We start from the raw sequence: 1,099,145 nt of genomic DNA, 5'->3' as shown, positions 1-1,099,145 counted from the left end.
TATCAATTTGACAGATCGTAAGAAGTGGTTTGGTTGGTGGTTCGCATGAGCATTGTGCCAATCTTGACATGTCAAACCATTTGAAACGTTTGCTGGAACACACTATTAATGTGGGTCTTTTTGAGTTATTTATTTTTACAGACTAATAATGACTGTAAAATGTTTTTACAGGTCCTATAAATTTACTAAATAAATACTATCAATTTACTTTCCAGTGTATTGATATTACTAAAACAATATTTGGGCAAAATTACCGATAGAGGATAAGTATTCTGTGAACAAAAAGGACAATTTAATAAGATGTTTTTTTGAATCTCTAATTTATAATACAGCGAACATTTAGGTTGGTAGACATGTCGGTCAAATTCAGATATGTTCGTGCTGTCGAACCCAAGCGGATAAGACCGAACACAAGCGAATAAAGCCGAACCAGCGCCATCTAGTCGGTAAAGAGCCGAACACAAGAATTTAGTATTGACACGTCAGACATATCAACATAACCTACAATTTTAGTGGTCATGTCATTGCGATTGCAGTACAACACTTGAATCTTGCATCTCAATATGTAAAATTGACATACTCCGTCTCATTTTCAAAGTTAGCACGGCCAAGAGAGGGGCTGTTAAAAGATATCACCTTTTGACAGTTAACTTTTTTACATAATTAACCGCCAGAATACGTAACGTGATATATTTATCACAATTAACTCTTTTTTGATGTTAAGTGATATGTTAGAATGGCCCGCTAGGATCAAACCTATTCAACTATCATAATCTTCTGCAGTGACGTCCCGTGGGGGTAGGCAGATTGATCATCGCTTGGGGGCGGCAGTTCCTCGAAGGGCGGCAAATCGAGAAGAATCATTAGGTATACTTATTTCGAAATAGGTTGGTACATATATATAGTAATAACGGAAATATCTTTACATTAAAAAATTCACCCCACTGGTTTGAAACAAAATGTATTAATTAACATAAAAGGTTTAAAGGTCGGGTTTGCGATGTCTAGTTTACTTTCATTGTCCTTGGACGTAACGTCATTGATGACCAGCAATGACACATGCAGATTTGCGAATTATATTTGAATTACAGGTAGATACATACTTACATAATTAATTTATCTGATTATTTTTTCCAGTCACTCACGAGTTTTCAAAAAGTTGTCAGGTGTATTTTTTAATGTATCTAAAACCGTGGACTCGTAATATTGTCTATTGAAGTAGAGATGGCATTTAAATTAGATTTAGTGGTATATATTTTGTTAGTAATGTATCCACACAACACATGTCTTAGATATTGGTGTTATGAAAGGATGATAAAAAATACTGTATAAAAAAAATAGGGAGGCATTTTGGCGCTGCCTAGGGGCGGCATTTTGTCAAGGGACATCTCTGATCTTCTGGTAGTTAATACTTCACTGGATTTGTGTTGGACAAGCAACAGATAGTGGTAAATAATATGTCTATCAGGTATCTGATATGATGGCAGAACTATATAGAGAAAAATAAAATAAAAGTACGGTAACGTGTAACAAAAATATTTATTTTCCATAAGTAGTACGAAAATTTTCTCATAGCGGTGGCAAAGATTTTCAGTTAGGACAACAAATAATAAGACTAGCAATACACACTTAGATAGTCAAGTTATCAGTCAGCTGTAATTAATATGTATATATAATTATTATAGTAATGCTTGGAAATTTGTTCTGGCATATTTGACATAGATTGCAAAAACTTTCAAAGATAGATTTTATTATTCCACTATGTATGTATACCAGCGCTCGAAATGGACAGGAACGCACCGGAGCGCCGTTGTGGTTCGTGGAATTCCAAAATATACCGTTCCGGCTCGTGGATTTATTTAAAATTGCGTTGCGGTTCGTTAGATTGAGATATTTATGTGTGAATGTATCTTTTAAAGTTTTTCTCAAAATTAAAAATTAACGAAGTTATGTCATGCCGGGCGTGCAAGGGTTAAAAATAAAATTTATGACATCCCTAAATTTCTTTCAATTTTCTTTTTTGTGTCGATACATCCGTGTCTAAATGCATTGTCTAAGCACTCCAAATAATTGCATACTTACATAAAAAAAGTAACTACAGCTGCAAGTTACAAAAGAATTGTGCCTTTACTGACATTGTTTGAAAACCTTTTGTACTTAAATAACTTAAATTCAATAAAAAATAAAGTTGGCACCTACATATTTGTATAATAATTTCTAAAGTATGAAACATCTCAGTACAGTCTCGCTTTTACCTTTGACTGGTATGCATTGCGAATTTACTTACCTACTAATTTATTACTTATATTTTATTGAGTGATAAAACTTATTTATTTTCATCGCCATCTAATCGCCGTGTTAATTTTATACCCACGTCTATTTTTGCGGGCAAAATTTTCAGTGGTAAAGTTAATATGATAAAGTTTGGTAATTTAAATCGTACAATTCCGCTAAAATCTACTTATTAGTGATAATCGCTTGTTTTTGAAAACATTTTGTATTGTTTAATTTTGTTCTCTTAAAATTTGGTTAAACATCTCAGCAGGCGATACCTTTCTATATATTACATATAAGTATATTTTTTGTCGTTGGTATCCAAACTGATTTAACATATAATGCTGTTGACCAGTGGCCACAAGCAGAATTTTTTCGTTTTGAAAATGATAAATATGAGTGGATATTTATAAATTTTATGAAGGTTTAATTAAGTAGTAGGTACTTCGTGTAAATCTGCTAAAACATTAAGAATTCACTCCGATAAGCATTTAAGATCGACAATACAGTTAAAACAGGGTTTTCTGATTCAATGTCATTTCGACAATTGACTCGACGTGTTAAAAAATATTTATGACGTGTCGTAAGCCCTTATTTTTACAGTGAATAATAAATAAATGCACCATTATGCCATTTTCCTACAAAAATGTTTTTGGTATGAAACTATTGAATAGCCTACCGTAATTAGTTTATTTTTAAGGGACGTTTCTATTGTGTTATAATTACATACGTTGTAACTTGCTACTTTAAAAATAATAGAAATAATAGATACCTACTATGTAGAGAACTTTTAGTTAATTTTTGTTGTAAATTTGTTTTAAAAAAAAAAAGGAATATCCGCCAATAAAATTTTATTATTATCATAATAATAAATTATTGTTCTGTATTATCATTATTCATCACCGTGGCAATAATAATGACTATAATGAGACTAGGTAAGGACAAACAACACAAATTGAATCGTTTAGTTTAAAATACACTCACAAATTAGGTAGGTACGTGTTCAGTGCGGACAACAAATAATTTTAGATGGTAGTCATAGATTAAATAAATACGGTGGTAAGTTCTTTAATCTGAGGTGGTAAGTGTACGTATATTACAATAATGGTAACCAAAGCATCATCATTGTAACATATAGGTCATGGTCTCCACAACGAGGGGCTGAGAGGGCTCTAGCCTGGGAGCCCGTGCTCAGGAGGAGCCCGGCGAGGCGAATCGACCAGATAAGTGAGATAAACACACATCACAAATTTGCTTTAATAGTAAAAAAAAGAATTTTCTTACAATACTATTATTTATAGTTATGTGGTTATACGAAACAATTCTTAATTGTTTATCAATACTGGACATCTCCATAATTCGTATGAATGTTTTAAAATATACAATAAAACACTAAATATACAGATTATTGTTACCCCGTACATACTGCCTTTATTCTTAGCGATAAGAAGGGGGCCCCACCAAAGATCCTAGCCTGGGGGCCAGCTTCACGATGTGGGGCCTATGGTATAGGTATATACATACACTACAATATTAGTCCTTATAATGTTGAATATAGGTAGGTACCTACTGATTAATGACAATTTTATATTATTCTATAGGAATCGTGTTTAGCAACTCGAGTTGCACCTTCCGTCATGTTTTATCTTATATAATTAATGATACTTCTTCTTCTACCCTGTCATGTCCTAATATTGGGGCATAGGGCAAGCATTGGCGCCACTTCCCTCGGTCCATCGCCATGCGCCTCCCGCCATGTCAGATCTGCAGCAAATAGGTCGCTTTTGTAGCACCGCTGCAGGGTGAGGGAGAGGCGGCCACGGCGATGGAACCCTTGAGGCTGTGCCACAAGGGTACGAAGTGCCGCACTCTTTGGCGGCATCCGGAATACGTGTCCCAGCCACGTAAATCGTTTCTTCGTGATAACTTTAATCACCGAAGGCTGCTGTGCTCACGAACTCGGGTATTTGTAACGCGGTCGTACCAATGTATCCCTAAGATTCGGCGGAGACATCGATTCTCAAAGCTCAAAAGCCGATAATTAATGATACACCATTGGTAACTTAAAATGCTATAATTACGTAGTTTGGTGATGATGGCTTGAACCTTTTCTTAGAAGTAGGTATGGCCTAATGGCCCTTATGGTGGAGAAGGTTCAAAAGAAATCTTTGAGGATCCTTTGTTTGAAGCTGTGTGGATGCCATCCATGGCTTTATCCGATTGATTTATCTTAAGAACGCTTACACACTGTGTTCAACCAAATTGCTTCGGATATTGGTATATTTCTCCTGCGTGAGAACGAGTTTATGTGAACGATTTATTATAATTATAATAATTATAATTCTTTGTTTTATAACTTCTTAAATAATTAAATGGCGTAGTTAACTCTATCGGTGTACAGATATGTACTGTATAAATTTTGTATTTACTCGTCTCTGTATAGGTACTTACTATTTTTTCTAATAGTTGCTGCATCTATTTCTTTATTTTTAAACACTATTTTAATACTATTTCTTTGATTTTTTTAAAAATATTCTGTGCTCGTCTTGAATCTATAATCTGTAAAATTTTTCATATGTAAACTAATTTTTAATTTGAATCTTTATGGTAGGTATGTGGATATGTTGTTTTTTAAGTTTAATTAATTAACAAACTGAACTATCCCAAATTAGACAGTAATATAAGTTATAAGCAGTGACGAGTGGTGGTAGAAGTAACATGCCTGCTGATTGTGGGTGGTAGATAAAGTAAGAGTACAGAATAATACAATTCTTGACGGTATACTTTGTTGAGACTAGGTTCTTTCGCCTGCGGCGCTGACAATCCTTGCCCACTTGCTCAATATACATCCACGTAAGAATTTCAAAGTTTATTGTTGCATTTATACATCCAACGTACGTACGTATGTAAAGAAAAAAATAAGCATACCGTTTTTTCGGAAAATTATAGAGCGTTCCTGTTCGTGAAATTTTCCATTTCGAGCACTGATGTATACTTACTTATATTCACACAGATATTGTATACAAATACATACCTACCAATAATTTGATATTATTTAAAGATATTGCCAGTTTAACACATTCATTATTTATGTATGGAATAAATCAAAATGTACTATCTGTGCTATAATTCTTTTCACATCACAAAGGCGCGTCGCTGCCCAGCCAACCATGTGTCTATAGAAAAGATGTCTCCATTCATTCAATTTTTTTACTGCTTTCCTGCAAAGCAGAATGGGGATGCAACTTTGTAAAGTATAAGCCAGCTCTCACATTTAAACTCGTCTTGTCTGCAACGTGTCGAATACGTCAATGTGAAATCATCGTTATTCACAAAACACACGTTGCTAAATGGAGCTCCGCTTGGAAATTGGTGGAATGCGACTTTTTAGTTTGAAAAAAATATCTAGTGCTGCTAGCAACACATCGATTGCGAGTCGAAGCCGCCATACGGTAAGAATTGGTCATACATATCTAAGTTTCAAGGGGTTACGCGCAACTGTCGCTAAGTGCCTTTTTGGACGGTCTTCATGTGCAACATTGGAGCGACGTTCTTAGAAGGTTTAATTTTTGGCCGTGTGGTAGATAAGGCGAGTTTAGATGTGAGAGTGGGCTAAGAATTATAATCACATTGTATTATGTTTAGTAAATTCTCAGATTTCTATTATTTTTTACAAGGTTACTAATAATCATTTAATATTAAGTCTTTACCACTGCGTCATAGGTAGGTAATTATAAAAATATATACATACAAAGATATAGATGCATTTCCCATCGTTCCATAGTATTACACAATTATTTAGGTATTGAAAAAAAAGGAACTGAATTTTAGTCACTCATAATTATTTATGGTCAGTCAGTGACAATTTCTTTTACAGTACATGTTTTCGAGTAGTAAACCACCCTAATAAAAATATTGTAAAATAGAAAAAACAATCTAATTGGTATCAGACTTTTTTATAAGGCACATTACACAAGCATAATTTGGATGAAAAATATTTGTATTGTGAACATAATAGGTATATAAGTACTGTCACAGTCTAACTATAATATAGAATACCGAAACACATGAATACAAAATGATTAGGTAACTATTTATTTTGCTATATAACAGTATGATTTTTAAAGTGCACGCGTTAAAGTGCATTTTGCAAGTACATGTAGGTAGCATGATTAAGTTGGTAAACTTCACAAATATTAAGATCGCTCAGTTGCCATTCCGATTTTTTTCATACGCAATGGCAATTATCGATTATCTTGGTAATTTTAGTTCAAAATGTACCTACCCTGTTAATATAATTCAAACAGCTTGCTTCAAAAGTAAATATAATGTTTACTGAATATTAGTCTATGTAGCAAAATAAATAGGTAATCTTGGGTACAGATGAGTAGTTTACGACATGACTTTACATGTTTAGGGACCATAGTTGCAATGTAAGTTATCGAGGGCACATAGCATGGCGACCTCCATCCACCGGCAATGAGACTCCAGTTATATTACTAGCGGCACTGCTGGCCAAGAATGCAATTGCTGCTGCGACTTCTTCAGGATTGCCCGGCCGTTGCAGAGCGTGAGTTTCCTTTGATCGCTCTAAAAACTTTTGATAGGCCTCTTCGTCCATGCCGCCTCGTTTTTGCAGGTTAGTTACGATAACTCCAGGGTTAACGGCGTTTACTCTGACCTGCTTCGGTGCCATTTCTAAAGCCACGCACCTGGTGAATTGGTCGACGGCCGCTTTTGAGACACAATACGACAACACGTTAGCAAATGACCGTATTCCGTTTACGCTAGACACATTTACAATGTTTCCTTGTGTCTTCACCAGATGCGGCATAGCCAGCATTGTCAATTGGTACACGGAGCGCATATTTGCGCCCATCACTCTATCATATTGCTGCAGACTCGTGTTCTCGATGCTTCCCATTTCAATGATCCCGGCATTGTTCACCAAAACGTCAAGTTTTCCGTATTCCTGGATTGTCGAATCCAAAATGTTTTGCACGTCCGATTCATTGGTTAGATCGCCGGTCACAATATACGGCTGCGTGGAATTTGCTGTGTTTTTACATTGGTCAGCTATTTTGTTGAGATTTTCAACATTCCTACCTGTCAATGAAAGAATTGCTCCGAGTTTTGACAGATGGATTGCGGTGGCGGCGCCAATTCCTGAACTCGCTCCCGTTATCAACACGACTTTTCCAGCAAAATTCATTTTGTATTAAGTCTCTTCTGTACTGCTATTTTCTTTAAAGGTTAAATTATAAATAAATAACAAATTTAAAAGCGACGTCAAGCAATCGCAATCACATAACACCCACTTATCAGTAAATTTAATAATCACAACATAGTAACCGCCTACCACACGTCAACAATAAATTATTAGTCAAAATGATATCTTTAGAAAATACCAACTTACTGGCAAGAACATAACATCGTGATCCGCGGTATAACACAAAATAATGTGATAAATAAATAGGTATGTGTATTATATTAACCCTTAGACTGCGTGTAAACATGCCATAGACTTTATCTCGTATTTTTGACCAAACTAGAAGAGACACTTGTGGATAATATGCTTTAAAAATTAGTTCAAACCTTTAGGTAGACATATCAGGCAACAGATCATAAAAATGTCAAGTAAACCACAAGGAAATATATTTTTGAAAAGAACACTCGTTATTCAGTCGTTTGAATCGCGCGCCATTGCGAAGACGGGTGTACTCGATGTGTCACCAGGGTTATCAAAACAAAACATTAGTCTTGCATCGAAAAGTGTGCATCGATAATATTTTTATTTACCATTTAATTAATTATTACGATTACGTTAGTGTTATGTATTTTTTCTCAGTGATTTGTGATCTCGATAGAAACATTTTGACGATTTGTTTTTAGTATTTTTTGTCATTATAAATATATGTGAAATAATTATTTCACCCGCCAAAATGTCACCACCACATAATATTATCGAAGAAATAATGCTGGAAAATATTTTATCGACGCACAGCTCTCCAGTAAATTTGTATGGCTTTGTTCATTGTTCCATATTTGATATTTACATTATTATAATGGGTAATAATTTTTATTTTTTATGTGCCACGAAACTGTGTTAGCTCTGTTCACATTCGACAGGCCATTTGTACAATGAAAAAGCCGACGGCGCCTCATAAATTATATCATAATAGTATTTTAGCAGTACAGTAATTATTTTTAGTGTTTTATTCTCCAAAACATCCTAATGGTAAGTAATAATAATAAGTAAGTGTCATGATGACAACATTATTTCATGGCGACGAAAATAAATATAGGTTCGGATTTTGAAACGGTAATAAAATTTGAGTTTACGACTTACTAAATGCGATAACCCACTGATTATTCCACAAGTGATTTAGTAATATATCTGTCATAGACCGTCCCGCAGCTCAACTCAGCCCTGTGCATAGCAAATACCAACGCAGCGAATTGTTCGGTAGTATGTGTTCAAACTGTGTATGTGAAGAGTGGACGGCCGCCATTTTGAACGCGCGGTCAAAGCTTGGATTTTTTTAGCGTCTTCATTTTCTTCGATTTATTTTAGTGAGAATGTCACGAATATAATTTATTTCTTGGTGCATTTCGAATAACTGATATATAGTTCATCTAGTAATCTATTTTTAAATTTTGAAATCGATCTGTTTTAGCTGTAGTGACCGTTTTAACAGATCAGTTGACTGAAAATAAATTCCCGCGAAAATGGCTCGCAGCGAAAGGGTTAATATAGCATCCGTTCGTGTAGGTAACCTATACAAGTTTTATATGAGGAATTGATAGTACGCATCACAGTCTCACACATTCTACTTGAAATACGAAGAGAACAAGTTATTTTTAAAACGTACATCTGATAAAAAAGTGAATACGATTAAATTGGTGAATATGCCATTGGGTACAATAAAACTGTAACAACAGTACGACGATACAGTGTTTTAACTGGAAATTATTATCTAACTAAAATCGTGAAAATATAACTATATTGTAAATATTAATTATTTTACAAATATTTGTCATCTTTCAAATTTCAAGGAATCCGCGCCTTTACAGTTATCCAACATACACATAATAATAATTGTAGACTTAAAAAAACAACTTGAGAAAACGAGAGTTGACTAAAATAATAGAGTGGGGCATAAAGTAAGTAGGTAATTAAGTCTTTACCGTACGAGTAGATACTCGACACTATAAGTATTATTTGTACATCTGCTAATAAAACTATTTTTATGTACACATAGTATAGTTATTTTCTGCTTAAAATAAACAAATTAAAATGTAATACGCATGTAGATTTTTTATCTAACATCCCCTGCGCATCTATTCTATATACAAGACTATTATCGGCGGCTAACGAGGGTAGTTTATCATATTATGTTTGTATTGCAGTATTATAATTGTTACAATAAGCTAGCCGTCTAAATAGTCAAAACTGTCTATCTCGCTCTAAAATTTAGCACAACCTTGAGAGGTGCCGTTTAAACATAGCACTTATTGTAACAATTATAACTAACTTACTGTAATTGATACAATAGGTGCCAATACTTCGATACAAAAATATAAAAAATTACCCTTGATAGCTGCCGATAGCAGTCTTGTGTATAGAATAGATGCGCTGATTGTATTTATCCTGAATCTTCCTTTACACGACTTTACTATATTATTCTAGTAAAATGTCTATACTATTGTGTCCGTTATTGCCAGTACCTACTATTTTGCTGGATATTATATTTAAAGATAATATTTCTACAACAGCACTATGCATAGGCTTATTTTTATAAATAAATGGATAAATATATGCGTTAAGCCGCGTTGACACGGTCCAAGTACGATCCAAGTACACTTGGACCGAGTGCCATCTAAGTGCACTCTTATGAGAGATCTTCATACTAATTATTCCTATCCAAGCTACTTGGACCGCGTCCTACGCATCCAAGTTAACTTGGATAGGAATAATTAGTATGAAGCTGTCACTTGGATGGCACTCGATCCAAGTGTACTTGAATCGTGTCAACGCGGCTTTACTAGAAATTTGAGTTATTATGACATGTTGCTTATGGTTGTGACAGCATGACATGTCGTGATGGTAATGTGTTTGGGCCATTAGACGCGTTCCCATTCTAAGTAACGCATAAGGCCGTAATTTAATTGATGTCCATTAATGCTGCTTCCCATTGAGTGAGAAAGGGTCCATGCGTATAAGAGATAAAATACAATCAGGAATCAGTGGCATATTTGAAGATAATTATTTGTAATGAAAATTATCGTCAACAAAATATGCCAAAGTAGGAAAAGACAGCGCTAGGTACATAATATATGGAAAATGCTGGATTGTGCTTACGTGTACTACATATTTATGCTACATATTTATATATATTCTACTAAATTTATCTATGTAACCTTGGTGATTTAAATTTTTTGTATTGCACCCTCAAAAGGTTGTCGAGTAATGGTGTAGCTATACGTAGACCATATGTTTTTGGTTATACCTAGTAAGCTACAATTTGTATCACAAATTCAGGATTTTATTTGATTGATGTTATTTTTTTACACGTAGTTAGGTATTATATACACCAAATAAAATTTATAATGATTCTGTTTGTATATAGAGTCCGATTTCTATAAGCTGGCGTACACGTCACCACGGTTCTTTTATGAACTAGTGGAACTAAATTCCTAAATTCCCCCGCTTCAGCATCTTAACACCGCATTACGTCCGCCCCCCGCCAACTCAATCGTCAATGCGATGCAATGACGTGTACGCTAGCTTATAGAAATCGGAGTCTAGTATAATATGGAATAATAAAAACAAATCTCTGCAAGCCTCTCATGAGTCTACATATAATTTTTTTCATAGAAATTAAATAAAAAGCCAAATAAAAATAAGTCACAATTTTACATTTATTTGAAATGAATCAAAATTGAATATTTTACCCCAATCTTCTACATATTCTATAAATAAAAAATATAAAAAAAATTTACATTATTTAAAAATGCCATTTTTTCGTGAATCTAAAATAATTATTAAGGGCTTATACCTATTCAATTATATGAGTGCAAACTATACAATATTATTAATAGTATAATATTACGTTGGCAATCAAGATAAATGTAGCACATTTTTAATTTATCGGGGGCACATAGCATGTCTTCCTCCATCCACCGATAGTGTAACTCCGGTTATATTACTTGCAGAACTGCTGGCTAAAAATGAAATTGACTCGGCAACTTCATGGGGCTGGCCAGCTCTCTGTAAAGCATGAGTTTCTTTAGAATGTTCCAGAAATTTTTGGTAAGCTTCCTCATCCATGCCACCTCTTTTATGAATATTCGTTACAATAACGCCAGGATTGACAGAATTCACTCTGACATTCTTCGAAGCGAGTTCCAAGGCGGTGCACCGAGTGAACTGATCCAATGCAGACTTTGAAACACAATATACCAATACATTGGCGAATGCTCGAATCCCGTTAACACTGGAGACATTTACAATATTTCCTTGCGTTTTTATCAGGTGAGGAACTGCTAACATCGTTAACTGATAAATGGAACGCACGTTTGTATTCATTACTCGGTCGTATTGATCCATGCTGGTATGTTCTATGCTGCCCATCTCTAGTATACCGGCATTATTCACAAGAACGTCTAATTTTTGAAAATGCTTGATTGTCGAATCCAAAATGTTTTGAACGTCAGCTTCGACGCTCAAATCTCCGGTGATTGTAAACGGTTTCAATTTAGATCCTAAATTTTCACACTCTTCTGCAACTTTCGTGAGGTTATCTAGATTTCTTCCTGTCAATGATAGCGATGCGCCGAGTTTAGCCATATGGACTGCAGTTGCGGCTCCGATTCCAGAACTTGCCCCGGTAATTAGAACTACTTTGCCGGAAAAATCCATTTTCAGTTTTTGGGTATTTATTTATATACACTTAGGTATTGAAGATACACGGATAACTGACAGGTCCAATCGAATTATTAGAATTTCCTTCGATAAATACACCCGATCCGCGGCTTCACCGTCCGCATAGGTAGATAAATATACTGGTCCGGTAACAGGTAAAAAATAAAAGGTGCTATTGTACAGTGTTGCCATCTTTTCAAAGTGGAATTATAGTACAAAGCCTCCAAAATTATAGTATTTGGGGAAAAAATATAGTACGCGTTGTCATCATTCTGTTGAAAATGTATTGGTTTTTTGTTCCTCAGAAAAAAATAACGGTACCTCTTCCCGAAATTCTTACCGAAGAATTCAAGAAATTTCATTTTAAACAAGTCAATGGATTTTTTTACGTTTTTTGAGTAATTTTTTCCAAGTTCTCCAAATTTTCTTATATTGCGAAATTCTAGTACTTTGTACCAATTTATCGAACGGAAATATCGAAATTTTACTACTTTTTACATATTTTTTCCGGTATTCAAAATTATAGTATTTTGGGCGTACTATACCTGTTTTATATTGTACATAGTACGCGGACCAAAATTATAGTACAAATACTATAATTATAGTACGGTTGGCAACACTGCTATTGTAAGTATAGCGCAAAGTAACGTACGCTGCCGGCAACTTGTATCAATCTCGACTTTGTATTGAAAAGGGTATTGATTATTTGAATCTGTTTATTACTCAGGTGCGTACATAGAAAATTAGTTTGAGGGCAGTGGCGGCTCGACGACTTTCTAGGTGGTGGGGTTTAACCATTAATTATTAAATATACATAGAGTCCGATTTCTATTAGCTGGCGTACACGTCATCGCGGTTCTTTTATAGAATTAGTGGAACTAAATTCCCCCCGCTTCAGCATCTTAACACTGCATTACGTCCGCCCCCCGCCAACTCAATCGTCAATGCGACGCGAAGACGTGTACGCCAGCTTATAGAAATCGGAGTCTAGGTACCTACCTAATTTCTCATATTATACATTATGTACCAAGCAAGCTACTTATAATAATATGATTTAATTGGAAATGAGTACCAGGTACTTACCTATTTTTTCTGAATAAATATGATTATTTGACTCGTTACTTAACCACATCTAAAAAACGAACTTAAAAATATTAATTTAATTAATAATATCTAATTATTATAGACGATGGTCTTGAATTAATAGCTCCCCGGTTACGCATACTAACGCCAATGCATTCGCAATTCTTTGTAGAACGGGATTTGTACCGCGACGACGGGATGGAATGGTGGGCATTTAATTAATTATTTTATTACCTCGTAATCATTATGACGACATTGCTTTATTTATTTGTATGATAGTAGTAAATATCTCTATAAAATATCAACGGTTTCAGATGGATAAAATAAATAATTAAATAAGTAGTTCATTATTAATCATATTATGAAGTAGGTATATTATGTCCAATAATAAAAATATCTGAAGTATATTTTTTACATGATACGGATGTGGGGATGGTCCCTACGAATCCTTAAGGTAGAGCCGCCCCTGTTTGAGGGGTCCATTTCGAAAATGATATTCGCAATGTTATAATTTATTAATAGATATGTTAGTAGAGAGGGGGGGAGGACTATCCAAAACTAGCCGGAGCCATTAAGTTTCAAATTACCTTTCACATCCCCTGTTAGCTACTTACCGTGCCCCGTCGCTTTAATACTTTCCTTCGATACGATACCGATACCAGGTATCAATACATTTTCTGTCAATGTGACGGGCCCTGGGTGAACCAAAACTGTGGAGAAGGTTTCTCGGCGGGAATAGTCAGGGTCACAACCCTCAGTAATGAGGTAATTTATTTATTTATATATTTAAGAAAACAAAACATTGTGGACATAACAAATGAGTCGCCTATTTCCAAACTTCATATTGTCCAGTTTTGACCAAAAATGAACTGAATATGCAGTTATATTGCTTATTCAAAGGGGCACATACATATTCTATAAACGTTTCCAATAGTAGTCTTTTGCAGCTAGTATAGCGGTTGACAAACAGCGCCCAATTCCAAAATGCGTCTTGTCCATAAAACTGTGTCAAAAGTCATTTTGTCCATGACAAATCTTTAAATATTTCAAAAACGGTGTATGATATTTTAGAAAACGATGTGTTTTTCGAAAGCATATATTTATTTCAATTTGATTAAAAAAAGCGAAATTTATTTTTTTCATGTAGAGGTTCCATACACGATTTACCGTAATGCCGGCGCTCCATTGGCACGCAAGTCAGACGATTTACAGTCTTCGGACTTTTTTTTCGCGTGGAGCACCCCAGGTCTGCGGACTTTTTAATCCGCAGACCAGGCTCGTTGGATTTCAAACATGTTTGATATTTTACTCGCCGAGCAGCTGAAATTCGTACGTTCACCACGCTTTACCGTCACATTATTTATATCTATGCCGACGGACGACAGCGCCATCATTATTTTACTGTCATTCAAAGTGTTCGGACATCTCACATCGATAACAACAATGGTAGATCTACGAGTGCATTCGAAAAGTTTCTTGGAAGATTTTATTAGTTGTTTTAAAGACAACCCATCGTTGTGGAAGACGACCAGCCCACTATACAAGAATCGTGATGCCAAGTCCTTGGCGTATGCGGAACTTTTGGAGATTTTAATCAAGGTGGAGCCGCAGGCAAGGGTCGACGATGTTAAAAAGAAAATACAGACATTGAGGTCGGGTTACAGAAAGGAGAGAAATAAAGTAAGGACATCATATCGAAGCGGAGCCGGCACAGACGCAGTTTATCTACCCAAACTGTGGTACTATAAAAATTTGGAGTTCTTGAACGACCAAATGGAAGGTACGTAGGAATGCTTTAAAGCTATTTATTATACACGTGCAGATTATGAAATTGTCGTACCTAGCTCTGAAAGTGACATCGCATTAGATTAGCTACTATTAAGCAATTAAAACATACAGCTATGAATCATTTCTAGTCACAATAAAATTTCTTATTCTTTGCCGAGGTAGGTAATAAATAATAATAATATATAGGTACGAGGGAATGCTTTAAAGCTATTTATTATACACGTGCAGACTATGACATTGTCGTATCTCTGAAAGTGACATCGCATTAGATTAGCTACTATTAAGCAATTAAAACATACAGCTATGAATCATTTCTAGTCACAATAAAATTATTTATTCTTTGCTGAGGTAGGTAAGAAATAATAATATATAGGTACGATCATGGCGGTGGAAGCGCGGCTTATTGAGTCGTGGTCGGGTCCCAGGTTCAAATCCTGGGTCTGACAAGTACACATTGAATTTCAATTTGTGTATGAGTCAGAGTATGGACCTAATATGTTGAGCAAGTGGCTGACATCCATTTCTCGTAAAAACAAAATCTGTCAATACAAACCTCCACTCCGTGGAGGTCCATATTATGATCGGACATGGTCGAAAGAAGAAGAAAAGAAATGATCATAAAATCAAAAATCGCTCGAGTTAGGTTCCTTCAGAGACAATCAATAAATCGTCAATCATCAATCAAAATTAATGGTACAGTTTGGTTATGAGGAATACAGCGGAAAACACATTTTGAAAATACCCGATATACTGGATTACACCAATTATACCAATATCAATATTAACCGTATGAAGGAATGGGTACTTAGGGGAGAGATAATAAAAAACAAGTTTGAGTATTATGTTGTATTTTAACAATTTACATTTTGTTTTACAGAATCGAGCTCAATATCCAGCATGGTGGACGATTTGGAAAACATGTCTCCTGATGAGAGTTACTCCAACTCGTTAAACAACGAAGATTGTATTGAGGTAAAACATTTTAACTAAATTGTTACATTGGTTTAATTTATCTATTGCTTATCATACTTTCTTGCCATGTGACAGCCCCGGTAGTATTAAAATATTTTTCGAAATCTCCTCGCGCTTTCTTAGCATTGGCAGTCGAGTTCCGATTAGTCGTTGCTTCCAAAGGCGCTAAGGTGTCCTGTGACCTCAGTCCGAGCTCTATTAAACCTGTCTCAGGATTTTCCCTATCAAGGTCATGAGAAGGAGTATAAGTATGTGTTGATTTGCGACGAAGAAAGTTGTGCAGCACACAGCAAGTTAATACAACTGTATTGATATTTTCAATTTTCATGTTTATTGGAGCTTGAAAAATGCGGAATCTAGCAGCTAAAATGCCAAAAACATTTTCTATAATTCGCCTGGCTCTGCATGTCCGATAATTATATATTCTTTTACTGTGATTTAATTGCCTTTGTGAATACGGCTTTATGAAATCGTTACGTAATGCAAAGGCTTCATCGCCAATATAAACAAATGGCAGTGCATCAGAATTAGCAGTAGGTTTTTTTGGTGCAGGTATTTTTAATCTGCCTTCATCTAAACGTTTGAAAAAATCAGATTTTCTCAGTACGCCTCCATCAGAAATACGTCCATTTGTTCCAACATCAACATAAATAAATTCATAATTAGCATTTGCAATCGCCATCAAAACAATGCTGTGGAAATGTTTGTAATTATAAAAGTGGGAGCCGGCGCCTGCAGGTGGCACGATTGCAATGTGTTTCCCATCAACTGCGCCCAGGCAATTTGGAAATTGCCATTTACTATTAAATTCTTCTGCAATCGTCTCCATTTCTTCGTGCGTATCAGGGAACTGCAACAAAAAATAATCAACATTTTATTTACAGATAGAATATTCGCCTTCAACATCCACGTTGTCGACTACTCCAAGGTCGAATCTCAATAGAGCACCAGAACCCCCATCGTTCAAACGAAAAAAATCGAATGATAGCGCCAACAAAGTGTTAGAATTAATCACCGACAAACTAAGCAATACTGAAGATGAATTTGATGTTTTTGGCAAAATGATGGCCATGAAACTACGATCGATGTCACAGGGACAAAGATTGCTGGCCGAGAAGCTGATGCATGAAGTTGCCTTTATGGGACAAAGTGACAAAATAATGCCAGCAACTACTGTTCATACTCAACCAGTTTATCGTATATTAAGCAAAAATGTACAAAAGCCGGTATAATAAATTAATGTTTTTTGTATGAATAAATATCTTGTAAAAATATTTGTTTTTTTGTTTGTTTTTATGCCTATAAACCTTAGCTTAAGCGATACAACAAATGGTAAGTATTTGAGCTATGTTAGCAAACCTATATTATTATGTGGCCTCATTTAGAAATCAAATTCCATGCTTGCTTTTCGAAGCATATGACTAGTATTACAATACATTCAACAGGAATAATTAAGCAGCTTGCTTACAGCCTATATGGAGAGTCCTGGCTAGGTACAGCATTCTAATGGTCTATTGAATATTTAGCATGTCAACGATGGCCTTATTTGTGACAATATATATACCTATCTCAAATGCATCTTGTCTGCCATTCTTATGATGTTGCCGTCTATGATTTATATAGGTAAAACAATCCACTAAGCGTTCACTTTATAAGACCAACCAATGTCTACTTGTTAATGATATATTTGTAAATTTGCCCAACTTTATTAGATGACGTATAATATAATACACACCTTGAAATATTCTCCTTTCAAAACGTCAATGATGACTTGGCAAGTTTCGGGAATTATCTTGCCCAGAGTTTGTCTTCCAATCGCAGTTCTATAATGCAAGTCAGTGAATGTTCCGCCGGCAGCCAAAAATCGCAGGGTTGCACATAATCTATCATGAGGAGAAATAGCTTCCCTCATCATAGTATTTTTTTTTTTAATAAATGGGGAGACCAAATTATACAGTTCTGTGTATACATCCTCCGACATTCGCAAATAATTGCGGAAATCGCTCGGTTGCAAACGCAATTCTCGTATTAAATTTGTGTGGGATAATGTCGTTCGTTTCCTTATCCAATGTTTCACCCAGTATTTGTGTACCCTTTGCTTCGTTATTACATTATCTGCCACCCAATAACCCAAAAAACATAAAACGTCGGTATCATTTAACGCCATCACGATTTAACTGTCAGATATACGTATATTATCTATGCTGTCAAAGTCGACTGTTTTACTCGTCAAATTAATTATATACTCGTTTCGTTGAACGTCTGTTGGCCAGTAGCAGAACGTAGAAAAATCTGAAGACTTATTGTCGTCGGACTTTTGGCTCGCCAATGGAGCGCTGGCATCTCACCTTGTCCATAAAAACATTGCCAAAATGCACCAAGTCCATAAAACTTGTGTCAAAAGTCATCTTTGTCCTTGACAAATCTTTAAATATTTCAAAAACTGTGTATGATATTTTAGAAAACGATGTGTTTTCGCAAGCATATATTTATTTCAATTTGATTAAAAAAAGATTTTTTTTTTTCATGTAGAGGTTTAATATACGTTTTTCGTGAATATCTCTAAACCAAATAAGGTGAACTTTGGAAATAGGCGACTCAAATCTAAATTCAAGACGTACACACAACACGAGATTTACATTATAACAAATTAATATTACCTCACAAAAGAGAAAAAAAAAGAGAATAAAATCAAAACATACTTAGGTACGTACAATTTAATACAGAAAAATAAAATTTTGTAAACAAAAAACATACAATTTTACACAAAAAAATAAAGTTTCAGAAACAAAATGCAAAGTACATCATTGAAAATGTCTACGTCTTTAGGGAGCGCATTTACTAATCTTGCACCTGTCGCTAATGGTGCCTGATAGGCTTGACACGAGGAAACGATTCCGATCCAGAATAAATCATGGCTGCGACCACGATAATTGACAGGCGCATGTAAATTATTCAAATTCATTAGGACACCGGGATTGGAAACCATCCCTCGCGGTAACAGGCAAAAGTGTTTCAAGAGCAGAAGAGAAATAATTTGTGATTTTTTTTATATCCTGGGGGGGTCCGTACCCGAGGACTCCCCACCCTTGTGAGCGCCCCTGTTATTACCAATTATATATTTTATTCTTATCTTACTGATTACAACTTGCCAGGTATAGCTAGATAAATCAAAACACAATCCTCTAGCGGAGAATACGCGTTGTAAATTAAATACCTATTGCTATTGGTAATCTTTGCGAATATTGAGACAGGGTTGCCAACTATTTATGAAATAAATCCGGTACCTACCAGTATAATAAATATGACAAGCATCCCTCTGGGTTTAAATTTACGGTTTTTTTAGCTTTGGCAAAAAATTCCGTGTAGAATCAGACTAGAGCCCAAAATGTCTTTGCTAGAGCCATTATTTCGCTTTTCTTTTTTTAAAAAATCGTCCCAGATTCATGCTTAGAGGGTGTTTTTTAGCTTCTCTTTCCCTTTCTCGCCCAGAACTTCAGAAAATATTCGAGCGCTCCGGTTCGTAAACTGTACCATTTCAAGCGCTGGTACCTATTCGTTTTTTTCCGCCAAAGAATTAAAATTAACTATAGTAAGTTCCTGATTATCCAACTTAATGATGAATAATACCGAATGAAAATATCAAAACCGGGTTTTCGGTATCACATATTAAATACCGGTATTCGTTAAAAGCATGTCAAGATAATTTTTTCTCGGCACCAAAATTCATTCATTTTCTTAGTGCCGTCAATTTTTCCGCTCAGAAAGAAATGAATTTCCACCCAACCGAAATCGAGAGATTCTTTTAGCTCTTCTTGCCAAAAACAATGTTCCATTCAAATCCAAAGTCGACAATTTTTCTCCTAAAAATAAATATGTGGTGAACTTTGGGATCATTTCAATTTAGTACTTGGTATTTATAAGAATTTATAGTGGATATATAATATAAAGACATACGCAAAACTACGGGGCCACCAAACAAACACAGTACTTACTGGTTTATCTGCTATCAGCCCCTTATAATCACTTAGAAAAAAATGATAAAACATGTAATAAGTCGAATTATTATTTATTAGTATTGTTAGGTACATAATATTAATATAATATTATATATTAGCAATAATTAGGCCTTCTTGATTTTAATCTGTGGAACGAAGATAATTATTTTCGCATCTTATCTTATTTTTGATTCTTATCAACTATCAACAAAATAATATAATAAAACATTTGAATTATGCGAGAGCCATCAACGGATCACATTTTAAAATAATAATGGAGATTAGAAGTTCGCGAGACACATACAAAGCCACGAAAGACACATTTTGTTAACTCCTAATTTAGATAATAATTAACATTGAAAGTCATCGAGGTAAGTACAAAACATTAAAATTCTTCATCCACTCCATAGTCAGAGCATATTATGGACACCACATAAAGCGTCCAAGAATCCCTGTCGGTCGCCTCTTGCATCTTCCCAGGTCTTGCCATCATCATATGGCTCCACAGTATACATTATATGGATCGTATTTAGCTGCTATAAACTTATACTCATGGCCCCCACAAAGGGGGGTCTGACAGGGCTCTAGCCTGGGGGCCAGGGCTCAGGAAGGGCCCGGCGTGGGGAGTCGACCAGATAAGTGATATAAACACACATCACAAATTCTCTCTAATAGTAAAAAAGTGGCCTGTGGCGCTATATTTCTTCAATAATGATATTATTTAAAATTATGTGGTTGTACGATACAATTTTTAATTTTGGATCGAAATTCGACAACTCCGTGATTCAAATGGACGTATTAACATATACAAAAAAACACTAAATATACACACACATTAATTTTACAGGGTACACCAGTTGGAACACGCTAATCTAGAGCGTCACACTGCCTTTATCTTAAGCGATAGGTAGGGGGCCCCGCCAAAAATCCTGGCCTGGGGGCCCGCTTCAGGGTGTGGGGGCCATGATTATACTATTTATTGCGATCCAGTGATATCGTAAAGTAAAATTCTAGTATGTACCACCAACAGAATGTTAACAATATTTTAAGTAATTTTTCTATGGTCCCCAGTACATATGTATTTATTAGCTCAGACCCCCTTCAAGCGTATTCTAATTTAATAAAACAAAACTATTATGAGGCCACTGCCTGCTATCTTTTGATTTTAATTTAAACAAATATAATAATATTATTCTTATACAATTTAATTATAATCAAACAATATTCATTATTAATAATTAATGGTGGTGATCTTTGCTGTAATGATTATAATATTTACGCAGAGATGGATAATATTATTATCTATTACCTACTTAATAATATTATTATATTTACCGATTGTCATAATAAATATATGTACCTACACATTTTATATATTTCATTCTTATATTATATTATTCACAAGTAGCCATAAACAAAATGAAAAACAAATAATTTTATGCTAATGAGTTTTCCAGTATAAATCACATCCGTTTTTACAGGGATTTTATAAAATCAAATTTTTCTTGGGGAATAATAAAATTAGTGCTTTCCAATAATTATTATTTTTAACATCCCATCGTGATGAAAATCAATAACCTAACCTCTGACTGATCTCCGTAGGATATAAATATAAAACATAGGTATCGTCCAGAAGTCAGTAAGTACCTATTTATTTTTTAGTGCTGACCTAGACATCACCACTTTGTGACGGCGGGCGGTGCAGCTATAGATATCAGCGGATAGCATTTCTCATAATATTTGCGTGCTATTCCCGAGGACAATCGTTGAATCCACAGCATTTCGGTGCGTTCGACGTCTTCTCTCCGTCTGCATGCATACCTACCGTGTTTAAACACTTAAAAACGGTGATGTAAATACTAGTGGTGAACACCTAAGATGTTACTATAACCTGACGTGGCAGCCCATGATGGGTTACATCAGCGCTGGCTTTTAGGGGGTGAACGCATTTTCATGATTCACACTTTGACAAATGATACTTTATGATCAGCCCAATTTTGAACGCAGCCCAACACATGGCCCAGTGAGTTACCTGCGACTATCAGTTAAACAACGAGTACCGTCATTCACTTCCACTCATCGATGGCTTTTTCTTTGACCTGAAGCCGTCGCTGGCGGAGGTGCTATGTGATCTTCTCGAAATTTTAGTCAGCTAACATGCGTCACATCTGGTATTTGGTTACAATTTACAATGCTTTAAGCTTGTCAAATTTGTACAGACATATAAAATAGAACTTAATATTATTATTCTTAAATTGCAGCTAATTCCTAGATATAAGACTACCAGAAGCCGGCTCCGGAATAATCTCTGAAGGGTCTCCATTTGGCAGATGTATTTTATTTTATATATATTTTTGGTACAAGTCTGTTTAGACGGGAGCAGCGGCAATTTTTATAGCCGATTTCGGCAAATTTCGTGAATTCAAGAATGATAGCTTAACCTAACCTAACAAATAATCCAGTAGGTATATTGGCTATTTTTAAAATTTGTTTGCTGCTGGCTTCCACTAAATAGTCAAGAACCCATTTTTTTTAAATTTTATAATATCATTTCAAATTAAATTTAGAGCAAGAAATAGTCGAAAATCTGGAGCAGTTGAGCACATTTGAAAAAATCCGTGCTCCGGGCAAAACCCAATTTCTCTACTACACCGCGCTTCATCTCCGAGTTCCGCTCCAACACTCTGCATTTACCCGTTTGAAAGACCGAAGAAAATGGTGGGTTAAGAATTTGTCAATAATCCTGCAATTAATATCTCATTTACCTTATCAAACTAGCATAGGTAGGTACTGTAAAGTACGCCATACGTAATGGGTGGGCGAAATAAACCATTATGAAATTATTGTAGGTACTTTATTTATACTTTGTAAACCCAATAATTATAAGACGTCATTTAATAATAACACTTTAGTGCATACTTAATTACCACTAATCACAAGAGGTCAGTAATTATGAGCAAACATACTCATCCGTCATCTGTGACGTAAACTGATACATAATCAAGAAAAACAACACTTTCGACTTGTTTTTTTCATTGTTTTAATTTAATTGTAACTTAAATATAGACTCGGGGCTTCCCAAACTTTTTTTGCAATATAACACCTTGTTTATTTTATAGGATAGTTAAATACATATTCAATAAAACTTTTAAAAAAATGCGAAAATATATTAATTATTTATTTAGTAGGTATTTAATTATTTTTAAAACATAACTCATAAAAAATATAAGTGAATGCAGTTCTTAACCATTTTGTGTCCATGAAGCAAATCATCTTGATATCAGGCACAATAATTAGAGTTGGGTATTTCCCGAGAAAATCTCAATCTCGAGAATCGGAATTTCCAGAAAAGAATTCTCAAGGTATCGGAAAATTTAAAAAAAGCCTGTAAAAATCCTAAAATCAGTGTAAAAACAGACAAATTCACAATTTTTTTAAATATATATTTATGTAAGAAGACAAACAAAATAGAAGTAGGAAAACAAAAATAATTCAAAACATTACTTATTAAAATAGAATTTCAAAAACACAAACTGTCAATCGCTCCGTCTGACAATCGTGTACGCTTTTGAGACACAAAATTCGCTGATGTTGCAAAAATTGCGCTCATTTTGAGTCGACGTTGGCTTACTTGTGTTTAACGTCCCGTCAGTCAGTCGTGTCAGTCTTTAAACGTTTTGTGTTTTCTGTCCACTTTGTTCATGAGAAAATCGTTTTTTCAATTAATATTTGATAATAAAGAAAAACCGAATCCCGAGAAAAGATTCTCGAGATCCGGGATGGAAAATCTCAAAAAAATTCTCGAGAATTCCCGAAATCCAACTCTAGGCACAATATTATTATCACTTATTGGGTGTAGCGTCTTCGTTGCAGCATAATAAGAAAATCATGCTACGCGTAAATATGTTGTAGTAAACTAACTAAACGGAAATAAAATAATAATATAAGTATTGTGTGTCTTCAAGAAGACCAATAAGTCACTACGAAGTTCATAAGTTTCAATAGTGCTTTTCCTCTGGATAGCCAGCCATCTCCAGTATTGTTCACTATCTACCCATTTCATTGCACATTAAATAATCTGGAATGAAGTGGTTGAAATTTTACATAGTTTATCACTTATACGGCTTCATACCTATATATTCTATAACATCTTTTTTAATTTGTTGTTTTTTTTGTCACTAGTGCATTTGCAAAATTTAACGACTGTGAGTTGGTGGCTCTTGCAGAATAAGTGCTAAAACTCCCAACATCTTTCTCACTATTGCTTGAGAACCATCTTTACAAATATCAATAGTATACTTATCCCAACCAGAGACGCGTTTACGCAACCGATTTGTGGTAAATTTAAAAGAGGGCATGAAACTGCCACTACTATAACATGAATGAGTAGTTTTGATTAAATATAGGTACCTTCATTATTGTAATTCAGATACTTCCGTTCTATTCGATTGTAAATGTAAATTCATGATAACTATTTTCCAAATTTTAAGTTGGTAGACATTCTGCTGTAAGTATGTACTTATGTATTATGATTTGTAAGAAATGGGACTGTTTCAATTAAAATATGTTTTTTATAATTTATGCAAAAAAAAAAAATTTTAATTGTTTGAATGCGTGGATTTATTTGGAACAATTAAATATTTTATATTCAATTTCAATTCAACTAAATTTCGGATCCGGATTGATTTTTATTTTTTCGACTCTTGTAATCAGTTTTGTAATGAAAAAAAATCTACAATAATTGTGTCTAGAAAAAACAAGAATAATTATGACTTAATTAAGATTTATTATGAATAATTATGATTTAAAAAAATGATGTTTCTTGAATTTTTGTTAATTTTGAGAAAATCTAGCCATTCTCGTCATCTAGCTTATTTTCATACCCCACCTGGCATATTTTTATGAATGACAGTTGGTAACACTGATCCTGCGATATTTTATTTTAAAATTACAAAATTAAGTAAGTATAGTACTTTCAGTCATTATTTATAAAATTTAATTATGTGTTTTGTTAGTAATTTGTCGGTGCCAATTGTTTTTGTGGACAGTTCATATGTAGTAGGGGCATCAAAATCGTACGTCGTTATTTGCAATCTAAATTGTTTATGACATTTATTATAATTGCTTACGTATACCTATAGCAGGAAATAAACAGAGTGAATAATTAAATATATCCTAAAACAAAAGTATTCATAAAACAACGTCCACCGAACTCACCTCATGCAAGTATAGTGTATTTTGGTAGAATGCATCTACTAATAATTGCCCTCCAAATTATTAGCATGCCCGATAGCATTTTAGTTATTCACCTGGTTGGAGAACAAACAACTAGTTATCTCGATTTCTTAGAGCAGGGATACGTAATACCTATTATATCTTACTTAGTAGCAAATATAATGTCCTCATTTACACCATGCATGGGTTAAGACAAATACGTAGATAGCCAAATTAAATCTTTTTCAACGTTATCTAAGGATGCCAATAAAAAATCTGTGGGTACTGTTACACCCATGATTATTGGGCTTCTCCCGATAGTCTAAATTACGTAATTGTTAGATGTAACCATGTCACCTGACCTCTAGTCAATAATGAGCGTACGTACGTACAAAATTCCTTGATTAACTGTCAAAATATTCAACATGTACTTAACACGTAAGAATTGTATCTAATTATAATAACAACATGTCAGAGAAGAATGCGATTTGCCGAATAAAAGAGACGATAGCCAAAGGAATTTAATAATAAGGAGTATGTAAGGGAAGGATGCCAACACTGTTCGATAAAAAAAAGTCAGTCTAGGGTCGCCATTTAAAGAGGCAACGTCGGCCCTCACGACTCGAGAGTAGAAAAACAAATACAAATCGAGCATGGAAGTGAAAAATGGGATACGGAGTGAAAGAGTTGTGAACGATACTAATTATTAATAACGAAACTAAAATTAAGAGCGTAAAACATTTGGAAGTGTAACTAACATGAGTAATGAAGCAGAAGATGCGGTTGCTTCATTAGATAGTATCGACATCTTAAAAAAATAATCGAAGCATAACAAATCATGACAGCGTAACTATTGTAACACGTAATATTATTACAATGGCGATTTTTCGCACAGATTTTTTTCACAAGGGTGCCTCCAAACCTATCAGCGTCATAGACCTTCACGTACCTAAAACCACCACTGTTTGAAAGTAGGTTTCGTGGACATTCTCTAATTCTCAGTAGATGATTTGTGTGTCAATTTAAAGATTTTTAGTGTAGGAATTTGTCGATTTAAGATAGCCGAAAATAAATAGTAAAATAGGAAAGTAGTTAACTTACAAATTTTCAGATAATTTGAAGCTAAAAATGAAAGGGCACGGTGTTCTAAGTCCTGCTTAAGGGGCGCCACTTTTCCTAAGGACGTCACTGATATGAATATAAAACTGAAAATAAAGGTGAATGCAAATTGAGTCATTAGTTCGTCTGACCATCCATGGGGACGAGATTCTCAGCATCCGCTTCCAACATCACATTTCAAAAGAGTAAACATCAGCCCCTTCTTGCCTTTACCGTCCATTACTTAGATATATATACAAATCGGGAAGACGCGAGATCTTAATAGACGCATTCAAGCAGGGCTCGAAATGGACCGGAACGCACCGGAGCGCCGTTCCGGTTCATAAAATCTCCAAAATTATCGCTCCGTCTCGTGGAAATATTAATTTGACCGCCTGAGCTATATATGTCATATAATAAAAAATCTAACAGACTTATTTTTATAAAATACATGTATACAATTAGATAACAACGTTAATATTTTCATAAAATTATCGAGCGCTTCGGTTCGTAAAATTTTCCATTTCGAGCGCTGCATTCAAGTCGTTTGAGTGATAATTTTGCTCTTCCTTGTTGATTGCGATTTCAACATACTAAGCATTTTTTTGTCAGTATCGCAGCCATCTTATTCAGATATTATGCTCGACCCGAGATAAACATCTATTATACATAAACTATCTCTATATCTTTCAGCAGCAGATTAGGTTGCGGCATACTATTATAACGATATATGCAGTGACGTCCCGTGGGGGTAGGCAGATTGAGCGTCGCTTGGGGGCGGCAGATACTCGAAGGGCGGCAAATCGAGGAGAATCATTTGGTACGAGTATTATATAGAAATTGCTACCTAAACTTAGTTATATTATAACCAGAGCTTTGGAGATGTTTTGTTCCGGATGCTTTCGCTTTTGTGTGAAAATTCTTTAAAAAATCTATTGCATTATGTAATAATAATTAATTTCCTTACTATGTCGATTCAAAGAAATACCACGTCCAATTTTTGATAACATCGTAGAAATATGCGGATAAAGATATTACTGGTAATAATAAAAATTAACGTAGGTAGTTGAAAATTAAACAAGAAAATGTCCGAATAACGTGTATATTCAAGCGCTTTGTTTTTGGCCTCGTTGTTTATATTAATAACAATTTTGAATTCAACCAATGAGGGAGCTAGACTGCACATATACATACCAAGCAAATTCTATTGGATAATAAATATTATGTTGGTGTTGGTGAATATTAAATTTACGTTTACTAAAGGCAGTTTTGTTATGCAAAACAACATAATCTTGAAAATAGTCGTGTCATCGGTTAAATTGCCAAAAATGGACATTGAATTGAAATGTTTTCATCGATCGAAAGATAACCAACCAATGATATAATGTCGATTGCATTGTTTCATTCGTTTTAATAACAATGATAAATAATAAGATAATATTAAGACATCAATAATTACTTTATAAATAAATGTTTTATGTTAAAAATTAAATACGTAGTGCACAGGCCAAATCTAGAACGGAAGTCACTCACTTCACTCACCGGTCATTCACTGCTGACTAGTTAATTACAATTTAATTACCAAGTTTGATTATTATGCTAATAGTATCTAATGGGGCACGCGATAGTCGCGTTGTCAGCAGTGAATGAGAATCAACTACAAAACAAGTTGCCAAACGTTGATCTGATTGAATGCCGTTTAAATCGGGTTTGAAAAGCTGAAGATAAACTTAATATTAAATAATAATAGTCATATGCTCAATAGGAATCAATAAAATATTATACAGTTTTATTAAGAATGGTGTAGTGGTTGTACAATAAGTTATAGGCGTCGTTCTAAATACGTCAATTATTTAAGTTCTATCACGTAAACTTTAATTCAATAATTAATTAGAAGAAAGTAGGTACATATCTACCTAAAGTTTTACCAAGCCACTTTCATTTGTTGATGGTACCTACATTTAAAAACAGAAACGTTATTAGCTATTATAAATAATTCAAAACTCGACATCAATGTAGATTTCTATTACATATTTAAAAAATATTTTTAACTGGTCTGTTTGTTGGCCATTATGGGTTTCTTAGTAAGGCAGGGAATTTGCAAAAAGGCCTGGATTCGATTTCCAACTGTAACCAAAATTAAATAAGTATCTACTTACTGTAAATTATAATTAACAATCGCTAATATCTATGCATCTTTTGGGTACAATAATTCTACGCAGATTAAGCGTCGGCCTATAACGTCGTGGGTCCCGGGTTCGAATCCCGGGTCTGGCAAGTACAGTCATATTGTTTTTCAATTTGTATATGATGGTATGGACCTAATATGTTGAGCAAATGGCTAAAATACATTTCCCGTAAAAACAAAATCTGTTAATACAAACCTACACTCTGTGGAGGCCCATAATATGATCTTATTAGGATCTGACATGGTAAAATATAATACATAAAATAAATATAATATACTTAATTCTAAATGAAAAATAACGGTACCTATACTTTATCATTATAGAGTGGCGCTGGTTCGAATCCTGCTGGGTGTCGTATTTTTTTCCAAAAAGTTTTTCCTAATGATTATATATTTTTCACAAGTGTTTTGAAATTGTGTTCAATAAATTAATGTTACATTCTTAAATCTTGTGAATTATTAGTTGAATAAAAAAAATAGTTTATTGGTCGATTTTAGTAAATCGTGTTGCGTAAATAATGTTGAAAACGACCTTTTGACTTGCCAACAAAATTATGTAGTTGCAAGTATACTAAGAGAAATTCTTAAGCTAAGCGCTTGGAAATGTACATACTTAAAATGGGTCTCCTCCCATCTTCTAAAAGATTACATATTTAACAACTTTTTCATGGTTTTTCAATTGATTTTTTTAGAATCCGGGACTCCTACCGATTTGGCAGCCCTGGTCTACAGCCTCTTTAACCCAATGGTAAATACGGCCTTGTCCATATTAGCATATTTTGGAAAGTGAACCTGCCATGGTGTCAAATACGAAAGTCATAAAATCAATTCCCCGAAAAGACGATAGAATTCCAAAAAATCATGATAATAATCACATAATAATCATATCGTGGTAATAATAATACCTAGTTCAATATTTTTAAATTTTCCATAGAAGATTATTTAAACATGTTAAATATTTAACGATAGGTGGTACACTGATTACATATTTTTTTAAATTAATTATTTTATTTTAGCGATCTTTGATCTGGGTGGATCATTAAATAAATCACGCGTCAATTGTCAGTGTCTAAACATAATAAAACAATAATAATCATTTATAATAATATTATTATATCGATAATACGTCATAGTCAACATTGTAATACTTATGGCGGCAGTGTTCACTATAAAAGCTTGAGAAGTTGCTGGACTAATATTATTCCACAACAGTCTCTTGACAAGCAAAGATATCTACATATTGCTATTTAGTATCTATCTGTAAAGTGTTGACATTTGTAATACGATAACACCCTTTTGTTTGGCAGTGCTTATTGGAAAGTTTATCAACAAATATTATTATTTTCGTTGATTGAACACAATTGTTTGACAGTTGACCGGAAATCGCTATTCGGAAAGTTACAATTTGGAACGTGCCAACCTTACCGGAAGAGCTTTTCTTCTGTTTTTAAAAAGTGTTTGACGTTTGTTAATAAACTTAACTCAATCAAAATGGAGAGAATGATTGTCGGATCTGCTACCCGTTATATCGCTGGAAGAAATGCGGTACAGACAGTCTACTGGAGGAAGACGAAAGATGTTCAGGAAAGGGGATTTCTGAAATACAACAAAACCTGCAATTTTGGACTAAAAGAAGCGCCAGAACAAAGCAGTGAAAATTTCAGACAAGTTCGAAACAGATATTCGTAGTGTTGCCATTATGCTAATACTAATCGACTGTCTATTTTATAAGGATCTAGATATAAATAATATTATTTTTAGTTAATTTTGTGAGGTGTTATTTATTTGTGTTTGTAATTTATAACGATTGATAGCTGCTTTTTTATTTATTTAAAAAGTAGGTAATGACAATAATAAATTATTTACATATCTGAACCGCTGCAACCATGATATTAATTTTGTTAACCTATATTGATGAATTCGATTTTAAAAATCAAACATGCAATATAGTGTAAATTTTAAAATGTCTTATACCCTTATGGCAATAGTAATTATATCAACTTTCTTCACATAATTTGCAATATTATTCTAGTCCATGTTAATGATTTAATAATTAAATGTTGTTATGTACCACGGAGATGCTTTGAATGAATGTGTAAAATATGCCGAACTTAATCAATGTATTTTATTTGATGTATTATATAATTTGTATTGTGATGTACCCAGTGTTTTGTATTTTATTGTATGACGTAATTTTTTAGTTGTATTTTTTGTTTTATGAATGGAATTGAAATGTAAATGAATTAATTATTGAAACGCTGTCGTATTATATCGACATTATGATATTATCTAATAATGCTAAAGCAAATTTATTATTAATAAAACAAATATTAAAATTATCCAATGTCTTTAATTTTATTCTGCTTTTACATGATACACATAATATATATTGTATTATTTTACATACTGTTATGAAGTACAAGTAGTACTTAGAACAGCCTCGGCTTCGGATATTATATTGCTGAGAAATATATATTTTAGAAAAATCCTAGAAAAACTCTTCACTGAGAAGCATTTGATATACGACTTTAGCTTACCGAGCCGAGTGCCATTTTTCAGATAGTTACTAATACAAGGATGCCTGAAGGTACCATCCAACAAAACTGAGATTTAAAAAATATATATATATTATTATCAATGTGGTCACCATCTACCTACATATTATATACACTATATTTACTCCACTAAATTTGATCAAATATATGGGGTCAGATTTCCTATTATTTTTGTATTATAATTATTATTAATCAACTGAATAATCAACAGACTTTTAACGGTATATTGACTGGTATAGTAAAACTCACAAATACCTACCAAAGCTCGAATCGATACAAATAAAATGGATTTCAAGCGATACACATTTTAGATTTAAAAAAATCTTATAAGTAACTGTATTTTTTTTTCTTTCAAAAACGTATACAAGTAGATACCCATTCTTAAAAAAATGTATTATGTTATTGTACTAATAAAAATCGGACTTCCGAAAAACGCAATTTTTTTTAATTGTTAGTTTATTTTTGAACTAAAAACAAATCTTTTTAATGTTCTTCGGTGCGTACATATTGATTATTTCGACCCTTTATTACTCGGAGGATAAAGTTGCCAATAGAACATAACAGGACAAAATACCCTCTGGACAAAAAAGATTAAATCTTCGTATAAAAATAAAAACTCTTAAAATAAAAAAAAAATCTTGATAACACAAACAATGAACACAATAATTTATTTGGCAAAAACATGCTATTTGAACTAATTTTACTGTCTGTTTTTCTAACGTGTTTATGTTATTTTTCGTATAATTTTCATGGTCGTCCCTTCCTCACCCTGAGGCGGTGCTACAAAAGTCATCTACGCACTGCAGAATTGGCGATGGACCGAGGGAAGTGGCACGAACTTCTGCTCACCCTACACCTCAATGCTGGGGCGTGACAGGGTGAAGTATTAGAAGTAGTAGTAAAATTTATTTAATATTTTTTACATTTTTTGTTAACTATATTATTTGTTACACCCACGGTGGCCACGGGGCTTAAGCGTTGGACCATCACGCCGTGGGTCTCAGGTTCGAATCCTGGGTCTGGCAAGTACACATATTGTTTTTCAATTTGTGTGTGAGTCAGGGTATGGACCTAATAGGTTGAGCAAGTGGCTGACATCCATTTCTCGTAAAAAAACAAAATCTGTTAATACAAACCTCTACTTTGTGGAGGCCCATATGATCCTATTAGGATCGGATATGGTCGGAAAAAAAATATTTGTTAATATGTAAATATTCTCCCTCTCTATATCTCTCAAATATTCATATTAGATTAAATTTGTATCCATAGTTCGTTAAGTTATATGTTATCAAATAAAATTTTAAATTTAAAAATTTCAGAAGTAAATTAATTATATAGTAAATAAATCTGTACACATTTTAACCTGATAAACATTTCAGCCTGATGAGCGTTTTGTAAAATTTTATTTTGGGTTTCCTCGCGAGGAGTTTTGATCTGAAGCATCTTATTAACGCTTTCGCTGCTGAAGAGATAATGAGATTTTAATTGCCCCCTTTAAAATGCACGTTAATTACATCGATCGGCCGCCTGGTCATTACGCACCGTGTGCGTCTTCCGAGTCCAAAGTATTAAGCCGTAGTAGGATTTGTTTACCAGAGTAATTATTCTACTTTCTTCTTGGTTGATGTCGTACACATAGCCATTGATCGTGACTGGCTATGTATTTTGTTTTTGTTTCATTTATCTGGAGTTTCATTTCCTTTGTACCTCTTTCCTATATAATATTTATCTCTTTTGATAATTTTAAGTCATATTGATAATAATATGACTACATACTGCAAAACATAATACTTATACCTATTTACATTATTTTGTGTTGTCTTAGGTCTAGTAAAAGAACAATGCGTAGGTATACTTAATCAATAATCAATCATTGATTATCGAAATATTTTTTTAATTTAACAACTATTTTCGTTTATGATAACATTAATGATTGATTATTATTTTGTGTTATCAAATAGAATAGATTGATCTTTAAAAACACTGCTAAGGTGGTGTGTAATTTAAATTTCAAGATATGGTACTTTTACACTTTTTGTGTATAATCAGTTTTCGAATGTAAAAAATATGTAGCGGATAGATTTACAAGGTATAATCTAGTTATTGGTATAGTGAATAAAATTCGTACTAATCCGAAATACTATTTATTTATTTATTAAGAAAGCATTGCATAATTTTACCAGTGCGACACAACATACAATCAAAATACAAAATATACGTTGATTAAAAAAAAGTAGATAATATGAAATATAATATAAAAAATATAACACAACAAAATTAAGAAAGTGAATGATCACGTACCCAATAGAAAAATAAATTAATCAAAATAATAATCACATCCATAAAAATTTAAAACTTTAAGCAAAATACATCATTATTTTTAGTGTCATCAAATAGGTTAATCGCACGAGTCATAAATCATCACGTGTCTTGCGATGGGTAGCATGAAACTGCAGAGTGATGAATAAGTATTGGCGGGAACACGAAAATTAATACTTTACTATACGAGTATAAGACGTATTGTAAATGAACCCACGAAAAGTGTTAGTAGTAGTAGTTTTTAACCGTTTTTAAAAAAATATTTTTTTTTTGGTTAGGTACATGTTCAAACACGCGCGTTAACATGATCTTACTCCCTACTTCATTTATCGTTTGTAAATTTATGACTACGGCCGTGTGTTGTAGCTTAGCCACTGGAAAATGCCAATAGAAATGGCGTATTTCAAAAAAATACTACCTTATTCTTAGGTCAATAATTATTATAAAGCAATCATTATTCGTAAGAAGTTTATCACATTTTAATGGTCAAAGACATAGCTTATAATTAGTATCTTTAGAATTATCTTCAAACCTTGCTCATTTTTTGAATAATAAAATGCCTAATTCTTGTCAAATTTGGGATCACAAAGATTATAAAATATAATTTTTTATCGTAAATATGTCACTATATAATGTTAACAATTATTTTACTAATGGTTTTGTAAATGCGTTTAAAAATTAATAAATCTAAAAAGTATTAACACTACTGCACATGGATGTACCGAAATATTACTATATTCTAAAACATTAGAGCGCGAGGCTTAAAAGAATACTATTTTATGTAATAAAAATACTTTATGCAGTCATCAAATGTTTAAAATAAAAATATAGGATAATAAGGCTTCAAAATTATATAAATATATTATCTACAACGTTGAAGGAATGTCCAAGATCATGCTTTGAAAAGAGCATACAATCTCCATTTTGACCTACGTAACGCACGTCCCCCCTTAAATTGTCTGAAACAGATATATATTTTTGACATTATGTTGTGAGGCCGTTCAAAAAAAATATTTAAATACCTAAGAATCCTAAGCCTAGTGCGTAGTATACTCGTAGAAACATATGGCAGCACTGATATATGGTTATAATCGTATCCGGAAATGTGTACGTATGCAGTTCGCCGTATCACACTTCACCGTGAAATGTTGTATCGGAAATATTATATATGGTCGTATATTAAGGTGACGCATCAGTGAAACGGCAAATAATTTTCAACTGTAGGTGCGACGAAATTTTGGACTCGCTCGCATTCAGTGAGAGAACGTCGAGCTAGAAGCACGTCACTTTGCTTCGTGATGGCGACGGGCCAATTAATTCTTAAATCGTGTAAAGATGACTAAAAACGTTACCCATTTACTTTAAAAAGAAAACATGTCAATGAATATATTATTATTGTTACTAATAGAACATACGTTAAAGTGCCCACCACCACCCGTCATATATGCACAACCGTGGATATGCACGGCCGCTTTCTATGACGCTTTAAACGTGTCTGAAAGAAGTGATTTTAAGTGCTCATTCCGTCCCGAGACGGAGCCGCACGGGACTGATGCTGCAACCATGCACCGTAGTGCTTAAAGAAGAAAGTTAAGAAAGAAAATGTTTGTTTTTGGACTGGCTCTGCTGTCCGCTGACGTTAAGCGCTTTGTGTACCCGCATACTGAGTGTCACGAATTGAAATGGATGAGTCTACAGAAGAGTCGGGACTATCCCGCTCCCCATACGACAAAGCCGCAAAGTTGGCCTCGGTTGCTACCAGATCTCCATGACCAATTGGGCCCGTGTGAGGACGGACCCTGGCAAAGAGCTCCGCTCGTTCGAATTCCATAAGCGGGCAATCCCAGAGGATGTGTTCAACATCTTGGTGGTCATGCCCGCAGGTACAACCCGGCCCATCTACTATCAAGCCAAACTCGTGGAGTCTGGCGGCGAAGTTGCCATGACCGGTGAGGAACTGGCTAATCCAGTGCGAAGGTTGGAGTCTTCTAGTTTGGTGCCTGCAGAATACGTCTGGAAAAAAACGGTAAGTGTGCCGCCCCTTGGGGGAGGCGGTCCACCTCGCCTGCCATGCCGCAAATGCGGTCTTGTACACAATATCACTTACAGTCTTCCTGTAAGGAACGTCCTCGGATCTCTGCGGTGGTGTCAGATGGACACAGGCGAGTATTGTGCTGATCCCCCTCAAGAGGAGGGTGATCGATCCTCTGACTTGGACATGCAGATCGAGGGGTAGCACCCCCGCGAGTACGGCAAGCGCGTCAGTAGAAGTTGTGCGGTAGGCTTTGGTAAGCGAGATCAGCGCAAGTCGCTGCCCGCTTAGTAGTGCGCGTCTCAAGAGAGTTAAGGAGTTTACTCGGGAATGCCAAATGCTGGAGGCGTAACCGGCAATTCCCATGAAAATTGCGCCGTATGCAACCTTAAGGGTCTAGGCTTAAGTCCCCAATTGCTGCCCGCCATTCGGGCCATTCTCTGATAGGCCGAATTGGCCTTAGAGACGGCCGTCTTGGCGTGGTGAACGAAAGACAGCTTGTCATCAAGAATTACTCCCAGATACGTAACCCTTTCGGAGAAACGCACTGAGGTCTGGCCAAAACGAACCGTGGGCGGCCGTCGAGTTATGTTGACCCGAGAACTACCCCTGAGGAGGACAGCTTCCGTCTTGCTCGGGGCAAAGGTCAGCTTGTTCAGCAACCCCCAATTAAGGATTCTGCCCAAGGCGTCCGTGGCTGCACGCTCAAGTGCCGGCCGGCTTGTCGCCCCAACAAGCAGGAGCAAGTCGTCGGCGTACGCAACGAGCGTGCAGCCCGGAGGCAGTGGCAGGGACAGAACGTCGTCAAACAGAATGTTCCACAGAAGGGGTCCCAGGACGGAGCCCTGGGGACACCCATGGTGGTCCTCCTGTGAATCAGGCTGGGGCCGGAGTCGTAGGTTATCTCCCTATTGCTGAAGTAGCTTTGAACTAAGGCAAAGAGGTCCCCGGGGATCTGTTTCAGCCTAAGCTTTGCCAGAACCAAGGGCCACCACGCAGTATCAAACGCGCCCGCGATGTCGAGAAAAATCCCGGCAACGAGGTCCTTGCCAGAGCTCTCCACAGAATCGATCACAAAGCGAATCGCATCCTCGGTGGACTTTCCGGGTCTATACCCAAATTGTCTTTGCGAGATTGGACAGTTTTCCGACAGGTGGGACTCAATCCTGCTGTTTATCAATCTTTCCAATATCTTCCAATAAACAGAACATAAAATGGACGTATGTTGGATTTATATGACAAATAATATTTCGTTTGACAGGCGTCATTTGCATCCGCGACCCGCAATCCGCGCATCGCCTAGCAACCATCTTTTTAGACCGTGCCTCAACTGATGTACGGCCTTAAATACCGTCCAATCTATTTGGCCCGTATAGTACTGAGATAAAATTCATGACAAAATAAAACACGGTTCTTGTCGGTTTACAGGTTTAAGCCAGCGGCAAAAAATAGCCGATATACTTGATTATTTGTTAGGTTAGGTTAGGTTTTCATTCTAGAATTCTCGAATTTTGCCAAAATCAGCTATTAAAATTGAATTAATGTTCATATTGAATCTAATAAGATTGGAGACCGTCTCTTTCCGATAAGAAAGCTCACGGCGAACTGTGCTACGGTGAAATGTAATACGTACAATTTACGTGTACCTGACCGGTTATAATAATATAATATAAGAATGTAAGAAGTTCGCTTTTCGATGCGGTCAATAATTTTCGTTGGAAAATGGGAACGACAGAATAAAAATGAACCACGAGTTGGAAGAGCTGATTGAACAGCAAACAATCACAAGATCCCAAAGACTACGACGGGCGGGACATGTGGAGAGAATGCCTGAAGTTAGAGCGCCAAGGATCATGAGGAAGTGGCTACCCCAACGGAAGAGACCCAGAGGCCGTCCAAGAAGGAGATGGGCTGACGCCGTAGAAGTGGACTGGCTTCATATATGAATACCCGGTAACTCGTGAAGTGTGGCGAGAGACCGGAGTGAGTGGAGAGCGGTTGTGGAGGAGGCCAAATCCCACCCCGGGATGTAGCGCCGTGGAAAAAAGAAAGAATAATTTTCTGTGATCTAAAATACGACGTTAAAGATAATCGTCAACGAGTTAGTTTATAGGTAACAAATTCCGCGGAGTCGACGATACTTCAATAATATTATTATTTATTATACATTAGATATAAATTGAAAAATAAGAAAATGCATCAATGAAGAAATGTCACGTTTTGGGAAACGAGTGCATGATTAGTAGCCATGTTAATTAGTCATGCATTAGTGTTAAATACGTATTAATAAATAATAAAATTATCAAGAAACGTGTAATATAAATGATAACGAGTTTATTATTTCAACAATTTCTTATAATTTACATAACATTTTGCATCTCTGACTATTCGATGATGTTTTTTTTATGAACCTATCGAAAAAAATACAGACCAAAAAACTTCAAGTATTAGATATTTAGGGTCTAGGACGATTTGGCCCCGGACAACTGGAGGCCACGCAATTCGAAAATAAATAGACTTGAGGTACTTTAAAAAAATATTTAATATTATTATATATATTTAAATTATTATATTGTGTTTTAATAGTTGGTGAGAATTTAAATATGGACACGTAAATAATGATTTACTCTTGCATATGTTTAAGTTCCAACGAAAAAAGAGTTTTTTTTATTTTTATATAAACCTTTAGGCATGGTAATTCTCAATCCGCAATAAAAATATTATGTTAAGAGTAAAATGAATTAAAACTACTAAGTAGTAGATAGAAACTGATTAAAATTCCTCGTCTACGTTGTGTATACGTGTCTACGACAGTGCGGCGTCCAATTAATTGTCCTGGCGTCAAAGAGATTGGAGTCCAATCTCTTTGCCTGGCGTCCAGTTGTCTCATTCGAGATATGTATGTATGTATTATAATGACAGTATGTACAAAATGTACATACATGACGAATTATCTTACATGAGACTCACGAGGGAAGTGTCCTCTGCAGGTCGTCAAAAACGTTAGATCATCGGAGGATATTTGATGCGCCCTCATCAGTGATACCAACTCCCGTCGAAAAAAATATGACAGAAGCGATAACAAAAAAAAAAACATTTGATACAAAGATGTTAAAAACCCTTCTTTTATAGAGATCTAAATGTGTTAAATTGAAACAAAAAAAAGAGCACAGGTCCACTAAGAAAGTTAGCTACAAGTGATTGCATTGCAGGTTCATTTACAGAGATCTTCATATGACTACCATGACTTTCATTTGCCAATTTGTAGGTCGCATAAAAAGACAATCTGTCTCGATGAGTAGATAAGCAGTCAATACTACACTTTATTACACTTTACGATATTACTATTTTGTTAAAAAAGCATCTAAAATTTGTGTAAAACCGTTTATAACTGCACTTGAGTAAGTGATCACAATGGACATAAAAAAATGACCGCCATTTCGTATGTAAGAAAATCGGAATGGTAATTGAACGATCATAATATTTCTGGAGTTTACCAACTTAACCATACTACAAGCGCTACAAAATAATTTCAAATTTCATAACAGAATTTTTAATAACATATAAGACTCCGTCTATGTATGTTTAGTCCGAATTCTATGATTTCACATGTCAATGTGCTAGATGCTTCTTTTACCTTAAATGATTATAAAATTATAATTTCTTATAAATTTATTTCAGGTACACGTACGGCACAATTTTATTTAGTAGAGACGTGTATATTTAAAAATTGTTTTTGGCTAATATTAAATATGTTTAAGTTATTAATCGTTCCATCAGTATTTTGTTTATCTATGTTCCAATGTTCGATTTACAAATGTTGCAATGCACCCTTTATGGGGGAATAGTCGCCGACCTTTACCATATATAAATTGCGTGTTAAAAATATATGCACACTAATAATTGCATAGATATATGAGGAAAAATTAAACTAGGCATATTGATTTTATTTCATAGGTAAATAAAACAAAAATGGAAGTAGTGCGTACAACTTACTTTCCGACACCTAGAAAAATGTATAACTATCCACATAATAATATTTTTTTATAGATTTTAAGGTTACCCCATCTCCACGAGTCGTGAACGAGTATAACATACAGTCGCCGTTTGTGCACGGCCACATTCTATGTCGCTATAATCGTGTCGGAGTGAAAAGATTGTAGAACCTCACTTCACGTCCCGAAGTCACGTTAATGTTGCGTGAAAATTGTTTATTTAGATAGTGTAGAGTTTTCAATATTACAGTTTTCTGATGTTTTTCGTCACTTAAAAAATGGGAAACCGAGCTCAAATACACATATTTAGGTAAACGTGAAGTATGTGTCAATACCTGCAGTAATAATGGAAACACTTAATAAAACATGGAGCTAATACGTTGACTGAGTACATACTTAATAATTATTAAGTATGTACTTGTGTGAAGTATACTTGTGGGCTTTTGCGTGTTAAGGACTTATAACAATGTATTATAGTTAAGCACTATTTTCTCACCGTATCCTCTCCATATCATGAACATAATATGCACTTACAAATTAATTATAATTGTAGCTATTAATAGCTAAAGATTTCAATCAATCAGATCCATAAAATAATTGAAGCATTGGAGGTTAAAGGAATGCAAATGACATATAATTAAATATTGCGGGGGTGTTGGTGGTGGGAAACATCCGGGCGGCAAAAGTCCGAAAAAATAGATTTTAAATCATTTTCGTAAACATAATAATATATTCTATTAAATTAAATAAACTGAATCATACGATAAGATATATTATTATGTACGTCGCATATTGCCAAAGGGCGTTGTGGAAAAAAGATAAGTTAAAGCGAAATAAACAAACATTAGCTATGTACGAGGGTGGGTCAATAAGTCCTTAGAAAAGCCGACAGGTGGCGCGACTAGTACTGTAAGCGGTTTGTTTTCATGCAGCGGCACTACCGATTCAGTATGCTGCGAAGTTTCAATCAGATTGGTCGGGTTGTTGTGTGTTTCTCGTACATTTAAAAAAAAAATTTGCTTGTGGAAAATGGGAAAATGGAGAAAATTGAGTTTAGAGCTGTTATTAAACATTTTAATATAAAAGGGTTAACAACAAAGGAAATAAAAAATGAGTTGGATTTAGTTCACGGCATAGCTGCTCCTTCACTTGCAACTATTTATAACTGGTTAAATGAATTTAAACGTGGTCGTACATCAACAAAGGATGAACCACGCTCAGGACGTCCTGTAGAGGTGACTACACCAGAAATGATCAATAAAATCTACGATATGGTGTTAAGTGACCGAAGATTAAAGTTGAGTGAGATAATTGAGGTTACAGGGATCTCAAAAGGTAGCGTCATTTCTATTTTACATGACAAATTGGGCATGAAAAAAATTTCTGCAAGATGGGTGCCGCGTTTGCTCACAGTCGACAATAAACGCAATAGGGTGGTGGCCTCTAAAGCCCTGTTGTCGCTCATGCAACGCAATCCGGATGATTTTTTTCGTCGCTTTGTGACTGTAGATGAAACATGGATACACCACTATACTCCCGAGACGAAAGAACAGTCAAAGCAGTGGATTGCGAAAGGCGAACCATGTCCAAAGAAGGCGAAAACCGTAAAATCAGCTGGTAAGGTTATGGCTACTGTATTTTGGGATGCACGTGGAATTATTTTCGTTGACTATTTGGAAAAAGGAAAAACAATAACAGGGGATTATTATGCATCTTTATTGGACCAGATAAAAAACGAAATTGAAGAAAAACGGCCTCATTTAAACAGAAAAAAAATCCTCTTTCATCAGGACAATGCCCGTGTTCACACATGTTTACGATCAATGGCTAAAATTGAAGAATTGAAGTTCGAATTGGTCGACCACCCACCGTATTCGCCAGATTTAGCCCCCAGTGACTTTTTCCTTTTCCCAAACTTAAAAAAATGGCTAAGTGGACAACGTTTTTTTTCAAATGAAGAAGTCATCGATCGGACAAATGCTTATTTTGAGGACCTTCCGAAAACTTATTTTTCTGACGGTTTAAAAAAAATTGAGAAACGTCTAACCAAGTGTATTGAGCTCCAAGGAGATTATGTTGAGAAATAAAAAAAAATACAAAAATAAAAACTGTTTCAATGCTTTTTTCTAAGGAATTATTGACCCACCCTCGTATATTCTTATTTCGCCGTTTAAAATATCCGATTTGAAACTAATTCACCACATTTATGTGCAAAACCCCCGAAAATCATTATTTAAAAGTCTCAATAGGTAATCTAGTAGGTATAATAAATAAAATGTTTTAGCAAATATATATTTCGATACCCTATTCAGTGCTCGAAATGGAAAATTTCACGAACAGGAACGCTCGACAATTTTCCAAAAATGTGTGATATTAGATATAATAATATCTGTAATATAAAAATATCTTTTAGTTTTACATGATGTACTTTTTTCATCATCATCTTCTCCCAATACGCTACCGGCTATAACAATTAGTGGTAACATAAATATATAGTCATTTTAGTTTACGAAATCGTTTTCTAAAAAATACATTAATAATTATACAAATTAATATAAATAACTAAACGTATATGAATCTAATTGGAGTGGGAAACATTATTAAAATACATGAAAAAATAATAGACAAACTAATCACAATTTCCCATTGGTTTCTTTAGCAGTTTGAATAAAAATATGCAACTAAGAGTGGATAGAAATATGAGTGAAGACACTTCGGCTTAAACAAAATACATGCCGCTTTTTTCAAAACTCTGATTTTTCGTAAATTCGAAATATTTTGATAAAGGTAAACTATTTTTTAATCAAATTAAAATCCATCGTATACGAAAAAGCAAGGGCATGGTTTTTAATAAATTAATTAAAAAAATATCTAATACGCAAGTTTTACAAATGTAGCATTCTTTATTAAATATGAATCATTTTAAACAACCTCAGAAGTGTAGGTACATATTATTAGAAAAAAAAATATTTACATCATGTGGACATGTAGGATAACTTATTCTAATAGGTTTCCAATGTTATAGAAATTGTTATATACAGGGAAATTTTTCATATATTTATCCCGTTGGATTCTGATTGATTTATTTAAATATTTTTATTTCGTATTGTACCTTAAACAATACAAAAAATTTTAACATGCATACGATGTTCACGAATATGTATCTATATTAATTATGGAATTATTTGATTTAAGTTATTAAATGTATTATGTTGTTAGTTTAACCATCAAAAACCCAGTTCATTCAACCCGAAAAATATCCATATAAAATTAAAACAATAAAAATATATGAGGAAATGATATTTTTTTGTCACTCAATGTAAAATATTATAATAGATTAGGATAAATAATTATTATCTGGCGATTCCGTAACGTTGAGTAGGTAGGTAAAACAGCAAATACGTATGTTCTGGTCACAAGGAAAAGCATGACTGTATTTACTATTTAATATGAAATATTTTACCCCATTAGAAATTATTAAACAACAATTTAAGCTATTAAGTACCTACAAAGAGTTTTTAAACGATGTCAGAGCACAAGTTTTTCGGATATTTAAAAATTTAGCAAAACAGCTGCAATAATATGCAATGTATGCAATAATATGCAATAATATGTCATGTATGCAATAATAATTATTTAGAACCCAACCCATCAACCTCGGTCGATCCAGTGCTGGATGAAGGCCTCCCTTATTTTATTCCATCTCTCTCGGTACCTACTTAGTTTTTCACTGCAAAGTATTTCCGCTGAACTTTATCAATTCATCAATAATGTAATAAATATAAAAAATAAATTAGTGTAGAGCAGCAAAGCTTGGGGGTTAGGTAATGGGAAACCAAAAAAACACAACTTAAAATGATTAAATTTGGAAAAATAAGGAGTCTAATTTTGTCGCTTCCTCTGATGAAAACGCTTATCATTGGCTGCATACAACTTAACCCAATGTTTACGGGCCGCACAAAATTGTGTTTTTGCTAATTACTTTTCAAATGCAAATTAACACGTTAATTACAAAATTAATTAAAAGGGCCCGTAAGCATTGGGTTAAATATTGATAAACGACCAATGAACGACCCCGATTGCATTATGAAATACAAAAACTATGAACGCGTCAAACCCATGTAAATTTCGCTAACATAATAATACGATAAATGGACAATTCGGTCAATTATGGTTGTCTCGATACAAAATTTAAAGTTTCATTACAAAAAACAATTGGCTAAGAATTTCAACCCTCGGTAGGACAGATATAGTATACCTATCTCGGTATATACTTAGGTAGGGCACGTAGTTTTATTCACACTATTTTTACTATGTTATTTTTGTGCAATATGTAACAAATTAATTAAGTCATTGATAGAGTAAAGATAATACATGTATTTAATGTGTTTCATTTAAAAATTTTAAAGTTCCAGTGTGCATTATAACTATTACGATATTAACTCACTATATTTAGGCATGTACCTTAACCTTAACTGTATTTAAATAATATGTATGAACTTGCAAAAAAATAAATGTCTCGTTTTATAAATTAATACTACAGTAAATCTACATTCCAATGTAAAATAGCTTCCAACCTTTCCTTACAATCATAAAAACATTTTTTTTTTCAAAATACATTATTGTCCCATAACGTGCGACAATGCAATAAATCTTACCCAGTGCATTTCTTTGTATACAATTTTATTGTTTTATCACCATTGACGCAAAAGGGTCTGTCTATTAGTGCATTCAATGCCAAATTCGTTGAAAACAGTATTGTCTTGAAAAAGGTTAGTTCTCAAATACGTTGTCTTACATTTACTTAATCACTATTTCAAAAAAACTTAAGTACATTATGTACGGGTCATAGAAAATTCAGTGGTTCTAAACCAGTAAAATTATTTTTTAATAAAAAAAAATATTTATGTTTTTGTACCTTTGTACCTATCAATTCATTTTTGTAAATTTTAAATCTAACCCGGAACGTAATAATATTAAGTATGACGCTTGAGGATTTTACTAGACGACTCGCTGTCCGTCGGATATTTTACGAACCGGTACGCCATTTTCGAGGTTTTAACGAACAGGAACGCCATCCTTGGAAATCCCACGAACAGGAACGGCGCTCCGGGGCGTTCCGCTCCATTCCGAGCGCTGACCCTATTTCAATAAGGAAACAACTCAAATGTTTAAGGCTCTAGGTTAATAATGCATTCGATGTAGAAAGGTCTTCTCTTTATAATTTTTTTAATGTGTCATAATATCTAACAACCCTTTCTGATATTAATCATTAATTCATTTGTATACTGAAAAGTCTGGGTTAATTCCTTATTGAACTGTCACAATTTCATTGTGCATTGTTGTATTCCAGTCAACCAAATAAAAAAACCATACATTCTACTCAAAATCAAGGCTTTAAAATTAAAATGGAATTTCTGCAAAAATTTCAAACGCCATTATCTTGAAACAAGATTTTTTGAGTTGTTTCCCTATTGAAATATATGGCAGAGCGCCAGAAAATGAACTGAGCCATAAAAAGGTACTCCAATTAAAGAAAAACAATGTATCCAATAAGTTTGTTTAGCGGATAGTAAAAAGTCGCCTACGGCGCATTTGTCGTTTGTCTTATTAGCTATTTTAGATTGGTTTTGAGAGAGGAGCGGCAATTTTCAGCTGCCACCCGAGCGGAAGCACCCTTGGCGTAGCCCTGACTAAGAGTAAAATATCGTGGTATGGAGAGGTGCATGCTGGTCACAACGCAAAAGGACAAAAACTGAATGATTGGATAATAAAACAAGCAAAGACGATATAATAGAATTCGCAAAAAAAAAACAAATATAAATAGGGTGACCAAAACCTTTAAGAAGAGACAATCGCTGACAGGTAGCCAAGAAGGTAGACCTAAATACCGCTGGATCGACAACATAAATCTGCGGAGGACCACATTTCACATGGATAAATTTAGGGTGATAATGATATTCATATTTTTGGACGTTTTATTTTATTTTTTAATGCGTAGTTATAACTTAATTGGACGAGTAGGTAGGTACCTACTTCGATTCTATCTTCACGGAAATAATTATAAAACGGAATCTGGAGCATGATTAACATGATGTAATTAGTGTTACGTTATATTATATTTTGATAATATTTTTATTATACCTAAACAATAAGAGTGCTTCCTCTCATACGATTATGTTACATAATGATTTTATTATCTAGTATTAGACCTTAAACTCTGCAAAGTAGGTTCCCTGCCAAGTAGTTGTAATATTGATTGTGATGTTGTTAAATAATTCATTATCTTCAAAAGTAATAATTCCATTACAAAAACATACAAACGGACGGAAAAATTATTTAAATGATAAAAAATCACAACAACGCAAAGGGAGGCGCGAAAAGTTTCACACAATTAATGTAGCCACAAGTTTGCAGTTTACAAATGCATAATTTATAAAACGGCCGATAGTTATAAACTACAAAAAAACAGTCCTAATAGGTTGTTTGCAAACCTGTCTGAAAATATGGAGACTAATTTTATAATACCTCACTTTTATACTATTGTCAAGCGCGCTGGCAATCTTGTGAAAAAATTAAATAAAAGGGTTAAATCATAATGTTGAAATTTGAGGCAAATTTGTTTAGGAACGATAATTTTGTTGTTGAAATAAATTTAAAAAAACTGAGTGAATAAATCAATGCAAGGACCACTGATGCATTCACTGATTTAAAAAGACAAAGTGAAGGCATTCATAAAAAAATGGAGCTTTGGAAATCAAAATTACCAAAAAAATAAGTTCGCCATGTCTCCACTTTTAAATGATTTCTACGCCAGATATATTGAAACAAACAAAAATCTATTTCCTGAGTTCTTGATTAGTTTGCTAATGCACTTTTCACATTATTTTATTAATAGTAAAAAAAATCGCGTGCGGGCTACTTTATTTCAGGGCTATTAAATATTTTAAATATGTGGTTGAAAGATCCTGGCCTAGGGGCCCACTTCAGGATGTGGGGCCCATGATAGAACCCATTTGTCAATGAACGATGATGAATTTGGATAGACTACTATTAAAATTGATTGTTCTAATAAACAAGCACATTCGTCGCATGAAAAACAAATTATTTAAAAATGAATATAATGTAAGTAGGTACTTACTAAAAACTTGTTTTTTTTTTCATTTTTGTATTAGTACATTGTTGACTATTTAAAAAGGTGTCTGTATTATTTAATGAAATAAAGGAGGGAGGCGCCAAGATTAGTTTTTTTTAAGGGAGGTGTAGTGACATACAGTTTGGAAACCACTATCTTAGGGTGTAGGTATAGCCGTCAAAAGATCGACACTTTCTTTCGATGGTGATTTGCGATTTTTTTAGAAATACATTTTTCCGGACAAGGATCATTTGTAATCATCATCATCATCAATAACATCTGAGGTGTTCCAAATTTCACAGTTCGGTGGAGCTGCACTCGTACCAATCACGGAGGTTCTTAAGCCACAAAATGCGGCGCCGTCCTCTGCTACGCTTCCCATTGATCTCTCCTTGAATGACGAGTTGGGGAATGCTGTATTTTTGTCCTCTCATAATGTGGCCGAGGTATTGTAGTTTTCTGGTTTTGATACTACGTAGAACTTCTTAGTCCTTCCCCATTCGATTGAGAACTTCAACATTTGTCACCGGTCAGTCCAAGGAATTTTGAGGATGCGTCTATACAGCCACATCTCGAAAGCTTCAAGTCTCCGTGACATCTCTTGGTTTACATAACATAATTATCGTAAAATTAACAAAGAAATTTCTTTTTAAACCATTATAATAATTATTGAACTCTTTTACGGAATCGCCAATTCAATTAATATGATTTATTTAAGATTTAAGTCTATTTTAAAGGGGAAACGTAATATTATGTAGATACTGAATCTTCGTCTTCTTTAATCTGACAAGGTGCTTCACAGATCTTAATATCTGCAGCGTAATTAATATTCAATGATCCTTGAATGACTATCAATATTTATTTTAAAATGTGATGAAAGTGTTTTTGTTGGAGAATTTAGATGGAATCAGCTCCGGTTCATGACTTCTTCGACATTATCGCTCCGTCTCGTGGAAACGGTCAGTCATGTTATTATTTCTTCGTTGCAGTTTTTAATGCAATGTTTTGAATTCAAAACGGTCAATTTATATAATATTATAAACGTAAATCACAGAGTATATAAAAATATGACGTCATTAATTATATTTTTACAAATAAGGCACGATCCATCATTTTTTTTTTCGACCATGTCCGATCCTAATAGTATCAATGGGCCTCCACATAGTGGGAGGGTTGTATTAACATATTTTGTTTTTATGAGAAATGGATGGCAGCCACTCGCTCAACCTGTTTGGCCCATACTCTGACTCATTGAAAAACAATATTTTTTGTACTTGTCAGACCCAAGATTCGATGGATCGCGATCGAGACCATGCCTTCCGTGTCTAACGCTGACCACCATTCTTCGGTGGTACCGTACCGACTCAATAAAGTACCGACTAATTTAAATTAGTCCCCTTTAATAGTGTTCATAAGAAGTGATAGTACTTATGTACATAGTTAAGGCTTGCTAATCGGGTATATAATTGCATATATGTCATGGTCTGCACTATAGATAACTGATATTCGTGTCAACAAAATAAAATTAATACATCATTTTTGCTATAAATACCTATTTAAATTATAAAAATAAGATTACTTTTTTCTTATCTTGTTATGTTAATAATAATCTTCCGACATTTCACTCACAGATAAAAATAAAATGCTAAATATCTGCTTTCTATAAAAGCCGTTGACAACTAGGATTTTTTAATATCATAATATAAACTTAGGTGGGTACGTAGGGGTTAAGGTGTAATATGCCAGCTAGGGTTAAACTAATAATATGTAAATAATATTATATTGGGCTCAGATGCTTAATTTTATTAAATTACCAACATGCATTGATATACGATGATTTGTATATACCTGTATTGAAAATAATACTAGTGGGTCATCGTTTCATCTCATTTGTTCTAAAATCTGGTGTGAATAGTGGTGGCTTTTCGAATAGGTTTTCTAACAAATTTGTTTGACGAGAAATGGTCGTTGGCTATGTGCTCAACCATTGCCGACTCAAGTAGAAAGCCGATACATTCACAACGACTGGTCCTACTTTTTCCACCCCTCCTGTTGTTGTCAATGGATGACCTGTCATCGCCTGTCATTGTTCTATAGAGTGCTCATACTAACGTGTCTGTCGTGTTCACACATGGAATAGTCTGATTTGGATAGATAAGTTACATGATAAATAATACACCTTCTACAAATGTAATGCATAGATCAATGCTACATATTTTTTGGAAATCGATATTACCACTGGTTTTTGTGTGAAAGGGCGAATCAATATGTTAAGCAATCTGGGATCTGATTTTGACAGCTGAAAAGTGGACCACTCGTTGCTTGTGCAAAAAGTTATGCTCAGGCTTTATTAATCTAAAGATGGCGGTGGCTCAACCCATTGACGATTTTTCGACATCGTATTGATTCGTCATAAGATTTAAAATGGGTCTAGACTTAAAAATTTCAAACCAGTCATACAATAATTAAATTATACCAATATCTTAAGATGCGTATTTCTCACAAATCTAGTAGGTAGATATACCTACAAGATTGGGTACCCAAAGAATAATGAAATCCCAGCAACTAACAACAAAGGGGCCATAACAAAATAATGTCATTGGCCATAACGCCCATAACATATCTACACAAACAGATAGTTAGATACGTAGATTAAAAAAACCACTAATATTATTATCACACACACGCTGCACAAATGTGTATTGATATTTTGTGGTTTTTATTTTATTTGTTATCGTGGGGGGGGGGTTCAAAATACATAATTATGTCAGTGGCTCGGGCCTCCAAGTCCCTAAACCTATCACTGGCTCAACCTATTATAATGACTGGTGCCCTAGTGAGAGTAAGGTGGGCAGATACCGTTTTTTTGTGTAAAGTGCAACAAACGAAAAACGAACAACATCACGCAGAGACTCATTTTGAGGTTAACCGATTTTCACGACCTGTCAAAAAATAGTACCATACAATAACAAAATCGCGTCTCGCGTACTGTTGAAGAATAATTTGGAGATACAGTCAGCACTTTTACGTGTAAACAGTAAAGTTATTATCGAGATAGTTTAAATTATACACTATTGGTGCAAGTAAATTCATGCACGTGTACAGGCGTTATAATTGATCTAAATAATAATTACCTACTTAACATAATTATTTTAATTTTTGAACATTGGCGCATGAACACGAAAAGATTTCGAAAGACTGAATGATGTAAAGGAGGGTAACTAGGTGTATATTTTAGGCAGGGCTCGAAATGGACCGGAGCGCACCGGAGCGCCGTTCCTGTTTTCACGAAATCGGTAAAATTATCGCTCCGTCTCGTGGAGAAAATAATTTTACCGTCTGAGTTAGATAGATAATAGAAAATCAAACACACTTATTTTTATGAAATATGCATAAAATTTGATAACTATGTAAATATCTTTAGAAAATTTTCGAGCGCTCCGGTTCGTAAACTTTTCAATTTCGAGCGCTGATTTTAGGTACCTACGTATATTTTATGATAATAATGAATGACCATAAAAACAATTAATTAAATATGGACAATAACAAAATAAAACACACGTCATTGGTTCAATCTCAAATATTATTAATTAACACAGATGTATTATTAAATTTAATAACAGAATATATTTTTTTTGCAAAATTAATATTTTCTAAAATAATGTTTTTCGTACTATCTATTTTTAATCAGTTATCACGTCATTATTGGACCGCACATTATCCGTTATTTGAACAATATGCATCATCCCTGCTATATATTATTATTTAAAGATGTTTTAAACTGAAAATCTGTGTACATTTTTGGCTCAATTTATTGATGAAATTAAAACCATTGTACCTACTGAAAACTTACAGGTGCCCCTATTTTTTTATGCAGTATTTTTTATCACCCGTGCTCGTGTCGTTTCTGGTCACCAAGCACATCGAAGGGCAACAGAAGTAAACTAGACAACACGAACAAGACAAAAATTAAAGTCCTGTTAAGACGATACATCAGTGAAACGGCAAATAATTTTCAACTATAGGCGCGACGAAATTTTGGACTCGCTGGCATTCGGAGAGAGAACGTCGAGCTGGGAACACGTCAATTTGTTTCGTGTTGGCGACGGGGGTATTAATTCTTAAATCGTGTAAAGATGACTAAAAACGTTACCCATTTACTTGAAAAAGAAACCATGTCAATGAATATATTATTAGTGTTACTAATAGAACAATAAACAGAAGATTAAATGGACGCATGATGGATTTATATAACAAATTATATTTCGTTTGGCATGCGTCATTTGCACCTTCTTTTTCCCGATCTTTTTAGACTGTGCGTCAACTGAGGTATAGCCTTAAACCTTTTGTGCTACATTTTTTTGAACCAGTTAGCTGAGTTTTTGAAATTAAAGATATTTTCGTTATTAAGTATTCAGTTAGTTATTTCTATACTAAATGATTCTCCTCGGTTTGCCGCCCTTCAAGTAACTGCCGCCACAGAGCGACGATCAATCTGCCTACCCCTACGGGGGGAATGGGACAACTGGACGCCAGGATAATTGGACGCCGCACTGTCGTAAACACGTATACAGAAAGTAGACGAGTAATTTTAATCAGTGTTTGTTCATAATGTTTTTTTTTATTGGGGATTGAGAATTACCATGCCTAAGGCTTTATATAAAAATAAAAAAACTCTTTTTTCGTTGGAACTTAAACATATGCACGATTACATCATTATTTACGCGTGCATATATTAAAATTCTTACCAACAATTAAATCATAATATAATAATTTAAATATAAATAATACTATTAAATATATTTTTTAAAAGTACCTATAAGTACCTAACGTCTATTTATTTTCGAATTGCGTGGCGTCCAGTTGTCCCAGCGCCAAATCGTACTAGACCCCCCTACGGGACGTCACTGGATCGGAGCGATTCTGGAGTGACATATACAATATTATACATGTTATATAACTTGTATCCTGTTCCAGAGCTACGGAACTCTGTAATTTTTTTGAAAATCGGAACTAAAACCTTCGTTTCGTAATTTTGAGAAACCGGAACATCAGAACGTTTGGATAACAGCCAATAGCTCACTCATAATTTACAGTTAAACGACGGCAGAGAGAGAAGATACAAGCATAAAGCCTAAATCCTAATAGTAAGTACACACGCACGTTCTTGCTCGATGATTTTATGCTCATTCCAACATGTCTCAACGTGTGCACCATCTGGCTCGATGGTTTTTTTGTTCGACATCGAGCAAATGGCACGATCCGAAAAAGATTGAAGGTCCGTAATTCTTGCTCGTTGCAGTTTGAGTGGGGGAGTGAGGACGCACCGGCAAGGCTCGTGTGGCCTCGCTCTCACTCGTGGTCGAATTCGTGGTGGTGTGACGGTGGCTTCACAGCGTCTTGTGTCGAGTTGCTCGACTGTGTGGACGCAACGACGAGCACGCTTCCAAGTCAACATGCTCGATCGAACAAAACCATCTAGCAAAAACGTGCGTGGGTACTAGGCTTAACCTTTTTTTGAAGATTCTGCATTTTTTCAATAGCTCTGTCTGAATCATGGATCTAATTTCAAAGCTTGGTATCTTATAGTCTTAGAAAGCTCGAAACGGATGCGTAGTGTTAGTAAAATCTCCGTCTCGTGACCCGACCATGTCATTAGTTACGGTTTCAGATCGATAGGATCATTATCAAAAATATATTTTTTAAGAACATTGTATGGAGATACAATTTTTAGAATACCAAATCACCTCTAAATTGTAAGAAAATATATTTTCACTGTATTACCGTCTGTGTCGGTACCGAATTTCAAGTCACTTAGTATACAAGAAGAAAATTGAGTTGCAGTTTTAGTGTATCTTTTTTATATTAAAGATTTAATAAGACGTAATAAGACGAATAGTGACGCAATCGTTCCGTCATATATCCGGCGCGGACCGGACAACCTGGAGAGACTGGTGTTTTGGGTGGCCTCCAGGGAAAGCAAAGCAGATGAAGAGCGTCTGCGCGCTGGAGCGACCAAGTGAAAGAGCAGACTGGGGGCACCATCCATTCTGCCCTGAGAGAAGCGGAACATCGAGAAGGATGGAAAGTCTTGGTCGCTCAGAGGATGGCAAAATTAAAAAGTGGTCACGATCCTCAGCCATGGGTGTACGACCAAGAAGAAAGGATAGAGAACAGATAAATTATTGTTTTGGTCGGTAATTGGAATTTTTAAATTTTATTTTTTATTGTAGTCAAAATCAGTCAGTGCCTCGGGTATATGTACCGTACACTGCCGCTGGATTCAATCGGAATTAGCTGATAAGTTGTTAAATCAACCATTGATTATTTTTCTTTTGAAAATTCTTCGATAATGTATTATTTTAGTTGCTCGATGATAATAAAATAATATTATGTTTATTTATCAGTATCATTGTTATCACGTTATCAAGAAAATAATATGGAAAAATTGATATTTATTATCAGTCTGTTTTAATTGTGATAAAAGCCCCCAGCGAAGTTCAAGGAGTGCGACCGTGTTACAGGTCAATCTTGTGTGTAAACATTTCTTTATCAAACTGTTACAACGGCGTGATATTATTTAAAGCAGACATGCAGTCGCAAATGTCATCATGACATGACATCGCCCTATTGCGTCATGTAGTAACTACTGTGGTTCTCAAACTTTAAGGTGACAGGCGACCGCTAAATCAGAATGCCCACAATAGGCGGCGTTCGTGATGTGGAATAATTTTCGAGGGGTTTACGAGGATTATGCACACCGCTATACGGCAATGTCTATATATATATAAGTACCTAGCGAATAAATAAAATAAATCGAAAGTAAATCGACGTCATATTTTTTACATTTCCGGATTGTAAACTACCACAATAAATCGAAAAAAAATCAGATCGTAGGAACTTGTTTTTCTAAACTTAATAAGAAAATATAATAAATTAAAAGTTTTAATATTATATTAATAAATACTATTGCAATGCTACGATATGTCTAAAAATTAATCATTTCACTACGAGGGGGCTTGTAGCCCGATTTTGTAACTAACGTGTGGGACATCGTAGTTATTCTCTAACGTGACGTAGGTTATCGAAATATGCTATGTTGTAACTTTATCACTACCTAAATTAGTAATAATACATGTCGACATTATTGCCCATACCAAAGGGCACTCGTGACAAGAGTCGCCCATACGACTTGAGTATGTGGGCATGCGCATTGATGCCTCGCGCCGATACGTAGTTTAGTTTTGAGCTGTCAAAAGTGAAAGGCTAAGCTGCGAAAAGATACTATTTTATTATTGGGCTCCCGAGAATAATTACAGATTAAAATTTTATATTTCGCCAAAGCATTGCTATATATTTGTATCGTTCACCCAATTATTGTCAAAGATGTCAATCCCAGAAATAGTTACTTTTGCTGCACTTTTAAGATCACGTAATCATCCGCAAAACAGATCAAATAATTATGCTAACTTATGTCAAATGCTTTTTCACTCAGTAATGCACTATTTATACGTAATTTCCGGTTAAACAAAGAGCTTGTGAGATATCTTTCACAAATTCTCACGCCATATAGGTATATTATCGTATATTTTATCGTAAGTTTAATGTTACTACCTACAAGCGTGAAGTGTTTACAATGCGAAAAATTAATATGGATGTTGTATAGCTTAAAATTAATCAAAGACGTAGAAGATGTATGTTATATTTTGACGTTTATAATATTATATCCATAGAGAATTAAAAAGTCGTAGGTAGGTATAATGTTAAGACGGACATAACCTTACGTAATTTCAATTAAGATCACTTTATTGAAGCTTCTCCTTTCCTTTGCTCGACGAAGGACGTAAATTCATGTACCTATTTCCCGATTTACATGTTTATTTTGATATTTCGTTTCCAGTGACATTGAAAATCAAAACATCAAATGAATGAGTATCGCTCGCGGAAAGAACACGGAAATTGCGAGATACCAATTTATAAACAATAAAGATGCCAAATTATATTATTCACAATGTTACCTACTTAATGCTCTGTTATCTTGAGTTAAATTATGTTAATGATTTATAATGGTTTGTAATAAATGAATACCTATATTAAAATATATGTTATTGATACGAGGGTGGGTCAATAATTCCTTAGAAAAAAGCATTAAAACAGTTTTTATTTTTGTATTTTTTTTTTATTTCTTAACATAATCTCCTTGGAGCTCAATACACTTGGTTAGACGTTTCTCAATTTTTTTTAAACCGTCAGAAAAATAAGTTTTCGGAAGGTCCTCAAAATAAGCATTTGTCCGATCGATGACTTCTTCATTTGAAAAAAAACGTTGTCCACTTAGCCATTTTTTTAAGTTTGGGAAAAGGAAAAAGTCACTGGGGGCTAAATCTGGCGAATACGGTGGGTGGTCGACCAATTCGAACTTCAATTCTTCAATTTTAGCCATTGATCGTAAACATGTGTGAACACGGGCATTGTCCTGATGAAAGAGGATTTTTTTCCTGTTTAAATGAGGCCGTTTTTCTTCAATTTCGTTTTTTAGCTGGTCCAATAAAGATGCATAATAATCCCCTGTTATTGTTTTTCCTTTTTCCAAATAGTCAACGAAAATAATTCCACGTGCATCCCAAAATACAGTAGCCATAACCTTACCAGCTGATTTTACGGTTTTCGCCTTCTTTGGACATGGTTCGCCTTTCGCAATCCACTGCTTTGACTGTTCTTTCGTCTCGGGAGTATAGTGGTGTATCCATGTTTCATCTACAGTCACAAAGCGACGAAAAAATTTATCCGGATTGCGTTGCATGAGCGACAACAGGGCTTTAGAGGCCACCACCCTATTGCGTTTATTGTCGACTGTGAGCAAACGCGGCACCCATCTTGCAGAAACTTTTTTCATGCCCAATTTGTCATGTAAAATAGAAATGACGCTACCTTTTGAGATCCCTGTAACCTCAATTATCTCACTCAACTTTAATCTTCGGTCACTTAACACCATATCGTGGATTTTATTGATCATTTCTGGTGTAGTCACCTCTACAGGACGTCCTGAGCGTGGTTCATCCTTTGTTGATGTACGACCACGTTTAAATTCATTTAACCAGTTATAAATAGTTGCAAGTGAAGGAGCAGATATGCCGTGAACTAAATCCAACTCATTTTTTATTTCCTTTGCTGGTAACCCTTTTATATTAAAATGTTTAATAACAGCTCTAAACTCAATTTTCTCCATTTTCCATTTTTCCATTTTCCACAAGCAATTTTTTTTTTAAATGTACGAGAAACACACAACAACCCGACCAATCTGATTGAAACTTCGCAGCATACTGAATCGGTAGTGCCGCTGCATGAAAACAAACCGCTTACAGTACTAGTCGCGCCACTTGTCGGCTTTTCTAAGGACTTATTGACCCACCCTCGTAGCACTGTGTTTATTTTGCTAAATCTTGTTTTACAGTATAATAATATTATATGGTTTCGCATTTATGTGAGGTTATTTTCTACGTAAATAACTATATCATATTATACTAAATCAATATAAATGTTATATGTATTATACACAAACATAACCAACAAAAATAATGATTTCGTTTGACATTTCACTTTTGACGTTTCATCTCTTACCATAGACAACGATTTTCTCGGTTTTGTCGGTGTTGCCAACTGGGTCACTCGCAAGTTAAGAGTCCTTAGCGAGTGGCTACCAGAATAGTTGTTATCGTATACGACATGAAACGGGCGATACTAACTGGTGTCGCACAATTGTTACACGCACACACGAGTCGATAGTTAGGAAATCGCAGGTCAGTAGCGTCAACGATTTCAATCGTCAAACAGTCTATTGCGGGGCCTCGGCGAAAGTAACACACACATTACACACTCATACAAACTTGTCCTGCGTTGCAATACACAAGTCTAAATTAACATCTTTTATAATAATAATATAATTAACTCAAATAAGCCTAGCGTGTTCTTATTTATGTTTCACTGGTGACCTACCAAGCCGATCCGACACGACGTATATGGTGAAGAACTAGGGGCGGCAGGTTATATGAAAGTATGGTGAGGCAAGCTGTTAATCAATTTGCGGCAAAATTTCCAAGATAACATTATATTATTATATGGGTGCGTTATAATGACCAAGGTAAATCCTTCGTGATGCCCTGCATTTTTTTTTATCGCGTCGCTATTTCTCGTAAGTTGCCGGCTATTGTTAGCCTGTTTCATTCAGTTGTATGAGAAAGCCGATTCATAGCCCCATTTTTTATTTAATACCTCTATGGTGGAGAAGTAAAATTACATCCTCAAAATATGATTAACTGAATATGCAGTGGCGATTTTCTTTGACGCGGATGACGCAGTCGATTCGTCAGATGATATAAAACAGAGTCTCAAAACGACTAATCATACAATAATTGTAAAATTATATCAAAATCTTAAAAGATGATTTAAGTATATCAGTCAGTGCGTTGACCTTTTCCGTCACTAAACGAACCACTGAACATATGGGAAAATATCAACTTTTTATGATCTCATCCTTTTCTCCTTGTAAATTATAATAAAAAGTAACACGTTCGTATACGTTTCACTTAAATTAGTTAAATGTATCGCAAAAAGGAGGAATATATTTAAGATTTCGATTGTTGATCATTAGTTTTTGATCGAATTATCTTTTATGTTAAAAATTCACTGTTTTTTTTAATCACAGTGAACGTATTTACTTAGTTATATATTATTATATATAATAATTCTTAATACCTTCTTTATGCTGAATAAAGTAAATACTGTCGACCATTAAAAACTAAAAAAACAGAGTTTTGATTTTTTTGATAATAAAAAAGTTTGACAAGCGTAGCACATACCGTTGTCCGTAATGTCTGTTTACTTACGCAGTTTACGTTATGTCCGTTATTATCATTTACAGAAAACTTAGATTGCGCGTTGTTGAAAAATATTCACAATTATAGCAAATATAAAGTTTCCACTGACACAATTAATACCATAAGACCTGAGATTATGGCACCGTACCAGGGTGCGACTACCTCCGTGTCCGGAAACTTGTACGTATGCAGTTTGCCGTATAACACTTCATCGTGAAATGTTTATCAGAAATATATGGCCGTATATTAAAAACAATCCAACATCTTTGGGTCGTATAGTACTGACATAAAATTCTTGTTTAAATAAAACACGGTTCTTGTCGGTTTACACTTTACAGGAAGCCGGCAGCAAACAAATGTTGAAAATAGCCGATATACTGGATTATTTGTTAGGTTAGGTCAGGTTCATTGGTTTCATTCTTGAATTCATAAATTTTGCCAAAATCAGCAATGCAAATTGAATTGATGTTCATATTGAATCTAATAAAATTGTAGACCGTATAGTATACCGTCATCTCTTTCCGATACGAAAGCTCACGGCGAACTGTGCCACGGTGAAATGCTTTACGTACAATTTACATGTAACCATTCTCAGTCTGATTAAGGGCGGCACTTTGCCTAGAGATGTCACTGATATATTGGATTATTTGTTAAGTTGGGTTAGGTTAGGTTAGGTTTAGTTTTCATTCTTAAATTCATGAATTATGCCAAAATCAGCAATGAAAATTGAATTAATGTTCATATTGAATCTAATAAAAGCAGCGCTCAAAATGGAAAAGTTTACGAACCGGAGCGCTCGACAATTTTACATAGTTATTTATAGTTATTTATTAGATATTTACATAGTTATCAAATTTTATGTGTACTTCATAAAAATAATGCGTTACAATGCTTATTGCACATACATACAATGTAGTATTATCATATTATAATATAATAATTTGTAAATATACAATGTCTTTTTACATATCTTTGGAATAACGTTATCTTGCATTACCCAGGGCCTTCGATATAGTGTTATGCTGTATAAATTTGAGACTAGTTGATCATTATGGTCCATCAAGTATTGGGCTTCTCCCGACAGTTTATAAATTTTCATAAGGTTTCTTCTGATAGTGATGATGTTGTGTAATATATATTTTGCCACAACGATTGATAATATTTGTTTTAAAAAAATCTATACAATTGCTGTGTGAAAAAATATATCTACTATTTATAGTCGATGTCACTTGTAGCAAGCAGATAGCTAAATGTAGGTTAGGTATTGTAATACTTTTTGAAACACCCTTTGTTTTACACAAATAAAGAGTCCGCGTACCATTGATCCTTAACGTATTCCGGTCCACGCATTTGAAGTTATTATGGTCGCGTCATTGGAATCCGATATGCTGTTAGTGGTATGACACAGGTAGATAGTAACACAGATGTGTTACATTTTCTATTATATGGCCTATCTAGCTCAGACGGTCAAAATATTTTTTCCACGAGACGGATCGATAATTTTATCGATGTCACGAACCGGAACGGCGCTCCGATGCGCTCTGGTCCATTTCGAGCCCTGAATAAAAGTGTGGACCGTATAGCATACGGTCATCTCTTTCCGATAAGAAAGCTCACGGCGAACTGTGCCACGGTGAAATGTTTTACGTACAATTTACATGTAACCGACTATCTCATGATTTTACACTATCCTACATCCACATTAAACTCATCGACAAATTATTCCACAATCATGGCTTGGCATTAAAAAATGAAATACAGTCGACAACCTATCGCGTTTAAGTTGCATTACTTCTTCATTGTTGCACATAGTGACGTCCAGTGGGCGTAAGCAGGTCATGCGTTGCACACAATATTGGGCGGTGAACGGAGGATCGAATGAAAATATCATAACTTATGAGAGCAGGGGCGTTTTCCATAAAGCACGGCCACTTCATTAGAAAATAGTATCGACACTTGAGTTAAAAAAACAATCGAGAAATAAAAAAGTCTCACAACATAACTATTGCTGTATTTTAATAAACACACATTGTATAGGTACATATTTTTATGCACCATGACCATGTGTGATCGCAGTCATGACCTATTTTGGGTGAAACCAATAGCGAGGGCTGTGCGGCTGGTCAATGCATTCCCTAGAGATTTTTAGCGATGCATTATGTATTTTAAATTCTATTTTATTGTTTAATTTGTATTATTTTTGAATTATTGTTGTTTTCTTTTAATTTTTTCTTTTGCTATAAAATTATTATTTGGTTTTTTTGTTGTTTACTAATTTGATTTACCTGTACTTTTTACAACGTTTTTTTAGCTCGTATTTTTATTTATCCGGTAAAAATCTTGCAATCGATTTTTAACTAACTTACCGACTAGCTAGACATTTGAAACTTTTAGAATATATCAAAACACGATGCCAATGCATTTTTTAATACTTTTAGCAATCTTTAAGTAGAATCGAATTCATTTTCAGTTAATTCTGTTTTGTATGAAAAGTTATTTCGACACCATTATTAGTTGCTAAGCGGATGGTCCTAGCAACTAAATTATTAATATATACGTGCGTTACTATGAAAATCAATATGACATGTCAAAATGACATTTCAGTATTATTTCTATCAACTACATTTTTTTTTTGATCGTTTAAACTAGTCAAGTCAAGTTTATATGATTCAACAGAAAATTTAAAAACGTTGTATATAAAAAGTTCTTTTATCTTGTAATTATTATTCTAAATGTCATGTGTGAACGTAATAAATTAATAATTTGTTGTCTTTTTTTAAATAAATAAATAAAATTTATAAATATTGTTTATATAATGGTATAAGTAGTATGGTTTATCGCACAGGCAAAATTTTCAGAGGGACGCCTCCTACGCCCCAGACCTCCACGTATCTATCACTGTTTGAAAGTAGGTTTTGTGGAAATGCTTTAATTATTATTAGTAGATAGATGATACCTATTATGTATGACAATTTACGATTTTTGAAACTTAAAATAAAAGAGGACACCATTTTAAGTCGCCCCTTTGCACACGGACGTCATTGGTTGCACGTTTCATCCTTCTATGTCAGATATCACGGTGATTAACTTCGCAACTGCTAGGGCTTTCGTCAAAAGGGCCGTAGAGTAAAAATATAAAAAAAATGTATTTAGCTTACCCAACTATGATATTGATTTTCTTCCATCGCCTTTATTTCCTCGAACTCTTCTTTGCAGTATTACATATTGTATGATTTTATACTGCCTACTTCTCATCACATGCCCTAAATAATTGGGTGCTATTTTCTTTATAATAATATGATGTTAAGGGTTTGCGGATATTACGAACAATATTACCTAATTTATAATAAAATTCATATATTTCAATTCACTAGTTATTAACATATACCCAGTGACGTCCCTAGATAACATGCCGCCCCTAGGCAGCGTCAATATGCCGACCCATTTTTATACAGTATTTTTCATCATCCTTTACTACTCCAATATCTAATAAATGTGTTTTATGGATGGATTACTAACAAAATATACACCACTAAATCTAATTTAAATGCAATCTCTACTTCAATAGACAATATTGCAAGTCCACGGTTTCAGATACATTTAAAAATACACCTGACAACTTTCAAAACTCGCAAGTGACTGTCAAAAATATTTGGACAAATTAATTACTTAGGTACTTAATTTATCTACCTATAATTCGCAAATCTGCACATGTCGTTGCTGGTAATCAAGAATGTGATGTCCAAGGACAACGGAAGTAAACTAGACATCGCGAGCCCGACAAAAAAATTCAGTCATGTTGAACCTTTAATGTTAATCAATACATTTTGTTTCCAGCAAGTGAGCTGATTTTTTTAATGGAAAGATATTTTCATTATTACTAAGTTTATGTATCTATTCTTATAAATGTATACCTAATGATTCCCCTCGATTTGCCGCCCTTCGAGTAACTGCCGCCCCTAAGCGTCGCTGAATCTGCCTACCCCCACGGGATGTCACTGCATATACCAATAAATACAATGATTTTATAAAGTATAGTTAGAATACAATATTCGAGAGAACTGTTCGGAACAAGAGTGACTTTGATTTAACCAGATTTTAAATATACATAATAGTGATAACTCATCTGTAATTTTTCTCATCATACATGTAATTAGTTCTTCATTTCGGACTATGTTCACCAAGGAGATCTTAAACATTCTCTTATTACACCACTAAAAAACCCGTTAACTTTTTCCATAGCTTGTGTTCAAATTTCTACCCCATAACGAAGTAGTGTTGAGAAGTAGCAGTGGACAAAAATTCTCATTTTCTCATTGTCCGAGGTTGAAGATAAAATTTTATTTTAATATTTATTAAGAATAAATTATTTTACAATCAGTTACTGCCTGGGGTCTTTACACCTTTACACATTTACCTTACCTACCTTAAATCGTATCTGATAGTATAATTTATATTGTAATAGAAATTCATCGATTTTTGATGATGGGCTGTTAACATTATATTTTAATTATTCAGGAAATAACAGTTGTTCAATTCATATGGTCGCATGAATGTAAGTATAGGGTGAGCGATAAGAAGGTTTTTTTTTTTTTTTTTTTTTTTTAAATATATTTACAACTAAAGTTAAAACTGTAACAATTGTTCAGTAACGTTTCTCTCTAGGCAGAGTGCTTCCCTCAATCAGAATAATAAGACCACCCCATCCCATTGGTAGTTTCAAATTGTATGTACTGTAATAGTGATAAATGAGGAGAGATAGAATGTGAATAAAAGAGATTAGAGAAGTTTAAAGTTAAGAGTAGAGCATGATTACGAAGTAAACAGTAAAGAATAAAAAAAAAAAGATTACATAGTTCAGGGCATGGGATCGCGCTGACAAATGGATGTGACTATCAGTGAACTTGTATCTATAGAATATAATAAAAAAAGGAATTTAAATAGAGACTAAGAAAAGTGTGTATAAACCAGACTTGAAAGTGTAAGATAAATTATTATTGATTAGGGCGCCAAGTGCTTTCTAAGTGTGTGCATAACGAAATACCATATAAATAAAGAAACCACTATAGTTTAGAGGTTTACAATAACTGTTTATTATAAGCTAGTAAACATATTGAATTTATTTAAACATGTAAGCAGATAGAGACATGAAATTCAAGAGACTCGTGATCTTTGCTATGCGAACATACATAAATTACATAAACGTTATAATACAAAAATAGGGGTACTCATCTGGTGATTCATTTGAAGACACTGTTTTTACAAATGGTAATGAAAGTTCAAATGAAGCGAAAGTAATACTGAGAATTTATGTGACCGGCGTCCGTACCGGCCGTCGTCAAAAGTAAGTTAAGTGCAGAGCTCCTTCCAGATAGATTGCCAGGATAAAAGTTAAAGAGTAGAGGTCCAATCCCAGTGTCGCCAAAGTGAAAAAGTGGGATCTGGTCCTGCCGCAGGGTGGGGGTAGGTGTGAAAGATACAACCAATCTTGCATCTTCTTCTCTTGGTCAGCATTTACCTACTTTGAATTTAGGTATAGGTATCCACAACGTGGCAGTACATTCATTACATACCTAGATTCATTAATTCCTACCATGTCCGATCCTAATAGGATCATATTATGAGCCTCCATAGAGGTGAGGTTTGTATTAACAGATTTTGTTTTTACGAGAAATGGATTTCAGCCACTTGCTCAACCTATTACGTCCATACTCGACTAATACACAAATTGAAAAACAATATATTGTGTACTTGCGAGACCCAGGATTCGAAACTGGGACCCACGACGCTATAACCGACGCGTAAGCCGCGCGGCAATCGTGGGTGCATTCATAACCCTACCGCATTATAGGTATTACGTATTTCTTCTTGATTCAGCGGTGATTTTCTTTGGCGCAAATAATGCAATTGGTTGGTCAGATTATACTCACTCATACACTCATACAATAATTATTTTTAGTTACAGGATGTGATTCTAGAAAATAGATTTATTGATATTTTTACAAGGTTCATTAATAGTTAAAATTTATGGTTTTTATTTCATTTTTATCATGAGGGGGCTCGAAATCACGTGCCTAAACCTGCTACTGTTTTTCAAACAACCTGGGAACCTGGAAAGTCAACCTGGTCCCTACCGCCCACTAGTGGGCATTCCAGCTTTCATGCTGGGCGGTAGGGGTTTTAAAAAGATTTTCATAATGATTATTTTCTTTATAAATCACCATTACTGTGGAACCGGTGGGCGGTTAGAAAATTTTACTACTAACAAAAGTGGGCGGTAGGTATAAAAAGGATGACTACCCCTGCTAAACGGACAAAAACCATCACACTTACGGCAAATTAAAAAAATCTCCTTTACGTGTCATCCTATAGGTACTCAAGTTGTCTTATTCAGTTGATTTCCTTTATTTGCCACTGCTATACTCAGAATGTATCATCATTACACGATGTATCCCCATGGGACATGCTACAAAGGTTTCTTAGAATGTAGTTTCAAAATGAAAATCGTTCGCCTGCATGAATGGCTTCATATCCCAATGGAATGGATCACAAATAACTATATTAAAGTTCTATGCTCTTTTTGGCACACCCAATATATGATTAAATTGTAATTAATACTTAATTAAATTATTTTCAAATTACAATGAAAGTATGCCTACATAGGTATGTGAGATTTTTCAATTGAGATAATAATTAATTATTCAATATACTAATTAATTATCTACCTTTGTTTAATTAGTAGATTATTGATTATGTAGGTACGTGATTATTTTGCCGGTAATTATATTGTTATTTACATAAGTACAATGCTATCGTATCCGGGCGGACCATATGAATGAAGCCTCACAACTGGAGCTCGTGATTTATCGACTTTTTTCATTTCTCGAGAAATATAATTATTTCTTTTTTTAAATCGTTTAAATTCAGGCATTTTCTTTTTAAGGCTTACCGGCGAATTTCAAAAATTCCGTTTGCGTTCAAAATCGAAAGTTATTTTTTTTAGCTTTTCATGTGCCAAAATATTGTTCACCGGGAAATTTCGTGGAGGGAGAGTTGAGCGTCCAGAAGAAAGACGAAATGCCTATTTTAATAATTTTTTACCGATTAATTAAGTATTTTTTACCGATGAATAAGAAATTCCACTACGGTTCAAACTCTAGTACAGTGGTTTCCAAACTTTATGTGACTACGCCTCCCTTTTAAAAAACTCTAATCTTGGCGCCTCCCCCCCTTTATTTCATTAATTAATAAAGACACATTTTTAAATAGTCAACAATGTACTAAGACAAAAATTAAAAAAAATATATATAAATAAACAAGGTTTTACTACTTATTTTTAAATTAATTTGTTTTTCATGTAATAAATGTGCTTGTTTATTAGCACAATCAATTCAATAGTAGGTGGTCAAACCAAATTTCTCATCGTTCATTGACAAATGGATTCTATCATGGGCCCCACATCCAGAAGCGGGCCCCCAAACCAGGATCTTTGGCGGGCCCACCTACCTATCTCTGAGGTTAAGGGTAGTGTGGTGCTCTAATGTAGTGTTTCCTAAATTATACACGGGAGTTATCATTTAAATATATATATCATCATATAGGTATCACTTCAAATTGCAACGCACAACCATATATTTAAAATATTTAATAGTCCTGAAACAAAGCAGCGACATTTTTTTACTATTAATAAAATAATGTGAAAAGTGCATTAGCAAACTAACCAAGAACTTAGTACATAGATTTTTGTTTGCTTCAATTATATCTGACGCAGAAATCATTTGAAAACATGGCGAACTTATTTTTTTTTGTGATTTTGATTTTCATATGATATCGATGATATTAATAATTAAAACTTTTGTTTGTACGATGCAATTTTTTACTGTGTGCCGATACTCGACAACTCCATAAAAAAATGCTAAAAATACACCATTTGGATAACGCTACTGCAGCGCGTCACACTGACTTTACCCTTAGCGATACGTAGGGGGGCCCGCCAAACATCTTAGCCTGGGGGCCCACTTCAGGATGTGGAGGCCATGCTGCCGCCCAACAGTGCATGAAATGTCGGAATGGATTTATAATCATTTTATTATATGAAAATTAATTAATCAATTTACCTACTGACTAATATTTTCATTCGCAGAATAAATATGTTTATATTATATTAATTTTGTAACGTCATAGTATTTTCTACAACCCCTTATCACAAATAATCACATTATATTAAACCATCGCTCCCCTAAGTACGTGATATCATATAGGTATGGATAATCCTTGATTACGATGTTTGTCTTACTAAAATATCGTAACTGATCGCGTGAACAAAGTGCGCGCGATTCATTTACGAGCTTATTTAAAAATCGAATACACATCCATTGTAATGTTGAAGAAAAAGAATAATCGCTTAGACAATACAAACTAATAATAAAATGTGTTTCAATCTCCGTGTTTAATAAGTGCCTCTCTCAGATTTTTGAATAATTCACACAACCAGTGAATATCAATTACACAAGTAGATTTTTAATTAGGATAAAGCAACAACCATAAAAACAAAATAATGGTGAATAAAATATAATTTCCGTCAAATTTCCGTATACCATTTTGATAAGTACCAACGACACAGATATCAAAATCATATAAAAATATTGCAGTGGCGAGGAGTGGAAGTAGGCTGTTAAGATTCGACATAAATAGTACACACTAAACTTTGTCAGTAATATTTATTTGTTTTCATTGAACTAAGAATGTACCTACTTTGCATATGGTGCTAGCTAGTTTTCTAAATTAAATTAAACCCTGCCTAAACCAAACCATAATAATTTAGGTATGCTGTGGGAGATCTGACAAAAATAGTGTACACTTTTTCAGTACTTATGAAAGTACTTATTTTTTTCCCGTTGAATTAAGAATGCATATTATGCCCTATCTATACCAAACCATAATCGATAAAAAATATTCTTCTATCTATAAAACATCTAAAATAATGTAAGGTTTAAGACGGTACTTCAGTGAAACGGCAAATAATTATCAACTATAGGTGCGACGAAATTTTGGACTCGCTGGCAATCGGAGAGCGAACGTCGAGCTGTGAACACGTCAATTTGTTTCGTGATGGCAACGGGGGTATTAATTCTTAAATCGTGTAAAGATGACTAAAAACCGTTACCCATTTACTTTAAAAAGAAAACATGTCAATGAATATATTATTATTGTTACTAATAGAACAATAAACAGAACATTAAATGGGCGCATGTTGGATTTATATGACACATTATATTTCGTTCGGCACGCGTCATTTGCACAATCCGCGCATCGGCTAGCCACGACCTTTTTAGACCATACCTCAACTGAGGTATAGCCTTAATGGCCTAATTTAAAATATAAAATTTTATAGATAAATGAATATTTTGTATAGTAGGTACTGTGGAGCAAGGTGTAATTGAATTTAAAAAAAATAACAATGAAGTTAAGTGCTCTCCACCAACCCCACCCCGCACCATGCTCGGTCTTAATCGAGCGTATAACGGGACCCATCGATTGGTGATGTTAAAAACTAACAGACACTGTCTATACACTGTAGTCTTAATAACAAAGTTTAGTGTGCACTCTTTATGTCGAATCTTAACAGCCTACCTTTATCCTTCGCCACTGATAGATTATCAATTTATAACTCTTTTGTTATGTATGTATTAATTATTATTATCATTAAATTATTATTAAAATCTTAAAGTTGTCATTTTCGATGTTACCTATCAATATGGCACTTCTCAGAATGAGCTGCCCTTAAAGCAACGCATGACTAGCCTACCCTCAAGGAAGATAAGTTTTGGTAAGAAGATAAGCTGAGATTAGAAAAAGTATGCAATAACAATAATAATATCATTGTTTTGTATAAGCGCACTACCATCTATGAAATGGAATAGCAAACGTATATATTTAAAAATTATTATAATATTAAATTACCATATTTTCAATTAAAATAATGCTTACATGGAAAATGATACAAATATGTAGAATTTAAATAGCTTTTTAGTGATATGCATAGATGGGTGGATTTATTTTCATTATTTTCATTCTGTCAGAATATTCATTGGAATGCTTTCTTTTTCGAGTGCAATCATTTATCCATTATTGTAATAATACTATCTAATTTCCAAGTGAATTAAAAAAATTAAATTACTATATCAATAGTGGGTGGCCAAAAAACTGTTTACGGTGTTGATAATATGTTTTTGGTATTGGAATAAGTTACTTTTGTAACTAACACCGATTTTCAAGTTTATTTTTCTACTGGACTGGATGCTATTAAGTTCTTCTATACAAAAAATACTTGTTTAAAATTTTATATAAATTCTGGCATTCATAACTCATTTTCGTCGAGTAGTGGAATAAATTTTAAAATACACTCGTCAATAACCTTTATATATTATAATCTATTGTCTATATTCATTATTATCCTAAGAGATTTTGGTAAACGCACCAACAGCTCATTTAAGTGACATTTTATTGTTATTTTTACATCTTCACTTCGATATCTGCGCTACCGAATTATCTACCGATTGAATTGACCAAATTTGAGAAATATCCGATGATTTTCCAGAAACGTGACGTTTATATCCAATATTTTCTCATATACCGTATACGATTCGCCATATTTCTTTTAACGCACAACAGAATGACGTCTTCTTTGCTTAAGACCTTCTGATCCTTTGTTGACAAACGGAATCGATTATTTTTATTCAAATATCGTAATATTTGGCATTGGCGCACTTTTTTCCGGTGAGAAAACCATAATCTTAGTACAATTCACTACCTAAATTATTTTCTGATAGCCGCGTCCGCCACTGTCCGCCATTTCATAGATAACGTGATATTCCAAATTTGATTTTTTTAAATACTTCTTTGTGGCTTTTCACGCACTCTTTTTTTATTGAATAATTACCTAGGCTACTAATTTTCATAGATCACAATATAGTCATATTAAACTAACAAAGTTGCCATTGCAAACAATGAAAGAAATTAATACGAATTGTTATAGCTATCAAAATGTGTGATATTGTATAATATCTACCTGTTTTTATCGTCCTTATCATCATCAATCTTGACCCATCTACTGCTGGATGAAGGGCGGCCAGGGCTCGAAATAGACCGGAACGCACCGGAGCGCCGTTCCTGTTCATCATATTCTAAAAGATACCGTTCCGGCTCGTGGATTCTTTGAAAATTGCGTTCCGTTTCATGTTGTTGAGATAATATTGCATGTAGGTATGTAGTTTTTAAAGTTGTAAGAACTGATTCGTGGGAAAAAAATTCGCCTGAGGCGCTGACAACATGTATATATTATTTATTAATGTTTAGTCCTACAAGGTCTATAATATAGACTGTTCGGACTTCAGGTGTGTTTACAAAATGGGCTAAAGGGGCTACGGGTCCAGGACCTTACATTAGTAGGACTCCGGAACCTGAAAAATTATTTGAAATCACAAAAGAACCTTGCAACGAAGGAATACACAAATGTACAAGCTTCTAGAATTTTGAAGATAAGAGCCCAATTCTAACAAAATTAATGAAAAATAAGTGATTTTTCAAAAATGAGTAGTGTACCCATTTAATATTTTATTGGGGGGTATTGGGGGGTATCAACGTTACAAATTGTTACAAATCATGTATACGATTTTGATGAAATCGTAACAAAACGTTACAGAACGTTACAGAACGTTACAAAACGTTACAAATTGTTACAAATCATGTATACGATTTTGATGAAATCGTAACAAAACGTTACAGAACGTTACAAAACGTTACAAATCGTTACAAATCATGTGTAAGACTTTAATATGTTGTATGTTGGATGTTGGATGTTATATGGTGTATGTTGTATATTGGATGTTGGATGTTGCATATTGTTTGTTGTACGTTGGATGTTGGATGATATATCATTCGTTACAAATCATGTGTAAGATTTTAATATGTTGGATGTTGGATGTTATATGTTGGATGATATATGTTGGATGTTGTATGTTGTATGTTGTATGTTGTATGTTGTATGTTGTATGTTGTATGTTGTATGTTGTATGTTGTATGTTGTATGTTGTATGTTGTATGTTGTATGTTGTATGTTGGATGTTGTATATTGTATGTTGGATGTCGGATGATATATGTTGGATGGGTACACTACTCATTTTAATAACCTATTTAATAAAAAATTTAACATTTTAATGTTGTATTGGGGGGGAGGGGGGTAATGTGTATTAGCCAGTGGCGACGACAAGACGATTATTTAAAGCCTACCTTCTTAAGAAAAATATTTTTAATTGCGTATTGACATATTTATATACTTAATTACTTCATTATTTTATGTTATATAAAAATAATTTATTTTTCCAACGAAAGATGTCGTATATGTAGGAATGTATTACAGTATTACACAGTTTATAAAACATCTGCAAAGGTATTAAAAAATATACCACAGCGCGCCGTAAATAAATAATAAACGCCGCGATGTCTCGACGTAAATAAATCTCCGATTATGTGTGAAATAATTCTGATTTTTTTTCGTATGGACTTTACGTCTCGTAACCTCAGCAAGTCTGCTGATTTGTACGAAATAAAGCTCCTATCGCAGAGCCTAAAATATTCGCGCATAATAATGTTGTCACGACTGCGCACTTTGTCCAAAATCATTAATAATTAGATAATTAAAAAAGTAATTTCAACGGCGCTTAATCGAATATTAATAAATAAGTAAGTATAGATTGTTTTTATAAATAAAAATAAATTTTATCTAATGATTTTTGATGGGTATTGTGACACCCCCGTATGGTCCCCATTTGGGGATGTCTTTGTGTATCTGGAGACGCCCGAATCGGTATCAAAGCCAACAAATAATAAAGCGCTGATTACGAAAATAAATAATAATAACAGAGCCGAGCCGGCAACATTGTCTTTGACCGTTGGAGATATGCAACGTCGCCCAAGAAAAAAAACCGTTGGGAATGATTTTTCAAGATGGCGCGCAGATCGCGACAAGCAGCAAAATCGCGAACGCGTACATTTCGCCCTCCGTAGAATTAAATTATTAAAAAATGTAACCATATAGTATAATAAACGTTAAATAAACTCGCCGTTTTCCATCATAATTCCGGTGCCTTAATTATCCACCTTCATCCCAAATACAGACGATAAAAAAGAAACCAAAACACAAAGTGACAGTTGAGAAATTTTCTCTACCAAAATGGAGGGGAGTGATAAGTGGCCCCAGTCAACGTGGGACTACGCTTCTTGATTTTGATCGTCTGGAATCAAGAAGCAGGTGAAATTTCTTTCACCCGGACACACACCCTGAGATCCAAACACCGGAATAGGAAACGGCGAGGAAGAAACATCCAGAGGCTTGCCTCTGGTGGCGCTCAACAAAAGTATAATAATAAGCAGTAGAAAGAGGATGCTGCCAAAGCCAAGCCAGTGAAGAAAAGAGCAGAAACACCCGGATTGCGAAGTCATGGCTCCCGATGTACTCCCGACCAACTGCATCCGCCAGCGAACTTGGCCCACGGACGAGTTTATCGGGCAAGACCCTGGCTCCAACGAGGGAAAACGGCATCAAATGCCCTGCATCATCAGCCGCTTGAGCCCTCTTCGTCAACAGCAGCGTGTCTGTGAGCCTTGCAATCAGCCCTGGCCCAGATGCACCATGATGAAGAGAGCTACAAAGCGGCCTTCTTCAGCTGAGCAAAGCAGCCTCCATCAGCGGAAAGCAGCCAAGCAGCATCCTCAGCCATTAGCATTATAGATTAGTTAGTTTTAAGTGTTTTTTGTTTGGAAGCGATGAATAATAAGTTATTTCAGTGCTCGAAGTGAAAAATTTTACAACCCGGAGCGGTTGTATGAGGCAGAATGGCGTTCCGGTCCATTTCGGGCCCTGATATATTTTTAAAATTATTTTTATAAACTTTAAAGCCATTTAAGTATTAAATTAAGTTTTCTGCATATTATATTAGTATAATATCAGTGTAGTGCGTGTAATTCGATAGCCGCGGCAGGGCAAGCGAGCAAAAAAGGGGGTCGAGTAATGCGCCGGTATGCATTTTCGTGAGGGATCGACTGATTTTCGGACGGTCGCTGTTGGGAGGGCTGGGTGCGACGTCCTCTCTCAGCATCCGCCCGTACGGTAGACATGGGGAGCCGCGAACCACTACGCCCACAAAGCGGCGTAGTGCTGCATCCGAAACTCTCCGGTTGCCGACGGTCCGAGGGTGTTGAGAGGGCTGGGCGCGACGCCCTCCTCTCTCAGCAGCTTTACGGTAGGCCTGGGAACCGCGAACCACTATGCTACAGTGCTGCATCCGAGTCTCTCCAGCCGCCGACGTACCGGAAGGGCTTCGATCCTTCAACGTCTAGAGACGCAACCACCCCTTATCAAGCCGCCTCACTGTCCAGTTACACACGCTATCGTAATCAGCCCTCAGTTGGCCCGATCCCCATTCGGGCCTTTCCGGAGAGGTGCGCTTGTGACACCCCCGTATGGTCCCCATTTGGGGATGTCTTTATGTATCTGGAGACGCCCGAATCGGTATCAAAGCCAACAAATAATAAAGCGCTGATTACGAAAATAAATAATAATAAAAGAGCCCAGCCGGCAATGCCGTAAATTTTAATATAACCGTTGACGATTTGCAACGTCGCTTTTTTTTCGCCAACGGCTCTCGTTGGAAAAAATGACAAGATGGCGCGGAGATCGCGACAAACAGAAAAATCGCGAGCACGCCGATTTCGTACGGATAAAATAAATTATTCAAAATGTAACCATATAGTATAATAATAACGTAAATAAACTCGCCGTTTTCCATCACAATTCCGGTGTATTAATTATCCACCTTCATCCCAAATACAGACGATAAAAAAGAAAACAAAACACAAAGTGACAGTTGAGAATTCACACACGCAAAATGGAGGGAAGTGATAGTATACATGTTTTGAAAAATACGTAATTTAAACACATCGCTCATTTTTATGTCGGCAATGAGTTTTTGAAGTTTCATTGAATTAGTGTGTCGTTGTCATTTACTAGTGTCTACCTATTCACTAGTAGTAAATATCGTACAATTCTCGTAAGTATACCTGACGAGTGTGCTTTTTTTATCAGATCTCCACAGCCTACCTCTTTCCAAAAGTCACCCTTCGCCACTGGTATTAGCACAGAGCCCCTTTAAGTGTAAATGAAACCCTGATTATTTGGCATATCGCCATTATGATATCCGAAAAATATTTAACATAATTTGACATTTTTGAATGATTATTCAGCGCTCCGGTTCATAAGATTTTCTATTCGAGCACTGATGAAGGCCTCCTCAGCCTTATTCTACTCCTTACTTACACATGAATAATTGTTATATTTATCAAAATCAGTGATATTATATTATTATCTACCTATCTATATATAATGCCATTATTATCACGAGCCTCAATAAATCCACTGCTGGATGAAGGCCTCTCTACGTTGATTGTATTCTTGACAGTATTAAATTTCTATATATATTAAAAATGCTAATGTTATTTATCTGCATATTCATATCGTCATCATCATCAACCAGGATCAATCCACTCGTGGATGAAGGGTTCCGCAATCTGATTCTACTACTATATTATACCAATTTCTATCGTTCTTATTATCATTGACCTGAACCCATCCACTGTTGGATAAAGGCCTCCCATGCCTGATTCTACTCCTTTCTGTCATTTGAATTGCTGTATTTATCAAAATCGGTGATAATATATTACATCTATTTATATCTCTATTATCATCATGAGCCTGAATCAATCCACCGGTGGATGAAGGCCTCTCGAAGTTGTTTGAATTTCTGTCGGTCATATGAATTGCTATATTTATCAAAAATGCTGATATTATATTTACCCATTCATAATATCGTCATTATCATCATCAATCAAGATCAATCCACTGCTGGATGAAGGTTATCCTAACCTAATTCTGCTCTTCTTGGTCATATAAACTGCTATATTTTTTTAAAATTGTGATTTTATATACCTACCCATTTATATCGTCATTAACCTGTATCAATCCACTGCTGGATGAAGGCCTCTTTAAGCTGATTCCACATCTTTAGGTCTTATAAATTCCTATTCTTACCAAATTGTTCTATTCCTCTCAGATATAATATGTATTGCTTCATTATTTATCAAAATTTGTCTCGATATGAATAAAAACTATATTGTTTAAGGTTCATTTTTAATTCAAATTTTGATTTTTCAAATATTATTCTATGGCTGCAAGCATTTATTTTTTATATACAATGAAACAAAATAATGTTTAAATTTATTTTTTACACTGCTAACCTTCTATTATCTCAATGGAACCAGAAGGAGATTAATATCACGTTATATTGGATCGCTATTTATGATAATCACATAATACATTGCTTTATTATTTATACATTCGAATGGTTGAGATGTATAATTATTTATCATATTTAACTACACATATATTGTATTAAAATGTCAGTGGTAGCAATCGGCTATTGACAGCTGTTCTGCTGGTCAGACTCCTGAATAGACTACGCATATGAGCCCAAATTTATATTGGCAGTGAAGATTTGCAAATCGTAAAACTGACAAATCAGCGAAATGTCAAACTGTCTGACGTGAATAAAAAACCCATCCCGAAGAGAAAACTATGGCGCCATCTATGCATACTTCACAATTATATTAAAATCCAACACCGCCAAGCCGTCTGCAAGACCTAGCGAGACAGACTGGCGACCGCCAGCTGGCTCAGCTAGTTAAATATTATTACGACATAGTCGGTATAAAAAATAGACGATGCTCGATTTCATTTCATCCATATTTCGGTGTAAACCAGAGCGTTAGAGCGGAGCTCGGAGCAGGAGCACGGAGCACTCGAGCAATGGGATTTTACCCGGAGCACTGAAAATTTGTAGTGCTCAATTGCTCCCGATTTTTTTTGCTATTAAATTTTCGTCCTAAATTCCAATGAAAATAGTATATTTTGACACTTTGCAGCACTGGAATTATTTGAAATATGGCAACACTGCCGAGTGATAAATAACCTCACTTTTTTGACAGAAGAGGCAAATAATGAGAGACGATTTGCTGTCGGTTTTGTTTAAATAATAGTAATAGGTAATGAAAATGACGATTATTTTAAAACTACTTGTTTTTTAACATTTATATACTTACATAATAAAATACTTATTTCTTAAAACGTTTTACCGGAGCGGAGTAGACCCCGGAGTGGATCCGGAGCAAGTATTAGGTCCCGGAGCGGAGCAACTCAAAAAAGGGTCTGCTCCAACGCTCTGGTGTAAACTTTTGATATTTTGTTTGCCATGGCAGATAATATAATCTGTAGATTGAATAAATGAAAGAATATTTAAAAAAAATACGTGATAAACATACACAGAAATTTATAATACGATCATAATAATATGACGATTATAATATTATACTGTCTGCTTCATAAGCTGGTGTTTATTATGAAAAATAGTGGCAATGCATGTTATACAGTTGCAGTACCGACTAACATGAACATTCCGTGACGGAATTACTAAACTTGTAATTAATCTATAAAAGTGTAAAAAGATCCAGTGAGTAGGTATCGAAAACATTAATTAATATAAAAAGGTTTTTTCTTAAATTATATTTTTTCAATAACTAGCGTCATTTGAGTAGTTTCGGGTAGTGTGTTCTTATTAATTATTTTCCATGATTACTTTTATCATTGCAATGTAGTTTGATAATAATCTCGAATATGTATAATAGACTTGAATAATACATAGTAATGTATGCTTTATTTAATTGAAAAACAACGATTTTTCTAGACAAAATCGACAAAAAAATACAGTCCTGTTAAACCTTGTATATTAATTTATACATTTTGTTTCCAACCAATGAGCTGATTTTTTAATGAAAAGATATTTTTGTTATTAAAAACTCTGGTGTTCCTCAAGGTTCAAATCTTGGCCCAATTTTATTTTTAATATTTTTTGATGATATTGTCAAAGTTATAACCAATTCTTCTTGTTTGCTATTCGCAGATGATCTTAAACTTTTTCGAACTATTGAAACCCCATTATGCTGTGCGATGATGCAGTCTGACCTAGATGCTATCTCGCAATGGTCTATATTGAATAAACTTGAATTCGCTACCTCCAAATGTAATATTATTTCATTCAGTCGTATAATATTACTGGTATAATATTGAGTAGGGTAACGGAGATAAAAGATTTGGGTGTATTGTATGATGCAAAGTTCACTTTCAATCAGCATATTCTTGACATCAGTACTAGATCTAGCAAAATGCTTGGTTTTGTAATGCGGGTTTCAAAATCATTCGAAAACGTCCGAGTGCTACGTACATTATACGTATCATTTGTGTTGAGTATTCTTGAATATGCCAGCATTATTTGGAGTCCTAGTAGGTCCATCCACACAATTAAGTTGGATCGAGTCCACAATAGATTTCTTAGATTTCTCTACTTAAGAACATACGGGTTCTTTCCTTATGATAATGACAATAAAATGAATTTCCCGACTCGTTTTCTTCTGGGTATGCTATCAATGCAATCCCTGTCTACCCGAAGAGTGATTGTTCTTTTAAAGCATTTCTTTTTACTTCTTCGTGGGTTCATTTACAATCCGTATATACTGGCAAATATTAATTTTCATGTTCCCACCAATATCACTCGTAGCTCCACGGTCTTCAAGATATCTCGTCGCAGGACAGATGTTATGTTTCATGATGCTGTGTATCGTGCAATTAGCTTATTTGATGGCACCATAAAGGTTGATTTGTTTTTTATTAACTATATAATGTTTGTGGACGTATTAAATAGGCTAAATTTATAATTGTATAAATTATCATATTTCATTAATATTTACACATGCTGTCTTTTTATTGTTATATGTAATTAAGATATTTTTATACATTTGTTATTATTATGTATTATGGCGCATTGGCCAATAGCTGTAATGCCGTAATACTCTTTTTTATAAATAAATAAATAAATTACTAAGTTCAGGTAGTTATTTCTCTATATACTAAAAGATTCTCCTCGATTTGCTGCCCTTCGAGTAACTGCCGCCCCCAAGCGACGCTCAATCTGCTTCCTCCACGGGACGTCACTGATTATTGAAATCAACTGCAATAAAAAATATTTCTCCGCGAGAAATATTTACAATGCACAAATACCTATAACCAGTAATGCCTTGGCCAAACACATAACATTCTCGTGTTTACATTTCAGCCATGTTTACAACTTGAGCATGCGAAATTTAAATTACGATAATGCATTAAATGATTTTTTTTTAAATTACGTTTCTTGCGTTTTTTAGAGGTCACAATAAACATTAATGTAAATTCGGCCGTATACATAATATTCAAAATGTTAAAAATAGAGCATCTTTAAAAATAATAGTTTTATTAATTCGACAATACATGTTTTAAGAGATAATATTAATTCTATGGCCAATTAACAATCGATTTGATTACTGTGACAATTTTTTAATAAGTATAATATATTGTAGTCTACAATATTGTAAAAACAACATTTTCAAAGTGTGCTGGCAACAGTTTGGCTATTTAAGAATATACGAAACAGACAGGAGTGCGCGATGTGATAGAGGTCGCTAAGCATATTAAATTGCAATGAGCTGGACATGTTGCTCGGCGAGTGGACAACCGCTGGACAAATGTGGTTCCCAAGGGGCATTAAACGTTCACAGGGACCGCTAAAACCCGCTGGATTTACGAACTCATAAAGCTCGGTGTATGTACGACGCTGCAAAGAACTATGGACCGAGAAGAGTGGAGGGAGCTACGGGAGGCCTTCATCCAGCGGTGAATCGATCCCGGCCGATGATGATGATGAAGTCATCATCAGGGGCGCGACAACCCGGTGTGGGTCCTGGCCTCCTCCTCCTCCTCCTCTTCCTCCAACAACTCCCTCCAGAAGCAGATCCATCACGGCTGAATTGAAAGTTGCCAGTGAAAAGCATCTAGACCTATTACTGATTCAGGAACCCTACGCTTTTGGTCCTAACAGGGGCCTCAGCAGGGGACTCATTGTTCAGCATAACCTGGAAGCTATGTTATGTATATACTGCGTCAATCCTGCGCTGAGTGTGCTGGGTCTCTCCCACCTCTCGAGTGAGCTCTTTGCGGTGGCAGAGATTGCCGATAACAGGGGCACTCTTTCGTAGTGATTTCTGCTTACTTTAAATATAGCTTCTCTACCCTGTTTTGTACGGAGCAGCTAACTGCAATACTAAGGGCTTGCCGAGGCAAGCAAACTTTAATAGGGGCAGACGTAAATGTCCAATCTTTGCTCTGGGCTCCATCAGGGCCGAAACCGGGACAGCCCCGAGCCATTGGAGGAGCTCCTTGCGGAATTTGATCTGACGGTGCTAAACGACCCTAACGGGCTGGTCACTTTTTCTATTACTCTACTACCAATGCTTGGGAAAGTTTTGGAGAGGCTTATATCCGGAAGGATAGAGAGCCACATGAGGGAACACTGCCCTATCTCTGTAAGGCAGTTTGGATTTAGACCTGGGAAATCTACCGAGGACGCGGTCAGATGTGTATTACAGCATGTTAAGGATGGTAATGTAATTATGGTCGGCATATTCCTTGATATTGCTGGCGCATTTGATAACGCATGGTGGCCCCTAATTCTGCATAAGCTTAGGCTTAGACAGATCCCTAGGAATCTATATGCCCTTATTCAGGGCTATCTCTCTGACAGAAACATAACTTATAACTATGGACCCAACCTGATGCACAGGAGAACCACCATGGGTTGTCCCCAAGGCTCTGTTCTGGGCCCTCTGCTCTGGAACATTGTATTTGATGATGTTTTATCGTTGCCGCTACCTCAGAGCTGCTCGCTTGTTGCGTACGCCGATGACCTACTTCTTATAGTAGAATCGTCGAGCCGTGCGAATCTCGAACGTGTAGCCACGGATGCCCTGGCTCGCATCCTCCGATGGGGATATACCAATAAACTTACCTTCGCGACTAATAAAACGGAGGCTGTCCTCCTCAAGGGCAGCAACAGAATAAACATCGCCAAGCGGGCTCCCACAATCCGCTTTGGGGATAGGACTATAAAATTTTCACGCCAGGTCAAATACCTTGGCATAATTCTTGATGAAAAGTTGACATTCTTAGAGCATGCTAAGACGAGCGTAGAAAAAGCGAACGCGGCCTATCAAAAGCTGGCGCGCATGGCCGGTAGCAATTGGGGCCTAAATCCACGAGCTTTAAAAATCGCTTACGGGGCTATCTTTGTGGGAATCGCCGGATATGCTTCCAGCGTTTGGCACACGAGGGCGTCTACGGCTCACGTTCAGAGAGCGCTACTAAGCGGTCAGCGTGCAGCTCTGATATCAATGACAAAGGCATACCGTTCAACGTCGACAGATGCACTGGCGGTTCGCCTTGCACGCCCAAGTCAGAGGCGCAATCACTCTTCTTCTGAGGGGGTTGCAAACCGAACTCGGAGGTGTCATCCTGACACCTCCACAGATAATCGAGGGCGTGAAATACAGATCCACTCTATCCGAAATGGTTCATGAGCATGCATAATATGCAATATGGCAAGCGAGATGGGTGGCCTCCCGCAAAAGCCGGCTTACTTTTGCTTATTTTCTAGATGTGGCAGTACGATGTAGCACGAGAAGACTGATGCCTGGACATTGTACCAGCCAATTTCTAACAGGACATGGCGATTTTGCGGTCAAGCTGGTGGAGCTTGGTTTGGCGGATAGGGTGGATTGCTCGTGCGGGAATGCCTTACAGGATGCTGAACACATTCTGTGGAATTGCCCCAATATGATCTCCGAACGAGCGGAACTATTTGCCAGGGTCCGTCCCCATTCAGGCCCGATTAGACATGCGGACATGGTATCAACCGAGGCTAATTTTGAGGCCTTCAATAAATTCACAAGAGCGTGCGTGGAGCGGGCCTTGCCCAACTCCTCTTGCGACTCACAAAATTTATAAGATGACAAAAAATATTTTGGTGCCATGTTAACTGTCTAAGTTAACTTAGATTAGTTTAAAAACCTTCTTTCTGCACTGCGGTGCTTGGTTGAATCATTCCCGTGCGGTTCCGCTCGGGACACCAAATGAGGGCGTAAATTCAGTAATTTGCAAGGCACTTTGCAGTGACATGCTAGGCGACTGCGCTAAAACGCGGCCGCGTGAACATGTCGGTGGTGGTGGGCGTAGTCAAGGTGTCCCTATCCAGTGTGGCCGCTTTCCAATTTGGTACCCCCAGAATATGGCAGTCACTGGCAGCTCCATCCAACCAGCGAAGCTTTGGCCTCCCTCTTCTTCTACGTCCTATTGGATTGCTGGACATCACTTTCTTTGCCGGTTCATTGTGATTCATACGGTGCACATGACCTAGCCATCGCAATTTCCCAATCTTAATTGATTGAACTGCGCTGCAATCTTCGTACAGCCCGTAGAGCTCAGCATTATATCTTCTCCTCCAATTGGTGCCATCCCTGATCGGTCCATATATACGCCGGAGAATTTTTCTTTCAAAGATGTTCAGGGCTCGTTTATTTCGCAGAGTTAATGTCCAGGTTTCCGATGCGTAGGTGAGCACCGGCTTTACAAGTGTCTTGTAAAGAGTGTTTTTAGTTCGGCGAGATAGTATGCGGGACTTAAAATGTCTTAACAGGCCAAAATATCATTTATTCGCAGACATGATTCTCTTGTTGATTTCTTCTGTAATATCATTATGTCGAGTTACAAGAGATCCAAGGTATATGAAACTGTCGACCGTATCAAACTTGTATGCACCAATATCTAACTTTGGTGCGACTTCTCGTGGTGTCACATAGACAGGCATGTATTTAGTTTTTGCCTCGTTTATTTGTAAACCCATTCTTTTGGCAGAGGCTTCTAGTGCTGTGAATGCCCTTTTCAGTGCCAATTCTGATATGGCAATGATTTCGATATAATCGGCATACGCCAGCAGGTGCACAGGCTTAGTATCCAATCTTTGCATCTATAGCAATCTTTGCATCCCGTATCGCCTTTTATAGCGCAATATTGAAAAGAAGGCATGCCAGAGCGCCACCTTGCCTGAGGCCATTCAGTGATATAAATGGCTCGGATGTTTCCGCTTGAAGCTTCACCCGACATTGTACTGGTGTCATTGTCATCTCTACAAGTTTAATTATTTTCGTCGGAATTTTAAATTCTCGCATTGCTTCGTATAACCGTTATCGATTAATGCTGCCTAATCATGAGCTGCCTTAAAATCGATGAACAGGTGATACGTGTTAATATTGAATTCAGTGGTCTTTTCTAGAATCTGCCTTAGAGTGAATATTTGAGTAACACATGATCTCCCTCGTCAAAAGCCTCCTTGGTAGTGTCCGAGTATTCCTTCTACAATGGGTTCCAGCCGCTGGAATATCAGAATGGACAACAGTTTATAATATGCAGAGTTAAGGAGTGTCACCCCTCTGTAGTTACTACATTCTAGTTGGTCTCCTTTCTTGTGCAGGGGACAAATCAGCCCATCCTTCCACTCCTCTGGCAACTTTTCTGAAGTCCATACTTGGTGGATTAGACTATGCAAATGTTTGAGCAGGCTTTCTCCCCCACATTTTATTAATTCACTCTGTAGGTTGACATGGCACCTTTTACCTCATTTAATATCGGTGGTTCTTCGTTATCATCCATGCCACTTTGTATTGATTCCTGATCATGAGTATTAATGTTAGTGTTGCCGGCATCATTATGGGGGGTATTTAAATGTTGATCAAAGAAACCCACCCACCGGGCAAGAATACGGTGCTTTTCTGTGAGTATCATGCCATCGTCATCCTTGCACATTGTGATACGAGGCTTGAAACCCTTCCCAACATTATTAATTATCTTTCTATAGAACAGCCGACTTTCTTGGGGTTTATAGTGTTCTTGGTGTAGGATCATTTCCTTTTTTAAATAATCACGTTTCTTTTTCTGGTGTAGTTTCTTTTCGTTACGCCGGCGCTTTTTATACTCATCGTCTGATGCGCGTGTTTTCTTCTGTATCATCATTAAGTAAGCCTCATTCTTTCTCGTAGTGACTTCGCGGCAATTTTCGTCAAACCATTCTGATCGTCCACCTGTTTTTCGGCGTCCTAAGGTATCATTAGCTGAGGATACTATGGCAGTCTTGCACTCTTCCCAGTGTTGATTCACCTCTTCATGGTCTCCAACCTCAAAATTGTCGCTCAGGTGAGTGTTCAAGCTCTCCTGGTACCGAGCCAGTTCCTGCGGAATCTTCAGTTTCTCTGTGTCAAGAGGTTTTGCTCTTGCTCCCATTTCCTTTTTGGTGTTTGAGATCTTTGCTCTAACTTTTCCACACACTAGGAAATGGTCTGAGTCTACATTAGCCCCTCTGTATGTCCGGACGCTCATTAGATCCGATCTGTGCCTACTGTCTATCAAAATATGGTCTATTTGGTTTATTGTGCACCCATACGGGGATTTCCAAGTTCCCTTATATATATCCTTACGGGGAAACATTGTGCTACCAATAACCATATTTAGTGACGCTGCACAATTAATTAGTCGGGTACCATTGTCATTACTTTCATTGTGAAGACTATGTTTTCCGACAATGGCAGTGTAGATCTCCTCCCATCCTATTTTGGTATTTAGATCACCGAGTATTATTTTCACATCGTGATTTGGGCAACTGTTGTACGTGCTTTCTAATGCATCGTAGAAGTCCTCTTTTTCCTCATCCGACTTATCCTCTTTAGGAGCATGTACACTTATAAATGAGTAATTGAAGAAACTTCCTTTAATTCGCAGTCGCATGATCCTTGGGTTGACTGGTTCGATCCCAATAATTAAATTTTTCACTCGTTTGCTTACGATGAATCCAGTCCCAAAGTGATGTTCACTATCATGGCAGCTATATAGTATTATAGTGCAGTCTCGTTTCTCCATCACTCCTTGACTTATCCATCGCATCTCCTGTATGGCCGTAATATCACATTGGTATTTTATAAGTTGTTCTGTAAGGAGTTTAAGTGCTCCTGGTCGATAGAGTGATAATGTATTCCATGTTCCAAATCGTATTTCCTTAAAGCGTTTGCCAGGTTGTCTGAGTTTAGTGTCCGGTTTCCGAGGCTGTTGTTGTGGTTTCGTAACAATGTGTTTTTTTACGGGATGAGGTTGTTCGCCCCACGCCCAACCCCCTTTTCAAAGGGCCATTTCTTCCTTCTCCGTTAGCCCTGACTACACCTTCCACCAGGGTTGACTACCTGATCTTAGGTGTAGTTGCTCAGGTTTCCAGGGTTCACCACGTGGAAGTAGAGATAGGAATTGAGTAGGAGAGGCTATGCGACACTATCAGGATACAGTGTCGTGCGGTACGCATGCACTACCCCGTTAGACCCCATTGATGATGATGAAGTACCTACTATATATCAGTGGCGAGGAGAGGAGGTAGGCTGTTAAGATTCGAAATAAATAGTCCACACTAAACTTTATCAGTCATATTATTATTATTTGTTTTTATTGAACTAAGAATATAATTTGCAGATTGTGCTGGTTAGTTTTTGAACATTAAATTAATTCCTGCCTAAACCAAACCATAATAATTATTTAGTTATGCTATGGGCAATCCGACAGAAATAGTACACACTTTTTCAGTCATACTTATTTGTTTTCGTTGAAGAATACATAATATTATTACAGATGGTGTTGGTTAGTTTTTTTTTTAAATTCATTTAGTCCTGACTATGCCAAAAAATAATCGATAAAAAATATTCTTCTATCTATAATGATGTACGGTTTAATGACATAATTTTAGATATTATATAGATAAACGAATATTTTTGACTATTATCTACTATGGGTTGGATTAGGCCGGGATAATCATTAATAAACACTATCTACAAAATAATGTAGTCTTAGTTCAATGACAACATATGTAGGTACCTACTGAACATACATAACCTGAAAACATCTCAAATAATAATAGAAAAAATCATATTTGAAAAAAATACGAACCTCGACGGGTTTGAACCTGTATAACCATTGGTGTCACGACAATCTGTGCACTAACCAATTATGCTACAAAACTCCTATCTAATTACGACCATTTAAGCTAGTAGGTCATACATGAAATGCTTATCAAATTGCGTTATTATTGACTATCGGTTTTTGTGTATTAAAACAAAGAATATTAATTACCTTAATTACTAACAGACGCCAGGCTCTCGCCAATATTTTAGTTATAACGTCTACTTGAACTTACTAACAATTATTTTTAATAAACTATTTATTTTTAGTTTATTAAAAATTATTAGCAAGTTCAAGTAGACGTTATAACTAAAATATTGGCGAGAGCCTGGCGTCGGTTAGTAATTAAGGTACTTAATTAATATTCCTTGATTTAATACACAAAAACCGATAATCAATAATAACGCAATTTGATAAGCATTTCATGTACGACCTACTAGCTTAAATTGTCGTAATTATATAGGAGTCTCGTAGCATTATTGGTTAATGCACAGATCGGCGCGACACCAATGGTATACGGGTTCAAATCCCGTCGAGGTTCGTATTTTTTCAGATATGATTTTATCTAGTGGATATATATCTGAGGTGTTTTCAAGTTATATTTGTTCAATATATGGAATGTTACACTCTCAAAATCATGTGAATTATTCGTTGAATAAAATAAATAGTTTATGAAAACATATACGTTTCACTGACAAAGTTTAGTAGTGTGCACAATTTATGTCGGATCTTAACAGCCTACCTCCACCCTTCGCCACTGCTAAATATTGGAAGCATGAATAATTATTGTAGAAACGAAATTATATTAATTTAATAAAAATATAATGTATCACTCAATGTTTTTGTTTACCGCTCTCCTATCCATTGACTGCGTTATGTTGTGTGTTATTATTTTAAATTGTATTCAATTTTAAATTATTTCATTCTACGAATCGGCCATTTGAAAATGTCTGTTTTAAAGCAAGAGACAAGAAGCCTCAATTTTAATAATAGCATGTTTACACCGATATTATTAAGTGAATAAGCATAAAAAGGTACGTGACATATTTACGAATTAACATAGGCGTGCGAAACGTTTGCATTTTTTTTTTAAATATATAATAATAACTATATATAGTAATAAACCTTATTCAATATACTAAGTAATAATATAATATTCTGTGAGTATTATTTTTACCCAAATCCATCAACAAGGCTGTCGCTTACTTCTCGTTTAAATCTCTCGTTTAAATTTGGTACGCAATCGGTGTGTCAGTTCAATTCTGAAACAATCAAAAACTTCAAAAATTGATATATTTTGGTGGATGGTTGGCACGAATGACATTTTTATTCCACTTTCTTATTCTTACCTGTTCTAGACTATCAAATCAAATCAAATTTATTTATTTTACATATAATGAACATAACAAATTACAAATTCAAAACGTTCACGACATGACATAAAATAAGTGTTAATACATAATTTTTAGCTAACCGGAAACCGTGGAGTTTCCACTCTCGACACCCATTCTTTTATGAATGAGTGAAGTGGCCAGTTATCCGCCCTCAAAACAGTGTCCGTGACATCAGAAGGGATACCTACCTTGAAGGATGCGTAGTCCCCCCTTGATTTAATTTTCACGACTATGAAATCAGCGGTACATAACTTATTTAAATAGGTTAAAACATCAGCCGTTGTTGTATCTCTGTGAAGCGGGCAGATGTGATACTGCTTCACAACAGTTTTCGATCGTCCAGCGAGGTTTCCCCGAACCGCGACACGCCGCTTCCGTGCAACGGTGGCCCATCCATCAACAATCCTAGGCGTAGGTAAATCTTCAGCTGGTTTCGGTTGTGAGGCCTCGTGTGACGATGAGGAGTCCTCTTCTGGGGCGACTGCTGGAATAACCCCGAGTGCAGGATAATTTTCTATTTTATAATATACTATATAAGCATACCTACCACATTAGCGTGAGGTTCGATAGTTTTGGCTCCTGTCTAATTCCTGCGCATGAGAAGAAATTGCATCTGCTCATGATATCGTATTATGGTTCCATGGAAAGATTGAGCCTCCATATATTGGTATTCCCACCATCAATTAGAAACAGAATTCCCTACGTCACAATAACAAAACAATCTCTCTATAATATAATATAATATATTACTTACATGAAAGCGCAATAGTTGAACGGTAATTTGAATTAGGGGAAGGTCATTATTATTGTCTTAAAAATACTATTTTAACATTTCGTGCGCATACTTATAAATAAGAATTTACTTGAATTTCATATTTACGAAGGAATCACTTAAGACGATACATCAGTGAAACGGCAAATAATTTTCAACTATAGGCGTGACGAAATTTTGGACTCGCTGGCATTGAGGTGTCAATACGTCAATTTGTTTCGTGATGGCGACGGGGGTATTAATTCTTAAATCGTGTAAAGATGACTAAAAATGTTACCCATTTACTTGAAAAAGAAAATATGTCAATGAATATATTATTATTGTTACTAATAGAACAATAAACAGAACATTAAATGGACACATGTTGGATTATGACAAATTATATTTCGTTCGGCATGCGTCATTTGCACCCGCGACCCGCAATCCGCGTATCGCCTAGCCACGATCTTTTTAGACCATGCCTCAACTGAGGCACCAAAGCAGCCAAATCAATGGGTGGTCGGTACAGAGAAACTTGTGTAAGACCCCCTTTGATTCGGCCGCCCGTGTCTGCCGCACATAAGGCCCCCTAAGCGCCCCTGAATATCTATTCCCTATTCTAAATAAATTGATTTAATGGCAATGGGAAATGGGATGAATTATCTACGTTGAACTAATTACTACCTGCAACTACTGTTATGTAACTAATATATTATAACATTATGTATAATATAACCGGTTCATATTATCATATTTTACCAACAATTATTGTCTATGGAATAACGGAATGCTAAAGATACGGTTTTTAAAAACACATAAATTTTATTATAATCTCGAGGTTACAAATCATATAAATCAGTAGCGTTAGTATAACGAATGTATGTAAGTAGGTACGCAAATGTATTTATTTTATGAATTTGCAATAATGTATTGTCAAACGTAGTTTTTTTTTGTTTGATCAGATAACGGAAATTCAGTACCTACCTATGTAATAAATATTTTATTATGCATGTCAGTAATCACTCATCAGTCATGTTATGGTAACGATATTGCTTCCATTTGTTATTATTAATCATATGTATTACTACCTACATTATTTATTTATTCGTATGTAAATGATTTTCTTCTTAGACCATATCCGCTCCTCAATTAGAGCATATGGACACCACACGGAGCCTCCGTAAATTCCTGTGGCTCACCATTCTTCTTGCACCTTCACAGGTCATGCCAGCATCTAGTAGCTCCGCCGTGTACACAGGGCTGAAAATGACTGAGAATTCCTGAGAACGCCGTGAAATGGACTGGAGCGCCGTTCCTGTTCGTGAAATCGGTAAAATTATCGCTCCTTCTCGTGCAAAAAATAATTTGACCATCTGAGCTAGATAGGCCATATAATAGAAAATCTAACACACTTATTTTTATGAAATACACATAAAATGTGTAACTAACTAAATATCTTCAGAAAACTGTCGAGCGCTCCGGTTCGTACACTTTTCCATTTCGAGCGCTGCGTGAACATTAAGTGGATGGTATTTAGCGGCCACTGATGCTGGAAACCAGTTGCGAGCCAAGTTGTAATTCTCTTGGGGCATTCGCAGCGCATGCGGCCAACCTAGCTGCAACGTTTTCTCTTAGCTCTCAGTGTGACTCTTTATTTCCTATCGTTGTATTGAGACTGGGGTAGTGTATTGTATTGTTAAATCTACATAGTTTTGTTTTAAATATGCATGATATTATTTTCACGGCATACTTATAGAACACTATACCCATAACGGATTTCTGACAAATTTTATTTAAAATCAAAGATCCTGAACCCAGTGTCACATGAAGTGAGGATTTTGAGGGTATGTATAACACATCCTAGCGTCAGTATCCAGAGGATGGTAAACAATGTAGAAAACCGTAATTCCGTTGCATAGCAAAAAAATTGGACTTTAACTGGACTAACAACATTTTATTAGGTATCTATTAATTATTTTCCCCTTGATAAAGTAGCGTGACATTACTGATGTGTAAAATAGCCTGCTCGATCTTAGGCTAAATACCCACATTTTTTCTAGAGATTTATTATAAAAATTAGACGCCACTGGCTGTACTCATAAATTGGTCGTTTCCTCGCAATGTCCCTCCTTCGGATCCTATGCTGACTGTCAACTTACTCCGACGATCAGTGACCGTGCGACCTCACAGCTGTCAACATGACAGCCAAATCAGCTGTCAACCGTCTCCCATATTGTCAAGTGTCTTCCATTTTTAAATTGCGGAAAACCGTCGCACACTGTTCGATAGTGATACTAATGATCATTTCCAGTCATCACATTGCGGTCGCTGAATATAGTTAGTACTTTGAATATTTTATAAACTAAATATATTTACATGTAATATGGAGAGCACGTGCAACGAATCTGTCTACAGTATTTCTCAAATTATGTCTACATTATATCAGTGGCGAAGACTGCCTACTGCAAGGATGTAAACGATTATTACATCGAAAAAGCAACAACGACAATACACAATAATTTGACAGTGATTAATGTGTTATAAATGTTGTAATAAAATGCTAATTACAGTATTTTGCAACACCAAAATACGCGCGGCAATCTGTTCTATCCATTGATAGAATAACTATAAACACTTTCATACAAACATTTACTATAAAGAGGAAACTTTTGCAGATTAGGTCAAAATAATACATCTCACGATAACCGACAAAAAAACCTTTAATAAAATGTAGATAGTTAATAACATATATTTTTACAACATATTTGTGGTCAGCCATATTATGACTTTGAAAGAATAATTGTATGAAGGCATGAGCGGAGATTCGGACTCTTATTGTAATGTAGGTAATGATATTAATGTAGGTACCATCCCCCACAGGGGGAGGGATGACAGGGCTCTAGCCTGGGGGCCCGGGCTCAGTTGGGCCCGGCGTTACGGGTCGACCAGATTATTAAGATAAACACACATCACAAATTTGCACTATTAGTAAAAAAAAAAGTCGCCTGCGGGACTATTTTACTTCGGGAGTAGTGGTTGTGTGATGCATTTTTTTATTATTGTGTCGATACTCGACAACTCTATAATTCAAGTGGATATTAATAAACACAAAAAATCGCAAAAATACAAAGAATATCCTTAATTTTACCTCGAACACCGTTTGGAAAACGCTACTATAGAGCGTCATACAGTCTTTAACCTTCGTGATAGGTAGGGGGGGCGCTTCAGGTTGTGAGGGCCATGATAGGTACAATTCATTTGTATTAATTATCTCTTGACAAAATAATGAAAATTATATGAATGGATGGGACCCTGGAGATATCTATTGTTTTTCACATGATCCATTCAATTATTTTATTAATGGTTCCACCATATTCGAATGGACTCGAAAATTTCAAAATAAACTGAATATTATATTTAGTTGTTTCATATTATTTTTCTATACTTACACAGTTTTGAATCTTTCTTTCAAATCGCATCGTAGTAGGCTTATGTTCATATCAATATTAGTTACGATTACGGATCCTAAAATTTCATATTATTTAAAGGTGTGGCAAACGGCAATTGTATTGCAGCTAGTTGGTACAATGCTTAGCGAATTATTTTATCATATTCAATGAATACATACGATAGATGAGTGACGTCCCTAGGCAAAGTGCCGCCCTTAACCAGACTTGGAATGTCGTGCCCTTTCATTTTTAGTTTTAAATTACCTGCACATTCGTTAGGTATCTACTTACTTATTTTATTATTTATCTTCTGCTATCTTAAACAGACAAATACACAAACAAACTTAAAATTAACAGACATACCAGAATTGAAACATTTCTACTAAATATACCCAGGGCTCGAAATGCAACGGAGCGCACCGGAGCGCCGTTCCTGTTCGTGAAATCGGTAAAATTATCGCTTCGTCTCGTGGAAGAAAATCGTCTAAGCTAGATAAGCCATATAATAGAAAATCTAACATATTTATTTTTATGAAATACACATAAAATTTAATAACTATGTCTTCTTACTATGATAGCTATGTATTGTTCTTCAGAAAACTGTCGAGCGCTCCGGTTCGTAAACTTTTCCATTTCGAGCGCTGAACATACCCTCAAACCGTGACGGTACAATACAATAACAGTTAGTTTGTCAGGATTGTTAAATCTTTGATTATTTTTTCAACTGTAATGCGACAGCTTTGCCTGCTTCATGAAAAACCTCGTTCTTTCACTCCTTCATTCGCGGTCCTTTACAATGTGCCACCAAAATGCAACGCTTGACTTGCCTACCTACACGGGTCGTCACTGCGTTAGATAATAAAATCGAGTCTTCGCTTATGGTCTGTCGTCAACCACCAACACATCGATCGTAGCTGGAAAAATAAAAATTGATTAACACACAACCATTTTTAATACAAATGAAGCATTTTAAAGCATATTATTATATTATTCCAGAACCAAATGTATGGAACTGTGCAACTATTATTCTTCATTTTCAATATGACTTATTTATTATGCCAAATTGCATAAACGCAATCGTATTATCATCACCACCCTGTATCAATCCACTGATCCACGCTGATTCCATTCCTCTCGGTAGTCTGGTAATAATGCAATGCGTTGCTACGTGCTTCCCAGTGGCGGGTTAATAGACGTAGGGGTCCGACACACAGAGTAATTTTGAGGACAGCCGCGATAAAAATATAAAATATAAATCATAAAAACCCTAGTGCTAGTACAGATATACATGCAGGTATCTCTTTCCTATTATTATAAGTCAAGATAACAATAATGACACATAATAATATTAGTGGTTTATATTTTGTGTACAAGCAGGGCTCGAAATGGATCAGAGCGCACCGGAGCGTAGTTTCGGTTCATGAAATGACCGAGATTATCGCTCCGTCTCGTGGAAAATATATCTTAACCGTCTGATTTAGTGAGAGCCATTTAGCAATAAAAAATATCACCAAATTAGATAAATATGTTGATATTTCTTGAATATTTTCAAGTGCTGTGTACAAGTACATATCAGTTTGTGTATGTATGTCATGGCCCCCACAAGGGGGGGGCTGACAGGGCTCTAGCCTAGGGGCCCTGGCTGAAAGGGGGCCCGGCCTGGCAAATTGGCCAGCCAAGTGAGATAAACACACATCACAAAATAGTAAAAAAATTGTCGCCTGCAGCGCTATTTCACTTAAAACAACATTTAAATCATATGTTTAGGCGACACATTTTTTTATTATTGTTTGTCAATATTCGATAAATCCATAATTCAAGTGGATGTGTTAGATATACAAAAAAATCGCTAAAATTACCCTAATTTTTACCTCGAACATTATTAAGAATACACACCTGTAGATAGTCACACTGCCTTTAACTTTAGCGATAGGTAGGGGGACCGCCAAAGATTCTAGCCTGAGGGCCGCTCCAGGATGTGGTGGCTATGGTGTATGTTATATGCCGCTTTCATGTTAGTTGCAGGATTTTGTATACCTACTTATAGTAATATGTTAAACCTACTCAGCTTGTGAGTAATACACATATTTTTAAGATTCGGGTAGGTACCTATATAGTAGGTTCTAACAATTTCAAGGCTCCTTTTTAAAATCTAACAAATCGATTGCGTCACCTGCATCAAAGAAAATCGCCACTAATGCTTCCGTGGAATTAACTAGTCATTCTAGTCGATCAAAGGATCTCGGGGATTATCTGGGTCTACTTTTTGGATGGATTTCATCTTTTGAGTATCAATGGGTGACATTCCGCGAAACATTTCTGTCATAAATTCTGTAAAAAATATTAATGTTTTGTCAATAAAAAAAATTCTATTAGAAACGTGTCAGTGTGTTATTAAAACAGTAAGACGCCAACAAGTCAACAATTGCGCAAATGTGCCAGTTTTTGTTTCAATAATTATTTCCAGTATACAACTAATCATTGGCAATGCGAAAAGTATGTTCTACATTGTCACGAATTACAATTATTTACTTCAGAATCAGCATCATCATTGGTCAAAACCAATTAATTTTGGATAATGGTTTATGATGAAATGATTAGTGTGTTTGTGAATAAAAAAAGAATACGCCTTGAATTATAATAACGTTTTAACACGTTGTATTTTGGGTTCTACTATATAATATTATATCAGTCCAGGCACCGCCATCTTTAGATTAATGAAGCCTGAGCATAACTTTTTGCACAAGCAACGAGTGGTCCACTGCCATACAATTTATTGATAAAAAAAACTTGCAAGCAGAGTTTGGTATTCTATATCATTATACATAGAAGTTTACTTACGTTGATCGTCACTTCCAATTATTAATAATACAGAACCACTAAATCGGATGAACTCAAAGGTCTCTAAGATAGGTACGTTAAAATAATCTGAAACTAACCGACAAGTGAACATGACAGACGCGTCAGTTTGAGCACTCTATAGACAATGACAGGTCATCCATAGAAAACGGGAGGGGCGGAAAGGTGAGACCAGTCCTGAAATGTATCGGCTTTCCTCTTCAGACGGCAACGGTCCAGGACACAGGGCTCCTTGAAGCGAAAAACCATGCATCTGATCTGAAACTTCATTTCTCAGAAGTAACCAAAGTGTGCACTGAGTACACCTATTGAACATTATTTCAGCGGAAACAGAGCATGTTAACCAGAAAGAAAAATGCAAATAATAACAATTATACTCGTATTAATCCCAGTATGTTGGAAAATAATTATAAAACAATGTCAACTCATTGTTAACATTCTCCAAAAAATAGTTCTTCTGTTTCATTTATAATCTTGACTCTTGTATCTGTCAGTATGCTGCTTGGCTAGCTTAGCGTATTTTCTGCCATACTAGCATTTTTGAATAAGCATCTAGCTTGTAACATTCGAATCCAGTGACGTCCCTAGACAAACTGCCGCCCCTAGGCAGCGTTAAAATGCCACCCCATTATACAGTATTTGGTACTGTTCGGTTATACGGAATACAGCGGAAAACACATTTTAAAAATACCCGATATACTGGATTATTTGTTAGTTTAGGTTAGGTTAGGTTGGGTTAGGTTAGGTTTGGTTAGGTTAAACTAACAAATAATCCAGTTTATCGGCTATTTTCAAAATATGTTTTCCGCTGTATTCCGTATAACCGAACAGTACCCAGTATTTTTTTTTTTATCTTTTCATGACTTCAATATCTACGAAATACATTATTAACAAAATATATACCACAAAATTGAATTTAAATGTCATCTCTACTTCAACTGACAATATTGCGAGTCCACGAATTCAGATACATTTAAAAATACACCCGACACCTTTCAAAACTCGCGAATAACTGGCTCCCTATAATTCAAATATAATTCGCAAATCTGCGCGTGTCATTACTGGTCATCAAGGAGTGATGTCCAAACATAACGGAAGTAAACTAAAGATCGCGAACCCGACGAAAAAAATACAGTCCTGTTAAACCGTTTATGCTAATTTTATTAATACATTTTGTTTTCCAACCAGTGAGCTGAATTTTTTAATGGAAAGATATTTCCGTTATTAGTAAGTTTAGGTGCCTATTCCTATATATTATATTTATTGATTCTCCTCTATTTGCCGCCCTTCGAGTAACTGTCGCCCCCAAGCGACGCTCAATCTGCCTACCCCCACGGGAAGTCACCGTTCGAATCTGACGCATGACGTTAAATCTATCGTTTTTTGAAACCGCTATTATTATGTCCACAATCTTCTGTTTTTTTTTTTAAATAAATATTTAGGTGATGACCAAATTAATTCCGTACATGTTGGTATTGATTATAACAACGTTTTTCTTAGCTCGTATTCTTATTTGTCCGGTGGTTGTTTGTCCGGTACAAATCCTGCAATCGATTTTTAACTAACTTCCCGTCTAGCTAGACATTTGAAACTTTTAGAATATATCAGAACACGATGCCAATGCATTTGTTTAATACTTTTAGCCATCTTTAAGTAGAATTAATTTCATTTTCAATTAATTCTGTTTTGTATGAAAAGTTATTTGGAATAAATCCGTAAAAAGTAAAACTATTATTGGTTGCTAAGTGGGTCCTAGCAACTAAATTATTAATATTAATATATACGTGCGTTACTATGGAAATCAATATGATATTTCAGTATTATTTCTATCAAGTACAAATTTTTTTGATCGTTTAAGCTAGTCAAGTAAGTTTATATGATTCAACAGAAAATTTAAAAACGTTGTATTTAAAAAGTTCTTTTTATCTTGTAATTATTTTTATTTGTACGATTTATTTATAAGTTGTGCACATTAATCACAAATGATAATATCTACGTTGTGAAACAATAGATTCTTGAATTCTTTAATCTTTGCTCACGTATAATCAGAAAAATAATTCCAAACCTGCAAACCCTAGTAGCTAGATACCAATTTATTATTGTAGAATAATATAGGTCAGGAGACCATTCATTACTAGTGTTGATACGTACCTTTTATATTGAAGCCGCAGGATCCTTTCAAGGATAAAACACCGTTAAAAATAAGGTCGATAGTATGGTAGGTAGGATAATGCAGTGAAAAGTAAATTTTCTTTTGTTGAATCCATCAATAATATACTTACTAATAAAACGACTATCGTAATGAAATTTATTAAAAATAATTACAAAATAAAAATAACTTTTTATATACTTACCACGTTTTTAAATTTTCTGTTGAATCATATAAACTTGACAATTCTATGTATTAATAATTTAGGACAAATAAAGCAATTGTCAACAAATCATTTTTTTGCTATTTTGCAACAAACAAACAAATATAGAATACTGAAATGTCATTTTGATTTCCAGAGTAACGGACGTATATATTAATAATATAGTTGCTAGGACCACCCCCTTAGCAACCAATAATAGTGGATTGGATTACGGATTTCTTCGGAAATAACTTTTCATACAAAACAGAATTAACTGAAAGTTAATTCAATTGTACTTAAAGATGGCTAAAAGTATTAAAAGAATGCATTGGCATCGTGTTCTGATATATTCTAAAAGTTTCAAATGTCTAGCTAGTCGGGAAGTTAGTTAAAAATCGATTGCAAGATTTGTACTGGATAAACAACCACCGGGCAAACAAGAATACGAGCTGTGGTAATAATATAATAAATTCTACTGTTTTTACTTTTTCCCAAAACAAACTGATAGAAAATAATGATTTGGAGAAGTCCGGAACATAGATCGATTCAGGGCTCGAAATGGATCGGAACGCACCGGAGCGCCGTTCGGTTCGTAACATCCCCAAAATTATCGCTCCGTCTCGTGGAAATATTAATTTGACCGTCTGAGCGATATAATTGCCATATAATAAAAAAATCTAACACACTTATTTTTTTAAATAGAATACAATTAGGTAATATTTCCGTAAAATTATCGAGCGCTCCGGCTCGTAAAATTTTACATTTCGAGCGCTGGATCGATTGAATGTTCGTAATTATTTTTTGATGTTTTTTACAATCTTGTCCTAGGTAGGGACCCATTTTAAGACCCAATAGCAGTTTATCGTGCCTACTGACGAAATTTGTTGCAAGAGGGGGCTCCAAACCTATCAGTATGTCGGGTCTCCAAATAGGGAATTTAGTACAAATTCCACGTAAACCGGTTCTTGTAATAATTTACTTTATTTACTTTGTCATTTTCATAAAAATGTGTGAAGTCTGCATAATTGAAAAAGATATATTTTGTCCATAGAAGGAATCTTTGAAATAATCGTATGTATCTATAACACTTGTGTAATCTTATTAAGACGTTATTGCAGTAATATATTGTGTTTTGGCAATATAAAATCGAATTTACACTGTGGCTATCTTTGCCAACATAGCATTTTTCTTGGCAGATCTATCATTTTTTAATAGATGTTGTTTAGCTTGCAAAAATCGCACCTGGCGTATGACGTTGATTACAGCGCTCGGAATGGAAAAGTTTACGAACCGGAGCGCTCGACAGTTTTCTGAACATATTTACATAGTTATCAAATTTTTATGTGTATTTCATAAAAATAAGTGTGTTAGATTTTTTATTATATAGCCTATCTAGCTCAGATGGTCAAATTATTTTTTCCATGAGACGACGCGATAATTTTTCCGATTTCACGAACAGGAACGGCGCTCCGGTGCGCTCCGGTCCATTTCGAGCCCTGACGTTGAATCTAGCGTTTTTCGACAGCACAAACAGCTCAAAACTTAAAATCATAAAAAACTAGAATATTACATCAAATTTGTTTGAAAATCAACATGCTGTAAAATTACATAATAAAATATATAAGTACTTACTAAAATTCGTACTTACCTGCATTCACTTTTATTTGTATGCTATACCTATTTATTAGTTATGAAACAATAAATTCTTCTTCTTTCTCTTGGTTGATGAAAAACAATGTTGATTATAACCTGTGATGTAGTGCAGAATAAAATCGTGCCGTGTCGCCGTTTTTAAGAATCCTAATCACCCTCCCTCTTCTCACTTTCCTAAAGCACATTTTTCAACACTTCGATGGTTAGGTACGGAAACTTTCGTAATAGAATCAGAACGATCATAAAATGTTGCGTAGGTACCTACTTCTCTGCCGGACTGAGACACGTGTGGGACCCATGTCCAAACCGTCCCTGCACCGGCCACCTGACTCGCACCGTCTAGTACAGTGGTTCTCATGTGCGGCCACCAGCGCTTTGCAGAATAATATTTCAAAAATTTATTTATAAAATTATGAAATTGGTTGAATACACATGACTTGTCTTAAATTTCTTTCCACGCTCAAATGATCCATTATGTGTTTTTGTGATGAGGTCATGTGTGAAATAGTTTGTTTCTGAAAATAAAGTCTATTCAAAGAATTGGCAACAATAATTGCTTTATTAATATTGTCGATTTTTCCTACTACTGTACCTACTGTATACTGTGAAAGATCATTCAGTGTAATACACTTCATAAAAAACAAATGTCGAAGCCAGAAGTAGTTGACAGATGTAAACTTAAAAGCAGCCATGCGGCTCGCATTGGAAAAAAGGAGTGTTGAGGAATTTCCATTTGCATTATTTAAAAAAAAAAACAGATATGTTCAAATGTCTTTTATTAATACTTTGGACGCTGAAGACGCACATGCGCGTAATGACCAGGCGGCCGATCGATGTAATTAACGTGCATTTTAAAGGTGCTAATTAAAAAATCATTATCTACTCAGCAGCGAATGCGTTAAATGGACTTGTCTATAAATAAATTGATCTATTTTTTTAGTAAATAAAATTTAGCTTTAATTTTTTCAATCACAGCAAAAGCGAAATTTGGTGCGGCCACCAGATGTTTCCATACAACTGTCAATTTCAATTGTGCAATAAATTTCACGTGAGAACCACTGGTCTAGTAGCTATCGTTAGAGCATGCCCAAACTAAAAACCGCATTTTTGTCCATAATCACTTCGAAATTGGACTGACTAATCGTTTCTTCCGCATTTTTACGCCTAGTTATTTTAATAATTTATTAATTTTTCAATGACATAATTTTCCATATTCACATGATTCAAAATTATTGTGTGTTCTACACACAGGAACCTGATATACCAGTGGCGAAGGGTGACTTTTGGAAAGGGGTAGGCTGTGGAGAAAGCACACTTGTTAGATATATTTAAAGGGAAATAAGAAGATAATCCGACATTACTACTGATGAATAGGTACACAAAAATTGATGAAATTTCAAAAGCTCACTGACGGTATAAAACTAAGCAATTAGTTTGAATTATGTATTTTCCTAACATTTATAAATGAAAGATACGCTCAAAATATATTGTCATCTTTGAAAAACTCCGTTGTTGTGTATCTATTCCATAACAATTTTTAATTTAACTCGTAAAACTAGACATTTTAAAATACTTCCATATTTAAAACACAGACTTAGGTACCTACATTGTCTGAATAAATTATCTTAGTCTATGAATGAACTAACTCTAACTGATAAATAAAAATCGCGAGATAAATTATTTTATATTTTTAACAACAATCAATATTTATATGTGATTGAATTCCATAGAAATTATTATTTTTTAAATTATTATAAATGTGCACTTGCGTAATATGTAAGCGTAAGCGCTCCTTAAATAGCTTACCGATTTCTATGGGCCGCCCCAGACGTCTAGAAATTATGAGAAACAAACTTCATATAAAAAAAAACCTTCGATTCACACGAACATAAACCATAGAATATGTGAAGCGAAACGAGATGTCGCTTATCTTTTTAAACTTTCGAGACATGCCATAAGTAAATGGTGTTTATTGAAATAGGGGAAAAGATCGTAAAATTAGTATTACAATTATACGCTAGATGTTGTTGGGCATATTGAATATATTATTATGTAATTATATTATTTAATAATATGTCAATACAAAATTAAATTTTTTTTTCTTAGGAAGGTAGGCTTTAAATAATCGCCTAGTATGGAGTCTTCGCCACTGTGATATACTATTGATGAGAACTGTTTGAAGAAGTACCGGAGCTCACATTTGGAAAAACTTCTATGTATAAATATATTTTGAAATGTCATTTTTTAGACATGGCTAGACATTCTATGTAAATGGCCCTCGGCACACTATCCCTATTTGGCATATTTTTGTACGGCAGCAGTTGGCAATACTGACTGATCATCAATTATTCGAAAAACTAGCGTTGAAATTTTATTAATGAATTTAATATGTACGTATTATAAATTATATGCTATCAAAATACAAAACAGTTTGCATTGTATTTATGTATTTTGTGATTAGAACAGTGCTATTGACTTCTAATCTGCAAGTTATCCGAATATACAAGAGTAATAAATTGTCCCAAAACAACAGAATTATGACTTTAGTACATACAGTACGCATTTTACATCTCAAATAGAAATTCATAATTCAAAATTAAATTTCAATTTTCTCCGAATTTCTTTTTATAAATAAATACTTTCTTTTGTTGTATGTAGTAAATTGGTATATAAACAATAATTAACTGTATTCGTTGCAATGACATTAATATGGACGAAGCATCTAGAAAATACAATGACACTCACTTTGTGTCGGGTCTGCCGGATGGCGAAATTCATATTTTAATATCGGTATCCTACGCTCAAATGAACATTCTGCTTGCACGCGGTCTGGCGACACCGCTGGGTCTGCCCATACAAAATTTCTGACTGTCAGGTTTCGACTTCACCGTTATTATTGTGTTACAAAATGCCAATGTGCCTAGTTAAAAATTGTAAAAAAAATCTACTTAACACTCCAAGAAAGATGGGATATCACTTTTCATGTGTTAGTATTATTTATTATTTATAAAATGCCATTTTAAGATATCGATGAATGTTTATTCAATGCAATTGAATGACAGGAACCATTGGACAGTAAGTCGCCTGTGATTCGCTGAGCTCACTTGCGTCTAATCTCCGAGAAGTCGTAAGTAACCGAGAATCTGTTTCTAACGCAATGAGTCATGACACTAATACGCTATTACAATAAAGGTTATATTACTATAAATTCTCGAAGCTTGTATCGCATAATGGAAACGGATACGTCATATGTTCACGTGACATCTACCTATACATCTGTGAATGACTTTCATGCACAATTTCTCGTGCGCGCCGGGTATGAAGTGAGTTGTCCATTTAATACGTCATTGATTCGTTGTCAGTGTGTATTTGCCATTGGTGAGTGCGCATAGTGCCAGAAAATGTCTTGCAAAAATGGTTGCAAAAAATTACTCAAATGATATATAGCACAGAACTCAAATCAATTAGAAAAAAATAATAATTTATTTATACTAATCTTGTAAAATGGTACCTCACACCTCACTTGCATGTTTGTATGTTTCAATATCTGACAGGTGGATTCAATATAAATAGAAATCATATCACGCACCATTACAAGTGTGACGCACTTCAATATTTATGTTTTGTTGTCAAAAACCAGAAGTGGCGGAAGCGATTGACAGTGATATAGATCTAGGGACTAGTGACTAGATCAACAGTGTCTATTATGATTCATTTAATTGCGACAATGCCTCTTGTAATGTACCTATGGACTGAATTTATATAAATAGAAAGGACGATCCATAACTCGTCACTCATCTCGAGTCTGTCACTCGACACAGTTACCTGTTTAACAGTAGATCGGTAGTCATCTGAGCACCCAGCTCACCGTGATCACTCCACACCGTTATCTTACTCCGACCATTGTAACTCTGTGTACTCTGACAGTTAGTAAACATCCACATTAATCTCCCTCACTGCCTTTTTCACCTCATCACCTTCTCATCGACCGCCAAAAATATATTAAACACTACCAATGAAACAAGAACTATTAGAATTATTGTTTGTAAAATATTAGTAGTCTTTTGTGATTACATAATACCAATCATTAAACCCACTAGCGTATGATTATATTGGCAATTATAAATATCATTGTTTCTAGCATATTGTTTCCTGGTCAACACGATTACGCAGGTGCATATACTCCAGACTCCAGATACAGATCGCTAACAAAGGTTACGAAGAGCAAAATATGATGTATAAAAATGTTGAAAGAAACTACATGATGATTTTTTGACAGATGGGTACCATGTTGCACGGAGAAGCTGATTTTACGCATAATATTAAATGCATTATCTTTGACTGTGTTTATTTCATTGGAAAGGTGTTATATCCTAATAAAGCATCCGTGAATGTGAATAGTGTAAGATATTAATTATTTTTGCTATGGTTACTTATTTCCTGTTTTTTTTACAGAGGCTTTTTGTCCAGCAGTTCACATAACAGTCTCTTCTCGCAAGGAGAGTATCGGAAAGTTGGAACTGAATTGGGATGCGCAGTGCCAAGAGCTACCGGACACGGTATTTATTATTTTAATCACAGTCACAATCTAAGAATTTTAAAGGTAATTACAGCTAGAAAGTTCTGTATCACATGTTGATAATAACTTTCTTACTTTCGAAATGATGTTATTAGATGTCACAGATAATGCAAGCCAAATATCGCCCCCCTGGTGTGGGGTTACATGTAAGTTGTACGTATGCAGTTCATCGTGGGACACTTATTCGTACGCCGCAGTACGTGAAACATGAGTTCGTGTAACATTTTATCAAATGACGAGTTCTTCGTTGAACATTTCACCGTGGAATACATTTATACGTATCTTACAAAATGCGGCGATAGTTTTCAAATAGTACTGTACCAATTAGATTAACCCTAACCTAGTAAAGACATCTCCACATGTTGTAGCATACGTACAAATGTACTCCACGATCGTACAAATTTTCAACGAAGAACTCGTCATTTGATTAAATGTTACACGAACTCATGTTTCACGTACTGCGGCGCACAAATAAGTGCCTTGCTGTGAACTGTTTACGTACAAATTTCCGGATACACTGGTGTGGTGAATAGGGGCGGTATTTAGAACCCATATTCACAAGTCATTCAAAATTACCCACACTTATATAATTGTAATACATTATGCATGATTTAAATAAACATCATTAAATAACTTATTTAAAACTTCCATTTAGCATTCCAAGTTTTTGTTAAAAACTGATATTAATTTTTTTTTGTCCAGGGGGCGATATTTGGATAACTTTTACAAAAGTAACAAAAATGACATTTTTTATTATATCGATAAAATTATTTTTGTTTTAGTTTATATGCTATTTTCTGTTGTATATTGTCATAACCAACAATATAAAGATAATAAATAAAATCAATTAAAATATCACTATACGCAAATAAGCTTGAGAAATGGCCAAAACAAACGGGGGGTGGTATTTGGCGACTTTACCTTACCTACCAACACTATAATTATTATTCTACTTTACAGATTGGTTTATTTGATGTGGACCCAACACTAATACGGACTGCTAGTCCTTTAGAGATTGAACAAATAGGCGACCATCCTTGGGGATTTTATAGAACCAACATATCGCTGGGTCATTTACACTTGCCTGGCGGCTGGCACAAACAAGTAACCAACAGATTTATATTAAAATAAATTGTGTAAATTGATTTCATTGTAAATAAGATCATTGCATTTAAGTCACGTATCTTGTTGAATGTATCCCGCAAAATATAATCATTTTTGCAAAACAAAATAAAGTGATGTTAAATCATTGTTTATATTTCTTCCAAGAAATTTTCTTAGTTTAACCATCCGGTTACAACTGTTTACCGAACAGAGCAGAGATGTCACTATATTCTATTGAGAAACCCAATATGTATGTATGATAATATAGCATAAGAATTAACATATTAAATTTTTACATCAAACCGCAATCACAATAATATAGTATTAAAAAAATAGGAAAACATATTGAAATGAGATGCTGAGAACATATTATTATCTGATTTAAAGTTTTCTAAATTTATATCTTCAATTTCTTAACAATCCGATTTCAAAGCATAGTTTTTTCTCTTTTTTTTTAAATTGTGTCCATGGTTAATTTAGCAGAGATATTGTTTCAAATATGACAGCGTATTTTTCAGATTTGATAGTGGCTACCAAATTATTTATCTAAAAATAAATGCTATTGACAATGATGAAGTCTCCCGGTTTCAGCAGTGTTTATAATAATCAAAAGGAACAATATAAATAAAAATGATCATGTCATGTTTCACGTGATTACATATGTTGTATCATCAACAAACTGCTGCTATATAAAAATATACACATATTATATCAAAATAATACAATAGTTTCAAACCGTTTTAGTTAGGAGATTCTGATGAACATGCCATTCCGGGACCACATTGTTTACCGTTTTGGATTGCAAGCTTTGTAAAAGATGAAATACAGGAGGTGACATGTTTAAAAATTCAACCGACTTGGATGTCAGATCAAAGGTATAGAAAAAGTTTATGAAAATAGAAGTATAATATGTACATCATTTGATATATTTATGTTCTAAATTATTTCTTTAGTTTTCATGAATGGTATTCAATCTCTAAAAATAAATCATTCATTGTAAATATTGTAACCCATCTGACAGCCTTCTCCACGGCTTGGCAGGAGTATGCAGGGATTTGATTCATCTATCTGGAGGAAGCTCTTCTTCTCCAACTTTCAACATGACCAAATACGAGTTTTTCCAGATTTTCACCGTCAAAAAATTGGAGAGTCCGGTGAAGGCAAACCAAAGGGTGTCTGTCTCGAATCAGGAGTTCACTGATGATGAAATCGTTAGTTCCCACTCCAGCACCACATTTTAAATATGTCTAATCTGTCTTTCTCTTGAATGTTACTGTCTCCTAGAAGTTCGTATATATAATTCCGTATTGTACTTGTAATTATGCAAAAACCACTGAATCTGGATCCCAAAATAAGTGCAAAAATAACATTACAAAAAAAAACATATCCTATTGGTTAAGATACTACCCCTAGATTGGGGCTATTGTCCCAACAAGCAAACGATTACATTACATTACAATTACAAACAATTAGTAGTATAAGGAAAGCAAGTGATTTTACTAGACGCATTTTAATTTTTTTGGTAATGTTTTTGCTCTTCTAAATTGGTTATAGTTTCGATATATTTTATCATTGCTAATCGCTTTTTGATATCAGTCTCCCATCCACATTTGTTAGAGATATCTTAAGGCTGGTGTGGATTAGTCGAGTGGCGAGTGATTTAGTTACCACTAAATAATTTAGTAACTGAAAAGTGTCCGAACACAGTACATTAGTGAGTGAGCACAACAGAGCACAATGTACCAAAGCAAAAATAAATGATTAACTATTTTTTTTATTCAACGAATAATTCACAAGATTTAAGAATGTAACATTCTTTTTATTGAACATACATATAATTTAAAAACACTTAGAAAAGAAACCAATAGAAAAAAATCTTTTTTTTTGTAAATATACGATGAACCTGATTCGAAATTTTTTCAAATTATGTATGTTCAAAAAATAAATTAGTTAACAATTTTATTTATAATGCCTATATTGTAAGAATTGGAGGAAGAAATTCTACGACAACTGATGAACTTGACTAAAGATAACGTGTTTAGACTTGTCTTGTGGCTTGTGAGAGATGGTGGGGGTCGCTACTCGACCGAAAAATTAGAACAAAATGGAATGACTCGACTGAATGAGTTTACTAAATTTGTCTATTCGTACACGTTTAGTTACTAAATTACTCGCCACTCGACTAATCTGAACCAGCCTTTAGTAATTATATAATTATAATAGATTATATAGGTACACCTAATATAAAAATATTATTTTCGATTTTAGGGAAAGAATGAGAAATATTCCAATCTCACAATTGTTGATACCGGGAACGCATGACTCAGGGTCATTTCCCAGTATGAATGCCGCAACAAAAGAGGAAGGATTTCAAAGCTTTGTACTTACACAAGACCACGACGTTTGGACACAGTTGGTCTTCGGAATCAGATATTTGGACATGAGAATCGGCTACTACTCTTTGCCTGAAAATAAGCCCAACACAAGCGAGGAAGTTAAACCTTCAGATGAATATTTTGAAGACAGGTATGTATTATATAACCATAATTGAACAGATATCTCTTAAAGTAAGAGAAATCCAAAAGTTGCATGCGTTTAATTAGGTGCAAGTTGGTCATAATGCGGAAAGACCACAAAAAATCAATGGTTAAGGAAGCAGACAAGAGTATGACATGTAATAGAGGTCGCTGAACAGATGAAATAGCAATGGGTTGGATATGTTGCTCGGCGAGTTAGCTCAATTAGTAAAGCACATCGGCCGGAATCCAAAGGATCTAGGTTCAAGTCATGCTTGCTACAATTTTTTTTTTTCATAATACGTACGTATGTTTTTGTCAAAATTTTGTATATCTAATAAAATAACGGATGCTACATTCTAAAATCTTGTAAATGATTCATTGAATAAGAACAGTTCAAAAAAATAAGAGGAGTTTTAAATTGAATGGGGATAGTGTCATGTGATAACATGCACATGATATTCAGATTATTTTGGTTGAACCCACTCTTCTTTTTGTACTTTTCCATTTGAGTATTTTTTTGTGATCAGGGTTTCGCCTTTCGGCATCTTCAGCTACTAAGCACAATCACCAATGACAAATACACGACGGGCTTAATGATATAATAAATATTTGAAACTACTGCTATAAAAATAATTATGATATTATGTTCAAATACCTAATTATTTATATTTTTAAAATCTATGATTATTTTAGGTTTTGGGTGAATCATGACTTATTTAAGATTGCTCCATTGCTGCCGGTATTGAGGGATATTAAGAAATTTGTTGAGGTGGCAAAAGATGAGGTAATTATATTAGTACTTAATGCTGTCAGTTTCAAAATCGGTAACCTCCATACTCCACCCTTTTGAGTAAATCACATTTAGAACAGCAAATAGAATATACTTACCTATTCTGTAATATATTAGTTAACAATTAAACTAAGCGAATAGAGAAATAAAATGTCCTTCACGTCATTAAAATCAATATTTAAAGTTAGTCATAAAATATAAAAAATGGTGATGGTTTAATTGTATTTTGCTAAATGGAGCTGGATTTGATATTATGGAAAAGAACTTCCAGAATCAGAATCAAGAAAAATATATAAATGGAGGTTACCGACTAATAGTTTATCTTCATTATGTTATAACCAGAGCCTAAAATTTAAAGATGCGTAACATACCTAACCGAATTTTTTTTTAAACGGTACATGTTCAAACACGCGCGTCAATATCATTTTACTCCCTATTTTAATTATAGTTTGTCAATTTATGGCTACGGCGGTATGTTGTAGCTTAACCACTGGGAAATGACAAAAGAAATGGCGTATTTCAAAAAAACACTACCTTATTCTTAGGTCAATAATTATTATAAAGCAATCATTATTCGTAAGATGTTTATCACACTTGAATGGTCAAAGATATAGCTTATAATAAGTATCTTTAGAATCATCTTCAAATGTGTTAATCTTGCCGATTTTTTGAATAATAAAATGCCTAATTCTTGTCAAATTTGGGATCACAGAGATTATCAATATAATTTTTTATCGTAAATATTTTACTAAAACTATCATGGTTTGAAAATACAATAAAAACTCAATTTTGACCTACGCCGAGCACGTGGGCCGTTAAGATGATTCTTAGTCATGATAATTCAGGTTTTACTGCACAACTCAATGTTAAACTGATGCTTTCTGTTTATTTTAAATAGCCACTAAATATTCTGTTTATTTCAGATAGTCATAGTTGATGTACATAGGCTGCCTGTTGGATTTTATCTACTTAACGGAGCAATTCGGCACAAAAGGCACGAATCTCTAGTCAATTTTATATTCAAAGAGCTGGGCGATTTAGCCATCGACTTCAAACAAATAATGACACCAGATTCAAGACTGAATTTGCATCTGCTGAGTGGGCCAAGAATGAAGGACTTGTGGGAGTCAGGAAAGCGACTCATTATTTGCTATCCTGAGGAATCTATTTCAAGAGGTAATATAGGAGATTAATTATTGCCATATTAAAAATTATTTTATAGAAATTCATTTAACGGGTGACATTAATTCATTGTTGAATATTTGAATTCAAGTTTTTGCAACTTTAGGCATGTTTAGTATTGACCTGTTTATTTAATTTCTAATAAACAGAGTTCTAACAATCTTATTTGACATCAAATTATTAACAGGGAACAGTGTTCCTAGCCCTAGGTCTGAGACAATTCGGTGCTAGTAAAGAAGAATGTAATGCATCAAGAAATACATATATGTTTACGATATTTGAAACAACAAGTAGCAAACAGTCAAAAGAAGCGATTATCAATTATTAGTTAATCTGTAGCACTCTTGAATTTCACAGGAGCAAGCTGGCTGTGGCCTCCTCTCAAACAAATGTGGGGTGACAAGCAGACGCCTTCAGACCTGAAGAACTACATCTATCACGTGATAAATCGGCCACACCCGCTCGCCAGCATGCAGCGCAACCCCCTGTGGGCCATCATGGCGCAGCTCACTCCGTCCGCCCTCGACATCTTCTTCAATCCTGGCAACAACCTGAGGAAGATGGCTGACTCTGTCAATAGAAATCTCACTCGGTGGGTGAAGAACGAGTGGGGAGGAAAGACCAACATTATCGCTACAGATTTCTTCATGGGGAACAACTTAATAGACTTATCAGTGAATTCAGTATTACAACAAATTGTTTTAATAGACGACGAAAGCTAACCCATAAATTTAATTTTCTTAATTTATAGCGATAATTTAAATAACAAAGCTGCAATGCAGGGATCTATTTTGTTTAGGTTGAAATTTAAGACACAAATTCTATACCTACTTCTTTTTTCAATGGCACTACAGGTCAACTCGATCCGTATTCCGTAGATCCATTGGTTAAAACATTTCACTGTGGCACAATTCGCCGTGAGCTTTTTATCGGAAAGAGGTGACCGTATACTATACGGTCTCCAATTTTATTAGATTCAATATGAACGTTTTTTTGAACAAATTTTCATAGCCGATTTTGGCAAAATTCATGAATTCAAGGATGAAAACCTAACCTAACCTAACTTAACTTAACCTAACAAAATAATCCAGTATATCGATTAATTTAAAAATTTGTTTGATGCTGGCATCCTGTAAACCGACAAGAACTGTGTTGTATTTAGACATGAATTTTATGTCAGTACTATGCGAGCCAAAGAGGTTGGGCGGCCATATATTTCCGATACAACATTTCACAGTGAAGTGTGATACGGCGAACTGCATAATATACAAGTTTCCAGACACGAGATCCGTTTCTCTGTGGCCGTATTTGAAACATGTATAAAATTTTTGAGAGCTCATTTATATTTCCAGTCGAGTATATTATTTCTGTGATCTGGAACTGGGTTGAAGTTGTATTTGATGTATTTAATTGATAACACATTTAAGGCTGGGCCGGTCCTAGCATGTGTGAGGCCATATTGAAATTTTTGTGTAGGCCCTAAAGCCGCGTTGACACCATCCGAGTACGATTCGAGTACACTCGAACAGAGCGCACTCGTACGATACAGTTTCATTCTAATTACTCCTATACGAGCTAGCTTGGCAGAGTAGAACGCGGTCCGAGTAGCTCGTATAGGAGTAATTAGTATGAAGCTGTCTCGTACGAGTGTGCTTGGTCCGAGTGTACTCGGATCGTGTCAACGCGGATTAAGTTAGAGGAAGTTCTGGCATACAAAATACAGATCAACTGTCATTTAGAGCAGGGAAATCTTTTAGTGCCACACTGTGCCACATCAGTTTTTTCAGTTCGGCACATGTTCAAACATGCGCCTTTTAACATGATCTTACTCTTGACTTTAGTTGTTGTAGACGCAACACGTCTTACATCTTGGCTTTTGGACTCTTAGACTTTTGGGTCACTCACTATCATCCATACGTATAATAAAAATAAAAACATTTAAAAATTAATCACTCGGAGCTGAACCGAAAACCGCATATATTTTCTTACTTGAACCGGAAACGAAAATAAATAACGATTTGAAGCCTTGATTTTTGTATATCAACTAATACATGTTCGCTTTTATTCACCTAAAAATATTGTTCTGAAACTCATTTTTAAAGTATTTCCCTATGTAGTTCTTTATTAGAAATACGTCAATGATGTTCTTGAATAATGTGGTCCAATTAACTTCAGATATCTGATTCCAATTCAGAGGGCTCTGCGTTTTAAATGATTCACAATCACATCCAAACAACCAACTTTTGTCTTGTAGTTTCATTCATTTCATACTTGCTTGTGGCATACATCCGGTTAAGGCTATACTTCAGCTGAAGCATGGTCTAAAACGATTGTGACTACGCGACACGAAGATTGTGCAAACGACGCGTGCAGAACAAAACATAATTTGTCATAAAAATTCAACATGCGTCCATTTAATGTTATGTTTATTGTTCTATTAGTAATAATAATAATATATTCATTGTCATGTTTTCTTTTTCAAGTAAATGGGTAACGTTTTTTAGTCATCTTTACACGATTTAAGAATTATTTCCCCCGATGCCATCACAAAACAAACTGACGTGTTCACAGCTCGACTTTCGCTCTCCAATTGGCAGCGAGTCCAAAATTTCGTCGCACCTATAGTTGAAAATTATTTGCCGGTTCACTCAAGTATGCTCTTAAGGATGCATAAGACAAGTATAGACAAGTATCCAATCTGAAAAAATCGTACAGTGAAAACTTTCCATGTCTATAATATATTATATATAATGTCTATATATATATAGGTATCTAGCTCAATTCAAACGCTTTTATAGTTCGTTCTCTAGGTTCTTTTATAGAGTTTGTCGTTTTAGTCTAAATGAAATCCATGTACTGCAGTTAACTTGAATAATGTAAGTAGGTAATATATTTTTAGTGTAATAAAATAATAAAGTTCTTTTTTTCTGACGTTATGTTGAAAGATGTTTCTTAAAACCCAGTGACGACGGGTGGAGGTAGGCCGTGGAGATCCGACAAGAATAATGCACACTAAACTGTATCAGTCATTCATATTTGTTTTCAACCTAACCTAACAATTATAGATAGAAAAATATTCTTTTTTTTTTTTTTTCTTTAGACCATGTCTGATCGTAATAAGATCATAATATGGGCCTCCGAAGAGTAGAGGTATGTATTAACAGATTTTTTATGTTTATGAGAAAATGGACGTTAGCCACTTGCTCAACCTACTAGGTCCATACGACTCAAACACAAATTGAAAAATAAAATGTGTATTTGCCAGACCCAGGATTCAAACCTAGGACCCACGACGTTATAAGCCGACGCTTACATCACTCGGCCATTGTTCATGAGCAAAAAATATATAAAATTATGTAGGATTTAATGGCATAAGTTTGTTTTTATTTTTTTTATCTATTATGGATTGGTTAGGCAAGGTTTAAAAACCAACCAACATCTACCTCCACTCTTCTCCACTGTTCTAACCCCAAAGGATCGTAGCATATAGGCTACAGATTTACAATTCAAAAAAATGACAGAATGAAATGAAATCACATCTGTGGCCAATGGAATTATAAATGTATCTGATTGGTTTGTTTATAAAGGCCAACTGAAACATTCACAGCATCCAAAAAAAATTAACGATAGATAATATGTACACCGACATAAATTGTTCGGTGTTCGATTCAAAGTCACATAAAAAATACTGAACCCAACTGTTTGTATGCAGCGCTGGCAGCTCAACTGAGAACTAGGTCCCGTACGCTCTGTCGACCAGTCTCCGGCAACCAAGTAAACAGCAACCACGCGGCATACGAAAAGAAATCAGTATTTATGCACGTGGTTGCGGCGACTAGTCATACTTTCTGGTTGCCGGAGACCAGTCGACATTGCGTAAGAGGCCTTATACTGTTTCTAATACGAATCAATTTATTATTGTTGTAGATAAATGAAATTTTTGTTGCTAATGGTAATCAAAACATAACGATTATCCACGAAAATAAATATATCGTCTCTGTTCTGGCAGAACACACTAACTGGAGAATACTAGTTTGGAGTAATTTGACTTTGAAGTTTTTAAAATGTTTGAAATGGTTTATCATGTGAGTTTATTAGGTAATCGTAAAAAGGATGACTTTAAAATAAAGACTGTTTATTTATTAAGAAGGTTTCCAGACGGTAAAGTTTGAAATAAGGAACATTTTGGTATAACTAACTCAATATGTCAATTTTTCGAATTAGTGTCTTCTGCCAGAACAGTGATGATATGACTGTAAAAACTATCATGAGACTGACACTGTCATATGTTACACTGTACTCCACCAACTGTCAGAAACTGATGGAGATTGAGAGCCAAGATTCAGTGTGAAGATGCTTGGGCTTATCTGTGAAAATGGACTAGGACGGCGCCGGTTTATTTACAAATGATCCAAAGACTCCACTGAGTAGGACACATAGAAAAATAAACATATTAGCGTTGAACCGAAATAAACATATTAGTCGTATTAACGTTGGCAAAGCCAGAGGGAACTCCAGACTTTCGGCGGGTTCACCTATCCCAGGGCAAGGGAGAGGAGATGGTGAAGAGCAATGTTAGAGGTGACCAGAACACACTTTAGTCTGTACCATGCATATCTAATATATAAAAATTAATATTTGTGTTTGTTTGTTCGTATTTAATGCGCAGCCATACCGTTCATCCGATTGCGATAAAACTTTGTAAACTTATTGCTTGCACTTGCGGGAAGAGAATAGGCTATACTAATATATAAAAATGAATGTCTGTCTGTCTGTATGTCTGTCTGTCTGTGTGTCTGTCCCGTATGCGTTCCTATACCATTCATCCGATTGCAATGAAATTTTGGTAAGTGGTTGTATGCATACCCATAAAGGTTTCTGAATTAGAAAAATCATCATCTTCTTCTTCTTCTTCATTATATTTTCTTTTATTCGTATGGTTCCTATACCATTCATCCGATTGCAATGAAATTTTGGTAAGTGGTTGTATGCACACCCATAAAGGTTTCTGAATTAGAAAAATCATCATCTTCTTCTTCTTCTTCATTCTATCTTCTTTTATTCGTATGGTTCCTATACCATTCATCCGATTGCAATGAAATTTTGGCAAGTGGTTGTATGCACACCCATGAAGGTTTCTAAATTAGAAAAATCATCATCTTCTTCTTCTTCTTCATTCTATCTTCTTTTATTCGTATGGTCCCTATACCATTCATCCGATTGCGATGAAACCTTCATCAGTTGTTGTGGTAACACCCGCAATGGTTTTTGAATTAGTACAACCATCTTCTTCTTCTTCTTCTTCTTCTATTCTATATTCTTCTATTCGTATGCGTTCCTATTCCATTCATCCGATTGCAATAAAATTTTCGTCAGTAATTGTGCCAACACCCGCAAAGGTTTCTGAATTAGTACAACTATCTTCTTCTTCTTCTTCTTCATTCTATCTTCTTTTATTCGTATGGTCCCTATACCATTCATCCGATTGCGATGAAACCTTCATCAGTTGTTGTGGTAACACCCGCAATGGTTTTTGAATTAGTACAACCATCTTCTTCTTCTTCTTCTATTCTATATTCTTCTATTCGTATGCGTTCCTATTCCATTCATCCGATTGCAATAAAATTTTCGTCAGTAATTGTGCCAACACCCGCAAAGGTTTCTGAATTAGTACAACTATCTTCTTCTTCTTCTTCTTCTTCTTCATTCTATCTTCTTTTATTCGTATGGTCCCTATACCATTCATCCGATTGCAATGAAACCTTCATCAGTTGTTGTGGTAACACCCGCAATGGTTTTTTAATTAGTACAACCATCTTCTTCTTCTTCTATTCTATATTCTTCTATTCGTATGCGTTCCTATTCCATTCATCCGATTGCAATAAAATTTTCGTTAGTAATTGTGCCTACACCCGCGAAGGTTTCTGAATTAGTACAACCATCTTCTTCTTCTTCTTCTTCATTCTATCTTCTTTTATTCGTATGGTCCCTATACCATTCATCCGATTGCGATGAAACCTTCATCAGTTGTTGTGGTAACACCCGCAATGGTTTTTGAATTAGTACAACCATCTTCTTCTTCTTCTTCTTCTTCTTCTTCTATTCTATATTCTTCTATTCGTATGCGTTCCTATTCCATTCATCCGATTGCAATAAAATTTTCGTCAGTAATTGTGCCAACACCCGCAAAGGTTTCTGAATTAGTACAACTATCTTCTTCTTCTTCTTCTTCATTCTATCTTCTTTTATTCGTATGGTCCCTATACCATTCATCCGATTGCAATGAAACCTTCATCAGTTGTTGTGGTAACACCCGCAATGGTTTTTTAATTAGTACAACCATCTTCTTCTACCTTCTTCTTCTTCTTCTATTCTATATTCTTCTATTCGTATGCGTTCCTATTCCATTCATCCGATTGCAATAAAATTTTCGTTAGTAATTGTGCCTACACCCGCGAAGGTTTCTGAATTAGTACAACCATCTTCTTCTTCTTCTTCTTCATTCTATCTTCTTTTATTCGTATGGTCCCTATACCATTTATCCGATTGCGATGAAACCTTCGTCAGTTGTTGTGGTAACACCCGCAATGGTTTTTGAATTAGTACAACTATCTTCTTCTTCTTCTTCTTCTATTCTATATTCTTCTATTCGTATGCGTTTCTATTCCATTCATCCGATTGCAACAAATTTTTCGTCAGTAATTGTGCCAACACCCGCGAAGGTTTCTGAATTGGTACAACCATCTTCTTCTTCTATTCTATCTTCTATTCGTATGCGTTCCTATACCATTAATCCGATTGCAATGAAATTTTGATCAACTGTTGTGCTCACGCCGCAAAGGTCTCTGAATTGTTACAACTATTTTCTTTTTCTTCTATTCTATCTTCTTCTATTTGTATGCGTTCTTATACCATTCATCCGATTGCGATGAAATTTTGACCAGTTGTTGTGAGCACGCCCGCGAAGAGTTCTGAATTAGTACAACTATCTTCTTCTTCTTCTATTCGTATGCGTTCCTATACCATTCATCCGATTGCAATGAAACTTTGGTGAGTTGTTGTGCCCTTGCCCGCAAAGGTTTCTGAATTACTACAATCATCTTTTTCTTCTTCTATTTGTATGCGTTCTTATGCCATTCATCCGATTGTGATGAAATTTTGACCAGTTGTTGTGCGCAAGCCCGCGAAGGTTTTTGAATTAGTACAACCATCTTCTTCTTCTTCTATTCGTATGCGTTCCTATACCATTAATCCGATTGCAATGAAACTTTGGTTAGTTGTCATGCGCATGCCCACGAAGGTTTCTGAATTAGAAAATCATCTTCTTCTACTATTCGTATGCGTTCCTATACCATTCATTCGATTGCGATGAAACTTTTGTCAGTTGTGTGCGGTTTCTAAATTATTATTATATAACATACAAAGTTTGTTGTTTGTTTGTTCCATCCAATTTTGATTTTTTTTTTACTACATATTTATAACATTAATAACGTTTTCATATTTTGGATTCGATTTTAATTTAGTGTTCTTATGTTTGACCTTTACTCCTATTATAATTATTTTCATATTGCCATATTGTATTACACAGATATTTTAATATTAAAGAAATAATTACCTCTTATTATTTTTCAAATATCTAAGATAAATATAACCACGAAGCGACCCCGTGCGAAGCCGGGAACTTCAGCTAGTTAATAATAATATTTATTGCTACTAACATCACTTTTTTCCTCACTTCTCACAACTATTTGAATTTAGTATGTATGTTTCGAATTATTGATGTAAATTGATAATAATCAGTTGGGCTCCGTGATTAAATATTTCACTATCAAAGGTTTAATAGCCCCTTTACATGTCCATGGATATTTACTGCTGACAGTACGCCACATCACAAGAAAATGCAAATGTTGGAACTTGTGCGATATCTGCGCCTTGTCATATACTGGTTTTAATGGGGGTTAAGGAAGGATGGGATCAGGAACGGGATAGGTTTGGGGATAAGCATGAGACTCGGGGAAATAGGATGAAGCAGGGTCGTGGGTGGTTTGACTTATTACCTCTAAGACCTCAGTTACCTGTCCGGTTACTTCACTCATTCGTTGGATGTTCCTGTATAGTAATAAAGTACATAAAGATGGAATAAATATAAATATCTCGGATTGAGCGCCACTCTATGATGATGCATAGAGACAATAGTGAAGGATAATTAAATGAAAAGCAAGTAGAGAAATTTCAACAATTGTATATTAATAAATAAGATAACTTGCGGGCTACAGTGTATAAAAATGTATAATTACTTAAGTGAATCACGAGCACCTAAAGCGATACAATATTTAATTAAATTAGAACAAAAACCCAAAAGCTAATTCGGTCGGTGGACCGTAACATAAAATAACGATAAATACCGATTACACAAAAGACTCTCCAGCCTATTCGCTGCCCTCGATTCCTTCCAGGACGGGATCGAGGAGTGCGTCTTCGAACGTGTGGGGACCGTGGAGTTCCTCCGATCTCCTGGCGTGGGGGGGGACATCCTTCAGAAGGCCATCGTCCTCGTCTCCAAAACGTCAGGAAATCGAAAGCCCTGTGCCCAGGGTCCGAGGCTCGGAACTGGCCAAGACGTCTGCTTCCTTCGAACGATCAAGACTGAGAGAGCGACTCCCGCTTCGCCTTCGTGTAAAAAGCCCGCTATCTCCGATAGCGCCGGAAATAGTGTGACGAACTCCGTACAAACTATCCCGTGCGCAGGCGCGATCCGGTCGTACTTTTGCGTAGTGTTGCCCTCGTAAAGACTTCCTTGACTTAGTGTGTTATGTTATAAAATAACATGACATTACCTCCAACCTCGGTAAGAGAAGGACAAGCCATAGCGAGGACTTCGACTGTCAACTTCTCGGGGGGGTCTTCTGATAGCATCAATCCTCCCAGGGGTTGGGCATCATGGACGGCATGCTTAGAGATAGCGCGGCTACAGGCGAAGCGAAGGAGACATATAGATGAAATTTCCACTCTGTTATTTGGTGACAGAGGGAGAGGCTTATGAAGAATCCAAAAAACGAAGAAGATTATTTGCTGAAGAGTGAAGAGCTGGGAGAGGTCTCGTAGATTTACCCTACCTAACCGGTCCACCAATAATTTATAAATTTTAAAAAAGATCTAATAAATATAAAAACACCTAAGCTCGTGTATATAGAAATATATAAAATATTATAATTTATCACAGATAATTCACATCATAACAAATAGTGGGGATTCAACCCAGCAGTGTAAAACCGCAATATTTAGAATATATAAAAATTGATTTAGATAAAGCTTCCAAAAAGATAGGAAGAGTTGTATAATAATTATAAGTTTGAAAAGATTTGATATCAGTATAAAAAAATTGAAATAATAGCCAAAAAATTTACATAAATGCACCTCAGATAATAATATATAAAATGGTAAAATAAAAATATATTGTATATAAAGGAATTAATATTTTAGTTCAAGAAATTTAATTCAATTCATTAAATTGATAAAATTGCAGAGATAGTATTATATAATAAAGTAATTAATAGAATTATATTCAAGAAATTAAAATTGCTTCCATAATTTGAGTAATAATATAAGCATTGAGTAATTAAGTTGAGAATAATAATAGATCAGTGAATGATTTAATAAATTGATTTCAAATGATATTAAGTTATTGAAAAAAAGATGAACCTTTAATAGTTGGCAAAAGTTATAAAGTGCACAAAGCAAAAAATATAAATTCTCAATCGTATATGCCGAGGTTTTTGGCAAGTATACATAATAAAAAATAATAAATACAATAAATTCACCAACTTGGTTCGAACAAATAACATAATAATTAATAAACAATGAGTGCCAGTTTGCTTTTGCGTGAGGGCGTATCTGTCGGAAAGTAATAAATACTGTGCGTCAAGCACCGTCCGAATATTTAAAAAGAACATTACTAAAATATACTACTTTCAGATGTCTAATCTGAATAAAAATAACAGTGTGGCTAACAACCAACAGCTGTGATGTGGATTCTCTGTTAAGCCTGAAAGAACAAATGACGTGTGATGGACTTCCAAGCCATGGTCCGGATCCCAAGCAGCGCTCCCACAAATAAAATAACGCGAACAAGGAGGAAACTAAGCTAGAAAAGAATTCCTAGTACAAAATATAACATTAAAATTAATCATCGATTTTAGTATACTACGTTAAAGTCTACAATGGTGTAGCAAGATATCGTCCGTTCTAGAATATACGGCTCCGCTTCAAACTACTCTACTATATTACATTATGTACAATATATCACACTTAAAACTACTTAAAAATACTCCGCCGCAGATTCTGGACTAACTCAATCCCGCCAAACCCGAGACCTCCGGTGACGTACGTTACTTCCGGTGGCGTTGTTCCATCCCCAGGTACGCGAGATCTGAGTCCGGAACCCATCAGAAACGGACCTCCCAGATACAGAAAAAAAACAATTCTACGGAGCACCACACGAAAACCAGGCAACGACGAGGAAACCATGAACACATCGGAAGCTAAATGTAATTAAAGAACAACATGGTTCGCAACTGGTCCGACATTCAAGTTGGGGCTGCAAAAAATAAAAAATGAAAGGCTAAAGAGATCGTATTATAACGTCCACTTTCTTCCCTCAAGGAATTTTGATAAGTAGGTTGATTTCCTTCATACAGTCCAGGCCGCTGCACAACATCATCAGTGTCGACAGACGATCGCTTCTATTATTCGCATCACGCCTGCCAACTCACCACCATAAACATCAGAGTGCGGTGGAATCCACACAATCAGCGGCAGATTCCAACGCCAAAAAGAGAGGGGACTAACGGGACCGTCTTCAGCACCGATAGTTCAACCCAAATACCAAGAGGGTTGGCTGCTAGAGAAAAAAAATCAGACGCGTCCGAGGAACATCTTCAGCACCCCGGATCACTAAAACACACCGGACAGTAGTGAGACACCTTCAGTTCCCACGACTTCCAAGGAGCTAGCAGCCAACAAATAATAATAAAATCTCCCCGCAGCCTGTACCGACAAAGATACATTGACAGAACAAGTATAACCAATCACTACAATCAATAAAAAAAAATATATAATAAAAATAGCAAACAAAACCGTCACGCAAAAACAAGTACAAAGGCAACTGGTATAAATAAAGATCACACGATCACCAGCGCGATGTACTTAATTAGACAATTGTAGGTAATTTTAAATATAGATATTTTATCACTAGATAGCTAAACTGACGGGCCCTTCGAAACGCTAAGACAGCGGTTGCGTCTTCCGGGAACACCATAATTCTCATCCTGGCACTATGGTAGTATTTTAGAACTATGCTTGTTTACCAAAAGTAGGTCCAGATGCTGAATGTGTGGTATGAATTGAGTAGGCCTCCTTCCCGAAAGGTCTGCAACCACCACCTTTGCGATGGACGTTCACCGGAACAAGGGTGTATTGCCATGTGCAGGAAAGAAGTCAGTAACTGAAATAGTTTACCATAGGTGAGTAAAAATTCACAAAGAAATTGAAATAAAGAAATATAGAATTTTATAATAGAAAATATTACTCAATGACATAATATATGTATAAAATTTGCGATAATTAATTCGATAAAAAGAAAATCAATCCAAAAAAGAAGCTTGTAAAAGAGCAAAAATAATAATTATAATTTAGAAATATCTGAGGTGTGTAATAGACAAAAGACAAAACAGTACAAAATTCCTTCACGACAAAATTGAATATTAATAAATAGGCATTATTAAAATGCGGCCCTGACAAAATTCAAAATAATTGGTTGAGTGTCATTAGCACGGAAACACACCTTTCCATAATAATAAAAGAAAAAATATTTGACAGAGTGTGTGTCATAATGAATGAAGGTTTGATAACTCCTAAAGGTTTCAAACATAGTTGATAATAAATTAAATATCAGCATTGTAAAATATTGCCCAGTAATAAGCATGCTAAACAAGCAAAAAAAAATAATCAATTATTAAATTCAAGTTAAATTGAAAGAAAAAATAATTTAGTTAGTTCAAATGTAAATGTAATTAAATATCCAATTCAAGATTGTATTTGAAAGAAAAATATTTTAATACTCAAAGAAAAATTTTAAATCTCAATGAAAGAGAATATTCAAAATTAAAATGTACTCTAAATGCATATAAAGAAGTTTTAAATAATAATTATTTATTTATATAAAAAAAATTGCAAAATCAAAAAGAATGTAATTAATAATTTTAGTGAAAGTAAATTGAATGTTTATGAATAATAAATAGCTGAATGCTAGGATTTGAAAAGAGAAAAAAAGAATTTAAAAATATTAATTAATGTTAGCTTATATGCTTTTTTTTAAAAATTAGGAGAGGACGGAAAGTTGCATATAGTTGAGTGAAAGCATGTAGAATGAAATCGAAAAGCTTTAAAAAAAATATGTCTTTAAATTAGAGAGGATTTAACAGGAGAGAAAAAATTAAATTGATTCAAAAAAATATGTAGACGGAAGTTTTATAAAGGAAACGAGAAGGAAAATTTTATCAAAAATATTCACCTGTAAAAATAAATATTTATGTATAATAAATAATCATTCTTACGAAAGAACAGAATCTTGAAATTAAATATTTCAAATAAATTCTACGAAGGTGTCATCTATCGACTGCAAATGTAAGCGCGCTTGACGTTTAAAGTTTTACCCAGAAATCAATTTGGAATATGAATAATTGAATAGGAATTAAAAATGACTAAATCTATTTCAATGAACGAAAGATTACTTCAATTTTATCAATAATGAACGCGAAATGAATAATTTCAATTGTCTACATTATAAAAAGAACAGATTTGAAAAAACTAATATCGAACTGTCAAACTAGTAAGAAAAAACGATGTAAAAACATATTATCCGAAATAAATGTAATCTACCGTCGCAAATAATTAATTGTAATAGCAAAATAAAATGAATAGAAAGTTAATAATTAAGAAGAAATGAATTCAGAATAATTTAGTGTCAAATTTTAACAAGAATGAAAATAAATCACTGATAATCGATGACAGCGCGACTGCCGACTAAAATGAATGACCCGATAATGATTTTATTCGAGATATAGAAATTATTAATTATTCACAATATAGAAATGGAACGAAAGGACCTTTTGTAAACTCCATTCCATAATAAGGTTCATCCAGCTGTCCAATTGATTTGGTGTTACATCCACATAGTATGTTTCAATCCAATGGTTCTATCAAATTTGAGGTTAATAATTCTTGTCATCCAGTAGGTATATAAACGTTCATGTCGATCTCGTCCAAGTTTGACATCCTTCCTTCTCCTTTGAAACTTTATTAAATCACTTTTAGCACCATACTAAACATTAAACAAACTTTTTGCTGAAACAATCAATGGTTAACACTAATTCCGATGCCCAAATATTGACATTTTGCCATACCAATAATGTGGGTATCACATAAATTATAGAAGAAATATGTATTGATGATAAATGTGCAAATTGTATTTCAAAATTAGGTGTAAACCATATATAACACTCTTAATATTAATTTGCGAAGGAATAATTGTAGCTTACAACACAAAATTAAATTAATTCCACAAGGACAATAATGAAATTGGCGTGACGTATTGATCTATCATTTAGATCCGTCCTTCTTCGCGTACAGCATCGACTAGTCTCACGTCTGTTGCAAGTACCGCGTAAGTCAATAAAAGACTATCTAAATATATGAAAAATATAACACACATAGTTACGACCACCGAACCAGAAAAATTTAAGAAAAATATTAAGCAAATAATACGTTTTAATTTATTAATTAATTTATAAGTTTAATAAGTACTATGGATTAAAAAAAAATATCAAAATGCGTCTAAAATCACGGCCGATGCGGATTCGCTTGCAACTCCACGACGGTAAACCAAAAAATTTAAAAGTGAGCCGGCAAAAATCGGTATAATTAGAACTAATGACTCTGAAAACAAAATACCGTTACGGTAACAATTATTGTATGAAATCGTGACTAGCAAAATTTAAGGTTTTATAATCGGAACAAATAAAATTTAGAAAATTAGGACAAAATAACGAACGAGTTCATAATCCGAAACAAATAACTGGAGTCCTTAAGAGGTAAGTCATCGTGTTTTGGAAAAGAAATATTCAAAAAGAAACACGATGCTTGTTGGGTGCCAATGTCATATACTGGTTTTAATGGGGGTTAAGGAAGGATGGGATCAGGAACGGGATAGGTTTGGGGATAAGCATGAGACTCGGGGAAATAGGATGAAGCAGGGTCGTGGGTGGTTTGACTTATTACCTCTAAGACCTCAGTTACCTGTCCGGTTACTTCACTCATTCGTTGGATGTTCCTGTATAGTAATAAAGTACATAAAGATGGAATAAATATAAATATCTCGGATTGAGCGCCACTCTATGATGATGCATAGAGACAATAGTGAAGGATAATTAAATGAAAAGCAAGTAGAGAAATTTCAACAATTGTATATTAATAAATAAGATAACTTGCGGGCTACAGTGTATAAAAATGTATAATTACTTAAGTGAATCACGAGCACCTAAAGCGATACAATATTTAATTAAATTAGAACAAAAACCCAAAAGCTAATTCGGTCGGTGGACCGTAACATAAAATAACGATAAATACCGATTACACAAAAGACTCTCCAGCCTATTCGCTGCCCTCGATTCCTTCCAGGACGGGATCGAGGAGTGCGTCTTCGAACGTGTGGGGACCGTGGAGTTCCTCCGATCTCCTGGCGTGGGGGGGGACATCCTTCAGAAGGCCATCGTCCTCGTCTCCAAAACGTCAGGAAATCGAAAGCCCTGTGCCCAGGGTCCGAGGCTCGGAACTGGCCAAGACGTCTGCTTCCTTCGAACGATCAAGACTGAGAGAGCGACTCCCGCTTCGCCTTCGTGTAAAAAGCCCGCTATCTCCGATAGCGCCGGAAATAGTGTGACGAACTCCGTACAAACTATCCCGTGCGCAGGCGCGATCCGGTCGTACTTTTGCGTAGTGTTGCCCTCGTAAAGACTTCCTTGACTTAGTGTGTTATGTTATAAAATAACATGACAGCCTGTGAACTTGCCGGAAAAAATACGAACTATACCGCGCAGAGCATTTTGACATTTACCAATTTTCATAACCTATCAAATAGCACCATACAATGACAACAACGCGTCTCGATTACACTTGAAGAATGAGATTGGCAAGACTGTCAGCACTTTTGTGTGTAAACATTTATTATCGCGATAGCTAAATTTATACACTATTGGTGCCAGTAAATCCATGCACGTGTACAGGCTCTATTACACTGAAACAAATGTTTGTAGAGTAGTAGGAAACATTGTCGCTGTCTGCTCCGTCATGTTCAATGGTTAAAAAGTAGGCAACCGAGTTTAACACGGACTGAAGAATGTTAGTGCCACGATGGCCGCGAGACGCCTATGACGTCGTGGGTCACAGGTTCGAATCCTGGGTCTGGCAAGTACATATTATCACCGGCCTTCTGCGTGTAAAGCAGAGATAGCAGGCCGTGATAACGTCAAGGCCAAAGCGGGGGTGGGAGACAGAAACGCACGGTGTACGGTGTCGAGGCTGGTATATTTTATATTGTCGCAGATACAGGGTATTGTCGTTGGCGGTCGGTTGGTAATTGGCGCTTTGGCGGGCTGCAAACGTGGTGTCGCGGCTGGGCTGCTGATTGATGCTTGGCATCCGAGGCGAGTCAGTGCTTGCGGCGTGGCGATGCAGTCTTTTTTTGGCGGGGGATGTTGGCTGGGCTGCAGACGCTTGTGGCTCCGCGTCCGAGGCGAGAGAGAAAAGATCCTGGCTGGTCGACGTCTGATACGAGAGAGAGAGAGCTTTTCGCGCGCGTCCCACTGTCAGATTGCCGGCATTAACGCGCTCTCTGTTTTACCGAGGAATTGACTAGTGGCGGTGCGAGCGACCGTTTTTGACAGGCCGCGTCTGTGTTTTGGCGGGAGCATAGACGAATTCGAATTTCTAGGAGACGGGTTCCGCTCGGCCGAGAGTTGCGATAACCGCGAAGGGTGGACTTAGGCTGTGGTGTATGGGAAAGTTGATGGTTCGGTCCGTCCTTTGAGGTTGTCTCCTGTGGGAGACTTTCATCTGGTATCAACATATTGTTTTTCAATTGATGTATGAATCAGAGTATGGACCTAATAGGATGAGCAAGTGGCTAACATCCATTTCTCGTAAAAACAAAATCTGTTAATACAAACCTCCACCCTGTGCAGGCCCATATGATCTTATTAGGATTGGACATGGTTGAATAATTGTATAGGAGACGAAAACATGTTTTTTATTAAAACAGTATTTTTTTTTACATTGAATAAGTTGAGTTTTTATATTAACTCACTTTATTTCTCGGGTCCAGATATGTATATTCAAGTATAATAAATAAACAATATTGTTCAGTACAAGTTGATTTTATTCAAAAAAATGTCATAACATTTCAGTATGAAAACAGTCTAGTTTGCACTAAATAAAATAATGGAAAAAAAGGCTTTGTTTAAAACTACAACGTACTCTCGCACACTCTTACGTAAAACACACACAAAAATAAAATGGCAAAAAGCGACACTGCAGTAATTTTATTTTGATCTATATAACATGTCATAATATTCGCCGCTTTGTTACCATGTTTTACCTCGGCATGTTTCTAGTCTTAAGAAATATATCGTCATATTAGTTACGATCGACTTGACTAGTAAGTAATGAAATATACTTAAACGGCATCAGCGAACCCAACGCGGTTGTTCTCCATATCGAATTCGGTGTAATACTTCCCGATGAAAACGTCTCCAAGGATCCACAGCGGGCCGTGAGGAGGAGGAATGTCAATTCCCATGAATCCAGACAGGCAAATTGTCTTTCCAAACTGTGAAACCTGCGGAAAACATTAAATTTTACTTAAAAACATATAACATGATAAATATAATGTGACAGCTGACAAATAATGAATGGTTGTGTATTCGTTCGATTCTATTGGGTCCTTGCCCTGGATCAAACGCACATTGAAATAAAACAACATGTTAATTCACCAAACACAGCATTTTAACCAGAGACCCATGGCCTTAAATGCAGCACTCTGCAATTACTCCACCAATTAGCAACTAGCATGATAACCAAAATATTCAATAAATGGAATTTTTATATAAAAATGTGCAATAAAATGTTATTTTCAAAAAGTTATTTTATTTTCTTACGTGAAAAAATATAAAAAAAATTGATGGTATCGATTGAGGGTATTTGATGGAATTTGAATTTAGATTGTATTTTCAGCACTTGAGATTCTCAATGAATATTTGGACAATTCTGCGTTTACGAATAATGTAATTTTCATAATTTATTAAATTTATTAAACTAAGGCCGAGATGCATGAATTGTCATGAATCGTTACATGCTATTTTGCCAATTACATATCAGTTGTTTAAAGCGCCCCGGAGACGATCTATAAAATTGTCAATGTCAATCATCAAGTCATTATTTGCCATCAATTGAGAAAGTTGCAAATGACAATCGCGTCAATTGCAACTGTAAACAATCAATTAGGTGCATCAATGAGCATTATTGACAATTTTATAGATTGTCTCTGGGGTGTTTGAAAATTGTAAACATACATGACGAGTGTAAGATTATGCTCGTAAGATGAATGAGTAATGACAAATGACATTGATCATGTCAGTCGCAACTCACAAGTTTCCAAGCAAACAACAACCGAAAAGTTTGTGGTTACCTTACAACCGTTTGAAATATTATGAATATCCATTAAATACGCAAATATGAAAGACTAGCAGTATTAGATATATTTTATATTATATTAATTTCACCGAGACATCTAAAACGTAAACAGATGCCATGTTGATAAAATACTAATTTCAATGCCATCTTAATAAAAAAATATACGAATCTAATATACTCTGCCTCAGTAGGTATGTATTGTAAATTAGTTAACCACTGATAAGAAACTGTTAAATTATTTAAAGTCTATATATCAACGTTTATATTTTCACCATTGTATGTAATTTTTGCAGTATGGCTGTAAAATAAGAACGATAACCAAAATTACAAACCCTTAGCACATAATCAGAGCCCTCGAGAGTGAAGGCCTTTCCGCCGATTGTGAATTGGATTTTGGGAAGTTTGGGGATGAGGCTGCAGTCGACCATGTATTCTCCCGCCACAATAGGTGTAGCTCCGATGGCTTTGTTCAGTGCTTCCACTTCAGATACTGGTCCAGCAATAAGAGAGGTACCGGTGTCAGCAATCGCTTCGCATCCCTGTTACCACACACATTTTATTAATTTAATTACCGAAGATAAATAAATTAAATAATATACATAAGTCGACTTCATATTTAAAATGCGTATATGTTACGCCGAATGTGCGAAATTGACTATTACATGAAATGGACAAAATTTTGGCTAATTCATGTAATAGTCAAGCCTGTTGCCTTATTCATGAATTAGGTAAATTTTCTGCTGAGTACATGAATTCGCCAGGGTATGGAATTCTTGAACTGTCAACATGACAGAAGAAAAAGTAAATTTAATACGGATGGTTTTATTAGTCATAATTGGACATAATATAATATTATTAATATTAGGTTAGGTTAGGTTAGGTTTTGTAATTCTGAATTAAATTATTCAACTGAATGTCCATTTTGAGGTTAGCTATCAAGTGTCAACAAACTATCACAAATATTCAATCGACTATTGCACGATTGATACCTAAGCCACGAATCAAATCGCGAAAATACATTTCAATAAAATTCTTCCGTTATCATATTATAGTTCTAGATTTTTTTGCGCATAGTAAATGGATATGAATGTCATTGTAGTTATTGATTGGTATATTTTTATATTATAATCAATGACATTTGACACATTTGTTTAGTTTGATTAGTTGCAAAAAACACCACCGGAGCGCGATCACTGTGACCATAGATAATATATTATGTACATTTTGACCAATGCATGAGCATTTGATACATTTAGTTTAGTTGCAAAAAATACCACCGTAGCACTACTATCTAATTTGTCCAATACATGAACTAGGCAGAAAAATTACTGCCGAATTCACGCACTCTCCAGATATTTTGTCTAATTGATGAATAAGGCAACGGGGTTGCATTTTTCATGATTTAGGCAAAATTTTGCCCATTTCATGTAATATTCAATTTCGCACATTCGGCGTAACATATCGTCACCGTTCAGGCAAAAGTCACCAACCCTAAAAACATAGTTTTGAGATATCGCAATTTGAAAGTTTGAAAATGCAGGAAAAATCAGATTTTAATGTTTTTAAGGTTTTATCTACATTAAATTATTTTCTCATGTCTTCTTAATAATTGCTTTAATGTACTTTTACTTTTTGATGCTAATTAAAACATCTGGAAGATTTTAAAGGAGGCAAGGTAGCTCAAATTATGGTTTGGTGACTTTTGCTTGTTAATAATCTGAACAATGTTAGCCAAAAGAAGCATCAGTAAAACTCACCATCCATAGTATAGTGACTTTTGCTTGTATATTTATAACGAAGAATTTTTTTTTTATAGAGTCAATAATGTCTATTCACCTATAATGACTTTTGCTTGTTAAGATTTTATCGAAAGTCATTTAGTGAAAAACAAATAATTCGGATTTAAGCAAAATTTTACTAACTAATGTACCGAGGTGAGTTTTGCATCTTAAAGAACATAATTTTACGCTTCGGGTGACATACTCAACTCAAAACTGCCATTTTCAGGGTTGGTGACTTTTGCCTGAACGGTGACGATATATACCAGAGCTGTTGGAACTTTCTATTTTTTTAAAGGTTCTGTTCCGATGAAAAAATAAAATGGGGTTCAGTTTCATTAATTCAAAAATCGGATCCCCAGTTGATTCGTCATGATTTGGAATCAAGATTTCTGGTCCAGGTTTCGGTTCCAAAATAAGTAAACGATCCTCAGAGTTCTAGGATCCAGTTATGGTATATACACATTTTTCTCATTGAATACTAAAATTAATATATTTTAAAAAAACCTATAGATTTGAAATATTCATTACAGAGGAAACATTAAAATGGAATGAAACATTGACTTATTATTTAAGCACATACTGAGTAAATAAATTATAAATAAAATCCATACATTCTGGCAGAATGTCTTGTCCCCGACAGTAACCTGGTCCATCTTGAATTGCCAGTATGTCTGCTTGTCAACGTTGACATATGTGAAGTCTCCTTTGTAGTGAGCAGGATCCGATCCACCAAGAATGATTTCACCTCCTTGCTTTGCTTGTGGATCTCTATAAATTAAATACTTTCATTATTCACAAAGTAGAGGTCATATTAACACACTTTCTATGAGGAATGGTCGTTAACCTTACCCCAGTACACTGGGTCCTTACTCTGGATCAAACACACTTAGACAGATGAATGTTTTAAGCTTATTAAAAAAATACTATGTTTTCTCTACAATAGGAAACACCATTGATTTACCATATAAAATAAATGTTAGCTAAATTTGCTACGGTTTCACATAGTTTTTGATATTTTGTAAGACAATCAGAGCCATTTGTTGGCTGACATTTTTAGACATTACAAAACAATGAGTCTGTAAGCAGACAAGTAATAATATGTAATAATTAGTCAGTTGGATCAGGCTAAAAATTCTGTAATTAATATAATAAAAAGTTTCATGAGTCTAATGAGACTTTTTTTTAATGAAATTAGACATTTTCTATCGAATCAATTTTTAACTTACATCTAAAAAAAATTGTGTATGTGTTTATTTACAGCTATTTCTGTCATCTCATCAAATATCACAAAAGCAAAGCAGAAATGAAAGCAAGAAGCTGGCAGCCCTCTTGAAGTGATTATTGCAAGATATTGGGCCTAGATGACCAGCCTTCTACGAATTGATCCTATTTTGTTAAAAGCATAGTAGGCAAAGAAAAATTAATTTTTTAATTGTCACTTTCACGTGCACAATTCAGATACTCAAAAAATATGAAACTTTAAGTATAATTTAGAGTTTCAGCTAAAATGTTGTCTAAATACGCCGTGGGGTTATTTTCACCCCCGGACCCCCAACTTGCCACTCATCCATATGCTGTAGCGGTTTCTTGATAAACAGTATATTAAAATTCACAACCATATGCTTGCCATTTGTTACAGTTGCATGTACCATGATGAGAAAGAATAAAAAGATTAAATGTGTTATACTCTTCCGATGTTAAGTGTCATACCTATCAAGATAAAAGGAGAAGATGTTCTGCGCAACCAGGCCCTGCTTGAACATGTTATCGAATACAGGGACGACACCGTCCACAGAAATGGAGCTGTAAGCCATGCCGAGGATACCGTCAAACTTGGCCGCTACGAAAGCGAGCCCAGGTTCGCTCATCGCCTCTGCGAAGGTTTGGTCCTTCACATTTAGCCCGCCCACCTATAAAGAGAGAATTTATTTCAATATATTTTATAATATATAAAGGGAATTTACTTTATAAAATAATTAATAACCTATTTCAAAGTGAAGTTAATTATGTTATTAAGGTCTCCAAACATACTTATAATTATTAAGGTATTATTTCTGAAATAATTTGTGCGAGTGAATATAAGAAGGAAGACCTCATCTCTTTCTGTGAGTAGTTAAACAGAGACAAAATGTTTATTAACAAAATGTTTGTAGTTTTGATAATGGTGTGACAAGCGAAATAGCTATCGACTAATAAACACATCTACAGTAAAACGTCGTTAATAAGAACACGGATAATTCTAAATTCGCCGTAATTCGAAATTTTCGCGAAAAGAAAAGTCCCTTGAACATTATTTTCATATAAAACCATACCTTTAATTCGTCATATAAAAATATTCAATAAATCGTAATAAAGTACACTATTTCATGAGTCAGTCATTGAAAATTGTGACGGACTTTTCTTAAAACATCATAAATTACTTATTTTAAGAAGGTAATAAAAATAATCCTGACATTTTATGACCCATTAACACACACAAACCGGAAATTTGGTAGGCAAATTTATGATAGTAAACGTCCACGTTAGCAATATGACACTGCAAATTTTCTAAATGCAACAAAATTGGCCTTTGTGGTGACCACGTTGGATGGTCCGATGGGCCCAACAGCTGGTTGAACCGACTTGAGCAGCTCTTCCCTTTCCGTATACATTTTAGAACATTTATTCCCAGAGGATGTGATTTGCATCATTTTAAACAATAGAATTCCAAGAACTAAATGCCAACTCAATTAATAAATTGGCTATCATTCCTTCCATTTACATTTCATTTTAAACCCATTCTTCACCATACTTGTTGGTTTCGGTGATATGTTGAGTGATTTTTCAGTAAACCCATATCTTCGGAGAATCAATTTTATTGCCCATTGCTCGAGTCAACGTCTTCGATATTGCGCCATGAGAGGGAATGGAGAAGTATGAAGATAATGCGGGTAGAAATAGCAAATATAATATAGAATGTCTTTATGGTCATATTGCAGTCAACTTTGAATTACTTACATTAACAACATCTGTCGACAAGAAGCCAGAAAGACTTCCCGAACCATATTGGATGGCGAAATCTGTTCCGTTTTCCTTGTATGATGACGACTTAGAGTTGTCATATTTATTGTGCAACACTGAAAAAAGAAATAATAAATTAATGTATTTTATTATACAATTATACATTATTTTAATTAATAATAAAATTAACTATGAATGGAAAATCTACGGAATAACATTTTTTAATCTTATGTTCAAAGTGGCTTACATCTTTCATTATTAATTAGAAAAATAAAACACAAACATGAGATCAATTGTGTACACAATTGTTATGACGTTAATCAGTTTAAAGAACCTCATTTCCCACAGACTTCAAAACAGAAGCGTAGAATTTTAAATTTTATCACAATAAATAAGGTGATCATATTTATATAATATTTTTACAGCCATATAAGATTATTAATGCCAAACATCCAACGAATAAAAAATTGATTCATTGCAGTATAAAAACGGGCAACCAAATTCGCCATCTTGGAAAGCGACGATTTTGCGTAAACAAATACATATCAAATGGTCTGTACGTGTGCGTATAAACTTCGTATGTGTTTGTAATTCTGTGTATCACGCAATGTTGGCCATATTTGCCGGCCTTTCTGATTGTATATATTGCCCATTCATAGCAAACATCGCATTAAATTAGTAAATATCAATACCTACTAGGTAATATGTGCACAAAAAAAATGCTCTCTTTCAATAATTGAGAGTTTGTATGACAATTTTATACATTTATTCTTTGTCCATGTTTTCGTTACTCCAGTAAATGCATACATAATATGTCTTATATTTAATGTGAAAATAAAAATATACCTAATGGTACGTTTACATCTGACACTTATACCGTTATACTTATTTTATGTGTCTGACATAAAATTTCACTTACTGTTTACACTTGCATGGATCTGACATAAAATTCTCGTATACTTCTCGTTGAAATAAAGTCTCTACACTTTATTCAATGGCAACATTTGGAATAAATATATGCGGTGTTTACATATGGTATTGTAATTTGTTCGGACACTTATTTCGTATACTTCTCAAAAACGTTATGTCAGTTGTCAATATGGGAATGTTAAAAAAGAAAGCAGCGAGTGTTATTATTTTAAGTCTTTTGGCAACAAAAAGGAGGAAAAAATGGTCTAGATGGGTGCGGAAATGGATTCAGCGACGAGAAGAACTAGGTGCCTTCCGTTTAATGACAGAGTTTGAAATCGAAGATCCAACTCAATTTGTGAACTTTAGTTTGCAAGATTGGACCTTTTGCCAAAAAACAAGACACACAATTCAGAAATGCCATAACGATTAACAGTAACATTGCGATATCTAGCACTTGATCGTCATTGCATATTCAATATAATATTATCGTAATACCAGTGCAGGTGTGGGCCAAAATGAATTAGGTAATACCATTTGAAGGGCATTTTTTCTTCACAGAGTGCATCAGAATTAATCGTATGTGCCGAGAACAAGCGATATTTTATTTTCGAACAAAATCCATAGAACACGGCACATCCGATTTATTTCTCACTGTCTATGATTTTTGACAGATCGCTACAGTACATTTATTAACGTAAACGTTGGGCATACATTCATGGTGTATGATAATTGATTGTCCGTTGTTTTAGAAATATACCTATGCAATTCACTACCTGTCAAACTACGAATAATGTGTCAGGTACTTGACATAAAAGTAGATGGTGGTCCAACTTCGGTGATATATCGCTGCAAGTTCGGAATTGTCGAATACGCGGTGTTTACATTTGCGTATATAAGTAGATTGAATAAGTGACAGGTGAGTGTCGACACATGCAAAATAAGTGGCTGGTACAAATATAATTACTGTTTACACTTAGTGAACATGGTGTCATACATAAATATGACAATATAAGTGTCAAATGTAAACGTACCATTATGTTCAATTGCCCTGAAGCCATAGTTTTAATTAAAGTCAAAGTAAACCCCCTGACACTCATCATTCCATATCACTACATAACGGTACATTAATTATAGAAAAAATATCACACAATATTTATTTATATGTTACTAAAGAAAACTACAGAAGGCTCCATTTGGACGAAGATAAAATATTGCTTTTTTTTGTATTCGGCCGTAGATGGAGAACATCTATGAATGTAAATGTAAAAAACCAGCAAGTGCGGCCATGTTTGGGGGCCAAATCATTTACTGTCTCATCGGAAGTAACGACAAGTGGTCATGCAATGTTGCCTTGATTAAATCGTGCAAATTTGTACGATGTCAACTGTCCAAACTGCATTTAATCCGATACATAATATTTTCGCAGGTGTAGACATGTATTGAGTTTGAACAAACAATCGTGAATGTACCTTTTATGTATCAGCAAAAGTTTACAAACCATTGTATAATTAAATATGTTTGCGGGCATATGTAAAGTGGTCTGGACCAAGTGTACACATGAAACGTATACTATCTACGAATTATAAAATAAAATTAAATGTGTACAGAAATAGTATAACAAATTGATAAAAACTTACAGCAGGCAATATTTGTGTAGTGACATTTCTTGGAAGGAATCCACAAGTTTGATGATCCCGTATCGAAGACAACTTTGAAGCTTTGTGGTGGATTTCCAATGGTTATCGGTCCATAGTACTGGGCCTATCGTAAAAGAAAATCATTTAGTCAACTTTATGTTAAACAACAGTTCTAGGTCTAGATGCAAAGCCATATTTAATTGCCCGCATCGCCTTAAATGATACTTAACAGTCGAAATCTTAAACGATGCTACAGTTAATGGCAGAATTGAGAAACATAAGACATGACGGCTGTCAAGATAATCGAGCATATAATACACAGAAAAAGAATATTTAGTTTATTCATTTGCGACAAATCAAAATTGTATTGAGTACTGAGTATCGACTCAAACATATTCTATCCATTTCAAAATGTGGGCTTCGATAGATAATATTTGTCAATGTGAATATTGAATGATGGCCAACCAGCATGAGCCTGTTTGACATAGTGTTGCCATTGAAATTAGTAAGCTCAGAATGCAAGTGTCGCTTTTTCAATAAAATTATTTTTGAATATTGTACATAAATGTGCTATATCGATAGGTTTACCAGCCTATCAAGGTGCGAGTTTTAAATTTCGCCGTTTTGTAAAAAAATTGAAATGAATATTGACTTGAATCGCCAAACCCGCTCTAGGATAAATAACATGTTACTAAATCCGCTCTACATAGCCGACCAATCAGACGTCGCGATTCAAACCATTATTTTTAGCATACATTTAAATCGCTATTCTAATAAAGCCTGTTAATAGAATAATATCTGAGTGTAGTGAGCTTAAAATGGCTGGCCAATATCTTTATTTCTCAAATCGCACCGTGAGTGTAAAACCAAGGCTTCTGCAAATTTTTCAATTTCGAGATTAAATGAAAATTTAACTGTAAAAGTCGTGAATTTGATATTGTAAAAGTAAAGTAACTGAAAGAACATGCAATATAGATGTAGATATAAACCAAATATTATGGTTTTTTTTTACAAACTATTTCTCCTAACAAAACGAAGATTTCAAACCCTAATATATCCAAAATATGTCTTTTGCAGATGCCTTGGTTTTACACTCACGGTGTGAAATGATTGCATACTGTAAGATGGTCTGCTGCAGTGCTTTAATGATCTTAATAATGTTTATACAACTTAGTTTTGTGATTATTTCATTGGTAAATTGACGCATTATTTTTTTATCAATCTTTATAGAATTGAATAACAGAATATAAAATAGAAAAATGATAACACTATCATTAATAAAAGCCGATAATTCAAGTAATTGATTTATTGAATCATTAATTAAGTTTGCAGTTTACCCATAGATAACTAAGAATCAATACTTAATATTATTATTATATCTATATGTGTTTAATTATGGAGTAAAGAAATTGATTAAGCTTGTTAGTAAACAAAGGTTAAAATTGTACAATTTTTTTACACAATCATAATATTAACCTGTTATTTAAACTCCGATCATTGACCCGCTATCATTCTTTATCTCATTTGTTTAAAATACAATTAATTTCTTGCTTCATTCGATTGAGTGAATAAAAATGCGGGCTTCAAGTTTCAAAATTGTCAAGAGTAAAATGTTTTGATACTTCACCTAGGTTAAAAGTGAAGCTGTATTATATAATATAATAAACTATGTCGGTACTCCAAGAAATAAATATGTCAATATTGCCTGTAAAATAATATTCACTAGCATGTAGCTACAACATTGCACATTCTGCCTTAACCCATATCGACTGTGTTTAGGAAAAAGGGCGTAACCCTCGATTTTTCGAAAAGTGCTTTTATTAGATATTAACAATGTATACAACTAAATACACGTTCTATAAAAAGGAAGTAAGCCGCAAATACCAAATTATTATCTAAATTCAGGTTTTAATTGAGATTAATTAAGATTAATGATTTTTCTGTAATAACTTCTATAATTAATATTAGATCGAAAATATATTACACCAAATCATCAATCATCATGCGCCAAATCTATTTTTTAAAAATATTAAACTAAAATCATTCAAAAAACGTTTTTTGCCCCTCCTGTAAAATTTGTTCTGTGAGGGTTACTCCCTTTTTCCTAAACACGGTCGATATGATCAACAGCTACGAATTTAAGAATGTTGACGAATCCATATATGTATCTGGGATTAGGCAACAATCCTGTTAACTGGTGTTTCTCAATAGCTGTCCCTTATTTTAAAATATATGCATACTAATAATATTACATTAGTTGCGTTTTGTATTCCTTTATTGCGGTGTGAAAAAGAACACTGAAAGCTGCAATACGGAAATGCAAGGTAATGAATACATAATTTGAGTAGTTCGGTATGAATGTCGTAAAAACGCCACCTCCCACAAAATTAATGATTTAATTGATTACGATAGACAGTGCAAGTGATTTTCTTGGATGGAAAACGGTCATTTTCATATATATTTTTGAGTTTAAAGTTCGTATATAATATCAAAAACGGACATTTGACACCCATGTTTGTGAAAAATCGAGAATCTACTTAAAATATCATGGCTGCCGGCCTTGCAGCATTGTGCTAATAGCATTCTAAAATAAAGGATATCTGTTAAATTTGTTTTGAAAATAAAGATGCTTTCTTTTTGAAAGAAAATTATTATTTTTAATTAACTGAAATCGACTTTAGTGTAGAATCGTAATGTTCGAAGCGTGTAACTAATCTCAGCGAGTAGAAAAGAGCCATAAAAAATCATTAACTCATTTAGTGCTGACAACGCGACTGGCGCGTTTGCATAAATGTGGTAATTAAATATTAATTAACAGGTCAGCAGTGATTGTGATAGTCTCCACAAATAGAATTATTAATTTTAAAAGTTTGTGTTGTTTTTTTTATTTTTTCAATTAAATAATTAAAAGAACTTTTGAACTAATTTTAAATTTTAATAAAAAATGAAACTTCATATCAAAAATGGGCACTTAAGTTGTGATTATATTGAGATGCATGCCGCGTACTGTCACGGCGACAGATTTAGTCTATGGTTTCGTCATTTTGCAGAATATTTTAAACCATCACCACCTCTGTAAATTCAATGATGGAGTACGCCAACTCCAATGTATTAGCATGTTCTCCTCTCCTGTAAAGTTTCGTAAATGGCTTATGTCCCATTATAACACTCATGTACTCATATTATCATAATTTTCGCAATGTATTCAGCAAACTCTTGTTATTTCAAAACTGGCTAATTTATAATGATACATTACAATGCTCATATTTTGTTTTTTAAAATGGTCCAATTAGATAAAGGCTATGCATCACCTCTGTGGTCTATGACAAAAATTTTGATTCACAACATGCGTAACATTCAAAACAATATCAGTGAGCGTTTGCGATAATGACTAAATTTGCTTGGACTTTGCCTGTAAAACAGATCCACTTTATATGACACTGGCGGCTTGACATTATAAATAAATTATTACTTGTCATGTGAGACAATAAAAATAATGACCCAGGTTAAATAAGTCACACTGCATTAAGCGTACTTTTTGTTTTTATTGAAAGATGACTCAAGCAAAACAAGTTATATATACATACATATATCTAAATACAATGTGATTCATTGACAAAAATATATGGAATTATGTGAACCAATGTTTTGCCCAAACATTGAAAACACTTGAAAAAATTTTGCTAATTAACAGTGTTGACTAGAGTCATTAATTTTCCCTTCGATGAATCTTAATTTTTTTTATTACATACACATCTAAGGTAATATAATATATGCAGATTATATGAGGCGTCTAATAACAAAACCCGATATATCCACAAATCGTCAAAATTTAACAAAAAAATCTACGTGCAATTACAACGCGTACTGGTCTATAACTTCTCCCGAACGATTCACAGAAACCGATTATTAATTTTATTTTTCATGAATTTATTGCAAAAAGGGGTTACAAAACTAATAGAGATATGTATAATAGCGCAATGTACACGTGCATGGATTTACTGGCAGCAATAGTGCGTATTTTAAACTATCGTGACAATAATTGTTTACACGTAAAAGTGCTGACTGTCTCTCCAATCTCACTTTTCAAGAATGAGCGAGACGCGATCTTTCATTTTATGGTACTATTTGACAGGTAGTGAAAAACAGTTAACCACAAAATGAGTATGGTTCATTTTTTTGCCAGTAGGTTCACCACTATCGTTCTAAAAATTGATTCTATCAGATCGAAAAAATCTATACTATCGCATGAAAATTCAGAAGTTTCCAAACTTTTTTGATTCATGCATGCAAGCTTGCAACTGCAGATGTTTAAACATACATTTTCATGTTATGGCCGCGATAATACTTACTGTGAACAGTGAATCCATGCACGTGTAAAAGGGGTATTATGTTTTAGTTTGAAAATAAAATACGTTGAAAAAGGAAATTAACGTTAAAACTGACCCACAAGAACGTAATTTCCCACTAATATTTAATTGTGGATTTTGATTTTTGTTTAGACGCCTTATATGTTTGACAATCCTAACTTACATCGAGATAGTTGGAGAGGGGTTCCGGAGTGGGTCCACCGTATGTGGAGTACCGTAACCTGACTTGATGGACTTCTGTTCCTACTTCCTTCAGCGAACGTCTGGCAGTCGCAATCTTATACAGAGGTATTCTGCAAATGAAATAAAAATCATGTTTCAAATAAAGTATACAATTGTTATTTGTCATCCAATGGTATCCAAGCGGTACAAAACGTCCGCAAGGTAGACCTAGAGGCCGTTGGATTGACGAAATGATAAATTTCTGCGGAAGTACGTGGCAACGCAACGCACACGGCCGAGAGAAATAGAAGCAGCTTGAAGAGGCTTTCATCCAGTAGTGGATAGATTCAGGCTGATGATGATGATACTATTGTTAATCATTGAAAAGCAAATGACACGCTACCTAATAAAATTAGTAGGAGTTTACCAACAAAATCACAGTAGATACATCTCTCCATCTTGTCGTATAGATTCTTCAAAATCCATAACGTTGAATCTTTTTCTACTTACGCCTCTGTTGCCTTCTTTATCTGCGTGACGACTTGTAATAGATCATAGATTTCATTGCGGAAAATATGTCTGCAACATGCAGCTTTTAAATGTTTGATGATAACTAAGTATTAGAGGCTCTTTATCAATAATTGCTTTTCATAATTGAAAAGCTAAGGATTGTACAAATACAAATGCACCAATGAACGAGTTGAGTAAATTGACTTCAAAGTAAAATATGCGTTTGTAAATTCTACATAACTGTTATCAACATTCTGTAAATGAGGTCTCCTTCTCAAATGATCCTTGACTACCTATCTACTATCTGCTATCACATGAAAAAATATTGATATTTCTTTACTAATGTTTTTAGTGTTTGGCTAAAACATTCAATTTAGATTCTATGAAAATAATTAGGAAGGAGTGTAATCTAAAGTTGGGAATAAAATGCTTGCTAAAAGTGAACATTACAAATTATTAATTTAAGACGTTCACAACGTGGCATTTGTGTCGCTGAGTTTCAAAACCCGCTATAACACTTTTTCATTATGTTGAGAAAATCAATAAAAACTTTTTGAACTAAAAAGGTTTTTGAATGTTTCAGTAGTGTTATAGCGGGATTAGATAGACACATTGATTTTGTTTCATAAATGACAGTTAATTATAGCGGCTTTTGAAAGAGGCGATAAAATTTTCATGTAGAGATTTTAATAACGAATCCAACGATATATATATATATCTTATTTATTTCAAAAAAGTGTTATAGCAGGTTTTGAAATTTAGCGACACATTTAGAAACAAAGAAATATTATTAAAACAGTGTTACATAAAAAAGAGATAGATCAGTATTAAGTTATTAAACAGTTGAAACCATTCATAAAATTAATCAATTACATGTTTAACCCTTTATAGGTCATAAGCGAAAAACGGATAGTTTTGAGACCGGCAACATTAAGGTCTATATTTCTATAATTTTACAAGTTATAATCACCCTTATGGGTTTTAATCGTTCTCAGATAATGCACAGAGGTCTTGAATCTGACCAATCGCCCTGAAGTTCGCACATATTGAGTATATTACGAAAAATGTGTCCCGGTCAGTTATCTGACCGGTGTCCATTTAGCAACATGATAGCTGCCAGTTTTTCAACAACAGTGTTTTTAAGTTCTTGTTTTTCGAAAATTGTGACTTGTTTACTGAAAACAAAGTATGCACATTTATACTATACATAAAAATATATAGTTTTTTGTATTTCACCTATAAATTGTATGTGTTATAGTAAAATAATATCAAATTATTGAGTGGCATGTCAAAAATCTAACCTCAAATTGTATAATTTGGATCATTTTTGATTTACATAATATAAACACTAAAAATAATTTCTAAACCACAATACATCTAATTTCATATAACAATATAGTGAACTTTCACAATTACTAGTTATTTTTTGTGGATAATTCGTCGCTATCGAGTTATTTGATGTTATGTGTCATTCTTTGAAAAAATGTTTTCCATAAAAATCGCGGGTAAAAATAATTGTTTTTGTTTTCATTCAAACTGTAATAATTTTTTGAAATACATATCTCAGAATGAAATAAATAGTTATGGAATGTTATATGTATAAGTAGAAGCCTATATTGCAGAACAAAATTTTGTTTTTATTGTCTGAGGATGGAAAATGGGAGAAGCGGAGGTTTTAGTGCGAAAGACCTTGGAGACATGGGTAAAGACGCATTCCTGAGATTATTTGAAGGAATTACAGAATACCAATGTGTGTTGGATAATGAAAAAAAACCTATTGCACATCTTCATTTTAGAAACAAGTTGGCTGATCAGCTTATAGGATCTTTTACTTCACGAAAAAGGGTTGGTCGACCTCCATTTCCTGACGATATCAATTCAAATCATTATCCAGAAAAATGTACACTTCGTAGATGTGGTTATTGCAGCACTATGCTGAAAGTAATACGAAGCTCAGTAACAAATTGCAAAGTATCCCTTTGCATACCGTGTTTTATGCCGTATCAATTATCTGAACAAAAGAAAAAGCCAACAAGGCCTTAGAAATGTTTATTATTTTGACAAACTTCTATAAAATTAATAAAGTAATTTTTATTGTTACAGAAATAAATAAAATTATAATTTTTTCCTAAAAAAAAATTAATAAAAAAAATTCTGTGAACAAATATTTTTTTTACCTAAATGGACACCGGTCAGAAAACTGACCGCTGGGAAATCGATAATTACGAAAAAACTATATACATTTCAAAAAAAAATATATTTTTTATGTCCATCAAAATGAATATAGAATACATAAAAAAAATAATTAAGCACATATCTTTAAAAAAAAAAGTTGTCCTATAAAGGGTTAAATCAGGTGGCATCCATAAATAGGTATGGAGTAATGTGAAAACTGATCCTAGCTTATATATTTCACATAAATAATTTTGAAAACACTTTTAAAAGAGAAAATGTATTATAACCTATAGAAAAATCTTTTTGAAAAAAGTACATATTACATACTTTTTTTTCTATTGGTTATACCTAATACATTTTCTCAAAAGTGTTTTCAAAATTATGTATGTTCAATACAATGATACAATAAATAGAATACTACATTCTTAAATCTTGTGAATTATTTGTTAATTATATATTTTACCTGTAATCTTTAAGCCCACAACTATTTATCGCTAATTATTAATAAAAATTCTAATGGATTTAAGTTTTGTACTATTCCATTTGAGTCGTTTTTGGCAACCGAAACCCGGGCACAAAACTTAAATCCATTAGAATTTAAATTCAAATTCCGTCAAGTACCATCGGTCGAAAGTATTAATATTACAATTATTAATATATTTTCATCATTTAACTTTGATTTACATTGATGTAAAAGAAGCAAATCTGTAATCCAACGATAATACTTAGGCCAGTGATTTTCAAACTGGGAGGCACGGAGTGTTGCTAAGGGAGGCGCGAAAAGTTTAACACAATTCACTTAAAACCAGAATCCATATTTTCATATAGCGAAAGTGACGTGACAAATATTTATTTGAATATGTAGATGTTAAATTTATTTAAAATTGAAGGAAAAATTAATGTAGCCACAGGTTTGCGGTTTGCAAATGCATAGTTTATAAAACGGCCGCTAGTTATAAACTATACAAAAAAACAGTCCTATAAAAGGTTGTTTGCAAACCTGTCTGAAAATATGGAGACAAATTTTATAATACCTCACTTCTACACTATTGTGAAGCGCGCTGGCTATCTCGCGAAAAAATGAAGTCTGAATAAAAGGGTCAAATCATAATGTTGAAATTTTTTCGCAAGTTTGTTTAGGAACGATAATTTTGTTGTATTTGGTTGAAATTTAAAAACAAAGACTGAATAAATCAATGCAAGGACCACTAATGCATTCACTGATTTAAAAAGACAAAGTGAAATTTGGAGCTTTGGAAATCAAAATTACAAAAAAAATAAGTTCGCCATTTGTATCCACATTTAAATTATTTCTACGCCAGATATATATTGAAGATAACAAAAATCTATTTACTGAGTTCTTGGTTAGTTTGATAATGCACTTTTAACATTATTTTATTAATAGTAAAAAAGTTGCCTGCGACGCTGTTCTGTTTCAGGAGTATTAAATATTTTAAATATGTGGTTGAAAGATCCTGATCTTGGGGCCCGCTTCAGGATGTGGGGCCCATGATAGAATCCATTTGTCAATGAACAATGATAAATTTGGATTGACTACTATTGAAATTGATTGCGCTAATAAACAAGCACATTCATCGCAGGAAAAACAAATTAATTTAAAAATGAATATATAGGTACTTAGTAAAACTTATTTTTTTTTCATTTTTGTATTAGTACATTGTTGACTATTTAAAAAGGAGTCTGAATTATTTATTGAAATAAAGGGGGGGGGGAGGCGCCAAGATTAGTTTTTTTTTTAAAGGGAGGCGTAGTAACATAAAGTTTGGAAACCACTGACAATAAACAATAAACAAAAAGGCAATAAGTCTTGATAAATAAGTCATGAATTATCCATGTCGGAAGTAATAGGTACAATATAATATATTACGTATATTTACAATCCCCCCAAAATTTACGAGGGTGGGTCAATAAGTCCTTAGAAAAGCCGACAGGTGGCGCGACTAGTACTGTAAGCGGTTTGTTTTCATGCAGCGGCACTACCGATTCAGTATGCTGCGAAGTTTCAATCAGATTGGTCGGGTTGTTGTGTTTCTCGTACATTTAAAAAAAAAATTTGCTTGTGGAAAATGGAAAAAGGAGAAAATTGAGTTTAGAGCTGTTATTAAACATTTTAATATAAAAGGGTTAACAGCAAAGGAAATAAAAAATGAGTTGGATTTAGTTCACGGCATATCTGCTCCTTCACTTGCAACTATTTATAACTGGTTAAATGAATTTAAACGTGGTCGTACATCAACAAAGGATGAACCACGCTCAGGACGTCCTGTAGAGGTGACTACACCAGAAATGATCAATAAAATCCACGATATGGTGTTAAGTGACCGAAGATTAAAGTTGAGTGAGATAATTGAGGTTACAGGGATCTCAAAAGGTAGCGTCATTTCTATTTTACATGACAAATTGGGCATGAAAAAAATTTCTGCAAGATGGGTGCCGCGTTTGCTCACAGTCGACAATAAACGCAATAGGGTGGTGGCCTCTAAAGCCCTGTTGTCGCTCATGCGACGCAATCCGGACGAATTTTTTCGTCGCTTTGTGACTGTAGATGAAACATGGATACACCACCAGTGGCGACCGGTGAGTTATTTTACTGGGAGTTCACTTTTTTCACCTTTTGACTGCCGTAAAAAGGCATTTGCCTTCATCAAAACTTCACCAAAAAATCAAAAAAAAAACTATTGGTTTTTTTATTTTAGTACATTTAAAAGAAATAACAAATAACTCACTATTTATTATTTGTTGTACCTCTAAAAACAGTTTTTCTTGAAAAAAAAATGGATTTTAAACTTTAACACAAACTATTTTGTTTTGACCGAATTATTAGTAGTACCGAAATATCTCGTATCTGGCAGTGACCGGGATTTATTGTTCATTTGTATGAGAAATCCATTCTTCTGTTTTTCATCGACACAAATTTTTCAATTACGCGTTTGTTGAAGTCAGGAATCTCTTGTATCATTCTTTTTTCGATACTGAGCATACATAATGCGTTCAATCTTGATTGCGCGATGGTGTTTCTACTAAAACACTTGATCCGTTTGAGTGTGAAAAAACATCTTTCGCTTTCCACTGATGTCATCGGAATAGTAAAAATTAAATTTAATAGTAAAACCGTTTCCGTAAATGTGTCAATGAGATTTTTTTCGATTAAAATGTTTTATAATGCTGAGGCGCCATCAGCATTATAAAAATTATCCAAGCTGTAAATAACAGACAATTCATTTTTGAGTTTATTTTTATCTCAAAAGTCAGACGTATTACAGAGCTAGTTTGAAGAGATATCATAATTGATAAACATTGTGAATTTAGTTATCAAACTGAAAAAAAACTTGAAGTTTATTTTTAAATTGTACTTCGCCTAAATTTGAGAAATGTTGTCAACATGTGCAGAAATTTAAATGCATACTGTGAAAAGAATTTATTTTTATAATAATATTGAATGAAAATTGTCATACAATAATTGTACGTCTGATACGGGCTGAATCTGCGTTCGGGCCGAGAGCGACTTGAACTGTCGCTCCCGAGCACGTAGAAAAAATATTTACGTATTGCTGTTCCACGCGCCAGACGACGCTCTTTCTCATTGCAAAGAAATCGAAATTAGATTACTGGGCGCTTTGGTCGAGCGATGGCGAATATCGCTCACATCAACATATAATATTATTATTTAAAATAGCCGGTTAAAAACACATATTAGAATTTGTTTTTGTATATGAATTAATGACTACGGTAATAGATCAGAACACTTTTAATTAATCAAATATAAATTAAATACTCATTTAAAAAAAGTCTTTTCGCATAAATTGAGTGGGTGGGTGTGCACCGCTCCAACGCTCTCAAGGGAGAATCGCCACTGTACACCACTATACTCCCGAGACGAAAGAACAGTCAAAGCAGTGGATTGCGAAAGGCGAACCATGTCCAAAGAAGGCGAAAACCGTAAAATCAGCTGGTAAGGTTATGGCTACTGTATTTTGGGATGCACGTGGAATTATTTTCGTTGACTATTTGGAAAAAGGAAAAACAATAACAGGGGATTATTATGCATCTTTATTGGACCAGCTAAAAAACAAAATTGAAGAAAAACGGCCTCATTTAAACAGGAAAAAAATCCTCTTTCATCAGGACAATGCCCGTGTTCACACATGTTTAAGATCAATGGCTAAAATTGAAGAATTGAAGTTCGAATTGGTCGACCACCCACCGTATTCGCCAGATTTAGCCCCCAGTGACTTTTTCCTTTTCCCAAACTTAAAAAAATGGCTAAGTGGACAACATTTTTTTTCAAATGAAGAAGTCATCGATCGGACAAATGCTTATTTTGAGGACCTTCCGAAAACTTATTTTTCTGACGGTTTAAAAAAAATTGAGAAACGTCTAACCAAGTGTATTGAGCTCCAAGGAGATTATGTTGAGAAATAAAAAAAAAATACAAAAATAAAAACTGTTTTAATGCTTTTTTCTAAGGAATTATTGACCCACCCTCGTAGTTATAACGTACTTGCAGTAATTAATAAACTTAATAAATAATTTTTTTATTCAACGGATAAATCACAAGATTTACGAATATGACATTCGTTATTGAACAAACATAATTTAAAAACACCTCAGAGAAATACATAACCACTATAATACAACCATTATATTTTGACTACGATTTTATAGGGCTGCATGGTGCAGCTATCAAGACTAAAAGGGGCGGGGCAGCAAAAATACACCTGAAGGTGCGGAGGAAACGTACTTCCGCAGTTTGTTGGTAATATATCCGTACCCTTATAGTGGTAAGACTATAGATTAAAAAAATAAAAAAAATATGACAACCAACGGGATTTGAGCCTGCGCCTTCTGGGTTTCGCGCCCATGTGCTCTAACCATTGTGTCCTATCTAATTGCAAAGTAGCTTATTAGTGATTTTACAATAATTCTAACCGATGCACTTTCTAAGTAGCGTTATTGTTTTTGGGCAGTCGGCTTTTTCTATTTTAAATCAAAGTATTATTTTGAATTAAAATATCATCATCATCATCAGCCTGAATCTATCCACTGCTGGATGAAGGCCTCTTCAAGCTGCTTCCACTTCTCTCGGTCCTGTGCATTGCATTGCCACATACTTCCGCAGAACTTTATCATTTCATCGATCCAGCGGCCTATAGGTCTACCTTGCGGACGTTTTGTACTTCTTGGATACCACTGGATGACTAGATTTGTCCAACGATTGTCTCTTCTTCGAGCTATGTGTCCAGCCCATCTCCATTTAAGGCTTTTAATAAACTCTATTACATCGCAAACCCTTGTCTGCTTCCTTATCCACTCATTCCTCTTTTTGTCCTTTCGCGTTATGCCCAGCATGCACCTCTCCATACCACGCTGTGCTACTCTAAGTTTCTGGATCTGTATATATATTTACATTATTTTAATTTAATAAACCTTTTACATTGACATTGGAAGTAAGTTAAAATATTTATGAATCGGGCCGAGACAAGTTGTTTGAAATTAAATAATGATTGATACTAATTCAATCATCAAACATTACACCTTCGAGGCCTAAAATAACGCAGAATTGAAGGTTGATTTTCAGTCATAAGTCTTGAAATCGACAATCAAGAGCCAATTTGAGTCATAGGTAGATCTTTATTATTATTGTCAGTCGCTCAATAATAACGCACTTCAATGACTGGAGATGATTATTATTTTGTTTATTTTAGCCATAGCCCTCACATCCTAATGCGGGCCTTTGGCGCCCCTTGCAACATATCGCTAAGGTTAAGGGCAGTGCAATGTTCTACAATAGTGTTCCCCAAATGGTATTCTGCGAAACTCCAGGATTCCATATAAAATAAAGGGTATTCTGGGTATTCTTAAATAAATCCACTTGAATTGTCTGCACTCGGCATCATATCATAAAGCACTGATGGTGACACCCTTTCAAGTAGTCAAGTAACATGTGATCCTTCGCCATATTGAATAAATAGTGATTTTTATTAGTCAGCAAATATATTACTTAAATACAATTCTACTTGTGAAATAGCGAAGCAGATGACTTTTTTACTCTCACAAATTTGTGTGTTTATCTCACTTAACTGGTCGACCCGCCACTCTGGGCCCCCAGGCTAGAGTCCTGTCAGCCTCCTCTTTATGGGGGCCATGATCTTAGCACTCACATTAGCCTAGTTGGTGAAGTGGCTGTCTCTGTATAAATACGAAGCCATGGATAATGGGTTCAAACCAGCGAGTTGTCAAAAAAATATGTTTTTTCAATGTGTTTGCGAATGACGATCAATTAGTCTTTGTAAAAAGTCTGTTTATATAACCTCCATTCTGCTTCTAAGTAGTGCCATATCGAAATGGACAAAGGTTAGTCACACTTGGATCATAAAATAAAAAGAAATATATAAGATTAACTTTGAGATGTGGTGTTAGAGTGCATGCTGAGGATTTCATGTACTGCACAGAAATATTGAAAGACCTGCTTTCTAAAATATACCTCCAGAGAGTTGTGCATTTCTATGGACATACAGTCAAAAGGGAAAACAATAATTCTGAAAGGCTGATGAATCCATTCACGAAGTGAAGATGCTATTGGATTCACAACTTCTTCAGACATAAGGACGGTACAAAGCAGAGATCACTAAAGACATTAGATGTAGGAAGACACTAGGACAAAAGGAATCATAACTCTTAACAGAAAGGGTAGGAGCATAAGAAAAACTGTACATTTTTACATTGTTTACAGAAACTTGTGGGAGATAAATAGTCGTAGCTGATCTCTAGATCTGGCGGATGTTTAAACGTACAACACTCATGGAAGTACTAGCCATGTATCACCTGGCACCATAATTATGGGGGATTCTTCAAGTATCTATCATTTTCTAATATGGAGTGGAAGCGCCGACGTCATGTACAAACAACGAAAATGTTTTTGAAATATAATATCGGTAAAGATTGTTGAGGATATCAGGACCTAAGAGGTCAGTGAGTTTATCAGTGGAAGGGAAAGAACGGAAATAATTTCATTTAAAATGCTGGTTATAATGCCGCAGATGACCACATCACCATTTATCATTTTTTTTTTGGCGGAAACAGTTTATCCCATGTGGATAATTATATTAAATACCTTTCACTGTCGGGGGAGATGCTTTTCGATCCAATAATTGTTAATTTAAGGTTTCATATTTTTCGATACATCATTATCACACACTAAGGTTAGGTTAGGTTATGTTAGGTTGGGTTTGGTCTAAAAAAAGTTATAAAAGGTCATGCGGTCATCTGCGGCACCTACCAAAATGCTTAATGGAGGAGGCCAATAATAGAGTATATAATAGGATTTCCCTTTATTAAAAAGTTACATCATTTCATTAGCCCACCTTACCTCTTGGGTCGAGATGTGATTGGCAATGCCTTGATATAGAAGAAAATCAAAAGAAAATAGGAAAAGATTATCCTCTGTCTGCCTTGATGTCGTACAGTTCTCCGGAGACACAGTTCATAATATAGATCTATAAAGCTTTGAAATAGTGATAGCCCTTGGAGCTGTCTCTTGTGAAAAGAGCAGAAACTCTCGAAAACACAAACGATATGGAGTAAGTACTGTATCTTTACCACGTTTCTTAATAGGTTATTTTCTGGTTAGCTGGATTCAAATTAGGCAGGTATGTACCTAGCCATGTAATCCCATTTAGGTAGGTAGGTACTGGTGGGAAAATGTATTAAGAAAATAAAACCCGTTACATGCCTGTTACCCAAATATTTACGACATATTAATACGACGTAGATGCATAAAGAAATTATTATCGGCACAAAGGGAAATATACTAAGGAAACCTTATAAATTCTATGTTGGAAGAAACGTATATAAACAAAGTTTTTACCTTGCAAATTCACTTGAAACTACTGCCAAAATGCAGGCAGCAGCAATTATAAACCGCAACATTTTGTATTGGTTCTAAAATAGAATCGACGAGAAAAAAATATCTGCGCAATAAATCAGGAACGAGTCCTGATAACTTCAACTTTACTATGCGATAGATAAATAATAAAATTGACAGTGACAGTGCAACTACTCTAAATCCAGCGTTACCAGATTGTAAGAATTTTTACAATTAAAATTCAGGGAAATTGGGGCAACACCGAACATTGTTTGATGATTGCAGTCTTCAATCTCTTTGGATGAACGTGATTTAAAGTTTATTTTGTTATTAACATTATTTAAGTATTGTATGTAAGACTGGTAAATACTAGTATCTGTCGGCATATTAAGTTTAGGAGGGTGACAGATTTTGTGCCGCCCTCGTTGTTGATGTATGCCACCACTGTTTTGTTGTCTGTCTGCAGAAGCAGATCTGATCCTATGATTGCTTGTACCCGAGATTGAATTGCAAACATTTTTTTCCTGTTGGAATGCCATGCCATGCTAACTGGTCTTGTTTCCACGTAGCTGATAAGTGGTGTTCATTCAGTTGGGCTCCCCTCGGCTGCGTCTGTCGTCAGGATGTGAGTGAATGTGGTTCTGTATGTCAACTCTGAGGATCCTATCACCTGGAGCCACCACATGATGTCCTGTTAGGCCTGTGGTGGGATTGTCACCTATTGGCGAGAATGGGACCTCGACAATATTGATGACTGGAGCTTTGTAGCCGTCGGCAATGCAACCTTACTCGTGGAGGTATGATGCGAAGTTAAGTCGTCCCAGAAGGGATTGAACATGTGCCTGACTGAGGGACCAACTGCCTTTTTGTACCTGCGTTGTGTCAACTCTGAGGATCCTATCGCCTAGAGCCACCACATGATGTCCTGTTGGGCCTGTGGTGTGATTGTCATCAATTGGCGAAGATGGGACCTCGACCATATTGATTACTGGGGCGTTTTAGCCGTCGGTAATACAACCTTCCTCGTGGAGGTAGGATGTGAAGTTGAGTCGCACCAGAAGGGATTGGATATGTGCCTGTCTGAGGGACCAACTGCCTTTTTGTACCTGCCTTGTATCAACTCTGAGAATCCTATCGCCTAGAGCCACCACATGATGTCCTGTTTGGCCTGTGGTGGAATTGTCATCAATTGACAAGGATGGGACCTCGGCCATATTGATGACTGGAGCATTGTAGCTGTCGGCAATGCAACCTTCCTCGTGGAGGTAGGATGTGAAGTTGAGTCGCCCCAGAAGGGATTGGATATGTGCCTGTGTGAAGGACCAACTGCCTTTTGTACCTGCGTTAGCAGATGGTGACGGAGTGCTATACACTTCTCCGGCGACAGAAACCTCCGCTTGTTGTGTGTGTCCCACGTGATGTCCATTGTTGGCTTGGGTTCAGACAGGATCTTTTTATATTAATTATTAACCACCCCAAAGACTGGATAAGGTTATCCTGTATTCCACCTGAACCGAGACTGTTTTTCGGATTGGTTGGCTACTAAGAAGTCGTCTAGGTAAGTGAATATTCTCAGCCATTCTTTCGTAGGCGTTCGGCGACCCAATTGGTCAGGGATGCAAACATAATCGGAGCGACTGACAGCACGAACGGGAGACACGTGAATTGTAGGCTCCCCTCGGTAGGCTAGTCGAACGAATCGACGATGTTGAGAAGCCATGGGTACCTGGAGGTACACCTGGCTTAGATCTATTATTACTAGCCAGTCTTCTTTTTGTAAGACGGCTGGAACCTCTTAATGGTGAATTAGTTTGAATGACTTTGGCTGTAGGAACGCATTCAAACGCTTTCGGTTGAAAACAGGGCAAAGGGTCCCGTCTTGTTTCTTGATCAGAAACAGGGTTGAGAGAAAACTGGGGGTTGGACCCGCTTCTTCTAGAACCCCTGAGTTCTTTAAGTTCTCGATCTCGAGAGTGACCTCTGCTGGTTGTTGCGTTTGAAAGTCTTTCCGTAAAAGTAAAGAAGGACAATTTCACTTACCAATGGTGATGTCCGCACAAAAGGTATGCGGGCTACGGCTATTATTTTACACTATTTACACTACGCCATCCAGACTCCCCGAAAGTCTCTTAGGCGACCCCAATGTTGTTGGTCGTCCAGATGCGGTCACCTCCGCTTAGAGTACGGATCCCTGGTGGAGCCCGTACCTCCGAGGGAGAACTCCCTTCCCACAGGACGGGTACAGGCCCATCGCTGTTATGACGTTTTGAGGATTGGTTGCCCAATCCACTAACCCTTGCATACCCTTCGAGAAGCTGTCCCCCTTGGGTAAACATCGCATTCTGGAGGATCGCGATGGTCCTCTCCGTCAGATGGTTAGCTGATGACGAGTGGTCGTACCGACGCAACTCGTCATTTAGACCTAACTCTACGACCGTAGGGGCTGCCAAGAATTGTTTTTGGGCATTGTGCCACTCCTTGCCGGTCCCCCTGCTGAAATATAAAGAAGACAAAGGAGTCCCAAAACCCTACATAAAAAAGGGGCGCGCGGGTATGACCAGTAAATAAAAAGGGAGGAATAATCAACGACAAAGAAAAGGAAATTTTAGAAAACTCACACGAAGAAGGAAGAGCAAACCCTATCTCAAGGACTTCAAAGTCAAATTCGAATAATAATATGTACATGGAATAAAACAAAGAGAGTCTTCAATTTCTTTGGAAGAAAACCAATCGTCTAACTAATTCCAAATGTGGAAATTCTTATTAAATTACCTGGCAGCATTAAATAACTATTCTCTTATTATCTATGTATGTCAGTGATGCCAACCGTACTATAATTATAGTACAATTTTTTTTTTTTCCGACCATGTCCGATCCTAATAGGATCATATGGGCCTCCACAGAGTAGAGGTTTGTATTAACAGATTTTGTTTTTTACGAGAAATGGATGTCAGCCACTTGCTCAACCTAATAGGTCCATACCCTGACTCACACACAAATTGAAAAACAATATGTGTACTTGCCAGACCCAGGATTCGAACCTGAGACCCACGGCATGATAGTCCAACGCTTAAGCCACGCGGCCACCGTGGGTGCATAGTAATAGTACAATACTATAATTTTAATTCAGCGAAAAATGCAAAATACTATAATTTTACGCCAAATATACCAAAATACTATAATTCTAAGGGGGGACATGCTCGTCGAAGGTCAAAAATGAGTTTTTATTGTATTTTCAAACCATGATCCTTGCCCATTTTTTGAATAATAAAATGCCTAATTCTTGTCAAATTTGGGATCACAGAGATTATCAATATAATTTTTTATCGTGAATATTTTACAAAAATTATCTCGTAATAAATTATGCTAATGGTTTTATAAATGCGTTTAAAAATTAATAAATGTAAAAAATCTTAACACCACTGCACAGTTATGTACCGAAATATGACTATATTCTAAAACATTAGAGCGAGAGGTTTAAAAGAATACTATTTTATGTAACAAAAATACTTTATGCAGTCATCAAATGTTTAAAATAACTATAAAGGATGATAAGGCTTAAAAATTATATAAATAGATTATCTACAACGTTTAAGGAGTGTCCAGGATCATGGTTTGAAAATACAATAAAAACTCAATTTTGACATTCGACGAGCATTTCCCCCCTTAAAGGATTCAAGATGAAAATCGTTCCTGTATTATATATTTTTTAGAAATACTATATTTTTTACGCCTTTGTACTATAATCAGCATAGAAAAAGATGGCAACACTGATGTATGTAGCTGTCAGTGTCAAACTTTAAGCATATTATCTATGGTCAAATCACTGTCAAACTGTGATTATCAATAATCAATTTTATTCGTGTGTATGTTATGTAAATATTAATATTATATTTATCTCTAATCAAAAATATAAATTTAAAATGCCAAACAACTAAACATTACCTTTTCTCCCGATAGGAATATCTGGAAGAATGAAGAGCATTCTTGATAAACCATTAAGTCGCGGGAAGGGAGAAGTATCACTGAGCTGTTTTGCTCTATTATTTTCTGAACTTGTTCAGTACTGTCAAAACCGAGTATACACAGTTCCAGAATTGCAAAATAAGTAAGAAATTGCTATAAAATATTATTGAAGTTTATAGGATACCTATTATAAGTAATTGTCTAATATTTCAATTTCAGTATGTGGTTTCTATTGGTCAGTGTTTGAGGTTGAATGAATTCTAAGCTGGGATTGATGTGCGGATAAAAGAAAACGATTTCAAATAAAATATTAACTAGTCTTATCAAATGCGATGTTTAATGAACATTTTTAATAAGTAGTAGCATGACATAGATGCATCAAAATTATGAGTCAATCGGTAACTTAATAGAAAGTTTTACCGAATATCTTTGCTATATTAAGTTAAATAAACATTGAATCAAATTTATAATGCCAATAATATGAGAAGGTTCTATAACCACAGATATCTCACGAAACAAAGGTACACATGCATGGATTTACTGGCAATAATAGCGTATAAATTTACTATCGCGACAATAACTGTTTACACACAAAAATGCCAACTGTCTCCACCATCTCATTCTTCAAGCGCGAGCGAACGCATTGTTGTCGTGTGGTACCATTTGACAAATGTTCTGCGTGGTGTAGTTCGTATTTTTTTCCAGAAGGTTTGCCACAATTGTTCTACTGCTCGTCACGACAATACGTACTGCCACCTGTAAATCCATGCATGTATTATTGCGCTATTACTCAGTATTATCATTTTGCTTTCGAGACTAAAATCCAAATCAAAATCTAATACAACCTACTGTAACTCTAACATAAGTAGATGTATTAGGTTTTTGGTCTTGAAAGACTTCAGGCAGAACCAAAATGTGGTGTACTGTATCTTTCTTTCGACCATGTCTGATCCTAATAGGATCATATTATGGGCCTCCTAATAGGAGATATAGAGATCCTAATAGGATCATATTATGGAAGTTTGTATTAACAAATTTTGTTTTTACGATAAATGGATGTCAGCCACTTGCTCAACCTATTAGGTACATACTCTGACTCATACACAAATTGAAAAACAATACATATTTATGTACTTGCCAGACTCAGGATTCGAGCCTGGGACCACAACGTTATAGGCCGATATGTGACCATCGTGAGCTCAATGTACTGTATCTTGTATCTTTACTGAAATTAAACATTCCTTATTTCTAAATTTTATAATAATATTATTTTATGATATAAAGATACATTATCTGATCACTAATATTGATTCGTATAATGAGAAAAGAATCATTATTGATACAAATATCTTTCCTACAAAGTTTAGAAATTGGTTCATGCTAAAATCCTTAATGTAGGTACCTAGAATTCTTATTTTTTTAAACTTTATATGGCACATCTGCTATTATAATATGCTCTATTTTACATTCTCACGATTTTTAGGTTGGCAGAACTGGGTCAGGATGTTGGAAGTAGAGTGATTGACCTGTATTTTATGCGAGAGAGAAATGGAAAACGAGAAATTAAGTTGCTCAACATGTTGCTGTTTATCAAGTCGACATTGTGGAAGGTACAAGAATTATTGTAAATAGACTCACATTAAGTATATCTAAAGCTTGTGATTTCTCGACTTTTTTTCTTTAAGGTGACACATCAGTGAAACGGCAAATAATTTTCAACTGTAGGCGCGACGAAATTTTGGACTCGCTCGCATTCAGTGAGAAAACGTCGAGCTGGAAACACGTCACTTTGCTTCGTGATGGCGACGGGCCAATTAATTCTTAAATCGTGTAAAGACGACTAAAAACGTTACCCATTTACTTTAAAAAGAAAACATGTCAATGAATATATTATTATTGTTACTAATAGAACAATAAACAGAACATAAAATGGACGTATGTTGGATTTATATGACAAATTATATTTCGTTTGACAGGCGTCATTTGCACCCGCGACCCGCAATCCGCGCATCGCCTTGCCACGATCTTTTTAGACCGTGCCTCAACTGATGTACGGCCTTAATGCATTCAAAGATTCGGTGACAGAGAATGTGCTCGCGGGCTAAAAATTCTTAAGTTAGTTATTGCTTAGAGTTTAAGTATTTGTAATCACAATCGAAATCGAATGAAAAAAAACAGTTTTTAAAATACTATTAGTTAGAAGTAAATTCATATTTCCTTTTTATTTCTTTTACATTACTTAACTTGTTGACCGCGGAGCATTTAATTACTATTTAATTACCACATTTAAATAACATGCTAATTATATCGAATAGCCAAGTAATGAGAGCACAACAGGTGTGCCGTCCGCGTTGAAAGGATTAAGAGTGATATAATTCTTGATATTGTGTAGATACTACGTATTAAAAGTTTTGAATAATTATTAAGGCTATACTTCAGCTGGGGCACGGTCTAGAACGATCGTGACGTGAAGATTGTGCAAACGACGTGACCAGAACAAAATAAAATTCAACATGCGTCTATTTATTGTTATATTAGTAATAATAATAATATATTGATTGACATGTTTTCTTTTTCAAGTAAATGGGTAACGTTTTTTAGTCATCTTTGCACGATTTACGAATTAATTCCCCCGACGCCATCACAAAACAAATTGACGTGTTCACAGCTCGACTTTCGCTCTCCGATTGGCAGCCAGTCCGAAATTTCGTCGCACCTATAGTTGAAAATTATTTGCTGTTTTACTGAAGTATGCTCTTAGGGGGTTTTTCTGGGGAATTTTTAGTGTGGTAGATTTGATAGCCACAGTAAAATTAATATTTTGCATGTTAGGAGATTACAAATGATACATGGTGTTTTATTTATAGGCACCATCTTGATTTCATCCGTGTTTTAATATATTTGTGTCATCCAAAATTTGTGTATTACATCTACATCTTGACCAGCTACCAGAATTTATTAAAGTGATGTACTCGGTTTTCAGACTCTATTTGGAAAGGAAGCAGATAAACTGGAGCATGCTAATGATGACGAGAGAACTTATTATATCATCGAGAAAGAAGCGTTGGTAATAATCTTCTATTTAAAATATTTTTGGTGGTTAAATAAAATAATCTAATAACATTTAAACCTAAAAGCATATAAATAAGTCATTTATTAGTTATAGTGCGAAAACATCTTCTTGGCTATGTGTTAAAACTGTGAACTAACATGCTCCTCTCGTTTTTAACCGCACTGCCATTATAAACTAACAAGCTCCTCCCATTTAGTCACCAGCAGCGCTTCCTTACGTAGCCAAGAAGATGTTTTCGCACAGTAATTCTGTAGATGGCCGAATCCGCAATTGTCTTCCAGGCACATCTGTTGTGAGTAGGGAATCCAATCCCGAGCCATAATTCTAATCCCCGGATTTCGGGATTATAATTTGACAATCCTGGTGTTGGGGTCACTCTAGTGTGGTGTTCGATGTGTAGGTAGAGGATGATAATAATGACGAAGTCTACGATGTAGCGGGGTGAGATTTATTAGCAGCGTATCGGTACAATAGTATATTATACATGATAGTTACTAGCTAAGTACTCTGATTCGAGTGACATTGAGATAAATTGTTCTTCGTTATTTATACAATAAAAATTAACACATTAACGTTAAAATTCTGTAAAATAAAAAAAATATAGAGTCAGCGTTTTAAATTGAATAGCGAAAAGAAATATTATTTGTTATTACAGTTGTAAGAAAATACTATGAGAAATGTTTATTCAGCTCATACACCGTAATGGTATAATGTGCTGTGATATGATGTAATAATACACCGTCTCTTATTTCCCCTAATCGACTTGCTGGTCTAGCTGAGTTGTTTACTGGAAATGGATTGGGAATATTTTACTGCAAAGTAATTTGATATTTTTATAAACAATAGATATCTGATCGCTTATTATTCTGCAGCTACACTGGCATTGGCATTTTTTTCTATTGTTAAGGGGGGACATGCTCGTCGAAGGTCAAAATTGAGTTTTTATTGTATTTTCAAACCATGATCCTGGACACTCCTTAAACGTTGTAGATAATCTAATTATATAATTTTGAAGCCTTATTATCCTTTATAGTTATTTTAAACATTTGATGACTGCATAAAGTATTTTTGTTACATAAAATAGTATTCTTTTAAACCTCTCGCTCTAATGTTTTAGAATATAGTCATATTTCGGTACATAACTGTGCAGTGGTGTTAAGATTTTTTACATTTATTAATTTTTAAAGGCATTTATAAAACCATTAGTATAATTTATTATGAGATAATTTTTGTAAAATATTGACGATAAAAAATTATATTGATAATCTCTGTGATCCCAAATTTGACAAGAATTAGGCATTTTATTATTCAAAAAATCGGCAAGATTAACACATTCGAAGATGATTCTAAAGATACTTATTATAAGCTATGTCTTTGACCATTCAAGTGTGATAAACATCTTATGAATAATGATTGCTTTATAATAATTATTGACCTAAGAATAAGGTAGTGTTTTTTTGAAATACGCCATTTCTTTTGTCATTCCCTAGTGGTTAAGCTACAACATACGGCCGTAGCCATAAATTGACAAACTATAATTAAAGTAGGGAGTAAAATTATGTTAACGCGCGTGTTTGAACATGTACCTAACCGATTTTTTTTTTATGTTTTTTTAAATGGTACATGTTCAAACACGCGCGTCAATATCATTTTACTCACTACTTCAATTATAGTTTGTCAATTTATGGCTACGGCCGTATGTTGTATAACTATAAAGGATAATAAGGCTTCAAAATTATATAAATAGATTATCTACAACGTTTAAGGAGTGTCCAGGATCATGGTTTGAAAATACAATAAAAACTCAATTTTGACCTTCGACGAGCATGTCCCCCCTTAATATAAAAATTTTAAATCTACAAATAACATTGATAAAATCGGTCAAAAATAAATCTAGTATAATTTATACTATTTAAGACATTTATTGTTAATATTGTATATCTACGTTCAATCTTGGAAATACATAAGTTTAATGGAGTAAATAATATTGTAATATAAATAATAATGTGAATTTAATGAGATTGCTGTTTCTGATAGTAAAGACTTAATGAACGGATTAGCGAGAATTAAAATAGTAAAGCAAATAATCATGGCGTACTTATGGCTTTTCCGCTTCATAAATCTAATTAGTCAGCCAAATATGAAACTGCCGTAAAACGTATGAGATCATGGTGGAATTACTTTGTTAAAAGTGCGAAGCATTGTTTTTTTCCAATCTTTCTCATTTTTATTAATTTATGTGAAAAAATAAAATGGATCGGCAACTAGAGCATACAGGGGTTCCTTAATTAATAAGTATAATAAGCTCCTAAATTATGAAGATCCATTGCATTTAACAATTCGACGTGTCCTTGTGAGTCTTCTTACACTCAAGATATTCACTCTCGGGCTTAAATTGATTGATGAGTTTAGCTGGTTTCATCTAACTGGTGCAAGCATTTTTGGGAGAGTTCTGAATAAAATATGCAAGGGTGATTTATCACTATCCTTGAAATGTGAAGTGTTTAATCAATGTGTTCTTCCAAAACTAATATACGAGTGCGAAATATTGACCTTACGTTTAAGAGGTTCAAATACGAAGAATAGCACATTGCAATATGGTAATACACATGTTGAGCATACAGTGTAGTGATTGAAATGAGTAAAAGAGAAAGCAATAGTGTTGTTGGCTATAATACAAAGCGTAAAAATCTTCTAGATATGAACAGGCTATATCGCTCAAAAAACAGATCATCACTGGAGAAATCTCACCATCCAATAGTACCTAAAAGATATTAAAATATCTATAATACAACTATGAGCATGCTGGATTGATTAGATAATCGTATTTTAACCTATGGGTCGATTGGTACAGTGGGTCGCGAAATATTCTCAACAAAACAATATTCTGGCAACACTGTTTGGATATACATGTGCAAATCAAGATTTTCTGCTTTGAGTGTAATGAAATCTAAATTTCGAAATAGAATGTAACTAGAAAGAGACCTAAGATGCAGCCTGTGTAATATAACACCAAACTTTAATGAGCTCTCAAAACTTATCCAATGCCAAGGTTCACATTAATAGGATCAAACGTTGTTTACCAAAACTGTATTTAGTATTACTAAAATAAAATAAATTTTTGTCAGTACGTACTATTTTATTTATTTTATCTTGGGTCGCAAACCAAAATTATTACCCTAAATTTGGTCGCAGATCAAAAAGGTTAAGAGACGCTGGATTAGATGATCAGCGGAAGTATGTGGCATAACAAAAGACCAAAAAGAGGCCTTTAACCAAGAGTGGATTGAGAGTGACTGAATTGATGATTATGGTCACATAATAATTTAATTGAAATAATTTTTATAATACATGACATCAAGACAGCTACAAGTTTTTGAAAGCAGATAAATAACCCGATAAAATATGTATAAATTAGTTCTGTCCCAAAGTTTTGGCTAACTCTTGCCATTTCACTACTGAAATTATCTTGTTTTGTTTATACATATCCAACTACATTAAACTTTAATGTAATAAAATAGGTACAACTGTTTTATTTGTATCATCTGAAATGGTTCCCACAATAATGCTATAATTGTAACCGTATTTTTGGTCGTGAACTCTATCAGTATTGTAAAATGTAATGGAATATATTATGTTATTATTTTTCTTCCAGGTGAACAAATACATCAGCGTTCCAAAAGACAAAGGATCTTTGAATTGTGCCACTTTTAATGCTGGCATTATTGAGGCTGTTTTGACAAAGAGTGGATTTGTAAGCATATTAATTAATTTCAAAGAATATTTATATCACCATAGACAACAAACATTGAAAGAGTTACCTTCAGTCGAGAAGTGATTTATTTTGCTAATCAAATTCGATTATACAAAATTTAAAATACCTACCGTTTACAAACTCTAAAAATTATATGTTGGCATACTTTGTCCCGAAACATGTCTCATAGGACCTTTGAATTATATTCTAGATTAGCGTTTTTCAACCAGTACGCACGCCGCAAGTATCTTAATGAGTGCTGCCATACCATAAAAAAGCTAGAATGCTTGAAAATCAACATGTCAGCCTTTTGTATATCTTATCAATAATCTAAAAGTAACATACATACATTGAAGTCCAATGCGTCTGGGGGTTCTGGATTTGATTTCCAGTGAGATCACAATATATTTATGTGATTTTCTCAAAGCCTGGGTGTTTGTGATTATTTCATTTTTATTACTAGGTATCCTATTGCCATTGGGCCTCATGGCATGTTGTAGTGCTAAAATGAATATGTAGGTATGTAAATATATATATTGTGTGTAAAAAAATTACCAAATTTTGTATCTACATTAATTTTTAGTTGTATTATTACTTTTTTATTAATTCTGATACAAAAAAAATCTTCAGTCTTGGGTCTTGAGAAAATAATTATGACTTATTGTTTTGAAATGCTAATTTCTCTATACTTAATCTTTTAATTTTGAGGAAATCTAGCATTTTTTTCTGCCATCTAGCTAATTTTTTAACACTATCTGGCACATTTTAGTTGGCAACACAGGTCCGTATGCGCCGCCTTTTAAGTTTCACCTATAGAGAGCATAATAACATAACAGTAAACCTTTCAACAACCCGCTCCCATGACAGCGATGGGCAGAAAATGCAACAAGATACGTGCAATTAAGTTCATTATTTGACAGCTCATATACACATGAATCACGATGATCTATCAACAAAACTGGTCACACTCATGTTTCAACAAGGGTCGCCAGTCCGCATCGTGTCCCGTATGTGAGTCTCACTCCGTTTATAGGGAGAGTCATCTATCATTATTATTATGTCGATGCTTGATATACTTACCATGGGAATTTCACAAAGGGTCAAGTGTACCACTTCAGTAAAAAGGTTGAAAAACACTTCCAGATTATAATTCATCCAAATGTAATCATTAAAAAAATATATGTTAGTACTAAATCATAGGTAAGGTAAATCATTTCTCAAATCTGGAACACATGCACCTCCAGGGTGTGAAGGTAGCCCATGTCATATTTAATTTAAAAAAAAAGGGAATTTGACTCAGTCATGGAATATAATATTACTTTCATTTGTTTTAATTTTTTTAAGAACAAATGATTTTGACAATAAATTGTCAGAAATAGTATGTATGTATCTCTAAAAATATCTCATACTTTTTGTAGTTTACATAATATTAATATTTTGTTTTTATTTCAGCCAGCCAAAGTAACCGCCCACTGGCATCAGGGTACGACATACATGGTCAAGTTTGATGATACAGTCATCGCCCGCGACAAGATGTTGGAAGACCGATAAACGATCAAATATTATTTGTAATTTGCAAATTAATAGATAAAAAGGATATTTCTGAATAAAAATACTGTCATGTTTCATAATGTACATAATTTAATTTCCAAATGCCTTCACTACAACGTTTTAATACACATCAAAATATTCAATAGCTAAAAATGGAATTCAAGGCAAAAACATTTTATTCAATTTTACTAAAAGTGCACATTATTCATGTTGATATTTCATAACCATTTGGATTTTTAAAAAAAACCAATTTCATAATGGCATATTTTACTCAAATAAAATGTAATAAAAGTGATGGCTGAATTCTACTATTATTGATTTACATTTTGCAAATTTCAGAACATAAAAATAATATATATTTATAATAATAAATTATTTCATGTAGGCATCCAGAACAGGGACTCAGTATTAATAAAGTTATATATTGTTATTGTCTATTGTAATTTGAAGAGCCTATCGCGGTACGCAACCTGCCCGGTTGAGAATTTTTCTTCCTTGCACTTCCTGTCGTACCACAGCACCCAAGCATAAAGGCCGACCGGTATGACGGCATACAGTAAGCCATACTTTACAGTGGTTGGTGTCGCTTTAAAATGGTCATATTGGGTTACTTTCATCGATAGGAATCTTTGAATGGCTGGATCAAACTAAAAAAATAAACAATATTTAAGGTATATTCACATAATAAAATAAATGTGGGAATTAATCGCACATCACGTTGGTCAAAATTCACATCAACAAAAAATATTCAAACATTTAAAAAATAATTTTCATATCAACTGAATAATACCAAACAAAAGTAATGTACAGTAGACTCCCGTTTATCCGGGCTAATGGTGGGGAGAGGCGGCACGATTAAACGAAAAACACGGATAATCCGAACTATGCTTAAAATACTAGATAATATTATACAGTTTCTAAAGCAGACAATTATTTTAACTTATTTTACACGCATTCATTATTTATTAAGAAAATCTGTGATTTTGGTTAGTTAGCAGGAATCTTTTAATGATTTTCTAATATCAGTTCGAATTTTTCTAAAAGCTATTACATATATCGTTATATGCGTATTCCCATTGGTCGATGTATTCCAATAAAGTGTTAACAGAAGTCAGTGCCGTGTTCGTGTTGTGCGTCGCTCATTATTTGAACATCCTGGATAACATACCTCTCCTCAATATTTTTTTTAAGCATATTTCACTTCTACATTTGGTTGAAATTTCTTATGTAACCAAGATTGAGTAACTCAGTGCATCGCATCCAGTATTGTAATTTTTTCCAGAATTTAATCAAATCGTCATTTTCATTAAAAAGGCTTTTAAAAAGGCCATTACAGTAATGTCAGTGATCCATGGGTTGAATTAAAGATTAAGATTATAAGGGATGGAGTCCTCTTCCTTCCTCTATTTATAAATAATAAGTCATGGGTGTCTCGAAGAGTATACGGTGTATTTGTTTTTATACGGTAACAATACAATAATTTAATATGTGCGAGTATAATAAGTTCGAGGTAATTTATACTGGAACTACGGCGTAGTCAGTCCATGTACCTAGCTTAATCGAATTGCTCACTAGACTCTGATAGGACTTATGGCTAATCGCTTATCAGTTTTCAGAGTACAAGTAAGACTGCTGTAGTGAACTAGGTGAATTAGCTCGATGTTACACCCCCGAATGATCCCCATTTGGGGATGTCTCTGTATCTGGAGAGGCCCGAGTCGGAATCAAATCCAACAAATAGTAAGGGTTGGTTACGAAAATAAATAATAATAGATCCGGCAATGCCGTAGATTACAACCGTTGAAAAATATTTGCAACGTCGCCGTTTCTCGACAACGCTCTCGTTGAAAGCGAAACACAAGATGGCGAATAATACGTCCCAGACGGCCAGAAAGTAAACACGCACGTTTCGTCTTCCGCATAAAATAAATTATTATAAATGTAACCATTTAGTATATAATTAACTTAAATAAAGCTCGCCGTTTCTGATCACAATTCCGGTGTATTATTTGTCCACCTCCAAATCCTGAATCCAGACGAAAAAAACCACAAAGAAGAAAAGTGACAGCGTGCTTGTCACTTTCGAAAATGGAGAGAGATGACATCGACTCATTTCTAATTGATATCTGAAGGCCAAGCGTCGCTTTATAGTCAAATAGGCGACCCCTTCTCTGCCGTCTATGTGATAACATCTGCATGCTATGGTGGGAGCACCCGGATGGTGCGGTATGCGACATCCGATGAGTGAAAAAGGAAGTATTTGAAGGCGCCCGCGCTATAAGATGTAATATTTGGTGGTAAAAATTTTGCAACCATAAGGCCGTCATCCGTTTTCAATATGCTTTCATTTAGATGAGAAGAAACATTTGTAAGCTTGAAGCATACTTTTCAAAAAAAATCTGAATTCTGGAACCCATTTAGTTTTGAACCAATCTTCAAAGATCCATCTGTGCTGATTTCTGGTTGTAATAATCAACAGGAAGATTACATATTTGAGTTATCATGACGTGGGTCCCAGGTTCGAATCTTGGGTCTGGCAAGTACACATTATTTTTCAATATGTGTGAGTCAGGGTATGGACCTGATAGGTTGAGCAAGTGGCTGACATCCATTTCTCGTAAAAACAAAATCTGTTAATACAAACCTCTACTCTGTGGAGGCCCATTTGATCCTATTAGGATCGGACATGGTCGAAGAAGAAGAAACATGAAAGCAAGCTTCATGTTTATGAAACGAGCAATTTTTACTAAAATTTAATTCATGCATGGATAATCTGGAGTTCGGCAGTGTGTTGCATTTGCATGGTATTAGAGGAGTCGCCACTGCTCCAACCCACTATCTGACTGTTGTTAGAGCCGCCAATGCACACTGTCTATTGAGTTATAACCTGTGAATCTTTTATACTATTAACAACAGCATAAATTAGTGAAAAGATGTCATTTCACAATTCGGCCAGAGTGTTATAAACTACCAATTCCATTAGTATTATTAACTAGGTACCAATCAAATTTAGTTTTAAAAAAAATGTCTAGTAAACACCAAGGAACATGTTACATAATAATTAATATATTTGCTTAAATACCACATATCCGTCGTGTCCACTACTATATAAATAAGGATTAGATGATTTCTTTAAAAACTCCTTTCTATTGAGAGCTCTTCGTGCAGCTTGATCTTGCAAAATCTCCATTTCTTTCGCCGATATCCCATATTGTTTCTCCGCCATGGCTTTTGAGTTTGACGTTTGACACTTCTTCGACTTCTTGTCAGACTATAGAGTATAGACTAAATAATAGTCTAAACCATAGACTAATATACTAATATGTCTAAACCATAGACTAATATACTATATGTCTAAACCATAGACAATAATATAGACTAAATATTTTTTTTCAAAATGAAATATAGGTATAAAATTTTGCAACCAAAAGTACGTAATATTCTTCTTTTGCCATATCCGCCCCTTAACTGAAGCATATGAACACCACGCGGCGCCTCCAAGAATCCCTGTCGCTCGCCAGTCTTCTTGCTTCGTTCCAGGTCAAACCAGCATCCCGTAGCTCCGCCGTATACACTCTGTAGATTGTATTTAGTGGCCTTCCAGGACGCCGGAATCCGGTCGGCTTGAAGAACAGGCAAGCCAGGTTGAAGTTCTCTTCTGGCATCCGCAGCACGTGGCCGAGCCAGATCCAACGTCGCCTCTGCACTTTCAGCGTGATGAGAGGCTGCTTGGTGTCTTATCTCCTCGTTGCTCCTAAAGTCATACCACCGCACACCCAGTATTCGTCGCAAACATCTGTTTTCGAAGCTCAGTATACGGTTGCTCTGAACCTTCGTAAGGTGCCATGATTCACTACCGTAAAGAAGCACCGTCAAAATGCAAGCGTCGAATAGGCGGCATTTGGTTCATTTGGAGTACAATCGTCAGTCCCAGACATTCCGCATCGAGTTAAATGTTGCTCCAGCCATTCCCATTCGGATAGCGAGCTCTTTCTGCAAAATGCCATCTCCCGTAATGTGTACCCCCACGTACTTGAAGCTGTCGACGCTCTCGATGTTTTGTCCGTCGCTAATCAGAGGGAAATCTGGATCAGGACAGGTGCTATTCCACAAGACGTTGGTTTTCTTCGCGTTAATTTTCAAACCAACGCGAGAGGAGTTGTTATACAACCTGTCGATTGTCTCTTTAATGCCCTCGATTGAGTTGTCGAATAGGACAGCGTCATCGGCGTATTCAAGGTCGCATAGCTTCACCGTGGGGGTAACAAGTATGCCTCGGTCGGGTGGTATTGACTTCCGTACTATAAAGTCAAAGAGAATGATGAAGAGAAACGGAGCAAGGACACAACCCTGTCTGACTTCGGTCGTGACCCCGAACCGTTCCGTGACAGTGTCTCCAATTCTGACGCAGCATTCGCTATTCTCGTGCAGGCTTTTGATTATGGAAATGATCTTGGAAGGGATCCCGTATACTCCTAGTATCATCCAGAGGGAGGGGCGGTGCGGACTGTCGAAAGCCTTCTCATAATCCACAAAGCAGCAAGCCATCGGACTGTTCAGCTCATGGCTCTGCTGGAGAAGACATCGAAGGTTGTGGATTTGGTCTGCACATGCTCGACCAGGTAGAAACCCGGCTTGGTTTTTCCTGAGGACGTGCATTATTGGGTCCCTTATTCTCATCAAGAGGATGTTTGCCAAAATCTTTCCCGGAACACTGAGTAGCATAATGCCTCGGTAATTGTCGCAGCTTAGAGGGTCACCTTTTTTATGAAGTGAGATGATTTCACCGTTCACCCAGTCCCTTGGACAGCGCTCTTCTTCCCACACTTTTGTCATGTTGTCAAGCTGTACTTGAGGAATTCAGGATGAACCTCGTCTCCCCCGGCGCCTTTCCGTTCTTGAGCCTTTTCACACCCGATTTTATCTGAGTGTGCGTGGGCGGGCAATCGGAAATGTCGGTCGCTCGGGGAATGTCCAAAAGTAAAGCTTCTGCAGGTATGTCAAAAGGATCCAAAGGGGGTGGGCGGTTCAGCACTCCGCAGAAATGATTCTTCCAAATCTTCTTGACCCATTCTGCGTCAGACTCTATTGCTCTACTGGGACCACGAATGGCTCCGGGAGTCGGTGGTCACCTGCCGCAGACTTCACGGGTGATTCGGAAGAGTTTCCTGGTGTCATTTCTGCTTGCTGCCTCCTCTGCCGCTTCAATTTGCCAGTTCATAAAATTGCGCTTGTCCAACCGCACGGATCGTTTTACTACCCTGTCTTGGGTCTGGTCTGATCAGCGGTCCTCGGTTCGGTCGGGGTCTGTCTCTTTATCTCTCAGGGCTTTCAGCCTGGCTCGTTTTCCAATTTCAACCCACGTTTCGTCAGACATCCACTTTGGCTGCTCACTCCTTCTGGTACCAAGGACAGTACGGGGCAACACAATCGCACTCTTTATGAAGCTCCAGTCCGCCTAAATGAGGTCGGATTCAGATGGGTGCCACTCGTAGATACGATCTACACTATCTCGTACAGCAGTTTCGAAGTCGATCCGAATTCTACGGCGTCGGAGCTTCTCAACGTCAATTTTTTCGCGCTTTGGAGTCCTCGCCTGGTGACTGAGTTTTACTCGGATGTTTCCAATGAGTAACTCATGATCGCTATGGATATCGGCGCCTCTGTAAGTACGCACGTCGATAAGTTCCTTTCGGTGCTTCAAGCTGTACAAGAAGTGGTCAATCTGCGTCCTAGTGCGTCTGTCGAAATATATACGAGACGTCCTCGTATATATTTTGTGAATGTCTTTGTGGGGAAAAACAGTGTCTCCGATGGCGAGCTCGTTCAGAGTGGCGAATTCTATGAGCCACTCACCATTATCGTTGGGGTCACCGAGGCCGTGTCGTCCCATCACCGTGGGCCAAGCACTGGGTCTGCCCCTACTCTCGCATTATAATTCCATTGTGTGGTCAACGGCTGGTCGGCCCCAAGTGGACACATTGACGCCAGTAGATGTGTTCATAGCAAATGTTGGGAAATGCCAAACTGCCAGCAAGTCCCATCTGCTGGCCTCCCCGCGGCGACTTCCGGGAAATGCAGCGTAAGCTGTAGCTAACAGCAGGGGGCGAAGGGCGAGAGATCGGCGCCATAAAACTGGCGTTCTGGCTAAGGGAAGGAAATCCCCGACAGAAAAACCCGGTCGAGCCGACCCTTAGGCCCTCGTGGCTCAGGCCTCGGGAGCGCTGGGCTAATCACCTTGCCTCCTTAAACGAAACAGATTAACACAACACCTTCACAGCAGCCTCGGACGACAACCGGCTCTGTAAAACGACAACCTTGCATGGAAATGGACAATGAAACAAATAGAGTAATCCTGTCTAACAACTCGAGTATGCGCATTGTGACAATATATAATGTTCGCACCCTGCGTACCCCCGGAAAGGACCTGCACGCCACACGCATCATGCACACCTATGGTGTGGACATCCTAGGGCTGAGCGAAGTGCGCTGGAAAGGAGCCGGGAGAAAGCTGATTGAGGGTTACTCTATTGTCTACTCAGGTCAGGAGCAATATCATTGCCAGGGAGTGGCAGTATTGATGTCAAAGAGAGCGGCCCGTTGCCTCGTGAAATGGGAACCAATCTCGGAGAGACTGATACGTGCCTCCTTCAAGACGCCTGATAGCTCCTTGGCCGTCTTTCAGTGCTACGGCCCCACTGAGGATGCCGATGCGCAGATAAAGGATGCATTCTACTATTCTCTCCACGCGGCAGTCTCCGCCATCCCCCGAAGAGATCCGAGAGAGTAATGGGGGATTATAACGTAATATTAGTTAGTGATAAAAATACAGTACTGATCTACAGTATAAAGTACTGATCAGGGTTCATGAAATTCTCAAGATTTATCACTCTGTCTCGTGGAAGTAAGTTACTTCAACAGACTTATTTTTATAAAATTAGAAAAATACGTTCATATTTTCGGAAAATTCAAGCACCGTCAAATTTTCATTTCATGTAATAAAACGTTTTCTTGCAAGTAAAATTAGGATCATAATATAATATACCTAAATGAAACCGAGACAGAGAAATGGGCGGTGCTAGGAGACGCCTTCATTCAGCAGTGGACCGACCCCAGCTTATGATGATAATATAATCACTTTTTTTAATTTTGTCTTATTAATCCATTTAAACTACATTTTTGAACGAATGATCGATTTATAGAAATGGAATTATCAAATTTGTAGTCTGGCAGCTTTGTAATAAACATCCCTGAACGTATTATATTTGTCTATGCCTATTTTATTTCAATTGCCTTGCCATAGAATTTACCTGAAATATCGCTTCGCGGTCCGAAACAATCATTGTCAAATGTTGTGTATGTAAATTTTTGGACAATAATATGACAGCAGTGAATGAGCGGGATATATATCACAAATTAGAAGCCATGAAGGATATACGGTAAGCTTGCGGCCTAATTTTATTTCAACAAATCGTTCAATAATCCAGCTTATCATTATGCATCATGGCTGATAAGTATTTGTCAAGAGTATTTCGTCGCCCGGGAGTAAAGCTTTCACCTGTGGACTCGATCGATAATTGCGTTATTATAATGGTGTTTTTTAAAACAAATCACTTTCAATATTATTAGTATTGCAAGTAGCCAACCGATAGTAATGATGACGTTTATTTACACTACAAATTTTTTAATAAACATTGATGATTCGTACCAATTTTTGAATGACAGATTTTGTTTGGATTGATAAAGTTGGTGAAAATAAACACAATTTTTATGCTTTTTGTCGTTGCTGTCAGAGTTGTAGTGCTTACTGGTATTTATTTCGATGCCTATATTATATTTTATGACTATATAATCAAATTTTGGGATTTGCATGGTGCTTCCAAGACACACAATCAAAAACGTTATAGTCAAATTTGTATAGGATGTCACTTACCGAAACGAATGTTCTATCTCCTTTTCATGATAAAAGTATCTATAAATAATAAAATAACGAGTATATACCTAGGTGGTTTCAAATAATTAGTATCTAGTAGTAATTAGTAAAATGTTATGTGGAACAATCCATGGAGGGAAGCGACTATGATATTCATGTTGGCGAAGTAACAAGATACGTTGTGGCTACTATAGTAGTCGGTAGTAAAACTTATTACCATAACCTTTGTGATCATATTGTGCAGTGGTGAAGACAATATTAAACAATGTTTGGGGTGGAATTCTTCTTTCTTTCATTCTGTCTTATTTATAAATTATAAGTCGTGGGTTGATCGAAGTGTGTATGGTATATTTTATCTATTAACTTTTACATTGATTTGATACAACGCGAGTATAACAAGTTTGTGGGGTAATTTATAATGCTAGAACTACGGCGCAGTCAAACCATGTACCTAGTTCAATCTCAGACTCTGATAGTTTAAACTCTAAACGCAATTATTCGTTTTCTGAATGCAAGCAAGGCTACTGTAGTGAACTAGGTGAATTAAACATAATAATTTTATTATTTAACGTTAGCTCGCAATACATCGTCGATACTTAGATCGCGACACTAACACCACCGCCACTCAAGTTATTGTTGTTGGTATCTATTTAACATGTTTTACCATGGCAAATAATAACACCCTTCTCAAAGTCATAGATGACTTAAAAGGGTGTACAATAATATAATAGGTGATAAATGAACATAAATGATTCTTGCGAAAAAAAATTTCATTAATCCAATTTTCAAGGTTATTATAACCATCAAAACTTTACGTTGGAATATCTAAGAAATAAAAGTGATAATCATCTTGTTTTTTATACCTACTATACCAGGGTTGGCGAACCTTTTTACGTACGCGTGCCAAAATTTCTTAAATATTATTTTTCGACTGTGTAATGTGTCGAGCAGTTTTTCATGGGGGAAAAAAGTTTTTAAGAATTCTATTAAAAAATGACAATGTTCTAGAATCTATATACCACTCACAGAACATAGCACACATATAGCTTATCACTTTTTTCAATTACGCCATACATTTCGGTCCACTAATTTTGAAACTGTCTGCCAGAATTACAACTACTAGCTCCTCTTGTTTTTTATTTGGTACAGCCATGTTTGTGGGTAGAAATGATATTAGGTTGGTTCTTTAACGCATAAATTGAAATTGGCATTGCTTATATCAGATGAGGCATTCTCTCGCTACAGTGGTCTCAAGCATTGTAAATCGATCGAAATCAGAGGTTTGCGGTGCGGCTTCCTCTAGTGAGTGCGATAATATTATATGTGACGCTTAAAGCCTAATGACCGACCTATGCAATTATATATTTACCTTAAACGTAATTCTTATTCTTGAAGAGTACCTATTGCTTGCTATTTTTTATACAATGCCATCACTGTCATTTATGATTATAGGTATTATTTTTTCTCTTCAAACGCGTGCCATGCAAAATCATCTCGCATGCCACCAGTGGCACGGGTGACATAGGTTCGCCACCACTATACTATACTGTAATAATAGTAATAATCTCTTTTGTTTTTTGATTCACTTTAAAATTTGTTCGCTAAAACATAAATTGTTACGTGCCAGGACTATTTCAGTTTAAATGTTAGTCATTTGTTCTTAAGGGGACGCTCTACAGAATTGCCCTTGAGAATTGAAAATATGATTTTTTTACATGTGGTCCGGAATTGTTGCTCTACTGGTAATATTCAAAGGTCGCCGACAATGCTTTGGTCTAAAGTAAATAATGATCTCGTAATTAAATTTAAATCATAACACTGTCAAAGTGTATAAAATATGGGGTGACCAAGAAATGATATCTTCTAATATACGTAAATGTTACTAAATTCAATTTGTTAATCAGCTGTTTGGTGGGAAATATTGCAACCAATATGATGGATAGCCACAATATAAACTTAATAATAATATATTAATAACGTTTTAACCTGAAATTGTCCGAGAGCTAAACATAGAAGGATGTTGAAATACATATCTACCTACATTTTTATTTCATGTGCTATCCAAAAAACATTATTAATGAATAGTATTTATTTTGAATGTGTAAGACCTATTACATAATTATAAAAAAAAAATAGGTACATATTGTTTAATTCTAATGCATATTTTAAAAAAAAGTGGAATATAGTGATGTCTGTTTATTATAAAAAGAAAGTGACTTTTTATTAAAAGAAATGAAAATATAATTAATTATATTTTCATTTCTTTTAAAATGGAATTCTACCAAGTAAATGCTAACTCAATTAATGACTTTTTATTACTTACCCGATTAGTTTAATTAATTTAGTCTGACACTTTTACAAACAAGTAACGCAATTTTACTTTTAGTTGGTAGGTACAATAATTATTGTATTTTGTTGGTAAGTAAAGCCAATGCAAGAAATAATTTATACTTATAAAAAATGATTATTAACGTGTCACGTGTAACGAGTCACCCACAATTTTTTTTTATTCAAAGCTAGCGGATCGCTGAGAACAAGACAAAAGGTACCGACAGTATTGAATCACCCATGGCTGTCGAAGACGTCTTGTTTTTATGATAAATTGTTTTTAATTGTGTGCAATTTGGTGGAAAAATATAATATATACAGTTGCTTACCATTCGGTTATCCAATGAGCTGGGTTTTGTTTACTCTTCTGCCGACATCCTACAGTTTTATTTTTTATCTTGCCCATCTCGTGTAAGGCTATCTGATATTATATAAGTCACACAGTACAACAGTGTTTAAATCTAATATGTAATTGCACAGGATTAGTTAAAAACTATAACGAAATTAACATTTTAATGATTTACAGATTTTCCTATGTTATATCAACTTAATAGCAATTTTAATGATACAAGATACATATTACGATATACCCAAAATACACATCATCAGATAATATGTGAAATATTTCGATAAGCAAAAAAATAAGAACAATACAAAAATAACATAACATAATCAGCTAGTCTTTTCATACTTATTTTAAATGAATGTTGTATGCCGTTTGACGCTTGGAAATATGTAATTATTCCATCTGTACTACTGTACAGATGAAATAATAAGAAAATAGCTTACTAGCAATTTTTAACTTTAAATTTGTAACTCTTTAAAACGTTCCATTAGATTGATATTATTTTGACAGCCCTGTATTCCTACGGCCAGCATCAGGTTACGTCGCATACATGTTATGTTTGAAGATAATAATACTAATAATAATAATGATTATTCATTCGAATGAGAATTGTAATTAATAATTATTGCGTTTCGTAAAATAAATCCCCGATGGTTAGAGGTTTTTGAGGTTAGACTGAATTAAAATGACGTCCTTTCAACGCTGAGGTTAATTTCTGACAGAACTATGAATGACCTTGTCCTGTTCAGCTCCAGTCTTAATGTACTTAATTTTAAACATAAAATTTATAAAAGTAATAAAATCTATTTTTGTTTGCCCGTCTCTGCTTTGTACCATTATACATTTATTTCCTCAATCCTTACATCATATGCTTAAAATGCATCTGTTAGGTTAATGATTCGCACTTGTAATACTAATACTGGAAGAACACGTTTGTCAAACATTTCCTGCTTCCGGAATAATGGAAGGTCACTTATTAATATTTTATTTAGACGTCTCCAAAATTCCCTAAAGAACAATTTTGGACAAATTAGAGAAAATCAAAGGGAACGCATTCATACTAATGCCGAATGCTTTGTGCAAATTTTAGTTAAAGATAGTGATCTTCTAGTAAGTATCTTGAGGGTAAGAAGGCTCAGATGTACATGTCAAGATGTTTGATGCAACGAATCTTTATGATAATTTAAGATTTTATAAAGGATCCCCTATAAGCTTTTGTCTCCTAGGCCGCCTCCAGAGGGATACATAGACAGTGAGTGGCCGCTGGAGATAGCTCACGACAAATGAGCCACTCTTGAATATTCTATTCAGACATCTATGTATTCTCAGCTCTTCAGAAATTCCTCTCATATATAATATGCATTTTATGATATTGAATAAATTATATGAAAAGTAGAAATGCTTATGAGGGCTTTTATTTATTACTTTTCAGAAATAAAACTATAGCACTGGAGCGGCTTAAGCGGAGTATATTAAACGAAGTTAGATCGGGAGACCAAGAGGGAAGATGTTTAGCACAATACCGAAGGGAGATGGAGCTATTGCAGCAGGAAAAGATGAGCCACGTGGAGGAACTCAGGCAGATTCATGCAGACATTAATGCTGTGAGTACTGTTGTATTATAAATGTGGTAATATTTGCTTTAGTTAGATGAGCAGACTCAGATATTCTTGTTGTCAGCAATCCTTTAGCGTTAAGCTGGCGCTACCGACGTTCAGGTTCTTGGTCCGACTCCAAAATCGTCCTTCAAGGATCTGTGACCTGTGTTCTCTCGTTGGGCAGCAACCTTAAATTGCAATTTTACATCTATAATTGTGATTGTACAGTGCATGGACCCCACATCCTGAAGCGGGCCCCCAATGATGTTCTACAGTAGTATTACCCAAATGGTATTCCGCGGAACCTCAAAAGTTCCACGAAGTAAAATCTAAGGTATTCTATGTATTTTCAGCGTTTTTTTTTGTATTTTTAAATAAATCCACTTGAATTATTGAGTTGTCGGTATTTGTGTCATATTATGGTCGTGACCCCCTTTTGTGGTAGCTAAGTAATATGCGACCCTTCACCATATTGGATAAATAACCATTTTATGTTAGTCAAGAAATACACTAAAAACAATTATAAAAAAAAGTTCTACACATTCATTACAATTTAATTATATTAATTATCATATCACATCAAATTACACTTTATTTTACTATTAGAGCAAATTTGTGGTTTGTGTTTATCTCACTTAACTGCTCGACCCGCCCGAGCCATCAGGCTAGAGCCCTGTCAGCACCCCTCTTGTGGGGGTAGAGCTCTGATCTTTTCATACCTGTTGCATGTGCATCTTTTGCCAACCAAACAACGCCTTCACCGTTTATTTAGCCGCAGTCAAATGATGCAGAAGTAATATTCAATTGAATATTGAGAGCATGTTTCATTTTACTTGATGTTATGTACATGTACTTATTCAAAATAGAATAGATATTTTATGCTTTCTGCATGCTCTCTCGATATTATGGCGCACGGTTACACAACAGCTGTGTTTTGTTATGGCTTACTCAATGGGTTATAAACAAGCTTATCCAAACAGTCGTCTTCTTTGTTTTTTTAATCCACAGTGTTTTCAATACAATTCATTTTGTCTGTACATCTTTTATTATTAGTCTATTTAAATTCATTCAACATTTGTGGCAAAGAATTTTGACTGTAATTAATAGAGGAAGTCGTTTGAGGTTTTAGTATGCTCGATGCTAATTCAGCAATGTTTCCACAAAAGATTTTAAACTAAACAAAAGAATTCTTTAAAATGGAAAATATATTTTTCTCAATGTCAAGAATTGCTAAAAATAGTTAAAGGGCCACACGTCATGCTGTGATAAGAAATACTTATTGAAGAACTGAAGCATTAACATTGAATTTTAGGTTTGGAAGAATGGTGTTGTTTCATATTTGATAACACAAGTCTCCTTTGTCACAAGTCACAATTCATCACATTATATTATCCAACCCCTTCCCCTCATTACAACATGATGTCGACCCTTAATCGGCAGAACAACGTAAGCGACACTTTTTGGTAAATTGAGTTTTAAATGGAGAACTGTTCAATATCACCTAGCGCATAAGTGACAAAAATATTAGAGCCCGATCTCAATCACGTGACATTTTTTTAGGGTCTGTGCCTTTTAGCGTTTTAACTTGTATCGCATTATAAAGTAGAGCAAAACAACGTAACCGACGTTATTTGATAGTGTAAGCTACGGTACGGTTTATTCGGTGGTCCGTCTGGTAGTGAGTTGTGCGAAAAACGATTTGGGAGCAAAGCTCGCGCCGTCCAGTAAAACTGGCTGAGATAAAATAAACCTGGTAATAGAGTTTATTAAACAATAATTACCCGCCGTTACATCTCACTACTGTCGGAATAATCTACGAAGAATAGTATCTTCCTATAGATTTTTGAAATGTTAAAAATGTATAAGTATAAAATTTATACTGAAAATTTGGATTCTTTGAATGAATCCACTAATGTCGTGATTCGGAATGTTTTCAGAAACGAATTTAATAGACAGTAAGTTCAACTTGGGTTTTCATCTACCAAAAAAGATAATAGTGTTCTTTTTGCGAGAAAGTAACAAATATGTCTGGTGACGAGAGACTTCGGCTAATTGAAACGGATACTTACAAATGTCCCCTTACCGTAAAGGATAAATGCAAGGAGATGTTCTTTAATGATCTGGCCAAAAGTAAAAATCACAATGACATTTTGTGCGCAAGTTTTGACCTCGAGAAGGTGCTAAACACTCCCTAGTCGAAATACGCATACTATAATGAAATTATCCACGAAAGTGGAACAAAAAATGGATACTGCTTTTTATGGGGTGAAACTGATGGTAAACGTGGCAGTAATGAGATCTCAGCAATCATGCACAAATCTTTGGACAGGACTGACAAAGCGGGAAAAAATCAAGGAATTATTATACTGTGATTGGTCAGAATAAGAACCGGGCAACACTGGGTATGCTATCTTATTTTATGAAAAATTCAACTTTCATTGAATTGATAGAAATACATTTTCTATTACCAGTGGGTCTATTCTGTATTTATCGACCGCTAAAGTGATAAAGTGATAAATATTATCGAACTTAGGGTAGGTTTGTATTATAGAATTAGCACTTATTGTAACAATTACAATATGTTGATTATAATTGTTGCAATAAGTACTAACACTTTTATATAAACCTACCCTAAGTTTGATAATATCTATCACTTTAGCGGTCGATAAGTATAGAATAGACCCACTGGTCGTACTACGATGCCGGTCGATTCCATTCATGCGACAATTGAGTCATTTATATAGTAGTTTGGGCACTATCAAAATGACCCACCATCATTTCCAACGCTAGGTCATCATGTCATATGCAGAATTCCGTGACTGGAAATCTTTCGCTGCTACTTGCATTCCTTCAAAGTTCAAAATTAAATTTGGTGAATTATGAAAGGCATAATTTAAAAAACTTACCAAATGTTGTACCTACTCTGGTGACAGTAGGACTAAACTGTTAGACCTAGAAAATGTCATCAGATCCCGATCAAGTGCTGTGATGCTTTAAGCGCAGCCACCCTTGCTGTATAGTGCTAAATCACCGATATCGGAAATCCAGTATAACGAGTAACAGTATAAAAGTCTCTGTATTAAATGTAATATCCCTCAGAGATGATGGATGAGTTTATGAAACTGCCACATGGATTATCAGTGGAAGATACTTTACCGGAATCCGATCAGGAAGATGTGAATGAGGATAATACAGCGATTACTGCTTAAAAATGTGGGACAATAATTTTTTTGTAAAACTGAATAGTTGATTACAATTTTATTTTATCATAATTAGTAGGTCCCCATATTTAATTATGTACGAGTAGATACGTACCTATTTCATTTTGAAAAATAACAATACCTGATAATATTAATAATATAAGCGAAACCTTAAAAATACCAATCATTTATTTTTATTTTACCTATATGTGATTAAGTATCTACAAGCAAAAATATTAATTTAAAAAGTCAAAGTATTTTTAATTTATTTAACAACGTCCCCTTTCGTAAAATAAATGGGTGCTTATGTTATTTATTTTAATACTTAATCAGTAATGCCCTGTGATGATAATTAGCATGAAATTTATAAATAAAAACGACTACGCCAAATAGCGTAAGCGACATGCCTGGAAAAAATATCGTGTCATAGACATAAGCAAAACAGCGTTACCGCCACTATCTCGAAAACTAAAAGCACTAATGCAATTGTTTTATAATTTCCGTATAGGCAGTAACCAATTATTATTAACCACATTAACAGAATTCATTTTTGGAACTAATTACGGAAATAATTTAAAAAAAACCTTCTCCTGTAAAATTTATGAATTGTCGCTTACGTTGTTCTGCCGATTAAGGGTCGATGTCTCTTATATTGATGACCTCTAATGTTGAGTATTGTTTTGTTGCAGATGGAAACAGTAATAAAGCAGACCGAAGACAGCGTTACGCGGAAGCTTTCGGCGGCCCAACGCCTGCATGAAGACTGGCGGCCGCTGAAGGCAGAGGTGGATGCGCTGCGACGTCGCTGCCTCGGCCTGCAGCGCCTGCCCGACTTGCATGAGGAAGAAGGAAGCCCTGTCACGCCCGAGTGAGTTTTTCTCATTTCTATCACATTATCATATGCCAAAGTCCTACTGTCAATTGCTTTGGTTACTCATGAGTGGCATTCGGTGACTTGAAATGGTGCTTGCTCAAGACATTCATTTATTATTTCTAAGTTAAAATCGTCGCCGTAGATGTCAAGGGAGCCAAGCCACAAATTTGGCGAAAATGAGTAAAGTACACAAAAGCATTTTAAAATCGTTGTAAGCCACAAAACTCTTGACTACCATACACGTGTGCCAACTGTAGATTTCAATATTCAGTGGTCAAGAGATATAACACACATAACTTCTAAGATACTATTTTTTTTAGTTATTTGTACAAAATAATAAAAAGATAACACCACAAAGTATATTTTATGTTCAAAGTTTCACCATTATATCTTTAAAAAAGTTCAATAAAAAAATGTTACTTTTTTTTGTCACACAAAATCTTTGCACACCTGTTTCTCAGCATTATGATTTTGTGGGCTTGCTCCCTTGACATCTACGGCGACGAAATATTCCTTATGCCTAATCCAGACCAAGGTACATTGGTTTGCTGAACATTGAACATTGTATACAAATAGTTCGAAAACCATAACAAAATTGTTTCCAAATAAATTAATATCTTTTTAATACAAATTACCTTGGATTTTTGTTTCTCAACTTGAACATAATATACAGAAGTTCTTGGTTTGGACTAGGCTTCAGTTGATCTCGTTATCTATCTATGTGGAATTATTGTAGTAAGAATATATTTTGGAAAATAATATTATTTATTATTTAACTAGTTATATAATATTAGTTTCACTTTGATCAGTTTGATTTTGTATACAATTATTCTATAAGTATATTCTAGTTGACCGAATGAATAAAACTAATCCAACTAACCCAGAATAAATATGTACGTAACACGCTATCTGATCGGACCGTGCAAATAATTGTGTGTAAATTTTTCCTAGCCTTGCATGATGCGTACAATTTTTTGTATGGATATATATTATCTAAGTTGGCATGACACACGGTGATGTGCGTGTATGTTGGTATCTTGGAACAATTTTAGAGATGTGCCACATCAGCAGTACCCATAGACCGCACACGACTTTACTCATTTTTACTCGATTGATTATCTAAATACAGTAAAACCTCGTTAATATGAATTCCATGGGACCGAAAAACGAAAAAAAATTGGAATTACAAAATATGAAGTGTATGGGGGAAAATTTTAAATTTTGAAAAACTTTTTTTTATATATTCATTAATTTCGTTTCCTATCACAGATGTGCCTACAAAATTGGGTCATAAATGTCAGGATTATTTTTATTACCTTCATAAAAAAAAATTTTTGATGTTTTAAGAAAAGTCTGTCACTATTTTCAATAACTGGCTCATGAAATACTGTTACTTTATTACAATCATTGAATATTTTTATATGCCAGAACTCTGAAATCATTTCGAATTACGAAATTCGAATTAAAGGAATTCGAAGAATTTATATGAAAATAATGTTTAAGGGACTTTTTTTTCGGGAAAATCTCGAATTATGGCGAATTTCAAATTATCAGTGTTCTTACTAACGAGGTTTCACTGTAATGATTGTTTAAAAAGAAAAATCTTTTGGGATATAATAAAAGTTTATTATATATATTAAATATTTAAAAGTTGAACAAATGTACATGTAGTGATCCGTGTTTTTGTTTTGCAGCCGGTTCCCGTCAACGGCAGGTAGCAGTGGCAACACGTTCTCGTCTCAGCTGGCGACGCCTGCGCCCCTCCGACCCCTCCCAGGCGCCCCCTACATGTCGGCCGCCGCCTCGCAGCCTTCGCAAACGTCCATCCCTCCGGCGGGTGGCGGGGGAGGGGCTGGGGGAGGCGGCTCCCTCTCCAAGCCGTCAGGGGTGTCCTCGCACCCCGTGCACTTGGCCGCCTCGCACCCGCCGCCCCCTCATGCGCCCCCGCCCGCCTTCAGGTCTGCCGCTGACGATTTTATCACTGTTTCCCTCAGGTCTGCATTTATTTTTTATTTTATGATTTTTCCCGTTTTTTACGTTTCGGTCTTCTAAAAATCCGCTTTCAGACTTGACAGATTTGTTGAGTACCTGTACGTACCTGTAATTATTTTATTAATAAAAGTATTTATCTCATAAAAATACTAAAATATTTGTACACTCACTTGTCAGTCAAATACATAGATGTCACTGTTAAGTTAACTTAATTATTCTTGACTTCGTTATTATTAAAAAAAAAAAACGTGGTTTTATCGTGGTTTAAATTAAGTGCTGCCATCTTCAAAATTCCTAGTTTCTGTATCTTTATTAAATATTTTTCAATCGGTATACATTAGCGAAATTATGAAAACTGCGCAATATGAATTAAATAATTATGAATTCACAGATATTAAACACTAAATAATTTAATGGTTGGTTTATCAGATAATTCTTGATTATTTTGACAGCTGCCACTTGAGTTTTTCTATTCTGCCATTAAGTGTCGTGGCGTAGTCACTAAGTTGTCGATTTCAGCTGCCCATGACTATGCACAACTTTGCTTCTGGCCCTTCAAATTTTATTTTCTGTCAGTTAAAGAAGTACTTTCAGGATGGTATGAATACTTTAAAAGTATTTGATCATTTCAAATGGTGAACCTGCACGATTTTTTTATTAAACTTCGATACCGGAGAATAATTTAACCATGCTTATATGCAATATTTCGGCTTCTTACCCGAAGTCCATTTTTTTTCATACCGAATGTTCAAATTTAAATTTACATGAAGCAAATATTACATTGCGTTTTTTCGTTGCACGTTGTCAATGTATTCTAATTGATAAAAGTTTTGTATTCCTGTACCAGGATTTTGTTTTTTGGCATGTTCAGGATTCAATTATATCTTTATGATATCTATATAAAACTGACGACGATTAAAGTTTGTTATTGTTAATGTTAACACAATTATTGTGTATTTGGCTAGTGCATGCTTTGTTTAATATAAATAAACAATTATACTGTACATAGTTTAGTCAGTTCACATATAAAGGGCCTGATGGTGCCGACTGGAAACTTTAAAACTGATTTCCATGGAATGGTACAAATCTCTGATTTAAATTAAATTTCTATCGGTACCAGGGTGTCAATAGTTTTAATTTTCTAAATAGTGTTAATTTGTTATAAACTGAAGTTCTATCCATCACCGTAAATATTGATTTTGTACTATGGACAATTTTGAATTACTCTGTACCATGCTGTCAATGCTGAAAGCTGATTTTTTAAAATTAATGTTTTAATAATTTATAATCCCAGTAGATTTAGCATTTTAATTAATTTTATTTACTGTTATTTTTTTTTAATTTCTGTTTGGCATCTGCACTACACTACTATGACTAGGGCTCTCAAATCGGTAGGTCCCGGGGCCGATAAATTATTTGAAAATATCCATTAAAAAACCTTGAGGCGCGATGGTATCTACCTCCGCATAGATGAATTTGTGGTCTCCAAAAGCTCAACAGAAGTACATTGCTAATTTCTATTAAATATAATATTATCGATTGCAAAAAAATATAGCACCGGATAAAATATTTACAATTATTGTCAGAAGCCACCCTAGTTTTCACATGTTCAAAAATTAGGGCAAATCCGAATAGTATTATTCATTGGTGAAGGGTGGAGGTAAATTGTGAAGGTGTAACATAAATGGTGCACACTGAACTTTGTCAGTCATACTTGTTTGTTATCATTGAACTAAGAATACAAATTGCAGATGGTATTAGTTAGTTTTATAAAATTTAACTAAACCCTGCCTAAACCGAACCATAATAGATAAAAAATATTTATATACATAATTCTAGATATTTTATAGATAGAAGAATATTTTTTATCTTTTATCTATTATGGTTTGGGTAGGCAGGGTTTAATTAAATTTTAAAAACTAACCAGCCCCATCTGCAAGTTGTATTCTTAGTTCAATGAAAACATAAAGTATATTTGACAAAGTTTAATGTGCACTATTTATGTCGGACCTCTACAGCCTACCTCCACCTTTCAAATAAACGAGTTTTCATTAAACTTTAGTTGATCTCGACCAGGTGGCAGTAGGTAAAGATTGAACGAGTGAACTGTTTTTTTTTTATTATTTCTACGAAATTGACTAATCATATTAGTAGGTAAACTTTATTTCAATGACTAATATTTAAATTATTAGCAAGTTCAAGTAAATTACATCATAAAAAATATTGGAGAAATCCACGACGTCGGTTAGTAATTGAAGTAATAGGTATCTACTTTGATTAAATAAACAAAAACCGATTGCCAAAGTAGCTTGATTTAGAAGAACGCTAATGAGTGGATATTAAAAAGGCAAATAGTTAAAATTTGTCGCAATTAGTACATCACCTTGTAGCATAGAGGCACGGACGGGGCGTAAATCCAGGAGATGCAGGGTTCGATTCCCTGCCGGGGGCTTACTTTTTTCAAAAAGATTTTTTTTATTGGTTATATATTTTCTCAGATAGTGTTTTTCAAAAATTATGTATGACTAATATTTATTGTAAAATTATTTTTGGCAATTAGTGCGAATTAATACATTGGGCGCTAAAGTCGCGCTGGTTAGCATGCTATTTAAATGTGGTAATTAAAAAGTAATTATCTAGTCAGCAGTCAATGTGAACAAATATTCCATATTACAGGCGGACCTCGACTTACGAACGTTCGACTTTCGCACATTTCAAAAAAATCGTTTTTTTAAAACGTCGCGCTGGCCGTGGGGTTAAGATATCCCCTTCTCGCTCGCTCACAAGCAAATGCATTTCTTGCGTCACTTGCATCCTGCTCGCACCCGTCACTTTGCTTGTGAGCTGGCTAGGATAGGTTTAGTCTTGCGCAAGAGCGCGTGCGGGCGTTGTCGTGTTGTGCGTTTTGCTAATTTTCTTCATTTGAAATATTTCACCCTAAAAATTTATAAACATGAGTGAGAAACGGAAAAACTGCAGTGTTGATACGAACAAAAAGAAATCAAGGACATATAAACTTCACATGACGTTCTGATTGCGGTGAATCTTTTGCTTCAATCGGACGTTCGTATGATACAAATAGGTCTACTACGATATGTTCAATTTTGAAAAATAAAAATGAACTTAAGGAATACGTTCAAAATTGTGGAAATATATTATCTTTAAAGGTTGTTTCCAAAAGACACGGCATAGTTATGGATGAAATGGAAAAATATTTGTCATCATGGATCGATGACCAACATCAAAAAGATGTCCCTCTGAATATTTCAATTATTCAAGCGAAGGCTCTTAGTTTGTACAAAGATTGGAAGGCTAGAAAAAGAAGATTCTAACACGATTTTTCAAGCAAGTAACGGTTGGTTTATATTAAATTCACTGGAGAATCGGCTGATGCGGATAAAGATGCTGCAAAAGAATTTATTTCCTCATTATCCAAAATTATTGAAGATGGAGAATATTCCTCTAGCCAAATATTTAATGTAGATGACACAGGTTTATTTTGGAAAAAATGCCTAGTCGTACATTCTTATCTAAGGAAGAATCAGTTGCCCCTGGGCATAAACCTTCTAAAAACCGATTGACATTGCTTCTTGGTGGAAACTTGGCTGGTGATTTAAAATTGATGCCAATGTTAATTTATCAACCAGAAAATCCCAGAGCATTGAAAGGGAAGGATAAAGAATTGCTTCTAGTAATCAAATAAAAAAGCCTGGGTTTACTGCGTTAATATTAAAAGATTGGTTTACTTTACATTTCGTGCCAGCAGTTAAGCAATATTGTAAAGTTAATGATTTACCATTTAAAATATTTTATTTAAAATAAGAAAAAGAAGAGTGGCAAACAGTTAACTCCTGATAACTTTTTAATGGAAACACCCGCATACCCCACTTAAACATGTCTCTTAAACATCTTATATTTACTTGATAAATACATATTTCAAAATACACACAATTTAATTTTTTTTTACTTCCTTCTACTTTCGAACATTCAACATTCGCACACCTTTTCAGGAACCAATTATGTGCGAAAGTCGAGGTCCTCCTGTATTATTTATATCAATAATAATCGCATTATTTATTTTAGTCTATGGTGCTAGCTGACAGATTACAGCATATTGTCCAACAAGAAGATTTGGGCGTAAGCCAAAGGCGCTGTCGTCGACTAAATGGGAGGAGCTTGTTAGTTTATAATGGAAGTGCGGTTAAAAATGGGAGGAGTTTGTTAGTTCACAGTTTTAACACGTAGCCAAGAAGTTCTTGTTGGACAATAGATAATAACTCAATCCAATTTCCAATATGCAATTATTTCAAAATAATACTTACACTGTTTATTTCTACGATACACTCATAAATTAGGTAACCAAAGAACGGTGAAGATTGGTGATACATTAAAAAGACATACGGAATAATAGTCAAGTGTAAAAATCATATGTGCATGTATGATTTTTTTTACTGAATAGAATATTACTATTATAAGCGTAGACAATAAGTACAAATATAAAAATCATTTACAATGAATAAAATTCAAACATTTTAAATTAATAAAATTCGCCGTTCTCAAAAATCAGTATAGCATAATAGAGTTCGCCAATGCATTTCATAAAATCAAAATAAATATAATGTAACCTTTGACACGAAGACACTCGTGCTTAATCCTTCGTATAAAAACGCTCTAAACATGCGAAAATAAGGAACATTGTTCAAAATAACGTTATAGATAACAATATTTATATAAAATTTAGCCGTGTTAACTAAATGATATTGGTATTATTTCAGATAATTCCGACTCAAATTTAATCAATAAAATAAGAAATACGAGTGAAAATGGCTTGGATGGTTTTTATTTACTCTTTGATTAGTGATTGTTTTTATAAGATATATCCATAGTCAGTATTCCGTATCCGTATTCATTTAAATTTATTAGCCCCATGAAAACATTTCGCATCCACAAACAAATGGCCCAGTTAATACAGCCTCGATAAAACGGCTCTGAAATTAAACCTCAATGATTTTCATTAAAATGCCACTTTTCCTACTTAAAATTAACGTTTCGTTTTCATTACCTATCATAAATATTCATGAAGCGTGAATATGAAGCTTTCATATTAAATATACCAAACTAACCTTGTAACCAGGTATAGAGAATATTATACGCAATGTTAACGACAGGTATTGTTGCCAACGTAATAACTGTATTGTTAATTATTAAGTTTATTAAAATATTTCACTGTTCTCTGTGACCGTACTTATTGTCTACGCTTATAATAGCGGTTTTGCCTTGGTTGTCTATGCTCAAAAAGTGGCGTTTAGATGGTTTCAGGTATAGACTCGAAAAATCTGACGTTTCCCAGGGTAAGCTCTCGCAACATAGAGCCCTGAATACATAATGTCGTCGCTGCATATTCAATATATCGTATGTGACAGTTGACACATTCTGAGATTATCGAAAAAACTGTTATGAAATATTTTTTCTTAACCTTTTCTATGCCTCACGATATTACTTTGGCAGTATTTGATGGGCCGCAGATTTTTAATGACACACGATGAATGTAGAGCGAAGCTCTTACTACAATCGCTGTGATACCGATAATTTGATGCCTAGTATTTCATAATTATTCAATGTCACTGTGTTTTTTAAATTGTGCAAATCAATCGACAGTGGCTAGAATTTGAGTTTAAAGTCGGACAAGATAACTTGCGAAATTTGTATGTGCGGCCTGCCGATCACGGCCTCATAGAGTAAGATAACTCGCTGAAGACAAAACTATTTCACTTGTTATTAGTCAATTTTTTCAAAAAAGTAGCAGATTTGCAAAATACATTATGACATTATATAGGTAGATGCCTACTTCCCCTATTTTAAATGTATCCTAATATTTTCGCTAGTCGCCCGTTGGGTCTTATAAGTTGTCAGGTCTATTTTTAGATGTATCTGAAATTGCATTTAAATACCTACTGTTCGTTTGTATAATCATTGGAACCTCGGCCCTAGTGGCGAATATTTATATTATAATATAATAGAAATAGTAAGTCTACTATTAATAGACCTGCCTGTGCCTTATTATTTGATGTTTATCTACTCAATTACTAGCTTATAGAATAATAGAGAAATATAATTTTTTTGAACAAAAAAGTGAGCAATATCGTGTTTGGTTTTACTTCTTATAGGATAAAAGTAAAGAAGTAGCTAAGTGTAAAAAGTGTACACATCCAAGAACACTTTATAAAATAAATTTATTGAAAGATCATTCGAAGAAGAAAGTGCCAATTATTGGCTATAATTACTATTATAGTTCAACTACATACTATATAGGTATTTGTAAACATCAGCATCTGTACCATATCTTACCTTTACCTATTTTAAAAGTTACATACATATAATATACTTATTTGGATATTTTCGCTATGAAATATTAATATTTTTAAGAGATTTTTATATCTATATTTATGAAATTCCATTTTTTATATTTTTCATGAATACCGGTATTCAATTAGAAATATCGGTAATTGTATTTTCATTCGGTATTGCAATCCCTAGCGTTACTATCCGGTTAAAACTTGATATTAAATAATTTGTGTTATCTGTGTTATTGTTTACCCTATGCGATTTATCAATTTATTCTATAATTTATGTTAGAGGTCATCCAATCATGAAATTTATACAAAGTGCAAAAGTATACACGTTTCTGTTTAGAATTTTGAATCATGTGACGGCTTGTAACAGCGATCTGTCACATGACAACAGACCTGTTTGTTGTTTAAACAAAAGTAATTTTGTTTAAACAAGTTTTGGCTCGATAGACTTTAGAGCCAGAGTAATTACGTAATGTTGTTTGGAAATCATCGATGATTAATTACTTCAAGGTTTCATTGAAACATCTCCCGTCATCTCCCGAATTGTTAACAGAGAAAATGTCTACTAGCCTTATGCTCGACATATTAGGTCCATGGTCTGGATCCTGTTACACATTGAAAAAAACAGTTGGTTGCAGAAGCGGACATTTTGCGATAAACTACGGCGGGCGGTAATAATTACTATCATCAAAAATATTAGAATATCAATTAATTTTTTTTATTTAAGACTGAAGAATTTTGCAGTCGTCATTGAAAATATAATATAACTCAGACTGTCAGGACTGTCAGAAACATAACTATACAGACATTACATCAAAACAATATTAGATAAATTGAGTGAGGACTCATCTCGAGTCAGTAGAATAATTAGTTATGTTGTGATTTTACTTATGCAATCATCGCATGCGATGATCACAACCGAATTGAATTTATACATTCAAATGGCATGGATTGCATAGCAAGTGCATGGATTGTTTTGATTTTGTAACAATTATGTTTCTATTCTTTCTATATTAGAATTGGATGTTAGCCATTTGCTCAACTTATTAGGTCCAAACACATATTGAAAAACAACATGTGATTTTTTCTGCCAGACCCACAATTCGGTCCCGGAATGCACGACATTATAGACCGACACATTACCCGCAGAGCCATTGTGGGCGCTATGTACTGATATGAAAAATATTAACACATCTTTATTTTATAATTTGTCTTGTTGTTTTTATTTAATAAAACGCAATTTTTTTTTTTTGTAGTACTTATTCCACTTTTAATCAAGAGATTAGGACCGGTTTCGTCCGCCTCAGAGGGAGTATACTCAGTTGTATTCAGTTGAAAATGTCCCTCTGAGGCGGACGAAACCGGTCCTAATCTCTTGATTAAAAGTGGAATAAGTACTACAAAAAAAAAAATTGCGTTTTATTAAATAAAAACAACAATACAATGCAATTCCACCATGAATTGACAGTTAACAAAATAAAAGAAATTATAATTTGTCACTAGAAAATCTCATCGGATTAAGGATGTTTCGAAAAGAAACATACTATGTACTATCGTACAAGAACTTCTTGTTCACGTGTTAAAACTGTGAACTAACAATCCCTTCCAGTGCAGCTAATTGCATTTCCGTTTTCAAATGAGGAACGCCCCCAAATTTATCATTTCATCTTACGTCCCGTAGTGTAGATCTTTCAATTGGCATAATTTTAAGCTTTTTATAATGAGAAATTTTTCTATAAAACGATCAGGAGTGATGTTAGAATTATTATTAGTAAATTTTTGGTTTATTACGAAGAAGAAAAGGATTCGCATCTAAAAAGAGAGCCGTTACATTATTTAAGCACGCGTTGTTGCCATGACAGGTACGTCACTGAGAAGTCTTCTATATGCGACTATAGCGACTTCCTGTTATCGCCGACTTGTTGTCGGACAGTATTTTGATTTTTATACTAATTTTTTAGATGTATTTATCCTGCTCCACCATCCATTTTTTATCCACCATTTTGTTGACATATTTCACCGGCTGTGCTTTTTATTATTTCATTTCTTTCACACATTCAAGTGATTAATATTTTCATTACCGCTGTTTTTATTTGGTTTTACAACCTTAATAAATTACAATTTGTATCGTTTCACTGTGAGGTGTGATCAATTTTAAATTCTAATCACATGCCTATTATTTGAAGGAAATTTTTATTGGAATGTTAAAAAGTTTATATATCCATGTAATGTACACTTAACGAAAATTAATCTCCATAAAATTACCAATTCCTTGCCAATTTGTAAACTATTAATATAATCTGGAATATTTTGAATGATTAATTAATTATGTTACTATTTTGTTGATCCATCCAAATGAATGATGCGTTGGATACTAATTCAAAGGAAATATTAAAAAATGATGTATCGAGTTGGCAATGAAATATTGTTTAAATTCTAATGGATTTAGGTTTTTAATAATATCTCGCTGAGAAACATAGTTCATTGTTGATTCTTCAGGGTTTTGACAGCTGTTCCAAATTAGTCACAATTTAAAGATACAATATAATATATCGGCTAGTATAAGATATGCATGGCATTTTATTATCATATGTAAATATAAAAGATACATACATTCATGGATAGTCTCAAAAATTAATTCATAATTTGTCCAACACGGTATCAGGCGGTGTTGCCAATGGCAATTGACAAAAACATGCCAGAAACAGTAAGGAAGTAAGCTAATTGGCAGGAAAAAACACTGGATTTTCATATAATTAATTTATTTTGGGTCGATTGACTAGTTAATTTCCTTAATCGGTTTAAAAACATGTTCGATGCTAAGACGATCATGTGGTCCTCCACAGGGTATAGGTTGTATTAACAGATTCGTGTTTTTTACGAGAAATGTATTCCAGACCCAGAACCGTTTGGCCATCGTGCCGTTGAATACAGATGTTAATATTCTTAATAGGCAACCTTTTCAAAACTTACAATGATACTAAAATATTGTTGAGGAAATCCACTCGCCACTTGCATTTGCATTGCACTGCATTTGTTTAATATGTACGGAGATAGGTTTAATTTTTGTTTAATGAATTACCATTTTAAAAAGCTGCTGTCAACACTACCAATTTAAAACTGTATAATTAGTAAAGAATTACCTTTATGAATGAGTTTTCTCATGCGATCACCTGTTTAATCTACAACTAGTTCAAAAAAGTAGAAGTATTGACAGACTATGTATTCGAAGAATTATAAATGCAGATTTTTTATGTGTTATGTGGAATAACATCTTCCGTGCAACTCAAGTGCAAATCTTTGAATTGCTTTTATTAAATTAAGACACAATGTTTATTGCTCTTTAGAAAGATTTTGGTATTAAATTCTCTATGGTTTATAAAAATACATTGTTATATTTTATGTCGTTTCGTTATAGAATAACTTTTTTTGTGTTGTAGACAAAAAAATATATACGAAGATCCTACGAGCACCTTCAATCGAAAGCACCATTTGCATTCCCTTATGTGAGAAAATTCATTTTATTATTAACGTTTGTCTCTTTGAGTGAAATGACATTTTGTCTTGCGCTTTATTTTTTCTGTCACTGAATTTCATTAGGCTGAAATCAGACTTGAGATTGAAAAGCACAGTTGAAATGGATATGAAAACAAATCTCCTGATATATGAGTGTCTCTTTCTATTGCAATGTCAGAGGATGCAATCAGTTTTCATTCTTAAGGCCGGTATCCATTCGTTGCGATGTTTCGTCTAAGACCGTTCGCACATACTACATCGTCTCGACTGCAACATTGTTATAAATCAAAGCTGCCAGCAATGTTGCAACTTTTTTGCGGGCACATAGTCGCTATGCAATAATGACACACTCTACCTCTGAAACGTAATAAATGAAAATCCAAACCCGATATATGTTATTGCCACAAAATCCCGTCAGACGCCGAAACAACGATTATTATGTATCGGTATGTAAGAAGATGGAAATACTGGGTTTGTCCGTCAATTAGGCACGGTGCATCCATTGAAAGAAATGTTGCTATGTTTATCTGCCATATTTTCGCGCGAGTAAGTACATGTAAAAATTGCGAGTTTGACACTGGGTTAAAAATGGCCAACCGATAGGGTAGCGCCTGCATATGCCACAGTAGATGTTTTTTTGATGAAAAATGTTGCATACATGCTGTGTGTGATCACATTAAGCTATATGTGTTTTGTGAATGCTATCGATAGATTCGACATGTTGCAGTCGAGACGAGTTTGTATGTGCGACCCGGCTAATGATAAGTACACAGGATTACAATAGAAATTGCTGAATTATTTACTATCTGACTGTGGCTATCATCATCATCATTATCCCTTTGATGTGACGAAATAATGACGATATGATGATAACACATTTTAATATGTGACAGTTCAACGTTTAGCCCTCCATACTGTTACGCAACAATGATACGATACATGGATATGCAACAAGTGGATACCGGCCTTTATATTATCAAGTTATATCTGTCCCATACGCACAACACTCGCTTGACAAATATATTAAAGCAATATTTGATTTTCAATGAATTATAAAAGAATATTCTGAATAATCAATATGGTAACAGGACAAATACCCCGTCTGGACAATCCCCCCTCTGACATTAACCCCCCTAAAAAATTAAATTTTCATTGACACAACAAACAATGGATACAAAAATTTATTGGGGGATTTTTGTCTAGGGGGTAATTTTCCTAGAACCATAATATAATATCTATACTCATCAATGTTGTATCTGCATTGATTTATCACCAGGTTTTCCTATAAATGTCACTGGTTTGCCCAGTTTTTCAACGGGCTATGCCTGCTGTTTTGAATTTGTGATTTATTTCATACATGTTAAATTTCAGCATCTGTTGAGCAAGAGCGTTGAGTGTAGTTGAAAACGTTTAATTTGAAGGTAGCGTTGTAAGGAATGTTTATTTTATTGTTGAAGCAGACAGCAGCCACCCCCGATGAAGTCGTGCCTCTCGTGCCACCAGCAGATCCACAGAAACGCCCCCATCTGCCCGCTCTGCAAAGCCAAGAGCCGCTCCAGGAATCCCAAAAAGCCCAAAAAGAAATAGCTAAACACATCCGCTTACTAACTTAATTAATATTATTATAACTACTGTAATGTTTCTCGAATAAGATGTTATTTCTAATTTCCACTGCTCGGTTTAAATTTCAGTCATACGATCATTTTTGTTACCTGCATAAAACAATATTGAGTTGTGAGAATTTCAACTAAGCAGTCATGACACTGCATATTGTCATTGTGTTTGCGAAATCACTCATGTGAGCTCTTATAAAATAGAGTTTTGATTCACAACCAATATATAAAGAAAAAAAGTATCTGATGGTATAAAAGGGTTGAAGAAAAACTTGCCTTTGGTGACAGGACAATAACCCCCCGTGTAAATAACCCTCTCGGACACTATCTCCCACATAAAAAATCACAGACAATTAATTACCCCCGTTTGACATGTCGGCAGAGTAAATTAAATATGGTAAAAAAGATTAATAAGCAGATAAATACAATAATTTTGGATTAGAAGTTCATGAAAACGTGTATGTTTCTGTAGCGCTGGTGAACTCAAATAAGTTTTTATTATGTCAAATTCATTTTAAAACATTAAACAAATCGTCACTGTATTTTAAATACCTCCTATGTGGTTTGAGTCATATTGAGATAATCGAAAAAAAAACTGTTTTAAAAAATAATCATAAATGATATAGGTAGGTACCTATATGTTTTAACATTTTATGTACATCATAATCATAATTAAAATTGGATAATCATATTTTTTTATAATATATTTATTATTAAATGGTAAAATTGTAGCTTTTTCCACATTTTTATCACTTAGGATTAATTAGGGTGCATGATTTTGGATGCTCTCACATAGTATCTATTAATTTGATATTGATTTCATTTGGTGATTTAATTTTTTATTTGATCTTTCCCCAAAAGTGATATAATATATTATATATTATATGGTAGAGGGAAAAAAATGTACATTTTGTGGTATCAATAACTCATTGTCGTCAAAATCACCACATATGAAGTACCTATTTAACATACAGCGACGAAATAAACTTTGTATCCATAATTTGTTATGTCAATGAAATTTTATTTAAAAAAAAAATATTTTTATATGGGGGGTTTTTGATACAAGGGGTTAATGTCCGTGAGGTAATTGTCCTAAAACCGAAGCTAATGATTAATTTTTTAATTAAACTATTTTGTTTTTGTAATAGGACATATTTGCATTGAATAAGATTTGAACTGACAACTAACGCAATTGTTGTGGTGAATGGTGATGAATTCAAATCCCATTTGGTGCAGATATTTTACAATGAACATCGTTTTCGAAGGATTCAGTAATTTAAAATTAGTTTTCTGTCTCCTATAAAGTTTTTATAATCAACGCATGATCGGTTTGGCGTGCACAGTGACAATATAAAACAGTGACAATTTAAATTATTAATATTCGAAGTTTTCGTTTGGTAGACATCGTCTACCAAACTACTGTTAATTTTTTAATGTGGTCACACCGTGGGAGTCGTGCGAGTATTTAAAATGTAAATAGAATATTCATGACTGAAATATCATACGTGGTATTTTTTAAGTATGTATGATATAAATTTCTTTTTTAATTCTGAAACTGTATTCTGAGAATGCGTTTTGAGTATAGGTATATAATTCATAATAAGTCGTCTCAATTTTTAGTATTACGACCAATGTAACATTTTCCAATGATAAAAAAACAATTTTATCACTTTCAAGGCAATTAAACTTAATCTGTAATTTGTGTTTATTTAAAATTTGTGACGATATTTCCATACATCGGTTAATAAACTTATTTACTGATTATGTGGTAAACAACAAGATATACCATAAAACGAGTCTCTTAAAAACCCATCTGTACCTGAGAGCCAGTGTATCGTATGTCCAAATAAAACGCTTTCGGAAAAATGCAATATTTCGGTACACATAGCGGAGTCATCTTGGCACTTGCAGCGTCAGACTAGAACGATTATCGATACATCGTTAAAAAGAATCATCAAAAAATCATGAAAGCTGCCTAAATGGCAACCATATCAATATCATCTACGATAATCACATTTTGACAAATACTACTCTTCGGAAAGCTCAAACGATGCCTAACAACGTCGTAATAAATTTTATCTTACAAGTACATAATGACTAATGAATGAAACTAACTGCTGCACATATGCAAGACAATTATTGAAAACGGAGGAAGGCAGATGAGGTTCACTTTTTGGAAAAATAAAATTCTTACTACAGCCAACCTTGTTTCTCGAACCTCGCATATTATTTTTTTTGCCGCTTTCAGTTTTTTCATTTCTCAGTTTCTGTTGTGAATAGTCTCAGAATTTGAATTGGCTCTGAACGATATGGTACCTTAAGTATAACTTATGCGTCGGCTTATAATGTCATCGGTCCTAGGTTCGAATCCTGGGTCTGGCAAATACACATATTATTTTTCAATTTGTATTCGAGTATAAAAACCGTAACTACTTGTAAATTCATTTGCTGTAGAATCTCGTACATATGAAATTCTGGCTCTGAGGTACAGATATTATTTATAATATTATTTTACCATTATTCACTTGATGTCATATGTGCCAAAAATTTTGACAATTCTAGATTAAGTAAGGATCGGTGTATACAACTTAAGTGTAGCGTAATGCAGGAGGATTTTTATGTATGTAAACGTATTTTTTTAATTTTTACAATGCAGTGTAGAAGTTTTTACAACGATTTGATTGTTGATTGTACAATTATACATGTATACTAACTGTTGTTTTGAACTTCCCTCCCCTACCACCCTCCACCCTCATTTGTAAATTTTAATGTCATCAAAGTCCGAATCACTGTTGTGAATAATGGAAGGGTTCGAGGATTGAACAAGTACAAGTGACAAGTACAAGCAAAATAATAGCTGAAAGCGATCCTCAAATCACCACATATCTATTTGAACATAAATCAGGATTTAGATAATATTATGTAACTGCTCTATGAAAATTATAAGCATTTTGTGATTTCCTCCATGAATCCTGTGTATAAAATTGAAGTCGTTATGCCAAATTTAAGGTCTAAGGGACATTTTGGCAGAAATGGAGCTATTTATGACTATATTGATTAGAATTGTCATTCAGCGTCTCAAAAGTGCTACAGCAAGAGTCATTCCATAACGAGGGTAATTGATAAAAAATATATGACAACTTAATAAAACTTGATATTGTCACTTATGCTTTTTTAGCTTATTGCTTTCGAAATGTTATTAATTTTAGTGATATATATAATTTGAATGTTTTTTGTCTGATGTTTACCCCTTCAAATGTAATTTTTTTCCTTGGAATAAATAATAATGTACATATTATTCTAGAGCGGCGTGGCATTTCTGTTGGGACCCTGCCAATAATGACATTGTCAGAAAATTTTTGGGAAATGCAGTCGAGTTTGATCCCTGATGAAATTTTGATTTTTGCAGAAATCTAATTGTATTGTAACATAGTGCAGTGAAAACACAAAAACGCTCTAGATTTTAAAATGTTGGCCGGAAGAGCTTTCTTAAAAAAAGCTCTCGATTAACTTAACCTAACACAACCATTATTAAATTTTTTTTGGCATATAAATGTAAAAAAGTTTGCTACCCCTGTTCTACACAAGAGTGTAGACTGTAGACTGTTGAAAATATGTATGTGGAATTTACAATCACATATTTTTAATTTTATGTCGATTTACTTATACTTGGTCATTGGTGCATTCGTTCAATCCTCGGCTCATTATTTATCAGACTAATAAATTTATTTATATGATATTGCTTGTTATGATTGCTAGTAAAACCTCCATCTCATGATAAAATTGATTTGTGATAGTTTTGAATTGCTAATGTCATATTTGTTTGTAAAAAGACAAAACTTTACAACTACGTAATTATCCAGGCTAAACATATAAACAGCACGTCTATCTATGTTAAAAATTGAATCAACATATCTTTTTGAAACATGAGTTTTTATTGGAATTAAATTAATCTTTTGACCGATTAAATACATGCAAACAATACATTTTGTTTCTGATATAAATATTATTTACACTGAATTAAGTGTATTTTTAAAAGAATATTTTTTAATATTAATATCATACAATTAAATGTAAAATATATTACATCAACGGTCAAACACTATAATTAGGCATTCTGTACATAAATATATTTGTACCATTTTACTTTATTCAAGCAATATCTTTGAATGTATTATTTAAGATTTGAATTAATTAAAGGCCCAAATGCCACAAAAACCGACGCTGAGTTTTATGAGGATTATTCTAAAAGGCAACCCCAATACTGCCAATAAAGGCACAAGTCCAAAAAAAAAAACATCACAACGTAAGATTAGACAGGTTCTAATAATGTATGTAGTAACCTTATTCTACATAATTTAATAATCGTCAGGATCAGTTTCGCATTTTTTTATTGTTGTATTTTAATTAAGGCAACATTAATGCAACAAAAATTTATGTTTGACAACACGAAATAGTGTAATATACTGTTTTCATAAATAAAGGCCTATGTGTTTTGTCGCATTTTCATATGGAATGATTTAACAGCGAGCAATGCTTTTCGTGTTATGCCCAAATATGTTGAAGAGATTCTTCTTGTATAGAGATGGAGCCTAAATATAAGAAAGTGAAGCAAAAAAGAGAACTGATTTTTAATGTTCTCCACCATATTGTTTTTTTTTTTCCATTCAATAATGGCACTTGGATAACACTGGAATTTGCTTCAGTGATTTTTATAGGGAAACCACTGAAAGCTATGGATCTTTGGTTAGGCCCTCTATTACATGAAACTAACATCCTTTCTTCTCGAGTCACATTTTTTAAAGATATTTAGTGCTTTTTATTACTCTTATGTTAAATGTCTTCAAAACCTTGTATTTTAAATACAAAATTATGTCAATTTAGAAATGATGTATTTTTTAAAAGCTTTTTCAACAAATAATAAAATTGGCACATGGGCCCTTATTTATTTCAAGTTTTCATTTGTTAATGTAATCATAATTCTTTCAGACAAATTATATTGTTTCCATAATAATTATTGGTTCCGTTTATTGTATTGTATTCATAAATTATTTAATATGTGAAAATTGATTTATGATTATTTTTGCTTATTCAATACCTACCTCTTTTTTTTAGGGATTGTAAAATCATAAATTATTATTGTTGATGTAGCAGTGAGAGATGGATGTTTCAGATTTAGTTGTGCATAGTTGGTTGTGTATTTTACCTTATTAAATAATAAAATAAATAAAATTATGTACAAAACTCCAAAATGTCTATTCTTATTTTACCAATCTATATTCCTCCCATCGTTGTGGTAAGGAAAGTCCTTTCAAATGATATGACTGATTTCTATCTTGTTGCATTGCATAAAAGTGTTTTTTTATCGTGTTTGCATGCACATGTACCTTCCTACCACTGGTCAACAATCATTTCTCACAAAAAAATATGGTTCTGGCCAAAAGTTTTATGTCCATTACAGCTGAGATAATAACTTCAAATATAACAATTCAAAATGCTGTAAGTATGTAGCCTAGGAATAGTAAAATAGTGGATTTATACTAACAAAATTTTTATGTTGGCGCAATCGGCATAAAAATCTATATTGAAGGTGTTGAAAAGTCATGTGACATGAGAAAGGAATTCCACACGGTGGTTCTGCATCGTTTTAAGATATCGATAAATACTAATTGTACTTCATAGATTCCTCTACCTCAATTGATAATTATTGGTTGTACCCAATGACATTAATATGGACGAAGCATCTAGAAAATAAAATGACACTCACTTTGTGTCGGGTCTGCCGGATGGCGAAATTCATATTTTAATATCGGTATCCTACGCTCAAATGAACATTCTGCTTGCAAGCGGTCTGGCGACACCGCTGGGTCTGTCCATACAAAATTTCTGACTCAGGTTTCGACTCCACCGTTATTATTGTGTTACAAAATGCCAATGTGCCTAGTTAAAAATTGTAAAAAAATCTACTAAACACTCCAAGAAAGATGGGATATCACTTTGCATGTGTTAGTATTATTTATAAAATGCAATGTTTAAGATATTGATGAATGTTTATTCAATGCAATTGAATGACAGGAACCATTGGACAGTCAGTCGCCTGTGATTCGCTGGGCTCACTTGCGTCTAATCTCCGAGAAGTCGTAAGTAACCGAGAATCTGTTTCTAACGCAATGAGTCATGACACTAATACGCCATTACAATAAAGGTTATATTACTATAAATTCTCGAAGCTTGTATCGCATAATGGAAACGGATACGTCAATGGTCACGTGACATCTACCTATACATCTGTGAATGACTTTCATGCACAATTTCTCGTGCGCGCCGGGTATGAAGTGAGTCGTCCATTTAATATGTCATTGGTTGTACCTAATGAAAATGATCGATTAAAGTTCAGTAGGCATTCTGATCAACAATCCTTATGCTAAAGTATATATGCAGCTGAGGCAAAAAATCATGAACTAGCAGAACTGGAACCTGCATCGTTGATAATATTTCATTTTGTGGAATGGAGACAACCGGGTCATCGACACATTGTTATTCACTACCTACTAAAAAATAGCCAAAAGTTGCCATCTTTTCTGAGCCTTCATTTTGTTCCAATGTCTATAGACCTTATACATTACTGCGTGTGCCCACAAGAATGTTGCACTGTTGCGTTTTTATGTATGTATGCCTCTATAACATGGGTGGCCAACCTGAGGCCCGCGTGCCGCATGCGGCCCGCTGGGTATCAATTTGTGGCCCGTGGAGCAAATAATATCAAATGCTGCCGCTAGATATACTAATTCCGCAAATTGAGATTCGATATTGGCTCAAGATTTTAAAAAGCACCGTGTGATTTTTGCTGCATTTGCAACGCCATTCTCCGTAGACGAGAATTTATTACTGGGAAATTTACAAATGGAACATTGTGAATTAATTAATATGTTGCGATGAACAGTTAAAGGAGAAATTCCATCAGGTTGGTTTGGAAGAGTTTTATAAAACTTATTTGGCCAAGGAGAAATATCCTGCATTTTACAAACATGCTCTAAAGATGACTTCGCTATTTAGAAACACTTACACGTGTGAATATCTTTTTAGTCGGATGAAGCATATCAAATCCCGAATGAGAATACGAATAATTACTGATGTGCATTTGGAAAACTGTTTGCGTATAGGAATAACCTCACTCGATATCGATGCACTTAGTTCTGCCACACAAAATCAAACTTTTCACTAAAATTTATTATTTTGTTTATTTTTTTTTTATTTAAAAAAAGTCTTATCTAATAAATATGTTTGATTCTCATTTTTGTTTTATTTTATTAATATATATTTTTTTTTTGTTTTGTATAATAAAAAAATCGGTTGTGCGGCCTGGTAGAAAATCTCATTTTTAGAATCCGGCCTGGTTTCTTAAAAGGTTGGCCACCCATGCTCTATATACTGCCCCTATAAGCAAAAAGGCAGCTATTTGAGATGAAACATTCATGTTTTTTTTAACTTTTCAATAATGTGATTGAATATTTTGATTTATGGTATAAGCCAGGGATGGCTAACCTATGGCACGCGAATATTAAGAAAAAAGAAATTACTATTTTAAAAATGTTTTTTTTTTGGTTTTGCAGATAAATATATAGGTACCTACTTAAGTACTTAAAAATAATGACGACATAGCCATTTTGTATTTTTTTCGGTTTTTCATATTATTATGTTTACCAATCGCTAACCATTGACAAATCGCATCGTATAAAAAATTGCAGGCAAATCCTTTTTAAGAATAAGGATCGGGGGATAAAAATATTCAATCAACAAACATTATGAAATTAATTATCGGCAGTCATTCAAATATAATAACTGCTTGTTATTTTGCCTCAAACATAATCTCTAAAAATGGAAAACCGTTCAGTGATGGAGAATAAAATAGAAAGAAGAGTAGTGTAAATGCTTCCACGATCTCTGTCACTAATTTGAAAACAAGGAAATAAAATCAAAGAATAAAAGATATGCCTTCAGCTAGAAATACAGTGAAAGATAGAATATCAAGAACGCAATTGTAATTATTAAACATTTTTAATAAAATTCTTAAAAACTGTTTTTTTAATTTTTAGAAAAATTAAAAAAAATACTTTTTTTTCGCCATAAAAAAAACTGCTTGGCATGTCAGATAGTCTAAAAATATTATTTGGGAAATTTTGGCACGCGTACGTAAAAAGGTTCGCCAACCCTGGTATAAGCAAAAACCAGTGTATTTTCAATCGATACTATGTTTTTGCTTATGAATCCCGTTATACACTCTTCTTGCTTAGAATGACAACCGTTTTTATGAAAAAAAACGAAAAACAATATGTCGATTTTTATACTGAAATAAATTTGACTATTAACCGGTTAAGTGCCCAGAGCGTCTTTGGACGCCTTAATTACACCGATTCTTATGTTAATTACCATCAATTAACTAATTGCGGCATAGATAGGATTAATTTCCTATAATTATATTATAATTACCAATAAATATTTAACTTCCCATTTCTTTCAGAATATCAAAATACTGAATAATTTAAGTTTAAAATATGATATTGAAACTATAGATGATGCTGTTGCATACTTTTATAAAAATGGAGGATCACTATGTGAAGTTGCAAAAAAAAAATCGGAGTGCTACGATCGATATCAATACATTGGAAATATTTTCTATCCCAATCTGAAAGGCATAAGCATTTTCGTTATGGGGCATTACACCATGCCGACTGGTTTACACATTGCCTACAGTGGAAGGGTCGACAAGCGAGCAGAGGTCGAATGATGTATTTGGTGGTTCGTGTTTATGCTACTGCCCATTCCACTTGTATTGATTTACTGCTGGCAGTACATATCATGACCATACAATCAAATGTAAACATGTATGTGCGGGGGTAATTGGGACCTAAAAAATACCTCTTGAAGGACCTCGGCGTCGTAAGTACGTTAATTTAAATCGATCTTTTCGCAAAAATCACCAATCATCGGAGATTTTATTTCAAGAAACATTATTATTATTATTGATATTGTCTGCCGCTGAACATTATTATTATTTTATAAACACCTGCAAGATGTACGCCGATCAGAAAACAGGGCTGTCAAAATAATATTATGAATTAATATTTTTAAAATGTTAATTTCATCATAGTTTTTAATCAAACCTGTGCAAGTACGTACTGATAACTTGGGTGGATTTGGTAGCAAACATACTATTGATATATATACGGGTATATTATTATTATAACCCAATTCAAATTGAACATAGGTTGATACTCAAATACTATTATAGTATGTTTATGATTTCGAGAAAATAATACGATGGTAAAATTAATCCATATCAATTATTTGAAAACATTACATTCGCACACAAGATAACATCATAATGTGTATATACTTATCTAAATGACGAATGACATTCATGAGTGAACGGCTGAAAGCTTGGAAATGTATTTTTTTCTATTTCAAAATCTTTTAATTGTGTATTATTTCATTACAGATTCAAGGCCAACTTCATATAACTAATAAAAAATACTGTTTGTTTCTACGAATAAAAAAAGACAGGAAGGAAGATGTGTACAAATCACGGCAATCAGAAAGGCCGGCAAATATGGCCGACAATGCGTGATACACAAACATAAAATACACAAAATTACAAACACATTCGAAGTTTGCCGCACACGTACAGACCACGTGGTATTTGTTTACGCAAAATCGTTGCTTTTCAAATTGGCGAATTTGATTGCCAGATTTTACTGCGATGAATCAGTATGTTCCTTCTTGTCTTTTTTTATTCGTAGGTTTGTTTACTATGCACACCGAGAAATTTCCATTTATAAAATCGGAAACGATTTTTAGAGAAGAGTTTTGGAATATAATGCAACCAAAACTGGAAAAAATTCCATCATGGGTGTTGACTTCCTGAATTAGTTAACCCCAGGTCCATGCCACTACGTGAACCACAGTGGATATTAAGCCATTTCCACACTGGCAACAAGTTGCTGGCAACCTCATTAAATTTTACGATACTTACCATAATTGCTTAAGAAATTTTACGATAATCATAATTATCGTAAAATCTAACGAGGTTGCCAGCAACTTAACTTGTTGCCAGTGTGGACCCGGCATTAGATGCACAAAACTTAAATAACATATATTATAAATAAAAATTTAAAATTATAAATATTTATGATTTATGTCTTCGACAGCCCTGATGAAATATGAGTCGGATCGAGTCATAGAGCAAATTTATTGACACAAACAACTTTGACACGACCTTTTTATATTAACTAGTAGACCAAATATTATGGACCACATGTTAAAAAATCATATTTTCAATTCTCAAGGCCAATTCTGTAGAACATCCCCTTAAAACAGGGACCAAAATTACTAAGCAGAAAGATAGATCATTGTCACATTTAAGTCAGTTTTGAGATAAAGTGAAAAAACTTAAGGCTATAACTTGACACCTCGACTGCCGGTCTCCGATTGGCAACTAGTGAGAAATTTCATCGCACCTACTGCTGAAAATTATTTGCCGTTTCACTGAAGTACGCTCGTAATAACTTCCTTGTTATATTATTTATTAAATTTAATAAACTAAAGTTATGTCAATTTAATATTAATTACATCACGTGATGTATGTATAGTTTTGGGAAAAAAATAATATATAATATATTAATTTTCTTTGTCAAAATATGTTTGTGACAATAATCTTTCTTTTGAATTTCAATGTTTTCTCCCAGAGGCAGTGTTTGGACAATGATTTTTATTAATTTTTTCTAAGGATGCCACCTTACAAAATTCTCCACAAAATGCATATTTTGCGATTTTTGTGGACAATGATCTCTCTATCCACTTACACTTCATTTGTTTGCTGACCTTTTAACAAAACGATAAATTACTAATAGTCAGCATTCAGCACTAGAATTAAAATCTCAATCCAGTCAAAATACGACAAAAGAAGTTTTGCCACAGAAATCTGCATTAATGAGTCAATGGGTGATCGTGTCACACCAATAAGGAAGGAAATATACAATCTGCCACTCCAATGAAAACACATTGTTTTATTAATTTTGGGTTTATTTTCTCCGATGTTTTCTTACAATAGTAAAATTTTGTATACATATTTTATATTAATTTTAAATGTATAAGACAATCCAGTTTTAACGATATCAGATATTTAAAGCTACCAAATTGACAAGTTTTGTGACCTTTCCGGGATATTATTCTCAGTCATATCAAATAAATAAGGTATCAGGCGTGATAAAAAAAAAATTTGGTGAACGTAATTAATATCAATTAACTCCACTATAACCTTATATCATATACTACTGACTCCGCTTTCTTAAACAATATACTCACTAATGTCAATAATAAACATCACAATTCGTTCAAATTATATTATCCTAAAATAAACTCAAGTATAAAAGGTTAAAGTAATCATATTTTTAATATTTGAGAATCAACTCGAGAGACGGGATTAGAAATATTTAAAATTAGACACTACTAAATTTGGTTTTAAAACGACAGTAGTTTAAACCTATCAAAATATTACGTTGAAACCTAACTCCAAGGAATAGTAAAGTATTGTACAGACGTAAATTTTTAGCTTGCAAATTTTAAAATTGAGTATTAACACAATGCTTACGGGCCCTTTTAATTAATTTTGTAATTAATGTGTTAATTTGCATTTGAAAAGTAATTAGCAAAAACACAATTTTGTGCGGCCCGTAAGCTATGGGTTAAGTATCCAGTATGGAAATAATGTAAAAAAAAATACCATTCTGTAAGAATTATTTATATAAAAAAGGTGTGTTCAATAATAACACCAGAAATGCAAAAAAATAAGAAAAAAAGCAATTAAATTAGGTTATTTAGTTAAATTAGGAATGTTTAAACGAGAGGGAAGGAAGCTGAGGAAGCAATTCCGCAGTGGTTATCCTTGTTTCTGGCCATCTTGATGTATCCATCCTGGCCCCAGGTCGTTCCCCAGGAGTTCTTCACGATATAGTAGTCATCTCCTTTTTCATCGGTACCATAACCGACCGCCAAGACCTGTAACAATTGTCAATATAACATATTTTAAGAGCTCTCCTCAACCTGCATAATTTAGAAATATAAAAACAATACAGACTGTCGATTGGGCAATTTATTATAGTGGAGTGTCCCTTCCCCCAGCATCCCCGCATAAAAAATTATGCGACTGATAACACTACATATTTACAAATAATTCATTGTGGTTTATAACAATATACGAGTAGGGTAAAATATTTCACAGAATGCCCACGACACACCAAGCAGAGGCCGACCGGTGGGTCATGACATGGCAATAGACAACATGACATTTAGCACATGTGCACACACAATATTGCCATCACAAAACAGAGTAACAAGATAGAAATGTGGGAACCAGTCACCCGCGGACAGAGACTTTGAAGCCAGTTTCAGTTTTTCTTTTGGAACGAATCTGGAAAACCTATCCATGTCGACATCCATGGATCAATACAGGACGTATTGGATTAAAACTATAACATATAACTCCACTGCAATGATAGAATGTTAAATACTTTTTGTGAATACCACAGCTTTTATTTGACGATGTGGATACTTGTGGCTATGGGCCCACCGTCAAAACAATTGTAACAGATTAGTTGTGCAGTACTTACACCGTGGTCGAGGTTTTCAGAGCTGCACTGAGGTTCATAATAGACTCCTTCATGGTAAAACTGGAAAGACTCCTGAGAGGCGTCAATTGCTACAGAGACGGGGCCGGTAGTGGCCAAAGCTTCCGTTAAGTGCTTTTCGCTGGTCTGAGGAATGTCCATGAAACCTTTGTCGGTGGCTCCTGAGTTCTTAGGGTTGTATCTGTCGAGAGAAATAACATGTCATTAGAACGGTTTTCTAATTTAATTAGATGTATACAACAAATTGCAATTCCGAAAGCTGTTATAACCTGGACAGGAATTCTCACTTTAATGAATATGGAAAAAGAAGAATACAACAAACCTGCATTTGTCATCCATAGCCTCGTATGTGTAGGTGTTCTCAGTGTCGATGCCTCCGTTATCCTTGACGTATTGGAAAGCGTTGTCCATGAGACCTCCGTTGCAGCCGTTGTTGCCGTACGCTGAAGAGCAGTCCACCAAATTCTGCTCCGACAGAGAGATCAGCTTGCCGGTCTGGCGGAAGTGCTGACCTTCTAGAGCTCCAGTCTGCACATAAATCAGACAAAGATCACTTTACCACTGCATAAAAACACAGAAAATCCACAAATCTATTTATTGTTAGTATCAAACTCATTCAAATAGAATTTTCATACTTTGACGATAGCATTTCAAGAACATATTGATTTCTTTTCGGTTAGTTTATAGTTTCGCAATTTTTTTAGACTAACGGCTCCTTTCACTAAATAAACATTCCATCCGTCAAAAACTCCAAAATAAACTTATTTTATCTAAAAAAAAAAGAAAATTCATGGAGTAGTCCATACCAATCAGCTTCATTAGCTGCATATCGCCTAATACCTATCCATCTATGCAAGACTGTTGAAGAACATGCCACGTAACAATTATGTTTAATCATGGCTTTTAAGCACAAGCCGAAGAGTGTCGATGAGAATCCTTACAAGCCAACTATGGAAAAATTCAGGATAAGACTGCTGCCGAAATATCATGTGAACAATGTGTATTAAAACGACATGGATTACTTACGGCGCTGAAAGACCAGCAGGATCCGCACTTGCCCTGATCCTTGACAGGTGTGACGTAGCCCTTGGCCCTCCAGTCAACGCTGTCGGGTAAGTTCACATTGAGCGGCGACATGAATACTAAAGGTTCGTTTTTGGACGCAGCTCCCAACATTTTCCTGGTGACAAAAGAAACACGATAAGATTAACCATACAAAATTGCTACGCGATGATATGCGGGATTTTATAAAACTGGATTGAACCAATGGCGGTCGGTGTTTTGCAATAGCATTGGGATTGGGGTCAGGGTGCGCTTAAAAATCTACCGCATTTAAAGAATAAGTCAATTTGAACTATCTATCTATACCAATAAAACATATTCCAACAAATCTCGATAATAATAATTATTGTTAGTGAGTCAACGTCAACGTTAAATAATTATCTAGTATTTATTAGTCATTCCTTTTAATGAACAAATGTACAGTTAAGTCGTAAGCGGGAAAGAACCAACACAATTTTTTGCACGCTATGTTGAATGTCCTAATTTCATGAGACGCACTAATATTTATACTCGATATATATACGAGGGGAGTTCCTTAATTTCGCGGAATGGTGATGAAAGTAGCAAGTATTGGGGTTAAAATTATTTTTTTATTGTTAGGTAATCCTTTTTAGGTATACTTCCGCAATTTCAAGTTGATTGTTTTATTAAATCGCTGCCAATATTTAAAAGAGCAAACGAAAGTCGATGATAAATGTTTTCAAATTTGAAGAAAGACTTAGGTGGAAAACATTGTGACGATCAAGCACAAGTTCACGCCACTTCCCTCGGCTCAACGCCAACTCTTGCGCCTCCCGCCATGTCAGACCTGCAGCACGTAGGTCGCTTTTGTAGCACCGCTGCATGGTGAGGGAGGGCCGGCCATGGCAATGGAACCCTTGAGGCTGTGCCATAAGGGTATGCAGTGTCACACTCTTTGGCGGCATCAGGAACACTTTTCCTAGCCACGTAAAGGTCGTAAAGCGTCTCTCCATGATTACCTTAATCACCGAAGGCTGCCGTGTCAATAAGCTAAGATAATATCTTAGTGTAAAAAGACCGAAACGTTGAACTTCTCAGAAGGTAAATTAAATATGTCTTTGTTTATTTATTAAATTTCTTAAAAAGAGTTTTTAAACAGTTCAAATGATTTAATATCAATAATGAAAAATAAATGTCACGGTTTACGACTTTACGCTCTGGGCAAACAATGCTTCAGCCAAATAAATAACCCCTGATATGTTTTTTTGTTTATTGAATGTATTTGAGTGGTTTAGAAATAAATGCGGTAGTTTGTATTTTCGTAAAAGTTTGGCGATTTATTAAATCTTAAATGTGAAATTGTTAAAAATTAACTTGCCAACATTGTTATATAACAGAAACTGCCGTTTTTGTTTCTAGAGTCCTAATTTCGTGCGCCAATCTAAAAGTGTGTAAAAAATTCTACACAAACGTCATTACGGGAACATTCGACCACGGTTTAAGAAATATATAATGACCTCATTGTAATCCTGTGCAAACTGAAAATCTGTTTGGATCATTATCGCTTTGCGCACGAACGGAGTATTGTTCATAGTCCGCGAAGTGAGTGATACACGTATGAATAACAATGAAAAGTTGAGCGATGTCTTTAAAGATGCAGGCGGTGCGTAGCACTTGGATGGTATTAGAGGAGCCGCCGCTGGTGACTATATAATATGGCAGACAAATAAGCTGACTAGAAACTGAGCGAGTATTAACAAGACGCCTAAACTAAATGTATTACAAATTGACGAAGCAATTTCAATACATAGTTTTGATTTTGTTTGCCAGTGACCAAACTGTTTTAAAATGATTATGGCAACAGAAAATAAAATGCACTATGTAGAAATAATATTCTACGTTATTAAATTTAATCGCATGCCACAGCAGCGTGGAAACAATTATAAAAAATAATTATACCGCAACATAGGTAGCATCGAGTAACTATAGTAGTTTTAGCTGTACAACTTTCCAATTATCCAAAGTCCCATTATTTCTGATTATTTATCTATGACTAAACTCGAGGCAATGAAATAATTTTTATGTTATCTAGCATATTATGGTATGATTGAAAATTGTGATGGCATGTTTTTAAACTTTGTACAAGCGTCGAATAGAAGTTACATAAGAAACTAATCAGTGATTCGCAACCTGAGTGACACTTAAGTGTTTATTCCACAAAGTTTTCCACATCAAACTGATTTTTTTCTGTAGGTTTTATGTAGTCGTATTACATAAGAGTGGCTAGTAATACTTGAAAAAACTAAATGAAGGTTAGGTAGATAGATTTCTATAACGATCCAACATAAGAATAATATGTCCTTGGCATTGCTTGGATTAACAGGTTATATTTAAATGAAGCCATCCGCATGCAGTAATAGTACTGTATTGTATACTTCAGTATATGAATCCGAATATGGTTCGAAGATATTAAGCTTACGCTGTGGTTGAAGAAGGTTGGGTGATAACTGATTACAAAATGGGTTCACACACGGAGTCTTGAACTATCAAAATGTTTTGAATTCACAAATGTGCACAGGAATGTCATGTCAACTTTGTGATTGAAGCAGGGGAAAATCTATGAGAATATAACCTGATAACCAAGTGCAGAACATAAAACTTTTGAAAATTAGGTAATTTTTAGTATGCCATTCATATGCAGTCGTTTTGACAAATTGTCAGTTATGAAAAAATACCACCAGTTGCCATAATACTCACGGCAAAATATTTTGTATTGTTTCTGTATAGAAATACTACTTATTTAGGCAGCACGGTACAGGCTATTAGAGGGACTGCACTGATTAGGTTATATGTGCATCGTATGAACCAGCAAAGAGAATAATAATGTCAAGAGGTATCTCAAAAATTCTCTGGCAAGACTGAGCTGCCAATGACTGTCGTGTGCTTTGCGTATCAATGAAAATTGGCATATTTGTATAAGGATAGGTGGAGATTTCTCGGGAAGTTGCAGTCTGATGATTTTTTTTGTAGAAATCACATTAATGCATGCAAATAAATGAAACAATAAAATGAAATATTGAATTGATTTCAAAGAATCTGCAGGAAAATATTCAAAGAATGATGATATGAAAGTCATTGATTTGAGGGAAAGTTGATTAAACACTCATGTGTCGTGATGCGTCAATATTTTTCAATGAAAAATAACTCGTGTTGTCGGCAAAAATGGAAAATAATCAATATAAACACCAAATTAATTATGATTAATTACGATGACGTCATGTTTATTGTAAACTAATTCCATGAAATTTAAACCAGATTAGCAATGTGATACGGTGAGTAATTAAAATAATTAATGAGTGTTCTTTTCCAAAACAGATTTGTACGAAGAATGTGTAGCGCAACACCCCAATTCCAGAAAAGTTATCAGCGATACATTGACACATCAACCGACCAGCCGCCCATGTCATATGATAATTTTTTCATAATAATAAGTCAGTAATTTAGCATGATTTTGATAAGGTAACAACGATAATTATTAAATTCACCAAAAAACATGGAATTGATAAAAAAATAAGTTGTCCCAGATAATATAGTATAACAATAATAATTGTATTCATAGCCCTATATTGCTGTGAGAATTACAACCTATGACACGTGACAGCGCATCTATTCTATACACAAGACCACTTTCGGCTGCCATGGTAACAATTATTATTGATTGTAACAATTACAATAAGTTAGCCATCTAAACAGTCAAAACTGTCCATCTCGCTCTAAAATTTACCACAGCCAAAAGAGGTGCTGTTAAAACATAGCACTTATTATAACAATTACAACTAACTTGTAATTTTTACAATAAGTGCCAATACTTCGATACAAACCTACCCTAGATAGCTGCCGTAGCGGCTGAAAGCAGTCTTGTGTACAGAATAGATGCGGAGAAAGAGATTGCACTGTTCAAGTTTACATTAGAGTAACAAAAAAAATTAGATACAGTTTCTACATATTTATGGTGAATGCAATAAAAAGGAAAATAATCTTAATTCTGTTTTGAGAAAAAAACACAGTTACCGATTTGTATGCTCAATCAATATTGTGAGATATTATTTCAAAAAGTAATAACTATAAATAATTACATTATTATGTATTGTTAGATGTGAAGTGGAGCAGTTGTACATTTCATAATATAACTGTAAACTTGGTGAGCATAATATTACAAGTGGGGCACTTGTAAAGAATTTTTATCTACAGATGCCAACACTGAATCACTCTCATATTATAAATTTTTACAATCAATAGCCTGTTTGATTTAAATATAATTCAATATGCTTGATAGTAATTAAAGTTTAGTGAAAATATGAGCACAATATGTTATTATTTGAACAAAGAGAAGTCATCAAAATTATTATAATCTCAATCTAGAATAGTGTGCCTTATTTAAAATACATCAGGCAATATATTTCCCACCAAGATGATAAGGGCTATACCTATAACTGAAGTGTCACTTGAAGTGGATATAGTATTATATTTATGTATATAGATGAAACAATTCAAATTTTGTAGCATAGACGTAAACATAATAGAGGATACAAGTCAAGTAAATAAAAACAAAAATGCATGAGTCATCGGTGTTGTCAAGTCTATTTTTGAAATATCATATAATCGACGGAACTTACTTTGAAGAAGTCTTGTTGAAGCCGTTTAGAGTGGCGATGAACTCGTGGTGAAGCATGTCACCGTACTTGTTCAACTTCTGCTTGAAGCCCACGCTTCCCATTGCGTACAGCTTGTTGTGTTTGGCAATCTTGTGGCTGTTTTCCATGAATATCTTCATTCTGAACTTCTCCTCCGTATCGCTTCCGTATTTCTTGCCATGTTGTACCTGATAACAAAATTACATATAAAAAATTATGAAATATATTTCGGCATGCTTTTCCATCCACCACCAATCACTTCTCTACACACACAACTTAAGGTGTAGACAACACTACCCGCATCATATGTGTTGATTTTATATGTTCTATTAAGAAAGGCTATGGAAAATAATCATTATTATTACTTACAATAGTAGTTATTTATCTTTATGTATATTCTTAGGCCAAGATGCATAGAGCGTCACTTACCTAAAGATATACATTTTATGATATATAGTAAATATTGGTATGAAGAACATCCGCCTCGCAAGATAAGGTGTCAATCTCCACAACATCCAATCAATTGTAATAAATAATAATAAAGGTGTAGTTAAATGAATTATTGGCCACGATAGCAAGATGAAGACAGTGTTCCCACCATATAGGTATCACCCCGTTAGGTAGTTGCTTCTCGATGAAGCCACAGCATCGAGCAACTCTCGTGCCAGATTAAAAATGATCCAAGACCTTATTATGTATTAATATCCCTATTATCAGTATTTTCTATTCGAATAGGTTACGTAACCAGCCGTACACATGAAAAAATATAAATAATAAAAAATACTCATAAATGTAAGATTGAAACCGGTTTATAGAATTCATAACCAACGCAAATCAGCAGATAAGCTGATGGGATGTGTTAAGCTGATGATTCACTCTGAAAGGAAATGAAAGTTATCTACAACCAAAACTGTCATCTAGCTTTGTCGGCCACAAAATGTAACCGCCGAGGCTTAACAGACTTCATTTTTAAGCCAAATAAAATCATTATAATATTATTTAACCAATCCTAATCGCCGATGCCAATGTAAAAATATGATAAAATCTTTAAAAAATTATCCAACATTACAAAGTCAATGGCTTTGCTTAAAAATTCGAATCCAACAAACAAAAAACAGCCAACAAAATTAGTTATGTTAGTTTGTTCATTCCAATTTTGAATTTTTATTATAGACTAGCTGAAGTACCCGGCTTCGCACGGGGTCGCTTCGTGGTTATATTTATCTTAGATATTTGAAAAATAATAAGAGGTAATTATTTCTTTAATATTAAAATATCTGTGTAATACAATATGGCAATATGAAAATAATTATAATAGGAGTAAAGGTCAAACATAAGAACACTAAATTAAAATCGAATCCAAAATATGAAAACGTTATTAATGTTATAAATATGTAGTAAAAAAAATGGAACAAACAAACAACAAACTTTGTATGTTATATAATAATAATTTAGAAACCGCACACAACTGACAAAAGTTTCATCGCAATCGGATGAATGGTATAGGAACGCATACGAATAGTATAAGAAGATGATTTTATAATTCAGAAACCTTCGTGGGCATGCGCATGACAACTCACCAAAGTTTCATTGCAATCGGATTAATGGTATAGGAACGCATACGAATAGAAGAAGAAGAAGATGGTTGTACTAATTCAAAAACCTTCGCGGGCGTGAGCACAACAGTTGATCAAAATTTCATTGCAATCGGATGAATGGTATAGGAACGCATACGAATAGAAGATAGAATAGAAGAAGAAGATGGTTGTACCAATTCAGAAACCTTCGCGGGTGTTGGCACAATTACTGACGAAAAATTTGTTGCAATCGGATGAATGGAATAGAAACGCATACGAATAGAAGAATATAGAATAGAAGAAGAAGAAGAAGATGGTTGTACTAATTAAAAAACCATTGCGGGTGTTACCACAATAACTGATGAAGGTTTCATTGCAATCGGATGAATGGTATAGGGACCATACGAATAAAAGAAGATAGAATGAAGAAGAAGAAGAAGATAGTTGTACTAATTCAGAAACCTTTGCGGGTGTTGGCACAATTACTGACGAAAATTTTATTGCAATCGGATGAATGGAATAGGAACGCATACGAATAGAAGAATATAGAATAGAAGAAGAAGAAGAAGAAGATGGTTGTACTACTTCAAAAACCATTGCGGGTGTTACCACAACAACTGATGAAGGTTTCATCGCAATCGGATAAATGGTATAGGGACCATACGAATAAAAGATAGAATGAAGAAGAAGATGATGATTTTTCTAATTTAGAAACCTTCATGGGTGTGCATACAACCACTTGCCAAAATTTCATTGCAATCGGATGAATGGTATAGGAACCATACAAATAAAAGAAGATAGAATGAAGAAGAAGAAGATGATGATTTTTCTAATTTAGAAACCTTCATGGGTGTGCATACAGCCACTTACCAAAATTTCATTGCAATCGGATGAATGGTATAGGAACCATAAGAATAAAAGAAAATATAATGAAGAAGAAGATGATGATTTTTCTAATTCAGAAACCTTTATGGGTATGCATACAACCACTTACCAAAATTTCATTGCAATCGGATGAATGGTATAGGAACGCATACGGGACAGACACACAGACACACAAGACAGACAGACATTCATTTTTATATATTAGTATAGCCTATACTCTTCCCGCAAGTGCAAGCAATAAGTTTACAAAGTTTTATCGCAATCGGATGAACGGTATGGCTGCGCATTAAATACGAACAAACAAACACACAAACACACAAATATTAATTTTTATATATTAGATTAGGATAAATTTAGCATATTATTTTGGATTCGATTTTAATTTGGTGTTCTTTTGTTTGACTTTTACTGCCTTCAGAATAATTTTATTGTATGCCCAGATAATTATTTTAATATTGAAAAAAAAATCCATGTGCGAAGCCGAGTGCTTCAGCTTCAGCTAGTTATAAAAATATTTGAATTAACCAGGCTGTATTATAATATTAATCCCTAATTTTTTTTAAACAGCGTGTATATAATATAATCATTCTTTTTATTATTTCCATTGAAATAAAAGAAAACAAACAATGCAAACCTATTCAACTTAGCAATAGAATAGACATGACCATATTTATAATAATTTTTATCACAATATTATGTTAAACTAGAGAATACGATTATTGACCCGATTTTCATTTTCTAATCAGGAATAGTATTGAACTTTTACCCTTCGAAGTCTGCAAAATATACTACATTTAATATTACATATCGAACAAGCCTTTGACGCAGTTAACAAAAAAACAAACATTCATTTGTGTGGATTTACTATCAATAATATTTTGCAAGTCCTGAGTAAACAGAAGATGCTCATGTGACTGGGAGAAGTAATATCTGGGGTCAAAATAATATGACCTCAGCAAAGCTTTGATTATCAAAAAAAAAAAATGAGAAACCGTATTTGCTTTATTGCTTATCGCGTTATTCTTGATAACTGTCAGTAATGTGTGCGATTTACATTGAAATTTTAGACGTATTTATCCTTCAAATTATGAACATGTGGCGATTCGATAAATTTGTTAATACGAAAAAAATATATGTCAGTCCATTCACACATGAACACATCCATAATACTTTTAACAATTAAAATTAGAAAATTGTTTGTGTACACAAAAACTTACTGTTTCGTGTGAAGATTTCGGCATACCTAAACAGAATAATTTGAAAAATATACTCAAAAAACCAACTTCTTTCAAATGGAACCTACTATATGGCCTATAAAATAAAATCACTGAAGTGGCATTTGTATACGCAACAAACAGTGAATGCCTTTCTGACTATACCCGGACTGGCACGTGCGCACCTATATTCCATTTTACCCACTGCATGTGGAATGTATCGCAACAGGATTGCCCAGAGTAACCAAGGTAATAACAACTCAATAATCCGGGTGCGACTCATTTCACTTCTGGTGGGTACAATGGAATAAAGATGTGTTACGAGTTCTTAGTTCATTTCACCGTCATGTAGAAGAAAGCCTAGTTTTATAGACGGAATACATGAAAGTGAAGCTGAAAAAGTGGGTATCAAGACTAGTGAAACTTTTGTTTGTTTCAAGCATGGATAATTAGCAAACCAGATAGTGTGCACCCGAATATGAAAGGGTTAACAAAATCTGTTAAAAAATAATAGTAATTACCTTGAAGACACCCCAGTCTTCCTTTACCAGATCGAAGAAGCTGACTGCGTTCGCAGCCAGCACAAAGCATGACAACACGATTAAAAACTTCATTTTTATCTGAAACAAAAAAAAAAACATATCATTATAAAAATTGCTGACGATAATGATTGGCATTTACTTGTTCACAACACGAGACATTTTTTTTTCAAAATATATCGGTAGTACCTAGTATAAACGTAATTTCAATAAATATGCCGTATTTCCTAATCTTATAAAACATTGACTAGCAAAACTCAACTCACCTAAGTGGAATATATTGATATCCAAAGCAATTTGGTTGAACACAACTACTGCCTACCAATTTACCAATGGCAGGTTAGCTATACAACTTGTAATAACGATTAAGCAATGCTCTCAATTGTTTATATAATATAATTATAATATGTAATCAGGGTCACACAGATTACAACTAGCAAGAATAGCAATGCATAGGTTGGAAAAATATGTTAAACAGATAGCTGCCAAAGGGAAACTCGGGTCAGCCCCAAGTGACGAGTGTGCATGAATTTCCTTTCAGTCCTCTCCCACCATATTTGAATAATGTTGAAGTCTTGTGTTATATGCTCAATGGCTTTCCATTGACAGACTTGAGAATCAACAATAGTCGAGTATATTATAACAATAAAATATTTGTGACATACCTAAATAAACTATCTATTGTATTTTAGTCCAAATTAGTATCAAATAGAATTTAATGTATTAATTCTATAAAATTTATTGTCATAAAGGAAAAAATTGTAGAACATTAAGAATGTGTAGTTTGGAAAAAATAAATAAATAATCATGGTTTTTTTTTATTATACGAATAATTGAATATGGCCGTGATACTGAAAGTGTGCACTGCGGCATCCTGTGGCACCTCCCCGCAGGCTATTTGAAAAAATAATATTTTCAGACGATCTTAATTCAATTGACTGGTGCACAATCATAGAAGTTCTCAATGAAAAACACATTTTTCTTTTGTTTGTGGAATCCGTAGAATTTTTGAGTAGAATTGAACAGAATAAGTACCTAATAATATCCGACAAAACAATTTACATCTGATTCGATTCTGAACATACATTTCTAGTGTGCTGAAAAATGGCAAAGTTTGAAAACCACATGACTATTCTGTTGGACCATGTCCTTTGTTTAAAACAGTGATAAACAATATTTAATTAGTTCATTGACTATTCCAAAGCTTGTCCCTTGTTTAAAACAACAACAAACAAGTGTCTACTCAAAATATTTTTATAAAAAAAACTTCCTCATTGACCATAAGAAAAATAACTGTTGGAAGATAAGTAGGTAAGTATAACATTATAATATTATAAATTCTTGATAATGAATATTACTGAGAATGAATGATATGAGTATTATGTTCATGTATGTACCTATTTGGGACTTTGGAGGTCAACTGGTTGAGTTACTCACAGTCAGCTGACATAATAAATAAATACATCACAACAAAACAAAATCACCTGACAGTATAATAAAAAGATAAATATTAAAAAAAAATTCCCATATGTATTAGATTTTGTTCTAAATTTTCCCAATTTTCAGAATTTTGCAGTAAGTAATGTCAAAATTGTATGTTTACATAGTATGATTCCCTATGTGATTTATTGCCTCTTGCAAGATTTGAAATGTTGCCAATTCTATGAATAGTGAGTGATGGCATGGCACCCATTGACGTATTATAATTATATGGACAATGTATATTGTGAAAAATAAAAATATGCTAAGCAAACCGAGTCACTTACATAGTATGCCAGAAACGCCTCATACAAAAATGTAATTTTTTTCATAACAATAAAGAGATAAATACAGATGAAAGTGACAGAAAATGAGCTCTACCTACATTAAAATATAGGTCAATTAATAAACTTTGTTAATTTTCTATGTCATTATATATTTTTTTGAACGCATCTGTATTACTTCCTACACTAAATAATTGATATTGTATGTACCTAAAACTGAACTCTGTCTACATTGCAATAAGCGTGATTTAAACAGCTGATTGTTGTCAGATGTCTATAACCTTTTCTGGAAAAAGTATCCATTTTTCTATTCAGATTTGTATGGAATGGTGTATCCTGTAGATGTCGATATAAGTATAAATGATGGCACACCATGTTAATGAAGTCATTCTTCAAGCAATGTTTCAACTGGTGTTTTAGTACATACTCACAATAATTATTAATCATAATTAACGACTCATACTGCAAAAGCGATCCAATTTATTGCAATGGATGCATGGAACCCCATATGATTAGTTATCGGTGATTCAAATAAATATAAAGGGGCGGATTTCTGCGATACTGGAGTTTCATTTAGTGAGTGGGCCCCTATAATAATCATCAATATATTTATATTGACAATTTAAAATGCCATGGGACCAATGGGGAAGTACTGAGTTTACTTCATTTTGTGGAAATTAAATGAATGTGGATATTATATGATGAAAAAAAAAATGGTAGAAACTTTGTTAAGTCAATTTTAACAGACATCAATAGTAAGTATTCAGTTTATTTATCATTAATTCGATAATATGAAAAAGACAATTACTTCATACAAATGCTGATTGTTTTTAGACTTGGTTGATTTGTCATTTAGGTTGTCTTTCTCCTCCTTCTTTCCTGAGCGATTCGGAACCATTGAAATGTTGCAGAAAGAAGGAGGAAGAATCTCACTGAAATAAACATCGCTTTTCTCTAGCAAACTGAGCTTGCTCTTGGGACCGAACGCCCAATCCTGCCCTCAAAACGCCATCATTAGCCGAAATATACAAGTCCTCTATTTATATCTTTTTTTATTACCTATTCAACAATTATTAATGTGATATCTCTATGAATTTAAAAGAATATCTGTCAGTGCCTTCAGATAGATACGCCAGTATCACACTCGACTGACTTATCCACATTGGCTGGGTGTTCGCAGGTTTTCTATCCACGCGTCACCACTACAATCAGATCTCTTTAACTAATCGTGATGAATTAGAGCAAGTGTATTATATTCGAGAGGTTATATCTTTCAACTTCAGAACCTTTTGAGATATCGAGATGAAACTCTACTAAATCAGTACGAACAATTCAATCTATAAGCTGTACAAGTTAGTTTCCGAGTCATAACAGAACAGACAAATTTAAAAAATCTATAAGCTGTACAAGTTAGTTTTTGACAGTGACGTCCCGTGGGGTAGGCAGATTGAGCGTCGCTTGGGGGCGGTAGTTACTCGAAGGGTGGCAAATCGAGGAGAATCATTTGGAATATATAGAAATTGCTACCTAAACCTAGTAATAACGAAAACACCTTTCCATTAAAAAAATCAGCTCACTGGTTTTGTCAGGTTTGTGGTATCTAGTTTTGACTTCCGTTGCCCTTTGACGTCCATGGTGACTAGAAACGACACGTGCAGATTTTCAAATAATTACAGTCTGATATTTTGTTACTAATGTATCTCATACAACACGTTTCTTAGAATCTTAGATATTGGACTCATGAAAGGATGATAAAAATAATGTATAAAAAATGGGGCGGCATTTTATCTAGGGACGTCACTGGTTCAAGAGTCATAACAGAACAGATAAATTAAAAAAAAAAACAAATATATTTTGTGCTAAGTTAATTATCGTGGAAATATTTTGAAATCACAGATAGAGCATATTATTTTATAATTGGTATAGAATGTATTACCTACTTATAGATAGATTGAGTTGGCATTTGCTTGGCTGAAATATTGGAGCATTTGAGACAAAGAAAATCAGATAACGAATAGGTAGATAGGTACCTTATGAATATTTTAATCACTTTCTAAAAATCACATGATAATAAATCGATTTCTCTTCTTCGAGAAACAAATTGAAACAGCGAAAAACGAAAAAAAATATAGGTAGTCAAGGATGTTTTTATTGTTACAAAAAACGTAAAAAATATACATTTCGCTACTGATGTCACGATATATAAATGTATTAAAAGATATTCTGAAGTATGTATTCGTAATATAACCATATAATATTTACTAATTTATATGGGTATTTTTCTAATAATATCAAAATATAAAATGGGTAAGTCGAAATAAAAGCAGAGAATATTGAATGTTTTGTAGCTAAATATTTTAATAATTAAACGCAGACTCATAGCAATGCATTATATTCGTTTAGATCAATATAATAAAAGTAGAAATTCGCAAACAGCACATGTATTCGTATTTAATTTAAATAAAAAGTTCCACGAAATCTATGTACCTACGCTCTCGGCTAAAACTACGCGATGTTTTTTGCTGCGAATAACAGTACCAACGCCAAAACGATCAGAGAAGAAACAAAAAACTTTTGTTGTTTCGTCAGACGATCCAATTCGCGTGAAGGTGCATAGTGTAAAAAATCCAATGTCGATGGACGGCTTCAGCATCCTTTGTTCTTTAGATAAAATAATGCGTAGAAAATGCAAACATTGACGATTTCGCAGTAAAACATGCCTGTAAGCCAGGCGTCTGAATGACCAACCAATAAAAATAGTCTCCATTAATAATGACCTATAAATATATTGCAGGATGATGTAAACATGCTGTATAATTAAATAATAAAATTAAAACGTCAACATGTTGTACGATGATTCAATAACATGTCAGATTATTAATCACGTTAAATGAGATTCAATAAAACCAAGTACACAATAGTCTAAAAATACAATGAACTTACCAAATATACGACACAATAGATAAAATAACTGTTCGCAACCGAAATTAATTATAAATAACGAGACTGCCGAGACTGTTGCAGGGCCAAAATGATTTAACGTGCGACTGGAGTTGACACTGATTATATATTGAAAAAATAAATTAGAAAATCAACTGCTTTACTCGCTCAGTGCTGCCAGGTATGGTGTGAGTTTTGTATAATTTCCCTAAGCCTATAAAAAGGTATCAATACGGTATCACAAAATTATCTGGAGAATTGTTGGGGGAGCCACAGTCCAAAACTACGTATCCAATATGGTGTCATTGTAATTCCATTTTTATCCGCCTACAGATAACTTTGGCCCTCCTCCCACGGCGCAACTGAAATCTGACAGAACTGGTTTGTGAAGGAAATCATAAACTGGCCAATGTGATGCTTCGCACACGGCGCTACTGAAACCACTTGAAATAATAATCACATAACCTCAAACTGTCAAACTGAACCATCAGCTGTTTTGTACAAAAACCGACAACACGCACGCTGCTGCGTTTATTCGATTAGAATTAAGCTATTTCAATTTTTCTTATCTTGTACTTTTTACGTTTTGGGTTGTTAATGATTTTTATAGCATGACACATGTTCGCAGTGTGACCAATTTTGGTAAAAAATATGATTTTTCACCGAATCTAATGATGTTGGTACCACTGTTTTACGGTGACTGGAAACTTCAAAGACCGCGCGACTAGCATGTCGCGTCTCTTCGCGACCGTTTTGAAGCTGAGAGATTCCAGTCTCGCCGTCAGCGAGCCGCCATTGAAATACATTAGCTAGATACTGGCTGGAATTTTAGTTTCAGTTCCGACGGACATAAGTTGCGCCGTGGGAGGATGGCCTTTGTGGGAGAGGATATTGGTATTGGGTATTTTTAGGATACTTACCGACATTTTGCTTTGATACGATATCGATATATTTTTTTAAATATCACGACACGGACACCCAGTCTCTGCCATAACTATGTTTTTGTTTTGAAAGATCATCACGCAGTTGCTCTGAGTTTTCACGAGTTGCTATAATTCCCATAAGTCCTAGACATTTCGCGTAGAAAGAGTTGAAGCCGTTCCCATTATTTTTTGCACAACCAGCTCTCTTTGCAAAGTACCATATTATACGGTAATGTGCATAATATCATCTACTTAAATCTATCGACAAGTCTTTATTATAATTATTATATAATTGTAAGTACTAATATATATTAATACCTACTACAACAGGCCATGAGACCCAATGATAATAATGTAGCGACAGTAATTCAGTACCTAGTAGAAGTGAAACTATCAAAAACCCAGGTTCTTAAAAAAATCACATTAATATAATTATTATTGTGTATCATCAGAACCCAGAGCCATCGGATAAAAAGCCACGCACTGGACTAAAGGCCACCATCTTGATGGTCTGTCCATCGCTAATCAGAGGGAAATCCGAACCAGGGCAGGTTTTATTGCATGTATTATTGGTTTTCATCACTTTGATTTTCATTAACATTAGACATTAATTATAAAATATAATATGTAGGTATATTATCACCAGTGAACACATTTTAAAAATGCACTTATTACGGTGAATCAAGATTTCATTGAATTTTGATTTATAAAATAAATACCCAAGTGCCTAACAGTATTTTGGATTAAGTGTTTCTAAATTATCTTTCTTATTCTATACTAAACTATCACAAAATCATAGGAATATTCATTTTACATATTACAATAATTGAGTCTATAATAATTATTGAAATAATTCTAGTTTCCTATTTTTTAATTTTCTACCACAATTTTTCTTTATCGGGAGAAAAATCCCACATCATGGCATCACGTTCGAGCATGTGTGATTTTTAAAACTTGCCATATGGTTGATCAATTTTACCCCCATAAATGACATAAATATTATACAACATAGTTACTTAAAAATTAATTGATATTTTATTGGAATTATTATGTACATAACGAAACGTTAAATCTCAAACTATGACCGGTATACTTAATACGCATGCGCTAATTGCCAAAAATAAGTTGTCAAACCAAAACGTTTGGTGATTGATTCAATGGTAAATTATCTATGGTCAACACTCACTCAATAGCAGTGTTGCCAACCGTACTATAATTATAGTATTTGTACTATATTTTTCGTCTGCGTACTATGTACGATATAAAACAGGTATAGTACGCCCAAAATACTATAATTTTGAGAAATCTGAAAAAAAGTTGCCAATAGAAGAAAAACAACGTCAAAATAATACGTGACAAGCAAAATAAAAATAATCCCCATGTCTAAAAAAGGTGACGATAATTACTTAACACAGCGATTTCCAAACTGGGAGGCGCGAAAAGTTTACCACAATTAATGTTGCCACAGGTTTGCAGTTTGCAAATGCAGTTTATAAAACGGCCGCTAGTTATAAACTACACAAAAAACAGTCCTATAAAAGGTTGTTTGCAAACCTTTCTGCAAAAATGGAGACTAATTTTATAATCCCTCACTTCTATACTGTTGTGAAGCGCAATGACTATCTAGTAAAAAAAATGAAATAAAAGGGTCAAATTAATTAAAATGTTGAAATTTGAGGCAAATTTGTTTAGGAACGATAATTTTGTTGTTAAACTAGTCTATTTGGTTGAAATTAAAAAAAATTAAAGAATAAATCAATCCAAAGACCACTAATGCATTCACTGATTTAAAACGACAAAGTGAAGGCATTAATAAAAAAATGGAGCTTAGGAAATCAAAATGACAAAAAAAGGTCGCCATGTCTCCACTTTTAAATGATTTCTACGCCAGATATATTGAAGCAAATAAAAATCTATTTACTGAGTTCTTGGTTAGTTTGCTAATGCACTTTTCACATTATTTTATTAATACCAAAATAGGTGGTTGAAAAATCCCGGGGGTCCACTTCAGGATGTGGGGTCCATGATAGAATCCATTTATCAATGAACGAAGAAGAATTTGGATTGACTACTATTGAAATTGATTGAGCTTATAAATAAACACATTCGTCGAAAATTAATGTAATATAAGTAGTAAAACCTTGTTTATTTTTTTTTTTTCATTATTGTGTTCGTAAGAGGGTACATTGTTTTTTTAAAAAGGTGTCAGTATTATTTATTGAAATAAGGGGGGGAAGCGCCTAGATTAGAATTTTTTAAAAGGGAGGCGTAGTAACATACAGTTTGGAAACCACTGACTTAACATTTGAATTTTGTCTAAATAAAAAAACAAGACGTTAATTACCCCACGTAAAATTTTTTGAAAATGCAGAAAATTATTCGTCACGCAACGCGTACTATATTTTTTGCCGAAATACTATAATTTTGAAGGCACTGTACTATAATTCCACTTTCAAAATATGGCAACACTGCTCAATAGTATCAGAATCAGAAATTATAGTCTATGTTTCGTCGTGACATGTGCCTCAACAATCAACAATCATGTGCGTTTGAAATAAAAATATATTAGGTATGTGCTATTGAATTAAGAGAACTTGATTTTAGATTGTATGTGTTTTAAAACATTAAGGTGTATATTGTTAACAATTTTAGATAATGTTATAATCAGGTCATGAGAATTGACAGAAGTGAAAAGATGGAAGATAAAAGCGCTGACGACGTATTACCACTAGAAAAGAAGGACAGGGTTAAAAAACATCATGTATTCAAATCTCGGAAAAAGACGAGAGAAATCGAAGACGGAGCGATAGGAAAGATACAGCAGCAGTATGATAATGTAAGTATTACTGTCAAGTTCTTGTTAAAATCTCTAATTTAATTAATGTGTAATTTATTATTATTAATATACTTATTATTAATTGTATTTTACAGATAAGCACTGAAAATATCAAAACATTCAAAGATTTGCCACTGTCACAGCGAACGCTCAAAGGATTAAAAGATTGTAAATATTTTGCGCCCACTGAAATACAGAAACAATCTATCGGTTTTGCGTTACAAGGCAAAGATATTTTAGGAGCTGCCAAAACGGGTTCTGGAAAAACGCTAGCATTTTTATTACCAATATTGGAATGTCTTTATTGTAAAAAATGGACACGCCTCGATGGCGTCGGAGCTTTGATAATATCCCCGACGAGAGAATTGGCATATCAAATATTCGAAATGCTGCGCAAAGTCGGTGTGCATCACGATTTTTCAGCCGGACTCATCATAGGTGGTCAAAATCTTCGGTTTGAAAAGAAGAGAATGGACCAGTGCAACATAATGATCTGCACGCCCGGACGATTGTTACAACACATGGATGAAAACCCCTTATTTGATTGCAGTAACATGCAAATTTTAGTCTTAGACGAAGCTGACAGATGTTTAGATTTAGGGTTCGAAGGCGCAATGAATTCTATAATTGAAAACCTGCCTCAGAATCGACAGACGTTGTTGTTCTCGGCGACGCAGACTAAGTCTGTTCGCGATTTGGCACGCCTTAGTTTATCAGAGCCTAAATATGTCGCGCCACATGAACAGTCAGAAACCAGCACGCCTATTACATTACAGCAGAATTTTAATGTTTGTGAAGTGAGCGAAAAAGTAGGCATACTCTGGTCATTCATTAAAAACCATTTAAAACAGAAAAGCATCGTTTTTATGGCCAGCTGTAAACAAGTTAAGTATATTTATGAATTGTTTTGCAAACTTAGACCGGGAATCAGTTTGTTAGCGTTGTACGGTACCCTGCATCAGGAGCGTAGAGAACAGATTTATAAAGAGTTTTGCAGGAAGTCAAATGTTGTTCTATTTGCTACCGATTTAGCGTCTCGCGGTCTCGATTTTCCGCAAGTGAATTGGGTCGTACAGATGGACTGTCCAGAAGACGGCAACACTTACATTCACCGAGCTGGCCGAACCGCCAGAGGTATGAACGGTAAAGGTGAAGGCCTACTTTTGCTTTTACCCAGTGAAGAAAAGGCCATGTTGGAGGAGTTACAGTTGAAAAAGATTCCAATCAAGCAGATACATATTGATCCGTCAAAAATAATGTCACCGCAGAGAAAAGTTGAAAGTTTGTTGGCGGAATTTGCTGAGTTAAAAGAATCAGCACAACGAGCGTTTGTAGCGTATGCGAAATCTGTATTCATGATGCAAAATAAGAAAATATTTAATATTCATGAAATAGATACGGATTCTTTTGCAAAGTCTTTAGGTCTGATCGTCCCTCCGAGAATACGATTTTTGCAAAAGATTAAAAAAAACATGGATCAGCAAGCATTCGATAAACAGAACAGAACGCCATCGAAGAAAGACAAAAAGAAACAGAAGCTTGAGATAATAAGCGGTAATGAAGAGGAAAACGAACTTGATGAAGAGCTGGAAGATGATGGAATTGATTTCCATAAATTTAATGTTGACGATGATGAAAATGACAATATATTTACAGTTAAAAGAAGTAATCACACTGTCAAGGGTGATATGGATTTTGAAGAAATTGAAACGCCTCAGGTCAATCCGTCGAAGAAAAATAAACTCATCACAAAAGCATCATTAGCCAAGAAGATATTAAATAAAAAAATAGTTGCCAATACCAAAGTCGCATTCGATGATGAAGGCGAAGCCATCTTGAATGAGAAAAAAGACTTGCGTTCAGATTTGGCCAAGCAATACGAAAATGAGGACATGGGAGGCATCGACATTGAGAAAGCGAAGCTGATTCTGAAAGAAGAAGACAGATTCGATAAGGCCAGATTCAGGGAGAAGATACGAGCGAAGCATAAAGAAGAAAAGAAAAAGTTGAAGCAAAGCAAAGAGGACCAAGAAGAAAAGGATGAATTTGGATCAGGGAGTGAGTCGGATGGACCAGACATGTCGTGGTTGCCAGATCCAGATAAAATTTATGGTAAAAATGAAGACGGGGATGAAAGCGGCGCTGGAAGTATTGCTGACGACACCCAAAGTGTGGAGTACAATTCGGAATCAGATGAAGAGATCGTTCATAGGTATGTTTTTTTTTCTATTCTGAGATTATAATGGTTAATTTGAAGCTATCAATATAATGGCTAGTTTATTAAGTTTCTTTAATTATGATTTTCTGTCTAATAAACCAAATGTAGTTATAGTTTTTTTATTGTTATTTTTGTGGTGGAGCAAATATTCATTTGAATCCTTCAATTTTTGAGTGAAAGCATAGGGTTTGTGGTAATGTTTTTATAATTTTACCATATGTACCATATTTACCATACCAGAACGGAAATAGTCCTGTCACATTGCAATTCAATTGATAATATCTCTCCAATCTAATTTCTAAGTGAATCAAAAAATGTAATATTTCAATATTATTACTATATTACAGTCTAATTCGATTCGATATTTGTTTGATATAAATAAACCTTTGATACCTAAATGAAAATTTGTAAAATATTCATATTGGAAATATATCATTACATAGTATGAAACTATCTTTACAAATAATTACCCACATCGATAACCAATACCGTTTACACTTGCATGGATTTAATGCTGACAGTACATATTATTGTGGCCATAACAAAAAAATGCACATGTAAATATGTATTATCATGCAAATAATTGCATGCATGAATCAAAAAAGTTCTGAATTTTCACGTGACAATTGGACCGTGCAATATCTGCACCTGCCGGTAATAAAACGAACTACGCGCAGAGCCTTATTTTGAGGTTAACCGATTTTCACAACCTGTCAATTAGTACCATAAAATGACAACATCACGTCTCACTTTCTCTTAAAGAATGAGATTGCCGAGACAGACAGTACTTTTACTTGTAAATAGTTTTTATCGTGATAGTTTAAAATACACACTATTGGTGCAAGTAACTACATGCATATATTGATACCGAATAATCATTCATTTTGACAGAATTTTATAAAACTATAATAAAAGTGTTATTTTAATGTTTGTGTTATTATTACAGACCATCAAAGAGGAAATTAACGATAAGTAAAGGTGTTGAACAGAAAAGCGTCAAGAAAATGAAGAAATTAAAGAAAGGAGTGGAAGATCTATCTGCCGCTCTAACTATTAATGAAGCTGAAGAGCTTGCAATGCAGCTTCTCAGAAAATAACAACTGATATAATTATTTATTGTTAGTAATCTATCGATTTCCAATAAACACTTAAAAAGTCAAAAGTGTTTTTTTTTATATGAACTACATTGGACGAATGCATTTCACTTAGTGGCGGCCGGTGGTTTCCATTTATTTTTTCATTGGTAGTGCAATTAAAAATGTTCACCTTTTAAATATAAGATCTATTCGGTGATATTTCTGGTAGAAATAACCGACTCCTAAAATTGTATGTAATTATGTATATGGGTTTTTTCAGTTATCAACATATATAATGAGTTCAGAATTTATCGAGTCATGGTGATCAGCCCTCTTTTAACACAGTGTCACAGTCCATTTTTTATTATATAGTACCAACTACCGTGGAGATAAGCCTCTGGAAAACACAATTTCTGCCTCAATGATCAATTAAAATTGGCAGAGGGTCAGTCGATTTGTAACTTTCTATTGGCTATCGGGACATTCGATCTGTTATAGCCTAGGTGCAATTTTGTACAATTATTCATTGATAAAAATCGTATTTTTTGTTATACAAAATAATGTATAGTGTGCAGATATAATTATTGCTATGGGTGCTATCATGGTCCTATTTGTCGACTGTACTGCATCAAGCCTTTTGCATCACTTTCTCTCGTTCTCCTGTTTCATGCCAAACTATTGAACCTTATTGTAATGTGGTATGTTGAATAGTAACACATTTAGGTACACAACAAATTCATTTTAAAATTGGTTTATTTTCTAGAAAAATATAAAAAAATACAATTATTCCATGTATGTATTTGATATTGAAATATAATAGTCTATCATGGCACCTCACTATATAAAAAAAAGATATTTATTATACAATACAAAAAAAGCATTTAAAAAGTTGCACAATCGGACTGACCATTTTATAATTTTATTTTACATAATAGTAATTGTCAAATCAATGAAAATGAAATGAATATAATAATATTGTAATTAAAACCTCTAAAATAAAAATCAGTTGACCCAATCTCTAGGTTTTTTCAGTACTTCCATTAGCTTCTCTTCCAACGAGTCAGCTTTTGGTTTGTGCATGTATTCCCATTTCTGAAAACAATAGACAACACTATATTAGTGATTAAAGATCCATTATTTTTATTAGCCATAAACATCTTAATGACATAACATTAAATTTGCTACTAGACGGCCTAAATAAATGAAAGTCGCTGAAAAAAAGGACTGACACTATTGTTTACACTAATACCAATAAAATTCATTTTATATTTCTAGTGGGATTATTGTAACAAACTTTACTATTTTCAACCACATCTGTCAAAAATCTAAAGCTCTTAAACCAATTTAATATTTACTGAAATAGTCAATTCGATGAATTATAATAATATTATTATTCTTTTTCTCAATTTAGGGAGAATCTGATTCCATGTAGTTTAAACTTTAAATGACAATATGATGGTACACAGGCTATCTTGAAATGATTGGTATGGTACGAACCGTACATTGTCTTCTCAATAATATCGAATTGAATCATAATAATTATTCACATATTACCCAAGTTCACGGTTTCACCAGAACAAGTGACCAAAATATTTAGACATACATTCACAAATAATATGTCATTCACAATGAAAAGTCAACACAAAGACCAAGTTTCAATTTCGGTCCGCCATCTTATAATAGATTAATTAGAATTTTAGAAAATATATTGTACTAAAATCATATAAAAGATATTATGTATAGTTCTTATAACTCAATTAGTGATTATTTTATCATAAGAAGATATGAAAGTAACACATTTCTTACAGCATTAAGTGGCAGTGACATCAATATTGATTCAAATCTGGCTCCAGGAGTGTGCAGACCAAACTTTGTTCCACGATCGTAAATCAAATTGAATTCTACGTATCTCCCTCGTCTCAATAGCTGCCACTGTCTTTCGTGGTAACCGTAAGCATCATCTTTATGTCTCTTGACTGTAAACACAAAATAAGCATGCACAAAATTATTGTCAGTTTTGACCAGTTTTAAAAAGCAATAAAAAATATGCCTACTCCAAACAGAGACATCATTTGAATGTTTTTTGATTCAAAGCGTTCTAAGGAAGTTTTATTGTATAAAATAGGTGTTTCTATGATTTCTTTAGCATAGTAAGAGGCAAGAGTGATATTCTAGAAGGTGATAGATGAACCAGTGAACGAAACAGGGCGACGTTCAAAGACAGGACGTTTGGCGTGGCGTAGGTGGCGTTTCCGGTGTACTTTGGCCCTACAAGATATTATATATAAAGAAAAACTCTGTATTTAACATTTATGCAACGATTTTCGAATATCAGTACAAATCCATGTACATTTCGGGCAACGCATAATAGATAATCCGAACCTGGATAATCAAGAGTTTACTGTAATATTATGTTACATATATACCTAACGGAATATAGCTGGGTATGACTGCATCTGCGCATGATGAAACAAATGCGAATGCTTTCTCTTTACTGGGAGTATCGATGTCGTCAAAGAATATACCACCGACACCTCTTCTTTCCTGACGATGAGGAATCATGAAATAGTCGTCACACCACTTCTTAAACCTGAAAACAACGTTTCATTATTTTAATACAATTAATTACCATTGCACTGGAACGATAATAATAATTTTTTTGTAATTTTCCGCTTAATGGATCGTCTATGGACAGTGTCAAGGAGGAATCTTTAGGAGTTATTTTTTATGTGGATTAGTTGTGAGCCATTTGCTCCCAGCATTGGGTCTATGGACTGGATTTAAACAGTTCATGGATGTTTTTAGGATTTATATCCAATTCGATTCGTAGCCTTTTTTAAAAGAATCATTTCTGGGATGTTTTTTTAAGGTCTCATTAGCTACTAATTGAAATGTTTTCTTCTTCTTAGGCAATGTCTGCTCCTTAGTTGGAGCATATGGACACCACGCGGCGCCGCCCATAATCCCTGTAGCTTGCCAGTCTTCTTGTGTCTTTTCAGGTCATGCTAGTATTTTATAACTCTGTGGATGGTATTTAACGGCCTCTCGGGACGCTGGAATTCGGTTGGCTGGTTGAAGAAAAAGGAAGCCAGGCTGAAAATTTCTTGAGCACGTGGCTGAGCCAGGTCCAATGTCGCTTCTTCACTTTCAAAGTGACGAGTGGTTCCATGGTCTATCTTCTTATCTGTTGTCTCTTATTTTTGTTGTAATTGAAACTGCATTATAAATTTATATTTTAAAACTGTGATATAAATAAATAATGTGGCTAGATACCTCGAATAGTAAGTTCTGTCGTGTTTATCGCAGGCTTTCTTGAGTGCAGTGTGGAAGTGTGTTGCGTCTTGTTCATTTAAATAATATGGAGTCAGATCAGTTCCGCCTCCGAACCACCATTGGACTGAACCTGAGCAATAAATTATAAAAATGTAATGACAACAATATTCATTGAGAGTCAAATGCTTATCAATGGTCACTGGTGCCCCTATTGCTTGACTATTTTTTGGTGGCCCTACTCTTTAAAGCAGTGCAAAAGTAGAAGCAATGACTGAACAGAAAATAATTACAAGATAAAAAGAACTTTTTATATACCACGTTTTTAAATTTTCTGTTGAATCATATAAACATGACAATTCTATGTATTAATAAATAATTTTTTTTGTACTTGATAGAAATACTGAATAAATATGGAATACTGAAATGTCATTTTGACATTTCATATTGATTTCAATAGTAACGCACGTATATATTAATAAATTAGTTGCTAGGACCCCCTTAGCAACCAATAATAGTATTTTACTTTTTACGATTTTTTTCCGAAATAACTTTCCATACAAAGCAGAATTAACTGAAAATTAATTCAATTCTGCTTAAAAATGGCGAAGTGTTAAAAGAATGCATTGTCGTTGTGTTCTGATATATTCTAAAAGTTTCAAATGTCTAGCTAGTCGGGAAGTTAGTTAAAAATCTTCAATCGTCCAATACAAATCTTGGACACACAAGAAAAAATATGTACTGGACAAACAAGAATGAATACGAGCTAATAAAAAGGTGGTAAAATAAATGTCAGTCGGTCGATAATCGATCGCCAATCGGTTCACCAGTTGTTCGAAGCACACAGTGTCCGTCCATGATGACGTAAAACTACATACAACACATTCACTAGATAAATTAAATTAACATTTTATCTCCTCGTATGTATGTACAACATGTTATAGGAAATTTAAGTACACCGACTCAGTTCAGAAATTAATTACCTAGCCTAGATTTTCAGTGAAAAATGGTAAAATATTTTCATCTATTAACTTATTGTGTCTGTCTTGCAATGGGAATTAAACATGTCCAATATTAATTAAAATCAAATTTTGCTGCAGTTAATAACTAAATTATAGAATAATAGGCGCGTGTTGAAAGTAATACATGACGTTAAAATTATATTGTTCTGTAAAATGATACGCTACATGTAGAGTTATATTGATCGGACTGTAGTGTGGTATGAGGCACATATAACAATCAATGTGTCTCAAATTGTGAATTTATAAAATAAACAGTATTTCTTGCTTCCTTCCTGCTTCGAAGATTATGTACGTTTGAAGACACCAAAAGTGTGAGCAACATTGACAAGTTAATAAAATGGGGTTTTTCTTTGATTTCATCTTATAATATGTGAGAATATATTATTGTCTGCAATACTTGAACCCTTCATGCACACGGCCTTACTATTAAAAAGGTCGTCATTGTTTTTAACCCATTGGAGACAATCGGCGCCAATTTGGCGAAGCTGTTGACTGTTGTATTTTTTACATTGAAATATTTCTTGAAATCCTACATATTTAAAAAGATGAATTTAAATTGAATTGTTTCAATGCGTACACAATTTTTGAATGAATATTAAAATTAATCGTATAATATAAAAGTTGTAGCTGTTTTAGTAAACTCTTGTAAAATTTACTACAAAATTAAATCTGGCTGTCAGTCGAAAATTTTTCCCATATTAATCTGTCTTCAATGGGTTAAGCATCTTAGAAATGTTAATATTTTTTTATGTGAAAATAGTTTGATAAAAAATTTAATAACTAATTATAACATCATTAATCCTCCATCTATTTTCCTATGATACCCCGTGAACTTTGAACTGAATTGATAGTCATATGCTTCATGTCGTGGGCGTTGTATTAAATTGAATCGTCAGAAAGTGAATTTGTGAAATTCTTAGGATCTCGTTTTCACAATGAAGCATACAGGAAATAAATAAAAATTAATTATACAAACCATCCAGATCTTCGACCTCGAAATATCTATAATTGAAATGAATTGTAGGCACCATTGGATTACGAGGATGAATGACAGCACTAACTCCAGCTGCGAAGAACGGTAACTTTCCATCCTGAAGCTTTTTCCCTCTGAAAACAAAGACCATTCCATTATATTATATAAATTTTGGTAAATAATAAATTATTAACGTAAAACAATGGACAAAGTATGTTTCGAGAACCCTATTGAAAATTTCCACTTCAGAATTGGATTCGAGATATTTTTTTAAATGTAGGCATTGTTAAGGCTAGTGAGGAGTCCAATAATCAAACTTGGGGGCGGAGAGGTATTTCTTTGTAAAAGACGTGTAATTACAGTGTAGTACATACAATAATTATTCAAACCATGAATGAAAATGTTTGAAAATCAAAATCGAGTGGCCGGTCCACAAAAGGCGAAGTCCGACCGATAGCATGGTTTTCTAACTGCAACCTGACTTCTCGGAATTTGGTTATACCAGACAGGTAAAATGATTAGATTTCCTGACCTCACAGCCAAATTGGTTATTTATAACATACCTACTGCATTTTGTGGTTTGAATCATGATACAAATAATAGGTACTTAGCCTCATTATTAGCTAGCATCAAGAATATCTCCAAATTTTAGTCTTAACGTAGTTGCACTTTCCAATAATTTAATAAACTTCTTTATTTAACAAGCTTTGAGAATGTAACATTCTTTATTGAATATACATTTAGAAAAAATCTTGAAAAAATATGACGCCGAACAAGTCGCGGCTTTGTATCCGTCGGATTCCGGCCAATGTGCTATTACAATTTCTCCACCTGCACCCTACCTAATTACGACGAAATTAATCAATAGTTATGCAACTGAAGCATTTCTCAAATTTCATTAATATAACAAGCATTTTAGCAATATTTTATGAAAGATTTTTTCTGAGGTGTTTCCGAATTATGTATGTTCAATGAGGAATGTTGCAATCTTGAGTTTAGTGTGCACTATTTATGTCGAATCTTAACAGCCTACTCCACCCCTCGCCACTGGTATGTACATATATTTTAGCCATCTAATTTATGTATATATTATTAATTGGCAAATGAACACATTATGTGATTTTACAAAACCTTCGGATCTGAACCCAAGACCTTCCTACCGAGAAGCATGTTAAATTCTGCTCCATGATGGACACAAAAAAAAATTTATAATTAAAATTTTGAGAAGCCTACATCACATGATTAGAATGTGCAGATGCCATCTCTTTTCAACAGAGACTCTTGGCCAATGCAATGAAAATCACAAAATCAAAACTGCAATAACAAAATTAGTAAACAATGACACACCTCGATTTCATCTGCTGAACGGCGCCAGGCGGTAAATGTCCAGAAACAACAGAGATATTGACACCAGCTTTCTCAAATATCCTTCCATCTTGCATAACACATGTAATTCCACCACCACCTTCTTCCCTTTCCCATTTGTCAACTAAGAATCTGGTTTCCTGTAAGTAAAAATGGAAACCGAACGATGGTAAAAGAAAATTTATATTGTAAATAAACTTATTCATGTTTTATTAGATACAGGGGTCCTTGTTATCCCAGGGTCATTGGGACCGAAAAATTCTTAAAGCGAATCTGCTTAAAACAGGGACAAAATAGTAAATGGGTTTAATTGGGGCACATTTAGAAAAGAAAAAAACACATCGACCGTGTTTAGGAAAAAGGTCGTAACCTACACAGAACAAATTTTACAGGAGGCAAAAAACGTTTTTTGAATGATTTTGGTTAAATATTGACATAGACATCGGGTGCATGATGATTGATGATTTGGTGTAATATCTTTTCGTTCTACTAATAATTAAAGAAATTATTACAGAAAATCATTAAAATTGAGGGTAAATGCTTTTTTCCTTAAATTAAAACTTAATTAAAGCTCAATTAAAACCTGAATTTAGATAATAAATCGGCATTTGCGGCTTACTTCCTTTTTACAGAACACGTATTTAGTTGTATAGATTGTTTATATCTAATAAAAGCACTTTTCGGAAAATCGAGGGTTACGCCCTTTTTCCTAAACACAGTCGACATGAGTAAGATGGAAATAGCATAGGAGTGTGGGATTGAAAGTGACAGTGTTGACAACTGTGATCCTGTAAATTCGTAACTGCGGGGACTCGGATAATGAGAACCACCTGTATTTACAATATTTATATTGCAAGTAAGATAGTCACACGAAGGGAAAAATGTGCCTACTACAACTACAATGTGAACAGATGTATTACTATCTCTAATTAATCCCACACCCACGATGGCCGCGCGGCCTAAGCGTTGGCCTATAACGCCGTGGGTCCCAGGTTCGAATCCTGGGTCTGGCAAGTACACATTGTTTTTCAATTTGTATCTGTCAGGGTATGGACCTAATAGGTTGAGCATGTGGCTGACATCCACTTCTCGTAAAAAACAAAATCCGTTAATACAAATCTCTACTCTGTGGAGGCCCATATGATCCTATTAGGATCGGACATGGTCGAAAGAAGAAGAATTAATTTAACAAAATATGACAGTTGATTTCTTAAATTTATATCATACTATTTTGTATTATCTAGGTAAAAAAAAAAATCCAGAAAATCCCCATAGTGGTCTGCACAAATGGCCGAAAAAGTAAAATGATTCACAGACATTTAAAGATGGTAAAAATGACCCAGTCTTTTTAGCTGGCTCTCGGAGGTCAACAATCATCCCTGAATATCGAGTAACTTGTGTTGGAAAATACATAATTTAGATGTAAAGTCATCACCCCTCTATTGTTTTTGTGTGTTTTGTTATGTGAATAATAATTGCAAAATGACAATGATTTTTTATTATAATGGGAGCAAATATGAATATATATTATATACTATCAAGTTTTGAGAGATCCAGAGATCTCAATAGGATCTACGAAGGAACTCCTGAAGGCACGTAATGTACAAAGGGTAAATATGTCACGTTGAAGAGAAAATGATCAGGATTAGGACTTTTGCGAAATGATTGTGTTGGCTTTTACAAGGACTATGAAATAATTCTGTGTGAAAGTAAAATGGAGATATGTTAAAAATCACTACTATTTCAGGAGAGCATAAAAATGAGCTTTGTATAACTTTGCACGTCAATGTTTCTCTGTGAAGTTTACTAATTCAATTGTATTGACTCAACATGTCCCTTCTCCTTTACGCATATATGCATTATGGTTAATTTCATATATTTAACTAACTTTCCAATTTTTCTGACTCATCTCCCTTTTCCTTTCACATATAGAATTATGAAGTTCATAAAACCATCATAATATGAGGAGTCTATTTCAAAATAATTTTAATTAAATGCCATTTTTGCCCAGTTTTAAGTTTTGCATTGTATTGTATGGAAAAAATGCTATTTTTATTAGATGATAAACCCTTTATTGCAATAAGTATAAGCAAATAGAATTGGACATATCGCCATATTTTTTTTTTATTCATTATTTAACTTTGGCAAGTTATATAAGTTATAGATCATTACATATTGTGTGAAAGTTTACTTGACTGGATTATGTGGACCTATCAGTTATTGGAAATATAATATGTCAAAAATTATTTCTTACTCTATCTTCTTCAGCCTCTAATGCTCTGCAGAATTCTGTTTGTATTCTAAGAATCATTAACTCCATTTTGACTTTCATATCGTTCTTATTTTTTTCTAATTCATCAACTGGCGTGATGGGTAGCGCCATAAAGTTGTCATATTTGTTAGTCGCCTGCGCTGTATATACTTTTGAGTTCTTTATGAACGCTGCGTATGTTGCAAAGCTAGTTCCAAAAATTATGGCGCCCAAATATCTGTAACAGAAAATGTTGTTTATACTTTTTGTAAAGATAGGTATACGATACGGAGGAAGATAAGTCAATACAAAATGAAACAGTGTTTGTGGTCAACCAAATATTTTAAAATAAATAACAAAAAGTTGTGTTACACAAAGAACGGAGAAAAATGATACTGAGGTTGTGGATGACGTTCATTAAAATAATAAAACAAAAAGTGGTTGGCACACATGACTTAAAAGGTATCCACCATAGTTTTTAACTTGTCTCAATTTTCAATGACACACATACATTTAAATACTTAATTGAGTGAATTTGAATAGTACATAAAAGTTGAATATTATTCTCACAAGTAACAAGTAAATAAAAATTAGTATACCCAATCTACACGCAAGCAATTAGATCAAATTCTGCATTTATTTGTTCTGAAAATCTTGTTATTGAGTAGGTATCATGTAGAAATGATGTATTTCAAAATTGGAATTGGCCTGACAACTATATAAACATATAATATTGGGCATATCAAAACGATCCTTACGATTTATATTATATGACTTCTTTTTTTTTTGATCTTTTTCCATCATTGTAAATAGGTATATTTTACTTAATAGTTTTAGAATTTCTGTTCATGTACATATTGTACATGAATCAATTTGAATATACGATTTTGAAAACCAATCTACCAATTTTTTTCCTGGTGGATCATAAGTAAGACAAACATTATTTTATTATTATCTTTTTTCTATAAATAGTAACAACTAATTAAGTCTGTACCTACCTACTCTAACTTTTAATAACCTAAATAATAAAATCATTTAATTGGATATAATCATGTAATATTATAATTAATAACCGGCAAATAGTGATAAGTACCTACTTATCTGTGTATGTACGTCAAAAATTTTCAGTTCATACTTTATGATTTGGTAAAACAGTAGACATTACACAATGTAATAATGTACGTAATATATTATATTATATCGGTATTATTATGAAACTTTACAAAAATAAATAGGTTCATTAGGTATAGGTGAATAAATTATTATATTTTAACCTATAACAATACCGTTCTGTTAGAATCTAATTAGAATCAAAGCGTTCTTTTTTTGAATTAATTTAGTATTGGCGCTAAAAGTTTCACAATGGCAAAATGATACTGAAACTCAAAAGGAATTTGAATTTTATTGCAAAAAACTATCTTATTTAGGTAAATTTCACTATTTTTGTCAAGAACTGTCAGTTTAAATGTAAGGTTAAGTCATTGAATAAAGTAACTTGTATTATGTATCTACATGACACGGGAACTGGCATTTAAAGTTTCATAGTGGTCTGAATATGTATGTTGAGCTTATTTATTTAACAAAATAAACTTACCTTAATCCATCTCTATTGTTTAATTGATAGGCACCCACAGATCCAACTGTCTTAAAAGTTCTTACAAAGTTTTTGAAGAACATTGTAATGTGTTATGATTGTGTAGAATTACAGAATGAAACGCAACCCAACTGTAAAAAAATACTGTAGTGCAAACACGCACGTACGCATCGCCGCTAAAACGTTGTTATATTGCCGTAGTTGCCTGTTGCAAATTAAAAAGTTTTTCAAAATCAGCTGTTTGCGTTGTGGCAAGCGGAGATAAATGTTTGTATTCGGAGACGCAGAAATATAAATAGTCTGGTCTCTCTCTAGCCCGAATCGCTGGCGCTTGGAACGGAACAAATTGTCGGCAGGTAACAGCAGAGAGAGAATTAGAGCGGGCGGTACACCTTAGCGCGAATGGCAGTGCGCCTGTCAGAGTGATATTGATCTGTCATTAGGACCGCATTGCCGTACATTAAGTTTCTGCCGGAGGCTCTCATTCGCTCCGAGAGTTCGCCTCCGGGCCGAAGTGCCGTGTGACATCTCCCATAAATTCTATAAAAAATAAATTCATTTTCCGAGTCAGCTTTCCTTCGACGGATCGCGAGCGGAGTGGAATTTGAAATATCCGACGCCCTCCGCGCCTCTTTCCATCGAGGTATAGAGCTCGCTGCGCCGTACGTCACACCGCCGTGGCGCAGCGACGAGATTCGGTCGATCGCGAAACGACCGACGATCGGCAAACGATATATCCGCCGGCACGCGCCGAAACGAGAGAGAACCATAGGACGTCCGGTTTGTTCCCGCGCCTCTGTCGTATTGGTATGCTTTCGCTAGGATCCTGCCAAAACTAGCCAAGAGTCCGGCAGCGAGGGCACGGTTGCGAGGAAGCAGCGACGCGTCCGCGACTGTCATGTTGTGACATGAAAACACTCAGTTTATCAAACAGAGAGAATTGATCCGGAAAACTCAGACCTCCGCCGAAGCCTCCGTTTCGATCGAGCGAGTCGCGCCCCGCGGTGTTCGCGTGAAACCTCTTTGACTGTTGGGGCGCCGTCGAAGTCACCATGAAGAAGTTCACGTTCAAGGGAGTCCTCGACGGGTTCCGGAGCACCGTGCAGCCTCCGGTGAGGGGCGCCGATCAGGAAATTCAGGAGACCCTGCGTCCTGAACACTTCCAACTGAAAAAGGTAAGACGCAAAATTCCCGCTTTTTTACATTTTACATTTCGTTCCGGAAAATCCATATTTTCCTCATTAATTTTCAACTATTTTTTCCTAACACAAAATAATTAAGTACACGATTTAAACAACTACATATCTTATATTTTTTACCATGTTCACAATTTTATTAATGTTATAACATACTAGCGACAAAATATTTAAATTCAATACTTTAGTTAGCGCGTAATATCATGGCATTAATTTAAAAGTTACTGGGTAGCATTCCCATTGAAAAAACTAACAATTAAATAAATATGAACGTATATTGTGGGAAATTATAATAGGTAAATGAACTGAGAGAAAATGAAAGTCTCACCAATCACTCATCGCGCATTAATTTAAATTCAATTGCAAGCCAAAAACACTTCTAATTTACTACAAAAACTCTCGTTTTTTATATATTATACTTACTATAAACAAGTCAAATACATAAAATGTTTGTAAACAAGTCAGAAAATTGGATGTGTAATAATAATAAATAATGAAAACGTCAAGACAATCCTGCCCACACAAATAAAACGTAGATTATGATATTATTATTATTAGTTCAATTTTTCTTATCGGCACATTATTTGCCGGCCGTGTAACAAACGGACTATGTAGGTATTTAAAATACGATAATAATTTTACTCTTAAAAAAAATAACAATGTCTAGTGTAAAAAAGATAATAAATAATTTCCATTTAGAGTTAGTACACTCATTTTATACAATGCATGTATAATTGTATAACTTGGTAGTATTCACCACACAAATTATTAAAGTATAAGATGTGGTCGTGGTGAATACCAAGTGATAAGTCGGTACATTTTTTATATTATTATCATGATTACTACTAAATAAACGTTGAATCTATTGAAACAGTTTTAGTAAACTTATTCCTATTAAGTTTCTACTTTATTGACTTTGGATTAAATATACAAAATTACACGATATGGACAGAGATCGGCTGAATTTACCATAGGGCTCAGAGTCTCAGAAGGTTATCCATGTGTAAGCCTCTCAAATTAGCTGAATATCGGAGAGGAATTGACGAGGGATAGTCATTTTCCAGATAGTCACGAATTAAAAAATATTCACGCAGTATCAGAGGACAAGATTGATTCTGTAGACTTATTTTAAATTGAGTCGGGATTGTTACATTTATCAAGTTTTGATTAAGTAAATGATATTATCTTTGTGATAATTCGAAAATACAATATGATTAAAAGTATTATTAAAAATGGTTTTTTAATTAGTTAGGTAGGTACTTAAGTATCTACATTAAAAAATGAGCTACCGATATGTATTACACCAGTGGGTCTATTCTATGCTTATCGACCGCTAAAGTGATAAAGTGGAAAATATTATCAAATTTAGGGTAGGTTTGTATCAAAATATTAGCACTTATTGTAACAATTACACGAAGCCGGTTTTTATTGTTGCAATAAGTGCTATATTTTAACAGCACCTATCTTGCTGCTTTTCTTTTTTAAGGGTAGGTTTTTATTAAATTAAACCTCCATCCTTTGGAGACTCATATATTCCGATAAGGAGCGAAAATTGTAGTTTACTTCAGGCAATATTAAATTATTTAGTGTATCGTTTCAATCACTTAAGAGCCAGTGTTGTCAATTATCATTCATAAAAATATTCCAGATAACATAGCGCCAGAAAAAAATGTTAGTTTTTTTTAAAATTTAGGTGTTTTTAAAAGTGTCTAGAAACTACCATTTCAACAAAAATATGTAACAATTATTAACATTATTTTTAAAAGAACAAAGATCGAAGCAAACTTTCGTAATTTTACTACTAATAAAATTAAAAATGAATGCATGGAAAAAATTTAATCATAATTCTGTTGTAATATTTCATTTTATTTATACGATAATGTAAGCTACAAATTACCAACATGTCGGTTTTTAAGAAAATGTGGTGCTTTTGTCTGAGTTGTCTAAAAACGTTAGATAGCACCCCATACGCCAGATGAGAATTTTGGAAGCTAGATAGATGCCTATTTAAAAAAAAATGCTAGGTCTGGCAAGAAACACGCTAGTTTGCAACCCCGCCTAAGACAGTCATAAAATTAACCATTCGACTGTATATTTTATTGCAAAATGAAGTTATTATTTAATTCTTATTATAGTTATTTAGTTATGTTATTTTCCATATCGAAGTATCGAAATTTACTTTATGCCAGTACGTACGCATTTAGATACCTACGTTCTACTGTCAAGATTATACATAAACTAGTAAAAGTTAAAATAATATCGAATCTACCTGTCTATACACTCACATTTCCTGTGAAACTTATATCTAGGTAAGTATAATATTGTAAAAAATAACAGATGGTCTGGTCTTATCACAATATTCGCAATGCCCAGGAAAAAATCAATACGAGAATAAAATTAATATCACCATTCCGCTAATAACAATCGCAGAAAAATACCAATAGAAATGAGGTAATGGATTACATTTCCCAATGTCTACTTATTATGTCATAATCAGACACACTAGAGAAATTTGGGATTTGTATTTTTTTTGATTAAATAAGAAAGTATTACGTCGACTGTAATCTATCGTTACTAATGAATGATCGACGAATATTAAAGGCCCTATTTTATTTAATCTAATAAATAATTAATGTTTTGTTCTGTTGAACTGTTAATACGTTAATTAAACATTGTTTTATTATAGGTAGGTAGGTAATATGTATTGTAGGCAACATTAAAACCGCAGCTGATACGAGTTTATTTATGACATTTGCAATAAATTGATAATTTCACAAATCTGTTGAACAGATGGTATGAATAATAATTAAATTTAACTGCAGTTGATATTAAAATTTTAAAATATTAACACGCGAACAAATATGATCGAAAAGTTATATGTTTATTTTAACACATTTTGCATAACTAATTTAGGTATGTAGCAATAATTAGGTATATTGAATAAAATGACGTTGAGATAATGTGTACCTATATTTTGAAATCACGAAATAAAATGTTAGTACCTATGTATGTAGCATGTCTTTTTCATGGTACTTTCAAGAATATTATTTAATGAAATGTAGTGTCATACTTCATACCTAACGTCGATTTTTGATAGAGTTGGTCTAATGATTCACGTAAAAGTCATTTGATATGATTCCTTTACGGGTAACATTTATTATATTATAATATATTCAAATGGTCTGTACCACGGATAGGCATGCATACATGATGTTAACGTGAGCCACATTCTACATTTTCATATATTATATAAAGAGCCACGCCATAGTCACGTTCTCACGCAGTATTAAATACAAAAATTCAAATTTAATTAAATTAAAGCAAAATTATTAGTTATTGAATAATTAATATAAAGGAAAAGTATAATGGGAAAAAAAAATGCATATATGTTTATCAAGAGATATTGGGAGCCGGACGTAACTCAACGAAGAGCCGCATTTCCCCACGTCTGGTCTATACCTACTGACGTATATAAATAATAATACTGGCAACCCCGACAAAAAAAGCTAGTTTAATGATATTAATTGTAAAATAAAAGACTATTAACTGAGGGTACAGTCCTACAAACTTATCTGAAAAATGGTTCAATATGGAACTACGGTACGGACGCCATATTGCAAATGTCATTCGAATGTCAGATTTTGTCCAGTTACGAGTCTTGATTGGGTAGTTTTCGACAGTGGCTCCCCCATCAATTTTTCAGATAAGTTTGTAGGTCTGTACTTGATATACATAATTTGAATTAAGAATCTTACTGATATAAGTCTTGTTATTTAAATATTATATTTTTGCAATACGAGGTACGGCTTTTTAGCGTCTTGAGATATTATGCAAACTCATCAATGGCAGTCAGGTGTGCATTTTCCTTTGGTCAGTGTGACGGTGGTGAGTGCATGTAAATGCCGAAAGGGAAATCCCAAATGGAAAATTAAAAAAACTTAAATCAATTAAGTAGAATTGTTGATATTTGGCAATACAGCTGTATACTACTGGGCTAAGGTCAATCATCAACAACACGCAATAAAATCCTCAAAGAAAAGTCTCTGAAAAATGCTGTAGGTATAATATATTTATTTCACTCAATAATTACATTATTTAAAGCAAACATTTCTTCATAAAATTCGATTTCACTTGACCTGGATGCTTTTCAAATAAATTATTTAATTGTATTCTTTCGCATTGCTAGCCACCAGCGGCGTCCATACTTTCGATTTTTTTTTCGTTTAATAAATAAACAGTATTTAATAATAATATTATGTAGGTACGTAATCGACAAATGAGATTTATGATGACCAGAAGTACCACTTTCTTTGTTTTTTAACGTCATACATTTTGTGTCAAATCAGATAACTATTTTTGTAATCGATTGTTTCTGAGAAATATTTAAAAGATAATAAATTAAATAAGTATGATAGGCGGGCAAAAATTCACACTTCAAATATTTCACCCGCCCGCTCATTTGTGTGTTCCACTATTTTGTTAATATTTAAATTACACATGTTTGTAATCTAGGATGTAAATATCGCATTTTTTCTCTTTGTCAAAAAATGGATTTAACCAACTTTGAAAACTACCGGTGTTATTATTAAATGATTTATTATTTTAAAAAAATATTAGAATTTCTTTAACTTTATGAAAATTTTAAGTGTTTGAATGATAAGTCTAGCGAGCATATTCAAATTATATGCGATTGCTATAATATAACTAAATAATAACGACATGTTATACACTATGTCCATGGGATATACTTTAATGCAATGATACTCAACCTTTTTTTTCTTCGGGCCAAATACATATATTTGTAAAGTAACGCGGGCCGCATCACTACTGGTGTGACGAAAAAAATCATGAAACCTCCCCTTTTTTACAAAACATTTTCGAGTTTTTAAAATTATGCGTGTTTTTTAAATTAATCGTGTGCAATAGCAACACTCTTATACCAGGTCTGATGTGGACCATAATGACAATCCTCTTCGGGTGTCACTATCTGTGCGTCAAAGTCGAAACGAATATCAAGATATACGAAATTCCTGATAATAAATGTGTTTCGGGCCGCACATAAAAGCTCAAAGGGCCGCAGGTTGAGTATCGCTGCTATAATGGGAATAAAATGGTTAACTATATCCTTTCATACAAACAATGGCATATTATTTGAATCCTCTTTCATGAATAAATCGTTATGAATTGTGATGTGAAAACTGCTCTTATCTCATTAAAAAATGTGACTTGTGCCTACTTGTTTAATCCTCAGCACTTTAGGCTATAGACATATAAAAAATAATCGAATTTGACTATTTCAAAAAACTCTCCTGTAAACTATTAAAAATATGAATTAGAGAAATTCTGCACCCACATGACGATTAATATTTTATGTGATGTTAGTGGCAGATAGGTACATGGCGGAGTAGAAAATACGAAAACTGGTTTATCAATATATAATAATATCTTATGAGCACAGCCTGCAACTATACACACGTATGCAGCGGTGATTTTGACAGACACAAATGACGCTATCGATTCGTTAGAAGATTTAAAAGGGGGCTCTAAACAGTTTAAACTTGTTAAACGATTACTAAATTATTCAAAAATCTTAGAATATGCGCATTTCTCATAAATTGAGTTTAAAATATTGTACAAAGCATAAGACAATTCCTACACTGCAACTAACATCAAAAGGGCCCATTCATAACCACTTAAAAATATATACTTGACTACAGAAAATAAACGGCTCATATTATTACGTGTCATCACCACAGAACAGATTAATTTAATATAATTCCGATTGGCTATACCCCCAATACACTACATTTTGAAGCAGAGTTTTGTGATAGTGTCATGCGAAAATGAAACACACATTATAGACGTGTGTTGTAACCTTCAAATATACCAATGTTGAATGTGGATCAGTGCATAAACTGAGAGCAGTTGTCATAACGAAGGACAAGCTTAGAATGACGTATTGTTCCACACTCGAGATCGGTTGTCTGTTACTCCACACCCGTTAGGTATTTCAGTTTTCATTGATTCTGTGTTCCCTGGTTGTCACTGTCATCACCAGAATAATTATTTTGTTATTTATTATTTATGGGGTCCCCCAAAATCACTGCACGTCACTGCATTTGTGATAATTTTCTACTTTTCCTACGGCAAGTTAGATGTGCTGACACTTCACCGGTAAAAAATAGCTTATTTAGTCGTATTTTTAATGATATATAATTATATCAAATTGTATTGGAATGGCGATTTTGAAAGCGTATTTATTTTGCACTCAAGATTAAGCCCCTTAAATTTTCGATAAGTCATCTGGAATTCGTCTATTTACAAACAAGACCATCCTCCATTCGACTGGCAACACCAGAGTTTGTTTTAATCTTCAGTCTCGTAGTAAAGCTTCTATAAATCCTGGGTTGAATTTACAGTGAATTTGCCAAAGTTTCTTCGGGTGTTTGTTTATCCGGCCAGCGAATAAGTACTTACCGAACTTGTACGCTTCCCAATCAATAGACAATTTATAGTTATTTTAGAAAATCACATTTTTCCGGACGGTTATTTAGTTAATTTAGTACCTATATAAACAGTAACAAACTTTGTTCTTTGTCTGTTTTACCTATAGGTAGATACCAAGGCCTGAACAAAAACGAACCATAAGTGCGAGTGAGAAAGCATTCGGCACGCTTATATCTCCGTAATATACGTTAGCGGTTAAAGTAAGACAGAATTCTACGGCTTAATTAAATATTTTTTCTCGCCGGTAAATATTGATTTGCATAACTACATTCGTGTTCAATACGTTTTGGTGAAATTTATTGTTTTTGTGTTAAATATAAAGTTAGTGGTAATTATTTTCAGTTAATTTACTATAAAATATGGTTAACCATGTTATTTTTACATTTGGTAGCCGTACTGGGAAGCAAGATTATGGTATAACGTTTCATAGTTAAGTTAATAATATAAAATTCTAAAATACGGCTATATTTTGCCAAACAATAGCCACTCTCTTTATATTATTACTCTGAGGTGAGGTACTTGTAGACCATTCACCATACGTAGATGGTATAAAAATGGTCAAATTTATACTAAACATAGGTTGCTAAAATTTAGTCACATGGAATACTATACAATTTTTATCAAAATAATTTCTTTATAAGTATATTATTTTATCAATGACATTTAATTTGTTTAAAAAAATGTATACCTATTCATCAGTTTTGTTTTTGTCATTACATTTGGGGTATACAATATTTTACATAACTGATGCACTCTTTTATGAAAACAAGGGAACTAAAAATAGGCATGGTCAATAGATAATTACTTAAACTCTTCTTATTTTCGTACCATCGGCAACCACCAGGTCGATATTTGCTTAATCATTTGGTACCTACCAGAACAGTTCGTACCACTCAAGGAGGTTTTTAGACTATAAAATTCGGCGTCTATCTCTGCTACGTTTACCGTTGGATAATGTGTTTGAGATTTCCGTGTTTTTATCTCTTATAGTCATTGATATACTACTGGATGAATCATATGCTTCTTAAAATGACGCCCGATTTTCAGCGAGTCAGCCTTTGTTAAAACTTACTGAGTAAGCCCGGTCTAGCTTGCATCTTACTCTAACTAATAGTCAGCGCATGACGACTTGCTCTGTCTGTTTTGCGTTGCAGCACCCTTAGGTTCACTATTCCAAGAACGCAAATTTAGTTTTACAGCCAGGGCAATACGGGTGAAATTCGTGAATCCATGTTAACGGTCTTAACGCATTATACCTACAAGGAAATATTATAAGACGATATTCGTTATATCTTTTGTGGTACATTTTTAAAATGACACTTGTATGGGAACTGCTCATCTAGTAGTATATCAATGCTTATAGTGTGGTCAAGGTACTGTAGGTTCCTGGTTTTGAAACTACGCAGAACTTTGCAGTCCTTTCGACATTTGCCACCATGTCAGACCATGTAGTTTTCAGAATATGTCTATGCAGCCATATAACTCGAAGGCGTCAAGTCTTCGCGATATTTACTGGCTTAGCAAATATTTACTGTAATTTATATTAAATAAAATAAGATATCTATATTATTGTTGTGTAATCAAGTGTAATGAGTAATGACGACGAATTAAAAGATTACTACGCCTGGATAATATGGAATAAATATTGAAGAAATCATACAACATAGTGGATTTTATCAATCATAAGTTGAACGTAGTTATGCAGAATGTAGCCAGTCCACAATAATGTCGAGCTGAGATAATGGCACTTTAGCAACAACATGATATTAGAAATGTAAAATAGCAAATAGTATTTTATTTCAAGATTTTTTTTTTTGCGGCTTGGCTATTTTCAGCAGAACATAAAGAAAACCTTCTCGCATCTGATCTATATCATATCTCATTTATTTTTATTTTTTGTGGACTGGTTACTTTCTGCGTAACTATGTCCAGTTTACTTCGCCAATGTATTTGCGGATCATTTAGTTAGAAAGTAGTGTCTTTCAACTGACAAAACATTCTTAAAGCCATCTTCAATATTTTACGTTGGCGGTTACGCGCCTATCTGTAATTATTCAATTCAATTCAATTTATTTATTTTTACATATTGTGGACATTACAAATTATAAATTCAAGACGTTCACAATATGACATAAAATATTATTATATAGAAGAAAAGTAATAAAAGCGATAAAAATTTAAATATTAAATGAGAATTTATTATAAACCTACAAAAGCAGTGAAAATACAATTATACATATATATAAATTCAAAGAAGTACACCGAGTTTATTAAGGATACCATATTTTAAGAATTTATAAAATGGCGACCACCTAAACTCACCCTCACGCAAGTGGAATATATCAATACCCAAAGCAATTTGGTTGAACATAGTTATCGCCGTCCCAATTGCCATTACCAGTGGCAGGTTGGTTCTGCACCTTGGGAGAATAAACAACTGATGCTCTCATTTCTAAGATAGTTATCAGGGAACTGTTAATGTTTAACTCTTTTTATTGTTATGTTAATTTTACATATTATTCATACTATTTATCTATGCTGATAGAACTTAGACGGTGATAATAAAAAATAATATGTTAAATTAAGTATAAATTAAATTATTATAATCAATTAAATCATGTATGCCACTGGCCACGGAGAGAAGTTCTTTACCTACTAATACTAACCAGTTTTTTAGCTCTATTGCATATTATTATTTTATCCATCGCCTTGCCTTATTCAATACTTACATATTGCACATTATTACGCCAAACCAAAAATACCTGTCCACCGCTATTCGCCATTCGTGATGTCAAACAGGTGACGCTATCGTCTGTCCATAAACCTGCCGGCTGTCACTCTCGCGTTCGGAATAAGTAATTTTGATTGCCATCATCAACACCATTGATCAGGTCAAGGACGAGACATATTATTTGGGTTTGCAATCGCGGGGTCTCGTTCGATTTCTTGATGCAAACATTCACGAATTAAAAATCCTACATTATAATATATTATTTTACTTCTAAAATAATGTATTTTTGTGAAGAATGAGGTTCACTTCTAAATAGGTATATGAAAACTATACCTATAAATACATAACTGATCACTAATATTTTGTTATTAGAAATAACCAACACTTACAGGCCATCCGTAGACTGAAACCGTACGCGGTTTAGAACTGTGCGCCATAATAAACTTATGATTTCTGTTCATGGAAATATATTTGCACAAAGTATATTGTAAAAATCTGATCGTATCCGTTTATACCAGGGGTAGTCAACCTTTTTATACCTACCGCCCACTTTTGTATCTCTGTTTGTAGTAAATTTTTCTAACCACCCAATGGTTCCATAGTAATGGTAAAGTAGGGAAGTAACTTTACTTTATAAAATTTATAAAGCAGAGTTACAGCAAGTTAAAGCATATAATAATATTTACCTACCTAATACTTTATGTTAGACTTTCGCTAAGTTTGGCAGAATAAATCTTCATAAAACAACTTACTGTACTTAAATAATCTGTATTTTTATTTATACCTTGTATACATAGAAGCAAAAAGTCTGTTAAAATTACATTTAATTAATTAAATTATTAAGGCCATGCATTAGTTGAGGCACGGTCTAAAAAGATCGTTGCTAGGCGATGTGCGGATTGCGGGTCGCGGGTGCAAAAGACGCCTGTCAAACGAAATATTATTTCTCATATAAATCCAACATACGTCCATTTTATTTTCTGTTTATTATTCGTATATTATTAGTAACAATAATAATATATTCATTTACATGTTTTCTTTTTAAAGTAAATGGGTAACGTTTTTAGTCATCTTTACACGATTTTAGAATTAATTGGCCCGTCGCCATCACGCAGCAAAGCGACGTATGTCTGACTCGACGTTCTCTCAATGAATGCGAAGCGAGTACAAAATTTCGTCGCGCGTACAGTTGAAAATTATTTGGCGTTTCACTGATGCGTCACCTTAATGAGATCCCTGAGGCTGATTTTGGCTCAATTTTTGTGAGGAACAAACGAAGGTCTCCTCTTTCGGAAATTGAAATCGGAGGCTCTTTTGTTTGCCGTCGCACTATAGCGCCATTTAGTTTCACTTACGTAACGTGAACTGAACTTATGCGAGGGGATACAAATAATATATTTTCTGAAATTAAAATGTCACGAGGAATTTTATGAAAATATAATGAAAATGTTTTTATAACCCCTACCGCCCACCATGAAAGCTGGAACGCCCACTAGTTGGCGGTAGGGACCAGGTTGACTACCCCTGGTTTATACCATACAGTTACACTTACAAACTTAGTGAACATATTTATTTTCATGAACAGAAATCATAAGTTTAGTATGACACACGGTTTCAGTCTATGGATGGCTATATTGTATTATTTGTACCTACTTATATTATTAATACCGGTTTCGTCCTTACGATATTCTCAATTATAATGATTATTCGATCGTAACCGGAAGAATTGACTGAATTGATAAACATATCCAATTACCTGCTGTCTCTTCAAAGGAAATGCAAGGGAATGGGTTTCAACTAGTATTGTTCATACATAATTTGAAAACACCTCAGAAACATACCTTTTGCCAAGGTACGAAAATAATATGTCAACGGACATGACTCGAACCTATATCCTTCAGATTACTGCCAAAGTGCTTTACCAATTTAGCCACATGCGTCCTACCAATGGTGCCTTATGTTGTAACTTGCGAGTTGAAGTCGCCCGGTCGACATGACGTCATATGACATCATTGTGACGTACTACCGGAGTGAGTCAATACACTTTCGAGAAATTAACGCTACTCTAATACTGGCGTTATCCATTGTCCCCATACACAAATAGGTATTTCAGCATAATAATATCTATGGTGAACCGTGCGCATTGGCGATGCGTGTATTGAGCGTACGTCACAATCACGTCATGTCGTCGGGTGACTTCATGTCACAAGTTATAACATAGGGCACGCGCTTTACAAATTTCGCTAATATTGGCGACTGACTTTTGTGGTTTGAATCTAGGAAGGTAACAATAACACTAATAACACGTACAAAACTTCTCTTGATTACACGACATCGTCAGGAATTTCTTCAAATTTTAGTCGTACGTAGGTACTAGCATTTGTAAATAATTTAAAAACTATTTTTTTATTTAACAAAATTTGAGAATGTAACATTCTATATTGAATATACATAATTTGAAACACTTCAGAAATATAGGTACATACTAGAAAAAATCTTGAAAAAAATGTCACCGGATCTGTATCCATCGGATTCCGGCCAATGTGCTTTGCCAATAAGTAAGTTTAAGTAAAGTATTGTTCAATAAACAAATATCATTGTTTTCATTTACCAGTTTAGTATTGTAATTACGCGCAATTCCTCTTATTTATAATAATATGTAGTTTGACACCAGGTCTAGTGATTTAATCGCGTTGAATAAATATACTTATCGACTGTAACAACATGGTGACCTCATCCGAATAAATGATAATACTTAGTTGAGAGATTTGATCACTGGTCTATGGAGTCATGAATATGCTTACGACATCCATACTGTGTATGTATGTATACGCCATTGTCACGTGGATATTGCAACGATAGTGAATCATAATATCATTGTAACATCACCAGCGCATCATAAGTGATCAAAGTTATTTCCAATCTTTTTTTTTGGCGGAACCCTTTGGACATTTCCTAGAAACTTACCCTTACCTAGCCCATCAGGTGGCCATTATATATAATTAGCATGTTATTTAAATGAGGTATTTAAATATTAATTAAAAGGTCTGCAGCGAATGGGTTAAGGTCCACAGTGGCGACTCGACGACTTTCTAGGTGGTGGGGTTTAGGCATTAATTATTAAATATACCTACATATCTACCTACTTTTTCATATTATACATTATGTACCTACCAAGCTACTTAAATACGATTTTATTAATGAAGAAATGAGTAATTTTTCAAAATAAATAATATGTCGTTACTTAATCACATCTAAAAAGCGTGCTTAAGGGGGTACATGCTCAGCGTACGTCAAAATGGAGCTTTTATGCTATTTTCAAAGCATGATCCTAGATATTCCTTAAACGTTGTAGATAATCTATTTATATAATTTTGAAGCCTTATTATCCTTTATATTTAAACATTAGATGACTGCATAAAGTATTTTTATTACATAAAAGATAGTATTCTTTTAAACCTCTCGCTCTAATCTTTTAGAATATAGTCATACTTCAGTACGTCTATGTGAAGTGGTGTTAAGATTTTTTATATTTATTAATTTTTAAAAGCATTTATAAAACCATTAGTAAAATTTATGTCGACATTATTATAGTGAAATATTTACAATAAAAAAATATATTGATAATCTCTGTGATCCCAAATTTGTCAAGATTTAGGCATTTTATTATTCAAAAAATGGGCAAGATTTACACATTTAAAGATAATTTTAAAGATAGTGATTATAATCTATGTTTTTGACCATTCAAATGTGATAGACATTCTACGAATAATGTTTGCTTTATAATAATTATTGACCTAAGAATAAGCTAGTATTTTTTTGAAATACGCCATTTCTATTGGCATTTCCCAGTGGCTAAGCTACAACATACGGCCGTAGCCATAAATTGACAAACGATAAAATGAAGTAGGGGGTAATATCATGGTAACGCGCGTGTTTGAACATGTACCGTTTTAATTTTTTTTTCGGTTAGGTACATGTTCAAACACGCGCGTGAGAGTGGAGATAGGGTGAATTTTTCAGGATCACTTAATAAGGCATACCGATTACTAAAATAATATAACTCATTTATTATTCATTTAATTCAAATAAATCCTTTAAATATTTATAGGTATTGAATTCTTCTATTGTTTACTTATGTACCGTTGAAGATTTTCCAAACTACTTGTATATAAGAAACTAATAATATCTAACGTTTATTGGAGGCATTGTTAAATGTTTTCCAAACTCAGCTGTCCAGTCCCCAGTGCGTAGTCTGTATTTTCATTACATTGTCGACAGTTTTCCAGCGTAATAAGCTCTGCCTAATGACGGTGTTTTCGCTAATGGCGCCGTGTGAACACACAATTATTTTTCAGTGCTGAGTATAACAGATTTTTACCTTTTTCTTCGTTCATGTGCCACGCTTTAATTGCTTGAAAAGAGTTTATTTTTTACTCTAACTACAGCAAAAATGGCATGTTACTGTGATTACTGATTATATAAGAAACTGGTACCTAACTATATTTTTTTCTGGCACCAACCGGCGGCCGATATTGTACATGTTATTTTGTCTAGCAAGAGTGGTTATTTGGCTAAAATGTCTGCTGATTGAATATTGATTTCATATGTGAAATAATTAGACAGGCATTTCCAAACTTTTTGATGTTCATTTTATTGTCTCAAAAATGTGATAAGAGACATTTTGCATCTTTGCGTGCAACCAGAATCCCCTCCGCTGGGTTTGATACTATGTAAAGAAAGTAAACTTCTGTAATATTATTCGGTGGGCTCTCTATTTTAATTTAAAAACGGTCTTCACACCAATCTCATAAAAAAGTATACGTAGGTAGTTTTTAACAGTTTTCTGCAATATCATACAAATGGAAACGTATAGAATTGATTATATGTGTGGTGTGTTAGCTTTAAATATATTATATAAATATGTATAATTATCATCAGATAGACGGCGTTCCGTTGGATCATTTTCAGATTTTGCTGGCCGTCGTATTTCCGTCAAGTTTAATCACTTCGTCGATTCAGCACGCCCTCTAGTCATTTAGTGTTTTTTGGGTTTGCCCCTGTGTTTCAGATGTCTTTACAAACTTCGTCTCCTGTACGAAGTTTGGCAATGGTTATTGTGATCACCACATTTGAGATTGTCTATAGATGCTTTTGCATAATATTCCCCTTCTGCCCCAATATTTTCCTGGAGTTATCATCTGTATGATAGTTGCTGGAAGTGGTATTTTTCACACGCACTTTATGATGTGTAATAAAATAAATCTCTGCTTCTGCATACTCCAATATTATCGTTTCGTTTCTTATCTTGTTTTTACACGATATTTTAAGCATAGGATATTTGAAAAATAATGCAACAGCATCGTTACTACTGATTCATTGTATTTAAAAAAATAATGTTAAGTATTTATAGTATTTTATATTTTACAATATGCCACGATAACTACTATTATAATTCTAATTTTATTTGAGAGAATACAATTGGCAGTTTGCCATAAGTGATATCGGGTGAGTTATACGTAACATACATACATATTGCTACAGTAGACTACGATTAATTCATCGGCATTATGAAAGTGATTGAAAGAATGTCTAAATCAGCGGTGAACAACCCGCGACTTGCCGAATATTAATAATTACATACTTTGTTTATGTTATTAGTACACCATTGTAAGATAATTATAATATTAATTATATGTAAATTTTGATTTATTTTGCTTCACCAAAAGTATCATTGATATACGTGAAATGGATGTGGTAAACAGGTAAACAATGGTGTCTATCCTCGCAAAACAACTGCGTGAACTGGATACTTAAACCGACTTATTCTAAATCATTGCAATATAAAGATAGATAAATCTGATTGTAAAAGGCCTGCTTTATCAATTAATTTAATAGGAATCCAAAATATTTATTGTTAGCGGCTCTCATCTTCCAGTGCGTAATGTGCTGGTCTTTGATTCAGGAACTTCCCGGTGAGGACACAATATATTTACGTGATTTTCTCAAAGTCTGGGAGTTTGTGATTGTTTCACTTCTATTAGGTAGTAATTACACTACTTTTTATTTCACTCCACTACTGTTATTGAGTTTCTATGCCTGTTGTATTGTTAAAAAGAATATATTATATGTATATATTTAAAAAAAAAATGTCAAAAACAAAGGAAAATATATCGATGGTAGCATGCAGAATCGATCTCACTAGTGCTGACACTTCAGTTCATATTCAGCTGAGTTTCATATTGTAAATAATTATCTAATGGTGACTTGATCGGCATTGGGGTTTCTAGTATTTAGGTATCCACTATGTCTGCGGCATTTCTTCTGTGTACGGCTCGCGAACGATTAGAAAATGGATAAATTGGACCTACTACAAAAAAGTGGTGCATCACTGGCTTAAACGATCTCTAATACTTAGTTTAGATTAAGGCCTTGTCCAGATAGCGCGTGTCTCACCGTGCTTTACGAGCGAATACTAAATGTATGCTGCGTCCATATAACGAATTTCATAAGAGTGAGTTTACTCTACTTCTACTAGATAGTATTCAACATGAGATGTAAAAATAATTAAATAATTGTTGCAACTATCGGCAATTATTCTCGCATATAGTACCTCGACTCACCCCTAATAGTGTGTAATCGAGAGTCCGGTGATCGCTTGCGCTTGTCGCGCGACAGACGCGCGCCACGCTACGAGTGCATGTGGACGGTTCAATGAGGTAAAATCGCGCCATGTGGACAAGGCCTAAGCTTTATCGGTTATGTGAACATTGAACATAGTGTACAAACTCTTTGAAAGTTGTATTAAAGTTATTTCCGAACATTTATGAAACTTTGATACAAATGAGCTTGGATTGTTTGGATTGGAAATATTGTTATTATTCAGCTCTTCATTCTAATCCAGTTCCCAGGCCTTCCCACGAGACTCAAACCTTCCACTGCTCACTTGGGTGAGTAGTGGTTTATTTGGTCACTATGTCGTAAGCTGGTCATTGTGTTGGGCGTCCCATGAACATGTCCCGAAAAAAACGATCTCGACCCCCAACAATCGGTTCCCAGAGGACTGCGTATTTATCGACAACCGGTTCGCGTGATTCGATTGAATGGCATCGCTGCAAGAAATAATATTCATTTAACAATCCGGTCGTTATACCGGCGCTTAATTGCATCTCATAAAATGGGCGATAAAAACTTAATGCAATTACTTACATTCGAAGATGTTATAGAGAGAAATGTCTATAGGGAATAAGAAAATCATTTGTTTTCCGATCACGTAGCGTCCGATGTTAATGGCGGCCTGAACTCGAATGGCTGTAATAAAAATATTATCGACGTTTCGAATTGGTTCACACTGCGACACTGTTTCTTAAATAAGGGTGTTGGGAAAAGTTGCCATAGACAATAATCATACAATCTATTATTATTGCATTATAATAAAGTCTCTTTCGGATTCTTCGGGGTAGACAGAATCGCAACTCTGCGTACAATTTATAACTAGATAACTTCAGGTATATAGGTACATATTTTCATTAGTCATCAGTGGCAAAGATCGCCTATTAGACTAATTATTAATATAAATGATTATAATAAACTAAAATAATAAGAATTCACAATATGATGTAGACAAGATTAATGTGCTGTGGTAATTAGTCATTCTATCATTTTTGTCTCAACTCGAAATTTTCACAATAAACAGAACGAGTTTAATATTTTCAATACTATGTATTGTGTTTTTGAAAATAATATTATATATTGAATGGTTAATAACCAATGAAATACCCAACTCTAACAGTTACGATTAGAGTTGGGTATTTCCCGAGAAACTCTGAATCTCGAGATTCGGGATTTCCAGAAAAGAATTCTCTAGATATCGAGAAAATAAAAAAAAAAAAAACTGTAAAAATCATAAAATCAGTGTAAAAACAGACGAATTCCAATTTTTTTTTTTTTTATTTAAGTAAGAAGACAAACAAAATGCATAGAAGTAGGAAACAAAAATAATTCAAAACATTACTTATTAAAATAGAATTTCAAAAAATACAGACTGTCAATGGCCGCGTCTGACAATCGCGTACACTTTTGAGACACAAAATTCCATGATGTTGAAAAATTGCGCTCATTTTGAGTCATAATTCAGTCTTTGAACGTTTTGTATTTCTTGTCCACTTTTTTCATATAGAAAAATCGGTTTTTCAATTAATATTTGATAATAAAGAAATCCCGAATCCCGAGAAAAGATTCTCGAGATCCGGCAAATCCCGAAATGTTAAAAATTTCAATTCTCGAGATTCGGAATGGAGAATCTCGAAAAATTCTCGAGAATTCCCGTCGGGAAATTCCCGAAACCCAACTCTAGTTACGATTAGAGTCTGATTAATTATTGGATAGTATTTAAATATGGTGATAGTTTATCACGTTGCAATTTAATTATTTACAGGTTGTAGGTATAACAAATAAATGTAGGTAATATGTTTAGAAAATAATTTTTACGAGTCATCATAATATTTGAATAAATTCTTAGGCCTAGTATTTTAAAATGTCATACAAATTACCTCAGTGCATTTACTATTGGTGAATGCACATTGTGCCTGAAGATGCCGAAATATGGGTCGCAAAAACGGTTACATGTAAGCTGTACGTATGCAGTTCATCGTGGGACATTTATTCGTGCGCCGCACTACGTGAAACATGAGTTCGTATAAGATTTTATCAAATGACGAGTTCTTCGTTGAACATTTCACCGTGGAATACATTTGTACGTATCTTACAAAATGCGGCGATAGTTTGCAAATAGTACTGTTCCAATTAGATTAACCCTAACCAAACCTAACTTAACATAGTAAAGACATCTTTTGATTAAATGTTACACGGACTCATGTTTCACGTACTGCGGCGCACGAATAAGTGTCCTGCGGTGAACTGTTTACCTATAAATTTCCGGATCCGGCAAAAAAACGATTCAAAAGAATAGTACAAAACTCAAATTAATTCAAATTTTAATTAAAATTCCGCCACATATTTACCCTCTGTCAATAGTTTTATTGTTCTGAATGTAATATAATACTATTGGGATGAATTTCGCTATGGTAATAGTGGAGAAAATGTTACAATTGGAAAGGGGGAAAAACGTTTGAGCCAAATACCTAAGCGAAAAGATTTTATCGCCCGCCGTATGAGGCCGCATATTTTTATAAAAGTGTTAAAATACTTCGACAAAAATGTCAGCTTGTGTTTGCATACACAAATCGTTTTCACGGAATAAAGCAGTAATTAAATAAATCATGATTGCTTAATTCCCCTACGGCCATTTTCGAAGCCCTTTTTTTAAAACAATTGTTTGCAAAGATTTGCGAAAAAAGGTCTTTTTCTTTTTTTCTTGTGTCTTACACAAAGTTCCCCGGGGAGAGATTCCCTCTATATATTATGAAACATATTAAAGTTCTTGGAAAAGTGCCGTAAATCAAAGTAGAATTTGTGAACTTGCTTTATATGTATAATATACATAGGTACCTACACGATGTAGCGGAACCAACGACATTCTTTTTTCTTTTGAAGGGCAAATAAAATAGAATATATATATATTATTATATATTGTAACCCAGTGAAAAAATATTATAAATTTTAGTCATGCTTCACGTATTCCACAGTCACGAATGATTTTGTAGAATTAATATTATCTTGTTGCAAGAATTAAAAAAAATATTGTATGTGTGGACCGGGTGCTGTAAGGGGGTTGAGTATGCATAATATGAGGAACGCAGTTTTTTGTGATTCCTTTCCGTGAGTTATGGTGCCAGCCCCGGATATGGTCTTGGTTCCTCTCCTCGGCTTGTTGATATTTGAAACTTGAGGATAAGGAATAACTCACTCAAGATCAACTGAACAAATCAAACGTGGACTCGAACCTTGGAGAAAAAACTATACAATACAGATTATAGGCCAAACTTCGTCTCTCGTAATAATACATAATGTTATGTTTATTAAAAACCAATAAAGTGGCAGCCATGACTACTTCCGGGTATGGCACCATGACTTGAGTGTAGTCGATGTAGACGAATTATAAAAGAAACAATGCTTTTTATAGTGTACATACGAAAATAAGGCCCGTTTCAGACGGGACACCGGTGTCGCACTCGATATAATATAGGAGGCCTTTGTATTCGAATAAAGGGGCCTTTGTATTATGTTAATGAACGCCCCAGAACTGATGAGTCAACGCGTGGCCGGTACACTTTTCCGTTGGCCGCTACATTCTCAAGCCGCCGATACACTTGTTTTTATTACCGCAGCCAGTTTTATGTTCTAATTTAAAACGCGACATTATGCGTTGACTCATTAGCTCTGGGGCGTTCATAAACATAATACAAAGGCCGCTTTATTCGAATACAAAGGCCTTCTATATTATATACGAGCGCGAAACCGGTGTCCCGTCTGAAACGGCTCTAAGGCGTGCATGCGGTTCTCTTGACATCTAGTTGAAGGAATGAGAAGTAGGAGCACCAGCCACTTACGGGGTAAAAATCGTAACTTATGTAACTGTGCTCTTCTCTCCCCGGCACTTTGCATTAGAAAGTAACTTTAAACTTAGTCAGAGCTCACTCTGAGCGTAGCAACCTTAGTCCTGGGTATCTCCTCCTAGGGCATTCCCGGCCTAAAACTTAACTAGATGCTTCACATCGCCAATGTAGGGCCACGTGATACGCCCGATTAAGACCGGGTGTGGTGCGTGGCGGGTTTAGGTTTGGAGGGATTAACTTCAATGTATATTATCATCTCAGGAAAGCGAATCACAAAAGAAACTGCGTCACGTATATTATACATACTTAACATCACTCAGCATCTGTACTAGTACACAATATTGTTATAAGACGGCATGAACCCGATAAACATATTTTATTGACAGTTTTTCCCATAAAGAATATTTAATATTTCTTCGACTACTTTTCAACCATGGTAAATGTACGAAGTAAAGTAAAAATCATCTAATCACAATTTGAAAAATCGGAGTGTTTTGTAATATAGAAGGCGTATATATTATTGAATATATTTAAAACTGTGATTTTTATTATAAAGAATGTAAATCTATAGAAAATAAAGATAGGCGGTAAATATTTTTACGAAATGGGATGGGATGTATTGATATTCAATATTATAGAATGTAAATATATCATTTTTGGTAGATAATAACATATTATAATGTCTCTTTACTTCCTCCCAATATATTATCAATAGGTATCGATAGTATGTCTTGGCTTGCAAACAATATTACTTTCTGTTTTATAGATTTTTTTTTCGATTCATGCGACACCTGCAAATCGTTAGTGAACTGCTAAACCTCCGATGTGACAAAAATAAATTTTACACAAGAGATAAGAATTTGCCTTATAAGTACAAAATTACTGAGGGTAGACGACTTTCAATTGTTTTTGCAAGTATCTCTCTCTATCTATCTAAATAATAGGTAGTGACCAGTGGGATGACCGTAATTTGCGAGACTATTGCATAATACACAACTATAATATGGTGTTACGTTATTTTATTATAATATTAAGTACGTAAATAAAATTGAGCTTATCACTTCATCACGTTATATGAAAATTGCTTTACGACACATATTTCGCTCATAAAATGAACTTTACCTAATATGTAGGTATACTTGAAAACAAACATTGAATTTATTAAAAATATTTATAGTAGTTATAAAATGATGTACCTATCTAGCGTAATTCGATCATGGTTGATTTAGATTCTAAAAAATTCTAGGTAGAGTAAGTATCTATGTATCTTTTTCTTCTTCTTTCACCCTGTCATGACCCAGCATTGGGGCACGGGGCAAGCAAAAGTTCTCGAAACTTCCCTCGATCCGTCGGCAGCTCTTGCGTCTCTCGCTATTCCAGACATGCATCGCGTATATCGCTTTGGTAGCACCGTTGCAGGGTGAGGGAGGGCCGGCCACGACGACGGAACTTTTGAGGATGTGCCACAAGGTTACGAAGTGTCGCGCTCTTTGGCGGCATCCGGAATACATGTCCCAGCCACGTAAAACTTATCTATGTATAACTAATAAAAATGTATATTAAATCTTAACATTGTAAAATTGTGGGTTGGGTGGATTTGCTGAATTTATTTGAAATGTGATATATACCTATGTAGTTTGATCCACTATTTCTTATACAGCATGTTGTTATATAAGTGTACGCACACACATATTATTATACATATATACGACTAGAATAGATATACGACGAAATGTCCGTATTTATCAGAGCGAGGGCCGCAAAAATTTATCAGAAGTGACCTTTTTATTGCTCTGTATAGCGTAAAATTAAAGGGATTCATTTTCCGTAAGGGCCCACTTTGGTCGTCTTAACTATTTTCGGCATGTCAATATCTACTGGTCGGCTGTCAGTCGAATGTTGTATGTGAGTGCCCTCGACCATTATTTAACGTTTAGTTTTAGAGATACAGTATAAAGTCTAATGAACATAATTCTGTAAGTATGTACTTATTATTTTCATTTGTACTTTAACAACACAAAGAAGACATAGTTATATACTGCCCACTACAAATTCTTGATTAAAGGTTAGTGTAATAGGAATTAGAGACATATTATGTAATATCTATAGCGACTAACTTGTTAGGCATTCAATTTAATACGATTTACATTATTTGAAATCCCTCAGATATATTATATACTAACAGCCTAGCGGGAATCGAACCCGTATCCACTGAATTTACGACTGTGTACTTTATCAATTGAGCTACGCGTGTCCTATCTAATTAAGACGAATTTGTTTAAACATACTATGTAGATACAAATTTAAGACGTTCACATCATGACATTTAGATATTACACGCAATTAAATTAGTCATTTCAAAACACGCTGAACGTTGAATTATTAGGCCCGTTTCAGACGGGACACCGGTGTCGCGCTCGATATGACATAGGAGGCCTTTATATTCGAATAAAGGGGCCTTTGTATTATGTTTATGAACGCCCCAGAGCTAATGAGTCAACGCATAATTTCGGGTTATAAATTAGAACATAAAACTGGTTGCGGTAATAAAAACAAGTGTATCGGCTGCTTGAGAATGTAGCGGCCGACGGAAAAGTGTACCGGACACGTGTTGACTCATTAGCTTTGGGGCATTCATAAACATAATACAAAGGCCTCCTATATTATATCGAGCGCGACACCGGTGTCCCGTCTGAAAAGGGCCTTATAGCCTTATACAGAGTGTCTTCGCCACTGATATTGTATGTATGTTTCCAGAACATGCAAATCAAGTTAATATTAAAAAAGAATCAATAGGTATAATTTTATTAAATTAATATGAATTCTACGTCGACAGAGAGGTCCATAAAAGATTAATTACAGGTTGACAGAAAGATAATCAGTGTAACCTTTGTTGCGGCTTGTTTGAAACAAGCTGTTGGATTCTTGGTTCCAATGACGTTACTGCAACATGGAGAGCCGTTTGTATTTAAAGCCGACTTATTTTTTAGCCATTTCATTATATCCCGAACAGCAAACTTTATTCAATTTATTTCTTCTTTAACACATTGACTATGGACTGACGACGTAATAAGGTTAAAATTTTATTAATAAATAAGGTGAATGTACGAAAATTGCAAATATATTCAAATTACTCTGCGGACCACCAAAATTCTCTCACGGACCACCGGTTGGGGACCGCTGCACTAGAGTTCTGCGGAACCTCGGATGGGAATTACCGCCCCACGGTGTGATCGACCAAAATCTATCCCGCGGTCGACGCTTTGGACAATATTTCTCTAAAATATACGACGTATCGCTGTCTGTGAACTGTACGCATTTTCTATGAAACGCAAAGTCGAATCAACTTCGCTCGTCTGACAAACTTACGTTATGTTATGAAAACAAGTAGATATATGTACAAAGAATTTAATGTACATAGATTAGGAAAATATGTATTATGTGTACGTACTTAATGACATTGTCGCTTACGCCCACAGAAAGAAATAATATGTAGCTATGTATTTATACTACAACACATTTATATTGCATTAGGTTATTTGAATATACCTACATATAACTACCTATATATTATGCACATACAGAGATAATAACGTGACAATATAATTACCATGAAGATGAAATTGTGCTGCATCGAAGAAATGCGATAATAGTGTATATAATCGATTTTATAAAGCATTGGTGTCCAACCTTTTGGGTTACCTAAGTGACATTGAGTGAAGAGGGTTGTATTGGGCCGCACGTATATTATATAGTTCATTAATAAAAGAAATAAACTATTATTTTATAGAGGTTGTAAATAGGTAACAATAAAATGTCCAATTTCATGTAACAACTACTAGTTAAAATCGTCATAATTAAGTAGGATGCCCGTAGCTTAATTAGAAAAGCACACTTGCGCGAATAATACAGCGGATACAATATGTTCAAGTCCCGTCGGGTGTCGTATTTTTCTACAAAAAAGATTTTTTCTAGTGGTGTATATGCATGAAATGTTTTAAAATCATGTATGTTCAATATATAGAATACATTCTAAAATCTTGCGTCGTATTCCTTGAATTGAATTAAATTATTGAATTTCGTAATTTTCACTGGGAAAATAGGGTAAGAAAAGCTAAAACAAAAAAAAAAGTCAAACAGAATGTGTAAAAAATTCGGCCGCTAATAATTTAGGCTGGATGAGTTAAAAAAAAGAAATAGTCGACAGAAAAAATCCTGAAATAAATGTCTCGAGAAATCAACAAACCAATTTGAATTCTCGAGAAAAAAATATTTTTGAATTTGAGAAATCTTGAGAATCAAAAAAATCACAAGATACAGCTTAACTCGAGCTGGCGAGATCCTGTACGGGTCCTGTCCAGTCATCTACGTAAATAAGGGTTGATCTTTGCCTCTTCTTCTTAGTGTACTGGTGGTTTCCAGATTGGCATCCTCCCTCCTGGTTTCCTGACGTGGATCAATACAACAGTATGTTTTGTAATATCATCGTTATTATTCATATGATAGATCTAACTTGTTCTATTTATCGCGGGTTGAATTTTGGCGGATCGCGCTATATGCATATAATATACAAATAAATATAATATAAACAGCGTGTATAATCCTTTGTAATCTAATATGATTTCATTGTGATTTTGAAGGGGTAGCATTAACCATTTCTATTTTAATTTTATTAACCTGCTTATAAATCGTTTTCAAATTAACCACGAAGAAGTTCGCGTAACCTTGTATCATGGCTTACCGCAGGAGTGCGAGAAATACAAGATGTGAATCCTCGCGTCTTTTTAAACTGAGGCGTACTTTCCCCTTACCGTTGCGCAGTAAGCTCTTAGTATACTAGGAAAATGCTTTGACGATGAGTGAAACGAGTGTCCAAAAGAAGAATAAAACTAAAGAAGAAAAAATCATTTTCATGAGGAATGAAAAATTGATCATTTCTTTGTGATGTTGAAAGGGAAGCACTGTTCAGTATGCTCAGCTAAATATAAAATGTTTTTCAAGTTGAAGAATGGCAATGAGAGAGTGTTCAGTGTTGGTAGGTTACCGCTAGTTTTAATACTGGATAGTACACACATTCCCTACCATTTCCGAGTGAGCCGCGACCCTTTGTAAAAAGCCTTTTTAATGTGGTAAAGAAAACGCATCGAAAATAGATTTCTCACTACCTATAATATAATTCATTATTATAATTTAAACTTAAGACGTATTTTGATGCGATGTTTTAATTGTAACTCGTTAACCAGCTTCAAAATTCGCAGCTAAGTTTTCGTCAATGCGAACCTCGTGTCATTCTCAACATTTAACCTGTTTCTTGTTTTGGTTTTCAAATGAAGAAGTGTTGAAAATACACTCTGGCAGGGATACGTAAAAGCAATTGGTAGTGAAACCCGAAAAACGAGCTTGTTAACATTTGGATATGACTGATACACTGCACACCAGAATTATTGATTTAGGATATTTTCATGAAATAAGTTACGTGCTATGACTCTTTTTGCAGTTCCAAGAATAGGTACATCGGAAATGCCGGCTACATAGAGAGAGGAAAGAAGAAAATGCGATTTAATTAAAAATCAATATTTTATTATGGTTGCTATTTTAGTCGGTGACCAATGTTTCCTATAAAGTGTGCACGCGCACAGCAACCAAAATGTGTCCGCACACATGTTTTCACCCTCCGCACAGACCTCACACAAAAATATTATAAAAGAAAGTTTTCTTTGCCAGATTTTAGTTTAGCTAGAATGCACGAAACCATAACATGCACAATTCTTTGACTCATTTCTCGGAAGGCGAAGTTCAAGTGCGACTTGTTCGACTGAATTTTAATGAAAAATTGTATGTGTGTGTTTGTGTGTGGGGGGGGGGGGTGTAATTTTACCGCACTGGATGACGGCCCGTCACTGGCGGGTGACACCAACCCTAGTTACGCCACTGCTCAGATGCGTTGATGATCCCCACACACAATAGAAAAATTAGAGGGAACGTTGTCGGTGACCCCACAGAAAACCCTCGGCGACCCGTTGGATAGTGGATCTTAGCCTACTTGAAGTTGGACATGCTTGTGGTAGATCATAATATAAATCAGTTAGCATAGCAACATGTTGAAAATAAGGCAATTTTCCCAGCACATGCGTTTTCTTTTAGTGAGCATAATATCCAGTCGCGAAAATGTGAACGCCTTCGATTATGCGACATGGTATAATAGCGGCGCGGCTTATCGCTCGGCGAAACCGCAAATGGGTTAATTTAGGAATTCTTTAGATATTTTAGTTATATCACACGCGCGACTATTTAATGAATTCACGCAGCCGCTCCACTATGCTGAGGCAAAGTATTATAATACCTACAATGATATGAAATAATTCTACACGTGCTGTATCAGACATAACTAATTACACTATTATGTTATTATTCTATAACTATACAAAACACCAGGTAAATGTACAACATTCTTGGATGTGGCTTGAACACGTTCATTTGTCACACAATAATTTCTTATCTAAACGCCACTTTGTTGATTTTTTTAACACATTCACTTCGATTTATCCATTCACAAATATTTTTAATTGAAATAGAGCATTAATATACGTATAGAATTTGTCATTTTCACAGATACCTATATCATTTTCAAAATCGTATTTCCTATCCGACATTATACTTCATTATTACGACCATGTCCGATCCTGATAGGATCATATGGGCCTCCACAGAGTAGAGGTTTGTATTAACAGATTTTGTTTTTTCACTTGCTCAACCTATTAGGTCCATATCCTGACTCACACACAAATTGAAAAAACAATATGTGTACTTGCCAGACCCAGGATTCGAACATGCGACCCACGGCTTTATAGTCCAACGCTTAAGCCGCGCGGCCACCGCTTACTTTATTATACATTCTGGTAATTAATTGTAATGGAATTTAACACTTTTCATATAGTAGTAGTCAGTGGCGAAGGGTGGAGTAGGCTATTAAGATCCGACATAAATAGTGCACACTAAACTTTGTCAGTCAAGCGTATTTGTTTTCATTGAACTAAGACTACGATGTGTAGATAGTGTTTAAATTTGTCGCCGTACCAGCATGTGACAGTACGTGACGTGATCATAATGTATTTGAACCTTTACTGTCACCGAGACTAGCTGAGCCAGTCCTACTCTTTTCTTTTCTTTTCTCTCTAAATTCTTTCTTTAAGCACCATGGTGCATGGTTGTTATATCAATTCCGTGCGGCTACGGTACGGATCGGGATGGCAGAATGAGTACGTAAAATCATTTCTTTCGTCTGTGTTTACGTTTGAAACGTCATGGTAGGCAGCCCTGCATTTCCATGGCTACTATACACACAATATGACATCTGTAAAATCGGTATACTAGGATAAGGCCCTTCGATAGAAGCCGGTACCAAAAAAAGAAGAAGTATTCTATATAATATAGGTACGAAAGTTTGTGAAAGCAAACCTACGTAATAAAAAGGTTTTTTGTCTATGTATATGCGGTATTAACTTAAATCGATAGCAAGAAAACTATTCATTGATTCTGAAAATTTGAATACAGCAATTAATTCTTGGTTCGTTTTGTGATTTTTAATTGCAGTTGTACTGACGTATTATTTTTTATAAGTGATGTTGCTGCTGTCTTATATGCAGTATTTTAGGTGAGCCACTGTCTTCCACTTTTTGTTTTAAATTTAAATTTTAAATTTTCTGGCTCAGTACTTACCTACATATTAATCTAAAAATTGTGTTATTTTAAGCATATAATACATACTATAAACATATTTAAAATTATGTTATGTTATTAATTGTTAGTGACGCAGGTGAAATAATTGGCAACCTTTATAAAACTTGCTTACAAAATGGCAAAACGAGGAAGGATGTCTGGTTTATTCCCCTAGCCTTTGTCGCATTAATATATTTTTGCTAAGGTCCTGCCAAATTATCCAGGAATATCCTGGCTTCAAGAAGTACTGTATATTCCTTGTAACTGCCTGATAAATCAGAAGCATCAGTTGTGAGATGCAATTTTGGAGAGCAATTATTGTTATTTTATTAATGTTGCCATGGCGTGATTAAATTATCTTCAAGTCATTCATGATAACCGTCCTGGACTAGTGGAAAAAGCCTTTTTATACAACGTATCATCATTGATTAGGATTAGATGAACGGTCAGGAAACAATGCAAAAAACGGTACGTGTATAACCAAAGCAAGACGCAAAAGCTTAGGCTGCCATTTTAATTTAAAAACAATATGTTCAATGTTACCAATATATTTTAAAAATAGGGATGTTGTTTGTATGTATATATATATGTATTTTGAATGTAATACCTCTGTAACTTTAATAAGTAATTTGTAATATTTAGTAATATATAAATAAATTGAAAATAAATGGTAAAACAGTGGTACTTCATTACAAGTTTGCCAGTCTATATGTATGAGATAAAAAAATCGAATGCCACCATTTAATATAAACAAAAGTTTCCCACATTGAGCTATATTATTCCAGACATAAACATGCATTGTTAAATTGAGTAAAGAACTGTAAAAAATGAATTACTAGTAAAATGACATATTGCACTTTTGGATTTTCCAAGGAAGGCATTATTCAAGTTATCTGGGATTGGTCAGTTGTATGAAGGCGTATAATCGTCAATCAAGCAAAATGTTATGTTATCGTTCTTCCTATTGTGCCATTCACTAACGGAGATCTTAGCTTTATCATCTGCTACCCGGAACAGTTCGTGAAGCTGCACTCGTATCAATCACGGATGATCTTTAACCACGAAATGCGGCGTCGTCCTGGGCTACGTTGACCATAATTTTTCCTTGGAGAACAAGTTGGAGAATGTTGTACTTTTGTCCTCGCTTAATGTCGCCGAGGTACTGTAGTTTTCTGATACTACGCAGAACTTCTCGGTTCTTTCCCATTCGATTGAGAACGTCAACATTAATTGTCACCCAGTTAATCCAAGAAATTTGAAGGAAGCGTCTATAGGTACAGCCACATCTCGAAAGCCTCAACAACTGTACATGATATTTGGTGTAGTCTACATACCTCCATACTATAGAAAAAGATTGGGAGAACATATTACAATTAATAGCGAATCGATTTTATTATTGCCAACATTTAAAAAATGATATTGCCATTTTATATTACAATTTGTTTTGAATACGCATGGCTTGATAAGTAACACCTACACTTGTATTGTTGCGTAGGTACAAATTTTTGCCGCGTGAAATTTCATAATAAAAGGAATTCCTCGCACGCCAACGCACTCTAGCGGTCAACGAACAAATGACGACAAAATTCAAATTAACTATATCACAATAGAATAGAAAACATTCATCCTATCTTATTTGTATTTAAATGTTGTCAGCGACGGTTTTATTAGACACCCATGACACAATCAATTCGTCAGGAGATTTGAAAGGGGACGTCAACACAGTTCAAACCGTCATAAAAGATAACAAAATCTACAAATTTGTGCATTTGGAGAAGATACTTATCTCCCATGCGCCTCTGTATACAATCCATTACAGTGCCAAACATATGTCAATTAGATAATTCTGTTAATATTGTGTTCTACCCATGCCCCCCTCAAGGGGGGGGGGGGGGGCTGACAGGACTTAAGCCTGGGGGCCCGGCGTGGCGAGTCGACTAAATAAGTGAGATAAACACACATCACAAATTTGCTCTAATAGTATAAAAAGTCGCCTGCGGTGCTATTTTCCTCAAATTAGATACAGTTATATTTTAATACATTTATTATGTGATTGTGCGATGTAATTTTTAATTGTGTCATTACTTGATAACTCCACAATTCAAGTGGAGGTAAGTTTTTTTTTTTTTTTTTATTATTATTAATAACCATGTCCTTGCTTTTTCGTACAAGGTGGTTGTTAGTAATTTTGAACAATCACAAACACCCAGGCTTTAAGAAAAACACATAAATGTTTTGTCATGACCGGGAATCGAACCCAAAACTCTCGGGTGGAAGGCCAGCGCCTTACCCACTGCACCACGAGAGCCGCCTGGAGGTAAGTATTAAAAATACACTAAATACCCTTAATTTTTACCGTGAACGCCATTTGGAAAACGCTACTGTAGAGCGTCACACTGCCTTTAACCTTTGCGATAGGTAGGGCCCGACAAAGATCCTAGCCTTGGGGCCCGCTTCAGGATGTGGGGGCCATGGTTCTACCAGTTAGCTGTTTCATATATTTTAACAGATTTTTTGTTTGGCTACGCTTTGCTTTTGCTTTTTACGTGTATTAAGTGCACCATCGAGGATGCGTTCTGTTCCATGGAGTGATGCTCGTCAGTCGTCCTAATCAATAACAATGAAAAAACGTGGGAATTAATCGCGCGTCGCGGTAGTCAAAATTCACACCAACAAAAAATATTATAACATTAATTTAGAAAATAGTTTTTATATAAACTAAATAATACTTACCAAAAATAACGTTTAAAATGTATCTGTCAAATAAAGAATGAAATTGTCATTCGAATATGAGAATATGAATTGATAATAATAATTGTTGTATCTTATTTTAACATTATTGACTTCATTTATATGTAAAAATTAGATATGAAATAATAAACAATGCGATCCATTATAATATATAATTATTAATTGCTGAAAATCTTTTCCAAAAATGTGTCCGACTAGTTACTAGTAGGTAACGTAAAAATGACGATATAATATATTATAAAAGTACTATTATATCTGAATATTATAATATGTACAATATAATAAGTATAATCATATTAAAGTATAGTATTATTTTAATTAATTTAACCGCAAAGGAGAGAAAAATGTATTTTCCGTTGATACAGTAAAGTTATTCATTGTTGAGTGGTTTACATTGACAAGTGAGAACTATTTTTTTCCATAGTGAAGATCTACCGTTTGATGGTTGTCGATAATTTTTGTAAAAACCATCCATTCCGATGTGAATTTCATCCATTTCAATGTTGTCGGTACTTATTGAAAACGGTCTATTTTATTGTGCGAATATAATAATATATTCCTGAATAAAAAGAAGTAGAAGATATCTGTAAGTTAACCGACTGTTATGCACATAAATAAATCAACTGCGTTTATGAACCTACATACATACATTTTGTATAGGTATAAAAGTTTTATCAGTTTTAACACAGTTAAATTTACTCGACCCAATTACCTACTAGGTACGTAATTTATTTGTTACATCATAGTTTGCGGTAAATGTAGTAACGCTAATATCCGTTAATATTTTCCGATAGCTCTTATGATAGGCACTGATATGCTATTTTCTGTATTGAAAAGTCGCAATCGAATTAAACAGTATGCGTCACTCGCAACGCAACAGTCGCACCTATGTCAGTTTAAAGATGGATTTTGAAGAAACATATTGTCTTGTGTATAATATGTTGTTGCGTTTAAAATAAAGCAAACGCAAAACTAGGTTTAGTTCAGGAGTAGGGGCCAGAAGGACCCATTAACTTACTCATAGATTAAATAAACAGATTGAGTGAACTTATGCATGGGGACAGTGTTGCCATTATGTATGTATGTATGTATTATAGTATAAAATATAAAATATAGTATTTCGGAAAAATATATAGTACAGGAACATTTTTCGTCTCGAATCCTTTAAAATTATAGTATTTTGGTATATTTGGCGTAAAATTATATTATTTAACATTTTTCGCGGAATCAAAATTATAGTATTGTACCTACTATAGTTATAGTACGGTTGGCATCACTGCATGGGGACATGAAATAACCCGTTGCCTCTTTGGCTTCTCAGCCCAGTACGACCAGTTCCTAGTATCAGCCAATCACTGCTTCGCTTACAGATCGACTCAACATAATATATATGTTATATATAGATAACTTGAAAACACCTCACTAACAGTGAATAATAACGCAATTTGATAAACAATTCATGTTGGACCTACTAGTTTAAATTATCGTATTTAAATAGGAGGCCTATCGCTTAATTGGTTAAAGCCAACGTCATTGGTTAAAGCAGTTTGGCGCGATACAAGTGGATATTCAAGTTCAAATTCCGTCAGGCGTCGTATTATTTAAAATGTGATTTTTTCTAGTGGGTTCTGAGGTGTTTTCAAGTTATGTATCTTTAATATAAGGAATATTACATTCTCAAATCTTGTAAATTATTAGTTAAATAAAAGAAATGGTTTAATAAAAATGTTAAATAGTTTAAATGAAATATATTATATCCAATAAACTATTGAATGAGTATCATTTGTGTCGTACTTGCATGTCATAACTAATCTCCCATTGAATTTTTTATCTTCATAAAATTATTTTACACATTATGCACAACACATTTTATTTACATTTTCTCTGACTTTGTATTAGCTCGACTGATGATAAATACCAGAGAGTCCTACAGAAATGCACACATTAGCATACTAAAAATATAATAATAAATATCCGCTGTGTTCCGTATTTGGCCGTATTCATGAACCCACAATTAGAATGATACAAAATAATAATATTATATATCGTCGGTGTTTTGTAAAAAGGGCGAATTAACCAAAATGCTACTTTACAGGAGGAGGATTTTTAACTTTTGACATTATTTGTTTTTTACCTGTATATGATTATAAATATCTAACAAGTTTATAATAAAGCTTAGAAAGAATACTCTCATTATAATAGGTATTATTATATAATATTTTAAAAGGCCTAATATGTCACATTCGTTTTTTATTTCGTAATTTTAATTAATTTAATTTTAGTCGATTATCGTCTTTAAGTACTTTTCTGAGGAGATAAAAATTCGCCGTTTTTACACAACAAAGCTAGTGGGGTACATGTTGTATTTTCATTAAAATTTCGATTTCGCCAAAATGGTTGATTCGCCCTTTTTACAAAACACCGACGTATGTTGTAAAAATCGAACTACCTACTAGGTACTGATAACCAAATGGAAAATTTAGATTCATTCAAAAGGTCACACTTATTGGCCTACAAAGCCGCAGGTTCCCCACCCCAGTTTTGGGTGGTGTTCATTATGTGACAGTTGAATATATCGGAGCTCGTTAAGTGAAATCATAATTCATTTAATTAATTTTTTTTTTTTTTTTTTAACATATTGTGGACATTACAAATTATAAGTTTAAGACGTTCACAACATGACATTTAGAAACAAAGATATATAAATATAACAGTATTACATAAAAAAGAGATATATCAGTAGATGAATTAGATAGGTACAAGGAAGTACACCGGATGAGCTAAGCAGACCCTATTTTAAGATTTTATAAAACAACATCCACCTAAACTCATTCTCACGTAGGTGGAATATATCAACACCCGAAGCAATTTCGTTGAACATAGTTATCACTCTCCCAATTGGCATTACCAGTGGCAGGTTGGTTCAGCACCTTGGGAGAATAAACAACTGGTGGTCTCTATTTCTAAGATAGTTATCAGGGACACACAGGTCAACACTGCCCAGAATGGCAGAGTTCTCATTTATACCTTGTACAAGTCGAAAAAAATACGTAGCTAAATAAAGATTTCTTCTAAATTGCAGACTGCAGTATGTAAGCATGCCTAAGAGAAAGTCAGTTGGATAAAGCCACGGATAGTATCCATACAACCTCAAGTAAAGGAGTCTCAAGAATTTCTTCTGTACCCTCTCCACCATAAGGCCATACTTCAACTGGATAATCATGACTGAAGCCAATGCATCACACTTTGTCGACATGAGTCTATAGAAATTTCGTAGATTTTTTTCACTAACTCGTTTTTACTCGATTTTGTCATTTTAAACTATATAAAAATAGTTACAAGATAAAAGAACCTTTTTATATACAACGTTTTTAAATTTTCTGTTGAATCATATAAACTTCACTTGACTAGCTTAAACGATCAAAAAAAAATTGTACTTGATAGAAATAATACTGAAATATCAATTTGACATGTCATATTGCTTTCCATAGTAACGCACGTGTATATTAATAATTTAGTTGCTAGGACCCCAGACCCCCTAGCAACCGATAATGGTGTCGAAATAACTTTTCATACAAAACAGAATTAACTGAAAATGAATTCAATTTTACTTAAAGATGGCTTAAAGTATTAAAAAAATGCATTGGCATCGTGTTCTGATATAATCTAAAAGAATCTCTAGCTAGTCGGGAAGTTAGTTAAAAATCGATTGCAAAATTTGTACCGGGCAAAGAACCACCGGACAAATAAGAATACGAGCTAAGAAAAACGTTGTATAATGGTAAGATGAGTATCTTATATCTCAGTTATTTTGTTTTTCGACAACTAATAGCTGAGATTTTAACTAAAGTATCCTCCCTTGGGGTATTGATATTACTAAGCTAGGTATGATTTATAAGAATATAGCAATTTGTCGCTCTGTCTTACTTCTATATATTACGAATGGGATATTCATGAATTTTCAATAGAGGTGCAAGGTGCACATAAATTGTCGCGTGCTATTAGCTGGTGAGGGCCGATAAAATTTGCGATCAAGAGAAAATGCATGTTTCAGGTGAAAATGCCTACGATGGCGTAGACCGTAGAGCTTCGATCGGCGCCTTCGCCGACTGTAGTAGTAGCGTAACTAGGCCGCTGTGTCAAATCTGAAAATTACATAGCTTTAAGCATTTATTTGCTGGCGACAAAATTGCTGTACATCTACTTATTATGGGTTAATCGTATCAGATAACTAACGCCTTAGATATTGGGCCACTTTCGGAAGATTTTCAATGAAGACGAGAGAATCTCTGCCTTCACCATTTCCTGCATTATGATTAGGATCAAATCATATTTTGCTTTACGGAAAATATGACTGAAGTAAACGGGTCTTTTGCGTTTCATGATGTCTTGTGTGTATTGCTTATTGGTTACACGTCTTAATCTCCTTATTTGTGACGTGGTCATGTTAGAAAACTCTCACCGTTCGGTGATATCGCCACATATCCAAAGCCATACGTCTTCTGTTAATCCGTTTTTAAGATAGGTAAAACCTTTCAAGTTTCAACTCCATATGCTATTGTTTTTAAACTGTTATTTATACTGTTTTGTGAGTGTCGTGGTTACATGTAAATTATATGTAAAACATTTCACCGTGGCACAGTTCGCCGTGAGCTTTCTTATCGGAAAGAGATGACCGTATACTATACGGTATCCAATTTTATTAGATTCAATATGAACATTAATTCAATTTTCATGGCTGATTTTGGCAAAATTCAAGAATGAAAACCTAACCTAACCTAACACATAATCTAGTATATAGGCTATTTTCAAAAATTGTTTGCTGTTGGCTTCCTGTGAAGTGTATAGCGTCAAGAACCGTCTTTTATTTAGACATGAATTATGGACTCCGATACAACATTTCACGGTGAAGTGTGATACGGCGAACTGCATACGTACCAGTTTCCGGACACGGAGTGTCATATGGTAGCGCCAAATTTTCATTTGCTTCGATATATGATTTTCTCTTATAGTATTTTGCTTCAGAATATGTATTTTTCTCTGCCATTTAAATCTAACATTGGGGAAAATGTGATATTGTAGTTTCGCCACTGGCCGTCTACCACGCCATGTCGCCCTTACGAATTCATTGAATTCGTCAACGGCGAATGGCGGAGGGCGGAAGGCCGTTTCGCCCAGCGAGAGCTTTGTTCCGCGACACCTGTTTTATCACCTGCGATAAAATTGAAAGTCTGCCTCTTACGAAAAGTTTACGATTGCGTTTCGCAACTCCAAACGGCATTATACATAATTCCCTCCACACACCTTGGAAACTGGACGGAGCTGTGCTAAAAGGAATCAACCTACAAAAAAATATGACGTCTAAGGCTTTTTACAGGTCTTATGAGAGGTGCCAACAAAGTCATACTACCCACCATACTCAGTTTTAGTTACATGAATCTGTTCTCAAAGCTGATCATATCTTTGTTTTGTAAGATGCAATAACGGTACCGTAAAACAACACCGCTAGAACGGAAGTACTGGACAGGCCGCCTTCAGTTTTAACTGCAATTTATAATTGAGTTGAATCTTGCTCAAGCCATTCCCAATCAGATGACAAAGACTATGCGTTAGAATTTCGTTACAAGGGATGTGTGCTAACTGATAACACGTCGTTGTTCACACGCAGTAAGCGCACAGCCAGTTGGATTTATTTATACGACAAATCTAACAAGACAACCGACTTAAAGCAAAAACAACGCACGCGATTCTTACTATTATAGACATTATTTATTAAATATAACTAAAAAATAGTCCCCTCAGAACAGATTAATAAGATAGAAATGTGAAATCTTGTCGCCACGGACCAAGACCTTGGAGCCAGATTAGGTTTATTTATTTATGAAGTCAGGCGATAAAACGTAATAAATACAAGGCGCGCCGATTGTAAGGACACTTTGTTAACGTAACAAAATTTAATGCATACTTTGATACGATTTTTGAAAATAATATCATAATCTTTTACAAGTGTTTAAGTTTATCCCATATTTTTCCTCACTCGAGAATTAAACCTTTTTATAGCCGCACCCAAAATTCTGAGGCTTGGTTACATTTTTGAAAAAAAAAAACGGTTATCGACTGACTGATCTTTAAGATCATACTTCAGTAAAACGGCGAATAATTTACATTTATCATTAGAAAAACTATAGGTGCGACGAAATTTTGGACTCGCTGGCAATCGGAGAGCGAAAGTCGAGCTGTGAACACGTCAAATTGTTTCGTGATGGCGACGGGGGTATTAATTCTTAAATCGTGTGAGGATGACTAAAAAACGTTACCCATTTACTTGAAAAAGAAAACATGTCAATGAATATATTATTATTGTTACTAATAGAACAATAAACAGAACATTAAATGGACGCATGTTGGATTTATATGACAAATTATGTTTTGTTCTGCAGGCGTCGTTTGTACAATCTTCGCGTCGCTTAGTCACGATCGTTTTAGACCTCCAGCTGAGGTATAGCCTTAAGTAGCAGAAAATGGTTCAATCGAGCCGTTTGAATGGCGCGAAATAAAATTTATGAAATTAACCGGGCATGTTAAAATCAAGTACGTATAACTTTAATAACAATAATGTATATACGAGGTTTCACGATGATGTCATGGTAATAATAGGTAGGTAGATACATACAGTAGCATTTGATAAATTGTATATCGGTGTATCGGTAAGTATTGTTTCACAAAATAGGATACCCTAATGAAAATTATTGTGAAAAATCATTAAAATATCGTCCAATCACAAGTTAGCGATATGATGCTCAGAAAAATCCACATAAATCGTTATCTCCTGCATATTTTATTGACTGCAAACACTTCAGTTATCATTTTCAGACATACCCGCCGATGGGTAGGCACAGTTATCGATTTTTCCGATTGAAACTCCAGTAAGTGACTGAAGTAATCACACCATCGCTAAGCTATTGTTTAGATTTGAATTCATTTTCACGAAAGTTTTATCTCAATCATTGAACAGTGAAAAATGTAAAAAATTTCAACTTCCAAACATTTTTTAGAATATGACAACACAACAATTATGATTATTCACAAATTTGGTTAATTATGATGAAATGAAACAGTCACTTACTATAATATAATATAATATTAGGAATATTCTCCTTATCACGTATGTACTATCTAATTGATTTGTGTTCGTCACTGTTCTTGAATGTAGAAGGATATGGGAGGTAAATCTTTTCTCCGAAAGCAAACTTTATATAATATCAAAAGTTTGCGTCTAAATAATGAAGAAACAAAAGCTGTACTTTATCATTGGTTTGACATACATACTTAATAATCATATCGAAATAATATTGACCCTTATCGACGTCAGTGACGCTGTACGAGGTCTAAGGCAAGCTCAGAGGCAAAACATTAACAAATATAATTTACCGTCCAAAACAAAAGTAAGTCGCAAGCTTTTGTTTAGCTATTCATACAGAAAAGAAAATCCTCAATACGTTCAAATTTTCCCCCCAAATTGAAAATTCTCTCCAGAATCTGAGTCAAGAGTTTTTTTTTAATACTTTCTTCCAATAATAAAAATGTGTTGTAATGTTGCTATTGTTGAAAATGTTCCGTGACCCACTTAATATGCTAACCGACCCAATTTTGGGTCTCATTAGTTAAGAACCTCGGTGCTAGGGAACGGCTTTTGTACTTGATTGCATAAGGGACTTGTTTTTTACTCGGGGGATCTGGCTTCGATTCAGCGTTAGCGAATCCAATCCCGAGCCAAAATCTTGATCCCAGGATTTCGGGATTACGATTTGACGATCCCGGGATTGGCATTTTTTTCAATAATTAATATAAAAATTTTATATATACAAATAACGTTGATAAAATCGGTCAAAAATAAATTTAGTATAATTTATACTATTTTAGACATTTATTGTTAATATTGTGTACGTTCAATCTTGAAAATACATAGGTTTAATGGAGTAAATAATATTGTAATATGTATAAATAATAATGTGAAAGTAAAACAGTTTTATTTATTTATGAAAAGATAACAAACACAAGTTCAATTTAAATAAAATAAAATGAATTGGCAACACATGGCTAATAAATCAAACTTCATTCAAACTCAGTTTATTTCTAATGTATTTGTATGTTATTAAAAGTATTTTTTCTGTAATATTTTCGTTTTTATTTTATTTTCCATAAAAAATGATAAAAAAACTCAATCCCGAAAGTTTCGGGATTATATTTACCAATCCCGGGATTCATAGGTATCGAAAATAGTTCGGGATTGGAATCCCTAAGCGTGATGTCACAATAGATTTATGTGTTTAGACTGGGCGTTTCTGTGATAATTCTACTGCTGTTACTATACTATTGTTCCACTACTAGTTACTACTCTACTGTCATTGGGTCTAAATGCATGTTATAGTGTTAAAAAAGAAGGAATGATATTACGAAATTGAAACGAATTGAATTAGGGATAGATTTTAAGTTTTAATACCTGTCTGTTGTTGAAATTGGTATCTATTATGGTAATTCTACGAATATAGTCACTGAATGTTTATTTTACAACGTTTTTATTAGCTCCTATTCTTGTTTGTCCGGTGGTTGTTTGTCCAGTACAAATCTTGCAATCGATTTTTAACTAACTTCCCGACTAGCTAGACATTTAAAACTTTTAGAAAATATCAGAACACGATGCCAATGCATTTTTTAATACTTTTAGCCATCTTTAAGCAGAATTGAATTCATTTTCAGTTAATTCTGTTTTGTATGGAAAGTTATTTCAGAAACATCCGTAAAAAGTAAAATACTATTATTGGTTGCTAAGGGGGTGGTCCTAGCAACTAAATTATTAATATATACGTGCGTTACTATGGAAATCAAAATGAAATGTCAAAATGACATTTCAGTATTCTATATTTGTTTGTTAGTTTGTTTTTTATTTACTTCATATCAAGTACAAGTTTGAGCATATTGAGCATAATAATTCAACAGAAAATTTAAAAACGTTGTATATAAAAAGTTCTTTTTATCTTGTAATTATTTTTTGATTATTTGAAATCTTTCATGAAGTCATATCTGTATCTGATAGCCAGACTACCTAAAATAAAAAAAAACAACACTTTTTAATGCCGTATTTGTTACAGCCTTATTGTTTTAAGAATTTCGGGTTTCTTTTGTAAATAAACATTGGTTCTGGCAGATATTATACTTTCGGTATAAAATTTGTACTTGCGTCAATCTGTAGCTATAATGTATGTAATTCGTTTTTTTGCTCTTTGAAAGTTCTGAAATTTTTACTGCACCACGTAAAGCAGACTGGCCTTGTGCGTTTCTTTCAAAAAATGTTCTTATTTCAAAAGTGCCAGAATATAGGTACTACTAGGTAGATACGTAAAACAGTTGAATAAAGAATTTTATTCATATATGGGTGGAAATTTATTCAAGTTGAATTGTGGAACATTCCACAAAATACACAGTTTTATGGAATAGTTAAACTTTTACCCACGGAATAGTAAAATGTATTATGCATTTTTTATGTCACGTAGGTCAGACATAATTGGGTAAGTTCCACACCAATAAAATAGTTCTCTGAAAACTGGGCACCATTTAATATATTAAGCAAATAAAAATGAATAACATTTTTTAATAAACTATATCCAACTTAAATGGAAATATTTTGTTTACTGGACGCAATGTCTGAAGAGTGCATAGACCCTTGCAAATTGCTTTCGATCCTGCTTATAGACATCTAAGTAATACAAATATTATTAGTTTCTAAACAGATCCATACAGATGAATGTTATTAAAAATCAAATAACAATTTTCTGTCTTCACAGCATTGTTCTTAAAATCAATATTTAATTCTTCAATAATTTTTCAAGAAGCATGCATATTATTTCAACTTTGCTTTCATATTGTGTTTGATGTATTCAATGTATCAATTTTAATATGTAGATTTTGTATGATAACTGGAACAACTGGACGCCAAGACAAGTGGGTGCCGCGATTTCAAATGAAATAACGTTCATTAATAAAATAAATAGACGTTCGTTACGATTTGCTACAGAAAGTAGACAAGGAACTTAATAAGTGTGAAATGGAAACAAAATAAGTATGACTGACAAAGTTTAGTGTGCACTATTTATGTCGAATCTTAACAGTCTTCCTCCACTCCTCGCCACTGGTATGTACACAATGTGTTCGAAAATGGTAAATCTTATTATATTTGTAAAGGTGATGAACAACATATATTTTAATATATCTGTTGAAGACATATAATATGAGTGTAAGCAGATATTTTTTAAAGTTACAGAACATTTTTTTTTGTAATACCACGCTCTCTATGAAGTTATACTGTATGGATAAATGTCTGATATTGAAATAGCCAGTTACGTCTCTGTAAGTAATTAGTTATTATAATATACCCATTTAGTAGGGCTTTGCCTTGATATTGAAATAACATTTCAATAGCAAAGCTCACCGAATCGATCATGCTTGTATAATTCCCCGAAGACGGCAGGTATGTGAGGTATGGCAACATTGAATTCACTGACATGGCTTCGTCGTTTACCAACAAGGTTTCTTAAGCTATCGTATTATATAATAATATATTATAATTATTACATCACTTTGAACTGAGATTTGCTTACGTAAAAAGAATGATGACGATCATGTAAAAGCAGTCTGAAGCAATTGACGTATAAAAATAGTTAAAGGACAAAAGTGCTCTAAATAAACCAACAATATATAATTTAGGCAATTATTTAATAGAAAAGAATGGAACTGAAAATAGCATTAAACTACCATACTATACCTACATAACGAAAAATATTGCAATTTCTCAAAAAATATGAGTTAACTGGTAATTGCAATAAACTGTTTTACCGTAGGTATATATTTTGCTAATGTTATGTAAACTTTTAATTATAATCTCCTACAATGGATACGTGGTGACACGTTCGCGTATTAAGGCCCGTTTCAGACGGGACACCGGTGTCGCGCTCGATATAATATAGGAGGTCTTTGTATTCGAATAAAGGGGCCTTTGTATTATGTTTATGAACACCTCGGAGCTAATGAGTCAACGCATAATTTCGCGTTATAATTAGAACATAAAACTGGCTGCGGTAATAAAAACAAGTGTATTGGCGGCTTGAGAATGTAGCGGCCGACGGAAAAGTGTACCGGACAAGCGTTGACTTATTAGCTCTGGGGTGTTCATAAACATAGTACAAAAGCCCCTTTATTTGAATACAAAGGTATCCTTATTATACACGAACGCGACACCGGTGTCCCGTCTGAAACGGGCCTAAGTTTCTCCGGTTCGAATCTCGAGTCTGGAAAATTCCCTAATTTTGAGCCAACACCCGTTTCTCATACAACAAAACTTTTATGAAACCCTTTCATGGGGCGGCCAATATTGTTATCTAAAATCGCCAATAAAAATCGATTATGGATGAGACTTTAACATTGTTTATTTGTTTTTATTGTTTATCCGTGCATTATCACTATGCTATGACTGCCATGCTTAATTGTGACAAATTTTAACTATTGGCCATATTCGCAATCGCAATTAAGCATGTCAGTCGTAGCACAGGGCGCGAAACCCAAGCGACGTAGGTTCGATTCCTGCCGGGTGTCTTACATTTTTCGAAAGAGATTTTTTATATTGGCTATATTTTCTCATGAGTGTTTTCAGAATTATGTATGCCGATTAATATTAAGTATGTTTATAGTCCGTACGTTTGCACAGCCGGATCATTTAACTAATATACAGCCATCTTTTTGTGACAACGTGAATACAGTTATAGCTACATTAGCTGTATTATTCTGCTCGAAGAGAACACAGAAAGCTTTGAATACTCACTTCCGCTCACATAAGTAGTCAGGCGATATAACACAGGCCAATGTAATCCCCCTAATGTTGCAAGGCTCGGGTAGCTCAGGTATAAGGGCTTCTGGATTAATTATAGCAGGTATTGGGGACCGCAAATTGTCTATCGTATTTCATGCGAATATCTCTCCACTCCTATAATGCCAAGTTCGTCAGCATCCGTTGGACTTTCGAAGTAGAGTTTAATCTGTGCCTGGGAAACTGGTGAGGTTTTCCTAGTACCGGGATTAAGGAGAATCCTACAACTAGTTATCTCTGACAATGTGAGGTATGGCAGGTGTCGAACTAATCCATTGTTCTGTGTTGCCGTAGCGAAGAATGAAAACGGAAATTGGCAAAATGACGTGATTGTATTTCGATTTAATTTTGGAATATCTTAAGGGCGGACGTGCTCAGCGTGGTTCAAAATGAAGCTTTTTTCTATTTTCAAAGCATGATCCTGGACATACCTTAAACGTTGTAGATAATCTATTTATATAATTTTGAAGCCTTATTATCCGTTATATTTATTTTAAAAATTTGATGACTGCGTAAAGTATTTTTATTACATAAAATAGTATTCTTTTAAACCTCTCGTCATGTTCAAACACGCGCGTTAACATCATTTTACTCCCTACTTCAATTATAGTTTGTCAATTTATGGCTACGGCTGTATTTTGTAGCTTAACCACTGGGGAATGCCAAATGAAATGGCGTATTTTAAAAAAACACTACCTTATTCTTAGGTCAATAATTATTATAAAGCAATCATTATTCGTAGGATGTTTATCACCCTTGAATGGTCAAAAACATAGCTGATAATGAGTATCTTTAGAATTATCTTAAAATGTGTTAATCTTGCCCATTTTTTGAATAATAAAATGCCTAATTCTTGTCAAATTTGGGATCACAGAGATTATCAATATATTTTTTTATCGTAAATATTTCACTATAATAATGTCGATATAAATTATACTGATGGTTTTATAAATGCGTTTAAAAATAAATTAATGTAAAAAATCTTAACACCACTGCACATTTATGTACTGAAATATGACTATATACTAAATCATTAGAGCAAGAGGTTTGAAAGAATACTATTTTATGTAATAAAAATACTTTATGCAGTCATCAAATGTTTAAAATAAATATAAAAGATAATAAGGCTTCAAAATTATATAAATAGATTATATACAACGTTTAAGGTATGTCCAGGATCATGCTTTGAAAATAGAACAAAAGCTCCATTTTGACCTACGCTGAGCATGTCCCCCCTTAACATGATTTAATGATTATTTACAAAATTATTTAAACTATTCTATCACTAAGAGTGTTTAGAAGTTTTTTTAAATCTCGGGATCGTCGCAATTACAAGGCCTATGTATATATTGTTGAATATTATTCATTATTTATAGACAATCTCTTACTCACTACGTTTTACGTAAAATATTTCTAATGAAAATTTAATATTTTATAAAACAGTAATAAATTCAATTATTATCAAAGGCTTTGAGAATATTCATAACAAAGGTCACTCTAAAATAAATCATAGATGGATTTTGCTCAAGCGTTGTTATCTGGGATTATATTGTGTTTTTAATATGCAAGCGTGCAAAAGTAATATTAGTTTTTTTACCCAAATTTATGACTTGCTCTACTGGTGATTACTCTTTTCAGTTAGGGTACGAATATATTATTAAAAAATATATTTAACCTTTTATTTTTTTTTTGTTTTTAAAGTTTAATGATATTTTTAATCAGGATTGAATATATGTACATACATAAGATATAAGAATACGATATGTAACCCTAGTTATATATATTTATAAAGTTTGGTCAATTAGTAAATAAGATAATTACATAATATTAGTTTATAGTCACGATTTTTCCATGTCTTCTTCGTCCTTCGAGATTTCCCCAGTAATTACAACCTACTTAAAATTGTCTGCGCTGCTGCGAATAATGTGGTCAAAGAAATTTAAAGTCGAGAACCAACCCTTGATGTATAGAAACAATGACATTAATATGGACGAAGCATCTAGAAAATAAAATAACACTCACTTTGTGTCGGGTCTGCCGGATGGCGAAATTCATATTTTAATATCGGTATCCTACGCTCAAATGAACATTCTGCTTGCAAGCGGTCTGGCGACACCGCTGGGTCTGCCCATACAAAATTTCTGACTGTCAAGTTTTGACTCCACCGTTATTATTGTGTTACAAAATGCCAATGTGCCTAGTTAAAAATTGTAAAAAAATCTACTTAACACTCCAAGAAAGATGGGATATCACTTTTCATGTGTTAGTATTATCTATTATTTATAAAATGCCATTTTAAGATATTGATGAATGTTTATTCAATGCAATCGAATGACAGAAACCATTGGACAGTCGCCTGTGATGCGCTGGGCTCACTTGCGTCTAATCTCCGAGAAGTCGTAAGTAACTGAGAATCTGTTTCTAACGCAATGAGTCATGACACTAATACGCCATTACAATAAAGGTTATATTACTATAAATTCTCGAAGCTTGTATCGCATAATGGAAACGGATACGTCATATGGTCACGTGACATCTACCTATACATCTGTGAATGACTTTCATGCACAATTTCTCGTGCGCGCCGGGTATGAAGTGAGTTGTCCATTTAATATGTCATTGGCTGCTGCGAATAATGTGGTCAAAGAAATTTAAAGTCGAGAACCAACCCTTGATGTATAGAAAGCATGTCCAACGCGTGGATCGCGGGGTGGATTTTGATCTATCGCATCGTAGGAATTATGTCTTAAAAACGTAAAAACAATCTACATTCAGTTTTATGATTATATTATGATTTCATTGGAATTCTGAAGATGAAGCGTTAACATTTTTTTATTTCCTTAACAAGAAACTCGAAAGTAATTTTCAAATTATCTATAAAAAAGCCCGCGTGATTTAGTCGTATTACTTGATTCATTTTGGATCACTCATGGCCTGCCGCAGGAGTGAGAGAAAGATAGGAACTGAATCCCTGGAGTTTTTTTTAATTGTAACGCCTTAGGCATAAAGCCCACCAAGAAAGCGCTCGGTGCGCTCACTACTGAGTAGGCCCCTTCCCACCCGCGCATTATCCTTCACCTATGTAATAAGGGGCTCAAGCAGCACAAAATAATTATTATTATCAGCGTCTCTCATAACAAAGCAATAAAAATATTATTAAATTTCTCGGGGCATGTAATTAAAATCGGACACGCAGTAACTAAACAAAGAGTTCGCTGTTCTTAAATAATGGCTTCTCGCCCGTAGCATCGACGACGCTTCGAGGAGCGTAATTTTGCTCGCCGTTTTCAATGAATGGACTACGTTGTATTTTCGTTAATTCGTATCTCCGAGAAGCCAAAAAACGATGACTCATGGGGCAGGCGGGCATAATGCGTCGTCAAATCCAGTGTGCGCTGGCGTATTTGATTACCTTGTATTTTCGTTGATTTACGCGCCACTTGTGAAATTTTGCGCGAGAGCCCCACTTGCTGCGTTAAGTGGGTTTTACGCCTTAGTGTCTTCAGCCATATATAATATATTTGTAGCTGTCATTGGATTCCTGTGATCCAGATCTCAATTATAATATTATTTATTATATTGTATGAATTTATTGCATAATTATTTAAAGATATTATTCCATAGTGCGCCGGTCAATAAATAGCGGGTCATAATTGATTGGACACGTCACTCGATTATAACTTCCCATTAAATACACATCGCACCGAATTGTCATTATACTCATTATATTTATTAAAATATATTATGGATCGATTGTACCCTTGCGATTATTGAAACAGTAAATAAATTCTCGCCTCCTCGATCATCACATCACAAACAACTACTACAGCCTTTCATCTGCATCCCTATCCTCCGCCGAAGTGGAATACCTACATATTTGTTCAAGTTGAACAATGACAATAGGAGTGTGTTCTAGAATGTACATCATCACTATTTTTTATACTGGATAATCTACATGAAATTGGGTATGCATGATGTACAGTATCTTCATGCGTTGGTTTTCCATGGAATTCGTAGCTTGTTACTCCAGGAACATATCTTAAAAGCGACCAGGTTTTCATGCCTTCGGTGGCTATAATATTTCAATCTCGTAAAGACATTCGGATAAATTTGACGATTGTACTAGACGTCCGTTGGTATGTTTGGTTATAATTTTGGTCTTTCAAATTCTTACTATTCAATATATTATATAAATTAATAAGCGATTAGATAACCTAACATATCATTGTATGTTATGCCGTCCGTAGCTCATTTTTGTTGAGTAAATATTTAATTTTATCTACGCCATTGTGAACGGTTTAAACTTTTGTATTATTTCAATACCTGGATACTTTTATCTTTTTATTAATTTCGGCGAAAGATAACTATGTTTATGTAAATAGTCATATCTTTATTGCAGTATTATAACCTTCTATTCTATTTACTAAATCATATTATATCGTAAACAAAAGTAAGTAAGCACGTAATATTTTTTGTCATTAATTTGCTACAGAAATTTCATCCGAAATTTGATTAACTGCTAGTATTAAATTTGTCCATTGCAGAACATTGTGTGTTACCTACCATGTTTCTTTGACGTTATTCGGTTATGCACTGCTGGGATCCACGTTGACCGAATTCTCGAAAATTGATGTAGGTAATATTGTTCATCCAAGTAGTTCATGTAAATGGATTTATTTTAGACCTTTTAGTCATTCTAGGCCTTTACTTTAGCACATTATGTACATATTTCCATTTCTAACCAAACAATATGCTGAAATATAATTATCTATCTATTTAATAAACTAACCTGTTTTGTACTGCATTATTTAATGAGAAAGGATTTTTTTCTGTGAAATATCCTATACTTTTATCAAAATAACTGACTCCACTACTTACTTACTGGTGAAATTGAAGAATAGTTTAGAAACACGTGGTTAAAATTGGTTTCACTAAATAAGTATAATATTGTGAGTTTTCGGAAAATATTTTTGATTTTCACTGTCTGAACAGGTCCATAAATATATTATACACTATTAATGTTTTATTTCTTTCTTTTCAGGTAAGAATCAATGCCATAAATACCTGACAAAATGGTACAAAAGTGCAGTCAACGAGGATATTAAGAAGGTAAAATCGTCTATGCAATTCTAAACTATCCTAAACGCCAATTTTTCGAAATACGTTTTTTTACATCAATCGATTCTCTATGAAATTTCCAACATTTCTGTATAAACCTAAATGTATAAGATTATATTGAAACAATTATTTTCATGTCACTTGTATCCTAAGTGACATTATTTGCCAATGTATTGAATTTTTCATAAATTTGAAATTGGAAAAAAATTCCCAAAATTAATTGTAATTTGAAACAAAAAAAGGTTTTTTTAATATTCGAGAACTAAAATCGAATTAAGTATAGGTTCGTAATTTTTAAATTTTGCTTTCCTGCAAATTTTATGGTTTGGCGTTTAGGATAATTTAAAATTGAATAGATGAAATTGTAATTTTTATTATGCACACTGTCAAATACTAAATAGTATTTAGTACTAAATTTTGAGTAGGTACTGTCAAAGTAAAATTAGGTAGATACTGAACCATCTTAAATAATAGCAATGAACAATAACAAAAAAAAAAATAATATCTGTGATAATATTCAACATAATATACCTACGGTAGTTACCAACACAATATATATTTTTTTTTATTTAGTTACATTTTATATTTTGTGCGATTTTGAGATAACTAATAAAATACCAACAGACGCTTCCCAAATCGCTAAATACCGACTTGCCTGAGTATTTTAACCATCTATCCATGTGATGGTCAATGAAAACGAGTATGTAGATTTATTTTCATAATGTAAACCAATCCATTTTTGTTGGGAACTAGAAGAAAGTATAATATATCAGATGAGATCTTCAACGTATATGCAATGGTTTCGTTATCATTTAACAATCCACTCCCTTGAAATGAAAGCACAACTCATAGCTATCTGTCGTCAATTATAATGCAACCGGAAGTCGAAAGGTTACGTTATTACATGCAATTTTTTTTTGGTACTTTTCAAATGACGAATCTATTTGTCATTTTTGAATCTGTACAAATTTGAAGATACCCAGCATCCCTGAGAACAAGGCGCTGGAGAGAGCTTTTGAATGGAGACATTTCGTCGCTGTAGGATTGGTTCGTCGAATAGACCAAATGTGAAATGTTTGGGAGACGAAAAACAAATTTGATTATCCTATATTTAAATACATGAAGGTATTTAAATTGTTGTTTTTACAGTATATGAATGCTGTTTTCATTATAAAGCAATTTAAAGAAAAAGATGGTTCTGGTCCATTTAGATACAAAAAATCATTCTGCATTAAAAGGTCGATTTCGACGAAAACGGATATTCGATAAACCAATCCTATAGCGACGATTTATTGGATGCCGTCAAGACCCCTAAAGTGACCAACTTGGTGTAGGTGTGTCCTCGAATTTGTGTTTATGATGTGAAGTGGATCCATTCTCATATACAATAATTTTTCAGTTTTTAAAATGTGTAATAATTTGTGCACACACATTATTTTCTCTCGTTGGAGAATTTTCGGCAGTAAAGTTATCTTCGGCACCATTTTTTCTATCAATTTATTCTATATTTTGTATTGAATAAAGCAAGGGTATGAGTAACAATGATCAGCTTACTGCTACGGGTTTCTTTAACCCCATTCACTAATAGATCTGAGACCTAGAACAATGGATTATTTGTTGATGCTATTTATTAAATTTTTCCTGTTAATATTAAAATTACGTCGTGTTATTTTATCCACGGGGTAAAAAATGGTGTCGGTTAGTAAAACCAGTGATTATAAACAAAAAGGAAAATAAAATAGCCGTTACGTCAAACACGACATCGGCTCGGAGCAAGTTAAAAATCGGCACGTCATCCATTACGAGCTAATGGATAGGAAAGAACCAGCAGGAAAGGCTAATTCGACTATCGCAATATTATGCAGCCGACTCTACGAGTATCGATCTGTTTCATTCGAAACTGCTTTAAACCAGTGCAAAGCAGTTACCGCCAATCGCGATGATCTGTTACGCCGCCCAAGTACTTATTTTCACCAACGTTTTTCATTACCTTGCATCAGTCAGAACGTGTAGTCGTATCATTTTTGACGGATTTCCGTGAACATATTATTAAATTTATAATAATATTGAGTATGGTGTTAAGAGCGATTGCGCTATCCATTCGTGGATTATCGGAATGTGTAAGTGAAAGGTAAGAGTTTGCGAGAGAGATGAATGTTTGGTATCGATTTGTGAACGCCGCTCTAAGTGATTATATACATTGTTCTTATTGCATCCCTGTTTTTTTTGTTTGATCGGCGTCTTAAAAGGTGCTATATATTGTCAACTTACTATGTAGTAAGACACCTGAAATTTGGTACACAATCCAACATACCATACTAGCGAATCATGGTATATTACCAAAACAGAGTATGATGCGTTACGAGAACATTTATGCTTTTGGCAGATGGTATTAATTTGTCTGAAATGAGGAGTTACGAGAGAATATTATGTAAAATTATGTAATTTACGTAATTTTAAGCTTTTTATTATAAAAATATATCTAAAACGATTAGGAGTGATGTTAGAATTATTATTAGTAAACTTTTGGTTCATTGCGAAGAAGAAAGAGAGTCGCATCCAAAAGAAAAACCATTACATTATTTAAACGCGTTGCCGCCATGACAGGTACGTCACTATATATACGACTACAGCGACTTTCTGTTATCGCCAATTTCTTGTTGTCGGACAGTATATAATATTATCTACGGAAGACACAGGCGGACGACAAAAATTATTAGAGACTGGATGTGGAAGTTCGCTGTTGTGAAACCCCGGAAGAAGTCTCTGAAGAGTGGTCTTCTCAAACAATTTGCACCATAAATAGAAGGACACTTATAACTTACTTCTGTTATTACATTTGCAATTATTTTTCAAACACATGGAGGTAATGTGGTAAACTCCACAAATATTAACATCGCTCAGTTGGCAGATATTCCGATTTTCTGACACATGCAATGGCTGCCATTCTTTAAATGTTCATTGTGATTATTTACTCTACTGCAGTTATAAATGGTTTTACACAAAATTTACTGAATTTTTGACTAAATAACAATGCTGAAGTGTAGCATCATTAACTGCTTATCTACGCTTATCGACGTCATGCAAAATGACAAATATTTATGTCGTAGTAGTAGTGTGAATTTCTCTATAAACGAAATTGCAATGCAAAGATTGCGAAGTCACCTTTAGTCATTGATTAAGATTAAATAATCAGTGGACCGGTGGTCCTTTTTGTATTAATTTCATACGTTTGGGTTCCATATCTATAGTAGAGGTTTTTAACATCTTTCGGTTTTCCAAACGAGCCACTGTGATTGTTCTGAGCGTTTGATTGTGAATTGTCTGGGATGGGTTTGCGGTTCATAAATAATGGAAAATTGTTTGCCTCTGGCGTTACGTAGATAGTCGGTGCGGGCGATATGAGTTGAAACAACGGTTCGGGGGAGGAGAATAGGTAGAGGTGGGGTGGTTTGGTTGGCTATCAACCACTGATAGCCGCGATAAGGTTGCCCATATCGTGTTCGGACATTCTGGATCGTTATTGTGTGCCGCTGTGTTGGCAATACTTACCTGGCTGCACGGCAAAATTTATCGCTTTCCGCTAGAGCTGATCGTTCATAAATGCGCGATTCCGATAAACAACCGTTTTGCATAGCGTTCATAATATGACAACATCGCTTCCTTAGAAATCGCTTATAATAATAAGACCACGTTAACACCAATTTTTTTAATGGCCCCACAATGAGAGGTCGACCAAATAAGTGAGATAAACACATATTACAAAAACTTCCTCTAATAGTAAAAAAGGGTCCACGTTATTTCAAGTATGTTAAATTTTTATAATAAATGGTTGAGCGATGAAATATTTGATTATTGCGTGCATACACTTGATATATCCATAATTCTCAAGTAGATCCTGTTAAAAAATCAATAAAAACACAGTGAATACTCTTAATTTTAGCACCATTTGAAAAAAGTTACCGTAGAGCGTCACAGTGCTTTTACATTTAGCGAGAAGTAGGGGGGTCCGCCAAAGATCGTGGCTTGGGTGCCCGCTTCAGTATGTGGGGGTGGGGGCCATGATTTTGATTTTATTTCAAAACAATGCGTCACATAAACCTAAGTCCCATCGTCGCACGCGGACTTATTCCGTATGATCTCATTCAACAGTTTCAAATTTCTATATCTTATGTCGAATATAGGTATACTTACATAATATGTTGTTCACAATTTGTATTAATATAATTAAAAAGACAATGAATTTGGGACTTTTCGGTTTTCCGGGACTTGTCCCGCTGTTCCACCTTGCTGATGCGTTTGTCCAGTTTTCATACGTGGTCATCCAAATAATTTGATGTCACTTACCAAATGTGTGAGGGGTCTGATATAATGTGATGATTTGTGACAAATATGTTAGATGGGCTGTAGAAAATGTGACACCACAAAGTCAACAAAAAAAAGTATTTTTCCTGAGAATAAAAAATTCTGTGAGACCGGAATATTGAAATCGATATTTTTAACGTTTTTAAGAAATGGAGGGCGGGGTTTATAATAAATCTAAAATAATGTGACGTCGTTTATGGACCACCAAATGTGCTTGCAGCTATCCCATATTATTATATTTTTGAGTAACCAAAAATATTGATACTTATGTGTACCTTTGTATATTTATCAGCGTCCAAAATGAATAGTTTTACGAACTGCAGCGCTCAATAATGCTCTGAAAATATTAAGTAACCCATTTATCTAGTTTTATGTTATATTCTATAAAAATAAGTGTGTTTGATTTTTTGTTATATGTACTGCCTAGCTCAGACGGTAAAATTAATTAGGTATTCCATGAGAGCGATAATTTCGTGGATTTCATGAACCGGATCTGAGCTCCGGTGCGTTCCGGTCATTTCGAGCTCTGTTATGTATTATTTATTAAGAAAATTACGTACACGTTTCTTGGGGCTCATTCCCCGGACAATTAATTTGTTGTTTCTTTAACAAAATAACTAGGTATCTTGCTATAAACAATATTTTTTTTTTCAAATTTCATGAATAACTTCAGTTTTAAAGCTAAATATCTCAAACAAAATGTTCTTTTTTGATTGATTATGTCGATTACTAAAGATCGACATTCACTTTATTCCAGAAGATGATTAATTATTGTAGAAGCCTTGTAAACATTCGAAACACCACCCTTCACTCCATGTAAGAATAAATTAAGGAGATCAAAACATAAGTAGGTAGGTAAATGAATTATTTGACAAAATAATTCAAAGTATTCACTACCTACATAATAATATACATACTTCAAAGAGATAACTTCAATTTGCATGGCGCCCGAACAACAAACAACTCCTGTCAAAACAAAAGCGGTATTGCCAACCTGAAAAACACGAATACGTACATTATTTACACATGTTTGAAATAATAATAAAACTCCCACAAACGAAATGATATAGGTAATTATAGTGTTCACAGTTTTTATAACTTTGTCATTTGCGATACCTTTGAAGAATCCTTCTGCAAAGCAAGGGTGTAGTTTGTGCGACGATTTTTCTTGTCGTATAAAAGGATTTGCAGGTCTCATTCGGGCAAACAAAAAGGCGTTTTTATCTCGAATGACAGATTATGCTGGCTTGCGGGAAAACCTCTGCTCTACGTACCCACCTAATTTCGTTCGCGCTTGTTTATTGTGTTATTTTTCTTGGTTGAGTGCCACCACGAACATAATGCACATAACATACGTATTCGGTTTAGTTCGGGAAAACTATTATAGGTGAATGTAGTTAAAATATTATTTTAGCAGTTATTTTGTATAGTATATATTATCATCATCATAATAATGAGTAGCGGTCGTTCCATCGCTGGATGAAGACCTCCCCTAGCTTATTCGCCGCCATTTATATCCACCGAACTTAGTGATTTCGTCCATCCAGCGGTTTTTAGGGCGTCATTTTGGTTCCTTAGTGCCTCTTGGGTAGCAGCCCGTTGTCATTTCATCACCTTAGCGACGTTTTTTTTTACATCGCGTACTTCTCTTGTCTGCATTCTTAACCGTTGGTTTATTTTGTGGTATTTCTGCTGTTATCATCATCATATTGTTTAAAATTTGGATAGTTCATCGTCTGTTATTGTATAAGTTTTAAGAATGTACCAAAAATATGCAACAAAACCTAGTCAACAGGTTGTGAAAGATCGTTTGTGAAAACATATTAATTAGGTATTTTATAATTTTAGCTTTATCACGGCATATTCATGTAGGTAGATATTTGTTAGGTTTTGGCTGTCCGCATACGTGTACCACAAAACGCTGCGTTCGACCCCCCGCTCGCCTGTCGACCCTTCTGCCGTAGAAAATGTAGAGTTTAGTCGGCGCGGTACATATATTGTCTTGAAAAATTTAAAGGTTTTCACACGTGAAAAAAGCTTAATATACGACGGCTGTGTGATAATCTAATCTAATTTATCAGCTGTTACTAGACTATATTAAGACCTTCAGGCAGATTTGTCATTTAGTTTATTTTTAACAGCTATTGAAAGTAAACAACCTCTAGAACTATGTAGTTGGTGTTGATTAAATATTGCGTTTTGGGTGGAAAAATTATTACGCAAACCAAAACGAAGCTTGAAAAATTTTACTGAGACCTTTCTACATCGATTAAAACAATTCACAAATGGTTTACCGATTTTGATTGTGGGCATTCAAGCGCAAGTGATAAAGAACGTTCGGTACGCCTAATTGAGGTCACCACACCAGAAATGATTGAGAAAATCCATGATATTGTGTTGGACGACCGACGAGTGAAAATGTACGAGATTCGTGAAGCTGTAGATATCTCAATTGAATGAGTTCAAAACATTTTTTATAATAATTTGAATATGAGAAAGCTCTGATGTGATGCGATTTTATCGACAAAGATCACCGTCGAAATTGCGATAGGTGAGGCTTCAAGACCTATACGGTATATTTATGGGATTGTTTGAAATGATTTAGGTACAAAAATATTTGTCTACAGGATTTTTTTCTTGTATGATTTGTTCCTGTAAGCGCTCATTGCAAATAAAATGAGTCGTCTTAAGACTTGATTACTTTTAAAGAATTTTTACGAGTAGCTGACAATTCGTGTCTTAGATGAACATGTCAATTATGAGCACACACATTGCTATACCATTATGAAGGCATCCCGTAACTTCTTCACTCATAAAGTATACGATTTTGATTTGATTACACCTGACCAGTGGAGGGTTGTAATCCCGGTTAACATTTTTAATTCGCAGGTTGGGAGGGCATGGGTTCATAACAATGGTTAAGGTGATGTCTCTAGGTAAAGTTGTTATCGAAAAATAGCTAGAAAAGTTTATTAATCGGTAGATATATATTCAAAAGTAATGAGAAAAATAAAATAAAAAATTAAGATGTATCGTGGAGTTCTATATACCAAAAATACGTGTCAAATTCGGTACATTTCTATCGGGTGGTAAGAATGAATGACATAAGATTTATTATCAAAATTACGATAAAAATATACCTAAATCTATTACCTAGCGAAACGCTAAACGTAAATTGGAATTTATTATATCCTTACACGCCATCTTTACACGATTTAAGAATATTTTCATCCGACGCCATGTCAAAACAAATCGACGTGCGGACACCTCGACTATCCGTCTCCGATTTTCAACTAGTGAGAAATTTCGTCGCACCTACTGTTGAAAATTATTTGCCGTTTCACTGAAGTACGCTCTTAACGAGTACCGCGTTGCCAATGAATTCTAACTATATTTCAAAGCGGACTCCCACGACTGATGTAGCCACTTGACAATTATAATGTTTCTTGCAGATATTTTTCATTAATTTGTCAGTAAATGTTGCCCGGTTAATGACCAGTGAAATATTATATGACTTAAGCATGAATATTTCACAAATGTGTCGGCCTTTCATCCGGGGGTTCTGGGTTCTCTTATCTCTGGTGTTTGTGATTCACTTCAATTACGAACTACACCTATTACTGCATCACTACCCTTCTGTCATTTGACCTCAAAGCTTGTTGTAGTGTTAAAAATAATATACTTATTATATTTATTAAAATAAAATACATCTGCACTTGGGTGAATGCACAATTATTTGTACATTAGTCAAGTACACCATTTGTAGGATATCAATTTGAATTCGTGGTGACCTATCAATCGAAATACACATACATATTATTGTGGGTATTGACTTCAAGTGAATGTTAAATTATTGTATTATAAAATTCAACACATTTTCTTTTATTGTCAGATGATTTAATGTTAAATAATGTAATAGTGGGTGTACTTATTACAAAAACGAAAAAAGTCCCTTCGTAATGTTTCCACTTGTTATATTCTTCAATATCCCTAGAAGTTTTTTTTTATATACTTAGTTTCTTAATCGGCTGAATGCTTCCTTCCTTTTTGAATTTTTATCGCTTATCTCTGTTGTACCTACCATTAAAAGCTGCTCAAAGAAAATCTCATCGTTAGTTCTAACATCTTTTCTTTTATAACTTCAACAGCAAATAAAAAAAAAATCGGGATACTGCTTTAAAAGTACATTCATTCAAGTATTAAAAGATTAACTATAAAGAAATTTAGATTATTTTATTTTCCAACAACGCTCGTGTATTCGAAATTCCGAATTCGAAATTTTAAATTTAGATATTTCTTCTCTCACATAAGTACCTACCTAATTTCGTTGTTCGAATTTTAAAATGTTTCTGACGTTTTGTCTATGACTTATATTTTAAAATTTGGAAAAGTTAAATATTTTATTATATATAAAATCGTTTCAGAAATTTATGAACTTAATTTAATAAAGCTGTATCTGTAACAACAGAGAATAATCATCGTTCATATAATTATTACGGGAAGCATGTTGAACACATTTGTTAATTGCTTCAGATTTTCAAATCGTTATATTCACGTGTGTGAAGTTTTTCATAGAATGTCTCAATTTTTATCAAGAGATGAACATAGCTGAAGATATTATTACAAATTAATACAATAGATCGAAGGTAAACTCAGTACAAATTTATAAGACGGGTTTGTGTAGCTTTTTGTGCTCAAAAATAATAGTTTAAACTAAAAAATTATATACAATAAAATTTAATTAAAATAACTGATTATACTGACTATTTATATCGGCCAATGGGTAGCCATATAAAGCAAATTCTATCGGATAACAAATATTATGTTGGTGTTATTGACTGTCTTAAATAAATTCACCTCTACTAATACTTCATGGAATTAAAATGTGTCAAAAATGGTTTCGCGTCGCCGGCGAAGTCTTATTATTTCATATATATATTTTTTATTTATTGTAGGTATATTATTATTATGCACAATATCTACACTAATTTAAATGTTATTTCATTGCTTATAAATTTCATTCAATTGTCACCTTTCTTTTTTTTCAATCGAATTATTATTTTATATTTAGAATTTATTCAAACTATCAAGACCCAAATCAAACTGAAATTTAAACGACATTTTCTAGCTTTTAGTGTCAAAATGCATTGTTATTATTCCTACTTACTACCTATGTTATTTGTGATCAGTATTTTATTTTATTTTAAATCTATTTTTAGATAATAATATATTATGGTGCCGCAATTTTCAATGGAAATACTAATACTAATTTTTTGACATATATTATAAGCTCGACAGGTTTTAATTTACTTTTTCCGCGAACCGATTCGAAATGAATTCCTAATTTAGAAACCCCCAAATTGACTATTCGAATTTTAAAATGTTTCCCTCTCTATTGACTTTTAATGTTGGCAGTACACCCACTGTCCAATCTACATAAGCTAATTTTATCTGTCAGGCAAACTTCAGGACCGGACTATGTTGATCTTCGTTTATAATAATTAGTTAATTGAGTTATCGAATTAAGCAGTTTGAGTGGATAATACAGAAGCAGAGTTGATTCGAGGGACATGGTATTGAATGTTATATTATGACAGATTATTAAAATGAATTAATAAAACAAAATAATTTAAATTACCAATGTACAGTTTTTTTTACTCTGTATATTACGATATTTGAATGCATTTATAGAACACACGAAGTTGGTGAACTGCACAGATATTAACACTATTAAGTTGGCATTTCCAAATTTTGATATGCACTGTTTTTATACCATTTACTTCTCTCGTGCAGTTAATTATCAATGATTTTATAGTAGGTATTTTTAAACTAAACGAAGTCTTGTCTACTATATATTCAAATGGGCTGTACACATAGCTCGAAGAAGGGACAATCGTTTGGCAAATCTAGTCATCCAGTAGTACCCAAGAGGTACAAAACGTCCTAGAGGTCGCTGTATCGATGAAATGATTAAGTTGTGCGGAAGTACGTGGCAATGTAACACACATGACCGAGAGAAGTGGAATCAGCTTGGGGAGGCCTTCATTCAGCAGTGGATAGATTCGGGCTGATGATGATGATATTCACCGTGACAAATCGTCTTTTCACACGAACAGCATATTGGCAAATAAACGATGTTTTCTTCAAAGAAACCTGCAATACGACGTCGCTTGTGTACACCAAAGTAGTGCTTTTTTGCTTAAATTTAATACGTTTAGGCACAATCTACGTTGAGAAAAGTTTTCTTACTTTAATGGAATTAATCTGTATTCATTTTTATTGCGAATATATTATTACAATAATTATAAAGTGATACAATCAATATCAATTTCATTGTTGTACCAATAAATTATGAGTTATGAGCGAACGTATTTTAATGGTTTAAAAAAATCATTTTAATGGAATTCTACGGGTGGAAAGAAAGTCTTGTTTATGCCCTGTTATTACTACTTTCAATCGCGCTTTTGTTTATAATTAAAGTGTCACACTTAACTCAGTAAAAGTTCTAAATTTGAAAATAGTGACGTGCAGAATTTTACCTACCGCACAAAATAATGCCATGTACGAGTATAATATAATAACATACCGAGGCGTTTGTTACCGATCGATTTACTATTATGTATAATCGTTGTTTTGTGTCACACGTAAAAATGAATAAAAGTCCTAAATTTGACAATCATGACACGCCAAATAATTCGTTTAGGGGTTTGACGGGCGATTAATAAAACTAGTTAGTTGTTCGTATCGCCGCTCCATCCCTGAGCGCCATGACGGTCTGACAAGTGGGTATTCCCTGTGGAATTTCGTTACTGGAAACCACTGACTGTTATGTCCGTATTGTACCGGAAGATGCGATTCCAATTTATGAACGATAATAAAGTACAGTTTCTTCTTTAGTTAGTTACTTCTTTCAGTTACTTCTAAAACAGTAAAGAAGCGTGTAAGTGAGCACGAGAGGGCATACCGACTTAAATATCGCACGATGTCAGCAATTGCCGAGCACTCAATGGATACAGGACACAAATTTGACTTTGAAATCAAGATATTTGGTCGGAATAAAGGATATTTCGCACGATTGGTAAAGTAGGCCATTGAAATGTTTGAAAATATTAATAAGGATGATGGATTACGGTTAAAAACGTCATGGCTTCCGGCACTATCAGCAAAATCCAATATTCGAGCCGGTATCTCTGGTCGTAACGATTGACACATTACTCTGAGCAACGTTTGCTCTTGCTAATCGGATTCCTTTTGACATTCTTAGAGCAACGTTTACATTCATATACCTACACTACATTTTCATCATAAAACATATCATCTCTTGAGAATGGGCTCTGCAACGAGCCCGAAAAGTCGAGTAAAGAAGGAAGAATGACACACGGTAGAAACCCAAAAAACAACCGTGAAAGCCTCAAACATTAGATAATAAAGACAATTTTTTTATTGATAACCGTGAGGCAAATCGCAACATTTCAACAAAAAAAAGGACCGCAACAGTTATATCAGAATTATATTTAGAAGAGTCAAGTTAACTGACCGAAAGATATCTCTTAAAGGCAATTTATTTTCGTATTCAAATTGAAGAAAGATTTTCTCAAATGGTCATTCAGTATAGAATATTCTTTAATGTTGCTAAGACAATTATAATTTCTTTAATTTTCGTATATGATGCTATTATTTCATCTTTACACTGTTTTTATTACGATGATAGTTCGTTTATTTTTCGCTCAATTGCTTCATGCCTTAGATCGAAGCACATATTATATTAATCGAAAAATCGCGTGTGAAATAGTAAATAATCAAAGCAAAATGTAAAAAACAGGGCCCTCATTTTCATTTTTATGTACAAAAAAGCTTCCAACGCAGAAAATCATCCTAGAATTGGTATATACAAGATAAATATGATTCCTCCTAGTTATACTTAAAACTCTTTGGTATTTAGTGATAGTCTGGAGGATGATAGAACGATTGAGACTTTTAACATGTAATTGGCTCTGTCGTATGACTTCTAGAGCTGTTCTTTAGCCGTTCCATCTAAAATTTTCTGTGATCTAATCGGCCGTTTTGCCTATTGTTTCCGTCCAAAATCAATGTCAATAGCGTCCTTTTGGCTTTATTTCCAATTTTTTTCAGATTTCTACGCGATTTATTTTTAATCTAAGTATGTATATTTTTTGTGAACAATATAATACGTATTTTAAAATACAAAATTCATTAACAACTATCAGTATGAGATTTAGGCCCCCTTGTTAGACTGATCATCCCCAATGCTTTGCACACTTTTGCGATGAGTTAGCTAGGTCACTGCATTTACTATATTATAATATCTTGTAAGCGATTCATCGATGTGTCCTTCAATCGGGCTTAATTAAGTCGAGTCGTCCAGTGTAATATATTACTACGACATTTCGCCTTCGTCAAGTCATACTATTCACCTACCATTACTGTGTGTAGCAACTCTGTTATCTGGTAGAATTAGCTCGCTGGCTGTGAAGTTTGAGCTGGGACCAAACGTCATTTCAACACCGCAAATTGTTGCCGTCATATTCACATCTCGTTTGAAAGTTTCGAATTTCGAAACTGTATAATTTTCGCTTCCTCACAAACTAAATGTTGCCATTGGATTATCTTAATTATAGTGATGGATATTTTGCGCTCAAAAAGGTGGTCCAACCGAACATAATATATTTGACAATGTTGCAAACTGCCATTGACAAAAATATGACAGATAGTCCATCTTAGATGTGTCTGTCTTATATAAAATCTGAAAATACTACATAAATGCCGAACCAACCTTTTTAAAAAAGTATTTTCAAGTTAAGTTGAAAATTATACTTCTGATGTGGATGAAACCGGTCCATTTATATAATAAAAGTCGAATTAGTATGATAAAATTGCGTTTTATTAAAATTAATAACCTCGTGAATTTCTAATATTATACTATCGACCGAAGATACTTGATGGAATTTGAATTTAAATCCATTAGAATAATGCATTTCCACCGTGAATTGACAGTTAACGTTAACACCATAACATAAATTAAACTATCACCTTAAGTTAAATGGTTATCCACGCGTAAGTTATTATACATACATATTATGTATATTCTGTTCAGCGTTGCCAGATAATTATTTTACCAAATCGAGATTTTAACTGTGTGAAATAAAAAGAAATCGGGATTTAGGAGCAAAAAGAGGGACAACATAAAAAATGCATAGTTCAATATATCTAATGTTTATTTAATATCAATAATATAAATCATAAATGACACAACACAAAACTCTTTAACTATCAAAATAATAATATTAAACAATATTTTTTCCCGACATTCGCTTATTTGTACTTGTCTGAAGATTTTACTTCTTGAAGAGTCTCTTTCTGCTGTTAAATGTATTGGTAACATTAAACAAGTAATCCCGATTTTGTAATCTCAATAAAACTTGTGTTTCTTGCATCTGACCATTTTAAATTCATCTGAGAAAACACCCGTTCGGTATAGCAATCAGATGTTGCTATGCTTAAAATAAATTAAATTAGCTTGGCAATATTTTTAGTCTCTTTTTCCGGGAATAACTTGAATAACTGAAGCCATTTCTGTGCAGCTGAGTCTTTCGATTTTTTTACAATCACATCAATAGAAAGTTTCAGCGAATTAAATTCTTCATACATCAGGTCCATATCTTCTTCTTCATCACTTATCCATCGGGTTCTTTTGTCTTTTGTGGAATAATCGTGAATTTAGCTGTCCTGCGCGGGACAATTCATATTTGTTTAAAAAGCGGGACGTCCCTTAAAAATCGAGATGTCTAGCAACGCTGATTCTGTTGAATAGATTTGCATGTATATACCTAGTCAGAGTTAAGTTGGGTTCAATCAGTGTTCCGAGAATGAGTCAGGCTTGTTATCATGTATGATTTATCTCGGACCGGCGCGCCTTAAGTAAGATTTATGAATATCAATGTCACGCTATTCAATGTTTCATAAAGCACACGCTGGACGTCTTAATCTGGTCAATTTAATAAAGAAATCAGCTAACGTAGTACACTTAACAAAGGATACAATATAACATAGTCGGTAACTACACTACCTACATCTAGAATATAAACAAAACTTTGTGTACACAGTAAAGCGGTGCGGAGAATAAAGCGACTCACGTGTATAAAGCGCGATAAAACTGACATAACATTATTTAATACTATATTATCCTGATACAATGAAGCCCGGGAAATCGATATTTTTAAGGCCCCCTCTTGAAAATTCAAAACCACGGGGTAGAAAATATAAAATGCTACTTTTTATTAGTATTATTTAATATGAACGATTATTTAATTACAGTAACAATCAAAAGCTTGTTCCATCTGTAAATTTATGTATAGTCTTGCCACTGGAGTAGTTGCTTTTGATAGAAAGTTTGCTACACTCGCAGGTACTGTAAAAATACGTAATAATAAAATGAATACCACCCGTCAATCGCCTTTGTTTTACATAAGTTATAAATTTCCTTCTAACAGGGTTAACAATTGAGAACACTAAAATTGTGAGGTCCATGGTAACTATACCTTTTCCCTGCCACCGTCTGATATTACCTGACTACTTGCTATCCTATACAAAACGTGACTGTAACTCGTGGCGTGGTAAGCCCTGCAGCTTTTCTCAAGAGTTTCCACCACCCCTATCTATCCTCAACGGCTTTCCTCAAGTATTGGATAACTATTACATGCTTATTGCTCAACGATAGTATCTTAGCTCTACAAGAAATTCACCAATTACCAGGGTTTGCTTTGAAAGGCCAGTCTGATTGGATAGAAATTAGGAATGACCTTAGTGGTGCTATTCTTAGTAGCTGGATTTGTAGGGTATCCCTGATGGCTTTTACCCTATATTTCATTTTATTTTGTTGTTTCAAGTATTATTGAATAAATATAATTAATACATATCACATTTATGTGGTTTTCAGTTTATTGTTTATAATGTGCCCTCGATTATCTATTATTGCATTCACGAAAAATACTATTATTTCCCCAGGAGATAGTCGACTAACCTCTATACATCACTAGGGATTCCAATCCCGGGATCCCGAACTATTTTAGATACCTATGAATCCCGGGATTGGTAAAAATAATCCCAAAACTTTCGGGATTGATTTTTTTAAATCAATTTTTATGGAAAATAAAATAAAAAAGAAAATATAACAGAAAAAATACTTTTAATAACATATAACTACGATAGAAATAAACTGAGTTTGAATGGAGTTTGATTTATTACCCATGTGTTAGTTATTAGTTAGACGTTTCTACCAGAAAATGCTATTCTGGAGACCCACTGATCACATGGGGAATCACCGGATAATAAATAACCATTTTTGCTGCCTTACGTAATCGTAACAACATCAAAAAAAAAAACTAAAAAAACTTACACTTCATGCTAGTTTGTATTTATTGTCAACACAATATGTTATTTTTTATTTTAATTGAACTTGTATTTGTATTTGTTATCTTTCTATAAATAAATATAACTTTTTTACTCTCACATTATTATTTATATTACAATATTATTTACTCCATTATACCTATGTATTTTCAAGATTGAACGTGCACAATATTAACAATAAATGTCTTAAATAGTATAAATTATTTATTTTATTAATTTTTGACCGATTATATCAATTTTTTTGTATATATAAAAATTTTATGTTAACTATCGAAAAAATCCCAATCCCGGGATCCCGGAATCGTTAAATTGTCATCCCGCAATCCCGGGATCAAAAATTTGGCTCGGGATTGGATTTCCTATACATCACTAATTTATGTGCTTAATAATTTTTCGTGTTTATGGTATTATTTTTCATTAGCGACAAAATCAAAAAGTGTAAGTTCTTTAGTTCGCTTTGTCGGATGCGTTCTTTGAAAAACAGTTCCATATCTCTACCTACATAGATAGTGTACCTATACCAAATAATTTAGTTGCTTTCCTTTGCCGCTTAGTTTCACAGCGAACATTATTTAATGACGTTGGTTTGACAAAGTGTCCAATGTACTAATGCAAAAGTTAAATATTTAGTAGGGATGGGCGTTCTAACTCTGCTGTGCTGGGAATATATCACTGTCAGAATATTTTATCAAGTGTATTATCAAGAATATAATTAATATCTAAATATCTATTCGGTAGTCGAATTCGGTCTGAATCGTTACATACTAATACTAATAGTTACCTATTTGGTACATCATTTTAATATATTAAGTACTTGGTCAATATTGATAAAGACGTGCTCGTAAACAAATTCTATAGATTTTATTACCCAATTTTGATAGCTGTTGAGGTATATCCACCAATCATTAGATCATTAGAACATCCAACAACGTGCTATATTACCACGTGAGATCAATCAATAAAGTCAAGAGAGAAGTCAGATATCTACAGCAGTACTCCATAATATTATATTGTTATCTTCTCTCCTGATTGATTATAGCATACAAACTACAAATTACCATTTAAAAAATAATGAACATTGGCACATATGTAAGACCTCGACGGGTGATTCGTGGGCAGGCTGAAAAATTCGCAGCATTGAAAAAAACATAGTAGTGTTTGGCTACAATTTTTTTTATTTTTCAATATGATTTTTTGAGTTGAATGCACGTTTATTATTAATGTAATCAAAGTAATATTCAATGCCTCTACAAGAGTATCATTTGAATCATTTTCTCCTTTGCTGAGATGTTTTTTGAGGTTAGGAATAAGGTAAAAAAAAACTGGCAATATCTTGTTTTCTTCGGATGCGGTTAATTACCCGCTATGCCGCCACTTTTCCGTATTTTGTTTGGACTCTAATTGGTAGTATTGATCAAAGTCTCATCCATAGTCACAGTTCGTCCCCAAAATAGTCAGAATTAGCGTCAAATATAGTCTATGCACGAAAACGTTTTTGTTTCGACATCAGAAGCCTAGCCACTCACCGAACAGAAAGCTTCGACAACTTTATAAGTTGATATGGATTCCACTCATTCGTTTAAGATCTTTAGAACATGTGCCTTCTTAGAAGTAATTTGGCTATGTTGAAAAATCGTGCCTATAAATTAGTTGATGTTTTCTAAAATAATTATCTACTGCGGGTGGAGACCTTTCACTGCGACGGTCGTCTTCAACGCCTTTCCACTCGCTTTTTAATTTCGATATCTCTTCAAAACCTTTTGATATAAAACCATTTCGTGGGGTGACTGCCTAAAGATGGTAACCAAATCTCGAAATCATGTTATGCAATTTGAAGTTTGACATAATGCTAATTTATTAATTGTGCTTTATATTGTGTATGTTATATAATATATCGGATGACCTTTTTTCTAGTAAGTATACATATATTTACATATAGTCACATAATCCATTGTTAACTCTAAATACCTAATTTATCAACTTACCAACTTTTGGTAGCATTCCCATGATTTAATCACGGAGTGCAACTAAATTTATTATCTATTTTTAAAAAAGCAGCAATGAAATGTTCAATTTATAACAATAATAAATTAAGTATGCATTACGTATTTTGTTTTTAAAATTTTATTTTATTGTTTAAAATATATATTTTTTTATTTATTTTTGTTTTTTCATTTTATTTCTTTTCTATCAAATTATTTTTTCTTGGTTTTTTTCTCTACCTTGTTTTTTCTCTAGTTGATTTATTGTACTGTTTACAACGTTTTTCTTAGCTCGTATTCTTATTTGTCCGGTACAAATCTTGCAATCGATTTTTAACTAACTTCCCGACTAGCTAGACATTTAAAACTTTTAGAATATATCAGAACACGATGCCAATGCATTTTTTAATACTTTTAGCCATCTTTAATTAGAATTGAATTCATTTTCAGTTAATTCTGTTTTGTATGAAAAGTTATTTCGACACCATTATTGGTTGCTAAACGGATGGTCCTAGCAACTAAATTGTTAATATATACGTGCGTTACTATGGAAATCAAAATGATATGTCAATATGACGTTTCAGTATTCTATGATCGTTTAAGCTAATTATGTCAAGTTTATATGATTCAATAGAAAATTTAAAAACGTTGTATATAAAAAGTTCTTTTTATCTTGTAATTATTATTCTAAATGTCATGTTGTGAACGTCTTGAATTATTAATTTGTTACGTGCTCAATGTGTCTTTTTTAAATAAATAAATAAAAGTCATGCTGGTATTTTTTTTTGAAGCTGCGAACTTTTCAACCGGTCTTAATAGGTTCTTGAAAAAAATTTTGTTATTAGATAACCTCTTGGCTTTTATTAGTTTTTAAAACATATTTTTGATAACGGACGTAATTTTAAACACTGCGTTTATGTATGTTATTAATGTTATTATTAAACACGTACGTCTAACCTTCAGCGCAAAATTTCCAACGAACTGTTAAAAGTAATGAGATTAATTTAACCATATCATGCGATAAGACGTCCCATATTTTTTAATTATGTGTTAAAAAAATTCGTACTCAAACTGTATATCATATGAAAACACCTGTAAAGTTGTGTGGAAATTTGCCGTTTGGTTATTATGCAGATAATACAATAAACATCTCTGTACACTTGAAAGGTAGATATTTCATTTTGTTATCCTTGGATTTATTTCAAATTAAAACGAAGAAAGTTATGTATGCACAATTACCTACTTTTAGATACATCAACCAACTACATCTATAATGTTTATTAATTATTTTAAAAGCTTGTATTTCATTTATAAATGGTGAACATTTGTTATTTCATTTCATATTTCAGTTGTCTCAATCTCAATGCTGTATGGTTACCGTGCATTCTGTTAAGTATAATCATCTCAGTTTAGATATCTATTCTCCTTTCCTTTTACGGTGCATTGAAGAGGATCCTCTTGAGTGGTTGAGTGTCTTTCATCCACGTGACATGGCATATATAACATACTTGCAATATGTAACAGAAAATGAAAGTTTTTACGAATCCTATCGAAAAAGTTTCATATTAACAATAATTCAGTTCTTGAGATTCTATCTTTCACCGTGTTTCTAACCGAAGGTATATCTTTTACTCTTTGAATATTTTTTTCTTGTTTCTCGGTTTCTAAGGTTTCTTGAATTAATAAATTAGTTATGTTCGTCCTTGATTTTGTCAAGGAGTGATTAATGGTTTGTCTCATAATACCGTTTTACTGACGAAAGTTTTGCATACAACTGTCCCAGAATAAAAAATACATACTTCTTTATTGCCTTCGTTAATCAAGCCATACTCCTCAGTCCACCAACTTTAAAAGTTTCTGCTTCTTGATTCTAATTATATTTGAATAGGATTTATTAAATTAAATTAAATTCATGCACTTGTTTTCACTAACACTTGCTACGGTCTAATAATTATTGTAAGCAACAACAAACATAACCTCCAATAATAACAAAATTTGTTGCCTACACTGCCATTGACATTACATATCAATTAACATGTTAAAAATATATAAGTAGGTGTACGGAAAGATTATATATAAATGAAGAGTTCGTATATACTATACATAAAAAAATAATTTGTAAATCGTATACTATACGGTCATCTCTATAGCACATAGCTAGATGAAAAGTTCGTGGAGCATTGCAGACAATAATGTAGCTAACATAACCTAACAAATAATCCAGTATATCGGCTATTTTAAATATTTGTTTGCCGCTGGCTTCCTGTAAACCGACAAGAACCGTGTTTTATTTAGACATGAATTTTATCTCAGTACTATACGATCCAAAGAGGTTGGACGGTCTTTAATATACGACGATAATATTATATTTCCGATACAATATTTCACGGTGAAGTGTGATACGGCGAACTGCATATCGAGAAGAAAGACTGGTTATCGACAGGGATTCTTGAAGACACCGTGTAGTGTACGTAGTATGCTCTAACAGAGGAGCGGATATGGTCAAAGAAGAATAATAATATTCATTGATTACCAACTTAAAAATGTACCCCAATACTATTTTTTTACAACGTTTTTCTTAGCTCGTATTCATATTTGTCCAGTGGTTCTTTGTCCGGTACAAATTTTGCAATCGATTTTTAACTAACTTCCTGACTAGCTAGACATTTGAAACTTTTAGAATATATTAGAACACGATGACAATGCATTTTTTTAATACTTTTACCCATCTTTAAGTAGAATTGAATTCATTTTCAGTTAATTCTGTTTTGTATGAAAAGTTCTTTCGACACCATTATTAGTTGCTAGGGGTCTGGGGTCCTAGCAACTAAATTATTAATATACACGTGCGTTACTATGGAAATCAATATGACATGTCAAAATGAGATTTCAGTATTATTTCTATCAAGTACAAATTTTTTTGATTGTTTAAGCTTGTCAAGTCAAGTTTATATGATTCAACAGAAAATTTAAAAACGTTGTATCTAAAAAGTTCTTTTTATCTTGTAATTATATAATGATAATTTTGTCCTCATATCATGGATAATTTTACTTCTGATTCTATACAACTCATATGGTGGATCAATACTAGAATAATACGGATGATAATTTAGATTCGTGTCGCGTTTTAGCATGTTGTTTTATATTGTAGTATGAAAACATTTGCATGAGTTAAATAAATTTATACGTCATAGACGTTTTCGTAGAAGGAAGAATAGGTTAGCATTTTCCGACGTGAAACTGAAAAACCGCGGAAAATACTACCCTTGTATTATGTATTTTAGAATTCAACGGAAAGTGACAATTATTATTTTTTGATCCCCTTTCAGAAGTTTTCTATGCAATATTTAGAGCAGAAGTAAAATGTTTGTGAAAAGATACGAGTTCGGAAAAATAAATTTTCATTTTTGAAAAATTGAAGATTTACTGCGGAAATAACGTGTGTTCGTGTTACGTCAAGCATTGTTAGACGTGCAGTTAAATTCAAGATATACGAGTGATGACCTCGATAACATATTTCTGATGTGCTTCGTTAATGCGAAAGTAAATAGATTTCGCGTTTAAAAACACAAGATCATCGGTTTGTCAGTGGCATTGCTATTAAATTAAACAATTAATGACAAGTGTTTGTCGCTTAGTCGCTGTACCTATAGCTTTGTTGGTATAAATACCAGTTGTTTTTTTCAAATTGCATTTGATCTTGAGTAAGGATTCACTGGGTTTGCTAAATGCTTACAACCATCACTAGTAAAAAGTGTGTTAAGTAATATGATTTACTCGAAATCATATTGCAGGGAACGGTATATTGCAGCAGAAGCGTAGGTATAAGGATATTCTTTCGGCGCTGCAACCTCCGTAAGGAGTTCAATGTCCAAGGCGTTTGGGATCTGACTAGCTCAGGATTAGAAAGTGTGCCTCCTGCACGTTGGTGCTCACCGATAGAAAACGGCGCCAAAAGAAGAATATATAAAGTTCACTTTTTGGAACGAATATAGTAATTAACTAAATATTTTTTTTGACCGTGTTATTATGGGTCTCCGCGGAGGGGAGGTTTGTATTATTAGAATTATATTTTTACGAGAAATGAATATTAGCCACTTGTTCAACCTATTAGGTCTAGGCTCGTGATTACTACAATATTAACAATAAATGTTCCATATACCCTTAAATAAGATCTCAATTGTCGAAAAATGAAAGGTCATAAAATCTAGTGTTTTTCCAACCACATAGCTTTCTTTTTCACCCGGTTTGGCATATTTTTGTCGAAGACAGTTGACAACACAGATTCTACGTCACTCACTAATACTAAAAATCTTGTTCATCATTTGATGATTTTTTGATATATGAATTTGAAAATAATATTATTTATGTACGGTGATAATGTAATACAATTGTGTAATAATAAATAGCATGACAGCTTTGCGCGAAAGAAATAGCTTTCAATTCTCAACATGGGCTTACGAAAAAAAGAAAGCTCTTTGATTTCCCATGCGGTTTCAAATGCATTGGAAAATATACGAATGCAGCATAAACATTTTTGCAGATGTCATTGTAGATATTTCCAAGGCTTTGATTTTACGAAAACATACCAAGCAGTATTTACAAGTTACCTATAATATTGCATTTAAACCCAGTAAAATATATTCAGCAAGTTGCAATTTACTTTTTATATACGTTTTTAAATTTACTGTTGAATAATTATGCTCAAACTTGTACTTGCTACGAAGTAAATAAAAAACAAACAAACAAACGAATATAGAATACTGAAATGTCATTTTGATTTCCATAGTAACGCACGTATATATTAATAATTTAGTTGCTAGGACCACCCCTTATCAACCAATAATAGTCTTTTACTTTTTACGGATTTTTCTGAAATATCTTTCCACACAAAACAGAATCAACTGAAAATGAATTCAATTCTGCTTAAAGATGGTTAAAAGTATTAAAAGAGTGCATTTGCACCATGTTCTGATATATTCTAAAAGTTTCAAATGTCTAGCTAGTCAGGAAGTTAGTTAAAAATCGATTGCAAGTCTTGTACTGGACAAACAACCACCGGACAAACAAGAATACGAGCTAATAAAAACGTTGTAAAATATTGGTATCTAACAGAATCTTAATCCGAATCCATCAAATCCTACGAATCTGCTTTAGCAATAATTTATCATTTATCACGCCGAAATCAGCCAATAACTATGCCTCTGAGGTTTATAAAATTTCATTAATATTGGCAACCTTGTTTAATGATTTTGAATTAAGGTATTTATTAATAATAAGTTACTAAATATTGATTCCTACATGGTGTCAGGATCTCGTCATTATATTTATTTTAATTATTTTTAATCAATGAATAATACACACTTCTAATATATTTACAATAACGAATGCGACATTCATAAATCGTATATATATAATATTTATTAAATGAAAATAGTTCAATTTCAAATGAAAACTTTGACTTCAACGATTTGTTGTCAAAGTAGTCATCGTCAGTTTGGATTATTACACTATTGGATGAAGACCTTTTAAGCTGACTTAATTCCTCACGGCCCTATATTGTGCACCTGATGAGGATTTTGTATAGCCTTTTTTTAGAGAAGTCTTAATTAAGTGTTTCTGTAGAACCTATTAAGACAATTAGATTATATTAAATCGAATGAAATGTCGCTAAATATGTCTAACTTTTAAAAGTTATAATACTACTAGAATCATTTCCGAAGAGTTAATCGATAATAAAGAGAAAAAATTTCTCGAAATATATATATTACTAGGTACCTAGATTAATATAAAAATTGATACAGTTCCATTATATATTATTCTCTTCGTACATTATTGAACCAATAAATAATCACATAATGGGAATTAAATTATATCGCATCAAAATCTCGTGACTAAAACATACGACTATGATTATCTTTCATAAGTTAGTTATAATTTATAATATTATAATCATGTTATGCGTATTAGGTATTATGTGAAAATTTATTTATGTGGCAACATTAAAACGTCAAAAGACCCCATTAATCTTATTATTATATAGGTACATAATATTATTACATTAGCTAGATAGACAAATATGAGACAAGAGTAACGTTCGCAACTTATCATTTTAATGTTTTTCGATGTTGCCAGTGTGTTTCACATTTTTCCTTTCCCTTTCCCGCCTCGTAAAATATATTATTTTAATATGATACATGGTGGCAGGGAAAGGGGTTGTATGTTATATGCATATTGTCTAGTGATCACCGCATCCAACACGAAGTTGTCGCTAATGACCTGTCACCGGCAGTGACGAATTTACGAACGCACTTTTGGAAACTATATAGCTGTACGTGAACATAAGTACATCGATGAGATATACCCTGCCATATAGAGATAGCTCTAGTATTTTTTATAACTCATAATTGAAAAAAATAATGAAATAGTCTACTGCATAGGCAACATAAATATTGTTGTTTGTGGTCGATGCCAATAATTATTATTGACATGATAGACTTGGCGCCGCCATCTTGTTGTCTCGTTCTTGGCACCGCCATCTCGGTGCTCAGATCTTGGTGCCGCTGACTCGACGACGCCATCTCGAGGCAAGTACGACTTGACGATACCATCTGGACGATTAGCAACTTAGCGACATTGAAATACGTAATGGAATACACTAGCGTTACGATTTGAAATACTACCTTAGTAGTTAACAAGTTTTTCAAAAGAAGTAGGTATTCCAAATTATAATATATAGAATAATACCAACACAATATTATATAGTTGTCGTAATTTTTAGTAATTTATGCAGTGCTTGGTGAAAATATATATTTTAATCGGTTTAGAGAAAATTTTTTAAAATTTTGGTTTATTAGGGAATTTATCCACATAATTTGCTCATTAGGAAAAATCTTTTTAAAAATATAGGATGCCCAGCGTATGATTATGCTCTACCAACTAAACAACGTGCTTCCTCTGTAATTGCGACGAAATTAACTACTTAGTTGTTTTTATAATACTCTCTGAAGCGCTTTCTAAATTGCGTTACATTTTGGCAGTCGGCCTTTATATTTTAATTAGTCACCGGTGTCAGGATCTCTCCAAATTTTAGTTGTTATAACGTACCCGCACTTGCTACTAATTGTTTATTTTTTGCGATGGGATCAAATATTTATATGTAAGCAGTAGAATAAATTAACACCATGAATATTATATGTTTTATTGATGACTATCTACTAATTGAAAGTATATAATTAATTATTATCTAATTATCATGAACAATCACAACGCAAACAAAAAGGCACAGCGTAGTTATTAGAACGCCCGTCGCTGAAGACATACATAATATTATTATACGGGTTTGATCCTGAGTTTGCCAAAGATTACCATTTTTAATTTTTTGTAATATGCCTTTCACCAAGAACAAGGGCCCGATGTAAAACCCTTGTCAAATAGTTTGTTAATATAATCACCACCCTATCGAGACTTATATTGTCATATTAAGAATTTTGAAAGTTAATGTTTGATACAATTTTTCATAAATTACAAGAATTTTTCTTTTCTGTCTTGAGAAAAGTAAAAGACATCATGACTACACATAGTGTGAGGCCTCAGTGCCAGCGTTCGGCGCAGCGTTAATTTCCCGTCGGGAATTTTCGAGAAATTTTCGAAATTTTCCATCCCGAATCTCGAGAATTTAAATTTTTAACATTTCGGGAAATCCTGGATCTCGAGAATCTTTTCTCGGGATTCGGGATTTCTTTATTATCAAATATTAATTAAAAAAACGATTTTCAATACGAACAAAGTGAAGAAAACACAAAACGTTCAAAGACTGATCGGGGCATTTAACACAATTAAGCCAAAGTCGACTCAAAATGAGCGCAATTTTTACATCAAGGAATTTTGTCTCAAAAAACGTACGCGATTGTCAGACGCAGCGATTGACGGTCTGCGTTTTTTGAAATTCCATTTTATTAATAAGTAATGTTTTTAATTATTTTTGTTTTCCTACTTCTATTTTGTTTGTCTTCTTAAATAAATAAAAAAAATCATATTTTTTGGAATTTGTCTGTTTTTACACTGGTTTTAAAATTTTTACAGGTTTTTTTTAAATTTCCCGATATCTCGGGAATTCTCGAGAATTCTTTTCTGGAAATCCCGAATCTCGAGAATTCAAAATTTCATCATTTCGGAAAATCCTGATTCTCGTGATTGAGAGTTTCTCGGGAAATACCCAACTCAAATTACACAGCACTAGCTAATGGTTTGGCTGCAACATTTATTTCATTCTCTATTCAAGCTTTACAAAAAAACGATACAAAACTTCTCCGAAAAATATTTTCCTTTACAGACCTGATAAATATTCTCTGCAGTTGGGAATATTGATCGCTGCGGTTTTTGGTAAACTTGACTTTAAATTCAGTTGAGGTGTGATGTTTTTTTATTGGCGTATGTATCTATAACACTACTGCGGATGGCCTGATACGGTTATATATATTGACGACTGCATCGATAAAGCATGAACTATACTGAATTATGTTTTATTTTATAAGTAATTGAAATATAAAATATCTTTTATAAACATTGCTTTATGATACGTGTTTCACTTAGACTTTAGACGGTGGGATTTATAAAGTCATCATCAGCCGGGGTTGATTCACTGTTGGATGAAAGTCTCCCTTAGTTCTCGATCTCTAGTTATTCGCTATCACGTAAACCCATATTACTTTATGAGTTTGTCGACCCAGAAGGGTTGGTGGCATCCGTTTAGTATCCCTAGTGTACAACTATATGAATGCATTTCTCCGATATGTCCCCTCATTACCATTTCACCAGCTTGGTGATCTGTATCAAATACCCTACTATTGTCTGCATTTTTATCCATTGGTTTCTTTTGTGGTTTTACATGCACCTTTCCATGACATTGTTGTCTACTCGGAATTTTTGGATATCTCTTACATTAATGCTAGAAAGACATTACCATCATATCACGTGATCTCACATACTAGAACTACATAAAATTCAATACTAAAAACTGATAACCTACAAAACATTGTGTTAATCACGCTTGAGGTAACTTTATTGTGGATATTTTATTACATAACTTCTTTTATTTTGTTAACTGTCAATTCATGGTGGAACTGCATTGTATTGTTGTTTTAATTTAATAAAACGCATTTTTTTTGTAGTACTTATTCCACTTTAAATCAATAAATTAGGACCGGTTTCATTCGCCTCAGAGGGACATTTTCAACTGAATGAAAGTGAAATGAAATTTAGTTGAAAATGTCCCTCTGAGGCGGACGAAACCGGTCCTAATTTATTGATTTAAAGTGGAATAAGTACTACAAAAAATGCGTTTTATTAAATTAAAACAACAATTATTAAATAACACTATAATTTTCAGTTCAAAATATGCTACAGGATGGGAGCATCTATCTATACAAAGTAAAACAACATTGTAACTTTTTGTCCGTGTCGGAAACTTACTGTGAGATCACGTGCGCTCTTGACGTAATCGTAATGTGTTTCTAGCATAATAGTCTATGTTTCATATGCATAAGTGAGTATTGGTAATACACAAGGGGTTGAATACAACGATTTGGCACAATAGTGTGTCACTTTTGAAGATACTATTTATGCCTGAATGGGAATGACTACGGAGATAATATTATAATTTAGCGGTTGAAACGTTGGATTTAAAATCTAGATGAGTTAATATTTTTGGACATTAGAAGTAAAGTTATTTCACTTTAAAATATAACCATTTGTCTAGAGGAAAATTATTTAATTTTAGAGTACCTATACGCTATTATTTGAAACGCAATCAATGTTATAACGTAACACATTATATACGTAGGTAATACTCGACAGTCACTTATGTAGTCACTTGCCTCATGTGACGGGCGTCGCGTATTGTTTATTACTATATTATTATTGCGTTATGATTTTATTATATGAACGGGTTAATGGAAATTCTGGAAAAAAAACTGTTTTCTGATGTAACTAAGTGTAAGTTTTTTTGAGAAACTTACCATTATTTAATTGTATGCCTAACCTATAAGTATTTAGTTATAAAAAAATAGTTAAATTAAGTTAATTATTTTATTAAATATTGTTAATTGAAGGTGCTGGAATGTTATCATTTTTCCACTAAATGCTTTCACAGTGGGTAAAATATCATTAATAATAACAAAACATATTTATTATTGAATCAAAACTACACAATATATTAAAATAATACAATCGGTTCTATTCACCATTGTCACTATCTCCAGTGTAAGTAGTAGTAGACAAAGGGTAACATTCCCGGAATATTATCCTTTTTCTACTTATGTAAAATTTAATGGTCGATTTTTATAATGGAATGAGGCTAGAATATTCCTCGTTTTTACACTCAATAGAAAGAGTATACAAAAACCTACAAAATGGCTATCTCAGTTGATTTTTCATAATTTTAGAATACTATCCTTTTTCCACTCACCCGTTCATATAGACATTATAGACACACATATTAAAAAGTTTTATATTTTTCGGCTCTCTAAATATTTAATATTAGAAGAGGTGGCTCTTGATTAAAAAAAACGGTGCATACCACTGCTTTAGACAGCGCCACATTTCCGTTCATATAGACATTATAGACACACATATTAAAAAGTTTTATATTTTTCGGCGCTCTAAATATTTAATATTAGAAGAGGTGGCTCTTGATTAAAAAAAACGGTGCATACCACTGCTTTAGACAGCGCCACATTTAAGCAGCGCACGACTTTCACATCCTCCTGGGACGTCACTGCTTGCAGGGTACATCTTCAGATAAACAAGATCGAGTTAGTACTCAGTATTATGGAAAAACGTTGTTTTTTTTTGTCTAATGCTCCAGATAATAATATCCCTCGTTCAAAATGGCGGGTGAAATGTTCTGCATTATGACATACTGACTTTCATAATTGCATTTAAAACCTTTTGCTTGAAATAATGACAGCAATGAATAATCATTACCCGCCATTGCATCCTTCGTTTTATGTTGTTGATACTAACATTTTATGGATACTTGAAACGGAATTCATAGCGCCTGGTGGAAATGTAAAATAGGCACCCCTCGTCGAAATTTCACATTGGGTCTTTCTGCTTGTTATAGACAACATAAACTAGATTTCCCAACTCAAATTTGTGACGACCTATTATAATATAATAATAATATGAACACCGCATCGCGTTACCGTAACTTTAATTATGTTTGGGTCCGTATTAACGTTAAGTAATATAGAAATTTGATGGGATGAGTATTGGTTACTTGTACGTATTACATTTCGTCGTATTACAGTTCATCGCGAACTGTCGTACCTACCGGAAAGAGATGGCCGTAAAGCAATGCGATAAAAAAATATATTGTTCATGGAGCTTTGCAGACAGTAATATTCAAATTTTATTAGATTCGATAAGAACATTCAATTTTGATATTGGTATAAAACATCAGATAATAACGCGTTCATTATACGGGACGACGTGATACTTACTAGCAATTACCAAAATTTTACATAAATATAATATACGATATGTTTTCCAGTGGTTTTTATTACATATTTTATAAGTTTTTTTTAAATAGACATGCATTTGATCTCAATGCCATACGGCCATTGGTTTCCGATATAACATCTCACGGTGAACTGTGTTATGGCCAATTATATACGTAACATTTTATACAATTAGTACTACCTACAATCTTTTAGTATTCCCACTACAATTTTATTAATCCTAAATCTACAATCCTTCCAATCTGCCACAAAGAAATCGCGTGAAAATGAAATTATAATTAACTATTTCTTTTATTCAACGAATAATTCACAAGATTTAAAAATGTACCATTCTAATTATTGAACATACATAATTTTGAAAAACACTTTCTGAGAAAATATATTATAATCAATGGAAAAAATATTTTTTGAAAAAAGTAAGCCACCCCGGCAGGGAATCGAACCCTGCATCTCCCGGGTTTACGCCCCATCCGCGCATTACCTCTATGCTACGCGGTGACATACTAATTGCGACAAACGCTATGCTATGCTACGCGGTGACAAACTAAAGTTTCTTTTAGAAGAGCGCTGATGAGTGGGTATTAAAAGTGGCCAATAGTTAAAAATTGTCGCAATTAGTATGTCACCGCGTAGCATAGAGGTAATGCGAGGATGGGGCGTAAACCCGGGAGATGGAGGGTTCGATTCCCTGCCGGGGTGGCTTACTTTTTTCAAAAAAGATTTTTTCTTTTGGTTATAACATATTTTCTCAGAAAGTGTTTTTCAAAATTATGTATGTTCAAAATGAGATTAATTAAATATAAGTCATGTTGTCAACACTAATCAAAAGAGCAGAGAAAAATAATTATCATCATTATAACAGACTTGATAGTTCATGGGTCTGACCTACGTTAAAATAGACTCCAATGTACCCGGTTCTTAAAGATAGATTTTAATAAATTATGGACGGTGATTCTCCCTATAAAATATATAATCTTAATATCGAATATAAGTATAGGTATTCTGTGTTATCAAGATAAAGTTTGTTGAACGACCCGGGCCAACTAAAGAGTGCTCGCCGTTTTTGGCGTGCCGTATGATCGCAAGGCCCCGATACTTACAGCCTGCTTTCCCGGAATTCGGCCAGGTCGCTTTTGATACAAAACATATTATAAACCATCGTGAAGGGAGGTCAAATTTGTTGATGGCATTAAGTATTTTTGAAATTTATAAATTTATTTCTATTTATATATTATATATTATTTCAGACAAGCGTTTAATTTAATTTTGTGATAGGTTCAATGGCTTTGTACCATATATGGCATACGAAATAAATGATATGGACTAGTAAAATTATTTTTACGAAAATTAAAACACGAATCTAGATACCAAAAGTGAATGAATAGCTCGTTTTGTTGTATTTTTTGCCAAACGAAATTTATAGAGTTGCAATGGTTGTGTATGAACATTAATGATTTTATGAAAATAACTATGAATTAGACAATGTGAATTATTACCTGTGCATTTCGGCCGTTTCTCTTACCGGACGAATGCTTCCCAAGTTCGTCTACCTGTGATAGTAAAGTTGTTAGCGCATATATTTTCCAGCAGGTATGTTATTATTGTATACTATTATTAAGTAGTCTGCACATTAAAATAAAATTCTCGGTAAGCGATTAAGTATGCACTTTTTGGTAATAATTTGCATTATTAATTACACATATATTATAAATTTTATCTTTCAGTCATTAAGTTGTTACATTCGATGGTCTAGTACAGTGGTCGGCAACCTACTACCCGCAGGTAATTGAATTACCCACTACAACATTTTGAGATACCCGCCACGAAAATATTATAACATTTTTTCAAATTATTATTTGTGTTAATGTTTAAAATTATCTGTTTTTGAAAATGTTACCAAAAGTATATTTAAATATTTTCCATCAATCGAATTTCCATCAAAGGCATTGAAGATGTAGTAGCTATGAATATAATTGTGAAATATATCAGCGCTATTTTAATTAATCTAATTTGACGCGAGATTTGAGGATATAAAGACCTATGGTCCAATGTTTAGCTTTATTATAAACCGGATGAGATGGATTTAAACGAGCTTGTGCTTAAATATTTTGAATATCTTGGAATAAATAATCTGGAATTAGAATACGTTAAATTCAAATGCTCAGTTCAATGGACAAATAAATTAAAAAATCTTCGCCAGTATCTTGAAAACACAGAACACGATAACATGAATGGCCACAATTTTTTTTATGCTTTAGAAAATTGTATTTGCTCTATCATCAGCAAACAAACATTTTCTCATATGAAATGTGTCCAAAATACTATGCGAAATCGATTAAGGCCAGAGAAACCTGATTCCTGTGTTCGACTTAAGATTAAAAGTATTAAAAAATTGTTTCAAACTTTTACCCACTTGACTAACCAAATAGTCTCTCAAAAGGTTGTCGACCACTGATCTAGTACATAGTTGGTGAATCTATGGCATGCGTGCCAGAGGTGTCACGTACAAAAATTTAGCTGGCACGTGAAAGATTTACGATTTTTTTTTTATATATAGTGTTTCAGGACGCATTCATTTATATTTTCATCTTTCCGTACACCTTTATATTTTTATATTTTGCAGTGTAGCCAAATAATTTTGATATCATTTGAGGTTATATTTTTTATATTATGGTTACAATAATTATTAGACCCAGCTGATGTTCTTCGTATCAAGTGTCAGTAAAGACAAGTGCACGAATTTAATTTAATTTAATAAATCTTATTTAACGTGACTAATAGAAATAAAAACAAAACTAAAATTGTTAGATGCAAGCAGCAGAGATTTTAAAAGTTGGTGAACTGGTGTGTATGGTATGATTAACGAAGGCAATAAAGCAGTATGGTATCTATTTTGTATTCTGGGACAGTTGTATGCAACACCTCGATATTAAAACTGTATTTTGAGACAAACCATAAATAGTAAATCATCATCTGAATCATTTGTATTAAGTTCCACACCGTTATAGATCGCATCTGTCAAAAAACACTTGTAAAGTGGACATTTGTAACTTAAATGGTTTAATCAATCGTGAACGAGTCATAAAATGCAGTTGATGTATGACGTATGTTCATATTTAAGTGACTCATTTAGCTTGATTAGTGCCGATGCGAGAGATCAATCAAGCTACTATATCATCTCACTTTTGTACTCTTTTAAAAGCTCATTCAATGAAAATTACGTTTTCAGACTTTTCCTAACATCGATGGCATAGTTTTAATATATAAAATTGTGTATAGATTTTCGCAGTAGCGGTTTCTTTAGGTACATCTGCAAAATATTTAAATGACTATCCAGGACTACTTATATTAAATAATATAGTTATTCTGAGTGTAATCGCATTTCCTGTAAACCGTTATACGCGAAAACACCTGCCTAGTTCCAATTTCAGTGAGACTCGAACAAAAGCATTATTTTCTCCCGTTGAATTTCCTCGCAAATGGCGTACGGCAGATGCTGTGAATCTTAGCAATATGCTAAAAGCCGCGCGTTTTAGCCAACTAAAGCGCAAAGTGATGTAGACCCGTTCTGGCAAGCCCACACCCGTCGACAATTTGATATTATTTGTTATTTTGAATGTCAAACAAGTTTTTTAGAGTGTGTAATAAAAGTATGGTAGGTGTATGGAATTTTTCACGCGCTTTTGTTATGATTTTTTTTTATCTACTTATACTATAATTTATTGACGTTAATAGTAATAATTTATCACTCTTTATGTTGATGTTATTTTAAATGTAAGTATATGCACAATTTATGTATTTCATAATCACATACATCTATTAATTGTGCATTGGAATTCTACTACTTTTTTACTGCTTGCCCGCGGAATTAAGCACTCCAGTATTGGTCATACATAAACAATACGATTATGTGGAGTTAAGTGTAATTATGTAGGTTGCTTATCACATCGTTAGACCGCAGGGGCGCGCCAAGCGGGGGTGTTAGGAAACACCCGGGCGGAAAGATTCAGGGGGCGGCAAAAAAAAAATCATTAAAAATAATGTTATTCAATTAACTAAATATGGCGCAATTTTCTTGCATGTCACTGTACATCCATTTATAATTTAATATTCCGACGTGCCCCATCGATACACATCTGTCGATTTAGGACGCTTTACCTTTACATTATAAATCGGATTGTTATATTATTATCTAATTTTTTTTTTCGACCATGTCCGATCCTAATAGGTTCATATGGGCCTCCACAGGGTAGAGGTTTGTATTAACAGATTTTGTTTTTTTACGAGAAATGGATGTCAGCCACTTGCTCAACCTATTAGGTCCATACGCTGACTCACACACAAATTGAAAAAACAATATGTGTACTTGCCAGACCCAGGATTCGAACCTGAGACCCACGGCGTGAGAGTCCAACGCTTAAGCCGCGCGGCCACCGTGGATGTCTATTTAATAGAGAATATATATCAAAATTTTTGTTATATTATATTTTAGTGGCAATATAATAATTATTACAACTTTTTTTTGATTTTTGTCATATTTCAACTATTTTTTTCTTATTCGGGGGCGGCTACCCTTGACGCACCCATGCTAGAGTAATTACAAAGAAAGAAAATGCTTAAAGGCGGGTACCGAATATTGATATATTAATTCCACTTGTGTAACGGCGAGTTTATGTGGACGTTGTTTCAAATTTTCACAACATAGAGTATTTTTAGTATTAAGAATTAGTATAGTAGTAAGTTTTTTTTTTTTTTAATATTTTTTGTATTTATTTTTACGACACTGTTTAGGTTAAATATGATTTATTCTTTGTTTTTTTTCTGGTCATGTGAACGTCTTGAATTTATAATTTGTAATGTTCAGTGAATATATATGAAAAACAAATATATTTGAATTGCGTGGTAATTGTAGATTTAATCAACAAATGGTGTTAATCGTAATATTCTCAATCTAATGGATTAGGAAATAATAAGGACGTTTTATAACTTATTATTCAAATATATTGGAAATATTTTCCGATTGTAAACATTTTAAGTGTGCCATTTTTTTTAAATCACTTCATTTCCCTGATTAGGCGGGAAAACGTTGACGTTTCCAGCTGTTTAACTACTTAATTTTCGTCAGCCGAACGCTTACACGAGGGGCAATAAATTTATTTTATGCCCCTCCTTGCAAAAGAGAGTATCGCCATTTCCAATTTGGAGATATCGTCAAAGGGTCGTAAAATGTTTTCATATCGGTCGCATCTGTGAGGTATATACCATCTACTCCTCTGCGACGCTTTTTATCCATACCGTTTTGCACTTGACGTCTTGTATTTTATTTTTATTGCTAATAGACACGGAACTGATTAAAAAATAATTCTTCCATGTCAAAAACAAGATATTTTGAATTTAGAATACCCCTTCAACAGAGATGTAGTTCTAAACAGTGCCGGGTATTTGTGACATGTGTGTAATGTGTGTAATGTGACAATTGGCTTCATTAAATAATATTGTTATATAAACGTTATGTTTTTTTTTTGTTTTCAGGTAAGAATCAATGGCATACATTCGTGAGGAAATTGCAAAATCGACGAAGGTAAAATTTTATGTTTTATACTTACGATCGCCCGCGATTTAAAGAATAGACTGCTATTATACACGATTAAGCAACAGTCTGATTCGAATGTAATTTATCCATATATTTTTAGTTTTGGCAGATTATTTTCTCTTATCTAACTTAAAAATTACAATAAAATAATTGATACGATTCCACATTTTTTTTCAATCAGCCGTTTACTGTTGTAATTTTTGTTATTTTGTCTATATAATATTTCTATGGATGTCTAAATGGCGTCTTTAGACACGTGCGTCAGTATCGAATTTCGACCAAGGCCGCTCGATGGGCAGCGGTTGGATATAGACGCACGCCTCTCCACCAGCATTTCATCTCTCCACCTATGCTTTCTGACTTTCACTTTCTACGTGTATCACGATTTACGTTGAAGTGCGTTGTATTCGATATTTTGAAAGATAAACATTAACAATTCCTGTTTATAATTAACTATTTCTTTTATTCAACGAATATTTCACAAGATTTTAAGAATGTATCATTCTAATTATTGAAAATACATAATTTTGAAAAACACTTTCTGAGAGAGTATATTATAACCAATAGAATTTTTTGAAAAAAGTAAGCCACCCCGACGGGGAATCGAACCCTGTATCTCCCGGGTTTACGGCCCATCCGTCGCATTTACCAATATGCTACGGCGTGACATACTAATTGCGACAAATTTCAACTATTGGTAAATTTTAATACCTATTCATCAGCGCTCTTCCAAATCAAGCTACTTTGACAATCTATTTTTGTTTCTTAAATCAAAGTAGGTATCTATTACTTCGATTACCAACCGATGTCGTGGATTTCTCCAATATTTTTTACGATGTAACTTACTTGCACTTGCCAATAATTTATAATTAACTATTTCTTTTCTTTTTTCTATTGTTTATAATATTATACTCTCTCAGAAAGTGTTTTTCAAAATTATGTATTTTCAATTCCTGTTTATGTTTCCTTAACCAGCTACTTTTTCATATTAACAATGTGGAAGCTCGTAGTGACCTCGTAAGAAAGAAAAAGAGAAAATATTATACCCCTCCCTGTAATTTAAACTGGGGAGCTATTTATCTTCGCTGTCGCGCGATAGGCTCTTTATAAAGTCGGTGAATAGTTTGACGATGAGTGCTCAAAAGAAGACTGACATTTATAATTTTCACGACAAATTGGACACTGAGTATTTCTCTCTGATTTATAGCGCTGAGGGTCATCAGCCAAATATAATTGTTAAAAAAATGACAGCGGTAGAGTGTGGTAGACTACTATCAGCTCTGGATAGGAGATCTCAGTGTACTTGAAGTTGGGGATCTCTGGTATCGATCGATTTAAGGACCTGTGTAATTTAGTTTAATATTACAGAACGGGACAGATTGAACAATAACTTTTGGGGGATGGGGTGGTTTAATATCCACATCGCAATATAGAGTCAAAAAAACATTACATAAACTAATTATCTATTGTTCGAAAAAAATATGTTGTTTCAAGATTGCTTCATATTCTACCAGATTAACTTCCAGTGTTTACATGCGCGGAATTAAAGCAGACTATGTGGGCCAAAGTAATAATATTCTTTTTTATATTATCAGACAACCCACTACAAAAAAGCTCCCCCCAGTGCCTCCTTATCCTCGTATATAAAAGATTTTCCACCCGAATAAGCAATCTACAAAGCTAACTATTTCAGTTCATCGTCTGATGCGTTGAAAATTTTTAACAGAGGCAAAAAATCGTAAAACCTAACGATCTCGGGTCGTCGAAAATGGCGCAGGGCTAGTATGTAGATTTTATATGAAACGGCGAATTAATTTGAGTCTCGTTTGTTTTGTATGCGTGTTTTTTTTGTTCTTCTCATCGACCAAATGGCCGAGTGGCTCTGTTTGCTGTGCGCCTGGTGTTCTGCAACAGATAGAGCACATTTTTCTGATTTTTTATAACATCCGAGTTTTTTATTTATCGTTGTAACATTGTGTTTACCGAACGCATCAAAATGAAGTATAAATATATGATATTAATGATTATATACGTATAATACCGACTATATAGTTAGTGAGATAAATATTCTAGGTTAAATTTAAACTCTAGACATTGTACGATGACTGTTACATATAAGTAAAATAGAGATATTACAAAAATATTGATACTGAATCACATTCGTTGACTTCAAACTTCTTAATTATTTTTATATTTATCGTTTTATCTTCTCTTTCTTGCACTATCTATAATTTAAAATTAATATATTCGCGTGACTGAGTTAATATCAATAAATGAATTTTATTTAATGTTTGAGGCTTTCACGGTTGTTTTTTATCGTAGTATCTCTTGATAATGGCCTCTGCAACGAGCCCGAAACGTCGAGTAAAGAAGGAAGAAGGAGACACGGTGAAAACCCAAGAATATACTACGATGAATTTTATTATTTTATTTTTTTTGGTCGCAGAGAAAACACTTATTTTTTTTATACGAAACGTATCACAATTTACATTGTAAACTTTCTTTTTACTGTTTTTTTTAAACTTTTTAGGTACCTACCTATCTAATATGTTCATTGTATAATATTGAAGGTGCGAGAGGTTTTCCCGCCGTAAATGTGGTCACAGTAGTTGCATGGTAATTCTTAAATGCTTCCCATTTAAAATCCACATCCCCTCTACTGAGTTGTAACAAGGAATTTTTATTAGCTGACGCATTTATTTACTTACGTTATAAATATACATATGTTTCAATCGGCTACCTCATAGAATTGTCAATAATAAACCCAAAACGTAAAAATTTGGTACTTGATATTATACTATAATATGTTATATATAAAAACGAATAAAGTTATCGTATTAAAAAATAGTTACATATAAGTATTACATGAAGAAATACAAGCACAATGCATGTCAACAATAATACTAATAAGAGTAAAACGAAATAAGTGAGAAAGGGTGTATAATTAAATGATATAAGCACATAATATATATAAACCAATAAACTAATATTAATAAAAAAATATTTATATCATATTATGTTTCCCCAAGTATATAAAATATCTCACCCAGTACCCTGGATACCTCAAAAGTACTTAAAACAACGACTGCATTGCCTCTATGCTTATTAGCTGTCTCCGGTACTCAGTTGAACGGCACTCACCTGTTCTATCAGTCAAACAACATGCAGTCTATTTTTTGGCTCAACTAAAAGAGCTGCTGAACTTTACGATTTAACTGATTTATCCAGGTGAGATGACGCAAATGTATCCACCATTCCAAAATATGCATTTCCCAAATATATTTATTATATTAATATTTACTTATATATAATATGTGGTGAATGCCAACTGATTTTATGTAATTTTTATTTTTATGATTATAAGAAGGGTCCATTAAAATTATTCATATATTTGTTTGTGGATAAAGAAAAATGGCGAATTGGGCACGCCATATGGATATCGATACTTATATGCTATGAAACATCGATGTTTATATGCTATAAAACCATATTATTCCGATGACACATATTTTAAGAATTCCAGCTGATTATCGATTCAGTGATTACCAAAAACTTAAGTATATTATAACAACTCAATGTGCAATAATCATGTTTCAAAGTTGTGATGATTTCGTATAGATTTTAGATTTATTTTGTAATGTTGCGAAATGGTTAGTTAAAATAAATATGGGTACATAGGAACATGAAGTGCTAAATTTAAACGTAAGTATATGAGTTTTTGATTATATTTATCATATTGATAATATTAAGCATGATTAAAATATACGTATTTGCTTTCACAAGTAAGAAAAACTTTGTAAGTTTTTCCCAAGACTTTTAAGTAACTTGGGAGAGCTTTTAGCTATTCAATACTTTTTAGACATCGCTTGCCTAATAATGTATGTAAGTAATGTAGTTTTCCTATTAATTCCTGAACAGATGCGCCGCATGTAGCTTTTCCTAGAATATATGCATATTTTGACATAGCCGATTCGTATCTGTACGAGTTGTCCGTGGCATGAAGCCAATGCATGCGCAATGTCGATTTCACTAATAGCTACTTTACAATGAAAGTTAGAACTCGTACAAATCTACATATTACATTGGGTTCAGACATATTGCTACACACAGAGTGACATTAAGCCCCGAATTTGTGGAAACTGTTACTATGTAATTTATAATTCATTTCAATAACTGTCTTCATTTAGTTAGTTAATTAAACAACTTATTTTTTTTATTTGCCAGGGCACATTTCGATTCATTGGCATTCTCAAAGATATCCGCAATTCGCAGCTGTACTTTGTGTCGTTAATATTTAGGGCATTGTACTGCTATATTATGTGCAATGTCCGCCAAAAAAACACAACATTCGTCGCAGAGATGCGAATCTCTCCTTCCCATGACGACATCAAATCTTTTACCCATTGTGTACTATGTTCTTATTATCAGCACCGAACTTGGGGAAGGTTGAATGGACTTACTCCTTTCCCTTTTTCTAGGGATGCCCTGTAGAGAAAATCTCTCCACATGATTTGGTAGATTTTCTTTACGGCCTCATTCTAGTCCAGGCATTCTGGTACCCACAATTAAACAACTTATACATATATAAAAAAGAATTTTACATTTTCAATATGTATATTATTTATTATTCAGTATTGAATAAAAAAAATAATTTAATTATTACAAAATCTACACTATTGCATCTACATGAATTTAAGTTATCAAAGATTATTTTGGCAATATCTGCACATATGATCATGTATGCGATTAAATAATTGGATACATCTTCAATCATCAGAATAAAATATCAGGTGGCAGTGCCACCTGTCATCCTTCTTGGTTGTGACTTAGTTATGCAACATAAATTATTTTGGTTAAAATCACATTTTGACTTTACAATTATTATGAAAGTATACTTTTCTTTCACGACCCGATAAAAATAAATAATTCCTTTATCTTCGTCAGTTTATTTTTCAAATTTAAAATTTGTGTTAACGCAATTTCTTCCTGTCTCGCTCTCTTCTACATATTTACATATTATGTATTTTTCTCATGCGTTAAAGATTAATCAGGACAAATATAAATATAGGTATATAAGGTAAAAGTAGAATGTGTCAAATGAAGCCGAAATGCGAAATCACTTGTCGTTATCGTGATCATTACACCTGTTAGGTTCTATTTTTGTTTATATTTCACACATTGTAGGTTCTATCTCGATAGAATAAAATTTTTTCAACAACTTTGGATTGCATATATACCTATGCCCAACCCAGTTTAGTCTTTAGATAATATAGTTAAATGTTTACTGCTTAGAGTAAATTGAAATTCAACATTGAATCTAAATGTATGCGATTTTTATACATAACTCTATAATATTCATATATTCTTCAATGTTATTAGTTATTTTTATTCTGACCTTCAGTTGGTATAACACGGTCAGCGTTATGCAATACCTTGTTAGCTCTAAAAGATAAATAGACAACTGTTGAATCCAAAAATTCATTAAATTCCGTATAAATATGCAATTAATCCCAAAAAGGCAACGCGTGGGCCAGCCAGAGGTCACGTTGACTTGGTCAACTATTTATACGTAAATAAGTATTACGAAGTTAAAACGCCTTAATATAGAAATAACTAGTACCATAAATAAACAATAAACTAGCCAGTTAACAAACCTACTTAGCATGTCGCATGGAAAGATACGTGAAAAATAGCTTGCATTCTTGTCTGTACCGCAGTCAAATATTATCAAGTATAAAGGCCTCAAAAACATCCTCTTCGTTTTCGAGTCTTAAGTGTTGAGAATCATGACCAATCTTTTAAAATGTCCTAGTTATATATTCCCAAAGATTCCTGGTGATGATTTTATGTTTTTTTTTGTTTTACAATATGTAGCGGAGGCTTAAGATCATACCTTAGTTGAGACACGGTTTAAAAAGATCGTCGCTAGGCGATGCGCGGATTGCGGGTCGCGGGTGCAAATGAAGCATGTCAAACCAAGTATAATTTGTCTTATAAATCCAACATGTGTCCATTTAATGTTCTGTTTATTGTTTTATCAGTAACAATAATAATATATTCATTGACATGTTTTCTTTTTAAAGTAAATGGGTAACGTTTTAAGTCATCTTTACACGATTTAAGAATTATTGCGGCCGTCGCCATCACGAAGCAAAATGACGTGTTTCCAGCTCTACATTCTCTCTCCGAATGGGAGCGAGTGCAAATTTTCGTTGCGCCTATGGTTGAAAATTACTTGCCGTTTCACTGATGAATCACCTTAACAGTGGACACCAATGGATGCAACCCTTATAAAATTCGAAGCTTTCCAAATATGGGTGGGGTGTATCGACGCATGTTCTGTATTATCTGGAGAAGCAAAGTTACGGAATATCGAAATGATGAAAGTTAGGCGGAAAAGACTAGAATCTGGATTAAGAAAATTTTGATATACCGTTCCATATTGTGATCTGTCATTGAAACGTTGTTTGTTGTGCATAAATAAAGAAAAAAAACTATATCCAATATAGTTTTTGATTTGTTTATGTCAAAATAAAACCAGTGGTGTTGCTTTCTACACATTTTCTACCTCTTCGCATTTAAAGAGTATGGCCATTTCATGTTCGAATTTTACAATGAGTGTAATGTCACCTGTGTATCTAAGGTGGGATAGTCTTTTCACTTATTAGATAACTATGTGCATTATAATAATATGTTTTTCAAAGACGTTAAAAAGTGTCGGCGTGAGTATGCACTCTTGTCGAATACCCTTATGCTAGTTGAACATTTGAGACCTGGTGTCATTCACACGTGCTCCAAAGTTTTGATTAAATAAACTTTCCATCAGATAATTGAGGTGTTATGTCGGGACCACGGTAAAATAGGGTGATGAATGTGGAGAAATGCTTACCCTTGCTATTCAACATGGTACCGGGCTTGCACTGGTTACCATATAAAGGTCAAAATATTCCCCAAATTCTTAATATTCCAAGATTATACGACACCGTTCAAATATTAATCAATAATATTTGTTGTATAAGGTTACTACAAAAATCTCTGAAAGTTTATTTACGTACCTATTATAACATGCGAGAGGCAAAGACATCAGAAATTATTGAACTTTTTATCCATTAGAATTCATATTAATTGGTTGGGCCAATTATGGTCGCTTTTCCCACCTACCTCAAATCTCCAGCTATTGTCACAAGACCAGGCGACTAGCAGTCACGGGTCTTAAGTCGACCGTGATTACGTTACAGTTAGTTAACTTCAAGACAGCCGAAGCGCGTCGGCTTGTTAAAGCTAAGACTTTATCGCACTATATTATCTGATACGATACGACCGAGTCCGCGATAACCACGGAGTGACTCATCTAAAGCGCATCTGTTCAACTTTCGTTTCCCTAAATCTGATACGGTTTGAGCGAACATCGCAACTATCATCCATCCTAAACTTGACATCATCATTTATCCCAAAACCCAAGTGAAAGCGTGAGATTGATATTCCAAACCGTCCGTTTACCAGTGCATGAGTGCATGAATACCGAACCAGCTCCAGAACGCGCTAAACCTCTGAACATAAAAGGTCAGTGTCAACTGGCATCCTGTTTAAACCCCTCCCCTAGATCCGTAATCCACAAACATCTTCTAATTACAGTCCACTGTAAAAACCACAACCATTAATTATGTTGTCTAGTTTTAGTTATCTGCAAAAACATTAGAGTACGTACCTACATACAAAAAGCTTACGAATGGGTTGTTACAAAAATCTGGCATACATTTTAATGTAGGCATACCGGCATCCTCAAATTCATTTAATGCAAAGTAATATTGTGTAGTTGTTGAGTTTTGCATGATGTGTGCACAACAAAAGGATGTACGTTTCTATTTTCTATTATTACGAACTAATGAAAGCCTGTTTTGTAAATATGTACAACAAATCCGATTAGGTACCTACATACCTGGCTACATTTCTCTTTCAATGAATACGTAATTTTAATTCCCCCATGCGGAGCTTTGGCTAATGGATACTTACTAATGATTCTATGTATACCTACTCAGTTATATTGTAAAGTTTATATTACATATCAGGGGTAGACAACTTATAGTAGGCTTTACCTTAAGTAATTGACGGCTGGCTACAGATTAACTAAGACGGGTGCGCACAATAATAACTATTTACATAGAGCTTTCAATAAAACTTAATATATTAGCTTATTGTGATATTCAAGAAGAGAATATTTTAATAATGATGTTTCCAATAGTATGTAATTAATTACTATTCTAGATGAAACACTACAGTGACGAAGGGTGGAGGAAGGCTGTTAAGATCCAATATACATAGTGCACATGAAACTTTGCTAATCATACGTATATGTTTTCATTTAGTTATTAGTTTTTTTTTTTTAAATAAATTAAACCCTATATAAACCGAACCATAATAGTTTTTGGCGATCCGACAAAATTGTGCACAAATTTTAATTCATACTTAAGTATTTATTTTAGTTGAATTAGAAATACATAATATTACACATGTTGTTTGTTATTTTTTTAATTCATCAAGCTAGCATAGATAACAAAAATAATATTATTCTATCTATAAAATATTCAAAATTATGTATTATTTAATGGCATAAATTTAGATAGTTTTTTGACTATTATCTATTATGGTTTAGTTTCGCAGGGTTTAATTAAATTTTAAAAAACTAACCAACACCATCTGTAAATTGTAGCCTACCTTCAATGAAAACAAATACGTATGACTGACAAAGTTTAGTCTGCACTATTTATGGTGGATCTTAACAGCCTACCTCCACCCCTCGCCACTGAAACACTAATTACTCTTATTATATGTCACAATTCATCCTATCATCATAATATTATCATGTACTAAGTTTTGTCAAGAACTCTGGCGTAGCTCTCATTTTCATCGGCATTTTCAGTCTGTCTAAAGGCGACATTTTGCCCAGGAATATGACTGCATGTCGTCGACAAAAGACATTACAATATTTTAAATTAAAATATGTTGATAAACTGTTCGCTTTTGATTGTCACGTTTGACTGACAAAGTTTAGTCTGCACTATTTATGGCGGATCTTAATAGCCTATCTCCACTCCTCGCCACTGAAACACTAATAACTTTTATGTTATGTTACCATTCATCTTATCATCATATTATCATGTCCTAAGTTTTGTCAAAAAAATTGTCCGGGATCCCAGGATTGGATTCCTTAGTCGTGACCAAATTGGAACATATTAAAGTTAATCCCTCATATCCCCCAATCCCCCGTATCACGTGGCCCTACATTGGCGATGTGAAGCATCTAGTTCAGTTTTAGGCCGGGAATGCCCTAGGAGAAAATACCCAGGACTAAGGTTGCTACGCTCAAAGTGAGCTCTGACTAAGTTTAAGTTACTTTCTAATGCAAAGTGCTGGGGAGAGAAGAGCACAGGGAAATTATAAAAATAAAAATGATTCTATTGTATATAATATAACAAAAATAATGAAGCTAATTAGGGAATCCAATCCCGAGCCAAAATTCTGATCCCGGGATTTCGGGATTACAATTTGACAATCCCGGGATCCCGGGATTGGCATTTTTCTCAATTGTTAATATAAAATTTTTATATTTATAAATAACATTGCTAAAATCGGTCAAAAATAAATCTAGTATAATTTATACTATTTAAGATATTTATTGTTAATATTGTATACGTTCAATCTTGTAAATACATAAGTTTAATGGAGTAAATAATATTTTAATATAAGTAATAATGTGAATTTAATATGAGATTGCTGTTTCTGTTAGTAAAGACTTAATGAATGGGTTAGCGAGATTTAAAATAGTAAAGCAAATCATGGTGTACTTATAGCCTTTCCGCTTCATAAATCTAATTAGTCAGCCAAATATAAAACTGCCGTAAAACGTATGAGATCATGGTGGAATCACTTTGTTAATAGTGCGAAGCATTGTTTTTTTCCAATCTCTCTCATTTGTATTAGTTTATGTGAAATAATAAAATGAATCGGAAACTTACACATGGGTATAAATCGAATATCATTCAAACTCAGTTTATTTCTAATGTAGTTATTTGTTATTAAAAGTATTTTTTCTGTTATATTTTCGTTTTTATTTTATTTTCCATAAAAATTGATAAAAAAAATCAATCCCGAAAGTTTCGGGATTATGTTTATCAATCCCGGGATTCATAGGTATCGAAAATAGCTCGGGATCCCGGGATTGGAATCCCTAAAGCTAATCATATAACTCTGTCGTATGCTCTCATTTTCATCGGCATTTTCAGTCTGTGTAAGGGCAAAATTTTCCCTAGGAACGTGACTGCATGTCGCTGACAAAAGACATAATCTTTTAAATGAAAATATTTCGATATACTGTTCGCCTTCACTCTTGCTATCTTAAACACCACTACTGTAAATATATTCGCAGATTGAATTTAAACAGTCAGTGTACTCGCAAGCTGCTGTAATAGACTTGTCCAACTCTCAGGTTATACGTATCTAATATGAGAGTCGAACAATGGGCGGTGAGAGAGAAACTAACTGCCATTAAAAGTTTGCCTCATTGTTAACATTCCCATAACACGGTGAAAGCAAAACTTTGTCATCTATCTGCTCGGTTTGAATACACTTTACGGGCAATCTGTTCGCCGAATTATTGTTTTTTAGAAGCTTAATACTCAAGAAGCTGGCCAGGGATTTGGGCGGTCGAAAGTTTTTAGTGACAAAAGTTCAAAATAAGCTGAGGTGTGTCCAAGTTTGCGGGTTCGTTGAATGGCGGCAAAAAGGTTAGGATATTTTATGTTACTGCCTGCTTTCACAGCTAAAGAAAATTTCTTTCAAACAGATGGCAAAATGTTGTTGTTTCAAGTACCTAAACTATTTATATTCAAAATAGGCAGGTACATAAAATAAATGCCACATGACATTTTTGGCAAGCGGATTTCAAATACTACCACAGAAAATATTCAAGATATATTATTCATGTTCTACGATATACATATTCGTTTTCTACTACTATCAGCCATCCACCAAAATGTCTATAATAAAATTGTAATAAGTACATTCTATTTCATTAAAAAACGAAACCGGTCCTAATCTACTGATTAAAAGTGGAATAAGTACTAGAAAAAAATTGCGTTTTATTAAATTAAAACAACAATAGAAAAAAATCTTTTTTGAAAAAACCTATTGGGTATCGTATTATTCAATAAAAGAATGTTCATTCTGAAAACTTGTGAATTAGTCGTTGGATAAAAATATAGTTAATCAAATATTATATAGGTTTTTAATCCTTTCTTGTTCAGTGGTTTCACTGTGAAACCACTCGTTCATATTTTTTTTTTCATTATCTTGGCATCTAGTTTTGAGTAGCTAAAATTTTTTATTATGATAACATATATAATCAACTATATATTAAAAAGAAAATTCTTAAACTAAACAAAGATACAACAGATTTATACTTGATTTTACACAGAAAAAAATGCATTTCTGTCATATGAAGACATGTAAAAAATGATTTTTAAAATATTTATTTTGAATATTATTTAGTGTTATTAATATGTTATATTTTACCTTTAGCAGTGGTGCACAACCTATTTGAAAGCAGGGCTAATTTAACCAATAACCGAATTGGTGACCGCATTGCATTCGAAGATAATCAATAAATAGCACTACTATATTATTTCGCAATTTAGTGCCACGGTCTGATTATAGGCTACCTTGCATGGCCCGATATAAAATACAATACTTATAAATGTGTATCCACCAATTTTTAATACGCTCTAGAATGAACGTAGTAGGTACCGTGTTTTCTACTCATTAATTTAATTAAATCATTATTTGCTCTGAGAAAAGTAGTAATATTCTTTTAAATGTGTCTCGTTATTTTAAGGTATTATTGATCAGTATTTAACTAATAGACTTGTGTCTAAGTTTTCTTTGTTTTATTTTATATTTGAGGTTTCCTTTTCCACAAAAAATACGGAGTAAACTGTATAACTTGTAGCAATACCCAGGCAGGCTTTTGCATCATCATAATATTAAACTCCCGTGTATCATAACATAACATTTTATAAATAAACTTCAGAAGTATAAAAATTAGCACAAAACTTTCCTGCAGATAGTACAAATTCTTTGTTGAAACTTTACATCTGCCCAAAGCCCAGTTATATCTCCGTCTGGCGTGGAAAGTGGTAAATTCTACGGACGTAAAAAACAAACTTTACAACCGATAAAAAGGTGAGTGCAGCCTCAAAAGTTTAACAGAGTTATTTTATACAGAGCACCGGAGAACGGAAGATGTAGTTGAATCGCCATTTTGTTTTTTATTTCCTGCGCAATATGGGCAAAAGTTTTCGAAAACTATGCGCAAGGAATGCGGATACTTATCGTTAAAATATGTTGAAGTACAGCTGTAGGGTTATGTGAGTACATAGGTCTACGTTAAATGTTTAAAATATAATATTATTAATAGTATCAAAATAAGTATTTACCTACCTATTCTGTTTTGTAAAAGCTTTGCGAATGTTCCACGAATATGTTGTTGATTGATTTTGTTTACTATAATGATAGTTTGAAAGAATAAATTAAAAATATTTACGTTAAATATAAAAATAGTCTCTCTTCAGATCCTTTGTTATATTACCTACTGAGAATTATTGTGATCACCGAAATGATAGGCCTTGCCAACAATCTCCTCCCACCTGGAGTTATCCACTGGCGAAGTGTGCCTTTTGAAGGCTGTGATAGGTAACTGAAATATTATAGTTCTAGGAAAGCCATATATATATACAGGAGATAAATTTGATTTTTTTCAAATATTATATTTTACCTTGTTATAATAGAATAATAGATGTTTCACGAAAAAAAGATAAGAAGCACTAAAATATATATAAAAAAGTAAGTAGTGCACAACCACGTTTGAACTCGGGCTAGAAAATTATATTGTGTCGGTAGTTCAGCGCTTAGTCGAAGGAACCGTTTCGGATCAGGGTTAGCGCGAATAAAATAATGAATATAATATATAAAATATGTTAGGCTTAGATACATAAGCCTCGGGTTTTGACATTATATGCGTGTGTTTTTTACAAAATGTGTGTAATCGTTTATATGCGTTGTATGCGTGAAATGGACCAAATTATTGTATGCCTTTGGCTTTGTTAGATTGCGTTTGTTTGGTGTATTATATTAGTGAATTTTTACGTTTCGTTAGGTTTTTTAAATTTATTAATTACCATTTGATTTTTCGTACGTGGTTGTTAGTAATTTTGAACAATCACAAACACCCAGGCTTTGAGAAAAACACATAAATGACCGGGAATCGAACCCAGAACTCTCGGGTGTAAGGCCAGTGCCTTACCCACTGCACCACGAGAGCCGCTCGCTTCGTTAGGTTGACCAAGTTTATCAGTCAATCATATTTTTTTTATAGAATATAAAATAATGAAATTATTATTTAAATACGTTAATAATAGATAATTAAAAAATATTTTTATAAAATATAGGCTTTACATAATTGCCTGGTATGGACTCTTCGCCATTGGAGCGATCTGAATACTTCATCCATTATTAATTTACGCTTTTTTGGAATCTACCTATTAGTGAACGAAAGGTTAGGGGTTTTTTAAAGAATATTGTATGAAGGCTTCATGTTTAGAGTACCGGCGCGCCCCCTCATTAATACAATGTATTGTTAGCATATTATGTATAGGTACCAATTTTTGATTTCTAATCGGCTATACAGGAAATAAATGCGAAAAGGTTTTTCGAGCGGGAAAGAAACACGTGCCATTTGAAATTTGGCTCATTTATCATTTATCTCAGAGTACCTAATCGTCTATGTATATTTTCTCTTCATTGTCTATGCCATTATAATAAAAGTAGGAATGAAATAATATTTGAATAATATGATCCTCTCAATATGCGAATATAATTTAATTAAAACTTTGGCGATGTAAACTGAGCGGAATTATTAATTTCTCCGTATTCTCGATTGAACTTGTTAACCGCTCTCGCGCGGGAAACATTTTACTGAGCTTCCTTTGAGTTTGGAGTGTGTTCTCGAAACTTATAATATTATTTATACAACTTTTTGTTTGATTATAATAATATAGCTTCTCGGCTTGAAGACTTCCTTATTCTACATCAGTGATTCACGACCCTTTTATAAATATGGCCAATTTATCAATTTTAAATATAAAGTGTCACAGCTATGTAATAATCTTCTTCTTTTTCTTTGGCCATATCTGCCCCTTAATTGGAGCATATGGACACCACGCGGCGCCTCCAAGAATTCCTGTCGCTCGCCAGTATTCTTGCTTCGTTCCAGGTCAAACCAGCATCTCGTCCGTATACACTCTGTGAATAGTATTTAGCGGCCTTCCAGGACGTCGGAATCCAGTCGAATTGAAGAACAGGCAAGCTAGGTTGAGGTTCTTTCCTGGCATCCGCAGCACGTGGCCGAGCCAGGTCCAACGTCGCCTCTTCACTCAGCGTGATGAGAGGCTGCTTGGCGCGTTCTCTTATCTCCTCGTTCCTCCTAAAGTCATACCGCCACACCCAGTATCCGTCGTAAATATCTGTTTTCGAAGCTCAGTATACGGTTGCTCTGAGCCTTCGTAAGGTACCATGATTCGCTACCGTAAAGCAGCACCGTCAGAATGCAAGCGTCGAATAATATTAATATTTATTATAATTATTTTCTTCTAAGTCTAGATACCTAACACTTTACTTTGAGGAGCGGCGACTTGGAGATCTATTCTACACTGAACGAGTAGGTAAAACGCCGCGGGAAAATCACGATTTAAAAAAAAGAGGATATTTGTGCGTTTTATAGTAGGTACCTAGCAGTGGCGAAAGGTGGAGGTAAGCTGTTAAGATCCGCCATAAATAGTGCACACTAAACTTTGTCAGTCATACGTATTTGTTTTCATTTAAATAAGACTACAATATACAGATGGTGTTGGTTAGTTTTTAAAATACAATTAAACCCTGCGAAAACCAAGTCATAATAAATAATAGTCAAAAAATACTCGTCTATCTATAATTATGCACTTAAATCATACATAACTTTGAATATTTTATAGATAGAGTAATATTTTTTATCTTTTATGGTTTGGCTTAGGCAGGGCATAATGAATTTAAATTAGGCAGGGTTTAATTGATTTCTAAAAACTAACCAATAAAATCTGTAAATTATAGTTTTAACTCAATAAAAACAAATACGTATGACTAAATAAGTTTAATGTGCACTATTTATGGCGAATTTTAACAGCCTACCTCCACCCTTTGCTACTTGTACCTAGTATAAAACATAGCATGACCTGGTATTGTCTAATGACAAAGGTTTTTTGATTGATTTCGCTGTTCTGCCGGGTGCCACTCTGACACCCTTGTAAAAACGACGCCATCTTGGTTAAATGGCGACCAAAAGCTGGGTTTTTGGGTAATATTTCAATAACCCTCATCATTACAGAAATTTTGTTTGGAGATGAAATAAAGATCGTTAAATTCTACACAATATGTATTTTATTTATATTTTGTTAAACGGTTTTATCTTAATTTGTCGACTATCGAAGAAGATTGAAGAACCGGGCAGAGTGGGGGAGTTTTCTCTCTTAAACTCTTAACTCTTAAACATTAAAAAATATAATATGTTACTTTAATAATAATATGTTGTCTGGCAGTGTTATTATACGTAATATTATTTTATCAACTCGCCTTGTTTTAGAATAAATTAATTCTTTGAAAATAATCCTTTGTTATGACAATACACGTGCCTAAGGATCGAAAACCTATTAATACGTTTTAAAATACAATTGAATTTTCAGGATAGAAAATTGTTTTAATCTTAGAATAAAACATCTATTAACCTTTACCTTTATAAAAACACATCTGAATAAACTAGGGACGTTGTTTTTCTAACGGTGTTCATCTTTGTATTCTTTGACATTGTAGTAATTAAAATAAAATTCGTAACCTTTCGCAAAAATACGTGTATTTAATAAATAAACGATAAAAGTATTTTTTCCTTTAACGTAAAAATCTGATTCGGTGGTTGGCCACCATCGATATTGTCTATCCGGAACGGTTCGGTGAAGCCGCAGTCGTACCAATAACGTAATACTTCTCGGTCTTCCAAATTTTCGATATCCTATTACGGACGTGAAGATCTCTTTATTTAGTTTTTCTACGTCTGTATTGTTTTAGCTTCGTTTTTGAGTATTATCTAGAATAATTCTTTTTGTTAGTTCACCGTGCCCCTCCATTGGAACCTTTATTAGAAAGTCTCTGTAAAATCAGTCAAAGCACACTTGACGGTGGGGGTATCTGTAGGCATTAAAAAATAGTTGCTAAGCTAAGAACGATAATAGTATTATTGAAACAGTAGGTAGAATTTTGATTTACATTGAACATTGATTGACAGTAAAAAAAAGTGTGAAATCTTCCCTGCCAAAAGTGGTTACATGTAAATTGTAAGTATTAAATTTCGCCGTATCACAGCTCACTGTTAGCTGTCGTACCTGAAAGATATGGCTGTATAGCATTGCGATCAAAAAAATACGCGCTGTTCGTGGAGCATTGCTGATAGTAATGTTGCAATTTGCAATTATATTAGATTAAATAATAACATTAATTTGATATTTGATGCAAATTGATGCTAGCGAGCGCCCACTTGGTAACATACATTTGAATCATTGAGAATTTTATTTACTTACATAATTATATACGATATGATTGTATTAATTAGGTAATACATACTTTCTTCTGCCTTTACCTTGTATTCCGGTGTTTTTTGGATATGTTATAAGTGTTTAATTAGACATTGATCTCAATACTATACGGCCATCTATTTCCGATACAAAAGCTCACGGTGAACTGTATACGTACAGGTTTACGTACACGGACAGTACGACCTCAATAAATAACATTTCGTGTATAATTCTTAGATTACTTACGTGAGTTATTAATTAACGTTCATACAGAGGTATTAAAATGTACTCCAATCTATTAAAAAAATCTAAATTAAATCAGGTTTAGTCTAAGACTGATTTTATATATGATGTCAAACTTTAAAACGTTCATGAGTGTAGGTATTTGTTTTTGAGAATTTTGGCAGTGACCCAACGATATTTAGTTATAGTTCATAAATTATAAAGGGTGGGTTTGTATAGTGTTGACGCCTCCCTATTGGTCAGAAGACAAACAGCCACACGTTCACATTCAAAGAGCTGTCTGGTTTGTTGTTGTTAGCTGTCAACAGCAGCGTCAAGACGTTATAATTGGATGTCGAGTTTCCTTTTCCTGGCACACACGACCATTTTAATATTTGAAAGTAATGCCGCGATGTGCCGCTTACATTTTTTCTCATCTAACATTAAACCTCGATCGGCGTATGATATTCTAAAGCCGCGCGCACACGTAGCGAAAAAGTTTATAACCTAATAAAATATTTATTATAATTATCATAATTTATTTTCACATTGTTTTAATGAGTTACTGCGCTTACAACAACTTCATTAAAAATACATTTTTAGAGACAGGGCGGTGCATTCAACAACCATTAAACTTGTCGGTTGGAATAGTGGTAGGTTAAATTTCATAAAAACTCGGCTCGTCTGCAACACGTCAAATTTTTCATCAACAAAACACATATAACTTAATGCAATACCGCACATAGCGTCGGTGCAACATTTTTGATAGAAAAAATATCTGCTTGACGCATATAGCAAAATTTACCTAAACAAATTACCATTTTTTGTATTCTGCCGCGAATATAAAATACCTATGTAAAAATCCATCGAGAATCTCGCGAGAGTTAATTTTTTTACCGTTTCATCGGAAGGAGTGACGAGTGGTCTTATGTAATATTGTTTTCATTAAATCGCGCAATTTTTTACGATGTGGACTATCCAAACTTCATTTAATTAGATTGCAGTGTCTGCAGGTGTGGACGTGTGTTGAGTTTTAAAAGTTTCAAACAAAATATGACTGTACCCACAATAATTATATTGTACAGCTTCAAACTTTACAAAACATTGTATACTTAATTTGTTTGCGGACGTAATGAGTATCTTGGTTTGGGGTAACCGTCATTATCTGAGTATATTTATGATTATTTTTTAATTTAATTGAGTATATTTTCATTTACTTTCTTTCTTTAGAACGTTTATCCTTTATTTCTCATCTACTACTTACTAACTGATTCTGATACAATGTTTTCCAAGCGACATCATGCAATCAACACTACGTTGACTTTATTTAATATAGAATTCAGTATAATAGCATACTCCCTGATTTTCATACTAATAAAATTAGATTGTGTCCATCTGCCGGCCGTTAAGTCAGAAAATACGCGAAAATTCAAATAAGGAACAGCGGGAAATCCAGCTTAAATATTTGACGAAAAAAATCACAGAAAAAAATAACGAGGGACCATAGACTCTGAAAATGAATTGAAAAGAATTTGGACGCGCAAATGAAGAGGGTCATAGACTAAAATGAAAAAGAATAAAACAGAGAGCTGTAAGTGGACCGGAACAGAAGCTTAAAAGGTCGTCCGGCAGTGCGCGCTGGTGGCCGCCCGGGGAACTAAATTTAATATGACGTACTCGCTAATAAAATTATTTAATTTACAACGATGGCGGAAGCGGCTACGAGGGAGCCGTTTTATTATGTAACATATTTTTTGGTCACTATCATTATTATGGTAAACATCACAAAAGTGCATATAAATAACAGGCTATGTTTTATGTTCATAAATAGTTCCCAACAGTAAGATTGTATAATAATATTATAGTACTTATATTAAAATAAACATATTTATTTAGAACTTTTTTTAAAGTATATATGTATTATAATGTAATATAATTCCATGACCGGTTTCGTGTTACAATAGTGTCATAATTGGTTAACTTGTAATAACATTTTCAATAACACATTTTTATCTGAAATAGAACATTATTATTACCTACCTATTATTCGAATTGATAATTTTTGAGGTGTAAACATTTTTATCCGACGCTGGCAACAAACTAGTCAATATTCTATTTTCAAAATGACTTTATGTTTCATTTAAATACTCTATATTACCCACTTAAATGAAATGTTATACCTACAATAAAATTAGTATCAATAACCTATCTAGTAAGTCATAACTCATAACGATAAATAGCTACTTTACAATGGTATTATATACCTACTCATATTTTACATGTATAATATAATATTATGTAACCCGGAAAAACCAACCAGATTTGTATTCGATAGGAGTATTTTATTGCAGAACAAAAATAAAACGTACCTATCTTGTTGGTTGCAATAAAACGTTGATAATTTCAAGTTCACGTTTATTGTCCGACAATAACAAATGTGATGTCGCTGTAGTCGCATGTAGAGGACTTTTCAGTGTTGTCATTTTTTAAGAAAACAAATCCTGAAAAAATTAGGTTTTTAAATTATATCAATTTTATTCTCAGTGATAATAATAACAATAGAAAAATAATTTCGTGCTAATAAACGCGTGCTAGAGGCGTGTTTAAATATTGTATCGGCTCTCCTTTTTGATGCGACTCATTTTATTCCCCGTAGTAAACCAAAAGTTTACTAATAATAATTCTGACCGATCGTTTTAGATATATTTTGGTATAAACAGCTTGTAATTATGTAAATTAATAGATCCGTACACGAAATGGGAAATTTGGGGGGGAAATTTTATTATTTGAAATCGAAAGTGCCATATCGCTGCACTGGGGAGGGGGGTAGTTAGTTGACAATACGTAGTATAACTAAACTTTATTAGAATGGTTTTTTGAAACAACATTTTATCAACTTCTTACATTGTTGTGTTGTTGATAGTGACACTCTTGTTTAAGGCTATAAATCCATCTTCTGGAATGAATTTCCGTCTAGAGCCTAAAATAGCTGACAACAACAATGACTCGAAAATATTATTAGAATCAACTATTATTGTTGTTGTTTAAAAACCATATTAAAACGTTAGGAACGTACCGTACCATAGGATATTTAACTGAGGAATTCGCCGTTGATTATCTGCGTGTGTATCTACTTACTGGTCCATCTTTTCTCGACGTTTCGGTTTCGTTGCAAAGGTTATTTATATAGATATTTTTAAAGTATGAAAGGCAAAAAAACCGAATACGTTACCCATGCTGTTAAATGCTGTTATCCGCTACTTAAATATTTTTGATAATCATGCTTATGAGTTTTATTATGCAATGCATGATTATTTCGTAAATTATAAACAATTGATTTTAATTTGAACAATTATGCAGTTTTTAATAATTGAGCAAGATTGATTTTCATACAAACAACTTTTGTGCATATCACATAGCATTATTTCTTAATTTTCGATATTATTGATTGATTGAATTATTATATTATTTTGCTATATTAGCTTTCTGTTGAAATTTGATTGACTCACATAAATCGCTTGTTTTGGAATTTTAACAATACTATGTTGCAAGTTATATTGTAGTTATAAATTCATGGTTTCTTGCCAAGTCATGCTGGATGGTAGGGTATTGACCCTACATGTTATTGTGAATGTATTTTTGGGGCAACTTATTTTTGAAAGAGGCAAAAAAACTAAACAGTTGCACTATGATGATTCATAACTGTGCAAATTCGACCCGCTGGACTTTGGTACACGATAATGAAAAGTAAATAATACAGTATATCTTTGCATCGGTGTGACTAAATCCGATATGAGATTATTATGATAAAATTATTCTAGAAAATACACTTTCATTTTGGTTATTTCCCAAATAAACGTAGGCGTCACTATATTGTATTGTAGGTACTTTCCGATTTAGCTCAAATTTCGCTCTTGTTCGTTTGAATGGCCAAAAAACGTAAAATGCTAAGCCATTTTTTATCAAAGCGGAACGCTTTTCTCTTCTACCCTTTGCCGCAAATATATTCATACATTTTCCGCACAACGATATCAATATTTTCCTTTTTATCCTTAATAATCTATTATGCCAGATATACAGACAGAGGGAAATGGCGCAAACGCAAATAATGGGTAGTGTTGTCATTGTGAAAATAAATGCTTTTTAAAATTGTAGGTTCTGTGACTGAGATTGAATATTGGATTTAAATTTCGAATGGATTGAAATTACTGCGCACACCTCATTGTAATAATATAAAGAGAGTCGGCATTGTTCGGCATAATTAAGCCGTGTTTCTTGTGTATAACGCACAGTAGAATCTCGACTTTATTATTACTAACTTAACTATGAAACGTAACCATCATATTGCTTCTTAGTACGGCTACCAAATTTAAACACTACATAGTTAACCACATTTTCTACTAAATTAACTAAAATAGTTACCACTAACTTTATATTTAACACAAAAACAATAAATTTCAGCAAACCATGCTAGCAGTTTTTAAATGAATGTAGTCATTCAAATCAATATTTACCGGCGACGTGTACAAAAAATATTTAATTTAGCCGTAGAAATTCTATCTTACACAAACGCATATTGCGGAGATATAAGCGTACGGAATGCTTTCTCACTCGCACTTATGGTTTGTTTTTGTTCAGGCCTTGGCGCACACATATTTCCAAATCGATTTTGTCGTTGTCGTTTTAAATGCATGTTGTCTGTATCTTCTTTATCTTCGACGATGCTACAACTAAAATTGAGGTTGGCCTCTTCAATATTTTATGCCTCTACGATACTCTGTCCTCGTTAGTTCCCTTCAGTTATTCACCAGCATAATCTTTTTGGTACCCGTGTCAATTTTTCCCCTCAGCGTGAGTATCTGTCTTGCAATAAGTCTTTCTCTGTTGGGCATCCAATAAGCGTCTTCTTTGAGAATATCTAACCATATAATCGTTTATATGTTTAATACAGACTGGGGCAAAAAAACACTCTCGAATTATAAACGCTAACCAAAAAAGCACAGGAAATACGATTCAAGCAAATATCAAAGTAACAATAAAAAAGCAGTGGGTGTTATGTGTTAACTTGGAATTTAGATAACAACCTATATACAGAGTTGACCCAAGCGATATTCGCGTTATTTCGGATCAAGAAAAATAGTGGAAAGGTTTTGTTGTGTTAGCTAGTTGGAATAGCCATGCTGGAATACATTAGATCCGGTTCAGACATACGCTAGTGATAAGTCCTAAGTGGTTGCCAACCTTTTTTGTTTGGCAAAACCCTTAAGATTTTACAAAAATCTTGCGTAACCCCTACTTGGATGACGAAAATTGAAATCCAGGGTGATAAATTACAAATTAGTATCGCAGGAGAAAATTTTATATTCTTCATGTAAACTGGCATCAAAAGTAAGTTGTATTCATTCCTTAATATGCGGCCCTCTTAGAATATCTTGTTCTAAGCAACGCAAGACCTGCCTACCGGCACGGTATGTCGCTACCGGCAGTAGTAACCAGTAATAATTAGTAGGTTTCTGCCTACGTATTATAAAACAATATATTATAACAGTAGTTGTTAATACAACGGAATTCGTCAAATGTTGTTATTTCATATAGCTGTTGGAAAAATTCTCTTCCCAAGTAAAGTTCGCTTTAGTTCAATAATCACTATTGAACCTAAATAAACAAACTTTTCAAATTGACACTTTATTGCTTAAATCCAGGTCACGTTAAACCTTACTTTTAGGGTATTAACAAAACGTTTTCAAGATGCCCCGAATTCTTGCGGAGTCCCAGTATTCTGCGAAACCCGGTTGAAAATCACTGTGTTTGGTAGTCTAATAAAACGTAGCGGCTGGGTTTTGAAACAAAAAAACAAGATTTTCACCTAAAATAAAACGAACCGATTTCGCTCTCATGTACGCCGTCTATTTTGTACCGCATAAACCCGTCTGATTTTCATCCAAGGCCTGTTGTAGCCAGATGAAAGAAGCAGTTTAATTTTCCTTTGCAGAAGGTCGAAAAATGCCGAAGGCGATTTGCATTTTCATTCCTCTATTAAAATGAAAAACTTAATGAGAACATTTTATCGTGTAATTTTGAAACGCTGCTCCGCGCTTTCTATGACAATACCTACGCCTTCTTTTTAAAGCACATTGTCTCGACAATATAAAAAAATGTCTCATGTTAATTAAATACCGTTTAAATTGTCTTGGCAACATATTAAATCAAAAACACCGAATATTACACAGGGTCTTTCTACCCCTTATACGGTTACGGATACGTTTATTAAGATATATTAAAATGCTTATTTAAATAAATTTCTACGGCAGACAGTAAAGTTGTTAAAAATATAATGATTTTTTTTTGTCAATTATAATATGCAGGTGTTGTGTAGAAATTAGGGCATGTACTACCTACCGGGATTCTGTTCAATTTGTTAATCCCGAATTCCCGGGATTTTATGATTGATTTTTACGGGTCTAGGACGATTTGGCACTGGACAACTGGACGCCCCGGAATTCGAAAATAAATAGACGTTAGGTACTTATAGGTACTTTAAAAAAAATATTCAATATTATTATTTATATTTCAATGATTATATTATGATTTAATAGTTGGTGAGAAAGTAAATATGCAGACGTAAACAATGATTTAATCGTGCATATGTTTAATTTCCAACGAAAAAAGAGTTTTTTATTTTATGCAAAGCCTTAGGCATGGTAATTCTTAATCCGCGATAAAGAATACATTATGTTAAGAGTAAAATGAATTCAAACTACTAAGTAGTAGATAGAAACTGATTAAAAATACCTCGTCTACACTTGTCTACGACAGTGCGGCGTCCAATTGTCCGGAGGCCAGTCGTCCCATTCCCATTTTTACATATTATATTTTTGTTGTCAAAGATAATGTATTTTTGTGATTTAATTTTCTTAATTTAATATAAAATACACGTAGAATAATTACTACATATCGTTTAGTTTCAATAAATTAAATATATTTTTACGAAGAATTGACTCTTAACCCTTAACACTCGAGTGCCGCCATATCGGCGGCATTAGAAGTTTCCCGTATTACTCGAGTGCCGCCGTAGCGGCGGCACTGCCTATAAAGTCATGTTTTGTAATATTTTCAGAAATTTTTATAATGCGATTTCAATCAAGTTAGAATGAATAATAATAGGTTATTACATTTATCTGAGAAAGAAGTCGGCAAAAGAATACTGCGTGCCTAATTTCAACATAGTATTTTTATCGGAATCTTCTCTTTTTTTATTCGTAGGTCGTCGCTTGCAAGCAATGTTTTTTTGTCACATAAATTTTATTTATTGAACGTTCCCAGACTAGAGTGAAGTGTTTGTCACGCATGATTTTGAAGTGTGTTTATATTTTTTATTGGTTCTCGCTTGCGCAGGGGCGTCTCGTATAGTTTACAGTTTTATATTTGAATACTGTTTTTGATGACAATACTTACTAGTATATTATGCCGATTCGGAACCTATATAATGTGAAATACTCTAATGAGTCAAATGAAAATTATTACGTATCGATTTATTATTTTTTGAGAAATCTTTTGATAATGTGTACCGCACTGGGAATGAGTTGTTATGAGCCCGAAACTAATTTAGGAAATTTACGAGACAGCCGCTTATATTACAAGTGTATTTGAAGGCAATTCATTTGTATCATATTTACAGTCATAATGGACGATTTACACTTTATAGCCAGTTCTCTACATACCGCTATTTCATTACGATTCTGTGATAAGCCAGGATTACATATTGGAGATTGCTTTGTGAAATACCACACAATGAAGAATTATAAATAAACTAAAAATAATTAAAAAAAATTTTTTACATTTTTTTCACCAATTAAATGTTTTATATTGAAATTATGCTTTGTGCGGGAAAAAGTCTCGAGTGGGTGGTATGTACCTATAAAAAAAATTTCGAGTGGAAAAGGTTTTAATATCATTAAATAAATAAAAATGGATTTTTAAATATGTTTAAATTGCCATTTCAGTCCCTCATCAAAATAACGTCGACTTTATTTTAGTTTAACATTTTACGAAATAATTACTATGTTTTTATTGCGTAAAATTTAGTACACATTTTTTTAAAAATCATATAAGATTGTGTTATTTCTAAAGTTCTTGAACCAATTATGGTACGTACTGAACATTCATAATAACAAACTTAATGTGTCAAAAAGTCATTCTATTTGTATAGATTTAAAAAATACCTATTAATGTACAAATACTGAAGAAAAATTTAGAAAAGAATTCCGGAAACGAGAATCCTAATATCAAAATCCCGGAATTGAAGATTTTTTTCAGGGTTGCAATCCCTCATAAAAAACTACAAAGCGTATTTTATCATCATTTAACATCAAAAAAGAAAATATCAAGTTCATTCATGTTATATCATGTTAAAAAATCAAACAAAAATAGGTGTTCATAATAACTAGTAGCAATCAGTGGGTTCATAGTTGTAATACTTTTTAAAATCACAATAAATTATATATAATTCGCTCTTTTACCTTAATGATGGGTTTCTTTTTGTATGTAATCGGCAGTTTGACTAAATGGCTTCATTAGTATGCAATTTATTTTACTACAAAGCTCGATTATGTTTATTTTCGTTTAATTTTTAATATTTTTGTAGGTACATGCTGGAATATGTTATTATCGAGTACTAGGTCGTAAGCCGCTAATGCCTATTAGTTGAGGATATTCATTTCAAAGTCGGTAACTTTAATTTTTCCTTTTTCCATATTTTTATTGATTTTTGTTCTGTACGTACTTTGCCATCCTAATATGTATATTAATAAAATATCAAATCTTGCTCCGTTCGTTAGTTAATAGAATTAACAGAACGTATTTTGATTGCAAAATAGTTCATATTAATTGCTATTTTTTATATTTAACGAGTAATTTTAAAGATGATTTTTTATTAGTTTTGGTGACGTTTTTATGTCTCTGTTTGCTTTTTCTAACTATTTATGTTTGCAAAAGAGACATATTTTATTTGCAGTATTTTTTTGCGATTATCTAAAAATGGCAGATTATGGAGTTTAACCGACTTTTTAACTTACAACTTCAGTTATTAGATCAAAAAGAGATGAAAACATAAGTAACAGTTTATTATACGCATATACATAATATGTAGTTATATGGAGACATCTCTTCTACTGATAACATTCCATTAGAGTGGCAAGAAATAATTTTAAATTGACGGAGCAGTGTATTATTTTTTATTACCACGTTTTTCTTAGCTCGTATTCTTGTTTGTCCTGTGGTTGTTTATCCAGTACAAATCTTGCAATCGATTTTTAACCAACTTACCGACTACCTAGACATTTGAAACTTTTAGAATACATCAGAACACGATGCCAATGCATTTTTAATACTTTTAGTCATCTTTAAGTAGAATTGAATTCATTTTCAGTTAATTCTGTTTTGTATGAAAAATTATTTCGGAAGAAATCCGTAATCCAATATACTATTATTGGTTGCTAAGGGGGTGGTGCTAGCAACTAAATTATTAATATATACGTAAGTTACTATGGAAATCAAAATGACATTTCAGTATTCTATATTTGTTTGTTTGTTGCAAAATAGCAAAAAAAATGATTTGTTGACAATTCACTTATTTGTCCTAAATTATTCATACATAGAGTTGTCAAGTTTATATGATTCAACAGAAAATTTAAAAACGTGGTATATAAAAAGTTTTTTTTTATCTGAAATATGTAATTATTTGAAATAAGAAGTTTCACGTGAATGGTTTATTAAAACAATACAATTTTACAGTTTGTAATCACTAGAGAATACAGAATACACAAGAATTGAAAGGTTACAAGGAATTAAATTTCACGCCCCCTGAAAAAAATATATCGAATTACTTAACGAAATGAGGCGACTTCTTTTTGCATCAGAAAAGAACAATAATATCGTGTAAAATGACGATTTCTCCCGGATGTTATAAAAAAGTCGGAAAAACCAAAAATCTACAACAAAACCACTTTCCATATTGTATGAATTTTAAGCAAGAAAGGACCATTGGTCCACTGATTAGGTTAGATATAACTGCGTTTGCATTGCAGGTTGGTTTGCAGACAATATCACACCATATTTATCATATTTATTTGCGAATTTGCAAAGCAGTTCGTTATGATGGCTAGGTAAGCAGTTAATTTTACTACACTTCGGCATTATTATTTAGTTGAAAAGTCATGTAAAATTTGTGTTTAACCATTTATAACCGCAGCCAAGTAAATAATCACAGTGAACATAAAAAAAATCAGAATGCTAACTGTTTACTAAGTTTTCCATGCTTCATGCGTTTGCTAAATAATTTCAAATATCATAACATAAATAATAAGGCTTCTTTTATGTATAGTAATTAATTATAGTTAGTAATTTATGTTGGTGAATAATTTGGCCTAGTATATTCGTATGTTTAGGAACATGTTAGTGGGTCTTAGTGGAAACAGAATGCGTTTAAATTGGGTCGCAGCACTCTCTCACTAATTGGTGTGTTGGCCTAAAATATTCTCAAACTACGGCATAGTACTTTGGTGAAGTTTGTCAAGGTGACATGATAATGAATTAAACATATTATTCCGGACCTAATGTGGAGTGTGTATGTTGAATATTCCATTATGGCAAGAAAATATACATCTTTATTTTTTGCATACCAACTATTACGTAGGTACGTACGAGCTGAAAAGCCCATACTTATAAGATATAAGTACTTGTGACAAAAATCTAAATCTTTTTCTTGAATAAATACTCAAATAGACAACGGTGATTTTCTTCGATGCATATAACGCAATCTATTCATCAGAAGATTTAAAAGGGGGCCTCGAAACAGTTCAAACCAGTCGTACAAGTCTTAAATTATACAAAAATCTCCATGTGACGGCTACACATCTCGCCCAATATTAGAAAACGAGCTATGGGTTCTCGGAGCTCTGTGTAGACAACACGATCACGCAATTAGCCTACAAACATCTCACGGAGTACTAAACATAAAAACAACACAAACTAAATGCAAATATACGATTTTTTTTACATTTTAATTTTTTTTAAATATTTTTTCGGTGAGTAATGAATTTTGAATGTGGGTGACAACAAAACTATTTTCATTTGTTTTGTAAATCTGTTTCAGAGTTTTTACTATAATTAATATTATATTTCTTAATTATAACACCGCGAAGTAGACATGTGAGCATTATTTGCTTAGACATATTGATGTAAATTTATCTATCTAATTATTTTGGTATAAACAAGTACCTAAAAGTAAACACTTGTTGTAATTAATTCATTTACCGCAATGTACACATATTAACATGTATTTATAATGTGATGTGTAGTAGTAATATTTACTACACATATTATAAATATAACAAAACATAAATGCACAAATTTGCCGCTCAACGAAAGGGAATGCATTTAAAAATAGAACGGCAACATAGAGATGCAAAATGGCCGCTCGAAAGCCACGAACCACTAACTCTAGTGAGCCCCTCGGGTTGAATGGGACAGTTAGATTCGGTGCCAAAGAATGGGTACATTGTGACGTTTATGCTATCCAAATTGCGGTGCCAAGAATCTCATAAGAGATGGTTAAAAATCAAGTCACTATTTCGAGCACATGGTTCATTGTATCGTGGCTATTATGTTATGTCACTGATTATTTGTTTTCACTTTCAATGTTTACTATGAGATACAATTGAATTAATTGGCGATTTAAATGGTCTAAAGGCTCAGAATATCTTAGTTTAGTTTAATATCTGTACTGTTTCATCATTACTCTTGTGATGTATTTAAATTTAATAATATAAATGATATTTTTATTTATATAATATGTTTCTGATACAATCGATTGTTGTAAGCCCTTAAAAAACCCTTATAATGATATTAGTGTAAATAATGATTACGTACAGCGGCTCCTAGTTGGTAGGATGCTCATCCATATAGGTATGTTTAAATACAACTACGTTAATCGTGGGTTCGAACCAGTATACATGTATTCAGTGCAAGAATCTAATAAGCTGGGCGAATGGCTAATAACTATCCCTCTTAAAGACACGGTTAATACAACCTCCACTCTGTGGAGTGCTGCGATAACGATTGGACATGGAAATGAACTGTTTTTTATTTACAAAGTCATAATATGTATGTAATATACGTACATAAACACATATCTCATATTTATTGAGGAGTATGGGTTTACGTAGGGTGTTGATTTACACTTTTACACTTATTAAAAACACTGATTCAGGGACATTACGTAAGTATAGTTCGCTTGACAAGTAACAATTAATTATTAATAACATTGAGTAAATGCACGCTTTGGCGCACAGAGGTGGCAAATCGTATTTAGAGGCGACGTTCAAGGCTCAAGGGTAGATTACCGACTGACCGTACCTACTCTCGACTCTTCGTCCGCCCAGAAACAGATAACGGTAATTTTACTTTTCTTTGTTTCGCTGTGCATCCTGGTCTAGCCTTGACTCATTTACAATTACAATAACATCATTATATTCTCAACTCGATTGGAGGATTTTTGATGGGGGATTTAGGCATTTTGATATTTGGTATCACTATATATATAATATATCACTTCTGCCCCGTACTACACCTGGTCTTAATACGTTTGGTGTGAAGCATCATTTTTTATAACTGAGAATGTCTCAGGAGAACTTACTCAAGATTGAGGTCTTCATTCACTCAAATGTGCTTTGACTGAATTAACATGACTTTAAGTTAAAAGTACCCATGGTAGAGAGAAGCACGTATAGGCAAAATTAAAATTGTAGTAAGTAACAAACGTTAATACAAAACTGCCGAACAACCTAAGTGTAGAGATCTTCACGTTGGTTGTATGACGCTGCACATTTACTAAATACAACAAAATTGGTCTATATGTATAAGCTTTTAACTCCAGATATATGACATTCATTTTGCAAGTCTTTTCTGATCTCAATTTGTCAGAGAAAGCTCCTCTCCTAGCGTTGAAAAAAGCTTACTTGATTTTGACCGATGTACGGAATAATGAAAAATTTACCAAATTTATAATCTCTAATAGCGATCCCCGAGCTCTGCCGTTCGGATAGCTGAAAGTATTGAGAGACTATCGTCCTTCACTTGACCGGACCATCATGCAATCGACCTTCCTCTTCTTTGCCGATTTTCGATGTTTTCGTTTATAAAATGGTTAATTTAATTAAGGTAATTTATTTAGGTGATGTAACTGTCAAACAAAAGTTTCTGTAAATGTTTTTTCGGCTTATAAATAAATGCTCGCTTTGATAACATTTTCCTGCCCCTTTAATTGAATTGCGTAGCTTTTAATGATTGGGAATTAGAGCGAGGGAAGTAATTTAAAGGAAATCTCATTAATTTTAGAGTTTGAATCCTAATATTTATGATGAATTTACATGGAGATAATTACGTTTGATACATCCGATGAGTTCTAAGCCTCTTTGAAGAATTTATCTATATTCTCCTTCATTCTACGTTCTACATTCTATACCAGTTCAACCAGGTTACAATAATATCTAAACTGTACATAAAACATTATACCGTGGCACAGTTCCCCGTGAGCTTTCTTATCGGAAAGAGATGACCGTATACTATACGGTCTCCAATTTTATTAGATTTAATATGAGTATTAATTAAATTTTGATAGGTGATTTTGGCAGAATTCATGAATTCAAGAATGAAAACCTATTAATTGAGTTAGCATTTACTTGGTAGAATTCCATTTTACAAGAAATGAAAATATATTTAATATTAAATTCTACAGGTTTTTAAAAGGTTTGTCGATAGCTATTTCGGTTGTAACACCATTATCAAGTCTTGATAATGGTGTTACAACCGAAATAGCTATCGACAAACTTTTTAAAAACCTGTAGAATTTAATATTAATTATATTTTCATTTCTTGTTAATGAAAACCTAACTTAACAAATAATCCAGTATATCGGCTATTTTCAAAATAAGTTTGCTGCTAGCTTCCTGTAAACCGACAATAACCGTGTTTTATTTAGACATGAATTTTATTTCAGAACTATTTATACGACCCAAAGAGGTTGGACGGTCTTTAATATACGGCCATATATTTCCGATACAACATTTCACGGTGAAGTCTGATACGGCGAACTGCATATGTACAAGTTTCCAAGTTTCCGGACACGGTTCAAGCAAACCTTGGATTTTCGTTCTGCGAGTGATTTGTTGTCGCCTGGCATATTATCTATAAAACTTATCTATGGTTCATTCGCACACATTGAAATCTCGAGATTGATGCATATAGGAATAAATAATTTTCAACAAAATACCCGAGCAGCAAAATGAGGGTGATAACGACCAGAATTTTCAACCACGTTCATAAATTTGATGTTCGTAATATATTTCCAACGAGAATATCGTATGAAAATAATCGACGGGTAGTGCGTACATACAAGGATTATTTAAAAAAATATAGTGTTTTATTTAAAACAATACAACCTCACGATACACAGGATTTTCGAGGGACTTTCCCACTTTCCCTTTACAGAGTACCTACGATGATTTTCACTTACGATTTTCTGGCACACTCTGGTAGACGAATCAAAAAAACTTATCCAGTATGAATATATAATATATCTATATATCACAGTGGCGAAGGGTGGGGGTAGGCTGTTAAGATAGACATAAATTATGCACACTAAACTTCATCAGTCATGCGTATTTGTTTTCATCGAACTAAGACTACAATTTACATAATATAGTGTTGGTTAGTTTTTAAAATTCAATTAAACCCTGCCCAAACCAAACTATCATAGTTTATGTATCCTATGGACGATCCGACAATAATAGTGCACACATTTTCAGTCATATTTATTTATTTTCGTTGAATTACTAATACATATTACAGATGGTGTCGGTTAGTTTAAACCAATGATACTCAACCTTTTTTTTCTTCGGGCCAAATACATATATTTGTAAAGTAACGCGGGCCGCATCACTACTGGTGTGACGAAAAAATCACGAAACCCGTCCTTTTTTTACTAAACATTTTTGAGATTTTAAAAATTAGGCGTGTTTTTTAAATTAATCGTGTGCAATAGCAACACTCTTATACCAGATCTGATGTGGACCATAATGACAATCCTCTTCGGGTGTCACTATCTGTGCGAAACGAATCTCAAGATATACGAAATTCCTGATAATAAATGTGTTTCGGGCCGCACATAAAAGCTTAAAGGGCCGCATGTTGAGTATCGCTGGTTTAAACCAACCCATAATTGATAAAAAATATTCTTCCATCTTTAAAATATCTAAAATGATGTATGGTTTAATGGTATAATTTTAGATATTTAATAGAAAAACGAATATTTTTTTTACTATTATATACTATGGCTTGGATCAGGCAGAGTTTAATTGAATTTAAAAAAATATTAAACACTATCCACACATTGTAATCTTCGTTCAATGAAAACAGATACGTTTGACTGACAATGTTTAGTGTGTGATATTTATGTCAAATCTTAAAATCTAACATACATATTTGGCACTTAACATTGTCAGTAATATTTATCTATTTTTATTTAACAAATAATACACATTGCAGATAGTGCTTGTCAATTTTTAAAATTAAATTCACTTTAATGTTCATTATTTACGTCGGATATTATCAGCCAAACTCCATCCTTCGCCAATGATATATATATATATAATATATAACATTGAATTAATTATATAATATTAATTAATAAACCCTTACGTACCTACTTCTATTCGTAGTTGTATACTTTGAGACATATTCGTGTTTGACAGCAATCAAACCTAAACGATTTAACATTCACTAAATTAGCATATAATCTGTATACATTATCAGAAAGTTCTAATATATTAAATTGGTTCTCTTCCATATGTAAGATGTAACCATTCTACTATCCTATTTTCAAAGCTTTGCCCAAAGCTGTTGGAATATTAATGTATACATACCTCCAAATACTAACGAAGGTCGTTCTCGTTCCTAATTGGAATGATATTTTCCTCATAATGAAATGCATTGTTGAGTAGTATTTAGTGAGGCTTCGTATTGCTGGATAAATTATTCTTTAAACCTTTGAAAATTAGTTGTATGCATCTATATTTTTATAGTTAACGAGACTGATTTATGCGTAGTTACATATTATTAATTAAACCCATATTAATTATGTACGAAGCGAGAATTCATTTACTGCTTCAAATAACTAACAAGGGTATTATCGATGCAATATAATACACATAACGGTAATTCGGTGCGATGTGTCTTCAACAGAAACTTGTAATCGAGTGAGATGTCCAATCGATTCTGACCTGCCATTTTTATTGAGCGGCGCACTATGAAATAGTATGTTGAAATTATTATGAAATAATATTAATTCGTAATGCTATGAAATTGCAGATCCGCTATCATTAACATTAAGAGCGTACATAAGTGAAACGGTATGTGGAACGAAATTTCGCAGTCGTCGCCAATCGGAAACTGATAGTCGAGGTGTGAGCACGTCAATTTGTTTTGTGATTGCGTCGGAGGAATATATTCTTAAATCGTGTAAAGATTACTAAAAGATGTTCCGCATGTACTTGAAAAAGAAAACATGTCAATGAATATACTATTATTATTACGAATATAATAATAAACATAACATTAAAAGGATGCATGCTGAATTTTTATGACAAATTATATTTAGTTCGGCTCGCGTCATTTGCACAATCCGCGCATCGCCTAGTCACGATCTTTTTAGACCATGCCTCAGCTGAAGTATAGCCTTAAATAGGTACTGACTGATTGTACGATAAAAATGAATATTTAATAAATAATATTATAATTGAGATCTGGGTTACAGGAATCCAATGACAACCACAATTATGTAGTAGCGATAGATCAAGATTTTATCTGTGTGAAATGCGGAAATAAAAGTAAACATATAAACAGAAAATTTCCGCGAAACATGTGCGATTGGTAAGTTGATGATCAACTAACATGTTGTTCTTTAAATATGTGTTTGGATCCAGAGCATAGTCTTATAAGATTGAGCAAGAAGGTAACATCAATTTCTCGTAAAACATCTGAAACAAAAACTCTTCTTGAGGCGGTCAAGATCCACACTGGATTGTATGTCAATGAGATACACAACGATTTTATCTACTCGTGATTCAATTATATTATTAACTCCGACTAAATCCGCACAATTTACAACTGATGGATGTAGGCATGCGCCAAATGCCACTCGATCAAGAATATACTTAACACAAAATAACACTTACCAACTACACAATTTACAGCGAAAGCTTAAAATTCGAAACACTCCTCATTAAAACGAGCTTTTCAATTATATTGTCTGAAATTTCAATAAGTATTGGCAATCAGTACATTATTTTGTACAATACGAAAACAATAGACCATTGTTACAATATATGCAGGGGCTTTATTGGAAAACAGTTTATTCGTATTCATACAAGTTAATATTACCTTTTGTTTGGCTTGTCCTTAAAATTATTGATTTTAGCTTTGCGAGCTTTTCCGCTCCATTTCACTAGCATCGTGAGATAGAATAAGTAATGCACTAACCAAAGTTATTGTATGTTTTATAGAGAGGCAATTTTTGAGTTTTTTATATAATTTAATATTTGTGCACTACACAAGCACGTTTTAAAACATAAACTATTCGAATATGTTATCAATGACTCTTAAATGCTATGTAATCTAACTTTATATTGAATTTGCTTGAACATACATAATTTTGAAAACACTTGAGAAAATATATAAATGATAGAAAAAATCTTTTTTTGAAAAAAATACGACACCCAGCAGGCATCAAACCTTCGTCAAACATGCACATCGACGACAATGCTACAAGTATCCTATCTAATTACGACACATTTTAACTAATGGCTCTTATAGTACTCTCGTACAATAGTTAAATAAATTATTAACAAGTTCAAGTAAGTTACAACAAAAAATCGGACGATAAAAAGTGACGTCATTAATTAATACCTACTTTGATTTCAAATACAAAAGCCGATTGCCAATAGTAATTCAATTTGGAAAGTGTTTCAGAGAGTGTTTTCAAAATTATGTGTTCAATAAAAATAATGTTACATTCATAAATCTTGTGATTCATTGAATGAAAACATTAGTTAATTAAATAGTTTTGATTGTAAAGTATCATAATGTGGCCCATACCTTATATATATATATATATATATATATATATATATATATATATATATAGTATTATTAATAACCATGTCCTTGCTTTTTCGTACAAGGTGATTGTTAGTAATTTTGAACAATCACAAACACCCAGGCTTTGAGAAAAACACATAAATGTTTTTGTCATGACCGGGAATTGAACCCAGAACTCTCGGGTGAAAGGCCAGCACCTTACCCACTGCAACACGAGAGCCGCCTCCATACCTTATATTTTTGTCTTGGTATTATGGTATGATTAATAATTTGGAGATGTCAATTCTCATTTTATCAATATCTGGTACTATTTTCACTTAGTTTAATAATTATAAACTATACCTGTATCACACTCTTTCAATAAATGTACATTGTCAAATAATTAAAAATAAATTCAGTTAAAAATGTCCTGAAGCGGACAAAACCAGTTCTGTTTATTATTAAACTAAGTCGAATTAGTAGTAGATATTGTGTTCTATTTTAATTAATCCAAACGAATGTGTCAAAATGTTTTTCACAATCATCGCCATTTTAGACTATAGAGAGTTTTACAAGCAAGGCGATCTTACATCGGCATTACCCAGTGCGGGTAGACGAACGATTTCCACGAAGGCATTTTTCTCAGCCGGCACATTATCAGGTAGAATAGATTGCGTGCCAAAGTATTTTTAAGAAAACTCAACAGTGAGCGCGGAGTATCCATAAAGGCATATATGAAAAACCTACATAAACCTAAACCTACTGAGCGATAAGAAAGTTAATGTAGAAGTCTACCTAGAAAACTATCACAATTATATAAATTCTTGATAATTTGTTGGGATGGTCAATTCAAATGATAAAAATAGCGTTTGTATTTTGTTAAGGGCGGACGTGCTCAGCGTGGGTCAAAATGGAACTTTTTTTATATTTTCAAAGCATGATCCTGGACATACCTTAAACGTTGTAGATAATCTATTTATATAATTTTGAAGCCTTATTATCCTTTATATTTATTTTAAACATTTGATGACTGCATAAAGTATTGTTATTACATAAAATAGTATTCTTTTAAACCTCTCGCTCTAATGGACCTAAGAATAAGGTAATAAAGCAATCATTATTCGTAGGATGTTTATCACACTTGAATGGTCAAAGACATAGCTTATAATGAGTATCTTTAGAATTATCTTCAAATGTGTTAATCTTGCCCATTTTTTGAATAATAAAATGCCTAATTCTTGTCAAATATGGGATCACAAAGATTATCAATATAATTTTTTATCGTAAATATTTCACTATAATAATGTCGATATAAATTATACTGATAATTTTATAAATGCGTTTAAAAAATAATAAATAATGTAAAAAATCGTAACACCACTGCGCATTTATGTACTGAAATATGACTATATTCTAAAACATTTGAGCGAGAGGTTTAAAAGAATACTATGTAATGTAATAAAAATACTTTATGCAGTCATCAAATGTTTAAAATAAATATAAAGGATAATAAGGCTTCAAAATTATATAAATAGATTATCTACAACGTTTAAGGTATGTCCAGGATTATGCTTTGAAAATAGAAAAAAGTTCCATTTTGACCCACGCTGAGCACGTCCGCCCTTAAGTATCTACGCATTTGATAAAAAAATGTCTACATGACATATAAGTATACCCTTTACTATTTAATTAAAAGGACACTATTAGCGGGCTAATCGTAGGAATATTAATATCTTTTGCCATTGTTTAAAATTAATTAGTACAAATAACGTTTTTTATCGTCATTATAAACTGTTTTTATGTCACCCTTTTTATTCGACGATAAAAAATGAAAACAAAAAAATGGTCGTGAATTACGACCTGGAAAAATGTCCGATAAGCCGTAAAAGTGTCAGGATTTTGATTTAATGTACGCTTCCTTTTACAATGCATGAGATTTTTGAAATATAGTTATATTAATATATATTTTTGTGTGGATTTTCGCGGCCTTACTCGTTCGAGTAGTGCCTCTTTTTTGGCAGATTGTAAATTGTAACGCCATTTTTATGGGGCCCATGCGTCATGAAAAAAACTCGATCTGTAATTCAAATCGTTTCGGTATCATTTAAATATATATATATATATATATATATCAGTGTACTACGAAAAACTATTAACTTTTATAATATTTGAGACTTTCGTGGTTATTTTTGTTATCTTAATAATTTTGTTGGGTTGTCTTGTTGGTTTGTTGAAACACAAATCAATAGTAATCTTAATCCGAATTACACAGAGGACGTCACTACCTATATATAAAATGTCACAACTTTTCATTAAATTTAAGCTAGTATCTAAAGAGTAAATGCATCATAAAATATATTTATTGAAACCTTTGAAGAAAGTTTTAGTGGCGTATTCCCATTAAATTAAAATTGAATTCTTGCTTTTCACTTGTTTCGAATATTTAGAGGTAAAATTTCAGTAAGTAATCCACAGGAATTATTCAAATTTCAATTGGAGGCCCTTTTTGTTTATGGGTAGTAAATAGGCAGCGAGTAAATAAACATTCACAAAGGCCTACGCGAATGCGGGTGGCCGCAGGTAATTGATAAATGCCTGAAACTGTGGCGAAGGGGTTGAATCCGGTAGATTTTGCAAATTTAAGCCTTATATAAAAATCAATCCCAGATTTTCTCCCTACACTTTTATTTAGTTTTTTTAATTGTTTCTATAATCCGATTATATACCTAACATAATATGCCAATTGCATTATTTATAATGGCAATGCCTTAGGCCTAAGGGCATGGAATGATTTATAATAGCCTGCATGAAAGTAAATTAATTGTTTTAAATTAATACGGTTTCCTAGTAAATTAGTATTATTCATGAATAGTAACAGCGTAAAAGAAAGAGATAATTTCGTCTCATTCTGTGAATATCATACTTAAGCGTAGACTAGTCGCTTATTTTTACAGTCTTGACAATGGTGTAATAACCGAAATAGCTGCCGACTTAAAAAACATCCTGTATAATTTAATATACTTTTAATTTATCATTTACTTCTTACCGATATGATAAGTAAAGGTAGGTACACTTCATAACATAACATTCATTCACAATACAGAACAGTACTTGTGGGATTAACCTGACCTTGACCGTCAACTTTCCTATTGTGACATATCTGTGTCAGTGACATTAATAAATAATTCTTGGTCACCTGCCAGGTAGGACTTGGACATTGTTTGAAAGACACTTCGTATTGGCGGATAGGTACTTACTTATTTTCTCTTTTGACAGAGGGAAGACGTACATGTGCCTCATATGATATTCCCTTTGTTCTGTCTTTATTTTATAGCAGAGAATGTGAAAACTTTGCTATTTTTTGTGTGTAGAAAGTAAGAGTGTATTGAATATTCGTTGTATATTTTAGTATCACGGTATACGGAGTGAGTATGGAACAGTCATACAAAGATATACTTTATTATACGAATAAGATTCGCAGAAAATGTTAGGTTAGGATATAGTGTTAGATAAGATTACGGTTGGGTTGGTCTGTTTCACAATAAATATAATTCTGCGGGTGATTTAGCACCGACGAAAAAAACAGGTTAAGTATATATTTTTAATTCAAGTTTTTTTTAAACCGTTTCTTTTATGGTTACTGTATCACTTAGCTTAGACACACATGAAAAAAAGTCCAGTGGCGTAATTCATTCGATTCGCAGTTAACTAAAATAATTAAAAATATAGTGTAATTTATTTAGCTATGTTATTTACTGCATGTAAAATAATATATTGGTTACCATCGACATCTTTGTGGAGCCCAGAGCATGATATTAAGATTAGAATAATTGAGATAGTAAGAAGTACTTTTGAAAAAATTAACCATCTCTTCTGCAATCGAGACAGGTCAGGGTACTCGATGGATTTCAATCAGATGATACATCTTACTGGTCCATAGGAGCGTAATAAAAAAATTATATAATAGTTCCTTCCAAACAAAAACGTCCCGAACCACACTCAAGTCTCAATTAAGCGTATCACCACGTTTGTTGTGGAGTATCAGTAGCTGTTTACGCTTGGAAATGTTTCAGGAGCAGATGCCTAAGCTGAGGTCGCTATGCAATCAAGCGTGCTGTTATTGAGTTTACTGAGACTTAGTGCCCAAGGGAGGGAGGAGCACGGAAAACTAATAAAAATAAAATTATTCTAATTCTGGTTCTTTCTAATTCTGGTTCTAAAAATAATAATACTGGAGGCTTTCGGGATCTGGCCATATCATTGCAATATGAAGATATTCCTGGCTGATAACGTCGCCAATGGTAAGGTTTTAGCCTACGAGCCTACGAGCTGAGAAATAAGACGAGAGAACTTATCAAGTGCTGAAAATCTGCATACTTTAGTTATATTTTCCGTAATGAGAAATATGAATTACTCCAACTTATATGCAGGAAAAGTCAGAAAGTAGTAGAAGCGTCGATAGAATGATATTCTCTTGGCTATACAACCTTCGTAAGTTGATACATTTTCAAGACATTTAAAGCTCAGGATAGGGAAGTTTACTGCAAGTTGGTCACCAACCTCCCATAGAAGACAGCACTAAACGAAGACGATATATGATTAAAACAAGAGTGGTTGAGCTAATAGCGTCTGTACACGTGCATGGATTTACTTGCACCAATAGTGTGTATTTTAATTAAACTATCGCGATAATAACTCTTTACACGTAAAAGTGCTGACTGGCTGACTGTCTCACCAATCTTATTCGTCAAGAGTAAGCGAGACGCGATGTTATCATTTTATGGTACTATTTGACAGGTCGTGAAAATCGGATAACCTCACAATGAGTCTCTGCGGTGTAGTTCGCTTTACCGGCAGGTTCGCTACTATCTTTCTACTGTGCAGTCTAATTGTCGCGTGAAAATCCAGTAGTTTCTAAACTTTTTTGATTTTTCGCAATTTGCATGATAATACATGTTTACACGTGCATTTTTGTTATGGTCGCGAAAATACGCACTGTCAGCAGTAAGTCCATGCACATAGGAACGGGGTATAATCAAAGCTTGTTAATACACAACATTTAATAGAGATTTTATGGAATATACATACACGGTATCAAATTTATGAAACTTATTTTAATTAAATGATTGAATACATTATATCAGACGTTTTCTTCTATCGTACAATAGTTCGTTTGTAATAATTAGGTTTTTGGTATACGAACATCAAAGCCTCCAATAAGTAGGCACTAAATTCTACTTTCTATAATACATAGAACAAAATGTTAACAATTTAGCTTTTGGTCGATTGTGCGAATTTCTATTGAAGTTAAAAGCGCTTTATTGTACTATTGGCGGTTTGAAATTGAATTTTGTGTATATTATGTACTCGTTTATGCATTCATATTCGTCTACATATATATACGCTGTGGCACAAAGTGTTCGATTCTTGATCAAAGTATGTTGAAAAGTGTGTGGTTAGTCTGAATTATATATTATGTATATAGCAGAAACTATAACACTAGGGAATCCAATTCCGAGTCAAAATTCTGATCTCGGGATTTCGGGATTACAATTTGACAATCCCGGGACTAGTCCCGGGATTGGCATTTTTTTCTATTGTTAATATAAAATTTTTATATTTACAAATAACATTGATACAATCGGTCAAAAATAAATCTAGTATAATTTATACTATTTAAGACATTTATTATTAATATTTTATACATTCAATCTTGGAAATACATAAGTTTAATTTAGTAAATAATATTGTAATATAAATAATAATGTGAATTTAACATGAGATTGCTGTTATAATAAAATTATATGGTTAAGCATGTGTAGTGTTGTAACACCGTGAAAGTGGAAGGTAGAATTTGGCGCAAAATACATATTTAAAAAATGCACTCTTCACAATATTAGTGTAACATAATTTTTGACTATTTTAATGCTCAATGGTGATTTATCGCGTATGCAAAATTAAATGCATTAGGTACCATTTAACATTGTTTATTTGTTTTCTTCTTTTATATGTAGATATATTTAGTGACATTTCTCTCAAATCAATTTTATTAAATTTCCTACACGTTACTTAGTTCCATGGCCCCCACAAAGGAGGGGGGGGGGCTGACAGGGCTCGAGCCTGGGGGCCCGGGCTCAGGAAGGGCCCGGCGTGGCAAATCGACCAGATAAGTGATTTAAACACTCATCACAAATTCTCACGAATACTAAATATATTCAATAATGTTATTGTTTATAATTATGTGGTTGTACGATAGAATATTTAATTGTGTATCGATCCTCGACAACTCCATAATTCAAATAGACAAAAAACACAAAATATACACATTAATTTTACCGCGTACACCATTTGGAAAACACTACTGTAGAGAGTGTCACACTGCCTTTATCTTTAGAGATAGGTAGGGAGCCCGTCAAAGATCCTAGCCTGGATGTCCGCTTCAGGATGTGGGGGCCATGCCTAGTTCCGTTGTATACGAGTAATTACATTTTAATGCGCTTACTGAATGTGTTAATAGTGAGCACACAGAACCGATTAATAAATAAAATAAAGTTATTTTTGTGTTGTAATTTTAATTAATTTTATTTTAGTCGATTATCGTTTTTAAGTACTTTCCTGTGGAGATAAAAAATCGCCATTTTTACACAACAAAGCTAGTGGGGTATATATTGTATTTTCATTAAAATCTCGATTTCGCCAAAATGGTTGATTCGCCCTTTTTACAAAACACCGACGTTATCACATAATTATTAATTTATCATTAATAAGTTATTTTGAATTTTTGTTTAAATAATATTCATTGTGTTAATGTAGTTTTTAAACAGGTTAAAAAACATTGATTTTCCTAGAAAATAAAAAAGTGAACATGAAATATTTTATATATTATATATGAAATAGGGCTTACATATTATACCTATAGTGTTTTTTTTAATTTCGTTGTCTTTGTTTTTTTTTCATTTCGTCGAGAACCGTGATTGATATATTCAGTTGTACAGATTTTCCCGACGGTAAATTCTGTAAACTCATTTTTTCTAGTTACGAAAAAAAGTCAACCAAATAAAATATTATTTAAATTGATTCAAAATGTGTGTAGGTGGTACACTATAAAACTTTTCCACTTTCGCGTTTCTATACCTACGAACTCACCTGTACGTAGACGTGTGCAGGTAGCTACTTATAATATTGTTGGTATGTGTATTAGCATACTTTCCTATTCGTATATGTGTTTCTTTACTCATGAATAAATTCTAATGTTATTTTATTTTTTCATTTTTTTCAGGTAAGAAATGAATTCAGAGGGATGTCATTGAATTGAAACGCTCAACAAAAGACGTGGAGGCAGAAAGGTAAATTCTCGTTTCTTATTCAAGTAATAGCGAATTTTCCACTCTTTAAATAACATGTCTTTTATACTCAGCGACATATTTTTCAATAATCGTAATGTATCTAAATAATTCTATATACTACTTACGTTTTTATTATTCTTTTGTAAAGAGGGTGGAATTAAATTTATAATATAATAATATATTGTCATCGACAGATAATATTATTCTTGAAAATAAATATAACTTTTAACAGCATCAAAAATATACCCATTAGACACACCCTGGAAAAACTTTTGAAAACTCTTGGAAACCTAGAGAAGCTAAACCATGTTATATCTTTCACTTGGCAGGCGAATGCTTAAGCCATCAAAACAAGTTTGGCGTCGGTGAATTTTTTTAGGTAGTACAGTTTAGTTTATACAGTGTTTCTCATCTTTTTTGACCTGCCTCTTTGGCATATTCTGTGGACCCCGGTTAAGAAAAACTAGTCTCAAAGAATACGGCTATCGCTCAGCAACGGAGGTTGCGGGTACAAATTCCACTCGGTCTAGGATAATTTTTAGGAGTTACATATTTTCAATAAAAAGACGGCTAAAATTATTAAACATGCTTTGCCTACTGATTCTCTGAATACTGGTTGTCCAAATTCGAAAGAAAATAAAATAAATTGCGGGGCGCGGGTTTTACACGTCATTCCCGAAGCGCCGTTGGCGGCCGACCGGAGTCTTTCGCGGCCGCGCTACTTTTGTGACTTTATTTTTCGTTACGCCTGTGCGATTTTTCGTAACGAATCCGCCCGGGAGGTCGAGACAAAAGCATATATCCACGCTAATGATAGTACATTTTTAATTGTTGTGTATTTTTTGTAATAATTATATATAATACACAATAGTAATTGAAAAACAATAATAAACAAGTAAATGCTAACTCAATTATTAAATTATATTACAATTGGCTGGCTCAGGACCAGACACGACTAACCCACATTTCTTAAATATATAGTTTTTTCCTTCCAAATTACATGGACATAAACAATTTATCAGTGCCAGACACAACTAAGCCATAATACGAATTCAGCACAACACTAGCATCCGTAAGTTGTTGACAAACAAAGTTAGTGATTTTTATGTTTTATAAATTTTATGTTTCTGTAATTATTGTTAAAAATAAAAATACATATAAAAAATTGTGTGGTTATTACACATGTAGTTCAATAGATTGCGTTGTTGTGTCATCAATGGAGATTTAAAAAACAAGTTATTCCTTAAACCCCCATTATCTCAGAATCACTTTAATGTGAGATAGTCATGTCTGGTCCTGAGCTAGCCAATTATGGTATTTATACATGAAAATGTTAATTCTATAATTGATGTATTTTATTTCACCAAAAATATTGGAAGGTATTCCTAATAATCCCATCGTCTTCTAAATGGGTTTGTATGTATATTATAGATGGGAAATATTTAATCGAAAATATGTTTGCTCATCGTTAGTAGGGAAAGATAAATCCTCGCAGACGCAATATAGCAAAGACCTTCATTCCAAGAAAACATAAATAATGTATTAAGAAACACTGAACTTCTCTGCGATTTATCATATTTAGTGTAGACGTCAATAGATTCGCCATACACGACTAGATTTTCTCTTGATTAAATATCCCCCTTGATTTAACCAGCAGTTTTCCGGAATTGTGATGAAGATCATGAATTGGCAAGAATACTGATTGAACCTTTCACTTTTTGGTTATACTTAATCTTCTCCGACCACAATAACTTGCACCGTTACTAAGTTATGTTATTGTTGATATCAAATATTCGCGAGTTGCTAAGTTATCACTGTTATTAAAACCGCAAGGATTTCAGTTTTTTTTTTTGATTTACCCAATCATATTTAAATTATTAGTCAATATACAGCGATATAATAATATATACAAATATAGGGATTGCAATACCGAATGATGATATTAATATAAATATTTCGGTATTTCTTATTGAATACCGATATTCTAACATATAGAAACAAAAAAGTATCTATCATTAAATACAGCCATGTAAATTTCATTAAAACATTGATATTAGATATATAGAAAATGTCTCTAAGTACCTTAATAATATTATATTGATGTTTGAAAATAATATGTACAGGTGATATATTATAGACCTGTTGATTTTTACACATACATTGCAAACATTATATTCGTTTTCCAGAAAGTAAATCTGTCTACATTCTTAATAGCGAATATACTGGTATTTTTAATATTAAAAACTATTATTTCGGTATCGATAAATCCTGCAATACCGGTACATCTTGCAATCCCTATATACATAATATATAGATATTTTCCAAGATGAACATTGAAGCTTGGATTTATTGTAATAAACTGATTGTATGAGAAATCACGTGAAACGAAAAAAAACTAATAAAGAATTGAAAAGCGTATATACTCTACAGCAGGGGGGGGGGGGGGGGAAACTTTTTGGATGGAGGGCCAAATTCAAGAATTCAAAATGAGCGGTGGGCTCAAAACTACTACTCAAGACTACAAAAAATTTAATGAGAAGAATGAAACTGTTGTACATTTTTTAACATTTTTAAAATTCAGGTGTTAATTTTGTAGTTGATATTCTCAAAACTGCTTGTAAATGGGCGTCGGAGATATTCGATCGTAAAGAATTTTTATTGAGGTTCATGATAGAAAATGTTTGTTCACATATATAGGTTGATCCAAAAATAACGAACATTTTTCTTGCATAATCTTTAAGTTGATCGAATTTGTTTGAATTAAGGGCATTGTAGAATTTGGAGATTTCTTCACGACGATGCAATTCTCTTAAATCAGTGTCTGCAGATCAATAATCTAAAGTTGTAGCTCTGTCGGTACACTATCAATATCTATTGAAAATGGATCGCGTACTAGTGCTAACCAAATTTTAATCTATGTCAATTATTTTTTTAAAAATTATAAAAAAGTTATTCGTAATCAGAAGGACAATAAAATTAATGATGGCGGGCCGCAAAAAAATACCCGGCGGGCCACAGTTTGCGCCCCTCTGCTCTACAGCGATATAAATCCTTGCATTAATATTATAAACATGAATGATTTACATATTCAACACAACGACCCATCGTTATTTAGAATATTTACAAAAAATCACAAATTATATAATCACATATTAGACATATTAAGGCTTCCATTTTATCAAAATAGACCGCCATCTTAATATTATTTTGAATAGCTACAAATCTAACCATTAGCATACAAACATATTTGTAGATTTACAATCTAGTGTTGTAATACAATATTGACTGTCTTTTCTAATGGGCAATATTTTTGGACCATCAGATGTTTCCGGCAATCGAAATAGAAGACGTGCGACAGACGTTTTTTTGGAAATAAGGGAAAAATTATTTGTAAAACTAATTTTCCACTAACCTTTCTCTTACTGCGCTAATAAATTTTGTTCCGCCCTGTGTCGTCACGTAGCGTTACCGCACTAGATTCACGACTAATCGTAACTATCGCGACTGAAAAGTACCTAGTTTAAGAAGAATATCACAGTTGTATTGTGCTATTGATTGCTGATGATTTTAGGAATAGCCAAAATATGAAATGTGAATATTAATCGTATTATAATATAATATTTAAGACCATTTGTAACATAACCTTACAAAAATGTACGGAAATATTACGTTATCAAGGATTTTTAGAAACGATGTCTGCACAAGGTATGATTTGATATATTTTTTTAGAACGTATATATTTTACCATTTTTTGAATCGTTACTGCATCCGCTATCAAACCCATGAGGGATTCTGTCAAAGTATGCCTGTATGCGGCGGCGTCAGGGTGCCGCGCTAGTCTGACAGCAAGCCGACACTTTCCGCGAGCTAATGCCTCCAGCAATTTCACTCATAATAATTGAGTACCTTGGTATCAAAGTGGGACAAACGCCACCTCCCACTAAATCCATGTTTTAATTGATTATGGTAGTGCAAGTGATGCTCTTTTCAAAAAATCTACCAAAAGTATTAAAAACGGTAGTTTTCATAGAGATTTTTGAGTTTAAAGTTGGTATGTTATATGAAAAACGAACACTTTTCACACATGTTTGTGAGTCTCCTGTAAAATTTTGTAAATGGCTTATGTCCCACTTTGATACCAAGGTACTCAATTTTACTTTGACTGTGGAGTATTATTACAACATGACTATGGCGTTATGGACGGCAACAAAAAGCAATATAATATAATGGTATGGTATTAAAATGCGCGATTCTTTCCCGCTTCGCACGGAATTCTTTGGATGTGCGATTATAAACATACTGCTTCTATAACGATTTTGATTGAATTTACTTCAAGAATGTAGTAAGAAAGACGTTATTTTAACTGCATATTATTATAAACAACACATATATGAATATGTACATCTCTCGGATCAAGTTATCTTTAGCTTTGATGTAATAATAGCAGTTAAGGAGAATATTCAAATGTCATTAATTATTATATTAATAATTGATCTCTAATATTTCCTTGGACGACTTATTTAAGTATTGCATTTTGGTCTGTCGATTTATAATAATATGTCCACGTATAATTAATAAACGTAATTGATTTTAAATAAATATGATTCAGATGATGAGGCCGTTCGATGTATCTTTTGTTATATTATTATTATTGAACATGCATCGTTTGGAACACGTTAGAAACGTTCCTATTTTAAAAATATTTGTACTGAGTGTGACTTGCGTGTATCCATGTAATTTACCAATTAAGCAATCTTTCTTACTTTTTAGATGCTTTCTCAAAATTCGTTAATATTGGTGACCATCTGTTGTAATTTTTAATGAGTACATATCTTCTTAGTTTCCCGACGCTTCGATCTCTTTGTCCATCGATAGTTGAAGGGTGGAAATTGCAAAGGTGCTAAATATTTTATCACTTTTCTATTTCGGTGTTGTTTGGGCATAACCTGTTAACTGCAAAATGTTGAATTTACAAGAGAGCCATTTTAAGCTTTGAATTTCCCACATAAATTTCAGTTAATTTTTTTGTTTAAAATTGAAAAAAAATATTTTAAAATAAATAACTGAAGAAGAATATGACAATACTTAGATTGTCAATTATTTCACTAATTAGGAAAATAAGGTCACTTATCAGTGATCTAACTATGATAAGGTTTTTGGTCATGTTTTGACCAAACTAACCACTGTGTTTGTTCACATATCATCATATTATTACAATAGCGTTTTGAGCATTTTAAGTGAAATATAAATATCGGGTTATTACCAAATGGAAGATAATACTATAGTGACCCAATTTTTACTCTTAACATAAAATGACCAAAAAAGCAGTTATCAGGTTATGCCCAAACATCACCGATTTATACTGTTTTTAAATGTCTCTCCAATATAATGTGTATATATAGTCAAATACTGGTTTTTACTAAACAGTAAAATTAAGTGTCATTGTGTAGAATTATATAAACTATAGTCTATAATAAAATATATCTATATATATTTTCTTGAATTTTTGTCAATAAACATTTTTTACTCCTTTTCTTTGTTTTATGTTCAAACCACTTAACACCTTGTAATTTCCATCCTTCAATTTTTGTGGTTTATAATATGTTAAAACTGCAGAACAGTAATTATTAACTTAACATTCTGAAAAAAATACTTCTTATTCTCGCGGTATCATCTATTATCATAATTAGACGACCAACCTTTAGTACATCTTCCTATCTTGGATCATTTAAGTTAATAATACCACAAATCTATAACCGCTCCGTACCACATACAAAAAAGAGTGCGGCACTTCGCGTACCCTTGTGGCACAGCCTCAAGGGTTCCGTCGCCTAGGCCGGCCCTCCCTCACCCTGCAGCGATGCTACAAAAGCGACCTACGTGCTGCGGGTCTGACATGGCGGGAGGCGCAGGAGTTGGCGATGGACCGAGGGAAGTGGCGCCAACTTGTGCTTGCCCTACGCCCCAATGTTGGGACGTGACGGGGTGAAAGAAGACCACACCCTGTATTAATCGGGCGTGTCACAGAACTGTACGTTTGATGTGAAGCATATTTTTTTATGACTGGGAATGTCTCAGGAGAAGTAACCTAAGAATAAATTACTTTTTGCTTTGACTTAATTAACATGAGTTTAAGTTAAGAGTACCCATGGGAGAGAGCAGCACGTCGAGGCAAAATTAAAAATTACTTTCTGATAACAATAGCTTTCTGATTCTGGGTCAATCGTATCAGATCATACACACCTTGGACACCCTTGCGGATATTACGCAAACAAAACTTTACCTCTACTACCCTTTGTTTTCCATGCATTATGCGTTGGAGTAAATCATATTTCTCATTATGTAAAATTTGGCTGAATTATGCAGTTTTTCTGCGTTTGATGAAAGCTTTAGATATCACGAAGTATTTAAAAATAAAATACATTTTTGGCGAAAGATGTTATTTAAATTATTACACATCAAAAACGTCGTATTTATTATGTTATTATTATTAAAGTATTTAAATAATCCTTTTAAGTATATTGAAGACTAGCTATTATCCACAACAATTCATTTAACATATGAAAAGAGAATATAAACACAATGAAGACATAGTACCTAAATACTGATTCATATTTTTAACTGTACGATTTCTAGGCGCGCGCTTCTCTACCCGCCTCACCTAATATTGTTGCGTGTGAGATACTTTTAACAAGTTTTTGAAGTTATACTTCTTAAGGCGCGTTTGGAAAATCAGATCAGAGTGTATTTTTGGCGTGTGACATGTAACACATAATTTATTTTTTCACGCAAAAATAAACGCACTCGATTGGATTCGAACCACCGATTGTTCGGTAATCAGCCGAACGCAATACCATTACGCCACAGTATGATACTCCAATCGTGACGATTATACAGTATAATATTATAGTTTAGAATTATTCCGTTGCCTAGGCAGCGAATTTATTATTGTCGGCCATTTGCAATTACTTACGTAAACAAACTAATAACCGTCATAATGGCAGTTGTTACTTTAAAAATAACAACAACGATAAATAATTATATAATTTAGTAATATAAGTTAAAGTGTGTAGAAATAAACCAACGGCATTCCATTAAGCGGTCCTTTTTCTTGAGTGTGTAATTTAACAAGCTAATTAAGAGCTAGTCGAAGAATCTAGGTTATCACAAGTTTTGTTTTTGTTTTGTTACGCCAAAGAAGTATAACTTCTAACGCGCGTACACACACCGATTTTTTTTAAATATCTACAATCTAGATAAAATTCTACTATAAGTGTACTAAATCCGTACCAACAATATAGTCTATAAGCTGTAACCTAAAAACGGGCAGACACGTCAGTATACGTATATTTTAAACATATATGTATTTAATAGGTGATTTTAATGATTATAAAAGTTGTAGGTAATATAAAATCTCTATTAAAATAAAGATGTTTAGTTAGTAAACTAACCTAGTGTGGGAGCTTTGCTAAATGTTGCCATGACAGTAATTCACAAGATTAATATTCCCCTAAAACCCCGACAGCATGTCATCGCGATGGAAAGTTCCCTACTCACCATTTACCGAAGATATTTTTGTTTCCAGAGTCTCCCAACAGTAGTACCTATGTATAATAATATACGATTATGTTATATGGAAGAAAGGCACATCATTAATATTACACTGAAGTGGGGCGAACGCACAAATAATTTTCCGGGTGAGTTGCGAATCGGTTGGAAGTCTTCCGTTTTTGCGCCGCGGCGAAGCGTAGACGGACCGGAAGTAATTTGGGAAATCACTTTTTGATCTTGACCGCGACGGCCTACCCCACAGTTGGGCGTGGCCGTCCACCCTGAGGGCCTCGTACAAGACATTATTTATCACGGCACTATTAGAGACAATTACCCGGACTCGAAACTGTCAATTTCTTGACGTCGAGGAAAATCTTCTATCCAGATGGTGCCTAAATATGTGAATGTGAAACTGAAAAAAACGTTATTCTGCACGATCAAGTCTTTTACAATTCAGATTCATCCATTGCAAAATTCACAGTTGTGGACTGGGAGATTTATTTATTAGATAACTGAACTGAACTGGCTTCTTACTCTCTTCTTACTGGTCTTAAAACAAGCTTCAATATTGGGACCATACATAAATAAAATTTGATATAAATAGAAAGGATTTCAAGTTGTACATTATTCATAGTTATACATATAAAAATCGATGTTTTTTAAAATAGATATAAAAAATATTAAAACAATGAATTAGTCAAAAATCTCCTAGGCGATGCTTAGAAAACTTAATAACCTAAATTTTAATAACAAATATGACCATAAAATATATGTAATAATAAGATGCGGTCCGATTCAAAAAATTCACATTTTATTAGATTTTTTACAATTGTAAGTTTATCTTTGACTTAAAATAAAAAATATTTTTCTTTTTAATGTTTTCAGATATATATTTATTAATTTATACAGTTGAAATTGTAAATTATCAAAAAAAAATCTCAAATTGCAAGCTTCGTATTTTTCCGCTAGGTGCCTCTTTAAAAAAGGCTCAGTAAAGGCTTCACCTTAAAGGTTGCACGTATGATGAAGACTAGCCAAAAGATTAGAAGAGAAGACTGAAAGATATATATTGTGTTAAATTGATTTCATCTACTTACCCACAACCTTTTCCGTGACAGTAGAATGTCTGCGTGTCTTACTGGTCGCTTGCATGCCATAGTTACCCAACCACTGTGAATCGACTACATACCCATAAACATGTTTACAGGTCTTTTTTATTATCGGGAATATGAAAACTAGACTGCATTATGGGATACATTCGAAAACTTTGCTAGCAATTTTGCTGATCTCGGTCGCTACTAAATTAAAGTTAGGTTTTGATTTTTACAAAAAAAACACGTAAATAATGCGTACGTAGTTAGTTTATATGTATCTACATAAAGTTTTTTTCAATAGTATCTGCTGAATAGGTTTCAAAGCTTCATGACACAGAAAGCCATTATAAAATATCTACGTGTATACGATGTATAATACCAGAAAGAACTTTGAAATATAATTAAACTGTCAAAATTCTTTGAGCACATTTATTACCAAGGCGTGCTTGCAAAGTACGAGGTCAATATCTTCGAACTTAATGCTGTACGGAATAATTTCCTTGGAAGCTTTTTCTTCCAATTCTTATTAATGTGTGTGTTAAGCTTTTGCGTCTCAATTTTCTGATAAGCGGGCTAGTGCTTTTTGCAAATCCCTTGCATAAGAGACAATATAGATATATGTTTTACGTAACTAACATAAAAGTTTTAGTAATCTCTTTAAATACTGTATATTTTTAAGCTTTTTTTTCAGTTGCAGAAAGATGCTGCTTGAATTTTTTAAATGAACGCTGCAGAGTAACTTTTAAAAATCCACTTAAAAGTTAAAATGCATTTACGAAAATTTTTGACGTTGAACTTGCAAATGTTAGTATTTGGATATTTTCGTTCGTTATGCTTAACAAGGGTTAGTTGTTTTATTGAAGACAAGAAATTAATTAAATATTAAATCTTCTATAATATGCTTTAGTATAACGGTCATGCAATGAAACAATGAAACAAAATATGGATTTATTCTTACATGACATTAAAAATAATACTGTTCAATGGTAAGAAGTGTTGGTTCTCAGAATGACAAAAAACAAGAAACCATAATAACATATTTATACAATTTTCCCAAAGTGTACATATTGGTCAGTCCTAGCTCCTAAATATACCACACATTCATCATTTTTTACAGTTTTATACATCAGCTGCCTTAACCAAATTCTTTACAAAATAACTATAATAAATGATAATTGAGGTGCTGAGGATTGAAATAAACAATGTACCAAATTTAATAAACTGATTTCAATGTTTTATACACGTTTGTAAATTATTTTACGTAACTGTTTTCAAATGATTCTGATATTAATGATGCTACTAATTTTCTTGCCTTTTCCTTGCGTGGATTTAATTATGTATTTTTAGTATTATTTAGACATGAATTAATTTTCAATGGTATACGGCCATCTGTTTCTAATACAACAGCTCACGGTGAACGGCAAACTGAATACGTACAATTTTTCTGACACGATAGGATATACCTACGTCAATGTTGGTAATAAAATAAATTGCTTCTAATTCATTTTTTAATAATGTATCACGTGTACCCACGTGTTTAATCGTTTAACCATAAGTGTCTCATTTTTTAGCTCAAATTCTGTCGGAAACCTCTGCAATCAACCCCGTCGTTATATTTTCCACGTAATGTATGCGAGAGGCACCAAGCCAAGAAATGAGACCTCATCTCTATAAACAGCGTTCTAATGGAATCTTAAAAATAGCACTCATCTGGGTTACCTTGCGCCGTCAATCAATACGCCACCCTGTAGGGGTGGAATTTGCGGAGCCTTCGACCGTCTCGCGTACAACGAAGCGTGATATTGATAGGAATATTAAATGTATTAAGTAGGCACTCGCCGCAGTCGTAAAGCCATGTGATGAATTTGCAATGAAAACATCGTATTACCGAGTGGAGCCAGCTTTATGTTTATGAGATTTTTGATATTGGGTTACTTCAACAGAATCGGTCTATGACCCCAGAGCCTCAGTAATCAAAATAAAACAAAATACGTGGCACTTATTCCGTACAGTCTTATAATAATCATATTTTGTACGTTTTAATTGGATATTGTTAACTGATAAAATATAATATATAGGTAAAGTTATTTATTGAAGATATGTGCAATAATTAAATACTCAATTTTAATAAATTCTCTGTTTAAAAATAAGTCAACACAAACACGCCCTCCAAACCAAACCCGCCCGTACCACACTCCGTCTTAATTGAGCGTATCACGAGGCACTACGTTTGATGTGAAGCATCTGTATAGTTTTTTACGCCTGGTAATGTCCCATGAGCAGTTACCCGAGACTGAGGTCGCCACGCTCTCAAGTGAGCTTTGACTAAGTTTACTGATTTTACTCTAATGCAAAGTGCTGGGGAGAGAAAAGGTACAATGAAATTAACAAAAAAGAAAGGAATTTAATAAATATAATAAGTCAATTAAAGTTCTCTTCTTCGGCCATATCCGCCCCTTAGTTAGAGTATATGGACACCACGAGTTGTCTCCTAGAATCCATGTTGCTTGTCAGTATTCTTGCATCGTTCCAGGTCAAACCAGCATCCAGCATCCTGCATCTAACGTCATACGCGGCATGGCTATTCATTTTGTACAAAAAGGTATTAAAAATAGCATATTTTGTTTAATCTTATGTCATTTCATTGTAGATACCTATTTATTTCGTTAGATATGCGTCTAAAAATAGTTTCTGTTACTTAGTGAACACACTGCGGAGATTAAAAGTCTCCACCGCACATCTAGTATCCGTCGCAAACATCTGTTGTCAAAGCTCAGTTTCGGTTGCTCTGAGCTCAGAGTAATCTATACAATTAAATATCCCTAGAATTTTCAAAAACGTTAGTGTAATATCGTACATGTAATGATTAGAAAACAAAAATTGAAGGACTGATTGTAAATACACAAAAAACAAAAATTGCACTTAATAAACGTTGATTATTTCACCCATGTCCTCAATTTTATTTTCAGTATTGTTATGAATAAATTTAACTTTGTAGGTTTATGATAATATTGTAAATACACTGAAAGCAAATTATTACAACATTTATGGCATATAGTGAATTTTTGTATATATGAGACTAAGTAACCTAACCTAACCTAACCTGATTTACAATTTATTAGGTAACCGTTAAGAAATGAATTATAAATCAAAATTAACATAGCAACAACGTTGAAAAAACCCTTATTTGTTGGAGGTGGAGCAAAATTATAAACCAGTGAACCAATCAAGATAACATGTCCACTAATTTTAATGCACATCGTAAACTAGTTTGATTGCATATTATAAAAATTGTATTTATGACAAACTGAAACTTTTTTCAGTGATTTTAATTGGAAAAATAACAAGGCTATATATTATAATAGAATAAGGCTTTTTTTAAATAACGATTGAATGAGTTTTTAATGAAATATAAATTAATACATAATATATATTATATGTCCATTTTTAACCCTGTCCGAATCAAACCTTTATGCTGTGAAAATATTGTACTTCCAAATATGGTATATTCAAAACATACAGCATCTAGTCTATTGATATAGTATATCAATTTAGCATTTATGGTAATATCTACCTAGCCCTAACGCACTGTATAAAAACGAACCAAAACGAAGGAAATCCATTTTCCAACAGCACCGATATTTTCTCTCGTTTAATTTCCATTAGTAATATTTCCGGCGGTCTATTATACTTGTTCCGCTGTACGTGAAAAATCTCTCGAGGCAGATAATAAAATGTCCACAGTCATAGCAGCGAAGGGGGTTTAATAAAGAGGCTTTATTAGATCATATCTTAGTCCTAACGAACGACTGCGTCCGTGCCTAACCTTTTATGAGGGCGATTAAAAGTAATGCGATGGTCAGCAGTAAATCTCCTATCAGCGGACTGCTTTCTTTTCTTTTTGCATATTAAATGCTTGCAAATCTTGATCTATTTGCTTTCTAGCATATCGTATATGGGTTAATGGATAACTCACATGATTGGCATATATTAGTGTCATCAAATTATGGTACTTCTGCAGTGAGTGTATATTAAATGAGGCCATTTTTTAAATTAATTTTTCAAGACTATTGTCGATGTATAATATATTAATTCTATATGAAATTGTAAGGCTTATAAAAAATAAGTATTCTTCCAATTGGCATATAACAGTGGCTATAATGCCTCTGCTAGCGAATTTGAATACTGCAATCTAATACTATTCATCCAAGGGTACTTTAGAGGGAATAAGAATAATTATTGTAATCTAATATATTTAAGTAATAATTTTCATTTTAAATAATCATTAGGTATGTATATGAAACCATTTTTAAATACACTAACCCTACATACGTAAAATATGCGTATTTTGAAAGTCAGGTTTTTATTACGACATCGTATTTTATGAATATCATTAAAACGTAAGTTGATAATTTTTTTGAAAGGTGATTAAACGATTTTTTAAACATTCGTATTTTTATAATTTAAAAAAACATCAATTTTTTAGGAAATATATAGGAATATAGTTGGAAATTCTTTTCATTTATATTAGTTCAAACTTTGTTATTGTGACCGTATCAAACCTCGATTAAATATAAATATAAAACAATGTAAGTACATTATACATATGATATTATTAAAAAAAAAAGTAAAACTAAGAACTTTTCAAAACCCGTTTTATCACTTCTTAAAGAATGTCTCAAACGTGGTTTAATGATGAATATATATAATACGATGTACATATTATTAAATATTGGAATACGATAGTTTTTCTAAACAGTAAGTTCTTAAATGATTTTTTTAAATTTTAATTTATTAAATGAAAGTTATCGGTAAAATGTATTAAATTGTAGTTTTTCTAAAAGGTATGACAGCGAATGTTTCTGATTTCTTAGGCTGTTTATCACGTACATATAATATATCAACCATCGGCAAGTAGTGATTTATAACGTCGCATACAATCGCATACCAATTTTTAGATTATATAACGGTATTTATGCTATTTTTAACGCTATTTTTGTATTAAGTACATTATTTAATAAAATTTAGAATATTATTTTAAAAGTATGTTTACCTTGGTAATCTAAACACGTTGTATTTTATAACGCTTTTAACGAATTTTATTATATGACGAAACGTAGATGTATTCATTATTGTATTCGGTCTATCAAATTTGATTTTAAATGAATCATTTTTAATTAATATTCAGGTTGGACGTCAATTTTATAATACAAAATACAAGGTCGCTTCATTTTAGTGTTTTGAAAATGCTACGACTTCTACGCCGTAGACCCTTCATTCTATTTTTCGAGTATTTTCGGATGAACATAATAAAGTCGAAAAAGCTTCATACAGAAATGCCAGAAAGCGTCCGTAGTAATTACTATTACAAGGACATTGTCTGAAATTTCCATTTCACTGTGAGCGTTTTTCGCGTGCGTGTCAGGGTGACGTCAGTCCAGTTGACAATTGACACGTGTTCACGTGTTACTGTTAGGGGCGATTAGCTGTTTTAACAATATTGTAAAATGTAATAAAAAACTGCGTTGGTATTCTACATTTTTTAATTTTATAGATTGACCCCGACTGATGTTTTACAAGCTCCGATTTTGATAGTGTCAACTATTATATTTTTGTTGAAAAGTGATTAAATATTAGCTTTAAGGGCATGTTTAATATTTACCTTATATGTTTTAAGTCGAAATAAATAATCATAAAGCCAAGGCGTTGAATTGAATTGAATAAATGTTCTTATTTGAATACATACTCGTACATTAATATTCATATTCACCAAGGTTATGAAAGCATTTCGAAATAAATAACAGTCATTTAGAGGTTTAAAGTTAAACAACTCTATTTGATTTCTCCAATATTATATAGATAACGTTTTTTATAAATTTCCTTATATACCTATGTACTAGTCAAATAATATGATTGATATTTATTTTTCATTCTCAAATTAATACATTAAATAATTCACTTATATTATAATTAGGTGTGTTAAATAAAATATATGTTTTTTTTATTTCAGTATGTGTAAAAAACGAGTAATTTTATTTAAATCTACATGGAAAAACATCCTTTAATAATCTTTGAGTGTTAAATATCACAACAATAACACCTAATAACCACAGTAATTTGGTGTAGTATGTAGGAATACCTTTTTGGTGGCAAGTAATTAGAACTTATATTATAAAGTTGCTAAACACTGTGGGTAAATTATACCAACGATTTGGATCATGAGTACTAACCTGTCTTAGTTGTTATTCCAGTCGCTTAGTCGCTGTATTGATCTGGTAATTAAGAAACTCTGTACCTACGTGTTAATTAAGGATACTATTGTTTGAGCTTTAGGGTTTTTTGTCTGCTTCTTGTATGCCAAGAGAATTAAACCTGACATTATTTCAAGTATGATACTCATGCAATAATAAGCAATAAAGAAATCATAGTCTATAAAACCTCAAAGCTGTTTTTATCATCGTTTTGATTACACCGAGTATTAGAGCACAGTAGTACCTAATAATTCAATGATTAATGACCATTTTCAACATGGAAACTTTTTATTATCTGATTTTTAAGCTCGATGACAAGTTTGAATGTGTGCAAGCTTACGGATGAAATAGGTTATAATAATCAGTAAACTTCAATCTCTGAAGAACATCTTAGCTATCCTCCTACATAAATATCCACATTTAAAATGAATATAATAATATGCGTTTGTACATATATATAGAGATTGTCCATATAAAACATCTCGCCCCAAGAGGGAGAGGGGTTTTGAGATAACGTGGTAAATTATGACCTCTTGGTCAGAAGGGTCGTAAATTATGTGACTTCACAAAATCAACAAAACATGAATTCATTATTTTTCAACAACTTTCTTAAAAAATTGCGTAGGGTTGAAAATATGATGTTATTCAGACAGGGGGTAATAAAAGGTTCTGCGAAAAAGTGTGATGATAGATTACGAGTATGGAGGGGGAGGGGGGTAAATAACGAAAATCGTGTGACGTCACTTATTGAAGATATATTTGAATTTTAGCAGCAAATAACTTATAATTCATTTTCAAAAACGTAAACGAGTGTGCTTTCTACCGGTATTTCGGTATTGCTAAATACTAGAATACCGGTTTTTTTAAAGTTTCAGCGTATGCTTTGTGATATTTTATGATAATTTATAAAATAAATTTATTACTATGTATATAACACATAATATTATTATGATAAACTTGTCCACTGAGCAAAACACGTGTCGTAATAAAAAAATCTGTTAATTTATTAAATATTTTTTATTAAACATTTTTTTAATTGCGTAGTAATTAATTTGAGCGAAGTTATGAATATAAAATACATTATTCTGAGCTTATAAGTTTGTTAATAAATAATTCAAAGCGAAGCGATTTTGTTATGTAGGCGTTTCCAGCCGCAGAAGCTTTTAAAACTGAAAACATTCCGAAAGCTTTTATCTAGGACCGTATGGAATATTTTATACTGTACTGGGTGGTGCAGATTAAGCTCTGGAGTGTAAATTAAAATAGAAAACCCATCAATTTTGATTTGAATAAACAAGTAAAATAGCCGTCAGCTTATTTTGCAGGCTGGCCATACATACGTAAAGCCATAACAACAAAATATTATTATATGCAATGTGCAATATTATTTTATTCACTAAACATAGACTATTTTTGTGACTAATATTCCTTTATTTTTCTTTTTGAACATTTTTTTTACTTATTTATTTTTTTATCATCGCCTTGTATGTTATAGTTATCTTTGTTATAATTTTTTGGTGAAAAGATACGATAATTAAAATAAATATATGACAATAATATCATTTTAAAATCAATTAAACAAGATTTTAGAAGGTAGCATTATACATCATTTTTCGTTATATCAGAAAAATAGTTGGGTAATAGAAAGCTAATCCAAGATTAATGCATTCAAGACGTATTTCACCGTGTTTAAGTTATCGATGTACCACTAATGACGACGAAATTTTCTGACAATACGTAACTGAGGTGTTAAAATTCCCTTAATATTAGCGATCATATTTTTGTGATTTCTAATCAAGGTATCAACAATAGGTAAGTTTTGTAAGTACCCTCGTCGGCCTAGTGGGTAGAGCAGCCGTTTTAATATAAATACGAAGCCATGCTCTGCTGCTGCTAAAATAATGAATGTAATTTTTTCAATGTGTATTTGATCCAGTGCAAGGGCACGGTGGGTTGGGAGAATGGCTATCAACCATCTCTCGTAAAACAGATTTAATGACATTATTTTAAATATTTTATAGATAGTAGAATATGTTTATCTTTTATGATTTTGTTTCGGTAGGGTTTAATAATTGAATTTTAAAAACTAACTAACATCTGTAATTTGTATTCTTAGTTCAAAAAGCAAATAAGTATGACTGACAGAATTAGTGTGCACTGTTTATGTCGGATCTAAGCAGCCTTCCTCGACCCTTCATCACCGAATCAAGATTAGTATCTACATGTACTTTGATTCAAAATTACTTCTCTTTTAACTTCCAATGTTAATTATCATTATAAGTATGGCAATGGGTATTAATTGACAGTTGTAACGTGTAACGGTATTTAAATCTACGACATAATGAATATTCTAAAATGAAAATGTCGTGGATTCGATTTAATAGCGCTATATGTAGTGTAATGGTAGGAAGTAGGGGTCGCGGTATATATAAATAATATATTATATGCTTGAAAAAACTGAGGAATATACTGTTCCATAGATTCCACTAAATAGCATGCAGTTATGTTTATTGTCTCTATTTTTAAAATATAAAAGTATATACATTCAAATAAAAATGTCGACCAATATAATAAATCTCTATTGATCATGACTCTCAATAGGTATATATCATTATTAGGTATGTTATTACTTACTGACTGAAACAATATTGATTTATTTGACTGTTAACCGGGTTATGAAAGTATTATTTCTCCAATTTGCCAAATCTTTATTATGACAGACGAGAAAAAACCACCAGTCGCGCCTACCTGTATTTTCAGCCCCATTGGCTTTCCGGCCGGCATACTTTTTATAAGAAAAACCACGTTATTTTGTTTTCGCTTTTAAAAAAAATCTTCACTTTATCAATGTTGCCAGCCAAGCGGGCTTAGTATTTGAAATAGTGGTGTTTCTCTAGGGGTTACTAGACATAATAAATGTTACTTAATTATTATTAGTTAACTACGATTGCCACAAGATGGCATATTCGCGCGTTTTACTAATAATATTATAATATTATGTAAACAAAGTCTGTTTGTTTTTACACAAAGTTGCTAATAATAGTGATAGAATACGAACCCACTTTTAATTTGGTGTGATAATATATATTTTATAATATTTTTTTTTATTCAACGAATAATTCAAGTACAAGATTTAAGAATGTAACATTCTTTATTGAATAAATAACGCTATTTAGAAAGCGCTTAAGTGAGAATTGTAAAAACCACCAGTTAATTTAATCTAAATTAGATAGGATACACATAGCTTGTTTGGTAGAGGACATGGGCGCGAATCAGGTGTCGTATTTTTAAAAAAAGATGTTTTCTATGTTTATAATATTTCTATTATGTAGGTATATAATTGTGTGTTGTGAGTAGGGAATCCAATCTCGAGTCAAAATTCTGATCCCGGGATTTCGGGGTTACAATTTGACAATCCCGGGATTGGCATTTTTTTTCCATTGTTATTAAAAAATATATATATTTACAAATAACATTGATAAAATCGGTCAAAAATAAATCTAGTATAATTTATACTATTTAAGACATTTATTCATAAACGATTTATTCATACGTTCAATCTTGGAAATACATAAGTTTAATGAAGTAAATAATATTGTAATATAAATAATAATGTGAATTTAATATGAGATTGCTGTTTCTGATAGTAAAGACTCAATGAATGGGTTAGGGAGATTTAAAATAGTAAAGCAAATCATGGTGTACTTATGGCCTTTCCGCTTCATAAATCTAATTAGTCAGCCAAATATGAAACTGCCGTAAAACGTATGAGATCATGGTGGAATTACTTTGTTAATAGTGCGAAGCATTTTTTTTTCCAATCTTTCTCATTTTTATTAATTTGTGTGAAAAAATAAAATGAATTGGCAACTTACACATGGGTATAAATCAAACTTCATTCAAACTCAGTTTATTTCTAATGTAGCTATTTTTTATTAAAAGTATTTTTCTGTTAAATTTTCGTTTTTATTTTATTTTCCATAAAAATTGAAAAAAAATCAATCCCGAATGTTTCGGGATTATGTTTATCAGTCCCGGGATTCATATGTATCGAAAATAGCTCGGGATCCCGGGATTGGAATCCCTAGTTGTGAGCACTAGGTATGTATTTAAATTTAAAAAATTTAGCTATTTTATTTTTTATAACAAAATATTTCATACGGGAAACAACGTAATCTATATTATATAAAAGTCAAAATATGTTTGTTTGATTTATTTTTCACACTAGGGACTAACTGACATTGCATATAAAAAATAAATACATAATTTGTTTATTCAAATTACTTTCTCTGCCAATTCCGAATTTGAATTTTTGTGACAGATAACGTTTGCATTATAATTTGGATGCAATTAAAAAATATTTGTACTCTTTTGTTTTTACTGTTAGTGCTGTCAGAATAATTTTCATTTTGCCATTTTATTGCATTGCTCTGAATAAAGAGATTTATTATTGCTTGTTGAGTACAGAAATGGATGAAATAGAAGACGTGTGTATTATTAAATTTGTGATTCTCGACAAGGATTGGTGTTAAGTTTTAACCATGTTATTGGTATTGCCGTAATTTACATACCCATAGATTTATTGAATGGTTTATCATATTGTTTGATTCCGTTGTTATATTTCTGGACTCCTAAATAACAATATCTATAAATTTTTAAAAACGTCGATGAATAAGCATCATTTTTAGTAAGTACATCTTATATTGATGATGAATGTATTTATTTTTCAATAAGCTACTCGTATTAATTTTTACAACGAATAATTATTTACACGATTTGAGAATATAACATTCATTCGTGAACACTTCAGTAACATATCGATTAGAAAAAATCTTGATAAAAATAGTGTGGCGGATTAGTGTTGATACAGTAGATATTATTTTTATAAAGCAAATAGTAGATATGAGAGATAATAGCGAATTTATTTCAATCAAATGCAGTTGTTGTATGCATGACAGTTTTTCATTGAACATTTAAAGTTTTTTCTTCTGTGTCCACAAGATCCATTTGTGGGTACATTGTTGTATACATAATATTAAGCATGAATAAATTAAAAAAAACCTTTCTGCAAGATAAAAATAAATAAATAAATACAAATAATAGATAAAAAATACTCATATCTATAAAATATTTAAAATGATTGTGGCATAATTTTAGATATTGTATAGATAAGCGAATATTTTTTGACTTTTATCTACTATGGCTTGGATTAGGCAGGGTTGAATTGAATAACATGAATGAAAATTAACAATTACTATCTACACATTGTAATCATAGTTCAATGACAACGAATACGTTTAACTGACAAAGTTTATTGTGCATTATTTATGTCGGATCTTAACAGCCTACCTCCACCTTTCGCTACTGGCATGTACGTGTTACGCCGAAAGCTATTAGGTACCTCATACTCATAATGAAGTCTTCATGCCAATTTTATTTCTTTTACAGATATGAAAACCATCAGTGAAGTAGTGTGTCAAACATATAGCGATGTGTCCCTACCAAAAGAGTGGTTCACTTGGATTGGAATCAACATTAGAGGATCACATTGTCAGTTGCATCTATGAAATGGTTTCTAAATTAAGAAATAAACTATGAAGTATTTTCGTTGTATTTTCAGACCTTAAAATGTACATAATCTTTGAGACATGGTGATGATACTGATGATTATGAGTACCTACACAGCTAACCATTGAATTAATAATATTTTTCCAGCATATTTAATGAACTCATGATTACTTACTGAAGTAAAATATAATTTTATCAACAAAGTGACCTCGACCGGAAATGAGTAATTCAGCTAGTCTATATAATAAATAATATTCAATTATTGATGTCGTATATCCTGACCTCTTATTATATTTTACAGCGCTATTTCAATCAGATATATCGTTAGGCATAACGTTTAAAGATCATAAACGAAATATATAAGGAAGCAGACAAGAGTACGTGATGTGATAGAGATCGCTAAACAGAGGAAATGGCAATAGGGCGGACATATCGCTCAACGAGTGGACAACCGCTGGACAAATGTCGTCATACAGTGGTACCCAAGGGGCACGAAACGCTTAAACCCGCTGAATGGACGAGTTCATAAAGTTTGATGGATGTACGTAGCAGCAAATAACTAGGGACCGAGAAGAGTGGAGATAGCTAGGGGAGGCCTTCATCTAGCAGTGGATCGACATCGGCTGATGATGATGATGTTATCGTATCAGTGCTAGCAGTGGAGCATTGAACAGAATCTTCTCCATTAAATTAGTGGGCCACGAATATTCGCGACTAGAAACAAAGACACATTATGTTTTTGAATCTAGAATCTAGATTCTGTTATGAATATATTATAAAGATAATAGATGAATATATTCAATATGGATTTTCGTATACTGGAGACGAAGACTGTCCTAAGCCCAAGTGTGTAGTGTGCGGGGTAGTGCTTTCCAATGGATGCATGACACCTTCATTTCTTTGGCGCAGGTGTAGATTTAAGGGTATATCTCACATATATTGAACCAAATTTCAAAAAATTATGTTAAATAAGTAAAATAAATTGTGTTCTGTGAAATATAGTCACCCTATAAAATTTATAATGCAAATAGAATAACAAATTTCTCGAAATACAATCATTTTTACGAAGTGGTACAATTAAGCGTGATGTACTACCAAGTGGTACGCGAGCCAAAAAAGTTTGGGCAACGCTGATCTAGATAATGAACCTTACACGTAGAGCATTGATTTAACACCAATTATTCATGTAAAAAATATTAAAATAGCCATTTTGTGTAATCCCATAGGCTTTGTAGCGGAAGTGGTAATTTACCTTATTATCAGAATATTAACCAACTCATTCACATTCTCTATTTACCTGCCATTAAAACATTTTACAACTCCTTATTAACATAATATCTATTTAGATTATTTAAACATTTACATGGTCAATTTATTTGTAAACATAGTATGAAGAACTAATAACTAATCTATTATGAGAGATATGTTACTGTATATGCATATTGCATGGCGATATTAGAAATCGATTGGACATAACACGACACTCAAAAAAACTTTAATAAACCCGCTCCAAATACACCCCCCCCCCACCTGGAAACCATTATTTTATGTCAATATTCGAAACGAAAGTTTTTGGACATAACTGGCTTTACAACCAGTAGATTATTGATAATTCATATTATATTATTCTCACCAATGTCTGTCCTATATCTCGAGATTCCAAAATACACAATCGCAGTATACACGTAATATTGCATGATGCTGTCTATTTAAGGGTTTATGAATTTATACTGTTTTAGGAGTTTTCTAATAATATCTGTTTTTCAGTTTCGAATTATGTGCATATTAATATCAATATAGTGTGTTTTATATGACTTTATGTAATTAACTAGTATATACAGAATATACTTATTCAATTCGTTTTTTTTATAAATTCGACGAGATAGGTAACGATGAATCATATCGACTGTGTTTAGAAAAAAGGGCGTAACCCTCGATTTTACGAAAAGCGCTTTTATTAGATATTAACAATGTATAGAACTAAACACACGTTCTGTAAAAAGGAAGTAAGCCGCAAATGCCGAATTACTAAATTCAGGCTTTAATTGAGCATTAATTACGTTTTAATTTAAGGAAAAAAGCATTTACCTTCAATTTTAATGATTTTTCTGTAAATACTTTTTTAATTATTGTTAGATCGAAAATATATTACACCAAATCATCAATCATCATGCACCCAATGTCTGTGCTTTTTTTTAATATTAAACCAAAATCATTCTAAAAACGTTTTTTGCCCCTTCTGTAACTTTTTTTCTGTGAGGGTTACACCCTTTTTCCTAAACACGGTCGATATCATATGCTCTTTTACCATCACCTTCCTTCATCACTCTATTGCTGCTATCTGAATATGTTGCCTACTCGTGCATTTATCTACCCACACCTACCATACCACCCCACCATTATTGTTTGACCATTAATTTACTTACTCCTGATAAATATCCATGTTCAGACAACCAGAATCAGATCAAACTTTACTACGTTGGTACCAACAATGTAGTGAATCAATAAATTGGGCAATTTCTCATTATTATTTGGTTAATAGTTTTGAGTTAAGACCGAATAAACTGTTGTATGGATTGAATATTGTATGGTCTTACGATGTTAAAAGTACCTGAAGTAGAAAAAACACCCTAATTTGTTACCAACAATTATAGTCTATAAGCTTTCCAAGTTTCATCAATACCTACTGTTTTCAGTTATGACCGAATAAACGTTTTCATCGGTTAGGTTGTATAAGGATCATGGCCCCCACAAGGGGGGGGGGGGGCTGACAGGGCTCTAGCCTGGGGGCCCGTGCTTAGGAGGGGCCCAGCGTGATGGGTCGACCAGATAAGTGAAATAAACTCACATTAAAAATTCACTCCAATTGTAAAAAAAAGTCGCTTGCGTATTTTACTTCTAAAATATTAACATTTTTAAATATGTGATTATGCGATATAATTATTGATTATTGTGTGTCAATTCTATACTCGACAACTCCATAATTCAAGTAGGTGTTTTCAAAAGTACAAAAATCGCTAAATAATTTCAGTTAGAACACCATTTAGAAAATGCTTGTATAGTGTCACATTGCTTTTAACATTAGCGATAGGTAGGGGGGCCCGCCAATGATTGCAGCCTGCGGGCCCGTTTCAGTATGTGGGGGGTATGATAAGGATCCCACGTAAAGACCACTGGAAGAAGATGATACTCTACTTAGTTAATACTAACAAAGTCGTCGATTGACTGTACAAGTTTTGACAATATCGGTTCAGTAGTTTTTATGCTATAACAGTATAACAGAACGAACGAAAAATACACTAAATTTAGTTTAATTAAAGGTTAGGTACCCTTAGTAGTACGTACAGATTGTATGAAGTGACCGTTATCTGTGTTGCGATGAATTTGAACGTCATTTTATATTATGAACATTCAAACTATAAAGTGAAAATCATACTCTATTCATTTTTATTGAGACTACAGTATAATTTAGTAGAGACGATAAATTTCCATGAGATGCGAACACAATAGCCGGCGAGTGCGCTACTGTTTACCTGAAAACTTGGCTTGATGTCACTGTTTACGACATTTCAACAAAGGTATTGTCTCCGTAAATTACTATTAGCGAGTCTCCCTTTCTTCTTTGACAGTTCCAGGTAGGTATTTGGTAGGCTCATACTTGAGCCGTTATCCTACTTTGATAACATCTCTTTGTTTCGCTATCTCCTTATAAACACTATACCGTTCGCTGTAAAAAAAATATAAAGCTTTGATGTTTCTTTAGTGTGGAGTAAGTACAATAGAATAATATGTTATATGACTTTATTAAACTCGTGCTGTTTATTGAAATTGAATTGAGTGGGAATTTACAGTTCAGTAATTACGAATTAATTAAGTTCAGAACTTCTTAATTATTCTTTTTCTATAAGTATATTTAATGTTTTTTCACTGAATGTAACGTAATTATACGTGTCAAGATATTGTTTTGATTGATTTAATCTACATAAAATAATAACAATTGAGACTTAGGACTGACGTTGTTCACTTATATTTTATAAGGGCGCTGTCAACCAGTGGCGAAGGGTGACTTTTGGAAAGAGGTAAGCTGCGGAGATCAAAGAAAAAGAACACACTTGTCAGGTATACGAATGGTAAATAAAAAGATATTGCCATATTATACTACTGTTGAATAGGTAGGTACACACTAATTTGATGGAATTTCAATAGCTCACTGACACGCAAAATTGAGCGATGAGTTTAAAATATGTATTTTCCTAAACATACACATAAAAAATGATTAAATGAAATAATTTTTAATTTTTAAAAACTATTATGTTTATTATCTAATTATTAATTGTTTTAGACATATACAATAATATTATACGCAAAGATTTTAGGATGACGCATCAGAGCCTATCGTTTTACATACACTGCGATAGACATGCTGATGTCACGTGACATAAAGTCTATATAAAAAAACATCGGCATTCCCGGCGAATAATCCGATAAATATTTTGTTAGTAAGTGGCATATTTTTTAAACCTTTCACAAATGGTGCTGTAATCTGTAGATATTTATTTATAATACATTCCTACATATACGGCAGATATTGTTAACAAATTATATACGTAATATCTAATCGTGGTTCATATTTGAAAGCGCAACTGATCCTATGATTTCATATCACGTGAATGTTCCAGACGCAGGATTCGAACTTACTGCAATTTTTACTCCTGCTCGTCTCTGAAGCTATGGGCCACGGGCTCGACAACGTCGTTAGCAATAATACATTGTTTTTTTAATGTTTGTTTAATCTAGAGGTTAGGTTAGGTTGTTAGAATGGCTAATAACAAAATCAACGTGGAGGGCTATTTTGATACCCAATTTCTATATGGAAACAATTCGAAATATTACGTTTTTAAGGTAATAATGCCATTCGATGTAGAAAGGTCTTTTATTTATAATTTAACAAAAAAACTCTAAAATTTCTTCAACGGGCTATAAAATCGAACAACCTTTTCTGGGATTAATTATGAATTCAATTATAAACGGGTATGTCTGGGTTGATTGTTTGTTAAACTGTAAAATTTCATTGTGTATTGTGTATTACTAAGTTTATTTGAAATAAATAAAAAATAAACAGATTTACATAAAAAATCAAGGTAATGATTTGTGCAAAATGCTATTATCTTGGAACAATGTATTTTTACAACGTTTTTATTAGCTCGTATTCTTATTTGTTCGGTACAAATCTTGCAATCGATTTTTAACTAACTTCCCGACTAGCTAGACATTTGAAACTTTTAGAATATATCAAAACACGATGCCAATATATTCTTTTTAGCCATCTTTAAGTAGAATTGAATTCATTTTCAGTTAATTCTGTTTTGTATGAAAAGTTATTTCGGAAGAAATCCGTAATCCAATCCACCATTATTGGTTGCTAAGTGGGTGGTCCTAGCAACTAAATTATTAATATATACGTGCGTTACTATGGAAATCAAAATGACATTTCAGTATTCTATATTTGTTTTATTTGTTTTTTTATTTACTTCATATCAAGTATAAGTTTGAGCATATTGAACTTAATAATTCAACAGAAAATTTGAAAACGTTGTATATTGAATGTTATTTTTATTTTGTAATTATTTAGTTGTTTCTCTATATAAATTGGGTATAGATGTGTTCTGATTATGTGTGAATATTTAGTTACTCCGGGTTTAAGAGATGGACGCTTTGCCAATTTCCTTACTTTTTGATAAGGGTTATAAGTAAAGCTAGTTAGCCATTCAGTAGAAATAATAAATGGATACCGTGTTGAATTATAATCTTTAGATAAAGACAAAATGATGTTAAAACGTTACGCATTCAGATATTCGGAAATAAGCAGTGGCGTTGCTATGCCGCTGTTTCGTAATATAGTAACTGCGCCTTTCGATTACGTTTCCTTTAAAAAAAAGTTGATGATGACACTCTTCTTGTCGAGTTCAACGGCTCGCTTGATAACGTGATCGCTGAAAATCCCAAATAATTACCCCTCGGCTCGTGTAGCCACTCGCGTGTTAATAAGGGTCTCTACAACCCTGCCCGCCCGCCAGAATAAATGTTACATGGCATGCTACGCCGGACGATTCGATTTCAGCGTATGGATGACAATGGAAAAATTGTAATTTAGCCTTTTTGCGTAGTTATAATGCGACTCCGTTTCTTCTTGTCTTTGTATTGAAAGAATGTGTCTCATTTACATGTGAGAGGTGTCCATATTGAAGAAATTTTAGCAGCCTGAAGATTAAGGTGATCACTTGCAGCGTCTAATAGAGGGTTACGTGTAAATTGTACGTAAAACATTTCAGCGTGGCACAGTTGGCCGTGAGCTTTCTATCGGAAAGAGATGACTGTATATTATACGGTCTCCAATTTTATTAGATTCAATATGAACATTAATTCAATTTTCATAGCTGATTTTGGCAAAATTCATGAATTGAAGAATGAAAACGTAACCTAACCTAACAAATAATCGAGTATATCGGCTATTTTCAAAATTTGTTTGCTGCTGGCTTTTTGTGTGTAAGTAAACGTAAAAGTAAAGTAAACCGACAAGAACCGTGTTTTGTTTAGACAGGAATTTTATATCAGTACCCACGGTGGCCGCGCGGCTTAAGCGTTGGACTATCACGCCGTGGGTCCTAGGTTCGAATCCTGGGTCTGGAAAGTACACATATTGCTTTTCAATTTGTGTCTGTTAGGGTATGGATCTAATAAGTTGAGTAAGTGGCTGACATCCATTTCTTGTAAAAAAAAAATTGTTAATACAAACCTCTACTCTGTGGAGGCCCATATGATCCTATTAGGATCGGACATGGTCGAAAACAGAATACGACCCAAAGTAGTTAGACAGTCTTTAATATACGGCCGTATATTTCCGATACAACATTTCACGGTGAAGTGTTATACGGCGAACTGCATACGTACAAGTTTCCGGACACGCTAATAGAGAATCTATCTATATATAAGATAGATCGAGTGAATTGACAATGAAGGCCACAAGATCTGAAGCATACTGCTGGATGAAGACCTCTCCAATTCCATTCCTAGTCTTGTGTATTGTGCCCAGTTTATTTGATGATTTTTAGCAAACTATTACATCGCTTAACCTTGTTTGTTCTCGTATCCAAAATATTGTTTTGTTTTTATCCTTAAGCGTTATGCACATCATGCGACTTTTCATACTGTGCTGTGTTTTTCTTCTGGACTTCACTGGGTTCATGCATCTTTTCTTCTGCTTTCTATGCCATATTAGGTATCGAACGCCAGGGGTGAATTCGGTTGTTTTATCCCTGGTTGCCGCTGCTCTAATAATACGGGTGGAGTGCTGACATCAAACCACTAACTGAGATTCTTGTGCCAGGACGTTCTTCTTCTTCCAGGGCCTTGCTTACCAGAAATCTTCCCTTGAATCATATTATAAAGAATTTTCCATTCTCAAATCTTGTGAATTTTTCGTCGAATAAAATAAATGGTTAATTAAAAATAAATTATCTCGTTTTCTTTAAATTGAGGGTTGTATTCTATCCTTTGGAAATTTACACAATAGATTCGTATCAGCGACTACATCGTCAATCGTTATTTTTAGCATCGTTTAAGCGGATTCTGTCAATTCATATCGTCCGACGTAATATAGCAAAATGAAAAAAAATAAAACTCGGTGTACTGATGAAAATGAAAATGTTTCTAGCGATTGCGAGCAAAACGTTCCACTGTTCGCCGGGCCTCATGTCACGCTATTTCCTCGAAGCGATTTTTGTTCTTTTTGCAAATTCTACGCTGATTTTCGCCGACTGATTTTTAGTTGATTATGCAGATTTAGGTCTTTTTTGTAATCAATTCGTGTATCTTTTTTGTTTTTTTTTTAAATTTGCACGTCATTCGTTGGTGTATAAATTTAAATACCTACGTTAATACGTTATATATTATGAAAACCGCCTTTTCCAGTATTACACACCATTGTAAATATTAAGAAATAGCGATGACTTTCCACTATTAGACGGATAGCCACAAGGCGACATTTTAATTTGGGGTTAGACGCGTTTAAAAACAATACAATATTTTTACAATAAAACATAAAAGGATTACAATATAGGTAAATATAATACAGAAAGGGCGCATCGGGATAAGGCCTGATTCTCTTAGCCAGTGGCAGTGTGATCTTTAATGATTTTGATTGTCAATTCTTGATGGAAAGACATTGAATTCAATCGATTATAAAAATATTATTATGTAGTACTTATTCCACATAATTTATTAAAAATTAGGACCGGTTTCGTCAGCTTCAGCCGGATATTGTCAACTGATGCAATATTACAGTTATTTTTATAATCAAAATGTATCTCGACACAAAATTATGTATTACAAGTGTGGACAATAATTATTAAATAGAATTTTTAGAAATTCTCTGTTCAATAATAATTCAATTAACTTTTCAGAAAATATTAGTGTAATCCTGTTAAGGTAATGTTGCATAAAATGAGTATTCATATTTTAATAGTGCAAGTTATGAGGAATTCAATCAATCAACACGAATTAGAATGCAATTAATTTTCAACAAATACACATCTGATTGTCAATAAAAATATAATAAAAAATAAACATATTTTCAGTGAAAAATACATCCAGATTACATTTCAATGAATATTATACTGTACTCAATACACACATTGGTAATGTTCAGACATCAGGTCTAGTTTGGTTGGTAAGCCGATTCATATACCTAATAAACGTTTTTCTCTTTTAGACCTGACAATTTTCTTTTTTCAATATAAACTGTACCTTTCAAGATTATATAGAACTTCTTTACTTGCGAATATGTCACGCTCCAGCATAGTATAGTATACAAGTATAAGGTAAATAAATTTCCAACCGCCACCTTCCTTGCCCTTTGCCATGTTGAACCTGCAGAGTATAGATTGCTCTTGTCGCACCTGTATTACGTGAAGAGTTTTAATCCCAAACGGCATCCGGGGTATATTACCAAGCGTCTCTTGGCCAGATCTCAAAAACTGTTGCACTTGCTCACAGAGTTTTGTGTTTATGATGCGGTTATACCTGTGATGATATGTCTCATGACCTTACAGGAGTGCAGGTGATCAGACAGCATTTGATCCGCGTATTTTCGTTTTATCTGTCAAGCTAGTAACCGAGTTTAAAAAAAGATATTTAATCGTCACGGTTTCCGACGCAGGCTTTCAAGTGAATCATAATTAATTAAATAAAAATGGTATGGTTCATTTAAATGCATTCTTTACAAATCGTAATACAAATTGATACCGTTTTCAAGAAGTGTGTAAAATATATTTTAACTTAAGTATATTTTCAATATTTCAATAATAGGTTTTCCCTGGTAACCAACATAAGTGAGTAAATAAAACAGAGAGTTATAAATAGCAAAATCAGCTAAAGTGTGATGAGCGTGCGCTCAATGTATTCGAGAGGAAGGTGCTAAGTAGGATATATGGATTCATACTATATGGGGAAGAGTGGCGTATTCGACATTCTTCCAAGAAGCACATATCTTCACATTCGTTAAACTTAGCAGGGTTCGATGGGTGGGCCATACAGCAATATTGGACAGTGTCCAGCCGCCGAGGAGAATCCTGGATACCATACCGGATGACAGGCCCAGACTCCGGTGGTTGGACGGTGTTAAGGGAGATACTAGAGCGGCCGGCGCAGACACCTGGACACTAGCCCAGGATAGGGGGAGATGGAGGAAGGTCTTGGAGAAGGCTAGAAGTCACCCTGAGTTGTTGGGTCATTTATGATGATGGTGATATTGAACAATATTATGTAAATTCAATACCTATATAGATGCAATTTTTATACAATATGATTTCATGCGCCGGATGGTAATATTAAAAACAAAAATACTAAATTATGACCTAACAACTCTATTCTTGCCTTTTGAAAAAATCAATCAAATGAATATTAATCCCAATACGAAAATAGTAACAGAAAACTACAAGACGAATCTATTTAGTCGATGAAAAATCAAGATTAATAAATCACATTATATTGTGTATTTTTGCACCGGCGGATCATTTCGTGACTAACCTACAAACAGTCTTAAACGATCCGTGTAAAAAAGAATTTTGCTCGTCTTTCATGTGTAGGTTTACCTTTGCTATCCTAAGCTATGATAAGCTTACAAATTGCCTATTATAATAAGCTCAAAAGATGATAAATTAACTATCTAATGTCAGTGTAATTTATGTAGGTTCAGTAACAAAAACTTTGCGAGTTTACCATGTATCTCTAGTCGACTACGTATGACTACGTATACGTTTATAGAATTTTACCTTTCGTTTAGTTTAACAGAGTTAGTCTATTGTGACATTTCATAATAATAATTATTCAAAATTAGATGTGTACCATTGTCTATGGATGTTGTTGATATTTTTTCATTCTCCTGGCAATATCATCGGAGAAACGTCAAAACTTTTACGTACTAATTGAATAAGATGGATTGTCCTGTGAGATTACAGTTTTGCAGTCATATATCAATGTCGAATTGCAAATTCTTGTATATCACATTATATAATACAGTATTATTGGCGACCAGTAGATATGTCCAATGTTTAAAATATTATAACTGGAATATGTATTCATATTTTTTCAATGAATATATTGTAGGTTTGAATCGAGGGTAAGGATCAATCGGTTGAATGAATGTTTAAAAACCTAATCCTCATGAAAAGCCACGCTAAGGTTTTACATATTATTACATAATAAATACGGAAAATGATATTGATATTTCTGTAGATTTGCATACATCGTATAGTTATGCTGTAAAAATATTGTACCTCCAAATAGAATATTTGAGAAGATATTATATCATTCAAATACATAATAATAATTATATCTTTTTCTCATGCATCTCAAATCATTAATTCGATTTTCTCATAACATACAAAATTGGACATACAATGTCTTTGCACTAAAACATCGATATTTGAATGAATTTAATTAATTTAATTTTATAATACAGTTTTTTTACCAATATTATTGAAGGACATATAACACCCAATGTCGAGTTTTGGCAAGATATCCGTATATGAAGTAGATTCGTATCCCGCTTCTGGTAATATTAGGATTTTTTAATTTTTGATACTGTGAAAGCACCTATGAGGTTGGGTAAATGTTTAAAACTATACCATATGAAAATGATATACGATTATGAATTATATATACCTAGCTGTTTTCAATATTTTGTAAATGAGGCCTTGTTCTCAAACGATCACTTATTACTATTGCAAGAAGAATAAATAATATTTCGATATGTTTATATTGTTTGAAGGACTACGGGGTAGGCCAAAATATTCAAATTACATTAAGTTGCTAAGAAAATACATTTAGACGCCATCTCCATTGAATGTATTCCAATATTAGGATTAAAATTTTATAAATTTTCATATAAAGTAAGTAGTTCAATGTTTGAATCATGTTTCACTGCAAAAACTGCTTACAACTCTAAAAATTATATGCCATTTTGTGTTTATTCGTTTAACCTTAAGCATATCAAGTAGGTATTACACTTAATTATTATATTGTCAATAAAATAGTCAAGCTGTTTGTTAATTAAATATAAAGTATTGACAAACTATAATATATACGTGTTTCGTGATTGTACTGTTTTAAAAAATGTGTTTGTTGATGCATTCGTGTCTCTACAAAATCAAAGTTGCTAGCACAATAATATGGAATTCCACTCTACATTAAATTTTATTATTTATCCAATACAAATAGGTTGGGCTGTCAGTTCAAACACAAGGATACTTTTTACCAGTATAGCTTTTGTGAATCTACGAGATACGATAGGTAGTGTTGTCGAGCCGGCGACAATGGTGGTTACGGGAGGCCAAAAGCCAAATTAGCAATGTTTGATAATAATAATGGAGCACGAACCGTGCGGTTGTATACTTTGTATTGTGTTCAATGTCGGCCATGTCAAAACGGAACATGACCGAGAACAGACTTGTGTTGTGATGTGCTCCCAAAAGTTTAAGTTTTGTTAGTAATTATTTTCAGTGTTACCAGTAATGTTTAATGTGAAATTATGATGGATTCATAATTGGGTGAAAAATAAAATACTCCAATAGATTGTGTATAATGTTATAATATATGTAAAATATAAATGATCGTATAAAAACTGTCTCAACGTCGGAGCTATGGATTCTAAAAATAGGGAAAAGTTTAAGGTTGGTTTTTTTATTACTTGTTATTATAAATCATGATAAAATTTAGATTTAACGTAATTGATACCTACTCAACGTGGGCAAGAAATATATTACTTAAATATTAGATTTAACTATGTAAGATTAAGAATGTAAAAAAATATGCTATTTTTATATTTCAACAAACTCACGAATTATGTTTTTTGTTGGAAAATTGATGTTGAAACTTTAGTGAAATACAAAATATCGCAGATTTCTAAACACTTTTTTTTTGCATAATAAACGAAAAAATCTAAATAATAATCATTTTTAAACTTAGATAAGTAGTTATATTTATGTGAACATACGCTAAATATACCTACATAGGTAATATATATACTTATTTAATTTTTCGTTTGGTTATCAATTTTTTAGGTTTTTAAAAGCTAGGTCTGTCAAATGAAATATTAAAAGTTTACATCGTAATTTCAACAAAATATAAACAGTAATCGGTTAATTTAGAAATTAAATAGCTGAAACATCGAAAATATTATGACCGCATTATTTTCAATTTTAATTTACGTATCAACGTTAATACTACCGACCGAAAGTACTTGACGGAATTTGAATTTAAATTCTAATCTTTTAAGTTTTTGTACTATTTCATTTGAGTCATTGTCAGTGTTTATTTGCCTTTTGGGGAGTGTAAATAGTGACTGAATATGCCGAAAGACGAAACCCGGGTCTCAAAAAACGACTAAAATGGAATAGTACAAAACTTAAATCCATGAGAATTTACGTATCAACGTTTGATTGAAAAGTAAAATTACAAAATATATGACTAAACTTCCGTGATTACACTCGAACAAGAAATCATTATAATCAATAGTTGTCTATTAATATCAAAAGTACGTTTAACTTAGCTTTTCTACACCAAAAATAATCAGTTGATACATCATAACCAGTGCCTAAATTGTTACAGTCGTGCATTTATGCATTGGCGGAATATTACAGATCATTTAAGTACTTAAGTAGAGCGACGTTTACTAACGAGAAATTGAAACTGCACAGTGCCAATTAAAAAAAACATTTTCCACTTTGGCACGTTACAAATTGTTGACGATAATATTATGTAGGTTCTAATTATTTAGTTCATAATTATGAACAATTTAAAAATTTACAGCTACATCTTAAATCAAGACATCACGTTATTTCTTATCTTCCATTCATTATTCCCTGCACCATCCAAAGTATTGAAATTTGTCAATCAAATGTACAAACCTGTATTAAAAGTCGTATTCATATCATGTTAGTCATTTCCAGTTATAAATGAATTCATTGAGGTTAAACGAGATCAAGTCATATGACCTGACCCAATCGCCGTGGAACTAAGTCAGCCGACTGATCGAATTATCCTGACTCCTCGTGAGACTATGATTTCACTCGACGTGTAAATTGTTTTAAATTCAATAATATTACATATTCCACAGTGACTGTCTGATTTAATTGACTTTTAAATGAGTGATTAAATCTTCTCAAGAAAATTTTGACATGGTAATTTAATATGGAAATTAGATGCGAAGAAGATCCTTCTCAGTGAACAGGTGTACCTGTTATTTATATATATTTCTCACGTCTTTATTATTAATTTACTCTTGATACCTACTCATTTTTATTACAATGTTTTTATTAGCTTGTATCCTTATTTTTCCGGTGGTTGTTTGTCCAGTACAAATCTTGCAATCGATTTTTAATTAACTTCCCGACTAGCTAGACATTTGACATATATCAGAACACGATGCCAATGCATTCTTTTAATACTTTTAGCCATCTTTAAGTAGAATTGAATTCATTTTCAGTTAATTCTGTTTTGTATGAAAAGCTATTTCGATTATTGGTTGCTAAGCGGATGGTCCTAGCAACTAAATTGTTAATAATATATACGTGCGTTACTATGTAAATCAAAATGAAATGTCAATATGACATTTCAGTATTCTATATTAATTTGTTTGTTTGTTTGTTTTTTATTTACTTCATATCAAGTACAAGTTTGAACATATTGAGCATAATAATTCAACAGAAAATTTAAAAACGTTGTATATAAAAAGTTATTTTTATCTTGTGATTATTATTGTTAAGTTAAGAGTATACTGCGCAGAATAAAGAAACGATAATCCAAGACGTTGATTGACTTAGACCCTCTTCAAAATTACCTTCTAATCCGTCGTTATTTAGAAAACTTATTATTATTTTTAAACATTTATTTATTATGTAAAAAATAAATGTATTATAGAATGTCAATAATAACACATTTTTTTTTTTTTTACGTATAATTAATTGTTATTACTGTATAAATAATATTTATGCAGAAATGCATAATATTTCATATTATATTCTTATAATTACATAATATATTACGAAAATCATTGTGCAAATTTAACAATATGCCGTGGCAATTTGTTTTTTTCTCAACGTACCATGTTGTTAAAACTTTACTTCTTTGAATAAATCACCCATAAACTGAAAAGCAGGAAACTACACCGAATAAACACCTGCTGGCAACATTCAGACAGATAAACCGTCCAACATCAGGAACTAAAGTACTTTTGCAAGAGTCGCGACTGCTTTGGAAGAGTTTTTCCTTGCTTCGAATCTAAATGACAAATTTATTTGCCAAGTTTATTCGAATGTGGAATGCCGGCTACAACACTATGCGCATATATTTTCGAAAATGTTGTAGAATTTATGTAACAGTGATTACCGTAGTTCCATCCAAAGTTTCATCGCAGTCTACAAGTAAAATTCGATAAAAAAGTGGAACTGGTATTTCCTATATGCTATTTTACATGCATATAATATGATTTTTATGGTGGTAACTATCAATTCTTAGTGTTTTATTATTTCAATTAATTAATTATCAATTTTCTAAGTATATTTAATGATGGTTTCAAAACGCCATTAAACTTTGGTTGTTCCTTAGTAGTGACTGCAATCTCCCACAATTTAAACCCTGAGATTTTAAAATAATTATTTAAAAACAACCCCTTTTTTACAAATTTGATGCATTTTTCCTACAAACATATTCATAAACTTAATGAATTTATAAAAAAATAAATCACCGCGTTTATACATTTTCACCATGAATAATGTGACATTTAGTTTTGCTTACAAATACCTACTTAAGTTAAAGAAAAATGTAAATTTAGATTAAAAGAAAACCTTCAAATTTATTAATTCTAATTTAACACACCCGAGATAGAACTATTTTTACAACGTTTTTCTTAGCTCGTATTCTTATTAGTCCGGTGGTTCTTTGTCACGTACAAACCTTGCAATCGAATTTTAACTAACTTCCCGACTAGCTAGACATTTTAAACTTTTAGAATATATCAGAACACGATGTTAATGCATTTTTTTAATACTTTTAGCCATCTTTAAGTGGAATTGAATTCATTTTCAGTTAATTCTGTTTTGTATGAAAAGTTATTTCGACACCATTATTGGTTGCTAGAGTGGTCTGGGGTCCTAGCAACTAAATTATTAATATATACGTGCGTTACTATGGAAATCAATATGACATGTCAAGTGCAATTTTTTGATCGTTTAAGCTAGTTTATATGGTTCAACAGAGAATTTAAAAACGTTTTATATAAAAAGTTCTTTTTATCTTGTAATTATGTAATCATCAGTCTGTGTGGTGTGTATATTATATTATTTCCTGTCGCTTAGAAAGTATTTTTTTTGTTTAAAATGGTATACGGGTAGATAGAAAGATGTCACAGCGAAGTCAGAGTTCAGAGTGTTTCAAATCTTTTTTATACTCTTTTATGAAGAGAGCATATAAAAGGTGGCGTGGCGGGTGTGTAGAGTTTGCAAGGAGGCTACATGGCACCCTAAACGCACCGCACTTTGCAGTTTAGTGGTGATTTCGTTAAATGTTTAATTTTAATAAAATGGTTTATTTGTTAAAATTTCCATCTATACTACTGGATTGGTAAAGATTTCAGATTGTTGACGCCTGTCGTTTAACTTACCCCCGTTTCAGACGGGACACCGGTGTCGCGATCGTATATAATAAGGATGCCTTTGTATTCGAATAAAGAGGCCTTTGTATTATGTTAATGAACGCCCAGAGCTAATGAGTCAACGCATAATTTCGCGATATAAATTAGAATATAAAACTGGCTACGGTCATAAAAACATGTGTATCGGCGGCTTGAGAATGTAGCGGCTGACGGAAAAGTGTACCGGACACGCATTGACTCATTAGCTCGGGGCGTTCATAAACATAATACAAAGGCCTTTTTATGCGAATACAAAGGCCTCCTTATTATATAAGAGCGCGACACCGGTGTCCCGTCTGAAACGGGCCTTAACCTACCATGGCGACAAAATGATGATTTACGCTTGAGATTAGATTGTATTTTGGTAGAGTAGTCGCGTCACTCGCAAAATTGACTCTGATTGATCTGAAGAATCGCTGCGTCATCCCCCATGCCAGAGCTTTGGTGGAATAAATGCGCTAATACAGGTTACCTATAGTAATCACTAATCACCATTCATTACATTTGATATATTGATAGATGATTAGAAAGATATGTTTACCTGTTTTTTCTATTTAGTTTACTAAACCTATTAATACTGTGGACGCTGAAGACGCACCGATGTAATTAACGTGCATTTTAAAGGTAATAATTTAAAAAATCATTATCTAGTCAGCAGCGAATGAGTTAACTATTATATATTCATATTACTCAATTTAATATGTATTGACGACGCTTTTATCAAGGAATACTATGAAAGTGATTGATAAATAGTTTAAAAATCGACTTACACTAATTTTATAATTAATTATATTTATACCTATCTATTTTACAATAGTTAAAACGTTTAAATACTACACACATTCTAGTGAATTGTTATTGGTAAACTTAAATAACATGATTATTTTGCAAGTTAACCGACATCTGTCACCTGTAATGAAATAATCTACTAAAAAGCTGCCCGAAGTACGAGTCCTTAAAGTGAATTTAATTACAAGTGTGCGTATTGGATTGCTAAGTAATTAGGCGTGTGGGAATTCATTTGGATTCGACACAGATGGCGTCTGGAAATTGGATGTCTCATTCACTTTATGTGCATATGGTGTAGGTATATTATATGGAAATTTAATTTTAAATAACTATATTCAATTTTAATATGACTACTCTATATTTAATAGTGTCTCTAATATCACGTTTTGTATATACAGTCGAACTCGGTTATTACGATCACGGAAATAGCGAGATCTCGGATGTAGTGATGAAACATTCGTCGACATTTTAGTTTATGATTTTCTCCATACATTAATTAACTTTTATGACGAGCTACTTATCGGGTATTCCGAGCAAAAATATCGTCAAAAATTTTCTTGAAACTGGTAATTTCGAGCCTAAGCAATAAAATCCGACCGGAAAGGATGCCGCCGGGATCGGAGTACGTTTATGACACTAGCTAAGAGTATAATTACCTAATTGGTGTTTTCGCCGACAACATTGAAAATGTATCCACGCATATGGTTGAAATCGCATGTAAAAAATACATTTTTTGTGAAGTCAGTAGGTACCTACCAGCGCCGGTGGCTCATACAATAAACCACTTCTTTTGTAGTTTATGAATGCCATGCTTGTTTCGGGAATTTTTATGATGGTTTTCAGATTTTTTATGTTCTATGCTTAATTAGAACGTGGCGCAAAAAATGTTATATGTCGATATAATGAGTAATGCTGACTACAAATTCAGTCGGTCCCATCTTCCTCGTAATAACCAAATTCGACTGTATACTATTTTTTACTATGTCTCATTCAATACTTCTGATCTCATATAATTATACAGTTATTAATGTTTATTAGATTTGTTCTAACGACACATTTGAATGTCAAGTGATGTAATTAGTTTAATAATATATATAACGTTATGGTTTTGACTGTTTGTAAAGAAAACGTGTAGTAGAAACATGTAATAAATTCGGGAGGTTACACCAATGTCTGGGATTTTGAACATTTCGTTTATTTCTATGCAATAATTTTATCTTTCACACAGCGCAGGAGCGCTTTGCTTTTTCTTTGACATGTCGCTTTTAACAGATTCATTTGCCCCTCCATTCATATCACCGTCGTCCTCGCGAGCACCTCAAAAGAGTTGAATACGTAGTTGACTAGAATGAGCTGGCAGTGGCGTTACTTAAATGTTATACAAATTAATATAGGTACATGATGCGGGGTGCATTTCTCACACGTATTATTGGTATGGGTTATTTGCATACGCCGTGTTTGATGCAATTAGCCACTCGAATTTTGTTTACCTATTACATTACCGGTCCGTGTTGCTTTCACAGCGGTTCTGTCTATTAACCCACAATTTTTCATGCATCATGTGCGCGTCGTATAATATGGTTAAAACTTAGCTAGTAAAGTTAATCACTTAAGCAAATATTTTTTTCTGAAACATGGATTCTAATGGATTTAAGTTTTGTACTATTCTATTTGAGTCGCTTTTTTGCGACCCAGGTTGCGCCTTTCGACATCTTCAAGCACTATGCGCACTCACCATAAGGTAAATACACGCTGACAATGAATACAATTAATTCTAATTCATATAATAAATTAATACAATAAAGTAGGTAAAAATGTTATCACCCACTTATTAAGGGGGGACATGCTCAGCGTAGGTCAAAATGGAGCTTTTATTGCATTTTCAAAGCATGATCCTGGACATTCCTTAAACGTTGTAGATAATCTATTTATATAATTTTGAAGCCTTATTATCCTTTATATTTATTACATAAAATAGTATTCTTTTAAACCTCTCGCTCTAATGTTTTAGAATATAGTCATATTTCAGTACATGCATGTGCAGTGGTGTTAAAATTTTTTAAATTTATTAATTTTTAAGCGCATTTATAAAACCATTAGTATAATCTATGTCGACATTATTATAGTGAAATATTTACGATAAAAAATTATATTGATAATCTCTGTGATCCAAAATTTGACAAGAATTAGGCATTTTATTATTCAAAAAATGGGCAAGATTAACACATTTGAAGATAATTCTAAAGATAGTAATTATAAGCTATGTCTTTGACCATTCAAGTGTGATAAACATCCTACGAATAATGATTGCTTTATAATAATTATTGACCTAAGATTAAGGTAGTGTTTTTTTGAAATACGCCATTTCTTCATTATCTTCAATCATTATTCGTCCGCCCTTTGTTTGTAAAAATAATATAATCACAATAGTCACTAATAGTACAAAACTTAAATCCATTATAATTTAAATTAAAATTCCATCAAGAACCTTCGGCCGAATAATATTAAGAAACATAGATATTCCTAAATCCTCATACGCTTTTGGAAATGACTACCTTACTGTGGGCAAATGTAAAATGATTTCTTTCCACTGTAGAGTAATAATATGGTAAATGTTGTGTATAGGGAATCCAATCCCGGGATCCCGAATCCCGGGATCCCGGGATCCCGAGCTATTTTCGATACCTATGAATCCCGGGATTGATAAACATAATCCCGGGATTTCGGGATTGATTTTTTTATCAATTTTTATGGAAAATATAACAGAAAAAATACTTTAATACAAAATAACTACATTAGAAATAAACTGAGTTTGAATGAAGTTTGATGTGTAGGTTGCCGATTCATTTTATTTTTTCACATAGATTATTAAAAATGAGAAAGATTGGTAAAAAAACAATGCTTCGCACTTTTAACAAAGTAATTCCACCATGATATCATACGTTTTACGGCAGTTTCATATTTGGCTGACTAATTAGATTTATGAAGCGGAAAGGCCATAAGTACGCCATGATTATTTGCTTTACTATTTTAAATCTCGCTGATCTATTCATTATGTCTTTACTATCAGAAATAGCAATCTCATATTAAATTCACATTATTATTTATATTATAATATTATTTACTCCATTAAACTTGTGTATTTCCAAGATTTAACGTATACAATATTAACAATAAATGTCTTAAATAGTATAAATTATACTAGATTTATTTTTGACCGATTTTATCAATGTTATTTGTAATATAAAAAATTTATATTAACAATGGAAAAAATCCCAATCCCGGGACCAGTCCCGGGATCCCGGGATTGTCAAATTGTAATCCTGAAATCCCGGGATCAGAATTTTGGCTCGGGATTGGATTCCCTAGTTGTGTATATATTGGATGCTGCTACCAGACGTGTGCTCCAATAGACAAGGTTTTTAATATATTTACATCTAGGACAGTGTTTATATCGCGAATGTTGAATCGCCTTGTCGCGCTTTACGTCCCCCTAACTCATGTTTCCTGCCCAAACAACTGTAAAATCTTACTTATAATGTAATATATTTATAGTCAATTTAACTATTTGATATTTTAAAATAATTGAAGCGATTGGTTTCGAAATTGGCTTTTTCCATTTTTATTTTTTTATATTTTTCTTGATTTTGATTCTTTACTTTTCCATCGTATGTAAACCATCAAATAATATAACTACGTTTATTGGTTAAATAAAATTACACCGGATGTTGATTGTAATGTCGTTATGGTATAATTTTTTATTATTTTTAATGACGTTCAGGAAATAAAATTGTTTACTAATTAATATTTTTGCAAAAAAATATTTTTTTTTTTGTAGTCCTAAGTGTGTTTGACAAGTTTTTGCGATTATCCGCGGAATGACACTTTGAAACTAACAGCCTAAATTAAAAATTTATAATTTGTAGGTGTAGCGAAACATTTATCTATCAGATATCGTCCATATTTGCATGGAATTTGTGTTGTTAAGTTTCTTACCGTAATAAAGAGATCGGACGGGTTGATTTCTACAAATAATGTATACAAATAATAATATGGTCGCTATCTTCAATAGTTTTTTTATAATGTTCCTGTCATATTGCTCTGTCTCGCTCGCTCCCAACATTTATTACTTATCTAAGTTATCGACTTTTCATAATGGTATATTAAAATTATGTCTACCATATTATTGACCATGAAATATTTATTTATCTGCTGGTTTGAAAACAAAGTTTCTTTATCATTGTTATAATATTATTTATTGCGCCTCTCAGTAGTGATTTTTTTTTTAATAAAAAAGTTATTTTTACATCAGATATCTAATAATTAAATTCCGGTTTTTCCGAATCTTATTATCGCATTATTATTCCGGACACCCCTGGTGGAAGAAAGACTTCAAAAGACTTACGACGGGTTTCCCCGCCGCGGGCAAGACCGGGAAAACTCTTTATTATTTTGTTCCCTGAGATGTGCCTCCCTCTTCCCTCAAAGCCTTATCCGCTTATCTCTTGTTACAAGCTTTCAGTCAGTTTTTTTCTCTGCACCCCTCCACCCTCCGTCGCCATTAGCACTTCCTGGTATCGTCTAGTCCAGTAGATCCCTTCATTACTCCTCCCGATTTTCCTTAAATGAACACAATTGTCAGAAAATTCAATAGGACCTTATATAAATATTAATTTTTCTTCGTTTTAAAAAAATATATACCATAATGCTTTTGTATTTTTGTTATATTATATTTCAGACATATAATAATTATTTATTTATTATATTTTCTGTAAATTGTATATGAAATTAATGTCTTGTACGTTCGTAGTAAAGTGAGTCGAAATAAAATCTGTATCTATAATTTTAAATTATGTTGCATTATGATTATGGTATAATATTACTAACCGGTTCACAACTGGCCGCCGTCAGTTTATAACTTAATGATCCGTAATGGATATCTTTGAACGAATATTGTCCTTAATATTACGGTGTTAGCTTCGAATTTGATAGCGGCTACCTCAGATGGTTATATAGTAAACTCAAACGGCAATGTAAACAGTAAGACAAGGTGTAGGTGTACTAGAACTAGACTGTCGCACCAGAGTTGGCTATGTGAATTTGTACGTAGATCACGCATAACGTATATCCCGTTTACACTGCATGGATTTACTGCTGACAGTATGTATTATCGCGGTCAAAAAAAAAACCCCTTGTAAACACGTAATATAGTGCAAATTGCAAGATTGCACGCATATATCAAAAAAATTTAGAAGCTTCTAAATTTTCACGTGACATTTGGATTGCGCAATATCTGCGTCTGCGCAGTAAAACGATAGTAGCGAATCTGCCGGTAACAAAGCGAACTATACCACGCAGAGACTCAATTTGAGGTTGACCGTTCACGACCTGTTAAATAGTACCATAAAATGACAACATCGCGTCTTGCTTTCTCTTAAAGAATGAGATTGGCGAGACAGTCAGCACTTTTACGTGTAAACCGTTATTGTAGCGATAGTTTAAAATACACACTATTGGTGCATGTAAATACAGGTACAGGCGCTATAACACAAGTGCAGTGGGATAATCGTTTCCTATCGCCTCCCAAAGCGTTCCGACCGCCGCCCGCATCCGAAAAACTTAACCCGCGATCGGCAAAACGTTCGTGTAGATAGGTTAATTATTAAAGAATTAACAAGAACGATATGTGCGGTGGTAGCTTTATGGTTGGAGCATTCTCTCAAAATAAGTTTATATGAAATTAATTTACTGAGATTTTTCTTAATGGTAACCATGTCTCTAAAGTTTTTTCATGTCGTGTACATATTTAAATAAAATCTTTTTAATGTTTCGACAGATTTTGTGAACGATGATATATTTTCTTACATGTTGTAAGTAAGTAAGCTAGATTTCTGATTTATAGCACGAATTCATTTGACGGTTTTTCAAAGAGCCCCTCGCATATTATCATTTCTCCCCTTCCCACCCCCTAAGAAAGGTCACCCTTAAATTTGCCTGGCGCTATTAGACCCCGCGTTATATGCTGCGCCGTCAACATTAAATATTCCTTCACGTATCTGCGTACTTGATAGGGGTGCGAGAGGCTTTCTTGTATTTATTTTAAGAGTTTTTTTTACTTCTCCCCCTAGTATTCGGGAAGTCTTTTCACTTTCTTATATTACCAGACTGTGTGTAAAGAAAATTTGAAAGATTTCAGCAGCTTCTTTCCGTATCAGATTTTTGAATCTTAAATTTCCGTATTCGATATTATATAATATACTCGTACCTATATATGAAATTCGCTTTCACTTACACGTTAAAAAGTTTGTATATACATTATTTACAAACCTTATATTATTACATGTTGAAATAAATTATGTTAAAAGAGGTTACTACCCTTTAAATTATAGCGTATAATATGATGGTAGAAAAGATATCAATTTTATTTAAAAAAGTATTTAATAAGTATACTATTTTACCTCCCTGATAATTTTATTTTCATATATATTTTTTAAAAATCGAACATGGTTGAATAATAGCTAGAAAATAACATTCTTTTGTCACATAACAGTTTGGGGTGGACCTTGACTCTTGGCCCTAGACTTCTTCTTTCTGATCTTTCATTTTCTGTATGCGATATATTAGTCGCAGTCTCCCGGCTTAATAAACATGATGTGCTTCGTCGTTATGTGCCATGTAACAAACGCATAGCAGACGTAGAATTTTGATAAATATAACTACGTCACTCTCAGCAAAGAGCTTATAGAGTTCGCAAATAATATTCTAACTTCACCAGATCCCGCCATCCCCGTAAATGGGTTCAAAGATCTTTCGCTAGACTCTATGCTCAAATCCCTCTACTTTGGAAATCGATGAATTGTTCACGTCTCAACAATTGCTAAAACATTGCATTAAAATAATTGGGTATGGTTTGAAGTTGTTACTAGTTTTTCAATATCTATCGGTCATCATACCTGTCAGATATTGAGTTATTATTTTATTTTTGTATGTTATGTGACCATATTGTCTTATAAAGATAAAAGTTAAATTATATTATGAATACGATATGTGCTGTCACAGTAAGCTGCCGCTACGGGAAAAAGTGTGTAATATCATTTTTCTTGGTTTTTCAATTGTTATCACACTGACGCTCCCATCCCGTAGCACATTTTAAACCTTTAAACGAACATTGTCAGTTAGCAAAATCTGCCGAAATCACCAGAACAACAATGAGGTCACCTCACGCGTACCACGTTGCATCGATACCAACATGACTCAATGAACGTTTTTTATCATTTTCTACATGCCTACACATTTTCGACTCATATCAAAATCGCAGGTTTTTTGTTTTTAGTGGTGCCAACCATAATATATAATATGTGTATCGCCAGTAATTTTAACGTAACGTAAAATTAATATTGAATCAAGTGTTGGTAACCGTACTATAAGTATTGTACTATAATTTTGGTCCGCATACTCTAGGTTGTTAAAATGCTGTGGTACGCAAAAATACTTTACTTTTGAATATAGGAAAATTTAATTTCTACATTACAAATTACGGTTAAAGTACTTTGGTATTTCCGTAGTATTGTGCCAAATAAGTACCTACTATAATTTCGTAATAGAGGAAAATTTGACGAGGCGAGAAAAAAATGTTCGCAAGAGGTAAAAAATCTAACCTTTGATTTAAAATGGAATTTCTCAAATTCGCCCAGCAAAATTTTGTAACCTGTAAAATGTAAATTTAAAAAACTAATCAACTAAAATTTCTCAAAATCCTGTTATATTTTTTTTTGAGAAATAAAAAAACTCTGCATTTTCAATCACTAAACAGTGCGTACTATAATTCGGTGACAAAAGATGGCAATACTGTACAACACCTAAATTTGAATATAATTAATTATGGTGGAAACCTTTGATGTATCATAATACACCAAATGTATGTAGTTATCGCAACGTACTCGTAGCTATTAAAAATTCTCAATGATATTGAGCTCCCAACTACTTGTTTTTTACAACGTTGCAACGTTTTTTTAGCACTAATTCTTATTTGTCCGGTACAAATCTTGCAATCATTTTTTAACTAATTCTTTTTAATCTAACATTTGAAACTTTTAGAATATATCAGAACACGATGCCAATGCATTTTTTTATTACTTTTAGCCATATTTAAGTAGAATTGAATTCATTTTCAGTTAATTCTGTTTTGTATGAAAAGTTATTTCGACACCGTTATTGGTTGCTAGTCTGGGGTCCTGGCAACTAAATTATTAATATATACGTGCGTTCCTATGGAAATCAATATGACATATCAAAATTATATTTCAGTATTATTTCTATCAAGTACAATTTTTTTTATCGTTTATGCTAATCAAGTCAACTTATATGATTTAACAGAAAATTTTAAGACGTATATAAAAAGTTCTTTTTATCTTGTAATTATTTAATATTATCTTCTCAGTTGTTCCCTCCACGGTTGAGGTTCTTGATCACCTTAAAATGCAGTCTTTTTTGAACGAACAATACTGTTCACCCCTCACAGTCATTGCTTATACCTGGACAGAGTGAAGACTATCTCCAGTGGGTTCCTTCATTTTGTCGCTCCAGCGTACCGACGTCCCTTTTCTGCCGTATTCTTTAAATAAATTATAATATTCAGTGACCTACAAAAAATAAAGGTTTACTTAATTTTTGTGCTTATAACGCAGTTTTTTTGTATTTTCCGTAAAATTTTTTTTTTTACATCGTTAGTTTTGACACTTCAAACGACAATATGTTAAATAAAAGACATTAGTGATACTTATTATCATATTTAAATCTGGATTAATACTATTTACAAAATTTAATATGCTATATCTCAAAATCACTTTCATTGATCGGTCTGAGCTTTATTACCTGCCTTAAGAACCGCCGCAAACACTTAACGAATAATATAAAGCTCTACAGCGTAGCGCTACGAGCTCGCAGTCCTTGAGTAGGCGTAGCGCTTTGTTGTAGCGTGCTTGCAGCCCTCCGCGATCCGGCATAGAAGCTTACATGCACGGAGGCGCGCATTAACAAAACAGAATTAGATGTATGTATGCATTCCCGGCTGCAAAGCGTAGAGCTCGATACTTGACATCGATCAAACAACAAGTAACTTGGTACGTTTATACGGTATTTACAAAACTGATTTATTATAAAAGAACTTCTAAGGTTTTGGAAATTGATTCGAATTTATTGAAATACGTATAGAAGTTTTCCCATCAATGGTTTTTAATCAGACCTACTTTAAATATCGGGGGTCTACGCGGAAGAAGGAGGTAAGGTACTCGAAAACCCAACCGAGTGAAAGGTGCTCCGGATCTCTCACTTTCTTCAGCTATGCAGAAGGTGAAATGTAAAGATCTCTGGAGTTTTTGAATATGTAGTTATAATTGTTTTAGAAGCATATTATTTTTTAACCGCGTCAAACGGGCCGGTTTTCCAAAGTATGTCTTCAGAGATTTCTGCAGTTTTTTTGCACATTGCCAGAATGAAAAACAATGCTTGAACAGACTCATCGCCTGGTGGCTCATTCGATGGTCCGACAGAGTGAACTGCACTACGGAGCTTTGATCACCTTTAGCTTTTCGGACGGCGAAATGCAATAATCATTGGAGATATATAACTAAGAGTGATTTAAAATGTTTATATTATATTAATTGCAGAACCTCTACAATATGCCTAAGAAGTTTTTTTTGTCACAGTCTGAATTGAAATTATATTATGATCTGACGAAGATGGTCGTTTTTAGTGTAAACATCGAGGGTCTACGCGCAGGAGGATGAATCAAGTGAAATACGCTACGGACCTCCCAATGCTTACACAATACTCAATGACATTAATATGGACGAAGCATCTTGAAAAAAAATGACACTCACTTTTTTGTCGGGTCTGCCGAATGGCATAATCTGTTCTAACGCCATTACAATAAAGGTGATATTGCTATAAATTCTTGAAGCTTCTTGTCGGGTCTGCCGAATGGTTCGGTTCGAACGGGTTCGCTCAAACGAACATTGATACTAGAAACACTGTTCTAACGCCATTACAATAAAGGTGATATTGCTATAAACTCCCGATGCGTGATATCGAATAATGGATATTGCGTGACGTCTACCTATGCACGTGCGAATGTTACATTTGAATTTACTTGCTAGCTACTGTACTGAGTGAGTCGTCCATTAATAATGTCATTGACAATACTATAGTTATGCTGACGGCAGATTGCTGGAATCATTAGAGATACCTATATAGGCTGAGACGTTTCCTTTAAAAGTAGTCATGATTCTTATACCTACAATGATAAACAAAAAACAAAAAATACTTAAACAAATACTATGTAGGGAGGGTGAGGGAGGCAGAAGAAAAAGAATAAGTATATCGAGAGTATATGCCAGTATAATGATCAATATAAAAAAAATCGAGAAAAAGCTTAGAAGACTATGTCAGATTTAGTAAAATGGTGTAAATAATACTCGTATCAAAGCACAAATTAAGCCGTTGCATCACTGTAGAAGTTACGTGTCTTTTGAATTACATTTTGAATACTTTTTGTTTAGTAATGTTATTACCAAACAATCGATTAAAAATTGCTGCCAACGAAGTCAATTCCCTCAAAATACGTAATCAAACACCATTGACATTTCAAAAAGCCAACAAAACAAAAAAAGCCTGACAATTAATACATCACGATTAAATCAAATTGACAAAAAAAAATCGACAAAAAATTTCCCCATCTGCCCCTATTGAGTTCATAATAACATTTTTATGTGAAATTTATTTCCAGTCCCATATTTTCCGCTAATGAGCCGATCGCGTTTTACTGTGGGGAAAAATCTCCACATCAATTTCATGGCCTTAGGTTATGTATTGTTATTTGTGCTCGTTTGAGAATTAGGTTGCTCACACTTTGCCGCCCGAGCTATATTTGTAATTAAGTACGATGTTTTAACGGCAATAACACGACGTATTAAGAAATAAAAATAAACGAGAAGCGAATGGGTCACTTCCGAATTACATGCTTACTGAAACTTTAACGTTGACGCATTGATTTAATCGGATATTAACTATAATTTATCAATTATTGTTCATTCAAATCGAATTCCATGTTATATTTACAAATTAAAGTGTATTTAGATTATATGTTGTTTTAACGCCATTTAAGATTTATACTATTACTTAAATTATTACTTTATGTTACTACTACCAATACGAAGGCTGTAAATTAATTGGGAAATTGCACGGTGATAGAAACTTAAGGTGAAACCTTTACTGAGCCGTTTTTAAAGAGGCACCTAGCGGAAAAATACGAAGCTTGCAATTTGAAATTTTTTTTTGATAATTTACAATTTCAACTGTATTAATTAATAAATATGTATCTGAAAACATTAAAAAGAAAAATATTTTATATTTTAAGTCAAAGATAAACTTACAATTGTAAAAAATGTAATAAAATGTGAATTTGTTGAATCTGACCGCACCCTATTATTACATATATTTTATGGTCATATTTATTATTAAAATTTAGTTTATAAGTTTTCTCATCACCTAAGAGATTTTTGACTAATTCATAGTTTTAATATTTTTATATCTATTTTAAAAAACATCGATTTTTATAAAAAATATAAATGTGTATAACTTGAAATCCTTTTTTTGACAGTTTAAAGTAGAAAAGTAGAAAACCATCGTTGATAGTCGTCTTGTGTAGGTAGAGAATAGTTTCGTAATAGTCATTTTTGCAATACAGCACAACCTGTGTTTTCAATTGCAAACTGGTTCTACAAATTAATGCAGTATTGTATTACCATGCATATTATATTACTTTTGATTACCTACTGTAAACTTTGTACGTTAATTTCGTTTGAAAATTTGGCGGTATGACTGCGGTCACGTCACGTGCTTGAACTTAAAAGCCATAAAACCCCGTTGCGGTGGTGTGGGTCATAAACCACAACATGTATTTTTAAAATCATAAAAAAAACTTCCGAAAACTTTTAAAGTTAGTATGTAATATTATAAAAATGAGTTTTTAATCTTGTAGCACAGTGTTGATCGTAAATGTCTTACAATATTTGAGGAGAGTTTATCAGTTCTATGATTTATTTAATAAACGTTCTTCGTAGAAATTGTAGCTCATTATATTAAATTTTTGTATTAAAATACTCGGTTCATTCACCTTAGAATAATACTTATACGGTAACCATAATATTAGCTCTACTAGGGATTCCAATCCCGGGATCCCAAACTATTTTCGATACCTATGAATCCCGGGATTGGTAAACATAATCCCGAAACTTTCGGGATTGATTTTTTTTATCAATTTTTATGGAAAATCAAATAAAAACGAAAATATAACAGAAAAAATACTTTTTATAACATATAACTACATTAGAAATAAACTGAGTTTAAAGGAAGTTTGATTTATTAGCCATGTGTTGCCAATTCATTTTATTTTTCACATAAATTAAAAAAATGAGAAAGATTTGAAAAAACAATGCTTCGCACTTTTAACAAAGTGATTCTACCATAATCTCATACGTTTTACGACAGTTTCATATTTGGCTGACTAATTAGATTTATGAAGCGGAAGCATTAAACCTATGTATTTCCAAGATTGAACGTACACAATACTAACAATAAATGTCTTAAATAGTATAAATTATACTAGATTTATTTTTGACCGATTTTATCAATGTTATTTGTATATGTAAAAATTTTATATTAACTATAAAAAAATGCCAATCCCGGGATCGTCAAATTGTAATCCCGAAATCCCGGGATCAAGATTTTGGCTCGGGATTGAATTCTCTAACCTCTACTACACAATACATAATATCATAGTAGTAATAATTTACACCAAGGGGTAAATAAGCTCTTGGAGGTTATATCCGTGATAGCGCATGATGCATAGAGCTGAAATATAGGCCTCCATCTCCTGCTTGACAAAAAAAAAAAACTACCATCAATCTGACAATTCTGTCTCATATCTTAGTTTAGCGTATACATATTTTATACCAGACATGTACGAGTACGTTGATCGCGGGATTGTTCGATAGGAATTGAGTCATGATAATGTAAAAAGCGTGTATATTCAGCTGCGCTTTTCAGTGGACTGTAATAGGCCGGGATGATATAATATGCTGGGAGGTTATACAAAGGATGCCAGGTACTGACCTTTAATGATGATGAGGCGGTCGCGCTGGGCTGGCTCAGTGGTCTGGTTCTCACTCATTCTAACCAAATCACGCGAAAGTCATTTTCAAATAATACATTAACCCAGCCGCACATTGAAAATCGTTTCAACTGGGATATAGTCATGAATCAAAACTCGTCGCAACACTGCAACTTTCTTCCGTGCGCATAGGCGAGGTCATACCGGGACAGTGACGTCACGCGGCTAGCCAAAATAATTGACGGAGTGCGACATTTTCCGACTATTCATGCGCCTTATGTTGGGTGAAATTTGTTGCATGCGACACCAGCTGTTTGTTTCAAACTAAAATAATGCAATCATGCGATGTGCGTCGGTACACTTACTTATATGTGTTTTGTTTTGTAGTCGAGACGGGTTATGTGAGACCCGGTTAAGAAGGCCTACGCGATATCGTCGTATCTTGATAACTATTGCATCACTCACGGCCAATTGTATGAGTGAGTGAAAGAGAATATGTGAATCGCCATGATTTAAAATAAGGCGTAGTCTTATTAGGCTCTTTGAACAGTAGGAAAATACTTAAGTACTAATTATTAGAGCATTTTTTTAAAATAATTTTCTCGACGAATGAGAAATTTGGTATTTATTTGTGAAGGTGAACGACAAGTGCCGTTGTTTAATTATCCCCAGTTAAATATAATACATTTGTTCAAGTCGAAGAATGCTAATAATAGAGTGTGATAGATCACTGCCAGTTTCGATAATGAATATTTGATCACAAGCTACTTGAAGTTGGACATGTCTCTTATATAAACAATGGATATGTACGTAGGATGAAAAGCAATATACTATGCGGTTCAACTGTGTATACTTTGTCTGTGTCCAACCGTGGGATCGAACCCGCAAACCTACCAACCAGGCTACAATGGATGTACTTGATACTTTTACCTATTGTGTGTTGTATATATTTTATAAATATTTTTTCTTATAAATGAATACATCTATTATCGCAAGTAAAAATCTATTTATGTCTATATTCTATTCTCAGATGAAAGCTCATCCAATTTAAGCTTTGTTTTCTGAATTGCGCGTGATAGGATATTGCGAGGCGGTAAATCCGGATTTTTTTTACTCCAGTGTCCGGCAAATTGAGAACTTAGCTCGAGGCTAGCTGTCCGGTCACGTTTGGACTTAAGCCTGAGATATCTTTCTCATGTTAACCCGGTCTAGAGATGCGCCGTAAGGCACAGCTAGGGGTGCTAGAAGTTATGTATATAATACGGGATTTCCGGTATTTTCCATTTAATTGGATCACATATGAAAACCAAGTCTTTAATAGCATGTACACTAAACATAAATACAACATTAGCAATAATAACATATCTTGAGAAAGTCTTGTATTTTATTTCGTGATTGTGCATATTTGAGAAAAGACAATAAATGTCAATTATCTTTCAATGCACATCATCATCACCATGATCGTGACAAACAAGAAGTGTGGTTTAGCGTCCTTAAACTACTTTATTCACCTATCCCTATCTAGAGTGACCGCTTTCTAATTCGGTATTATTCAGTGTCATCGGGATATTAGTAGCTACAACTAGCCAGTGATTTTCCTCTCTGCCTCTTTTTCTGCTTCCTATTCTACACCTTTGCTTGTCAGTATCCTAGTATCATACGGTGTATCTGACTTATACAGCGTTAATTTCCAGGTTCCGAGAGTATAAGCTTTTCAACTCTTTGCAGAGCTTTGCTTTAGCTTTGCTTTAGCGACATAATAGGGGGGAACTTAAATGCCGACTCAAAATTGACAGTGATCTATCATACTCGTCCATCGTTACAAATAAACAATAACACGAAATTTATATTGCGCCATGGAAATGAAATGCCTATTCAATTTTCCATTCATTATGGAAATTGTGAGTTTTGGTCATGTCTTCGGTACTCATTGTTCTTATCGTCAAACTATTCCCCTACTGTGCAAAGAGATTTCTGCACGACGATAAGAGGAAACTACACCTCATTTTAAAGCGCAGGGTTTCACATCGTCTCTTTGTCTCAGTCCTGCGTCAGGTCGTGAGTGGTATAATACGAATCAAGTGATATGATGAGGTCACGCAGACTTTCTCATAATTGAAAGCTAGTATACATTTAAAATAGTAATGGTTAATGCTTCTTCTTCAAAATTTCAATGAAATACATATTACAGTTGAATGTACACGCCTTTTATATGTTATTTATTTTCTATTATTGTGTGATCCTTGTCATAGACTGAAGTAGCAATAATTCACTGACATGCTTCTCTTATTAATTTACTCTGTGATGTCATTATTGTTGGTTCATGAAAGAATCAAGGTAGACGATACTGTTAACTGCATTTGCCAGACCCGCGATTTGACCTCGGGACCCACGACATTTAACACTTTGTTGTCTCTGTCATATAACGTTATATATAACGCAGCCTGTAGTTTACATACCCTAGATACCATTAGGAACGACCAATGCTTCTACTTGTCTGGCTTTATAGCCATAATAAAACTCCTCCACTCGTCCGCCCCTCAATCTGTATGCAGTTAAATACTCTATGTATCCATATTCTGTCTGCCATCAACACACCCAAAACCGATTATATACAGGCCGTGACACTGGATTACGAATTCGATGGTAGTTTACTATCACACTTCAAAATGCATCTAGCATATTATATAATCTTAAATTTTTTTCGGTGGCACTACCTTTAACAATTACATCTGACATCCCTTAACAGTAAACACGACGAATTTTTTTAGATAAAAATATCTGACAACCCTGGTAAAGTAAATCCTGCAGTGTCGCTTGGAGAATATTGAAAAAGACGTTGAAAAAACTAAAAAAAAAAACGTTTGCAGTTTTCTTAGCCCGTTACAAATTGTCGGATCTGCGAAACGTTGTGAGATAAGTCTGCGGAAATGCAATAAGATTAAAGTCGTTTTAAAATTCAATAAATCCAGATGGCTGCCAGCTATCGATAAATACGTACGTTTTACGTGTTTATTTTCTAAATATTTCAGATTGCACCCAATACGATGGTTATAGTGACTTGAACGAAGATTTTTTAAACATATTTTAATTGTTATAAGCTTAAAACGTCTATAGAATTAGGAGAAAAAACTACATTCATGACTGTATGGAGATGTCTTAATATAATAAAATAAATGCCAGCTTTTTCTGCACAACTTATATATCAACTTACATATCGTTGACATTATTTGACTGCATCAAAAATTGAGATTTATCAACCGATTAATTAAATTCAGTCTATCATTGACGCTATGATTCGCTACCGTAAAGCACCACCGCCAAAATGCTAGCATCAAAGTGGAAATTGGCTTTGATCGAGTATTTCCGTGAGTCACAGATATTATATATCGGATTCAATGCTGCCAATTGCTGCCAATGCATTCTGTCTACACTTGGAGATTTTTTTGTTCACTAGATAAACGCATCACAGTGCATGCGTAGCCTGCGCATTGCTTTTCACAAACCAGGTTTTAAGGCTATACTTCAGTTGAGTCATGGTCTAAAAAGATCGTGACTAGGCGGCGCGCAGATTGCGCAAATGACGCGAGCCGAATGAAATATAATTTGTCATAAAAATTCAACATGCGTCCATTTAATGTTATGTTTATTGTTCTATTACTAATAATAATAATATATTCATAGACATGTTTTCTTTTGCAAGTAAATGGGTAACGTTTTTTAGTCATCTTTATGAAAATAACCAATATGTAGGTATATGTACTAAATTCCTACAAGAAGTATTTCAATTGAAATGAAAATTACATGGCTCGTATATCAAAAAGTCTGTTCCCTAAACAGTGATTAAAGAATTCCCAAACAAGGTTTTTAATTTTCTTTCTCTCTTGTCTACCCTCATCACCGTTATTCTTGAGTACTTCCAAGTATTTCCAAATTAATCTCATTAGTCGTAATGATATTCGCAGAAATTATAAAAGCAATGGTCAGGTAATTTTCCTAGAAATTAATTTATTTGAATACGTAAGTGAAATTAAGACAATATCGTTTTACTTTTTAATGATACTTTTGAATTCTATAATTTTTAATTTGTTTAAATGCTATTCGATTACAATGTTTTGTTTATCTGGTAAATCTTATTGGCGTCATACATTTAAATTGGGTGAACAAAATATACTGCCATTTGTTTTCTTTGTCTCATTCACTCGGGGACCGAACGTCGAGGTGTGAATTTGTTTCGTGATGGCGACGGGGGTATTAAATCGTGTGAAGATGACTAAAAACGTTACCCATTTACTTTAAAAAGAAACCATGTCAATGAATATGTTATTATTGTTACTTATAGAACAATAAACAGAACATTAAATTGACGCATGTTGGATTTATATGACAAATTATATTTCGTTCGGCATGCATCATTTGCATCCGCGACCGGCAATCTGAGCATCGCCTACCCACAATCTTTTTAGACCATGCCTCAACTGAGCTATAGCCTTAACGTACTTAAGGTAAGTGGCGCTACCACCAAAAACATTGGCAGCTTTGTGAAACACACAGTCAGTGTCAAAATTGGCATGAGAATAATGAGATATTTCAAATTAAACAACACTCATTTGTCACCATCACAAAGAAATACAAAATTTCCCATTCGGGTTTTGGTCTTATGACTGATTGCATTAAACTATTATTTGAATATACAACATATCACGGGACATGAACCTGTATCGGCTGAATTCGCGCTAGTATGCTTTTCCAATTAAGCCACGGGCATCTTACGGAACTACGACGATTTTAACTAGTAGTTGTTACATGGATGCTTATTGAATTGCGTTATAATGTTGGCTATCGGTTTTAGTATATTAAATTAAGGTAGGTATCAATTAATTCCTTAATTAATAACTGACGTCGCGGATCACTCCATTATTTAGTTTTTATAACGTACTTAAACTTGCTAATAATTTAATAAACTATTTATTTTAGTCAACGAATAAGATTTGAGAATGTAACATTATAGGTATTGATGGGTAAGGGTTTACGTAGGGTGTTGATTTATACTTTTCACTTATTAAAAACATTGTAAGTATATTTCGCTTGACAAGTAACAATTAATTATTAATAACATTATTTTGTAAACGCACGCTTTGGCGCGAAAAGGGGTCAAGTTGTATTTTTAGAGGCGACATTCGAGGCTCAAGGGTAGGTCACCGACTGACCGTACTACCTACTCTCGACCCTTCGTCCGCCCAGAAACAGATAGCGGTAACTTTCTTTTTGTTTTTTTCGCTGTGAATCCTGGTCTAGCCTTGACTCATTTAAAGTTACAATAATATTATCATTATATTCCCAACTCTGTCGATTGCAAGATTTTTGATGGGGGATTTAGGCATTATGATATTTGGTATCAGTATATATATACTGAACAAAAATATAGATACAGACAAAAAATATTTTTGTATTGTTTTAAATAAATGAATCTGCTTCGTTGCGACTGTGCAATGTCACTTGAACTCATTTAATCGTAAACACTTCAATAGTTCAATACAATATTCATTTGATCGAAAGAAATATCTATTACTCGTAACACGAACTAATAAAACTCGAAATTTAGAGTAAGGGTAATGTTGGGTAACATTGGACATGGGTTAAGTGCTAGTGATTTTTCGGAAACTACTAAAAATGTTCTTGCGATAACTGTTACCGGGAGATACTCAAAATAGAGAGTGTCTACTTAACCCACTTAAACGAGGCGCGAACTTTCGTACATTGCCCACTTCACCCCACGCGATGTTTCAATACGCCTCTAAAAACCTATTCAAATCTCGCGTCACGTAAGATTCCTGCCGCAGTAAGGGATTTCCCACAGATAAGTATACACCGGTTCATCCTAAGATTCTATTCATTCATTTGCACATGCAAATTTATAAAATTGTTTGATTTACGTTTAATTTCATTTCAATTATTAATTAAAATTAATTAACATTAAACATTATCAAATTTCACATCACGTGAAATGTATGAATATAATAATCTCATCCCATCATCATCCCTTTTTATTTTGCTTTGTTTAAAGATTAGTTTCTGGCGAGTTGATACGCGGTAAATTCAGAAAGAAAGGATTTAAAATTGTTAATTAATATTTATTCACACGTAATTATTATTATTCTGTTATTTATTTACATGGTCGTGGAAGATTTTATTTTTGTGACGGTAACCACACAAAACATTACATTTAGTTTTCCGTTGGCATCCATTACAGTTATATAATATAACATTCAAAGGCAATCAGAAATATAAATTGGATTAGGTCTAAGAATTTAAAATCTGTTCGCGGTAAAAAGTATTTTTAGTATACTGCTTCACCGACGGGTTGTGCATCTATCGTTTATTTAGTGCATTATTTAACGGTATGATTTGTTATTTTCTTCTTATGCGTTTTAACAGATGTCATTGTTATAAACAGTCAGTACACACGATATTAATAAAACATTTATTGGACTATAAAAATAAAGGGAATATGTACACACCTAAATCAACTAAGTAATTTTTGAAGGATTTAAAAACTAACATCCATATTTCCCTCGGAATATATCTATATCCGAAGTTAGTATTCGGTTGAACATAATCTAGCCACTGCCTTTCCAATTGGAATTACTGATAGAAAAGTCATGTGATGCTTTGGGGTTAGAAACAACTTCTAATGTCACACCGTGTGTGTAGAGACCAGTGATGCCAACCGTACTATAATTATCGTACAATACTATAATTTTGATTTCGCGAAAAATGTAAAATACTATAATTTTACGCCAAATATACCAAAATACTATAATTTTAAAGGATTCAAGACGAAAAATGTTCCTGTACTATATATTTTTTAGAAATACGATAATTTTTACGCCTTTGTACCATAATCAGCATAGAAAAATATGGCAACACTGGTAGAGACCACCGGTCAACAGTAGCGTTAAAGGTAAATTTATTTCTTCTTTCGACCATGTCCGATCCTAATAGGATCATAATAATATGAACCTCCACAGAGTAGATGTTTGTATTGACTGATTTTGTTTTTTACGAGAAATGGATGTCAGCCACTTGCTCAACCTATTAGGTCCATACCCTGACACACACAAATTGAAAAACAATATGTATACTTGCCAGACCCAAGATTCGAAACTGGGACCCACGGCGTTATAATCCAACGCTTAAGTCGTGCGGCCACCGTGGGCATTAAATTGGTTAAATTGGCGTGGGTGGTAAATTTAGCATGTTTATTACGTGTAAATTGAGTTAATAATTCTTACTCAGTTGGTATTCCTTATTTTATTGATAAGGACCTTCACTGACTGTATGTAAATTGTAAAATGTATTAATGACTTTTGATGAAGGTAAACAATTCTAAAACATTTTCAGGCTTTCATTTTTATATGATATTTCAATAACATAGGTATTGTATATGTCTTCGTTTGGGATAACTGTTTGAAAAAATTCAATGCATTTTCTTTGTTATTGAAAGTAACAATATTTAAAAAGAAATACTTTTTAGATAAATACTCAGCCACATATTATGTACAAACACCTGAGTGCTACAACATACAAATTCTCATCCCTTTAATTTCTATTTGTTTCAGGTAAGAGATAACTTCCGATTTCATTGAATTGATACATTCCAGAAAATACGTGGTGCAAGAAAGGTAAAAAAATATGTACTAAATAACCTTATTTTTTTTAAATTTGTCGGTAAATATTTTGTTACTTGGAAGACTCAAAAATGATATAAATTTCCCAATAGGTAATTTCGTTATATTATTGATTTCTCGAGATATCAACAACCTACAATTTTACCATGATAATAGGGAGATTTTTGTTTTTTTTTTTAAATCAAAAAACCAACTCTCGAAATAACATTCTTGATTTCGAGAAATAAATGTCGAGAAATTACTAGCTCTAGTCGTGACTTATTTTAAATGTCCTAACTATATCTATTGAGATGCCTGTAGTGTTCTTCCATTGGTGAGACTGATAGCATATTTCTCATTTCGATATTTATATCATTTTCGCAACCTTTAGATAAGATAAACAAAATGAAGAAACTTTAGAACATATTAATATACTAAAACAATGTGAAGCTTATAATATAAAGCTAATAGTCATAATATTGTATTAAAAATAAACGCTACGAAGTTGCACTGAGAGATATTTTTTTCCGATTACTGTAATTTTAACATTGAAAGTGCAACCGGAATCTCTCTGTAAAATGTTGCATACGTGCGAATTCCCTGAACATATCCTTGTTAAATTTCCGGCAGGCTTCCCTATCCGGAGGGTGATATTGGCAGTAAACCCGACGTACTTGTGTGTGGACTAGAGAACGGCTAGCTTTACATCATCTAACTCTACAAAAAAAAACTATGTCGCAGTGTCCTACTAAATAATAAAACCATCTTGTATTTGAGCGGAATTCATTTCGATGTTATTACATTGGTTCTGGTTATAAATTAAAGTGGTTCATTCTAACCAACGATCAAAGTTGCCAACTCTAACATTCGAAATAATTTCAGATAATTAGTTAATTATGTTCAACATATTTTTTAATTTTAATATACATATGGTTGCGCTTTTAGCAGTGGACTGTAATTTGAAGATGCTGGTGGATTAGGGATCTAGGGGGTTGTGTTTACACAGGATGCCAGACACTGACCTTTATGTTGAGAGGGATGGCGCGTGCTGGAGCCGGTTCGGTGTTCACGCATCACGCACTAATAAACGGACGGTTCGGAATGTCACTCTCACGATTTCATTTGATTTTGGGATGAATGACGAAGACAAGTTCAGGATGGATGATAGACGCGATGTTCGCTCAAACCGTATCAGATTTAGCGCAACGAATTTAAAACATATGCGTTTTAAGCCACTGTGTGGTTAACGACAGCTAAGCTATAACAAGCCCGTACGCGACCGTTTTCTTGATATCACTCGAGTTAACTAAACGTACACAGTTTTTTTATATGGTCGCTACTTAGGTACGAATATAGGCTTCCACCGGGTGGAGGTTTTATTTTTATTTTTAGAAATGGTTGTTAGCCATTCTCCAACCCATTGGAATGAATTATATACACGCTGGAAAACGCTTCAGAGAGTATTAAAAGCCATTAGTTAAAATGTGTCGCAATTAAGTATGACACATTTCGCATAGTAGTCCATGTGCGTGGGCGCGATACCTGAGAGATGCAGGTTCGAGTACGCCGACTGAGTACTTCAACTGTGTGTGCAAGTGCCCAAACAATAGACGAAATCGCAAGCCTGCTTCCAATCTTGGAATTATAATACCCTAACATCCATAAAGATCGCATTTGAAGTGTCTTTTTACAAATTGTAACCATGTGGTCACTAAATTTAATGTCGGCTTACTCTCAAACGTAATGCCAAGATCCATATTACTAGGCAATGGCAGAGCGCTTCGCCATGTTTTTAATTTGGCTCTATATTGAGGGTTGCAATATTCTCCTCACGCTACCGCCGAACTGAGGGTTTTGGTGTCTGGAAAATGTAACTGGCATCAAGCCAAAGAATGCGCTATCTGGAGTTGATATATACTACGCCAGCTATGGGCTGTAAGGATCGCTCGCGTTCCGGCTGTACTGAGAGTCGTCTTTTTTATATTTTATTTTTCTCTGCAATTCCAGGCTCTTAACGTAGAGCTGTACGTTAGTTGTTTTTTTTTTTTTATTCTTATTGGAAGTTTAGTAAAACAATTTTACTACTGCGATAATTAAAGTCAATATTCCAGTGGCGCTAGCCGCGTCGTTTTAAATGAAAAGCGTAAGAATATAATATTACTATTGTCATACTGTTAATTGGCAATTATAGTATTTGTATAAATATTTCAAAGACAATAGAAATAAGACTAATAATGAATAAGAGTAGTTTCATATTCTGATCATAGCATAATTTCCTATTTTTTTTTTGGAAAATAAAATTTGTTTCAAAAGAGTATAAATTTCACGAAAATATGTGTGTATTTTTTTTGATTTTAAAATGCCAGTTTGAAAATTACATATCTTTGAATTTTTTCGACTCTTTAAAACTATTTTTAAATATGCTATAATACACTATAGTATTCAAATGGAAATGAGCTGGACACATAGCTCGAAGAAGGGACAATTGTTGGGCAAATCTAGTCATCCAGTGGTAGGTACCCAATAGGTACAAAACGTCCGCAAGGTAGACCTAGAGGCTGCTGGATCGATGAAATGATTAAGTTCTGCGGAAGTACGTGGCACTGATTATTTACTATTATTGGTAATAAAATCAGTAAAATTTATGGATGAACCTGGTGTTGTACTATAACTTTTTTATTTTGGCCCCGTATCTCTTATTGTTCATTTACTTTTAAACGTTCTCTACTCCTCTTGGGGTCAAAATGCTCCCAGATCTATCCCACAGAGAACAACAGCGCCTACTTTGGGGAATTATAATCATAGAAGGATATCATCAACAGATGTTTCATTGAGCCTTTAGTTAGCATTGGGTGGTTTACATTTTTGATTAGTAAATTCTCATTTTCTTCTTTCGACCATGTCCGATCCTAATAGGATCATATAATGGGCATCCACAGAGTGGAGATTTGTATTAACAGATTTTGTTTTTACGAGAAATGGATGTCAGCCATTTGCTCAACCTATTAGGTCCATACTCTGACTCATACACAAATTGAAAAACAATATGTGTATTTGCCAGACCCAGGATTCGAACCTGGGACCCACGACGCTATAGTCTGACGCTTAAGCCGCGCGGCCATCGTGGGACTGTCAGGTGTACATAGTTACCAACAGTATGTAATAGATGTCACGAAAAACAGTAAAGAGACGAATTCTATAAAAGTGGATTTTATATTATTAATCAGTGGGACATGTCCATCCTCGTAATATAAGATCGGGCGACCCATAAAAACCATATTTAAAGATCTTTTCTAAGCCCACGATTAGTAAATAGATTTGATAAAATACGATATAGTTCACATTATCTTAATTTAAATAATAATAAACAAACTATTTTCTAATATCTGCACCCTATGCGACCTTCATATCGTCGCCCCAAAAGCAAAAGGGCACATGTGCAATTTTGACGGTTTTGAGTTATGAATGCAGTTTTCTTCGTAATTATTTTCTCTACATTATGGGCAAAACGGCATTTGTGAAGCAAAACCCTCGAATTCACAATTGAGCAAAGAAAATAAAGGTTACTTGTGTATTTGTAAACTGACCTTCATTTAATGTATAGGAAAAAGGTAACATGTACAAGATTTTAGGAACTATGTGCAATGTTTACAAAAATAATATAGGAGAAAGGTAACAAGTGTAATTATTTAAAAGTGAGTAAGGGCCTTTGTACAAAAAAAAATAATTTCGTTGCAGAAAAAGGGCACTTGTGAAATTTGTGAAAAATTTAAAAACATGTTGGCAGCGGACAAAGAGGATCAAATAAATATTTTGGAAGATCACAATAAGCGTAAAGTGGACGCTCACAAATCGAAAGATGAAGATAAAGTTATTCATAAATGCATATAGTAAAAAGGTAACATGTGACTTAAAACCTCTTAAAAATCAAAAATTGACAAATTATAAAAAAAATAAAAATTGCATTTCAATCTTGACTAATTAGGTCACATGTTTTCCGAATTTCATTTCAAAATATTAAGTAATAACCTCTCCACGATTTTTTTTCACTCCAAAAACACTTAAATGCGTTTTTATCAAAACTCAATTTATGCACAAGTGCCCTTTTGCTTTTGGGGCGTTGATATTATGTACATTTTACCTTCTTACATACTGTCATAATATGATTTTTCCAAGTTTGCAAGTTAATAAGGGTTAATAAATAATAACCATGTAATTTGATGCAATACATACAGAATTATTCTAACTTGATAAACATAAGTGTGGGCCAACAGAAGGTCATAAGACTATGGACCCACGCCCGGATATCATATACAAGAAGCCAATAAATAAATTAATTAATATGATATCACCAAAATGTATAAAAATGGCCATGCAACTCGCGCTTTTATATATTATTTTAATTTCCTTGTAACGAGTATATCTTGTCATCTGTATATATACTTGCATGTCCGTTGAATAACCCCTAATGTCTTAACTTTAGTGAAAGCTTTATTATTTCCGGATTATCTTCTCGTTATGTAGTCTAAACACATCCCAAAAGGTAAATCACCTGACAATTACCTTCAACACGACGGTGTTTAAACGAAACTATTCAGGAGCCGCACAGAAATCTAGTCTTTGGTAAGGGAATAAAAGAAGTAGAATAGCATCATACTACCTCAGGTTCTTTTCAGTACAATTCACCTGATTCCTTTGCCTTCTTTCCTGAGGGACATAACAGTATGTACATTCAAATTCAATGTTCATCATATACCCTTAATCGATAGTACTATTTTTCTATTACTGTTAATTTTATTTGGCTATGTATTATATATAATATCATAATTTGCATGCGTTAATTACATTTCATTCGTACAAGGAATGTATAATAATATAGTGTAAAGTGAGTACTAATTAATTACTTATTAAACTATCAAGCCGTTTAAATAGTAGATATACCTTTTCCGTGGCGTATGTCTTTATACGAGTACGATGTATCTACAATACTTATTTGTTTTTCATAGAATTAATTTTCTATACATTTAGATATTATACCTTTTGCAGTATAATAGAGGGTCATTGTTGATTAGTTGTTGAGATGAGTTGATACAAGAATACACTGAATACGATAATGATAACATGAGATTATAATCGCGAGGTAATGATGTATTGAGGAGATCGATATGATCAAGAGATTAATTATAAGAATGCACTTGGACGTGGAATAACGGATGTACTATGTCGAGTGAAGAACTCGTGACAATAGTAGTACGTCTCGTGACGAACTCGATGAGTTGAGTGTAGATTCAAAGATTGTCTTTCTTATTTATATTACTGCAGTACAGATATTGTCGTAATTCTCAATCAAAACAAATACTACTGGTCTTGTTATGATTGAGGAAACGCTAACAAGTATTATTGATGTAATGTTTTAATAAAAAAAACTATATATTAAAGTGTGTCATTCATTTAATGCTGACTGATATGATTACTACATACCTTTTCCGTGGCATATATCTTTATATGAGTACGATGTACTCGTATATATATAATACTTAATTGATTTTCTATACTGTTAAGTATTTAGTATTTCTAAATAAACGTCAATCGTAGACGAAAGTGGGTGTGATATTAATTCCTATTAATTAAATATCAAACTATCAATCCATGCAAGCAGTATATCTTTTTGGTGGCGTATGTTTATAGCCTCCCAGCACCTACCCAATTAATTTCGACAGTATACATTTTATATTACTCTTGAGTTTATATGCCTGTTTAATAATGTTAAATAAATGTCAATCATGTAAGTGAGAGTGTGTATGACATTAATACCTCTTAATTAAATATCGACCTGTCAATCCGTGCGAGCAGTATATCTTTTCCGTGGCGTATGTCTTCATATGCTGTAGTGACAGCAGAGAATCGATTTCGCTGGCAAGCGGCACTTAACCTCGACCTGTGACGCACCCCGCCGCGTAACCTTCGCAGCCTTCCGTAGCGCCAGTCGTAAATCTAAGCGTAGACCCCTCTACGGCTCTACGCCCCTTTGCTAGAACTACGATGCATTGGGTCTACGTTGGAAAGATATTTACTACGTATCAGCGGCAAACACTTGATACGCACCTTCCAGATTATTTATTGTTTGTTTACGTTCACTTAAAATATATTTTAAGATTCCGCATTTACGGTGGTTTCATCTTCTATTCGATAAAAAGAATGTACTTTTATGTATGCATAGTAAAACTTAGGATTTCCTATAAAATAATATTGCCAATGAGAAGATTTTAAAACACGCCAATAAGCATAGATAATGTACAGTTACTATCGAGCGGAGAAAAGCAGCATACTTCAGCCATATTTTATGTGAACATACATAATTTGAAAACATCTCATGTATATATTATATCCACAAGAAAAAAATCTTTTTTGAAAAAAATACGTCACCCGACAGGACTTGAACATGTAACCACTGGATTCCAAATAAGCTACGGACATCCTACTTAATTACGACGAATTTAACTAGTAGTTCTTACATAAAATGCTTATGAAATTGCGTTAATAATGTTGGTGCCTAATGCTGTAAATGCCTTAATTACTAACCGACGTCCGTATCACTCCAAATGTTTAATTATAACGGACTTGCACTTGCTAATAGTTTAATAAACTATATCTGTTATTTAATTTTATGAAATGAGAAATATGATTTACTCTAACTCATGAGCGTTACAGCCCCTCCATGGAATAAGCCAAACCGAATCGTTTATTACCCTCAAAACTTACGCGGTTTCCGTTTACAACCATGTACTAACTAGTCGAGTGTTCATGGAGGTGCTTGCGAAACTGTATACAGAAATCGCTTCGTGTTGAATAATGCTCCATTCAAATAACGGTGTTTGTACATGCACATCTATTTGAAACAAGTATTCCTTATACATAAACAGAAAAATATTTTCCTCTATGGCCTTTTTTTGATGTCTATGGGCTCTTAACTGTCAAATAAACGATAAATTTTCGCATTTTGCCGCTAGATATCCCTAGTAGTCTCTATATGTTGAACTCGCTATTACATACTTTCATATTTATTTTATTTTTAGATTTAATACTACATTATGTTACGTTATTGAATAAATATGTAATCATTACAATATTTATTTACAGGACATCTCTTAAAGTGGAGGGTAAACAAATAAAAGTAAATGGTTATCGTGATTGTATAGGTACCTACCATATAATTATTATGCATAAATCGATTCCAGCACAATCATGTGAATTGAGTTGTTAAAAATATTATATTATATTTATTAGATTTTCATGAATCTGCGTCTGATGTGTATTTACTAACGAAAATCTTGAATTCGAAAGCGACGCCGCTTTTACGAAATTTGCTGCATTGTAGATTAGCTTCATCTACGAAAGCAAAGTTTAATATAAATAAAGCAGTCATGATTGAATAAAATGAAGCACCAATTATAGGATCAATTGTAAAATAGATAATACCATTAGACAATAATCAAAATAATTCACAGAATCATAATGAAATATGGAAGAAAACAAGTACCTATGACAATTATCAACAAACACGGACTGTCAGTTGCAATCTGTCAAACATCGACTCTGGCAAATTTTGCAATCGGTTCGCTAAACTTATGGTAGAGGGGCATTCTGTGTACGGATTCGGCGGGATGCTTATATACAAAATCTGGATGAACGCAATTATACGTTTTGCACGCCATCTGGAATAAAATCGCATTCGAAAATATTGGATGAACAGGGTATTAGAGCAAGTCATGATTCGTTTTTTTTAATCACCAAGTCCTGTGCGGCTTTGTCTTGGGACCAGGAAATGTGATATTAAAATCATTTCATTCTGACACTTTTATAGCGGCATGGAAGGCGCCGTGTACAAATCGCGGCTGTATATAAATGACAGCTGGAGATTTGATAACTCAAATCATACAGGATAAGGAGATGTACTGCAATTTCGTCACCAACCCTAAATAGAAGACAGCTCTGAAAAAAGAATATATTTTTTGCATATTTCTCGTCGGCTTACTTTTACGTATTTATTTTTCATGAATATATATATATATATATATATATATACCGACATCAACTAAAGTTGATTGACTGCTTGATGAATGCCTTCCCTAGTTCCCTCCACTCTTTTTAGTCATTAGTTCTTCGCTACCACGTACATCCACCGAAGTTTATGAATTTGTCTATCCAACGAATTTTAGGGCTATGGTTGTTGAGATATTACTGTACCTATGTATTAAATACTATAATCATTATGTTATTTTTTACATTAATCTATTTCAAGTTGAATTAAGTAACAAGTATTTTGATTATTATCACACATCATTGGTTGAAGTTTTCTAGCACGTATTTTATCAATCTAAGAAATATCAAATGTATACTATTATGGTAGTAGGTATGAAGTAAATATATGTAAGTACTCAATGAATAAGTTTTGTTTCGGTCTGGATAGTTCTTAATAAGTTTCAAATGGCCTCGTAAAAAGTCTAATAGCTGCTTTTCGGGGTACCCTAATCAGGTACCAAACCATCTTCTTTTTTGCCGTATTTTCGTGATACTTAAAAAGTTTACGTTGTGTGCTTCTTATGAAATACTCTTGAAAAACTTTTTCAATTTATACGCTAAGTTTACATGCTTAATAAAATAAACGCATTTTAATTTAATCGTAATGGAGTCAGAAGTTATTTCAAATTCGTTTTACGACTCATCTAATCATCTGTGATGATAAGACGTTGATGAGAAAATCTTGTCTATGATACTGAATCTGAAAAAAATATCTCACAGTCTACTATTTAAATTAGCTGCGATTATTTTCGCATTCAGATTCTTCACATCACAGTTTTCTAACCTAATCTCAATTCGTTGAAACAGTTACACAATTAATTCACCAGCTAGAATTTACCCACGGCTGGATGAAGGCTTTTCCACTTCTCTCGGTCTCATGCATTGCGTTTCGGTGAAAAGGATTGAATAAAAGGTGAAATTTGTTGGATCGCAATTTCGCAAGTATAAAGTAATTTCTCGAATTCAACAGAACATGTGAAAATATATGCACAATATTTAGATTAACAATCGCAAATATTATGTGAAACACGTATGTGATTCGTATTGATTAGAGAAAACAAAGATGGCGGCTATAAAATGGCCTCTTATTTCAATTTCAATCCCCCAATATACAACATATTAATTTTACTCTTTCTATCAAACCTTCTTCTCTTCTTCTTTGACCATATCCGCTCTTCAGTTAAAGTACGTGGATACCACATGGTGCCTCCAAGAATCTTTGTCGCACGTTAGTATTCGTGCATCTTCCCAGGTCATGCTAGCGTCCTGTAGGTTCGCTATAATATACACCATGTGAATGGTGTTTAGCGGACTTCTAGGACGCCGGAATCCACAGGTGAGCCAGGTTGAAAATCTCTCGAGCCATCCGAAGCATGGGGCCAACCCAGATCAAAATTCCCCCCAGCTTTATGATAGCTTCTGCCAAATTACCACACTAAAAATATTACAGTGTTTTGTTTTCGGCAACAGAAATCCTTACCAACGGGCACCGATCCTTCAGGTGATCCAGCGGAAGGTTTATGTCAGTAATAAGACTCGATGGATGATAATCTTCAGAGATGTTTATTCGTCAATACTCAATTTACAATTACATGGTGTATAAATAAAAGGGAAAGAACTCAATAGAGTTCGTTCCGCAGTGAAACAACTCGGTGAGCAGAGCTGAATTATGTTTGAACAAGTTGAATGGTCCGAGTTGAATGATATCAGAATCATTTACAATAGTATAACTATGAAATAGTAAGTAAGTAATTTTAGTATCGCTTAATTCATGTACAATGGTTTATATGTGTGTAGTAACCAGTGGCAAAGACTCCATACTAGGTGATTATTTAAAGCCTACCTTCTTAATAAAAATATTTTTTAATTGCATATTGATTGATATATTTATATTCTTAATCACTTCATTATTTTATGTTATATAAAAATAATTTATTTTGCCAACTAGAGATGTCGTATATGTAGGAATGTATTACAGTATTACACTGTTCACAAAACAATCTGCAAAGGTATTAAAAAATATACCACAGCGCGCCGTAAATTAAATAATAAACGCCGCGACGTCTCGACGTAAATACATTTCCGATTATGTGTGAAATAATTCTGATTTTTTTTCGTATGGACTTTACGTCTCGTAACCTCAGCAAGTCTGCTGATTTGTACGAAATAAGGTAAGCTCCTATCGCAGAGCCTAAAACATTCGCGCATAATATTGTTGTCACGACTGCGTACTTTGTCCAAAATCATTAATAATTCGATAATTAAAAAAAAAATTTCAACCGCGTTTAATCGAATATTAATAAATAAGTATAAATTGTTTTTAAAAATAAAAATAAATTTTATCTAATGATTTTTGATGGGTATACATGTTTTAAAAAATACGTAATTTAAACACATCGCTCATTTTTATGTCGTCAATGAGTTTTTGAAGTTTCATTGAATTAGTGTGTCGTTGTCATTTATTAGTGTGTATCTATTCATTAGTAGTAAATATCGTACTATTCTCGGAAGTATACCTGACAAGTGTGCTCTTTTTATCAGATCTCCACAGCCTACCTCTTTCCAAAAGTCACCCTTCGCCACTGGTAGTAACACAGCTAGATAGGGTGGATAAATTGAGGTTGATCAATAATATAATATTTAGTAGGTATATTGCAATAGTCGAAATCACACTGATCGAATATTCTTAACAATGGTACACGATTAGTAGCTTAGAGTATCGATGAATCAAACAAAAGACAATTTATTGTCATTGGGGAGATATCATAGAGAGGGGAGTTACAGATCCATAACAATAGTTATGCCATCAAGTGTTTTAACCTCTCTCTTATTATGGTAATTTTTTTTTACTGAATATAATAACTTTCGTATGATATTCAAATTGATTACCCACACTGTTATAACAGTATAAATAATTTACGCGGCATATTTATTGTTCATTCTTTTATATTAAATATCACAAAAGAATGAAATTCAAGGTAGGATTTTAAAATATTTTAAATATGTAGCTTTGTTCTCTCATCAAAAAGAAGAGGTAAACTGTAGGAATGCTGAAGAATAAAAGGGAGCATAATTTTAATAAAGAAGAAAAAAGTGGTCAGTTACTCATAGCCTCTTTTAAAATTTAAATGTGTAAAAATAGTATGTCGACTCCATTGTTAATTTTTCATTTTATAATATTACAATTATTCCAAGAATTCTTTCCTACAAAGAAGGGAAATGTTTCATAAAATGTTTTCATCACAAAATAATTCAAAATAATATCCCTGTGAAGGGTAGTACTTTATTTGTTACAATAGATATTGTAATTTGAGATAGGAATTTCAATTAAGATAGAAAACGTGTTTTTTATGGGCAAAAATGTTTAGTGAGTATTGATTAAACGTTTATTTAGAACAGGCGATCGCCCAACAACCTTTTCCGCGTAAAATACGGAAGAAAGTTGTAGTTATGTAGTTAGTTATACACAGTGAAGAAATATACTGATTCATAATAGTAATTTTACGAATTCTTTACTATTTTCAAAAAGTATTATGAAATATTGAGAAGTGAGATGAAAGTCTATTAAAAGCATGTAGAAATCATACCACTATTAAAAGGGTGACATAATTTAATAAATTGTATGGCTTGTTGTCAAAACAAAACAATGAAGCGGAAGTGATCGTTCGCATGTCCTCAATAATAATTACTAGATCAGTAGGGTCTATTATGATTTGTTTATTTGCGACAGTGTCCCTTGTAATGTATGAACTGCATTTGTATAAATCATCACTCCACTCGAGTCTATCACTCGGAACACTACTCACATCGAGTCCGGTCACTTGACACAGTCAATCTCATCAGTACATCCGTACCCGCGATTATAACATCACTGTGTCATCTTTATCATTGTTTTAATTTACTATTTTACTACTTATACGATAAAATTTCTAAAAAAATATGAACTTACAATGATTTTACATGCGTAAGTAAAGTAGTTAGATAATATTACTGTGGAGTGGCAAGATGAAGATGTGAATGCATATTCCTACATTGTTATTCGCTCTGGCCCACTCGAGTGTGGTACTAAATTAGATATGCATATAAATGGTATGGGTAAATAGACCGACGTTCACCTAAATCTAATCATTGTCTCATTGATTTTCATGCTGTATATTTTATAGTATTTTTAGTATTATTGTAGTGTCCGGAAACTTGTATGTATGCATTTCTTCACCGTGAAATGTTGTATCGGAAATATATGGCCGTATATTAAAGACCGTCCAACCTCTTTTGGTCGTATAGTACTTACATAAAATTCATGTCTTAATAAAACACGGTTCTTGTCGGTTTACACTTAGGAGATTTTTTTTTTAAATAGCCGATATACTGGATTATTTGTTAGGTTAGGTTAGGTTTTAATTCTTGAATTCATGAATTTTGGCAAAATCAGCTATGAAAATTGAATTAATGTTCATATTGAATCTAATAAAATTGGAGATAAGACAGCTCACAGCGAACTGCGCCACGGTGAAATGTTTTACGTACAGTTTATATGTTACCTTCGTGCGGACATAGTCACCGGCTATTGCTAGTGCCTATATAAATGTATAGTGATTTGTTACAGACTTGACAATACATTAATGTATTATAAACACATGTATTTTAACCGAATATATTCCCGGAGTTGCGATTTTCGTTGTTTTTTAATGACTTATTAAAACATGTCCTTAAAACTTTCGAGTCATCTCGTTTTTCGGAACAGCCAAATAGATAGAATATTTTGCGGGCCATTTGAAGCCTCCTGATTATGCAGACAGCGAATTCGTAAAGAGGGGATCTGGGCCACACTTTAATGATCATCAACACTAACCCGAATGTTTCGGATAAAATTTTACGATCGCTTTTAGCCGAAGTCCGCTTTACATCTTAAATATTTACATTAGAGAGCTTTTGGCGAATTCGCTGAGTCGCAGCACATAACCCGTGCGGGAATATTAAATTATATTACCAGCGGTAAAACAGGCAGCAACAAGTATGCTAGTTTGCTTCATAGAGCTGTTTTCGGAAGCCGGGACCGCGCATACGGAATAAATTTCCAGCGTTGTGTCACTTCGCTTCGTGTTACTTCGAAAATAAACATTCTGTGTCCTCTGCAATAATGAAAAATACATACAACCTCCAGAAATATTAATATCTGTTTATCAAAACAGCGTATTATATGCTTAGCGTATTTCAATATGAGCTGACAGTTTTATAACTGGTACTTTGCCATTTCAAATTTGACAAACACAGTTTACAGATATGTGACATTAGTCATGTAAAATTATATAGTACAACAATGGGTTTAACTCGTAAAAAAATAATATCAACAATTATAAGATATTTTTGGATGAACTCAAGTGTCATTAATCGATCAAAATGGTTACGTTAAGAAGAAAAAATGTTCGTAATTGAGGATTTGAAAATCTTCAAGTAGGGCAGTATGTGTCATCAGCATGACCCCCACATCATGAAGCTGGCCACCTACCTATCGCTAAAGATAAAGGCAGTATGACGCTCTACAGTAGCGTTTTCCAAATGGTGTACCTACGCGGTAAAATTAATGTGTATATTTAGTGTTTTTTGTATATTTGAATTATGGAGCTGTCGAGTATCGATACACAATTAAAAATTGTATCGTACAATCACATAATTTTAAATAATATTGAATTAATACTATTCGAGAGAATTTGTGATGTGTGTTTAAAGCACTTATCTCGTCAATTCACCCAGGCTAGAGCCCTGTCAGCCCCCCCTTTGTGGGGGACATGGTCATCAGTGAAAATTTCCATAGCGAATCCGACGTTGTATTTGTCCGTAAATATTGACTTTTTTTTCTTTTCTTCTTTTGACCATGTCAGATCCTGATAAGATCATTTATAGGCCTCCACAGATTAGGGGTTTGTATTAAGAGATTTTTGTTTTTACGAGAAATGAATATTAGCCACTTGCTCAACCTATTAGGTTCATACTCTTGACTCCAAACACAAAAAAAAAATATATGTGTATTTGCCAGACCCAGGATTCGAACTTGGGACCCAATACATTTAAGCCGACGCGTAACCCACTCGACCATCGTGGGCCAAAATCGATTTATAAAAACGCCGTCATACGAGTGAGCCATGAAAAGTGGCGCCACTTTTTCGTATGTATGCTCCACACTTAAACATATGCAAATAGTAAACCGGTGTTTGTAGCGATTTATGCATGTATGGTGGAATTTTTTTGAAGTTTTAGTTTGTCTCAACGAAGTATTTTTATAAATAGAAGCTTTACTATAATATTAGTCTGTATAATTCAATAATCTCACCTTATTTCAATCTTCCGTTTCTTTTTCGTATGGTTTTTCATATTATACATTACAAATTAATATTTTGCCTACTTTCAATTCTGTATGCGAGAGGTAAACAACTATTTTATGTCCGAATTCGGTGAAGTTGAGTTATTACCATGTTGAAATAAAAATTGTCGTTCTCTATAACACGATAAGAATCTCTGATTCATTGTATGTTTACTTTACATAAAACACTAAAATTTAAATAATAAAGAAAACATTCTGGGAGGCAATCATTAAAGTATTTTATTTTATTTTATTTTATTTTATTTTATTTTATTTTATTTTATTTATTAAGGAAACAAACAGTTACATATTGATTACAAAAATTTAAAATATAGTAATGAAAAGTTATTGCAACCAGCAAAGTTTCCATGTATACATTATAATATAGTTAAGCCTAACAAGCTAGTGAGTAAGAATAACATAAATATAAAGAAATTTTATAAGAAGATTACATGAGAAAAATGAGGAAGAATAATGAATAATTAAATTATATACAAAAAAAAGTAACATAAATATATATATATATAAGTATATATCTATTTATACAACATTTTGGAGATGGCGCGTTTAAATGAAACAGGTGAATTATTAAAAGGATCAACGGTGGAGAAATACATATTATAATTTAAACAAGAGCGCCGAATAAAAGAGTTCTGTGCATAATTAGAACCGCTATGACTGATATGGCACAAAGTTTGGTTTCGCGGAAGTCTTGATGGACAATAGAAACCCACCCTTTCGAGTAGGTTTGGCGAGTCAACAAAACCATTGATAATTTTAAAAAGAAAATATTGGTCAGATATAGAACGTCGACTTTCCAAAGACGGTACCATAAAAGTTGCAGTGGTCGAAATAGAATTAGATAAATCATAAAATTTATAAATGTTTTAAGTTAAATCTAAAAGAATCTAAAGTGATTGTTTGAACAAAGCTGTCTGTCATGCTTTTAAATATTTAATCTTAATACAATTAAATTAAATTTAACTTTTCACAATCAAATTTAAACACAACTAAATTTGGATAAACGTTATTAAAATCCCCGATCAAATAATACGGAAGTAATCATATTTCCTGAATTTTGTATTTTCAAATATTTGAAATAACTTTATTACTGAAAAACTTTAAATTAATATCTTGATAGGTTATTTTCTTAAAAAAAATATTGACGGTTATTCCTTTGGGGTATATATAAAAGGTTTTCAAAGTGTGCTCGGTATAACACATAAAGCATTTCTACTAAGTCTACGGATTGTTATTTTTTTTAAATTTTTGACGCTTACCGCTAGATATCTTAAAATAGTTGTGATGGGTATGTCTTGTGTAAAAAAATTATGTTATGTTATTATGCTTAGTATAGGTAAAACTTACGGAAATTAAGTGGTACATTAGAAATACACTCGCGTTATATCAGTAGTTAAAAAACTCAGAATTATAACCCCTCCACTAGATATAGTCTTGGTATACGTTTGCGTGAATTCAAGATTCAGGGCATAATCTCCATTAATTTTATTTTTATTTATTAAATATCAATGTTTGCCGTAGGAATGACAGAATGAGATGTAGTGATTCCTCGAGTTTTAAACCGATACATAGTTTGCTGTCCCGTTGCGCAGTAGACTCTCGCAATAGTAGGATAATAGTTTGATGATCGCATTGGTGTGCAAAAGAAGACTAAACTTATTTTAATGGCGAATTAAAAATGTGTATTTATTTATTATGGTAAAAGACACGATATATTATGATTATTTGATTTGTCACATAAATTATTACGTGTGATTAAAATAACGAGACTGGCGTAGATCACTACAAGTTTTGATACTGAATAATATGTAGAGGTTTTACCCAACTCTACAACTGACACGTTATTGTCTATGATCATGTTTAGAGCATAGACGATGGCGAGTCGGAAATGACAGCTTTCTAGGGACATTCAATATATGTAGAGGTTACAATGTCACTCAGCCCTTTTCCAAATTATCAAGTAAATTTACACGTATTACATAGTTTAATATAACTTCATGCTATCTGCCGTGTAATACCACTAGTGTATTTGTACCATATAAATAAAAGACAAAACGATATAAATACCATCGCGCGTATTTTTTGAACACTGCCCATACAATATCACATATCACATACAAAAGTAACTGTCTGAAAATAAAATAATAACGGGGGTAGTTGACTAAACTAATAACAACTTCTCCCCTTATAAATACACCACAGCCTATATATGACGTTGGACATGCAAATGGACATAAAAATGCAGTATTGCTCAAAACGTGGAATGTCAAATGATGCTAGCTATGTCGAGTTTCATTGAAGAAACTGCTTAGTGAATGACAGACATCTAATCCATTTCACTAATTAATATGTTTTAAGGTGCTGTAAAACAAAAACGTTTGAAAACCACCGTTGAAGAAACAGTTGGTTGTTATGTAGCGTTTCTCTACAACCAAAGTTCCACTCTGCTCCAGACTGGAAATGATTGAATTTTATTGAAATCAAAAAGTTTTTTTTTTGCGTCTGTGAAGCTCAAAATACCATATTTTAAATTGTTTTTCCTCATAGTTAAAACGTGCTAGGAATATCATTCGATCGAAATTAAAAATTGCGCCGCAGGTTAATGTTGTTTCTTTTGAAAGTCGGCGTTGAGATACGCGGGTTTTTTTTTATTCTAGCCTGCGTCGGGTTTTCTTTTATAAATTTTTAAAATATTCACCGACTAAACTCGGTGGGAATACTTTGAATAACGGGCCAAGGATAAAAAACGCCCCCTTAAGGCTTAATGTGCTTCCCTTATTGTGCTTAATTTTTGCGTAAAAATTTGAGTAAATTTTTTTATTACATGTGAAATCCCAGCGGTCCTTTGATGTTCTCAAATCTCAATAGTGTTTTTTTTTGCGTACACACAAAAACTCAGTCGAAAGCAACATTTTTATCAAAGTAAAAGTTAAAGTAAGTATACGCTTATATTTTTTCTTGAGTTTTCTTCTCTTAATATTGTAGATAAATATAAAGTTTTTTGTAAGTAACTCATTCATTTTAAATTTTGGTAGATTTATTTTTTAAATATTGATATTAGTGTGAAGAAATGATAATATATTGAATACGACGTAAATGTTTGGTTTTCACTATCTTTTAAATCTTCTATGTAATGATTTATCCTTAATGAATGATAATAATAATGTTAACTGATAAATTATGGAGTTATTTAAACAAAACTGTTAGGTAGATTAGTCCTTAACTTTCAATTATATGTTGAATTTATTATATTATAACACCATTATCATCACCAGTGGCGAAGTGTGAAGATGGGCTTTGGAAATCCGACATAAATAGTACACACTAAACTTTATCAGTCAATCGTATTTGTTTTCATTTAAGAATGCAGTTGAATGTAGTTATGCAGAATGCAGCCAGTCCACAACAATGTCGAGCTGAGATAATGGCACGTTAGCAAAAACATGATATTAAAAATGTATGTAAAATTGTAAATAGTATTTTATTTCAAGAATATTTTTTGCGGCTTGGCTATTTTCAGCATAACGTAGAGAAAACCTTCTCGCATGTGATCTATATCATATCTCATTTATTTTTTATTTTTTGTGGACTGGCTACTTTCTGCATAACTATGTCCAGTTAGTGTTGATTAGTTTAAAAAAATCAATTACTACAACTAATAAGAGATCACATACTTACATTATGGTATAAAATGAGTTTATCACTGAGTATTCACGATATTATACATATTACATCTTTATTATACGTGTTTTATACCAAAGTTCATATTTGAGTAATATTATAAGGGTTGTGAAGGTAGATAAATTTTTAATATAATATTATGGGAAAGTGAGTGTAAGGTAAAATTCCAAGTTATAAAATAAGGTGACATTTGGGAATTTTTAATGGGAAAATAAATTATGATTAATGAATAAAATCTGTATATTTCAATAAATTTATAATACACATATAAAATGTAAATTTGTTACGTTATTTTCCCGCGTAATATGCCTCCAAAAAATTACAATAAAATTGAAATATCGATTTCAGACATAGCGATACTTTGATTAGGTATATCATTAAATTATATGAATTCTCGTATGGATACAATACAATTGCTTCGATAATGCAAAGAAATGCCTCAATATATGCTATCGAATATCATACATATTTGATGTTCCCCAAAATTCGGGATATTTCATTATTACGCTTCCATACCCATAATATCAATTTCAAATGCTTTCAAACGATTCAATCATAATAATATATGATCACGTCAATACAATATCGCTTTCTCAGCTTTACATTCCTTTTCCATCTCGAAGGTAATTTAATTTATCGATATATTTTCCATACAGCTTTTGTCTATGAAGCAATATCGCCTGATACAATTTCATTGTGATGTACATCAATCAAAATGGCGGCAGCAGCTGTAAATGTCAAAGTTTCTCTCGTTCGAAACTACGTTTATTGTTTTCTTATAAGTACATTTTATTTTCCGTTTCCGATTATTTCTATGGGTAGGGTAGGTTCATAATAAACACTGTAAATGAATGCCACAATATTGTAAAAATCAATCGTAAAACTTGATTTACAATTTCCTACAATTATTATAATCTGATAAACTATTTTTTTTATTCAACGAATAAGACAAAATATTTAAGAATGTAATATTCTATATAATATGGAATATTTGCAATTTGAAAATATCTTATTCATATACACACTAGAAAAAATCATTTTGTAGAAATAAATACGATACCTGACATGACTTGAACCTGGAAGTCCCGTCGGGTGTCGTATTTTTTTCTACATGTTTTTTTCTCGTGTGTATATGCATGAGATGTTTTCAAATTATGCGTATTATTCAATATATAGAATGTGACATTCTCAAAGTGTCTTATTAGTTGAATAAAAAAATAGTTTATTAACTTATTAACAAGTCTAAGTACGTTATAAAAACCAAATAATGGAGTAATCCGCAACGTCGGTTAGTAATTAAGGAATTAATTGATACATACATTAATTTAATATACTAAAACCGATAGCCAACATTATAACGCAATTCGATAAGTATGTCATGTAACAACTACTAGTTTAAATCGTCGCCATTTAGTAAGATGCCCGTAGCTTATTTGAAAAAGCATACTGGTGCAAATTCGGCAGATACAGGTTCAAGTCCCGACGGGTGTCGTTTTTTTTCTCTCTACAAAATGATTTTTTTTAGTGTGTATATGCATGAGATGTTTTAAAATTATGTATATTCATTATAATCTAATGTGAAAGATATGTATGCATTCAAATCATATTTGGTTCACGATTTTTCGGAGATATACCTATACCTATTTTAGCGAAGACCAGTTATAAAGGCTTTGTAGTCATATCTCTCGGTCCACCCCGCTATTTTTTCCACTGCAGGCAGCTCCAAAATCTTATTGGATGACCTAAGGAAGCTTTTCCTAGATCTTAAAAATAATTTCGACGGTGTATGTTTATAAAGTGGATGTTTCTCATCACAAACGTTGGCTGTGCAATGAAAATCGGCGTCTACATATCCACGAACATCCGTTGGTGCACGGATACGCCAGGCTACATTCAGAGATGAATCTACGTTTCTCGCATGGCGTGAACGATGAAATATGGGATAGTATGTCCAGCCATTGCATTTATCTGCACCATCGATAATATGTTTATAATCAATGACATATGACAGACATTCATCAACAGAGTTTGAAATACTCTTCAAATGTATAGTTATTAAAACATACTAGAAAGGGATAAAAGAGTGAAACCTAAAATGTATATATTTATTAAGTCAAAACCATAGCCTGCCCTCCTATGCTAGTCTATATCAGTTGTCAACCAAACAATAGTTGGCTGGGATACCTGCACATACTGTTTTCAATGAAGTTTCGGTTTATACACGGGTCTCTTCCACTCTGGGAATCTATCTGTTGCATTTTATTTGAAATTTGGGAAAGGCTTATATGTATGATTAGATGTGATTCTACACTTTTTCATTGCGCCGGACTCCCCAATGCCTTGTATTAATATTTACGTAGGTATAAAAATAATTTTATTTAAAATTATGCATATTTAAGTAACTATAAGTCTTGAGTGAAATGGTTTTCACCTGAGTATTAAAATTCAGCCTTTAGTATAATTCTCTCTAGCTAAAAAAACGTTTTTCGCAGGAGGTTCGTGCAGTACTTATTTGTAATATGTTTTAGCGAGCACATTATTTCATTTCGAGGGGGTCGCCCGGGACGCTAATTTAGAAAAAGTAATTTTTATTCGGCTTAATTAAATACGAAACTCATTCCGCCAGCGAATCTCGCAGCGTGATTTAATAATAAAACGTTTTAAATTTTCTGCGGCCGACATCTTATCAACGTTTCGCATTTAAATTCAGTTTCCGGTGAGGTTTACAAATAAAGTCTCGAAACCTTGACCGCGCGCCATTTCCGCTCCAAAACTTTGCTCTCGACGCATCAAGAATCAGTCAAAGTATTTAATAACTTTTCTCAAAATGAAATTTACCCCACCCGCAGACCCAAACTCTAAGATCTTGTTTTCGCTTTGTAATTTGAATAATTAAATCAGTTTACAAATTGCTTATGGTGGATAAAATAAATAGACTGTATGTGTTTGGGGTGGCGTGAATAAGGGACCACGTTCACTCATCTGGTGTCGATGGCTGACTGTTTAGAGCACTTGTAGATCAAGACTATCCTTTTTCAATAATACGTAATAGCTGACGGAACGCACTTGGTAGAATATGTTAACAGCGTCGAGTTTCTTAAAACCCATTCGCTGCGGACCTTTTAATTAATATTTAATTACCACATTTAAATAGCATACTAATTATATCTAATGGCCACCTGATGAGCAACGCACCAGTTGCGTCGGACGCAGCGACTTACTATGTGCCCAGGATAGAATTGGTAAAAGAACGTTTAAGTATTATTACTTATTTTTAAGCATACATGATTTTAATATCTTTAGCTTATACCCGATTCTAAGAGAGAGTATGTACATCAGCGACACAATCTATGCCAATGTTTGTAGCGATTATACATCGTATGCCTGTAGCCGGTTCTAGCATGATTTGGCGCCTTCAGACAACTACATTTTGGATAGTCGGATTCCAAATGAAATGCATGGAAAAATAATATACGTCTGTTACAATTTGAATTACCAAGTTCAAAGTTTGTTGGTTCGAATCGCTTCCAATCCCTTGCCGGAGTCAATAATATTCGTAGTGTTATATTCTTACGGTGCATGCGTAGTACATGTACCTGATCATTGCCGACTAAAGAGGAAAGCCGATACATTTCACGACTGGTCCTACCTTTCCGCCCCTCCCGTTCTTTATGGATGTCCTGTCATTATTAATAAATAGTATGGAAGTGGACCACTCGCTGCTTGTGTAAAAAGCTTTGATCAGGCTTTATTAATCTAAAGATGGCGGTGACCAGATACATACAGCGTTCATTCGTGATCATTTTCGTACATATTCGTTGACAAGGACTATTGCGCCTTCTCACGAACCTGTATCAGTGTAGCGCCAACAGAGGCATCGATTCCTTCAGAGCTTTTGTCAGATGCCACGTCTCACAGGCAAACGGGAACACACATAGTGCACACGTGATAAACAAGCTGCATTTGGTCTTCACAAAATATAGCGGAGACCTCCGTGGTACCATTAGTTGGCTGAATACTTACTCCGCCATTCTCCTGCAGGTGCCAAGATTACTTTAATGACTATCTTCGTCGGCAGCTGTGTCAATCAAGTATTTAATCTATTTGTAGTCCTGGCATTTTTTAAATCATATTTTTTTCAGAGAAAATAAGTCAATATTTATGAAATAATAGGTATTTTACAATCTAACTTACATATCTCTGTTCAAAAGTTCAGCGTTTCTTTGTAGTACCTAATTAATTATAGTACTTGGTATTCATCACATTAAAAAAATATATGACCAAATATTTCGCTCACTCAGTGAGCTTTATTAAGTTTGAGTATCACAATTTAACTTTTAAGTTTGTGTAATATTATAATTATTATTATCAATATACAAGAGAGGGTAAAGGGGAATTATTTAATCATATCGTGAGAAAGTAACAGCTGATAAATTTCTTATTTAATAATTGAGTAAGAATTTTGAATATCAAAATAATTATTGGGAAGAAATTGCGTTATACAATGTTGTTTAAGGTGATGTGTTATTTATTTTATTTACGCCATGAAGAATTCTAGAAATACTATCTTCAAACATGAAATATTTCACTATTAGTACATATTATTATTTATGTGAAATTCTTAATAACAGAATTCATCACGCTTCTTTTCTCCTTTAAAATACACCAGATAAGTCTTCATCTATCTGTGAGAGTGAAACGGAAAACTAATAGCACTGGAAAATGGCAAATGTTTTCCCGGCTGTTGCATCGTATTGCACTTTTCATGCGACGTCCTTTTATAAAAATGCAAACGATTGCAATAGAATTTCTCGTAACAAAAATTTCTTGCATCGTTCGTATTTTCTAGATGCATTTATATTAACCCATCGCGCCCTATCGGCGCCATTTTGGCGCCGGTGTTACAGGATGCAGGACATGATGAAAATAATAAAAAAATAATAATATTTTGATTTTTTTAAAAGTTGAAATTACTTAATAATATATGTAGCTATTATTTTATGGTGTTAGTTATATACAGTCCAATATATTTTTTAAGAAATATTTGATTTATAAAATCTATTTTTATTTAAATTTGTCAAAATAATGATCAGTTCGCTAGGTATGAGGTGTTGGAGACAGTAATAAACATAAAATGACCCTCCATCTTCTAAATATCCTGAAGAGTATTATATTTAGCTCCAGTTTTAGTATATCTTCCTTTTATTATTAACTTCTATCATGGACTTTTAATCTATATCATGTTGTATAAAAAAATGGCTAAAAAACCCAAAAAACTATATTTGACATGTTTTTTTCATTCCACTTATACACGAAGTTTACTTAAAATGTAAATACTTAATAGAAAAATTCAAAGCCTATATATATTTAAAAGATTTATTTGAATTGAATGAATAATACATGAGTTATATCAATTTTAGTAATCAGTGTGCCTTTTTAAGTGATCCTGAAAAAATAATTTTGTCTTATAACTTAGTTGAACATCCTTTGTTAAAAAAAATGTTATTTTAGACGAAAATCAAGTGAAAGTTAATCGCGAGTCCCAAGATTAGATTATAATCCCTATAGATCGAGGAGGATTCCAAGTTTCTGGATTTTATGATTGCAAACCTTAGTTTTGACCACTAGACTGATTTATTATCAATTGTTTTTATGTCCCGCTACTGAACAGAGGCTTCTTTTTTTGAGCTACATGACTTCGGAGCCATCAACCATTTTGACAACATCCCTTAAAATTTATTGCCCTTTATCACGAGACAATGAAAATAAGAAGAGAGGTTAAATGGGACAATAAAATACATTTGTATTACTTGGATTCGTATTGTTATTTATGACTGATATTGTTAATTATTCAGCAGTATTGTGATTTAGTTATCCAGAGGAACACTCCGCATAACCTCTAAATTCCGCATAAAATAATATATTTGCAGTTGAATATTGTATCCGGTGCAGTGTTGCCAACTATCGTTGACAAAGACATGCCAGACAGGATACAAAAACAAGCTGTTTGGCAGGAAAAAAACGCTAGATTTTGTGAAAATAAAATCTAGCGTTTATGTTGCTCATTTATGCTTAGATGTTCATTTGCAGAGCATAGACAATAACGCAACGGAAATGACATAGTTGTCATAGAGTGCTCCTGAAATATAGTCGACCAGAGCAGTTCACCGTTCCCTTTTAATATCCATTTCAAAAGTATCATAAACCTTTTCTCAAAACTTAAATTAATATACTGTCTTTTCATAGTGCCGTGTAATAACAACTAATCTATTTGCGCCATAATATTATAAACCATACAAATACCAACTTGTGTTTCGTTCAACGCTACCCATCACATGTCACACACACGACGCAACCGTCTGAACTATACATAACATCGGGGGTAAAATTTTAAAGTCGAACCTCCCCCCCGATACCTTCCTCCAGTCTAGTACATAATATATGCAGTTTTCGCAAGTGGTGTCAGGTAAAGGTAACAAAAATCTTCGCTATTGAGGTACATGAAATAAAATTACTGCATTAAAAATGTAAGAAGGCAGATATTGAAGTGGCGACAGTTGAATCAGAATTCTGTAATATTCCAGAGTAACCACAATCTGACGAAGACAAGGTATAAATCGAAAAATATCTTTTGCTAACTATTAACTTTAATAATGAATTAAAGTGGCGCGACATTCAACACTATTTTCTTTGTCATTTATGTGTTACAGAAGCCACAGTGCGAGAGACATTCACAGAAGTATTAACCCTTGGAAGCCAGTGACTACAAATTACACCAAGTGCTAGTACGCAAAGCAAAACTGCGCTCATTAAATTATTCTGTTCAGGCCATTTGATGACAATTTTCAACCAGTGCCTCCTCCACCCTCCGCTCGCACAGCGGCCCCCTTTTAATTTAAATAAGCACTACGCGAAAAGACATTTTTATTTTTGTGCTCTTTTATAAATCCGTTACGTAATGGTTTCGGCGAAATAGTGAACACGCTCTTATTTAAATGAACTCTAGTTGATTTGTATACATTTTTATGCGGTAAAATATAAAACTAATCTACCTAAATAAATCCTATTCTTCTTCTGTATCACCGTATTTTCACTACAGCGAAATTGTTTCAATTTTATACGACACTTGATTTGTTAACATTGTAAACTTTATCAATTTATTATCCATTAGTGCAAATCTATTTTCAAGTTTTATAATAATAATATGTTTTATTCTATGGAAAGAGCATACTCGTATGTGATTTTATAATGGAAAAAAAATAACCAGGAAAATTTTTCACATTAACTCATATCTACCTATTCATCCGACAATCTCCACACTATGATGTGTCATAAATGCTCCAATTAAGATTGAACTTGGTAAATTATTTTATTTTGATTTTAAATTTGCTTGAAACAGAATAACTGATTTGATGAAACGTCATACATAATTTATTCATAATATTGAATTATATTCGACGGACTCTGCAGACGTGCACTATCGAAGGGTGTTTAAAGTTGTCATCTTACCCTCATTAATATATTATATTTAGACGGTTGCGTTTGGATGTGTGATGTGATATTATATGAGTCTATTAAGGAAACACTCATGGTATTTATATCGTTTTGTATATAGCACAATTTATTCTTCTTCGATGGCGCTACAGCTTAAGTCGAGCCGTGGCCTCCTCCACCGCCTTCCTCCAGCCGGAACGGTCCTCCGCACGTCTTTTCCAGTTCATGATTTTTAGCAGCTGGTTGGCATCTTTTGTAATGTTGTCACCCCATCGTGTGCGTGGCTTTCCCACTGGCCTTTTCCCCCCTGGGATTCCTTCGAAGATCTTCTTCGGTATCCGTGACTCAGGCATGCGCTGGACATGACCTGCCCAGTTTAGCCTCTGGAGTTTTATGAAGGTGGAGAGTTATGAATCTTGGTATAAGCAGTATAGTTCCGTTTTGTACCAAATTCTCCACTCCCCACCATCATTCATGGGTCCGTATATCCGCCTCAGGATCTGTCTCTCAAAGCAATCCACCATTTCAGCTGCTTTCACATTTGGCGTCCATGACTTGCACCCGTATGCAACGACTGTGCGTATAACGGTTTTATATATATAGCACAATTACACTGTTGATATTTCACGGTAAGATAATATGTAATTGTAATAATATATGAATTTATACGTACATGTTTATAATTATGCTTTTACATTTGATATTTTAAGGTAAGGGTGAGCGTCTCGTAATGTCACATTTTTGAAGCTCGTTTTGACAACTGTTCGTTTCCGTCTTGTTATTGTCTATGCTCTAAAAATAGGTAAAGACAATAACATGCCGGTTGTAGAGTTGGGTAAAACCTCTACAGCACACAAGGAGAATTTTTGGGTTCGGATCCCCCCTGGAATGAAAAAGTACAAATTATTTAAGTGAATTGAATATTACTTCTTCTTTGTCAGGACTTCATGACTGACGCTCGTTACTCGGATGATTTGTCTGTCGAGCGGCTTTCTCGATGGGTTGGTCATACATATCGACATTCTACATGCACAGCCTATGGTAGTAGAAGATCTGTGGCACTCATGAATTAGTGCAATAATATAGGGCAAGGGTAGCGAACCTATGGCACGCGAGATGATTTTGCATGACAAGCGTTTGAAGAGAATAAAATACCTTTAATGATAATAAATGGCAGATCGCATTGTATAAAAAATAGCAGGCGAATACTCTTCAAGAATAAGCATTACGTTTAATGTAAGTGTATAATTGCATAGGTCGATCCTTAAAATTTATGCATCACATATAATATTACCACACTAACCTCATCAGGTGGCGTAGGATGCCGCGCTGCGAAGCTCTAATTTTGAGACAACTGTAGCGAGAAAATGTCTCATCTGATCGGAGCAATTCTCGTGTCAGTTTGTGCGATTAGAACCAAACTAATGAATACATTAACAAACATTTTCATTTCTACCAACAAAAAATGATTGCACCAAATAAGAAACAAAAACTTAGTGAAGCTAGTAGTAGTAATTCTACCAGACAGCTTCATAATTGGTCAACCGAAATGTATGGCGTAATTAGCTTATGGCATTAATAAACACAAAGAAATATACATAAATATTTTATTGTAATTTTAATAATGGACAACAAGATTTTGTTTACAGAATATTGAATTATTAAATTCATATTTTACTTTGACGTCGGTTTTCCTGAATTTATTGACCAGTGCACTTGTATTAATTGTTAAATCTTCAATACTTGTATTGAACCATTCGTGCTCAAACTTAAACTACAATACTCAACAAACAACTTTACAAAAAAATACTATAAATAAAAGTAATTTTGTATTAAGCTGACATACAATCCTTTTATTTTCTCATTCGCAAACGTGCAAATCACACAGAATCATACCGTGAACCTGTCACGTGGTAATATCATTACATTATTACTTTATCATGTCGTTTGTCGTTCCCTTCTCAGGGCGAACAAATTTTCCTCTCGCGAGTAATCCTCCGGCCGTCCCATCCGAAGAAAAATTCTCTCATGTTTCACTGTCCAAGCCCTCCGAGAGGCTCGCGATAGTTTAACCCCCTTCCCTCTCCGAAAGCTCGTACATTTTCAGAAAGCTTTCTCTTATTTTCTTACGCGCAATGCTGAACGGCCGTACGGTTTAAGTTTCCGCTGTTTCGACTGTAATGTATTATTATTTTTGGTTGTTTTCGTCTCTAGGGTACCGTATAAACTATAAAGTGAGTTTATTGTATTGCGTTAATTAAATTTAACAAAAAAACACTGTTTTATTGCCTCATTTAATGAAATCAAAAGTTTCTTAAAAATTATACGTATTTATTATACTTGATCTGAATTAGGATGGCATATGACTAGAATATACGAGGCTACTAATTATTATTTTCTTCCGACCATGTCCGATCCTAATAGGATCATATGGGCCTCCACAGAGTAGATGTTTATATTAACATATTTTGTTTTTTTACGAGAAATGGATATCAGCCACTTGCTCAACCTATTATGTCCATACCCTGACTCACACACGAATTGAAAAACAATATGTGTACTTGCCAGACCCAGGATTCGAGCCTGGGACCCATGACGTTATAGTCCAACGCTTAAGCCGCGCGGCCACCGTCGTGTGGTAGAGTGTAGACTATTAATTTAAAATAGAAAACTTATTCATTTCTATATTAATAAAGAATCTATCTATATTTCACGTTTGTCTGAAGCCGGATATAAAAGTGAATATTGGAATAAACCGTTCCTGCAAGGATACAACCAAATAACTTACCACTAAATTGTTAGTTACTTAAACGAAAAGCTGAGATTCTATTAGCTGACGTGAAATTAGACGTCTTTGAAACTCTGTTGTGGAATGAGGCAAATTATTTCAAAGTTTCTCATTATTTTGATTTGATATTTTATATGTATTGAAGCCGGGTTGGAGACTGCTATCCAAGAGTTATTTTGAAATGTATTTTTCTTTACAGAATTACATTCAAGGTTAATTTTTCCGAGCCGTGTTTGCAAATATTACCCTGATATTATAATAATTATGCTGCCCCTTTTGGCATTTCTCTCGTGCAGTGGCTAATAAAATTTAGCACAGTATTACGTGAAATCTAATATCAATACGATGTAACATTTTACAAGCGTTGGTGGCATATTTAGTATTCTTGGGTTCGGTTCTGATAATAACATCAATAAAAACACAAGTTATTAAAGGACAGTATCATGGATTCATATGTTAACTGCGTGTTTGGTTGATTATTGGATGTTACTTACGTCAAATATATGTACATACTACATCAAAAGATCGAGACAGAATGTCCAATTTAGCTATTTGACTTCTTACTGCGTATGTACTACAAATAGGCGTGCAGGCCATTAATGTTAATAACAGTAGTGTAGTACACAGGGAACTAAGAAATAATGGATAGTGAAATACCTAACGGGTGTGGAGAAATAGGCAACCGATCTCGAGTGTGGAAGAATATGGGATAAACTTAAACACGCGTTCAAAATATGCTTGTATTTCATTCTGCCAACTGCTCTCATTTTATGCACGGATGCTTATTAAATATTGGTGTATTTTAAGTTAGCAACACACACTATTGCACGTCTATAATGTGTGGTTCGTTTTCGTAGGACACTCACACTTTCAAAATCTTGCGTCAATATTTACTGTATTGGTTTATTATATCCTATCGGAATTCTATTTTTTATCTGTTCTGTGGTAGTGCAGTTTATTCATCATTTTAAAATAAGCTACTTAGGATTTTGCGATACATTAAAGTTTTATGTTGAATAAGTATAAATAGTCGATATAGGTTTTAATTAAATAAATAAACTATAATAATTGACAATCACTGGTGTACTAAGTAAATACAAAAAAATATTACAGTAGGCTTTCCTGCAAAGTCTGTAAAATTGATTCGGCGCAGCGCTTTGGGGAGTCTGAGCTGTATTTTTATATTTTTTTCTACGCAAAAAAATCACAGTCAATGTCACTTTTCCGTTTACTTTTATCATTATTTTGGCAAACAAAAAGGAAAGTAATTCCAGCTATCTTCTCGCACCGTATTACTTTTCAATCTCCACTGTTATTATGAAGTAAATGTCATATTGAATAAATAACGTTTGTGATTTTATCTAGACCTTTTTTTAAATGGGTTTCCTGTCACTTGATCGGATACTTTACATTTTTTTTACGCCTGGGAAACATTGGATCGATAATTGTACATAGTTATCAACAGTATGTAATCGATGTCACGAAAAACCATAAAGAGACGAATTCTATAAAAGTGGATTTTATATCATTAACCAGGGGACGTGTCCATCTTCGTATAAGAGCGGGCGACCCTTAAAAACCATATTTAAAGATCTTTTATCAATAACTCAATCGATTCTCAATTTACCAAGCATCTGATTGAAAACTCACATAACTTGGCAGCTGACCCATCACAGGAATGCTACAATTGTAATAAATGACTCAAGTTAATTTACTAGATCATCTTGAACTTAAAGATTTATTATCTGGTTAGGTCAATTATGCCGGCCCTAAAACAATATAAATATCTTACCCACCTGACATCATTATCCCGGCCAGACCTACTATTAACAGGTAGTCATTCTGCATCCGTGTGCGTGTAAACACCTATAACCTGTAAAATATTAAGACCTCATTTACGTGCATTGGTTTTTAACCGTCGATTATTGCCGCGCACACGGTGACACATTAAAAAGTAACGCACGAGAGGGGTAGTGTGACCATGGGTGACAACCACACCACGGAGCTAGCTTCAGCATCATAAAAGGCTAGTGCCTGGCATCCTTAATAATACATACACGTAATTGAGTTCGTTGGTAATTGTAACATCACGTTTATTAACGTTTAGTATGAAATTCACAATTACATATTACTTCTAGTCTAATTTGTTTGTGTATGCCTAGGGGCTAAGAAACCCATATATTGAATAGACTAGTTAACTAAGTTATAAATATATGAGTATATTATTTTCTTTTTTTTAATACTATAACAGGTCTAGAGGCTCAATGACAGTTGTGTAGTTAAACAGTATTGTATTTAGTAACATAAGTGAAACAATCACAAACACCAATGCTTTGAGAAAATCACATAAATATATTTTGCCTTCACCGGGAATCCAATCCGGAGCTCCCGGATGAGAGGCCAGCGCCTTGCGGTATCCACCACGAGATAGTAAGTGAGTATTGGTGTTTTATCCCGAATAGTTGGTGGAAGGAAATCATTTATCTTCATATTCTTGACAACGATGTGACTGTCGAAATAGCTATCTACTAATAAACCGATTTTAAAAGACTTTGAAGATTGTTTATTTATTTTCTGTTTTCTTTGTCTGAATAATATGTTAGGTTACTTACTTTCCATAATTCTGAATCTGAATATTGGTTTTTTATGTCAATAATATTATTCTAATTTTTATTTTACTAACACATTTTCCGTTTTTTTAAAACACCAAATGCCGGTTCTGGGTTTTTACTGAGGCCCCATAGTATATAAGTATCAATCTGTGAAATTTTTGTTTCCGTATTTCACGCGGATGGAATCGTGGGAGATTGCTAGTTGATAATAATTCAGCATTGAAATCAATTTACTCAACTTCGTTATAATATAGGTACACTGGAATCCGCTGTACTACCAGCACGATATACATTAGTTATTGGTTATTTCCTTCTATTAATTATTATTGTCTAATTTTCACGATTTACATTTAACGCATCAGTTCCCTACCTGATACGAATTGACGTTTTCGTGTAGAAATTCCTTTATTTTTGCAAGACACCACAATCATTTATCTTGTTTAAAAAAGAATAGCTGCCTAATGCCAATCTAATCGTTTCGTTTCTATGGCAACTTTATTTTTATTGGGACGGCTATCTATTAGGTTAGGAACCCAAACCAAATATATTGTAGAGGGAATCGGATATACCAGCCGCCCATGTAGTTGTTTCAGTCGAAGCTTTATTCGACTGTAGACCCGAGAGGTAAACTAAGTTATTCGGAAAAAAAAAACATTTATTTTCGGTCGGGGTAGAAAAGATGATTTTGTTATTGTATTTGTCTTACATTCATTTATTTAGACGTATTGGTACGTAACTTGTTGCGAGTGCTTTCCAAACTTAGGACGCGCGCACACTATAACCAATTGTTTGTGCGACAGGACGCAGGCCATGTGTCTTTGCACGAATAATTTAGATACGAAAAATCGACGTTACTCCGGCAAGAAAAATGTATGACGTACTACACTGTAACTCGTAGCGTATATCTTACCAGCGTATATGTGTCGCTAGATTTCAAAATCAGCCAAGTCCATAATAGATGAATAGGAGAAAACAGCTTTTTGTTTTCTCAAATATACAGTCACAAAGGTGAATTTTTATATTATTTCAAGTATAGAATATTTAAAATTAATAAATTCCACATTTTGATAATGCAGACATGTTAGAAAGCAGTAGTTCTTCAGCAATTCACAAAAAAGTAAAAAATACCTAAAGGTGCGCTGATTTTGAAATGTAGCGACACATATATATTCTATACACAATACTGCTATTGGCCGCTATCAGCAGCTATCGAGGGTAGTTTTGTATCGAAGTATTAGCACTTATTGTAACAATTACAATAAGTTAGTTGTATTTTTTTCTTCTTCGTAATAAACCAAAAGTCTACTAATAATAATTTAAACATATTTGTATTATAAAAAAGCTTCAAATTACGTAAATTGATAATTCCGTATACCACGGGAGCGTAAAATTAAATGATAAATTTGGGGGCGTTCCTCATTTTAAAACGGAAGTGCGATTAGCTGCATTGGAGGGGATTGTTAGTTCATAATTTTAACAAGTGGACAAGAACTTCTTGTTCGACAATAATCAGCAATGCGTTGTTAAGTAGAAACTAGTATGGCGTGTTGCCGGTATTCATAAAAAAAGATGTAAATTTTTTTCTTCTGAGTTGTTGTTTATATTGTGGTGGATGATTTTTCTTTGGCGAGCCCAGGAACACAAAAATAATAGGAAGTGGGCTACCTTCTGGGTGACGTTGTAACAAGTTTTAAATCTTGAATGTGGATATACATAATACACTTAGTTAAATACGTGTTTTATGTTATTTTCAATAGTTATGTCTGTATCATAATATGCTTTAAAGTTTGTCACGTTAACGAAGCGCGCGTTAAATGTTGGTTATATTTAATGACAATCAGGGCGCTTTGTGTTCCTTGTTTTATGGGCTGAATTGTATAAGGCAATAGAGTAGACCCGGCTTTAAAGTCAATGGTGACTGATTTTCTCATATTTTTTCTTAGAAATTCTTTGATGAATCTAATCTTTTACTTCAGTTGCATTTTTCCTTGGCGACAAACGAGGCGACAAATTTTAAAGATTTCAGGAAATATAGTATCTTTTTTCTACCAAACATATTATTTTATTATCCCTTGTGTCATATTTTTGTCGACGACTGTTGGCAACACCGATTGTGGGTTAGTTTCTTCCTTTATAGCGCCATCTATTTCATAGTCTCGTGGGCGGCTATCGATTGTCGGGGATGTGTACGTACACCTTCCATATGACAATATCGATAACGTTATTTGTTAGCAAATCGATTTATTGCCGATCTGATATTAGTAACGTTCCACTTCTGTGGGGTTTTATTACCTCTCGACTGGTTTTATCGTCTTGGCTATTCCACCGGAAGGAAGTAAAGAAAACAATCATTTGTCCATTAGGCTTAGTCGCTTAGATCTATTAAACGGAAAAATTGTCTGAAACAAAACAGATATGGTTTGTATTTTAAATTATTGTTAATGCTCATCGGCTTATTTATAAATTGGTATGGTATGTACACAAAATCACAATATAAATAAAATTAACTTCTACAGGTAGGTTAATATTTTGGTTGTCATACCATTGTCAAGATCAGAAACACAAAAATAATGGAAAATGCGTAACCTTTTGCGTGTAGTTGTAAGAAGATAATAATATAATTTTCGAGTGTGCAGAAATATAAAATAAGCTTAAATACGTATTAAAGAATGTCTTATTTTCAATAGTTACATATGTGTCTTTGCATTGAACCCGCATTCAATATTGGTAATATTTAAAAACATTCCGGCGCGGCTTGTATGTCTTCTGCGACTGGCTTGCATATGTATATCTTAATTATCTGTTGTCTTTGCAGAACCATACCTGTAAGCCAAAGTAGAAAAAATAAACAATTTATAACAATACATAACTTTTTTCTCACTTCCACGTAGGTGTTTTCATAATAATACTATACATTTTTCCCATTCAAACTAGATTTCCCAGTTTGGTAATGTAAGTTAGACGTTTATCTAACGGTTTTGCGTTATGATAGGCACTAAAATTAATATCAACCAAGCGAACCAATTCACGTAAAAAATTTAAAATCTGCGCATACTGGAGTCTATATGCATACTTCCGATGTAGCAAATACTAAGTTAAATTATGTAAATATTTGGCTATAAATTCTATGCTGGTTCCACAGTGGATGTTTTGGTGCGAAAACTGCTCGAGTTTTGTAATGTAACGATCTGCAAAAAAATCCATTCCGTAAAAGGCCGAAGGTTACTTTGAATGGCATTTCCCAGCGCATACATTTGCATGCATTATCTCGGATTATGGCAGATGTCGCGAGCCATTATGCACTCGGTGATATTCTACAATTTCCCGCAAATGTATACGGTATAATACCTTCATCATTTTTATTTGTTCTACCTCTTGCGATTTTATAAACTAGGTATGGATACATATACCTACTTTAAATTAATATTGCTGTCAAATAAAGAATACAGTTGGTTTTATATTTTATATGGGTGCGTTTGATTTTATATTTATTAAACACAATCACTACTAAAGTTTTAATTACCACATTTAAATAACACGTTAATTATATCGAATTGCCAACTGCTCCAAACCGCGCCAGTCGCGGTGTTAGCACTAAATAAGTAGAAGCGAAGTAATTAATAAAATGCTCTGATTGACTTTGAAATTATGTCCTCACAGATTGATAGCATTCTGGGTAGTATTGACTTGTGTGTCCCTGATAACTATCTTAGAAATCGGGAGCATCAGTTGTTTCTTCTCCCAAGGTGCAGAAATAACCCGCCATTGGTAATGCCAATTAGGAGCATAATAACTCTGTTCAACCAAATCACTTCGTATAACAACATATTCCAAATGCGTGAGGATGAGTATAGGTGGACATTGTTTTATAAATTCTTAAAATAGGGTCTGCTTAGCTCATTCAGTGTATTTCTTTGTATTTAATTAATTTTTTTTTGTATTTGTACTTTTTTACTGTCCAATAACTTAATACTATCTATTTATTTTTATGTAATACTGTTTTAATAATATTTATTTGTTTCTAAAAATGTGACGTGGACGTATTAAATGAATAATTTGTAATGTTCACTACATTTAAAAATTGAATTTGAATACAAATTTATGGATATAAAAGTCGATATCTTTTGTTGTATTAATTTCTTTACTAAGATGTCGTATTCAATTGAAAGCTTTCGCGAATGTGAATTATAATAAATAATAAATTAATATTAAATAAATAATAATATAAGTGGAAGTGTCAGATAATCAACGAAAGTAGTATTTACGTGCGAATTACATGCGTTTTTCAAAATTTAGTAGTGTTATTAAGAGTCTTGATTATATTGCTTCGGTTTTATTTATGCATTATTCTTTAATAAGGGCTATGTAGGTTAGTAATATTATATTATGCAAGATTTAGAATGCTAAGTATACGATGTTGGAAATCACTGCATATTTCACACATGACGATTTGTAATTTCCTTGAATCCCGCTAGAAATATTGGGAATAATTTTCCTATGATTTAGATGTATTTACGGAAAGGTTTGGCTCGTGGAATGTTTATTATTACATTTATTACCAGATGGGAGTTCTTTACTTCAGATGCTTACCATTCACGGTGCCATACTTCATCCAGAATCATCGTTTCTTTGAACCAGCTCCCCATACCACCCAGAACGATTTTATAGATTTTTGTCGGCATTTGGGCGAAGAGGTCGTATCCAGTACACATAATATATTATTTTTCTTACCGTCCCATCCCCTAACGTATGTCACCATGAGGGCGATCTTCGCGCTTATCATTTCCTATCCGAAACCTTGCGATGTAGCTGCAATCGAATCACGGAGGTTTTTGTCACAAAATACGTTAACCATTGATCTTTTCTTGGATAGCATGTTGGGAAATGTTGTAATTTTTCTCTCTCATAATGTGGCCCAGGTACTGTGGTTTTCTGATTTTGATACTACGTCGATTGAGAACATTAATATTTGTGACCTGGTCAGTTCAAGGAATTTTGAAGATGCATCTATACAGCCACACGTTGAAAGCCTGAACAACAAATATGTATTATACTGAATTTGTCAAATTGTTGTATCCACTTTCACTGAACTTAGTCTGACAGAAAATAAAAAGACATCCGACGACAACAAATCATTATTCTTGTTGATGAGTACAATTTTTCTTACTTAGGATTACTTTAAACCATAAAGAAGGCATTAATACAAGTGTCGTTTGCATTCCTTGGAGCCTTATTTCATGACTTCTAATTATTATTTATCATCCCCCGGTTTGTATTTGTAATTGTTAAGGATAAAAGGGTAATTTACCTTAAAATAACGCCATTTTTATGTGAGACAGGCGACTTAAGTTTTTACCGTTTGCTTTAAGTGCGCACAAATTCTTAATGGCGGCTTTAATATCATTTTAGCGTACGTTTTGAAATAGTAGTAATTTTTAACCAAAGTCAAAAAAGCAGTGATTTGCAAACTTTAATTTGAATTTTTTATGGCATCCTAAAAACTTAAGGTGGGCCTGTTATTAATCATAAAAAAAATTCAGTGCAAGGGATGAATACCTAGTTGGTCTGTTATATTGAAATTGTGTTATCGCTTGAATAAAACAGCCACAAAATCACGAGAATCTACATTATTTCGCATTGTATTAATATTGCTTGATTTAAAAAAAAATATCCATTGGCATTCTGGGAGTTATTCTTGATATCGATTCCAACTCGTTTTTAGTATATTTTATGTATATACATAAATTAGTTTATTTGGAATTACCTTAGAAACATCTTGACAAATTACAAATGTCGGACATGACTCCCATATGTAACCATCTGTATCCATTCGGTGGGACGAAGGCGGATAAATTGATAAAACACATTGACGGGAATCCGATGAATACAGGTTCGAGTCCTGTCTGGCATATTTTTTGTCAAGATCTTTTTCTAATACGTATGATTCTGAGGAATTTACAAATTATGTATATTCAATAAAGAATGTGATATTCTCAATTCTTGTGAATATTTTATGTTTAATGTATTCATTGAAATATAGATACTTATTTCGACATTTTTATATTGTATAAATGTCGCGATATCATTTAAATATTTATTTATTTTTATTATTATTATTAACCTACATACATTGTATTATGAAGTTTATATTTTTAAGTCTGTATTAACAATTAAAAAATAGCCTGGCAAATAAATTTTAGAACGTAAAAATCTGAACCATGCTACAAATGAATTTGCAATGCAAAATTATTTGCAATTTATTTAAACATGAGTATTTGTAACCCCACGCAGATTTTATCTACATATTATCATTTTGGAAAATACACATTGTTTTTCAATTTTTGTTTGGAGTTAGAGTATGGACATAATAGATTGAGCAAATAGCTAACATTCATTTCTCGGTAAAACAAAAATACAAACCTCCACTCTGTAGAGAGAGGCCCATATGATCTTCATAGGATTGGGCATGGTCCAAAAAATTGTAAAATGTTTTTAGGTTTACTTTTATATTAGGCACTGTCTCTATAGAAGAATGTTTCCTTCGACGTATTTTCCCAAAGCTCTATTCCGACTTTAACCCAACACCAATGAAGTATCGAAGTGTATGCTGAATATACTCGACTATTTATATGTGGCAGCTGGGTTTTATCTTATTTTGGTTTTTATGATAGGTAAGATAGAATATGGTATGTACGAGAAGGTCGTTTGACTTTTTTCACAGCCTACAAAAATAGTGTCTCGCAAGTAATTCGGAATCGTTCGGCAGTGTAAATTGTCGCATGTATTCACACCAAATTACGAAATGGTGTCTATACTATAGTTTATTTTTGTATTTATTAAAAATATAAGATTATAAAAATACTGACAAATATTTCTGTATAGTCTTTCTATAGGTCAAGATCTCCGATAGCCCATAATTATAAAATATCAAAAAGCTCTGAGACGAAAGATTTTGGCATAAATTTTGACTTTTTATTATCTTTTATTTTGCACGTAAACAGCAAATAAACTTGTAGAATTAACGAATGATTTTGTAACAGAGGTTTGCCACCATCAGGGCGATATTTGATACGCAGAACAGTAATTCTTCTTGATCATTTCCCACTCGATGGAGAACGACAACATTATTTTATCATCCGTCAGTCGAAGGATTTTTGATGATGTGTATTTACAGCCACATCTAGAAAACCTCAATTCTCCGTAATATATCTTTGTGTAGTGTCCATACTCCATAGAAAAGGATCGAGGGAACATAACAACGAACCATGCGTAGTCTCAGAATCTACACAGGTTAAGATCTCGATTGCAAAGGAGGCCACTCGTTTTGAGAAACGCATTCGTTGCGATCGCAATTCTAGTTTTTATTTCCTGAAACTAGTCGTATTTATAATTGACCCATATGCTAAATCGGTTTGCTGTTAATAATAGAATAAAAGTTTAGTTTGACACTCCATTTTAATTTTACCTAAGTATGGATTCTATTTTTAAATATAGAAAAGATATAAATGTGTATAAAACACGCGTTATCTGTTTGTAAAAACGTGGAAGTCCGGTTCAGGTATCGCAATATATATACCTCATTGATGTTTCGGAAATGGGCGTTATTTCGTTGGAATACGCAGCAGGGCGACCAGACGTCTCTCTAAAGCCCGACACATTTCGTTATCTGAACATGTCTGCGGGATTTCGGTTTCCGTTCTGGGATTAAATAAGGTGTGCTCTCGGGGTAGAGTGAAACTTACTAATGTGGCCACATTTATAAGCCTAAGTACTTGTACGCTTGCTTAATGCCATTATTGTTGTACTGAGGGAGGGAAAAATACGCTAAACAAGGGTTGTATCCATTTACAAATATGTTTTAAATACTGATATATTAATTTATGTAAAAAAAATGCAGCGTAATATCTCCCGAAAGAAAGAAACGTGATACTAAAATTCGTCATGCAATACCATAAAGTATCCGAGACAAATAATTCACGAGGAGGTATTCGATTTGATTCGAATGCAGTAACAACATAAAGACAAATTTTAAATATAGAACACTCGAGACGAATAAAATTCATTTCCTATTAAATCAATAGATTAATTATTAATTATGTAACAAGAGGCCTTCTTTATATTTTTACAAATTCGTATTTTAACACATTTCAATTGGTCAATTTGCACCTGAACGGCTGTGAGTAAATTATGTTATGTTTTATACGCTCCTGTTTAGGGAATCCAATCCCGGGATCCCGAGCTATTTTCGATACCTATGAATCCCGGGATTGATAAACATAATCCCGGGATTTCGGGATTGATTTTTTTATCAATTTTTATGGAAAATATAACAGAAAAAATACTTTTAATACAAAATAACCACATAAGAAATAAACTGAGTTTGAATGAAGTTTGATGTGTAGGTTGCCGATTCATTTTATTTTTTCACATAGATTATTAAAAATGAGAAAGATTGGTAAAAAAACAATGCTTCGCACTTTTAACAAAGTAATTCCACCATGATATCATACGTTTTACGGCAGTTTCATATTTGGCTGACTAATTAGATTTATGAAGCGGAAATACCATAAGTACGCCATGATTATTTGCTTTACTATTTTAAATCTCGCTGATCTATTCATTATGTCTTTACTATCAGAAATAGCAATCTCATATTAAATTCACATTATTATTTATATTACAATATTATTTAGTCCATTAAACTTGTGTATTTCCAAGATTTAACGTATAAAATATTAACAATAAATGTCTTAAATAGTAAAAATTATACTAGATTTATTTTTGACCGATTTTATCAATGTTATTTGTAAATATAAAAATTTTATATTAACAATGGAAAAAAATCCCAATCCCGGGACCAGTCCCGGGATCCCGGGATTGTCAAATTGTAATCCCGAAATCCCGGGATCAGAATTTTGGCTCGGGATTGGATTCCCTACTCCTGTTAACATCAAAATTCGCCGTAAGTAAACACATCTTATTGTAAATACATACCTAACTTGGATAAGCTCCAGTAACATATATATTAGATGTATTGCAACAACTAACTTAGTGACCAACCCAAGTACTAATTTTTCAGATATTGTCAAATAACTACGTTATAATATGTAGTGTTGTCACATTCCGCCAACAATAGTTTCCATTTTACAACGTTTTTATTAGCTCGTATTCTTATTTGTCCGGTATAAATCTTGCAATCGATTTTTAACTAATTTCCCGACTAGCTAGACATTTGAAACTTTTAGAATATATCAGAACACGATGCCAATGCATTCTTTTATTACTGTTAGCCATCTTTAAGTAGAATTGAATTCATTTTCAGTTAATTCTGTTTTGCATGAAAAGTTATTTCGGAAGGAATCCGTAATCCAATCCACTATTATTGGTTCCTAAGTGGGTGGTCCTAGCAACTATTTTTTTAATATATACGTGCGTTACTATGGAAATCAAAATGACATTTCAGTATTCTACATTTGTTTGTTTGTTTGTTTTTTATTTACTTCATATCCAGTACAAGTTTGAGCATATTGAGCATAATAATTCAACAGAAAATTTAAAAACGTTGTATATAAAAAGTTCTTTTTATTTTGTAATTATTTTATAATTTAAATCGAGGTGATATCATTACTTCATTGATTTATAAATGCATAGTTTAAATATATAAAAATGCAGCAATTGAGGCTATTGCTTAAATTATTATAGTCGAAATTTACTATTTCATTTGTTGCAAACTAAATAATCGCCTACGTCAGTCAAAAACAGTCAGTTTTAAAATAATTGAACCATTCAATGACATAATTAATTATTAAATACAAATATGTTGCTAAGATAATATATATCCCGATAATCAAAAATGTGTATACTTAGATTAACAATCACAAAATATCGGAATTAACAGTACCGTCAAATGGGGTCAACCACACATTATAGTGCAATGGATATTTAGTACCTACTAATTCCACTTTAATATTATTCTGGACCAGTTTCGTCCAGTTCAGAGGGACACAGTCAACTAGTAAAGAATATAAAATCATACAGAAATTTATATTAACTAATTAAAAAAGACACAATGTTTATTGAAATTATGAATAATAATAATTAAATAAACTTCAAAGACATCCACTGTTCAAAATAAATCAGATAAATGTATATATCTTCTCAGAAAAATATTATTGTAATCGGTCCAGAATAATATTAAAAGTAGAGTTAGTATGTACCCAATATTGTGTTTTATTTCATTATTAAGGCTATACCTCAGCTGAGGCATGGTCTAAAAAGATCGTGATTAGGCGATGCGCGGATTGTGCAAATGACGCGAGCCGAACGAAATAGAATTTATCATAAAAATTTAACATACGTCCTTTTTATGTTATGTTTATTATTATATTCGTAATAATTATAGTATATTCATTGACATGTTTTCTTTTGCAAGTACATGCGGAACGTTTTTAGTCATCTTTACACGATTTAAGAATATATTCCTCCGACGCCATCACAAAACAAATTGACGTGCAAACAGGTCGACTATCTCTCTCTGAATGGCAACGCGGCCGAAATTTCGTTCCACATACAGTTGAAAATTACTTGCCGTTCACTTATGTACGCTCTTAATACAATGCATTTCTACAAAAAACCTTGACACTTAGTTGGCGTCATTGAATCTTGTAAACATAATAGCGCCTGTACACATGCATGGATTTATTGGAGACAATGGTGCGTATTTTAAATAATCATGACAATAACTGTTTACACGTAAAAGTGCCGACTGTCTCTCCAATTTCATTATTCAAGAGTAAGCGAGACGATAAATCATCACAATTTGGAAGCTTGCCAATCTTGCCAAATTTTTTTAATAATACCCCGTTTACACTGCATGGATGTACTGTGCACAGTAAGAAACTGTATGAGGAAACATGTATTTTCCTGCAGTTGGCAAGATTGCGTGCATAAATCAAACAAGTTTGGAAGCTTCCAAATTGTGATGATTTATTACGCGCAAGGAAGATTATTTTCAATCCGCGCCTGCGCAGTAGAGCGATAGGGGCGGGGCGAACATGCCGGTAAAAAAACGAACTTCTCATTTTGAGCTTCCGATTTTCAATACGACTTGTCAGATAGTAGAATAAAATGACAACATCGCGTCTCGCTTACTCTTGAATAATGAAATTGGAGAGACAGTCGGCACTTTTACGTGTAAACAGTTATTGTCACGACAGTTTGAAATAAGCACAATTTCCGACAGTAATTCCATGCACGTGTACAGGTGTCATTATGCTGTTTTACGTTACTGTACATTATAAAAAAACGTCCAAACGGACATGAAGAGACAAAGGTTATAAACAGGGAACGCAGAAAATTATCTTTTCTGTGGTTATAAATTAATAAGAGTAGGTTTTTTAATGCGACACATACAGAAAAAATACAAATTCAAATATACTAAAAACGTTCTGAAATTTCTAGAAATATTCCCTGTAGTTATAACTAGTCGGTATACTTTGTTGTTGGGTTTTTTGCTATATTGTACAAAAAGGGTTGTTTTCTTTTCGCAACACCAAGGTCGATAAAATGAGCTTTGTCATAATATATGAAGCTTTTCGTGTCCAAAGTGAATCAACATTTCGCAGAAATCCTCTCGTAAGAAGAAACGAAATTTTATCAAGGGGAGAGAAGAAAATTCCCCAAACACACTAGGCAGTAGGCACGGCGTACGTCAGTAATGACATCGTGAAATACTAATGCCCGTATGAAAGTAGTTTTATAGACAATTGAGAAAACGAAAACTGGACTTGTTCCAAAAGAAAACTCTACGCAATCCAGCTACTGATATTGGTAGGATTTTGCTTTTATTATGGTGCGGTGCGTAAATGGGTAATCAGGGATTTGTACTTACACGTACATATAAGTTTATAGCTACAGAAGTATAAATGGACATGCTTCCCATCAGGTGCGTTGATTTTGTTATATATGACTACTTTCTGACCCTAACATTATAGTTTTCGTTACTTTTTTAAGTACGTGGGAATACGAATCGACCTAGACCAGATTGTCTCTTTTTTAAAGTGGTGACCCAGTTTAAATTATATTTTATTGTTTAATTTGTATTTTTTTTGAATTATTGTTTTTTTTCTTTTATTTCTTTTGTATAAAACTATTTCCGCTTTGTTTTTTTATTCTAAATGTAACGTTGTGAACGTCCTGAATTAATAATTTGTTATGTACTCAACGTGTCTTTTTTTAAATAAATATATAATGGCGATAAATAGTTATGGTTTTGCAATTCAAGAAAAAAAAATATAGATTGAAAATGGTAGGTAGTAGGTACATATTGGTAAAAAATTAAATCCTAAATAAACTTTCTTTCCTTTAACATTGTTTTTGCATTATTGTTAAAACTATAGCATAATGCCTCTTCTCTCTATATATATATATATTTCAATCAATTATATTTCTTTTATCGTCCTTGTATATTAAATACCTCTTATGCGGTTTGAGTCATATTCTAAGATAATCGAAAAATTGTTTTTTTTATTGTAGATCCTAATAATAAATGAAAATCGGATTATTATAATTTTTTTATAATATATTTATTATTTAATAGAAAAATAATAAATTTTCCCATATTTTTATCACATAGGATTAATTATATATGCACCGTGTTGAATAAGTTAAATCTTGTGTAAACATGCCGTGGTCACATAAGATTATTTTAATACTGATCTATTGTGGTGGATAATTACGGTGCATGATTTTGGATGCTCTCTCATAGTATCTATTAATTTAATATCGATTTTATTTTGTGATTTGGTCTTTCCCCAAGTAATATATTAATACAGATAGTAGAGTGAAAAAATGTGCTTTACGTGGTATCAATAACTGATTTTCGTCAAAATCACCACATAATATGAAGTATTTAATATACAGGAACGTTATGTTATTAATATTTACAAAATGAAAACACTCACAACAATGAAATTATTATCAGATATATAATTATAATATGTAGGGAACCCCTATTAACAATTTAATAACCCTTGGCCTAGACTTAATGAATGATCTGAGGGACCAAGTGTGAACCCTCTGACAATAAAGTTATGCATTATATTAATTAGGATAGCTGGCTAATGTTCTCCCAAGGTGCAGAACTAACCTGCTATTCGTGATTCCAATTGAAAGGGCAATGATTTTTGTAACCAAATTGCTTTGGATATCGATAGACCAGTTTCGTTAGCTTTAGAGAGACAATAATTACTATTCATTATGGTAATATTAATATTTATTCATTTTGTTTGGTTTAAGGCTATATACCTCAGTTGAGGCATGGTCTAAATAAAAAGATCGTCGCTAGGCGATGCGCGAAAATATAATTTGTCATATAAATCCAACATGCGTCCATTTAATGTTCTGTTTATGCCATCACGAAACAAATTGTTCTATTAGTAACAATAATAATATATTCATTGACATGTTTTCTTTTTCATGTAAATGGATAACGTTTTTAGTTATCTTTACACGATTTAAGAATTAATACCCCCGTCGCCATCACGAAACAAATTGACGTATTCACACCTCGACGTTTGTTCTCCGAATGCCAGCGAGTCCAAAATTTCGTCGCGCCTATAGTTGAAAATTATTTGCCGTTTCACTGATGTATCGTCTTAAGTACCTGTATATGCAATTACAATAAGATTGTATGATACGCTAGGTAAAAAATGTATTTAATTTATTCCGAACAGTCGATTTCTTAGAAGTATATTTAATTAATATTTATATATATTTTTTAAATATTTTTGTCTATTTTTGTAAATTGGTTATTGTATATTCTCTAATAGTTGACAATGTCTTTCTAAAGCGGATGAAATCGGTCCAATGGAATCAGAAAAAGTTAGGAAACGTTCATATTACATTGTAATTCACGATAGATTTTTGAGGTTAATAAAATCCATTGTAAGTAATACGTAAGTACGTACAGATCTAGAAATAAAAATGCCTAGGGTCTACGAAAGTCTTAAAACGGCTCTGGTAGGGATATAGGTTTTTAGAGGCACTGCGTGTTGTTATTCTGATGCTCTACCGAAAGAGCCGACATGGTAAAGAAGAAAGTAGAATAATATTATTACTGGACAGGTTTAGGCAGGTATCTAAAAAATCTCGGAAAAGAATATCTAAATTATTTATTATCTGAATATTTTATTGTAACTATAATACTATCCCCTATTTCACTTTGTATACAAGTCGTTCGGAAATACCGAATAAAAAATATAATTTAAGAAGGAAATTTTGCCACGGAAAACAATGAGCCTAGTTCGATATGTACACATTTATTTTATTTACATTTTCGCATCGAATACTTTGGGATAGTTACGATTTCTCCGGTGCCATTTGGCCGTAAAAATCTCTCCGATCGGGAGTGGACTAGCCGAAAATTTGAGTCGTATTTTTGGAAAAAGATTTTACCTTTTGCGCAAACGAAAATATACGAGCGTTATTTATTTTCTGGCGAAGATTTTACGCTTTTCCAATTTGCGGTAAATATCGAAAGATTCTTAGAAATAATTGACGTATTTGGTTTGTGCTAGTTTCGATATATTCAATAAAATAAGGTTTCTTAGTTGGAATCATATTTTGAATACAAAAAAGACACAGTTCGACTGATAGTGTTATTATCCTGATCACACAGGCTGAAAACGTAATAATTCCATATCTTACATATTTAAAAAAAAAATCTTAGTACTTAATAATTGACCTAGCCACAAAGGAATTATTAAAATAATAATTCTTCTATAAAAGGTCTTGTTCCCAACCCAACAACCGATATGTTAATACTATTACACTGGGATTATTCAGTGTAAATTGATGTTTAATTTGTCTGCTTCCATTTAAAGTATAGCACACACATAATTTTTCTTCCAAACTAATTGGAGTTATATGTTTTTGAGGTATTTCTGAATTATGTCAGTTCAACAAAAATTATTAAATTCTAAAATCTTGTGAAGTATTCGTTGAATATTTCTTGTAATATATATGAATAAAATATATTATTACGTAAAAAGCATATTATTTGTAAAAAACAACTTTTAAGAAATGAATATGTAGACGCATAAAAAAAATAATTGTATACATTCGAACGTTCCAGGATATATTTATATATTTATGATAAATATACCTTTATTTAAATTAGAAGGTTGGTAGTCATTTTTATGATAAATATCTCATATAGCGTGTATTATTGGAATGCATTTTATTATATTTTAATATTTTATTATATATTTTTGAGTTGCCTTAAAACCATGACTAATATTTTACAATGTTGTAATTTTAGAGTTAATAATTTTAAGTGATTCTATGCATGAATATTTACAGAAATAGTTGGGTATCAAAAATCACTTTAAACTATGTAAAAAATCATTACCACAGATCACTATTGTGTGAGTACTATTCTCATTCTATTACTGTCTCATTCTATTACTGTCGGATTTCATTTCAAGAAGAAGACTGAGTTTATATCTATACGTAAAATAAATAATCAATTTACCAACAATGTTTCTCCTAAATATACTTATATTATATAGATTATAAATATCTAAAATATTAAAGAAATTTTGGTGAATAAATGTGCCATAACATAAAGTTTGTTAGAAAAAGTGTCAACCGGATGCGCTTGACCGGAAGCAAAAGTTTCAGTCGCCGAAGAAAGCTGTCTTCGTGTATGCTGTGTATTATTGCTTGGCAGATAAGGTTTATGGACAAATATTTTAAGCTCCCGCGGCGACAAGCGGCCATAAATTGTAACTACTTACATGCGGAAACGGACGAGAGCGCTTCGCCGTGATTTAGGGGAACTAGCCGAATGCATGAAGGATCATTTCTCTTGTGACGTCTGAATGTATTACACAAATCATTGCTGGTGATATTAATACGTGCATGTCACAGAAGACCGTGGCATGCCATGGAAAATGGCAATGAAATTTCGAGAAGGCATGTAATCTGACACGCTAGTATTACAATTTTGGTCAAATATACAATTCCCAAACCCAAAAATACCTAAAGTACAATTTAGCCGAAAATAAGTTAAGTAGTTCAGATTTTGTACCTAAATAATTATCGTAACTGTCAGTCACTTTTAGCTTATTTATAAAAGAAACCTGAAATTATTAAAATAATAATTCGCTAATTAAATTAACATTAAGGACAATATTGCAATCTTAAATTGCATTTTTCTGGAAAGTATTTTTCTTGACAATAATGTAATTTTGCTCTCATGTACAGAATTGATTTTAATCATTTCAAGTCTTTGTTAATTTTAAATTTCAAAGTTATTGATAGGTACAACTTTTAGAACATTTAGTTAGATCGTCTCAAATACACATATTATTTCGAATAGTGCAACGATTATTGATATCAACTTGAAGTCATGTAGACTTTATATTTAAAAAATGTTTCAAACCCATTGTACTGGAGTTCTACGATATATTTGCGTAAAAAAATCACGATGTTTTCAAATATATTATCAATGCTATAGAAAACGGAGCCTTCTGTGGGTTTGCTACAAAAATTACTGAACCAAGTTCCGGTTTGTCTTAAGAGCCTATTATAATAAAGGCAATAATTAGTATGTCACATGATCCTTTTTTTGCTTCACTTTTATATGTTTAGACTTCATATATGATATATATATATATATATATTATAGAGATGGGATTTCTATACCAACTTTCTGTTATACCTGTATAGGATGCGTGAGTCCTTCGTGTGAAACCGTATAACTGGTTAAGTGTCTTTTTGCTTAATATTGATTTTCTTGTGAGTGATAATTTGTCTTCTTTTGTTTCAGGTAAGAAAAATACTCTATCGACGCAATGGACTGAGTATCCTGACATTACAATAATATTCTGAAAATCCAGTGCCGTGTTTACGTAAAAGTGTAAGTTAATTATTGTCATATTATTCTAAATGTTTTCTGTATGGGAGCTTATGAAAATACTATTTATATCTAATACTGTCACATTAATTGAGCGAAATAGCTACATGATTCTGTCATTATCACTTTTCGTATCATATATAAGTACATATACGTATTTATTATATATATATATAATATAGCATATAAAACTGTGTAATTTATCGTAATTATTCTGAAGAATTGTACAATATCACTGCAAATTATATAAATATGTGACATATAAATATATGACTGTACGAGTTATGTATAATTAAACTTTCAGTTTGTTTAATTTTTTCTCGTAATACATTTTATTTTTGCACTCATATGGGGGCCGAGATTGAAGTTATCAAAAACCGAAAAAGATTCTCAGGTTTTTGTATTTATATAAACACAATCAACTGCTTATAACACATAATATTGTGAAATTGTTTTGAATGTAAAATTAAAATCTGCATCTTCAGCTTGAACGTGATTGACCAAGTAATAATTACACAATAAACTAAAATATAAAGTATTTAATAAACATAATTTAATCAATGTGGCGATGATTTTAATATTTTTCAATTTATATTGATATATTCATAATAGCATGTGATTTCTACGGCATATTGACAGTTGACATCATTAAAGTGATTAATAATATACTTGATATAATAGTCTGACGGCTCCATTGTCTCCTGAACTCGATTTACCTAAAGTAGGTCACTAGATAAACGGAACTGTAATACTCTACCTTGTGGTAGAGGCAGCTCTAGCTTAAGGTGACGCATCAGTGAAACGCCAAATAATTTTCAACTGTACGGGCGACGAAATTTTGGACTCGCTGCCATTCACTGAGAGAATGTTGACCGAGGAGCACGTCACTTTGCTGCGTGATGGCGACGGGTCATTTAATTCTAAAATCGTGTAAAGATGACTAAAAACGTTACCCATTTACTTTAAAAAGAAAACATGTCAATGAATATATTATTATTGTTACTAATAGAACAATAAACAGAACATAAAATGGACGTATGTTGGATTTATATGACAATTAATATTTCGTTTGACAGGCGTCATTTTCACCCGCCACCCGCAATCCGCGCATCGCCTAGCGACGATCTTTTTAGACCGTGCCTCAACTAATGCATGGCCTTAAAACCTGCATTATAGAAGTTCTTTGTTTCTTACAAGGTGGAAACAAGTCACTCCTAATGATAATCGCTTTCTAAGTACAGGCGTTGGGAGCGAAATTATATGGGACAGCATTAATTTTCTATGCCGTTAACCGACTTGCATTTGGCAAAGATTGCTAGCTTTTGAGAAAAATATATTTTTTATGACATAATAATTTATTATACAATAATTAATATTTTTTACTATATTGTATTAATGTAGATAACCACGTGGCTGTATTTTAACTTGGTTATTTCTACAGTTTATAAGATAAGGGAATCAATCATTCGTTTTAAAATATTTGAGATAATATCTATAACTTACAAAATCTTCAGAAATATCTTGGATCGAGTGGGGACACCCGTCTCCAGTTTGCCTTTACTGATTAAGTTAAAAAAATCACCACAATTCTTGGCGACATTTTTTTAAAATAGCTAAGTCGCTTTTTTAAATCTATCTTGAAATAATTATAAGATAAAAACAACTTTTTATATACAACTTTTTTAAATTTTCTGTTCAATTATTATGCTCAATTTGCTCAAACTTGTACTTGATGTGAAATAAATAAAAAACAAACAAACTTACAAATATATAATACTGAAATGTCATTTTGATTTCCATAGTAACGCACGTATATATTAATAATTTAGTTGCTAGGACCACCCACTTAGCAACCAACAATAGTGGATTGGATTACAGATTTCTTCCGAAATAACTTTTCATGCAAAACAGAATTAACTGAAAATGAATTTAATTCTCGTTAAAGATTTCTAACAGCAATAAAAAAAATGCATCGGCATCGTGTTCTGATATATTCTAAAAGTTTCAAATGTCTAGCTAGTCGGGAAGTTGGTTAAAAATCGATTGCAAAATTTGTACTAGATAAACAACCACCGGACAAATAAGAATACGAGCTAATAAAAAAAGTTGTAAAAATCAGCCATTGTCTGACAAGTAATTATGTTTGTGATATATTTTCTTCCAATATAACGGCGCAAAATGAAATCAATTTCGTTATTTTATACACATGGAGAAGTACTAAACATGAAAATATGTAATATACATAACAGTGTTGGTATTTTTTTTCGTATCGTCGTTTTGCCATAAAATAATAGTAAATATAATTAATAATAGTAATATCATTACTACCAATGATTCGTAGATGGCGTCAGGATCAGCGTTACCGTTACGTTTTTATATTGTGTGTGCAGATCATAAACCCACTGAGCAGTCAATTCCGCATACAAAAAAATATGTGGGAAGTATACATTATTTTTTTTGTAAGTAAATGAACTCGTCAATAAATAATATTACATGAAAGTGATTATAATATTTATTTGATGGGTGTGATAAGATGTCGATCAATGTTTAATATATTTGTAATAATATGTTATATTATGAAATATTTGTGGGGACATTTTTTTTATTTTGACATACGTATATTATATAGTTGAATATTATATATATGTTTTTATTAATTTTTAATTAAAATTTTGACATGGTTTTTCCACAACAATAATTGACTTTTATTTCTTTAGTTATCACTGTTATCAGTCTTCAAAATGGAATATTTTTTTATTTGAGTTACCCCATCTCCACCCGACATATATATGCAGCCGCGATTTGTGCACGGTCGCCTTCCATGACGATATAAACGTATCAGAATGACAATATTGTTATCAGTGCCACACTTCCTTGTGAAATAACGATACTGCACGGGACTGATGCAGCAACCATATACCTCAGTGCCATGAAGTGTCCTCTGTACCCGTGTACTGAAACTCTACCGAAACAGAGGAGTCAGGAGTTGAAAGTGATGAATATAAGGAGGGGTCGGAACTATTCCGTCCTCCATATGACGCAATAAATTTTTCAAATGCCTCAAAGTTCGCCTTGGTTGATATTAAGTCAGCGTAGCCAATCGGGCCCGTGGACAGACTCTGGCAAAAAGCTCCGCTCGGTCGGATCCCATCAGCGGGTAGTCCCAGAGGACGTGTTCAGCGTCTTGATGGCCGTGCCCGCATGTGCGTTCCGGCCCATTTCCTATCAACTTGCACTTTGGCTGTGAAGTCACCATGGCCGGTCAGAAACTGGCTTACCCAGTATTTTGGTCTTAGTTATCTAATCTGAAACCTGCAGGACATATCCGAAAAAAAAACAGATCATTAGCTGTGGTGTTTCTTGGTGGACGCCGATCACCTCGACTGAAGATGGAATTATTAATGATTACCAATAATTTATTGCTGAGTACAATAACGGGTCTCGATTATTTTTAATCGGTCATTTAATCTTGGCCACGGCAAAATCCGCAATGATTACGTACCCCACGGAACGTTATTTCTTTGTGAAACTTACGCATCGCAAATTTCATCGGGCGGTAAAAGATTTAATGGAAATTGGCATTTTACAGAGCTAATTCAATAAGCCTCCACCCTCCTTTTAATTAACCTAATTGAACTTTATCCTTCAATATCTATCTACCCACAATTTTCCTACAGACGAAATAATTAGCCTGCCATTCCTTTGTCATGAAAAAATATTTAATTGTGTTTGAATTCCTGATCTGATTTTAAATAAAAAATACTTTTAACTGTCATTCTTGTCTGTTGTTCTTTACAATTGAAGGCCATTAATTTATTATCGATACGGTTGAACATGGTAATATAATAAATCTAAAATAATTACAAGATAAAAATAACTTTTTATATACAAAGTTTTTAAATTTTCTGTTGAATTATTATGCTCAAACTTGTACTTCATATGAAGTAAATAAAAAACTAACAAACAAACAAATATAGAATACTGAAATGTCATTTTGATTTCCATAGTAACGCACGTATATAATAATAATTTAGTTGCTAGGACCACCCCCTTAGCAACCAACAATAGTCTTTTACTTTTTACAGATTTTTCTGTAATAACTTTCCATACAAAACAGAATTAACTGAAAATGAATTCAATTCTGCTTAAAGATGACTAAAAGTCTTAAAAGAATGCGTTGACATCGTGTTCTGATATATTCTAAAAGTTTCAAATGTCTAGCTAGTCGAGAAGTTAGTTAAAAATCGATTGCAAGATTTGTACTGGACAAACAACCATCGGATAAACAAGAAGACGACCTAATAAAAACGTTGTAAAATAGGAATTTATATTATAAAATAAATGTGGGCATTTTAAATCATATAACTACCAAATACTAGATGAATGTGCGAAAAATCATTGATTTGTTTATTATGTAAAGTTGTTAATATAGATTTACTATATTTTACTTCTCGCACGCATGTATTATTTTTTATTGCCAACTTTTTCCTCAACGCCACCTTATTTATAATTTGACCAAAAACGTATTCCTCCTGCGTTCACTTTGGAAAACCATGTCCTAAGGCATCATCTCGAAATGATTAAAATTCTGAAATGACTCCCAACAATTGTACAATAAAATTATCCTTTATATTTCGAAATCTGTTTGAAAAGATATATTTTTCATTGTTAGTCAAACTTTTTTCCCTCCCTTTGTGTCGTTCTTTGGAAAAGTTTTATATTTAATCTCGTTTCTCGTGTGCTCTCGTCTCACTCCCTTATTCTGCTGGAAAGTTAAGTAAAAAGTTATTGTTCAAGCCTTAAACATTTCTACGTCCGAGGAGAAAAGAAAGCGTAAAGTTGGTAGATTATGACTAGCAAAATTTGCGATAACATAATTAAATTTCTAATTTGTGACGCAAATTGGGATGAAATTCGCGGTAATTTTGTTTTCATTCAGTTTTTGCAGCTGGGCCGAATGAAACCATAAATTTGTATTAAGTTTAATCCAATATTGAAAAATTCTACTATTGGCCTCTTTCGATTATATTCCTACCCCAAAATAGGGAGGGGGGGATGACAGGCCTCTAGACTGTGGGCTTGGGCTCAGGGGGGGCAGTTAAGTGAGATAAACGCACACCTATCGCCTATCGGGCGAGCAACCAAAATCTATCCCGTTTATATTAAAATTCATAATATATATTTATTTTACATAAAATAAACATAATAAATTATAAATTCAATGCGTTCACGACATGACATAAAATAAGTGTTAACAATTTTTCAAATCAAAATACAGTGTAAGTAAATAATACAATAAGGAGTAAAATAAGAATAATAAAAGTACATAGAAGCACATAGAGTGAACTAGGTTGATAGACCCGTTCTTAAAAACCTATAAAACAACGTCCACGTAAATTCACCGTCACGTAAGTGGAATATATCAATACCCAAAGCGATTCGATTAAGCATGGACTTATATATACCGTCGACCATATCCGCCACTTAGGAGCATATGGACACCATACGGCGCCTCCAAGAATCCCTGTCGCTCGCCAGTCTTCTTGCATCGTTCCAGGTCAAACCAGCATCCCGTAGCTCTGCCGTATACACTATATAGATAGTATTTAGTGGCCAAACAGGTTCAACGCCGCCTCTTCACTCTCATATAATTAATTCAATAAATTGCAAACCTTATATAAATATACATGTATATATTTATGATTATATGTGGCTACATGTTTACCCCAGTATCATTAAAACAACTTTCTATTTTTGTGTTAATCGTGCTAAGTTAGTGTATACACGTTACCCGTTGCGCGAGCTTTGAAAGTTTTCCGAACAATTACAAATTTAATCAATCCCCAATCTAAAGAGCCCATTATACATACGTCTTTGTATCGCCGAGATAGAATTACTCCACTTAATTAACTGAAGCCTACTTCGGCTGGAAGTTTAAAGTACCAGAACTGTTTCTGGTGAAAATTAGCACATTCAATTATTTAACGGCATACGTTGAGAGCGAGAGAAAAATATTCACAAAATATATTCCAGACATTCATGTAAATTTACGTACATTAAACACTTAATAATTTTATAATTTTAAAGGTATGTCGTGTAATACTTTTATTAATTATACTCTTAATTATTAATATTTATTTATTTACATGAGAAAATATTACAAAATATAATTAAGAGTCAATTCTTGACGGAAGGACAGTATACATTAAAATAAAACACAATATAATATAGTATTTATTTAACATCGTCCAATAGGGTCTAAAACGATTCGGCGCCGGGACAACTGGACACCATGCAATCGAATCAAATTCGAAAATACACAGACGTTCGTGAATTATAGGTACTTTTAAAATATATATTTAAATAATTATATTATGATTTAATACTTTGCGAGTATTTCAATATGCACACGTGAATAATGATTTAATTGTGCATATGTTCTTTTATATTATATAAAGCCTCAAGCATGATATTTCTCAATCCGCAATAAAAAACATTATGTTAAGATCAAAATGGATTAAAACTCCTAAGTAATAGATATAAATTCATTTAAATTCCTCGTCTACTTTCTATCTAAGTCTATTTATTTCATTTGACAGTGCGGTATCCAATTGTCCTGGCGCCCAGTTGTATTCCCTTCAAAAGACATACGACATACAAATATACGATATTTACATTGTATGTGTTAAATTAATATTTTTGAGTTAGCGTGTTATTCCGTGAGGATGTTATGTGTGTTGGGTCTTACCCAAGGGATACATGTTTCTTTCGTTACCTAATATATAGTGGTGGGTGTATTACGCACACGTGCGAGTGTATTAATCAATTCGCGAAAAATCTGGATAGCTTACATTTCGTTGTGAAGTTACGTGACTATTAATATTTTGTTCGCAATTCGTTACATAATAAAATATTCAACAAATAATTGGAAGAAAATTCTCTCAGATTTTGCAACTAATAATATTTTATATTTCGCCACGCCCGGGTCTTATAAATCGAAGTCACTAGTACCACGAAGAAAAAACTCAGGTGTTTATCTCGGCACAGAGGAAATAAATCTATATTGGATTCGTGCTATGGTCTACGCCAAATCTTCTACGCCGTAGACTCTACGATATTATAGTGTCTACGTTGCTACACTTTACGCTTCGAATTGGTATTAGCGATATAATCAACGTAAGGCAGGTGAGCTGGAGGGAATCGAATTATGGAGACGTGCCCCCGACCCCCACACGACCCCACCCCTATACGACAATTTCCCGTGTTGTCATTCGTGTAGGACTAGGAATACCCTACATTTATGTGGCCGAGAGATACTTTCATTCTTATTTTATGTAATGTTTACCGTTCAACATATTATTCAATATACCTACGCTTTATTTTTATACTGATTTTTTTTTCATTGGAAACAAATAGTTACAGTATTATATTGAGAATTAATATATTTTTTGATCATGTCCGATCATGATAAGATCACACGAGCTTCCAGATTGTGTAAGTTTGTATCAACAGATTTTTGTTTTAAGATAAATATATGTTAGTTACTTGCTTAAGCTATTAGGTCCATACTCTGACTTCAAACACAAATTAAAAACAATATATGTGTTAGATAGATCTAGGATCCAGGATTCGTACCTGTGACCCACGACTTTATAAGCCGACGCGTAATCCGCTTGGCCACCATGAGCGTAATAATAATTATAAAAGAGTAAAAAAAAATGAGAAAAGGTGTAAAACTATCGATATAAGCACATATGTATATAAATAAACCAATAAACAAATGATTATTTATAAAACTATTGCTGTCTTAGGTGTCCATAAGTATATACAATATTTTCTCCAATCCCCTAGATACATCAAGATTACATAAAATATACTGTAATTACACCAATTTGGTAAAGTATAATGAAAAATTCAATATACACATATTCCTGCGTAATCTTTTAGTGTGAAAAATAGCGCTAAAATATTGAATACATCATGATATTTTAAAGCATCCTGATTTCTTTATTTAGAAAGGTCATTTTTAATTCGCGTTTTATGGTACATATACATTTAAGTAATATTAATGGATTTATATTTAGTACGTAAGAATTATTATATCGTATTCCATATTATATTCATTAAATTATTCTGTTATTGTCTTCTTAAATAAGTACCACCCCAGCGTCAATAGTTAATGTGTGTCTTTATTTTTTGTATTATGAGATGCATACCAAAACACTTTGGTTTGTTTATCCTTTCTAGGCTTCCATTCACTAGTAATAATGAAACCGTGTATACCTACTTAACCTTTAGATGGCTAACCATGTTTCAAAACGGTGTAGATAGTTGAAATGTAAGCTGTACCTACATTGCTACAAGGGTGAATATTGAAATTTCGCGTTTATGTATTAACCTATTGTAATAACAATATATTCATTGTAATATTGATATTTTATTTTTTCATAGTGTAAGTAAGTCAACACACATTACAAACATAAACAAACTAAAGGGCAGTTAATAGCATGCATTTGTTGAATGAAGAATAGTTGTGAAAATATAACATAGAAAATACAGCAGCTCAACTCTCGATTTACTAAAAATGACTTGATGCAACGAATAAATGTTATTGTCTTCAGTGATAAATTTATATTATATAAACTCCACATAACCTTATATCGTGTATAATTTTCACTGATGTAATGAGTAAAAAAACTCTCATCATCTACATCGATGACAGCAATGTTAGCTTATTATGTATATTATTAAATTTTGAATAAATATAATAAATAACTACAAGAACGTCAATAATAAATACGTGGCTAGCGCTCAGACATCTGTTACAATAATTAAACTAGTAATTTAATTTACCTTAATTGAACGCAAAGTAGATTGTCTCCTGATTGATGTAATTTTAAGTACCTCCGTTAAAACTTAGATATAACCATTATTTCGCATGAATTCTGGACGAATCGATAGCTTAGAGCGCTTATCCAGAAGGTAACAGACGTCAGTTCGAGCCCCACTCATTTTCCTCTAGTATGTATATTTCTGAGGTTTTTCAAGATTGGTTTACATTTGCACTCTCGGAACGTTCTGAAACAATAGTTTTTAGTATATTCATAATCACTATCTATATCGCTAAAGTCTATCAGTGTGAATACTATTGAAACTGTCTATATATAAGCTATGATATTAGAGATTACCTCGTTGTACAGCACCTTTCATTACCTGCAACATCTACAAGAATTCATTCAGTGGTCGACCGGTTTGGCACCCTTACACTGTGGTCTTCCTTCCCCGATCGGTTTATCTCTGAAACAGGTTTTCTAACCGCACGGTCGTGGGTGAACGTGAGGGTTTCTTCTGACACCATACAATATTGAAAGCGTGCAGGATTTCCATTGTCATTTCAATGGGAAGTCAGTTTATTTAGAACTCATTTCCAGAAACAAAAGAGCACGAGTAACATCGGATTGTTTTGTTTTGTTTTGTTTGTGTGTTCGAATTTTAATCAAATAAACAAAAGGTACATATTATTGCGATTATATGGCAATACAGGTTTTAATAGATATTATATTATGCAGACGCTAATTCAAAATATCAAGTGAAATAATTTTGCACCTAACACGTTTTCTACGTATAGACTAATTAGATTGGTAAAAAATATTTTAACCCATTTATAATTTATCAAAGTAAGCGAAGAATGCACATTAGAATAATATATAATGTAATATAATATCATTTGTGATAGATACGGTTACCAGACGGTTTTTCATAGCCGAATAAAATAAAAAAATATATTTAAAAAAAACTCACGTTTTCAGAAACGAGTACCACTTTACCGTTAGGTAAATTACGATTTACATAATATCACAAAGGATCACACATAAATGACGTCACACCATTTTTTATATATTTGAACCCCTTTTCTTCATCGTCATGATCGATTTCTGTATAATAACAGTAATATGATACAATATTCTCAAGAAAAAAATAAATTCATGTTTTGTTGATACGTTATATACACCCCTCTATTCCCTTCGTCACAAATAATCACATTACAATATACCCCACCCCGTTCCATCTCAGGGCTTGGCGATATATTGACGATAGCTATTTTTATAGCGCCTGTACACGTTGCATGGAATTACTTACGGCAATAGTGCTTTTTTTAAATATCGTGACAATAACTCTGTTTACACGTAAAAGTGCTGACTGTCTCTCCAATCTCATTCTTCAATAGTACGCGATGCGCGATGTTGTCATTTTTGGTACTATTTGACAGGACGTATTCAAAATAGGTTAACTTCAAAATGTGTAGTTCGTTTTTTTACCGGCAGGTTCGTCATTGTCGTTCTACTACGCAGGCGCAGATCTTACTTGCGCGTTAAAATTCAAAACCTTCCAAATTTATTTGATTCATGCAAGCAATGACATTATTAATGGACGACGCACTCAATACAGCTAGCAAGTAAATTTGCATGTATAGGTAGACGTCACGCAATTTCCATTATGCGATATCAGGCATCGGGAAGTTATAGCAATATGACCTTTATTGTAATGGCGTTAGAGCAGTGTTTCTAATGTCAATGTTCATTTGAGCGAACCCGTTCTAACCGAACCATTCGGCAGACCCAACAAAAAGCATCAGGAATTTATAGTAATATCACCTTTATTGTAATGGCGTTAGAACAGATTATGCCATTCGGCAGACCCGACAATAAAGTGAGTGTCATTTTTTTTTCCAGATTATTCGTCCAATTCCATGCAAGCAATCTTGCCAACTGCGGGATAATAAATGTTTCCCCATATATTTTCTTACTATGCACAGTAAATCTGTGCACGTGTAAGCGGGGTATTATTAAGGTGATACATCAGTGAAACACAAATAATTTTCAACTATAGGCGGGAAGAAATTTTGGACTCGCTGCCATTCGGAGAGAGAACGTCGAGCTGGAAACACGTCAATTTGTTTCGTGATGGCGACGGGCGTATTAATTCTTAAATCGTGTAAAGATGACTAAAAACGTTACCCATTTACTTTAAAAAGAAAACATGTCAATGAATATATTATTATTGTTACTGATATATCAATAAACAGAACATTAAATGGACACATGTAAGATTTATATGACATATTATATTTCGTATAACATGCGTCATTTACACCCGCGACCCGTAATCCGCGCATCGCCTAGCCACGATCTTTTTAGACCGTGCCTAAACTGAGGTATAGCCTTAATCAATTTGAATAATTTAATTAGGTACCTAACCTATTGTCACCAGAAATTCAATTCACTTACCTAACTTAAAAATCAACTGGCTAGTTTTATCTTTTTACTTGGGAATTTTTATCTTTTCTTTTCGCCTTACTTATGATTTTGATAAATATTTTTTTAAATCAAACAGATGCGACTCGCTGTAAAAATTAAAACGCAATTTTGGAATAATGTAAAGAGATTTTAAATTATGTATTATAGAATTTATCGTATTTCTATTAACCTTAGATTTGAGGGCACTCATACTGCACCAAGCTCGGATTGAAATAGGAGCTGCTATGCGTTTTCTATAGGGTTGATTTATTTATAGGTTTAATTGAATAAGCCAAAGAAATTGAATTGTAAAGACTCGTAACGCGTTGATTCGTTTAGTGAAAGAAAGTAGTCCAAATAAAAATAAACGTTTGGAAACATCTGATAAAAATAGAAAAGATTGTACTGCGGCAAGTAAGCTTATTAGAAAAAGACGCTAGTGTGAAAAAAGTGAGAGTGGCGATGGCAGGTGCTCGCGTGAAAAATATCGTCGACGGCTTCTCTTGTATGTGAAAGATTGTAAACTAGAAAAACGTATTGTAATTGAAGAATAATCTGATTATTCACCTAGAGGAGATAGGCGATTGTCAACAACTTTGTTTTAAATAATGATTATAAAGATAGTTATAATATATGAAGTTTGTTTTGGTCTAAATCATCGTGTTGGGATTTGATTTTGAAGATTGGCGAGGTAAATGATAACGGATCGTATACAATGGAAATCTTATGAGATTATCGTCACCTCAATACTACAACTAGACAAGTAGATTTTCTCTGTTTTTGATATAACTATTGAATATGTTTCTACATTCCCTTCTCTACAAAATGATAAAACTAGGTAAGTCAGAAGTTAATGGGAACTGTATTAAGTTTGTGTTTGAAAATATTACTTAGATAACTTAAAAACCATAAATGCAAAATAAATAAAATAATATATCTACAATATTTTTTCATTCTATTGAACATTATTTAATTGTTCCTAATTAGACAAGCACAGCTCTTCATTTTAAATAATAATTATAGCTTAGATTTATGTTAATCAAGTAGTTACTTAAAGCTTAAATTTCATTTTTCCAAAATTGACCAAATCAGAGTTATTTAGTTCTAGTATTGATGTGACGATATGTATTTATTTTATTTCGAAGTTTTTTTGCATTAAATACTTAGGGGCTAAGTCGATTGCTACATATAATAAAAAAATGACAGGCTTACATTTTAAAATGATAAGTTTAAAAAATACAAGCTCTACATTACGTCTATCATCCAACTGATGCGACATGGAAAAAACAACCCTCATATTCCCCGTTGCTCAAAAGCTGTCTTTCGAATTTCGTGCATACTGTATCAGTCGTTTGAGTAAATCGCGGGAAATACGAAATTTGTAAAAAAATACCACGCATATTTGAATCAATTATAAAAATACAACTAGTACAATCTATTTTTACTGGTGCATTACATTACATATCTTCTTCTTCTTTCTCGGCACTGCATCCCGGGGCGGGATTTGGCCTCCTCTACAATTGTCCTCCACACGCTCCTTTCCCTGGCTACTCCTCTCCAGTATCCAGCCCTCCCCATCTTTCTCCAGTCCTCTTCGATACAGTCAGCAGTTACATTACATATATGAGATTTAATATCCTATACGTTAGTGGTTTAAAAGATGACATTTTATTATAAAGTACGTATGACTCTATGATTGTGTATCTGAATAGTATACATATAATAATATGTTTGGATTGTTTGGTTGATTGATCTATCTACAATAATAATTTATTTTTTCACAAACATTATGGCTGCGCTTTCCACAGTGGACTGTAATTTTTGAGGCACTAACTTTACTGATCTATTGTCTGGCTGAAGTTAGTTGTGCCTGGACTGCGACAATAGTGGTGATTTGAGGTAGGAGGGAAACATAGAAACTAGGGCGACCATAATTGGCTCAACCACATTATAATATCTGTACGTTGGTTATGGATATAGTCGAATATGTTTCGTGTTCTAAATAGTAAATTTACTACATAATAAAAATATACGAAATTAGTAATTAAAACAGCAATATTATTATCTCATAACAAATAGTTTAAGTGTCTGTAATGACTGAACGTATCTTAGATGTCGTTTAAATGCGAACGGGGTTTATTTTTGGCGAACCTCGTTGTCACACCATAGACTGGCTTAACATATAGAGGGTATCCGGTTCTATTGCCGGTCACTATACATTTATGTGATTTTCTTAAAACTGTTGTGATATATTTAACTACTGTAATGCCGTATAGCTAGTGTCTAGAAAGAATGTAAAGTGGGCTAAAAATAATTTACACTGTAAAATGCTTTGCAGTTAATTTAATCATTCAGATCCACTTTCAAATGTTCAGGGTCCATCTATATATAGATGGGTACTTTAACGTTGTTGCTTTGGAAGAACTTCGATGCACATATTTGTGTAAGTAATGTTTACTTTAGAAGTAACATGGCCCTAGCGCTAAGCGAGCTAATAAGTGTATCCAAACTAAAGTTCTGTATGACTTTTATCCGCAAATACCAATGAAACATCGACAAACCTTGGAGAACTTGTTAAGTTAAATACAACTTCAAAGATTCCGATTCATCGAAGCTTTAACGTGATTGCGAAAGCTGATATTTGCAGAAAGTTTAAAATGTTTCAAGCCGTTGAAATATAGTTTTAAAGTTCCAATGTTCGGCTTACCATAATACTTACATTCCGTTGTTTCTTTTCTCATCGGAAGATGGTATTCACCATGCTGGTTCATTTCTGCCTAACATTATTTCTTTCAGACAGATTTTCCATAACTCTCACGGGTTCTTCGGTCATGAGATTTCCTTTTTTAATAATTTCTGTCTCCCGTTTCTTCCCTTATCCGTTCGTATTACTTTGATATTATAATGTAGTTCTTCAGTTCATTATTTATATACTACGTACGTAGCTATTCGTAATGAAGGTGTATATTTTTATCCCCTTTTATGTGATTGACTATGGCCGAGCCGAGGTTTGATTCGCGGTGCGGTCACAATACAACTCAATGTATCCGTTGGTAAAATAAAATATGCCACAGTGAGCTAAGGGAGACTTTATACAAATTTTCGTATAAGTTTTCTATGAAAAGTGTTAAGGTCAGGATTTGCATAATAAGTCTCCGATCGACGTAAAACCTTGACAGGCAATTACTCCCTGTCTGTAGTCTGTGATTTTCTCAAGCCTGTATGTTTCTGTTATATAATTATTCAATGTAATTTGACCTCGTGGCCTGTTATAAAAACTCAAGTTAAATTTTATCAATGTTACAAAATAATATATAAATTTATCAATTGTAGTGAGTTTTCTTTTTGTATTAGAAGGAAAAATTCATGTGCGAGTTCAGATTTCAAAGCAATTAAACTACTTTGGAATGGTCTCTTCTATCAATCATTGTTTCCCAAAGATATTGGAATTAATTGCGTCTCTGCGTTGACTCTTTTGTCAGGACCATATCGTTTATATAATATATCGTTCTAACTAAATTAAAATATGATATAAAACGTCCAGGTTTAGACTCCGTAAATCAGTATAGGTAGCATGTAGTACCCGATCACCCTCTATTGATATGTCTCGATTGCAGAAGAGATGTTTAATTTTTTTTAAAGTGGTTCTTGCCATCTTAAGCTTGATTTTACATTATACACCTTCTTTACAGACCTATTTCAATATACAATGACATCTGTCTTTTTGTTTTACTGGCAGACTTAAAAACAGGTTTTCTATTTGATTTCAAAAAAATACGATGCCTTATGTTTATTTCTGTAAACGTATATTATGATATTTCATCAAAAGCTCCGGAAAATGTGAATATTGCGCCGGCTAGACGGCAGCGACTTGCATGCGCGGTATAGTTTGTGCAAAAAATACGGGACACTAAAGCATGAGCATCTAGCCGGCGCTTATGACGATGTAACTGTGACCTGATACATAAAGCTGTACTTAATTGTGAAATACCCACATGCATTCTTGTGAGTTGCTTAGCTATGTATGATCAACTTTGAAAAAAATAATGTTATAATTACATACCTACTAAAGTTGTTTTTGAAGTTATACTTCTTTTGGCGCGTTTTGGAAATCAGATCAGAGTGTATTTTTGGCGTGTGATATGTAACACATAATTTATTTTTTCATACGAAAAAAAACGCACTCGATTGGATTCGAACCACCGATTGTTCGGTTATCAGCCGAACGCACAACCATTACGCCACAGAATGATACTGCAATAGTGGCGATTATACAGTATTATATTATAGATTAAAATTGTTTCGTTGCTAGGCAGCGAATTTATTATTGTCGGCCATTTGCAATTCCTTACGTATACAAACTATTAAACGTCAGAGTGACAGTTGGTACTTTAAAGATAAAAACAACGAGAAACCATTATATAATTTAGTAATATAAGTTAAAGTGTATAGAAATAAACCAAAGGCGTTCCAATAAGCGGTCCTTTTTATTGAGTTTGTAATTTAATACGATAATTAAGAGCTAGTCAAAGAATCTAGTTTATCACAAGTTTTGTTTTTGTTTTGTTACGCTAAAGAAGTATAACTTTTAACGCGCGTACATACGTACACATACCGATGTTTTTTTTTTAAACATTTTCAAATAAACCAGTAACAATGAAAATCATTCATATCTCCATAAACATGTCACGTATTGAGCAGAAAAAAAGAAACCTTGGGCAAGTACTTACGAGATTTTTATGGGCTGCAAGTTGATATTTATATAGTGTGATAAAATATCGACCGAATCGTAAAACCTAACTCAATTACGTGATAACTGACGCCTAGTCGACGCTGTATAGTCGGCGACGAATATACGTATTCGTGGAAAGCCTCTCGATACAGTATTATTTATCACTCGTATGGTGAATTTCCCACCAATGAAAAACTCATAAATATAACACTGCCATGCAAGCCACGAGCACAATCCGATTAGTCGACCTTTGGTCAATCGGGTCAGCCATTATGACCTGGTGTTACGATGTAATGTAACTAACTTTAAAAAAAATAAGTAAAATCGTATTTATAAAAAAAAAAATCGGTGTGTATACTTATGTACGCGCATTAGAAGTTATATTTCTTTGGCGTAACAAAACAAAAAATGTGATAAACTAGATTCTTCGACTAGCTCTCTTAATTATCTTGTTAAATTATACACTCAAAAAAAGGACCGCTTATTGGAACACCGTTGGTTTATTTCTATACACTTTAACTTATATTACTAATTTATATAATTATTTATCGTTGTTTTTATTTTTAAAGTAACAACTGACACTATGACGTTTTTACGTAAGGAATTGCAAATGGCCGACAATAATAAATTCGCTGCCTAGCGACGGAACAATTTTAAACTATAATATAATACTGTATAATCGTCACTATTGCAGTATCATTCTGTGGCGTAATGGTTGTGCGTTCGGCTGATAACCGAACAATCGTTGGTTCGAATCCAATCGAGTGTGTTTTTTTGTGTGAAAAAATAAATTATGTGCTACATGTCACACGCCAAAAATACACTCTGATCTGATTTTCCAAACGCGCCTAAAAAGTATAACTTCAAAAAATTTTAATTATGTTTATAAAAAAATACATTGTATTTAGAATTCAAGAAGATAAAATAATATGTAATGTCTTGGAGTTTTCGCCATTACGACGGCTATCCGATGAAACTCGACGCAATTGTTAGCAAGTGAGCATAACCATACGCAGTCCATATAGATTGTGTCTTGTCTGGGTATGAAGAGAGATGAAGCGAGATATAGCTGGAGTATTGCTGCGGAAGTAATAAGTAGAGGTGAGGTGTGCGTCTAAAACGGCTGGTGGTTTTCCCACCGACCAGGCGTAGCGTCAAGTTTCACCGACGGGCATCGTAATTGCTACATTAGTCCCGTGCAACGAAGTGTGGCACTAACATCTTTTCATTCTCACACGTTTATAGCGTCATGGAAGGCGGCTGCGAATGCATATACATGGCGGATAGAGATAGGGTAACTCAAACCATGGCCATCGTAATAGGTGGAGGCTCTTAGCACCATAGATTAAGGTGAATAAACAGATGTACTATGTAGTCAGGTACAGCAATTAAGACAAGAAATAACACGCCACTGCATTGTTTTTTCTCTGATATCCTACTACTGCCTATGCCGCCCTATGCCATATATAATGCGAAAATTATTACGCTTAGTCCATTATAATATTATTAAAGTTGGAGTTTGTATTCACGTTACGTTACTGGGTGACTGGTTGCCGATAGACAAGGGCGAGTCATACTAAATAACATCCCGTTTAAAATCGGCTGTGCGATCTCACTTAGCCCATTGAATCAACAAAATTATCTGAGTACTGAGTATATATAGTCTTAGATTAAATTTAATTATATGGGCGTGTCATTCAAGAGTTTTCTTTGATAATTATATTATTATCATTGCCGACGTCGGAATATTATAATATAACGGTGTACCATGTATATTTTAGTTCTGAATGTATTAAGGCTATACCTCAGTTGAGGCATGGTCTAAAAAGATCGTGGCTAGGCGATGTGCGGATTACGGGTCGCGGGTGCAATTGACGCATGCCAAACTAAATATAATTTGTCATATAAATCCAACATGCGTTCATTTAATATTCTGTTTATTGTTCTCTGAGTAACAATAATAATATATTCATTTACATGTTTTCTTTTCCATCTAAATGGGTAACGTTTTTAGTCATCTTTACACGATTTAAGAATTAATACCCCCGTCGCCATCACGAAAGAAATTGACGTGTTCTCAGCTCGACGTTATGTCTCCAAATGCCAGCGAGTTCAAAATTTCGTCGCGCCTATAGTTGAAAATTATTTGCCATTTTACTGATGTACCGTCTTAATATCATATACACGATGTTTACGAGGCATGTAAGATTTCAGATCGGTAATTCCATTATTAAAAAAATATTTCCTCCACCGCCAGCCACTTCTACAATAAATAATTTATGCCGACAGCGCCCCAGGAGGAGCTTCTCCAGACCCTGTTTGCGAATGTTTGCTACTATAATACAGGGTAAGATATAAACGTATACATTATTATTACCCCGACTGTACACACGCTTTCTTCCAATAAAACCTCCATTACATGACGAAAATAATGGTTTTTCTCAATGCTGTTGCTGTTTTTATTACTCTGCTATATAAATCTCGTGATTAACTACGAGTATGTAATATTGATACACTTCAACACGACTGACTGCACAACCCTAAAGAATAATAATAAGAGATAGTAATATAGAAATCTTTTTTTTTCAAACTACTAATTACTAACCAAAAAATCTTTCGGAAAGTAGCGTTGAATCTTTTCCTTGCTACGAGGGTGGGTCAATAAGTCCTTAGAAAAGCCGACAGGTGGCGCGACTAGTACTGTAAGCGGTTTGTTTTCATGCAGCGGCACTACCGATTCAGTATGCTGCGAAGTTTCAATCAGATTGGTCGGGTTGTTGTGTATTTCTCGTACATTTAAAAAAAAAATTTGCTTGTGGAAAATGGAAAAATGGAAAATGGAGAAAATTGAGTTTAGAGCTGTTATTAAACATTTTAATATAAAAGGGTTAACAGCAAAGGAAATAAAAAATGAGTTGGATTTAGTTCACGGCATATCTGCTCCTTCACTTGCAACTATTATAACTGGTTAAATGAATTTAAACGTGGTCGTACATCAACAAAGGATGAACCACGCTCAGGACGTCCTGTAGAGGTGACTACACCAGAAATGATCAATAAAATCCACGATATGGTGTTAAGTGACCGAAGATTAAAGTTGAGTGAGATAATTAAGGTTACAGGGATCTCAAAAGGTAGCGTCATTTCTATTTTACATGACAAATTGGGCATGAAAAATATTTCTGCAAGATGGGTGCCGCGTTTGCTCACAGTCGACAATAAACGCAATAGGGTGGTGGCCTCTAAAGCCCTGTTGTCGCTCATGCAACGCAATCCGGATGAATTTTTTCGTCGCTTTGTGACTGTAGATGAAACATGGATACACCACTATACTCCCGAGACGAAAGAACAGTCAAAGCAGTGGATTGCGAAGACAAACCATGTCCAAAGAAGGCGAAAACCGTAAAATCAGCTGGTAAGGTTATGGCTACTGTATTTTGGGATGCACGTGAAATTATTTTCGTTGACTATTTAGAAAAAGGAAAAACAATAACAGGGGATTATTATGCATCTTTATTGGACCAGCTAAAAAACAAAATTGAAGAAAAACGGCCTCATTTAAACAGGAAAAAAATCCTCTTTCATCAGGATAATGCCCGTGCTCACACATGTTTACGATCAATGGCTAAAATTGAAGAATTGAAGTTCGAATTGGTCGACCACCCACCGTATTCGCCAGATTTAGCCCCCAGTGACTTTTTCCTTTTCCCAAACTTAAAAAAATGGCTAAGTGGACAACGTTTTTTTTCAAATGAAGAAGTCATCGATCGGACAAATGCTTATTTTGAGGACGTTCCGAAAACTTATTTTTCTGACGGTTTAAAAAAAATTGAGAAACGTCTAACCAAGTGTATTGAGCTCCAAGGAGATTATGTTGAGAAATAAAAAAAAAATACAAAAATAAAAACTGTTTTAATGCTTTTTTCTAAGGAATTATTGACCCACCCTCGTACATAGCTGAAACGATTGGTTCGTCTACAACTGTAGTATGTATACCTACAACTTATTTGACAAAAGGGCCAATTTATCTATTTTACGATTTGTTCACGGGTAAAAGTGGGTAGACTATAATATGCTTCATAAGTTTGCACTCCGGCTGATGAAAATGACGTAATACATTCTAAAAATATATGTTTTACACAATGAAATTATTAATGGACAACGCACTCAATACAGTAGCTAGCAATTAAATTCACGCACAGCGACATTCGCACATGTATAGGTAGACGTCACGCAGTTTCCATTATGCGATACCATGCATCGGGAATTTATAGCAATATCACCTTTATTGTAATGGCGTTAGAATAGTGTTTCTAGTGTCAATGTTCATTTGAGCGAACCCGTTCGAGCCGAACCGTTCGGCAGACCCGACTAAAAGCATCGGGGATTTATAGCAATATCACCTTTATCGTAATGGCGTTAGAGCAGATTATGCCATTCGGCAGACCCGACAAGAAAGTGAGTGTCATTTTTATTCCCAGATAATTCGTCCATATTAATGTCATTGGTTTTTCATATATTATCTATTTATTTATTTATTACTAGATATATTAATACAAGTGAAAATAATTTGATCTAATTTTATTCGAGGTAATCAGGGAAAGAGGCAAATCAGTGTAGTAAAAAGTGCAAAAAAAGTGCATAGTTCTCTTTTTTCTTTCGATCATGTCCGATCCAACAGTTATAAAACGTATACACTAAACATGTTGAAAAATAATGATATATTATACTAAACTAGGTATATATTATATATTTTATTATCTTAAATTTAATAGTTATTTATTTATTTAAAAAAGACACGTTGAGCACATAACAAATTATTAATTCAAGACGTCCACAACATGACATTTAGAATAAAAAGTACAAGTAGGTCAACTAGAGAAAAAACAAGCTAGAGAAAAAAAAACAAATTATCAGGCACTCTAATCACTCTCCACTCTGCATTAAGTGCTTATTTTCTCGATGGAATTTAGTATTAACCCAAGTGAGATTTCTGATACTGCATACTGGGCACGGGGCCCTATGTTAGAACTTGCGAGTGCAAGCCGCCCAGTCGACATGACGTCATATGACATCATTGTGACGTACTAACGGAGTGATAATAGCATTCGAGAATATAACACTGGTCAGACAGTGGCGTTATTCATTGTCACCATACACATATAGGTGTTTCATCATAATAATATCTATGGTGAGCACTGTGTGCTGGGCGGCATGCCTCGAGCGTGTATTGGCTGACGTCACAATTACGTCATGTCATCGGCTGACACACAAGTCGATAGCTAGGAAATCGCGGTCTGGAAGCAAGCGTTTTGATGTCAGGTTCAATGTTATATTTTATGAATGTAGGACGGTACTTGAGAAATAAAACAATACAATAAAACAATAGGAGCATTCTTGGCATTATAGTCATATGATGGCATCAGATATTATAGTTTAATGTGTGCTTAGGCATGTAGCATCGGATTGATGATTATCGAGGATTCCACTCTGTGGTATTAGGTACCTACCTAATTATTAATTATCGTAGGTTGTGAGATTAATTAATTGTCTTTTGTCAATTTAGAAATGAGTTTCTGGGAAAACGTGGTGTGATTTTTATATATATACCCATTTTTTTAATTCTTCAAACAGCAAAAACAGGTACTTATCTACTTATTGAAATTTTATTTTCTCAAAATCTAGCGGTTTTTTTTCAGCCAAATGGCTTGTTTTCGTACCCCATCTGGCATGTTTTTATCACCAACAGTTGGCAACACTGACTGAGACTTTAGTTTTAATAAAGACAAAGCTTGCTTGCAAATGTAACTACTTCCAAACATACGTACATACAGCGCAGCCTTCTTGTGTAAGGATTTTCGTCAACACTTTTTGTAATGAATAACTTGTCATTTTAGGCCACATGTGCATTAATGGTCTACATTAATTCATCACTGGTTAGGTTTGTAACCACACTTACGCTAATAATAGGTATGGAAACCAGTCAAAAAATGAATATTGTAATCGATTTTATTTTATTCGAGAGAAGCTTTTGATGCCAGTTTGTGCGTTTCTTGTAGGATTGGCCGTCAATCACCTTCAAACGGTCAGTCGGTAAATTTGATATATATCTCTTTTGAATGACGTAACATTTGTGGCGTAACAGAGTTGACATATAAGTTAAGAGCGTACATAAGTGAAACGGCAAATAATTTTCAACAGTATGTGGAACGAAATTTCGCAGTCATCGCCAGTCGGCGAGCGATAGTCGACCTGTTCGCACCGTCAATTTGTTTTGTGATGGCGTCGGAGGAATATATTCTTAAATCGTGTAAAGATGACTAAAAAACGTTCCGCATGTTGAATTTTTATGACAAATTATATTTCGTTCGGCTCGCGTCATTTTTACAATAAGCGCATCGCCTAGTCACGATCTTTTTAGACCATGAGGTATAGCCTTAAGCAGTGATTGGATAATATTATGAAATAGGCGTATCCGATTTCTAATGATATAGGCAAAAAGGATAGCACGGATTTAGGGGGATAACCGAGGCGGCAGTATATTTTTCCTGTTTTAATGCATGACCTTACTTCATCTGTATAATATGTACAGTATCTGTATAATAAGTCTTGTCTTCAAGTAATTGTCCCAACTCAAAAAAAATCATTCGGTTTAAATGCTTTTCTGTTTGGTGAATCGGACAATTTTTCTTCGTACACGATACATAATAAAATATTATGTATCCACCTGAGATCAAACACCAACGTCCCCTTTGTTCCTAGTTCTCAATTTTGTATAGTGAATATCCGAAATAGGATATAATAGAGTCATTCAAAGTGATCAAATTTACTGGAGTCGTTTGAATGTTGTTATCGATTCACCGGATTAAGAACCTCGCGATGCTTTGCTCGCTCATCTGTAAATCTGTCGAACTACGTATTACCCGGCTAAATATACCAGCACATTATCAGCTAAATTGGGTTTATATTATGGCTTATCCCAATACTTTTATGTTTTATAGCTAGAGGCGAGGGAGTAGAACTTTACAAGCCTACTATTATAATTCTCATGATAGGACGATCGTAATATAATGGGTTTTATAGATATTGAAATTTATAAGTTTGTTGTTATGATATGCAGATAATGTTAATACTGAATTGGTATAGTGTTATTAGGCATAAAGCCCATTGACGCAGCGAGTGCGGCGCTCGCGCAAAATTTCTACAAGTGGCGCGTAAATCAACGAAAATACAACGTAATCAAATACGCCAGCGCCCACTGGATTTGACGACGCATTTTACGCGCGCGCCGCATGAATCATCGTTTTTTCGCGAATCACCGCTTTTCGGCGATACGAATGAAAGAAAATACAATGGAGTCCATTCATTGAACACAGCGAGTAAAAACACGCCGCGCGAGGCATCGTCGATCGACGGGCGGAAAGCAATTATTTAATTACAGAGAAGTCATTGTTTTATTTTATTGCGTGTTCAGTTTATCGCTGGTTGAATAATGTCATCGTAAATTTTAATTACAAGCCCCGAAATAATATAATATTTTTATTGCTTTGTTATGAGAGGCGCTGTAATAATATTTATTTTGTGCTGCTTGGGCCGCTTATAACATAGGTGAAGAGTAATGCGCGGGAAGAGACGTGTGATTATGGTTATGAATAAACACTGCATACGCGGACTTCGCGCGCCCGACGCGTTCTGTGGGCACCATCGCTTAGGTTGGTCTGAAGGATTTAGACTAATAATTATACAAGGAATTGTATACAATATGTAGCAATCAAACCACTCAGCATTACATGGGTGACACACTTTAATATACATTTATTATGTTTTGTTGTCAAAATACTACACTCTATGTACGTTCTGTTTTTGATTTTTACGAATTGAGCGTAGTTATGCACAAAGCAGCCAAGCCACAATTTTGAAAAAAAATGAGTTATTGTGATTTCCATAATCTCACACGTTTGTTTTACGTTCTGCACAAATCAGCCAAGCTGCTGTCATACAAACATCTCATATAAATGCGTTTTAAAGATTTTGCAAATCGCAGAATATGACATTTTCGATTTGCATAAAGCAACCAAGCTGCTGTCATACAAAAATGTCATATAAATGCCTTCTAAAAATATGCAATATTCGTTTTGCAAAAAGCAGCCAAATGATAATATTATGTACATACGTATTTTTTTTAAATCGTGACTGTAAGGTGTGTTTTTCTACATTCAATTAATAAACATTATTTTCTCAATTACATTATAATATAACATACTATGATTTTCATTTTATTATATATAATATAATATACAGATTTTTCATATAAAAAATAGTGCCAGGCAGCTAAATATTGATGTATAATTTACAAGTTTTTCGAATTATTTTCAGAATTTTGAAATTCCCATAATAATTTAGTAAATTAGAAGGCTATTATTAAAGAAAATAATCAAAAATAAAGACTTTTCTTATAAAAATAAGAGATGGCTGCATTCTGCAGAATGCACATTCTAAAAAAATCATTTTACTCAAAACACCTGGACTGCTAAAACACCAAAATTTCATAGATTACATGCTTTTATCTCTTCAAAAGTTATACAAAATCATATATATATATAATATCTATCATTCAAAAAGTATACACAGTATATAGAGGCTTTGCTGATTTAAAGAAACACAATTTACATAAAAGTGCTTCTATCTCTGTTTGAGGTTTGTGTGGCTCGGCTGCTTTGTGCATAACTACGCTCAATTACAACTCTCTGTTTTTAATATACACAGGGTCAAAGCACACTGCAAGTGGCCGTAGGTAGTGCGCAAAGCAAGTGCCAATTAGGCTTAGTGCGCGCATTGCGTGGCTTCTTGCAGTGTACTCCGCCACTAAAGGTAAATTAATTTTGAAAGACATTATACTACATCATACTTAATTAATTTTCTACAAAATCGTACATATATCCACTTTGCAGATATGAGGTAGAGATACAATATAACATAATAATTAATACTGGATTAATCAGAAAAATGTATTATTTGTCCAGCGCATCTATTCTATACAAAAGACTGCTATAAGCCGCTGTCGGCAGCTATCGTGGCTAGTTTTTCATTTTTTGTATCGAAGTATTAGCACTTATTGTAACAATTACAATAAGTTATTTCTAATTGTTACAATAAGTGCTATGTTTTAACAGCACCTCTCTTGACTGTGTTAAATTTTAGAACGACATAGACAGTTTTGTACGTTTAGACGGTTTACTTATTGTAATTGTTACGATAAGTGCTAGTATTTCGATACAAAAAAGTAATAACTATCCTCGATAGCTGCCGATATGAACCGTGATAGAGCAGATTCGCAGTTGCGGTTACTTTAAATGGTACTTTATTACTATGTCATTTTTCACCGACTTGCAAACAGTAGGTACATATATTATGTTGTTGAATATAATCGCCTAAAGACCAAAATAATGTTAAATCATTGTTTAATTACGTATTCATTATTCTCTCTGTCCTTATTTTATTAAAAGCGTAATAGATAATTACGGCCTTTAAAATATTCAAACTTTACTTCCGCATTTCGAAAGTTGGTCTCAAGATGCCGCGGAAGCTGATTTCAAAATTCTGAAAGTTTCCATTGTTTGCTTTCAAATTTTAAGACAGAATTTATATAATATTGTATATTGAATTCGATATTATAATACCTACTTGAAATAATTACAATATAAAAACGTTTTTAAATTTTCTGTTGAATCATATAAACTTGACTTGACTAGCTTAAACGATCAAAAAAATTTGTACTTGATAGAAATAATACTGACATGTCATTTTGACATGTCATATTGATTTCCATAGTAACGCACGTATATATTAATAATTTAGTTGCTAGGACCCCAGACCCCCTAGCAGCCAATAATGGTGTCGAAAAAACTTTTCATACAAAACAGAATTAACTGAAAACGAATTCAATTCTACTTAAAGATGGCTTAAAGTATTAAAAAATGCATTGGCATCGTGTTCTGATATATTCTAAAAGTTTCAAATGTCTAGCTAGTCGGGAAGCTAGTTAAAAATCGATTGCAAAGAACCACCGGATAAATAAGAATACGTGCTAAGAAAAACGTTGTAAAAATTCGGAATGCTTTAATTTGTAATTATTATTCTCATAAACATATTATACTACGGTATTTTTAAAACTTTTTTGTTTCTCGGCGTTATATTTTTAAATATCTGCTAATCAGATAGGTGCTGGAATCTATAATCAATAATCATAATCGTGAATCAGCGCATTAATTGAAAAGTGTCTGAATGTTTCCCTGAAATTCACGCTGGCCTTGGAGCCACTGGCCTAAAACGTAAAGAATTATGTTTCAATTCATTGAATTTGCACTATATTAGAGGAAATCTTATTAAATTTTAATATTATGCATTTTTGTTACGTATTTAAAGTGGTAATGAAAAATAGTATTTTGTTAGTTGGCGTATTGAAACTGCACATATATGTACAATGCAACAAATGACTGCATCGTTGAGAAGAATACCGATGGGTACAGCGACCAAGACAAACAGTTGCAGAATTAGTAGGTATCCCACGTAAAAATATTAAATATTACGTTATTATTAAAAGTCCTTTAAGGTAAGGTATTTACAATGTGTTACTTAAAACTACTTAACTTTTATAATATAATTGATACTTTTGTGATGAATTATTAGATATTTAAATATTTGCAATAATTAGTCGTAAAAGATTATCTTCCTTAACCTTTATCTTACTTTGTTAATAAATTTCGTTTTGTTCTGTGTTTTCACATTGCGTTACTGTACTAGTTTTATTATAATGACAGTAGTTTAAAATTAACTTAACTATTTTTTTTTAAATTCAAACGAATAATTTACAAGATTTAAAAATGTTGAAGTAAGTTACAACAAAAAATCGTGGAGTGATCCGTGACGTCGGTTAGTAATTAAAGTAATTTAATACCTACTTTGATTTAAAATACAAAATCCATACATACATACAGTAGTTAAAATTTGTCGCAATTAGATAAGATTCCTTAGCATAGTGGTCTATGCACGTGGGGGTGAATCCAGAGAGACGCCTGTTCGAACCTGCTGGGTGTCGTATTTTTTCAAAAAAGGTTTTTTCTATTGGTTATCTATTTTCTCAGAAGTATTTTCAAAATTATGTATGTTTAGGTATAATGTAATGGTTGATTTTAGCATAAAACAATACCTATACATATTATTTTTATATTAGAAATAAATTATTTCTAGTATTCAATACGAATATGTATTAATAATATTTAATAATAATGATTTTTTTCTATGATGTGTGTTTATCAAATTTTTCAAAATTATGTATTTTCTAAAATAACTTAATTATTTTTAAGATTCTGTATTTTATATCAGTTAAAATTGACAAGACCAGCAGTTAAGATTCTTAAATTATGTGGAATAATAACTACTAGGTAGACGTTTTTATGTTTAATCTTACTTATTATTAAGCTAGTATTACTAATTGTTTCAACAGTGGGGCGCAAGCTTTATTTAGATGTCCAACTTTTCTGTGTTAACACACAAACACACGGAGCTTCACTTTATTAAAACCGACTCGACCGAAGTGGAGAAAAAAAACTTTACGAAACTTTTGACGTGTAATTAGACTGTAACGCGAGTCCATTAATTTGAGCTTTAGAAGACGAAGAAGAAGAAGAAGAAGAAAACGTAGCTGCACCGTTGTTTACGCAACATGTTTGCTTTAATCAAATTTAAACGCTTCTATTAAATTGTTTTGTTTCAGGTTTTTTTAGGCTGTGCTCTTTTTTGCGTTTACGTTTATTGAGTTTACCTAGCCGTTCGCCGAGGAAGGTTTTTTGATTAAATTTTGTGATAGAGTGTTTGAATTACTCCTACGTGGATAAACATGTTTTGCTCTAATAGTAGCGCATCGATACAAATTAAAATAATATTACGTTTCCATATATTTATTCAATGCTCTATAAGCAAACATTGCCATTCATTTTATGAAGGTTTTAAAATACAGATTTATTTACCAGATAATAATACATATTATTATATTTTATCGGTTGTTTCTTCACTGATATAACCGGTGAGTCCCGCTCAACTGAGTTCCTGGGGCAGCGATTAAGCATCGCCATCTCAAGAGATGATGCATTTGTTGTTTTAGGTACTGTTGACGGATCCAGGGGACTGGGAGAGATATTTTATATACTAGAAAATACCTAGAATATTTAGAGTTTTATAAATATTATTTTATATATACTTATTTCGCATTGTTTATTTACTTATTAATTGAAAAAGACATATTGCGCACATAACAAATTATAAAAAGTACAGGTAAATCAATTTAGTAGAGAAAAAAAACAAACCAAAAATAATTTTATAGCAAAAGAAATAAAATAAAAAAACAACAATTATTCAAGAAAGATACAAATTATACAATAAAATAGAAATTTAAAAACAAAATACATATTGCATCGCTAAAACTGTCTACATCTAGGGAGTGCACTGACCAGCCACACATCCCTCGCTATTGTTATTTTATTTTAATCTTCTTATTGTTATTATATATTGTATTATAGTTTTCTATCTAATTATAATCCATTCTAACTATATATGCCAATTATTATTCTTATTACATGCTTTTTGAAAACAGTGTGCAATTAAGTATTGCATATATATTTTTTTTTAAATATTGACCTGATATACATAAATTATTTTTTTGTTATTTTAGTTTGTGTACTGTGTTTCGTTGTATATATTTATAATCAGCATTTCTTTCACATTTCATTATATATTAATATTAAAAATTGCTAATTGGAAAACTGGATTATTAGTGAAAGCTCAAATCCCACTCGATCAATCGTTTTCTTTGTTTTTTTCTAATGTAATATTGTTTTTATAAGGTTGTAGAGATTGATTTATTTTCAATAAATAATATAATTTTACCTCAATATTAATTTAATTAATTATAATAATATTGCGTTATATAACTTGGACTTTTGAAAGAAGTCGTTCAGTATAAAAAAATATAGTTATATATATGTTTAAAAAACCATATACCCCACTGTGCAATGTGAAATGCGTTATTTTATGTGTATTTTTGTGCAATTAGGTGGTAAGAAACTTTTTTTTTTAAATCTTGTTATGTATCCATAACTCCCTTCTCTATGATATCTCCCAACCGACAATAAATTGTCTTTTGTTTAATTCATCGACATTCTAAGTTACTAATTTTGTACCATTGTTAAGAATATTATTCGATCAGTGTAATTTCGACTATTGCAATGTACCTACTCAATATTACATTATTGATCAACCCCAATTTATCCACCCTATCTAGCTGTGTTACTACACACATATTATAAACCCTTGTACATGAACTAAGCATCATTAATATTACTATTTCATATTTATACAACTGTAAATGATTCTAATATCATTCAACTCGAACTATTCAACTTGTTCAAACTTAACTCAGCTCTAGTCTCCGAGTTGTTTCAGTGCGGATTTTGAGATACTGGAGAATAATATCCATTGAGTCTTATTACTGATAAACATCTTCTACTGGACCACGTGAAGGATCGGGGCCCGTTGGTAATAATTTTCGTTGCCGAATACATAACAATCTTACTAACTCATTTCAAGTAGATATATATATTCATAGCACACCCGTTATGAAAATTTGCAGCACTCCACTAATTAGTATTAGTGTACATACTTAGACAATTGTCATAGTAAGTATATCTCTGATAATGTCAAATTATTGTATCATAAAAACTACACGAGGCATTATCAAGTTTTATATTTTTACCTGTTTAGTAATTAGTCATATCAAAATTAATTTAAAACTCTGATAAAAATTAATTCAGCATCGCTCGTAATGCTTCATTATAGCGATTAGCTTAGTTATCCCTGAAAGCGGCAGTATTATTTTTAATGCCAAAAGCGTAAAGCAGAAAGGAAAATATTAAAACGTTGAATTTTAATATTTTCCTAATTAATTAAATGGACCATTGGACAGCGATATGAATTCTAAATTGAGAAAAAAATAAATATAACGTAGAGGTTTGCATATTTTTATAATTTTTGAATTATATAATTTAATTATTCCGTGTTTCTTATCACGTTTCAAGTATTATTAATTATTTTCACTTTTAATTCCAGATGTAACGACATGTTATTAGAAATTTCAAACGCTTTGAATAATTAGTTATACAGTAGAACCTAGAGGGGGCGTCTGATAAAGCCGAAAGTCCGTTATATAAAAACAAAAACACAAACCTGTTCATTTTTCATCGGATGATATACCTATCACACACATGTTATGAAGTGACATTAATATTCGATGTCTTTAAATTTTTAATCTCGATGACGCTTTCAGTAATTGTTCTGCTTATAAAAAAGAATCAAGTTTTGTTTGCACTTTTGAAATTTGCTGTTTTTTTAATAATTAACTCAATAAATTAATAGTAAATAAATATTATTAGATCGTTGAGATGTGATGTTATCACTGATAACTTTGTTTTTGGCGTGTTGTTACTTCTTACTCTGCTATCTTCATTTCCATCCTCATTTTCCAAGATCACAACTTCATATTCCGCTATTTCATTTTCAGTCATGATGTGGTACCCAGGATCAATTTCATATACTTCTAACCATTGTAAACTTATTGAATGGAGTATTAAATGCATCCATTCAATTCGAGTGAACAAATTAAATTGCTGTGCAGCTGTGTGAATTAGCGGCCAGCCAGCCAGCCAAACGTTGGTGCTACGTTCAGTCTACGAGCAGGACGGTATTATGAATCGAATTTGGGTGCAAAAGGTATGATGTGATTATCATGCAAATGACATTGTTTTCAAGCGGTGATACTTAGGCATAAAGCCCACCAAGAAAGCGCTCGACGCGCTCACTACTGAGTAGGCCCCCTCCCACCCGCGCATTACCCTTCACCGATGTAATAAGCGGCTCAAGCAGCACAAAATAATTATTATTACAGCGCCTCTCATAACAAAGCAATAAAAATATTATATTATTTCGGGGCTTGTAATTAATATTTACAACGACATTATTCAACCAGCGAAATATAGGACATGCAATAAAATTAAACAATGAGATCTCTGTTATTAAATAATTGCTTTCCGCCCGTCGATCGACGACGCCGTCCAGAGCGTGATTTTGCTCGCTGTGTTCAATGAATGGACTCCATTGTATTTTCTTTCATTCGTATCGCCGAGAAGCGGTGATTCGCGAAAAAACGATGATTCATGCGGCGGGCGCGTATAATGCGTCGTCAAATCCAGTGGGCGCTGGCGTATTTGATTACGTTGTATTTTCGTTGATTTACGCGCCACTTGTGAAATTTTGCGCGAGAGCCACACTTGCTGCGTTAAGTGGGTTTTACGCCTTAGATTTAATCAAGCAGGATATTTTGTCCGCTTTATTTGTAATTATTCTATAATTCACTAATATAGCTTCCGTTTACTATATACCTAGGTCCTATTAAGGATACCAACGTTTTTCAAAATTACTATATTTTTTGACCTTTTTCAGATTTCGTACCTGCATAAAAAGTCAAACAGTAAAATTAAATCTATAATTTTTCAAGATATATAAAACAATTCAAAAAAATTAATTGTCGAATTATGGGTGTGTTACACTACTAACTTTGTCGATTACTATAGCGAATACATATTTCAAAATCTGGCGATTCAAACTTCCGCATTAGCTTAACCGTGTTGTTGAAAATTTTGGAATTCAGAACTGCCAGATTTCACAGCCGCCAACTAATCTTTTGGGTAAGCCGTACGAAATATCTCATTACCTTACCTAACGAGAAATCTTAAAGTAATAAAAGATAAGGGTGGGGTGAAAATGCGCACCCCCCTAATTCTTTAGCTTAATATACCTTGATTAAATTGGTAAATTGGAAGGTAGGCAAGTTCTAATTATGTACATATAAATCGTTCTCTTTAGTAGGTTTGAAATTGGGCAACACGGTGCTAATAGGAAACAACGTTATTTAGATTTTAAATTATGTCAGCGAACATTACAAATTATACGTGTAATACGTTAACAACATGACATGACAAATAAATAAAATTAATAAATACTTTTTAACAACAAAAAAAAGATTAACACGAAAGAAATATACATTTAAAATCATAAAAGTGCAAGCAATTCCCCGAGTGACATAAGTAGATAATATCATGAGTTTATAATTTCTCGACAATTTTTCATTTCTTGAGATTCGAGATTGGCAATGTCTGATTATTTCTCGAGAATTTTTGAAATGTAATTTTTCGATCACACCCTCTAATAATAATAATTTATCATAAAAGTCCTCATAAATAATTTTCCCGCACGTAACTGAAATATATTACTATCGGATTATATTTTGTTGAACACATTTATTGCCTTCCCAATTTGTATTACCATTGACATGTTAGTTTTTCACATTAGGAAAATAAACTACTGATTTATAATGTAGTTACTACTTTATATAGAAAATATATAATCTTACTATGTACCTACGCTAAGTATTATTACTTAGTTGAATTGGTTTGGTAGTCATAATAAATAAATAATATTTTGTACGTTACCACATTTAAAGTTGGCAGCTATCAACTCTTGTTTATAACCGGCATCTTTAATGGGGTATTTTTATCATAATTATATACGTAATTTGTTTGTGACCGTTCATCTTAATATTCTAATATAATGAATTCATCAAAAAGAGAGGTACATTAAGTGAGGAAGCGACAAAAATTGATATGCAAATTGTTAATAGAAAGATAGTGGCAAGCAATTAAGATTAAAAAAATAAGTTTCACTATATGATTGCTGTTATATTGTTATATTTTAATTAGAATATATCTTTCAGTACCTACCCACTTAGATATGTTATATTGTAAATTAATCGAGAAATTATTCAATTTAATAAATATGCTTCTTTTTATTGTGCCATCCCCTAGCGGAGGTTGGCCACCATCAAGGCGATCTTATCTTTGTCGTCTGCTACCCGGAACAGTTCGGTGGAGCTGCACTCGTACCAAAAACGGAGGTTCTTAAGCCACGAACTGCGGCGCCGTCCTCTGCTACGCTTTCCATTGATCTTTACTTGAATGACAAGTTGGGGAATGCTGTATTTTTGTCCTCCCATAATGTGGCCGAGGTATTGTAGTTTCCTGGTTTTGATACTACGTAGAACTTCTCGGTCCTTCCCCATGCGATTGAGAACTTCAACATTTGTCACCCGGTCAGTCCAAGGAATTTTGAAGATGCGTCTATAATAAATATGCTATGTTATATTATTGTTTTCAGAATAACTGAATAATTTATGAAAGTAGCGTTAGTATATTGAAAATACATCCCAAAACTCAGTCATATTATGAATACTGAAAAAAACACGACTGCAAATCAATAATTATTTACAGGGATGACACTTTCAATACCGTAATTCTTTACTTGTCTTACAAACGAAATACTGTGTAAGTATATTTTAATACCACTTGGTCTTGACATGGTCCAAAATATTTTCAATGTAATGTACCTATATAAAAATATGGTTTTAAAAAAAATGTATTTTTATTAGTACCTCAAAAATCACTACTGTGGAAAATTTATTTATTGTATGTATATAAATTATTCCATAAGCCTTGTTTCACCCGTATTCGTATGACTTATTATAACAGAGATAGCCATCGCTAGTTAGCAGTAAATCAGCCTGCTTCGTACCAGACGCCAGGCATCTTTGACTCTTGCATAATGTATCAGCTATATAGCAACGATAACCCATCCTCCTTGGCTGAGGTGTTAGAGCTTATATCAAATTATTCTTTTCCACTGTGATGTTAAGCATAATCCATTGAAATCTTTGTGTCAACCTGGCTTTCATTATTCTTTATTGCATAGTATAATGCTGTGTGAAACGTTTGATTAATGTCCAGACATTTGGATCTACATTCACATTTTTTCTCACTGTAGGAATATTTTCAAATGACTGACTAATACGAATCATTCATTGGATAACAGTTACGACAGTGGAGTGTACACAATGACATTTTTATAGAAAAAAAATCACAGTCACTATCAGTGTACAGAACATTCTTCATCCATAATCGAGGCTATTGGTTTCAAAATCAGTAACCCTTAACCTAACCCTTTTTCTCTTGATATTGATTCTGTAAGTTATTTTACAACATAATATAAACCAAATTCCGCCCCGTTTGCTAGTTAAATGTCATTAAAGGTTACATGTAAGTCGTACGTATGCAGTTCATCGTGGGACACTTATTCATGCGCCGCAGTACGTGAAACATGAGTTCGTATAACATTTTTATCAAATGACGAGTTCTTCGTTGAACATTTCACCGTGGAATATATTTGTACGTATCTTATAAAATGCGACGATAGTTTGCAAATAGTACTGTTCTAATTAGATTAACCATAACCTAACCTAACCTAGTAAAGACATCTCCACATGCTGTAGCATACTTACAAATATACTCCACGGTGAAATGTTCAACGAAGAACTCGTCATTTGATTAAATGTTTCACGTACTGCGGCGCACGAATAAGTGTCCTGCGGTGAACTGTTTTAGTACAAATTTCCGGATACGATCATTAAACCGTAAGTTAATTGCAAATTTGTTTATATTCATCGGCCGCCATTTTTCTTATTTTAAAACTAACTTTAAACGTGTTTTTTTTTATTAATTTTAATGACGTTTTAATTCGCTATTCGCTTTTTCTAAACCAGTTCTAAATGTGCTTGACGGGTTTTTGCGATTACGTCTAAATGGCAGAATAATATGGAGGTTACTGTCTTTAAATCTAAATGCCTCAATTCTTCGACCACAGTAAAGTAACTCTTCCTGAATCCTGACTAGTGGCTTGTTTAGGGACGTGGAAACTTTAAAGTTTGGCCGATTTAAAAGCCCCTACATTAAAAATAAAATAAAGACTATACATTAAATTTCAACCATTTTTAATATAACTTGCTTTAATATAAAATAACAGAATGTTTGTTTATTTGTGCCCAATTCTTGTTTCAAATAAAGTTTGCATTTTCATTTGAATTCAATTTTAAATTGGTGTTGTTTTCTTTAGCTTTAAATGCTGTTAACATGAATATTTGGTTAAATAATTTATGTTCAATCGAAGTATGTACCTACATTTTGATTTTGACAGCTACAAAATATACGCACAAAGTATTGGCGCGAAACTTTGTATTTGGCCTTTCGTTACAAGATATCTTGATTCGCCCCATTTTGTATGAACCTTAGTAAAAGCTTAAATGTGTACCTGTCTGACTAAATAATATTGTTTACTACTTACTGATAATTAAGTCCCGAGACTTTGCTTTTGTTTTCGACCATTTATAATTGGGTCGGAAATGAATTCAAGTCGAATAGAAGTGAAATACTTTATTCCGCCGTATTTCGTTTCCTTCAATTATAAATAATTAATTTGAACCGTGCGATTAATCGAACTGTATTTTTATCGTTTGCCTTTCTTCACAACAGGTATTTTATCGCGAAATTATTTTAATAATGAAACTGTATGATGAGATCCTTCCAAGGATAATTTAATCATCGAATAATAATTGAAAGAGATAAATGAAATGTACACAATGATTCGTTTACTTTTTTAAACATAATAACATTCAAATTTATTTATATACAAATAGTATATTCTACAACTTAAAATATCAATATATTTAAAACGTGGAATGAAAAACCATAGTTATTAAAAACAAGTATTGAAAGAACAATGAAATAGAAACGGTACATATTATAAACATTAAAAACACATACTTATTTGGAAGTGAGATGGAATAGGAAATCGGAGGGTAGGTTGACTTAAATGAATAACTCAGAATTTGGTGCGTGAATGAAATGAACCCTGGTTTTATTATCTCCTTCCAAATAAATATTAATTTAATTATTACAGATAAGTTTACAGATTATAATTTAGCCGAGTGAAATCACGAGTATGCGTTCTGATGAATTATGAATTTGACCGGGCGAAGTGAAACGATAACCGTACGGCTAACTCTGATTACTGAATGACGATGTTACTTTCTTCTACTGAGTGTTTTATATTGATTCGATACAATAGAAAATGCTGCTATCAACTACTTGAATATTTTTGATAATCATGCTTTTGAGGTTTATTGTACAATGCATGCTTCGTTTCGTAAATTATAAACAATTGATTTAATTTGAACAATTTTGCAGTTTTAATAATTGAGCAAGATCAATTTTCATACAAACAACTTTTGGGCATATCATGGCAAACTTATATAGCATTATTTATTAATTTGCGATATTATTGATTAATAGAATTAATATATTATTTCTATTGAAATTTGATTGACTCACAAAAATCGTTTGTTTTGCAATTTTAACAATATTATGTTGCAAAATACATTGTAGTTATAAATTAATGGTTTCCTGCCAAGTCATGCTGGATGGTAGGGTATTCACCCTACACTTACATGGAAGTACTCTGAATGAACTAAGTCAAACACGCATCAATAATAACAATCTTAAAACCAATTTTGGATTTCATTTAATCAAACTGCGCTGCACCGTCTCATCTTTTTGATATGCCGCATGTCTAGATAAATCCACAGTTGAACGAAGGCAGATTCAATGTGAAAGGATTCCGGGTTCGATTCCCGGTAATAATTGGTCAATGTTAAAAAGGCTCTCCAAGCTGATTTGTTTACTATCTTATCTGTCTTGTCGGTCTAGCTGCCTCTAAGTTTACATTTCGGTCGTTTATTACATATTGAGTCAATCATTTGTTCTTCATGCTATATCTGTCCTGCTCATTTCTATTTAACGGTTTTAATAAGATCTATTACAAATGGTGTCTATTACTACCTACTTCAATATCGATAATTCTCTCGGAGAAATAAAAGTTCCATCGTTCACTTTCAGCTTTCATCATTTGAAATAGGTAGCCAATTTTTAATTAAAAAGAGCAGTGGGAATTTTCGTTACCTGGATCGTTAATCAAGGACGTGGAAGTCGATCGCTTTCTGAACGAGGTTGTCCCGTGGTTTAATTCTCGAGTGTGGAGAAATATGTTGTTTTTAATAGTTAGGTACGTCTGTTTCATAATATGTAGTACAGTGGCTTCACATTTCTATCTTATTTATCTGTTCTGTATGTGTGTAACAATGAATCGTACGAAAGTACAGGCATCAATATATTATAACCGTAGAATTTAAATTTTATTCTCTCTGCTACGAACTCTTGCAATGGAATATTGCATATTCCTTTCCGCTACAATTACGGTAATAAAACCGTTTCTTGTAGTTTTCTATTACTTTCATATAAACGGAATGGTTCTTGTTTTTATAGCGTTTCCGTTTAAATTTATAGTTTTTGTATACTCGGGATGACCTGATCTATTTAAATTTTTATACATGTTTATTTCCGCTTCGCGTAAAATTTTCATCAGCTTTTCAGGAACTGTTTCGTCAAATACGCCATAAAGTTTTTGTGTTTGCGTCATGCTGAAGTTTGCTTTGAACTTTTCATAAAGCGCTGCAAATAAGCAGTGGTGTGGCATAGCTCAGATACTATTATTAATAATATACTTTATTAATTTATTAACATATCATATTTTTTACCGATTGAGTCACCGCGTTCTACCTAATGACAGCGAAATTAACTAGCAGCCTTACAAATTTCGCGACTGATTTTTGTAGTTTCAATAATATGTACTTGCCTTGATTACTAGCTATTGTTGAGGATCTTTCCGATTTGCGTGCTTGTACTTGCTAATAATGTAATAAACTCTTTTTTTATTCAATGAATAATTCACATGATTTTGGAATGTAGCATTCTTTATTTATGTCCGATGGATGTGGGTTTAAGTTAAGCCCAGCGTCGTATTTTTTCTAATATAATATATCTAATATTTTCAAATTATGCATGTTAATTAAAGAATGTCAAATTCTCACATCTTGTAAATTATTCGTCGAATAAAAAATAGTTTATTCAATTATATGTAGGTATTTGAGAATATGGCAATAGTCTCTATTGTTTTATTAGATAGTAGTAGATTTTAGTAGATATATTTTTCTTCTCGTGCCGTCCACTATCGGATACTGCTTATCATCAAAATGATCTTTTCTACGTGGATCAGTCTGATGGAACTACACTTGTCCCGACCACGGATTTTCTACTTTCACCTATACGTAAGGATTGCAATACCGGTATTACAAAACCGGTATTGCAGTGTTTATCAATACCGGTTTTAAAAATCCAAAATACCGGAATTTTCGATATTAAGAAACCACACTCGTTTACGTTTTAAAATGATTTTAATGTTATTTTTCATTACTTTGTACTGTACTGCCTATTAAATTCAGTGTATAAGTTATGTGCTGTTAAAATGAAAATATATTGACTGAATCCAACAGAGGTGAAATAACAACAAAACAAAATCCATCGAATGTACCTATTTATAAAAAATGTCCAGATAAATTAACATAATATTTTTTGAATTAGAAAACTCATCCGTAACAAATTTTCAATTATTCTATAAGTAATACAATTACTGATATGACTGTATAAGCGTTGAAGGAGCTTTTCTGCATCTGCACTTATTTGCACTTAATGAACTATCGTTTTAGAGGGCTTTAGTTAAAATTATCAATATATTGAAATTATTCGTGAAAATAACCAGTTCTACAATACATATTTTTAAATGTCAACATAATAAATGTAGGTAGGTAGGTTTTTGCTATTAAATAATGTTTAAAGATATTTTAATAGCTATATTTACTGTTTTTTTTGTGTTTTAACGAATACCGGTATTCAATAATAAATACCGAAAAACCGGTATTGATATTTTCATTCGAGATTGCAATCCCTACTTATACGTTTACCGTTTAATTTTCCTTGATTAATGCTTGAAGATTGCTATAGTTGTATATTCTAATAATGTTACTGAGGTACTATAATTTTCTGTTGTTGATGTTACCTTATATCCTTATAAGATTAAAAGACAGAAAAGTTTAAAAAAATAATTAAAATCATATAGTACATATAAGTGACATATATTATAATACATACGCTACTGTCGTATATTTAAACTCTTTTAGTTCCACGAAAGCTTTGCTCGTATACGATCGGGGTAGCCAGCGATGCCGAGCGAATGAAGCTTTTCATTTGGCCGTTGCGATGCACTTTTCCGCGAAAATATTGCCGCGGTGGGAAATGGAGAAGCACCTAAGCATAAAAATACACTCAGTTTCCTGGAGTTTTTCCAGCTGCGATTTAAAAATATTACACAGGTACGTATTAATATATTTTTTTGACAATATGTTAAAAGTAAGTATCTACGAGTAGGTAATAATAAATAAGTAAATTACATTATTTTGAAAAAGCTCATATTATACCGACCTATTAGAAAAAATCTAGAAAAAAGTTGGTCCGAGAAGAAATTTATTGTAACTTTCGCTCCTCTTGTCAGTACTGTTAATTTAAATTCGAGGTGTTTAAAATTACGCCATGGATGATAATTAGGTATTTTCAAGACGTTATTAAAAAAATATTATAAAAAAAAATAAAAGTTACCTAATGCAATATTTTCGCTCTTTTTGTTTGTACAACTAATACTATAGTGAAACTATACTCATTCACTGCTGACTAGTTAATTACCACAACTCCGTCACTGCTAAAGACACGCCTGGCGTGTAGCAATTAGCATGATAATTAAATGTGGTAATTAACTCGTCAGCAGTGAAAGTATTAGATCTAATGGCCACACGCCTGGCGCGTATTTGGCAGTGAAAGACTTAACTGTGAATATACGCAAAAAATGCAGGGCTAATATGGTATTGATACGGTTGCTATTGTTAACTGCAATTCTGCCCCCATAAGCAAAAAGGCAGTTATTTGCCAAAGTCACATTTTGAGATAATGAGACATTAACGTTTTTTCAACTTTTCTTAATATTTTTTTTAAATAATGTGGATGAATCATTTGATATATGGTATAAGCAAAAACCAGTATACGAGTATTTTCAATCGATGTTGTGTTTTTGCTTACGAAACTCGTTATAATGTCATTTTGATTAGAATAACTACCATTTTTATGAAAAAAAAACGAAAAACAATATGTCGATTATTATACTGAAATAAATTTTATACCGCTATTGACTTTATGTTTATGTTATGGTGCCTTTTTCCTTATGAGGGCAGAATTGCTCTAGTGCATCGTTTCTTCTTGTTCAGCCCTCCGGCTGTATCTTTGTTTTGTTAAAAATCTTGAACCTTTTAAATTAACATACCTACATTCGTTTATTGTGGAAATTTAATTACTACAGTACGTTTACTTACATACATTTATTGTGTTTTTTCGAGTAAACTTAATGCCTTGTCTTAATAGTTTATAGAACAATATCCACATAAATCAACAATATACTTATTGGCCTTTGAACTGACACCACTGATCATTGATTAGTTTTGCACCTTGGTAGAAAAATCTAATGATTCGAAGGACATACTATAGGAGAGAATTTTTATTTGAAATATATTTCACATCATAATGTTGTCGTAGATAATATTTCAGATACTGGAATACTTACACAAAACATTATCCACGGTGATACGCCGTCGCTTTCTAGCCATTTTCCCACTGCTATAATATGGTTGTAAGCTATATACATAGGTATTATATATATGCAGTGCTTTTCAAAATTTACTCGTATATATATAATTCACTTTGATAGTTAAGTAGCGTATTTTATATAGCAACGGGCAATAATATACGAAATCTTATTCTGTGGTTACAAGGTAAAAGTTCTTAAGTCTCGTTTTTACTTAAAAACAATTTTAATGCGTGTGTAAAAAATGTGCTCTTTTTTGAGTATCATATATTTTGTCACATGTAAGCAACATGAATAGATATTTTAATTTATAGAAATAGCTTAAATTGAGAAGAGAAAATCGTTTTTCACTTTAAGTAAAATTACCTATTCAAAACATTGAATATAAAACAATATCAAAAACTTAATTATACATAAGTAATTTAAAAGAAAAAAAAACGATGCACCAATTAACTTCTAAGTAGGTAAGAGTATTTTGAAAACTGTGATTTATCTCAAAACCGATTGATTATCTCAGCTGAAACCAAACTGACATAAGCACTTTTACCCTAAAACCACTAGGGGTAGGGATTCCAATCCCGGGATCCCGAGCTATTTTCGATACTTATGAATCCCGGGATTGATAAACATAATCCCGAACCTTTTTGGATTGATTTTTTTTATCAATTTTTATGGAAAATAAAATAAAAACGAAAATATAACAGAAAAAATACTTTTAATAACAAATAACTACATTAGAAATAAACTGAGTTTGAATGACATTTGATTTATACCCATGTGTTAGTTGCCGATTCATTTAATTTTTTCACATAAAATGAGAAAGATTGGAAAAAACAGTGCTTCGCACTATTAACAAAGTAATTCCACCATGATCTCATACGTTTTACGGCAGTTTCATATTTGGCTGACTAATTAGATTTATGAAGCGGAAAGGCCATAAGTACACCATGATTTGCTTTATTATTTTAAATCTCGCTAACCCATTCATTAATACTATCAAAAACAGCAATCTCATATTAAATTCACATTATTATTTATATTACAATATTATTTACTCCATTAAACTTATGTATTTCCAAGATTGATCGTTGGCTCGGGATTGGATTCCTAACTAGGGGGTACTATTTAGGCCTTGTTTGTTCGTTTAGTCTTTAGTTTTTTATGCACTCATATTTGCACCCAGCTCTATCATTTAAGTTATAAGCCATCATCACTGAAATATGTGTATATAATATATTATAATATAAGATTATAATAATTGTCAAGTTATCCGAACATAATATACCCTCTATGCAAATATACAGATACAAGAATTTGGGAAATCATTATGATGTATTTGTTATAGAGACAACTAGCGTTCAAGAGGAAATAAATTATTCTCAGTCTATCAGCAAACACTCAATCTAACAGTCGTTCGGAATATACAGTGTCCGTCTGGGATTGACTTAAAACTACCAAATTCAAAATTTACTAGATAACTGAATTAATAATATCGAATTATATAAGGTATACTTACAGTATCTATGTGATTCTTGCTTTGGCAAGCGTGCTTCGACTGCGTGATCATTCTATAATTATTATTCTCCGTATGAGAAAGTCGTTCCACCAAATTGCAATAAATATTATTGATAATGTCCTTAGCGGCTGAATTTCTAAGTAGATAATCAAAAATTAAACAATTATATTGTTCAGTAATATGACTATATAATACGTAATTAAACATACGATTGTTTTTACTACTTATAAACTTTTAATATTTGTTTTGACATGACGAAGTGGCCATAGTTTAAAAAAACCCTCTAAACATTATTTACATACATTTATACCAAACAGAACAAATATCCCATAAATATTTAAGTACCATTTATTCATTTAATTATATCTATCAACCAAATAAATTATATGTTATTTTATTCTTTAGGCGGTTTCGACAAGACATTTATCTTCACTGAAGAATCCTCACACCATTTATTTTTTCCTCCATATGCATGCAGTTCAAAAAAATAGTGCTATACCTACTTCTCATTGATATTTTGATTATTTCTCCAATTCACATTTATTTATTATGTAGTTAACATTCCAGATTACAAATTCAAGACGGTCACAACATGATATGAAACATTATACAGAACGATGAGTAAACAGATACACAAATTATAAATGATATGGAAGTACACTTAGACTTGGACTCAATTTTAAGAACTTATCAAACAACGTTCACCTAAACATGTCCTCGTGTAGGTAAAGTATATCAATATCCAAAGCGATTTGCTTAAGCACAGTTATTGCCCGCCCAATTGGCATTACTTGGATTATTTTAGGATGCATATTATCATCACAGAAAAATAAATATATTTTTTTAAATGCCACAATATTCTTAAAATTTATAATATGATTACAGCGATCGAAATGGAAAAGTTAACTAACCGGAGCGCTCGAAAATTTTCTGAGGTTATTAACATGGTTATCAAATTTTATGTGTATTTTATAAATATAAGTTTGCTAAATTTTTTGTTACATGCATTGATATACTACTGGATGAATCATATGCTTCTTAGAATGACGCCCGATTTTCAGCGACTCGGCCAGTGTTAAAACTTACTGTTTTAATATCAGCGGACTTAACTCGATATAAGCTCACTTAATATTTGTCTCGAAAACGACCTGGCAATAATTATGAGTAAGCCCGATCTAGCTTGCATCTTACTCTAACTAATAGTCAGCGCATAACGACTTGCTCTGTCCGCTCAGACATGAATTTTTGGTAGCTTGCAAGCTTTGGGTTGCAGCACCCTTAGGGTCACTATTCCAAGAACGCAAATTTAGTTTTACAGCCAGGGCAATACGGGTGAAATTCGGGAATCCATGTTAACGGTCTTAACGCATTATACCTACAAGGAAATATTATAAGACGATATTCGTAATATCTTTTGTGGTACATTTTTAAAATGACACTTGTATGCGAACTCCTCATCTTGTAGTATATCAATGGTTACATGGCATATCTAGCTCAGACGGTCAAATTATTTTATCCACAATACGGAGCGATACCTTTACAGATTTCACGAACCGGAACGGCGCTCCGGTGCGCTCCGGTTCATTTTCAGCCCTGAATATGAAGTCATTCGTTTTATAATGAGCTTCACAATACAAACGTCTAAAATGTAATGTTCACAGTGGCGAAATAGTTTCGCTGGAATTCGGGTACCGTGTCTCTGTCAGATTTAGTTTTTATTTATGTTATGCGTTCACCGTATGAACACAGAACACATTTCTCTCACGCGATATTGCCCTGACTAAAGTTTACCAGGTTTCGGTCAAAAATATGTTATATGTTGTAATATCATGTGGTAAACTGAATCTGTGTAATCTTTAGCGTGTAACGTTAAGAATTGTAAATTGGTCAAATAAGTGTGCAAAGTGAATATATCGACTCCAAAAAGGACCTAATCCACACAAATCAAATTTTACAGGAGGCACATAAACGTTTTTGTAATGGTTTTCGGTCAGTGCATGATAATAAATAATTTCGTTTTTATTTTCCTAATGTGATATTAATTATTGAGTTAATTAAGAAAAAATCAACAAAAGTGATGGTTAAGTAATTTTCCCCACTTCACTCACTTCTTTTTTTTTTTTTTTTTTTTTATTTCCAGCTAAATTTAGATAATAAATCGGCATTTGCAGCTTACACCAGCTTTCGATGTATTAAGTCGTGTAAAACGTTATTATCCAATAAAACCTATTTTGAAAAAAACTGATGGTTACGTCCTTTTTCCTTTATACAGTCGATATTTTGAAGGAAAATGTCTCTAGATTACGGATGCGAAATTCACAAGCAGAACCTGTTCCTTCGTTATGCAGTGGTTTACGCCTGTTAAATTCCACATACACTTGAAATTAATAACAATCAAAGAATATTGGCCAAAAAGCGATGACCCAATAATCTTCTTTCCAGTTCAATGTCGCTATGCGAAAGAGTTTATGATATGTTACCACTGTTTCCAGTCCATGGCTTGTAAGGCCCGTTTCAGACGAGACACCGGTGTCGCGCTCGATATAATATACTAGGGCTTTGTATTAGAATAAAGGGGCCTTTGTATTATGTTTATAAACGCCCCAGAGCTAATGAGACAACGCGTGCCCGGTACATTTTTCTGTCGGCCGCTACATTATCAAGCCGCTGATACACTTGTTTTTATTACCGCAGCCAGTTTTATGTTCTAGTTTATAACGCGTAATTGTGCATTGACTCATTAGCTCTGGGGCGTTCATAAACATAATACAAATGCCCCTTTATTCGAATACAAAGGCCTCCTATATTATATCGAGCGCGACACCGGTGTCGCACATGTTTTTATGACCGCAGCCAGTTTTATGTTCTAATTTATATCGTGAAATTATGCGTTGACTCATTAGCTTTGGGCGTTCATAAACATAATACAAAGGTATCCTTATTATATACGAGCGCGACACCGGTGTCCCGTCTGAAACGGGCCTAAGTGGACATTTTTACTGATACATTTATAGAAGTCCTACTTGAAACGCTTCCAGACAGATTTTCCAGAAGTTTTCAGTCAATTACCTTAGTGTTAAAGATAATGTTAAATATATATAGGTACATATTAATTTTTTATTTTTCTTTCTTTTCATTATAACATAACATGACACGAAGGAATACTAATGGACCGCATGCCACTTCTATGCAAATCATAATATGTAAATCTTATTATGTTAGTATTTTGTAGTTATTTTCACAAAGAAATTGAAAAAATCTTGTTTTATAGAGATACAGCCTAAACGTATGAAAGTAGTAGAATACTTTCAGAAGTACTGGGAATACTGTACTAATTGTTCATTTAATATTCTTCCACACAAAAATGACACTCATGTCCAAACCTAAATTGCCTTTAGGGATTTTTATAGGAAGGAGACTTACATACATGGTATTACATAATATATAATGAATTATAGAGAGATATTTGTATAAAATATATTTTTGTAAGTATTGGTCTCGATCCTTGGAAAAGCTAGTCATAATTTAACTTTATTTTAATGTTGTTTTTTTTTCATTTGTTTCAGGTATGCACCAACTGAAGTTTTCTATGTAGTACAAATTAGTCGCTCTTGGTAAGTTTTCTTTTATTAATTAAATAAAATGAACAATTACGATTCGTATATATTTTAATATTAACTGTTCTACATTATTTTTATATACATGTAAAGCACTTAAAGCTTATACTGCGAATGAAATAATTTCGCGAAAATTAATATTGCTAGTTTTCCACTCCGAGTTGCTAAAAGTGCGGCCACACCGGCAACAAGTCGCGCGACAACTCGTAAAATTTTACGATAATTATCATAATTGCTTAAGAAATTTTACGATAATTATCATGCTTATCGTAAAATTTAACGAGTTGTCGCGCGACTTGTTTTCGGTGTGGACCCGGCATAATGAACCACGTTACGGTCGACCCACTTACATTAGTTTTTATGTTTTTTAAACTTTTCTCATATCATACAAAAGTGGATGTAAAAATTCACCCGGGGCCCTTTTATACCAAGTTCCGCTACTGGGTTTTAAAACCTTTTTGAATGAGGCAAGCTCTTATCAAATTAATATACGCGATCTCAAATTATTCTCTCACTGTTGCGGCAATTGCCAGAGAAGTAGCTCACACTATAAAAATTTACAAAACAATTAAACCGTTATAAAAAAATTGTATAAAATCTCCATATTTTCTTCCTTAACAAGATTATGACGTGGTAAAGCGAATTATGTATATGAATACGAACGTTACTCTAAGAGATGTTAAGTTTTCTCTATGACAATCATGTCAAACGCATCGATTGCGGGATAAATTGTTGTCAATCGCAGGCGCATTTGAATGTAAAAACTGTGTTCATTTAATTGTATTATAATAATGATTTATTTGAATTTTTGAAAGGGAAGTATTAACTCTTCCTATTTTTATTCTATTGGTCAAATTGCGTGGAAGTCGTTTTAAAATTAACCATTTAGGTCCGTGTGATTTCTTCATATAGTTTCAACACTCTCAGCCTGCCATATAAATGATAAAAAAGCAGATATAAATCACCGCGCTACTGAGTCATAGATTTCTCTGACCGTTGCGCAGTATACTCTTTGCAAGGTATGGGCATATTTTTTGATGATAAGCGTTAAAAAAAAACTAAAACCTATCATTTTCACGATGAATGGGAAATTGAATATTTGGATAGTAAAATATATGTATCGCTTAATTTATAACGTCTCGGTGTCATCGATAATAGATTTGATTAAGTTGGATGATGATGATGATGATAATGATGATAATAGATGGGTGTGTTAGATTACATCCTAGTAGCAGTTGGATATGCCTGCACTATAACACACACCGTTTAATTCAAATAATATATTATTTATTATTTTTTTGGGCATATGTATCCATACTACAGTAATAGGTATCACTACGTTCCTTTTCAAAAATATTTATTTATATATTTAAGAATACAAAACATTGTGGACATAACAAATCTAAATTCAAGACGTACACAACATGAGATTTACATTTTATCACATATTACCCTCACAAGAGAGAAGAAGAGAATATAGAAAAAATAATATAATAACAATACTAATAATAATAACAAAAAATAAAATAAAATCAAAACATACTTAAGTACAGTTCAATACAGAAAAATAAAATTTTAAAAACAAAAAACATAATATTTTATACAGTAAAATAAAGTTTCAAAAACAAAATGCAAAGTACATCATTGAGAATGTCTGTGTCTTTAGGGAGCGCATTTACTAATCTTGCACCATTCGCTAATGGTGCCTGATAGGCTTGACACGAGGAAACGGTTCCTGTCTGCGATCACGCAGGTAATTGACACGCGCATGTAAATTCAAATTCATTAAGACACCAGGATTGGAAACCATCCCTCGCGATAACAGTAAAAGTGTTTCAAGAGCAGAAGAGACCGACGAGATTCAAGAGAGTGAAAAGTAAGCATGCCTTGTAGAAAGGCAGTCGGAAAATAATTGTTTGATGAATTATCGAAGGAAAATAGTTAAACGTCTTAAAATAAAGACAATTTCTTCTAGACGCGTTCTTAAATAAGCTTATAGGAAACCTCATAAGGACACCAGATAATCGACCCATATTCAAGAATGCTACGCACTAATGAGACGTAGAGTGTACAGTGGCGCACCCAGGGGGGGGGGGGCAAGGGGCCCTGGCACCCCCCAAAAATGAAAATTATCAGAATGATTTTAAACATTGAAATTGAAAGCCAATAAACTATACCTTTGGGCTTAGACAAATAAAAACACGGCAAAAAAATGATTTGTAATAATTCTCCAGCACCCTTTTTAGAAAAATTTCTTAGATATTAATTTCTAACACAAAAATTTCGAAACACTAATGTCAGGTTTTTTTAGAAACCCAATTCCTAATGGAACTGTCAAAAAATTCTCGGTGTCCACCTGAATTCCGGAGTGGTGTAGGTCATGGCTGGGGAGGGCTGACAAAGCTCTAGTCTGGGGGCCCGGGCTGTGGGGGGCCTGGCGTGTTGGGTTGACCAGATAAGCTAGATAAACACACATCATAAATTAGCTTTAATAGTAAAAAAAGTCGCCTGCGGCGCTATTATACTTCATGTCCATGAACATTTTCAATTATTTATATAATTGTGCAATATATTATTGATTATTATGTGTCAATACTCGACAGCTCCATTATTAAAGTAGATGTATTAAAAATCGCCAATAATTCACTGTAAAAGTACCCTTAATTTGAACTAAAACACAATTTGAAAAACGTTAATGTAGTTTTTCACACTACCTTTAATCTTAGCGGTAGGTAGGGGGCCCCCCAAATATCCTAGCCTGAGGGCCCGCTTCAGGATGTGGGGACCATGGTGTAGGTACACCGAGTGCAATAGACAAAAGACCGATAAACGAGAAATTAGGCTGTGAAGAAGAAAAAGAGCCTATAGGACTAATTTACATTCTCCTCCTTGGGCCCCCCCCAATATTAAATCCTGGGTGCGCCACTGAGAGTGTACGTAATACATTTGGATAATTGAATGGTTTGGATTGTCGCATGATGAATAGAATAGACTCCCTCAGACAGACTCGAGATTTAAAAAAAATAATATATCCAATAATACCAATAGAATTCGTATTTAAAATTGCTATTGGGCGCTATTTTGTATATATTATATGCATATACGAGTACGTAGGTATGAAAGTCTTTTTCCTTTTTAGTATCTAGTTGTTGTTTTAAAGTGCTTGCGTAAGGTTCGCCGCAACTTTCGAAATATTTCATCGGCGGTGTTGCCAGTTTAAAAATTCAGCGCAGCTTCGTGTTTCGAATTTTTTTTTAAAAAAAAGCTCCAATATCCTTGTTACAAGTTTTGGGCCGTGGCGCCATTATTCCTTCTTTTTAATACCGTCCAATTTACTTGGAGACAAAGATATTTATTCAAATGAGAAACAGTTTTGTTTTGTTTTTTCTACCCTCACTTACGTTATTTATCCCAAATTTTAAATATATAATTTATACAATTAGATTTTCTATTTACATTTTGTTTCGAATAACTTTCATATAATGTAAGGTAGTTTATATTTAATATGTATCTGAGCACTATTAATTTATTTTAGAATTTTACATTTTTTTCATCAACATTACTCGTAACTCTGTGGTATTCATGATACCTACCCGTCACATCGCGCGTTTAATGATTCGTGTTGATTCTTAAATTATTTTGATGGATTAGTTAAATAGTAGGGGTTAGAAGCAGATGGCGGTAAGTCCACTTTTTTCGAAAATGATGTTTTGGTGCCAATTTTTAAATGAAACTAATATCTACGAGAAGCAGATTGCAACAAGTCCAAAAATGTTGTACTTTTAAAGATAAATCATAAATCTGTGCAGTAACTCTTCTACCCTGTAGAAGCAGAATGCAGCAGAGTGACTTATCGCATTACTCTTCGAAATTGTGACAATCATATCGACTACAATTAATATATGAAAAATGTTGGACTTACTTCATTGTGCTATTAAAGTTTTTCATTTGGCATTTAATGCTATTTTATATTAAAAGATACACTAATTTGATATGTAACATTTAAAAAAAATTAGAACATGTTTTTTATACTTAAATAAAAAAACCATCATTGTCTGTCTCATTTGTTATAGTTTACCATTCAAAGCAGTTTTAAATGTTAAAACTGCTCCCCTTAACAATTTCACTTAGGAGTTGTAGTTTATAAACAGTTTATACATATTTAATTTAATTGAATTTTCATGATTCTATATAAATAATCTCTCCTGTGTTTATATGTTATATTAAAATAATAGATGCTTCGTTGTGTATTGTGATGTATTGACTAAACACTGCTATGTTATAGTACGGTTTTTATAAAAAAATACATATAAGAAAACTTACTAAATAACAACAGTATAGTTTTAAATAGGTACCTAATATACATTTTTACACAACGTATTTTAATTTTTAACCCGACACAATCAAATTAGCGCTTGAGTTGTAATAATCTTACTAATTATAAAGTAGTGGACTGTATTCACAAGGGCGATTGATGGTAAGTGTAGTAAAAATGGGGTACAACAGATTACTGATAGTAATATTGAAGTTAATAATTGGCGATTCTACAAGCCTGTGTATACATAATATATGTCCACTATCTACATACACAATTATTGTTGTTATTAACACAATTAGTTTCTGTCGCATACATACATCGGTATCATAAAATTACTAGCGGGTCTATTCTATACAAAAGGCTGCTTTCGTCCGCTAAAACCGCTAACTAGGGTATGTTTGTATCGAATTATTAGCGCGTATTCTAACAATTACAATTAGTTGGTATTAATTGTTGCAATAAATGCTATATTTTAACGGCATGCCCCTTGGCTGTGTTAAAATTTAGAGCATGGGCGATAGAGAGAGAGCGAGAGAGAGATAGTTTTGACTGATTAAACGGGTAAGGATTGTTACAATAAATTATAATCATGGCCCCCACAAAGGGGGGGCTGACAGGGCTGTGCCTAGGGACCCGGGCACAGGAAGGGCCCGGAGTGACGAGTCAACCGATAAGCGACAGATATCGAGATAAACACAGACCACAAATTTGCTCTAATAGTAAAAAAAAGTCGCTTATTTAATTCAATAATTATTAATTATTAAAATATTTGATTGTAGGATGCAATTTTTAACTATGTGCCGATACTCGGCAACTCCATAATTCAAATAGATGTACATATTAAAAATACAAAAAATTGCTATTAATTTTACCGCGTACACCATGGAAAACGCAATTGTAGCGCGTCACACTGCCTTTACCCTTAGCGGTAGGTAGGGGGCCCCGCCAAACATCCTAACCTGGGGGCCCGCTTCAGGATATGGGGGCCATGATTATAATATTTCAATACAATATGTATGTAATAAATATTAACACATTATCACGTTAGCACGATAGTGGTCGATAGTCGCAAATTTGTATAGAATAGACCCGCTGGATGTTTTAGAAACAGCAGTAAATTAGTAAAAAACTTCTTTAAATATACTTTTCATCATATTAGCTTAAAGTATACATACGTAATATTATGTTAGTAAAACATTTCAAAGTACGTTCGCATCACGCGATTCATTTAGAATAAAGTCTCTGAGCTTTTACTCGATTGCAAATGATTAATTTAGAAATGTGTCGTCGTGGAGCAAGATTTATAGAGGTATTGTGTCTCTAGCCGTTAAAACCAGCGTTTCCAATCTGATACGTACAGGCAACAGTGAGCGCCGCAATGTACCCATACATCTTGCCAAGTTGTGGAATTAATGCCATACACTCGTAGGATAATTAAACTAATGTCTTTGGGTTTCTGGCTGTACTACGACATGAAATCACCAATTTTATCTTGGTTCATGTAGAAATTAATTGACCAATTAAATTTATATGACGTTAATGTTTTTTGTTCAAAAACTAATATAATAATTAATATTGTGCTTGCGTTAAAGTTTAAATCAATAATCCTTATGAAGGCGTAGTCTGACTATGGCGTTTAAACGTGGCTTATAAAAACGATTGACTTTTCGTTAGGTTATTTTTGTATGTCAACTACTCTTAAAATTATCCCTGTTTCTCCGCTGACGCATATATTATAATTACTTATATGAATTTACGAAATAATATACTGTGCTAAATAATGATTTTTCTTGTAGTAACTCTAAATTAATCATAGTTTCTTATCGTTATTTTCGTACTGGGATAAGTATTTAGCGGGAATTTTAGTGTAAGGATATATTTTTTTTTGTAATTTTATTATTACTAGGAGTTGATATCTTGCCGCTAAGTTAGACATTGAAGTTAATCCCTCCAAACCAATACCCGCCACGCACCACACTCCGTCTTAATCAAGCATATCACGTGGCCCTACATTGGCGATGTGAAGCATCTAGTTCAGTTTTAGGCCGGGAATGCCCTAGGAGAAAATACCCAGAACTAAGGTTGCAACGCTCAAAGTGAGCTCTGTTACTTTCTAATGCAAAGTGCCGGGGAGAGAAGAGCACAAGGAAATTATAAAAAGAAACATGATTCTAGTGTATATATAACAAAAATAATGAAGCTAATCATACGCACAGCAAAAATTATGTGAAGAGATCTTCACGCCCGCAGTAAGACGCCGCAATTTTTTTAAATGAAAGATAATTGGCCGTAGTAGCAACCAAGTCGGATGGCCCGATGGGCCCAACAGCTGGTTGGACCGTCCTCCCGTTTGGAGCACATTCTAAGACATTCCCAAAGGATGTGGTTGGATCCTGAATTCCCCCTCCTTCTTCGACTATATCCGCACTTTAGTTGGAGCATATGGACACCACGAAACGCCTCCAATAATCTTTGTCGCTCGCCAGTCTTCTTGCTTCGTTCCAGATCAAACCAGCATTCCGTAGCTCCGACGTATACACTCTATAGATAGTATTTAGTGGCCTTACTAATTGGCCATGTTATTTATTAGACTATTAGAGGTCTGTTATTCTAAAAAAAGGCTATACATACTAGCGATTTTTTTTCCGTTTCAATAAAGTTTTCTTTTATAATATTATGAAAACGTGTTCTGCTTATTCCGCTTAAACGTAGCGCGAAAACTGGAAAACTTAACGTCGGGAAATCGTAGCATGCGTTTAAACCTAATTGTAATGTGTATGTCGCACTTAATTGCGATTTTTAATCGTCACGGGTAGACTACTTTTTTCATACGTGTTATTTTCACAACATTTTATTATAGATTGACAATAATATATTAGTTAATAATGTAAATCCAAAATAGGATATCACTATTTGCTGTACTTACAATACAGCTTTTTATATCCAAACGTGTACAGACATTATAGAATATATTATTTAAAGCTTTCAAAGTACGAGGGTGGGTCAATAAGTCCTTAGAAAAGCCGACAGGTGGCGCGACTAGTACTGTAAGCGGTTTGTTTTCATGCAGCGGCACTACCGATTCAGTATGCTGCGAAGTTTCAATCAGATTGGTTGGGTTGTTGTGTGTTTCTCGTACATTTAAAAAAAAAATTTGCTTGTGGAAAATGGAAAAATGGAAAATGGAGAAAATTGAGTTTAGAGCTGTTATTAAACATTTTAATATAAAAGGGTTAACAGCAAAGGAAATAAAAAATTAGTTGGATTTAGTTCACGGCATATCTGCTCCTTCACTTGCAACTATTTATAACTGGTTAAATGAATTTAAACGTGGTCGTACATCAACAAAGGATGAACCACGCTCAGGACGTCTTGTAGAGGTGACTACACCAGAAATGATCAATAAAATCCACGATATGGTGTTAAGTGACCGAAGATTAAAGTTGAGTGAGATAATTGAGGTTACAGGGATCTCAAAAGGTAGCGTCATTTCTATTTTACATGACAAATTGGGCATGAAAAATATTTCTGCAAGATGGGTGCCGCGTTTGCTCACAGTCGACAATAAACGCAATAAGGTGGTGGCCTCTAAAGCCCTGTTGTCGCTCATGCAACGCAATCCGGATGAATTTTTTCGTCGCTTTGTGACTGTAGATGAAACATGGATACACCACTATACTCCCGAGACGAAAGAACAGTCAAAGCAGTGGATTGCGAAGGCAAACCATGTCCAAAGAAGGTGAAAACCGTAAAATCAGCTGGTAAGGTTATGGCTACTGTATTTTGGGATGCACGTGAAATTATTTTCGTTGACTATTTGGAAAAAGGAAAAACAATAACAGGGGATTATTATGCATCTTTATTGGACCAGCTAAAAAACAAAATTGAAGAAAAACGGCCTCATTTAAACAGGAAAAAAATCCTCTTTCATCAGGACAATGCCCGTGTTCACACATGTTTACGATCAATGGCTAAAATTGAAGAATTGAAGTTGGAATTGGTCGACCACCCACCGTATTCGCCAGATTTAGCCCCCCCCAGTGACTTTTTCCTTTTCCCAAACTTAAAAAAATGGCTAAGTGGACAACGTTTTTTTTCAAATGAAGAAGTCATCGATCGGACAAATGCTTATTTTGAGGACAATCCGAAAACTTATTTTTCTGACGGTTTTAAAAAAATTGAGAAACGTCTAACCAAGTGTATTGAGCTCCAAGGAGATTATGTTGAGAAATAAAAAAAAAATACAAAAATAAAAACTGTTTTAATGCTTTTTTCTAAGGAATTATAGACCCACCCTCGTATTATCAAAATACCCGAATAGAAAGATTTAATCAATGGCATATTTTGTTGTGACTGCAGCCACAAACGAAGCTTTGTGCGCAATACAATACTTCCATGAACTTAATTACTTAGTTTTTTCTATCTTACAATTTCATTGTTATTTTGGGTTTTGTCTATCGAATACAGTTGTTATTGGCTATACTTAACGTTAGAAAGGAATTAAATCTTCTGATTATCTATTTGATTATCTAGATTAAACGGAACTTCAAAAGCTTCGCGTTTTCAACGGAGGCTACCTTCATTGAATTGGCATTACGATTATTTCAATAATGGAGAACTTTTTTGTATGATTTCTCTCAGAATAAAAGCAAACTCGGATCGGAGCTTTAACAAAGTGTATCCGAAATCCTTGATTCGCTAATACCCCCTTTACACGAGCTTACGGCGTGGGATCTTTCGATTTAGTCAAACCTTTTCACTGTTATCGAAGGACGATTGTGAACAGTCTGGCTTTTATGAGAGTACGTACCGAATGCTTTGAATCTATTGCCCATCGTTTGTATTTAAATTCTTAAAAAGCATTTTATTTAATGACGCAATAACTGAAGGTTTCATTTTTCGCTATCGCATGCGTCTTCCTTTATATTGAATAGTAAAACATCAATTCTCCCCGTTATCTACAATATATAATATTATGTATGTATCTACATAATACGTAATGCGGTGTCCGAAATATTATTTGATCACAATTGTTCGCCCACAATTCTTCTCCAATAATTCTTCGACCACAATTCTTCCCGCCCACAGTTTTTACCCAACAATTTTATTATTCGATTGAGAAAATCTTCGCCTCATAGGTTTATTGAAAAAAAATATTTGAGGATTTTTCATGTTACCAGCATCCAAACACTACTTATTTAAAAAAAATACCATTACCTACAAACTAGGGATTGCAATACCGGTAATTCAAAACCGGTATTCAATTATCAACCGATACCGAAATACCGGTTTCAAAAATTAAAAAATACCGGTATTTTCGGTATTAAGAATGCATATTTACACGCTATTGTTTTACGAAAATGAATTTATTGTTAGTTTTCATTACTTACCTACTACTATATTCTATATTAAATTTAGTGTATAAGTTGTATGCTAAATATTAAACAAAATCCCTCAAATATACTATGAATTAACATATTTCTAAAAAGGAAACATTCGTGGCAAATATTTCCAATTATATAACTATTGTTCCAACGTTGATAGTACATCTGTTGAATTTCCTGTACCTGAACTTCGAATATGAAATTTGTAAAAAATAGCAGCCTTTTGATTTACATATTATATTTAAAAGGGTCAACCTTCGACTATAGATACATCGGGTCAATATAATAAATGTAGGTAGGTACTTGTTGCTATAAAATAGTGTTTTGAAAGTTATATTTATTGATATAAGTACCTACTTCTTTTTTTCTGTAAGTAATATGTTTTGACTATAAGTTTGTTTGTAAGTAATATTTAAGAAATACCGAAATACCGATATTGATGTATTCATTTGGTATTGCAATCCCTACTACAAATAAAAACATTTTTTATTTATTTATATAGTATTTTGTCCAATTTAATTGCGGTGACTTTTTTCCCCCGTTGTTGAATTATTGTGGGTATAGAATGTTCTTTGACCCATATCATACATTAATAATTACCTGTATTAAGGTTGTTTGCTGATTCTTTGGCGTCCATCTGAGGAAGTTGTCCAGCTAGTCATTGTCCATACTCTAGTCCTAGTGCATGTTATTCTTAATGGGGTACTTGGTACTTTTTCAGTAACTTACAGCACAAATTTAAATAACGGTTTTCGTTAATTACGTCTCGGCGAGGAATTCAGATACTTATTTTGCCACGTTTATAGCTCCACCCATACACAAATGATAGTTGAAGATGAAGGCAACCTTGGAGTAATCAATATAGGATTAAATCCTAAATTAAGTCCTGGACGTAGATCTACTCATTTAAAATAATGACTAAACAATACTAATCTTCACTAAAAATAATCCTTCATTTTGTGAGTGTATAATACCTATATCTTCTGTCTTAACTTATGTCACTTTTTTTAGGCAGTTATCTACAATAAATGTTTATATGAAGACTATAATTATACAATGTTCTCAGATTTAAAAGAAAACTAGTTAAATCGATTCAGTGATAAGGCATGCTTTTTCTAAATTTTCCTGCGTAAATAAGAACCATTCGGATATTTTTTTCATACCTTATCTACCCTTTTCTACCATTTCTACCCTTTTAAGCATTTGGCCCGACCGCCTAAGCCTCTACCCGTGGCCTTTTAAAACATTTCGGTTATCCAAACAAACCAAATCGCAGCGCAGTTCTGTAATAATAATTACTGGTTTAGCCAGTTAGCACAGTTATGCAAGAGCTTTTTCAGAAAATTTCGCTTCGAGCTTTTTTGATTGGTATAAAAGTTTATTTATTTAAGCAAAAATCATTCTTCCTTGAAGTTTTAGTATGATGACCTTTGTGCTGTGGCGTTTTAAATAAAATTTATATTATAAAGCTTCTGATTGTACACTGAGCGCTCAGTTTCTCTCCTGTAACATAAAAAATAAGTTTAAAAAAAAAATATGTAAAAAAAAAATATTAATGAAAAAAACAGTGTTATGACAGACATAACAGTGATTGACCAATGCGCCACTATATACAAAAAAATACAAAGGATGCAATACTTATCAATGTATATAATGTACAGAATATTTAATAACAAAACAGCAACCTTTTAAACAACAAATAAATGTAATTCATTACATTGGCTGTATACTCAAAATATTAAACATTCTAAAGGAGACCCTCTAATTTTATATTTTATGGTGAAGCAAAGAGATCAGTCTTTTTCTTATGCTTTACTCTGTCGGATGTCGGCAACCATCGTGGTAGACTTTGCTGTATCGTTTGGTAACAGAAACAGTTCGGCAGAGACTGCATTCAAACCAATCACGGATCTTCTTAAGCCACAAATTGAGGACTGATGTGTTTTTGTCTTCTTAGCGTCTTCGCCTATGTGAACCACTGAACGGTGCATCGATCCCCTGCTCGTCATTCGACAGTTAAAAACAATGCAACCATAGACGGCACTAGGGATTCCAATCCCGGGCTATTTTCGATACTTATGAATTCCGGGATTGATAAACATAATCCCGGGATTTCGGGATTGATTTCTTTATCAATTTTTATGGAACATACAATAAAAGCGAATATATAACAGAAAAAATACTTTTAATAAAAAATAACTACATTAGAAATAAACTCAGTTTGAATGAAGTTTGATTTATACCCATGTGTAAGTTCCCGATTCATTTTATTTTTTCACATAAATTATTAAAAATGAGAAAGATTGGAAAAAACAATGCTTCGCACTTTTAACAAAGTAATTCCACCATGGTCTCATACGTTTTACGGCAATTCCATATTTGTCTGACTAATACGATTTATGAAGCGGAAAGGCCATAAGTAGGTACGCCATGATTATTTGCTTTACTATTTTAAATCTCGCTAATCCATTCGTTAAGTCTTTACTATCAGAAACAGCAATCTCGTATTAAATTCACATTATTATTTTTATATATATATATACATATATATATATTTAATATTATTTACTCCATTAAACTTATGTATTTGCAAGATTGAACGTAGATATACAATATTAACAATAAATGTCTTAAATATTATAAATTATACTAGATTTATTTTTGACCGATTTTATCAATGTTATGTGTAAATATAAAATTTTTATATTAACAATGGAAAAAATGCCAATCCCGGGATTGTCAAATTGTAATCCCGAAACCCCGGGATCAGAATTTTGACTCGGGATTGGATTCCCTAGACGGCACTAATGGACACGCAGGCATGGTTTAGCTGACGTACTATAGTTTTCTGGTTTAGATAAAATTACACCAAAAACAATGCCATAAGTTTTTTGAATACGTATTATTAGTACGGTGTAATTATTGTTTCGAGTTTTCAATTAATAGTGTCAGGAGTGGAAGTATAAAATAATTAAAATTTAGTATTTTTTAAACATTCGCAACATCGATTCGGTGTGGGTATATTTTACATTTTATTTTATGAATGGTATTACCAGAAAGATTTTTTAATAAACGAGTTTTTAATCTGTTCTCGTTTGATATGCATAAAGCTGAAAGCGACATATTTTTAATTTGCAATTATTATGTGTGCTTTATGGCAATTAGGCACATGCGAGTTTTCGCTGACAGAAAAATCCAATATCGGCGAATGCTGTTGACTAACAAACAATAATTATTTTGTATCGTCCGGCTTTATACGTAGTAAACCTGTTTGTCGATCGTTAAATTACGCCTTTATTGCTTTTGCAAACATTATTATAAGTACTTATAATTAATATTCTCACATTTTTATTTCTTTTACAAATATATATTTTTTACATATAATATTCTTCTTTCTTTCGACTATGTCCGATCCTAATATGATCATATGGGCCTACACAGAGTGGAGGTTTGTATTAACAGATTTTATTTTTACGAAAAATGGATGTCAGCCACTTGCTAAACCTATTAGGTCCATACTCTGACTCATACACAAATTGATAAACAAGTGTACTTGCCAGACCCAGGATTCAAACCAGGGACCCACGACACTATAGACCGGCGCTTAAGCCACGCGGCCATCGTGGGTAATAGTAATTTAATTGTTTCTTAGCCAAAAGAGCGTAAACGACAGTTTCAAGCTTCCAAATAAGAATATTGATGATTTTATTATAAAATTTTAATTATCCAACAATACCAAAATAGTATTAATTTCATTATAGAATATCTAATGTGGTATGTGGTTTTTCTGTCTGGGTGATCCTTCTCGTAGCCAAAGGTCTCTCGTTTTAAGGCGCCAGAGTATCGCCTTGCACCCTTCTCTATTTGCTACAGATATGCTGCGTTATATTGCACATTATCTGCATTGTCCGAGGGACGCCGCGCGGAGGCTAGATATAGGATTTGCTTACTTTCTTGGACAGTGGCGTCTCAACATTTTTTAGAAGTATACCTATATTGGCATCAGTATACCTCCTTGAGGCCGTAGTCAGCCTTTGCCCATCCAAATATAAGAATATTGATTTAAAAATAAGAATAATGCATTAGTTAAAACGCATTGGTTATGTGAAAAAAACATTAAAAAGCATAATACATATAATGTTACATATTTCGTCACATAACGTCAGATAAATTAATTTTGTTCCAAAATGTTTTTAAGATTAAAGTTAAGCTTGGAACGATTTAAACAGATAACTTTTTTATGTTCATAATTCAGATACGCCCGTTCTGACTCCATATATAGAATCAAAGGACGACATGCATAACGCCACATATTTACAAGTATGACATAGTATTTCATTTCATGTACAGTGATAATCATTTCATCATCCACTTTCACTTCAATTTTTAAATTCTGGTTTGACACCGAATAGTTTTGTGCATGCCTCAAGCAGTGGCGTTCGTCTCACTGTCTACATAGTTCATCAAAGTTTTCACTTCGTAAAATCATAGATAATACACGTAAATGGATTTACAACTGACAAACAAAATTATTCTCGGTAATACAGCGCCATCACGGAGTGTACTTGGAACTACTGAAAAAAGTTAAAAAAAAATAATCAATAAGATTCGGAATAACAAACACTTAAGTAATTATATTAGTTACTTTTTTTACTTACTAATAATTGAGTGTGTCCTAATGACAAAATCGGTCTTGGAACTAGTTTACTGTCATCTAGTCTGTAAACTTTGCATCGAATGAATGAATTAATAGTCACCCCCGTAAACGTCATTTATCAAAATAAAACCTTCTCGACAAAATACGAAGTTGCTGAAGTGTCAAATAGAAATGCAAGCCTGTCGGATCTATCTGCGCTAGTAGTTTCATCCCAAATAACGGCCATTTTGAAACCGGTTTGAGGCATGCAATGCGCAGATGTCGCATGCGTTGTGATGAAATTCATGAAATTAACTGAAAAAAGTCCGTATGTGAACAGGGCTAGTGGCAATAGAATTACCAGCAGGTAAAATGTAAATAGAAACAGCTTATATTCAGCAATTCGGTATAAATAACAGATTATTTATGTGTTGTAAACTATTGAATAATATAACAATTTAAATTGACGATAAAAATGCACTGCCAGAAAATATTGTTTCAAAAATGGAGTCTATCATTTCGGAATTTTCTTCCATTAGATTACCCGATTTTAATGGTGTTTCGATGTAAATACACGTTATTAGTGTCTATAACGGCACGCGAGAATTCGATTAACCTTGGGGAACGTTTCAGATGGTGCCATTTGCGGGTATGATTTATGTCAGGCATACGCTGGCCTCGTTATGCCGTTTTCATAGCACAGTTTCTTTTTTCTAGGCGGAAATCGGTCTATAGTCTTTACGAAAGAAAAAAGAAACGGCGTGAGTCGCATTATTTTGATTGACGATTGTGAAGCGAGCAATAATAGGTGTTATGTCTGTATTGATTTTTGTTTAAAACTGTTAATTATTATGATAACGTTATCTATACTTTTTTGAGTAACAGGCAGCCGATCTCGATTGCGGAAAAATATGGGATAAACCTTAACACGGGTAAAAAATACGCTTGTCCTTCATTCTGACAACTGTTATCGGTATATGCCCTGACACTCATTTAATATTGGTGTATTTGAAGGTTGAAACACGCTATTGCACGTCTATAATGTGTGGTTCATTTTCGTAGGACACTCCTACATTCAAAACCTTTTGTTAAAATGTAGTGTATTGGCGAATAACCTGTCGGAATTATATTTATTAATCTGTTCTGTATAAAGGACGGATGATCATACACAAAGATTTCATGTTGTTCCGGATTTCCTACAGTATCTCTCCTTTTCTTTTTTAAACTATAAATTCACTCTCCAAACATACAATAATGATATCACTTGCTGTTATAGTATATAGTAATTTATTATGTGGATTAAGAAAAATGTATATCATTGAAGATTAAAGGGTTGTAAAACGATAATAGGGGAGCAAGGGGGAATTGGAGCCTACCAAGGAAATTGTTGAAAAAAAGTAACAAAATGTTCTAATCGTTTATTATTAAGACTTGAAATGAGTCCTTTGGTTACATAGTAATAATATTACTGCAATTTCCACTCAAAAATTCTATAACTAAGGTACAAAAAAAACTTTTTCCCAAAAAAACACATTTGACTCCAATTACCCCACATGTAGGGTAATGAGAGCCAAAAATTTACCAAATATGTAATGGGAGCTTCATATTTTAATATGCTTACAAACACTTATACACATTATAACAGACATAGGTACAATAAAATGTTAAATATTTACTAATGTAATTCAACAAAAATATGCTCTAGTACTAAAAATATCAAAAGAATCAACACGTCATGTTATGGAACTAAGCAACAAACACAAATATTATCTTTCTGGTTTCGGAGGGCATTTTCCAACGAAGTCACCGTCCAACCAGCCTTGAAAGTCGTCAGCTTTCTATTTCTGGGCATCTGGAACAATTAAAATCTTGTCTACTAGTAAAAGAGGTGTGAAATTTATATAGGGGCAATGGGAGCCACCTAGGCTCCAATTACCCGAATGTCAACCACTTTGAAGATTGATAAATAACGTAACCAAACCATTTTAAACCTTGATTCTGAAACTACTAAACAAAAATACATGTATCTGGCTATACAATGGACACAAAATATGATAAAATAAGTAAAATTTTAAGTACTTACGTTGATTTTTATGTATTGTAAATTTATATAAGCACCTAGCCCAAAACACACTTCCACTCACCACGCGCGTGCACGTACCACTAAGCAGCCGACAGCGATCGACGGGCTTAGCCGACGATTGACGAAGATGTTTTGGTTATTTCCGAGTCATTTTAGTGTTAGATGGTACCTGTTTTGCAGTCGGTCCCATTACCCACCGGCTCCCATTACCCCACGCTCCCCTACATCCAAAATATTCAAATAATTTTAATATAAAAGTTATTTAGCTCAGATTAAATATAGTATGATGATTGTTACCTACTAGCCATTATTTAGTATTTACCTTGTAACTAGAATTCTTTTTAAGGGATACCGGTACGTATCAATGTAATATGACAAGATGCATCGTTGACCGTACTTTAAAACGTTGATATAGTCTAATGTATATGAATATGTCTTATTTATTGATATATAATTGCAGAGTACCAATTTGTAAATTTGTGCTTGTACTATTGTAGTTTAGATTGCATGATACAATCACAATCAAATATCAAATTCCCAATTAGTGTAATTTGGATTCCCATAAGCGGGAACCGTACTGTTGTAAACTATGATAGTATATACACTAATGGAAAGCCATGTTATTGGAGATCTCATTTAATTGGCATGTGGTGCATACTGTAAACTATACTGTTACATACAATTAAACGGCATAATTCGTGCAGTTATGAAACATACATTTGAAGTTAAAATCATCGCAATGCATTAGCTAGTATGTCTGTGGTATGTTTCGTTTTATTGTACATCGTAAACTTGTAAGTACCTCGGGAAAATTAGTGTGCAATGTTGTGTCACTTGGGATTTAAATGTATCAGAGCGACTTTAATGTCACCTCACGTATATCACGCCACACCACCAGCATCACGCGTGATAGAACGTCGCTTGTCTGCAAATAATCTCACGTATTTTTGATTTTAGTGGTTTTTTAGGTTGTCAGTTTTTATTATTGTATTCTGGTGAATCTGGCATAACATAAACTCGCGTGACGTGGTTATAATGTGTTTCTAGCTTAAATTGCATCCTCTTTTAGTTTTTATACTTCGTAGTAGAATTTCATTATTGTTAGAATTATACTCAACATACTAATTGAATTTAAAGGTTTGAAGAATTTCAAATCATTATTCCTTTCGTCCAATGTGTCGACATCCATCGCATCTATTCTATACACAATACTGCTATCGGCAGCTATAGAGGGTAGTTTTTCATATGTTTGTGTCGAAGTATTATAATTGTTACAATAAGTTAAGAGCGGAATGCAGAAACATTTGTCAAAACTAAAATTTCCTTAGCAGAAAACACTGCAGAAACACTGTCCTTAGTTAAGATCATTTTTATTGAAAATAATACCATATTTAAAAATTCTCGTTAGGTAAATTAGGTAAATTATTTTATAATTGTTAAACGATGACAAAAATATGACAACTTCATTTTATAAATGCAATAACTATAAATACATATTAATATTTAATTATCATACTCTTATGTTTCCGTTATAAGTCATTATACGTGCTTCCACAGGCACCACAAGATTTTTTTTTAACATGGTAACACTAGCATCAAGTGTCATTCTTCATCTGGTATTTTGTATTTCTGCGGGCTGGCGTATAAAAATAAAATAATATTCTGCAAGTACATGCCAAACGAATTAACACTATCAAAATCCATATTGAGATACATTGTTAAATGAATTTGAGTGTATGGACTGTGTTATAGGCATGCGAATTTATTTTGACAGCAGCTGTCAGTGGTAATATAGAAGGGGGCGTGTTCATAACAAAAGTAGTCTATGGTTAAGGATTCCTTAACTCTATACTCAGGATTGTCTATAGTTAAGTCATGCTTTTCGGCGACTTATCCTTAGGAACGAAGTCTAAACGGTCAAAACTGTCTATCTCGCTCTAAAATTTAGCATACCTGTTATAGGTGCTGTTAAAACATAGCACTTATTGTAACAATTACTAGTAATTTATTGCACTTGCTACAATAAGTGCTAATACTTCCATACACAAATATGAAAAAATACGTTTGATAGCTGTCGATAGCAGTATTGTGTATAGAATAGATGCGCAATTGGTAATCGTCCAGCTGTCCGACGCCATGTTGGCGACATAAAATCATACTATTTTCATATTAGTACCTACCTATTTTTTATGATTACTACACTGATTATCACAGCAAGCTACATACGTATGACATTGATATTGTAAATGTTTTATTATTCAAGACTTATACCAGATATACTAGGCTTAAAACGTGTGTTGGAATCTCGCTCAGTCCTAGATTTTTTTTAGAATTTTACAAGATATGTTTTTGAGGCATTTTCCCAGTTGTATCGTTATACATTTCCTTTGGATAAAAAAGTAACTACTGTTTATGAAGGCAGTCCTTTAAAACTACGTAACTTTCCTCTTATAGCACTTTAAAAAATACAAACTGAAGCCTTCTTGTTGCTTAATGCCGACAAAAGATGTCAGTATATAGATGTTGCCATACTAATGAAAACTTTTCTCCTTGGCTTAGGATTTATTTTTGCTACAACAACATTATCCACTCCCAATAACAAACACATCTGCTTGTCTCCGCGTTTTCCCGTACTTACTTTTGTTTTTATTACGTTTCAATCTTCACTTCCAGCCGTTCTTTTGTTTTCTTAACGTCTCCACCATTTTGTCTTGATTAAGAGTTATTTGGAGCTTTTTTATGTTAGGTAAAAAAGCAGTGTTACCATTTTAATTATTGGACATAGTAAATCGACTCAAAAATTGGGGAGGTATGTTGGTAGACTCAAAACGAGTGTTTGTATTTCGCCATTCGCTCAACGAATCAGATTCGTGCCCATGATCACCCATCACAAATCGCTATATTGTAAGTATTTCCTAGGTGTGTGTAACATTCTGCATAGTGGACCCGCCAATTTGTGCAGACTTTCCGTGTGCAGGAAACATGCGGAGAAAATTATTAAATATTACATAATTTCATAAAGCTTTTTTAAAATGGTTGAATCATATTAAATTTGAGATATCATAAAACTATATAATTCTTCGTTGTATAATTTCTCATAGTATTATTATTACATGTGTACCTACTTCCAAAATCCACTCTTCGCCAGAGATTATATACGTAATAATATGAGTTGCACCTAACGTCATTTAGGACTTAACCCTTAAGCGAAAAAGTATTGAACATGATACGACCGCTTGCTTATAGATTTGACTGAATACGAGAATAATAACGTAAGTACTTCCATAGTTATTGCACTTTGTCGTCTGGTAATCTATTTTATCATATTGCCCAGTCTATATATATTTAGCTTGTTGATTTGAACCATTAAATATCCATTTTTGTTATCAGTTATCATTTATACCTAATTGATATAATCACTCATAAATACGTGACGTAAGAATTACCTTAATTTCGTTAAAACCTGATGTTATAAACAAACAAACGTTAAACAACGTCCCAACTCAGCTTTTTTTAAAAATTAATTCGATTTTACTTCGCAAAAAACGATATTACAAAAAAAAAACACCCAAATTTAAATTGTGTTCGAAAATGGAACGTATATGCCAAAATTTCGCGCGTTTTATAATAACAATCGTTTGTAATAGGTGTGCCTACCCTGTAGGCGATTGCTTTTTCAGCGTCCAGCCCATAGTTCCAAGTTCCGCCCATAATCTGCCGGCGGCGAGTAACGGTCTCGTAAAAGTGGCGGGAAACGATAAAATATGGCCGCCTGGGAAAACGGGCGGGAAATTTTTCCCGCGCGCGCGTTTTATCTCCACCGGTGCTGCCATCTGTGCGTGGCCCTTTTTCCGCGGGCTTTATCCGAGTTATGAATTAGGCAGTATGTTAGGTTTGGAACGTTCTTAAACTTGCTTTATTGCCTTTATGCGACACGATTAATAAAATACATAAACATTAGAAAAAAACAGTTTGTTTACAATGATTATTTTAGATCGAATCAAAAAGTAGGTATTTTATGTATAGCTTACTAGCTTACCAGTTGAGAGTACTTACGTGTAGAATGAAAAAAAGTATCGAAATACCCGTAATTAATAATATCGACTGAAGGTGCTTGATATTGGGATTACTCCGGAGTCGTATGCAAAAACGATGGTATATGAAAGGTATGACCACGAACTATTCGCATATGGGAAGTATTCTAAATGAAAAATAGGTATACTTTTGTTTAATCTCTTTTAAAACTGTTTTCACACCCATTCAAGTTTCTACAAGTATTTTTTTTAGTGGAATACATAAAAAAATAATGAACATATGTCTTTGGTGTGCGAAGAGAAGAACATAGATTAATATAACACGTTCTCTCTTTCTGTTATGATTTGGAAGTAACAAACGTTCAGTTTGAGTTTTTGATAATTAGCTCTCAACATAAATACCTATAAGTACCCACTTTAAATATATAATATTTATAATAAATTTAATTTTTTACAACGTAAATGTCAATTAAATTATGTAATACGAAAGATACATTTTAAAAGAATATACATAGATATTCGGCTGAATAACTATTAAGCTTGTGCACATTCGTTAATTTAAGTAATTATCGACATTTTGATGTTATATGTTTATACTTTATTTATCCTGAAAAAAATAAAGTTGCAGCCCTGAATATCGGTCGATAACCGTTTAAATACTTTTACGATTAAACGTTCATTCGAACTACCGCAGGGGTTTTACGTTGTGTAACGGATTTATTACCGAAACTGTAAATTCGGTACTAAGCTACTTTATTTATTACACTTAGAGTAGCTGCGAACTTTTTTTGAACAATGATAGTAAAATATAACTTTTTAGTGTTACTATCTTCGTAATATTGGACCGTAAAACTACTCGCGCGATGATAAGAAATGTCTTAAATATTCTTTAACAAAATAGTTATCTATTTATAGAAGTGAACTACGTTGCACATTGTGATAACTTATATAATTTGGGGATTACGCCACTGTCGGAACAGATAGATTGCATAACTATAGGGATTTATTTGGTACATACTGAGGATATACGTATCCAATACTGATTCAATAATTACTTAGTTTATTAATGTGTCTTCATACAGGATCACTTGTTTTCACATGTTACGCAGGTAAATCATTTGAAGAACTAATGAACACTGCACAGTGTATTTCTGAATAATAAATGCTTCGAATCCTTCTGCAACATTGAAAGCAGAGCGTTGGAGCCGAACTTTTTTGAGTTGCTCCGCTCCAATATTTCAATATTAATTCTATTAAACAAATTTACGACAGCAAATCGTCTCTTATTATTTGCCTCTTCTGTCAAAAAAGTGAGGTTATTTATCACTCGGCAGTGTTGCCATATTATTTTAAATAATTCCAGTGTTGCAAAGTGTCAAAATATACTATTTTCATTGTATTTTAGGACGAAAATTTAATAATAAAAAAAACATCCAGGGCGGGGTGGAGCACTAAAAATTTTCGGTGCTCCGGCTCCGCTCCTGCTCCGAGCTGCGCTCCAACGCCTTGATAGAAAGACTTTATTACAATAAACATGAGAATATTATTTCATCAAAAGAATAAGTTATATTTTATTCTAAAAAATATTGTTACAAGTGAACTCATAAATATGTAGGTATGGTGAACATTCATAATTTGAAAACACTTCATGCATACAACTTTTACTATACATAGGTTGCCGTTTATATTTCAGGAATTCGCAACACTGGTGTTGCTAGGTGCAATTTGACTTCTGTATTTTAAAGTTTGACATTTTTAACGGCAAAAGTACTCAGAACGTTTTAACAAACGGACGTTTTTTGTTTTTTTAAATTCATTTGAAAAATTTATCTCGGCTAAAAAATGGAATTAACTCGTGAAAATTTTCTTGCGATTACTTTTAACAACTTTCGACGTGGATTATCACGAGTACAGTGCATCGGTGAACTTAATGCTTTATATGGAGATAAAGCACCATCAAAAACTACGGTATGTCGCTGATATAGCGAATTTTATCGTGGCTGTCGTTTGCTCACAGACGAGCCGCGGGAAGGTCGTCCAAAATCAGTTGTTTCTCTAGAAAACATCGATGCTGTGCGTGAACTGATAATGCAAGATCGTCATGTGACATACCGTGAGAATGAGGCATCTCTGAACATTAGTAACACTAGCGTGTATAAGATCTTGCATGACGTAAGGAAGCTATGTTCGCGTTGGATCTAGCATAATTTGACAATCGCACAAAAAGAGGCGCGTGTCGATTGGTGCAAGGAAATGCTCAAAAAATGCGATCGAGGTGCTTCAAAAATCGTTCATAATAATATTACAGGTGACGAATCTTGGATCTATACGTATAAGCCCGAAAGTAAACAGCAGTCGACCGTATGGGTCTTCCAAAATGAGTTTAAACCAACAAAAAAGTTGCTCGCGCTCGAAGCACTTAGGAGCAAATGGTCGCCAGTTTTTTCGAAAAAACGGGCCATATCGCAACTGTACCTTTAGAGAATCATAGAACAGTCAATTCTGAATGGAACACAACCATTTGTTTTCCAAAAGTTTTTGGTGAAATGAGGAAAAGTAACCGTCGGCGTCAAATCATCCTTTATCAAGACAGTGCGAGCACTCACACATCGACTCAAACAAGCGCCTATTTGACCACCCAAAACATCAAATTGATGGGTCATCCGCCGTACAGTCCCGAGTTGGGACTAAATAATTTCTTTTTATTCCCGACAGTCAAAGATAAATTGCGTGGTCAACGATTTTCTACACCAGGAGAGGGGGTTGATGCATACAAAAACCATGTTTTGGAGTTACCTTCTACAAAGTGGCAAAAATGCTTTTCAGATTGGTTCAAACGCATGGAAAAGTGTATAAATTGTCGCGGAGAATATTTTGAAAAACAAAAAAACTGTTTTCATTGATAACAAATTCGTTTTTGTTTGTTATTCCCGAAATATAAACGGCTACCCTCGTATACTTTTTTTTTTAGAAAAAAATACGACACCCGACGAGATTTGAACCTGTAACCGCTGGATTCCCACCAATGTGCTTTACCAATTAAATAACTAATAATAATATTCTTTCTTTCGGTCTTTTTAATATATTAATACATAATTATTGTATTATTACACTGTAATCATATATTTTTTTAAATAAATACCTCTCCATTCAAACTGTTGATTATTGGATTCGTCACCTACCAGTTTTAACAGTATGTTTTCCTCATGCTAATTAATAAACCATTTTAAACAATATATGATATATTAAAATAGTGAATTTTCCATTGTTGATACCACAGTTGATACAACTTCATTTTCATTAATATTAATAAATATGTATATGAGATATTACACAGTTAATATTAAATGTAAAAATACATTTAATCTCTTGCAGTTGTAATATTTCAAAAAGTATGACAACGTGCCGTAAAAAATCCATTAAAAAGTTAATTAAAAAATATGTGAATAGATAGTCGCTAAAATCAGTGACAAAAAGAATCAGAGGACTGGTCCGTAAAATTTATGATGCAGTTTCATACCCACGAAGTATCAAAATTTGATTGAAAATCGAAAAAAAATAACTCCTCAGAGGGTAGTAAATATTGTTTTTAACTACTTTACTAAAACTCTGCCAGTTTTATGATACATATCAAAATTTCATACAAAGATATTTCTTGGTCAAATATAATACGAGTATCATAATATGTAGTATGTATATATAGTATATCATAATATGGGTGTGATATCAGGGCGTTTAAATTAAAATCACGTTTGTAGGACAATGAAATATAATATAATATATTTTTCTTTTCATACAAGACACGTTGCAGCATGAAAAAAACACGGATGGGGTTTAAGGTTAAATGTATTAGGTACATTAAATTATTTACCAGTTCGCGCATTTGTGCGCGACGTTGAATGTTCGGCGTGCAGGCTTTCAAGTTATGTCTGAGGATGACTTGCGAATGGCGACTGCCTGTCCTTTAGGCCGAACGACGAGGTAGCTATTCAAAGAATTACTTGTTTAAACAGACTGATCTAGCATTGTATGGTCATCCCGTTTCGAAGATATAAATATGATCAACAGTTCAGTATTTCCCCACTAACTCTGTCCTGTTTTGTTCAACGCGTGCGTGCTACTTGTGCTCTTTTATGGCTGTAAGATATGGCATCTTACTAAGCTTTAAAGGTTTCGGTTTTTGAGCTTTAAGAATCGATGTCTCCGCTGAATTTTAAGGGCACATTGGTACGACCGCGTTACATACACTCGAGTTAGTGAGCATACATAGCCTTCGGTTTTTGAAGTAATCACGGAGAGACGCTTTACATGGCTGGGATATGAGTTCCGGATGACGCCAGAAATTGTGACACTTCGTACCCTTGTGGCACAGCTTCAAGAGTTCTGTCGCCGTCGCCGTCCCTCTCTCACCCTGCAGCGGTGCTAGAAAAGCGATCTATGCGCTGTATGTCTGGCATGGCGGGAGGCGCGAGAGTTGGCGATGGACCAAGGGAATATACCGATACCAATTTGACGTAACAAATGCCTAAATATCCCGTATGTTTTGTTACTCCTGTAAATTTCAATATTCTATATCTTACGTAAAAAGAAAAATATACATAATATCCCATTGCGCCGAATGCGTGGTTTTGATTAAAGTCAAAACAAATCCTCCTACATAAACCTCTCTATGTCATTAGTAAGCTACTTCATACTATTTTAATTGGTGGGATCTATTGTGAAATAACAGAACTTCTACATAATAATATTCAACACGTTTCCCCTGCTAATGATGTGATTTATAATTTTGTTAAGGGTTGATTTAAAAATTGTTCATCTTATAAATTAATTATTATCAGTAATATATGATAATAATATTCTAATTTTAAGCAATACTAAAATAATATTTTAAATATCCACTATAAATATATGTTATTTTTACTACCAAATAGCAACTCTACCACCCTATCATAATATATATATTTGCTCTTATAGGAAGTACTAATACCAGTTAAGTAGAAGAGTATAGAATAATTACATTAACTGCGTGTTTATTATATTATCAGAGGTTAGAGAGATTGCCATTTCTTACACATATCAAAAATTCGGGTAAATTAATTTACTACAATATTTTATTCATCTCCTCTACATAGAAGGGAAATGGTTGTTTTTTCGTTTACAAAAAGAATATTGAAAAACACACCTTATAGTCGGGTTTTTAATAGACAAGTGTTGGTTCTCGATAGCTTTCAGAGTGAGCGTTTTCTCGCCTTTTCTGGCCTTTCTGGCGCCCTTGCCGGAAGAGGCCTTTCCGCATGAGAAAATTCGACCTTTTTTTCGGAAAACGCTCGTATGAATGATTCAGCGAGTTTTTCTTTCTCTCTGCCTTGAAAGGAAATTGCAAGTAGACGCGTCTGCAAACGTCAGTTCCACTCGCGGTGATATTATGATCGCACTAACAAAGCATTATTCACACGTCTTCTTTTGTAAAAGGCATTAGCATACAAGTATCAGCATTATTATCATCAGCGGTTTAACAACCTAGTGTGGATACTATCTAACATTCCTTCACTGTGCGTATCACACACTCATCTGAGAAGTAAATATACTTATATAAAATAATTACAAGATAAAAAGAACTTTTTATATACAATGTTTTTAAATTTTCTGTTGAATATTATGCTCAAACTTGTACTTGATATGAAGTAGATAAAAAACAAACAAATATAGAATACTGAAATGTCATTTTGACATTTCATTTTGATTTCCATAGTAACGCACGTATATATTAATAATTAAGTTGCTAGGACCACCACCTTAGCAACCAATAACAGTCTTACTTTTTACGGATTTTTCTGAAATAACTTTCCATACAAAACAGAATTAACTGAAAATGAATTCAATTCTGCTTAAAGATAGCTAAAATAAAAGAATGCATTAGCATCGTGTCCTGATATATTCTTAAAGTTTCAAATGTCTAGCTAATCGGGAAGTTGGTTAAAAATCGATTGCAAGATGTGTACTGGACAAACAACCACAGGACAAACAAGAATACGAGCTAATAAAAACGTTGTAAAAATACATTTTATTATGCCGCGAAAAAGAAAATTATCAATTATGTTAATGCTGGAAAATTTAGTGGTTGTAATAAAATGTTGGTCACTGATAATTAATCTAGACAATTATATAATCAGGTATTTAACATACAGAACTTAACAGTATGACTTGATACAAAATGATTCAAAAGTCACCACTATATTGGCTACATGTGCAATACCGTGTATATATAGATTAGATACTGGATAGAGATTATTCGTAGTATTCGTATTATTATATGCTTTAACTTGCTGTAATTCTGCTTTATAAATTCTATAAAGTAAAGTTACTTCTCTACTACATAAATCACAATTACTGTGGAACCGGTGGGCGGTTAGAAATTTTTCTACCAACAGAGATACAAAAGTGGGCGGTAGGTATAAAAAGGTTGACTACCCCTGTGTAGAGGGTTGTAATCGTTCACATCCTTAAATCGATAGTTTATAATTTTTTTGTGTAACATCTGCTGATTATGGGACTCTCCCCTAATCCTTGTCCGTGTGAACATATCGCAAGTATAGTATACGCTTCATAACTTTGCACCCCGGCTCTAGAATGAAAATGATGTAATATATTCTAAAAATAATTTTTTTACATAATATATTATCTATTTATTCAATTATTACTACATATATTAATACAAGTGAATATCATTTGATCTAATTTTATGCGAGATAATCAGTGTAGTAAAAAGTGCAAAGTTATAAGACGTATTATACTATACTTGCGATATGTTCACACGGACAAGGATTTGGGGAGAGTCCCCTAATCAGCAGATGTTACACGAAAACATTATAAACTATCGATTTAACGATGTGAACGATTACAACCCTCTTCACAGGGGTAGTCAACCTTTTTATACCTACCGCCCACTTTTGTATCTCTGTTAGTAGTAAAATTTTCTAACCGCCCACCGGTTTCACAGTAATTGTGATATATGTAGTAGGGAAGTAACTTTACTTTATAGAATTTATAAAGCAGAATTACAGCAAGTTAAAGCATATAATAATAATTACTTACCAAATACTTTATGTCAGACTTTCGCTAAGTTTGGCAGAATAAATCTTTATAAAACAACTTACTGTAGTTAAATCTATCTTTTTATTATTAAACTTCGCATACATAGAAGCATGAAGACTGATGAAATTACATTTAATTAATTAAACTATTAATGAGATCCGCGAGGCTGATGCTGCGAAACTAAATACTGGATACTAAAAACTAAATACTTGACTGGGTTCAATTTTTTTGAGGAAAAACGAAGGTCTCCTCTTTCGGAAATATTCAGGCGCTTTTCTGATGCATAACTGTTGAGATAAATTCTTTTATAGAGGGTATTATTATAGTTTCTCCACTTTTTGCAATTAATTGTGAAATGCGATAAGAGACAATTAATCCATCTTCGTTCGCTGCATGTTGTTTCTTAAATGATGCAACGATTGTTGAACGATTTAGATTTTTTTATATATTTTTCTCTTTTGTTTGCGGTCGCACTATAGCGCCATTTAGCCTCACTTACGTAACGTGAACTTATCTTATGCGAGGGCGATATGCATAGTATATTTTCTGAATTTAAATTGTCACGGAGAATTGTATGAATACAAATGTTTTAAAACCTCTACCGCCCACCATGAAAGCTATAACGCCAACTAGTGGGGGGTATGAACCAGGTTGACTACCTCTGCCTACAATATTGTGGGAATAATCTTGTATAGTATGTAAGTGAAGCAGAAAAGAAGCACTGGTAATACTGCATTGATTGTATATTATACAAAGTATTATATTATTTATAGTTTCTTTCTTTCATACAACCATACACCAGAAAGATTCATCTGAGAAAAGCTTCAGTATATTTGTAGGTATATACATATTTTTTAATGATAAGCTTTTTTATCGGATTTGATAGAAAAGTCCAAGCTCAATTATTAACAATCCCCAAAGCTGCCCATATCTCGTCAGTTAAAAATAGCCAGGCTTTATTGGAAATGAATACACGTTCGTCCCTCAACTAATGGCCATAAAAAGTAATATATGCTTCCTCTCGTAGCTCGGCTTCGTCGCAAAAAATAATCTCTTTGAAATATTGAACGGAGTCGGACGGTGGACACGTCTATCGCGTGACGTCACCGTGTGTCATTTGCCGTGATTAATTCTGTCCGTCCCGCTCGCCTCAAACGACCCGATAATATCCAATCACGTTGAACATACAATGGAAAGGCGTGCAAAAAAAAACAATGGCCTCGACGCTTCATTTATGATATTTTTCTGTGATGTTCAAAGTAACCCTAGTCATATAGAAAAGACGATAATTTATTTATAACAGGTAATATTATATCAACCTAGTTACCTCGTGCAACTTTATTTACCTCTATTCCCTAGTGATCAACAAAAATGTTATTAGTGAAGTAATTACACGTTACTTAGGGGTACATTCAGGGAACTCAGAAATAATGGGAACTGAAATACATAACGGGTAAGGCGATAGCAGGCAACCGACTCGAGTAAGGAAGAATCCAGGTTAAACTTACACACGTGTCAAGAATACGTTTTACTTTGAATACTGAAAACTGCTGTCGGTTTATGCATTCATGCTCATTTAATGTTGGTGTATTACACACACTATTGCACGTGCATAATGCGTGCTTCATTTTCGTAGGACACTCACACACTCAAAACTCTGCATCAAGATGCTGCGCATTGAATATAGCTTATCGGTATTCTATTTATTATCTGTTCTGTGTGTACATTGGTCCGACCGCGTTACAAAAATCCGAGCTCTGATTGTGATTGAGGTAATCAGGAAGAGACGCTTTACGTCTGGCATGACGAGAGTCGCAAGAGTTAGCGATGGATCGAGGGAAGTGGCGCGAACTTGTGCTTGACCTTTGCCCCAATACTGGCTCATGATAGGGTAAAAGAAGAAGAAGAATTACATGTCAGTCATAACAGGAAATAGATACGGTGTACAAAATCAGTTAAAGTCTAGTATCGTCTCCGTCGTACTAAAATTCTGACGTATAAGTCAGCCATCGAATCAATACTTACATATGGCTCGAAGTGTTGGACTCACACCGATCCCGATGAGCATACCCTTGACGTATTCTAGATAAAACGTGCTGCATAGAATATATGGGTCCATACTAAAAGGAGAAAAATGGCGTATACGACATAACCTGCAGCTATATAACCTCTTCAAAAAAAAATGCTTGATCAATTTTCAGATTCAAATGTAAAAAAATATACTGTTGATTTATTTTCCGAGATAATGGCTTACGGGACCGTTGGTGTTTGTATGTGTGTGATAATCAGGCTTAGGATTCTTAGGTATTTAAATATATTTTTGGAGCGGCCCCACAACAAAATATCAAAAATATCTATCAGTTTCAGGCATTTTGAAACATTTAAGCCCTATTTGTTAGCACCTATTTTTAAATATTTTTGGATAATTTCATATTTTTACATATTCTAGGTTTAAGCATATATTTTCACATAAACACAAAATTTCAATGTTCCTGGACCAATTAAATAGTGTTTTAAATAAAAATACTGGACTTCAAATGCTGCAGAATATTAAAGCTGTTTTGGAAAATTCATCAGATTCCTCAGATGTTTCATTTTTTTTCTACTTCAGAAATAGTTTCATTTACATACGCAATAATAACATCTGTAGAAGTGGAAAGAAGTTTTTCCGTGTATAAAAAATTACTAAGATCAAATCGTTAGATTCACTTTCGAAAATTTGAAGCATTATTTTATTATTTATTGTAATAAAGCGTTTTCTGGTTGTGAATAAATAATAAATTAAACTGTTGAAATATATATGATTTCTTGTAATAGGTACTTATATAAATTTTTAGCACCTATTTTTGTTTTTTAGCACATATTTATGAAATTTTAATAACGTATTTTCCAATTATATCTACATATTTTAGGTACCTATAATTCATTTTTTGTCATCTAAAAATCTTAAGCCTAGTGATAATCAATAACTCAATGACTCATAAACCCTCGCCAATTCTACACTTCTAACAGATTTTTCGTTAATCCATCCAAAGCTCTCTATAAAGTTTATGAAGGGATTCCACCCCTAGACCGCCTCCAGAGAAGTTCGAATTTATTATTTTACATGCATTCGTTGTACTTATTACTAATTGTAAAGACAAACACACTCCAGCGTTGAAGTGAATTTTGTTGAAATCGTTTCTGTACTAAAATGCTAACCCCCCTCGTAATCCGTACGTTTTATAGATCTACCACTGATTCTACATACACGGTTAGGTTCAGCATTTTACATTTACAAATCCCCCTCCCCCGCCACTATCCTGTTAAATGCTTGACGGATACTCGCGCAAAAAAGGTACACATGTGAACTCGTGTGTTACCTCACCCACTCCCCCCCGTTCGAGGGGCTTACGCAAATATATTTTTCACTTTTGCCACCCTGCTTCCGGCGGATATCGCAGCCTTAAATTTATGTCACGCGGTCTAATCGTGAGGCCTCACAAAACGACTATTAGTTCGTTTGCGGAACAGTAGGGTCGCGATTCCCGAACCGTAATTTGCAGTAATTACGAATCGTTGTAGAAACATAATATCGTTTTTTAAGGCAAATAATTGGTTTTAATTAAAGGTTTACTCTCGTTACTTCCAAACTTAAATCCTTTTAATAATAATACCGTGTGAGTATACAATCTGTGGCTGTCAACGGATCCAATGACAGCCATAGTTTACTGGCGCGGAACTCTTCGATGACATGACGATGACTCGTCGCGCTGCCCATTGTGTGTGCTTAGAAGGTCCTGAAGATCTGAGACCACCGATGCATCCTCTTGGTATATTGATGTTGTTTACTCGGTGTTTGTTTGACTCACGTCGGTTTCGCCAATCTGGAGAAGATGTTGAAGTCACCAAGTTAGCGTTATATAAAACTGCTGACTGTCTATGAATTATAAATTAAATGACAATTAAATAAATTATATAAATTTGAGAACTTAATCACACGAATCCGTTGATAACCACAAATTTTTTCAAATTAAAATTTACATAATATAGTGATATTTACAAATTCAATAAATTCACAACTTGACAATAGACAAATAAAATAATATTAAAATAGCGTTAAAAAAACAAGATGTAAAATCAGTATTAGAAAAGAGTAAATAAAAAAATTATAAATTTCATGGAAAAACTCCGAATTTAATTAATTAACCCTATTTCAAGAATTTATAAAACATCGACCGCCTAAAGTCATCCTCGTGTAGGTAGAATATATTAATATCTGAAACGATTTGGTTGAACACGATTATTGCCCGTCCAATTGGCATTACAAGTGGCTGGTTAGTTCTTCTAGCTAGTTTTCTTCATTGGGAGAACAAACAACTGACGTTCCCGATTTCTAAGATAGTTATCAGGGACACGCATATTAACATTACATTGTCACCAGCATTAAGTACATAAATTATACGATTGACGTGTAACAAATAAAATCGTCGTAAAAATTCAGGAAACTCTTAGTTAGGTTAAATATCAAAAAAATAAAAACACAGAACTAATTCTCTGTACATAATGTGAACGATTTCTGTCATTAGGAGGTTTAATTTTTTTAATATTGTATTGACATGATTTATTGGATATTTACATTGGATACAATATTCAATAAAAATATCGGTACAAGTCGGTTTGCAGGAAGCCAGGCGGGAACCGCGCCAATTTTCATAGTTCATAGTACAAAATTCATGAATTCAAGAATGAAAACCTAACCTAACTTAACCTAACATATGCTAACAAATTTAATAATCCAGTGTATCGGCTATTTTCAAATTTTGTTTACCCCTGGCTTCCTGTTAACCGACAAGAACCAAAAATTCTTATGTTTGACGAACATAGGGCATAAAGCCCACCAAAAAAGCGTTCGGTGCGCTCACTACTGAGTAGGCCCCCTCCCACCCACGCATTACCCTTCACCTGTGTAATAAGGGGCCCAAGAAGCACAAAAAAATATTATTATCAGCGTCTCTCATAACAAAGCAATAAAAATATTATTTTATTTCTCGGGGCTTGTAATTACGCAATAAATAAACAATGAGTTCTCTGTTATTAAATAATGGCTTCTCGCCGACGACGACGACTTCTATCGACGACGCTTCCAGAGCGTGATTTTGCTCGCCGTGTTCAATGAATGGACTACGTTGTATTTTGGTTAATTCGTCCGGCTGAAAAGCCACCAACGGTGACTCATGGGGCAGGCTGGCACAAAGCGTCGTCAGATCCAGTGTGCGCTGGCGTATTTGATTACGTTGTATTTTCGATGATTTACACGCCACTTGTGAAATTTTGCGCGAGAGCCCCACTCGCTCCGTTAAGTGGGTTTTACGCCTAGGAGTTATAAGATGTATCTAGATATATCGTAACCGACGATATTATGACGAAACTAATAAACTTTTGCTGTAATGTTGCGAATTGTCATTTTGGCTTAGCAATCTCGATATTTCGTAATTCATGTACTTATTTATTTTATTACGCACACATGTGTTTTAGATACGCAATATGAACTCGAATTGCTTCGATTTTCACCGATTTTTTTGTGTGTTTAACGCTTGGGTAGTTTTAATAGCATAGTTTAACAAAGGTATGTAGTTTTTTTTGTTACTTCAAACCAATCCGTAGGCAAACTTTGCTGTGTTCAAAGACTCCCACACTCAAAAATTCCGAAACAAACATCAAACCCGAAACGTGGACAAACAGTCAGCGAAACAATGTTAACAGACAATGCTTACTGCTATTTTGGCCATTAAGCGTGTCAGATGGTGTGTGAAGCAATTTCTCGGGGGCAGGAGAAAGGGATGCGAGCAAGGACGTAATGGATAAGACTGGCGATGGCAAATTTCAAGTGAAATGTAGCTGGTAGCAATATCATAGTTCTTTTTAATTAAATTATTTTTTTAATACAAAAAAATCTAACACTGTCTACAACTATCATAGCTGTTTGTCATCGCTACAATAGAGTTGAGGCTTTTAGTTTGGAAATCGGTGACCTCCATTGTTTTGTTATTGATATTTTTCTTATTCTGATTCTGTAAATATTTTTCCATCCATGTTAGTTATATATAAATAAACCAAAAGTTAATAATTGTATATTTTACAACCAATGACATTATTAATGGACGACGCACTCAGTACAGTAGCTAGCAAGTAAATTCGCTCATAGTGACATTCGCACGTGCATAGGTAGACGTCACGCAATATCCATTATGCGATATCACGCATCGGGAATTTATAGCAATATCACCTTTATTGTAACGGCGTTAGAACAGTGTTTCTAGTATCGATGTTCGTTTGAGCGAACCTGTTCGAACGAACCATTCGGCAGACCCGACAAAAAGTTTCGGGAATTTATACCAATTCACCTTTATTGTAATGGCGTTAGAACAGATTATGCCATTCGGCAGACCCGACAAAAAAAGTGAGTGTAATTTTTTTTTCCAGATGCTTCTTCCATATTAATGTCATTGTTTACAACAGACTTTGAACGTGATTTTTTTATTGATTTTAATGACGTTAATGAGATTGTATTTAGAGATATTCGCTACATATTCTATTTGCAGTTCTAAATATCTATTACGGTTTTTTATGAATCTATTATATAAAAAAAATTACATATTCCCCCGTTTTTCAGGCTCGTTGTAAAAATGTTTACAACATCGTAAGGTCGGGAATATTTTAAGACCAATAAAAGACTTTGGATTCGACGGGTTAGGCTATTATCTACTTACCCTGTATAAAATCTGGCAGTAATCTACTGCAATCTACCATTGCTATTCTTCAACTTAAAAAAAACGTATTATTTAGCTGAATACATTAAGGCGTCACATATTAAACAACAACACTTGTTTTCATTATGACAAACCACTACTCAAATTTTCCATTCGTCGTCAAAATAATAAGTTTTGGTCTTCTTTTAAGCAATCGTCGTGAAACTGTTCTCCTGCTCTTTAAATATACTAGGAGACGGTAAAAGTTTCTCTCACTTCTGTGGAAGGCCGTGAGTGACTTAATACGAATTAAGTGATATGACGGGATTATGCGGGCTTCCTCGTGGCTAATTTGAAAATGGTCTCCACGTTGGCTGGAATCATGAAATAATAATAGGAATGTAATGTTTGAGACTTTCACGGTTGTTTGTCATCGTATTTATAAATTTCTGCGTTTTCGCTATGTGTACTTCTTCCCTCTTTCCTCGACGTTTTGGGCTAGTTAGAAAGGCCATTCTCGTCTCTTTAGAAAACTTAGAAATCTATAAATACGTTCTCAATGAAATAACTTTGTAATACATATAACTACTATATACACGACTCAATTCATATGGACATATGGTGTGATCGACCAACATCCACACCGCTATCGATGCATTGGGCATACTTGCGATACACTTTCGCGGATCTCTGAAGAAGTACATTGGTAAATATCGTAGTTCTACGTAAAAAAAACATTAAGTAAATAATAAATGCAATTACCAGCGTCCCACCGGTCTTTCCGTACGCCTTAATCTGTCTTTCGTATATCACAGACTCTATCCGCCTCTGACTCCATGTTATTTATGTTGGACTGAGTGAGTCTTATAACAGAGGAATACCTGCAAAGGTCACACGTGTCTGCGAACCGTCCTTATTTGCTCGTCACAGTTAAAAGTTACGCGTTAAAACTGTTTACTTTACACTCTCGATTGTAAACTTTGCTTGTATACTCCTGTGAAGTGGCAAGGTAATTTGAGTAAAATGTGACACACGCGGTGAGTCTCCGGGATACATAGGGGTGGGCTAAATAGTCACCGTCAAACTTTTAAATAACTGGAGCTTTTAAAATATTAAATAATATATAATTGCTCAAACGATTAACCGACGTCCAAAGATTTAATGATAATATTATTATTTAAATTACAGTCTATTTGAGAAAATGGGATGTGGTCTGTCATTTGCTATTTGAAAGTGCAAAATAAAATTTGCATGGTAGAAATTTTAAATTATTTTAGTTTTAATATTACATAAAAGTGAAATTTTGTTCGTCAAACTCAATAATTGTTTAATTTTTAAAAATATTTTTTATAAGTGTACGTCCTGAGTGGCAGCGTTCGGCGCAACGTTGAGCGTTTTGCGCAACTCAAACGTATAACCATGTGTGAAAAATGTTCGAAAACAATGTCTTTTTTTGGTTATACGTTTGAGTTGCGCAAAACGCTCAACGCTGCGTCGAACGCTGGCACTGAGGCCTCACACTTAGGGTCAATCCCTCATAGTTGAGTGCGTAGTGTGCTGGTTTTTCATCTGGGGGCTCCGGATTAGATTCCCGATAAGGTCACAATATTTATAGTGGCGCAGACTACTGCATCACTACACTACTATCATATGGCCTCATGTCCTGTTGCAGTGTTAAAAAGAATATTTATATTTTTTATACTCAAACAGGGCCAATTATTTTTTTCCGACCATGTCCGATCCAAATAGGATCATATGGGGATCTATAATAAATAGTAGCTTTTGGAGATACTTAATTTGAAAGAGGCAAGAGAACAAAAAATTCCCACTCGATCACTATGTTGAGTCATAGGTCTGCAGAGTCAAGCCACGGGGAAATAGTAATCTAGATAGGTTTTAAATCTTAGAATGTGTAGAACTATCTCGATGGTGATCAATGATTTCTTAAAATTTTATTTTAAGTTGTACGAAGCATCCTTTAGTAATTAATACCTATTATTCATTTTTAGTCTTTGCGCCCAGGATGTTTATATCAATAATCAATGTAGTGAGTGTTCTGGGCTTAAAAATACTCAAATCAGTTTATCTCACTTCTCCGCCCCTTAATGCATCTTGCAATATTATTTCTCGAATTATAATCAATGGTCAGAAGCTCCCTCTACGTATATTTCAATTTTACCGCATACCTGCTTAAAACAAAAACGTATTGTGTATCTATACTTACAACAGCTATGACCCCATTTTCAGGTGTTTACAAGGTCGTGACCCACTATCTAACAAGCACTGTGTTTAAGTGTTTCTGCTGGAGGTAATGACTATTTAAAGTCCTCAAAAACTTTAAAGTAGGTCGAGCAATATTTTATCCGAAATAATTACTTTTCTTAAAGTATCACGAGTGCCTACTTGTCTCATCTCTTGCTTTCGGGAAAATTAAGCTAATAACTACTAATAAAGTTAATTTGAAGAAAAAAGCTTAGTATATAATATTAAATAAAATAAAATAAAAAATATATTTCAATATACATACTAAGTGGTCCTTCGTAACCCTACTTACATATTGCATGGAGTCAATTAATTAGGAAATTGATTACATATTAATATAATTTTAATATTGATAAAAGATACTCTAAAATAATATATTTTATTCATACTTGTTGTCTCGTCTTCGTAAATTAATATATTTTATTGTGTTAACTGTCTATTCATGATGGAAATGCATTGTATTATTAATTTAATTTAATACAACGCAAATTTTATATCGTACTTATTCCAAATTTATTTAATATCCGGACCGGTTTCGTCCGCTTCAGAAGGACATTTTCAACTAAAGAATATTCAAAACAACAGGTACGTATTTATAATAACAAATTCAAAAAGCGATAAAAACAGTCAACCAATACATTAAAGTATCCTATCAAATAATAATATTATGTCAATATAATACTACGTGTATTTGGTAGGTACAGTACGTAATTCAAAATATTCATAAGTACAAAACAGTATAGGTAATAAGTGTCTTAATCAGATGTTAAATTAAAAAAGTATAAATCGACATCCATTTATACTCTCTCTCACGTAAGTGGAATCTATAAATATCTGAAACTATTCAGTTGGGCATAATATTAACTACTAATGACACATTGTTTCAATACTTACGAATAAGAAACATCTGTTGATTATGATTTTTTCTACTGTTAAGATTAAACTTCAGTGAAACTTGAATAATCGTAGGGATTCACGATACTATTTTTCACAACATAACGAATATGATAATTTATAGGTAATAAATTTTGTTTGTTTATAACCAATATTAAAACGCTATGCTTGCAATAAAAAAATAAAACATTCCAATGAGTATTTGTACTGTACGAATATAATGAAAAACAGCAATAATTTTTAATCTAGTCCACGAATAATTAAGATTTAAGAAAGCACAGTGTGCACAGTGCATTCGACGACAAATACATTTTGGTCGACGGCAGATTGTGTATAATTTTACGACTAGTATATTTTAATGTAGGTACACTTTATTTTTTTTAACACTCTTGCTCAACAAAAGCTTCGGGTAAATTGCTCTGTGCTGCAATTATTTGACTTCCGCTGGTGAAGTGTATTCCGTAGGTACGTTGGGTATTTTGAACAAATGCTTCCTCTAGATTCCTCTAGATTCCTCTAGATTCCTCCCCCATTGAAGGGGAAGAATCCCACGTTCATTTTTAGGCAGTAGTAGCCAAATATGTTGAATCTGCGAGCGTTTTCTGCTTAACGAACAGAATATTTGAATGCTGTCTACCAATGTCTATCAAAACCTTCTATAGTTAGGCCAACACAAGAGGAAACTTCTCATATAACCTCGACGGTATTCCAAACCGGGAAATACTTATTTAATATTATTTTTCTTCTTATTATGTTGGTATTTTGCGTATCTGTACCAGTTATATATATAAATTGTACGTATTACATTCCGCCGTAGCATAGTAGTTTACCGTGAGCTGTCTTAACTAAAATAGATGACCGTATTGCATCGATATATAAAAATAAGAAATGTTTCAATTTTACAACGTTTTTAATAGGTCGTATTCTTATTTGTCCAGTGGTTGTTTATCCAGTACAAATCTTGCAATCGATTTTTAACTCACTTTCCGACTAGCTAGACATTTGAAACTTTTAGAATAGATCAGAACACGATGCCAATGCATTCTTTTAATACTTTAAGCCATCTTTAAGTGGAATTGAATTTATTTTCAGTTAATTCTGTTTTGTATGAAAAGTTATTTCGGAAGAAATCCGTAATCCAATTCACTATTTTTGGTTGCTAGGGGTCTGGGGTCCTAGCAACAAAATTATTAATATAATATACTTGCGTTACTATTGAAATCAAAATGACATTTCAGTATTATATTATAGTAAGTACATTTTTTTTATCGTTTAAGCTAGTCAAATCAAGTTTATATGAATGATTCAACAGAAAATTTAAAAACATTGTATATAAAAAAAATATTTTTATCTTGTAATTATTATTAGATTAAATAAGAACATTAATTTAATATTGATTGGTATTAAATTTCTGATAATAATACTGCCAATATTATCATAAATTTGGTACTAGAAGTACGACTTGATACTTACAAGCATCCACAGAATTTTATATAGGTACACGATATGATTGTATATCTAATTTACTTACCTACCTATTTTCTTCTGTCTTTGCGGTGGTTTTTATTACGTATTTTTAAGTGTTTAGACATGAATTTTGATCTCAATAGTATACGGCCATCTATTTCCGAAACAATATCTCACGATGAACTGTGATACGGCCATTTACATGCGTACAAAGTTTCGGACACGGACTCAAAAGAAGTTTTGATACTATTAAAACTACTGGAAATTTATATTGAATAACTTAAAACTGACATTGTATGCCGGAAATCGGATTTATATCGATCGCGGGCTACGTTTTGGTTATCTCTACTCTATACGGTTTATATTATAATCTGCGAGGTAGTCGGTATAAGAGTCGAGGGGTTTCCCAGGCCGGCGCCACGTGATAAATGCTATTGTGCGCGGGAAAAAATCCGAGGTATTTCCGTCGAAATAATCTGACGCCATTTGTTCAGCGCTGTAATCGTTTGGATGTTTTCGCGGAGCGATTTTTTTACGCTACACCTTCGCAGCGGTAACGCATGTTTTTTGAAATCTGACAGATGACAGCTCATCCTGCGTTGAAAATGTTATTTTTTTTACGCTGCCATCGTGTTTTGCCAGTCAATTTCTATATGTTTTCGTGAATCCCTCGCTTAAAAATAGCACGTTTCATATAATATTTACCCATTTTCAGGCTTCTATACAGTACTTATTTATCGCTGTTAACATTGCAACCTGCCTCTGTGTTAAGACGGTACTTCAGTAAAACGGCAAATAATTGTCAACTATAGGTGCGACAAAATTTTGGACTCGCTGGCAATCGGAGAGCGAACGTCGAGCTGTGAACACGTCAATTTGTTTCGTGATGGCGACGGGGGTATTAATTCTTAAATCGTGTAAAGATGACTAAAACATGTTACTCATTTACTTGAAAAAGAAAACATGTCAATGAATATATTATTATTGTTACTAATAGAACAATAAACAGGACATTAAATGGACGCATTTTGGATATATATGACAAATTATATTTCGTTCGGCACGCGCCATTTGTACAATCCGCGCATCGCCTAGCCACGATCTTTTTAGACTTTGCCTCAACTGAGGTATAGCCTTAATTCGACAAGTATTAAAATAATGATTAAATGTTTTTTTCGTTATATTTAAATCCACGAAAACGTGTTTTCATAATATTACATAAGATATAAAAATGTTGAAATAAGACTAACTATTGCTTTCCCTAAAATGACCGAGCAGTAACTTGTAAAGTCGTGCGAACCGCGGGTCTAGAAAATTCACAAAACATGCAACTGAAAAATTCACATTAAACCATTAAAAACATAGTTCGATGTTCTCAGCTAGAAAACTTAAAATAGTCTGCTATTTTTCAAGATGGCGGCCGTATATGACCAATGATTTTTGGTGTATTATTTATTACTGGGCACAAGTTGGTCTTTATTCGAAAATTATGAAACTTTTTTTTGGAATCAATAGCCTGTATCCCTGATAAAATATGTTAGAACTACAAAATTAAACGTCTCGTATTTTTCTGCATTTGTATTAAGTTGACCTTATCAAGTCTTCTAATCAAGAATTCACGAGGACGTATGTGGAAGAAAGCATTCATATATTGTTGCTTCCAGAAAAACCAACAGAAATAATATATATTTTATTGAAAATCTTGTTTATTTTCATCAGTTGTGCTTTTTCACCGAGTTAAAATCCACGAGCATTTTAAATTTGGCTCTGAAAAGGTTTTTCAATTAGGATTTTCAGCTCTCGCAGTCGTATGTGAAAATATTTTATAATAATGAATCTGGATATGTGTGCTCAGGCCGTAATCCCTGGGATTCAGAGAACTTTTTGGTTTATCCGCCGACATATTTAACCAATGTAAAATTTTAATCCCCTGGAAAAACTAAAATTGTTTTCTCTAATTAACTTTTATCTTTCACTGCGCGTGTAGTGTTCACCAATTCGAATTTGCGAACGTTATCGTTATTAACAACACTGAACGTTTTTTTTTGTTTGTTATAAAAATGACAATTATAATTTGATTATAACAAAATCATAGCAATGATGCTGACATTTAAACAGGAATATAATATATTCGCAATGATCATTCAGCACTAACATTAAAAAATATAAATCATGCCATAGGATGGACTATCGACAAAGTCGAATGACAGATTTGCATCAAGACTGAAATATATGTTTACCTTTTTTGTATCAAGACGTTTCTATCAATCAGCACAGCAAAAAAAATATTGTAAATAGTGTTGCAATAATAACTAATAAATAAGAACCTATGTTGTCATAGACATATGGTTAGGTTAGGTTGGGCAGCCCCATTATTTTATGCATAATAATATTGATACAATAATAAATATATTTGTATATAAATATTGTAGCTTTCAGCATCTTTGGAATGTATCTAATATTAATCGACATTTTTTTTCAAATCGTTTGTTTGTTTTATTTAACAAACTATAAAATGCGGGACATGCATTTAAGAATAAATCTCTTATACAGTAGTCTCAAAACAATGGCTACATCTTGGATCTTTAAAAACGCGAAATTGACATCTTTAAGACGGGTCGGGCCTTTTTTTCTCTTTGTAAACGACTTTTCACTATGTGAGAATCACCCTTGAATTATTGAGCATTTCCATTTTCGGATCATCCCCGTTCGAAAAGTGCTATGTATTATCATCAGTTCATACCGAAGGAGTGTTTTTTTTTTTTTAACATTTTTGCCTGTCGATTCTATGCGATTTTTACTCGCATCGTATACAAAATAACATACTAACTCTGCTGTCGAAGCTTATCGTAAAGTCAGTGAAGCTGCACTTTTTTGTATACAGTATTAAGAATACTTGCTCTTATCTATTGTATATCCACCACCCAAAGAGATCCAATACACATTTATATTGATATGGGCCGAGTATTTTTTAAAAGATTTTCCATTATGTATGTATTCCTTACATAAACTTTGTTTGATAGTTATTTTTTAATTAAAATTAACACCAATTATTTTGATAATTGATTGTACCTTTTTAGGTATTTGAATGATGTATTTCGAAAACGTTACATCATGTCACATTTTAAAAAAGAGTGACATAAGTTTAAAAAATCTTCATATTATTACCTAAATACACAAATGTAATATATGTATTTGTACTTTCCTGAAGAAAACAGTCAACACTTACTATAAATTAATATATTTTACGTAAAAACTTTTCACTATTGAGACTAAAACACAATAGTGACTTAAATACAGCATTCAATTTCACTTGAGCGTACATAAGTGAAACGGCAAATAATTTTCAACTATAGGTGCGACGAATTTTCGGACTGGCTGCCAATCGGAGAGCGAAAGTTGAGCTGTGAGCATGTCAATTTGTTTTGTGATGGCGTCGGAGGATTATATTCTTAAATCGTGTAAAGATGACTAAAAAACGTTCCGCATGTACTTGAAAAAGAAAACATGTCAATAAATATATATTTATTATTATTACAAATAGAACAATAAACATAACACTAAATGGACGCATGTTGAATTTTTATGACAAATTATGTTTTGTTCTGCACGCGTCGTTTGCACATTCTTCGCGTCGCGCAGTCACCATGCCCCAGCTGAAGTATAGCCTTAAATGCATAGACATCGGACGTAGAAATTGACCAAATTTTATAATACCAGAGACCAGTAGTGCTGCGGACTTTAAAAATGGCCGAAATAATGATCATACTCTTCACCGCGTAATTGATGAATACAAATTAGCCAAAGGCACAAAATTATGTGACCCATTACTTGACCATATACCAAAGACAATAGACAATAAATAAGTAATATTTTGAAACATATAATTTAAAAACACTTCTGAGAAATATATAACCATTAGAAAAAAAATGTGAATTGTTCGTTGAATAAAACAAATAGTTTATTATTAATATTATTATTTAAATCAAAATTTTAAGGCTCATAATCCTAGAATAATGTAATGAATTCCCAATTTTTTTAAAACTTGATTTACTCATTGTGTAATTTCGCACATCGGTGGCTGTGGGGTGACTGGGATGGAGTGAAATGTAATTAAAATATGATTTTGTGGCAGTTTTCATATGCACTAAACAAAACTCAAACATTTAACCGGTTTATATGAAAATATAATATATGCGTTTTATATATTCTAGTTACAATTGCCAATGAAGACAGGCATAAACAGGCCGGGACACTGAAATGCGAGTTAGGGCAGACGTTTTAGTTATTGATTATTTTCGAATGCAATGAGGTAACCAGTTTGGAGTGAATGGAGATTTTCGGTTATGTATTTCGTTCAAATCAATTAACGTATCACTATGTATTTCAATATATTGTAACAATCATCATTAATCATTATTAGCAATAACACTGCAATCGAGATTTATAATTTCGCGTGGCAGCCTGATTTTAGTGGACCTTGGTTTTTTGTGTATAAAGTGTCATTGTTATTTTAATCCTAACCGTATATAATTTGATATCTTTGCTTGAATTATCCTCCTTCAAACACTAAAAACATAGTGAAATAATACGTTTTCATAGAATTGTAAGAAATAATCATTTTATAACAGGCCTCATTTATAGAAAAAAGTTATGCATGTTTAATTTACAATCGCATATTTAACTTTTAAGTCGATTTACATATTAGTTACTGGTGTACTTGTATACGTTTAATCCGCATCGTCATTATTATTATTTGACCTGTAGCTCGAAAGAAATATTAATACAAACATCAATGATTACAAGAAAACTTAATCCGGAAAAAGTTAGTCTTAGTTACAAAATAAACGGGTCGAAATAATATGAAGTTTAACAGAGTTCTTCACCTCTGTTGCAGGCTTTTGCATTGAATTTTCCCGCGCCTTTTCCAGGGGAACCGCTATTCAAGTTTTCTTTTAGCGAATATAAAATAAAACCCCGCTGTAGTATGACGCCAGCGGAAGGGATGTATTGTGCTGTTTTCTTTTGCGATACGTGGGCGCATTGTTACTGGTGGGTATATCCGGAGAAAGGGATGTGAATAATATTTTGACCCGAGAATGTTCGTCGCCGCGACATGATTTTCTCTTTACGTGGCGTACTTCTCTACGTGGCGAATGTATACAAAATTTATTACATATATATTTTTTTGATACATTTTCATATTCTTCTTCAAGTGTCGTCTTCTCTGGGAATGTTGGCAATCGTCAAAATGGTCTCCGCATTCTAGACTACTGCCTAGTGCTTTTTTGACACCAAGTTCTTCCATCAAGCAGCTCGCTTTTGTCGAATTTCTACAGCGTAAGAGAGGGGCTACCATGATAACTGAACAGGACAGTAAATGCTTCAGCTACGTGAAGCGCATCTATCAGCAAGAACTGGCTCATCCATCAGCTTACAAACTCTTTGGCGAAAAAAGCGATTCTCAAACCTTCGAAAGTTTTAATTTGTTTTAATTTTTTCTTTGTTTAGACGTCACATCTAAGTGTCTCAAGACTGAATCCCGTGACGGATATACTTGACAAACGTGCAAAAGTGAATTGCTCCCATGACTGGTGGGAAATATTCGTACTCAAGTCATGTTATCATTCGCCGTTCTTTTACTCGTAAACATTTACCGACTACAAAAAACAATCTTCCCCATACTACACTCGATCTTATTCGAGTGTATGACGAGGTCCTATGTTTGAATGTCAGGCATCAGCAGTTTCTTTACGCCTGGGAATGCTTTAGGAGCAGACTGAACCCAAGACTGAGATCACAATGCACTCAAGTATGCTACGACTGAGCTTAAATTGACTTATTCAATAAAATGTGCCCATGGAAGACAGAAACACGGAACACTAACAAAAAACATAAATAATATTTAAAAAAAAAAACTGACAACCATTATATTTAAAGAAATCTTCATGTCCGCAGTAAAACGCCATATTTTTTTAATGTAATAATATGGGCTTTGTTGCTACCAAGTTGGACATCCCGATAAACCCAACAGTTGGTTGATCTTCTCTTTCCGTATTTCAGGATATTCCCAGAAGATCTTACTTACATTATTTATTTTTTCTTTTGAATATATAGGTAGAGTAACATTTACCGACAACTAGCAAAAAACCACCCGTTCCCATGCTTGTCCGGAAATTTGTACATATGCAGTTCGCCGTATCACATTTTACCGTGAAATGTTGTATCGGAAATATAATATGGTCGTATATTAAAGACCGTCCAACCTCTTTGGGTCGTATAGTACTGAGATAAAATTCATGTCTAAATAAAATACGGTTCTTGTCGGTCTACAGGAAGCTACGGCAAACAAATTTTGAAAATAGCCGATATACTGGATTACTTGTTAGGTTAGGTTAGGTTTTCATTATTAATTTCAAGATTTTTTGCTAATCTGGCTCATCAAATATGACCATATAGTATATGGCATCTCTTTCTGATAATAAAGGTAAAGACGAACTATGCTACGGCGAAATGTAATATGTATAATTTACATGTAATCGTTCCCATGACGTGTCAAGTATTTAAGTGAAATATCAAATACACTTAAATTAAATTTCTCAATATATCTACCCGAATTCTAGAATAATAACATCTACTTTCTTTTTTTTTCAAATACATTTCAGAAAGACCACTGTTTTGCATCTGCGATTTTTAAATGTACCCCTAATATACTCGTGGATGCACGAGTTATGAGTTCGAACTTCGAAAGTCATCGCCTCTCTGTCGACACTGGCATAGGTTTCGTCTTTTTTCATTTTGAATAGCCAACTTTTTCACTTCGGCATACATACAATGTGTGCTTCGCGTAGGAAAAAAAGCTTTTAGCTAAATTTGCATTTTGTGCCCACCACAGTCTCTCTTATCCGTTCCGAATGACAATGGATATACCGGTAATGAAGTATACTTAGAATTCACTATTGATTATTATTTGTAGTTGTAAGATTTTATAGAACCTATAACCCGATGATTTTGAACAATCACGAACGCAGTACGTTTCTGAGCCCAGTAAATAAGCATCTTTTACCGTAATAGATTTTTGGGTTATCACCGCGTGATCTTTCTCCTTCTTTCATCTACGTTTTGGGCTTATTGCAGAGGCCATACTTAAGAAAATATAATATTGAAGTACACTACAAAGTGCATTAATGCGGACACCGCTTTAAGTTTTAGAAAATGGATCTGTTAATCTGAGAGAAAACGTTGCTCTGTCTATTAATAGGGACCATGGACTACATTTAAAACTTGCTTTTCTCTTCACCATCCGCCACATCTCCACACCCGTTATGCAGACGTATACCGTGGCGTAATGAACGTTAGGCGCTTTTCAAATTTGTGCCGAAAGTGTTCAAGGAGCAACTTACCAAGACCTTGGTTGCCGTGCACTAGTCTAGAATGTGCGTGATTCCTACTTCAATATAATGTATTACGGTCAATTCTCGATGAGAAAAGACCTTCTCGCTCGCCGTAAAATGCTGCAAACTCTTTGAAAGCTGAGCATAAATAATCCAAATTGATTAGTACTCATATATTTTTAATTCCTTAGTGACACTATGTGGCCCGCGGGCCTTGGGTTCATATACACACCTTACAGTACACTTCAATATATTATCTCTTAGCGGCCCTCATGGTGCAGTGCGTAAGCTGCTGGTCTTTCACCCGGGAACATCCGGGAACTCCGGGATTCTCGGTGAGGTGACAATTATTTACGTAATTTTCTCAAAGCCTAGGTATTTACGACTGTTAACCTTGTATTACTAAATACACTACTGTTTCATTAGACATTGGGCCTCTTAGCCGGCTCGCACATCACAACTCGCCTCGTGTGCCTGACCGCCATAAATCAAAACTTCCGAGAACGGGCAGCCGGTATTCCATGATACAACCTCGCACATCTGTCTAGCGACATCGATATTCGCCGCATCGCGGCTGCTCCGAACGTGGCGACAGTCTGGAGAGAAATGGCCGATTGTGCGGCTGTGCACATGCGCGGAGTCGATATTGGCCGATGTCGACATGCAGGCTCTGGCCAACGCAACTCGACGCATGCGTCGCAGTTGCATTGGCCAATCTGCGAAGCTCCATTTGATAACGTTTATTTCTTGGTTTACGATGACGTCACATCGAGGAATTCGTCGTAAGACGTATTCGGCGAGTTCTGATGTGCGAGCCATCTTACCCTGCTGTAGAGTTATAAGTATTTTTGTATATTATTCATTAATTATGAATTCAGAATGTAATGATCTCTGCAACGAGCCCGAAATGCCGAAGCCAGAAGAAAACTACGCGGTAACAGCCCAAAAATTTACTACGACAAAAATAACCGTGAAATTCTCAAATATAAGCATCTTTTACATGAATACTGTTGAAAAATTGTTTCCGAAATAATAATATACACGTTTTGAATTGCCAAGCCTGGTTATCGTGAAGTATTTATGGTGAAATTTGACTCTTGTTTGATGTCTCATTTCACAAAGCATAATTCAAAATTCTCCATCTATGTTATATCACAATACACCATGTCAAAGACGAGCATTAAACCGATGCCGAATCACCATGGGTGGTTAGGATTGAAATAATTGAGGCGCGAGGCGGGATTAATTTGTAATCCGTGATTAAGGCTTCGCGGGTCTGGCGAGGAATGCTTTGCTACTTCATTAAAGCTTAAACTAACAACTTAGACCCCGCTCATCAATACGCAACGCTCGTGTATTCATTCATATGGAGTGAACCGCAAATAAGACAATGCGTAATAATAATGTTTTAACAATGAATAGTATTGAAAGCCTAGGAAGGAATTTGGCGCGTTATATAATTAATGTTATCATAATCTACATAGTTATATATGTTAAAACTATCGACTGAGAGCACAAATGAAATTAGAATTATAATTGATGAAAGTTTCATAATATTGATCTTACTTACTTTACCCTATCACGCTCCAATGTTGGTTTGGGACGTAGAGTAAGCTCAATGTCACGCCATTTCCCTCGGTCCATAATCACGTCTCGAGCCTCCCGCCATGTAGATCGCTTTTATAGCACTGCTGAAGGATGAGTGAGGGTCGGTCACGGCGATAGAACCCTTGAGTGTGTGCCACAAGTGTCGCACTCTCTGGCGGTATCCGAAACACATGTCCCAACCATGTAAAACTTTGTCGTTTGATCACTTCAATCACCAAGGACTTCCACGTCCGCTCATGATTTAGAGCAGGGGAAGTCAACCCTTTTATACCTACCGCCCACTTTTGTATCTCTATTAGTAGTAAAATTTCTAACCCTTAACCGGTTCCACAGTAATGGTGATTTATAAAGTAGGGAAGTAACTTTACTTTATAAAATTTATAAAGCAGAGCTACAGAAATTAAAGCATACAATAATAATTACTTACCAATTACTTTGTGTCAAATTTAGCCAGCATAAATCTTTATAAAACAACTTACTGCAGTTAATTTTTTTTTTATACTTTGCATACATAATATAAGCATGAAATCTGATGAAATTACATTTAATTAATTAAATTATAAACGAGATCCCTGAGGCTGATGCAGCGAAACTCAAATTCATAAATGTTTTTAAACCCTCTACCGCCCACCATGAAAGCTGGAACGCCAACTAGTGGGCGGTAGAACCAGATTGACTACCCCTGACTAGAGTATTTGTAATGCGGTCATTCCAATGTACTCCTAAGATTCGGTGGATTCTTTTATAATATCATGGGGTACTCCATTTTTGATGATGCATTATGAGTCGTTTTATTATGTTGTGAGCTGTTAATTGTGATCGTCAAAAATATTTACATTTGAGTCGCTTAGAATCATAACTCACATATTCCAAAAATCAAGTTTTGAGATAATCGCTAAAAACCAACAGAGCACTATTTTTTGTAATTAGAAGAACAGTATTGAACTCCCTAGAATATTAATGAGTGAGAGAGTCGAATAACTTTTTTTTTTTTTTTTTAAATATATATACCTAATACTCCTAACGTTGCAGACATACAGCATACTATGAGAAATAGAGCTCCCCGATTGGTTAGGAAGGCGTTGGTGACAAAACTCTATTCTTTGAAATATACGACATATTACACCAACAATGAACTTTGTCAACGATTTTCATATGGTTTAAATTGACTTTTAATACTCAACTATTTTTCGGTATATAGATTAATTCATTTAGAATCACTTGGCATATTTAACTAAAAAACGACAAAATTGCAATATGTGAGTTATGATTCTAAGCGACTCATTTAGTGTCAGACATCTATAGCTAATTTTGTTATTGTCATTTTATATTTGAAACCATTTTTCCGATTTTCATATTTTATTTTCAATAAACTTATTTCAACTTGTACTCTTTAGTATTCTTTCGAGAATCCGTTGAGATACAGTGCATCTGGGGGTACCACAGTTTGGGAAACACTGAATCTTTGAATAATTGATCTCGTTTTAATATTCAAATAAAGTAACCAACATTTTTTAAAATCCCTCGCATTTTCATTTTCTCTGTTTTGAGTAATACGAGTAGATCAGTAGCGTTGAAGTTTGTACCCACGTTTTTGTCTCTATTCAACCCCATTTTACGGTACCTACTAATTTTCATTACATATTATTTGCCCCGCCATTGTGACAACGACAAACAAAGCCCACTATGTCACCATCAGCGTTAGTTTCAATTAATAGTTTTGAAGCCGTTCGTACTGCAGGCGAATTTAATTAATATTCCATATTGTACTGCAGAATAATAATATGTTCGGAATGTACTTGTTTCAATGTATACACGTAAACTAAAATGCGAGGCCGTTTATGCAATAGGTACCTACAGTTAAATAATACTTTAATAATAATTAAAGATAATTCGTTTGATTGAATTTTAACTATAATAGTACTACATAATATATATTTACATCACTTACTAATAACAGGCTTTTTTTCGGTTTTTCTATTGAAATGTTAAATAACTCCTAAGCACTGCAGTAAATGTTTTTTATTGTATACCCATAGTTTCATAAAATTGTTATGTTAATTTTATTATCCTTTTTTCGAATAACAGCTTGTATTTTGTTTAAGTATATAAAGAAACACAAAAATAAAATATGTAGGTTACCTTATGAGTGTATTCTATACGAGTATAAGTCTTCAGTGTGGAGATAATATATAATACATTTAAAGCTGTGTTAAAGAATATGTTATTTTCAATAATTGCGTCTTTATAGCCTTAATTAAAGTTTGCCGCGTAAAATACGAAAGTGCTTATCGTTTTCTAATCTTTATCTAATTAAAAATTTTCAGTTGTCCGTTAGGTGGTGGTAATTTTTCATACAACATGTTTTCTCGATTATGCTTCGATAGTGTCGTATAGGTAGAGTTGGGTTTCGGGAATTCTCGAGAAATTTTCGAGATTTCCCATCCCGAATCTCGAGAATTGAAATTGTTAACATTTCGGGAAATCCCGGATCTCGAGAATCTTTTCTCTTGATTCGAGATTTCCTTATTATCAAATATTAATTGAAAAACGATTTTTTATATGAAAAAAGTGGACATAAAACACAAAACGTTCAAAAACTGATCGGGGCATTTAACACGATTAAGCCAACGTTGACTCAAAATGAGCGCATTTTTTTCAATATCGGGGAATTTTATGTCTCAAAAGCATACGCGATTGACAGTCTGTGTTTTTTGAAATCCTATTTTTAAAAGTAATGTTATCAATTATTTTTGTTTCTCTACTTCTATTTTGTTTGTCTTCTTACATTAATAAAAAAATCATATTTTTTTAGAATTTGTCTGTTTTTACACTGATTTCAGGATTTTTACAGGTTTTTTTTTAATTTCCCGATATCTCGAGAATTCTCGAGAATTATTTTCTGGAAATCCCGAATCTCGAGAATTCAAAATATCATCATTTCGGGAAATCCCGAATCTCGAGATTGAGATTTTCTCGGGAAATACCCAACTCTACGTATAGGTACACCACATACAAAATCTGGTACTTAAGTATTATGGTAAATACTCCTGTTTATAAATTATTTGTCTAGATAAACGCTATTTAATCGTTTACTAAGTAGTCTTCGCCTCTGAAATTATTACTTCGCGTCCTATAGTATATGCCTTAAATCCTACCAAATTGTCGTTCGTAAAAAGCCTTAATTCACGTTTAGTTTCACGAAGAAAATTACTTCGCATCAGCGATCGGGCACAGTTGTTTTTGATTGATATTACGCAATGCCATCCCTTAAGTAGGTTTTTCTTATTTCGAGAGCGAGGCGTAAAAACGGAGCGGGAAACGGAAACATGAAATAAGCACATTGCAGGCCACATGGTGTTCGGAGCTTTGTGTACGCTTTTCATTAACAAGTCTACTGAAGTCAAGTAAATGTACAGATTCATGGCTTTGCTGTTAAAAATTACACCATCGAAATATATCGTACAGTATAATACTAAACAAGATGCCAAGAGCACTCACCTCAATAGTAAATTATATGAGAATGAATGCCACTTGATATCTACAGCTTGTCATGTTATTTTAACACGACACACTAAGCCAAGCGAAGTTTTTACGCTGGTAACACCGAGAAGCAGGAGCTAGCAAGATGGCGGCTGGCGACGGATGTTTGTCATTGTTTTGTGGGTGACAAGCGAATTTGTGCGGAAATGGACAATCAATAATCAATTAAGTCGAAGAGAGGCTGGTGTGAAGGGGGCTTACGTTAGTGACCACGGTGGAGGACGGACGTCATGGGGGGCCGTTGGAATGACGGTCCGCCGCAAGAAGAAATGGCGTTCGCGTAACTAAATAGGAGAGATTCCATCGACATTAGCCATCGGACAATAGTAAGCTGTATCGTTCCATGTTTTGTCCTATTATTTATTAGACCTATCGCAAGATTGTCAGGTTTTCTTTGTTTCTTGCCAGTCAGTTGGATCCGTTGCGTAAAGTTCTTTTTCTAACCTGTAAAATCCAATGTCCAACTCTGGCGATAATATAACTTCTTTAATTGAATTTAACCTTTACTTTTATTTCGCTCCTAGTACCCAAATTCCTTCCTTATTAGATCTAGGAGCTGGCGCCCAGTACATCATTTATTAAATTATGTTTCGACTTGTGGGAGCCCAACGTGGGGCGCCAATTGTCACATAACTTTATGTACGAGGTTTAATAGTCAGTTAAAAGCTAAGAATTAAGTATAGGTGCCGGCTAGCAGGTATTAGAAGGACTCAAACCCCCAGGTCGTAGGTGCTTTGAGTGTCATACGGCCGTCTTAAAGCCTCACCCCTCCGAAACTTCCTCCCACAAGTCGAAACATAATTTAATAAATGATGTACTGGGCGCCAGCTCCTAGATCTAATAAGGAAGGAATTTGGATACTAGGAGCGAAATAAAAGTAAAGGTTAAATTCAATTAAAGAAGTTATATTATCGCCAGAGTTAGACATTGGATTTTACAGGTTAGAAAAAGAACTTTACGCAACGGATCAAACTGACGGGCAAGAAACAAAGAAAACCTGGCAATCTTGCGATAGGTCTAATAAATAATAGGACAAAACATGGAACGATACAGCTTACTATTGTCCGATGGCTAATGTCGATGGAATCTCTCCTATTTAGTTACGCGAACGCCATTTCTTCTTGCGGCGGACCGTCATTCCAACGGCCCCCCATGACGTCCGTCCTCCACCGTGGTCACTAACGTAAGCCCCCTCACACCAGCCTCTCTTCGTCTTAATTCATTATTGATTGTCCATTTCCGCACAAATTCGCTTGTCACCCACAAAACAATAACAAACATCCGTCGCCAGCCGCCATCTTGCTAACTCCTCCTTCTCGGTGTTGCCAGCGTAAAAACTTCGCTTGGCTTAGTGTGTCGTGTTAAAATAACATGACAAGCTATCTTATAGGATTTTATCTAACGGGTTGTAACAGAGGTTTTTCTAAATAGTGTATTTTCAAAGTTGTTTATGTTGATATGTCACTGAAACCGATCTGTATGGATTGATATATTGTAGATAAAACTGTATCAATTAGGATTAAAATTCAAATATTATCTAATACCATTATCCAATAGTACTGTTACTTAGTTTGTTAATTTTTAATTAAAATATCTTGTTTTTAATTAAGTATGCATAGCGAATCGGTATTCTATGACAAAATCAACGGTGTGTACATATAATTATATATTTTATCTGTTTTACTAAAAGGTTAATATGTCTGATATATTTTTTAATTTGTTTATTAGTCGATATTTATTAGGTACTGTTAGTATACCAACATTAAGACTGCCTATACTTAGACTTGATAATGGAGTGACAGCCGAAATAGCTGAAGACTAATAAGTTAATTTATAGAATTTCAAATAAAACAAATATATATAAAGAATGTTTTATTACCTATTTAAAATATATTTTTTTATAAAATCATATACGTTTTTATGCAAGTACGTTAATATAAAAAAACAGGAAGGTAATAATTATGCCATTTAGGAAAAAAAAACCTTGATTTAAAATCGCAAAAAAACGGTGGCCATTATTAATGGTTTTCGAGATGACATTTCGAAGGTATCATTTGTATGATTATTGTTCTTCAAAATTGGGTACCTATCAAATTATGTGGGAGTCCACTTTGGCAATGGATAGGTGTTGCAGATGAAAGACAGTTGTAGTTGTTCGTGATGATGGAGAAGCGAGAGTTTATTTACTGTTCACATGATTACAATCGATACAATATAATAAATACAATGACAATGCGGTGCGATGTGTTTTTACCGGGAACTTATAATCGAATGGCATTACCATTAAATTGTGATCCGCTATTTATCAACGTACTCAATTAAAATAATATCTTATACTAGCTATTTTATATCGAGTTTGCGATAATTCGATATGGCTGACTATAGGTATTATGTAAAAACGGATATTATGGAAATTATAATAATTGCAGTCAGCTATTTACTATTTGCAATAATTGGACACTACAAGAAATGGATATTAACGGATTCGTAATTGCAGTCAGCTATTTAATATCGCCGATCAATATGCTGACACGGCTTGAGTTATTTATCCGCATACATTATAATTATTTTCCGCTAGTACGCATTGACTATCGCCTATCCGAAAGCAAGTTTTTGGAATGATACAATCGTCGAATAAAGAACCGCCTTTTTGTTACGCCAGACAAAATGCTTCCAGGACGGGATGGGCGGTACAGAATACCTATTGTTTTTATTATTTTCCCTTTCGTTCGGGTTTTCCCCTAGTGACGTCACTTCGATCCTTTGGCGGTTTGAGACTCGCACGTCGCAAATGGCCTTACCCGCTGACATGTATTATGTGTATCGCATTGATAAAGTATTTTTGATTGAGATATCTTACCTTCGAAGTGGATCTCCGAACCGTGTATTCATTCACACATTCTCCTCAATCGTTTATGGTATCCTTTCTTTACAATATTCGATTGGCACAGTTACATAATCACTGATTTAATTTAATAAAACGCATTTTTTTCTAGTACTTATTCCACTTTCAATAAATAAATCTGGACCAGTTTCGTCATAAAATAAATACGTAAATATATATAAAATAATAAATACACGTAATAAATACCGAAAAAAAGCGTTTTATTAAATTAAATCAATAATACAATGCATTTCCACCAATAATTGACAGTTAATATAATGAATGAAAAAACAGTTATATAATCTACTTATACTATTAGGATATCTACAAAAATTGAAAATGTATTCACTTAATTATTGATATTGTAAGTTATTATTAATAATAATAAACAAGTGTTCAGAACACCTTATAGAGATACCAAATATCATAAAATAAGTTATATTAAGAGTAAATATAGATCATTTTAAATCTAAACTAAATAAAACATCGTAGTTACGTCATCTCATTGATAATATTATTTTATTTGCATATCAGTATAAACTTATTACTAAATTGTGGCATATTTATTGAATTCAAAGTTTACTGTGAAATACTACATAATATTATTGATGAATGTCCACCAACATCAATATTGTAACAAATTATAGTTTTTCTTAAGAACATTATGTGGCAATTCATGTTTGACCCGTTTGGACATGTTTGGACCGCCCCGAAACCTAAAAAATGTATTTTCACCATATACACAGTGTTGTTAACATCGCTTACCCATCGAGTGAAATATGTTTGCTTGAATACCACTCGAGCTATATATTATATGTTAATATAAGGCTTTTTTTAATTATGGTGAGACGGTCAATATTTTCGTCGAATATATTTTTTCATAATACCATAACGTCTTTACTATTGCAAAACTGTATAGCTGCAATATATAATATAAGTAATAATATAAGTGTCATATATTGTTTTAAATGTTATGTTCCCCTGAAAACTTGAGATTTTGCAGGTATACAATAAAATTTTCCAAAGGAAATGACGATATTTAAATATAAACGTTGAACTCACATGTTTTTTTCATTCATTTACTTCGTCTTTAAATGACTTTCTTTCTTGTATACCTACTTATTTATATTTTATATAGGTATATATAAATAAAATTGTATCCTGATGGTGATCCATCACCTTTGAGTTTTCATATAATCGCGGTGCGGCGACAGTGAATAATGAATTTTCACAACACTCTGGTCATATCTGATATGAAAAACCTCGCGGACTATTTTAATAATAATAATAGTATGATAGCGAGAAAACTCCACTTAGATAGTAAGTTTTTTAATCTTTTTGCTCGCCACATGAAACGTTCTCATTTATAGACTAAACGGAAGACTGACATCTATGTACACTGGAAAGATAATGGGATACGTTACTGTAGTTTTCATAAGAACAGTATATCACTATGACTAGTATTGTAGTATAAAGTAACTATTTTAGGTAGGTACTCAGTAAGGTAAGCAGCGAAGACCTTTTTATAAACGATTGTTTTTCGTTAAACCTTTTTCAAAATGTAACTGTAACATAATATTGAAACGTATAGATTTGTAGCAATCATACCACTTAGCATAACATGAGTAACACACTTTAATAATGTGTATGTTTTGTTATCAAAACAAAACAATAGAGCGATAATGATCGTTAGCAATTCCTCAATCATAACTAGATAAGTAGGGTCTGTTATGAAGTATTAATTGCAACAATATCTCTTGTAATATGAAGTGCATTTGTATAAATAAGAAGTACAATCCATGAATCCTCACTCACTCATCGAATCCGTTACGCGACGCACTACTATCATCACGAGTCCTTCACTCGACATAGTCAACTGTTATTCCAATCACGTTCAGTCTTACAGTTCATTACATCGATCTCACCAGTACATTCGTATCCGCGATTATAACATCACGCTGTCATATTTATTGTTGTATTTATTTATTCTTGTAACGATAACTCTCCCCTCACAACATCCAAGCAATTAGCTGTTATCTCCTCCACCTCATCAATCCTGAAATATATATAATATAATGTCATTGATAAGATAAAATAGTATAATAGCGTCTGTAAACGTGCATGGATTTACTTGCACCAATAGTCTGTATTTTAAACTATCGCGATAATAACTGTTTCACGTAAAAGTGCCGAGAGTCTCGCCAACTCATTCTTCAAAAGTAAACGAGACGCGATGTTGTCTTGTCATTGTATTATGTTATTTGACAGGTCGTGAAAATCAGTTAACGTCAAAATGGGTCTCTGCGCGGTGTAGTTCGGTTTTTTCTAGCAGTTTCGCAACTATCGTTCTACTGCGCAAGCGTCGATATCGCACAGTCTAATTGTCGCGTGAAAATTCAGAGGCTTCTGAAGTTTTTTGATCCATGCATACAATCTTGTAACTTGCACGATAATACGTGTCGTTATTATGAGGAATGAAAATATTTTAGAATAAGGTGATTAGAATTAATGCTGCAGATTCGTTTGAAATTAGGATAGCCGGCGAAATCACCACAGCTGGCTGTTAATTATTGTATTAATTGGTGAGGCTCAAGTCGTGTCCTATCGGTGTCAATGAGTGAACGAAATACTAACAATTATTATCAAGTCATAAAATGAATTTAGGTAGGTATTTACAAAAGTATCTATTTAACTTCTACGATATATTGATTTGTTTGTAATACAATAAGTATGTTGTATAGGTAGAAGAAACCGCCGAAGCTAATGAAAGAAATGTTTGTTTTCTTTAGTCATTTTCAAGTAACTGTTACCGAACCCTATCCCCTTGAGCACATGAGGTAGATTCGCCACGGTTCACATATACGAAATGAGTCGTTCTTAAAACATTACGTTTATAAACATTACATAGTTGAAAAATATTACATTACTGACAGCACAATGGGCACATAGAACAATCAAACACATATGACCCGTTTTATCAACGTCTAAAAGTAAGGCCATCATTCCGTACTCCAGAAATGAGAGTTAAGTAAGTGCATAATGGACTATTCTCGCTGACCCAGATTTGACTCTTATCTATGAGATTCGCCGTAGATGCCTACGAGTGTTTGTTCTACGACGTAGAAGCTAAATTTCACGTAGCTCGTATGGGGATTTGGCCTAGTACTCGTAATTCAGTGCGGATGAAAACCAATTCGTTTAACTTCTATATTATGTATGATCAGAATATTCCCTTTTACTGTCATATTGTGTACTCCTAATTTAATCTTTAGTTTTATAATTTGTAATGTTCGATAATGTAAATAAATAAATTAAAAGTGATTTTCGCAGTATAGTAATACCAGTGGCGGGAGATGATTTATATTTTATTTTATGTTGGGAGTGCACTGAAATAATACTTTAAAATCAAAGATCTCTTCGGTATTATTTTTGGTGAAAATAAGTCTATACCTACCCCACATATAATGTTTGGAATTATATGTAGTTATTTTCAATAATAAACACACACGATGAGCGTAGAATTTCTTTATTCAGGGTGTTTGGAAAAACAGTTTTTTACCAGTTTAACTAACAAACACTAACCGCACATTAAAACATCATGACACTTTACGCATTTTTTGACCTTTTATCATTTGCGATAAGTGAGTGGTGTTTAATAATAAACACATTTCTAACAAACTTCGGTTACAACAATGATATTTATTCCATGAATCATCATTATAAAGATTTGTCACAAAATCATGTTAAGAGAAGAAAACCGTAACATGACGCATTATATATATTATACTAAGCATTGAAAAATCCTACTTACTAAAACACAAACATTTATTGAGTACATATATTTAGTGCATTGTAGTTTCATAATGTAGTACGTAGACACGTTTACGAGTTTTTGTCTACGACGTAGAAGCCACATTTCGCGTAGACTGCGTTGTACAATTTCAAATGAAAACCACGTTTATAATCTCAAGGGGTAAATGAACTTTCAATGTTAATTGGTTCAATTTATTCGTATAAAGCGAGAATATATTTTGTAAATTAAAATTATTTTCATAATCTCAATACTGTCAACCGAGGAGAATTTGAATTAAAATAAAAATTTTGTCAGTGTGTGTTTATCATTGGTGAGAACGCATAGTGCTTGAAGATGCCGAAAGGCAAAACTCGAAAACTTATTCATTAGGATTTAATAATTGTTTTTTTTTAATAATTATAATATAATGATACACTTATTTTGATTGTTATGTTTATAATATTTTATTGCGTTATTTTCAAGTTTACTATATTTTAATGAATTTGCAATGAATTTCACAATAATAGTTAAACTGTACAAATTATGTATCATAAATTTCCAATAAATAAATGCTGAAAACACTTGACGCATTTTAATAAGATAACATTATGACACGATAGAGTACGAAAAGTTTACGGTGATGGCCGTAGCTTGGAGAACTAGATACCCTCCTCTCGCGTTTCAATATTCATTCCCCTCACCTTGAACGAATTTGACGTTTCTTATAAGTGCGCGGTATCAGTCATTTAGACGTGTTAATAATGGCAAAAGTTTTGAAAAGTGACAGCAGGAAGTTTATAAGTCATCTTATCTCCTACTGTGAAGAAGTAAAATGACAAAATAACCTCATTCGGCTCTTCAGCAACGTTATCAAAAGAGTTGCCGCGATGACAGCTACAAAATGCAATTAAAATTTTAATGTTGCCATATAAAATTTATCTTAAATTATTGGGAAAAAAATGTTCAAAAAATCATTTTTTGAAATTTGCACAAATATATACCTATTTAAGGAAATGGGAAATAATATCTTCCAATCCTGGTAATACTCACCATACTTCGAAATCGAAAACCATAGATAAGATACAACACGAGCGCCGCCGCCAGGCCTCACATTAAACTTTTCGGTCTCTAGTTCTGTTTACTATGATCACCGATTTTATTGAAAAATAGAATTCTTTTTATTGTGCCATCCCTTAGCGGAGGTCGGCCACCATCAAGGTAATCTTATCTTTGTCGTCTGCTACCCGGAACAGTTCGGTGGAGCTGCACTCGTACCAATCACGGAGGTTCTTAAGCCACGAAATGCGGCGCCGTCCTCTGCTACGCTTCCCATTGATCTTTCCTTGAATGACAAGTTGGGGAATACTGTATTTTTGTCCTCTCATAATGTGGCCGAGATATTGTAATTTCCTGGTTTTGATACTACGTAGAACTTCTCGGTCCTTCCCCATTCGATTGAGAACTTCAACATTTCGTCGCTGTAGGATTGGTTTCCCGAATAGACCAAATGTTCAGGAGACGAAAAACAAATTTCATAATCCTATATTTAAATATATGGAGATATTTAAATTGTTATTTTTACAGCATATGAATGATGTATTCATTACCATTACAAAGTAATTTAAATAAAGGGATGGTTCTAGTCCAATTAGATACAAAAAACATTCTGCATTAAGAGGTCGATTTCGACAAAAACGGATATTCGGGAAACCAATCCTATAGCGACGATTTGTCACCCGGTCAGTCCAAGGAATTTTGAGAATGCGTCTATACAGCTACATCTCGAAAGCTTCAAGTCTCCGTGACATCTCTTGGTTTAGCGTCCATACTTCCATACCATAGAAAAGAATTGAGAGCACATAACAACGTACTATACGCAGTCTCAGACCTAGGTTAAGACCTCGATTGCTAAAGAGGCGTCTCATTTCGAGAAAGGCGCTCCTTGCGATCTCAATTCTAGTTTTTATTTCCTGAGACTGGTCCCATTTCTCATTGACCCATGTACCTAAATATTTATAATGGGTCACACGTTCGATTGGTTCGCTGTTAATGACAAAATTTGTGTTGGTGTCTGGTGTCGCTGTTTTTGATACTAGTAATAGTTTTTTTTCTTGAGGTTCATTTTTAAACCATAAGAATTACTGACCTCATTAACCTTTTCTACCAGTCGATGTAAACTCTTTAAACTATCAGCAATCAGCACAGTATCATCGGCATATCGTATATTGTTAATATGTTTGTATTTAACCATAATACCCTTCAATTCACCTTGTAAGGCTTCCTTGAAAATAGCTTCCGAGTACATGTTAAATAGCAAAGGTGACAATATACAACCCTGTCTTACACCGCGACGAATTTTTACCTCTCCACTGATTTCGTTTTAAATCTTAATATTCGCTAAGAAATAGAATGTCACACGTCAAAATCAGCTGTTCGATAACCGCCATGTTGGATTTCTCCATATTACGAAATACTGGTGTATTATTTAGAAAGTATACTATTATAATGTAGAGTACACTAGTAAGTCCCTTCGCTTGTTAAATTAAATATTCTATATCCCACCATCAATTGGCTGGTATTTTCGAAGACTTAAATCGAAAATATAAATGTTACCTTCTTAAAAATTCAAAGCCACATTATTTACAGGCAGTAAAGCCTTAATTTAAATTTTCCTGGCATTAACACAAAATGGCATTTAGAAGATTACCTCCCATTAAGTGTACGTCTGTACTCTAACATAAACCAACCGTAATAAAACATTGTTCTTCATTATCGTACTTATTCGCGGCGTTTTCCATTCTGACTTTTCAGTAATGAGTTTTTATGTTTTTTAAGCATACAATGATTTGTTATTATTACGCGGCGGTACGAGAAAGCATTATGAATTTGTTTTTTTATGTTGTTTCAGGTAAGCCGGCCTGTGATTTACATGAATACGGGAAATAATCAACGCTCTGGAAACGTAAAACACTACCACATTACAATATTGTTCGCCTAACCTGAAAGGTAAGATCGTTTTAAGAATGTTACCCATAAAATTCAGTTATTGAATATACAACTGTTAATCCTAATTTAGTAGGTACATAAATAAAGTACAGTTTAAATTATCGATAGCATGAAAAAAATGGTTAATATTAGATATTTATTCATTAAATTTAAGATATTGCGACATTAGTCATTATATAAATTTAATCTAAAACAAACGAAGTGTAAGAATCACTACAATAGTAAATTATACATTGATTATCATAATAAAACTGCAGTGTATTCCTGTCTTTACATTGTAGGTAAAAACTTAAAAACTACTGGACCAAAAATCATAAAATTTGCGTAACTTATGAACTACATTATTTATATCAATTTATTTTATCTCGATTCTAGCTACTAATATCAAATGAAACTTATATCTAAAAAAAATAATAAAAAAGTTAAAATAATAGCGCCTGTACACGTGAATGGATTTACTGGCAGCAGTAGTGCGTATTTTAAACTATCGTGACAATAACTGTTTACACGTAAAAGTGGCGACTGTCTCGCTAATTTTATTTTTCAAGAGTAAGCGAGACGCGATGTAAACATTTTATGGTAGGTACTATTAATTTGACAGTTGTGAAAATTGGTTAACTTCAAGATGTTGTCATTTTATGGTACTATTTGACAGGTAGTGAAATTCGGTTAACCTCAACAGTCGTTCGTAGTTTGTTTTTTTGCCGGCAGCTTCGCTACTGTCGTTCTACTGCACAGGCGCAGATCGAAAAGTTCTCAAGTGTCGCATGAAAATTCAGAAGCTTACATGTTTACACGTACATTTTCTTGTTATGGCCGCGATAATACTTAATGTCAGCAGTAAATCCATACAGTCTAAACGGGGTATTAAATCATCAATCATAACGATTATAAACAAGATGCATAACAACGTGCATAATATTAATTTTGTAGTGCGACCAATTAATTCACTTAACTAAAAACGTTTTCTGATGAAATTAACAAAATAATCGATTGTGAGATATTTTATAATTTGAAACGTGTACCTACTTACTTACCTATTGCAGGATAGGTTCTGGACTAAACTCTTGAATATTATATGATATTACCATGTTAGATACACCATATTATTTTTCTTACTATGATTTTATAATAATAATTCAAACGCGTTCTAAAAATCTTTAACTAAGAATTTACCTAAGACGTGTCCATTAGAATATTTCATAATAATATTACTGTGTTTTAAATATACTGTCTTACGAAAACTTAACAATAGTGCGTACACGTTGAAGATATCTCCAGTTCAGCCCCCCTTTCCTGAAGATGAATAATGAAGATTTCAATCTCGATCTAGAGCTATCGTGTGTCCTAGAGATAGTGCAAAATATACCTATCATAAGACACACGCGGCTCTGGAAGGGGTTGGCCAACACTCCACGATACAAGAGGGTGCAGAAAAAGCTTACAGAGGCTCCCGCAAAAAAACGCCGCAGGCTTCTGCGGACGGCAGCGGCGGATGTACAAGAATGCCTCTCTACGTGTCTGCGTTTTCTTTTGCGCTGTACGAGTGCTTTTTTGGATGTGAGGTTTTTTTTAGCTTGATTGAGATGTCTGAACTACATCCGGTCGGTGGATGGTTTTGACTTTTGGAAATTGTTAGAAGTATATTATTAATTAATAGAATATACCGTATAATAATAATATTGTCCTTACTATTGTATGTATTGAATGGGTCACAGAAAATTGACTGCCTACGAGTAACTAGTTATTATTATGTTAAATGCGAGATCTTTTAAAAACATTTATTTCTTGATTAACATTTTTCTAATCAAAGAATATTTCACAAGATTTAAGAATGTAATGCTCCTTTTATTGAACATACAATATACTTTTGAAAGCACTTCTGAGAAAATATATAACCAATAGAAAAAATCTGAAAAAATACGACACCCAGCAGGAATCGAACATGCGTCTCTCGGGATTCGCAACCCCACACATCGAACACAATGCTTTTATAAATGATTTACTTATCAACACTAATGGTCCTAAATGAATTACTAATGGTTTTATAAATGCTTTAAAAATTAATGTATATAAAAAATCTTAACACCACTTCACATGGACGTACTGAAATATGACTATATTCTAAAACATCAGAGCGAGAGGTTTAAAAGAATACTATTTTATGTAATAAAAATACTTTATGCAGTCATCAAATATTTAAAATAAATATAAAGGATAATAAAGCTTCAAAATTATGTAAATAGATTATCCACAACGTTTAATGAATGCCCAGGATCATGCTTTGAAAATAGCATAAAAGCTCAATTTTGACGTACGCTGAGCATGTCGGCCGTTAATTGTGACGAAATAAATTATTTTTTTAACTCCTAAATATTAGAAACTGTTTTCTGTCATTCTGTATACTTATTATCAGGTTTGTTCATGGTTTTCATTTATTGAATTTCGAACATAAATTTAAAATCGAAGTTAGACGAATCCTGATTTATAGCGTACTTCTTATTATGTACCCCTTGAGTTATTAGATAGGATACCTATATCATTGTAGTCGATAAACGTGGGCGTGAATCCCGAGAGATGCAGGTTCGATCCTGCTGGGTGTCGTGTTTTCAAAATTATTTATTTCTTGTATTATTATAGATTTTTGGGTTGTGACCACGTGTTAACCCTCCTTATTTTTTCGATATTTTGGGCTCGTTTATCTCTTGAGAATGACCTTAGATTCCCGAAAATAAATAAATACATTTTGTCATTATAATACTATTTCAATATGTTACTTATTTGCTGCGTTGTTATTTGAATATAATATATGATTGGAAGGTTTAATTAATTAAACAAATATTTGTTTGTAATTTCGTGTATTATCTCTTGTACAAACTTTCTAAAGGTAAACGAAAATATAATAATATTATTTGATTGCGGCCGCTTGCCAATGTAAGTTTCCTGTAATATCAGCCGTAAATTGGTTAACTTATTTTTGACATAACAACTTAATCATAATATATAATGTTGTATATAATTAATCTTAATAATATTATATAACTATATACCTACTCATAGTATTTCAATAATTGATAGCGGATCATAGTTTGTAACTTTCTGAATATAGTTTCATTCAGGTAGTCGAGATTGCTAACATTGTAATACGAGAACTAGGTATCAGTAAAACTGAATAGTTTACCTTCTTCATTAGTTATAAACTACAAAATAAACATTGACACACCCTGTATTCCATTATAACGTTTGTATGTATATATGTATGTTATGTAATAGAAGCGATTTTTGAGTGCAAATTACGTATAAATTGTTTAAATATTATTTAATAAATAAACATACATCTTGCGCAATTATATACTTACATTAAGTAAAAATTAACATGCAGCAATTGAGACTATTAGTATCAAATTTGGTAACCTCTTTTTTATATATTTTTCTTGATTCTGGTTCTATAAGTTATTATTATTATTTTGTCGTATGTATATTCATAAAATATCAAATCTAGCTCTGTTTGTTAGTTAAATTTAATTAAACCGGAGGTTGGTTGCATGTTCGTTCATATTATATCAGTCGCATTATTTTATATTTTATGACTGACTTTAAACATGATTTTTTGTTGGTTTCAATAACGATAGGGATATTTTTTATTTCGCTATTTGCTTTTTTCAATTTTTTACTAATATTTTTGAAAAAAAAAAGAAAATATACATTCTATCTTCATATTTGATACATGTGGTTGACGTATTTTTACGATTATCTCAAAATGGATTAATATAAATGTTACCAACTCTGAAACCAGCAGTCTCAATTATAAATAATATAGACACAACGAGAAATATGATAGTTAAAATACGCATACAACAAAATTAATACATAGGTGATACAAATATATACCATTCACAATGGTGCATATAGACAGCATCATGAATCATACATCTATCCTGCAATGGAATATTGTGAACATGAATACTTACACTGAATGAATCCACGAAGAACTTGAAAAAATGCTTAATCACTCTTCAGGTGGATAAGGGTGTAATTGATATAAGTGCATATCCATAAAAATCCTTTTTTTTGTGTAATTTTCATATTTCATCATTTAAATTCGAAATTATTATATTTTCTTCTTCTTGTCACTGCAACTGTATGTGAGTCTTGATCTCTTCCAGTCACTGCATCAGTTCCTCCGGCTTTTGACACTCAGTCTTCAAAACCGGCTCGATACCATTCATTTGCTGTGTACAAATTTCTTCTGGTTTCCCAAATATCAAGTTTTTATCATCCCTAATATACCTATGTACTAAGTGTAGCCATCTAAAACGATCCAATTGCATCTAGTTAAGTATAACATTCTTTCTATGTCTTTGGTTATAGACCAGGATTTTGAGACATACATACATGACAATTCGTGTTATCGGTGCCTTATACAGGATACTTTTAAAGTGTGGGCTTAATGTTCTGTTGCATACGTATCCGTAGAGCAAATTTAAATAAGTAGATACTATCAGGCATGAGCTGCCCACGTCTCTTTATAATATAAAGTTTTATTTTAATAGAGCAATTTTACTCTCATTATTATTTTAAATCTCTCTACGTGTACATGGGAAAGTACAAACTTTTCTGAGCCCAGATTATTCCGGATGTTAACATAAAATGTGTAAATCTCTTCAACCTCCCTTATCTTACCTTCTTTTGGAGTAGGCACCTTTCTAAGCATCTTAATAAACAGGCGTTGCTCGGCATTCAGCTGTTATCTTTTTTATACGCCCGGTACTTCTTAATAACGTCTATTCATGAGATATCTCTTTCCTTTTCTCCTCCCCGACTTCTCAGCTCTTTCAGTATAGAAAATTATAAATACTGAATTGAATTGGCCTCCACACCCAATTCTGTCATAAATCATACTTTTTTTCATGATTTAGGTTCTATGTAATATTATGAAGTCGGTGACGATTATTTATGATAACGGAAATTATTTGCCAAAAGTCTTTTTAACTGGTTATTTTTATTAATTCTTGAGAAGAATAGAAATATATTATGTTAGCGCATCTATTATATACACAAGACTGCTATCGACCGCTATCGGCGTTTATTGAGGGTAGTTTAATTTGTTTAGTTAATTTAATTGTTACAATAAGTTAACCGTTTAACTAAACAGTAAAAACTGTCTATCTCGCTCTTAAAGTTAGCACAGGCAGGAGAGGTGCTGTTAAAACATAAAAATTAATTGTAAAAATAAAAACTAACTTCTTGTAAAATTAAAATACTTTAATACAAAAATATGAAAAACTACCCCCGATAGCCGCCGATAGCAGTCTTGTGTATAGAATAGTTGCGCAGGTGTTACTAAATTATAAAATTGTTGTAAATCGAGATATAGGTAACTATTAAATTAACTATTTATTTTATTCAAACGGATAATTCACTAGATTTAAGAATGTAACATTATTTTTATTGAACATACATAATTGTAAGAACCATTAGTGAAAATTCGTCGCAATTAGATAAGATTAATATAGCATAGTGATCAATGCACTTGGGTGCAAATCCCGAGAGCCACAGGTTCGAACCCTGCTGGGTGTCGTATTTTTTTTACATTTTTTTTTCTATTAGTTATATATTTCTCAGAAGTGTTTTCAAATTATGTAGGTATAATTATTAAGTATGCTAGGTACTCAATTTATAAAGAAATTATTACTAATCACGGAATAGACATTTAATTTAAGAGAGAAATAAATAATGATTGTAGTTTTTATGAAGTTTTTATTTTATGTTACATTTAGACCACTGGTGAGTAAATTTTGTTTTTACGAGGGCCAAATTAAATATTGCAAACTTTTTGAATACAGCATTAAAATACACACGCACATATATTATATAATTACATCGTATAAACAATCTAAATCGTTTATTCTTTTTAAATTCTTTACTGGGCCGCATGCGGCCCGCGGGCCTTAGGTTTCCCATCACTATTATGAATATTCGTTTATTAATACATTTTAAATTCAACGGTTAACATACGACACCGGTTGTGATGTAAAGTAAAATCACTGTGAGACGTGTCATTATTTAATTGTGATTTATAATATCTTACTAAATCGAGTTATCACTATAATTATACTGAGTGATCGGTTATTTATAAGTGTTATAACTCTATTTACAAAGACTGTTATTTGTGTATTTAATATTTTTTCTAATTAAGTAAAATTAGTTTTAATAACATCAAAATTTTACCAGTGGTGTCTAGTTAATTAATTACTTTCACCAATGTTTGAGTTAGCACGCGTTCAATTACAATATGAATATTGCTACGCCATTAGCTAAAAAAGCTTTAGTAATGATATAAGCATGTAGTCTCACAGCTTTATTTTTTTTACAAAAAAATATATATCATCTACTTTGAATAGTATGCTGGATTGTTACTTTGATTACGTAAACATGTATACATACCATAATTTGACGATGCACATAATGATAAAACAAAAAAAAAAGTACAAAGTATCTTTATGTGTTGCGAAAATTATTTGTTTTATAAGAAGTTATTTAAATTTTTATCTTGAAACCTGGCAGAGAATGAATAAATTATATATTATCCTGCGCTCGGCAGGTAAGAAGGTGAATGAGGATACATGATAATTAAACGGAAGACTTCATACGACGCTAAGCCCAAATCGTTTACATGAATAATTAAGCTTCGAGCTCTCCTGCACGAGGTGGGAGGCATTATGTTATAATTGCGATTTGAAGCGTGTAATACTTACCCGAGCCTCTAATTCAAAAGATATTTGAATTATTTACCACGTATACAATTATCTTCATCGTCCTCAAATATCAAAGTGAACCGTGTTACAATCTGTTTAGAGATCTGACGAGTTTCTATGAAGATTTTACTACTTCGTGATATTTAATCTTCGTGGAAAAGATTATAAATTCCACAATATACATTTGAATGTATTTAATTGGTCAATATGATGTGTAGAGCTATACTTGTTCACTTTTTACTACGGATTTATTATTGTTTCATTACTTTATTATAGTTTTAAAATAATTTCAATTATTTATGGTTACACACAATTATATTACTGGTTCTGAAACAATTAATTAAAGCAATTCTGAGAATAATTGCTTTTGTAAAGATTAATTACTATTTAATCATAAAATTTAATTATTTTATCCTAGATTTCAAGTATAACCAATAACCCATAGTCTTAATCGAGAAAAAACTTAATAAAACCATTTCAATATTATATCATTATACAAGTTAAAATAATTTGTTTCTTTTTGGTGAAGTGTAACTATTTCATTAAATAAGTTATTCTTCACTTTTAAATAGTAAATTAAACCCTATATTATTATATTAACTCTCGCATTTTTCGCTATAATATGTTGGTCTGGATTCTGGAGTAATAGTTGACCGATTTGCTATTTGAATTTCTATTTTATTACCGTATTCGCTTTTTTTATTTTTTTTAATTATTAATAAAAATATGTCCTTGCTTTTTCGTACAAGTTGGTGGTTATTAGTAAGTTTGAACAATCACAAATACCCGGGCTTTGAGAAAATCGCATACATATTTGTATTGTATCGTCACCGGGATCGAACCCAGAGGTCCCGGACGGAAAACCAGCATCTTACGCACTACACCACGAGAGCCGCCTGTTATATATGAGTATCCGCTTAGAGGTTTTATAATTTTGCACTTTTTACTACACTGATTCGACTCTTTTTCTGATTACCTCGCATAAAATTAGATCAAATGATATTCACTTTTATTAATAAATGTAGTAATAAGAAAATAAATAGATAGTATATTATGTAAAAAGATATTTTTAGAATATATTACACCATTTTCATCCTAGACCCGGGAGTACAATGTTATGAAGAAGCAACTCTAATATTCAATAGACTAATCATAGGTAGATCAAATAACATAATAAATTCAAAAGAAATCCTGTAATATTTCGCATAACATAAAAAAATTGATTGATTTTTTTGTCATTAAGTTAACATTGCCTTTTTATTATCCAAAAATCTTACGTATATATATATATATATATTAATTCGTTAAAACACGATATATTTTATAGACAATTTAAATTTGAGAAATCGTTCTTTTACAGTGTATTTTTATGAAGCAAAAGCTTTGTCAGAAAGCCCCCTGTGAATATAAATGTATAATGCTGAAGATATTCTTCTTTCTATTTTAAATATCATTATATTTTAGCAATAGTGGTTCGAAAAATATTCCTTTGGTAAGAGAAAGGCAAAACTCTCCAATAAACTTGTCGAATAGCGAATTTCCGCTGCGAATACCGCGGGGACCCAAACTCGAACCCGCTATTTATTTCTTCCTGCAGTTTGCGATTCCGCACCACTGTGCGCCGTAATTCATCCGTTTTAATGGAGAAAATATTGTAATATGATTCCGCTTTTCAAATTCAGATATTTGACCCAATGTACCCACAAACGTACCACAGTGTGATGGTTAAAGTCATCTCCATAATATCACATAACATACTTAAATAAGTCTTTTAGTTATAATAGAAAATCGAATATGTAAGTATTTTCTTGTATATTAGGAAAAAGGGCGTAACCCTCACAGAACAAATTTTACAGGAGAGGCAAAAAACGTTTTTTTTCAATGATTTTGGTTCAATATTAAAAAAAAAATAGATACAGACATTGAGTGCAAGATGATTGATGATTTGGTGTAATATCTTTTCGATCAAATGATAAATAAATAAATTATTACAAAAAAAATATTAAAATTGAGGGTAAATGCTTTTTTCCCTAAATAAAAACTTAATTATAGCTCAATTAAAACTGAATTTAGATAATAATTTGGCATTTTCAGCTTACTTCCTTTTTACAGAACATGTATTTAGTTGCATATATTGTAAATATCTAATAAAAGCACTTTTCGAAAAATTGAGGGTTACGCCCTTTTTCCTAAACACAGTCGATTATGTATGTGTGGTTCTGCTCCCCTCTGCAATAACTCCTATCCAATCGCTACAACTCGCAATAATCCAATATTCGTGTTGTATTATCTCGAAAAATAAATCGACAAATAAATATTTTTTTTACCATTTATATTTGCAATCCGTCAATGAATAATGTATTAGTGGAAGTTTCTGATCTAATGGATTGTTTAAAATAGTTTAACTAAGTAACGGTTATTTTGTTTTCATTTAATGATTTTGCCATATTTTATTTCGGGGTTTTCAGAAGCTTTTAATAATATTTATTTGTCTGAAACTTATTTTTTGTCAAAAACATTTTGTGTCCAGCTGTATAAAATAGTTTTATTAAGATCACTATTCATTCGCGTATCATACGACGTATGGTTCTAAAATTCACTATGATTAACTATTAGGCATTTTCGACAGGGTCAAAATTTCGGTCTACTCTCAAAATTGCTGTAGGAATGTGCGACGTCTGCTCCTGATCATAATATAACATTACACTAATGTATTGAAGGTCCCGGGCTCAATTAAAATTATATAAATATAGATATATTATGTAAATTTATAACTTTATGTCTATATACCGAAAACTCATTTTTAAGATTCGCTTGTTTAAAATTCCGTTTTGTCTGAATAAAGACAAAGGCCGATTTGCTATGTAATACAAATTTCAATCAGAAAAGACAGGAATAATAAGAAACTTTTTAATTTAAATTTGACAGAATTGATTGCTATACATACATTGACGATACTGTGGGAAAAGTTATGCGATCAATCAAAGTATTTGACGCAACTTAGACAATCAATTGTCTGTAAATGTCTTAGATTTAGTGATTAGGTAAGTATTGTAGGCAATTAATTTATTGTTACAAATAGTATATTATTTCAATTGATTATTAAATTTATGATATCGGTAGGTACGTAACTCCAACACATTTAGTTGAACACAATTACTGTCTTCCAAATTGGCATCGTCAACGGCAAGTTAATTTTATACCTTGGTAGAACAAACCACACATGCTCTTGATTACTCACATAATTATCAGAGAAACCATATTAACATAACCAATAATCACAGAGTTATCATTTATACTTCGTACACGCCAGGAAAATATTATGTAGCCAAATAAAAATGTTAGCTAAATAAAGTCGCGGTTAGTAACCGTATAGCCTATTTATTCTGACCCTTTTAATAATAACGACTAACTTTGCTTATAAGGGGTCTAAAAATTGACCCATTTTAAAACCCATGTATTATAATATATTAAATGCTAATTTATTTAAGTATGGAAGTTTCCCGGGGTTTGCCTTCAGGAACTATGCACACTAACCAATGGCAAGTAATGGTCACAACCAGTGGCGGCCGGTGATTTTTTGGATTGTAATTTTTGAGGGTGCGCTGGAAACCTACCTTATTGAAAAATGAAATCAATTCGGCGTTATTTTTGATTTGACAAAACGTTATTGACATTTGGGAAATTACCTGTATATTTTATAATTTTAATAAAACATGTTGCGAGTTACTTAAATCTTTATTGGATTTGTTTTAAGAAACGATTGCATCTCTTATAGTAGATAAATACCTCTTACTTTCAACGTAAGCCATCTTATTCTATATAAGTACATTATCTTTAGCAATTTGTACACTGAATGAATAATGATTATTATGAAACTGCACTTTGTGAAATAGTATTAAGATTTATTAGCTTATCACTAGAATTCATGAATTAATAATTTTCTATACCTATTATAAATAACCGACATCATTTCGCATTTAGTCAACACACATGATAATGAAATATTAATTGTTCGGAAACGCGGTAGGTACCAAAATTATTTTTATCTTCATTGATTTAATTTGCAGTACACATAAATCAAAATATCTTACCGACATTCTATTATATTTCTTATCCATTTTAAATTTATAAAATAATGAATTCTATTGTATTTAGTTCAACAGGCATTTTACATACGAGATTGCTAAATATGATACTAAACATAATTTGAGCGTGAAGTCGCGGCGTCTATAATAACAAACCATAATTCAAATCTGTAATTGCTCTCTACTCAGAACAATATGATGTCATTTTACCCGGTCGGCGCTCGATATTCTGGAACTTACGCATGACGTAAATGATTAGCACGGTTTAAGTTGTTTTATAATGGCTTTAGTTAATACTAAGCTTTGGGTTCATTTTAAGGAAACAAAATTATTGCCGGAGCGCTAACGATTTGAGCGAGTATGACGTACACGGTGCATAGTGCCTGTATTATCGCCGATTGGGAATGTGGGCACATCGGTTTGTGGTTTGCATTACAATAAGTGAGCGATAATATTAAAAACCTATGAAGAAAAAATATGATTTACGATGTTGAACGATGTTTCATAGCAATGCAAGCAGTGCGGTGCACTTGCATGATGTTAGACCAGCCGCCGCTGGTCACAACTTACTTTTCTAAATTCATATATCAAAATATCGTATGAAGCATCATTCACAACTACAGAATTTAGGGCATTGAAAAATCTAAAGTGTTGGAAATTTTGTACTTGAAAATACGTCATATTGTATCGAAATAACTCGGACATTAAAATTTTCTAAAACGAATTCAGTTCATTCTGTTCAAAATGTCCCTCTGAGGCGGACGAAACCGGTCCTAATTTATTGATTAAAAGTGGATTTATTGTATTTTTTGTAACCTTTGACTTGATAGGTAAGTAATGGAGTTTTATCTACTTTATTGTATCGATTTATTATATAAGCGAGAGTAAAGAGAGTTCGTTGTCAGTGTGTGTTTACTTTTGGTGAGTGTACAAGGTGCCTGAAGATGCCGAAAGGCGAAACCCGGGTCGCAAAAAACGACTTAAATGGAATAGTACAGAGCTTGAATCTATTAGAATTTAACTACAAAAAAAATTGCGTTTTATTAAATTAAACAATACAATGCAGTACCACCATGAATTGACAGTTAACAAAATAAAAGAAATTAAAGTTTTCCTAGAACATTTAGGTAATGAGACAATAATAATTAATAATATATTTAATTCAACACAAGTTATATAGTTTCAAGGTTTTATTTAGATGTATGTAAAAGAATTTGCACCTGCCTGTACCATCCGATAGTTAATAAAAAAGTAGATCATGAAAAAATTATATGCACTTAATAACATCAGACAATTATTAATAAAACTAGATGCTTACCGGCTAAGTTTTTATATACATATTATATACATATTATACATAGTTTTGTGTACAAATACGAAATCCCGATCTTTATCAAATCCACATACTCGTACATTGTCCGAATCTCACATATTATATATTTTGTTTTCTATTATTAAGATGATCGCTTCATTTGTCTCTCTAACTCGCCCTAGTATTTTGAATGCGTGATTAATAGGTTTTTCCCCTAAGCACGTTTACACGCGGCTTCAATGTTATTCTTTCCAAATTTTATTTATTCAAAATTTTCATCAATTTCTCCAAATGAATAATGGAAAATATTACCTTTCTCGCAATATGGCTACTTTTTCGCATAACCATGTAAAAGTATTTCGATAAATTACTAACTAAAAAATATATTTATCATTTTTTCCCAGTATTATTTTTTTATAATTATAAATTGATTCAAATTCAATTTTTGTTAACACACTTATAGTGAACATTACAAATTATTAATTTAAGACGCTCACAACATGACATTTAGAATTATTATTAAACAATATTATATAAAAGTAAATAAACAGAAACAATAGAAAAGTGTAAATACAAAAAACATATATAAATTAGATACAAGGAAGTACCTACACCGAATGTGCCAAGCAGACCGTATTTTAATAATTTGTGAAACGATGCCCACCTATACCTACTCATCCACACGCAGGTGGAATATGTCAATATCCGAAGTGATTTGGTTATTGCCCTCCCAATTGGCATTATCAATGGCAGATTAGTTCTACACCTTGGGAGAACAAACAACTGATGCTTCCGATTTCTAAGATAGTTATTAGGGACACAAAATACTACCAAGAATGGCAGATTCTCATTTTCACCGCAAAAATATGTGGCCTTATGTAAATATCGTCTAGTGTTTAAGCTACATTATGTAAGCGTAGGTACCTAAGAGGAAGCCAGTTGGATAAAGCCACGGATAGTATCCATCCACCCTCAAGTAAAGGAGTCTCAAAAATTTCTTTTGAACTCGCTCCATCATACGTACGTATTTCAACTGATGCGGGGCCCAAACGATCGACCCACTCTCAAGCCGAAGGAGTATGATAGTGTAGTCGTCGTTCCCATATTGATTTTGAAATAATGCAATATTTATAATCTTTATATAGGTATACATGAAAATATTACGTTATTATGCTGTCTCAAATAATATGTTATTTGTAGAAAAATAAATATCTAATCTAAATGATTGTTTATATTGTACTCACCCTTCCGCGAGTTAAATGTTTGTCCGTAAATCGTCGAAAACAATAGATCCTGTTTTTCGATACCTGCTCGACCGGATATCCGGTTTTCCATTTAGTTTATTGATGTTTTGTTTGAACAATGTAAACACGACGCTTACTTATTCGGCAAATGAAACATTCAATATAATCTGTATCAACTGAACTTTGTAATAACTAACTTATAAATAAAGTTTTCTTATATTATTATCACCATCTCATATAATGTTGAATTAGTTTGTTATTTTTCGTAATTTATATAATTTAATCACTATTTACAAAGGACAGATAGTATTTATTTATATGCTTATATTCTGTGTTGATAAATTCTGCTAGTGTGTCAATGAGGAGTTATGAAATAATGTCAGTATTTCCAAACCTTTCTGTCACAGCTCATATGTAGGACGAATCGTTTCACGGATCATATACCGTCTGATGGAGAACGGTATTTATTAAAGACAAATACAGTACATCGTACTAAATTCACAACATTCAGATGGTCTAGCTAGTAGATATAAATTGGACAAGTATTAGCTATCGATTATCTTCGGTGACCGATCCCACCATTTTGCAATACGACCTGCCTTCTTGGAGTTTGGTCAGCTTACTTGCAGCAGGTGAAAAGGTCTGTTATAATTTTATAAATAATTTAGAAATATTTTTTTTAAACTACATTGAAGATAACTCGTGATTATGAGACTGCCAGAAACCGATTTCGGTCTAATTCTCGAATGGCGGGGTGGGGGTTGATTTTATTAGATTTCACAGTGACCTATATTTTTTTTTCTAACTATTCATATAGTTTGAGTATTTAAATTAGATATTTACATTTGTTGAACACAACAGCTAAGTATATAATGTCTGGGCCATTGCTTGAAAGAGCTAACATACGTAATTCATGTCCAAGATTTTCTAAAGATAGTTTAGTACCCATCGACGTGGATGATTGTCGACTATAAAATATGTGGTGGCATTGAACGAAAATTCATTATTGCAATATAAAAAGATTTCTAATTTAATCAAACTTTTTTGAAGGTAAGTATGGATTTTGATAAAATAATAACGGAATTTTTGCTAAAACATGCTTTAATGCTGCAAACAGTGCTAATGATTCTTTGCTACGATTGGAATTAAAATACTGTCTAGACATTAAAGAAAAAGCTATTTATTATCTTACCTTTTCTAATTAGTAATAGAGGTTTTAGACATGCACACGTGTATTGATACGAATTATAAACCATATACAATAGATACACATTGTACTTTCGCAATAATAAACATTAGACAATGCTTCTATCTTCGTGCATATTACGCATACATGTTAAAATTGTCTCGACAATAGTATTACCGACAATCAATCTATGCTTGTGCAAAAGTCCTTATAATGCTAGATTTAAATCCATTGACTTTATCACTTCATGCTATCGGCATACGAGTTGGAAAAGTCTGTTTAATGCAATATATCTCCCTAGATGCTTAAAGTTTAAATATAAAATCCCAATAGGATTTATCCCATCATACATTAATATACTATTATACGTACTTAATTACTTTTCAAATCACTTTAAATGTATCTCAAACTTTAAATTGTGAACTACACAATTTTCTTTGAACAATTTGTATGCCAACTTGCTACGAAGCAAGCTTCCAATCACTGAAGTGGCAGTACTTGATTTTGTACCGACTCCAACCTATTACTTACTCCGTGTTATTTGTAGAGAAACAGCGTTCGTGGCGAGGTTTGGTACTACAATGTAAATGATATAACTGCAACCGATCTCTCGAATCCCCTTCTGTACAAAGAAAATGAATATAGTTGCCTGTGTGGTATGTATTCCTTTGTGTAACTTTGTACAGTCATGTTGTTTGACGAGAGCATGCATTCCTACTGTATTTTGATGCATGCATTATACACATAGTTAATTGTTTACATGCGGTATGATGTTTGCTGTTTGACGTAGAAGGCAAGCGGAATTCGGTTGTATTTCGGCATGCATTTCGAATAATGTATTTTGTATTGCATTAAATTGTCGGTATTATGAAATTGCATTATTCCTTCTAATGTCATCATCAGCCGGGGTCGATCCACTGTTAGGTGAAGGCCTCCCCAAGCTCTCCACTTTTCACGGTCCCTAATTATTTGCTGCCACTTACACCCACCAACCTTTACGAGCTCGTCTATCCAGCGGTTTTTAGGGCGTCACGTTGGGCGTTTAGTGTCTCTCGGGTACCACTATGTGATGACATTAGTACAGTTTTTTGCCGTTTCATCTTCTTAGCGATCTTTGTTACATCGCGTACTCTTGTCTGCTTCATTATCCAATGGTTTCTTATTGTGATTTTTTCGCAACATGCACCTCTCCACGCCACGTTGCGCTACTCGTATTTTTTGAATTTCTCTTATATTAAGAGTCTATGTTTTACATGGATACGTGAGTGTTGGTAGCACACATTAGTTGAACATTTTACGTTGAAGAAACAATGGGAGATCACTCTTGAAGATACTATTCAGGCGCCCAAATGCACTCCGATAAATAAGTACATAATAGTAGTTCAATCTCTCTGGTTTTTAATGTAAAAGCTGGTTGCGAAAAAATCGGGTATAGTTTCTAAGGTAGTAATAGATGAAATAATCACAATTTTTTTTTAATAAAATTACCTGTTTTAAATTAAAAAAAATATCGGTGTGTGTACTTATGTACGCGCGTTAGGAGTTATACTTCTTTGGCGTAACAAAACAAAAACAAAACCTGTGATAAACTAGATTCTTTGAGTAGCTCCTTATTATCTTGTTAAATTACACACTCAAGAAAAAAGACCGCTTATTGGAACGCCGTTAGTTTATTTCTATACACTTTACCTTATATTACTAAATTATATAATGGTTTCTCGTTGTTTTTATTTCTGACGTTTAATCGTTTGTATGTTGAATTGCAAATGGCCGACAATAATAAATTCGCTGCCTAGGCAACGGAAAAATTCTAAACGATAATATTACACTATATAATCGTTACGATTGCAGTATTACACTGTGGCTTAAAGGTAATGCGTTCGGCTGATAACCGAACAATCGGTGGTTCGAATCCAATCGAGTGTGTTTTTTTTTTCGTGTGAAAAATAAATTATGTGTTACATGTCACACGCCAAAAATACAATCTGATCTGATTTCCCAAACGCTCCAAAAGAAGTATAACTCCAGAGTACAATATACCTAGATATAGCCTTTTAACTAATTACTTTTATCGAAACTGTCTTGATAGATACTATCGTTTTTTTGGTGTCATTGGGGTTTTTGGTAAACATCTTCACTTTCTCCCTTATATATATCATGTATATCTTATATACCTTTATTTTGTGTCTTATGTACTCGGCCATTTAGACTTCAATCAATATTAATCCCTTTGTAACTTACACTTCTCTCTATAACTATCATAATATATAAAAGGTATCTAGTTTTTCCTTGTCACCTTTCTTCTATAGCTTTCCCGATTCAGGTGACAGCTTCTTGACCTTTACTGAGTGTTTCCTGGAAGTTCTCTCTGTTGCGAACAGCGTAGAATATTCGTACTTGTAAAACCTTCAAAGAATAATCACCGATTAACACTTAAGTCTTCCGACTTCTCAAAATCACTTAAATAGTATCATCTTCTCTTATAAACTAATAATTAACTATTATCTGATTAGAAACACATGTAGAGTACGTGTACTTAGTTGAACTTTATGGATTTACTTTTATCTTTTTGTTTCTTTAATTAAATATTGTTTGTACAATATATTTTAGATAAAATATAGGAGTATTTAATTAGTTTAAGAAGAGTGTACTCTATCTACGTGTTATAAATTAAAAGTTAATTTTATATTCACCGCACTTGACACTTCACTTCGGATGTATCTATTGTAAATACAAACTGAAATTTAAATATGATAAATAGGTAATACTTTATCGCTTCCTAAACGACGAATGGATTCATCGAATTATTCAGTTAAATACGTAATTTTATATGGATATATATTATTCTAAACTGTATATATATATTCTCTAGCATGGAGTGCATTTAGGCACCTCAATAGTATTCAACCAATTTATGCTACCAACGCTCACGCATGCGTATAAAAGATGGACTCTTAATGTAAGAGAAATCAAAAAATTACCAGTTGCGCAAAGTAGTGTGGACATAACGCGAAAAAATTACAAAATCAATCAATCGATAAGAAAGCAGTCAACAGTACGTGATGTGATAAAGGTTGCAATGCCCTGGGCTTGTCGCTGGACAAATTCCGTCATACAGTGGTACAGGAGGGTCACTAAGCACCCACAGTGACGGCCGTCAACCCGCTGGATAGACAAACTCATGAAGTTCGGTGAGTGTACGCGGTAGCAAAGAACTAGCGACCGAGAAGAGTGGAATGAGCTAGGGGAGGCTTTTATCCAGTAATAGATCGACCCCGGCTGATGATGATCATGTATATTCATAAAATACCGAATTCATCTATATTTATCATGGTTGATTTTTAAAAGTCGGTTACATTAATTATCCGCCATGTTTTATATTTTTGACCACCTTATTCTATCATGATTACATTTTATTTTATTAATTCCAATGATGACTAGGATATTTTACTTCATAACTGTTCAATAATATATATGTAAAAAGAAAATATTTATTATATTTGCATTATTAAAATGTGCTTGATAGTTTTATGCAATGACATTATCGATGGACAACGCACTCAGTACAGTAACTAGCAAGTAAATTTGCGCATAGCGACATTCGCCCATGTATAGGTAGACGTCACGTGACAAAATTTCGCAATTTCCATTATGCGATATCACGCATCGGGCATATCACCTTTATTGTAATGGCATTAGATCAGTGTTTCTAGTGTCAATTTTTATTTAAGCGAGCGATTTTGATATTAAAATATGAATTATGCCATTCGGCAGACCCCTACAAAAAGCATCGGGAATTTATAGCAATATCACCTTTATTGTAATGGCGTTAAAACAGATTATGCCATTCGGCAGACCCGACAAAAAAGTGAGTGTCATTTTTTTTTCCAGATGCTTTGTCCATATATATGCAATTATCTCAAAATGGTGGATAGTGGAAGTAGCCGACTTTGAAACTAATAGGCCGAATGCAACAATATAATACAAAAAGCGAATCAATCTAATTATTGTAAAATAATTCATAAATTATTGTTGTATCTAAACGAATTACACTTTACGCAAATCGACACTAAAAGTCACGGTATATTATATTTTTCATTGCTTAAAATTATTTTTCTCCGTTCGTAACAAAAGAATTTGCAAACTTAATTGAACATCGATTTTATCATAAATGATACGAAAGCTCCGCCGAGAAAAACGCCGACCGGTTCGGAGAGTCTTTATATTCTTCTTGGAAATACAAAAAAAAAAAAATGGGTACATTATTTGTAAACGTCACATAAAATATGAAAGCATCTGGCTCGCGCGTTAAATTTCATTTTTTCTCCCTTTTAAGAGAATTCGCTTCGTTTTTTGTGTCTGAACATTTTTTAACTTTCTTCTTTGATATGCATACTTAAAAGTCGTTTTCGATGTCATTATCTGTATCGATTTTTTGTTTTTGTTGTTGTCGTTTGAAAACTTAATCAAAGAAGTTTTTGATTAAGTTTCGTACGGCACTTTATTGCCTGATCGATTATAAATATCGTTACCGATATCGCATCGGACAAAGGTATCGAAAGTCTTTTCATTGTTACTTTTATATTATTTATATTAAAAGCAAGTTTTTTCTTTGTTATATTTATATTTCCTGCATTACTCAGAAATGAATAAAAACTATTTCACATAATTGAATAATGATCAGCCCCTGTTTCGTCCGCTTCGATTTCGTATAACTTTTTTTTTAATTATTGATGTTTTTTTATTTCATTTATTTTGTATAAAACTATTTTTTATTTTGTTTTTTTTTCTCTACCTTGTTTTACTACTTATACTGTACTGTACTCAACGTGTCTTTTTTAAATAAATAAATAAATATCCCGTTTGCACGTGCATGGATTTACTGCTGACACTACGTATTATCGTGGCATTAACAAATGCAGTGTAAACACGTATTATCGTGCAAGTTGCAAGATTGCTTCCATAGTTTAAAAAACTTCAGAAGCTTCTGAATTTTCACGCGGCAATTGGACTGTGCGATATCTACGCCTGGGCAGTAGAACGATAATGGCGAATCTGCCGGTAAACAAACTAACTACGCCGCGCAAAGACTCATTTTGAGGTTAACCGATTTTCACCACCTGTTAAATAGTGCCATTAAATGACAACATCGCGTCTCGCTTACTCATGAAAAATAAAATTGGCGAGAAAATCAGCACTTTTACGCGTAAACAATTATTATCGCGATATTTTAAAATACACATTATTGGTGCAAATAAATTCATGCACGTGTATAGGCGCTACTAGATTACAATATTTATTATCATTGTATAATTATTATAGCTTGAAGTACTCACTAAACTAGTATTACATCGTACAATGTATTGTTACACATTTCTACATTCACTAAATTAATTTATCTGATAGATATAAATGGCATAAGATTTAGTTGGAAAATAAACATTGTCTCGATTCGATAACCTTATCTCCCGTTACATATTATAACTATAATCTACAATATTAATGTATTAGTAAATTTAATTATTGTGGAAGAAATAATATCTTAGACTGTTGCATTAAATTACTGTCGATTTTTTCAATAAATAACTTGATGTAAAATTCTATTATTGAAAATGATCTTATTGAAGCGAATGAAACCGGTGCATATATTATTCAGTTATATAGAATGGATTCAGCATTAAAATTCTGGTAAAAGTATGAAATAGAATCATTCATGTATGTATTTAGGTATATTTTTTCATTCTTGCGTTGTGTGTACATTTTATTTAAACCATACATTTCGTCCACAGAAAAATCGTGTTTTATGTGGCTTTCTGATATCATGTTTAAATTCACAACTCGAGCGTTTTTGTCAGAAAATTTCCCGACTCCGCTGTATATTGTAAAACATAGTACTTGTCTGAAAGCAAAGCGATAAAATGTCGTGTGCCGTAATATATAATGTTATTTTAATTATCAAAACTATGATGACGACGTGCGGACACATAGCCATAAAATTAAATCCCCGAAAATAAACGACAGCAAAACGCCGCGTCTGTGAAAACTGTTTTTAATAATATTGTGATTTGCTATCTCGAGCGGGAAAATGGAAAACAAACACAGCCTGTTAAAGTGCTGCCCACAGCGAATTTTCCCGCCGAATTTCTGCTGCGAAAGTGGAAAATGGAATTCCCCACTGGACGGAATCGTAGATATGAGTAATAATATTACAGTATAGTAGTTACATGTTATTATGTAGTGAATGTTTTAACCTTAGGCGAAAAGTTAGGTTTATAAAATATTATATTACACGGCGGTTTGGTTTTGACTCATCGCATAGAAAGTTGTGAAATATATTCTGAGAGATGTTTTAATATCTAGACATGGAAAACTTAGTTTCAAAATCATTATTTTATTGTGAAATTTAATGATACCCACCTCTTTGGAGTCTCAATAATGCTGGGCTGCAATAATTTTGGCCATCTGAATATTATATTCAAAAATTATCTATCGTGCTAAAATCCAACGTAAAATATGTGTAGAGCATTGGTTCTTATGTGCGGCCACCAACATCATTTTCAGTATTCAATTTAATTAACTGGGCTAACTTTAAATATGTGTTATTGGAAATGAGTCATGACCAAGTACTTAAAAACCATTTTTATAATACCACGGTTGAAAAATTTCGGTGGAAGTTATACGTTGACCAAGAATCAAGTCAATTCCAAGACAGCAATTAGCAATTACTGCTTTATTACTATTATCGGTTTTTCCTACTACTGAATACTGTGAAAGATTATTCAATGCAATGCGCATCATAACAAACAAATATCGAAGCCAGTTGACAGGTGTAGGCTCGCATTGGAAAAATGAGTATTGAAGAATTTCCATTTGCATTATTTTTAAATAAATAGACATGTACTAAAATGTTCAAATGTCTTTTATTAAATGGACTTGTCTATAAATAAATTGATCAATTTTTTTTAGTAAATAAAATTTAGTTTTAATTTTTTCAATCACAACAAAGGTGAAATTTGGTGTGGCCACCAGACGTTTACATAGAACTGTCAATGTCAACTGTGCGGCCACAGTTAAACTTCACGTGAGAACCACTGGTGTCAGAGGTTTATCCAACTCTACAACCGAAGTATTATTGTCTATGTTCATTTGTATACCATAGACAATATATTATATATGGTATATTTTTAGATATTTTGATAATGGTAATGATATAGGTATTATAATCATTACATAATTTTTAATTAACAATTTTTTTATTCATCGAATAATTCACAAGATTTAGGAAGGTAATACAAAATACAGAAACATATCGCCAATAGTAGCTCAATTTGGAAAGCGCTTCAGTGAGTATTAAAAGCCATTAGTTAAAATTTGTCGCAATTAAATATGACTCCTTTAGCATAGTGGTCTGTGTGCATAGGCGCGAAAACCGAGAGATGCAGGTTCGATCCTTTGGGGTGTCTGTTGGTTATGATATATTTTCTCAGAAGTGTTTTCAAAATTATGTATTTTCATTACATAATAATTATTATTGATTCATTTATGGTATATATTACTCTTAATTATTGTTTGGTAAGGTGTTTTATATAAATTTACTTAGAGATTAATTTTAGTTAAAGTTAGTTACTTATATTAATATTTTAATATTCAGATTTAGACATTGATACATTAAATATCTCTCATACTCAGGCCCTCGTAGTCTTTTCGATCAATGGTTGAGTATAATTTTATAGTTTGTAACAATAACTTGTTTATAAATACAGTAACTGTTCGTTTTCAATTGCTGAACTGCAAAACTAAGTAATTGTTGAAAAGGTTTGGAGGGAAAGGGTAGGTGGGTACGTAGCTTTCTCTCGGCAAATACCATACACAGCTTTGATTAAACTTGTTCATTCCAGCGGGCGAAATGTTTGTTTCTGTTTGTGTACTCGCCGAGGATTTGCCGCTGTGTAAACGACGTCCGGGGAGTGTTTTGCAATTTTATATTTGCACACGCAGAGTTAATTTATGCGAGCGAATTTGTATGTAAAATGATATTTGGTACACTGTTTGCTAAGCCGTCCGGAAACGCCGCGCGGAGAAGTGCACTTTGCGATGTATGCTACCTACAGCTTATGTGTTACACGTCCTTAATCTCGGTGTCTTTCTCGATTTGTTGATTCCAATATTACAGGATTGGATTTGATGTTCTTGTTAATATATACAATATTTAAAAAAAAAAATGAGTAAGTATAAAATTATATGCTTTTGGAAACACCTCAAAAATACAAATATTGCGAAAAATCTTGAAAAATAATATGGCGTCCGACAGGACTCGAACCTGCTTTCAACGTGTTCCGGATAAACTTTGGAGATATACTATTTACATAATATATAATGTATAAATTATATAATGTATATATTATATACACATAATATCGTCACCTCAATACTACAACTACATAATTCTGATTTGGTCATTATTGGGAAAATGAAATATAAACTTTACTTGATTAACACAAATCTAGTCTATATTTATTATTTAAAATAAAAATGGAAAATTGTGCTTATTGGGAACAATTAAACTATGTTCGATTGTATGAAAAAATATTGTAGATATATTATTTTATTTGTTTAATGCATTTATACTTTTAAAGTTATCTAATATTTTCAATCACAAAATTTATACAGTTCCCATTAACTTCTGACTTACCTAGTTTTATCATTTTGTAGATAAGGAAAATAAAAATGTAGAATCATTTTCAATAGCTATCTCAAAAACAGTAAAAATCAAGTTAGGTACCTACCAATCTAGTTGTAGTATTGAGGTGACGATTTATATATATATATATTGTTTTTATATTATAATGTATGTTAGCCACTTGCTCAACCTATTAAGTCCATACTTTGGATTCTAACACACACTGAAAAACAACATATGAATTTTCCAGACCCGTGATTCAAACCATTGACCCTCGTCATTTTACTCGTAATCCTGATGCATAACCGTTTGGCCATCGTGGGGCCGTTACATATTATTATATTATACCCTTGATTTTTATGAAGACTGTAATATTATTTTATTTTTAACTATATAAATGTTGGTAAACTATAGTTATGACGGGGAAATATACTATTCTTCTTATGTATTTTGATATCCATCTCATGTGTCTCGATTTTTAACGATAATCTTTGTAAAATTCATTGTACCGATAGATAGATTTCAACATCAAACCATAGATGGTAGAAAATAGGTTTTTAAATTGGAACTACTAAATTCACAAATGTCCAAAACTACAAAAATGTATTTGCGTGATAGAAATTTGTCATTGATGAATACGACTATTATTAAATGTGCCCAGAGTGATGGAGTTTTTAATTAAATTCAGCTAAAATGGCCGCAAAGCAATACTTCACGATGACACAACAACGAAACTTGACAGCAACCAACAATAACTATAAAATTCCGAAGAAAAAATAAACAAAACAAAACGTTGGCTTTGACATATTTTTAAGACGTGAAAGTTTTAATTATTCCATTTATTTTGTGTAAAACATGAAAACGACTAAAAGACAATACTGATATTGTACTACTAAGACTTTACTGTGGGAATAGTGTTACGAGAAATAGTAAGGACCTGCTTCTGGTGAATATCTAGTTATAAGTAGCGAAGAATTGAGAAGGTCAAGTCTATATTTCAATGATTTCTAAACGTTTTCGTTCGGTGGAAGCCTTAGCGGTGGAACATAGGTATTTAAATCCTCGTGGATTCCTGTCTGGATTAAGTAAATTACAAAATCGTTGACATACATTGGCAAAGTACTATCTATAAACATACTCAAAATTTTATTATAATGTGAATTCTTTGAAACGACGCAATCTACTTAAAATTAGTATTATTCGTATTTTCTCATTAATTTGGCGTTCCTTTAGAATTTGAGACTTCTAAGCAACGTATGATCTTATTACCGTCATGTAACGTTATTGCCTGTAGAGTTAGTAAACAATTAATAATTAACTAGTACTTTTAAAAAATAAATACGATTCATTGCTAAAGGCTATACTTCAGCTGGGGGGGGGCATGGTCTAAAACGATCGTGACGATGCGATGCGAAGATAGTGCAAACGACGCGTGCAGAACAAAACATAATTTGTCATAAAAATTCAACATACGTCCATTTAATGTTATGTGTATTGTTCTATTAGTAATAATAATAATATATTCATTGACATGTTTTCTTTTTCAAGTACATGCGGAACGTTTTTTAGTCATCTTTACACGATTTAAGAATTAATTCCCCCGACGCCATCACAAAACAAATTGACATGTTCACAGCTCTACTATCGCTCTCCGATTGGCAGCCAGTCCGAAATTTCGTCGCACATATAGTTGAAAACTATTTGCCGTTTCACTGAAGTATGCTCTTAAATGATTGCCTAAATGTCTTCGTTACAAAAGGCTTCAAGGTACAGACACTTTTCTCGCGAGATTTTCAGAATTTTCATAAATGTATTCACAAAAATGTGCCAGATGGGGTAATCGTCGATCGTCGATCCCCGGTTAACTACGTCTTGTATGTGATATCCGGCTTGGGTTCATAATAATATGACCGTCTGATGTCCCACATTTGTGTTTATCAAGTTAGAATAATTCTGTAGTTATTCTATCATATTATATGGATATTATTTATTAACCCTTATAACTTGCAAAGTTTGGTATGTACCTATAACGTACTCTGAGATTTGGTACACTCATATGACAGATCGTACAAGAAAAACGTTAAGTTTGTAACGCTGAATTCCTGATTCCTAGTTGAGAGTCAGTAGTTTATTTAGACCGTAGAGCCAATGAAGAGAGAGAATCGCATCATTTTAGCTTCGTAATAACGACTATAAACTTACTAACAATATATACAATGTTGAATTCTATAACATAAACTTGTTCAAACATTGAATGGAGTCAGTTCAAAACTAACGCTAAACAAAGTTGCATCTTGGACTGTAGTGGTTGCATATTTCATATCCGCGGTATATTATTATATTATTTCAATGTTATAAGTGAATTTTACTGGAGATTGATAATCAAAGTTCTGAATCACATTGTCACTAATGGCACCGCTGTCAAGTGAAACTTACTAGATAATACGAAAGGGGTTATGACTATATAAATCACCCGCCGGTTTTGATACACTGGGATAATTAACGTTCTTACTATTGACTAGAAATCTAGATAGTCAAGAAGCATATTTTAGTCAGTCGCAATATATTCCGTAATCATATGAAACAAATAATGTATGAATATAAAAATGTAAAACAAATACACTTTTGTGGGTTGTCCAGTATGTTTAGATAAATATTTATTAATATGCTTTGTTGGTGAGTTTAACTTTTGTTTCCATGCCAGGCGTAGCATAACTGACGACACATGCGACAAAATTCATTTATACAAATAATCCGGATAGATAAGTGAAGTCCATTTTAAGAATCGTTTACTTTTTAAAACTTATCGAAAAGTTGATTCGACATATTAACACACGTAAGTTGAAAACACCTCTGATATATACCTACTAGAAAAGAATCACATTTGATGTGGATTAATGGGTAATGGGATTTGAACCCGCATATCCACTGGTATCGCGCCACTATAATTTAACCAATTAAGCTATGGGCCTCCTACTTAATTACAACAATAATTTTAACTGATATGTCCTACATGAAAATTTTTATCAAATTGCGTTATTTTTGACTGTCGGTTTATGTGTTTTAAATTAAGGAATCATTAATTACCTTAATTACTAACCGACGCCCGGCTCTCGCCAAATATTCAGTTGTAACGTCTATTTGAACTTACTAATGTTTAATAAACCGTTTCTTTTATTCAACGATTAATTCACAATTTTTTAGAATGTAACATTCTATACATTGAAAAAACGTAAATTAAAAACACCTCAGATATATAGCTACTAGAAAAAATCAAATTTGAAAAAAATACCTACTGGTATCGCGCCAATATAATTGAACCAATTAAGCTACCTGCCTCCTACTTAATTATGATAATTTTAACTAGTAGGTCATACATGAAAATGCTTAATCATAGTATATGTGTAATTTGTTTCCTTTTCCCCGGATACGACAGACATAATATGATAATAATGCACATATTATTATATTATATAATACGAGATAGTTATACGTATAAACCTAAGTCTGCCTCGACCAGCTAGACAATCAATCTTTCGACTCGAATAAATCAGCAGCACTTTAAGGAGCATTAATCTTCGTCTGAATGCATCTCAACGAGATTGAACTGTGGGTTTATTTGACTTGTGTTTGTAAGTACACGATGTCAGACTTGTTAAGCGTAACGATTTATCCATACAAATCTATTTATAGTAGAATATATTTAATTATATACTCAATCTGATTTAGGATGGCAGTTATATTTAATACACAATAAACTGTTCCGCTATGATCTTTCCCTTGTGCAATGACCAATAAAAATTCGGTACAAATGTAACAAAGATGCGACGATACAATATTATGTACATACGTCAAAAGGTAGAGTCAGCATGTCCGATTTAGCTAACTGACTTCATGCTCACTGAAAACAGCTATTAACTATGATGCTTATGTGACATATATGATAGTATTTTACACGTTTATCGTCTATGACTAGATGAAGCACTCATCTAGTAGTGAATCAATCCTTATTGATGTATTTAATTTATTATATGTAATGTTGTACACTGTAAATGATTTGCATAAAGTCATTACTCACGCCATTGTTCAATTTTGAGTTAACTATAATAACTGATTCTAAAGGGATTAAGCTATATAAATAAAAATAGTTGTCAATCAAAAGTCACTTTAAACCATGTGAAAATCGTTGACAAAGTTGATTGTTGGTGTCATAACTCACATTTTTAAATGAATAATGTGAATTCTGTCATCAAGGCTTTTCTAACCAATCAGCGAGCTCTATTTCTCATAGTGTGCCGCATATCTACAGTCTTAGGAGTATTATATATATATATATATTTAAAATAATGCATATCTGCTTACTCCCGTATTAATATTTATGGGAGATTAATGCCTTTCTTCTAATTACAAAAAACAGTGCTCTGGTGGTTTTATGCGATTATCTTAAAACACGATTTTTGAAAAATATGAGTTATGACTCTAGGCAACTCAACTATAGGAATATTACAATGATCCGTGTATTTACTCACCAGTGGCGAAGGGTGACTTTTGGAAACAGGTAGGCTGTGGAGAAAGCACACTTGTTAGATGTATTTACGGGAAATAAGAAGATAATCCGACATAACTACTGATGAATAGGTAGGTACACAAAAACCGATGAAATTTCAAAAGCTCACTGATGGTATAAAATTAAGCATGCAAAATAAATTAAGCAAAATTAAGCGTAATTTGAATTATTTATTTTCATACATATAAACCCAAGATACGCTCAAAATATATTGAAAATATCCGTTGTTGTGAATCTGTTCCATAACAATTTATAAACCCGTAGACATTTTAAAATACTTCTATATAAATTAAAATACACACGATACAATATCAGATTTCAACTTACATAATTGGCTGAATAAATTGTCTAAGTCTATGAATAAACTAACTGACAAATAATAATCACGAGATAAATTATTTATTATTTTTAACAACAATGATGAATGAATCCCTAATTGAATTAATTGAATTAATTAATTGAATCCCGTGATTGAATCCCTAGAAATTATTTTTTTAAATTATCTTATAAATTATTTTGAATTAATGTGCACTTACGTAATATGTAAGCGTAAGCGCTCCTTAAATAGCTTACCAATCTATATGGGCCGCCGCAGACATCTTGAAATTATGAGAAACCAACTTCATATAAAAAAAGTTTTCGATTCACGCGAACGTAATCCATACAATATGTAAAGCGAAACGAGATGTCGCTTATTTTTTTAAACCTTCGAGACATGCCATAAATGGTGCTTATTGAAATAGTGGAAAATATCGTAAAATTATGATGACAATTATACGATAGATGTCGTTGGGCATATTGAATATATTATTATTTGATTATATTATTTAATATGTCAATATACAATTAAAAAAATATTTTTCTTAAGCAGGTAGGCTTTAAATAATCGCCTAGTATGGAGTCTTCGCCACTGTTACTCACTGTGTATACTTCATGGCCCCCACAAGGGGGGGGGGGGTGACAGGGCTCATGGGGGGCAGGCGTGACGAGGCGACCAAATAAGTCAGATAAACACACAACACAAATTTGCTCTAATAGTAAAAAAAGTCGCTATTTTCCTTTAATGATAATTATATTTTAAAATATGTGATTGTACGATAGAATTTTTAATTGTGTCATTACTTGATATTAACTGCATAATTCAAGTTGTTGTAAGAATTAAAAATACACTAAATACCCTTAATTTGACCGTGAACGCCATTTGGAAAACGTCACTGTAAAGCGTCACACTGCCTTTAACCTTGGCGATAGGTAGGGGGGGCAACATAGATCATAGCCTTGGGGCCCGCTTCAGGATGTGGGGGCCATGGTGTACTTATTCTGGTTGTTAATCCAAAGTGTGTGCTAATTTAATACGTTCCACTGCAAATAACTTTACACGATCATATTGAATCCACACAGTGGAGTTAGTTGACTGTGCATTTTCTTTGTGAATGTTTGTGTTCAGTGTCTCATTATGTGAGAGGCGTCGTCGGCGTCGGCCGGATGCACAATCTAAACTAAACAATGTCACTGACTGTCTGAAACGCATCTACTGGCAATCTATTGAAATTCATTCGCGTCTACGAGAAGCGCTCATTCCTTTTCATGTCGTTTTCTGTTCATATTATTGCAATGTGACTCGAAGGCAGTGCAATCATTTAAATTTACAGGCAGCAAGCTTTTACACGACACTGATAAGCTATTGAGTCTGTCTGCGTTGTGGAGCGCTTTACAAATCTTAACTATGTCATATTATAGGATGTATCACTCGGATTCTATAAACATTGTAATCTTGATTCAATTATGATGGAGTTTTTTGGTTAATCCTAACTATGGAAAAATCGATAGTATTCCATGGTTTAGTTTTTATTAAAAGGTTTCATCGCAGTTTCTTTTACCGGTTTAAGAAACTAAATATTCCAACTCTTGTAATGACACCCAGTGTTGCCAACTGTCATTGACAAAAACATGCGAGACGGGGTACTAAAACAAGCTATTTAGCAGGAAAAAACGCAAAATTTTGTGAAACTAAAATTACAAAACCTTTTGCCTATCGAAAAAAAATGCAAAAAAATTACACCATATTTTCCCAGAAACTCATTTCTAAATTGACAAAAAATAATTCACTAATCTAACAATTTAGATTATTTTTATTTTTCAAGCTAGATACCTATCAAATATGCTATATCTGACAAGAAGAACGCTAATTTGGTAACAGTTATGTTGCACTTAGCATAAGTTGACCATAAGCCACAAATGCACTTAAAAACATAAATACAATAATTTATATTCCTTATTTGTAGCATTTGGATATTCCGTTAAATTATCGTAATAAAAATATGTTTTCGAATGTAATCGATACAATATTAGATTCGTTTAGTAACGCTTTGTTATCTGTAAACTCGCACAGCAATTTTCCTTGATGTGTTTCTATTTTGTTATATTATAATCTTTCTTTACTAATATTTTTTTACCAACTTTACTCATACAATTATAATGTAGTATTCAAGAACTATCGTGCCGTTGACTTGTTTGATAGACCAATTATTGACTTATTTTAAAATATTTATTTTTTGTAGATTAATACATATAATAAAAATCGAAAATTTTGTTAGGAATTAATTGCTTTTATCTGTTTATTTAAGTTTATTCAAGCATTATTTTTTCTCTATCACTTTTAGTTTTGATAGCCATTATACATAATTTGGAGGATACCTCATAAACATACCAATTAGAAAAAATATGATGCAAGAATATGAACCTACATTCGTTGAATTCTAACCAATGTGCTTTACCAATTTAGCCACCTGCCCCATACCTAATTAAGATAAAATTAACTTAATAGTCATGCAACTGAATTGCTTAACATGCGTTAATATTTAATAATACTATCGATCGAGGGTAGGTACTTGATGGAATTGAATTTAAATTCTAATGGATTTAAATTCATTAATATTTGTAGTTTGAATCAAGGTACGTATTTGCCTTGATTACTGCTCAGTGTATTCAATGACATTATTAATGGACGACGCACTCAATACAGTAGTTAGCAAGTAAATTCGTACATTCGCATGTATAGGTAGACGTCACGCAATTTCCATTATGCGATATCACGCATCGGGAATTTATAGCAATATGACCTTTATTGTAATGGCGTTAGAGCAGTGTTTCTAATGTCAATGTTCATTTGAGCGAACCCGTTCGAACCGAACCATTCGGCAGACCCAACAAAAAGCATCAGGAATTTATAGCAATATCACCTTTATTGTAATGGCGTTAGAACAGATTATGCCATTCGGCAGACCCGACAATAAAGTGAGTGTCATTTTCTTTTCCAGATGATTCGTCCATATTAATGTCATTGAGTGTATTAGACTACTACACTATTGCATTAGAAATAATGTCATGTTATTTTATAACATAACACACTAAGTCAAGGAAGTCTTTACGAGGGCAACACTACGCAAAAGTACGACCGGATCGCGCCTGCGCACGGGATAGTTGGTACGGAGTTCGTGACACTATTTCCGGCGCTATCGGAGCTAGCGGGCTTTTGACACGTAGGCGAAGCGAGAGTAGATCTCTCAGTCTTGACCTTTCGAAGGAAGCAGACGTCTTGGCCAGTTCCGAGCCTCGGACCCTGGGCACAGGGCTTTCGATTTCCTGACGTTTTGGAGACGAGGACGATGATCATCTGAAGGACGTCCCCCCCACGCCAGGAGATCGGAGGAACTCCACGGTCCCTACACGTTTGAAGACGCACTCCTCGATTCCGTCCTGGAAGGAATCGAGGGCAGCGAAAAGGCTGGAGAGCCTTTTGTGTAATCGGTATTTATTGTCATTTTATGTTACGGTCCACCGACCGAATTAGCTTTTGGGTTTTTGTTCTAATTTATCTAAATATTGTATCGCTTTAGGTGCTCGTGATTCACTTAAGTAATTATACATTTTTATACACTGTAGCCCGCAAGTTATCTTATTTATTAATATACAATTGTTGCAATTTCTCTACTTGCTTTTCATTTAATTATCCTTCACTATTGTCTCTATGCATCATCATAGAGTGGCGCTCAAATCCGAGATATTTATATTTATTCCATATTCATTATGCCTTTTATTAATCTAGGAACCTACACGAATGAGTATAGTAACCGGACAGGTAACTGAGGTCTTAGAGGTAATAAGTCAAACCACCCACGACCCTGCATCCCATTTCCCCGAGTCTCATGCTTATTCCTATATCCCCAAACCTATCCCTATCCTATCCCTATCCTATATCCCCATCCCATACCTATTCCTTATCCCCCATTAAAGCCACTATATGACATTGGCGCCCAACAAGCATCGTGTTTCTTTTTGAATATTTCTTTTCCAAAACACGATGACTTACCTCTTAAAGACTCGCAGTTATTTGTTTCGGATTATGAACTCGTTCGTTATTTTGTCCTAATTTGCTAAATTTTATTTGTTCCGATTATAAAACTTTAAATTTTGCTAGTCACGATTTCATACAATAATTGTTACCGTAACGGTATTTTGTTTTCAGAGTCATTAGTTCTAATTATACCGATTTTTGCCGGCTCACTTTTAAATTTTTTGGTTTACCGTCGTGGAGTTGCAAGCGAATCCGCACGGCGTGATTTTAGACGCATTTTGATATTTTTTTTATCAATAGTACTTATTAAACTTATAAATTAATTAATGACAAATTAAAACGTATTATTTGCGTAATATTTTTCTTAAAATTTTCTGGTTCGGTGGTCGTAACTATGTGTGTTATATTTTTCTTATATTTATATAGTCTTTTATTGACTTACGCGGTACTTGCAAGAGACGTCGGACTAGTCTATGCGGTATGCGCAGGATGGCGATCTAAATGATAGAGATCAATACGTCAATTTTATCATTGTCCTTGTGGAATTTATTTAATTTTGTGTTGTAAGTTACAATTATTCCTTCGCAAATTAATATTAAGAGTGTTATATATGGTTTACACCTAATTTTGAAATACAATTTGCACATTTATCATCAATACATACTTCTTCTATAATTTATGTGATACCCACATTATTGGTATGGAAATGTCAATATTTGGGCATCGGAATTTGTGTTAACCATTGATTGTTTCAGCAAAAAGTTTGTTTAATGTTTAGTATGGTGCTATAAGTGATTTAATAAAGTTCCAAAGGAGAAGGAAGGATGTTAAACTAGGACGAGATCGACATGAACATTTATATACCTACTGGATGACAAGAGTTATTAACCTCAAATTTGATAGAACCATTGGATTGAAACATACTATGTGGATGTAACATCAAATCAATTGGACAGCTGGATGAACCTTATTATGGAATGGAGTTTACAAAAGGTCCTTTCGTTCCATTTCTATATTGTGAATAATTAATAATTTCTATACCTCGAATAAAATCATTATCGGGTCTTTCATTTTAGTCGGCAGTCGCGCTGTCATCGATTATTTGAGTGATTTATTTTCATTCTTGTTAAAATTTGACACTAAATTATTCTGAATTCATTTCTTCTTAATTATTAACTTTCTATTCATTTTATTTTGCTATTACAATTAATTATTTGCGTCGGTAGAATACATTTATTTCGGATAATATGTTTTTACATTGTTTTTTCTTACTTGTTTGACAGTTCGATATTAGTTTTTTCAAATCTGTTCTTTTTATAATGTAGACAATTGAAATTATTAATTTCGCGTCCATTATTGATAAAATTGAAATAACCTTTCGTTCATTGAAATAAATTTAGTCATTTTTAATTCCTATTCAATTATTCATATTCCAAATTGATTTCTGGGTAAAACTTTAAACGTCAAGCGCGCTTACATTTGCAGTCGATAGATGACACCTTCATAGAATTTATTTGAAATATTTAATTTCAAGATTCTGTTCTTTCGTAAGAATGATTATTTATTATACATAAATAATTATTTTTACAGGTGAATATTTTTAATAAAATTTTCCTTCTTAATTCCTATATAAAAACTTCCGTCTACATATTTTTTTTGAATCAATTTAATTTTTTCTCTCCTGTCAATCCTTTCTAATTTAAAGACATATTTTTTTTAAAGCTTTTTGATTTCATTCTAGATGCTTTCACTCAACTATATGCAACTTTCCGTCCTCTCCTAATTTTTTAAAAAAGCATATAAGCTAACATTAATTAATATCTTTAAATTCTTTTTTTCTCTTTTCAAATCCTAGCAATCAGCTATTTATTATTCATAAACATTCAATTTACTTTCACTTAAATTATTAATTACATTCTTTTTGATTTTGCAATTTTTTTTGGATAAATAAAAAAAAAAAAAATTACTATTTAAAAATTTTCTATATACGTGTTGCATACATGTTAATTTTGAATTTGGTAAAATATTTCCATTCATGTATAGTTGTTAAATGATATAATTAAATTTTTCTTTGAGTATTAAAATATTTTTCTTTCAAATACAATCTTGAATGGATATTTAATTACATTTACATTTGAACTAACTAAATTATTTTTTCTTTCAATTTAACTTGAATTTAATAATTGATTATTTTTTTTTGCTTGTTCACCATGCTTATTTCAATGGGCAAATTTTTCTTTAAAAATGCTGATATTTTAATTTATTATCAACTATGTTTGAAACCTTTAGGAGTTGTCAAACCTTCATTCATTATGACACACACTCTGTCAAATATCTTTTCTTTTATTATTATGGAAAGGTGTGTTTCCGTGCTAATGACACTCAACAAATTATTTTGAATTTTGTCAGGGCCGCATTTTAATAATGCCTATTTATTAATATTCAATTTTTTCGTGAAGGAATTTTGTACTGTTTGGTCTTTTGTCTATTACACACCTCAGATATTTATAAATTATAATTATTATTTTTGCTCTTTTACAAGCTTCTTTTTTGGATTGATTTTTTATCGAATTAATTATCGCAAATTTTATACATATATTATGTCATTGAGTAATATTTTCTATTATAAAATTCTATATTTCTTTATTTCAATTTCTTTGTGAATTTTTACTCACCTATGGTAAACTATTTCAGTTACTGACTTCTTTCCTGCACATGGCAATACACCCTTGTTCCGGTGAACGTCCATCGCAAAGGTGGTGGTTGCAGACCTTTCGGGAAGGAGGCCTACTCAACTCATACCACACAAACAGCATCTGGACCAACTTTTGGTAAACAAGCATAGTTCTAAATACTACCATAGTGCCAGGATGAGAGTTATGGTGTTCCCGGAAGACGCAACCGCTGTCTTAGCGTTTCGAAGGGCCTGTCAGTTTAGCTACCTAGTGATATAATATCTATATTTAAAATTACCTACAATTGTCTAATTAAGTACATCGCGCTGGTGATCGTGTGATCTTTATTTATACCAGTTGCCTATGTACTTGTTTTTGCGTGACGGTTTTGTTTGCTATTTTTATAATATATTTTTTTTATTGATTGTAGTGATTGGTTATACTTGTTCTGTTCAATGTATCTTTGTCGGTACAGGTTGCGGGGAGATTTTATTATTATTTGTTGGCTGCTAGCTCCTTGGAAGTCGTGGGAACTGAAGGTGTCTCACTACTGTCCGGTGTGTTTTAGTGATCCGGGGTGCTGAAGATGTTCCTCGGACGCGTCTGATTTTTTTTTCTCTAGCAGTCAACCCTCTTGGTATTTGGGTTGAACTATCGGTGCTGAAGACGGTCCCGTTAGTCCCCTCTCTTTTTGGCGTTGGAATCTGCCGCTGATTGTGTGGATTCCACCGCACTCTGATGTTTATGGTGGTGAGTTGGCAGGCGTGATGCGAATAATAGAAGCGATCGTCTGTCAACACTGATGATGTTGTGCAGCGGCCTGGACTGTATGAAGGAAATCAACCTACTTATCAAAATCCCTTGAGGGAAGAAAGTGGACGTTACTATACGATCTCTTTAGCCTTTCATTTTTTATTTTTGCAGCCCCAACTTGAATGTCGGACCAGTTGCGAACCATGTTGTTCTTTAATTACATTTAGCTTCCGATGTGTTCATGGTTTCCTCGTCGTTGCCTGGTTTTCGTGTGGTGCTTCCTTAACTTCGTTTTCTAGCTCATCCGGATCAGTTCTCTTCTTGATGGAGCTCTAACAGCAAGGAGGGAGTTGTCTCGAGATGGCGTCTCGGGTTTGGCGGGATTGAGTTGGTCCAGAATCTGCGGCGGAGTATTTTAAGTAGTTAGCTTTAAGTGTGTATGAAAGGGATATGGCTAGTTTTGCTATCGCGAGGTTTTAGAGTAGTTTGAAGCAGAGCCGTATATTCTGGAACGGACGATATCTTGCTACACCATTGTAGACTTTAACGTAGTATACTAAAATCGATGATTAATTTTAATGATATATTTTGTACTAGGAATTCTTTTCTAGCTTAGTTTCCTCCTTGTTCGCGTTATTTTATTTGTGGGAGCGCTGCTTGGGATCCGGACCATGGCTTGGAGGTCCATCACACGTCATTTGTTCTTTCAGGCTTAACAGAGAATCCACATCACAGCTGTTGGTTGTTAGCCACACTGTTATTTTTATTCAGATTAGACATCTGAAAGTAGTATATTTTAGTAATGCTCTTTTTAAATATTCGGACGGTGCTTGACGCACAGTATTTATTACTTTCCGACAGATACGCCCTCACGCAAAAGCAAACTGGTACTCATTGTTTATTAATTAGTATGTTATTTGTTCGAACCAAGTTGGTGAATTTATTGTATTTATTATTTTTTATTATGTATACTTGCCAAAAACCACGGCATATACGATTGAGAATTTATATTTTTTGCTTTGTGCACTTTATAACTTTTGCCAACTATTAAAGGTTCATCTTTTTTTCAATAACTTAATATCATTTGAAATCAATTTATTAAATCATTCATTGATCTATTATTATTTTCAACTTAATTACTCAATGCTTATATTATTACTCAAATTATGGAAGCAATTTTAATTTCTATTAATTACTTTATTATATTATACTATCTCTGCAATTTTATCAATTTAATGAATTGAATTAAATTTCTGGAACCAAAATATTAATTCATTTATATACAATATATTAATTTATTATACCATTTCATATATTATTATTATCTGAGGTGCATTTATGTAAATTTTTTGGCTATTATTTCAATTTTTTATACTGATATCAAATCTTTTCAAACTAATAATTATTATACAACTCTTCATATCTTTTTGGAAGCTTTATCTAAATCAATTTTAATACATTCTAAATATTGCAGTTTTACACTGCTGGGTTGAATCCCCACTATTTGTTATGATGTGAATTATCTGTGATAAATTATTATATTTTATTTATTTATTTCTATATACACGAGCTTAGGTGTTTTTATATTTATTAGATCTTTTTCAAAATTTATAAATTATTGGTGGACCGGTTAGGTAGGGTAAATCTACGAGACCTCTCCCAGCTCTTCACTCTTCAGCAAATAATCTTCTTCGTTTTTTGGATTCTTCATAAGCCTCTCCCTCTGTCACCAAATAACAGAGTGGAAATATCATCTATATGTCTCCTTCGCTTCGCCTGTAGCCGCGCTATCTCTAAGCATGCCGTCCATGATGCCCAACCCCTGGGAGGATTGATGCTATCAGAAGACCCCCCCCGAGAAGTTGACAGTCGAAGTCCTCGCTATGGCTTGTCCTTCTCTTACCGAGGTTGGAGGTAATGTCATGTTATTTTATAACATAACACACTAAGTCAAGGAAGTCTTTACGAGGGCAACACTACGCAAAAGTACGACCGGATCGCGCCTGCGCACGGGATAGTTGGTACGGAGTTCGTGACACTATTTCCGGCGCTATCGGAGCTAGCGGGCTTTTGACACGTAGGCGAAGCGAGAGTAGATCTCTCAGTCTTGACCTTTCGAAGGAAGCAGACGTCTTGGCCAGTTCCGAGCCTCGGACCCTGGGCACAGGGCTTTCGATTTCCTGACGTTTTGGAGACGAGGACGATGATCATCTGAAGGACGTCCCCCCCACGCCAGGAGATCGGAGGAACTCCACGGTCCCTACACGTTTGAAGACGCACTCCTCGATTCCGTCCTGGAAGGAATCGAGGGCAGCGAAAAGGCTGGAGAGCCTTTTGTGTAATCGGTATTTATTGTCATTTTATGTTACGGTCCACCGACCGAATTAGCTTTTGGGTTTTTGTTCTAATTTATCTAAATATTGTATCGCTTTAGGTGCTCGTGATTCACTTAAGTAATTATACATTTTTATACACTGTAGCCCGCAAGTTATCTTATTTATTAATATACAATTGTTGCAATTTCTCTACTTGCTTTTCATTTAATTATCCTTCACTATTGTCTCTATGCATCATCATAGAGTGGCGCTCAAATCCGAGATATTTATATTTATTCCATATTCATTATGCCTTTTATTAATCTAGGAACCTACACGAATGAGTATAGTAACCGGACAGGTAACTGAGGTCTTAGAGGTAATAAGTCAAACCACCCACGACCCTGCATCCCATTTCCCCGAGTCTCATGCTTATTCCTATATCCCCAAACCTATCCCTATCCTATATCCCGTTCCTGATCCCATCCTTCCTTAACCCCCATTAAATCCTTTTCCATGACAATATATTAGAATTTTTGGTACTGTTCGGTTATGAGGAATACAGCGGAAAACACATATTTAAAATACGCGATATACTGGATTATTTGTTAGGTTAACCTAACCAAACCTAACCCAAACTAACAAATAATCCAGTATATCGGGTATTTTAAAAAATGTGTTTTCCGCTGTATTCCTCATAACCGAACAGTACCGATTTTTTTCTTTCTCATAAGTATGTTTCTGGTTATTTATAAAATATGTATGTTCAATAAAGAATGTTGTAGTCTCAAATCTTGTAAATTATTCGTTTAATAAAAAAAACTTATACCTAGGTTAGTATATAGGTTCTTTGTAATTAATGTATCTTGCTGCGTATGAGCTAAGAACTGTCGTGTCAGTGATTTTTCTTATAAAAATACATATAACTTATTACTGAAGTGATCGCCGCAACGTTCAACTCCTACAACGTCAGTGTGGAATAGCATTTATTATTCTGTATAATATATACCTAACTTAAATTAACGCAAGTTTGTATATTGCTATTAAGCATTTTCAATTAACTGTAGGCGACTCCACTGCAAACAATAAGTTGTCTAATACTAGTTAGTTCAAATATTGTCCAAGATCAAAGACCTACCGCATCATGTTGCTCGTAGCACAACAGTTGCGCAAAGCGAATACTGCTGAAGCAGACAAACATGTTGTACACACTATGTAGTATTCGTAAGAAGAATTTACAGTTTGCACGGGTAAGACCGCAGACACGGCAGATATAAATGCAAGCGCTTGTTGCTCTGCTCAGTGAAGTACTGTGGCAAAGAACCATGGATATTTTATGAAGGGGCAAAGCTAAATTATTCTTCTCTAGCATTTGTAGATATCGACTACCAAACCGAATGAAGATACCTTATTAATATAAACAGGGAACTCAGAAATAATGGGAACTGAAATACACAACGGGTAAGGCGATAGCAGGTAACAGACTCGAGTAAGGATGAATCCGGGTTAAACATTCACCCGTGTTAAGAATACGTTTTACGTCGAATACTAAAAACTGCTCTCGGTTTATGCATTTACGCTCATTTAATGTTGGTGTATTACACACACTATTGCACGTGCATAATGCGTGCTTCATTTTCGTAGGACACTCACACATTCAAAAGCCTGCTTCACCATCCGGCGTATTGAATATTGCCTATCGGTATTCTATTTATTATCTGTTCTGTGAATATAAATAAACAAAGGGAAAAATATACCTACATAATTTTAAAACACCTCAGATATATAGGATTTGCGCCAGTGTGCTTTAGCAATTAAATTAAGCCACGTGCGTCTTACCTAATTATTCATTAAGTATAATAATATTATTGAAATTCAAATTTATTGTACATATAATGAATATGATAAATTATAAATTCAACGCGTTCACGACATGACACGACATGAGTATTATAATTGTCAAAGAAAAAGTACATGGAGGCACACAGAGTGAACTAAGTTGATAGACCCTATCATAAAAACTTATAAAACAACATCTACCTGAATTTACCTTTACATAAGTGGAATATATCAATATCCGAAGCGATTTTAATAAACATAGTTATTGCCCTCCCAATTGGCATTACTAACGGCAGGATAGTTCTGCACCTTGCAAGAACAAACAACGGATGTCCCCGATTTCTAAGATAAATATCAGAGACACACAAGCCAACGTTACCAAGAACAGCAGTTTCCTTTTACGCCTCGTATAAGTCCGAGCAATCTTTTTCAGTTTGAACAAGGTACCAATAATAATATACTTATCTCGATTGCCAGTCGACGTCAGGATTTCTCCAAATTTTAGTTTTAACGTACTTGCACCTTCTAATAACTTAATACGTTGAATAAAAAAATCATATAACAGAAAAAAGGGTTTAATAAAAACTTTTTCAGATACATTAATGGAACTTAACCACAAAAAATTGACAGCCATCTTCTCAATATAATATAATCAACTTTTGTTTTCTATAGATACCAATAATTCAACTACAATAAAATATACAATCGCCTTGAAGTGTGATACATATCCTTCTAGTTATATAATAGTGCAAGTTTTTTGTATAACCTGTTTCTTATTTTACATAAAAAAAACATTTAGAAAGACATTTTACTAGTGTCTATTTTATTCAGCTTATATTTATAGGAATTGTAGAGAGTAATTAAGGCAAATAGGGCACTATAGAACACATCGTGCCATGAATATATAAACATTCAAATAGCCGACATTCTTTCGAACTATTTGACCCGGTGTTGGAATTATAATCCAAGACAATCCTCTGATGATTAATCGCTCTTCGGTATCTTACATCGTTTCAATAAATTTTAAATTAATTCTCTAAAACAATAAATAAATCAGGTATACTGACGTTAGTGTCATATTATTTTATTTTAAATATCATCAAGCGTGGAACAATCCATTGAAGGATAAAGGCCTTTCCGACCTGGTTCCATTAATCTTGATTACATGAATTGCGTTGCCACAAACTTTCTCTAAACTTACGTACTGTTTGGCCACCATTGTTTTATATCCTTCATTTTTACAACGTTTTATTAGGTCGTATTCTTATCTGTCCGGTAGTTGCATCGATTTTTAACTAACTTCCCGACTAGCTAGTCATTCGAAACTTTTAGAATATATCGGAACACGATGCCACTGCATTCTTTTAATACTTTTAGCCATCTTTAAGTAGAATTGAATTCATTTTCAGTTAATTCTGTTTTATGAAAAGTTATTTCGGAAGCAATTAAATTATTAATATATTATACGTGCGTTACTATGGAAATCAATATGAAATAACATTTCAGTATTCTATATTTATTCAGTATTTCAATCAAGTACATTTTTTTTTGATAGTTTAAGCTAGTCAAGTCAAGTTTATATGATTCAACAGAAAATTTAAAAACGTTGTATATAAAAAAAGTTCTTTTTATCTTGTAATTATTTCTGTCCGAACCGTTAATGAAAGCTTTGGTTGGTGGAAGGAATATAGTGAAACTGTACCTAATATCTTGGTATGAAAGCACGCATAGTGGTTTAGTTGATGGAGTGGCCATTTCAGTAGCCGATTCAATCCTGATGTTGAAAAAAAAACTATACGTAAAAAAGTTTTCTAATACAACCTCTACTTAGTGCAGGTTTATATTGTTTACTTAGAGTAGAACATGTTAATTTTTCTTTTAATCTCTTGAATCCGTAGAGTAAAGACTTAATGCGTACGCATCTTGTTCCATGGATTAATGGTTCAAACCCGATGAGGTTTGATTGTAACTGCGCTCGTACAAACGAAAATCGCACATTGCCCATCTTCAGTTTTGGAAAACGTACATCAAAACGATATAATATCGTATTGACAGAAAAACACTCCATACTAATCAATCGATACCTCATTGGTTGCATACCGTTTAATACTAATACGTCGACTAATGAATGGCCCAGAATGATTTACGAACTCTCAAAAATTGTGTATGATTTCAATCTAAGTATATTTAACTAAATACTTATTCAATATAGTAAATCAATGGTTCAAACTAAATGTAGAAGATTCAGATATAGTTTTTTATTTTAAATAACGTCTGCGTTCTATCATCGTATATACAGAATGTTTATAAGCTAATAATCGTGTAATAGTAATCTGTTAATATACTTCTATAGTCTGGGAGCTTTGTTTTAAAACTGTAATAGTAAACAATGCATTATTGATCATACCATTCTACGAACATGAGTACGTTGTTTGTTATGGCGGAAGCCAATATCCCGGCTTTACATAGTGCATGTTTAATGGATTTTGATTATTTTTTCGCTACGCTGCGGGCGAAAATTGGACAGAGCCCTCTGTTAGTTTTGATTTACTTGTACATGAACTATAGCAACTCGCAGTGGTTGCAAATAGGAATTACAATACCGGTATTTTGAAAACCGGGATCCCGGTATATATAGATACCGAAAAACCGGTATTTTCTTTATTAAGTAAGCAGAAAAATTGAAATACAAAATGAAATAAGAAATATAAAAAATGACTAAATCATCCGACAGATGTGTAATAATAACACCAAATCCATCACATGTCATTTGTCATTTTGGGTTTTCAGCTTTAGTTTTGGATGGAATTTGGTAAGACCCGCAAATGTTCTTTATTGACTTCAGTTTCTGGACGGAAATTTCTTGTCTTGGTATGTTTTTAACGAATACCGATAGTGGTACTGGTCATGGCCCCCACATCCTGAAGTGGGCTCCCAGGTCAGGATCTTTGCCGGGCCCCTCCCTACCTATCCCTAAGGAACAGTCTGACGCTCTACAGTGGCATTTTACCAATGGTGTTCGAGGTCAAATAAAATTCATTGTATTTTTTAGCGATTTTTTAACACATCGAATTATGGAGTTGTTGAGTATCAACCCATAACAACCAAAAATTACATCGCACAACCATATAATTTTGAAAAGGTAATAACCCCGAAGTAAAATAGCGCCTCCGGCGACTTTTTTACTATTATAGCAAATTTAAGATGGGTGTTTATCTCATTTATCTGGTCGACGAGCCACGCCGGGCCCCCAAGCTATAGCCTTTTCAGTCCCCCCCTCCTTGTGGGGGCAATGCTACTAGTACTCATTATGACGTACAGAAATACCGGTATTGTTATTTTCATTCGGTATCGCAATACCTAGTTTCAAACCGCTCAATACTGATAGCCGTATATTGCATTGAATGAATTCTGCCTAATACACATAGGCCCAAGAAGTGTCAATTACTATGATTAACCCATCAAATATATTCGAATTCAATTGAAAACTTACCCTATTTGGTTAATCAGTGATTCAACCCAACGCGACGTCACTGAATTGTTGCTTAAACTTATTTGCTAGATGCCGCTTACATTGCGCTCGCTCTTGGCCCGCGGGCACAGTGGATAAAGGAGCCGTCTCACTTCTTACCGGGTCTAAACGTGTTTAGTTTGTCACAAGTTGTATGACAAAGCTCCCGTGGCTGTGGCTCTAACTACCTATCGTGCGAAAGCTCTTTTAGAAAAGTTTACGAGCTGCGGTCGGGGCGTTTTGCGGTGGTGACATGTTGCGGTTTATATCGTTACGCCAATGGATCGGGGCGGGAAATTGTTTCAGTTTATTGATTTTCTGACATTTATGGGGGGGCTCTACGCTACTGTGGATTTATTGGACGCACCTAGCGCCAAATATGAACGACGTAATTTAATACATTTTGCTAATAATTTACATTCTCAAGTATTTTAAATCATCAATATGTATCGTCACCTCAATATTACAACTCGATAACTTGATTTTCACTGTTTTTAATTTATTATTGAATAATATGATTCTACATTTCCTTCTTTATAAAACGATAAACTAGGTAAGTCAAAAGTCAGTGGGAACTGTATTAATTTTGTATTTGAAAACATTATATACTTAACTTTAAAACCATAAATGCATTAAATAAATAAAATAATATATCTATAATATTTTTTCATACAATTGAACATTTCTCCCAATTAGACAAGCACAATTTTCCATTTGTATTTTAAATAATAATTGTAGTCTAGATTCATGTTAATCAGGTTAAGTTTAAATTTAATTTCCCAACGATGACCAAATCAGAGTTATCTAGTTATGATATTGAGGTGACGGTATATAAAACTTTACGAAATATACTTGCTTTAATTCAAAAATAAATTTACAATATTAAAAAAGCTCTTCATTTAACAAATTTATTTTAATTAGACATTATATTTTATGGTTAGAACCCAGTTTAATAAGTTATACTGAATTTAAGCATGATTTTTTAAACAATTCACAATTTTAATATATTTTTTAAATAAAAAAATTCGATTTTTCTATAAAATGAAATCTTTTTTATTTATATCAAATCGTGCTTAGGTTTTGTGACCACACTAATTCTCTCTATTTTTTACTAATATGTATGTATCTTAGATTCTTAAACTGTAGGTATATTATTAAATTTAAAAAAAATCTTTATTCGTAAACACAAGATAATGTTAGATTAGATTATATAATGGTCAAAAAGACAAAAAATAGTTTACCGTATTTTTCCGAAAAAAATGATAAGTATTGCCTTTTCTTCTAATACATAATATATTTTGTTTATTTCGACAAAATTTAAATGTAATTGATACAATCAAAGTCTGTAGACTGGTATCAACTTTTTAGACATAGACGCTTGCTTCATCACAAAGGAAAATTGGTGATCCTTCGGGAAATTATTTCACATTTTCATGTCGTTTCAAAGTCTAATACCCACCCGCACTTTTGTGTGTAGTGACGTGACGTTCGCAGAATATTTAGTAGGCGCGGCTTCAAAACTGTTTGGATGTTTTCGGATCTATACATTTTTAATATGCGTTGTTTTATTTCAGTTATCTGACTGAATTCGTAGAGGCATATTTCCTTTTGTGTGCAAAAAGTACTGACATATTTTGTAACATGTTTGCTTTTATGAACATATTATGTACAGTATGAATCGTAAATCGAGCACCATATTATAATATATACATACATAATATTAAACAGACATTATGAAATCATAACTTATTAGTTATTAAATTATGCATGTTCAAAATGATCACCACCAATAATTAATGTGGCTGCATCTGCGTGATGCTTGAAACAACTGAACTCATTTTTTTTTTTTTTTTAAATATAATTACGAATGGTAATACCTATACTTGTTATTTCATATCCTCTTATACTCAGTATACCTACGCATTATAACTTTGCACTTTTTACTACACTGATACGCTTTTTTGCTTGATTACCTCGAATAAAATTATAACAAATGACATTCACTTGTATTAATAAAATATGTAGTAATAAATAAAAAATATTTAATATATCTAAAAAAAAGGTTTTTATAAATTACATCATTTTCATCCTTGGGCCGGGGTGCAAAGCGATAAAGTAGCAACTCTACACGTTATAATATTAATCAAAGCTTTTTTTTTCTTAAAATTGAGATAAAAATAGTTCCTAAAATATTTTTTCTTGCAAATATCATAATCTCTTAAAATATGTATTAATTTATTCCAGAAAAGGTTTCATATATACAATATATTGTGCAATAGAAGTACCTATTTATGTTTAAAAAGCCACTATTTCAGAAAAACTGTTTTAACTGTGTAAACTAAAAATTGTTTTAAGGGTTCTGCAGATCGACAAATGGATATTAATTAGCCACTTGCTCAACATATTAGGTCCATACTCTGACTCCAAACACAAATTGAAAAACAATATGTGCATTTGCTAGACCCAGGTTTCTAACCTGGAACCCACGACATTATAGGCTGACGCTTAAGCCGCTCGGCCATAGTGATCGTAAATTATATTGAGTAATAATATATAAAATAAATATTGTTAAGTTATAATTATTCATACTAGGTAATGCATGTGTTCTGTGTCGCGGATTGCAAAAAATTACTCAAATGTAATTGCACAAAACTTATTCAATTACTTTTTATTTAATTGTATACAATTTAATTCGTATAATATTTTCCATATAGTTCACGACGTATGGATCACACGGTATAATGAATTTATATACCCACTCATTTTATCACGCCGTGTGTAGGTACTTTATACATCCATTTTTTAAATTGTACCGCATTCCTTTTTGTATTTGAGCTGTCATCGTATGTTCTTCCTTCGCCTTCCTTCCTAGAACTTATTCATTGAAGAGACCATTCTCAAGAGATATGATAAAGTGTAATGCTAGATAATGGCGTGAGTGCAACGACCTTGAAACGTCGAGGAAAATGGGAGAGGAAAGAACACACAGTGACAGCTCGAATACAAAACAACATATGACAGACAAGCGTGAAAGTCGCAACATTCATATGTTATTTATAAAATATTTCGCAGTATATAAAGTTAATACCTCCATTGCTGCAATAGTACATCCTGTCAGTCGGATAATCGCTACTAGTTTCTACCATTGTAGTAACTAAGTATATTAGTATAATGTCTTTAAAGCTGTGGGTGCGGCCAAAAGAAATGGCGTATTTCAAAAAAAAAACACTACCTTATTCTTAGGTCAATAATTATTATAAAGCAATCATTATTCGTAGGATGTTTATCACACTTGAATGGTCAAAGACATAGCTTATAATTAGTATCTTTAGAATTATCTTCAAATGTATTAATCTTACCCATTTTTTGAATAATAAAATGCCTAATTCTTGTAAAATTTGGGATCACAGAGATTATCAATATAATTTTTTATCGTAAATATTTCACTATAATAATGTCGACATAAATTATACTAATGGTTTTATAAATGCGTTTAAAAATTAATAAATGTAAAAAATCTTAACACCACTGAACATGCATGTACTGAAATATTACTATATTCTAAAACATTAGAGCGAGAGGTTTAAAAGAATACTATTTAATGTAATAAAAGCACTTTATGCAGTCATCAAATGTTTAAAATAAATATAAAGGATAATAAGGCTTCAAAATTATATAAATAGATTATCTATAACGTTTAAGGAATGGCCAGGATCATGCTTTGAAAATGCAATAAAAGCTCCATTTTGACTTACGCTGAGCAATGCCCCCCCTTAATAAAAATTCGTTTACCTTGTGGCCTTTTCACCGTCAGCCAATTTTTTACTAGGTGGCCAGCTATTTTTAGAATACTATAAATCCCTTAAATATATGAAATAGGAACAGAATGATAAATATTTGTAACAAATTACCAAATTAACATGTTTCTTGAGTTTATCGTGAATATATTTACACACTAAAATAATACATATTATTAGAAATATGCACAAACAGTTTATTCAGAAGTTATGATGTTTACAAGAATGCACGAGTTAACTCGTCCATGGCCTGACCGGACATACATGCTATGTCGAGTTAACTTGACTCTGGCAGTGATCAAGTAAATGTGCTTATGTTCTACTTAGGAATGAAACTGAGAGTTAAGTGAAGTTATCGCGAGAGTATTGTCCAGATCCAGCAATATCAAGAAACATACTGAACTTAGACTACCTTAATCAACCAGAAAAACGTAAGATTGCTGACCATTGAAATAAATTGTAAGCAAGCCTGTAATTTTAATGACCACAATCCTCAGTAACGGGGCGAAGGATATGGATATAAATTTAAATTAATGTTATTGTGCATTTGTTAAATTAATTAGTATGCATATCGTATAAGAAAAAACACATTAATCATACTTAACAAATTTTCCATAAATCACTACGGAATATGCATCGTTTTCTTTGAAAAGTAAATTAATAACTTACTGCCAAAGAAAACCTACAGACTAATACAGCGCCAGTTCATTACTACATTGATTCGCGCCCAACTTTCACGAATAAATCACTTAAATTGAAATTTATTGAAGAAAAAAAAACCAAACTTTTTCACTGTCTGTTCCCTTGGGAGCAACAAAGGTTGGAGTTGTGTGTTACTTTGCAGTAATATTGGCTCGTTCATTCTTAAAATACAGCTATAAAATTCAATAGAAAACACTCCGTAACTTCTGTTAGTACCTAATACGAATTACAAGAAAGTGGTTTATAAGAAGGTTTTTTTTTTTTTTTTAATTTAATACGGTTGTTTTGATAGTTTTATAACCATTACATTAACTTAAATTTAACGAGATTACATTTATTAGATAAGTACTTTAACACGGATAAGTTTAAAATGATTATTTTTTGTCAGAGTTTTGGATAAGTGTGTCAAAAATGTATAGGCCAAAGCCACAGGTAGCTTTCATATATTTATAGACTGTTTAATATAGAAAATTATCAGTATACTTAATTAAGATTTTCTAGAATATGACTTCAAATTATCTTATCCGTACGAGTCCACGATAGTGTAGTGCCACAGTTCGCGCCTCGGTATGCATGGATGCAGTTCTGATTTCCACGCATGGCAAAGATCACATTTTTTTAAAACCAAAACAAACTGATGTGAAATAGTCGCAATAACGCAAGAACATCTGGGATAAGGAATGGAATATGTCGTAGAAAGGACTCAAATCTAAAACAATCTAACAGTGGACGCTTGTTTGATGTTATTATTTATATTTTATATTGTACAATTTCTTAAATTAAACAATTAAATCAATTAGTATTTAAATTCAAATTCCATCAAGTACCATCGGTCGATAGTATCAATATTAATTAAATTATCGTTTACAGTTTTATCACACTACTCTCCATAGACTCCGCTTGGGAGCAAAATTTGTTATGTACTTAGTATTTTTTAATGTTATTTACAGAAATGATTATAAAGCTTTTACAATAAGTTTTTTTTTATTAATTCTACGATATTTTAATATAAACCCATCATCGCAACGACACATTGACTAATTTTAAAGATTCGGACATTTTTTAATAAAACGAGAGGGTATGATATCTATTTTCCTTCTCACACACAACAGTGGCGTGGCTACATGTATATTTTATTATTGTCACAGAAATAAATGTCATTGAGTATTAAACGGCTTTAGAAAAGGACTTTGTTAATATCTACGTTAAAGTACTCGTGTGCTGAGGTGTAAAAACATGTAAACTTACAGTGTCCCAGGGCCCTTGACTTTCCAATCTTACAATATTAATATATTGATATGTATGGTTGTAGGTACACATAAATTATTGTTGGCAAAATTGTTTTGAAACTACCCAAGCGAACGTGGACATAAACCGAATCAATTGTTTCATATTACCCAAAGCCCGTTCATGGAGCATTAAAATAGGGTAAAGTATGCAGAATATGGCTGTGTCCCCGTCACCTCTAAGGCGAGAGGACTCGAAAATCGTTTCAATAATTCACGAGCACCAACCCCGCATACCCTCGCGTATAAATTTCATTTAATCGTCCCGTTTCCCGGGCTAACTCAATTATTAGTTTCGCCTCCGCCCCCGCTCGCGGCGGGTCTCGCGCTAAATGCGTTAAGCTGGCTCCATAGAAGAGTGAATAATATTAACTTAATACTATTAATTATAGTCTCACCGAATTCTTGCGTATTGAACAATATATTTTTTATAGTCAAACTTATTTAGCCACAAGTTCGCTCAATGAAAATCGAAATGTGACGAAAATTGTAACCATGGGGTTATTCCACGATAAGCTATTATAGGCACATTGCGCTCTGTGTGTCACATCTCCATTGGCAGTAAATCGTTGTAGTGGATAACATTATATGTATTCTGTACACATAAAACTGAACTCTACCTACATTACAAATTTTACAGATTTTGGTCAAGACGTTAGTAACATTTCCTAAAGAAATATCCATTTTTATATTCAAATATTGTAATGAATGGTGCATCTTGCATATTTATCAATGGTTCAGTACCTATGACTTCTATTGAGAATTACTGCACAGTATTTGACTATTATTCAGTTTCGCCTATGTTTAAAAGCTATGGTCACAAAAAGAAAATGTGTTTTTAATAACGAAATGCAGGACAAATTTCCTGCCATTATAGGTAATCTACCTTTTTAAATTGATTCCTTATGATTTTCATTAATATACAATTACTTATTGTTTGCACTAAATCCTTAAATCAAAACTTCATTGTTATCTTCACAGCTGTATAATAATAACATTGACAAATAACACCGAACCAAATCTGTGCATTGTCAAAATCAGCAACACGGCAGGTACTAGAGTCATAATAGCCGTCAACGATAAAGGTACCAGTGTATTACAAAAGTAATTATTCCAACCCGGAACGCAAATCAACAGGGTAATACTAAATTCAGTTATAATCTTACACGTCATCAACGCAATGAGTTCTAGTAAACTACAAGTGTTCAAGATTCTCATCGTCTACAGATAACGTGAAGGTGTCTACCCGTGCTTCTACACTTCCACCATTCCGCCGTACCCACCCTTATATAGCAGTCCACTTAAATTACTACCATTTATTTTTTATAATGAATATTTTTTCAAACAAAAACTAAACACATGCAGTTTTGTCGGAACGAATGAAGCTTCTTAAATTTACATCTTAGAAATAGTATTTTTTTCTAATATTATTTAATGAATTTATTGTAGTATTATTGATAACTATAACTTTATTTGTCAATCTTATATCAATATATAAACGCACTGTACTATTCCAAGTATTTATTAAATTACCACCAATAATAATATTATAATAAACGATTTATATTTCCCAATTATCCTACTGGTTCAGTTTGCCCAACTTTACCCTTTTCTTGTTAGTGCCCGGAATTCTAAATCCCCATTTTGCTACATGAATATTAAAATAATGTTTTAAACAAAAAACAGAAATGATAATAATATTACTCACGGCTGATTTCGTAGCCACAAGATAAGATCGTTCCGGAAAATTCAAGGGATTTCCTTTAAAACCAACGTATTATCTCGTGCGATCAATATGTATTATGTTATAATGCAAAACATGCTTTATCTGCATCATTCATTGTGTATGTATGTTTGTTACTATAAGAATTATTTATTATAATTTGATTTTGTAATTTTATTAAATAAATGAATAACAAACTCTAAATTACATTTTTTTTTTAATTTGTACAAGACAACTTCAAAGTAAATTATATTTTTCACTTCATAGCGGAGTATAAGATCATAGAAGTGAAATTATTTGCAGTTATTTTTACGACTAGCATATTTTAATGGCATTGCGAAATAATATGACAGGTTTATTCGACCCCGTAACTTACAGATTTAGAGATCGGAATTCTGTCAATTTTTTCCACACCTGTGGATAGTGTGGACTGAAAATCATTTTAAATTTATATTTTAAGTTATGCGTTTCTGTTATAAACAAGAAGCATTTTAAGATTATTGTAGATTCTGTGAAACATGTCAGTTCATAATTAATTGTTAATGACGTGAAGAAATTGCAAAAATAAACTTTGCGATGCTATTCTTAATCCTTTCTATGCCGTAATTAGTTAATTGATAGTAATTAACGTAAGAATCGGTGTAATTAAGGCGTCCAAAGACGCTCTGGGCACTTAACCGATTAAGGTTATACTTCAGCTGGGGCACGGTCTAAAACGATCGTGACTACGCGACGCGAAGATTGTGCAAACGACGCGTTCAGAACCAAACATAATTTGTCACAAAAATTCAACATGCATCCATTTAATGTTATGTTTATTGTTCTATTAGTAATAATAATAATATATTCATTGACATGTTTTCTTTTTCAAGTAAATTGGTAACGTTTTTTAGTCATCTTTACACGATTTAAGAATTAATTCCCCCGACGCCATCACAAAACAAATTGACGTGTTCACAGCTTGACTATCGCTCTCCGATTGGCAATTGCCGTTTCACTGAAGTATGCTCTTAACAGTTAGGCACAAGTAGAACAAGCACGTTAACACGGAAGCCATTCCATACACAACGCGGTTATCAACGGCCATCGGCGGTTATTTACAATAAATGTTAAATTCGTAATACGGCGAAAATTTAAGTTGGTGTGTGAAAAACGTTTATATTCGGTCAAATTAGGATATGTTCATATTCGATATGTTTCATCCACCCAAATCTCGATATCTTCGAAATTTTCTATTGAAATGTCAAATATAACATAACCTACAATTTTATTAGTCAAGTCATTGTAGCACGTAGTAAAACAAAATATTATGTTACTACTTGTCACTCGATATTTGACAGCTCGCGGGTAACAATAAATTGAGGCCGCGGACGTGACCCGTGACATAGACTATTTTTCAAAATCTCGCATCTCAATTCCCAATATGTAATTGATGCACATCTCGCTCTAAAAGTTAGCACAGCCAAGAAAGAGGATGTTGAAAGATAACACTTTTTGACAGTTTTGACAGTTAACTTATTATAACGGTTACATAAAGTGATAAGTACATGTGATATATTTATCACATTTAGTTATTTTCGGGTGTTAAGTGATATGTTAGAATTCTTCTTCTTTCACCCTGTCACGTCCCAACATTGGGGCATAGGGCAAGTACAAGTTGGCGCCACTTCCCTCGGTCCATCGCCAACTCCTGTGCCTCCCGCCATGTCAGACCTGCAGCACGTAGGTCGCTTTTGTAGCATCGCTGCAGGGTGAGGGAGGGCCGGCCATGGCGACGGAACCCTTGAGACTGTGCCACAAGGGTACGAAGTGCCGCACTCTTTGGCGGCATCCGGAATACATGTCCCAGCCACGTGAATCGTCTCTTCGTGATAACTTCAATCACCGAAGGCTGTTGTGTCTGCTCACGAACTCGGATATTTGTAACGTGGTCGTACCAATGTACCCCTAAGATTCTGCGGAGACATCGATTCTCAAAGCTCAAAAGCCGTGACTCTTGAAGCTTAGTAAGATGCCATGTCTCACAGCCATACAGGAGCACAGGTAGCACGCACGCGTTAAACAAACGACATTTGGTCCTCACAGAATACAGTCTTGACCTCCATGCGACTCCAAGTTGGTTGAACGCAGAGCCCGCCACACCCATGCGGATTCCAAGCTCACTAGAAATACCACCATCATCGGCAACCGTGGCACCCAAGTACTTGAATCTGGACACCAGCTCGACGGGCAGACCAGAAACCCGCAGAGGAGTGTCGGCGTCGATGCAAGCAGCACTGCACATGGATTTGGTCTTAGCGGCATTCAGATGAAGACCCACACGCATCGAGTTCGCGGCTAGCCTGTTCACGGTCACCTCCAACCTCTCGATCGTCGAGTCAAACACGACTGCGTCGTCTGCATACTCCAAGTCGCACAGTCTTTCTTCGCATAGATCGCTAGCTGAAACTTTAAATTGTTTTTAAAGGCTCGTATTGGTTGAATTGTGATTCACATTATACAAATATGATGTTATTACTCTCTGTGATTCGACAGACTGTCTCAATTATTGTACATAAATATGTAGCCAAATACAGAGTTATGAGTATTGAAAATATTTTGAGGGTCATTGCAAATATCATATCTGTCGTCGTACTGTTACGTCCCCAAAAAAGTGGAATAGTTTAAGTAAAATAGTTAATCACTTGCACTAAGTCTTTTAGGTTTCGTAATTACGAAATTAAATAGTCTTTATACTTGTAAGGTATTATTTGCTATTTTATTATAATTATACAGAGGACTATGAAATAGGACTCTGTAAAAGTCTCTTTTGTTTTGTCAGGAATAGCGATAGAGGGCGGATATATTCACAGGAGATATCAAATCGAAAATAGAAGAACTTTTGATAGATGTTTGATTTATTAAACAGTGATAAATTACAAGTAATACAGATTTATTACAATTGACGGAAAGCCAACTTACATACTATAGGCACAATGGTTGACAAAGAACTAACAAATTAATTACGTGTACAATGGTTCATATATAGATTGAATAATGTTCTAGATGTTTCCAATTATCAAACACAAATAACATGATATTAGAATTAATTAGAATAAATGAATCAATATTTAAATTGACAATATTATTGATATCAGAGGATGGTATTGTTATCAGAGGAAGTTGCGGTTTCTCTAATTAGAATCTCTTATCTACGTATCGATCTAATGCATAACAGTACGTAGCATAAAAAAATGCGCCTGTACACTTGCATGGATTTACTTGCACCAATAGTGTGTATTTTAAACTATCGCGATAATAAATGTGTACACTTAAAAGTGCTGACTGTCTCGCCAATCTCATTCTTTAAGAGTAAGCGAGACGCGATGTTGTTATTTTATGGTCGTGAAAATCGGTTAACCTCAAAATGAGTCTGCGCGGTGTAGTTCGTTTTTTACCGGCAGGTTTGCTTCTATCATTCTACTGCGCAGGCGCAGATATTGCACGGTACAATAGTCGCCTGAAAATTCAGACGCTTCTGAAAATTTTTGATTCATTCATGCAATCTTGCAGTTTGTGTTTGCACGTGCATTTTTTTGTAATACGTAATGTAAGCAGTAAATCTATGAACGTCTAAACGGGGTATACATTAGTTATAGTAAAACATCTTAATAAGAACAATTAAATTGAGTTTTAACTATTTGAAACAGGTTAAAGGTCGTAAATCTTTTCAATAATAAATATGAGCATGTGTACCATAAGGAATTCATTAATCTGACAGAAAAATTCATTTCCTTTGTTTCGAATATAATTCTATATTATTTTAAATGAATCAAATACTCCTCATACATCATAATGCTTGGATATTTTATAATATTTCGTGTTGAACATTCATCTGTATTCCTTTCCTTCAGGCGATTGTACTCTACAGTCTACGGCGTACGTGGCTACATAAGTTTAACTATAATATTTTAATTCACTATAAAATCCAAGAATGTATCCCTTTAACAAATTTCCTGTCTGTAGACGTTGGCAAGCAGATATATATTTTAGTTAAAAGTGTTTCAACAATTGAATTATATAGAGTATAGACATTGTCAAAATATATTGTACAGATTGATGTTTCAATTGCGTAGACTTTACTTTAGCAGTTAAATATTTTAATGATAATTTTATCCGTCTCGAGAGTAGTACGCTACTGTTTTTGATAGGAACGCAATTAAAATCGGTGCTTTTATACGCAGGTTACTTGTTTTATAATTTTTGAAGTGAGTTATCGCATATCATCGGGGGGAAGGCATTAATAATGAAAATCGATATTCCGGGGGTAGTATTTCATCCTTGTTTGGTCGTAAAGTTGTCATTTGTTTTAACACAAGACTAATTTACTATTCGACCAATATTACACCATTAGCAAAGTACTTTTTTAGTAATGGGCTGTTTTTGTATTCCGTGAAGTGTATTTATTTGTCCATGGATAAATAATAACCACACAATTTCGATTAAATATTGAATTTATGGCCTTTGCATCATTAGGGTATAGAATAGTTTAAAACTGTATTTAATTATTGTAGGTCAAATAAACCGTCATATCTATATGGAATTCACCCAATCATTTTTAATTTTTTTAACTATATTATATTGAGAATGTTTAGCTTCTGTGGACAGGTCCACCACGTAAATATACACAGGTTATGTATTGTACAAGAGCGGACTAATTTAGAGAACGGTTAAAATGTATTTTTTTTTCATTTAATGTTGAGTATTAAAAATATAGCAGGGTGCCGCGTAGAGTATACGTTTTATAACTGCACTTTTTTGCACTTTTTACTATACCGATACGCCTCTTTGCCTGATTACATCGCATATAATTAAATCAAATGATATTCACTTGTATAGAACATGGTGTATAAAACTCCCATTTCCGCATCCGTTATGTATATGCAGCCACGTCGTACGCGGCCGCCTAACATAACCCTTACGTGTGCCAGATCAAAGAATTTAAGCCCTCATTTTTGTCCCGAGCATGGGACTGGTGATGCAACCTTGCACCGAAGTGCGAATGCATGATGTTAATTTATATGGCAACTGAGCTAGAAGTGCCCACCACCACCCGTCATATATGCACAACCGTGGATATGCACGGCCGCTTTCTATGACGCTTTAAACGTGTCTGAAAGAAGTGATTTTAAGTGCTCATTCCGTCCCGAGACAGAGCCGCACGGGACTGATGCTGCAACCATGCACCGTAGTGCTTAAAGAAGAAAGTTAAGAAAGAAAATTTTTTGTTTTTTGGACTGGCTCTGCTGTCCGCTGACGTTAAGCGCTTTGTGTACCCGCATACTGAGTGTCACGAATTGAAATGGATGTTATATGGCAACTATAAGAGTGACTTCAATTTGAAGAGTCGCAAGGGAAGTCGGGAGTGTCCCGCTCCCCGTACGCTCTGGCGAATTTAGTAAAGGCCGCAAAATTTGCCTCGGTTGCCACCATGTCCGCATGTCTTATTGGGCCCGAATGGGGTCGGACCCGGGCAAACAACTCCGCTCGTTCGGGGCCGATAAGTGGACAGTCCCACAGGACGTGCTCTGCGTCCTGCTGGTCGTGTCCACGTGAGCAACCCTACAATGTAGTAGTAAATAAATTAATAGATGGTATATGTAAAAATATATTTTTGAGTATATTACATCATTTTAATCATAGAGCCGGAGTGCAAAGTTATGGAGCATATACTCTACCATAACGATATTCTCCCTGATAACTTAAAAATAATGCACCAAACGTAAAACATAGATTTTAGTCAAAGCATTGAAAATACTGATGTTCTTTATGGAATTAAAATAAAAAATATGTATGCAGGTACTTATATCGACTAGTTAATATTGTGCTAAAATACTCCCAATAATGGTCTTATAATTTTAGATATTAAATATAATTTCATATCAATTAAAAAAATTGTGTGTGTGTGTATTTTAGTGATGTACGGAGGCTTTTACAGGGCATTCGTCCTCCTCGAGGCGGACCTAGCTATGAAAAATAACAGCGCTTTCGTAATTAAACTTGTTTATAGAAGCCTGGGTGTACGCAAAAATATATTTTTTCGTGAACAGCTGATAAGTACAGACAAATAAATTTAATGAACTTGCAATTAGGGTTGTTTTTTATTGCGAATTCCAGTTCATTACCGGTGTGTCCCCTTAAATACATTCCCCCGTTAGTCCACGTGTATGAAAATTTAATCATTTATTAATCTAGTATAGTGTAACTATGTTCGCTCGTTCACTAATTGCATTTTTTTTTTCAATTTTACAATAATCAATTTATGGATATATGTAATTTTGATTCATATTGGTTCATACATCAAACCGTAATATTCATCTATAGCAGACGACATGTCCAATGAGTTGATGCGGATGGATGTTGGTCAATCACACCATTTCCCATAAAGCATTTCAAAAGCATTAACTATGTTTATTCCTTTAACTAGCTTACGTGAAAGTTGTTTTTTAAATAATTATACAGGATGCCGCGTATCCTCATCACTTGATTCGTACCGCAACACACATGCCGTACTGAAAGAGTGAGAGGAAGAGAATATGTGAATCCCCGCGCTTTAAACCGGTAAGTAGTTCCACTTACTGTCGCGCAGTAAGTACATTAGGAGATCAGTTTGACGATGAGTCTTCCAAAAGAAGACTAAAACTTACCATTTTCACAATGAATATTTCTTTAAGATGATAATATTGATAATACTCGAGTGCTTTTTTTATTCTTATAGAATCAGTTTCCACAGTCAACTGATTTGAGTTTGGAAAAAAGTTTCATTAAGTTAAAAATTACATTGGAAGGATTTACTAGATTACTGCCAGTTTTTTAAGTAAAAAAAACAATATATTATAATACATAGGGATATTAGAGATACATATTATGTAAGTATATATTATTTTGAACAGAACAACAGACCATGATTATAATGTAAATCCCATGTTGTGATCGTCCTAAATTTTGATTTGCTCTTTCCACAATATTTTGTTTTCTTAAATACATAAATAAATAAGGTCGAATGACAGTAATATAGTGAAACGGTAGTGTATTTAGTTATACGATGTCAAACAATCACAAACACCCAGGTTTTGAGAAAATCACATACATATATTATGACCTCGCCGGGAATCGAACCCGGAGCCCCCGAAAGAAAGGCCAGCGTCTTACGAACTGGACTACGAAAGCCTAATTATTGAAGTTAGACGTGCCAATATAATAAAACTATTTCCGTTCATTCAGTAATATTGCTTTCATTCTCCCTAGCCAATTTATGGATATGTGTAATTTTAATTCCCTTTACTTTATACATCAAAGCATATTATTTTATGGTATTCATCGAAGATAATTCACATTTGAACCACAATTCTGAAAACAAATATCACTACAAAGGCTAGTCGAATATTTACACTACGCTTAATTTCGTATTATCGGAGATACATCTTTAGAGCGTATTTGTTTAATACGTAAATATAATTTGGAAATTTGGCAAACTATTATAATATTATTTCCAGTAATTTAACGAAAACTATGGAGTGTTATGATTATCACGCGTATTGATAGGACTCCATTCACATCAGTGGTGTTCAAGATAGCACACTCACAATATTATAAGTGAGATCGCAAATTCATGGAAAATCATTACAAAACCAATTTAATTATCTATTTTAATGATTCATACGTATCGATGAAATACCTAATATTATGTATTCAAAATGAAATAAAGCACATTTAATACTATGCTATTTTATTATTTAATTTTAAAAGTGCATTTATCTCAGAAGCATTGTTATTATTGTCAAGGATAGTTGAATCGGAGGTTTAATTGAAAGTGAAAAATGTGTGTCAAAACCCACTAGATATTTATTATTAGACATATATTTTCGGTGTTTTGGTTTTCGCTGACGACATAGTCATAACTAGCCGATCCAAACAAAGACTGATCGACCATGCCACAACATTGAAAAAGGAAGCAGAAAAGCTTGGATTAGAAATAAATGCCTGCAAAACAAAATAGATGGTATCCACGCGAGAGCAGGGTCCACCTCGAAATATCTGTGTGGAGCAGCAGGTATGGGAAGAGGTTCAGAGCTTCACGTACCTGGGCTCTAACCTAAACACACTCAATAAAACAACAGAAGAGGTGAACATACGACTCATAGCTGCTAATAAGTGCTTCTACGCCTGTAAGGGTCTACTGAGTTCGAAAATCCTAAGCAAGAATAGCAAACTGCTTATCTACAAAACAGTTATTCGACCAGTAGTTACCTATGGCTGTGAGACATGGTGCCTCATTCAAAGGGAAGAACATAAACTGACCATATTCGAAAGAAAGATCCTCAGGAGAATTTTCAGGCCCACATTGGAAAATGGAAGTTACAGGATAAAAATGAACCACGAGCTAGAAGAGTTAATAAAACATGAAACGGTGGTGAAATTCTGTCGATCCCAAAGACTAAGGTGGGCTGGACACGTTGAGAGAATGCCTGAGCACAGGACGCCAAAAATCATGACCAAGTGGATCCCACAGTGGAAACGGTCTAGGGGCAGACCAAAGAAGAGGTGGGCTGACTGTATCGAAGAGGACTGGAGAAAGATGGGGAGGGCTGGAGACTGGAGAGGAGCAGCCACGGAAAGGAGCGTGTGAAGGACAATTGTAGAGGAGGCTAAATCCCGCCCCGGGATGTAGTGCCGAGAATGAAGAAGAAGATATTTTCGGTGTATTTAATTGACAAATTCATAATTTGGATTAAAAATTCTCCTGTTAGTAGGTACCTCGTTTTTTCAAGACACTTAATGAATGAGAAAACAATTATCAGATATTTGATGATTTTCTGGGTCGGGGTTGTGTATTATGCTACTATACACTTACATTGAAGACTGATGTACTTGTGTTCGTCGTTTTTATTCAACACTTTTTATTTTTGTTTAATTTATTATACGCTTTTCGACGCTGCATTTGTGTGGCTTAAGGCGATGTCTTTACCTACCAGAGGCACCAAGGGGAAAATACAAAGCTTGCAATTTGAGACATTTTTTTTTTTGATAATTTACAATTTTTACTGTGTTATTTAATAAACATGTATCTGAAAATATTAAAAAGAAAAATATTTTTTATTTTAAGTCAAAGATAAACATACAATATTGTAACAAAAATGTAATAAAATGTGTATTTGTTGCAGGACCCCATCTCATTATTACATATTATATTTTATGGTCATATTTATTATTAAAATTTAGTTTATTAAGTTTTTTAAGCTTCGCTTAAGAGATTTTTGACTAATTCAGTAATTAATATTTATTTTAAAAAACATCGATTTTTATAAAAATATAAATGTTTATAACTTGAAATCCTTTTTATTTACTTAATAAACGACGCTTTTATAAAATCTCATTGTTGAAAAGAATTTACCAACTAAATTAGATATCAATCGATGTTTCCAATTGTCAGGTAAGTAAACGAACCTGATAAAAAATGGGTGTTATTTTAAAATAATATGGAACATTCGAAACAAATGAAATGAATTTTTCTGTCAGATCAATAAATTGATCATCACATTATGTATCATGCGAATCTTCGAACTGAATGTACTCGTTTAGTTGTTTAGTATGTTCTACTTCTAGGTGCCAAATATTTTTTTCTGTCCTCACTAGACATTCGAAATACAATTCGTAAAGTTGATTTGACTGAAGGTGTCCTTTAAGAGGTTTGAAGCATTCAAAACCTTGGTACCGAAAAGGTTTTACATCACTGTCTTCTATCATTCGCCGCAAGTATTTGCTATAAACTTTAGTATCCGTTTTAGCTATGTATTTATGCTAGACAAACTTAAGCATAACCTCCTCTGTTTGATTAGCTCTAATCCTCGTTAAATTGGGCTTGACTTTGCGTCACTGCTTCTTAGTCTAATAATTTCAGGGTGTGTCTCACACAAGCTAAATTATAATATCTGTATTAATTCATTTCGTATAATTAATATCCATTGTGATAATAAATGCTCTTGTCACACGCACAGCTGTTATATGCAAAGTAATAATTTACTCCACGGTATTATGTCAACACTCTGAAATCTGTATACAAGTAATAAATAGTTGTAGGCTGTAAATCGAAAATGTTGAACATTTTATTTTTTACTATGCAGAAAATCTATTCTAGGACATATGTAAAGTAATTACAAGATAAAAAGAACTTTTTATATACCATGTTTTTAAATTTTCTGTTGAATCATATAAACTTGACAATTCTATGTATTAATAATTTAAGACAAACAAGGTAATTGTCAACATATCATTTTTTTGCTATTTTGCAACAAACAAACAAATATAGAATACTGAAATGTCATTTTGTTTTCCATAGTAACGCATGTATATATTAATAATTTAGTTGCTAGGACCATCCCCTTAGCAACCAATAATAGTGGATTGGATTACGGATTTCTTCCGAAATATTTTTTTATACAAAACACAATTAACTGACAATGAATTCAATTCTACTTAAAGATGGCTAAAAGTATTAAAAGAATGCATTGGCATCCTGTTCTGATATATTCTAAAAGTTTCAAATGTCTTGCTAGTCGGGAAGTTAGTTAAAAATCGATTGCAAGATTTGTACTGGATAAACAACCACCGGACAAACAAGAATACGAGCTAAGAAAAACGTGGTAATATCTAATTTTTTGTTAATTATTTGAAATTTTAGGCTGGCATCTCTAATTTAAGAATGTGCCCCATGTAAAACAACAAAAAAAGATTGCCTAAGTTTCCCTATAAAATTGGTACCGACGTAATCCCATCACCATTTTTAACACTAGCAAAGAAAATATCTTGCGTAAGAATATAAAAGTATTATTGTCACAATTAATTATTTATGAAGTCATCCAAATGACCAAAATGTCTTAACATTTTTTTTCATGCTTTTTCCTGATTGTTTTAAGGATCATTTGCAAAATTTAATACTAGTGCATTAAAATAAATATTTTTTTAGTGCATCTGTCATCCTTTTCATTTTTTATCATTGAAACTATGCATAAGATACATGCGTAATTCGGGTTTTTTTTTGAAAGTATAAATTTATAATATACTTACAAGTTTATGCAGAAAAAAATACACCAAATGTATATTGGGTACAGTATCTTAAAAATCAGTGTCGGCTTATCTCACTGGTTATATTTTATAAGAGGATCTCCAAACCCGTCTGAAAAAAAGAATGTAAACGAAACAGATACTTTAATAAAATGCAATAAAATCATCTTTGTAAATTTTCTATAAAATAACCAAAATATTTTACTAAAGATTTGATTGGTTAAGTTTTGGTTGTAATGGATCTTGACATAAGCTAACGTCTGAGACTTCTATGCACTTTAAACTGACGCTGTTTATAAGCTCACGAATACAATATTTATTCAATAAGTATCTTTGATCGCTTACGTCTACCAAATTCCATAATAAAATATGCTACACTATAATAAATTCACCACACTTCCATAACAACCTAATTTGTCGAATTAGGTTCAATTAAGAGGCAAACTCAGGTAATTCATACAACTCAATAAGTACTTCCAATATTTTCCCCCTACTTTTTAGGGTGCTATATTTAATTGGGGAAGTTAACTTATTTTTATAATATACTATCCCTTCTGTAAAGTTTCCAAAAAGCTAATACATTATTTATTCAAATCGTTAGGGTGAACTCACAATTAATTTAAATTATTGTAGATTACCGACAAGTATTGTTAACATTGTTGGACCAATTTTGTGTCTGAAATGTGACTGTGTTGTACCTAGAGTCTAGCGAGTTGAATAAATAATGTGCGGTTAAACTTTATACTTTCAAAGTTATAATGTCGCAAGACGAAACCGATCTTGGGATTATTTGAAAAGTGGAGAAAGTACTAACTAACATAAGTGTTTGTTATCTCTTTTAATGTATGCCATATTATGTATCGAATAAAAATAGCAGTAGGTATACACGTCTAATGACACCCACGGTGGCCGCGCGGCTTAAGCGTTGGACTATCACGCCGTGGGTCGCAGGTTCGAATCTTGGGTCTGGCAAGTACACATATTGTTTTTCAATTTGTGTGTGAGTCAGGGTATGGACCTAATAGGTTGAGCTAGTGGCTGACATGCATTTCTCGTAAAAAAAAAACAAAAATCTGCTAATACAAACCTCTATCCTGTGGAGGCCCATATGATCCTGTTAGGATCGGACTAAGATATAGAATAGAATACTAAGAAGATCATAATATGGACCTTCCCAGAGTGGAAGTTGTATTAACAAATTTTTGTTTTTTCCGATAAATGGACGTTAGTCACTTGCTCAACCTATTAGGTCCGAACACACGTTGACAAATATCATGAGAATTTTCCTGATCCTGGATTTGAATCCATGACCCATGGCATAAAATTAATTATATAATTTATCGTTTATTGAGCATAAAGAAGATCTCATATCTTTCTATAAATAGGTTGAATATGTAATTAAAGTCAAAACATTTATTACATTATATTATGTTTGTCTTGATTTATCTATCTTGCTCTCTGTAACGCAGAGGGAGAAAAAAATCACATACAAAACTATGCGGGAGAAAGAGAAAGGATTAATAGTAAAAGTGGTAACGTCAGAGAAAACGTTCGTAAATATATATGACAGAGAGAGAAAAGGTATTTTAATATAGTAGAAAGGTAAGACAATATACATGTTAATATATTAAAGGGATGGAGACAGGTAGAAGACGTATTAAAAAGGAGTACGATTTGAGAAAAGAATATGTGGGAGAGGGATAAAGAAAGGATATATTAAAGGTATTAAAGATGGAGATATGGCACGTAAATGTGTAGGAGAGAGCGAGACAAGGACAACAAATAATTAAAGCAGTAAGATGAGGAAAATGTTGTGTTGGAGATGTTTTCCAGTAATAAAGTCTAAAACTGATTTTAAATAAAATATTTTCTATTTCAGAACTAGGCCGCATCGAAAAATGATGACAGGTGGCGCTGCTACTTGGTAATTTATTAGTATTTTTGTAATAGTCTTCATAATGATGTTACAACTATTTTATCGTACTGTACTTGTACTTTTAACAACAAAGAAAATAATACATGTATCAAAATGTCTTGTTTACACACACATACACATTAAAAACTTCCATACACATTAAAAATATACTTGTAAAAGAAAGCTTCGACTTAATTACGACAGATTCGTAAAAAAGCAAGATATTATAGAGTTTTAAAAACATTTTAATGGTGTACATGTTCAAAAGAAGACAATTTTAAATTGTAAATTAAAATTGAGTTAAAGAGAGACTAGTTATATTTCGTAGACGACAGACAACCTATTTGAAATTCGTGCATTTTAACAACATACTACGAGAACCTATGTTATGTTTCAAACACGAAAACATCTGCAAATACGTTCGCTTTGAAATACATTACATTTACATTTTTTTATTTGAAATACATTACAGGAAGTATACGAGTATGGGGAAAATTTTCATTACAACTGCCAACACTAATTTGATTTCCTGTTATCAGCGAAGCGTGGTATGACCAGTGTACACAATTATTTTCCACTCCCTTTTCCGAATTCGAAATGTAACATTCGAGTTACTCCGTATGGAAAACATAATCTGGAATTCAAATGTTACCACATTTTGTAGGTTGGCTGACCCGGCTTAATGTTATGAAAACCAAGTCACGATTTCACTTCGGCTAGGCACACCGCTCACCCGTCCCATCTATGGCGGTCCATTTCGCCAGAAGGCTGTGGAAAAATTATTGTTAGCCCATGTGGAAAACCGGACATCGTCCTTTACCACAGTGGCCGATAACAGTTTAATATGATAATCTAATATTATTTCATCTTAATCCTTCATTCATTCAATTGTATTGTTATAAAAGTTGAATTAGACAAACAATTATATTTGAGGCGCTAATTCCAAAAAGCGATAAGTCCACATTTGGTCAAAATCGAGAAAAAAATACGCACGTATTCTTTGTATAATTTTACACAATAGTTATTGATCTATAAATTCCAAAACACGACATAACCATAAGAAAAAAATATTTAAGTCTCGATTTATTACAAAAAGCGCCAAGTCCGTGTTTCATAGTATTTAAAGCTTGGTTGGCGCGTTTTTAAGTCAACCAATACGTTCAATATTGAAAGGGGCGTCTCTCATCCTGTAGCATCTGGTAAACTAATGACAGTGCCACGGAAATATGTGCCTTATGCGGAGTAAATTAAAAAGTGAGGTACAAATAGCGCCACGTCCAATTTTATGTTGCCTATATTTATTACATTTAAGAGTTTATCGGCTGAAACAAATTGCCATTTGGTTCTAATTTCGACGTAGAATACAATGGAAAAAATAATCTCACGTTAAAACAAATAATTGATGCTTGAAACATAAAAATGTTGTTTCCCGAAAATATTGAATTGTGGACTTGTCGCTTTTTGTAATTAGACGCCTCATTTGGTGTATATTTTCCATATTGCGTAAATTGTCTGGAAGTTTATTTGGGTCAGACAAGAAGCTCTATTACGAAGTATTCAAATTTCATTTTTTTACAAGCATGGAAGCACACCGAATGAGCTAAGTGGACCCTATTTTAAGAATTTATAAAACAACGTCCACCTAATCATACTCATCCTCAAGTAGATGGAATATATCAACATCCGAAGCGATTTGGTTGAACAGAGTTGTTGCCCTCCCAATTGCCATAACCAATGGCAGGTTAGTTCTGCTCCTCGGGAAAATAAACAGCTGATGCTCCCGATTTCTCGGGTCGAAAAAAATACGTGGCCAAATATTGATATATCTTCTAGCATTTAAACTACAGTATGTAAGCATACCTAAGAGAAAGTCAGTTGAATAAAGCCACGGATAGTATCCATATAACCTCAAATAAAGGAGTCTCAAAAATTTCTTTTCAACTCGCTCCACCATAAGGTCGCATATCGCTAGACACCGATAAGCGTCGGCCTATTTAGCGTCGTGGGTCCCAGTTTCGAATCCTGAGTCTGGGACGTATACATATTGTTTTTCAATTTGTTTTTGAGTCAGATTATGTACCTAATAGGTTGAGTAAGTGGCTGATATCCATTTCTCATAAAAACAAAATTTGTTAATACAAACCGCCACTCTTTGGAGGCCCATATAATGCTATTAGGATCGGATATGGTCGGGGAAAAAATATATGTGCATCTATGTAGCAAAAGTCAACAACTAAACGTCATGGAGCAAGTTTAAATAGAAACATTGCAAAAAAAAGTTCCATACGGACAACCCAACACCGTCTTTTTCTTACTTCAGTGACCAGAATTTGATATAAAATTATATTTGATTATGTCCATCTTACATTTATTGAACCACAAATCACAGTATCATGAAAACGAGCTGTTTAATGATATATGCGATTCACCATGTTTTCCTTTATTCTATATTTTCCAGTAGTTTTGTAACGTTTGGATCAGTGTTGCCATCTTTTTCTATGCTGATTATAGTTTAGAGGCGTATTTCTAAAAAAAATATAGTACAGGAACATTTTTCGTCTTGAATCCTTTAAAATTATAGTATTTTGGTATATTTGGCGTAAAATTATAGTATTTTACATTTTTCGCAGAATTAAAATTATAGTATTGTACTATAATTATAGTACGGTTGACATCACTGGTTTGGATATAATTAATTATAATTTCTGGAGGACACTATTATATTACAATAGTAATTAAGGATCCACTGATATTATCAGTACAAATTGATTAATATATAGAATCCTCAATGCACTTGAAAGTAAATGCATAATAATTTGTAACGTTTAAGATTTAAGTGTTATTTCATGTTTGACGATCGCATGCTTATCTTTGGCGGTAAAACAGGGTTAATGTCATTTCTAGTAGACACATTGTACCTCAACGATTACTAAAGCTTTCAATGTTGTTGTGGTATGAAATAGACTTTATTTTAGTATCATGTTTCTATTTTACTATACTTTGAAAGCTTGTAGATCTATGATTTTCTGTTCAGTTGTTTTTGCATAACCTAGATTGAAAGAATTGGAAAAATAAAAACATGATCAAATGATATAAATGTGTATTTTAACTTGTAACCAGATAAAGTAAAACACGAAAAATTCATCTATTTATTAATAAAATATTTATTTGTAAAACTCAATTTTATAAAAGAAATATATAATTACTGCATGTTGGCCAATCAATGGCAATCATGCACAACTACACATACTTATTAAACTCATTATTTCGTTGTACCTAGTTAACCAAGCATTTTGAACATATTAGATTGATTAAGACGAGATATACCTAACTTACTGGCATTACCGAGTTCAGTCCCGTTTAATTGAGGCTTTCCATCAATTAGGAATTTCTAAATTATATAATTTGATTTTTTTCTCCTGAAATTTCTTAGTTCTGTTTATCGGTGTTCTGTTTTATCACCGTCCTGTCTTGTCTGCTCATGTTCTGTTATTATCGTGTTCTCAAATTACCACACTAATATCATATTGATTAAGAAATCGAATTGAATAAATACTTCACCTAATTCGCTCCACGCACAAAACATAAGACAAAGTGCAAGATCGCGCCGTTTTCTTTTATCCACCACAACTTTCAGCCGTCTTGCAATGTCGACTCTACAAAACGTAGATCGATCTTGTAACAGCAATGCAGGGTGACGGAAGCACTGTCAGGGTTACGAAACCCATGGGGCTGTGTCACGAAATCGCAGTGTCGTCGCACTCTTGGGTAGTATTCTGAATACACGTCTCATACACGATGAATAGTATCAATTAGGTATACATCAGTTTTCAACGAAACGGAAATTAATTATTTCTTACAAAAAACTTATGAGCGAACATGGTAATGTAAGTGTAAATTATAATAGTGTTTGTATAACAATATATATAATAAACCGAGGCTTTACGGGAAAACTAGTGCGTATATGTTTTGAACAAATATGCGAATGATAGACGACTCGGGAACTCTAATTCAGAAAACTCGAAATTGTTCAACGTGCAGACGTAAATAGTAATAAAGTACCTAAGTAAATTCTCCAGCAATTTCAAGATTTTTGTTTCTTACATACATATTAAAAACAAACAACGAACAATTCACAAGATTTGAAATGTAATATTCTTTATTGAACATACATAATATATGGCTATCATCGGATTCCTGTAACCCAGATCTCAATTCTAATATTATTTATTAAATATTCATTTTTAACGTACAATCAGTTAGTACATATTATATATATATTACAATTTCATAACATTACGAATTAATATTATTTCATAATAATTTTAACATATTATTTCACAGTGCGCCCGTCGGTCAATAAATTGCGGGTCAGAATCGATTTGACATCTCACTCGATTACATGATTCCGTTAAAGACACATCGCACCGAATTACCCTTATATATATTATATTGCATCGATTGTACTCTTGTAGTTATTTGAAACAGTAAATAAATTCACGCCTTCTCCATCATCATGAATAACTACTACCTACCGTCTTTTATCTGCAATACCTATCCTCTACCAAACCAAAATATAACACATAATTTAGAAACACTTCTACCAGCAAAAAATCTTTGCAAACAATTACAATGGTTAGTCACGTGTGTCCTGTCTGATTGCGACGAAATTAACTAAAAGTAACATCTTGAAACGCCATATTTGAGGTGTTTCATAATTATTTTTATTAAAGAATATTACATTCTTAAATCATCCGAGTAAAAATATATATTATTTTATTAGCGAGTAAGCCAAGACTACAATTTGGAGAGATTCTGATGTCGACTAATAATCAAAATGATTTCTTATTATTAGTATTTACCTTGATTTAAACCAGAACTTTGTGAAACGCTTCAGTTGTAAGACTATTAGTTAATTTCATCGTAATAAGGTAGGGTGCATGTAGTTAAGACGGTAAAGCACATTGGCTTGAATCTAGTATATGTATGTACTTGTCTGGCTTAAACTCTACCTGCAGTGATCATTATAAGTTAAGAGGGTAAAGCACATTGGCTAGAATCTAGTATATGTATGGACTTATCCTGTCCGGCTTAAACTCTACCTGCAGTGATCATTATAAGTTGAGAGCTATACCACCTCTATTGATTAAATATTTCCACCTTTTTTTTGCTAAAGTTGTCGACCAATGACGACACCCGACGACCACCGCTCCCGCCATGTGCAGACCCTCACTCTGCAATCGGTCAACTTTATTAAAGTTGTACGTTGAAAGAGCCTTTCCTCCCCGCTTCCTCACTCGGCTTTCGCCGCCCCGTTTCCTTCCTTGGAAGCCTCGAGCAGTAGCGTGCTCAATATATCATTTTCGCGAGATTAAAAATCTAAAAAGTGCCGGCGCGTCGCTCCTCCCCTTCCGGCGACGCGATGGGACTTTTATTTTTTCGTCATTATTAAATTTACGCAGTGACAAATCTCTTGTAAAGTTTTTTTAGACATCCTCTTGTAAATGTCATATCATTTCGTATAGTAATAAGTTTATTTATTTAATTAATTAGAAAGAAGAGTACCTGTTATGACATTATAGACATTGGTCAATGCACCATAATAAATAATAAATGCAAAATGTAAAAATGATTTAATTACAAATAACAACCAATATAACAATAAAGTAGAAAAGAAAGTATGTTGTAAATATTAAAGTAAAATCATAAAAACAACTCTTATGGTGCCACCAAACAGGTTAATCGCACGATACACAGCATCATGAAATATCACAACCGTCCTGCAATGAGTATCATGAAGACCGCAGAGTTACTAATAATATTGGTGGTAACATGAAAATTAATATTTGCCAGTATAGCAACCAATATAACAATAAAGTATGTTATTACGTAAGTATTAAAAACAATTACAAAATTTTAACACATTCAGGAATATTATATAGTTTAAAAAAAATCAACCTTTATGGTCCCATCAAACAGGTTAATCGCACGATACACAGCATCATGAAACATCACATCAGTCATGCGACGGTATATAATGAAGACCGCAGAGTTACGAGTGATATTGGTGGGAACATGAAAACTAATATTTTTCGGTATAGCCGGATTGTAAATGAACCCATTAAGAAGTAAATAGAAATGCTTTAAAAGAACAATCACTCTTGAGGTGGATAAGGATTATAATGTAATATCTCTGAAACAGGACATTTTTAAAACTAATATAGTGATTAAAAAAAAAATACGCGCGAAACAATAAATTCGCCGGTAGAGTAAATTCAAAAAACATTCACTTCCGATTCTAGAATGGATAACAATATCTCAATATTTTCTTTAACAGCTGAGTGCGCTACCAATTGCGCCATCATGCCGTGATAAATATTAAAATGTTAAAGAATACTTAAATAAACTAAAATAAGTAGGTGCATTGACAAGGTGGCAATGCTTTCATGTTGAACATACATAATTTGAAACAGTTCTGATAAATATATAATTACCAGAAAAAATCTTCATTAAAAATTATGACACCCATCAGGATTCGAAGCTGCGCCTCTCGGCGCTTTCATTTTGAATCAATAATAGTTTGTTCAAATATCAACTATTTCTCGTAAACTAAAACTAGTTTGAATCCTCTTTGGGATGTGGCCATTTAATATTGTATGTATAATTTGCCTACCTATACACATTTTACTATTTATGATAATTGTTTGTAAAAGTTTTTTAAACATTAAACTTTTTAAATTGTAATAATTCTAAATTGTATACCATCATATTTGCGTCATTTCCCCATCGCAACCCAGGTTTACCAATGGCAAATGCACCCTGACAAGAATATAATTATCCTTGCATATATACAAAATTAGAACATTTAAGTAAAGGGGTAAGTAAGTAACTAGGCATGCATTTTAAAGTGGTGATTTGAAAAACAAATCTTAAGTCAAATGAAATAGTACAAAACTTAAATTAATTATAATTAAAAATATTATCACACGATAAAAATGTATATATTGTGTAAATTAAATTTTTGTTTTATTCAATATTATAATAAATGGATTTATCTTTGAAACGTTTCGTGTTATGTAGAATTTTCTATCCTACCGAACTAACGCCACTGAACTCTTGTAAATTTCATGAATCTGGTTTTTTAATATAGCTTTGGGTATGAAGCTTTTTTGTTCAGTTTCCTTTGATGCAACCGGGCGCCATAACAGCTCGGCATAGCTTTTTGCAGATATATACAAATTAATAAAGTTTTATATGCATGTAAACTTGGTCCGAAGAAACCTTCATTACGGTCTGGATCGCAAAATTTCCACCAAACGTTTCGTACTAATTTAGTTTAATATTACAGGGAAATTTGTCAAAAAAGCTGAATATATTATAATTGATATTTAAACATAATGCTGTTTTTACTGTAATTTGTATTCATGTATTATAACTCATATTTAAGTTGGCGTACGAAAATTGACGAATCTTGAAGACTTATTATTTATTTAAGAATACAAAACATTGTGGACATAACAAATCTAAATTCAAGACGTACACAACATGAGATTTACATTATAGCAAATATTACCCTCACACGAGAGAAGAAGAGAATATAAAATATAATAATAATACTAACAGAAAAAATTAAATCAAAACATAAGTACAATAATTTAATACAGGAAAATAAAATTTTGAAAATAAAAAACATACAATTTTATACAGTTAAATAAAGTTTCAAAAACAAAATACAAAGAACATCTCTGAAAATGTCTATGTCTTTAGGGAGAGCATTCACTAATCTAACACCCCTCGCTAATGGTGCCTGATAGGCTTGACACGAGGAAACGGTTCCTGGCTGCGACCACGTAGGTAATTGACTGAAATGAATTGATTGGAAACCATCCCTCGCGCTAACAAGCAAAAGTGTTTCAAGAGCAGAAGAGACCGACGAGATTCAAGAGAGTGAAAAGTAAGCATACCGTGTAGAAAGGCAGTCGGAAAATAATCATTTGACGAATTATCGAAAGGAAAATAGTTAAATGTCTTAAAATAAAGACATCGAAGAAATTTCTTCCGGACGCGTTCTAAAATAAGCTTATAAGAAACCTCATAAGGACACCAGATAATCGGCTCATATTCAAGAATGCTACGCACAAATGAGGCATAGAGTGTGCGTAAGGCATTTAGATTCTTGAATGATTTGGATTGTCGCATGATGAATCCTAGAAGCTTACTCGCACGTAGAGCAATATAAGTTATATTAGTAAGTTATTAGAACTGGAGCCAAAATCAAACTAACTGTTATATTTAATGGTATTTTAGTTTCATAATTTGAATTTACATAAATATAACAATAGTATAATTTCTATTAAATTCGAGATTGTCATGCTTTTTTTAATTCATCGTACTGTTATGTCCCTCGAGAAGGAAGGCAAAGGAAACAGATAGCTTGTGTTGACAGGATCCTGGTGTGGCGTGATGGTATTACCTTTCTTCGTCTCCTTACCAAAGACAAGACTTCTGTGCAACTCCTGATAACAGATGTTACGTTTAGAGACCATCGTGTTGAAGGTAACCGTCAGGTAATTTACCCTCAATGATGAATTTAGACTAGATGGGGAAATTATGATCGAGTAACAATAAGTTTTCACGGATATGCAAGTACATAAAATAGAGGACATAATATACGCGTTACAATGACCTAAAAATAAATGACAAGAGCTCAAGTTGCGTGTCCCCTTTTATATATTTTTAGTGATAACATTTTAATTAGTTTATTGACGTCTCTCGTATGATCTGGCGTGGGTACGATGTCGAATGACTTCCGACGCCCTTAAATTATTGTTTATCCCTACATGCTTATAGTTTATTAACCCTTAAAACTATACCTACATTTATATGTACTACATTTTATTCATTATCTATAAAATCTTACACGTATGAATAACGATAAGAGAAAATGGCACATATGTAGATATATCTTTACGCATATCTTGGCGTTTCATGAATACTTACGCAAAAGCCTCTTTGAGCATTATTTGGACCCTTCGCCTATAAATGTAAATAGGCTGAATCGCTATCCGCTACGACTGCCCTTTGCAACACGAGTCAGATATCCCACTTTTCATATAAATGTCTTGGATATTTTGCAAGGGATTTTGAAAATGCGGTTTCGCATTGTCCATAATGCATAATTTGACATTTAAAGTAACCTTCCGAATTTCTTAATATTTTTGAATAAAAACGTGAACTACTTTTTCGATTCTGAGCGAAGCATATTATAGGCATCTACTGTAATACTGAAGAATTATGAGTGACGTTAATGTTTATCCCTAGTCATTGGCCCATGAGTCTCTTCAACCTTAATGGGTAGTTATTAGTCTGTTCGCAATTTTACTACAGTTTTCTCTAGTTAATTTCTGACATAATGCGCCTGTCAATTACCACCTACTTGGTCACAGACATGATTTATTCTGGATTGGAACCGTTTCCTTGTGTCAAACCTATCAGGCACCATTAGCGAGGGGTGCAAGACTAGTCAATGCACACCCCAAAGACGTAAACATTTTCGGTGACATGCTATGTATTTTGTATTTGAAATTTTATTTTTCTCTATAAAATTGTATGTTTTTTGTTTTCAAAATTTTAATTTTCTGGATAAAGTAGTACTTAAGTATGTTTTTATTTTTATATTATTATTTTATATATTCTCTTCTTTTCTCTTGTGAGGGTAATATTTGTTATAATGTAAATCTCATGTTGTGTTCGTCTTGAATTTAGATTTGTTATGTGCACAATGTTTTGTTTTCTTAAATAAATAAAATAAATAATTGAAAATTCTGTCGCATTATTGATTTCATCGGTTCAACGTGGAAGTATATTTTCTTCTATTTTACTATTATCGCTGTTTATTATGGGCAATCTTTATAATTTGTTACCCTCCTCTCTAAATCAGATAATTAAATAATTGAAGAGTTGGTCTCCGATATGTGGTTGAGAGTACCTTATCTTTTTCTTTTAAACTAGGGATCTTTTGGTGAGTCGGTTAGTTCTGGTGATCCTGAGCACACTTGTCTCTCGTCACATCTCAAAAGTATCGACTCATTAACAATTTGCTACTTTTATAGGCTAGCGCAGCTATTATTAACAGCACTTTAGTACGTTTCCGTTATTTTCATTGGTCAAAATTAATACAGAGGGCATATTCCATACATAAGGCGGTCATCTAAAATATTAATTAGTAAATTCGTAATACGGCAAAAATTTAGGTTGGTATACATGTTGGTCAAATTAGGGTATGTTCGTGCTGGCGGATACGCCCGAACCCAATAATTTTGTATTGAAACGTCAAACATATCAACATAACTTACAATTTTATTAGTCATGTCATTGCGAATGCAACACAAATGTAATTCCAGTAAAACAAATATTATGTTACTATTAGCCACTCAATATTTGACTGCTTGCCAGGAACCATAGATTAACTATAAATTGCTTTTCAGTTCTCAATATTATGTAAAATTTACGTATTCTATCTCGCTCTAAAAGTTAACACAACCAAGAGAGGGGATTTTAAAAGATAGTACTTTTTGACAGTTCAGAATGTAATAATTAACTGCCTGAATACATAAAGTGATACATGTGATACATTTAGAATAGCCTCGCTGGTATATGTTGCATAAAGAAAATATTAAATCGGCAATATTTCTTTGACTGCCTATGTACCTATATTTTTTCTAGCTGCTATATTGCACTCTTAGTGCGATTTTCCACGATTCGATCCGGACATTCGAATCCGTATTCCATGATGATAGTCTGATGTCCCAGCCGTCTGATTTATATACACCGCTTTTACACAGACAGAACATCCTCTTAGCTCTTGTGAGCCAATACGTAATCTCTTGGTATATATTAACATTGTTTAGTGGCGATACCACCCCACTGAAGCGATCCAATGGGGTAGTAGCCTCAGAAGCAATTATTGTAGCCGTTGAATATAAATAAAGGGGTAGTGGAAGCAAAGAAAGGGCAGAAGAAAATTTCAAAAATATATTTGTACATGTTTCGTGTGCAGTGTAACAAACAGTTGAATTTATAGTGATTACTATAATATTTTCCAAGTAAACATACAAAAAGCAAGTTATACTGAAATGCACTCATGCCAGCCGACATGTTTTAACAAGGCATGCGTGTCGGCAGGAATATGTAGTGTTGACAATAATATAGCAGATTATTAATATATTGATAGCAGCGCATCGAGTTTATCCTTATCGTTAGGATTATTTTTAATATTATTCACAATTTTTATTCATCACTAGCGAGTACCCAGCACGATGGCCGCGTAGCTTAATGGCTCATGTGCTCCGCGTAGGTCAAAATGGAGCTTTTATGGTATTTTCAAAGCATGATCCTGGACATTCCTTAAACGTTGTAGATAATCTATTTATATAATTTTGAAGCCTTATTATCCTTTATATTTATTTTAAATATTTGATGACTGCATAAAGTATTTTTATTACATAAAATAGTATTATTTTATACCTCTCGATCTAATGTTTTAGAATATAGTCATATTTCAGTACATCCATGTGCAGTGGTGTTAAGATGTTTTATTAAGGTTAAGATGATTTATTAATTTTTAAACGCATTTGTAAAACCATTAGTATAATTTATATTGACATTATTATAGTGAAATATTTACGATAAAAAAATATTTTGAAAATCTCTTTAATCCCAAATTTGACAAGAATTAGGCATTTTATTAATCAAACAATGGGCAAGATTAACAAATTTGAAGATAATTCGAAAGATACTGATTATAGGCTTTGGTCTTTGACCATTCAAGTGTGATAAACATCTGACGAATAATGATTGTTTTATAATAATTATTTAACTAAGAATAAGGTAGTATTTTTTTGAAATAGCCATTTCTTTTGGCATTTCCCAGTAGTTAAGCTACAACATACAGCCATAGCCATAAATTGACAAACTATAACTGAAGTAGGGAGTAACATCATGTTAACGCGCGTGTTTTAACATGTACCTAAACGAAAAAAATATATTTTTTTAAACGGTAATGTAACGGTAAATGGGGCTTTAAGAAAAATAAATTTCTGAATCTCTGGTATAGAGAGATTGTAACTCACGGAAAATTAAATTGAATTTATTATTAAAAAAACATTATTTGGATGTCGCCATATCAAAATATTATTTAAATGTAGATGTGACTAGGTTATCGTGATTGTTATAGTGCCTAAACAGATATAAAGCACACGTTTTATCTGCTGCAACGATGTAATAATTTTATAGCTGCAAACATGAAATTCCTTTTATGCGGAAATGAATACGCGTAAATGTGGAAAATAAATGGCGATCATAAAAAGAGTTTTATCTCTTTTGGACATATTACACAGATCCTTCGCGTTAGGGCGTCATCCCTGTGATTTTTAATTCACTTATACATCGTGTAGATGGCGCGCTTTTGCGCTGGCTTTATGGCGCGGCGATTTTGATACATTTTAACGGATAATGGGGGCAGGAGCGTATTGAAATATTATAGCCTGTCGTTGATATTTGCATACAGTCACTATTGGCTACCGATAACAGTCACATATCAAACTACAATGTTCCAGATAGAATATTTAGAAAGATATTTTGTCTTAATATAGGATCTGGGGCATAATATTATGTCGAATGTAGAATTTTATAGTTATATGGGAATAAACAACGCCGTGGCAGCATATTGACTGACGATATTAAATAACTGACCGCAATTACGAATTCCTTAATGTCCATTCCCTATAGTGTCCCATTATTGAAAACTCAGTAAATAGCTGACTGCAATTATAATTTCCGTAATGTCCTTTTTTTCTATATAGTCAGCCATACCCAATTATCGCAACTCGATATAAAATAGCTGTCTCAAATATAATAGTTATTTACTAAATATTTTTTAAAGATATTATTGTAATTTTGAGTTTCTACGTCAATAAATAGCGGATCACAATTAATTAAAAATGCCATTCGATTATGACATCCCGGTAAAAACACATCGCACCGCATTGGCATTGTATTAAATTGATTATATTGTACCGATTGTGCCCTTGTGCCCTTGTACAGTAAATAAACTATCGCTCCTGTACATCTACTACCGTCATTCATCTACCTACAACAGCTATCCACCGCCGAAGTAGACTCCTACAGTTATCATGTATCACCAATCATGACTTATCCGGTGTTTTTCTTGGTATTGTTGTAGGTGGCCTACATGACGACGTAAATCGAAGATTTCGGGTACTCTAGATATATCAATCATAACTTATCTCACCGTCGTTCTATAACAATTTTGTACTGAACCTTTTCTATTAAAAATAAAAAAAAATATATACAAATATAGTTCTTGGCATATTCTATATCCAAACTTTTGTTTAACACGCATGCGTAAACAAAGTGTGACGTTTACAAACCAACACGTTATCCGCTCGGCCATTGTGGGATAAATATCCGTAGACAATTTTTTTTATACAGTTCTATATATTTTACGATACTTTAAAAGACATAGTTAATTAAATAACTACATTAAAACTCTTAACATATATTCTAATTGATTTAGTTTTAAAGGATCAAATACATTGGTCATTTGTGGTATTTATATCTTCACGATCTAATTCATAAGTTCACAACATGAAAGGAACGTCTTTGTTAATGCATTACCGATTGGAAAAGTTTTTTTTTCTTCACTCGTGTGGGAGTTACATAATTGAACCAGTGAACTGTAATTTGACGGAGTCTCCTCGTGCCACGGTCAAGTTCAATCGAAAAAAGCTCTTTCCAATTTAACCTTCATCCATTATTCGTCGCCGGGCTTTGATTTCCTAACGCTTTTTGTGCTCGCTCACGGCATTCTTTCACGACCGAAACTCCGAATTTATACTGTAAAAAATCACACATGACACGAATATATTGTTCTTTGTGCCATAAACATTTTCATTTTGTAATTATTATGCCTTTGACAGTATACTGAGAACGGAAAATGACTAGACCAATTTGATACGTTTTGGTATATTTTTGGCTATATTTATATTGATACTATGTAGGAAAACAACTAAAAAAACTTGTTCTAAGATAATGGGGTTTGAAATTTTCACTACGAATCTTAATTCAAATTAAATACCTTAATTATGAAAGAAAATATGTTTTTTTTAATGTGGTCTAATACAATTTTATAAAGCTTGACGAAATTGTATAATTCAATAAGTAATCACTGTGTAGTGTATTAATGATAAATTGTAGAAAGTCATATTCACTATATTGTAGAGTAAATAATATTTCGTTATATATAGAATGATATATTTAACTCAAGTTCTTGGAATTTTAAGTTGTTTCTGTATCTAACAGGTATATAAATAATCACGTTTGTGTACATATTTCTCCGGATAATATTATGTATTATATAAAACTATAGTGTTAGTACAGAATGCTTTGTTTTTCTTGGACAGAGCACATGACGAACCAGTCAATCTTCCAGAGACTACAGATAAAAGAAGTCTCTCGACAATGTGTTTTGAGACACATTCTGCAGTTTTTTGACATATTGTTTAGCGCGGACTGGATGACCTGTAAAGACAGGTGATTTTGGTTAGCCTCCGAGGATGGTAAAGCAGAGGAACATTGACTAGGGATTGCAATACCGAATGAATATATCAATACCGGTATTTCAGTATTTATTATTGAATACCGGTATTAATACCGGTCTTCGTCAAAACATATTATAGGTAGTAACAAATAATTACTTATCAATAAATATAACCATTAAAATCTATTTGAAACACTATTTATTTTTATAGTACCTTGAAGTACATTCCTACCTACATTTATTATGTTGAACTTTGTAAATATGTATACGTAAATCATAATATTTTAGAACTGATAATTTTTACAAAAGTCCGGGTACGGAGAAATATCTCTGAAATTCAATGTCTGTTGGATGTACTATCAACGTTGAATCAATAGTTACAGATTAATTAGAAATATTTGTCATGAATATTTTCTTTTTCGAAATACGTTAACTAATAGCGACAATTGTAATCTTAAGTATATTTGAGGGATTTTGTTTTAATGATATTTAATTTTTATTGGTTATAGTCAATATATTTGCGTTTTAGCAGCATAAAACATATACATTTAATTTAACACCTATACAATTTAAAATTATTTTTGAAAATCATACATTACGTGTATGCTTTCTTTATACCGAAAATATTAGTATTTTGGATTTTTGAAACAGGTATTTCGGTATCGATAAATAATTGAATACCGGTTTTGAAATACCGGTATTGTAATCCCTAACAGTGACCAAGCGAAGGAGCTTTCTGGGAACAGCCTTCCCTGAGAGAAATAAAGTATCGTGAGGGGTGGAAAGTCTTGGTTGTTCAGGACGGAATTTCAATGTGGTTACGATCCTCAGCGATTAGGAAACGACCAAGGAGAGAAGAGGGTATTTAAATACAATTATTAACATGATCCATTCGTTCACTGGCAGTTTTATCTACATTTTCATAATAATTTAAATGTTTTCGTTTAGATATAAATTCACCATATTTCGTATTATATATTGTCATAATATGTATTAAGCTGTCTCGGTGAATATAATTGAATTGCTTGCAGTTTTTGACAGGTGCATATGTGAATATTGTTAAGTTTATTAAATTAATATTTAGTGCCAAATCACTTGCAGTAAGATGATGTTATTATTAGTCTTAGTACCTTTATCAACTATCCGTTAATTTATTCTGGTTTCGTCTACATAAAGAACTTTCCACCGTCGTCTTCGCTGTAAACAATGTTTCAATAAACAATAAGACGAATCTCATCACAGTGAAAAGTTTTTATCGCCCACCATGGAAGCTATGCCATTTTGAAAACTCATCTCATAAAATATACATCTTTGTTTATTACAAAGAACTTTGAAAGAATGTCAACCTCTTCTTATCTTTTATTATCATGCCAAGATGCATTTTGTAAGGCGTAACATGACTTTTATACCCTGCGATCCTTCACAACGCGACGACTCGATAAAAGGACTATTTTCTTTTTTTATACCAACAATAAATTGCGCTATGTGTGTGACACAAAGTAAAAAATGTTTTTCTCTATCTCTATGCTTCCAGACAAAAAGGTATAGTCTGGTTTATAAAAGAAAACGTTATACAATAAAATATTGTAAGATTGTTTTGCAAGTAAAACCTTTTTAAAAAGTACAATAAATCACCTTAATTTTGATGGCAGTTGTATAAAAGTAACAGTGAAATCATTACTCATATAAATCTCATAAACTATTTTTTTATTCAATTTAATTATTTGCGAGATTTGAGAATATAACATTTTTTATTGAAAATCCATTATTTGATAACATCCCAGACATACACTGACAGACGCTAGGCATCGTTTTATTTTTCAAAAAAGATTTTTCCAGTAGTTATATATAATATTATTATAACTTTTTTTGTGTAATGAGCAATTTTTTTAAATTATGCATGTTTATGTATACATGTATTGTGACCTCACTGGTAATTTAACCAAGCATATGGCATATGATTTCGACTGTAAATTCTAGGTAGAAAGATATTCGTTTACTAAAAATAAAGCACGATATACATACTTTAGTAGCGATCATAAAGGGCCGAAAAAATATCCTCTATTAAAAACCAATTTAATTAAATGTTTCATCATACTCTACAGTATGTATTAATGAAGTAAGTAGGTAAGTAATTCAGGTTAAATATATAAATGTGCTTTACTTGAAATCAATCAATCAAAACGAATATCATTTTACAAATAGCTACGTTTTTTATTGATATGTGAATTATAAATCAGTATATTATAATAATGTTTATTATTATGCACGTTAAGGGGCGAAGGCGTAGAGATAAAAGTCTGATTAAAGTGTCTCGAATGAATCTAGGCGAAAGTTTATTTACAAAAAAATATATATAAATACAATGGTAAAATGACAAGGCAACATTATGATAGAGTGTACAGGTATACTGATAAGACAGACTATGTTTAAGGATTGAAATAATTACTGAACGGACTGAGATATGACCCATCAACTATGACTCGCTATATACATGAATATTTGGTAAATTGTTATAGTCATTGTTGATGTAGTTTGGAAATCTGCTGACCACCGCATCGTTGCAACTTCGAGGCATTTCGATAACAAAGCCCGAGGTAGCCGACCCTTATCAAAGTATGACACACCTGTAGAATATGATGACGGAGCGATTGTACGATAGTTAAATGACTCGCTGATTCTTACGTTTCGTAATAATGCTGACAAGATCCGAGGTCGTTGCCCGCTTCACATGTATATACTATATAGCAGTGGCGAAGACTCCATACTAGGCGATTATTTAAAGCCTACCTTCTTAAGAAAAATATTTTTTAATTGCATATTGACATATTTATATACTTAATCACTTCATTATTTTATGTTATATAAAAATAATTTATTTTGCCAACGAGATCGCATATGTAGGAATGTATTACAGTATTACACAGTTTACAAAACAACTGCAAAGGTATTAAAAAAACCACAGCGCGCCGCGCCGTAAATTAAATAATAAATGCCGCGACTTCTCGACGTAAATAAATTTCCGATTATGTTTGGAATAATTCTGATTTTTTTTTGTATGGACTTTACGTCTCGTAACCTCAGCATGTCTGCTGATTTGTACGAAATGAGGCAAGCTCCTTTCGCAGAGCCTAAAACATTCGCGCATAATATTGTTGTCACGACTGCGCACTTTGTCCAAAATCATTAATAATTAGATAATTAAAAAAATAATTTCAACGGCGTTTAATCGAATATTAATAAATAAGTAAGTATAGATTGTTTTTAAAAATAAAAATAAATTTTATCTAATAATTTTTGATGGGTATACATGTTTTGAAAAATACGTAATTTAAACACATCGCTCATTTTTATGTCGTCAATGAGTTTTTGAAGTTTCATTGAATTAGTGTGTCGTTATCATTTATTAGTGTGTGCCTATTCGTTAGTAGTAAATGTCGTACTATTCTCGTAAGTATACCTGACAAGTGTGCTCTTTTTATCATATCTCCACAGCCTACCTCTTTCCAAAAGTCACCCTTCGCCACTGCTATATAGTGAATGTTCTGTTATAATTATAGATTTAAAAAAATATATTCTTTAATTAATTATTCACCAGACTGATCATATTTAATATTAGTTAACTATTTCCCTTGTTTTCTATGTAATAGATCTTTCTGGCTACTTGAAAATACATCGACGCCAATAGAAAATATAGTTTTAACGACCGAATATATTGAGAGAAAGTGTATTCCTATGAGAGAGCCTCTCCGGCTATATTTTCCAAGATAAATTTCCACCATTTTCCTCATAAATAATAACAGGCCAGACAATGAGGACAGTCTGGCAATAAATATCTTCTCCATGGCACGAGAACGGAGGAAATCTTTTTTAATAACGTATCAGAGGAAAAGGATATTAATATTACGATTTTTATATTATACAAAACATCCACGTAAGCATGAATTTTTATACATATTTTCTTTGTTTATTGTATATTTTAGATTGTCCATTTGGTATGATATTACATCGGAGGAATCAAATTTGATAATGTTGTTATTATACACATGCAGTATTATAATATTGCATGATTTTAAAAGTAATATTTTATCACAAAAAAATGTTTTCAAAATCATCACACAAGAATTAAATTGTGTTTTTTATTAATACCATAATATTAGAAATTACACGATATGTAGTTATTTATTTATTTATCTGTAAAATATGATTGTATTTAGTCGGCCTCTTGAAATATAGATAATTATATCGTTAATGAATGGATAAAATTACTTTTTTTGTTTCTAAATTTATTGATAGCTTAATAATAGGGTAATGCTATATTTACATAGAGATTTAATTACCTACATGGTTGTATTGTATAATGCAAAGTTCACTATCAATCAGCATATTCTTAACATCAGTACTATATCTAGCAAAATGTTCGGTTTTGATAAGAGGATTTCAAGATCATTCGAAAATGAGTGCTACCTACATTATATATATCATTTGTGGAATTCTCGAATATGCCAGCATTATTTCGGGTCCTCAGAACCGTCGATACAATGAAGTTGGATCGAGTCAACAACAGATTTCTTAGATTTCTCTACTTAAGGGCATATGGATTCTTTTCTTATGATAATAAAAAGAATTTTCCAACTCGTTTTCTTCTGCGTATGCTATTACCCGAAAATTAATTGCTATTTTAAAGCATTTCTTTTTACTTCTTAGTCGGTTCATTTACAATCCAGCTATACTGGCAAATATTAATTTTCACGTTCCTACCAATTAATGTCACTCGTTGCTCTACGGTCTTCATGATACACTGTCGCATGACTGATGTGATGTTTCATGATGCTGTATATCGTGCGATTAACCTATTTCATGGCACCATAACGTCTTTTTTAACTTAGTATATAGGTGATATTCGAACATGTAGTGTAATATTATATAAAAACATACTTTCTCTTACATTCTTTATTGTTATATTGATTGTAATAAGTAATTAAATCATTTTTTTGTATTTATTATGTATTATGTGTAATGTCATAATCTTCTTTTTTCTAAATAACTTAATAAAAAAAATATAGAAAAAATGTATTCTTTCTAGGTTTAAAATATATTTTTATTTTTTTCGTTTATTTAAATCTAAAAAATGCTTGTTAAGTTTTCCTCGAATTAAATTCAATGTAAATTACTGCTATTTATAATGTTACTTTAAATAAAACATGGTAATAATCAATGACTCAATTTTACAATATATTTGGACTTTCGCATATAGCGATACTCTATAGTCTATATTATAATGTTATACTCTGTTCGAAATTCAAATAAGCAATAATATTTGTTAATCCGATTGTTCTAAAGTATATTGTATATCTTTAATAAATTTCTGTAAATGCACCTCACGATGTGTTTGTACGATCGCTATTTTTATTTTAAATCCAAGACAGTACGAATAAAACTATGTTGTTCGAAGACCACAGCGAACCGCACACACCAGACCGCACCGCATAACGCTGTCTGTGTAACCCGCAGGCGATCTGTATTCAGTTCCCTCGCCTCCTTTAACGACCGCCTGCATACAATGAATGTGTAACATCTGCCAACACAATCCTCTTTCTCTGACTGCTGTCTCGGGTAACTTTATTTTTGTTCTACGCCTGTTGTAGACCGCCGCGAAGATGCAATCAAAGAACGTAAATTGTAGATACGTATAACAAATGAATGTCTGGAATATACTGGTAAAACTTTTATCAATGATTCCCAACATTTTTTTTAATTTGCGAAAGTATTTTGTAAAATCGAATGTCAAGCAGTGTACGTTTACGATCTTCGAGCCATATTATAAGATAGAGAAAAAGTAATATGTTTAGTTAGCTTTTGATCATTCTTAGGGTTAATTTACTGCCATTATAATTTATTATTATGCGTAAATAACTCAATTGTCGCCGATTTTTTCACATTTTTTTTTAAAATCAAAACACTTTAAGGTAGTTTTACCGCGTAAAGGAAATTATTCATAAAATATTCAAATTCTCGCAGCCTTTTTTTGATTGTTTAGTCAGTTTTGTCATATTTTTTCAGACTTATACGCGGCGTAAATGTGAACTCTGCCATTCTTGGTGGTGTTGGTTTGTGTGTATCTGATAATTACCTTAGGAATCGAGGGCATCCGTTGTTTGTTCTCCCAAGGTGCAGAACTAACCTGCCATTAGTAATGCCAATTGGGAGAGCAATAACCATGTTTAATGAAATCGCTTCGGATATTGATAAATTCCACTTACGTGAGGTGAATTTAGGTGGACGTTGTTTTAGAAGTTTTTAAGATGCGGTAGTTAAGTACTTCTACTTTTATTTTTTGTTATTTTATGTTATTTGTTATTATATTACTTATTGTATTATTAACTCACATTACTTATATTGTATATTGTATTTTTATTTTAAAAATTGTTAACACTTGTTTTATGTCATGTCGTTAACGCTTTAAATGTATAATTTGTTATGTTCATTATATGTAAAATAAATACATTTGAATTTGAAATTTGAATTTAGTGCCATAGCGCTGGACACGTCGCCGTCAATCAATTTATAATACTTACAATATTAATACCATCGACCGAAGGTACTTGATGGAATTTGAATTTATATTCTAATGTATTTAAGTTTTGTACTATTCCATTTGAGTCGTTTTTTGCGACCCGGGTTTCAGCTATCGGCATCTTCAGACACCATGTGCACTCACCAAACGGTAGATACACACTGCCAATGAATACAAATATTCTAACTTATATAATAAATTAATACAATAAAGTAGGTAAAAACTCTATCACCCACATATTAAGTCAACAAATTATGAATAGTTGAAGTGTTTGTAAAAAAACCCCTAGCATAACTTAGAATTAATTGTATTCGTTGTCAGTGTGTATGTACCTTTTGGTGAGTGCACATAGTGCCTGAAGATGCCGAAAGGTGAAACCCGGGTCACAAAAACGACTCAAATGGAATACTACAAAACTTAAATCCATTAGAATTTATAATACTTACATACAGACAGCTGTAGTTGGCAGATTATATTATTTTTGTATTATATAAAATAGTGAAGCTTTTATTAAATACGGTAATTTAAATTTTTTTTCTGAGAAGATGGGCTTTATATAATAGCCTAGTCTGGAGTGTCTTAGATAATGTTAATTAAATAATATTAACAAAGCATGATTTATTTATTCCTACGTTAACCGAGACATTAAAGAGACTTAGGCCCTGGAGTCTTTTCCATTGTTTTTCCTAGAATTTTCTATTAATTAAATATACTATAGTATTTTCCGTGAAATCTTAACTGCTTTAATCTCTTATTAATTACAAAGTTTATTGTGCTCAAAATATAATATACTTAATAAACGTTGAAAAATATTGTTATATTGCCTTTGGTATAAGCTTGGTACATGACTGGTATAACGATCAAATTGTTTTAATAACGAATTGAATTTTGCCGTTATTTTACTTCTAGAATGTGATGTATTAATTGTGAACAAAGGTTTAATACTGTCTGGGCTATAAACAATTTTAAAATAATTAAATTGTGTGTACTGATTGAAAAAGACATCCATTGGTATATAAACAATGCAGTATAATTTCTCACAATATTAAATTAAAATAGATAGAACAGTCCTAATGAGATATAGTTGCTGGACAATTCTAATCGTATTGTAGTACAAAGTATACGATCAATATTGATTCGACGATTTGACGAGTGTTCTTTGAAAGTATATACCAGTACAATACAGTGACAGGGCAATTTAACCAGGTTAGATCAAGTGGTTATTTGGGCCCTGCTGATATCAGTGTTGTGAGTTTTATCTACGGGTACTTACTAAATTGAAACAATAATTAATTTAATTTAATTAAATGAAGAAGTCTCCTAAGTATTGACGATCTACGATGCTACGCTCAGAAAACAATATTCAATTTCCGTAGCTATTGCTACGGTGCGTCGTAGCAAAAACGTAGACACATAAAAGTGCTACAGAAACTCACGTAGACACATTTTAAATAAATTTGTATTCTAGTCTAGCGTAGTAGTGTAATTTATCATTGCTAATAAATAATTAATGTATTCCATTTTATTTTGTTTCAGACATTTCGTCACGGGTTTCCATTCGCCCCGACCGCCATCGCTTGGGATCCCATACAGAAGCTGCTGGCCGTCGGTGACAAATCTGGCTCGCTTCGACTGTATCCTTTTCCAAATCGTTTATTAAGTCAGGCATGTCCCTCCGTGCCGAGATTTCGCCGGCTCAAGGTAGGCGATTCATTTCAATCTACATAAACGGCTGGAATGTTGGCCATTAATATGATTTACGAAGGATTTCTATTTGCATTACCTGTTTATGTGGTCTCCAAGGCGTCAAACTTCTGACCCTTTGGTTATGTTTCAAACTGCTAATACAACCTTCGGCCGTCCCGTACTTGTGGGTTGACTAAAAAAATACCGCCACGAATGATTGACCGCGAATTTATATTTTATTTTTCTACTTTATGCTTTACTGCATTATTAGGTGTATCTCATTTGATTGATTGAAATAAAACAGAAAACTGCACGCTATTCGTGGTAAAAGAAAGTTGTCGATACACAATCAATGTGGTGGGTTTTAGTTTTTTTTTTCCAATGGTTTAATAAATCTAACAGAGCACTCGTAGAGCAACTTAACATATCTACGTGAAGTGTTACTCATATCACGTTAGTCTTTTTATAAAAATAATAAGAAAAACTGTTAATTCAACCCCACTCTATGGAGGCTCATAATATATGATCAAACACGGTGATTAGTGTGCGTCAGTGTATGTGACAGCATACATGATGTCTTTGAACTGTTAAAACCTCTTATGTAACAATTTTGTCAAAGTGTTTATATTTTATGTTCGTTTATATCTTACTTTCATAATTTAGTAAACCCTTCAATATTCTATATACCACCAAGAATAAAACATAATTAGTTTTAGAAACATCTGATGAAACATGCCACGTATTAATAAGACGATTAACTTGCAATATATGTCGTCGAGATTACGAGCCTCTACCCGTCATTAAGAAAAACCAAGTTCTAAAACCTACCTTCTTTTTAGTTTATAAAGTCCATCGTCCAAAGTCCATATGTGGTTTTAAAAGCTTTTAAATATCCGACGTAAAATAGAAATTTTCAAATATATGTACAAAATAATTATACGATTGACCAGTATAATCCTCACGATGGCTGAGCGGCTTATAATATCGTCGGTCCCATGTTTGAATTCTGTGTAGTTACCAACACACATTGTTTTTCAATTTGTGTTTGGAGTTTTAGAGTATTGACTTAATAGGTTAAGCAAAAGACTGACGTATATTTATCGTAAAACCAAAAAAAAAATCTGTTAATACAAACCTCCACTCTGTGGAGGCCCATATTATGATGAAGATCGGACATAGTAAAATAAGGTATAATTCTAAGATTATTAATTAATTAATATTTTTTTACTTTTTCATAGTACGACTTTTAATAAATATTTTCATAGCTCAAAAGTAATTGCTTTTCGGAAATATTTTTTTTTGCATCAGAAATAAACAGTGAAATATGATATCATAAGAAAATATAATATAAAATCGTCTGATCCGTTATTATTATATTCCATGAAATCCTTAATAACACAAAAAATGTAATTTATTTCTTGAGCCAAATAAGCTACTCGGAGTTCGTATAATTCTGTCAGCTTACTCTATATATGAAGTAATATACCAATATCCCGTATATTTCGAATTGTATCGCTAAAATATTATTTTGAAGCCGGTAATACCTAAATCATTTCTAAATATCTCATCAATGTTGATGTTTGAATTTAATAACACGAAATATCTTCGTTTTCCTTTTTATACGTCATTATTATAATATCTAAAATATATTTTTATGTTATATAGAATCGATCTATTGAAGAGGTTGATGTGATTGATTTTAGAATAATGAGTTGACTTCGAGGTCGCGTTTTATATTATAAAACTAATGTTTTATAAATTTTAATTTAAAATCGAGATTTCTCTTTCAACTTGTTTAAGGGAAATCAAATCCAGATTTCCCATGATGAAAGTTTATGCTGTTTAAACCTTTCAATTACTTCCGGTAAGGAAATTCTCTTTAAATAATTAAAATGACGGTTATTCAATAAATCGCTTTGATGTCTATCAAAGAATAATATCGACTTTGAAGTATGTATATAATGATATGATTACCCAGTAATTTTATACTATTCATTTAATGATGTAATTGCTTCATTGAAAAGTGCAAATCACCGGGTTTCGAGTCATCTTATAGCCATAGAAAATGTCTAATGACTAAATCAAAATAAGAATCTTTTGAAAGATCGACTGTGAATAATAACTTAATGTTTGTTCGAATTTTTGTTTAGTTATCAAATGTTTAAAAAGCCATGTTAAACAAAATTTTAAAAGTTTGCGTCGGAATACTGAAGAAATAAATTTAATTAATTAAAAATTAGGAATTCAATAAAGTGAATAAAGCATTCGCTTTTGTATGCGTTGCGTAATGCCTCGTAAGCCCCTTACGAATTCTACGCATCACGATGCCGACTCCTGAAGGCTTTCACATGTAGACATTAATGTTTGGTTATCAAATAATCTTATTTTTTTTAATTAATATAACTTTCGCTCAGTTTACTACATATCCGAAAAATGCGGGATATTTATTTTATTCAACTGACAGACAAAACATAATTTTATTTTCTGAACAAAAAAACAAACATCTTCGCAATTATGATTATTTTATTTCCTGCCAGGTTTTTGTTTGAAAAATGAAAATGATGCAAAATTATTTGAAAAGCACCTTTAATTGCAAACATGAATTTATAATCTTTTTTTTAAATTTTATTCCCGTGCGACTCTAAATTAGGGTTGACAATTACCTATTCCTGCTCGATTTTACAATGTTGTAATTCCGGGATTTGGGAATTAGTTTTTTTTTTGTAAACTATAACATATTATATTTTTCAACTGGAGATATTATATTATAGTTTCAAAAATGTAGTTTATGAATAAATAAAATAGTATTTCCGATGAAAATTGGGAGTGAAGTTGTTACAATTCAGTATTATGCATATATTTCAAAATGTCGATATTATTTATAATCACAATATGACAGTTTTAATTTCATGCAAAACGAATGATTTCATCGTAATACTATGGATTGTAGTTTGAAGATTGTTTTAAGATTTTTTGGATAAAATATTCAGCAATATGTATTACTACGTAATACTGTTCCTCAACCTAATCATTTAAAATGAAATATTTTTTTTCTATTCTCCCTTGTGTATCATCCCCTATTGGAGGTAGCCCACTATCTGTGCTCTCTGCATTTTATCATTTCCTATCCGAAATAGCTCATTGGAGCTGCACTAGTGTGAAATTAACTGAGATTTTCAAACTACGAAATGTGGCCTCTTCCACTGTTACTTATACCTACCGTTCATCTTTCATTCCGCTGAAAAAGACTCTACTGATGCTCTTCCATAATGTATCCACGATACTGTATTTGCGTAGTTTTGATGCTATGTATTCGTAGGATGTTTATCATATTTGAATGGTAAAAAACATAGCTTATAATCAGTATCTTTAGAATTATCTTCAACAGATGTGTTAATCGTGCCCATTTTTTGAATAATAAAATGCTAATTCCTGTCAAATTTGGTATCACAAAGATTATAAAATATATTTTTTTATCGTAAATATGTCATTATATAAGGTTTACATTAATTTTACTAATGGTTTTATAAATGCGTTTAAAAATTAATAAACCTAAAAAATCTTAACACCACTGCACATGGACGTTCTGCAATATGACTATATTCCAAAACATTATAGCGAGAGGTTTAAAAGAATACTATTATTGTATGTAATAAAAATACTTTATGCAGTCATCAAATGTTTAAATTAAATAATAAGGATAATATGGCTTCAAAATTATATAAATATATTATCTACAACGTTTAAGGAATGTCCAGGGTTATGCTCCGAAAATACCATAAAATCTCCATTTTGACCTACGCTGGGCATGTGGGCCGTTCAGATATAATGGGAGGTCAATTTTTAAAAATTTATTCAGGCGTCCAACAGGCACTCCATGCCAATTTGGTTCTGCGAACAATGTCGTAATGTCGATGTTTATATATTACCGATTGGTACTTAAAAAATAGTTGTGCAAAATTTTAAATCGCTAACCATTTCCGGGATCCCGAGTTTGAAAATTCTGCCCGGGATTGCGATCCCTAGTCCGAATTTTCTCTTTGATCATTTTGTAATGTTTACAGTTTGGCTTACGATATTATTTTATTCGTAATATTTAATGGCGCTTATAAAAATAAAATCCCACATCTCCGCCATTTTGCAATAAATAATAACTCTCGTTCCGGTGTCCGCACGAGCGCTGTAGCCGCCTAAACAAATACTGTTTTTCGTGTGTTATTTGAACGAGTTTAATGAATTGTTTGGTATCTCTCGTTCGTTAAATACTTTCCTGCCCTGGAGAAATGAAATCAAGGACTCTCTTTTGAATACTTGCAATTTCAACTTAATAATTACTATTTTTATAATACTTTTGCCGTAATTTTTGTATAGGTTTATTTATCGATACATGTGATTATAGAACCCACAAAGGTTTCGTATTACTTTGACAATGAGCAACCAATAGCACCACTTCTTGTGATGTTGTCAATGACTTTTTGATTGTTTGAATGGACTTGCTTTTATTATATTTAATGTGGAGTGTTTTTATCTGATTGATTTGTGTTAGTTGAGTATTGTGTAAGCGTGTCACTTTCATAATACATAAAGTTGTGTAAATCAACAAAAAAGTTATAAAAATGTAGTGTTGCATTTAATTTAAAATTGTTATAAAATCAAATATATAACTTATTTTTTATTTCTCGCTGCTTTCTCCATTGACTCCCGTTCCTCGCAAATCTTATAGTTCTTCAGTCTTTTCATTCCGCTTCAATTTTCTTCCAAACGATCAATATACTGGTCAGAATCTTCGGCATTCTGTATCGTCGGTCCCTATTAAAAAAGTCGGATCTGAAATTTTGTAATTTTCGGATTATTACGTAAAATTTATTTAAACACTTTAAACATTTAAAGCACAATCACAGTTTTTTTGTTTGTTTGAAAAATTTCGAGATATTCAAGTTAAAAATGACGGATCTACCGAGAGTGTCCGAATAACAATGTCGGTTCTTACAAACCGACATTGTTGGCTGGGCGTGGGTGAGCAAGATGCGTCGGATCTGACATTTGCTGCTATGTTCACCGGACAGACGGATGTTTTTATAAACGTTTAGAAAAGTATCTATAACCCGTATTTTTATTCATTATGGCAAGCAATATGTCACAAAGGATATTTTATGAAACATCTTTGATTGCTCGTACTGAAAAATAGCATTTTGCAGATCCGACTTTTTTAATAGGGACCGACGGTATATAACATTAGTTTAAGATGGCTGACAAGTAAGAAACTTTCCGACTTGTACAATGATTTCCAATTTGATCTCGACTGTTTAATTATTATTGGTCCATCTTTTTTTCTCAAAGACGGCTAATTTATCTTCTTGATTTTGGATAATATCGTACAACAAGTTTCACTATCATAAATTACCGTCGGTCGTATTATGGTTTTGTATATCAAAAGTCTGCTTCTTCGACCCAATATTTTAAAGTAGAGATATGTCACTTACCAAATATGCACACGTTTTTTTAATTGTTATTTGATTTTTTCCTTTTCTGATGTCGTATTTTGCATAATAGTCAAGTTGAATCGGAACTACATCCAGTTATCCACCCCCTTGTAAACCTATATTGGTGGTTGACATATTATGTTTTATGGAAATTTCACATTTAATACTCACTGACTATTGGTGTGTAGGCAAATAAAAGCGTAATGTTTTTTATATAAATATTTTTTTTTCACATACATACATGAATTATTATATTGACCTGACCGAGCGGAGCAGTTTGCCAGAGTCCGTCCACAAACGGGCCCAATTGTTCATGCTGATTTAATATTAATCAAGGCCAATTTTGAGGCATGGGTACAGAGAACACTTCATGTCAATAAAGATAAATGACGACAGACAACTTAAGAATCTTCTTTTATTTTCTAAACTCTTTATTTAAGCACCAATGTGCACGGTTCCTATATCAGTCTCGTGCAGCTTCCCTTACAAGAAAGTGTAGAATTAAAATCTTTTCATTATAACACGTTTATAGCGTCATGGAAGGCGGCCGTGCACAAATCGTACACACATGACGTGTGGAGATGGGGTAACTAAAATCATGTTGTTTGCCAAATAAAAAAAAATATATGTTTCAAAGGAAGCATTGTTAATACTCACGACTGCCGTATTAATAAGTGTATTCATTTACGACGTTCATGCAATTATTCACAGCGAAATAGATTGTTCCGTTCGATAACGTATCCGAATTCTATAAATTTTAATGTAAAGCATTCCTAGTTTTCAAAAAGCTGACCTCGGCATTTATTATGTATAGTATGGCTGAAGTATTTTATTTACACTTCAACGTTTGCTTAGTTATATGCGATAATTTTATAGCGTGTTTGATTTCGTTACATTTGCACAAAATTCGCGGGAATTTCAATTTTCGAACATTATTATTATTTCGTGCGTCGTCCGTGAATTTCATTCGAATAGTAATTAATTCAAAATTCGAACGGTTTTTATTTTGTTTGCTTAAAATTCCAATATGAATTAAATTCCATGGAATTATCGATGTTACTATTTTAGTTTTAAATTTACTTTGTGGATTTTAATTTTGTGCACTGTTTACCATTCAGTAGGTAGTTACTTCATACTAGATAGCTTCATATTTTTTAATTGTTTGTTGATTTTATAATTGATTCTAGAAAACTGAACACCCACGGCATATATACGGTAATATAATATATATTTTTTACCTTCTTGAATTAATACTTCAAAAATTAACTATATTCCCTATTATATAATACAAAAGGTAAGCTAAAAATCCGTAAAATTTTTCTGTTATTTTGTTCTCTTAGTCTTTTCAACTACTCCCCGCCAACCCAGATACTGTAAATTCATCACACATGTGCCAATACGATGACAATACATTATATGAATATTTGAAGGCAGTCCGGTACTCCAAACATATCTTCATACAGTGTTCTTAAAAATTGTTAATGACGCTTTGATGTTCTGAAACTTCCACCAATAGATTTCCACATTCCATTTTTTTAAATTAAAACGTTAAAAAAACATGGGTGTCATCCATCTACTTTTTGAGATGATGAAACATAAATAATGCATTAATGCGCGACGACGGGGTTTATATGTACATATTATATATAAGAGTGGGTAGGGGCTTTGGCGAGTAATCGGGGCTTCTGAGACGTCTAGGGTGCAAAGCCCTTAATGGAGAGTTGGGTTACCGATGGTACTTAAGGGTGAAAATCTTACCAATGAGATATATATATTAATAAAGTTTGAGCTATAGCTATGAAAATATATGTATATGTAGGTACCTAAAAAAAATAATGTTTATTCTAAGAAATTGAAATCGAAGCTGTAGTAAAAACCCTTAATCGGATATAATAATACGCATGTTCAAATCCCAGTCATACGTAAACTAGTCGAAAACAATCAAGTCTATGCTGCGGTGGATTTTTAAACATGACCAGAATTAATTATAATGAAAATTTTCCACAGTTAATTATATAATTAACGCGCGCCCAAAGGATTCAAATCGTGTGTGTATAAAAATTAAAACAAGAATAATTTAATTAATAGAACATTATTATTTTATATGTTAGAGAATGTCTTTTCTCTAAATTACTTCACATACCTACCACTTTACTTAGTAAGTACTTATTCATTTAACCTCCTTTTCTTGATTCTAACACAATTAAGTATAAATAAATTGAAATCTAATCCTATTATAAAATATTCTTAGGTATATTATAGATAACAATTAAATCTCTTTGTCTCTCTTAAGTTTGTGCTCTTTGCCTCATACACCTCAACTAATTAGCAATTTTCCACGAAAATCTCAGACACATCTCCAATGAACTCGTGCGGAATATTGCCGTGTGGGGTTTAATTACGAACATTCTAGTGTTGGCAGCGCTTGAAGGATGTAAGGGAATCCTTAGCCTTTTGTTATTTGGCATGGGAAGGTTTGACAGCGTGAATGAGAGGTTTGACAGCGTGAATGAGACTCAATAAACCAGTGTTGCCAATATCCCCCAGGCGTCGCTCGTTGCTTGTCCAATTTTCTAGAGGCTGTGTTCCATGTGATTTATCGAAGATTCTCCTCCGAGATATAAAATAATTCATTATAAAATAATTATTAAAATATAAAGTATTCTTGTAAATATGAAATCGCATAAATTCAGTTTGCGTCCACATTATAGTTTAAGTAATTATTATCAGAGAAGTTTTAAATTAAATTTATAGCGGCGTGACTTTGAAGAGACCCATAGATGGCGCTGCCCATTGACTGGACGCCGCAAGCACTATATAGACGGATTAGGATTTATCTCTATGTTGACTCCGTATATTGGTATCTCTCACAGCCAGTCAGCTTAGTCAGATTAGTTCTTAATCTTTTGCTCATACAGATCCTCTATTTTGAACCTAAGCACCTTTTACTATCGAGATTCGTTTTTAGTGATAAGTGTGGTTTCTAATTGTCAAATAAGATAAGTACGTAAACTGAACTAATTCTTTGGCAAGTTCATCTGGTTATTTGGTCGAGCGAGTTATCTTATCTTGTTAATCTATTTCCATGAACCGTTTAAAGTATTCTCTGTTATTATCGATTTAATCTCTGTAAACTCTGAATAAATACTAAACCGGAAGTTTTCTATTGTTATAAATAAAAAAACATACTATACATTTTAATTTTGAGCTTCCGTAATAACAACGTTTAAAACGTTTCTGAAAATTGTATTTAAAAATGATCTATCACACATGAAAACTTTGATTGACTTAGTCAACTTTTCAGTAGATCACATCGTAGAGCGGCGTTGTGAAAAATGGTACTCCTAGAGCTTTTTTCACTACACTGCTGTTGAACATAATAATGTTATTATATAAAAGATAATAATTCAAAATAGGATATTCACACGTACTTAGACCTACAAAAACTTAATGTAAGTTCTAAGAATACGTAATTTTTTCTCTGTGCCTTATTCACTCAGTGCGTTATATTCAACAATTCATACACATTGTATTAACATTTCGATAGGCATTTGCTTCATGTCGTAGACGTCGAGTAATATTTTCTCTCATTTTTACTGTGTTATCATTATATTATATAGATATCCACCATCTTAACGATGTTCTAATACAAGTCAAATATATAATGTCAGAGACATATCTAATGTATATGAATATATATCACTAAAATACATACTAAAATATTTATAGTTTGCTTCCAGCAATAACAAAATTGATATGCTATATTATAAAGTATAGATAATACTCTAGCTTTATAATATTTATTAAAATGTTATTGTTTAATTTATTACCTATATACCGAACTATTACAAAACTGCTTGTTCGCCCACGGAGCTGTGGTCGACAGAGCTTCGTTATCATTGTATCAGAAAACTGTCTCGTTTTAGATGTCCCATCTTTATTTCGAACCACGGGGGGGAGTTTACCCAGATTTCGCCCCCAACTCTCGCCGTTTGTCCAAATCGATTTTGCTCCTCAAAAGCCTCACGTCCGGTGCCAAATGAACCCACTTCAGATCGGTTCGTTTGGTCCGTTATTTCGCATTCCGTGATATTTCTCAGATCGTAATTAGAGGTAAATCAGTGAAGGATTTACAGAATAGTATTTTTAAAGTACTCGTATCATGAGCACGTTATTGAAAAATTTGAAATTAAATTTATTTGTTTCGTTATAATATTTTTCAATCACTGCTTACGATCGTGACTCTTGTCAATTTTACCAGTTATGTCTTTCCAGTGATCCTTATATTTCTCCAACTGAATAGCAAAACGTATTGAGAGACCTGTTACATTTTTCGCTCGTGTTTCGTTTGACCCTCGATGTTTCCGCAGACAGTCTTTTTTCCTTATGTCTATGTGACCAAAAAACAGTTAAATTCTGTAGAGATATATTTCAGAAACCCTGTAATTTATTTGCATTGGTCGTATCATGCGCCTCTAAATCTACACCTAGTTAGTGAGATAAACCCTATCGAAAAAAAATCGGTGTGTGTACTTATGTACGCGCGTTAAAAGTTATACTTCTTTGGCGTAACAAAACAAAAACAAAACTTGTGATAAACTAGATTCTTTAACTGGCTCTTAATTATTACCTTTAAATTACACACTCAAGAAAAAGGACCGCTTATTATTGGAACGCCGTTGGTTTATTTCTATACACTTTAACTTATATTAACTAAATTATATACTTAATGGTTTCTCGTTATTTTTATTTTTAAAGTACAAACTGTCTGACGATTAATCGTTTGTTTACGTAAGGAATTGCAAATGGCCGACAATAATAAATCCGCTGCCTAGGCAACGGAACAATTCTAAACTATACTATTATACTGTATAATCGTCACGATTGCAGTATCATACTGTGGCGTAAATGTAGTGCGTTCGGCTGATAACCGAACAATCGGTGGTTCGAATCCAATCGAGTGCGTTTTTTTCGTGTGAAAAAATAAATTATGTGTTACATGTCACACGCCAAAAATACACTCTGATCTGATTTCCCAAATGCGCCAAAAGAAGTATAACTTCAATAATATTATAATTTTATCACAAAATATCTTTTGCTGACGAACATTTGGGAAGTTATAGGTGATATTTTAATCAAAACCAACCCCATAAATAACCCATATTCGGCGAAACACCCATAGCACCTTTTTGGCTTAGCACCTTCGGATAGATCATACGCGATAACATGCTGAATAAACTAGTAAAATTGGAACTCACAACAATAAGGTATCTTCACTCACCGTAACTTGCATATCTGATAAAAGTCTCCCTACTGTCTAAATTTATTGTCACTGTATTATAAATTACATATTGTATTTAATAATATATATAAGTTATATTCACTAACTATTTTAAGGTAGTAATATATTCTGCCGAATTTATAAATTACTGAATATTAAAATTGAATACAATACGTGAGATATCATAGCAGAAACGTTGTGAGTAACGCATACAATGCTCATAATTCGATAATGCGAATGAATCCAATACGGATCGAACTAATTGAAACTACCAAACATGCGGTGGTCTGTATGCTCGTTGTATCAAGCTGCAGCATTGATGATATGCTGAAAACCAATGACCATAAAGCGCGACATATATTGAGGTGCATGTCGTGTACTATCGCGTGACGTCACAGTTGGCTGCTGCTATGGGAAAAAGTTTGTAATGACATTTTTCTTGGTGTTTAAAATATTATCAGACTAGTGCTCTCATCCCGTAGCACATTTTGAACCTTTGTACGAACATTGTCAGTTAGCAAAATCTGCGGAAATCACCAGAACAACAATGAGGTCATCACATTGTACTGCACTGCATCGACACCTGCATGACTCAATGAACGTTTTTTTATCATTTTCTAATTAATGCCTATACATTTTCGAATCATGTTAAAATCGCGTGTTTTTTGTTTTTAGAGTTTGGCACTATGTATTTTCTATAAGAATTTTGTTTAATATATAAATGGTCTGCGGGTTAGGTTCTGTTCAAAAAATATTATTGAATTTACAGAGACTCGTTACTTGGTTACTCCATCGTTCAAAATATTCTGCAAAATGATTAAACTACAGACTAAAGTTGTCGCCGTGACAGCGTGACAGTACGCGACATGCATCTCAATGTAATCATAACTTTACGGTGAAAAATGCGTGATTGAAAGAGTCCAGACGCATCTATCGCATAGACAAGACAAAAGAAAAAGATTAAAAATAATATTGTGAAGTAGGGTTAATTTCGTTTTTATTTTAATATTACGTTAAATATAACTTTTCTTAACTCAAGCGTAGTATTATATTATTGTTAATATTTTTCTTTTGTATACATACCATGACAATATGACATAACTTATTAAGTGAAAATATTAGCTAACTTTCTGTTTCTGAAGTACGTCATGTTTGACATCGTTTTCCCTTTTCAAAATACTGAAATTGAAGTACGACGTGTTGACACACCAAAAGGCAGGTAGATGCCTTCGCCTGTCCGAACCATTAATTGTTTACTTCGCAAAGACGCCGGCCCACCTCGCGTCGACCGCTGCCGACGTCCAACTGAAAGGCGTCGGTCAAAGTATCCTCCCAATTAAATCGGACCTTACGTCGGCATTGTTTACGCGTCACGAAAACACCTTTTGCTTTATTTTTGTTACATCATACGCTTTATTAATTAATACTAACTGCCAACATCGGATTGACGTTCTTTCTGAAAGAGTATAATTTATAATGTCTTATTAAACTATTTGTTGTATCCAACGAATAATTCACAAGATTGAGGATGTATAGTTACATCTACATTACAAGATTGTTTATTATAAAACTAGAAACACATCTGTTGAGCACTGTCTATTCTTGCTACATGGCTCGCCCATCGAGTCTACCAAGTTTTACGTATGCGGAGTTATATTTTTATTCGAAGAGATTGTAAAACTCCAGGTTATGCCGAATACGCCATTCTTCTTCTAGTAAATGCCCATTTATCATAATTAATACATAGGTTTATAGAAAAAAACATATTTAAAAAAAAACCTCAGAAATATAAGTACATACGTATGATTTGAATTCACGTCATTCATTTTTCGAGTTATAACTAAAATTTGGAGGGAACCTAATACCAGTTAGTTACTAAGGTAATTAATATTTTGATTTACATACAAAAAACCGACTATCAAAACAAATGCAATTTGTGAAGCGCTTTATAAATATAAAACCTACTAATTAATTTCGTCGTAATTAGATAGGTCGCACATGGCACAATTAGTAAAGCACATTACCGAGAATCTAGTGAATGTGGATTTGAGTCTCTCTGGGTGGTTTTTATATTGTGTTTATATTGGTGACATAATATTGGGGTATTTTCTAAAATAAAGAATGTTTCATTCTTAAGTCTTGTAAATTATTCGTTGAAAAAAACAATGTGTATTACGCAGGATGACAATACAATATTATCCTTTTTATGTCAATTAACTATATCAACTATAATCTTTATGCAGAATTGTTTATTTTTTTAATCAAGTGTAAGTATTATCGTTATGTTTACGTCTTTAAAGAAACTGCGACAAGATTCATGAAGTCCAGTTAATTTTCGGTAATTTAAACCAAATTTAATAACTTTTTTCTGGTCGGATAATTTCTTTTAGAAGATTGGTGAGAAAAATACGGTTAAAGTTTTTCATTACAGTGAGAGAAAAAAGTATAATGTATAAATTATAACTAATTGCTGACATAAGCGGTCTTAGTGTTTTAAGATAAGAGTTCTACGTACATACGGCAAAGAGACTAGGCTACTAGGTGTATTTTTTTAAAACATTACAACATTGTTTTGCAAAAAAAATATATATTTAAAAAAATAATTAGTTCAAAACTAAGTCATTCAATCGAATATTAATCAGATAAAATATGGAAGATACTAGCATGTTGATTTTCAAGGAAATTGGTATAATTCTACAATTTTTTATGCAGTTTAAGCAGTCAGCATTGTAAAAATACTAGATTTAACGGCTTACGCTAGATGCGTATTTTACAAGAATTTAAAAAGTGATAATCTGACAAGAAAACTGTCGAAAAAAGTCGACATCGCTGTCATGTACTTATTAACATTATTTTATTTCAATGTATTCGTATAAACAAAACTCCACCCCGCATTGCAGGGTTTCGTATAATTTTGTATCACCACTGTATGTGGTTATGTCATCATTTCCCATTGGGCTATAATTTATTCGGTAAAATAATATATTAGCAATATAATAAATTATTTATCGTCTGTATAAATAATTCTCGTTAATGTATTGCGACGAATTGCAAATTTATTTCCATATTGATGATGATAAGTGCTCGGCTATTGGAGTCGAATATTATTTACTGCATCGATGCATTTGCAAAATGTTTATCTTGCAACTGTGCAAATTCCCACGCCAAATGGTCATGTGACTGATACGTATGTTTGTGCAAACAATTTGCCGATATGTTTATCCTAGGACAGCAGTTATCAACCTTTTTTGAGCTGATTCCATCTAACAGAACTCTTACCTAACCTAACCTCAGTAGCGAGAGGTGGAGGTCGGCTGTTAAGATTCGACATAAATAGTGTACACAAAACTTTGACAGTAATACTTATTTGTTTTCATTGAAGTAAGAATAAAATTTGCAGATGGTGATGGTTAGTTTTTAAAATTCAATTGAACCCTGCCTAAAACAAACCATAATAGTTTAGATATGCTATGGGTGATCCGACAAAAATAGTGCATATTTTTTCAGTCATACTTATTGGTTTTCGTTGAATTAAGAATATATAGTATAACAGATGGTGTTAGCTAGTTTTTTTAAAATTCATTAAGTCCTGCCTACCCAAACCATAATCGATAAAAAAATATCCTTATATCTATAAAATATTTTTTGACTATTATATACTATGGCTTGGATTAGGCAGGGTTTAATAAAAAAAAGAAGACTAACAATTTACAGTTCAATGAAAACAAATATGTACAGCTGACAAAGTTTAGTGTGCACTATTTATGTCGGATCTTAATAGCCTACATCCACCCTTCGCAACTGTCTAACCTAACCTAACACGTTAGCTAGTTCCTGAGTCTCACTTTTGCATTTTTGTCTACCATGTTATATCATATTATTAAATTTATTTTCTTCTTATTTCCCGGTGTAAATATATTTAAATACATCTTTAAATATCTTCACCCGCGGTGTGACAATTTCGTAATTTTTGATTTAAAAAAAACTAATAATAAAGTATCAGGACAGTATGATGTACGAGAAGGTTTCAGTTTATTTCATACTGACTTACCTAACTAAATAACCACATATTATTTTTAAGAATGTATATTTATGATAAATACATAATTTGAAAAAATCTCAGAAACATTCATATTAGAAAAATCATAGAACAAATCTTTATCATAAATCGAGTGTGATTCGAACCTATGTCTTTCCTTTGTCTGGAGAGGTCTCTTACCACTAACCTACCAAACCAAATAGATATTAACCCAAATAACAAATTTTCCAATTTTAGTCAATACTGGCTACCATCATCATAATTTAAATCAATATTACTAGCCGGATTGAAAAGTGGCTCAGAGTTACTCTAAAAGCCTCTGAAACATATATAATATTATTATAACAGTGATTCACACGTAGTGCCCAGAGAGCCACAAGTTCCCCATGGCATATTTTTCGATGGCACCAAGATCACAACGAGAGTTGCTAACGTTAATATATTTTTCTGGTTGATAAAATCTATAATATTGTACATCAGTGTTTTTCATGTTGTCGTATAATCATTCTATTTAAAATATTTTCATTCCAAAAAGCGAGATGTACTAAATCTGGAATTCACTGTGACAAGTCATCCGCGTTTTGACTTGCTTATGTGTTCAGACCAGGGTAGGAAAGTTGTGTTTTTACCGTCCGGCTAAACGATAATGTATATAATCCTTAACATAGAAAAATGAAAAATATGATTGACATTGAACCTTATTACAAACAATATTAAAAAATAATTATAAAGAAATCCCTGTGCTTGCATATTATCTAATCCAATATAATATGTCTAAATGTAATAGTGGCAATAATTTTTTTCCCTTGTCAAAAATAGTACGCACCAATGTAGTGGATTATTTAGTTAGTCAATAGTTGTCGATTCAGGAGTATCAAATCCACCTCCGAAATGACGCTGTGCTTTGCGAGGATTTCTGAAGCAAATATAGCTTATTTTGCATGCTAAGTATTTGTATGGGGAAGTGAATTGGGTTACGTTCCGTTGATAGAATGCTGTCACAGCGGCGAGTTTATCTTGTATTTGCAGAACAGCCTGACCAAATTGTACGCGCCCATTCAAGGATTGATTGAAACGTATTGCAATTTGCTTTTGAGATGTTCATTTTTGTATTCGGACGCGCGTAATGTGTCAAATAACATGTAGCTATGTTCAATGAACACTCAATAAAAACCTAATTAAAAATAACAGTTTCTTAAAGGTTGTGTACTTTTAAAGTGTAACAATTGTGTTTACGAGTTGTCAAACTAACAATGCATAATATATCTGATTAAATAATAAATAATTGTTTATTTTATTTTAAGTATATGATAATGCATATAATATGATTTACTAACGATTTTGTAGATCATAAAACGTATATAAAAGACTGCAAGTGTTCTATCTTGTTTTTTTTTTCAATCTTACATATATATATATACGAAAAACCTTCTGTGAATTGATTAAAAATATTACATATAATTTTGTTATGTCGACTGCGTTGCAATTAGCATAAACCATTTACTATTTGCTACGTACTTATGATGGAGTACCCAATACATTTTAAATGTTTATTTTATTTTATAATCGAAGGGATTGGGGTTATAGGGTAGTTTTGTGGCGAGTTTTAATGGACGTTGTTTTATAACTTCTAAAATATGGTATGCTTGGCTCATTCTTGTTTTTTGTATTTACTCTTTGTTTTATTTTATATTGGTTTGTCAATTCTATTACTTACTTTGATTTTTTTACGCTTAAACGTTTTGAATATGTTAAATACCAACAAACTGAATTTGAAGGGGTACAAATAATATATATATATATATATATAACTTAGGTTAGGAGCACATGTGAGTACTTACGTAACGTATTTATATGAAAAGTTCTTAACATTGAAAATCATTTCTATAAAATGTTGTTATCATTTTTTGTAAAAATAATAATCTTTTAATATTTTATTCCTACTTGTATCACTTTAAACATACAAAACACTATCACAAAGAACTATTACAATTTAGTACGTAAACTTGTTATTAATTCACTTAACGAGGACACTGCTCGTAATGTACAAAATTCATGTTATATAATATTATAGCACTAGTATTCAGTAATATTATATCAAAAATCAACACTCCTATATGCTGTGCTATGTTTGCTTAATTTCTGATTTTCAGTAATTCCCCTAAAGCGGAGGGTTTTATATATGCACTAGTTTCCGGTAAATGCTACAACCGATCCAATAAAACAGCGACCGATTTTTAAACTTCTGTTATTTTTTTTAAATAGAGAATTCAAATTGAAGATCCGTTTGGTCAGTAACAGAAGCAGATACGATAAAAAATATTTTTATATACAATATGTAGATATTGATTAGATACTTATAACTGAAAAACTAAAAAAATCCATCATTTTCTAATATAGCAGCAGTAACACAGCAGTACTAGTGTAGATTTTTACACTGGCACTGTTCATATTCCTTTTATGTAAATTATTTTTAGGATTATGATCTGACAAATACACTTTTTTCAATGTGTGTTTTGAATCAGAGTATGTACCTAATAGGTTGAGCTAGTTAAGGTTCAAATAGACTATATGACGATCGGGCACATATATGCTAAGAGCGTTTTAGTGTCTATGATCAAATCTATGCCATTCCGACATTTATACATACATATTGTATGACAGCTATGACATCGTATTTACACTCTGTGACACCCTGTGACACAGGACGCCAATATAAGAAACGGGTTTTTCGACATATATATGTCGTCATAGAGTGTATTTGAAGCATTACTAATATATATTTCTCGTAATAACAAACATCTGTTAATACAATCCTCAGTAGACGCTCATATGATCTTCTTAGGATCGGACATGATAAAAAAGCTTATTACTTCATTATCGAAGTCACATCCCTTTTTCTCGTCATCAAACTTAATCATTTCCTTTGTTTTCTCCCATATTGTCGTGCTCTGGCTAGTATATACATATATATACGTTGTGTTTTTCCACGAAGGCTTTCGGTATCGGAAAATTGCTTTGTGTTGCGGTTGCATTAAAAGAACAAAGGCTGATGAGGCGCTGTGTGCTCCTCTGCGGAGGGAGAGAGAGGAAAGCCTTCCTTTGTCAGACTGTATTTACGTTGTCATTCATCAGGATTCGGGAGCAGGCTGTAATCTTTCGAAGTTATCTAATTAATAGAGACCAACTCAATGGTAAAACCGAATACTTACTTACCTTTTGTAGGAATAGCTTACGGAAATTAAATCAATAGAGTTAAAATCGGTTTCAAATGTACCTATTTATAATTAGTCATAGACTAAATGCTCTCGTAGTCCAGTTCATAATGTACTGACCTTTTATCCGGGGGCTCTTTGTTTGATCCCGGTGACGCGATAATATATTTATTTGATGTATTCCAAGCCTAGGTGTTTGATTATTTCACGACTACTACTACTACATTACCGTTGCACTACACTACTGACATTGGGCGTCGTGGTCAATTATAGTGTTTAAAAAAACGCAATATTGTTAAGGACTACACTCACATTCGTATAGTATAATATACAAATATATTGAAAAAGCATTTATATTATATGCGAGTGATTTTGCGAAAAATTTAGTAATGCTAATTAGTTGCATCTCATTCCGCATTGTAAATTCGTTTATAACAAGTTTTAAACGTGTGTTCTAATTGTTTTCCAGGCTGCACTGAGACAAAGGCGTCTTGCATACAAGCCTAAATTAAAATTGTCATAACCATAATATTATGTAACTGAACAAACACGTATAATCGCAAATAACGGTATATAATTAAGCAATCAAAGCATGAAGTTAACGGAAAGCAACAATTTTCTTTTTCATTTACTAATAATGTTTATAAATACTGTTTATTGTTTTTTTAACTATCTTAAAAACATTCGGAATTGCTTAAAACAAATTTAAAACGTTTCTTGAATTATTATAATATCAAGCTGGTTTCTTTTTTTATATTATATACAAATATTAATTTAATTATTTGAAATTAGAATGATATTTTTTCTCACTTTTACAACCTGCTGTAAAAAAAATACATTTTCGAAATAATTCGTCAATACAAAAACAAAATATTCTACGTTTGAAAGTTAATTAAATTTTCGACACCTACATAACTCAAGTATGTATTAAGTATATCGTTTTTGACACAAACGGAAAGAAGTAGAGCAGGCTTAAGAAATTTAATAAATTTCTAATATCTGAGCTTTTCATTTCATTTCGGAAAGCTCACCTCCTCTCAGGCTTGAAGAGCACATTCGCCGGGAGATTCTAATTATTACGTTTTAGCATCCGGTCGGAGAGCTTTTCTCTTCATAATGGTATAACATTTCAAACGGGATTCTCGCTGACACGATCGCATTTTGTTTGTAGGTATAACATAATACTCTCGTTTCAAATAACGTCTAGATTCATTTGTTAGGTTACCTTTGAACTTTATCTACGCTGTTGATTTACACGAGAAGTAACATTATATAATAAATGTGTATTATTATTACTACCTCTCTCTCTCTCTCCCTTCCTCTGAGTGTTATATAATAGAGATGTCTGAATTTGAAGGGTATCTTTTTTGATTGTAACTTATTACTTCAAAAATAATTTCATTATTCTCGGAATAAGAACATTGAAAACAAATGAACATTAACTATATCTGTCAATTATTATACAATATTACAATGAAATTGTATCAACTGTACATCAGTATATTTATCCATAGCACAGTATTTGCATATTTAACGTGGTTTTATTATTATTATGTCAAGTTACTAATAGTAAAAAGTTTCATTGATGCCAGTACACACGGTTTGAATTTATATTATAATATTCCATCTAAATGGGCGCTTTTCTTGACCAGACTCTCGAAAAATACCATAACAGCTAATGCAAAGTAAATTCGTCGTGGTATTGTTTCCGGGGCATAGAAATGACTTCATTATCTCCCAAGTTAGCTTTTAACTGTATTAGGTGTGTTGTACAATAACTTTCATTATCATCATTTCACATGTTGAAAAAACGGTGTTGATACCTCAAATTTGAATCAAGATTTTTTCAATGTGAAATTAGGATACTGTCTTTAGGTCTTAAGCGAGTTTTGTACTTTTTTCATTGATTTTAGCCGAACCACGATAAGGAAAGACCTTCTCGCTTGGCATAAAATGCATCAAACTCTTTGAAAGCTGTGAAACTTTCCCTCGTCAATCAAGCTGCAATAACCGATCAGTCTATCTGAGGGCTGAACCAACTTCAGATGCTCTCACATTTTAACCGACAGAATATGAAGACACTTTTAAAGAGTGTGATCGGCATCCTACATAAATTCATAATAATGCTATTATTTTATATATACTATGATATCTACTATTGAATACTTACATCACCGGTTATTGAAACCCCTTACAAGTATTATAATACATCTATAACACCTTGTCATCTTGAAATAACGATTTTTTTTCGTAATTCTGTAATAAAGCTTTTTTTATAACTTGACGCTCTGCAAAATTTATAGTCATATTTCACTAACTAATTTCTCAAATTAAACACATCGCAGCCACTTTTGATTAATTCTAAAATATCTGATATATCATTTTTGAAATTACCAATTTATCTTTCTTATATAAAGTCGTCAATATGGACTTACCATAGTTTACCTCTCGCATACAGAGTTATAATTTTTAATATTAATATTTTCATTCATCTAACTTAACCATAACAAGCAGTCAATTACACTATTAAATTTATACTTTATCTTAATTTGAAACTGTCAATATGAACGTTGGAACATATTTTTTGACACGCACCAATTTAAAACCTGATATTATGGTAATGAATGTATGGATATTAATTACGTGATTTCAGTGTGGCGACTGTAATAAAAATTAATTGTATGTGAAAAACTTATGGAATAATTTTAGTTTATGGTAGGTAAGTAAAGCTTTACCTATTATTTTATATTTTAAATATTATCGGATAAAAGAACGAAGATATTTTATTTTAAAAAACTAATAATATGGGTACATGAAATAAAAGTAACTGTGCATGTGTTTTTTCATTTATTGTAATGACTCCACCGAGAATATGAGTATGTTCAACGCATCGAGTTTTTTCATCAAAAAAACTAATAATAATTAATAGCGATGAACGAGCCAATAATAATCCTTTTGAAAAACAGTCTGGCTAATTAGAATTTTGAACGATCCTTTCAAACGTGCAACGTAGCATCATCACGCGGGTAATTGGAAATGACGTTTGAATTTCGAACTGTATTCCATTTTACGAATTTCGAATCGTCAATAATTACAAATGGTTTTATTTCGCTCCGAAAGGGATTATATTTATTTTTACGGGGGATAAATCAACATGGCGGTCGGCTGTTGAGGCAAGTTCAAATACCGACTGAATGTAATTAAAAACATCGCCAGCATCCCTGTAGTCTAGTGTTAAACCGTACTATGCATTTATTTTTTTACAATTTAATTAAATAATATTAATTTTAGACAAGTGCGAAGCACCATTATCAAATTTTGTCTACATTTTTACATCGTACGATAAAATTTCATTTCAATATATCACAGGATTTATTGATATCAAATTTAGAACATATATTATAATCTTATATACAGAAACCTGCGATTGTATCATAAATATAAGTAGATAATACTTTTCTATAATATAAAAATGTTATTGAAAATCAACAATACTTTTCTGTTGAGTTTTGACTATTTCCTGAATACTCAGAGGCGTACTTTAGTATCACTTACGAGTAATCCTGCGCGATCGACAACGATTGTATGTAGGCGCGCGCCCGCGTGTCTAACTGCACCACCCCAACGCTGCTATCTGACCACTACTTGTACGAGTATCAAAATTCACGTGTTGCAGGTGCGTTATTGTCGAATTTTTTATCCTGTAACTTCCAAACCTCCTGAGATATCAAGACAAGTTTCTTTTATTTTGTTAACTGTCAATTCATGGTGGAACTGCATTGTATTGTTGTTTAATTTAATAAAACGCATTTTTTGTAGTACTTATTCCACTTTTAATCTATGTAATCTAAGTGCTACAAAAATATTGCGTTTTATTAAATTAAACAACAATCAAGACAAGTATTTGTAACTACCAATAACTATCTGTAAGTTTGTACAGTAATTTTTGAGTTATAATAATTTGAACATACAGACAAAAATCCAAAACACATAACTATATTTTAGTCTTATGTATCATTGAAATATTCGAAATTCTGATCACAATGCATATATTTCTAAATCGCGGAGAGATGCTTTAATTTTAATATCAGTATAGAATTTAAACCATTTAAATGTATTCGTGAATATTATTTTTAGAGCTATTAATTAAAGAGTCTACTTTAGGGTAGAGGGTGTAAGGATTTTGCGCTCATGTTTGTGATTTCATGTGAAATAGTAGATAATGGAAGGCGCAAAAAACGTATTGAACAGAATCTGTCAAAGCAAAGCGGGAAATATTTTTTTTCAAAGGGTTTATTGATTAACTACCGTGAAAATGGACGGATAATCAATCAACTCTACGTTTTATTCAGTACAAATTGGTCAATAACGAAAAATAAAACCCTGACTGATAAGTGAAATGTATAATATAATATACCTAACGCGATGCGATGCACTGAATCATTGGTAATCTATTCAAACTCAATGGCTACTTTCAATATTCGTATTTGATAACAGTGTCTCTAGTATTTAAGAAAATATTGGTAGTGAAAAAATACTAAAAAAAAATACAAACATAGAAAATAGATACGAGTTATGACAAAAATATGACGTATGAAAACTAACCGAACGAAAAATAAAACAAAAAGAATAAATTAAAAATATAATACAGTTTAAACATCACTTCTATATTATGGCTTACGCTTCTTGGTGTCATGGGGTTCCATGTTGTTTTTCAATTACTGTATGAGTCAGAGTATGGACTTAATAGGTTGGGCAAGTGGCTAACATCCTTTTCTCGTAAAAACAAAATCTGTCAATACAATCCTCCACTCTGTGAAGGCGCATGATCTTATTAAGGTTGGACATGGTCGAAAAGAAAATTATATTATTACCTTAACCAAATTATCGATATCTACTTTAATAAAACTCGAAAACGAAAATTCGATTTGTAACAAAGATTTTTATCAGTCACTCGAGAAGATTTTCTTTTTCTTTCTAAAACCTATGGCAGAAAGTGTGATTATTTGCAAACGTGTAAATAAATATTAGTAATAGGTTTTTTATGACATCAATCTCTGCATTAATGAAAAAAACATTCGTATTTTGTAATATTTTTATGAAAATTCTTGTCATTTTGTCAATTCAGTTTATCAATGTTCGATAATAACAACGAAAGTTTCTTTTTGTGTTTGCCATCTAAGTATAGCTATAGATTTCAACATTATAAAATAGTGTAGATATACTTCAATCATTTTTATCATATCAAAAATAATTCAACAGACAACAACATATTAGTATGTGGGCCGCATGTGGCTTAAGGCCGGCTAATTGTCTTATATAATAAACTTACAAGTTTATTTATAACATCAAACTAATATAATTATTATAAACATGGAATGAAACTGTTCATGGTGATATATTAAAAAATATATTTTATGAACATAACAGATGATAAAGCATGAACGTCAAGGTATCATCTGATATTTTCAAATTCGTCAAAAACGGCTGCGGTGTGTTTAATTTGAGTGATTACGTTGTGAATTATGGCTAGGAATTTTGCAGAGCGTCAAGGTATAAACAGCTTCATTACAGAATTTTGCGAAGAAAAATCGTTGTTTCAATATGACAAGGTGTTATACATATATAACGGTTGTAAGGGATATATGTTACATGTGGTTTAGACTCATATTAGTAAGTAACACAATACTATTATACACAAATATGTACTTTATCCAAAAAAATAGGTAAGAAAATAAGCTTGATGGTAGGAAAATGCTTGACTTTCTCAAAATTAAAATGTCTAAAATCCAGCATTTCAAAAGAATATGTCAAAATAATCATTTACGTTGTTCTAACGAGAACAAAGATTGAAAAATAATTTGCTTCGCAACAAATTTAAATTTAAATTTCAGAATATTAATGTTATTTGTAAGAATGTACAATAGGCCAACATGTTGATTTTCACGTAAATCTGATGTACTTTGAGAAATTTTAAGCTGTCTGCCATAGCTACAGAATACCATTGCCAGGTTAAAAAAAATATGTGTCACATTAATTTTCCGAAAGACCCTAGTGTTTTTTCAGCTCTAAAATTCTTACAGACTGATCTTTTAAATACTTACTTACGTAAATTGAAATAAGTGAACAGCTTAAAGTGAATTTACGTTGTACTTATTTATGTAGTTCTATGAGACTTGATTTATTTCAACGTCAGTGTTGCTATTTTGAAAGAAAAATAATACAAGAGACAATAAATTATGCCTGTTTTGTTTGCATTTATATTGTTTTGTTGAAAATTTTCAAAGACATATTATAACAACGGCAGATATAAGCCAAAACAGACATTTAAAATAAAATTAAGTAAAGAGAGAAAAAGAGTATTTTTTAAATCTTTTTCTTAGGTAATAATTAGATCTCTATTCGCATTCATCGTCATATGCTGCGCAACCTTCCGGTGTATTCCCTGACCTCCTCTAGTTAACTTTACCATTCCGACCTATCGTCCATTATTCTCTTCCAGTCCAAGATTTGAATTGTGAATGCTTTCATCGTTAGAAGACAGCAACATGGATCTTTCGATTAGGCGACTTCGCTTATAAAAGTTCGCGAGCTGCGCATCTATTCTATACACAAGGCTGTAATAAAGTTGTAATTGTTACAATAAGTGCTATGTTTTAACAGCACCTCTCTTGGCTATGTTAAATTTTAGAGCGAGTTAGAGAGTTTTGACTGTTTAGACGGCTAACTTATTGTAATTGTTACAATAAATGCTTATATTCGATACAGACCTACCATAGACAGCTGCCGTAGCGGCCGAAATCAGTCTTGTGTATAGAATAGATGCGCTGGTCGACCCATTCGTTGAACATAATTAGTTCACCAAATTCTAATTCTAGTAAGTTTCATGTCGTGTAGTATCTATAAGATCAAAAGTGTCATAGTAATAATGAACCTGCTCATGTAACATTTTAGTTTTTCGTTTTTAAAACATTTTTTTTCTATTTAAACCATTATTGACAATATCCACATAAACAAAACTACTAGGTATTCACATACATAACTTGAAAACATCTCAGATATATACCCACTAGAAAAAATCATGTTTGAAAAAAATACGAAACTCGACGGGATTTGAACCCATATTACAACAGTTGGCGTGATACCACTAGTTTACGAGCTTCGTAATTTTTTGAAATATGATTTTTTCTAGTGGGTATATATCTGAGATGTTTTCAAGTTATGTATGTTCAATATATAGAATGTTACATTCTCAAAATCTTGTGAATTATTCATTGAATAAAAAAAAATAGTTTATTAAAATATTACTAGGTATTCGTTTTCTTGGAATTTTCTACTATATAAATGTAATGATGTTCCTATAAAAACTCACAATAAAAACATAACATAGTATAATATAAAACCTTTTATAGAGACCGTACCTTTATTGAAGGCTTAGACGTTTTTATTTTCTTCCTCACAAAAGTAAATTTTCCAGCCTTTTCTTTAATACCATATCCGAAATATAATATAAAGAATGATGTCCACCGTAAAAAATCGGTAACGAAGCAATGCTGAGCCTGAAATACGACAGCGAGAGACGTATTGTGTATACCTCCAAGATATACTTCGATCTATATGGGTATATATATGTTTTTTTATCAATAAAATGTCGAAGGCAGAAAAATGATTTCGGAACAGTATGGCGGTCCCCGTTGGCTTTTTACGGGAATCATTCGGATAATATTGTTTTGTCTGATTGAAGGGTATAGTCGATTCAATAAGACGTGGCAATATGTACAGTAAGAAGTTTAGTGTATCATAGTATTGATTGTACGAAACATCTGGACTCATTCAAATAACGTAATGGATTTCAAATTCAAATTTATTTATTTTCCATATATTGTTCACGACATGACATAAGTATTAACAATTTTTCAAATAAAAATACAGGGCATTGTGAGTTAATAATACAATAAGTAATAAAATAATAAATAAAATCAGAAAAGAACAAAAATAAAAGTACATGGAAGCACACAGAGGGAATTAGGTTGATAGACCCTATCTTAAAAAACTTGTAAAACAACGTCCACCTAAATCACGTAAGTGGAATAAGTCGACCAATGTATACACATTGCAAGGTAACGTTATAGTAAATTAAAAGGTTAATTATTAATTTAATTTATCTTTGTATAATTGTCTGTTTACATTAAAAAATATATTACAATTTTATTGCAATTACATTGGTAACTCAGTTTGACAAAAACGTCATAAATGGTTAATTATGTTTAGTTATAGATTGGAATTGTAATGTGTAAAAACAATGTAGTTGGTATGTCGAACTAAATGATTAACCCTTTTTTTATTTTAAAAAATATGTCAGGACTCGAACCCACATCCACTGTATTCGCGTCAGTATGTTTTACCAATTAAGCCACGTTTGTCTTATCTAATTATAATACACGTTAGGCTTATAATGTTGTGAGTTCCGGGTTCGAATCCAGAGTTTGACAAATGAAGAGTATGGACCTACCAGGTTGAAGAAGTGACTAACATCCATTTCCCGTACAAGCATTTTTTTTAATACAAGCCCTCACACTGTGTAGGCCCTTTTATATTATTATAATCGGACATGGTCAAAAAAAAATATTCAATGAATAATTCACATGATTTGAGAATATAAACTGTGTATTTGTTGAATTAAAAAAATAGTTTGTTTACATATTGTTGTTTTTCTTCTTTTCTATCATCTAAATGTTTTTAATTAAATTATCTTCTATTCAATAAATAATAATACACTTGATTTCAGAATATGACATTCGTTATATACTTTACCTTTACAGCATACATACTTTGGAACACCTCAACATAGCAATTATTAGAAACACATATTTGCTCCGAGCCGTGAACCTACACCCATGGCATTCTATGCAATATTCTTTATTTATCAAGCAACGGCTGCAATTTTAATTAGGGCGACATTTTCCAACAACTTTGTTTAAGAGGTTTATCTTAAATTTCGTTAATATGGCTACGATATTTTTTTAATTAATTTTTACTATTAATAATATTATGTACTTACCTGGATTCCTAATTATGTCAAGATTTCTCCAAATCTTAATGTTGACGTAATTGCAATTGCTAATAATTTTAATTAAACTTTTTTATTTATTTAATTAATAATACAATATGTAGAATTCATATATGAACACTATATTTCATATAATTTAGGTACACCTCAAAAACATTCCCATTAGTAAAATATTTGTAAAATATTCACAATATTAGTTATATCTCACTTCTGTCACTGTTATGTGTATCTAATCTGCAAGTTACATCATATTTCCTCTTTTTTCAACTGCCAGGTTCGGTTGACGCACGTTTCCCTTCCGACAAACAGTCCAGTGACAGTGCGACGGACGTGCGCCCTCCCCTGGGCTTAATTTGCCTCGTATTTATTTTTTGTATCGTCATCGCGATTTACTGCTTCCACCCGTTCACTGCCCGCGCGCCGCCCCTGTAGAATTATTTTTATAAAAAATGCGAGACTTTTACCGATTGAAATTTGTGAGTGTTTTCTATGAATACATATTTTTTTTATTGTCAAGTGTTGTTTATTTATGGGTGTACAAAGTCACGGACGACTGCGTTTTTTTTTATTAGCGATAGAATCGTTCAGGTGGGACAGTATTAAATTGTATAGGATATTCGCTGCGGTTTGTTTGCGTAATGGCAAGATTTTTTGTGTGAGAGTGAGAGAGACTACTGTACAGCATCTGAATATTCAAATGAACATATTAGTAGAATATGCGATAAACGCGAATTTGCAATAAACAATTTTTCCTCTCTTCTCATGTAGTCCTTGATGTCAGTAAGGCCCGTTTCAGACGGAACACCGGTGTCGCGCTCGATATACTATAGAAGGCCTTTGTATTCGAATAAATGGGCCTTTGTATTATGTTTATGAACACCCCAGAGCTAATGAATCAACGCGTGTCCGGTACACAATTTCGTCCGCCGCTACATTCTCAGGTCGCCGATACACTTGTTTTTATTACCCAGTCAGTTTTATGTTCTAATTTATAACGCGAAATTATGCATTGACTCATTAGCTCTGGGCGTTCATAAACATAATACAAATGCCCCTTTATTCGAATACAAAGGCCTCCTATATTATATCGAACGCGACACCGGTGTCCCGTCTGAAACGGGCCTAAGAGATAACTGACTGGATGTACCTCATTAGAACAGCGATATAGTAGAGACATAACACGGAGTAGTGTAGAGTTAAAACTCGGAGAGTAGTTGTCCAACATATGTTTATTCAGAAATTGTAATTATTAAACGTTATACAATTGTAAATACTAAATTATTTTACATGGCCTCTTATCTATATTAATATTACCATCGCGGCTAGATAAAAACATCCATGTGACTACCAAAAAAAAATCTGATCTTTTACAGAGTAAACACACATACAGCTTCGGATGTTAAAAAGTGCAAGCACGTATTCACTTCAATTACCATTTGTACGAGTATGTAGATACTTGAAACAAGTTAATCAAAATTGAAATAAAATTTTACAGTAGCAGCAATCTATGTAGAATTCATTTTTCGACCATTTGCTCATACCATAAATTTAATATACATTGTACTCGTATGTGCAAATATGTAATTTTAAATTTCCTGAATATAACAATAATATTTTAAAGTTCTGATTAATTTTATATATAAGTTCTTAATTCGAAGTGGGTAGACCTCATTTTTAACCACATTTAGTAAGCATATATTTATCTGTGTTAAATTAAATTTGTGTGAACATGGTTCAGGGTTAGTAGGGTCGTTTATGAAGACGCTTTTATTTTTCAGATGATATGTTGTGACGTTGCATACGTCACCAACGGGCTAATTAACAATCATAATTAGTGGAGAGGTTTTTCTCTCGCGGGCAACACAAAAATCCTGCGGTTGGCACTTCAAGCTTCCGGGTTGGATAAGTGGTGGGGGGAATCGATGTCAGGCGATCGAATTTTGTTTGGATCTCCTTTTTTTCTGGTTGACCCTTGGGAACGAGAGGACGTGGGAGGAGCGATTCCCGCTTGGCAATTGCCAAGCGGCTGTAAATACATTTCAATTTCATTTTTTTAGTATTAACTAATTTTAAGTATTTGTTTTAATTATAACCTCACTCACATGTGGATATTTTGGTTTAAGTTAGGTTAGTTGCTGAGAACTTATTGTGTTAATATTTTACTTTGTAGACGCTAATATTGTGTCTTTTGTATAACGTAAATATTTATGTATTTTAACATCGTCGTTTATGAACGGTGGTGATTTTTCTATGGCCTCATGTCGCCATTTTTGTACCATTGACTTTTAATTACATTTTCATTAAATACAGTGAGGTTAAATTATCACGGAGTTTCATTTAATTTAATTGTATCCCATAATAGTATGTTCTTTTCTTTCATAGAAAAGGCTTTGGCGTCCAATAGAGTCATGTTTTCAGTGCTCGCAATTAACTCCTGCAGCGGTATGGTAAACATTATCCATCGAATACCAATTGATTTCGATGGTCCTTTCCGTAACAGGATTGGAATTCATCAGAGAGATAGTGTGGAAACCCAGTACCCTGAGCTAGCGGTGCCTGTTATCCACATAGCTTGGATAACAGTGTTAAATGGTGGTCGGTTGTTATTTTTCATTTAACAATGTCCAACTAATAAATTAGTTCTAGCGAGAAATATAAAATAATTAGACATCATCTGATTAGATTATAATTTCTATATAACAGTGATTTTCGCGAGGGACAGTGATAGTAATTAGTGTTTAATAAATTTGTGGCATCGTTTGGCGGGAGAGGGAATCTTTTATCGACCTGGCTTGATAACAATAAACTTAAATGACGTCAAACTAGCAATCCTTCACTCCATCAATATCTCTAAAATATCTTATTATCCTAATCTTCTTTCGATGGCTTAGAAGAACTTTTAAGGGTTTTTATAGTTCGTTACAGAATCGCAGTTACATAAAATCTTTCGTTATTGAGTAGTTACCTATCCAATTCACCGTCAGTCAAAACGATCGTAATTAACCAATATTTAACGCGATCCGTAAAACATACTGTTGTACGACGCCGCAATGTCTCTAAAAGATTTTGATGAGTACTGTTACAATTAATACTCGTATAATACTCAAGTTGCCACCAAAACGAAACCGTAAATAGTAATATCTCTCGGTTTTGTGATGGTTAACTCATTTAGTGCTAACACCGCGACTGGCGCGGCTTGAAGCAGTTGGCCATTCGATATAATTAACGTGTTATTTAAATGTGTTAATTAAAATGCAATTAAAACTTCAGCAGTGATTGTGTAAATTGCCCTCATTTATACGTGTGCGGAAAAATTCAAATTATTGATCATGTCATTGAGACCTGCGCCCCGTATGCCTTCCCTGTGGAACTATCCGCCATCCACTGAGTGGATTACAACCCTCTGGCATGGATTGAGGCTCAAGCAAAACATGTTTTGTTGCCTATATAAAACGTGATTTTGTGTTTGTGACAGTTACCATGATTGTATTTGAATATCCCTATACTAATATACTGGTATCACCTACACACTGCCATTATACGATTGAATGTGAATCGAAACTTGCATAGGTACTAAGTTTTTATTATACTCTTATAAAGTGAAAATTGTGTGAAAATGAAATAATAAAAAATCGAATTGAATATACTGCTTCCATGCACCTCAGGAGCGTCTCGTGGAATAATTCGATGCAAACAAATTCATTTAAATTCATAATGTGAGCGGCGGCAGTGGCGGCGCGTGGCGCAGTGTCGGCGGCATTCATAATGCCTCGCCAATTGAATTATAAAGTTCAGCGATTTATCTCATTTCCCAGAGTAGAGTTATTTCCCAGTAGCGTGCCGTGATCTTACCCTCATAAATAAAACAATTTTGCCATTTTTATACATCAATCACGTTAAATATATTGCCTTTTCCTATACTGTACCAATAATTTACTGCACTTATGTTCTTTCTCACAAATATTATAAGACACATTTTTTAAGTGAAACTTTTTGACGTGTGGTAAACCAATATCGAAGATAAATCAAGGATTTGTTGTCTTTCTTGACATTCGTATATTTACATGTTCAATACATCCATTCAAACTCTCCTTTTATTACTGTGGATTAATTTTTTATGCAATTTTAACATTGTTTATGTAATGAACTTACAGAAAACACTGAGGTATTCATTATAATTTATCAAATAATTACTTCAAAAGTTACATACTTTCATCCTAATAGAGTTTAATTATTTTTTGCAAATTTTACAAGTATCCGTACTTCGTGGTATTTCCTGTCATTTTATTACATTATCTAATTAATTAAACCCACAAACGGTAAAAAAAATATCAATCAGTACCAATTTCACAATATTAATAACAATATCATTCTTTTTTTTGTGATTTTACCGAGGCTTTGACTGCGACTCGCTGTCATATCGCCTCTTCTAGAAAGGGATCCGTCGATCAGGTCCTCACTCCTATTCTGTTAAATAACTTTACAATTTTGCCTAGCTTTTCGTCTTACCCACCGCCAGGACACCCTTCAATCCGTCGACATTCTTGTAGATATCCGCAATTCGCAGCTGTACTCTGTGAAGTTCATATTTAGGGCATTGTAGTGATATTTGTACAATGTCCTCTAAATCATGACATTCGTCGCAGAGTTGCGATTCGCTTCTCCCATGAGGACATCAAATCTTTAACAATATCATTCTTAAAACATGAATTTCATCTTAAATTTAATATAAATAATTTGAGTCGTCGAGTCACAAAACCCACTCCGGACATTTTTAAACTCCCCCGTTTTATAAATTAAATGCCATTTTCTTACAAATTGGGATATTTGTCATCATCTTTTTATGTTAATAAATATGATGAGAAAATAAAATTTTATATATTTACATAGTAAGTATGAAGTTAAAATGATTTTGTGTCTAAAAAAATCATATTATGACTCAATGTTTTGTAATGGATTTATTTTTAGATGTTTAATTTTTCATCATGCTGTATTGAATTTATTTTTAAGCTTTTATTACAATATCCCACCCATTCAGACGATAATGTAGCTGCCATATTGCCTGTACTTACAATAAGATCGGGTGTTACATTTTTAAACGATCTACTTTTCTGCAATAATTGTTATTTAGATTTTATATTACAATGCGAATATATAATACTTGAATTCATAACCGCGTAGACTATACTGCGTACCATTGGCTCTGGAAAATATTAACAGCTTGTTAGATAAAATGACAAATACTGTATTCAAGAATTTAACAGTTGAATCGATGATATTCATGATAACATTAAATCATATTTACTTCGAAGTGCTTTCAAAACCAAAACTTACTACGTAAACATTTTAATGGCAAAAGTTATACCACAAAAACGCGAGTTTAGTCAATAATCTAGAGAATATATATATTTTACTTTTAGAAAGGTAAGTTGAAATTATTAAAACGTACCATTAGAGGCTTCGTACTTAAAAAAGCATTTTGAAACTTTTTCACTTAGGCGTCGATCAGAGCTTTAACTGAATATTTGATATTCTTGCTACCTACTTATTGAAAGCTCAAATTCTAAACATTTCTGACATTCCATAGATAAAATCACTCGTATTATCAAAGAATATCCGATAAAAAGTTACGCCAATATAGGTTTTAATATCAAACAATCTCTAGTACTTTACGCCTCTTCAATCTCTGAACATTTTTCTTTTTTATGGGAAAATAAACTCAGATTTCTCTATTTCCATTGAACAAACACTCCTCACCGAAGCACTGACGTAGGCTCGCAATCCAATCTACTGGGCGAAAAAAATTACCCATCGCTCTAATCCCGAAAAGGGTATGAAAAGGGATAGGTATATTCTGTGTGGCCAGTAATGTGATAGTAATATTCCCGAGACACCGTTGCCTGTTGTAGTAGTACAGTTTCCTAAGCTTTTCCAAGAGGTATTACAACAGTGATGTCATCATAAATTACCTATCTATCAACTGGTTCCCTTAGACATTATCTTTTTTAAATATAATTTTAGCGATGTTTGACTGTGACCCGCTATCATATCGCCTCTTCTCTTCTGAGTGAGGATCGGTTCTTCAGGACCTCTCTCCAATTCTCTTAAAAAACTTTACAAATAATGGTATAATGGTAGCAATATCTTTAGTCCCTTTTAATGAATAATATATATAACAAACAGCGTTTAATAAAACATGCGAATTAGAAGTATAATAGGAGATATTTTTGCCTGTGAATATAGCTTAGTAGAGAATAGTTCAACTGCAGATCGAATGGTTGGTGGCTCGAGTTCACCCTGTGGTGTTTTTAGACGACGAAAACAAGTCTTATAGTTTGGATTAGGATGATAAAAAAATAGTGTTAACTGTACGATTTTAAATCAAACACAAACATTAAAGAACATATTATAATATATGAGTTATTATATTTGTACACCCACGTTGGCCGCGCGACTTAAGCGTTGGCCTATAGTGTCGTGGGTCCCAGGTTCGAATCCTGGGTCTGACAAGTATTCATATTGTTTTTCAATTTGAGTCGGAGTATGGACGTAATAGGTTGAGCAAGTGGCTGACATCCATTTCTCGTAAAAACAAAAATCTGTTAATACAAACCTCCACTCCGTGGAGGCCCATATGATCCTATTAGGATCGGACATGATCGAAGAAGATCTATTATACTTGAAACAGTATTTTACATTTACCGAACATTCGGTTCGGTAGCACCAACATCCTTCTGATTTTATCTACCAGTTCGCCCAAACCAGTGTCAAAACTTCAGGTATCATCACTGTCCAACGCCATACCTTTAGTAAAGCCGATGAAAGGTATATAGGAGCTCCAAAATTTATAAACCTCGAACATTTTTTTTTTCAAAGATTTTCCCGACCAACGGTTTATCTCAATTACAAAACACCGAAGACTTACCGGAAAGCCACATTCTTTGATTTTCGTTTGTGTTCCTACCATTTTATCTGCCTTTTTTACTTTTACTTGTGTGTGTTTTTTTTTGTACGTCGTAAAACGAGATAGTAAATAATATCCCCTTTTTTGTACTTTAGCAACAAGTTAAACATGAAAGCTATCTATTTTATGGATTTTCGCGATAAAATCTGACGGAGTTTCAATAAAAAAATATCCCATCATTTTTATTATAAAAAGGTATCATTACAATGGCGAATATTTTGTAATGTACATTTAAATAATCATGTAGTCTATAAGTATTACTAACAAAAAATATGTGTAACATTTTAGAAAAAAGATTTTCTTGGATAAAAATATATATTACGTGTTGACAAAAGTAACCGTTATAATTAATCTCTATCAAGACTAAAACATGAGACAATATGTATTGAAGAATCCATATGTACGAGAATAATAACATTTTTTTAAATTATTAATAACCATGTCCTTGTTTTTTCGTACAAGGTGGCTAGTTATTTTGAACACCTAGGGTTTGTCAAAATTACATTAATATATTGGGAATTTGACCCAGAGCGAAATCGAACATCGAGCTTTATAATTACACTTTAAGTAAAATCATGGTTAAAATAATATATGCACAATTTAAACCAATGATTTCCAAGCCGGTCGCGATATTTTTTTGCATTGCCCTACGGTGTGTCGATTTCTTGCTCTTATAGGAATATCAGAATGTTGCAAAAATAATCTATCATATTCATTGGGTACCTATTTCAGAAAAATACTTCTCATTAACAGTGTTTAACAAGCGAAAAAAATAAGTAGTTAACATGCTAAAAAACTATCATTATAAATTATTTTGCTTGTAAATATTTCCAAATATCACTGTCAAAATATTAAAAAAAAAAAACTACAGAATATTTATATTATCATTATATCTATACTAATTTTTCGTAATAGTGCCTAATTTCGTCTGGGATATTATACAAATAGAATTTTATTGAAACAGAAAACAATTACCTACCATTATTACCTAGCTAGTACCTATTAGAGAGGTGGTTGAGGACGCCGTTGGGTGCCAATTATTATTTGCCAAGAGGCTGGGTTCAGGGAATCCACTGCGTTTCAAGTAGTGAGCACAAAGGGGGACCTTTTCAGACAATCTAATAAAATCCTCCTGAAAATTACGAAATATTTTCTGGATTTGGAGATACAATATTGTTCGAGCTTATTTATTTTTTGCTGTGTGAAAAATCAAATAAATTTTTACTACCTCATATTTTATGTATGTAAAATAATATTTTGACAAAATATATATTATTTATGTTGTGAACCAAGTGATCATAATTAATATGGTATAATACAAAATGCTCGCGCAGTGTTGGATATATATTTTTTAAATTTAGTAAGGGCTGTGTGAAAGTTTAAAATAAAGAATTTTAGAAATCTTTGCGAGGTTACGTTAAATTAAGTTAGATAAATAATATATAAACATAAAGAAGATGGGAATATTTATAAACGTATGATTGTTAAATTATCGGATATGCGGATTGTAACATAAAAAAATATCTTTAAATCAAAATATTATAACTTCTTTGGTTACGCTATTATCGTAAAAACTATCACGGAGAAAGCTCAGTTTACTCTATATGTCATTATAATACACCGTCTTTTCTCATTTTATAATTTAACATTACTATTAATAATCATGAAATATATTTTTACGTGTCGTAAAAAACGTTGAGTTTTCAAATTAAGATCAAAGCTATATTTAGTACATCAGATGTCATTGGTTATAGAACTTTATATTAATTTGTCAACGGGTCATGCACTATATCTTCAGTTTTCATCTAATTTAACAATAATCAAATAACCAATTAACGTACCTTACAGAATACAGTAAAATGTTTTTTCGATTAATAAAAATATTTATATTTATTAAAAGTCAATTCGAATATTTGCAAAAACCATGTACCGTCAAATTTCACAATTTCTTGGTTATAATGTAAGTTATCACCAGAAATTTAATGACCCACAACATCTATTGAAATAAACGGAAGTATTAGTTTTCATGTTATCATTTTACGTATAAATATACAGTAAATTCTTTTTCTGTTCCGCTGATAATAACTACACATTTTTTTACATAATTTAGTTAGCTACAAAACAAATTTCATGTCGGATATATATGTGGAGCAAAACGAATATATCGTAAACAGATAACCAAAGCAAGAATCTGATTGACTTATATCATTCTTCAGCCGTCTGTTCGAAATGTCTGGCGATAAATAATTATTTTATTATTTCGCCACTTTTCAAATAACAAATTGAAAAATTAATTTCGCTTGGCCACTTAGAAAATTCAAAAGGGCAACAAATAAATTAAATCGTCAGGCAGGTCCCGCAATGGAAATTGCAGTTGTTGAATTGGATTCCTAATTGGCAATTATATAATATGCCCTGCCGAAATAATTATGTTATTTCAATTTCATTTTCCTAATAAAATGAATATTATTTTCAATTCCAACTGTAGTTACTGAAATCTTATACTGTACCTTATATTACGCGAAGCAGATTTCAAAAATATAGATTTGAAATATAAATACCAGATTGTTTTTTTTTTTATTAATTTATAAATATATATATATATATATTACTGTAAACACCACAACGGGGCAAGAACGGCAATGACAGTAATGTAATAGTAATAGAAGGCGTGATATAATTACAAAACACCAGAGTTTTAAGAAAACCACATATTATAATATGTATTGTAATCTCACCTGGAATCGAACCTGGATTAGAAACCAGTGCCTTGGTACTACGAGTATTATCATCAGATTCATATTTACATGAACTTTTCATAGAATATAGCTTTTTCTACTTACATCGTAGGGTTGTTTTGAGATGTAACATTTATTGTTGCGCCGGATATTCCAATTTTTAAATACATTCATACCTCCTCCTGCTGAATACTCGATAACAGATTTTCAAAAAAAAAAATCAATGGAATGTTATTGTCATTCGAATTACGCTTTTAAAAATGTGTTAATTAATTTTTTTATATAAATATATCATATTAGATAGTAATTTTATTTTTTACTACCAAATAAGAAGTCTCACACCACAGTAGTTAATCATTACATTACATCACCACGTTCGATTCAAAGAAGAAGGTCTCTACAGAGTGAAGGTTATATTCACAGATTTTTGGTTCTACGAAAAGTAGATGTTAGTCACTTGCTCAACATATTAGGTCGATATATACACGTTGAAAAACAACATATTGTGTATATGCCAGACCCGCCTTTTACGCCGACGTGTTACCGCACCGTGGATGTAAATATCACAGTATACAATATGGTTGAGCTTTTTAAGTGGACTGTAATTATTTTGTGGGATGCGGGATGTGGGATGTGGGATGCCAGACACTGACTTTTGTGAAGATGTATGATGGCTCCGTGGTCTGGTTTCAACTTTCGCTCGCGCGGTGTTGTTGTTTTGGGTTACCCGGTTCGTACACTCACGCACTTTGTGACACAGTTTTATGGATTATATGTAAGGGTGTATGAATGATGATGATAGATTATGAATGAGTCTGTATCTATTGAGTCAATCACTTAGGCGACGGAAAGCTATTAGAAGCCCGCTCACGCCCGCTGTCGAGATGCAACTGAAAGTTCTTTGTAACACCGTCTCTCATCACCCGTAATTGCTTATTGATTGTCTGGTGACAATAACACTGGGGATTAGGAGGAGGGTGAGGAGATAGGGAATGAAATAGGAATATAAATGGCCCAACCACAATATTAAAAAAAATATAAGTACGTAAAAATAAGATACTACCAAATAGCGAGTCCGACACCAAACCACATATTTTGACACCATTGGGAGCAGTAAACTTTCCAAAACAAAAAGGGTGATTATATTATAAAAACACAAATTTTGTTTGATATTATTATACCTATGATTCAATTCGTTAAAAGTTTAGTTAAGTAGTATAAGGTATTTCATTGATAGAGTTATTTATAAAATTTCTAAAGTGATAATATTATTGACAGGATGAAAGTAAATCGAATGACCAAAAGATCCAACCGCAAATCGTTCAAAGCGACTCCGAATCAGAAGTTTTCGTTTAGATTCGTCTCAAATCCTCAAAGGCTAATAGAGGAAAGGATTACGAACCAACTTTGTGCTCTTTTAATCTTTTGAAACTTTATCTGATAGCTTTTATATTAGAGTTATTAGGTAGCCACTATTAGTTTTTGGAATTATTACTTGGTATCAAAGAGTTTGGTTTATAACTAGGGTGGCCAGATTTGGGAAATTCGAATATGGAAGACTTTCGGCCGTTTTGTTTAGCAATATCATTACTGCCATCAGTCGGTACACATTAAACTGCATTGTAAATAAATACTTACAATATTGTTTGTAAAATAATCAGTATTTTTATTGCAGATCAGATTTTCGTCTTAAATTATTGTAGAATTTTACAATATGACAACACAACTTACTGTAAATATATAAATTATTTTCAGTAGATTTTATTAATATCAGTAAATAAGTCTTGGCTGACGGCTACGTTTAAAATAAAAAACGTGTATATCTGGTACATACTCAGATAGATACTCGCACACATATTATGTACTACTTTAGTGTTGCAATGTCGAAAAAAATATTGTCAAATGTTATAAACATAGATTTATATCGATTTTAAAACGTTTCAATAATTATGGTTGAATTGGTAACTTTATAAATGTGAATATTATCTACGTTGGCATCTCTTTACACTTTTGGGGTTTTTTGGCAGTGTATTTTATTTTTGGGCTGTCATTGTGTATTCTTACTTCCGTTCATTTAAGCTGAAAAAGGTGCTAATGTAAATGTGCTAATGTACAGAATATTTTTTTATATTACTATTAATTCAATAACGCCTACAATGGTCAAGCAGTTATCGCGTCGGATTATAATGTCGAAAGTCTCTAGATTCGAATCCCGGGTCTGAAAAAAATTTAATAATTTAATAATTTGTGTTTGAACCCAAAGTATGAACCTAATACGAGGGTGGGTCAATAATTCCTTAGAAAAAAGCATTAAAACAGGTTTTATTTTTGTATTTTTTTTTTATTTCTCAACATAATTTCCTTGGAGCTCAATACACTTGGTTAGACGTTTCTCAATTTTTTTTAAACCGTCAGAAAAATAAGTTTTCGGAAGGTCCTCAAAATAAGCATTTGTCCGATCGATGACTTCTTCATTTGAAAAAAACGTTGTCCACTTAGCCATTTTTTTAAGTTTGGGAAAAGGAAAAAGTCACTGGGGGCTAAATCTGGCGAATACGGTGGGTGGTCGACCAATTCGAACTTCAATTCTTCAATTTTAGCCATTGATCGTAAACATGTGTGAACACGGGCATTGTCCTGATGAAAGAGGATTTTTTTTCCTGTTTAAATGAGGCCGTTTTTCTTCAATTTTGTTTTTTAGCTGGTCCAATAAAGATGCATAATAATCCCCTGTTATTTTTTTTCCTTTTTCCAAATAGTCAACGAAAATAATTTCACGTGCATCCCAAAATACAGTAGCCATAACCTTACCAGCTGATTTTACGGTTTTCGCCTTCTTTGGACATGGTTTGCCTTCGCAATCCACTGCTTTGACTGTTCTTTCGTCTCGGGAGTATAGTGGTGTATCCATGTTTCATCTACAGTCACAAAGCGACGAAAAAATTCATCCGGATTGCGTTGCATGAGCGACAACAGGGCTTTAGAGGCCACCACCCTACTGCGTTTATTGTCGACTGTGAGCAAACGCGGCACCCATCTTGCAGAAATATTTTTCATGCCCAATTTGTCATGTAAAATAGAAATGACGCTACTTTTTGAGATCCCTGTAACCTCAATTATCTCACTCAACTTTAATCTTCGGTCACTTAACACCATATCGTGGATTTTATTGATCATTTCTGGTGTAGTCACCTCTACAGGACGTCCTGAGCGTGGTTCATCCTTTGTTGATGTACGACCACGTTTAAATTCATTTAACCAGTTATAAATAGTTGCAAGTGAAGGAGCAGATATGCCGTGAACTAAATCCAACTCATTTTTTATTTCCTTTGCTGTTAACCCTTTTATATTAAAATGTTTAATAACAACTCTAAACTCAATTTTCTCCATTTTCCATTTTTCCATTTTCCACAAGCAAATTTTTTTTTTAAATGTACGAGAAACACACAACAACCCGACCAATCTGATTGAAACTTCGCAGCATACTGAATCGGTAGTGCCGCTGCATGAAAACAAACCGCTTGCAGTACTAGTCGCGCCACCTGTCGGCTTTTCTAAGGACTTATTGACCCACCCTCGTATGTTGAGCGATTGGCTAAAAAAATCTATTGATACGAATTGTGGAAGTCCATATGAACTTCTTAGGATAGAACATGGTATAGGTACAAAAGCATTAATTCAAAAACACTTTGGAATCGCCATTAAGAGTTGTAGCACAAATAGTCATAAAAATTCTTCTAGTTTTAGTCCAAACTCAACATTCATTTTTATGTATGAATAATATAAAAAGTAACTACTAAACACTTCCATAAAATTGTCATATCATAAAGATCAAATCCATTTTAATTGCTGCCTGACACAAAACCCTGACATGCATAAGGCCGAACTAGTTCCTATCAATGTACAGAATAGTAGTTTTTTTTATAAGGCTACTAATTCAATTACACAAAAAAAACTTTGGAATCGCTATTGAGAAATGTAAGACGAAATATTTATAAAAAATCTTTCTAATTATATTATTTCAAACTCGTTGGTTTAAGGAAAACCTTTTTTTTTTTTTGAAGAAAAGGTAAATACTTTTTAATTAGTATACTTGATTAAAGCATGAGACTTAAGAGAAATAAGCTTTAAAAGTAACTATCACTGTGTCAATTGGGCCGAATCATAAAATTGTCATATAAAGCTCAAACCAATTTTAATTGCGTACTGACACAAAATCCCTACAGGCCTGAGGCAGAATTAGCTCCCAACAAAGGTTTAGTTAGGTGCGGTCCATACTTCATTATACTGTATGCAAATATTTTTGTACTTGTATAATATAATATTCAGGGTGTGGCACCCGTCGGCGCTGATTGCTGCCAACTTTTGCCACAAATTTCATTATTTTCCATTATGTTTTTGAAACAGCAATCAATTTGCGTTTATCGTTACCAAAATTGTGACAGAATGTAAATTATGTATGAAATACAAAAGGTCATACCTGTGTTTTCCGCGATAAACAAGCGCGGCACGGTATCATATGTTTGCTTGCGTTCGGGTCGGTAGGGTTCAGTTTTACACACCCTGGACTAGCGACTGTCATTAATTGACACTAGTGATACCCCGCAACTTCTTCCGCCTGACTCACGGAAATAAAAAGTAGTAAAATAAGATTGAAAACACTAATAAGACCAAATTTCATGAATGACTCGGAGACCTTGCCCGAATAAAATCATGGAATGAGTGTTCGGCTCATTTGAGCGGAGAGTGCTTCATGGTATCTTCGGACCAATCAATATGATATTTGGTTTAAATTTTCATATACTTACATAAATTATGCCAAATAATCTTATAAATATGTATGTAATCATGATACTGATCAAAAAGAAAATATTTTGAAATCACAAACATTTTATTTTTCTAGAGAAATTTGATACTGTCGAATATTGGTCATAATATAATAAGTATTATGCTATAATATGTTCGTATTTGAGACCCAGGATTATTGGAAACTCTAATTAAGCTTTTAAAGCCACTTGATATATACGGGCTTTCGGTATTTTTTTATTTTATTTAGTATTTTATTAGACTTTAGGTGCTTACAAATCAGAAGGTACTTAACTCATACTCTGCAAAAAACGTACATACGACATACTGGCTCTGAGATACCTACAAATTAGTTTTAATGGAAATAAATTTATAAATAATTAAAATAGCGCATCCAACAGCACGTGCGACGTAAGCTAATACAACGATGTACTACTGTGACAAAGCATTTTTTTACTTACTTTTACTGGTTAAAAATAATTACAATAAAAAAACCCGATGAACAATTTAAATAATACAATCTGCAAAGTATTTAAATATAATATTATATATTATAAATACTGAAGTTTCTTAGTTGTAAGTATATATGAATCTGTGAAAGTCTAAAAATACTTTAAAAATATACAGACCTATTATTATAAATAAGTTTAAAAAAAAACATTAAAAGACCTTTGATTAAAAAGTTTTTTCTTTTTCATCTTTTTTGAAAAAAAACATTTTCAAGTTGCCTCTTCTCAAGTCTTATTTTTTTAATAAAGCAAATGAAGCACTTTTTCTCCTTTGTTTACAATGTTGTCATTGTTTATTTCACTGTCATTTAAGAAAAACCCTGTATTTAATTAGTATTTTAATAACAAAGTTTCTGACAAGTATTTTGTTTGAAAAATAAGTATTAGGTAGATAGGTATTTAAGATGCCATAGACAAAACAACAGTTCATTGTATATTATGATCAGGTTATTGATTGATAAAAGAAATGAATGAACTACCTACGTAGTAATATGTTGAATATTATAGAATATATAATTATATTTATTATTCTTTCATCTTGCAAATTATTTGTAGTGTCCAACCAACGTGTCCTGGGAGAATAATCATTGTCAGCAAAATTCATGACATACGAATCGATCGCGGAAATATTATTTAATTATATTTTTCACAAGCCGTCAGCGGTTTTCTTTATTGCTTACTCAGTGAGAAACGCTGATGGTGAAAAATAAGATTATTTAGTACATACATTTTTAGCATGCAAATTTCACACCAGTCTTAGAGGCCATCTATAGACTGAAACCGTATGCGGTTTAGAACTTGTGCCATACTAAACTTATGGTTTCTGTTTATGAAAATATATTTTATATCGTTATGTTGGTATATATGTCGGTCAAATTCGTTTGTGCTGGCAGATACACCAGAACCCAAAAATGTTGTATCAAAACGTCAAACATATCAACATAACCTACAATTTTATTAGGCATTTAGGGCAATAGCAAAACAAATATTATGAACAACTCGCGGGGAATTATAAACTAGGTCATGACGCGTGCTTTCAAAAGAGTCGGATCTTGCATGTCAATTCTCAGTATGTAAAATTGATGTACTCTATCTCACTCTAAAAGTTAACACAGACAAGAGAGGGGCTGTTAAAATATGGCACTTTTTGACAGTTCAGACGGTTAGCTTTTTATAATAATTAACTGCCTGAATATATAAAGTGATAAATGTGATATATTTATCACATGTAGCTCTTTTTGGTTGTTAATTGTTCTAACAGATCGCCTCGCTGAGGTTAATATGCTGTCATTAAAATATGTCGACCATGTTTTGTTATTTAAATTTGATTCATATATAGCATTCGATTTATGAAAACTTTAGTCAATACTTCCCTTTTCTTCCTGATAATTGTTAATTTAAAAATTCCACATTATGTATTGTTTATGATAAAATATGACCTTCTTAAATTTCATGTTAATTCTGTCTTGAATAAATGATAATAATATTATTATATTAATATGTTGTTATACTTTTTTCAGACTATTATCATAAAACTCTAATCTGATTACCAAATAATGTAATAAATACTTCCCAATAATATACTATTACAGTGATCCATTAATAAAGCTCTACGTATCGACGAAAAGCTTTTCTAAGCTTTGTTCTAATAAGTTTTCCCTCGGGAGTATCGGTAGAAAGCAACCAACCGGTTGAGCGTAATTGAGAATTTTTAACGTAACACAGAAAAGTCAGACACTCATTTTGCCAAATATTGTTGTATTCTCTAATTCGACTACAGTACATAGAAGCAAAAAGCTTAGCATGTAATGAACCTAATGCCTTGCGGGTATTCCCATGCCATTTCCATCCCAGGACCTATTAGTATTATGTTATTATTTGGTTTATTTAATTAAATAATCATATTTTCGAGACGTTAAGAGAAGCTTTTTATATTACGTTTGATATGGTTATTGTAATATCGTATCAAAGACCTTTTAGTATTTTTGTTGTTATACACAAAATTATACACTGTTTCTCTTTTATTTAATGTAGGATACAATTTGTATCTTTCGATTACTTACTTAACATTACTTAAAGCGATTGACGTGATAATACATAATTAATAAGCTTTTACTTTATTTACCGGATTACTCCTTTCTCTTTAAAGTTGTTATTCGATGTGACAACACTTGTTTCGTTAAGCCTAGTAACTTTAATGAACATTTCATTTAAGAATATTTAAGATACGTATTTAAATTTAATATAAAGTCAATTACTATAATACTATTATTTATTTCGTGTATCGGTATACTATTGTTGGTTGGTAAATGCTACCAGAACTAATCGCGTTAGATTGCATTTTTGTCACTGTAATCTTGTTGTTTGAATTATATTATATTCATGTTAGTCACATTTTTTTAATTTGCTTAAATGCTTGGCGGTAGATGAGGTGGAGGAGAGAGAACTCGTTGTTTGAATGTTTCGACGTGCGTTTATTTATCATTATGAGAATACATTAATAAAGATTATAACGTGATATTATAATTGCGCATAATGATGTACTGGTGAGATCTATGTGATCAAGATATTGGTTATATTAAGGCTATACCTCAGTTGAGGCACGGTCTAAAAAGATCGTGGCTAGGCAATGCGCGGATTACGGGTCGCGGGTGCAAATGCCGCATGTCAAACGAAATATAATTTGTCATATAAATCCAACATGTGTCCATTTAATGTTCTGTTTATCCACGGCTGTGCATATATGACGGGTGGTGGTGGGCACTTGTTCTATCAGTAACAATAATAATATATTCATTGACATGTTTTCTTTTTAAAGTAAATGGGTAACGTTTTTAGTCATCTTTCCTCGATTTAAGAATTAATACGCCCGTCGCCAACACGAAACAAATAGACGTGTTTCCAGCTCGACGTTCTCTCTCCGAATGGCAGCGAGTCCAAAATTTCGTCGCGCCTATAGTTGAAAATTATTTGCCGTTTCACTGATGTATCACCTTAATGAACTGAAAGAATTGATTCGAGTGGAATGACGTTGACTATGTTAAGTGAAGGATTCATGACAATACTAGTGCGTCTCGTGACGGACTCGATGAGTTGACTGAGGATTCTTGCATTTTCTTTTAAATTTTTACAAATTAAGTAAATATATTACATATTACAAGATATATTGTCGCAATTACCAATCATAACCAACCCTACTAATCTAGTTATTATTGAGAAAATGCTGACAAATATCATCGCAATATTGTTTTTTTTTCGACATTAAAACATACATATTAACTTTTTCACCGCGAAGCATTTAATTACTGTTTAATTACCACATGTAAATAACATGCTAATTATATCCAATGGCCATATAATGACGACACAACAGCTGTGCCGTCAGCGCTGTAAGGATTTTAATCTCTTACAAGGTATGTGGTAATAAGATCTCTATATCGACGAATATTGTGCTACTTTAGTTATATTCTTTGAGCCATCTATATTACTGATTGTAACTCTTTATGGAGTAAAACTATTGAAATTAGCAACACTTGCCTACCTGCATTTATGATAACCTAATATTTTGTTAGCAGCACATTTTTTTATAATAGAGGAAGGTAAAATACTATTATCTTTAAACCTGTTTTTCACAATTTTATTCTTTCAATTCTATGTAAAGAGAATATGAAAGCGTTTGCAAAATCCTTCGCCCGTGTTGAATTTATGTAGCGGGTGAAATCCGTTATCATGAAAATTCTCATAACTATGCATACAGAGTGAATATTTCTCGACTGTATTAAGCAGCAGTTCTCAGACTATCATAGTCTTTAATGATGTTTTACTAGACGCAATTTTGAGAGACTTTGGACTTTCCTTTATATGTCTTAGACTATAATAGAGCTAAGAATTATTTGAGGATACCTAATACGCAATAAATATACGAATAATCTTGTAGGTAAAACCATTCCTATAATAATTCAAGGTTGCCTGAACTATTATTTTCCTTTTATTACTATTATCTACAGTTTCTCAGGAACCATTTGTTATCGGTTTATAATGCTTGCCTACTTTTGGATACTGCCCCAAAAAGATTAAATTTGACATAGTTAGATATTTAATAACTGAGATATTCTACATAATTACTGAGTACTCATTAGCATTGAATATTCATTCTTCTTTGGCCATATCCGCCCCTTAACTGGAGCATATGGACACCACGCGGCGCCTCCAAGAATCCATGTCGCTCGCCAGTCTTATTGCTCTGTTCCAGGTCAAACCAGCATCCCGTAGCTCCGCCGTATACACTCTGTAGATTGTATTTAGCGGCCTTCCAGGACACCGGAATCCGGTCGGCTTGAAGAACAGGCAAGCCATGTTGAAGTTCTCTTCTGGCATCCGCAGCAAGTGGCCAAGCCAGGTCCAACGTCACCTCTTCACTTTCAGCGTGATGAGAGGCTGCTTGGTGCGTTCCCTTATCTCCTCGTTGCTCCTAAAGTCATACCGCACACCCAATATTCGCAAACATCTGTTTTCGAAGCTCAGTATACGGCTCCTCTGAGCCTTCGTAAGGTGCCATGATTCGCCACTGTAAAGCTGCACCGTCAGAATGCAAGCGTCGAATAGGCAGCATTTGGTTTTGACCGAGTACAATCGTGAGTCCTTTTGACCGAGTACAAATAACAGTGTAACAATTAACAGAGTAAAAAAACATTATACTGTTTAAATATTACTTATAATCATAGAGATTTATAACCAACATGGAAATCTTTATCTTTATGTGTATTTATTGTTATTTTCAATATTAAAAAAACGTTTGCCTATTTTTTGTTAAGTATGTCTAAAATATTATATTATTTTATGTTTTTTTCTAGATCTAATTCTTAGTAAACATGCTTCATAAAACGCGAAGAACGTTTATTCAAAGATACACCCAATCTAGATCAATATAGGTAGGCACGTACCTACATATTATTATAAAGTCATGTAAAATGCAAAAGTTTTATAAAACGCAATTTTATGCGATATATTATTAGTTTCCTTATTAATAAACTATTTTTTTATTCAACGAATATTTCACAATATCCATTTGTATCGCGCTAATATGCTTTAATCAATTAAGCTACGAGCCTCCTACCTAATTGCAATAATTTAAAGTTGTGGGTACTACATCAAATGCTTATCAAATTGCTTTATTATTAACTATCGGTTTTTGTATTTTAAATCAAGGAATATTAATTACCTTAATTATTAACCGACGCCCGGCTCTCGCCAAATATTTAGTTATAACGTCTAATTGAACTCGTTAACAATTTTCAATAAACTATTTGTTTTATTCGACGAATAATTCACAAGATTTGATAATGTAACATTTTATATACATAATTTGAAAACATCTCATGCATATATATCGTCGGTGTTTTGTAAAAAGGGCGAATCAACCATTTTGGCGAAATAGAGATTTTAATGAAAATACAATATGTACCCCACTAGCTTTGTTGTGTAAAAACGGCGAATTTTTATCTCGACAGGAAAGTACTTAAAAACGATAATCGACTAAAATTAAATTAATTAAAAATACGAAATAAAAAGCAAATGTGACATATTAGGCCTTTTAAAATATTTAATAATAATACCTATTATAATGACAGTATTCTTTCTAAGCTTTATTATAAACTTGTTAAATATTTATAATCAACTACAGGTAAAAAACAAATAAATGTCAAAAGTTAAAAACCCTCCTCCTGTAAAGTAGCATTTTGGTTAATTCGCCCTTTTTACAAAACACCGACGATATATACCCACCATCAAAAATCGATTTATTTGTCGCTTGCAGTTGTACAATAGCATTTGAATTGTAAGTACAAAATGTTAAACTAGTTTCAATAGTATTAATAATACAATACATTTTTAATACTCTTAGCCATTCGTGTTTGCGTAGATAATCAATTCTTATTATAATTATCCTTTATCGGAAACAATTAAACGATATTCAAAACTGTATTTGTTAAATTTTTGTTTAATTTATCAGCTGACACTCATGTGTTATACCGGCTGAAAATCATAGTAGGTACTTAACGTATAATCATAATTAAACTTATTTAAATAAGTACGAATATTCATAAGGTTTCCAAAGAAATATAATATAATTTAGATATATATCTACTTAATTATATTGTATTTAAATTATTAACATCGTGTAACTATACCACGTTAGATCATTATGTAATAAATATTCATCTATTTCCGGCGTTGTAAAGCAAATATACTCAGAATCTAAGCTGACCCACGTGCTCCAACTTCCTTACGACTTCTTACTTACAAATTATAAGATACAACTTTTAGGATTATCTAGCAACTCTAAGTCAACGCCCATGTATTATAATAATGTGAAATTTGGTGCGATTTACTAGCTTTTGAAAACGTGTACAGATAGTATTATACGATATTATTATTATTATGTCAGATGTATTAAATATATACTTAGGCTCAACTTACTGTGGAAGCTTTCATATATATGCTTACGTATCAAGTAATTGTTGAGAGAGATAACGAGGGAAAGCGTTGAAAAAAATATTAAAATAAAGTGACTATTTTAGTGCAGGTGGGGTGGGGTTTTATTGAAATATTTTATGATACAAATATAAACCCGGGGTATTTTTTATTTTTACAACGTTTTTATTAGCTCGTATTCTTATTTGTCCAGTGGTTGTTTGTCCAGTTCAAATGTTGCAATCAATGTTTAACTAACTTCCCGACTAGCTAGACATTTGAAACTTTTTGAATATATCAGAACACGATCCCAATGCATTATTTTAATACTTTTAGCCATCTTTAAGCAGAATTGAATTCATTTTCAGTTAATTCTGTTTTGTATTGAAAGTTATTTCAGAAAAATCCGTAAAAAGTAAAAGACTATTATTGGTTGCTATGAGGGGGTGGTCCTAGCAACTAAAAAAATTATATATACGTGCGTTACTATGGATTTCAAAATGACATTTCAGTATTCTACATTTGTTTGTTTGTTTGTTTTTTATTTACTTCATATCAGTACAAGTTTGAGCATATTGAGCATAATAATTCAACAGAAATTTTTATCTTGTAATTATTCTTACGCCAGTTAGTCGTAAGCCATTACGACTTCGAAAATAAAAACTACACATATACTTAATACGTAATTAAGGAATATACTGATTCTATTTGAATGTAATTTATCCTCCTATGTAGATAACTGTTACATATAGGTGTGCGCTCGTCCACATTCTACCTTCAACTCACCTCATTCTACCGCTGCTATCTGAATATTTTTACAACGACGTTATCTACCGTGATTCAATAATATTATTATCTTAGGGTAAGCCCAAGTTGTATTCAACGGTTGGGTGTCGGCGTAGGATTCGCTGCCCGCACCTCACCTCACCACCCCACCATTGCTATATGGTCACTTTATCAACACGTGATGAATTGTTATTGTTAACAAGTGCGTTATTTAAGGTTTATCTGGTAACTTCGGAATCTTCAGAGATTTCGAATGTAATTAGTACGAATAACGTAGCTGTGCAAGCCTCATCAGTATTGGCCCAGTAGTTTTTGTGTTATTACGAAATATAGAAAAATATATATTTTTAAATCCAAGAAAAAGTTAAAACCAGTGGAATTCGATCTCACATCTTTCACTGACCGGGTGTTTAAGTTTGTAAGTCTTACACAATATCGTTTTTCTTCGTACTCTGCCATCCCCTAACTGAGGTCGGCTACTATCAAGGCGATCTTTATTTATCATATACTACCCGGAACAACATTCGTACCAATGATTGAGGATTAAACCTACGATATGCGGCATCGTCTATACATTTACAATTGATCCTTTGGATAACAAATTGGGAAGTGTTGTACTTTTTTCCTCTCTTTATATGGTCGAGTTGCATACTGTAATTTTCTGGTTTTATACTAAGCAGCGAGCTAAGCTGCGAGACGTGGACCCTCAACACGAGAGATGTCCAAAGGCTAAGAGTCACACAGCGAGGCATGGAGAGGTGCATGCTGGGCCAGTAACCGTAAGAGAAACAAATGGGTTAGGAAGCAGACAAGAGTACGTGATGTAATAGACGTTGCCAAACAGCTGAAATGGAGATGGGCGGGTTTTCGGCGAGCAATGTACAAATGCCGTCATCCAATGGTACCCAAGGGATACGAAACGGCCACAGGGTCGCCCTAAAAGCCGCTGGATTGACGAACTGGTAAAGAATCCTTCATCCAGCAGTGGATTGACCCCGGCTGATGATGATGATACTAAGCAAAACTTCTCGGTTTTTTTCCCCATCCGATTGAGAACGTCAACATTTGTCACCTTGACAGTATCGTTATCCAATTTATTTTAATAGCAAGATAAAATATTGAAAAATAATTAATGGTAATTACTATGTAATTTAATTATACTACTTAACTTAATTATGAACTTAGTCTGTAGCTATTGTCATTGACACACCCGTCAGCTGGAATGAACATAATTGGGCGTAAACTTTTTCCAAACAAGCTATCTTTCGCGTTGGGGAAAAACTTTCACGAGATGTCCAAGTTTAGCCGTGTCTTTTGCATTTGAGGCATACGTCTCTCGACTCGGTTGGGAGTCAACACAAAATTGGACCGCAGACATAAACTTGTTTCACTCAACTGCTTGGTCTTGGAAAGTTTTACTCGAATTTTGTTCTGCCAACTTTTAGTTATCGTCGAGTTTGGGACTTCAGTAATATATAAGTCGGGTGATTAATGAAATGAGACTGATAAGTGATTTTTCATTATGTATCTTTATTGGTTCAACTTTATATACTTGTAAAGATATTATTTATTCAATGCATAGCTTTCTTCACACTATATTTTGATAATTAAACGTGAAAGATATATTGAATATACATAATTTTAAAACATTTCATGCACATGCGACAGGACTTCGATAAGCATTTTTAAATCATCGTAATTTAGTAAAATGCCCGTTGCTTAATTGGAAAAGTATACTGGTGCGAATCCAGCAGATACAGGATCATATCCCGCCGGGTATCGTATTTTTTCTACAAAATGATTTTTTCTAGTATATATAATATATTATGTTGATGATGTTTTCAAATTGAGTTTATTCAATATATAGAATATTACATTCTCAAATCGTGTGTCTTATTCGTTAAATAAAAAGATATAGTTTAATAAAATTTAGTGATGAGCTATACATATTGATTTTTCGCATAATTATCCTAACCGATTATTTTACAACGCAACAAAATCTTATTCATTCTTTGACAGAATATTATAAAAAAATCTTGCTGAGAAATACGGGCCCTAGTTTGCGCATCATTAATATAATTAATTAAATCACCAGACTAATATAGTAATTAATTAATACAAGCTTTCTACTTTCCAAGCATAAAAAATCGATGTATTAACTACCCGCTGTGTCTAAATATGCTGGAAAAATCCCGAGAATAATTCCTTAACTGTCATAAAATTATGCAATATTTATATTTCAATTTATATAGTATTATTCCTGCTTTGATTGAATGTGTTTATAGACTTTTTCTCACACCATATGATGCTAAAAATGGAATAAAATCGCAATAGTCGATCGGACTAACTGAAGTTTGAACATAATTGATCAACCCCTTTCTTTCAAGCGACATAATATGGGGATGTCGTTACTCGTTAAAAATTTATCATTTGCAATAATTGTGAATTCTTTCACCTTATAAAGTCACCCCTAATAGCATAAATGATTACCTATAATCAAAAATGTTCGCGATCATGACAAATAATACTTATACATTCTCATATTTTACAAAATATCGCGGGATTGCCGCCAAAATTTACGTCTCTGTTCTGGCAGAACACACTAACTGGAGAATACTAGTTTTGAGTAATTTGACTTTGAAATTGTTAAAATGTTTGAAATGGTCTATCATGTGATTTTATTAAGTAATCGTAAGAAGGATGACTTTAAAATAAACACTGTTTATTTATTAAGAAGGTTTCCAGATGGTAAAGTTTGAAATAAGGAACATTTTGGTATAACTAACTCAATATGTCATTTATTCGAATTCGTGTATTCTGCCAGAACAGTGACGATTAGTAAGTCGATAATTTAAGTATCTAGAGCTAACAGCGGATTTTATGTATATATAAATGTGTGCTAAAACAAATTCAGTGCTATCCGATATAAATTATAGAACATCAACATAAAGCACAAAGAAATTAGCATTATGCCTGATTTTAGAGGGCATGTGAAACTAAAAATATTGAAATTACTCCATAACATGATTTAGAGACTTACTGTTGGTAGTAACAGTTGGCCCACGAATAAGGATATCGTAAAAATACACTGTCACCGCCTGTATCTTGAATCTAGAGCTCAAAACCTACATATTGCTTGTTGTTATTTTGTTTGACAAATTTATTTCTACAAGACCTCAATAAATTCATATCATAATGGAATATTGCAAAAATACCTTCACAAAAAGAATGTTGTTCAGTAATATTATGCTTTATAGTGTACGGACCCAAATAATATCGAAGACAGCTAATAAATTTTTACATGTTTATTATATTATACGATGGTACAGGCCTTCGAAGTATTTTTTTAAATATTTTTTTTATTCATGGTTTTTAATAAATAATCGTGACCTGTTTTTACACATCTCGCATGAAATGCTGTAACGCAAATTTATTCAAACAAGCGAAATAAAAGGAAATCCACAGGTTATTTATTAAACGAAAAGCCACGTAAAAAAAGAGAGAAAAATCTACCACGCGTTTACATACACGAGTGTCAAGTTTCTACATTTTAAAATATGTACTTATCAGTTATTATGGCAACATGTTATATTTTATTCAAGCGTATTCATCCGAATCTATTTTTGTTTACTTTGAAAGAAACACAGAAGTAAATGTATGCAATGATGCCTCACAAACGTTTCAAACGATTTGTTTTAAATATTTGCACTACGTGGGATATGTCACACTCATCTCAATCCAAGTGCTATACCTATGAACTTCAGCAAATACAATATCAATGTTATGTTATAATTAATCACATATATTTTTTTCTAAATTAGACTTTCGTTAATATCGGCGACCTAGTTGTTCATAATATGACAACTGAAAGGCAAGAAGACTTATGTTTCTGCTATGACACTACAACTATCGGGGGTTATCTCTAAGCGATAGCGCTCATAGAACGCGTCGAGCGGGCGAAGTCGGCGAATGCAGTGTTTATTCATAACCATAATCACACGTCTCTTCCCGCGCATTACCCTTCACCTATGTAATAAGCGGCCCAAGCAGCACAAAACAATTATTTTTAAAGCGTCTCTCATAACAAAGCAATAAAAATATTATATTATTTCGGGGCTTATAATAAATATTCACGACGACATTATTCAACCAGTGATAAACTTGACACGCAGTAAAATTAAACAATGATTCTCTGTTATTAAATAATTGCTTTTCGCCCGTCGATCGACGAGGCCTCGAGCGGCGTAATTTTGGTAGCCGTGTTCAATGAATGGACTCCATTGTATTTTCTTTCATTCGTATCGCCGAGAAGCGGTGATTCGCGAAAAAACGATGATTCATGCGGCGGGCGCGTATAATGCGTCGTGAAATCCAGTGGGTGCTGGCGTATTTGATTACGTTGTATTTTCGTTGATTTACGCGCCACTTGTAGAAATTTTGCGCGAGCGCCGCACTCGCTGCGTCAATGGGCTTTATGCCTAAGATGCTGAGCTAAGATGCCTAAGATGCTGAGGTTTTATACTGTAGATAATAAGTTTGGATAAACACGGCCCTAATACAGGACTATCACATTAGTTTTTATGTTGAGTTTGAAGGTTTACATTATGATTTAAATTTAGGTTTAACGTTACGCGGAGTTTCGCCCGTAAATTGACTACACTGTTGAAATACCGAAATGCAACTGATTTATTGACTTTCATTTCCTGTTTGTATTATTGTCTATGCTATATAAAAGAATATAATACAATAATGCGTCATTTGAAGGGTTGAGTAAACCTCTATACAACTCATGGTGGAATTTGGCGATCTCAAGCAGACTCCTCCGGTCTCCCTTTTCAATTGATCACTCTTGGATCTAGACGTCCTCTTTATAGGATACCAAGTAATCACAGTTGTGGTCTCCCGCACTCCATTTTCCTTAAGGACCGTTAAACGCGAGACATTTTGTCGGTACCTTTTCATCCATACGTATCACGTGATCGCCCTATCACAGGCGTTGAGTGTTGATAAATCTGATATGGGCAAACTTATCACTTATCAGAGACAATGTATAACGACGTTGACGATTACCGTCCTCGCATATTGGGAAAAAGATCTTTAGAAAAGCTCTCCTCTCAAGCTCTCCGGCGAAAGCCTCTGGTAATCACTGAGTCAGTTAATATTTATATATATATATATGTATATTGAATTTAATATAACTATTGAAGCAAGAAAACTGGCGAGCGACAGGAATTCTTGGAGGCGCCGCGTGGCGTCCATATGCTTAAATTTTTCGGTACAGTTCGGTTATGAGGAATACAGCGGAAAACACATTTTGAAAATAGCCGATATACTGAATTATTTGTTAGGTTAACGCAGTGGTCGGCAAACTCATTTGTCAACAGAGCCAAATATCAACAGTACAACGATTGATATTTCTTTTGAGAGCCAAATTTCTTAATCTTAAATTATATAATATGTAGGTACAATGTTTATTAACTTGATATCATACGTAATAATGATATTATTCATTGATAAAAATTAAATTGTAAGTGTGGTTTCCATAAAATTAAATCATAACAACGACTGATAAATAATCTATGTGAATAGTGGTCTTGCATCTCCTTGGATAGCATGGGATGTTAGGTTTGCATGTTGTTGTTTTTAATTTTAAGCACAATTTCCAGGTTCTCATCAATAAGACATCTTCTCAATTTACTCTTGATTTCCTCTCTTAGAAATCTCTTTACTAACCACAAAACTTGCAATAAAAACATTGTTGGAAGATAATCGTCTTCAGTAATTAAATACAGAACTTGATTTTTCTTGACTCTTCTAAAGTTTCTCAACTGCTTTCTTCCTTGCGTCACCGACATTAGATTTAGTGCTAAATGACGTGACTGGGCGTGTTTAGTTGTAAAGTGTCTTTCCAAATTTGACCTCTTGTTATGCGCCAATTTTTCCCGACAAATAATACAGGTCGGTAGGGCATTTAAGTTTTGAATAAACGTGAAAGTCTCGGTCCATTCAACTTTAAATTCACGGTTTTCATCTTCCGTTTTTCTTTGCTTCTTCTTTGTAGTCATGCTAAATAGGGCAGAGGGCATTTGTGGAAGAGCCGCACTCAAGGGGCCAAATAGCCGCATGTGGCTCGCGAGCCGCGGTTTGCCGACCACTGGGTTAACCTAACCAAACCTAACCTAACCTAACCTTAACTAACTCAAACTAACAAATAATCCAAAATGTGTTTTCCGCTGTATTCCTCATAACCGAACTGTACCGATTTTTCTTAATATATACAATGTAATTCATGAAAATACTATCCTTAATTATTAAATTATTATTACACATCCCTTTCCAAAAAAATACGACCCCGGGCGTGTATTAATATATTTTTATAAATAAATATCAAATACCTACCGTAGAGTTTAAAAAAATATTTTTAAAACTAAATAATTTAAAAAAAAAAAAAATCTGTATTTTGTTTATTACCTACATGAGCAAGTATAATTATAACTTTAAGAATTCTTTATAATATTTACCGAGGTATATGCCGCATTTTTTAATGCAATTCATTTTAGTGCTTTTTTCATTATCTATTCATGGGCTAATTTTCGTCCTTAAAACTTTCATGTGTAATATTCCCATACATCTTTTGGGCTTTAACGGCACTTTTATCTTTGAGATTTTTTTCTTCTTCTAAAGTAGGTAGTCATTTTTTTTCAGGTGTAGTAAAGGCAGATTTTTTACGGAACCTCTTTGTTTGATTAAAATGTAACGCACGCGTAAATATTCTCGTTATTCTCGTGTAAGCGTATCAGTTTACACTGCCTTAAATATATGAAAACCAATCTCATACTGGAAACCGTAATATTTTAACTAAAATAAAAAAAAAATGTTGAGAGGCATTTTTAAGAGAAACTCTGTTTTTTTTACAATGATTATAATAACATACTGAAAAGTACACAACAACATCATTCCTGTGGGTCTATTCTATACTTATCGAACACTAAATTGATAAATAGTATCAAACTTAGGGTAGGTTTGTATCAAAATATTAGCACTTATTGTAACAATTACACGAAGCCGGTTTTTATTGTTGCAATAAGTGCGATATTTTAACAGCAGCAAGATAGGTGCTGTTAAAATATAGCACTTATTGCAACAATAAAAACCGGCTTCGTGTAATTGTTACAATAAGTGCTAATATTTTGATACAAACCTACCCTAAGTTTGATATATTTTTCACTTTATCACTTTAGCGGTCGATAAGCATAGAATAGACCCACTGATGTCAGCATGTATTAATTATGATAATGCTCAGGTTTAAGGTTGATTATAACTATCAGAACTAATCGTAGCTAGTCTTTCCGGGTCACTGTGAGGCTGTAATAGTACTATGATATGGTAAAAACAAATAATAATCGCACATGCTTGCGTAAAACTTACTTGTATTGTGATACTAGGGTTTCAGTACAATACGATTACTTTGCGGGAAATGACAGGAACTGTATACAATCTCGAATTTAGCGGTAAGTAATAATTGATAACAGGCACTTAATTTTCAAACAAACACATTTATTTCGGTACAAATTAATTAGACATTCGATAAATCACATACAATACTTTTTGCGATTGTCAATTTGTATTTTATTACAACGTTTTTTTTTTTATTTTACAACGTTTTTCTTAGCTCGTATTCTTATTTGTCCGGTGGTTGTTTGTCCGGTACAAATCTTGCAAACGATTTTTAACTAATTTCCCGACTAGCTAGACATTTGAAACTTTTAGGATATATAACACGATGCCAATGCATTTTTTAAATACTTTTAGCCATCTTTAAGTAGAATTGAATTCATTTTCAGTTAATTCTGTTTTGTATGAAAAGTTATTTCGACACCATTATTGGTTGCTGGTCTGGGGTCCTAGCAACTACGTGCGTTACTATGGAAATCAATATGACATGTCAAGTACAATTTTTTTTTGATCGTTTAAGCTAGTCAAGTCAAGTTTATATGGTTCAACAGAATTTTAAAACATTGTATATAGTAAGTTCTTTTTATCTTGTAATTATTTTTATGTATTTCAAACGTTTGAAATTAAATATTATGTTACTTATTTTCGCCACAAGACATAGCGCGCGTCTTGTGATAAACGCGGCAATTTTAAATAAATTCAACCCGGCTCTCTTCTGGTCAATCGATCACAAATACAATAATACATCGATTCACATATTATGTGCCATCATTATGGTGGTAAAAATATAGTATATAGGAATTATACACATGTAGTGGAGACCAACTCGTTTTATAAACAGTTAGTTTGTACCGGAAAACATTTTTTTAAACATGCGTCAGTGTATACACCTTTTGAAAACATCCAACTGTATATACCCATCATACAATATGTATTGTGATGGTTGGTGATATCTCAATACGTGATCGTTCATATGCTATACCTGCAACATTCCGAGAGTGGCATTCGAGGCATTTTACAAATTGGATTTTGTGATGGAATTCCTTCAAAATGCGGAGGGTATGATGTGCTTTTATGGAATGCAGTTCGCTGCATGTTAACGGCCCACGTGCTCGTCGTAGGTCAAAATTGAGTTTTTATTGGATTTTCAAACTATGATCCTGGACACTCCTTAAATGTTGTAGATAATCTATTTATATAATTTTGAAGCCCTACTATCCTTTATAGTTATTTTAAACATTTGATGACTGCATAAAGTATTTTTGTTACATAAAATAGTATTCTTTTAAACCTCTCGCTCTAATGTTTAAGAATATAGTCATATTTCGGTACATAACTGTGCAGTGGTGTTAAGATTTTTTACGTTTATTAATTTTTAAACGCATTTATAAAACCATTAGTATAATTTATTACGAGATAATTTTTGTAAAATATTCACGATAAAAAATTATATTCATAATCTCTGTGATCCCAAATTTGACAAGAATTAGGCATTTTATTATTCAAAAAATTGGCAAGATTAACATATTTCAAGATAATTCTAAAGATAGTAATTATAAGGTATGTCTTTGACCATTCAAGTGTGATAAACATCATATGAATAATGATTGCTTTATCATAATTATTGACCTAAGAATAAGGTAGTGTTTTTTTGAAATACGCCATTTCTTTTGTCATTCCCTAGTGGTTAAGCTACAACATGCGGCCGTAGCCATGAATTGACAAACTATAATTAAAGTAGGGAGTAAAATTATGTTAACGCGCGTGTTTGAACATGTACCTAACCGAATTTTTTTTTATTTTTTTTTTAAACGGTACATGTTCAAACACGCGCGTCAATATCATTTTACTCCCTACTTCAATTATAGTTTGTCAATTTATGGCTACGGCCGTATGTTGTAGCTTAACCACTGGGGAATGACAAAAGAAATGGCGTATTTCAAAAAAACACTACCTTATTCTTAGGTCAATAATTATTATAAAGCAATCATTATTCATAAGATGTTTATCACACTTGAATGGTCAAAGACATTGCTTATAATAAATATCTTTAGAATCATCTTCAAATGTGTTAATCTTGCCGATTTTTTGAATAATAAAATGCCTAATTCTTGTCATATTTGGGATCACAGAGATTATCAATATAATTTTTTATCGTGAATATTTTACAAAAATTATCTCGTAATAAATTATACTAATGGTTTCATAAATGCGTTTAAAAATTAATAAATGTAAAAAATCGTAACACCACTGCACAGTTATGTACCGAAATATGACTATATTCTAAAACATTAGAGCGAGAGGTTTAAAAGAACACTATTTTATGTAACAAAAATACTTTATGCAGTCATCAAATGTTTAAAATAACTATAAAGGATAATAAGGCTTCAAAATTATATAAATAGATTATCTTCAACGTTTAAGGAGTGTTCAGGATCATGGTTTGAAAATACAATAAAAACTCAATTTTGATCTTCGACGAGCATGTCCCCCCTTAACCCCGGTTCGGGGGAAACCCGGAGGCAAAATCACTCCTGCTACATCAACCATACTTTTTTCGGCTTAATTAAATTTACTATCCCGTTTTTACATTTAGAATTTGATAGACTGAGTAACCAAATGCAAAACGATTATTTCCGGATAACGATGCCGTAGTTAAAAAAACTAAGTAGTATTTCCACACAGTCAATCAACTAACTGTGTTGTTCATTCAATCGCTGTTGACGTATTACTAAACTTTTTTTTTCCGACCATGTCCGATCCTAATAGGAACATATGGGCCTCCACAGTGTAGAGGTTTGTATTAACAGATTTTGTTTTTTACGAGAAATGGATGTCAGCCACTTGCTCAACTTATTAGTCCATACTATGACTCATACACAAATTGAAAAAACAATATGTGTACTTGCTAGACCCAGGATTCGAACCTGAGACCCATGACTCAATAGGCTAACGCTTAAGCCGCGCGGCCATTGTGGGTGATCATATTATAGTAGATATAATTATATGTCAAAGTATTGGAGTAAGAGACTGTTGTCATTTGTTCACTCCCTAGCTGCAACAATTTCACGAACCCATTTTTTTTACTGGAATACCGTATATAATTCTTGCGCAATACTCTATCGGATATCGGTCACCAATAGGGCTCTCTTTGCTTTATCGTCTGCTACCCAAAACAGTTCGATAAAGCTGTGTTTATACCAATCACGGATGTTCTTAGCCTATAAAATGCAACGTCTTCCGGTTGATCTTTTCTTATATAATAAGTTGGAGAATGTTGTACTTTTTTCCTCTCATGATATAACTGAGGTACTTTTTTCTGGTTTTGATACTAGACAGAACTTATCATTCTCTATTTTTTTGAAAATGTCAATATTTGCCACTCTGCCAGTTCAAGGAATTTCGAGGGTACATTCTATATATCCACGTTTTAAAAATCTCAACACCCCGTGACATTTTTTGGTATTTATACCTACTGCATGACATACAAAATGGCTATGAGAATATAACATGTTTATTCGCCTGCAGCAATATAGTATAGCGTGCCAAAATAAAATAAACTTGAATACGTGTTTGATTGAACTACAAAACGGTCGTTTTTCTCATATTGAATAGAAATATCCGTGCGCACAAATTAAAGATTCACATTTACTCTCAGCATAAAATTTTGTAAAATAAAAAGTCAACGAATTCACTAGAAAGAAGAAGAAAGTACCAATAGTTCAACTACTATGTATTTGTAAACATAAGCATATTACCTTTACATATTTTAAAAGGTTTATATAATGTACCGATGTAGATATTTTTGATGTAACTATGTATTGGTAGATACCGAAATACCGGTATTTATATTTTCATTCGGCATTGTAATCCCTAGTTTTACATTGTAAAGTTGATAAGATTTTACTTTTAACCTCTTGACTAATTTATATATTTAGAGTAGCTTTAAATTTAAAATTCAATGAACGATAAAATCCTTAAATATGAAAACAGCAACGTAACAAAAGAAATTTAATACTCAGGTGTTTCATCGAAACGTTCAATAAAATCAGTAGGTAGATAATAGATTAGTGCTACACGAATAATTTCGAAGTTAGGTACTCGTCGAGCTTTATTGTAGACAGCATTCAGCGGAGCTTTTGCCCTGCGGGTCCTGATCGTCAGTGATGTATAAATACCAACTATCCAAGCTTATAGCCATCAACGTATTGTATAAACACCGTGCATTTGTTTGAGACAAGTTTGCATAGAAATTTATTCACAAAGCTTTAGCGCTTTAGTGGATTCCTATGGTAATGCTGAAAACAATATCCGTGCACTACAGCAATTGTGCACTCGTGTGTAAGCATGGATAAGTACTTTCCAACTAAACTTATTTTTAACAAATATAAAAGCTTATTTTGTAGAGTCGATAATAAAGTTTTTAAACAGTAAATATGTTCCTACTGAAAGTTTTATATCTAAGGCATAAAGCCCATTGACGCAGCGAGTGCGGCGCTCGCGCAAAATTTCTACAAGTGGCGCGTAAATCATCGAAAATACAACGTAATCAAATACGCCAGCGCACACTGGATTTGACGATGCCTTGTGCCCCGCCTGCCGCATGAGTCACCGTTTTTCGCTTCTCAGCGATACGATTTAACGAAAATACAATGGAGTCCATTCATTGAACACAGCAAGCAAAATCACGCTGCTCGAAGCGTCGTCGATAAGACGGGCGAGAAGCCATTATTAAGAACAATGTACGCTTTGTTTAGTTATTGCGTGTCCGATATTTAATTACAAGCCCCGAGAAATAATATAATATTTTTATTGCTTTGTTATGAGAGGCGCTGTAATAATAATTATTTTGTGCTTCTTGGGCCTCTTATTACATAGGTGAAGGGTAATGCGCGGCAAGAAGCGTGTGATTATGGTTATGAATATACGCTTCTTACGCCGACTTCGCCCGCTTGTCCGTCTTGGTGGGCTTTATGCCGTAGTCTCGTATTGTCACTACTTTCCGTTATATATTAGGTATAATAAAATCGTATAGATTATTTTGAAATACATATTCCTAACATATTTTATCACGTCAAATTCTACCTTTTAAATACATTATTTCTACTGAATACTAGACGTGATGACTTTCAAATCAAACGAATGTACCAATGTATTTCATTACCTGCATTTGAATTGATAAATTCATTAATAAAATAGTAATCAATGCAGAGTATTTTACTTTGATGGGTGTACATAATATTTCATTCAAAAAACAAGTCTTATTCAATACCATTGTTTCTCATTGTTAGCAGTATCATTCAAACTAAGACTTATATATTATATCATTTTAAATTACTTTAACTGCGATTTGAAATGCTGTTAAATGTCAACTTGCATTGACGATACATATTATTAATTAATATGATAAATACTATGTACATAGTACTTATTTTACATAATTTAATAAAATGAGAACTGTTTTCTTCTGCTCAAATGCAATATCAGAATGTATTATTGAAACAGAAACATAAATCCTCCATTGTTGTTAAAATGTGTGGAATAAAATAATACTATACATATATGACTAATATATTATTATACTATTTTATTTTATAATTTTAAATGTCTTATATTCTTACTATATCTACTGGTTATAATATATAACCCATTACCATTAAAATATTATTGTTTCAAAAATCAGATAACAAGATCAAGAAAATTTAAATCATATTTTTTTTACACACCAATCTGGAAATCTTTCAAGAGAAATCTTTTTGTCAAGGCTTTTTGAAAGATACAGAACATTGAATATCGTTGCAGATTTTAGGTTATTTTATCATCATAATATTGTATAGTACTACAACCTTTGGTGAGTCTTGGCCCCCTTCAAAAACTTCCTCCATTCTGGACGATCCAGCGTCAACACTCTCGTAGCATTATTAAATCTCCTGTTGCATACTCTAGCAATCTCAGTTTCTTCTCTTGCCTTCGGGGGTAGGTTACGTAGCCTTGCTGGTATATTCTCTGGCATTCCATACTCGTGACCAATCCAGTTCAGTTTGCATTTTCATATGCTACGTGATCTTTTCGCGCCCATGAAGTGTATACAGCTCATCATTAAACATTTACCTCTAAATGCCACTTTCTTGAACAGCCCCAAAGATTCTATTCAAAAATCTCTTCTCAAATATATCCATATTTCTCTCCCCTTATTTGTTGAGTGCCTAGCATTCTAATCCATTAGGGATTGCAATACCGAATGAATTTATTAATACCTGTATTTCGGTATTTCTTATTGAATACCGGTATTAATGCCGGTATTCGTCAAAACATATTATAGAAAAAAAAATACCTATCAATAAATATGACTATTAAAATCTATTTAATACACTTTTTTATAGCAACATAAAGTACAATGTTTGAAGCTTTCACAGTTGTTTTTTTTATCGATTAACTAGGAAAGAAGGAATAAGGCTTCCTTATCTCCTAGTTAATCGGATTCCTTTTGACATTTTTAGAGCACCGTTTACATTCATATACCTACACTACAATTTTCATCATACAATATAATATCACTCTTGATAATGGCCTCTGCAACGAGCCCGAAACGTGGAGGAAAGAAAGAAGAAGGACACACGGTGGAAACCCAAAAATCTACTACGATAACATAAAGTACCTTTGTAAATATGCCTAGATCATAATATTTTACAAGTGCTCTGGGTACACAAAAATCTCTCTGAAATTCAACGTTTGTTGGATATACTATCAACGTTGGATCAATAGTTATAAAATAATTGGAAATATTAGCCACGATTGTTATCTTTTTCGAAATATGTTAATTCATCTCGACAATTATAATTCTATGAGTATATTTGAGGAATTTTGTTTTAATATTATTGAACCTTTGTTAGTTTCAGTTAATATATTTGCATTCTGATAGAATGAAACTTATATTACACTAAATTTAATATAGGTGCAATATAGTAGTAAGTAATGTCAAAATAACATTAATTTCAATTTCTAAAAACATAAATGTGTATGCTTTCTTAATACCGAAAATACCGGTATATTAGATTTTTGAAACCGGTATTTCGGTATCAAAAAATAATTCAATACCGGTATTGCAATCATTATAATCCATACGTTAATGCTGAGCGTAAGAGAGTTTTATATACATCTGTTTTGGTTTTCCTTGAGAGTGCCTTGTTATGATATAGAATATAATATTATTATATTAGATAGACGCAATAAATAGTGAGATGCTTTGATAAACTATTCCGTAATCTCTTAAACATCTCACCACTGAAAAGCATAATACCTACTTCATTCAAGTTGTATAAACTCTGAATTAGTTGAGCTCGAACTATGAGTGCTCATATCTTTTTGATACATCTACTCTAATAGGATTGGCGGATTCCGCACAGAGCTTTTAACGCTGATGCATTTGCACGAGGATATGCTAGAGTAATCCCCTACATAATCTTTTAGATGGGAGTAATGTTGCAAAACGTACTTCTTTATTCGCATTTTATGGATGTGACCGTATGCATCTTTTGGTGTCTAATTAAACAGTTTTTAATGTTAAGTGAAACAGACTTATACTTAACATAATATTGTCATTAAGGCGGCTCTCCAGGAGATGTTGTTTAAAATGTAAAACCTTCCATATGTGACCCAGCTGTTGTTAGCGTGTAAGATATAATATTATACTCACAATAAAAATCATTCATAAATATATTTAGAAATTACGCCGGGATTTACAGATATACTTTTGTCTGTACCTGTCTCATTTTCATCTTAAATACTTTTAAATTAGTTTTAGCCAATCCACAGCTGGATGAAAGTTGAAGCCATTTTTCTCAATTCAGTGCATTCTGTCCGTACGTTTTTTTTCCTTCATAAGTAGGTATAGGTACTTACCAGTGGAAAATACAAAATCGTAGAAATAATTATTATCCGGTCACTAGATTAAATTCTAAATTTATTAAAATGTTTTTAGGCTATTATGTAATTAGTAAATTGATATTAAATATATCATAAACTTGATTTAATTTTCTTTTAATAATGATTATATTTATTGATGTAATTACTAAATAATTACAAGATAAAAAGAACCTGGATAAGAATCTTTATAATGAAAAACTTTAACTGTTCCGTGGACGACATATTTATATTTTAATTGTTAATACTATCTGATAAACACTTTTAAAAATAATTACAAGATAAAAAGAACTTTTTATATACAACGTTTTTAAATTTTCTGTTGAATCATATAAACTTGACTTGATTAGCTTAAACGATCAAAAAAAATGTACTTGATAGAAATAATACTGAAATGTCATTTTGACATTTCATATTGATTTCCATAGTAACGCACGTATATATTAATAATTTAGTTGCTAGGACCCCAGACTCCTAGCAACCAATAATAGTGGATAGGATTACGGATTTCTTCCGAAATAACTTTTCATACAAAACAGAATTAACTGAAAATGAATTCAATTCTGCTTTAAGATTGCTAAAAGTATTAAAAGAATGCATTGGCATCGTGATCTGATGTATTCTAAATGTTTCAAATGTCTAGCTAGTCGGGAAGTTAGTTAAAAATCGATTGCAAAATTTGTACTGGATAAACCACCGTACAAATAAGAATACGAGCTAATAAAAACGTTGTAAAATATATATTTGCTTACAAACATTTAACTTTCTGATCTCTATCTAAGTTATCAGAAAATCTTGTGAATAATTATTCATTTAATGAAACAAAATGATTTATTGAAGTATGTATGTTTTTTGAAAACTAGTTTTTATTTTCTCATTTTCTTAAATTTTCCTTGAGCCAAAATGTTAAACGTTCACAAAACGCTTTGTGATTTATATCAGGATCATACCTGAAAGGCACCAAGGTGTATGCTTGCTGCAAATCCTGACTTCTCAAAACAAAACAGTGCAGGGTATTTCAAACTTCGACTTCTGGTTATCGACGCATAAACAACAATAAGAGTTAACTCCGTTGAACTTCTCAAACTTGCAAAGTGACATTATTTACAGGTGCGGTTCGAACTCGTAAGTTAGAAGTTATAAGCGACATGTTGAAGGCGCGTTTGATCCCTTTCTCTACTTGGGACTTTGTCGCTTTTGGGATATTTGTTTCCGAAGATTAGGTCCTGGGCCAGCGATGGTGAACATATAACAAGTGTGTCGCGTAATGATACTCTAGTCACTAGGACGAAGTCAAAAATAAATTAATATTTTATAACACGTACAAGTTGGTTTCTGCTGTGTTTTTCATGTGTGTTTAATTCAAACGAATTAAGGACCACTGGAAGCTCTAATTCTCATATTTTTATGTTAACCTCCTGCACAAAAACCCTCCTAGCATTAACCGTGTCCGGAAACTTGTACGTATGCAGTTCGTCGTATCACACTTCACCGTGAAATGTTGTATCGGAAATATATGACCGCATATTAAATACCGTCCAACATCTTTGGGTCGTATAGTACTGACATAAAATTTATGTCTAAATAAAACACGGTTCTTTTCGGTTTACACTTTACAGGAAGCCAGCAGTAAATAAATTTTGAAAATAGCCGATATACTGGATTATTTGTTAGGCTAGGTTAGATTAGGTATTTATTCTTGAATTTTGCAAAAATCAGTTATGAAAATTGAATTAAATGTTCATATTGAATCTAATAAAATTGGAGATCGAATAGTATACGGTCATCTCTTTCTGATAAGAAAGCTCAGGGCGAACTGTGAAACGGTGAAATGTTTTACGTACAATACTAACATTAACTAGCCGAGCAATAACCCCCTATTCCCCGTACATTTATTTGACTTAAAAAAATATGTATTTAAAAAAAATGACTTACACCTAATTCACACATTATAGAGATAGGGAGAGGATCAAAAATAAATTACTTTTAAAATATAGAAATCTGTAACGGAAAGTTATGTTATTTTATAAAATATAAGTACCTACTATTGAATATTGACATCCACGGTGGCCGCGCGGCTTAAGCGTTGGACTATCACGCCGTGGGTCTCAGGTTCGAATCCTGGGTCTGGCAAGTACACATATTGTTTTTAAATTTGTGTGTGAGTCAAGGTATGGACCTAATAGGTTGAGCAAGTGGCTGACATCCATTTCTCGTAAAAAAAAATCTGTCAATATAAACCTCTACTCTGTGGAGGCCCATATGATCCTTTCAGGATCGGACATGGTCGAAAGAATTGAATATTATTATTAAATATCAAATATCTAGAAAATAGTTGGATCGAGTGGGACTTGGACTCTTGTCTTTCACTTTTCAGGTGAGTGCTTTCGCCTCTAAGCTATCGATTTGTCTATGATTCGTGTTAATTATTTCTAATAACTACGTTTGAACTGATTTGCTTCAAATTCAGCTGTGTCAAGGAAAGTTTTTTTTATTTTATTTTTGTTCTTCGTGATTTGAATATTGTTCCAACCATTTCAATTTGGATATTAAACTCAAAATGTAGTTGCCCGTGATGTATAATTCCAAGTATTTTATTTATTTAATAAATACATTTTTTTAATTGCAATGTCAATTAAAACCATAGAGGATTAAAACATATGACTTCGACTACAATTAAAAAAACTCCACTTTGTTGATTCCCATATGCTTCGTTTATGAACGAAAATGGTAATTTGCCTTTTTTAACTGTATATGGTGTGTTCTATGTTTGTATGTATTAAAGCGTTGTGGGATTGAAAACGATTACCGCCAACATACCAATTGAGTGCCCGGCTACTGTGCCATGGAGTCGTTTCCGGAATTTATACAAGTACGAAATTTAAATTTGTTAGGGAGTTCTTTAATTACCAGCCCTCTCCCTTTATTTATGTTTTCGCAAAGCTATTTCGGAACGGTCAGTTGAATTATGAACGGAAACAAAATAGCCTCAGCCTAACAGGGCCCAAAGGAGTGACTTTACAAATAACTAATTACTCATTTTCCGGTCCGACCCGGAGACTACATACCTACGAAGTGGGCCTAAGTCCAGTATCGATATTAACGTTGCCCGAGCAGCGTTATGCCAGCGCACATGTAAAACAGTTAGATATACTCTGTGAAGCAGGCCTGCCCAACTTAAAGTAGGCTATGATCTACACTCAATATCATCCTTTATCCAGAAAAGGGCGTATTCTACTTACCTAAGGACAATTATTAAATAATACTTGTCTCTCACAATCACAAAGAATCTTCTTTGACGAGGAATGAGCTTAAGTTAATACTGAGGCTAAGAACAGGGCATACCATGGGCAAAATATTTGATGTCCTCATGGGAAGAAGCGAATCGCAGCTCTGCGATGAATGTCATGTTTTAGAGGACATTGTTCATATAGCACTGCAATGCCCCAAATATGAAATTCACAGAGTACAGCTGCGAATTGCGGATATCTATGAGAATGTCGACGAATTGAAAGGTGTCCTGGCGGTGGGTATGACGGAAGAGCTAGGCAAAATTGTAAAGTTATTTAACAGAATAGGAGTGAGGACCTGATCGACGGATTCCATTCTAGAAGAGAAGAGGCGATATGACAGCGAGTCGCAGTCAAAGCTTCGGTAAAAACACAATAAAAAAATCTCAATGTCCCATTCGTCAAATTGATAAATTTAAAAGCCCACTGCGCGACGTTAATGTGAATTTCGTCTCAATTTAAAGCTTTTCACATCTTCTCTTTCTCTCATTCCTGTGGCAGGTCGTGAGTTAGGCAATACAAATCCAGTGATACGACGTGGGTCTCCTTATGGAGAGTTTAAAAATGGCTTTCACGTAAGGTGATTGAGGAAATACAACTGAATATATTAACTTTTTACTCTTTTACGTGGACTCGGTTGATATGTACATAAATGGTGCAATCAACTAAAATCTATGCCTGCTGTAGAGCAACACAGAATGCGATGCGTATTTAACATGTTTTGTAGTTGACACTTTATGGCGTATATTCAACATGAAATGATATTTGTATTTTTTGTGTTCATGGGTTATTTGAAATGTATATTTTGACAATGATGTTTAGATTGCATCACGTATTAATCGAATTTAGTAAAAATGAGAATTTGAAAATGTCGAAGATTGGCGCCCAACTTGCAATACTCTGTATTCAAGAGAAACTCCATATATATACGCATCTCCCACCGTTTACCTTCTATTTTGCATTGTGAATTGGAGTAATAAAACTTCTATAATATAGCATCGTTGGTTAAAAATACAAACTTGCAATCTTCAGAAATATGCATTTTAGAAATGAAAATTATAGTTTTATTTATATCTTAAAGCTTTGATCGAAACTTTTTGTTAAAAGCTTCTGAATACATTTGCTTTTAATAGTATGTAAATGTAAATAGAAAACAAAATCTACTAATTGCATATACGCAATATTAAGTAATCAGCATACATTGTGGCACCACGCGTCTGTGTACTACCCCTAACGTGGCTCTCGGCTTATGCGTCGTATGCTTTCAAAGGGAATGTGCGATTAGGGTGTTTGCTGATTTTCCGCGTGAAAATTACATATAATATTTTACCGGAAAATGTTTTTAATTATTCAATTTAATTATACGTGGAATGTGGTTTTAGCATACATTATTCATAAAGAGGCATTAGGCCCGGTACACAACCCGCTTTGGAGAGACTTAGAATATTTACATTTAAATTTTGCGATCCGATAAAAAATATTATATTGTATTTGTATTTTATTGAAAATATACCATATTTAATGTACTTCCCATGATATGTATTACTATTTGTGTAAAATAAAGATAAGCTCTTGCTAACAATTTTGTATTTGGATTGGGTTCATCATTGGTTTTTGTTTAAACTATATAATATCTTAATAATAGCGCCAATGTGTAAGTACTCTTGATCTTATCTCAATTGTTACTGTAATTTAAAAATATTTGTATATTTTTACGTTTTAGTTTCTTTATGTTAGGCTCTTATGCATAGTGATAATTATCTAAGTAAGTGGGCATATTCGTTATATAGCCAAATTTCGTGCGCATGTTACGTAACGCATAACGAGTGATAGGTATCGAAATAATACGTATTGTCAAAAGAAATCAAATCTACTCAATGTTGAATGTCGTTTACACCTTTCCGTCAAAGAAAATTTTTATTAAATACCGATTATCTAAGCAAGAACGGGAGATCAGTACGTAATATTATAAAATGTATTATTATATTATTCAAACCATTGACACTAGTTTGACTTTTTTGTGCGCTTACGTCAACTAATGTGGTGGTACTGTCAACATACTACAGACAATTAATGAGCCGTGCATACATTTATTCAAATAAACCACTGATAAAGCAACCGTTAAATTATTTAAAGTTTATATTGTCTATTAGTATATATTTATTATACAATTTTCATACCTCTTATACTGAATAAGACTCAATAACTGCAAACAGTTTCAGTATTATTAATATAGAATTGTTTATAATATGATGGTTCATCTTGTGTGGGGTTAAATTTTTACTTTTTTTTAACTCTTGTCAAGGGTTGTTTTCCAAAAACAAAAGTCCGAAAAAAAACCGCGCGGCTTTAAACCCCATCCGGATGAAGAGAATTGTCCTCGGGCAGCCGGCATCCGGGCTACACAATGGCTCTCAAAGTCTGTAAAAAAATTCTTTCTCAAATTTTTAATATCAAATAACCTGCTTTTGTCAAAAAATATTGTATCCGTTTGCAGAATGCATTAATTATATTCACCTTTTCGGTATAAACTTAAAATATTATTGGTACCTAACCTTAGGTCACAGCTACGTATAACTTCTTTTTTTCGTAAAGTTTTAGACACATACATATTCAAGAGCCCAACGGGATTTTGGGCTTCAAAACGAAAAATGATTTACATTTATTATTTGTCTATGCTCTAGTTACTAGTAAATAGAAATTCTGCTTACGATTGAATACTCAAATTAGTGATAATATTTACTTCTATAGAATATACCGTTACATAGAACATATTAGAGCGATTTTTAAATATCCAGCCTCATTGCAATGTATGTAGAAGACATTGTCTACCATATACAATGGATCATGGCCTGGAGGGGCTGACAGGACTCTGGTCTGAGGGCCCGGGCTATCGAGGGGGCCGGCCTGGCGGGTTGACCAGATAAGTGAGATAAAAACACATCATAAAATTAGCTTTAATATATATCGCTAATAATACAACTGTATAAATACCCTTAATTTGACCTAAAACAAAATTTGAAAAACGTTAATGAAGTGTTTCACACTGCCTTTAACTTTAGCGATAGGTAGGGGGCCCGCCAAAGATCTTAGCTTGAGGGCCCGCTTCAGGATGTGGGGGCCATGCAATAGATATGATGTTAATTATATACGACATTATTTAAGCAGACATTCTTTGTATATGACAATAATGAAAGCGACGTTTCAATGAAAATCCGTATTGCCAAGTAAATTAAACCTTTTTCATCTCTATTAATATATATTCATATATTTACTAAATAATAAAATTCATATAAGCATCATAGTATATGAGGGTCTTTTTTACGAATACTGCGCGAATTTGTAAGTAATTTAATAATCATAAGTAGGAAAATAGATTATGGTGTTAATTCTAATCCAAACAATGTATAGTAGTATCATATTTTGTCAAGTAAACTGCATTGCGCAAAGCTGATTCACTATTGTCATGTTTATAAAACAAAAACTACAAAAAATGTTTAAGTATAGCGCGATACTGGCGAAAGCTTTGCAATTTTCACAATGGGAAAAAGCTTAGAGAAGGGTGAGAATCGTCCTCGGGGTAAAAGCTCGCTGGATAAGGGGCATAAACGCAAACGCGGTCTACGTTATAAGGGCGACCGTTGTTTCAGGCTTTTTTATTTACGTAAATAATATAAGTAAGGTTTTTTTTCTAAGAAAATACAATTTGTGGTGAGATGTTTACTACAGTATCGTTTTTATTTATTTTATTCGAGGAATACCTTCATAATAAATGTGTCAACATAAACCTTTTCAAGACTTTGTAGGTACTTGTGTACAGATTTGTTTTATTTTAATGTACTTCAATAATAATATTTTTATAGTTTATACCGGCAATCAGATATCAAAATGTAAGGGGTATTTTCCGATATATGTTTCTTTAAATAACTATTCTAATTTCAGCAATTTTATTAAGGGGGGACATGCTCAGCGTATTTCAAAATGGAGCTTTTGTTCTATTTTCAAAGCATGATCCTGGACATACCTTAAACGTTGTAGATAATGTATTTGTATAATTTTGAAGCCTTATTATCCTTTATATTTATTTTAAACATCTGATGACTGCATAAAGTATTTTTATTACATAAAATAGTATTCTTTTAAACCTCTCGCTTTAATGTATTAGAATATAGTCATATTTCGGTACATAACTGTGCAGTGGTGTTAAGATTTTTTACATTTATTAATTTTTAAACGCATTTATAAAACCATTAGTATAATTTATGATGAGATAATTTTAGTAAAATATTTACAATAAAAAATTATATTAATAATCTCTGTGATCCCAAATTTGACAAGAATTAGGCATTTTATTATTCAAAAAATCGGCAAGATCAACACATTTGAAGATAATTCTAAAGATACTAATTATAAGCTATGATATAATTATAAACAATGTGAATTTTTAGTGCCATGTTATCCGAAATTATCCGTTCAACTGCACATTTCAACGATCGATTCGCATGATTTAGTAAAAAATGCTTTGATTTGTCCTTTCCATTTGGATGAAGTACTTTCTTCAACTTCGACCATTGCTACTTCAAACAGATCTCTCAATCCTATTCAGTTTTTGATATTTGTCTCCCTCCATGCATTTTATGCAGCCAAAAAAAATGTTTCGTATATTATGAAATGATTGAGTTTTCTTTATAAATTAAGAATTTAATTTGGTCACAACGCGCGTATAGTACTCAAGAGTAGAGTGCGCACTGAGAAAGCTAATTATAATAGAAAGGGGATGGGGGTAGTTGTCAACCAATGGTTGCGGTTATTTACACCGCTGACTTGTATTTGTATCGCTGAAACGTAGCATTCAGCTTCAATAAACCGGGGATCGATACGACTGATTTACGACCGCTACAAATAAAGTACAAAAGCGTTGATTTATTCACAATATACGACATTTGCTAATTGAAATTTGCTGTTGTAAATGTCACTTTTATTGACATAATTTTACGTATTATTATCGTGATCCAATATTATTAGTTTTAATAAAATTGCTCCTACAAATATGTATGATTATATAGATTGGAATAGTGATGATGGGTTTGTTTTGACTATAGAATTTCCTGTATATATTAAGTAAAGTCACTACAATATCCTAACATTGACATATTATTATTATTTATAATTTATATATTGCAGCCCTTGAAGTCCAGTGTGTTGCACAGGGCTCTCATTCAGGGGCTCTTGGTTCGTTCCGGGTGAGGTCACATGCGTTTTTCTAAAAGCCTGAGTATTTATATGTTACTTCTACTACTGCAATACTGTTTCAATACACTAATGTCATTGGGCCGCATAGTCTATTGTGTTGAAAATAATAATGTTATATTTTCTGTATAATATTTTGATGATCCTATCACGTCCAATATCAAACGACGATGTATTTCAGTAATTAGAATTTTGAATAACAATAATTTTTAAATTTATTTAAATTTTTAATGCCTTTTTGTATATTATATACTAACTTTGATTTTTGTGTCTAAAATTCCGTAAATAAATTTGGATAACTCCTGACACCGTATACAAATTATATTTTTCTTTTGCTGTAAATTAGGATGTTTGGTTCATTTATTTGTCATTCCTTGGCAGGATTTGAAGAATATTTTTCATTATCTATAGACGGATCGACAACCTACCTTAAAGAATAAATATATTTACCCGAGCAGTGTGTAATGCGAGTTTGAATCCCTCACAGTCCAACTTTTTTTTCTCTCACAGATCAAACTTGTGACATATAGGATTGACTATTAAGTTATATTATACATTACGTAAATATATCCATAGATTGTTTGTGTTAATATGTTATTGTCAACATTTCTGTTTGTTTATTATTATTTGTTGTTTTGTTTTCAAATAGATATATCTTGTCTATGATAGAAACATTAATAATATTCTCGAATATAGCTAATATCATCTAACAATCTAAGATTCAATATGTATAATTAAGAAAGGTAATAATAAAAACAACATGTTAGTCTCGGATGAGATCCTCATAAAACGTGAATAAAACCTTTTATGTTATTTTCTAATGATAATGAATTCCCTTTGTTATGATATTAATCAAATTTAGTGGCCCACTGAGTAGGTACGTCCTCGTAATCTGCTGTCGTGAAATTATCATTAGGATTAGCGTTTTTCAACCTGTGTGGCATTAGAAAAGGTTCAACAAACGCTGGAAATGTCATATAGGCACTTATGTTGGCTTTATAGAAATAATAATTACATGTTACACAGGATTTGTTGATCTCTGATCAAATAAATTAATTAGATGTTTTAACGGAGAATATTTTTCACTGTAACTTAAATAATTTGACTTTCTATCATACAAAGAGAATTTCAAGCATTTTCACCAACTAGTATGAACTCATTTCGACATTGAATAATGTTAATAATCACTATGATATTACGAAACGAAAAGTGTTTATTTACTATGTTTTTTTCGCCACACATCCGGAATGCAATATCTCTTTCAGATTTTTAAATAATTATTGTTGGCAGACAATTGAATCCTCAAAGTAATGATATATAGAGAGCACCTATTTTTCGGCAAAAACAGCCATGTTTCTAGCGTATGACACACAGTAGAACCTCAGTTTTATTATTATCTACTTAACTATGAAACGTTATACCTCGTGTTGCTTCTCAGTACGGCTACCAAATTTTAACACAACATATTATTATTTAACAATACGTTCTACTAAAATAACGAAAAATAATTACCACTTATTTTATAATATTTAATACAAAAAAAAATATTTCAGCAACACGTGCTCGCAGTTTTTAAATGAATGTAATCAGTTCTTAATCCATTTTTACCGGCGACGTTTTGAAATAATATTTTATTCAGCCGTAGAAATTCTATCTTACTCTAACGCATAGTGTGCAGATATAAGCGTACCGATTGCTTACTCACTCGCACGTATGGTTCGTTTTTGTTCAGGTCGTGATTGAATCCGATATAGGTATAGACCAATGAATTTATCCTATTTATATTTTTATAAAAAACTGTTCTTAAAGTCACTGAATATTAAAAGATTGATTATATACATATTTTTTTTATTTATTTATGTCAATTTGTTTTTTTTTGTATGCAATTACCCCACATTACCTTACCGATTCATGAATAAAAAATAAACGTGGAATTAAAATATAACTTAGGTTTTTGTCTACACTCTCTTAATAAATTAATATATTATACATTTTTAATTTTAGATTCTGACCCGTGATTTATTGAACTAAGTAATTACTTATATAGTGATATAGAATTACAAGTTAAATATTTATTTTTCATAGTGTCAAATTATAGCAAAGTCGGTAAGGAGCTGAACTCAATAATAAATTCTGCATCTTCATTTTTCACTTAGTCATCCATTGATGCAAACGCCAGATAATAACTATTTCAATAAAAAGAATATTGTTTTGATTGTTATAATAATTCATCGGAAATATCACTCGAATATAAGTCCCGAACAACATATTATTGTACCGAGATTCGGACCTCGGAACATTATCATATTATCGTATTGTAACATAACTACTGTAACATACTATTGTGCCGACCGTTACGCTGCAAATAAAACTCGCTCCTGCATCCATCTTCGACTTCTTCATCATCATCCTCAACACCATAATCTACGACACGTCGACGTCTTCCACAGTGGTAACTCAAATCGAACACCCAACACTTACTTATTGGCACCTGATCAAAAATAATATGTTATTGTTTTAATATACATTTGTACCATTGTTTTCCTTGACCACTATACTATAACAGTCTCGGCCGGCCAGGAGTCGACGCGCACGTCCGCCATGACGCTGGATCGGCGTCGACGTCATCAGGCGTCGCCGGCGCCAGCGGAAGCGGAGCTGGCGCGAGTTGCGCGTCGGACGCGGCGACGCAGGGCTTCGACGTCGCGCCGGCCGTCACGCACGTTCAGTTTCTGGTGAACGAAGGCGCACTGGTGACAGCGACGTCTGACAACTCGCTGCACCTCTGGAACTTCAGGCAGAAGTCACCGCAAATTGTGCACACACTCAAGTTTCAGCGAGAAAAGTAAGTGAATCATTTATTATAAGGTTTAGTGACCTACCTAATTTTAAAGACTTTACCTGGTTCCATTGTTTATGACTGTTATGAGTAATTTCATTTTAAGGCTTGCTAAATATGTCAACAGTGGGGTACCTAATATACCGTGTTTTTCATTACTGAGATAGACAACGGTTGAGTGTAAATGAGCTCCCATCTTCCGACACCACACATCATCACTCCGCCGCTGTTAACTGACATCTTTTCCCACTCGTGATAAAATGTTGCAAGTACGTTATTTCCGAAAACTTTCATCAGTAATTGTCCATGATTTTTTAAATGTATCTATTTAAAAACATAAATATTGTGAACGTAGCAAACTATTAATTCAAAACGTTTACAACATCACATTTTTTTTAAACAGATAAATCAAGTTATTTTAATATTATAATACTAGCTGACCCGGCAAACGTTGTTCTGCCATATAAATTATTTCTAGTGAATATTTTGGTTGTTAAATAAAAAATAACGAATGTATCGTAAGTGTGTGGGGATGAGATATATGACAGAAAGAGGAATAGAGCGCTGTAGACGATGACCGCCGATAAAAACAAAAAAACATCAACCATTCATTTTCTCAATTCAAAATGAGTAATGATGTTCATAATGAATGAATTACCTGTGACAGGATCTCGTTGTTTAATGTTTATGCAATATCCGTCTTGTCCCTTCCAGAAAATTAGCGGATATTGGAGAGCGTCGTATGAACGGTGTGTGTCAGCGATGAACTCCAGATTATTGTTTCTTCTTCGAATCACGATTTCTCGCGTCGATGTGTGGTCGCCAACCATGATTACAGCAATGTCGTCAACAACAGGCGCATTGAATCGAAGCACGTGCTCTCCAGCTGGTGTTTTCTCATGATTGATGACAATAGCGTGATTGTCACTTTGCAATTCGTGCATGTGTGCTTTGAAGAATTTCAATAATTCATTGTGCTCATTCAACAGTGCATCCAGTTCGCCGACGATGCGCCTGGCATTAGGCGAATTGAGGCTATTGTAGCTGCAACGTGCATCCACATGATTGATGTCCTCACCGCCCATGAAGTAGATTTGTAAAAATTTATGTGGCTCGTTTGGCATTGGCAGCAATGAGCCTACTTTGTGGTATACTTGGCCTTTGATTTTGAACGTAGAATGGAATTGTTGACCATATACCGCAGTATTGTGAACTATTTTTGTTGCTCCGAACGAAGTCTTTTGGAAGCATGAATTGAATGTGCGAATGGACTTCAGGAACAGGTTTGAATCTGGAACCGTGCCGATGAGCAAGCCGTTCAATGGTTCTGGTGGTATCTCAATTTCTGGTAGTTGCACTTTTCCTGATGCGTAATACATCCCGGCTGACTCATGTTTGAATTTGAGCGCATGACAATGGGGACATTCTTTGTCGATAACACCGATCAGTACTTTCGGATGAGCGGAATATTCAATATCTGGCTCGTACTCGAATGCGAGACGAAGGAAATAAGCGGATGTAAATGTTCGATGTACTTGTTGGCGTTGTCGGTCATTTGCTCTGCGTGTGTTAACTACGAACCGGCGCGCTTGGCTCCGTTCCAATTGTCGTTGTTGATTGCGTCCAGCTCGTGTCTCTTGTGATTGGGATGCACGCAATTACGACATGCTTACACGCACGTTTTTGTTATCTTGTTGGATTTGTTCGTCTGTTCTTTCTGCTCTACTATTTCGCATGTTTGTTGCTTTATTCGTTCGACGGCCCAAATAGCCCCCCTTGCGTCTTGATGGCATTGTGCACTGTAATACACGCACATAAAAATAGATAAATTAAAATAAATCGTACAAAATTTTGCACGCACTGCGTTGTGATATGCCGAATGAAATGTCAAAATGACGCGACGCTTCTCTTGAATTCTTCTCGGACGTAGCGCCATCTGTTATTCAACAACATAAATAATTTCGTTCTGTTTGAAATACGAACGACGGTTAAATTTGTTCATACAAAAATAATAAAATCGCGATTAAAAAATGGGAGGGTGGGGGTAGCAGAGTGAAAATTTGGGGTTATAGGTATTTTTTGATGCAAAATAATAAAAAAAATACAAAAAGAAATTTTCAAAAAAATAAAAGAAAAAATTTTCTGGATAGAGATACCCTAATCACCTAGCGGTATGAAATATAATTGTTGACCTATTATCATACCTAACAAATATACATAAAAAAAAAATCATAAAAATCGGTCGAGCCATTTCGGAGGAGTTCGACCACAGACATCGTGACACGAGATTTTTATATATATATAGAGATAAACAACAAAGATAAACGATAAATAATATTTATAAAACAAATAATTTCTACGTCTCTAGAAAGCTCATTTATCAGCCCCGCAACCCTCGCTATTGATTGCCTGTTGAGGCTTCTACACGAGGAAACAGCTAATAGCGCTCGCAGACAAAGATTATTTTAATATAACTGTTAATACAAAAACCATATCATGTACCTACTGATCAAAAGTATATTTCGAAATCACAGATAAATACTTTAATTGTATTATTAGTATACATAGTATATATATATTTGCAGTGACGTCCCGTGGGGGTAGGCAGATTGAGCATCCCTTGGGGGCGCCAGTTACTCGAAAGACGGCAAATCGAGGAAAATCATTTGGAATATATAGAAATAGCTACATGAACTTAGTAATAATGAAAATATCTTTCCATTAAAAAATTCAGCTGACTGGTTTTGTCGGGTTTGCGATATCAAGTTTACTTCCGTTGCTCTTCGACGCCCTTGGTGACCAGAAACGACACGTGCAGATTTACGAATAATTAGTCCGATATTTTGATAGTAATGTATCCATACAAGACATTTCTTAGATATTGGACTCATGAAAGGATGATAAAAATAATGTATTAAAAAAAATGAGGCGGCATTTGGCGCTGCTAAGGGCGGGATTTTAGGGACGTCACTGTATATTTGTGTTTCATATTGGCATTCTTTGGCTTTGTAGTAAATACCTTTATGTCGATCAGCGAGACGTACCCTGTGTGAATTATTTCGAATATACGTTGGTTAAAGATATTTACAACGTTTTTAACAAAAAACGTTAGAAGAGAAAAAATACATCAATCCGATTAGATAGCGACATTTAAATACGTGAAAATTCTATTTTAATCAATCAATTTGGTAGACGATTTGTCTAAATCTTATTTCTGTTATTCTGGTAGAAATAGTGTTAAAATATTTGTACTCCATTATTTTCCTTTCATTAATTGACATGGCATTTTACTTTGGAAGCATTATTAATAACAATATGAATTATATTCAATTCCACATTTGTCTGGTGAATGTATATTATAGCCGGTTGATTTTTATATCATAGAATAAACTAACAGACTATTATTACACATTATTTATTTTATAAACAGCTTACTTAGGTATATTATTTTTCTCATTACAATGTAATGTGAACAATCGTACCGCATGGGAGGGGAGCGTCGATACTCTTTAATACTGCGGTAGGGGGTCTTTTTCCAAATTTCTTTTTATTTCTTTACTTCGTTTACCACACATTGAATAAAACGATACCGAATACAGGCACGCAGAACCAAACGGTAGGAGTACATCAGTTCGATGTGCATATTAAATCTTGATACACGGTTTTCAGTTCAATCCACGAATTATAATGATTTATTTATTGAAATCCGTGCCTACCTAATTGTAGCTAATGTCAATTAAATGATTTTGAGAAATATCGTAGAGGTTTCATTTTTCATGTACCCCTTTTTTAAATTATGGATATTACATGTAACTGCTGATATTTATATTCAGTATTTCAATCTTTGACAGCTGAATTTTTATTTAATTCAAATATAAAATTGACTATATTACTATGTTTGAGACTACTTTGAGGCTTTCACGGTTGTTTTTTATCGTAGTAGATTTTTGGGTTTCCACCGTGTGTCCTTCTTCCTTCTTTACTCGACGTTTCAGGCTCGTTGCAGAGGCCATTATCAAGAAATGGTATCATAAATCAAGTCATATCATCTCTTGATAATGGCCTCTGCAACGAGCCTGAAACGTCGAATAAAGAAGGAAGAAAGACACACGGTGGAAACCCAAAAATCTACTATGACTATATAATGTTTTTTTAATATATCTATTTTTATGAATTTAAAGAATAGAATTTTACATATCTTTACATATACCACGTAGTATGTTTCAAGTGTATTTTCTATATAGCAAAGCTCGTAATATTAACAATACACTTCGAGACACCAACGTCAATTTATAATATTCAAATAAACCAAGAACCAAGTATTGTTTTCAAAAACATTTCCTTTCGCGGCTTTTCCAATTTCAACTTCCCGCTGTAGGTTAATATATTTGCGATTCTTTTTCCGCTGGAAGTGGTTTGGAGTGTTCTTATTGTTTGCTCGGGGCGAATTTATTTGGGCCTCTATTTGGAGATGTCTCTGAGGTTTGCCGTAGTCCACGATTCTTTCTGAACACCTTTTATTATTTTTTTTTCGATATTTTCTTATCCGAGATGCTTGTTTATATTTATCTCATCTATTCAGGTTATACATTAGAATCTATGAACTTTCATAGGGTTTCCTGCCAATTTTTGATAATTATATTTTTTAACTAATATATAGTATTTTTATCTACTTTCTTATTTACTATATAGAAAACTCATCCATGTATGTAAGAATTCTAGTTATTTATTAGGAACTGTGTGCTGGAATCTCTATTTATATTTAAGAAAGCTGTGTTATCTTTCTTTAAAATTGGTGCCAAATCTCATTATCATTTTTTACAACTGCCAAAGAAAACATTTGCATATTCAGAACTATTATTTCTACAATTAATTATTGATGAAGGCTTCTAAATGCCCAGAATAATGTCTAAAATCTTCCAATATATCTTTTGCATGCTTACTGAAATGTTCTCTATTATTTTAATAAAACACTACATCATAATTATATGCACGTATATCTATTTTTCATTGCGTTATGTGAATTACAGCAACGCCATTTTTATTTTAATTTGTTCTTTTCATTTGCCATTGACTTAAAAATAGATTTTTTTAATTGGAACTGAACACAAAACTCTTGGGGTTCAGAACAGGCTTCAAAATTTTAAAGTTTTAAATTATTTAAGTATAAGATTTTCGTTATTATTTTATATTATTGCCATATTGTTATAAATTAATAGAAATCGTATGTATATAATTTACATATTTTATGGATAACATCATTTTAATTGCTGTTTTTAAAAGTTCCCGGTGATGATAACGTAAAATCGTCTGAAAGTAATAAATGTGAGAGCAAATTTTGTCACAAAACATCATAAATTTTATTATCAGGCTAGCATAATTTGCCAGGATGTGTTTGATTATTATGTAGCTAAACTTACATAAAATAATTACAATATAAAAAGAACTTTTTTTATAAAATGTTTTTAAAATTCCTGTTGAATCAAATAAACTTGACTTGACTAGCTTAAGCAATCAAAAAAAATTGTGCTTTATAGAAATAATACTGAAATGTCATTTTGACATTTCATATTGATTTCCATTGTAACGCACGTATATAATAATAATTTAGTTGCTAGGACCATCCTCTTAGCAACCAATAATAGTGGATTGGATTCCGGATTTCTTCCAAAATAACTTTTCATACAAAACAGAATTAACTGAAAATGAATTCAATTCTACTTAAAGATGGCTAAAAGTATTAAAAAAATGCATTGGCGTCGTGTTCTGATATATTCAAAAAGTTTCAAATGTCTAGCTAGTCGGGAAGTTAGTTAAAAATCGATTGCAAGATTTGTACTGGATAAACAACCACTGGACGAATAAGAATACGAGCTAATAAAAACGTTGTAAAATAATGACAATTTTTAAATATAGACCATACGAAACAATTGAAATGAATTTTCATGTCAGTTCAGTGAATAGGGTTTAATACAATTAATTCCCATGTAAACTTTCTTCGATGTTAGATGAAGATGATTTCCTCATTCTATAACAATTAATAGGTTTTACTGGTAGCTTTAATTTTAATTGGTGATTTTAAATAATGGCTAATCTGCAGTTTAATGGTTATTATTATGGTTTATTTCGTTGTAGAAACGTGCGAGTAACTTAATTACTTTCATAATAATACTCGCTGTGTATTTAACTGATAAGAGTTTTAATGAGGTAAAGTTTACATTCGTATTGAAGTAGGCGTGACTGTGTAACTATTATAACTTTAGTTTTAGTGGACTGGTGGTGATTCCACAACATTTTTAGTATACAATCGCATATTTCGTTATATTCGTTTGACAGTCGTAATTATTTATGGTTGTTTATATTATGAAAACGTCTGAATAGTATCTTCAAGAGTGACCTACCATTGTGTCTTAAGCGTAGGGTGTTCGACCAATGTGTGCTACCCGTGCTCACGTATGGCTGCGAGACGTGGACCCTCAACACGAGAGATGTCCAAAGGCTAAGAGTCGCACAGCAAGGCATCGAGAGGTGTATGTTGGGCATCACGCGAAAGGACCGTAAAAGAAACGAATGGGTTAGGAAGCAGACAGGAGTACGCGATGTAATAGACGTTGCCAAACAGCTAAAATTGAAATGGGCGGGGCACATTGCTCGCCAAAAGGACGGCCGATGGACAAATGCCGTCATCCAGTGGTACCCAAGGGGCACGAAACGGCCACAGGGTCGCCCTAAAAGCCGCTGGATTGACGAACTGGTAAAGTTCGGCGGAAATACGTGGCAGCGAACGACACAGGACCGAGAGAGTTGGAAGAAACTTGGGGAGGCCTTCATCCGGCAGTTGATTGACCCCGGCTGATGATGATGATGATGATATTATGAAAAATTTAAATATTTGACTGTCAATACATTGACACGGGTTGTCCTTTGGAAGGCAGTTATATTATCTACGTGTGTATTATAATGCGAATGATTTAGATCCAAATAATAGGTTTCATATTCGAAATGGTTAATTAAAAAACGAGACTATGCATAGAATTTCTGTCTTTGATAGACGTGGCTGATACTTTTGTGGCTTGCATCGGATTCCTGTAACATAGATCTAAATTATAATATTATTTATTAAATATTCACTTTTCACATACAATCAGTCAGTACCTATAATATGATTTCGTAATGTTATGAGATAGCCGATCTGCAATTTCATAACATTGCGAATTAATATTATTTCATAATAATTTCAAAATATTATTTCATAATACGGCCGGTCAATAAAATAGCGAGTCAAAATCGATTGGACGTCTCACTCGATTACAAGTTTCCGTGAAAGACACGTCGCACCGAATTACCATTATATTTATCATATTACATCTATTGTACCATTGTTGTTATTTGACAACAGCAAATACAATCTCTCCTCCATCATCATGAACAACTACTATCGTATCGCATCTGCAATACCTAGCATCCGCTGAACCAAAAAATACTACACTTTAAAGTTTACTATAAATGAATTTGTAATCCAAAACATCTTGCAGCTAATTTAACCATTTGAAACTATATCTATATGTTGAAAGATTTTCTTTGAATACACAAATATATCAATATCTTTGAGTTGATGTACTTACTAGCAAACATAGATTTAAGGTTCTCTATTAGAATTCGTACAGCGGGATTTACAAGTCTAAATGCATTTCCGTTTCGCCTGCGGCACGGCGGAAGTCTTATCGCGAATCAAATTCACGTTGTAGCCAGACAGACGGAAAGTTAGGCAAATAATACGGTCTTTAGAATACTGGTATGAATCGTGTGACGCTTTAGAAAGTTCTAAACTTTGTACAATATGCGTGCATAGTGCATACATTGCTACTGTACGGAGAAAAACTTTATACTATAAGTAATGTTATCTAATTTATTTACTAGATCTATAGCGTAATGATGTCAGTTCATATCTAGTGAGGGCTACCTTCTGTGCAACTATGGTTACCATAAACTTGAATTTATTATTTATAATTATTATTGTGTTCCTAAACAAAAAATAGACAGATGAATAAAAAATATACTGAAAATATTTATTTTTATTCATTACTGAATATACAATAGATTTAGAAGGTTAGACTGTTTATTTAGCATAGGAAATACATAATTTTAAAAAACCTCAAACATAACTAGTAAAAAAATCTAAAAAAAAGGTTGGGTCGCGTGGAACTCGTACTCTTTCACTTGCCGGATAAATGCTGTAGATTGTTTGTTTTTTTATTCCGTGTCTATGAATATCTAGTCAGTGCTTTGAGACACGTACGTCGGTATCTTAACTCGTCTAGGTCCCCGCGGTCGACAACCGTTAGTTATAGACGTGCTCTTATCTACGCGCACCTCATTTTATCACTCAATTGCTGCTTTCTGGCCACTTTACCTACTAGTGATGAATTGCTACAACTGCGTTATTTTTGAGAAGTTTTATCTTAATTTTGGAACGTTTAAATATAGTGACACTATACTTATTGGGTATCACCAGTGTGGTATATAAACTGTGTTCATGTGAGTTAAACTCAGCCATATTTATCCAGTAGTTTTTTAGTTATAACGAAACATTAAATAGATACATGGGCAAAAATAAAACTATATTGCGTGCTTACGTACTATGGAAATGAAATATCGTCGGTCGACTTGTACCGAAACAAAAACGTTCAGAATACATCCAATTGTATGTACACCAATATTGAATCACTTAAACAGTCCTATTGTATAAGGGTATCACTATAGTAATTATTATATTACTAGTAACCACTAAAATAAAGCTGCCTGTACATCCAATTCAACATTATTACACAAACTAAGCTGTACGCTGCATAAATGTATACATAATTTGAAAAACTAAAATAAATAAATCATAATAGCAAAATAGGAGCGCGGTTTTTTATGAAGCATTTCCATTACGCGAATTTAAACTGGAATTTTTCATTATTTTTTCTTTATCGCTTATAAAGGAAAAATGTTTCTCATTAATTATTTCAAGGAGATTGCAAATCCTCGCTTGGGGGTAGTGATAAATTTGCCTTATCTAGCACTCTTGACTATTTTCACTGCATGCTGTTTTCCAGTGGCTTGCCATAATGAATATATAAACGACCCCGATTCCTACTATATAATTAAACGTAGTATAGAATATAGATAATCATTATAAGGCTGAATTCATTGGTTTTTTTTCAGTGTAATCAGATTTTTTTTCGTTTAAAAGTTTTCATTTAAAAATGGAAAGAAATGCGGGAAAATAAGATCGAAACTCACTCTACTCCTTATCGCTACGGTTATTTTTTCAAATTATCCGACTTCCTCAGATCTTACGAAACAGTTTTCTGTTTATTAAAAAATAGTGTCTTAGGTGGTTGTGTATCTCCAAACACTGAGACTTATAAACACTGAGATGATAGAGCAGTGGGCTTCAAACTTTGTCAACTCACGGAACCCTTACAATTATAAGTTTTTTTCGGGGAACCCCATCCCATCATTTAAAAAATATATCATAAAATAATTACATTTGTTTACACAATTTTTCGAAATGTAGGTCTATTTGTCGTTTTTTTGACTCGCGAAACCCCCAGAGAGGTGCCGCAGAATACAGGAGTTCCGCGGAATTCAATTTGAAGACCACTGCGATAGAGGGACACTTTGTATTGAGTATAATAGGTACAATAACTACTTGGCTTATTTTCAAATTAATGTACAGTCACGTAAAAGGTTCCACCCATCTAATATCTAATCTATATTTTTTTTTAACAATTTGTTTACGGGCCGCACAAAATTGTGTTTTTGCTAATTGCTTTTCAAATGCAAATTAACACGTTAATTACAAAATTAATTAAAAGGGCCCGTAAGCATTGTGCACTAAAATGCGCACATATTGTTTTCTATGGAGTTCTCATTTCAAAAACATTATTTTGAAGTCAAATTTTCACATGACAGATAACCAAAATAAATTAAAATATCTTAAAAAATAATGGGAAACATTTTTTAAATTATTAAAAAGATTTATTGGAACGTTCAATCACTGCTAACCGTTTAATTACCATATTTAAATAACACGTTAATTATATCGAATGGCGAACGACTCAAAACGCGCCAATCCCGGTGTTAGCACTAAATGAGTTTTAAAAGACATACTGACGTTTGAATGAATGACTTTATTAACTATTAACCCTTTCTGCTTATATAACTACAGCAAGATTTTTCCATTGGCAGTGGTAAAACAAATAAAAACATCGACTCAACCCAGTTGAATTATTCTAGGATCTATAATTTAAAATGACGGTATTTTTTAATTAGTCAATGGTTCTGCAATGAAAAAATATTTTAATTACCTACCCGAACATTTGTTCCTTGTCGAGTGGCACGTCAATGAATTTAGCACTTGTAACTGAAAGATGTTTTGTATGGAAATTTATTAAACCACTCCTCATATTAAGTATGCGAAGAAGCATTTTAACTGCTCTTATCGTCCTCGTTTATATTTACCTGCGCGAAACTAATTACTAATTTATATTTACCTGCAATAAATTTTGCCAATTAATTACGTAGTAATTTGTTTTATTAAAATTTTGTCCCTTTTTTGAACCTGATAAATCATGAAACTTTATGTCATTATTCACTCTGAATTTTATATTATACATTATGATGTTCATTTTTCTTTCTTTGAAGTTATATCTTCTAAAGTTGAGTTAAAAGTAACCGGTTAAAATAACGACGTTACAGTTAATAGCTTATTATTAAATGATATATAATTTTATATATAGTTAACAGCACGGGTTGCATCCATAGTGAGTTAGTGGCCAAGCGTCCATCTCTGAAGCTAAGGAATCGCTAATTTGCTCTCTCACTTGATGAAAATTGAAAATTTTCATACATTTTGATACACCATTATCACAAACTAAGATTATATGAGGTAATATTAGGTTGGGGTAGGTTAGATTAGGTTAGGGTATGTTAGGTTAGGTTAGGTCTAAAAAGAAAGTTGTGAAATCGCATCCACCTCTGCGGCACATTTACCAAAGATTTTTTTTTTTATGTGTTAGATTCAATGTAGGTAAAATCATATCGCGTCAAAAAAATCTATTAGTGTAACCTTCACTCTGTGGAAGCACATACTATGCCACATTTAAGAGCGACAAGGTAATTTGCCCTTTAAAAAAGTTTGACTGTCTATTCTGGACTCAATATCGCGTATATATTTATGGCAGAAGCGAAATTCCGAACCATGACATGTTATAATATATTATATAATATGCACAACTTTGGAATCCTCCCAGCGAGCGAAAAAACGGCTACAACGCGCTGTCTTTTATTTTCTTGAGAATTTCGATTCAGTTTCTTTTAAATTCCAGTTTCAGTTGGCGACGTAACCCAGTGACCATTTGAGGATTTTTCAAGTATCTCATTGACGATTTGTCGAGGAATGAGACTTTTCGAAATTTTGAAGAATAAATTTCTCAAGATTTGAGATTGGCCTAGTCTGGTTGTCTGTCTTCTAATCGTAGCCAATACTTCGAAAACGTGTATTATTTCGGTGTCCCATGTTTAGCCGTAAAATATGTACAAATAATTACATTATATTATATACTAGCGGAAGTACCCGGCTTCGCACAGGGTCGCTTCGTGGTTATATTTATCTTAGATATTTACAAAATAATAAGAAGTAATTATTTTTTTAATATTAAAATATCTGTGTAATACAATATGGCAATATGAAAATGATTCTAATAGGAGTAAAGGTCAAACAAAAGAACACTAAATTAAAATCGAATCCAAAATATGAAAACGTTATCAATGTTATTAATATGTAGAAGTTAAAGATAGAAGATTCAAATTGGATGGAACAAATAAACAACAAACTTTGGATTTTATATTATATTAATTTAGAAACCTTCGCAGGTGTGCGCACAACAACTGACAAAAGTTTCATCGCAATCGGATGAATGGTATAGAAACGCATACAAATAGAAGAAGAAGAAGATGGTTGTACTAATTCAGAAACCTTCGCGGGCGTGCGCACAAGAACAGGTCAAAATTTCATCGCAATCGGATGAATAGTATAAGAACGCATACGAATAGAAGAAAAAGAAGAAGAAAATGGTTGTATCAATTCAGAAACCTTTGCGGGCGTGAGCACAATACTTGATCAAAATTTCATTGCAATCGGATGAATGGTATAGGAGCGCATACGAATAGAAGAAAAAAAAGATGGTTGTACTAATTTAGAAACCTTCGCGGGCGTGCGCACAATAACCGGTCAAATTTCATCGCAATCCGATGGATGGTATAAGAACACATACGAATAGAAGAAGATAGAATAGAAGAAAAAGAAGAAGAAGATAGTTGTATCAATTCAGAAACCTTTTTGGGAGTGAGCACAACACTTGATCAAAATTTCATTGCAATCGGATTAATGTTATAGGAACGCGTACGAATAGAAGAAGAAGATGGTTGTACTAATTCAGAAACCTTCGCGGGTGTTGGCACAATTACTGACGAAAATTTTATTGCAATCGGATGAATGGAATAGGAACGCATACCAATACAAGAATACAGAATAAAAGAAGAAGATGGTTGTACTAATTCAGAAACCTTTGTGGGTGTTTCCACAACAGCTGACGAAGGTTTTATCGCAATCGGATGAATGGTATAGGGACCATACGAATAAAAGAACATAGAATGAAGAAGAAGATGGTTGTATTAATTCAGAAACCATTGCGGGTGTTACCACAACAACCGACGAAGGTTTCATCGCAATCGCATGAATGGTATATGAACCATACGAATAAAAGAAGATATAATGAAGAAAAAGAAGAAGAAGAAGATGGTTTTTCTAATTTAGAAACCTTTGCGGGTGTGCGTACAGTAACTGACGAATGTTTCGTGGCAATCGGATGAATGGTATAAGAACCATACGAATAAAAGAAAATAGAATGAAGAAGAAGAAGAATATGATGATTTTTCTAATTCAGAAACCTTCGCGGGTGTGCATACAACCACTTACCAAAATTTCATCGCAATCGGATGAATGGTAAAGGAACGCATACGGGACAGACAGACAGACATTCATTTTTATATATAAGTATAGCCTATACTCTTCGCGCAAGTGCAAGCAATAAGTTGACAAAGTTTTATCGCTATCGGATGAACGGTATGGCAGCGCATAAAATTCGAACAAACAAATAAACGAATGTCTATTTTTATATATTAGATTTTGTTTTGATTTACCTATCCGTCAGTCTGTAATGCATGATAAAAAAAACATGAAAATATATAAGAGAGAGTGAGGCAGTGAGAAAACGTATCAAACATACACGTAAAATTAAATTCTAAATTTGTAAAAAAAACTTTTTCGTAAATGAATGGTTGTATATTAGTAATAAACGACATTACAATTATTAATTTTTGACAAACTGATAAAAAGGTGTAAAGAAATATGGTTTAGGATAAGAAACACGATTTTGAAAATGAGTCTGAAAATGTCCGTGAAAATCTCTAAAATCTTAATGTGATTTTAATCAAAATAATTTCTCTTTATGAACTAAACTACATACAATAATTTTGGCAGGCGGTCTTTTTTTCTAGTAATCCAATAATTATGTTTGTACAGTTTTGATATTATTTGAGTTGCCTAGAGTCATAAGTCACAATTTGGAGTTTTGTGATTTTTTAGTTAATAATGCCAAGTAATTTCAACTCCATTAATCTATATAAAAAAGAAATAGTTGGGTACCAAAAATCACTTTAAATCACGTTAACATAATTTCCAATGATCTCTATTGGGGAAATTCCGTCTAGTCACTAAGTGCTTTTCTGGCGAATGGCGAATTCCACTTCGCAGTGGGACAGCATGGGTTTTATATAAAGTATATGTTTTAAACATAATGCAATCATCAATGATACTCATTAATATTCACGAGACGTTATTACCAGAGAACACAGAATTAATGGGAACTGAAATACCTAACGGGTGTGGAGTAACAGGCAAACCATCTCTAGTGTGAAGAATATGGGATAAACTTAAACGCGTATCAGAATACGTCATTCTAAGCTTGTCCTTCGTTTCGACAACAGCTCTCGATTTATGCACTGACGCCCATTCACTATTGGTGTATTTGAAGGTTGCAACACAGACGATTGCACATCTATATAGTGTGTGTTTTATTTGCGTAGAACATTAACACATCGGGGTTACATCCTATCTGAATTCTATTTATTGATCTGTTCTGTGGTTATTCCTAATTTTTAATTACGAAAAAAGTGATCTAGTGGTTTTTTGTGACTTTAAAAAAAATTGAGAACATAACTCCAAGATCATTAATTGTAAGAAAGCCGCAATAATTCTGATCGACTAAATTATAGAATACAATTATATACTTATGTAATAGGCTCGATTGTAGGTATTTTTTTTTTAAATCGATACTTCAAATGAATTTCCTGAGAACACTTACAAATTCCAATAATCGCCCCTGCAGAATCTCCTGTGTTTTTTTTCATGTTATTTATTATTCTTCTCCTTGCTATTAGCTGTACAATAAATCACTCTCGGATTGGTCTATTTTTCGACAGAAACATTTCGCAGGCTCTCGGCACCACTACGATTACAATATCCTGGAATACGTCTTCAGTATAAGTGCTTCAAGGCCTTCCGTACTTATTCCAAATCCACCTAAAAAGAATTTCTTAAATTTATATTGCAAAATTTATCGATGTATTGAAATTATATTATAAAATAAATTTGACGCCAACATGAATTTATTGGAAATCGGCGCATAAGTTTGATTTATTATTAGTTGTGATATTTAACATTATGTTCACTGAGAAAATCTTGAAAAAAATTATATCGTTTCATATAATTATAATCTACTTAGTATTAAAACATTACACAGATAATTCCATTTTTCACTACTATTTTTATTAATAATATTAAATTCATTCCCCAAAGTCTATTTTTATTCAATAGCTATGTCGGTTGTGCATCATTTGTTAATATATTCCACTTGAAAACGAATTTAACTGGACGTTCTTTTATAAATTTTAAATAGAGTTTACTTAGTTCGATAATCGTACGCGTGATGTATCCTGTTGACTTATATGTTGCCTAATTGTGGAATATCTTTGAGAATGTCGACGAATTGATGAGGTGTCCTGACGGTGGGTAAGACGGAAGAGCTTGGCAAAATTGTAAAGTTCTTTGACAGAATTGGAGTGAGGACCTGATCGGCGGATCCCCTTCCAGAAGAGAAGAGGCGATATGACAGCGAGTCGCAGTTAAAGCCTCGGTAAAATCATAAACAAATGTAGTAGTTGAACTTACTCAATGTATCTAGTTATATGTATTTTTTATTATCTTTTTATTTACTCGTTTTTTGTATGTATATATTGTTGAGATTTTTAGAAACTTCTTTGTTTCTTATCTTGTGATTCCAACTGAAATTGGCGTCGTTTCACTAAAAAAACTAGGTTTTTAAAATCTAATATAATATGCTGTTGGACAATTACACACCTTACCTAACATCGTCTATATTATTTTTTATAGTTATTTTATATTAGTTTCCACAAAATATTAACGTTTATAACACTCTTCTTCTTCTTCTTCTTCTTTCACCCTGTCACGTCCCAACATTGGGGCATAGGGCAAGCACAAGTTGGCGCCACTTCCCTCGGTCCATCGCTAACTCCTGTGCCTCCCGCCATGTCAGACCTGCAGCACGTAGGTCGCTTTTGTAGCATCGCTGCAGGGTGAGGGAGGGCCGGCCACGGCGACGGAACCCTTGAGGCTGTGCCACAAGGGTACGAAGTGCTGCACTTTTTGGCGGCATCCGGAATACATGTCCCAGCCACGTGAATCGTCTCTTCGTGATAACTTCAATCACCGAAGGCTGTTGTGTCTGCTCACGAACTCGGATATTTGTAACGCGGTCGTACCAATGTACCCCTAAGATTCTGCGGAGACATCGATTCTCAAAGCTCAAAAGCCGAGACTCTTGAAGCTTAGTAAGATGCCATGTCTCACAGCCATACAGGAGCACAGGTAGCACGCACGCGTTAAACAAACGACATTTGGTCCTCACAGAATACAGCCTTGACCTCCATGCGACTCCAAGTAGGTTGAACGCAGAGCCCGCCACACCCATGCGGATTCCAAGCTCACTAGAAATACCACCATCATCGGCAACCGTGGCACCCAAGTACTTGAATCTGGACACCAGCTCGACGGGCAGACCAGAAACCCGCAGAGGAGTGTCGGCGTCGATGCAAGCAGCACTGCACATGGATTTGGTCTTAGCGGCATTCAGATGAAGACCCACACGCATCGAGTTCGCGGCTAGCCTGTTCACGGTCACCTCCAACCTCTCGATCGTCGAGTCAAACACGACTGCGTCGTCTGCATACTCCAAGTCGCACAGTCTTTCTTCACATAGATCGCTTGTGTCATCATGATGTAGGCGTATCCCACTGTCGGGGCAAACCGTCTTACGCATTATGAAATCCATCATGATGATAAAAAGAAAGGGCGCAAGTACACATCCTTGCTTGACTCCTGACGTGATTTCAAAGAGGTCAGAGGATGTTCCGGCTGCTCTCACGCGACACTCTGTATTGGTGTAGAGAGCACTTATCACGGCGACCAGTTTCCGTGGGACACCATATCCTAGCAGAATTTGCCACAGAGATTCACGATGAGGACTGTCAAATGCCTTTTCATAGTCCACGAAGCAGCAGGCGACAGGTATATTCATCTCTTGGTACTGTTGCAGAAGGCTTCGGAGAGTTGAAATATGCTCTGAGCAGGACTTTCCCGGGACAAATCCACTCTGCTGCGCACGCAAAACGTCCAGCATGGGACTTCTAATCCTGTACAGGAGAATCTGCGCCAACACCTTCCCGGGAACGCTGAGGAGAGTGATTCCTCTGTAATTATTACAGTCTTGTGGGTTACCCTTTTTGTGCAGAGTAACAACGGTACCATCCCTCCAGGCTTTGGGGCACTGCTCCCTTTCCCACACCTTGTGCAGAAGGTCACACAAGGACGGCAATACAGCGCTCAGTCCGCAGAGCAGAAATTCTGCATGGATGCCATCATCTCCAGGAGCTTTCCTGCGCTTCAATCTTTTGACAGCCTCTTTAACTTCAGCAGTTGTCGGAGGATCTTCGCAGAATCCCGATGCAGTAGTGATTCTGAGGGCGGTGATCTCCGACGGAATATCGAAGGGATGCAATGGAGGTGGGCGATTCAGGACATCACTGAAATGTTGGCGCCATAGCTCCTGGACCTTTGCAGGTTCGGTGACTGTCACTCCGTCAGAGTTGCGTAATGCAGTGACCACTGGACGTTTCTTACCGCAAATTGCTCTGGTGATGCGGAAGAGAGCACTTGGATTATTCTTGCAGGCAGCAGATTCCGCATCCCGAATGAGGTCATCTAGGCGTCGGCGCTTATCGCGGCGGGCAGAACGCTTTACCACGCGGTCCATTGTCTGGTATTCCGCGCTGCGCTGTGGGTCGTATGTACCATTGTCTCGCAATTCTTTCAGGAGCTTCCTCTTCTCAATCATCTCCCATGTATGAGGTGACATCCAGTCCGGCCTGTGCGTATGCCGCTCTCCTAATGCAGTAGTTGCGGAGCTCATTATAGCATCCCGGAATAATATCCATTTTCCTTCCAAGGGATCCGAGTCGATGGAAGACGTGAGAGTTCTAGCATCATATAAGCGCTTCTGCAGCTCCAGCTCATAGGTTGCACGCACACGGGTACTTTTCAGTTTTTCCACATCGAGTCTGACCGTCCTTTTGGGTTTTGGGACTCGTTTGAGGTCTATACGGGATTTCCCGACCAAGAGTTCGTGGTCACTGTGGATGTCTGCACCTCTATATGTCCGCACGTCTAGCAGTTCATGCCGGTATTTCGCTTTGACCAAAATGTGGTCGATCTGGTTTCTTGTATTACCGTCTGGCGATGTCCATGTATATTTGTGGATGGTCTTATGAGGGAAAAGACCACCACCAATCACAAGACCATTCATTGAGGCAAAATCTACCAGACGGGAACCATTATCGTTCATTTGGCCAAGGCCATGTTTTCCCAGCACAAAGGGTCCACGCGAGGGGTCAGATCCTACTTTGGCATTAAGATCACCAAGGATAACTGCATGATCACAGCTGGGGATATTTCCAGCGGCTTCCGCCAAACTTTCGTAGAATGTATCCTTATCTGCATCGCTAGCAGCCTCTGTGGGAGCATAGCACTGCAGAAAAGTGATGGAGCCCGACTTGGTCTTGAAAGTAGCGCGGAGTAGACGTTCGGAGATAGGTTCCCAGCTGGTGAGGCACTTGCAAGCTTCCTTGGACATCAGCAATCCGACTCCACTACGTCGCAATGTGGCGTGTCCGGAGTACAATAGACGAAACCCACGAATAAACTTCTCGCCAATGCCAGTGAGTCGACACTCACTGATCCCGAGAACATCTAACTTGTATTGAGAAAGTATTTCTGTTAGATGCTCGGCCTTTCCAGGGACATTTAGAGTACGGATATTGTAGGTTCCAAAATAAAATCGTTTACCGAATTCAGGCGAGGTCGTCAAGATGGAAACGGGGGTCCGAGGCTTCCCTGTGCTTGGATTAATCTGTTGTTTTAGGGTGTGCAGGTGATCATCCCACAGCACCCGAGTTCACTGGTGGGGCTGCCACCTTAGGGCCCGTGAACATGCCCTGGTTTTCTGTAGGGGTTTTCCTTCCCGTAGCCAGAATGTACCAGTTTTTAGGCGCTGGTGATTCGCCTTGCACCCTCCTCTATCTGCTACAGCATGCTGCATTGCCTAGGGACCCCCACGGAGAGGTTAGAGGTAGGATTTGTTGGCAGAGCTATCATGGATAGTCGACATACTCAGCATTTCAAATGGAAGCACACCTGATCTGGCATCAAGGCATACCCCACTGAAGTCATACCAACCTACCACTAATCTATCGTAAAACGATACAAATCGTTATTTTTAATTAAAGCTAACATATTCGGCTGTGCCAATATTATATTATTAATATGTAAATTATGTCTATAGAATATTTAATCTCACTGGTCAAATAAACCACTATTCAAAATATAATCTACTCACGATCTATGAATAAATCATATTTCCAACCCTTTATCAAAAACCCTTTGATATCCTAATTAGTGAAGCAATTATATTGAATTTTCAAACATTCTGCATACAGACGAAATGCATTTGCATCCGAACCAATATCCGCCCCCGTTTTAATTAGTGTACGCTTTATTGGCCTCAGTTCACTAATTACACGTGGATCGCTTGCTGTAACTGCACTCATATATGCACTACCAATATAATAATATGCTCGATATATTTTTATGTGAAGACAAACCATCATTATCTAAATAATTTCCAACAAATTATTGTATTATATTTTCGTACTTTTTCAAAAACATTGTTTATCGCAAACGACATACTTTTTAACGGTTCACGAAAAAATAAAGCTCACTATTTTATATTTTAATTCTGAGCTTCGTAACCATTTCTTCGTGTACTGAATAGTTAGGTACTGCATTATTTAGGAATCGATATTATACATCTTGGAAGATTCTGCACCCATTCTCTCCGGCTGCTTTTTCAGCGGTTAAGGTCGTCTCTAGCCCTTAGAGCAGTCAAGTGGCTGTAGAGATCCGACATAAATAGTGCACTCCAAACTGTGTCATTCATGCTTATTTGTTTTCATCGAACTTAGAATACAAATTAACTAGTTTTTAAAATACAATTAAACCCTGCCTAAAGCCTTCCAGATAGAATGACATAATCAAGAATACGAATGAATTGACAAACACTGAAGCAACAAGATCACTGCAGGATCACTTTAGATCACAGGTTCTCAAACTTATTTCCACCGCCGCTCACTTTGTGATTTAAAAAAAATCTAGTGTCCCCCATATTTTTAAACTTACATTTTTACATTACCATCTGTTGCGTATCTTAAAAACAGTTATTGCAAATATAATTTTTAAACATGCATTATTATATGGATAGAATAGATAGAGTGTGACCCATATCCTATTTCTGAGATCAAAGAATGTATCAATGCGAGAAAATAAAACTCATACTTAATCATATTTAGAAGTATTTTTATTAACATTAGAAGAAGGCTTTGAATTTAAACCTTATCTAATGTGAAGGATGAATCTGATATATTTCGACGAGTTTGTTAATATCAGGCTCGAATTCACTTAAAAACAGCCGTAAGTAGCTTGCAGCCGATTTCTCTTTTTAGTTAGCAACGTTACTATAGCACTTAATCCACGTTCACACAAATACGACGATCGGAATGCTATCAGAAATCATTGAAGAACTGACCATAACCCAGGGTACAGTTGAGAGATTCTCGCATCTCAAGTGGTGTCGTGTCTAGATTCCGTCGGATTTTTATAGATAGAATTTCTCTGCCGTCGCCCCTCTAGATTTCCTTAACGCCCCCTTATTTTCTTTGAGCCTTCTATTGTCCCCCTGGAAGCCTCCAGCGCCCACAAGGGGGCGTTGTCGCCCACTTTGAGAAAGGCTGCTTTAGATGAAAGGAGATTTTTGACAACGCCTGTAATTTCAGTGATCACCATTTTCAATAAAGAGGCAAGTGATATGAAGAATTAGGCAAAAATGCTAATTGAGCAAGACAGAAAAATATTGCAGAATTTAGATCATCTTTTTATTAACTATTTTTTTTATTCAAACGAATAATTCGGTGTCGTATATTTTGTCGTTTTGTCAAAAAAGATTTTTTCTATTGGTTATATTATCTCCCAGAAGTGTTTTCAAATTATGTTTATTCAATAAAAAGAATGTTCCATTCTTAAATCTTGTGAATTATTCGTTTGAATAAAAAAAATAGTTTATTAATTAATGTTAATTAAATTATTAGCAAATTTAAGTAAGTTATAACGAAAAATCTTGGAGTGATCCGTGACGTCAATTAGTAAATAAAGTAATTTAACACCTACTTTGTTTTAAAATACAAAAGCCGATTGCCAATGGTAACGCAATTTAGAAAGCGCTTCAGAAAATATTGTAAGAACCATTAGTTAACATTCGTCGCAGTTAGATAAGATTCCTATAGCATAGTGGTCAATGCATCAGGGCGCCAATCCCGAGAGATGCAGGTTGAAATCCTGCTAGCTGTCATATTTTTTTCATGAGATTTTTTCTATTGGTTATATATTTCTTAAAAGTGTTTTCATATTATGTATGTTCGTATTTTTATATTATAAAGTAGACAGTTTTTTTCTCTTTAACCAATAATTGACAGATGCTTGCGGTATTCTGCAATGTGACCATTGCGATAACCCTGTTGCTGGCCACTCGTGTAGACTCAACAGAATGCAGCATCAGATATTAGTTCAGGTAGCCAGCAGAGTGAGATATTCAAACGATTTGACCGCACTGCATGTTGGGGTTTGTTCTTCCATCGAATACGATACGCCAATCAGACGTTTATATTGCTCTTCACATATCGATTCATTCGGAATTTAGTAATTAAATCGTATACAGACTATGCCAGCGATCTAATTACCCATATTTAATAGAATATCAAAGCTCTTTTAATTTTATATTGAATATTAAATATTAAGGGGGGACATGCTCGTCGAAGGTCAAAATTGAGTTTTTATTGTATTTTCAAACCATGATCCTGGACACTCCTTAAAGGTTGTAGATAATCTATTTATATAATTTTGAAGCCTTATTATCCTTTATAGTTATTTTAAACATTTGATGACTGCATAAAGTATTTTTGTTGCATAAAATAGTATTCTTTTAAACCTCTCGCTCTAATGTTTTAGAATATAGTCATATTTCGGTACATAACTGTGCAGTGGTGTTAAGATTTTTTACATTTATTAATTTTTAAACGCATTTATAAAACTATTAGTATAATTTATTACGAGATAATTTTTGTAAAATATTTACGATAAAAAATTATATTGATAATCTCTGTGATCCCAAATTTGACAAGAATTAGGCATTTTATTATTCAAAAAATCGGCAAGATTAACGCATTTGAAGATGATTCTAAAGATATTTATTATAAGCTATGTCTTTGACCATTCAAGTGTGATAAACATCTTATGAATAATGATTGCTTTATAATAATTATTGACCTAAGAATAAGGTAGTGTTTTTTTGAAATACGCCATTTCTTTTGTCATTCCCCAGTGGTTAAGCTACAACATACGGCCGTAGCCATAAATTGACAAACTATAATTGAAGTAGGGAGTAAAATGATATTAACGCGCGTGTTTGAACATGTACCGTTTAAAAAAAAATAAAAAAAAAATTCGGTTAGGTACATGTTCAAACACGCGCGTTAACATAATTTTACTCCCTACTTTAATTATAGTTTGTCAATTTATGGCTACGGCCGTATGTTGTAGCTTAACCACTAGGGAATGACAAAAGAAATGGCGTATTTCTAAAAAACACTACCTTATTCTTAGGTCAATAATTATTATAAAGCAATCATTATTCATAAGATGTTTATCACACTTGAATAGTCAAAGACATAGCTTATAATAAGTATCTTTAGAATCATCTTCAAATGTGTTAATCTTGCCGATTTTTTGAATAATAAAATGCCTAATTCTTGTCAAATTTGGGATCACAGAGATTATCAATATAATTTTTTATCGTGAATATTTTACAAAAATTATCTCGTAATAAATTATGCTAATAGTTTTATAAATGCGTTTAAAAATTAATAAATGTAAAAAATCTTAACACCACTGCACAGTTATGTACCGAAATATGACTATATTCTAAAACATTAGAGCGAGAGGTTTAAAAGAATACTATTTTATGTAACAAAAATACTTTATGCAGTCATCAAATGTTTAAAATAACTATAAAGGATAATAAGGCTTCAAAATTATATAAATAGATTATCTACAACCTTTAAGGAGTGTCCAGGATCATGGTTTGAAAATACAATAAAAACTAAATTTTTACCTTCGACGAGCATGTCCCCCCTTAATAGTTCTGTAACAAGAAATAATATGATGCATTTTTATTGGGCAAACATAATATTGAAATTAAATTATCTACACTTAGTAATAACTTTCACTCCAGTCAAAACAATAGAAATCTTCCGCTCAACTTTTTACTGTATTTTGGGTCCAATGCATTACATTCCGACATTATGTAAAACTAACTAATTAATAACGTTATGCCTAGGCCCTAGACGAAACTGGTAGTATAACATATAGTGAAATAGCCACCAATACACAGAATGTAATATTTCTTATTTAAGTTATTCTATACTTTAATTAATCATGTGATGATTATCGGTGGTTAATTAAATAAATATGTCTCGTTGACACGAATTTAATGTACTTACAAGAGCGTACATAAGTGAAACGGCAAATAATTTTCAACTATAGGTGCGACGAAATTTTGGACTGGCTGCCAATCGGAGAGCGAAAGTCGAGCTGTGAACACGTCAATTTGTTTTGTGATGGCGTCGGGGGAATTAATTCTTAAATCGTGTAAAGATGACTAAAAAACGTTACCCATTTACGTAAAAAAGAAAACATGTCAATGAATATATTATTATTATTACAAATAGAACAATAAACATAACACTAAATGGACGCATGTTGAATTTTTATGACAAATTATGTTTAATTCTTCACGCGTCGTTTGCACATTCTTCGCGTCCCGCAGTCACGATCGTTTTAGACCATGCCTCAGCTGAAGTATAGCTCTAATATTTGGAAAATATTTCTAGAATCTCAACACTGCGTCAGTCGGCGCATGTGTATAATTTATGGTAATTTGATAGCTTGCTATATATAATAGGTACACGTTTGAAGAAATTTGATGTGTATTCATAGTTAATTGGTTCCACTATAGTGCATAAGCTGACGTCATATTTAAATAATTAGTTCTTTAGCCACTTAAGAAATAATGGGGAAAGGAGAGAAAACATTAATCACGTCAATGAACTTGCTTTAATATTGAACATACATAATTTGAAAACATCTCTTGCATATATACACATCAGAAAAAAATGTAGATTTCATGTAACAACTATTAGTTTAAATCGTCGTAATTAAGTAGGATGCCCGTAACTTAATTGTAAAAGCACACTGGTGCGAATCCAGCGGATACAGGTTCAAGTCCCGTCGGGTGTCGTAATTTTTTCTACAAAAAAAATATTTCCAGTGTGTATGTATGAGATGTTTTCAAATTATCATCATTAAATTAAATTTCGATTGAAATAATTTTTGGTCAAGCAAACTTTGATAATTATTGTGAAATTTAATGAGGTTGCCAGCAACTTGGTGCCAGTGTGGACACAGTATTACATTCTCTAATTTTAAATAAAAGAAATAGTTAATTGCTATAATACGAGTAGAAAGGATCACGTTCTTAATCTAGAATGATGTTCCTCTACATAAAAAATCTATTCCCTTGAATTGAAGAAAGTTCTTAGTATTCAGACATAAAATAACATCTTGATAACAGAGTCATCGTGTGGATAAGGTGCATCTGGTTTCAGTCATGTTCGAAATAAATCGAAAGATCCTGATCGAGTTTCCCCTCGTACGTCAGTCAGCTGATATTCAAAGATTTGTTGAAAGTGCGCCGATTCCTATTTGTCGGGTTCAATCCGCTCCCCCACCCCCCTCCGCTCACTTTCGCCTAAATTTGATCAATCAGGAAACGTGTCACGAGTCGATTCCGAAATTCCAGTTTTCGCAGGAAATCCCCGCCATTTTCGAAAAGAAGTGGTTTCGTAATTCTTGAACAGTTCTTCCCAAGAATAAATTAACTATAATAATTACAAGATAAAAAGAACTTTTTATATACCACGTTTTTAAATTTTCTGTTGAATCATATAAACTTGACAATTCTATGTATTAATAATTTAGGACAAATAAGGCAATTGTCAACAAATCATTTTTTTGCTATTTTGCAACAAACAAATATAGAATACTTAAATGTCATTTTGATTTCCATAATAACGCACGTCCTATATATTAATAATTTAGTTGCTAGGACCACCCACTTAGCAACCAGTAATAGTATTTTACTTAATTACTTACTTAATGTACGCTACTATGGAAATCAAAATGACATTTCAGTATTCTATATTTGTTTGTTTGTTTACTTCATATTAAGTACAAGATTGAGCATATTGAGTATTGACATTAATATGGACGAAGCATCTGGAAAAAAAATGACACTCACTTTTTTGTCGAGTCTGCCGAATGGCATAATCTGCTCTGACGCCATTACAATAAAGGTGATATTGCTATAAATTCCCGATTCTTTTTGTCGGGTCTGCCGAATGGTTCTGTTCGAACGGGTTCGCTCAAAAATGAACATTGACACTAGAAACACTGTTCTAACGCCATTACAATAAAGGTCATATTGCTATAAATTCCCGTTGCGTGATATCGTATAATGGAAATTTCGTGACGTCTAAATATAAATGTGCGAATGTCACTATGCGCGAATTTACTTGCTAGCTACTGTATTGAGTGCATTGTCCATTAATAATGTCATTGATATTGAGCATAATAATTCAACAGAAAGTTAAAAATGTTGTATGTAAAAAGTTCTTTTTATCTTGTAATTATTCCTTTATAAAATTTATGTTTTCTCTCTAAAATCGTCAAAGCTAAACTGTTTGCACTGCGTTTGTGTTGGACGTGTGCCTTTAGTGTGTGTATTTCTTTTCGTTTTGTATGAAAGTTTTCAGCGCAAATCATCAATCTTCTCTTCGCCTATCACACCATCCGATCACGTCCCCGTAAATTTATATTGCCATTCTATTTTATTCCTAAGTACAGAATATCACACAACATGTACGTATAGGTATTTTCGAAGTGGATGATGGAAGATTTATTCCGGTGGAGGTATTTGGGTAGGTAAACTGATAATATTATATTTATGATGTAAACTTTTTTCTATGCAATATTTATGTTAGATATAATTTAATAACGGTACAAATATGCGTGGGTAGTAATTTTATATTAAAAAAAACATACACCTACCAATGACGTACGGTGACTTTTGCATTTGGGAATGCTAATGAAAAAATACAGTAGGTATATACATTGACGTCTATTGTGGGGGTAAACAGGTCATGCGTTGGTGAGGGACAGCAAATGAAGGAACAAATACGAATATTAAAACTTTTGAGAGCAGTAATGGTTTTTCATGAAGCGAACTTCATTAGAAAGTGTCGACATCGTAGTTAAAATATGTTTTTAACCATGTCCGATCCTAATAAGATCATTATGTGCGTTCACAGAGTGGAGGTTTTGTTTTTACGAGAAATGGATGTTAGCTACTTGCTCAACCTATTAGGTCTATACTCTGACTCATACACAAATTTAAAAATAATATGTGTACTTGCCAGACTCAGGATTCGAACCTGGGACCCTCGACGTCATAAGCTGATGCTTAAGCCGCGTGGCCATCGAGGGCTTATAATAACGGATGCATAAAAAATCCTGACAACCTATCCTATTTTTGTCTCTTTTAGATACCCGAAATAAAATATCAAAATAACTAAGGCCGACACTGGGTGTATGTATAGAAATACTTGCTATGTTTTCTAACAGCGTTTGAAATAGTAACAATTATCGAACGGCTAATGCTTTCACTTACAATGTCGTGGGTCTCAGGTTCGAATACTGGGTGTGGCGAATACACTTTTTTTTGAGCAAAGGGCTAAAATCCATTTCTCATAAAAACAAAAATCTGCTAATACAAACCTCCACTCTGTTACGGCCCATAATATTCAGGCCAATTAAATAGTATAATGTATAGTATTGTGAAATTTAAACTATAGCCTAAAGCCTGGGAGTTTTTCCACTGTAATTGGGCTTCAGGACCTGCTGTGGTGTTTAACAAAGAAACAAATAAAAAAAAAATAGTATTCATTTTTGTCAGCCTTTGGCCTATATCTGATTTTTAAATCCCACGGAAGGCATTGTTGATAGTTAAGCTATTAACTTGCAATAATATTTTAACAGTTTTGGCATCCTACTGTCATCAAACGTATTATAAACAGCATTTTTTATTAAATAATAGTTTTCGGCAGGCGTATAATCTTCACCTCTAACTAAGATCGTCATTTTAAGTATGATTATAATATAACATGTGTGATGTATCGATTATTTCTGGGGGTGCTCCGTATCTACAGCATCTATGGACCGCGCGCCACTGGTACATACCGATAAATTTCGCATATACCTAGCTAGATGTATTCATATTACAAACTTTTTTTATATTCCAAAGTTTTGTAATGAAATTGTAGCCATTCAAAATAAAACTCTAAAATTTGACTCATAAATAAGATAGCGGCATGTTTCGTCTTACTATACGTATGATGTACTTCATCTTATCACACTCCTGTATCGGAGCATAGACAAGCATATGGTGGCAGGTTTTGCCTAGGTAATGGAATCCGTGCGGTTGTGTCACGCAGATATGAATCTTTCAGGTGGTATCCGGAGTACATGACGTCCTATAAACATGAAGAGACTCTACGTAATCATATCCGTCGCCAAGGACTGGCGTGTCAGCTCACGAACACGGGTATTTGTAACGCGACCGTCCAGTGTACCCATTATATAATATTGAATACTGCATATTGTTATAAGGGATGTTTTGTGATTGTTCATCTAAATATTCTAAATAATATCAATTCATTGTATAAAAAATGTTCTTGTATTTTTAATCATAACGAATATCTCTATGCCAGTGGCGAAGTGTGGAGGTAGACTGTTAAGATCCAACATAAATGGTGCACACTTAACTTTGTCAGTCAAACGTATTTGTTTTATTGTATTTGGTGATGATTAATTTTTAAATTTAATTAAACCCTGCCTAAATCAATTCATAATAGTTTAGTTATAACATGGGTGTTCCGAAATAAATAGTGCAAAATTTTTCAGTCATACTTATTTGTTTCATCGCATTATTTGGACAGCTACCTCCACCCCTAGCCACTGCTGTATGCCATAGCTGTCTACCACCAAAAAAATATGATTGATAATATCCAAAATATTTATATTTTATTAATTATATTAAATTTACTATATTTGATGTAGCGTAGGTATCTAATTTTAATAATACTGTAATACCTCCCCACCAATGTACGTAGTCATTACATCGGAACTATTTATTACAGAAATTCAATAATAACGATCCCCCTCTCCACTACAATATGTTATTTTTTTTATATAAATCAAAATATTCATAGACTCTAAAATCTACTAAAATTTGAATGCTTATTAAGCAAGTTTATGTCTCTCTTGTAAAATTTCAATTCTGTGACATTGAAGGTTTTAACAGTTCAACGGCGTATTGTTATCTGTGCGCATTTTTTTAATATAGCGTTCCTTTGTTTTTCATTTTCTCCTAACAATCCTTATTGGAAATAAATCAACCTACGTTTTTCACTGCTACGTATTCGGCGTTCGTCGGTTTGTCTGCAGCATCTGCATAGCCCAGGGGACGCCAACGGGGTGATAAATTAGTTACAAGTTGGGTACGTGGCCCGCTCGTTGATTCTGCCTGCCAGATATCATGCCAATGATAGATTATGTGCTAGCATTTCTCTATCTATAGAATTGCAATTTATTTTCTTTGGGTAAATCCGTAGTACTTATTTAAATGCATTACAAGTTAAGTGTATTAAAACATTCTTCAGGCTGCCAACATTAAATTTTAACAATAATTGGATTACTTTTTTATATTAAATATTACACAATTATAAATTCACAAATAGTCTGACGGTATTACTCGAAAAATTGATTTTTTTAAGATATTGAACCGCTTCAAAAAACTTTCACAAGAGCGCCTAAATTCCAAAATGTCGGAGATTTTTTTATTAGTTTATATTATAATTACCGTGTGTTTTGAGGTTACATGCAGTTCATCGTGGTACACCTATTCGTGCGCCGCAGTCCGTGAAACATGAGTTCGTATAATATTTTATCAAATGATGAGTTCTTCGTTGAATATTTCGCCGTGGAATACATTTGTACGTATCTTACAAAATGCGGCGATAGTTTGCAAATAGTACTGTTCCATTTAGATTAACCCTAACCTAACCTAACCTAGTAAAGACATCTCATAAAATTCGCCACATGTTGTAGCATACGTACAAATATACTCCACGGTGAAATGTTCAACGAAGAACTCGTCATTTGATTAAATGTTACACGAACTCATGTTTCACGTACTGCGGCGCACGAATAAGTGTCCTGCGGTGAACTGTTTACATACAAATTTTCGGATACGCTGTTTTGATTTATATGTATTTAGAACAGGCACATATTTTATGGTACCGATTACTGATTTAATGTCAAACTTAACATTTGCAATTGTAAGCTCATGAAATACCAAGATGGTGACCAAAATTGTTATTTTCTATCAAAAGCTATGACGCTGGACTAAAATAATATTATATTTACTTACAGAAATATAAATAATACAGTCCTCGAAATACTTATATCTTACTATATATATCTTTCATGTACAATATGTTTTTAAATTTGGTATTTTATTTGATTTGTGAAAATGGAAAAGCATTTTGTCATATCAGAAGTACAATGCACTATGTCCACCATTTAGATATTTTTAAGTTGAATAGACCGACTTAAAAATATATTTTTAAAAAAACTCAATGGCATAACTATTTCGGATAAAAACACAGTCGCATATTTACACATATTATAATTTTATAATTACTTTATAATTATACGCGCCATACTGCATGACAGGTAGTACTTTTCAACGAATTCTATGAATTGGGAATCACTATTACATAAAAACCAAACCTTATGTCCAAAAATATACTAAGTACCTGCATTTTTATAAGGAAGAAAAAATAGGGTCGGGTTTTAATTAGAAACATCTGTCAACGTAAATATTATTTTCCAATAAATTTGATTAAAAACCATCATAATGGAGCTCTTCTCTTCCACGTAATCACCATATTGATTAATATAATATACTTATGATTAATATAATATACTTATGATTTTCTTAGGCTCATAAAAATTGAGTCATAGAAACGGAAAGCGATGACATTCAGTTGTAATAAAATATTAAATTTTTAATGGGATGTATTAATTATTCATATTTTTATTTCCTTAACCAACTCACGTGGATTTTTTCGTATTAACTTTAAGGAAGTCGTGCTATCACTCAATTCGTATTGCATTGCTCACGGCTTGCCACAAGAGTGAAGGAAAGATAAACATTTCACCTCCGCATTAAAAATTGATGCTTAGATTATTTTACCGTCACGCAGTAGGCTCTTTTCACGCTAAACAAAATGAGTGAACAGAACACTATTTTCACGACGACTGCGAAATTGAGAATTTCTTTGTGATAGTAAAAGAGAAGTTGTTTAATTTGTGACAAGTGTCCTTAACCAAATATAATACGTTTCTTTGAGTTCAAGAATGGCAGTGGGTATGTCTGGTAGATCACTGCCTACTTGAAGCTTCACATGTTTGATATACTAGTTACACATCGTTTACTTCCAGTCAGCAGGCACTCTTCGCCACTGATATTAGAAAACAACTCAAAATATTTACAAAAATACTTTGTTTTTTCATACATCAATCGATTCTTTGCACAGATATATTAGTTTACAGTGAACGAAATAATATATCATTCATCACGACACACCGCTCTAGTGTAGATATTTTTATAATGCCCTGCACAGTAACTGATACAACTTCAAATAAATAGAATAAAAAAATCCACAGATACATTTCGGTGTTTCGTATTCCTGCCGCAAGGTGGCGATACTGTCTACAAAAGAAACAGCCGAAACTCGATAAAGTGGTGTTTCGCTGTGGGAAATACGTGACGGATCTGTGTAAATTTCCCGCCATTTTATTAGGCCTTTGGATAATTCGATATCGGAGAATCTTTACGGCTTCGTATCAAATTATTTTACTACACTAATAAACTTGTAAGCTAATAAGGTTTTGTTTGTAGCTAAACAGTAAATTTGAACAGTTTAATGCCGCATTTAAAACACTTTTCGTAATTTAATCATTCATTAAAATTCAAAAAAAGAATAATAATGTATTTTTTTGTTTACTGAATTTTTTTGCGATTCAAATTAGAATATAAATTATATTCAAGGAGCTTGGAGTATAATATAATATTTATTTATACGAACTTGTTTTTATTACATTTACAGCTTTTGGAGAACAATATTAATAATATATTTAAATTGATAGATATAAAAAAATCGGTGCTTGTACTTATGTACGCGCGTTGGTACTTATACTTCTTTGGCGTAATAAAACAAAAACAAAACTTGTGATAACCTAGATTCTTCGACTAGATCTTAATTATCTTGTTATTTCTCGTTGTTTTTATTTTTAAAGTAACAACTGTCACTCTGACGTTTAAGCGTTTGTGGCCAATGTGTGCAAATGGCCGATAATAATAAATTCATCGCCTAGGCAACGGAACAATTCTACTATCAAACTTGCGTTTGTATACAGCTGACTGATTCGCAGCTATTTTCATACTGTCGTAACGGTGTGCGCGCGCAGCTCTCAATAATTTCACTCTCGCCCCAAAATAAGTATAACTTGTTGGCAACTCTTTACTTTAATTACTAACTTTTATGGTTTTAAATGATTGTTAATTTACATATTGGTTCGTTGAATAAAAAAAAAACATACTTTGTTCTTTTAAATAAAAGCGTTTCATCTCTTAGTTCGGTATTTCCAAATAAATAGTAGATGCGAGTGTGATATTTGCTACAATTGATTTTTTAATGCGAAACGACTTACAGTTAATTTAATCAATAGCTTCCGTAACCTTTTAATTTAAAATTTCACATATTTCGTCTCCATTTAAAGGTGGATTCTCCTACTATGACTATGTAGCGACACTACGAAGAATCCAATTTAATAATATAATTTGTATTTTAAAGACTTTCAATTAGTCAATACATATTTAAAAGCATTAAAAAGAATACTTAGTGTCTTTTAAATCAACTTTAAACTTACAATTAAAAAAAAAATCATTAAAATGTAATTTATTAAATTTTCATTTCACATAACAGATTTTCAAATAATTCATCGTTTTATTTGCGTATTATATATTTAATTTTAAAATGCATCAGTTTTTCCAAGAAATAAAATTATGTTTCACTTGAAATCATTTTTATTTATATCGAAAAAGACAGTGTTTTTGGTTTTACTGAAATGAGATCCCAAGTTTTAAACTACCTTTTCTTTTATATTATGTAAAATTATTTGATTATTTTGACATAATCTCTAACTAAATATACACTGTATTTTTTACTTGGTAGGACAGAATTATTGTGACCATACATAAAATGATTAAATGTAAATTAAAAAATAGCATATATATACACACTTTTTGCGCGCTATTTTATTTGGTAGATGTGTACGTTTAAAATAATGTACTTTCGCGATACTTATAATATTATTTTTGTTCCCCTGATATTTTTATAATTTTGAATCGCACCAACCGTGGCCAAAGATACCTACATACATTTTAAGACGTCTTACAAAAAAAAAAAATTATGTTAAAGGCGCGTAACGAAAAGTTTGAAAGCCAGGGCAATAAACTATTTAGTTATTTTATATATGCGCTCTTTTTTATAGTATATACGAACGATGTTTCGCTTTGCGTCGTATTTTTTGAAACGTCCGAAAATTCATCGCCCACGGATCGTCCGCGCCGTCAAGGAAACAGCCGAACGCAATCTGAAACGATTGTGCCGTAAAATTTCCCATACCAAACGTCGTGATATTGTTTGGAATAACGTTACGTTATATCGCAGCGTACATTCGACCGGAATCACTACATTTAGATACGTATTCTCAATTCCCTCATATCTACATAATAATATATAATAGTATTCCACGTTTGGAGAACCATTTATTTTGTCTTGTATGGTTTTGTGGTTATATACATTTATTTTGGTTTATAACATAGACTTTAGACTTACATCCTTATATTCGACCAGATAGGTCGTCAACACCATATAACGATATATATATATATTAAAATCTCTTATTACTTGTAGTTAGATTTAGTCCTTGGCGAAGGGTGAAGGTAGGCTGTTAAGATCTGACATAAATAGTGCATATTAAACTTTCTTAATCATACGTATTTGTTTTTATTGAACTAAGACTACAATTTTGCGATGGTGATGGTTAGTTTTTAAAAATCCATTAAACCCAGCCTAAACCAAACCAAAATAGTTTTGGTATATTTTGGGCGATCCAAAAAAAATGTGCACACTTTTTCATTCATACTTATTTGTTTTCGTTGGACTAAGAATACATATTAATACACATATTGTTGGCTATTTTTTAAAATTCATTAAGCCCTGCCTACCAAACTATAATAGATAAAAAATATTATTCTATCTATGAAATATCCAAAGTTATGTATGATTTAATTGCATATTTTAGGTATTACATTATAGATAGACGAGTATTTTTTTACTATTATCTATTTTGGCTTGGTTTCGTAGGGTTTAATTGAATTATAAAAACTAAAAAACAGCATTTGTAATTATAATATATTTTATTTCAATGAAAACAAACACGTATGATTGACAAAGTTTAGTGCGCACTATTTATGGTGGATCTAAACAGCCTACCTCCACCCTTCGCTACTGAGTCCTATTATAGTATATAATTTAGACGTGTTAACTCAGAAACAACACTCAGAAGACTTAAAGTTTTCGAAATGTGGATGTCCGGCTCATCAGTGTATCAGCTGGAAAGACAACGTTATTAAAAATACCAATAATCATAGAAATAAAAAGGAGACACTTGTCATATTTCATTCGGCATCTCAGAAGATTTCAACATCTGCTTCTTATCATTAAAAGAAAGATCTCCAGTAAGCAAGGCCCTGATAGAAAAATAACGCATTGGCTCAATAATATCAGATACTAGTTTGAGCTCAGCACTCCATCCTTATTTAGAGTAGTAGCAGACATAAAACAGGAGAAAAAATGATCAATTTCATCGCCGACTTCTGATAACAGATATGGCACAAAATGAATAATAAGATAACCTAATGAGTCATCTGGCGGTAAATATTAGATTTAAATCAGTCGGCTAGATGAGTGGTGAGAAACTAGACGCGACAACTACGTTCCTGCAGCCATTTTATATGCTTAACTCCATTATATATTAGTTAGTCCGGATGGTTACGTTGTACTTTGTAAACCATTAACCTGGTTCGCTTTGCTAGTAAACCACTGAAACTTTTTTGTATAAAGTATGTACATCAACGTTATAGTCGAATCGGGTTGCTGATAGATCCATTACACTTCATGGATTATTGGTGGTAAAATAACTACTGGTATTATACTTCAATAATGTCAAATCATGTTTAAATGTAATATTTTTATGTCGTATAAAAAGTAGGTACTATATACTTCTCTTGTACTTGTAGATCTCAATATTCTGTACCTATTGTGCAGTGTTCGACAGTGACATACTGCCAACCGACAAATTTCCTAGACTTTGATAAACGATGACACGTGTGTAGGGAATTCTGTGGCCTTAGCAAAAACACAGGTTTTCGGCAATTCGTTATACCCATTCTGAATCGCACGACACGTACATAGGTACATTGACGTAGGTTCTCGTGATTAAAATTGCTAATTCATTTTGCAAATCATAAACATGGAGACTTTTTTTACGACTTCTTTAGCGGAAATTTTACCATCTATCTACGGTTCACCTTTATAGATAAAATTAACAAATGCTTTTAAATTGCCACTTTTTACTATCATTGTTTTTCATTTTCTTCCAGAATAACCTGCCTGCACCTGCCGCTGCAGTCCAAGTGGCTGCACGTTGGTACGGAACGTGGCAACGTGCACGTTGTGCACATCGAGAGCTTCGTTCTCAGCGGCTACATCATCAACTGGAACAAAGCGATCGAACCGTGAGTACTTTACTTTTACAAATTGACTTTTTACTCAAACCTAAATGACTGTATAGAATATTCGATGAGTTAGATATATTTTAAGTATTTATATCGTTAGAAGAATTAAAAGACGTCTGTAAAATAAAATAAAAGTGTCCAATTGAAAACGTCTTTTCCGTCAATATAAAATATGGCATTTTTGTTTTTTCATCGATTCACAATCTAAAAACGAAACATATGGGATTTTCATTAAACGTGCCCTCTCTCCTTTTTTTCTTCCGCCACTGTCCAATCTGACATCGAATAGCGATCATTTACAAAACCCATAATGTTTGGATTTAAATCTCTGATAACTTTTCCACCCCTATAGTGAATAACATACAGGCAATGACATTAATATGGACGAATCATCTGGAAAAGAAAATGACACTCACTTTATTGTCGGGTCTGCCGAATGGCATAATCTGTTCTAACACCATTACAATAAAGGTGATATTGCTATAAATTCCTGATGCTTTTTGTTGGGTCTGCCGAATGGTTCGGTTCGAACGGGTTCGCTCAAATGAACATTGACATTAGAAACACTGCTCTAACGCCATTACAATAAAGGTCATATTGCTATAAATTCCCGATGCGTGATATCGCATAATGAAATTGCGTGACGTCTACATATACATGCGAATGCGCGAATTTGCTTGCTAGCTACTGTATTGAGTGCATCGTCCATTAATAATGTCACTGCATACAGGCAATATTCTTAATTGAGATCGTCCTAAATATCTTGCGAAGAGACATTGACGCCGGAAATATTGTGTGCACGTGTTCCAATTTTAAAAAAACATTACTTTAATGTTAAAGACGGGTCAGAAAAACAAATGAAATGGCGTTACTGTCATTCGCAATACGAATTGAAAAAACAGTTGATAATTAAATTAAACGTGGATATTATATATTGTGGAAGTTTCTTAAAAATAAATAAGGGCGCCGTGTTTGCCAAATCATTGGAAGGATTTAGAAGATACTCTGATCACTTGAATGATGAATAGAGGAACTTTAAGCAATCTTTTCTGTTATCATTTCAGTTAAATCGTAAATGCCATCATAAAGTTCCTAATAATACACCAGAATTTAGGTATTTTTTCGTACGTCCTTGTGTGGGCTTTTCACATAGTAATTGATAATGAAGTAAACAATCACAACGAGCATACAACACTTTGCTACCTCAAATAATTATGAAATTATTATATAAAATAAATAACTTATTATAAAGATATTTCTAAAAAAAACACTACTAGTATATTCTCAGGAGGCAAATAATATGCTGATGAATGCTTTTCCGTATATAAAATACATTTACAAATATTATTATATACCTACCTATATCGCAATTTCAGCTAAAACCGGAATTTATATGAGAATTAAGTACCGAAACCATCTAAGTGGAAATTAAAATAATCCCCTAACAAACTGAAAACTTTCCTTTCGGGAAATTGTTTAGGTAAATTCCTCCCTTCGTTTCCATTCGACTTGAGCCAAAGTGACTTCGGCTTTTAATCGTTTATTTGATTGTACTCCAAAGCATTATTGATGCTCCGTTTTCATTATACGTATATTATTATTTGTACATCAAAACCTTTATTATATTGTATTTTATGGAAAAGTTTTTCAATAATTTCACTGGCTGTTTAATAATAATTTCTTCAGGTATTCAAGCCGGTGGAAAGAAATTGAGTTGCTCTCCAAATTTTTGGTCTATTGTTTATTTTATGATCAAGTTTATTACGAGGGTATTGAAAAATCAACGATGTTTGAAGAATAATAAAATTGTGCTTGTATATATTTTTTCAATATTGTCATACCGACGAAGAAATTTGATTACTTTGATAATTGTTCACGTTTTTAATTAACAAAAAAAAAACATGAATCGATGCATAATTTTAAACATAAAGTTATAAAAAAGATATTTTCTTGATTAATTATTCATTGTGGTATTTTTTGGCTCTATAATCCTTAGCAGGTCTGGTTACACATACACAAACAGTTGTTTATTCAGAAGTTATGACGTTTACAAGAACGAGCGAGTTAACTCCTGCATGGCCTGACGCGACATATATGCTTTGACAAGTTAACTCGGCTCTGGCAGTAATCAGGTTAAGTGGGTTCCTAAGTAATATTACTAATTAAACTGATATGTTATGTATTGTGTATTTTCCTAACTAAGATTAAAACAATGTTGCTTTTCTAAAACGCTAGCTTTTTACTTTTATTAACTAGTGTGAAGACGTCACGACTAACAATCTGGAGCGATCGACATATTATATAGATCAAATTTGTGATATTATTAAAAAAAAATACAATCCTTACCATATTCGTCTTACGCGGAGCATATGGGTCTCCGCACAGTAGAAATAATTGTACTATTTACGAGGAACGATTATCAGCAATTTACTCAATCTATTCTACCATTGCACTGGGTCAAACAGACATTGAAAAAAAACAACATATATGTCAGCAGCGCGATTGAATCAGTGATCCATAGTTTCATCGGTGACAGCCAAATAGCCCACCGTTTCACCCTGTTTCAAATTATAAAGACGATTGTCACTGTACAGTTTCACTAGTCACTAGTTTATTCTCATCCAACGGTAGATAGAGAACGTCCAAAAAGTAGTCCTAATTAAGTTCTGCAATATATCGTGACAACTCAACGTACATGATCGAGAGAGCACATAAGCTTGGAGAGGCCTTAACCCAGCTGTGCATTGATTCAGGCTTATGGCGATGGTAAATAAAAATAAAACGCCTTTGGTTGTTATTTTGACCTCGTAAACACGATGAATAAATTCTATACCCATATTAATTTTCTTGCTCAAAATTGAAATTCAATATCGGGAATATTTTGTCATGGAAATTTATCCAGTGGCGTAGAAAAAATTCGAAGCTTAATCAGTATTTTATATAAGGTTTTGAATTGCAAATTTAATATCATTATTTTCATCTTAATCAAATTTCTCCGTAGACACTCATAAAATATTCATGTTGCGCGAACACGCGTAACTCTAGAAACGTAAGCCTTCGAAAGTGTACCTGTTTCTGGCCTCTCGCAATTTAATATCAATATCAAAATTTATAAAGCAATATTTCTTCTGTCAATCATCGTTAGGTGGCATTGGTTAAATTTTACAATTCAACATTTTAAAACAAATTATTGATTGAGGATTGTTAGTGGTTTAATTGATTATTCGGTAGGTACGTTTCCCTTCATTCGTATTTATAAGCTGATCGTACCAAAAATTATGTATGTATGTATTAATTAACGAACTCGGAATTAAAGAGTTACAAGTACCGTATATATAACTTTAAAAAAAAAATGAGTTCATAACAGTTGTCACATCGCCACACACTCACATACTAGTGGTGTTGATTTTTAATAGAGTGTAGGAAAGGGGGATTTGGATTCTGGGGAAAGGCGGGTTACACAGAGATTCAGTCCAGGCATTAGCTTTTAATGTTGAGATGGCTGGAACGCTTGAGCTGGTTTCGTGTTCTCGCACTCACACAACTGGTACTATCACTCTTACAGTTACACTGTCCGTATGGCGGATATGTGGGTAATGAGTTTATAATTATTTTTTAATTATTGGTTCTTTGACTCTATGGTGATCAAACTAGTGCAAGTATTGATTCTTCCATGGGTAACTACCATTTTGCAAACATGGTTGAACAGTCAATCGCTAATTGATTAAAGTGCCTGGATTACAACAATGAGTGCAGTAGGTAGGGTGGAAATTTGGGATGGAATTTACGCCACGGTAATTGGCGCTAACAACTAGTGTATTAGTTAATACACATAAACGAATATCAATATTTTATTTTGGAATAGTAATAATGTATCAATTGATTTCATATATGTATACGATCATTTGAATGAATGACTAACTACTAGTCCACTCAACATATAGATAATCTATTTTGCACTTATACATATTATTATGCTTTATTTATGATATGATGTCTACAATTAATAGTGATTAAACAGCTTGTTTTCAATATATATTATTGTGTTATCTATTTCATTCCTTAACATTTGACATTATTGCTTAAGTTCAAACTCATGGTATTCTCATAAGGCTACGACAATGAGATTTTATTCGAAAAATTAATATCTGAGAAATGATAACACATCTTCATGTTAAGCGCCGGCTATAGGTTTGCGCGAGCTACAGTTTTCCCGTCCATAGACACAGGCTTCCCTATACAATCCGGTTTCCAGCTCGCGGTAAAGCTTTAGCATGTAGCCGGCATCTGTCAAACACGTAAAATAATAATGCCAGAGTATAGAAGCAGAATGGTGAATCCTAATAAATAAAAAAAACCTCAACATTAATCACACCTCATAATACAAACAAATAATCGATCACACTTCACTATACATTAGTCATGGGAAATGAGTCACTTAAATGTGAGCGAAAGTCTTCGAGTCAATTATTACATTTCATGTCTAGTTTTGATTGATTAAGTCATTCGAGTCACGAAATGAATATTTCTCCTGGAAAACGTTCACAAAGACGCTCTGATTTGTTTAATATACAGTGCGTTCACGAATGACATTGACTGAATGGAAACGTAGCTTCTTAGTCATGACTTACGCACGTGCATAAAAATCGTGTAGGTACGACTGACTTACGGGCTGTCCTATAACCTATCAAAAAAAGTCACATAAAAAAACATTACATAAAACACCTATCTACATGCACCCAGGATGGCCGCGCGGCTTAAGCGCTGGCCTATAACGTCGTGGGTCCCAGTTTCGAATCCTGGGTCTAGCAAGTACAAATATTGTTTTTCAATCTGTGTATGAGTCAGACTATGGACCTAATAGCTTGAGCAAGTGGCTGACATCCATTTCTCGTAAAAACAAAATCTGTTAATACAAACTTCCACCCCATATGATCTTATTAAAATCGGACATCATCTATTAAAATACATGTACGTAGGTAGGTACAAACTCTGTATGCAAAAGAAATGCAAAGACAACTCAAAATTACATTTTAAAAATTGTTTTTGTTATGTATGAGTGTCCGTTATGGTTGCAATTAATTTTTCGATGATAATATTTTTTTAATTTCTGCCGGTGACACTATCAAAATACCTCATCTAAAATGTAAAGCAAACACACGAATCGTTTTCCCCCCCCAAACAAAATGGCCAGGGCTTCGGAGCTTTTCGCATCGTTGCTCCTCTGATTTAATAATAATAACATTCTCTTGTTTCTGCTAATTGGTGTTTGCCACGAAACAAAAGCAAGCAGAATTTTCGTGTCTCTCTCTCCCCGAACCGAAGTTTACTTAACATGTTGCCATCAGCTAGACAACACGTTTATAGCAAGCGTTTCCAATTAATATTACTGTTTGTCATTAATTATTAATAAAAAACGACATCTAAATACAGATCTCTTGATTATAATGTTAGATATTTACCGGATTAAATTCACGTGCCATATTTGTGTTGTATGTATATATTAGTAGATGTAGACGTGTGCTGCTAATTCACGACTTACGAATTTATAAACATGCTTTCTTTCTGTCACACCTTTGAGATCACGTAAACAACAAAGCAATTTTTAAACTACTGTACGACAACATTATTTAGGCAACAACAGGAAGTCGCTCTTATCGCGTATAGAATATTTCACAGTGTTGTCATTTTTTGAGAAAACATATCCCGCGAAATTAGGTTTTAAGTTTATATCAATTCTATTCTCAGTAAGTTTATAAGTACATTAATTTATAAGTCTAATTATTGTTCAATAAATATCAATAGAATTTTTTTTTCAAATAATTTCACCTCTTAATTATTACTATTATATTAGGTTAATTAATACAGCGTAATTATTGAATTTGGAAGGAAATGTATCATTGAACCCACATTAACTGATAATATTGCTGCAGGTATTTATTAATTAAATAACTAGAACACAAATTATGACTAAAAAACTAGAAGTAGAAAGATATAACATATTCAATATTATATTGATGACCCAATCACATGTTTTATAATTTACAAATGATGTCTTTATATCGTATTTTTAGTAAAATTGTTGTAGAAACACATACTGTGAAAATAATTTTCTATAAATTAAATTATATCCACCTTACATAAATTTTAAAACAATATGTACCTACTTATCGGTTTAAAAATTAGAAAAATAATTAGGAAAAAATAGGACAATTCATTATCTAACTAATGATCATTTATACTTAATTATTATACGTCTAAAATATTAATAAAATAGATTACGATACACATAACTTTATAATATACAAACATAATTTCCAGTATTTGGGGAAATATTTCTAGTATTACAACACTGAATTTTGACATACCTGACATGACAGAAACCCGTCAAATGGGCTTGTTGAAAGTATTGTATATGCTCGCCTTTTAAATACGACTCTGTTTCTTCTTCGCAATAAATCAAAAGTTTACTGATAATAATTCGAACATCATTTCGTATTGTTTTAGACATCTTTTGAATATAAAAAGCTTCAAATTACGTAAATTGATAGATGCGTCCAATACGAAGTGTCAAAAATGTAATGAAAAATTTGGGGGCGTTCCTAATTTGAAACCGGAAGTTCGATTAGCTGTACGTAGTTCACAGATTTGCCACGTAGCCAAGATGAAGTTGCCGGACTAATAGTCATGTGTCGAAACATTAAATAAAACCTTTTTCATATAGACGTAATCCATGATACCTCTAATAAACAAGGGTTAAAAACGTTTTAATGTAATTTTAAAGTCACTCAATTAATCAATTCTATAAAGTTATTAAACTTGAATTCGATGGTTGGATGAATACATAAATGGATGTTAGAGCATTTTAATTATAAGTATTAAGTAAACAAAGAAGTATTTCCTAAATAATACCTGCGCGTCTATTTTATATACAAAACTACTATCGGCAGCTATCAAGGGTTGTTTATGATATTATACACATGCATGCTTAGTAAATAAGAAAAAAAGTTCCATGTAGGTATTATATTTCTTTCAGTTACCTTTCTATTTTGTTATTTAAATGCCTAAATTACGATTCCAATTTTGATAAAATTTTCATTTATTAACAAATTCCGTCTGACAAGGTTGTCTTTCTTTTTTGTTGAACCCCTCAACGCCGAACACAATAGATTAATTCCGACAGACAAAACAATGGCGAGTTCACAAACGGGTCTGAACCTTTGTCTTGTTCAAGCAATTCTGAATGGCTTAATCTAATGATCTTTAAATAGAGATGAGAGATTAGATGCGTGACCGTTTGTTCTTGTCCCCGAAATATTGTAAATTGTTTGCCTTTGATTTGGGGACTTACGACTCGCTTGTATCGAGCTTACGGAAAGCTCCTAAAGTTTTGTCCCCCATGAACAAATAAACGTAAGATCACTTTAAATTGGACGAAAACTTTTGTAACTATTTATTATTAGTAGATACTTTGATTTAATAAACAAAACGTACTTAGTATGTTTGTCGCTAACTATTTTAGAGTTTAATACTATTTATAACATATCTGGAGACTGTATCCTTGGTGGTTTTTGGCTAATTCTCTAACATATATATACACGCAGGAATATTTTGTGTTTACATACTCACTCAAGGCGTCCGTCTTGTATGTTTTTCTCCTAAAATATTAATGTACTAAGCAGAGAGTTCGAGCAGACCCTTTTTTGAGTTGCTCCGGTACGGGACCTAATACTTGCTCCAGCTCCGCTCCAGGGTCTGCTCCGCTCCGGTTAAAAAGTTATACATAAGAAGTTTTAAAATAAGGTTTATTATTCGTCCTTTTCATTATTAAATTATATTAAACAAAATGTCAAAAAATGTGAGACTATTTATCATTCGGCAGTGTTGCCGTATTTCAAATAATTAAAGTGTTGCAAAGTGTCAAATATAATATTTTCATTGGATTTCAGGACGAAAATTCAATAATAAAAAAAAAAACAATCGGACACTAGAGCACTACAAATTTTTGGTGCGGTAAAACCCCATTACTCCACTGCTTCGTGCTCCTGCTCCGAGCTCCGCTCCAATCCTCTGATCTAAGTACTTGCATTTAAAAAAATCTATAACCACGGATATCTTACAGAACGAAATATGCTTGTATTCTTAATTCTTAAGTATAATAATTAAATTCCACAAAAATAGTTTTTTGAACATTATTAATTTCGGTTTCTATTAATTATTATCCTTGGCACTAGAACCCAAGTGGACAAGCACTTTTAGATTGTGATTCCACTCCCCAACAACTGTAATCTAGAGTCTAGACCTCCCGAGTCGTCTTTTGAATTTGAACCTCTTATGAGATCAGGTCTCTTTCTTCATTCTTGAGACACGGCCTACCTAAAAGGCTCGTTCCACATTCACGTAATGGACAACTTGGAATCACTGACTGAATGTGTAGTAACAAGTATATCTTATCATGATATATTATTGTAATTTCGACAGAATACATATAAAATTAAAATACTTATTAGTTAGTTACTACGTTCCCTCAGTATGAGTAATTTATTATTGCACATACTTCACCGCAGTTATGTGAAAATGTATTAAACGTACATAATATATAACTTATTATTATGTGAGATACGTCCCGAGTTCATTTAAATACGAAAACGCTTGTGATGGCGAAATTCCGACTTGCGTTCATTTCATCAGTGACTTCAAGCTGAGATACGCCTTTGCGATTATTCTAATGAAGTTCAACTGCACTGAGAATATTCCTTTTTACTTTTTTCTTACAGGAAATTTGAATAATAATTCCAAAATTGCACTTTTAAAAACTTTATTTCGTAAATGTGTAACTTAGTTGAACACATTCGAAGTGTTTTTATAACCACGTGAGAATCATTCCGACAGCAAATATGTGGATATGTTTTTAGTTATTTTACCATTTTTGATTCCATACTATATACTCTATGAATTGGATAAAGGAGTATGAAAACCATCATAAACTGACAATCTCTTCATATCTATTGCCTCATTACTCTTCAGTTATTAGTGTCGCTCCCTCTCTCGCAATATCCTCTTTTCGACACTACCAGAGATCACTCTACCTTCCAGGCTAGTCGGATGTATGCGATAACTATGTTCAACGAAATTGCTTCGGGTGTTGATATATTCCACCTGCGTGAGGATGAATATAGGTGGACGTTGTTTTATAAATTCTTAAAATAGGGTCTGCTTAACTCATCCGGTGTACTTCCTTGTACCTATCTAATTAATATTTTTTGTATGTACATATTTCTGCTGTTTAATAACATACTATCTATCCCTATAATAATACTGATCTATCTTTTTTTTTATGTAATATTGTTTTATATTTCTTTGTTTCTAAATGTCATGTTGTGAACGTCTTAAACTTATAATTTGTAATGTCCACAATATGTTAAAAAAAAAAATTAAATAAAGTGAAAATTGAATCACGTGATCCAAAAATTTGAGAATTCTTCTCAAGCACTTGCCAATAATGTCATTGTAGATATAAATACATCAAAATTAATTAAAACATGTGGTGCTCTTTCTTATGATCGGTTTTAAGTATACAAGATCATCACTGAATTACAGTGCTCGTAGATTATTCAATATACCAATGTAGATGTAAAATAATCCTGATACCTACACATTAAAAACTATGTTGATAAAAATGATACAAACTCTACCCCCAAACTGAGCTTTGTATTTATTAAACATGGAGATATTATATTAACAGCTTTTGTATTATCCATATGCTAAACCCTTAATCTGATATTGAACTGTATGCATGTTACAAGCGCGCGTGCCTTGTATATATTTACAAACTCTGATTGGAAATACACGATAGCTTGCGGGGATTTCATCCATGACCTTTCAACGCACTAATCTCTGCTCTACGATGTATAGCGAATTAATAATTTACAATTGTGTCGCTGAGTTTTAAAACCCGCTATAACACTTTTTCATTATGTTGAGAAAATCAATAAAAACTTTTTGAACTAAAAAGGTTTTTGAATGTTTCAGTAGTGTTATAGCGGGATTTGATAGACACATTGATCTTGTTTCATAAAAGTTAATCATAGCGGCTTTTGAAAGATGCGATAAAATTTTCATGTAGAGATTTTAATAACGAATCCAATTATATATAATATATCTTAATTATTTCAAAAAAGTGTTATAGCGGGTTTCTAAATTTAGCGACACAATTAATATTCATTATATTTTATATTACAGTCTTCGACCAAATATATCTAGTGTATGTTTTCAATTTCTTATATTACGGTATATTATAAATTAGGAAAACATATTACTACATTTTATCACGTTATTGTATTATATTGTACAAGTAAACTTTAATACCATTTTCAAATAGAGTACTAAACCATCTCTTAGATTTAAGTGTAATTTAAGACGTATTTACAATGGTTCTTTTATGATACCAATCCCTTAAGTGCACTATTATATTATTTATGTACGTTAGTCTCACGTATTTTGAACAAAGACAAACGTTTACTACCGTAGGTGTATTATATTATACAATGTTATATTATAGTCTATTGGCAAGAACGTGTTGCCAGTGTTGAAATAATTAATTCCCTACAAACAAATATTAGTGGATCTTGTTAATATGCAAATCTTTCTCTTTCTTACACTAGGTTTACTATTATTATTATATTCCTCTTTCTTAAAAATTGAAGTCGCAGTTTCAGTCTACTAAACAGGCATTGTAAAACAGTTGAATGAGGTATAACGTTCGAGATTTAATTTTAAAACTTCTCTTCAATACAGACGGAACATCACATTAATGTGGATGTACAATATCATAAAGAGCTTGAAAAATAACCTTCTCTACTAGTCACAGCCTACATATATGCGAGTAAAAATAACATTTAGACTCATGGTCAGACTTCACTATTTTAATATTAATAAATTTTTTTTTTATTCAACAAATAATTCGCAAGATTTGAGAATATAACATTCTTTACATTGAACATATTACATAATTTGAAAAGACCTCAGATATTTATTGCCACCAGAAAAAAAATAGCTTATTAAATAATTTTAAGCAAGTTCAAGTAGGTACATTATAACTAAATTTTGGAGAGATTCTGACGTCGGTTAGTAATTAAAGTAATTGCTTTCTTGATTTAAAACATAAAATCCGATAGTTTAAATTAACGCAATTTTATAACCACTTCAAGATGTAAAAACTACTAGTTGATTTTGCCGTAATAGATAAAACGCCCGTGGCTTAATTTTATTATATTGCCGAATCTGAATATCGAATATCGAATCTGAAAATAGAATCGATTAGTAATTATTAAGATATTTAGAACATATTTAGATGAACAATCACAAATATCTCAAATGAAAATTTAAGTGAATCGATATAAACTAGATGACTGTTTCAAATTTAATCTTTAAATTTGCCCTACAAGAACCGCTATTTAATAGGTCCCTCTTTTGCGTGTTAATAATAACAATAAAACACGAAATATAATCCAAAATTCAGAATAAAATGCTTATAACTTTTTAACTAAAACAATTACATAGTATTTGAATCTCGTTTTTTGTTTAACTAAATATGTGCGCGGTTACGTAAAAACTGCTTCTAACTATTAATCTTACACTCTCTCACTTGTCTTATTTATATTTTTTACATTAATTTAAAACAGTTGTTTTCCAAAATGCTACACAATAATTAATATATACAGTTGTAAACGATGTATCTACGAAAAACTCTTCGAACATAATTAGTTCTATTTAAGCATCTTGTACGTAAACAATTCTATATTATATTTAATAAATATTACTTCTTAATATCTTCCTGCTAGCGCCATTTTGCTTTTCGTTACGGTTCCATCTCTATATGAAAACTTGTTATATAACGATGCTAAGTGCAAACTTTAAATTTTCTTCGCAAATTCGTTGATAAAATGTCGCATAGAAGTACGAGAAATTTAAGTGCTTTTTCGACTTATATAACTCTTCCTATTTGGCATTATTGTGCTTATCTCTACCCTTTACTTTAATATCAATCTAATGTTGCTTGCGATGCCACATTTTTAATGGAACTAATGACCCATTTTCATAAACGACTAGCCTAAGTACACGGCTTCGCACGAGGTCGTTTCGTTGAGCGATATACATATTATCTTACTTAAAATACTAATTATTACATTTTTCAATATGAAAATAGTAATTGTATATCTAGGTACATATTCAATACATAAAAAAAGAGAATTACTCTGACAGCATTAAAAGTTTACTTTCTTCTTTTGACCATGTCCGATCCTAATAAGATCATATGGACCTCCACACAGTGGAGGTTTGTATTATCAGATTTTGTTTTTACGAGAAATGGATGTCAGCCACTTGCTCAACCTATTCGGTCAATACTCTGACTCATACACAAATCTAAAAACATTATGTGTACTTGCCAAACCCAGGATTCGAACCTGTGACCCACGACGTTATAGGCCAACGCTTAAGTCATATATATTACATAAAAATACTCTGCAATAATTATAGTTACAAACTTTTGGCATATCATTTTTTAAATCAGAATACTATACGTTGACACCGATTTTCATATAAGAATAGCGTAACGATATTGTTCATATAAACTGTTTGCTATATAAATATTTGTTTAACGTTCAACAATAATTCAACCTAAAGAAATTGGTGTTCGACTTACAACGAAACTTACAAACGAAAAATCGACTTACAAACTTTTCCCTGACCACAGTCATATTGAAAAATCAACAGCTACACATTTTTATCAATAGTATGTATGTAGTGTGACACACATGATGGCCGCAATTTCAAATTGTGTATGAGTCAGAGTATGGATCTAATAGGTTGAGCAAGTGGCTGACATCAATTTCTCGTAAAAACAAAATCTGTTAATACAAACCTCCACTTTGTGAAGGCCCATAATATGATCTTACTAGGATCGGACATGGTCAAAAAACAATGTACGTAGTAAATCCACATACTTAATAATTAACTAAAAATACGAAATGTCGACTTATCAACTTTTGGCACCAATACCATAAAGTATATTAACAGTGTATAAATAAATATACAGCTAAATAAGCCTAAATGCAAACGTTGTTTTAATCTGTGGTAAACATTTAAAATTTTAAGGAACAGGCAAACATACTTTGTATTTTGATAGTCAAAGGGTGACTTTTGGTGGTAGGTAGCCTATGGAGATCATAATTATTTATAGATAGGCAGAGTAAGTACATAGTCTTCTAGCATTGCGGTCGATCAACAAAATTTTCTTATAACAGTTTATGTTATTAATAAATAGGTAGTCATGTCTTCAATAAATATGTTTTATCTTCATTAATATGAATAGATGTAAAAACATATTTTTTTGTCAGTTCCTGTATCAATGTCCCAATAAACCAGACGAAACTAATATCTTAGTCTTATTAAATTATCTGGAATAAGACGTAATAATTTAGTGTGTTTAATTTTAATTAATGCACCTATTTAATTAATGAGGTTTTTCTTGCAAACCTGAAATAGTTAAACATTTCTTTTTTAGGGATAAACGAAAGTATTTTTAATATAGCCCATAACATTGTTTAAGTGCTGACCACATTTCCGTTGGAAGTTTCTTAATTTCGCCGTATTGGAATACTTTCGTATTTCGATATAAAGGTATTTTGTTAATTTATCGAATTAAAAAAAAACGCAATGGTTTTTGTAAAGACTTACTAAGTACATATAGTTTCAAATGATTGTTATATAGATAATATTATGTATTTACTATTCTCTTAAAGTTTAAATTTAAACTGAAATGCGTTGAAGACTTATCTTCTCTTTAAAATCTACAGGCTCTAAATACGTGAAAGCAAAGTTGGAAATAATACTATAAACCTAATGATTAAATTAACTGAAAGTAATTCAGCATTGCAGATTTATTTATAGCAAATTTCACATTATTATCTCCCACTTATGAGAAAACTTTAATTTATATTCAGTTAATTTCATAAATTATTAAGTACAAATATTATCAAAATAAACTTGAATTTGTTATGAATCGATGATATTTTGTATTAATTACTAAAAACATTGACCGTTTCCAAAACAAAACATGTTCGACTTGTAACGAAACTAAAGCATTCACATTATAAAACAAATTCAATATACCTGTGAATTAGTAGACTTCATCGATCATTATTATTATACTTGGATACGTGCAGTTAAATACATGGAATCATCAATTGAGAATATTTTAAATTTTGAAAATCGCGTTTATCATATTTTGTCACATAAAAAGACCGCTAAAGATGGCGGTTATAAGCAAGATTTTATAGCCAGCACTAAATTCTAGTACGTGATTTTGGTAATGCTTTGAGAAATCTCCACCAACTGTGTAATATTTATAGTTCTAGTATAGTTATAGTCAAAACTTATACCTACATATTTATACTGTACATCGTCTTGAAAGTTATTTAACAATATTCATTTCAATATCAGTTTATTTTATTTTAAATTTCGAAGTCTGAGAATATTATTACGTACTTACTAAGAAATTCGAATTTCAGTATTGCACGTGTAATAAATATTGTCTATGAAATTTAATCATTTACGTCATTATTATTAAATGTTTCTTCAGACGCTATCAATTATTCTAAAACAAAGTTAACCCACACTTCGAATATTCAGCGACAGTAAATCTAAATATTATTATATCATACTTTGGTTGATAAATGATTATTAAATAATATAATCCATTATGGAAATATGACGCTTCCTTTATAATGTTATCTAGTCGTAAACAAGTTTAATGGTTTCCTCGAGATATAGAGAAGCTTTCGACAAATTGAACCAAGTGAAGTAAATGAACATCAAATTACAGACGTTCATCTTCCTCTTATAGCAAAATGAAAATCCGACATTGCCTTCATTATAATGTTAATATATTATATTCTAGGCCCTTCATATTTACGCGGAATCTAGAACTCATTTTACCCTTTTGTGTAGCATCGCTTTCCTAGTATTTGTTGTTAGATTGCTAAAAGTTTGTTTCTAAAATACGTACATATTATTATGAATGTCTCTTAGAAAGTAAATTCGTTTGCATCAAAGCTATTAATGTCAGATATTTGTGTCAAACTTCTAATTTACTACCTACTCGAAACTTTGTCACCATATTTAATATAAATAGATAGACCAAAAAGAAAACCTTTGTCTACATGATTGAATTATAGAACCTAAAAAAATATTCAAAATATGATCCTGAAATTACACCATGTCACTAGGCAACGATACTTAAGCGTAAAGGGGGTAATTTTTTAGTTATTTTACCACGTTTTTATTAGCTCGTATTCTAGTTATCGTTTTCTTATTTGTCCAAAATTTGTATTGGACGATTGAAGATTTTTAACTAACTTACCGACTAGCTAGACATTTGAAACTTTTAGAATATATCAGAACACGACGGTAATGGATTCTTTTAATACTTTTAGCCATCTTTGAGCAGAATTGTATTCATTTTCAGTTAATCTGTTTTGTGTGGAAAGTTATTTCGGGAAAAATTCGTAAAAAGTAAAACACCATTATTGGTTGCTAATTAATATATACGTGCGTTACTATGGAAATCAATATGAATTGTCAAAATGACATTTCAGTATTCTATATTTAGTCAGTATTTCTATCAATTACAAAAAAAGTATTTATTAATACATAGAATTGTCAAGTTTAACAGCAAATTTAAAAACGTGGTAGGTATATAAAAAGTTTTTTTTGTCTTGTAATTATTTATGAATAAATGGTATTATTGTATCCACACGAAACATGCACGACTTGTACCGAAATAAATACATTCACATTATATTATAATGCAAATATAGATATATCTGAGACGGACAGCGCCAATTATTATTCTAAAGAGATATACTGCCAAATACCATAAATATTTTTGATATTTAAACAGCTGTCGAATTCAGAGGTATGAAGCAATATTATATAGCCGCCATACTTTTTTGGCTTTCAATTCGACCACGTCAAAAACATTGCAAAATCTCCATCAATTATTGTAATACAAAAAAGTTCACTAAATGCTGCCTTGTTATAACTCTTTTGACCATAATAATTCATAGTATTAACAAATTTATTATTTCGTCAATATAAAATTTTCCAGTCGGTGAGTACGTAAATTTCTTTTATTATACTATTAAAAATATAAAATTCTAAGTAGATATATACGTCGTGCCGTAGATTTTGAAAGTTTCTTTACGATTCATGAATTGTTCTCAACGAAGTGCCCTCTTATATTTAACGCCCGTTTGTGAGTGCAAAGTTTCCAATGAAAAGTCTTCGGGGGCGCTTATGAAGGACACTTTGGACAACAATAAAATTCCTTCGCTTCTCCTTACTTTGCACCTCCTTCACTCTTTCGGCCTGATCTTGATGTCTTAGTCAACTTGTTAAGTTATAAATTATTCACGTGAAACTGAGGCGAAACGAATCTGTGTAGCTTGATTTTCTTACTGCACATTTTAAACTTTTTACGTCTTTTCGCAGAGCTTAAAAGCTCTAAAATGTATTACATTTGCACAATTATTATGACTTGCGTGTACTTATGTATAAAATATTACTTACCTACCCACCAGAGCTTATACGTCCTTTCCCTAGTAACAGGCGAAAAAGTAACGATAATACAATATATAAGTTCGATTATTTCAAAAAATAAATCGACGATACTTATTTTCATCATCATCATCAGGGGCGCGACAACCCGGTCTGAGTTTTGATCTCCTCCAACAGCTCCCTCCGCCTGTCCCTATCCAGTGTGGCCGCTTTCCAATTCGGTACCCCCAGAATACGGAATAACAGTTACAGAATAACCCAACCTGCGAATCTTTGGCCTGCCTCTTCTTCTACGCATTATTGGATTGCTGGACATCACTCTCTTTACCGATTCATTGTCATTCATACGGTGCACATGACCAAGCCATCGCAGTCTCCCAATCTTAATTGATTGAACTGCGCTGCAATCTTCGTATAGCCCGTAGAGCTCAGCATTTGTATCTTCTCCTCCAATTGGTTCCGTCCCTGATCGGTCCATAGATACTTATTTTAGGTTATCATTATTAAAAGTTTCAGATCGATATCATCAAGTGTTTTCGATGAACATTTTATGGAAAATGAAATTTTGATGTTGCAGTACCTATCTCTAAAAGTATATCGGACACCTTCAAATATTTTATAGTATGACGCAATGACACCGCATTACCAATTTGTGTACTTGAATTATTTTAAGTCTACAGTACCTTTCGTAAAGCATTGACTTTTCATCGGAAGGGTTCCGGTTTTGATTCTTACTTGGTAAGGTCACAATACATTCATGTGATGTTGTCAAAGCCTAAATGTTTACATATGTAATTGTTTCATTGATATTACTACTAAACTATTGCTTCATTACCACTACACTACTATAATTGAGTGTTATTACCTGTTCTAATATTAAAAATAAATATATATATATTATGTAACAATACGTGAAATACTGCTTGTATATACCATAATATAAAACGGTCCTGTTATCTATGACTGCAATCGATATTTTCTAAAACCGCTGAAAACTATGTCACTCGATCTACCAGTGTAATGGAACGTAAGTAGAACAGACAAATCAACCCTTTTCCGAGTAAAATAATAATATAACATTTTTCACAGCGGTATAAGGTGTCGTCGTGATATCGAATCCGTGATTTTTCAGACCTGAACTTTATGGACCGTGAACATCCTTATAGCGCATTGCTATTCGGTGGTTTGTAATATTTTTTGAATGTTTCTTTATTTGATGTGTTATTTAAAAGCACCGCGACATATATAATACAGATATATTATAACGTGGCGTGTATTATATGAAAATGTATGATATTTTTTTTACATAATACCTACATTATTTGTCTAAATTCAGACTATCTTAAAATAAATATATTATTTATCCATGTCAATTCTAATGGATTTAATTTATGTACTACTTATTCTATTTGGGTCATTTTTTGCGACTGGGATTTCGCTTTCCCCTATCTTCAGGCACTGTGTGTACTCACCAATGGTGATTTTACACACATTTTACAAACACTTCACTCTCAGTGAAAAATATCTGTTTTTCATAAATTGACAGAATAACCATGTTGGCGGAGAATACTAACTTTTGGAAGGAGGTAAGCTGTTGGGATCCAAAAAATAGTGAAAAGTAAATCTTCAGTCATACTTTTGGGACTTTTATTTATACATTACTGCTCTTAGCCAGTGACAACTTACTGACAACAAAATCACGTAACTTAGAATTAAGACTATTATAAATGGTGTTAGTTATTTATTAAAATTCATTTAATTCCTGCGTTAAAAACTATAAGATAAAAAAGCTTCCGTTCGATTCAATTTATCACTTAAATTATTTAATTCGTTTAAAAACTTTCACCACAAAAGCTTCCGTTCCATTCAATTTATCAATCTACTTCTATATTTTCGGCTAGTTGGTATATAATATTCCTTGCAAAATATGATCTTTATAATATATGCAAATTATTACTGCCTTTAAACCACAAAATTATTAGTGAGACAATTATCAAATAATTAGTACACATGAGTCGCCTATTTCCAAAATTCACATCTACATATAAAAAATAACCATTTTTTCATGAGCTACTTGGCGGGTGCTTTTAATATTTTAATTGCAAAGCTTTTCCAATCAAACACTTGAAAGTTTTGTGGAACATGATATTACTTTCCCGTATTGAGCGAAAGTTTCATAATACTTACTCTGTATCAATGGAAAAGATGATATTTAAAAATCGCCTCCAGACGGATAAGATGCATTTTGAAATTGGACGATTTTTTCAACCGACTGACTGCAAAAGACTAGTTTTGGAATTGTTTATAGAATATGTGCGTGCACTTTAAATAAGGAATAAAATTGCATATTCAGTTAATTTTTGATGAAAAGTGGACAAGATGATATTTAGAAATGACAGACTCACATAATTTATAATAATTATCTCTTTGTTAGTCTTTTACTCAATTCACGTGTCTGTAAAAATGTATTTGTTCCTTTTTTCATTACTTCGCTCTCTTAGTCTTTATAATGTTAATTAATTCAAATATATATTTCTCATCTTCATATTTATTAACCTGTAGATAATATAATAAATTCACAAGTGCAAAAACACTACGAAGTCCGTATTAATTAATTACACATTTGTTAATTATAGCATGTACTAAAACAGCGTTGTGTTTTAGTAAGAAGCTAAGTAAAACATCTATTTGACTTGATATCCATTCTCTTTTTACTTTGAATCTATTGCAATCACCACACAAATAATCCACTCCATAGAAAGCTTCGTATAAAATGTTTTATATTCGATTCAGTGCTTGCGTGAGTGCATTGCCATTTCAACGTTCAGTCGTTCTTTCATTGTCATCTCACGGTGTGAAAAATAGCTGAATACGTTTCCTCTTGTCCGTCTAGACCAGCGCTGCCCAACTGGTGACTATCAGGAAACATATCACTAATCAAACATTGTTTTTTTCTCCAAATCTACGCCGTTTATTGCTAGAATAAAATTCATGGAACCATGTGTCATATAAAAGTAAAAAATGAAGTATTTTCGGTATTTTTGGGAGATAAACCTGAACTCAGTGTCGACATTATCGATATTGTAATATTCTCTAATTGCAAGAAGTCACTGAAATTATTACCATAGTATCACTTACTTTTAACATATTCATATGTTTTAATATACCTACACATTAAATACTTCATCTTAATGATGCTCCCTCATATGATATTGATTCAAAATTCAAAAAAGGTACTTGAATAACTGGACGCCAATATAAGTGGGCGCAGACATTGATATAGAAAGTAGAAGAGGAATTTTAATAATTTTCTAACTACCACTTAGTAGTTTTAATTCATTTTGCTCTTAACATAATGTTTTTTATTGCGGTTTGAGAATTATTATGACCGACGCTTCATATTAAAATAAAAAAACTCTCTTCTCGTTGGAACTAAACATATGCACAATTAAATCGTTATTTACCCATGCATATTTAAATTCTCACTAAGTATTAAGTAATATAATAATATATGAGTATTAAATATATATTTTAAAAGAATCTATAATTCATGAACGTATATTTATTTTACAATTTCATTCGATTGCGTACCGCCCAGTTGTCCCGGCGCCGAACCGTCCTTGACCCAAATTAAATACATCATTATTATAAAAGAAGAATACTTTCAAATAATGAAAAGCCCGGATGGCGTGTTAAGGTCTAAAATGAAGATTTTTGGGGTAATTTCGGGAACCATGTCTGAACAACCTGCAGCCTTTGTCTCGGTTATGTCTTTCTCATCCTGTTAATCACCATCGACTCTCAATTCTGATGAAAACTTTAAAATATGGACTCGAAAACCTAATTAAAATTGTACAACTGGACTCTGTCTTCTATAAGCTGGCATGCCGCTTCAGCATCCATCTCGTTCCCTCCCATTTAAAACTTGCAACAGTAGAACACGATGGCACAATGCTTTCCGTGTCACGTGTACGCCAGTTTATAGACTACAGACTCTATATTTATACTGTTTTAGTATATTCGTTTTTAAAATATCTGTATTTAATCAATAGAAACCGTTTTACGAACGCTTTCCTAATCTTCTTCTAGACCTTTTGGTCCTTATTTTTTTAATTTTTGTATTACGAGTATATTCGTTTGTTTTAAGATTCCATTTAAGTAAGTGCTTTAAATTTCATAGTCCGCTTACCAAATATAAAGGCGACTTCGCCCACTTAGTTATAAAAGTTGGACGAATATCATAGATGAATAGATTCTGTGTGAACACCATTGAATTCTCTTTTATATGCGACTGCAAGTGCCGTAAACTCGCGCAGAATGCGAACCATAAACAAATGATGTCTCACGAACTTCCACTCGACTCGAGATTCTTTTCCTTTGGATTGCATTCATCAGTTTTACAACGAAACTCTTCACGACAATGCTATTTTATTGAAGTTTCCATTTTGGTTAGGTACCCTTGAGAGTTTTCAGTCTCTCAAAAAGTGTATTTTCACAGAACTCAAACCAATTTAAGCTATATTTGTAGTGAAAATTTAATTTTTCCATAAAAGATATTCATACCAAAAATAAAAGAATTTACTATCTTCAAAAATATACTACCTTTCAAAGTATACAGCAAATGTATAAAACATGTGATGTTTGTTGATTTACAAAATATATTTCAATTACATAAAATGTTAATGTATAAAACCTGGTTTAAACCTTCACAGTTATTCAATACAATATTATTGACGACTGTTTGTTAGTTAAAATTGAATTTTATTTTTATGTCATTTTTTATGATATTTCATAAAAAAAAATCACTTTGTTTCAGGGTTTTTTCCAAATACGTTCCCGCTGTGCAAAGAATTTATGATCCCTTTTGAAGCTAACTCTTGACAATCTATAGACCTTCTATGTCACTATGCTAGTCTGTCTTTTTTATCCTATAAATTAACGTAAAAGAGAATTATTTAAAATTTTCTGGTGTCACAATTAAGAATAAAGCAATATTTGGTGCATCAGATATCATTGGTTATTGATTGCACTGTTTTAAATTATTATTTTCTCAATACTTGCATTACACATACATATCTTCAATTTTAATGTTTGATTAGTTCGTTACTTTGGTTCTGTATTTTTTGTGATATAAATATTTTTTATGGTGGTTTTATATATTATTATCTCACGGTCATTTTGTATTCTATTTTATCACCATATCTTATCACGACAGCATGCGTCTTCTCCTAGACGAGAGATAATACTCGAAGTTCCAATAATATTTCTCTAATACGATCATACCTAGTTTTGTTTTGTTGATTCCATTGAAAGAATCAATAATTTATTTAAATGGCACAATATATCTCAGGTTTATATGAAGAAAAGTACATAATAATTTTGAACCAGTAATCCGAAAAACTATAAAATGAATGCGCTTAGTAAATAAAGCTTTATCTTCCATTCCATTGCACAGCCGTTAATACCTTTCTGTATTTTGTTTTTCACCTGTAAAACTTTACTCAGGTATTGCACGGCGGACAAACAAACTAGCGCAACATTTTTCAGTTAGTCGCACACTGTGCACAATAATGGATGACCACGTCGCTCTTCCCACCTGCTAATGTAGTTTGTTTCCGTGAAAATTTGCAATTTCTCTTGTCAGCCTTAAACTTGTTTGTGTTTGCGAAAACTTTACCGTTTCTCGCGCTCCGTTAGCCAAATTGTCCTGCGCAACTTTGAAGATTCGAAAGGTCAAGAAACGAGATTTTCGTAACATATTTTCAACGATGTATCACTCTATTGTTCGTATAATCAACAACTATGTATATATTGTATAGTTTTTTGTCGTTAGCAGTTCAATTTTCGTTCATTTCATTCGTATGTACCTCTACCTACGTAGGTACTGAAATATTATTTAATAGATTCACTATACGAATAGGTACTTAAAGCTACAACAACCCGATCAAATATTTATTATAATTATCATAAAAAATCAGGACGACAACTATAAACGTATCTTCATAAAGATAACTAATATAGCTTTGTAGCATGGCTTAGCTCATTGCACTCTTTTCAGTCCCTAGTTCTTCGCTGCCATTTAAATCCACTCTAACTTTAACTGTAGAACTTTAGAAATTCAGCTCGTTATTGGTTGCGTCGTTTAGTGCTTCTTGGTACCACTGTATGACGTAATTTTTGAACAGTTATCCACTCGCCAAGCGACATGTCTATTCCCATAATATCTGCACATGAAAATCAGTGTATCATAATATGTTCAAAGGTTTGGAAAAACGCAATTTAAGATTTTACAAACCTTTGCTGGGCCAGTTGTATCAGATCTCAAACGAATTGGACATTGAGCCAGTCACTGAGGTTGCGTAGCCGAGAGAATATACTTCTACCTACTCTCATGCTGCTTTACAAATACCTACCCCTTGCATTATAAGGTGGAGTAAATCGTACTTCTCATTGCGGAAAATATGGCTGAATTATCCAGTTTTTCTACGTTTGATAGTAGTTATATTATCTTATTGACACGTCTTAAAACTTCCTCATTGACAATGTGATCAGCCAAAGTTATGTTCATGGTGCGCTGATACAGCCACATCTCAAAAATCTCCAGTCTCCTTATGTTCCATTCTGTTATGAATAAACTAAAAGTGGCTCTGAAAGATATGTTACTTTAGTTACTGTACAAAATCTATGCTTTTAGATACAGATATATTATCATATAGATCTCAGAATAATTTAAACCGAGATTAAAATTGTTTAATTTTTTCTTAATCTTTAATATTTAGGACAATTTTTACCTACTTTAGCTACATTATAATATGTAATCAACATTTGCTATGAAAACAGAAACTGCCTTTCGTTTATCGATAAACGATAAAACGTCTTGAACAGAAGTGAACAAAAGAATATTAGTAATTGAACTTCGCAGAAACTTGTTGCAATTTTCTTTAGAAAAAGCAAACCCGTGTATTTTTTACCTCAAATAATAAATATCCCCAAAATCTTGCCTGTCACATGTCGCACGCATGCTGGATATGATATTAAATATTGAAAATACATCGAACCCGAGGCAGACTGCGGCCGGAGTGAGACAATGTTCATTTTTGTTTATTTTACGAAGCGATAAGCTTAGATTGATGGTAGCTTTTATGGAATATTTCCATCTTTCGATTTTTCAACGTATTTTAAGCTTTCTTTTTTGCAAACTCACGCCGATTATCGTGGTCTGTGTATTTGAATTCTTATTTCTTCTTATTAAATATTTTCAATATATTCAGTACTAAATAAATATCCAGCCTTTTTAGCTTAGACTTAAATATTTTGGCTACTATAGATACTTACATCTTATGTCTTCTCAATACGTATATCGACTTTAGATACGAAAAAAGTTTTAACCCTCATTTAAAAAAAAGGTTTTATTACGTAATAATGTTCTACACGAGGATTTAAGCTGCAAATGCTGATTTATTATTTAAATTTAGCTAGCAAATAAAAAAAAGAAGAGAGTGACGTTGGAAAACCGACTTAACCATAATCTTTGGTTGTTGTTTTTAAATAACTCAATAATAATTATTAATATCAGATTAGGGATATAAAAACCAAATTAATAATTATCATTCACTTCAAGGTTACGTCTATTTTGTATTTTAACTTTGACCGAAAACCATAACAAAAACGTTTTTGTGCCTCCTGTAATATTTAATTTAAATGTGGATTACGCCCTTTTTCTTTCCGCATTCAATATAATATATTATGATTGATATAATATCAAATTCAATGATTATATTACTACCCCAGCAATCTACTCCGACAACTCAAGCGTCATTTTTACGTGTACTTCTTGATACCAATACCCACCAATAGCACATGATGGCCGGGTGGCTGGCGACGCGTCAGGCTTATAATGTCGTGGATCACGGTTTTGAATCACGGTCTGACGAATAATCACATGTTGTTTTTCAATGTGTGTTTGGACCCAGATAATGAACGGAATAGATTGAGCAAGTCCCTAATATCCATCACGTAGAAAACATGTTAAGAAACAAAATTTTTTCTATTGGTTATAATATACTCTCTCAAAAAGTGTTTTTCTAAATTATATATGTTAAGAAACCTCTTGGTGAGGCGGCCCAGATCCACATACGATTGTAAAGCTATTTAAAAAAAATCCACCATAAATGCTTTAAAATTCCGGCAAGTTATAAAAATAAATAACGATTCTGACAGTTTTCAAGAAATCACATAACAACTTATATGTTTTCAGTCTTGAATAAAAACAGTTATTTAAATGTAAAATGTAAAATAACTCCAAAGTTCTTCATTCTTTAACATTATTTTGCGCTAAAAATGCCATTCTGACAACCTTTTTATACTTACCGAAAAATACTCATCTAATATCATGTAAGTAGTTCCTCTTAATTCAGCGCGTAGGCACTGGCATCCGGCGGCTTCAAGTTCGATTTCCGGTGAGGCGTATTTAAGTATATCAATGCCTGGATGTTTCTATATTACTTGTTTTTTTTAATGTTTCGTTAACTACATTACTGTAGTATTGAAAAAGCAAACCCGCAAACATGTGGCAACTCTCTATCACCTTCCACGTAGCCACGCTCTTTCAGATGTACTATACCTAACGTAACCTTCAAAAATATATCTTCAATGTTGTTCTGAGTGTCCCAGAATGATCCTGCCTTGTCGTTAATGACGTACACTAGTGACTAGAGTATTCAGTATCTCTAATTTGAATATTATAATATTATTTCGGTCAAGGCCACATGAGAATACACCTTCTCCCTCACCGTATGATACGGAAAACTTACTAAATGCTTGGTAGGTATATTAGTCCACGTGGAAACCAGGGTATAATACCTAATCATCCAACTGAGGGCAAACAAACTTATAAATAATTTAAAATATTATAATATTTAAAATGTTTGTTATAAATAGTATAAAATTTAATTATTCGGAGTATCTTCAACTCTGTATATTCTTCTTATAATCTAATACTTATGTAATATATTACTTTTTTTCTTTGTTTATGGTATAAGTGTTAGTTATATAGTTTAATTTGATAAAATCTAACAAACAACAAAGTTTTAGTTAAAATTGGATAATTATTAGTAACTACTTCCGTCGAAAACTCTGTAGGTTATTTTGTTAAAAAATTGCGTTTCGGCGTATCTTTTTCTGGGAAATTTTTGGAAAATAACATAAAGTTAAATTGAGCAAGCAAGTAGATACCAAATATTTGTATTTTGAATTTTCCATGTTTACGCATCCTTGGGAATAATTTACTTTATAGTAAAGTTTTCTTAAAGTTATCTCGGATATGAAGCTTATTTGTAATACGGCAAGTTTTCCTTACGTATGACAGAACCTACTTGAAAACTTTATTGTCTCTGTTCCAATTAAACGTAGGTACACCGTAAAAGTTACTTTTTCCTTCAGTAATTGAACGGTTCTACGATAAAACAGCTTTATTGTGTAAATCTCTTGTACACACGTAACACTGATTTTAGATAGATTTTGTTTCATTGCCGTTCACTCTACAAACAACCTAATTTGACTCTTTTTAATATGTAATTCAGATACTGTGGGGTAACTTTTACTCTTTACTTAGATTATTGATGGGACAAACACTTACATCGGATGAGACAGTAGAGTGGCCATCTATGACGTCGTGGGTCCCGATATTAACCACGAGTTGTCCATTTTAATATGTGATAGATCCATTACAAAGACCCAATGGGTTGGGCGAATGACTAATAATCAGTGGCCAAGAGTAGATGTAAGCTGTGGAGATTCGACATAAATATAGCCCACTACACTTTGTCAGTCATACTTATTTATTTTCATTGAACTAATAATGCATATGGTAGATGGTTTTTAAAATCCGACTAAACCTTGCCTAAACCAAACTACAATAGATAAAAGAATATTTTCTATCTTTTTATTATATTTTCTAGGGCTTAATTGAATTTTAAAAACTAATCAAAACCTTTTGCAATTTGTATTCTTAGTTCAATGAAAATAAATAAGTATGAATGTTAATTTATAGTGTGCAATATTTATATCGGATCTTTACAGCCTACCTCCACCTTTCGCCACTAAGAACAGCGATACCTCGTAAAAATGTTAGTATAACCTTTAATTTGTAGACACCCGCCCATTTGAAAGTGCGTAATAAAAACGATCGGAATCCTTACAAAGGAGAGACAGAAGAAAATATGTAGGTAGGTAACTTAATTACAAATACGAATATCGTATATATCTTATCGAATAATATTTATATAAAATAATTCTGAATGATTCAAAAGTAGGTTAGCAAGTAAGTGCTCGCAAGCATTGAGTCACAACTATCAAATAAAATTGGAATAATACTATCTACGAACGAAGCAATTTTTTATATAGATGCTATACGGCTATCTTTTTCTGGTACGACGCTCATGATTAACTGTGATACGGTGAAATGTTTTTTTAGGTCAACCAACATGCTCACATGCTCAATCACAGAGAATGAGTATAATATAATTATACTAAAATATAATATAATATAATTATATTAAAATATAATATAATAAAATAATATGTGATGGTCCCAATAACAGACGGACACAAAAATTAAATTAAATTAGTTCAAATATTAGATATAGGTAGTTGTAATGAATATAATTGGAGAGTTATTGAAAGTGATTAAAAAAACAGTAGTAATTATAAGAAAAATAGAGAGAAAACAGAAAAACATAAAAAAGTATAATATAATATACAACAGATAAGACAGGCAATAAATGAAAAAAAAGCTCAATTTTTAAAAATACAATTAAAAACAGTCGTCCAGATACAATTATTCGTAGATTTTGGAGGAACAAATTTGAAAAAGGCAAGAGAACAAAACAGATCCACTCGATCACTGTGAAGATTCAAGGTAATATGTACAATTTAGTTACAATCAACTACAGTACCTTGGGAACACTATGAGAGGACAAAAATATAGCGTTGCTCGACATGTTATCCAATGAAAGATTAACGGTAAACGTAGCAGAGGACGGTGTCGCATTTCGTGGCTTATAAACTTTCATGGTTAGGACGAGTACAGCTCCATCGAACGGTTGCATACTACATAATTGTCAAAATTTCATAATATGTCCATAATTATGACACCTAAAAATTCATTCACAGATAAAAAATGGCAATAGAATTAAGTACTTTTTATGTGAAAGAATTACAATAAAAAATATTAACTATAACAAAAGTGGAATCATATAAAATCAATTAGGGATTATTTTTATATCCTTTCCAGTAACACAGTAAGTATTCACTAGAAACACAAAGCCTCGCATGTTCTGTAATTGTTTCAGTAAAAATAATGTTCAGTGACTATTTTATTAAGCCGTTTTAAGCTTTCAATTAAAATGTATTTCCTGTTTATTTCCCCACGCGACCTTTCTACTATTACGCCTGTGTAAACGTGGATAATATGTGTGTACACGAAGCTATATGTGTAAGTATAATATGCCAGTTATAAGGTTGCAGTGTTCTTGTTACCTGTACAAACACATTTCCTGTGGTTGCCAAGGTTGCTTTGACAACCTTAATTGCAAGCCTTACAGTTACATTCATGAAAATGGAGTTCACTTTGATTCATTCGTTAGCCACACTAGGGCTGATGTAATTAAATGAAAATATACACTACATTAGTTTTAATTACTTAAATTATCTTTAATAATCCAATTTATTTGTTTAATATATATATATATATATATATATATATATATATATATATATATATATATATATATATATAATATGCAAACATTTTCTGCTTTATTTTCTTTGTATTGTGAGTTTTTTTCGTTTGTCTACTTTTATTTAATATCAACAGTTATATTGTATTCAATATACATAATAAATCATTAAATTAAATGACTTATGAATTATGACTTCTGACCTTAAACTTATTGATTATGATAAAATGAATGGCTTATACATAATATGGAAATAAAAATGATGGAATTACTTAAATTACTATTCAGTAAAATAAAACACAATAAAAAGTACTTAATTTATAGTTTTGTGCACTTAGTAAGCAGTATTTTAAAACAATATAAAACAAATAACTATAGGTACAATTTTAATTCCATGTTGTCAAGAATGTAGGTTTAAGATATTCATTCTATGAAGGCAGTATTCTTTGTATCCCGTTTTGGCACTGCAATCTATAAGTTTTTATATGACTTTATTAAACATTGATATGATTTATTCTTAATTAGAAAATATTGATAAAAAATAAAATAGAACGGCTTTACATGTTTACTTACATAATTATTATAGTGAGTATTTTTTTCGCTATTCTTCTCCAGTTGTTCTTAGATTTCTGACCATAATCATGATCCTATTCTTCTTCATATGACGGTCTAGCATGCAGGTGTTCTTCCTTTTTCCTTGTCTCATGTTACTCCGTAAAGCTTGATCACTCGCTCTTAAAGCTGTCAATCCCCCACCCTAATTACATGGCCAAATATTTGAAAAGTTTGTCTTATATACATGATTGAGAATCTGTCATTTTATCCTTAGCTCTTCAAGTTGTTGGTACGGCTGACAGTTTAAAGGATTCTGAGCATACGTGCCCCATTACCACATTTCAAAAGCATCGAACTATTTTTAATTTACTGCTTTTGCAGACAACGTTACGATATCTCCATACCAATTAATATATAAATATATTTAATGTTGTTCATCATTTGATAAACAGAAATATTTTATTGAATATAGGTACTTACCGCATAATCTGTGGACCCACAACGCTGGCGAATTATACAAAAACCTATTTCAATTGATATTTTTGAATTGATTTACCAATGTGTATAATATATAGTAAAACTAATTGCAATTATTTGAGATACAGTGGGATAAAATTTATATTTATATTTATATATTTAGACAATATCCTACACACAATTCCAAGGCGTTTAGTCTGTCCATGTCAGTTGGAATTTACAGGTGAGACGTTTTAGATAAGACCTGTATAGTTATAATAGTAACATGCTAATAGACCCCGTACGTAGTGAATCCATAAATTTTCAATGCGAAGGCTATTCGGTCATGCGTTGGATTAAATGTCAATATAGCTGCCAGATGAAGCTATAGAAAAGCTTGCGTACATTTTTGCTATTGCAAATTGAAATTGCAAAACGATATTTTATATTATTATCAGAAAGATTTTGAAATTATATAATAATCTGTTGAATTGTACAACCAAATGCTTCATTCTGAATGTGATGTAGTGAATGTGTGACGATGAATTCATCACATGACATAAATATATTATTCATTCGTAAAATTCGTAAATCCAATGGAAGTTCAAAACTCTGGAGCCTCTGAAAAACGTATTATTTTCGTTTTAAATGTAAATTCTAAATTCAAAAATGAAAACAAACAACAAAATATTATGTAGATATTAAAAGTGACAATTATTAATGATTCCTCATATTTACGAGGTTTGTAGATTTAATGTTTCCGTTCCATGGAAACGATTTAGGAGAGTTTTGTTGATCGATTTTTGAAATGTGTTCTGGGTGCAATCATTTTAGACACACGTGGAGTTCAATAAACCAAAATTGACTAATTGACCAAAATGGCATTTTGTGGGATGTAACACATTTTAATTATTACACACTTGATAACATTTTATAAATATATCCATAATGTGTTTAAATACTCTGCACCCTATCTCATTTTAATATTTATTTAAATAGTTTAATATTTACGATATGTTGTATTGTTTTTTTTATTTTTAATTCTTTAAATCTTTATTTAATTCTGGCAACACCATTTTTTTATGAAGCCTTTATTTTATGGCCAGTGAATAGAACGATTTCAAAAGTTCCCTTTCATTAATAATAAATTGTTTATGCCTGGTGCTAATTTTGGAATAATTTATCAGATTCATTTGGATGTTTTATTTTGCAATGATTGATGGAGTTGACTGCTTCACAGTATATGACCCTAACGTTATCCGATTATAAATACATCACTAGATTTCTAAAAAAAGTATCATTTTTTTCAAAATGTCAAATCGTACATTTGAAGAACTCAACATAATTATCGTATGGCAGACAGTTCATGAGCATTTTTGACGTTCCGTGGATCACCATTAAAAATTCTTACATTTTCACAACAAAAAAAAAGAATATTTCCCTTGAATTATACTGCGCCTTGATGTAAACGTTTTCCTGAAAACGTTGGCTGACGTTTCTTGAACATTCTCGAACGAAATGGCGCCCGCTCACTAAAATTAGCATACGTCACTCAAAAAAAAGTATTCTCAAATTCAAAACGCTCGCATATCTTTAAAGTGCCTAGTTATAATATTCGAAATAAAAGAATGCCGAATTTTTTATTGCCCAGACTCATTTGTTTCGGTTTATTGTTCGTCTCGCCAATTGAATAATATTTTTGTACAAAAATATTTTCTCTCCCCGTTTTTCCTTCCATAAAACAGTTATACAACACAAAAATTAGTGTGACATTATTTTATTGCATGCACATAATAAAATTCAGCAATAATATTATTTTCAGGGGAGAAATATTTGTAATTTTATTGAATATTAACGTTTTTTTTCGAAATTCTTTATGTTTGAAGCATAATAAAATTAATTGTACACAATTATTTTTACATATTTTTTACTCACATAATTCACAGACGTTACCATCAAAATTTAAATAAATCTTTTTTTCCCTTCTGTATTTTATTAATGCATATTTTTTAATATTCATTTTCTTTAATGAATGTTGAAATATCTTCCAAATTTAAATACACCTACTGTATAGATATAGGTACTATTTTTTTTTATTGCAAGGACATTAACATTGATCGCTAAATTCCGTCTTTAAATTTGCCATAATAAAAATGATGTTAAAAAATGAAACTTTAAAAGCAGTATCAAACAAAGTCAAATAATTCTACGTTATAGTATATATTTAAGATAATTTAGGATTAATCAAAACACCAGTAAAATACATTTGAGTTAGTTGAATAATCGGCATACATACCTAATCTTTTTTGTCAGTAAAATTGTAAAAAATACTCCTTTTTATTGAGTATCGTGTTTATTACTAGATAAATGGTTTAAATTACATCACAATTATAAGGAAAAATTTGTTAATAGCTAAGAAATGTTCAAATAAACTTTTCTTTATTCAATCCAACAAAAACTAATCGACTAAGTAACGAACTGACTAAAAAGAAATCAGTGAATCGAATTTCACGCAGTAAATACAAGTTGGTTTTGTGGGTGGGACGGTCACGTGCGCCGTTTTGGATCTTCATCCTTAAACGCCGCTCCCAGAGATTACTTCTGCTCGTTATCGTGAGAAATGATTGAGAAGTCCCAAAGCCTCAAAGGTCTGATCCTGAATGGGCATAGAGAGGGGGTAAAAGACGACTTTTGGTAAATGCGCAAAGCTATCTAAACGCTTCCGGTTTGGAGGATTGAAACTAAAGCCTATACAGTACTGTTGTAGGATGTTCCGTAAATATTTTTCAATAATATACTTTACCGCAAGATAAACGATGAATCGATTGCTAACAATATTATTTTTATAACTCTTCAATATTATTTATTGTCGAATTATTATTATCATGTTTTAATTTCTATTGCGCATACTTGTAGTTAGGAGGGTATACGAAAAATGATTGCTTATATTCAAAAATAAACAACACGTAATTTTTTCAAACACAGAAATCGAATCTGCGAATCACGAAGTAATACAACGATATAAGTATTAGCTGGATGTAGTAACGGAGTTATAAGACGTTTCAAGATCTAATCTATTTTCATTATGTGTTAACTATATTTTATGTTTTCGCGTTTTTGTCGACAGGCAGTAATGAGTAAGTATATACTTATATCAAAACCATAGTTCATTATATGTTTGCTAGTAATTAGGTGTATGTATAGATAAGATAATTTAAATAATCTTGTGATACATGATACATGCGACTGCAATCCCTGATAAAATATTTAATCTTGGACTTAAGGAATTAGTATTTTTATCAATACCCGGTTTATATCAAATGATTAATATTTTTCTGTATAATACCATTATTGTATGAATATATATTATTATTTATGGTTCCATGAAATTAAAGAATATTTTTTTTATCATTATTGTAAAGGATCATGTAGAAACAAATCAAAAAATTGAGCGACATTCCGGCATTGCAAATCCTATGGCATAAAGCCCACCAAAAAACCGTTCGGTGCGCTTACTACTGAGTAGGTCCCCTCCCACCCGCGCATTACCCTTCACCTATGTAATAAGGGGCCCAAGAAGCGCAAAATAATTATTATTATCAGCGTCTCTCATAATAAAGCAATAAAAATATTATATTATTTCTCGGGGCTTGTAATTACGCAATAACTAAACAATGAGTTCTCTGTTATTAAATAATGCCTTCTCGCCCGTCTATCGACGACGCTTCCAGAGCGTGATTTTGCTCGCCGTGTTCAATGAATGGACTACGTTGTATTTTCGTTAATTCGTCCGGCTGAAAAGCCACACAATGGTGACTCATGGGGCAGGCGGGCACAATGCGTCGTCAAATCCAGTGTGCGCTGGCGTATTTAATTACGTTGTATTTTCGATGATTCACATAGAAAATACGCGAGCGCCCCGCAAGCCTGCTTCAGTGGACTTTATGCCTATCAGTTACCTACCAGTAGCATAAGGATATTTTAGAATCCTTCTGAACATAATAATACATATGTTTATAGCACTAAACTTTGCATTTGAAACCATTATATAAAATACAGTAGCAATATGATGTATCATGCAAGCAATTGTTTTCGTCAAAAAAATTGTGTCGTTAAACAATAAAGTATCATATAAATCAACAATTATACCTATCAAGTGATTGAACATATTATTATAAAATATAATTAATAATAAAATATGTTATTTATAGTATAAGACGAAGGAAAAATTCTATCTGTAATAATATTATTCTGTGATAATAAATTTGTTCGTTCGCCTTGCAGGTGCGTAATGATACTTGACTTATTACTCAAATTTCTTCATTCTTTGAGATATGGCAGTTTTACTTCGTGATTTACTGTTGTTGCAAAGTATGAAAAGATGAGATACAGTTTTATTTTTGAAACCATTCTCCTTCGCGTAGCCATTTAATGTTTTGTTATTTACTTTTAAACGCAATATATTACAACAATGCATTACAATTCATGTATTTTAGCAAAGAAACATGAATAGAAAAGTAATAGGTAGACTGTTTTTCACTATATGTCTACGACAGTATATGGATTATCGTACATATTATTATGTTGTAGATATATCCACTTTTGTTTGATTTCATAAAATCTAATTGAAATAAGAGTCATCGATAATCATAGGTAATTATATTATGTCACGTCTAATTACTTAATTATCAGCACAATATACATTTTACTTGGGTTAACACTCACAACCATATTAGTAAGTCATCCGAACGGTTATTCATCAAAATTGTGCGCCAGTAACCTAAAAATATAATAATTTAATAAAATATTCATAGCAAGTCTAAGTACGTTATAAAAACTAAATAATGGAGTGATCGGCGGCATCGGATAATAATTATTAAGGTATTAATTGATTCCTTCTTTAATTTAATACACTAAAACCGATAGCCAACATTATAACTCAATTCGATAATCATTTTATGTCACAACTACTCAGTGTTGCCGACCGTACTATAATTATAATACAATACTTTAATTTTAAACCCGGGAAAAATATAAAATACTATAATTTTCCGCCAAATATGCCAAAATACTATAATTGTAAAGGATTCGAGACGGAAATGTTCTTGTACTATATTTTATACAGAAATACTATAATTTTTACGCCTTCGTCCTATAATCAGCATAGAAAAAGATGGCAACTACTAGTTAAAATCGTTGTAATTATGTAGGATACCTGTAACTTATTTGGAAAAGCACACTGGCACAAATCCAGCGGATACAGGGTCGGATGTCTCCATATAAAGATTTGTTCTAGTGTGTATAATAATATAAAAAATGTGAGAGTTTCTCGAAAGAATTATTTTATGTACCGATACATGAAATATTTTCTGTCATGTTTCCCTTCGATATACTTATTGCGTAGGACTTATTTCAGCGCGAAGGCAACATTAAATGAACATTTACGATCGCAGAAGCCGTATTTAATAGATAAGCGCAATCAATGTCGTACATGGGAGCGAAACATAATCGGCAAAACGGTCAGGTAGTACTCAATCAATTGGACCTTCAATAAATAATCTTCCAAATGGAAAACTTCGGTTGCCTTGATGCTTCTGCTACTTCCCATTATATTATATTTATTAGATTCTTGTCAAATTGAGTTTAAATTAACTTTAGAATCCGGGTCATCATCGTTATTGGCACCGAAATTTAGGCTTGATCTTGACCACCTACCGAGAAAATCTATAACATCTTATTTTTTACGAGAAATACTTATTATTTATTCGTTTAATTTATTAGACACTTTCTCTGGATACAAAATAAAATATGTACAGTGAAGAACAACACCATATAAATTTTCCAGACGTAAGAATTGACAAACCATGTCAAATCGCTTGTAAATAATATGTAATATATTCACTTATTAAGCTAGTCCACAGAATCAGCATAATTTAGATGAACTTTTACAAATATATCAAATGTGTAAAACATTTTTATTCAAAAGTAAACTTTCAATTTCAACCTGTCAACATGAAAAATATCATTAATTCGTCTACCAATTCTACAATACTAAAAACGATTCAGAAACTCCACTAAGTGTTTTAGTATTAAAATTTACGCCAACTTGTATTATAGCCAGATAGATGATGATTGGTATATTATTTATTTTATTATTTAGTAGGCATCCATGAAATTACCCTTGTACTAATCATTAGTAGGTAGATTCGTAGGCTATGTTATAAATCCATATCAGGGTTAAATTTCCATTAGGCTAATCACACTACTCTAGTCATGTATATTGTAAGTTTAAGGGAAGCCTTCCGACCCCTACGTAATACCGGACGTCAATAAAATGTGTTGCCACATGTACGAAGATTAATTTAATAAGGATTTCAGTAATATTGCCATTATATAACTTTGCATAGTAACATCTTATAAATTATTTTTACGTGATACGCTATACGCTATACGTGCTTCTTTGGTTTATCAATTTTCGTCGTCTATTATTTTGTAATATTAATATTTGATTATGTACACACAATCATTTTGTTGAAACCCCAGAAGCCTTACAGCTGTTTGCCTCTTGGCTAAAAATAACATTTTATGGCAGCATTTATTTAGCTTAATATGTTAATTATTAATAAGTCTTATGCAAATAAAACCTTATAACCTTACTTTATTATTTAATGAAAGCTTTTTGCGGATAATTTAATCCATTAACATCTTTTCTATCCATCTGTTCTGTATTAAACAGTATTTTGAATAAATATTTAACAATAAAAAATATATTAGGTATATTAAATTATTTTTTATTAGGACATAATTACCGTTTCAATAAATACAACGTTCATGTATGTATTAGTATTTTATGATAACTAAATAAATATCAGCGCTCGAAATGGACTGGAACGCACCGGAGCTTCCTTGAAATCTTCGAGATTATCGCTCCGTCTCGTGGAAAAATGAAAAAACTTACAATTCGTAAATTATTAAAAAGTAATATAATTATGTACATATTTAAATATATGTTTTAAAGTTTATATGAAACTTATCAGAATCATATAAAAAAAATGTTTATGACATGACGTAAACCTCAATAATTGTCATCTACCTTGCCGATTATGCCCAAATCTCGCATGCCACAAAACTGGCCCATTAAACCGTCTAATCTTGGTAGGTACCTATACAACAAAAAATCGAATACATACCTACACTATTTTTATATAATAATTAAACTATTACATAAATATGTTAATATTTTCGGAAAATTATCGAGCGCTCCGGTTCGTAAAATCGTCCATTTCGAACACTGATAAATATATATATATATTATGCACATATAATCAGTTACTTATATATTTTGTAAATGGCTCGACAACCCCGTAGATCTTAGTGTTTTTTGCATGTCTTTTATGAAAAATGATATTACTCATTCGCAAAATGTATTAGGTCCATACTTTGGATCCAAACACACAGTGATAAACAAAGTGAGTTTTCCAGATGAAAAATTCCGAATTTCATCTTTGACACTAATTTAACTCAGCGTGGATATATTATTATTATACATTTAATGATATAATATTAAGATACCGGGTATTTTATTGGGTCAATTTAATAGTGTCATTCCAAAATTTAGATATTTCTGAAAATGGCATTTGAGGATAACTATGTGTTATTGTTATTTACAAGTTTTGTGAGATTTTTGGTTCTTTAATGTTTAGTAATTAATTACCTTGAAAATATTAACTTAAAAGAGCATAGCTCTTGTTTTAGCGATAACTTTTAATTATCTTCCATACTTATTATTATTAACCATTTTATATAAACTGATTTATATAGGTATATATAATATATAATGCATGGTGATAATATTATAATCACAGTCAAAAAATCGATATAAATAAATAGGACTTGAAGTTATTTACATTTTTATTTTGATGCATTCATTACAGCTATCAATTTTATTATTCAAAAATATTTTTATGGTCTTTTAAAGAACTCATTAAACAAAATTTTTGTGATAAAAATGCTCATAGGTAATATAATAAAATTCTGGTAATTAATCGTAGGAGTCTGGAACGTTAAATTGTTTAATTTCAAATAGTTATTTTGGCTTATAATGTTTTTAGATCTGTACCTACGTAAATATTAATTAATTAAAACACTAGATACCATTCCGTATCATTACGTTCTGAAATTGTAATATAAAAATATATACCTTTATTATAGTCTCTTTTCAATGATCATTTTTATGTACTGTCCATTACACACGTATGGTTCAATATAAAACCTGTCACAAATAGACTGATTTCCTTATCACAAAAACCTGTCATGTCTATTTCACGTCACAGAATGTCGAATGTATTTCATCTTTTCGGACATCGTTTGACATTTACGTATTCCGTGTATATTTTCAAAATGGCGAGGGACGTTTGAACACTTTGTTCTTTTGTTTGTTGCAATTTTATTTGAAATGCAGCGTCGCTATTCTATTGTTTCGTTATCGTCATTACCCTTATACAGAAGAATGGCGGAATTTTACAATACAAAAATTCATAGCGCGCAATGGAAATTATTGGAAATTCGCTGGCAATTTTCATCCCAGCTCCTCTGTTTGTGTCAACTCGACGATTGCTATTTTTATATTGTATATATTCCGATAAAAGATCGCTTTACTAATATTTCTTTCTAATATTCTAACTTGATAAATAACATTGTAAATTTCCTTTGTTTCGCTTTGTATGAATATTGTATCACAAAGATGTCGGATTATTATCTCAATTTTGTAGTAAGTATTCTATTTTTTATGTAGGTACATTCTTATTTTATCTAATAAAGAAAATAATGTTTTGACATTTACCAAATTTCTTTATCATCTATATTACAAACATTTTCATTTACATAATATTTTCTGTCTAATTTTATCGAGATAGATTAATAAAATTAGTGTAAATCTCTGTGCCCTCGTACATTTCTTCATTCGTATATCCCGCGAGTGCTTTGCATCGCTTTAGCTTCAAAGATCCCGTGAATTTGTACACACTATTAATTTAACTAACTCAAATGGGACTCCCACCGTCGTTTTTCTCCTTTGCTCTTTTGATGAAGGGCCTCTCAGCTGATTGAGTGTATACCACCTTCATACATGGCATGTGACACATATCACTATATTTCTTCCAAATCTGTCTAGTGTAATTTCATTATAATGATTTATTATCTTGTTTCTCAACGACATTGCAGCCTAAATCAATAAATAAATGTCCTCGACATCTATTCCAACGTCATCCCTCCAGTTAAATATTGTTCTACATTTTTTTCTATCGTAGATATAAATCAACCATCTTTTTTGGGATTCACGAGTCGCCCATCCATTTCAGATGCCCCCCTCATGTGGGTCGAAGAATTTTTATGTATTATTATAGTGATTATAGTGACTATTATAGTGATTATATTTCTGATTCAACTCTTTAGAACACCATTATCCGGATGATCGTTGTATACATTATTATCTCAGTGTTACTATATATCAATGGCGAAGGGTAGAGGTAGGTTGTTAAGATCCGGCATAAATAGTGCACACTAAACTTTGTCAGTCATACGAATTGGTTTTCATTGAACTAAGACTACAATTTACAAATGGTGTTAGTTAGTTTTTTGGTTAATATTAGTTTAATAAGAACAAATACGTATAACTGACAAAGTTTAATATGCACTATTTGTGTCTGATCTTAACAGCCTACCTCCACCCTTCGCCACTGCTGTTTATACTCTTGGACCTCTAGCAATATTAATTATAATAATAGTTAGATTTTCTGTTGCTTTTAATGTAGTATACATTTTGTAGATGTAAATACCTTGATAAGATTGATATGTTAGTTTGTATAATATACTGTGTACTACCGAATGCTGAGTTACTTACGTTTTAATTACCCATACCCTCCACACGGCACATTCGCAAATAGCGTAATAATAATATATTCACTTTGTTCCGGTCTCGCACCACACGTGTAAAGAGAAAATAATCCTCCCGACCGACAGAGAGAGGGTTAATCCTGTACACGAAATACACGAATTTCCCCACACAAAATAATATACCCGTGAATAGCCGTGTGTAATTTTAGTCCAACACATTTTGTCTCTTTACGGGAGGACAAGGGACCGCGATTAGGCAAGAAAATATACTGGGTCTGGAATAGTTTTTATTTTACATGGAAACACACAAATAATACGATCCCAACACTACAAACCATAGACACCGCTGCGTACTACTAAATGTATCGTAAAGTTGGCGTACTGTTTATTTTCAAATTAAGAACGTTCTCTACTCTGCAATGATTGTTTATTAAATAATGTAAACATCGTCTTCTTGTTTTCAATAACACAACGCGTAGAAAATTGGTTCAAAAGAAAAATAAACAATAAAAGGGCATATTATACGTTTTTTTACATTTACCTATTGTTTTATACAAAATGACCAATGACAAATCCTTTAAATTAAGTAAAAATTAACAGAAGTTGTACATATATGAAAAAACTTATAATATTATTGGTATGCACATATAATACGTGTCCGTTTTTGAATTATTGTTCTTACAATAATCAATGAAATTTCAATACGCCATGACCTCATATAATGTGTATGTACATACTATGTTAAAATTTAATATGACAGGCGTTCTACGTTTCCCACCCGCGTAAATTTTGCTGTAACGCAAAATAATTGTAAAATCCTAACCCAATTTAAAGGGCATGTACAATACATAGCACATGGAAAAAAGTATAAAACAATAGTCGTACATATTCTGGTTTGTTACTATTTTGGTGAAATATTGATTGACCGGTAAAATCTAACGAAAACCCTTGACTTACAACTGGGCGGATTACTTATTAGAAAAAATCATTAAAAAAGTAAATAGAGCTGAACCGAGTAGAATTTGAACTTTGCATTTAAAGTGCATCCATTTAACTACAGATTCGTCTATAATTCATGCGAATTAATTCTAATTACTATGTATTTCAAAGGAAACCATATTTGTAATTAAATCGTGGCAACGATTATATTAATATATATATATTATATTTATGGCATTCGGTGTTAACCAAATTTAATAATACTGCATAATGTAATAATTTATTGGTTGAAATTACAGGTAACATATTATGAAAACTATCAAACTCTTAATTGACTGACTAATTCTCTTGAATAAAGGGGGAGATCTTGAAGTAATTTTTCAATAAACACAGCGCCATTTTGATGATTTTATTTGATTTTTGTAATATTACGAATACAAAATGTATTTAAATAAAACATAGTATAATAATAATATCTTATAAATTATGTTGAGTGGGTACTTATTACATAAATTGTATAATATTTTTATATTTTAAATAATAGAATATCTTTTCACAAAAAAAATACATCGAACAAACAATATTAAAATTATATAAGTACAATATTATTTAGTATGTAACTTACCTAGCTGAATTTAAAAAATATATATTTTCTATCGTGAAATTACTACTTAATAACTTTTAATAATTTGATGGTTTTGTATATTTCAAACGTAAATAACAATTACATTTTACATTCAATATCATATTTTTTTGTAAAAACAAAATGCTGCTTGTGAAATTCATAAATGTGATGAATGTTAATGCGTAAATAATGATTGCAAAAAGTAATAATTAAATTGAAATCGCTGTCCATAAACAATAAAAAATATATTGAAAAGTGTTCTTTCTATCGTGATTTATATTATTATCATTTTCTTTTCATGTCTTTGAATATTTTATTTCAGTATTCCTCCGGCTCTTTCACATTCATTATTGTCGTACACCTGTTTCTGTCTATTCATTTTGAAATATTCTTAAAAAGTTCGAAACATCCCCCCACCACTTGCTTATCTCTGTTTTATTCTCTGATTTTCCTTCCACCCTCATTTTTGTTTTGCCGCTTTATACTTGAAATTTGGTCTTTTAAAATATTCCGTTTGAAGGTCACTTTAAAGCTTTAAACTGTGGCTTAGAATAATATATTATTCATTATTTTTGGCTCTGATTTTGCCATATTTTGTTTAAGAATACACACAATTTTCCAACGAACTATCGGCACGCTCGTCTATACTTTTGAAAAAATCCACAAGTATAAATCTTATACAATATATATTTAGTGTTTAAATATAAATTTACCGTTATAAACTGCTGATTTGGTTATATAGAAATGAGATATGATTATATTTTTGCGGCGGTTTTCCATTTGCTTCCAAGATACAGTTTTATAAATAACTTAGGTACCTATATTGTATTTCTAAATATTCCAATTGCGTTATTTGAGTTTTTAATGAACGTTAATGACAAAAATGAAAAATCCTTGAACTGGATCTGACTAGTTCACTCTTGTTAGCTCTTTGTACTCACCATATTATTTAATAATGTAGATTTTACCTACTTACAAAAATTTTAACGTCTGAAATTAATAATTTGTTAAATCTATATCAATACTCTATAGTCTACAATACCGTTTTGTGTCTTTGGGTATCTAGTTTACTTCATGAAAGCAATACGGTGCACAGTAGCAAGATTCAAATAAGAAATAATTTCCAATTATTCTGTGCAATAAATAGGTCGACGGGAAGGGGTCGAAAAAAATACTAAACCAAACCGATGTTATTAATTATATGATTTGACCCTGTAATGGTTGAATTTACTGCAATCTCTCAAAGCAAACGGCTGAGGGTGGGTATATCTTGAGTAGTCATTCAAACAATCACTCTACAAACGCAGTTCTGTTTATCTTTGGTGTTGAACAGTATCTGGTTTAGACAATATGATAGCTATGTAAATCTCATTGATAATATCAAACTAATCAATCAAGACGTTTAGTTTATTTTATGATTTTGTCCATTTATAATAATAATCTGCTTATTAATCTTAGTTAAACACTTTTTTTAATCAAGATAGTATAGTGTTATTATAACCATTTCCCTTGAAGAAAAAGATAATTCATACAAAGAAAAATAGACGTGCAATAGGGCGAACGCTTTATATTGCATAATATTCCCTTGGAGCTTTAATTAAACGTCTCCTTTGTAAAACAATTATTCAAAGGTTTCTTTTTACTTTATTTTTTGTACAATCTCGGGGCTCTGAGTATTTAAGGAAAATCTTGGGTCGAAGTTTAATTAAGGACAATTTTTCACAAATATATATTTTATTATACACTATTTTTAAGTTATACTAATAGAATAAAATCTCACACATTTTCTCGGCCGTCTTTCAAATATGTACTTATTTTTATTATATTGTGGATTTCTCTAGCACTGTTAATTGTTTCGATCGCGTTTAGGAAAAAGGGCGTAACCCACACAGAATAAATTTTACAGAAGAGGCAAAAAACGTTTTTTGAATGATTTTGGTTTAATGTTAATACAAAAAATATGCACAGACATTAGGTGCATGATGATTGATGATTTGATTCAAATAGTTATTTTGGCTTATAATGTTTTTAGATCTGTACCTACGTAAATATTAATTAATTAAAACACTAGATACCATTCCGTATCATTACGTTCTGAAATTGTAATATAAAAATATATACCTTTATTATAGTCTCTTTTCAATGATCATTTTTATGTACTGTCCATTACACACGTATGGTTCAATATAAAACCTGTCACAAATAGACTGATTTCCTTATCACAAAAACCTGTCATGTCTATTTCACGTCACAGAATGTCGAATGTATTTCATCTTTTCGGACATCGTTTGACATTTACGTATTCCGTGTATATTTTCAAAATGGCGAGGGACGTTTGAACACTTTGTTCTTTTGTTTGTTGCAATTTTATTTGAAATGCAGCGTCGCTATTCTATTGTTTCGTTATCGTCATTACCCTTATACAGAAGAATGGCGGAATTTTACAATACAAAAATTCATAGCGCGCAATGGAAATTATTGGAAATTCGCTGGCAATTTTCATCCCAGCTCCTCTGTTTGTGTCAACTCGACGATTGCTATTTTTATATTGTATATATTCCGATAAAAGATCGCTTTACTAATATTTCTTTCTAATATTCTAACTTGATAAATAACATTGTAAATTTCCTTTGTTTCGCTTTGTATGAATATTGTATCACAAAGATGTCGGATTATTATCTCAATTTTGTAGTAAGTATTCTATTTTTTATGTAGGTACATTCTTATTTTATCTAATAAAGAAAATAATGTTTTGACATTTACCAAATTTCTTTATCATCTATATTACAAACATTTTCATTTACATAATATTTTCTGTCTAATTTTATCGAGATAGATTAATAAAATTAGTGTAAATCTCTGTGCCCTCGTACATTTCTTCATTCGTATATCCCGCGAGTGCTTTGCATCGCTTTAGCTTCAAAGATCCCGTGAATTTGTACACACTATTAATTTAACTAACTCAAATGGGACTCCCACCGTCGTTTTTCTCCTTTGCTCTTTTGATGAAGGGCCTCTCAGCTGATTGAGTGTATACCACCTTCATACATGGCATGTGACACATATCACTATATTTCTTCCAAATCTGTCTAGTGTAATTTCATTATAATGATTTATTATCTTGTTTCTCAACGACATTGCAGCCTAAATCAATAAATAAATGTCCTCGACATCTATTCCAACGTCATCCCTCCAGTTAAATATTGTTCTACATTTTTTTCTATCGTAGATATAAATCAACCATCTTTTTTGGGATTCACGAGTCGCCCATCCATTTCAGATGCCCCCCTCATGTGGGTCGAAGAATTTTTATGTATTATTATAGTGATTATAGTGACTATTATAGTGATTATATTTCTGATTCAACTCTTTAGAACACCATTATCCGGATGATCGTTGTATACATTATTATCTCAGTGTTACTATATATCAATGGCGAAGGGTAGAGGTAGGTTGTTAAGATCCGGCATAAATAGTGCACACTAAACTTTGTCAGTCATACGAATTGGTTTTCATTGAACTAAGACTACAATTTACAAATGGTGTTAGTTAGTTTTTTGGTTAATATTAGTTTAATAAGAACAAATACGTATAACTGACAAAGTTTAATATGCACTATTTGTGTCTGATCTTAACAGCCTACCTCCACCCTTCGCCACTGCTGTTTATACTCTTGGACCTCTAGCAATATTAATTATAATAATAGTTAGATTTTCTGTTGCTTTTAATGTAGTATACATTTTGTAGATGTAAATACCTTGATAAGATTGATATGTTAGTTTGTATAATATACTGTGTACTACCGAATGCTGAGTTACTTACGTTTTAATTACCCATACCCTCCACACGGCACATTCGCAAATAGCGTAATAATAATATATTCACTTTGTTCCGGTCTCGCACCACACGTGTAAAGAGAAAATAATCCTCCCGACCGACAGAGAGAGGGTTAATCCTGTACACGAAATACACGAATTTCCCCACACAAAATAATATACCCGTGAATAGCCGTGTGTAATTTTAGTCCAACACATTTTGTCTCTTTACGGGAGGACAAGGGACCGCGATTAGGCAAGAAAATATACTGGGTCTGGAATAGTTTTTATTTTACATGGAAACACACAAATAATACGATCCCAACACTACAAACCATAGACACCGCTGCGTACTACTAAATGTATCGTAAAGTTGGCGTACTGTTTATTTTCAAATTAAGAACGTTCTCTACTCTGCAATGATTGTTTATTAAATAATGTAAACATCGTCTTCTTGTTTTCAATAACACAACGCGTAGAAAATTGGTTCAAAAGAAAAATAAACAATAAAAGGGCATATTATACGTTTTTTTACATTTACCTATTGTTTTATACAAAATGACCAATGACAAATCCTTTAAATTAAGTAAAAATTAACAGAAGTTGTACATATATGAAAAAACTTATAATATTATTGGTATGCACATATAATACGTGTCCGTTTTTGAATTATTGTTCTTACAATAATCAATGAAATTTCAATACGCCATGACCTCATATAATGTGTATGTACATACTATGTTAAAATTTAATATGACAGGCGTTCTACGTTTCCCACCCGCGTAAATTTTGCTGTAACGCAAAATAATTGTAAAATCCTAACCCAATTTAAAGGGCATGTACAATACATAGCACATGGAAAAAAGTATAAAACAATAGTCGTACATATTCTGGTTTGTTACTATTTTGGTGAAATATTGATTGACCGGTAAAATCTAACGAAAACCCTTGACTTACAACTGGGCGGATTACTTATTAGAAAAAATCATTAAAAAAGTAAATAGAGCTGAACCGAGTAGAATTTGAACTTTGCATTTAAAGTGCATCCATTTAACTACAGATTCGTCTATAATTCATGCGAATTAATTCTAATTACTATGTATTTCAAAGGAAACCATATTTGTAATTAAATCGTGGCAACGATTATATTAATATATATATATTATATTTATGGCATTCGGTGTTAACCAAATTTAATAATACTGCATAATGTAATAATTTATTGGTTGAAATTACAGGTAACATATTATGAAAACTATCAAACTCTTAATTGACTGACTAATTCTCTTGAATAAAGGGGGAGATCTTGAAGTAATTTTTCAATAAACACAGCGCCATTTTGATGATTTTATTTGATTTTTGTAATATTACGAATACAAAATGTATTTAAATAAAACATAGTATAATAATAATATCTTATAAATTATGTTGAGTGGGTACTTATTACATAAATTGTATAATATTTTTATATTTTAAATAATAGAATATCTTTTCACAAAAAAAATACATCGAACAAACAATATTAAAATTATATAAGTACAATATTATTTAGTATGTAACTTACCTAGCTGAATTTAAAAAATATATATTTTCTATCGTGAAATTACTACTTAATAACTTTTAATAATTTGATGGTTTTGTATATTTCAAACGTAAATAACAATTACATTTTACATTCAATATCATATTTTTTTGTAAAAACAAAATGCTGCTTGTGAAATTCATAAATGTGATGAATGTTAATGCGTAAATAATGATTGCAAAAAGTAATAATTAAATTGAAATCGCTGTCCATAAACAATAAAAAATATATTGAAAAGTGTTCTTTCTATCGTGATTTATATTATTATCATTTTCTTTTCATGTCTTTGAATATTTTATTTCAGTATTCCTCCGGCTCTTTCACATTCATTATTGTCGTACACCTGTTTCTGTCTATTCATTTTGAAATATTCTTAAAAAGTTCGAAACATCCCCCCACCACTTGCTTATCTCTGTTTTATTCTCTGATTTTCCTTCCACCCTCATTTTTGTTTTGCCGCTTTATACTTGAAATTTGGTCTTTTAAAATATTCCGTTTGAAGGTCACTTTAAAGCTTTAAACTGTGGCTTAGAATAATATATTATTCATTATTTTTGGCTCTGATTTTGCCATATTTTGTTTAAGAATACACACAATTTTCCAACGAACTATCGGCACGCTCGTCTATACTTTTGAAAAAATCCACAAGTATAAATCTTATACAATATATATTTAGTGTTTAAATATAAATTTACCGTTATAAACTGCTGATTTGGTTATATAGAAATGAGATATGATTATATTTTTGCGGCGGTTTTCCATTTGCTTCCAAGATACAGTTTTATAAATAACTTAGGTACCTATATTGTATTTCTAAATATTCCAATTGCGTTATTTGAGTTTTTAATGAACGTTAATGACAAAAATGAAAAATCCTTGAACTGGATCTGACTAGTTCACTCTTGTTAGCTCTTTGTACTCACCATATTATTTAATAATGTAGATTTTACCTACTTACAAAAATTTTAACGTCTGAAATTAATAATTTGTTAAATCTATATCAATACTCTATAGTCTACAATACCGTTTTGTGTCTTTGGGTATCTAGTTTACTTCATGAAAGCAATACGGTGCACAGTAGCAAGATTCAAATAAGAAATAATTTCCAATTATTCTGTGCAATAAATAGGTCGACGGGAAGGGGTCGAAAAAAATACTAAACCAAACCGATGTTATTAATTATATGATTTGACCCTGTAATGGTTGAATTTACTGCAATCTCTCAAAGCAAACGGCTGAGGGTGGGTATATCTTGAGTAGTCATTCAAACAATCACTCTACAAACGCAGTTCTGTTTATCTTTGGTGTTGAACAGTATCTGGTTTAGACAATATGATAGCTATGTAAATCTCATTGATAATATCAAACTAATCAATCAAGACGTTTAGTTTATTTTATGATTTTGTCCATTTATAATAATAATCTGCTTATTAATCTTAGTTAAACACTTTTTTTAATCAAGATAGTATAGTGTTATTATAACCATTTCCCTTGAAGAAAAAGATAATTCATACAAAGAAAAATAGACGTGCAATAGGGCGAACGCTTTATATTGCATAATATTCCCTTGGAGCTTTAATTAAACGTCTCCTTTGTAAAACAATTATTCAAAGGTTTCTTTTTACTTTATTTTTTGTACAATCTCGGGGCTCTGAGTATTTAAGGAAAATCTTGGGTCGAAGTTTAATTAAGGACAATTTTTCACAAATATATATTTTATTATACACTATTTTTAAGTTATACTAATAGAATAAAATCTCACACATTTTCTCGGCCGTCTTTCAAATATGTACTTATTTTTATTATATTGTGGATTTCTCTAGCACTGTTAATTGTTTCGATCGCGTTTAGGAAAAAGGGCGTAACCCACACAGAATAAATTTTACAGAAGAGGCAAAAAACGTTTTTTGAATGATTTTGGTTTAATGTTAATACAAAAAATATGCACAGACATTAGGTGCATGATGATTGATGATTTGGTGTAATATCTTTTCGATCTGCTAATAATTAAAGAAGTTATTACAGAAAAATCATTAAAATTGAGGGTAAATGCTTTTTTTCCTTAAATTAAAACTTAATTAAAGCTCAATGAAAACCTGAATTTAGATAATAAATCGGCATTTGCGGCTTACTTCCTTTTTCCAGAACGTGTATTTAGTTGTATACGTTGTTAATATCTAATAAAAGCACTTTTTGAAAAATTGAGGTTTGTATTTATAAATCCTTCGACCCAATTGACAATTTTAGTTGAAAACGTCTAATAATTATACATAATTTGAAAATACCTCAGATACCTACTAGAAAAAATATATTTTGAAAAAATATGACGCCCGGCGGGACGAACCTATAACACTGGATTCACACCAATGTGTTTTACCAATTAAGCTACGGGCACCCTACCTAACTATGTTGAAATTAACTAGTAGTTTTTACATACGTTAATTTTGGCTATCGATTTTTGTGTTTTAAATTAAGGTATCAATTAAGTGCCCTAATTACCAACTAAGATAAAGAAATAGTTTATTAAATTATTAGTAAGGGCAAGTACGTTATAACTAAAATTTGGTTTATCGAGGCGTCTGTTAGGTTAGGTTTCGTTAGTTAATCTAATCACCAATATGTATCTCAATAGTCTAAATGAAATCTTTCCAATGATGCATTGACAAACTCGACATTATATTGATTCGAGGTGTAGGTAATTGATAATACTAGGTACCTACTTCGTTTACGGTCAGATCCGAACAAACAGATTGATTTCGGTACTACACATTCGAAAAAGCACATGTACCTATCTATATGACAATTATACATGGTTATAGATTTTTATCATATTGTAAGGGGCTCGAGATTACAACATGTTCTCTCACCCCGGAAAATAAAACATTTTGAATGGAATGTTTATTCATGTTAGCTAAGGACAACTTTACTGACCTCTTAGTAGCAAGATAAAATGTACGAATTTCAAACAAAACTTATAGTGAATCTGCTTTGGTCAATTCAATGGTTATTTTTCAAAACTGGACACGTCCACTATTCACTGCTCATAGATAAATCAACTTTTCAAATAAAAACACAGCGAAAACACGCACGCGACAAAAACCAAACTGTCAGATTGTATGACAACATACTTGGTCACGTGACTCAATACAGTCCCGCCATTAGCTGAAAGTGACATGTATCATTTCGAATGTCAACAACGTTGGACGTGTCCCTATTTGAATGTCAACCTACTTTTTGAAACCTCTTTTCAATATGAAATTGGTGTTTTGTGGCTATTTTTGAAAGTCAACAAATTGTGTACATGGTTATAGAATGATATTCCGATAATAACTCATTTTCGACATATATGGACATGTCTAGTTTTGAAAGTTAACCACTGAATTAGTCACGATAACAATACTATATCGTTTCGTATGTGTGTAGTATTACTATAGTAACAATACTTAATCTACGTTTCATTCATCTCCTTGTTGGCGAGGTATTCTCTCGTCGCCGAGGATCCGCGGTATCCTGACGCGGTCCCTAATTTAATATGGCGGCGCAGGTGTCCACGGCCAGTCGTAAACTAGAGAAAGCACTTACGCCAGATTATTTACCTCCGCTTAGTTTCGTACCTTAATTTACTTAGGCTCGCCGGCGCGTTGTCCTCGCCTTGCCCTAATCCTGGAGATGTTTATTACATTTTAATTACGAAATGCTTTCTAATGGTTAATATATCCACTGTAAAACTTAATTCGGCAATAAAGACATAGCATTCACACGTACAGCATCACGAATGAAGATGTTATTATATAGGGGTAGTCTATGTATGACGCCACCACGCTGAGGAGAGATGGTCATACAATATAGTGTATTGATATAAAATAAAAGGGTTATAAAATATGTCGTCACAAAATCAACAAAATATTAAGTGTTTTTTTTTCGAATTTGTTTTTAAAAAATGTGACTTTTATTATGATAAATATAAATAAAAAAAAAAATTATGACAAAGTGTGATAATGGGAATGTACACCCACGGTGGTCGCGCGGCTTAAGCGTTAGACTATCACGCCGTGGGTCTCAGGGTATGGACCTAATAGGTTGAGCAAGTGGCTGACATCCATTTCTCGTAAAAAACAAAATCTGTTAATACAAACCTCTACCCTGTGGAGGCCCATATGATCCTATTAGGATCGGGCATGGTCTAAAGAAAAAGTGATAATGGGAGGTGTGTTGGAGGGGGGTGAAAAGTACTGAAAATCGTGTTGCGTCATGTCCGATCCTTATAGACATACCCGGTGACCACCCATTTAGTGCAATACATTCATGGTATATATCGCTGCGTTAGTACAAGTATTTACAAAATGTCAGTTTTGACTTATGAATTACAAAATATAGAGAATCAATGTTGCACTATTTTTGTAGAAATTTATTTTAATTTCAGGTAAATTTGTATGACATCAATATGAATATCAAAGGAGTATAATTATTGTTTTAGTGCAAAACTACACTTTATTACATAAATTGATTTAATTTAAACATGGGAGGGAATTTTAAGATGGTTCTTTATAATTTTAAATAAAATGTTATTTTTTTTAGGATATTTACATAATAATAATAATATTTAAATTTAAAAAAACAGGCGGCTATCGTGGTGCAGTACGTAAGGCGCTTGCCTTCCACCCGAGAGTTCCTGGGTTCGATTATCGGTCAGGACACACAATATTAATGTGTTTTTTTCTCAAAGCCTGGGTGTTTGTGATTCTCCAAAATTACTAACAACCACATTGTACGAAAAAGCAAGGACATGGTTATTAATAATTCTAAAAAAAAATTAAATACTTAATTAATACATAATAATATCTAATTACTCTCGTATTGGTATTCAAAAACTTTGACAGACAGGTTTTTGTCAAATAGCTCTTTGTATTGAACAGCGATATATCAAAATATATTTTTTGTAGTATAGGTAATATGGTTATTTAAAAATCGCAGTAACGAAAAGATAACAGAAAAAATAAATTGTGTTTGTACTTCTCAAAAAAACATGCTCCGATCTCTCTCAATGACAAGTTAGTAGCAGTTCTACACACTGACATAATGTCTGTAAGTGAAAGGAAAGTTTAGTCCAAAAATTTATTTAACAGAGACAAATCAATAAGCTTTCCAAATACCAATTAAATATTCATGTTTACCTAGTTAATTGGCAGGAGTACTTTCCCTTGTTTTATTTGAAAGAAAATACATTTTCACAGGTCAAATTCATCAAAACATTTTAAAAATTAACGATGAAAAATCCCGTCTTTGAAGTCAGATTATTTTTTCATTATTATTTGTTGTTTTTGTTTTCTAAGGCTTTTTTATTTTATGATTAATATTGTAACGTCAATACAGTTCTTGGTCAATACGCCGCAATTAATAGAAAAAAATACATAAACGAAACGTTTGCTAACAATTCGAAACTAAACCTTTTGAACACTTAATAAAAAAAAATACAATTATAACATTAATCATGCTATAAATCAATATATTAATCGGGTGATAAAATATATTATATGAAGCGCCTAGTTTCAAAACCTCCGAAACGATTTTAGATTATCGATATCTTTTTCTTTTAGATATCTATTAAATTTGTTAATTTTATGTATTTATTATTTAATTCGTACATTCTAAAGAGTATTTTGGCTTACCCATTTTAGGAGTATTTGAAAAGCACACCTTACCATTTTAGCGGGTTTTAAAATTTACCCTAATTTTTGATCATACATATTGACGGTTTTTGGCGTTTTTTTAAATCTAGGTAATAAAAATATCCATCTAAATACATTCTTCTTATTGTGCCATCCCCTAGCGGAGGTCGGCCACCATCAAGGCGATCTTATCTTTGTCGTCTGCTACCCGGAAGAGTTCAGTGGAGCTGCACTCGTACCAATCACAGAGGTTCTTAAGCCACGAAATGCGGCACCGTCCTCTGCTACGCTTCCCATTGATCTTTCCTTGAATGACAAGTTGGGGAATGCTGTATTTTTGTCCTCTCATAATGTGGCCGAGGTACTGTAGTTTCCTGGTTTTGATACTACACAAAACTTCTCGGTCCTTCCCCATTCGATTGTAATTCCATTCGAAATACATATCTAACTCAAAAATTTTCAAAAACCGTTTTAACGGATTCGAAACTAGACGCTTCATATAGCAACATACTATACAATTCCTATATGCGTTGTCGTAGTTGTGATGAATGATGATAATATATATCTGATGTTTATCCTTTGATTAACCTTTTTTAAATCGTATGTAAATCTTGAACAATAAAAATAATGTCAAATTATTAGAATATGAACAAGTTTAAAACTAACATTTGAAGCCAGCATCTGTCTATAAATCAAACGTAATATTGTAATGTGGATTGCTTTCATTTGTTTGCTGTCTATGCGAAATCGTGTGTCTTTCAAGTATTGTTAAGTTGAATCTTTAACTATTATTTGCTGTGTTTTTATCAATAGAAATACAGCATTTACAGTGGCTGATAAAAACAACATTGATAAAATAATGCTTACAACCTCAAATGTATAGTTGATTGTTTTTTCACGTGATTAACATGTTACAATTAATACGGCTGGAATGATTTATTACCGATAATGTGTTTAAAAGTTTACATATTTCTTTAAATTAGTCTAATTATTATTAAAATAATTTTTATTTAATTAGGTTTTGTAAGGGCGGCTTTTAACATAATGGCTTTATCCGACAGAGGGCGTTTGTTTTTTGTAATCGGATAAATTAAAAATGATTAGAGTTGAAAAGTCTGCAGCGTTATCAATCATCTGATAAACGACAGCGTGCCATGTCTATGTCAATTTTCAGAAAATAATCCCGGGACTCCCCATCTATCATCAAAATATTATCTCGTTATAATATTTTTTGTCTTTGTGTAAACCTTTATTCTAATTATTTTGTTTACTGTCCGACAATGGCCAAGCGGTTATCGTGTCGTCTTATAATATCGAGGGTCCTGGGGCTTTTGAATCTCGGATATGGCAAAATTCACATGTTGTTATTCAACTTCTGTTTGGACCCAGAGTATGAACCTAATACAATGAGCTCGTGGCTAACATCCATTTCTCGTAAAAAAAATCTTTATAATGATTTTCGTGTGAATATCATTTTTATTGTAATTAAATCAATTTTGAGTATATTATGCAATGACATTTAATATAGACGAATCATCTGGAAAAGAAAATGACACTCACTTTATTGTCGGGTCTGCCGAATGGAATAATCTGTTCTAACGCCATTACAATAAAGGTGATATTGCTATAAATTCCTGATGCTTTTTGTTGGATCTGCCGAATGGTTCGGTTCGAACGGGTTCGCTCAAATGAACATTGACATGAGAAACACTGCTCTAACGCCATTACAATAAAGGTCATATTGCTATAAATTCCCGATGCGTAATATCGCATAATGGAAAAGTGCGTGACGTCTACCTGTACATGCGAATTTACTTGCTAGCTATTGTATTGAGTGCGTCGTCCATTAATAATGTGATTGATATTATGTCGTTTGTTTTAATAAAACTACTACCCTATTTACCGCAAAATCTTTGTATATTTATAAATAAATAATCTTTTAAATATGTTAATGTTTTTTTATATATAAAATATTTTTAATTGAATGTATAATACACAAGATTTGAGAACATATAATTATTTATTACACATACATAATTTAGAACACCTCGGAAACAAATATATCGGAAAATATTATTACCGAATGGGATTTGAACTCCTATTCATAGCAATCCGGGCGCTATGCATTACCAATCCAGTTATTGATGCAATCATTAATCTTCCCGAAATTTCCTGACAATATACTGAGGTTCTATTTCAAATTCCATCAATATTGCCGACCATTATTGTTCTAATTTTGAATCAAAGTACTATCAACAATATGTTGATATAAAACAAGTCGAAGAAAATCTGCTTGTATTGATGCTGGGAATAAACATATGACAGTTATAGCTGAAACGGGACCACTAATTTTGACACATACTTTAAAATTAATGAATTTACTATTTAATTTTTCATGCAAAAACTGAACTTCAATTTCAGTAAATTTCACCATCAATTTTATTTTTATTATTACAACGTTTTTATTAGCTCGTATTCTTGTTTGTCCAGTGGTTGTTTGTCCATTACAAATCTTGCAATCGATTTTTAACTAACTTCCCGACTAGCTAGACATTTGAAACTTTTAGAATATATCAGAACACGATGCCAATGTATTCTTTTAATACTTTTAGCCATCTTTAAGTAGAATTGAATTCATTTTCAGTTTATTCTGTTATGTATGGAAAGTTATTTCAGAAAAATCCGTAAAAAGTAAAAGACTATTATTGGTTGCTAAGGAAGTGGTCCTAGCAACTAAATTATTAATATATACGTGCGTACTATGGAAATCAAAATGAAATGTCAAAATGACATTTCAGTATTCTATATTTGTTTGTTTGTTTTTTTTTATTTAATTCATTATCAAGTACAAGTTTAAGCATATTGAGCATAATAATTCAATAGAAAATTTAAAAATGTTGTACATAAAAAGTTCTTTTTATCTTGTAATTATTTTGATATACTTTAGATAGGTAATAATTTTGCCTTAATATCTTTTAAGAGTTATAATTAGCTACTTGCATAGTATATTTAGGTAATGTTTTAAGCGATTCAACGAGAATCGTCCCGCGTCTTCGGCTCGATATTCATTAACTTAGTAACATCGATATTCGCTTAGTAGATTTTAATCTTGTAATATGAAAATTTATACCGGCTTGAAGCTTCGTTCGTCATCGTTTGCCGATTATATATTTTCCTGTTGACTAGATTAAGATAAATCACGGAAACACTCGTTGAGAAGTGAGTGTACGGCGTACAGTTTACGAAGTTAATAATAATCGACTTATTATCGTGCCTCCGTTTCATTATTCCCTGATGAAAATTGTTTTACTTTTCATAAACTTGTTAAGTATACATGTTAACTTAACATGGTACGGTTTAAAATTGATTGGAAATTTAATAGCTCTGCTAAATCATCATCATGCTTTACACTACAACCTTTAACTGGTATTGGCTTTTTTCTAAAATAACCGGTTATCTCTATTACCCATTATCAGTATTAAAATAGTTACAATTATTCTCGCTCTTGACATAGTTTGAATGTGACAGAAATAATGTTCTTATTAGAGTGTTCTTAAAAATAATTTCCAGTCCATACTACTTACTATACATGGAAAATGTTTTTATTTTGGAATACAAAAAATGGCAATTTGTATCAGAACATGTAAATTATTTAAATTAAAATAAACACAACATAATATACCTATTACTCATTTTAATAATAATAAGTACCGATTTCATCCACTTCAATGGGACACGATCATTGATATACTACTAGATGAGCAGTTCCCATACAAGTGTCATTTTAAAAATATACTACAAAAGATATTACGAATATCGTCTTATAATATTTCCTTGTAGGTATAATGCGTTAAGACCGTTAACATGGATTCTCGAATTTCACCCTTATTTCCATGGCTGTAAAACTAAATTTACGTTCTTGGAATAGTGAACCTAAGGGTGGTTGCAACGCAAAACAGACAGAGTAAGTCGTCATGCGCTGACTATTAGTTAGAGTAAGATGCAAGCTAGATCGGGCTTACTTAGTAAGTTTTAACAGAGGCCGAGTCGCTGAAAATCGGGCGTAATTTTAAGAAGCATTTGATTCATCCAGTAGTATATCAATGGACACGATCAATTTTATTGTTCATAACAAACACAACATTCCTCATAACTATCATTATTGAAATATTAATATTTTTTATTGTACCTAAATATGATTATTATCTTTAAATCACTTGGATAACACATTAATTTCTTAACTAAATGCCAATTTGTTGATTTTTAATACTTTTACTATGATTTATGCACTTCCCAAAATTGTCTTAAATCTTAACCGAGCATAATCTTATGAAAATATTATTTTCAGATATAAATATTATTCAAAATCGTGTTTCCTATACAAAACCATACGTATATATTATACCTTTACACACCTATCATATAAATTTTGTAATGTCGTTTGTTACTTTACTCGATATATTATCAATCATACTTATTACACACTTTTTATAGAATATTCATTGTATTAATACTATCGACTGAAGGTACTTGATGACACACACTGACAACGAACACTCTTAACTCTAGCTTATATAATAAATCAATACAATAAAGTAGGTAAAAACTCCATTACCTACCTATCAAGTCAAAGGTCGCAAAAAATACATAAACAAATTATGAATAGTTGAAGTGTCGGTAAAAAACCTAATTAGTAAAAACCCTATCTTATTTATAACAATACAGTCGATAGCATATTATAATAAATCGTCAAAACCTAATAATAGATCATTATTATTTATAAACAATAAAAATACTACACTCAAGAGGTGTAAATCGTCAATTCTAATAAAAATAATCAATAAGGTTAACTAATGAGATATTAGTCTTTAATAATACTCTTATATGGTACTCGTACCTACTTTTTTATAACATTATTTAAATTTAAAAAAAAAACACATAAACTCCGAATTGATGCCTATAGGCGAAACCCAGGACGCAAAAAACGACTTAAATGGAGTGTACAGAGCTTGAATCCATTAGAATGTTTATTTGATCGTGCACAGACGAATCTTAGGTCTGTACTAAGCATACTAGTTCTAAATTGACAACATAGTGCTTCTTAAAATGAAGTTATCACGTCATTAGCATTTAAGAAATTATTATTTATCTTTTCATTATATCATTAATTTCCATATATATATATTTTATTATATACATATATAATATTTTTTTTCGATGTCCGTGCCTGGCCATTTTCAATTTCCCTGTGAGGACAATAAGGGATGATTTATATCACCATTAATAAATAGATCGCTCATGTCTAAATTGTAATATTCTCTATTTAAATATTAAAAATTTAAATTGTAAGATGCCAATCTATGCTACCTTATACTTATACGTAATGGAAAAAATAACTTTCACAAACAACTAAAGTATTATGACATGTAGATACGTACATAGATTTGTATATTGTTTTTTCGTAGTATAAAGAATGGTTGGCTCTGAAGTATTTCAAGCACTTATCTCTTTGAGTACAATCCATGAAAAGTGCCTTCTCCACAAATCTACAGCTTTTGAATCTCAAGTTACCCCCACAAACTTAGAAAAAAAACTAAAAGAAAAGAAGACTTTAAATCATTCAACAATAGATTTTTTTATATTCTTTCTTCGACCTTTATATAATACATGGCTTTGAATTAAACATATAAACCATCTTTTCATATATTTACTAATACTACCTATTAACTATTCAACATTTTAAATACCATTTCGGATTACTCTTAAATGAAACTTTGCAAAGTAACTATAGAAAATAATAAACCTTCACAATAATAAATATGTTCATTGTAATCACGTAGTGTAACTTAGGTTTTAGAAGACCGCTTTTGTGTATTTGTGGTTTTTTTAAATTAAATTTTATTGCTATTATGTCATGGTTTCATGCCCCCCACATCTTGAAGCGGATCCCTTTATCAATCACTAGGGTTAAGAGCAGTGTAATGTTCTACATCAGTGTTCTCAAAATGGTAATCCGTGGAACCCCTGGGTTCCACTAGGTAAAATTAAGAGTAAGTATTCGGTGTATTTTTAGCAATTTTTATATTTTCAAATAAATTCACTTGAATTATTGAGTTGTCGGCACTTGGCAACATATTATGAACCACTGATCGCTACCCTCTTTTGTGGTAGCCAAATAACATGCAACCCTTCGCCATATTGGATAAATAGCCATTTTTATTAGTCAGGAAACACGCCAGAAATAAAATTCTACACTTGAATTATTAGTTATATCAATCATCATATCTCATCAAATTGCACTTACTATAATAGCAAATTTGTTGTGTGTATTTATCTCACCCAACTGGTCGACTCGCCGCACCGGACCCTTCCTAAGTTAGCCTTGTGGGGGGGCATTGCAACGGTATAGGTATTTATGATTTATCTGAAAACCCAGATGCCGCCTTTTTAACACGTACATTTTGACGGTGCTACTTTACAGTAACAAATAATAGCGTCAGAGAAAGACTCTGCAACTGTATGCTGAACTTTTAATATAGACAAAACGAGTTCTTTTGACAGAAATCTGAGATATGTACATATATATATACATACATTACGGACGAAAGGTAGGTACTAATATTGGAACATTTGCAAATGTATGGCTGTGGTTGCACTTTATCACAATAAATCGACCTTCAATATCATCTAATAATGTAATTACTTCTATTTATGTGATATCAGGGAAGATTAAACATGTTTTACTTTGCGTCACTCGCTAACCACACACACATTTTACTACAAACTCTTGATAATACAATGCAGTTTTACTCATAAAAGCATATTCCGTATAGAAAATATTTTAACTGATCTATTAAATTAAAATAAAACAAAAACAATGAAAGCATTTCTCTCGTCCGTCGCGTGGAGCGATTGTGTTCTTTTTTCAAAACAACGCGCGTTCTCTGTGATATCGTAAAGTTTTTCTCTTTTGTCTGTGGCATTTTGATATGGCTATAAATTTGCGGGAAAATCTTTTCATCTCTGCTCGCCTCGGGCAGTTTTCGAGTTTTTTTTCGCCGACTTGCAACATTTGTTTTTTTGTTTTCTCTCAAGATTGACGCTTCGTCAAATAATGTTAAGCTATAAATTTCGATACGGAACAACATAAAGTGTTTCTGTCAACATATTTTCGGATATCTATGTCGTGTTTGTTTTTTTTTCGTTTTCAATAGTAAGTTTATCGGGAAAATCTGTTTTTTTATGCAACGTTACGTATGTTGTATGTTGATGTTATCTAAGAAATATTGACAATCTATTTTATTCACCGTTACATGATAATTTTTGTATGAGAAATGAAAAAAAACGTGTTTATTGTCATTGCCAATAGTGTATCATCTTTCTATCTATGACGTTATTTATTTTAACTTGATTTTATAAGAAGCTAGTTACACGTTTTCTAATATTATTATAACAACATTTACCAAATTATATCAATAAAGCATTGACTATTAAATGGATATTATGTGTGCATCGATTACATACGTTATGTTTTAAACATAAATAATTTATACAGACAAAATTAACTATACATGCATCGTATTAATGGTCGATTTACAAATCTGAACTTATTTATATACATCATTATTGACATATTCTGCTAACGCTGCTATATATGTACTATCAGAAATGTGTGACAAAAATACATATGACATGTAGTTAAAAATTAACTCTACCTACATTGTATTTAGGGTTGTTTTTACAAACGTGTTTCCAAGTACGTACCTATTTAATTTGTAAAATTCCACATTACAAAATAATAATGTAAAGTATACATAATATTAGTCCATTAGTTAGACAAGGATTAGTTAATCCAAGTTAGATTCTTGGAGGCGGCGTTTGGTATCCATAATATGCTCCAGCTAAAGGGTGGGCGTGGCCGAAGAAAGAAGAAGAGTTTTAATAATGTTGTGGAAACCAAAATAACAACCGGCTAATTAACCAACTTGTAGATTTTAATACAATATATCACCATTTTGTAAACTAATCATAATTAGCATTGAGATTTTGTTTGGGATGGTGTTTCAATGATAAATAATTATAAGATAAAAAGAACTTTTTATATACAACGTTTTTAAATTTTCTGTTGAATCATATCGTCGTTGTTTTGTAAAAAGGGCGAATTAACCAAAATGCTACTTTACAGGAGGAGGATTTTTAACTTTTGACATTTATTTGTTTTTTACCTGTAGATGATTATAAATATCTAACAAGTTTATAATAAAGCTTAGAAAGAATGTTGTCATTATAATAGGTATTATTATATAATATTTTAAAAGGCCTAATATGTCACAGTTGCTTTTTATTTCGTAATTTTAATTAATTTAATTTTAGTCGATTATCGTTTTTAAGTACTTTCATGTGGAGATAAAAATTCGCCGTTTTTACACAACAAAGCTAGTGGGGTACATACTGTATTTTCATTAAAATCTCGATTTCGCCAAAATGGTTGATTCGCCCTTATTACAAAACACCGACGATATAAACTTGACTTGACTAGCTTAAACGATCAAAAAAAATTGTACTTGATAGAAATAATACTGAAATGTCATATTGATTTCCATAGTAACGCACGTATATATTAATATTAATAATTTAGTTACTAGGACCCACTTAGCAACCAATAATAGTTTTACTTTTTACGGATTTCTTCCGAAATAACTTTTCATACAAAACAGAATTAACTGAAAATGAAAACAATTCTACTAAAAGATGGCTAAAAGTATTTAAAAAATGCATTGGCATCGTGTTCTAATATAATCTAAAATTTTCAAATGTCTAGCTAGTCGGGAAGTTAGTTAAAAATTGATTGCAAGATTTGTACCAGACAAACAACCACCGGACAAATAAGAATACGAGCTAAGAAAAACGTTGTAATAATAATAATAAAATCGTAAAAATTTTGACTCGACTTGTAAAAAACAGTTAGTATAGTATTTTTGAAAAAGTTTTATTCTGAAGTTCGTTCAAACCAAAGAATTTTGACTCTACATAGTCTTATGTGCATTCCGTATTAGAAATTTTTAAGGCAGTACGATTTTTGAAGCGAACGATTATGCATGTAGTTATATTGGTAATAAGTTCATTATTTTCTTCTTCTATTAGCAGCCGGGTCGCATTCTGGTTTGAAGTCAGTTGCTTTATTTACATAATCGACGAACGTACTTTTCGATGTTTTACGTGATTACTCATCTTTAAAATAATGATTAATGTATTACTTTTGGCTGCCTACATACAATCAACTAGGAAGTATGTCTCAATACCTAATTTTGACATTCAAATATCAGTTTTGATACGGCAATATGTGAAATACAAGAAATATCAAATTTAATTTGAATTTAATTACACATTACGTGATTCTATGAATTTATTGAAGTCTAAAAGGCTTAATTTGACAATATCTGCATATGGAATCGTGTATGTAATTAACTAATTGGATTAATGTGAAAGTATAATCGGATATCGTAGAAGAAATGTGTTGAAGTTATTTTCAAATAAACGTGGAATGCGAAGTTACTTGTTGCTAATTTAATTAGATCATAACTTTTTACTATAATTTTTTCATACATCTATTTCAATAGAGTTTTTTCAGTATCTTTGTTTCAAACAATATTTTAAAATTCGAATTGTGAAGAAAATTAGTAGAGGGTATTATTATTAATAATCTTGCTTAGTATCCGATAGAGATATTTCCTTGATATTTATTTCAATACCATTATTATTTGAATGCCCTTTGAGACAGATCAATACAGTGACGACTTTGTGCGAGGTGCGAAAAACCTTTGGCAAATCATTCGCCGGAAATTTACAATACATTTGACATCCCACCTTGCCGGAAGTGCTTTCCGAACAGGCCCGATCCCCCTCCGCCTTTGCCTCGCCTCCCTCTCACGTTGCGAACTTTCTCGTCACGTTAACGCTCTGACGTCACGAGGGCCAACCCGCCGCTCCCCTAACATGAGGTGCATTAGCCAATCTGACGTGTTTAAAATAACGTGACCATACACCATCCGACCGAGCTCAACATATTACCTACGCATATTTTTATGTTACACTCTTCATAAAATATATTAAAAATATATCTCAAAGGGTATTTTGAGATGCAATTTTTATTCGATGACAAATTTTAAAAATAAAATAATGTAATATTACTGTCATCATCAGTATCAGTGTATCTACTCTAAACACAAGACTGCCATCGGCAGCTATCGAGGGTAGTTTTATATCGAAGTATAAGCACTTATTGTAACAATTACTGTAAGGTAGTTGTAATTGTTACATTAAGTGCTATGTTTTAACAGCGCCTCTCTTGGCTGTACCAACTATAGAGCGAGATAGACAGTTTTGACTGTTTAGACGGCTAACTTATTGTAAAAAATATAACATTTCGATACAAACATAATATGAAAAACCTCGATAGCTGCCGATAGTAGTCTTGTGTATAGAATAGTTGCGCAGAAGTGGTTAAAAAAATCACTGTACTACGTTATAGCGATGCAGAGGTGGGGAAAGAGAATTTCGGCGTTTCTAAAGAGAAATTACGTACGGTTTTATTGTGAAGTCACACTTGTATTACAAACACCCTTGATCAAACTAATCATCAGTAGCCTGATGATGAGTACCTCCGCTACACGGAAGTTCATTGGAACATGTATATGTCTGAATGCGATTGAATACACATATCCACACTTCAATGTACTTCCATATAACGGAGATACTCAGCATTTACTCACTAACCAAATATTTTTTCAAAATTGATTTTTTACCCAGTCTCTCAAAAAGTTGACCGACCACTGATGTAAATAGTATTTGTTACTTTTTAAAATTAAATTAAACCCCTAAATTCAAGTCATATTAGATAATGGTCAAAAAATATTCATTTATTTATTAAATATCTAAAATTATGCCATAAAATCATACACAATTTTAGATATTCTATAAATAGAAGAATATTCTTATAGTCAATTTGTTTAGCCTAGTATTCACTTATCAATGTATATTTTAACGTATATTTGTCTTACTAAGGTTATAAATATAAAAATATTTGTCGGAAGTTAGATTCGAACCCATGCAAACAGGACTTCAATTTATTTTTTATACAATTACTGCAGCCTTAGACCGCTCGGCCACCGTGCTGGTCGCGACGTTGTGAAAAATTGTAATATAATGAGTATCACGGTAACATTTTGCGTTACATTCAATTTCACGGCTAGCGGTAAAACATATATATGTTAATAAATTGTATTAACTCATTTACAAATTAATTACTAATAGTCATACATGAACATAATAATATGTCACTTTATTTAAGTCCCCCTGTTCTCAACGTAATTTTCCATTACGAAAATTGTACGTTATGGTCATAGGTTTCATTTTGACGTTTCGCATCAGAAACACACCTAATATTATAACACAATTTGCTACTCACCCCATCATGAAAGTGCACATCAATACCTGCATTTTTTTTAAATCATCATTCAATATATGATATCAGTTATTTTTAAATAAGGAATGTTTTTAGTGTACTCCTTAAGAAGACGAGTTTGAAAATCATCGGCCGCCACCGATCCTAGTGCAGGATTCAGTGACGAACTTCAAACAAGATCAAAGCCTTGAACGAAATCTGTACGTTCGTGGCATCCGTTCACGTTATACGCGAGCATAACCTTCTAGCCACATCGTTCAAATTTTCAATTCGCCGGTTTGAATTATTGGGGAAAATTTTTGAAAAATGGCAACTTTTACGTTGCGGCAGACTTTTATTTTTGTTTCGCCGTTATAGATATAATTTAGTGACGCGGATGAAAGGAACAATTTCTCTTCGCATTTTTCTTCGGAAATTCTTTTGTCAGGAACAAATCACTGTCGATATCATTCTGATTTAGGCAGTATTTTTTGCACGGCCCGATATTTAAGTAACGCTATGTTTTTTCAAGTAATTTATGAACAATCGTTCATAGTGAAAACTTGTAATCATCTGATTTATATTACCCAGAGCGACTGTTTAATCTGCAAACCAGCTAACTCCACTTTTGACTAAAATGAGATTTTGATGGGATTATTACAACGTTTTTCTTAGCTCGTATTCTTATTTGTCCGGTGGTTCTTTGTCCGGTACAAATCTTGCAATCGGTTTTTAACTAACTTCCCGACTAGCTAGACATTTGAAACTTTTAGAATATATCAGAACACGATGCCAATGCATTTTTTAAATACTTTTAGCCATATTTAAGTAGAATTGAATTCATTTTCAGTTACTTAATTCTGTTTTGTATGAACAGTTATTTCGAAACCATTATTGGTTGCTAGGGGTCTGGGTCCTAGCAACTAAATTATTAATATATACGTGCGTTACTATGGAAATCAATATGCCATGTCAAAATGACATTTCAAGTTCTTTTCAATTTCAAGTACAAATTTTTTTGATCGTTTAAGCTAGTCAAGTCAAGTTTATATGATTCTACAGAAAATTTAAAAACGTTTTATATAAAAAGTTATTTTTATCTTCTAATTATTTTATAAATCATATTGTTTTATATTATGCTTACATAAAATGTTAAACCCCTACCCCTATAAACAGATGCACGATCGTTCTTTACACAAAACACCCAACTGCAGGTGCTAAATTTCCTATAGGTACTTGTAAATGAAACAACTCGACCCTTTGTATACATTTTCTTTATAACATATAAAAAGGAAGCCAAAATAGAGTATTAATTCATAGTTCAGCTTATTTGTAAATAAAAACGTTATCAAGTGTATTTTTGCAATTGTTAAATTTCTCCCGATAGTTAAATTATTAAGTTTTTTCTATTTCCTGAACAATTTACCCAAATGCAGTTAGCCGGCTTGCAAACTAAGCAGTCGACTGCAGCGGTGATTTTCTTTGACGCAGATGATGCAATCATTTCGCAAATTATTTTTAATTCGACTATTAAATTATACAACAATCTTAAAGATGCGTATTTCTCACAAATTGAGTATATTTTTTTTAACCATGTCCGATCCTAAGAAGATACTATGGCCCCCACAGAGTGGAGGTTGTATTACCAGATTTTTGTTTTTACGAGAAATATATGCTAGCCACTTGCTCCAAAAAATCACATGTTGTTTTTCAAATCCAAACACACATTTAAAAACAACATGTGATTTTTTGTCAGATCCAAGATTTGTAAATCCAAGTAGTAGTTCAGTCATTAGGATTTCACCTAGAAATTATTTCCCTAAACAAGAGCCTTAGCATACGAATAGTTCTACTGCCTAGTAATAACATACCAAAAACAATTTTCGTTTCCTCGTATGCCGCAGCCGCCATGTTGGAAAATCGCGGACGTTTTTTGGAGATTCAATGATATTTCATTGCGGTTGGAAATATTGTAAAACGTTTCAAATAAAAGTTGAAGAACCATTAAAAAATGACTTTTTAATATTATTTATTATATTTGCAACGATATTTTTCATGCACTCGATTTTTTAAGCGGATATTATTTTTTAATCGACTGATCGTTTTTCAAAATTCACTTACTAGAACTGCCCTTCCATCCTACGTATGGGCTATATCCATTAAGCTACCGATCCAAACATCTTTCATGAGAATGTTTTTAATAACTATCCTATTTGAGGCATTTGAAATTCCGTCAAGAAGTTCTACAAACTTTCTAATTAAATCAAGGCTAACCATTTTAAAATTTTCAATACAGTGCCGATTGCTAACAACTTCAAAAACTTTCTGAGGCCTATAAACACTAACCAAAGTCACTAATACGTGGACAACGTAATTGTCCTACGCTCACTTTGCTCGTAGGGAAATAATACAAAATGAAATAAGCATTAGGGCGAAGGCGGGAAACTCGCCAAATAAACTAAACTATTCCAAATGTGGGTTGGAGCGGGCATCCCCGTTGGCATATTGCCCGCCCATGAGCGGACCAGGCTTACGAGAATTTGCATTAACTGGGCAAACATCAAGACCATTCGCACTGCTCGGCATTTTTTTGATACCACTTTGTTATATTGACGCCCTGGGAGACGTTTTTCTTTGCTGTGATTTCTAATGTTAATTCTTTGACACAAAATCTTTTTTATGACGACATGGTTTTTAAATATAAATACCTATGTTTAATATACAAATTCAATCAGGCTGTTAATATTAGTAAGTCAACGAATACTTCATTGTTACTGGAGAATACTAACGCCTGTTTTACACGTCGAAGAATAACGGTCGATAATAATCGCTGCAAATCCGCCTCCGTCTGCGAACGTTTAAGGCCATGCATTAGTTGAGGCACTGTCTAAAAAGATCGTTGCTAGGCGATGCGCGGATTGCGGGTGGCGGGTGAAAATGACGCCTGTCAAACGAAATATTATTTGTCATATAAATCCAACATACGTCCATTTTATGTTCTGTTTATTGTTCTATTAGTAACAATAATAATATATTCATTGACATGTTTTCTTTTTAAAGTAAATGGGTAACATTTTTAGTCATCTTTACACGATTTTAGAATTAATTGACCCGTCGCCATCACGCAGCAAAGTGACGTGTTCCTGGGTCAACATTCTCTCACTGAATGGCAGCGAGTCCAAAATTTCGTCGCGCGTACAGTTGAAAATTATTTGGCGTTTCACTGATGCGTCACCTTAAGGAATGATCACCATAATTTTCTAAGTGTTCATAATAACTTTATATTACATTACGTTAATATGGTTTTCAAAAGTTCCGTTAAATACCTTGTAGAGAAAATTGAATGCCTCCACTAAAGACAGGTTTCCAAATATTAAATTGCGAATGGAGTTAAACGCTTTGTCTCCGGACCATTCTACCAGCCAATTCTCGACAAGCCGGTTAAACTAGCTGTTGGCCCCATCGTACCGTCCGACCTGGTCGCCACAAAGACCAATTTTGCTCGACAGTTTTGTTTTCGCTTTTGTTACTTATTACAATTTTTAATCTTGCCTCTACGTACTCCTCTCTTCCATGTGTAATCTTAAATGTAAGTCATGTAAATTCTGTTAAAGCACATTTGAGTGCATGGCAACATCAGTCTTGGGTAACTGTTCCTAATACATTATCAGTTAACCAAAAAAATATACTCTACATACAATCGTAGGGTTTTTATGTAGAGTTGGTTGTAGGTTGGTGCAGAGAGATGTGGTTCGGTGGGGCCATTAATTTCAATCGTTTCCGAAATACTTATTATCAATGTAGTATTTCTAAAATAACCACTCGGTTAAAGAAGATCGTCTCGTTCGTATTAACAGATATTAGTTCTTATGAGAAATGGATGTTAGCTAATTACTATACATATTATAATTACACACTGGATCCAAATACAACATGTGAATATGCCACACCCGAGATTCGAACACCAGGACCCGTTATGCGTCGATGACATTGAGCTACTTTACAAGCTGCTTGTTGGCGAGCTTAAAAGCGGGCGAGTCAGCTAGTGCGATTGTGATGATGACACACAAAACTTTCCACTCGCTCAGAAGCCAACAAGCTAGCGAGTTGAAACCGTTATTTTTGGTACTATTTTGACAGGACGTATTGAGTAGTTCGTTTTTTTACCGGGAAATCGCCACTATCGCTCTACTACGCAGCCCCATATCGGCCCACACGCCAGCGTGTAGCGTCTAAAGTAGCCCGGCATTTAACTTTTCTCGGTAGATTGTTTACAATATGCTTGTTAGCTAGTTCACAAGCAGATTGTAAATTCGCTGGCTTGTAGCTTGTAAAGTAGCTCAATGTCATCGAGCCATTACCGCTCTACTATCGTGAACGTTAATATAGTATACTTATTACCATTATGGGCAGTTTTCTTTTTCGGTAGATTAAGGTAGGCATGGTGTAGGTACAGGTTAGTTTCTCTATGTTACTCCATACTTGTGGAGGGTTTTGCGATCGTGTTTCTTCTAATAAAATTAATGTTGAACAATTATTCATATACGTTGTAATACAGTGAAGTAGAGAAAATGAAAATATTACGTAAATTTTGAAAACGTATACGTTGTCACAGAAACCGCTAATAAAGAGGAAACATCGTTCCGATGTAGCAACATTTCGGTTACATAATAATATTGTACTTAATAATTTAAGACAGCTTGTCTGATAGCATTCAGACACGGCACGAGTTGAGCAGGAAATGGCAGGCATGGCAGTAGATATCTTTTCCAAATTAAACTTTATCATTGCTTTCTACCTGAAGGGCGGGTGTACGTTTATATGAATGACATTGTATTTTAGCGCACCACGTACCGTTTGAAGTTTCAGGAAGGCGGACGTGATCCGAACGACATTTTGGTTTTGATAACATCTACGGTTTAAATAAATTTAAAGGAAATAACATTTTACGTAGAATGTACGTTATATAGTGACTGTCACACGACATGCGTTGCATCATTCTTGACGGATATTGGTCTTCTCCAAAAACTTTCTTCATCCCAGACGATCCAGCGTCGATTGTTTTCAATTATTTTGGCTGAGCATCTTCCAGCCATCTGTGTGAAGACTGTCCATGTTTCTTTTAGCCGGCTCTCACATCTAAACCCGCCCATCTGTCGCACAGCCATAAATCAAATCTTTCAAGAACGTCGATCCGGTGTTCACATCTACCTAGCGACAGCCGCACGTAACCTTCTAAACATATAGATATTCTGATGCGGCGATCGGCGAGCTGGTATAGGAATGACCTATTTGTAGGTGTTTGGATGCGTTCTGGCATCTTCGACTAGTAGCCCGAGAAGCATACAACTTGTCGATTCCAACAGTAGATGTTTTTTTTAACTAAAAAGTCACATTCGACCAATCCGCGGAGCTGAATTTGGCAACGTGTGTTTTGTGAATAACGGTGACGTCACATCGACGTATTCGACACGTTGCAGACGAGACGAGTTTTGCTGTGAGAGCCGGTTTACCCTTAGAAAATACGTACATTGATCTCTTAATTGGTAGCTCTTTACACACTTATTTTTTTTCTTATATGCCTGTAATCGTTGCGTCTTCTTTAAAGCAGTAAATTAAGGGAGGAAGGAATGCAAAAACAACAACCCTTAGGAATAGACCCCGTACAAATTAAATGCTTATTATAGTGTGAAACTTTTTATCGTCATATTTTATAGGTTTATTAGAAATAATATGTAATAATTTTACAAATCTACTTAGTATTATCATTGTTATATTACGGCCTAATTCAATGTCATTCATACTTCTTTGTTTTCGTTAAATTAAGAATACATACTATGGTGTTGGTTATTTTTTTTAATTAATTAAGCCCTGCCTAATAAAACCATAATCGATAAAAAATATTATATCTACAAAATATCTAAAATTATGTATGGTTTAATGGCATAATTTAAGATATTTTGTAGATAAACGAATATTTTTTACTTTTATCTTGGCTTGGATCTATGGCTTGGATTAGGAAGGTTTGATTAAATTTTAAAAACTTACAATCACTATCTACACATTACAGTCTTAGTTTAATGAAAACAAATACGTTTGACTGACAAAGTTTAGTGTGCACTATTTATATTGGATCGTAACAGCCTACCCCCTCCCTTCGTAACTGACACCATTATATTATATGCCCGACAGGAAGGACCAGCGAAATCGATTACATCCTCACTGACAGAAAATATACATTTTTAAACTGTAAGGTGATCAATCAGTTTAACACCGGCAGTGATCACCGGATGGTGAGATGTAAGATAAGATTGAACGTCAAATCAGAAAGATCCAAACTGCAGAAGAAGTCAAATGCTCGCGTATACCTGCAGAACAATACTGAATTCCAAAATGAACTCAAAAATGCACTATCGGCTTTCTTAGATGAGAACGAAACCGTTTCCCTATCCAACGCGGAGGATATAACGAATATTATTCTACAATGTGCAGAAAAAACAGGCGTAAAAAGCTCAGAAGTTACACCTTCCACCAAGCTTTCGAAGGCAACATTGAATCTTATGGAGCAGAGAAGGAAAACCAAGAGCGATAGACAGGCGCAAAACGATATGGAGTTTTCATCACTTTGCAAAACCCTCCGAAGGAAGATTAGAGAAGACCTTCGTAAATTCAATGTAAACCTCATACAAGCAATTGTGAAAGCAGGCAGAAGTTTAAACAAAAACAAGCAATGCTTGTCGATAGGAAAACGTCAAATCACAGCACTAAAAGCAAAAGATGGTTCTATCGTCAGAAATTGGGAACACTTGTTAAGCCGAGTTGAAGAGTTCTACAGCGATCTCTACAGTGATGACACTGACAATACGACTATAGACTTAGATCTTCAGAGAAATGGAAATTCGGAAGACCATACTCCCGAAATTACATCCTGGGAAGTAACCCATGCTTTAAATTACATGAAAAGTGGGAAAGCCCCCGGGGAAGACGGTTTAACGATAGATATCCTCAAAAAAGCAGGAAAGGATGCAAATGAAGTACTTGCACAATTGTTCACAGCCTGCATATGCAAAGAGGATGTCCCAGAGGTATGGAAAAATGCCAGCATTGTCATTCTTCACAAAAAAGGTGACAGAGAAGACCTAGCAAATTATCGTCCAATAAGTCTACTCCCTATTCTCTACAAGACGTTCACAAAAATTCTCTCAAACCGTCTGCAAAATGTACTAGACGAGAACCAACCGAGAGAACAAGCCGGATTTAGAGGAGGATACAGCACTATGGACCATATCCAAGTCGTCAGAGAAATCATAGAGCGGTACCAGGAATACAAACTGCCACTATGCATGGGTTTTATAGACTATGAGAAGGCGTTTGATTCGATAAAGAAATGTTCAATACTCGACGCACTCAGAAAACAAGGAATCCCTGGACGCTATATAAATATTTTCAATAATATATACAGTAGCGCAACAGCATCTGTAAATCTCCATAAACCATCGCGCAGATTTCCTATCAGCAAAGGAGTCCGACAAGGTGATACAATCTCACCTAAACTATTTACAGCTACCCTTGAAGACTTATTCAGGCAACTTGACTGGAATGACAAAGGGATCCCCATAAATGGAGAATACCTGAGTCATCTGCGCTTTGCCGATGACATAGTAATTTTCTCGCAAGACTCAGAAGACCTCCAAAGCAGAATGCAGGAACTCGCTGAAGTAAGCAACAAAGTAGGTTTGAAAATAAATGTAACAAAGACGAAAGTCATGTTCAACTGCTTTGCAGGCCAAAAAGAGATCCTCATCAATGGCACTCAGCTCGAACAGGTGAAAAGCTACATCTATCTGGGACAACAAGTATCTATAGATGGATGTATATTTGATGAAATTGTTCGCAGAGTAAAGCTAGGCTGGAGTGCTTTTGGCCGCCTGAATAATGTCTTCAAAAGTGACCTTCCACTGTGCCTAAAGCGCAAAGTGTTCAACCAGTGTGTGCTTCCCGTGATGACATATGCGTGTGAAACATGGACCCTAAGTAAAAGAGAGATCCAGAAACTTAGAGTAGCACAACGTGGTATGGAGAGGTGCATGCTGGGCATAACGCGAAAGGACAAAAAGAGGAATGAGTGGATAAGGAAGCAGACAAGGGTTTGCGATGTAATAGAGTTTATTAAAAGCCTTAAATGGAGATGGGCTGGACACATAGCTCGAAGAAGAGACAATCTTTGGACAAATCTAGTCATCCAGTGGTATCCAAGAAGTACAAAACGTCCACAAGGTAGACCTAGAGGCCGCTGGATCGATGAAATGATAAAGTTCTGCGGAAGTACGTGGCAACGCAATTCACAGGACCGAGAGAAGTGGAAGCAACTTGAAGAGGCCTTCATCCAGCAGTGGATAGATTCAGGCTGATGATGATGATGATGATATATATATATATATATATATATATATATATATATATATATACCTGACTAAGTTAAGTTCTATAAACTCAGCATCGATTTAGAATCACAGGCTGCCATTTGCATTGACTAATTATAAATGACTAGAATTCACAACACTGGTTGTAGACCTAAACACATCTCAAACTAACAAAATCATTATAGTCAATGATTTCTCATAATTTTTTAACGATTTGTTGTACTACTTTTTTTCCGACCATGTCCGATCCTAATAAGACCATGTGGGCCTCCACAGAGTAGAGGTTTGTATTAACATATTTTGTTTTTTACGAGAAATGGATGTTAGCCACTTTCTCAACCTGTTAGGTCCATACCCTGACTCATACACAAATTGAAAATAATATGTGTACTTGCCAGACCCAGGATTCGAACCTGGGACCCACGGCGTGATAGTCCAACACTTAAGCCGCGCGGCCACCGTGGGTGTATGTCTAATCTATATCTAATTATAGCATAGTAATTGACAGACAAATACCGAACAGAAAGTAATTTAATATTCTAGTCATACAAATGAATAATGTCTCCAGGTTGCATAAATTAGAATAAGTGATATTTTGAATACAGATTATTAAATTTTGCTGCTGTGGCATATTTTAGTGAAACTTACTCAACATAACCCAAACAGACATAATATTGTATATTATAAACAGTGGGTCTTTCATACGAGGAACGGATGTTACAATGTATATGCCCTAAGCGCAGTATATATTAAGTATTTATATGACATGAAAATAAAATTCAAATAATAGTGATATTTTGTTCTTCTTTGTGTTTCAAAGTACCATTTATGACCTCTGCCTGTTATTATTTTAGGCACAATGAGTATTCCTGGGAGATACTTTCTACGATACCTAATACGGTACCTTTATGATATGATGCCTGATAAAAAAAATGCGAGCGTTAAGACTTGTACGCACACTGGAATTGTATCGTTGTTTATTACACAATAAATTATTTATTGTTGAGTTTTTTCTGTTGCTAACTCCGTCCACATAGCTAAAATAAATATCAAAAGCTTCGATTTTTGTCTGTATTATATTTAAAAGTTGTTTATACTTTACTATTTTTTGAAAAAAAATACAATCTAAGTTCCTAAAGTAATTGGAGTAGTTGGAGGAAAGCTCTCTGCACCGTTAAATGTAAATGGGACTCGACTGTACGGAAATTGTCCCAATCGTCTAAATTCCTGGCGCTCTTAACATTTTATCTGATTACTTTGGAAAATCATATTTTCGTGTAATACTGCATAAGTGCATACGTTTCCAACATATATAACTGCATATTGCATTTTCAATGAGGATTCATTAATAGTTTTTCAATTTATATTAATTGACGATAAAAATGCATATTTGCATCAATTCGTCTTACCCAAATTGTATTATCCTTTCCATAGTTAAAGTTATTGCGACTGACAATTTTTTTTAAATATTATTAGACTTTTCAAGTATCTATGCTTCAGCTTTAATTTTTCTAATAATATAGATAAATAACTATTGAAGACGTTGATGAAACCTTCCTCCACAAGATGTAGTCTAAATATATGACAGTAAAGATGGGAAAAAATATTAAGACTGATAACTGTAAGTCACTTACACCCACGATGACCGTGCGGCTTAAGCGTCGGCCTATAGCGTCGTGGGTCCCAGGTTCGAATCTGTCTGGAGCGGTCTGGCAAGTACACATATTGTTTTTTAATTTGTGTATGAGTCAGAGTGTGAATCTAATAGGTTGAGCAAGTTGCTAACATTCATTTCTCGTAAAATCTGTTAATACATACCTCTTACTCTGTGGAGGCCCATATGATCTTATTATAATCGGACATGATCGGTAAGTCACTGCATTACAGATTCCTTCATACGATACACTAGTATCACTCGCATCTGTCAAAATCTCTAAATACGATTATTTTAGATTTAGTCAATTCCTAGATTAATAAATAGATAATAATATTATAAGTTTGTTGTTCAGATTAATCCTTAAATTTGCTAATACAACGCATGTTCGACTTGTACATTAAATTGTGCACATTATTACAGTATACATACTGTAAATTATAACTGTCTGTGAAATGATAGGTAACGTCAATTATTATTGTATGTATATGCAGGGAAATGTACTGATCCATCATTGAGTAGGATATCTAAATGGACAATAAAAAAAATCGTGTGTTTCATAGTATATTATTATTATAACGAAACGTCGATTGACGAGTTTATATCCGCCATGTTTCAATGCGTTTAACATACGGAATATTAATTTTGCATGGCTACCAATTCAAACACACTAAAACCGTACGAATGGGCATCAAATGTTTATATTTCATATTATTTTATACAGAGTACGTCAATATTGATTTGACGTTTAGGATACTGCGTCATATTTTTCAAATTTAGAACCCGCATGGCTTCTTTCTGATTCATTCATATATAAGATGGGAATTTATCTTTTGAATCTGGTAGTAATAAAATCATTTTACTGTACTGCCGATGGCACAAAATAATATATTAGCCTCGCGCGCACGTGTATTATTTCATGTGCCATGGTATACGATGTTTTGATTGTTGCCAAATTCGAGCGAAATCCAATGAAACGGGAACGGCAGCTAGAATAAAATATACGTAGGTATGTAAGTACGTCGTTTATTTATTTTATTCGTGTGGCAACACTGCTCGCGCATTTAAATTACCCTACATCGCGGCAAACCGACAAAATAGCCTGACATAATACAGATATGCTTTTTTCTTTTGTCGGATCTGCCACATGTGGTGTATTTCAGAGGGCGTGTTTGGTTTTTTTAATCAGCGTAATTGTTGGCGGATTTTATTCGTTCTAAATTTGAAAAATACGCACAAATCTACGTGTTACGACCAATCCATTTTTATCGGTACTAACGATTTAGAATTTAGTTCATAATATAATAGATAAACTTTCATTTGCTACAATAATTAATATAATATAATACAAATTTAATGATTAGTTAGTTTAAATTAGGGTGCGTACATTGTAGAGCGAATTGGCAGCAGCTACTGCTGTCGTATTGCAATATTATGTTAAGACGGTACTTCAGTGAAACGGCAAATAATTTTCAACTATAGTTGCGACGAAATTTAGGACTGGCTGGCAATCGGAGAGCGAAAGTTGAGCTGTGAACACGTAAATTTGTTTTGTGATGGCGACGGGGGAATTAATTCTTAAATCATGTAAAGATGACTAAAAAACATTACTTATTTACTTGAAAAAGAAAACATGTCAATGAATATATTATTATTATTAGTAATAGAACAATAAACATAACATTAAATGGACGCATGTTGACTTCTTATGACAAATTATGTTTTGTTCTGCACGCGTCATTTGCACAATCGTCGCGTAGTCACGATCGTTTTAGACCGTGCCACAGCTGAAGTATAGCCTTAAAGTTAAAAGCACCTTAAAATAATGTACTTATGTATCTGCACAAACCTTTTGACACGTTTATGTTGTAGCTTAACTACTAGGGAATGACAAAAGAAATGGCGTATTTCAAAAAAACACTACCTTATTCTTAGGTCAATAATTATTATAAAGCAATCATTATTCCTAAGATGTTTATCACACTTGAATGGTCAAAGATATAGCTTATAATAAGTATCTTTAGAATCATCTTCAAATGTTTAATATTGCCGATTTTTTGAAAAATAAAATGTCTAATTCTTGTCAAATTTGGGATCACAGAGATTATCAATATAATTTTTTATCGTGAATATTTTACAAAAATTATCTCGTAATAAATTTTGCTAATGGTTTCATAAATGCGTTTAAAAATTAATAAATGTAAAAAATCTTAACACCACTGCACAGTTATGTACCGAAATATGACTATATTCTAAAACATTAGAGCGAGAGGTTTAAAAGAATACTATTTTATGTAACAAAAATACTTCATGCAGTCATCAAATGTTTTAAATAACTATAAAGGATAATAAGGCTTCAAAATTATATAAATAGATTATCTACAACGTTTAAGGAGTGTCCAGGATCATGGTTTGAAAATACAATAAAAACTCAATTTTGACCTTCGACGAGCATGTCCCCCCTTAAGATGAAACAAAATTCAAACTCAAGTCCCGTAAATATGGCTATCATAGCACTTTTTACAGTTACCTACAGCCTACCTTCATTCAACAGGCACTCTTCGCAACTGATACCAGTAGCGAATGGTGTAGGTAGGCTGTTAAGATCCGCCATAACTTTGAAAGTCTACAAATATACTACTTCTTGTTCGAAGTTAGTCACAAACAAGTGATGTTAACTGTTTTTTTCCGAAATCTCATTAATGCTCCGGTTGTATGTTATTGTTAGTTGTATGGGTATCAGTCAGTGGCGAAGGGTGGATGTAGGCTGTTAAGATCCGCCATAAATAGTGAACACAAAACATTGTCACTCATACGGATTTGTTTTCGTTAAAATAAGACTACAATTTACAGATAGTGTTGGTTAGTTTTTAAAAATTAATTAAACCCTGCCTAAACCAAACCATAATAGTTTTGGTATATTTTGGGCGATACGACAAAATTGTACACACTTTTACCAAACTATAATAGATAAATAGTATTATTATATCTATAAAATATCCAAAGTAATACATGATTTAATTGCATAATTTTAGATATTTTATAGATAGACGAGTATTTTTTGACTATTATCTATTATGGCTTGGTTTCGCAGGGTTTAATTTAATTTTAAAAACTAACCAACATCATCTGTAAATTGTAGTATTATTTCAACGAAAACAAATCCGTATGAGTGACAAAGTTTTGTTTTCACTGTTTATGGCGGATCTTAACAGCCTACATCCACCCTTCGCCACTGACTGATACCCATTCAACTAACAATAACATACAACCGGAGCATTAATGAGATTGCGGAAAAACAGCTAGCATTACTTGTTTGTGACTAACTTCGAACAAAACACTTTGCAGAAATAATGTATAAAATGGATACTTTATCGAACGTGTGCTTTAAAAGCATACTTACCTACTCAAATATTTCAGTGAAAATATTCGTATAAAAAATACTATCTAGCTAGAGTATTCCACTAAAACGTAGTGTGCATGAATGCAGCGTCATCGTAAACCGAAAGTGCACTATATTCAGGATCAATATTGTACTCTCATAAGTAGGGGCCAAATGTCCACAGAGTGCTTACCTGTTGATGTTGATGGACAACTTTTTGAGCACGTATCTCTTGGCTGAGAGCTGCTGTCTATCATATATAGAATATATACCGTTTTTATTTTCATATGCAAGTACCTCCGACGTAGTGGAAATGGCATTCTTACTTTCTTATTACCAAATAACGTCAAAAAATAAACACTCAACATCATGGTATACCTATTGTATAGTAGGTAATATGTTTAGAGTGAAATTATCAATTTATTTTATAATTCATCGGCCGGGGTCGATTCACTGCTGGATGTAGGTCTATCTTAGCTGCTTCCACTTTTTTCGGTCCGTAGTTTTTCGTTGCCACGTACATCCACCATATCTTATGATTTCGTCTATCCAGCAATTTTTGAACGTCCCTGAGATTTCGCGTTATGCCCAATATGCACTTTTCCATGCCACATTGCGCTACTCCTATTTTTTTTTTATCTTATACCATAATATTATCTCGAATAGGTACGGCTTTCCACGATTTGCAGTCTGTTGAACGCTTTCCATATTCGGTACTGCAACTGGGTTCTGAGGAAGAAATATTTTTTGGTCTTACCTATTCTTCGATAATCTCGGAGACTTAACCCGCTTCCAATGTAAGCAATCGATCCTTTTCGTATCAGATGATTAGATGCGTGGCAAGCCGTACTATAGTACGGCCGTGGCACCAAACTGTGAATTTCGTTCGTAGTGCTATTTATTGCCCATACTTTCTAAAAAATATATTTACTACGAACAGGTTACTGCATTGCATTCTAATATAAATACTAACTACCACTACAATCGTAACTCGTAATTCAATTCCGTGGTATGATTATAAATACAAGGTTTTGGACGCTCGTCTTTTGCCTATTAAGCTTTTCCTATACGACCATTGGCTTCAGTGATTCACCGAAGTTAGTATTAAATTCGGTGTAGTTTTCTACTAAGTACTAGCATAGTAGAAAAACACTAAATCAAGTTGAATATAAGAATAAATAAAAGTCTTTGATACTTATAACCAGTATAAAACCTTTTAGTGGCTCCCTAAATCCCGGTAGAAAATATACTGATCGAAAATTCTTCCACTCACAATGCTACGTGAATAAAAATCGCACATTTATGAAAAAAGGGGCATATTTTCCTTCATATATTATGCCCTTTCCTTTGTTGTATTACATTATTTATTCTTACATATAATATATACGGATGTTAAATTGTCGCTTTACCTGTTTGCGGTTTGGGCACGATTCCCTTTGACAGCGATTATTATCAATTCAGGTTTGCCAAATTAATGATAATACATGTAAAAGACTAAAATATTTTCCAAGTTGAAAATTTTCACCTTTTTTCTCCTTTCATAATAATACTGTTGAGATAAAAGATTACGACTGTCCGAAGTATTTAGTGGATAATTTGCAAAATGTCGGCATAATTGAAGATTTAGGATGAAATTCCTCTCTTCCCTGCGAAATTTTTTAATGAATCATTTCAAAGGAGATTATCTACCCGAGGGATAAAGTTTTTCATTTTTTTTTCTGAGATGTAATAATTCTGCGATAACTGGATATTTCGAAAACTTTTATTATTCATTTAATCTTCAGAGGGTTTTAATTTTTTTTTAAGTTTTAACTAAAGTAAAATATCTCTTGCTTCTTAATCTTCTACCAAATTTGTTGGGGGATTGTGAACTTATAGCAAAAACCAATTAAAAGTTATATTAGTTATGCAAAATTAGAAATGTCAATGGATTATCCATTTTCTTATAATAATGCTTTTACCGTAAGATAAAGTGAAAATTGTTGATAGTGGTTTTAAAGCTATTCAATAGTATGAACTGTGGAGAAACCTATATATATTACCATGGCCCCCACATCTTGATGCGGACCCCCTACTTATCGCTAACGTTAAAGGTACTGTGACGCTCTACAGTAGCATTTTCGAAATGGCGTTCAAGCTAAAATTAACGTATTCAGTGTAATTTGAGCGTTTTTTTTTACTAATAGAGCAAATTTGTGATGTGTGTTTATCTCACTTATCTGGTCAAGTATTTATATAAAACAAAAACAGATATAGGTTATTTATTTAAGAATGTAGAACACATAGATATACCATCATAAATCGTCCGGTGTTCAAATTTGGAACTAATCTCATCACAGTATAAAAAGTACTGATCGATAATGTCAATTGGTGCCTTCACTTATCGGACAACTTATACTGATGAATCTATAGTTAAATGCAATTGTCTAAGAAAATTGTATTCAAATTTTTTTTCCGACCATGTATGTCTCCACAGAGTAGAGGTTTGTATTGACAGATTTTGTTTTTACGATAAATGGATGTCAGCCACTTGCTCAACCTATTAGATCCATACCCTGACTCACACACAAATTAAAAAACAATATATGTACTTTCCAGACCCAGGATTCGAACCTGGGACCCATGGCGTGATAGTCCAGCGCTTAAGCCCCGCGGCCACCGTGGGTGTCAAAAATACTTCAATTAAATTAACCTATACTCGTGAGATATACTGTACAAACGGCCAGCATGTAGATACGTATTTTACAAGCTACGTGCATATTCAACAAAGTTAAATCTGGCATGAAAAATGCTAACAACGCTGAAACTGAACCCAAAATAATAATATTAGTAAAAGTGAGACGGCAAACAACATCTTGGTGAATATAATATTATATTCCACGAGAGCTAATCAACCTTTTCCACCTTTGTTTACTTCCATTACGAGTACAAACTCAATGGTCCTTATCCTCTCATTCAAATTCCACATACCTACCCCTACACATATTATCTGCCTGCGAATATTTTTTCTTTGTTTTAAAAATTCAGCGTTAGCAACTTATTAAGCTTCTGTAATATAATAAATTATTAGGTCGAGATTTAAGTTAAGATTAAAGTAAATTACCATTTTCGTTTCTAAACTGAATATATGGGCCTCAACAGAGTTTTATTTTTAATACTTAATTAAATTTATATAATATATATTAAATGATGAGAGTAGGTACCTATCGCGTAGTTGGTTTTATAAATTTTGTCATTGTAATTCATGGTTTACACTCTTTACAGGGACAAATTTTAAAGTTCGACCTCTTATTTAAAATAACAGTTTTGCGCTTTTTAACGTTTAACCAAATAATATAACAGATTATATTGGCCTTTAGCAGCATATTTATGATAAACAACATATTCCCTTAACGTCACGTAAACACAATATGTGCTCTGAAAATCAACACATTCAATAATACAACAATTTTCTTTTTATTAATATATACTTAGAGACGAAATTGGTTACATAATTATAAATCCAATATAATGTCACAAGATGTGGACGTGTACGGTTGTAACCAACCCAAATAGCTTGGCAACTTCTTAACATGATTAAGTCATGACGAAGTATATAGCGTATGGGCATCTAACTATCGCCCGATATTTTAATACTGCGGGATGGCGTCGCGACGCCCGTCGAAGCGTCGCGCCGAGGCGCCGGTCAACCGACGCCCCCGTTACCCATTTAAATCCCCCCCCTTAACACATTCAGCCCCCATCCCCTTAACGCTGTTTGTAATTTTATTTTCAAGCTCTCCCGGCGTGCTGAGTACTGTAATTAATATAATTGCTGACAAGCTTATCGCGTTATTATTATTTATTGTACGTACTACAGAATGTATTAAATACCCTTTTTGTTATCGTGATAATTTTTACGTAACCCTTAATTATTATTAATATGTTTTTCGTTCTATTATCGCTTCGACGATGTTACGCTGGTGATTGATATTAATGAAATAACATAACAAAACGGGGTTCGTTTGCTCTAGTTCTATTTTAATTCATTCAAATAATTAGTAAAGTTTATTTTTCAACTTTTATTCTTTTGATAGACGTTATTTTAAAAGTGTTTGTCAGATAGTATAAACAATTAAAATATAAATTTGCCGTCTATGGAAAAGTTAAAGTTTTTCATTATAATGATTTTTATCATTTTCTCTACAATCGGACATAGATCTTAGCCACCTCACGAAGATATATCTTAAGATAATTTTTGTCTTAAAACGTCTTATATTATGGTGCCCAATGTGGGGTCGTCTCTCCTTTATAGACTGTATAGACTGTATCTACGTTCATTTTTAGTGCTAATTACCTATATCGAAAGGTACGCTATGCCTGCTCACTCGAAAAATCATGGAAACCAAAATGACGACCATATCGAAATCACCCATGATTTTCACACTCTCGATTCTTATTTCAAATTTATAGTACAAAATTTTAATTTATTATTCCTGAAATTACATACTTAATGCATGTTGTATAGTTTTATTATAGTATCTTAATCGAAATTTAAAAAAAAAGGTAACAACTTTGATCGTGGACTAGAACATTGCCTTATTAGATGCAATTTTAGAATTTCTTATTTTATTTTGATCTATGTACGCATGGGTTTTTTGAATTAACGTATTGTCGAATTTAATATTATCAAAAAAATAAAAAAAAAAACATCCAAAGTTACCTTCATGTCTATGGAATGTGTATAATTTTGAAAGCTCATCGTCAGTGCGAACATTCACGGTCAACACGAAGAACATAAACATAAACATAACAATAACAATAGTAAAGGAGTTTCAATCCAAAAAAATGGTTAAATACCGCTATTGCTCTCCCAATTGATATTACCAATTGCAAGTTATTTATAAACCTTGGTAAATAAAATTAACAACACGCTCGATATGGGGACACAGATACACACTAAAATAATATCAGAGGTCTCATTTACACCACGCATAATTCAAAATAATTCTATCTAAGTTTACATATTGTAAACATTTTACATCCATTCAGGTATATGGGTATGGAGTTTTTTTCAATCATCTGTATCTACCTAACATACGTTATCTCATTCCTCCCCCAATTCTAACCCATAAGTAAATATTGACTCAGTGGTTAATAACCATTTCTCACAGTGTGTAACACAGGGGGGCTCCGGATTAGATTCCCGGTGAGATCACAATATATTTATGTGATTTTCTCAAAGCCTGTGTGTTTGATCGTTTCACTTCTACTACTGTATTACACTGCTGTGATTGGAATTCATAGCATGCTGCAGTGTTAAAAAGAAATGTACTCTATGACAACATCTTCTCGGCTACGTGTTAAAACTGTGAACTAACATGCTCCTCACATTTTTGTAATACAGCATGTCAAAAAGTGATTTTATTGACTAAAACGGTTCTATAGAGCATTGCTCACAACATTGGAAAGTTTTATTATTTTAACTGCCATACTTTTTGAGATATTAGCAACACTATAATATGATTATATTTATTATCCAAGTTAAAAAAATGTCAATGATAAAGAGTATTTTCATGAACATAATTATTATCACAGATATACTCCAAAAGTCCGCATGATCGAATAAAACGTTTTTTTCCTCTCCTGAACAATTTTGTTTTTGCATATAGACCCCTTTTCGGGGAACGCCTTCAATTGTATATTTCGTTCGAATCAATTAACCAATTAACGTATTACCTACCGCTTATTCCAATATGGAAAAAAATCATTTTATACAAACACTTTATCATATTTCACTCGAAGTACAAACAATAACTAGCACTACGACCGAAATTTACAGTTTCATGTCACAGCCGGGTTGAGTGAAATCATACTTAAGACAATTTCAGTAAACCAATTCGTGTATTTCATAAATTATTTACATAATCCATCAGTCGTTTCGGCTTATTTATTGATCAACCATATACTTTATCGAAACATGTAGATATATGGATATAATATCATATATCGTATGAACGATTTCCACCCCCAATATATGTCATAAAAATGATTTTTCCGCATTGAATAGTAGACCCCGTGCTGAGCGTGAACGGGATATCGGTAATCTATCAACATGGTGTGCCGTGCCTATCTTATTCTCAGACAAAACTTTTCCATTAAGGCGCAACAGATTATGTTATATATACATATTATTATAGCACGTCATAATATATGCATATATGTGTATATGTCGCTATATCATCCAAACTTTCTTTGCGCGTGCTATTTCGTTGTAATATTATGCTCCCATACCTACTATTTTCTTCATTATGGCTTATGTAATATACACGGTGTGTTATATCATAGTGAGATGCGGCTAAGTGAATTTTCAAATTTGGAACCAAATTTAATATGTCAATCATTTACAACTATTTCAAATGCAACTATTTATAATGTTTAATTACCTAACTATTTTTTTTTTATTCAACGAATAATTCACAAGATTTAAGAATGTAACATTCTATATTCTTCTTGTAATCTTGTGAATTATTCATTGAATAAAAAAATAGTTTATTAAAAATACTTACTTTGATTTTAAATACAAAAGCCGATCGCCAATAGTAGCTTAATTTGGAAAGCACTTCAGTGATTATTAAAAACCTTTAGTTAAAATTTGTCAGAATTAAGTATGACTCCTTTAGCATAGTGGTTCTATGTGCATGGGCACGATACCGGAGAGATGCATGTTCGATTCCTGCGGAGTGTCTTACTTTTTTCTAAAAGATTTTTTCTATTGGTTTAATATATTTTCTCAGAAGTGTTTTGCACGTGCACTCATGGCTGTTGATCGTGACTACATTTGAATTTCGCCTTCCTTTGAGCGACCAAGACTTTCCATCCTTCTCGATCTTCCGCTTCTCTCAGGGCAGAATGGACTGTGCCCCCAGTCAGCTCTTTCACTTGGTCGCTCCAGCGTGCATACGCTCTTCCTTTGCTTTGCCTTCCCTGGAGCCCTGGAGGCCACCCAAAACTACCAGTCTTTCCAGGTTGTCCGGTCCGCGCCTGATAATATGTCCAAAAAACTGCAGAATTCTTCTCAGACATATTGTCAAGATCCGTTCTTTTATCTTCAGTATCTGGATGATTGTCTGGTTCGTCCTGTGCTCCGTCCATCAATTGTCTTCCGCTCCCTTGCCGTCAGGGTCCACGACTCGACTCCGTATAGAATTATCGAGTAATAATAAACTTAATCGAGAGATAATGTACTTAATGTGTCTGCTACATTATGTATGATATACGTAGGTACCTAGTGCAATTATATACAGAATTTTGGAATCAAGGAAGACGAGGACCCGTAAAATTATGCTGAAAAATGTTGATTTTCAGCCTGGCACTCTCAAGTCGCAGTAGCTCAACCCCCCTCACTCTACTCAAGAGAATCATCAAGGTCTATCAAGAAATCAAACGAAGACCCGGGATTCTCGTAGATCAATTAATCACTATTAATAATTTTAGAAAGCGTATTAAATTGTCACTAATCATAAACAATGGAACTACATAACGTGTTGAGAATTTAATAATGTTAACTGATGATAAACGTCACTAAGTCTCGTCTAATGATCTACTACGGTTTTTTTTACAAACATTTGAAATTTCTTAAATTTATTATTTTACTTGTTCCTTTAGTACGTGATAAGGTTTCACTTTCTTTTATTGTATTGATTATTAACCACTGGTACTTATCTGCCTAAATCTGTTTCTCTCCAATTAGTGGATGCGCAACATTTTCTTTTCTAAGAATCTACATACCACCAATTGCAATATATATAATATATGACATTGATCGGCAAGTTATCCATGCAATATATTAATTTCAACAAAATTATAAGCTAGGACATGTTGTCATAATACCCGCAATGTGAGTCACCTTATTGCCGCCCCTTCTGCCGGCGCCTGTCTCCACAGGCGTCGTTTTTCGCCCCTCCCTCGACCCGCCCCTATTTGACCCGTGGATCTCTTTGTTTGCATCTCTTAAAACTGAGTCGTGGATGTCATCTCAGAGAGTACTTAATAAGGCCAAAATGGTTTCGTTTTGACTTTATACCTTCCTTTTGATACGGTTTTCTTTGTCAGCTGGGCACTTTATGCACTGTATCATTTAAATAAGACAAAATGTAATATAAATTTTGTGTTAAGTATACTCATTATATAAATAAAATTCGTTTATATTTGATATTATTTTCTAATCGAATAATAATAACTACGTTGTAGGCACTTTTGAATTCTATATTTTTGTAGTTACTATATATTTTTGAACCGTAGTTTAGAAGGGGTGGTCGTAACGTGCCGGGTTTTGATAATTATTAAAAATGCAAATAAAAAACCATAGGTAATTAAGGATCGTATGCATAGCAGGCGCATTTAAATAAGTCGGCGTACCTATGCATTAGTCACCCGATACTTTGGATAATTTTAGTTAAGATGTTAATTGTTATGCAAATGCTTCTTCCCTGAATATAAATTGAAACGCATTATATTTTAGTGTTTTATTTCATTCATAATTCAAGACGTTTCGCTCATTTTTTTTTTGCTGTGTGAAGAAAATGTATATTTCCCGGGCAAAATTCAAACGATTAATACTTATTACACGAACCTACATCCATTGGATTCCCACCAATGTGCTTTACCATAATAGCTACATGCACCGTACCTAAATACGATGAAATTAACTAATAGTCATGCAACTTAATTCTTCCTAAATTTCGCTAATATTGGCGACTGGCTTTTGTGGTTGTTGGAATCAAGCTATCAATAATAGGTACTTACCGTGATTCCTACCCAACGTCAGGATCACTCCAAAGAATCTTAACGCACTCGCACTTACTAACAATTTAATAAAATATTCTTTTATTCAACGAATAATCGTCAACGGACACCTCAGAAATATACAAATTAGAAAATAGGAATCAGTTCGATTTAATCATGCGTGTAAGATACATATGTATGTAACAAATGATAGCAATCCTCTTAAGTGTGTCATTGGTTTAATTATATACGAGTATATCGTAAATTGTAACGTAATCCATGCATGCTAAATTCAGTTTATCTTATTTAAAGTTTAAAAAAGTATTTCATATTTTAATTAACTACATTTTTTTATTCAACGAATATTTAAGAATGTAATAGTCTTTTTATTGAACTTACATAATTCTGAAAACACTCATGAGAAAATATAGCCAATAGAAAAAATCTTTTTCGAAAAATGTAAGACACTCGGGAGGAATCGAACCTGCGTCTCTTGGGTTTCGCGCCCTGCGCATTACCACTATGCTACGATTGCCATGCTTAATTGCGATAAACTTAAACTATTGGTCTTTAATACCTGCTCATAAGCGCTCTCCAATATGTTCAATAATTAGAATGATACATTCTTAAATCTTGTGAATAATTCGTTGAATAAAAGAAATATTTATTTCAACTAACTAACTATCAAAGCTTTTTATGAAAGTTAATTTCAACACGAATTGTTATTGTTGTATTGAATGCCGATATAATCGATCCGGTCTTTTCCCGCCATCCATACCTATGCAATACTTTGAAATCGGTTTTGATACAGGCCATCGACCCTATCGCTTCGCCATTGAAGGCTGACAATAGAAATTGCTCTATTAAACGTATCCGTGACTTGGGGCGGATTTCACATTCATCCCCTAACGGTTATGTTGCCTGCCCTGTTTTGGCTGAGTTTTACTTTTGTATCGAATTAACGAGCGGCCGATGTGGACCCGCCTGGTAAGCACATTTCCACAATGGCCGCCCGGCGGACGCTTTCGCCGCAGTCACGGTGACGGCCATTTTTTCCCCGCTAACGATCTCCTGTCAATAGATACGGCGGGCGAGCGAACATAGTACGCAGCCAAATTTTCGACACTGACCCTAAACATCTCATTTAGTTCAGCAATATAACGTAAGCATAATATGTAATATACTGCCTCTCTATATGACATAGATAACTCCGTATCCGTATCTACTTGAAATTATGCGAGAATCTCTGAACCTATTTCGGTGTTTGATGACTTGAATAAAAGTCCTGGGTCCCAAGATTTGTACGAAAATAATATTGATCCCTAATTTGTTTAAACTCTTTAAAAAAAACTTATTAGTTGGACGTAACAACAAATTCAAATATAATTGGAATAACGAACAACTATAGAATGAACTATTTCTTTTATTCAATGAATTATTCACAAGATTTAAGATAGTAACGCAATTTAGAAAGCCCTTCAGAGAGTGCTGTAAAGACTATTAGTTAAAATTCGTTGCAATTAGATAACATGCCTATAGCATTGTAGTCAATGCGCGTTGGCGCGAATCCCGAGAGACGCAGTTTCGATCCTGCTGGGTGTCGTATTTTTTTTTCAAAAAGATTTTTTCTAATAAGTGTATATTTCTCAGAAGTGTTTTCAAATTATGTATGTTCATCCACGTGTGTTAATTATCAACGCTCAAAATATTTTAAGATGTAGGTATAATATATTAAGAGAAATGTGTATAAACATTGTGTTGTAAAGCAGTTATGAAACTATCTTTTTATTCAACGAATTATTCACAAGTTTTGAAAATATATAATTTTTATTGAACATATATAATTTGAAAACACAGTATTTACATTTTGAAGCCCTCAATGAGCAGTTAATTTCGTCGTAATTAGACAGGCCGCAGGTAGCTTAATGCTAAAGCACATTCACGTCCGGTGTCGTATATTTATCAAATAATTCTTTCTAATAGTCAATTTTCAAATTATTTAAATTCCTTTCCCATTTATTTCCTGGTTTATATTTAATAGTAATTCCTGTGTAATAATTCATTGATAAATATATATATACACCCTTAAGAATACTGCTTTAATGATATTGTTATGGTTGTTTAATATGTGTACGTAAAACTTTTAAAGTAAATCTTTCCATATACTCCAAAAGTTTATCATAATCAAGAACTCAATTATTAACTTCGTGTGTCATTTAAACTTGTAACTTACTTTTACTTTTGAATGACAAATCGTGTTGACACTTTATTTGACTTTTACGTATTAAATTTTATATAATACCCCGCATATCAAATTTTAAACATATTAATGTTACAGTCATAATAATGTAATAATATTGTAACTTTCTACCAAAGTTCTTTAATGTCAGAATGTACATAATATGAAGACGTATCTTTTTCCGCTCTACCAATAACTCGGAAATAATGCGGATAATTATGTTCGCATTGATCCATTATAGCTATTTAAACAAGGAGAATGGGTCTATTGTTTGGGCACCGAATCAGTTAAAGTAAGTATGCCCTTTTAATGGAGTGGGTTATGAATAAATTCTTGAGACTCCTTTAATTTTGGCCATATGGATTCAATCCTTGGCTATATCCGACTGACTTCTTATTATACATACTTGTATTAATAGTAAGTCAAAGGCCACGAGTTTTCCTAACTTATACGTGGTGTAAATAAGAACTCTCTGACATTCTTAGTAGTGTTTACCTGTGTATCCTTGATAACTTGAAATCGGGAACATCAGTTTTTTTCTCCCAAGGTGCAGAACTAATCTATCATTGGCAATGTCAATTGGGCCGGCAATCACTGTATTTAACCAAATCGCTTAGGATATTGTTATATCCCATGTAGGTGAAGGTGAATTCAGGTACATGCACGGCTTTATATTATACATCATCGTGGACAACTGGACACATCAGGAAAATAAGTCATGAACGCGATTTTACAATTATTATATTACTGTGTAGGTACCTCTCCACTACCCACGGCTTTCTCATTAATTTTTCACACATCCCCCCCCCCCTTACTTGAAATTTTAACAATAATAAAATTATTTTCCTACGTCAAATATCTCTTTTTTTACCCCCACCACATATAAGTAAACTCAAACATAAATGTCAATACTCATTGAGGAAGGACAGATTCTTGCGGAAACGACAAAATCACTTTAGAACGGTGTTAGTATCATTTGAAAGTAACGATACCAACACCTAAATGAGTCGTCTGCAGTCTGCACTGCACAAGAATTCACGAGGACATCCTTTGTTTGTTCTCCCAAGATGCAGAACTAACCTGCCATTAGTGATGCCAATTGGGTGGGCAATAACCATGTTTAATTAAATGGCTTTGGATATTGATATATTCCACTTACGTGAGCTGAATTTTGGTGGACGTTGTTTTATAAGTTTTTAAGATAGGGTCTATCGATAGTTCACTCTGTGTGCTTCCATCTACTTTTATTTTTGTTGCTTTATTTTATTTCTTCTCTTATTTTGTTTCTTATTTTATTACTTACTGTATTATTAAGTCACATTTCTCTGTATTTTTATTTAAAAAAAAAAAAATTTTCGACCATGTCCGAACCTGAAAGGATCATATGGGCCTCCACAGGGTGGAGGTTTGTATTGACAGATTTTGTTTTTTACGAGAAATGGATGTCAGCCACTTGCTCAACCTATTAGGTCCATACCCTGACACACACAAATTGAAAAACATTATGTGTACTTGCCAGACCCAGGATTCGAACCTGGGACCCACGGCTTTATAGTCCAACGCTTATGCCGCGCGGCCACTACACTTATTTTATGTCATGTCGTGAACGCTTTGAATTTGTAAGTTGTTGTGTTCATTATAGGTAAAATAAATAAATTTGATTTGAATTGATTTGATTTGAAGAATCTGAAGCCATTCTACTTAGCATAACTTCTCTTATGAGCGCAAAACATATCATAAAACATGTTTTATATCGTGTAGTCAATACCAAATGATTAAAATATTTTATAAATTATAATAAATAAGTAAATGCCGATTCTTTTGAAACTTTTGATAATGCTATCTTCGATAATATATATATATATAATAACAACGCATCGTAAATAATACTCCTGTTTGGTTCAAAGCAACGTCTAGCTAGAAGAAAACATGTAAGGTTTTTATAATAGTTAAGATGCAGCCTTGGGAAAGCTTGCTGAACGTTGAACATCGTTTAAAACTCGATATGTAGTGAATCCTCGTCTGTTCAATCGCTAGATGTAGTCGTTATCCGTTGCTGTCGACAGATTGGAAGCTTCAGGTATCGACTCAGCAAAAGCTCAGCTATTATTTTTGATCGATAGACCGCTCTTGTAACCAGACGTAAGTAAAGGAGCTTTAGGAGGAGTTCTTTATTTTGAATATGTACGTTCTCCCATTGCACATTTGGGTTAATTTACTAATAATAAAACGAATTTAAATAAATAATAAATTGATGGAAACTTTGCTGGTTGCAATAACTTTTCATTATTATATTTAAAATTTTTGTAATCAATATGTAACTGTTTGTTTCCTTAATAAATAAAATATATTACTTTATGCACTCTTGTACATGAATATTAGTAATACAAGATGTCGGTCTAGATTACATAGTTTCTCAAACATTTTTTGTACACATTAGACTGTTCACCATTATTAGTAATGACATCAGTAGTGTTGTGTTACCATTTTTTTTAAATGCGGTCTCTGTGGTCCAGAGTGTGTAAGACACTGAGTTCTCACCCGGATGCTTCGGGTTTGATCCCGATGACGTCACAATATACGTATGTGGTTTTCTTAAAACCATGTGATCGTTATACTTATACTGCTGCTCTATCGTTCGACTAAACTACTACCATTGGGTTTTTCGTGGTGTTTTGTATATTTAATATATATTGATATTACATAGTATTAATAAACACCTTCTACCCCCCCCCTCCCCCAGACTTGAGATTCTAACTCGAGGACATACAACTTCATAATATGTGGAAACGTAACCACTCGTCCTCCATTAAAGCATTTTTAAATACAATAATATTTGAACAGTTGAATGGCTTGGTTTCAAAGTTGGAGAAACGCAAAATCCCACTAAAATTAGTATTAAATATGAATTACAAGATAAAAAGAACTTTTTACATACAACGTTTTTAAATTTTCTGTTGAATAACTTGGCTTGGCTAGCTTAAACGATCAAGAAATTTGTACTTGATAGAAATAATACTGAAATGTCATTTTGACATTTCATATTGATTTCCATAGTAACGCACGTATATATTAATAATTTAGTTGCTAGGACACCAGACCCCTAGAAACCAATAATGGTGTCGAAATAACTTTTCATACAAAACAGAATTAACTGAAAATGAATTCAATTCTACTTAAATATGGCTAAAAGTATTTAAAAAATCCATTGGCATCGTGTTCTGATATATTCTAAATGTTTCAAATGTCTAGCTAGTCGGGAAGTTAGTTAAAAATCGATTGCAAGATTTGTACTGGATAAACAACCACCGGACAAATAAGAATACGACCTAATAAAAACGTTGTAATAAAAATAGACATGTTCGCGAATATCCTGTAAATTTTCGTAAACGGCTTATGTCCTACTTTGTTACACATATACTCAATTATATTGTAGACTTCCTTGGCATTTGTAATACTGACATTCGAGAACAGATACATTACCTACTGAATCAAATTTATATCAACACATAATTTAGAAAAGGTTTATGCGGATATATATTATAGACGCTGAGAATTCATAAACTAATGGTTTGTCTACAATTTCAATTCTAGAAAATATATAATGAAATATCACATCATGAAGATTATACGGCATAGATAAATAGTCATAAACACCAACTGTATTATTTTAATTACGTTAATTTTGACTGATTATTTTCGCGTGCTTTTTTGTATATATATTTCTCTGTAGTTCTTTTAATTTTATGAATATCCCATTAGTAATTTACTGCATTATATTATTTCACTTCACCTAGTCTGTTTTTCAGTTGCGCAAGTCATGGCTGGCATGAAATCGTGTAGGCATTTATTATTATTAAAGGCCTTTCCCAAATTGGTATTCAGCATGAACTATTCGTATTATGTTTTTATCAATTAATTACGCGATGAGTACAGCGGTCATTTATCTTTTTATAGCATAGATTCTGTAGCAGGGTAATGATAGTTTTATGTGATTACTTCACGCCATTGTATCATCAATAATATTTAAAATATAAATTAGTGTACAACGTGCCTTACAATTATTTAAACTTGCCAGTCGTTTAAAAATCACTTAGACTTTTTTCAAATACTTAATATAATATATTTTATATAATACAATTTTCTATTCAAGATTTGAGAGCTTTCATTGTTGAAGATATATAATTATAATAATTACAAGATAAAAAGAACTTTTTATGTACAACGTTTTTAAATTTTCTGTTGAATTATTATGCTTATTAATATGCTATTAATATGCTCAAACTTGTACTTGATATGAAGTAAATAAAAAACAAACAAACAAAATAATATAGAATACTGAAATGTCATTTTGATTTCCATAGTAACACACGTATATATTAATAATTTAGTTGCTAGGACCACCCACTTAGCAACCAATAATAGTGGATTTGATCACGGATTTCTTCCGAAATAACTTTTCATACAAAACAGAATTAACTGAAACTGAATTCAATTCTACTTAAAGATGGCTAAAAGTATTAAAAGAATGCATTGCAATCGTGTTCTGATATATTCTAAAAGTTTCAAATATCTAGCTAGTCGTTTGGTTAGTTTGGGTTAATTTAGGTTAGGTTAGGTTATACTATCAAATAATCCAATATATCGGCTATTTTCAAAATGTGTTTGCCGCTGTATCCAGGATAACCGACTATTACCAAAAAAAAGTACTTACCTACATCATTGAATTAAAAAAAAAATGTTTTTGGACACTTACGTAGGTATTGATTAATAATCAATCGTATATTGATACGTACTTACATCATTAGATATCTTGAAAACCATAATATTTTAAAACCTTGATAATTACATCGAATCAGCTAGGTACATAATATGTGTATTTGGACTAAGTCATTTGTATGTTTTTATTTAATATTCTTTCAAGCCGTTTCCATCTTTTCGCCAATGAACATGAGTCAAACGAAAGGCGTACACTAATCCTGTATAATTATTAACAGCTAAAAGCATAAATGTATTTATTTTGCAACACAGTAATATAATAATAATATTTCCAAACATATCCTAGTCAGTTGAAAATTCAATCTAGGCGTTGATTTTTTTAAAGATAAAAGTAAATATTATGTTTATCAGAAAGCGCTACCTACTTGTTTATTTTTCTGAAAAGTTTCATTCTCTATTCGCATGGAAAGCTTCAAAACATTGAACATCCAACTTTAAACGAGTTACAAAACTACCCTTGATAGAGAGTTTGATAACAAAGTTTTTTTCTATGACGATAATCCCTGCAAATCCCTTTCAAAAAGTTTCTGATTCATTCCTGTCCATTCTACTACTTATATAGGTACATCGCATCTCTATACTTCCTCTTCTTCAATCTATCTTTTGATTTATCACACCATCTTTATTTAATGATCTACCAATATAAATCATCAGGAATAGAGAAAGGGTGCTAAAATCTTGTCTAGAATGGTTTACTATGAGATATATTGACTCTTTTTTTTCTGCTTCGAATAATTAATGTATCATCAATATTTATTTTGAAGATAACTTTTGACGCTTCTATTGTTTTTTATATTGTTTAATTTAGTTCGTAATTCGGCCACATATCAATTAAACTCGTATTGTTAGATTGCCCAATGAATAAATAGTCTCTTTAAACTCTCTGCAATAAACGCTGGCTAGTAATCAAGGTGAGAATCAATTATTGGTACCTTGGTTCAACTCACAAAATTATGTCGAAAATTTTTACGAAATATGAGAAACGCTTCAGTATTAGATAATTTCGTCGTAATTAGGTAGAAAGCAGGTGTCTAAACTTGCAAATTACATTGACCGTATTCCGATGAATTCGAATCTCGCCCGGTGCCATATTTTTTCAAGATGATTCTGGGATATTTCCTAATTATATATGAATAACCGCTCATCTGTGTTTTTAGTCTGACAGTATTTACATTAAACTTTACATGACATGAAAATGTTTGAGGACAAAGAATTGTTGTCTGATTATGAATCTGCCGGCAGGCACTATATTATTCTTAGACAAATGCCGCCATCTTTGAAAAATGTAGGCTGAAATTGTTGTTCTGTAGTTATGTATTAACCGTTAGCCCTACAGATTTTTTACAACATATTTTTTATCTCGTATTCTTATTTGTCCTGTGGTTCTTTGTCCGGTACAAATCTTGCAATCAATTTTAACTAACTTCCCGACTAGCTAGACATTTGAAACTTTTAGAATATATCAGAACACGACGCCAATGCATTTTTGTAATACTTTTAGCCATCTTTAAGTAGAATTGAATTCATTTTCAGTTAATTCTGTTTTGTATGAAAAGTTATTTCGACACCATTATTGGTTGCTATGGGTCTGGGGTTCTAGCAACTAAAATATTAATATATACGTGCGTTAGGTACTATGGAAATCAATATGACATGTCAAGTGCAAATTTTTTTGATCGTTTATGCTAGTCAAGTCAAGTTTATATGGTTCAACAGAATTTAAAAACGTTGTATATAAAAAGTTCTTTTTATCTTGTAATTATTAATATGTAAATGAAATTGATTTCGTAAATTTCAACACAAAATTGGATAGTTTCATCAAAATGGGACAAATTATTGTTAGTATGTAACTGTCTCCTTATTTTTTGGACTTGTAAAGTAAAGCATACTGTTAATATTAATTCTTATTTTATTATCTATACAATCTCTTTTATAAAAAACTACAATCGTAGCTTTGTTCACTAACACGTATCGAAAAAACTGGGTCAGAATTAGTCAAAAAATCCTTGTCGCCCAACGAGCAGACTTTTTCCTACGTTTTACCTAACTTATCTATCATTTGTTCCTGTTTCAAACAAAAAGAAACAATGCCATTCTGCCAGTAAATTGTCCGATTAGTAACGGTACTACATACTGCCATTTAATATATTTACTCGTATAATGGTACATTCGATCGATGTACGTATATTATTTAACATTTTTTTTTAAATATACATGACCATTACAAAGTTCTCATTTCAAATTTGAAGCTTTTTTTATACTCGCAACCCAGCTTAGTAGAAAATACATATTATCCGTAATATCTTTGATAGATACTTTTAATAGCTTTTTATAAATCTACAGCTTTATTCCTTTGTGGGCGCTAGTTTTTTGAAACTCGGTATACGTAAAATGTGTCAATATATAAGTAGGTACACTACTTTACCTGTGAAAGCTCCATCAGCTCGAATTTCATAAAGAAACGAAAGCCACTCTTCGCGTTTAGAGAGTCGGCCATTTTACCATGTCACCAGAAGAACATTCCGTTCTGTGAAAATGTCAAAATGCTTTTTTAAAATTTGTTACACAATTTCTGTCCTTGAGCCGCCATAAAAGTACATAAAATTCACTGCATTTTTCTTTGAAACCCCGTTGGCATTTTTGCAATTCTCTTTAAACATACTTTAATAATGTTACGGATTTTTTTTTAAAACTGTTTGTAAAAGCATTCGTAAAGCTTGTTGACTTAATCTGCCATCTGCATATTACACCAAACAAATTTTCTCGCAAAGTCCTATTTAACTGTAACGAATAAAACACTTTTATTTCATTTATCTGTTCACATAAGGGAATATTATATAGTTGTAAAAAACGTCCTAAACAAAATTAAAATAGTATAATAAAAAAGTACAAATTAGTAAGACATTCAATGAAGTACAATTACTTACCCATTTACCAAAATAATCATATTCTAAAGACGTATAAAACAACGTCCATCTAAACTTGATAATTAATAGTACTCAAGTGATATATATATTGAAATTTTAATCAATTTAGTTGAATACGGTTATTTAATTCTAACTGATGATTAGTGTGTTTATTATTATATAAATATGTGGTTATATATTTTCTCTTGCGTGTTTTGAAATTATGTTTGTTTAATGAAGAACATTAAATTCTTAAATCCTGTGAATTGTTCGTTGAATAAAAGAAATAGTTTAAAACATATAAATATGTTTTACGGGCGAGTGGTTCGGTTAACACAAATATGGAGCCCCAAACCAACCCGCCCCGCAACACACTCGGTCTTAATCGAGCATATCACGAGGCTTTACTTTTAAATGTGATGACTGAGTTTACTGAAAGATGTTATTTAATAAAAGGCACGAAGACTTAACAGAAATAAATGAATTTAATGATATATACGATACAAAAAACAAAGCTAAACAATCACGTCCGCAATAAGTTGACACATAATTTTTAAATGCAATATAATTGGCCTTTGTGGCGACCAAGTTGGGCGGCTCAATGAGCCAACACCTGTTTGGACTGACTTAAGCATCTCTTCCCTCTCGGAGCACATTCTCGGACATTCCCATAGGATGTGATTTTTATCCTGGAGTTCTCCGCCACATGTACATGTTGGCCGGGTAACTAGTCCAAACTCATAGAGCTTGTCAGCGAATCTACCATGGCCTGGCAATACTATAATAATTATATACAGGTGACAAACATTACAAATCTGTACTATTTAAATACAAAATAACGATTGTAAAAGTTACAATATTTATAAGCACAGCCGTTTTTCTATGGAATAGAATTGTATAAAACTCTTGTCGATTAGAATTTCAATCCTCCGTCGATGGTATTAATTAAGTTTTAATCAATCACCTTTTTGCACGCCTTTTTGTGTCGTATTTCTAATGGCGATATAAAAATAGAACTATGCTAAATAAACGCGTAAATGAGAAAATGTACTAATCGATTCAACGCCGTTGATCAGTAAATTTCACACAGAAACATAAAAAAATGATAAACAAAGTTTTTTAAAACTCAATCTTCCCTTGTCTCTTCCAAAAACCTATTGATTTTACACTTATCTCCCCTGTTTGTACACAGCATATTCATTATCTTGTAAGCGTTTATTATTTTAAAGAACACTCTTAAAATAGAATGTACCGTCAGGGCAATCTTCGCTCTATCCTCTGATATCTTAGACATTCCAGTGATGATGCACTCGTATAGACCATGGGTATTCTTAACACATGAAATGTTGCGTCATTCCTTGATACGTTTACTGTTGACCTTTCTTTTTTTCGCAAAACTTTTCGGTCCAGCATTTGTCACCCTGTCAATCCAAGGAATTTTGAGGCTGTATATAGATATACAGACACATCTTGAAAACCTTTTCTCTCAGTGGCATCTCTTTATTTTGCGGCCATATCTCAATGCTATAGAAATGAATTGTGAGAACAGCAAAAAATAAATTAATATAAATAAAACTGTAATCAATACAAAGTCAAGTTAGTTCCCTTTGTTAAACTAAATAATTATGTTCGATTCTTAAAACGCTTATTTCAAAGTACCCGTTTACACAATTTTTCCTTACTCATGCTTTCTCTGTAAATAATCGTTGTATTAAATGTATACATTCCTTTGTATCGAGAAAACAATTTTATTGCCAGTAATACGTTTTACTATTTTTAATTCTGGGTGCGCAATACGTAAGTAGAGTGCTCGCCTCATAAAATGAGGGTTTTCCCGTATTAAGATGTGTAGAAGCGTTTATTGTATAGGTTTTTACTGTTAACTGTTATTACAGGATCATAAAAAATTCCATACAATGCATCGAGCTCATTTTTCCATTTTCCGCGGGAATACAATAAAAATTCTTTACAAAATACCTTCTTATATGGAGCGAACGCTGCGTTTTTATTAACTGTATCATAGAAATACGCCGTATTTTGTGTCATTGAATCCACTGTCAGGCATAATTATAACGAACTAGTAGTTACCTAATAGCTACTTAATTTTCTATACATTTACGTATACTATTTATATCTCACGTAACTTTTACCAATATATATGGCCAAGTCAAGTCAAAAATGTTTTGCAACCCAATAGTAGTTTTAAGTGTACGGGCATTATCAGTGATGGGTGTAGGGACTGATTTTTTTGACACCACACGATTAAAATTAAAGTAAATCCATAAATCCATTAGTTTACCAACGTACATATTAAAATATGAATGTATCTCAAGCACATCCTGAAACTGTACATTCCTGTTTGAATGGTTATGTTATATACCAAGTCACTTTTAGCACTCTTTTTAGATACATTTTTATTCTGTATTGACTGTATAGATTCATATAATGTTATGTTTATTGTTATATTACTAATAATAATAGAATATATTCATTGGCATGTTTTCTTTTTTAAGTATATACGTAAAGTTTTTTAGTCATCTTTACACGATTTAAGAATATTTTCATCCGACGCCATGATAAAACAAATCGACGTGTGGACACCTCGCTGTCGGTCTCCGATTGGCGACTAGTGAGAAATTCCGTCGCACCTACTGTATAAAATTATTTGCCGTTTCACTGAAGTACGCTCTTGATATTTCAATCTACTCTATTAATTTGTCTCAAAGTAGTGTCTTAAAATTTAAATAATTAATTATTATACTAATCCTAAATGCAGCGCTCATCCGTTGGAAGTCGTTCTACATAGCCCTATTCCTTTGTTATAATGCAAAACGCAATTTTTCTTGCCTTTTGTATCTTGCAAATAATTTCATAACAATATAAAGTAATGGCTTTTATAACCCATTACGTTAATATACGAGTATTATGGAGTAATACTTAACTTGGTATTGTTAAGTAGCTACATATCTATATCCATTTCTTTTTAAAATACCAAAAATATTTTAAATAACTATTTTTATAAAATAGTACATATGTGACTGTCAGTTGTTCCGTGAGAGCCAAGCAGTGTCAGCATAATCCATGACATACGAATCGTTTTCAAATTAATGTTATTCAATAAACCATTTCTTTTTTTCAACGAATAAGACACAAAATTTGAGAATGTAACATTCTATATACTGAATATACATAATTTAAAAACATATCATGCATATACACACTAGAATAGAGGAATTAATTGATACGTACGTTAATTAAATTTAATATACTAAAACCGATAGCCAACATTATAACGCAATTCGGTAAGCATTGCATGTAATAACTACTAGTTAAAATCGTTGTGATTCAGTAAGATGCCCGTAGCTTAAATGAAAAAGCATATTGGCGCGAATCCACCAGATACAGGTTCAAATCCCGTCGGATATCGTATTTATTTATATAAAATAATTTCAAATGATGTTTTTAAATTATTTATATTTAACTAATTTAGTGCCAACACCGCGTCTAGCCCGTTTGGAGTACTTGTTCATTAGATATAATTAACGTGTTATTTAAATGTGGTAATTAAAAGGTAATTAAAAGGTTAGCAGTGATTGTGTTATTAATGCTATTCATTTAAATTTTTATTCAATTATTGTTTAGTACGTGCAATTTCTTTGTAAACAAAATTCACACTTAACAATATTAATAATGTTTCTAATGTGTTCAAGACTATGTATATTAATTAATGACAGAATAAACAAATTTTAAATAAAACATAAATAATGACATCAATTAAACTGAATGTTAGTTTTTTTGTTTGTGTAATTGATCTTAATGATAAAACTAGAGCATAATTTAATACTGATTTAATAAATTAAGTTTAGTTATTAGTCTCTGTTACCTTCCTCTACGAGTATAATGTTATAGAAAAGTTGTATTTGCTTTCCAACAATACAATTATAAAATGTCTGATGCCTTTGTTAAAATTAATTCATTAATCTAGAAGCCTTTTGTGTAACAACAACAATTGTGTTATATTCTGAATATTTCTTCATTGAGAAGAAGGGGAGGAATTATTTTTTAGCTGCCTTGAATCTGTCTCAATCGTTTAAAAGCTCGCCCCCACAAACAAAGCCATTTATATTATCGTGCGTTTGTTTTCCCCCCAATAAATTAACTACTTCGTACTGGAATTTCTAATTCCATATTGAAAGATTACATGAAAGATAATATGTCTACAATTTGTTTCATTTACCATAATATTAATAATATATTGATGTTCATTTGTTTGATTGTACAAGATCAGTCTGCAATATATAAGTCAGACATTAGTTGAAAAAAATAATACTTATGTAGGTAATAGAGAGATGATAGTTTTACAATCATAATCTAAAAATGTTGTTGATTCTCGATTTATTGGGGCTATGTTAACTGGTCGACAAATTAACCATGGGGGAAAAATTGCGAAAACTTTTTATCTTAAGTGGGTCACGATATCTTAAAATTTTAGTTTATTGCACTTGCTAATAATTAGTAATTAAACTATTTGTATACAATGAATAAGTAAGACTTAAAATATAATATTCGTTATTATTTAACATAGAGAATTCACGTGTTAACGGAATTCGATATAACACATTGGACACATAGTTATAAGGAAATTGCAGCATGATTAGTATTGAATCGGTTACTAAATGGGTTTATCACATTGTCTGGAATCTGATAAACATGTCCCTACGATGGGGGTATGGGGGCTGCTGACAGGGCTTTAGCCTGGGTGTTCGAGCTCTGGAGGGGCCCGGCGTAGCGGGTTGACCAGATAATTGAGATAAATACTTTTGTTAAAAATTTTGCTCTAATAGTAGAAAAAAGTCGCCTGCGGATTCATGACCGTTAATTAAAATTTAAAAGTATATGATTGTGTGCTGTAATTTTTGATTATTGTGTATCGATACTTGACAACTCCATGACAAACCGCTAATACACTGGATTGGTATCTTTAATTTGACCTGAAACACAATTTGAAAAACGCTCTTGCTCGATGGTTTTACGCTCATGTCAACATGTCTGAACGTGTGTACCATCTGGCTCGATGGTTTTTCGTTCGACATCGAACAAATTGCGATATCCAAAAAAGATTTTGAAGTTCCGTAATTCTTGCTCGATGTAATTTGAGTGTGGGAGTGAGGACGCACCGGCAAGGCTCGTTTGGCCTCGCTCTCACTCGTGGTCGAAGTCGTGGCGGTGCGACGGTGGCCTCACAGCATCTTGTGTCGTCGTGTCGAATTGCTCGACTGTGTGGACGCAATGACGAGCATGCTTCCTAGTCAACATGCTCGATCGAGCAAAACCGTCGAGAAAGAACGTACGTGGGTACTAGGCTTTAGCGATAAATAGAGGCTCCGCCAACGATCCTAGCCTGAGGGTCCGCCTCAAGATGTGGAGGTCATGCCAATGAATACAGTTGAAGTTTACGTAATAAATATTTAAATTAAGGAATAATTATAAAATTATGGAATGGTAATTAAGTAAGTACTGTAATATTAATTTTTAATTTCAATATATCTCAAGATAATGGCACAAACATTTTATTATACGTGAAAAATCATCCACTGATCCTAAACGAATATTTTAAATTACTCATCTCTGATCATCCTGTGGCACAATGTAACCCCTTATTAGTAACGGAAACTATCTGATTTATTTTACATTGTTTATTAGTATACCGTGAGTGCGTTATTCTGTCGCGTAATGTGTGTTCGAAATTCGAACTTCGTACCGCTCGTAAATTATTCGATTACAGTTTGGTAGCTTTTTAGTGATACAAACCCCATTACATAAGGAAAGCACACCAACTTCCATACTTCGTTTTTCACTACCGTAACGAACTAAACTCGTTATATAAACTAATCGTAGGCGTTAAATACCGTACATTAAATAAATACTATTAACTCTGAGTTAGTCTAGTTTATAAATTATTTTAGAAATTCAACTAACCTTTCTTCCCTTCTCATATAGATAGTGAGTATGTTACCTAATTAACTTTGTTCTTTTTACATTTCTATGTTAAAGTCAGTTTGTCTCAAATTAGATTGTTTTCCGAAAATGGTTAAATAATACAGATGTACATATTTTAGAACTAATTCGCATTTTGGGTATATTCATAAGAAAAACGAGAAATTACCAAAATTCTACAGATATAATTAACTTAAAATCTAAATTTTTCTTTGCCTTTCTGCATTATAACCAACATGCACTTTTCTATATCACATTGCGCTACTTCGCTATGCTATTTTTTATCTCTCGTATATTAATGGTACACTAATATACACATACACTAATATATTAATATACACTAAATTTAATATACAATACAGCAGTAAGTAATGATAAAATAACATTAAATTAGTTTTCAAAAAACATTAACTTGTATGCTTTCGTAATACTGAAAATACCGTTATTTTAGATTTTTGAAACCGGTATTTCGGTATCGATAAATAATTGAATAGCGATTTTGAAATACCGGTATTGCGATCCCTAGTAGTAGGTATTTTTAAAATGTGTTATCGCCGTCATTTTTTATCATTCTTGAAGCTACCCATTCTAAATGAATACTTTGACAACTTGGAAAGTTTAATTCCGTCTACCACAGAAGCTTATAAGTGAAAATCTCAAGAGATCCCAATGCATAAATAACCAAATATAGTCAAGCGACTTCATTGTTAAATGATATGTGAATATATTTTTAATTAATTTTACACAATTGTTTTTAACATTTTGCAAAAAATGTTATTGTTTTGTTTTCAAAATATGTTTTAAGCCAATGTCTTTACCTGCCAGAGGCACCTAGCGGAAAAATACGAAGCTTGCAATTCGAGACATTTTTTTGATAATTTAATGCATTAATTAATAAATATTTATCTGAAAACATTAAATAGAAAAATATTTTTTATTTTAAGTCAAAGATAAAATTACAATAATTATTGTAAAAAAATGGTATAAAATGTGAATTTATCAAAGGACCCCATCTTATTTTTACATGTGTTTTATGGTCATATTCATATTCACTTTGTACCATATCAGTCGTAGCGGTTCTAATTATGTCCAAAACTCTTTTATTCGGCGCTCTTGTTTAAATTATAATATGTATTTCTCCACCGTTGATCCTTTTAATAATTCACCTGTTTCATTTAAACGCGCTATCTCCAAAATTTTGTATAAATAGATATATATACTTATATATATATATATATATATTGTTTGTATATAATTTAATTACGTATCTTCCTCACTTTTCTCATGTAATTTTCTTATGTAATTTCCTTATATTTATGTTATTCTTACTCTCTAACTATATTATAATGTATAGGTACATGGAAACTTTGCTGGTTGCAATAACTTTTCATTATTATATTTTAAATTTTTGTAATCAAAATGTAACTGTTTGTTTCCTTAATAAATAAAAAAAAAATATTGATTATTAAAATGTAGTTTATTAAATTTTCTATGTTGTACTTAAGAGATTTTTGACTAATTCATAGTTTTATTATTTGTTATATTTAAAAATGTCTCAAATTGCAAGATTCGTATTTTTCCGCTAGGTGTCTCTGATAGGTAAAGATATCGCCTTAAACATATGCCGAGAGATTATATTCATATTGTATTAAAATTAGTCTCTTGGCTATAAACATAATAACACCATTTTATTCACGGGATTTCGTGGAATCGAATCAAACGTTTCGAATAAAATGCTTATAACATACCTGCAAACGAGTTACACAATAATTTAATCCATTTTCATGCATAAATGAGACGTGGGTGCTGATGTGAAATTTTCCTTAACTCACTTTTTACACATAAATGTCAATCATACATCTTTCACCCTCACCCTCTCAATTTGTATAATGCATTATATTATTTATAATTAACTATTTCTTTTATTCAACTTTTATTTTATTCAAATATTTGACTAATAGTTAAAATTTGTCGCAATTAGTATGTCACGCCGTAGCATATTGGTTAAATGCGATGGATGGGGCGTGTACCCGGGAGATGAAGGGTTCCATTCCAGGCCGGGGTGGCTTACTTTTTTCAAAAAAGATTTTTTCTATTGAATATACTCTCAGAAAATGTTTTTCAAAATTATATACATTATATTATTATTATAGAGTTATATTAAATCTATATTAATTACTGTGAATTTGTGATATATTATTATTTATTTACTGAACGATGTTACTGGCAACATTTAAATATCAATTGTTTCCATGTCACCAGTGACAACCACATCCAATTATTTTGTAGAATACAATGAATTCCAAAGACGATGTCTTTAACTGTGCATTTGTCTTTTGATGCACATTTCGCAAAAGACAACCAAAGGGCTTACAAAGCAAAACACGACTCCATTTGTGCTCGTTATCAAAAGAACATGGATGACGTCAGCCGCGGCTCTTTGTTGGGCGCTCCTGAAGGATGTTCTCCAGTTTCAAACCCCTGCTCTTCGTTACAGTGACGCCGTTGGCACCTTTCCGCAACCTCTGGGAATTTTATTAATTATTCTGTCTCTCGCTGATTGAGTTTAGTTTATTTTGATATTCTATGTAATTGACTACGATTCTATGCTTAATCAAGAATGAAACTCAAGAGGGATTCAATTCAATACAAACAAATATTTGTATTGCAACACCTGAAGGTTGTAACAAAATGTTTTACTGTAGTGGAATTGGTGGACATAAAATAGTATTTTATACGTTGTTACATTGAAAAATGGCTGTCTGTTTTAATATTTGATCACAATGTACATATGAGTATATTTAACGAATTTTTTTTTTAGTATTAAGTATATTTTTCTTGTATTTTGTCATCTATTGACTTGTGTTAAATATACTTGTAATACCAAGGCGAGTCGTTTTTAATGGCAAATAAATCTCAAAGCACAAAACGATTTCAATAAATGAGTTTATATACAAAAATTACATACTTATATCTAATAAAATTAAATATGTTGTGTCCTTGATATGATCGGAATATGAATTACGACAACAAGTAATTCCAAAATTTAAATTTAAAATAAGGTAATACCACAACAAAATTGTATAAGTAGATGTATTCAGGATTGCTATTGCCACACATATTAAGGTGAATACTCCATCTTCAGAGGCACCTAGCAGAAAAATACAAAACTTACAATTTTATACTTACATTTTTTTGATAATTTACATATTAAAGTGTTGTATAAATACGTATCTAAAAACATTAAGAAGACATATATTTGTTATTTAAAGTCAAGGATAAATATAAATTCAAAATTAACATAAAACACATTATTATTATGAATTAGTCAAAGATCTTTTCTACATTTATATACATTAGAGAAAACATAATAAATTAAATTTAAATACATAAGAAACATGATCACAAAATAATATGTAATAAAAAATGGTATCCTTTAACGAAATCACACTTTGTAAGTTTATCTTTGACTAAAATAAAGAATATTTTTATTTTTAATGTTTTCAGAAGCGTATTTCTTAAATAAAACACTTTAAAATGTAAATTATTACAAAAATATTTCAAATTGCAAACTCTGTATTTTCCGCTATGTGCCTCTGGTTGGTGGAATACTTACCTTTAGAGGGAGCGTCAGTCTACGTGTGCTGGTAGAATTCGAAAAATGCAATTTAATACATAACTGATTAATATCATTTTTATAATTCAAAGATAAACTTCTATTTCGTCTTCTTCTATACTGCCATAAAGTGTACTTTCGTTAAAAACTCATATTTTATTATTCTATACCTACCCGATAGAGAAAAAAATCTTAACCTAAAAAAACTCTAAAAGAAATGAAAATATAGTTAATATTAAATTCTACAGGTTTTTAAAAAAGGTTTGTCGATAGCTATTTCGGTTGTAACACCATTATCAAGTCTTTCTTGTAAAATGGAATTCTACCAAGTAAATGCTAACTCAATTAATAAACTCTAAAAGCTTTATAATATATTAATTCTCATTTCATGGGAATATACCTTCTGAATATTATAACAAATTATGTATTACCATGACTTATGTATGTTTAACAAATATATTATTTTTCCGACGATATTATGAAATGTAATATTTATTTAATTTGAAGGGAAAACTCTGAATATTATTTTGAGCACTACTCTGTGACTTTTCAAAGAACGCAGCGGACGCTTGTTCAGCAGATAATTTTCTTATTTCCTCGTTACCCAATCGCTCGCTTGTTTCGAACTTTTTGCCTATTTGGATTCCTTTGTTCTTGTTGGCAGTAAGTTTCGTCGACTAACATGATACCTCGACATAAGATACTTATTTTCTAAAGACCATTATTAATTTAATAAGTACACTTAACTGACTTTTCTTACAGTGCTAAAGAAGGTCAAATGAATACCCGTGATTTTAACAACTTACAAAATTACAGTCTTATTAAAAAAGTTTTTTTTTTATAAACTTTTAGGTACTTACAATCGGCATTCGCTTTAAAGTTTGGACGAAGCATAATATTTTCCCGACCATTTTCCTCATTCGCAATATTCATGTTTCCTGAAACTAATTCAAATATTAAATATAGTGCTTGCTATCTTGTCGTAGCCTTTTCTTTAAAACTAACACCAGTTTATTTACGCTAAATTCTTTCCTAGAGGTTTGTAAGGATTTGCTTGAGAGAATTGAAAATTTCAATTAAAATCGGCTGTTGAGCATTTATCGAAAATATATTTTAAATTTGATGATAACAAAAACACATGATCAATACAGTTTTCCCGTAGATCTGGCTCTAGATAGGCAATACCTATGTATTGCAGTTCGGTAGGCAATCTTTGACAGAATACGATACTAAGAGACTAGGAGTTGTCATATTAAATATTTAAATAAACCAAAGTGATATTTATCATTTGCGACTTGCCTCACACCCTTCAAATACAACTGGCCAGGTTGAGTTGGCATGCTATGTATGTTTTTATTAGTTAGTATTTTTGGATCTTGAATTATGGGGTTGATCAATTTCTACAATACAACCCCAACTCTGGCTAAAAGTTTGTTAAGTTACCTCCATATTATGGAAGTATTATACTGCATCTGGTTCGAAAGATTTACAGCTCTATATGTGTCTATTAATGATCACGTAATCGCGTCACGTGTTTACGATAACGTATCTATCAGCTGTTTTCGTATTTGTTTTTTTTTCGACATCCTTTCACCCATTTTAATAGCAAGCATATGTTTTTAACTGACATCACCCCATTTTAATCAAATGACACGCGCTTACATCTGCATGTAGCTGTCGACCGCATTTTATGTGTCGCATCGACACATGCATGCAAAACAGCCAAGTCAGCTGACGCGAGATATGCACCGGAAATTGTTTTTCCGCTAGGGGATATGGGTATGACGCCATTTTGCAAACGGGGCCCGCACGTGGCCAAGCTCTGGCGTTTATTTATATAATCGTATGCTTCGAATCAATTATATCAATGATGTCCATAAGGTTGCTTCCAAAATTAATTGGTATCGATCGTCATTGCCATTATAAAATGATAATTATTCTAACTATAATAACTCCAAAACTTCACTTCATTTTCACCTTTGTTTGAACTAATAGATTCTCTTTATAATTTATTGAAGATTTTATTTTAATGCAAATCATTTACTATTTAAGTATTTGATTTCAGAAATGAAGGCGTCTTGGTTTCCATTATGGTAAAATAGAATACTAAAAAAAACGAATAAAATTACAAGATAAAAAGAACGTTTTTAAATTTTCTGTTGAATCATATAAATTTGACTTGACTAGCTTAAACGATCAAAAAAATTTGTAGGTACTTGATAGAAATACTGAATAAATATACTTAAATGTCATTTTGAAACTTCATATTGATTATCATAGTAACGCACGTATATATTAATATTATTAATTTAGTTGCTAGGATCCACTTAGCAACCAATAATAGTTTTACTTTTTACGGATTTCTTCCGAAATAACTTTTCATACAAAACAGAATTAACTGAAAATGAATTCAATTCTACTTAAAGATAGCTAAAATGCATTGACATCGTGTTCTGATATATTCTAAAAGTTTCAAATGTCTAGCTAGTCGGGAAGTTAGTTAAAATTCGATTGCAAGATTTTTACCGGACAAATAAGAATACGAGCTAAGAAAAATGTTGTACCTAATAAGAAAATAAATGTTAACCTAGTTTTACATAATATTTTTAAACAAGAGAAAAAATACTAATGGAATATCTAAAATGGTTTACATAATATTTTTAAACGATATAAATAAAATACATTGTAATATAAGTATAATAAAATGCTTTACGCAATGAAATATTAATTTAACTTTTATTGTGTGCTCAGAAGTTTTAATCTACGCGGGAAAAGTGTTGAACGTACCCAACTTTTAGATTAAAGTTTCGCGGTTAAAAGTTGGATGCATTTCCGTATCCGTAACTCACCGCATATTTCTAGTTATCCCGCCGGGAATTCCACCACTTTGCAAATTGTAATTACTCACAGTCTCTGAACCAAATAATTTCACGCGAGATTATTATTATGAGGTATTCTACAAACGTTATAATGGAGCAAAATATACATAGCAGTGGCGAAGAATGGAGGTACGCTGGTATAATTCGACATAAATAGTGCACACTAAACTTTGTCATGTTTTGTTTTCATTGGACTAAGAATACAACTTTATTCGAACATGGTGCTGGTTAGTTTTTAAGATTTAAATAAACCCTGCCTAAACCATACTATAATAGTTTAGGTATGCTATGGGCGATTCGACAAAATAGTGCACACTTTTTGTTTTCGTTGAATTAAGAATACTTATCACAGACGGTGTCGGTTGGTTTTTTAAATTCATTAAACCCCGCCTATTCCAAACTATAATCGATAACAAAATTCTTCTGTCTATAAAATATCTAAAATGATGTATGGTTAATGGCATAATTTTAGATATTTTTTTAGATAAACGAATATTATTGACTAGTATCTACTATGGCTTGAATTAGACAGGGTTAAATTTCCTTTATTATGTTCACTATCAATTCATGGTGAAACTGCATTGCCAATGTTGTTTCTTTTTTCGTAGTCCAACTATCGCAATTTAATCACAATCAAACGATATTCCTTTTTCCCTTCCAGTCTATTAAAAATGAACCTTTTAGTTCAGTTTCTTTCATTAAAAAATCTAGCAATTCAAAAAACGCGTCTTTTATTATCGAAGCTAACAATCAATTTATGAAGAGATACATATATAACAAAGTTATAAGCAATGTCAAATTAATGAAATATTAACAAATATCAAGCTTTCCAAAACTACGAACAGCATATCTGAAACTACATTCATTTCCTGCGAAAAGTCACAATTTCTTCCAAAGTTTCGCATTCGTTTATCGTCGTACTTTTGCCAATATTCCTGTTGACCTTTCGAAGTACAGTATCGAACTCGAGAGTGAGTAGGTAATTTACAACAAAGTTTTCTCTGAGTATACGAAAATACCTCTATTTATAATATACATGTAGTGGCATCTGTTGGCGTCACTTCGATGGCAGCCTCATGCCAAATCACACATAAATCTAAAAATGTCGCAGATTGCCACAACCGACCGAGATAAACAAAACCAATTCCAATTTCATTATTTGTGCTTAGCTTGACAAAGCATTCGCTTCTACACAGTTCCAAACGAAATTATTTCTCACTCTTTAAGAAAACGTAGGGACGCATTTCTAAATTGTATTTATTTCTGATTATGTATTCAATAATTATTCTCTGTTTCACTCTATATCTGCTAAGTGCTAATCGTTGTAATAATTACTCACACTAATACATCCACGTGTAAACAGGCCGAATTAGTAATAAGCATAATATTCGGCAGTGGCGAAGGGTGGATGTAGGCTGTTAAGATCCGACATCAATAGTATCTACACAATAAACAATCAAACGTATTTGTTGTCATTGAACTAATACTACAGTTTAGTAGTGTTTGTTTGTTTATAAAATTAAATTAAGCCCGCCTAATCCAACTCATAGATAATAGTTAAAAAATATTCGTTTATCTATAAAATATCTAAATTTATGCCATTGACCATACATAATTTTAGATATTTTATAGACAGAAGAATTGTTTTATCGATTATGGTTTGGTTTAGGCGGGGTTTAATGAATTAAAAATAACTAACCAACACCATCTGTAACATGTATTCTTAATTTAACGAAAACATATAACTACGACTGGAAAAGTGTGTACTATTTTTATAGGAACGCCCATAGCATACCTAAACTATTATGGTTTAGTTTTGGCAGGGTTTAATTAAATTTTAAAAACTAACCAGTAGGTATCATCTGCGAATTGTATTCTTAGTTCAATGAAAACAAATAAGTACGACTGACAAAGCTTAGTGTGCACTATTTATGTCGAATTATAACAGCCTATCTCCACTCTTCGCCACTGGTATTCGGCCTGTTATCGCGTGTCCGTATCAGTGCAAGTAGCGAGTACTAATGATTAGTACTAAACCCGTGTAAACACGCCCTTACTCTTTTGCGTATACGTATTGTATTTATTTTCAATATTATGATTATATTAATATATGTGTGATATGTCAGTGTAACAGGGTAAAATTATAAAAAAAAATAGTAACAAAATCAATGCTACTAAATAACAAAATGAATGTGATACCAATAACATTCAACCATAATAAAGAAAATCGGTCTGGTATAACTATATTGTTATTTCTCTTTAACGGCCCACATGCTCGTCGTAGGTCAAAATTGAGTTTTTATTGTATTTTCAAACCATGATTCTGGACACTCCTTAAACATTGTAGATAATCTATTTATATAATTTTGAAGCCTTATTATCCTTTATAGTTATTTTAGTTCAAACACGCGCGTTAACATAATTTTACTCCCTACTTTAATTATAGTTTGTCAATTTATGGCTACGGCCGTATGTTGTAGCTTAACCACTGGGAAATGACAAAAGAAATGGCGTATTTCAAAAAAACACTACCTTATTCTTGGGTCAATAATTATTATAAAGCAATCATTATTCGTAGGATGTTTATCACACTTGAATGGTCAAAGACATAGCTTATAATGAGTATCTTTAGAATTATCTTCAAATGTGTTAATATTGCCGATTTTTGAATAATAAAATGCCTAATTCTTGTCAAATTCGGGATCACAGAGATTATCAATATAATTTTTAATCGTGAATATTTTACAAAAATTATCTCGTAATAAATTATACTAATGGTTTCATAAATGCGTTTAAAAATTAATTAATGTAAAAAATCTTAACACCACTGCACAGTTATGTACCGAAATATGACTATATTCTAAAACATTAGAGCGAGAGGTTTAAAAGAATACTATTTTATGTAACAAAAATACTTTATGCAGTCATCAAATGTTTAAAATAAATATGAGGGATAATAAGGCTTCAAAATTATACAACGTTTAAGGAGTGTCCAGGATCATGGTTTGAAAATACAATAAAAACTCAATTTTGACCTACGACGAGCATGTCCCCCCTTAAGGAAAGTATTTTTACGAAAATCCAAAATAATAAAAATAGGCGTGTATCGCAGACGTAAAAAATATATGGGTTGTTACCCTTTTCATTTGTTAGAAATAAAGCGCCAAACCTACATCATTTTTTATTCCGTTTGATAGACATGCTGTAAAACCACAATAATTTGAAAAAATAATCACATGTTAGAAAAATACTTGTATTTTGACATACAATCTTTTGATAGCAAGCGCGCCCACTGGGGAGGGTTCGGGTCCGGACCGACCTCCAGAACCGAAAAATATATCAAATTTTTACGTGAATCGAATAGTTTTTCTTCTTCCTCTTCTTCAGTAGATCATGACAGCATGATTTGGCTGTTGAATGACCTCCTCAACGGGGTGACACCTCTCCTCTCGGCATTATACGACAGCAAGGCTTGAGACTCACTCGTAAAATGGTGCAACCATCTGAGGCATCCAATGTTCTGACGCCGCATATCTAAAAGGCAAGACAACGCAGACGACACAAAGGGACACTAACGATCCTAATAATTAAGACCGTCAGGCCACGTGACCTGTACGTGCACGTGCATTCGGTAACCATTTGTGAATGTGACAGGTATCAATAACTTGTAGGTACCAGGTGTTCCATTACTAAACTCAAAGTGTGGAGTGTTTGAGTATGAGGAATGTACCCGATAAAGTGAATTAGTCTGTAATTTAAGCGACGAAAAACTTGATGACACAGTATGCACGGTAAATGCATAATTCAGTGGCACTTGCTATTTAAATTTTATAAACCCCGAAAAAATGTAAAAATATTTTTTTTCTGATATTTTTTCGAAACGGACTCCCCCTATACAATTGTTCTGTGTGCGCGTCTGTTTGGTACCATTCAAACGTTTTTATTCGATACACATTCATTTTGCTAGATATGTACAACATAACAGATTAATAAATATAAATGTAAAAGCCATCGCTATGGGCCAATGTTCTGAAGAAGGGTAGTAGTTTATGGGCTGACCGCCATAAAACACTAGTAAAAAAAACTGCGTCGATTGTCCCCCAAGATTGAAAGGACGTTACATTAACGTGACAAACTAAAATTCATATTATTAATTATTGAAAATAGCATATTCTTGTCTAAGTTTATCCGTTATTTTTCCACACTCGAGATATTTAGCCTTTTATACCACACCCAGTAAGGTAAGCCATTTCCCTGATATGGACGTAATTTTTGCGATTGAGTTACGACTCCATTTTTAATCAATATCTTTAGAAATGTTTACTTACCATCAAATAGCCATTGTTGAGGTAGTCCCGTAATAACGCCTTTCAAAACTTTTACCGGACTCATTCCGTTAAGGGTTGCGCCATCTTTTATATCTGTGATTAATTAATTAATACCTTTTATTGCCGTATCCCACAGCGAAACGCTGAAATTCACTCCCATCTTTTATGCATGTTTATTTTTCAGCAGACAGAGCGAACCGCTCGCTATAACATTATGAACAACCCTGAGGGGGACGATTGCCCCCCAAACCCATCCCCACTGGATCCCTTGGCCCCTTTTTATCCCCCGCTTGCCTTTCCACTCGGAGGCATTTCATTTATTTTATTAAATGCGCTTGGTCTGTCTGGTTGTTTTTTTCCTGTTTCGGTGTTATATTAACATTCTATCTCATATTTCTCAACCATTGAACTCTTTCTACATAATATAAGTACCTACTGATATTCCTCATATTTTGAATTGAGATCTTTCCCGCCTGATTTTAATGCGATATAATAAAATTGTAATATATCAATGGTAAACACCACCGAACAGATTAATAAATTCCGATAGGCTATAACCCAATGCGTGATTTTGACGTAATGTTTTGAATGTGTGAATGTCCTACGAAAATAAACGACACATTATAAAACGTTCACTAGTGTGAGTTGCAATTTAAAATACACCGACATTGAATGAACAGTGCATAAAACGAGAGCAGTTGTCAGAAGTAAATACAAACGTATTCTTAACACGTGTTTAAGTTTATCCCATATTCTTACACACTTAAATCGGTTACCTGTTTCTCCACACTCGTTATGCCGGGTCCACACTGGCAACATGTCGCCGGCAACCTCGTTAAATTTTACGATAATTATCATACTTAATCGTAAAATTTAACGAGGTTGCCGGCGACATGTTGCCAATGTGGACCCGGCATTAGGTATTTCAGTTCCCATTGTTTCTGAGTTCCCTGGTGTACACGTAACAATCAATAAAATACTTTTTGCGGTCGGTATCAACCGAAACCAATATATTGGCTACATCCAGACAATTTATTGGTTTTGACTGCCTAGATAAAAATTGACGAATGAGTATCTTTCCACAGTTTTATATTCAATGTCTGCAAATGTCAACTTGAATTTGAATTTAATTATAGATTCAATATCCAATCTTATGAATGTACCTAACTATTCAAGCTTAATCTGGTAATATCTGCTCATAAAATCGTGTATATAATTTACTAATTGAGTGAATCTGAAATTATAGTAGAATGTCAGAGTAGAAGTGTAAAGTTCTTTTCAAGTTCTGATCATTTATGTTACCTACTACAAAACAATAATGTAAACTTTACCTCATGAAACGTTCTTTATTTGAATAAAAATAATCATATTAAAATTCGAACTCTCATGTTTGAATTAGGAAGGGTCGATGTTTTATACACACACTTGTGTTACACCCGTCCTTTTTCCTATTATTTTTCCACTTTCCTTGTAGCCTGAAAGCATACGCCATATTGTCATACACCTACACACGTTTACACAATGTATTGCTCCTTGTGACAACATGTCCCTTTTTGAGCGGCTCTGTTTACCTGTCCCCTAGCAAAAAATGGGATAGAAAATCTTTTTTACATACACGCTAACTTATGGTTCATATTTATTTAAGGACCACTCATTCCGAGGACATTTCGAAAGATCCCGGCAATAATAAATCTATTTCTGATGTAAGATTTCATTTTCAATTTGCTTCTTCACACATTTGGATAAATGTAAATGTGATGTTTGTAATCAAATAATGTCGCCCGATTTGACTCGATTGTAAAGCAACTGCTTCGGGCTATGACTTAATTTAATACCTCTATGGCTACGACACAGCGCTGAAAGTTTCGCACCACGTTGACGCGGATACTAGATCATAATAATATGATAGATATAGAATGGATCTTTCAAAAAAATCATATATAATTCTATTTTTTACACGATTGCTATATGAAAACTATCTCGAAACCTTGCTTTTATAGTATTATAGCGCCTGTATAAGTGCATGGATTTTTTGCACCAATTGTGTGTATTTTAAACTATCGCAATAATAACTGTTTACACGTAAAAGTCCTGACTGTCTCACCAATATCATTCTTCAAGAGAAAGCGTGACGCGATGTTGTCATTTTATGGTAATATTTGACAGGTCGAGAAAATCGGTTAACCTCAAAATAAGTCTGCGCGGTGTAGCTCGTTTTTTACTGGCAGGTTCGCCACTATCGTTCTACTGCGCAGGCGCACAGTCCAATTGTCACATGAAAATTCAGAACCTCTGAACTTTTTTAATCTATGCTTGCAATTTGCATATGCATTTTTTATGGCCGCGATAATACGTATTGTCAGCAGTAAATACATGCACGTGTAAACGGGGTATAAGGTAATCATCATCATCAGCCTGAATCTATCCAATGCTGTATGAAGGCCTCTTCGCGTTCCGTTGCCACGTACTTCCGCAGACCTTTATCATTTCATCGATCTAGCGGCCTCTAGGTCTACCTTGCGGACGTTTTGTACCTCTTGGATACTACTGGATGACTAAATTTGTCCAACGATTGTCTGTTCTTCGAGCTAGGTATGTGTCCAGCCCATCTCCATTTGAGGCATTTAATGAACTCTATTACATCGCAAACCCTTGTCTGCTTCCTTATCTACTCATTCCTCTTTTTGTCCTTTCGCGTTATGCCCAGCATGCACCTCTCCATACCACGTTGTGCTACTCTAAGTTTTTGGATCTCTCTTTTACTTAGGTTCCATTTTTCACACGAATTATGTACATAATTATAATATCTATAATGTGGTTCCAAAGAGGACGAAACGTTGAATGTATCATATATCTAGTATGACAGAATATACATGATATTAAATACATCAAATAATCGTGATCAATGTTAAAACAATACATTTTTTTTATTCATTATAGTCTCAATCAAATGTCACAATGATTTTCATTATATAAACACTATTACGTAAGTAACTATGAATGACACAATATGCTGACAAAGCAAACCATTTACGTAAAGCGCTTGCATAATAATATGCACGCAGATTCCACATGCATCAAACACGTTTTCATAATCCACTGTCTATTTTCACCTCTGAAACTAGTACGAGATGAGTATTATAATTGAGGTAGGGGGTGGCTTCACGCCTCGCTGCACACGGCACCTGTGATTGATGATGTAATTACAGCCAGGTAGGCAACTGAATATTCCATACAAGCTCAAATCCAATCGTCGCCTCCTAGGCCATTCAGTTATACCGGCATCCCTGACACAGGCATCAAGCTATATTTCAGTCATAATATTCATTCGTTGTCTAAGTTAATAGATAATATTATTTACGACACAATATAGTATTTACCGTATGCCTCTTCTACTTCGTTTAGAATGTCTGTATCTTCCTTTTGATATTGTGTTTTGTTTGATAGAAGAGACATTGGTTGTTTGTTATCGTACATTATTAATACAATTTATTCCACTGTATTTTATGTTTACATGTTTCATGATAACAGTTTATTCATTCACTAGTAATATGGCAACAGGTTGACAGAGACAGAAGATTTCTTTTTTATTTTACCTTATTTGCATTTCGGGTTACCTTGCTTGAAGGGAAGATTTTTAAAAACATCTACATAATAGTATCTCGAATCTTTCTATTCGCCGATGATAGAAATCGCATGAAATGCCGTCGTCAAATATTAATTTTGAAACAATTGTACGTATTTCTGCAAACAAGATCCAACCCTCGCGTGTAACATGTTGAGAAAATTCAATATTTGAGGGATGATTGATTTAAAAAATATGATTTGTGATTATTTAATTTAAACATCTAGTGGGATACTTTAATAAAATCAAATAATCACATCATTTTAAGTCAATATTAACTCAAATATTGTATGAGGGTTGGATCTTGTTTGCAGAAATACGTCCAATTGAGGTTTATAATAAAGACGATTATGGCATTTTTACACATTGTGAGATTACAATATTCGCCTGCAGTTACTGTTTTTTTTAATATATCTGACATAAAGCACGAAATATTTCTTTTCGAATTTGTTTGTCACTCATAAAAATGATACAATACTGTCCCAAACAACTCGACGGATGCAATATTTATTTCTCTTTGATAACCAACAAACCTTTCTGTGTAAGCTGTAGAGGTGAGTTGGAAATACTGTCACCAGTTTGTGTACTCAAGTTTCGGATGAAACTACCCATACTCAGTATGTGTGGCCCAATAAACTTATTCCAAAAAACTTGTGATGATATCATCGCGAGTCGCTGTTCTGTGCACTCGCCAATTGATAGACTTTCAACACTATTGACATTAAATGCGCGCGAACGAGATAGCACTTGAATATAGGTATATTTTAATTTATTAGTCTATTGTGTTCGAGTGTATGAATAATAGGTCATAATTTTTTTGTGTCGCAGCACAGTGGTGAGATGACGCACAGGTTTAGGCTTATTATATGACCGCTCAAAACATGTTTAAAGTTAAAAAAAAAAAAAAACAATGTTATTCATTTTTGTTAATGAAAATCATAAATTTCATTCGACAAGCGGAGCTCAGCGTATTTTTAGCGTATTTTAGTTCCCTGAGCCGATACGTATTTCAAATACTAATATGGAGTTGGTTTTAATTTCTGTTGAGTATGAAACTTTGTCGCATACGCACGCCAAACGCTATATTATATAGTATTCCAAATACTAGTAAGTATTTTGAAACAAGTTTCTATACTAAGTGTTTTTTTTTATACTGGTCCTAAGTATACTTAGTCTTCAAAATCGACTAGTTTTCCCATCTTTAGTAAGCTGTCTCTTTCCTTCGAGCTTATTCAGGAAGCGCGTGTCTCACCAAAGTACCAAATCTGTGCTGAGCCCATATAACGCGAATCATAAAGCGTGAGTGCGAGTAGAAAGACCAACAACTCAATCATGACACACGGCTCCTTTGAGACTTAATAGGTCGCGATATACTGGCAAGATATATTCTTGGCAGTGTACAGGATAGGTGACGTAATACATTTTTGAATCGGCATAAATACGTCGCCTTGACCTCGAGCGCTCGCATTTTGCGCGTGAGAGATGATACGCCGCGAGTGCATGTGGACGGTTCAATAACGTCACGTGTACCTGGAATGCGTGCAAGTCGTTACGTGCGAGCCATATCGTACCATCAGGGCAAGCTCTACAGAGTGGTCGTAAAGGCGATTTTTAGATGCACTTTGATTTGATGAAACTTACGTTTTTATCAAAATTTGTTTGACCAAAAATTATTGTAATCGAAATTCAATGAGGTTGCCAGCAACTTGTTGCCAGTGTGGACACTGCGTAATATTGACAGTGTCGTGCAAATTTTATTGTCCTACTATTTTTTTAAGCAAATATGACAAGTGTTTACACAGTTTATGCATAAATGTACATACATATTTATAATAATATTATTATTTTCAATTTTATTGATAGTCGCTAACAAATCTGGAGAACTCACCGCTTTATCAGTAACGATACTTTAAACTACTTAAAATACAATACTTTAAATTAAACATCAAAATACTATAGATCTACCATCATACATTGGTATTTCAGCGAGGGCGCTAGTATGACATTGAGAATATTACCATAACTAACAAAAAAATGGTAATTTATAATTTTTTATTGGTAGTAGATTTCTGTACAAATATTATGCAATCCATAATTCGAGAAACATGTTGTAAAATTAAATGGCATTTGTAACAAATTTATCCTCGATAGACAATTTTAGTTTCAAATTCGACCGGCTGCCAACTTACGATGGTAGATCTTTACCTATATTCCAAGACTCACTGTAATAATACGATTTTTAAATTTCGATCGTTACATTAGTTATTGCTCATATTCCAATTACAAAATGTTAAACTGTTTGCAGAAAATGACGATTATTGCATTTGAATATAATCAACAACTAGCACTACCATCGTAACTCGCGATTAAGGAGCCCGGCTTATCTATTGACTATTCTTATAGCAGGTTATTATAATAGTATAGTGTAACGTCATCAATTAAGATTGTACCAGTGGCGGAACTACGTGATACATGACCCCGTAGTCTAAGGGGGCAGTACCATTGTTGCTACATTTGGATCATTAGGCAATGTGGTGATCATTGACCATTCAATTAACTTAATTGGTATCTTGCTCTGAATCAAACGCGATACTTGAATTTTCCAGACGTGGGATTCCAACTCGCTACCCTAAATTTGAGTAACCGCGCATACACTGCGTACGAACAGTGACACCTAAATGCGCCAGCTATATACTAAAATAAATATTATATATATATATATTTATATGACGGTGTTTATTTAATTTTACAAGAAGATAAACACGAAGCACTAATGAGAAGAATGTCAAAGAGTTTTCGATATTTTTTTATTTGTTTACATAGATTATAGTATAATAACTGCCGTGTTTATTTTGGAGGCGATAAAATTGCGACGTAACAAAAAAATAAATCGATTAAATAATACAGACAAGACGTTATATCTCACCAAACATTAGCAACAAGTTAGCTTTATTCGAGATGTTTTTCTTTCGCTCTGGCTACATTTCAGATTTTCATAAACGTCGCGCTTTTTCTTCAGCCATAAACAAAAAAAAAAGAATAAACGTAGCGGTCTCTCTCTCTCGCGCTCAAACTGAAACGCTCTGAAACGACACTCGATTCGAGTGCCGAGCGAAAGGGCACGATCGCTCGTTTTGCCGGCAATTTCACGAGAGTTATATGTATTCAAAATAATTGACAGCTCGAAAGTGATGTAAATTTTTCCAATATTATTAAACTTCTCCATTAAATTTGTATCTTATTGACACTCAAAATGGACTGCTCTTGATTCGTTCTCTTTTTAAAATATTTTGCCAATTCCATTTTCAAACGCACTCGTAATGCCCCTCTGTCTCTGCTCACTTAATCGGCCGTTTTATAATACGTTTTTTTGACAGAATGATCAGCATTTTATTTATTTTGTATTTCAAATAATAAGACATTGAAACAATCTGTCCAGATTGGATAGCTTTTGACAAAAGCGGTTTTATTACTTAATCAACAGATATATTATTTTTAAAGTAATATTATTTGAAAACACATAGCTTGAAACAGACTCAGAACATACATAATATTTTTTTTAGAAAACTAATACTTAGACCGAGTGGGATTCAAACACATACCCGTAATTAATATATTATCAACGTCATAGATGAGAGCATTTTCTTTTCATACTCTTCCAGTGTCGACTAAATATGATATAATATAACGTTGTGATTTATTTTTGAAAAATTCTGAATATAATATAAACGTCACAACTATAATATTATATATGAGGGTGGAAGTAGTCCGCAGACAGTGCAATGTGTAGATAGCAGTTAAAACCTAAAAATTACAACATTTTAATAATTCAATATTTTAATAATCAGCAAAACACTGCCGTGCGAACGGACATATGATCGCCTCCCGCCGGCTGAAGAAATGCTTACGTGCCGGGTGTCAGTTGTCGCATCACAGGAATGAACGAGTAAACAGTGCATTCCTGTCATTGTGTCGTGTGAAATCCATTGTTGGATTGATAACGTTTGTACCTTAATCAAATTTCGCAGACAAAATCCCAGGAATCAATCCGCAGTGTGGGAACAAAAACAATAAATTTACCCACGCTGTGGATAGCATTTTCTTTGTCTACTTTCAATATAAAAACAGACGTGGCAATCCATCAAGAGATCAGTACCTTAAATTCGTTCGTCTTAATCACACGCTTCTCGCTTCAACGTTAAAATAATTTGTATTACAAACACTATCGTCGTAAATCTAGTTTATAAACTTCATATTGTACAAGCTGTAAATTGAATTTGTAATTTGTGTTAAGGGATAATAAATTTGGGGAATTACTTTTATACACATCAAAACCTTCTGATTCTATTCATCACCTACCCCTCATCACACCATCCCTTGCCTCATATATATCCCATTTCATATACAGTCTTCATTGATAGAATGAACAAACAATAATCTGCATCTATGACGCTGACGTATTAACGATGTGTTTGCCATTATTTTACATTTAAAATGTCACAATCACAATCGCGTGCGTCAAATAAATTAGTCAACAAACTGAAAAGTTATTTTATTTAATTTTGTATTCATTCTTAATGCCAGAAGTATGTTATTAATAATTTAAATCAGTAAATACAAAGAAACTTTGAACACTTCAGATAGCCTTATTAGGAATTATTCGTACGAAAGTAACTTGCTTCCGTAGCTAATAGGTTAGTAGCGTTCGCCCTGAAAGTGAAAGATGTGTTTTCTAATCCCATCCGATCGACAACAAAAAAACTAGGATTTTACGAATATAATTATAAGAATGTGTACCTACATTTATGTTATATTTTCAAAATTATATTTTTTTTTCAATTTAATAGTCATTTGACTGTAACTGCGTTTGATCATTATTTTACAAAATACTAAAAGTTTACATATTGGATTAGGTAAAATATTGACAAAATCCGTGGCGGGACCAACATGGCGCCCTCTAGGAATTGATGCCATTAATAAAACTTTGTTTTGGGATGAGTCGAGTGCCTTTTTTGTCTGGCGAATATCGTTTTCTATGCATAAATTATTTGCGGAGCCTTGGGTATTGTATAGTCTGAAACGTTTACAATCGAAGTTTGTAAATCTATTAATATCCTAAATATAAAATTCATGAAAAATCGCATTTTGCGATGTACCTACAAGTGAATATTTTTCGGCTATGTTTTCAAATAAAAATTGATAGTAGGTATGGGGCATATATTTTTGTAATTGTGTTAATTTTTACTTGGATTGAGTTCTGTCTGTTTTAAAGTCAATACCTACCAGTGGCGAAGGGTGGAGGTAGGCTTGTTAAGATTCGACATAAACAATGCACACTAAATTTTGTCAGTCGTATGTATTTTGTTTTCATTGAATTAAAATTACAAATTTCAGATAGTATTGGTTAGTTTTTGAAATTCGATTAAACCTTGCGTAAACCAAGTCGTAATAGATTATAGTCAAAAAATATTCGTCTTTCTATGAAATATCTAAATCATTTTAGATATTTTGTAGATATAAGAATATTTTGTATCTATTATGGGTTTGTTTAAGAAGGGCTTAATAAATTTTAAAACACTAATCAACACCATCTGTAATATATATTCTTAATTCAACGAAAACAAATAATTATGAAAAGGTGTGCCTTATTATGGTTTGGTTTAGGTAGGATTTAATTGATTTTTAAAACTAACCAGCGCCATCTGCAAATTGTATTCTTAGTTAAATGAAAACAAATAAGTATGTCTGACAAAGTTTTATGTAAACTATTTATGTCGGATCTTAACAGCCTATATCCACCCTTCGCCAAAGAATTTATTTTGGTATTTACGCCATTATCAATGAACAATATGTTTTAGTTGTAGTATTATTAATTAATACTGTATAGATGCACGTATGTGATGTGTTAATAAGGTTTACCATTTAAGTATGAATGTCTTGTATTAGTAATGAATTAACGATTATATTGAATGTTAAATTAATCTGTTTGTGGAATATCTCACTACCTTTGACAGGTTTAAAATTAGGCAGATTGGTAGATACCTACGTCATACGGAGAGTAAAGTTCATCTGAGAATGTATTATATTGCTGGCTTTGTATCATATATCCATTGGTTGTCAAACTTAAGTACCTACTTCTGATTTAGTACCTACATAGATCAGTATCTCTTGAAAGTGTGATCAGATGGTTTGATTGTATTATACAACTAGCTGACCCGGCGAACTTCGTACCGCCTCAGAATCAATAATCTTGTGTTAACTTATTAGCTGAATTAAATTCATTTTTTTATTAAGTTAAAATGAATATTCAAAATGAATTAAGTTCAATAAATGTGCAAAAATCAAACCAAAATGAAATGGATTACATAGTTTTGGTTGGTTCAGATTTCGAAGCATGATGACTACCGAGCCAATTTTCAGTTGTAAATTGTGCGGTGGCAAGCCAGGAAGATCCAATGAGTTTAAAAATTCAGTTGGCTAGTTGGTTGCTTCGTCTTCGTTTGTTAGTGCAAGAACGTAGTGGTCGCGCGGGGGTGGCGCGTCGGCATCTTGCGAAACTCAAACGTATAACCGTGTGTAAAATGTTCTTAGACAGTGTCTTTTTTCGGGCATAATACACATGGCTATACGTTTGAGTTTCGCAAGACGCCGCCGCACCACGCCCGCCAAATTACTACGGCCGAGCACTTACACAGTTGATAGATTTGAAGGAATGCAGTAGACCAAAGATTTGATTTTGAATTGTGAAGTTTAAGTGATCCACATCTTTGTTCTTTGCCGCAAGAATTGCTCGTTCACTCAACCAATTGTTGACACGAAATTGCAAAAATTCAGCGGAAACGAAATCAATCCGTTTGATTCGTCGACAGGAACACGGCCGTTACCGATAGTCAGAAATTGCTTAGAGAAATCTTCGGCAGATGGATCGTTTAGCAATGTAACTCGCATGTTTGTCGTCAGCTGAAGGTTCTTCACATAGCGCCACAGAGTCAATGATTTGAGGCAAGCATTTATTTTATCGGCAGCGGTCGATTTTGGAATGACTGGTAGTGTTTGGCAGAAATCGCCAGATAGTAGAATCATTGCGCCTCCAAAATATCTCTCACAATGCGCGTTTGTGCGCCATTCTAAATTCATCCCAGGTGATGATTTTACTTGCTACCAAAACTGTGGCCATTGCTGAATGTTTCGCAATATTGCACATCGGTTTTTCAGTCGTTTGAAGGTTTAACGGCAATTTCAACGCTGAATGAGCCGTTCGGCATCCTTTTAGCAACGTGACCTCTATCCCGGAAGAAGCAACTGCTACAGCAATTTCGGATCTCGTACGAACAGTGGCCAAAATCAATGACATGAGGAATGTCTTCCCAGTTCCACTGGGCGCATCGAGGAAAAATAAGCCACCATTTCCATCATCAATTGCCTTCATTAACGTATCGTGCACTACCTTCTGTTGGGGGTTCAACATTAGTACATTCGTTCAAACTAATTAGTTCAATGCATCTCTATCATTTTCACGTTCACGTTCCAATTCTAGATTGAAAGCGTAATTCACTCCACGATGTGGCATTGGCATTCCTAACTTGACTAACAAACTGCCGCACATGAGGTAACACATGTCTTCGATCAAAAGGAAAACCTGGTTATGTATCTCCTTATTCACCTCGAGATCAGGATTCCCTGAAATGACACGAATTCGATGTAAAATGTCTTCTGACATGTCATCCTTGTAGTTTTTCTACAGTTCAGGTGGATTCGATGGGAAGCATGTCGAAATAATGATAGCAAATAATGTTCGTATCTGACTTGGAGATGCAGAAACAAATGCTTTAGCGATTGTCATGTCCCAATGAGTATCATTTTCAAGCAAATTGAGCTTTTGACATTCAGCACGAAATGTTGGGCACACTACACCATTGACAGTTCAAAGTAATTCAAATGATGTCGGCCCACGAACATTTACCAGCAACAACCGCAAGTAGAATCATTCGCCATTCTTCGGATGAACTGTGTAAATGCGACCAAGAGCATCAGTAGAATGCACATCCGGATGATCAGGAACCGCATCGCCTTGCTTCCGACGTTGAAATTTCTTCGATGAAGCATTCCAAGTGTAATAACGTGGCATCTTAGAGTAGAAAAACGTTCGTGCAAATGGATCACTTTGGCAAATCGAAAATAAACTGGTCAATGTTGGCGCTGGAGATATTTCAGCACGTTGAGCAACATTCGATGCGTTAAAATAAACTTGTTGACCATTTTCCAGATGCACCGCCAATGTACAGCAGTGGGATGACGTTCATGAATGGGAAATGAGAGAATACGCCAAATTGCTTCATTAGCTCACATATCGACCAACTTGATAGTGCGTGATTTCATCGTTGGTATTGGGAGTTTGAACGCCAAAAACTACAATATCGCTGCCTTAGCTGACATATTTGCAGATGTATTTGATGGATTTCACTGAATTGCAAAACTCCACGTTGCAATGCGCCTTGAATGTTTTGGAAAAAAGTGGCGAATACGGAACAATCCAAGTGTTGTCGACCACGATATCGTTTCACTTCATTTTCGTTGTGATAGTTCTACCGTTATCATTGGGTGATCGACGCCGTTACAGTGGATAACCATCATTGGCAGTGATAGTCTCCGCCGTTAAACTTCATGGATAACGCTTGGAACACTTGCCGTCGACCATGCACGCTGATTGGGGGGGGGGTTGATGGCGCTACACTGTCCATGAATCATTTAAGTAATTACAACATCATGCAGGTCTGGATCGGTTTCGGGATCAGGAATCTCGGCACATATGATGTCATCTTTTTGGTCTGGTCGAATTCTTTCGACTAACCAAATAAGAATGTGTGCATGCGGCAAGCTTCGTTTTTGTCATTCAATCGAATACATCCAGCATCGAGTTTCCCAAAGACGCGATGCTTAACAATGTAGTTCATCAGCGACAGGATTTTTTGTTTGAAGACACGTGCCGATCACTTGATGTTTGTCCGGGGAGTAGCAGTTGAACAATTTCTATTCATTTCGGATTTCATGTAAAGGTGATGAATAGATCTGGACGACCGTAATAACGAACATATTTCATTGCATCTTGCGTGGCATCGCCGATAGAATAGTCAATCGACCAACATAAGCTGCATCTCCTACGGTGCTGATTGCATCGCGTAAATGAATATACTCCTTCGATCGCAGTTTAGCTTGGTTCAACCGAATGAAAGTGAGGCGCTCCGTCTCGATTTTAAGCAATCGACGAAATTGCAGCAAATAGCTGTCAGCATTTTGACGAATCATCAAATGATAAACACTGGAAAATTAATCACATAATTCAAAATTACATAATGAAGCAGTTATCGATGCACACACAATCACAAATTTGATAACCTCACAAAGTGAACATCTTCGAAGGCAACTTACCGTTTGAAAATCACGATCGAAATAGCTATTTGCGCACCTAGCTGGTAATCGGCTCGATTATTCACGTAGATCGATTGTCGAATGAAGTTCGAAGGATGGATTTTGAAATTGGTAGGTAAATAATGAGCAATACCAGCAATGAGATCATGTAATTTTATCCTTGGCTTTATTTTTGGACGCTGTCGAAGAAGTAAAAAAGATTCAGGCAGGACAACTTCCTCCAAAATTCACCGGAGTATACAACAAAGTCTTTCGGGATTATATGAGGCTGAACTTAATCAACTGTCAAAGGATAGATAATGCACACAACGTCTTTCATTTGTTTCTTGTTTATTCTTTCTGTCATGTATCGTTGTATATGGATTAAAATTTTTCGTGATTTTCTTTTATTTTCGAATGCGCGAGGTCATTTTTCAAAATGTCAAAATGTATGAGAAAATGAATTGTCTTGATAATGTATTTTTTCCGTGATTTATCCGATATTTTAATAGTTATTCTGCTATTCCGGGCGGAGACAAATCTAACAAATCAAAGATCATAAAAATCGGTCCAGCCGTTCTCGACTTATAAATGGTGTAACTAACCCGACTTTGTTTTATATATATAGATATAATTATACCGATTTATTCAAAGACTTTTCAATAGAATGTGTCATATACGCATTTGTTAATAGGAATTTTGAAACAGTTCGATTTTTGAATAGAACCTGGTTAATTATACTTATATTCAGGGAACTTAGAAATAATGAAAACTGAAATACCTAACAGGTAAGGAGTAGCAGGTAACCGATCTCGAGTAAGAAATAATCTGGGATAAACTTAAACACATGTCAAGAATACGTCATACTATGTCGAATACTGACAACTACTGCTCCCAGTTTGTACGTGCATAATATGTGTTTCATTTTCGTAGGACACTCATACATTCAAAAAACTCCATCAAAATGTAGTGTATTGAATAAAACCTATCGGAATAATTCTATTTATTATCTGTTCTGTGCTTATATTACATTATTCTCAAAACCTTCTTTTTCTCTTTTGTTTCAGTGTAAGACCAACACACCCGGGTTCCGTGGTACAGATCATTGATAATCCCCTAGACGCCAGTAAAGTAAGTTTTACTATTTGTATACCTAATTAATTATTTATTAAATGGTGAATTGAGCATTTAAATGATTCAATTCAATTAATTTCAATTCAATTAATTTATTTTACATATTGTGGACATTACAAATTATAAGTTTAAGACGTTCACAACATGACATTTAGAAACAACGAAATATTATTAAAACAATATTAGGTACATAACAAAAGAGATAGATCAGTATTAAGTTATTCTACGTTATAAATGTGTAAATACTAAGCAGACCCTATTTTAATAATTTATAAAATAACGTCCACCTATACTCATCCTCACGTAGATGGAATATATCAACATCCGAAGCGATTTGGTTGAACAGAGTTATTGCCCTCCCAATTGGCATCACCAATGGCAGATTAGTTCTGCTCCTCGGGAGAACAAACAACTGATGCTCCCGATTTCTAAGATAGTTATCAGGGACACACAAGTCAATACTACCAAGAATGGCAGAGTTCTCATTCACACCACGTATAAGTCGAAAAAAATACGTGGCCAAATATTGATATCTTCTAGCACTTAAACTACAGTATGTAAGCATACCTAAGAGAAAGTCAGTTGGATAAAGCCACGGATAGTATCCATATAACCTCAAATAAAGAAGTCTCAAAAATTTCTTTTGAACTCGCTCCACCATAAGGTCATATTTCAACCGATGCGGGGCCCAAACAATCGACCCACTCTCAAGCCGGCTTCTCACTAAGGAATTATAAAGAATTTTTAATACAGTAACATCTGAAAAGACCCGGGAAGTACGCAAGACGAAGCCCAACATTTGTAGCGCCTTTTTACAAATGATAGCAATATGACCACTAAATGACAGCCTACTGTCAAACGTAATGCCATGATTCCTTACTGATGCTGTAAGGCATATGTCCCTATGTGCTTGCCAAATTGAATCCTCGACTACTTCCTGGCATGACACTATGATTTATTGTATATACAGTGTGTATGTCATATTAATATGTAGACAAATGCAAGGAATGCTCATTAAGTATCAAGTTACGGAGGTGACCAGTTGGAGGAACCACGACCGTTTCCCGGCCTGGCACCATGACTTTTCTTGTGTATTATCGTATCAAGTAGACGAAATTCGATCACAGCATCCGGTCTATTTATTCATATTCTAAATAGTGATAAGTTGTCAGCTTCGAGATAGGAATACAGTGTTCAAATTTATTTACTTTGACATAACTTAGTAAACTTTACAAATTATAAATTATAAACATTCATAATATTACACGAAAGAAAAACATAGAAATGTGTAACAGTATTAATAATATTTATACAAAAACAGAGTACATAAGTAATTCAAAGAATAAATAGAAACAATGTCTACCCAAACTATATTAATAGCCAAAGCGATTTGGTTAAACACAGTTATTGGCCTTCCAGAGAAAAACAACAACCTATGCCATCTATTTCTAATATAGTTATTAAGGACACATGTGGCAATACTACCAAGAATATCAGAATTCTCTTTAACACCACGTTATAAGTCGGAAAAAGTACGTAGCCAAATATATATAATATCTTCTAACGTGTCGACTACAGTATGTAAACATACTATTTATACAGCCTCAACTAAAATAGTCTCAAAAGTTTGTTTAACCCTCTCCACCATACTTCAACTGATGCGGGGCCCAAACAGTAAACCCACTCTCTGTCATTTACCCAATCCAAAGTATTAAAATAATATTAGTCTGTTTCGATTAGTTTTACAAAATCTACAATTGCAGTTCCTTTCCTCAATCAATGACGACATATTATAGATTCTTAACATTTTTTATCCAGCTCCTGATCGCTTTCGAAAGCGGCCAGATGGCGGTTTGGGACCTCCGCACCAAGTCCGCGGAGTTTCGCTGCATCGCTTCGGAGAACCTGCGATGCGTGGCGTGGCACCACGAGGGCAAGCAATTCATGTCCTGTCACACGGACGGCTCACTCGCCACCTGGGCCATGCGACAGCCGCCGAAACCGCTCACCATCTCCTATCCTCATGGTATGTGTTTTTTTTTTATATATTCACTATTTTTTACGTTTCTGTATATGTACTGATACCTTCCCTAGCTGGATACTGAGAGAGGATGCGAGGAAGCCTTTTATTGTGGGTTATGAGTGAGGGAGGCTTTGGGGGACATGAATTAAGTATGGAAGCATGTTAAAGTATGTATTAAAACATATCGGTTAGAGGTAGGTACTTATCCGCTCCGACACATACGTATATCCATTTAGAGTTTAGACATTTAAACAGATTCTATGTATTACGATGGAATTTGTTGGTTACTGGTTATTATTATTACGCAAAAAGGAGAAAGTTTCGATTTTAGGCTAAGCTCTTATTTTTTTAAATGCATCTGACGTATGTAACGCTATATTCCATCAATTTTTAATATAAATTTTGTGATAACTATCGCAAAGAGCTTTAAATTTTTCTCAAATACACTAGATTTTTTAAAAAATAATGTCTTGCCTTGCGTATATTATTATATTGTGTTTTAAACTACGTGCTTTTTCTAGCGAAAAGGGGGAATTTTCCTTGCAAAACCTGTTAAATAAACGTGTCTTGTTCCACTATGTGTTTGGACCCGGAGTCTAGGCGTAATAGCTTAAGCAAGTGGCTAATATTAATTTCTATAAAAAAAATGTTCTAAGAGGCTACGTTCACAATAATAACAGATATCCGAGTACATACTGTGAGTTTGAACTGTGAAATTATAAATACTGAAAATCAGATATTACATCAAACTGGTGTAACGTCTGGCTTGTCATAATACTGCTTTCATCGTCCTAGTATGCGAGTGCTACGGCACCGTAGCGAACGCTACGCTTTCGTAGACCTATTATGGTGTCTCTCTGGCGTAGCTCCGTAGACGCGTCATTAAATTTAACAATACATCGCGATATACAATCGAGTCGATTATCTCCCATCATTTCAATTATCCTATATTTGAGGCTGTTCGTTTCAAAGTCGGTATCCTCCACATTCCCCCATTTTGAGATAATCGCTAAAACGCGTCAAACATATTATTTATAACTGAAAACAATTAGAAAAGTTGTATAGCTAAATATAATGTCATTATCATCATTAAAATTAATGAAAAATCGTGTTTAAACTAGTAGTAAAATAGAAAAAAAAATGACGCCTGATGAATATAAACGAATTTGCAATCAACCTCTGGTTGAATTCTTTTTAACTAATAAACGGAGCTAGATTTGATATTTCATTAACATACATACTAACTAAAATCAAAATAATTACAAGATAAAAATAACTTTTTATATCTCGTACCATGTTTATAAATTCTGTTGAATCATATATAATTGACAATTCTATGTATAAATAAATACTTTTTTTATTTTTTTTGATGAATTATCCCATCAACTTGAAAGAAAATTATCAAACACTTATTAATTAAATAACATATATGAGATTTTTAAAACTTGTACTTGATATGAAGTAAAAAACAAGCAAACAAAAAACATGAAAGCGAGTTAATTCTTTTTTTCAAAATCGTCGAACGCCGTTACGCAAAAGTGCAAGCATTGAATTCGATCGAAGCGCCACCTTGCGGATTTTTTCCGAACTAACTTTCCATACAAAACAGAATTAACTGAAAATGAATTCAATTCTAATTAAATATGGTTAAGTCTAAGTAAGCTAGTCGGGAAGTTAGTTAAAAATCGATTGCAAGATTCGTACTGGACAAACAAGAAAACGAGCTAATAAAAACGTGGTAAAATATAATAAAAGTAAAAATGGAGGTAACAGATTCATTTGTATTAACAATAAATGAATAATATTCAAAATAGTAATTCCATACAATTCCATAAATTAATTGTTTTACACATATTTCGTTACAATTTAATACAGCCGTAAAATCATAGTTACACACTGTATGAAGACGATTCTCGACTACATACTTGTTATATAGTTTTCAGTTTCAAGTAAAACGAAAGTGTTGATACATTGAAGGTTTTAATAGCCATATGATGATATTATATTGTTTAATATTATGTATATACTATGTAGATAGATTCATTAGTTATAGTTAGGTATGCATTAAATTATATTGGTGTCTCACGGCTAATCTATCAACCTGGCAATTGTTCACAAGACAACATCATCATAAGTATATATATAGGCCGACATAGCTTGCAAACCAAAATACCTTTGTATACGTACTTGGGCGTCGCAATCTCGAAACTAGTTACCCATACCATCTGTCTGTATTGGGAAAAGAGCTGAATGGACACGGGGATGCCACATTGTTCCCCTCTATTGGATGCCCTTTGACTTATTTATGTTAGTGTATGTATAATATACACCATGTGGCCACTGAAGCCTAAAGTTCTATATTGAGACTTTAAATTAGATTTCGCGAAGGTTCGGACTGTTTTTCAAAGGGATCGCTGTTTCGCAGTCGTAAATAATTAAATATCTACGAATAACAATAGCAAATACCAGATTCAGTTACAGAGATACTTTTGTTAGGCTTTTGTCAAGTCGAAATAAATTGGATTGGTTTTAGTCATAGAGATACAATTAATAGTTTATTAAGTTTGTCATTGTGTTCCTACTTTGTATTACTTAGTTTTATTCGATTTTACTTTAGTATTTTCATATTAGTTTTCGGGTCTTTACCTTTTGGCTTCATGTTTCTCACTCTTGATGATTTTATCGTCTTTGGTCATGTCCGCTTCTTTGCTGGAGTATATGTACACCACACGGTGCCTCAAAGAATCTCTATCATTCGCCAATTTTCTTGCGTCGTTCCCAGCATCCCGTAGCTTCGCCGTATACAGTCCGTATATAGTGTTGAACGACCTTTCAGGACGCCGGAATCCGCATGGCTTGAAGAACAGGCAAGCTAAATTAAAATATTGACAATAGTTAATATTTTTTAATCTCTTAGTAATATCTCAACAACGAATCTTTACGACAACGAGATCTAATATATAATCTGTATTGTTATTTTCTTTAGCCGAAGATATTTCTATCGCGTCCACATCGATTGTCCCTAAATACAATTGGTACCTATGTGGGTTATTTAATTTAATGAGTTTCTTCTTCTTTTTTCAGCGAAAACGAATAAGGATGGTAAATTAGAATCTTGCAAACCAATACAGAGGGTCGAATGGAAGACATCAAAAGCGGGGTAAGTTATTTTATTTATTTAAAAACAAGTGCGGTTCTAATACTAATAATGTCGGTGGCAAAGGCTCAGTACTATCGAGCTTACTTTTAAAATAATAACCTAAAGCCGGGTACTCATTAGCGAGTCGTAACCGTGACCATTCCAAATACTGAAACCAACTGTATATGCGAAATAATTATTTATTAGGCTTGCGAACTAATTATGTGGCGTCCATACTAGTTACTGTATATGTAACGGTAACAGTTATGTCTCGCTAATGAGTAACCGGCTTAAATTATTTCAATATTAAACAACAAAACTATCAGAGACCTCTATATCTATGTATTTAATCTATGACTCACATAAAAATAATAGTTATACTGTATCCAAGTCTATCGAACCTTCTACTAACATATGCGAACAATGACTTGGTATAATCTGAAGTTTTTTGTATGTAAGATAAATATATCGATGACACAGTTCCATAGGGAGTATTTTGAGTAATGGCTGATCAAAGTTTTGACTCACCTACACTGACTTGTATAAAAGTAACAAAAACATCGCCCCTACGAGGACAACTAGTGATTTTTTGGAGTTGTAATTTTATGGAACTGAAGAGTAGCGATATACAATGACTAACATGACTCAAAACTTGAAATTTTTGACTTATCGTACTATGGAACTGAGCCATCGATATTTACTACTTAATTTGTTCTCGTTAAATATAATATAATATTGTATATTCCCGTGACTCTACAGTATATACGATGATGGGACGTAGATCTCTTACCTAACTATAATGGATTGTTTTCCATTTACTGTTTTATAATAATGCTAGATCTAGACCTGATGAGAACTAAAAGTGTGTTCTTTAACGGCCCACATGCTCGTCGTATGTCAAAATTGAGTTTTTATTGTATTTTCAAACCATGATCCTGGACACTCCTTAAACGTTGTAGATAATCTATTTATATAATTTTGAAGCCTTATTATCTTTTATAGTTATTTTAAACATTTGATGACTGCATAAAGTATTTTTGTTACATAAAATAGTATTCTTTTAAACCTCTCGCTCTAATGTTTTAGAATATAGTCATATTTCGGTACATAACTGTGCAGTGGTGTTGAGATTTTTTACATTTATTAATTTTTAAACGCATTTATAAAACCATTAGTATAATTTATGACGAGATAATTTTTGTAAAATATTCACGATAAAAAATTATATTGATAATCTCTGTGATCCCAAATTTGACAAGAATTAGGCATTTTAAATCGGCAAGATTAATACATTTGAAGATGATTCTAAAGATACTTATTATAAGCTATGTTTTTGACCATTCAAGAGTGATAAATATCTTATGAATAATGATTGCTTTATAATAATTATTGACCTAAGAATAAGGTAGTGTTTTTTTAAATACGCCATTTCTTTTGTCATTCCCCAGTGGTTAAGCTACAACATACGGCCGTAGCCATAAATTGAGAAACTTTAATTGAAGTAGGGAGTAAAATGATATTGACGCGCGTGTTTGAACATGTACCGTTTAAAAAAAAAAATTAAAAAATTCGGTTAGGTACATGTTCAAACACGCGCGTTAACATAATTTTACTCCCTACTTTAATTATAGTTTGTCAATTTATGGCTACGGCCGTATGTTGTAGCTTACCCACTGGGAAATGCCAAAAGAAATGGCGTATTTCAAAAAAACACTACCTTATTCTTAGGTCAATAATTATTATAAAGCAATCATTATTCGTATGATGTTTATCACACTTGAATGGGCAAAGACATAGCTTAAAATGAGTATCTTTAGAATTATCTTCAAATGTGTTAATCTTGCCGATTTTTGAATAATAAAATGCCTAATTCTTGTCAAATTTGGGATCACAGAGATTATCAATATATTTTTTATCGTGAATATTTTACAAAAATTATCTCGTCATAAATTATACTAATGGTTTTATAAATGCGTTTAAAAATTAATAAATGTAAAAAATCTTTACACCACTGCACAGTTATGTACCGAAATATGACTATATTCTTAAACATTAGAGCGAGAGGTTTAAAAGAATACTATTTTATGTAACAAAAATACTTTATGCAGTCATCAAATGTTTAAAATAACTATAAAGGATAATAAGGCTTCAAAATTATATAAATAGATTATCTACAACGTTTAAGGAGTGTCCAGGATCATGGTTTGAAAATACAATAAAAACTCAATTTTGACCTACGACGAGCATGTCCCCCCGTAAGAAACACTGTTTAATGTAATATGTGATTCGTAATTAAAATAGGTATAGGTATTTGTCAATTTTTTCCCTTTGCACATAAGTAATCAAATATCTTACTATCAAAATTCGCAATTGGCTTAGTTAAAAAAAAATCAATCAAATAAATATTTCCGATGGTGGTGTTGGCAATAAATAAAATAAAACTAGATTGCGTCGCGTCCGATTCGCGGTGATTAATTGGAATCAATGGCGTCCCTTGCCGGACGAGAACAATCGTTGGGGTCAGTGTGCTCCGTCTGCTATCCGAATTGGTTTGCGCCCACAAATCCATCAGATCGAGGACAATGTTGTAACGTATAACACGGGCTACGTGACGTATTTTGTATGATTCTATGGAACAGGATTACTTTCGTACTTTCAATTGTTGTCATTCCGATTTATGAACAAGTGGGTTCCTTTAAAAGATTATTTTGGATTACAGAATAGAAGTATGAAAACTGAAAAACCGATTTATTGGAACAGGACAATTCGACAACTTCTGGAAGAGTTCTTTCTACTTCAATTAGGGTTTAAAATTTTTATTAAATTCATTTCAATTGATTTCTAAACATTTTAGTTAGAAAATATATTTTGAAAAAATATTAGTGCTGAGTAGGGGTAGAGTTGAATGGATTCCAATTAATTTGCTTTACCAAATAAGTCACCTTATCTGTAATATAAAATTACGTTGAAATTAACTAATAATATTATATTATGCATCCGAGGTATTAATTATAAAATATTGTTGATATTAGCGAACATTTTTTTTTTAATTTTGATTCAAGGTATCATGATGTCTCTGTATTTTAATTTTAATGTTAAAAATTTGGCATTTGTTACTAAACATACATAGCTCGGAACGTTTATTATTATTATGTTGAATAGCGAATATCACATTCCAATTATTGTGTGTTATATATAGTCACTGAACATAAAAATAATTTTATTAAAAATTTGTTTTATATTCTTGAAAAATATACAAATGCAGTATAATAGCACCTGTACATTGCATGGATTTACTTGCTCCAATAGTGTGTATATTAAACTATCGCGATAATAACTGTCTACACACTACACATAAAAGTCCCGACTGTCTCAGATCGTGAAAAGCCAGCGCTATCTCAAGGTACTTGAGTCGGCTTTGGTTAACCTCAACATAAGTCTCTGCGTGGTGTAGTCCGTTTTTTTCGGCAGTTTCGCCACTATCGTTATATTTCGCAGGCACAGATATCGCACAGTCCAATAATTATTGTCGCGTGAAAATTCAGAAGCTTCTGAATTTTTTTAATCTATGCATGCAAGCTTGCAATTTGCACGCTAATACCCATTTAGACGTGCATTTTTTTTATGTCCGCGATAATCATCAGTAAATCCATGCACATGTAAACGGGGTTATAATGGTATGTTCGAAAATGTTACAGTCAATTGTAAAAAAGTTGCTTTTATCATTTCTCACATTTACTCAACCCTCGAAAATTCCACTCGCTAATTTACCCCTAAAAGTCCCATGGCGATTAACTTACTGCATAATATATCTAAATAATTTTCTGGTAAATGTGTATTTTGAAATATTATAATACGTCTTGGTCTAATATAATCCTTCCGCAATTGCAAAGCTGCTAAGTTGACCGTACTTATATGAGTAGGCTTCTACGATCACAACTATTAACTTTTACCTACATATTAGATCGCAGGCATGTCCAACTTCAAGTAGGCTTTGATTTACTACCCAGTATCAAAACTGGCAGTGATCTACTACACTCCCTCGTTAGTATTCTTTAACTTGAACAAACTAATTATATTTAACTGAATACACGTTATTTAAATAAACAACAAGACTTCTCTTACATCATCGCAAATAAATACCTACTCAATTTCCCCTTCGGCGTGAAAATGATAAAGGCAGTCATTATACCCATCATCAAACTATTATTCCACTGTGAAAAGACCCTACTGCGTGATGGTAATGCCTCAATTACATTGAGCTTCTTTACGAGCTGTTTATTAGCGAATTTAAAAGCGGGCGTTTCTCGGTAGAGTGTTTACAACCTGCTTATTAGCTTATTCGATGATTACACTGGGCGACTTTACAGGCAGATTGTAAATTTGCCAATAAACAGCTCGTAAAGAAGCTCAATGTAATTGAGGCTAGGAAACTACACTTCAGTATAAAGCGCTACGATTCACACTTTAGACGCGATTCGAATCAAGTAATAATAAATTATAACAAATATTACCCTCACAAGAGAGAAGAAAAGATAAAATAAAAACATACTTATACAATTGTATACAGTAAAATAAAATTTCGATAACAAAATACACAGCACGTCACTGAAAATGTATAATATGTCTCGGGGAGTGCATTAAATAGTTTTGCACCCCTCGCCAATGGTGCCTGAGAGGTTCCGACCCAGAATAAATCATGGCTGCGACCCCGTAGGTAATTGACAACCGCATATAAATTCAATTTCTTTAGGACACCTGGATTGAAAACCATCCCTCGCGATAACAGGAAAAATGTCTCAAGAGCAGAAGTGACTAGGGAATCCAATCCCGAGCCAAAATTCTGATCCCGGGATTTCGGGATTACAATTTGACAATCCCGGGATCCCGGGACTGGTCCCGGGATTGACATTTTTTTCCATTGTTAATATAAAAATTTTATATTTACAAATAACATTGATAAAATCGGTCAAAAATAAATCTAGTATAATTTATACTATTGAAGACATTTATTGTTAATATTGTATACGTTCAATCTTGGAAATACACAAGTTTAATGGAGTAAATAATATTGTAATATAAATAATAATGTGAATTGAATATGAGATTGCTGTTTCTGATAGTAAAGACATAATGAATGGATTAGCGAGATTTAAAATAGTAAAGCAAATAATCATGGCGTACGTATGGCCTTTCCGCATCATAAATCTAATTAGCCAGCCAAATATGAAACTGCCGTAAAACGTATGATATCATGGTAGAATTACTTTGTTAAAAGTGCGAAGCATTGTTTTTTTCCAATCTTTCTCATTTTTAATAATTCATGTGAAAAAATAAAATGAATCGGCAACCTACACATGGGTATAAATCAAACTTCATTCAAACTCAGTTTATTTTTCGCTTTTATTTTATTTTCCATAAAAATTGATAAAAAAATCAATCCCGAAATCCCGGGATTATGTTTATCAATCCCGGGATTCATAGGTATCTAAAATAGCTCGGGATCCCGGGATTGGAATCCCTAGAAGTGACCTACAAGATTCAAGAGAGTAAAAACTAAGCATTCCTTGTAGAAAGGCAGTCGGAAAATAATTATTTGTTGAATTATTGAAAGGAAAACGGTTATATTATGTCTTAAAATAAAGACATTGAAGAAATTTATTCTGGACGCGCTCTAAAATAAGGTTATAGGAAACCTCACAAGGACACCAGATAATCGACTCGTATTCAAAACTACTACGCACTAACTAGACCTAGAGTGTATGTATGACATTTTGTTTCTGGAATGGTTTATTATTATAATATTAAAGTATGTGTGAGGCCCCAAAACATCAGTGAGTTTTTCTCCCGCTTGTAGGGCTTTTCCCCAGACTCCATGCCGACAACGGTTGTGGCAAATGGAAATTCAACCTAGCGTGTGTATTTTAACGGTCGGGTTAAAATGCTGCGTCCCGAGTGAAAAGTGCAGCTTTTTTGTATAATTTAATCACGAAACGTACCGGTTGGTCCCCGGCTCTCCAAATCTCACGCACGGCTATGCAGAACTGCGCGGTCATTTCTCACAGAAGTGAGTCGCCGCGGTGGACGCTTAATGTGTCTGAGGTATTTAAACAAAAAGTGATTGATCACCCGCCCACCGAGAAACCGGTAAAGCAAAGCGATTTGCGAGGACAATCGAATGAAAGATTTAGTCGTGCGAAAAGGTTAAAGGTTCACTAAGGTAAAACGGGTGCGCCTTTTATTTTACCGTCCCCCGCATTTCAATTCGAGTAGAACAGCTTGAGTAAATAAACCAAATAAACTCTCTTCTACTTTCAGTTTTTTTGTCTCTCCTAATGGAAATACAATAATTTGAAGCTGCTTGATAAAGCTGCCTAGCATTTGCTGATATTTTTTTTTTTTTTTTTTTTGTGATTTTACCGAGGCTTTGACTGCGACTCGCTGTCATATCGCCTCTTCTCTTCTAGAAGGGGATCCGTCGATCAGGTCCTCACTCCTATTCTGTTAAATAACTTTACAATTTTGCCTAGCTCTTCCGTCTTACCCACCGCCAGGACACCCTTCAATTCGTCGACATTCTCATAGATATCTGCAATTCGCAGCTGTACTCTGTGAATTTCATATTTGGGGCATTGCAGTGCTATATGTACAATGTCCTCTAAAACATGACATTCATCGCAGAGCTGCGATTCGCTTCTTCCCATGAGGACATCAAATCTTTTGCCCATGGTGTGCCCTGTTCTTAGCCTCAGAATTAACTTAAGCTCATTCCTCGTCAAAGAAGACTCTACAAACCAGGGCACCTCTCGTGGTGATGGTAGAATTGACTTACTCCATTTCCCCTTTTCTAATGATGCCCTATGGTGAAAATCTATCCACATACTATGGCACATTTTTTTTATAGCCTCATTCCAGTCCAGGTTTTCTGGTATCCACTGATGTGGTACCCCTGAATGGCCGGCTTCCTTTGCCAGATCATCTGCCCTTTCATTTCCCTCAATGCCCATGTGCGATGGGATCCATTGAAGGCATAGATCTCCTCCTCTATTTTTCTTGGCGTCGATCTGGTCAAGGATGTGGTATGCTATGGTTTTACTGTTATGTGAGCGAGTTGCTGCGGCAAGATGTTGTAAAGCGCTTTTGGAGTCTGTTAAAATGACAGCGGATTGCGCCGAGAAATCATCGCTTAAAGTGTAATGAGTTCCGCCGTCATTATTGGTATCGCTGGGTTTAGCTTCCAGCTCTTGTTTATACCTACTTCTGGTATCACAAGAGCTGCTCCTGCTCTATTCTGATCTTTGGATCCATCTGTATAAAGGTGGCTCCATCCTGCGTACCTCTCTGTCAGCATTTTTTCGACACGCTCTCTTGCTTTATCGGATACTATGCTCCGTTTTGGTTTGTCTATTCCTTTGACCTCTAGTTGGATAACAGAGCTGAGGTCGTAGGTACCAACTGGCCTCCTCAGCGAATACATACCTAGGCATTTTGTATTTAATACCTCCCAGCTTTCTGTGGCTTTAAGGATTCCTACCAGTAGTGGGAGCTTTCTTTTCTCATAGTATGTATTGCTTTCAACGAGCTCGTATAGGAGTTTCACCTTTGCCAATATGGGGTTATCTATTATAGATTTCCACTTCATCCATGTCTTGGTAGCCAGTGCCCATCTCCTGACATTCAGTGGAGGTACGCTGAGTTCCGCTTGTAGCACGTGAATGGGCGTTGTCCTGATAAATCCTCCACATATTCTTAATGCTTTGGACTGGATGCGATCTAGCCTCACCGAATTAGTTTCTGCAGCGGAGTGGTAAAACATGCTCCCGTAATCTAATCGGCTTCTAATGAGTGCCGTGTATAACCTTCTCATATGAATGGGGTGTACGCCCCACCCACCTCCCGCCAGTACTTTGAGTATGTTCAGAGGTTGTGTCAGGCTATTCGCGCAATGACTAATATGATGCTTCCACGTTAGTCTATAGTCCAGGTTCATACCTAAAAATTTATAAGTGTCTACTCTTTCTATTATAGTGCCGTCGATTTTTAAGTTAAGCTGGTTTTGTCTCTTGCCTCTGGCAAAAAGTACCACCTTAGTTTTGCTGGGAGCTACTTTGAGGCCTCGCGTTTCCAATAATAATTTTATTTCGTCAAGACTCTTCTGCATTAACCTTTGACATTCATCTACTCTTTTTCCCGAACAAAAAAGTGCAAAATCATCTGCATATTGTACAATGTTGACCCTTGTTATTAACTTTAATATGTCAGTTGTAAGAATGTTGAATAGTAATGGGGATAGGGGGTCTCCTTGCGGAAGGCCTCTAGAGCATACCGTACTCTTCTTTTCATTATTAATGCACATGGTGATTTTTCTTTCATTTAAATACTGCTTAAGATATTTAGTGATCTTCCCACCGATTCCCCATTCATTCAACACCCTTGACACTTCTTTCACATGCACATTATTATACGCATCCTGGATGTCCAGGAATGTTGTCAGAGTTACTTCGTTTTTGACCTGTGCTGCATTGATGTCTAGTACTAGGTTGCCTATGTTCTCCAGAGTCGACTTTTGCCTTCTGAATCCCGTAGTATTGTGATGAAATAGTTGTTTTTTCTCTGCAAACCATTCGATTCTTCTTGCAATCATCTGGTTGAACGTTTTGCACATGCATGATATGAGTGCAATTGGTCTGACTGACGACACTAGGGTAGGGTCTCGCCCTGGTTTTAAGATTGGGATAATCATCGTTTCCTTCCATTGCCTAGGGACTTTTCCGGTTTCCATGATTAAGTTGAATATCTCCACTAGTTTATTTTTTCCGGTCTCTGGCAGCTGAGCGATCATGGAGTATGAAACTTCGTCCATGCCGGGGGCAGTGTCTTTATTTTTGGTTACTGATCTTAGTTCCGCCACTGTAAGAATTTCATTCATTGTATCATTAGGATTATATGTTTCCTGTTCTGCAATTTCTTCCTTCGTTTCGTCACTTTTACTTGCTAGTTGTTCAAGGAGGAGTGACGCCATGCTTTCATCCAGTTGATTTTTGAATTTGTTTCCCGATTTGCCCTTCATCCAACTCATTTTTCTCCACATTTCTGAGTAGGAAGTCTCCGAGTTGACGGAGTCACAAAATGCTTTCCAACTTTCTCTTTTGGCTTTTAGGATTACTTTTCGAGTTGTGGCTTGCTTTTTCTTTAGTTCTAGGTAGTTTTCTGTTGAACTGATTTTTTTGAAGCGAGTATAGGCAAGCCTTCTCTCAGCGATTGCCTTTGATACTTCGGAGTTCCACCATGGTTTTGGTCTAAAGTTTGGGTGACTGCATACTTTGAGTCTCGGAATGCTTGAATTTGCCCCATTATTCAATATTGCCTCCAATTTATCATACTCTACTTGTACATCTCTGGTAGGTTCTGTAAGTCTGTCTATGTCATTTGAGATGATTTCTCGATATTGTTCCCAGTTTGCTTTAGGGTAATTTCTTCTTGGGATCATTTCTGTTTGGCATTGATTTTCCACAAACTCGATGATAATGGGTAAATGGTCACTGCCCATAGTATCGGAGTCTATTTTCCAATCGGTTTCCAGTACCAGCTCATTGGAGATAAATGTTATATCCGGTGCCGCTCCTCTCTGATTTGGAGGGGCGACCCTGGTACTTTGTCCATTGTTAATCGCTACTAAGTCAGAGTCAAGACATACGTCAGCGACATCCTCTCCTCTTGCGTCTCGAAGTATATGATCCCACATTGGGTGGTGTGCATTGAAATCCCCACCCATAATTGATCCCTCTCCCATTTGATCGAAGAGCCTGCTCCATGCGTTTTTCCGAATGGTAACATTGGGTTTACAATATATTGCTGTCACTGATTTTAGTTTTTGTGTCCCTCTGATTTCGACTTGACATGCCTCCAGTTCAGTAGGAAGGCCTTGTAGGGTCTTTTCTTTAGACGCCAGTGTTTTATGCACCAGTATCGCTATTCCTCCGTAACCATCCCCTCTGTCTTTTCTATACATCGTGTAATCATTGAATTTCAGATAGTCTAATTCAGACCTCAGCCAAGTCTCTGAGATTAATGCTATTGAAATTTTTTGTCTTATTAAGTAGAGTTCTATATCATCCTTCTTTTGCTTCATACTTCTGGCATTCCATTGTAAAATCCTAATTTGTTTTTTACTATCCATTTTGCTGCAGAACCTCCCCTAGAATTTCCCCTAAGTTTCCTTCTTTGAAGTGTTTGCATACCCAGTCCACTGCTTTAATTATTAGTTGTTTAATGATCTGCTGCCAATCTCCCCCTTTCAGCAAGACTTTCATAATTTCTCCCATCGCGTTAACCTCTGTCTTCCCTTTTGAATTTTTCTTATTTTTTGTAGGCTTTACGCTACTACCTGTAGCTATTATTGTTGAGCCTGAAGCTTCTACCACCGCTTCTTCTTTCTTTTTGATTTCCTTAGTTTTTTGAATTGTTTCGCTTTCATCTCTTCCTACGATTTTTTTTTGTTTTAATATGTCAGCATAGCTATTATTTAACATATTTTTTTTTGCTTCCTTGAAAGGTATGTTCATTTTTTTCATTGCTTCTTTGCAATTCTTTTCCTCTTGCCACTTTGGGCATTTTTGGCTATTTGCCGCGTGGTTGCCTTTGCAATTGATGCACGTAATTTCCTCATTTTTTTCGCAGGTTTTGTGGTTTTCACCACACTTAGGGCACGTTTCTACTGTACGTCCGCAATTGTTCGCGATATGCCCATATCGCCAGCATTTGTAGCATTGCATAACCCTGAATACATACGGTTCTACAGCAAAAGAGACTCCATATATGTAAATTGTTCTCGGCAATATTTTCTCCCCAAATTTAATACTGACTGACGAGGTCTTTGTCAGCTCTCCTGTATCACCTTTTCTTGTCAACCTCTTAAGGTTGATTACTTTTGCATCACTTTTGATTTCCATTTGCAGTTCTTGGAGGTCCATATCAATATCGACTTTTCTTATTACTCCATAAGAGCAGGAGTCATTCTCTTTGGTCACAAAACCGAGATCTTTGAGTTCTCCAGCTTGTTTCACTTTATCTGCTTCTTTTTCGTCTTCTACTTGGATGTACGTCTTTAAATTTTTATTGTAAATTTTCTGTACTTTTACTCCTGCCTTATGCAGCATCTGCGCTATTTTCAGCTTTAATGGAATTTTACTTCCCGTCGCTATCATGACGATGTTTTGGTTTCCCTTTGGAGTGACCCCAGAGTCTCTTCTGGGTTTTTTTCCAGAGGTCACCGTCTGCCATTCTTCTTCTTTTTCTCCAACCACTTCCTCTTCATCATCGTTTCTTTTCTTCTTCGTTTTTTTCGTTTCATTCACTTCCATTGTGGTGTTTTCCATTTTATTGTTTTTGCCGTTCACGCGGTCTTGGAATTCGCGCAACAGTGTGAACAAAAAACAGTGTGGACAGCCCCTCGCTTCACAGCGTTTGACGCACTCCCCGCACAAAGTGCACTATCCGTGCAACAATAAATATTTTTCACTTTTTCTCAAGCACTGGCACTGATTGTCAAAATCACATGGGACCACACATGTTGAGTTTATTGTCAAATTCATTTACAAACAATATTATTTTTGTTGTATCACGTATTTATAAACGTTCGCGAGTAACCAGGCGAATGCGACACGAATACGCAAGCGAAGTTGTACAACCTCACTCCACCGCTGTTGGCTTCCGACTGTGCTGATATTTTAAAAAGCTAACTTTCTTTTACATCTTCAGTGCATTACAATCGGAGCATCATACACCGTTTAGTGTGTTTATTGCAAATTATTGCAAATAATGACCAACGTGAATTATATGAACTATTTCGGTGATAACACTATTATCGAGACTACAAAGATAAACGACTTATCTACTAATAATAGTCTATAACTCATTAATGACGTCCCGTGAGGGTAGGCAGGTGATGCGTTGCATAATGGCGGCGAATGAAGGAACGAATACAAATATTAGGGCTTTTGCGAACGGTGTAAGTTTTCTACGAAACAGCGGATACGATTGCTTAAAAAATAATCGAAGCATAAATAATACTGACAACATAGTTGTTATGGCTTATTTTATTTATATTTAATATTTATTAATGGCGATTTATCGCACAGGAATCTTTACAAGGGTGCCTTCAAACCTGACAGCGCCATATTCCTCCAAGTCTATAAAACCGCCGCTGTTGGTGTATCATTTTTAAGGCAGCTGAAAATAAATAATAAAATAGGTAAGCAGATACCTAACGAATTTGCAGAAAATTCGAAACTAAAAATGAAAGGGGACCTTAGACTATAGATACATCTAGACGCCACCCGTTGCATTGCTAAATGAAGCCGCGTGCCTTGCGTTTGGTTTGTGAGCGAGCGAACGCATTCGTCTACAAATGTTCGAGACCATAGACCATTTCGCTAGTGCTCGCACTAGACGCTCAGAATTAAAATATAATTTTCTATTTTTTTACGTTATATAGTATTTTTAAACGGTCAAAATGCAACCATTAGATAAAGATATCCATAATTTAAGTTATTTTAAAGAAACACTAGGTCACTGATATTAAAATATATAATAAAATACAAATAAATTATCACGAACATGTATCAACTTACTTATGAAACGTAATACCATCTTCTTGCTTATCAGTACGGCTACCACATTTTAAGACAACACACAGAACCATCTTTTCTACTTAATTAACCAAAAATATTTACCACTGACTTTATGTTTAACACAAAAAATATCAATTTTAGCAACACGAGCTCGCAAGTTATCGACGCTATGTGAAGCGTTTCGCCCCGATTTGATGGCGATACTTTTGGAAACTGGCTTGTAGCTAGTAGACCTTTTATCTTACTCTAGCGCATGTCGCAGAGATTGTAAGGGTGCCGAATACTTTCTCACTCGCACTCATGCATCGTTTTTGTTCAAGCCTTGAAGGGGACAGTATTCCAAGTCTGCTTAAGGGCGGCACTTTGCCTAGGGACGTCACTGAAACTTATACAATGAGACGGAATTCAAGAATAATACATACTTGGATATCGTAGAATTTTAATACAATTAATTTACTTTCGTACAGGCTATTTTGTAGTATTACCATGAATCGGTGTCTTTCCATGGCATTACTTTTGATTATAAATAATAATACAATTAACCCGTATTAGGTACAGGAAAATTATCTTTTTAAAATATAATTCAGTAAGTAAATTCTAGATTTATTTACATATTACAATTCTCGACACATGTATACATCAATGGCAAAGGATGTAGGTATGCTGGTAAGATCCGCCATAAATAGTACACACTAAACTTTGTCAGTCATACGTATTTGTTTTCATTGAAATAAGACTACAATTGACAGATAGTGATAGTTAGTTTTCAAAATTTAATAAAATCCTGAGAAAACCAAGCCACAATAGATAATAATCAAAAAATAGTCGTATATCTATAAAATATCTAAAATTATGCAATTAAATCATTCATAGCTTTGAATATTGTATAGATCGAATAATATTTTGGTTAGACAGGGCTTAATGAATTTATAAAAATAAACCAACAATATGTGTAATATGTATTCTTAATCCAACGAAAACAAATAAGTATTATTGAAAAAGTGTGCACAATTTTTTGAATCGCCCGAAATATACCAAAACTATTATGATTTGGTTTAGGCAGGGTTTAATTGATTTTTTTAAAACTAACCAATACGATCTGTAAATTGTAGTCTTAGTTCAATAAAAACAAATACGTATGACTAACAAAGTTTAATGTGCATTATTTATGGCGGATCTTTACATCCTACCTCCACCCTTCGCTACCGGTATACATCAGGTCCTCAAATTAACCTTTCAATTGTTTGACGATAACAGATTATTCGTACCTACACAATAATAATTGTTAAATTTGATATGACGGCCCTAGTAGTAACCCACTGAAATAATCAGACTTCATAATGTCCCTAGTCTTATACCTACATCGGATGTGATAGGAAGAATGTGTTCCAATTAAGATATCTTGTTACCTGTCCTCTAATTATACGGAAGACTCTGACATTATGCACGTGTGGTGGTATTGTGTTAGCGTTACATAATACACGTGTAATTACTGCGTTGTATGCAAATTTCCCGCCATTACAGCCTCGTTTGTCAGTCTGATAACAACCCCCCTGTCAGTTTTCAAAGCTGAGCCGTTTCCTCGTCCATTTTGAAATGGACAATTCACAAACGCCGCTCCAAGAACTCTTATTCTTTTTTCAAATATGTAGGAGTAAACACCTTTTTCTTTTAATATTTTTTTATTTATGTTTTTAAGAATCTCTCTATTGAAAATATATCATGTTTATAAACATCGTAAAGATGACCAATTTTTAAACAAATCTAAGTAATTCTAAGCAATTATTTGTAAGGACAGTTTGATCGATACCCATCTTTCATAAAGTAGAAAATGTGTCTTCAAATCCCATGCCGCCAAAAAATTAGAATTTTTGTAATAGGTAGGTATGTTGCTAAAATTATTCTTTGATTTTTAATTTGTATAACGTCATATTAGTCAATTTTCAGCACTAAAACAAACCTGTAATCAGTTCAGTGACATCCCGTAGGAGTAGGCATATTCAGCGTCGCTTGGGGGCGGCAGTTACTCGAAGGGAGGCAAATCGAGAAGAATCATTTTGTGTATATAGAAATAGCTAGGTACCTAAACTTAGTATCTAATAACGAAAATATCTTTCCATAAAAAAAATCAGCTCACTGGTTGGAAACAAAATGTATTAATTGACATAAAAGTTTTAACAGGACTGTAATTTTTTGTCGGGTTCGCGACGTCTAGTTTATTTTCGTTTTCCTTTGACGTCCATGGTGACCAGAAACGACACGTGCACGGATGATAAAAAATACCAAATTAAAAATTGGGCGGCATTTTGGCGCTGTCCAGGGGCGGCATTTTGACTCGGGGCGTCACTGGTCATGTTAGTCAATTTTTCGGCACTAAAAACAATCCTGTAATCTGGTAACCCCGAAAATCAGATGTTCTTGAAATCCTCTGAAATACGAGTATCTACCGTAATAAACAATATTTTACTAAATTATTATTGTTTCATATAAAATTGCCTTTTCCACTTCACAAGGTACAACCAGTAAGTTGTTGTTTTCAGTTTAATTTAAATTCTAATATTTGTACAATAATTCCCAGTGACTCTTGACATAATTATATTAATTTAGCTGTATGTAAAATTAATATTTCGCGGTAGAGCAGGTAGGTCGATTTTCAATCTGCCGACATTTTGCAAATATCAAAATCGCTAAAACAGAATTCCCGGAAGTGTTTCCAGCATGCGAATATTTCTTTTATTAATTATTTATGAATATTATTCCCTGTAGACATTTTCATTTTGATTAAAATTTTCATTATTTCGTCGTTATAATAATGATTATATTCAAAAACATAGTGTTAAATTAATAATAAACTTCGAAATAAATTTCCACCGGTTGCTCCGAGTCGGTATCTATCTTCCTAATTGATTTTTGTTTGAATTTTCATTTTTCCAGGAAGACGCCGCTAAAAACATTTACTTTATGGAGATGTTAAAAAATAATCGGACGCTTTAAATAAAATTAGAGCTCCTTCAGACATTCTGAAGGACACTTCAAATGTTTTCGATGAAATTATCCATTGAGTTGGAAATTCGTCGAGTGGACCGTTTGCCTTCCACTTTCACAGAATGTCTGTCATAATAAATTCACTGTTACATAAATATTAAAAAAGCCTTTTTTTAAATATACGTATAGTAAAAATTATCAACTTTAAGCCATGTGTAGGGTATAGTCCTACGCCAGTATTCCATGTTAAGTATTATTAATCACAGTGGCGAAGAGTGGAGGTAGGCTGTTGAGATCCGCTATAAATAGTGCACACTAAATTTTATCAGTCATACGTTTTTGTTTTCATTGAAATAAGACTACAATTTACAGATGGTGTTGGTTAGTTTTTAAAATTCAATTAATCTCTGCGAAAACCAAGCCATAATGATAATAGTAAAAAATACTCGTCTATCTATAAAATATTTAAAATTATGCAATTAATTATTTTATTTAATTTTATTTAATTAATTATTTATATAACTTTGGATATTTTATATATAGAATAATATTTTTTTGATGAATTTAAAAAAATAAACCTACAATTTGTGTAATATCATGGATTCTTAATCCAACGAAAATAAATAAGCATGAATAAATTAGTGTGCATAATTTTGTCGTATCGCCCAAAATATACCAAAACTATTATGGTTTGGTTTGCAGGGTTTAATTGATTTTTAAAAACTAACCAACACCATCTATAAAATCACTAAAAACAACTACGTATGACTAACAAAGAATGTGTACTATTTATGTCGGATCTCAACAGCCTACTTCCACCCTTCGCTACTTATTAATTATCATCATAATACGAAAACCATTAATAATGTTACTTTCAATATTCTGTAATCTGTTGTTGTTGTCGAAAGATAAAACAATATTTCTCCAAATTTATTAACCGTTAGCTTTTTTATAATTTTCGAGGAGTGATCTTTTATTGATCTTTCCCTTGTATAGATCGTTGATCGACAGCTCATCTCTTTCATTTACTTATCTACATTATTGGATTTACGCTGAAGGGAAGATGGGTTTTTACATATTATCATAAAATAAATTATTAAAATGGCACTTTACAAAATATTTTTAATAATCTTCTTGCTTTTTTTCGTTTGCGTTTTCGTTAATGCATACAACATTGATGTTTTTTTACAAGTCAACGTATGAATGCTTTGGTGGCTTCCGATATATGCCGGTGTATTTTTTATGTACTTATTTCAAAAATAACAGTATTACATACCTATATTATATTATATTATTTTTATCGACGTTAGCTACCAAATGTTGTCGAGTTTTTGAATCCTGCAAATTCATTCGCACGTAGCCTACTGGTACATCATTTTTTTGTACCCTGGGCCCCCTACCAATTTGGAGGCCATAGGCTACAGTCTTTTTAGACCAGTGATTCCCAACGTGGGGCGTACGCCCCATCGAGGGGCAATTTGAATGTGTTGGGGGGCAAAAAGATCACCTTGAAAATCATTTGAAGACGAAGCATAGCATAAGGATCGCACTAATTTTCTTCCGAGTTGTACATGTAACATAATATACATATTTAATTTCGAAAGTTAAATTAAAAATAGTAAAAATATTTCAGAATTAGTTAGGTAACTGTAAAATGTTGGTAGGGAGCATGGAGATTTTTGAAGCGTTGAAGTGGGGCTTGGCAGAAATAAGGTTGGGGTACACTGCTTTAGACCTATGGTAAATCCGGTCCTACTTATATTGTTGCAGAGGATGGCAGCGTATTTCGTGGCTTAAAAACTTCCGTGATTAGTACGAGAGCAGCTCCAATGAACTGTTTCGGGTAGCAGATGATTAAGCAACGATCGCCATAATGGAGACCGACCTCCGTTAGGGGATGTCTCTATAAGAAGCTACTGCGGAAAACTTCAGTCATATTTTTCGCAACGAGAAATACGATTTAGAACCGTTTCATACGTGACACCTGTGTCCAGCCATAGGTGTGTCGCGATACCGCATTTACATATAAATGAACGCGATATTCGTGTGTCTCCGTCTGAACACATGTGTCTCGAGCGGCTACATATACACATAAATGAATGGGCGCGTTCAGGCGGAGACACACGTGTGTCGCGTTCATTTATATGTATGTGCGGTGTCCAGAGATACCTGTGTCTGGACACCAGTGTCTCGTGTGAAACGGCTCTAAGTGAGTATGGCAGCAGATGCGTATAGAGAGATTCTGTTGGCTACGTAACCTCCGTAACACAATTTACGAGGCGTTGTTAATCTGATACGACTGACTAACGATAGATGGATGTACTGTAATTCAGTCATGAACCTTCAATAGAAGACCTTATCAAAAGAAGAAGACCAATACAGAGCAGACGTCACCGATATCACAGCTCAAAAAAACATTTTTTTCACACAATTCAATCTATCATTAGAATAATAACACAATTGTATGTATGATTGGCGAATTGGTGAAAAAATACTTCATTATTTTTATCGGTTTGTATGTATTGTTTCAGGGAGTCTTATGTGATATTTTCCGGTGGACTTCCGTTCGACAAGGCAGGCCGGACGCCCAGTATTACAGTCATCAATGGGAAAACCATCACCGTATTAGAAATGGAGCATAATGTTATCGATTTTATAACGCTATGTGACAGCCCTTGGAATGGAGGTATGAAACAATACTATATTCCCTAATTATTTTATTTGAATTAATACACGAAATGTGCTTGGTTACCTTAGCAGGGTTGCCAACTGGTCCGGGTGTCTACTTGGCTGAGAATTAAAGGAAAATAAACACATTACAAAAATCCTTAAAAACATCTAAAGTCAAATGGGGTTCAAACCTACGCCGCTATCAATCGGGCTTCAATATTGTGATCATACCGAAATTAGACTTGATATAAATAAAAAGGATTTCAAGTTAAAAATCGATCTTTTTTTTTAAAGTACTTAAATATAAAAACCTTAGATTATAATATGAAAAATCTTTTCTGTAAGTATGTACTTAAGACTTTAATAATAAACATCACCAGAAAATAATATGTAATTCACATTTTAAAACTTTTTTAATTGTATGCTTATGTTTGACTTCAAATAAAAAATATTTTTCTTTTTCATGTTTTTAGCTACGTATTATTTATTAATTAAAACACTTTAAACTGTATATTCTCAAAGAAACGTCTCAAATTAGAAGTTTTGTATTTTTCCTCTGGTAGATACCAGGGCTTCGAACCGTTATTTTTTTCGTTTCGGTTTTTCCGGTTTTCGGTTCAGCTCCGAGTGGAAGGTAGTGAGTGACCCAAGAGTCCAAGGGCCAAGATAACTGAAGTGTGGAATTAAATTATGTTAACGCGCGTATTTTAACATGTACCGAACCGAAAAAACCAATATTTTTTGGTTCGGTTCTGGTTTTCGTTCCGACAAAAATAACGGTTTTTTCGATTTTCGTTTCAGTTCCGGTTCGAAGCCCTGGTAAATAGAGTATTCGCCTTAAGAGTAAAGTTAAAGGGACTAAACAGTAATATTAATTGTATTACCCAATCATGTAGGTACTCATTACTTCGGCATCAGTCGATATTGATTGTAAACAATGTCCTTTAACTGTTTCAGATATGCAAGACCCATATGCAATAATAGTGCTGCTACAGAATGACCTGGTGGTGATAGATCTGCAGACTCCCGGCTACCCCTGCTTCGAGAACCCTTACCCTATGGACTTGCACGAGTCGCCTGTCACCTGCTGTTCATACTTTGCCGATTGCCCTTCCGATTTAGTAAGGAACTAAACTAACTATTTCAATTGTATGCAATTCAATTCAGACTCTATTGAAAAAATAATCAAAATTATTAAATTAAGATTATATAACAGACATCTGTATTTAGTATCAGCAAAATTGTTTAAATTCAGTTTGCTATTTACTGACAAAAGCATTTTAATGGAGTAAAATACAATTACTATCAAAGTTAAAACATAAAATAATAATTTAGAGATTAATGTCTCAATTAAATTTTATTTTGTTTTCAGATTCCCGCCTTTTATTCCGTTGGTAGACAATGTAGTCAAAAAAGAGTGGGCTTTAGTGAAAAGGAATGGCCAATCAACGGTGGTGAATGGTCTCCAGCTTCTTGTTCTTATAATGAAATTATTTTAACTGGGTGAGTCAATTAATTCATTGTAAGTATAATAATATATGTTTTTATTTTTAACAGTTTTTTTTTCTGGGGATACACACACCATAATATCCCCTTTTTTGATGATTTTATAGCTTTAAAAATCACCTATAAAGGTAAGTATATCTATTGTAATGTAGGTATTAGATATTTGGCATTTGAAAATTGAAAATTGAAAAATACTTATGTCAACTATATTGATTAATAAATAATTTTGTTGAAGGTGTACTAGGTATATCTAAGAAACTCACCTCAATAACTTTGTAAGTTATAATAAATCATGCTTTGGTAAATAAAGATAACCCTTTGTAACCATATCTTTTCCCTGTTATCTTATATTACAAGGGCGAGTATCACAAGCGAGATTTCAATTATAGTTTACGTGCATACTTATCTACACAGGATTTTGACTATGGATTACTAAAACACAATTAAAAGCTTATGTGAACTGAGCAACTGACTCCACTTCTTTGCTCCGGAAACGTGGCAGAATGAATTTACATGATTATACAGGATGTAATAAAATATACTATTATAAGGAATGTCAATAAAGCGACGTTGTATGAGAAAATCTATCAGAGATGGACGATGCTGTGTTGTAGATGTAGCCATTTTGGATTTCCTTCATTGTTTGCAAACCTATGAAGCTCGAAAATCAGCTAGTGATGTTGTATCACAAAAACCAAATTTCTCCACATCATAATGCGTTTTCAAAGACATAAAATGTATGTCTTTTTTATGTTGGAAACTTATTGTCAAATCCATGGTTTTGTGTCGAGTTTCTGTTATTCTCCTGATTGTTTTTACGAGAAATGGATGTCAGCCACTTGCTCAAACTACTAGGTCCATACTCTGACTCATACACAAATTGAAAAACAATATGTATACTTGCCAGATCTAGGAACCTGGTACCCACGACGCTATAGTCCGATGCTTAAGCTGCGCGGCCATCATGGGTTACATTACTGAAAATAAATTTTAATAAACGTTTTTTTGTTTTTGTCTGTTTGCAGCCATGCCGACGGTAGTATAAAATTCTGGGATGCCAGTGCGGGCACATTACAAATATTATATAAATTGAAAACAGCCAAAGGTATGTTTACTGTTTACATTTTTTTGTAATGTTTATTACTTATTGCATCTTTCATAGTATTAATTTACATTTAACACTGTTGCTAACAATTACCACTGTTTCAGTGGGGTAATTAAAAATTTACTTATTTTTTGCCATTTTACATAAGGCGTATAATTTGAATACCGTTAAGTCCACATGTGGTCTAAATGTAACAAAAAATGAACCACAGTCATGAATCACAGAACAGATTAATAACATAGATATGTGAAGCATAGTGTTGTAATCACCATGAATTTAACTGTTTTCTCAAACAATTTTTCGATGTGCTCTCTTTTTACTTCCACTGCCCCAAAAACCCTTCCCTAAACCCTATTGCTTCCGAGGCTAATATCGCCCCCCTGGATTCCTCCACCTGTTATCGTCCACTTTAAAAAACACTGGTTTAAACCAGTTTACGCAATTTATTGTTAATTATAATAATATTTGGTTATCTTTATTTTGAAACATATTTTTCAAATAACCATTTCTCTGTTTCTATTGTTGAATAATAAAATTTAAAAAATATATTACGTCATGCATCATCTAATTTTATAGAAGTCATATTATAATATGTAATTTTTTTCATTTTAATTTCAGTATTTGAAAAACCGCGCGCCCGCTCTGTTGACGGCACAGAAGAAGACCCCCTCGCCGTACAGTTTATTTCGTTATGCCCCGAATCTCGTAAGATGGCAGTAGCGGGCGCCGGCGGCCATGTTGTATTTTTCAAATTTAGAAAAACAGAATCAACTAGTGAAACACATGTAAGTACTATATGATTGTGAATATTGTGTTTTTATTTCACTAAAAACTCTTCACATAAATAATATTAACCCATTATACTTACTATAGCATTTGACAATGGTTAGGCTGTGGCCTTTTATCAACAATAAAATTAATGTGTGAAGCAGTGGCGAAAGGTGGAGGTAGGCTGTTAAGATTCAACATAAATAGTGCACACTAAACTTTGTCAGTCATACTTATTTGTTTTCATTGAACTACGAAATCAATTTGCAGATAGTGCTGGTTAATTTTTTAAATTCAATTAAACCCTGCCTAAACTAAGCCATAATAGTTTAGGTATGCTATGGGCGATCCGATAAAAATAGTGCACACTTTTTCAGTCACACTTATTTGTTTTAGTTGAATTATGTATTCTTAATTACAGATGGTGTCGGTTTGTTTTATAAAATTCATTAAGCCCAGCCTATATCAAACTATAATCGATAAAAAATATTCTTCTATAATTCGTTGGTGTTTTGTAAAAAGGGCGAATCAACCATTTTGGCGAAATCGAGATTTTAATGAAAATACAATATGTACCGCACTAGCTTTATTGTGTAAAAACGGCGAATTTGTATCTCCACAGGAAAGTACTTAAAAACGATAATCGACTAAAATTAAATTAATTAAAATTACTAATAAAAAGCGAATGTGACATATTATTAGGCCTTTTAAAATATTATATAATAATGCCTATTATAATGACAGTATTCTTTCTACGCTTTATTATAAATTTGTTAGATATTTACAATCATCCACAGGTCATTAACAAATAAATGTCAATAGTTAAAAATCCTCCTCCTGTAAAATAGCATTTTGGTTAATTCGCCCTTTTTACAAAACACTGACGATATATAAAATATCTAAAATTATGTATGGTTTAATGACAAAATTGTAGATATTTTTGACTATTATCTACTATGCCTTGAATTAGGTAGGGTTTAATTGAATTTTAAAAACTAACAAACATTATCTACATATAGTATTTATGTTGGATCTTAATGGCCTGCCTCCACCCTTCGCCACTGGTGTGAAGATCCTATTTCTTTCCATGTGCAGTAATTAGATTGGGCGAATATGGTTATTGTCTTTTATCGCTATCACCAACAGTATGTATTTACATTACGCCTGTTGTATTGGTCTGTCTTGATCAGTGACTCTATTTCTTGTTTATGCCCAAACCATTGAACGTTACTCATGTGGTACAATTAAGTAAAGTTTCATATACAATTGAAGGGACGAAAAAAAGAATACAGCCATACATATGAAAACTTACATTTTTATTTTTTACAAAGTTACATAAGAACATCAGTATAATATGATAAGTTTACATAATTCTAAAGATAAAATAAATAATGGAATAATAAAATATTTAAACATGGACAATATTGAAACGTTCAATGTAGATGGGTATGTAGGGGCACATAGAACCCCGCCCATATATGACAAAAATGGTAAAGTTAAGTACTTAGACCCTTCAGAATATTATTAGGCTTGGAATTATAGATTGCATTGAAGTCAAAAACTTGTTATAGATTTTTTTGGCACTTAGACCCTATAGTCTTTCAACCCTTCAATTTATTAAATAATTATATGCCTTCTGTCAATTTTCTAATAACAAATTTAAATATTTATTTTCCAGATATTAGAAATTCCAATTAATTACGATATACCTGAAGATAGTGAAAATTCTCCCGAGTGTGAATTTGCGCCATCACATAGACCTTCCGTATCACAAGATCCTGAAAAAAGGGTAAGACACCTTATTGTTATTCCAATACCACATCTCATTAAGTATTTATAATAAATATTTACCGTCTTATACCGCAGCCTTTCATAAATATTATAGTACCTATACACAGGACTTAATTAAGGAAGGCATGGGCTTAAGGGACTAATCCCCAGGGCCTTCGTCAGCTGAAGAGCATATTGTTATATTGTTGTGTCGCCATTGTTTGAGCATATAAATATAAATCATTCATTAATGACTAGAGTTCGAAGAGTTTTGTCAAATAGGAGAATTTTTAGGAGAATCCAGTGAGATCCAGAGAGAAGACAGTGAACTCCTTTTTCAGCACCGGTTCTGATATGGCGATAATATCATCGTATGCCAGCATCTGCACAAGTTTAATAAATATTGTACCTCTATTCAGGTATCGATATATATATCCTTTATCGCCGCAGAACAGACTAAAAATGCGAAAGCGAGTCCCCCCGCAGACCAAAACTTTGAAGCCAGCTTTGATTTATGGCTTACTGACAGTCAGGGCATAAAAAGCAAGAATTTTTAAGCCTGCCTAATTGTTCTCAAATATTACCTTTAACATAAATACATAATTTGAATATATCTCATGCACCCGCCACCAGAAAAAATCTTTTTTCGAAAAAAACACGACACTGGCGCGGCTTGAACCTGTAAATGCTGGATTCACGCCAGTCTACTTTTCCAATTAAGCTACGGGCGTCCTACTTAGTTACGACAAATTTAACTAGTAGTTCTTACATGAAATGTTTATCAAATTGCGTTATGATGTTGGGTTTTTGTACATTAAATCAAAGTAGGTATCAATTAAATGCCTTAATTACTAACCAAGATTCTGAAATCTTTTGAATTATTCGTTGAATAAAAAAAATAGTTTATTAAATAACCTTTAAATATTGAAAAACATAGTCTTTAACATGTGTTTAAGTTTATCCCCTATTTCACCATTATTTTTGTGTTCCTTGCTTATCGCTTTTTCCAGTTAGATATTATCGAGTAGACAAATCAGGGTATTACCTTACCTAAGACCAATCTATGGTATAAATAGTTCTTAATAATACAGGTTCAAAATAACATGGGTTGTGTATTTTTGTACCAGGCGGGTTGCGGACTGAAAGTAAGGGCGGGTGGAGCCGTTCGCAAGGCGGCCGGCTTCCAACCGGCTCTGGTCTGTATGCCGCCCACGCCACCGCGACCACCTGACCCTGCCACGCCACTCTCCAAGATCACTGCACTCACTATCAACTCTTCATATGGACTGTAAGTGATTGGCTTATATATTTTATATTTGCATCCGGGAAAGAGTGTGACGACTCCGACTGTGATTTGTCGGTCACATCGTTAGGAAACTACTACTAGGTACTTAACAAGAAAGAATGGATTGTAAGATAATAATATATGAAATCATCATAAAATATATAGGTATATCTTGGGAAATATAGGATTGCAAACTATTGCAATTTCTCCAATATTATGAGACAATTTCAAACTCCAATAGACAGTTTTACTTAAAATATGTGAAGTGAACATTACATTACATGTTATAACCATGGATAACTTATGAAACAAAGCATGGTTTTATTCTCAATTTTAGAAAAGTGACATTTAAAATAATAATATCTGGTGGTATAAAAAATATATTTTAAATGATCAATAACATCTTTCTTTTTTTAGCACTAAAACAGGCCATGAGATTCAATGACAGTACTATAGTAATAGTGATAAAATCACATAATTGTATTCTAACCTCACTGGGAATTGAATCTGAACCCCCCCCCCCCCCCGGATGAGAGGCTAGTGCCTAACACATCAGACTATGGGGGTCGCCTCTGACAAACACACACTTCACACTTAAATCCCTAACATTCCACTTATGAGTTGCTTAATCGCTAAACCCACTCTGGACGTTCTTTTGAGTTTGAGAAAAACTGTTTTGTGCATTTACGATAATGTTGATACTAGTAGTGGTGACGTTTGTATAGTGATTTAAACATATGCTAAAAATCATGGTTTGAATCGCGACGTCTGACTGGTCTGCTATGTAGAGCGGATTTAGAAACCTGTTATTTATCCTAGAGCTGGTTTGGTGACTCAAATCAATATTCATTTTGATTTTTTGACGAAACAGGGCAGAATTTATAACTCACACTTCGATAGGCTGGTAGACCTATTAATATAGCACATACGTACATTCAAAACTAATTTTATTAAAAAATCGCTCAGATTTGGCAATAAAGTGCCTCATATTATTAATTTTAAACCTTTTACAGCACTGTTTTTACTTGATACTTAAATAAATTAATCAATTGTTGTTTTTAGAATGGCTTTCGGAAACGATCACGGGCTCGTCATAGTGGACGTAGTACGGAGGGTACTGGTTTGGAGTGCCAGTTCAGCCGAACTATATGGGTCACAAGATCCTTACTGCAGGTCACCCCGGCGGACCTGCCCCGACAGCTCGGGGGCGCCTATCGCCACCTACCCCGAAGCGCCTCGCTCCCCCAGCATCGATCAGGTATGACACATCATTCATCCAATTAATTACTTTCATTGTATAATTATATCTATCCACCAAAGCAATGATTCTACTGTCAGAATGAAATATTTACTATGTGGCAATAACAGCAGCTGTAGTGAACCCATCTTAATAATTTATTTATTTATTTGTCGATAATAATTGCTAGGTAATTAAATTGTATTCCCATATTTTTTACAAGTAAAAATTTTATTAGCAAATGAGTAAAGGGGATTGATTTTTTTGAGAATAAAATATTCTGTAACATTTTATTATTTTTTAATAGGGGGGGGGGTTACAAGATGTGATGTAATTTAAACAAGGGGGTAAAAGATTTTGTGACATATGTAATAAATAAATTCTCAAGAAGGGTTCACTAACTTCAGCATAAATTATAATCATTCTCTGATTAACATCTAAATGTTGCCGTAATTTGATAAAATATAATGTTTTCAGTTTTAGTCTAGTTTTATTTTATACTTTTTTTATTATCGGTAGATAGTATTAATTAGATGATATATTATTACTATTGAACAGTAGACGCCGAATAGATATTTTATCACAAATATAATCGGTTTATTTTGCATTAAATGGGATCTCACAATCAATAGAAGAAGTCTAATATTATTAACAAGTCAACAGCTGTTACATGAGGAATTTATGATTTTCTTTCTTTTTTTATTAATTGTTCATCCTTTAGATTCATTTGATTTATTGTTATTTTATCGTATAGTTTTTTCCAATTCGATGAACGAAATATAAATAAGTATTTAGTTTCAATTATTAATCCTTATGCCAATCATTTTTTTGGATCCCCTGTATAGTAATCAAACAATTTTAATACATATTGATTATTTTGTATTTAACTAGATGCCAATTATTTTGTTTATATCAATCCATTCGATCAGTATCACGCTGGTATTACTCGATCACACCGATTCATTGACAATCAATTATTACTATTGCCAGTAGCTAGGAAGTAAAGCCCAAAATAAGTATTTTCATTTACTTTTATTGTTTCGTATCTTAACTTGATTGTTTTACTCGACACCATAAAAAAGTTTCTCCAACTCAATTTCTGATCTTGTCATTTTAAATAATTATTTAATGCATATTTATAAATTTATTAATACTTTGAAAATATTTGATTAAATATGTAATTAATATACCTACCACTGCAATTTGAGAATATTTTTATCAGGTATTATTAATTTTATAAAATGTGTTTTTCGTTCAGTATTCATTCCAAATAAAAATTGTTTTACAACACCTCATGTTCCGCTCACATTATTTTTATCGTGTATGATAAAGTTCACCATCTGAGCAAAACATTTGTTGTAAAACGATTTATATATATGTCGTGAATACCAAACAATAAACGCATTTTATAAATTGTCAGTATATAAATGCTAAATTTTTTGACAAAATGAAGTATTAATAAGTTTTCTAGTATGATTTTTTAAATATTGCTGCAAAGTGCAATTATTAGCAAATATTACAGTAGATCTATCCATAGACAACACAGAAAAATTAAAACAATCACAGTACTTATACTTAACATTTTCACTAAAATTATTTATTTTTAAAGAAGCTGCTAAATTCATCGTATTAAAGCTCATTTTGTTTTTCTTTTTTTTTTTGTTTTCTTTTCTCCTTTCCCCGTTCCGAATCGAAATCCCGCTGCAATTCGAAACGTCCCGCCACCCCGCATGACTTGCACTTTTTCTTTCTCGTCAATGTCCGAATCCGGCCACCGCACCGTTCTGGCCCTCCTCTGTCACGTGCCAGGCTCAACTTCAAGACCGGATATCCGAACACACCGACTCTTCGCACGCTTCGCCCGTTTTAACGGACTACGCCGCTTTCTCCAGCGGATCCCAGACGACGAACGTATCCCAAGAAGCCACTCCGAGTAATGTCGAAGGAAACATAGAAACGGCCGAAGAGGCCTACTTGCAACTGACGCCTAACGCCAGAAACGAAGCCAGCCCGGCCATACCGATCTTCAAACCGGCCCTGCAGACGGCCACTCACGCCGGAAGCCTGCCGATAACTGACATGACCGAAACGAATGACTCTTTAAATTTGACAGCCGAAGAGAAGTCTAAAATGGAAGCAGCAAAAAATAGACGAAAATCTACCACATGGAAAGGATTCAATTTGAAACGACAACTATCTAAAGTTGATATAAAATTTAAAAACACATTTTCAGCATCGCAAGATAGAAAAGATTCAGAAATCCCTAAAGATGGAAGTTTCAAAAAGGGGAGTGTGTTTTATAGTGTCGACGGAACAGCTCTGTCGCCGGTCAATACGGACGGAGAATCTCCGGTGTCACCCGATTCTCACAACGCGAGCGACACTAACGAAGAGCAAAAGAATGATCCCGAAATTCCGACCGATCAACTTCAGGACCTCGCGGCGGATGTTTTTTCTGATAACACGGAGAGTGACGAGCTGAAGAAGGGAGATGTGTACGATAGAATGCACCAAGAGCTGAGAGAGACGTACGGGTGGAAGCCTGAAAAAGACATTGTCAAAAAAGAAGTGGAAGGTAAAGAAGAAACGTGCCGTAAGGTAGTCTTCAGCGAGGCCGAAGGAGCGAAGATGTCGCGGCCTGACAATTTACCACTGTTCGACGACGACGGAAGACCGATGCCTCCTCCGCGTCAGTACAAGAAAAGCAAATCCGTCTCCGCAAACGAGAAACGGGATCAAAGGTTGCTCTCCGTTCCCAACATAAAATACAGCCGGCAGGATAACGCCCTCAAAGACTTGCGGAAGAAAGATGCAAACAATCAACCTCAACCTTCTTTCGCTGGCAACATCATGAGGAGATTCAGTAAGTATTAACTCTGAATAGTCTACGTTGACATTTTGAATTTAACATTAACGATTTTTCAATCGGTATTAGCGTTTTTTTCCAATAACAATCTCGATACTATGCCTGTCTGATTTTTATATTTTAATTATTATCACTGTAAATATTATTTTGAAATAGTGTTTCTAATATTATTAATATAGTTACGCATTAGGTAGTCTTTTTTTCATTAACATAAGATACATAACGAGTCCTCTAACAAAACTGGAAGGATTTCAATTGCACAGTAGACTCATCGTAGATATGAATGACCTTTAGCGATGACATATTGTGATTACCTAATATTTTGTAGACAGCAATTAATTTAGTTGAGTGAAACAATTTTAACTGAAACCGTAGGGATTTTGAGCTTGTTTTTTTAATTACATAGCGTTCGTATTGATGATTACAGGTTGAACGAAATACGATAATTATATTCAACCTGTAAACATTGGGTTTTTCTATAACATATAAAATAGACACATAAGTTTGAAATTATTTTAGACATAGAACTGTTTGAAATTTGTAGATTTAATATTTTTCTCTTTATTATTATAGCCGATAGTTTGTATTGAATTATTCAGTTGATACTTGTACACAAACCCATTTAAAAACCTGTTTTCTCAATTCCTTACCCATTTGCTTTATATATTTTGTATTTTATGTTGTTTTCTTTATTTCTGGCTTAAAGGCACCGACTAGAATTAACCATAATTATTACGCTTTAGTTTGTTTGATTTATTTTTAATTAACTCAATGTAAATGTTTTAATTGTTTAACAAAATCATAAATTCCTTCTTATTAATGCATAAACTACTTAAAAAAGACTTCATAATAAATTAATTACACAAATTTAATAATAACAAATGCATATATTTACAAGATTGTATGTATATAATATATTTTATGTATAAAAACATTCATCTGACTCATCTGATAACTTATTGTCATATATATCATGGGTATAACAGGATAATATTATTATTATTATTATCGTTGTGAGAATTGCAATATTCACAGAACTCCATTGCAGCGTAGTGGCTAAATGTTTTGCTCGCATTACCATGACTCCAAGCGAAGCTGACATCCTGTTAAACCTAATGCTTCATACTTTTATCATCACTCGCTTTAAGATAGACCCATACCTACCTTGTTCCTCGCGGTTAACGTATTTCTATCCTACGTTCAATATTATTCTCGAGAGATTTATGTGTGTTGTGATTGTATTGTACCATTAAATAAAATAATTTGTCCACATTGGTTATGGTTTAATTTATGTACCGGAAAACACATGGGGTTTATAAATAATGCACCATAGAAAGCTATTAGCAAGGTATTCAAATGGTTTATATAATATAATATAATATCACTATCAAATTTGTAATTAATATTTTTACAGGTGTTTTACGTTTATTTTCTAAATCAACAATATTATTTAATTATCTCATATTGTGAACATTGACTGTCGTTCATACACATTGTCATTAGTTCAATTCATTAAATATTGCTTGAGGAATTATTATGTCGAAAATTTAATACAAGAGTCAGTTATTTTTTAGAATTCATTTAAAGTAAGTTAAATTTGGTAAAGATTAATAAAAAGTTGCATGCACATTCTTGTAATATATATATTATATTTTAATACCATAATTGTCAAATAATTAGTTAATAACATAGAATATGTATTTTTATAATTTCAATAAAACATAATTAGAAATTCATCGTATCCCAAAAACCACTATGCCATTTACTAGAGTTGTCCGAATTTCATGAAAACTAAATCATACATCATAAAAAAATGCTTTCACATTTTTAAGTGTGTGTTGTCATACTCAATGCGGCTTCCATGTTTGATAATACAGTGTCTTTCGATAATGCAAGCAATAGGTATCCACTTTTGTTGCATCATTTTGAAATTTGCTGATTATTAGTATTCATAATAAAATAATGAATGTGCCATGAAATATTTTTATCATTTGGTATTCATCACATATATACCGAGTGATAAATTATCCTGAATTTATCACCAAGAAAAGATTGGTCTATTATGTAAATATACGAATTTCTACTTCTACATTTTATTACATAGACTAATTATCTATCTTAATAAAAATGTGTAAGTAAAATAATATACCTAATACATTATAGTGACAGATATAGTTTTGTTTCATTATTTTATTATAATGGCCTCAAGATTAACAGTTGAAAAAAATAATTTAGTTATTATTTGTTATCATTATTATTTGTTTTTTTTATTTCAAGGACTCATCATCGTCGGATGACGACCAAAACTGCCTTAAATACCTTTTTGCTGACCTTTTTGGTAAATCGTGTTGATCAATAATTAAAGCATTTGACTTGTCACGTGTGTTTACGTTTAGAGATATAATTTTTTTTTTACACTTATAGATATGAGTTCCTATAGAGGCCGCAAATTTTTTTTTTGAGCTTTTTTTTAAACTCATAATACAATTTGCATTTTTTTTTTCATTCAGCCACATTTGCTTTTGAGACGGTAGATATTTAACAATGTCCTTAGACTTCCACCCGGAGAGTTGACGTCTTTCACATTTTTTCATACGGGTAATATGATATGGTTCGTTTGAGGAGTTGATTCATAGTCACACTTGTAGAGGAACGCTTCATAGAAGTCTTAGCTTATCACAACCCATTAATGATATGTCTGTAGACGATTTTGCATCATGTGCCGTCTTTAGTTATTGCTTACATCTATACCGGTATCGGGGTACATTCAAATACATTATTTAAACTCTTAATTACTATGAAGATGCAATTTAAATTGAGAATAACAACGGGGAATCGTAAATGTTTAACATTAACAATTTATTTTTCATCTAATACATACTTCAAGTTAACAATATTGTCATTAAATTACAAACATAAAGACATATTAATACAACAATTGATCATTGAATGTCGCTATCATACCCTTTTACTCCATTCATCATTACATAACTAACTATATACTAATATAAAACATTTTTTTTAATAATTTTATTAATACTTTTAAGAAACTGTAATATATATTTTCCCTAGGAATATCTTTAAGCCGGCTATGTAGATCTCACCGACAACGTAGTCCAATATTGGAGCCTATAGCGTCCGAGACGGCAATCGAATCAAAATGTATAGGTATGGATAGTGGTGCTTGGGATCTGGGTAGATTTATTAATTGAATAACATTTTACAGAATAGCAACATTGAACTCAATAACACAATTCCTTGAACTTCTTCCACTGATTATATAAATACTTTAATATCTGTTTCATTAGATAAGACATTTTGCTTCCTTAATGCAGAAATTAGCCTTCAATTGTTCAAGATTCACAAGTTAATTCTTGTTTACACAGGTTTAGTACTTATCATTAGTAATCGCACTAATACCGATACGTGTAAGCAGGCAGAATTAGTAATAAATATTAGTATTCGGCCTGTTACCACATGTCAGTATTAGTGGGAGTGACAAGTACTAATCCTGTGTAAAAGAGCCCTTACTTTTTTTCATTATTTCTAAAAATAACTATCTTATTTTAAATTTTTCGTAAATTGACAATCACTACCTAGTTAGAAACATTAATTCAAAGTATTTTTAATACGATAAATATGTGTATTACATTGATCTTAATGCAGATAAAGCCATCTAAAAACATCCATGTAAGATCATTACAAAATGTCTAATTTTTTATTATAATTGCATTTAATTGAGGCTAGTTCCGCATTAACGTTACGATTTTGTTATCAGTTGAAAATGTATTGTCTTATTTAAAAAAAAAAAAAAACTATCAAAGAAGTATAACCTTACCTCATTATTTAAACACGTTTCTTCAACCAATGAGTGACAGTCCTTCAAATCAAATTATAAATATTATTAATAATAATAGATATGTAACATTAATAATATACATATTACATAGGTATATGGTTAATGCTTGCAATAATTAAGTGAGCAGGTGCAATAATTATTGTCTACTAATAATAATTTTATTTCTACACATTAAAATACATCTTATTCCAAACTTCTCTTTCCTTTAATTGTCTTATATACACCTTAAGGCCTCTTATTTATTAATATAAAATTATTGTAGGTATTTATTTACCTACCCATCTGAAGCAATTAAATAAATTAAATTTACTGTAACACAATTTGGAAATGATCTATGTATATGACTTTGTTCTGTTGCAATGTGTTATTTTTTTGTTAATTACTTTGTATCTATATATTAATTTGGTTACAACAAATTGACATAATATTACAATGTATTGTTATTGTTTAAGTATGTGTAATATTATTATAATAACAGGTCACTTAATATTGTATAAAGTTTACAAAATGTTACCTTAATATAATTCCTACAGAATCTAGGAAATGTTTATAATTATAATAAATCTATATATTATGTTTGTTTGTCATAATTAGTTTTAGAACAATGCTATATTACATTACATGAACTTCAGTTTATTCCAAAATATATTCGTTTTCATACACCAGCTGTATCAAAGACAAATTAACTCTATGACAACGATCTATCCATTTGATAGCATTTGATAGCATTTGTATACTGTCGCTAGCAGGTTTAAGGAATCAATAGGCATTATATTATCAGAATACAGAAAGCTTTTTAAAAGCTGCCGATCCTTGAAGTATCTGTCTGGGACGAAGACAGTGGAACCTTTAGAGATTTATTTAACCTTGATGTTACAAGCCTAAACGGAATATTTTATTAAATGATCCATGAATTCGTAAAATTGCAAATAACTTTTGCATTTTAATTACAAATAATGTATGTCACATGTCAATCGCATCATTAAGTTTTGTAACGAGTTCGATAGGCCCCCTCTTTATTACTCGAAACTCTTTGATCAGGGAGCATTTCCTCCCATGGCGGAGGAAGCGTCCGCCTGAGAAGAGCGGGACGTCGCCGGCCGAGGGTTAGTTATTGCGGGCCTGATAAGAGGTGGTGTGCGGTATGCGCAGATGAACGGGGTGTGCGGCGGAGGCGGCTGGGCGAGCGGCGCGAGCGCGTCTGCGGGCGGGTCGGGGCCGTCGCGGGCGGAGACCCGACGATCGTGCGCGGCGGGGGGTCCAGCGGGAAGCGCGGGGGAGCCGGTGCGGCGCTCTCGCTCGCAAGGTACCCGCAAACTGCAGAAGTGTCTCTCCACGGCGTCCTACAGCGAGGACGCCAACGCCGCGCGACTCCCGCCGACTAACTCCACACACCACACGCTGCTAGTCACCAGACAGTATTGCAGTTTTGGTAGTACAGTCGCCTAAGTCATACGTAGTGTTCTTTTTTGCGTTACGATTGCGGAAGCGTCACGTGTGCGCCTCGGACACTTTCGTAACTGTTGCCACAGTGAAACTTCACAATGGTGGTAATTTATAATGCCATATTGTCGTTGAATCTGCAATACCTTCTATATGTACAAAACATTTGGGTGACAAATAAAACTGCGTTGTTAGATGAGTGGTAGAGTGCCGCAGAATTTCGCATTTGGAAAATTCAAATGTTATGTTTTTTATGTGTATTTGGATCCAAAGCATTGACCCAATCAGTTGAGTTACTGGCTAATACCCATTAAACCTCTTCGGGAGGTGGCCAAGATCCATATTGTAAATTGATATCACTCAATCATTTGGCAGTTTGAAGCTTTCTTATAATGGTCATTTTAGTTCCAAACCCCTTAGGACAAAGTTGACTAATAAATAACAATAATTAAGTAATCGTGTTTTACTGCATTAGTGACAGATGGCAATATTTGTATATACTTTTAAGAATGATTTCAATCATAATACATTATTTTAAATAGATTATTTTGGATAAAGAAACATATTATTATTATCATCCAGGATGTATTACACAATACAAAACCACTAAATAATCAATACACATAGAATGTATTCCAGAATTTACGACATTACATTATTTACAATAATATATTTAATACCAAGATTAAAATCACTGAAAGTGGGCACAATTCCTCAACTTCTCTCATACATTTTTTGTCTAACATAAGAGTTATATGACTTTCTGGTCTCACTTTCAATAGGTACTTCTATATGCAAATTTGTCAGATTCAAAATTATTACGATGATGGCCACGCGCACTCGTTACGCGTCCGCTGTTATGATTTTTATTTTCTCATTTTCATTAGAACGGGATTCATTTTTTTTTCGTTTCAATCTCTGCATTCGCTCAATTGAATTTGATTTTCTAATTTGAGTTTTTCTTTAATTTTATTTGTCAATTATTCATTGGAAAAAATAATACCGAGTCAAATTAGTAAGCAGTCATTTCTCATTTCAACGTAAGAATTACACAGACTCAATTAGATACTAATTCTTGTAATTTGTCCTTATTTGTCATGCAGAGGTAAAATTTAATACTAAATGTACCTACATAAGATCATTATTCAGAAATGTGTGATTAACCCTTTATTCAACTTGTTTTCCACTAGCATTAATTAAAAAATATATTTTTAATAAGACAGATAGATCATTGTCTTATATTGGGCCATAATAACATATTATTTTCAGTAAAAACTATAAAACGTTGTAAACTTTGTTAATTATTAAAGAAACTTCATATATTTGTAAATGTCATCGAGGTATATAATATCATTTATAACAATATTATAAAAATGATTAAATAAAACATAAATTGTTAACTTTCATTGGAAGATTTTAACATCTATTTATGTATTACTACTTTACTTGAAATTTGTTTCTTTTATAAAAGTTATGACTTCAGTCAAAAGTTTAAATTATTAAATTTATGTTCCTAAAGAATTATCTCCGTCTAACTACTGATATGTATTATATCCTATCGTTACATGCGATTAATGTTAACTCAATAGTCTGCGACTCAGCCGTGAGTTAAAATTTTCATCTATGTAATTCATAATAATTCGTAATTCGTAGCAGATCATTATTTTGTAGAACTTTTTTTATTTTCTATCATTAATTATTTATAGAGAATTATTTTTTTAGTAATAAAATTATACTTTAAAAATTGCTTAATTAAATTCTTGTACATTAATAATGCAAACAAAAATATTTTGCATTTGCAATTTACCGACAATTTTTGGTCCGATTTCATTGTCATAACATTTTGCTTAATAATAAGTATTGATATAAAAATAATCTTTTAACTCTTCCTTTTATTTCACAAGGCAATCTATTACTTCTAATTTTATTCATAGTACATACATAGTAGATCTTTATGTGAATTTTTTATATAATAATAATTTATAATGATTATACCTTGACAATTAACGTTAAAAATAATAAACTTTTATTGATGCAAAATATTTTTGTTTACAAAAGTTATAGTTTATTAATTGATAGTCTTTTTAAAGCTGACTTTTTATTTGCGATATCATATTATTTCTCGAATTTCATTCAGTAATGTTATGGTTATGAATTTTTTTAATTATTTCTTATTATTTTACAAAAAAGAATTTATATTCTTTTCTTTGGTTAAATTTTCAGACCGGAATCATATAATAGGTAAATTGCTAAATATAATTTCCGATTTGCGTAGATTATTATTATTACCCAATAGATGGAACCGTTGTTTATTTTGATTTTTCTGTTGTCGTTTTCCAAACGTTATATAATAATTTTAAAATGTTGTTCTTTTATGTATCCATAAAAATCTTAACGCTGTTCAAAAGCTGGGAAGGAATAGCAGTAAATATAAAACTTTTGATAATGATTTAAATTTGAGCCCTCTCTGTAGGACTTCAATATTTTCTATGAAAACAATACTTTAATATTTCAGGTACAACTCAATTTCTTCTCTTATATTCTAACTCAATCTTTGCTTCATACTTTACAAGCTGTAGACATATAACAAATTAGTAAATACTAAAAGATAATGACGTTATTGCATTATTATATTACATCAATTATATACATGTTATAAATATATCATTTCAAATCCTTATTGTTTCCACATGAAGAGAGTGACATTATATAATATAAAACTTTGTTCTTAACAAGCAATACTAACATGTATTGTTGAAACCAATTGTATGTGTATATGAATATGATAACATTTAATTAACAAACTGTAAAATTAACATTTTGTTCCGCATTACAAAAATGAATCTATTTTACCCCGCTTGACTTATTGGTTTACTTTATTATCGGTGAGCGAGCGAGAAAGATACAATGCGCGTGATTCCACTCATTATAAAAATTCCTACTATGTGGCACATGTCAAAACGAGTACGAGGCAAAAAAATATAGTTAAAAATCGATCGCGATGAACAAGGGTTACCTGTACCTATACTTAACTTGTTTATTTAATTAATTAGTATAGATTTTGATGGGAATCATTATGTCTTATAAATGTACATTTTGAAAAAAGTTCTCAGACTCAGCCAATAAATTATAGAATTCTTGCTGTCGGACTATAAGATCTAACTATAACTCTCATTCTACAGAGCATCCATGTTATGTCAACATAAAAAAAACCATTGACTAATTAAACTTATTCCTACCTACCCACTTTGGCTGCCTTGGGTTACAGAATTGAAAAAAAATACATGTTTTTTTAATACGTATTTTATCCAGCTAAAAACCATTCCTCGTTAAAAAAAATGTGTTATAATAATCTCCAATCATTGGAGATCTCTAATATGCTGCGCTTAGGAGAAAAAATGGTAATTAAATTAAATTTTTTATCACTTTATTTTTTATAATATTATTACACTTGGTTTCAAAAATATGTGCATTAAGTATGCTGTATTAAGATTGCAATTGCACAAAAAAATCACATTATTTTAATGTATAGTTATTTGTCAATCCTATTATCTAACAGCTAGGCACTGTAAATATGGCAATAATTATTAAATAATATAACCTCACTTTAATTAATCCAATGTAACCTAGCAACAAACTTGTTATAAAAGTATGTCAGTTGTTTAAAGTATTATGATACACGCTTACACGTGTTGCCGACTCAAATAAAACTAAATAATATTGTTTCTGAAACATTAATAATGCGCTCTATTCGTGATATTTTAAAATTAAAATATAAAACACTTACAATGTAAACTTTCACTTCTTTCCGTAGCCTATTTGAATACCACACGCTGTCGTAGTGAATTTTCTTTCCACTCACTGTAGATATATTTTATAAATGAGTAAAGTTCGACAATTTTGTACCTATTAAATATATTTTTTATTTTATGATTTCTTTTATTTTTAATATCGTTATTATTTACAATCACAGAGTTTTCCATGCACAAATTTATTATTATTATTGTTTGAACAATTTAATCAGATTAATTTTTGTTTATTGAAGCATGATTTAGTTCTTTCGAAGGGTGACGTACTATCCAAAACTCCTATTGAAAACCTTTTTTTCCGAATAAAGTCTCTTTAAAAGCCAAACTCTAAATTACTCTGACTCATGTATGTGTGTGTTGTTTAACATTTCAATAACCGTACCTTATAAGATGCTCTTCCAAAATTTCTGTTGTATTTTATGTCTAAACATAATATTATAATAATAATATTACCATAGTTTATATTTGCTTACCTATTTATTTTTTTTATAATTTGATTCAGTTTATAAAAACAAAATACTATACTGAATAAAAAATTATTAGACATAATCAAGACACATCTAGAATTGATATATTGTATGAATGTAGGATATATTTTCAACATCAAAAAAAAAATTACTTAGTGAATGTTATAATGATATTTATATTACTAATTACCAGTAGATTTACTGAATTATTCCATAAAATACTATTTAACAATAGATGTATATTCTTTTTAAATACTTACTTACATACAATTTATAAATTACGACATAATAAATGAACCTACTTTCATCAAATACTTTTTTAGCTTGTGTCCTTTTATATAAAATTTTCTTAAATATACATATTAAATAAATTTAAAAAAAAAAAAAAAAATTAAACACAATTTTGTAAACCTAATTTAATTTTTGATAGTTTAAAAAAAGATGGTATACTTTTTTAATTTTGTATTTGACCAAGTTATCAATTTCTATACTCCATAGATTTATTCTTAGTATCTGTGCTTACAGGTTTTTTTATGTAATACGTGTTATTTTAAAAATAATATTCTGCACACTATTGTTACTTCTTTTGAATAATACTGCATGCAAATTCTTGTTTGCATAAAACGCTTTTCTAATTATTACTCTTTTCATATTATTATACTAAACTTACTATGACCACTTTTAGAATTTCTTCCGATTTTAACAACAAAAACTTAAATGATTTATTCAATAATGTATGAAAACGTCTGTCAAAAACTTAACATATTTATGGCAATATATCACTCGCTTTTATTGTCCTATTTCTTCTTAGCTTCTTCAATAACGCCTCTGCGGAAACCAAGCTTTGACCTCTTCAACAGCAGCTTTCTACCAGCGCTTTTGTCTTAACGAAAAACGACTATACATTTGCCAAAATTAATATTGCACACTTTTGACATACATTATTGAAAAAATCACTACCTGTTTACATCTTTTTCATATTTTATTAAATTATTTTGTCAAAATTTATCTCAAAAAATGACCATACGAAAATAGTACATTTTTTTAATAAGACGTATGCTCATTAAACAATTCAAAGTAATCCTGAATCGTTGATCTGTTTCCGTTAATCCGTGTATCGTAAGCTCTCAATGATATAATTGATTACGTTATAAAATGATTTCAAAAAGAATATAAGTACTTACTTTTAAAAGCACTCAAAATAGTAATCGACTCATATTAAAATATTCCGCAATTTGTAATCAACCATTCATTACTGCTTTTCCATGCCTGCTTTTTGCATAGAATATTAATTATTATTGTCTATTTTAAGAAATATATTACCTATTGAATAATAACTAATGAAAAAAGCACATTCTATCGCTTGAAATGTCATAAAAATATTATCATGGAGAATATACGCATCTCCACAGCATAGATTGATTAAAAACGTGGTAACTATTGACACTGATCGACACAGTCCTTGGACAATTCGTCCCTTATAATAAAATAAAATAGTAAGTTTAGCGTTATAGATTCTTGGAATTGGCTTTAATTCAAATGGACACATTGAATAGTTCAGCTTTTTATTACTACATCTATAATAATTAATATAAGGTTAATAAAATTTGATAAACGCCCACATCAGCCTATAACATCGTGGGTCGTAGGTTTGAATCCTGGGTCTGGCAAATACACATATTGTTTTTCAATATGTGTGTGAGTCAGAGTATGTACCTAATAGGTTGAGCAAGTGGCTAACATCCATTTCTCGTAAAAACAGAAATCTGTTAATACAAACCTTCACTCTGTAAAGGACTATATAATATTATAACGATCGGACATGGTCAGTAATAAAATTTACAAATCTATGCTAAAATAAGAGTGGTTGCTATTCTGTCCGTTTCTGTTTGTCAAGTTATAAATCAAAACTAGTGGACCAATATAAATTCTCTAGTGCTTCAAACTTAGATTTAATCTCATTATCTCGATGTTATCAATCAATTTGAAACCATCTCTTATAGATTCCTCATGTGGGCGTTGTCGATTTACTTTTTGAGATAATTAACATTTCAATATTAGATATCTCATCTACAAAGAATGTCCGTTACTGCCGCATTAATTTTTAACGTCTTACGACAATATCTGAGATAGAAAGTGCTTTTTCCATTTTACGATAACACATTTAATTACCCCATACTTATGTCCAGTTAAGTACCACTGACCAATTTATTTAAATACAATTTTTAATGCTAGGTACATACTCTTAACATTTTTAATTATCATAAGAGATAGCTTAATAATTACTATTACTACTTAACCCTATTTAGTATATATTAAAAAATTGCAGCTAGACTAATTAAACCTAATTTATTAATATTTTGTACTAATACTATTTCATAATTATAATATAGTGTCACAGTTACATCAGATGTATTCTTATATATTAAACTGTGAAATATATTTTGTTTATTCTGGCATATTGGGTTAATACACCACTTAAGTAAGGAATAATATCACATTTTTTATGACTGATTGGTTTAATAGCGACTCACATATTATGATTTGCTCTGTCTAATATTTTAGATTGAGTAATAATATACTTCCGTGGCCAAAAACCGAGTTGTCGGACAAACCTTTTATGTGGTGAATTTAACAGTATTTTATCCAATGGTTTCGGTTGAAAAAATGATAACCCCAAATGCAATATTTTGTAAGGACGGTTCGACGAATTAATAAAACTAACCAAAAGATTATTACGTTTATAATAAATACTAATTTAAACATGCGTATTATTTAATAATTTCTTTCTAGTATTTCATACTAGACCCTACCCTTTTTGGGCCATTCACAGACAACAAGCACTAAATATTGGAATAAATCACAGGCCAGGTGTTAGTTGTAGGAATAGTTTGGATATTTGGATTACCGCAAGCGTAACATAAAAATGTATACAGAGAACGGAATGTGAAGTATGCAAGTCACGTTCCACTACTCTGCCCTGGATTTCCTGTATACATTTTACTCTGGGCTTATCATCCAGAGGTTCAATTCAAAAGGTCACAGGTATTTCTGTGATTTTCTCAAAGTGTGGGTGTTGTGATTGTTTCACTTTTACTACCATATTACTGTTTTTGGGTCTCATGGCGTATTGTAGTGTACTTACGTACAAATTTGTCAATCTCTAATCCCTTCCTGCAATAAATACTTGGCCGGGGACTTCTTTTTATTTGTCGCAATATTTAGCAGTTCTTGTCTTATTACGCTGCTGTGTTCAGAACAGATAAATATATTATATAAATACTTTATTTTTGGCCACATTTTACTCGGATTTGTTTGAGGTTAAGATTTTATTATTGTTTATATTTATATAGATATCGTCACCTCAATACTATAACTAAATAACTCTGATTTGGTAATTGTTTGGAAAATGAAATTCAAACTTTACTTGATTAACATAAATATAGGCTAAAATTATTATTTAAAATAAAAATGGAAAATTGTGCTCGTCTAATTGGGAACAATTAAATAATGTTCAATTGTATGAATAAATATTGTAGATATATTATTTTATTTATTAATTGCATTTATGGTTTTAAAGTTATCTAATATTTTCAAACACAAAATTAATACAGTTCCTATTAACTTCTGATTTACAAAGTTTTATCATGTAGAAAAGGAAATGTAGAATCATATTCAATAGTTATCTCAAAAACAGTAAAAACCAAGTTATCTAGTTCTAGTATTGAGGTGACGATATATATATGCATAAACAGTCATAACGAGACACAGACTGAAATGTTCACATTTTTTGTTGGATTGTTTTTTTTCTAATCATAGATATACTACATGAATGAAACTGAAACTATGATTCAGGAAACTAGCAAAGACTAGCTGCAATTTTTGTCTTTTTGTCACGATTTTTCAAACACAATATCCAATTCCTCACGTTTAGTCATAATTTATTCCGATGTTCAAAATATATCACACGCACAATATTCATAATAATATATCAACAGCTTGCTAAATACCAACCAATAGTTTATAAATATAATCATGAATACTTAATATGCATGTGACAAGTTGGTTTATATTATTTGAGAGAACCTTTATAAATTATTCTCCTTTTCGACATTTTAAACATTGTATAGTGCCAACGCTTCAGCTAGATCTCTAGCAAATACAGATATGCTAACGCAATAAACCTATACATTTAACAAAATCTCACTGGCTATTGGAACAGCCTCTGCATTCGGATGACGAGAAACTTTACATGAGAAAGCAAAGTATCCATCAAACGGTGGTAGATTAAAACCTGGCAGACAAGATGGAATGTCTCCATAAAGGATAGGCACATACACTTCAAACATCCGGAGTTAACTACTCCAGACTACCATACAAGTTAATTTTTAACTGGTCGCTGGCAAACTCTTCCAGTTCGACTTTGTAGACTACATGTCTATGTGGATGTGAATCATTAATCAATAATTACATACTACATCCACTGGAAATATCCTGAAACATGTACCGAAAAAGAAGAGCTATTCTAGTCAGTTCAACCATCCATTAGGCCTGTCGGGCCGTCCAACCTAACAAGGGCTAATTTTACTGCATAAAAAAAATTGTAGTGACCACTTTTCTTTCCTTTTTTTCTAATTTACTCTTCTATAATATATTATGTAAAATTAAACTCACAGAACAGAACACTGTGTTTTTTCGCATTACCTTTTGTGCCTTGATGTTCGCTTGATTAAGACCAGTTTTCAGTTTGTGGCTATTATTTAATTTTCTATCGGAATAAAAAAGGGACAACATATCTATATTTGCCAGTAACCTAGTTGCAGCTATACACTATATTATATACAAACAACTTAATTTTACTTGGCAAAACTGAATTACAAATATTATCACAGAGAGGTACATGTAAATTAATTAAATAATCTCTCGAAGTTCTCCTCATGTAAAAATAATCCAACTCGGATGTTAATACTCCCTTGGTGTTATACATAATAGCCAATGTTACATGTTGCTTGTACATATCCTCTTTTGACATGTTGTGAACTTATAAAATAATCTATGTTTTTTATTTTCAATTCCATCTACTGGCCGGGTAGATAAATTGGATAGCTCGTTTTCAAGATCCCGCTCGAGCAGCATGTCCAGCCTAGAGAATATTTCTACGGAGGCCGTTCAATGTTTAGCCTTCGCCGATAGTTATACAAAAAAATCAGGTACGCTTTTTTTAATTTATAACATACATTGCAGAGTCTAATAAACCGGGGTCAAAGAAACATTTTGTTATACAAAAAGAAAAGGGAGATAAGTCTGAAATCACTACTTTTCATGGGAGTGTATTTGTATAATATGAATTTTTGTGTGAATTTTACTAATCCATAGGCATTAATTAAACCCGCCCCTTTTCTCTTTTACCCATATATACATTATAGTTAATTCAAATATTAGGTACATTCAACTCATTTATAGACTTATCTCCCTTTGCTTTTTCGTACACAGGTATATTTATTCATCCAATAATACACAAAGCAAATATTTAAATCTTAATATCGTCACTTAAGAAACAACACCGCGGAAGTCAATTAATTAAAATTTTCAGGGGCAAACAAAAACCGTCTCAAAAAATTGAAAATTGATACCTTTTAACTTATTTTTTTTTGTGTTTAGTTAAAAAATGTTTTTTTTTAACTAAACACAAAAAAATAAGTTAAAAGGTATCAATTTTCAATTTTTTGAGACGGTTTTTGTTTGCCCCTGAAAATTTTAATTAATCGACTTCCGCGGTGTTGTTTCTTAAGCGACGATATACTACAATAACTCTATTATATAACTTTATAACTCACTATACGGCCACTTATTAATGGATATAAATTAAGGTGCAATTTTGATTTATGCCCCAATTTTTTCAATACACACTCAATATTTTTTTTTTCAATCGAGAAAAAATTTTGTACCCTTTAAAATATCATAATATGTCTAAATGTGGATAGCAAAATAGGGCGGGAAACAATTGGAAATTTAAATATGTAGACTGGATGCAAGACAATAACAAGTCATGAAAACCTATGGAAATAAATGATTCATTATACAAGGCTATTAGTTTCAATGTCAGTTACCTCCGTTTTTACTTTTTTAATATTTTAGTACTTTTCCATTGTATGTATATTCATAAAATATCAAATCCAGCTCTGTTTGTAAAAATCATTTATATTAATTCATTTAAATGGCATTAAGGACATTTGATTTCGTTATTCGATTTTCCTAATTGTTTATATTTTATTTACAACCTCATAAAGCATTACTTTACGACCAACTTTCCAGAAAGGTATATTGACCATTAACGCGAAGTATTAATCTATTTCGTGATGTTGCTGCGAAAAGTTGGTAAGTTGATAATTTAGGTATTTAGAGATAACAACGGTTTATTTGTCAAAAAAAAATCAGGATCTTCATGCACACAAAGCGCGAAAAATTAGTATTTTGCCTGATTTTAGAGCACATTTCAAATTATCATTACTCCATAACGTGGTTTCAAGACTTACCAACTTCTTGCAGTAACATGTCATGGTGTTGCTGTCAAAAGGTAGTAAGTTGATAATTTAGGTATATAGTGTTAACAATGTATTATGTGTCTATAATATATAAATAAATATAGGTACCTATGCTAGAAAAAAAATTTAAGGCCATCCAATGTATAGAACATAATATACATACATAAAGCACAAAGAAATTAGCATTATGCCTGATTTTATACAGGGCATGTTAAACTTTCGAATTGCAATTACACCATAACATGACTTCAAGACTTACCAACTTTTGGCAGTAACAATTTATTAAAAGTAAGAGAATATAATGACATTTCAATGCATGAGTGTTAAATAAATAATAAAATTGTATTTATATGTCAAAATATCATGAAATGTAATATATATATATATCATGTAATAGGTATCTATGTCTATAATAATTCACGTTGTATCTTTCCTCTAGATCCGTCAACATTATTACCAACCCTTTGGATTGGAACTAGTTTGGGCTCCGTGCTGACAGTCATGATCAACCTTCCCGAGCCCGATGTACGACATACACAGCCTGTTGTTGTATCTATATTAGGTTTGAAACTATACTGACAATTATTTCTAATTAAACGTCCCGTGTCATTCTCCACAATAAAACGCTTTACAGGGAAGATAAATTTGTTAGTATTCAATTGTTAATATAACTGGTCAAATATAATTGTATACTGATATTTAAATCAATAGTACTTGAGACGTGTCTTACAACTAAAGAACCAGCGAGTCTATTCTATACACAAGGTGACTATCGACCGCTAAAGTGATAGTATTTATTACATATTTGTATTGAGGTATTATAATTGTTACAATAAGTTAGCCGTCTAAACAGTCAAAACTGTCTATCTCGCTCTAAATTTTATCATAGCCAAGAGAGGTGCTGTTAAAATATAGCACTTATTGCAACAATTACAACCAACTTATTGTAATTGTTACAATAAGTGCTAATAGTTTGATACAAACCTACCCTAAGTTTGATAATATTTATCACTTTATCACTTTAGCAGTCGATAAGTATAGAAAAGACCCACCTTTTTTTCTTCAAATTGAGTTAAGTGTGCCATCTATGAGAAGCCTTTCTAAGCTATTTGACAACTGATTTAAAATTTTGTTGATATGGGGTACTTATCTGATGTTAAAAAAACCTTCTTTTATAGAGATAGAGCCTAAATTATATAAAATTCAATCAAAACAAAGAAGAAAAGTGTTGTTCAACCATGGCCTTGTGCACTGCAGACATATGTACCTATATAAATAGAAATTCACACATGCATCTGGAATTTATTTTAATGATTGCCGTACATTGAATTGAATGACGTGTATAATTTTTAATTTAAATTATCAGAAATAAAATTAATTTAATGTACTAAAATGAAAAAAACTGTAGAAACTACACGCAAATAACAGGAAAACGTGAATTCTGTGCAAGTAAAATTGGGGTTTCACTATTTGTCTTATGTAAAATCGAAGCCATTTTTGTATCTCCCCGTTTGCTAAGAATATATATACCTGTGGTATAATTATAATATAATACTGTAAATATTGTATGTTTACAGGTGGACCCATTTTCAGGTTGAAGGGTTCAATTCTTACCATGTCATTTTTAGACTGCAACGGTGCCCTTATTCCATATGCTTACGAACCTTGGAGAGATGAAAACAAAGAGGTAATACTGTTTACTATAACTCCAGTAGATGCTAAAATATTCTCATGATCTATTTAATATAAAAGGATAAGGAATATCTACTCTTATTATTATTTACTATCAAAGTAATATTTCATTTCTCTTCACAAAATAACTATCTTTCGTCACCTTCTATTTAGCTCTTCCTCTTTACTTTTATGATACAATCAATCTCTATCTTCTGAAGATTCATCACAGAACTGCAAAAAAATAGTCTTATTTCTTTTCCTATGACCTAAGAGATAAAGTAGGTAGCTATTCTACCGATCGACTATCATTATGCATGAACCAAATCTTCTTTTCATTTACTCTATATAGAAAATAGTTCACAAAGAATAGGAACATAATAATTTTCTTCCACTTCTTTATTTCACATTTATGATACTATTTTGCTAAACTATTATTTACAAGAAAATGGTAGTTTCGATACTGAAACTGAAACTGAAACTGAATACTACTGACACTATTCTACTCTGTGAAATACAATGAACATTTATTGTCATGTGACCGGACTGCAGATGATCCTTGTGTTTGATTTGATTTGATTGATACAACATATTACGAGACTAGCTCTGTTAATGTAAGAACTATTTTAAGGCAGGCGATAGTGAACTATCACCCAAACTAAAATATTAAGTCGTCAATATTGTGGCTACAAATTAATTATAAACGCTTTCCAACCTGGGACAGCGTTGGGCAATGGTACTTAATAGGGTAAGTTTTGAGTGCTACCTAAGTGCATTTCATGTAACAAAAGTGTGAATGTTCAAAATGGCGGCCGCCTACTAACATCCTACAGATATTAGATTGTCAGCATACAACACTTCCTACAATACTTCTATTTTATTCAAACTATTGTGTGTGTCTCTAAATACAAAAATTAGTTTTTTTTAAATGATATGAAAATTTCAAAATTTTGTGCATCTTTATACTAATTCTTTTCTCAAAATTTTTCACCAAGTCCTTGGTTTTTTTTTCAATGTCTTTCAAAGGTTTGATCGGAAAGCTGTCATGTAAAATTCCCAATGTAACGACCGATGCAATATGAAACTCCGTGCGTAATGTCCTTCAAGCACGAATTTTAACCAAGAGAGTCACTTACGTGAATAAATCAAATCAAAAAATGACAATATCAGTTTTGATATATAGGATTAATAGTAATGATATCTTTCCTTTGGCCGTAATGCAAATATTATAAACTACAAGAAACCAACAATTACAAAATAAGCATAGTAGAATCTCACTAATTTGCTGCTGTATAAAACCCGATAGAAAACATAATGTTTTTCTATTGTTTAGCAAAGTAATATCTTATTGACGATTATTTTGTCATACTTTATCATTGTTTAAAAACTCTCTTTTGTAATTTACACAAAACAAAAATGTCTTTAGATATTGCGGGTTACTGGATGTGCCGGTCATCTAAGATGCCGGATTAATGTAATTATAATGTAATATTTAAATAACTACAAGTTTTACATAGGAATTATACTTGACTGCTTTACTGTCTACCTGTATGGTTTGAGACAATTGATTTAAAGATCAAATAGTCCTATTGTGTCTTTGTTCTGTACAAGAATGGCAACTTGATGAAATGAATACCTTCCGTTTTCTATTTATTACCTTTTCTGAATAAAATCTGAAGTTTAATTGACACGATTACACAAAATATTAAAGAAATACACTTTTTCTTGGATATGATAATAGATAATCAGAGAAATAGCAAAATGTAAATCTATGTGTAATGAATACCTCTGAGATGGGTACCTATAGCTGCATTAGGTTTTAGGTAGCCTTAAGCTACATAACAGCTTTTAAACAATTAAACATATTGATTGCTTACATGTTCTTCCTAATTTCAACTGCAAATAGTCGAATGAATGAGAGCTTTATAGATTATAGAAGCATTTAGATACAACCGATCGACACGTGGATAGATAACGAACTGAATCATTTCAATATAAAGTACAAAAATTTGATTATTTCACCGCAGATACATTTTTTTAAACTCACATAAAAATTAGAAAGATGTCTACACTACATCATAATACTTATTTATAAAATATAATAGCAAGTCACTTTGCTTAACTTTTACTATTTGCTTTTTATGCAATCACACATCACAGAACAGCTTTATTTGTTTGTGTTATCCGAGCACCTATTTTGATAATGCATCTTTTTGTCTGGTCTACCTTGAATCACCAAGTCACCGCAACCGAAAGGTGAAATCTTTCTGTGACCACCGTTTCGAATCTTCCCCCGCTTTACTACTTGGTGTGACAATAATGACATTTCTATTTTACCCTTTGATCGTTTTTGAATCATTTATCTTTTTTCATGTGTAAATCGCATCCATTGTTACATAAATGTTGTGTTTTCGAGATCTAGTTTTGTTCGACAATATGTTACATGATTTCTGTTCCGTCTTTGATTTCAATAATGAATGTTTACTTAGTGCAAAAATATGTTGTAGATGTTTTGTTTTTTCAATGTTTTATTTGTTATAATAACAATTTTATTGAATTGAAATCCGATTAATATTCGATGTTTTTTCTTTGAATTCAAAATTGTCAATGTCTTTTTATATAAACGATTCAAATATTTCTCTATCGTGGACCGTGGACAGTTTGTAAAATTCTATATTGCTATGCAACGTTAATGAATAATGCTGAATATTGTTAAGCATGGCATGGTGGGCCTCTTGAAATATTATACTATATTAATTATTGATATTCCTACTAAGTACGTCAAAATATTAAAAAAATACAAAACGGAATATATACGATAAAAGAAAAAAAATTAATTAACATAAAAACTATTTTCTGAAAACGCATTTGGATAATTACATAGGTATTGTATAGATTTAAAAATAAATTAAAAATAATAATCATGTAAAAGTTTTTTTTATTTATTTTGAATATTGTTCAGTTTTATTTGCTATTAAACATTATCATTTTCACCACCATTTTTCGTGACAATCAAAAAAATCATCGAAGTGTTACCATTAATAATTAATTACATATTATATTATGTATTTTAAAATGTATCAATTTGTATATATTGTGAAAATATTGTGATTATAACATGGTAGGTATAACTTTAACTTTTAGAGAGCGGAGTGACTGAATAGAGAAAGTCTAGATTTGCTTATGTAGAGAAAAGATTGACGGGAATGGCTAATTTATGTTGTTTTCATATTTCTAACTATTAAAATACAGATGAAGCACACGAAATAAAATGATATCAATATAATTCTTAATAATCTATTTATATCAACTGGACATCGCAATGGACAGCTGATGTGCTCTTTGTCTAAATAACCGATCTATGATACAACTATAGAAACATACAATTTATTATTATAGTACGTTGTCATATTCAAGAATACATTCGTCAAATTCTGAACAGATGACGTAATTATTAGTCATTTTATGAACAAGCTAACTTCCCTTTACCGATTAACAAATAAGTTATGAACACAGTGAAAGGAAACAGCAAAGAAAGGTTATGCGAGTGTCGGGAGACGTGTCGGTTATGCAAAATGAATCACTTAAATGTAAACATAAGTCTTACATCACCTTACCAGTAATTTCTTGGTCCAAGATAGTGTCTCTCTGATTTGCTTTTGTCTTCAGAGCATTCATGAAGAACGTGACATCATAAGTCAGTCATGATGCATCCACTGACAAGATGGAATACGACTAACCTACGAGCAGCTACTGACTCAAGTCAGTCGTGCATGAATAACGTGTCTTTCTTGACCATATCCGATCCTAATAAGATCATATGGGCCTCCACAGAGTGGAGGTTTGTATTAACAGATTTTTTTTTACGAGAAATGGATGTCAGCCACTTGCTCAACCTATTAGGTCCATACTCTGACTCATACACAAATTGAAAAACAATATGTGTACTTACCAGAACCAGGATTCGAACCTGGGACCCATGACGCTATAGGCTGACGCTTAAGCCGCGCGGCCATCGTGGAATCCACAACGTATGTCTAATGTGCATTAAATCGGCAACCGAACACTTTTAACGCTTTTCTTTGCTTTGTCATTTCATCATGAGCGTATCTTATTAAAGGAAAGATACGGAATGTGTCCGAAGGACTGATGTTATGAAATAAACGATAAATATTATATATTTAGTATCTACCATTTATATTTTTAATGCAAATAATAATAATTATTGTCCGATAAAGATTAATTACTTAGCATGTGTCTGCACTGTGCATTATTTTATTTTAAAATAATTTATCGAAACGCCATCTGCTCAATGAATGCGAGTCAGCCGCGGCCGTCGGATTAATATCATGCCTCAATGGTTCGAATGACACCCGAACGATCTATTGAATAGTTTTATGCTTTTTGGCAGCGATTATTAATTTTCGCATACTTTCATTCTTATAAAAATGTCAAGCGCACATTTAGCTGAAAGAGTCCGTTAATACCGTCAACGACTCGCAAATTTATAAAAAATGCCACATACAGGCATTCGCTTTCACACATAGGGCCAGATGCTTAGTCATACTTAATTGCCAAATAACACCAGTGGGTGACGCATCAAATAATACCAAAAACTGAAGTGACAGCTGTCAAAAGATGTATTGAATATTCAATCAAATTCAAATTAAATTTATCTATCATATGTATAAACGAAATACAATGCCATATTTACTTAAATTCTGTGTGCAATATACTTGACTGTTTTAACTGATGCCACATGCATCTGTAATTATTTGGTGATGACTCATGTTAGTTGGCTAGATTTAACTGCGACATCTATGCATCTGGCCCGTGGCTAAAGTTCACAGTGAAAGGGAGTTTTTTGAATTTTTGGCGGGCAATATTCAGGGGCGCGAAAAAAGGGAGCGCACGCCAACAAAGCAGCAGAGTACGGGCAGCGGCAGCAGCAGCCGAATGAGCCCCACCCCGGGGGCGGGCGGGGGGTCCTCAGCGGACGCCGCCCTCTATGGCGACCGCCAGTTCGTGGTTATCGCATCCGAGAAGCAAGCCAGAGTGGTCGCCTTACCCAGTCAGAACTGCGTCTATAGACAGCAGCTCGTCGATACGGACTTTGTTGTCAAAGCCGAGATCGTTAGTATGAAGGGTATGTCCATTTGATTATTGTACAATATATTATATACTCGTCACGATTACATTATCATACTGTGGCGTAAAGGCAGTGCGTTCGGCTGATAACCGAAGAATTCGTGGTTCAAATCCAATCGAGTGCGTATATTTTTGTGTGTTTGTGTGAAAAAATAAATTATTTGTTACATGTCACACGCTAAAAATACACTCTGATCTGATTTTCCAAACGCGCCTAAAGAAGTATAACTTCAATAAAATTCTAATTTGGCAACGCTGCTGGCCCGACATATATTACCTTCGGCCCTGAATACTGAGGTGACAATAATATAAAAATAATTAGTATGTAATTGATGCAATATTTTTAAATTTCAGACAGCGTGTGCCTAGTATGCTACCTCTCTTCTGGGCATCTGTTCGCATATAGTCTTCCATCGTTAAGGCCCCTCATAGACATCAATTTCCTACCTTTATCTGAACTCAGGTATTTTACACATTAGGCTAGCACAATAATTGGCATAACATAGATCTTCCATAGATTGTCGTTCTCCTAACAGTGTACTCTTGAACCTATATCTTCTAAAATTCTCTTCACATTAAAACAGAGTCCGATAACCATCTCCAAACGTTCTTACGTTACCGTCCGTGTGGTCGATTTCTTGGTGTCCCTATATTGAATGAATATACTAAAACAATAAAATATTGGTTTTAATTAACTAACATAAAATTACCTGGTTTGGGTGCTTGATAGAATACATTCTACTAACAGTTTATTAAATCTCAGAATAATTTTTATTGAAAATGATAGCATTTAAGGCTTTAAATTTTTTAGGAAGATTGTGTTACCTTTATTCACATTCATTATTAAAAAGTACGCACATTTCACTTGTACAAAATCAATTAAGACGCAAATAATATTCATATCATTTTAACTATTTTCTACATCCAGCAGGCCTATACTAACATATCACTTAACATCCAAAAAGAGCTAATTGTGATAAATATATCACATTTGTCACTTTACGAATTCTGACGGTTGATTATATTAAAACGTTAACCGTTAGAACTGTCAAAACGTGATATCTTTTAACAGCCCCTCTCTTGGCCGTGTTAACTGTTAAGAACAAGACAGAGCACGTCAATTTTACATATTGAGAATTGAGATGCAATATTCGATTGTTGTACTGCAATCGCAATGACATGACTGATAAAATTGTAGGTTATGTTGATATGTCTGACCTGTCAATACAAACTTCTAGTGTTCGGCTCATTACCGACTAGATAGCGCTTCTGTTCGGTCTTTTCCGCTCGGGTTCGGCAGCACGAACATATCCGAATTTGACCGACAAATTTTCACCGTATTATGAATTAGAGAAAGCGCCGATAACCGTTTTGTTTATAGATTATCTTCCGTGTTAATTTGGATCAATGAAAATAACGGAAACATGCTAAAGTGATAACCATTAAGAATAGACCTGCTGGAAAGATTAAAATATTATCTAATTTATTTGCGGAGAATAGTTATGTGATTGAATCTTATTAAAAGTTATATTATACTTCACAATCCAATGCACAATGTGCAAATATGCTTATTTAAATTCACTTTAATAATTATCAAAAACAAAAATCCATCTGAAAATATCACGAATATCAATTGTTTTATTATTATTATTATTAATTACAGAATTTTACATCATACCAATTGCATATAAACATAATACATCATTCCTAATATCACTTAAGGGATGCTGTATAATGTTTATATGAATATTAATAATTACATGTGTTTATGTGATAAATTATTATCAAATTTCTGCTTTTACTAAATATTCACTGGCAAACCTTACTTGAAAATCTCAATCAATCTCCAATAATTTACATTCACTATTGTATGAATACTAAATTTAATAATGTTTAAAAGTGTACGCATATTATTTATTCATCTATACAAATATAAAACTAGACATAAAAAAATATTGTATAACACAACCATTATGGACGAATTCATAGTGTCGTCACGGGATTCTCATACTGGGGATTTCGCATTTGATTTCCGATAATGTCACAGTACGTCTTTGTGAAATTCACATTTTATTTTTCAATCTATATATTATGATTAGAGCAACGACACAAATATATTGGGCGAATGGCTAACAACCATTTCGCATAAAAGTCTGTCAGAATAACCTCTACATTCTTCCAATTAGATGTGAACGTGTTAATTTACTTTCCATCACCGATTATTATATTATTTTTTAGATAATTATTTAAGAAATTTGATTAATTTCGTGAATTGAGATTTTGAAGCAAGGTCGGTCTTTTCTTACTTTGATTCCTTATAATTGTTGTGTAAAATATTGAATATTCTGATTAATTGGTAAAATTCATCGCCCGCAATCTATTATAATATTAATTATTTCATCATGCAATATTAAATTATGTTGAACCATAAATTCATCTCACAGCATTAAATTTTGATTATTATTGGAAATTTGAATTTTACCATTTTATCAAACTGCACTATCAAAGGATTCTTTCATCGCATTCCTTTCGTAATGTGAAATTGCACCTTTGTAAATTATAAATTGTGAAGCTTTTTTAATTCACTATTTTGATAACAACTGTCCTCAAAAGATAATTAAAATTCGTCTGCATTGTTGGCTGAAAATTTAATGTATATTTTACATCATTTTTCAGTAAACCATGCTTACATTAGTGTTGCCAACTATCATACAAATATTCTGCCAGATACACTAAAAATATAAGCTACACGTCAAAAAATGCTAATTAATGACTTCATTACTTTTCAATGTTTGCATAATTAACATCGTTATTAAAAAAGCTTCATTATTTTTATATTAACATAATGTTTGACAAGACAAAATCCGTATTATCAATATATCTGCAGCGAAGACTGCCTGTTGGACGGAGGTAAATGATTATAACAAATAAAAATACACACTTAGACAGTGATCGATATGTTATAATAAACCAGTACACAGTTAACACCGAGTAACGCATGGCAATTTGAGTACCTTGGTATCAAAGTGGGACATAAGCCACACTCCACTAAATTCATGTTTTTGTTGATTCTGGTAGTGTTAGTGATGCTCTTTCCAACAATGCCTTCGACAGTATCAAAAACGGTCGTTTTCATGGAGATTTTTGTGTTTAAAGTTCGTGTATAATATCAAAAACGGACACTTGACTTATATGCGCGCGCAGGTAAGGGCCAGCCAATCACTGAGCAGGAATCTTCTCAGACTGTCATGGCTGCCGGGATTTCGGCACTCTGATAACATTATTCTAAAATAGAGGTTCTCTGTCAGTTTTTTTCAAAATAAGTGCATTTATAATAGTTTTCAAGAAAAAGTATAATATTTAATGAACTGAAATGGACTCAAGGAATGCTAGAAAACGTGTAGCTAAGCCCAATGAGTGGAAAAGGGCCAAAGAAAAGACTTTAAAGTAAGTACTATCAGAATACTACTACAAAACTTTTTCGATCACAATGCATCTTTTTTAAATGCGATTTATTGTTAAAATATGATGTGCTCAAGCATAATTTTATGTTTTTATAAGAATAATAATATTTAAATATTAACCTTTGCGCATTTTCACTCGTTATTTACGAGTATTTTTCATTGTTAACGCATTTACACATACGCTATTACCTCCATGTCATTACTATGGTCACGGAAAGGGTGGTTCAAGAACAAAATGTTTTTTCAAACCGTGGTTTCTAAGTTGAATAAAACACTAAAATATATTATTTTTTCCAGATATTCTGCAAAAGGCGTGCCTTCCTTTCCTAAATGCGGCCATCGTCGTGGTCTTCAATGCAGATTATTGACAATGGAAGACATAAGGAAGTTTCACGAATCGTTTTATTCTGCACCAGCTAAAGACAAGCAGGATTCTTTTATTTTGAAATACTGTAGGACTCTCGTACCAAAAAGACGCCGTCAAAAAGTTTTTATAAAACAAAAAATGGCTACATTTCATTACAGCATTATAAACACTGCTGGGAATTGTCTTCCCGTATGCAGGGCCACGTTTTTATCAACATTAAATATAACAAAACATAGAGTTATCGGAGTCTTCCAACGGTTTAAAAAAAATAACATGTTAGTACCCATTGAAACAAGGGGTGGATCAAGAAAGGATAAACTTTTTGAAAACAAGATGAATTCTGTCATCGATTTCACCAAATGTCTCAAGGGAATCGAGTCACATTATAAACGAGACCGAAGTACAAGAATTTACTTAGATTCAGATCTAAGCATTACCAAAATATGGTCAATGTATAATAATAGCGTCACTGATGACTTCAAAGTAAAAATGTCATACTTTCGGATGTTGTTTAATACCCGGTTTAATATGAGTTTTGCAACTCCAAGCACTGATGAATGTAGCACATGTTTGGAATTAAAAGAAAAAGTGAAATTAGAAAAGGATGAAAATGAGAAAAAAGATTTGATATTTAAACTTACTCTACACAAAAAAAAAGCAAACTGTTTTTTCGAATATTTGAAGAAGAAAAACGATGATTGTTTTCTTATGTCCTTCGATTGCCAGAAAAACCTTGTGTTGCCAAAAGTTAGTGACCAGTCCGCCTATTACTCGAGACAATTTTACTGCTTCAATTTAGCAGTCGTATCAGGAACGTCAAAAAATAATTTGTCACCACAAAATGTGTCAATTTATACATGGAATGAAAACCAAGGGAGGAAATCTTCAAATGAAGTAGCATCAATCATTTTCAATGAACTACAATCAAAAGTATTGAACGGATACACAAATGTTCGGTTGGTAGCAGATGGGTGTGCTGGCCAAAATAAAAATTTAACAATAGTAACGATGTGTGCCAAATGGCTTCATAACAATGCTCCTCCATCAATCACTAAGCTAGAGATAATTTTTCCAGTCACTGGACATTCTTTCCTTCCAGCAGATCGGGTATTTGGTCTTATCGAAAGAGACTTAAAGAAAAAGAAAACAATAATACATATTGAAGAATATCATGATGTATTTAAAGCACACGGAACATTGAAAATAATTGGTACAGATTGGAGTCCTCATAATTGGAAAGACGAAGCTAAAATAAACATAAAATCTACAGCACAATTACATTTCAAAATATCTCAATGCAAGAGAATTTTATTCCGCAAAACGAAAAAGAATAATATTGTGGTAAGAGGTGAAATACCTTACAATTGTGACATCGCGAGAGAGAAGCAAATTCTAAAAAAGAATAAAACATACGATGCAGTAAATCCAGCACCGATTCCTATAGGCGTTAAACTGAATGAAAACAAGATAAACGATGTAAATTCTCTACTTTCGAAACATTTTGGACTCGAATGGAAGAATATAGAAACCCTGCATTGGTATAAGAACATAATTGAAACAAATAATAATTTGCCAATCGATGGCCAACAATATACTGAAGATATTCATGCATGTGAATGCTTTGAAGAAGTGAATAATTTAGAAGCTATTGATACACTTGATGGAGATGACGTGGAACTTGCGGGAGTCGAATTATTATCTCCAGAAAATGAATGATTATTAATTTTAAGGCTTTTCATTTATTGTTAAATCCTGTCAATAAAAGAAATTTCAACTATCTTGAAATTTTATTTAAAAAAAATTAAACTTTCTGCGAATTGTTATCTCCAGAAAATGAATAATTATTAATTTTAAGGCATTCCATTTATTGTTAAATCTTCTCAATGAAAGAAATCTGAACTACCTTGAAATTTTATTTAAAAAAATTAAGCTTTCTGCGAATTGTTATCTCCAGAAAATGAATGATTATTAGTTTTAAGGCTTTCCATTTATTGTTAAATCTTTTCAATAAAAGAAATCTGAACTACCTTGAAATTTTATTTAAAAAAATTAAGCTTTCTGCGAATTGTTATCTCCAGAAAATGAATGATTATTAGTTTTAAGGCTTTCCATTTATTGTTAAATCTTTTCAATAAAAGAAATCTGAACTACCTTGAAATTTTATTTTAAAAAAATTTAAATTTTCTGCGAATTGTTACCTATCTCCAGAAAATAAATGATTATTAATTTTAAGGCTTTTCATTTATTGTTAAATTCTGTCAATAAAAGAAATCTGAACTACCTTGCAATTTTATTTAAAAAAATTAAACTTTCTGTCAAAAGCGGACACGTACGGCCGTTTGCGTATCAAACACGGACAAACGCAAAAGTATGTGTCAAAAACGGACGTAAGCAATTTTGAACGATTATATTTGATATTTACAAAATGAATATCTTAGATTTAACTTAATAAATGTGATTCTATACCTCTAAGCATTACTCAAGTATTTTTTTTATATATATTATGTTTCAATATTTATATGAAATGAAAAATCGCCTCTCCTGCAAATTATTGCAGATGGCTCATGTCCCACTTTGATACCAAGGTACTCATTTGTTCTATCACATTCAGCTTAACTAAGAATAAACTAAATATATTCAGATCACCTTGGTATGTTCATATAAATATTAGTTGCGATTATAGACCCAATAATTTCATACTATTTAAAAGTTTCATTAGTTTCTTATGTTGTAATTTCATTATGCACTTGCGGATGGAATAATAAATCAGTTTGCATTATTCTTGACAATAATTTTTAAATTATTTTAACGTGTCAAGGTTAACGTTAAATAATCAGTTGTCAAGTCTTCGCCATTGTAATATAGATGTTATTTTAACATTGCTGAAATGAGTTCTTCAAATTTGTTAAATACAGTTTTTTTCTTGTCAAACAAACATTACCAAAAAACTTCAATATCCATGAAAATTTTAGAAAGTTGTTTGCAATAACTAAACTAATATTTTTTCTTTATAAATTTTCATAAAAGTACATTTTTTTTAATACTTGATAACATTTTAAGTTATCAATGCAATAGTTACTTACTATTTACGCAAAAGTAAATTCAACTTACAAAGTTTTCATGTATTTTAGTAGAAGCAAGACTTTCCTTCTCTTACTAATGATTCGTAATCACCCTTTGCTAAAATTGAATAGAAAGAGAGCACCCTATCGGCTGTATTTTAATGTTTTTTTTACACTTTATTTATTATCAATTTATTATGTCCAAAAATACATTTTGTTTATAAACTGAACTGACCAAAAAACATAAATGTTTTTACATACATACTTATGTATAGTCAGTACACAGTTTTTTTTAATGATTCTTTTTTCTGATTACGTATTAAGTATAAAAGCATATTTCACTCACAAGTAAGTTTTATGTAGTTATTGAAATAAATGATAAAGGCATTGCATTGCAAACTATCGATGCAAATAAAAAGTCACAATAAAGAATCATCATTAACACAGAAATATTTTTTTATTATTATCGTTAATTTTTCAATCTCGTTGTTTATATCAAATAAAATACAGGATCACATTTACTGACTAACCCACGACATTTTCACAGTGGATTGCCAATTATCTCCAATTCGGGACTGTCGGATATGATGGAAAACTTATTCATTACTCATTTTAGACATCTCAATTAAATAAACTTGAGTGATTTCTTGACTTGGGAAAAAAATTAATAGTAGCATGACAATTTCGCATCATTTCCAATACATAGTGGGGTCAACCTGACAACTAGAAATAAAACATCTGTCAAGTCAGGTTACCAACAAATTTCGGGTTTCATAACAGGCCAATTTTAGTAGTTTGTTAATGCAAAATTTATTATCTGCTCACTCACAATATTTTCTTATTAATAACAATTGGTATAGTATACCTTTTTTAAATCACAAGATCCCACAATTCTTACCCCATAATTCTTCAACTGAAAAATTCTTTTCCGCTTATAAAATATATACTTTATTAAAATGCGACTGTTTACACTTATAACAGGATGTTTATTAATTGTTATACATTTGTCAAAGTGTTACGTGTAGGTATTTTTCAAAAGAAGTAGTTATACAAAACAGCTTTGATAAGTGTAAAACAATGTGTTAAAAATGCTGTAATTGCAACGGTTGCCTTCTAGGTGAGAGAGAAGGTGTGGAGAAATACAGGATAAACTTAAACAAATGTTAAAGAATATGTTAATTTCAATAGTTACGTCTGTATCACAATATCATCTGTATCAAATATGCATTAGAGTTTGTTACGTAATCAAAACGCGAATTTAATATTGATTATATTTCAGGACATTCTGAAATTATTGTATCTATTGGATTTTATGACCTGATTGTCATTAAGTTCAGTCGTAAACCAAATTTTGCTTCAAATTCTTGATCTAACATGGTAACTGACTTATTAATCTGTTCTGTGGTAAAAACAGTCTCATATGCGATGAAATTTGAAGAATTTCTTATGATCATAGAATTGTGGGCAAGATGACGCCATGGTATTATATATTATATTTTTATGGTAATGGATCAATAAGCAGAATAAAAAATGAGAGATTATTAGCTCTTATTTATTTATTGGTATACAGGTTAACCCATATGTCATAGGGGATACATTTTTGACACAATCATGATAAGAAAATTTTCGCGATCAAGGAGAGATTTGAAGAACCAGAATCTACATAGTTTATCCTGCTTAGATTTTCTGTACTTATTATGTAAAATTTATCGATATCTGTCAAATAATCTGATCACACATATGTGATTCCACTCATTATGATGTATAAAAATAAGTGCGATAAAACGAGTTCGCACTCGCCGGGGTCGCGGTGAATGTAAATTACCTGTAATAAGTAATTGTAAATGAGGTATAGCATGAAGTATCTTGTCATTGTTACATTTTATATATCGGTTATCATATTATTTGAGGTATCTTTTGTATAATTGGCTTTCCACTGTGTATATATATATACCCACATTATTTTTTTTTAAATACACACACGGGAATAAGCTGGAAAGTCCGCTCTCTTTCTGAATATCCCACTAACACAATGTACCCAACTAATGATTTCTGGTAACAACTTGTTCTGTATTGCTGTTCGTACGTATGTATGGTTTGTGCGGTGTGTAGTTTCCAGACAAAGTGCAAACAGGGAGGGATAGTAGATCCAATGCTATCAATTTGGGGACAACAGATCATTGTTAACGAGGACACCGACCAGTAAGTCCCTCTGATTAATCCTAGGCACACAAGCACACGGTGCCATCTATGTCACCTACTTACTACTAACAATACCTATCCCATATTTTATATTCACTTATCTTGGATACAAACTAAATATTATTCCAATTTTATCACTTTGTCGGTTTGTGTTGTTATTTGAAACTCATTTACCTAACATGTTTATGCATCTTGCTTAGTTACTGATATTTTTGCATATTAACTGATATGTGGTTTTCATTTTTTTGGCATATCACCATTGTTTCTACAAAATCTGCTATGTTACTCCGACGATACACATGTGATTTTTTTGACGTGATGTTCCTCAAAAGTCTAATTACACCGACAGCAGTGGCGAAGGGTGGAGGTAGGTTCTTAAGATCTGACACAAATAGTGCGCACTAAACTTTATCAGTCGTACATATTTATTTTCATGCCCACGATAGCCGCGCGGCTTAAGCGTAGGCCTATAGCGTCGTGAGTCCCAGGTTCAAATCCTGGGTTGAGCAAGTGGCAAGTGGCTGAAAAATGGCAAAAATAAAATCTGTTAATATATAGAGGCCCATAATGATCTTATTAGGATCGGACATGGTCGAAATTGTGACCAATAAAAGTGTAGCTCTAATATTTTGCCACATCACAGAATGTACAATTTTGGAAGAGAATTTGAAAAAAATTCAACAAATTGCAGATTGTGTTAATTAGTTTTTTTAAATTCAATTAAACCCTGCGTAAACCAAGTCATAATAGTTAGTCAAAAAACATTCGTCCATCTATAAAATATCTAACATTTAAACAGTTTTGGATATTTTATAGATAGAAGAGTATTTTTTATTGATTATGGTTTGGTTTAGGTAGTGGTAACATGAATCAGTGATATGTACTCTTAATTCAACGAAAACCAATTAGTATGACTGACAAAGTATAGTGTGCATTAGTTATGTTGAATATTAACAGCATACCACCCCTCGCCATTGACCAACAGACATGCAGACCCAACCAGACCCGTGGGAATCGAATCATTAACATTAAATATCAATTACACTGAAAGATTTGGTTACTAACTAGATCGTGTAAACGCTCGATTTGATTGGTTCACAATATACACTCAGTTGCTAGTGTTAAAAATTACATATAACTAAACCAAAAAATATCTATTGGCTCCCAGTCACTATTCCTTCATACTATTTAAATGGAAACTATTTATAAACTATTTAAACTATATTTAGACAAATAACAAATTGCTAGTTTTTTTTGGATTCAGTAGTATTTATATTTATATAATTATGTTTTGTATTATTATTATCCGGTAAAATAATAAATAAAGTCAGGCAATCTTCATTATGTAAACGTCAAATTTGCTATGTCAAAAACAAGACAGGATACACCACGTGCGGCTCCCACAGTTAAATCGTTTTTCATACATGCTCGGTAATTTTCGACCCAACTGTCACCGATCGGTGACTAAGTCGGGCACTAAAAATAGGTATTATTCTATTTGGCCACAACTCGAAGGAACAATCCAAAGTGACGCCATTTCACGGTCGGTGGCAAGCGTGGCAGACCAGAATGGCGTGAGAATCTACCAAAGTAATTTTAACTTAACTATGATGACCAACCAACGTATGAATATTTTTTTTACATACTGAATTATCTGTTAATGTATTATGGCAGTGAGACTTCCGGTATAAAGATATTTTTCCGGCGCCCTAAATAGTATTTTTTTTTACCATGTCTGATCCTAAGAAAATAATATGGTCCTCCACTGGATGGAGGTTGTATTAACAGATTTTTGTTTTTACGATAAATAGATGGTAACTAACCACTTGTTCAACCTATTACGTCCGTACTTGGCTCCAAACACACATTAAAAATAATATGTGAATTTTACCTAACCCGGGACCCTCGACATTATAAGCCACCGCGGTAACCGGCGTATAAATAATATACATTAAAAAAATATTGTATACATTGTCTACAGACTTTATTTGAATTTTTTCTCTAGCGATGAGTTCTTTTTGATTTCCTGAGTTGCTAATCAAAAATCAGAAATGCATGTAAGAGCTTTTTCTAGCTTTCTGAGCTGCTATTAAATATTTTCCTTTGAGAATCACATTCGGAAGCTTTTTTTTAGTTTATTGTTTTTTAGATTTCAACTTGGTGAATAATGCCTGCAGTAAGGGAACAGCAGTTTGATTTTTGATATTACCCCTGCATGTCCTCCATATGAATAAACTAGCCACCAAAGCAAACGAATGTATTATTGTAATTCAGCACATTGAATTAAGATAGTCTCGAATTTCTTTGAACAACCTGTGGGCACCCATGTATATTATTGCGCGCGTTCCACCCGAGTTTTAAGCATATCAATGGCGGCATCACGGCATCAAAATCATGTAGTGTATCATCTCCCTTAGGTTTACGGTTGAGGAAAAACGATCCCACGTATCATTCTTTCGTGTGGGAAAATAAAACCACTAATGAAAGAAGAAGAAAATAATTGTTGAAATAATTGTGATCCTATTTTTATGGCTATATATATTGACCTTGGGCTGGCATGTGGAAAGGAATGCATGTTTTCTAACATGAAAGAATACTCAATGTATAAAGTAGAGATAAACATTACACACTGCTGTCAATAGTCAGGCAGATAAATAAATAATAAACACGGCGAAATGGCATGTGTTGTAAATAAAATTTTACTACAATGTAAATAAAATATGACATAGCATTTTCTTAGATAGTGGCAACAGTGTAAAATAATAATTACCATGTCAAAGATAATGTTTTAATTTAAAATAGGAACAAACTTCTCATGTGTACATTTTTATAAAAAGTCTATGCAAATTCAATGTTTTAATTATGTATTTTCTCTTAGTCTGTAAATTTAAAACAATAACACAGCAGATATTGTATGAAAAATAGGGATATGAAGCGTATTACCGATACAAAGCTTGAATAAATTTTGTGTATTTCCGGTTTAAACATAAGCATCGTTTATATCCAAAATTTATTTCAGCTTACAAATTTCAAATCGGTAATAAACCTATAAACTACTACTAAACTACTGAATGAACTCTTATTCAAATTGAAAATTTTATCCATGAACAATAAATTTTAACTTTATTATAATTGAAATTACGACAGGCAAATAATAATTCAGGCATTTTGACACTGAATTAAACAAAGTCTATTCACCGAGCATACTTTAACTTACATTACATTTTACAAAAAACTTACAATAAGCTACAATTACAATAATTCAAACTGGATAGCTAATATAAATAAATGAATATATAAATTTACTAGGTTTTTTTCTCCGTAATGATTCTATTTTGAGTACTTTCAATTTAAAAGTCAACATTTTAATTTCTTTGTCACTGGTTATTTTTTTTAATACACAAGGTTACAATATTGTCTCTTTCTGATTAAAAGACATATTTAGAATTTTAACAGAAAGTGACAAAGGCATTAAAAATAATTGACTCGATTGGAAGTATTTTAAATGTCTACTTTAGAAATGAACATAAAGTGTCAATACAAAATACAAAAATATTGATAAAATTATTTGATTTAAGTGAAGCAATCGTTATGTGAAAAATGTGGGACTTTTAAAGGGCAAAGGACAAATATATTTTAATAATTTAATGCACAGCGACTGTTTATGTTTTGCTATCAATCATTGATAACGTGAAACTTTTTAAATCTTTTCTTTCGAATTCGCTGCAAAATAATGTACTCTTCCAAATTCAAACGCACACTTTTTTATCATTCTTCTGATTGGCTTAAAATATATGCACAATTATTTTATGTCTCGATGTAATACACCGTGGCTGCAAAGGAACACGCCTATCAACTATCAACATTTTTATACAAAGTATGAAAAAAATCTTGCATGATTTTAAAAGATCTTCAATTTTTCCATAATTTTGACATTTTCAATTAAATTTTATTGAAATTTCTTATTTACCTACATATTATCATGTTGTAAGTATCACCAATCATTGAAGAGCAATTTTGTTTACACGTACATAGTAAAATATTTTTGTCATTTATTTCTGAGATGTTTTGAATTTCTTAATATCAAAAGTTTGTTTCATTTTAATAGTTGAATAGTACTTTATCATTTCGTTTTGATCTCAGTAATTTATTAAAAAATCAACATCCAAAAATGTAATAATTTTCAATAATTATTATGTCAGCTCTCGGTAAGATATTTTTTTTTATTCTGCTTAGTAAAAAAAATTTGAAAACTTTAATACTAATTCAATATGTCTTTCAGGATAGCAAGAACATTTTGCTTTAGTAATAGAGGTCATGGACTTTATCTGTCATCGCCGAGTGAAGTACAAAAGTTCACTATTGATGTAGAATTTAGGTAAGAATTTTTTAAATATATATTTTATACATTAATATTGGTACCTGTTTAAAAATCTGACACATTTTAACCTCTATAAAAAAAAAATACAAACTCATGTGTGTATACTAAGGTAAATCGCATACAGATCAATGCGCTCAGTTCTAACTTTTGAATTGTGATGAATTTTAAACCTAAAAACAAACCAAAACCTAACACAATAAGCGTTAAAACTATACATCAAATTAAAGAAGACACAAAAACTGGATGTCACAGTGCATGCACGCAATGATGACTTATTTCAATCAATACCAATCTTATATCTTCCTCGAATTTCTCGTTGCTCTGGGTTATTTCAAAGTGCCCTAATGATAATTCCAATACATGCTCAAATTATGTAATGTGAATAAAAGAATAAAAGATAGTGAGGTGGCAAAGATCCATCTTAGATTAAACAGCCAATGAAAAAAAAGACTGCCGTTATTTAAAAATTGTTATTAGTAAATACTTGCCACCTGTATGGTTTCCTTAATGTATGATGTATATAATAAATAACATGGAATATTGGGTGTGTTTAAACTTATCACAATACAAAAATTGAAGAGATACTAACTAAATCAAATCAGAGTTTGAATTGGAAGAAAAGTTATTGATGTATTTTGCATGTATATTTTCAGCCATGCTGTGAATGAAATGATGGGTGAACTATTTCTGCCGCACGATATGCCCGAGCCGCCCAAAGAGAGCTTCTTCCGGGGGCTATTTGGAGGCGGAGCTCGCCCTCTTGACAGAGAAGAATTATGTCAGTATTTTTTCATACTTAAATCATAACACGAATATTATAATTATAATTACCTACCAATACCTAATTATTGTACCTAGGAAAGTACAATAATTAGACAAATTCCCCTTCCCCAGTGTGTGCCATCAGGTAAAAAACTTTGGCAGACACTGAATTGTAAATAATGATAAAAAATAATTTCGAATGATATTCAAACACACATCTATTGATTGCTTGCTGGGCGGTTGCTCTAACCATTAAGCATTTAGTAGCTTACGGATAATTCCTAATAAACAATATCCTAATAAACAACAAATGCAATATATTTTTGTCTTAGAGCCATAAGTGTGAATTTTTCAACAACTGAACCTGTAGTGCGAAATGATTTCTTACACCTGGCAACCCTTTTCTTTGTTTATTGAATAGAATACAAATGAATATTACTAACTTTCCAGTAAAATAAAAACAATGAATTATCAGAGTGCAACCTGTATTTGAAATCATATCGCGAGTGGAGAACTACAAGGTTCTAAGTGTTTATCCTTGAAGAAACAAAAGTAACAATGAGGCAGCTTACAATACTACTTTACTGTTGAGTTTGTTTTCTCAAGGACGAATACTTAGAACCTTATAGTATTAGGCTCGCGATATGGTACAATAAACAAATAATCGCAACGACAAAAAATCACTTGTGCAGTTTTGCTTTTCTATAATATATAAAACTCCATCTCCACATTTCTTCGACAGCTTTGAATAATAGTCTTCTCTGTTAACAGTCGGTGAAGGCAGTGGCAAGCCGAACAAAGCTGTCGCAAAGCACATACCCGGACCGACCGCAAACATCGAGCAAATGAACACGAGAGCCACGACGGCCGCGTCGGAAATATCCCGAGCGCACATGCTCGTGGTCGAGAGGGGGGACAAACTGGGCCAGCTGGAAGACCGCACGGAGAGAATGCACAACCAAGCACAAGAGTTCGGCTCCACCGCCCATCAACTAATGCTTAAATACAAAGACAAGAAATGGTACCAGCTGTGAAGAAACAAACTAGCCCACCTTGAAAAGGAAGACAAAGTATTACGTATGATCCGATACATACACTGACAGTCTCGCATGTTACGCCACAGCCACAGCTCAAAATTAATTCGTTTCACATTCGAGACGGCGGGGCGGGGGCCGGAGAGATATGTCGATGTTAGACGAAAACAACAACATCCCTATTGCATATCTTAACCTATTTTTATATGAGTAAAATAATAAGAGATTTCTTTCTCGAAACATCCCGCCATCAGTTGAATACATATTTGGCAAAGTAAAATACTTTCATACTATGAATAATAACATTTTAAAAAACATAGCAATCATCTATAGTAATCACTACCATGCATTGTTGTTACATTAACTATAATATACAGCATAGTACCTACATAATTATAATTTTTCAAGTTTATTCAAATTATTTTTAAAACAATTATTATGGATTCAGAATAATATCTATTATAAGTGTTATAAAGTTTTTTTTTAAGAAAGATGGCAGAGGAATTTTTAATATCTATCGAAACTTATATTATTTTTCTTTAACACTAAAATAGAAAACATTACCTTTAAAATAAATGTTATTTTTATGTTATATACGTATTTGTTCCGGTCAATTTTTTGTGCCTTTAAATATCTTATGATTCCCAATGTATTTTTGTTTGTTATATTCCACTTTCTATTAACATCTACACTACAGTTTTAATTTAGTAATAACTTATTGATTTATGAACACGTCAGTATTACGTATGTAGTATATTATAATAATCTTATTCAATTCTTTACTGAAACACAATGAAATATTTGAATGAAGGATTTCAGGCTTACATAATTCCATTATGATCTAAAATGTTTTAAGACTGTCATGATTGTTTAGATTGGATATTTGCGGAAACATTGACAAGTTTCATTTGAAAATGGAAGGACATTCAAATCCAAAATCAGGTGGACAACCTTAAAAAAGTGTTTTAGATATCTGCATGAATTTTTTAACACTTTACGTAATAAATGCTTCTGCCAACATATAAAAGTAGTTAAAACTAATTTACATGTTGTTTAGTTTCTAGTATTTATTTACATTTAAGTTCCTGCGACCGTGATACCTACTTTTTCGTCATTATAATATTGTTCACATTCAGTCATACTTAATTAAGTCAACAAAATATGGTAACATATTGTATTAATGTACTTAATTATATGATAATAGACTCGATAATATAAGAATGGAGTTTTCTCTACTGTTTGAATAATATTAACAGATTAATTCTGCTTCTTTTCTATTGAGCAGTGAAACACCGGCTCCCGTAGATAGTCATGATTCCGAAAGTAGTTCAGAAATACACTCATAAATAGATCCAAAATAGTCTGCCCATATAATATTATGTAATATGTAAATTAGTAAGAGTTCCAGAAGCCATTTGTTGAAAATGAATTTATTTTATTATTATATTTACCGCCTTCTAACACATAATTACGGCATTACAAATATTATGATACGTTGGCTTTCTCATAAAGTTTCAGCAGCCATTTTATATACATTTTGTCTGTGAGGAGATATATTATTATCTATGGTGCTTTTTATTCTATTCTTGAATTTATTTTTGCAAATACTATTACAAATATATAATATTTATTTTATGTTATGGACATTGATTATTTTTGATTCGATGAAAATAAAGTTTATTCAAAATGGTGTTCCTGTGATGATATAATATATACATAATATATATATGAAAGAATTGTTAATTGAACATATTTTTCTGTACCTTACCGATGTAATATTGATTCAAAAACGTATGATTAATAATATGTTTGTATCCACGATTTTCAGGTTGCAATTGCATGATTTAAATTACCTGCATGTGAAAATTTTCAGTTTATAATGTTATCAAATTCATTACATGCCTATATGGTTGTAATAATACCTACAAATTCCTAAATAATGTATATAGGTATTTAAATTTGCAATGTTTTTATCATAGTAAGTACTCGTTAACTTTCAAGTAATTTCTTCATCGTTAATTTAACATAGTAAACAATCTATCGTTTCAAAACTATGTATTTATCTTGAAAATGTAACTTTTACCATCGTAATTCTCCTTTGATTTTAGTGAATGTCATTTGTAGTAGTGAAAAGACAATAAAAATATGTCAAGTCGTTTTGCATTATGTAAAAAATCATTTTTGAGACCAGTCGCGGTGACAAACTAATTTTTTTCAAATATTCCTTTACGTTCACTTTTTTATCAACGAGAGACTTGTGTTGATTATTATTCGGCAAATATTCATAGGCTTTAGTTTCTTTTATTATAAAAGCATTATATAAGCATAAAAAATAATTATTATGTATTTAACAGACGACCGTCATGCATTTACACATCAAGCAGACATAAAAAAATTTGTCAATGACAATTTTATTTTATTGATAGTGAACAATGAACTTGATAAGAAAATTTTAAATAACCAAATTTAATACACCTACTCATGTTACTTCGAAAGAATTGTGAACTTAAGAGCGTACTTCAGTGAAACGGCAAATTATTTTCAACAGTAAGTGCGATGAAATTTCGCACTTGTCGCCAATCGGAGATTGACAGTAGAGGTATGCGCACGTCGATTTGTTTTGTCATGGCGTCGGATGAATATATTCTTAAATCATGTAAAGATGACTAAAAAACTTTACGTATGTACTTGAAAAAGAAAACATGTCAATGAATATACTATTATTATTAGTAATATAACAATAAAAATAACATTAAATGGACGCATATTGAATTTTTATGACAAATTATATTTCGTTCGGCACGCGCATTTGCACAATTCGCGCATCGCCTAGCCACGATCTTTTTAGACCATGCCTCAACTGGAGTATAACCTTAAACACTGCGCGTACATATTCAAGAAATGACAAAACTCTAAATCTAATAATTATGTATCTATTTATCTATATCACTTAGTGTTCACTAAATATTATAATAATTAAATAACTTGACATGTGTTACGGTCACGTTGCAGACTTTATCAAGTGTAAGTACCGAAAATATATTGTCAATTTGTACTGAAAATATAAACAACTTGGGTAATTATAATTGCTTGATAAAATTTTGTATGGAAACGGAAGATGTTTTCTACTAAAAAAAACGATTCAACGTATCTTTATACCGTTTATTTGTTTACTTTATGTTAACTCATTTAATTGACTGTAATCTAAAATAATTCAAAATTAGAATGTAGTAACTCAGAGCTGTCGATACACAATTAATATTATTCCCTGAATCCTTTGAGAATTAGAAATGACGCTTGATGTATAAATGTATGACCCCACCTAATTGTCACACCCGTTATTTATTTTTCAATAATTTCTTGTTGTCATGTTTTGTATTGCAGTTAATTTTGTGCATTTTTTTAAATACATACCTTTCCGTAAATAAATAAATAAATTTGCGTGTCCTTAATTTATGTTAAAATTGAAATTAGTATATTATTAAATAGTAATTATTAAAGTAGTCCCCCTCACCCCATATGTGTATGAAATATTTGATTAATAATGAAATATTTGATTCTGTGATACCGTATTTCATTTAATTGCTACCTACCATCCGTTTGAATGTTTTCAATTGTCACGAAACTCTTGTCCTTTTAGCGGTCAGTAATGTAAATACATATTGGTAATATTCATGAATATTTTCATAGTAAATATTTCTATCCAAATAATAATTATTAAATTATCTATTCTTGTTTGGAAGGTCAATGTAGCGACATTAATTTAAAATGTCTTCCTAGTTACTCATATTAATACAAAAAAAAAATGTTGCATACCTACTTAAATTTATTGTTACCATTTGGCCAAATAATGTAGGTGTATATAAAAAGAGTTTATCTAATGATATTCAAAAAAAACTTTTTTTGTAAATAACATGTTGCTTCAGAGTTGAATTTTATAATAATATATAAAATATTGAGAGATTTATTTCCCCGTTCGTATTGGGAGCGGGCTATTATATTAAAAATAAGCATTTTTTATAAAACCAAGTCAATAATAATATTAATGTAAAAAATGTGTTAAATGATTTCATTATAAATTAATATTATATTATAGAATGTCATATAATATTTAAAATTGTAAAGATATTATTGAAAAGTTTATTCAAAATATTTTTTACATTCTTAAATAAATAATTAGTTTTTATTATGAAACATAAATAATAATGTTATTATTTTCAATGATATATTATTGGAATCAAAGTATAACCTTGTTGACTCTTCGATCGGTGAATGTGAATATTTTCAATTCAATATGTTTACATGTACTTAACCTTTCTTATGAATATTGAATTGTCTAGTCTTGTGGAAAGATTCTCATTAGAGGTTTGCGTTTGATCAAAATTCAAAACGATTTAACAAATGCGGCGGCGCGCCGCGTAGTTAACGTCTTTAGTGGGAATTTCTTGGAGAAGAGATATTTTTATAGGTATTATGAAAATGTTATTGTTATCGGTATATTAAGGCCAACCATGTCATTTCAATTTTCTATTGCACAATAACGTATAGATAAAATAATAGAATATACTTACTTTTATCAATTGTAAGAAATGTATACATACTGTAAATAAAATCTAAATTATTACCAGAATATGTTAAGGTTATGCCCATATACTCTGGTTATGTAGAAACAAACTAGCTATTATGTAAACATGACGATGTACTACAAAATATTATATGGAAGTAAAACACTTAATGAAAGAACTTTTTGTATTCATTTCCAATTCCATTCCCTTATCCACAAGTTTCCATTAACTCAGAGTGACATAAAACCATTTCTATCATAGCTCGATCCAACTCGACGATTGGGGTAAAAGATTTTAGGTTCATGTTAAATAGACTGACGCATTCTAACCGCTGCAATGATACTAAAGCAGACTTGTACTGCGATCTCACGCAAACGCAGTGCAACAAAACGATCTGTCATCCATCAGCGCCATCTCTGAGCTGCCAACCGTACTATTATAGTACATACTAATATTAAATATTATTTAATTACAAATATTTTATAATACGGTAGGTAAATTTTCAATAAAAAATAAAATCTAAGTTCGGATAAAGTGAATAATTACTAACCTCCCATGAAAAAAATTATTTTTACACACATCAGTTAGCTCTTTAAATGCGTACATACCGAACATGGTCGTATTATTTAAGCTAGATACATTATAATTTAAAGCAATTGAATAATCGTCTTCTCTACACTTACTAGGTAGGGAAGTACTTATTGCCAGTGCAAGTATTGTTAATAATTTATTACTGTTTATTAAAATTTCAAGTAGAAAAACGAGCCTTCCGCGAATTCTTAAAACTACCTAAATGATAACAGAAATATCGATATAATCAGGGGAAAATACTGAATTGGCTGACCACAGATTATGTCTCAGTTCAGAACCAAAAATAAATTCTGTATAGATCTACCATCATAAATTGGCATTTCAGCGAGGGCGCTAGTATGACATTGAGAATATTACCATAACTAACAAAAAAATGGTAATTTATAATTTTTATTGGTAGTAGATTTCTGTACAAATATTATGCAATCCATAATTCGAGAAACATGTAAAATTAAATGGTATTTGTAACAAATTTATCCTCGATAGACAATTTTAGTTTCAAATTCGACCGGCTGCCAACTTATGATGGTAGATCTTTAGCTTTACTCCAGAACAGGACAATCTAAAGATAAAAAATATCAATGGATGGCCAACGATTAGTGCGAAAGCTGTTACTGTTACGTGGCCACATCACAGCGCATGCGTGTTAGAACAATTCGGTACATAATTACAGTGGTTCGCTGTAAGTCGATTTACCTGTGCGCTAGTCTTTTTAGCATGTACCAAAGATTACGTTAAATCCATTAATATTTGTCAATGCTGCCACATCGATGTTCATCGATTGTTCAGATTAATATTCACCAGACATCATACATGTGTTAGAATCGTAAGGGATATTCTGATATATACTTTTATATATCTACCTCAGAGCCAGTGATGCCAACCGTACTATAATTATAGTACAATACTATAATTTTGATTTCGCGAAAAATGTAAAATACTATAATTTTACGCCAAATATACCAAAATACTATAATTTTGAGGGATTCAAGACGAAAAATGTTCTTGTACTATATATTTTTTAGAAATACTTTAATTTTTACGCATTTGTACTATAATCAGCATAGAAAAATATGGCAACACTGCTCAGAGCCAGTATGTCAAGAATAATTAAGTACAAATCTTGCACCGAAAATATCATATGTTTCAGAGCCAATTCACCCTTTGTGTCTATTCATAACACATACAAATTCCTATTACTAAAAAACTGAGTTTATAAACATCAAGCCATAGAAAAATCTTAAATTATGTTTATAAGAAGCATTCTTTTTTGACATACGATATACTAAATAATTTCAGGTACAGATATTATATACATTTATAATTATGTAACATTTTTTGTCTCACTAAATTCAAATTCTCACGTCTCGCACATCCCATCATACAAGACATGCAACGCGTATGTCGCTTTCTTAGCACTTTTGCAGGACGAAGGAAAGTTGGCCACAGCGACGGAACCCTTGAAGTTGCGCCACAAGGGTACGGAGTGTCACACTCTCCGTGGCATCTGGAACACACATAAAGCGTCTCTTCGTGACTATTCCAATCTTCGGGGGCTGCCGTGTCCGCTCACGAACTCCAGTGCTTGTAATGCGGTCATACCAATGCACCCCTAAGATTCGATGGAGACATTGATTCTCGAAGCTAAAAAATCTATACCTCGAAAGCTTGTTAATATGCCATGACTCACAACCATACAGGAGCACAGATAGCATGCACGTGTATAGTTTAATAATTCTACCTAGACTGCAATAAGCGTGATTACTGAAGATTTAAGTCAGATGTCTTTGCCCTTTGCTACAAAATGCATCCACTTTAATAATTATTATTGAGATTAACTTAGTTGGTTAAATTAGGTTAGGGGAGAAAATATCCGAACGTCTATAAAATAAAAGTGCAATAAAATTTTAAAGGACCTACCTCAATTTGCAAGTTTTATTTCTAAAATACAGAAATTGTCAAGTGTCAGTTACAGAGCATCCATATGCTGAGGTTTGACAATTAATAGTTACCTGCGGTAATATGATTTTGTAAGTAATGAGGGCATGAGAGAACGGACTATGCAGCCTCTCGTCACATGTAAGGTGAAGATGCGACATTGGACTTGGCTCATAGAATTAGAGATTGGATTTAGCACATGGTCAACAATAACACATCGTAAAATTGCACTTGCAGACATTTAAGTAAGTACATAAATAAAATAGATTAATTTAAACTCCGTCAATCAAATGGCTATTTTTTATAGTCTTCATGAATCCATTTGGAAGATTTTAATGAAGATAACTGGAAATTTAAACCTAAATTAATAAAACCACTAAATCAAAACCTGGTAAATGTGCCGCAGAGGTGGACATGAGATTTTACAACTTTCTTTTTAGACCAAACCAAACCTAACATAACCTAACCTAATCTAACGTACCCCAACCTAATATTACCTCATATAATCTTAGTTTGTGATAATGGTGTATCAAAATGTATGAAAATTTCAAATTTTCAATTAACGATTATTGGATCGAAAAGCCAATGCGCCGACAGAAAAGGGTATTTATTATAATTGTCTACGTGGAATAAACTGATTTCGTGAAAAAAAATATATAAAAGCTCGCGTCCACCTCTGCGCCACAATTACCCAAAACCCTATTTTGGAAGTTTTCACATTCGACTTTTGACACTGACACATTTGAAAATGGCATAGATATGAAAATGGTTTCAAATTTGAATCCATAGATAATAGGTACATACCTTACTTCATCATAAACAATCAAATTTAATGCAATCGATCCATTGACAATATTATTGTATGTGATGGATTTCATAGGTAGGTACTCACTATGACGTCCCTAGGCAAAGTGCCGCCCACAGTCACCTTTTATTTTTTTAGTTCCAAATCGTTTGCAGCGCACCGGTATAATTTTGGACTTTTTGGACTTTTTGGACTGTTTGGACCAATGACATATTAAATGGACGACTCACTTCATACCCGGCGCTCACGAGAAATTGTGCATGAAAGTCATTCACAGATGTATAGGTAGATGTTACGTGACCATTGACGTATCCGTTTCCATTATGCGATACAAGCTTCGAGAATTTATAGTAATATAACCTTTATTGTAATGGCGTATTAGTGTCATGACTCATTGCGTTAGAAACAGATTCTCGGTTACTTACGACTTCTCGGAGATTAGACGCAAGTGAGCCCAGCGAATCACAGGCGACTGACTGTCCAATGGTTCCTGTCATTCAATTGCATTGCATAAACATTCATCAATATCTTAAAATGGCATTTTATAAATAATAAATAATACTAACACATGCAAAGTGATATCCCATCTTTCTTGGAGTGTTTAGTAGATTTTTTTACAATTTTTAACTAGGCACATTGGCATTTTGTAACACAATAATAACGGTGGAGTCGAAACCTGACAGTCAGAAATTTTGTATGGGCAGACCCAGCGGTGTCGCCAGACCGCTTGCAAGCAGAATGTTCATTTGAGCGTAGGATACCGATATTAAAATATGAATTTCGCCATCCGGCAGACCCGACACATTAAAGTGAGTGTCATTTTATTTTCTAGATGCTTCGTCCATATTAATGTCATTGCAGAGCATATAAATCGGACGATTGTCCTCGGACATTTGGCTCGTCCTTGCCAATGGAGTAGATTCTAGTATTAATTATTTTCAGTTACCTATCTTAAACAGACAAATACCTACACGAAAAATCTGAGATTGTGTTTTTTAATGTCATTTTTTTAGTTAAAAAAAAACTACTAAAATAATACCTACCTATGAATGAATCTACCTATAAATTTTAGTTGACGTTTTACGACACGAGAGCGCTGATTTATTCAGAAGTAAAGTTCGTGATTGCTCATCTACACACTTTTCCATAGTAGATATGAGTGACATGTTCTGCCTGCTGAATTTACTTTTTTCCATTAGTAATTTAAACGTATACACATTTAATTTATTTTCCATTACATATTAGTGCAATATAATGTATTGGATAGATCACCAGACTCCCACGTCCATTAATACTCTACTGGAAAACGAGGTATGATCTTCACGGGCATGTTATTTAAAAACAGATAGCATTCCAAAGTTGGCAAAAATGCTAGGTATATTTTCCACAACGACTGGGGCATGAACGTCAAATGTAGTACTTATCAATGATAATTGGTTTTTTTCTCAATTGGCATTAAATATCTGACTGTCGCTTAGTCTTGATGAATCTGTACGATTTAATTATTTACGTTATCTGTTATATTTCGTCGATTTATTTTTGCTATGACTATGATTTTTAGGCCATGTTTGACACAGGTTATTAGTTTTGCCCTCTTCATTTTTTTTCTAATTACGCCGTTGGATGATTAGCGTAAGCGTCGCTTTATAAATCTGTCACCTCATTGCAAATGCATAGCAACAATCTATCCGGATAAACCAGTGTTGAATTAGTCAATATGAATCACAAATCATATATTTTTTTCTTTTTTCAGAGTATAACTCTCTCAGAGTTATTGGACCAAGATGACATCCTTTCGGAGTGTCAGGCGTCGAATAAAAAGCTCATAGAATTGTAAGTTGGACTAAATTTTCAAATGTCATAAGGCCAATTTTCTTGACCAAATTGACTGATTCAGTGATTTTTAACCGTTGTGCCGGAAGTGTCATAGAGTAGTGATTACGGTACAGTTCGGTTATGAGGAATACAGCGGAAAACACATTTTGAAAATACCCGATATACTGGAATATTTGTTAGGTTAACCTAACCTAACCTTAACTAACCCAAACTAACAAATAATCCAGTATATCGGGTATTTTCAAAATGTGTTTTCCGCTGTATTCCTCATAACCGAACTGTACCGTGATTACTAATCTAGTTTGGCAGAGAACCCTTGACTGACACAATACACATATAAGACCGGACCTATAAATTAGGAGTAGGTACAGCTTACTAGTTCTCCGCCGTTGTAACCTGTCGGACACATTACTACCTTCTATACAAAATAAGATGCCTTCACATTAATTAGATTTGATTTCGTTAATTGTAGAATTTCAGTGAGCATAGACTGCTACAGAATGAACATGCACATTTCAAAATCTCTTCCATAATCTGGTCAGTAATAAAGAATCATATTCAAATTAATACATCTCACTTTTTTAATATGTCGGTACAAACAAGCCTACAACACAAAAACAACTCGACCGTAAGTTACATCAACATAGGTCTATTAACATGGAGGACCCAACAAAATTATTGTCAACAAGAGATGCACAAAAAATGCTTCTCTGTCTCTGCGAATTCACCTGTTGCCAGAAGCACTGTCAATACTGAAATAATAATATAGAAATGCTTCCTGTCTATGGTACAAGTAATTCTTGCCGCTTTAATTGTTTATTTCATTGTTTCAAAATGTTGTATAATGTCTTGTTGTTTTAATTTAATAATCCTAGGTCCTAATTTATTGATTAAAAGTGGAATAAGTACTGCAAAGTTAAATTAAATAAAAAATTAAATTAAAACAACAATTACAATGCAGTTCCACCATGAATTGACAGTTTAAGACAAAATCAGACAAAATAAAAGAAATTGTATAATGTCCATGCTGAAAATGTTCGTACTTTTATCACAGCAAATCGTATAGACGTGAAGATAATGAAGGCATCTTATGACGTACAGTAGTTAGTAATGCGCCGTGGCAGATCACAGTGTTGGAGAACTACTCAGTTGTCTCAAATTAGGAACAGAATAGTTAAGCAGACTTGAAATTCTGGTACCAAATTTTATATGAATTACTTACAGTAGAATCTTAATTGTTCAGAGTAAACGGGGATTAAGACGATCCGGATAATCAAGAGGAAGTAGAATATGAAAATTACTAACACTCTTCAAAAAATTATTCCATGATTTTATCAATATAGAAACATCTCGACGGCTTAATCTGTAAACCTGTCAATTGCACTTTTGACCAAAAATTAGATTTTTATGACATTCTGTTATAAAGCATGTTTTCTATGCTTACACAAAATTTCAAACTCCTAAACCTATAAATAAATGTGTTATCGATCTTCAAACATAACACCCAACTGCAGGTACCAAATTTCCAATATTGGAAATGGAACAACTCCGCTCTATATATATAAAATGGAAGCTAAAAAAAATTTCAAGTCTATTTTTGCAATTGTTAAATTCCGCTCGATAGTTAATTCATTATGTTTTATCTCCTTCCTGAACAACTTTCCCAAACGGAGTTAGCGGGTTTGCAGATTATGCAGTCGATCTACAGATATCCAATTCAATCTACCGTCTAGAAAAGATCCTTTGATTCAATTTTCTTGTGGAAACCGATAACTTATTTTTCTCTGCAAACAGTCATCAAAGGTCTATTTTCGATTTAAGCGTTTTAACGTTTCTCTTCAAACCTTATCCATAGAAGAAATTTTACTAATGATCATGCTACAGAAAGACTTCTTATACCTATATTTTTTTTTTTAATATATAGGACTCTTTGACTTCCCAATAAGAAATAGCGGGATTTTTCTATTTGCTTGAAACTGGTTTTGTACCTAGGTGCTGTGTTTTCATGTCTTGACGCTAAAGATTTGCTAGGAATAAACCACATGAAAATACACCCTTTGACTTCTTCATTTTGTGATGTTACATAACATTACGCTCTGAGCTGCCAGGCCTGTGACATTTAACGATTAGTGAATCATTTATGTGATTTTTTACTGTTTTTTTATATCTGAAATCCAACGCTATATTTATTAGACAAAAACGTCCTGAATGTTGTCAATGCAAGTCCAAATTGCCGTTTAATGGTAGCACAACAATGCTAGTTTTATCTGTTGATATTATGTATTTTGTACAATCCGGATAATCCAAGTTTTACTGTACTTTTTTTTCTGTATGTGTGGCTATCTTAAATACATCTAAAGAGAAATAAAATTTGATATGTACAACACTGCGCTATGGACACGACAGGAATATTTTTCCATTTGTACTTAGATCGTTCTTTCCTAATACGAAGTGGCAAATGGAGGTATCCGAGTGACTCCAAACAATTGAATTTCCCATTTCTTAACCAGTCTATGAAGTAAATCCTAAGTGCAATTTTTACTTATTGTTTTCAGTTTGGTTCGGCCGAATATAATCCATGAGTTGATTAAGTTAATAACAGAAGAGCCCCCGGCCAGCCTGGAGATGAGATATCGGTATAGGCATTCGGCAATAGCCTGTGATATCATCACTAGTCGAGTAAGTACACCGACATATCTCTCTTTAATTTTGCTGGCCAATTTTGTTGCATTTAGAAAATACTACAATTTTTAATTATGCTTTTATGCACTCATGTTGTTTTTGTAATTATTTTTTGAAAAAAAAATTTACCGGAAAGAGTCGAAAAATGAAAAAGAATTAGCAAGAATAGGTAATTTCGTGATAATGTAAAGTTGAGAAATCACAATCTCCACATATACTTGTTATGCAATCATCGCACAAATAAAATTACTGTCTTTTGAATGTGTACGCATTCAATTCGGTTACAATCACCGCATAAGTAAAATCACCTCTTTATATTTGGCATGAACTTAAAAGACTCACGAAGATCACACATTCGTGCTTATGCTAGAAAAAGTTAATGCAAATTGCCCAAAATTTCCTTATGTCATGCGAAATACATATATTACTCTTTCAGCGTTTTGCCAGGATTTAACTTAGTAAAACGTATATTAAAAAAGCTTTGATTCGCCAAATATTGCTTGTGTCAAAACAGGTGGGATATTGAGCCATGTTCAAGTAATGTAACAAGTAATGTGTTTTGCAGATTCCTTCGTTTAGTGAAAACATGGCGGGCAACACGGACGCGCTGGGAAAGCTTTATTCCTTCACAGACTGCGACCCTCCGTTGAATCCGTTACTGGCCTCATTTTTTGCCAAAACCATCCAAGTATTTTTCGCCCACAGTACTGCACACCAGGTAACCAAACGTGGTACTTTTACTAAGACACCTTCCTTCCCTATTATTAAACACAATACCGAAATTACACGAGCAGGCAAGACGATTCCTGACTCTGATTCCTGACCTGACCTGTCGAGACCTGTCTGACCCTATCGAGAAATGTCATGTTGGAATTTTTGTGTTGGGCTCCCGACAGTCTGACTGTATTAATTCATTAGTCTTAACGTTACGGCTTAATATTGTAATAATTGTAGTCCGTAAAATATCTGTATCTATAGCAGAACAATTATGTTGCTTTTATCTGCTGTTCGATTAAATTAGAATTGAATTATGTTGCAGGATTGGTACACTTACCAGGTGATGTGCCTTCAGGTGATTGAATTTTTCAAGAGCTGTCCCGCCTTCCTGCCAAACCTTCTGAAGCACATTGGGACGTCGGCCATTATGAATTCATTGCAATACATCACGCAGGTGTCTGTCGATGACATGAAAGCAGATATACTAGTGGTACTCTATCTCATTTTCCTTATACCTACTTAAATACAAATATTCTCTGTGTATTATAATCTTGAAAAGGATTGAGTGCATGAAAACATGTCTTATTTCATTCCCAAGGCTGTCTATAGTCATGTCACGGCACTAAACTGCGAATTCCGATAGTAGTGCTAGTTACTGCTTAACTTTAAATGCAATGCAGTAAATAAAACTTTTCACTTGTACATATTATATTATTTTGTTCATATTAACATATTACCATTTTTTTCAATATGAAACAATCATCTTTTTCTACAAACAGTTTACCATATTGTATTCAAATTATAAGCAATAACTAGTACTACAATCGAAAATCACAGTTTCATATGCCCGCAGTGTCAAGAATTGTGGTACACATTTTTTTACATTTTCATGACTCATTTTCTATGCGCCTGTAACGCGATCGACCAAAATTCATCGACGCGTTGAACTCGCTTGGCGTAAAGTCGGCGTGTTTATTTATGCTATGCCATTTGAGTGACAATATGTTAATTTGACAAAAAAAAAAAATTTTAATTTTCCCACAATATATAATAAAATTTAAAATGCCGATAATATAATTTTATTTAATATCCATATTTTATTTATATTTCAGTGGCTGAACTGTCAGGGGCTAATTGAAAATATAGTAGGAATAATTTGCGGCACCAACGTGCCCTTGAAAATTCGGCCATCGAAAGCGGACGATGAGTATTCGCGGATCCTGGACGAGTGCGCTGCAGAGAAGAGTCTCAACCAGCAAAATGAAACCGTCAACGGAGAAGTGGAACAAAACAATGCGGCCGCCGTATCCAAAGACACTTCTCTCTCGGGGGAAGTCACCGATAAAACTGATGGGAAACCTTCGGAAGTAATAGTTCCGGCAGCGGAACTGACAGCATCCGATACATTGCCAGAATCAAAAGACCCCCCATCTCCGTCATTAGGAGAGACTGTCGATGATAAAGGGGACGCAAAGCCTTCAGTAAAACCTGTCATAGTTGAAGAAAAGGCGACTCCCAAGTCAGATACCACAGAAATTAGATTATTAACAAACCGGTGTAAAAATGCTGCTGATCTGATGTGTTTCTTCATACAGAACGGCAGGGAGAACAGTTTAAATACGTGCGTATTATCTATATTTTTTGAATTGTTATGTACATGGTATTTGGGTTATCAATGTGTGTTCTTTCCTTTCTCGACATTACAGAGGCCATTCTCCAGAGATGTGCTAAAGTATAAGTGAATGAATATGAATACTAATCAAAAAATTCTACTGCAAGTTAAATGGGACAGCAAATGTTGCTCGGATTGTTGCTGAAAGTACCGGAAACCATGAAATATCCAAACATTTATATAAACATTTGACCCAAATCTTGATAGGAAATTAATATTATTGGTTGAGGTTCTTGATGGAATTTGAATTTAAATTATAATTGATTTAAAACCTTTTCTATGCCTCACGATATTACTATGGCAGTATCTGACAGGCCGCAGATTTTTAACAACACACATTGAATGTAAAGCAGAGCTCTTACTACAATCGTAATACCGATATTTTGTGGCTTAGTATTTCATAATTATTCAAACAGATGTCACTGTGTGTTTAATTTTTTGCTTATGCAAATCAATCAACAGTGGCTAGTAATTTGAGTTTAAAGTCAGGCGAGATAACTCGCTAAAGGCATAGAACCGGTTAAGGATTGTACCTACTATTCCTTTTAAATCGTTTTTAAGAGGGTAAAAAAACTATTGAATTCCCAATATTGGTGGGTTTGTGCTCTACTGCCTGTTATGAGCTGTCCATTATTTGTTTAACCCGGCCGGCGCCGATGTCACACACCTTGTACAAATCGGCCAAATTCGCAATGCGCATGTGTATAAATCGATGCCACCGCGTCCATATTTATCATACGGGACTGATTTTTTCACGTAAATTTGGCCTGATTTGTCCTTCTCCTGCCACCTATGACATATTTTAAAAGCATTGGTTCTAAATATAAAATAATCACCAAAGTTTCGAACCAATTCGTACGGCCAAGTTTTGCCGGTCGACAGAAATCAGTTTGAACTGCGCGCCGCGACTGCGCAGTATACGACAGACTTTCAACCGAGCGGGCCATTGCGCGGGATTGTATTTATCGCATACAAGTTGAATATTTACCGCAATCGTTGATAAATACTTTTTTTGCTGTCTGGTGTACTTATCACATTAAAACTGGCATGATTAACTATTGAACGTATGATTTTATTTTATCGCGATTTTTAAAATACTTTTTGTACTGTCTACCGTGTCCCATTTTAGTGAATGTGAAAATTAATACTGATATCAATAACTATGGTGTGTGAGTTTAATGGTTTCTGTGATTTGGCGTTTCTTAATACTGTAGTTAAACATTTTAAAAACATTTCATAGTTTTATAGTGCGTAAATATGGAGGAAGAAAATGTGCGTACTAATGAGGAATTGGACTCAGATTATGACATGTCGTAAGAGGAATTGGAACAACATGAGACTGATCATGATGTTGACGATACGGACTCTGACGAGCCAATTGAATTTTTGCGGTCTTGGAGAACTGGTCCGTATATTCCAATAGTTCACGAATTCAATGATTGTCGATCTGGCGTGACATCGAACGACTTGGACGAATCCTCTCCCGAATGTCTTTTCTTTGAACATTTTTTGAATAAAAATATAATGTCGGAAATAGTGAACCAAACGAATACATTTTTTAACCATTCGTACAGTGCGGGAGACCTCGGACCGAAATCGCGGTCACACAATTGGACAGACACGTCAGTGCCGGAGTTGTATACATTTTTTGCCGTATCAATGCTGATGACTCGAAATAAGCACACGTCGATAGAGGAACATTGGAGTACCGATCCTTACCTGCATGCAGACATTTTTGGGAAAATAATGGCTAGAAATCGATACCAACTTATTTTACAAATGCTTCATTTTTCTGATCCTAGTGTGACCGCCTCAAATGATAGACTAGCTAAAATTAGATTACTGTTAGAACACACAAGATCAATTTTTAGGGAAACGATGATACCGTATCAGAATCTTTGCATAGATGAGAGCATAATCGTGTTTAAGGGTAGATTAATTTTTAAACAATTCATTCCTTCCAAAAGACATCGATTTGGAATAAAAATGTTTGTGATGTGTGACGTAATGACAGGATATATCATTGACTTTATAATTTATTGTGGGGAAGGGACTGACATACAAGACAATGAAAATCTCGGTATTTCCGGTGCGGTAGTGACAACGCTAATGAAAGACCATATCGGGAAAGGTCACACCTTATGGTGTGATAACTGGTATTCGAGTCCGGCGCTCTTTAAATACCTTCACTCTCACAAAACGAATGCTTGCGGTACAGTGAGAAAAAATCGTAAAGATATGCCAGAGTTCAGCAAACTGAAAAAGGGAGATACCGAGGCTAAGTACAATAGTCCACTTTTGGCTCTGAAATGGCACGATAGGAGGGATGTTCACATGCTATCCACCCTCCACGATGCATCATTTGGACCAATGGGAAAAGTGAACTATAGAACTGGCGAAAACATTGAAAAACCAAAATGTGTTATAGATTATAACAAAAATATGGGTACGGTAGATAAGTCCGACATGATGCTTAGCAACTTGTCGTGTATGAGAAAATCGATCAAGTGGTATAAAAAGGTCGCATTCCACATGATCGACTTATATTTATTAAATGCTTTTTATTTATATAAATTTATTAAATCTGACAAAAAAACATTGGGCGATTTTCAACTCTGTGTAATAAAACAACTAGTGGACAAATATTGTGTGAGAATTTCAAATGCACCCCTGCCTAAGCCGACAGCGTCAACTAGCGATAATCCCGTACGATTATTGCCCAAAAGTGCAACGGGACATTTGCCAGAATACATTTTACCGACACAAAATACCGATAAGCCTAGAAGAAGATGTTTCGTATGCGGGAATTCTAAAAAAAATCCGAAAAAAACAAAACTCTCGCTATATGTGCCCAACGTGTGATGTTGCGTTATGTCTGTCACCTTGCTTTAAAATATATCACACATCTAAAGAATTTTAAAATAGGTTTATTATTGTATTTGTTTTTTTTTAAATATGTGAGTTCGTGTTAATTTATCAATAATATTCAATAAGTGAAGTGTTTGTGTAGTTTAAATATATTAAAAGGGTCCCCTTTATATTTGTTTACGACTCAACCCGAAGACATTAATATGTGATTTATCGATATGCACTTGAAAATTAGTAACGCTCGATTCGTGAGAACGTATGCACAAGTGTCGAAATATTACACACCGCGCAGAGCTCTAACTAGTTGCTACAAAATGGCGACTTGCGGTAAGTTCTTTCAAATTTGGATAGCATTCGTTTGTTCGAGTGTTTCTGATATTATAACTGATTTATTACGGTTTTTTAGTGTGTCGAAATTATCTTAATGGCTTTGGGTTCTCGACTGGAGCTGTGACATATTTTTTATTGCTTTTTTTAGTATAGAACAAAGACGATAATGAAATTCATGCGTAGTTATGGTGCGTCATACGATTTTTGAGGCAGGTGCCGGGTTAAAGGCCCCTACCGTAATCCTCTGCAATTGAAAGAATGTGCAAAATGATAACAGTTTGCTCTACAAAATTGCTTTCCAATTGCTGCTATTTTTATCGCTATCATTCGACATCACCAAAGTTTACCTTTGATATGTAATTGGAATGCTTTATAATGCACATTTTTTGTTACAGAAAATATTTTGAGAATCCATTGCTCACGACATGCACGTCGGAAACGACTATTCAAGGCCTGCTCGATTCCATGTTTGCTGCACCAATCAATATAAAGAAACACGCCGTGGTGTGTGGAATACAAGTTCTGTTGTCACTCCTAAACGATTTCTCAGGGTAATTATATCTCCTAGTTATTTCTCCATTGATTGTAGCAATATCCTGAAAGTAGCCAACCGAATAGCTACTTACTTACATAGAGATTTATGGTGTAGTGGTAGACATTTTTATTACCATTGTAAGTTGACTACAGTACTCTCTCAGTAATCCGCCACCCCCCAGACAAGTGACCGATTAGTGAAAGCGGCGAATTATAGTGTATGCATACAAAATAATATGTTAAAAATAAAACAGGTATTTCGTAAAAATAGTTTTTTTGAGAAATCTGTACTAGCAAATTACGGTTTTATATATATATATATATATGTTACGCCGAATGTGCAAAATTGACTATTACATGAAATGGGCTAAATTTTGGCTAATTCATGTAATAGTCAAGCCTGTTGCCTTATTCATGAATTAGGTAAATTTTCTGCCTAGTACGTGAATTCGCCAGGGCATTGAATTCTTAAACTGTCAACATGACAGTAGAAAAAGTAAATTTAATACGGATGGTTTTATTAGTTATAATTGGACATAATATAATATTATTATTATTAGGTTAGGTTGGGTTAGGTTAGGTTAAGTTAGGTTTTGTCATTCTGAATTATTCAACTGAATGTCCATTTTGAGGTTAGCTAACAAGTGTCAACAAACTATCAAAAACATACAATCGACCATTGCATGATTGATACTCAAGCACGAATCAAATCGCGAAAATACCTTTTAATAAAAGTTTTCCGTTATCATATTATAGTTCTAGATTTTTTTGCGCATAGTAAATGGATATGAACGTCATTGTAGTTATTGATTGGTATATTTTTATATTATAATCAATGACATTTGACACATTTGGTTAGTTTGATTAGTTGCAAAAAACACCACCGGAACGCGACCATCTATTTTGACCATAGATAATATACGTACATTTTGACCAATCCATAAGCATTTGAGACATTTAGTTTAGTTGCAAAAAATACCACCGTAGCGCTACTATCTAATTTGTCCAATGCATGAAAAAGGCAGAAAAATTTCTGCCGAATTCACGCACTCACCAGATATTTTGTCTAATTCATGAATAAGGCAACGGTCTTGCATTTTTCATGATTTAGGCAAAATTTTGCCCATTTCATGTGATAGTCAATTTCGCACATTCGGCGTAACATATATATACAATCAAAATTAAGTATTGACTAAATTATACATATTTATTAATTAAATATTCAACAGTAAATCACTTGACACAACCAGTTGTTCAGTGAAGCAGATATTATTGAATGACTTAGGATTCCTGGCTTTCCCTATGACCAAATGCTTCAATTAGTATGTCCCGGTTGCATTGGAGAAGGGCATAATTGTGATGCGGTCCTTGGGCACTTTCCTCCCTGGTACATTACTTTCTTCGCGATGAACGTATATTTTACGAAGGAGAAGTTTCCAAATTAAACCCATCTCATCTGCGTTTTATATTTGTACGAGGCGGATTACTGAATTTAAAAATCGAATACCGGCAAATTATAAAGCTTGATTTTGTGCTTTCAACTAGTAAAAATAACGGCAGATTATAGTAGTTGTCGGATAATCGAGCGGCGGATTACTGAGTGTACTGTATTTCAAAATACCAATTTTCTACCAATTTTGGACCACTTTTGGAGATATTGGACATTCCTGCTATACAATTTGGGAGTTCAGCGGTTCTAGAAAAGTTTCCTGATTGAATATTAAACCGACTTGAAGCCGTTGAAATATATCCAACACCCGATATCAGTGACAGCTGTACAGGAACACTAACTTTACAATGGACTTAACATAGATGAACATTACAATAATCACCAGGATATTTCCACAATCGATTATAGACTAGCATATATTCAGTATTGTAACATATATCTTGTTTTTCCTCAGGCAACCAGACTACCGCATCGCGTACCAAGCTGAAATTCACAGAATCGCTGCATTCATTTTGCCCTGGCTGCCGCACTTCAAACAGCTGATGACAGATCCATTAATACAACCTACGGTATCTAATCTAACATTCTGCATATTTTATTTCATCTTCTTACCACTTCAAATATTGGTGCAATGCATACAAATAATAATATATCAAGACATACCACTAGCTATACATGTGACCCTCTATACAAATTACATATTATTAGTTGATCTTCGCCAGCCTGTCTCGCTAGTAATAATTATAATTGACATTGTATAGATATTTTTGAAGGGTCAATGACCATTTGACCTAAAAGGCTAGCCGCCATTGGTAAAACCTTGTTAATACGAATTCCACGGGACCGAAAATCGATAAAAAATTCGAATTACGAAACATAAACTGTACGGGGGAAAAATATTAAAATTTTTAAATGACTGATTTTGATTTGACTGATTACAGTCATTTAAAAACAACTGCAAGCATGTGTTATAAATATATGTAAATATGAAGTTAGTGGTAATTATTTTTATTTATTTTAGTAGAACATATTGTTAACTATGTTGTGTTTAAATTTGGTAGCCGTACTGAGAAGCAACACGATGGCATAACGTTTCATTAAGTTGATAATAATAAAATCGAGGTTCTACTATGGGTTATATGCAAGAAACACAGATTCATTTTGCCGAACAATTGCCGTTCTCTATATATCATTACTATGAGCTGCAATACATTCGAAGATTAACTACCATCGTAATTTGCAATTCAGTGGCTCAACTTGAATATAGTCGGCCTTGATAGGATCCGTCTTCTAGAGAAGGTTTACTTTGACATCTCCTATTGTAGTACACATACTAAGAAAATCGCTGGTTTTTCCAGATGTACCAAAACAAAAGTCCGGGCCGGCATGTGGGGCTTGCGAGGCTGACTGTGGTGCAATTCCTCACAGTCCTGGTGGACACGGACACTTGCGAGGTCTCAGAGGCCCTCATCCACAACAACTTCATCAATCTTCTGTTGGACATGTTCCTCGAGTACAAGTGGAACAACTTCTTGCATGACTATGTGGAATGTTTTATCAATAAAGCTTTTAATACGCAGACACAGCGGGACACGTACAGGAAACATGTAAATATATTTTTAAATTACCTAATTTTAATACATTCATATTCATATATATTTTTTTATAAAGATCCACCGACCAGATCCTTTCGTGGGAAGGCTACTGTCAAAAGCTTGTAAGTCTCAAAAACATGTTATGGATTTATGGCAATTTTAATGTTTGACATCTTTTATAAAATCAGTGTTAGCCTAAACCTATTTGAATTCTGGCTTTTTTTAATATAATAGATTGGAGTATATTCTAGTACATATTTCATTATGTTTAATAAATAGCCCACATTATCTAAGAATTATACACAAAAGATTATGGGTGCGCTTTTCATAGTGGACTGTAATTGAGTGGTGGAATGATTGTGATGGTGGGTGTGGATGCGTGTGGGAGGGGGGTTACACGGGAGTTAGTCCAGGCACTGACCTTATTGATGTTCAGCTGTCGTGACTGAAGCTGGTGCCTGGTGTATGCTCTCACACCCTAGTAAGCACTCGCACGGTATAATTTTGATGAATGATATGATAAATGATGAGACACCATGTGCCGGTAACACGGACACAGATGGTTTGATTAACGGAGTTTGCACGAAGACTCGGATAGAATTATCATTTCCGCGACGGTTACATTGGACACGCTCATGGGACTGATGACCTGTGACTGCTGGTCGCCTGGACTTGCGACAATAACTGGGGATTTGAGGTAGTAGGGAAAAATAAGGATGAAAGCGACTATAATTTATTTATTTATTACACACAGATTATTTATTAAGAAACAGTCATACTTGCCAACTTTTGGCAGACAGGATTTTATACATTTGATAGTTTTTTGTGCATTCCTATTGGAATCAAGAAAGAAAATCAGCGAAAGTCTTATCACTGTAGTCCCGTTGTCAATGTATTTATTTCAGTAAACGTTACATCAACTGTGATATAATGCTTCAATTCATCCTATAGTAATTTATGTCCCCAGTAATTACAAAAAGCGTTGGAAAACAGCATTTATTATATAAAACCCTTTGTTGGTATGGTTACAAATTTTTTTAAATTAGAATGCTATATTTTAACACCAGGTATATAGAATAATCTTTTGCTGTTAGTGGCAAACAGTGGAGGTAGGCTTTGGAGATCCGACATAAATATTGCACACTGAACTTTGTCACTCATACTTATTTCTATTTATTGAACTAAAAATACAAATTGCAGATGGTTTTGGTTAGTTTTTAAAATTCACTTAAACCCTGCCTAAACCAAGCGTTTTACACTCATTCGAATCTACTACATAATATTAATGTAAGCTAGCAGTGATAATTTCATATACTATCTCTATAGTCTCTTATATTTTCCAATAATGTGCCCCACAGATCATAATCGTTGCGATTTCTTACATTGGGTTGTTTTGTTCTAAGCCAAAATATGTACTGCATTATACCCACCATCCATCATGGCGCCTTAACCACCATAAAATGGTATACTTGTGGTATTTAATTTCTGACGGCCCTCACAGTCCAATGCACAAGGGACTGGCCTGGATAACATGTTTCACAACTGAATTTGGCGCTCTCATACGGGCCCTTTAATTAATGTGAATCACATTTTGAATGCCATTTTTTCTTTTCCAGATACTAGTGGACTGTGGAATAATGCAGAGGATTGTTAATGCGTGGAATGAAAATGATAAAGACCAGTAAGTAATTTTTACATTATCTCTATAAGAAATATAATTTATAATCCAAAGACAAAAACATTTAATTCGGACAACTTAAAGATTCTCCTAGAAAAATGTAGGTTATTTTTGGATCAACCTACATATTATGTGAACAAAGATTTTTAATTATGAATATCAATAAAAACTCTTTACGATCAAGCGTCACCGATGAACATTTACAAGCAATCTCCTTAACACCTGAAATTTAAAAAGTTCTTCTCATTAAATTGTTGGCTATTTATTTTTTTTATGTGAAAATTCCTTTTCCATGAAAATAAATAATGTCTAAAAATGGTATTTTACTTGCGGCGGCCCGCTGTTCATTTTATATTTCTAATGTGGCCCTTCATCCAAAAAGTTTATCCCAGGCCTGATTTAAGTAGATGTCTGCGAAAATATTCGCCAGGCAAAAGATTCCAATAACAACTTGACGTCAATTGGTTACGCCTCTACAATATTCCCAATATTTTACAATTACATGAAAATAAATAATGTATGTCTAAAAATGGTATTTTACTTGCGGCCCGCTGTTCATTTTATATTTCTAATGTGGCCCTTCATCCAAAAAGTTTATCCCAGGCCTGATTTAAGTAGATGTCTGCGAAAATATTCGCCAGGCAAAAGATTCCAATAACAACTTGACGTCAATTGGTTACGCCTCTACAATATTCCAATATTTTACAATTCGCCAAAATGCACAGTGATACATATTTTGTTGATTTGTATTTTAAGAAACTAAATACCTAATCATTGTGTTAGATCAATTTACAAATTTGGAATGAAACTTCTTACACTTTGTGGTACACTCACCAATTATTCGTGGCATGCTCGTATACTGCATCACACCTTTTGAAAGTTAGGAAGCTTTGCCGTAGACGATTGCTATAACCGCAGCCGAGATGTTTTAATCCGTAATAACTATTCAGCTCATATATTGTTGTTGTATATGTTCATATATCTTTATTACCACATGACTATTACATATTATATTTTTTTTTTTGAAATTGCAGAAGTGAAAAAAAGCCCCGCAACGGTTACATGGGTCACCTGATTCAGATAGCCAATCATGTGCAAGAATGTGTCAAGTCATCACCCGATATTGCCCAACTCGTTCCAGACGATGCGAAAAACTCTTGGACAGAATTAGTTATGGAAAAATTGGATAAGGTCAACGCCATCCACGACACATGCTTAGTGAGCTTAAATACTACATTATAGAGATGTGCAATTGATTCGATGCTGAATAACTTACTGAAAAGCAATTCTTTTTCAAAAGTCATGATGTCCATATGAAAGGATGTGATGAAACCCAAAGTAATCAGTGAGTTGTGACCAACAAACATAACTTGAGGTGCAGCGGTTTGAAGAACTAGTAGCTCGCAATGCTCAAATAGCGACATTAGCACTTCTGCCTCGCCTCATATAACACCTGTCGCATTATAACGAGCATTTTCCGAAATTAAAATAAAACAATAAATTGTCGGTGTATCTCATCAGCCGTGAATTTAATTTGACAGTTGCTTCAGGTTATAAACCCATCTTCAGAACGGTCAACTATAATCAGTGACTCAGTTAAAGTAGAATTAACAAAAATTACTTTGTTTCAAAACCATTATGATAGAGTTCCACCATGTAATCGCCAGCCAAAGCAGAGTCACAGGTTCAAATCCTGTGACTTACTCAAATTTTTCAAAGTGTGCTTGAATTCCCAATCACAGTGGGATCGCAGCCATTGTTCCTAAAAAGTCTGTTTGACTCTGGAGGTCCACATTCTCATATTTGTACCATTTGCACCGAAAATGGTAATTTCGAAGAAGAGCGTAGTTTTGTGCATGTTGATGAATGTAATGACCATTGACATAATATGTTTTAAGTGGACATGGCATACCAAAAATAAAAGGACCCTCATAAACGACCTGCACATTTCCATTTGGGTCCGTGTTTTCTGCTCACACAAGTTTCATTTTTTTAAGTTACATTCATGAACACATGAATGGGGTTGAAAAATAAATTCAACCAACATTGCAATAAGGGTCATTAATTCACACCTGCGTTCAGCACTTGAGATTTTGTTTTATCCCAAATATATGAATGGTAATAGTTACACATATTTCTGTTACAGGGCGGCCATCATCCATCTACGGTAAATGTGACTTCCCAGGAAATTCTCGAGGTATTTTTACTTGTAATCATTGCAATGTATAATAGGCATATAGTTTTTCAGGCTCCTAAAATGACTTAGGTTTTAACATATCCACTTGTGGAGTCGTGGGTCTCAGAGTCGAATTCTGAGTCTAGCAAATGTGTCAATCCAGAGCATGGACTTAAAAGTTTGGGCAAACGACTAGCATCCATTTTTCATTTTTTAAATTCTTTTAAGAACTCTCCGTGAGGCGGCCGAAATTCTTATTGGATTGTAGAGCCGATAGAATATAATTTTGCCCATGTTTGATGGCTTAATCGCGATACATCAAGAATTTTAAACACGTCATATATATTTATAGATAACGTCAGTCTATCTTCTAAACCTTGTAAATCCAAATACAATTCTTCCCAGGGGACAGTAAAAACTCTCTTAATTTCTTTTTCAAAAATGAAGGTAAGACCCTCCTCCCACAGCGCAACTGAAGTCCGACGGAACTGGTTGGTGATGGAACTCATAAACTGACCAATGTGATGCTTCGCACACGGCGCTACTGAAACCCACTTGAAATAATAATCACATAACCTCACACTGTCAAACTGGACCATCAGCTGATTTGTACAAAAACTGACAACACGCACACTGCTGCGTTTACTCAAATACAATTGGGTTATTTCAATTTTTGCTTATCTTGTACTTTTGACGTCTTGGGTTGTTATGGTTTTTATAGCATGACGCTTGTTTCGCAGTGCTACCAATTTTGGTAAGAAAGTATGATTTTTCACCGAATCTACTGACATTGGTACCACTGTTTTACAGTGACTGAAAACTTGAGAGACCGCGTGACTAGCATGTCGCGTTTCTTCGCGACCGTTTTGAAACTGAGAGATACTAGTCTCGGCGTCAGCGAGCCGCCATTGAAATACATTAGCTAGATACTGGTTGGAATTTTAGTTTCAGTTCCGTCGGATTTCAGTTGCTCTGTGGGAGGAGGTAAGTAATACTAATTCGATTATCCACACATGATGCATTCCAATGCAGTGGGCACATTGGAATAATTGGCGCTGGTTTGCATGTTTGTCCGCTATATGGATTAATTTAACTGTTTAAGACTGCAAAAATCTTACACAGAGGTATATAATTACTAATAATAAAATTATTAACCAATTAAAATGAGATTTACGAGTTTTACACGATGGTCAGACAATATGGATTTCACATAAGCTGAAGAAATTGTATTTTTTCGGTTGCAGGAACACTCAAACTACATGGAAAATTCACTCTCCCACCCGCACGATGTGAACTTCAATGATAATGATACATATGATGTGTCAGAGTGAGTACTTTTCAGCTTTAATTTCATTTAATACATTGGTTGTCAGTGTATATTTGCCTTTTCGTGAGTGCACATAGCGCCTGAAGATGCCGAAAGGCAAAACCCGGGTTGCAAAAATGACTCAAATGGAATAGTACAAGACTAAATCCATTAGAATTTGAACCATAATAGATAAAATATCCAAAATGATGTATGATTTAATGGCATAATTTTAGATATTTTATAGATTGACAAGTATTTTTTGACTATTATCTATTATGGCTTGGTTTTTGCAGGGTTTAATTAAATTTAAACATCTAACCAACACCATCTGTAAATTGTAGTCTTAGTTCAATGAAAACAAATACACATGACTGTTAAAATTTAGTGTGCACGATTTATGTCGGATCTTAACCCGGCGCCCGCTTCTGTCACGAAAGTAGTACGCGAAATTGCGCAAAACTACGGGGCTACAGCGCTTCTGTCGCCAATGTTGTACGCAAAAATGCGCCGGTCGATTATGTAGAATATACATGACGCATGATTTTGAAATCTCTACCATAATTTGCCTTATTTCATTACCAACGGTGACATATATATAATATTGTCAAATAAATTATGTTACAATACTAAAACTTCGATGTTTGACATGCCTTCGACAGGCCGTCAATCTACGCTCATTTAATTTTGGCTTGAAACATCGCGCCACTTTACTGCGTTTGCGCAGTATGCGTAATATCACTGTTGTGAGAGGACTGTGCAAGGAATCGCTCTTGTCGTTTTTCCGTACAAAATATTACGTATTTTACGCGATCTATTGTATTGTGTGAATACTATTATAATATTTATAAATATTTTGTCTGTGTTATTGTTTATGTGTTTTTAACTATTCCATTCATGTGTATTAAACTGTTATAAGGTGTTTTGACTATATTTTTTTGGACTATTTTACCTTTGTTATCGTGTGAGTGTTTGGTTGAAAACTTTTTTCAAACTTCAATATGGCTGGTTTAAGTGAGGAATTGGACTCCGATTACGAAATGTCTGAAGAAGAATTGGAACCATCTGACCTCAGTGATGTAGATATATCAGAAGAGCCAATTGAACACTTGAGAACATGGACATCCGGACCCCATGTCCCGATCGTGTATGAGTTTGATGATTTTCAATCCGGCATAGCAAACAGCGATTTGACTGAGACTTCGCCTGAGTGTCTTTTTTTTGAACATTTTTTAAACCGTGATATAATGTTGAAGGTAGTCCAACAAACAAACATTTTTTTTCACTATCAATATAATACTCAAGAACTTGGACCAAAATCACGTTCTCATAATTGGATCGATACAACTGTATCAGAATTATATGCATTTTTTGCGGTGTCAATGCTCATGACACGAAACAAACATTTGTCACTAGAAGAACACTGGAGTACGGATTGTTTTTTAAGTGCACCCATTTTCGGTCAGACAATGCCTAGAGACCGATATGAGTTATTGCTCCAAATGCTCCATTTTTCCGATCCAACAAGTGTTACCTCAGATAGACTAAATAAAATTAGGTTACTTTTAGAGCATACACGCAAAATTTTCAAAGACACGATGATTCCGCATCAAAATCTCTGTATCGATGAGAGCATTATTGTTTTTAAAGGAAGACTTATTTTTAAACAATTTATTCCATCGAAGCGTCATCGTTTCGGTATCAAAATGTTCGTGCTGTGTGACGTTATGACGGGTTATATTTTAGATTTTATTATTTATTGTGGTGACGGGACAGACATAGTGGATAGCCAAAACTTTGGAATTTCCGGAGCTGTTGTGACAACGCTGCTGACCGAGTATCTGGGCAAAGGGCATTCGTTGTGGTGCGATAACTGGTACACCGGTCCACAGTTATTCAAACACCTCCATGAAAATAAAACCAATGCTTGTGGGACTGTACGTAAGAATCGCAAAGAAATGCCATGCTTCAAAAAGCTGAAAAAGGGGGAGACAGAGGCAAAGTCAAAAAGCCCACTGTTGGCTCTCAAATGGTGTGACAGAAGAGATGTCCACATGCTTACAACCATGCACGATGACTCCTTCGGTCCAACCGGTAAAACTAATTTTAGAACTGGAGAACCCATTATGAAGCCAAAGTGCATCTTAGAGTATAATAAAAATATGGGGACTGTCGACAAGGCCGACATGATGCTCAGCAGCTTGTCGTGCATGAGGAAATCTGTGAAATGGTACAAAAAAGTAGCATTTCACATGATTGACCTCTATTTATTGAATTCATTCTATATGTATAAATCTGTTACTGGTAGTAAAAAAACTTTAGGAGAATTTCAGTTAGTCGTGATAAAACAATTAGTTGCTAAGTACGCTGTGAAAATCACGAAAACTCCACAACCCAGACCATCGACTAGTGAAAATCCATTGAGGTTGTTACCTAGAACTTTAACAGATCATTTGCCGGAACACATTCCGCCCACGGCAAATAATAAAAAGCCCAGAAGACGCTGTCATGTGTGCGGAAATTCAAAAATTAATAAAAAAAAAACATCTCTATCTAGATATATGTGTTGTATTTGCAATGTGGCTTTATGTCTCAGTCCGTGTTATAAAATCTACCACTCTTCAAAACAATTTTAAATGTGAAAAGTAAAAATAAATATGTAACTCAGTAATAATATTTAATAGCTGTTTAAGTGTCTGCCTAAAAGTTTGTTTAGTCTAAAATTATTGTGCTATATTTACGACCCTACTCAGGGAAAAAACATTATGTGTGATTTTATTACCATTTGTGAAGTGTTTCTATACTCGCGTCAAGCACGAGCGTGACGAATAACAAAATACAAGCCTTGCAGTGCTCCATATACATAAAACAAAATGGCGGAAATCTTCTAAATGGTGAGTCTTTGTATAGAATTAATTTCTTCGGATATTTTTGACATTATGACTGATTTATTACAGTTTTTTAATGTTGTAAAATAATCTGAACATGTCTAGGCGCCTAAAGAGCCATAAAACTCATTTTTTATTACCATTTTTATTATGAAACACAGAAGTTAAATTAAACAAAAACCGTCACCGCGGAGAGTGAATTCGTCATACTACAATAGCCCGCGAGTGCCAGGTTAACAGCGTACCTTCACCATTGATATACAATGCCGCCATATTTCAATATGCCAATTTACAAAACATTACAATTCAGTGGCTACCAGTTATACCACACTCAGAAATCCCTTAATTGCCGTAGTAATAAAATTTCAAGCTTTATGTCTGGTATTCATTGTTTTCCAAAGAAGTTGACTTGCATGACTTAATAGTAAAGTATACAATGTTATATAAAATAAATAAAGCCGATCCCTCCGATTTTATTGACCCATTCTCCCCAGTTTTTTCAAAGCGGCGTTAAAGTTATCGGAGTTGAAATCTAAATGACGCATGTGTATTATATATTTTCAGTGACATGATGAATGATACAACTGACACAAAGGATGATTTCGAAGCCATGTGCGAGAATCACGCGGGATCCATCGGAGACTGTTTCAACGACACCACGGATGAATGGACGCACGCCAATATCAAAGAGTAAATACTGCATTTTATTCTCCGTCCACATCGTGACCGACATAATGTTTGTACACAGAGTAAACTCTTGATTACCTGGGTGCTGATTATTCGTTTTGCGTATTACGTGTGCTTGAAATGAACAAGGTTTTAATATTTTTATGAAAGATGCATATTATGCGTGTGTGATGCTTGAAACAGTACGTAGTTTCATCTGTAGTCACTCCTGTTTTGTTTTCTGAGGAAGTAACGAGTATATTTAATTAGAGCTTTGATTGAACGGGAAGATTATTATCTCTACACATAATATGTTTGTTTATTTTATGTATTGCTTTTAGTGTAAAATTATTACCTCAACTACAAAGTACATTTAAATGAGGTTTCAGTTGCAAAGTTGGTAATGTTCATTTCTTCTTTTTTTAATATTTCCATGTCTACTACTTTTCCATCATATTATGCATAAACCGGAGGTTTATTGCAAAATCGTTTGTATTCATCATCTGTAATTTTTTATATTCAATGACTAATTTTTTATTTTCTTTAATGACGTTAGGTATATTTTATTTCGCTATACGCCTTTTTTAATTGTTGACTAAAGTTTTTGAAAAAGAAAATATTCTATTTCTCTTCTCTTCCACGGCGCTACATCCCGGGGTGGCATTTGGGCTCCTCCACAACCGCTCTCCACTCACTCCGGTCTCTCGCCACACTTCACCAGTTACCGGGTCTTCCTATATGAAGCCAGTCCACTTCTACGGCGTCAGCCCATCTCCTTCTTGGACGGCCTCTGGGTCTCTTCCGTTGGGGTAGCCACTTCGTCATGATCCTTGGCGCTTTAACTTCAGGCATTCTCTCCACATGTCCCGCCCATCGTAGTCTTTGGGACTTACAGTATCTTATGATTGTTTGCTGTTCAATCAGCTCTTCCAACTCGTGGTTCATTTTTATTCTGAAGTTCCCATTTTCCAACGTGGGTCCAAAGATTTTGCGGAGTATTTTGCGCTCGAAGACAGCTAATTTGTTTTCCTCGTTTTGAGTTAAGCATCATGTCTCACAGCCATAAGAGACCACTGGCCTTATAATTGTTTTAATTTAAGTTTAATTTAATATTCTATTTGCAGTTTTAAATTTGCGTTGACAGTTTTTTGCAATTATATCAAAACAATGGAACTTGTTGGACTTTGAAATTATCAGCTTCAAAAAGTTATATTTATTATATGACCAAAACACATGTTAATATTGAAAGAATCAACATTAAGACTTAAAATTGATGGGTGATAGAAATATCATTAAGTAGATAATATGTCAATCAACCGGAAAAAGAGGATGCAAGTGAAGAACAAATTATTGATCGCATTAGTTAGAACTCGGCACTGACTTAACACTATTGGAGTACATTGATCAATGGACAATCGAATATAACTCTTGGGATAATTTGTACTGATATTATAAAATTCTTAAAAACACACAGAAATGTTCGAATTATCTGTGATTAATCGTCCTGTACCATGCTATCCCGGATAATCGGGAGTTTACTTTATTTATCTCTCTAACTCATGTTATGTATGTATAAATGTTTTTTCTATTCTGCATTTATGAAAATACATGTCGTACTATGGAATTGCCTTGAATTGTGTTTGCACGAAAAACATTATTGGAAATACATTATCAGGAAAATTCGCAGAAACATACGTACTAGAAAAGTCCCAATTGTGCGGGTGGTATAACTGTCGGAAACATCTCGATAAGAGAGCAGATGGTGCATCTTAGGTGAAGATGTGACTTTGGACCTGGCTCAGCCACACAGATGTCTCGAGAGAGTCTAAATCTGGCCTGCCTTTTCTTCAAGCCAATTTGATTCTGACATCGTGGAGGTCCCTAAATAATATCTACAGGGTATATACGACAAAGCTGTGGTATGCTGGCAAGACTGGCGTGAAAAGACAGGAATTCTTGGAGGTCGTTGTGGTCATATGCTCCACCTAAGAAGTCGATATTTTGAAATTAAAAACAGATTGACATGTACAATTTCATGTAATATTAAATTCACTCGAAAGGTTAGTTCTGAGGGCAAAAGGGCGAAGGGCAAATATCGATGAGGTGGAGTGACCAAGTGAAGAAATTTACAAAACAACCGCATCAACTTGCGGGGGAAAGGGAAAACTGGAGAAGTCTGATCCAGAATGTCACAATACCAATTCAGCCATAAGGGTTACGATGAGGAAGAAAAAATTCATTACCAAATAGCTAGTCCCATACTGCATCACTGTTGCCCATATATGGAGCAGTATCGGGCAGTTAAGCATACATATTAAAATTTCCAATATGACACCATCTGTAAATCAAATTTTGCAATGGTGTTATCCTTATTTTTTATTGATGATTGAATTTGAATTGTATGTATTAGAAAAAAATCCATAATTCTGCCAAATGGGTCTATAGCTCGGCAAAAGGTTTTTCAATATGTATATTTCTGACACTTCCGAGTTATGTATTTTCAATAAAGAATGCTACATTATTAATATCACATTTTTTGAAAAATTGCTGACAATGGGAGACGAGGTGCTATATTATATAAGTGATTATTTTATATAATAATATCATGTTTTTAAGGTCTTCTTTTTGTGCCTCTTATTAAAACTGCATACAATGATAAATTCAACCCAGTAAATAAGTAAATATTATAATGATGAAATCCATTCGGCCAGCCTATAAAATAGATATTTTTTAGGCGTTTGCAATAAATAATTTGTACATTCTGGGTTACATGACGTTTTTTGCAGTTTGACAGTGGAAAACATTCTTGCGAAAAGAATGAATCCAAACATACCCACCGATTACACTAATATAAGCGTGAAACTCGCTACGCAAATATCAGAAGCGTGGAAGTTGCAAGAGAACTGGCGATCACCAGAAAATATGTGAGTATCATGAACCCTGCATGATGCTAATCAATTTTGATTCACTTCCAATCGCCAAACTCTTGCCTAATAAATCATAATTAATGCTTAAGTAGTACAGTGAAAATGATCCATTATTATTAATATGTACTCCCTATAATATAAAAACCTCTCACATAATATCAAAGAAACAACTTTAATAAAATCTAACATATTTTGTACTGTGTAGACTTAATAATTATTGCAATCATTTTACTTCCTAATGAACTGGTATTATTTAATATTTCGTAGAATATGTAACTGCATAGGATTGTTTATGGTACTATAACCAATAAATAATAAATTATATTATACTTTCCATGTATGTGATATTTGCCAAGTGAAGTTAGTGTGTTATATGTATAATTAATTGTATCGTGTGAAATGTTTCACGATGCTTTTGTTGAAAATATACCGTGGGCTTAGTTATAAATTGCTTTACCTAATATTGTCTTTACATTCTCCAGTTTCTTTAGCCGACTGTGGTCGGTTAAAAAATTCTTGCATCTAATTGTTGTCTATGTTTTCAGGTTGGATTGGGTTCAAAGAGATTTTGAGAACCTATCAACTGCAGCATCAGCCGATCTTTCAATAAACAATTCTTCACGTAAGTTTTTAAAAAATTTAAATAAGATTATGAATTTATTAATATTACCAAGTTATTAGTATTCAGTAGAGTCAAGTGGGCGAGTTCAGTGTAGTAGTTTTGATTTTACCACTGTACCACTGTATATTTCTCTCATTGAGCCGATTTGTCATATTTCCAGCGTGGGGCGAGATGAGTAGCTTCAATGAAGACCAGGCACAGGTGCAAGCGGGCTGGGCTGACTTCGACAACCTGCAAGAAACGGCCGGCATTTCCAAGGTCCCCAATGACTTCACCTGCCAGTCCTTTGCCGCGTTTGACCACGGCAACGACGACACGCCCAATCTGTGCCGTTTGCCCGACAGCATCATGAACTCCAGCAGCGATTTGAGCATCCTAAATGACGAAGACAAAGACGAGTGCAATCGAAACGCCGCCGATAGTTCGGCAGCTGTCATTTCCGCGGGGGATGCTGGCGATCCGAAGTATGACAGGATCGTCGCCACCACCTTCCCGTCTGGTTATCCGGAGACGGGTAATTTGACTGGCTGCAATATCACCAAGGTCAGCTTTGCAGATATCGTCCGGCAGCCGGCGCCCGTCCCAAAGGAGTTGCCGGTTGAAAAAGATCTTGTAAATAATACCGACTCTGTTCAAGGTAATAATCATTTTAGCAAAACTTTCATTGGACAGATACTATGAACACTAGACAGTTCTCTTTGTATACACATTTTTTTTGTTGAAATGTGAGCTATAAAATTTTCTTTGTTATTTTACCCATATTGATTACCTCATTAATTCAAAATTGACAGTCCCACGATGGCCAAGCGGTTTACACGTCAGTTTATAATGTTGTGGGCTCGAATCCTGGGTCTGATAAATATACATATTGTTTTTCAATTTGTGTTTGGAGTCAGAGTATGGACCCAATAGGTTGAGCAAGTGGCTAATATCCATTTCTCGTAAAAACAAAAATCTGTTAGTACAAACCGCTTTTCTGTGGAAGCCCATTATGATCTCTTATTAGGGTTGGACATGGTCAAAAGAAGAAATGAATACAAAATCGACCGCACCGAAATACGATAAAAAATTCAAATTATGAAATATACAATACTTCAACAATAAACCTTGCATTTGCATTTATGTGGCTGCCAATTCAACTAACAATGTTTCAAGATTCTTATCAATATAATAATACAAAGAGTTTGACATGCTCGTTATTATTAGTCCTCAATTTTTGGTTCATCGAGACAATTATTTGAAATGTAAAAATTAATAGTATATTTCCAAATATAAGGTTTTAAGTTTTCTCAATACATTTATGTATGACATTCCAACAGTTTAAAATTATGTCGACTCCCAATTTGAAGGTTTTCTAATAATAAATTGTAGATGACTTACATATCTATTGTACGACAACATCTTTTTGGCTACGTGTTAATACTGTGAACTAACATGCTCCGCCTATTTTTACCCGGAATTCCATTATAAACTAATAAGCTCCTCCCATTTAGTAGACAGCAGCGCCTAGAAGCTTAGCCAAGAAGATGTTGTCATACAATATATTTCAAAGCATTGTTAATGAGGTAGCCAGCCATAGTCATATTCACACTTTTTCTCGAAGCTATAAAAATTTGAGTGAATATCTTTTGAAACTGTAGGATTCAAATATCAATTATCGCCATTTTTGCAGAAACGGGAAAGACTGAAGAGCTTCCGGTGACTGATAGCATTGCGTCTAGTGAAAATAAAAATGTGTCGGAATCTGCTTTGCCGCCTGTGATACACACCCCGGGAGATGCTCCCCCTCAAACGCAACCTGATAGTTGTCTAACCAGTTTGCCGCCGCAAGATGACAACGCCAACCCCGCCCCCGCCCCAGAGAACCCGCCCCCTTCTAATCTCAGCATCGATAATCAGAGATGATTTGTTCACAGCCCGAACATGACAGCAATTTTTGTAACATAATATACTAAATCTATACAATGTGCTTTGTATGTTATTTTCTTCTGTCAAACAATTCAACGTCGACAGTCGAGACTCGTCTATCCCACAGTCGGCGATAATCGATTATAGCTCAAATAAATATCCTAATTTGCGTAACTTAACGTGATTTTCAAAATAAAATAAATATTAACGGTTTATAAAGAGAACGGCTTTAAAATTGACGGTTTCAATAAAGTTATAACGGTATTAAATTAATGTTTTCCGCAACCGTATTTAGAAAAAGAAGCATGTCTGAAATTATGAGTCCAAAAATTCTGTTTGGATATATTTTACCATCATAATAATATAGAATACTAAAGATATTAAATTCATATATTTTAATTAGCTGTAGGTAAAACAATTATTTTAAGCAGAATTTGCTATAGTTCCCGATCAGTGCCTGCAAAGTTTTTCTTTTCATAATGTGACTATTTTTGTTTTATCGTTGAAATTATGTTTGATTTTCTAAAATCACTTGTATGTAATATTTTTACATATATGATGATGGTTTTTATACTTAATAAAATTCCCCATATTCGCCACCGGTTATGTAGTAGTAATTTTATACCTGCTGAATATAATTATATACCGTAGCATTCCTACCGAGAAGACGTAACGGTATCTTAAAATAAAATTGTGCTTGCCAAATTGTCGTAACTTACAAGAATAAACAACGCGAAACGATAAGGCGTAAATGTAATAATTTCCCCTTAAATAACTGGCACTAAGCAGTATTTGTATGAAGTCCTATTCCTAAGTGTAATATTATGTTTTGAATATTAAAAAAAAATTAACAAATGTTAAATGTCTGTGCGGGAACTTATCATATCCAATTTTCATATCATTGATGAAACAATCCGCAGCAAATAATGTGTTATTTTTCTGTTGATGTCTATAAGCCTTTTCATTCATTGTTATTCCGTTTAGCTTTTGATTTTTTTTATGTAACGCATAATATAAGATCATTCAAATACATATTAATAAAATGAAAACTATTCCAGGATTTCGATGTGATTATAGAGTCATAAAGTTGCGTGTCTCTCCGTAACTTCGTAACCCATAATAATTACTATACGAAATAGGATTTTTTTGTTACTTGAAATGAAAATATATTATATTGAACACGCATTTGAAATTATTGTTAAAGCCAGCTCAGTGCAATGATAAGAAACACGTGTTTTTGAAACTTGTCTGTTTTTTTTTTAAATTATTATTTTACTGATCGAACAGTACAAGATGGCCATGGAGTGAAGTAAAATTGTTGCAGTCGCAAAAAATTATGCTTTTCAGATATCTCTGTGATATCAACATCGTTAACTTCCATATTCCGCTATTTTTAGATAATCGCAAAAAACCGCTGAGCACATTTAAGAATGCAAATAGAATATTTTTTGCAAGCATCTTAGTAGGTAAACAATTCGAAAAAGCAAATAGCGAAATAAAATGTCTTTAACGTCATTAAAATTAATAAAAAATCATGTTTAAAGTTAGTCATAACGTCTTTGCAATCAACCTCCAGTTAATTCTATTTATTAAACGTTGATGAAAAAGTACTTACAAGAATCGGAATCAAGAATATTAACAAAGAAAAGTAAAAATGGATGTAACCGACTTTAAAACAATAGCCTAATAAACTATTTCTTTTATTAAACGAATAATTTCACAAGATTTGAGAATGTAACATATTTATATTGAATATACATAATTTGAAATCACCTCAGAAACATACATTCTAAAAGAAAAAAAATCTAGTAGGTATGTATCTGAGGTGTTTTCAAATTATGTATGTTTAATAGCCTAATATTGCAAAAAGTGTTGTGATTTTAGTTTCAAATTCTTACATTGGTCCTTTGTATTGGCTGGAAAACATTACAACAATATGATTATTATAAAATTGTATTTATATTATAAAGTATTCTAAAGTTATAGGAAATAACTTCTACGTTTTTGCATCATTGTCTATTTTGCAATACAAGTTTCTACAATAGCGTTTTTGCTCAATCTCGTTTGTCATTTAACCGGTTCTGCCTTCAGCGAGTTTTCTCGCTCTATGAGTCCATAATCGACAGACCGCACATAGAAATTTCACGAGTTATCTCGTCCGGCTTTAAACTCGAATTACTAGCCACTGTCGTTTGATTTGCATAATCTTAAAAATTAAACACACAGTGACATCTTCAAGCTTCAGTCTACATTCAACATGTGTCGTAAAAATCTACGGCCTGTCAGATACTACCATAGTAATATCGTAAGGCATAGAAAAGGTTAAAGTGTTTTAATTGTTGATCAAGTTTTCTGTATAATTTAAATGCTTCTCAGATGTTAAGTTTGATCTCCATGCTCAAGTTGTTATTACTAAGTCTAATTAATCACAGCTCAGACCTACCAATATTACTTTTCGTTCATTATACATTTTACGATTGAATTAAAATAACAATGTAGTTTAAATTTTGACAAATGTTTTTATCTTTTACTGGATAGTTAGTCACTAATTTCCTAAATAATATGTACTTCAAACATTTATACATCTATATCTTATTATTAATAAATTGTTATTTATGTTAAAGAATTATGAATTTTTCATTTTGTCAATAAACCATAATCCATTTTGAATAAACCTTTTAAGTTGTAATGAGTTTGTCTTTTTTTAATCAATCATTTTGTTTAAAAGAAATAAATAGTGTCTTTGCTCAACGACTATTAATATCCTATAATTTTAACTTCACTGTATCTTAACAATATCTTATTTAAGTGACTTGGTTATAAATGGTGTTACATGTGATCATTTGAACAGTACAAAAAATCACAAATTAGATGGTTCGCACACAAACTAACCCAATACAATATCAACTCAAAAAGTCATAAAAACTCACACATTCAATTGATACCTATTTCACAAACGGCCGCAACATTCCAAAGTATACCCACAAATTGTAAGCCCAAAAGCACCAGACATAAAAAAATACCATAGTACATTATCATATACAGTAAACTCCTGATTATCCGGTTTGTGGATTATCTGTGCACGATACGTTGTATACAACGATACAGCTCTTAGGAAAATTCGAACTGATATAAGAAAGTCATTAAAAGATTCCTGCAAACAAACCAAAATCACAGATTTTCTTAATAAATAATGAGTATTAAACATGTTAAAATAATTGTTTGCTTTAGAAATTTATAATATTATGTAGTATTTTAAAAAGAAAAAACTATAGTTCGGATTATCCGTGTTTTTCGTTTATCTGTGCCGCCTCTCTTCACCATTAGCCCGGATAATCGAGAGTCTAATGTATAGTGTTTATGAATAGTGTTCCTCTGTAATTAACAAATATACAACATATTTTTTCTTCAGACATTAAAGAATGTGATGAAAGTATACCACATTTTGGTGACCCTAATGGTCAGTGTATTAGGTAATATATTATTTTGTGGATATCAACTAATTTATGTGAATGAAATTTTGAAATTTGTTACGTTACACTTTTTATTTGATCTCAAATACATACTTATTGCGTTAAAATACGAATTTTTAAAGTGATTTCTATTATGCAACGTTTTATTTATCGTTTCCATATCTTGAGTTTCTTTAGTTGTTTCAAATGTATGAAAATTGTTATTTGGACGGCTAAGAATATTTTAAGATATAGTATTTTAATCGACAAATGAAAATTCACCAAAGTTAATATCGTTTGTGTCATACTAATTCATTTAAAACAAAATTTAGTTTTTTGAGTATGGTAATACATAATTAGTAATTATAAAGAAAGTTGTATCTGATAAATAATTAAAAAGGGAAAAATCATGTCACAAAAAAGACATGAAACCCTCACTGTTTCCACCATTTTTGTTCAGCACACAGTAATAATAATTATTTTGTTATATTATACCTATGATACAATGTAAAATTTAATTTCATTTTCCCATGTGCGTGTAAATCAGTTCTAGATGATTATTACGCATATAGTTTAAGTGATTTACATTATGTATGCTAAGTGATCAATTAAACACCCCATCTTAAGAAATAACCACCCTTGCAGGTTTATTCCAACGTAACCCTTAACTCCAAAATCGTTTAAAATTGAGATCACATATTCCAAAAGCCTATGTAGCCTGGAATATTAGGCTAATCAACCTGATGTAAATAACATTGGGTAACAATGTCTCTGCTGACCACATTACTAGCATTTTTTGTACACAAGCATTACACAAAATATTATCAACAATTTACAATAGGGGAAATGTCCCATCAAATTACAATGGTGCATGCGTAATTTTTAGGTGTGACACCGGTCTGATCATGTTGTACAGTAATGACTGAACATTTTCATTACCTGTGAAGGCACAGTAAATACATATTAAGTAACATGAAGTGTTATCTCTTGATTCTGAAAAATAACACTTTGTTGTTATGGTGTTATGTATATGGAATAAGGCTGCTAAGGGTATTTTAGCAAATGTTATTCAGTTATTTGTTACTTATTAGAATGCTTTCGTTATATATAAGTAATCAACAATTTATGCAACATTAAGTGATTATATTATATTTTAGTGTAATTTATAATATAATATCTAATAAATAATCAATCCATGGTTTGTCTAACAAGATGGTTAGCTATTATAAATACCACTATGACATTCTTGTTTTCCGTTATTCATCAAATTGTAAATTTATTATTTGAAACTTTTTTTTATTAATTGATCGTTCTTTTCCAGCCCTGTCAATATTTAATAGTATAATTGAGGAGCTGAGGATTAAACAAATACAAGTATGCCGTTATTGAACTGAGTAAATCGTCTTAAATCTTATTATAAATTCTACATACTCGTTTTCAATATCCTGTAAACGAGGTCTTATTCTCAAATGATCCGTAATTACTATTCGAGGAATAAATATTGGTATTTTTCTTTATTTATTAATGTTTTTAATATTTAAAGAAGGATAGCTCAGGCCAAAACATTCAAATTAAATACTCTTGCAATAAACATAGTAACATTGATTTTATACATGGAATATAGTCCAATATTAATAATAAAATGCTTATAACTTTTTCTACGAAGCAATCAAAACTGCCGTCACTTGTACTCATTTAATCCTGAGTACCTCAATTATACGAGTTTGAAGAGTTGGCGATGAAAGTTAATACTGTTGACATTAAAAAATATAATATTTTCATTTAGTTATGAAGAGATAGATATAAAGAGCATTCTTTGAAAATATTTTAATTCTTTGGCTGACACTATTTTTGGTGTGTTTAAAATCTGTTAATTTTGACTCGAATCGATGATTATTATAACAAATTATTGTACTTTTTAATGTGCATGATGTTGGATTTTTACATCAAACTAATTATCATTCATTATATTTTTTGTGTAAATGAAACTTTATATATAAACTTGCAGTTCTCTACAGTGGACAAAATGTGCTTACATAATAGTTATAATTTTTATTCATAGGTGCCACTGTTTATAACCAATTTATAACTGTGGCACCTATGAATAAAAACCATAACTATTTTGTAAGAACACATTGTCTACTGCATAAAACTGCAGATGTTGAAATGAAATTTCATTCAGACAAGAAAAATATAATGAATAATTTAGTTTGTTGCTGTAAAGTAACACCGTGCATATAAGGTTAAAATGTTTTATAGTGTTAACCTAGGTACGAGGTTTTGTCCAAACAAGAGCTTCAGCATTTTTTTGGTCTCTGTTTTCGGACCACAAATGTGATATCAGTTAAATCTTTGCTGATTTTATGACACCTTTGCAATTTCACTGCAATTATATCAGATCGACGGTGTTAGAACCCGTTGATTGTTTGAAATAATTCTATATAAATTTCCATCTTGCAGTTGGCATTGTAACAAATTATTATTCTCCATGTGTTTATAAGAAAAATATATTATTATGTATTAATTATTTTTGTCGTAATTAAGCTAAGCAGGGTTGTGTGTGGCCCTCCGAAAAAAAGATAATATTTCAAATTATCGTTTTAAAAAAATCGATTGCACAGCCCGAAATAAAACAGTGTCAGCATTCTTCTTTTTTAGAAATTAAATCAAATTTGATTAATTTAAGAACGAATTGTAGGAATCATCTGCGTAACTTTTTTTATCAAAATTTGGTCGCTATTCGCTATAATGATATTCTTTGATAAAAAGATACCATAGTTTGAAAATAAACACCTTTATCAGTCAAGTTTTTAAATAGTTGAGATGATTCTCATACTGCATACTGAATTTTAATCAAAATGTGTGTTGACCAAAGATGCTGAAAAAAAACCTTCTCTATGGATTGAGCCTAAATGTATGAAATTGAAGCAAGAAAGAACCTCTGGCCCACTGATTGAATTAGCTACAAGTGACTTAGCATTGCAGAAATCTTCACACTACTGCTAAAATAAATGTCATATATTTTGCAATTTGCAGGGTATATGAAAAGACCATCTGTCATAATGGGTAGACATATACAACCAATAATACTACACTTTGGTAGTAGTATTTAGATGAAACATCCTGTAAAATTCGTGTAAAATCATTTATAACTGTACTCGAGTAAGTAATCACAATGAACATAAAAAATGACAGCCATTGTGTGAGTAAAATAATCAGAATGGCAACAGAGTGATGTTAATAATATTTATGGAGTTATATAACATAAATAATGCATAAGGTTCCTTCAAAATTCTTTGGGGTCGATGCTATTTTATTCCGGGCCGTTCAATTCAAACAATAGTTGTTTATATTATCAGATTAAGTACTTAGGAATAACTTTAGAATGAATATTATTTTAAGCCTCGGTTTACTTATCAACATGAACATGAACTTTGCGAGTTTTCGGTGATAATTTGATGCCAAGAACAAATATAAATGGTGCACCACATACATTTTAGGCCTTATGAATGAATATTGTCTCATTGAAAGCGAGGAGACATCCGAAACAATATTGTTGCGGTTTCACTTAATACAGGAGTGTTAACGGTAACGGAAAGCCTTATTCCCTAATTAGAGAGTTTATATAAGATTGTGATCGATTTCTTTATTAGTTTCATACATATACTTTAACGATACTCAAAACTGCACAATCGGTGCATTCTATTTTGTACTCAGAGACTGCCCCGTGTAATTCAACTATATCAGAAATGCAGTTATATAATCCTGTGTTAATAGAGCAATTGTTTCAATATAATGTTGTTGATTTTTTATTCATCCTGTTTATCACCATCCCACTCCTTCAAACATATAGTTTACCCACTGGTTACTGCAAAGGGTGTCTGCTGAACGAAGGTAGGCTGCAATTGGTAACTAACAGAAGGTCCGGGAGGGTTATTCTAATATATCACTTAACATCCAAAAAGAGCTAATTGTGATAAATATTTATTTTATTATAAACACATTTATCACTTTACCTATTCAGGCGGTTAATTGTGTAAATAAGTTAACCGTCTCAACTGTCAAAAAGTGCTATCTTTTAACAGCCCCCTCTCTTGACTGTGTTCAGAGTAAATATAAAAATAATAGTTTACACAACTTTAATATATTTGGAGTTATTAACTAAAAATAACAAAGTTTGGCGATGAATATAATTATTAGGTTATTTTTCAAAATGAATAGACTATTTTGACAGGTGATCTTTGGAGTGATTCTTTAAAATGTATATATGGCGGAGAATATTTATGGATAGTTTTTTAACTGGTTTTTGTTGTTTTTCTTAATCTTTTACCTATTCTAAAAAAATGTTTTTATTAAAAAGGTTTATTCTACAAAAGAAAAAAGAACATTGAAGATTTAATGTGTCTTCCGAAGAAAGTCTGACGTATCAGCAAAATGCCTGAATGATATATAAGTTATCAATCATACCCCCACTTCAACTCACCTTGATAACCAAAATATAAGGACCCAAAACAAATAAAATGCTAAAAAACAAAATAGTACTGACAAAGATTGAATTTTTGTGCAGTGTTCATATTGCACTACCGCATATAACGATTGTATGAAAATCGCATCAGGCGATAATAATATACTCTATATCAGAGTGATACACCCCTGTTACAGGCGGGCTTCTCCCGGTGTAAAATAATCATTTAGTAGTCATAAGTCGAAACGTAACCCTGACCTCTAGAAACGGCTTCATAAAACATCTAATCTGATTCCTTGCTCAACTACGTAATTTTTTTTATTCATAAGTAAAGGCCTTCGTCCGGTGTGTGAAAATCATATACTAGGCGGAGGTGTAATCAAGATAAATTTAATTTGACTTAAAAAAGTATAAAGGATGATGGATCAGAGAGATAATTTTAAGACTAAATATAAGTATTCATATATAATAAATTTTGCCGCGCTTGCCGGCAACGTTAAAATTTCCACGCGCCTGCGCCGGGGTGGTCCTCGTGATTCGTCAAATCAAAAGCATCACGCGATAAAATTTGGCCAATCACGAGAGTCCTTTTTGCTGGACGGCGTACATATATATTGATGAATATACTGAATCTACTGATATTTTCTGAAATCTACTGATATTTCTCCATTTCACAAAATTCCCACCAGCCGGGAAAAAAATTAGCCATCTTTGAACTTCGAAATTTTTCTCCTAAAAAAACGAGTCGACCATGAAAAATAGGGAACCTGCGGCCCGCGGCGAAATAATTTTCCTAAAAAAAACAAGCCGACTATGAAAATCTGGGAACCTGCGGCCCGCGGCAAAATATTTCTCCTAAAAAAAACAAGCCGACTATGAAAAATTGGGAACCTGCGGCCCGCGGCGAAATTTTTTTCCTAAAACAGAAATCTACTGATATTTTGTCGAATCTACTGAATTTTTTTTACACATTCTACTGAAATTAAAAATTTTGACTTGGCAACACTGGGTTAGTGAGCGTCTGGTTTTCAAATCGTACGGACCTGACGACTACAACTGTAAAAATCCCAAATATAATTTGTAAAACTAAAAATTAAGAAAATATAAGAAGACCACGTTACGAGCACGAAAGGCCGTGTTTTATTTACACTCCAATCGTTTAACCCTTTTTTTGTGAATCCGGGGTTCGATGGACACCTGAGCTAGCCGCTGGAACCCCGGGTATCTCAAGAGGTCGGCACCGTGCCCAGAATCCATACCTATTTATGAAATGACGGTGAAACAGAGTATTTTAAATAAAATTTGTATGTCACAATTATATACGTCGATCCTTTTCTAACGCATGTTACAGTATTGCATAAGTCAATGAAGGAATAATAAGGAATTGCAAAGTCGAGTGTCAACAGATAATACGGTGATACCGGCTATATTGCGCAATATGCAATATCGCTAGTCAACAACATTTGACAGTGGAAGAGAGTGGGTGGTGGACGAAAATACGCTCGAACAGGGTTGCACAATATTTATTTGACAGCAATAAAGTACATAAAACACATAAGTCACAGGCACAACACGAGAATTGTCATCACAATGTATAAGTCAATAAGCACAACATGAAAATAGTCAATATAAAAATGTTAGCCACACAAACTTTATGAAAATATTTCTCCCTGACACTGAAGTTATTTATATTAACGGTAACTGACCGGATTATAAAGAGATGCACTGATTCTAACTGGCAGAAAAAAAATGGTCAACGGCAATGGCGGCTGGGGAGTGTCCTGGGAGAAAGTGCCCAAGACTTAGGTTGCTACGCTCAAAGTGAGCTATGACTGAGTTTATTGAGTTTACTCTAATGCGCAGTGCCAGGGAGAGAAAAAGCACATGGAAATTACTAAAAAGAAAGAATGAAGCTAATCATACAGGCAGCAATATTTATGTGAAGACACGCCCGTAGTAAAATTTTTTGATAATTGAAAGATAATTGGCCTTAGTAGCAACCAGGTCGGACGGGCCGATGGGTCCAACAGCTGGTTGGACCGACCTGAGCATTTCCTCTTGTTCGGAGCACATACTTCGACACACCCATAGGATGTGGTTGGCATCCTGTATTTCCCCTCCGCATGGACATGTCGGACGGCTTGCAAGTCCAAGCTCGAAGAGCTTGCCAGCGAATCCACCATGACCAGTCACAAATTGACTGGTGTAATGGTCTGGAGTCAGATATTTGGTTATCTCCATTCGCCACTGTATGTCTGGAAAAAACGTATATGTGTGCCGACCCTTGATCGATTCGTCCCACTTTCGCTGCCAGGTCTTAATGGCCGCATCGAGCGACATGAGTCTAATTCTGCGCCTCAATAATGCTTCTCCATCGCCAGCTAGCCGAGGGGGGGGGGACGAGGTGAAAATCACCAACGTCGGCCTTCTCGCCTTTGAGGAGCAATATTTAAGCGCCGCTGATCTGAATGTGCAGGTCAAGTGGGAGAATACCGGCCAGGACCGGGAGCGCGTCAGTTGAGGTAGTACGGTAGGCCTTGGTAATGGACAGAAGCGCGATGCGCTGTCCTCTTAAAAGAGAGATTCTAAGGTTGACACTTTTGGGAATGCGCGGGCACCAAACACTGGTGGCATAAGCCGCGATTCCCATAAAAATGGCGCCGTAGGCGATCTTGAGCGCCCTTACTTTTAAGCCCCATCCTTCACCAGCCATGCGGCCGATCCTCTGGAAGGCCACCCCAGCCTTGTGGACTTGAGTTTCGGCATGGTGTAGGAAATTTAACATTGTGTCCATTTTGACGCCTAGATAGGTGACGATCTTCGACACTTTCACTCTCGTGTCACCGAATCAGACTGTGGGTAGTCTCGAACAGCTAAGTCGTCTCGGTCCTTTGAGGACAATGGCTTCTGTCTTGGAAGGTGCAAATGATAGTCTAGTTAATCTACCCCAAGCCTCAATTGATGCTAAGGCTTCGCCAACGGTGCTCTCGATCTTCGCCCTGCTGTCGGCTTCGACCAGCAGCAGCGCATCGGCTGCGTAGGCAATCACAGTACAGTCGGTTGGAAGCGGAATTCTAAGGAGATCGTCGAAGAGTACGTTCCAGAGAAGGGGTCCAAGGACTGAGCCCTGGGGACATCCCATGCTGGTGTTCCTCTCTATTATGGTTGATCCAACTCGAAACTCGATCGATCTATTGGTGAAGTAACTTTGAACTGACGCGAACAAATTTCCTGGTAGTCTCTTCAGCCGGAGCTTTTGAAGTATAAGAGGCCAGGACGCACTATCAAATGCACCTGCAATGTCCAGGAATACTCCTAGGACGTATTTACGGCGAGAATTTTCAGCAATGGCAATCACGTTCCTTATGGCGTCGACTGTTGATTTGCCTCTTCTGAATCCAAATTGCTTATCGGAAAGCGGCGAGTGCGTCTCCAGGTGGGCTTCAATCCTGTGGCACAGTAGCTTCTCCAGCACTTTACCCAGAGCGGGCAAGAGTGTTAGAGGGCGGTAGGCTTTGGGGCTAGACGGTTCTCGGCTGCCAGCTTTGGGGATTACCTTAAGTAAGCCCCTCTTCCAGCAGTCAGTCACCAAACCCGCCCCGCACCACCCTCGGTCTTAATCGAGAGTATCACGGGACCCGTCAATTGGTGATGTGAAGCATCTGAGAATTGTCCTGGGAGAAGATGCCCAAGACTTAGGTTGCTACGCTCAAAGTGAGCTCTGACTGAGTTTACTCTAATGCAAAGTGCCAGGGAGAGAAAAAACACATAGAAATTACTTAAAACAAAATGAGGCTACTTATTTATTAGATCAAAGAACGAAGCTAATCATACAGGCAGCAAAATTTATGTGAAGAGATCTTCACGCCCGTAGTAAAACGCCGCAAATTTTTTGAATGCAAGATAGTTGGCCTTAGTAGCAACCAGGTCGGACGGGCCGATGGGTCCAACAGCTGGTTGGACCGACCTGAGCATTTCCTCCCGTTCGGAGCACATACTCAGACACTCCCATAGGATGTGATTGGCATCCAATACCTCCCATCCACATGGACATGTCGGACGGCTTGCAAGTCCAAGCTCAAAGAGCCTGCTAGCGAAACCACCATGACCAGTCACAAATTGACTGGTGTAATGGTCTGGAGTCATATACTTGGTTATCTCCATTCGCCACTGAATGTCTGGAAAAATGTGTATGTGTGCCGGCCCTTGGTAGATTCGTCCCACTTTCGCTGCCAAGGTCTTAATGGCCGCGTCAAGCGACATGAGTCTAATTTTGCGCTTCAATAGTGCTAATCCCTCGCCGGCTTGTCGAGGGGGTGGGACGAGATGAAAATCACCAACGTCGGCCTCCTCACCTTTAAGGAGCAACATTGAAGCGCCGCTGACCTGAATGTACAGGTCAAGTGGGAGAATACCGGCCAGGACCGGGAGCGCATCGGTTGACGTTGTACGGTAGGCCTTGGTAATGGACAGGAGCGCGCTGCGCTGTCCTCTTAAAAGAGAGGCTCTAAATTTGACACTTCGGGAATACGCGGGCACCAAGCACTGGCGGCATAAGCCGCGATTCCCATAAAAATGGCGCCGTAGGCGATCTTGAGTGCCCTTACTTTTAAGCCCCATCCTTCAACAGCCATGCGGCCGACTCTCTGGAAGGCCACCCCAGCCTTGTAGACTTGGGTTTCGGCGTGGTGTTGGAAATTTAACATAGTGTCCATTCTGACGCCTAGATAGGTAACGATCTTCGACACTTTCACTCTCGTGTCACTGAATCGGACTGTGGGTGGTCTCAAGCAGTTAAGTCGTCCCGGTCCTTTGAGGACAATGGCTTCTGTCTTGGAAGGTGCGAATGATAGTCTGTTTAATTTACCCCAAGCCTCAATTGATGCTAAGGCTTCGCCAACAGTGCTCTCAATCTTCGCCCTGCTGTCGGCCTCGACCAGCAGCAGCGCATCGTCTGCATAGGCAATGATAGTACAGTCGGTTGGAAGCGGAATTCTAAGGAGATCGTCGAAGAGTACGTTCCAGAGAAGGGGCCCGAGGACTGAGCCCTGGGGACATCCCATGCTGGTGTTCCTCTACTTCCTCTGGTGGTGTCTACTGCCATCGCTACCACATTAAAAACAATTATCAACAACTAACAACTTACTTACAAAAAACTTACAAGTGTTCTCCAATCAACGATCAAGACCGCCGAGTGATTACCAAGCAATCACCGTCTAACGATCTACAAGCCAACACTGAAGAAGTAAACAAAATCATTAAGCCCCCTCTAACAAAAATCCATATTCCAAAATCCACGTCCTTTTTTAAAATTTCTTGCGTCAGTCGCATTTTGGCGGCCGTCCAAAGCGGGCGGTCACTTTGCCCTACCCGCATCGTATTTTTCAATTCTCAATTTGGACTTGCAATTTTTTCTCAATCCATCACCTCACCTCTATACCTACATCAAGCCCACTTTGGACTTGTGATTTTTTCTCAAATTTTTCAGTCATTTATCTCAATACCTACGGCACCTAGCCAAATCACGCTTTTCCTCCCGTCACCCCATTTTTTCATTCTATATACGATATACCTACGTCAATTTTGACAACTCATCGTTTCTGAGGTCCGCTCTACCCCCCTCCGTGTCCCTGTCAAATATTGGATAGGGACCATTTTTGTACCGCGGGCCCAAATTGACCTTCCCTGACTGGAAGTCAAGGAACCCTATCTGGACCCCGACCCCCGACTTGAGCACCCCTGATAGCCAGGTGGGTAGCCGCGTTATATACATAACATAACTACCGCCTCGCGTCAGCCGCTCACACCATCCCAAAAAGTGCCAAAGTGTTAAAACACTAACACTGTATAGACCAATGATACTCAACCTTTTTTTTCTTCAGGCCAAACACATATATTTGTAAAGTAACGAGGGCCGCATCACTACTGGTGGGACGAAATAAATCATGAAACCCCCCCTTTTTTACAAAACATTTTTGAGATTTAAAAAATTATGGGTGTTTTTTTAAATTAATCGTGTGCAATAGCAACACTCTTATACCAGACCTTATGTGGACCATAATGACAATCCTCTTCGGGTGTCACTATCTGTGCGTCAAAGTCGAAACGAATCTCAAGATATACGAAATTCCTGATAATAAATGTGTTTCGGGCCGCACATAAAAGCTTAAAGAGCCGCATGTGGCCCGCGGGCCGCAGGTTGAGTATCGCTGGTATAGACGCCAAACTACCGGCCGTGTAACAGACAATCCAACTCAATACAGGTTCCATCCGTTCGCTTCTCTATCCCTATCTACTCGCCATCACGCTATCGCATGCCCAAAATGATGCGCACTCCTCCCCAGGAGGACCCTGATCCTATCGACCCCGACAACTCCCCAACCCTCGCGGCATCAACTTCAGGATCCACCGCCTACGCACCATCTTCGGCCAGAACTGCCAAAACAAAGCAACGTTCGCCCAAAACACCCACAAAGAAAACGACAAAAACTACTTCTCCAACCACAATCACGGAACCGGAGGCAAAAAAACCAAAATCAAGAAACCATCAGGCGCCCCCCCCCCCCCACAAGAAGACGAAGACTCTTCCTCCTCTGGTGAGGACATCGAGATACTGATGGACTTCTCCAGGATAGACCCCGACCAGCATGACGATATATATACCGACGTTTCAACCTGCCTGAACGAGGTAATAACGGCCTTCCGCGGCAAACAGGCCGGCGCCAAGGAGCGAATAAATAATGCACTGCTGAGCCTATCGGAAGCCCACAGCCATGGCCAAGCTTGAACGGAAATCTATCGTCCAAGAGGCTAGAATACTGCACTTGGAAGAAATGTTGAAAGATAGGACCTTCGGCCTCAAAATACAGAAGAAGGCTATTAAGGACTTGCACGCGCAAACTAAAATATTAAAGACCATCCAGCCTCAAGCGCCCACAAATGCCCAACCCACCGCCACGACACCTGCTCCTATGTCATGGGCCACAGAATTGGGTAGGAAAAGCCGCCCTCCTACGGCCACGATAGCAACACATGCAGCACCCTCTACCTCCTCCACCTCCGCCAACCAACAGTTTCCATCCCTGCTTCCCCTCGCCCCCAGACCGGGAGTTCTCTTCTTCCCGACCGGATCTGGGGAGAAGAAATCGGATACCACGAAGGAGATCCTCAAGAAGGCCTTCGACCCCAGGTCCCTTGGGGTTCAAATTATGGGTATCCGTAATATAAGGAACGGAGGCGTAATTGTTGACCCCCGTTCTGAAGTCGAGGCCAAGGCCCTTATGAAAGCCCTGGAGACCTCGGAGGCTGCCCTACGAGCCGAGCTCGCCGGGAAAAAGCAGCCTCGTGTAATTATCTTTAACCTTCCGTCGACTCTCACAGAATCACAACTCCGGGAAGCTATCTTCAACTCCACTAAGGAACAGACCGGCCTGCCAGAAAGGGCATACCAAGATATCAGAGTGAGCCACAAAGCCGGGCCTAGAACAGGCAGATGCCACTTTGTGGTCTTCGCCCCGGCGGCGATCTGGTCTGCCCTCATGGCAGAAGACAGACTTTACATGAGGTGGGAATCCTTCCCTCTCAGGAACTACGTTTTGGTAGTAAAATGCAACATATGCCATCTCTCCGGACACATGGCCAAAGTATGTTCAAACAAAACACCGACGTGCAGCCACTGCACCATCTCCGGCCACGACCGCGAGGACTGCCCCAACAAAGGAAACCCACCAAAATGAGTGGCCTGCCATAAACACAAGCAGCCGTCTGATCACTCCACCGGCAGTCTCGATTGCCCAGCAAGGCTACACGCTGAGCTGCGCGAGAGGGCGATGGTGGACTACACTGCCACGCGATGATTACCTTCGCTCAGTTGAACGTCAACCTGAGCGACGCCGGCTCGGCGGAGTTAATTGAGACCATGCGGGCCACAGGCTTGTCTCTGGCGCTGGTGCAGGAACCGCACCACTGGGGCTCTAAAAAGGGCCCCAAGGCCACTGAAAAGGGACTCGGGTGCGCGGGCCTTGTCGTCAGCGCCAGAGGTGCAGAGCCAAAGGCCTGCGTCTTCGCTCTTGACCCTCGCCTTGGCGTGCTGTCGCTCTTGCACCTGTCAACTGAGTTAGTCGCGTGTGCAGACATAAGCTTTCATGGAGCAAGCAGTGTGGTGGTTATCTCCGCCTACTTCAGCTTTAAGAGCACAAAGGAACACGTGGCATCAGTGCTCGACGGCATCCTACGCGCAGTTGGTGGCAGGGATGTCATCATTTGTGCGGATGCAAACTCGCAATCCCCCCTCTGGGCGCCCGTGGATATCCCCCTGTGCGACGCGGACGTCATCGAGGTGTTGGTTCACCAGCACAACCTGGTCGTCCTCAACGATCCCAACAGCATGCCGACTTTCGTGTCGCACGCAAACTCCGGAAGCACCCACATCGACATCACCCTGGCCACTGAGTCCGTCGCGAGACGAATCAGCGGCTGTAGAGTCCATGAGAGCGCTTCCATGAGTGATCACTGGCTGATCACTTTTGAGCTGGCCACTGTCTCCTCGCACGATGGCGTCTCTGACGTATCCCCAACCCCGCCCACGCGATTTAGAACGCGCGACGGGAATTGGGAAAAGTTTGAAGAGGCACTTTCCAAAAGGCTTGACAGGACATCTAGAACCCGATTTCCGGACCTACACTCGGCCGCCTCACGACTGACTGCAGACATCACCGGATCAGCCGAAGCTTCACTCGGATGCTGCAAGCCTAAGCCACCAAGCCAGTCACCGTGGTGAACGCAGCATGTTTCGCGCCTGCGTGACCTTTTCAGAATAGCGCGCAAGCCCATCAACGTGCACGCCTGCGCAAGCAATCACCTGCCTCCATCGATCCCCTTGCAACCATGGTCAAATCCACCCGAATGCAATATAAGAAAGCGATTACTCAAGCCTAGAAAGACTACTGGCGTAACTTCGTCACCATTGAGGAAGGTTCGGACCCCTGGGGTCCTCCATACCGTGCATTGAGGCTGGGACTCAGACCGACGAGCCTCCTGTGCGGCATCGAGAAACCGGGTGGCGGATTCACCAGTACCGAGTCTGAAACGGCTGCGGTCCTACTCGAGGCCCTCATCCCCCTGAATGATGAATCCAGGGATGATGACGCCATGAGGATGGCCCGCTTTGAGGCTTCTCTTCCCATCGACACGGATCACTCATCGTTGCCTTCCGAACAGGAGATCAACCACATCATACGCACGTTGATTGCTGGCAAGGCCCCGGGCCCGGACTCCATTGACAATTTACTTGTCAAACGCACATGGGCCATCGCCGCGCCAGAGATTACAGCCCTCTTCAGTGACTGCATCAGAAGCGGCACGTTCCCCGACTGCTGGAAGAGGGGCTTACTTAAGGTAATCCCCAAAGCTGGCAGCCGAGAACCGTCTAGCCCCAAAGCCTACCGCCCTCTAACACTTCTGTCCGCTCTGGGCAAAGTGCTGGAGAAGCTACTGTGCCACAGGATTGAAGCCCACCTGGAGACACACTCGTCGCTTTCAGATAAGCAATTTGGATTCAGAAGAGGCAAATCAACAGTCGACGCCATAAGGAACGTGATTGCCATCGCTGAAAATTCTCGCCGTAAATACGTCCTAGGAGTATTCCTGGACATTGCAGGTGCGTTTGATAGTGTATCCTGGCCTCTTATACTTCGAAAGCTCCAGCTGAAGAGACTACCAGGAAATTTGTTCGCGTCAATTCAAAGTTATTTCACCAATAGATCGATCGAGTTTCGAGTTGGATCAACCACAATAACGAGAATCCAACAATCAATATCGTATTTTTGGAGTGCACTTTTAAATTTAGCGCGTTAGCTATCAGTAACTTGAGATGTCGCCGTCACTGTTCCGACCGCCGACATCTGCACACGAAACATTCTCATTACCGAAACAAAGATTAAATTTTTTTAAACATATGAAAGAAAATACTAACGTTATATCAACTTACGTTTCAAATGCTAATAACGATAACGAACGTGCGGTAGACGTGAGTTATCGTATTAGCTACCGAATCGTCAAATGTGGCTATAGCCACCAAATTGGCGAAAAAATAATTTTACCCAGTATAAAGGATGCCGTTGAATTTATGATTGATCAAAAATATATCCCAAAAATAAATCGTATTCCTCTTTCAAACAATACGGTATCGAGAAGAATTCATGATATTATTATGTCCGAGGTATCCAGGGCTCAAATGGTAAAAAATAATTTTACCATTTGAGCTAGAATGGCCATAATATAAAAAAAATCACACACTTATTTTTTATAAAACACATAAAATTAGATACTATGTTAATATTTTCATAAAATTAGATACTATGTTAATATTTTCATAAAATTACCGAGCGCTCCGGTTCGTAAAATTCTCCATTTCGAGTACTGTGGATATCGAGGTAGAGTGGTAGAGAGAATAAAAAAAAGAATTTTTTTCTCAATTCAAGTAGATGAGAGCACAGACTTGGTAAACAATGCTGTATTGCTTGTTATTGCTAGGTACGTGAAAGTAAGTACATAATTATGTTTGTTTAAAAAATAAATATCGACACAAATTGGACGCAGGTGTAGATTTAAGGGTATATCTCACATCTTTTGAACCAAATTTCAAAAAATTATGTTCTTAGAAACAAGCACAAGGTTCTAATTAAATTTATTTTACTTATATTATTGTGCTTATATTTTCGTAAAATTTGTTTAAAAATTAAACTTATAACTTGATAACAATGTATTATAAACTTAAGCAACACTTTCATAACTATTATTTTCGATAATAAATAGAAAATTTCGGTAATAAAAATATTTTTAAATACAATTTTATTAATATTATTATATTTAAAACAAAAATTTCGACAGCGGCGTTGCTGTAAATTTGTAAAAATGAAGTGTGAATTGTCTCGTTTTCATCATAAGAATTTTTACATTTACCGTGTTTAATTAATTTTATATACATATATTTTCTATTAATATCGGTAATTTTTGGAAAAAAATTGCCTGCGGCGCATTTCATTTTTTTTATTCAAATAATTTAATTTAATTCTATGCAATTTTTTTTTAATAAAATTAGTTAAAAAAAAAAACTTCTTTAAATGTCCTGGTTTTCAATTTCGACAAGAAATGAAATGAGCTTCGGCACCGTTTATTAAAAAAAAAAAACATTGTGATATGTAATGTCTCATTTTTATCAAAAAAAAATAAAACCTTTGGTATTTTTTTTAAACTTAAATAAATTGTGTTCTGGGAAATATAGTCACCCTATAAAATTTATAATGCAAGTAGAATAACAAATTTCTCGAAATACAATCATTTTTACGAAGTGGTACAATGAAGCGTGATGTACTACCAAGTGGTACGCGAGCCAAAAAGGTTGGGAAACGCTGCTCTAACATATTGATATCATTATTTAATTATAATAGATAGGTACCTATACTAAAATAATTATTTCAAGTATACAAAATCCCATACTCACACATCATAAAATAGTTACCAAAGAAATGTGTTTGTTAGCACATTTTTTTGTATATCGTCGCCACGCATGTTCATTTTATGAGTAAGCCATAAAATTTTAGGCAGGTCAAAAATTACAATACTGCCTTTGTTCTTACTTATTTGAAATTAGGGTATCCCCCAGTGCGAAAATATATTATTCGTGAGCAGTTCTGTTAAAAGTTAATTTCAGTGTATTTATACCGCATGGTACATAATCGGTATGCACTAATCCAGTATTTCCCAACGTGAGGCGTACGCCCCACCGGGGGTCAATGTGCAAATCATTAAATATTTAGTACATTTTTTTGTTAAAAAACGCATTTTCAAAAATATTTCTTTTGTATTGAAACCATGACTTTTCGAGAAAATTACTGTTGCCATTCCTATCATAATCATAAACCTATACATAGGTAGGTACTAGGTAAGCAATTCATTTTTATCAGAATTTATTAGTTAACTATGAAACTTTGATAGGGGGGGGCATGGAGATTTTTGAAGTATTGAAGTGGGGCATGGCACAAATAAGGTTGGGAAATACTGCACTAATCACATACAATCTTTGCATGCCTACCTGGCTCACAACAAATCATTTGACTGTCGTGCTTCTATTGAATTTAAGTAAAATGCGTAGCCAAAAAATGTAAAGCAGGTCCGAATTCGTGAATATAAAGTCTTGGAAAAATTTGTATTTCTGCATTGAACGCGAAAACAATATAATATATTTAAAATGTACATTAACAGTTCTTTTAGGCTTTTAAGAAGTGCGTCTTAATAAATCATTACACAAAAAGGCACCCAGAATACGATCAAATTTACCCATAGGCACAACAAACATTCCAGTATAATTTGAAACTTTAGGTTACGTTTAGGTCATTTAGGACAATAAACTCATCATGTTAATGTGTGAAAAATTAGTTAAGTGCATCTTTAAGAAGTAATGGCAGTGAATGAAATAGGTGTGGGTTAGACTCTTGTTAGATTGTTCGAAAAATCAGATCGCACATTATGTAAGATATTATTGTCATATTGTTTAATTTCGTGTGGTCACCAGAGTGACTATTATTTTCTGTGTAGATTGCTCTGTTTGAAGACGGAGCGTTAAAAATACTCTCTTCTATACTTTAGAAGCCTAATAGTTGGGCATGGTGCTGACCCCTGCCTTATATAATGTATGATGAATGCTAAAAATAACCTAATAATTTTAATAAATTCCAATCCAATAAATATATTGTTACCGGCACAAGGTATCTCCTCATTTATATTATCATTCATGAACGTGAGGGCATGCACCATGGACCAAGTTCAGCCAGACCGCTGAACATCAGTTTGGTTAGTGACTGGATTAACTCCCGTGTAACCACCCCCCCAGAATCCATATTCACCATCAACATCAATTACAGTCCACTATAAAAAGCGCAACCAGTTGTGTCTGTGTGAATTCAATTCTGTTGTGATTACATTGGTGACAACGGTGAACATAATAAAAATGCCAAATATGGGTTTATATTTTTTTAATAATAATAAAATTACAATATTATTTATTACAAGAGTGTGTAATGGCAATAATAAATTAATAATAATATGTTACAAATGTAAAAATGTTTTCTAATAAACCAATACAATATTATTACCTCAATATACCTACAAATGCGCAATATAAAATGTCGAGTATTTATAAAAATCGATAACCATAAGTAAAATTACAAGGGAGACACTATTAATTATTCTGTAAGTATTTATGAGGGTAAATTGATAATATATCCACTATCTAATCAGAATCTATTGTATTTTAAGAAACAGGTGCTATATTCAACTTATGATTTTTTTCTTAATCTCAACACTATGAACTATTTACATGTTATATGGTTTGGGGATAGGTGTTCAACAATGATTTTTTTCACTAATTATGAGTTTCTAGTACAAGAAAACATGTTTTTAATAGGTAATAACTGAGAAATGTGACCACCGTAACTATCTAGGTTACATCGTCACCGCTAACAACAACAGAAATGGGAAGTCAAATACAAATAGCCAAAGCGCTATCTTAAAATTTCAAATACACCAAACACCGCAGAGGCCATTCAGTAGGTTGGGTCATAGTAAAACGGTCTTCTGATATTCGAACGAAAACTGAAGTGAAACTTGAAGATTGAGAGTGGCACACATGTCACTACCACCAAATTTATGATGAATTTGGATAACCCAACATAATCCAAAGCGTCAAATTTCCCAACTAAAATCGGCTAGTCATGTTGAACGAATGGATATGTGGACCCGGAAAGTTTTTGATACGTATATGCAGAAGAGTTGCGAGACCCAAATTTCAGTTGTTGTAATTGATGTGAGCAATCAGAATACCAGATTATACGACTGGGGAAGATGACGATAGGCCACCTGCGTGAATGAATAATATTATGAATTTAGGAAGCAGGTAAATTGAAGTAATGGGTAAAGTTTCAACAAAATATAATGGAAAGACTGTTCACTTGGATAGACATAATATTCTCTGAATTAGAAAAGTTAAAACTAAAAGAGATTCACAGAACTATTGCGCAGAGCTAATTGCGTTTAAAAAAAAAAATTTTATGCTCGCAAGGGGACAGCTTAACGGTTGATACCATATTATTTATGACTAGCATGGACAGCTAATTTACTGGGAGTCAAAGATTTTTTTTTAAATATCTTTTGACATTATCAACTTAACTGATTTAAAAGTATTAAATTAAATACTTTTTATTAATTTTTTATTCTATCTTTGCTTTTATTTAATTTTTTTTTTCACATTAATTAATTATGCCAGTTATTACACTATTTCAAGGTATATTGTAGAAGTTTACATTCAATACATAATCTTATGACTGTCAAATAATAACTGATTATATTTTCATTATTAAATAATAGAGGTGCAGAAGATTAAATGATTACAAGTGCATACAAGTATAAAATGTGTTCGGAGCAGTTTTCACATCTCAGCAATACCTATTTTTGCATGAAACAAAAGTCAAATGTATAGAAATATCAATCAGCAAAATTTTCATATCCTCTCCCGTCGTACAAAACTTCAGATGTATAAGACACTGATTATTGACTTACAGATCGGTATATTGGACTCATACCAAGGCCGATGAGCGTACGCTTGATATATTCGAGAGGAAGATGCTACATAGGATATATGGGCCCATAGACGAGGAGACAGATGGCATATTCGGCATAACTTGAAGCTCTACAACATTCTCTAAGAAGAATGTATCTCCACATTAGTTAAACTTGGTAGGCGCTGATGGGCGCGCATCTAGCAAGAATGGGTAGTGCTCAACCGCTGACGGGAATTCTGGATACTAATTAGACAGTCGGAGGTCGATTGGCAGACCCAGACTCCGGTGGGTGTCCGCAGAGATGCCACAGTGGCCAGTGCAGACACTTGGAAGACACTGGCCCAGAATAGAGGGAGATGGAGAAAGTTCTCGGAGGAGGCTAAGACCCGCCCTGGGTTGTTGGGCCACTTATGATGATGACGAATATCAATAAATCATTGAATAAGTTCTCTTTCAAAGAATATTGAAAATATTTATGTACAATTCACTTGTATTCCTTCAATCCTCAACTCCGTAATATGATTTATTAATAAATTTCTAGTGGCATCATTAATTATTGTTAATCAATGAAATTTAATACAATAATAGTGAAATAATAAATAGAAAACGGTTTATAAAGGACATTATGCAGGCCTATGGCAATCAACATAGTGCAGTTGCCAACCTATGAATTGAATTAACTAGGAAGTTGACATTGATTTCTTTAACCAGACAAGGCATCATTTGGTGCATGAACTGCTGACCATTTATCCATTTCTACATTCAAATGATTGCTCTGCCGAATGATGATAAAAATCAGCGAGCCCACCCCACAGACCACCGTATGTGCTCAGTCCAATATTGAAAGTCAGTGGTCAACGTACTGAAAGACGCGATGAAGGTTTAGTGCTAAAAGTATACATCCACAGTGAGACATTTTTCGCTAATTTAGATTACATTCGAGAGAGATTGCAAACAATTGGCTTCTGATCTGAAATCTTCAGGTATAATCATTTTATATGCCTATAGGACCAATAATTCCCGACCAGAGTTCAATAAGCTGAAATCGGGTCATGGAAGAATTCGAAAACAGTGCAATCTGCATCCGTTTTTTTTTAAATTTACTATTTGATTTAAATAATCACGGTTTTTACATCACCTATTAATAAACATTCTGAATGTTTAGTTTGTTAAGATATTCGTGCGATGATTAGTATAGCATTTTATGAAATATATTATATTCGACTGTAGAAAGGAAAAAGGGTGTAACCCTCATTTTTATAAAATAGGTTTTATTAGATAATAACGTTGTACACGACTAAATACACGTTGTCCAAAGGACGCAGATGCCAATTTATTATCCAAATTCAGCTGGCAATTTTAAAAAAAAAAAGGAAGTGAAGCGAGAAAAACGAGTCAACCGTCATATTTCTTAGTTTTTCTTTAATTAACTCAAGAATTGATATCAGATTAGGAATATAAAAACCAAATTATTAATTATCATGCACTTCAAGGTTATGTCTATTTTGCATTTTAACTTTGACCGAAAACCATAACAAAAACGTATTTGTGCCTCGTAAAATTTCATTTGTGTGGATTACGCCCTTTTTCCTGTCTAAAGTCGAACGTATACACAATGTTTGTTTGTGATATTGTTGAATCTCCTCTTTTTGAGTTGAAGTCTTTTGTGGTTTGACTACACTGCCCTGCTAAGTAAAAAAACAAAGAATGAAATGAGAACCCAAGTTTTAAACTACCTTTTCTCTTATATCGTAGTTTAAAACTTGAGTTTCTCTTTCACTAAAACCAAAAACACTGACTTTTTACTTAGCGGGGCAGTATATAAATAGCTGAAGGCAATTTTAGTTTGCCGGAAAAGAAACACCAGACAGCATAATCCTTAAGAGTTTGTATGAACAATTAGTACAGTATCCCCAGTGACCCTTTTTGCACATCACATTCATACGTTTGGGCTCCTTCTCTATACAATTAAATTTTCTACAATATCTTTAGTTCGTAACCGTTAAACTACATAGGCTCCATGAGATTTTATAACATTGTGCCATAGCTCTCTCTAATGTAATCTTGCGTGATGCTTGTATCGATTAATACATATTTGTGTCATACCATCACCAAAAAATCTCACCGTGGAAACAAATCTTTAGCCAATCATTAAACTATAAACAGATTATTTTGTACTTATATAGTAAGAATTGTTGGAACAATAGGTATAACGTGATATAAATGTGATCACATTATCTTCCATAAACTATTCTCTCATTTATGTCAATGAAGAAATAGCCTATAATAGTAAACTCCACCTTCAGATTTTAGTACATACAGGGTGCACCTTTACCGTATTAAAATTAATTTGGATTCCAATAATAATTTACAGTCTTTTGTGTACACTATTATCTCTATTAATTAGAAAGATGGTGTTTGTTTTTTTTTTTTTTTTCACTTAGTAGGTATAGACTTACGCTAGTTTAATATTACATTATTTTTAATCTATTCCCAATCACACTTGAAAATTCTTTTAAACATTTATTCCAGTAAACAATATTAACAATATGCAATCGATTGGTATTATTAAATTTAATAGCTGTTTAAAAAATCCACTGGAAATGTAGTTTCCAATAATAATAAAGATGTTGAATTTCCTTTAGTGATGGAGCGACAGAACAGATTAATTATTAAGATTAAGACAGAGATGTTGAAGCTAGTTGCCATGGACCAAGGTTTGAAGCTAGATTTGGTTTAAGTATTACTTTATGATGGTCAAGTAATACAACACAGGGCATACAAATCTCGTTGAGTGCCCTCAAATATTTCCAATATTGAATGCTCATTTCGTTTACGTGACAAACTTTAATACATAAAACAGACGTAATTATTGAAAATAGCAGCCTTTAACGCATGCATATTTAAGTTTATCCCATATACCTCCACTCGAGAATTAAACCTTGGTACTGCCTGATCCAGGAAGAAACCCATGTGTTCCTTGGATGGAGCCTTCTATGTTTTCCCTGTAAAAATTGCTGAAGGCTATTTCAGTTAGACGGAAGTGCCACTTTCGTATGCAAAAAATAACATAATTGATCCATCTTTAATTAACAATGTTTTTTGTAAACTGTTTATTCAAATTGATACACAAAATTTGCGAATGTAGCTGGATTGCGATGATTATGGGTTCAAGTCCCATTCTGTGCTTATATGAGTCGCTTACTCGCTAAACCCGCTCTGGAGGTTTTTTTGAGTTTTGAGTAAATCATGAAGAATGTTTTGTGCATTTACGATGATGTTGATGCTAGTAGTGGTGACGTTTGTATAGCGATTTATGCTAAAAATCATGGTTTGAATCGAGACGGTCGGCTATGTAGAGCGGATTTAGTAAACTGTTGTTTATCCTAGAGGGGATTTGGCGTCTCAAGTCAATATTCACTTTGATTTTTTTAGCGAAATAGGGCTGAATTTAAAACTCGCACGTGCCTTGATAGCCTGGTAGACCTATTGATATAAAAGTTGGTAAGTCTCGAAATCATATTATGGAGTAATTTCAATTTGAAAGTTTGATATATGCCCTCTAAAATCAGGCATAATGCTAATTTCTTTGTGCTTTATGTGCATGTTCTATATATCGGATGACCTTGAACTTTTTTTCTAGCATACATAGGCACATAATCTATTGTTATCTCTAAATACCTAAATTATAGACTTATCAACTATTGGCAGCAACCCCACGATATGTACATTCAAAACTAATTTTATTGAAAAATCGACCAGAGCGGGTTTGGCAACTAAGTGACTCATATATATATATATATATAAATATATTTATTTTCTTCTAATAGATAATTTTCTGATGTGTATTTTGTATGTATATTCATTAAAGAGTGCTTACACCATCTAGGAATCTACTGATTGCTAATAAGATGGTCGCCAATATTAATGGAATTATAGATTAATAATGTGTAACCAATTCATTAATATTTTTATGACTAAAATATTGAACTAATAAAGCATTACTTTTATAAAAAATGACAATTGATTTTAAATATTTCCAATATCAACTTTTTATTGATGAAAACATAAACGTAACCTAAAATGACAAAAAGGGGCAATAGATAATAAATTATGCATACACTTGCATAGAGAATGGAATAATGAGAAAATAGAAAGTAAACTAAATAGCTGTAGAAATGAAATTAATTATTATATTATATTTTATACAATCACAATCACATACAACAAATCTCTCACTTCCACACGCTGACTAACTTACATTCACATTACAAAATTTGTCAAAAAACACTGAAATTTGCATCAGTTATGCTAATTAACATTCCACTATTTTTTATTTTATAAAAGAAGATTCCGGTTAGGATTTCTACTATTCCTATATTTTGTTAGATGTGAGCAATGAATATTTTTTTTTCTTGTTAATATAATATGTAATAAAAATTCTTGCAATAGAAAAAACATCATGGACACTTAATAACAACATAAATAAATACATAATCAGATTAACACATTTGACATTATAAACATATTCATATGTAATTTTAATTAGGTACTATTGAATATACAAAGAACAATTTATTATAGTTCAATCAGTAATTGAATTCCTTTCAAGAGAAATAAAACACTGCCGCGGTCTGCTCGCTAGAAACTGAAATGTATAATATTTCCGCATGACCTATTGACCTTTTCGGTATTTGGGACCAGATTACAATAATTTCAAAAGCTATCATCGTTTGTAGAATTCATAATATTTCCTTATGCCCCAATTTATTTATGTTGTGAATTAGAATACGACTTTAGTACTAGTAAAAATAACAAAAATGCTAGATGCTAAATGTTATCACAGTACCGAGTTATATAAAATAACTTGGTACTGTGATGGCAGACGGTTATAACTGCAGTATTTTCACTTTTCAATTTTCTTCCATGTTCCAAATTGTACATTCTTTGATGTGGCAAAATATTACAGCTGCAATTTTATTTGTAATAAAGTAATGTTAAAAGATATCTGCATCTGACCAAATGCTTAAAATGCTAATTCGAATGAAAAAGTCAATTTTATTATTTATTATTAAAGCATTATTAAAGGTTTGTGTTGGGATGCTAATTCCTCTTATTTTGATATAAGAAACTTCAAAATATCTTAGAAACTAACTTGTCAGATTGATTTCAAAGCTTTGTTTTCGCTCTCTTGTGAAATTGTGTAAACAGAAGTTATAACCGTTTGCCATCACAGTACTGAACTATGTAGACAATTTTAAATGCCAAACTTGAAACAGTTAGGTATTAAATTATTACACAAGATATTTATACTTTAACCAGGCATGTCCGACGCGTCGTGGTGACTTTGGTTGATCGCACCATAGGCCCATATTAATTGAGTCGTGAAAATTTAAAAAAAACTGTCGAACGGTATGTATATGGCCAAAATTGGTTGTGTTATTATGGGGTTCGAAAAGGAGATTTGGAGACTTCTAAAATAATAAATCAATTGTGGAGCACATAATTATTATCGTAATTTTCATCCAAATCCGATTTGGATATTAGAGAAATTGCAGTCGCTTTCGATAAAAATTACCCATTGAACAAACTATCTCATGAAAATGAGACATTTAACAATTTGAAAAAATGCAGTAAAATTCTAAACTCGTGTTTCGGTTCAAATTATTTGCGTGAATCTCCATTTTCATATCTAAAAATGCCAAAGAATTGTGACTTTCACCCAGTTGTCACCCTATATTAAACAGATGGTGAACAAGATGCAGTCCCAGGCGCATGGCCCCCACAAAGGGGGGGCTGACAGGACTCTAGCCTGGGGGCCCGGGCTCAGGGCCCAGTTTTGATTTGACTTGAAGTTGGACATGCCTGTTATAAAGTACAATGCTGCTAATAGAGAAAACCAAAGAATGTAACAAAGCGTATTCATTTATTGAGGACATTGTGTAAATAATGAAATAAAATAAACACCTTGCATAAATATTGATTGACTTTTGAATATAGCACAAACAATAGGCAATATTAATTGTTTAAAATTTCTTATGACTTCAGCCTTGTGATAAAAAATGAATGAAGTTAATGTATTATTTTATATCGTAGTCGATAATATAGCAAGGGTACTACAGAATTATTTTCTACGCTGCTTCTCCCATCGAGTATAAAAATTTCAATAAGAATAAGGCCCTAAACGGAGAGATCAAAAACCCTACGCGATTACATCATTGTTTATGCAGTTTCTTCGTTCACACAAACCAATTACGACAGATTACCTCTCTCTGGTTATATAGGTACGGGGTTATAAAAGGACGGCTTAGCAGCAGTGACTTTTGGCCGGTTCTGCTTCGATTAGGTTAAAGTCCATTAGCCCGTTGGGCCGGTTGAAGCCGGTCTTTATTCCGTCCCAACCGTCTTCCACTTTGTACTCTCCCGTCTGTATTCTGTTATACACTTCCTCCGTGACTACGGTGAACGCTTCCTCCACATTTTGGCCGGTCTTCGCCGACGTCTCCACGTGATGCAAACCTTTAAAAAAAATAAAAACATTTAAAACACAAAATATTCACCTGTCTTTGTCATACCACGAGAAACTGCACCTGAATAGGAATATAAATAAGACACGGAAAGGTGCATGTTGGGTATAACGCACAAGGAGCACAATAGAAACTATACAATAAAAAAAAAGTTGCAAAATAGGAGTGGGTTGGAATGTCATTAAGTGAATCAATAATTGCTGGACGCTGCCCAATTGGTTAGTGATAAATTCAGCTAAAATGCATGGCAGTGTGATGCTAGGTATTGAGAGAAGTGGAAGACTTGATCTAGCAGCGGATCAATCCTAGCCGAACATAATACATTTTCTTCTTTTATATCCGCTCCTCGGTTAGAGCATATGAAAACTATGCGGCACCACTAGGAATCCCTGTCGCTCACCAATCTTCTCACTCATACCAGCATCATGGTTTGAAGAACAGGCAGGCCAGATTGAAATACGGTCGGCATCCGTAACACGTGCCCGAGTCTGGTTCAATGTCGCTTTTTTATTGTCAGTGTGATGAGAGGCTACATGGTCCGCTTTCTTATCTCCACCGTACACCAAGTATCTGCCACAAGCATCTGTTCTCGAAACTCAGTATACAGTTACTATAAGCCTTTGTACGGTGCCATAATTTGCTATCATAAATTAGCACCGTCAGTATCTAAGCGTCGAATGGGCGACCTTTGGTTTAAAGCAAGTCAGGAACGAGTCCCAGACACTACATCAAATTTAACGTTACTCCAGCCATTCCCATTTAGATATCGAGGTCTCTTTGCAAAGTGCCATCTCCTATGATGTGCATACACAGTTATTTAAAGCTATAGATACTATCAATGGTTTGCCCATCACGAACCTGCAGGTATATTCTAACAATCTAACATATAACTTAACATCCAAAAAGAGCTAATTGTGATAAATATATCACATTTATCACTTTACATATTCAAGCAGTTAATTATGTAAATAAGTTAACCGTCTGAACTATCAAAAAATGCTATCTTTTAACAGGCCCTCTCTTGACTGTTAGTTTATAGAGCGAGACAGAGTTCGTCAATTTCACATATTGAGATGCAAGATCCGACTATTTTGAAATATGATTATGTCACGGCCGCCGTCTTAATTTATAGTTCCCTGCGAGCTGTAAAATACCAAGTGGCTAGTAGCAGCTGGTAGTAGCTAGTAGTAACTTAATATTTGTTTTACTGCAATTACAGTTTGTGCTGGGATCGCAATGGTATGACTAATAAAATTGTAGGTTATGTTGATATGTCTGACATGTCAATACAAAATTCTTGTATTTGGCCGTATCCGCTTTGGTTCGCCCGTAACGACCAGCACAAACATACCTGAATTTGGCCGATATGTCTACCAACCTAAATTTTCACTGTATTACGAATTGGAGATAGCCGCTGATAACTGCTTGTGTATAGAATGCTTTCCGTGTTAATTTGGATCAATGAAAATATCGGAAATGTGATATATTAATAACTCTTAAGAATAGACCCGTAGGGGCATATCCGGATCAGGACAGGTGCTATTGTATAAAACGTTGGTTGGTCGGTTAGACATAGTAAAGTATAAACCAATTATTGTTGAATATTGTTATCAAATAATATTATCAAGCGACAGTAAGATGAACAAAACAATGACTAACATAATATGTATCATTTGAATTCCTCTAATGATTGTTAGTATTCTTCACATAACTTCAGTGTGACTATTATAAGTTTGTAATAATATAGCAAAATGCCAAAGTCCATGAAAATGTATTAAATATTGACAGTATCAATAAAAATTAAGAGTTTTATCTGACCATAAACATGTAAATATTTATGTATACACTAAATCAAGCCTGGGCAAACTTTTTAGGTGAAGCACCACATTAGGAAATGAACAGCGGGCCGCAAGTAAAATACCTACTATACTTAGACATACATTATTTATTATCATGGAAAAGAAACTTTCACATAAAAAAAATGATTCTCTAATAGCCAACAATTTAATGAAACTGTTTTACATTTTTTTTAAATTTCTGGTGTTAATTTTGTAGTTGAGATTCTTAAAACTACTTGTAAATGTTCATCGGTGATGCTTAATCGTAAAGAGTTTTTATTGATATTCATAATTGAAAATAATTGACATAATAATAATATGTAGGTTGATCGAGCAGAATAAAGTAAACTTTTTTAAGAAATACGATTAAAGCTTGTTAGACCTTACAGAAATATTTGGCGGGCCCTAGTTTTCCCAGGCCTGCACTAAATGGACACTCGTCATACAAAGTTTCGCCGTAACGTAATTGAAAAATTATTTCACAAATTTTATATAGGTTTTTACACAGAATTTTATAGAGAATAAAAATTCGATTTACGTAAAGATGTCAAAATAAAAATCTTCTTGTATTGAAAATAGAGCCAAAACGTATGAAAGTGATGGCAAAAATAAACTACTAGAACCACTGATTTTTTTAAATAAAATCATATGGGCCATATCCGATTTTTCTTTTGAAGGGTTCGCAGGGTTAAATTAAATTTTAACTTAATTTAATTAACTAACCAACACCATCTGTAAACTGAAATCTTATTTCAATAAAAACAAATACGTATGTAAACAAAGTTTAGTGTGTCTCTTTGTCATATCTCAACAGCCTACCTCCACCCTTCGCCGCTGATAGTACTATTTATATCTCTCTGTCAATCTGTTACTAATTAATTGTAATGTCGTTTAATACTCTACTCTCTATATTATACTATAAGCATCTGTCAAACTATTATTAGAGTATTGTATCACTTGTTTTCTTTCACGACCCGATTAAAAGAAACAATTTATTTATTCCATTTTTTTCAAAATTAGAATTTACGAAGGCTTCAATTGCAGATAGTGTTGGTTCAATGAAAACAAATATGTATGACTGACTGAAGTTTAAAGTGCATTATTTTATGTCAGATCTTAACAACCTACCTCCACCCTTTACCACTGACGTATACATATATATTATAAAAGACAAAATAGACTAAGTGGGGTAATAATGTGTTGTGGTTAGTCGTTGATGCTTCGAATGCATAATATACTAAATGTAAGTGTCAATGTACAATTTCTGTTTTATTATCATTACCGAAGGCGGGTGGTTTGATGCCAACTGTGTAAGTTTGTTTTTAAATTTTCGAATCAGCTGTGACAGTTTTTCATTACATATTAGCTGATTAATCTACTAAATACGAACTTGCTGTGGACCGTGTAAAATAGTTTCAATTCAAAAACTTTATCTAGATAATAAACGTTGTTGCTTTAACATCTTAGTGTTTGACACATATTCAGTATAAGTTTAACTAAGCAATTTAATTAGCGCAAGCTATCAGCCATTACCACATTGACATAATTAACCTTCATCGATAATACTAATTATTAAGATAAATGACGTTTTATCTTAAACTGACAAAAATTACACTACCTACAACAAATTATTAGTCAAATTCAGCTTTTTGAATATTAAAATTTTAAATTTAATTTAATATAATTTATATTTGGTATCATTTTCGTCTTCCTAGATGGCGTCAAGATCTCCCCAAATTTTTGTTTTCACGTACTATACTCACATAGATAATAATATTTAATTAAACTATTTTTATTCAATGAAATACACAAAATATAAAAACATAGCATTCACTATTAACCTTACCACTGTCAGCCAATTTTTACTAGGTGGACACTTGTAGGCGAGCTATTTTTGGAATAAAATAAAGCCCTTAAAAAGATGAAATAAGAACAGAATGATAAATATTTGTGAAAACTTACCAAATCAACATGTTTCTCGAGTTTATCGTGAATATTTTCACACTAAAATGATAAATATAGTTTAGAAAATATACACAAATAGTTTATTCAGAAATTATGACGTTTACTAGAACCCGCGAGTTAACTCGTCCGTGGCATTGATAAGGTTTAATTGTCTTATATATTGTATATTATTCGTTGAAGCAAATAGGTTAATTTAAAAGAATATAACATTCATATGGCGGCAGCTATATAAAATAACTATATAAAATAACTCCGTCTATAGTAATAGGGCACGACTCTACCTATGCTATGGCCGGTCCCAAGTCCGGATAAAGGAGGAGGGTTCGTTGTAGGGCTAATCACCCAACACGGTAAAAAAACCCTGATTACGAACATCAAAACAACTGCCTTGGACCCCGGACTCCCCATAAACCAATGACCCAAGCAAAGAATTAAGGACAAACGATTATATATACAATGTGGCACATGGAACGTGGGCACTATGTTGCAGCCGGGCAAGATGGAGGATGTTGCAATTGAATTGCATAAGTATAAAATGAGCGTGACTGCATTGCAGGAAATAAGATGGGAGGGCGCAGGTTTCATAAACAAGAGAAACTACACTTTGTATTACAGTGGATCTGCAGATACGCAGGGTCGCTATGGAACTGGGTTCTTAATCAGCTCTGATATCAACAGGGCAGTACTAGGATTTGAGCCAATTAGTGAGAGATTATGTAAACTTAAACTGAAAGGTACACTTTTCAATATTACGTTCATCAACGTTTATACCCCAACTGACGATGCGACCGAGGAAATTAAGGATAGATTCTATGAAGATTTGCAGAGAGCCTGCGAAAAAGTCTCCCCACATGATGCTCTAATTATCTTGGGAGACTTCAATGCAAAAATTGGAAAAGAGGAAGCATCTAAAGAAGTAGCTGGGCAGCACAGTTTGCATGAAACGACAAGCGATAATGGTGAACGTCTATGCTTTTTAGCGGCTGCAAATAATTTAATAAATAGTAGTACATGGTTTAAACATAAAAATATCCACAAAGGAACCTGGAAAATACCTGGAAGTAATACATGCAACCAAATAGATCACATTCTTATATCGAAAAGAAGAGCGACAACAGTGGAGGATGTGCGCGTCTGCAGAGGAGCCAATTGCGATTCTGATCACCAACTGGTGAGAGCAAAATTAAAACAAAATATCTCCTTAATCCTGAAAAAAGAAGGCCAGAGAAGAACTAAATAGAAAGCTGAAAAATTGAGGGATGAAGAAATTTTGGATAAATACCAAGAACCTATAGAAATAAACTTAAAAATGACTTTAATAACCGATGATGTGAATGTGGACTGGGAAAATACAAAAAACTGTATTATCACGAGAGCCACAGAAATTCTGGGGGAAAACAAAGCAAAAATAGATGCAGGATGGTTTGATGATGATTGCAGGCAAGCACTGTTTGAAAAAAATGAAGCAAGGAAGAAATGCCTACAAAGGGAAACGCACCAAAATTACGAAACTTGAAAGAGAAAAAGAGAAAAACTGCAACAAAGCTCTGTCGAGAGAAAAAGCGAATGATGCTCAAGAGAATACTCCAAAACATGGAATGTCAAAGAAGAAACAATGATCCCAGAAAATTTCGGAATGGAAACGGAAGAAGTATTGTACCACACTGCTGAGGAATTTATTGATGAGCCTACTCTGCCTGAAGTAAGAAGAGCATTAAGAACGCTGAAAAACAATAAAGCACCTGGAACCGACAGGATAACAGCCGAGCTGATAAAGAGTGGTGGCCCAACACTGGAAGCAAATATCCACAAGATAATTCTCAATATTTGGGAAAAAGAAATTCTACCTGAGGAATGGAAGATGGGTATAATCGTGCCTATTCTGAAAAAGGGAGACAAAACAATGTGCGATATCTACAGAGGGATCACTATTCTAAACACAGCTTATAAAGTTTTCTCATCTGTACTGTATAGCAGGTTAATGATCTATGGTGAGGAAATCCTGGGAGAATACCAATGCGGCTTCCGACCAAATAGATCCACCATAGATCACATCCATCTCATGAGGCAAACTATGGAGAAAGCGCACAAATACAACCTTACACTCCACCACCTGTTTATTCATTTTAAACAAGCTTTCGACAGCGTGACTAGGGATAAGATGCTGCAAAGCCTAAAAATACTGGGAATTCCCTTAAAACTAGTAAGGCTAATAAAAACCACACTGACGGATACTCAAGCAGTTGTCACTGTGCAAAATGAGCAAACTGAAAGCCTCAAAATCGAATCAGGTGTGAGACAAGGGGATGCGCTATCCATTATGGTATTTAACCTTGTGGTGGAATCCATAGCTCGTGAAACCAACATAAGAGGATGGGTAGATAACAGTACAACGCAGATGTACGCTTATGCTGACGACATAGTGATTACAAGCAGATCCAAACAGAGGATGATCGACCATGGTGGCACTATGAAAATAAAAGCAGAAAACGCTGGGCTGCAAATAAACCAGTCAAAAACTAAATATATGGTCAGCACACGCGATCAGGTACCGCTGCAGAATATAGACATAGGACAGCATGCATATGAAGGGGTGGACAAGTTCACGTATCTCGGATCCAGCCTAAATACCCAAAATAAAACAGCAGAGGAGATAAAAATCCGCCTTATCTCCGGGAATAAATGCTGGCATGCCTGCAAGCGACTGGTGGGGTCGAAAATTCTAGGCCAAAGAAGTGAACTTCTAATTTATAAAACAATTATAAGGCCAGTGGTCACTTATGGCTGTGGGACTTGGTGCTTAACTCAAAACGAGGAAAACAAATTAGCTGTCTTCGAGTGCAAAATACTCCGCAAAATCTTTGGACCCACATTGGAAAATTGGAACTACAGAATAAAAATGAACCACGAGTTGGAAGAGCTGATTGAACAGCAAACAATCATAAGATACTGTAAGTCCCAAAGACTACGACGGGCGGGACATGTGGATAGAATGCCTGAAGTTAGAGCGCCAAGGATCATGACGAAGTGGCTACCCCAACGGAAGAGACCCAGAGGCCGTCCAAGAAGGAGATGGGCTGACGGCGTAGAAGTGGACTGGCTTCATATAGGAAGACCCGGTAACTGGAGAAGTGTGGCGAGAGACCGGAGTGAGTGGAGAGTGGTTGTGGAGGAGGCCAAATCCCACCCCGGGATGTAGCGCCGTGGAAGAAGATATAAAATAACAGCACTATGTTAGAAAGGACACAAATTCACACGTGTCAGACCTGATGTGACACAATCTCGATATTGACAACTAGCAAACTAACAGAGTTGACATTACACAGGTAATACTCAAATCACGACACTACTGCCAAGGCCGAGCCTTAAGTTATAGTTGTCGGTCTATAATATTGTCACTCTGTATTACTGTACTAATTACACTACTGAAACCAGAAGGTGTTGATAATGTTCAGTTCAATTTTAAATTCACAGGATAAGAAATTTGGTGGCTATTGTCAAATCCGAAACTACCACCGCATTCGGAACAATATTCTTACAAAGATATCCATTACGGTCAACGCCCTACGCTATAACACACTACCATTGGATCGGCGGCCAGTATTGTAGTAATTTGGGTATATGAATTTAAAATGCTTTGACTTAAAACGTCAGCTTGGTGCAAGAAGTTATTAATTATTACAAAATATAAATTTGCATTTACAAACATTTAAAATATGTATGCCTTTTTTTTCAAAGACAGAACGTTCATTTTGTTAGTAGTTAACGACATCTTACATCATGAAATTTGCATTAAAAAAACACATGTCACAAAATTACCATAATATCAAGTTTGCTAAGCCAAAAATATGTAAAGTACATTTTTCTATTATATAAATATATATTATGGAAGTTGAAATTTCATAAAGATCTAGTACAAAATTCTCATAGAACAATGTGTTCTTCTCAATGACATTAATATGGACGAAGCATCTAGAAAATAAAATGACACTCACTTTGTGTCGGGTCTGCCGGATGGCGAAATTCATATTTTAATATCGGTATCCTACGCTCAAATGAACATTCTGCTTGCAAGCGGTCTGGCGACACCGCTGGGTCTGCCCATACAAAATTTCTGACTGTCGGTTTCGACTCCACCGTTATTATTGTGTTACAAAATGCCAATGTGCCTAGTTAAAAATTGTAAAAAAATCTACTAAACACTCCAAGAAAGATGGGATATCACTTTGCATGTGTTAGTATTATTTATTATTTATAAAATGTCATTTTAAGATATTGATGAATGTTTATTCAATGCAATTGAATGACAGGAACCATTGGACAGTCAGTCGCCTGTGATCGCTGGGCTCACTTGCGTCTAATCTCCGAGAAGTCGTAAGTAACCGAGAATCTGTTTCTAACGCAATGAGTCATGACACTAATACGCCATTACAATAAAGGTTATATTACTATAAATTCTCGAAGCTTGTATCGCATAATGGAAACGGATACGTCAATGGTCACGTGACATCTACCTATACATCTGTGAATGACTTTCATGCACAATTTCTCGTGCGCGCCGGGTATGAAGTGAGTCGTCCATTTAATATGTCATTGGTTCTTCTTATCAATGTCAGGAGCAGTTGCCATCTTCAATTCAAGATGTTACACAGGCCACCTGCTACGATTTTAAGCAAAACACCTGGTAAGCCACGAGTGTAGAGTGCATAAGGAATGTATTTCAGTTAGCCAATCAATTTCTTCATTAAGAATCGTAAAAAATCTCAGGAATAATATCCAATTCATTAGATTATTACTAAAGTGTTTGTGTAAGCCATCAAGGCTTACACAAACATAGAATGGAAGTTTACCTAAGGCGATCAAGGTCCACCATGGACTGTAGCGCCAGATAATTTATTTGAAATCAAAATAATAAGATACTAACCATTCCGTTCTGCAAATGCTCTCGCCTCTTCGCAAGAAACCTCTCTTCTCGCTCCATTTTTAGTGCCAGATCCGACTAAGTCCACTTTGCATCCAACCAGGGCAAACACAGGCCTGTGAGGCTCTATGTGCCGTTTAGCCTCCATCATCCAGAGGGGGATGTGCTCGAAACTGGACCTATTACACACATCGTAGACCAACAGAGCGCCAACTGAATTTCTGTAATAAGACTTCGTGATTGACCGAAAGCGTTCTTGCCCAGCTGTGTCCCAGAGCTGTAACTTTATCCTAGTGCCGTCCTTAACTTCTATTAATCTGGCGAAAAAATCCACTCCAACTGTAGGGTCCGACAACTGAAAGTAAATCTGAATATTATAGTAACGCGCTAGATTAAATATTAGTATGATTTGTAGAGAAGATGGAAATCAATGTTAACAACCTCGGCGAATTTGCCATCCGTAAAATATTTTAAGAGAGAGCTTTTGCCCACTGTGCTGTCACCGATCAAAATTAGGCGAAACTGATAATCGAAAATCGGATCAACCATTGTGAAAATATTAATCTAGGATGTCTATCATCAATGTTATTTTGTCAATAGGACTTTTATCAGTTTATTTCCTTTGTAGGTACTGATTACGACGCACAAAGACAACAAAAACGCAAAATAATATATTTTGACATAACCATCCAAATAGCAGTAGAAGAAATCTACTTTATCTATTAAATAATTCATAGAGTCATGTATGCACTAATGTGACTAATATGTGGTCGCGTCTCTATTTTTATGGTCACATTTTTCAAACGAGTATCCTGAATGAGTATCAATGACAAAACTTAAACACAAATAAATTATTATAATTCTATTACATCAATAAAGATTGTTTCGTTTTATTTTGTATTTAGAATTTTAATATTTTATCCTCTTGAGACCCGAGATAGAACCAGTCATGAGAAAAAATATTTGTGCATTTTACTGTTCCATAAATATTATTAAGATCACAAAAAAAAAATTAAAATATTTTTTTTACTATATATTAACTAAAATCCACTACGTGCACGTGAGTGCATCTCAGGTCACAATAGAGTACAATATTGGATACAGTACAAACAATGAAATGAAACAAAAACAATGTGATATCCATATAATGATACAATTTTATTAGAAAAATAATACAATAATCATATTAATATAATGGTGATTGGAAAATTATATTTATTTAGATTAAAAATATAGTACATTAACGGTCAAAACCCTAAAATACTACACATTAATTAGCGCACTTCAGGGAATAGGTTTAGGGACAACCATTCTTTGCTGTAGAAGTAGATCTGTGTTTACTCAGTGTGTTATTGAAGCTAATGGTGAAGAGTTTCTTGGATGACCTTGTATCGATGATGATACTGATGGCTAAGTGACTTTCATACCAAATCGTAGGGTTTGCAAGTCTGATTTTCCATGACTATGAAGTATTCCAATCACAGTGAATATTTTCTTTCCTATAAGTTTGCATGTACAATGAGCAAACAATTTCATGTCCATGTCCAACAAGTCCATGTCCACAGTGGTCAAAGATCCTCACAGTTTACATGCTTGATGTCCTGTGAAGGCAAACACACCACTGTGAAGATTAATGCGGCTCATCGACTTGTAATCAGTATTTTACAACAGCTGACTGAGTGATGCATATCGTTCTTCGTCTTCTTTGAATCATAACACGTATTGGCCTGAAATAACGAATCGGTGAGGTTGAAGCTGGTAAAAAAGTCATATGTGTAGACGTACAAGGGCAGTTGTTGTGAAGCCAAAGTAACATCACAGCGTTGCATTGAGATTGTATCGTATCTTCATCAGATAGGTAGGATTCACTTCCCCACATGGAGAATAATTTATAGAGCAATTGGAGTCCAGCACCCAATAAACCATATATGGCCATGAACTGAACTCTTCAGCTCAGCATCATTCGTCTTATTAGGCTCAGCGTACTGAAACAATAGAAAATACAATACTATGAATTAATCGATACATTTATTCCTATTTATTAAGTATTCAACACCAGGAATATAAATACTAATGGCCAATAGTATTAATCACTAGGTATATTAAGTATATTAATTATTCTGTCCATCGAATCCTCAATATGGAGATCACAAAGCCCTTTCATCACAAACTGTATCAATTTAATTGGTACTTAATTGATTTTTTAGCAGTGCATGCACTTGCCTAATAAAATGATAAGTTTGATATTTATGACTAAATGATAAAGTAATATAATATGAGCATTGATACCTTATGGTTTCATAAGCCAGGATAGGATCCTGGATTGTGATTTTGAAGGATGTATCTCAGCCTCTGGCAGTGAGTAAAGTTCACTGGTTCTCCAGAATAAAGTCATCATCTGGGCCCAGGAGATGAATGTGAACATCATTACTGTCGTCAGGGTTATATCCTCCACCAACTTCGACATCATTATCATTCAAAATATCACCAATATGCTGGCTATTCAAGGATTCGTCTAAATGTAAACAAAAAACATAACCTCAATAAATCAGATATACTAATGTCAAAATATATCACTCTAGACCTGAGTTACTCATGTGTGTACCGAATTTTGAAACTATGATTATAATATTTTACAAAAGTGTAAAGATAATTTAAAGTATACGGAATATTACTATGATTCATTGTGAAACTAAATACATCATTGGTTTTTAATATAAATAAATATTAATATTTAATTAAAAGCACTTACTTGTCAGAGTTGACTTTTTAGCCGCCATTTTTGTCTTGTGCAAATATCCATAACTTCAAAGTCAAAATAACAATTTATTTTAAAACTACATAGGCTAGTGTTTTGCTCTAGTGGTAGAAAAATATACTATCTATACCACTGTAGTCAAATGCGGTTCAAGTATCCATTCAAATCATTACTAAAAAATATTTAAATAACGTCCACATATGTGTACCTCAGGACGCAAGAGGATAAAGCAACGCCAGTAAGGATTTTTTGGCATATAGCAACATTAATCTGTAACTGTCAATGTCAAAAATATAATCATAGATAATCATTGTCAAACCAATGTGCTGTCAAACTGTCAAAGTATATCAGTCTATGGTGCTGTCAATGAGGATAGTAAATAAGATTGTTTAATTTGAATAGTTTTATTTGGCACAGATAAATCTATTTTAGTTTAATATACATTGTTTCTACTTCAACTTTCTTTCATAATGGATTTATGCGATTCACTCATTACTGAGATATACACGTTTTTAACGAAAGGCAATAATACATTTAAAGGAGCAATAATCAAAAGACATACAGAGCATTTAAATAAACTTGGAGAATTTAGTTTTCCTTGGAAAATAGAACCGTGGAAGCACTACATCAATTTTGACAATACTAATGCAGATTCAATTAAGACTATATTCAATGTAGCGTATCCTGAAGACACATTTGATTCACTCGAAAATGCAGCTAATAACCTAGTCGAACAGAGCATGGAATGGTCATTGAGATTTAAAAAGTGTGTTGTTAATGGCGACAGAATCCACATCTTTCTTGATAGAATGTTCACCCTCAAGTTATGTCTTCAACAACGTCCTACCTTACCAATTGATATGAAGACTTTTACAGGACATATAAAGATTACCATTGAACAAGGAGATGATTCTGATTTAAGTTATACTCGGCTTAAATTACTCAGAGATGTCTCTGTTAATTTGGCAAGGCTAAATAAATTAAAAGTTTTATCTGAGGCTGAAACAGTGACCACTGAAGATGGACAAATTCATTTTACATTGAAGTCTTCAGCTGCTAATTCTACGGGCTGTAACATTCTATGTGCCCCCGTAGTGAATAATAAAACTGGATTAAAAGAGCAATCTGTTACTACTGAAGAGTATTGGAGGTAAATTTCACATATTTACTTAATAATTATAAGGTATTACCAGTGGCGACCGGTGAGTTATTTTACTGGGAGTTCACTTTTTTCACCTTTTGACTGCCGTAAAAAGGCATTTGCCTTCATCAAAACTTCACCAAAAAATCAAAAAAAAAACTACTGGTTTTTTTAATTTAGTACATTTAAAAGAAATCATAAATAACTCACTATTTATTATTTGTTGTACCTCTAAAAACAGTTTTTCTTGAAAAAAATGGATTTTAAACTTTATCACAAACTGCTTGACACGAACTATTTTGTTTTGACCGAAATATTAGTACTAACGAAATATCTCGTATCTGGCAGTGACCGGGATTTATTGTTCATTTGTATGAGAAATCCATTCTTCTGTTTTTAATCGTTACAAATTTTTCAATTACGCGTTTGTTGAAGTCAGGAATCTCTTGTATCATTCTTTTTTCGATACTGAGCATACATAATGCGTTCAATCTTGATTGCGCGATGGTGTTTCTACTAAAACACTTGATCCGTTTGATTGTGAAAAAACATCTTTCGCTTTCCACTGATGTCATCGGAATAGTAAAAATTAAATTTAATAGTAAAACCGTTTCCGTAAATGTGTCAATGAGATTTTTTTCGATTAAAATGTTTTATAATGCTGAGGCGCCATCAGCATTATAAAAATTATCCAAGCTGTAAATAACAGACAATTCATTTTTGAGTTTATTTTTATCTAAAAAGTCAGACGTATTACAGAGCTAGTTTGGAAAGATATCATAATTGATAAACATTGTGAATTTAGTCATCAAACTGAAAAAAACTTGAAGTTTATTTTTAAATTGTACTTCGCCTAAATTTGAGAAATGTTGTCAACATGTGCGGAAATTTAATATACGTACTGTGAAAAGAATTTATTTTTATAATAATATTGAATAAAAATTGTCAAACAATAATTGTACGTGTGATACGGGCTGTATTGTTTTAAAACCGATGAAGCCGCGTTCGGGCCGAGAGCGACTGAAACTGTCGCTCCGGAGCACGTAGAAAAAATATTTACGTATTGCTATTCCACGCGACAGACGACGCTCTTTCTCATTGCAAAGAAATCGAAATTAGATTACTGGGCGCTTTGGTACGAGCGATGTCGGATATCGCTCCCATCAACATATAATATTATTATTTAAAATAGCCGGTTAAAACACATATTAGAATTTGTTTTTGTAGATGAATTAATGACTACGGTAATAGATCAGAACACTTTTAATTAATCAAATATAAATTAAATACTCATTTAAAAAAAGTCTTTTCGCATAAATTGAGTGGATGGGTGGGTGTGCACCGCTCCAGCGCTCTCAAGGGAGAATCGCCACTGGGTATTACCAAACTGGGGATTTTACTTATGCAGTCATTGCATCCGAATTGAATGTGTACATTCAAATGGCAGTAATTTTGCTTACCGTCAAATCATCCAACATTGCCCATAGGCGATAACTTTGCAAAAAGAGCAAAATTATTTGTGATTGTTTATAAAAAAAAATCACACAAGTAGGTATAGAGAATATATAAAATTCGGTAAAAACATGATTTTTCTGACAACACTCAGTGTTTGGTCTGTTACTAGCTTCACTCAGTTACAAGTTGTATCGCGTTGAAGTTGGCAGGTGTTTGAGTGGCACCAAAAATAAAAAAAGATCTAATTTTTGCTACTCGGTTTACACATAATTCACGTAAGTTATTCTTATAACATAATATTCATTGCTATTTAACAAACATTGGTAATCGTTGAAGTCGTTACGCAAATATTTGCATATGACGTTTTAACTAATATTCGACATAGTTTGTTAGAACATCAGAGGATTTGAAAAATTACAAAGTATATTTAGTAATAAACAAAATCACATTTTATTTTTTAATTATTTATTTTGCCTGTTCTTTTTTATACACTTATTTTTTCTTTCCATTCTCTTATACTAGGGACCTACCTGTTCTTTTCTCTTGTCTCATTTTTAACTTCTCTCTCTACTGTACTTAGGCGATTTTAAAGAACTGTATTACTTAAGAGGACGTTCTACAGAATTGGCCTTGAGAATTGAAAATATGATTTTTTAACATGTGGTCCATAATATCTGGTCTACTAGTTAATATAAAAAGGTCGTGTCAAAGTTGTTTGTGTTAATAAATTTGCTCTGTGACTGATCCGTTGTTTGTGTTAATAAATTTGCTCTGTGACTGAGACTCATATTTCACATTTATTTCATCAGGGCTGTCGAAGACATAAATCATAATATATATTTATAATTTTAAATTTTTATTTATAATATATATTATTTAAGTTTTGTGCATCTAATGCCGGGTCCACACTGGCAACAAGTTAATTTGCTGGCAACCTCGTTAGATTTTACGATAATTATTGTAAAATTTCTTAAGGGGGGACATGCTCGTCGAAGGTCAAAATTGAGTTTTTATTGTATTTTCAAACCATGATCCTGGACACTCCTTAAACGTTGTAGATAATCTATTTATATAATTTTGAAGCCTTATTATCCTTTATAGTTATTTTAAACATTTGATGACTGCATGAAGTATTTTTGTTACATAAAATAGTATTCTTTTAAACCTCTCGCTCTAATGTTTTAGAATATAGTCATATTTCGGTACATAACTGTGCAGTGGTGTTAAGATTTTTTACATTTATTAATTTTTAAACGCATTTATAAAACCATTAGCATAATTTATTACGAGATAATTTTTGTAAAATATTCACGATAAAAAATTATATTGATAATCTCTGTGATCCCAAATTTGACAAGAATAAGGCATTTTATTATTCAAAAAATCGGCAAGATTAACACATTTGAAGATGATTCTAAAGATATTTATTATAAGCTATGTTTTTGACCATTCAAGTGTGATTAACATCTTATGAATAATGATTGCTTTATAATAATTATTGACCTAAGAATAAGGTAGTGTTTTTTTGAAATACGCCATTTCTTTTGTCATTCCCCAGCGGTTAAGCTACAACATACGGCCGTAGCCATAAATTGACAAACTATAATTAAAGTAGGGAGTAAAATGATATTGACGCGCGTGTTTGAACATGTACCGTTTAAAAAAAAATTAAAAAAAATTCAGTTAGGTACATGTTCAAACACGCGCGTTAACATAATTTTACTCCCTACTTTAATTATAGTTTGTCAATTTATGGCTACGGCCGTATGTTGTAGCTTAACCGCTGGGGAATGACAAAAAAAAAGCGTATTTCAAAAAAACACTACCTTATTCTTAGGTCAATAATTATTATAAAGCAATCATTATTCATAAGATGTTTATCACACTTAAATGGACAAAAACATAGCTTATAATAAGTATCTTTAGAATTATCTTCAAATGTTTAATATTGCCGATTTTTTGAATAATAAAATGTCTAATTCTTGTCAAATTTGGGATCACAGAGATTATCAATATAATTTTTTATCGTGAATATTTTACAAAAATTATCTCGTAATAAATTATGCTTATGGTTTTATAAATGCGTTTAAAAATTAATAAATGTAAAAAATCTTAACACCACTGCACAGTTATGTACCGAAATATGACTATATTCTAAAACATTAGAGCGAGAGGTTTAAAAGAATACTATTTTATGTAACAAAAATACTTCATGCAGTCATGAAATGTTTAAAATAACTATAAAGGATAATAAGGCTTCAAAATTATATAAATAGATTATCTACAACGTTTAAGGAGTGTCCAGGATCATGGTTTGAAAATACAATAAAAACTCAATTTTGACCTTCGACGAGCATGTCCCCCCTTAAGCAATTATGGTAAGTATCGTAAAATTTAATGAGGTTGCCAGCAACTTGTTGCCAGTGTAGAAATGGCTTAATATCCACTGTGGTTCACGTAGTGGCATGGACCTGGGGTTAGCTAATTCAGGAAGTCAACACCCATGATAGAATTTTTTTCCAGTTTTGGTTGCATTATATTCCAAAACTCTTCTGTAAAAATCGTTTCCGAGTTTATAAATGGAAATTTCTCGGTGTACATAGTAAACAAACCTACGAATAAAAAAAGACAAAAAGGAACATACTGATTCATCGCAGTAAAATCTGGTAATCAAATTCGCCATTTTGAAAAGCGACGATTTTGCGTAAACAAATATCACGTGGTCTGTACGTGTGCGGCAAACTTCGAATGTGTTTGTAATTTTGTGCAATGTGCGAATGTAATGTTTTCAAATAATTGATATGGATTAATTATACCATCGTATTATTTTCTCGAAATCATAAACATACTATAATAGTATTTGAGTATCAACCTATGTTCAATTTGAATTGGGTTATAATAATAATATACCCGTATATATATCAATAGTATGTTTGCTACAAAATCCACCCAAGTTATCAGTACGTACTTGCACAGGTTTGATTAAAAACCATGATGAAATTAACATTTAAAAAATATGAATGCTTAATATTATTTTGACAGCCCTGTTTTCTGATCGGCTTCATCTCGCAGGTGTTCATAAAATAATAATAATTCTCAGAAATTATCAGTAATAATAATAATATTTCTTGAAATAAAATCTCAGATGATTAGATCGATTTAAATTGACGTAGTTACGACGCTGAGGTCCTTTTTATACTGAATTATATTTGAACGGCGGGCTCTTCAGCGGGCCCTTAATGGTTGATTTAAATAATGCTTTCTGTGTCCATTTGTTATTGGGAATTAAGACCATCACTTATTCATGTATTTTATATTCACCTTAATTGTATAGGTAAATTTGGGGTGCCGGACGAAATCCCGAATGTTGAAATCCCGAACGCTGAAATCCCGAATGACCGGAATCCCGAAGGCCGAAATCCCGAAAAATACAAACATCAATAATTGCGCAATTTTTAAAATAGAGACAAAACCCAATTTTTGTGGAAATATAAAAAATACAAACATCAATAATTGCGCAATTTTTGCAAGAGAGACAAAATCCATTTGTTCTACAAAATTGTCTCTTTGTGTTTTGCGCATTGCGCAATCTGCAAAACCCATTTCCACAAAAAAATGGGTTTTGTCTCTCTTGTGAAAATTGCGCAATTATTGGTGTTTGTATTTTTTTTTATTTTTCGGGATTTCGGGATTCCGGCCATTCGGGATTTCAGCATTCGAGATTTCGACCCAAACCCGTAAATTTGTGATTGATTGTCCTTAATAAATAAAAAAAAACCAAAATGATTTCAAAAATCTCAATACTTAGCTATATAATTATATTCCTTACCTAGATGTTCTGTGGCAACCCTGGATTAACTGATTTAGTGCTAACACCGCGACTGGCGTCTTTGGAGTACTTGGCCATTAGATATAATTAATGTGTTATTTAAATGTGGTACTTAAAAAGTTAGCAGTGATTGTGTTAATTAATTTATGCCAGTTCAAAAAACACACGTTTATTGGAGCACCACTCTACAATACTCAGAAATGATCTCTTGGACGAGAGGGTGATCGCTGTCGTGGACCCCGCTGATGGTGCTACAGTTGTCGGAGTCTTGTTTGGTGAAGATAACTCTGGACCACAGTTGTTGGATGTGATGGGAGAGAGAGAGCTCTTAGCGGGATGGAGCACTGAGAGCTTTTGGCCCTTTGGATTTCGCTAGTCTTTCAATGTTTGGTGTTAAATTTGTTACTGGGAGCAGTAGAGAATTCTTTAAATTTTAATCAGTTATTCGCGACCTTGTTCGAAATGAAAATGCTTTTTTACATATAACTTTTTGCAAATTTTCTTAGCTCTGGGAAATGTTCAAAATATGCAATACGCTACATGTAATCATCCAATGCGCCACCACTGGGTTAAAATAACGAACAAGTCTTTTTTATGGGTGATAATAGTAATTAAAGTACACACCAAATTGCATTGCAAAGCCACGTATTTTCAAATGTTATTACATTTGAGTTAAAATAGTTTCACAGGCGACATTTTTTTTAATTATTAGAGCAAATTCGTAATATGTGTTTATCTAGTCGGTCCGCCACGCCATTCCCCCAGATTAAGGTCGTATCAGCCCCCCTCCCCCACCCTATGGAGGCCCTGCTCATCGCCACTAGCTATCGATACATTGGTATTGAGAATATAATTATTGACTATATACCAGTGGCGAAGGGTGGAGGTAGGCTGTTAAGATTCGCTATAAATAGTGCACACTAAACTTTGTTAGTCATATGTATTTGTTTTTATTGAACTAAGACTACAATTTACAGATGGTGTTAGTTAGTTTTTAAAAATCAATTAAACCCTGCCTAAACGAAACCATAATAGTTTTGGCCTAATTTGGGCGATACGACAAAATTGTGCACACTTTTTCATTCATAGTTATTTGTTTTCGTTGGATTAAAGATACATATTATACATATTGTTGGTTCATTTTTTTTAATTCATTAAGCCCTGCCTGAACCAAACTATAATAAATAAAAAATATTATTCTATCTATAAAATATTCAAAGTTATGTATGATTTAATTGCATAATTTTAAATATTTTATAGATAGACATGTATTTTTTGACTATTATCTATTATGGCTTGGTTTCTCAGGGTTTAATTGAATTTTAAAAACTAACCAACACTTTCTGTAAATTGTAGTCTTATTTCAATGAAAACATATACGTATGTCTGAAAAAGTTTAATGTGCACTATTTATGGCGGATCTTAACAGCCTACCTCCACCCTTCGCCACTGCTATATACTTATATGATTTTTTACAGGAAGCGCACAACGGATATGCAACTTATAGCTCAACATAAATACGGCTTAAAAATTACTAATGAGAATAATTTCAAAACATTCTTAGAGACAATAGGAATGGCTGCTGTGAAGTTTGATTTGCTCCAAATCAGACCAAGCCATTCCGTGTTGATCAGTCTGGTGGATAATGGATCAGGATGCAGTAAAGGTAATTAAGACTATATCCTAATTGCTCACAAATTACACGTTGAGGCTAGTGTTAAATACTCCCGATGGATTAACTGGAAATCTGTAATTTTTTACCAGAAATTAAATAAATATGTAGCAATCATACCACTCAGCATTAAATGAGTGACACACTTTATTATCAAAACAAAACAATAGAGCGATAATAAATGTCAGTATTTCCTCAATAATAACTAGATCAGTAGGTCTGTTATTATTTGATAATTGTGACAATATCTCTTGTAATAATATATGTACTGCATTTGTATAAATTGGAAGGACAATGCATGAATCCTCACTCACTCATTAAGTCCGTCACAAGACACACTACTATTGTCACGAGTCCTTCATTTGACATAGTCTACCGTCATTCCACTCTAATGAAATCTCTCAGTTCATTAATATAATCAATCTCTTGATCACATCGATCTCACCAGTACATCATTACCCGCGATTATAATCTCACGCTGACATCTAGTATCTATTGTATCCTTGTATCAATCAATAAACTCTCCTACAAACATCCACGTAACAACGACCTTCTATCTCCTCCACCTTCATCGACTTCCAAAAATAGTTTAGAATGTTGTTTATTTGTTTCCAACAAAGTAAAATTATTTTTGTAGATTATAATATATTATATGCATGTAGAAAAGACTTAAATATGTCATATTATATTATCAACATTGTTGACATCGACATCTGACATGTACTTGAGTAAATAGACAACATCGTGGAACGATAACTATCAATTTTTACTGCACTTCTCCAGTTAGACTCTTTTATCTATATACAAGAATGTTTTATTCGACATCTGTGATCCTACCATAGTAATCTAAGTCATTGAGATGAGAGGATCAATATAATATATATTTTGCAGTATTTGTGATGGATTTTTTTCTCTGTAGGAGCATCATTTGTCCTCTACAATTGTGCAAGACTTTCCAGCATTATCAACACATACAGAGAAAAGACGAAGAAAGGAATCTATCCGCCTTTGCCTGCAGTGCCCGATACAGATTTAAGCCACTTGAACGATGAGGTAAATACATCAACATACTCAGGTCCTCAACGGGATTGATAAAAACACAGTATACCCACCTTTTTCTAGTTTTCTGTTTGTAAAAGCTTTTGTGATGAACTTGCCAGTTGCAACGTTATAGATATTAGCTAAAATTTTAAGCCTCACGATTTGGAAGCCATCTAATGAGCTAAAGACTCCTTAAATCTTGAAAATTCTGAGAAAAATATACACATTTACAAAGTCAGTTAACACTGGTTTGATCAATGTATTAACTCTTACGCAATGTCTTACGTAGGCGAAGTCGATGCGAATGCGATCACGACGTGGTTTGAAGCGATATAAAGCGAAACGGCAACGTTGTCCAACGTGGCTTGTCACCAATCGACATCGCATATGCATCATGGGCGGGGACGCCAGGGTTTTTTATTTGAAAACCCATGTTATAAATACAAAATTTTACAGAAATATCTATCTCGAAGAAGTGGAACTAATATTGAAGATACGTTAATGGAGTATTTCATCATTTATATGAAGATATTCAATGAGTATCTGCCGCGCGCCACGTTCAGTTCGCGCAAAAATATCAAACCAACTGATCGCGTCGCTGAAGCCACGCGCCGCTTCGCATCGCTCGTCGGGTGTAATCTGCACGTAGGCCACTCATTTGGCACTCCATGTGTTTGACATTTCCGTGCCGCGCCGCGTCGCGTCGACTTCGCCCACGTAAGACGCCACGTTAGGAACTAATGACTAATACAAAAACGTAATATTTTCAATAGAATTACTTAACATCAATGTATTTTAAATGCCAATATTACTGCATGCATAGACGAAAATATTTTGCTAGCTATAAAATATCCATAATTATATGATTTAACCCTTTTACTCCCACGGGGCCGATATTTCGGCCCACCATACCTATGCGAAAACTCCATCTGGGCCGATCCATCGGCCGAAAGTTTGGAACCAAATTTACGATTTATTCCAAATTTTTTCCCGTCATATTTCGTTCATGTAGACGAAGCATTATATTCACTGTGTGTTGGGTGGTGAGTAACATTTATTTTAGTGTCGGCATTGTTTATAATTATGCCATACCCTAATAAGTAATAACTCACAAGTCATAATTGCTCTGCTGTCGAACTTGAGACCAAAGAGGGTCATAAAAATAATAAAACATTATTTTTATGACACATTTTAAATTCTGATATTTCTTTTAGTTGTTTTATGATTCATATATCACATTACAAAATGAAATTTGTAATTTTTGAACTAACAATGGATGCCACTGTATTTTTGGTAAGATGGTGAAAAAATACATGAATATAAATATTATTATAAATGATTTAGTGCTTTGAGACTTATTTTTTGAAATTACTTCATTCCATATCAGTTAGTCGTCAATACTGTATCGAATTCTCTTGCAATTTCGTGAATTGAATAATATTCTTGAATACCTTGACACTATACGATTTTTTTTGATTACTTTATAAAAATTCTATTTCATAGAGAAATAATAATATGTTTATTTTTTTTCCTGTTACTACATAAGGATAGATTATATTATAAAATTTGATATATCAATTATAAATAACAAAATGTTGTCACACTTGTTTTGTTGTTCAAACATAGTTTTATCCGTTCATTTCTAAATAAATATTGATACATTATTTTTTTCTTTTGTTTTATTGATGTAAACTATCAATATTATTACTTATTATTGCTTTATACACCATTGAGAACACACAAAAAAAGTTTCAAATTTTTAAAACATGTGTAGAATTAGTTATTTAAAAAAAACTAAATCGACGATTTGTTGTCAAAAAACGCTTGGGAGTTTTCGCATATGCTAGGCTAAATCAGCTGGGAGTAAAAGAGTTAATGGCATAATTTTTAAATATAAAAATAGACAACTATTTTTACGCAGCGTTTAATTGAATTTTAAAAATAACCATCACTATGTAATTTGTAGTTTTCGTTCAATGAAAACAAATACATATGACTGACAAAGTTTAGTGTGTACTATTTGCCTACCTTCAATCTTCACCACTGCTATGTAATTGGTTTTTCAATGTAAGACATTCATATAAGTATGTTCAATATGTAATTTTCTCCAGGATGAGTGGACTCTGGCGTTTAGTTACATCTTGAATTATCCAGCACTAATTAAACAATGCATGAGGATAGAAGACAATAGATACACCATATCACCGCATCACGTCTGTTCATTCCTGAGTGCCATGGTTGGAAAGTTTAGCATGTACTACAGGAGAGTCAGAATATTATTAGTAAGTAATATTTTTGTTACAATATTTCTTTCAATTTGAATGACTAAACGCGCCCCCGATGAATGAATGGTAACATTATTTTTGCTTATGACGTCATGTCTTGCGTTAAAATTCTGGTTTTGGAAAAATTCCATAGGTCACCCCACAGCTAGATACATGTAATCCTTAAAAAGGGCCGTGCCATTATTTACTCTATGAAATTTGACAAATTAGTCATCACAATACTGATTTTACAATACTTTTTAAGGGTGATATTTTCAAAAATATATTTTTTACATAGTTTTTTCTTAACTAAAAAAAATATCTTGAAGTTTTTAGATTCATATTGATTGTTTAAATGAAAGACATTGTATTAAATAGCTGGTTTTGCTAAAAATGTTACTCCACGTTATATATATACCCCGTTTACACGTGCATGGATTTACTGCTGGCGTATTATCGCGGCCATAGCAAGAAAGTGTATATGTGAACACATATTATCCTGCAGTTGCAAGATTGCATGCATGAATCAAAAAAGTTCGGAAGCTTCTAAATTTTCATTTGACAATTGGGACTTTTTTGATATGCGCCTGCGCAGTAGAACGATAGTGGCGAACCTACCGGCAAAAAAATAAACTACACCGCGGACTCATTTGAGGTTAACTGATTTTTACGACCTGTCAAATAGTACCATAAAATGACAACATCGCGTCTTGCTTACTCTTAAAGAATGATATTATAGAGACAATATTCCTGCCAGTTAATCCATGCACGTGTACAGGCGCTATAATTTGATAACAGTTTAATTTTCTGTTTCAATATAGGAAGGCCGAGATCATCTACTTCCAGTGATTTTTGCAAGAATTCATTTACTTACGTCAATCCAAACCGTTCTGCATAGTGCATTATCCATTTTAGACATTGAACCAGTTTCTCAAATGTAGTTTTTGCGTAATGTTTTTTCAAATCAAGTTTTTAGTATCATTTTAAAACATATTATATAATATATATGGCGATAGTAAAAAAATAAATAAGTAAAACATTTTTTCAAAAAGAAAGATAGTAGACAACATCATGTAAGCCACACCTGGAATACCCACTCCGGATTCAGTTTAGACACACGATATATTTGCATGGAAACCTAAAGTCACGAAGCTCATGCAGCGGATACACAATTAGATGGGAATTCTTCACTCCTCCTTTCGCCTAACGCCCACTAATTTTCTTATGTAGAAAAGTTTTTTATGATATTTTAAAAATAGAGCCAAGCAGCCCTAAAACCGATGTGATAAATTAAAGCTATATTTTTCTCAGTACATATTATCATTATTTTACTAATACTATTTTATTACTAAGTGTCTCTGTATATATTTATTTAAATGAAAGCATATTGTTAAGATTGCACTGTGTTACTTACGAATTTAAGTTTTTTTTAATTGAACCAATTTCTTATAAAATGAAAATAAATGAAACATTCATTCATTGAAGAAAAATAAATAGCTGTATTCATTTTATAGATTAAATAGACGAAGTCAGAAAAAATTAAAATACAGTTTTAAACAACATTATTATATTTTCGAAATGTATATTAGATTTATACCTGTGTTCTTTGGTGAAATTATGACACTTGTAAAATTGATAATTTTGATATATTTCTATTTTTTGATCTCTTCCTAACTATTAAAAGAATAATTTAGTTTCCATAGAATAGTTAAGAAACATGAGTGAGAGACAAGTCGTAATCTAAACAGACAGCGATAGCAACCATAGACAATAATCATATTATCCACCCCAACTTCCTGCACATGGCAAGAAATTACATCAACCCAACTTTAAGGTTAAGCGTTTCCACTATAATAGTTAGTTTTATATATTGCATCGTGTAAGTGCTTGACCAGAGTGAACGCATGGGCAGCGGCCAGCGCAACTCAAACGTATAACCGTGTGTGATAAGCCCAAAAAAAGACATTGTCTAGGAACTGTTCACACACGGTAATACGTTACGCTCGTCCACTGTGTTCTAGCACCAAGACATTTGGTTTTTGTGCAATCACCATGTGTTCTTCCTCCTTCTTTTGACGTTTCGAGCCAATAGCAGAGGCCATTCTCAAGGAACAATGTAGTCAAGTGTATGTACGTGAATGTCATTCTAATTTTGTCTAGACACATCTATTAACCGTTTCAATACCGGCAAAAAAAAAAATAGAAAACCCTCCCACACCGGCATGATTTCAGAAAAATCTTTCATTACATAGTGTTGTACTAAAATGCTTACAAAAGATATATTTATGGGGACATTGGAATAAAACTCATATTTTTTTTCAATACAATCAATAATTATTTATTGTGTGGTATTTTTGTCAGCAAAATCCTTTGTGAAGAGGCACATTGCACTCTTGACAAAGGTATCTGGTCTCTCCTCGCCTCTTATGCGCAGCACATACTTGGCAGACTCGCGATGCATACTGTTTTTTTGCAATCGGTGGAATCGCCTTCAGAGTATGTCTGGACATTATTCCAGACAATCTATTATTGCTGTTGAATTCATTTAATTCGGGTTTCGTAGAATCCGAACTGTCTCCAAGTGTCTCCAACTCTCGCCAACTGTCTCCAACTGGCTGCAACTATCTCCAACTCTCCCCAACTGTCTAAAACTGTCTCCAACTCTCGTCAACTGTCTCAAACTGTCCCCAACTCTCGCCAACTGTCTCCAAATGTTTCCAACTGTCTTCAAGTGTCTCCAACTCTCGCCAACTGTCTCCAACTGTCTCTAACTGTCTGCAACTGTCTCCAACTCTCGACAAGTGTCTCCAACAGTTTAAAACAGTCTCCAACCGTCTTCGACTGTCTCCAACTCTCGTCAACTGTCTCCAACTGTCCCCGACTTTCGCCAACTGTCTCCAAATGTTTCCAACTATCTAAAACTGTCTTCAACTGTCTCCAATTGTCGTCAACTGTCTCCAACTGTCAACTGTCGGCAACTCTCTCCAACTGTCTCCAACTCTCGCCAAGTGTCTCCGACTGTCTCCAACTGTCTAAAGCTGTCTAAAACTCTCAACTGTCCCCAACTCTCGCCAACTGTCTCCAAATGTTTCCAACTATCTCCAACTCTCGCCAAGTGTCTCCAACTGTCTAAAATTGTCTCCAACTGTCCCCAACTCTCGCCAACTGTCTCCAAATGTTTCCAACTGTCTAAATCTGTCTCCAACTCTCGGCATCTGTCTCCAACTGTCTAAAACTCTTAACTGTCTCCAACTTTCCCCAACTCTCGCCAACTGTCTCCAAATGTTTCCAACTGTCTCCAACTCTCGCCAAGTGTCTCCAACTGTCTAAAATTGTCTCCAACTGTCTAAAACTATCAACTGTCTCCAACTTTCCCCAAATGTCTCCAACTGTCTAAAATTGTCTCCAACTGTCTAAAACTCTCAACTGTCTCCAACTTTCCCCAACTGTCTCCAACTCCAAAATTGTCTTCAACTGTCTCCAACTATCCCCAACTCTCTCCAACTGTCCCCAACTCTCGCCAACTGTCTCCAATTCTCGCCAACCGCCAACATATAAGCTTACCCTTGTGTTATCCTTCTTGTTGAATAGTGACAAATTCTGTTGCGAAAGTATACAATATTTTAGCTGTCACTTGAATGAACACGTAAGCACGAATGCCGAAATCGCGACAACACCCGAAAAAAATGATGTTTTGTAAACAATATTTTCCAGTCGATAGTAGTAGTATCTACTAACAAACGATGCAGAAGAATGGTTTGAATCTTTGCTTACTTGAATGCATCAAAAGTTTTTTGAAAAAGTCAATAGATGGCTGAAAATATTAAATTAATTACGGCCCGGAAAAAAACCGGAAATTTCCGGGTCCGGTATTAAAAGGAATAAACATTAATCACGGAAATTTCCGGGTCCGGTATGATAAGGGTTAAGAATGACCCCTGTAACTAATCCGAAATGTTGTGTAAGAATATACAGTGACAACCCAAAAACCAAAATAACATAAATTTTATAAGTTCTATTCTCTTCAAACTCTTTTTTGTTTCTAACTAACATTCTAACACTACAAAACTCCATGATTCCCAATGACAGTAGTGTAGTAGTAGAAGTGAAATAATTAGAGAAACACCCAAAACCTTTGACAAAACCACATAAAATTATTGTGACCTCGCCAGGAGCCGCCAGATGAAAAACGAGTGCGTTACGCATCGGACTACGAGGGCTAATAGTTTTGCACTTATCAGAAATTTAGCGAAGACCACACAGATATTACAATGCAGTTATAAGAAATATTACAGGTCATTGAAATTTAAATTAACATGGTGATTTAAAACTATCTCAAAGCAGATTTTAACCCTTTTAGTCCCAGCTGATTTAGCCTAGCATATGTGAAAACTCCCAAGCGTTTTTTGGCTTTAATTGACATATCAAATTTTATAGTATAATCTAATCTTATCTAGTAACAGAAAAAAAATAAACATATTATTATTTCTCTATGAAATAGAATTTTTATAAAGTAATCAAAAAAAATCGTATAGTGTCAAGGTATTCAAGAATATTATTCAATTCACGAAATCGCACGAGAATTTGATACAGTATCGAGGACCAACTGATATGGGAATGAAGTAATTTCAAAAAATAAGTTTCAAAGCACTAAATCTATTATAATAATATTTATTCATGTATTTTTTCACCATCCTACCAAAAAAAACAGTGGGCATTCAATGTTCGCTCAGTCAGAGTTCATAAAAATTACAAAATTCATAATTATGTGATATATGAATCATAAAACAACTAAAAGAAATCTCAGAACTTAAATATGTCATAAAAATAATGTTTTATTATTTTTATGACCCTCTTTGGTTTCGAGTTTGACAGCAAGAGCAATTATGACTTGTGAGTTATTGTTATTAGGGTATGAAACAATTATATACAAGTGCCATACTAAAATAAATATTAGTCACACCTAACACAGACCGAATATAGTGCTGTATCTACATGAGACGAAATATGACGGGGAAAAAAATGGAAAAAATTCGTAAATTTGGATCCAAACTTTAGGCCGATGGATCGGCCCAGATGGAGTTTTCGCATAGGTATGGTGGGCCGAAATATCGGCCGAATGGGAGTAAAAGGGTTAAACAATGTTTTTCCTGATACATAAATGAAAAAATATTTATTAAAACTAAATTAACAGGTTCCACAATAATCACGGAATACAGATAGATATATTATGTATAATGGAAAAACAGTCTTATAAGCAGGAATGGCTGCTCATCTTATTTACAAGTTTAAATATTATTAGTATCCATTTAGACATCACTGAGTGTACCCTCTACCCCGCACGTAAGAAGTTCTTAAACCTCCGGTATACTTATTAAATTAGTTTTACAAAACATCGCCTAATCGGTTTTGTAGTTGGAAACGGGATAATGTTCTTTGTATTTATTTACATGATTCTCCATCTCAGTCATTTGTTTCCTGAAATTCAAAATTAAATTAGCATTTTAATATTACATTAAAATCCTATTAATATAAATAAGGAGTTATGATTGATTTTTCATGATCAATGTTTGGAGCGGCTGACATCTTGGATTCAAGATGATTTCAAGCAAAACATCCGGTAAGCCATGATTGTAGAATACATTAGGAATGTATTTCAGGCAGTAATTCAATTTCTTCATTCAAAATCCCAAAGGAAAACATACACCCAGGACTACCTACTATTTTATTGGAAAAACTAATAATTAAGGATCGCGCTAATGTATCTATTCTGTATCTACTCACACCAATATTTAACCCAAACTGGTGGGAAACAGTTTAGGAGTGCTAATCTTTAAATTATATTTTTTACTGTTCAAGTTGGTATTTAAATCACAGGCGACGTAAGCTGTAATGAAGTAAGCCAGAGTATTGTATTGATAATAATAATAAATGACTTTTATTTTATCAGTGGCAACTGCATATTGATCAATAGGGAGCGGATTTATATGCAACAAAAATCATTAAAATATGCACTAAAAACGAAAAAATATGCAGCTAAAAATTGGGTATTTTATAGAAAAAAATGTTAAATAATCCAGTATTTCGGCTATTTTCAAAATTTGTTTGCCGCTGGCTTCCACTTTATAGACAACAACCATTATTTCAATCTGTTTTGGCATTCAATTTTTCCGCATATCTGCCAGTATTTATTTATATGCGGAAAACGGCCTCTCAACATCCACAGAGGTGATTGGGTAAAATTTAAATAAAGGTGCTTGAGTTGACTTCACTTTTTCTGATAAATTCACACATGTTCAGTTATGTAAGCATCAATTTTGTAGATTCTCTAAATCTGGATTTCTGGATGAAATATAGGCGAATTTTCATCACACAGAATCACATCCGGGATGGAAGACAATATTTTTTTAACATCTTCCACCATTTCCAGTGACTCAGTTCAGCAAAGTCCCTGTGTCTGCAGTTTTGTGAATACTTCAGGTAAAAAAGTCTTGATCACAGCAGCTATCATAGATCTACGGTGTTTTATAAATAAGCGCAAAATATTCATTTATTTATGAAATATGCACGAATGTCTCAAATATGCATAAATATACAGTATAACCTCGTTTTTACGTGCCCGGAATTCACGTTTTCCCGGCAATTGCGTGTAATTTTTTCAGTCCCGATGTATTTCAGTACATTTAATACCCGCATTTACGTTTTTCTTTCCCGCGATTTACGTCGGAAATATTCAAAATATGCGAGTTAGGCGCGCTTCTGAAGAACTGTCTGATGAAGAAGAGGTTGATATTCCAACAAAAGAAGAAGCAATGAGGTTCACCGAGGGTTTAAAAACCTACTTTACAAGCTTTGCTATTCAAGATGACACTTTTAAATGTTTATATAGTCTTGAAAAAGAAACATAACAAAAAAAACAAAAATGCAACAAATTAATATACATGATTTTTTCAATAAAAATTTAAATTGAATAATTTTTTTCTAATAAAACGTTATTTTTTCAGAAACATAAAATTTAAATGTTCTTTTTTTCATTACCCCCCTTTTACATTTTCCCTCCAATTAGGTTTTTTTTTCCAGTCCCTTAAAAAACGTAAAATAGGGGTTATACTGTAATAGAATTTTATTTTTTTGATTCTGCGTGTCTCAAAACGGATTTCTGTGCATCTCTCATAACAGTGCATACACCTTAATAAAAACATGCACTGGCATATAAATCCGGTCCCTTGTCATCAACTTCTGATAAATCATGTATGTTTGGACTATGATAAAAATTTGTGTATTAAAACAAAAATAGCTACACATAATAATAGAGAGAATATAAAATATTAAAAGATGTATGTAATCTATTTTATACTCCAATAGAAGTTAATGTTATCAATAAAATATAAATAATCATTAGTAATGAAAATTAATCTCTGCTTAAAATTAATTTGAAAGAGCATAATCATCTAGATGTTCCAAAAAATAAATTTTATCTCTAGATTTCAATCTGAAATCTCAGTAAAAATAATTAGACCAACAGTACAGATAATAATTTATGAATATATCCGGCATTATTAAAATATTTAAAAATTGTTTGTTGATGACTGATAGGAAATAATTTTATAATATGTAGCTATCTCAATCAAAATATAATTTAGATTAGATTACATTATCTACTTTTAATGTCTGACATTGTTTTTAAATCTAAATAAGATAAAAGTCTTTGTTTACTTACTGTATATGATCAGGCATGTCATAATATACATCATGAAACATTTCCTTCCAATCCGGCTTCAGTTTTTTCTCCGCTTCTTTCATTGTATTCAGAACTAGTCGTTTGGATTCAGAGAGCCAACTTTCCTCCTTTTCTTGACACCACAAACCCTTGGACTCCATGTAACGCCTGAGTTTGTGGATGGGACTCTCGGTGGTGTTCCATTTGGTTATTTCGTCAATATCTCTGTATGCGCTGCTGTCATCAGATGTGGAATGGTGTCCGACTCTATAATATATTCATTCATTTGTTTACAAAATAATGCAAGTACTTTGCAACAAAATTTAGTTGTAAATGAGAATGGCAGATGAGTAAAGATGTCAACGTTACTATATTAAACTAACTAATTATGAACTCATTGCATAGTTAACAGCTATGTTGTAATTAACTAAACGATGCGTGAAATAGCTGTAATTTTGTTCCATCAAAAGTGGTGCCATTTTTAAAATTCATTCTTTATGAAAACGGCATAATATAAATTGAATAAGTATGCCAAAACTCGGAGATGGGTTGGACACATAGCTCGTAGACAGGATGGCCACTGAACGAATGCTATAATCCAGTGTTATCCGAGAGGTATAAGACGACTTGGAGTAACCGATTGGAGTAAGCTTAAGGATGTCTTCATCCAGTAAACCTCCGGTAAGTTACGAACTTCCGTACTTGTGCCACTTTTTTTGAAAGATATAATGTGAAATATGGCAGATCATAAATTCAGATACAAAGAATTCAGCCGATTAATCAAATTGTAAGATGGATCGCATAAGTATAGTCAACACAGCTGCAACAGATTGACTTTAATGAGTTAGGATAATATTGATACTGAGTCAAATTTCTCTATGCATGACGTAAGAGTACCTACCGCAGAAAAACCAAAACTATCCACATTTGTGGCAACTGATAACCTTTCAAATAAACGTTTTTTCTTTATGGTAATATGGGGTGACAATATTATGCAACAACAAATAATGAAAACCTGCGGCATTGTAATATTATAAAAATAAAATGATGAAAAATACCTGTACGACATTGCTTCTATTAACACCGGCTTATTGTTTTTTACTGCAAACTCTTTTGCTAATTTTGTCGCATTGTAGACTGCGAATACATCCGTGCCATCTACTCTGATTGTGCTGATTCCAAAAGCGGGGCCGCGAGCCGCTATGCCGTCACCTTTATACTGTTCACTCGACGGTGTTGATATCGCGAATCCATTATTTCGGCTATGGAGAAATATCAGCATAGTTACATAATATCCTGTGTCATTGAAAGCATGTAAACAACAATTTTATTGTAGGTATCAATTTCAACAATGCATTATGTCGTAATGACTTCTGGATAATGGCAAGTTAATAATAGCCAGGCGCCAACATTTTTCTTTGGTAGTCATCTTCAGCTTTCTTACATTTTTTACATACAATTATTCTTGAAATAATTCAAATGTCAATAAAATTTCAAATAAAAGTCAATTTGCATTATTTCTAGCACTGAATATAATAATATATTGTGGTTCATAAATTCTAGTAACTACATATAATATGATATGCTGACTAAAATTACGAAAGCCTTTCTGGATGGAGTTGGTTCTAAGTATCTATAAGCCTGGCGCCATGAATGGCAGGCATCTGGAGTCAGGAACTCTCATCCAGTGATAGAACTAGAGCTTCTGGAGCCTAACTACCCCACAAATACATTGTGAACCAAAACCTGATGTGCGTATAACAAGCTGAAGTGAGGATTAAGTCCCTCCCTTTTATGTGAGTGTGAAAAAATCCAAACCACTGAGCATATTGTCGAAACCTGTGTCCTGTAAACCTTCCCTCGGGGACTCTACCATCCACTATGCCAATTTAATTGCACTAGCAGGGACCAGGGCTCTTTCGTGAATGAATTAAATTATTTGGTCACAAGTTAATCTTGACACTTTGTTATTGGTATTTTGAAGGCTAAGTAATCGTTTAGTAAGGAGTCTTTGTTACGCCAGATATACTATGCTATCTAAAGCAATGTAGAACTATAAAATTACCAGAAAAATATAACAGGGCAGTCCAGAGTGGCGGCAAAATTGAACGCTGGATGAGCGTCACCTTCCGAGGCGGCTCCTTCCCCGAAATAACAAATGACGCAGCGATCGTTGTTTGGAGTCCGTTTGTACGCATACGCAGAGCCTACCGCCTGAGGAAGCTGTGTCCCTGATATGAAATTGCAAAGTATACAAAATTGTTAGATACAAATCCACTATTTTTTTTTACATTAATATACAAACTAAATTTACACAGTGAAAGAAAAACCCGATTTTACGTTTTTGAAGAAACTGACAAAAAACGATGTAAAAAATTATTAAAATATCATTGGTTTGGTGGATATTTTTGACTTCTTTATATAACTCTTTTAATATTATAAATTGATTTGAATGCCTTGTACGTCACCAATTCTAGTATGCAGAAAAAAAACAGATAAAACAACAAACGAAACGTAAAATTTCACCGATTATTATTTTAAAATTAATTTTATAGTGTTAAATGTTGATCGAGTACCAAAACCACATATGACTTTTTTGATTTTGGCTATTTTTTAATCCCCCCCCCAAAACGTTAAAATGATAAACATCCTACGAATAATGATTGCTTTATAATAATTATTGACCTAAGAATAAGGTAGTGTTTTTTTGAAATACGCCATTTCTTTTGTCATTCCCCAGTGGTTAAGCTACAACATACAGCCGTAGCCATAAATTGACAAACTATAATTGAAGCAGGGAGTAAAATGATGTTAACGCGCGTGTTTGAACATGAAACCGTTTAAAAAAAAAAAAAACGGTTAGGTACATGTTCAAACACGCGCGTTAACACCATTTTACTCCCTACTTCAATTATAGTTTTATCAATTTATGGCTACGGCCGTACGTTGTAGCTTAACCACTGGGGAATGCCAAAAGAAATGGCATATTTCAAAAAAACACTACCTTATTCTTAGGTCAATAATTAGTATAAAGCAATCATTATTCGAAGGATGTTTATCACACTTGAATGGTCAAAGACATAGCTTATAATTAGTATCTTTAGAATTATCTTCAAATGTGTTAATCTTGCCCATTTTTTGAATAATAAAATGCCCAATTCTTGTCAAATTTGGGATCACAGAGATTATCAATATAATTTTTTATCGTAAATATTTCACTATAATAATGTCGATATAAATTATACTGATGGTTTTATAAATGCGTTTAAAAATTAATAAATGTAAAAAATCTTAACACCACTACACATTTATGTACTGAAATATGACTATATTCTAAAACATTAGAGCGAGAGGTTTAAAAGAATACTATTTTATGTAATAAAAATATTTTATGCAGTCATCAAATGTTTAAAATAAATATAACGGATAATAAGGCTTCAACATTATATAAATAGATTAACTACAATGTTTAAGGTATGTCCAGGATCATGCTTTGAAAATAGAAAAATAGCTCCATTTTGACCCACGCTGAGCACGTCCGCCCTTAATTAAATGATAATAATTCAAATTGATAATATGTTATCTTGTTCACGATATTAAAAAAAAACTATAAAGTTGTATAATGCAAACTGATTACAAGACCTCCAACACTGTTCAAATATTCACTAAAAAAACTATTTGTGAATTATAATGAATAAATGAATAATAAGAAAGCACCGAATTTACATATTGCTTTTTGATAGAAGAATTGCGTACTCAATACATACTTATTTTTTTAACAGAAAAACGTAGACTAGGAGATTGTTTCATAACAAGTTGTTTAATATAGGTACCGATACAATCAATCTGGTGCTCCATGATGCACAAAAATTGTACAGTCACATTCAGATTAGGCTAATCTCCTCCTCTTTGTGATGCTGTACTTCATTAACTGGATACCATCTGTGGGTCTATTCTATACACAAGGCGACTATCGACGGTAATTGATCATATTTATGTATTGAGGAAGTTAATTGTCACAATAAGTTAACCGTCTAAACTGTCAAAAAGTGCTATGTTTTAACAGCCCCTCTCTTGGGTGTTAACTTTTAGAGCGAGATAGACAGTTTTGACGATTAACTTATTGTAACAATTAGAATACCTCAATACATAAATATGATAAACTACCGTCGATAGCCGCCTTGTGTATAGAATAAACCCACTGATACCGATAAACTGACCACCTCAGGGAATGTTAAAAACTATGCATGCGTCAAATCTATGTGAATAAATATTATGATTGTATGACATGGGGTTTGACATCTGTCAACACCAATGACTCAAAAAATTATAGAATTAACGAAAACATTTATTATCACAGGATAGTATGAAGATTGAAAATGCATTTCGAACAATTTACTGCGCAATTCCCAACATTAAAACCGTGGCTCCTTGATTATAACATGGATATCGATTTTGTAGTCAACAACACTTTTCTGTTCTGTTTACTCACCCAATGGACTAGATATCGTAACGAAATTCAAATGTTTGTTTCCATAATGCACCGGCATTTGCTTTCCTTTACCGGAGTCTTCATGATTTCCGTAACACTGGTTAATTAACTCTCCAACTGACATCCCTCGCCACAGAAGCACCCCGCACTCTCTGTACTGGGCATATATAAGATCCCGGAGGTTGAGAGCGGCCGCACTTCCAATGTGCATCCCCTCTTCTCCATAATTTGTCATATAAAATGAAATACGTCCTTGTCTGTGAAATAAAATTCAGTTATTTAGTAAGTATATCACAAGATATATTGTCATTGTATTTGGTTTTTGCATTATCACCTCGCATACAAAAAGTAAACACTCCCGCAATGCCCATATTTATGCTTCTTTATCTCGGAAAGTAGATCAATAAATACAGATCAATAGGACCAATGACAAAGGCTCTAACAGCACAAACCGAAAGATTAGACTTTGAGAGATTTTGAGAGTAGACTAGATGATGATAAAGCTTTTCCATTATTTAATACTTTCATTTCAATGTGACCAATACAGACCTTTGAGATTCGAATAATATTTTATCCAGTACTTTCAGAAGGCTCATGTCTTTGTACATTTTTGTAACAATCTCATTAGATAGTCGCGGATCTTCATTGTTATCAATTATCTCGCCAGTATTGTACATAACTCTGTATATGGGTACCGGATCGTAGCTCTCCGCGTTTGTGAACTTCAACTGATTGGTAAAAGGTGCTTTGCATCCTGGAAACACGAGTTCACTGTTCGCTAAGGGGGCTTCATGATGAGAAAGAACAGTCGATGACACACTCTGAAACACATAGTCCAGAGTATTAAAGATATAACCATTGATTTACCACAATATAAGAGAGGCTTATAGATAAATTCGCATAGATTTGTATGATTAATAGATGATTTCGATGATCATTGATTGACCTATTGGTATTAAGCTGCATGCAGTTATTGGTTGGCTGGAATTGGGCGGCTTGTAGCTGATGTTTGTTATCACTAAGACACCCACAATGGCCGAGCGGCATATGCGTCAGCTTATAATGTTGTGCAAAATACACATAATTTAGAGAGGTTGAGGCTAACATCCATTTCTTGTAAACATTTTTGTTTGTAGGGTGTCTCTATGAGCGCAGTGAAAAATTTCAAACCTCAACCAAACATAACAGAATGACTCTTGTATAGTATTAAGTACTTCTGATTATATAAATTATATCTAAAAAGTGAGTGTGTCGGTAGGTACCTATGTGAATATAAAACGTATTTCCTGTAATAGTAGGTAGTGTATAAGTAGGTACCATACTATGTACTTTGCTTATGTTTATCTATGGGTTACTACAAAATGATAATACATAGGTAGGTACTTAATTATGTAGGTAGAATACAACATGTTTAGGAAGAATCATGGTGATTTGGAGAAATAAAATGTTTGCCATTCTCTTTCACTACTCGTACAACTACACAAATTCCACCACACTCAAGTGTCGCACAATAGCTTTTACCTCAACCAACAAAATATACTACCGAAGTACCAACTAATGACTTTGCTACAAGAGCGATTTATGCGCTGCATAAACAGTATAAACCAGACCAATTAAATGTGATGTGATTTCGGTAACTACACAAAATTACAGAAAGTGACACATAGGTACAGAAGTCAACGAAATCTGGTCAAATGACGTTTTAAAGTTTTTTTTATGAAAAATCATAGGTTTAAAACACCAGTTACAAAATTAAATTACGAAAGTGGCACTAGGCCAGCTAAACGATTAATTCGTGAAACTGAACATACCCGCAAACATTTTCCATTTGACAGATGTTTTAATAAAAATCTCGTGTTACGAAAAAGAGCCATTGTTGAGGTTGACGCGATTTGACAAAATAATATGATAATCGCGATAAGAAATGACCCATACGACGCAAAGAAACACTACGCGTGACTATAAATTACAATAAATGTTTGCGAGCAAGTGCGAGTATGTGACGTAAACGCAGTAAACAAGTTATCAAGTAGATAAATAAATGAGTTTGCCGCTTTTTTACGATTTTTTTAGGTACAAACTTACAAGTTATATTAAGTACATTCACTTCTACAAATAATAAAATTGTTCATGCCGTTATAGTTAAACCCTATAGTGCATAATATATGAATACAATATTTCACGGTGTTAATTAATTTTAAAATTTCTCTGTGCTAGTTCAATACTGTAACAACTAAAAATATGAGTTTTTTTACTTATTAATGATTTGGATTCCATATATCGACTTTTAGCAGTGTAACCCTGTAACGTATCTAAATTAAATATTATTATTGAGATATTCTCAACGTTTTTGTATAACACTGTGATAACTTGTTAGGATTCTAAATACAATACAATACCTAACATCAAAATTAAAATATTACAGTATTTACTTCAGTGAAGATGTAGGCACTAGTTCAATACAATACCATTCCGAAATAATATTGTATTGTCTTAAACATTAAGTTAATATCTTGGACAGACTCTATGCAATACAATATCTTTTAGGTTTGTTACTGTATTACTCTCAGGAAACTACAACTAAAATGCGTTACCCGCCCTGAATATAGTAACAAGTAACAATTCATTCAACATTGACAGTTAGCGTGGTAGTGTTGTTAGTGAGTTTGACGTGTTTTAAATAGTTTTAAGACATAAGTTTCTTGCGATAGCGATAATTATGGATAAATTAATAAGAAGCTTACCTAAAAGCAGATGCATCAATTGTAAGTAAGACATGCTCAATATTGAGTATCATAACTTCAATATTTCAATTTGAAAATGGTATTTTGTCACTACGTTTAGGCTTTATTAAAATTATGGTTTTGGCAATAAATATGATGATAAAACAAACAAATATTATCGGTGCATCCATTCTCATAATATTATTTTGTCTATTTCCACTTTTAGGGTGAAACAACATTAACTGGCGATAATGTAAATATCAACAAATCAATTATTCAACGGGAGAATATTACAGTGACAGTAGGTGAAGAGCAAAGTAACGTTGTATGTGATCGAGAGTATAATTCAAGTGACCGATGGTGATTCTGGAAACTGATGCTGTGGTGATTGAGGATTCACTTATACCTGATATGGATGCTAACATGAACACAGAGGCACAATATAATGTGGCAGAGATGGAGGTTGATTATGCTTTTTTAAACAATGAGGCAATCACAAGTACAAGTGAGTTTGGTTACGACACTAGATATTCTGTATTATCGGATATAATTATTTCTCAACAGTCATCATCAGAAGAGGTTGTTGAACTTAATAACATACCAATCGAAGGATCCACTGAAACTTCTCCAACTGAGAGTCAATCGGAAATTAACATTGAGGTACTTGCAGATGCTCCTGCTGCGAAGTGTCCTAGAAAAGTTATCACAAAGCCAGATACATGGAAAAAAAAATATTTAAAAAAGAAAGGTTAATTCTGGTGGAGTATATAACCAAATCTGGTAGAATTGTTCCTGCGAAATCAATTAAGCCTGGATGCACTGAACGCTGTAATTTTAAATGCCACGAGAATATAAATTCGACTATAAGGGAATCATTATTTAAAATGTTTTATGAAATGTGTGATAACACTCGTCAACGCGATTTTGTTTCGAAGTCCATTAACATGATTGAGCCAAAGTATAGATATTAGAAAGAAAACAGTAACCGTTCACTAAATTACGCTTTTCAGTTTCAAAACGAGGGTCAGCAATACAGAGTCTGCAAAAAAATTTTCATGGACACACTTAATATTAGTTCCACTTACTTAACTACAGTAAAAAATAAAACAGATGATCACGGCAGTGTTTCTATTGACAAACGAGGAAAGCACCTTTTAAATAGAAATGCATTGCCTTCATCACTGAAAGATAATGTAATTGAACACATAAACTGTTTTCCCCGAGCGCCCTGCTATTACTGCAGATTTTACAATAATAGACTTAATCCAAGGTGACCTTAACTTATTATAAGAGGAAACTGAATGTGTTTAACTTCACAATGTTTGATATAGGGTCTGCCAATGGCTATTGTACAATCTGGCATGAGGATCTAGTCAAGAGAGGGGCTAATGACATTGCAACGTGTGTGTGGAATTATTTAAAAGAGGAATGCACTGGAGTAAAGTCTGTGTTTTACTCCGACAACTGCGTCGGACAGAATAAAATCCAATTTTTAATAACCATGTATTTGAAAGCAATAAAATCTCTAAATATTGAGACCATTGTTCACAAATACCTAATTGTAGGGCATACGCAAAACGAGGGTGATTGTATGCACTCGAGGATTGAGGCGGCAAAAAAACTCGCCTTGAAGAGTGGTCCTCTCTATCATTCGAGCCAATTTGTAACTTTGGCAAAAATGGCCAAAAAAACTGGGCAACCATACAATGTCCGTGAAATGGGCACATCTGACGTTAGTGATTGGAAAGCAGCAACTGTGTCAATGGGCAATAATCTCAAAAAAACCAAAGAAACGAGAAAGTGTCATGGAATGAAGTTAAAATTATCAAGTTTGAAAAGTCAACCCCTGATCAGGTGTTCTACCAAACTTCGTATTCTATAGAAAATTTTGAAGTAATTGACGTAAATTTGGGGAAAAGATCGCGCAGAGGACGTCAGACACGTCCTGATAGTTGCTCACTGGAAATTTTGCCCACAGCCTATGATAGCTGTCCTAAAATAACATTGGCAAAAAAATGTGACCTTCTATCGTTATGTAGGGACAATTTAATTCCATATCACGAATTTTACAATAATCTGGAAGCTTTATCAAGTCAATCTCGGGGTGAAGAACATGAAAAGTGGATTGAACTATTTTTTTATTTTTTACGATATTTCATTTTCTATTCAACAATTTACTTATTTTTTATGTTTCACATCATTTTTATTGTATCCTTACGTCGATTAATAATAAGACAAAAAACTATCTATTTGAGTTAATATTTAAAAAGGTAAAATATTATTGAAGTTTCAATTCAATGCAATAACAAGTCAAAACAGTAACAGAAAAATCATTGATTTCCTAAGTTTAATTAATAAATTATTAATGTCCATGTTATAAACTAAATCAAGATACCTCAACAAACTCATTTTAGGCTCTTGTCTCATTTAATTTCTTTCAAGTGATTTATATCACTACACCAAACTTTAAAAATGCGATATCTCAGAAGTACTGTTCTTCTACTTGTTACTGTATTGAACTAGCACAGCGATTTGATGATATTATCAGAAACTTTGTTGACCACCCATTTTTTATATTAAGCTTATCTGGAGAATGGCCAAAAATAGAACTACGAACTCGTATATGACGCCGTATTGAAAAACGTCATCCGAATGTCAGATTTTGCCAGTTATGAGTCGTAGTTGGGTAGTTTTCAATAGTGGCTCCCCCATCTCATTCTCCAGATAAATTTGTAGGTCTGTATCAATTCCATAGAGAATTTCATGTAGAAACTTATTCATATTATCGTTATCCTGAATATTTTATATCAAAGTAGGTATTTTCTACAAAATTCTAATGATAAAAATGTTTTTAAATTATTTTATAGTAATTTGTCAAATGTATTTTGTACTGGTAACCCACCATATTGTTTTTGACAGGACTGACAGCAGCTGTCGAACTGTCAGTTGTGTGAAACATGTGGATTGTTTGTTACTCGAATTAATATTTTCCATGTCGTAATGGACGAAATAAAAACAGTAAGTTTTCACTCAAAACTTATAAAGACTGATGTTACAGCAGTTAAGATACTGCAGTGTGATAGCCTACTAATCGGTACGTAGTTAAAATACACAAACATTGTCAATCCAATAAAGTATTTTTATAGTATTGTTAATTACTAATTTTGGATAATTACAGCAGCACGGTTAAACCGTTCTATAACAATTCAACCTATTGAATACGTCGATTGTTGGAATCGTGTTTATTATTCATCAAAATACAATAAAAATGCATACTTATTAATAATTTTTAATTTGTCTTGCTTTGCATAAATTTCTCTGGTTTGAGTTGTTTGTTTATGTTAAATGTTTTCGGGATGTCTATCTTTTTTTTTTTGATGATATGGGATAATTTTTTTCTTTTTGCAGGCATCGGCGGTACTGCATTGTTATATGAATTATCCAACCAACAATTCCTTGGAAAGAAAGATGTTTTCATTGGACAAAAAATTTATGGCTTTGTACCAAATCCAGACAACGAATGCAATGTTGCTGTCTATGGTGGAAAATTAGTAAAAATATGCTGTATTAAAACGCCTGCGCACAGTGACTTTGATAAAGAGCAACCCATAAGATACTATGATGGTATCCATAATTTCAAATGCAATGACTGGATTCTCTCATTGATTTGGAAAAAGACTAGCGACATTATCGTATTGACTGCGCACAACGTTATCCAGGTATTAAATCCGATTTGTTCGTGGTCGTTTGAAGTGAAATTATTGTATTGAATCGGATTTGAGGGTCGTAGATTAGAATCCTACTGACTGAATAAAAATCATACATTATATTTAGTGGCGACCGAGGGTTTTAAATTATTTTTTCATTGTGAGTGCACTGAAAAATACCCACATTTTCACCGCTGATGGCACAACAGTTGTGCCCTCATTAATTGGACATTCGATATAATTAGCATATTATTTAAATGTGGTAATTAAATAGTAATTTAATGCTCCGCAGTGAAAAGGTTAAATTGAAATCTTTTTGGTGACAAAAACGTTTATAACTCATACATTAATAATCTTTGTTGATTCATGATGTTTCGCAGAACTAATTTTATTACTTCCTGAATTAACTAATCAATATTAAACACACATCCACACGTCATACATAAGCGTTTATTAAATTTTTATGTACTAGGATTCATGAATTCCTTCTTTTATAAGATCTACTCTAAATATTCAAAAGTGAACCTAAACCAAAAGATTACTAAGACTGATGATTACATTTACATTGCAGATTCATTTGTAGTATATTTCACACTCTGGTTCTCTTACATTTATTTAGGTCTGCACTGAGATAAAATTCTAATCCTAAAGGGCAGATATTCAATTAGGTGCTCAGGACATAATATATTGTTTTAAGTTAGCGTGAATGAATCTTTCTGCCCTAAGGGCGCCGAGAAACATATTTTTTAAACGACTCCACAAACCATTTTTAAAATATTTAGATGAAATCACGAAAATGCTAATAGCAATAAATAAATAAGTAACCAAAGCAATGCGTTTAAACAAGCTGACACCATCTTTATTTGTAATACTCATCTGTGCACTAACCCATTGATAAATAAAAGTTTTTGTCTCTATTTCTTTAATATAATTTTACTGAGGTTTTGACTGCGATCCGCTGTCATATCACCTCTTCTCCTGTGTGTGAGGATCCGCTGATCAGGCCGTCTCCAATTCTCTTAAAGTCTATACAATTTTACTGAGTCTTCCGTCTTCCCCAATGCCAGGGCACATTTGAGCTCCACGACATTCTCAAGTACATCTACAAGTCGTAACTCACATGACGTGTGTAATGTCCTCCTGAACATCACATTCATTAAATATTTTGGCCGTTATGTGGCCTGATCTTAGTCTCAATATCAATCAAGTATGACATCTTTGCCTATAATATTATTTGTCATCTATATACAGGTTTGGAGCACCACTACAAATGGTATGATGGTTATTTATAAATGTGATGAAAAATGTATTTTATACTCTGGATACCTTACCGAGCTGAACGATGGAATATTAGTAATGGGAGGAACTGTTTTTTCACAAGTAGTTTTATGGAATTCGCAAAGCAGTCAAGTTCACCAGAGAGTAGCAGGCCACAAGGTAATAAGGGTTTAATAATCTTATTTAAGATAAAATAAATATATTTGTGACGCTACATTTCAAAATCAGCCATGTCCATAATGGATGAAAAGGAGAAAAACAGCTTTTTTGTTTCCCCGTGTACACGGTCGTCAAGGTGAAAGCTTATATTATTGCGATTATAGAATGTTTTAAATTAATAAGATCCACATTATTAGTTTTCATGTAATTTTCATAGATTCTTCAAAAAATGGATTTTTTATATGGACATGGCTTAGTTTGTCACAAAGTCCACGCGGACTTGGTTTATTTTAATATTTCCGTGGCAGCCATTTTACTAACTATAATTGTGTCATTCTTCTGGGCTGGACTTAGGAAATGAAAAAGGGCGAAATTATAAATAAATGTTGATGATAACATAAATTTATTTTTAGAAAATTTTCTCAATATAATATTATTAACATAAGAGGCGTATGCATAGAACAGCAAGCAGTTCAGTTGAGGCATGGTCTAAAAAGATCGTGGCTAGGCGATGCGCGGATTGTGTAAATGACGCGTGCCGAACGAAATATAATATGTCGTAAAAATCCAACATGCGTCCATTTAATGTTATGTTTATTGTTGTATATATATAATAATAGTATATTGACTGACATGTTTTCTTTTTTAAGTACACACGTAAAGTTTTTTAGTCATCTTTACACGATTTAAGAATATTTTCATCCAACGCCATGACAAAACAAATCAATGTGTGGACACCTCAACTGTCCGTCTCCGATTGGCGACTAGTGAGAAATTTCGTCGCACTTACTGTTGAAAGTTATTTGCTGTTTCACTGAAGTACGCTCTTAAATAAACATGCTCGAATAATCATTATTAAAATCTTTAAATTAATTAAGGAGTAGGTACGATGTGTGTGTTTTTTTATGAAGTACAAAGGGTTCTATAAGTCTCGTAAATTAGAATTGTATAAAACCAAATTTATATTCTCAGTACTATGACTAAAAATGTCAAATGCGAAAAATGTCGGAAAAGACACTATTGACACTCACTCACTCAACGGTTCATAGACAACTAACGGCCATGTTGTTGTAATCGCCTTCACTGATTGGCCTGAATGGACATGGTTGAGTGTGATATAATTACTTCAGTGGATATGGGTGAGCTTGAAAAAACTGTTTATCTTTGGCTTCCATTTACTTATTATACAGACGGATTTGGATGGTTTTGATAATGCAGACATGTTAGAAAGCATTAGTTCTTCCGCAAAATCACAAAAAAGTCAAAAATATCTAAAGGTGGACTCGGCTGATTTTGAAATCTAGCGACACATATATATATATTGATATGGCGATAGTAAAAGAAATAAATAAATACGTAAAAGATTTTTCTTAGAAAGAAAATGTAATTAACAAACAAAATCTCATAACTAGTAATATAAAATGTCACAGGAAACCAGCAAGGCATCAATCCACACAATAGCTTCCGGTTTGGCCTGATGTATGGCTGAAACTCCTCCTAGGAAGGCAAGGTTAAAAATTAATAGTCATTCAGTGATAATCAATAATTTTATAAATGCCGCCTAATAATGGAGCCGAAGATATAGATAGCAAAGAAATGAAAGTTAAAAATAAAGATGTAAATAATAATGCTTTCACTATACAGAGATTTAAAATTGTCCATATTGTGAGTCCACATATTATTGGCTAAAAGAAATATGTCGATATGTCCAATTTCATTTTATGTACTGATATTTATTGTAAGTAACAGGTTGATCAACTAAGGCATATTATTCGAAATTGAAAATACATACAATGTAATGGAAAAAGAAACTATCATTTACATACCATTACCATTTACATATTATGTTTAAGACACAAGAAACATTGTTTATTTACTACAAATATTGAATTGTGCTCTCATCGATATAATTATAAAAATGTAGACCTCATGTCAGATGTATTTATTTTGTTTTATTTTCATATATATTTGTGAATCGTGACTTTTTAATGTGTTACTTACACCCATGATGGAGTAGTAGTGGCCATAGGTAACAGCTTAGTATTCACATATTTTGTTTTTAATATTTCAATGAATTAGGTGTATAGTTTACAATAATTCCTTGCATAAAAGGATAATAATATAACTTCCACTCTGTGGAGTCCTATATACTCCGTTTAGGGGTTGTCCATAAATGATTTATGGTATTTTTACCTCCCTTCCCTCACCCATCTTAATATTGCCAGATTTATCAAAATATAATTATTATGTTCTCATAAAATATGTTTTTATCCTCAGTTATAGTTAGTTAATTATAGTTAGTTTTGTAAAGTTACATTTTATATAAACACCCCCCCCCCCCCCAACATAATGTAAAATTAATCATCACATATGAAACTCCCTCCCCCCGTTAAGGCATGATGTCAGTATTATATTGAAGACCCCTTTGGAGTGTAAATGGTTTTATTCAGATTTTGGTTTACCCATCATTCTAGCTATACAATTTCAATGACAGTAGGTAAATTTAGTGAATGATCTGTAAATGGAATGACTGAATTTGTGTATTTTTCTTTTGCAGGGTGTAATATTTTCTGTGTGTTATAGTACAGAAAAAAATCTTATCATTACAACATCCGATGACAGATCGATTAGAATATGGTCAGTTGCCAACAGGTCTCATGATGACAGCAAAACAGCAAGATATTGGACCAATGCCCAAATAGACCCACTGGCAACTCTATTCGGTCACACCGCGAGAGTTATGCGTGGCATCATTGTCGGTGACTTGATCGTTTCCATCGGGGAAGACGGGCTTATGTGCACATGGACATTAACCGGTGATTTGATGAGAAAGACAAGAATTCATCAAGGAGGGTGCTTATGGGCGATGGACAGTGATAAAAATAAGAATATTGTGGTTACCGGTGGAAGCGATTCTGGCGTTTTAATTCACCGCATCGAAAAATCCATTACAAATATTATCGCACTTAATTCGCCCGATGAAAAGTCTGCCTGTAAAAAAGTTGTTTTGACAACTCGCAGTAATATTGTCTGCTATACGGAAAGAGGTGGAATATTTTACTTTGATATGGAATTAAATCAATGGGACTTGAAACATCAGATAACATACGCAAAGTCCTGTCATATATTATCAATATCATTGTGTAGGAAGTTGATTTGTGTTGCTGGAATCAATGGAAATATAACAATATTAGAAGAAACACCTAAATGTAATCTCGAACTCGTTTGTGAGTTGGTTATTGAAGGAAAGTTGTTATCGTTGCATTGGATTTATGATAGAATCTTGATTACTTGCAATGAACACGGAATTTTAACATTGTGGAGCTGTAAAGAAAAGTTTTGTTCGAAATTGGTTGAATATTGTTTGCCGGCTTCGAAAGAACGATGGCTGACAGTGGCCGCAATAAATCCTTTAACAAAACAATTTCTCATCGTTGGCGATAGATGTGGAAACATTCATCTGTTTAAAAATAATTGTAAACTTCCAATACAAACCTTACAGAAAGTTCACGGCAGATTAGGAGTGAACGAAATTAAATTCGATAAGCAGTATGTTGTGACGACAGGTCGGGATGGATCGGTTAAATATTTTCATTTATGTGATGAAAGTAATGAAGAGACTCCTCATCTTGAATATTATCATAATATAAAAGTGCCTTTTGACTGGGTAGAAAAGTTTATTGATACTGATAGTCAAATCGTTTGCGGATTCCATGAGACGAATCTTGTCGTTTGGAGTATGAAAAAGCATAGTTATATCATAGATATTAATTGCGGAGGTGGACATCGGTCATGGGACCTTATAAAAAATATCTCAAATAAGAGACAAAACTTACTGCAGTTTGTTTTCATCAAAAACTTTAAAGTGCATATTTTAACTGAAGATTTTCACGAAAATGATTGCCATGTACTAGAAGAAGGTTTTCATGTAAAAGAAATAAATGATTTGCAGTCTTTAGAATATTCAGTCGATAATTTAAAATATTCTGTTATTATTTCTGCTGGTGAAGATACGGCAATAAGAATATCTCTCTCGCAAATAAATGGAAACAAATTTACTTTTGACGAACTATTTAAAGTAACAAAACACGCTTCTAGTATACGATGCTTGAGTCTTCAAAACATTTGTTCTGATAGTAATAATGATAATCTTAGAGAGAGTATACTCTTTTCTGGCGGTGGAAGAGCGCAGATATGTGTTTGGAAATTGACAATAAAATTAGCAGACAAAAAACCTGTTGTTGAATTAAAAGAACTTTTAAATTATATGCTTAAAGGAACAGATCTGGAGAGAAAAAAGAATATTGCATTTACCAATAATGTTGACATGAGCGGAGAAACAAGATTTATGAGTTTTAATTGTATATCTGATGATTTAGAATTTTTTAATGTCTACGATAAAGATTCTATTAATTATGTTTTATCTGCCGGTTGTTCCGATGGTGTACTTCGAATATATTCAATGTTATATTCGAACAAAACAAACTGTGCATTGAAATTGAGGAAATCAATTATATATCACAAAAAATGTATTTTAAAAGTTTCCAGCTTCGTATTTGAAAAGAGAACAATCCTTCTTTCAATGTCAGTCGATGGAATGTTAATATTCTGGGATTTAAAACAAATTTTAACAGAAAACGAAGAAGATATTAAACCGTTTCATCAAATTAAAATACACAAAGCCGGAATAAACAGTTTTGACATGAGTTTTATAACCGATGACAAAATAATAATTGCAACAGGGGGAGACGATAATTGCATATACCTGAATATTTTTTCAATTTTGTTAAATGGAAAAAGTCATAAATTAAAAATGGAAAACATTTGTGAATGGCGTAGTACGAATACTCACTGTGCTCAAATTACCGGTTTGAAATTGATCAATGATTATTTGATTACAACATCAATTGACCAAAGGTTGACAGTATTACAATGGAGATATATTACAAATCACAAGGAAGAGTTGCAGTGTGAACATATTGGCCAATATCATTCGAGTATTTCTGATGTACAAGGACTGAACGTGTGTAACTTTGACAGGTAAGTTGTACATTTTTATTTTATTACTGTCGATACGGTTAACTTTGTCTGTTGATCTAAAATTGGCCCACATTGCTTGTCTTTTTTTATATAAATAAAGGTACAGAATATAACAATAATGCAAGAAACAGTACTAGTGTAGCTAGAAATATTGGACCATTATGTAAATATCGTTTTTGCAAAATGTATGCTTTTCGTTTATCGAGAAATTTATGAAACAACTGAGGGATCTAGAAACATAAATGGTAGTTTCTAGTAAACAAATAACATTAAAAAATACTTTTTTCAGAAATAATACCAATAAGAAAGATAGACATTTTTAATTACTCACCAACAGCGAGAAACTATCTTATCACTAAAAAACACTCAGGAAAAGGCAGTTTAAGATTTTTCATGCCTTATTAAATGTACTTGTGTCTTTACTGTTTTAATAATTTAGGTTTTATGTTATGAATAGGCTCAAAGTGTGAATTTTACCTGACAGATATTATAATTTAGGTAAACAATCTGTACAGTCCGACTCTGATGTACCAGTAGTGAAAGGTGGAGGTAGGCTGTTAAGGTCCAACGTAAATAATGCACACTAAACTTTGTCAGTCGTACATATTTGTTTTCATTGAACTAAGACTACAAATTGCAGATTATGTTTGTTAGTTTTTTAAATTCATATAAACCCTGCGTAAACCAAGCCGTAATAGATAATAGTCAGAAAATATTCATTTATCTACAAAATATCTATAATTATCTAATGGCCAACTTCTGCAAATGCGCCAGTCGCGTTAGCAATAAATGAGTTAATCATACATCATTTTTGGTTTTGTTTTTTTTCTATTATGGTTTGGTTAAGCAGGGTTTAATGACTAATGAGTTTTAAAATTTGTAGTCTTAATTGAATGAAAAGAAATAATTATAACTTGACTGAGTTTAGTGTGCACTTTTTATGTCGGATCTTGACAGCATACTTCTACCCTTCGCCACTGTGAGGTACAGATTTAAAGTGGGACCTTAGAATAGTTCTGCATTCAAGTGACGACTGTTATAAGGCCCATTTCACATGGGACACCGGTATCTAGACACCAAAGTATCCACTCGACACTGCAGTGGCTAATGCAGCCATACATGTCCATGGTTTTACACGAGTCACATTTCCTGTATTGTTTTATTTATATGGACGCCTCAGTAGCAAATGAGTCAACGCATATTAAAAAGTGTGGGACGGTGTAACGTGGCACGGCACACGAGTATCTCTGTCTGAACGCACCCATTCATTTATGTGTAAATGCAGTTGCTCAACACACCGGTGGCTTGACACAGGTGTCCCGTGTGAAACGGCTCTAAGTTTCTCTGTATAGATAATAAAATGAACTGTGCATTTTATATGCTTTTAATTATTGTGCTATTTCACAATAAAACAGATAAGGTGTCTTTTTTGTTTTCAGAAACAAGCTGTCAGTTTTCATTTTTGGAAAAGGCATTGAAGTGCTCAATCTTGAACTACCGCAAGGAAGCCCTTCACAATTATTATTATGATAAGATAATCAAGTCGCTTAATTAGGTATGGCAAATAAATACAATACAAACTTATTAACCATATATGTATTACATACATATTATAATATTAAGTATACATTGTCATGTATTGTTGTGTTGATACCACAGAATGTAAAATGTTTAAAATAATTATATTTCCTGTATATTTTGTTACCTAATGAAATGTTTTCTTTTTCAATTTTTTGTTTTGGGTTTTATTTGAATGTTTGTGTTCCTTAAATTGTTTGAATTTGGAATTAACACAAACAATTTTCACACAATTGCAGTTTGACTAAGTCATTTTTTCTGAAATTCTTGTAATACCAACCATATTGATTGTAGTAATTCACTCATTTTGTTTATGTCTTGTCAGAAATGCGTATCTTCCATAGAGGTATTAAAATAAAAAGAGTGGCAAGAAATTGATTTTCTCATACAACTGAATAAAGCAGGCCGACAATTGCCGATGAGAAATGGCGATGTGATTAATAAATGCAGGGCATCACAGAGGATTTACTTTGCCTCTTTGACCGTCGTAATAACGTAGACATCATAGATGTATTTAAGGTAGAGATAAGCAATGATTTGGCTTCCTCATAGAACTGAATGAAGCATGCCGACAACAGCCGATAACTCACGAGAAATGGCGACGCGATAAAAAAAATGCAGGGCATCTCAGAGGATTTACTTTTGTCATTATAACGTACCCATATAATATAATGTTAACGTGGAAATTTTGCCGCAAATTGATTACCAACCTGTTTCACCATACTTTTTCGCCATACTTGCCGGCTGCACCATACTTTCATATACCATGCCGCCCCTAGGTAGCCATATAATATAATAGGTAATGTTCAGTGAAGGAAGCATTAAAATAGCAACACTATTGGGATTTTAGTATAATTATATTTGAATGTTGGGAAGTCATTAAAAGATAGGTAGAGTATCCTCCAGATAACCTTGCCATTGTATACAGTGACAAGGATTTGTGTGTATACGCAACCATATAATTGTATTAGTAAAAGCCAGGCACTTGATTAGTTTACTCACGTTTTAATTCAAAAAAATCTATTCCAAATGGCAAGGTTACATGAAGGCTTCTCTAGGTACTTACCTATATGTTTTCCAAAACTAATACTAAATAATAAATATAATGATGTAAATTATAAAAGGATATAGATAATCATGTTATATTAATCAAAAAGAAAGTTTTCATAAAGCTATACACATTAAAAACTAATTATGAAATTCTCACAAATATCCAATAACTGTAATTAATTCAGCCTTTTAATTAGGTGTAACTTTCATATTTGTAATTATTTCGGGTTCTTACAAATAAAGATATAATAAAATAATATTACATAATGATAATCAAATAAAATATGTTTTCTATGGCAATTAATTAATAAACATATATAATTTAGAAAAACACTTTCTGAGAGAGTATATTATAACCAATAGAAAAAATCTTTTTTGAAAAAAGTAAGCCACCCCGACCGGGAATCGAACCCTGCATCTCCTGGGACGGCGTGACATACTAATTGCGACAAATTTTAACTATTGGTCAATTTTAATACCTACTCATCAGCGCTCTTCCAAATCAAGCTACTTTGGCAATCGATTTTTGTTTCTTAAATCAAAGTAGGTAACTATTTACTATTACTTCGATTACTAACCGACGTCGTGGAATTTCTCCAATACTCCAATTAATTAATACATTGAACGCTACGAGGCGCCCAGCGCGTAACGATTAAGGTGGCCATTCGATATAAGTAGCATGTTATTTAAATGTAGTAATTAAAAAGTAATTATCTAGTCAGCAGTCAATGTGTTTTAATCAAGTAGGCATATGGTAGATACCTAAACATAAAAGAACCTAAAATTTTAAAGCAATGTCTAGTAAGTAATAAAATAATACAAAATGTCAAAATGCGCTGAACAAAATGACGTGATGGTCCTTTGCCACACAATCTAAGCCACGTATTATTTTGTAAATTATAAAATATTTACGGTAACTGAAGGGTTAATTGGAAACCAGTTACGACTTATCAACAGGAAATAGCAAGATAACATTAGATTTTGCGAGTTGTGCTTACTAGATAAAATAATACATTTCGTTTTGTTTTACATAGCTGTAGATTAATATTTATTTGAAGATATTCAGCCTTTTGTGAACGCCAGATTGTGTAAGTATATTATCACACCTAATTAAGTGATTATGTTTACTACAATAATCGCTTTTACCGACAAAAACTTCAAAGAAACTTCCACTTACAAACTAGGCATTACATATTTGACTGTACAGTTCATTTCTTTTTTTGTCAATGAAATGTTAAATCCCTGTTTATTGATACATTAGGAACCATTTTTTTTAGGTACGTATGGTGACATACATACTAAGATTGGATATTAACATGTATAACTGGATTCTATAGTAGTAGTACTAACAGTATCATGCACATAACTGAAACACCTCAAATATTCTTTTTTAATAATAAGTACATAAGATTTCGGAATGTACCATTATTCACTGAATATATTAAATTTGGAACAGAAGGTTGATAACTTCTTAATTCGTAAAGATCTCGCCCTAAATTCGATAGATCTGTGTTCGAAACTCATCTAGTCTGAAGATTTTCAGGATTTTTTCGAATATATGCGTTTCTAACAATATTTTCCATGAAAAAAATATCAATCGTATTAACAAAATGGAGGATTTATATTGTAAAGAATCATTGAGAAGATATTTGTCATAAAATTTGTATGCTTTACATTCGTCATTCAAATATCTAAATCAATAATTAAGATTAAGAAAGTGACAATTGTTGGTCAAAAAAGATTCATATGCCCTAAGCTCTGTCTCTACTCGGCATATTAGATACAGCGGCTCTGTCTCCAGGAAATGTTGCTACATGCTACATCAATTATAAAAACTCAAATACTTAAATTCATTATTTTACATCAAAATCAAATTTAAAATTACACATTTTATTATTGTGAACAAGAAGTTACATATTATTATTATTATTATTAAAGAATTAATTAATTATATTATAGTTAGATAAATAATAATAATAAAAGAGTAAAACAAAATAAGTGACAAAAAGTGTAAAATTAAACGATGTATTATGAACATAATATTATATAAACCGATAAAATATAATTATAAAATTTCCTCAAGTATATAAAAACCTCCTCCAGTCCCCTGGATACCTCAAGAGTATGATACACCCCTGTTACAGGCGGGCTTCTCCCGGTGTAAAATAATCATTTAGTAGTCATAAGTCGAAACGTAACCCTGACCTTTAGAAACGGCTTCATAAAACATCTAATCTGATTCCTTGCTCAACTACGTAATTTTTCTTATTCATAAGTAAAGGCCTTCGTCCTGTGTGTGAAAATCACATATTGGGCGGAGGTGTAATTAAGATAAATTTAATTTAATTTAAAAAGTATAAATGATGATGGATGAAAGAGATAATTTTAAGATTAAATATAAGTACTTATTCAAATATAATAAATTTTGCCGCGCTTGCCGGCAACGTTCAAATTTCCACGCGCCTGCGCCGGGGTGGTCCTCGTGATTCGTCAAATCAAAAGCATCACGCGATAAAATTTGGCCAATCACGAGAGTCCTTTTTGCTGGACGGCGTGGGTACGCGAAATTTGGAAAAAAAAAGAAAGTTAGTGAGCGTCCCTTTTCCAACATGTACGGACCTGCGAAACTTATTGTTAAAACAAAATATGTAAACGTGTAAAGAAAATGTAAAATATAAGATAATACCAAGTTACGCACGAGACAGACGTGGTTTCATTTAATTTCAACTCAATTTAAAATTCTTTTTTTTGTGAATCCGGGGTTCGATGGACACCTGAGCTAGCCGCTGGAACCCCGGGTATCTCAAGTACCTACCTAAAACAGGTGACAGCATTACCTCTTTGGTTTTCTCAGGTACTCAGTTGAACAGCATTCACCTGTTTCATCAGTCAAGCGATGACCGATCTCAGCCACCGTTTTCAAAGTAGACTGTCCCCAGGGTCTGAATGTCTCGAAATCCAGGGGACAGACAATATAATTAGATGACAGACAGTCATATTTGTTGGTTTTGTTATACTCAGCCAAAAGAGGTGCTGAACCTCACGATTGAACTGATTTATTCGTGTGAGACGCCGCGAGTTTATCCACCATAGTAGCATCCCAAACCGTACATTTAGCTTCCCAATAATTCAATAATATAATATTATGAAGGGTACACAGCAAAAACAGGCTCATCGACAAAATGATAATTTTGCAGGAGAGCAAAAAGACGACTGAAATCGTTATTGGTTAGAAAATGGGTTTAATATTATTAAGTAAAAGAATATTGATTTCTCATTTATTTTGAAATATAATAAAAGTGGAGAAAACTAATTAAAACATATCCTACGTTTTTGTGTATTCAATACACAATGAGCTGATTTTTGTTTTGACTACACTTTCTTCTTCCTTCATTTATGAAGCAATGAAATCGATTTTGGTAGTTTTAATGTTATCATTCTTGAGCACTTTCTCTGTTAAAAATTGGCATTTAAATCGCTAAAATGAAAACTGCAATGAGCCTATTTTTGCCATGTACCCTTTATAGTATTACAATAAATGTGATATGTATATAATAATAATTATCAATTATTATTAATTATCGATGATAGATATTAGTAATTAATGCATTGTTGAGAACTTGTGATAAAGAAATTATTGTATGATTATAAGATTTATGATTATTGCAGCCATTATGCATGGTAAACATTTATATTTTCAGTTAAATGAATGAGATACTGTTACTTATTGTGAGTGGCGACATATTCTTGAGAATTTGTAATAGATTCTTGAGCTCTATCTCGAATCATTAGGATTATCTAGTATCATCCGAGGCAATATAATATAAGATACACTCACCTTATCATTCATATTCAGTTGGGAACATTTGGACCAAAAGGTAAGAGTACATATTTGTTCTACTCAATTTAATATTATAATATATCCTGAAAATTGTATCTACATAATGTAATTTTTAAAATAATACACTCATACATACCTTGTTTAGCACACAAGGTACATTAAGTAAAATACTGTATAATCAATCATTATTTATTTCCTTATATAAAAAATATCAAAGTCTTCAGTTGAAATTGCATTTTCTTTATTTACAAATTACCGTATTTCCTCGATTATAGACGTACCCTTATTTTTATATACCAATAATAATAAATAAAAACATTATGTAAACTTTATTATAACAGACAAAGTCATACAATCACAAAAATTAATAACATTTCTTCTGGTTACTGGTTCTTGATTGTCTCCAAGTAAAAATAACAGCGAGATAATTCTCTTTATTCACATAATTCAAGACTAGTGTGTGTATCAGTGGCGAAGGGTGAAAGTAGGCTATTAAGATCCGACATAAATAGTGCACGCTAAACTTTGTCAGTCAAATGTAAACATTAATTAAGCAGACAGTCATACAATCACTATAAAAAATAATTTTAAAATAGCCATATTATTTATCTACTATCCACCATCATCAGTGTCTGATTTTTCTGAATCACTTTTCTTTGTCTGCGTCATCCCACAAAATGTCATCCTCTGTGCCATCAAGAACATTAGTGATACAGCATCTCTTGAAAGAATATTCCACTACTGTCTGCGGGATTTTCTTCCAAGCAGCTTCTGCAATTTTAGATATCGGTGCTTTTTTTATCTTACCAGAAGGTGTCAGCCAGGATAATCAGATAATCTTTAAATGGTTTATTAAATAAAACGTCAACTGAACCCCCCCCCCCTCCCCACTACTAGTGATCAGTGATAATTCATCACAACCGCGAAATTTTACAGCGATTGCTTACAACGCCATCGGTTTTAAGACGCACACCAAATTCAGAGACACCCAAATATGAAAAAACATGCGTCTTATAATCAAGGAAATACGGTAGGTACTTAAAACATTGGAATCAATTTGAAATAGTATTGTAATTAATCCGACACATGGTTTGCAAAAAAAAATACGAATTCTATTTGTTTGAATATATAATATATATTTCGTCTCTGTTCTGGCAGAACACACTAACTGGAGAATACTAGTTTTGAGTAAATTTGACTTTGAAGTTGTTAAAATGTTTGAAATGGTCTATCATGTGAGTTTATTAAGTAATCGTAAAAAAGATGACTTTAAAATAAAGACTGTTTATTTATTAAGAAGGTTTCCAGACGGTGAAGTTTGAAATAAGGAACATTTTGGTATAACTATCTCAATATGTCATTTTTTTGAATTAGTGTCTTCTGACATAACAGTGACGATTTGAACTCCCCAAACAAATATTATAATATGTAGGTACTTTTGATTGTTCCACTAGAATCGAACCTTTAAAAAACAAAATAGGGATTCTGACAGCTCTGTTTAGTATTTATAAACCTAATTAAAATACAAATAACATTATAATTAGTTGTGTGTTACTGATAGTTTGTTGGTAATAAGGCCACCATAATTACATAATTATACTGTATTTAATTATTGTTATCTGTCTCTATTTACAATTCAATTATTACTTATATTAAATGAGGTTTTTATGTGTCATGTGAAACTGATTGGTTATAGCATTGGTTTCTTTTCTTCATAGTAGACATATAATGTACTTTCAAATTATAAGAATACGACCACTTCTATTAAAATCAAAATAAAAGTGGCTTTTTAAATAATCGGTTTCTTTCGCATTCTAGTGATAAATGAAATTACCTTTCCCCCTCATTCCCAACCTTTTCTAAAGCACACGTTTCATTATTTCGACTGATAGGTACTGAAAATTTGAAAAAAATTAACAGCAATAATTATCGATCGACAGCATGCTAAAGACCAATACATTTTCACATATTACCTTAGGAAATTAACTGACTAATGGCTTCTAACGCCTTTTTACACCCAATTCATTGGTTCTTGATTGTTTCCAAGTGAAAATAACAGCGAGGTAATCCTCTTTGTTTACATAACGTCGCTATAGAATTGGTTTGTCGAATATCAGTTTTTGTCGAAATCAACCTTTTAATGCAGAATGATTTTTTGTATCTAAATGGACCAGAACCACCCTATTCTCTAAATTGCTTTGTAATGAATACAGCATTCATATGCAGTAAAAACAACAATTTAAATACCTCCATGTATTTAAATATAGGATAATGAAATTTGTTTTTCGTCTCCTGAACATTTGACATTTGGTCTATTCAACAAACCAATCGTACAGCGACGATAATTCAAAACTATTGTGTATATCAGTGATAAATAGTGCACACTAAACTTTGTCAGTCGTACATATTTGTTTTCATTGAACTAACAGTACAAATTGCAGATAGTGTTTGTCAGTTTTTAAAATTCATATAAACCCTGCGTCAACCGAGCCATAATACAACAATAGTCCAAAAATGTTCACCTAAAATTATGCCATTAAATTATACATAATTTTAGATATTTATAGATAGAATAATATTTTTAATTTATTATGGTTTGGTTTAACTCATTTAGTGCTAACACTGCGACTGGCGTGTTTGGAGTAGTTGGCCATTAGATATAATTAACATGTTATTTAAATGTGGTAATTAAAAATTAATGAAAAGGTCGGCAGTGAATGTGGCAGGGGTTACCTGAATTTAAAAAAACTAACCAACAAAATCTGCAATTTATACTCATTCATTGAAAAAACGATTAAGTATGACTGACAAAGTGTACCTACACTATTTTCATCAGATCTCCACAACCTTCCTCCACTATGATGGTTTGGTTTAGGCACGGTTTAATTATATTTTAAAAACTAACCAACACCATCTTCAATTTGCATTATTAATTTAATGAAAACAAACAAGTATAACTGACAAAGTTTACTGTGAACTTACTATCTATGTCAGATATTAACAACCTACCTCCACCCTTCGCCACAGGTGTGTATGATAACTACCTCAGTACATAAATATGATTGACTACCATCGATAGCCGCTGTTAGCTGCCTTGTGCATAGAATAGACCCATAGAAGTTCATATTTTAACAATTAATGACTGAGAAAATGAAAAAATTACTTTATCTATCGTTACTAATCACGTAATTTAGTGTTATACAATAATACTCTCCGGTAAGTATGTTACTCTGTTATCTCATTACAGGTCAACGTTTTTGTCAAATGATACTTGTATAGATAAGAGGTGTTATGTATGTTAGAGAACTTCGTTCTGATTCGATGAGTTATCGATCCAAACATAGGCTTGATAAGACATTTCAAATTTAAAACCTTAACTCATTTGTTAACATTCAATTCAATAAAAATAATAATTAACTCACTTGTCGTTAAATACTTCTTCAAAAAGTGTTATTTTATATTTCATCATAGGAAACGGATTCTGAAGAAAACATTTAGGTAATATTTGTCATATTTCACAAACACGAGTGAAGTGAATTCTCTTCCCTTACCCTAATACAGAATAAATCATTTGTTTATAATTAATTATTTTTATTATAATTGATTTGAGTAATTTTTGGGACCTGGTTTTTGCCTTTCGGCTTCTTCATGTACTATGCGCACAAAACCAATGGCAAATACACACTGACAATGAATGATTATTGTTTATATAGCAATTTAATTTTTTCTTTCTTCTTTTGGCCATTACCGATTCTGATCATATGGGCCTCCACAGAGTGGAAGTTTGTATAAACAGATTTTTTGTTTTTATGAAAAATGGATGTTAGCCACTTGCTCAACCTATTAGTATACTCTGACTCCAAATACATATTCAAAAACAATATATTGTGTATTTGCCAGACCCAGACTCAAATTAATTAGAATTTAAATTCAAATTCAAATTCCACCAAGTACCCTCCACTCGGTCGATATTATTAACTTCTATTATTGATTCAGTAATTTCTTTCGTAAAATTTTATATGAGGGTGTATTGTTATGTTACACCCCCGAATGGTTCCCATTTGGGGATATCTCTGTGTATCTGGCGAGGCCAGAGTCGGTATCAAATACAACAAATAGTAAGAGCTGATTACGAAAATAAATATTAATAAACCGCAAGTTGAACATGGTTGCCGACAAAATTTCATATTGGGAAGTCCGCATTGTGTTTTCGCAAGCGGCCGTATTTGTTTTGTTTTGGCGCGTCAGAACGTGGCCGGCGACCAGACAGAAAACACTGTTCGCTCGAGCTACGTATAAAATAAATTATATAAAATGTAGTAATCTAGTATATAATAAACGTAAATACATCTCGTCGTTTCCGTAACTATTCCGGTGTGTTAATTGTCCATCTCCACATCCCAAATCCAGACGAAAAACCATACTAAAAATAAAAGTGACAGCGTGCTATTCACTTTCGAAAATGGAGGGAAGTGACAGTTACCAATATGGAATTGCCAGAGTAGCAAATTTGCAAGCTGTTTTGTTCAATGTGTGTTCAATCCTGAGCAAGGAACCAACCATTTATGGTAATTAACGTTTTATATCAATTTGATATATTTTTATATAATGGGCGGATTCTAAATCAGCATAAGGTGGCCAAATATTCACCAATTTCGGTGACAACCATTTTTAACACTGCCATCTGTTGATACACAAGAAAGTACATTTTCGATTCATTCATATGGGGTAAGCATCCTAAAGTGGGGGGAATTACGATATAAGTAGCAACCTTTAACAGCTATATTTCAGAAACTAATCAGCAGATGGTAATAAGTGATACTTAGTCGGAAATTTTTAACTATCTAGAGTTATTAATAGCATTCATCGTGCGTAGTATTTAGAAGTGTCAAAAGTTGCAAAAATGTTGGTATGTATGAAACGTATAGTCAAAACCAAGTAAAATAGTGTAAAATGAAGAGAGCGGAGTCTGATAAATCCAAAAAGGATTAGGATGATAAGGACTCACCCCTGCCGAACTCACAAGAAACTGTGTAAATGCGGAAAACTGGCTGACAACAAAGCATTCACTATTCATAAATGTAGTCACTGAATGTAACCATCATTACATTTCTCAACCGGTTACACTAAGACGTATTTTACGTTCAAACTGCCGCCAATTTTCAAAATATATTTTGATATTTCTGCTATTATTGAACCTGACAATTCCAAATGGGATAATAAACTTTGTAGTTGTATAGTTTCGATGTTACAATGTTGAAAAATTTTCTTCATAGATGGGTGTCAAAGTGGAACAAGTAACAGAGCCTGTCGTTCTTGGAGAGGGTCCTCACTGGGATGCTGGCCAGCAATGTTTGTACTATGTGAGCATCTTCGATCACACTATCCATAAATTCATTCCTTCTACTGGAGTTGAGACAAAAACTAAGTTAGGTAAGTATGTATTTCTTTTATTATTTTTTTATTTCATGTTTTATTAACTAGACAGCGTTACTTATGCATATTATATTATAGATGGTTTTGTAAAACTGAGATATTCGGCATTAAAGTGTAGCTTTTTATTAAATGTGTACACAATGGCATTCATTTCAATCCTCTGTCGTGGAAACATAGAAAGAGTATATTTAACCATTCAAATGCCTGGTGGTATTAGTATGGCGGTACCCGGTGGGCTGCGAATTTTAATTAAAAAAACATAAGTATCTTTTTTGAAAATATATTAAAAGTGTATAATAAAGACTTATATTTCGGTTAAGTGATTCCAAGAGATGGGAGTGTGTGTCCAATGTATTAAATTGTTGAAATTAATCGACTGGGGCTAGTATAATGAGTGTAAAGTGCAGCGTGTATACATGTTCATTTTCTATGGCTGGCCTTACGTGCACTGAATTCTTGAGCGCATAAACGCGCTTATGACATACATCCAGTTAAGTAAAGAATTTGGTTTCTTTTATGCTGTTCAGTAATCAAACAAAATTCTGTGTTAAAAAAAAACTATCAATAATTAGATTTACCTGGCTAGGCTGACCTAGGCTTTTTACTGTTGCATAAAGTGAATTTGTGACCTTTGTACTAAGTGGTTAACATCTATTACCCATATTATCCTCGTCGGATCAAACATTGTGATGTAAAGTAAATGCAATTTTTATTTCTAAACATTTTTTTTACATTTTTATCTGATTTATATAAAATGTTCATCATTTTATATTTTTAAGCTAATGAAAAATCGCATACCTACTACTTTCTACAAAATTTCTGCATGCAGAGGTTGGAAACATTTGTGTGAACAATTATTTAGAAGTGTGTGCGCGCGCACGTTAAGTTGGAATATTGGTAGAGTGGGTGTATAAACTGTTTTTTTTATAAAGTAAATCTTCATCTTTATATTTCCTCCTACAGCTGGTAATGTCAGTTTCATCGTACCAACTAAGGGATCTACTGACATGTTTGTCGTAGGCCTCGAGCGCAAAGTTGTGATAGTAAAATGGAACGGAAAATCTGACAGCAATGCCGATGTAGTCACGGAAATTGCAGAAGTGGATTCTGAACATGATTGCCAAACTAACCGTCTCAACGATGGAAAGGCTGACCCCCGAGGACTCTTGTTCGCAGGTAAACTGCTACCTTTTTTTTAATAATTGGCATTACAATTTTTTTGATTCTGGTTGATCGCACCCACGAGGCCATAGTAATAAAAACTATTTACATTCAGTTCTATATCGTATTAGTCATTGAAGACAGGTGGAGGTAAGATCCGACATATATAGTGCACACTAAATTTGTTGCAACACGATAAATATGAAAAGTCATAATTAACAAATTAATGAAGCATCATAGAGGATATTTTTATAATATAGCATTTAAGCAGTAGGAACGTGGAAGCATGGCGGACTGCGGGCTATACACCACATTTTTAACTAATTCAATATAAAGTGACTATTACCGCAAACTGAACTAAAAAGTGGCTTACGCTCTAGTAAATTTTAGAGTTACCACGTTTTTTGCTAATAAGTTTTTGACAGGTCACTATTGCTTACAAACATTTTTTGTTTTGTTGATTACGACAATACTTTTTGGATAAGATGATAGCTTGATAAGAACGGTAATGTTGGCATCTTGCTTTACTTACTTATTTGAGATTTTACATGATTGTTCATCGAAATCAGTGGTTCACAAGAGGTGCCCCGTGAATCTCTTATCGGTATCTTAAAAATATATGATTATTTTACAACCTTTATATTCCTTTCAGGAACTATGGGACAGGAAGATCCCCCGGGACAGTTTCAAATGGGCAAAGGATCCTTGTTTGCGTTTAGAAAGACGGGAGCTGAAAAGAAGGCTGAGAATCTTCACATTTCAAATGGACTCTGCTGGGATGTCGACAAAAATATTATGTACTTTATTGATTCTCTGGAACACAGCGTGCGAGCCTACGACTATGACTTCACGAACGGCAATATGAGTGAGTCGATCAATATTTTTTTACAACTAGAATTTAACGTATCCTTTACAAAATGTTGTTGCAGTACATATTTATCTAATTAATCTTTTCTGTTGCATCTTCAACGAACAGGTATTTGATAAATCTGTGATTATTGTTGTTTTTTAATGTTTATTTGGACCCAGTCGTTCATTTTTCTACATGTCATTTCTAAATCATCTTGTTTTTTGACGACTGGTCCAATCTACTGGCTTCAGTCCAGAATTTAGTTGAATCATCTATTTTCAATTCTGATATTAAATGGAATGTATCTAGTTTTTCTCATCGTTCTGTCCATTCCAACATTTGTTCTCCATCTTTTATATGTATAGTTGTCATAATAAATGCTCCAATCCAATTCGTATGATTTTGTAATAAAAAAATTATATATTTTTAATTAATACTAATTTTCATTTTTCGAATTAGTCCCTTCAAAAGCGTAAAATCAGTACCTACATAAAACGTAATGTATGTAGATACTTATGTAATTACTTGTTTGCAGGTAACCAGAGAGCAATATTCGACATGAAAAAAAATAACGTAGACGGTTTACCCGATGGAATGACAATCGACACAGACGGCAATCTGTGGATCGCGTGCTTCAACGGCTCTGCGGTCATCAAAGTGAACCCAATCAATGGAAAAGTTTTACAGAAGGTTGCCATACCCGCTTTGCAAGTCACATCGGTTGCCTTCGGCGGAAAGAATTTGGACGAATTATATGTCACATCAGCCAGTATGAACATTAAGGGTGAGCAAAAGCCACCGTGCGGCGCAGTATTTAAAGTGACAGGCTTAGGAGTTAAAGGTTATCCGGGACACGCCTGTGTTTTATAAGCACACAGTTCTTAGTTAAATTTGTTATTAAATCTGATTGTTTTATGAATCACCTTGTCAAAGAGAGTAATATAAATTAACATTTTATTGCATCAATTACGAAACACTTTTTATTTTTAAATATTAATAACAATATAATAAAAACTTTATTTTTAAATACAATATAATGACACAATACAAAGCAGTTTTTTATGTATGTCCTTACATTTGTAATACCTACCATCATCAGAGTATGAAACATCTTCAGATTCAGTTTCCGATTCACCTGAGCCACATTTTTGAACTGTCTATATCGGCGATTTTCCATAAAATATAATTTTGAACATTGATGTTGTACACCATCGATCATAAGTCACTCCATGAATTCAGAAACACCAAAATGGAAAAAACATGTGTCTTATAATCAATGTAATACTTTAGGTATATTATATTCTACAGATTGGTTTCTTAGTCAATAGATATTTTGGTTGTCACTGTTATCAAAACAAGATTTTATAGCGCTATATATTATTGAGGACTTTTGCGGGGGTTGGGGTCATAGATATCCAAGTAAATGTAAACTCAATTATTAAACACACACAGGTACTTGATTCAATCAATTTTCATTGAATGAATATGTGTATTAATTAAAGCTCTAAGTACCAAAAAGTAGTATTGCCTGTAGTTACAAAATACTGAGTCATTGCAGTAAAATTTCATGAAGCAGACTTTTTGAAAAATGTGGTTTTACAGTGTGAAGCAATCACGGCAGCTTCTATAATTTTAGGTATTAAGGACTTGCAAGTGTCAACACACCATCGTCAGCCATTTTATATTGAATGAGGTTGACCACTGTAGTGCTATTTACACCATTATAAATAAAACAGGCCAATGGACTTACAACGTCGACGGGTTTAAATATTTTTCTGTATTTTTTTGACTTGCTTGAGGCACTTAGACCATAGTTGAAGTTATTGGCGATAGTATGTAGAACACTTTTCTATAAAAATGTCAGTTTTTTTTGTTTTTGGTACTTAGCGCCTTAATTAATACACGTATTCAAATACGTTTGACAAAAATCAGTATCATTATCATTTGTTTTACAATTTCTACCTCTTATCTACATTCATACATCTGCATTACATATTTATTATATGTACTCAAGATTTACTCTGTAATTAATTTTCTTAATTACACAATATTTTGTGTTGTGTTTGTTTACAACTGTTTACAAATTATAATGATGATAAACATAGATCTGTGTGATAATTTATAATCCGATAAACACTTAAAATGTAATCTTAACAGCTTAATAAAAAGGATGTTTGATTTGAATCTTATACACGGTTTTTATTTCACTATAGACAAAGGCAGATTTAACCATTTGGCGGCCTTACCCGCAGCACCAATTGAGGCCCCATACGTATAAAAAAATATGTCAAATAAATTTTAACTAGAGACCGACAAGTTTAACGTGAGGCTCTGCGGCAATGGGGCAGCTATGCAGCGGAGCCTCACATTAAACTTGTCGGTCTCTACCTACGTAGGTACCTAAAAATGGTGAAAACCTGCATTTCTTAAGGGGGGACATGCTCAGCGTAGGTCAAAATGGAGATTTTATGCTATTTTCAAAGCATGATCCTAGAAATTCCTTAAACGCGTGTTTGAACATGTACCTAACCGAATTTTTTTTTATTTTTTTAAAAACGATACATGTTCAAACACGCGCGTTACCATGTTCTTACTCGTTTGTCAATTTATGGCTACGGCCGTATGTTGTAGCTTAACCACTGGGGAATGCCCATAGAAATGGCGTATTTCAAAAAAATACTACCTTATTCTTAGGTCTATAATTATTATAAAGCAAACATTATTCACAGAACTTTTATCACATTTGAATGGTCAAAGACATAGCTTATAATCAGTATCTTTAGAATTATCTTTAAATGTGTAAATCTTGCCCATTTTTTGAATAATAAAACGCCTAATTCTTGTCAAATTTGGGATCACAGAGATTATCAATATAATTTTTTATCGTAAATATTTCACTATAATTATGTCGACATAAATTTTGCTAATGGTTTTATAAATGCGTTAAAAATTTAAATGATTATAAAAAATCTTAACACCACTGCACATGGATGTACTGAAATATGACTATATTCTAAAACATTAGAGCGAGAGGTTTAAAAGAATACTATTTTATGTAATAAAAATACTTTATCCAGTCATCAACTGTTTAAAATAAATATAAAGGATAATAAGGCTTCAAAATTATATAAATAGATTATCTACAACGTTTAAGGAATGTCTAGGATCATGCTTTGAAAATAGCATAATAACTCCATTTTGACCTACGCTGAGCATGTGGGCCGTTAAATGGACACAAGCAATATCTTCCATGTAGAATAGGAAGTTACTCATTCATTTTTAATGCTCACACTTTTCTTTGCTTCTACATGTAAACTGCAATCCCACACTAATACAGCACATATCGACAGACTTCGTTAATTGCTTCCACAATAAAATTGTATTTCCTTTTAAAAAATACTTCCAAATTCTTCAGTATAATTGATATCTTAATAGTGTGTATTTTAAACTATCGTGATAACTGTCTACACGTAAAAGTGCTGATTGTCTCGCCGATCTTATTCTTCAAGGGTA

The 1,099,145-nt window shown here is 33.2% G+C and overlaps 15 protein-coding genes, 2 long non-coding RNA genes and 1 pseudogene across 30 annotated transcripts; 10 read left to right on the top strand and 8 right to left on the bottom strand.

Moving 5' to 3' along the window:
* Window positions 1-1,522: 1,522 nt before the first annotated feature.
* LOC147075784 (uncharacterized) lies at window positions 1,523-7,659 on the bottom strand (annotated as a pseudogene). 2 transcript variants are annotated; one of them, XR_015069967.1, is made up of 2 exons: window positions 5,264-7,659; window positions 1,523-1,767 (listed from the first exon to the last, which is right to left on the bottom strand). The product of XR_015069967.1 is annotated as an uncharacterized LOC147075784, transcript variant X2 (transcript). The 2 variants fall into 2 exon arrangements; XR_015069966.1 differs by having other exon boundaries at window positions 1,523-1,778; window positions 5,270-7,659.
* An 80,188-nt stretch (window positions 7,660-87,847) lies between these two features.
* On the top strand, window positions 87,848-108,865 carry LOC147075783 (PI-PLC X domain-containing protein 1-like). Of its 3 annotated transcripts, none has more exons than XR_015069969.1 (9): window positions 87,848-88,015; window positions 100,446-100,549; window positions 101,530-101,673; window positions 102,418-102,548; window positions 103,942-104,199; window positions 104,886-104,976; window positions 105,906-106,158; window positions 106,522-107,668; window positions 107,813-108,676. XR_015069969.1 is itself a non-coding variant. In XM_085942096.1 (8 exons), exons 1-8 carry the CDS (start codon window positions 87,877-87,879, stop codon window positions 106,884-106,886), a joined length of 1,485 nt encoding a protein of 494 aa, XP_085798222.1. In that variant the 5' UTR covers window positions 87,848-87,876; the 3' UTR covers window positions 106,887-108,865. The 3 variants fall into 3 exon arrangements, 1 of the variants encoding a protein (XP_085798222.1); XR_015069970.1 differs by having other exon boundaries at window positions 107,828-108,673; XM_085942096.1 differs by having other exon boundaries at window positions 106,522-108,865.
* A 13,770-nt stretch (window positions 108,866-122,635) lies between these two features.
* cathD (cathepsin D) lies at window positions 122,636-146,582 on the bottom strand. Its single transcript, XM_085942100.1, has 8 exons — window positions 146,405-146,582; window positions 135,833-135,962; window positions 131,300-131,423; window positions 128,748-128,866; window positions 127,461-127,660; window positions 126,362-126,518; window positions 124,302-124,508; window positions 122,636-123,115 (listed from the first exon to the last, which is right to left on the bottom strand). Exons 1-8 carry the CDS (start codon window positions 146,464-146,466, stop codon window positions 122,954-122,956), a joined length of 1,161 nt encoding a protein of 386 aa, XP_085798226.1. The 5' UTR covers window positions 146,467-146,582; the 3' UTR covers window positions 122,636-122,953.
* Window positions 146,583-150,226: 3,644 nt separating this feature from the next.
* On the top strand, window positions 150,227-159,089 carry Trs31 (trafficking protein particle complex subunit 31). 2 transcript variants are annotated; one of them, XM_085942084.1, is made up of 6 exons: window positions 150,227-150,267; window positions 150,362-150,509; window positions 151,851-151,977; window positions 153,351-153,434; window positions 157,096-157,194; window positions 158,647-159,089. In XM_085942084.1, the coding sequence occupies exons 2-6, from the start codon at window positions 150,376-150,378 to the stop codon at window positions 158,743-158,745; spliced, it is 543 nt and encodes a 180-aa protein (XP_085798210.1). In that variant the 5' UTR covers window positions 150,227-150,267; window positions 150,362-150,375; the 3' UTR covers window positions 158,746-159,089. The 2 variants fall into 2 exon arrangements, with proteins under 2 accessions (XP_085798210.1, XP_085798211.1); XM_085942085.1 differs by having other exon boundaries at window positions 150,227-150,276.
* Window positions 159,038-162,019, bottom strand: ND-B15 (NADH dehydrogenase (ubiquinone) B15 subunit). The gene is made up of 2 exons (XM_085942086.1): window positions 161,828-162,019; window positions 159,038-159,392 (listed from the first exon to the last, which is right to left on the bottom strand). Exons 1-2 carry the CDS (start codon window positions 161,969-161,971, stop codon window positions 159,180-159,182), a joined length of 357 nt encoding a protein of 118 aa, XP_085798212.1. The 5' UTR covers window positions 161,972-162,019; the 3' UTR covers window positions 159,038-159,179.
* A 3,997-nt stretch (window positions 162,020-166,016) lies between these two features.
* On the top strand, window positions 166,017-189,084 carry LOC147075779 (zinc finger C4H2 domain-containing protein). Its single transcript, XM_085942083.1, has 5 exons — window positions 166,017-166,184; window positions 170,785-170,956; window positions 174,840-175,018; window positions 176,719-177,018; window positions 188,346-189,084. Exons 1-5 carry the CDS (start codon window positions 166,126-166,128, stop codon window positions 188,470-188,472), a joined length of 837 nt encoding a protein of 278 aa, XP_085798209.1. The 5' UTR covers window positions 166,017-166,125; the 3' UTR covers window positions 188,473-189,084.
* A 10,475-nt stretch (window positions 189,085-199,559) lies between these two features.
* Window positions 199,560-215,951, bottom strand: CtsL1 (cathepsin L). The gene is made up of 7 exons (XM_085942095.1): window positions 215,823-215,951; window positions 211,099-211,197; window positions 206,884-207,089; window positions 202,211-202,364; window positions 201,507-201,712; window positions 201,167-201,365; window positions 199,560-200,555 (listed from the first exon to the last, which is right to left on the bottom strand). Exons 2-7 carry the CDS (start codon window positions 211,189-211,191, stop codon window positions 200,394-200,396), a joined length of 1,020 nt encoding a protein of 339 aa, XP_085798221.1. The 5' UTR covers window positions 211,192-211,197; window positions 215,823-215,951; the 3' UTR covers window positions 199,560-200,393.
* Window positions 215,952-219,245: 3,294 nt separating this feature from the next.
* LOC147075777 (putative ATP-dependent RNA helicase DDX10) lies at window positions 219,246-222,958 on the top strand. Its single transcript, XM_085942078.1, has 4 exons — window positions 219,246-219,311; window positions 219,395-219,578; window positions 219,674-221,790; window positions 222,743-222,958. The coding sequence occupies exons 2-4, from the start codon at window positions 219,414-219,416 to the stop codon at window positions 222,891-222,893; spliced, it is 2,433 nt and encodes an 810-aa protein (XP_085798204.1). The 5' UTR covers window positions 219,246-219,311; window positions 219,395-219,413; the 3' UTR covers window positions 222,894-222,958.
* Window positions 222,959-223,597: 639 nt separating this feature from the next.
* On the bottom strand, window positions 223,598-233,541 carry Coprox (oxygen-dependent coproporphyrinogen-III oxidase). The gene is made up of 8 exons (XM_085942082.1): window positions 233,348-233,541; window positions 231,757-231,991; window positions 229,485-229,642; window positions 228,141-228,271; window positions 226,146-226,275; window positions 225,299-225,462; window positions 224,679-224,848; window positions 223,598-223,964 (listed from the first exon to the last, which is right to left on the bottom strand). Exons 1-8 carry the CDS (start codon window positions 233,428-233,430, stop codon window positions 223,875-223,877), a joined length of 1,161 nt encoding a protein of 386 aa, XP_085798208.1. The 5' UTR covers window positions 233,431-233,541; the 3' UTR covers window positions 223,598-223,874.
* A 225-nt stretch (window positions 233,542-233,766) lies between these two features.
* On the top strand, window positions 233,767-969,039 carry Tomosyn (syntaxin-binding protein tomosyn). 2 transcript variants are annotated; one of them, XM_085942075.1, is made up of 25 exons: window positions 233,767-234,522; window positions 658,939-659,036; window positions 734,935-735,213; window positions 770,091-770,225; window positions 896,631-896,694; window positions 898,516-898,723; window positions 901,805-901,880; window positions 920,008-920,162; window positions 921,104-921,267; window positions 921,519-921,649; window positions 922,678-922,757; window positions 923,376-923,542; window positions 925,204-925,314; window positions 926,423-926,583; window positions 927,643-927,838; window positions 929,627-930,680; window positions 945,355-945,471; window positions 947,246-947,368; window positions 948,384-948,493; window positions 953,368-953,623; window positions 953,980-954,088; window positions 962,631-962,720; window positions 967,003-967,098; window positions 967,755-967,879; window positions 968,635-969,039. In XM_085942075.1, the coding sequence occupies exons 1-25, from the start codon at window positions 234,400-234,402 to the stop codon at window positions 968,895-968,897; spliced, it is 4,491 nt and encodes a 1,496-aa protein (XP_085798201.1). In that variant the 5' UTR covers window positions 233,767-234,399; the 3' UTR covers window positions 968,898-969,039. The 2 variants fall into 2 exon arrangements, with proteins under 2 accessions (XP_085798201.1, XP_085798200.1); XM_085942074.1 differs by lacking the exon at window positions 962,631-962,720 and adding an exon at window positions 933,756-933,851.
* Window positions 956,894-959,233, top strand: LOC147075775 (uncharacterized). The gene is made up of 2 exons (XR_015069965.1): window positions 956,894-957,072; window positions 957,387-959,233. It is a non-coding gene; the product is annotated as an uncharacterized LOC147075775 (long non-coding RNA).
* An 8,893-nt stretch (window positions 969,040-977,932) lies between the features above and the next one.
* Window positions 977,933-1,006,288, top strand: fmt (phosphatase 6 regulatory subunit 1-like protein fmt). 2 transcript variants are annotated; one of them, XM_085942076.1, is made up of 18 exons: window positions 977,933-978,107; window positions 978,550-978,629; window positions 981,188-981,311; window positions 981,880-982,032; window positions 982,354-982,521; window positions 983,144-983,652; window positions 987,297-987,452; window positions 989,340-989,454; window positions 990,244-990,492; window positions 992,097-992,161; window positions 993,193-993,376; window positions 994,305-994,355; window positions 995,579-995,661; window positions 999,093-999,218; window positions 1,001,981-1,002,118; window positions 1,002,667-1,002,743; window positions 1,002,904-1,003,380; window positions 1,004,416-1,006,288. In XM_085942076.1, exons 1-18 carry the CDS (start codon window positions 978,051-978,053, stop codon window positions 1,004,646-1,004,648), a joined length of 3,045 nt encoding a protein of 1,014 aa, XP_085798202.1. In that variant the 5' UTR covers window positions 977,933-978,050; the 3' UTR covers window positions 1,004,649-1,006,288. The 2 variants fall into 2 exon arrangements, with proteins under 2 accessions (XP_085798202.1, XP_085798203.1); XM_085942077.1 differs by lacking the exon at window positions 1,001,981-1,002,118.
* A 24,925-nt stretch (window positions 1,006,289-1,031,213) lies between these two features.
* Window positions 1,031,214-1,043,149, bottom strand: Rab39 (RAS oncogene family member Rab39). The gene is made up of 3 exons (XM_085942040.1): window positions 1,042,879-1,043,149; window positions 1,042,441-1,042,792; window positions 1,031,214-1,033,705 (listed from the first exon to the last, which is right to left on the bottom strand). The coding sequence occupies exons 1-3, from the start codon at window positions 1,042,984-1,042,986 to the stop codon at window positions 1,033,494-1,033,496; spliced, it is 672 nt and encodes a 223-aa protein (XP_085798166.1). The 5' UTR covers window positions 1,042,987-1,043,149; the 3' UTR covers window positions 1,031,214-1,033,493.
* A 486-nt stretch (window positions 1,043,150-1,043,635) lies between these two features.
* LOC147075771 (uncharacterized) lies at window positions 1,043,636-1,045,360 on the bottom strand. The gene is made up of 3 exons (XR_015069964.1): window positions 1,045,190-1,045,360; window positions 1,044,727-1,044,952; window positions 1,043,636-1,044,422 (listed from the first exon to the last, which is right to left on the bottom strand). It is a non-coding gene; the product is annotated as an uncharacterized LOC147075771 (long non-coding RNA).
* A 116-nt stretch (window positions 1,045,361-1,045,476) lies between these two features.
* LOC147075770 (DALR anticodon-binding domain-containing protein 3) lies at window positions 1,045,477-1,058,780 on the top strand. The gene is made up of 5 exons (XM_085942080.1): window positions 1,045,477-1,046,345; window positions 1,053,099-1,053,286; window positions 1,054,212-1,054,345; window positions 1,056,445-1,056,615; window positions 1,057,419-1,058,780. The coding sequence occupies exons 1-5, from the start codon at window positions 1,045,666-1,045,668 to the stop codon at window positions 1,057,536-1,057,538; spliced, it is 1,293 nt and encodes a 430-aa protein (XP_085798206.1). The 5' UTR covers window positions 1,045,477-1,045,665; the 3' UTR covers window positions 1,057,539-1,058,780.
* A 2,975-nt stretch (window positions 1,058,781-1,061,755) lies between these two features.
* Window positions 1,061,756-1,070,772, bottom strand: BckdhA (Branched chain keto acid dehydrogenase E1 subunit alpha). The gene is made up of 7 exons (XM_085942079.1): window positions 1,070,621-1,070,772; window positions 1,069,359-1,069,630; window positions 1,068,810-1,069,066; window positions 1,066,383-1,066,548; window positions 1,065,376-1,065,579; window positions 1,064,318-1,064,584; window positions 1,061,756-1,062,075 (listed from the first exon to the last, which is right to left on the bottom strand). Exons 1-7 carry the CDS (start codon window positions 1,070,681-1,070,683, stop codon window positions 1,061,997-1,061,999), a joined length of 1,308 nt encoding a protein of 435 aa, XP_085798205.1. The 5' UTR covers window positions 1,070,684-1,070,772; the 3' UTR covers window positions 1,061,756-1,061,996.
* Window positions 1,070,773-1,074,449: 3,677 nt separating this feature from the next.
* Window positions 1,074,450-1,088,216, top strand: LOC147075768 (tRNA (34-2'-O)-methyltransferase regulator WDR6). 4 transcript variants are annotated; one of them, XM_085942033.1, is made up of 6 exons: window positions 1,074,450-1,074,626; window positions 1,074,941-1,075,251; window positions 1,076,491-1,076,676; window positions 1,079,234-1,081,716; window positions 1,083,156-1,083,271; window positions 1,088,046-1,088,216. In XM_085942033.1, the coding sequence occupies exons 1-5, from the start codon at window positions 1,074,533-1,074,535 to the stop codon at window positions 1,083,244-1,083,246; spliced, it is 3,165 nt and encodes a 1,054-aa protein (XP_085798159.1). In that variant the 5' UTR covers window positions 1,074,450-1,074,532; the 3' UTR covers window positions 1,083,247-1,083,271; window positions 1,088,046-1,088,216. The 4 variants fall into 4 exon arrangements, with proteins under 4 accessions (XP_085798159.1, XP_085798161.1, XP_085798158.1 ...); XM_085942035.1 differs by lacking the exon at window positions 1,088,046-1,088,216 and having other exon boundaries at window positions 1,074,450-1,074,550; window positions 1,083,156-1,083,450; XM_085942032.1 differs by lacking the exon at window positions 1,088,046-1,088,216 and having other exon boundaries at window positions 1,083,156-1,083,450.
* On the top strand, window positions 1,085,362-1,097,821 carry LOC147075767 (regucalcin-like). 4 transcript variants are annotated; one of them, XM_085942039.1, is made up of 5 exons: window positions 1,085,362-1,085,432; window positions 1,093,462-1,093,618; window positions 1,094,585-1,094,797; window positions 1,095,435-1,095,647; window positions 1,096,168-1,097,821. In XM_085942039.1, exons 2-5 carry the CDS (start codon window positions 1,093,462-1,093,464, stop codon window positions 1,096,500-1,096,502), a joined length of 918 nt encoding a protein of 305 aa, XP_085798165.1. In that variant the 5' UTR covers window positions 1,085,362-1,085,432; the 3' UTR covers window positions 1,096,503-1,097,821. The 4 variants fall into 4 exon arrangements, with proteins under 4 accessions (XP_085798165.1, XP_085798164.1, XP_085798163.1 ...); XM_085942038.1 differs by lacking the exon at window positions 1,085,362-1,085,432 and adding an exon at window positions 1,091,539-1,091,683; XM_085942037.1 differs by lacking the exon at window positions 1,085,362-1,085,432 and adding an exon at window positions 1,092,713-1,092,753.
* Window positions 1,097,822-1,099,145: the final 1,324 nt, after the last annotated feature.

This window comes from Rhyacophila brunnea, unplaced genomic scaffold (genome assembly GCF_057557595.1).
Source record: "Rhyacophila brunnea isolate RB1 unplaced genomic scaffold, BYU_Rbru_1.0 scaffold_14, whole genome shotgun sequence".
Taxonomy (NCBI): Eukaryota; Metazoa; Arthropoda; class Insecta; order Trichoptera; family Rhyacophilidae; genus Rhyacophila; species Rhyacophila brunnea.
This window is presented reverse-complemented; position numbering and strand designations above follow the sequence as displayed.

What these genes read in the sequence shown, in the direction of transcription:
- Trs31 (XM_085942084.1), top strand. Translation starts at nt 150,376, where the DNA reads ATGAAGAGCATTCTTGATAAACCATTAAGTCGCGGGAAGGGAGAAGTA. An exon ending in TCAAGTCGACATTGTGGAAG is followed by an intron (nt 151,978 to 153,350) that starts GTACAAGAATTA and finishes CTCGGTTTTCAG; the next exon opens with ACTCTATTTGGAAAGGAAGC. An exon ending in TTTTGACAAAGAGTGGATTT is followed by an intron (nt 157,195 to 158,646) that starts GTAAGCATATTA and finishes TTTTTATTTCAG; the next exon opens with CCAGCCAAAGTAACCGCCCA.
- Rab39 (XM_085942040.1), bottom strand. Translation starts at nt 1,042,986, where the DNA reads ATGGTTGATCCGATTTTCGATTATCAGTTTCGCCTAATTTTGATCGGT. An exon ending in CGGATGGCAAATTCGCCGAG is followed by an intron (nt 1,042,793 to 1,042,878) that starts GTTGTTAACATT and finishes ATTTACTTTCAG; the next exon opens with TTGTCGGACCCTACAGTTGG. An exon ending in AGCATTTGCAGAACGGAATG is followed by an intron (nt 1,033,706 to 1,042,440) that starts GTTAGTATCTTA and finishes TTTTTTTTAAAG; the next exon opens with GTTTGCATCACGTGGAGACG.
- fmt (XM_085942076.1), top strand. Translation starts at nt 978,051, where the DNA reads ATGTATTGGATAGATCACCAGACTCCCACGTCCATTAATACTCTACTG. An exon ending in GTGATATCATCACTAGTCGA is followed by an intron (nt 981,312 to 981,879) that starts GTAAGTACACCG and finishes TGTGTTTTGCAG; the next exon opens with ATTCCTTCGTTTAGTGAAAA. An exon ending in CCATCCACGACACATGCTTA is followed by an intron (nt 993,377 to 994,304) that starts GTGAGCTTAAAT and finishes TTTCTGTTACAG; the next exon opens with GGCGGCCATCATCCATCTAC.
- LOC147075767 (XM_085942036.1), top strand. An exon ending in TGAGACAAAAACTAAGTTAG is followed by an intron (nt 1,093,619 to 1,094,584) that starts GTAAGTATGTAT and finishes TTCCTCCTACAG; the next exon opens with CTGGTAATGTCAGTTTCATC. An exon ending in CTTCACGAACGGCAATATGA is followed by an intron (nt 1,095,648 to 1,096,167) that starts GTGAGTCGATCA and finishes ACTTGTTTGCAG; the next exon opens with GTAACCAGAGAGCAATATTC.
- LOC147075783 (XM_085942096.1), top strand. Translation starts at nt 87,877, where the DNA reads ATGACAGCCAAATCAGCTGTCAACCGTCTCCCATATTGTCAAGTGTCT. An exon ending in GCCAAGAGCTACCGGACACG is followed by an intron (nt 100,550 to 101,529) that starts GTATTTATTATT and finishes TCTACTTTACAG; the next exon opens with ATTGGTTTATTTGATGTGGA. An exon ending in TGAGGAATCTATTTCAAGAG is followed by an intron (nt 106,159 to 106,521) that starts GTAATATAGGAG and finishes TGAATTTCACAG; the next exon opens with GAGCAAGCTGGCTGTGGCCT.
- LOC147075777 (XM_085942078.1), top strand. Translation starts at nt 219,414, where the DNA reads ATGAGAATTGACAGAAGTGAAAAGATGGAAGATAAAAGCGCTGACGAC. An exon ending in TACAGCAGCAGTATGATAAT is followed by an intron (nt 219,579 to 219,673) that starts GTAAGTATTACT and finishes TGTATTTTACAG; the next exon opens with ATAAGCACTGAAAATATCAA. An exon ending in GATGAAGAGATCGTTCATAG is followed by an intron (nt 221,791 to 222,742) that starts GTATGTTTTTTT and finishes TTATTATTACAG; the next exon opens with ACCATCAAAGAGGAAATTAA.
- Coprox (XM_085942082.1), bottom strand. Translation starts at nt 233,430, where the DNA reads ATGTTCTTCAAAAACTTTGTAAGAACTTTTAAGACAGTTGGATCTGTG. An exon ending in GACAGAACTTACTATTCGAG is followed by an intron (nt 225,463 to 226,145) that starts GTATCTAGCCAC and finishes CGTTGTTTTCAG; the next exon opens with GTTTAAGAAGTGGTGTGACG. An exon ending in TGTCACTGCCACTTAATGCT is followed by an intron (nt 223,965 to 224,678) that starts GTAAGAAATGTG and finishes TATTGTTTTCAG; the next exon opens with AAATGGGAATACATGCACAA.
- LOC147075768 (XM_085942033.1), top strand. Translation starts at nt 1,074,533, where the DNA reads ATGGACGAAATAAAAACAGTAAGTTTTCACTCAAAACTTATAAAGACT. An exon ending in AGAGAGTAGCAGGCCACAAG is followed by an intron (nt 1,076,677 to 1,079,233) that starts GTAATAAGGGTT and finishes TTTCTTTTGCAG; the next exon opens with GGTGTAATATTTTCTGTGTG. An exon ending in AACGTGTGTAACTTTGACAG is followed by an intron (nt 1,081,717 to 1,083,155) that starts GTAAGTTGTACA and finishes TTTTGTTTTCAG; the next exon opens with AAACAAGCTGTCAGTTTTCA.
- BckdhA (XM_085942079.1), bottom strand. Translation starts at nt 1,070,683, where the DNA reads ATGGCTCTTTTTCGTAACACGAGATTTTTATTAAAACATCTGTCAAAT. An exon ending in TACGATATCTAGTCCATTGG is followed by an intron (nt 1,066,549 to 1,068,809) that starts GTGAGTAAACAG and finishes ATTTCATATCAG; the next exon opens with GGACACAGCTTCCTCAGGCG. An exon ending in GACATGCCTGATCATATACA is followed by an intron (nt 1,062,076 to 1,064,317) that starts GTAAGTAAACAA and finishes TTTGAATTTCAG; the next exon opens with GAAACAAATGACTGAGATGG.
- LOC147075779 (XM_085942083.1), top strand. Translation starts at nt 166,126, where the DNA reads ATGACAGCAGTGAATGAGCGGGATATATATCACAAATTAGAAGCCATG. An exon ending in TTCATGCAGACATTAATGCT is followed by an intron (nt 170,957 to 174,839) that starts GTGAGTACTGTT and finishes GTTTTGTTGCAG; the next exon opens with ATGGAAACAGTAATAAAGCA. An exon ending in TTTATCACTGTTTCCCTCAG is followed by an intron (nt 177,019 to 188,345) that starts GTCTGCATTTAT and finishes TTGTTGAAGCAG; the next exon opens with ACAGCAGCCACCCCCGATGA.
- Tomosyn (XM_085942074.1), top strand. Translation starts at nt 234,400, where the DNA reads ATGAAGAAGTTCACGTTCAAGGGAGTCCTCGACGGGTTCCGGAGCACC. An exon ending in CCGATTGCCCTTCCGATTTA is followed by an intron (nt 921,268 to 921,518) that starts GTAAGGAACTAA and finishes TTTTGTTTTCAG; the next exon opens with ATTCCCGCCTTTTATTCCGT. An exon ending in GGAGAGATGAAAACAAAGAG is followed by an intron (nt 948,494 to 953,367) that starts GTAATACTGTTT and finishes GGCAATATTCAG; the next exon opens with GGGCGCGAAAAAAGGGAGCG.
- cathD (XM_085942100.1), bottom strand. Translation starts at nt 146,466, where the DNA reads ATGTTGCGGTTTATAATTGCTGCTGCCTGCATTTTGGCAGTAGTTTCA. An exon ending in GTTTCAAGTGAATTTGCAAG is followed by an intron (nt 135,963 to 146,404) that starts GTAAAAACTTTG and finishes TTTCATTTGCAG; the next exon opens with AATACCTCTGTATAAGATTG. An exon ending in TGTCGACAGATGTTGTTAAT is followed by an intron (nt 127,661 to 128,747) that starts GTAAGTAATTCA and finishes CTCTCTTTATAG; the next exon opens with GTGGGCGGGCTAAATGTGAA.
- LOC147075770 (XM_085942080.1), top strand. Translation starts at nt 1,045,666, where the DNA reads ATGGATTTATGCGATTCACTCATTACTGAGATATACACGTTTTTAACG. An exon ending in ACTACTGAAGAGTATTGGAG is followed by an intron (nt 1,046,346 to 1,053,098) that starts GTAAATTTCACA and finishes GATTTTTTACAG; the next exon opens with GAAGCGCACAACGGATATGC. An exon ending in GGAGAGTCAGAATATTATTA is followed by an intron (nt 1,056,616 to 1,057,418) that starts GTAAGTAATATT and finishes GTTTCAATATAG; the next exon opens with GAAGGCCGAGATCATCTACT.
- CtsL1 (XM_085942095.1), bottom strand. Translation starts at nt 211,191, where the DNA reads ATGAAGTTTTTAATCGTGTTGTCATGCTTTGTGCTGGCTGCGAACGCA. An exon ending in AAGACTGGGGTGTCTTCAAG is followed by an intron (nt 207,090 to 211,098) that starts GTAATTACTATT and finishes TTTTGTTATCAG; the next exon opens with GTACAACATGGCAAGAAATA. An exon ending in CTGAAAACCTCGACCACGGT is followed by an intron (nt 200,556 to 201,166) that starts GTAAGTACTGCA and finishes CAATTGTTACAG; the next exon opens with GTCTTGGCGGTCGGTTATGG.
- ND-B15 (XM_085942086.1), bottom strand. Translation starts at nt 161,971, where the DNA reads ATGGCGGAGAAACAATATGGGATATCGGCGAAAGAAATGGAGATTTTG. An exon ending in GTGGACACGACGGATATGTG is followed by an intron (nt 159,393 to 161,827) that starts GTATTTAAGCAA and finishes TTATTTTTTTAG; the next exon opens with TTTGATCCAGCCATTCAAAG.